Here is a 1,153,433-nt window from a genome sequence, read left to right as displayed (position 1 = left end):
CAGCACCAAATCTACCACACAGGAAGCAGCTAAGTCATGTAGGATTGTCTTAAAAGAAAATGAAATGGATTATTTCTGTTTTTCTATATAGAGAAATAGAAACTCCAGAGGAAAAATCCATTGATAGCCACCCCCTCAGAAAACCAAGATTAGAGTCCACACAAAGTTTGCTTTATGGTCACAGTTATTCTCACTCTCTAAACAGGAAAGTTATCAGCCCCCACAAACTGCTCCACAGAGAGCTTCTAACCAGGTAATTAAGAACGAAAATGCTGCTTTCAAGGTTTTGTCATGTATCACTCCCTGTTTGTTTTTATTGTGCAAGCTCGGTTCGTGCAATGATAAATTGTTTGCTCTATGGCCTTGCTGTGGTACATGGAAAACTTTCCATGACTGAATTGCTCTAGAACAGAAATAGCCAGGCATTTTCCAAACAGCTTTGTGAAAACCCATTGTGGATACTGACGAAAAGGGGATTGTTCAGAGGCTCAATGTCCCGGCTCCCATATGTCTTAGCTATTTTGCACAACTTCAGATTTTTTTAAAATATGTAACAGATCAAGGGGTATATTTTCTAATACAGTGTAATACTGTTATACTAGGAGAATGGCCTTTTGAAACTAAATATTCTTTTGCTTCTTCTGAATAACCTGCTGTATTGAAGTAACCATGTCTTCCCCCACTTTCTTTTCAGAAAACAAACTTACCTGGGCTGAGGGCAGCTGGCTGATACACAGATCTGTGTATCAGAGCTTATCATAGGGTCTGAGGTCCAGAATTTTAGATATTTGGGCACTGCTGCTCTCAGCATTGCAAACCCTAACTGATTTAGGAACCTGAATCTTATTTTCAAATGTGATTTAGGCACTTAAGATCCTAAATACCATTGACAGTTGATGGGATTTAAGCTCTTAAATCCCTAACACCCTTTTGCAAGTGAGATTTAGGTCTTAAATCAGCTTGGCTTTCAATGCTGAGAGCAGCAATGCCTAAATATCTTTTAAAAGCTAGACTTTAGAGCTTATTAGTTTTAGAAAATGCAGTATTTAAATTGATAATCCTCCTTTAAAGTGTATCCACTAGGCAGAATTATCTCAAATATGCAAGGTGGGTCATGATGCCCACATTTTCCTCTTCCCCATGAACATTCCTGCCAGAGGAGAGGAAATGTGTTGAGAACAAGAATGGGCTTATGGTTAAGCCACTGGACTGGGACTTGAGAGGTTGGGGTTCCTTTCCTAGCTCTGACACAAACTTTGTCTATGACCTACCCTCTTTGTGCCTCATTTCCCTGGCTGTACAAGTGGGATAATGATGCTTCCTTCCTCTGACCCTTTTGTCTTGCCTATTTACACTGTAAGCTCTTGGAGAGGGGGGAAATTGCTCTTCCTGTGTCTATGTACAGTACCTGACATACCAAGGTCTTGATACGAGAGGAACACTTTGTACAGAGCATTTAAGTTTATAAGGAAAGAAAGTAAACTTCTGGATCCTGACTCTGTCTGCACTTCAAGGGTCTCATACAAACTGATTTGCTACTCTGACAGGATCCAGATAAGAACTACAAGACTTCAGGTGAAGGGAGAAAGAGTAGTTTGTTGGAAAAGGATCAGGAATAGGAGAGTGACAGGATGCTAAGGTCTGGCAGGTGAGTCAGCACTCTGATCACTGTAGCCTCAATTGGTTTCCCCACTAACAGCTGATTGAATAACTAGCTAATCAGGAGGAGAGGTTGGGGAGGTAAGCAACTAATTAGCCCTCAGCTGGCCCATCTGAGAAGAAGCCAGGAAGGAAATGTTAGAGGGAGGAGGGCAGGGCTAACTGAGCCTGGAATAAAGGTGCTCCCTAGAGAGAGGGAGGCCTCCTCTCCTCCTAGGGCCCTAACAAGAAGGGCTGAAAGAAGCAGAAATTAAAACTGAGGTTGCACAGTACTGGTGTTGAAGGATGGGTTTAGAATAAAATACAGCCTGCCCACAAGACAAAAATGGGTCATAGCAGTTTCTGGAGCATCAGAGGACAGGAGCAGAACATGGCCCCATCAAAAGGAGTAAGGAGGACTTCTCAGCTGCCCAGCTTTGGGTACTTAAATCCCATCCAAACTGACAAACTTTCAGGGTCTCTTAGCACTAGCTTCACCATTATGATATCAAAATTTAGAAGAATTAAAAAGAGACTCAGCAGATGGAGGTCTGTGGGGAACACAAACTGGCTCTAATGCTGTGGAGTGATGAGCACCATTAACTCCAGTGAGATCACACAGTTAAGGTTTAAAAGGACAGTGAGTGGCAGCAATACCATCCTGCTTTCGAATGTTCCCCTCTGTTCTTCAGACAGCCGGGATTGCCCCTAAAGTTAAATGCTCCAGTGCCTTTTGTCTTCCACATAAACGGTTGGGTTTTTTTTGTTTTTTTTTTGAGTGAGGGTAATTACTGCACATTTCCTCCTTTGGGTCATGTTGAAATTTCTCCAGTAGTATTCCTGCCTGTTTAATAATTATCCATGATTTTGCAGATTGATTGAGCTGGAACATTAAATCCTACAGGAAATATGGTTTTGCGCGATCTTTGGAGGCTTTTCTAGGAGTCTGAGCTATTCAAGGTTGAATGTGACTTTTTTTTCTAATGTAGATATAGTGTCAATGATTTCCAGAAAATTTCTAATCTCAGAAGCTGAGCTTTAGTCAGAAACAGAATTTTAGGAGGACTAGATGGTTCAGACTTTGGTAATGAGATAAGAAGCTGTAGACCTATAAGGATCTGGTTTGAATCTGGTGGTGGAATTCAATATCTGCAGTAGGTAGATGACAGTATCACAAAACCATCCTCATAACTGGTCCCCTTGTTGGTAAGCTCAGCAGAGAGGACAAGACTTGGACAGATGATGCCTTGGAGGCTAAACTTTCCCTTTCAAGTAACTCCTCCAATGCCAGGTTGAGGTGCATTGGCAGGAGAAAGTGTCTGAGAAGCTCATGTTTGCCCATTCTGCAGTACATCTCCCCCATACCTGTTTTCTTGCATGCTGTTCACCCATCGCACCAAAAAAATCCAAAGACTTCTCCTCAGCCTCCTCCTGGCATTGGCCAGAGTGGCCATCTATAAGTCCAGGAGGAAGAAGCTAAATGTGTTTTTTTTTTGTTTTTTTTACAGTGATGGGGCCTGTGGCAGTGTATGCACACCCTGTCCCAAAAAGGGGGTGCAGGGAGTATGTGGACACCGCTATTAAGTCTGCTTGTCTATCACCAACCTCACTACCCCAAGGTCTAAGGACCAGAGCAAAGGTAATAGCAGCGGGGCCTAGCGGCCAGAGTCAACAGAGCAGCCCTTTGCAGAGCGGCAGTGGGGCCTAATGGCCAGAACCCAAGGGGTCACCAGCAAAGGGGTCAGGGCACTGGCAGTCCAGGCAGGGGGGCCCAGGCCCACCCAACTCCTCCAGTCCACGACCCAGAGCCCTAGCAGTGGCAGAGTGGTCCACTACTGGCTCAGTGGGGAATCCCACCAAAACACACTGAGCTTACCTGGGTAGGAGATACCACGCCATTACCCTCCCTGGGTTACTTCCTACCACTGTCTCGTGTGGCAGTCCATGCGGCTTTGGGGTCTCCAGGCTCCACCGCACAGGTCACTTCCTAAGGCTCCATTGGTCACAGGGGTCCAAGCGTGTCCTTGGGTCCTCTGGTCTCTGCAGACAGGGTCCTCAGTGGGAGCTCCCCATACAGGTCCTTCCCTCCAAAATCTAGCCCCAAATGAGCTGGGCTTCCTCCCTTTGAACTGCTGCATCATCTGGAGCATGCCCAGTCTGCCCTAGGGAGCAGGACTTCTACTGTCCATAATGTGGGTTTAACCCTGTCCTGGCTAGTGTGGGGTATGCACACCCCGTCACAGGACCTTTTTCCCATCACTTGTTTGTTTGTGCACACATGAGGGCAGTTCCTCTGTGCTGCATCCACTATCTCTTTCAACCCCTTCTCATAGTAGTGAGTGTTGTCTGAGGTTCTTTGCTCAGTGCTCCTTTCTGGTTCCCTCACTTTGGTCCTGTGACCTGCAGTTATCCCTGCTCTTCTCTTTTGTCCCCTGTACTCTGTTAATGTCTGGGTTCTGTGGCCCTTCCCTCACCAATCTCAGTCATGAAATAGACTGGCACCGTTCACCAGCACTTCACAGACATGCACAAAGAAAAACATCTGTACTCTGAAAAGTGTAAAGAACATATTCAATGCAGTAATAATATAGCTCTGCCTTTGATTGTTCCCAGCATTAGAGCTGGATGGAAGTGGGCTACAGTCTCTGATGCTGATCTTTCATGAAGTGATGCCATTAGTATGGTTGTTTTCACTGCTAATGAACATGCCAGTTTTGATTTCTAGAAATCCCATCTTGATATCAAATCCATGGAAAGACGGGCTTTCTCATCAGAAAAACCTTGAGCCAACTATCTTGGGCAGTTTCATTTCAGTGCAAACTTCTTTAGCAATGCAGAGCTTTTGAACTGGCAACTCAAAAATATTTTGTTATGATTGTTTCAAGATTTACCAGCTGTGACATTACGACCCCTTGTTTTATAGCAGTGATGTCACTTCATTGGATAAAAACAACTCTCACATCTTCCCACAAAAATGTAGTTGTATAAAAAAATCATGTAATAAAATTAATACATCATTAATAAAGTGCTAGAATTCTGGGACCATGGCTCTGAACTCAGAGCCAGCCCAAACCTTCCTGATGTCATGTAATTTATTATTTGGTTCAGGTTTTGTGCACCTCTCATCAGACTCTGCAAAGTCTGTCTCCCACCTCTGTCAGCAGTCACAATGTTAGAACTGCAGTATGTTGCCATTCATAAGTGTCCTTACGCTTCCGAATGGGCTGGCAGACTCTCCAAGGCAGAGGGGCTGGGGGAGGAGGTGGGAGCCTCTGATTAAGGAATGAGAGAGGGCCACACTAGATTGACTCCAGATCAGAGTCCTGTTCCCAGGAAACAATTTCTTAAGTGAGGAGAAAGCCCCACTCTCAGTTCATGAACAGCTGATGCAATTAAATAAGGGGGGACCGGGGGTGGAGTAGTTCCTAGTACTTAATTGATCTGGGAGTATTAATAAGCCTTCTAGAGCAGTGCTACTCAAAGTGGTGGTCCGTGGACCGGTGCTGGTCCGTGAGCCATCGGCTGCTGGTCTGTGCACACATTGGAAAAAAAAATTGCTGGTCCCCCACATCAGATAGCTTGAGAAGCAGTGCTCTAGACTGTTGTGCAGGCATGTGTCTATATTGCAGGCACCAGGCTTTTTGTTTGGGCTCCGCTTCTTTCTTAAAAATAAATAAATACTTTGTGCTCATGCAAGTGAGACTGAGAACTAGGAGATATGCTGAACACTTCCATGCCGCTGTGACAGAACATCCATATCCTTACCTACACACTGGTGTTCCCTTGCCCTCCATACACACCCTAGTCAATTATGGGCCTACATACAGCTTTGCTGATGCACCTCAATCATGATGTGCAGGAAGCCATATTGTACCAGGCCTGGACTGCCCTTATTTCTGACCTGGGGAGAATACCTGGTGTTTTGCAAAGGGCTTTGTGGAAAGGCCTACTGGACGGCAAAATTCCTTGCCACCTTTTCCAGATAAGGAAAGAAAATAAGCAGCTATCTTAGAAATTTGAATTCCATGGAGGGCTATTAAGAACAAATGTTTGTTAAAAGTAGATATAAACCCAAATCCTTCCAACGTGGATTCTTAGTGTCTCAAACTTCTGAATATTTATCTGGGTTTTAAGTACCATTTTGAGTGAAAAGGGAGGAAAAAATCATTGTAAATTTGTTCCTCTGCATTAGAACAAAGAAAGAGTGAAGTTCTGCTTTGTTACACTGGTACAAATCTGGACTTACTCCGTTGAAGTTGAAAGGAGTTACCCAAGATTTCCATTGTACTGTCACTGTGGTCTGAATCTGTTTTCACTGGCACGTGCTGCTTTTAGGCTGGATCCTTACAACCAGAAGAGAGGCACATGATAGACAAGCCCCTGAACTGTGAGTTTTCTCTAGCAGTGGGTACGCCTTAAGATGATGGTACAGAAAGACTAGAAGCAGTAGTTTAACCTTTCCTCGCAGTGTTGGGTAACTTGGGTTAAATGAAAGAATGGAGCCAGCCAGGAAAAAGGGTCTAGTGGCAAAATAAGTCAATGAAGCCAAAGGCACAGGGAGAGGAAATTATCTCTCTGTCAAGACGCAAGATGTTAACAGTAAATTGCAAAGGAAATATACAAATGAAGTTAAACTTAGATTTCTGTTCTGAATGCCCCCTCTAACCTGACTGCAAGGGGCATTCACAATAAAAATACCTTAAAGGTTTGTCATAAATATAAAGGGAAGGGTAACCACCTTTAAATCCCTCCTGGCCAGAGGCAAAACCCTTTCACCTGTAAAGATAACCTTGCTGGCACCTGACCAAAATGACCAATGAGGAGACAAGTTACTTTCAAAGCTGGGGGGAACAAAGGGTCTGTCTGGCTGTGTGATGCTTTTGCTGGGAACAGATCAGGAATGCAGCTCAGAACTCCTGTAAAAAGTTAGTAAGTAATCTAGCTAGAAATGCGTTAGATTTCTTTTGTTTAATGGCTGGTAAAATAGCTGTGCTGAATGGAATGTATATTCCTGTTTTTGTGTGTAACTAAACGTTTTGTCGAGAGGGATTCTCTATGTTTTGAATCTGATTACCCTGTAAGGTATTTACCATCCTGATTTTTACAGAGGTGATTCTTTTACCTTTTCTTTAATTAAAATTCTTCTTTTAAGAACCTAATTGCTTTTTCATTGTTCTTAAGATCCAAGGGTTTGAGTCTGTGTTCACCTGTACAAATTGATGAGGATTTTTATCAAGCCTTCCCCAGGAAAGGGGGTGTAGGGCTTGGGGGGATATTTTGGGGGAAGACATCTCCAAGTGGGCTCTTTCCCTGTTCTTTGTTTAACACGCTTGGTGTTGGCAGCATAGGGTTCAAGGACAAGGCAAAGTTTCTACCTTGAAGAAGTTTTTAACCTAAGCTGGTAAGAATAAGCTTAGGGGGTCTTTCATGCAGGTCCCCACATCTGTACCCTAGAGTTCAGTGGGGAAGGAACCTTGACAGGTTAGTTTAAAAAAATAATAAAAAATTCCCCCCTCTGACTATCTCTTGAAGCTTGCTGGTTCTGTCTTCTGACTTTATCTAATGCATACCATTAGGAGAAGTCCATTAAAATACATCATTCAATGACTTTAAATTCTGGGATTTCAAGAGAATCCCTTACTTTTTTCTACACCCAATTAATTGTTTTTCTGCACCTTGTGCGGTCAGCTATATCTGTGCAAAACAAACCATTCTGATCTGGTAGCTCCTTATACCAACTTTCCCCTGTGCCTGTATAGTCATTTACACTAATGCAGAGTGCATACAATAATGAACTAGACCCTCTATGTGCAACTGAGAGCCATGCTACCAGAACCTTGTGCTGACTGAGTCCACACTCTGTGCAAATGAAGAGGAGGAAAACAGTATCAGGAAAAATACAAGGAGGACCCTTGGTGGGGGTGAGTAGCAAAGCAGGGTAAACATTTTGGCTGAGACAGGAAGTTAGAGATGGAAGGGAAGAAGTGAAGGAGTTGGTGGTGGGGGAAGGGTGAAAAGTTTTGAGATACAGGACATTTTTTAAGTAATCAGGGTTTTTAGAGGATGCTAATGATTAAGTGTCTAATTTAATATTAAAGTTATTTTCTCTGTCCTTCTCCTCTATGGAGAGAATTGCCTCAAATTCACCAAGATGCTCATAACATTCCTCTCCCCATAGCATCTGGGAATTTGCAGCCCCCAAAACCACATATTATTTAAGAATTGTCCCTGAAAATATTTTCTTAATGGGACCCCTGTGTGTAATCGAAAGTGCAGGGTAGTCATTCTCTTATGACTTCACATGAACATGGCAGCATTTTTGATACCTACAGGAGAGGTTGAACGTTAATCTCTGTAAGAGGCTGTAGGGGTGAGGTGGGGTCAGTTACTTTAAAGGACTTCTTTTCCTTGGACAAGTTGAATAAATATGCATCCAGGATCTCATCCTGAGAGATGCTGAATACCTGCAGCTCCCACTCAAGTCAACCAGGATTAGGTACTGGGTACTACACAGCATGAGACCCTCCATTTGGAAAGTCATGAATTGTATATTTTGAAGAAAAAATGTAGCTTCTGAACTATTTTAAAGACAGTGGAAAACTACCAGCTTACACCAGAACAATACTGCAGCTCCAAGCAGGTGCCGGGTTGGGTGGGGGTGAGGGAAATGAAAGTTTAACCTTGAATGAAATTATAACTAAGGATGTTGTTGATATTCGGCAGCAAAACTGATGTTTTTAATGCAGTTAAAAACAGATGGTCAGGAAGCTTTCTCCTTTGGAAAAGTTTTGCTTGGAGCTATTATTTTCTTTTGCATACAAGGGGAGTAACCTTCCCCCCCCCCCAACCCAAAGATGAGAAAGTCACAAGAAATATTTTGAGACATTTTATAGTGGGCTTAATTGTTAGAGCTGCAGTCATGGGGTCACACGCTCCAGGGCTGTTACAATTAACCTCTTCTCTACTGCCAGAATACACATGAATCTTGACAGCGAGGTTTTACAATAATGGCCACAATTGGGTTGCATGCGCCCCTTTATGCTACTGCAGTGACTGGATACCAGCCAGATCATCACAACAGGGAATATCTCCAGAGTAAGGGGGTTGCCTGTAGAATAGCTGTATGCCATCTTGGTTGTGCCAAGACAAGCCCAGAGGAGGGAAGGGTGACATTGAAGGAGGGAGGTATAATAGTTAATGCTAACAAACATTGTGGAAGGGACATTAAACCTCATATTTCAGGGCTTAACCCAATCTCTATTCGAGATCAGGATGAGACTTAATGTGAGGAGCAGATTAACCCATAGCTGCCTACTGCAGATTTCTTACACCTTCCTCTGACCATGGAGCACTGGCTACTGTCCGAGACAGGATACTAGACTAGATGGACCTTAGATCTGATCCGATATGGCATTCAGTATGGCAGTTCCTGTGCTCTACTAAGTGGGGACTGTTCAGTTTGGAAGAGAGATGACTGGAGGGGGGGGGAGATGATAGAGGTCTATAAAATCATGAATAGTGTTGAAAAAATAACCCATTATTTACCCATTCACATAACAAAAGGACCAGGGTCACCAAATGAAGGTTTAAAAACAAACATAAGGAAGTACTTCTTCACACAATGCAGGGTCAACCTGTGGAACTCATTGCCAGGGGGTGATGTGAAGGCCAAAAATATAACTGGGTTCAAAAAAGAATTAGATAAGTTCATGCAGGAAAGGTCCATCAATGGCTATTAGCCAAGATGGTCAGGGATAGAACTCATGATCTGAGTGTCCCTAAGCCTCTGGTAGCCAAATGATGGGACAAGGGAAGGACCACTTGTTAATTGCCCTGTTCTGTACATTCTCTCTGAATCATCTGGCCCTGCCCGCTGGTGGAAGACAGAGCTAGATGGGCCATTGATCTGACCCAGTATGACCATTCTTATCTAAAAGCACCTGTTGGTCTAACTAGATCACCAAATTGCAAACTTGATTAACTGCATCATAAGAGACAAACTGGGCAAGGAAGGAGCGCAGAAGAGAAATTACTGCATTACAAATTTGTTGTTACTTGCTAATGTGCGCAATCAGACACAATACACTGCTAAATGCCAAGGACTATTTATGCTTTAAAAAAAAAAAGAAAAAAAAAGTCTCTTCCTTTAAGTCAGAGGGCCAAGCTCTGCTTTGGCTCATGCCAGTTTACTCCAAATTCAGACCAGTCTTTATGAGAGCAGAACTTGACCCATAAACGCTGCTGAATTTTGCTTGGTTGATTTTTCAGTGGGATATATCTTGTGGCAGTGGATGAGTATGCGTACATGTCTTGCAGCAAATGCACCTTTTTCACACTCAAACTCTTAGCAAAAAAAGATGCACCATTCTGATAACAGGACAACATCGAAATAACATCCCACTGGCGTTGTTGTGAAAGGGACAATTGACCTAAGCAAGAATTACCCCAACTTCTGTTTATTGATCATCCATTGATTCAATACGCTCAGCAGTCTTGCTAAGTGAAGAAACATTTCTGTGAAGAGGCTAATTTATTTATAGAGTTCTGTGACCTGATTTTTGCTTACTTAATTTAAAACTTTATTAAAGGGGACACACTAATGGAGATAAAACATTAAAGCTCTGAATTCATAATGGAAGTTACCCCCATCAAAACATTTGTTAGGAACATACATCTGAAATCCCTTTTACTGATGGACCAAGATCAGAGAAGACATTCAGGACTCCAGTTTCACTTCAGACTAGGAACTAAGTTTTCTGAAATTTAAAAAAATTGTTTTTCTTTAATATGGAAATAGGTCAAACACTAGAAACACTCTGAAAAGTGGAAAGATTTTTTTTTTACCCATTTTTACTTTAGTTGCCATTTCACACTGCATGCAAACAGAGGACTTCTTCCTACCCCCAAATCCTGCAGTGCCTAGTTGTGGCCATACAACCATCAGCAAGTAGTGTTTTGATGATGATGCACAAAGTACAATCCAGCTTGCTCTCCCACATCTCTTTGAAAAGCAAGGACAGTAAACCAAGTCAGTCGTGCTGCTCTGAAATTGTGCAGGTATATTCAGTTAGGCAAATGGAATTTGTGATTATATTAATGCCTCCCTTGAGTGAAGGTCAAGTTGACTGTTCAGTTCATTGTTTGTTAATCAAGTTTGCAATTTGGTAACCTAGTTAGACCAACAGGTTCTTTTAGATAAGAATGGTTATACTGGGTCAGATCAATGGCCCATCTAGCCCAGTATCCTGTCTTCCACCAGTGGGCAGGGCCAGATGATTCAAAGAGAATGTACAGAACAGGGCAATTAACAAGTGGTCCTTCCCTTGTCCCATCATTTGGCTACCAGAGGCTTAGGGACACTCAGATCATGAGTTCTACCCCTGACCATCTTGGCTAATAGCCATTGATGGACCTTTCCTGCATGAACTTATCTAATTCTTTTTTGAACCCAGTTATATTTTTGGCCTTCACATCACCCCCTGGCAATGAGTTCCACAGGTTGACCCTACATTGTGTGAAGAAGTACTTCCTTATGTTTGTTTTTAAACCTTCATTTGGTGACCCTGGTCCTTTTGTTATGTGAATGGGTAAATAATGGGTTATTTTTTCAACACTATTCATGATTTTATAGACCTCTATCATCTTCCCCCTCCTTCTCCAGTCATCTCTCTTCCAAGCTGAACAGTCCCAAATTTTAAAATCTTTCTTCAGATGGAAGTTATTCCATACCCTTAACCATTTCTGTTGCCCGCCTCTGTATCTTTTCCATTTCTAACATATCTTTTTGCCAGAAGCATCTGTAGTCACTCTTTCCCTCCACCCACCCCCATCTATGTGGAGCCAGCAGAGTATGACGTTTTCCCTCAGACCTTGCACCATCATGCATGCTTTGAGGTTAGACTATTGCAATGCACCCTACATAGGGTTACTCCTTAAATTGATTTGGAAGCTTAGATGGGGGTATCCCACTCTGATCTGCCTATCTATTGGCTTCCAGGTGGAGCTTGAGATGTTGGTTTTGGCACTGGCGTACCTTGGAGACTGTCTCTTTGCAATGCCTTTCTGCCACAGATGCAGTCAGTGAAGGTGCTTGAGCTGGAGCCTCCTGAGTTTAAAACACTAGGCACTTTCTGAAGAGCACTCTGCATGAGGACCCTTTGACTCTAGAGTTCACTTCCCACCTTGGTCTGAAATAGCCATCAACTGCTACCCTGGCATTTAGAGATGGTGAGGGTAGGGAGAGAATAGATTCTGCTACATGATGGAGGACTTCTGTGGTTTGTTGCTTTGATTGGATTGATTATTTTTGTTGGGGTTTGCTGAATGGGAATGTCTTTAATGCTTTAAAAATATATATTTTAATTGGCATTAGGGCCTCTAGGGCAGCAGGGAGAGGCACTTTGTTGTTTTGATTTCTAAATATAAATAACAAATTTTTAACTGCCAGAGCTTGACCTTAATGCTGTATGTCTATCAGTAACTCCATCCACAAAGAGAAATGCCTTTTCTTCCAACCCAAGAAGTCCTAGGGGAGTGAGTCTCCTGTGGAATACATGTCCAGCGCTTGGATCACAACAGACCACAGGGTATTGCAATGTAAAACATTAAGCTTGTAACTGAGTTAAATGTTACATTGACTGATTAATAAAATAATTTTTCCCAAGAATTATTTTTCCTTTGGTAATTACTGTTGGCTGGTAAGAAAAACAACAACAACAACAACACAACAGAGTATGGATACAAAAGACCAATTCTCAGAGGATTTAATGTAATTGTCACATTACAGATGGCTGTGTGTTCTTTCATAGTTAACTCCTTGCTTGGCTGCTTTCTTCAAAGCTGTGTACACTTAAGATGTATTCTTTGATATTTGAATGTAAGGAAATGGAAAAATAAAAATGTAGGAAATTCCCATCAGAGAACTCTGGCATGTGCTTGGAGCACCTTTAAATGTTTTATTGCATGTCACTACCTTAAGATATTGTGTCTACAGTTGGTTCCAAATGATAAGATTGGAGTTGGTATTTTTATTTATTTAATTTATTTATTTTATTTGGGCCCATCTTTACTTCCATCCATGTCAGTGTTTTGAGCCTGAAGGTTGACCCCTGTGCAAGAGCACAGTGGAAGGAGAAGAAGCAAGAAGCCTGCCCTGCACATGCATCCCAGCACAATGGCCAGTCATGGTCCCCGCTCCCTCCTGAGAACAGGGACTGATCCTTGCTAGTGCTCCTGGGGCATGAGCCATTCCAAGGGAGGAAGGAGGGACATAGCCCTAGCCCACTCTCCACTGGCCACACTAGACGGCTCTCCTGTTGAAGCCGTTCCAGTTTGTATACATAATTAAATAGCTGTTGGATCTGGGTCTCGAATGTGGGTCTCCCACAATGACTATTTAATGATTTACAAAGTGGAACAGCTTCAACAGGAGAGATGGAGAGAGCTCCTCCCTAGAATACTCTCTAACCCAGTGGTGAGGCCACTGTCCTGAAATATGGGAAACCCAAGTTCAAATGGCTTCTCCACATCAGGCAGAGAGGGGAAACTGAATTGAGGTCTCCCACATTCCAGGCAAGTGTTCTAACCATTGAGCTAAAAGTAATAAAGGGAAAGTCACTGCCACCCAGAAGAATCCATTCAGAGTCAATTCATGTGACCCAATATGGATTTGTTTCAATTTGCTAGATTATTATTATTTTTTTAAAAAAGAAAACTAGTACTTGTGGCACCTTAGAGACTAACGGATTTATTTGAGCATAAGCTTTCGTGAGCTATGGCTCTGAAACCTGTTATTATTTTTTGTAACTTTTTAGATTTGATTTGGGTCAAACTGATCTTTTTAAAATATTTTTTTTTGGTCAGACCTGCCAGCAAACCAAAAAATCAGTTATTTCTCCAGCTCTGGTCATAACTTCCCTTCATTCAGAATAAATGTAAAAAGGCAATTATCTTAGAATATTGGAAGGCACCTCAGGAGGTCATCTAGTCCAACCGCCTGCTCAAAGCAGGACTAATCCCCAATTTTTGTCCCAGATCCCTAAATGGCCCCCTCAAGGATTGAACTCACAGCCCTGGGTTTAGCAGGCCAATGCTCAAACCACTGAACTATCCCTCCCCCTTTATAGAACAGATAACTGAAACATTAGGAGCCACCACCCAAAACACAGGCCACATGCAAGGCCATTGAGGAATCTTAGCTATGTGGGTGGAGGTTTTGTCTGGGGGCTGAATACAAATGCTGGGGGGGGGGTGGATATTGTTTTATAGTGAGGCAGCACCACAGAAGCATACATAGAAGGAAGCTTAGGGACAGCCAGAGAAGCACTTATAGCATGCTGCTGAGAGACCATTCACAAAGAGAGCTTTTGAGTGGAGTGTTGGCTGGAAAGAGACTTGCAACTGTGAGCAAAGAACCTGTCTCCTGCTGTATGAATCCTACTGTGTTCAGAGAAACAGGACTTTGTGTATATTATTTGTAAATAAACAGGATTGCATCAAAGAAATGCCTGACTCCAACAACAATTTTTCTCTTCCTACTGGAAACAACTTGCAAAATCCTGATGATTGGCTACTTGGGTTGAAAGGGATAACCGGTGCAACACAGACACACTTCACTTGTGAACCAGTTTGCTCTAAGAGGCATTATGCTTCCCAGGGCTCCCTTTCAGGTGGATTGTTCTGCATCATCCCCAAAATAAGGCTGTGGTGAAAAGCCACAACAGAGCCTTTGAGACTGTTGGGTCACTACCTGTCTGTAGGCTGTGGACAATTAGGTATCTGCATTCATTTAAAAGCAATCCTTTGCATCCTATGACACATCACTTTTACTTTGCACTGTCAGGTTCCAGAAACAGGGAGTGTCTGAGGTTTAAGAGTGACACAAAGCTAAAAATTTATTTCCAGCCCTTCTCTGCATTTAGTTTAATGTCTCTGGTATGCTCCTGATTGTTAATCTTTTTGAGGGGTGGAAAAGCTACATGTTTCTCTGGAGAACCTTGTGAGTTGCAGCATATGTTTGAAGTTAAGTGGAGTTGTTTTACAGGAAATTTGCTTCCTGCATTTTATATATTTGCATACTTACCCAACAACGACAAAAAACAAAAATCCAAAAATGAACAGTTCAGTTAATCAAAAAAAGAAAAGGAGTACTTGTGGCACCTTAGAGACTAACAAATTTATCTGAGCATAAGCTTTCGTGAGCTACAGAGCTCACGAAAGCTTATGCTCAGATAAATTTGTTAGTCTCTAAGGTGCCACAAGTACTCCTGTTCTTTTTGCGGATACAGACTAACACGGCTGCTACTCTGAAATCAGTTAATCAAATTATTCATTCCTTACTGGGATACAATACTACAAGTGTGTGTATGAGCTTGGCAACTGGCAGTCGTTAGTCTGCATATTGATATCCTATAAAATGAGTTCTCTCAATCTTTGATCTTGTTGTGCTGGGGGCATTCAAACAATGTCACTGGGTTTTTACCTCTTGTGCTTTCAGGAATTCCTATGACCTTAACATTTTTCTTCCTCCTTGGCTGTTCAGATCTTCTTGTTTGTCACACATTTGTTTCATCTGTGACTTTACATCCCTGGGTATGTCTACACTGAAGAGAAGAAAAGAAAAAAGGAAAAAAAAAAAAAAACCCAAACCAAAAACCGGCAGCAGTCGGTCTTAGAGCCCAGGTCAACTGACTTGGGCTCACAGGGCTTAAACTATGGGGCTTACAAAAGCAGTGTAGACATTGCCACTCAGGTGGGAGCCTGGGCTCTGAAACCAGGTGAGTTGGGTAGGTTTCAGAGTTTAGCCTCTAGGCCAAGTGAGAACATCTACACTGCTATTTTTAGCCCCATAGCCCAATCCATGCAAGCCCAAGTCAGTTGACCTAGGCTCTGAGATGAGCTGCCCTGTTTTTTGTTTTTTTGACCTGTTTTTTGCAGTGTAGATGTACCCTTAGTCAGTCTCATTCAAGTTAGGATCTTTAAGGCAGACACACTCCATTCCACATCTCGCACAACTGTTAAAAATGGAGTGTATGTTGTTTGCCTTGATTCCCCCCCGCCAAGACTCTCTAATCTTTGTCCAGATCCTGAGCTGATATAAATTGGTGCATCTCTGGGCTCTGACTCATTGACTTAAATGGGGTTGTGCCAATTTACACACGGTCTGAATCTGGCCTCTTGTATTTTATTCCTGTACTGAGGTTCATGGCAATGTTCAAGATCACCATGGAGATGGTAGCTAGCTCCTTTGGAGTCTCTTGCTTTCCTTTAATACACTTTGAACAATGATGTTTCTCTTACCCACTGAATCACCCCCCACCTGTCCACCAAAGGTCAGGAAGAGGGAAAACAGCTATCAATCACTGAGCCAAAATGTCAATGCAAAAAGGTTTTTGGTTTAATTTTGGAGCTGGGGTATGTATGAGCCCGTATCTGCCATACTCTCCCGGTGGTTTTCACTGTCCTGTGCAAACAGATGCATGTTCATTTCCAGAAGCTGCTTTGGTGGTCTGATAAATTGGACCACCCCTAGTTTGCATAACTCTTTACTGTAATCAAGACAGCAGTGTTTTGTCATCGACCCTCTTAAGTGTATTGTAGTTAGATGGAATGAGCTCAGTTGCAAACTGACCCAGAAAGTCAGCTGTCCCGCATAATATTTTCCCTAACCGGGGAAAGAGGATCTAATACAAATCCTACTGGTGACACAAATCTCAGAGTTCTGCACTTTTACAGTTCTAGACTGTATCATTGCTGTGCCTGCTGATTGTTGCAATAATTGGAATTGTTCCAACAGTGCTTTTATCTAGGGGATAAAAAAGGTATATTTCCCTCTTCTGTAGTGGGAATAGCCACTTGTTTGCTTGCAGAAATGATTACCTCTTGGCAGTTTTAACTTGTTTGCCTTTTCCCCCTCCCAATTTACATGCAACCACAAGAATCTCTCCTATTGTGAGCCACTAAATGTTAATGTCCCATTACAGAGTGAGTCATGTACTTTTGTAATCCTTAAATCTTGTGAAACAATTTAATCAGGCTGTGTGCTAATCACACATTCAGTGTTGACTTTACAAAGTGGCACAGAATATTGCATACATCTCTGAAGGCCCATAATGGAGCAGAAAAAGCACAACAGGTGCTCAGAAGCACTATCCGATCCCAGATTAGCTGCATATGTGGTGGTTTAGTAGTTTCAGCTAGTTCTTGGATTCAGTGTCTCGCGCACTTCTCTTTGGAGCAAACTCTCCTCTGACTTAATGCTTGTGCAACTCCATCAAAGTCAGTGAGATAGCATTCATATAACTGAGTCTGTGTCTACACTACAGGCGCTACAGTGGTACAGCAGTAGTATGGACACTTAATGCAGCAGTAGAAGAGATTTTTCCTTTGCTGTAGTAAATCCACTCCCTCGAGAGGTGGTAGCTAGGTTGACAGAAGAATTCTTCTGCCAGCCTACCACTGTCTATACTGGGGCTAAGATTGGCTTAATTATGTCTCTCTCTCAGGGTGTGAATTGTTCACATCCATGAACAGTGTAGCTGGGTTAATATATATTTTAGGTGTAGACCAGGTCTGGGAGAATTTGGCCCCATTGTCTGATAGCTTCATGAGTGCAACATGGGTTTCCTCTAGTTCTTTTGTAAAATGTTACCACCCCAAAGCAAAATAAAATAATATTTTATTTCTAGACACCAACCTCACCATGCAAATGCCTGGGGCACTGAACAATATTACAGTAAAGACATTAAAAGGATAAAACATCCCCAAACACAAGACTACCAAAGTGGAAAGTCTCCATTTGGGAAGGCGGCAGCAGCACAAAATGACCACGACCTCCCTTCCACTGGGAAAGTCAGTGCATCTGTCTCTCTTTCTTTATAAGAAAAGTAATACCCAGGGTTTTTTTGCAGTCTCTGTTTAGTAGGAGAAGTCCGTTTGCCCATGGTGAGGAAAAGAAGGTGTGAGAGGATGGTCAGAGAGGGAAAAGCCCAGTATATTGGTAGCTACATTTCCAAAGCTGGCCTACTGTGTCTGGCTCTTGTTGATTAATTTTATTTAGAATGTTCCACAAACCCATTTCTCCATATGTAGAGATGGGAGTCAGGACAGCCATTCACCATCCTGAGTCTACAATGCACTTCCTAGGTTATGTTTGTATTTGGATCTCTGGAACAGCACAAGAAGCTGATTTCTTGATCATTTCTTTTTTCTTTTCTTCAGAAAATGGTTGGCAATTCAGTAGCATTTCCCATTCCCTGTTTACACAGATGATTTACTTCTTAAAAGACTATTTATTTTATTGTTTGGAACATTTAATGAGACACATAATTGTTTATTCAAGTAAAGGTCTGGGGCACTACTTACCAATTTCCATGCTGTACTAAATGAATACAAACAGCTTATTTTCTTTCAGTTATTCCTCTCTCCAACTTTCTGAAAGTCTCTCATCAAATGATACCATGGGAGAAGAACATTCTCTGGATTTCTTAAATATTCGTTGTATCCTAGCATTACACAACCATAATGGCAGAAATTCTTTGAGTAACTGTGATTGACCATCCTTCATAGAAAATAGAAGGAAGGGGCAGAAATAGTTAGTCTACACATTTCCTCTCTAGGTGCTTTTTTTATTCAGCTTTTCAGTTTTACCTAGCAAAACTCAATGATAGTTCATAGAGCTGTAATCATCCACTTATCTACCAATTTATATAATCTTAGTAAGTGATGACCAGTTCCTTTTTCCTATAGAGACAACTGGTTAAAGTACTTGCTTTGGCCTGCTAGTGTGTATGCTCTAGGCTCAGGTAGGAAAATTCATTGCTAACTACTGGGACTTTTTTTTTTTACTTTATTTTTCTCACTTTTGAGCCTATGTATTTTGAACTGTTGTTATGATTACACCCTTGCAAAATTCTATGCACCCATTTACTCCAGATAAAAATTTGTTTGTTTTTTCTTGACAGGCAAGTAAAATAGTCCCTGTCTCAAAGACCTGACACAGGTAATATCTTTTCATTTTGTATTTGTATTGTGCCTAGCACAATGGGGCCTTGATCTGTAGCTGGGGCTCCTCGGTGCTACCACAATACAAATAATAAATAATTTTGTTCACTATCCTTATCCACCTTAATGTGGTGATGTGGTCATGTCAATGTGTGAGTGAATAGATTTGATGCTGGAAAAAGTTGGGAACCATTGGAACAGAACAAGAACGCTCTTGCAGTATAGTAGCTATCTACATTTCAGATCCATGCATATAACGTTAACTCTGGAGCTGAGTTGCATTTCTCTGTCATCTGTGAATTTTACAGATAGGGAGACTAACTTGTTTATGGGAAGATTTTGTTTTTCATACATTTCATCTCAGGTGACAGAATAACCAAGTCCCGCAGTATATAGTTGCATACATTGATGCTACTAATTTGGTTTCTCATGCAAGCTTTAACTACATGGTTCGCATGAAACTAGGCTTTGAAACCCATCGTCCAAAGGGTTGCAAAGCCTTACTATAGGAGCCAAATATTTCCAGCTGTTGTTGTCTTCTATTTATTTCCCACAGCATCTTGGCTTAGGTCTGCTAGTGATCTTTCTTCCTCAATGGCATGAGATATTAGCAGAGTCATTGTTTATGCTGCACAGAAGGATATTCCTCAAGCCTTACATCATTACCAATTTTAAAAGCTTGTTAATCTGATTTATCTTTAAAGAATGGAAACTTTTTTCATGTGGAATAAGGGACAGGCTTTCTGTAGATTGTGATAATGAAGTGAATTGAATACCATGAGGCAATCTCTGTTACAAACTTGGAGATGTTATCCAGTCTTCAGTTGCTTTACAGTGTGAAGAAACAAGAGACATTATTCTATATATTACATATGTTTTAAAGCAACTTTACATCTGTTTCCTCCAGTGCGTCAAGTTGTTTAATGGTGAGAATCTTCAAAAGAAAACAACCCCAAAGAGATCTGATGATAGTGGATGATCAGAGTGGCCACTAAACTACTGAGAGCATTTTGGTGTAATATCTACCCAATCAGTGGTGTGAATAGCTTAAAACAACCCTGGATGTTTTGGGATCAGCTTTTGCTATCTTGAATCTTTGAAAATGGTGCCAATGAAATACATGTAAAAAGCAATCACATAAAGTTTAATTGTATGAGGTTCCTGTAGATCAACCTAAAGTACTTTCTTAAACAGATGCTGTCAGGTTAAAAGCACTCTTCAAAAACGAATTTCTTCTCTACTTCAAACAACTCTTCAAATTAGGTTATTAAAATGGAAGGATTTTTCTACCAGTTATGCTGTTTGTTTACTTTTTTCATATTTTTCCAGTTTGTGTCATGAAAATAGACAAGCCAGTCCAACTTTTGCTTATAATTAGCATTTATATAGCATTTTATAATTAGTTAAATTTTAACAGAGCCACACAAGGTGGATGATATTTTACAGATGGGGAAACTGAAACATGGAGAGGTGATGTGACCTGCTCAAGGCCACATGGTGACCCAGTAGCACAGACAGGATTTAAATATAGAACTTTCTGATTTCCATTCTGATGCTCACTCTAGTTTACAGTCAATTTCAGTTTATGGTTCTCATGCAGTAGCCCACGGTTACTAGGGTTGCCAACTTTGGTTGGATGAATTCCTGGAGATTTCATCACATGACATAACCTTTGATTCCTGGAGACTCCAGGACAATCCTGGAGGGTTGACAACCATAAGGGTTACAGTACTGGAAATATTGCAGGGGGTGTATATTTTTGTTTTTATTTTAAAATTTGTTTCCATTTCTATTTATTTTCTTTTGATCGTGAAAGCAGTTCTATTGGTTCTAGGTTTCATGAAAGCTTATTGTTATGCAACTAAAATGTTAGCCCCAATTTTGTCTGACAGTGAATTTTCTTTAAAGCAGGACTAAGATATTCACTATAAAGGATCAGTCACAGAAGTTAGACTCTTATGGGTGAAAATTTCCACCCCAGGAACTAGGTGTGGAGGGCGTATTCCACTCTTGGATGTCCATCTTCTTATGTGGAAGATCTCTCATGGCATCTCCTACCCCAGAACCTGTGTAGGGTCTCTCAGGGGATCAGTATGCGGAGAAGAGCCAGGGGCAGCAGAACCAGGGGGTTTTATGTCCTTTTCTCCAAGCCTCACAGGGAATCAACCAAAAAAATTAACGCAGCCTTAGGCCTCACTACATGCATCCTTTAATAAGGTCCTGTGTGACTGCCAGAGAGCTAACATGGGTGCTTGGAGCCAGTATGGAGACACGCGGCCTTTGTCCAGATGTCCTGTGCCTCAGAGTGACCACTGGGGATCCACATAGATTTGGGAAGGGTGGGGAAGTCAGACATCATGCATATTCCATGGAGTTGGATGGAGGAAGCTCTATAAAGGAGAAAGTAGTGGCATCTGCCTATAGCTATAGGCAGACTCTACAAGAGTCAGAACAGGATGAGAGTCTCTATTGTAGAACTTTGAAGGCCAAAGTGGAGAAGGACTCCCTGTGAACAACAGTTGAACATGGGTCAGTCGGTCCTAAGAGATAAGCGAGCACCATTCCGAAGAAAAGGTGTTAGTTGATATAAACAGCAGGATGGTGGCCATGGAAGTTGGAATCCACTAAGGAGTGTGTAACAACTCAGCTGCCGAATCAACTAGTCCTGAAAATGGATGGTGCTGGAGTGTCGGGCCCATACCCGGCCGTCGCCGGCAATGAGAGCCGCGGGGGCTGCGCCGCGACGAGTAGGAGGGCCGCTGCAGTGCACCTTGAAGCCTAGGGCGCGGGCCCGGGTGGAGCCGCTGCAGGTGCAGATCTTGGTGGTAGTAGCAAATATTCAAATATTGTATTCTCTGGCAGTGAGAGGTTGTGGCAGGAAAAAGTAGCTCTCCAGGGTAATGTACACGATGAACTGCTGAGAGTGAAAACAAAATACTGCTGCCATTTAAGCTCGCTGGCCTAGAGAGATCTCCAGAGCCTGGATTCCCAGCCTGGTCTTGACCTCTTCAGTGCCTTTGACTATACTACTCCTGACAAATTATACCTGGGACTGTTGTTTCCCTCTCTCCTTCAGCAAACACTGTTTGGCCTACCTGCTCGAGTTGATTAGTTGACTGAAACAGGTTGGTAGGGGAAGAGGATGATTTTAGTTGTGCTCACACACACATCCCTCAACCTAGATGTAGCTGAATGAAATCTAAGCCTCAAAAGTCTTTGAGGAAGTAGTTTGTTTATTTAATTTATTTATATTATTCCGCTATCTTCATTTAAAAGCTATGTATTTTGGTGAAGTAACAGTGCCAACTAGTGGTCAGATAATATATTCACCTTGTGACAAACCTGAGTATTTTGGGGAGAAAGCCAGGCCTTGTTGTTAATAAAAACGTGGGTTAATCATAATGTAAGTCCTATGAAAGCACAGTCAGCTTGATTTTATTTAATTTGTTTATTGATAGGGAAAAGACTTTTGACATTTCTGGGCATTTACAATAAAATATTTTTGATACATTGTTGTGACATGTACAATAAGCCAGTTATTATAAAATTAACAATATTCTTTATTGACTATATATTGTTATATCATTTCCCTTTCCCCTCTTTTCAAAGTATTTAAACAACCATAATTTGATTATATGTATATTTAAACAGTCACAATCACTTTTTAAAATCTTTATTGTGAAGATTACCATTTTCAGGGGAAGATAGAAAGTATGAAAACATAACTGAATTACATCCTCCTCCTTCTTTGATGTCCTCTGTGTATGCCCTTCTCAATTATTGTGCCCATATCAAAGCATTTCAATGACTTCAGGATTTCTATTGTGGTGTTTTCCTGGGCAGTGTACACTATTACTTTTATCCCTTTTGGAGCGTGGAGAGGGTAGGGTGAAGTTTGTCTGGCATTTTTCTCACAAAATATGTTGTCTTTCATTACTGAATAGTCCTCTAACAGTTTTTTCCAGGAGCAAGAGTAAAAAGTGTTGCCTGGGTCCACAGCTTTAGGAGTGCTGTTCGTTTTCCCTCCCTCCCCTCCCCACCCCTATAAAGAGCAAGAATAAAAGTAGCTTCCTTATTCCCAGCTCAGATCTTTTTAATAGACCAATGCCCAATACCCATGGTTTTAAGTCTTGTTCAAGTTCTATCTCTAGTGCTTTTTATTTCTTTTAGGAGGGATTTCCAAAATGTTTCTACCATCCAGCATGAAAGAGGATCTGGATGTGTTGCATTTTATACAAACATCTAGGCGATATGTATTTTCATGATACAGAAATGGAGAAACATACATTCTGTGAACCAGACAGAACAGCTCAGCAATCTTTTGTTGTTTTCATATTTACAGTCTCTACACTATAACTTAATAGCTTTATGCAGTTTGTCTTTTAAAAAGAGAGCCATGAAATTATACACTCTAGACACAATCTTTATTGCTGAAACTTCAAACCCTTGTATAATGTTTTTTAATGCAGGTGGTTTTGTTTCTTTTCTGGAAGCTTGTTTAAGTAAAATAAGCAATCTGTGCAATATAAGCTTATACTTTTCTTTTAATATATTGCTTACATCTGCTTTGTTTTAAGATTTTCCAACCTTCCTTCCACTTATTATAGTGGTATTTGCCCTTACATCTTAATAAGTACTTATTTAGCCCAGGTATGAAAGCACTATTATTTCTTATTTTTGAAATTATTGAGATTGTTTTTTTGGTTGAGTGCCCCGCATATGTCTAATTAATAATTGCAGTTGTAAGTAACATGTGATGTTTCAGAGAGTCCAGAATTGTGGAATATGGGTCTAACATACATTTAACTGCATAATTACATAATTGGGTTTGCCAGTTTCTATTCTCTCTGTATGCACAATGGCTTTTCTCTATTAGTGATCCATTCTAGTACTTGTATGATTTGTGCCATGCTATAGTATCTCTTGAAATCTGGTAGTGCCTATCTCCCATCTCAGCTGGATGTTACAGCCACTCTGTTTTGATTCTTGGTTTCCAATTTGACCATAGGAATCTTTGAATAATTGTTTTAAATTTTTTGAAAGTTGGCGCCTAGGGAGTCATAAGGAAAGGACAGAGAACCTGGGCAGGACATTCATTAAGTACTACTAATTGATGTCAATGGTAATAATGTATTCAGCGTTATTGTTGCTGTGGCAGTCCCAATACAAGATCAAACAGATATGCTAAATTATTTAGCTGAGACAATCTGAGTACCTTCCCCAGATCTGAAGAAGAGCTCTGTGTAGCCCGAAAGTTTGTCTCTCTCGCTAACAGAAGTTGGTCCAATAAAAGATATTACCTCACCCATGTCTTTCTAATGGCAATAATGTCCTCCTGTCTCAGTCATTGTAAATAGCTTTCATTAATGGCTCAATATTTAATTTAAACAGCTCACCCATTACAGGTGATACGTTAATGCCCAAGTACCTAATTTTATTATCCATTACTTTCAGTAGGCATTTATCATCTTATAAGGATCTTTTGGAGCTGAGCCATAGTATCTGATTTCAGAGTAGTTTAGTCTGTACATTGATTCCTGACCAAACTTCAATTATTTCTTGTAATAATGGCCATATTTTATGTATATCTTGTATAAAAAGTGGAAGGTTGTCAACATAAAAGGATACTTTGTTTTCTATTTCCAATACACCTATTCATTGAATGCTTTCAGTGTCTCTGATCTTTTGTGATAATGGTTCAATAATTCAAAACAAGTAACAAAGGTAATATGGGACATGCTTGTCTTGTTGCTCTGCAAAGTGGTATCAGCTCAGTTCTTTGCAACATTTTGCCAGCTACATGCATTAGGATTTCTATAGATTACTTGATCCACTTCTGAATGTGTTCCCCAAAATCTTATTTCTCCAACATTCTGAATAGAAATGGGTGTTCTCCTGAGTCAAGAGCCATTTCTGTATCCATGCTTAGAATGTAGGTCTTGTTATTAGTGCTCCTGGAGTGCTTACCACATTGTAGAAGTTTTCTTATACTACTTAAGGGGTTTCTTCCTTTTATAAAGCCAGTTTGATTTTGATTCATCAATTTAGGCATATTGTCACTAATCTGGATGCCAGTATTTTAGTCAGAACCTTACTATCTATATTTATTAAAGAGAGAGGCCTATAAGATGTTGGAACTGGTAAATCCTTATTTGGTTTAGGTGGCAAACCTACAGCTGCCTGATAAGCTGTCCCATAAGCACTCTGTTGCCTCAAACTGAAGTGCACTCACTAATGAGGGAGTTACCTATGTTTTAAATACTTCACAGAATTCAGAGATGTATCCATCTTGTCCAGGACTGCTCCCTGATTTCAATAATGAAATCGCTATCTCTATTTCTTCTTGTATTGATGGGCCACCTAGTAGCTCTCTGTCATTATGTGTGAGTCTGGACAGTTTAAGATCCTGCAGTACAGTATTCTGTGTTTACATATCAGCTAATTATATATCTTCTGAAAATTATTTAGATAATATCTTGTAAATTCTTTTGTTTGGTTGGTTTTTTTGTGTTTTTGTTGTGGTTTTTTGGGTTGGTTTTTTGGGTAGCCCATAGCTGTTCTGGGTCTTCTATTAGAAATCAGTCTGGTTAGTAATCTGCCCGACTTGTGCCCCCATTTGATTCATAGACTCGAAGGCCAGAAAAGGACCATTATGATCATCTAGCCTGACCTCCCATCTAACACAGGCCATAGAACTTCCCCAAAATAATTCCTAGAGCAGATCTTTTAGAAGAACATTTAATCTTGATTTAAAAATTAATGGAGAATCCATCACAACCCTTGGTACAACCTTCCTTTGGCAAATAGGAGAGCTGGCTGGGTTTTTCTGTTATCAGTGGCTCTAATGCTCTTTTCACATTCTTAATCTCTTGGAGCAGATCTATGTTATTAGTCATGTTGCATTGCTTCTGCAAACCATAAGTTAGTTTCTTTAAGTTTGCCTGTTTTTTGCCTTTGGTTCCTCCCTTGCCCCCCCCAAATAACCATTGTATGAGATAATGTTCCTTTGCTACTGCTTTAAAGGCCTCCCACCTAGTTCCCTGGGATATATCCTATAAGGGATTGTCCTTAATATAATCATCAATATGTTTTTCCATTTTATTCACAAAATATTTGTCTTCTAGCAATATATTACCAAATCTCCAGTTCTCGGTCTTCATCCTGAATTGGACTATATTTTCATGAATATAAGTGCATAGTCAGAGATATGTATTATTTAAATTCCTACATTAAGGATTTTGTGTAGAAGGCTCTTGATTTAAAAATCTGTTTTTGTTGTATTACTGTAGCAACTATTCTATGACATGTTTTGGCAGATTGGGTTAAAAAATGAAGTCCCTCCCAATAGAGTGTAGCAAACCTCCAAATAGCCATCATGTCCTGTTCTGTATTTGCTGATTCCAGTATTCTGAGCTTTTTTTTTTTTTTTTTTAAATAACCTGGAGCTTCTTGCCTCTCTGGTAGACCATCCTACAGCAGATTAAGTGACTTGCCACAGTTACCTATGAGTTCTGGACCTCTGCAATCATTCAAAAAATATTATTGAAGAAAAGGGTATCCTTCTCATTTGGGGCATATGTCATGTAGTATAACAGACTTGTACATCCCTGCAACAAACCAGTAAGCCCTCTAAATCTCTTTTGATCTTTCTACCTTATCCTGCACTTGTTTTCTTATTAGTATACATACACTCCTCTTATGGGAACTGAAAGACGTTCTGTACACATGGGATGCCCACTCCCTTTTAAGTTGGATTTTTGTTTTGTTTTAGGTTTCCTGAAGCATTGCCATTGATACCTTCTCCTTTTTTTTTTAAAGCAGTTTTATTGGGTGGTGTAGTCCCCTAGAGTATGTCTACACCGCTTTCTGGAGTGAACCTCCCAGACTCGTGCTAGCACTCTAAAAACAGCTATAAAGCTATATATACAGTCCTTTGAAGTTGCAGCTTGGGCTGGAACTTTGACTCTCAAGCCTAGAGAGGAGGATGGACTTCAGAGCCTGAGCTCCAGCCTGAGTCACGACTTCAAAGCACTGGCTATACAGCTGTATGCCCGGCTAGCCCACGTCTGTCGACCCAGGCTAGGAGACTTACTCCAAAATGCTATGTTGACACAACCCAGATGTTCCAGGAGCACGAGATTGTTCTTGGTTCTCTTTTTTTTCACCCATTTCTTAGAATATTTAGTATTGTCTTTACCATGTGATATGTTTCACAGCCCCCAGATATTTGAATCTATACAGTATTTGTCAGCTTCCCTACATTTATATTTAATATCTCTAATTATAACATAAAACTTTAAACCATTGTAAACATTCTAATTTTCACTTTCTCCTTATACTTTGTACTATATTTTCTGGTATCCTTTATTAATAGACAGACTTTAACATGTATCATCATGTACCATGATTTGTTGAAAACTATTGTTTAGCAATAGCTTCATAGACTTTAAAAAAATGATTGTTTAAACTTCTGCTGAGGCAGCATTTGTCTTACAACAAATAATCACTGTATTTTCATTCCCCTTCCCTGATAATTAGCTCTCAGCTCTGAGTCTCATCAGTCTAACTACTTCTTGGTTTACTTAGTTTTGGTTCAAGTACTGAAGTCAGGTACGTCTGGGTTTCCCCCAGCTTGTAGAAAAAGTGGCTTGAATTGTCTGATATATTTGTAGCAGTACTGGGAATATTTGTGCAAATCAAAGTATCTCTTTCCTGTGGAGCTGCTTGTGGACTTCTGCAGTTCAGCCCTTCTCCTCTGTACACCTATAAAGCAATCTAACATGAGACTACTTTGGTTGTTCTCCACTTTTATTTCTTTCAACTCTCTGGCTGTGTCAAAAGCATAGTCAATCTCCTGCTGCCACATTGACAGTGCATTCAGGAAGGCAGAGCAGGAAGGAAGTGTGTGTGTAAAACCACTGCCTTTCACTATATCAGTGCTAGCAGCTCTGCTGATTTCTTTGTGAGTCACAGGATTTCAGGAGGGGTTGGAGTCAAGCTCCCAATGATGCGAGAGGCTCCAGCCTTCTGGCAAATTTCAGACCTGCCTGGGAGAGAGACCCCTCTGATTGGCTGCTTTCCCTACTGTCTGGCCTCCTGGGGAAGAGCAGCCAACCAGAGTTACTGCAGCAATCAGGAGCTGACACTATTGTCACAGGAGGGAATGGGGGAAGAGGGAGCAGAAAAAGCCCAGTTACTCAGGGCAGCTGCACGTTTCCTCCCAAGACCAACAGGTATGGCTGTTCTGCTCCTCCCTCGTCCCTGCAACCAGTGTTCCCAACCTTTGGTGATTTTTGACAGTTAGAAAGGCTTCAGCAAGAAAATCTCTGGAATCAGCAACAGGTGACTTTTGGGGGTGAAAATTGTTGCCTCTGCCAAAATTAGGGCAATTTTTAAGGCTTGTCTACACAGCAGCGTGGCAACAAAGCAGCTGTGTGTCAGACCACTCTACGTGCCCCTCCCTAATGTTCAGCTGCTCTGTAACTGCCCCGTATAGACCCTGCTGGTGTGCTGTAAGGGGACCACGTTCACATGACTGTAACAGATTCTTTTACAGCACACCAGCAGGGTCTATAGCGGGCAGATACAGTGCAGCACCATCTTAGAGTGCAGCCAGGTCTGGGCCATGTCTGACAGGATGGAGCAGAGAGCAGAAGTGAGCAGTGTGCGTTGTCTCTGTGGTGATGACGAGAGGTGGGGCGGCAAAGCCGGAAACAGCGAATGAGCTCCAGGAGTACATGGTGGGTATCGCACCCCCCTCCTCTGTGAGATCCTGGACTGGCTTTTTAAGGGGTTTCATCATATGATCTAGGGGTAACCCTTCCTGTGGACCACACCCTGCTGATATGAGGGGGCTCAAACTCCATATGCCATCTGGTGCCTGGCAAGGGATAGTGGGGTGACAGTCGGGCACCCTGTTGAGGGCTGGCATCAGGGAGCAGCCAGAGCTCGCTGTTGGGAGGGGATGTGGGAGCTGCTGAAGTACAAGTGGGGACCCCTACTTGGGGGTGGTGTGGGGCAGGGGGGCCCTGCTGGGGAAGCGGGGAACAAGGGCGGGTATGCTGGGGGTTAAAGAGCATTTGTGGGGGTGCTGCTAGGGAGTGATTTTCGGAAGCGCAAGGACAAGGGACTCCCCTCACCCAGTGCCAGGAGTTGAAAAGAAGCACAGATCAGTTGGCCCCTTTCCCTTCCTCCCACTGCAGCCCCCGGCCGGGGCCTTCACCATGATGAGGCAGACCCTGAGTTTGTCAGTAGCTATGATTTAAATGGCTGCCCTGTCAGGTTACATTTGCCTCCAAACTTACATTTCATAAAAGAAAGATATTTATAAAACCTGAGGCAGATAGAAATATTCCTGTTGTTTTTTATTTTTAAATTTCTAATATCAGTATTTTACTTTACACAAATGAACACCCTCCTGCTGGATAGTGTCTGGAACGCAAAGATTGTGAATGGTTCAAAAAGCCCAAATTTTCACCATATCTGTCATTTGGCTACTTTAGCAGCTATTTTCCTCATGCAATTTGCCAAAACTCCAGCCTTGACATTGGCAACACTGCCTACAATCCCATCCCTGCAGGCTTTGAAAAGAGGGGTGAAGAGCCCCTGAAGCTGCAAGAGCGGAGGTGAGGCTGTGGGAGCAGAACTGATGTGGAGAGTGGGAGAATAGGCAGATATGAGGGTGAGATCTCCTGCAGTGGAGGCCAAAATCACTTTAACAAATTTGGGAGCATTGGCAACGCTAATGGCCACATGCATACACTGTGAGGGACAGGGGGGAGTTCAAACATCAAAAGATAAGATTATTTTTTGTGTTTGGTTCCTTTTTTCTTTTTTTTACTTTCATGAGTTTTCAGCCTTTGGGGTTGGCAATACTGCGATGTATACACCAGTGTTGAGGCAGATGGGCCTCTCAGCCAGCCTGCTTCTGACATTGTACTCATAGTGGGTCGGAGGCTCTTAACAGCTTCTCTGCTCCTGCCCCTCTGCCTTATTCTTACCAGCTTTCTGCTCTTCAGGGATACCGCAACAGAGTCTAGTTGGAGGAGTAGGGTCTAGCTGGGGGCTTCATTGTAAAGCTTGCAGGTGATGAAGGACGGGGAGAGTGGGAGCTCACCAAATCCACTTCCTCACTCTGCCATGACAGTCACGTTGCCAGTCTGCTTGATATATTAGTAAATGCATGGAAAGGCAGCATAGTCTAGTGGATAAGGCACTGGGCTGGAACTCAGAAAATAGGGGTTCTATTCCCAGCTGTGCCACCAATGTGCTATGTGGCCTTAGGCAAGTCCCTTCCTCTCAGTTTCCACTCCCAACTATTGTCTATTTAGACTGTAAATTCTTTGGGGTCGGAACTGACTCTTAATGTGTTATGTACAGGACCTCGCACATGGGGTTTCATCTGGGAACTCTACATGCTACTCTAATACAAATAATAATAAACCTACTGTGGTTCTAGCAATATATTAAAGCTTGAGCCAGCCTAGGCAGATACTTCTGCACAGATGGTTCAATAGCTGTTGGATTGCTCAGGCACCAAGAATTCAAAACATCTCTGGCGTTTTGCAAATATTTTCAGAGATTACATCAGTGATGAGTCCCTGAGGCTGGGAGTTCCAACTGTTGTCCAAGAAAAGCACTTGGATGCACAATGAGTGGAAGCAATCCTGGGGGTAAGGGCAGATTGAAGTAGGATCCTTGGGATCCAGGCCTCAAGGTTAGAGGGGCCCTGGAGTGAGCACTGAGTCAGAGACTGATTATCAGGCAGCAGAGATTGTAGCAGGCTGTTTGGCTGCCAGGGGCTGAATGAGTGGGCTGATTCACATGGAAGGAAGATTGAGGATTTAGGAATGGAAGGATAACAAGGGTAGGGTGACCAGATGTCCCGATTTTATAGGGACAGTCCTGATATTTGGGGCTTTTTCTTATATAGGCTCCTATTACCCCCCACCTCGCCACCGCCTGTCCCGATTTTTCACACTTGCTATCTGGTCATCCTAAACAAGGGTCCCCATAGGTCTGGGGTTACGAGGAGGGAAAATCTCTCCGGGAGTGAAATTTTGAGGAAGGGTCTGAAATTATGGTAGATCCCCAACTCGTTTAGCCTTCCTTTGTCTTCTTGCTTAGTTTCAGACTGTGGGACTTCATGTTGTCATGGGGAGATGCTCAGTCTCCTGCTAGGGGGAGCAATTTGTCTGGTGCTTTGGCTATTTTTCCTAAAAGCTTCAGAAGTAAATGATGAGCACAGAGGGTAATTGAGGTTGTAGTGAGGAAAACAGCTGCCTCCAGTGAAAGGCTAAGTGAAAAATGAGACCTTACTCAATTAGTCTAATCTCCTGAGTTCCTCCCTGGGGATGACAAGATTCTCTTTGGTTTTTGTCTTTATTTGGAACAATGTATGTTTAGAAGCCTACTTTCTTTGGCATATCAAGGAAACAAGGTTTTAAAATTACATTTAAAATCAGTATCTCATTAATGCTAGCAGCAGAGCTTATAAATCATATTTATACTGTAATGAACTAACAGTGAGTGGCTGCCCTCTTTGGGCTAGATTCAGAACTACATAAATGTTAGCCGCTATATTGCAAATAGCGAATGGAGAGTCTCTTTTTGCTTAAGTGTTATAAATTGGGTTTCGGTGTATACGGTTGGTTTGTTTTGAACAGGCGGATCTGAATTCTATTCACCCTGAAGTTCCAAGTGGACATGGTAGGCGCAGAGGGTGAGTTGTCAAGGCCTAGTAGCAACGTGCTATTCATATCTGAGATTATTGATGTTTAGAAAATGAATTTCATTGTCACCCTTTTGTGCTGTTTGTTGGCATTCTGCCTTTCACTTAGCTGGGCAGTATAACTAGTCAGTTCCACTTTCTGGGTCTTCAGGCGTAGCACCAGGTGGCAGTGTTTGTGTTGCATACGCTATGGGAAAACGGTTAAATTTTACAAAGTTGGGTTGCAGTGCTGATCTTCATTAAGAGATCTCTGGTGCCACTGTTTTTTGCTATTTTTTTTCCCAGTAAAAATGGGCCAGAGCTTGCAATGTTTGGATTTGGATCTGGGTCCAAAATTCACCAAAGGTCTGGGGATTTTAGGTCCATAGGTTTAAGTTAATCTCTGCCTCTTCAGGCAGAGATCTGTAAAGGCAAGCTGGAAATCAGCAACGAGATTCAGGAGAGGCTTGGGAGTGGGGAATAACAGGAAAGAACAAGCTTTTTGAAGCCCAGCATCATGGTAAATCCACAACTAGCTCCTCAAACTTCATCAACCCTCCAAGCAATGCATGAGCCCAACCTGCTCCAAGGGCTTGTCCACACTGGGGATTTTTTCACCAGCGTACTACACTAACAAGCTGCAGCAGCGCAACCCCCTAGCATTGATGCCCTGCACTTGTGTAAAAAGTGACTTGTATGGGTAAGTCATACCAGTGCAAGTGACTTATTACACCGCAGCAGTGCATTTACACTCAAGGTTGCACTAGTGTAGCCACAGTGATGCAGTACACTGGTGCAAAAATCCCCTGTGTAAGCAAGCCCTATGTAATGCAAAACAAACTGAGTTCCCTTAAAATATTACTGCTGCTTGTGAACTGAAGAAGTGGCAATTTGGGAGAAAACAAGCAAGACTCTTTGTCAACACAAACTTGACCTTTTACCCATTCCCATAAACAACCCGGGAAAACATCTGGAGTCTTTGGGGAAAAAATGTTCATATACAAAGAAGTTTTGTTCATTCAAAAGGATTCAGAAGTGGGATCCTGTCATTCAAATACCTCTTGCTGCCTTCAGGATAGTTAACAGAGCAGTCTGTAAAAATGTGGCTGACTGAACTGTTCCTCAGTATTGACTAATACACTTAGGACGTTTGGCTAATATCTCACTGGATCTCAGTCATTTTCAGTGATGGAAAGGTATCCCAGAATACATTAAAATATTGCATTATACTCGTGCTTTTCAATCTTTTTTCATTTGTGGACTCTTAAAAAATTTCAAATGCAGGTACAGGCCCCTTTGGAAATCTTAGATATAGTCTATGGACCTCCAGAGGTCTGCAGACTACAGGTTGAAAACCACTGTTCTATGGTAACAACAACCTTTCATGGACTCCTTAGAAATAGTCTACGGACTCCTGGGGGTCCATGGACTACAGGCTAAAAAGCACCTCATTATACCATTTTAGGACACTAGGCATGGAATGATTTCCCCTCACTATCATAATATCCTGCACATAGGGTTGTGCTGCTGAAAGTAGTTTTCCTGAAAACTGTGTCTCAACTGTTTGCAAGCTTTTTGAAACCCCAAATAGAAACCTCCTTACCATTACAGTTCATGTTTTTAGTAGCTTTTCTGTGCCCTGTTTTATAAAAAGCTGGGGCCTGAGTGTTTCCTGTGTTTCTGTGCATGGACAGAACCCAGACCTGGCACATCTGAGCTGTGTGGAAGAGAGGAATACTTACTCTGTAATCCTCTGGAAACTCCTCTAAGAATGCATTGCAGATTTCAAATTCCAAGGGTGCGGGGATGGCTGCTCTCTGAGACATTATTCCTCACCTTCACCCCTGGCCTTAGCTCTGTGGGGGTAATTTACATAAGATCATGTTGACCCATCCAACATTTAATTTTATTGTATCCTATTCTAAGTAAATCCACCTGAGGAGGAAACTGGGGGCAGTGGCTGTTAGGGACCACATGAGAGCATGCCTCCTGAAGCAATTATGAGGTACAGGCTCAGTGTCCCAAGATCCGTAGATAGAGGGCAAAGAAGTGTCTTCACCCTCTCCAATAAAAAGATAAGGTGGAAGCCTCTGAATTGAAGCTCATGGAGTTTCCTGTCCCCTATTCAGGTTTTTCCTGTGCAAGGGAGAATTTGACCCCGACCATTAGCACGTTTCTTTCAAGTAGGACTAAGGCTTTGTACATGTTCTCTGGGATGTTGTCACAATTCTGAAGCACTTTCTGTAATCTCAGTCATGATTTCTTGTTTCTAAATATAAATTCTGGTCACAGTACAGGGTAGATAAGAACATTTCACTCCAGGTTTGTGTACATTCCAATGTTGTTTGTCTTTACTGGATGGGCAAATAATACTTCACCTAAAAATAAGGTTGTTGTATTTTGTTGAGGTGTTTCTTAGTAACTTGACCTAGCATGTGTTTCAAGGAGTCCCAGAAAAGAATATTATAGAAATACAATAACTACTGAGCTCTACAAGAAACCAGAGCAGTCACAGATACTTCGTTATGTGACTCTGTCAGGTCACACTAGGTAGAAACATTTTGGTTTTGTAAAAACAAGATTTTACAAAACCTAAAACTAATAGGAATGTTTGGGTTTTTTTCATTCTAACAAACTTTTATTAAAAAAAAAAATCAATATCCCCTGCAGTATTTGGAACACAAGCATGGCAACATTGGGTTATCTGATGGGGTATATACTCCCATCCTGGCTTTAAAAGGGATTAATGTGGGCTGAGAGGCCAATTAACCCATCTGGTTAAACCTGGAATATGGATCAGCCCCAATTAAAGATGAGTCCCAGCTGGGAGAAGAGCTGTGTGGTTGCTATAAAGGCAGGGAGTCTGGGGCAGAAGGGGTGAGGGAAGAATTTTACAGTTATGCTCTGGGATTAGTATGTGGAGAGACTGGTGTCAAAGAAGAAGCCTAGGGAAAGTTAGCCCTGGAATCCTCTCCTGCGTAGCAAAGTCTGGTAAGAAGCCAGGAGCGTCAGAGAGAAGCCACCAGGGTGGAGAGAGCTCTGGGAGGCATTCAGCTGAGGAATAGAAAGGGATGAAATAGCAAGCCTGAGGGGGGCAGAAAGTGGTTTAAGGTTACCCTTTTGATTTGGGATTTATTAGGGGATTCCCAGAGTGAGCCCCATGTGTCCTAGCCCTGAAAGAAGGGTGAACTTGGAGGGGGCTGTTCACAGGCTTGTTAGAAAGGAGAACAGGAAAGTAGCAGCAAGGAGTCTGGTGGAGTGAACCTTGACTGCTTATCCTGCAGTTGCTAGTCTGGAATTCAATGCAGAGGGTGGGCCTGGGTTCCCCTAACACCCACTGGTAAGGTGGCATGAAGACCCTGAGAAGGGGATAAAGTCCATGAGGTCAGAATTGGGGTGAAAGATATTTTGTATGGACATCAAATTATTGGTTGGACTTTCTGTTACCCTCGAAGGGCCAAGTCATACCACCATGGGATTGGATGGACTGTCCGCAGGAGGTGCAAGAGAGAGGGGCTGCTAGGCTGTGCCCAGCTATGAGGTAGCATGCCAGTCATGAGTCCACCCTTCTATACATGAGAACTTGCAAGTGAAACTGAGTAAAGTCTGAACAGAAACACAATCAACTAGAGAATAGCAAAACAAGAAAATGCAAAAGTAAAGCTTGAGGAGAGAGCACGGTATATGTCTCTCCTGAGAGTCTAGTCTAAACTGAAAAGAAAATAGCAGCCTGTCACCGATACACAGGATTAACTTGCCTCTGACAGCCTTTCTGGGGGGCACCCCTTTTAGTCATAGGTCTGAGGCCTGCACTTTTTTGCAAGGGGGAGTCTATGCTCGCTACTCTGAGACTGGACTTCTGGCTTCAACACTCCTGTTTGTTTCTCACCATGGCTCCCTCAGTGAGTACAAAAGAGCTTGAATCCCTGTTGGAGACTTTACCTCTTTAGAAACAATGCAATCAGCCGATGTTTGCTGTGATAGAGAACAGTCTTTGTAAAGTCGACAGCATTTATGTTAGTCAACTGGAATACAGTATGTAGGTTTCTCTGCTTAGAATGGAAAAAGAAAGCTTACATGTCTGCACATACTGGCAAAACAACCTGCCTCTTTTGCCCCAAAATGTCTAGGATTGAAAAGTCTGCTCACGCTTCAGTTCTTTACTTCAAGTAGCGGTCACTCTGGTTTCACACATTCCGTCTCTCTTGGCTGGCAGTCATTAGTGACCAGTCCTTAGTCTTAGAATCATAGAATATCAGGGTTGGAAGGGACCTCAGGAGGTCATCTAGTCCAACCCCCTGCTCAAAGCAGGACCAATCCCCAATTAAATCATCCCAGCCAGGGCTTTGTCAAGCCTGACCTTAAAAACTTTTAAGGAAGGAGATTCTACCACCTCCCTAGGTAACACATTCCAGTGTTTCACCACCCTCCTAGTGAAAAAGTTTTTCCTAATATCCAACCTAAACCTCCCCCACTGCAACTTGAGACCATTACTCCTTGTCCTGTCCTCTTCTACCACTGAGAATAGTCTAGAACCATCCTCTCTGGAACCACTTCTCAGGTAGTTGAAAGCAGCTATCAAATCCCCCCTCATTCTTCTCTTCTGCAGACTAAACAATCCCAGTTCCCTCAGCCTCTCCTCATAAGTCATGTGTTGCAGACCCCTAATCATTTTTGTTGCCCTTCGCTGGACTCTCTCCAATTTATCCACATCCTTCTTGTAGTGTGGGGCCCAAAACTGGACACAGTACTCCAGATGAGGCCTCACCAATGTTGAATAGAGGGGGACGATCACGTCCCTCGATCTGCTCGCTATGCCCCTACTTATACATCCCAAAATGCCATTGGCCTTCTTGGCAACAAGGGCACACTGCTGACTCATATCCAGCTTCTTGTCCACTGTCACCCCTAGGTCCTTTTCTGCAGAACTGCTGCTTAGCCATTCGGTCCCTAGTCTGTAGCTGTGCATTGGGTTCTTCCGTCCTAAGTGCAGGACCCTGCACTTATCCTTATTGAACCTCATCAGATTTCTTTTGGCCCAATCCTCCAATTTGTCCAGGTCCCTCTGTATCCTATCCCTGCCCTCCAGCATATCTACCACTCCTCCCAATTTAGTATCATCCGCAAATTTGCTGAGAGTGCAATCCACACCATCCTCCAGATCATTTATGAAGATATTGAACAAAACTGGCCCCAGGACTAACCCCTGGGGCACTCCGCTTGATACCGGCTGCCAACTAGACATGGAGCCATTGATCACTACCCGTTGAGCCTGACAATCTAGCCAACTTTCTACCCACCTTATAGTGCATTCATCCAGCCCATATTTCTTTAACTTGCTGACAAGAATACTGTGGGAGACAGTGTCAAAAGCTTTGCTAAAGTAAAGAAACAATACATCCACTGCTTTCCCTTCATCCACAGAACCAGTAATCTCATCATAGAAGGCGATTAGATTAGTCAGGCATGACCTTCCCTTGGTGAATCCATGCTGGCTGTTCCTGATCACTTTCCTCTCATGTAAGTGCTTCAGGATTGATTCTTTGAGGACCTGCTCCATGATTTTTCCAGGGACTGAGGTGAGGCTGACTGGCCTGTAGTTCCCAGGATCCTCCTTCTTCCCTTTTTTAAAGATTGGCACTACATTAGCCTTTTTCCAGTCATCCGGGACTTCCCCGGTTCGCCACGAGTTTTCAAAGATAATGGCCAATGGCTCTGCAATCACAGCCGCCAATTTCTTTAGCACTCTCGGATGCAACTCGTCCGGCCCCATGGACTTGTGCACGTCCAGCTTTTCTAAATAGTCCCTAACCACCTCTTTCTCCACAGAGGGCTGGCCATCTATTCCCCATGTTGTGATGCCCAGCGCAGCAGTCTGGGAGCTGACCTTGTTCGTGAAGACAGAGGCAAAAAAAGCATTGAGTACATTAGCTTTTTCCACATCCTCTGTCACTAGGTTGCCTCCCTCATTCAGTAAGGGGCCCACACTTTCCTTGGCTTTCTTCTTGTTGCCAACATACCTCAAGAAACCCTTCTTGTTACTCTTGACATCTCTTGCTAGCTGCAGCTCCAGGTGTGATTTGGCCCTCCTGATATCATTCCTATATGCCCGAGCAATATTTTTATACTCTTCCCTGGTCATATGTCCAACCTTCCACTTCTTGTAAGCTTCTTTTTTATGTTTAAGATCCGCTAGGATTTCACCATTAAGCCAAGCTGGTTGCCTGCCATATTTACTATTCTTTCGACTCATCGGGATGGTTTGTCCCTGTAACCTCAACAGGGATTCTTTGAAATACAGCCAGCTCTCCTGGACTCCTTTCCCCTTCATGTTAGTCCCCCAGGGGATCCTGGCCATCCGTTCCCTGAGGAAGTCGAAGTCTGCTTTCCTGAAGTCCAGGGTCTGTATCCTGCTGCTTACCTTTCTTCCCTGCGTCAGGATCCTGAACTCAACCAACTCATGGTCACTGCCTCCCAGATTCCCATCCACTTTTGCTTCCCCTACTAATTCTTCCCGGTTTGTGAGCAGCAGTCAAGAAAAGCTCCCATTGTCTCTTCAGGCATAGTCTTCCATTGTCTCTTCAAGGTACCTCCATGTACATGTTCTTGATAGGCATGTCTGAGGTTGGTATGAACTATCTGACCAAAACCCCTCTTATTTCCCTGTCCCAGGAAATACATTAAACCCTTCAATTAGGAGCAATGGAAGCTCCCTGAAAGTGGGGGGCCAGTGGTGGCCGAACCATGTCCCTGTCCCCCCATGCCACCCCTTCTCCCTGAGGCCCTGCTCTCACACCACCTCTCCTCTCCTCCTCCGCTTGCCCTTACGGCCGGTAAAAAGTGATGGGGCCATACCCCTCTAGCCCCTGTTCCAGCACCCTTTCCTTCAATCCCAGTAGGTAACAATACAAAAGTTAGTGGGTGAAACTGAGTCATGCCTATTATTCATAAAAATAATACAGATTTTCCCCATGTTCTTCAGATGGAAGGTCTGATGCAGAGACAGGCTGAGGATCTCAAAGCACTTTACAAACTAATCTTTCACATTTCTAAAGTGTTCCGAGTGTCTCACATTGAGGTGTTGCCAGATTCAGGATCCAGAACCCCTGATTCCAGTCCTTGTCACTAGACAATTTGCTTTTTTAAAACAAAATGTTGTCATTCATGTAAAAATGCAGGTAAGATTTTAATTATGTGCTCTAAAGTAAAATATTGAATGTCTCAGTATATCTCTGAATATCTAGTGTTGCACTAAAGATCAGAATGTTGGTAAGGGAGACAAGATCAGATATTCAAGATAGCAGTGCGCAAAATTCTCAAACCACCACCCCCTAAATCTTCCTAGTAAAAATCTCATTGATTTCAATGCAAGCAGGATTTGATTTCACAAGAAAATAAGTATTTTGGAATTTTCAATAATCTGAATAAATAGAAAAGCCCATGTCACTAAAATAATAAGTGTCCTTAATCTAATTATAGTTAAAATTAGGTTCAGGCAAAGTCCTCACAATAGAAATACAAAGAGCTAATGCTTCCACAAAGTACTATGGAAAATGAATGTAAAGCTGCCAAATTCTGCCTTCAAATACACAAACATTACTCTGATTTTTGAGAATAGGTTTCAGGCCTTATTGTGTGCAACACATTGTGCAACTGGAATGAATGGAAAACATTGAAAAGGTAAATTACATGGAGCTCAAGATGTTTACTATCAAGATGGAAATGTTGGGCAAGCAAAAAAATGACCAATTACCTTGGGGGTGGGATGGGGGTTGAGCAGGGAGTTAACACAAAGACACAGTAAAATATATGAACAACAGGAACTGGATCAAAGCACAAAGTTAGAGAAGAGTGTGGGGTGGAGGGGGGGGGAAGGGGAGGCATTGAGGTAGGAGGGGGCAGAGAACAATCAGCAAAGCCATGAGCAAAAATGATGGAAAGGCAACAAAACACATGAAGACAAACGATTTTACAATTATGCTGGAACAAAAGGTCTGTGGGAGACTGCTAGAGCCAAGGGGAAAAGAGAGGAAGTTGGTCATGGAAGAAGCAGATAATGCTGGGAAACTGAAAAATTTCTTTGCCTCAAAACTCACTAGGAAGAGTAGGGGAAACTTGCCAGAATCAAAAAGACATTTTCCTAGGACAGAAAATGAATTACTAAAACTAAGGGTCCTACACACAGCAGGTGAAAAAGACATCAGAGCAACTAGTGAGAGAGAATTCCCATAGAACATGGCCTGCATCCCACAGGCCTAAAAGAGATGGCAAATGAAGAAACCAAGAGAAGTGATCTATAACTTCATACATGGGGGAGCAGAGGGCACCACCTGGCTCAACTGTTGTCCTCTCCTGTTTTGTGCTAAACCCTTAAAGGCCTTTTAATCAATGTTAGATCCTTCTGTTTCCTCTCCTCATTTGTTTAGAAAGCTTGCTTGGTTCTGCTCAGTTAATTGAGCAGGCTCTGCGGATCGCGAATTCTACACTCAGAGCCAGCCTCTATTCTTCCAAATCCTTTTTTAGCCAAAAGCTTCAGGTGTCAGCTGATCAAGGTTGCATTGCATTTATAAGGACAACCTTGCAATTACAAACCTGTACTCCTGCCCTGCGTAGTGGGAAAGGGCAGACAGCATTAATTAGTGACAAGAACAAGGGACAGCTGGAGGTACAGACCTGTCAGTTGCAGATTTATCATGAGGGAGAGGGATGCAGTCCTGGAGAATGCATGTGAATTTATTGCTGCTGAAGAAAAGGTACTGGATTTTGGTAGCCCTGGAGAATAAAATCCTCTATTTAACACAGAACAGGTACAGTACAGGCAATAACAAAGCAATCTCCCCTCCCTGCACCCTCCCCCAGCTACACCGCTCCACCTATATGCCTCAGCCCTGATTTGGAGAGATCACCTTTAGGAACACAGAACATAAGACTGGCAGGGGCTTCCTGGGGCGTCCTGTCATATGATCACTCAGTGCTCAGGGAGCATGCGAGAGATCTGGTTTATCCTGTGTCCTGTTCCAGCTTGCTGTGCATAATAACAAGAGCTTCACAGCGCCCTGCCCAGACTCTGTCTGGGCAGCTCAGCCTTTAAAGGCAAAGTCCCCAATACCACATCTTCCCTTCCAAGCCAAACGTTAATAACAAAAACACTTACAACCCCATATTCATATAGCACATAATTACAAACACTTTTATAACCAGCCCAATCACTAAATTCAATAACATTCTATGAGCCTTTGAGGTGCCCTGAGCTATCGTTTGGACCTGGAGGGCTCCCCTGGAACCTCAGCACTACTGCTGTCAGGACGCAGCGAGTCCACTTGTTTTTGTGGTTCCATGTCCCTCCATTACCTCAACCTGCTGTAGTGGTTGCTTGTCTGAGACCCTCTCAGGCAAAACAGCAGACTCAGTGCTCCTTATCTCCTTCCCTTCTGTGATTTGGAGAAGATGTCACCTATTCCTCCATAGTATGACTCTGTCTGGGGTGAGAGCCTCATATGGCCGCAGGGCAACCTCTTGTGACACCACTGCTGTTAACAACCATTTTTTCCCATCAGAGAGGTACACAGCATCATTTTCATGAAGTGGTGGCAGCTCCTGGGACCCCAAATTATGTTTTTTTTTATTTTGCTTTATCTGTCCCTTTATACACCTGTGAGTCCCCAATGACGTGTGTGGATTTCTTTGAGCTGTGTGACAGAGCTGTGATTATGATCTGAGGAGATTTGTGGTTTACGCCCTCTGATGTGTGTGAGCAAAGGGAAAAGCTGCATGTGTACCTTCAGGATCCAGTACGCATCATTTCAATGCGGAATTGTGTACGTTGTACAATTAGCAGGGCATAGGATTTATTACAAAGGATGTTGTCAATAGCAAGCAGTCTAGTCATTTATTGTCTGCATGCACTCCAGGTAAAGTGAGTGTGTTCTGTGTCAGGAACTGAGTAGTGGAGGCAGTGGTTAGCTCTGCTTGGTGGAGGTATGTTTGCAAGATCTGTGGATTACTCTGAGGTATGAGACAGGGCTGTGACTGTGATCTGAGGAGATCTATGTTTTGCACTTCACGTGTGACAGAACAGAAGAGATGCACATGTACTGTCAGGATGCAGTAAGCATAATTTCTAAATGCAGAATTGTGTAGGCTATGTTGGTAGCAGGGCACAGAGCTTTTATTACAAAGGTTGTTGTCAGCAGTGAGGTGGAATATGAGAGGATTCTAATCCTCTAATGATGGTTAAGTGAAAATGTAGGGCTGAGATGGTATCCTTTAAATAAGTGCAAAGGGGTTGTAAAGGCTGTGAAGTGGTTCTTAAATTGTACACGTGGTATTCTTTCTGGGGAGTTGGCTAAGTGGGTCAGGGAGTATACGTCAGGATCTGGAACCTCCTGAATCTTATAGTGCCAAGGGCCAATGTGATTATGTGCACACTGAGACAATGTTTGAAGAGGGCAGAGGGAAGGTGGCATGGGCAATCTTTCCCCGCCTTTTTCTCCTTTAATAATGTTAGATGGAATCCTATGGGCAAGAGGGAATGGGATGTAAAAGGAGGTGGAGAGCTTGTGCATTTCAGCAACTATGGGATTGGCAGAGTGAAGGTGTGTGTGTTTGAGACATATTGGGGCATTGCTGAAAGAGGGCAGAGGTACAGTTGCATGAGCCTTTACACAGAAGTTGTGATACAAACTTAACTACAGTGGTGCAGTCCCTGCCCCAAAGAGCACACAACCAAGTGAATTGGTGGATGGGAGCAGGGTTTGTGCATGAGCTGGGGTGCACTGGTAGAGCTGTGAGGTACAGGAAGGTGGGAGTTCAGGGGGCTTGGGGTGCACACTGGTAGAGCTGTGGTGTGCAGGAAGGTTGGCATGCACGGGCAGAACTGGGAGGTGCAGGGGATTGGTGTGCACAGGCAGAGCTGGATGTGCAAAGCCTCCCACCCCTTCCATTCATCCCCACAATCCCTCTCTCCTTGCTACATTCCCAAACCCCTCCTCTCAGGAAACATTCAGATGACTAAATTTTTTCTCCCCAAAACTTTGATTACATTTATAATCCCCCCCACCCCCATAAAATTGCCACCCATGACTCTCAAATTTTAACAACTTCCAACAATTTATGTCCAAAACTCCTTTTACTTTAGATGGGAGTTTGTGATAACTTGATGGTGGTGAACTCACCCGTCTATCTAATTCATCCAGTCTTTGGTACCTCTCAGGTTAATAGTTTGGGGTGGAGACCTGTAACTCAGGAACCCCCTTGGTCAAATGACCGAAAATGTAGATCACTAATGCTATCCCATAAGGCATGCTAAATTTCAAAGAAATCCAATTAACCATTTAGATTTAAAAGCATATAAAATGGTGAAATGGAAACTTTTTGGCCATTTTTCTGTATCAGCATATAAACACTGTAAAATTTACATTTTCTTAAATACCATTCTCAATGTGGGTCCCCCAAAGATTTATTTGGTGCCATGGACTATCTTGGGTAAAACTTGACAGACTGAGACCATTTTGACCCATGTCACATCAATAGTTCGACCTCTAGCTCTTTGCAGAAATAAAATAAAATGAAATCTAGAAACTCTTTGGAAAAAAAATTAATTTTTTCTGGGCTTATATCTTTCCAACCGCTGCATCAAGCCACCCCAAATTGGGTCACTAACCTTACCCTGCACCCTTCTGAGGCACATCGAATTTCAAAGGAAGCCAACTAAGCATGTCAATTTTAGAGGACTTAGAAAGGTCAGCCTTTAAACAGAAGCCATGTTGCAACCTTAACTATACCAGCCCTGCTGAGCTCCTATATTTTGCATCAGCCATCTCCCCAAAAATGTCTCCCTTATTGGTAGTGGAAAATGTTCTCTTTTTACATATTAATTTCTTTTGGGCCTATACATAAAGGAAGCATTCCACCCACACATACAATGTCCAATGAGTGTACTGTGCTGGTTCTTCCACTTCTATTCCCAGACCAATGAACCTATCCAGCACCTCTTTTAGCCATTGCCTTAACAGGAGGGAAACTTTCCTAGGGGCATGGTTCGGAGACAGTTGGGCTTTTCAGCTCTATTCTATACTCTGACAAGAGCTTCTCTATCCCCCAGAAGATGTCCTCAAAAGCTTCCTCAATTGTTTTAGTCCCCTGCCCCTTCAAAGAGTGCACCCTCTTGATGAGACCAAAGGGTGACATGCTTTTCACCCAATAATGGGTGCTTTTTTCCCCTGGCACTATCACAGATTGTCTTTTGGTTGGTTATGTCTTCATCTTCTGCAACACCTTCCAGACAATACAACCTGTTTCCTTCTATTCAACAACTGGCCCTCCAGAAAGACCATAACCTTGTTTTGAACACCCAAAGGAAACCCCCCTTCAAACTGACGGTGATCACCTCCCTCCTCCACCTCTCCCTCAAAATTTCTTTTCTAATTGCCATCACTTCAGCAAGGTAAATGTAGGAGCTGGGAGCACTTATGGTGGACCCACAACATACACTTTCTACAAAGACAAGGCTATAATATGTACCTATCCTCATTTTTTCTCAAAGGTCTCCTTGGAACATAACATTAACAACAAAATTCACCTACCAGTTTTTTACCCAAAACATCCATGCCTCCAGAGAAGAATCAAGCCTTCATCCTTTGGATGTCAGGAGGGCCCTTGCCTTCTACCTGGACAGGACTAAACCATTCCATGCCTCTCCTAGACTATTTGTATCAATCACACATAGGATGAAGGGCCAACTGATTTTCACACAAAGGCTGTCCCATGTGGGTTTTGGGTTGTAACAGGACTTGTTACAAGAATGCAGGGATACACCCCCGTCAAGGAGTGACAGCACATTCTACTAGAGCTCAGACCACAAGATGTTCCCATAGCAGAGATCTGTAGGTTTGCTACTTAGTTTTCAATCCCTACCTTTGCCAAATGCTATGCCATCTTACCTGCTTCCAGAGATTTTATTGCCTTTGGTAATGTAATCCTTCGAACTGTCCAGGTCTTACTTCCTCAGCACCCACCTCTTCATTGAGTTACTGCTCGGGGGGTCTCCTACAGTGGAGCATCCATCGGGATGTATACTCAAAGGAGATATTACTTACTACTTTGCTGTGCAGTTAGGCTTCATGGTCAAGAGGAAACTGAGTGGCGGCGGGCTTCCACCTTCCTATATGCCCTTGTTCAGAACATTGAGGTGCTGTTCTGTGCAGGCCCGCGAATGCTACTTTGCAATCTCTAGTCAAAAGCACATAGGTCCATGCACATCCTACAGTGGAGCAGCCTCGGGAAAAAAACATTCTGAAGAACTCACCTTACTGTAAGGTAAGTAACCTCTCCACCTGGTTAAGTTGGAGCACGTCTTTTAGAAAGACATCAAGTTTTGATTTAAAGACTTCAAGTGAGAGAGGACCCACTACCTCCATAGGTAAGTTGTTCCAAAAGTTATGCTTGCTGTTAAAAATTGTGTACCTTATTTCTAGTCTGAATTCATCTATCTTCAGTCTCCAGTTACTTGGTCTCTGTGTTGAGATTGCTAACAAGGGGACATGCTAGTTCCTGTTGGGCTGGTGGCTAGATGGTCAAACAGCCATCAGATTGTAGCAACTGAAGAAGGCTAGAGTCAAACCAGCATGTCAGAGGTTAAAAGCTCCATACCCTATTACCTGTCTTCCCAGGGAGAACGTGTATATAACAAATGACACTAGTTTTGAAGAGGTGACCAGAGAAGACTCACTTTTATTAGACATCAGGAAGCCTTTTGACATAGCACCATATAAATGTATTAGAGGTTAATTACATCATGCTTTTGATGGTGAAATCTTAAAATGGAGAAAGAGCTGGGTTAATAACCAAAGTGCGAGGGAGCAGTGATGAATGACTACAGATCCTATAGCAGGGAAGTGGGACTGCTACAGAGACTGGTGTTTGAGAGTGTCTTCTTTACATTATTTATCTGGGGAAAGGCACATGCAGCAAAATGTACCTATTTGCAGAAGGGGCATAAAGAACCAGAGATTTTTTTTTGCATAGGCCAGATAAAATGGGTTTGTTCAAAAAGTAAATATGTGAAGAAAGCCTGGAATGCCTGATGTTCAAGAGAGGCCTGTTTGTGGTTATACACTGGAGAATTGTTCAAGAATTACTTGAAAATACTACCCCTGATAAGGTCAGCGAAAGTGTGTGATTTCTGCCTTGCCTGTAAGGCAAACGTTCAAATGGCCTCTGGGAGGGAAGGTGTCATTTGGATTGCCGTATCTGGTGGCTTAGGACAGTTTCTGAATGTTTTGCTTTTGAACCAACCATATTTTGTTCTTAACAATTACCCCCCACGGCCACCCCTTTCACCCTCCGATAAACTATAAGGGCCAAATTCAGAGATGGGTTATATGGGGTGTAAGTTGCAAATTGGTAAGATGGTCTAAAAAAGTCCAACTTGATGATGTAATTTACACACTAAGGGGCTGAAGCATGGGTGTGAATTACACCAACCTATTTGTAACCTAGCAGCTTGGCATACTACCACTTCTATTGAGCTTTAATAGTAGCTGGGATTTTACTATGCCCCAGGTGGTATTGGAGGTGGCAGGGAGGGTTAGGTACGTGGATCAGGTTTGTGGATCCATGTAGCGGTGGATCAACTAGGAACTCCTTAGCACTGCCCTTGCCATGCCACCAAACCAGATATGCCAAACCCGTGAAAAAAAATGCAGAAATTGAGCTTGTTTTTGGCTTAATTGGCTTGTGAGTTGCTTGTTGTAGCTTGCTGTTGCTGCTTTTTTTTTTTTTTTTTTTTTTTTGATTGGCTCCCGGCAAGGAGGGGGGGCAAACGGGCAAGCAGGGCCAAGGCGGGAGAGAGTCAAGGGTGCACAGTGGGTCCACCACAGTCCCAGACTGCATGCTGGGGGGATCTAAGGGATTGGCTTGTTTTGGCCTCGTTTTGAAATGTGATTAGCTTGATTTTTAGCTTATTGTGAAAGTCGGGGTGCTTATTTACTGCGTGAAAGTTGACAACTGTGCACCAAACTCCTCGGAATCCCCCTGCACTGCCTGCCCATGCTGCACAGTTGAATCATGGCCATTTTGATGAGGCAAGAGCTCTTTAGAGGTTTTGTTCCTGTCTGCAGGTTCAGCCTAGTCACTTGTCCAATTCAGAGAAAGATCTTCATACTCACAAGGACTAGAAACTAACTATTTTAAAATGAAAGCTTAAATTCTGCAGAAACCGTGGGGCCTCTAGAGCAACATGAACTGGCTCAGTCCTGCTCTTTTTGTTAACCTTTTCCAAAATGCCTCATAGGACTGATTTTACCCTTTGTGAGGCCAGAGGCCCCCGAAAACACTGGGGCCTGTTACAGGAACAGCCCCTTTCAGTACATCTAACAATGTACCTAGGGAACTGGACTGATAGGGGAGAAAGGGGCTAAAAGAGCAGTATGAAAGGATCTCCTAGTGGATTTTAAGACGTCTCTAGTTACAAAAGACACTTTTCGTTGTCCCTGCCATGGTCTTTGAACTACTCCTTTCCCAAGGAAGAAGTCCCCTTCTTGGCAGAAATTTGGAAGTTCTTAAGATGCACAACTTCTGCTGTAACTTTCTCTTGTGTAAACTTTTCCCAGCAAAAGGAGCATTTGACCCTGGTAGACCTAAACAATCACTTTTACATTCCAAAAACACTTCATTGTTCCATCCTTTGAAAATTTGTAAAAGGACTTTGGCCTGGATGCTTCCTTGGCATTGGTGCGCAGTGCACCAGCTTCGATCCAGGAGGTGCCAAGGAAGGACTCTGAGGTAAGAGACCCTCAGCTCTGGCACCAAAGACCACAGCATGGGAGCAGTCACGGCACTGATCAGTCTCCTGTGCCAAGGAAGAAGCACAGGAAGACGGACGGGGGCGCTCCCTGTCCCAAACAGCGGAATGAGAGCTGCCCAAGGGAGGGTCACCTCTGCAGTACCACACCTCCCCTCCTGCTCAACAGCCAGCACTGTTGACTCCGGACTCACAGGAGGGGCCGTTGAGTCTGGTACCACCAGAGGAGATCCAGGTGGAGTATTTAGACCTTCCTTCACACCTGAGACTTACGAGGTGGCCCAGGACCTGATAACTCTGACAGGTCTGCACTCTCCCGATCACAGTGACAGTGCACTGGCCGAGGATCCAGGCAACACAGAGGCCATCTATGCAGTCCAGGGGAAAGCCAGCTATGACTCGGCACTGATCTCCATCTCCCCAGCACTGACTGGCACAGCGCTGCCATTGTCTCCACGCGCAGACTCCTCGGAGTCTGAATCCGAGATGGATTCCCATGTGTCTCAGAGAACTGGCACTGTAGCTGCTGACACTCAGACTGTGGGGATGATGCAGACCTTTCCCCCGGTGCCATGCCCAGCATAATGGCCGGTACCAGCCCAGATGCCGGCACAGTGGCCCTTCTGGACCCAGTGGGCTTACCATTAGTCCCAGGGGTCTGTCTCGGGATGCTCCTTCTTGGTCGCCTCCGAGAGAAGGACTGCGTCCAGGGCCAGGGATCTCTTTTGAGCATCAGCCACTGGTACCGCCGCTAGCGTCACCGTCGGTACCATGCCTGCCACTGACAGCAGGACCGGCATGGCATCTGGCACAGGTGCTATGATCAGTCCCACCTTCAACTCCTGAGGCAGGTCGCTCAGAACCTTGGGATACAGATGGAAGAGGTCACCGAGGTGTCAGACCCAATGGTGGACATTTTATCCCCGGCAGGACCCACCAGGTTGGCTCCAGACTCGTTGGTGGGTGTAGCTGTCAGAGGGAGAGGCAAGGGCAGCAAGGGCCTACCCCTCAAGCTAAGGATGTGAAGAAGCTGGACCTCTTCAGGAGGAAGATGTACTCCAACGGAGAGCTCCGGCTTCAAATTGGAAACCAGCAGGTAATCCTTAGCTGATATAACTTTAAATCATGGGGTGCAATATCCACATTTTCAGACCTTGTCCTGCCAGACTCTAAGCCGGAATTCTCAGCTCTCATGGATGAGGGCAAGACAGTCGCCAGGACATCACTGCAAATGGTGTTAGACTCTGTGGACTCTGCAATGCGAGCTATGTCTTCAGGCATCGCAATGTGCCGTTGCTCATGGCTGCAGGCCAGGTCGTCCCCGGGGAGGTTCAACAGACTATCCAGGATCTCCCGTTCGAGGGCACCACATTATTTTCTGAGAAAACTGACTTGAGACTCCACAGTTTGACAGACCCTTGAGCCACTCTGAGATCGCTGGAGCTGCACACTCCTGCCACCCAGCATAGACAATTTAGGCCTCAGCCCACATCCCGACCATATCAGGGGCAGTCTGGACAGGACCAGAACTGCAGACGACCCAGAAATCAAAACAGCCATCGCCAACCCCAACCCCCGAACAACCGGTGATTTGCGTCGTCCAGGCAACCACCAGGCCCTAGGCAAACCTTTTGAGGATGTGCCCAAGGGCATTATACCAACCTATCAACTGGATCCTTCTTTCCCCTTTTCAGCACATCTATCCCATTTCTACTGGGCGTGGTCTCAAATCACCTCAAAGCGTTGGGTCCTCCTCATGGTAGAAATGGGATATTCCCTTTCATTCTCTTTGCACCCCCTCCTTCCATCCCCTTTCTCGGTCCCTCTTCAGGGACCTTTTTCACATCTAATCCAGGAGGTACAAATCCTCCTATCAACAGGGGCTGGGGAGGAGGTTCCATTGGAGCTCAGGGGAAAGGGGTTTTACTCCCAGTATTTCCTAATACTGAAAGCAAAAGGGGGCCTCAGACCCATCTTGGACCTGTGCAATCTCAACATGTTCATGAAGAAACTAAAGTTTCATATGGTCTCTTTGGCCACTATTAACCCTTCTCTGGATCCAGGAGATTGGTATGCCACCCTCGACTTGAAGGACGCATATTTCCACATTTCCATATTCCTGCCCCACAGGCGCTTCCTAAGGTTTGTAGTTGGGGGCACCCACTACCAATTTACAGTGCTGCCGTTCGGCCTATCATCAGCACCTCAGGTGTTCACCAAATGTATGTCGCTCATGGCCGACATTCTGCAGAAAAGGCAGGTTCGGGTATTCCCATACCTAGACGACTAGCTAGTCAAGGGCCGCTTCAGGACACAAGTGGATTAACAGGTCACCCTCATAAGATCCACTGTAGATGCATTGGGCCTTCTCCTAAACATTCAAAAATCAACCCTCACCCCTACTACAGAGAATAGAGTTCATAGGGGTGGTGCTAGACTCGAGACAGGCCAGAGCGTTCCTACCTCAGTCCCGCTTCCCGGCCGTTCACGACATCATACAGGACTTCGGATGAACCTATAACCACGGTATGGAGTTGCTTGAAACCCCTAGGACACGTGGCATCTTGCATGTATGTAGTGCAACACGCAAGGCTCAGACTCAGACCTCTCCAGACTTGGTTAGCATCTGTGTATCGGCCAAGCAGGCACAGCCTAGACAAGGTAGTTACCCTTCTACTGGGGGTTCTCAAGTCTCTTCAGTGGTGGCTCAACCCGCACTTGATGTGTTCAGGGATCGCATTTTCCAAACCCCACCCCTCACTATGTCTGACCACCCATGCCTTGGCCATGGAGTGGGGGATGCACTTCAGAGAGCACAGAACTCAGGGCCTCTGGTCTCCAGAAGAACTGATGTCACATCAACATCAGGGAGCTCAGGGCAGTCCTGCTCACATGTCAGACTTTTTGGCCTTTTCTGGAGGGTATAAGTCCAGACAGACAATACAACAGCAATGTTTTATATCAACAGATGTCAGGGAGCCTTCAAGCTCTGGGAGTTCTGCATAGCACACTAGATACTCTTGGAAGCATCCTATTGTCCTGGGTCTCAGAACCAGCTAGCAGACTTTCTCATCAGGTCTTTTCACGATCATGAGTGGTCTATTCGCCCAGACATAAGCAATATCTTCCAATGCTGTGGCGTTCCCCAGATCAATCTGTTCGCCACAAGGGGCAACAGGAAATGCCTGCAATTCTGCTCCTTCCTGAACCACAGCCTGGGCTTATTTGCAGATGTGTTTCTTCTTCCATGAAAGGACAACCTCTTCTACACATTCCCTCCTATTCCGCTGGTTCACAAGGTCCTCCTCAAGATCCGGTGCAACAGAACCTCTGTGATCCTGGTGGCACCAGCCTGGCCACATCAGCACTGGTATACCATGCTACTGGAGATGTCAGCGGATACTCCAATCACTCTACAATTTAGTTCCAGACCTCATCACTCAACATCACAGCCATCTTCAACATCCCAATCTCTAATCTCTCCACCTCACGGCTTGGAAGCTGCGTGGTTAAACCCACTAGAGCTCTCATGCGCAGACCCCATTAGGGAGGTTCTTTTGGGTAGCAGAAAACCATCAACCACAGCTACTTACCTGGCCAAGTGAAAAAGATTTGTTATTTGGTGCTCGCAGAGCCGTATCCCTCCAACACAATCATCCATTCCCTTTATCTTGGGAGGGGGATCAGGGCTCCTAAACTTGGAACAGCAGGGCTTGTCTCACGCCTCGATAAAGGTTCACTTGGCTGCCATCTCAGCTTTTCACCCAGGAGAACATGGCCACTCCATCTTCACTAACGAAATGGTGCGACAGTTCCTCAAAGGGTTGGACAGACTGTATCCTCAGAGCCGGTGGCCCACCCTAGCTTGGGACCTTAACCTGGTAGTCTCGGCTGACGGGGACCCCCGTCCAAGCTCCTAGCGACATGCTCACTCTCTCCATCTCTCTCTCTCCCCTATAAGGTGGCTTTCTTGGTTGCAGTAATGTCAGGCAGGAGGGTGTCCAACCTCAAGGCCCTCACATCCGACCCTCCATATACCAGCTTTTACAAGAACAAGGTGCAACTGAAATCTCAACTGGCATTCCACCCAAAGGTGGTCTCACATTTCCATGCCAAGCAAGACCTATTCCCTTCAGTCTTTCCCAAAGCCTCATGTCAATAGCTGCGAGCAGAGACTCCACTCCCTGGCCGTGCGGCATGCACTGGCTTTTTATATTGAATGAACTAAACCATTCTGCAAGTTGAACCAGCTGTTTGTTTCGGTGGCAGACAGGATGAAAGGCGCCCCGGTGTCCACGCAAAGGATATCATCATGGATCACGTCCTGTACCCAGGCAAGTTACAACCTGGCAAAGGTCCCTGTCCCCGTTCTGACTACACACTCCACCAGAGCTCAGGCATCCTCAGCAGCCTTCCTGGCCCACATCCCGATCCAGGAGATATATAGAGCGGCAATATGGTCCTTGGTTCACACCTTCACTTCCTATTACGCCATCACTCAGCACGCCAGGGATGATGCAGTGTTTGGCAGGGCTGTGCTTCAGTCAGTGATTCTATGAACTCTGACCCTACCTCCTAGGTAAGGCTTGGGAGTCACCTAATTGGAATCTGTATGAGCAAGCCCTCGAAGAAGAAAAAACGGTTACCTACTTTCTCATAACTGTTGTTCTTAGAGATGTGTTGCTCATATCCATTCCAAACCCACCTTCTCCTCTGTCGGAGTATCCCACAAGGAGGAACTGGAGGGCCTTATGTGGCACCATGAAGATGCAACTCCAGGGGCCTCCCAGCCGACCCGACAGGTGCTGCTAGGGCAGGGGTAGGCAAACCTTTTGGTCTGAGGGCCACAGCGGGGAATAGAAATTGTATGGTGGGCCATGAATGCTCATAAAACTGCAGTTGGGGTGTGGGATGGGGTGAGGGCTCTGGTTGGGGGTGCAGGTCCTGGGGTGGGGCTGGGGATGAGGAGTTCCAGGCTGGGATTCAGGGGTTTGGAGAGCAGGAGGGAGATCAGGGCTGGGGCAGGGTGTTGGGGCAGGGGGAGAGGCTCAGGGGTGCAGGCTCCGACCAGCACTTACCTCAAGCAGCTCTCAGAAGCAGTGACATGTCCCTTCTACGGCTCCTACACAGAGGCACAGCCAGGAGGCTCTACATGCTGCCCCATCCACAGGCACCGCCCCTGTAGCTCCCATTGGAGTGCTGGAGGGGGCCATTGGAGCGTGTAGGAGCCGGAGCAGGGCCATGCTGCAGTTTCTGGGAGTCTTGTGGCGTGGCCCCAACCCAGCACCCCAGCCGGGTGCTGCCCTGGCAGGAGTGGGGCCGAGCTGCATGGTACAGCCCCTGACCCCGCTCCCCAGCAGGAGATCGCAGGCCGGCTTAAAATGGCTCCGGCCCACGTGCCATAATTTGCCCACCCCTGTACTAGGGAAAAACCTTCCGGCAACTGTGCACGCGGTGTGCACACACCTAATTGGAATGAATATGAGCAACACATCTTGAAGGTAAGCAACTTTTTTTTTTCTCGGTCTGGTGAACAGGCTCTGAAATTCTGTGAGATACTCTTAACCAGACTTTCCTTGCCAATAATACTCCACCACTGCCACTTTGTGGACATACATATTGTAGCATCTGAGAGATCTGTATTTTGTTGTACATAGGTGGGATGTTAGAACTAAATGGCAGGAAAACCATCTACAGAGGTTTACTTTAAAAGAGTTTCTTTTCTGTATAAGACTTTACACAGCTGCTGCTGACTTGGCTAGGAGGAGGCTCAGCTTGGCCCTGATCTTGTTCTTTTTACTATTGCCATACTCAGGGCTGGATTAACTTTTTGTGGGCCTGGTGCCAAACATATTTGTGGGCCCCCCTGGGGAATGAAGGGCCCAGGGCCAAGAGCACAGCAGGTAGGGTAGATGTGATTTGAATCTCTCGTCAGGAAGACTCTATTTAATCATGGTTTTCTACATAAAAGTGCAATCTTGTTGGTTATTATAACCTTAATACATATTCTTCAACTCAGAGATAGATGTAGGTTTCATTTTTAGAAGGTACACGCTATACATTTTTTAAAGGTGATTTATTTTGAAAACTTTTCAGATGAGTTTTACAGCTATATCAGAAAATGAATGATTGTTTGGTTATTTCATTTACCAAAGATAATTAAAGCAGATATTTATGAAGTCATTGGGAGGTGAACTATCTCCAGTTTAACAGGTTAATCATTAATATTTGGATGATTTTCTTGCCAGGCTGTATTAGGAGGAGAACATCACCAGACAGACATTTAAATTGTTTTATTTAACTAAAACAACAACGTTAAGTATTCTGGATTTTTTTCTTCAACAGCAAACATAATATTTTAACAAAAAAGCATATAGCCCTCGCTTCTCACATTTATCTCCAGACTTCTTCTCCTTGTCCAGATCTGTTCTGCCCCCAACAATCTTCTATTCATTGAACTTTCTGAAACTTTTCACTTTTAGAGAGAGAGATAGTCAATCCCCTATGTACACAAATTTGCATAGGGACAATAGAGTTGAGGTCTGTTATTTCTCTATATATTATTTATTTATTGAAATATTTTTGCTGTTAACAAGCATGTTACCTCTGGAGACACAAATCCACAGTTTGAGAACTGCAAAACTAAGCATCTCTGATAGTATCTTCTAGACTGAGCACTGAGTCCCATTGGGTAGATAGAAAGATTAACCTAAATCTATACAGAAGCCTGTGGAACCCCATACGATTGAGCCCCTAATCCATGAACTATTGGAACTCATTTACAAAACTTTTCTTAAACATTACATGAATATATTGCCTTCCCCCCCCACCTGCCTAAGGCTCTGGGAAGGAGTTTGGGTGGGGGAGGAGGTCTGGGGTAGGGGATTGGGGTTCAGGCTCTGGGAAGGAGTTTGGGTGCAGAAGGGGTGAGAGGTTAGGCTCTGGGAGGGAGTTTGGGTCAGGGAGGGAGTCAGGGGGTGCAGGCTGTGGGATGGAGTTTAGGTGCTGGGTGCAGGCTCTGGGCTGGGGGAGGCAGTGTGGGTGCAGGCTCTGGGAGGGAGAAAGGGAGAGGGGTGCAGGCTCTGGGAGGGAATTTGGGGCAGGAGGGGGTGTGTGGGGAGGGGGATGCAGGCTCTAAGAGAGATTGGGGGGAGGGGGTTGGGGTGCAGGCTCTGCGAGAGGGTCGGGGTGTGTGGCTCCTACCTGAGGCTCCAAGGTGGGGAGGGCCAAGCCGGGCTGCATCCACATGCTGCCGCCGCATGGACCACCCCCACAGCTGCCCATTGGCTGCAGGAACACTCAGGGCGGGGGCAGTGTATGGAGGCACTGCCCTGCCCCGCCCTGAGGCTGCAGGGAGGGGTCGGCAGACACGTGGCGTGAGCAGGCCATTGTAAATTGCCTGGGGGACGCGCGTGGTGGGGAGCGTCCAGGGGCGGCAGGCGGGGCCAAAGGAGAGACCCTGCCCAAAATTGCTGGAGCCCCGTGGGCCACATTGGGAAGGTTCTTGGGCCACAGATGGCCCACGGGCCAGGAGTTTGAGACCTCTGTTCTAATCTAATAAAAAGGAACCAATATTCACTCTGTGTCTTTAAAAGTTAATTCTCCAATGTTAGAATTTTAGGAGGAAAAATTAATCTAAATTACAAGTTTAACAAAACAAGTGTCTCTTCAGTCCATTTACTAATCAGCGCTAAATAACATATGCAAAAACCTCTGTAAGGAATTAGACAAGTCCAAGTCTACCCACTCCATTCCATTTAATACACATTCTCAAAAACTAAAGCTACTGCAGCCTTTTCTCCCTCAGCTCCATAGAACTAATGAAGTCAGATCATTACATTAATAATCCTTTGCCTGAATTAATGGCACTTAGCTAGTCCGTATGAGTGGATGTTAATGTCATGAAAGAGAAAGTTCCTATCAATTAATGAGAGGAATACATCTGTACTCAAGAGAATTAATGGAATTTGATCATCAATATTATTTCAGAATAGTATGGCATGCACAAAAATGGATAGAATGGACACTTTGTGAGGCTGAAAGGGCTTTGGAGCAGCATTTCCATTAAAATTTGACTTCTATTGGACAAAAGCTCTGATTAAGGCTTTATTATTGAAGAAATGGGTTGTGGTGTGGTGGTCCTGTTTGAGTGATGTGCCAATTTCAGAAAGATCACATCTAATATGTGCCCAGGGGGGTTGAATGTTTCTCCATCCCTTTAGGTCAGCTAAATTAGGATACAAATTTTTTAAGAAGAGGTTTTTCTGGTGAAATTTCTATTGCGTCCTGCTTCCAGTCATCTCAAAATACCTCAAGAATAGCCTTTCAACTCATTTTCTAGCCCTTCTGCTTCCAGAAGGAACTAAAAAATGCAGACTTGTGAAAATGAAAAAATAAATGACTCTTGTGCAATCACTTAAAGATTAATTTTACATTTTGGACACAAATTGGAGTAGATTTTTATTTTGTCAATCTTTACATCACAGAATTTATTCCTGCTGTTTTGCAGATTGTATATGATGTCCAAAGCCACGCATGGTGCTAGTTTTAGAAGTTCCTGAAGAGGGAAAATGAAGCAAAATGCAGCCAGTTTCCCACCTGTTCTAATGACCTATGTGACTCTGATTTTGTAAAGATTATTTTACATCATAGGTATGAAGATGTTCACACTTGGTTAGGGGCATAGGTATCCTGCAGAATTTCTGAGCGTTAAAAATGTCTGAAGAATAAGAGAGTCTCCTCTATTTCACTTGTTTTTTGCCTGGACAAAAATAAATCAGTAACTGTGCTGCTTTGCATTTATAGGACACAGCAGTCATGGTTTGGCACAAAGCTAAGTAAAATCCAAATTCTTACAATGATCTGCTGTTTCTGAATGCAGATGGACTGTCATATATTATTGTAGCTGTCACGCTGTCTGCAGTGTCTCACCAGGAAACAGGGCAGACACCCCCAACTGGTGGTATAATTTATAATTAGATTTCACCATGCCAGTAACAAATTTGCACTCCTGGATCACTATACTAGTTTTACCATAAAGTCCCCTTAGACTCTCTGCCCATCCTGCATTAGTCCATTAGTACTCTGGATCTCACACCAAAGACAATGCTGGCAGCCAATTCTCTAGTAAACTAAAGGTTTATTAACCAAGAAAAAGAAATTAGAGTTATTGGGAGGTTAAAGCAGGTACGTTAACAGATAAGTCAAGGTTTGTAAGTCCAAAATGGCAGCAGAGATTTAGTAATCTGCCAGTTTCCCCAAAGTCTTCTCCGGGCTACCCAGAATAACTTTGGGATCTCTGTTTTCTTGTTCAGTTATTCTGTCCTGTTAGAATCCAAACAGTCCAGAGCCAAAGGAGCTCTTTGAATCAGTACTTCTAGCTTCTTTTCACAGACAACAAGCTGACAAGTGTCTGTACTTACACAATGGTCAATTGCTTTGCATTTAGCACTCCTCTTCATTTCCATTTGATGAGTTATGTAATCACAGGGATATACATAATGACTACCATTACATTATAATAGGAATAGATAAGTGAAAACAACACAAGTAATGTTCCATTAGTTTTCATGAAGTTCTGACACCTGAATACACTCTTACATTAACACACGCTATTAATTACCAGGCATGCATAATGTAAATATAATGTAATAGTAAACAACAGGCTAGAGATAGTGAAAACAATACAATTAACGTCTCCTTTGAGCTGTTGTTAACACACAAGTGAATTGGCCTGAACATATACTAATACATTTAACTCCTTTGATAGTCACATATAAATGAATTGGCCTATAGCGATGGCCTGAGCTGATCTGTCCATGTGACAGTTGCTATTAAGAATGACATGCCAAAGATATAAGAAAGGAACAGGAGCCAAGAAACTAAGTTAAAAACAGATCCTTTGATTGCAGCAAGAATAAGAGATTCACATTGAACTAAATCAGACATAGCCTGATCATATCTTGCCATGCTTGCGTGTGTGTGTGTGTGTGTGTGTGTATAGCATAAGCATACTTTGAAAATGATATTAAGCAACTATTCTTAAGTCTCTTAAAGGAGTAGCCTTTTAAAAATGCTTAGTTTACTTTGAACAGCTAATCAGATTATGTTTATAAACATGTTGGACTTTAAATGGAAACTGACAAAGCTCCCAGCAACAATGCTCCAGCTTCTGGCAAGTCTACATATCAGCTTCTTGCTTTAAATGAACCTGCCTGAGGATCCAGTGTTAGGGCTTGTTGGGCTGCACAGGCCATATGGTCATTATAACTGTGGATAGACGTGGCCCAGGTTGTTTTGCCATGGGGACTATTTTTAAGCAGTTGTTGGACACATTGAAGAGCTACTTAGGGATGGTCACGTAGCGTGGGTGGACACTCGTACGGATTGAATTAAGTCTGTGTGTTTGTAATATACAGTTAAGAATGAAGTTACAATTGCACAAAAGTTAAGACATTCAAAGTTAAGGTTCTCATAGCACCCTTACCTCTGTCTTTAACAGTCAGAAAAGTGAGTTGCCTCATATCAACAGAACACAGCATAACAAATATACTATATAGACTTTGAGAAGAATTTGACAGGAAGGATTATAAATTCAATACCAAACTCGTAAGTCATATGTACAGATATAATTAATCTTTACTATGTGTCTTTCTCATACTAACCACTTACTGCTGATGTACGTGTGGACTCATCTCTTTAAGTGCTTGTGGTTTTGTCCGAACGTCAGTGCTTCAAGTGTGCTCTATTTGATATGTTCATCAGCACCAGAAGGGCATTTTATCCCGCATACTAGATACATCAGGCAGCAAACCAATGTCCTATGCATGCTTTTTTAAAACATTTGGAATGTTATTTCCAGACCACGTTTATTTAAACAAGGGAAACATTTTGATTCATCATGGCACAGGTGTGACGCTTAAAGTTTAAAATAAAATTGATCTGTAATTGAGTGTAAAATATGCAGCTGAGAACTGTCTTAGTTGAGAAATAAAAAATGTTCCCACCCTAAAATAACTCAAAAACAGCACCAGGGATTTGTATTTAATTTTCCAAACACTGAGCATGAGAAATTTCAGCCCTCCCCACCCCCGCCCCAGGTCATTTCTGAAAGAGCTATAAGGAACTGGAAATTACAGAATAGCATGGAAGTGATATCTCATTGGTAACCAGAGCATTACTGCCAAAGCGATAATAAACCCACAGCCACCTACTATAAGCTAGTTTGTATTTCAGAGGTGTAATGACAGCAGCAGAAAGTTGAAATAATGACTGACCCAGCTTTCCATGCTGTTAAGTTGTATTTAAAAAAAAAAAAAAGGCTAGCTCGATTTTACTAGGTCTAAAAAGTCAGTTTGTAGACAGTGCTAATTGGTCTTGTAATCCCATAGGCTTCCGTCAATTAAAATAGTTTTGCTGCCATTTATGCGTAACCTGTATGCATGGGCAGTGCGTGACTCTTGCATTTGAGGAGGCTGGGCCTGATGGCCTGAAGCTCCCTAGAAGTAGGGGCGGCCACCAGGGCCCAGACTGTGGTCCTGCCCCCTGCTCTGCCCTGAGGCCTGCCCCCGCTTTGCCTCCTCCCCATGAGGCCCTGCTCACACTCCATCTTAGGCCCCACTCCCGCTTGCCCCCCCACACACCTGCCGCCTCTCTGCTCCCTCCCCCGATTGGCCCCCCCCACCCACCATCCACACCTCTCTGTCTCTCAAGGGGCAAAGAGGTGGGAGCAGGGGGCCATGGAGTTAATTGGCGAAGAAGCACGGGTGGGTGGGGGGTATAAGGGAATAGGTGGAGTGAGTGCAGGGCCTCGGGGGGGGAAGAGGCAGACAGGGGTGGGAAGAGGAGCAGTGTGGGCAGGGCTACCGGGGAAGAGCGGGCTGCAGGAGCGGGGTTTTGGAGCGAAACTTGGGCAAGGCCACAGGCGCCTTTTCGGCAGTGGTGCTCCAAAGGTGGCAGGCTAGTGGTGTGCCTCCAAAGGGAGGTGCGCTGCATCCTGTTTGTGGAGGCTTAGCCTCCCCTGGCCTATACCTGCTGCCCATGCCTACACGCTGCTTTCTATCTTAAAAGCTGTGTTTCAAACTCTGTTTTTGAAGTATTTAAAGGGCCTCTCTTTAATACCTATTACTACAAGTGTTGTTTTCAGTTGTTCCAGTATCCACTGGATAGAGGAAGCTGCTATTAAATTAACATCTATATCTTACTGTCTTTCTCTCTCCCTTTGCTGTGATCACTTCCAGGCATTTAAGGGGCACTTCTCATTAGATTGGTGGTTTCCAAACTTTTTTTTGTTAAGCCCCTTTGGAAATTCATGTCCCCTGCATGCCCCCGCTCTTTCTAAGGAGGCCTGGGCTGGAAGGATGCAGTATCTGTGGGAGCACTGGGAGGAAGGTACGCACTATGAGGAAGTCGAAGAAGCCTTCCGTTCCCTACTGGAGCAGGAGAGGAGCAGAAGGCTGCATCCCATGAGCATCTGCCCTCTTCCAAGACGAAGTCCAGTTGAACTGGGCTTGGTTTTTTTGTTTGTTTAAAGCTGCTTTAATATTTTGAGGCGAAGGATTGTTTTATTTGGAGGTCGCTTACTTGGGTGGGTTTTTTTTTTGTTATAGGTGTCTTGAACACAAAGTTATAGTTTAAAAATGGCTGTAGGAGTATTTTTAGTGATTGACGGGAGGGTCAATGTACATGCGCATCTTTAGCATTTTAGAATCCTTCTATCCCTACTCTGTCAATTAAGAAAACACACCAAAATTTGTGAACTTTCTGGCCTGCCCACTGGACATAGCCTATGCTCCAATTTTTTGTCCCATACCAGGCTATGCTTCAACAGTTCAGCATTGGAATGTATCACAGTGAGGCAATAGAAACCACTGAGGATGGAGAGAGCGAGGATGATCTTTTTAACAATGTAAGTACACGCAATTATTTTAATATTTTTATGGGTAACAATGTATGCAGCAAAACTAGAACTACTAAAAGAAAATGGCATTTGTATAAACATCCCCACTCCCCTCCCCCTGAAATGAAGTTTGTAAGGTTAGTCCTTACAAAAAGAAAGGCTTTGGCTAACCTCCCCTATGCCTTGTCTCATACCATAAAGCCCGGGGTCTATCAGTGAAAGGCAACAACTGTAAAACCCATCAAAGGAATGAGCCTAATCCATGGCGCTCGCCCTCTGGCAAACAGCTTAGTTCAACTCAAACCCTGATCAGAGCTGCAGGTGCCCCGTCCCCCTTGCAAACGTGTGGGGCTGAGTGCCAGCCAGGCCCCTGCAGAAGAAGGGGATGGGCCCCACCTCTGCTCACATCCATCCGCCTCCCCTCGGGAGGGTCCTTCATCTGCGCCACCCCTGTGCATCAGGGCACTTGGGCCCTGCCAGTCTGTGGCTGGGCCTTAAATCGGCCTCGATTGAGGCAACAGCCCTTGGCCCTGGCCCCCAGTGAGTGAGCCTGGCTCCCCCTCGGGTGCTGGGTTCCGCCCCCTAGCGTGAATGAGCCGGAGAAGAGGAATCCTAGCTCCGCCCCTTACGGCTGGGGGCGGGGCGGCTCCTCCCCCGAGCGCTCAGTGACGTAGGGGCCCTGTGGGCGAAGGGGCCGGTTGCGTCAGGACGTGCAGCCGCGGCGCGGGCCGGGCCGGGGCCGTTGGTCTCCATGGAGCGGAAGCTGGCGCAGTTCCGAGCCGCGCGCCGCGCCCCCCAACCCACAGCGGCCCCGGCAAAGGCGGTGGCGGCTCCAGCTAGCGAGCAGCGAGCAGGGCCGGAGGCCGCCCTCGGCCCGCGGGACCGCCCCGCCCAGGTGAGTGGGGGGAGGGGGTTCGGGCCCAGCCTTGCCCGGCCCCGCGCCCAGCCTTGCCCGGCCCCGCGCCCAGCCTTGCCCGGCCCCGCGCCGCCCTTCGCGGGGTGGCGCCGGGACCCCAGCGCTGCTGCCGGTACCACGTGCCGTGGCTCGTGCTCCTGGGGACCTCCAGCGGGGTGACCCTTGACCCCCGTACCCGCCGCCGGTCCGAGGCGGGCGGTGTCTGGGAGGCCGGCGGGGGCGGGGTTCCGGAGGAGCGGGGCAGCCCGGCGCAGGGCCCCTCCCCCACACACCCCGCCTGCTCTTGCCCCTCAGGAAGCGGCGCGCAGGCCGGGACCCCCGCGGGACGTGGCTGCTGGAGCCGCCGCCCCGTGGGGCGCCCGGGCGCTCCTGGCCCACACGGCGCTGCTGAAGTTCCTGCTGTGGCTGGTGCTGCTGGGGCTGGCCGCGGAGCTGCAGTTCGGGCTGCCCTGCTTCGTCCTGTCGCTGTTCTACTGGCTCTACGCCGGCACGCGCGGCCCCGGCGAGAGGCGGCCGGGGGAGAGAAGCGCCTATTCCGTCTTCAACCCGGGCTGCCAGGCCATCCAGGGCACGCTCACCGCGGAGCAGCTGGAGCGAGAGTTACACTACGGACCCGCGGCCGGGAGGTAGCGGCTGGCGCCAGGGACCTGGGGGCGCAGCCTGCCTCGCAGTAGCTGTGGGCGCGCCTCCCGCTCCGGGAGCTGGCGCTGCCTCAGGCTGCTTTGCCTGCGCTTCCCCTGTCCTGCCCCTGCTCGCTGCCCTGCCTTAGGCGCACTCCTCAAGCCAGGTGTGAACTGTATCCTCCTGGCACTTCAAAACCAACAGTTCTTCATGGACTGAGCGCATTCGAGTCTATGGGACAGTGCAGGGAACATGGACTATAATCCAGTTACTTCTGTGTTGTGGGGAAAGCTGAAGATCAAGAGGAAGCTGCAGGCATGTCGTATGGGCACCTGGCTGCAACAGCAAAGCAAATTCCCCAGGAAAAATGCTGAGTGGTATATATATATTGGGGAAAAATTCCAGATTACAGGACTGCAGAGTCCCCAGGGCCCTGATTGTAATGAATAGGGTATTTTACACCTCTGAGCTACATTCAGTTTATGGTTTCAAGGTTCTTTCTGCCAAAACCAAATCTGTTTTTTAAATTAAATTTGAAATTTGGGAACGCAGTTTTGCAGCAAGGGGTAAGTTTAGCTGCTGGAGAATCTTATTTAGCTCTAGTGAGGCTTTTAATAGTATGATTAATAACTGTTTTTCCTCGCCCTTATCACTGTAATTGCATTTCGGCAGGCTGCTAGTCCTGCCATTTATAAAGAGATGATTGTGATAAATGAGGCAGAGAACTGGAGATGGTGAGGGAAAGTCAGCTGACTTGGAATCCATAATTTTCTCATAATATTCCTAATTATGCAGATTAAGGAATAAACTCTTCAACAGAAGAGGTATTGAGCCCAGCACCCCACTGGTCCAGTAAACTCCTTTATAATGCTGCATGGAGGATGGGTTATAGTCTGCACTCAGCCAAGTTAAGTTTACAGCCTGTAATGTAAGGTTTGATTTTCCATCTTCTTACTTAATCCTTATGGGAATGTGATTTATTGTAAAATAATTATCCTGCTTTAGAATCCTGTCCAAGAGTTATTCCAGTTTCAAGGTAAAATGTAGGCTTCAGGAGATGAAAAATAATCATTAGAGCTTCAAACTCTGCCAAGACTGCCTACTTAATGAGCAGTGATCTCTTTATAGTTATTGAGCTGTTCACAGCTGTAGATAGGTGAGCTCTAATACAGGAAAAAATACAGTGCTATTTTGTCCTGGTTATTGAATATGTATAATTAACTCCTATTCCAAGAAACCATTTTGGTTTCTGGCTGGACAGACAACTTTTATCATCATTGGGTATTCAACTTGAATTGTTGGAGGTTCTTGCCTCTGGCAGATGCTATACTTTAAACTGTGAGAGGTTTCTCTAGTACAAGTCTCCATGGAAGGGTTTACTCCGCTAACCTGTGCCATGGCTTTTCAATACTGACTAATGTTAGTAGGTTTTCCTCAAATGTATTGTATCATGATGGGATCATACCCATAAAAAAAAATCAAATGTTTTTAGTGTGATTGTAATTTATTCCCTTTGTGTAATGATGATATATAAATGACACTTTGCAGTCCAAGTTACCAGCATGAAGTGGGAAGGGAATAGATAGAGGAGAAGTGCTTCAGATAGTGAGATGCTCTTACTGACTTAATCAAAGTGAAAGGACAATATTAGTAAGGATATCAATCATACTTGATCTACTGAGGATCTTTATGCAGCTCTCCAGCTACTGCTTAGCCTTCTAGCTTCAGATGGTTTGCTTTGATAATTAAAGACTGAGGTACCACTAAAATTTCATGCAAATCTAATCAGTCTCTTAGAAAGAATTAAACACATACCCAGTAAAACATCTTTTCTGATTTGGACAGTCATCTGTTCAAAACACTAATTTAGATGCCCAGTCTGATTCTAGTGGGGGTCCTACTGTTCACCAGGTATTCTAAGGGAGTAGCTGTTGCTATGAGGGTGATCAAGAAAGTTGCTAACACTACAGAAGTAGAAGATGGTTTTTAGGCAGACTGCTTGAGGACAAACTCTCCGTTTCTTTGAGTGAATCATAACTTGTCACTTAAGTCTCCTTGAAAATATTCCACCAAGAACTGTAAAAAGTAGCCAGAAGAAACAAACCACACCAGTAACAACAGATTTATGTGTCAAGGGAATTACATTCCAAGGAGAAATAAGGAAACTACACATCCATTTAATGGGTACAGGGGGCATATATGGTCTACATATACATCTTCTATAGCTGCCTGTTTGTTTTTACATGCAAAGAAATCACATTCAAATACATATTAACATTTAAACATTCATGAAAGAGTACATACTCTTTGTAGCAGCAAAAATAGGCAAAGTTTTCACTCACTAAAATTACTATGTGTGCATTTAAAGTCTGGCTCCAAACACTTTGAAATAAATTATCACAGTGAGTGAGCATGTTGCTACAAGGCACAAAAATACACATTCACAAATGCAGGTTAAAAAGATACTGCAAATTCTGAAGCATAGTTAGCAGTCAGACAGCAAAGGATTTATTGAAGATGCTGATCAAATGTGTGAAAACTGTCTTCTAGGCCCTGTGTGAAAAATGTTTATTTTTTCCAAAGGCAGGATTGAATAAATTAGCCTAAATATTTTGACATAGTGGGTCACTGAGAACCAGGATTTTTTTTATCGTAATTTGTTTTACCAGCAGCTTCTCACAAAACTAACTTCATGTATCTGACCGCAGTGATTTTTTTTTTCTCTGAAAGATAATCTGCACAAGAGGTGAAGGATAGAGAACTTGTATTTTTCTTTACTACTTTATGGCAAATAAGAGGATGCTTGAAAGTTTCCTCCAAAATTAATTTTTCTTGTTTGTGTTTTACCATAAAAGTATTAGGCATGCTTTCTGGTATTCCTGGGGTTTTTGGAGTGCTCCCTTTAATGGCAACAGGAAGAGAAGTGTCTGTGATACTTTCAACCCTTAATTGATGAAGCACATTTCTTCCAACTGTCTGTCATCCTTTTGCGCTAAACACAAATCTCTGCATGCTTGTAATCACTTTCACCCATCTCTTGACCCTTTCCAGTTTTGCTATGTATTTTTCAAGGCAGCTGACCAGCTCTTGAATTAGATCATGGTATTATAACATTTTTTACTACAATTGTTCTACCTACTCTGTAAATGTCCCAACTTTTTTTTTTAAATGGCTTCTGTACAATGTGCTCAAGTCTTCATTGAGCTGTCCATAATAATAGCCAAGTTTTATCATGAGACATAACAAGTTAAATTAGAACCCAGCCATGGCTGAGAGTAGGTAAATTATCCCTTTGACAAATGCAAGATACTGCACAGCTGATCATGAATTTTACCTATTGTGATGCTGCCCATTCACTGGTATCCTACAGCTTTGGCCTTCATGTCAATCTGTTCCTGTTTATCGAAGCACTTAAGCAAGCACTTTGTTGAACCAGAGCCTTTGTTAGGTCTCTAAGGTTCCTCACAGGGCTTTTAGAGTGGGTGATGAAAATAAGGCACGGTGGGCCTTCCATATGAGGAGAGATTCAAAACTAAACAATCCCCCACTTTTCAGAGAATTAAAATAAGAGGGGACATGACAGAGGTATACAGTAAGTAGAGTGGGTGCTTCCATTTACCCTTTCAATACAAGAGCAGTAACACAGAAAAGCAACAAATTTAAAACGGATAGTGAATAATTAATTTCTGACACTGATGCTCACAAGATACTATTGAGCTTTTATAGGAATAACCAATTACATTGGATAAGATTTTAAAAAAAGGTTTATATATCCTATTACCACATGATGTAAGCTAATAACTATACCTTTGTGAATCTAGCCCTTCCTAATTTCTTTCACATAGGTAAGTGCCTAAATGGGAGACTTAGGTGCCTAAGGCCCAGTTTTGGTTCCAGTGCAAGCTACCAAACACTGGCATACCTTCATTAGGTGCCTAAGGAACTTCTAACATGTACATACCAAAAGGTTCAGCCTCAGGGTGGGTATACTGCTGCTTCCTTCTAGGTGTCCAGATGCCTAACTCCCCAGCTAAGCACCAGAACAATTTACAAACCAAGGCAGGCAAATATCTGGCCAAATTAGTCGCATGCAGGGCCTGATTCAGTACATGTGCCAGAAGCTGCCTACCAGATCAGGTCCCATTCAGAATCTGAACAGGAAGAGCAGCCAAACTTATAACTTTTAGCCCAGTGGTTAGCATACTAACCCACCACAGAAGAGACCTCCACTTCCTTGAACTACTCCCACCTCAGGAAAAAGTCCAAGCAAATATATGGGACTTCCAGCGTGTCCTGAGCTCAACAGACTCTGGTTTGCAGACAAGCAGAGGGAGAGAGAAAGCAGAGTCTAAGGGCTAGATTCACAAAGGACATAGGTGTCTAACTGCTACTTTAGGTCCCAATGGTATTCACAAACCAGCTGCTATCTAAACTTGTAAGTGCCTAAATTCCCATAGTACCTACATTTCTACCAGTGAGCATATGCAACCCCCCCCCCCCCCCCCCCAAAATCATGACAGCTGAGCTGCTTGACACTCTGGCTCATGCCTAATTCTGGTGGGATTCTCAAATTAGGTGCATGCCTACCAGTTGTTCAGGCCTTGCATAAAAAAGAGTCAACAGTTCAAAGCATTGTTGTGGCTGCCAGGCATATTTGTGTGTCATTATACAAAACAGACCAATGGACAAGGAGGTGGGAGACCCAGCTCTGAATCCCTGTTCTGCCTGATTGATTTGAAGCAAGGACTTGAATGCAGGTCTGCAATATTGTAGGTACGTGTCCTAACCACAAGGCTGTTGGATATCCTGGGATAGGTCTCTCTCAATCTCTCCTGCTGAAGCTGTTCCATTTCATTTTATTAATTAAATATTTATTGGAACAGAGTCTTAAAGCAGACTCTCCTATATGCCAGGAACATGGCTTAACCAACCACCAACCTACAAATTCATTCTCTCACTTTTTCTTCCTCTCTGGCTCAATGAATATTTGAGTATTTATACACAGTGGAACCTCTTCAACCAGAGAGACAGAGGGTATGTCTACCCTAAAAACTTAAGTCAACCTATATTAGGTCGACTTACAACCACCTCAGTAATTACTGCAGTGGTGCACACTGCAAATCCTCACCAGGAGCATTTTCATCGGCCTAAGAGGGCCAGTGCAGGGAGCTGAAAGCCTGGTCTCTCAGCTCCGCTGGCAGCTTCTTGCTGGGAGCCCAGCTACCCCACATGCTCCCAGGCTACTAATGGGCTGTGGGAGACCTAGAGTTGATTTCCCCCACCTGATGTGGAGTAGAGATTTGAATTTGAGTCTCCCACCCTGAGTACCCGAACCACTGAACTTGTCTTGTTGAAGCTGTTCCACTTTTTAAATAAATAGTCATTGAACCAAAGAGAAAATGACTCTGTAGCCCAGTGGCTAAGGCACTCTCCTGGGAAGTTGGAGACTCAGTTCCACAATTAGGCAGAGTGGACTTGAACCTGGGTCTCTAGCATCCTAGGAGCTCTAACCACTGCAATAAAGACTATGGGGGGCTGGTTCTATTACTATTACTACTTTTCCCCTTGTGACTCTAGCTCAAAGATTGAGAAGGCCCTGCAGGACATTTACACCAGATAGGTATTAGGTTGAGTACCTTGGCTGAACTCCACTAGGAGTAAACAACATGAGAAGAGAGGCAGGCCTCTAAGGTAACTAGGAGTCAAAGTTTTGGTCTTAACCAATACAACCAAAGCTTATTTACACCCAAAGAGACAGAGAAATACCAATCAGAGTGGTATGTAGGGAGAGGAAGAGTATTTTGCGAGTAGTACAGTGTGAAATAAGTCATTAGACTATTTGAATCCTATAAACAGTAGGCCTGATCCTTTGGTCCTTACACAAAGTTCTCAGACTTCACTGGGCAGTTTGCCTGAATAAGGACCACAGGAGTAAGTCCTTTCACATTAAGGGCAGGTCTACACTACAAACTTGCATTGGTGGAGCTGCATCAGTGCTGTAGCACTTCTGCTGAAGATGCTCTAAGCCGATGGGAGAGACGTCTCCTGTCAGCTTAGTTACTCCACCTCTGTAAGAGGCAGTAGCTATGTCAGCAGGAGAAGATCTGCTGCTGACATAGTGGTCTACATAGGAGGGGTGGGGGGTTAAGGTTGTTATAATAAATACGTTGTTCAGAGGTTTGATATGCCTGAGCAAGGTAGTTATACTGAAGTGTGTAGTGTAGCTCTAGCCCAAGCAACTGGGGCAAGGGGTATATAGCTTCTCTTAATCTTCTTATGTAGGCTCTGCCCTTCACAGTGCTGAGCACACTCAGCTCCTGTAGATTTCAGCAGGAGTTGAGAGCAATTAGCACTTTGAGTGGTCCTCTGGACTGGATTCACTCATTTTTAGAAAAAACTTTTGAGTTTACATAAATATTTCCTTTCATCTTGCAACATTGTAAATGGTGACATTTTAAAGGCTCATTAAGAGTATACATTTAAATAGCTCCAGCACAGAAGAGAAAGTACAGCAGGGAGCTGTCCTCAGTGCTAAAAGTGTAGTTACCAAATAAACTCAAAGAACAATATTTTAGTTCCTGGCATCATGAGAAAAGAGCCTTGAAGATACATCATGCCAAAAGAAAACAAACAAGGCAAGAGACAAGGAAATTGAGAGAGTACACGAGCGAACTCCAAGAATTCTGTTATTTCAAAGTGAAGAAAATTTTGCAAGATGTGTAATGGCCACAGTATAACTTTTGCATGTTTGTACATCCAAGAAACGGAGCATACCATCCACAGAAAACATCCACGGTCAGCCACTTACTCTGAGGTGCAACTCATTACTTCCATCCATATTAATATTTGTGCAGCCAACTGACAGTGCAGAGTGCTGTGTAAAAGATTAATGTTCATGTGTTACACTATCAGCGTTAACCCAAAGAACCCATACTCATTAACGGGAGGATAGGCCCCTGATATACAAAGAACATACTTCTCCAAATGAAGCTTAAAAAAAAATAATCAGTAGTGTGCACATTACTGTTTCTAGTTATAGGCTTTATGAATGCCCCATATTTGCCCCTTCGCATCAAGCAGTGAAGCAGACCTCCAACCTTGATTTAGGGATGCTCTTTCCATTTAACTGTTGTGGCCCAGTGACTGTGCCACAAAGAAATATGTTCAAACTCCACTAATGTCTCTTTCTAAAAATAGTGAATATCAGCCTCACCTTTCCCAGTAAAAGTACAAACATGGTTTATTGTCAATAGTCATGTTCTGTATTCTTGTAATTTAATCAGTGGATCTCAGCTCGCCCACCTACAATAATAAGCCATTGACCCTGTGGTTTGTGACTGGATCAATGCACTGCTTAAGTTTTGGACACCTGGAGGCCTCGTGTATTAACAGGAACAAACTCTTAAAACTTACTTTAGACATGCTCAATTTATCTTCTGATGTGTTGATTACATTAGCAGACTGCTTTCCTTAGAAAGCCTTGTCCAGCTGCCTCCAGCAACGAGCAATAGAAGGTTAAGTCTCTGGGTCCAGCAAACATTTTTAAGCTGCGTGCCTGGGTATTTGAGGGTCTTCAGGTGCCTCCTACAGTTCAGTTTGGGCAATCTGTAGCAATCCTAGCTGAATGTGGCTTGGCAAGTGGCAGCATAGACACTGCTGCCCACTGTGCCGCCACTGCTGAGGCTGTTGGCTGGACATTTCAGTGGTTTCATACTGCTGTCTCTCTGGACATAAAAGTGTTCCAGTCTCCAGCGTTCCCAGCTTTTCCGAAACTCTGTCTGAACCTTACACAAGCAAAGGAGGAAACAAAGGCATTTAATAAGGAAATAATCAAGTCTTGAAATAATCCCATTTTGGGACAGGAAAAAATATAACGTATCACACTGAAGGACACTGGCAAGGTTTTAAGGCTCCCTTATTATTGCTTCAAATAGTCTCCCTAATTACCTTATTGGTCCATCACACCATTATTTCATAGGCAAAATAATGACAGCACTTACTCTTATCTCTATAAATAAACCTGTTTATGCTACGCAGCCAGCACCAGCAAGCCTAGTCTATATTACCTTGCTCCAAGCAGTGCTCATCTGCAGTTCTGAAACTGTTCTAAATATGGTCTGGCCCTGTCCTTACTTGCAGTTAGTTTTTAGCACCAATTCAGCAGCAACTGTTGCACATACCCATTGTCAGCAATGAATACACTTTCCTAATGCAAACACAGCCAAAGTGTCCACAGTCTTGTCTACCCTTACAGCGCCGCGGTAGCGCTTAATGAAGACTACCTATGCTGATGGGAGAGCGTCTTGCTTGGTGTAGGTACCGCACCTCCCTGAGAGGCAGTAGCTATGTCAAAGGGAGAAGTCCATTGTCGACACAGGGAGTTTGGTAGGTATAACAATGTGGATTTTCCACACCCCTGAGCAATGTAGTTATACTGACATAAGTTTGTATTGTAAACCAGGAGCTAACTTTCCATCCTTGTTTTATGACTGCAAACACTTAAAGATCTGAGGCTACATTCATCCCTGTGTAATTCCATTGATTTAAGTGGTATTACATCTTGGATGAATTTGGACCTTTGGATTTTCAACATGTTCATTCCACAAGGCAAAGAAATAGCAACTATTTACTTCAGCAAACAGCAGGCTCAAGAATTGCATCATAAAGGATAAATTCAATAGAAACCCTAATCTGAGTTTTGCGCTTCCAATAGGTTCTTGACAACAATAGTGAGTTAAAGAAAAATGCCAGTGATGAAAAATACCTTGACCGTGTCCTTCCAAACAGCATTACACCAGATATTGAAGGACATTATACAGTACCTTTGATTATGCACTGCAGTTAAGCATAAAAATCTATCTGCATAAAATAAACCATTGTGCCTAGTACCTTCATACATCAGTTAATTGTCATATCTTAAATAGAAGCATGGGACCAGAATATGGCACATCCAGATGTGGAAGCTTAGCATGCATGAAACCCGCCATCCCATGTCCACTGTAATGGACTAGTTTTGACTAGTATGTCTGAATGAGTCATGTTGTCCTCTAGTGCCTGGGCCACAGAGAGGATAAGAAACCTACTAGAGGGGTTAGTTAAAAAAGAGTTGTTCTCTGAGGTACCAATTGCACGTTAACTGAGTTTTTGGAACAAAAAGGCAATGGTTCTGCTTCCAAATTCCTCAAAATAAAGCAGAGACACTGTTTAAGGAAAACTGATGGGGGTCTCAGAGACTTTAAGGTCAGAAGGGATCATTATGATCTTCTAGTCTGACCTCCTGCACAAGGCAGGCCACAGAATCTCACCCACCCACTCCTGTAAGAAACCTCTGACCTATGTCTGAGCTATTGAAGTCCTCAACTCGTGGTTTAAAGACTTCAAGGTGCAGAGAATCCTCCAGCAAGTGGCCCATGTCCCAAGCTGCAGAGGAAGGCAAAAAAACCCCAGGGCCTCTGCCCTGAAGGAAAATTCCTTCCTGACCCCAAATATGGCGATTAGCTAAACTTTGAGCATGTGGGCAAGACTCACCAGCCAGACACCCAGGAAAGAATTCTCTGTTGTAACTCAGATCCCACCCTATCTAGTGTCCCATCACAGGCCATTGAGCATATTTACTGCTAATTGTCAAAGATCAATTAATTGCCAAAATTAGGCTATCCCATCATATCATCCCCTCCATAAATTTATCAAGCTTAGTTTTGAAGCCAGATGTGTCTTTTGCCTTCACTGCTCCCCTTGGAAGGCTATTTCAGAACTTTACTCCTCTGATGGTTAGAAACCTTCATCTAATTTCAAGTCTAAACTTCCTGATGGCCAGTTTATTTCCATTATATAACAAATGGAAGAAAGGGGAAGTTGATAGTAATGAATAATAAATCAGAAGCTAGGAATTGTAGAAAATCGCTAAGGAAAGCAAAGAAACACAAGGAGAAATCTACGGTCAGCATTGTTAAAAACATCCTTCTTATAGTCCTTAAATATATTAGGAACAAAAAGAATCCTAACAATGATATTGGTCCATTACTAGATGAAAATGATGCAGAAAAGTATCAACAATGATGCAGAAGTGTTCAATAAATATTTCTGTTCTGTATTTGAGGGGAAAAACACAATGTGATCATACCATATAACACTGTTTCAATTTCACTAGTAGCTCAGGAGGATGTTAAACAGCAGCTACTAAAGTTAGATATTTAAAAATCAGCAGGTGTAGATAACTACATCCAAGAGTTTTAAAAGAGCTGTCCGAGGAGCATGCTGGACCATTAATGCTGACTTTCAATAAGTTTTGGAACACTGGGTTCCAGAAGACTGGAAGAAAGCTCATGTACCAATATTTAAAAAGGGTAAACAGGACGCTCCAGATAATTATAGGCCTGTCGGACTGACATTGATCCTGGGCAAGATAACGGGACCGCTGATATGAGACTCAATTAATAAAAAATTAAAGGACAGTGATACAATTAATGCCAAGCAACATGGGGTTATGGAAAAGAGATCACATCAAACAGTACCTGTAATGTTATCAAAAAATATATGATTGATAAAAGTAACAGTGTCACTGTAATATATCAAGACTTCTGTAAAGTGTATGACTTGGTGCCACAAGACATTTTGATTAAAAAACTAGAATGATATAAAGTTAACAAGCCACATATTAAATGGATTAAAAATAGGCTAACTGATAAGTTTCAAAATGTCATTGTAAAAGGTGAATGACCATTGAATAGTTGTATTTCTAGGGGATCCTGCAGGAATTTGTTCTTGGCCCTACGCTATTTAACATTTTTCTCAATAATGTTGAGGAAAACAAAATCATCACTGCTAAAGTTTGCAGATGACACAAAAATTGGGAAAGCTGCAAATAATGAAGAGGACAGGTCACAGACGCAGAGCAATCTGGATTGCTTGGTGAGCTGGGTGCAAGCAAACAATGTGCATTTTAATACGTCTAAATGTAAAACTACACATCTAGGAACAAAGAATGTAGATCATACTTACAGGATGGGAGACACTATCCAGGGAAGCAGTGACTGAAAAAGATTTGGGGGTCATGGCAGATAATCAGCTGACCATGAGCTCCCCAGTGTGACATTGGTCAAACGGGCTAATGTGATCCTTGAATGCGTAAAAAGGAATCTCAAGTAGGTGTAGACAGATTATATTTGGCACTGGTGCAACCACTGCTGGAATCCTGCATTCAGTTCTGGTGTCCACAACTTCAAGAAAGATACTGATGAATTCCGAGAAGAGCCACAAGAATGATTAAAGTATTAGAAAATGTTATCCATAGTTATAGATTCAAAGAGCTCAATCTATGTAGCTTAACAAAGAGAAGGTTTAGGGGTGACTTGATTAGAGTCTTTAAGTAACTACATGGGAAACAAATATTTAACAATGGGCTCTTCAACTGAGCAGAGACAAGTACAACACAGTCGAATGGCTGGCAGTTGAAGCTAGACAAATTCAGATTGGAAATAAGGCATACATTTTTAACAGTGACAGAAATTAACCACTGGAACAATTTACCAATGGTCGTGGTGGATTCACCATCACTGACAATTTTTAAACCAAGACTGGATGTTTTTTTAAAAGATCTGCTCTGGGAATTGTTTTAGGGGAAGTTCTATGGCCTGTGTTATACAGGGGTTCAGACTAGATGATCACAGTGGTCCCTTTTGGCCTTGGAATCTATGAAAAGGTTGAATCAAAGAAACTCGCAGGACTCTGCCTGCAGCTAACCCTGAATTATGCAGCCTGAATCCTTTCCCATAGTCTGTGTGATGAGAAATCACCCTCTAATTTCCTCCAGTGGGTCATTACTGTATGCAGGAACCCTAGAACAAACCTGAACTGACTGATACAATTAATAGTTCGAGACCATTTTCGATTTCTTTTTCTGCAGTGGATGGTGATATGGCAAGCTGGAGCTGCTTTGGTGTCTCTTACCTCGTTGTTGATGAAGCAGTAGAGAATTGCCACCATGAGTCCCTGAAATCCACCAAGACAACAGAACAACAGTCAGAAAAACAGCCCACAGAAATGCTCCAAGTTTTGCTAGTCAAACCTGCAGGGGGAGGAGAATCTCATTCCAACATGGAATGCTCCATAGTTAGAGGAAGAAACAGAAAAGTGGATGAGAGTTTATTCCTCTCTGCTGAGAAAAATCTTGATGACATGACCCCAAACAGCTCCCACAGGACAAAAACGTTTTTAGGTTCCGCCAACCCTTGCGCCTTAAAACTCTCCCCTTTCCCTGACCTATAATTACTCCATACATCAGCAATTCATGGGGACATTGAAATGCAGGCTGAAAAGCCTGTTGGAAGTTTATAAGAATAATGGTCACCCACCACAAATGGGGAAATTCCTATAAAAGAGGTCATGTGAGACAACAGCTGAAAAAGAATCATTACAGAATCCCCCATATCCTTTCTATCCATACTCCTTAACTACCTCCCCACATGCACAGTTATAGTCCTACAGATGTGCCTTTCAAGGGTCAGATTTCCAAAAAAGCATCGTAGAAGCCATATAATTTGCCCTGGGTGACACCATTATAGTTTCCCAGGAGACCATGGACAACTTTTATTTTTAGGTTTTGCACATAAAACAGAAATTAACATGCAGATACAAGGGCCAGATCACTGCTGGAGATCTAGGAAGCACTAAAAAGGAGAGAGTGTGGCATGCCAGGACCAGGACTGGCCACCTGATTTTAGCACTCTGGCTACCCTACTTTTCCTAGGTTCATAATCCTCTAACATCAAGAGCTGAATTAGGAAAGAAATTTAGGGTACCTGCCATGAAAGAAACTGGTTTCCAGCAGCATTTAACATACAAACTGGGCTGAATGTGTGTTTCCTGGGTGTTACCTGGAAGGAGTTGAAGGACAGTTCACAAAAGAGCTTCACAAAGCGTAGCGTTCCTCTGGCATGCTCATCAGTAACAAAGGCAAAGATGACCTCATGGGTCCCCAGCAGCGGGATCAGAGTCAATGTAGACTTGGCCAATCTAAAGTAATAAAGAAAGGGAAGTCATAGCAGGCAGTATAGCGGCTACTGATTTAGCACAGAAATCTGGAAGTTAGGACTCCTTAGTCTGTTTCTGACTCACGGAGTCATCGGGTGACCTCAGGCAAGTTATTTTACCACAGTGTGTCTGGAGTTTCCCCCATGGACAGCAGGGGGATGATGTTTCCACACGACAATATGGGGTTGTGAGGATTAATTCAATAATGTTTGCAAAGCACATTCAGATTGCTGGCTCAAAGGCACTGTAGGCATGCAGAATACTATAAATTCTATATACTATAAATTACTGTATAAAGTAATATACTATAGTATAGTATATTTATAGAATAGTAAATATACTATAAATTACTGTATAAAGAGGAGTGCTGACTGTACAGCGCTTCGAGATCACTGGACTGAAAGTGCCAGCAAAGGCCAAAGGATTATTGAGTATTCCTTAGCACTTACATAGCACATTACATCTTCAAAGCACTATAACTGTAAGTCACTGAGCTTTGTCAAATGAGAGACGTGAACGTAAAGTAAAAGGGAATGATTGCTGATGTTTTCAAGGCAAGCTCCAAAGACCAGGGACCTGGGTAGTGAGGGCAAAACCCAGTGCAAGAGCAATGAGCAGAGATATGAATACACAGGAGGAGAAGAATGCTTCCCAAAACAAAGGTTCTTAACACTGATGAGAGGAGTAAGGCACTGAGCAACACAACCTGGTAATGAAAGATGCCAGATCCCTAAGATGGGAATTCCTAGGCTGCCTGGGGCCAGAGAACCTGCTAACATGTTATCAGCATCTCGTGAGGAGTTGTCATTTGCAGACAAGATACAAGTTGTTCCTCCAGTAAATGGGAAGCAGAGGCTCCAATGGAGTCTCAAGGCTCTCAAAGTCTACTGAATGCAGGCTCTTGATTAGCTTGGCACCCTAGATGCTGTGTTTCAAAGTGATATGCAAGCAGAGAGATGGAGAACCAAAGCAGCTATTTACATCAGTGTGCACTTACAGGCAAGTGGGAGATGCAGGATCACCAATGGACCTAGGCAGGGGATTCTATGGAGTGGCTGAGAGGGTGGTTTAAAAAGGAAATCTAGCAGCCACACTTGCCTTGCAATTAGTGCTCTCCACTGCCACCTGAGGAAGCCAGGGTCAGCCTCTTGCTTCCTCATATAGCAGAAGCTCAACTTGCTCTGGGGACACTCATGGGGGAAAGGGAGAGGCACCTCGTGTGGCTGTGCAGAGCCCCTCTGGTTGGCATATCAACAGTGCTAATGGGTTCAGAAAGGAGTCCCAACATGGCTCTACTCAGAAGGTCTTGCAAAAGTGGGAGAAATACCCTTGTGGGGAATAAAGGGCCAGTCTCCCAAGATAAAATTCTCTGAGGCAGGCAAGAAGTTTCCCAACAACCTCAACTCCTCCACACAGGAAAAGGGATTTGGTGCCATCAAGATCTCCATCAACAAGAGAGAAAGTACTGAGAGGGATAAGGAGAACCTATCCTGCCTGACACCAGCACAGATCGGCTCAATTGCTTTCCAAATACTCTTGAATCTAATCCAGTGCATTTCTAGGGCACCTAGCATTGGTGTATTTAACTACCAAACAACAGCTATAAAGAACACAGCAAAAGCTCGAGACCTTTCGAACTGCATCAATGCCTTTCACTCCCTCCCCACCTCCTCAGGAAACATCAGAAAGGAGAAGTTACCACTAACTTCTTGGAGAAGAGTGGAGAGGAATCCCTGGCCTCCAGTTTTGTTCTCATCACAGGAGCCAGCCTGATCTTTCTAGGCTCTTGGAGTGAAGATGGAACTTTTCAGGGCTCCCACCTAACAACTGTCAATGCCCTTCGAGCTGCAGGGATAGGCTACAGGACTTCAGTATTTCTGGGTGAAAAGGAGAGGATCTTTTGCCAGGCAAGTCTTCTCCTGTTAGAGTGAAACTCTGCTTATAGTGAAGCTTTTTGGGGTGTGTTGCCACAAAACCAACCACCACTCAGAGAGGGCTCCACTGTATCAAAGTTCAAGATTCATAAACCTCCCTATCATGAGGGTCACAGAGGTTGTGATAGCGAGAGATAAAGTGGACCCACGTCCATCTTATCTCTCTCAACCCTCCAAAAGGAGCCCCCTTCTCCCATGCTGAGCACCAAATACCCATTAGACAGCCATTATTTCATGTGCAAAGACAGGCAGAGATTAGCGATTGCTATGGTGAATTTGTTATAACAGACAGAACAAAATGTGATTAACAATGGCAAGGTTTTAATGTTCCCTTGGTCCTAGACTTAGCTACCCATCATATCAACATTTAGAGAGTCCTCTGTAAGTGGAGGTGAGGGTCTTACGTTAAGGTGTCTGTGACATACCAGAGCAAATCCAGACTAGTGGGTCCTTGTTTTGGGCCCTTGAATCAAGGCATCATACTGTTCCACCAAAACATGACGACAGTGGGTCACAGGGTATTGTGATGACCCAAGCTGTCATGCACCAATGCAGTGTCACAATATGCACAGCATTAGGTGGGACAACTTTGTGTGTCGACCAAGATTCATCTGGGGGAAGGATCTTAAAGCCCCAAAGACAGAGAAATCAAGGGATGAAGAATATGCCCATGAATGTTGGTGGTGTGAACAGCTGTCTAGGTGAGCCACGAACAGTCCACATGCAACGAAGTCTGCAAGGTAAAAATTAAATTCATGCAGTAAGCCTCACATACTGTACCAGACAAAGAGTCACACAAATATGCTCAGAAAACTTAGGACACATAGGTCATGATAAGAGAGCACAGTAACTAGTGGAGATGGGAAGTAAGAGCAGTGATGGAAACAAGGACAACAGTGTTTTTCTCCCTGTTTCTTAAAAATAATTGCCTAATGGATTTTTTGTTTCAGTGCTCATGGTAAATTCTGGATTGACAGCCCCAGAAGACCAAGACCTCCATTTAATCCATAGAACAGGTACAACAAAGGCATTGATAGGGCAGGTTTACCATAAGCTCTGTACCCACCAGCGGGCTTCATCTGTGGTCAGTTGTTCTGGACTATCATAGTTATGTGCAATGCCTCCTACATACCACCCAGTGCCTGAAATCTTTAATCTCCTATGGCACGCCACTCCTGCTTGTGTCTCCCTTTTCAAAGGACACAGCAAGTGCTAGCTCACCAAATAACTTACCTGCATTTTGTATCAGTTTTGCACATCAGATTTGCTTGCAGCTTGGAAATGATGATGCATATAACTCTGATAAAGATCAGGAAATTCACCTGGAGAAAAGAAAGAAGTAGCTGATATAATCATCAGGAAGTATATTTGCAAGACAAAACATATGGATGAACATATATTGTGTCAAGGTGTCTATAGACAGGGCCCTGTGTATTCCACGTTTCTGCAGCTGCAGAATTTGCTATGGAATTCAGCTCTTGCCACAGAATCATGCTCCAGAATCTGTTTCTAGCTTTTATGATTGGATAGTTCACCTTTAATAGGTAAATTGAGCATAAATCAAAGAGGTGATGCCTGCCTGAGTCTGCAGACAACTGGAATCAGGAGTTCTGAGTAGTATAAATGGTCCTATTCATCCCAATTGGTGCCCTGTGGTCTCCACAATTCTGTGACTCAGGAATCTAGCATTTTTTTAAAATACAATGGAATTTGTCATTTTGCTGTAGCCAGGTGTCTGGCATTGTTTTTTCTGCCAGAAACAGAATTGATTTCACATGATCATGTTTCTGAACTCAAGTGAGGACCAGGAACTCCCCAGTTTTCCTATAGGACAGTGGCCATCACCATTACATCTTTCATACGGACTCTCACATTCTGTCTCTACCATTAATTCATCCACCATGCAATCTCTCGGCTTTGGCTCCCAAACTCTCCTTGTAGTTTTCTCCCCATTATTACATGTGAAGAGCAGAGCTGCTGTATGATAGCTTTGTTAAGCAAAAGTATATTCTCCAGCATTGACTGCTCTGGTCTCTCCATCTGTCTCATTACATGTATGCTGAATCCCTGTATCTGCTCCTGGTCACTCACCCCAATGGCGATTAGAATGGGCAGTCTGATGATCAGCCAGTAATTCATGTTTTGGTTTCTGGTCCAGCAACTGGGGAGGCAGCAGAGAGGTGAAACACAAAACAAAAAGCTAAGACTATGCATGAAGTCTCTCCTCTCTCATCACGCGTCTCAGCAATGCAGATGATGAGAACTAGATACCAGAAAAGCACATCATGCTGACATGGAAACAGATGCTGCTACTTGTGGTTTTTAGAAACATTTGAATGCCTCATTCTAAATTACAGCACCCAACTGGATGCTGTTAGCCTGTCTCTCTTGCAATCTGATGACTAATCCCCCTACATAATTTTCTGTCATTGTGAAGATTTACAGAATTGAATCAACGGTCCAAATATGACATCTGGCTGAGCAAGAATTCGTTAAAAAAAAAAATCAAATATTTTGCCCACATGGTAGCTACCCTAATCTTTCTATTCAACTTTTTTTATTAAATCTTATAAGTGCCGAAGTCAAATCTTGTTACTTGGCTGTTTATGAATATCCTATAGAACAGCGTTTCTCAAACTGGGATCCACAGGCTCTGCTGATCAACTCCTCTCCCTCCCTCAACTCCTTCTCCTCCTCCTTCTATCTCCCAGAGGCTACTGAAGCCAAACAGAGATTTTAGGCACTAAAAGTCCAATGGCACAGCGGGGCTAAGGCAGGCTTCCTGCCTGCTCTGGCTCTGCGTGGCTCCCAGAAGAGACCGGCACATCCCTGCAGCCCTTTGGGGGGGGGGGTGTCTCTGTGCACTGCCTGCACCCCAAGTGCCAACTCCACAGCTCCCATTGGCCAGGAATAGCAGCCAATGGGAGCTGCAGGAGCGGTGCCTGTGGGCAGGGGCAGTGTGCGGAAACCCCTTGAACACCCCCGCATAGGAACCGCTGCCAGATAGATGTGCTGGTGGCTTTCGGAAGCTGCCCAAGGTAAGCGCCACCCAGCCAGAACCCACACCCCAACCCCCGGCCCAGAGCTCACACCCAAACTCCCTCCTAGAGCCCGTACCGCACATCCCATCCCTTACCCAAACTCCCTCCCAGAGCCCACATCCTGTCCCTAACCCAACCCCCTGCCCCAGGCTGGTGAAAGTGAGGGTGGGTGAGAGAAAGTGACGGAGGGAGGGGGGATGGAGTGAGGGTGGGGCCTTGGCGGAAGGGATGGAGTGGGGGCGGGGCCTGGGGCTGAGCATAGGTGGGGGGCTTGGGGGTTCCTGAAAAAATTTAAATAAAAATGTGGGCCTTCGGGTTGCTAAAGTTTGAGAATTGCTGCTATAGAAGGGAACTGCATTGCGTTGGTCAGATTCCCAGCCTCTCTCTCACTTCCCCCCCACTCAGTGTTAAGATTAAGCATCTATATTTTAAAAGCACCTGTTCACTCACTCCAACCTGGGCTATTTAACGGAGATCAGGAAAAAGGGCATATCCAGTTCTTTCAATATATATGTAGGTTTCAGTCCCAAAGAAATTTTAAAGAAAAAGTTATGAGCAAGTAGCATGCAGGATTCCTAACATTTGCATAAACTGGAATTAATAACTTTATTAATCTCCTATCAAACCATTCAACATTATTCAAAGGCACCAGTTCTTATCAAACCCAACAGATGAAAATACGGTGTTAACAGGAGAACCACTTCACTGGAATGAGTGACTGGGAACCAACTTCATGTAGCCTTTAAAATTAATTTTATGTGGATACTTCTGAGACATGACTAGAAGCAGTTTTAATTTCTCTGAGTAACTGCAGTAGAAACAGAGACATTTTTTAAAGTTCCTAGTGATGACAATGCAATTAGTGTACCAGCACAATTAAAGTGTCCAAAAAATAAAACTGACGTCGGTACGTGATTTCTTGTCTATTTGTACTTTCTGGAGTTGTTACAGTAATAGAAACATCACCATCTATTGTGACCTGGATCTATTCACTGGCAACTGAGTATGCTCACTGCCTCTCAGACCACGTTTAGCAATTCTCAGCATTCGGTCCCTAGTGGGGAAGTTATCCAACTAACCAAATACCGCTGTAAAAACTCTGCTTTTTCATCCCAAGTTTGTATTCCTTTAAAAAAAAATCATCTTCAGTGCACTTCTGTCTTGGTTTGGTGCAACTGAACAGTCTGATTTTAAAAAAAAAGCTGCAAACCAGTTCCTGCATTTTGCATCTGCAATTAACTGATAGTGCAGACGTGAGTGTGGGGGATGAATGTTAGTACCAGACTTGTGGGTGCATTCCTATAACTAAGAAACAATCTGTCTTCACTTCCACCCATATATAATTGGACCAACAAAAATGGAGAGATAGATTTTAAAAAACAGGGGAGCTGAAAAGGTCTTCTTGTAATACATCAATTCTTTTTAATGAATGGCAGTTTTTAGGGGAACTTCACAGTTGAAGCCACAATTGTGGCAATCCTGGTCAGGCAGGAAGGAGACAGTTTGCAAGTAGACAACCTGTCCTTGCAGGCTACAATCCTTGATTCTGAGTGGTTACATTCTCAGGATTGCCTAGAACATTGAGCCATTGTAGCCCTGACCTTATTTATTTCTAGTTATGCCTCATAACTGGGGAGATAGTTGAGTCACAAATGAAATTTACAGCCTTCTGCACATCCACAGCGGCAGCACTATGGCAAATGGCATGAAAGATATCCCTAGACGCACTAACAAATGCCATCCCGAGGCCCGAGGCATAGAAATCTTGCCCTTCAGAGAGGAAACTGCACAAGGTGATTTATTACAGTATTTTACAAATATTTATACAAGATTTAGAAAACCTAATAAGATGCAAAATTGCCCCTTTTAGGGTCTGCTGAAGGCAGCAAGAAACAGTTTTCTTTAATAGAAATCATAAGTCAGCTCTGAGCATTGCATAATGCAGAAGGCTGAGGGAGAGCATTTTGAATACATTTTCCACACCAACGGAAAGATAGGCCTGTGGAGCGCTGACTGTTCAAGTTCTTTAAAGCTATAGTGATCATCTGGACAAAACTTGCAACAGATAAGCCAAGGTCTTACTTATTACAGAATATAGTTGAGACAGACCTGGACAGAACAGTCAGAAAACCCTAGGATTATTTTAGCCTGGAAAGAAGAAGACTTGAGCAAACCATTTTGTATTATGAAAGACACAAATAAAAACTGATTCCCGATATCCCATCCTTTGATTACTCTGTCAAGGGGAGAGTTGATACAATGTTGGGCCCAACTACAGTGAATTTTCACACCATATTGGTACCTCGCTAGCTAAGGACTGTGTTTAAACAGGGTTTTCTAGGAAGGTGCCAGCAGGGTGTGTACGCTGAGTGGCAACAGGGCCCAATGGGTGGTAAACAGAATAAAAAATAAATAACGTAGAATTGTTTATCAGTGCAAAGGATGTTGGCCATGCATTACATTATTTCCATGCTCCCAGCCAGTCCCTATTAGAGGAAAGCTGCTACTAGCCTGTTGCTAGAAATAATCTTTGGTAAGATTAAATGATGCCACTGATTTTTCAAATCAGCCACTATGGTGAAAGTTAACAGAAAACAAGTATTTCAAGTTCTACAGCATTTCCTTATGCAATGCAGTCAACCTGTGCAATCCTCTGCAATGCAAGGACAGCCAGACAGAGAACATGGCTGTATTTTATAAAGGACTGAATAATGGAAGCTAAGAAAAGAATGGATAATCAGATCTCTGCTGCAAGGCATAAGACGATCACAACAAGGGTCAGGAAGGAATAACACAAACAGAGAACATTGTGGGAGGTTTTTGTCTTCCTCTGAAGAATCCTGGAGAGGCTACTGCCAGAGGCAGACTATCAAAGATAGTCTGATAAGGTATGACAACCTCTACAACGGATATGGTAGCTGCTGAAAAAGAGATACAAATGTACCTCTCTTTGACCTGCAGAGGAACAGATAAACTTAGACATATGGAAAATTCTGACCAGGAATGAGCTTGTGTGCCTTTCAGAAATGTTATGCAAGAGCATCATACACAACACAAGCAACTACATAGGATTTCAGCACATCAGCCATTGCCAAAGCAATCAAACCGAACAAAAGTGACCCCCCAACACACACGCACCACAAATGAAATATCAGCTAGATATTAGAACTGAACCAACCCCTCATCTTCATAAAGGTACTTGACAATTCCCCAGGGGATAACAAACAGCATTGGTACACCTGAGAAGAGAGGAGACAAGATAGATACTGACAATCAGAAACAAGGAAAAGCAAGAAGGACTAAAACATCATACGACTACGAGCAACATAGCCAGCCAGTGACAGGGTTGCAGCTCCCATCCAGTGTACCTACCAAACACGGTTCCAGGTCAACAATGCTGCTAAGTTACCATCCTTTAGTGGCCTATATAAAATGAGTTACGGGGATCAGTCTAGTTCCAAGTGGATAGGTGTTCATGTGACAAAAAACACCTCCAAAACTGGCACTAATTGAACCTCTTGTTGGCAGCTTTCATTGAATGGGCCATGGAGACCGAATTCGGGAGCTCCCGCTAGGTCACAGTGAGGGAGGAGTGGGAGGTGTTGTGTTGGGGAAGCTTGCAGTTCTGTTGTTATTCAGACTCAAGTCCATCAATCCAACATCCTTCACTTGCATTACGTTCACCCACATTTAAATCTACACTTAAAAAGTGCATCTGTCAACTGATAGTGCTGGAAATGTCCAGAAACAATGCAAAGGGGGGAATGTTTCATTAGACAGAGCGAGATGAAACACTGTCCCAAGAACAAACAAGGTGTCACATTTCCATAATTTCTCTGTGAATCTGTCCCTCCCTGCACACCCTTTCAGGTTCTTTACCCACATTAGTGCCAAGTAAGATGGTGTACAATCCATGGAGTGTATTTAAAGGGATGTGTGTGGGGGGTGTGTGTGAAAGTAATAAAAGTGTTATGATCTGCAGTGGTCTGGAAATCTCAAAACAGTATCTGCAATGTGAATTATGCTGTAATAACTTTCAGTTGTGTTGTACTGTATTCTTTCACAGCCACCTAGGAGAGCAGGCTGTTACAAAGAGACAAAGGGTCAGTTATCCTCCCTCGTCAGTAAGGACAGAATGAGAAGTAACAGGCAGCAACAGCAAGGAAACTTTCTGAAGCGTTTTATAACTAATCATAAGGACAATGGAGTGAGCCGGTCAGGGGGAGGTTGCCAAATCACCATCACTGGAGGTATTCAATCCTCGGATCGCGCAGCCATCTATCAGAATGGGCTAGTGAGAACTGTCTATGTGGCCCCACAGTTTGGGCTACAGAGCACCTCCCAGACAACTGGGGGGTGAATTACAGTGTGCACTGAAGTGTTGTCCTGTAACTTCCCCTTATGGATGCTGCGGGCACAAACTCAAGATACCTGGTTTGCATTAACGTAGTCCTCTTCAAACAGGACTGCATTAATGTAAGCTAGGTACCTGTTCGTTTGCACGCACAGCATTCACATCGGGGAGTTACAGTGATGCACCCTAGTGTACGATGCAATTAACACTCACACCGTCCGAACTGCAGGGCCAGGTAGACAAGCTCCCAGTTGTGCTAGGACGCCTAGGAAGTGTCTTAGGCGACCCACTGCAGATCACTTTCAATCCCAAATGAGTCTTTGATTCATGGAAGCTATTAAATTAGACTGAATTTTTCCCTTCTTGACTTTGCAGGGAATTAAGGCTGGATTAAAAGTCACCCTAATATGAAATTTACAAGATGAAACATGAACACGATATATTTCAGGAAAGGAACAGATGTTTAGAGAGATAAGTGCTATGATTTGTGGAGATCTCCATAGCCTGGATACATCAGCAATCTCTCCATATTTAATTGCATTACTTGATTTTTTGATTCAGTGAGATTCAAATTATTAGTGATATATTTTAAAAGGGCCAAACTAGACAAAGCCTGTCATTACTGAACAACTTCAGTATTCTGATTAGAAAGTACTAAATGAATTAAGGGTAACATGGTGACTGGCATCTCCTCCTCCCAGTTGCTATCCAGTGCCTGCGCTGCTACATCAGTCACGTCTCATGTCACTGCACTTTAATCCAAGGCCCTGAGATTTGACAGCATTGTGGAAATTTATGAGTTTTAATTGATATAGTCTGTACTGCATGAATATACATGCAGCACCGACCAAACTTCAAAAGTTCTGTTCCAGGAGGTGCTAGGCTCAGTATATAATCTGGGACAGACTCTCAGGGTAGCAGGGCTATGAGGGATAGAGTCCCTTGTTCCAACGTCCTGGTCAGGAATCTAGTCAGGATATGTCCCCACGACATTACTTAATCCACATAAATCCTGTTTACAATGGACTGTATAATCTGAAGTAATGTCTCTCTTGTGATTTATAGCACAAAAAAACAGCAATGTCTCCAGCATCTCCTAAAGGATTTAGTTTTCAAAGATCACAAAGGCTTTATCTGGTCAAGAGTTTGTGATCCTGGTCTTGATTGCTAATTAACCTGAGTTAATTTACATGATTGTGAATGTTAGTCTAGACACACCCCAAGCATGCGTGGTTTGCTCTAAGACTCAGTCTAGGGTAACTTTTGTGTACTGTACCAAGAGAGCATGTTCATAGGAGGGAACCATAACTTCACATGATTTAGAAACCTCTACCCAATGGAGAGGTTTTCCTTGTCAAACAAACCCATAATGTATTTTGGTGTATGTACAGTGGTTTGGCTAGACTAAGAAAAGATGTCAAAGTGAGTTCAGGGTTTGGTAATGTATTAACACAGGGAACATATCTTTTTCTCCCTCTCCTCCCCCCCCCCATATCCATTGGGATCAGGGATCTAAAAATTGCAGATCTTTAATTCTATCCACACATTTCTAAGATTATATGCATCACAGTACGCCATGACAGCAAATCAACATTTACCAACCATCTATTCTCAATTCAGAGGAAAAACTATGGTATCTCTAATGTTATGACTTTTTAAGTGGCAGCCACAGGATAAGATGACAGCAAATTATATTAAAATGGAGACAACAAGGTCAATGGTATCTTTTATTAGATTCATGGTTACACTTTACATTGACATCTGCATTGCTACAGACAAAAGTTTTTCTCCCAAAATAGACCTCATAATTTAACCACATTTGACACAGTTAATTTTTCTTTCTGAACTGTTTCCATCAATTTGGTGCTCATGAAACAGGGGTTTATAGCATGGGGTTGAGTATTATTGTTATTTATTTATATTACCAGGTAGCCTAGGAACCCCAGTAATAGATCAGGTACCATTGTGCTAAGCGCTTTAAGCTATGAAAGTTTCTTACGCACACTTCCACCAATCCACTTTCAGCCTGACGTTCCCACCCACCCCAGCTATTCTATTCCTGGGCTCCACACACAGTTCTGCCATAGCACCTCATCCCTGGCCATCCCTGGTCAGTGTAGGCATGCCCTTAATCTAAAACAAAGGCCCTTCTGATACAAAAGTTTCCAATTACTCTGGGTAGAGAAAAAACAACCACCAGTGGCTGAGAGTTTCAAACTCAACCAGGGGATTTAGACACACACAACTTCAATGTGCCTCAATCCCCATATCTGTTTGGAAAGTCTGAAGCAACAAGAGGAATGGTCCAAAACGCAGCAGCTTGCAACAGCGGTATGTACCGCAGGGCTTGCGGCCACTAGTGTAGAATGCTGCAGTATTTTTAGTAAGGCTCTTGATATCCCTGGTTCTAACAAAGACTTTTACTTGAAGAAGCAAGTTAAAAATGAAATGGCTAATGGAACGAACACATCTAATTGCTACACCGAGTCTATACAAGACTTTGAAAGAAAGTGTTCTTCCTGGATCTTCCTTGCAATCTGGCTTTAGACACTGATAGCTTCATTCCATTCCTACAGCTCTTTCTTCCTTGGAGGAGGTTTGGGCTGTCAGTTTTTCTGGTTGGCAGCTTCCCGCTGTGAGCACAGCTGGGTGTAAAATTGCTGTAGGAGCTCAGAGAATCGGTCTGGCTTTTTATTAATATATTCCTGTTAGTCTTGAGTGCGGCTCATTGCCCAGTTGTGTCATTCTCCCTGCACACTGCAATTGTGGGATGTTGCTCAAACATCATTTTCCTCCTCTTCAGGATGTAAAAAGTTCCCTGTTCCCGTAGCTGCTGGTGGGCGTATGGATGGGTTGAAGTGTAATCTGCTGTTCTCAGAGACTAGACTATTTTATACAGTGCTGATGCAGTTAGCTGGGGTGAGTTGGGTTCAGTGCCTGCTCTCTCAGACTCGGACTAAAGCAACAATGCCTTGCTGCCTTAAATGCTGTAACTAGGAATAATCTATGTATTTTAAGAAACAAAAACCACCAATGTCTTATCACCATGACCACTTTACATGTGGTGTTCCTTTCCCCCTGCATTCCATGTCTGTTTTGTCTCTTGAGGAGCAAGAGTGCTTTGGGGCTCTAACATCTGTGGAGCATTCAGCTCATTGTGGGCAGTATAAGAAATAAATAGCGACAACATTCTCTTTTCCACTGCAAATGAGCCCACTCCTTCTGAGTCAATATTCTGCTTAGCTACTCTAGACTGAAGGGAGTAACTCATCTACCTGCCCTGCCATTTGCCCAATATGGCCTCTTTTGTTGTTGCCACTGTTTCTGTTCTGGATACAGTATAATTTTCCTAGCAGCTTTGCAAATGCTGGCAACAAGGGAAGATGTGGGCTTTGGTTTACATAGCATGCACAATACATTACATGCGTGCCTGTGTGAAATCACAAAACCTTTTGCACAACTCAGAATGTAAGTCCGTTGGGGTCAGGACTGTCTTTTGTTTTGTGTTTGTACAGCACCATGTTCTGGTCCATGACTGGGGCTCCTTGGTGCTAAGGTAACCCGGATAATAATAATTCTTCGAAACAAGCAAAAATATAACACTGCCCTCTCCACATATTCCACTTTCCCCAATATTTTCTACAAGGATGTAGCCAGAAAAAAATGGAGATTCCTGACCAAAAAATCCAGGGATGCTTGTGGAATCCTGTGAATATAAAACTGATGTTCACATAAATGACTCCTGATTTGTGAAACGGGGTGAAATTTTGCCCTACATTAATTTACTTACATCATTCAGGAAAGGTTTTTACATTTTTTCCAGTTTTGCTACATGGGTATTTCTTTTATAAAAATAAACTGAACAGAATTTTTAAAAATCAATTATTTATTTCTACTGCAAAAGAAAAATAAACTCAAATGTGCATTGATGTGAATGGAGTACATCCTAATAAATAGAAATAGTAACAATAATAATCCATCTACATAATAGTCAATTATTAATCTTTAGCTAAAATGTACCTGGAAAATTCTTTTAAAATATTTTGTAACTTAGCATTTTACTCCGTTATATGTTAATGTTGCCAAGAGACAACAGAGAAACACCCCAATGAGACCGCTTTCCAAATGGGGTGAAAAAAAAAAAGCAGTTTCACCCCCCCAGGTTTTGAACAGAAACTAAACGAACATGGTAGTTTTGATTTAACAACCACCTCTTTATATTATCACCCAGAAATTGCATGGGTTTCAAATCATCCTCGCTGACTCATGTCAGTACATCTCTGGGAACAACGTGTGTGTGTTAGCTGCTGCTGCCCACCTTACGACAAATTTTAACAAAGCTCAGCATTTAGGCCTAAAATCTGGGGCAGATTCACTACAACCATTTACACTAGCTGAGGATTGGCCCCTAAATTGCCAGTCAAATTTATCTTCATATGCGTGAGGATGAATTTGGCCTAGCCTATTTAGCTCTTACTTGTTCTGTGACTTCATGCACAGCACCTGCCAAGCACAACAACTACAGCAGGGCAAATGCTGCAAAAACGAGCATTTGCAAACATTCAGGGGAACGAAACCAGCAAGCTGGATACAGTGGTTGCTCATAAACACTCCAATGGTTCTGTTCCTGTGGATGTCTGGGAGAAGCTCAAACCCATATACATGTGATCACACATAGAAAAATTAGTGTTATCCAACCAGGAAGCAGAAACAATACCGTGAGGCTTCTGTGACCAATCAAATGGCTCAATTATAACAAAAGAAAAGGGAGAAGTAGTTAATAAACAAATATTCATAACAAACCGAAATTTGATGTAAAAACATTTATTGAACAATAGCAAGTGGTGAACAAATTAGTGGAAGTCAAATCAATTATTCAGCCAGCTCTGGTAAAAACCAGTTTTATCAGGTGTGATTCATCATATGCAATGGGCACTGTACTGCTAGATAATGGCAACCTTTGAGATCTTTGTCCTTGAGGCCTTTGCCTGTCCATGACCCATGTCCATAACTTCCCATTGTTAGATGAATGACATGAGGGACTAGCAACTGAACACGTCACTTCTGTGTTTTGTTTTTTTTTCAATCCACTAATTCCTTTCTGTCGCTAGGGTGGTGATCTTTTAACAACTGAAACTATTTCAAGCTACAGAACTCTTTCACCTAGAACAGGAGCATCTTGTTTCATTGGAGCAAACATGAACATTACATTGAGAAAAATCAGTCTATTCAGAAGACCTTCTGAGCATTCATGGCATAAAGAGATCTGAACCAGGGTTACATATTCACGAAAAAAGAATAATGAGCAAGACAGAGAGACAGGAAGAAAAGCTATTCTTACTTCATTTTGCCAGTAGTTACATTCACAATCATTAAGTCTGATGTAGGAATGAGTTATGAACACTTTTGAGGGCACTTCCCAGGATAGGAGTCGTAGAGGCTGCTGTATTTGAGAATGAAGGTGCATTGGCAGTGTTTTGTGCAAGTACTCAGGGTTGGAATAGTAAGGGACTTCGCAGGTCAGGAGTCAACAGTACTGGCAGGAAGTGTGGATGATGCCTAGACATTGCATGCCAGACTCTGGCATTGCCAGTCATTTTCACAAACTCAAAAATTAAATAAATTGACAGTAGTAAAACTTGAAAGATGAGGGAGAACAAACAGGACTGTGTCATTTTTCTTCATCATTTTCATCTTTTGTTCTTACCAGAGGCTGAACTTTTTCGGACAAAATACCACCCCTCTCCACTATTTCTTATACAGGAATTTTGGCATTTTGCGGAATATAATTTTGTTTTTATTTCTGTTCTGTTTTGCTCCCTGGTGAGTTGGATGCCTTATAAGTTTTATGAGGGGCAGGACTGCTCATAGGATTTGAGCTATGTATGATTTTAATAATGATTACACAGCATGTAGCTGCTGTTGCTATGCACACTAAGATGATAGAGAAAGGGTTACAGCAGCACTTTTTTGGCTAGCACATTCCAGCAGAGATTTGTTATTCCTCATATTTATTTATTCCCATTAACACATCAGAACTTTTTCACCATTCATATCTCACTACGTATTCAATACAGGTGAGTTAGTAATTTGCAATGGATCATTTATATGAATTTTACCAGTAAACATATTTGCTAGCATATTCACAGAAGGCAAATGCAGAAAATGGGGAAGAACAGTGTCTTTCAACAGCAGTTGTGGGAGCAAGCAACCTAATTAGTTTTCAGATGGAGCTTGATAAATTTATGAACAGGAGTACATGATGGGGCTGCTTGTGATAGCAGAGGACTGGACTGGACTCAGTAACCCAGGAGATCCCTTCCAGTTCTTTGTTCCTATGTAATACAATCAAAGCTGTTGATAAATTGGAGACGATTCACAGAAGAGCCACAAGAATGGTTAAAGGATTAGAAAACATGCCTTACCAGTGCCAGACAAAAGGAGCTCAATCTATTTAGTTTAACAAAAAGAAGCTTAGTTGGAGAGAGAAAGATTCAGAGCTTTAGCATTTCTACTACAGACAGCTCGGACTCAAGGGACTGAAACTTATCCAACCCATCACAACCCCTAATCTCTCACGCACATGCACAATAGTCACTGAACATTCCATCGCTCTCCAGAAGATAACCAATTGTTCTGCCCATACGGTAGAGCTGACCTATCATTACCTTCATTTAGCAGCCCCAGTAATATTCCACATAGCTCATGCAATCAAAATCTATAACCCTGCGTTGTACGTACAAGGAAATACACTCATTTGCACCCAGGAGTGGCTAGCATTTCCTCCTGTAGGTGCTGCTGTTTTCAGATGACAAACAGCTGTTATGTAAAGTGAGATGCTTGATATGAGGGCTATTCTTGGATTGCCCTGTTCCATTTTATTACACTTATATAGCGCAAAGGTCTTTCACATCAAGCAACTAACATACAGTGGTAAAGCACTGTGTGCCCGTCATCCAGTTTACAGAAGTTTGTGGGTGTTAGTATATTTTGCAGGGTCTCGGTGAGTTTATGGAGTTATACAGATGTCCCATGGAGCCTAATGTATGCATTTACGAGATTTATACATAGTCATTGTTTTCAGCTAAAGGCTCTCATACAAGAAACTAAAATAGCATAATATCTATAAAGGATTTTAAAAGCATTGGGTCAGATATTAAGAACAGAAAAGGAACGGGAAGCAGGACTTGAATTCAACAGTTACAGAAGAGAATATGCTTAAACAGACAGCTTTTCCTATTTCACCTGTCCCAAAGTATGAGATAGGATAGTCACCACAGTGACTGTGCAGGCAAATGCACTCAGCAACCTGTAAATAATATGAGAAAAAACATGAGACTGACTTACCCCAGCCAATGCAGAGATAAAGCCGAAAAATTCTCTGTTCAGAAAAGACCGACAGGACCAGCAGTGTGTACAGGTACATGCCTTCCACCAACAGCCAGTAGTAGTTTGCAGCCACACAATACTGCATCATCACAAAAACCAGGCGGCAGCTGAGTGACTCCTGAGAGAGCAGAAAATACAGGTCAGTGAAGGTAGCAGAGGTGGTGAAAAAGGGAGACAAAAAAAAAAACACCCCACAGAAGTTCTAGTAACACAAACAGAAGAACAGGATTAACTGTACGCCCCTCTTACCAGTCAAAAAATATCTCGACTAAACAGATCACACCTAACCATTGGGATAACAAAGGATCGGCTACTGTACTTCAAAAACACAGCAGAGAACTGTATAAAAGAACATTTTCCCTTGTTTCTTTACACATCTACTGCTCTGTATATTCCCCCGTGTACACCTTAAGTGGTAGTTTGCCTGTACAGTATAGGAGGAGAAGGTAAGAGAAGAGAAGAGTAGCTACAAGATCGTCTCCAGTTACTGAAATCAGCCAATGAAAAATTTCAGGTCCACAGATACTGTATTCTACAGATAAGAACTCCACTACTCCAGAACACACAGTTGATGCCACAATGCTGCCAATTCTTCGAAGGCAAGTGATGTGTGATACCAGAGCAGTATTGCCCTGATGCATCATATCTAACTGCAAAACCCTCCTGGCCATTTCTCTGAATTTTACAAGCAATCAGGAATCTAAACAAATACAATTAACTAATTCATTTGCCCATCAAATCATGAAACAAATCTGAATTACACAGCACCGTTTACACACTATGCAGAAGTACTCAGCCCTCCCTGCTTGACAGAAGGGACTGACTGACAATCCAGGAGGTCATTGCCAATCCTCACATTTATGATTTTATATCAGCTTGTTGATGCACCCTGAAGTCTGCATGTTACAAGAAACTGATCATCATGTGGGATGCACCCATCTGATCCCAACAGGTGATCCCCTTTCAGTGGAAGGTGAAAAATGCCTAAGGTTCCTATCACAGTGCTCAAAGACAGATTAAAAAGCCTTCCTGATTTTTACATTTTCCAGTGACTTTAACCCCCTGCATATCACATAGAATCACAGCAGATAAGTATCTACTCCCATTTAAAATTTCCAAATCACTGTCTCCCACAACTTGGTGACATTTTACATGCCAGCACTCAAGGGGGGAGAGAAAGCAGTTCTCTGGTTTCACCATCGTCACAGAATATTTGCATACTTTCTATATTCAGACCAAAGACTAAGTGACATGTTACTGTAGAGCTCCTTTCAGATTTGGACTTGCATTCAAATCAAATCACCATAGTTAGCAGGACTATAAAGTACGCCAAGAATGACCAGCTCACTGGATCACCTGACTGGCTGGACAATGTCACCTGTTGCAGTGGAACATCTGTCAGAATATTTTGTTGTCATGACTGGAAATGGCGAGTGTGTAGTGAGGGGGAGAGGTATTAAGCATTTACCAACATGCAGGGGGAAAAAAAACCCTTCTCTTGATGTTTTCTTTGCCCCATGGGGACAAACCTCCAGTAGGACAAGAAACACAATGGGGTAGCAGGTTTCAGGGTAGCAGCCGTGTTAGTCTATATCCACAAAAAGAAAAGGAGTATTTGTGGCACCTGAGAGACTAACATTTATTTGAGCGTAAGCTTTCGTGAGCTACAGCTCACTTCATCGAATGTAGCTCACGAAAGCTTACGCTCAAATAAATTTGTTAGTCTCTCAGGTGCCACAAGTACTCCTTTTCTTTTAAATGGGGTAGCAGTTATTCATAGGTAACAAAACTGGGATTGCATGACTAGAACTGTATAAAGTGTGCCAAGGGATTCAAAGGAAAACCCTGTGGAAGTGAAGAAAATATTTTGGACAAACCCCAGTAGAAAGTGAAACTGCAGAGTTTCATGCAGCTGATGGACCACTGACCTCAGAAGCAGCATGACTCCTGCCCCTACCTGGTAGGAGATGAGTCCTTCCCACTGGTGCTCAGGCGTAGCTGTTTTGTACATCCACTTCACCACAGAGTCCTTAATGAAGACAGATACAGCACGTAGGATAAAAGAAGTGAAGAGATTCAGGTGAATGTAATTCCTAGTGCAGTGCAGATGCCTGTAAGAAAAAAGCAAAGCTTGAGTCAGTGAGTGCGTGTAGGCTGCAATGATACCACGAGTATCAATGAGAGTGAAATTGATAGATTCTTTTCAAAATCAGTGGATACCCATTCAGATGAGTCACTGGAAACTCATTACTTGCGAATGGCTGTGGGGATCTGAAACTCTCTGTAAGAAATATTCATCTTTAGGCAGAAACCTGACCTGGAAAATTTCCGCCCAAAAAGTTCATATTTCAGAAAAATAATTGGAGTGTGTGAAAAATAGGGAGTTATAATGAAACATGATTTACAACCTTAATTACAGTGATCACAGCTGAGGGATCTAAAGGACTGGACTTTTTACATAATGCTCCGTCTAAACTATTTAAGTGATCCTTCAGCAAAGAAAACAAGAGTGCAACAGGAATACTTTGGAAGGGTTCATGTGCTGGTGCGCAGCACAGCAGCAGACTATGTTAAAGTATCAGTCGCCGTGAAGGGAAATTACCATACATATTAATTATCACTTAAACAACAACAAGAGAGGACTACATTCATCAACAGCATCCTGAGACGATCGCAAACATCTTCCATGAGTCTAAAAGAAACATGATTTTCACCTTTGTGATGATGATAAAAAACAATGACGAAAGATCATCATCTTCGTGAATTTCAATAGCCAGCTGCACAGACAACAAAATTGCTACCTGTCAAAATGTGTTTTGGGCGGGCAAAGCAAACGGGAGTTGTGTGACTGAAACTCGGCAATGAAGTGCTGTCAATATTTTACCGAAGTTCTCCCACTAATATTTCCTCCCTCAGCTTGTGACAAACTCCACATGTAAGCAGAAGCACACGTGCTGCGGAGGGGAGAGATGGGGGAAAATCTATTAATTTGTTTTTCCATTTAAACAGACACATTCTCACAGCTAGGATCAAGAAAGTAGGCAGTGCCACTTGGAAAATTCATATTAAACTACGCTCTGCTGCAAGTGATTATTTTTTATTTCTGAAAAAAATATACTGAGCATATTACAGAGAAACAGTTGTACCTATATTTTAAAGTCCTAACTTTTCAGCCCTGCAACGTTGGCTTAGGAAATAGATTTGCCCTGAAATTTTCTAGATTTATTCAGAAGGCAAAGAAGAATATTTCTGCGAAGTCTGAAGAAGATTCATTAAGCCACTTTTGAGTTACAGGTCATTTCACAATTTAACCATGTTTAACTTTGGTCACCCTCTATCTCAAAACTAGCTTGTTGCTACCCCTGCAAACTTTCCATATTCTTAAATCTGCCTGAAAATTCATACACCAGAAAACAGTTTGTAAGTAAATACAGTTACTGATTATCTCCACCGTGGATAGTTTAGGTGCCCAATACCGCTCCCATTGATTTCAATGGGAGGTATGGGGACTATCCTGTTTCCACTGTTGAATACAGAAGGTTTCTACCACTGACTTCAGTGGGAGCAGGACTGGGCACTACTTGTTTATGAGCATGTTGCCCTCTGTTGGCTGGTTGCACCTTAGAATTAATATAAAGGATAATCTATAGCTAACAGAGATGTTCCTTTAGCTCAAGGTGGAAAATCTGTTTTGGAACTAGGTTTCTACTCCCAGCTCTGCAAGCATGCAAGGTTGCTATGGATAATTAGAAGCGGAGGCTGCAGTCAGAGTCCAACTACAATGCAGTTGTTAACTACAAGGAAAAAGAAAAATCATGCTTCCAAATGTTTAGGGTTAAGTCCTTCTGACAACTAGAATTTGTCCTGATAATTATGAACAAGTCAAACATTTTTTAAAATTAAAGGACTTTAAAATGGCTCCTTTTTGATGTTTTTGTGAAACCTCTAACATTGATGCTATTCAATTTTTCATTTTCTTATGTTACAGTGCTCAGGTTTTATAAATTAGGCAAAAGGCAAATACATTTGTCACTTAACACCTTAACTGTTTTTTTGATACTAAAGTTATTTGTTCTTGGATTGACAGCCGAACACGGTGCTCAGCTGCAGGGATTTGAACTGTGGTTGGGAGTTTTGGACATCTTCCTCCAGGAAGTTTTTGAAAACACCTGCCATTTTGTCTCAATCTGCGCCATTTCCACAGCAAAATAAATTGCTCCTCAGGAGTATTTTTATGAATTCTGGGGAGAAGTCATCTCTAGCAGGGGTGATTTAGTGGTAGCCAGAGAGCAGTGACTCTGAATCCCTAATCTGTACTAATGCCTAAACATGTGAATCATCATAATACTCCCATGGCATTGACTGAGGCAGATCTTGTCTTTCTGGGTTTCCCACAAATTTCAACTCAGCGGTAGTCATTGTAAGTCTTCTTTGGCATGCAAAGAGTAGTCACTGGTCCCATGTTTCTCAGCTGGAAAAAGATAGAATACAATAGACCAGGATCACATCTCTGCATTTCCTGCACTTTCTAGATGTCATTCTGAATGCCCCCCTATTTGCACCTGCTGTGCTCAGAATCCCCAAAATTCAGACAAACCAAGCTAGAATCAATTAAATTGTAGCAGGCATGTATGGTGCATTTATGCAGAGATGTATGATCTAGATCAGGCTGCCAGCATTTTTTGATCAAACCTAAGCAATCTAACGTATGTTCCAGGGTCCTTTCAATGGCTTCTCAGTCGCCAGACTCTGTTAATTTCTATGCCCTTCCACAGAATTTGATGGAGTCATACCTAGAAGGAACTAATAGAGAGAGCTGACTGGAGGATGGCAATTCTGTTCATGGCATTGTTAGCAGGTTTTTTTTGTTTGTTTGTTTGTTTTTTTTGGGGGGGGGGAGGGTTGTTCCACAGTAGAACAAAAATCTTTCAAATATTTTGGCAAAAATGGAATTGCTTTAAAGTATCTATCTTCAGATCAAAACCTTGAGGTGTTCATGTGGGGAGGCTGATCTGGCAGGTTCGAGTCCCTGATTCTGATCTCATTTTGATCTGGGATGAGAAACTCCTCTTCTCTGAATCAGGCAGAACAGGGACTTGAACATGGGTTTCCTACCTCCTATGCCAATGCCCTCACCACCCTAGCGTATGACAGAGTCAGTCTGTCCTCTCTCTGCCTTCCAATGAAAATTTTGTCAAACCAATACGCCTCCACAAAGCATTTCAGCTTCACTGAAACGGCATAATTTGACAAATTTTCATTTTGTCAAAAATATTTCAACTAGCGCTCCTAGTAGTTTAGAATCTAAATATGTTTGGGAGAGATAAGGTGTAAGAAGGGAGCAGGAAAGGGTGAGATGATAAAAGGAGTAGAACGGGGAGATGGTAGACGGGAGAAGCTGAATGTTTCAAAGTCTGATGCTATTTAGACTGGGAGAACAGCATGGCTGCTTCCACTCTGCTTTGAACTGCACCAGGATTACCTGAATCCAAGAAGGATGGCAGTCGCTATTACCAGGGCAGAGAATGAAAGAGCATATCCAATGGTGTAGATGACCGACACGTAGAGGAGTTGTTCCTCTGGTGCGTCCTGACAGCATAGAAGGAAAGAAAAGACAGCACTCATTGGACCTGTTTCTCTCCTCCCATCTCCCCATCACCTTCCCGCCAACCCTACTTTGATGAAACCTACTATTTTTCCACCCCTTTATTAGGTGCTCAGAGGCCCTCATTACAAATCAGAATCTTCCACTTTTCACATTCCTCAAGACAAACAAAAATCCCACCCCAACTTCCCATTCAAATACAAGGGCTTTGAAGCAAGTCCAGAAAGTCAATAAAATGGGGCTATTGCAGAACAAGGCTGAAGGGAGTGGAGAAAGGAGTGAATTCCAAATGCAAGGAACACTGTCCTTCCTATCTAGATTGCCATACAGACAGACACATCAACACATTAGTTCTGCAACAGCAGATAAAATTTCTGAAGCCAGCATTTTCAACCGGGGATGCCTAAAGCTATATTCCTTAATGCCATATTTAGTGGCTCCTTTCATACCCAAGTTTGAAAATTTTGGTACATATCTTGGGGAGAAAAGATTTTTGTAGAACATACAATAGATAAGAGATAGGCCTGAATCATGATGTTTGGGTTGTGGGGCAGGATTTAGATCCTGCATTCTGATTCTGGCTCACCTCTAATCACAAACCTATTTCCAAGACTCATCCATTTTATTTTTCCACTTTGGATTGATGACACTACAATTACTGAGCAATGTGCACTGTGCGATACCAAAGACGACACTCTCCCAGCTTCAGAAATAGGTAAAACCATTCACAGGCACACAGCACAGCATGTGAGGATTCAGACTGAGCGCAGAGGCCATCGCTGACAGGTTTTGTGGAATAATAGTGTTTTAAAAGGAAGGATTTGAAGACTGCTTAGTCCAGGAGGAGAGACTGTCAGGGTCACAGCCTGGCACAACTTCTGAGACTCAACAGTTTGAAACATCAACGCAGCCCAAACTGGTGTTTAATGTTTAAAGGACATGATGCCTTCTCTCTCATCTTGGAGGATGTTACATTAAAACAAACCTTAGAGTGATGGCAAAACACTATTTCCTTGTGATCTTTGTGCAGAGCCTCCCTCAGACATTCCTAGCGGGTTTGTGTTTGGGGGATGCCCACAACACGACACAGTGATTTTTACTCAAACTAAACCCCCTGTAGTTGGATACATGTTGTGATAATTGGGCCTAAAAATTTAACCTAATTGTGAGCTCAACTGTAAAAAGTACATAAAAGTTCATAAGATGTCACAATAACCTATAACACCACGTACAGATGGGAAAAGGTATCAAAGGGAGACAGAAGGATTGAATTAGTCCAAACAAAAGAAGCATACCAATATAACTCAAGGATTGTGTTAAGATCATACCTGGTAAACAAGAAAAGCATGGAACCAAAAATCTGAACCAAAACTCATGTTTCAGAAACTATGCCTAACTCGTGGACAAAATAATGAGGGGATAGGCTATTCCACCCACCATTCCCTTGGTGGGGTCCTTAAGAAAGAGACTTTGGGAAGAAAAATGAGCTACTGGAGTGAGCTTCACCATCACCGTCACCACCTCCTGGGACCCCATGCCTTCATCCTCCTGATCCTGAGAGAGATCCTGACCAGACTGGGTTTCAGAGAAAGACTCAGATGACACTGCCACCCTTACCAGCTCCAGCAGAGTCCCAAACACCATCTGATATGAAATAGGATCGGACTTTAACATAAGACCATAAGAAAGGCCATATTGGGTCAGACCAAAGGTCTATCTAGCCCAGTATTGGCCAATGTCAGATGCTTCAGAGGGAATGAACAGAACAGGTAATCATCAAATAATCCATCCCTTGTCACCCATTCCCAGCTTCTGGCAAAACTGAGGCTAGGGACACCATCCCTGCCCATCCTGGCTAAAAGTCACTGGTTGACCTATCCTCCATGAACTTGTATCTAGTTCTTTTTTGAACCCTGTTACAGTCTTGGCCTTCACAACATTCTCTGCCAAGAAGTTCCACAGGTTGACCGTGCATTGTGTGAAGAAATACTTCTTTTTGTTTGTTTAAATCTGCTGCCTATTAATTACATTTGGTAACCACTAGTTTGTGTGTTATGAGAAGGAGTAAATAACACTTCCTTATCTACTTTCTCCACACCAGTCATGATTTTATAGCCCTCTATCATATCCCCCTTAGTTGCCTCCTTTCCAAGCTGAAAAGTCCCAGTCTGTTTAAGCTCTCCTCATATGGAAGCTGTTCCATACCCCTAATCATTTTTGTTGCCCTTTTCTGAACCTTTTCCAGTTCCATTATATCTTTTTTTGAGATGGGGTGACCACATCTGCACATAGTATTCAAGATGTGGGCGTACCATGGATTTATACAGAGACACTATGATATTTTCTGTCTTGTTATCTATCCCTTTCTTAAGGATTCCCAACAACAGCAGCAGCAGCAGCTCCAGCCCATCTCAACTAACTTCTTCTCTTTTCCCCAGAAGGACTGTTATTACAATCTCTGATACCCTCTAAGAGTGTCAAACAAGAGGGTTTTTCCTTCTAAACACTCTCCAGCTACAGAGAAAGGGAACAAGGGATGTTGTTAAAATAAAAGTCTTACTTAATACGTTACATTTCAAATGCCTTAATTGCTTTTCCTTCTTCTCTTTATCTCCAATAAGAGGTAAAAATGATTTTTAATTATGTGTTTGCCAGGGTATTAAGCAGACTGAGGTCTCTGCAAACCAAACCCACGCCTTCTTTAAACACAGTTTAATGTTGGACATTGACTGGGTTAACACCTTTAGCCCATATATTCCATCTACATTAATACAAATGCATAAACATATCTGAAAAGCAAGCAATTAGGAGTTCTGCATCTGCTAAAGTGGAAAATAGAAAGAAACATGGCAAGCAATTTCCATATCAGGAGGTGACACAGTGTATTTAGGGTTTAACATAATTGCCCCCCGAAGCACTGTATTTTATGGAAATGAGATATGTATCAAATGGCCAAGTGCTGCCAAAAGGCATTTGTCTGCTTAGCAGCTCTCAACATATAGTTAAGGAAGAAGCCTTAAACTGCAAGTGGAATAAAAAATGACCAGGCATGCAGTCTGTGTTAGGCTAAAGCTCTCTTGATGCCACAGAGCTTTGAAGGAGTGGGACAAGGGATGGGGCTGCAAGTTAGGGGATTGCTTACATTTCCTAAACTTTCCTTCAGATATGTTGAATTTCTCTTCTTCCCTTTCACAGCCCTTTCCAATTTACAATCTTCCTGCTCCCTATGAAGGGTTGTGGCATCGCAGAACAGGGAATTCTAGGAGAACAGGAACCCCTGACAGTTTTGGGCATCTCCTATATCTGAATCGTTTGTCCGTGTCTATACTAGAGCACGGAGCTCCTTGAGACAGGGACTGTGCACTCAATAAATAGGTCAGAGGCAAAGGGCTAGTCCTATAGCATGTTGAGAGCTCTTAACTTCTCCCAAGGTCTAGTGCATTACAGCCAGGAAGTGAAATTGACCAGTCTAACTTTGCTGACCAAGTTCAGCTAAAGTAGACAAAGAGCATAAATCATAGAAATGTAGGACTGGAAGGGACCTCAATAGTTCATCGAGTCCAGTCCCCTGCATTGAGGCAGGAACAAGTATTATCAGACCATCCCAGACAGTTGTTTGTCTAATTTGTTCTTAAAAACCATGGAGATTCCACAACCTCCCTAGGCAATTTGTTAACTAACTTTACAGAAGAAGTTTTTCCTAATGTCAATCCTAAATCTCAATTTAAGCCCATTACTTCTTGTCCTGTCCTCAGTGGCTAAGGAGAAAAATTTATCACTTTCCTCTCTATAACAACCTTTTACATGCTTGAAGAGTGTTATGTCCCCCCTCAGTCTTCCCTTCTCCAGACTAAACAAACAAGGTTTTTTCAATCTTTCCTCGTAGGTCATGTTTTCTAGACCTTTACTCATTTTTGTTGCTCTCTTCTGGACTTTCTCCAATTTGTCCACATCTTTCCTGACATGTGGCACCCAGAACTGGACACAATACTCCAGTGGAGGCCTTATCAGTGCCGAATAAAGGTGGAAGAATTACTTCTCAGGTCTTGCTTACAATATTCCTGCTAATACATCCCAGAATGATGCATGGTTTTTTTGCAACAGTATTACATTGTTGACTCATATTTAGTTTGTGAGCCACTATAACTCCCAACTCCTTTTGTGCAGTACTCCTTTCTAGGCAGTCATTTCCCATTTTGTATTTGTAAAACTGATTATTCCTTCCTAAGTGTAATACTTTGCACTTGTCCTTATTGAATTTCATCCTGTTTAATTCAGACATTTTCTCCAGTTTGCCAGGGTCATTCTGAATTCTAATCCTGTCCTCCAAAGTGCTTGGAACCCCTTCCAGCTTGGTACCATCTGCCAACTTTATAAGAGCACTCTCTATCTATGCTGTTATCCAAATCATTTATGAAGATGTTGAATAGAAGGAGACCTAAGACAGATCCCTGCAAGAACCACTCAATATGCTCTTCTGCCTCGATTGTGGCTCACTGATAACTACTCTCTGAGTACAGTTTTCCAGCTAGTTGTTCACCAACCTTATAGTGGTTCATCTAAGCTAGGATTCTCTAGTTTGTTTATGAGATGGTCATGTGAGACAGTATCAAAGGCTTACTAAAGTTGAGATATATCACATCTACTGCTTCCCTCCTATTCACAAGGCTTGATACCCTGTCAGAGAAGGATATTAGGTTGATTTGACATGATTTGTTCTTGAGAAATCCATGTTGATTGTTATTTCTTTATTTTCTTCTAGGTGCTTAACAGATTGATTATTTGCTCCATTACCATTCTGGGTACCAAAGTTAAACTGACCAGTTTATAATTTCCTGGGTTGTCCTTATTCCCTTTTTTTAATAGACAGATACTAGATTTGCCCTTTTCTAGTCCCCTGGGATCTCTCCCATCCTCCACAAGTTCTCAAAGATAACAGCTAATGGCTCAGAGATCTCTTCAGCCAGTTCCTTAAGTAGTCTAGCATGTACTTCATCAGGCCCTACCAGCTTGAAGACATCTAACTTATCTAAGTAATTCTTCACTTGTTCACTTCCTATTTTAGCCTCAGATCCTACCCCATTTACACTGATCATAATCATAGAATCATAGAATATCAGGGTTGGAAGGGACCTCAGGAGGTCATCTAGTCCAACCCCCTGCTCAAAGCAGGACCAATCCCCAACTAAATCATCCCAGCCAGGGCTTTGTCAAGCCTGACCTTAAAAACTTATAAGGAAGGAGATTCCACCACCTCCCTGATGTTGCTATATTTGTCATCCAATCATTGCTAACTTTTTTAGTGAAAACAAAGGCATTTGGCCATTGCTATGTTTTCTGTTCTCTTTCTTTCCTTATTAAATAATGGGCCTACCCTGTCCTTGGTCTTCCTCTTGCTTCTCATATATTTGTAAAATGTTTTCTTCTTACTCTTTATATCCCTAGCTAGTTTAATCTATTTTTTTGCCTTGGTCTTTCTAATATTGTCCCTACATGCTTGTGTTGTTGTTTTTTATATTCATCCTTGGACCTAGTTTCCATTTTTTGAATGACTCTCTTTTTAGTTTCAGGTCACTGAAGGTCTCCTGGTTAAGCTAAGGTGGCCTCTTACCATACTTCTTAACTTTCCTATGCATTGGTATCATTTGCTTTTTGTGCCCTTAATAACGTCTCTTCAAAAAAATACGAATGCTCACTGGGGCCAGTTAGAGAGATCAGGTTGAAAAGGCTGATTTCAGTAGGAATAATATTTAAGTGTTGACTTATTACAGTTTTTTATAGGCAAAACCTCTTCCCCTTACCCCATCTGATGCCTCACATTCAGAAATGTTCTTCCATGGCAGGGTGGAATTCTCCTTCAGCAGCCAAGTGCCCTCAGGAGTGCAGAAACGGTAAACTTGTCCATGGAGCACTGCCAACGACAAGGAGGGAAAGAACACAGACTTACAGGGGAGAAGAACAGAACAACTGCGAAGCTTAGCATAACCTCTCCCCTCATCTGTCACCTTATTACAGCTGTTCTTCACCTTGCTCCTTTCCTGTAACAAACACTTCAGTTCATTCATTCTCACAGCCAACTGTGTATGGCTTCCAAGAACAACATTACAAAAAGTACTCCAAAGAGCACTCCCAACTGTTCAGCAGCAGCAGCAGCAACCCACAGAGTTTGTGGCTGAAAACAAACCTCTGTTTGGTGAGAAAACTGCATGTATTTTGTTAGGAGAAGAAATGGATCTAAACTGAATGCCCAGATTCAAACACCCCAGAACTTTAGGAAAGTTTGATCCTGAACTTTGTGACTTAAGCTCATCTGTAGGAGGTATGCATATGTGCAGGTTCCTGCCAAAGTCTCCCTGTAAGCTGAGCCATTACAAAAGGCAAAGTTGCCTTACCAGGAATGTAAGCAAATACCCATATTTGCTCAGGAGATGGAGGAACACAAAGACCACATATACCCTCCTCTCTTTGCCTATACTAGTCCCAAAATTAGTAAGAGTGGTAACAGGGAACACTCAAGAAGGGTATACAAAGATGAGCACACAAAAATGTGTATGCTTAGACAAACCTCTGCTCTAAAAATTGAGCACAAATCTCTCTAAGCTTCCCACACATTTTTTACTCACAGAAAGAGAGTAAAACCAACAACAAATCAAGAGCCCTTTAGAGGCTGTTAGAAGTCTAGTGCTATGAAAAGGGAAAAGATTAAAAGGCATAAAATAAAACAGAACTATACTGAACCAGCAAAATAAAAGTAGGCAGAGTGGGGAGCTTTCAGATACATTGTAGTACAGGGAACTTTGTGCTGGTAAAAGTCTTATCCATGTATTTAGAATATACTTTCTCATTATGGTATGCAAACATGCTGGAGACTCAACACTTATCCACAAAACAGGTACAGCAGCAGTTCAAACTGCTTCCCAAACACTGTAGCTTGCTAACATGCCTCAGCCTCAATCTAAACCACCTCTTGGTTGAGAAGGTACCATAGTTAGATCACCATGGCCAATTCAGCTCCTGCCCTTTGCTGAGACAGCAGTGTGACATGGACACGTACCCACTAGAAACTGACCTGAGAGCATTAATTCATTTTACATAAGTCATCAAAAAGTCTTTTTATTACAGCTTTCACTATCAATTTGATCCGGATTGAACCTATATCCTGTTGCTAATATACCGAGCCAACCAGTTTCCTGCTTACTACAAATTTGAGCAGATCGAAACTCTAAATTTCTGTTCTGTGGGAAATTCTGACATTTAAAAAAAGAAAGTTAAGTTCCAAATTGGAAAATAAAGTCAACATTTTCTGTAAAACAAAATTAACAAAAACAAATAATTTGGGGTTAATCAAAGTGTTCTGATAAAACCAAAATGTTTCAGTTTTCAATTTGATTTTAAAATTAGGTTTTAAAAATTTAAACTTATAATACAAAATAATATAATTAGTGATTGCACTGTAACTACTAATTGCCTTGGTAACTGGTATTGTAATAAGTATTGTAATTGGAAATTGGTATTCTAATTGGCATTTGGTATTATAACTGGTGTTAGGATATAGATATTCAGGCCTGTCTGTAAAGGCCTAGCCTCCTAAGAACTTAGGTGTATTCTTATCACTTAGCAAGTTATAGAGGTATAAAAGAAAAAATCAAAATCACTGTCTGCCGGTGTAAGGTCCTTCTCTTACTGTGACAGTCTGAGGCCCTGTTCTTAGGCTAAGGCCTCTGGCTAAGCAGCAGAGACAGCCATAAGCTGGGAAGCAAACGGTCACATCTTTACATTCCAAACTAGTCACATTGAAATAAGGTGCTATTCGGCTGTTAGAAATACACTCCTGATAACGCCTATCACCTCCAGAGAAAGAGAAGTGCCTGAAAATGTAAAAGGAAACTTAGTTTGATAGCATCCGGTCTGGCAAGAACTCATTTATCAATAGCTGGGATGTGAAATCCTCATTTCTGTATTGTTCTATCATTGTAGTCCCCATTTCCCATTGTTTGTCTGTATAATTTCTGTCTGGTTCTGTGATTGTTTCTGTCTGCTGTTGTCATAAATATAAAGGGAAGGGTAAACCCCTTTGAAATCCCTCCTGACCAGGGGAAAGCTCCTCTCACCTGTAAAGGGTTAAGAAGCTAAAGGTAACCTCGCTGGCACCTGACCAAAATGACCAATGAGGAGACAAGATACTTTCAAAAGCTGGGAGGAGGGAGAGAAACAAAGGGTCTGTGTCTGTCTTGGCCAGGGACAGAACAGGAATGGAGTCTTAGAACTTTTAGTAAGTAATCTAGCTAGGTATGTGTTAGATTATGATTTCTTTAAATGGCTGAGAAAAGAATTGTGCTGAATAGAATAACTATTTCTGTCTGTGTATCTTTTTTGTAACTTAAGGTTTTGCCTAGAGGGGTTCTCTATGTTTTTGAATCTAATTACCCTGTAAGATATCTACCATCCTGATTACAGGGGGGATTTCTTTATTTCTATTTACTTCTATTTTTTATTAAAAGTCTTCTTGTAAAACACTGAATGCTTTTTCATTGTTCTCAGATCCAAGGGTTTGGGTCTGTGGTCACCTATGCAAATTGGTGAGGCTTTTTATCCAACATTTCCCAGGAAAGGGGGGGTGCAAGTGTTGGGAGGATTGTTCATTGTTCTTAAGATCCAAGGGTCTGGATCTGTAGTCACCTAAGCAAATTGGTGAGGCTTTTTACCAAACCTTGTCCAGGAAGTGGGGTGCAAGGTTTTGGGAAGTATTTTGGGGGGAAGGACGCGTCCAAACAGCTCTTCCCCAGTAACCAGTATTAGTTTGGTGGTGGTAGCGGCCAGTCCAAGGATAACGGGTGTAATATTTTGTACCTTGGGGAAGTTTTGACCTAAGCTGGTAAAGATAAGCTTAGGAGGTTTTTCATGCAGGTCCCCACATCTGTACCCTAGAGTTCAGAGTGGGGGAGGAACCTTGACAGCTGTATAATTAATTTTGCTGGGTGTAAACTAATTAAGGCGGTGGGATATAATTGGTTAAATAATCATGTTACAATATGTTAGGATTGGTTAGTTAAATTTCAGTAAAATGATTGGTTAAGGTATAGCTAAGCAGAACTCAAGTTTTACTATATAGTCTACAGTCAATCAGGAAGTGTGTGGGTGGGGAAATTGGAATCATGTTTTGCTAAGGGGGGGGAAATGGGAACAGGGACACAGTTAAGGCTCTGTAGTCTCATAGCTGGGAAGGGGGACACTAAGGAAGGAAACCGGAATCATGCTTGGTGGAAGTTCACCCCAATAAATATTGAATTGTTTGCACCTTTTGGACTTCGGGTATTGTGGCTCTCTGTTCATGCGAGAAGGACCAGGGAAGTGAGTGGGTGAAGGAATAAGCCCCCTAACAACTGGTAGTGAAATTGGTAACTGGTTTGCTTGTTGGTAATTGGTGTTCCATAATAGGTAATTGGTTTAGTACTTTGTTTTTAGTATTATAGTTATATTATTCTATAAAATTATAAGCTAGTAGAGAATTTTCTTCAGTTAGTGTGTCTCTCTCTCTCTGTGTCTACAAAAGAAAGAAAGAGAGGAGGCCTGTGCATATAATATATTTCATATTCATTAACCACTTTATTTGAATGCTTCATCATTCACTCCTTTTATTTATAACCTGTGAAAACTGTAGGGGATGTTGCTGCATTGCCAGAGATTGCTTGTTAGGTGAACAGTAGTGAACATAAAGGGTTAATTTTTCTCAAGATTTAGTGGATGACACATTAGGCAGCTGAATTGCTGCAGAGAACATTAATGTTAGAGCCACTAAATCTACTCCAGAAGTCAGAATAATGGCGGAAATAAAGGAAAGCTTTGAAATCTACCCAGAATGCGTTAGTAACCTTGGACTGAAATGAAAGGCCAGCTTAGCAGTTCACCTTTAAGATGCTACAAGTTCATCTTTAAAATATTACAAAACAAAATGCAGCAATAAGCCAATCTGGACCATACGACCCTTCATACTTCAGCTGCAGTGTGTCTACCTCACTGGCTTATTGTAAAACTCTCTACCCAAACCATTTACAAGATGAGGAGTTAAAATGTGGGGTGACCAAGATGCATCCACAGGCCAAAGGAGGCTAAGGAGTCCAACAAAGAAGCCCAGGTGCCTCTTGTTTTTAATACCACATGCTGGGGGATGCAGAGTCTATGAAACCAAGTCTGTAATGATCAGCCTTGACCCAAAGCAAAATATACTATCTTTTAAAAAAAGCTAGATCTAAATGACAGTCCCTTATTGCTTCTTCAGGATCCAGTTTTTTTGTACTATAATTAATTATATAGAATTTAAGATCAATAAGGGTATGTCTACATTGCAGCCGGGAACACACTAAAAAAATAGCAGTATGGACATTTGTGGCACTGGTGGTGGCATGGGCTAGTTGCCTGCATCCAAGCTCATGCACACCTCTGAACCCAACCTCAGGAGGCTACCTTGGTGGGCCACTCATACCACAACGTACACGCTCACGTTGGCATACTAGCTCAAGCAGAGCTCATGTGAATCTGCCTACCCAGGTTGAGGAATCACACTTCTGAACTGCAGAGTAGGCCTTTCATTATTTAAACCCCCATTAAGAATGTAACATTCTAGAATTACCCAGTTTCATTAATTCCCAATGTTCTGGAAAAGGTAACAGTTTTCTCTTGAAGGCAGCAGTGACTCTGTAGTGAATGAATACCAACAGAATGATTTGCTGCCACAGATTGATGTGTTCCCTGATCAAGTGACTTGACCTTCAATGGGGAAGGCAATGCATTTTAATGGAGGAGTTTCTCCTCCTCCTCTGAAGAGCTCATCTCAGCTCATTCCTAGCTGAGTTTATCATTCAATGTAGCCTGAGCACATAGCTCGCTGGATTATGCGGTCAGTTCTTTGCTGGGGAAGTTAATGTTTAAATGTCTCACTCCCAGACTTGGTTTTCTTTACAACAAACATGTACTAAGTCCAGGAATCTTACGTTTGGCTTTGAAGTACAAACTGCAGCTGGCAGCATGAAACCCATGAGCAGTCTCAACTTGTTGGGGAAGGGGGGGTTCCAGCTTTTCCTGCAAACCTATTTACCCAGCTATATATTTACGGTAGGTTCATCACCACAGTATCCTAAATTATATTCTTAGCTCCTGCACCAGGGATATTTAAAACTGGGCTGAACAGATGCAGAGGAACAATCTTCCACTGGTCAACAGAGGTGCAACTGATCATATAACCAATCAGGAATTTCCCCATCACGTATTTCTGGCTTTAAATATCCAGTAAGCATTTGTTTTCCCCTGAATCTTGTATTCTATTTACAATACACAGACAGAATAAAGTTCTGCTCCGAAGGGGAGGGTGACAGGCAGAAAGGAATCGTGCTGCATAATCAAGAGGAGGTTGCTGTGGATAAAAGATAGCAGTGCCGCCTCCACAGTTCCGTGGAGCTCCATGCTGGAACATTCTCTGTTCTATGTAAGCTTCTAACTGTACTAACCCTGTTCCCCATAAATGGCACATCAAACTCCCTTTATGTCAGGATGCAGTTTTGGTTCCTCAGTGGATCTTGTATTTTATATGTGCAGACAATATTTATTATTATACTCAAACTACATTAAGAACATTAAAGGTAGAAAGTCAAGCACTTCAAAATTAGGAAATGCCAGCATTAAGATTGCCAATGCAAAGTTTTAATTCAGCCCCCTTGTCCATATATCATCATCATACAATTTTTAATTACACGATCATTCACTATTTTTCCACAAGGCCCTCCCTGCCTCATTCAGTGCCCAGGATGATTAGTGCTCACAAAATAGGTCGCTATTCCATATTTCTTTTATCCTTACAACTCAGTGTGTGGCTCTAGGCCTTATTTAACCACCCCATACAACCTCTGCACTGAACACAGAATTAGTAATTACCTCATGGACTTGTTTATGGTGCTCTCATTTAGTATCTTAGTTCTATACAAAGACCAATGCATTAACCTTCACAATACCCCAGTGAAGTGAGGTTGCATCATCTTCACCCCCATTCAGTTACCCAGAAAATGAACAGTCACCTGTGAACATTTTGGCTGAAGTGACTTGCCAGCATCACCTAGGAACTCTGTGGTAGAGACAGTTCTCCACTGCAGCATTCAACTGCCTAAACCATGAGATTGTCCTCTCTCTTACAGCACTCCCCTGCCTCATTCATTAGTCACCTTCCAACTTCTGCAGTAAGCAAAGTAGGGTCCTACAAACAGTCTCCTTCACTACACAACCCTGATTTAATTCCCAGAATACCATCCATCATGCGCGCTGAAGCAGGCAGAGGTCTCATGGTCTGTCACAGGATCAGCAAAAAGCACATCTGACGACAGGACAAATACCCCTTTCCAAATTTCAACTCCATCCTCTAAAGCAGGGAGATGCTAAAGCTTCTGAGCAAAAAGTTTGTACAGATTTTTATTTATTTATTTTTTTAAAATAGGGGCAAAACACCATTTTCCTTAATCTCAATATGGGAAGAAGCAGAAGCTTTTTGGCTAAAACTTACAAAAAATAATTCAGTTTTATGCAGCTTCTCAGCATGGAAAATTTCAGCTCAAACAGTTAAAGTTTGGCAAAGTTAGAAACAATTGAATATCGGATCTTCGGAAGCATCAAGCAACTTTAACTGTAGGTATTGCTACCTTGGCTGACTACAGTTATGGACAGGTACTAACACATCCATTACAAACTTAATTTCCAACCCAACTTTACTACACTCAAACCTATCTCACTGAAGTTTTCCATCCTATATCCTAATCCTAAGATTCGATTCTCCTAAAAGATTCTATAGTCAGTGTATCCCACATTCTCTGCCTTTCCTCTCATGTGTTCTTCACTGTCTGTAGGTAACTAGTCTCTTTATGGGTTTGAGAGCTCCTCTTCTCCTGCTGAGGTTAAAATCCTCTCTTTAAACATCAAAATCCACAGCTAATCGACTGCTCATGTGTATAAACTTGGAAGGGCCCTTTGTCACCCATCCACAATGAGGGTGAGGACAATCTCACAGGAGTGTCTCCATTTGTATTCACTTGACAGCGATTGTTGCCCCACTTCACTAAGCTCTAGGGACAGTCATCAAGCAGGTTTTGTGTATGCAAGTCAGTTTTTCCTGTAGGATCAATTATGCTGATTGAGCACTTGCTCCTGTTCTTCCCTAACTCACCTCTTGTTATTTTGATGGTCAGAAAGCAGACTAAATTAGCTCCAGAAAGGGAAAATGAGGCTGGCAACAAGCCAACACCACGGTCATTATCTTCATGGAAGGAGCCATAAAACTGGGTTCTCATAAACATGCCACCCATAAGGACAAACAAACAAAATTTTTCTTTTTCAAACAAAATTTAAGGTGATGAATACAAATTCTATAAGTCAACATTTGGAGCGTGTTTGAGGATGAGTTTTTATTTGCCATAATTCCAGAATAAGCGACAGGATCTCTTGGAGGGTGGGAGGTGGAGGATTTGGCTATCACAGAAAACTCTCAGGGGGAAGTGCACAGCAACAAATTAGAGGGAAAGGGTAACAATGCAGATAAACAAGAGAGTCTGTGTGTGAGATTAAAGGAAAACTGCAGCCATTTTGCACAGCCTAGCACTTTTAAAGTTAAAACTGTTTGTGAAACTGTTTTGAAATGAAAGGGGGATGGATTTTTAAAATATATATATATATTTTATAAAATAAAACTATTACTAGGATGTCCTAGACTGTCCATACATATAAGTCTGTGTACATCTTTCTATGAAAAGTGAAATTTGGTCTCAGAAAATCTTTGTATTTTTCAATAAATATTATATACTAATATGTAAGGGATCCAAAAATTAAGATGAACAACACAATAAATAAAAAAGGCAAAGAGTTCCAAACTCATTCAATCCTGGCAATCTATATTCACAGGGGGTCTGATTCTGCTCTTACATGTATGTAACTCTGCCTGATTTCAATGGCAGTACTTCTGATTTACACCAAAGAGATCAGAATTAGAATGTGTGTGTCTCTGTCTGTCTGACTCAGAGGAAGACAAACTCTTAGAATTCAATAGTGTAAACTGAAACACTGCTGATAAATACTAAATTTACCTAAATTAAAAAAAAATCCAGTCTTTGGGGCTTGGAATGTGAATCTTCCAACTAGCTGGTAACTTTCAGATAATAGCCTTAGTCCCTTTTCAGCAAAACACTTGCTATACAAGATTAATGCTTAATTCAGAACTTTAGTTACTAAGTAATGACTGGATTAACATTCTCTTTCATCAATACTTAGCAAGAGCATACTTTGTTTCTATTAAAAGATGTAAAGTCCCCTGTAATGAGATGCTATATATTTCTTCACCTGAGACTTCTAATGAAAAAACACCTCGGTGGGGAGCTGTACTTCTATATAATATAATAACTATAATATATTTCTATTTATTTTAACTGGAAAGGCCACTCTGACCAAAAATAAATTAAATAAATAAATAAATCCTGGATAACAACACAGTCCTACCAAGTATATAAGTATTGACATTTCAACATCTCCCCATGCCCTACACACACCAAGCTGGGACAGTTGCCCTGAGCTTGACACATATATACCTCCATTGTGTATCTCCTAATGAAATTTCTGACTGTTTATTCCAACAGTCCATATTTTTGTCCTTGAAACAAGAGTGGCATATGTTCTAGAGTTTACCATTTTATAAACAGATGTAGGCTGATAAAGTCAGAGGTAAACTTCCTGTCAGTGAGTGAGTTTTCATATTATTTGCAAAGTGAATTTGTTGATTAGATTGAGACAACTTTTAGTCCAGGGAAGGAAATTTAAAATTTGAATTGCTTTAATGGGGTTGGCAAATGCAAATTAACATCTCTTCTGGGGAGATAATCTGGCCCCGTTCAAGATCAAGTTAACATTTGAAAGCCTACTACAAACTTTTAATTTTGGTGTAAGAGGGAAAGAAAGTGTAGTGAACCCTCTTGCCAACTTTTACTTTATACCATATTTTAAATGAAACTCCTTTTAGAGGATGTTTATGTAATAAAGAAGGAGATCTTACTGCTGTGGAGGCCTAAACCAAAGAAACTTCTGGGGGAATTACCCTGCTCCTTTCAATCCCACAATTTGGAATCTGTTAGAACATTTTTATGCAGTAGAAACCTAACAGGGACTGTGTGAGAGTTCTGTTTTTATGGCATCATCTTGACTCAGAGGTCCCCAAGCTGTGGTGCGCCCCACCTGGGGGGGGGGGGAACAGAGGAACATTCAGGGGGGTGAGGCCAGCCCCCATGGCAGGTGGGAAGGGAGTACCACCCAGCCCTGCTATGCCCCCACCCTAGCCTGGGTGCCTGATTCCCAGCCCGGACCGCGGCTCAGCTCCATGCCCTAGGTCCTGAGCATGGCTGTGGCTGGGCTCCCAGCTCACGGGGGGAGGGGGAGGGCATGGATAGATTCTATTACTGGGGGCGGGGCGGGGGACCACTGTCTTGACTGGTTACAAGGCCACTGGGCAGCCCACTGAATTAAGTGAAAGTTATCCAGGATCATAGTGGATTAGGAGGCCAGCTGAATCAGACAGCAGGTACCTCAGCTAGGGATGGATCCTGAACCAAAACCCTGGACACAAAACATCCACAAACTTCAGATGAGTTTGGCGCCAGATCTGAATTTTGTGAGCTGGTGTCATCTCTATTTATAGCTACTAAATGTGGGTATCAGTAGCAACCAAAGATCTTGGATATGGTGTTTCATTATAATCTACTTAATGCTTATGTTTCAAATAATGTAATTTAAATCAACAGACGCACACCCCCCACAGCCACTAACTTCCGAGCTACCTGAAACAATAAGAAGAGAGGGAACATATTAGCTGTCATAGGGTACTGAGCTATGGCTATGCTCCACCAGGCTGCAGCTAACCTTTATATGCCCCAGTATACATAAAAACAACTGATGTGGTTACTGTGCACATACGTCGTGTTTGGAACCACTATCTCTGGAAGATTTTCTATTTAAGAGGATTTAGTGCCATTAAACAATAAAATATCAGAACCCCAAAGGACATAAGTGTAAAATGAATTGTAGTAGCTGCTCCAAGCTTTCCAGGTCCACACAGAATTATTGGCAACTGGCCTTAAATTTTAAAAAAGTAACAATACTGAGATGCATAGCCAGTGACAGTAACTGGATGCTTTCTCTCAAAGGGGCACTGCTATTTTCCTTTAATATTGCTAACTGATGGTACATTGAGGTACATGGGTGCAATTGAGGGCAACTATTTAAATACATTGACTTCAGTGCATACAAAAAGTCACAATATCTTCAGCCATATTTTATGGTTACCAGATTTCCACAGGGTTACTTGTACGTAACTGAGTGCAAAACGTCACTCTGTAGTTTTACTAGTGAGCAAATCTCAAAAGCTTTGGCTCAGGCAGAAAGGCAGAAGTTCCTCTGAAGCCTTTGTGTTCACAAAAGACCTGATCCAAAGCCTACTGGAGTCACTGAAAGCCTTTACTTTGGCTTCTCTGGGCTTTAGAGTTGGCCTAAAAGTAGGCTGGAAACTTCATGGGAACAGGTCCTCTAGAACATCTGTCAGGACTAAGGAAAACCACGACAGAACTGTTTCACATTTGTCCAACATTTCCAACACAGCCCTGTCTGAGACCAGGAGATACAGAGACTACTATGGAAATAAAAAACAGAAACATGTACCTCAGTGTCCTCAGACTTTGAAGATTAAGTTTTGAGCACCAGTTCAGGTTAGGCTTTATTTTATCTGAAGTGGCTCGCTAAGCACTGTGTTACTGGGCTCCTGAAAAGACGAACAGGTCATGTTCACGAGCACTGAAAATGAATGACAGGAGGGAGAAAGGATAGTCCAGCAGTTAGGATGTTAGGCTGGGACTTGAGATACCTAGATTCAATTTCCTGCTCTGCTATAGACTTTGTGTGACCTTGGCTTCTCTGTGCCTCAGTTCCTCATGTGTAAGATGGGGATAATAGTATTTCCCTGGGGCACAGCGGTATTGTGAGGATAACTCCCTTAGAGATCACGAGGTGCTCAGCTGCTGTGGTGATGAAGCACATATAAGTACTTAAGGCAGAGAGGCAATGGAAATGGTTCTGGGTTATCAAAGCAACTAAACAGTTAGGTAGAAGGACTTCAATATGGTGTCAGGTTCCCCAATCTGAACTTTATGCAGCAGGAATATAAAAGGCCTGCTTCATGTGAATCAGATGCACATTTGCTACACAGCCTCAACAGGAAAAAATAATTTTCACATCATCTTTAAAGTATTTTGACTGAAATGCTGCAATCAGCAAATGCTCCCCATAGCAGAATGCCCTGAGACTTGCCCACAAGAAGAACAGAAAACAGGTAAGTACCCTCCAAAGTACGTCTTGCGGTCATTGCCAGATGCAGTCCTGGAAACATTATCTAAACAACTGCAGTACACACACAGTGCCAGCTTGTGCTGAAGTACCAGGGGACGCAAATGTTTGGTACCTCATATAATGAAGACGGGAATAAGGTAGTACTTTAGTGACTGGTACGCTGGCCTGCTCATCCCTACTGTGATGCTGAGCCTCTCTGCTGGGATGTGGTGCACAGCAGCTGCTCACCTCCCACTCAACATGCAGTGAAGAATGAACTGCTCTAAACCACAGTGTCTAGCTAAGGTACTTGTGTCATACATATAAAGCGAAGGGTAAACCCCTTTAAAATCACACCTAGCCAAAGGAAAAACCCTTTCACCTGTAAAGGGTTAAGAAGCTAGGATAACCTCGCTGGCACCTGACCACAATGACCAATGAGGAGACAAGATACTTTCAAAGCTGGAGGGGGGGAAGAAACAAAAAGGGTCTGGGTCTGTCTGTGTGATGCTTTTGCCGGGGACAGAACAGGAATGGAGTCTTAGAACTTAGTAAGTAATCTAGCTAGATATGCATTAGATTCTGTTTGTTTAAATGGCTGAGAAAATAAGCTGTGCTGAATGGAATGGATATTCCTGTCTTTATGTCTTTTTGTAACTTAAGGTTTTGCCTAGAGGGATTCTCTATGTTTTGAATCTAATTACCCTGTAAGGTATTTACCATCCTGATTTTACAGAGGTGATTCTTTTTACTTTTTCTTCTATTAATATTCTTCTTTTAAGAAACCGATATTTTTTTCATTGTTCTTAAAATTCAAGGGTTTCAGCCTGTGTTCACCTATGCAAATTGGTGAGGATTTTTATCAAACCTTCACCAGGAAGGGGGGTGCAAGGTTTTGGTGAGGATTTTGGGGGGAAAGACGTTTCCAAACGGGCTCTTTCCTAATAAAAAAATACCGGTTAGATGTTTGGTGGTGGCAGCGAAAGTCCAAGAGCAAAAGGTAAAATAGTTTGTACCTTGGGGAAGTTTTAACCTAAGCTCGTAAAAGTAAACTTAGGAGGTTTTCATGCAAGTCCCCACATCTGTACCCCAGCATTCAGAGTGGGGAAGGAACCTTGACAACTTGTATGGCTTCCGTCACCACATCTGACCCCCTCACAATCTAATGCATTTAATCCTCACAAGCCTCCTGGGAGGTAGGGCAGCACTACCATCCCCATGTTACCAATAGGAAACAGGTATAGAAACACTACAGCCCAGATTCACAAAGGTACTTAGGCATCTAAGTTCCAGTTTTAGGCTCCACTGTGATCCAGTATGCCCCTGCTCACCTGCTAACTAAGCCTGTAGGTGCCTAAACTCACCTGGCACCTAAATTCCAGCTGTAAAAATTCCCTAGGTGCCTAAGTTTCTGCCTCTGAGTATGCACATGTGCATGGCTGCTTCACTCTAGGCATCCAGACACTTATCTCCCACCTAAGCTCAAGAGCTATGCGCAAACCAGGGGAAGATAGGCAGGCAAATGCCTACATTTCCTGGGGGAACTAGTCTGGTAAGTGAACCCTGAGCACCTACTGAGTCAGGGCCATTCAGAATGCAGCCTGAGACAGAGGAGGTGGTGGTAGTTCCCTCCTTGTTACTTGTAGCCCAGTGGTTAGATCACTCAGGTAGGATGTGGGAGATCTAAGTTCAGTTCCCCTTCTGCCTGAAAGGGAGAAAGGACTCAAAGAGGAGAAGCCCACACCTCTCAGGAGAGTGCCCTAATCAACTGAGCTATGGGATACTCTGACACAGGGTCCCTCAAACTGTCTCGTTTAAGTTGTTCCACTGTGTGTCAATAATTAAACAGTTCCTGGAGCAGAGGAATTGGACCCTGGGTCTCCCACCTCCTAGGTGGGTACCCTAACGACCAAGCTATAGAGTCATTTGCATGCTGTCTGGTCCAGTGACTAATTATTTATCCAAAGTAGAGCAGCTTCAACGAGAGAGACTGAGGGAGCACCACATAGAATCCGAACTGGAAGGCACCTCAAGAGGTCATCTAGTCCAGTCCCCTGCACCCGTGGCAGGACTAATTATCTAGACCATTCATGACAGGTGTTTGTCTAACCTGCTCTTAAAAATCTCCAATGATGGAGATTCCACAACCTCCCTAGGCAATTTATTCTAGTGCTTAACCACCCTGACAGTTAGGAAGTTTTTCCTAATACCTAACCTAAACCTCCCACCTCAGAGTATCCCATAGTTCAGTGATTGAAGTGCTCTCGTTACAGGTGTGGGAGACCCTTGTTCAAACCCTTTCTCCCACTTCTGCAGACAGTGGGGAATTGAACCTGGATTCACCACCGTCCCAGGTGAGTGTGCCAAGCACTGGGCTAACAGTCACAAGGCAAGCATCAATAACCCCCTCCCATTTAGTGTGGCATGACACAGGTGCCTCACTCCTTCTCCCAAGAAACTAGATACCTAAGCCACCTGACTCCAGGAGAGAGGTTTCTGGTTGGGGATTGAAAGCAAAGATAGATGCCAAACCCTGAGAGGTCCAGGGCTTGGGACATACCCCTCTTGTTGGCATCTTCTATTGGCTAGCTTAGGTGACTTCCTGCCTCGCATGCTGGCTACGGTGGATTGCATTTTCAGGTGCCAATTTCTCCCCATTCATTGTATGGGAACCTCAGGCTTTGCAGATTACAGTACTGTACCAGTGATCTTCTAGGCACTGCAACACTGGGTGTCACAACACTTAAGTCCCTTTGTGGATCCAAGCCTGCATGACTTGCTTAAAGTCACACAGGAAGTCTGTAGTTGAATACAGACTAGAGCCCAGATCTCCCAAGTCCCTGACTAGCACTAAACCCTAAGGGCTAGTGCTTCCTCTGGTCTCAGGACCATGAGTGACAAACCCCCTGCTATTGGTTACAGCAGATTCAACCAGGACCTTAGCTGATCAACAGACATGTCAGCCCAGACAGCTTGGGGCGGGGAACCGCTCGTCTAAGTCTGGCAGAGGACAAAAAGCTGATATGAAGTATGACTTAGCACTTCTCAGATTCATGTCATTGTTATTTAATTCACTGGAACTGGGTTTCTAGTTCTCTTCAGCTCCTTCAAAAGTTCCTGACTTGATGCCTAAATATGAATTTAAGTGCTTCATTTTAAGCACATGGATTTGAAAATGCAGGCGTTTGCCTCCCCTCAAAGATAGGGGGAGTAAGAGAAAATTCTCCTGTTTACTCTAGAATAGGAGAGTAGCCTGTTCGGACCCTCCCTGGTCAGGGCACTAAAGCATAGGCTACCAGTTTGATGCAGGCAGAGTTTCAGAAGCTACCACACACTGTGGGACACAGTTATACCTCCCTGAGAAAAGTTGGTGGCTGCAGACAGAGAGAAGGGGAGACTGCTGACAGCATCAGGGATTGGACTAATGGCTAAGTGGATGAAAAAACAATCATTTTCAGCTTCCTGTCCTGCTAGTCACCCTGCGGAGCTACATGTGTCAGCAAAGCCATGAGTCAGGCTGGTGCTAAGACTGATAGCCCATCAGAATAGAGTGAGGGAGAATGAGACCTGTGAATGAGAAAGACAAAGTAGCTGCTCAAATACAAAGCTGGCCAAGTCTGCCGTATGAACAAGAAGAGTTCCTGCATTACAAAATCTCTCACTGCAAGCACTCACAGTATGGGCTCTTTTTCCAGCCCTCTAATCCAACTGGCACCAGTTCAGGCTTGTTAATGTAACTGGCTAAATGGAATCTGATTACCTTTTAACACAAAATGATCATATTAAGCAATTACTTGGGGGAAGAAAAAAACCACCACACACACATCATCTATCCCAAGCCCTAATGTGATAACTATCCAGGCCAAACAGTACAACAGGTTTTTTCCATTTACTTTGCTTTCTATGTTCTACCCCCAGCAGGAGCGGCGGGTCACACTCTCCACAGCATCTGCAATGGCTACAGCCTCACTGCACAAATTGGGAACACAGGAATTGCTACACCAGATCAGTGGCCAATAGCAGATGTTGAGAGGAAGATGCAGAAAATCCTGCAGTTGACTGACCTGTTGACAAGAGAAGTTACTTCATAAGGGGCGGTCGACACTGAAAAGTTACATCGGCATTGCTATATCTCACAGGGTGTGAAAAAAATCACACGCTAAAGACTTAATTAAGCTGACTTAACCTACAGCGTAGACAGGGCTAGGTCAAAGGAAGAATTCTTCCATCCTAGCTACTACCTCTCAGGGAGGTGGATTAACTACAGCGACAGAAGAGCCCCTTCTGTCCTTGTAGTGAGTGCCTACACTGAAGTACCACAGCTGTGACACTGTAGCATTTTAAGTGTAGGCATATCCTAACCTCTATCAATGGGATGACCCCCAGGCAGGAAGTCAAGCATATTCTTAAGGCCGGGTCTACACTAAAAAATTAGGTCAACCCAGGTATGTTACTCAGGGGTGTGAAAATCCACACTCCGGAGCAATGTACTTAAGCTGGACTTTACCCCCAGTGCAGACAGTGCTAGGTTGATGGAAGAATTCTGTTGACCGAGCTACCACCTCTTGGGAAGGTGGATCAACTATAGCAATGGGAAAACGCCTCCCATCACTGTAGTGAGTGTCTACACTGAAGTACTTCAGGGGCACAGCTGCAACGCTACAGCTGTGCCACGGCAGCATTTCTAGTGAAGACATAGCTTAAGAGTCACACTTCTCAAGCTACGTTTAACTGTTGCACTTCCCACTCAGTAACATCAGACCTCACCAAAGAGGCTTTCGAGATACTTCCTGAACAAAGCCTCATTCGTAACTTTGTCTCCCTTTTCAGCATGTGTAGAATAGAAAATTAGGGGTCCACACCCAGCAGTGTCAGAGCCTATTTTGGATTTATGGGAATGCATTGCTATGTAAGAACACACAAACAAACAATGTGAGTGTGGTTATAGAAGGGAACTGGAGGCTCAATTCATTGCTGTGCTCCATCTTTTGAAAGATTTTTCCTCCAGGGAAAAGACAGTGTAAGGTCGCAACTCATCTAGTCTGGCAGCATTTTATACCCACTTGGCAGTGGTGTAAATGACTCCACAAGGTGCAGTGCAGTGATGAGTCAGGCCACGGAAATTCAGACTCCTGGGTTACATTTCCAGCTCTCACAGTAACTTTGTGTGTTATCTTCAGCAAATCACTTCATTTCTTTGTTCCCTTCCTTCCCCCAACTCCCTTATGTCAAATAGGGACAATATAGGGTCTAACCAGCAATGAAGAGGAAAGGAGATTGTGAGGCTTAATTTGTGTCTAAACTGCTTTTGCAATCCTCCTGGCAAATACTCTATAGAAGTCCAAAGCATTGCTATTATTTTCACTCAAATACTCTGCTTTCAGGGCAATTCATTTTACTTATTTGCAAAAGTATATGAAAGATATTGCACATTCTGATAACTTAGTACCCCACAGTATTGCGTTAAATTCTGACTCTCTCTTGCAGTGATGGTTTCAAGTGTTGTTAGCAGTCAAATGACTGCACGTAGAGTCTTAAAGACTGAAAATAAATGGGTTTGCTGGAGGGAAGGAGTTTAATCCTATAAGTAGGTTATTAGATATCCAAAAAGATTAGAGTTATTGGAAAGAGTTCTGGAGCATCTGATGGGCTTTTAGGTCAAGTAATTGGAAGGTAAAATACATTTGTGCATTAGTAAGAGAAAATCTTTAAATAGCTTGAAAGATTTAATATCTTTATTAATGATCTGGAGGGGATAAACAAAGAATATTAATTCACAGATGATATCAAGTTGACAATTGCTACCAACAGCAGAGAAATAATACAAAAGTGAAATATAGACTGAGTGTAACAAAAATGTTATTCACCTTGGACAAATGCAAAACATACATCTTGGAAAAAATTATCTCCAACATGGGTATTTAGTGTGAGCAAGGTACTGGTAAAGGAGTAATGTGAAAAGTGTAAGGGTCATTCCAGACAGCAAGGGAAAAAGGAGTGAGCAGCTGTGACAATATACCTCTACTGTAATAATCTTGGTATAAGGTATGCCTTTTAAGGTATCATCTGAAAACTCAATTTGCTGATCAGTATTGTCCTGTAAAATAGGTGTGGCAACATTGTATGTGAAGTTCTAAGATTCACCTTTATGGTGTTAACAACACATGTTTCAAACTCCACAGTCCGGCCCAAACAGAAGCTGGCAAACAGGTCTGTCCTAAACAAAGGAATGTGTGCTCTGCTTAATTTGCATTTAAGCAGTAAACACTGTCATCATCAAGCAGGAAGGGAACACAAACGAAGTTCAAACAGGTGGAAAAAAAAACAGCAGGGAATATCCTTCTACATAGACTGCGACTCCTTGTTCTCAGCTAGAAATGTTTTTCTACAAGGGGAACAGACACTATAAAAAGGAAGGGCGAACACTCCTAGGGATCCTCCCTCCCCCTTCCTATCACATTCATCGCACCTGAAGAGACAAAGGAAGGTGTTGGACTCTGGGAGAGGGGTCCTGACAAAGAATTTGGTCAATAACACTGCTGAAAGCATGTGGTGAGAAAACTTTGCTTTGACTCTAAATGTAGTGTGTTAAATTAGGCACCAGTAAGCGTTCTCTTTATTTTTCTTATAACCGTTTCTGACATTTATACCTCTTTACTTGTACTAATTAACTACAAAGAAATTTTAAAACTTGTTTTAATCAAATAGAGTACGTTCAAGCTGAAATATCTGGGTAACTCCCTTTGGGGTAACCACATATTATACCCTTATAGGAATAACGGATATAACATATTCATACTGTCCAGAAGAGGGGTGGGGAGATGTGATCAGATTCCATTCCATTTGCCTGAACAGCCCAGAGTTGCAAATTATTTTCGTTGCCATGTAGTGGGTTGCTGTGGCATACCGGGGTACAATCCAGAGTAATGAGTAGCTGTGTTACCCCTGCCCTGTAAGCTGGGGTGCCCTTTACAATGCCTTGCTCCTCACAAACAGCCTCCAGCATATAAGTCACTCTTATCTGTGTGTGTGCTGCAGGCGGCCAGTCATACCTTGGTTCTTAGCAGCCATAAAAGTTATCACAGGGTGATCACAACACAGTCCCAGTGCCATGCAATGGCTGCGTAAGTTTAAACAGGCTGCTGAGAGGCAAACATCTCACATTTGGGGTTGGATTTGCCCAGAAAGGATAGACTCTTACCTGTGCTGGCCCAAGGAAGATACCAAGGGCAGCTTACATTCACATAGGACCCAGGTAGCCCATCAGGCCAGCAGGCATAGTCATCCAATGTCCTGCTGCAGAACTTGCCTTCTGCAGAGAGATGGAGAATGGGATCAAGCATTGCCCTTGAACCATGATGACTGTGAAGAGCAACCATTGGAAAACAGGAGGAATGAAGGTGAAGCAACTGCACCACATAACTGTAAAAGGTTGTGTTTTATTTTAGGAAGGGGAAAAAATACCATTTATCCTCACCCCTTATAAGAATAAAGGAAAGGGACTGAACCTGCCAGGCTGCTCTCTCACTGACTGAATAAATGGGCAGGATGATTGCAGAGATGACATTGCAAAGATCTTACGCCATGATGCCACAATACCTGCAGCCAGAGGCTTCCATCCTGCCCTGGTGCCAGGTATCCTCATCTCTCTGCCTTTGTGTAGCCCAGTCGCTCATGTTGGTTCTCAGCAGCTCATTCTTGTTATGAATGCTGTAGATAATCTTTCCCTGAGAACTGGTTGCTGTCATGACATTGTAAATTCTAAATACATTGATACATTGCTAATATACCCACACAATGACCATAAACGTGCTAATGCTACAGCTTCACATTTATTAAACCGTCAGTCTTGGAGGGCGTCATTCTATGCATAATAGCACAAAAGGAGATTAATGTCTCCCTCCCACTACTGCTATCAATATACACTCCATTGTAGCAATACAACTAACAAGAGGCAGCTATGGGGAAACAAACAACATTTTTAAAAACAGTGTTTTATAAAAGTAATTTGAGACCTGCGTGGTCCGTTTCAGAGCTTTACTGTAGCACAGAGGCACTCTAGGAGGTCCCAGGCTGTGTTCAATTGTGGGCTGCATTGTCAGCAAGTCTCAGCAATTTGCCAAGCATAACTCTGAACAGATTGCAGCTGGCCTTATCCTCAACAGAAGATTTCAGACTATAGAGACCATGAACTGCATTCTCATTTACACTAAGGCCGCTTTACACCACTCTGACAGATAAAGGGCCCTTAAAATGGGTGTAAATTAAAAGGGACCGAATGTATATGGACTTATATGTTGAATACAGGACTCTCCTTGAAGATCCCTGTAGAACACTCCTTGCTAGGACCTATAGTCTCCCTCGGGCTGCTCCTCCACATTAAAGGCTACAGGGCACATTGCAGAACTCCATGGGTGGCATTCATCCTGCAGGCTGCACTGACGATACCACCTGCCTTAGAACCAAAGATGAACCATAGCACTGGAAGATACTTTGGGCCATAGAGATGAATGATTTTATAGCTGATCCATTCCATGTAATCTCCTCTCCCACTGCCTGCATGGAAAGCGGTTATCCCAGGAAGCAGCCCAACACAAGCAGTGAGCTGGAGAGAATGGAAATGGAGTTATGGAGAGGGAGGACTTTCAAGCCCATAAGAGTTCCTTGCCACAGTTAGCAGAAGTAGATATCCCATTCCTGCCGAGCAGGCTTACCTGCCACAAGAGGGGGCGTCTCATAGAGATACTTCAGGCACTGGAGCTGATATTCTTTCCACCTCTGCATCACTTCAGCGAGGGACCCATATGCGCTCTGCAAGAGAAAGGTCTCAGGTACTTTAAGAGCCAAACCAGCTGCTTCACAGACACCCTCGATAAATAAAAACGCAGGGTAGATCTAACTGGGCTACAGCTGCAAGTACTAGAACAGCCCTGTCAAGACCGCCTATAAAGAGGAAGAAGGAAATACAGAGTTTCATGATCATAAAGAGCATATGTTGCATGCTTGTTTCCGGACAACCAAGGACGTGGCCAATGCAAAACACACCTGTCTGACATGGTATGGAGATTTTCCATGAAAAGGTCATGGTCACGAGTGATGCTCATTATCTGATTCATTACCTCCAAACAAACCTTTTCAATGAGCTGGGACATCAGTGAGCTTCCTTGGAAAAGGACTTCTAGCCAACAGCAACTTCTGTGATCCCAAAATTGAGGCCAAGAAAACCGAGCGCATTCAGCTGGCACGGTCCAAGTGTTCCTCCAAAGCAGGGATTAAACTTTCCCCTTGTTAACTGCCTCTTGTGGGTGGCAGCTGCTCCAACATCTAGCACACTTCTCTTGGGGGGAGGGGGGTGAGAAGGCAAGGATCTGCCTCTGCACATTGCACAGACACTTACTGCCAGCTACTCAGAGTTTCAGGAAGAGAAAAGTTTCTACATCTGGTCACTGATGACTAATGTGATCATAGTGAAGCCAAGTGAATTAAGTAGTAGGCATCCTAGGTGGCTCCGACAGGCCCATCTTGTTGCCTGCATTTTCCCTTGTGGTCTTTTAAAAACATCAAACTAGCAAAAGCTGAATTATGAACATAAGAATTACCATCCTATAAGTGATCAATGGTCCATCTAGCCGAGCATCCTGTCTCAGAATGGCCCAGCATGGATGCTTCAGAAGGCATAAAACCAGCAGCATGAACCTAATTGTGCAATACTCTAACATGCGGTGGGGGAAAAAGTCATCTAACCCCAGCTGTTGATGTTTATGCTTTGAAGCATGAAGATTAAATAACCCTTGTAATTTTATCCTAGCTGCTTTAGCTGCCCCTTTTGTTGTTTTTTATCCCTTCATATACCTAAATCCTTTTTGTGGGGGTGGGGAGAAGCCAAGGGCTTACAAAGTATCATTTTAAACTGGCAAAAAAAATAAAATAAAAAATGAAGCCGTTTTTAATTATACAAGAGTTTAAAGAAAACTGGGCTGGATTCTTTCCATTACAACGTGACTCAACTGAAGCCCATTCAATTGCCGTGCATTTTACACGAATGTAAGCATGAACAGAATTAGACCCTATATTTCTTGAACACGGAGCTTTAAGGGTCCCCCTGCCAGCACTGTACTCTTTCCAATAATTTGAAACATTTAAAATGTTTGTGAAGAAAAATTTGCACATCAAGCCTCTGCCTTGAGCAACTAACCCACCCAAAATAGGGGTCACTAATGGGAGCACATCACAACCATGCTCAGATATACAAGCATGACAATATTGCTCTCACAAACATGAGCTATGTGAGGGCCTGCGGACCTTATTGGCCAACGCATGCTTCCAGGTGCTCCTCTGCTCTTGACTAACATATTAGTAAGGTTTGTGAAGATCAGAGCTCATGACAAAAACCAGCAAAATGCTGATCAGGCTGAGCTTCTGATGACGAGCAAATGAGTTACTCTCCTGTGACAAATGTCCCAGAAGCCCAAATGAGCAGCAAGTAACACTATCATCTTCATGTTCATTCATAAAGATGCTCTCAGGAGGCCTAATGAGGAGTGGGACTGACTTGCCTAAACACAACATGGACATTTATTAAGTGCCTGTATTTAAGTGTAGATTTTAATAGCAGTTACAGTCTTTGTCTAGTTGATACAAAGCACTCTGGTCTGCATCTTGCTAACTAGGGCTGCATTGCCAGTCAGATTTCACCCATAGTCCTGACTGAAGGACTAGAACTCAAACATATTTTATACAGGTGTCTATAAACACACAGAAGCCTGTAGGGAGCTTACATGCTCCTGATGTCTGGAAAAAAAATCAAACCACTTATTTGGGTGCCTAAAGTAAAAAAAAATCTAGCCTTCTCCTTTATTAGGTTAGAAAGTCATTCACAAGCCAACGCTCATTTTCTTCAATTGGATTAATTGTTCCTGAATATTCACCATATAACCTGCTGAACGAGTCATTTTCAGACTATAGGTTGTTTACAGGTTGTTCATTGTAACCAGTCACTATTCTTCCTGTATGCTTGGCCACTTAAGTCACACGGTATTGTTTTATTTCTTTCCAACTGCATGGGAAACGTTTTAGAAACAGTAAAAAAAGTAGCACGTCCAGGATAAGCTTTTGGACAATAATCCTTTGCCCTAAATTTGGATTCACAAATATTTTCATGGAATATTTAGTAAACATGACCCCCCACAAATCACAGCAAACCAAATTCACCCCTTTATACTGTACTGAAAAACATGTGTAAGTCATTTTTTAATTAAAACCTAGCTGTAGTCAATTATATAAACCCAAGATTATTCACATTAAGGTCATTAGATTTTCCAGAATACACTAGTTTAAAAAAAAAATTTTGGAAAAGAAAAAAAGGTGTCTTTTTTCCTGACCAGATTTAAATAGCCATATAGGAATAACTGCCTTTAATAATGACTGGGAAAACTGAAATCTCTGTCCACTTGTTTAATCAGAAGTAGATGTTCTATCTGCAATGATTTCTCATCCTGTGCTAAGGCAACTGTAATACAATTATTAGCAAACTATTATTAGGAAAATAATCAGACATGTTCTCTTTAGTGAAGAAGACTCATTTGAGGGATTACTTTTACCACCAATATCCTGCTGCAAAAAAAAAAAAACCAAAAAAACCCCCATAATCGATTGTACAGTATCTTTATTGCTCTATGCACTCAGCAGTTTATAATCTGATTAATCTGAATACCATTTCTTGTTGCTCAGGTGAATACCAAATTAGTCATCGGATGTACACTTTATACATTCCACCTACCCTTTTACGAAGGGATTTAATACCAGGTGAACAATAATCAATGATTTATATAGCACAATAGATGGGCAATGTAATTAATTACTCAAACTACAGACACTAAGTTAGTGAATAGATTACTACTATTTGTATAGCGTCCGTGTGCTAGACACTTTATACACAGGTAAACATGACAAGGCCCCTGCTCCCAAGGGCTTACACCTAAATGGACGATCCATAGGCAGGAGGCGGCGTTGCGGAAGGCAACAAGTAACTCAAACAAATAGTGTAGTTAAGCACGTTTTGTAAGTATCATGATTTTCATCACTAGTTTGTTGCCATCTTGCAATGATTATTTTCAGTTCTTTGCTAAGTACTGAGCAGTGAGAGGAGACGCACTAAAAGGTAAATAGCCTCCCTGCAGGAGAGATGTGTACTAAGGAAAGACGGAGGCATGGCAGATTAGGTTGAGGTGGTGGGATTTCAAGGCATACGAGGGGCTGCATGAGGCACAAGTGGGAGAAGCACAAAAGGAGGCAAGCAGAGATGCAGCTTGGGTGGCCTGAAATGGATTCAGGAGAATTAAGAAGAGACAAGTGCAGTGAGCCATTCATTGTAGTAATATAATTAAGTGCAATTAATCTCTGGTGATAAATTATCCCATTCAGAAAGTCTCAGGAAAGACTTCTTTAGAAATCAGCGACACCTTCATATGAAATCTTTACCATGATCTCACACTATCTTAGCAGTTTTCACTGCACAAAAAAGCACTTATTTTCCTATATCCTGGAGGCTACTCCTGTAATACCAGGTAATTTAATCTATTTGACCCCAACGCAATCCTTGCTCCACAAGTGCTGTTCCATGGCACGAGAGCCTGAAACTGCAAGGTGCTCAACCACCTCATTTCTCATGGAGGTCAGTGGAAGCGGAGGCTGCTCAGAACTTCACAGAACTCACGTGGCAAGTTCTCTCCCAGTCTCTGATACAGCTTGGAAAAATGTGGCTGTTTCTCAGAACCCTATTGAGCTACCTCCCTTGTCCATGCATTCCCCTACCCCAGCCTTATGTGTGAAAACAAAAGGTCTCCTTCTACATTGGCCTCAGCTTGCCCAATCCATTCAGCTGTGTCCCATTCCAGAATATGTAATGTCCCCAGTTTATCACCAAAGACTCAATTGCTATAACATGATCCAATGGCTGGAAGCTGAAACTAGATACACTTGGACTGGAAATAAAGTGTACAATTTTAACAATGTAATTAGCCATAGGAACAACTTACCAAGGATCCTTGTGGATTCTCCATCACTGACAATTTTAAAATCAAGATTGGATGTTTTTCCAAAAGATCTGCTCTAGGAATTATTGTGAGTAGGTTCTATGGCCTGTTTTATGTAGGAAGTCAGACTAAATTATCACACTGGTCCCTTATGATCTGGAAATCTAATCAACTGTGATGACAAAGACTAGGATCTAGGAACTGCCAAATTCTAATCCCAACTCCCAAAGTGACTCCCCAGATGACTCTGGCAAGTAACTTCACTTTCCTGCCTCAGTTTCTCCGTGACACAGGTACAATATCGTACTTACGTCACCGTGGGGTTGTGTAGATCCATATAGGATTATGCTCCTACAGTTCTTTGTAGATGTGAAGTGCTAATAATAAATCAGTAGTAATATGACTACCCTTCCAGGAAAATTGGTTCCCAGCAATGCCTAATTTCCAGGCTATTTTGCTCTGGATCAGAATCCCAGGCTTGGGGAGACTGAGGATCTTATCTGAAAGCCTTTTAGAGATTGGCCTATTACTAGTTAGGTTTTGAAAAGAGGCAAAGAATGACGGGCCAGAATAAAGAGTCTAATGAAAGGGTCACTAAACTAAGTGTCTGCATTAGAGAAGCTTCCACTCCCCGGGATGGGCAATTTGATTCCATGAACAACAGATATAGGCTTGAATTTACAACACTGAGCTTTGTCCTCTGATCATAGCCCTAAAGGAGCAGAGTACAGCACTGAAACCTCAGAAAGTCCTCTGTAAACACCTTGTATCCACAAGGGGTGAGAATCTCCTCTCTCTGGGGAGGGCAGTTGCCAGGTTTCATTTTAGTTCTCAAGTTTAAGTGAATTTGGTGGTGACAGTCCCTCAAGCCACAGACCAGGCTCAGACACATCAGCATTAGCGCAAACTTCCCTCAAAGTGCTCCTCATACAACAATATGCCTCAGCCCAGACGTAGACATTGCTTCTTTGAGCATGGAAGTGATTCATCCTCTGGTTCTTTTCTGTCTATGGCTTCTCAGATAACGGTCACAGTAAGTGTCCATCTTGTGGGGGAATTTTGTTGTGTCTGTCTGCCCAGGACATGGATTGACATCCCTCCTCACTCCAACTCATTTCACACAGAGCACCAAACAACCTCCAGCCAGTAACAGCTTTTAGTCACTACTGGGATATAATGGATTGAATCCAGTGGTTTGAAAGCAAGAGTGTCAGCATGCCATTATTAGTTCCCCGAGTCAGCCTCTGACTCAGTTCTCAGTTTCTCTCTAATGTGGTGTTGTCCCATATAGACCTGAAGATTATTATTTTTCTCTCAAGATTTTTAAAATTTATCTGAAAGAGAAATCAAGGTGGCAGTGGTGTTTTCTGAAGACACTGTAGTGACAGCATAGGTAAGGCTGACCTCCAATTTCAGTAATAAGGCAGATTTTGCCTCCACATCTTTACCTTTCATGAAAAGGTACCCAGAATCCCTGAGAATTGGTTAGGGTGCTCCTCTGCCAGGGTATAATAGGTCTTGAAAGTCTGAGAAAAACCAAAAGAGGCAATGACATGGAAGAAACATAAAATCTTCAGAGATGAAGTCTGCAGATACAAAAATTGGGGGAGTAGTAAATAATGAAGAGGACAGGTCACTGATTCAGAGAGATCTAGATCACTTGGTAAACTGCGTCACGCAAACAATATGCATTTTAATATAGCTAAATGTAAATGTATTCATCTAGAAACAATTTAACTTAACAAAGAGAAGGTTAAGTGGTGACTTGATTAGTGTCTATAAGTATCTACACGGGGAACAAATATTTAATAATGGGCTCTTCAATCTAGTAGAGAAAGGTACAACACAATCCAATTGCTGAAAGTTGAAGCTAGATAAATTCAGATTGGAAATCTGGTGTAAACTGTGAACAGTGACAGAAATAAACCATTGGACCAATCTACCAAGGGTCGCGGTGGATTCTCCATCACTGAATTTTTAAAATCAAGATCGGATGTTTTTCCAGGAATTATTTTTGGGGAAGTTCTATGGCTTGTGCCATACCAGAGGATCACAATGATCTCTTCTGGCCTGGGAATCTATGAATTTCTGGAAGTGGTATTGGGGAGGGCAATACTTTGACCACTTTGCTCTCATTCATGGGACTTGTTATATGCCAAATTTCACATTCCTTTTGCAGATGGAAGGTGGATCACAGGGTGCCCTATAGACACAGATAATAAATCCACTATGGGACACTCCATTGATAAAGTGCAGTCCTGTAGCTCTTATTTTGTGTGTTGAAGAGATGTTTTGTCGGAGGACTACGTTGTCTCTTCATTTCGGGTGATGATACAGGGCAGAGTCAAGGGCATTTGTGAGACTGTGGATTTCCATGTTTTCATATGCTTTTAAAGCATATTTTCATTTTAGAAAACAGTTTTCCACAGTTTCCCCTTCTTCCCCAAGTTTGACTTTCCTTCAGTTTTTTTTTCCACTTGGAGTTATGATTGCCCAATTTCAATTTTCACTCCAATTTATCGTGGTCTTCTTGATTTAGGCAAGCCGCAGTGCCCCTCTGAGATGAAGTAATTATTACTACCCTGCCTTGGCAACTGCTTCACTGATCAAATGAGCTCGCCTTAATTATGCCTCCCAACTCATATTTTACAAGTTACTCGGTTGGCAGCTGGGTCATTCTGGACAAACCCCTCGGAAATGGCAAACACTGAATCAGAGCAGCCCTTCATTCAGAGAAAAAAGTCTTTACTGCCAGCTTTCAAGAATGTTTTACACAACGTTTCTGGTTCGTTAGTAACCAAGAAAAAATTACTCAACAGTCTGGAGAGCTAAATTCCCCCCCCCCCCCCCCAACGTTCTCCCTTTTTAAGTTTCCTCCCTTCTCTCGTTGGGAGCAGTAACTGATGAACACATGGAGGGAAAGCACTGCAGGAGTTACTGAGAGATTTCTGCAGCAGCTTCCTGCACACACCTGCCATTTGGCCTCTCTCTGAGCAGCAGCAGCTGCTCACCATTTCTCCAGTATTTAGTCTTTTATTCCCTCCCCTAGCACACTGGGCCTCCATGAGGTATCCTTTGCCATGGGATCTATCTCCTGGTCCCAGATTAGTTGGTGGATCAGGGACAACACATCTGGAACGCTAAGACTCTCAACAAAACAAAAACCAAACCAACCAACGTTCAGTTTCAGTTTTCAGCATCATTCTTATTTTTCCTGAACCAGTTTGCTGGGCCATAGCGGGAATGGCACATTAGTAAAGCATTATCTTATTAACTGCACTTTCAGTTTCAGCAGTGTCTAGAATTAGGAGAGATGCTCTAGCAATCGATGCATGGAATGCTTCTCCTCTGGTAGGTCAGATGCTGTAAAAAGGCTTTCCTCTCCTATGTGGCTTTGTACTGGGGAAGTGGCATTTTCTATTACACCTGTCCTCAGTGACAGATAGGGATGAGATGGAGAAGAATTACCAGCAGTCTTTACTCCTGCTCCTTGAAATGTCCTCCAGCATTTAGGTTGGGATGGAGCTCTGCCCACTGGTCATTGTGGGAACCAATAGTCAATATGCTTCCAGCTCAAGTGGACACAGATTTAGTTTGACAGCCATTTTATCAAATGTTCTTTTCATTACAGCTTCTTTCATCTGTTCTGACAAATGTTCCTGCGCAGGACTTACTGCCTGGGTCAGTTACAAATCCAGCATGAGAAAACTATGCTCCTAAGCAAAGGCACAAAGAAAAACCCCCTTCCTTGGGGGACTCTGGTGACAAAAAGGCTCAGTTTAAAAAAATAAAATAAATAAAAATGCAGCCACAGCTACAAAAGAACTCCAAATCAGGAAGTAGCCCCATGATTCTAGCAGAGTGCTGGACAATTCTGTGGCACTCTTCTCAAAAGGGGGAGAGACCAAGATGATACAGACTCTGTATAAAAATAAGTTAGATTATACTGCCATGTGCAGCTCAGTAATGCTATCCACAGACAAGGTTTATGGAGTACTTTACCAGCACTATGACAGGTTTCAGAGTAGCAGCCGTGTTAGTCGGTATTCGCAAAAAGAACAGGAGTACTTGTGGCACCTGAGAGACTAACAAACTAAGGTGTCACAAGTACACCTTTTCTTTTTACCAGCACTGTAATTCTTATTTTAAATGAGTTGCATAGTTTTGCTGGCCCAAGGCAGTACAGCTAGCAAAACTGTGGAAGAAGATGGGGAGAAATCAGACCTCTACTCCAATTCACTTGACAGGGCTGTCAGAGGTTAGGAGAGCTGTAATTTAAGTCTCTCTCACACAAACACACCAGAGGGAGGTGAACCCAGCCCTCTATCAGAAGAAGGGGTGTTATAACATGGAATCTTTCAAGGGGTGAGGAAGGGAAGAGGGAGAAAGGGAAAAGATTGATGAACCTCGTATAGTCAGAGGTGCTGTGAAGTGCAGAGATCTGTGACGTAGAGGTCAGCAGCTTCACGTGATACAGAGAAGGAAGGATTCACCTAATCAAGTAGGATTTTTGTTTCTTTTTGCTGTGGTTTAAAAATGCGGTGAGTCAAATTAACCCCGGATGACTTCCATGGACATACACCAGGGAAATATCTAACCCAATACCTACTGAACCAGGTATATTTAAAGCACCTCACTCATGGACATAGAAAAGCTCTATGCTGATTAGTTCATTTGTAAAGTGACACAGGCGAGTAGGCCGGCCACCAGGGAATAGGCAAAACAAGAACAGATAAGGAATATAAAATGATGTGCTGCAGACCAACCCCTGTAGTTATGAAACTGGGACATCGGGTGTGGGGCAGGGAAGATTCCTTGAAGATATTTAAGATTCAAGAATAAAAGAGCATCTCCTTTAGGAGACAACATGCATCTCAGTTCCAAGAACTGACACCTTGAGGCCACGCAGCAGATGCCTAAGGTGATTTAACAGAACAAGGGCCCTCAATTTATTAGGGGTCTCAAACAGTCTAACAAACCATTAGTTAGCTAAGTCTCACAAACACCATTGTAAGATAAGCAATATCCCCATTTAGACAGAGGAAGTGATTTGCCCAAGACTGTAGCAGCAGAACCAGGAACAGAAACCAGGTCTCAGCCTTTTACTGGTATTTCTAGACAGTTATATCCCTAGTGATAAAAGATTAAAAAAAAGCCACAAAACAAAAACACACCCACATCAAAACCTTAACACCCCTCCACCATCCTAAATAGACACCACCACATTTGTCTTAAAAACAAGAGTGAATCTTCAGAGCTGAGTCACCAGTTTTGATAGGAACACTTTATTCAACCCTTTGTTGCTGTATGCTCAGATACACTGATATGAACTTAGTCTCCAATATAAACAAGTGATTTGAGACAGTAAAATAATAATCACAAAGCTATTCAAGAAATCGGATACATAATTTCATGGCTCCTGCATTTCCTAATCATAACTGAATTCAAGAGAAGAATGCGATTACCTCTATAGTTTTTAGAGTTCCAACTCAGGGAAACTAGTTACTTCTGTTTTAATTAACCAATAGCAGTGTAACTCGTTAGCAGCTCATTGTCACCATATTCAAGGTCCACTGTCCAGCTATCTGCTGTATTGACCTTTTCCTTGGGACAAGATGGCTGATGTTAATATGGTGGGTCCTGCGCTTTTCTTGGCAGGGGGGCTAAGACACCACCCCTTGCCCGTGGGCCACCGAGGTCCCCGCTAGTGGCCCCGGAAGGTGGTAGAGGAGGAAAGCGGGGGAGGGGTCTGGGTTTGCTCCTCACTCTGAGCCCCAGACCCTCTCAACCCCTGTGGGTTCTTACCTTCTTCCCCCTTGGGTGGGGTACCAGCTGGGGCAGGGTCTCCCTTACTTCAATTCTCTGATCTTTCAAGTCTCACAGCACGCCTCCAAGCTCCAGTCTTCTCTCCTTCCTCCTGACTGCCTGAAGCATGGGGTTTTATTAGATTCCTGACAGGGCCTTAATTGAAATACAGGTGCTCCAATTAACCAGTAGCCACCCTCCCTAGTCTACAGGGAACCAAGCCTTAAATAGCCCTGGGTTTATATATTTCCCCTCTAGCACTCTACCACTACTCCCTGGCCCTCCTGTATCACACCCTGTTAACCATCCCTCTCCCAAGACTGTCTATATGCAGTGGCTTTGTAAATTTTCAGCCAAGAACATAATTACAAGACAGACTTGTTTCAGAGTAGAATTGAGACTTGAGCCCACAGGACCAGAACTCTCCAAACTACACTCATCTCAAACTCTTGGTTCTATTAATGAGAAGTATCCCCTTGGATGTTTCCACTGTACTTCTCCTCAATGTAAAAACAGTGCAGGCTAGCCCTTACAGTATATAGTGACATGAGTTTACTGTACCTGCAAGCAAGGCAGAACAGCATCGCAGACTCTTGGCCAGGCTTTGCATATGCTGGAGCACGTACACTAGATTTCACATGTTTGGATGCATGCAGCGTTTACAATTTACAGGCAAGCACATTTGTGCTGGAAATGGCCCAGCCTGATGATCACTTTAGATAAGCTATTACCAGCAGGACAGTGGGGTGGGAGGAGGTATTGTTTCATATTCTCTGTGTATATATAAAGTCTGCTGCAGTTTCCACGGTATGCATCCGATGAAGTGAGCTGTAGCTCACGAAAGCTCATGCTCAAATAAATTGGTTAGTCTCTAAGGTGCCACAAGTACTCCTTTTCACATTACACTATGCAACACGCAACCCACACGGCTACATTTTCTACACCCCAAAGACTTGTTGTGTCAAAATTAGGACAGCAGCAAATTCAATCAGGATTAAAAACAAAAAGAGCCCTCTATGTCAGTTTGCTTCACAGCTTCTACACAGTCCCTCCAGCCTGCAACACCCTCTTAGCCTTGGTCTACACTCGAAGTGGAGGTCGAATTTAGCAGCATTAAATCGATTTAACCCTGCACCAGTCCACACGACGAAGCCCTTTTTTTCCAATTTAAAATTGATTTCCTTACTCCACCCCCGACAAGGGGAATTAGTGCTGAAATCGGCCTTGCCGGGTCGAATTTGGGGTACTGTGGACACAATTAGACTGTATTGGCCTCCAGGAGCTATGCCAGAGTGCTCCATTGTGTCTGCTCTGGACAGCGCTCTCAACTCAGATGCACTGGCCAGGTAGACAGGAAAAGGCCCGCAAACTTTTGAATTGCAATTTCCTGTTTGGCCAGCGTGGCAAGCTGCAGGTGAGTGCAGAGCTCATCAGCAGAGGTGACCATGATGGAGTCCCAGAATCGCAAAACAGCTCCAGCATGGACCAAACGGGAGGTACAGGATATGATGGCTGTATGGGGAGAGGAATCTGTGCTATCAGAACTCCGTTCCAGTTTCTGAAATGCCAAAATATTTGTCAAAATCTCCCAGGGCATGAAGGACAGAGGCCATAACGGGGACCCAAAGCAGTGCCGTGTGAAACTTAAGGAGCTGAGGCAAGCCTACCAGAAAGGCAAACAGCCGCTCCGGGTCAGAGCCCCAAACATGCTGCTTCTATGATGAGCTGCATGCCATTTTAGGGGGTTCAGCCACCACTACCCCAGCCGTGTTGTTTGACTCCTTCAATGGAGATGGAGGCAACACAGAAGCAGGTTTTGGGAATGAGGAAGATGATGAAGTTGTAGATAGCTCACAGCAAGCAAGTAGAAAAACCGCTTCTCCCGACAGCCAGGAACTGTTTCTCACCCTGGACCTGGAGCCAGTACCCCCCAAACCCACCCAAGGCTGCCTCCCGGACCCACCAGGTGGAGAAGGGTCCTCTGGTGAGTGTACCTTTTAAAATACTATACATGGTTTAAAAGCAAACATGTTTAATGATTAATTTGCCCTGGCATTTGCAGCTCTCCTGGATGTACTCCCAAAGCCTTTGCAAAAGGTTTCTGGGGAGGGCAGCCTTATTCCATCCACCATGGTAGGACACTTTACCACTCCAGGCCAGTAACACATACTCGGGAATCACTATAGAACAAAGCATTGCAGTGTATGTTTGCTGGCGTTCAATCATCATCCATTCTTCATCTCTCTGTGTTATCCTCAGAAGAGTAAGATATCATTCATGGTCACCTGGTTGAAATAGGGTGCTTTTCTTCAGGGGACATTCAGAGGTGCCCATTCCTGCTGGGCTGTTTGCCTGTGGCTGAACAGAAATGTTCCCCGCTGTTAGCCAAGGGGAGGGGGGAGGCAAAATGCGACCTTGTAAGGAAAGCACATGTGCTAGGTATGTAACGTTAACAGCAAGGTTTACTGTGAAAGAGTGTACCCATTGTTCTATAAAAATGTGTCTTTTTAAATACCACTGTCCCTTTTTTTTTTCCCCCTCCACCAGCTGCATGTGTTTCAAGGATCACAGGATCTTCTCCTTCCCAGAGGCTAGTGAAGATTAGAAGGTGAAAAAACACACTCACGATGAAATGTTCTCCGAGCTCATGCTGTCCTCCCACACTGACAGAGCACAGACAAATGCGTGGAGGCAGACAATATCAGAGTGCAGGAAAGCACAAAATGACCGGGAGGAGAGGTGGCAGGCTGAAGAGAGGGCTGAAGCTGAAAGGTGGCGGCAGCGTGATGAGAGGAGGCAGGATTCAATGCTGAGGCTGCTGGAGGATCAAACTAATATGCTCCAGCGTATGGTTGAGCTGCAGGAAAGGCAGCTGGAGCACAGACCGCCGCTACAGCCCGTGTAACCAACCGCCCTCCTCCCCAAGTTCGATAGCCTCCTCACCAAGACGCCCAAGAACACAGTGGAGGGGCCTCCGGCCACCTAGCCACTCCACCCCAGAGGATTGCCCAAGCAACAGAAGGCTGGCATTCAATAAGTTTTGAAGTGCAGTGTGGCCTTGTCCTTCCCTCCTCCCCCACCCCTCCTGGCACTTCTCTCCTCCACCACCCCTCCCGGGCTACCTTGGCAGTTATCCCCCTATCTGTGTGACGAATGCATAAAAAATGTATGAATGTGAAGCAACAATGACTATTGCCTCTGCAAGCGGTGATCGAAGGGAGGAGGGGAGGGTGGTTGGCTTACAGGGAAGTAGAGTGAACCAAGGGGTGGGGGGTTTCCATCAAGGAGAAACAAAACAGAACTGTCACACCGTAGCCTGGCCAGTCATGAAACTGGTTTTCAAAGCTTCTCTGATGCGCACAGCGCCCTCCTGTGCTCTTCTAACCGCCCTGGTGTCTGGCTGCACGTAACCAGCGGCCATGCGATTTGCCTCAACCTCCCACCCCGCCATAAACGTCTCCCCCTTACTCTCACAGATATTGTGGAGCGCACAGCAAGCAGTAATAACAGTGGGAATATTGGTTTCGCTGAGGTCTAACTGAGTCAGTAAACTGCGCCAGCGCGCCTTTAAACGTCCAAATGCACATTCTACCACCATCCTGCACTTGCTCAGCCTGTAGTTGAACAGCTCCTGACTACTGTCCAGGCTGCCTGCATATGGCTTCATGAGCCATGGCATTAAGGGGTAGGCTGGGTCCCCAAGGATAACGATAGGCATTTCAACATCCCCAACAATTATTTTCTGGTCTGGGAATAACGTCCCTTCCTGCAGCTTTTGAAACAGACCAGAGTTCCTGAAGATGCGAGTGTCATGTACCTTTCCCGGCCATCCCACGTTGATGTTGGTGAAATGTCCCTTGTGATCCACCAGTGTTTGCAGCACTACTGAAAAGTGCCCCTTGCGGTTTATGTACTCGCCGGCTTGGTGCTCCAGTGCCAAGATAGGGATATGGGTTCCATCTATGGCCCCACCACAGTTAGGGAATCCAATTGCAGCAAAGCCATCCACTATGACCTGCACATTTCCCAGGGTAACTACCCTTGATATCAGCAGATCTTTGATTGTGTTGGCTACTTGGATCACAGCAGCCCCCACAGTAGATTTGCCCACTCCAAATTGATTCCCAACTGACCGGTAGCTGTCTGGCATTGCAAGCTTCCACAGGGCTAATGCCACTCACTTCTCAACTGTGAGGGCTGCTCTCATCTTGGTATTCATGCGCTTCAGGGCAGGGGAAAAGAAGTTCCATGGAAGTGCCCTTACGCATGCGAAAGTTTTGCGGCCACTGGGAATCGTCCCAGACCTGCAACACTATGCGGTCCCACCAGTCTGTGCTTGTTTCCCAGGCCCAGAATCAGTGTTCCATTGCATGAACCTGCCCCATTAGCACCATGCTGCCCGCATTCCCAGGGCCCGTGCTTTGAGAGAAGTCTGTGTCCATGTCCTCATCACTCTTGTCACAGCGCAGATGTCGCCTACTCGCGCAGTTTCACTTTGCCAGGTTCTGGTGCTGCATATACTGCTGGATAATGTGTGTGGTTTTTAATGTGCTCTTAACTGCCAAAGTGATCTGAGCAGGCTCCATGCTTGCCGTGGTATGGCGCCCGCACGGAAAAAAGGCGTGGAACCATTGTCTGCCGTTGCTCTGACGGAGGGAGGGGCGACTGACAACATGGCTTACAGGGTTGGCTTACAGGGACTTAAAATCAACAAAGGGGGTGGCTTTACATCAAGGAGAAACAAAAACAGCTGTCACACAGAATGGCCCCCTCAAGGATTGAACTCAAAACCCTGGGTTTAGCAGGCCAATGCTCAACCCACTAAGCTATCCCTCCCTCTGGTATTTCAGGCAGGACTGAATCTCCATTAAAGTTTTCAAGGTGCCCGAGAGACCTCAACAAAACAATTGTCAGCCGTTGAGTTCACCGGGGAGGGGGGGGGGGGGAGCAAATGAATACAAAATAAATCTAGTCTATTTCTTGTTTTGATCCACTCCATCTATCTTTTACATCTTTGGCTGGCAGCAGACGGTGCAGTAGGACTGCAAGCCATCCTCATCTCCTGCCTGCTCACCGTAAGATAGTACAATAGGACTGCCTGCAGGGTTAAAGAGAATGACCTGGTCGAGTCACTCCTAATTTAGTCCCTGCACCCATGTCTGCCCAGGTGCTCCTGACCGACCTTACCGTGGAAGCCAGGAGCACTTCGGACACAATGAGGATGGTTTTCAGGCCTATTGCACCGTCTGCTGCCACAAGGCAATGGATTGCTGCTGCTGTGTAGCAATGCAGTACCGCGCCTGCCAGCACCCAGGAGACATACAGTGACAGTGAACTGAGCAGGCTCCATGCTTGCCGTGGTATGGCATCTGCACAGGTAACTCAGGAAAAAAGGCGCAAAACGATTGTCTGCTGTTGTTTTCACAGCGGGAGGGAGGGAGGGCCTGACGACATGCACCCAGAACCACCTGGGACAATGTTTTTTACCCCATCCGGCATTGGGATCTCAACCCAGAATTCCAATGGGCAGTGGAGACTGTGGGATAGCTACCCACAGTGCAACACTCCAGAAGTCAACGTTCGCCTCAGTACTGTGGAAGCACTCCGCTGAGTTAATGCACTGAAAGCATTTTGTGTGGGGACACAATCGACTATATAAAACCGATTTCTAAAAAACCGACTTCTATAAATTTGACCAAATTTCATAGTGTAGACATACCCTTAGAGCACCTCTCGCTGCATGAAGTGGCTTAGAGGAAGGATAGACAAGTCAGAATGGACCCACAGGCTTTCCTCACCCTAGGACTTTACGTGCAGCAAGTGTTGGGCAGCAGCATCACAACGGGGACCACTTGGGCTTTTAGGACTTGTCAGAATTCCTATCTCAAGGCATTTTACAAACAGAAGCCTCACAATACCTTTTTGTCAGATAGGAATAATATTTATCTATTTCATAGAGGGCTAAATTAAGGCCCAGAAACATTAAGGGAATTGCCAAAGGTCACACAGTAAGTGGCAGAAAGGGGAATGGAATCTGGGAATTCTGACTCCCAAACCGCTATTTTGTGTGTGTTCCTTAAGAGATAAATGCAACATCAATTCCCTGAAGTCACATGTATATATAGAGCTTAAAGAATATTTAAAATACTCGGTTTCAAATGATAAGCCTTAAAATAAAACTTTTCTATCAAGATCGCTTCTCTTGGAATCTGTTTTTGATCTGTAGTCTAGTTCAAAAATAGGAATCTAGATATCGTTCTGTTTCAATATTCAGATAGTTTCCTAAGTTATAGAGTTGATTAGTTGGGATTTACAACCAAACAGCCAGCCACCTTTTTAGAATGCATCTAAGAATTTAAGGATGGATTATTTTTGTATTAGTTTGACAGTTTAATTAAATTTGACTATTTAATTGGATGATTTAACTCCAATCTAATATTGAGACTCACCTGTTTGTTTTGATCTTGATTAGATTCCCATTTGACAAGGCTTTATTTTTAGTTGAATATTAATTTAACTTTGGTAATATATTATTTTCTTAAAAATACCCCATAAAATCAAATTAAGAAGAGTTTTGTTGACGTTTAGTGAAGTAATGTTTTTTTCAAATAATCAATGTGGGTCTAGAGCCTCTGAGGGCCTGGGGTGGAGGATACCATCTGCTCAACCTAAAAGCCTGACTAGCTGCCCCTAATGGGTATGTCTACACAAAAAAACCAACCAACCAACCACCCCCGCAGCACCAAATAGCAGAGCCCAGGTCAACTGATTCAGGCTCACAGAGCTAAACATAGCAGTGTAGACATTCAGGCTCAGGCTAGAGCCAGGACTCCATAACCCTTCCTCCTCGCCAGGCTCAAAAGCCTAGACTCCACCCCAAGCCCAAAATGTCTACAAACACTATTTTTAACCCTGCAGCCTGAGCCACAAGCCAATTGACACTGCAGGTTTTTCTGTGCAGTGTGGTCATATGCAATAAGTCTATAGTTCTCATATCATCGATCCTAGCTACAAATGCCTGAGTTAACATGTTCTGCAACAAGTGCCTCTCAACTCTTTCATTTCGAGGTGTAAATCCAGCAAAAAGGTACACCCCAGTTGTCAGTATACTGTATGAAAGTTAGCTGGCTACCCCGCAAACCCAACTCCCAAAAATCTCTTGTGTGATGTTACCCCAGTGACCAATCACCACAATTGCACCATAGACATGCATATACAATAGACAGACATTACTGCCTATTTCTGTCCTGTCAGGTAATCCTGGCAATCAATGCACAAGTTGCATCATCACTCAATGATAATGTCTACTGAGACACTGCAGATTGATTCCTGCAAAGTAGAGTCCAGAACCCTTGCCATGCTCCTATGTCCTCCTGCCTCTCTTAGTAATCACACAACTGAGGAAACTGCAATACAAAGTCGGATCAAGGGGAAAAGTGTCCCTTTATTAAGGAACAGTGCAAGGTTAAATCTGATTAGGCAACTACTGAGTGAAGCATGTGGATATTGTGCAGGGATTGAGTGCAAGTTATCCAATTCTGACACTTTAGAAGGATATTAAACTTCTGTAGTTACTGATGGAATAGAATCTTGTCACAGTAAGATATGAATACATCATCCTGCTTCTTTCCAAATACAGAACAGAAATATTAAAATACTTTTTCCTTTTCTGTATCACCATTGATAATTTTGCCATCAATTGTCTTCATTTCTTAACTGCCAATTAGTACTCATTACTATCAACCTCCTGTAGCCAGACAGTCAGCCCCCCCCACCCCCCAGACCAGCATTGCTGGAAACACAGGAGGAAGCAGGAACAGGGCACTTAACATATATTCCAGCACAGCCTTTGAAGCTGTGAAAGCACAGGTGTGCTGCTACAATGTGCCTCTGGGAACAGATACAAGGATTAAGCTCACAGCAGGCAGAGGCCCTGTGACAGACATGGCTGTTAGCCCCTCCTAAATAGCGTGATGCACACACACCAACATCCTAGTTGGGAAAATATTTACCCTGATAAAAGAAATGTCCAGTAGTCGACACTTATTGTTTCTCTCCTTTGCAAGTGTAAACTACTCTTGCGAAAGCTGGCGTCACCCCGACAGACCAGCCTCAATTTGGCATAAGAAAGGAGAAAGAGAATAAAGGAGTACAGAGGTATAAGTAGGGGACCTACAGCACCATGATTTTTGAGTGCTTTTCACTATCTATCTGCTGGTCAGATAAGTGACAGCCTCCCAAGGCTTCTGCAGCTAAGAGGGTCCCTATGCCTTGTCCCTTATTCGTCTTTCCGCGGAATTGAGTGACTGATCCTGGCTTGGCACCGCTGGAATCGAGAGATGCAAGGAGGGTAAGAAGCACCCACACCTGATCTCCTATCTTTAGCGTACACATATTTTGAAATAGAGCTCTATACTTTGTTTTCTTTCTTTGGGATTGTGGCTTCAGTTTTGTAACTTGTTTGTGTGTGTAACATCTCTACATTTAAATAAGTAGGCACTAGCAATTTTGTAACCACATGATTAGAATCTAGCTTAATAAATTTTGGTAACCATTTATGCATAAGCCTGACTTGTTTTCTCTGGTTTACTGTAAAGCAGCCAACACAATTAAAGAACCTCAGCCGTTTTGGCTCTAAAGCCTGGCCATTAGGTGAGAGTACTAAGAACCTAGCATTGAGTTGTGCCGCCTCCACGGGGCAAACTCTTGGGGCACCTGTCAGTCAATCCTGGCTGCCCGCTGCGAAGGAGCTCTGAGCTCTAGCAGTTAAAGTCACGGGTGTGGAGAGGCTCTTAGTGCTGCCATTGGGGCACCTGTCAGTCAGTATTGACTGCCCGCTGCGAAGGAGCTCTGAGCTCTAGCAGTTAAAGTCACGGGTGGTTAGGACCTTGGGGCATCCGTCAGCCTAGCCCGGGCTGCCCGCCGCGAAGGGACAGTGCGTCCTAGCGGTTAAAGTCACGGATGGTATAAACGGGCATAGCTGGCACCTCACCAAACATCCTTGGCCGTCGGCTAACACCTCCCCATCTTTCCACTGTTGTATCAATGTTTCTCAGCCAGTGGTACACATACCCCTGGGGTATGCAGGGGTGTTAAATGGGTACATCATCAACTCATCTAGAAATTTGTCTGGTTTTACAACAGCTTACATAAAAAAGCACTAGCTAAAAAAGTACAGACTAAAATGTCATACAGACAGTGACTTGTTTATACCGCTCTATATACTACACACTAAAATGTAAGTACAAGATCTATATTCCAATTGATTTATTTTATAATTATACGGTAAAATGAGAAAGTAAGCAATTTTTCTACTAATAGTGTGCTGCAACACTTTTGTAATTTTATGTCTGATTTTGTACGCAAATAGTTTTTAAAGTGAGGTGTAACTTGGGGGGTACGCAAGACAAATCAGACTCCTGAGAGCCAACATGTTATATATTGGGTTTGTAAAATTATTTTAGTTGCTACTTTCACTTCCCTACTTAATCTGAAAATCCTTTTTTAAAATTTAATATATGTATGTATGTATTGTGACAGAGTCAGGCCAGATGGCTACAGGAGAGTGATAGAAGGCAGATATATTAGCCCCAGGTTAAGTAGGTCCCTTTTCCCTGGGTAAGGTAACAGAGAAGGTTCCAGAACAATCAGGATCCTTCTGGAGACAATTAAGACTGACAGGCGGATTAGAACACCTGCAGCCAATCAAGAAGCTGCTAGAATCAATTAAGGCAGGCTAATCAGGGCACCTGGGTTTAAAAAGGAGCTCACTTCAGTTTGTGGTGTGCATGTGAGGAGCTGGGAGCAAGAGGCACTAGGAGCTGAGAGCGAGAATGCATACTGTTGGAGGACTGAGGAGTACAAGCATCATCAGACACCAGGAGGAAGGTCCTATGGTGAGGATAAAGAAGGTGTTGGGAGGAGGCCATGGGGAAGTAGCCCAGGGAGTTGTAGCTGTTGCACAGCTGTTCCAGGACGCACTCTAAACAGCTGCATTTCACAGGGCCCTGGGCTGGAACCCAGAGTAGAGGGTGGGCCCAGGTTCCCCGCAAACCTCCCAACTCCTTGTCAGACACAGGAGGAGTTGACCTGGAGTGTGGGTTCATGAAAACGGTCAAACTGAGGGCTGCTGTGAAGCTCCAAGACACGCAAATCCGCCAATAAGTGCAAGACCCACCAAGGCAGAGGAGGAACTTTGTCACAATATAAAAATAAAAAAAATGAAAGTGCATTTTCTGTTTTTAACCTAAGAAGCCTTCTTATGAGATTGCTTTATTAGATGCCCCAGAATTCTGCATTCTTATAACAGTGCCCAATTATTGACAGTTTTATATTAAATTTTTTCCTCCCATTCAATTTCACTAATTTTCTTCCTTCAGTTTTACATCATCAGCTCACGGCTTGTGTTTCCTTCAGTATATTCAGTACTTTCTATTATGTGAATAAAGGAAATTCTATAAAGGACACTGTTGTGATACTGGCCCTACATATGATCTCTGAGTCCAGACCTCTAAAAACTTTCATGGATTAGGTGATCTTCTCAGCAAGTTATATGACAAGTCCTCATAGTTAGGGGTGTCCTGTTCAGCGGTAGACAGTAGGCAATCTAGAACGTAAAGCACTTTTCCACCTTTGGGCACATTTTGGCTGTCCCGATGCGGGTGGAGAGGAGTCTCCGCTTGTAACAGCTGCAATATAGACTTGGAGAAATTCTTTGCACTTTCCTCTGCCTCAGCCCAGGTTTTCCCATCATTGATGTTCTAGTCCCTATCCCCCTCTTTTCACCTGGAGAATACATGACAATCAGCCCCTCTTGCCCACAGAAAAATGGCAGGTTCTGTTTCATACTTTTAGAGCTATTGCTGATTTAATCAGAAAGTTCTATTTGGTATTCCTGCTAGCCAGCACAGCAAGGCACTTCTGGGACTTAATTTGCCAAATTACCAAACATGTTTTATTCACCCTGACAACAGCAGAGGCCATTAGCTCTATTCACACAAAAGCATTAACACTGAGAAACTAGTTCCATCATCGGGCTGGAAGTCTGCCAGGACTTCTATCACTCATTCACTGTGTGACCCTTAGAAAGTTACATCCCTCTGCCTCATTTCCTCCATACATACCTGTGACACTGTGAATAATATTTAGCATGTGTTATGATGAGTATTTCATCATACTTTATGAGTGCTATAGACATACAACATATATTATTTTGAGAGAGAGAACTTTTTCCATAAGCATCATATACAGAAACACGGGCCACTTGTTCTAGTCCTAAACAGACACTCTCCAACTCTGGCCTCAAGACCGATCCCTACTGTGCTGTCCGGGAGATGTCCTTGCAATATGATTGCAAGAGATTTTGTTTGCTTTATTTTAATTTATTTACTTGGACAGCTTCTCTCTTCCTCTCATTATTCAGTCTCACTGAGCCCAAACTTTTGCTTTCAGCCTGAGAGGTAGCCAGGAATATTCCCAGACTTATTTGTAATGCTTGATCTCTTTAACACTTGAAGGAAAAATCCCAAGCATTTCATCCTAGGAAGGCTTTAATAATAGCTTATATGAATTAATATTTAGAGATGAAACCATTTGGTTATCTGGACCAACCCACACCAATTTGGGGCAATTCAGATACAGACGTCCTGAACTTAATGGACCAATCCTAATTCCACTAAGAATGAAACACACGTAGTAATAGAGAGAGAGAGAGAGAGAGAATGGGCGGGGCCGGGGGGGGGGGGGGGAGAGACTGACCAAAACCACCCAACCTACTATTTGCAAAGGAGCCAATATTTCCAAGGAAACACACAAAGGCCCCTGCATGGAATCCTCCTTCACACCCTGAACGTTCCTTATAGCATTTGGATAACATTACAGGAGACCTCAAGCACAGGAGACAAACATGTGATCAAGAGCCTCAGAGTCTACAGCCCAGTTCACAATGTACAATGGAAGCAACAGGTGGGAGAAAAGGCAAGATGTGCTTCCAACCCCTGAACGGAAAAGCCCCTCTTCAGATCATCCTGGTAGAATATCAGCAGTAACAGAGCATAACGACGATCATTTATTAAATGAACAAAAAATGTCACCACAACAATAAGGTCGCATAGTTAAGACCTGGAAGTGAAAAGATGCTGAGTTAACGCCGCTGTTGGAATCTTCCACATCACGGATATGGTTCATTATTAACAAAAACTATTACAGTCGGGCCTAGAGGCCCTGAGATCAGGACCTCATTGTGCAAGCATGAGCCAGGGACCTCTTGGTGCCAACTGGCAAAGGGCACAGGGATCATTTGGGTTTGGTCTCTACATTGTGTTACCCATGGCTGGTGGAGTTGGGGAGCGGACTTGTGGCAGGCAGAGACAAAGCTTCCTTGTGTCAGGGCAGGCGGTAGCAAGATCTCTCAACCCTGATACCATCACAGTTAGGCACTGTACAAACTCGTAGTAAGCATCAGTCCCTACCCTAAAATCTTATATCTAAGTTACATATGTGTGGGAACAGGACTTTTTTTTATGCACGAAATGTAATGTTTCTGAAGTGTTTTTCATTCCAAATAGCAACAAAAAAAAATCAGAAATATGAAGTTTCCCACAGAATTGGAGTCTTTCAAAATATTCCAGGCAGGGAGCTGGCCTGCTGATGGGGAAGCTCAGGCAGCCTGCCTAGTGGCTGGCTGAAAGTTTCAATTTTTAACGGAATAAAAGACTTTCTATTCTGGTAACTAAGCATTTTCAAACAGAGAACTAACTCCCTTTAATAAAAGGGGGAAAAAGGAAGAGCCTGGGAGCTACAGACCAGTCAGCCTGACTTTGATAGCTGGGAAGTTACTAGAGCAATGTATAAAATATTCGATTTGCAAATACCTGGAGGATGAAGGGGTGATCTCTCCTGGACAGCATGGATTTACTAAGAACAAATCCTGCCAAACCAGCTTGATATCATTCTTTGACAAGGTAACTGGTCTGTGTCTTGGGGAAATGCGATGGACATAATATACCTGGACTTTAGCAAGGCTTTTGACAGTTCCACATAACATTTTAATAAGTAACCTGGAGAAATACAAGCTCAGTAGAACTACCATTAAGTGGATACATAATTAGTTAAACAACTGCAAAGAAAGAGTGACTATTAATGGAATGATGTCAGATTGGAACGAGGCCTCAAGAGGGGTTCCACAGCCATCTGTTCTGAGTCAATGTTATTTAACATCTTTATTAATTACCTAGATGTGGGAATAGAGAGCATACTGATCAAATCTGCAAGTGATACAAAGCTGGGCATGTGGGGGAAATTGCAAATACTTTGGGGGATAGAACTAAAATTCAAAGGGATCTTGATAAATTGGAAAACTAGGCTATAGACAACAAAACAAAATTCACCAAAGACAAATGTAAGGTGCTACACCTAGGGAAGAAAAAACCAAATGCACAAATACAGAAGGGGGGATAACTAGCTTGGCAGCAGCACTGCTGAGAAGGATTTGGGAACTGTGGTGGATCACAACCTCAACATAAGTTAACAAGATGCTGTTGCAAAAAGAGAAGCAAATGCAATTTGGTTTCATACGCCTTGGGGAATTCTGTGTCTCTGCACATGCGCAGAATTAATGTTCCCCCCAGAAAAATTACTTCTGATGGGGAAACAAAGGGAAACCCACAAGAGCAGGGGTCACATGCCCCTCCCCGGCAACGCAGGCAGATTGCTTCGGGCACCTGGAGCAGCCAGTAGAGACATACATCACCACTGGGATAGGGTGGGAGGGGCTGAGCAGTCAAGAGACTCTCTTGCTCACTATTGCAGCATGACTGGTATGGAGAGGCAGGGTTTTGGGGTGTTTCTGAGGAGGTAGGCGGGTGGCATAGCAGAATGTAGCAGCCAGCCTGCCTTAGTGAATTGTTTCCATTCTCTTTGTGAATTCTCCCAGGACTATAAGACAGGTGTAAAAGTTAAGGTTCCTTTATGTTGCCAGAGTAGTGTAAAGCAGTGGTTTTCAAACTTTTTTTTTCTAGCGACCCAGTTGAAGAAAATTGTTGATGCCCGCAACTCAATGGAGCTGGGGATGAGGGGTTTGGGAGGGGCTCAGGGATGGGGCAGAGGGTTGGGGGGCAGGGGCAAGGGCTGCGGGGTTTGGGATGCATGGGGGGGGTCAGGGATCTGGGCTGAGAGTGCTGGCTCTGGGGTGGGGCCAGCGATGAGGGGTTTGGGGTGCAGGAAGGGGCTCTGGGTTTGCAGGGCCTCAGGGCTGGGGATTGGGGCACAGGCTTACCTTGGGTGGCTCTTGGTCAGCAGCATAGTGGGGGTGCTAAGGCAGGCTTCCCGTCTGTCCTAGCATGACAGACTGCGCTGTGCCCCAGAAGTGACAAGCAGCAGGTACAGCTCCTAGGTGGAGGCACGCGGAAGCGGCTCCACATGGTTCTCGCCCACAGGCACCAGCCCCCCAGCTCCATTGGCCAGGAACTGGCCAATGGGAATGCAGAGCTGGTGCTTGGGGTGGGGACAGCGCATGGAGCCCCGTGGCCCCCCCACCTAGAAGCCAGACCTGCTGCTGGCTGCTTCCGGAGCACCACATCATGTCAGAACAGGTAGGGACTAGCCCGCCTTAGCTGGGCAGCATCGCCGACGGGACTTTTAACAGCCTGGTCAGCTGTGCTGACCAGAGCTGCCGTGACCCAGTGCCTTACATTCCATGGCCCAGTACTGGTCACGACCCGCAGTTTGAAAATCACTGGTGTAAAGGACAGTATGACCATATAAATTCTTATGGTACTTTAGTGATTAGAACTGGCCTAAATTTTTGGACTGAAAAAAATTCCTATCAAAATGTGCTCCATAAACTGTTTGGTATTAACCTTTCTGGAGATGGTCAATAGCCAATATAAATTGTGAGTTTTATTCTTCAGTCCTCACTTGCTCTTCAGTTGCCTATGATGTAACACTGAGCATATGGCTGCATATATTTGTTGACTATTAACCAGAAATAAAAGGGTCAAACCTGCATCTTGGTGGGGGGGGGTTAGACTACATGACCCTTGCGGCCCCTTCTAAGCCCAGGCTTCTGTGACTCTGTTCACAGATTCCAAGGCCAGAAGGAACTATTATGATCCTCACGTCTGACCTCCTGTATAGCACAGGCCACAGAACTTACCCAAAGTAATTCCCAGAGCTGAGCTTTTAGGAAAACATCCAATCTTGATTTAAAAATAGTCAGTGATGGAGACTCCATCACAACCCTTGGTAAATTGTGCCAATGGTTAGTTACCCACACTGTCAAAAATTTACACCTTATTTTCAGTCTGGAAGTTTTTGGAAAGTTTATGACCAGCTGTACCCTAAATAAATAAGGCAGAAAAAGGATGGGAGGAGAAAAAACAGGAATCACAGAAAGGTAAAGTGGCTTGCCCAAGATCACACAGTAATGCTTTCCAATCCTGGTTGAATGGATAGATTTCCAGTTTGCACCATAAAACATACAGTATGCACCATGCAGCTGATTTAATGCTATAGTTGGAACCCAAGCATTTCATTTCCTACCAATATGTACTTGACAGTGTTCAGACACTGAACAGGGTTTGTAGCAGCAACTTTCAGATCTTCTCAGAACCCAGTAGGCAGCAGTTTGTCCAATCAGGACTAAAACGTTTTCCTCTGTGGTGATCCCAGTTCACTGAGCAGGCACACAATCTCAACAGTGTAACAAAAACTACTGTTGTGTTCACTTTCCAACAGCTGCTTTTCCTCCAAAAATTTCAGCAAGGAGCAGGGGGAGAGAAGAGCTAAGTCAGGATGTAGTTGTAAAGCGTACACAAAGGCCACCTATTATTCCTCTCATTATTTATATTACCTAAAGCCCAGGGTCCCTACTCCAGGACCAAAATCCCACAGTGCAAGGCACCTAATAGCATCACTAAGGAAATGACCATCTTGCCTGGGTGCAGCTTGAGCAAGTACTAGATCACATTCTCTTCTTACAGGTCAGAATTCCCAAGTACTTTTCCCAGCTCGGCCAAGGACTAGTAGATATATCATTTAGCCATAAAGTTAGTATGATATCTATGTACCTACCTCAGAGGGCTGGAGGCTCATTCTCTATAAAGTGCTTTTAGATGCTCCAATTTTTCTTTTTTAAACCAAGTATTACACAAAGCAATCCAGACAGAATAGGAGATCCTAGAGTAAAGAGGACTGGAAGGAATGCTTCTGGGCTAGATCACAAGCTGTCGCATGCTTACATTGTTCCAGACAGATTGAAAATGATAGCTAGAAGGGTTCTCAACAAATTTTTTGGTGGCCCAGAGGTGGTACAGGGTGTCACACCCAGGAGCAACAAGGAGGGCGGGGCTGCTGCTTCCCCCCTCCCTCCCAATCACTGCCCAGAAGGCTGTTGTGTCCACACAAAAAGCCCCTGGTGGCCACATTTGAGAAACACTGAGCTAAACCAGGTTTCAGAGGAACAGCCGTGTTAGTCTGTATTCGCAAAAAGAAAAGGAGGACTTGTGGCACCTTAGAGACTAACCAATTTATTTGAGCATGAGCTTTCGTGAGCTACAGCTCACTTCATCAGATGTTCATCATCTGTACATCAGATGTTCATCAGCTAAACCAGTGGTTCTCAAACTGGGGGGTCGGGACCCCTCAGGGGGTCATGAGCTGTCAGTCTCCACCTCAAACCCTGCTATGCCTCCAGCATTTATAATGGTGTTTAACATATTTAAAAGTGTTTTTAATTTTGGGAGGGAGGGGGAAGAAGAGGACGCACTCAGAGGTTTGCTGGGTGAAAGTGATCACCAATACAAAAGTTTGAGAACCACTGAGCTAGACACTATAGTGCAGAGAAGAGAGCCACCACATGAGAGAAGATGCAGAACTCTTCAACAAAATCCACAGCCAAGGGATAAAACAGGAAAAGGACAGGTGAAGACAACAGTACAGGATTTACATTCTGAACTAAAAAGTGCCTAGCAATTAGTTGTTTCCTTGTTTAGAGGTTTGCACTAAAAAAGTGCCACTGAATGCTGTATGGGATAGTGAAATATGCAGAGCTGCTTCCCAAGGATGGATTTGGAGGTCTGTTGACTCACTAGTTGCTTGGCTTTACAGTGTCTGGTGTTGTGAGCAGGGTCAGAAAACAAGCCAGGGGCTCTTTCTGCTGTGACTCAGCAAGGGGGCCCAGTGCTCTCTGCTTTCCTCGCTCTAGCTATCAGGTGTTTCTAAGGCACCTGTCACCTTGGTAGCTGAGCACTGAACAGTTATATAATGTGCATAACACCACCATTGTAAAGGTGCTATCCTGTCTTCAGTGCACCATAATTTCCACATTTTCTCTCACACACACACACTCTATTTTGGTCCTCTGTCCCCACAATCCCTCCCCTTATTTTTCTCTCCAGCATTAAAAACAGAAAACAACATACTCCCTCACCCAACCAGGGAAGGAGCAGTGATAATGTCACCTTGAGTGTGTGCATATGTTTTAAGTGTCTAACACACACCCTCTAACATGAGGAAACAGCTATTGCTAAAACATTGTTAATTTTGGCCAGGTTAGGCAAAGGTCATGGAACAGCATATTACTCTCCGGATCCCATTGTACCGGGAAGTTCAGGCAGAGCAAGGATGGATCTTGAGCCTCTCCTTTCAAGTTTTTTGCCATTATAGGATTGCTGTTACAGTGGTGTTCTCATGAGACCCAGCCCCTTGCGAACTGGGGCATTAGATGGAGACTTGGCATGCGCACAAATCCTCCAGTCATGCTCTGCTTCCTTCCTCTCTCTTACCATCTCCTCCTCCTGAAAAGGCATTCCCATCTGCTCAGTTGAGGGCAGTGATGGAATAGGGATGAAACCAGTTAGATAGAAGCTGCTGGAAACAGGAGAGATTTTCAAATTGTCTTATAAGGAAACAGCCCTGATGGCCCCAGTGTTACTGAGGAGCCACTTAGATGGAACCCTAGGCAGTTGCTTCTTTGGTTATCCCACCTCTCTTACTAAACATCTGAACCATGTATAAAAGAGTTACAGGTCTTCATCCATCTTCCTACTCAGAAGGTCTGGGAAGAGCTTTAGCAGCCGTCTCTTAGAATGCTCTATTACATTCTTTCCCCTCCTCTCAGAGGGCAGAAGCTGGGCTCAGGACTCTTCTGTAATCAGGCCCAGCAGCCAGCCAGGAGCTCTCCCCCCCAGTCCCTGCCAGTGCTGAGCAGTCCATGGTGCTACAGTTTCCTTTGGCCAGCCAGGAGCACCACCTGCAGTCCTCTGACTCTGGTCTGCACTGCTGCTCCTTTTATACTAGCCTGCAACCCTCTGATTGGCTGGTTCCTTCACAGTCTCTTTAGGCAGCTTGGAGGTCTTAGGTCCACTACTCCTTTCCTGGGATAAGTGTGGCAGAACCCTGAGTCCTCCAGCAAAGGGCCTCTGGGCCTAGCTCAGCCAGTCATAGTGACTAAAAGGTCAGGATATACTTTAATGTCTAGAGTTACATATTTCCATCCCCTTCCTTATAAGTATATGCTACAATACTTCAGTAATTGTCCCAAACAACTTACCAGTGTCTGACACATGGCCAGAAAGGGTTAAGCATCCTGCATAAGTGACCTAAATTCAAACTTTAGAGACATATTGGTAGAGGTTTGTGTTTGTGTGTGTTGTTTATATATAACGTGTTAGAGATGGACAATGTAATCAAACAGTTCCTGTCTCTGCTGTATTCTGTTACTTCAGAGACCAAAAGGAGATTTTAACATTTAAATGAACTGTAAATTTAGTGATATCACTGTACTGATTTCTCTTTGAAGTATACAGCAGATCACCTGCAAATGGTGGAAAACAGGCAAAAGCCTCATGTTAATCTGTGTAGCTAATTACTGATGATGCTTAAGAAATAGGTCTACTTCAAAGTCTAGATGATTACCTATTGTTCACCTAAGGACTTTGTGCTGTCAAGACAAGGCCTGGAACTGTATAAAGGTTGCTTGGGTCCTGATCCTTTTTATCTCAGATCTGCTTGATGCAGGGGAAGCTTGAGTCATAAGACAGATCTCCAGTCCCATCTGGATCACCTTGGATATGAACATTGGACTATAACATATGAACTAATTCTGAAATAACTTTGCAACTACGAAACTCACCAGCTCTACTATGAAACTGATCTCAGAACTGTACACGTCTGTATGTATATTGATTTTTTAACCAATACACTTTTTTTTTTAAATAAATTTTAGTTTAGTTAATAAGAATTGGCTGTAAGCAGGTATTTGGTAAAATCTGGAATATTCATTAAATTGGGAGGTAATTTGTCCAATCCTTTGGGATTGGTAGAACTTTCATATTTGACTTGGCTGTCTGGGAGGGAGCCCAAAGACTGGGTTGCTTTTAAGGGAACTGTGTTTTGGCTTCTGTATAACCAATAAGGTATTATAGAAACTGTTTTGTGGCTAACTGGGTAGATCTAAGTATTGGAGTAACCACCAGCTTTGGGGATTGTCTGCTCCATTCTTTGCAGTTTGACCTAACTGAGTAACCCAACTGGGCCTCCCACTCCCAGACCCTGGTCACAGTGTCATTGCAGAGTCCAAGGTTATTTACGCTCAGAACATTGCAGCATTTGCTGTGAGTGTGATCAGCCAAGTTAGGGTTTGGGGGTTGTGTGCGTAAATGAAAATCTTGTTTTTCAGGACAGCAAACAGTACAATTCTCAGGCTACATTTACAATTTGATTAATTTAAACTAATCTGATTGAAATTAAATAAAGCAATATGTGGTATAGCAAGAGAGGCAGCTTCAGTTCCAGATTGGAACATAATGCAAGGAATGAGTATACCCCCTGACACTATGCTACCTGAGCAGAACAGCATGAAGCAATCAAAACCACACTGAAACATGCCAGAGCCAGGCACAACTGCCACCATAACGATCATGTAACAGAAAATTGCACTTCATTGTATACGGCATCGTTGCCAGCAGGAGGCCAGATTCTCCAGAGAACTATCACCCTTTAGGGTATGTCAGTGTCTACAGTGCAGAGTTAGCCTGGGCTCATACTCAGGTGTTGCCCCTTACTCCCCCCATCCAAAAAAATCCCTCTCAACCCAGGCTAGCTGGCACAGTAGGGAAACAGGTTAGAGCCCAGGTTCCAGTTACTAGCCTGAATGACACTCACCCACTTTGCAGTGTGGACACAGGCTAAATCACTCAGCGTGGATAGCCCTCCATTCCCTTCCCACATTTCCTCCCTCCAGCCAACACATGCCCAGAAGACGGACAAGTTCTCCCACAATTCTGTGGGAAAGAATTAGAGCAGTTCATCTTACTGCAGCACTAAGAACTACGAGGTATGCCCCCAGAAGTCCCAGTGACATACACAGGCAAGTGCAGCACCAGCGAGACAGGAATTCTGGTACGGCTTTGCAGCGTGGTAGCTCGCACCCAGGCACCAAGCAGCCAGGCTCACTCTGCAGTGGAGTCCTTTATGAAGTGGACCAACTCCTTCCGGGACACATCCAGTACAATAACCACACCACAGGCCCCCCGGCTCAGCCAACAGCAGCTCCAGCAAGCGAGCTTCCTCCTGGCTTAGCTGCACTTCTCGGTCCTCAGCCATAAGCCACATTCTGTACGTCTCATGTAGCAGAGCAATGTAATTGCATTAACAGACCTCAACATTGCAATGCCTAAATCAGTTTGGGACGTGTTTGGAAGTGAAAGTCTTGTGACAGTACAGAGGCAGCAAAGAACAGGGAGGTCTAGACTCAAGTGGGAAAACTAAGAGGCAGATTGTGTATGAGTGTGGGATAAATAGTAGCAATGAAATGTAATCAATAGCAAGGAGATAGGAGTCAATTTATAGCAGAGAGAAGTGAACAGGCAAAAAAAAAAATCAATCAATGGTCAATTGCAGTAAGACTGTAGTCAAATGGCAATAAGTAGCTAATGGATCTTTCCTTTCCCACATGTGCAACTTACAGTTTCTCTATCCGCCATTATTTAGCTCTGTACTCACTACACTGTTCTGAACTAAACTTGTGTTACACTGTGCAACCACTATCCCTAACCAAAAAGAAAAAGGAATATTTGTGGCACCTTAGAGACTAACCAATTTATTTGAGCCTTCATGTAAGTGACAGATTAAACTTTGGGGGAGTAGCTCACAAGGCCATCCTAGTAAGCTCTATTTGAATGAAAAGTCTGTATTAGGTGTTTGTTGCTGCTCTATACTTCAAAATGTAACATCTTTAAAAACTTCCATGGAGACAAAACACACACACTAATAAGGAGTTGCATCAGGACTTACCAAACTTCAGCTAGATGGAAAGAAAATAACCAGGCAAGTAACCCCAGAGAATGGAGAATTGATAAGCATCAGCTTGCCTTTACCGCAGAGAATACCTGCAGCACAAGAATTGGTCTTTCAAAGCAATACCTTTATGGGTTGCTCCATTTTCATCAAGCTATTGAATACTGGACATTTTCCTCACAGAGTTGGGTGGAGGTTTCTTTTTTCTTTTGCTAGTGAGGCAAAAACCAGGGAGATTCAGACCAAGACACCCGGGGGCACATTTGAAAGTGGGGTCACCTAATTTCCTTGTTCAGGGTATGTGAAAGCAAAGCTTTCCAAACCGAGGTACGTGAAATACAGAGCAAGGCAACCCAACCAGTGTGCATTCAAAAAAAAAAAAAAAGTACCAAACCCATATTCTATAAGTTTATTTTCATCTGTTAAAAATTCATGATATTCTTTATATCCTGTCCTGTATATTTACATCAGGGATGGCTACAGTGCAGCTACGAACCAAATGTAGCTCAGAGTTTTATAGTGCAGTCTGCATTTGCCCTCACTTACACCTAGATGTACAACCTACGGTTTCTGACACATGTGCTGAGCAGAGGCTATTCCAATCAAGATGGAGTATCACATCAGGACCTATCCTCATCTCAGGCTGAAAATCCGTATTTAAAATGAGGGTAGCTGCAATCTACTCCATTGCATGCAAATTAAGTGTGACCTCTGGCTTGTGGCAAGAAGCACCCTCAGTACTTGACTGGGCAAAGTTTGTGTGTTCTTATACGGTCACTGAAGACATTAGAAGTGGGATATGCAGAGAGCATCTGGAATGCAAGTCTTGAGGTTAGACCTTTCCCTGGGCAGCAGAGTTAGGGTTCAGCTGCTGAATTTAACACTATTCAGCATCACTCACTAACAGGTAATGCAGGATGTCTCCGAGATGCAGTTTTTGTTAGCTTTTGACTGGGTTAGTTTTCCTAGCAATAATGAACTCACATAGGAAAATGATTTAAAAATAAAAATTAAAAAAAACACCACTATCACCTGTGGGTGAACACTTTTGACAAATTTCAGAGTAACAGCCGTGTTAGTCTGTATTCGCAAAAAGAAAAGGAGTACTTGTGGCACCTTAGAGACTAAGGAATTTATTTGACCATAAGCTTTCGTGAGCTATAGAAGTGAGCTATAGCTCACAAAAGCTTATGGTCAAATAAATTGGTTAGTCTCTAAGGTGCCACAAGTACTCCTTTTCTTTTGACAAAGTGATCGCTCTATATCTGACCTACTAGTCCACATCCTCAAAGAAAACCTGCACAAACACTTTCAAAAGATGAGCCTGGGAGCGTAAATTCACAACTTTGCTAGATACTAAAAGTCACAGTCTTAAGCCATAAATCCAGTGTCTCTATTACAGACATCTGTAACCCACTAACCCTCTTTTTGCCCTAAACTACTGGGGTGTTAACAGGCCACTTCACCTTGAATGGTCCCTTATACCAAGTAGTTAGCACATATTCTATCTGTTCAATCTTGTATGTCTACGCAGCAAAGAAAATCCTACAACTGGCCCATGCCAGTCGACTTGGGATCGCAGGGCTGTTTCATTGCAGTGTAGACTTCTGGTCTCAGGCTGGAGCCCAATCTCTCAGACCCTCCCACCACACACGGTCCTAGAGCTTGGAGCCCAGAAGCCCACACAGCAATGAAATAGCCCTGTAGCCCGAGCCCCACAAACCCGAGTCGGCTGGCATGGGCCAGCTATGTGTTTTTCCTTTGCTGCATAGACATACCCTTAGTACCTTTCCCAGGTAGGAAGAAGAGCTCTGTATAGCTTGAAAGCATGTTTCTCTCAACAGATTTTAGTCCAACAGATTTTGGTTCAATAAAAGATATTACCTCATCCACCTTTTCCCTCTAGCAACAAGGTATTTGCCACTGTGTAAAGTTACCTGCATTAAGCCTAAGACTAATGGAACTAATACCTTGCCTCAAGATACCACGCATGGAGACAACCTATTAATAAAGTTTCCATACCCCCATCTCTATTAAACCATTATATGTTTATAAACACTGAACACAAAGATGGAATACTTTAATTCATTGGGTTGGCAACCTAGGACATTGCAGAAGGAAACATTCCCTTTTCCAAGGACTGCCCTGAGCAATAAACAAATAAAGATGCCGTGATGTCAGAGATAACAGCTCCTACTGAATAGCCAGCTATTTGGAGGACATAACATCAACACAGCAAATTAAAGCTTCATTTAGCTAATCTGGCTCACAGGAACAGGACGTGATACAGGACCATTTAAAACTTAATCAGCCATCAGTAACCAACCCTTATACTTGTCCTGTAACTCAGACTCAGTTTGCTTAGCCAAACTATACAGCAGCTGAACCGATAGCTTCTTCCCAGAGCAGGAGGTTTCAATCCATCAAAACTTCATTTCCACCGTCATTCAGAAAGAACCCTTTCCCCAAAATACATACCTCCTATATAAAGGAGGGAAATATCCATGTAATCCATTGCAGAAGGTACATTTATCACCTGTACTTTGCCCACTAGTTCATCTCAAACAGGACTACTTCTAACATGTCCAACTTCTGAACAGCTTTAAGAACCTGCCAATTTACATACAAAGCATTTGCTACTTCTTTCACTCATTACACAGATCCAAGTAGCAGGATGGGAAATACAGGTCTGATCCTGTGACAGATTTAGAGTACAATAACTTGCTACTCATTAGGACTAGAAATGGGAGATAGATATCAACAGAACAGGGCAATTTCAAGATCTCCTACAGGAAACACTGCACTTGCTTCTAATGCTTGTAGGACCCAAGATATCAGGAGTTTCTTTTTAAAAAGTCACAATAGAAAAACTATTTCAGGCAATTTCAGAAATTTCTAAAACATTAAGTTATAATTGCTCTTTGAGGCCTACACAAATTGAATTTGTGGTTCTTAAGCACCTGGCCTCACGGCACAAATATGCTGTTGGTAATTTTTTGTAAATTCTCCAAAACATCACTAAAATATAGTTTCTGTAAAAAAGTGAGATAAAGAATACGTTAAGGTTCAGCATAAAGGTTTCAGTTAACTCTCTTTCAGGATGCCATGCATTAACTCATATGTGGATTTGTCATTTGTAAGTAACAGTACCATCAGATTTATACTGACTAAAAACGTTATATAAATACTTTAATGTGAAAGAATGTTTAACTCCCAAGAAAGTGCCTGGTTCCATGGAGGAACATCAACCAGGAACTGGCTCTTTAGATATAGATAAGTAAGAAACAGGACATGAGAGTATCAAAGACCTTGAAACACTGAATTAAATAACTGATTTTAATAGCATTTTGTATCTGTACTTGTAGTTATTTTCCTAAAGAAAGGCGGATTCTCTGTGGTTGGTAACCATTAAAAACTATTGGTTTGTAACTAAAATAGCCTTTACACTAAACTTTAGCTTCTTTTCGCTAGCTAGGAGGAAACACTATAATCATATTCAGTTATTTGGACAATTATATAGCTTTGCTTACATTTATTCAGATTCTTAATTTTTAAATTTTTGTACTGTGTTGGAAAATGATAATTGATGCATTTCTTATTTGCTAGATTAAATTGTGATTTGTCTCAAGCTGGATTTGTATATTCAAATTCAATTACATATTCACAAAACACATTTAAAATTACAATTAATAAAAATTAAAATACCTTAAATGTGCTGGACACAAGAAAAAAGTATGTTTATCAAAACATATTTTGCATTTAAAACTAACTGATTTATTAAACAAAACTAGTATTATCTGTAATTCGTTAATTGATTGGATGGTTTCTGGTCACCATGTCCTTCAAGATTGAGAATTAGTGTACCTCATCCTCTCACGCCTAGTTTTTACCATAGATTGGAAGAGGATAACAAGTTTTCCTGCTTTTTCAACTCTTAATTGGTTTCTTATTTTGAATGATCCAGCCATTGAACTGAACTACCTGAATAAACTGAAATGAAGAAAATATACCCTGTACCTGCATAATTCTCTACCGATACCAAAAGCTGATTAAGCACCTGGAACCAGCGTTTGTTGAAGTGATAAATCAGTGACTTCCATCAGTTCAGTGGTCTGACTTTCTTTATTACTTGGCAGCAAACATACACTGCTTAATGTTATTTTTGTATTTGAAGGGATTTTAATAGTAAATGTAGTCCTTTATATAAGGTTGATTTTTAAAAAATAAACTTGTATTTAAATTTTAACCAAAAAAGTCAAATTTAAAATTAAAAAATACATTTTTAAAATGATTAATTTTTATCCACCCTGCCTGGTTCACCCTAGCTTTTTTCTTCAAAACTGCCCCACTGCCAACATGTAGCTCTACTGATGGTAGTAACTAGGGGAGCACTGTTGTAGACCAGTCCACAATAATTAAGGCACTGGTTACCAGTGTACACTAGCACTAGTGAGGCTGCAGTGTGGGAGTTGAAGAAAATTGCTAGTGTAGAGTGATTCTGGCCAAGGGGGAGACAGGGTTGGTCAAGGCTCTTGCTGGGAGCAAGTCTTGCACTTTGTTCCTGCTCCTGAAAACCCTCCCCCATCTCCAGCCCATGCACTCCAACTCCCTTTTACTGGTTTTTGACCAGCTCATCCATCCATCCATCCAGGAACCAGCAGCAGGCAGGAGTGTGTCTTGCAATCAGAGAAGTTTACTTATCCACACAGAGAAGGGAAGACTCCTTATCCAGTTCTCGGGGAGGGAAGGTAAATGTGAATGTGACAGAACTCAGGAACTCATGCAAGTGTACAACTGGGATTTTTGCATCAAGTGTTGCCCAAATCAAATCCCAATGCAACTTTTAAATAGCTTCATTAAAAGCTGCATCTCTACCAGTGGAATGTCAAGATTTAGAGAGGGGATGTTCATAAAACCTACCTGCAACTAGAAACCTACACTGCAGTTAAAGCAGAGATGGATGGTGCTCACTGGGTTAGCAAGCTGTTGGATCATAGTTTAAATGGTGGTCTTGGGGGGGGGGAGGGATGAGTGGCAAGCACTAACCACTTTTGCACCCACTATCAGTCTCTTCATGGAGCCATACTGGTGCTGAGCAAGTGCTGCTCAGTCCTCCAAACCAGACATCAGGCTTAGAAATCCCAGGAGCTGCAGAACAACAGGTATCATGTGCAGAGTTTTGACTTACTAAGGCAATGTGGAGCTTGATACTAACGCAGTATGCCTGTCTGTTTCAGCATAAGGAGCCTCAGGAATAAGAGCAGAGAAGAGAACAAGATCTGTAACCTTTCACTTGAACTATACTGTGTGTTTACATGCATCTCTCCAGGAGTTTACAAACACATTTAAATGTTACAAATACAGATGCCAGGATGGGTTGAAGCACAGAATCACTGACTGAAAAGGACGACGGAAAGGATTAATGTTAGTGCCACAGTTTCCCCTTCTGCTTCCTCAAGACATTTGCTTAATATTCTCACTTCATTTATTTGATCTATCCCTGCCCAGAACCGAGAGCATCTGTCAAATATATACAAATGGAAACTAGTGTCCAGGTCCGAGACCCACCCAGTCTACCACCCATCCCTAAAAAAGCCTGGTTTTGCAGTATAGCCCTCCTGCCCTGTTCCCAGCCCCACACCCCCGATCTGGGCTCTAGTGAATCTACAGGTAAGTGTGTGCCAGAATCAAAGACACTTCCCTGAAGATGCCCTGCCCCTAAAGGACCATTGGCTTCACCTGGTTTTACCTGGGGAGAGAAGGTGGTCTTTGAAGGACTCAGGACACAAACTATTTGTGACTTTATGAATCTGTAATCTGCTCAGACAGCAATGATCTGCAGGTGATGCAGGATTGTACGTGATAGCAAAGTGGCCACTCACAGCAGAAGCTCAGTACCAGCTCCTTACTGTTTCACTACATTCAATGCCACAGAAAAAAAGTAAACAGGTCTCAAGAATAAGATGGCGAGAAAGCGTTTAGGGTAGTGGACAGGCTTCCTCTCTGTTCTCCACTGTACTATCCCCCTTGTTCCCTCCTCTCTCATCTTGCCATTTAGCTGATCCCCCTCCTAACAAAACCCCAACCAAGAAGAGCTTAAAAAATAAACAAAGACACTGCCATGATGATTGCACCATCAAATTGCTCAGTCTCCCTATCCTGGGTCTATCTTGTCTATTTACATTGTAAGCTCTTTGGGACTGGCACTGCCTACTACTCTGTCTGTACAATGTCTAGCTCTCAGACACCCCTTTTCAGTCAGTCCTTAGGCACTACCAAAATAAAATAACTGAGTAATGGGATGGAGTTAAAGAGAACATTTCCACTGAATATCAATCAGGAAAGATTCATGGCAGATATCAATCAGGAAAGATTCATGGCAGCAAAATCTTAGGTAATGGAACTGTCTGCCAAGGAAAATTGTGAAAGCCACACAGTTGTGGACATTTAGAACTGGACACAACATGAGGAAGTTTACAACAGAAAATATCCTGCATTGCCCTTGGGTCAGAGCAGATGGAACCCAATAGGGCTTAAGTTTTTAACATGCATGTTTTGACAGACAATGTTACTAACCTTAAAATTGAAGGGCAACCAAGAGGAAACCAGTGATACCTGGTTTCCCACACCAACCCCATTTCTTTCCAGCCCAATGAGAATTTGTTCTGACTCATTCTGCAGGAACCACACATTTCACTTTGCCTCTCTACCATCTATGTCCTGCTCACAAGCTCAGTCTTGCCCTGTGGCATTACGAGTTCTCTCATTTCTCGGAGTATTGCAGTTATGCACTAAATTCCCTCATCCTGTACTACATGCTAGCAGCAGCCAAATACTGTATCAGGATGTAGGAGGACTAGAGAGGAAAACTGAAGTTCAGTTGCTACTACAGATTACAGAGAAAAGTTACACATGTACACATGTGTAATACACGTGTGTGTGTTTACATACAGCCTTTCATTAGGGGGAAAGCCTTAAATAATGGCCAGGACAATCCAATTGCTGGGGTGGCGAGAGAGTTGTTTTGCACAGAGCCTTCAGTTTCTGCTTTGAAGAAAAGCCCCACACTTAGTTTGAGTAGCTGCAGTAAATGCATACATCTTCCATCCCAAAGCAGCTTCCTTACTTCTAGTCTTCTCCACTCTTCCCTACCATGAATGCTCACAATCTCATCTTCATTTCCTCTTCCGCCCATCCAACCTCTTACCAACTGTATCCCTTATGTTCCTACTGCTAACATGCCCTCGTTCTGTTGTTGGATCATATTAAAGAAGTTCTGTATTAAAATCACAAATGAGTTTGATTCCCCAGAGTTTCAATTCCAGGGTATTACTAATTAAGAGCTCTCTTGGTTTTTGGTACTGTTTCTCTCCCTCTATGTGTGAAACTTGCAAGCTGCTAATTGTGTTAGTACATTCTAAGACAGAGTCTGTTCTCAAAGCAATTCACAGAGAGAGAGACTCAAAGCAATACTCTAACAACAGAAACAGCACCCAGAGACTCCCTGCCCTTTTGTTGTATTAACCATTGTGATTAAAATAGAGATAGAGGATGTATGTGGATGGATGCTTGGTGTGGATAATAACTGAATGATCAGGGAGGTGCCAGCCTAAGAATCCAGTGTCCATCGGCTGAAGAAGGTGTCAAGTGGAAATAATCAGAGGATCCCCCCCGGTGGGCAGACTGGAATCCACCCAACAGCCTCAAGAATGGGAGAACCAAAGAACAAGATAACATCTTGGAGCCGTCAGGAATGTGCTATCTGCTGATTGATTCAGCAACAGCATGATGAAGCAATTCCCATAGACTGGCATAGGAAGAAATTCCTATAAAAATAGACTCTAAAAAGTGAGAACTTTGGGGTCTGATTCTGCAAACCAACTTCCAGGAGCATCAGATGAGCATCTGACAAGGCCCTGCTCCCTCCTCATGTCCAGACCACCTGGCCAGTGACTTGGCATGAGCAACTCTAAGGCTGGTAACTATGATAACAACCTTGCAGAACCTCTGTGTGTGTGTGTGTGTGTGTGTGTGTGTGTGTGTGTGTGTGTGTTTGTATGAATGAATGTGAGAATAAATATGAGATTGAATGGAATGTTATAGCTATAACTAACTGCTTACTATGATTCTTTCTGTATTCACAATAAATGTGGTATTTTGCCTTTTTCCCTTTAATAAGATCCTGCTGGTTTTTATTTTATTGGTACAACATTTTGGTGGAGAATTGCGAAAGGGGGAATATTGGTAAAAAACCTCAGTTATTGTAAATATTGGTGTGCACACCGCCAGCTCTAGTGAGCTAGGCATTTCTATTAGGTTAACCAGACCTGCTGGCCTCCGAGAAGGTAGCAGGGGACCTGCTGGCCTCCGAGAAGGTAGCAGGGGACCTGCTGGCCTCCGAGAAGGTAGCAGGGGACCTGCTGGCCTCCGAGAAGGTAGCAGGGGACCTGCTGGCCTCCGAGAAGGTAGCAGGGGACCTGCTGGCCTCCGAGAAGGTAGCAGGGGACCTGCTGGCCTCCGAGAAGGTAGCAGGGGACCTGCTGGCCTCCGAGAAGGTAGCAGGGGACCTGCTGGCCTCCGAGAAGGTAGCAGGGGACCTGCTGGCCTCCGAGAAGGTAGCAGGGGACCTGCTGGCCTCCGAGAAGGTAGCAGGGGACCTGCTGGCCTCCGAGAAGGTAGCAGGGGACCTGCTGGCCTCCGAGAAGGTAGCAGGGGACCTGCTGGCCTCCGAGAAGGTAGCAGGGGACCTGCTGGCCTCCGAGAAGGTAGCAGGGGACCTGCTGGCCTCCGAGAAGGTAGCAGGGGACCTGCTGGCCTCCGAGAAGGTAGCAGGGGACCTGCTGGCCTCCGAGAAGGTAGCAGGGGACCTGCTGGCCTCCGAGAAGGTAGCAGGGGACCTGCTGGCCTCCGAGAAGGTAGCAGGGGACCTGCTGGCCTCCGAGAAGGTAGCAGGGGACCTGCTGGCCTCCGAGAAGGTAGCAGGGGACCTGCTGGCCTCCGAGAAGGTAGCAGGGGACCTGCTGGCCTCCGAGAAGGTAGCAGGGGACCTGCTGGCCTCCGAGAAGGTAGCAGGGGACCTGCTGGCCTCCGAGAAGGTAGCAGGGGACCTGCTGGCCTCCGAGAAGGTAGCAGGGGACCTGCTGGCCTCCGAGAAGGTAGCAGGGAAAACAGATTAAACCAGACCTGCTGGCCTCCGAGAAGGTAGCAGGGGACCTGCTGGCCTCCGAGAAGGTAGCAGGAAAAACAGATTAAACCAGACCTGCTGGCCTCCAAGAAGGTAGCAGGGGACCTGCTGGCCTCCGAGAAGGTAGTAGGGAAAACAGATTAAACCAGACCTGCTGGCCTCCGAGAAGGTAGCAGGGGACCTGCTGGCCTCCGAGAAGGTAGCAGGGAAGAACAGGCTAACCGGACCTGCTGGCCTCCGAGAAGGTAGCAGGGAAGAACAGGTTAACCGGACCTGCTGGCCTCCGAGAAGGTAGCAGGGAAGAACAGGTTAACCGGACCTGCTGGCCTCCGAGAAGGTAGCAGGGGAAAAACGCATAGATTAAGCTATGATTTCAGAATCTAGGCTGTGTCACTTGCTAAGTAATACCAGCAGTGACAAAGAGATTGAAATATCCATGTTAAGATGTTTAAAAGAAAACAGGGTAAGCCAGTACTAGAGGAAGGAATGGAGTCAGAAGGAACTCCAACCTCACCTTTTGTTAAAGAAATTACACCTTTTAAACAAATCCTTCAAAAATTTGGGCACAGTCCTTGGACTAAACAAGCCCTAGCTGATGTCTGCACTATTTCGGACCTAGAGGATAGATTGGCTCAGTATATCCTCATATACAAACCTTCTAGTGCTGCCAAAAGAGATGCAGCAGCAATTTGGTTGTTGTGGGAGGCATGTAAGGATTCTTCTCTCCGCTTGTCTTCATGTAAAGAGGAAAAGGCACAAATGGAAAAGGGAGCAGACAATTGGAAGGTGCTGGCTACAAATATCCAAAGCCAGCTGAAAATAGTGAAAGAGGCACTCCAGGAATACAAAAAGAGTGAAAAAGTTAACTCTGCAGAGGCTGGAGGGAGGCAGGTAAAGGGGGAGAAGGTCCTATGTACGGCACCCCCAGGCATAATTACAAAGAGAAAAGAGAGTAAAAAAAAAAAAAAAGTTAACTCTGCAGAGGCTGGAGGGAATTAAGCAGTTAAACTTTGTATTTCACCCAAACAACTTTTAACCGAAAATGTTAAAAAGGAAAAGTGTTAGAGCATTCTTGGTTTCTTTGCAGCCATTCTGAAAGAAAAATGGGCCCTTTTCCAAAGGAATGTCTGTAAATTAGCCAGGCAAAAATAAACTATCTGATTAAAATCATTTGACTGGACAATTTAGTCAAATTTGCTAAAAGAACATAAGAGGGTTCTATTGGAACTTAACTGCGTCAAATGTATAAAGGGAATGTAAGATGTAAAAAACAGAGCAGTGTGGAAGGGATGTTGAAGGAAAAGAAAATGTGTATGTATCTGTCTGTGTGTGTGTAAATATGTAAAGTTCTAAGGACCAGTTAGTTTTGTTTTTGTTAATGCCACTAAAAATCCATTTGACTCTTTAATTCAAAGTTGCAAAACTGACAGACCTTTTTGCTAGACACAGGTAATTAGTGTTGTTTGGCTTTGGGATTTGGCATTTAACCCTTAAAAGGTAACTCAATGCTTTACAAAATTTAAAATGTTTTTAAGTTGTGGCTGCAGCAGGGCAGTCAAAATCAGGAGAATATATAAAAAAAAATTTGGATTCTTTTTGTTTGTTTTTTGTTTGTTTGTTTTTGTAACAAAATAGCAGATGAGAGTTGTAGTAAAAAAAAAATAAAAAAAGACAGTGCCTCTCTGAAGCAACAGCAGGGGTGAGTTGCACAAAACAAAAAGAAGCAATGTTAGAAACACTGAGTCTTAAAATGGCTCTGAGTAATCAGACTGTCACTTTGATAAAGGTACATGAAAACTCTGTAAGCAAAAAAAAGAAATAGTGACACCTTATGTAAAAATGGATCTGGATAATGTTATAGAAGTTAAACTATGGAAGAAATGTGCATTTGCCCCAGAACATGTGCAGGGTATATTGTAGAAGGGGCAAAAGAAATGCAAACATACCATGCTACTTAATTAAAATGCTATTAGGGCTCCAAAGGGAGCCACAATAGGTTGGGTTTTCTTTTTCAGATTGCTGTGTGTTTTGGAAGCAGAAGTTAAAAGTAATCAAAACTCTGGTGAAAGTTGATTGTGTCCCTTTTAAGATAGAGTCTCTGAGCTGCTGATGGCTTTAAATCCAAAAGCAGGAAGTTTCTGTGAAAATGCAAATTACCTAAATGATAAAGGAAGGAAAGAACTAGCAGCACAAAGGAGCTGCAGATAAAGGACATACCTGGTCAGCAAACAAATTGTCTAAGTAAAAGGCATGGGATAACAAGATAATTTTAATACATTTAATGATAATAAGTATCCCTGTAACAACGTATAGTGTGTATGATTTTTGGAAAAATCCTTTAAGGTCGTATGGTAATGATGCTTCTCAGTTATTACCTGTAAATACAACTTAAAGCTTAACACAGCAGGAAAAACATTATAAACTTGGTCTGCTGTATAAGAAGGAAAACTCAGGGATTTAATGACTAAACAGTGGGATAATTTCCCCATAACCCTTAAAAGATAAAAGCCTTTGAAACCTGGCCTGCCTATAGAACAAAAACAGGAAAATATGGGGGCAATTTCTCTGTTTTGCCTGCAATCAGCAAGGGTATTTGTAAAAGAAATATTTTAAGCAATAATCTGCCACCCCAAAAGGGGTAGAAACATGTTCTTTTTGTCTTTCAGAAAATCAGGAAAAGCTGCCAGCTGAAAAGCAACCCAATACCATGAATCTACTGTCACAATAGAAATTGTGTTCTGTGTTCTATGTTTTGTCTTGTGTTTTGTGTTGTTGCTCGCACTGTTGTGTGTTTAAAAAAAAAAATACTGAAGACCTGCAGGAACTTAAAAATAAATTAAGCTTTCTGTCCCAGCTACAGGACAGCCTGATACAAAAACAAGTACATGCCAATGCAGACTTGGTCCAAATTGGTCTGGGTAACCTAAAAGGCCAATGGAATCTTTAGTAATGGCTTAATACTACCACATGGCTTATCCATAAGAAAAAAAAATATTAGAAATAGGAAACTACACAGCCATAACTATGGGATGCACTGAAATGCAGATACTTGCACTAGCTACTTTGGAACACAAAATGTTCTGGGTCCTATTGGGAAATATTAAGGGTTTGATGCATTTGTTAAAAAAGAAAGAGATCATTGTTTGACACTTATCAATATGAATGGATGCAATATGTTTCCACTATTGTAAACCAGACTTGTTAATGGGAGAAATTGTTGTCAAAATTGCACACCAACAGTCCCTGGAGGCAAAGGTATTGAAGGTTAACCCACTCCCCATATTACACATGGGATCCTTTTGGCTACCCTGGACCTTGAGCCAGTGAGCTGGGGAGGGAGGGAAGCTATTGGACACTAGAGGTTGTACCGAATGGACTCCTCAAAAGTGGGTGTGCCTCACCTTGCCTGTTGCCCCAGAACCTTGTAGTAAAGATACATCACTAGGATCATGTATGTGGCATGAATTGGAATCACAAACTCAAATTGCCTCACAGTACTTTCTCTTGAATAGGCTACATAGAAAGTGACACTGACGATTATAAATCTTAGTGTCAAAAGGGGGATTATGTTGGATCATATTAAAGAAGTTCTGTATTAAAATCACAAATGAGTTTGATTCCCCAGAGTTTCAATTCCAGGGTATTACTAATTAAGAGCTCTCTTGGTTTTTGGTACTGTTTCTCTCCCTCTATGTGTGAAACTTGCAAGCTGCTAATTGTGTTAGTACATTCTAAGACAGAGTCTGTTCTCAAAGCAATTCACAGAGAGAGAGACTCAAAGCAATACTCTAACAACAGAAACAGCACCCAGAGACTCCCTGCCCTTTTGTTGTATTAACCATTGTGATTAAAATAGAGATAGAGGATGTATGTGGATGGATGCTTGGTGTGGATAATAACTGAATGATCAGGGAGGTGCCAGCCTAAGAATCCAGTGTCCATCGGCTGAAGAAGGCGTCAAGTGGAAATAACCAGAGGACCCCCCTGGAGGGCAGACTGGAATCCACCCAACAGCCTCAAGAATGGGAGAACCAAAGAACAAGATAACATCTTGGAGCCGTCAGGAATGTGCTATCTGCTGATTGATTCAGCAACAGCATGATGAAGCAATTCCCATAGACTGGCATAGGAAGAAATTCCTATAAAAATAGACTCTAAAAAGTGAGAACTTTGGGGTCTGATTCTGCAAACCAACTTCCAGGAGCATCAGATGAGCATCTGACAAGGCCCTGCTCCCTCCTCATGTCCAGGCCACCTGGCCAGTGACTTGGCATGAGCAACTCTAAGGCTGGTAACTATGATAACAACCTTGCAGAACGTGTGTGTGTGTGTGTGTGTGTGTGTGTGTGTGTGTGTGTGTGTGTGTGTGTGTGTGTGTGTGTGTGTGTGTGTATGAATGAATGAATGTGAGAATAAATATGAGATTGAATGGAATGTTATAGCTATAACTAACTGCTTACTATGATTCTTTCTGTATTCACAATAAATGTGGTATTTTGCCTTTTTCCCTTTAATAAGATCCTGCTGGTTTTTATTTTATTGGTACAACACTGTCACCTGAATTACTGAAGCCTTCTTCTCCCCAGCCTCTTCTCCCCGCTCTGTTGTCCCTTCAACATGCTGCAGTAATTTATTCGGTTCATCACTTCAATAATATCACCCCCTATTTCCTGCTCTCTTGTCCCACCACTTGCCTCATTTTATTCTGCATTTTATTAATTCCTCATCCATACTTTCAGAGTTCCGCATATCGCAGGTCCTGCCTACACCGGGTCTACCACAGTACCGAGCTCCAGAGCCCGCCCCAACTACTGTTCAGAGCTGTTCCACGGAACAGAGATTAACATGATCGTCATTTTCACAGCTGCACATAGGGTTCTAAACATCAGCAGCAAAACCAAACAGAACTTCACCCACTTCACTTTGCTGTTGCCAGAAGACGAGCTAGAGTAATTTGACTGGAGACTCAGGAAGACAGCATTGCATCAGGTCAATTGTCAGGTCTCTAACATAATGGCTACACTTTATTTTCTAAAGAAAAATATTTGAGATATGTATCAATCACAGGCCCAGTGCCACAGCCACCCCTCACCATTAGGGAGAGAGCTTCCTACTTGCATTTTCCAAACCCTCCAGTATCTCAAGCAGTCTCATTCTCCACCACATCCCTCTGTAAAACTCACTTATTTCAGGACCTTCCACCACTAACAATCCAGCCCTGCTCTCATGCATCACCTGCTAATGGTTTAATTTAGCTCATATCACAACATAAACATATATTTAATCCAGGAGTAGGGTGGAATAAAGAGTTACCCCGGGACTAACAAGATTTTAACTTGGTCATTTTACTTCTCTGTTACATCTCTTTCACCCCATTTAGATTGCAAGCTTGTCAGGACCTGGATCTTCTTTTTCTTTATCTGTAAAATACAACATTGGGACTGTGCAAATAAGGTAATAATATAACTTGTTCCTATCCTGTGTTCCGATCCTGCCTTTTTACAATCTGAACAGGAGCTATTTTTCAATTATGTCACAATAGGAGTACTATATTATGGCTATAAAGATGGATTAAGGATTTATCTACACGCAACCTAGAACTGAAACAATTAAATCAGTTGCAATTCATACCTCTAGTTATTTTGGTGCGAATTTGTGTTTGGGCACTTGTATATCAGATTAAGAGTGACCTATTACAATATAATTAGACTTGACAGAATTTGATTTCTTTTATAATTTCAATGGATAATATCAATGCTTATGTTTAAGCATTTTTATCTATTTACATTTTCACGGTTAAAAATTTTTTGTGCAGCCAGACAATAGTGCGATGGATGATAACATTTAAAATAATGGATGATAACATTTAAAAAGTTAAAGTTTTATAACCGTTACAACACAAATTTATGTATTTTGGCATGTGACACTGGCAAAGTAAATAGCCTTAAAATCAAACTAATAACTTCTCAAGCTACATTTTTTAATTTCTTATCTGTACATTTTAATAATTAAATATACTTTCATCAGTCTGTGTGCGTGGCGAAGTTGATATTTACTGAAGCTTACTGGTAAAAATCTTAGAGATAAGGTGGGTGAGGTAATATCTTTTATTGGAAAAATTTGTGCTGGTGAGAGAGATAAGCTTCCTTCAGGTCTGGGAAACTAAGGGTTTGTCTACACTACACAGCTTTTAGCGACATGGCCGCGTCATTAAAAGTCAGGCAGTGTAAAAGTGGTTTGTCGGCACTTTTTCAGACAAAATACTTCCACCTCCTATGAGTGGGGTTTGCGTTGTCAATAGGAGAGCACTCCTGCCGACAACGAGCCATTTACACTGCCCCCTTGCCACAGCAAAACTTGTGTCTTTTTTTGGGGGGGGGGGGCGCTTTTTTAAGCACCTGTGAACAACAAAAGTTGTGTTGTTCAATTGGCAGTGTAGATAAAGTCTAAGGGCTTGTCTACACTGGAAATTAACAGCGCTGCAACCTTCTCGCTCAAGGGTGTGAAAAAACACCCTCCTGAGCACAGCAAGTTGCAGCGCTGTAAAGCGCCAGGGTAAACAGTGCCCCAGCACTGGGAGCTACACCCCTCGTTGAGGTGGAGTTTTTTTATTTTTTTAGAAGAGCGCTGGGAGACCTCTCTCCCAGCGCTGCGCCCGGACCACACAAGGCACGCTAAACCGCTTCCACAGCGGCGCTTTAGCATTGCCAGCGTAGACTAGCCCTACTATCCTGGGACCAACATATCTAGAACACCACAGATAATAAAAATCTTATCCTTCCAAGCCTAAATATAATTTAAATCAATTTTGTTACCTACTTAAATTACATTGAAATACGGCTGGCATTCTTAATCTGAAATAAGAGTGTCCTCAGGGAGACTAGCACCAAAATAACTAGAGGTGTGAATTACAATTTATTTAATTGTTTCAACTCCAATTTGCAAGACAAGCCCCAAGAGACCGCTAAAAGTTTTCCTCCACTGGATAAAAAGGCAGAATACTCCACACTCACCTTCCCTTCCACCTCCCAGTCATTCCTTCGTAGCCAGGCTTAGGTCTGTGGACACTGAGCCCAGGCACATCGCAATGCACGCAGTCACAAGGAAGAATGTACAAAACTTGATGGAAAGCTAGCTCTGGAAAAACCAAGGGAGTGGTGAATAAGTCAGAACTGAGCTAAGAAGCAGAGGGGTCGGGTTTCCTTGCCATCCAATGGCTGAAGGAAACGATGTGGCTTCTTCTCTTGAATCAAGGGGCACCAAGCAGCTGGGACAGGGTTGGATTTAGGGGCAGGCGACCATCTGGGATACTAGGCTCAGGGTGCTGTTTTTGTTGCTAGCGACAAAAGGGAAATTTATCTTATATGACAGGGCTAAAACATGCATGTAAAGCATGCATCAAAGTCATGAATGCAATAAAAATAAGGTATTCAAAAGTTTAACAAATGGGGGGGGGGGCGGCACCATTTGGTCTAGGGCCAGCCCTGGGCGGGGGATGCAGGGAAGGACCCTTGACTCCTTGTGTACACTCAGGCAGCTTAGCAAAGGGATGGGACTGAAAGCAGAGCCCCCCCGTTCCCGCTGACGCACCACATCCCCCCAGCAAGTGGCCGCTCTGAGGCGGGGGCCACAAAAGGAACAGGGAAGAAACTGTAACTACGCGACCCCCCCACGAGCTGGGTCCCCGAATACCCCGGGGGGCAGGGGGCGGCCGAGAGCCCCTGCAGCCCCCGCCCTGCAGCTAACCCCGCGCCCCCTGCCCCAGCCGGTGGGGGCGCCTGGCCCGGACGGACGCGGACGGACCCACCTGTCTCATGGGGACCGACTGCCCCGCGGCCAAGCACAGCACGAAAGCGAAGGCGAAAGGAGCCGGCGCCGAGGAGAGGCTCATGTCCCGCAGCACCCAGCCGGGCCGGGCTGAGGAGAGACTGGGGGTGGAGGGAGGACCGCGGCAGCACCCGCTCCCTTGCAGGGGGCCGCCGGGGAGCAGGCGACCGGGGCGCCGCGCCTGCAGAGGGAGCCCACCCGGCGAGGGGCGCAGGGGCCGGCCGGGCTCCGCAGGAGGCGCGGCAGAGTTGGACTGAACTTCAGCGGCTGCTGGAGCGAGAGCGCGGGGAGCCTTTGCTGGCGCGAGCCCAGGGGAGGGAGCTCGCGCCTCGGCGCAGGCTGCGGAGCGGGGCTTGCCCCAGCCCACACGCACCCAGCGGCGCGCTCCTCAGCGGGCGAGAGCGGCGCGCGGCTGCCGGGCGGCGACTCCGCTGAATGAAGGGGCGGGGCGCACTGGGCTGTGACCGCGAGTCCATCCAATAGTCTGCGGAGGCCGAAACGAGGCGCTTGGTTGTAGTCGCCTGGGCTCCGCAGCGCGAAGCCGGAGCGTGGAGTTCGTGGGTGGAGCGTAGTAAAGCCGGGCGGGTCGTTTCGTTAACCAGGGGGAATCGTTTGACTGTAAACCATCAGCATAAATTATTACTGTTTCCCCTTCACCTTGTAAGAGCAAAGCTCCTCCCTCTGTTCAGAAACTCCGCCCTCGCCTTGGCTGGGTTGGGCGTCTTCTTTTGTCGGTCATCACATTATAGCTGTGTTAGGTCTGAATTTTTTACAGTATATGTGATTACTGGTTTATTATCTGCACCACTGGAGTTATACTTCTATCCTGACCTAGGGTTCTGATCCTACAAAGTCTCAGGCACAGACTAAACTTTAAGTACATGAGTAGTCCCAGTGTATGTCTTTGCAGACTTGAGAGTTTCCTTACCTAGCAGAAGGGTGGTGTAACTTTCCTGCCCATTCTGTTTGAATGTTTGTCATTACCTCTTCAGTTTGCATTGACTGAGAAGACAGAAAAACCCTGTGCTGTAACTGTTGTTCTTTGAGATGTCCTACACACATCCATTCCCCTTCAGGTGGCTCCCAAGCAGTTTGACAAGGTGGAGGGTTTCAGAGTCTACCTGCACAAGGACTGCAAGACAGATCTCCCAAATCTGGCATAATCTCTTGAGGCTTGGGAGCAGGGTCAGCTCCAGGCACCAGCTTTCCAAGCAGGTGCTTGGGGCGGCACTGAGAATGGGGCGGCAGCCTGTGTCCCCCCCGTGGCAATTCGGCGGCAGCTCCGCCGCTCTTCTGGGCCAGCGACAATTCGGCGGCGACAGCTTGGGGCGACAAAATTGGTAGAGCCGCCCCTGCTTGGGAGATAGCACATTGTTAGTGAAAAGATGTACCAATGACCAGGTTACAGCCCTGAAAACATCACCTAACCCAGAATGCTTGTGCTCTTGTAAAATGTTCTGAAACTCTCAGTTTGAGGAAACCTTAGCAGTCTCATAGCATAAGAAGATACAGGATGTAATCCAGAAGGATATTCTCTGAAAAGACAGGGCCACACTTGGCCATGAGGAGGGGCATAAGGGTAGCTCACCCCATTTACAGTATGTCTTATAATCATCCTGAATTGAAAATGACAATTTGACCCTGTTGCAGAGAGGATGAAGAAGAGAAGGGGATAGGGGAAGCTGGGGCCCAGCATGCGGATCCCCTTGGCAGCAGCTACGGCTCCCCTGTTAAGCAGGTGAGTGCAATGAGGCTCAGTCAGCTGGGCCTGGATCCGGCCATAAGAGCTCTGGAATTCGATCGGCATCCCTCCTTTCCTCAGGGGTAACTTAGCCAAGCAAGGTACCAGGGAAACATGGGAAGCTGGTGACATGCCCCACATGGGTTCCAGAATGTCCACTGATAAGGTACTGGATCCTAGTTAAAAATATCCTATGGGCCCTTGTCTCTAGACTTGCTCCTGATAGAGCGTCAGTACCAAGATCTAGATCTCCACGAGGGGGACAGTGAATTATGAGACTTCCTATAACAGGACTGGGTTGTGTATGATCCCAACTCTGACTCCAAAGAAGAGTAGGAATAGTCAGAGGGCTATGGAGGTGCAGTGCCAGGCTATGTAGAACGGATTGGCAATTGAGATCTGCAATCAGATGTGGTGGGTACAGGGAGAAGCATCAGAGGCTTATCCAGGGAGAGTACCAAACAGTTAGGTTGCAGCTGCACATAGGTCTTGCTCGTTGTTGGTACTGACATTTGCTGCACCAAAGCCAGAGTCGAGTGGTACAGCAGCAAAGATGTAGACAGTACTGGAGTTTTTGAAGAAGTAGCTGGAACTGATAACTCAACCTCCTGTAAAATCAGGGAGTCTGGGACTAAAAGGCAAAATAAGTCTTTAGCTGCTGCCAGGGCCGGATTAACTTTTTGTGGGCCCAGCGCCAAACATATTTGTGGGCCCCCATTGGGGAAATAGGGCATGTGATGGGGGGTGGTCCACAGAGCGAGGGGCTGGTTGGGGGCAATGAGGCGAGCACAGAAGGAGTGGCCCCACTCAGCCCAGCACAAGGGCACTGTTTACAAACTCACAACTGCTAGACACATACTGGCCCGCCCAGCCCTGCACGGCCAGCATGCCCCTTCCACACTGCCCCCCTGCCTAGTGCTCTGCCCGTATGCCCAGCACCCCCTCACCCAGAGACTTCCCCCACAGATCCCTATGCCCAATGCCCCAGGACCTGCTATGAATCATAGAATCATAGAATATCAGAGTTGGAAGGGACCTCAGGAGATCATCTAGTCCAACCCCCTGCTCAAAGCAGGACCAATCCCCAACTAAATCATCCCAGCCAGGGCTTTGTCAAGCCTGACCTTAAAAACTTCTAAGGAAGGTGTCATAAATATAAAGGGAAGGGTAAACCCTTTTAAAATCCCTCCTGGCCACAGGAAAAATCCTCTCACCTGTAAAGGGTTAAGAAGCTAAAGGTAACCTCGCTGGCACCTGACCAAAATGACCAATGAGGAGACAAGATACTTTCAAAAGCTGGGAGGAGGGAGAGAAACAAAGGGTCTGTGTCTGTCTGTATGCTGCTTTTGCTGGGGATAGACTAGGAATGGATCTTAGAACTTTAGTAAGTAATCTAGCTAGGTATGTGTTAAATTATGATTTCTTTAAATGGCTGAGAAAATAGCTGTGCTGAATAGAATGACTATTCCTGTCTGTGTGTCTTTTTTGTAACTTAAGGTTTTGCCTAGAGGGATTCTCTATGTTTTGAATCTAATTACCCTGTAAGGTATCTACCATCCTGATTTTACAGAGGTGATTTCTTTACTTCTATTAAAAGTCTTCTTCTAAGAAAACTGAATGCTTTTTCTTTGTTCTCAGATCCAAGGGTTTGGGTCTGTGCTCACCTATGCAAATTGGTGAGGATTTTTACCAAACCTTCCCCAGGAAGTGGGGTGCAAGGGTTGGGAGGATTTTTGGGGGGAAAGACATGTTCAAACTACGTTTCCCAGTAAACCCAGTTAGAGTTTGGTGGTGGCAGTGGAGATCCAGGGACAAAGGATAAAATTAATTTGTACCTTGGGGAAGTTTTAACCTAAGCTGGGGAAAGTAAGCTTAGGAGGTTTTCATGCAGGTCCCCACATCTGTACCTAGAGCTCAGGGTGGGGGAGGAACCTTGACATGAAGGAGATTCCACCACCTCCGTAGGTAACACATTCCAGTGTTTCACCACCCTCCTAGTGAAAATTTTTTTCCTGATATCCAACCTAAACCTCCCCCACTGCAACTTGAGACCATTACTCCTTGTTCTGTCATCAGCTACCACCGAGAACAGTCAAGAGCCATCCTCTTTGGAACCCCCTGTCAGGTAGTTGAAAGCAGCTATCAAATCCCCCCTCATTCTTCTCTTCTGCAGACTAAACAATCTCAGTTCCCTCAGCCTCTCCTCATAAGTCATGTGTTCCAGACCCCTAATCATTTTTGTTGCCCTCCGCTGGACTCTTTCCAATTTTTCCACATCCTTCTTGTAGTGTGGGGCCCAAAACTGGACACAGTACTCCAGATGAGGCCTCACCAGTGTCAAATAGAGGGGAAGGATCACGTCCCTTGATCTGCTGGCAATGCCCTGACATATACATCCCAAAATGCCATTGGCCTTCTTGGCAACAAGGGCACGCTGTTGACTCGTATCCAGCTTCTCGTTCACTGTAACCCCTAGGTCCTTTTCTTCAGAACTGCTGCCTAGCCATTCGGTCCCTAGTCTGTAGCGGTGCATGGGATTCTTCCATCCTAAGTGCAGGACTCTGCACTTATCCTTGTTGAACCTCATCAGATTTCTTTTGGCCCAATCCTCTAATTTGTCTAGGGCCCTCTGTATCCTATCCCTACCCTCCAGCGTATCTACCTCTCCTCTCAGTTTAGTGTCATCTGCAAACTTGCTGAGGGTGCAATCCACACCATCCTCCAGATCATTTATGAAGATATTGAACAAAACCAGCCCAAGGACCGACCCTTGGGGCACTCCACTTGATACCGACTGCCAACTAGACCGGGAGCCATTGATCACTACCCGTTGAGCCCAACAATCTAGCCAACTTTCTACCCACCTTATAGTCCATTCATCCAGCCCATACTTCTTTAACTTGCTGGCAAGAATACTGTGGGAGACCGTGTCAAAAGCTTTGCTAAAGTCAAGGAACAACACGTCCACCGCTTTCCCCTCATCCACAGAGCCAGTTATCTCGTCATAGAAGGCAATTAGATTAGTCAGGCATGACTTGCCCTTGGTGAATCCATGCTGACTGTTCCTGATCACTTTCCTCTCCTCTGAGTGCTTCAGAATGGATTCCTTGAGGACCTGCTCCATGATTTTTCTAGGGACTGAGCTGAGGCTGACTGGCCTGTAAGTTCCCAGGATCCTCCTTCTCCCCTTTTTTAAAGATGGGCACTCCATTAGCCTTTTTCCAGTCATCCGGGACCTCCCCCGATCGTCATGAGTTTCCAAAGATAATGGCCGATGGCTCTGCAATCACAACTCCTTTAGCAATCTTGGATGCAGCGCATCCAGCCCCAGGGACTTGTGCTCGTCCAGCTTTTCTAAATAGTCCCGAACCACTTCTTTCTCCACAGAGGTCACCTCCCCGCCATGGTGTGCTGCCCAGTGCAGTAGTCTGGGCGCTGACCTTGTTCGTGAAGACAGAGGCAAAAAAGGCATTGAGTACATTAGCTTTTTCCACATTCTCTGTCACTAGGTTGCCCCCCTCATTCAGTAAGGGGCCCACACTTTCCTTGACTTTCTTCTTGTTGCTAACATACCTGAAGAAACCTTTCTTGTTACTCTTAACATCTCTTGCTAGCTGCAACTCCAGGTGTGATTTGGCCTTCCTGATTTCACTCCTGCATGCCCAAGCAATATTTTTATACTCATCCCTGGTCATTTGTCCAATCTTCCACTTCTTGAAAGCTTCTTTTTTGTGTTTAAGATCAGCAAGGATTTCACTGTTAAGCCAAACTGGTCGCCTGCCATATTTGCTATTCTTTCTACACATCGGGATGGTTTGTCCCTGTAACCTCAATAAGGATTCTTTAAAATACAGCCAGCTCTCCTGGACTCCTTTCCCCCTCATGTTATTCTCCCAGGGGATCCTGCCCATCAGTTCCCTGAGGGAGTCAAAGTCTGCTTTTCTGAAGTCCAGGGTCCGTATTCTGCTGCTCTCCTTTCTTCCCTGTGTCAGGATCCTGAACTCGACCATCTCATGGTCACTGCCTCCCAGGTACCCATCCACTTTAGCTTCCCCTACTAATTCTTCCCGAGTTGTGAGCAGCAGGTCAAGAAGAGCTCTGCCCCTAGTTGGTTCCTCCAGCACTTGCACCAGCAAATTGTCCCCTACACTTTCCAAAAACTTCCTGGATTGCCTGTGCACCGCTGTATTGCTCTCCCAGCAGATATCAGGATGATTGAAGTCTCCCATAAGAACCAGGGCCTGCGATCTAGTAACTTCCGTGAGTTGCCGGAAGAAAGCCTCGTCCACCTCATCCCCCTGGTCCAGTGGTCTATAGCAGACTCCCACCACGACATCACCCTTGTTGCTCACACTTCTAAACTTAATCCAGAGACACTCAGGTTTTTCTACAGTTTCATACATGAGCTCTGAGCAGTCATACTGCTCCCTTACATACAGTGCAACTCCCCCACCTTTTCTGCCCTGCCTGTCCTTCCTGAACAGTTTATATCCATCCATGACAGTACTCCAGTCATGTGAGTTATCCCACCAAGTCTCTGTTATTCCAGTCACATCATAATTCCTTGACTGTGCCAGGACTTCCAGTTCTCCCTGCTTGTTTCCCAGGCTTCTTGCATTTGTGTATAGGCACTTGAGATAACTCGCTGATCGTCCCTCTTTCTCAGTTTGAGGCAGGAGCCCTGCCCTCTCACGCACTCCTGCTCGTGCTTCCTCCTGGTATCCTACTTCCCCACTTACCTCAGGGCTTTGGTCTCCTTCCCCCGGTGAACCTAGTTTAAAGTCCTCCTCACTAGGTTGGCCAGCCTGCTTGCAAAGATGATCTTCCCTCTCTTCATTAGGTGGAGCCCATCTCTGCCTAGCACTCCTCCTCCTTGGAACACCATCCCATGGTCAAAGAATCCAAAGCCTTCTCTCTGACACCACCTGCGTAGCCATTAGTTGACTTCCACAATTCGACGGTCTCTACCCAGGCCTCTATGCCCAGCACCCTCTGCCCAAAGACCTTTCCCACTGACCCCCCCCACCACCACAACTGCACAGCACTCTGCACACCATACCCCCTGCCCAGCTCCCACACCCAAAGATCCCCTACTGTCCAGGACCCCCTTCACAGTCCCACCATCACAGCTGTACAGCGCCCCATATTCCTGAGGGAATTCTGCATCAAATTCTGTGCATAATATTTTAAAATTCTGCTTTTTTTTTTTTTTACAATAAATAAATGTGGGTGGTGCACAGTGGGGAGCACAGGCCATTGCAGTGGGAGAATACCCTGAAGCCTCCCCTGCCCCCGGGACAGGGACTTGGCAGTGAGGCTGAACCTGACCCTGATACAGCACAAGGGCCATGCCTGCCACAGAAACACCCTGGGGCCCTGCTCCTTTTGTGTCAGGCACACCAGATGTGGGCAGGGTGGCTCAGCCTGGCAGCAGGATCCAAGTGCAGAGGGACTCAGTGTGGGGGGATCCAGATGGGGGTAAGATGGTTCGGTGTGGGGCAGTCTAGGTGCGGGCAGCTCAGTGGGGGATGTGGATGCACAGGGAGGTTCCAGGTGAAGGGGCAATGGGAGTCTACAGTGGTGCCAAGTGAAAGTGGTTGGAGCTCGGGGGTTGGGGGGAGGGTGTCTGGGTGCAGGAGAGGTGGGGTTCATTTGGGTGGGGGTCCAGGTGTAGGTGGTTGGGGCTCAGTGGGGAAGGTATCTGGGGGGGCTCATCAGGGTGGTATAGATGCAGAGGAATTGGGGCTTGTCAGGGTGAGGGTTTGATAGCCCTGCTTAAGAGGGGAGCCCCAGCTGCTGCCAAGGGAATCCGCATGCTGGGCCCCCACTTCCCCTATCCCCTTCTCTTCCCCATCCCATCGTAGGTGATGACTTTTGGTTTTGCCAGTGGGTGGTTAAGGCACAGGCCTGGGGGCCAGGTGTTCTGGGTTTGGTTCTCTGTCACAGACTCACTGCTTAGCTTTGGGAAAGTCACTTAACCTCTGGATCCCAGCCCTAGATCCCACCTGCCAAACGGGGCTAATGCTGACCCTGCCTCTTCGGCTAAATCCATTCATGGCTGTGTCATGATGGGAGAAATGAATATACCAAGGTTGGTAGATTTGGGCTGAATTTCTCCACAGCCTGAGAATGAGAGCCAGCTCCACACAGGGGGAAACAGGAGAGAGAGGGGCTTAGGCCAGTTCTGCACAGAGGGGGGTCAGGGCTTCAGCTCTGCAGCTTTTGCCACTAGGACAGCTGGGGGCTTCAGCGCCGCAGCTCCTGCTGGGGTCAGGGCTTCTCCTCCTCCCTTCCCCCCCGCCCCCCCCCAGCACAGCTTCTGCTGGGGTTGGGGCTTCTCCTCCCCCTAAACCGCCGCTGTACCCACCAGCCCTAGGCTAGCTGGGCTCCCTTGGGACACCTGATGGCTGCTGTGGCCGGAGTGGAGCCTGAAACCCTACAGGTGGACACCATGGCCATCAGCCCAAGAGGTGCGGGGCAGTTCCAGTGAGCAGGGGCGGGGCTGGGGCGGAGCAGGGGCGGGGGCCAGGGATCAGGCTGGCCGGGGCCCCTCCTGACTCTGGGACTGGTGCCATGGTGCCACTGGCACCATGGTAAACCCAATATTGGCTGCTGCATATGCTTCCAGCATTGTTGGTATCAAGAGCGCCACATGCCACATGTTGGAGTGATGATGTCCTAGACAGCCCTGGCAAAGGAGTCAGTCTCAACTGTACTGAGGACAGTGCTGGAGAGAACTACTCTATCTGAGCAGCCAAGGCAGTACGTGCTACTGGGGAGCGCCTAGCTAGAGTTGGGCCCCTTACTCTTGCACATGACTTACTCATGGAAGGATCCCCTGGGGATCAAGGCTTGTTGACAAGGAAGATCTCTTTGACTTCAAAGCAAGTAGATGATTTGTTTTTTCTCTCTCTTGTGCAGTACTGTGGAGGAAGAATGATGCCTCCTTTCTGAATCCTTCATACATGGGGAAACAGCAATGTCCACAGACATGCTCCCTCATGGAGCAGAGCCCATGGGTCTGCACACTGAGCATCTAGGTCCGAGGGATGCCACAAGGTAGCTTCCAGCCGTATATGATGAAGATTCACCTCTCTAAATTTTTTGGTCCTAGTCTTGAACCCCCTGCAAACTGGACACTTCTCTCAAATGTGCCCTCACCCAAACACTTCAAACAATGGAAGTGAAGGTCATTGACTGGCATAGACTTATTACAACCAGAACAGTGTATAAAGCCCAGGGACTTAGGTATGCCCCGGTATCGAAGGTCGATGATGCTAAGTACAAGTCCAACAATCAAAACAAAAAATTATAAAAAGTGAGTACTGCTATCCAAACTAACACTAAAACAACTAATCTAACTATTTACTACATTTTATAAAGTTTATCTAAGAGAAGAAAAGACAGATTGAGCGAGTAGGCACACAGGTTCCAACTATTGTCCATGGGCGGTGAGAACAAACTGAGGGAGACGCAGGGCAGCTCCACCTCTTTAGACTATTGGCTAACAGGATGAGTGTGTGGAGGGTGCATGTGCCACCCCAACAGGTACCAATTTGGGAAAAAGATCTCTGGTTTTGTGCTCTGAGCGTACACATACCTGAAGTGGACATAGGTGCAACCTCTTGAAGAAGCAGAAACCATTATTGACTCAGCCAAGTTTGGTGTGATTAGATACAGTATTTAAAAGAAAAGGAATAGAGCATTCAAAAACGAATAGAATTCACAAGGAAACGCTAAATATTGTTTGCATAATGGAGCCCAGATTCTTCTCAGTGCTACAGCAATATAAACATAGATAAATTAATAAATTATAAATAACAAAACAATTGCTGTTGTATATACACATTTAAAATAAATCAAAATATCCATCAAAAGATCACTTTGGAATAATCCAGTTTTCCAGCTATACAATTTCTGATGTGGTAAATGTGGTACTGGTTGTTCTTGGAGATGTATGTGGCATGTACTTGGGAAAAAAAATCTTTTCATCAGCTAGGAAAAAAGGAATCTCTACAATTAAATTCATTTTCAAATAAAGTATGTGTTGCTGGAGAAACAGTAAATTTATTTCCATTTGTCAGCATTTAGACTATGTAAATTAGTTATTTGAAAGAGAAAGGAATTTTATGAGTATTTATTGTTGGATAATGGATATCCTTTAGGAAAATATGGAGAAAATAGGAAAGTGATGTGGAAGATGGTGTGAGGAAAGATGACATGTTTTGACTCACCATAGCTAAAAGGATTATTTATAACATTAAACACTAACAGCTACATTTTATTATGTTCGTCGAGTAACCCTTATCCAATTTCAGAATACTGCACAAATCCAGTTATCTTAAATCACCATGGTACAACAGAGGGTGTTTTCCTACAAATGGTAAGGAACCTGTCCAATAATAAACATCTTTTGGGAGGCAGTGATGAAAGACATCTCTAAAGGGGTGGGAGTAGATGTTTCTGTTAGAGCTTCACTGCATTTATTGTTGGATTTATTGATGTTAGAAATTTAACTTAATCTCTCACATCAGAATTATTGTAAGGGGAAGAAGAATAACTTTATTGAGGAGATCCAAATGAAGCATTAGAGATGATGCATTGTGCTGTGCTGGGAAAAATGATACAGAAGATTGATCAAAATATCCAAATGAATGATGAGGTGGCCCTTTCCTAGTTTTATTTGAGAAATATGATCTAATAATTGAAGTCTTTTGGGCAGATGCAATATTTTCCCTCTTGAGTGGAATATTGAGTTAGTTCAAAATTCTTAAGATTTATGATGGGAGGAGGGTATCGCTTCAGTTTTGCACTGACAATAGATATGTTAATGTCTTCTGTTAAGAAACAACTGGAAAGCAGTTGTAGGTGTTTGTATTGGAAAAGTGGCATGTAATGTAAAATCTCTAACATTTAAATTAGAACAGAGTAAAACTCAAGACAGCTATCCTTTGTAAGGAAAGCAGTTCTTAATCTGGTGGTTTGGTCTTGCCTATATATATGCCTGAGGGATATAAACTTTGCTGATCCTTCTGAGATCAGATCTTGGATCAGTATCTGGAATCCAGTTCAGACCTGTGTTAATTAGCAAATCCTCATTTGCATTCAGTAACAAAACTGAACACCCAGTTGGCTGTAAAACCGCTGCAGAAACGTGCTCAAATGTCTGGAGCCCTTTGACTCAGACTGCACCTCCACGACTGTGATGGTCAACAACAGTTCTTTCATCTTCACAGAATCCACCTTAAGTTCCACAGGGCTCAGGCCTGTCTCCTATCTCAGATTTATAGTCCATTAAAAACTCAGGGATGTGCTGTGGAGAGATGGCTTGTCACATGGTGCTAGTTCCTATTACTTTTACATGCAGGCAATTGCTGTAATTGCTATGAGGATGTGGCATCATGAATAAGAGGGGAGATAGTACACGCAGTTATGAATGGGCAAGTTGATGGTCCATAACATGAAAAAGTTTGAGAATCCGTGCCCTCTCTTATTCAATGTTTACATGAAACCATTGAGGAAGTCGGTGACAAAACACAGGCTGAAATGTCATCTGTGCCTATTCTACATTGCCTCTATGTCAGACTGTAAGCTGGTGCACTGATTTCCTAGCCAATGAAATAAAAGAGTCAGGCAGCCTTCAGTTAGTTGTGGTCCCTTCTTCCCAGGGTCATCTTTCTGAGAACTTATAAAGAATTCAAAGAGAACAAAAACCAGCAGAAACAAAACACAAATACCAATTGCAACCAGCCGTTTTCCCATACAGACCTGTGGCCAAGGCTTCAGCTCACCTAGCTGCCTCCCAGGCAGCCCTTTATATTTCCCTGCTCCCTCCAGTATGCCAGGTTTAATTGGTTGCTTCCTTCACTCTTTAGGGTCTGCACTATCAAGTGTCCTCATACCCTGTCACACAGACATAAATACCACTTGGCAAAATTAGCACTTGGATGAAGAGTAGTTGGCTAAATCTGAATCCGATCACCACGAGAGCAGTGTTGGTAGAAAGAGGGAAAAGCTTACATGAACTCACCTCCTCTACAACATCAACCTCTGCCCACAGACTCACATTTCACACTTCTGGGTCATGTTGGTCTCCTCATTGCTACTGGATGCTCAGATAGCCATAGCTATAAGAAAACCTCCCCGTTTCACATAGGCGCTGACTTCCCCTTTGCCCGGTGGGTGCTCGACCCCACCTCTGGTCCCGCCCCTTCCCACCCCTGCACTACCCTCACCCCCCCTCCATTCCACCCCTTCCCCAAAATCCCTGCCCCCATTCCACCCCCTTCCCCCAAGTCTCCACCCCTGCCCCACCTCTTCTCCACCTCCTCCCCGCTCCTCCCCCTTCCCGCCCGGAAAGTCCAAAGTGCTGCCAAACAGCTGTTTGGTGATGGCTGCACAGGAAGCACTGGGAGGTAGGTGGAGGAGCGGGGAGGAGGCATGCTCGGGGAAGGAGGAGGCGAGGAGGGGGCGGGGGGAGCTTGGCTGCTAGTGGGTGCGAAGCACCTGCTAATTTTTCCCCATGAGTGCTCCAGCCACGGAGCACCCATGGACTCGGCACTTTGTTTCATCTGTGACTAGCCGGAAGAGTGTGCCCCATCATTTCAAAGACAGATCTGGACATCAGGCTTGATTACTGTAACTCATTATAATTTTGAATAAAACTACACATCTTGAGAAAGCTGTATCTGGTACAAAGCACAGCTGCCCATCTGCTAAGTAACACCAGTTGCCATGAAAGTATCACCTCAATGCTCTACTCTGCAATGGCTTCTCATTGAATACAAAGTCCAATTCAAGGTCTTAGTCCTGATATTCAAAGATCTGCACAGGAACAGCTTTTGCTGTCTGAGAAATTGCCTCAGCATCCACAACAACTATGTGTCATGAGAATAATATAGCTGATGACTAGTAGAGGGAAGCTCTTGAATATGAGACAGTGCTTTCACAGGATCTAGAACTTCCACATGATCTAAAGCTCAACACCACTTGAAATAAGAGGCAGCACGAACCGCACATTCACAAACAAATGAAACATTAATTTTTCCAAGTTACCTTTTGCAGACGGTACAAAATTACTCAAGATAGTTAAGTCCAGAGCAGACTGTGAAGAGTTACAAAGGGATCCCACTAAACTGGGTGACTGGGAAGCAAAATGGCAGGTGAAATTCACTGTTGATAAATGCAAAGTAATGCACATTGGAAAACATAATCCCAATATTACATACAAAAATATGGGGTCTAAAATAGGTGTTACCACTCAAGAAAGAGCTCTTGGAGTCACTGTGGATAGTTCTCTGAAAACATCTGCTCAGTGTGCAGCAGCAGTCAAAAAAGCTAACAGACTGTTAGGAACCATTACAAAAGAGATAGAAAATAAGGCAGAAAATATCATAATACAACTATATAAAATCTATGATATGCACACACCTTGAATACTGCGTGCAGTTCTGGTCACCCCATCTCAGAAAAAATATATTAGAATTGGAAAAGGTACAGAGTATGGCAACCATATGGAACAACTTCTGTATGAGGAGAGCTTAAAAAGATTGGGACTGTTCAGCTTGGAAAAGAGACAACTAGGAGGGGATGTGACAGCGGTCTATAAAATCAGGACTGGTGTGGAGGAAGTGAATAGGGAAGTGCTATTTACTCCTGCACATAACACAAGAACCAAGGGTCACCCAATGAAATTACTAGGCAACACGTTGAAAACAAAAGAAAGTACTTCTTCACACAATGCACAATCAGCCTGTGGAACTCATTGTTAGGGGATGATGTGAAGGCCAAAACTATAACGGGGTTCAGAAAAGAATTAGATAAGTTCATGAAGGATAGGTCCATCAATCACTATTAGCCAAGAGGGTCAGGGACATAACCTCATGCTCTGGGTGTCCCTAGCCTCTGATAGCCAGAAACTGGGAGTGGATGACATGGGATGGATCACTTGATAAATTGCCCTGTTCTGTTCCTTCCCTCTGAAGCACCTGGCATTGGCCACTGTTGGAAGACAGGATACTAAGCTAGATCTGACCCAATATGGCCATTCTTATGAAATTCTTGAATATAAGAGAGACTGTGCTTTCACAAAAAGAAAAGGAGTACTTGTGGCACCTTAGAGACTAACCAATTTATTTGAACATAAGCTTTCGTGAGCTACAGCTCACTTCATCGGATGCATTCCTTTTCTTTTTGCGAATACAGACTAACACGACTGCTACTCTGAAACCTGTGCTTTCACAGAATCTAGAGCTTTCGCAGGCTCTAAAGCTCAACACCAGTTGAAATAAGAGTGAGCACTAACCTCAGTGCATTCACAAACAAGCGGAAAATTTTTTATCCAACTTACTTTTTCCACAGGAAGTTCTCCACATTCACCCCAAAAAGCTCCTAAAAAAAGGAAAGTGCTGTTTGTTAGGGAACCTGCATTACTGTGGCATTACTATGACCTTAGCTGGATGGCAGACATTTCCCCAAATAACATACTAATTATCCTTCTTTGTTTCCATTAGGAATCAAGTATATTATGCTCCTGAGTGGCATGTAAAGTATCTACAACCAAAAAGGAGCAAGAATGACATTGTCTTTGCTATTGTAACTACCTTCTCATTTACTGTATGTTTGTATGGGGCCTCACACAAAGAGGTCCCAACCTAGTCAGTTCCTCTAGGTCAGTGGCTCTCAACCTTTCCAGACTACTGTACCCCTTTCAGGAGTCTGATTTGTCTTGTGTATCCCCAAGTTTTATTGCAGTTAAAAACAACTTGCTTACAAAACCAAACTTAAAAATACAAAAGTGTCCCAGCACACTATTCCTGAAAATTGTCTACTTTCTCATTTTTACCATGTCATTATAAAATCAATTGGAATATAAATATTATACTTACATTTCAGTGTATTGTATATAGAACAGTATACACAAGTCATTGTATGACATTATGTTGGATCATATTAAAGAAGTTCTGTATTAAAATCACAAATGAGTTTGATTCCCCAGAGTTTAAATTCCAGGGTATTACTAATTAAGAGGTCTCTTGGTTTTTGGTACTGTTTCTCTCCCTCTATGTGTGAAACTTGCAAGCTGCTAATTGTGTTAGTACATTCTAAGACAGAGTCTGTTCTCAAAGCAATTCACAAGAGAGAGAGACTCAAAGCAATACTCTGTAACAGAAACAGCACCCAGAGACTCCCCACCCTTTTGTTGTATTAACCATTGTGATTAAAATAGAGATAGAGGATGTATGTGGATGGATGCTTGGTGTGGATAATAACTGAATGATCAGGGAGGTGCCAGCCTAAGAATCCAGTGTCCATCGGCTGAAGAAGGCGTCAATTGGAAATAACCAGAGGACCCCCCCCTGGAGGGCAGACTGGAATCCACCCAACAGCCTCAAGGATGGGAGAACCAAAGAACAAGATAACATCTTGGAGCCGTCAGGAATGTGCTATCTGCTGATTGATTCAGCAACAGCATGATGAAACAATTCCCATAGACTGGCATAGGAAGAAATTCCTATAAAAATAGACTCTAAAAAGTGAGAACTTTGGGGTCTGATTCTGCAAACCAACTTCCAGGAGCATCAGATGAGCATCTGACAAGGCCCTGCTCCCTCCTCATGTCCAGGCCACCTGGCCAGTGGCTTGGCATGAGCAACTCTAAGGCTGGTAACTATGATAACAACCTTGTAGAACCTGTGTGTGTATGTTTGTATGAATGAATGTGTGAATAAATATGAGATTGAATGGAATGTTATAACTATAACTAACTGCTTACTATGATTCTTTCTGTATTCACAATAAATGTGGTATTTTGCCTTTTTCCCTTTAATAAGATCCTGCTGGTTTTTATTTTATTGGTACAACAATTTTCATTTGTACTGTCTGCGCTAGTGCTTTTTATGTAGCCTGTTGTAAAACTAGGCAAATATGTAGATGAGCTGATGTACCCCCAGGAGGACCTCCGCATACTCCCAGTGGTACGCGTACCCCTGGTTGAGAACCACTGTGTTACCACAGTACAAATGGATAATCAAACTCTTAAACTACATCCCTTCCCGCACCCTCACCTCCACCCCCACCGCAACCCGACAATCCATACTTCTGAGGTTGCCGAGTGCAAAGCTGCAGGCCATCTAGATCCAAAGGATTTAATTTGGGGGTGAGGGAGTTGCTGTCCCAAGCAGTGGCTCTAAAAGTGTAGCCCAGGTGCTTTAAATAGTGTTAGCTGTTTGGAGCTTTCAGATGGAGCTGCTTTCATATTGATACTAAGAAAAATCTCATGCTCTGTAATTGGCATCTGTGGCAGCATCATATGATTGTGAATTTCAGCTCAATTCAGTCCTTGCAGAGACAACTAGAACTACATGCAGAGCATGGGCAGTGGGTATAATAGGCCATGGAAGGCCTTTCCCTCCCTGGCTCTGCCGCTGACCCACCACACGACACTTGGGGCGCGGTGGCCCCGGTCCTTCCCCAAGACCCCACTGTCTCCTCCACCCCCCCCCCCCGGCCCCTGCTGCTCACCGTGTCCTTCCTACTCGAGTCGGAGGAGAAGGAGGGACGTGGAGTGCCAGCAGCCAGTGGACTGAGCAGACTTGGCTGGGGGCTGGGGCTGGCGGCTCGGTGGACGGGGAGGGTGTCTTCAGGGGCAGGAGGAGCTGGCACTAGGGGGCTGGCGGCCCAGCCCAGCAGACACTCAGATGCCTGGGGGACTGGTGGCTTGGCCTGGCACTGGGGGAGGCCACCACTTGGGGAGGCTGGCGGCTTGGCCTTGTCCAGTGCTGGAGGAGAACGGCAGTTCGGCCCGGCGCTGGGGGAGGCTGGCAGCTCGGCCTGGCCTGGGGCTGGGGGAGGCCAGCAGTTTGACCTGACTCTGGCAGGGAGGCAGTGGTCGGAGAGGGGCTGGAGGGGCAGAGGCCAGCAGCAGCGGATCGGCCTGATATGGCTGCGGTGGGTGGGCTGGGGCTCCTCTGGTCATAGAATCATAGAATAACAGAGTTGGAAGGGCCATCTAGTCCAACCCCCTGCCCAGAGCAGGACCAATCCCAACTAAATCATCCCAGACAGGGCTTTGTCAAGCCTGACCTTAAAAACTTCTAAGGAAGGGGATTCCACCACCTCCCTAGGTAACGCATTCCAGTGTTTCACCACCCTCCTAGTGAAAATTTTTTTCCTAATATCCAACCTAAACCTCCCCCACTGCAACTTGAGACCATTACTCCTTGTCCTGTCATCTGCTATCACTGAGAATAGTCTAGATCCATCCTCTTTGGATCCACCTTTCAGGTAGTTAAAAGCAGCTATCAAATCCCCCCCTCATTCTTCTCTTCCTTAGACTAAACAATCCTAGTTCCCTCAGCCTCTCCTCATAAGTCATGTGTTCCAGACCCCTAATCATTTTTGTTGCCCTTCACTGGACTCTCTCCAACTTCTCCATATCCTTCTTGTAGTGTGGGGCCCAAAACTGGACACAGTACTCCAGATTAGGCCTCACCAATGTCGAATAGAGGGGAACGATCATGTCCCTCGATCTGCTGGCAATGCCCCTACTTATACACCCCAAAATGCCATTGGCCTTCTTGGCAACAAGGGCACACTGTTGACTCATATCCAGCTTCTCGTCCACTGTCACCTCTAGGTCCTTCTCTGCAGAACTGCTGCCTAGCCATTCGGTCCCTAGTCTGTAGCGGTGCATGGGATTCTTCCATCCTAAGTGCAGGACTCTGCACTTATCCTTGTTGAACCTCATCAAATTTCTTTTGGCCCAATCCTCCAATTTGTCTAGGTCCCTCTGTATCCTATCCCTACCCTCCAGCATATCTACCACTCCTCCCAGTTTAGTATCATCTGCAAACTTGCTGAGGGTGCAATCCACACCATCCTCCAGATCATTTATGAAGATATTGAACAAAACCAGCCCCAGGACCGACCCTTGGGGCACTCCACTAGATACTGGTTGCCAACTAGACATGGAGCCATTGATCACTACCCGTTGAGCTTTCTACCCACCTTGTAGTGCATCCATCCATTGCAGGGCCCCCTCAGAGTCAGGGCTTCTTCTTTTACAGGGTGGGGGGGCGGGGCCTTGGACAGAAGGGGTAGGGCCATCAGGCTAGCCTCCCCAAAGCAGGGGTTCACCCGCTGCCCATGATGCCCAGTTCTCTCAAAGATCCCTAAATGCCATTACACCTCATATGGGAGCCATGGCCTATGATTGGGGCACATTACTGAAGCTATTCAAATCATTTAGAGAACTGAAATATATATTTACGAACTGAAGCAGAAGGATTTTACTGTTGAATCATCATTACTGGGTTTGGGTTTTGGGGAGACTGTCTGGTTCTTACTGATATTTTGTTAAGTGAGACAAGTTCAGCAGAGCCAAATCTTTATGCACATCTGCATGAGAAATGTAGCTCATAGCAATACTATACAATAAGTGTCCCATAGAATGAGTAAACTTCAATTTTTATTATTACAAGTCCATTGGTCTTTAGGTTCTGGTGCGACTGTTTTCTTTGGGCCATGGAGTGCTCCAGGGGATGTTGTTACAGTTTTCCACAGTTGAAGAGGTTTCCACTTTGGAAACCAAATGGTCTGAATTTCAGCTTCAAACGTTGGATTTTTGGGGACTGTGACTTAGCTAGCAACTTATTATTTTGGGTATCTATTATTTATATAGCATTCATGACATTTGGAGACAAAAACATTGGAGATAAAAATGTTTATGTTTTTAAAATCCAGCTGCAATAAACACATAAGGATTATAATAAACCCTCTAAGCAATGATTCCTGTCTCCTATGTCACTCCTAAGTTCCTGACCCTGCCTCACACAATGGTAATATCTCAAATGGCAAAGGAAGGAGCAAACCCTTAAAGTAACTGGACAATTGTGAAATGCATTAGGGTGGGGGTGGGGGAAATTTCTTTCTGATCCTGGTCATGATAGCATTATACCCTGAAGCATGAAATCTCATTACTCCTTATCTTAATATTCCTAACTATCAATAGAATGATTAGTTATAAAGTTATCCAGCCACTTCGTGGAGATTATCATCCTTGGATGAAATGTTCTTATATCTGTTGCTACACACTGTAGCAGTGCAGGAGCTGAAATCGTCCTGTTTTTTTTTTTTATAATCTGGAGCACACAAACCTTGTTGCAGACTTTAGAATGAATGAGCATGATTAGTTGATAATTTGCAGCTCAAGTTCTAGAAGACTGGCAATATGTTAAGTATTCTATATGTCAAAGGAATGAATGAATGGTACTCATGCAAGATGGATGGTTTAGAATTTCAAATGCCAACTGTCAGACAATATGGGTTGTACTCTTTTGGCCATGCATTTCTTGATGACAGAAAAGAAATGACTATAAAGGTTTTATATTACACTTTTGTAAATTATATAATGAATGTGAATGGCTGTGTCTGGTGTTGTAGCCTGTGGACATTGGGAAACTTATTCTGTGCAATGGCAATATAGAGGACAAGATTTAGCTCAAAGGAAATACTTAATTTCAACATGAAGCTCATATTTCCTTATCTTAGAAACAAGAAAATTGTTAAAAATCATTTTTAGTCATCTTACTTTGAAAAATGCATTCACTCCTATCCTGGAGGGTTTGGACGCTAAAGATAATCTGGATATCGAACGACAGCCACTGTTATGTTTAGACATATTTATGGAAACTTATTAAAAGTTGTGGACAAACATAGAAGAAAACAGGAAACAACGTGCTTTCACCACAGTTTGAAAAAATTCTTAACATAATTGTCCTTTTTGTTAATACCATCTCGTCTGTTTCAGCATAAATGAGCGTTCTCTTCCTTATGGAATTTGGAGGCAGTCTAGTGTTGGTGCTGTGAGGCTCCAGGACTAAGCCCTGTCCCTCACTGCAGGCCAGCCACAATAGTGCATCCAAACCTATAAAACACTCCAATACCTGGTTATCTGCTGTGACCAGGGTCCTAGTGAGGAGCCGGCTATGGCGACTCAATTAGGGTGAACTGCAAAGAATGGGTCAGGCAATCCCCATAAAGCTGGTGGATATCCCAATACTTAGATTTACCAAGACAGCATAAAACAGCTTCTTTATTACCTTACTCGTTACTCAGAAGTCCAAACAACACAGTTCCCTTAAAGTGATCCAGTCTCAGGCTTCCATCCAGGTATCCACATCAAATATGATGAAAATTTCTGTAAATCTTATTTCATCATATAAAACAAAAGGTTCTGCCAATTCCAAAGGATCGGACACATTACTTCCCAGGTTACTGAATGTTTCAGATGTTACCCAAATACACACTACAGCCAATTCTTATTAATTAAACTAAAATTTATTAAAAAACAAGAGAGAGAGAGTATGGTTAAAAGATAAATATACATACAGACATGAGTTCAATTCATTGAGGTGCAGATTCATAGCATAGATGGTGAGCTTTGTAGTTGCAAAGAGTTATTTCAGAAATAGTTCATATGTTATAGTCCAATATCCGAATATCATATTCAGGCCATATCAGCATAAATAGGACCTTAGTCTTGCGACTCAAACTTCCCCGGATGAAGCCTAAGCAGATCTGAGATGACAGAAGCAGGACCCAAGGGTCTTTTTATACAGTGTTCTAGCATCCACTTGACCACACGGTCCTGGTTAAACAATAGGCTTTTGATGTAACCTTTTGCTTTCTAAACACCATCAGTAATTAGTTACACAAATTAACATAGGGTAATTTATCCATTAGGCAGTCTATTACAAACTTCAAAGAGACATATAGAGAATGACATTATTTTATCCAAGATTCATCCAAATGTTAATATTCCCTTTTGATCTCTGAATCAATAGTTATAATGACAGACAAGAACTGTCTGTTTATGGGTAGCATCTAAGATACACACAATTAGTATTCGCAAAAAGAAAAGGAGTACTTGTGGCACCTTAGAGACTAACCAATTTATTTGAGCATGAGCTTTCGTGAGCTACAGCTCACTTCATTGGATGCATACTGTGGAAACTGCAGAAGACATGATATACACAGAGACCATGAAACAATACCTCCTCCCACCCCACTCTCCTGCTGGTAATAGCTTATCTAAAGTGATCATCAAGTTGGGCCATTTCCAGCACAAATCCAGGTTTTCTCACCCTCCGTGCCCCCCCCCCGCCACCCCACAAACTCACTCTCCTGCTGGTAATAGCCCATCCAAAGTGACCACTCTCTTTAAAATGTGTATGATAATCAAGGTGGGCCATTTCCAGCACAAATCCAGGTTTTCTCACCCTCCCACCCCCCTCCAAAAACCACACACACAAACTCACTCTCCTGCTGGTAATAGCCCATCCAAAGTGACCACTCTCCTCACAATGTGTATGAAAATCAAGGTGGGCCATTTCCAGAACAAATACAGGTTTTCTCACCCCCCCACCCCCTTTTTTTCAAAAAAACACACACACAAAAACTCACTCTCCTGCTGGTAATAGCTTATCCAAAGCGACCACTCTCCCTACAATGTGCATGATAATCAAGGTGGGCCATTTCCAGCACAAATCCAGGTTTTCTCACCCCCACCCCCACCCCAAACTCACTCTCCTGCTGGCAATAGCTCATCCAAACTGACCACTCTCATTACAATGTGCATGATAATCAAGGTGGGCCATTTCCAGCATAAATCCAAGTTTAACCAGAACGTCGGGGGGGGGGGGGGGGGGGGAGAAAAAAACAAGGGGAAATAGGCTACCTTGCATAATGACTTAGCCACTCCCAGTCTCTATTTAAGCCTAAATTAATAGTATCCAATTTTCAAATGAATTCCAATTCAGCAGTTTCTCGCTGGAGTCTGGATTTGAAGTCTTTTTGTTGTAAGATAGCAACCTTCATGTCTGTGATTGCGTGACCAGAGAGACTGAAGTGTTCTCTGACTGGTTTATGAATGTTATAATTCTTGACATCTGATTTGTGTCCATTTATTCTTTTACATAGAGACTGTCCAGTTTGACCAATGTACATGGCAGAGGGGCATTGCTGGCACATGATGGCATAGATCACATTGGTGGATGTGCAGGTGAACAAGCCTCTGATAGTGGGGCTGATGTTATTAGGACCTTTGATGGTGTTCCCTGAATAGATATGTGGGCACAGTTGGCAACGGGCTTTGTTGCAAGGATAGGTTCCTGGGTTAGTGGTTCTGTTGTGTGGTATGTGGTTGTTGGTGAGTATTTGCTTCAGGTTGGGGGGCTGTCTGTAGGCAAGGACTGGCCTGTCTCCCAAGATTTGTGAGAGTGTTGGGTCATCCTTCAGGATAGGTTGTAGATCCTTAATAATGCGTTGGAGGGGTTTTAGTTGGGGGCTGAAGGTGACGGCTAGTGGTGTTCTGTTATTTTCTTTGTTAGGCCTGTCCTGTAGTAGGTGACTTCTGGGAACTCTTCTGGCTCTATCAATCTGTTTCTTCACTTCCGCAGGTGGGTATCGTAGTTGTAAGAATGCTTGATAGAGATCTTGTAGGTGTTTGTCTCTGTCTGAGGGGTTGGAGCAAATGCGGTTGTATCGCAGAGCTTGGCTGTAGATGATGGATTGTGTGGTGTGGTCAGGGTGAAAGCTGGAGGCATGTAGGTAGGAATAGCAGTCAGTAGATTTCCGGTATAGGGTGGTGTTTATGTGACCATCATTTATTAGCACTCTAGCGTCCAGGAAGTGGATCTCTTGTGTGGACTGGACCAGGCTGAGGTTGATGGTGGGATGGAAATTGTTGAAATCATGGTGGAATTCCTCAAGGGCTTCTTTTCCATGGGTCCAGATGATGAAGATGTCATCAATATAGTGCAAGTAGAGTAGGGGCGTTAGGGGACGAGAGCTGAGGAAGCGTTGTTCTAAGTCAGCCATAAAAATGTTGGCATACTGTGGGGCCATGCGGGTACCCATAGCAGTGCCGCTGATCTGAAGGTATACATTGTCCCCAAATGTAAAATAGTTATGGGTAAGGACAAAGTCACAAAGTTCAGCCACCAGGTTAGCCGTGACATTATCGGGGATAGTGTTCTTGATGGCTTATAGTCCATCTTTGTGTGGAATGTTGGTGTAGAGGGCTTCTACATCCATAGTGGCTAAGATGGTGTTATCAGGAAGATCACCGATGGATTGTAGTTTCCTCAGGAAGTCAGTGGTGTCTCGAAGGTAGCTGGGAGTGCTGGTAGCGTAGGGCCTGAGGAGGGAGTCTACATAGCCAGACAATCCTGCTGTCAGGTTGCCAATGCCTGAGATGATGGGGCGCCCAGGATTGATGGAAATGGCCCACCTTGATTATCATGCACATGGTAGGGAGAGTGGTCACCTTGGATGAGCTATTACCAGCAGGAGAGTGAGTTTGTGTGTGTATGGGGGTGGGGGGGTGAGAAAACCTGGATTTGTGCTGGAAATGGCCCATCTTGATTATCATGCACATTGTAGGGAGAGTGGTTGCTTTGGATAAGCTATTACCAGCAAGAGTGAGTTTTTGTGTGTGTGTTTTTTTGAAAAAAAGGGGGTGGGGGGTGAGAAAACCTGTATTTGTGCTGGAAATGGCCCACCTTGATTTTCATACACATTGTGAGGAGAGTGGTCACTTTGGATGGGCTATTACCAGCAGGAGAGTGAGTTTGTGTGTGTGGTTTTTGGAGGGGGGTGGGAGGGTGAGAAAACCTGGATTTGTGCTGGAAATGGCCCACCTTGATTATCATACACATTTTAAAGAGAGTGGTCACTTTGGATGGGCTATTACCAGCAGGAGAGTGAGTTTGTGGGGCGGGGGGGGGCACGGAGGGTGAGAAAACCTGGATTTGTGCTGGAAATGGCCCAACTTGATGATCACTTTAGATAAGCTATTACCAGCAGGAGAGTGGGGTGGGAGGAGGTATTGTTTCATGGTCTCTGTGTATATCATGTCTTCTGCAGTTTCCACAGTATGCATCCGATGAAGTGAGCTGTAGCTCACGAAAGCTCATGCTCAAATAAATTGGTTAGTCTCTAAGGTGCCACAAGTACTCCTTTTCTTTTTGCGAATACAGACTAACAGGGCTGTTACTCTGAAACCTGACAATTAGTATTACTTCTAACAATATAGGTTTGCATTTCAAAGTTCTAGCCTAGTTAGCATGAGTGGCCCTAATTATCATTCGCATACCTTTCTAACATGACTTTAAAGGTGGGCTTTGGGTCATTCAGCCTGCAAGTTGTTTAACCCTTTCTAGCCATGCATTACATCTATTTAAAAAAAAACACCTTAAAATTATATAAGTAAAATTTATGGGAACTATGGGTGAAAACTCCCATTGACCTCAATGGGGCCAGGATTTCATAGAATCATAGAAATGTTGGACTGGAAGGGACCTCAGTAGGTCATCTAGTCCAGTCCCTTGCACTGAGGCAGAACTAAGTATTATCTAGATCACCCCTGACAGTTGGTCGTCTAACCTATACTTAAAAATCTCCAATGATGGAGGTTCCACAACCTCCCTAGATAATTTGTTCCCGTGCTTAACTACCCTTGCAGTTAGGAAATTTTTCCTAATGTCTTACCTAAATCTCCCTTGCTGCGATTTCAGTCCATGACTTCTTGTCCTGTGCTCAGTGGTTAAGGAGAACAATTTATCATCCTATTCTTCATAACAACCTTCTACTTGCAGTCATGTTATCATGTCCCTCCTCAGTCATCTTTTCTTCAGACTAAACAAACCTGTTTTTTTCAATCTTTTCTCATAGGTCATGTTTTCTAGACCTTTAATAATTTCTGTTGCTCTCCTCTGGACTTTCTCCAATTTGTCCACACCTTTCCCTAAGTGTGGTGCCCAGAACGGGACACAATACTCCAATTGAGACCTTATAAGCGCTGAGTAGAGTGGAAGAATTACTTCTTGTGTCTTGCTTGCAACACTCCTACTAATACAGCCCAGAATGATGTTTGCTTTCTTTGCAACAGCATTACACACTTGACTCATATTTAGTTTGTGATCCACTATAACTCTCAGATCCTTTGCAGCAGTACTCCTTCATAGGCAGCCACTTCCCATTTTGTATTTGTGCAATTGATTATTCCTTCCTAAGTGTAGTATTTTGTATTTGTCCTTATTGAATTTCATCCTATTTATTTCAGACCATTTCTCCAGTTTGTCAAGATCATTGTGAATTCTGATCCTGTCTTCCAAAGCACTTGCAACCCCTCCCAGTTTAGTATTATCTGCAAACTTTATAAGTATACTTTCTATGCCATTATCCAAACCATTTATTAACATATTGAACAGAACTGGACCCAAGACAGATCCCTGTGGGAGCCCACTCAATATGCCCTTCCAGCTTGATTGTGAGCCATTGATAAGTACTTTCTGAACATGCTTTTCCAGCCAGTTGTACACCCACTTTACAGTAGGTTCACCTAGGCTACAGACATGGGTGGAGACAGAGTGCTTTGAATCAGCCTTGTCTTCACAGATAGCAACCATTAAATTGAAGTGCTTCTTTGATGCCCCTAAGTAAGACATGGACCTCAAGCAGGAGGTGATGATGCAAAAATGTCTTTGTGCTGAGACAAAGTTAAGGATCATTCAAACCTGTATTGCTATACGGATCAGAAACATGGATCCCTCTTACAGGGAGAGTTGGAGTGGCTAGAGGCATTCCACCGGTGCTGTCAGCAACAAATTCTAAGCAGAAAGTGGTTTCACTTTGTGCAAAATTTCAGTCTCGCAGAGATCTGACATTCCTTCAGTCGTTCATTATACTCAAAAGTGGTGTTACATGCTCTTTGGCCATGTTGCTAAAATAGAGAAGAACACCCTAACATACTGTGTTCTCAAACTCTACATTGATGTTCAAAGGGGTGCATGCCCTGAATTTACCTGGCACCACTCTCCCGGGAACCCCAGAGATTCATGGATTTGCAGGATTGAGCCAGATCTGGGAACTTCACTGCTTGATGCCTGGTGCAATTACATCAACTGTGGTCACTGTGGCTGGTACAACAGTCCTCAGTAGACTGTGTGTGTTTGATGACAGTTTGATGTCCAGACACGCTGCCAGTTGTGGAGAGGCAGAGAACCTGACAGTACCGAGAGAAAGTCCCTGTGCAAGAGAAAACACCTAGCAAACAGCCCTTCAGGGTGGGAAGGCAAAGAAGAAATTATTTAAAACCTGATTTTTATATTACTAGCTGAATAAAATCACATAACAGCCCCTTAAGAAGGGATTGCTTGCTTTTGCCTTTTTAGACCTAGAATTTATGGAGTTTTGCAAATTTTACCCCCCAACAGGCTGTGTAGGGTCGTCTCCTTGGGAATTCTGGTTCCTTTGGTTGAGCTTTCCCAGCAGACAAGGTCCCAACATGCCAGTTGAACTCAAAGCCTTGTGTTGTGACAAAGCAAAGGTGGCTGACTAGCAGCAGTCAGTGCATAGCTCATCCTCAGAAGCTTCTGAAAAGCTGCCTTAAAAATATAGCATGTCTTGGATTTGGTTCAATGTTTGTAGGACTACATTGCTACTGCAGGGGTGGGGCATAGGAAGCCTACAAAAGAGGGTCTATACTAGAGGGCAGAGAAGATTAGAGCCTCAGTTTTCTGGCGATTCCTCAGCTGACTGGAGGGAGAGAGGAGCCAGAAGCTGAAATGAGATTGCCATTGTCAACCCCCCCAAAAAATTAATACGATAAAACAAACTGGTCCAGAGAAACTGAACTGCCAGAATGTTCCACTACTGCAGGCAGAACTTTTGGTGGCTTGCTATGAGAAGTGGGACTTAGTCCTAGAGCCCCCAGCAATGGCACCTGATTGCCCCTGAATTCCATAGGGAAGAGATAATAGCACATTTGTGGAAGATGAATGAAGAAGCTGTGCAAGCCAAAATAAAGTCTTACGGGCAAGCACAAATCTGCTTGGGTTATTAAATGGGTTGGTTAGATTGGACATCTTGATGGTCTTTTTACTCTCAGTGTTAACTGCACTCATGTATGTACACCAGGCAGCGGAGGGAACACTGTGATCTGCACTCCAAGCATTCTGGTCTATGCACCAGCAAAGTGTTAAACTGGGATGGAGGAAGGAAGGTAACAGTAGTTGTACATAATTTGGCCCAGTATTTCAGTTACAGTAGCACTGACAGTAAACCAATCTGCACTCTACTCTGATTCTTCAGGTTTGTTTCTACACATATCAGGACTCCTTTTTTCTTAATACATATATCAGCTAAACTGAATACAGGACATATTGCTCACTGTCCAATGGCCCAAAGGGAAATGCATGAGGATCGCTTACAAACACTCAGAGTGCAGTTTTGCTACATCTACATTGTTTAGCACTGAGCAATGAACCATGAAACATCCCTGCAGAAAGTATGGGTCAAGTTCTCTCTACATTAGACAGAAGAGTTTTATGTTTAATATTCAAATTTATGATTTGCTGTCTAGTGTTGCTTTTAAAACTTGTATCTGGAGTAAAATAAAGCTTCATTTTGTAATGTTTTCTATTGCAGTCTGTTTTCTTCTAATCTCACTGAAACCTGATCTGAATAACAGGAAGCAGAAATAATGAGAAAACAACTGTATGTTTTTCTTTTTAATAACATCTTCCACTAATTTTATTATTTAAAACGATCTTTACTTTGCTTTTAAGTATTGTTATGCAAACTCTCAAATGTTACAGTTACTGAGATACTTGACTTTAAAAACATCACCAGTGAAATAATAATTTCCATCACCAGTTCAATTACTTCTTTAGACTTAGGGAGAAAAGAATCATTCTTAGAATTTGCATTTAAATTATTCATTTAAAAGATTTAATATAATGGGCAAATGGGCAAACTATTAAACCATTAGAAAAAAGGCAGCTTAGGATAGGTATAACGGTTACATGTGCCAAAGTCTATAAAGTTTCTGTCATAGTCTGAAGGACAGGGTTTACTTGATATCACACAGGAGTGCCACTCCTCTCAGTATCCAGTGATCTGGAGATACGGTTGTCCTCAAATAGATCACAGTGATGTAGGTCAGATCCGTCCTCCTGGGTTTCTTGTAAATAGGACAAACATAGAGTTTGGGATCCTTGGGACCAGTTGTGTTAACAGCAAATATGTGCACCACAGGGAGTATTGTGAAGAGAATCTTTGGTGTAGGTTCAGTGAGTTTACTATTACGTCTGTCCCAGCCTGCTCCATCCAAGTACAGTCCGTAAATATAAACCCCTTCCTGTGTGGAGAGTGAGCAGATATGTTATGCATATATGTTATCTGGTTTAACTTACAGAACGAATAATTAATTTAAACCTGTCAAAATAAGCCTGTGTATTATAGTTAGAAGGATCTGCAATAAGAAAAAAGGGAATTTATAATTTAACATTAAATAACTTGAAAAACCTTCAGAGAATAATGTGATTGAAATGAGTGGAGATTAGTTAGTTGAGTAAGTGAGTTCACCAAATAGAAGATACTACCTAACATTCATTCTGAAGTACTTTACATAAATGATAAAAATATATGCCATAATTATTCCATGGCTGAAGAATAGATACACTTTGATAGGTGCACCTTTGTCCCATTTTTTAGCAAATAGCACAGATGTTTTCAATTTCAGTTCAACACCGAATACAAGAGATAGTTAGTGTAGCTTAGTGTGAATATTTGAATATTTCTTTAATAAAACTTATATTTATAAGCTGCAAAAGAGAAAGTAAGAATCCTCACATTTTCTGTGATTTGTCTTTAACTTGTAAAATGGATAAATACTGTGAGGCGAGTACAGTGTCAACTTTTCTTCTAGCCATTTGAAATGCCTTAAGTATGAAAAAATATAGATTAAATACAGAATTGAATACAAAAATATCTTCATATGTCATACATACAGCAGGGGATGTTGTGATTTCTTCTTTAGATTGCTTTAAAACTTCATTATGTATTGTAACTGTATCTAATGCCCAGCCTTTATGTGCTCGAGTTGCTTCTTGTCTCATTGCTGTCAGGAATCCTGAAAAGTCAAGCCACAGGATTTAGTGTAACTCATCTGAGCAAAAGAACTGACAAAAAGGTGGATGGGGTCCACCTAGTGGACACTCCTCAGGCTACTGGATTGGACCCAAACGTGGCACATCTGCTCTTGGCTTGCTGGGGCTAGGCAGAATTTAGGCACTGGCTCTGGGCCTTTAGGGACACACATCAGGTACAGACCCTATGTTTGACACCCCTCTTGGCAGTGAGGCTCTGCCTAGGTCTTGAAACTAGTGCCAGTTCTCTCAAGCCTCCGCAGTAGCTGTTGCATGCTCACAAAGTTCCACCAAAGCTATGGACCCTTTGGTTCACTATTTCCCTCTTTGGGGATTATTGGACAGAATGAGCAAATAACATACAGATTCTAAAAAGGAATTTCTAAACACACACAATTTACTCTTAGACAGCACAAGAGCTATACAGATCTATGGAAAAACAACCTGGATTCCTGGAGGTGTTGACAGATGGCACACAGTTAAGGGCAATCATAGGTCTCATATTCAAATGACAGCATCTTTGGACAGCTTGGATACTTTAAATCCTTGGCACCTCAGGCTGAAAGGAAATGAAAAAGGAGCCTGATCTCCTTGTGGATTTTGTATGCTTGATGTAAGTCTTCAGTGCTTTTTTGATATTTAGGGTGCACCACTGCTTTTTGGCTGGGTGCTGTTTCTGTGGGCAGAATGAAGGAAGTCTTAGGGTCAAAAGGATGGGTGGTTACAACTTTCAACAGCAGTGGTAGGTCCCACTTAGGGAAGATCAGTCTGACCAATGGTCTGTCCAGTCTGATTGCTCTGAGAAATCTGGATACCTGAGGATTCTACCAAGAAGCCCAAGGATCCTGCAAAGAGTATAATACTTAGGGCTAATACCTGGTGTGCTACGGTGCTGGCTGAAGGCCTTTATCTGCACCTTCCTGAAGAAAGCCAGAGTGGCCAGAATTCCAGGATCCCTTGGATCAGTGTTGTTCTCTTGGCACCACAGACTGAACTTGGTCCATAGGTTTTTAGCATGGAAATTCTCCTCGATGAGAGCAGAGTCCTGATCACTTTGAAAGATAGGCCAAGTGCAACTAACACTTTCCTTTCAATAGCAGGACAATCTGGGACTGAATGCAGGACGGGCCTTGGAAAAAACATGTCTGATATTATCATCTAACTGTGGTTCCATCTTGAATTCTATCAGATAAGAGAACCAGGGTCTCCTTGGCCAGTATGAAGCTAGCACTATCACCCTTGCTTTTTCTCACCTTGTATTTTGGATCATCTTCCCTACGAGAGGGAAGGGCAGGAAGGCATATAGCAGGCCTTGCAGCCATCTGTGCAACAAAGCTTTTGTCCCCATGGACTAAGGGTTTGTTTCCCAGGTGAAGACTTCTGGCCATTTTGCATTCTTGCATTTGGCAAAGAAGGTTGATAGGGGAGACCGAAAGTCTGCGAGATGAAAGTAAAGACTTCCTGGTTCAGGCATTACTCCAAGTAGTTGATTTTGCATCTGCTGAGCCATCTGCCTTTTGTTTCTGCTCTCTCTTTGTGTGTCTCACCTTTAAGGAAGGGAGAGTCTCGTTTACCCATTCCATTGTCTCCACTATTTCTGCATGTAGAGCTATGCTCCTTGTTCCCCCTTGGTTGTTTAGGTATGCAACCATGGACATGTTGTCTGGTTGGACCAAGATGGGATTGCCCTGTAGGCAGCTTTGGAATCTTAGCAGAGCTAGTTTGACAGCTGTGACCTCCAAGAACTTGATGCTGTGGTTCCTTTCCTGGAGCTCCAGATACTCAATATTGTTCTGGGTCCCAGAAGTGCTCCCTATTCCTTCAGACTGGTGTGTGGTTGTGACAACCTGCAGACCTGGAAGGCATATGGGACATTCTGTGGAACTGTCCATCATCTTAGGGGATCCAGCATCAGGTTGGGAACCAGCACCTGGTGTTGCATTCACTCCGGGGAATGGTCCCTGTGATGAGCTATATAAACCCTACACTGGAATAGAAAGGGTAAAGGAGCAGTTTGGGCCCATGTGGCTCCACCCTGCCACACCTGCAGAGTTGGTCCAGTTGGAGGGGGAGCTTAAAAGACAGCCAGATAGCTCAGAAGGGGGCAGACAGGATAGGTCCTACCTTGGGAATTCCTGAGAAAGGGCCCAGCTGAAGCCCAGCTGCAGGAGTGAAGTCTACAGGCAACAGCTACCCCAGCCCCTAGGGGAGGACCAGCCATTCCCTAAGCCCTACGGAACCCTTCACTCCATTGTCTGGTGAATCATTTGTGAGGCTTTCTGACCCCAACCTGGACTCGGTGGGTAAGCTGCAGGAAGTGACCAAAGGAGGCAGTTCTGAAGCACTCCTGGGTGTTCGATATCACTGCCTTTCATAGGGCTCCTGGGTTGGAGCCTAGTTGGGAGGGATGGCCTGAACTCCCCTATCAATTCATTTCCTGCAAAGGGCCCCTGAGCTAAGGGGGATAGAGACATTGTAAGCTCTGAGACAGGGTGTGCAGCCCCCAGAACCCTGTATGTAGGCTGAAGGCTCTTTTGTTGGGGATGTTGGACTTACGTATTTTGTTGGACTGTTACCCCACCATCACCAGAAGGGGGCAGACTCAACTTGTGACCTGGCCAGAGGGCTGAGTTACTGTCTACTGGAAAGGAGACCACCACTGTGCCAGAGCCACCACCTGCAGAGGACTCTAGAGATGGAGGAGAATCATGATCCAGCCACCTAATCATGATTTGGTACCACAGGGTGTGCAGCTCCTCAGAGTCCCACACTCTCAGAAGAAAGGCCGGGACACACTCTGTTAGGATATAGATATTCAGACCTGTCTGTAAAGGCCTATACTCTAAGAATTTAGGTGTATTCTTATCACTTGCCTAGTTATAGAGGTATAAAAGAAAGAATCAAAATCACTGTCTGCCAGTGTAAGGTCCTTCTCTTATTGTGACAGTCTGAGGCCCTGTGCTTAGGCTAAGGCCTTTGGCTAAGCAACAGAGGCAACCATAAGCTGGGAAGCGACCGGTCACATCCTCACATTCCAAACTAGTCACACTGAAATAAAGTGCTATTGGGCTGTTAGGAATACAGTCCTGTCCTGATAATGCCTATCGCCTCCAGAGAAAGGGAAGTGCCTAGAAAATGTAAAAGGAAACTTAGTTTCCTGTCTGGCAAGAACTCACTTATCAATAGCTGGGATGTGAAATCCTCATTTCTTCGTTGTTCTATCACTGTAGCCCCCATTTCCCTATTGTTTGTCTGTATAATCTCTGGTTCTGTGATTGTTTCTGTCTGCTGTATAATTAATTTTGCTGGGTATAAACTAATTAGGGTGGTGGGATATAATTGGTTAAATAATCATGTTACAATATGTTAGGATTGGTTAGTTAAATTTCAGTAAAATGATTGGTTAAGGTATAGCTAAGCAGGACTCACATTTTACTATATAGTCTGCAGTCAATCAGGAAGTATGTGTGTGGGGGGGGGGAATGGAAACAGGGAATGGGAGTGGGGGGGAAATGGGAACAGGGAATGGGGGTGGGGAAATTGGAATCATGTTTAGCTAAGGGCAGGAATGGGAACAGGGACACAGGTAAGGCTCTGTGGTGTCAGAGCTGGGAAGGGGGACACCAAGGAAGGAAACTGGAATCATGCTTGCTGGAAGTTCACCCCAATAAACATCTAATTGTTTGCACCGTTGGACTTCGGGTATTGTTGCTCTCTGTTCATGCGAGAAGGACCAGGGAAGGAAGTGGGTGAAGGAATAAGCTCCCTAACACACTTGATATGTGATCTTACCCATGTGGAGACTCATATGTATGAGACCAGAAGGCCTAATGTCTAAAGATATTGAGCTATGTTTGGCTTCATTCACTTGTCCAGCATTGATATTAGATCCTGGATCTTCTGGAATCAGTCTAGTGATGGGTAGATCTTTGTCACCAAAATGTCTGTCTCCATTCCCAGGTGAATTACATTTCTCAGGTGAATCAGGGAGCTTTTCCTTGTGTTACTGCAAAGCCATGCACATGGAGGAGATTCAGAATCTGGGTTGTGGCAGTGTGTGCCTTACTGTGACTACTACCAGACACCTAAGACTCTGGGTGGAGAGGGGAGAATAGAAAATTTATCTTAGTTTCCTTGGAAGCTTCTGCTCCAGATTCCCCCCTCCTGTCCCACCAGGGTACTTAGTCCCTTCTTGGATACCCTGGGTGTTGGTAGCAACCAATGGACTGCTGTGATGGCTTTGACAATGAGAGAGTTGAAGCCTCTCTGTCGTCTCAGCTATTAATTTCTTGAATGTTTCCATCAATAACTCCTCAGCTGTAAGTCTGGATGCACTATCACGAGTGTATCATGACATCCTAATAGCTACCAAGTTAGCTGCCCTGAGTTCCTAAAAGGATGGCAGTGTTGTCAAAGGTTACTAAGAACGGAAGAACAGGGAAAAGTTTGGAAGGAAAGATGAAAACTTTTAGCCATGTTTGGTTTATACTACCAGTGAGACAGCTACATGGAGATGTCATAGAGGCAGGTTGAAATGCAGCCAGAATAAAGGAAGAAAAGGTCAACAGTCCAGAAAAATAGATTTGTGAATCACTGGCTTAGAGTTAGCAGTCAAACCTGTGAGAATGGATAAGATTACCCAGGCAGAAGAAAAGGTTACTCACCTTGCACAGTAACTGTGGTTCTTTGAGATATGTGTCCCTATGGGTGCTCCGCTCCAGGTGTATTTGCACCCCCTGTGCCTCAGATTGGAGATTTTAGGGAGCAGTATCCATTTGGCTTGCACATGTGCTCTCCCAGTCTCATGCCCTTCATCAGGGCTAGATAGCACTGTGCAGGCAATCCACCCTGAGTTCCTTCTCTATCACAGAGCTCATTGGTAATAACTCTGAAGCAGACGGGAGGAGGATGGGTAGTGGAGCACACACAGGGGACACACATTATCTGCAAAACCAGAGTTAATGCACAAGGTGAGTAACCTTTTCTTCTTCTTCGAGTAGTGTGTCTATGGGTGCTCCACTCTAGGTGACTGCAGCAGTGCCCCTAATAGAGGGTGGGGCTTCAGAGTCAAGTCTAGGATTGAGGATAAAACAGTGGAGCCAAATATGGCATCGGATGCTGAGTCGTGGGTGACTGCATAATGTTCAGCAAATGTATGAGCAGAAGTCCAAGTCACTGCTCTGCATATTTCTGCGACTGGAATGTCCTTGAGGAAGGCTAAGGAAGTGGAGAGAGATCTCGTGGAGAGAGTTCAAACTCTAGAGGGAGGTTGAAGGTTGTGAGTGAAACAGCAATGGGTAATGCAGTCCGATATCCATCTAGAGAGTCTTTGTTGAGCCCTGGTCTACACTGGGGGTGGGTGGAATCGATCTAAGTTACGCAACTTCAGCTACGTTAATAATGTAGCTGAAGTTGACGTACTTAGATCGACTTACCATGGTGTCTTCACCCCGGTGAGTCGACTGCAGCAGCTCCCCCATCGAGTCAGCCTGCGCCTCTCGTGGCGGTGGAGTACAGGAGTCGACAGGAGAGCGCTCGGGGATCGATTTATCGCATCAAGACTAGACACGATAAATCGACCCCCCGCTGGATCGATTGCTGCCCGCCAATCCAGCGGGTAGTGTAGACATACCCTTAGAGATGAGGATCCCTTTGATCTGTCTGCAATGGAGAGAAATAGTCTGGGAGATTTCCTGAAGGGTTTACTCCTAGCCAAATAGAAGGCTAATGCTCTCCTGCCATCAAGTGTATGTAAAGCCACCTCCCTTTTGTCCCGGTGCGGTTTCAGAGAAAAGTCTGAAAGGTGGATATGCTGATGTATATGGAAGTCTGAAGATATTTTTGGTAGGAACCTGGGGTGCAGTCGTAATGTAACCTTGTCTTTGCTATTAGAGCACCTATTTCTCCCACTCTCTGAGCAGACGTAATGGACACTAGGAATGCAGTTTTCGTCGAGAGGTGTAGAAGAGAGCAGGTGGCCAGGAGTTCAGAGGGAGGCCTCATAAGACACCTGAGGAAAAGGCTGAGGTCCCATGCCAGAGTAGGGCACCAGATTTGTGGGAAGAGGTTACTCATATCCTTGAGAAACCTTCTTGTTATAGCATGGGCCAAAACAGAATAACCATCTATCTTATGATGGAAGGTTGTGATGGCTGTGAGAGGCACTTTTATGGAGATTAGCAATAATCCTGACCCTTTTAGTTCTAGGATTTACTCTAACACAAGCAGTAGTGGAGAGGATGTAGGAGTAATGTGTCTTGACTCACACCAGAGTTGGAATCTCTTCCACTTTTGAATATACGTGTGATGAGTAGTTTGTTTCCTGCTATGTAGCAGCACCATTTTTAAATCCTCAGAACAGGTCATTTCCTACCTTTGGAACTATCGAGGAGCCACACCTGGAGTCGGAGAAACTGTAGATGGGGTGCTGGATCCGACCAGCATCCTGAGAAAGGAGATGAGGAACAGGCTGGAGAGTGATTGGTAGGCAAGTCGCCAGTTGAGTAAGGTATGGAAACCATGTTTGTCTTGAACACATGTGAGCTATAAGTATAACCCTGACTCTTTCTTTTCTTGTCTTGAGAAGGACCTTGGATTTTAGAGGAATTGGTGGAAAGGCATAGAAGAGACCTGTGTTCCAGTGTAGGAGAAAGGCATCTCAAAGAGAGTGATAACTCAGGCCAGCCCTGAAGCAGAACTGGGAGCACTTCTTGTTTCTGGCTTCAGCGAGTAAGTCTATCTTTGGGACTCTCCAACGTAGAACTATGCTGTGAAGAATGATAGAGTATATTTCCCATTCATGATCCTGGGAAATTTCCTACTGAAAGCATCTGCTGTAGTGTTCTCTATGTCCAGGAGGTAAGCTGCTGAGATGTTGCTGTGGTAGCAGATATACCAATTCCAGAGTTTCACTGCCTCAGCCCAAAGGGAAGGTGATCTTACTCCTCCCTGGTGGTTTATGTAAAACATATGAGATGTTGTTTGCCATAATCTTTATATGTTGACCCTGATCAGTGGTAGGAAATGTCTACAGGCATTCCTGACTGCTCTGAGTTCCAGTAAATGATATGTAGTGTGGATTCAAGTGGGGACCACTTGCCTTAAATAGCATGGGTGTCCAGGTGGGCTCCCTATCCCAATAGGGATGTATCTTTTGTCAATATTAACATTGGGGTTGGCTGAGTGAAGGGAACACCTGCGCAGACATTGTGAGGGTCTTTCCACCAGTCGAGGGAGGTGTTGACTGACAAGGGCATCGATAAAAGTTTAAGCTGTGTGTGCTTGTACGTACACTGTTCTGAGCCATCCTTGAAGGCAGTGCATGTGGAGTCTTATGTGACTTATTAAAAAGGTGACCACTTCCACGTGTCCCAGCAGTTGAAGACAGTTTCTGGCTGAGGTCTGGTCTGATCTGTTGAGATTAAGTTGGCTAAGGTACTGAATCTGTGTGAGGTAAGGAAAGCTTTGGCCTCTACTACATCTAGGTAGGCCCCTATGGATAAATGGAGTTAATGTGGACTTTTGGATGTTTAATTGTAGTCCCAGTTGGAGAAATAGGTCCATAGTCTTTTGTGTGACCCTCAAATCATCATCAAAGGAGTGTGCTTTGAGCAGGCAATCAGCTAAATATAGGAATATCGTAATTACTTGTTTGCAAACGTGTACCAGTGCCACAGAAAAGACCTTTGAGAACACTCTGGGTGCAGATGATGGACAGAATGGGCGCACCTTGTTGTGAAAGTGGTCTTGTCCCAGAGTGACACTTAGAAACCTTCTGTGGGATGAGTGGATTGTGATATCAAAGTAAGCATCTTATAGGTCAAGGGCCAAGAACTAGACCCCCTGGCCTAGAGACGGGATTATTGCTGCCAAAGTAACCATCTTAAAGCATTGTATCTGAAGGGCTAACCCCGAATTAATATGTATGTAAGATCTTAACCACAGTCTCTGTTAAGAACTTTTCATATAGGCCCAAATACCACAGCTTGGTCAGAGGCCTGGGGCCTAGCTAACAATGAACAATATATGGCTAAAGAAAACCTGGGTGAACAGGAGGCAACCTTGCTTTGTTTCAACTAGATAAGCAGAGTCAGCATAACACCAGATGGTGAGCAGTAATTGCGTGTCCTTATCATGAGTTACAGGCACACAATGCACTGAGAGGAGCCTCAAAGTCTACTCCCCGGTGCAGGAAGGAGATACAGACAAACTCCCCAAATGCCAACCAGAGTTCAGGGAGAGGCCTAACATGTCAGTATGAAATATGACATCCTCCCTTCCACAGATGTATCCTCCCTTACAGATGCCACTTCTAGTTCTCAGAAACAAAATGGTGAACCCTAAGATAATATCTATTGACTGTGCTTTTCACTGTCTTTTTGCTTTAAACCCCCAGGAATGTACCTGTTGGCCAACCAGAAGAACTACCTCATTCCGATAGACCCCAAAAATCAGGATTTAACCTACACATTGCAATAGGAAAAGTTTGAGGGAAAACACCTGTGTATTAGCAACATGTTAACCTGAGCTATGGGCAGAGTCATTATGTAATCTTTTAGACTATTGGTTTATTGTGCTAATCTTGTCTGGCTGCTAGAACCTATCCAGGGGCTCGGGAACTCCCACCCCATCTCTTCTCTCCGCCCATAAGCACCCTATATAATCTATTGTAATCAATTGTTTAGCAGTGTCTCGCTGAGCCTGATAAGCAAAGTGACACTCTGCCAGTGCTGTGCGTAATAAACCCTTGTGCTTGACTCTGTACAGTGTCCATTTCTGTTCCTTCAGATGACGATGAGGATGGGATGCAAGTTTGTGAACTGATTGGGAGCCAGAGACTGACATCCAAAGAGAGGTTAGTATGTTGAATTTACCACCTCATTAGGCTAGGGATAGAAGTCTCTCATCCCTTTTAGACACATTTTGCTCCTGCTTTTTAAAATTTAAGTGAAAAGGAACCTAGACACATGTAATCCAAGCATAGGGGTTAAAAAGGGGTACCAGTTGGGAAGGGAGACGAGTATCAGAGGGTTATATACTGTTTAACTAAGGGCTGTGTTATGGAGCACTTGGACAAACCACCAGCAAGCGAACAGCCATGAGTTAAGCCCAGAACTGGCTGGGTACGTGAGCGGTAGGCAGTGTGAACTGGTGGTCCCACTTCCTCGTTGCACATAACATTGCACGTCCTGACAGAGCACCCTCCATCAGGCATGTGACGTATGTACCCTCGAACAGTACGAGTCTCCAACAAGGCCAGCAATTGTGTGTAAATTGAGACCGCGGTGTTCAAGGGGGGAGAAGGGGAGAAGGGACGTACATCCCCTGGGAGGAGGCAATTGAGGCAGCTGGGATCTCTGTGCCATCTGGGATTTACTATAGCTCCTTTTTTTGTGCAAGTGTGTAAACTTCCAGCGAGTGCAAAGTGGCTCTGGAATTTTTTTAGTGTATGGAGGGATTCATCTGCCTCTTCTGCAGATAATCTGGATGCTTTGAAAGGAAGGTCCTCCACAGTGGACTGGACCTCCCTTGGAAAGCCAGAAAGGTAAAGCTGGGAAGCCCCTGCAGCACCGCTGCTGTTGAGATGGAGCAGGCAGCTGTGTCAGTGGCATCTAGTGAAGCTTGCAACAATGTCCTCGCGAGAAGTTGACCAATAGAGGACAGGATATCAAGATGTATGAAGTGGTTGAAGGTGCCAATAGTGGTTGAAGGTGCCTTGACTGAGAAGTCAAGAAAAGATTTGTCCCTGGTGGAATATTTACATAATAGGTTTTCATTACTACTGTTTATTTATGTAATATTGCAAATGTATGTGGCACTTTACAAATCAGAGAGTAAAATATATTATCTGACTCAAAGAGTTTACATTGTAAGAGTGGTAGCTTAGAATGAAAGAGAGAGGGTTCCACCTCCTACCTATAATGAACCAATCTGATCTAGATTAACAAAACAAGCCAACAAATAACATCTCTCTACGATGTACAAAACTGGTTCCCTTACAATGTACTCATATCTGTTTTTGCTACTGTGCAGTTGCTAAATTACCTGTTGCGGCAGAATGCAACTCTCCAGTACTTGTAACTTGCAATTTAAAATTAGATGAAACGTTACAAGTCATAAGGAAACCAGGAAATAAAAATATATTTTCTTTGGAAGCTATGTTATCAATTTTTGTTACATTAGGTCCATAACCCAGACTCCTGAATTGAAGAAAACAACTACTCATTATTTCATCTACCACATTCAATTACATATGTAGTGAAATGCATCAAACTGTGATTAAACATAATACACTGTACTATAAACATGAGCAAAATCCTGACAGTACGCACCTTGTGGATTAAAGAACCCAGTCATCCAAAACACATTTGGTCTCCCTTCAAATATCCAGGTATGGAACTGAGTATTTCTTTCCAGGAGTTCAGTAAACCAGAATCCAAGTGTTGAAGAATCCCAAGATACCCTTTTCCACAGTTGAGGAATTCGAGCATCATACATATTATCAAGTGCATCTCTCAAATTCTGAAAAAGTGAAAATAATAATAAATGAATTACCTGTAACAGCTGAAATGTGTTAGTTATAAAATGAGTACTTTTTTATGAGAAAGACGCATGTACTCACCTCACTCATAATAATGGTTCCTTCTATGGCTAACTTAAGATCATTCAGACTGTTTCGGAGTATTGTAATAACCTTTTGCATTCGGTCAATTTCTTGACGAAGAAAAATATTCATAGAATTAAGGTGTCCCATCTTTATTAAACGGGCTTTCACCTAAAATATAGGAAGTGTAGAGAAAACAAGTCAATTACATTTTGAAGTTTTGCAAGTATTGTTGTATATGGTAGTTTAATGCTTTTTTAGTACTGAGAAAAATAAATGAGAGGCCTGTGATTTGGGATTGTGGAAACACAACCCAGTGGGATTTTTAGAAGGAGGAAGGGGGACGCAAGGGAAGTCAGTAAATATTCTTATTGACTCCATCTTTTTCTAAGAGATTCAGATTCTGACAAGAAATAATCAAGGATCTTGTAACAGCTCCTTAGATGGCTGAGTTATCATCAAGATATGGTTTCTTAGATCTGCAAAGCAGGAAGTTAGGCAAAAAGGCCCTGGTGAAATTTGAGGAAGGGGAACATTTGTGACAGTGAAAGTAAGCAAAGACAGTGAAGCACATGGGTTCATACAGTCCAATAGCTGAAGCCATGACTGAAGAGAAGGTTACTCACCTTGTGCAGTAACTGAGGTTCTTCAAGATGGCTGTCCCTGTGGGTGCTCCACTTTAGCTGGCTTGACATCCTGTGCTTGTAATTGGAGATTTGTGGTAACAGTGCCATGCTGGATATAACCTTAGGTTTGGATTGACCCGTGACTAGACAGTCATCCAGGTAATGGTAGACCTGTACTCCTAGTCTCCTGAGGAATGCCGATACTACAGCCATACGTTTTGTGAACACTCGAGTGCTGCTGACAGGCTGAATGGAAGCATCAAGAACTGGTAATGCCAGTGTTTCACTATGAATATGAAGAACTTTCTTTGCCCATGGTATATTGATACTTGAAAGTATGCATCTCTTAAATCAAGGGTGGCATATCAGTCAACAGGATCCAGAGAGGAAATAAGGGATGCCAGGGTGACCATGCAAAACTTTATCTTTTTGAGATAGTTGTTGAGCCAAGACAGGTCTAAAATAGATCTGAGGGATCCCTTGGCTTTCAGGATTAGGAAATAATGGAAGTAGCAACCCTTCCCTCTTAAATTCTGTGGAAACTCCTCTATGTCTTCAACCTGAAGGAGAGTTTGAACCTTCTGGACCTGAAATTCTTTGTGTGAGGTGTCCCTGAAGAGGGACTGGGAAGGAGGGATAGAAATAAACTGGAAGATCTATCCCACTTCCACAGTGCTTAACCCCCAACATATGGGACCAAGCACTGAGGAAATGGGAAAGGTGGTTTACAGACAAAAGAAGAATGGGGTCTGGCATCCTGGGAACTGGTACAGCATCTCTGAGTGTTCCATCAAAATGCCTGCTTGGAACAAACTGGATGTCTAGGAGGGGCAGGCATTGATGCAGAAGTAGAAGGAGGAGGTAGTCTATGCCTATAACCTCTACTCTTCTTTTTCTGCAGATCCTGTTGGACAGCTGGAGCAGAATACTGAAGGGGTTGCTGAGACCTGAATTGCTTCCTGGAAGGGACTGGGATGTGCACCCAAGGGACTTTAATATTGCCCTCAAAGCCTTTATCCCATGGAGCTTAGCATCAGTCTGCTCCAAAAGGAGCAAGGATCCCTCCAAGTGATGGTCCTGCCCAGTCTGTTGGACCTCCGGCAGGAGCCCAGAGGACTGTAACCAGGAGCTCCTATGCATGGCCACTGAGAAAGCCATAAGCCTGGCTGCTGAGCCAACCACATCCACAGAAGCTTATAGTGAGGCCCTTTCCGCTGACTTTCCCTCATCCACTAGTGAGGAGAACTCCTGCCTAGCATCCTCTCGGGGCTTGTTTTTAAATTTTAGCATGGAGTTCCATATGTTAGAGTCATACCAGCCCAAAAGTGCATGATGGTTTGCAATCCTGAGCTGGAACCCCACAACAGAACAAACTTTCCTATCAAACATGCCTAACTTTTTTGAATCTTTTGATTTTAGGGTTGTGCCCAGATGCCCCAGGCTTTTTCTCTCTCATTGGTAGCAGATACTACCGGGGGAAAGAGGGAAAGGTGTACAGGGATGAGAGTAAAGGAACTCATAACTTTGAGCAGGTGCATAATACTTGTGCTCGGCCCTTTTTGAAGTTGGGGAAAGGGATGCAGGAGTCTGCCATAGACCTTAACTGAGTCCATAATGGTCTCATTGAAAGGCATGGCCACTCTTTAAGGACCTGCAGTGGCTAAAATATCAACCAGGAAATTAGAGGATTCTTTTACTTCTTCCGCCTGTATGTATATCCTTAAGGAAACCCTCTAACAATTCCTGGTGCACCTTATAGTCATGTGGGGGAGGCAACATGTTCCCCCCAACCCCACCCCGAGACTGCTTCTTTAAGGGAAGAGGAGGAGGAGGCCAGCACTGCCTGTGGATGCCCTTTCTCCCTTTCTTGATCTTCACGGTCCTGTTGAGCTGGCTCTTGCTGTCCAGTACTTGGCTCAGTACCAAAGTCAGGGACAGTTGCTACCTGGTGGGTAGGTGTGCACGCCATTCCAATGCCACTAAATAGGAGTTCTTGGAATAGGATCTGGAAATAGGCTCAAAGCCCCCTGAATTCCAAAAGGCCACTGGATAGGGCATAGGCACCCAATGACCTCCTGGCCAACCGCTTGATGGTACTCCTTTGACCAGATCCCTTGAAGGGTAGAAACTTCTGGAGGAGGGGTAGTGAGAGTGGCTCTGAGAACAGGAAATGTAGGACCTGACCTCTGACTTGGAAGACAATGATTCTCTTTCTGCTGGCCCTGGAGGCACCATTCCAGATGGTGCTGGTGACTGGTAGAGAGGCCTGCAGAGAAGGCGGGCGTTACAGATTTTCCCTTTGATGGTACCGAAGAATGAGCCATCAGGAGTACGTAAGGCTGGCATGGTTCTGAGTGCTGTAGTGATTCTGCTGGTTCTCCTGTGTGCACTGGCACTAATAGTGTCGACTCTTGTACTGCCAGCAATACAGGCACGAACAGAGCCAGGAGGTTCCTGGCAGCCTCAAACACTTCCAGCATGGTCAGTACCGAGACAGTGTCAGTATGGTGTGATGCCACAGAGGTGGAAGGAGCTCCTTCTGGTTCCAGACTCAATGGAACGTGCCTAGGCACTGGAGTCAATGGTGCCATCTTCGATGGTACCAAAGCAGAGGAGTGCTTTACCACCACAATCTACTCCTGTCCCCGTGCCTAGCTTCAGTGTCAGGGATCTCCCCCTTTTGTCAGTCTGCTTTTTATGCCTCTTATTAGGCACTGGGGATGGTGAGCAGTGCTGGGACTCAAACATGATAGGAGGCACTTGGTGCCGAATCTGACCAACCTGGCTCAAATGGGGGGCTCAAGGCAACCTCCATGAGTAGAAACTTTAACCTGGCTTCACAGTCTCTCTTTGTGTGCGGCTTAAAGTCCCTACAAGTTTGGCAACACTACCCCAGTAGGAGTTTCCTTGAGGCACTTCAAGCAACTTGAGTGCAGGTCACTCCTGGACATAGCCTTAATGCAGGGCTTAAAGCCTGGTAACTAAGGCATCCCTCGGCTCCAGGAACCAACCGAAATCCTCAGATGGGGTAAAAACTGAACTAACTAAACAAACACTAAACTATTTACAATAAAATACAGGAGAACACAGTCCACTGAGAGCACTTGCAAAAACAAGAAGAGCAGTTCCAGTGACTGTCACAGGTGATCTGAAGGAACTGAGAAGGTTCGGGATTGGTTGGGCCCTTTACATCAGCACCAGCAGCATGCAGCAGCAGAGGGCAGGGGTGGCAGGTTTGTAGAAATTCTGGTGGTGCTCAGAACCCGCCCCCCCAAAACTCCGCCCCCCACCTGCCTAAGGCTCTGGGAGGGAGTTTGGGTGGGGGAGGAGGTCTGGGGTGCAGGCCCTGGGCTGGGGCATGGGATTGGGGTGCAGGACGGGTGAGAGTTTGGGTGCTTGGTGAAGGCTCTGGGAATGCAGGAGGGAGTTTGGGTGCAGGCTATGGGAGGGAGTTTGGGTGCAGGCTCTGGGAGGGAGTGCGGAGGGCTGGGGTGCAGGATCTGGGAAGGAGTTGGGGGCAGGAGAGGGTGTGTGGTAAGGAGGTGAGGGTGCAGGCTCTGGGATGGAGTTTGAGTGGGGGAGGAGGTCTGGGATGCAGGCCCTGGGCTGAGGCAGGGGTTTGGGGTGAAGGACGGGTGAGAGGTTGGTCTCTGGGATGGAGTTTTGGTGGGGGAGGGGTCTGGGGTGCAGGCTCTGGGATGGAGTTTAGGTGCTGGGTGCAGGCTCTGGTGGTGTAGGAGGGGGTGGGGGGTCTAGACTCTGGGATGGAGTCTGGGTGTAGGCTCTGGGCTTGGGCAAGGGGTGGGGGTGTAGGAGAGGGTGAGGGGTGCAGGCTCTGGGACAGAGTTTGGGTGCAGAGGTGGGAGGGTGCGACACTTACCTGGGGCTCCTAGGCAGGGCGAGCTGGGAGTCTCCATGTGCTGCTACCCCCAGGCACCGCCTCCGCAGCTTCCTATTGGCTTCAGGGGTACTTGGGGGCGGGGCACAGACCCACCCCATCCAGGGGCTGCAGGGCGGGGCCAGTAGCCACGTGGTGCGAGCAGGCAGGACACCGCTCAGATCTGCTGCGCTGCTGGTGGTGAGTGAGGGCCCCGGGCTGTTTTAAATGGCCCAGGGGACACGTGGGGCAGAAGACGGGGCTGAGGGAGAGACCTGGCCTCAGACATTGCTGGAGCCGGGCCCCGGGTCAGGAATATTTCTGGTGCCCAGGCACCACGGGCCCATAAAACTCGCCGCCCATGGCAGAGGGCACTTGAACCACTCAGACAGGTACCACTAAGAGAAAAATTTCCAGTGACGATGTGCAGGGCATGTGCACACCCAAGAATGGAATGCACATGTGCAATCACTCGAAGAAGAAATAAAAAAAAAACAGACTAGTTTACCTCATGGGGTATATAATCAGGAGGCAGTTTGCCCAGCATATCTTCAGCTAATCGGAATACAATGGCTTCACGAGTTTCTCCAGCTCCACCTCCACTTTCCTTAGGTTGAATATTAGTGATGGTGTTAAGAACACTGGCTGCGGTGTTACTCTGATATCTGAGAGGAATATTAAATCATTAAGAATATTTCATAAATTACATAGCTTCTTTACAGCTAAACTTTATGCTTTGTAGAATCATAGAAGTAGAAAATGGAAAACACCTATTAGGTTATCAACTAGATTGTGAACTCCTCAGGGTAGAGATTGTTTTCCAGTGCTGAGCATACTGAGCATGCAGTAGGGTAGGGGACCTTTGTGTGACCTCAGATTTCTACGTAAGGAATAGGAGGAACAGCAGGTTCCACAGGGATATTATTCCACTCTGTTAACAAGAGGGTAAGGAGAGAGCAAAGCCTTGAATCTTTTCCCTCAATGTGCTGGCTTGAAGAAGGGAAGGATTTGTGGCCAAGAATTACTGTCCTTGAGCTGTGTTATAAATATAAAGGGAAGGGTAACCACCTTTTTGTATACAGTGCTATAAAATCCCTCCTGGCCAGAGGCAAATCCTTTTACCTGTAAAGGGTTAAGAAGCTAAGAAAACCTCGCTGGCACCTGACCCAAAATGACCAATAAGGGGACAAGATACTTTTAAATTTGGGGGGGAAGGCTTTTGTTTGTGTAATACCTTTGCCGGGAACAGATTAGGGATGCAAGCCCTTCAACTCCTGTAAAGTTAATAAGTAATCTAGCTAAAAAATGTATTAGGTTTTCTTTGTTTTGGCTTGTAAATTCGCTGTGCTGGGGGGAATGTGTATTCCTGTTTTTGTGTCTTTTTGTAACTTAAGGTTTTGCCTAGAGAAATGTTTTAAATCTGACTGCCTGTGAGATTATCTTCCATTCTAATTTTACAGAGTGTTTATTTTATCTTTGTTTTGTTCTTCTAATAAAGTTCTGTTTTTTAAAAAATCTGATTGGGTTCTTAGGGTCCTAAGAAGCGCAAGCTGGTCTGTGCTCAACTTGTTTATTCTCAAGCCTCCCCAGGAAAGGGAGTGTAAGGGCTTGGGGGGATAGCTGGGGGAAGAGGAACTCCAAGTGGTCCTTTTCCCTGCAGCATACCTTGTGCCTTGGAAAAGTTTTTAACCTAAGCTGGTAAAAATAAGTTTAGGGGGTCTTTCATGCAGGTCCCCACATCTGTACCCCAGAGTTCAGAGTGGGGAAGGAACCTTAACAGGCTGCTTCTTGGGGAGTGAGGTGGGGAAGAGCTATGCATACTGTTCCCATTACACAAGGCTAGATGTAAAGGCCCTTATTAAATAGTAAATCCATTCTTTTACAAGGCACTACAGGATTGATGGTAAAAATTTCTGGATTTACAACACTGGCGATTAAAATCCCTTATCTACAGAATAGATACAGCATGTGCAGTGCTAGTGTAAGGTTATGCTTTGAGACAATATAAAGAAGTGAATAAATATATGCTATATTTGATCCAAAAAGAAGGTAGTCAATGCCAGCCCTACAACACCAGTACAGTCACAGAAGTACTTTTGTTATACTGCTACGTAGTCATAAGGATGTACAAGAGAGAGTCTGAATAAAACCAGTTTATTACCAAGAGAAGTCTGTCCTGGTGTTGCAGGGCTGCCATTGCCTATCCTCCAAGTCAAATACACATGAACTTGTACACTGACTCGGAGCATAACTTTACATGTCAGTTTTGCCTATCCACTTTCAGATGACACCCATCTCCATCCACTAGTTTGTCTCATATATAGTTATATAAGAAATAAAACTAAAGATTGTGCTGAAAGATGGATGTATGTGAACTCTCAAAGCAGCTAAGCTTTTTTAGAAATTATAACATTGGAGAAAATAGCTATAGCAGTTCAGCATAAACAGTTTGTGAATAAAATTTAAAAAGTCTATAAATGAGAAAAACTAGGAGAATTACTTGTTATTCTGTTTTTCTGAAGATATCATTTAGACAGAAATACTTACTTTTGTGTCTTAGATTCTTAGTGCAAGTTTTTAAAGAATTCTGACTCCTAAGAGTAGTGGTACAAGGTTAGCGTATGAGTCAGGACGTCATATGTCATTCCTAACAGGTTATAAGTACCACTATCCCAACATTGCAGTCAGTTCCTTTACATGCATGGAAGATGAAGCTCTGATGATGTCAATTCAAAAAATATTTTAAAAATATAATACATTGCAAATATAAAAATTAAAAAAATATAAAAATATGTCCCGTCCCCAAATCAAAACAAAAGGAGAGGTTACTCACATTGTGCAGAAACTGGAATTATTAGAGACATGTCCCCCACAGGTGCTGCACTTCAGGTGTGTATGTGCTCCCATGCACCATTGATCGACAGCTCCATGCGTCTTTGATCGAAGATTTTTTGTAGTGGTGCCTGTTTGGCCTGCGCATGCGCCTTAAAACATCCTCATGCACTGTACTGAGGCTATATAGGGCTGCACTGGTGACCCAACCTCAGTTCCTTCTCTACTGCAAAATCCTGCAGAGGAAACTCTGAAGCAGAGGGGAAGGAAGGCCAGTAGTGCAGCATACACAGGGAAACACATCCCGTAGAACTCCAGTTACTGAACAATCTTTCCTTCTTCAAATAAGGTATGGCTGCTTCACTTTAGATGACTCCCAAGCAGTATCCACACAGGGAGGAGGAAGCTGAAAGGCAGAGTCTAACACTGATGACAGAACTGCATTGCCAACTGCCGCCTCTGATCTAGAGGCATGAATCAAAGCATAATGCTTGGAAAAAATATGCATTGGAGTCCAGGTTGCAGCTCTGAAAATTTCAGCAACTGGAGCATCTTGAATAATGCCATAAAAGTAGATTGAGACCAATGAGATAACACTCTAGAAGGAGGTTGAATGTTGACAGAGTCATAACATGAAATAATATACCCAGAGATCCACCACAAAGGTCTTTGGGTGGAGACAGTGGATGCTTTGGATCTGTTCACAACTGAAACAGTTTGAGACACTTTTGGAACGGGTTGGTTCTGTACAGATAAGAGGCTAATGCCTTTCTAATATCCAAGGTATGGAGGGCATTTCCCTGCTTAGTCTCATGTGGTTTCAGGAAAAAACTAGGAGATGACAGTTTAGTTAACATGAAATTCAGAAGACACTTTAAGTAGAAACTTAGGATGTGGTTGTAATGTGATCTTTTCTTTGAAGAATTTTGTAAAAAGGGGGATCTGTCATTAAAGCCCCCATTTCTCTGATCCACCAGGCAGAAGTGATGGCCACCAAGAAAGCTGTTTTCCTGGATAGGTGCAGCAACAAACATGTAGCTAATGGTTTGAAAGGATGTTTCTTCAGGCAATTAAGGACAAGTTTTAAGTCCAATATTGGAGTAAGCTTTCTAATCTGTGGAAAAAGATTCATCAGCCTCAGCCCGCATCCCAAGAAGGATGAATTTGATGTTATAATGATGGTAGGAGGAGCCTGAACAAAAGGGACTCCCATACAAACCTTGGAGAGGTCCTTCCACCAACTGCGTGACTCCAGAACCCAACAAGGACACCTGTTTGTCCAGACTGTGTTTGTTCTGTACACAACCTGTCCTGAGCCATCCCTGGAAGCACTGAAGGTATAAATTGTATGTTGGGTTATGAAGGTACAAGCTGCCATATGACCGAATAGTTGAAGACAAATTCTTGTCAAGGTTTGAGAACTTATCTGATTCTTTGAAATGAGATTTTTTTTTAAGGATATGAACCTGTCCGTAGCAAGGTAATGCCTGATTGTCACAGCATCCAGAGAAGCTCCTGTGAAATACTGCTGTCAAACTTAACTTTTTAACATTGAGTTGGAGGCCTAAACTGTGAAACAGAGACCAGGTCATTTGTACTGCCAATAGGACCTCTTGGTAAGACTGATCCCTGAGAAACCAATCATAGAGATAAAGGAAGACAATCATGAGTTGACGTAGGTAGGCAGCAACAACCACCATGATCTTTGAGAGTACCTTTGGTGCAGAGCAGAGACCAAAACAAAGCACATGACACTTGAAGTGATAATGGTTAACCGTAAAATGAAGATGCCTCTTGTGAGAGGTATGAATTTTGACATGAAAATACACCTCCTGAAGGTCAAGAGTCAAAAACCAATCCCTGGAAAGTAGGGAGGGAATTATAGCTGCAAGGGTCATCATCCTGAATTTCTGCTGTTTCATGCTGTTGTTTAGATGTCTGAGTTCTAATACTGGTCTCCATCTCCAGTCTTTTTGAGGACCAGAAAGTACTTGGAATAGAAACCCTGATCCCTCTGCTGAACTGAAACTGGTTCTATGACCAGTAAATGTGGAAAAAAGCAACCGATTGTGCGAAGGGTCCCTAAAAAGGGATGGGGTGGGGGAGAATGGCAGTGACAAGGACGGAATAACCAGATGTTATGACCTCCAAAACATGTTTGTCAGATTGTATTCTCTCCCATGGAGGTTGGAAATAGGAACGATAGTATCCAAAGGAAGGAAGGAGGGAGGATAGTGCAGCAGTAGATTCCTATGGAGTGGATGGTTCGGGCTCTCAATCAAGCCATCAAAACTAGTGGACCTAACAGGCTCTAGTAAAACCTAATTCACAGGGAGCACCACATGTGCAGAGCTAAAGTATGTAAAATGTCCAGGAGCTTATGATGAGAGTCCTGGATCTCTTCTAGAGGGACTTGAAGTGTATCTGTGATACATTTCATCAGCTCCTGGGATTGTCTAAAGTCATCTGCTATGGAAGGTGGTGATGGCACTACAGACTCACCTGGTAATGACAAGGAAATACTTGGGTGAGGTATTACTTCCCTGTCACCCCTTGCCTCCTGCTTCTCAAAGATCTCCTCCACTGGCTCTTGTTGGCGAACTGGGAATGAGGGCTCAGAGGAATGGGTCTGCCTATGCATCCTGTGAGAGTGACTTGGCACTCTTAGGAATTTTGGTGGTGCATAGGGGTCCCAATAAGACCACTAGGGTGGCCCATAAGGCAAGGGAGGAGGCATCCACTGTTGGTCACCCCAGGTAGATGGGAGACAATGTCATCTGTCCTCCATTCTCTCAGAATAGGTAGGAGAATGCTGTCTTGCCTAACAGACAGGAGAACCCTGAATTAAGATCTATAAATCAGAAGATTCATTGTCATCAAATTCCGGGTGTGGGTGGGTGGGTGATAACTGTTCACCCTGAATGGTCGACATCAGGGTAGAAGGAGGTTGACCCAGAAGATCTTGATGCGGAAAGGTAGAAGCAGTACATAATGGAAATTCTGGCTGATCTGACACAACAAAATCATTTGAATATCTAAACTCCTGCAGTACCAATTCATGTCCCATGGAAGTTGGTGAGGAATGGATCTTATACCTGGCCAGCACATGGGTGTCTCCCAAACACCAGCAACACCAAGATTGTCCATCACTAATCAGGACAGCCTCCTAGTAGGAAAGGACCATATTGCTGTTGTACAGTTGCTGCAATGGAGACATCCCTAGGACATGCAGTATTAGTGACAGCCTTGCCTCTGATTGCGTAAGCCTTAAACTGGCCATTCCCTATTTCATGCTGGCCAGGTTATAATAATTGGAGATGCATTTTGACATCTATTTTAACATCTCCCATTGTTTCTTATGACACCGATTTGCTGGGCAGTGCTGGGACTGCCCAACAAATCGGTGTCATAAGAAACAAAAAATTGGGTGGACTTTCTAAAGACTCTAATCTGCCCCAAAGAGAGCCCCAAGGACCTTTTTATTATGAAGAAGGGGATGCTGGCATAGAACGAATGCAGGCCAAGTAATAAACTCATTAAGATGCAACTCCAACTTCACCTTGAAGAAAAATATCAGATTGGTCCACAGCATCACCTTATCCATCTTTATATACCAAATTTTACAAGGTAAGTCACCAGAGGCTGATGCTCACTCACTCTGCTAGTTGGAGTCTCTAAGAAAAAGATGCACCAAGAGGAGGATAAAAACCAGTGCTGGGGAGAAGTGAAAGATTCCAGAACAGAGCTATACGCAGCTTAGGTCTCTCTAGGAATCCCTCTAGCAGCACCAGAGTCAATGCTCATTTTCTGAGTGAGTTCTCTTTAACTCCCCCATTACAAATCCAAAGTAGTTCTCCCCAGGACTTATTTCAGCTCTGGATTGGAGTAAATCACAACTCATCTTGGTGGACCATTTATCCAGTTGTAGGGGGTCTGAATGCATTGGAGCAGGAATGAAAGAGGAAGATAGCTGCTTCTCTTCCAGCTCCTTTCCTTCTATAGATGTACCTGGATCAGTGGACTCTAAGGTGGTGTGCCATTCTCCTAGGATTCCTGTGATATTGGCACTGTGATATACTGTGGTGATGGGACCATATAAAAATCACAATAGTGCATATTTGTGCCTTCAGTGACTGCACAAAATGGCTAAGAATCTGCACCTTAAAACGGAGGATAAAGAAATGTGCAAAACCATGCCCTGAACAAAAATTCTAGACAATATTGGGTTCATAGAACTAGATCACATTTGAATACCAGGTGTTTAACACTTCTTAAAAAATGAAAATGAAACATTTGAGCAGTTTATAACAGCCCTAGAAACAATGAGTATGAATATCTTGCAAATGACATAATTCATGACAGAATTATAGGAACTGCAAGGAAAAATGATGATTCATTATATCTTGTTAGAGATCATATGATATTAGTTGAAGAAAATAAAAATCAAGATGTTGCATATATTGTTTGTGAATCAAAAAGGGAATAAGTGAAAGACAAAAATTAAAACGGAGTGGGTACTAAGTGATGCCAAAAAGCCACTTTTAAATAATGGAATTATGGAAATATACAAGAGAGATGGCAACAAAGGTTACTGTTACATCAAAAGGCATACTGTAAAGAAAGTGTCACCCAAAGAATTATTTGGCAAAAATGTGTATAGGAGCAAAAAAGGTGTATGAATTGGAAGCATGGAGCAGCAGAATGCAAACATTACCAACTTTTTATCATTGAATTGCATGGTATCTGTAAGTGAATGCACATATTAATATAAACATGAATAATTTTACAATACACAGGTTGGCTAATGTTAGCAGAATTCAAAAAAGACTTCTATGACTTTACTTTCATTGTTTTTGAAAGGAAGTGATTGCTTTAAAAGAATAGGTAAAATTGTTATTAGAGATAAGCCATAAAGCTGCTAGACTGCTCTCAGTCTATATGTACATTACCACAGGGGGTATTTTGAAAAAGATGTTTTTAAATTGAAAACTGTGGCTTTCAAAGAGTCCATAAAAGCTTCCTTAGGCAGTGGACTCCACGCAAGCCCAAGAGTTTCCCTGCAAAATGTATGCTTTTACTCAAATATATTTGATAGGGCTCTGACTGTTTTCAAAAATTAAAAGAAAAATCCTCAGCGTCATAATGTTTGAGACCCACTTACGTGATGTTAGCATTTGGGTGAAGACCAAAGACTTCTGGGCTATCCATGGCAGGGAGGGTCTGAATGTACTCCTGATACTGATCCAGAGTTTTGCATACTGGGATTTTATATCCAGTGTAGAAACAAAATGTGCTCTCAAACATCTTTTCACTGAACCACACCTGTGCAAAATAAAGAAAAGACACACTTAGAGAAATCAAAACTTTGGATAACTTTGCCATTTCATACAGGGATTTCACCTTGCATTTATTTTCTTCAGTCTTCTTGAGAAGTTAGAATTATAGTTGGGCTAAAACCAGTCATTTTACTCTAAAACAAAAATAAGGCTGTGTCATTACAAAGTGATTCCTTCAAAAGTTGAGTTCAAGTTGGGTAAATTATTTTTCTTTATTAAAAAGTGTGCATGCTCCTATTTTAAGAGGGCTATTCAAGGAGGAGGATCTCATGGGCTAGGAAGGATAATTTGTATACTTTACCCACAAGGCAAGGCTTTTACAAAGTAGAGTGTTGAAGAGATAAAAACCCACCAGAAACAAGAGTTCTGACACTCTAGATGATTCTCTTCATATAATGTAATTGCAATATTGACTTAAATATTCACTTCATGAAATCTAACTGCAAAAATCACAAATCACATTATATATTTTAGTAAAAATGAATATTGATACTGTTGCCAGATTTTCTTTATAATGACAAAACTGTATTTTCAAGCTCTCTTACTCTTGCAAAACAATTAAGAAGACGCTTATCATAATCATCAGTGACCCGACCTCCATATTGCACTTCTCCAATCATGTATCGTACTGTGCTCCATGATATACCCTAGATACAAATAAAATAAAATACTGTAGTTACAATCAATATCCATCTATGGCAGTGGTGTCCAACCAGTAGGTTTGGGGGACCCTGGTAGTCCTTGAGGCTCTAAATTGTGACCCTCAAGAATGACTGTGTTTAGAAGATAAAATTTAATCACAAATTTCAAATATATTCCCTGAACCATGTCCTATAATTTTTAAACTCAAGTATTAGAATTGGTCCTGTCATGACATGGAGGCTTTGCCTCCCCAAAAACCTCCCACCACCTCCTTTGTAGTCCTAAAAGCAGATATGGTGTGGTTTGGAAGCCCTTTGAACAGCTGTGGTCTCTTCCTCCTTTCTCAGCCACTCTCCCACTGGCCTCCTGATGCATTGCAGAAGATGGCTGTTCCACTACCTGCTTCTGTGCACTACACCTTGGGAGCCTAAGGAGAACAGGATAGAAGTTTGACTTGTCAGAACCTAAGGGAATGTTCAGCAAAGGATGGTTTCCCTCACTGACACAGCCATCCACAGCACCCCAGGAGAGGGCAAAATAGGAGAAGATGAGAAACAATAACCAATTATAGCTCCTGGATTCTCTGCCCCAATCCCATCACAGATTTGAGCAGTCTGAGGATTGCTCTTATTTGTACTGGCTCTCTGTAGTCCCCAAGAGACTATATACAAATTGGGGATAATCAGAGTTCAGTGTGCTCTAACTATTCCCCCTTTCTATCCAAGAGACTGTGGAGAGGGAGGTGTAGGAAACAAACATGCTCTATGCATGCGAGAGACTCCTCTGTGCTAGAGAAAATCCCTGCAGGGGATTTGTGGATGATTTCACTGCCTAAGCATCACAAAAGGAGCAGAGCATGGTAGAGATTCTACCCTGAACTGTTGCCCTTGCTCTCTTTGAAACAATAAGGTAGGCCTTACGGATGAAAAAGTTGGATACTATGAATCAAAGGAAATATTAGAAATACTCAGTTGATGAAGTCTTAAATGGCATTTTTAATTTTATTATGAACAAACTGAACCAATTTGACTGAAATGCAAGTAACTATAGACATGTAGTTTATCTGCATAGTTTCTTTATGTTCTGTAATATAATATACTTAAAAACAGAAATCAACATTAACCAGTAATTGTTCAAAGGCAGTCATATTTTAAATAGAATGCTGAAATTGCAAGATCAAATTCTGAAGTCTCTAACCAGAACTCATATTGTAGTCCATGGGAATATGGGCTGAGTAAGAACTGCAGAATTTGACCTATAGTGACTGATGAGAAAATACTTAATGCTTTTTCAATTAATTTTAATTTTTTTTTTTGCTACAGTTTTCATGTGGATAATAGTGTCCGTACTAGACTGACTGTGCTTCAGAATTGACATTTTGGTCACTATTCGTATGACTGAAAGAGTAAGTATTTTTCACAATATAAACAGAACTATATGAATTAGAAGCAATTATAGATACTGTTCACATAAATATGACTCACTTTCTTGATGTCACATTCATCTAAGTGATTCTGTATAAACTGAACACTGGCTGTAAAGTCAGCAGAGTTGAATTCATAGGGAATATTCCAACCCAAAGGGCCAAACTTGCGTCGTTCCTTAAGAATACCATTGAAAACAAATAGTCAGTCTGTTTTCTTTAAATTTACTCACTGTGTTGTTTCATTATTATTTCTGATTAAATTAAACTGGAATTAAAGATTATAGTCAATAAATGACCCAGTCCAAATACCCCATTATGCATTCCTTTGTGGCATTAATAATTAAAAATGGGTTTCAGGTGCAGCATATTGGAACAACATGTGAAGGAAAAACAACAAAAACATTTATCACTACCCATCCCAATCATCTTAATAGCCCTGGGTTTTAAAATCTCCTATGTCTCTATTGCTAGATCAGGATGATAGAGTTTGTTATGTTAAGTACTATACTTGGCCTAATTTTCAGACATGATGAGCACTTGCAGTTCCCACTGACTTCAATAGACTCAGCACATCTGCCAATCAGGATATAATCTTTCTTTTTTTCTATATATGGTCTATTTGCTAAAGGTAGTTTTAATTTTTCAGTTTCATATTATGAAGTTGCAGTGGGGGAGGTTTAGATTGGATATTAGGAAAAACTTTTTCACTAAGAGGGTGGTGAAACACTGGAATGCGTTACCTAGGGAGGTGGTAGAATCTCCTTCCTTAGAGGTTTTTAAGGTCAGGCTTGACAAAGCCCTGGCTGGGATGATTTAACTGGGAATTGGTCCTGCTTTGAGCAGGGGGTTGGACTAGATGACCTTCTGGGGTCCCTTCCAACCCTGATATTCTATGATTCTATGACACTGAGTTGCTCAAGTGCACTTAGCTTGTCCCTTTTGCCTTAATTCCTTCTCTGATGCCTTTCAAAGTTCTTACCACTTTTACACATGGTATGGCTACCCGTCTACCTCCCTTATGTTATCTCAGATCCTTCATTATTAATGTTTCAGGTTAACATTGTATGCTTCTTTGTAAATGTAAGTGTAAATCTACCCGTAAAAAGAAAAATAGTTATCTCTAAAATATGGAGAAGTAATCCTTAGAATGAAGGCATTATAAAACACTGAACAGCCTCACATCCCTCACAACCACATTTTAAACTCCTCATGTGGTGTAGGCCTGTGATTTGCTGACAATCTTCTTATATGGCTCCTAGGAATCTCAGATATGTATTAGTCTGTTATTTTTATTCCTTTGTGTGAACATGTACATTTGTGCCCTCCTTGTAAATGGCTGTTGCATGCTATTTTGCTCCTTCTAAAAACTGTCAAAAATGTAGAAGCAAAGAAATACAACAAGATAAAGACGGAGCTGTGGAATACTGTACTTACATTTTTTAAAATCAGAGATAGCACATTTATTAGGCATCTCAAACAACATAACTTCCCAGTTAGCAACAGTAAATGGGTAAAACCCTGGCCACACTGAAGTTAATGGACAAAACTCCTATTGACTTCAACATGCCAGTCACCTAATACGTTGAAGTGTGGTTATGGTCAGAAAAAAACTATGTAAAAATTGGTACCTTACTTATCAGATCTGCTGCCTATGTGTACTGAGAGTTATATATATTGACCTAACTGGAATTTTCTCTACCTTGAAATGGATTTCTGAGAGACCACTAATCCATGGCTTCTCTTCTCTCTACAGGTGATTGACAGACAAGCTGGACTACAAGTTGTCAAGAACAGTATCCCTGATGAGGCCATGGCACACTTGGTGGCTGAGCTTCATGACTTTGTCCTCACCCACAACTATTTTAGATTTGGGGACAACTTATCCTTCAAGTCAATGGCACCGCTATGGGTACCCGCATGGCCCCACAGTATGCCAACATCTTTATGGCGGACTTAGAGCAACGCTTCCTCAGCTCTTGCCCCCTAGCACCCCTCCTCTACTTACGCTACATTGATGACATCTTCATCATATGGACCCACGGGAAGGAGGCGCTTGAAGAATTCCACCTGGATTTCAACAATTTCCACCCCACCATCAACCTCAGCCTGGACCAGTCCACACAAGAGATCCACTTCCTGGACACTACAGTGCAAATAAGTGATGGTCACATAAACACCACCCTATACCGGAAACCTACTGACCACTATACTTACTTACATGCCTCCAGCTTCTATCCAGGAAACATCACATGATCCATTGTCTAGAGCCAAGCCGTAAGATACAACCGAATTTGCTCCAATCCCTCAGACAGAGACAAACACCTACAAGATCTTTATCAAGCATTCTTAAAACTACAATACCCACGTAGGGAAGTGAGGAAACAGACTGACAGAGCAAGACGGGTACCCAGAAATCACCTACTACAGGACAGGTCCCACAAGGAAAATAACAGAACACCACTGGCCATCATGTACAGCCCCCAGCTAAAATCTCTCAAGCACATCATCAACGATCTACAACCTATCCTGGAAAACGATCCCTCACTCTCACAGACCTTAGGAGACAGGCCAGTCCTCGCTTACAGACAGCCCCCACAACCTGAAGCAAATACTCACCAGCAACTACACACCATACCACAGAAACACTAACCCAGGAACCAATCCCTGTAGCAAACCTCATTGTCTACTCTGTCCCCATATCTACTCTAGTGATACCATCAGAGGACCCAACCACATCAGCCACATCATCAGAGGCTCATTCACCCGCATGTCCACTAATGTTATATATGCCATCGTGTGCCAGCAATGCCCCTCTGCCATGTACATTGGCCAAGCCGGACAGTCCCCACGTAAAAGAATAAATGGACACAAATCGGACATCAGGAATGGTAACACACAAAAGCCAGTGGGAGAACACTTCAATCTTCCTGGACATTCTATAACAGATTTGAAAGTAGCTGTACTTGAACAAAAAAACTTCAGAAACAGGACTTCAAAGAGAAACAGCAGAACTAAAATTCATTTGCAAATTTAACACCATTGCAAATGTAATACCATTAATTTGGGCTTGAATAGGGACTGGGAGTGGCTGGCTCATTACAGAAGCAGCTTTGTCTCTCCTAGAATTGACACTTCCTCATCTATTGTTGGGAGTGGACTACATCTACCCTGATCAAATTGATCCTGTCAACACTGGTTCTCCACTTGTGAGGTAACTCCCTTCTCTTCATGTGTCAGTATATTTATGTCTACATCTGTAACTTTCACTCCATGCATCTGAAGAAGTGAGGTTTTTATCCATGAAAGCTTATGCTCAAATATATCTGTTAGTCTTTAAGGTGCCACAGGACTCCTTGTTGTTTTTGACAGACAAATGACATCAGTAAAATGAATTAGATGAAAATGTTGTTAGTGCACACTGGAACCAAAAGCAATTTGCCTAGAATTAACACACTAGTGGAACTGGTTAAAATAATAGTAATCAGGTAAGTGTATGGATTACTAGTGGTAGTGAAAAAATCACTTTTTGGCAGCAAGTTGCTGTAGAGTTCATGGGCTTTGCTTAGGTCAATAGGGTCAAGAAGACCACAAGAAAGCTTCTCCACAACCATGCAGCTTTGCCTTTTCTCTTCATACTTTTCACAGCATTCTGAGAATGAGGGGGGAAAGAAGGGAAGGCACAGAGAACTCTGCAATTCCAAGGAACAGACTGTGTCTATTCCTAGTAGATCCCTGTTACTGTAGAAGAGAAGTAATTTGCAGCTGTGGCTTGTGTTAAATAAGCCTATTACTCCACATATCATGCAAATCAGATGAAATATTTCTGGGCTAATGCTACATTCCCTAGGATGCACACTGGAGTGGCTGAGCCAACCTACTATGATTTTGAATTTCCCAAAATTCAAATATGGATTGTGCTGGGAACTAAGCATTTCTTTTCCTGTTCATTTCAAGATGGGTACCATCTTTCTGAGTATGGCTATGTTCTCAGTCCCTCATTAATTATTGAGATAAGACCTCACCTCAGAACTGTCCGAACAGACAAAACTGGATTCTGAAAAATCTGTCTTGAAATGTAAACATGCCAAGTAAACAGCTTCCATTTCCAATATGCTAATATAAAGGTCTTTTTTATTCCCTGACTTTGTCTTGCACAGACCCGTGGCTTAACAATCCTCTGAAACCTTTTCTGATACAAATTCACATAACTCTCCTGTGTAATGAGGTAAGATCCCAAATAGACTAGAATCTTTGATGGTTCTAAAACACTCTTTTGAAGATTCATGATAAACCCCAATAATTCATTTGTAACCACAATCTGAACTTTTGGAAGAGATTTATCATTTATCAGCCAATCGTCTAAATATAGAAAAACATGAACATCCCAGGGCAGACACTATTGCAATCAGAATCTTTGAGGAAATTTTTGAGGCCATACCAAGGCTGAAAGGGAGGACAGTGTACTGAAAATTTTGGTTGTTGATCTTAAATGTTGGATACTTCTGACAAATGTAGCAGTACTTATATGGAGATATGAGTATCGCACAACTGTGGATACTAAAACTTTTCTTTGCTGCACAGCTTCTATTATACACTAAAGAAATTCCTTCTTGAATTTGCTATGCTCCAAAAGCCAGTTAAGCCATTTGAGAGTCAAGATTTCTGTGAAGTCTTCTGAATGCTTGGGCACTTAAAAACAACAGCAGAGAAAGTGCTTTCATTCAGCTCATCTGAAGGGAAAGGAAGAAAGGCATAGATATCTTGTAGATGATAAATATATTAGCATCACTCTTTATAACATTTCCTGAGAAGTGAGGCATATTCTATATAGTAACAGTTAGAATGACAGAATCCATTTGTCTAATGGTATGTTTTTCCACTCTGAAAAAAAAGGATAATTCTGTCCCCAAAAGAATGAATGGGTTCAGAGAGCAGCAGGAAATCAGTGTGGATTTACTAGGATGAGGACCTTCCAAAAGCCTTCTGACCTCTGTCCCGCTGATATTTATATATAGTTCCCTGAGCTGCAAATGTTAGATGTATAATGTTGGTATGATTGTCTGAAGAAACTCACTGGTTCTGAACAGAAGTGTTGAATTTGGGACTTTCTTTACTTTGCTGACAAAAAGACTCCAGTTAGAAAGAAAACCTCTTACTGCTTTATCTAAGTCATTATCAAAAAGTCCAACTCCCCAAAAACGCAAGGAAGAGAACCTTTTCTTTATTCTGAAACTTGACAATCCATTGGGAAAGCCAGAGAATTATGTGAGCCACCACTTCACTGGACACAAACGGTGGGTCTGATTCAACTCCATTAAAATAAATTAAAAGACTCCAGCTGATTGGAATGGGAGTTGTTGGATCAGGCCGCTTACAAATTTTGAAATATCCACAGTATTTGTAACATCAGCTACAAAGTCATTCGTTAAAATGGCATGAATTTATTTATTTATGTATTTATTTAAATTTTCTCCTGCATGGTCAGTGCCTTCTCAACCAAATGACAAAGAAGCTTTAGAGATGTTCTGGATTCTCTACCCCCTAAATGAAACACCTTGTTATTATTATAATACTATTATTATTTGTATTATCATAATAACTCGGGATTCTAATCAAGGATCAGGGCCTCACTGTACCAAGCACTATACAGACATGTAATAAAGAAGACAGTCCCTGCCCCAGAGAGCTCACAATCTAAATAACAGAGAAGATGCAACAGGAGGTCAAAACAAATAGATTGGGGAATGGTGGGAGGATGCAATAAGAAAATGAACAGAATTGAGCAGAAAACCAGAAGTTACAGCTCATCAACTGTCCAATCATGGCTCTTTCCATCCTTCTGTCACTAGTTTTCTTACAACATTTAGAGGGAGACTAGCCTCTGTGGCCTGAGGGCCTTGTTGAGGCAGCCTACCAATACCAGATCTAAGAAGGCAAAAAAAAAAAAAAAAAAAAAAAAGCAAGCAGGGACACTGTCAGATGGCTGAGAGTAGCATGCGGAAGCAATAGCTGAATCTAGAGCAGTGCTACTCAAAGTGGTGGTCCGCAGATCAATGCTGGTCCGTGAGCCATCGGCTGCCGGTCTTCTCTTACATTGGAAAAAAAAAATGCCGGTCCCCCACATCAGATAGCTTGAGAAGCACTGATCTAGAGGACACACACAGTGGCTGTGGAAGAGGAAGCAACTGACACAGTGGGTTTGTAGGGAGACAGCATATTTGTGATAAAAAGAAAGTTTATCTACCTTATTAGACCTTGCTGCTGGCTGGGTCTTTGGCTGGAAGTCTAACCCTGCACATTTCAGACACACATGGAAAAAATGGTCACTAATTGTTCTGTAACTGTTCAAGATGTGTTGCACATGCAGAAAAGGACCTGGGGATTACAGTGGACGAGAAGCTGGATATGAGTCAGCAGTGTGCCCTCGTTGCCAAGAAGGCCAATAGTATATTGGGCTGTATTAGTAGGAGCATTGCCAGCAGATAGAGGGAAGTGATTATTCCCCTCTATTTGGCACTGGTGAGGCCACACCTGGAGTACTGTGTCCAGTTTTGGTCCCCCCACTGCAGAATGGATGTGGACAAAAATTATTAGGGGCCTCGGGCACATGACTTACGAGGTGAGGCTGAGGGAACTGGGGTTATTTAGTCTGCAGAAGAGAAGAGTGAGGAGGGATTTGATAGCAGTCTTCAACTACCTGAAGGGGGTTCAAAGAGGATGGAGCTAGGCTTTTCTCAGTGGTGGCAGATGATAGAACAAGAAGCAATGGTCTCAAGTTGCAGTGGGGGAGGTCATTTGTGCATCCCTTGAACAGGCCTCTTTCATGTCCCTCAACCAATCTGGAACCTCTGCTGGACACCAAGGGTGAAAACTCCTCAAGAATGGAAAGCGATGCCTCCTATCTTGGGACTGAGACACATATCAGCAATCTCTGATTCTGAAAATGAGCCTGAGTCATCTAATGTGTGGGATGGGTGGTATGTGTGGTCATGTTTGGTGCTGAAGACTGCTGTTGAGACTCTAGAGATGACAGTATCAAGGGGAGCACAGTGGGTTTGCCTCTGGATGGCACTGGGCAAGGCGGTGCAGGGATATCCAAAGGTGGCTATGGTACCAGAAGCTGGCCTCTACCTGCATGTAGATATGATGCAGACTGAGTGTTTGTTGGTACCAGGTGAGATGTATCCTTTACTGCTGGAGATGCTGATACTCTGAGGCACCCATATGCCTCTGGGGTTATTGGTACTGAGAGGTCCCCTGTATGCTGCTGTTGCATTAAAGACGTTGATACTGCAGAATGGGTTGATCTGCTAGCAGCAGTCAGTCTCAATCGAAGAGGCACACATGCTAGAATTGATGATCCTGCCTGAGATCCAGTGGCACCCAGGAATGGCTCTTCTCTGAAGATACTCTACCCTGCTTCCCAGACTGTTTACTGGTTGACAGTACTAGGGACCTTGATATCTTAGAGGATGAGTCCTTCAAAGTACCCTGCTATTTCTTTTTGGTACCAGGGAAAGAGAGTGGCAATGCCTGGAGGGGTACTTCTGTATGAAGCAGAAGTGGACAGTGCCTGCCTCGAACAGGAAAGCTATGATGGTGGACCCAGGGCAGCCTCCTGGAGAAGGTGACATAGCCTCAGCTCCCTAGCCTTTTTAGGCCAGGGCTTACAGATTTGGCATCAGTCTTGGACATGACCCTCGCCAAGGCACTTTAGACACTGAGAATGAGGTCACTCACCAGCATGGATTTCCTGCAGCCAGTGCAAGGCTAAAGCTAGGAAACCAAGGCATTCCCTGGTACCAGGCATTGGCACCCAGAACAAGTGGGAACTGAATTATGAAAAACAAACCACCAAAACTGAAACTTACACTAAGCTATGAACAAGTCCCAAACTATATACAAGAAGAACAATGTTACCAAAAGGGAGAACAGTAGCAAAAGCAAGCTACCATGTTCTGACCTCCGACCACGGCTGGTAAGAAGGAACTGAGTGGGTTGGGGCGGTTCTGGCCGTTTACACATTGCACAGCAACATGAGGCACCACCTTGACAGGTACTGCTAAGGGAAAAATTTCCAATTCTGGTACACTGGGCATGCAAACACCTGAAGTGGAATGTACATGTGCAATCACTCAGAAGAACTTCTGTTTCTTGTAGCTGATCAGGGAAGACAGAGCTGTCAGTAAATGTCTTCATATTTTTTCTCTGATTTTTCAGGGATGGTTTCCAGACATTTTGGGGGAACAGGGAGAGGTAGGCGCTCCTAAAAAGAACTATACATCAATATCTGCTTCTCACTGAAGCATTATGGAAACTAGTTCCAGGGTGCATTAAATAACACAGACCCCCTGTAGCAGGAGACTTTTCTTTCTTGTTCATGTGTCTGCCTGTAAATTCAAGTGTGGAGTGAAAAGGAGGCCTTAGTATTGATTGCTAGCTACACACGACAAATACATTTTTATCTCACTTTAATCCCATTTACACAGCAAAGTCAAAGTAGCTATGGGAGAGTCAGCTGAATTCTTTTATGGCTTGCACACACATTCATAACATTGTTGACTAACCATCAGAGGACCCAACCACATCAGCCATACTGTCAGGGACTCATTCACCTGCACATCTACTAATGTGATATATGCCATCATGTGCCAGCAATGCCCCTCTGCCATGTGCATTGGCCAAACCAGACAGTCTCTACGTAAAAGAATAAATGGACACAAATCGGACATCAGGAATGGTAACATACAAAAGCCAGAGGGGGAGAACACTTCAATTTCCCTGGACATTCTATAACAGATTTAAAAGAACAAAAAACCTTCAAAAACAGACTTCAAAAAGAAACTGAAGAACTAACGTTCATTTGCAAATTTAACACCATTAATTTGGGCTTGAATAGGGACTGGGAGTGGCTGGCTCACTACAGAAGCAACTTTCCCTCTCGTGGCATTGACACCTCTCATCAATTATTGGGAGTGGACTACATCCACCCTGATTGAATTGGCCCTGTAACTCCCTTCTCTTCATGTGTCAGTATAATAATGCCTGCATCTGTAATTTTCACTCCATGCATCTGAAGTGGGTTTTTTACCCATGAAAGCTTATGCCCAAATAAATCTATTAGTCTTTAAGGTGCCACCGGACTCCTCATTGTTATTGTTAACTAAGTTACAGCTATGGAATCTCTCTCACTGATGATGTTGTATAACCAAAAAGACAATGGCCTGACATTCAATCCTCGGGGTGAATCTGCTGTTCTGCAGGTTAGAAACACCATCTTTTTATATGTAATCTAAACAACTTTAATATGAAAACTGTTGAAAGACAATGAACATGTCAAAAAAGCTAATGTTGATAAACTTCATACCACCATTATTACAGAGTCACTTTCAAAGTACAACCTTATTTTAAAAGTTCATCATGAGAGTAAGTGTTAACTATACATAGGACTAAATTCTAAAATAGCTATATCTGTATAGAATATTAAAACAACATCTAAATGTTCATTCAATTGCAGTTGCACATGCTTTCAATTTTCAACTGACATCACATAATAGCTGTGAAAAAATAAATAATTATCAGTCATTGTATTTACTAGAGTCTATTTATGCTTTCAGTACTACAGTAAAATAGCATTCGAGCAGAGAGCAGTATGTCTTCAATGACCAGAAAATAATAAGGACAAAAGAGCTGCCCATCAGGACCAGCCTTAAGGGTGGGTGACAGGGGCGACTTTCCAGGGAACTGTGGTCGGGGTGTGTGTGTGCTGTGATCAACCCCCCAACTCCAAACACAGCCAGCCCAAGGCCCCTTTAACTCCCGAGTGCTGGGCTCAGAGCCAGGGAGGGATAGGGCTGGGGGAACCCCAGCCAGAGGCTCCTATTGTGCACTGGGCTATAGCTGCTAGTCCCAGCTGGGCTGGGGGGGGACAGGACTTCCTCTTCCCCTGCATGGGCTGCACCTCGGGGAACCTCCCCTGGCTGCAGGAAGCTCTGCACCCCCCGCCCTGCTTCCTGCCCCCATTGCAAATGCAGGGGGAGGAGTCACTGCCGGGGGAGCTTCCCCCAATCCACCCAACCTCCGTGCACCTGGACTCAAAGAAATGGCGCCAAAATACAAGTTCGCCCAGGGCACCCTTTTCCCTAAGGCCGGCCCTGCTTCCCATTGTAGTCAGTATAAAAGAACTAGTCCTAGGGGATTAGACTGAAAAGGCAATTTGTTAAGATACATCAGACTTTCACCTTCATGTCACTAATACGAATTTCTCCTTAGATCACTTGTGACCAAAAGAAGTTAGCCTAAGTAACAAACTGGTAGTCTCAGATTAGTTTATAGTGGACAGATATTCACCCAGCAAAAAATTATGGCCTACATTGTCAACAAGAATGCTGATTTTTGTCAATCTCAGATAGGAAATTATGGATTTTGTCACACTCCTAGAGATGGTCCCTCTGAGGTCAGGGCTGAGATACGCTGCAAAGTGATTTGCATTCTCTGAATGAAGGTATAAATTACACCAATTTAAACTAATTCTTGCTTCCCTTGGACTTAGATTCACCTCTAAATGTGACTACAGTGATGTTTAGAATAGAAAATTATGTCATAACCTCAGAGGCAAAGTTCCAGGTTCCAAAACCATTAACTCCCAAAAAGTGTAAATGAATGAGGATGGGGCAGAGAAGAAAATTTCAGCAATGATAGCAAAGAGAGAGGACAATTCCAGGGTTACAAATCACAAGATTTCAGATTAAGAAGAGTATTGGTTTTGAGTAGAGCCTAAACAGAGCCCAGTAAGCAGTTTCTCCTTCTAACAGTTTAGTTTAGAGCTTAAAGGGAAATAAGACATTTCTGTTCTGCTAGCAATTTCTCTCTGAATTCATTACTCATGAACTAATGCACCCCACCTGTGGAATTCAAAGGTGGCCCAATATTGTGCAGGAGGCCCAGGACTACGCTCTGCTCTTCTGCTCAGGCCACCAGAAGAGTTCTTCCATAGCTATAGAAACACTCCAGCAACCAATTATTAGCATTAAAACAACTTGATATAATGTATTAAATTACCCTTATGATAATTTCTCCCTTTAGAGAAAGATTTCAATTTATAGACATGTTATTTACAAGACTACCACAGTGGGCTGAATTTGAAGAGAGGCTGCTAACAGAAAGAAAATAATCAGCTAAGGAATTTCTAATTCTGTTGCACAGCTTCTCTCCTCATTCATTACTCAGGGGAGGTAGCGAGCAGTGAATCCCAGAAGTAGGGAGGGAAAGTATAAGCGGAATTTAATTATTATAGTAGAATAATATGCAGCAATGGAAGTTTCTCCCATATAAAACAAGAGCTTTATAAACTAAGAGACAATGTGGGAACCAACCCAGTAGCATTTTCCTACCAAAGGATACCATTGCAGAGGAATGGAAACTTACTTTGCAAGTCTTCCTCAGATGAGGCCTTTTTCCCCTAGTGCTTCTAAGGACTTCTGTGAATAGTTTCCCAGATGCCTGGCATGCCAACTGGTGCCAAGTTTTTACATCTTGCCTGCAGCAACCTTGAGGCCCTAAGACCTTGCCATTTTGGAATGAGATGAACAGCATACAATTATCATATGTACTCCATATGCTTGAGATATATCTTTAGAGCTCTAGGAATGCCCATTTATGCCACAACCTTCCAAGGGTTAGAAAGAAATGATGGGAGAACTATTTCCTAGGAATTGCAGAAAGAGGAACTTATCTTGAACTGAAAGATTTCTGGAGCTACAAGAATAACCTTTTCCACATGACAAAGGCAGTGTTGATGGTTGTACGGACATAGGAACTAATTCCAAAACTTGCCGTTCAGAAGTCATGGCAACCAGAAAGGCCAGCCATAGGGTTTTCTAATTGGTCAATGTGATTAAATTTAACACATGACACTCATATGGAGGATCCAATTTGCCTGACTACAAAATGTTGCTATGGTTGGTACCCACGTTTCTACAGTGCTTGGTTACAGGATTCCAGCCAAACCTCCTGCAGAAACTCTAGTGTAGCTGAGATTACCAGACCTTTGGGATTATTATAATATTTGTATCACAATAGTATCTAGAGGTCAGGTCCCCATTGTGCTGGGCACAGCACAAAGAGGCATTCTCTGTCCCAAAGACCTTTCTGTTTCCGCTCACACCAGAAATGTAAATTTGACCATATCCGTAAATGAATATCCTGGCTGAGTTCTGTCTGGATACCAAACTGTATCAGAGGTTAGTGGAGAATCCATGCTGTTAACTGTAGGTGTTCCCGGTCTGATGTATGAGTCCATGCTCCTAGAGGTCTGGTGTTTTCTGCAGATAATGTGGCGTCCTTGGCTATCTAGCAAGTACTAAAGGCCGTCTGGGCCAGTGAAGGACTAAGAGTAGAATCACAAACTCTCCCTTTTACTCTCTTCTGTGTCCTTTCGGTGAGTTGTCTTAAAAAGGCTGTAAATTCTTCTGTACCCAGGAAATTATTTCTACTGCCATGAGAAGCTTTGACCCCTGGTTACACCCTGGTTTCAGAAGGGTTATAAACACTCATGCCTCTGCAAGTACCATAATTGCTCACTATGTGGTTTCTTGTACTTTCCACTGATGCAGATAGTACTAGTTACCGTCATAGACAGGATACTGGACTCAGTGGACCATTGGTCCAAACCCAAATGGCCACATTTGCGGATTTTCCTTTCTCCCTCTGCTCCCTTAAGATACACTCTGACAGAGGTATTGAAATGAACTGAAAGGATGTGTACAATGAGATTCTGGAAATTTGTCTACCAGGGAAGCTTTCTTTCACAGTGAGTATGCAAGGTTCTAGATTTCAGAGGGGTAGACTCCTCGTTGTTTTTTCAAGGATCCAGAGTCAAAGTTGGATTTTTTTTAATTTACCTACCTAAAAAGAGGCATTGGATGTTATCCAAGAATGACGCACAATTTTGCATTGCATCAAGTTCATGGTTCTAGGTCCTCAAAAGTAATTTCAGCAGGTGCATTTTGAGAAATCCACTTGGAGCAGATGAAGCTGAAGCATGGCACCAGCAATCCTAGCCACTGGAAATAATTGGCTAGTGATGACCTCTCAGGAAATGATTGATGCAATGAAGGTTTTGATCTTTGCAAATCTTCATCATTATGGTAAAATTACAGCCAGATCCATGTTTGTTTTGGCATCTGGGTGAATAATCCTTCATATTGAACTCAAAAACTCTTGATTTTGAAGAACCAGTGGCTATGAATCCTTTTCAGCAGCTGTTCATTTATGAAGAAGTCTGTTTCTCTGGACAGTGTACTGATTGGCATGTTATCTATGCATGAGTGTAGATCTGTAGCATGAAACCAGTGCTTTGCTGTGATGATCACCAGCCACTTAAGTTTCTTGGTGCAAAGAGTGGATCAGAAGGCAGACTCTTACACAGCGATAGGGTGCTCTTCTACACAAATGTTCTTTGTCTTTATCATGCTGAGGATTTGTTTTGGTTTGGAGGAAAATATACCGGTGTTTCTTTGGAAGCATCTGCTCCAGATTTTTCCCTCTGCCAGGTTAACAGTCCCTTCTTGAATACCCTGGGTGTTGGTAGCAACCAATGGATTGCTGTGCTAGCTTTGACAGTGAGGGTTGAGGCCTCTCTGCAATCATAGCTAGTAATTCTCTAATGTTTCTCCCAATAGCTGCTCACCTGCAAGTGTGAGTAGGACAAAATATACGTTTAAGATGAGTGATGTCTATTCACAGGTGTAACATGGCTTACTTGTAGCCACCAAGTTGGAATCCATTGCTCATCACAAATCACATTAAGGGTTTGACCAGGACAGAACATGAGACATGTCACTACAAGCAAGGATCATACCTCTCTCGACAATGAGGCACTTGTTTGCCACAAAGTAAGTTTTCTTTACTAAATATATGAAACAAAACACTTTCATCTGAAAGGCTAAAGTTGAGGCTTTAAAACTGCTGTGCAGTTTGTCATCAGTCCTATGGTCTATGGCGTGTTTTGGAACGAAGTCCCTTTCTGAAAGTGTGACTATGTCTTTCATTGGTGGAGCTACTGCTGCATGAACCTTACACTCCCAACATTTATAACTTTTGTTTTAGTTTAACATTTGGATTAATCAGGTGCCCTCACTTGGAGTCTATGATGCCCTCAGAGGAAGCATCAACAGGAAATCATGTATCTGATAACGCTTGATGGGGAATTCTTTGCAAGCCATTGACATCCTGTACTGGAAAAGTCCTGTCGGTTTAATTTTTTTTATTCATATGTGTGTGGTATTTCTTCCCCTGGCTGTTTACAGGGGATGAAGTAATATACTATTCATCCTGGCACGAGGACTACACATTCAGAGGAGGGGTACTGGTACACATACCCTGATTGTGGAAGTATCTTCGTAGATATCCCCAGGAGCCTGAAAGGTTGCCTGCCTACTCCCACAGGCTGGTTAGCACACAAATAAGTACAGTAAGAGCAATCTAGTACCACTCAGGGCTTTACTCAGTAAATAAGGATTATTTTGAACATGGAAAGGGATTTCTCACTTACCTCCCTGTAATCCCACGATGATGCTCCTTCATGGGGAGTGAAATCATCATGTGCCTCTGTTTTGGTCACAGACTGCGTGAAGTGCTCCTAAGGCTTTAATGTGGAGCCAGCCTATGATATACAGGAGGAGTGGAGACAGAGACCCTTTCTCATCTTTCAGAGTTTGAGCCCCTTTCCCTGGCAGAGGGTTTATGGATGATGATCAGAAGGCACAACTCTCATTCTGCTGCTGCCTCAAATCTGAGTTCTCTCCCTAGCAGAGTGAGGGTCCTCAAATTGAAAGCCAGACAGGCCAAATTTCCAGTCACCTGCAGCTTGAAGCAGACTTGCACAGGAAGAACGGGCTTCTTTGCATGCCCAGACATATTGTGGGGGGCTGGGGGTGGGGCAGGAACTATGACACACAGCACTGAGAGAGAGATTCTGGAGAATAGACCCAGCTAATACTGCCTCAGGGAATGGAGGCAGTAAAGGAGAAGGGATCAAACCCCTGAATTTCACTGCCTTGCGATGGACACACTTGCTTTAGCCTTTTCGGGCATCTCTGGGATTTGCAGGCCTTTACCCTTCAGTATCATGAAAATCCCCTGATTCATACTGGGAGGAAGGGGAGAAGTGTAGGATCCTTGCTTCTTTCCCCAGGGACCTGAGGACCCACGCCAGTATCTGTGATGATGAGGATGGAGTCTCTGGATCCTTTTAGGATCTGCCTGTCCCTCCAACCCAAGTCTGTTGTGGGATTTAGCTTCCTCCTCATCCTTTAGACTCCATCCCAAAAGCTCAGAAGCTGCTGATAGGGCTTTTCTGTATTGGAGTGAGGGTTTTTCCTCAGGGCAGGGTGAGGACTTGACATGCTGGTCAGAATGTGAACCCCCATGCCCTGGCAGGGCAAAGGTCAGCTCACAGGCAACAGTCAGGATATAATTCACCCTCTGTAGAACCTGTAATTGCTGCCTCACTTACGGAACACTGCTTTAAATCAGGTGTTTGCAGGACAGTTCTGCCATGCCTGAGTGGGGGCAGGGGATTCTACCTGGGAGATGTTGCTGTGGCAGATCCAGGTGGTTGAAAGCACCAAGCTGCTAGTTACCTGATCCAGGGGAGGAAGAGGAGGAAGATTATAAACCACAACTGCACAAAAACGAATACAAGTAAAGATTTAAAAACAAAATGGTTGGGAAAAACTGAATCACCCACTTGTTCTACCACTGGAGGTAGAAAGTCTGGTGGCCTGATCTGAAAGGTGGAGCTTCATCTTGGTGCCTCTCGCAGCAGCACTGGACTGCTTTTGAATTCCACAGGTTAGGGGCATTAGCCTGAGAGTAATGAATGAGGAGAGAAGCTATGCAACAGAAAAAGCTATTACCAGCAGGACAGTGGGGTGGGAGTAGGTATTGTTTCATATTCTCTGTGTATATATAAAGCCTGCTGCAGTTTCCACGATATGCATCTGAGGAAGTGAGCTGTAGCTCACGAAAGCTTATGCTCTAATAAATTGGTTAGTCTCTAAGGTGCCACAAGTACTCCTTTTCTTTTTGCAAATACAGACTAACACGGCTGTTACTCTGAAACAGAAAAAGAGAGGCTTAAAACTGGAGGACTAAGATACTTGCTCTATGCTTCCATGTGAAAGAGCAAAATATTGAGGAGAAAGAACATTGAAAGGTTGATCCTTATTTGCAATGTCTGACAGTTCTTTTTGCCTACTTGCTTCCTAATAGGTGGAGATATAATGTCTGTCAGGATACCTTCTGTTTTAAGATGCAGAAGAGGAAACGTGCACCAGAAAAGTCAAAACACCAAACTGAACTTGTGGGGGTGGGGGTTTGACAATCTATTTAAAAATATAGCTGCATTTTTCAGCATAACTAGTTACATAATTAAGCAGTCAAGTTTAAGTTATGCTTTTGTTTACTGAGTTATGATTTATTTAAGATGACTAATGCTTTTTCTGAATGTCTTAGAAATCACATAATTTGGTGATAGACTTTCATTTGAAATAATCCTATTTATTGAAAAAACTGACAGGCAAGAAGAAGGCATTTTCTTTTATCCTGATATTGTATATATGTGACTTTCAGAGGTTTCACTTTTGAAAACTTATTTTTAATATTAACAATTAAAGGAGTTTTGTGGAGAAAATGTTCACATTTTAATCTAATTAACATTTGTGTTGAAGCTCACAAAAAGGGTTTCCATAGTTGTTTACAATTCTACTTTCAGTAAATCTAGAATGAGTCCATTGACTAGAGTCACTCCAGATTTATGCAGAGTAACTTAGAGCAAAATTTGCCCTGTGTTTTAGGTTGCAAGGACAGGTATGTGAATTAAGGATTGAAAGAACAGTTAGATACCACTGAAACTGTGAAATATGCAAATAACCTCAATGAACAATTGGGGTTGCAAACAATTTTCCTTCTATTCTTCTTAAGTCAGATATTATTTACTATGAGGAAATAAGGCAGTATTAACCCATAATAGTTTAAGAATGAGTATACTGGTTCTTTGTAAATTTTCCTGAATTACTGAGTACAGTATACTTATCTATGGAACCGTTGTGGGATCAGCGGATAGTGAGTTTAAACACAGACCAGTGCCTATATAAATATGGTGACTGACACTCTTTAAATACCTCATCTGGATGGATGAATAGCTACAGTATTACCAAAAAGTTCCCGCTCCACTGGCTGAATAGGCCTGGGATACTCCAGCACTACAGGTACAGTATCTCCATGAGGCAGCATGCAGCATAGCTTGCTCACTCAGCGTTCCTATGAGCTGGAAGAGGAGTGAGGAGCAAATACGTGCATAAACCTGCCTCCCTGATTGGGACCTTTAAAAACTGCGTCCATGTGCCACAGCAAGAATATCAGCAGCTTAGCTGTGTTCTACACTACAAACTTATATTGGTATAACTATGTCGTTCAGGGGTGTGGAAAATCCACACCCCAAAGGATGCAGTTATACCAACAGAACTCCCAGTGTAGACAGCACTATGTCCACGGGAGGGCTTCTCCCTTCAACAAAGCTACCGCCTATCAGGGTGGTGGAGTACCTACACCAATGGGAGGAAGGCACAGTCTTCACTAAACGGTAGAGAGGTGCAGCTGCACCAGAGCAGCTCCACCGCTGCAGCACTGTAAGTGTAGATGAGCCTTCAAAAGAGACCTTAAGGTTTAATTCATGTTTATAAAGTTCTTTGAGATCTGTGGATAAAAGGATCTATACTCAGAAAGTGAAAAACGTTAGAATATAAATCTCACAACTACTATATCTTTAAATTACACAACATGGGCCGAGTCCTGCTCACACTGAAGTCAATGGAGGAAAATGTCTATTGACATTAATAAAAGCAAACAAGGTTTTAAATTCTCAGAATATAAAATATGCCTGCATCTTAAGAGACTAAATCAGTAAGGTACATCTGAAAAGGAGTCCCCAGTCCTGCAAAATGGATGCACATGGAACATGAAATAAGAGACTTTCATATTACAATAAAGATACAAATATCTACTTTTTATCAGGAACCCCAGTGAAAAAGACTCCACTTAACATGAAGTTGAATGCAAAACCTATATGAAATACCTGGACAGTGGAATGTAGGAAAGCTACAGTGTAAAGCAGAGGTTTCCACATAGGCATATTGCTGACATCTAGCAGGTCTTGATTAATTCCTGAAAACGTTCTTTTCAAACCTGCACGTACACCCTGGGGAGGTTCATTTGTGAACTTTATAGAAATCTGTCATGTAAAAATGGTGAAACAATTAGATTTACTTTCTTAAAATAAAACAAGGGTCTATCTAAAATGTTGCAACTTGTAAAGTTATGAGTCATAGAATCAAGACATGTGTAGCTGAGTTCAGCTGATCAGAAACTACACAAAATGAATGTATATTGGAACCAGTAATTTAAAGTCCTAGGATGTACAGTATTTTCAAAATGTTAACATGTGACTTTTGAGAATGCTTCAGATTTTGCAACATAACTTCCATTCCAGTGCCATATTTTTAGCTTCGAATTTTGTTTGACTAATTATTTCATTTTCATATACCTAATTTAGATAAATTCACTTAATGATATTAGGTCTAACTAAGTATTGAACAAACCTGTAGCAGTGTAATTGGGAACTTGTCATGTGGCTCAGTGGTTATCCAAACTCGAAAGGTCTCATCAGGAATCTCAGCAGTAATAACTGTTTCCAGTAGTTCATCCATGAAATCCAGGCCTAGGTGACAGTTCTGAAGTAACACCCAGCCCCCCTGTATAAAAATAATTTATGAAATAATTTTTAGTCAGTAAACCATCTTGTGATTTTTAAAAAAAGAAAAAACACCATGTTTACGTTAGAATCAGATTTGGTCACATACATCTAATTACTCTGAGTTTGTAGAGGTTTGGTATGTTTTTTGGCAACACAGTATCATTCCATTTGGATATTGACATAGATGTAACAGCTAGCAAAAATAAATTTGAAGTTATTTTCATATGCTATAGTTCAGACAGAAAACAAAATAACTGGACACAATGTAAAAGTAAAGTAGCAGTGCCATCAAGTGGCAAAAGTAAATAACAGAAAGCCAAACCCGGCATTCCTTAACCCAGAGAAACTTCTATTGACTCAACTGCATTATCAGTTCAAAAAGTCTCCAAAGAGTGAAAATATTCCAGTTGAAACCCAACACACACATCTTTTTTTCTTTTTAATTATCTGTAAGTTAAAGAGTCTAACGTTACTGTAGAGAGGATGAGGAAAGATTAAACATTTTCACTGATAACCTAAATTAATCTCCAGTAAGAACATTTGGATGAAATTCAGCCTTGTGCAGAAGGTTGCCCAAATCCTATGGATCCCTTAAGTACCACAAAAGCTGTATTTCAAGGGTTGGCAACCTACACAGGAATGAATTTCTTCTATTTGTGAATTAAAATAATCAGTCTTTTCAGCCTCAACTGTGTTATTTGTTAAGAAGAAAAAGAAGCCTAATACAAATATCTGAGATTATTAAATTAATTCCAGTGACCTACATGGGTTTTATTGTAATTTATAATGTTACAGTTGCTATTTTGTGTTAGTTCATTTACATACAAATGAACATTTGATGAATAAATTTAATTAAAATATTTATCACCATTTCATATATTTTGGCCAACTGAAATACAGTGAAAATAATTAAATATATTTCTTTTCTTTTAAGAAGTCTCTACTAGTTTGGGAGGAAGATGCTTAATTAAACTCTGTCACTCTTCTAAATTATTATTATTATTTGTATTACTGTAGCATCTAGTACCCCAAGTCATGGACCAGGACTTCACTGTGCTAGGCACTATACAAACACACACACAAAAGATGGTCCCTTCCCTAGATAAAACTGGTTTGATTTTCAGAAGTTTTCTATTGCTATTGCTGATTTTCTGTGTCTAGTGCTGCACTGCGTTTTCAGCATTGGATATAAATACACTAAACTGATGTGGGACTTTTAAATATTTCTGACCGTGAGATGAGCATGTAAAACCCAGAGTCAATTTTACACAGAAACTGTAGGATACAAGGGTACGGGTATAAAGGGCATGAAAAAGCAACACAGAACCTTAACTGGCATTTCAGTGTTCTTTCATACCTGCTGCATTGACATCTGAGTTAGCTTGCGTGCATGAACTTCTTGTCCCTGACCCATAGAGATAGTCCTACATTCTACAACAGATGGAACACCATGTTGTTAATTAATGTATAGATGTTAGCTTCTTCAGCTAAGAACAAGTGAAATTAAAATTACTAGTTCAAAATGATATTGGGAAAAACTCCTGAAAAATGGAATGGAGCACTATTTTAACATACAAATATATACATTTTATTCCTGTTTATTCAGTTTGTATGCCTTCAATATTTAATTATTTCTCAATATGAGCGTAATTTTTTATAAATATTAAAAGTCTAATGAAGCACTTGAAACTGTATATTTAACAGACATACTATGTATTTATAATGGAATAAATATGGCTCATATTACTGTTGTCAATGGGAATTTGAACACAATAGTTTCTCCTAATGACATGCAAAGCAAGATTTTCAAGAAGTTTAGATGTGCAACTAGCAACCAGATTTGCAGGCAAAATTACAACTGTCCACACAAATCAAGTAACTGCACATTCTAATGTGACTAATTAGCATAAATGTATTTAACCACTTGTCCATGCAACTACTCAATTTGTATGTACAATATCACACATATTGTAGACACAATATATACACAAAAGTCTAGAATTTTTTTAAAGTACCTTTTTGTTACAGAAATAATTTCATGAAAATAAAAAAAATGGCAGATTATCTTGCTATCTGCAGCAAGAAATATTTAGAATTGTACAATCAAGAGACAGCACTCTCAGCTGTGCAAAACTCAAGGGCTTGTCTACATGCAATGTTACTGCGCAGCAAGCCAAGGTGTGAATCTACAGAGCACTAGCTTGCCACACAGTAATGCCCTGTGTAGAAACTGCTATTGCACACTAAAAGTTCTGTATAGCGTGCTTGGATATATTGCTGTTTGAAATGATGGGACATCAAAGTGCACTACAGAACTTCTAGTGCACTACAGCCGTGTCCACACAGGATGTTACTGCATTGCAAGCTAATGCAATGTACATTCACACCCTGGTTTGCTGCGCAGTAACATCCTGCGTAGACAAGCCATAAGACAGAGTAGGTATCTATCATAAATACTTACAATTATAGAATGAATAATGTCATGGATTGGAAGGAAGATAACTAATAAGCAATGTAAACATTGAGAACATATTACTGAAGAATGATCTTCAGCACTGCAGTATTTATTTAAACTATTGATTACTTTCTTTCTCCATCTCTAGGAGAAAGTTCAGGGACAACTAATGGTAAGGCAGGTTTAACAAAGCAGTTTTCTAGAATAAAATCCCCGAAGTTATATTTCCTTTTTATGATGAGAATGAATAACTATGTTCATACCCAGTTTAAGTTTCCTTGCCAAGGCATCAATCTGAATAGTTGGGTCAGACCCCATAGACAAGAAACAGATAAGGGGTGTTCGTGTATCACTTTCTTCCCAAGTCTTCTCTAAATTTAAAATGACTGGTTCTGTATATTTCTCTTCCAGCGAATCAGCAATATACTTTCTGGCTTGGGAAAGGGTGCGATCTGGGCACCAAGACCTGGGAATACACATATGTAGTGAGCTACAAATTCAGTATCTCTTTCCTTTATTTTATTTCATTTCAAGGTTATGGAGGGAAATTTGAGACTGTGAGATTATATAGGAGACAAAACATGTTAAGGAAACATTGACAGTAAAATAACTTAAAATATTCTATTCCAAAATACTTTGAACTAGTTCTTTTTAATAGACCTTAAAAATGGTTAAGTTTTCAAACTCAGCGACAGAGGAGTCATTAGTAAAAAAAATTTTTTTAACACCCCCCCCCATTAAACTTGCATTTACAAGTTCCTCAATGTCGAAGTGGAACAAGAAATGTGATATACTAGAGAGCACTGCTCCATTCATAGTAAACAGACTAGATATACTGAAGCCATGTTACTACACGCTGTATCAGTTGGATTGGTTCAGTTGTGAAACTAAAGCTGTGTCAAGAACTCGCTAATAATGAGAAACGCAACTTTAATTGTGTAGAGACTCATACTACATAATATATAATACTCCTGAATGTATACGTTTTTATACAGGGCACAGCTGGCAGTGCTGCTTACACTTACGGTTGTCCACTTTCCATTCTAAGACCCTGTTTTCAGTTGCTCATAACTTTGCATGCTTTAACTGTATGGACTGAAATTTTCCATTCTGGGTAACTGTCTCAGGCTGATTTTTTTTTTTTTTTGAAAGTTTCAGCAAAAGCAGTTCAGCCATGTCCAAGAACACAATTAGGGGAAAATAAGTTGTTTTGCTCATATTAAAACAAATCTTAAAACTGTTTAACTGAGAAACTGAAGTGCCTGCATGCTTTGACATTTAGTAGAGCAGCTTCTATTTGTGTCAGAGGGGTGCTTTTTACTGTTCTCACAAAAAAAGCATCCTAATCTGGCCAAGTTACAGTAGATCTCAGAGTTATGAACACCAGAGTTACAAATTGACCGGTGAACCACACACCTCATTTGAAACCAGAAATATGGAGTCAGGCAGCAGCAGAGACGAAAAACAAAAAAAGCAAATACAGTGCAGTACTGTGTTAAACGTAAACTACTAAAAAAATAAAGGGAATGTTCAAAAAAAGATTTGACAAGGTAAGGATACATTCTGTGCTTTTTTCATTTAAATTAAGATGGTTAAAAGCAGCAATTTTCTTCTGCATAGTAAAGTTTCAAAGCTGTATTAAGTCAATGTTCAGTTGTAAACTTTTGAAAGAACAACCATAATGTTTTGTTCAGAGTTACGAACACTTCAGAGTTACGAACAACCTCCATTCCCGATGTGTTCATAACTCTGAGGTTCTACTGTATAAGCCTTTGAAAAAAGTTTGCATATGCTCAATAGGGATTTGTTAGAGTTTGTTGCCTAAGCAACTTTAATTTGGCCCCTTGTGCACATGCATTATGATACAATCTTCAATTAGATTGTCACATACTATTTTTCCATAGCACCCCTGCCTCCTTCACTGCACAGGATGGACCGTCTCTGGGGGTGAATAGAGGTTGTGTCATTAATGCTGTTGTTTATAAGATACCTGCCCCAGCTGCTGCAAAAGTTGGAAGGCATGTATTGAATGAGACAGTGGATTGTATGTAGAGAAAGGCTGGATTCATTGTTAAAGCACCTGAATACTGCCCCAGAGAAATGGATACTATCCCTCCCTTAGCCACAGAGCTCCGATGTACTACAAGACAAGTCACTTAATCCAAACTTTTCACAGGTGGTCAGTAAATGTTAGTTCATTTTCTGGGTGCCCAACTTGAGCACAAGTGCTGAACACTCCCAGCTATAACTGATGCCAATGGGAATATGGTGCTTTGAACAAATAAAATAGTACATAAAACTTAACAGAGTTGCTCACTTTCAGAGTAACAGCCGTGTTAGTCTGTAGTCGCAAAAAGAAAAGGAGTATGCATCCGATAAAGTGAGCTGTAGCTCATGAAAGCTTATGCTCAAGTAAATTGGTCAATCTCTAAGGTGCCACAAGTACTCCTTTTCTTTTTTCAGAGTTGCTCACTGAATCCTTCTTTTATTACCACTGTACCTTTCATTTTTTGAGTTGAGCTGCAATCTTTCTTTCTTAATAGGATAGATACAAATTAATTATTTTAGAAAAAACAGATTTAAAAAAATTAAATCTTTTTTTAATTTAAATTAAATATGGTTTTATTTTTAAAAACTAAACCTACTTAAAATTAAATATGAAACTGACAAACTATATTAAGGCCTAAGCTTATTCTAATATATTAAAATAATTTAAATTAAATTAAGAATAATATTAAGCAGTACATATTTGCTGCCCAGTTTTAAAGCACCTGGAACCAGTTTGCTGAAGTGCTAAACCCAGCTTTTGTCAATAATAGCCTCTTCTGCAGGTGCAGAGAGTATTTTTTTCATTCAGTTTATTCAGCTAATTCCGTTCAATAATTAGTTCATTCAAAGTTACAAAACCAATTTGGAGTTGAAAAAACTCAGGAAAGCTTATTTTCCTCTTTCAATCTATTAATCACACTAGATGTGAGAGGCTGAGATCTACTGTCCTTCTAAAATCTTGAAGGACATGATGATCAGAAACAATCAGTTCAATTAATTAACTACTGATAATTCTTCCTTTGTTTAATAAATCAATTAATTTTAAATGTAAAACATGTTTTGATAAATGTTTAGATAAAGTTTTTTCTTGTGTATCCAGTACTTTTAAGGTAGTTTTATAAACTAAAAACAATTAAAATGCTGTTTTGGTGCATTAATTGAATTTAAATTTCCATCCAAATAGCTCTTGACACAATACACATAAAATTATTTTGTAAATACAAACTACATCATTCACCATTAAACATTCACCATAAACATTAAGATCCTAATTGCTTAAATAGATGTCTATACATAAATTGTATCCCCTTGGTTACCAAAGGACTAAAATTTAATGTAAAGGCTGTGTTTATTTGAATATAATACGTTCTAATACTTACCAACTAATGAGATCAACCTTTCTTTAGAAAAATAACTAAAAAGTACAAATACAAAACACGATTAAAATTGATTATTTATATCAAGATTTCCTGCTTTCTGATTTAAATCATGATTAAAATTGGTGATTTTTATTTAAAGCAATCCACCCTATTTTTTAGGTTTATGTTTTGTATCGGCAGTTTTAATTAATCAGTGTAGTCAGATAATGGTATTTTTAATAACCCCATCTCTTTTTAAAATCAAAAAACCCTTCATTTTTGAAAATTAGTTATTTTGAAAACAAAAAATAAAAATAAAAATTATGATCATTTTCACAAAAATAAAAAAAAATCATTTTGAAAATATATACAATGAAAATTATTTTAACATTTTCAATAATTTTTTTTGGGGGGGGTTCCATAAGCTGTATTCTCCAGCTCTAGAGTTCTCTTCCTATTGCTGTTTAGCATGGTGATCCTTCCTTAATATTGAAGGTAAAGTTGAAGAAAGGTATTTTCTGGAAAACTATAAACTATATACTAGTAGATGATTCCAAACAAAGAGTTTCCTTTTTCAGTGAGTGGCTGTAAAGTCAGTGAATCTTAATAGTTAAATATTACTGCATACCATATATAGAAACATTATACAGTGCATATTCTATTAACTACAGCACAATGATACACTTCAATATTTTCTGCAATGGTTTTAAGAAACTTATCTCAGTAATGAACAGTGCTCCAAAATCTATGATGATTCTCACCTGATAAGCAAAAGTTTGCGACAGGTATCTAGTGAGTCATTGTATCCATCAGGAATAACTTCTTCTTCAGGAGCATCTTTATCAAACCAACTTTTCCACCCCTTCTCATTACGGGATATCTAAATTTATTACATGAGTAAACACATAAATAAACTTTGCCGATAAGAAAATGTACACAGTAATTTTAGAAAGTTATGTTTTAATAATATCCTTCATATTATTATGCTAAGTAGAATATATGTCACATATATGTCTGTAGTACTTCTGGAGATATATGTATTGTGATATTAAGATGTTGGTGACAGATCTGTTTGAGCTTACCCTGGCTGACCATCCACCAAACTGCTGTGAGGGGAATACAAGCCTCTGGGTCCCTGGATCACTAGATATTTTAAACCTACAAGGCATGAATGGAATCCAGCCACTACCCCTATCTTGGGGACCCTAGACACATTCTTGGGGGCACAGACCCTTTATCTATCACCCAAAGGTGAGAACTGGAATCTGCTGTTCAGCTGCCAAGCCCCTGGATGCAATGGTGACCCTTCGGACTCTCCCATATTTTAAAGACACCCTCTCACAGAACTCCATCTCAAGGTGTGAATTTTCTTGTTTACTGTTTAACTCTCTCACGAGACTTTTGTAGTAACTGTGAAGCGGATAACACATACATATTTTGCACAGGATTTTAACATAATTTCTCTTTTGAACACAAGAGAATACAGAACATTTAGAAAACAATGAACATCTTAACTGCAGTGCCCCTTGGGAGAGCATCTTGGCTTAGGAAGGAAGGCAAAGTCCCTGCCATATGTAGGCCCTTACATGCTGCAGTGCTTCTCTCTCCTCTTGAGTTAGAGACAAAAGGGCCAAAACCTCTAATGCTCCCTGTTCTTGTGTATTTCCCTAGTTTATGTGCCTCTTTCTAACACCTGGCTTCTTTTATTCTGTCTTTTGGTAACTTTCTACTGCTCTCCTCTTCCCCTCTCCCTTCAGACAAGGAGGAAGTATCTTTTCCATTTGGATGCAGTTACTCTTTCAAATAACTACTGTGGTCAAAGCACAATTATTTAAAGTTAAATACTTTCCTATCATTCTCAGTGTGAGGAAGACATGCTTTTCAGGCAGGTAAGGCATAGTGGATACACATACAGAGAGAGAGAGGCAGTCATGATCAGCAGTTTTGATAGTAACTCATGATAACTTCATAATGTCAACCAGAATTCATAAATTGTATAGACAGATTCCCAAATCGTATACTGTAATATTAATGGATTGCAGGGCTAGGAAGGATCACTGTGATAATCTAATATTAAGATATTAGAAATAAAATATTGTGATATTAAGATATAGTCTTCAAATAATTTGTTTTAGAATAGATTACTACCCAAACAGAGAATTATATTCTATGTAGGAAGCTAGGAAGTTCATCTGTTCAGCAGGCTGATTCTACGCTACAAGCATGAAGGAAGAAGAGTATTATAATTGATATGTCTCTCTTAATAATAAAATACTAAGAGATAATAGCTAAAACTGTCACATGTGCCACTATGGGCCAAATGGTCAAAGATGCCCAAGTCAAAAATAACAGCTGATGCTAACCTACAGCCAGCATATTATGCAGCTTTTGAAATGCCAACTGAGAATAAGTCTGACCAGTGAGTGATCAAACCTCTCCTAAAATATCTGTCAAGAGATATAAAGGCTAGAGTAAGACCACGATGATGGTCGCTATATAAAAACCTAAAAAACAGAGACAGAATTGGGATCTGAATGGAGTGACTAAATGTACGTCTATACTGCACGCTTCTTTTGGCAGTGTGTTGTGTACATTTGGACATAGCAGTGTAACCAGTGAGGCACAACTTAGGCAAGTAGAGTAAAGCATGCCTGAAGGGTGTGGGAATGTACACAAGTACATACCCTACAGGGCTCTCTACTCAGCTATGTACTTGCGTACATTCCCACAGCCTTCAGGCGTGTCTTTACTCTAATCATCTAAGCCATGCCTCCCTGTCTACACTGCTATTTTTAGCAGAGTAGTGTCCTGCTCCTTCCTTCCTGCTGGAGTCTTTACCGGTAAAAGGAAAAGTTTCTGGCAGCAAGGAAAGACTCTGGCAGGCGGGGAGACAGCAGGGAAAAGCGTGGGCAGCTCCCCACTGCTGGAGCCTTCCTCCACTGCAGGAAAAGACTCAAGCAGCAAGAGACAGCGGGGAAAAGCTCCACCAGCTGCCCACTGCGAGAGCCCTGTTCCACCACAGGGAAAGACAGCAGTAGAGGGGAATGGGTCTGGTGAGGGTGAGGGGAAATCCCCACTGCATCCCTGCTCCCAGAGACTTTTCTCAATGTAGTGAAAGGCTCCAGCAGCAGGGGTCTGATGAAGTCTTTCACAGACACGTGCATACAGCTTGCTTTTCACTGCATCATGTAACTACGTGTACACTACATACCACTGACACTGGTGTGTAGTGTAGACATAGCCTGAGAGGTGAAGTCTTCTACAGCAAAGCTTCTAAGATCAATGCAAGGAAAACAAGAGGCATGCTGAGACTTGTATATATACTGTATATGAAGAAAGGTCTGGCTGGCTCACTAGGCATTGGACAGTCTCAAACTTCAGAAGTACTGTATCTCCATGAGGCAGGGGGAGCACAGCTTGCTCACTCATAACTCATACAGACTAAAGGAGGAGTGAGGAGCAAATGTGCATAACTCTTGTCCATATGGGGGCCCCTCCCAATCTGGCATTGCCTGGAACCAGAAGTTTAACAACAGCTCAGAAATAGCTCTGTGTGTATGTAACTGCCATGTAAGCCAGAGAAATGCAGATCTTATAACCAAATAATTGAACTCTGAATTAATCTCTCTCTGTTTGTAATACTAAATATTACATGGTTGTTTCTCAGTCACATCTAGAAGTAGTAGTAGTGGGGAAAAGAATAGGGTCCCTGCTTCCCCAAATTTTGAACTATAGGGCTGGACATCCCCACTAATGGTACCAGACACCATCCTGCCTCAGCATGACATTCTGGGCATGAAGTAAGCCTTCCAGGCACAGCAGGTACTTTCCCAGAAACAGATGGGAGCAGTAGCAGCAGGACAGGGAAAGGTCCCCATCTCCACCTCAGATCTTCACAGCCCAAAGACATCAGCAAAGGTAGCAGACTATTTTCTAAAATTTGAATTCTCCACGTTTCCTGTTTGCCCCAACCACCTTCCACATCTCCCTTATAATCCCTTCACTGCTAGATTCATACTTCTTGCCTTCATGCGCCTCTGCCTTCCTCCTCCTCCTCTCCTTCTTCTTTCCTCCGACATTCATCCTTTATATCCCTCCTTCCATTACTTCCTTTACCCCTAATCCCTTCTCACTCCAACTTTACACCCCATATACAAAAATATTAAAAATAAGTAAAAATAAATGAATATTTTTGAAAAGGGAAAGACAGAATCAATGTGCCCATCACTATTCATATCACTTTGCTTCTATGTTGTGCCCCCTTTCCCCAGCCTTCTTCTATTTTTGTCTTTTTAGAAGATAAGTTCTTCAGGGTAGTGATCATGTCTTAGGGGTCTATACAGCATCTAGGATAATGGGACCCCAATCCTGACTGGGACCTTTGGGTATTAATACAATAAAGATAAATAATTGTAACAACACCACCACCACCTGATTCATAATTTCTGCAAATTGTGGAAGTTTGCTCAGTTCCACCAGATTCAGCCATGTCATGTCAAGAATCCACCGGAATGGTTTGGGAGGGCAAGCTTTCAGATCCAGCGCTGCACCTCCTGGAACAGAATATTGTTGTGATGAAATACACATGAATCATGCTTGATATTTCTGTTCTATTGTGCTGAAATATGCTTTGGAACTCAGAGAATTATTATTGCAGTGCAGGAGGAAAAAAGGGATGGAGAGTTTTTCTGCTCACATCTCTCCTGCTTCTTTTTAGATTGGAAGAGGAGGATATCATCTAAGATTTCTAAATGTTTTAAATGTGAGCAGCTATGTTCACTCCTCCAAGATGTTCACTTGCAGATTAAATTTCTATATCTCACTTTCTGAATGCAGGGATCCCTTTAATATATTCACCAGTTCAGTTTGAAAGTATATGTTGGTAACGTAGTATGAAATTATTTATTTTGGAAGCTCATGCCCTTAAATCTGAGAACTTCCTGCTAAGTCCTAAAGAAAGTATGTATTGTTACTGATGAGCAATCAAAAATGTTATCCCTGTTCAACCTCTTGAACAAGAATATATAGTGGTTGCACTTAAGAAGTTATCTCTGTTTTGAGATATCACCTATGTTAAGAAAGGGAACTGCTCTTTGAAACAAGTAGTATCTTTCAAATTAAAGAAATTTTTCAAGAGTGACTATTATATACTCACTACAATATAATGTAGCTATTACCACAACCAGAGCAGAACAGTAAGTGTACACAGCCAGAGCTGACACCAGCTGTAAAGACAATTGACTTAGTTTTAAATATTAATTTTGTATAATTAACTTGAAATATTTGTTCATATATAGGACATATTCTTAGATCCATGTCACAATCCTTCAGATCTAGAATTTACCATCAGTTTTCTTAATTTTTTACAAGGGGTACCCTGCACCTTGCTGTTTTGAATATTTATTTTATTACAAAATGATTTATTGCACTAACATTATTTTAGTGCACAGGAAATTCTTTGAATAATTAAAATTCCCTTTTATCTATGATGATGCAGTGTAGATTTTGCATTTACTTGTAAGAAGAGAAATATTCCTTTATGAAGAATTTCTCTCAAGACAGTCCTTTTTGTGACTACTATAGAAGTAAAGATAAAATGGAATCTTATAATGTCAAAAACAATCCTTCACCAGCAGTGGTTACATGTTCAAAGTACAAACATTAACCAACTAATCCATCAGAGTTTACAGGAAAGCCAGGGAAGGAGGAAGAAACTTGCAAAGGTAGAAGAAAGACTATCCTGAAGAGCCTAATCCTGCATGAAGATCAACATAAGGCCCAGATAAGGAGGGTTTATTATTTCCTGGCTATTTGACATGTAACTGAAGGAAAAGTGGTACAACCCAATTGTTACAGACTGGGAGAGGGATCAGGATACAGAATATAATTTCTTACCATGATTTCCTTTTTGTTAGCAGCTTCTTCCTTGATTTTCCATAAATGTGCAATGCTTTTTCTCTGTAGATTTTGAAGGTATTCCACTGTTGTTGCTCAGGGGCTCAAAAACTACCTCTATCCCCCACTTTAGGCCACGAGAATGGGAAAATTTATGATTACTTATCTGCAAATTTTCCTTTCCTTGAAGGGATACGTCTGTGGCTATAGGGGGCAGAATCAAAGCTGACTGAACAGCTGATGAGGGACTAGACCCCACCTTCTGGAGACCTCCACACCTTAGTTTTGAGATGCTTCCAAAGCTAGCCCCTCTGGACCGTGAAACACAAAATGAATCTCTTGTCCTGCATCAGCACCTTGCAAAAATAAGTTTAACAGATCTCCCTTTTTCAGGAAAGTGCTGGATCTGTGGACTGATCTCTTCGAAAAAGCAAAACTTCTCAGATAAGCAACCACAAATGCTCCCATTCTCTCACAGAGCTAGGTCCACCAAGCCTCAGTGTGAGATTTTGTCAGCAGAGAAATGACCAAATTGTCTGTCAGAGAAAGGATTCCTTTACTCTAAGGAATCACCACAGCGTGCAAGACTCACTTGCCAAAGGCTGCAGTGGCTGATGACTATCTATCTTGTAGAACTTGGTAAATGTATGCAGGGATGATCAAGTTGAAGCTTTACAGATTCATCTGTAAGGGGCCTGCCATTTCTCAGTCCATGATATAACCACTGTTCGTACTGAATGAGCTCTGGAGGATTGAGTTCTTTTACTCTATACACCTCAGCAATGCATCAATGTGTCCAGCGAGAGACTGATGATTTAGATGCATTATTACATCTTTGTTTTGGCTGAAATACAACCAGCAAAGCTGCTGTTTTTCTTATGTTCTCTTTTGTTTTCAGATAACACTTTAAGGCCCACCTTACATCCAGTAAATGCCATAGCTGCTTCTTTGGGTGTGAAGGATGCGGACAAAAAGAAGGCAATGAGAACTCTTGTGATTGATGAAAAATTAAATTTATGTTTGGAATAAAGATGGGATCCATTCTCAAAACTACTTTATCTTTGTGAAAATGCAGCAGGATGGAACAACTAACAAAGCGCTCAACTCTGACACTTTTCGTGGTGAAGCGATAGCGATCAAAAAGATAATTTTGATAGTCTAGCAATACAGTGAAACTGATTTTACAGGTTCAAAGGGCACCTGCATTAAGGCATCAAGCGCAATGCTCAAATCCCAAGATGGAACTATATGCAACTTAGGAGGATGCAATAGTTTGTCCTTCTGGTGGGAAATGGAAGATTTTCTGGATACACTCAAAATTGCAAACAGTGCAGAAACATGTACTTTTAAGATATTAGTCTGCAAACTGAGGTCAAAACCATCTTGTAAAAACATGAGGTACTTTGGCTATATGATGCTGAGTGTCTCTACAACAGGCTTTGAATTTAGACCAGATCCTTGAGTAAGCCCCATTTGTTGATTTTAATCCTACATGCTAACATAGTTTCAATGAGATCAACAGAGTAACCCTTTGGTTCTAGAAACTTTCTCCCAAATCCCAAACTGATAGATTTAACTTGCTTGGATCCTGGTGAAGAACTGGACCCTGGGATAACAAATCTGGCCTTGGATTCAGGAACAATGGTGGCTCCACTGACATATTCACAAAATCAAGAAATGAAGGTGTCCTGGGCCAGTGTGGGACCACCAAGATCACATCAGCTTCCTCCTTTCTGATTTTCTGTATTACCCTGGCAATGAGAGGCACTGGGGAAAAGCATAAAGGAAGCCCTTTGGCGACTAAGCCACAGGGCATCTATGCCTAGGACTCCTGGTCTCTTCAAAAATGGTCTTAAAATTATAGTACCTCTTAGACTTTGCTTGATGCTTGCATGATTACTATGCCACTGTAGAGGAAAGCCTCAATGCTTTGGCAATTTCCTATATGAGAAGAGGGGCAGAGGAGCCAGAGGTAAAATGAGATTGCTACTCCTTGAGAAACAAATAAAAACTATACAAGCTGGTTAGGAAGAGCTGAACTACCATCTTGTTCCAGAGACATAACTTCCGATAGCCTAAAACAGAAGATAGAGCTTAATCTTGGAGTTGCTCACAACAACCAGGGACCACCTCAAATATCACAGGGAACAGGCAAAGCCCAGTTGTGAAGAATCATGGTAGAAGCTGTGCACCTAAGAGCACACTTTGAAATAATGTAAATCAGAAGATAAAAACAAAGTTTACTTTCTACTATTTATAAGTTTAAAAAGCCCAATAACTCACCAAAGGAAATTCAAATTATTATTATTTTAAATACAACACCTTTTTTAATGTTTTACCTTTAATAAGTGCTTGGAACTCTTTGGCTTTGACCTGCCCTCTCTGAAGATCAATTTTTAGTGTCAGAAGAAGGGTAAAAAGAAATTTGTGGTCTTCATAAAGGCCTCTGACAGAATATGTAAATGTTTCAAATGTAAGATACTCAATAATATTTGAGATTCTTTTCTGCGGCAAAGGAGACTTTTCAGATCTAAAGCAGGAAAACAAAATACAAAGCAATAATGTAGTTAATATAAATGTTAACTGGAATGGAAAGAGAAAAATTTCAAAGATAGAGAAATTTATATATTCTTACCTGGCCATGGACTGATCAAATAACTTTAGGAACTGAGCCAGTGAAGTCTGGTACATGTTATTGACCATGCTCATTTCTGTGATAAGAAAATAAAGAATGCTTCCTCGAGTAGCAGCAGGTCGATATTCCTCTTGTGCAGTGTTAATCTTCACTTGAGTTTCTGCTGCCACATATAACTTTTCAGATACTTCAGCAGCTGTTTGCTTAGTTATTCGCAGTACACCAATCAAAGATTCATCATCTACTAAAGAACCTAAAAGGGCAAATATGAAATATATTTAGAATAGATTTTAGATTTTTCTATATGTAGAACTCAAAAATGAAAATTACAGAAGTTATTTACTTAAACTGAAATGATTTATTGAGTTTCACAACTTTTAAAAAATGCAGGTCGAGCAAAACAAATACAAACGTCAAAATACCTAGTTTTGTATTTAGTATGTTAGAGAACTGCACTGATGCTGATGCTGAAGATTTGACTGTACTCATGCAAGCTACAACTGTGCAGTGTGTCTGCTTTCACATGCATACAGTTTACTACATCTACACACAGCACTCGTTGAAAGAATTTCAGGTTCTCTGGATTGGTTGCACTGAAAAAAATCAATGAGACTTAGTCTCCTAAATTAGTTAGGCACTTTTAAAATGTTGCCCCTTATTCTGCAGTCCCTAGAGCAGATAAATTCAGAGTAATATTTAATTAAGGCCTTGTCTACACTGGAAAACTTTTTTGAAAGTTTTTCTCACTATAATTATACAGGTATTACTAAACCAAAAGAGTAGGTCCATGCTGGTTTGTATAAAGTGACTTAAGCTACATCCCTTGTGAGTTATAGCACAAAGTGCTCCTTTTTTCAGAAATATCCACACAGCACTCTGGGTAGATATTCCAGGATGCAGTATTACATAGCAACAGGGACTCCAAGCGTTGCTGTCACGGAGGCGGGGAACCCAGCGCACCAGAGCTCTGCCTGGGATGGAGTCCGAAGGGGCAACCAGCGAGCCATAATAAGCAGTACTCAAAAACAGCTCATGAATATATAATTAGGGACTTTCCAAAAAGGTCATGCAGGGCAGACAAAACTGGCCTGAAGCTGGTTATAGCCGGTTTTCCATGTCCTACAGTGACCTGGCGGCCCCGAGAAAGCAGAAGTTCCCTAACTAGGCTGTAACAAAGTCTTCCGCAGTCCCTTACACTCCTCCCCTCGCTTTCTCGAGCAACATCAGGGACCATGAGGACACGGTGCGGTGGGGAGACCGTGCACAGCAGTGGGAAACTAGACTACGGCCACAAATACAGCAAAAATACAAGCCAAGGAGGCATATAAGGCCAAGGAGGAGACCTTGGACAAGATGGGCGGCCCAACCCCGTAAAGTGGAGAGCCAGGACCAAAGCCAGGCGTCCCCTTGCTGCTGGCGGATGCCCTCCACCAGCTGCCAGAGGCGTTGTAAATCGGCTTCAGTGGAAGGCCCTGTGTCCGTTACATTAAAGCAGCACATGCCAGGAAACTCCTGGCATGGATGGCCGTGTTGGAGCAGTAAATAATCAACAGCTAGCCTGTTCTGCAGCATTCCCTGACGTACCTCTCCCAACTCGTGTGAAAGGAGTGCGAGGTCAGGTTGATGGCTTTCGCAACCGTACAAGCAAGGTGTTCCACCGCATGATAATTATGCGCCACCAACCCAGGAATGACAACCAATGAAAAAGCAAGAGCCGCAGCCTCGGCCTCGGAAAATAACCTTACATCAGCTTTACACGTGAAGTCAAGGGGGATGGCATCTCTCCTGTGGCGGGCAGGGAACTGTGAGGGGTGTGGAAAGATGAGGGGGGCCACTCGGCCAAGAGCACAGGGGCCCCCTGAACTATTGGCTGGGATGTAGGTATAAGCGATCTTGCCACATAAGAGAAACCATCCTGTTGGCAGTTTCATATGCTCATATGCAAATGAAACATTAGTACGTTCATTACAAATCAAATCCATATTCGTATGCTCTGCTGCAACATGCCTGGCATTCACAAAGGACATACAAGAGGAGGCAAAAGTGACATTGGCAAGGCGAAAAGAATACATGGACGTGTCTAAATCATATTGGGCTGGACCCAAGGCATACAAATCCGTATAAGTAATAGTCTTATTCATTGTCTTAAGTAAGGAGTAGTGCTGCACAAGGGCCGGTGCGGTACAGACGCCAATGAAACAGGTCTCCATCAAGGCTCCCATGGCATATATACGCAGTAGACAAAACGATGTCGCGTTCACAGCACTTTGGGCTAGTACCAACCAGGCGTTCATGGCTGAGGTGGCAGCTCCTCCAGCTGTGTTACTCATAACAAGCGCTGCGACAAGCGGGAGAGCTAGACCATGCAGAGATGGTCTTCTCCCTCTGGGAGTATGTACACCCATCCTTCCCCAGTGGTGAAGACGACGGCGGCTTGTGGTTCACGTTGCGGTAACGTCCACCACATGCTAGTTAGCATGTGCCACTCGGCCTCGCTCAGGACACTGGTTTCCAGACCGATGGGAGGTAAAGGAACAAGTTTACACAGGGCCTCCCCTCACTCCCAGTGCACTGGTTCTGTTACCACGTTGGCGCACGAGAGGGCGCCTAACCAGCAGTCCGAACTCAACCAATACGGGGGATAGAATCTCATGCCGGAAACCAACGGGTGTAAGGAAAACCAGACATGGTGGCTCACATTGTAACTGCGCTTGGGCGGGCCAAGGGCTCACCTCTTGTCCAGCCTGCAGGGTATAGGGGTGTGGTGCATATAGGGTTATGAGGCCCGGCGTTGGGTCAATCACACCCCGTGCCTGTATCAAATTTACCCGTAGGAGGGTAGGTATGGTAGGGGGAAAAACCAGCCGCTGGAAGGGTGTCTGGCTACCTAGTGAGCAATTGTTCAGTAGCCAGACAGCCTGTTCCAGCACCCCAGACCATCCGCAGAATGTATGGGTGGGGGCAAGGTGACGGATCTGGTCCTTCAAGAGCCCTTTCAGGCGTTCGATAAGGCCACTCGCTGTCGGCGTGTAGGGCAGATGGTAGTGCCAATCCACTGCTGCGTCTGCAGCCCAGGTTCGCACTGCCTGGGCCGTGAAGTGGGTTCCTTGGTCACTCTGCAGAGTGCGTGGAGACCTGTAGCGGGAGCACAATTGCTGCAGCGCAGCTAACGTGGTGGCTGCGGCAGCGGTTGCACTAGGATACACAAATAAAAGGCAAGTATATATATCGACAGCTGTGAAGGCATACTGCTGGCGTCACTCTTGAGGCAAGGGGCCGATATAGTCCACTTGCCAATCCTGACAGGGGCCAGTAACTAGATAAATTTTACCGGCTGGTCCCAAAAGGGCGATGGGCGCCAAGCGGGAGCAGACCGGACAACTGGCATGGACAGTTCGACACGCCGCCAGGGGTAGGGAGACGCCTTGGCGGAGGGCTGTAATTTGCGTTGCTCGGGCTCCTCGGTGGCCTCCCTCCACATGGTACCATTCCGCTAGCTGCAAGGCCTCTCCTCGGGCCATATCGTCAGCCACCGCATTCCAGTGGGCCTCGGAGGTTTTCGCCTTAGTGTGGGTGTCCACATGTCGCACAGCCAGAGGGGCCTGTCGGGTGTAGCGTAGCAGTTGCTGCCAAAGCGGAGCTCCCCATAGGAGCTGGCCTGCGACTTCCCAACCCTTCGCCTCCCATGCAGTTATCCAGGTCTGGAGACCCTTATACGGTACCCAGCTGTCTGTATATAGGTAAACCCATGGTGGGGCGCCCTCAATCGCAAGGGTGGCGGCCCGCAGTTTGGCCCACTGGCTGGAGCCGGCCATTCCCCAAGCCATCGCAACTATATCTGCATAGGGGGTATAGGCTATGGCCCACCACTGCCGGGTTCCCTGAGCTGTATAGGAGGCTGATCCGTCCGTAAACCATACATATTCCTGCTCTCGGTGGACACGTGGTCCACCGGGGGGGACCTCCCCTACTGGGGAGGAGGGCACGGGGTCTTCCACTGGGGGCAGCTCATCAGTGCGGGAGGGTACATGCTCAAAAGTGACAGCCCCCAATAACAGGGCATGTGGGGTGGAGAGGGAGGGCCAGCCCAGCAGCATGCACTGTTGCAAGTAATGCTTCTGCTTAAAGTGGGTTGTGAGCTGTGCAACCCCTGTCTGCATTTGGGCCGGCTCTGCCCATACCCAGTGCCCCAGAGGAATGGGCATGCGCATAATGACCAGTGTGGGGCCTGTTATGCGCTCGGTATCTTGCAACGCCCAGACCACTGCCAGGATCTGCTTTTCCAGGGAGGTGTATCTGGGTTCAGTCCCCCTCAATGTACAGGACCAGAACCCGATAGGTTCCTTTTGCTGGGCCCCTACCTGCTGCCATAACCCCCACGAAACCACGTCTGCCACCGTGGTGACCTCGAGCTCAAAGGGGACCCCAGGCTGCGGAGTGTGGAGCCGAGCATGAGCGTGCAGGGTCAAAAGGCACTTTGATGGCTCTGCTTCCATTGCCAGGGCGCCGCCTTTTGTACCACGGCCTGCTAGGGCTGCATAAGGAAGGCTAAATGGGAAATGAAGGCACGCCAGAACCCAAGTAGACCAAGGAAGGCTTGCAACTCTTTCTTTGTCTGGGGTGGGGGATAACGCTGCACCGTTTGTTGTACTTTCCGGGGAATTTGCCGCTCTGGCCCCGCCCACATGATACCCAGATAGACTACCGTCTGCGTGGGGCCCTGGATTTTATGCGGGTTCAGAGTCCATCCGCGCGCCTCCAGGCCCGTAACGACTGCGTGCAACGTATCCGCCCCCAGTTCACGGGAGGGGCCAGATACCATCACATCATCAATGTAATGATAACACCGGGTCACGTCTGGCAGCCCTAGGTGGGCAAGGTCTGCACTCACCAACTGATGGCAAATCGTTGGGGAGTGCTTCCAGCCCTGCGGCAAAACACAGAAGGTGTACTGACGAGCCTGCCACGAGAACACAAACTGTTCCTGACTGTCAGGAGCAATGAAGATGGAGAAAAAGGCATTAGCGAGGTCTATGATGGCATGCCAGGGCAGGGCAGCTGCCGTGATACGCTCTATTAAGGTCACCATGTCCGGCACGACAGCCATCAGCAGAGGGGTGACCTTATTCAACTCGCGATAGTCAACTGTCATACGCCAAGTCCCATCTGGTTTCCACACTGGCCACGGGGAACTATTGTATGGGCTTAAGATGGGCCGGATAATCTTGGCTTCTAACAGCGCACTAATCGTCTGGGTAATCTCCTCCTCCCCTCCAGGGAGGCGATACTGTCGTTTTGATACTACAGCTGTGGGGGGAGGCAACACCACGGGCTCCCAATGGGGGGCGCCCTGTAGGATCATCAACACCCGTACCTCCCGGACCCAAGTCGCGCTTACATACTGGGGATGTCCAAACGCGAAGAGGCCGTACTGGTTATCCACAGAACAACCCCACAGGACGTCGATGCCCAGTATGTATTCTCCAATAGCAGCTGCCAGAACCATGGCCTGGAACGGAGGAGCCTTCCCCAGGGTAAGGGTGACAATAACCTCATATGCCGGGGTCTCCGCTCCTCCGAGGCCTTTTACGACAGTGGCTCGGCCCTGGGTCTGCGTGGAGTGCAAGATGGTGACTTCCGCACCCGTATATATCAATGCCAGAACGTGTTGGATTCCGTTCCAGGCAGAGCTCCAGTGCACTGGGTTCCCCGCCTCCATGACAGCAACACTTGGAGTCCCCGTTGCGGGTGTGTCACTTACCTTCATTAAAGCCAATAACTCACTGCTTTGCTGCATGTAGGCCTCGTTCTTTCAGAGCACTCCTGATAGGCCTGCGGCCTAGCACGGAACAGTCACTTTCATGAAAAGTTGCACAGAGCTTACCCCAGAGCTTCAGTGTTGGACCAACAACATGCAAGTTCCCCAAAATATGAAGAAGCATGTGGCCATCATCCTACCAGATCTTGCAGTTCATCAACAGAAAGGGGTATTCCTCCACATAAGCCCTAGAAATTTATCACCCTAGCAAGTTCACTAACATTAATGTGCGTAGTCTGGAAAGGTCAATAATGCTGGGATTTGGGGAAATTCACTTATGCATCTGAGGAAGTGAGCTGTAGCTCACGAAAGCTCATGCTCTAATAAATTGGTTAGTCTCTAAGGTGCCACAAGTCCTCCTTTTCTTTTTGCGAATACAGACTAACACGGCTGTTACTCTGAAACTTATGTTTTATGTAATGAAAAATGGAACTTTTGCTCCCAAACCACTATGGACATTACTGGGGTGGTTCCAGCTGTTGTTCTGGGAGGCCAAGCTTACCCTCTGCTTCTCTGACTTATGAAGCCTTTTATGGGACACTTGTATAAGAGAAAGGAGCTGTTCAACTATACCTGGAGTAGCAGCATAACGACTACAGAGCATGCATTTGGAAGAATAGAAGGAAGGTGGAATCTCATGACAAGGCTGAAGACCCCTGAGAGATACCTGTCTTGTGTTAAAGGTGCTTGTTGTAGTAATATCTACCAGACATGGTGATGTGCAGCCAGTGCCCAGAAGAAAGTTTCTAAATCCACCTCAGTAGATGCTAATGTGACAGATTATTTTAATGTAGCACTTAATACTTACTGGATGAGGTTCTCTCTGCAGTACTGTCAACCTGGCTCGCCAGCTAGGTCTCTAGTGGTGTCTGCAGTTGAGTCTCTGACTGGCTGTAAGGAGCGTTGAAGAGATTGTAGCTGTCCAGGGGAATATCCTCCTGGCTGGGATCCATGGTTGCCTGTGTGGTTTCCAAAGGTGACTGCTTCATTGTGGACCAAACTGTCCAACATTTACCAGCAGTTTGTTGTGGCCTCTTGGGTAAAAATCTGTTCTATTCTATTCTAGTTCTTATATTGCACTTATCATTGTAGTAGCTGAATGCCTTCCACTGGTGCAGTGAGCAATGTGGCATGCACACACACACACACACACACAAAACTATCTATGTATACTAGAGAAGGCAGGGAAAAAGAAATGGCTCCTGAGAAAGTTCTCATCTCCTGAACAGACAAGGTTTAACCTTATCGTAGAAAGTTCCATTGTGTCAGAGAAATGAAGTTGTCAACCAGAATGTTCATCCCAGAGCTTAAGGCAATCTTTTATATAACCTGGGCTCAGGCCATGCAGCACCTTGAAGATAAGACCCAAGACCTTGAATTTGATTCAATATTCTGCGGAAGCATTTCACAGTATATAAGTGTACTAGGAGCATTACAGAGGTATGATTTTGTAATTCTGCCCTAGCTCCTTGTCTTTGATGCATCCTGGGAATACTCCGCCTATATTTGCTCTGCTAAACACCTGTAGCTCTTTGTATTCCAGTGACTATTGGAAAGACTGAACTCGGTCCTTATCTGTCTCCAGAGGTCACAGCAGGATCTCCTAATATAAGCACACACAAGCATGATGGCTATAATGGGCTTTGGGGTCTGTGAACTTGTCACAAGCTGGATTTGCAAAGAGATGCACTTAGGTGAGTGCTGGTATTTAAAGAGTGGGGACATCCAGTCAAGTGGACCCCAAGCAGTAGAGAGTGCACAGGTAACCTAATAGACCAATCAAAATGAGAAGCAATCACAGAAGCATAGAAATGTAAGGGTGGAATGGACTTCAAGAGCTCCTGTGCTGAGGCAGGATCAACCTGTTCTTAAAAACGTCCAATGAGAGGACTCCACAATCTCCTTTGGTAACCTATTCAGTACTTACCTATCTTTATAGCTACAATATTTTTCTGAGTATCTAATCTAAATCTCCATTGCTGCAGACTAAACCAACTACTTCTTGTCCTACCTTCATTGGACACGGAGCACAATTGATCATTGTCCTCTATAACAGCTCTTAACATATCTGAAGATTGTTATCAGGTCCCTCCTCAGTCTTCTTTTCTCAAAACTAAACATGCCTAGTTTATTTAAACCTTGCCTCATAAGTCAGCTTTTCTAAGCCCTTTATAATTTTGTTGCTCTCCTTTGCACACTCTCTCTCTCTCCAATTTGTCCACATCTTTCTTAAAGTGTGATGCCCAGGCTTGGACATAGTATTCCTGCTGAGGTTTTACCAGTAATGAGTACAGTAGATCAATTATCTCCCACATCTTACAAACATTCCTGTTAATACATTCTAGAATGATATCAGCCTTTTCCACAACTGCATCACATTGTTGGTTCATATTTAATTTGTGATTCAATATAACTCACAACTCCTGTTCAGTATTACTACTGCCCTGCCAGTTATTCCAGTTATATGTATTTATGCATTTGATTTTTTTCTTCCTAGGTGTAGTACTTTGTACTAGTCTTTACTGAATTTCATCTGATTGATTTCAGACCAATTCTCCAATTTATCAAGGTCCTTTTGAATTCTAATCCTGTCTTCTAAAGATCTTGCAACCCACCCACCTTGATGTCATCTGCCAATTTTATAAGTATAGTCTCCACTGTTATCCAAGCCACCAATGAAAGTATTGTAGGGACAGACCCTACATATGTCTTCCCAGTTTGATAGTGAATCACTGATAACTATTCTCAGAGTAGGTTCTTCAAGAAGTTGTGCACCCATCTTACAGTAATTTCATTTAGACCATATTTTCCTATTTTGTTTATGACAATGTAACGTGAGATTGTGTCAAAAGCCTTACCAAAAATCAAAATATATTATGTTTACTGCTCTCCTTCTATTCATTAGGCAGTAACTATCAAAGCAAGTTATGTTGGCTTGGCCTGATTTGTTCTTGGCAAACCCATTTTGGACATAAGTTACCACTCTATCCTCTTGATGCTTACGAACTGATTCTTCAATAATTTGTTCCAGGATCTTTCCAAGTATTGAAGTTAGGCTGACTGGTCTGTAATTCCCCAGGTCCTCAAAGCAGTGTGGAAGGGCAGTAGAAGGATTACCTGCAGTGCCACAGCTGTTAGGAAATGGTGATGTACCTATATGAAGTTTTCAGTACTATGTCTCATTTAGAACTAGAATCAACTTGCTTCCATGAAGATTAATTATAGTGGGATAAGACACAAGATAATGCAAAATATCATTTGTGTTTGGATGCAAGGCAGTTTATGCAAATAATAATCTGAAGATATACTTAAAAAATCCTTTCCCCTATAGACAAGGGCTCAATGTCCTTTTCTCTTTGTTCTCTTTTTCAGATATCAGGAGAGTGGGACATGCTGCTGGCAACTCCCAGGAGAGTCAATCCACTAAGATACATGTGCATAGTGAGTCTAAAAAATGATTTTGGCTTTTATATCCAACCAGGACAGGTATTTTAAAGAAATTTTAAAAAGCTGCTCCATAATCCTGTGTTTTTATTGCACAATGGACTGGTATAAATGTGCCTAGTTGCACTAACTCCAGAGCTACACCAGTTTCAGCAGCTGAGTACCTAGCTGAAGTAGTTTTGTCTCTCTTCCTGCTATAACTGCACTGTAGGTGTTAAACCCCCACTTCTCCAGCAATGTAAAGGGACCTTAAAAGGCATGCAAGTGATTATACCCCATTTAAGATGCCTTTAGATTACGAGAGCAATATAAAGTGACTTCTTCCTTCAATAGAGGCAGTGACATACTAGCTAAACAGTTTTTTCCTTTATGGAAGAGCTATCTTCCCTCAAAAGAGACACCTATAATAAGCACCACACACACTCCTGATGTTCCTACCAAGTCACCACTAAGACTTAATTGTATTCTTCATCTACATACAATACTGAAGCACAACAGATAAGGAGTCAGGGTTCTGATATGGTGATCCTCATTTAGCTGTAACACTCCTTCAGACTTAAAGAGAACAGGTCCTGCAATAGGACAAAAAGGGAAACTAGTCCCCATGTATGGTACACAGAGCCAAAAGAGTTTCCACAGCCTCATTAATTTATTTGGGTGAGGAGGATCTCCCTGGAGTGGAGATACAGATGTTCCAGGGCCTCTGGGGCAGGATTCAACACCGAAACTATTCCACAGCATCAACACCAGCTTCAATGGCAGATCTTTGGATTTCTCCTTCTCTGACCTCCCTCATATTCCCTTTCACCAAACCATACCTCTATGACAGGTTTCAGAGGAACAGCCGTGTTAGTCTGTATTCGCAAAAAGAAAAGGAGTACTTGTGGCACCTTAGAGACTAACCAATTTATTTGAGCATGAGCTTTCGTGAGCTACAGCTCACTTCATCAGATGTTTACCGTGGAAACTGCAGCAGACTTTATATACACACAGAAATCATGAAACAATACCTCCTCCCACCCCACTGTCCTGCTGGTAATAGCTTATCTAAAGTGATCAACAGGTGGGCCATTTCCAGCACAAATCCAGGTTTTCTCACCCTCCACCCCCCCACACAAATTCACTCTCCTGCTGGTGCTAGCCCATCCAAAGTGACAACTCTTAACATAATCAAGTCGGGCTATTTCCTGCATAGATCAAGGTTTTCTCACATCCCCCCCGCCCCCATACACACAGAGTGAGTTTGTGTGTGTATGGGGGCGGGGGGGATGTGAGAAAACCTTGATCTATGCAGGAAATAGCCCGACTTGATTATGTTAAGAGTTGTCACTTTGGATGGGCTAGCACCAGCAGGAGAGTGAATTTGTGTGGGGGGGTGGAGGGTGAGAAAACCTGGATTTGTGCTGGAAATGGCCCACCTGTTGATCACTTTAGATAAGCTATTACCAGCAGGACAGTGGGGTGGGAGGAGGTATTGTTTCATGATTTCTGTGTGTATATAAAGTCTGCTGCAGTTTCCACGGTAAACATCTGATGAAGTGAGCTGTAGCTCACGAAAGCTCATACCTCTATGAAACTTTACTCTGTGCAAGATGGTAAAGATCCCCTGTGTGACTTCACCAGATCCGGCTTCTCCCCAGTGGAACTATACCAGTTCATGCCCATACATATATAGACAAGCATGTCTAGAGGGTTCATATCAAATGCTAGACTAGTCACCTTCTTCCACTTTCCTTAGATGAGCTTTTGATAAAAGGTAAGTGTGGTTTAATATACTCCTTCTTGCTTTGTTTATGGTTCACATAAAGGCCCTTCCATATTGACACTGATTAGTTTTACTTTCCCCACAAAAATCCCTGTTTTTATTCATTAATATATAACCTTTAGTTGCGCTTAGTTTATAGAGAAGATTGTCTTCCAATTCTTTCATCTTCCGCTTATTAAAAGTTACATCTTCCATGAGTTTAATTCGCTCTCCCTCCAACTCCTAGTGTCAGAAATCAAGAAAATGATACAACTGTTTATTGACTATACCACTGCATCATATTTAAAAAGCACTTGTCCATACTGCAGCATACTAGAGCTTATATTTTATTTCAGTTATTTTATATTTTCCCCATTTAAATAAATGTTATTTCTATAACGTTTTTTATTTCTTTGTTTGAGTAGCATGCTTTTCCTGTGTTTATCCAGCTTCAATTATCTTAATAAATGCCAAATTGCAGTATACAATTTCTAATGCTGATACTAGCACATTGACAGGCCTCTTTTCCACAAGTTCTCACTCTTAAGAGAAAATTCACAACTGTGTATTTCTGTTTAGAAGTTTCCTTTCTGAAACTTACTAAAACATTAAAAAAGATTGACAGTTTGCCCTTCTCTACTTGCATTTTTCATCCCATATATTAAAGTTAGCTAAACAAGTACCACTATTGCACAATTAGTATTGCAGTTCTTTGTTCATCTTGCTAGCTTACCTGTTTCTCAGTAAGAATTACTCTTTTCAGTAATTGATTCTCAAGTCCCTTCATTGTAACAGTGAAATCAATAACTGATGTTTTAGCATTGATCTCAGGTGTGAAAGCAGGATTGGGTAGTTTTGTAGTAATATACAGTTTAAATGTAGTCATCACCTCTACCTCCTTATCACCAACTTTCACCTGAAGAAAAAGTTCACAAGTGTCAAGTGACAGCAGATGAGTTTGATTTTAACCAGTAAAGCTAATTGACTGACTGTGTACAAACCATGGAAACATTTACATCATTGAAATAACAAAGATTGCAATTAGTATATTTTAGAGTAGTAGCCATGTTAGTCTATATCAGCAAAAACAACAAGGACTACTTGTGGCACCTTAGAGACTAACAAATGTATTTAGGCATAAGCTTTCGTGGGGTAAAACCCACTTCATCAGATGCATGGAGCGGAACATGCAGTAGGAAGATATATATACACAGTACGTGAAAAGATGGGAGTTGCCTTACCAGTGGGTGGTCAGTTCTAATGAGACAATTCAATTAAAGTGGGCTATTATCAACAGGAGGAAAATCACTTTTGGAGTGCTAATCAGGATGGCCCATTTCAAACAGTTGACAAGAAGGTGTGAGTAACAGTAGGGGAAAATTAGTCTGGGGAAATTAGTTTTTAGTTTTTGTAGTGACCCTTGCACTCCCAGTCTTTATTCAGGCCTAATTTGATGGTGTCCAGTTTGCAAATTAATTCCAGTTCTGCAGTTTCTCATTGGAGTCTGTTTTTGAAGGGTTTTTTTTTTTTTTTGAAGAATTGCCACTTTAAGTCTGTTGTTGAGTGTCCAGGGAGGTTGAAGTGTTCTCCCCCTGGTTTTTGAATGTTATAATTCTTGATGACTGATTTGTGTCCATTTATTCTTTTGCATAGAGACTGTCAGGTTTGGCCAATGTACATGGCAGAGGGGCATTGCTGGCACATGATGGCATATATCACATTGGTAGATGTGCAGGTGAACGAGCCTCTAATAGTGTGGCTGACGTGGTTAGGTCCTATGATGGTGTCCCTTGAATAGATATGTGGACACAGTTGGCAGCAGGGCTTGTTGTAGGGATAGGTTCCTGGGTTAGTGTTTTTGTTGTGTGGTAGTTGCTGGTGAGTATTTGCTTCAGGTTGGGGGGCTGTCTGTAAGTGAGGACTGGCCTGTCACCCAAGGTCCGTGAGAGTGAGGGATCGTCCTTCAGGATAGGTCATAGATCCTTGATGATGCGCTAGAGAGGTTTTAGTTGGGGGCTGAAGGTGATGGCTAGTGGCGTTCTGTTATTTTCTTTGTTGGGCCTGTCCTGTAATAGGTGACTTCTGGGTACCCTTCTGGTTCTGTCAATCTGTTTCTTCACTTCACCAGGTGGGTACTGTAGTTTTAAGAACGCTTGATAGAGATCCTGTAGGTGTTTGTCTCTGTCTGAGGGATCGGAGCAAATGCGGTTGTATCTTAGAGCTTGGCTGTAGACAACGGATCATGTGATGTGTTCTGGATGAAAGCTGGAGGCATGTATAGAGGTCAGTAGGTTTCTGGTGTAGGATGGTGTTTATGTGACCACAGCTTATTTGCACTGTAATGTCCAGGAAGTGGATCTCTTGTGTGGACTGGTCCAGGCTGAGGTTGATGGTGGGGTAGAAACTGTTGAAATCCGGGTGGAATTCCTCAAGGGCTTCTTTCCCATGGGTCCAGATGATGAAGATGTCATCAATGTAGCGCAAGTAGAGTATGGGCATTAGGGGACGAGAGCTGAGGAAGCGTTGTTCTAAGTCATTTCCAAAATTCCCTAAAAACTGCATGTGTGTGTACAAGTGCAAGGAAGTTTAAGCAGTGGGTATGAGCTCCCTTGTCATGCACACATAGGCTTACCTGGGCTACTTCAAAAACACTAACCCTGGGGAGAGTGGGTTAGTGAGGAGGTATCTCCACCTCACCACTATTGCCTACCCTGCTCTGGCAACTCAATCAAAATAGCAGCAAAGAATGTTTAAACAGTTTTATAGGAGACAATTCTCATTACCACCAATAATTTGGACTACAGCCTCTGTCAAGTAGTCTTTAGCTTCCAACGTAATTATACATACTTACATTGAAAATTAATAAAGATAAAAATACCCCAAAGACAAATTGTTTTGGTCATTTAAGATTAAACAGGATACAATTATTTTAGTTGGGGATTCTTCCATTTTTTCTCCTTTTATAGTTTATAAAGGTAATTTTCTTGGTCTAGAGAAAGTCGCAGTGGTGGGGAGAACTGCAGAGGAAAAATGGTAGCTATAATGTATGCTAGAACAAAGTAGATGGACACTTCCCTCATTTCCATTAGGAAATCAAAATGGTCTCTCTGTGCTGTTATATAACTAAATTAAGGGGAAAAGAACTGCACGAGTCATTTGAGCACAAGAATAAAAAGACACAAGAGGAGGACAGATATTTCTTATTACTAGTAAAGCACACTCCAAAAAGTTAAAGGTCATGCATCGTTATGATCACCCCACTGATGAAGATAGTTAGATGTCATTTCTTCTGAAGCCTGTTGTCATAAATATAGAGGAAAGAATAGCATAAAATCCCTCCTTGGCAGCTGTACTGAAGGACCAATGAGGAAACAAGATACTTTCAAATCTGGGGGTGGGAGAAGGATTTGTTTGTTGTTCTCTTTGTTTGTTCCCTCTCTGGACAGGGAGAAGCCAGGCAGGTACAACATTTCCTGAAAATATACCTGCAATATTCCATCTAAAATTACAGAAATTGTAAGTAGGGCAAGGAAATGAGTTAGGTTATCTTTTGTTTTAGCTGTGAATTTTCCTATGCTACAGAGGTAGTTTTATTCCTGTTTTTGTAACTGTGAAGCTGAGCCAGAGGGGAATCCTCTGAGTTTTAAATCTTTTTATTTACTCCGTAAAGTTACCTTCCATCCTGATTTTGCAGGTGTGATCCTTTTATTTTTTTCCTTATAAATAAAGTTATTCTTTTAAGAGCCTGATTGGGTTCAGTGTCCTGAAGACAAAGGGTCTGGTCTGTGCCCCCGTTGCTAAGGCAATTGGTTGGTATATTGTTCTCAAGTCTCCCCAGGAAAGGGCGTGAAGAGGCTTGGGGGGATAGGGATTCCAAGTGACCCTTTCCTGAATTTTTGTGTAAATTATTTGGTGGTGGCAGCAATACCATCCAAGGACAAGGAAAGGAATTTGTGCCTTGGGGAAGTTTTAACCTAAGCTGGTAGAATATAAGTTTAGGGGGTCTTTCATGTGGGTCCCAGAGTTCAGAGTGGGGAGGAACCCTGACACCTGTTAATTCTATTCTTAGTGGAGGCTAGTTGGGCATCACTTAAAAATCAATAGAAAGCACACCCATTCAATAGGATTAATGCAACTCACTGCTGACTTGGAAGCCTCAGGAGTGACCTCTAATTAAACTCAGATTCCTCATACACCATCATGTTACTTTGCTACTAGATCAACATGTCATCTCAAACATCACATTTTATTATTTAAGTTTGCTGTTTTTAATGAATTTTTATTACCCCATAGAAAATAAAATATGTTCCATTTAGTAAAGCTTTAGAAAGCTAAATAAAGAACTATATTATTCAACACAAAATAAACACTATTATAATTCTTCTGTTAGGTAACTAACCTTGAAAGAGGTTCCTGATTTAATGAAATTCTTTTCTAATATATTATCCAGTGCTGGATCCAACTCTTCACTTATATCCTCAATCACTAGTGATCTTCCCAATGAAAGGCTGTCCTCTAAGTGCGTGCGGAAATACTTGTGGTTCAAAGTTGTCACCTTTGAAAGGAAACAGTTCATTATTATAAATACAGAATTATGTGTTCAAAGTTCTTTTCGAAAACCACAGGATTTACTAGCAAAATTGCTTTGCTTGCTTTTGCATTTAAAAGACAGCAACATGTTCATTTGGCTTAGTGTAGCAATCAGTCTTCTTGTGGTAAAAATATTTTGTCATGTATACAGTGAAATGTATTAATACAACTTTGAATTAATGAAGATGATTCAAGAGATTGGTTGTAATGGGATATGGAGCTTTTCACTACTAGGTTTCAGAGTAACAGCAGTGTTAGTCTGTATTCGCAAAAAGAAAAGGAGTACTTGTGGCACCTTAGAGACTAACCAATTTATTTGAGCATCAGCTTTCGTGAGCTACAGCTCACTTCATCAGATGCATGCTGTGGAAAGTACAGAAGATCTTTTTATACACACAAACCATGAAAAAATGGGTGTTAACCTTCTGTAGTGGTATTCTCTCCCCCCACCCCACTCTCCTACTGGTAATAGCTTATCTAAAGTGATCACTCTCCTTACAATGTGTATGATAATCAAGGTGGGCCATTTCCAGCACAAATCCAGGGTTTAACAAGAACGTCTGAGGGGGGAGGGTAGGAAAAAACAAGGGGAAATAGGTTACCTTGCATAAGGACTTAGCCACTCCCAGTCTCTATTAAAGCCTAAGTTAACAGAATCCAATTTGCAAATGAATTCCAATTCAACAGTCTCTCGCTGGAGTCTGGTTTTGAAGTTTTTCTGTTGTAATATCGCAACATAGCTATTCAGGGGACACCATCACAGGGCCTAATAACATCAGCCACACTATCAGAGGCTCGTTCACCTGCACATCCACCACTGTGATATATGCCATCATGTGCCAGCAATGCCCCTTTGCCATGTACATTGGTCAAACTGGACAGTCTCTACGTAAAAGAATAAATGGACACAAATCAGATGTCAAGAATTATAACATTCATAAACCAGTCAGAGAACACTTCAATTTCTCTGGTCACGCGATTACAGACATGAAAGTTGCGATATTACAACAGAAAAACTTCAAAACCAGACTCCACCGAGAGACTGTTGAATTGGAATTCATTTGCAAATTGGATACTATTAACTTAGGCTTGAATAGAGACTGGGAGTGGCTAAGTCATTATGCAAGGTAACCTATTTCCCCTTGTTTTTTCCTACCCCTCTCCGCCCCCCAACGTTCTTGTTAAACCCTGGATTTGTGCTGGAAATGGCTCACCTTGATCATCATACACATTGTAAGGAGAGTGATCACTTTAGATATGCTATTACCAGCAGGAGAGTGGGGTGGGGGGAGAGAAAACCTTTTGTAGTGGTAAACACCCATTTTTTCATGCTTTGTGTGTATAAAAAGATCTTCTGTACTTTCCATAGCATGCATCCGATGAAGTGAGCTGTAGCTCACGAAAGCTTAGCTCAAATAAATTTGTTAGTCTCTAAGGTGCCACAAGTACTCCTTTTCTTTTCACTACTAGGTCACCAATATAAGTCTGATGCAGATAATTGAAGAATTAAGTTGTTACCATGTTTCACCCAACCATTTGTTTGTTTTCAACTCTGCTACAGCGTCACTATTCTGTGCCCCCTTACTAGGTTCTCTGCTTTAGCCCTTAAGTGTGGCAACAATAAGGAAACTCAATAAACTGTAAGAGTTGGCAACACTAGCTTAAGCCTTTTAAAAACACTGGCTTCCCTACCCAAGCTACTTCAGCTTACTTTGCTTAGCTATTGTTTCATATTAAGCTTTGATATCATTGTGATCAACATTACTTTTCATGTTTTTTGATAAACTGACATCTTAGCTTGAGGACTTACATTTTAATAACTTTGGGCTACCTAGGTCCTTGGCCTGTGTGCCTGGTCCTCATCACCTTGACCTCAACTTACTCCAACCACATCAGCTCTAATTATGAGTTCCTTCTCTGGCTCCAAATCTCTTTCTGCATCAGTTTTAAACATTTTGTCTACACTTTCAAGGCTCTGCACAATTCTACCTCTGCCCATATCTCTTCAAAGGCTGCCTACCTTGCTTCTGTTCAGACTCTATCCTCTGCCAATACTGCTTCTCTCACACTCCTTTGTTACCCCTTTCACCATGCTGCCCCCTCAACATAGAATTACCTCTCTGATCTTGTATACCATACTAACTCCTTATTAAAAAAACCCAAAAGGGTTTATTTAAAAAAAGGAATCAACATGGTGTTGGTAGTGTGCTTTCCCAGTAATCCTGTAAATTAATCTGTGTATCCCTTTCTCTCTCCCCTTTTCTGTTATTAGTTTTTTCCCCCATTACTCTGTCTATATTTGTCTGCATAATGTCTAGCATAGTACTATTTAAATAAAATCAACAAACTAAAAATCATGCACTTCTTTCTCTTTTGATTGTTTTCCTTTCAGAGATATTCTGAAAAGAGTAAAGAGACCAAAAATATGTCCAGATAGGTATATTTGAAAGAAGGAAGCTTACCCATCATTGTTCTGTAAAGATGTGCATCCTTATAGACTACTACTCTCCCTCCCTCCTACCCAGACAGCTAAGACTTCTGTGATTTGCTCTTTTTACTTTCTCTTTAATTTCCGGATTCTTCTGCAATTATTTCCAACTCCTGTTTTAAAATGAACCAGCTTAACTAAATACTTACTGTAAGCAGCCTGGACACATCAGCAGGAGCAGCATGTACCAGAACTTTGAGCACAGGGAGCACCCACTGGGGCTTTGTGAAATAAAGGGTGGGAATCTACCAGAATAGATATTTTTGTGGGCAACTAATCTTTTACCTAGTAAACAGGGAGATATTCAGTCTGTATATTTCGAAGCTTAGTTATTTTATCCTGCATTGACTGTGTTAGTATTTATTCAATATTCTATATTGTAGTTCTCAGAAGCCCCATCAGAAATTGACTGTTCTATGTTATGTACATACGAACATATGTGGAGATACACATCCTGCCCCAAAGAGCTTACAGTTTAAGATGACAAGGGTAGAGGGAGAATGATACAATTATATTTATTTAAAACTTTATTACTTACTTGTAATTCGTTACCCTTTTCTTTCTGTTTAATCCAGGTTTTTCCTTGAGTTTGTGGGTCTATCAAAAGTGGGTATCTGGTTGCCTTAGTAACAATTATACCATTCTGAATTGAGAGTTCATCTCCTGGCAGCCCTTGCAGATTCCATTCACTAATCTGGGTAAAGGAAAATAATCAACATAACGTAATTAATTCTGAAACTTTGGGCCAAATGTACAAATATGGGGATAATGGGTTAGCCTAGAGATATCATATAGTGCTGACAAAAATATTTCAATGTGCAAACCAGCATCAGCTGGTTGGGAAACTTTGCACTTTAACTACCATTTTTCACATTTTATTATGCTCTTTAAATGTAAAAAAATTGGGTTTTCAAGGCACAATGGACATGACATTTTCACAGGGAATCCTTTGCATCCATTCTTTGAGGATCTCACGTGATATTGCTTTATCTGTGGCCAACAGTAATGGACATGGGTCACTTTGAAGCCCAACAGTAATGGATTCCCAACATGGGCAGAGACAATCACACTACTATAAACAATAATTTCTCCTCTACCCTAAGGACTGGGCTCTTACACAGTTTTTCTCCCCAAACACCTTTTTAGCTAATTTTTAAACTGTATTTTTCTGCAACAAGATTACAAACCGAATTAAGTGAAAATAATTTATAATTAGAAAAACATTATACAAATTTGACTTGCACAAACTGACTACAACTATGCAACCTCTTTCTTATGAAATTATGTTGCACCTGTAATGAAAATTCTAGTATAATAGAACCTCAGAGTTACGAACACCAAAGTTACGAACTGACCAGTCAACTGCACACCTCATTTGGAACCAGAAATACACAATCAAGCAGCAGCAGAGACAAAACAAACAAACAAAAAACCAAATACAGTAAACTACGGTGTTAAATGTAAACTAATAAAAAATAAAGGGAAAACACAGGGCTGGATTTACACCTTACAAGCCCCTAGGCACAGCATCTTCAGTGTTCCCGCTGCCTACAGCTGACCTTCATGTTTTCTTTAAAAAATGAAACTTTTAATCCACTTTTTACTTTTAGGCACCCCTAGAACGCCAGCACCCTAGGCATGTGCCTACTGTGCCTAATTGGAAATCTGGCCCTGGGAAAGCAGAAATTTTCTTTGCATAGTAAAGTTTAAAAGCAGTATTAAGTCAATGTTTAGTTGCAAACTTTTGAAAGAATGACCATAACGTTTTGTTCATAGTTACGAACATTTCAGAGTTATGAACAACCTCCATTCTCGAGGTGTTTGTAACTCTGAGGTTCCACTGTAAATAAAAAATGACAGGGTGTTGACTTTCATTACTTGACATTTCAGCACAATATACTTATTTTTTGTACTATTTGGTCACAGACATGTTATCACCAGTATTAAATATAGATTTGGGATCAGAAATCCACAGCCAGACAATGTGGTCATGACCAAAAGTTACCAATAAAACAATACTGTAAGTACAATGATACTGTGAAACATTCACATCAGGATGATATGGGACTGTGGCAAAGTTGATACTCCAACATATCCACTGCTGGTTAGCTGTGGCATTGCAACAACTTTTGCTTCAGTTTTTCCTCACTGTCCTTAAGCCTATTCAAGCCACAGAAGTGTTGTAGCCCTCTGGTTAGAACACTTTATAGAGTCCTGCCTCTTTTAGGGCCTCAACGTCCTTTCCCAGAGTACTAAAAAATGTACAAAAAACAAGCCTTCAGCCAAGCGAGCACCATCTCATCAGGCATGAATCTGCTGAGGTAGACTGTCCTTCTGTGCTTTAACCCTGCCCAAAATCCAGGGGCTGGCTCACTCTTCTCCTTACTCATGGGTTCAGGAGACCCCAATTAGGCTTCTCTAGCTGTGAGCTGGAGGCCTCCCTGGTGTTCTCCCCTTTCTCCTTCTCAACCTTCCTTCAGGCTGCTTCTCAGAGAAAGAAGGAACTGCCCACCCTCTCTTTTCTGGGTTTACTCCTCCCAACTGGGCTCACCCAGCTCTTGATGGAAACAAGCTCTGATCTCCCCCAGCTGGGCTTTATTTCTAATTAGTCCTGGCCCACCTTCCAAATGTGAGAAGGCAGGCTAGTCTCTCAGGCTGTCATCATTCCAGGCTGCCCTGGCATGCCCATTTGCAGGCAGGCATATGTTGCAGATCAGCCCTTACTTGATTTTTCTTTCACCCACGGTACCAACAAGTCTAAATGGAATGTTAGACTCTAAAGAGCACATTCTTGTGGAGCATCTCATTTATTAACAGAAAAGCCAATGCAACCCACAAACAAAACTTTCACCCCAACATTTCACCTGGGTGACTGGGTCATTATTAATTCATCTGTTCCCCAAATGAGTCAAGTGTTTGTCTCTACACAGGCTCCTTCCCAGGGGTTTTCTCCATTCCAGTCTTTGCCCCTGGTGTTAGGCTTCTTGCCTCTTCTGGAATAAGAGCCTTCTCTGGATTCAGGGGATGTCCATCCACTTCTCCAGGAACAGCAGGTGATCCTTAGCAGGCTGGGTTTCTGGCCAGTGTCTGGAAGACCACTGGCTCAGACAAGGCCCTCTTGGATGGCCACTGACTCCAGCCCCCATCTAGTAAGCTCTCCTTCCTAGGACCACCTCTTTCAGGCTCTCCATTGTGATAGGTTCCCCAAAGAGCTCATCCTCTAGACTTCCTGTTCAGGCCTCTCCTAGGAGCTCCTCTCCACAGGATCTTCCGATCTCACCTTTGGGGTTCCCTCTAATTGAGCTTGGGTAACCTTTATTAGGTCCAGCCTAGATGCTAGTTTACTAATCAGACACCTGGGGCAGTCAATTACTCCCAGGTAAGGCAGTCACATGCAGGGCCTTCATAAGGCAGTCACATGCAGACTAGGCCCTAACTCCCCATAAAAGGCAGCTGCCCCCATGACCCAGACACACTTTCAAGGCATGGGTGGAGGAAACATCCCATCACAGCACCCATACCCAACTTGTCAGTAATGTCTATCACTTCTAGTTGTCTACTATATAGGTCTGTCTAATTTATCCGTCTATACCTTACTCAGTACTGTGATATATGGGAGGAACCAACCAGTAACAACTTTGTCAAGCTGTACCATATTGATGAGCAATAACAGAGAAACAAGCATCAGTGATTACACTTCTGTCCTAACTACACTTTCTCCAACATTAAGAATTATTTGTACCAATACTGGACATAAAAATTCCAAAGAAAAATGTTAAGCTGTGTGTCCATTTGCATGCAAGGTTTGAGAATAATCTTATTTTTATAGTAGTAAATAAATCAACAGTGTATAAAGCTTACTGTTGGTTGATCCACCAACATTGAAATGAGGTTCAAGTTTTCAGTAAAAGGGATTTTCCGGACTTTCAGCTCTACTTCCCATAAATCTTTAAGCAAAAGGTTCCTGAAGATCTGATTAAAAGGGCCACAGTATGAAAGGAAACCTGTGCAGAGTAAAACATCTCCCACAAGTCTAGAAAAGGGATAAAATCACAATTATGAGATAATGTACCATTTGTATACCATGCAGTTAAACCATGACATTTTGAAATGTGTATATCAAAAACAGTTACTTACCAGAAATTTGTTCTTTGAGAACTGCCTCTGTGCATTCACACTTTTGGGACATAGTTCCCTTGGCATTGAGCTGAGGAACTGCTTTGAAAATACATGTCCATTGGAGGGTGCATAAACAGTCTTGCATGAGAGTGGCATCATCATTCTACACTATATGTGAGTTCATTCCCTGATCATCTCAGTTCCTTCAAACTTGAGCACAGAATTCTGATGTATTAATAAACTCTGAGGCAGAAAAGAAGGCATGTGGGTAATGTGAATGCACAGAGGGGACTCTCAAAGATCAACAGTTACTAGTGGGTAAAGTCTTTTTCAGTCATATTTCTGGCTGAAGTTATAGCAATAATGAATACCATCGTAAAAGATAAATAATATAAAGAACTCTCAGCCAAAGATTCAAAAGGTGGCACCTAAACCAAACTAAGATCCCAAGGAGGGATGGGATTTCTCAAAGGGGGATACATATTAGATAGCCCTTTCATAGACTTCTTATCTGTATTATGCACAAACAGCATTTTGCATTAACTAAAAAGTGGCAAGCAGAGATAGCTTCCAAATTAACTTTCAAAGGTGAGTTACATAACTCCTCAATTTCTAGGTGTATCAAATATTCTAAAATACAGGGTATAGAACTGAAACAGGAGAATCAGATTTTCCCCTTTTGCAAGCCATAAATCTGGTCCATTTCAAATGGTACCACCTGGTAGTCAGCTTTCTAGAATTAAGCAGTACATTCTGCACCAACGAGGTAGCTTCTCAAACTGAAGGGCATAGTCATTTTCTATAATTTCTAGGACCCACTGTCCAAGGTAAAAACCTTAATTTGGCTGATAAATGAGCTAGCTTGTCTTGAAGCAGACAAAGGAAAGGGCCTTGCTGATTGGTTCTTGACTCTCAATTCTCACATCATATCTGAGGCCTGGTGTGCAATGAAGATGACAGGGAGGCATCAGATTGCTTAGATTTAGACCTCAATTTAAAAGATCTCTTTTTATGCAGGCTCTGGAATGACATAGCCTGCTGGGGCTGTTATTGACTCCTCTGAATTGACAATAAATAAGCCAAAGGAGATTGTGGATAATACTGTCTCTGATAACAGAAAGGGGTAGAAGATCTCCTCCCAGTAAAAGTAATCAAGCCCAAAAAGCAGGCCAACAATCTTGTCTTCTCCAGCTTGTCCAGCAGCAACTCATCTGTCTTTTCACTGAAAAGACCATCCCCTTTGAAGAGATTTTCCACTTTAATTCTAGAATCCAGAGCCAAAGAAGAGGAACGAAGCAGAGCATGTCTCCTCAGAGTAACTGCAGAAGCCAGTGTTCTAGCAAAGAATCTGAGGTGTCAAACAAACTACAGAGAGAGTTCTTTGCCACATTTTGATCCTCCACTGGAACTGCATTTGCCAAATTCTGTTTGTCATCTGGCAATCCTGTACGAATGGTGCCATCTTTTCCCACAGGTGGAACTGATAGCCAGCCATAATAACTTGGTAATTTGCCACCCTAATACCAAGAGAGGAAGAAGAGAACCACCTTTCTACCTATGTAATCAATCTTCCCCGCTCTGTCTGCAGGGGAAGAATGTGCCTGTCCAGATCTTGACCTGCTGCTCGCACCAATCCCTACCAGTGAATTGGTGCAGGGTGTCTATGAACATATGAAAACCCCTCAGAGAGTATCTGAAATAATTTGTCTGCCTTCTTGGCTGTAGGCTGATAAGACTGTTTCATCCACTCCTGCCTCTTAGCAGGCTGGATAAAACATTGGTAAGGACATCATATTTTTGGAAGTAGCCCCAAAGAATGTCAAACACCTAATGAGATGTCTCCTCCAGGCACTGAATGCAAATCCAAAGTGGATACCATATGGTCCACTAAATCATGAAACGGCAGAGTGTTCCCAGAACAGGAGGAAGCAGAAGCCACTCCCACATGCTCATCTGGTGACAAATCAGGATTATAGTCTCCATCAGCATACTCCTGTACGAAAAAAGAGGCGCTATCTTCTCATCCTCTTCTTCAGACAGAATACCAGGCACCACTATCTGAGATGCAGATGCAGCTGGTGGAATCGGATCTAGGAGTTCTCCATCACTGGATCCTTTACAGATGAAACATCACCTCTCCATCCGTACAGAAGACATATGAAAAATTCCAGTGGTGACCCCTAATAAGATCATGGATTCCAGGATTGCCAGTCTTCCCAGCAACTGGGATTTGGGAACAAACCTGCAGGTGCAGGATCAAAAGAAGTGCTGAACCAGGAGGAAACAGATCTTTTTATTCTATCTAGATACAGATCTGGCCTCAGATCCACAACGGAATGCACAAGAGACAACAGACCCAGGGGGAGGGCAGAAACAAACAGAGAAAACTCTTCTTGGAGAATGGATAGGAGTCTTAGGACGAGGTACAGGCAAACCAGGAGAAAGGCAAACTATCTCTTCTGATCTTCTTTTCTCAGGCAAAGGAGATGCCAAACTCAGAACTGGCAAAGCTTATCTCTTTATCAGGACTCTCGGATTCTCACTCAGATCCAAGGAACACCCAGAAGCTGAACAGTGCACCCAGAAGCTGAACAGTGCACTTTTACTAAAGTAAAAGTCTTCTTCAGAACTAGAAGATGGACCCAGAACCAGAGCAAGGATTATGGCCAGAGCCAAAGACTTTGGATGGCACAGGATCCAATTAAATATCCAAATCCATCTTATTGACTCCTGAAACTGAGACCAGAACCAACCTTGTTTTTGTGACTGTAGAGGTTCTGTCAGAATTGGATGTAACTGATAAATCTGACTTGTGGGATCTGGCACTGCTAACAGTGGTTGTCTTTTCCCTAGACAACTTCTCCTTTGGTACTGAGACAGCCAGAGATGACAATGTGGCCCTTGGTTCCAACAAAGGCGGCTTCAAAGGCCTGACTGCTGGAGCAGTGGGAACTGCAGCTGGACCCGACAAAGGTTCTGATTTCCTGGAACCCTTAAACTGCTTTGACTTACTGAAGAAGTCACAGGAGCTGAAACTGGTGTCCTAGACCTTGGATCCAATGACTGCCCAGATCCAAAGGGTTTAGCTTCAAGAACTTCCTTAAGGAGAAGCACCTGTAATCTCTTCTGCCTGTCCTAGGGAGCTTTGGGTATAAAAGTCCAGCAGATGGAACACCCAGAAAAGAGTGGTCCTCTCCCAAGCACTTGAGTCACCTAATGTGGACATCAGATGTCAGGAAGACAGCAGGGTATGAAGCATATCTCTGGAATCCCAGCTTCTTCTTCTCTGGTTCTTCCATAACCTGGAACTGATCTAACAACCTGAACTCATTACTGAAGTACAACCCTATGATTGAAGGAAAAAACACGGACCTGAATGGACCAGAGCGCTTCACTTCCATCTAGGCAAGCACTTGGAAGGAATTGAGGTGGTAAAGGGTGCTTCATCCCCTTATCTAGCCTTATGTTCAGAAGTGCTGAGGGGAGAGTGGGGTATGAGAACACTGTAATGGACAACACATGAAAAAGGTTCTACCATTAGGCACCATTAGACTGTGCAATACCCATAAGTGGGAATATGAAGATGTGACTACATCTTTCACGGTTGGAGCTACTGCTGCACCAATCTGAGACTCCCATAACTCATGAAATCTCTTTATATTTAACATTTGATTTTAATCAAAAGTCCTCATTTAATTTGTACGATGTCCTCAAAGGAGGTGTCTATGGGAAACCATGTATCTAATAAAGTTTGAAGGTGAAATCAGAATGGCATGAAACAAATAAAAATTAAAAATATAAAAACAAAATGGTTGGGAGAAAAAGAACTGTCAATGTGTTCTTCTGTGAGAGGCAGGAAATCTCGTGGTTTAATGTTGGGGCCACCAGCAACAATACTGGACCACCTCTGAATTCCACAGATGGGAGGCACTACACATTAGTGATGAACAAGGAAAGAAGCTGTACAGCAGCATACTTCAAAACTTTTAGCCGAGAGCCTCTTCCCAATGCATAATAGGCATTTTTCAAGCCCATCTACAGCAAGGAACACAGCTGCACAAAAGGAACACTTCTTATATCCTATTTTCAGAGATGAAACCACCACTTTAAGGTAAGGTCTAATGAGACCCCAAAACAGCAAAGATCAACAAACAGCTGAAAAACTCTAAAATTTACTCTAAGACTGAGTGTATACTGTACATAAATATCTGAACTAGTTGTGAACTATTTACAATTGTTTTATGTAAAATAACATGAGAGAGAAAGGAAGGATAATGTCATGAACAAGACTTAGATTTTCATTACTCAATCGAATGATCATATCAAATAAATGGGATAAGCCTATTGCTACTCATTAACAGTTTTAATCCTGTGTAGTTAGTTGATTACATTTTTTATTTCCATAAGAAATAATTTTCTCCATAGATTCATAACCTTTGGATACCTGTGCCTGCTGGTGTACTGACCAGAAAGACAGTGAGAATTTTAATTTCAATAAGGTTCTAGCGTGCACTCTATTAGCCTCTTCCAATTATAAGCAAGTCTCCACCACATTTATTTTAAATCTAAGCTTTCCGAATGTACCTATTGCCGTTATATCTTGGTATCCTATACATAAATTACATCCTGAAAAACTACTTTAACAGTACATTAAGGTTGCAAAATCAGAACTCAAAAGTTAGGACATGCCAGAATTAAGGTTGCCTAAGCAGACAACATTATGATACAATATTTAATTGCATGGTCACGCACTATTTCAGTCCACTAAACTTCCAGCCTCCCTGGGCTGTTTGGTTCACAGACTGCCAAGCTGCCTTGCTCCCAGGCTTCCCTACACTGAGGCTCTCTGGGCAGCCCCCTGTCTAAAGCAGTGGTTCTCAACCAGGGGTACGTAGACCTCTGGGGATACACAGAGGCTTTCCAGCGGGTACATCAATTCATCTAGATATTTGCCTAGTTTTACAACAGGGTAGATATAAAGCACTAGAACAGTCAGTGCAACCTACAATTTCATATGGATAATGACTTGTTTATACTGCTCTATGTACTATACACTGAAATGTAGTACAATATTTATATTCCAGATGACTTATTTTATAACTATATGGTAAAAATGAGAAAGTAAGCAATTTTTCAGTAATAGTGTGCTGTGACACTTTTGTATTTTTATGTCTGATTTTGTAAGCAAGTAGTTTTTAAGTGAGGTGTAATTTGGGGGTATGCTAGACAAATCAGATTTATGAAAGGGGTCCAGTAGTCTGGAAAGGTTGAGAGATACTGGTCTAGAGCCCAGGAGTTTCCCTTGTCACCACTCACAGGTTTCCCTCCTCCATTCCCCCCTACACACTCCTATCATCAACGTGGGGGGGTTTCCTTCCACCCCCATCCTCTTCCATCATTAACCTAGGAGTTTCCCTCCCACCCCCTTGTCAGCCCAAAGGTTTTTCTTCTTTCTTCCTCCCATCTTATGACATAGGAGGAAAGAGCAGCAATGTGGGACAGGGAGACTGAGATGGGCTGTGGCATTAGTACATTCCTGAATCAGAATATTCCCTTTCGTGGGACATTCCAAGGCCTGAGATTTTGCTCTAATTCAGAATGAAAACACTCAGACACCTGGAATTTCCATGCAATATACAGCATATAACTAACAAAGTTTGTGCAGTGTAAATTACCTATGGAAGGGTATTTTATTGCCAAATAGTGTCTTTGTATTTTATAGACATCTTGCTCTTTTGTTGAACAGATACTATACCTGTTAATCTGCGTTTTAAACTCCTTACTTTGCTGAGTCCATCTAACTTTCTCTCCACTCAATCCATCTATAAGTGCAGAGGCTGCTTGCATCTTTCTCCTGCACACATCTGCATCATTCAACAGGTCCTAAAATTGGACAAGTTTTCCAGTCTCATTAAATATTCAAATTCTATTATTCAAAGACCTTTACTATATTTACAAAATTTATAAACTATTTTTTCTCAAGAATACTTACCCTATGCATGGAGAGATCAACCAAAAAAAAAAAAAAAAAAAGGAAAACTGAAGAAGTCGAGATCTGAGTCCCCTACTGGATCTTCAGAAGGCACTAGACCCTGAATGAACATGCAGCTTTTATTGGTTCCTGGTCCCAGTGTTTCACACAAGTGGCTTTTAAAATAAACAGGTTTCCTAGCTAAGTTTTAAAACCTTCAGAATTAAACTAAGATAAGCAAAATGCTGTTGCATTAAAAATCACCTTTCTATAAAGGGCAAGTAGTTCCTGAGCCATTGCATCATAAAGAAGAGGGGTTAAATGAAGCTCATTTGTAGTAATTACACATTATTCTCCAATTTATCTTTCATTGTATTCTGAAAAGATTGAACCAGTAAACACAAACTATATAACGCTTTAAAGTTTCAGTGTGCAAACCATTTTTTATATTCATACAATATTTTTATCTCACCATTTTCTCCTTCATTGCTGCATCAAATTTTGCCTGTACTTTATCCAGTTCAGCTTGTTTCTCATCTAATAATGCCTGAGCCGTGGCTAACTCTTCATTAGCTACTTTCAAACGTCCTTCTTGTTTTGCTAAATTAGACTAAGAATAAAGCATGGTTAGACAATAATGGCATACAACAGAAAATCTGTTATTTCAAATCTACTCCATTGTTAGTCAACCGGGACAGGAATACAAATCTGTGCACAATATCATTATTAAATAAACACCATGAAATATGTATTTTAAATTATTTCCTTTTCCAAACAATGTCACTTAAATCCATATTTTTAAATCTCTACTTATGATATTTGTATTAGCATAATAATGTAAGAAATTGGCTTCCTGCTCCAGGGTGCCAATTTTAAAATAATATTCTGGTCTGGGAAGATGTCAGATGCCTCACTGAGCAAGACAGAGGCATGTTGAAAAGAGCACTACAATCAGACTCCTGGAAAAGAGAACATCCCTGGGGCTTTGTTGTTCAGCTCTGTTTTACTTTATTTTTATAATTCATGTTTTCTGCAATGGCAGCTAATCATGAGTTTAGGAGATTTGTCAAGGATAACCTAACATTCTTGAGAATCATAGCCGTAGGCCAATAAGCCACTCAATTGTGGCCAAGTAGATATTTTTACTAATGACAGGGAAACTTTTTAGTCATTTTTCTTTAGATTATCAGCCTGCAATATACTGTTGCTCTTCCCGGATGTGATATTTCTATCAATGACTGCAAGATTACTGCTGAAGTTTTGAAATCACTGTGCAGTTATCCCTCCATATTAGATTCTAAAGAATTTTTAGAAAAGAAGACCTGTAAGCTGGTAAGCTATCTCACTGGCGCAGAAAGGAACCAGTCTCACACCCAAGTCCATTTCAGGTCCTTGCCTCAGGGGACAATTGATTTTTCAAACACAAAACTCAAGAGTAACATCAAAATAAAGTAACTCCTCTGATCAACGAGGGCTGCGGCACCAGAAGCTTTTCCCTTGCCTATCTCAACCCCTGGAAAAAAGAACACTCTTTCCTTAAATTCCCTGCTGATATATATGACATTCTTTCCCCCATTTTGCCTGATTACAATTATTGTCTTAAGAAGAAAAGGAGTACTTGTGGCACCTTAGAGACTAACAAATTTATCTGAGCATAAGCATAAGCTGTAGCTCACGAAAGGTTATGCTCAAATAAATTTGTTAGTCTCTAAGGTGCCATAAGTACTCCTTTTCTTTTTGCGAATACAGACTAACATGGCTGCTACTCTGAAACCTGTAGTTATTGTCTTGTGTCTCTAGCTTTAAAGTATTCCTCTTGTGGGTTTCTGGCTTTAGTATTATAGCTGGAGCACAGTAAAAACAGGCAACTTTAATTTAATTTACTGAGATGGTGCTTAATACTAAAGCTTTTGGAGCAGAAGCGCTTGATACTGTGTGCCACTGGTTACAGCAATGAAAGAAACTTCTAGGGAGCAGACTGACTGGAGGCCTGGATTGGATCAAGATTACTAATGATTTTGCTCTGTAAGCTAGACCAAACATTATGCCATGCGGGAAGTCAAACGAAAACCCTATTGTTCAAAAGAGATGGAACTGATTCAGCAAACTGATGCTAAATATCAAGGCCATTGATCAAGGAAAGGATCATGCTAAAGTAGCATATTAGTTCAGGATTGTCACTGACAAGGGCTCTGTAGTCTCTGCCAAAAATGTGATATGAATCAAATTACTTCTTTTCCTTTTTTCAGATGTTTTTGAAGATGATCTGGGATCCATGATTAAAACAAGAAAAAGCAAAATCGCTCACACAAATGTCATGCCTAAAGTCACTTTTATAAAGAAGATTTTGAAATTTCTTTCTCAATGCCCTCAAAGCCAAAAGAAAACCACCACTATGGGAGTGTCATGGCATCCCAAACATAAATTGTGTTCTTTGTCAGGGAAATTTTGCATGCATAAAATGCACCTTTCAAATCCTGATTTCTTATCACTTTTAATTATAATGGTCTAAAGACAAATAGGTCTGAAGAAATTAAGATTTCTAAAATAACAAAATTGGCTACTCACTACTAAATTCAGTTAAATTAAATTAAGAAATAAACAAGAAAAAGCCTTCCTCCTATTTTGAAGGAAACATGGAGAAAAGAAACAATTTCTTTTGAAAATCCAGCAGTCCCAAGATTCATAGGGTATGTCTACACAGCAAAGCAAAACCTGCAGCTGGCCTGTGCCAGCTGACTCAGGCTCATGGGGCTCAGGCTGCAGGGCTGTTTCATTGCTGTGTAGACATCCCGGGCTCATGCTGGAGCCTGCGCTCTAGGACCCTGTGGGATATTAGAGTTTTTAACATTTCAGAGACCTCCCTGGCATGTAGCAGATACAATTTCATGCGGGAGGTTAAGATTACTCTGGGTCTTTGATGGAGGGAGAGTGAAAATCCATTTATTCAACACATGACTATTTTCAGCCAATTTAGAAGGTTTTTTTCTTATTCATAACAACTCTTGATATGCCATTTTTAATGGACCAACCCTGATAGTATATTTCTGCTACAAAATAAAACAGTATATGTATTTAAATTCACTAATTGCAAGTATCAAAACCAAAGATTATATTTTACCTTAAGAGGTAACACTTCTCTGTTAATTCCATAAAATGTTGCCATGGCTAGTGTCCAAGACAGGAGTCCTGCCACATTACCACAGACCTTTTTACCATTCTCAAAAGTATAGTCCTCCATGTTAAAATAAGGCTGTAGTAATTCTACTGTTTCTTCATTGATACTATCCTTAGCAAATTGTTGGAGACTCTGCAGGAATGGACCACTCATAAGCTGCAAAAACAAAACAAAAATCAGCTTTAGTAACTATTTGATATTCTACATTGAAAAGTTCAATCTTTCATGATTGAGTAATGTTTGGAAAATGACCCTAAAGTACAGAAGGAGCAATCTGTTGCACTTAATATGAAGAGGAGAAACTTTATTGTACTAACTCCTCCTACATTTTTATTTAACTAGTCTTTCAACTGTTTTAAAATTAAGAGAGGTTACTTTCCAGTAACTGTTCCTCAAGAGTCACCTCTGTGCAATCCAGCTTGTGGGACAGTGGCCCCTGGTGATGAGCTCAAACTGCTCTCTTCAAAGACATGGCTTTTGGGGGGTACATGAGTGATCCCTCATGGTAGTGAGCGATTGGTACCCCCATCTATTTAAGTAAGTGCAGTGCCTCAATCATCTCAACTCCTTCTCTTGAGCCACTGAGATTTGTCTATATGAAGAACTCCAAGGTACAGGAGACAGTGGGTGCAAAGTGTGAATGCACAGAAGTAATTCTTGAAGAAATTAAGGTTATTCACCTATAACCAGAGTTCTTTAAGATGACCTCTGCACATTCACACTCTGGGAATGTACTGGCGGTGCAGCTTGGACAATAGAACCTTTTCATAGTAGTGCCTGTTGGACAGCTGGAGCACAAGAGCAGTCATCTACTCCTTGTTCCTGAACAAAATAAGTAGTTTTTAGATGGAGCTTGATAAGGTTATGAACATGATTATATGATATGATTGACTGTGAAAGCTTGGGGCTGGCTCAATGACTCAGAAGGTCCCTTCCAGTCCTACATTTCTATGGATGTTCTGAGAGAGAGGCTATAAAAGGAGAAGTGCCCTGGCCCTCTCCTTTCCTTCCATCACCTCCTCAGATCTACAGTTACAAACAGGACTCTAAGAAAGAAGGCAAGGAGGGCAGGGTGTGTCAATGTTCAGAATCCATTTTGAAGAACTCTGATTAATGGTGAGTAACAGTCATTTCTTCCTCAATGCCTCTGCACATTACCACTCTTGGAATAGTGTGATAAGCAGTACTCCGGTCTCCAGATAGTGGGACCCTGAGTCTAGTTAAGCAACTACTGTAACAGTGCCTTACTAAACTGAGAGCGAATCTGGATGTCAGACTTAGGGAGTAGTGTTTTGTAAAAGCAAGAACTGAGCTTTGTTTCTAACTTTCCTCTATACAAAACCTAACCCACTTAGACAGACACTGTGATGTAACTGATTGTCCTTTATTATTATCCCAATAAGAGATAAAGCATCTTGATGATTTCCTAAATTCCAGGCACCAATTTAAAAAGAAAGCTAAAGCTCTCTTGGCATCTAAGGGTGTAACTTTGTCTCACTCGAATGAGACTGAAGTCTGTGAAAAATGCTGACAAATTAATGGATTGGTTGAGATGGAATTCTGTTACCACCTTGGGAATAAATGTAGGGTGTGGGCATAGGACCACCTTATCTATGTGGAAGACTGTAGACGGTGGGTCATTCATAAGAGCTTGTTTGCTCTTACAAAAGATGTAATGGCCACAATTAAAGCTTTCTTCACTGAAAGGTGAAATAAGGAACATTCTCCCAATGTTTTGAAAGGAATTTCATGATCTTAGTAAGTACAAGGTTGAGATCCCATGTTGCTTGGTTCTTCAACTGGAGGGTAACATTCATTAGCACCTTCATGAATCTCTTAATTCTGTCATGGGTGAATATAGTCTTGTTATCAGTACATGGAGCACAGAAGTAGTTGCTAAGTGCACCTTTACAAGTGATAAGAAAATGGCCCACCTTGATTATCATACACATTTTAAAGAGAGTGGTCACTTTGGATGGGCTATTACCAGCAGGAGAGTGAGTTTGTGGGGGGTGGGGGGGGCGGAGGGTGAGAAAACCTGGATTTGTGCTGGAAATGGCCCAACTTGATGATCACTTTAGATAAGCTATTACCAGCAAGAGAGTGGGGTGGGAGGAGGTATTGTTTCATGGTCTGTGTGTATATATAATGTCTTCTGCAGTTTCCACAGTATGCATCCGATGAAGTGAGCTGTAGCTCACGAAAGCTCATGCTCAAATAAATTGGTTAGTCTCTAAGGTGCCACAAGTACTCCTTTGCTTTTTGCGAATACAGACTAACACGGCTGTTACTCTGAAACCTGTCATTTTACAAGTGATACAGACAGTCCTATGGATTTTAAATAAAGCAGATACTCCAACATAGAATGGATGGAAACTAATGCTGGGTCTATGTTACCTGGGACCAACATAGCTACAACAACACTGCATACATATTATTTGCTCAGACAGAAAAGTTTTTCCATTTAAGGTCATAGCATCTGTGGGTTGACTGTTTCTGGCATTTAGAAGGATATTTCCAGGTCTGTCAGATCCCTATGGCTCATATTGTCACCTGAAGATATTGTGGGTCTGGGTGGGAAATCTGACCATTCTTCTGGATCTGTGGTTATGGGGAGAGACAGGTTCCTTGTAATAGTTGTAGAAGGTCTGGAAACCACAGCCTTACCATTGTGGAGTCTCTGCTTTGGGTGGGAGCTAAGTCACTATACACCTGTCTAATTCAAAGCCCCATGCCCTGACAATGCGAGGATCAGCATCTTATGGTAACAGGACATAGGTCTTGGTATCAAATCTCACACCTTGGAAGAGCAAGGGTTGGTGGCTTCTGGCTGTACCAGAGAAACCAGATGGTTAGAGCCTCAATGCTCTGCAATTCCTCACCTTGGGAGAGGAACAGAAGAGCTAGTTGCCAAAATGAAGTCACTACTGCATGAAAACTAATACAATTTAAAGTATTAAACTGAATTATCAATTTAAAGTATTAAAATGATCATGAGAATCTGAATTTCGAATTTGGTCAACTGCCAGAGGCAGAAAATTCTGGTGGACTGAGATGAAGGATGGAGCTTAGTCCAGGAACCTCTATCAACAACACTGTACCACCTTTGAATTCCACAGGTGGGTGGCATTACTCATGAGTGAGAAATGAGGAGCGATGCTGTGCAGTAGAATGGGGACATTTAAACAAGGCTCAGGAGAAGTTGCCAGAAGTGGTACCTGCCTTGAGAGAACAGGGAGCAGAAACCTGGGCTCCTAATGATGACCAAATCACGAGCTGGGCAGAAGGGAATGAACTCAGTAGCTAAAGCCCAAGACAACGGGGAACTAGTGCTCCCAGTCTGGTGCCACTGTCATGGACTTTGCTATAAGAGACCACTATGCCTGCCTTAAAAGGGAAGGGAGCTTCTTGTCAGCCTTGAGAGAGAACAAGGATGAGTTGGACGCATCACAATTTTAGCATCATGAGTCTACCACTGAAAGAATCTGGGCACAGCTATTAGAATTCCAAATTATCTTGATAAATTAGGGAATTGGTCTGAAATAAATAGGATGAAATTCAATAAAAACAACTACAAAATATTACACTTAGGAAGGAAAAATCAAACAACTGGTTAGGCAGCAGTAGTGCAGAAAAGGATTTGGGAATTATAGTTGATCACAAAATGAATATGAGTCAACAGTGTGATGCAGTGTGAGCCAAATATCATTCTAGGATTTATAAGCAGGAGTGTCATATGTAAGACATGAGAGGTAACTGTTCTGCTCTACTCAGCACTGGTGAGGACTCATCTGGAATAGCGTGTCCAGTTTTGTGCATGAACAAATTGAAGAGAGTCCAAAGGAGATCAACAAAAGTGATAAGAAGTTTGGAAAACTTGAGGAAAAACATGTTTAGTCTAGAGAAGAAAAGGCTGAGCCAGGACATAATAACAGTCTTCAAATATGTAAAAGGTTGCTATAAGGAGATGGTGATCAATTGTTCTCCATGTACACTGAGGGTAAGTTTACAGCAAGGGAGGTTCAGGTTAGATATTAGGAAAAACGTTCTAACTATAAGGATAGTTAAGCACTGCAACAGGTTAAGAGGACGTGGAATTCCCATCTTTGGAAGTTTTTAAGAACAGGTTAGACAAACACCTTTCAGGGATGGTTTAAGTATACTTAATCCTGCCTCAGCATGGGGAGGATGGACTAGATGAACTTTTGAGGTCCCTTCCAGCCCTACAGTTCTATGATTCTATTATCTATGTTACTGTTTGCTCATAAAAATGGTTGACCTCTTCAGGAGGCACCAAGGCAGAAGATAAACCGAAGAAAGCATAGAAGTCAGTCTGAGAAGGAGTGCAGCTGGACAAGGAGACAGTATCTTTGAAGCTGATGACTAGTCATTTTGTCTAGCATGTTCAAACAGCTATGAAAAAACCTATTGGTCCAATGTATTCAATAAGTAGGAGCAGAGTTCAGATCTCTCAGCTCCCAGTTCCATGACTCAACCATAAGGTCAACTATACTATCCATTCCCTCCCCCATGCTTTGTGATGTTTAGTTCTTCCAGTAAACCTAATCTTCATCTGGTATGCATAGCTCCATGGAAGTCAATAGAGCTACACTGGTTTACACCAGTTTAAACTCCTCTCTGTTCTCTTTTCATTCCTATTTTATATTGTAAGCCTTCCAGGGCAAGGGTATTGGCCAACATTTTCAAATGTAGGTACCTTAGACCTGGTCTACACAAAGTTTTTTTACTGATCTGACTATGTCAGTTAGGTTTTTATTTATTTTTTTAACCAAAATAGTTATACCGATAAAACCCATAATGTGGACGCAGTTATACTAACATAAAGGTTTCTTATATTGGTATAGCTTCTTTCCATGTGGGAATAAACTTTACCAGTATACACATTTATACCAGTATAACTGCATTCACACTAGGGGGGCTGTATCTGTTTAACTATACCTGAACATCTAAAGCAGTTCAACTTTTGTCTGTAGACAAGCCCTAAATAAAAATACCCTGATTTTCAGAGGTGCGAAGCACCTAGAGTTCCCAATAAAATTAACTAACTGGTTCAATGTCAGACAAAATTAGAGCTACAGAAATACTACATTTCCTCACTTATTCTTTCTTGCAGTTTTACTCTGAAGGATTGAACAAAGCCCTTTATGTGTCTGTTCATCAAAACTTTAATCAACACACTTGCCACTAAGGACATAGCAAAATTTGTGTTATCAAGCAGAATTTGTTTGCATATTTATGCTGCTCTAAAAGCTTATATTTGTGTTCATGTTTTAAGGATGTATGTCCCTATTTTGAATAAAGATTTAGCACCATAAAACATTGATATTCATTTTTTTTATTGTTTTAGAAAATGTTCAAGACTTGCTGCCTGGACATTCTACTTACTTTTAGTGACTCTCCCCAGGATGGTTTGCAGCAAGCCTTTTCTGGATCCTGTGTCACTGCGTCTATTTTCTTTTGGAACAGTAACAAACAGCAATCCATAATTCTCATGATTAGATGAGGGGGTTTCGCAAGTTTCCGAACCGTAGCAATATCCACTGGTTTGATAGTCTATATCGGGGGGGGGGGAAAGTGGACTTATTGCTTAGTACCATTTCATAGATTTTTTCATTCAATATCATATTAATTATTATTATTATTCCAATTTTCATTTTTGTGCTTGAGGGAAGTTTAATTTATGAACATACAGTATATATGAGTTATTGGGATTACTTTACTAAACTTTATAGTTCTATGCCCCGAAGCTGATTTAAAGAAATATATACTAAACACCTATCTGTTTTCTCCATCCCCCTGTGAAAATCAAAATTAAATACAAATAATACAGGCATTATGGAATTAAGCTGTTATATTTAACAGTGATGAAAAATGAATTGTAAATTGGTGTAACTTAAAGTGTAATGTTCCCGGCAGAAGAATATAGAAAGGCAAGAAAATGGCTTGCGTGGGCATTTGGTAAATGGAGTCATTGAGAAGGCATTAAAGTCCTGTATTGCTGCTCTTTGGCTTTCTATTAGTGTCACTTTGAGACCACTGCTTAGATAGATTTCTCATTTGAATAAATATTTATCTGTAAATGAAGTGATGTGATTAGACAAATATTGTGTCAACATATCAAAACCAGCAGCCTAATTTGTGCCAACAAAATATATGCATGCTGCTATTTGCAAAGCAAAGAGGTAATTACATCTACAAAATGGAATTTTCAAGATGCATGCAAGAGTTTTGAAAGTCTGGCCCTTCCTATCACCAATGTGGACTTCAATGTTTCTGAGTGGATAATGCTTGATTTCTCTTGCTTGTGATTGACTGAACCCTTCTCTTGGTATAACTATTAGTAACTGGAGCAGGAGATGGATTGAATCAATAAGACATACTGATGCTTTTATCTCTCTACGCCACTTCCTCCTTTCTCCATGATTCTCTGCTTGACAACTGTTCAGAGTACAGCAGAACAAATCAATTAAGATCTGAAATGCAGTAATGCTTCGTCATTTGTTAACTTCTCTTCTTATGATCCCTCTGACCTACTTTGTTCCTTTCTCTTTAGTTCCAGAAAAATATACATAAAATCCATTAATGGGAGAGGGAGCATCCATCCTTCAGACTCCACTTTTGCTAAGGAAATATGGAAAGATGTCAGTGATCTAACAAGATAATGAAAAGCCATTATTCTCACACTAAGAGAATACTTTCCAAGTCAGACTGGAAGGCATTCTAGATTCTACTGACACCTTTAAAAAAATGGTTACTAACCTTCCATAACTGCTGTTCTTTGAGATGTGTTGCACATGTCTATTGCACTCTTGGTGTGTGTGTGTGTGCCCCCACAGAATTGTGGGCAATTTTTCCATCAGCAGTAGCCATCGGAGCAGCTTGAGTGCCCTCTGTTGCCATGCATTACAGCATGACAGTATAAAGGGCCCAGCCACTCCCGAGTTCCCTCAGTTCCTTCTTGCTGGACAACTTTGATGCAGAGGAGGGCAGGTCATGTAATGGACATGTGCAACATATCTTGAACAACAACAATGGAAGGTTACTAACCATTTTTCTTCACTGATTGATTGCACATGTGCATTTCACACTCAGTGACTCACATGTCATAAAGTAAGAGGAAGGATCGGAGATCATGTACACACAGACTGGAGTACAACTCATCCAAATTTAGCACTGTCTCTAGAGTAATGAGTGATGGCGTAATGTGATGAGAAGGTGTGAATAGAAGACCAGGTTGCTGCTATACAAATTTCGTGGACTGGGACATGAGCAAGAAACACCACAGAGGCTGTTTGCTATTTTGTGTAATGTGCTGTCACACTGCTGCCAGATCATAACATATACGAATGCAGAAAGTTATCCAAGACTAAATTCTTTGTGTTGAGACCTGGTGACCCTTCACCTTGTCCACAATGGCCATGAATAATTGGCTTGACAAACAGAACTGGTTAGTCCTGTCCATGTAGAATGCCAAAGGTCTCCTAATATCTTTGGTGTGCAGGCATTGTTCCTCCCTATTGGTGTGTGGTTTTGGGTAAAAAGTAGGTAAGTAAATTGACTAGTTAATATGAAAATTAGACACCACATTAGAGAAAAATCTTGGATGACTGGGAAAGTATACTTTATTCTTAAAGAAGGTTGTATAAGATGGTTTGGATGTCAGAATACACAGCTTGGCCACCCTTCTGGCTGAAGTGATAGCTACTAGGAAAGCCACCTTCAGAGTTAGTTGCAGGGAGGAACATGTTGCTAGAGGCTCAAAGGGTGAGCTGTCCCAATGGATACCACTGAGGGAAAAAATTCTGACTGCGTGGGGCATGCGCACATCAAGAGTGCAATGCACATGTGCAATCACTCAAAGAACTTTTGGGAAGATTTACATCTAAGCCTTTATACTTGTTAACTGACTAGATGGAAGCAGGACCTGAAGGGATATTTATTTCTCTCTCTTAAAGCAGAGATATGGATGCACTTGGAAGTAAAATATGGACTCCACAACTGTTAACAAAAGGCTTGCGTACTAAAACTGACAAGCTCAAATGATGGCTATGAACATGCGGTGAACCCTTGTCTGGCTGGTATTAGCTATTCTTTAATCATAGAAGACAACACCTGGTAGACTGATGAAAACCTACAAACTTTACTCACATTCAATGCAGCTTCTGCTTCTTCTAATGCTGGTCTAGCTGCCTCCAGTTTGGTCTCTGCTACCACTTTCTCTGAATCAATTTCATCTACAATCTTTTGTGCTTTGTCCTTCACACCTTGGACTTCATTTTTTACTTTAGCTGATGCCTCAGCACTTACTGTAACTTCTGCCAGCACCTAGCATTAACAATAAATATATAAACAAATAAAATGTAAAAATATGCAAATATGAGAACAAATGAATACATTTGCAAATATAATGAAATCAGAATACAAAAGGGCTGTTTCTTGGTTAATATTAGCTACACACGGTACATATATAATTTTACTATGGAATGTAAAGTAGCAAAATTTCATGGGTAGAGGTGACGAAATTGATATTCCCCTGTAATATCTGAGTGGGATCTTCCACCAATTTAATGATAAGAGGATTTCTCAAGGGACCTGCCCTCTCATGTCAATGTGCTGTTTGTTTGGAAGGTAGATGGATTTCAACCACCCTTGCATGTAGTGAAGGTGATGTCTGGTATGCTGTGTTACATATGTGCAAGAGGCCATGTAATGTTTTAGACACATTCTTACCAGAGTTTGAGGACAGTTTTATAATTCATAACAAGATCTGTCACAACTTTGAAACTATCTTGAGGTAGGTATGTTCTTGCTGTAGTAATGTAGTAGAATCTAGAACTGCCTGTAGGAATTCTATCCTCTGGGTTGGCACTAATGATGATTTTTGTTGTTGATGATGGTGAAAAGCTGACAGAACTAATTAAATGAATCTTTCATCTGCTGAGGTGAACTCTCTCAAATGAGCCAATCACCAAGGTAAGGATAAACTTGTATTCCTTGTCTTAGATTAGCCACCATGACTGCATTTGGTAAAGGTTCTTGGTACTGTGGACAAATCAAACAATAGGACTCTCTATTGAAAAGGGGAGGTCCTCACTTGAAACCTCAAGTATTTCCTGTATGCCAGGTGGATAGTTATATGAAAATACACATTCTGCAGTTGAGAAATATGAACCAGTCCTGTGGACCTAGGTATGGGATTATAGGGACCAGGGTTACCATTCTGAATTTGAATCAACAAATAAAGGCACTGAGCCATCTCAAGTCCAGAATTGGGCACCATCATCCTTTTTTTCTTGGATATTAGAAAATAATGGGAATAATACTAACACTACACATATACTATACACTAATACTAACAAATATACAACTAGATAGATTAAATTGCAAAATACACAAGAGAACACTGCTAGAAGTTCTGTCTCATAACCATTGTTGGTAAAAAATGGAACTGAGCAACAGTTGGCCCTGCTCCGCCCTCTATGCATAGAGCCCTGAAAATATGTGGATATCCGTTTTATATCCGCAGACTATGTTTGCGGATTGATGCGGATCCTAATTTTGTATCTGTGCAGGGCTCTATCTATGCATTAGAAGTGGGGGGAGGAGGGAGCTGCACAAGGACACAGAAGGCACTACCCCAGCAGACATTGCTGACCAAAAGATTCTAATCTCAAACGCCTGGGGTGCATGCACACCCGAAGTGGAATTTTCTGCCAAACTGCTTTTAGAGGCAGGAGTATGCACATTTCTATGTCCAGGTATCAGCCACTGGTCCACAAAAGCCAGCTTGTCACTAAAACTTCCAGAGAAAGTTTCCAATGCTGGAAATATAATTAAGAAATTATGATAATAATAATAATAATAATAACATGAAATATAATTAAGAAAAACACACAAAGGAGGATTGTTCTGAATTGGCAGAGGGTCATTCCAATTAACAGGTAAGATAAACTTGATCTACTTTCATAGAATGGCCCTTCTTACAATCTGGAGAGAATTACTGGGAAATGGCAAGCAGGAAAATAACAGAGAGAGGGTACACAGTAAAAAACAGTCACACCAAGTGACAAGCCATATAACAGCCACCATCTGAGAATCATAGAAAAGTGAGGCTGGAATGGATCTCAAGAGATCATCTAGTCCAACTTCCTCTGCTGAGGCAGGACCAAGTAAACCAAGACGATCCCTGACAGATATTTGTCTAGCCTGTTCTTAACCCCCACCTCCCAATGATGAGGACTTCACAATCTCCCTTGGAAGCCTATTCCAGAGTTTAACTATCCTCATCTTCATACAAAGACTTTCAACTGATCTGCCTCGCACATCCTTCTGGACCTCAGAACAGGTGTATATATTTGTGACGTTGCAGTCCATGTGCTTTATGGAAATATGCTTATGAATATGACATAACTGGAATATGCTTTACACTAAATATCCCTTGTATGGTGTCATTAGAAAGCTTGTAATCTAATAAGTGTGTTCATCCTATTTGTTTGCATGTATTATTTCTAGATCTGGAGTTAGGAAAATAAGATATAAACTTGTATCACTGATGTAAACATATTAAGTGGAGGCCATTAAGGGTGCTCCAGAAACAATCAGCTCTAAATGGCCTTAGTTACTTGAAAGCCTTCCTGTGTATGTGTGGCCAGTACATGGGGAATGGAAACTAGGGGTCTTACAGTGACATGTGACCATGTCACTTTATAATGAAATCCATCTTAAATCTGGTACTTTTTCATTTAGAAGGAGGGGTGGGGACCCACAGAGACAAAAGATTCCTGCCTTGTGCCAAAGCTATAAAATGGGTTGGAGCAGGACAAAAGGGCCAGCCAATCATGAGAAAACCCCTGCTTACCACCTGAGATGTCTGCTGGAACTAACAAGGACTATACCGGGGAAAGGACTGGGCCCAGACTAGGGAGGAGTCTAGTCTGTGAAAGAAGCTTATTGGAACTTCTCTGAGGGTGAGATATTACCTGTAATCAGTTTCTTAATGTATTAGACCTAGATTTGCGTGTTTTTGCTTTATTTTGCTTGGCGACTTACTTTGTTCTGTCTGTTATTACTTTAAATCCTGCTTTTTATACTTAATAACATCACTTTTGTTTATTAGTAAACCCATAGTAAGTTATTAATACCTGGGGAAGCAAACACCTGTGCATATCTCTCTATCAGTGTTATCGAGGGCAGACAATTTATGAATTTACCCTGTATAAGCTTTATACAGGGTAAAATGGATTAATTTGGGATTTGGATATGTAGCAGATCGCTGACTCACCGGCATAGTGCCTCCTGCTGGTCATCTGGGAATTAGCTCAATTCCACCACCTGGAGCACCCCCTGCTGGCCAGTGACTTGCCTGCTGCAGGCCCCCTCTTTCCCTCCCAGACCCTGGTGCCCTTTACCTTGGGGTTCTGCTCAAAGCAGTACCCCCACACCATGGATCTCCCCTCCCAGGGGAACCCCCATCCCTCTATACCCACCTTGCCTCAGGGGTTACTGCCAGTCATCATCTAGACACTTTCCCTGGGGCAGACTTCAGTTTTTAATGGACACTCATCATTGGCAAGGGGGTTGGACCAGGTGCCTCTGCCTATCCCCGGGCTGCACTTCTGCACCTCTTTAGGCTTTTACAAAGGCCTCAGCCTGGGGAGTTGCCAGGCTGGAGCTGCTTTTGCCCTTCTCTAGCACTGCTCTGCTTCAGGTACCCTTGTACTCCCAGGCAGCTAGGCCCTTCCCACTCCAAAGCTGGAGTGAGACTGACCCAGCACCTCCCTTAGCCCTTATATCAGGGCCCACTGTGCCCTGATTGAGCTAGCTACACTTGAGGCCAGCTACTCAGTCAGCCTCTTTCAGCTGCTCTTAATCACTTGTCTAACTGGGTCCCAGCCACAGCCCTCTCCAAGGGCTGCTTTTAACCCCTGCTCTTCTGAGGTGGGGCAGCTGCACCTTCTATACCAATTGTAGAATACTTGGTCAGTCACTTTGCTGTGAGACTAAATATATATATATAAATAGTAAATGAAACAATGAATTCACACTACTGTGGCTCTTTTGTGAATGTTGTTGCTGATTTTGCTACTGAACCATTGAGGTCTGATGATCACTGCTGTAAATCTTATCCTCAGTCTTGAACAAATTTTTTTGGGGATAATGGAGTTGGATTTGGGGTTTTGTTTTTGTTTTTTGACATAATCCAGACAGAATATGTCTGCATCCAAAGGAGGCATTTGATTATGTCACATCAACTCTGGCATGTTTAGCGCTTGAGGAGAGGGACAGATATTGCAGCAGAGTGAGGTCTTGAGGAAGCTTCTCTCTTTTTCTCTCATGTTCCACTTCCCTCTCATGCCAAATAAAGTTCAGTCTGTCCCAAAAGTCGCTCCACTTTTGCAGATGTTTCACAAAACTGTCATAGGGACTCAGTAGTTCTTTGCTTGGCCTTAACCAGACTCTATCTACAAATCTCACAAGCTCTGGGTCTTCCCCAGGAACAGAATCAGACTATACAATGAAATGCAATGTGTTGTAGTCATGCTGGTCCCAGGATATTAGAGAGAAAAGGTGTCAAGTAATATCTTTTATTCAGTTCAATAAAAGATTTTACCTCACCCATCATGTCTCTCTAAGGAAATGAAAGGCATACTGACCTTGTGTTTTTCTTCAGGCAGCTGTTCCAGGGATCTAATCCCAAGTGTAGAAATTGTACTTGGACATTATTGTGTGCTATTATCTTAATTACTTCTATAATACTTATATATGCAAATCACTTTATAGACAAATAAAAAATGAAGTCCTGGGCTCAAAGAGCTTTGTTTTGTTTTCTGTTTGGTGTTTTTTTTATTTATACACACATATGCCTCATCCCCACCCCCCAGACACATGCATGGTTAGTTCTGTGGCTAGGAGACAGTGAAGAAAATAAGGCAAGGAGTAAAGAAAGATGACTGCAGAGAGGTAAAAATGGGGCTAATTTGATAAACAGAAGACCATACTGCAGAAGAGTAGTTCTTGTATCCTAGATAGTCCAACCTTCTGGATTCTCTGTCTCCAGACACTGATCAGAAATAGTTCCTTTTTCTGACTTATCTAAGACTGCCAATTCCACAAGTATCCCTTGGTTTGTGGGAGAAATATTTTGCCATTACATTTAAACTCCAAAATGTCAAACAGTCTGTACAATTTTTTTCCTGAACTGCAAACTCCACAAATCTTATAATTATCTGGTGGTTAAATGGAAGCAATGGAAGCATACTGTTGTCTTGTGAGGTGGAGGAAGAGGGCCTAGGCTTTGGAAACAGCCTTAGAATCATCAACATATTCCTCTTCTCCTTCCTCTTTAACGTCAGTTTCCAAGAGACCATCACCAAGGCTGATAAGTAGTGTAGAGTGTCCTTGAGAAGAGAAGATGCTACATCTGCTATTACGCCAGAATAATTTGATTCCCTATAGAAACACTTTCATTAAAGTCAAATCAGGCTCCTCTGTGGTCTCTTTGCTGAGCATCATTTTTAAAATTATGCTTACATGCACAACCCACTGGACCAGCATTGTGCAAGATCACAGGGACTCTTTACTTTGTTGTTGCAAAACAAGAACCACTCAAACTTTTATTTTTCTTTCTGGACCTCCTATATTAAAGCTGAGACAAACCACACAATGAAACAGAATTGACTAACACTAAAAAGGTCCAGCTATTGAATATTAACAAATTATCTTAATTTAATACATATAACTTAACTAAAAATTAACTATGAATAACTCTCAAACCAAGCTCTATTACAACAAAGAGCACTGAAACAAGCAATGAGACCTGCTGCTTACAGAGGAAAGAAACTAGGGAAAGCCAGGCCCGGCATTTATATAGTTTTTCCACCATCTCCCTCCCCAGTGGGTTCCACCAGGGCAGCTTTAGTCTCCGTTGGGGCTCCTCAGGAGCCTCACTGGCAGGGCTACTGTGGAGCCTGTGCTGAAGCAGCATACACAGCTGCCCTTGCCACATCTCCTCCTTGCACAGGAGCAGGCTGTTTTGGGTTACATCCATTTCCTGCAAGTTCCTTGACAAAGAGGATGTTGTGGACCTTTTACACTACTACAGTTCTCCCACACTATTTTTTTTTTTGCCACCAGTGGACATTAAAGTGAATCTAGATCACAAATATGTTTAGCAAATAAGTACGTACTTTATCTGCCTTTACAGAAGCCAAAGCCAATTCCTTTTCTTTCACTGCCAATTCCAGAGAGAGTTTGGCAACAGATTCACTGGCTTCCATCAGCTTGGCGAGACCTATCAAATATAAGATAATCATGGCAGTTCAGAAAGGTGGAGAATAATGCTATATTTTTGATAATTTCTAACTCTTCTCCAATCTGCCCCCTCACAACCACCCTCCAATTACTCCCCTCTCTCATTCACCTGCCCACTAGCTCACAGTCTCCTACCCTGGGCTTCTCATCCAATCTTAGTCTCCTTCCCCTTCACTCTTCTCAGGGTCCTTGTCCTAATGCCCTCTCTTCTCCTCCCCCATCTCCTAGTCCATGTATTCTTGCCCAGCCAATTTCAACCCCAGGTCCCAGTTTCTTGCACCCTGCCAGACTCCACTTCAAGTCTCTTCTCCGCACTAGGGCCTTTTTCTCAATCTGCTCCTCCCACCTTTCCCCAGTCTGGCTCTTGTCCCCACTTCATTCAAGTTGGGCACCTTCCTCCTCTACGTTGTCTAGATGCCAATGGGGTGACATTGAGAGAACAGAAGAGACACTCTCCCTGCTGTCAGTTCCAATGCCCAGCCTCAGCAGCCATGAGCTGCAATTGCAGGGAAAGTCCTGCTCACCCCCAGTAGCCCAGGGATGGCAAATGCACACTTCAGTTACATGCAGGAGCTGAGATAGGTTGGAGCATGTTAGTGCAACTGGAATCTTCAGAGATTTTAGCAGCAAAGCTCTAATAAATTCCTATTAAACATACGCAAACTATGTTTTTTTAAAGTGTTATAATTTGACCCAATTTGGGACACTTTTCATGGGAACAGCAAAGGGCACATCCCTGATACAAATGTAACTCCACATGCTGAATTTCAAATCCCTACTCCAAAGCATGGGGGACTAGATCTTCTCAATGAAATAGTTGTAAGAATTTTTTTAATATGGCAAAATAATTTATTTTTTCTAATCTCATTCTTGCAAACAGTGGACCCATTTTGACTATAACTTTTCAAAAAGTTCAATCTGAGTGTCACAGGGCAAGTGCACTCTGTCCCTCCTTTGGGGTGGAGGAAGGGGCATTATAGCCTCGCGGCTGACTCTACCAGACCACCCTTTGCCTCAGGACGGTATGGCCTAGTGGCTAGAGTCGATATGACTGCCCTTCCTCACAGGGCTGCATGGCCTAATGGCCAGAATCAATACAGCTGCTGTTCCCTGCAGAGGTAGATGTTCTAATGGCCAGAGTCAATATGGCTGCCCTTCTACACAGTGCTGCAAGGCCTAGTGACCAGAGTCCTTACAGCTGCCCTCTCTTGCAGGCTGGATGGCCTAATGGCCAGAATCAATATGGCTGCCCTCTCCTGCAGGGCTGGATGGCCAAATGGCCATATTCAGTATGGCTGCCCTCTCTCACCGGGCTGGATGGCCTAATGGTCGGGGGTGGGGGAGGCGTGTGGCCGGGGTAGAGTCCCTGTCAGAGGTGAGTGTACTCAAAACTGGGTCTGCGGGGATCCAACCGAAACACGCTGACTTAGTTCCTGGTCATCATAGAATATCAGGGTTGGAAGGGACCTCAGGAGGTCATCTAGTCCAACCCCCTGCTCAAAGCAAGACCAATCCCCAACTAAATCATCCCAGCCAGGGCTTTGTCAAGCCTGACCTTAAAAACCTCTAAGGAAGAAGATTCCACCACCTCCCCAGGTAACGCATTCCAGTGCTTCACCACCCTCCTAGCGAAAAAGTTTTTCCTAATATCCAACCTAAACCTCCCCCACTGCAATTTGAGACATTACTCCTTGTTCTGTCATCTGCTACCACTGAAAACAGTCTAGATCCATCCTCTTTGGAACCCCCTTTCAGGTAGTTGAAAGCAGCTATCAAATCCCCCCTCATTCTTCTCTTCCACAGACTAAACAATCCCAATTCCCTCAGCCTCTCCTCATAAGTCATGTGTTCCAGTCCCCTAATAATTTTTGTTGCCCTCTGCTGGACTCTTTCCAATTTTTCCACATTCTTCTTGTAGTGTGGGGCCCAAAACTGGACATAGTACTCCAGATGAGGCCTCACCAATGTCAAATAGAGGGGAATGATCAAGTTCCTTGATCTGCTGGCAATGTCCCTACTTATAGAGCCCAAAATGCCATTAGCCTTCTTGGCAACAAGGGCACACTGTTGATTCATATCCAGCTTCTGGTCCACTGTAACCCCTAAGTCCCTTTCTGCAGAACTGCTGCCTAGCCATTCGGTCCCTAGTCTATAGCGGTGCATGGGATTCTTCTGTCCTATGTGCAGGACTCTGCACTTGTCCTTGTTGAACCTCATCAAATTTCTTTTGGCCCAATCCTCTAATTTGTCCAAGTCCTACAATTTGTCTAATTTGTCTAGGTCTTACAACTGGATCAATGACTACTCCCCCTAGTCTACTTCCTACCCTGTCTTCTAGTGGTATGGTCCATGTGTCTCCTGGGTCTCCAGCCTGTGGAGCTTCTGACCGTTCCAATGCCTCCTGGGTGTCCACGGGTAGCTGGGTATCTACCCAGGTCTCAGCAGGCTTAGGCCCCCTGGTCTGGGGCTCCAGCAGCTCCTGGGTGGGAGGTTGCAATGTGTCTCCTCTCTCCTCACCAATCCCTCCTGACTGAGCTGGGTTACCTCCTTTTATACTGGCTCTCAAAGTGGAGCATGTTCAGCAGGGGCGAGGGGAGTGGCTTTCTTTGCCCACAGTATGGGGTTAACCCCTCTTGTACAGTGCAGGGCATGTGCACCCCGTCACACTGAGGCAGACACCCAGCATGGAAAATTTCTGCCCAAACAGTTAAAGTATGGCAAAATTATAAGAAACTAAAAACACAGTCTTATAATGGGAAGTGTCTGGCGACCTTAATAATAGGCAGCACTGCCAATTCTGCCTACAGTAATCATAGAATCATAGGGTCGAAGGGACCTCAAGGGTCATCTAGTCTAACCTCCAATTGAATGAACTTATGGCTTTTCTTTTTTCTTTTTTAAAATACTACAAGCACTAGGTTCAGGCATAAAAAGCATGTAACCTCCCTCACACTTCTGCCTGTCTCAACCACTTCTCCAGCCACGTTCAACACTGTACTAGGGTAGGAGGCAAACTGACAGTTTATGCCGAATTCTCACTGCTAATGCAGAAACTTCAGAGAAAGGATTGGAGTGGTTTTGAGCTGCCTCTTCGACCCTCAAGCCAATCAGTCAGGTGTTCTTTCTAGACATTTTCAACTTCCCTTTTCTGTTATAAAAGCTAATTTGGGAATATTAAATATTTATGTTTAATAGAGGGAATGCTCATATAGATGATTAAACTAGTTTTAATGCTGTATTTGTACCACTCTTATCATACCAAGGGACTTGGCCAATTGACGTTACTACCACATACAGTACTCTGAAGTAACCATCATTTGAATTATAAGGTTTAACATACACATTTCAGGTTTGGGCTATTTGACTGTGATACAAAAAGGGAGTGATCCTAAATGATCTGTGAATGAGAAGCCCAACCATAAAACAGAGGTCATCTGGGACCATATCTAAGATTTATTTTTATTCCCTATACATCTTACCTATTTGCATGCGTTCAGCTTGTTCATTAATGTTTCCTAGCTTTTCAGAATAAACATCTTTGTAACCATTTATGAAAGAGAGATAAGATTTGGGTGTAACATGAGCTCTTCGTCGATATCTGAAAGGCAGAAATTTAAGAAAATTATAATTTAATATATAACTTTCACATAGTATTCATTGGAGATCTAAATAGCCGCACTAGTGTCCAGGTCTTCAGTTTCAACTGAATTATTTTTTAAAACACAGACAGCAAATATTATATGGAAAGAGAAGCATTTCATGCAGTCAAAATGCAGCATCCCTTCACAACGATAATACTTAATGTCACCTTTTATGTGCAATTACATCTGTCCTTATCCACACAAGCTATATTAAAATTTCTTGTACCATTTTTTATTCTTATCCTACAATGGGAATAGGGTAATGAAGTTGCCACATACTTGTGATTATTATGGATGGCTTTTGAATTTATCAAATACCAACTTCACTTCTGTATTAATAAACTGTAAAAGACAACTATTTCTTCATATATTACAATGCCATAAACATTATTCCATAAATAGTAATAATATTTTTTGTGGTTGCTCAATTTTTAAATTTGTACAAAATGTTACCTTTGGAAATAGTTCTCACAGTTCTCAGAAACTATATCATGAAAGAGGCCCATAGTTTCTACTACTTGTGCTTTAACTTCAGAAGAACAAACAATATTAAATTCTGAAAGGAAGTAACTGGCTACAGCAACAAGGGCTTCTTTAGGCCACCGATTGAACCAGTCCATAGTGCAGCCTGATATCAGACCAGGAAATTTCAAAGAACGTGCGCGGAACTTCTCACCAACCTAACAAAAGTAACAGTTTTAAAACAATGCTTAATATAGTGTGTGTGATACCATATCTGATTTTATCCAAAACATTAACATGTACATAAAATTTAAGCATTTTTTTCTCATTCTGTTTTACCATTATAACATCATGCATAGCTTTTACCCTGTATCTGCATCCTATTCTTTTTTATTATCTTGATATCCTCAATAAAATTAATAAAACATTAGAAAAAAACTCATATTAAAGATGAATGCTACTTAGTGTTTTAAAACTTCAGTTAGTTGTACATTAATTTCAATTAAAAGCTTGACATCCACTCACACCTGCTTTGAGGGCTCTTGTTTTTCCAGCAACAAACAAGGACTTCAGTAAAACCTAAAATACTGAAAAACTGCATTCACTGCTTGATATATGCCCTGACTCTTCAAATTATAAACCTTGAATGATCACATCATGTTTTATATGGGAATGTACCCACAGAAATAAACAAGATAGTTACAAAAAGAAAACTCACTGGAGAAAAGCAGAGAACAGCATGCAAATTCTTCTTTGACCGTGATATAAAATACTCATAAAGATTATCAAATGTAGGAGGAAATCGAGGCAGCTCTTTTTTCATCACAGATATTAATCCTTGTGTAATTTCATCCAGCTCATCCCGAGCAAATAAATTGGAAATCTTTGTACAAAACCAAAATGCATAAGAAAAGAAATTGCATTAATTTAACTGAATGATAATATATTTTATAATTGTAATCTATCTTTCCATCTATCTGTCTCTACACACACAGAAACAATTTAGATGAACTAAGGGCCAAATTCTTCCCTGATTTACACCCTGAGCAACTTCATTAAAGACAATGGATGTTAGGGAAAAATAAAGCCCTAAACTAGCAAGGACACCCTTCGGTAATGGTGGCCTTTTAAATACCCTCTTCACTTATTTTCTCCCTAATGCTTACATAATCTGTCCAAATCAATTTCACATTGGAGCATGGCTGCATGAGGAAATACTGTACTTTTATGAGCATCAAAAGGTATTCTTGCAAGAGTACTGACGTAAATCCAGAAATTTATATTGAGATTCGGTTGGGGCCCCAAATGTCCCAAATTTGAGATATTTGGGATTTAAATCCTTTCTAGCCCCATTAATTATTACAAAAATCAATGGCAATCAGGTGTTAAGAGCAAATATTGAAATTTTTTACTGCTAAAGTATACTGCCATTTTGAGGATCTAACCTCTCCTGAAGATAGCAGATTGTTAAGATATTCCAGAAATGCTTCATCTTTTATTTCATTATCAGTGAAAATGAAAGTGATGCCTTTTCCTTCTGCACCCGCTACTCTATATAGAAGTTTCAGATCATCTGTCAGATTGGAAACATTATAGGATCTATGAGGAAAAAGAGAAATTACAAATTTGCTTAATACACAATACAGAATCTTAGCAATTTTTCAAATTATATTTAATATATAATTTGTAGAACAAATCATGACTATAATATCCACACACTTCAGCGAGGGGAAGATCCATCTCCCCGTGAAATAAACTGAAAGACTCAGGATCAATTCAGGAAAGCATTTAAGCACGTGCTTCAGAGCTTTGATGGGTAGTTATGATTTGCTGAATTAGGGTCCTAGTGAGTAGCCACTGATGCATAAATGAATCAGAGTGTAACAATTTTTTTGTTTACTGTTTTTAAAGACAGTGTTTAAAATAAAGATTAAAATACTTACATTTCCTCAAAAACATCAGGTTCTAGTTTTGGAGAGACAAATAACACAATATTTTTTCATTTCTTACCTGGTTAAAGTTATCTGAAATATTCTGTATCCAGCTATAAAAGAGGCCAATCTTGAAAGACTCTGTTTTCCAGAACCACCAACTCCTACAAGTAAAGCATTTCCACATGCAGTCCGAATTATTCGTGAAATCTATACAGAAAAAATACAAGTAATCTGTGCTGTGTTTAGCTAGTTATAAAAGATTAGCAGAGTTATATATCTGTTTTACTCCAAATATTATCTGGGAGAGTACTTTTGAAGACCTTTCCCATAGAGAAAAATAAGGCCCCTTCTTCCAAATAAAGCAATAGTATCTGAAGAGATTCATGTGACTTAAGTGAAAGGGCTGCATTTTAAGAACATAGCTTCTAATTTATGAGTTGCATGTGGGATTTAAAATAAATATGTTTAGGATTTCTGTTTAATTGTAGATTTAAGATTGAAATTTTCCAAGCTTAATCTCCTAATGAGTGGGACTTTAAAAGACAACACCACAAAAGACACTTTTAATTAGCAGAAGAGTGAAAAAACCCACACATCTACACTTATAGAAACGTTTGCAATTTTTTTTCTAAAAACATCTCTTGATTAAAAGGTAGAGAAATGAAAATAGAGTATGGAAATATCTTTCACTGAAAAGAAGAGCCTTTCAGTGCTCTGGTGAAAACTCGCTTTCCTTTGACCAAGTTATGAGCTTTCAAGAATTACAGTCTGTCCATATAGGTGTGCGGTAATTCTCCAAAAAGGGCCATATTTTGGAGTTTAAAGTACCCACCCTACACACACCGACATTATATATAATTTAAAATCTTATATTATGTACATTTAGATGAGGTATAATGTGGAACTGCCAAAAGATATCATAAGCCAGTAGGTGAGGTGAAACAAGGATACCCAACATGAAAAGGTGTCATTTTTTTGCACAGTTCCAGAAACACTGCAGCATGACCATGACTATAGTTTGTACTGTTTAAGTTAATTTCAATACCTTAATGCGGTGTTTAACAAAAAGCTAACAAATGACAATGTATTAAAAGATGATTATTAGTTTTGCATGGGCAAATACTTTTTCCCCAGAAATAATGAAATTGTTTAGCATGTGGCAAAAATGGTAAATATCGAAATTTTGCAATATACTAACATAAAATATTTTCACATCACATATTCTTAATTGTCAAAGTATCTCACAAGTGATTATAATAGTTTTCTATATTTTCAATTGAAATTTGCCCAACAGATCAGGCTCACACTTAAGGTTGTGTACCAGTAGCAGTAGATTGCATCTACATAGGTTGTACTGCATAGTGGGTTGAAATAAATGTCCATGTATTCCTAATGTAATGCTTCTCCATTTGTAAGCTTTTGTACATAATATGTAGCATCTAGTCTGCATGATAAAAGGTTTTAATTTGTGACTCTATCCTAAGGGCTTATCTACATAGGGAAATAGCCCAGAATAGGTATTGTAGAATAATTATTTCACAATAACTATTCCATACTAGCTCCCCATGTGGACACTCTTATTCCACACTAAAGGTACATCTATGCTGCACTCTGCTTTTGGTGGTATGTAGAGTACATACACTATCCACACCCCTAGCATGGGAACAGTGTTGATGGTGAGGCACTGCTTAGGTCAGTAGAGTAAGGACATGCCTGAATCCTGTGGGTATATACCAGCGTATGTACCCTACTCATCAAAGCAGTGCCTCCCTCATCTGCACTGCTATTTTTAGCAATGTAGTGTCCCCCTGCCTCCCTGTTGCTGGAGTCTTTCCCTAAAGCAGAGAAGGGCTCCAACACCAGGAAAAGTTCTGGCAACTCCCTGCAGCATCAACCTTTCCCTTCCACAGGAAAAGACTCCTGCAGTGCAGAGCTGCCAGTAGCTTTCCAGGCAGTGGGAAGAGGTTTTGGAGGTGGGAGGCAGTGGGAAAGGCTCTGGCCAGTGGAGATATTGCCCAAGAGTGCCTTTTTGCAGTTTAGCTTTATCCAAAATGGCACTCTTAGTACTATAGTGTACACATGGGCAGTGAGTATGGAACAGCTATTGTGGTTTAAATTCACCCTCTAGCTTATTTCACAATAGCTTTCCCATATAGACAAGCCCTAAGACTGCCATTTTTGCTGTTTGCAAACAATGAAACCATAACTCACTGTTATTGTATAATACATCTGCCTTCAGTGCTTCCTTCCCCTACCTGACAATTCCAAATTCAAATGGTCAGTTTAGTTCTACTATTCATGTAACTCATGAGGTCCAGTCACCTAAATTAAATGTATTATTAAATGCTGTATAAACAAAACCTTAACAAGATGTGTCATTGCATCTTTAAAAAACACCAAATCAAGAAATGATCCCCTAACGGCTTCATTGTATTGCCTCTGGTACATTTGCAATTTTTCACACAGAAATTCAAAGCTTGGGATCTGAAAGAGAGAGAAAAAAGCAAGAAAAATAACAATATTTATAGATAGTCCTAGCATATTAGTGTAACTACAGAGGTAAAAACACTTATCTGAATAAAATTATGTAGACAAACTTTTTGGCAAACTCCTTCACTGAATTACTTCCCAGTTACCTGAGATCAATGCATCTGCTGCATCCATAGACTCTCTCTTTTAGAATTGTGTCTCATAATATAATCAGGAACTGTTAACAGCATTTAGAACTAAAATAGGCTTGCAGGCTCTGACATGGCACATAAACTGCATCTTTACAAGGAATCCTGCGGTCGGTTCCTGGTTTTTTCACTTGTTCTTATATCTAGAACACTGGTATTCTTATTAGTTCCTTCAGGATTTATTTGCTTGTGGCTTATTTATATTGGGACAGATTCTCAGCTGTGCTGAATTTACACTTTGCACTATTGAGGAAAGTAAGACGAAAAGGTGGCTCAAAGCCACGTTTTCAGCTCCCCTGATTCTTGGACAGTTGTGGATTGAAACAGTTCTGCAAGTAATTTAAAACATCTTAGGGGCTCAATTTGCTGAGTCACAGAGTTGAAGAAGACTAACCCGTCTTTGTGGAGGAGTCTCTGGAGTGGTCTCAGCTGGTGTAGAGGAATGCAGAGACCAACAACTCATCTAAACTCTCAACCCCCTGTTCTGGCAGACTGATGGCTAGAAAAAATGGCAAACATGAGCTTGAAACAATCATGGCAGTATTCCCCTTTCATGGCTTCTGAGAAGGTCTCATTACAGATGAAACAACTCTGAACCTTTGGCTTGTTCCATTTGACCTGCTCCACCATGATGGGGGAGGGAGAATACATGGAGAAAAATAACTTGTTGGGGGGATCTTCTTTGAAGAACAAAGCCCAAAAATGTTGTCCCCTAAAGGAGAACAGAGAGTAGGGGAAATAATTTTCTTGTTGCTGCCCCAATATTAGCATTAAAAGTTAGGATTGCAAAGGATACGGAGAATGCTGAAAGATCACTGGCACAGAAGTGGTCCACCAGTTTCAGGAAGATAGGTACAACCAAAATGTCTCACACTACAGAAGGGTTAGGAATCAGACATTTGCTAGAAATTCAATCTAAAATTTCTTTGCTTAATTTCACCTATAATTCCTAATTATATCTCCTTGTATGAGTCAAAAGAATCCACCTCCTTCTTTGGGGTTTACACACTTCAAATACTTATGCACAACTATATTGTCTCCGTCTGTTGGCCAAAGTAACCATATGCAAATGTATTTTTTTAAAATCTTTCCTCATAAATCAATCCCTACATTTATAGTGCTCTTTTCTGCATTGATTCAATTTTTTCAACAACTTAATGATAATTAGATTGCCAAAACAGAACACAGTATTTTAGGTGCAGTTCCAACAGCCATACATGGAAAGGGACAAATGCCTCCTCTGCTTTGAGATGTGAGGTTTCTTTATATACTGCAAAAAATTATGTTGGCATCTCACAAGTAAATTTGCAGTCTACTGTCAACCCAAGTCTCTTTCATCATTACTGTTTTTCAAGAATCTCCCCCCACGGATCTGTGTATTGGATTATTTTCCCCAGATGTAGTATGTTTGCATTTTTCCAGAATGGATCTTATTTTATTACTTCTTTAAATGGGCAAAACCATCACCTAAGTGTAATATCACAGTTTCAGCCCATAATTATGTTGAAAATTTATTTGTGCATACAATACATGGTCAACCCTCAGGCCTGCCTGTAATTTTCCTTTCACTTAGGTGTATGATTGGTTTTACACTCTTAAATGCCACTTAATCAAAAAGTTTTAGGGCCCAATTGGTATACAATTGCCTATTTTACATGTACATTCAGGCACATTATTTTGAAAACACAGCCTTGCGTGAAAATATTTCCCATAGAAGTTCAAACTGACTTACATTGTCTAATGGAAGCTACCACAAAAAGTTGCTAAGTCAATTTTTTCTAGCAGGGGAAAAAATGCCAGCTAGAAAATTTGCTGCCAAACACAGATAAACTATACTAATAATTAAAATGTACTTAAAACCAACAAAGAAAAGTTACATTTGAACTATAACACATTAAAAAAGCATCAGACACAAGTAGCTCCAAGTCATGGGCAGATGGGGAAAAAAAAGTAAAACTGAGGTGGAAAGGAGGCTGAGCATCCTTTTATTTAGAAGGTCTTGCAGTGACTGCTTCAAGGCTTGAGAAGGTACCTTTCACTTCGCGCTTCAACACCAACCTCCTGTTTGACCTTGACAATGACTTTCTTTACAAATGAAGTAAAACACGCGGCCACTGCTGCTCTTCCTGAATTAACATTATCTTGTATGTCATGAAAGAAGAATCTCAAATTGTTTGTACCAACCCCAAAAGAAAATAGTGATTTTAGATCCTCTATTTATCCTTCAGGATTTAAAATTTCACTGATATTCTTCAGTGCTATCTTAAAGGGCATGCTGCGGGCTGCACAGGAGCACACAATCCTGTTGGTTCTTAAAACTGTTTCACTAATTCTGTGTAGCCGAAATATGTCATTAAGACTGGAGAACAGTGGAGTGAAGTGGAAGAGAATGAACAGCCTATATTTATATCAGGTGGATTGTTTACCACATTTTAAATTGCTTTTTAAAGATGTAGATTTACATGATTAACTGTAAACTAATTTGACCAACCTAATAATGTATTCCCTAAACCAAAATTTGTGCATTTATTTGATAAAACTTTCAATATGATCCCAACAATATAGTACATTTAATAAGTAAAAAAAAAACCCCTTGAATGCCTAATTTTTAAGGTGTAAAATAAAATACCATTTCATAAACTTTTGGTGCTTCAAATACAAAATCTTCAGGTTCATCACCAGTTGGTTCAGGCATATCCTGTAAAAAATCTACAAAATATGGTTCAGCCTGGAGAATTGATGCTAATCCTGGATCCACATGTTCCTCAATTGCTTTAGTAGTGGCTTTATCAAACCAAGCTACATCTTCATCATTAACAAATCTACAAGACATAGATTAATACAATTTAAAAGAATGGAAAAACTTTTTAGCTAAAAAGGAATGAAAATAGTTAAACACTGAAATGACTCAAGTAAAACTTTAGCAAAACACAAATTAGATAATGATAGCCACTGAAATTTAAGTGCCACTATGTTTTACAAGTACAGTAGTCATATCTCTATAATACAGAATAATTTAGCTTTCTGACTTTCATCCAGTTAGGACAGAACATTTAATTTATCAGTTAAATAAGGGGAAATGATTCACTGATAGCTGTGCTTAATCAAAGCCCTACCTTTTCTACCCTCTTAGTTTGGGATTCAGTACATCTAAAGTCATGATGCCACCTCTCAGACAGCAAGGAAACAAAAAAATAGTGAAAAGAAGAGGGGATATACCTGTGTAGGCTGATTTCACAACTTGTTCCTTCAGACTGCTCTTACACCAAAATCCACAAATAGCAGAGGAAAGGCAAACAAAGAAGAAAGAATAGAGAGGAGAGGAAGGGAGGAATGCAGGATGGGAGAAAACAGAGAACACTGATACAGTTACTGATGAGGAATTTTACCTAGTTAAACCTTCTCCTTTGATTCTATCCTGCATATGGATTCAAACAAGCTAACAGAATTAGCAAGCAGTTACTTTAGTAGAGGGAGTGTGATTTCTTAAGAAACAGCTAGGAACACTCTGCTCAGTGGTGGTAGATAAGAGTGTGAGAGGTTCTAGAAAAGGGAAAAGTGGGCAGCTAAGAACAACTCTGAATCACAGATATTTAAATGTGCTGATATTCACAGCCTTCTTTTCTCCTCCTTCTCAGAGATGAAATATTGGGGGGTGGAAAGAACAGGGCAACCCCAAATCAGACAGCTGTGAGCAAAGCTCTGTGCTTTTGGACGAGGAGGCAAAAATATTGAAGAATTGAGGGGTGGAGTCAGCCTGTATATAACCCCTAAATCTCATTATTAGTCTACTAGCATTCTGACAGATGGCACCATAACACTAGCTGTGTTGAACCCAAAGCAGGGTAGGAGAAGACAATACATGAACATTATATAAATACATTCATCTTTCATGTCCCTTTATGTACTTTGGTATTGTCCAATCAATGCAGAATGTGAACATATTCAGTAAACTGATATCACATAAATTGCATGCCAAACGTAAAGTCTTTCGCTTTATAGCTGGCTCTCTCTAAAAGGGTTTTATTTTGAAGCTTCATGGCATTTATGAATGGATATGGTCCTGACTTCAAATTCAAATTGAGTGTCATCTTTCTTCTTCCATTAAACAAGGCACTAATGTCTGTACAAATATATACTTTTGTTTCTCATAATGTGCAGCGGTAAGCATAATTTAGGGCACAAAGAAATCTATGAACAGATAATGTACTCTACAATTGATTTATGTTGAGTAGTCTTTCTCATACTATGGGGGCAATGAGAGTGTCTGGCTGGAGCAGGAAACTCTTGTCTTACTTCCATTTATGTAAGCAGTGTCAGGATGAGCTCCACCCTGATATCTGGTGGTGAGGTATGGCAAGTTGTGGAAAACAACTTCAGGGGCCCATCTCATTTGCATAGGCACACCCACCCCACCTAGCATGAGGCCATAGCTGCCCAAATGGTCACTTTGGCTGCTGTGGGATCCCCAGTGTCTCTGTTATTGGGGCAGGAAGAATAAATTGTTCTTACCCTGATTATGGGAACTGTGCTTGGAACTGTACTCGACCTTTTGTTATGATGGAGGGACTCACTATCAACTAAGTAGCACTCGCTAGGCAAGGGTCATGGGTTCCAAAACTCTGTGAAGGGAGAGAGGCTTGAGACAGGTATTAGTACCTGGTGGTGTGGGCCCCTTTGTGAGGGCGTGAAACATCAATTGCACCTCTGTCTCTCTCCACTGTGGAATGTCAGAGCTAATTTTGGGTCTATTAAGAGTCTTGCTACAGGTACTGTGCTGTATTCACTTTGGCCTTATGGTGCACCAGCACTATGGCTCCCACTACTATGAGCTGAAATCACTGAGCACTGTGTCAAGTAGTGGGGAGCTGGAAGATCTAGAGTGCAGTGGTGCTGTTCATGGATAGGCTGGCGGAGAGTTTGTGAGATGGTGGAGCAGAGCTGTGCAGAGCGGAGCCGTTCGTGAGACGGTGGAGCGGTTCGTGAGACGGCGGGGCGGAGCGGAGCTGGGCAGGGTGGAGCGGAGCTGTGCAGAGCGGAGCCGTTCGTGAGACAGCGGAGTGGAGCTGTGTGGAGCGGAGCTGTGCGGAGCGGAGCTGTGCAGAGCGGAGCCGTTTGTGAGACGGCGGAGTGGAGCTGTGCGGAGCGGAGCTGTGCAGAGCGGAGCCGTTCGTGAGAGAGCAGAGCGGAACAGAGCCGTTCGTGGAGGAGCGGAGCCCTGTGGGGCAGTCAGCTTCAGGTTACGTAAGGTGCCCCTTACCTCTTCCCCCCCCCACACACAGGCACATTTTTAGCCAGACTGGAGAGTAACACTCTGCAGATGAACTTTTGAACTCTGAGGCTGGACTTTTTGGACTTTGGGTGATTTGTGGATTGCTGGACTCAAGAGACATTTGGGTTCTGGGACTCAAGAACCCGAGGGAAAGGATGTGGCCCAATTTGCTGGGGTGGGTCTTTGCTCATGGTTTAGTTAATGAACACTAGTTGTGGTGTTTCCCCAATTTAACGCTGATGTCGTTTACCTCATGTTATTAAAGATTCTCTGCTACACCGAGACTCTGTGCTTGCGAGAGGGGAAGTATTGCCTCTTTGAGGTGCCCAGGGGGTGTGTAAGATTTTCCCAGATCACTGGGTGGGGGCTCAAGCCAGTTTTGCATTTGCTTTGATGAGAGGGAACCCCTGCGTACTGAACTGAACCCGGCCCTTGCTGCTATCAACTTGGCCTGGCAGAAGGGTTACATTTATAATCCTGAGATTAAGAAAATTAAGAAAATGCAAATTGCTGCATAGAATTTTAGATTTCCTCTATGAACTCCCTCAACTCTGCTGGAATCTTGTGCATCCAGAGGGGCGATAGGAACTAAGCAGGTTTTTCCACTAAGTGATTCCTCCTACCCCCTAAGAGCTACTGTGGCACCAGCACTGAGCTCAGGGAAACTGTCTGCCTTCCTCCACCCAGAGTTCTCCCTTGCTGACATTCAGACAGTGTGGAGCTCCCTAGGGAGAAGGGAGAGGCAGCAGCCAATGGATTCAGGACATTTCTGGCAGAGACAGAGACTCATGGTGAAGCATGCTTGCTATATAAGGGGCTTTAGATAGAAACTATTAGAGGGATCAGTTCAAGTGAGAACAGGTTCAGAAAATGGGATGGGAGAAGAGATGGGTGTCAGAAGGACAGCCTGGTGCGTGGACTCAAGAGGGACCAGGGGAGAGAAAGGGGACAGGCTCTGTGAATAGGGACACAAGGAAAACAGGCTGAGGGAATGGGGGAAAGAGAGGCTCAATGTGTAACTTTTAACTTTTTGTGTGTGTTTTAGCTATCATTTGCTGCAGTCTACATGCCAATGTATATTTAGCCTGTTTTTGCTTCATCCATATTACCAGAATCCTGTCGTCAGTATTTTGGAAAGCTCCAGCTTTTATAACTTTATTGCCTTCCTTATACCAGAAGATTATTGGAATATAAAAATTAGAGCCTGCCTCCACTTGACTACCAGAGGCAAGCATTGTGAAGGAAAGGTTACTCACCTTGTGCAGTAACTGGCATTCTTCAAGATGTGCATTCCTGTGGGTGCTCCACATCAGATACCCTGCGCCTTTGATCAGAGATTTTTGGTAGCAATGCCCATTTGACCCACACTTGTACCCTACATATCCTCGTGTCCCATACTGAGGCTATATAGGGCTGTGCAGGCAAACCACCCTCAGTTCCTTCTCTACTGCAAAGTCCCACAGAGGAAACCCTGAAACAGAGAGGAAGAAAGGTGGATAGTAGAGCACTCACAGTGACACAAATCTTGAAGAACTCCAGTTACTGCACAAGATGAGTAATCTCCTTCTTTGAGTAGTGTCCCTGTGGGTGGTCTACTTCAGGCGACTCCATGGCAGTAACCCCTTACGGAGGTGGGAATTTTGGAACAGAGGTTATCACAAAAGTAAGAACTGTGTTGCATACTGAAGCATGTGATCTTGCAGGTGAACCAAAGCATAATGGGTGAAAAATGTATGCACTGAGGATCATGCTGCAGACCTGCAGATTTCAGCAACTGAATGTCCTTAAGTAGGGAAATGCTGTAGACTGTGCTCTAGTAGAATGCACAATCACTTGTAGAGGAGGTGCAACCTCAGCCAAACCATAATAGGCAATAAACGCATCCAGAAATCCAGTGAGAAAATGAAGTCAGAGGCTCCCTTAGACCTATCTGTAATACAAATAAAGAGTCTAGGAGACTTCCTGAATGCCCTAGTGCTGTCCAAGTAAAAGGATAATGACTTCTTAACATGTAATGCATGAAAGACAGATTCCTGTGTAGACTGATGCAGCTCAAGAAAGAAAACAGAAAGGTGAATAGTTTGGTTAATGGCCACTAAAATCCATCTTCAGAGACAGATGTAGCAACAGGCACATAGTTATAGGCCCTAAATTAACCTTGATGGCACTCATAGAAAGGCCTGATGTTTTCAGTTCCAGCAGCTAATCCAAGACAGTGTAAAAATGACGACAGGTGAAAGATGAAGCCGGTTATACCAGAGATGATATAGTCTCCATTTCTGAAGGTAAGTGTGTCTTGTAGATTCCTTTCTGCTACTTAAAAGTACATTTTGTACTCCTGATGAACAGGCTGCCATTAATCCCAAGAACCACTGAGGAACCATGCTTGTACTTGCAGAATGTTCAGACTGGGGTGAAGCATCTGACCTGCATCCTAAGACAACAGCCGAGGTTTGGTAGGGGAGCTGCCACAGAGGGTGAGGGGTGAGTATGATGAGGTAAGGAAACCAAACTCGTCTTGGTCAAGTTGGTGCAATCAAAATTACTTTGGGTTGGTCCAGTCGGATCTTGATGAAGATCTTTAAAAGCAAAGGAATTGGAGGATATGCATAAAAAAGACTTTTTGTAATGAGGAAAGCATCTGCTAGAAACTGGGGATTGAGTTCCCTCTGGAATAGAATTTCCTGCACTTTGTGTTGGCTGCTGGGGCAAAAAGGTCAACCTCTGGAAATCTCCACAAAAGAAATATTTTGTTGAGGACTTGAATCCAACTCCCATATGTAATTTAGGGACATATTTCTGCTGAGGTCATCTGCCATGATGTTTTGAATACCTGGGAGGTAAGATGCTGAGATGACTATCTGGTTGGTTATGAACCAGCTCCAAAGTTTTATCCCTTCAGAGCAGAGTGGGGCGGGGGGTGGGAACACGCTCCACCCTGACGATTAATATAATACACACAAGCTATGTTGTCTGTCATGATCTTGATGGATTTGTTTTTTACAAGGGAAAGAAAGTGGTCTCAAGCATTTCTGACTACTATTAACTCCTACAGATCGATGTGCAGCATTGTTCCTATTGTGACTACTTGCCTTGGACTGTGTGAGGATCCAAGTGAGCCCCCCCATCCCAAAAGGAAAGTGTCTGATATAACACGATGGTAGGGGGATTCTGGCTGAACAGGACTCCTACACAAATCTTGGAAGGATTCTTCCATCAGGTGAGTGACTGTAGGACCTGGCTGGGTATAGATACCTGCTTGTATAGACTGTGTTTGTTCATACACAAACTGTCCTGACCACCCCTGGAGACACTGAAGGTGCAACCTGGTGTTTTGTGTCACAAAAATGCAAGCTGCCATGTGTCTCAGCAGTTGCAGACATGCCCTTGCTGGAACTTGAGTATGGAGTTACACTTTTTGAATAAGATCCTTTAGAGCAAGGAACCTGTCAGGAGGGAGATATGCTCTGCCTGTTATTGAATCCTGAAATGCTCCTGTAAAGAGTATTTTCTGCATAGGGGGTCAAGATTGATTACTTGAGATTCATCTGCAGGCCTAGCCTTCGAAATAGTGAAGTTGTTGTTAGAACTGCCAACCACACCTCCTGATAAGACCAACCTCTGAGGAGCCACTTGCCCAGGTAGAGAAAGACAGTTATTCCTACATGAGAATATAGGCAGCTACAACAGCCATTATTTTTGAGAACACCCCTGGGGCAGAAGGCAGACCAAAGGGTCAGACCAAGTATTGGTAATGATTGTGATTGAATGTGAAACAAATAAATCTTTTCTGAGAGAGATTAATTTCTACGTGGAAGTAGGCATCTTTGAGGTTGAGGGTCACAGACCAGGCCCCAGATTTGGGGAGGTAATTATAGCTGCTAGGGACACCATTCTGAATTTCAGATATCTGACATGTTTGTTCAGTTGTCTGAGATATCATAGTGGCCTCTGCCACTCTTTTTCTTGGGTATCACTAAATATCTTGAGTGGTATCCTTGTCCTCCGTCTTGAAGTGGAACTGGTTCTATGGCCCCTAGACTTAGGAGCATTGAGATATCCTGTGACAGCAAATGATTCTGAGAGGGGTCCCTAAAGAGGGATGGGGGTGGGAGGGCAGGATGGATGTAAATTGGTTAGTATAAACTGATGCAATGGCTTCCAAAACCCATTTGTCTGATATTATAGCCTCCCATGCCCAAACTGAAAAAGGGGAGTTGTGTCATGCAGCCAAGAAACCTTAATTATTGGGAGGTTTGGACTCTTGACCAAACCATCCTAACTGGAGTTTGGACAATATTGATGGCTGAGATGATGCAGCCAAGGTAGTTGCAGGCTGCTTTTTAGAAAATCTTGACCTCTTAGCTGGTAGTTCTGGTGGCCTATGGAAGGCAGAAAATTGTGCCAATTTTCTCTTATTTGCAGGTGTTGCCCCAGAGTCCTTCATGGTATGAAGCAAATCGTCCAGGAAATCTGTGAAGAGCTTGTGACCCTCAACAGGTAAATCTTCCACCGTGGATTGCACTTCCAATGGAAAACCACACAACTGAAGCCAGGAAACTTGTCTCATTGCTCTTGTGGTGAAAATATATCTAGCTGCAGTGTCTGCCACATCAAGTGAAGCCTGCAAAGATGTTTTTGCCAAGAGCTGACCTTCCTTTATTATGGCACTAAACTGTTCTTGGTGTTTCTGTGGCAAATGGTCAATAAAAATATTAAACTCATAGTTCAGGTAGTCATATTTTGACATCAGTGCCTGATGATTAGCTATCCTGAACTGTAATGGCACTTATGCTCTTATGGGGTGACTTTTTGGGTATGTTGCCTGCCTAATTCACATGACCAGAGAATTTGGTGCTGGGTGAGAAAACAAAAACTCAGAATGCCTGGCCAGGATGTAGTATTTTTTTAATCAGCTTGCTTGCATGTAGTGGGGACTGTTGCTGCAGTTTGCCTGATGGTCTTGGCTCGGTCAAGATGGGCTTCATTAACTGGCAGTGCCACTCAAGCTGAAGCAGAAGCATGCAATATGTCAGGCAGCTTGTGATGGGAATCTTGGACTTCTTTGAAGGGAATTTGCAGGGTCTCAACAACCTGCTTCATCAAGTACTGGAACTGGCAAAAGTCATCAGCTATTGATGGCGGTAGTGGCATTACTGCCTCATCAGCTAATGAAGAAGGATATATTTGTAAGGGGGATAACCTCTGTATTCACTCCTGCCTCTTGCTCCTCAGAGGTCTCCTCTGCTGACTCACAGTGCAGGAGGGGATGGATGATACCGGGTAACGAGGCCTTCTTTATTCCTTATAGGAGTTAATTGGGGCCCTGAGAAATTACTGGCAGTACATTGCCCATGGATTCCAGTACAGCCAATGAGGAGACCATAAGGCATGGGGGGAGGTATCAAGAGTTGGTCATCTCAAGTGTTAATAGGCAGGGATCTGATATTCTGCCTTTCTTGCATCTGCATCAGGGAATAATGTCTCCCAGAGTAAACTGGAGAGCCTTGAACAGAAAGTTTTGAGTCTGAGCTGGACTACTCCTCCACATATTGTACAGGAGGTGAAAATCCCTCTTCCTGGATACTAGAAGCTGGAAAAGAGACAGGTCTCACAAAACAGGAGTGATTGGTGACCAAGCAAGCCTTAGGATCAAGAGGTGTCTGGAAGTTTCAAGGAGGAGATATTCAGGCTCATTAGGTACCCTAAGGTCGTTCAGATATGGGAACTCCTGTGGTACTAGCACAACTGAACTTGCTATGTACACCAATGATGTTCCCAATGCTGTTGTCTGGGGCATTGGTGTCGGTACCAAGGGGACTGTGGATTCCATTGAAGCTGCTCTCTTGGTGACAGTCGTCTTCAGTACTGAGCCCTTTACCGTTGAGGTATGGGACTTAGTTGAAGTCCTAAAGTGTTTCATAGTACCCAAAGTGCATAGAGCCTCACTAGCACCTCTCTCAGGGCCTGAGGTCTCCAGTGACTGAGTTTTCTTTGAGGAGGAACTCTCTGTTCTGCACCTCTTATCCCCCTTCTTAGACTTGGAGCAGGAAGCTCTCAGTACTGCTGGTGCAGTTATCGGCCTGACTCATGGAAAGTATCAGAGACCAGAACGTTGCTGCTCTCTTTACCTTGAAAAGTCTTGGTGACCATGACCTTGACTTCAACGGGGCACTGACAGAAGAGGAGGGTCCCTGTAGAGGGGGGTTCTCTGCACCTGAAGCTGGTCTTAGGGCTTGCTACGTTATTAAGAGCCTGTATGTTATTTCCCTGTTCTTATGGGATCTTCCCTTTAAAGAAGTGCATATCTTGAACTTGCTGAGTAGATGAGCGTCTCCAAAAAAACATATGCACTGGGAATGCTCATCACAGCTTCTGCACAAGAGAGCCACCTTTTAAATCCCAGGGAGCTTGGCATCCCAGACAGAAGAAAATTTGTTTGAACCCCTCAAAGGGGAAAAACAAAAAATGTATATAATTTTTTTGGGGAAATAAGAAAAAGCTAAATTAACCATTCCAATAACTATAAGGTACTAAACCTACTACTAATAAAGAACTACTACTAATATAAAGAGTAAACAGGCACACACTAAACTCTGTCTCTGGCCGAAGGCAGATGAGATGGAACTGAGGGCCATTCACCCTCACAGCCCTATATAGCCTAGCTACAGGCTAATAGGACATGTAGGGAGCATGCACAGGTCAAATAGGCATTGGTACCAAAAATCTCTGATCAAAGGCTCAGGGCTCATGTGCACCTGAAATGGAGAACCCACAGGTACACTACTTGAAGAAGAATCTTGTTTTTTGTACATCAGAAACTCTTACACTGACTCAGGCTAAGTGTGTGTGAGAGAGAAAGAAATAGATTTTTTATACTTTTGGCTTTGCCAGAGTGGAAGTAGATATGTAGCAGTGTGTGAAATCTATTGTGCTGAACAGTAATGTTTATATACCCAACACTTTAGCATAGATAAATTCATCTTATGAAGATATGATCTGAAAATATGGCTGATAAATGTACAAAAGAAGATACAGGGCATGTACCATTTCAAGACCTCTGAGTTTAGGACTAATTAGAAAGAAAGACAAGACAGAGTTTATTCTTTATTACACACTGTTTCCTGTTGTGTCTGTAGCAAAACATTACTACTTTCACTTTGTAATATATACATGAAGAAATACAACATATATACAACTGTTTATAAAAAGTTAACATTTATTCATAGTTACTAACCTACGGTATTTGAAATATGAAAGAATTTCCCTCGGGAATTAGAATAGGAAACAACTACATTATCTGAAAAGGAGTACTTACAGCACCACAGGTACTCCTTTTCTTTTTGCGGATACAGACTAACATGGCTGCTACTCTGAAACCTGCATTATCTGAGATCTCAGTAGTAATTGTGGGTAAATGTTGATTTTTAATTGTGATCACTATACTCTAGCTCAGGGGTGGGCAAACATTTTGGCCTGAGGGCCACATCAGGGTTGCAAAACTGTATGGAGGGCCAGGTAGGGAAGGCTGTGCCTCCCCAAACAGCCTGACCCCCACCCCCCTGCTTCTTGTCCCCTGACTGCCCCCTCCCAGGACCTCTCGCCCCTAACCACCTGCCCAGGACCCCACCCCCTATCCAACCCCCACTGCTCCCTGTCCCCTGACTGCACCAACCCCTATCCACGCCCCCACCCCCTGACAGGCCCCCCAGGACTCCCACACGTCCCCTGACTGCCTCCCCGAACCTCCACCCCATCCAACTGCTCCCTATCCTCTGACTGCCCCCTGGGACCCCCTGCCCCTAACTGCCCCCGGGACCTCCAGCCCCTTATCCAACCCCCCCACTCCCCGTCCCCTTACCATGCCGCTCAGAGAAGCAGGAGCTCTTAGCCCCACCGCTGCGTTCCCCAGCAGGAGCAGTGGGCCAGAGCACTGGCAGCGTAGCGACCTGAGGCTGCGGGGGAGGAGGGACAGCAGGGGAGGGGCTGGGGGCTAGCCTCCCCGTCCAGGAGCTCAAGGGCCAGGCAGGACGGTCCCACGGGCCGGATGTGGCACGTGGGCTGTAGTTTGCCCACCTCTGCTCTAGCTACAATTTTACTATGATTCCTGAGTGTAGGCACATAGGAGTGCATGGCTGTCCCTCACTGTCAATCTCTGAGGGAGGCCACGCTTCTTTGCTGTCACGCACCTGGAATGGCAGTCTGTACAAGGGGGAAATTAGCTGTCTCTAGGGCTCCAACCCACAGGCAGGGCAGAGCAGTGAACAGTCCAAGGCCCAGGCCCTTAGGCAGGGGTGAGCACCAAACACAGTCTAGGACTCAGGCAGTAAACTGACACGGGCCTCCAAGGGTGGGGTGGCAGAGGGTAGGGGGAGACAGGCCCACCCGACTCCACCATGTCCCAGCCCAGGGCCCTAACAGTGGAAGAGTGGGGATCAACCTGCAACACACTGAGCTTGTATCAGGCCAGCACTCTACCAGAGGGTTGTCTAGTTTCCCTGGGCTACTTCCTACTCTCCCCAGGTATGGTACTTCAGTGTGGTGAGTGTCTGGTGTCTCCTCAGGGTACACCGCCAGTGGCAACCCCAACAGTTCCTCAGTGTTGGCTGGGTCTGGCAGCTTTGGTAGCTTGTGCGAGTCCTCAGGGTAACTGAAGTCTTCTGCATCAGCAGTGGGAAGAATGCATCCGTCTCCTCTGGCTGCTGCTTCCCAGCTGAGCTATAGGGCCTGCCTTTTACTCTTCCTGTTCCTGTCCCACACCTCTGCTTCCGGCGTGATGAGTGTGGCCTTCCTGGTTCCACTCACCAGGGGGCATCTGGCCGTCCCTCACTGTCAATCGCTGAGGGTGGCCACACATCTTTGTTATACTGAGCTAATGCTCCTATTCTTGAAAATAGTGCCATGGGACCTTTAATAACTAGACCTCTGTTTTATGAATCATTTGAACATGCCCAGGGGGAAAGGGGCCATTGGTTTATTACAGGGCAGTCAAACTCATTCTGTGGAGAGGACTAAATTACATTTTAAATTATGATCTGTGGGCCAGTGTACAAATGTAGGTCATCATACTACCTTCTTTTCACACCAGCCCTCTCTTTGATGTCAAGGAGAGGTCTGCACTGAGATCCAAGTTAGAATATGCTCTTTGGTGTTATTCAATCCAATTACTGACCTAGCCCATTTAGACCTAAGTTGATATTTGTTGGGATAAAAGCACAAGGCAGGATGGTTGCAGAAAAATAAAACATCTTTAAACTTGGCCCTATATTGCTGATTTTCATCCCTGAAGAAAGAGCAAGAGTATATGACCATAAATATAATGGTCTCCCAATACTACTAAATATTGTAAAATATATAAAATTACAGAATTATTAAATCAACACCAAAGACATACTCTAACATGGATCTCTGTGCAGAGCTCTCCTTGACATCAGATGGAGAGCTTCTGCAAAAAGAATTAATGGTCTCCCAATAGTACGAAATATTATAATACATACAAAATTATAGAATTATTGTACCTGTCAGTAATGACTCTATTGCACTCATTTTTAAAAAGTGCCATAAGGGTAGTGACATCCTCACATTCTTCTGCTTTGATAGTTAACATTCCTTGCCAAATTCTGGAAAGGTCTCGAAGATTGAAGATATAATGAAACTTGGATGGTGTGGGCAGCATCTTTACCTAAAGCCAAAAATATAGTTATTGTTCAAACTCAAAGACATCTAAAAGGAAAGAAGAGTAATACACACTGAAAATAATAATGATACTTGCTTTCATATATCGCAATCTGGGCCTCCTCCTTCTCCCAGTGAAATCAGTGGCAAAAATCTCAGTGGGAGCAGGATTGAGCCCTGTATGTAAAATGTCAACACTTAGAACATGTAACCAAAAGTTCATATATTTTTTGGTTTTCATTAAATAAAACTGATAACTTACAAAAGACATCTCAATCCAACTTCTAAAATATATTGATTAATGTCTTGGTTGTGAATAGTCCTCGCAGATACAGAGCTATCAGGATGACTTGATGCCAAACACTCCAGTTCCAAAGGCAAACAGATTCCTGGCAGAGGGGACAACTGAGCTTCTCCTTGACTGTTCACATGGATCATCACTGTCATAGAGTCTGCCATACTGTCAGTCCTTGTATCATCAGAAGAAATGCTGGGCAGACCAAACAAATCATTCTGAGTTCTGACACCTTTATGCAAAGGCATTCTTCAAAGGTCCATAGTTCCTCATATTTGATGATGATCCAGGTAACCTCTCCACCCAAAGGTAGATATTCCCTTCATCAAGAGGCTAAGATTGCTGATGATGAAGGCACTTCAATTCTAGAATCAGGCACCATCTCCCTTTTTTCTTTGTGAAAACAGCGTGAGTAAAAACCCCACCCATTGAACTGCAAATGAACATGTTCCACTGCTCTGAGAGGTAGAAGTCTGTCCACCCTTTGGAGTAGGTCTCTTGTGAGAGAGGTCTCTCAAGAAGGACAGAGAAGTGGAGTGAAGGTAGGGAATCTGAAATGATAAAGAATACCCCAATCTGAAAATCTCTACGACCCAATCGTCTGAGATGATGGGGTCCCAGACTCCCTGAAAATAACAAAGGCAGTCTCCAAAAGGGGGCAAAAAAGAATATAGATCTTCCAGATGTTCTACAGAATGGCTCTTGACCACAGTATCAAAATTGCTGTTTCAAAGTGGATGCAGGGTTTGTAGCAGAAAACACAGAGGCAGAAGGTCTCTATCTCTGAAATCTTTGTCTCTTCCTTGGTGGCTCTGAGACTCTCTGCTGAGTGTATTAATATGCAGAGGGACTCTGTGGAATAACTCTGAGGCCTGGCTTGCTTTCTCTTAGGCACTGGCATGTAGACTCCCAGTGATTGAGACTAGCCCATGAATGTTTCAGGATCCATGATCCTAAGTCTGTGCGTAAAATAACAGGCCCTAGACTCCCTCACAGACCAACAGAGGTAATATGAGTGAGACCTTGGTGAGTGGACAGGGGACACCTCACTGCTGTGTTCAGAGACTGAAGAAAAGGAATATTCCTCCTCCAGGGATGGAGGAGGACTAAAGAGTGATCTCGTCAGTGGTGAAGAAGTGCTGGGTACCATGGCAGTCGCTGGTCCATAGGAGGAACCTTTACTACAGGGCACAATATAGTTGGCTCTGTTAGGTCAGTTGGTACCACAAATGACTTCAGTGCCGAGAAGGTCAGAATTGAGAGGAGTGGAAAAGAGATAATCAGCACAGTGTCATGGTTGCCGAAGGTCATCAATACAGAGTGAATTGACATCAGTACCACAGAACTGGTACCAGGCACAGCCTAGAACTTATCCTGAAATAGTACTGTCAGTCAGCTACCAGTCTTCATCAGGGTGTCAGTGGGACACATTCCAGGCCATGAACCAGCCTTAGAGGGAGTGAGGTGAAGTGAGCTATTTTTCCCCCCACTAAGACCCAGAAAAGGCAACTTGCACTTATGTTCTACAGAGGAACAGTGCTCCTTCCTACGACGATCAGAAGATTTTGCCAAGGAGGACTTGGCAGTCTTGCTAGTCTCTGAAGCCAAGGTTTTCTTAGAAGAAAAGGCCTGGGAACTAGGGGTTGAGTCAGAACTAGCAGGAGCATTCCTACACAAAGGCTGTTCAGGCCCAGGGAGTTATTTTCTCTGAGGTAGGCCTAAAAAAAAAAGTCCAAAAGAAAAAGTCTAAGGCGAGCCTTTCTCGTTTTCTGCATTCTTTTTGAGAAAAAACAGCAGATAGAGCATATGTCCTTCCCCACAGCAAAAAAGGCATCTTGAGTGACAGTTGTTTCGTGGCATAAATGCCTCACAAGATGGGCGATTCTTGAACCCAGGGGGCCTTGGTTGAGTCACAAGGGCTAAATCCCAATACCAGGAAAAATTTCCCTAAAACTATGAAGAAACATATAGGGTTTTTTCTTTCTTTTGTTAAAACCAATGTGTATACCTACACTATTTACACTAACTAACTGACAAACACTACCCTAATTATATTAAGACCTAATTTACAGAACTAAGTATTACAGAAAAATTTTCTGGGTTACGCAGTCTGCAAGAGAAACAGACATTGCTAAGGGTTCTATCTCACAGCCATGGGCAGTAAGAAGAAACAGAATAATGGTTGGGCACAGAGTAATTGGTGGGGGTGTTTACTCGGGGTGCAAGCATGGCCCCAAGCATTTCTGGCCAAAAGGATCTGATCTTACATACATGGAGCACATGCACCAGAGGTGGAATACATATGGACAATCACTCGAAGAACAACCTGAGTTCTGTTCTTGGATGTCAGAGAGGAGTGTAGTCTAGTGGTTAGAACAGTAGCTATAGACTACATAGAGAAACACAGAGGTTTGACAGTTTCTTTCTGAGAACCAGTGTAGTGTCGGCCATATAAGCAAGCTGGTATCTATGCCCAGCTCTACTATAAATTACTTTGTGCATCCTTTTAGTTAAATGTGTCAAATGGAGTAGTTGATATTTGACCTCCTCTTAAGGTATAGGTATGCTCAATAATCAAGGCTGTGAAGTGCACAGAAATATAAACAATAGTGAGCAGAACAGGTAAGATTTGAACTCGTGGTCTCCTGGCTCTCAACACACTGCATGTTTAATTCAGCTAAAGTATATTTTGAGGGGGATTGTTCACTTCACCTTTTCCCCCATACAAGGAACCTGATTCAGTTGAAATACACTACACTGAAGAGCACCCTCGTCCCAGGAATGCATCATTGTACTGGAGTCATTAAGGGTCGATATGGATTTGCTGAGCCCTTCTAAACACTTAGCTCCCTTCCATTCCCTCTCCATTCTGCTGTGTCTCTTTTCCTACCTCAAACATCCCCACACTCTCATATCCTCACACACCTTAGAGAAAGTAGGGGGAGATCTCTTTCTCAATTTCATGAACCCCTAAACTTGCTGTATTAAAACTGCAGGAAATCCCATACACAAAAACTTTGTTTAAAAGGTTTAAGGTTGGTTAAGTGTGACTTCCTGTGATGGGGCGCCTCCACTCCTATCCTCTTTGCTTCAGACTACTCAGAGACCTTCCATTTTGTAGATACCCCCACGCAGTTTATTTATAGTGGTTCACGCCACCACCTTTACATACTAGGGCAGCTGTGGTATTTATGTTATCCAGTTTCACTACCCCTTCTCCTGAAAGGGTGGAGGGAGGGGTTAAATGTATCTCCACCTAAAGAACGCCTTTTTCTTATGCATTGCTAACCTCTTCCTTCCTTCTTTCTTTTCTGTTGTCCACCCACCTTTTGGTCTTCCTTCCTGTGCTCTTTTATCCAGTCTCCTTGTTAATGGAGTAGATAGCTCGTTAACTTCTCAACCCCAATCTGATCAGATAATCACAAATTAATCTCCCACATCAGCCCTATCTGGGGCTTAACTGATTAAACAGTGACCAAAGTGCTGATTCAGTTGCTGGTTCCCAGCACTCTATCACACACCTCTGCACCTTGCCTGTTAGAAAGGTGTTTCATTCCCTTCGCTCTCCTCACTTTACTGGAGGCACTGTTTGGCTTCAATCTTTCTTTGCTCCCAGGATAGTCACCTAGAGTCCCCTTGTAAGGGGTGTGCATTCTCCACCCACAGAAATCACATTTGGTGGATGGAAATTGCCCTCATAACTCCATTTCAGCCCACAGGTCCTTGCACTGGGGGCAACCTGGGGGGCCAGGTTTTTCGTTCTCGCCCCTTTTATTTTGTGGAGGGGTCTGCTTGTGCTACTGTTCCTCCTGGCTACCTGTGGTCACTTGTTCTCCCAACAACTCCATACTGCTCTTGGGGTCCCTTCCTTTGTCATTCTAAAGCAGAAAATCTGAAACTGCTTGACCACTATTAACAAATTTGGGGTTATTTTCATTCCCTGAAACCATTTCCTTGTTTTTCTTTTTTCCTTCTCCCTTAATTTCCCTTTCTTTATTCTCTCTCTAGCATGTGTTCTTCTGGATAATATTTTCCAACCCTTCTAAATTTAACAGCTCTTCTCCCTTTCCTGTGAATTTCACTCCTTCCCCCTGGGATGCCCCTTTTGCTCACCTAGTGGGAAGGGGTTCCAGCCAGTGCCTTACACAAGGGGGTGGTGCAACCCATCTACTCCCCCCAAGCCACTTCCATTTAAATTCCAGTGAACATCCAGGGGCATCTGTGCCATAGGTTAGAGTTTCTTATCCCGATGTATACATTCGGGTGTCACTCTTGCTCTAGGAAATATCCAGTGGGGTTTCACCAGCTCTCATCTGATTAATGAACAGGCTGAGATGGCAGTGTCTACCAGATCCCTTTGATACCTCCTCCCCAATATTACAGAAATGGTAAGTAATTTCCTTCTTTTTCCCTTCTTCGGAGTCCTGGCTCAAACCCAGAATTTTGTAAACCCACAGTCCAAGTATGGGCAGTCTCTTTTTATATGTCCCTGATGCCCATGTGGTAACACGCAAGAACCTGAGACTCCATCAGTGTTCCCCTGGGCTCCTTCTTCTTGGCAGCCTTTCCGAATGTAATTTCTCCAGTCTTCCTCCCTAGATCCATCCTCTTAACCTGCCACCCCCTCACCCCCTGGTAGCAAAGTCCACATCTACAAACTGTCGTATTAGTTTAATTGTTGCATGTAGGGTAATGGGTTGATGCTGATAGACTCATACCCAGATATTCTCTGGGAGAGGAGGACTGTTCAAGAATGACAACATTCATAATATTGCCCACACCTTGACTGTCTGGCCTCAGTGAACAAGTGTCTCAGTCTGTCAATTTTTGGGCAAATGCCTGGGACCTTAACCCCCAGTCTATTTTGCAGCTGGACATTTTTGCCTGTACTTTTCTGTCGAAAGTCCCACCCAGTCTAGGATGGCTGCCTTAACAACTTCATAATCCCTTGCTTGCTTGCCACTGAGAGCCATATAGGTGACCTGAGCCTCCCCTGTTAATTAGAGCGCTAGCTGTAGGACCCAGGTTCCCTTGTCCCTACATCTGCATCTACAGCCACACTCTCGAAAGTAACTAAAAATGCATTGGGGTTATTCACAGGGCCAATCCTGCTGAGGTCCACCCTCCACCCCGATTACCGCTCCCCGTCACAGGGCTCAAACCATTTTGTAATAGTTGTTGCTGTACCTGGGCTCACTCCCTTATAAATTCCTGAAGACTTTTTTGTTGCTCAGCTTAGGTGAGAAAGAATATTCTCTCCACGTGATGGGACTGCTGGAAGGTCTGGAAAACCTTCTGCATTTCCTTCTGCTGTTCAACCAGCCACTGCAATGCCTCCTCCATCTCCCAGCCTGCTGAACCTTTACACCAGCTTCCCCATCAGACTCTCTGTTTGTCCAGATAAAGGCTGGATCCCAGACAAGCTCCCACCTGTGATAGAATTCCTCCACTCCCATCCTCTTTGCTTCACACAAATGGCTCAGAAATCTTCCCTTTTGTAGGTACCACCAAGCAATTTATTTATCGTGGTTCACACCACCACCTTTATATACCAGGGCAGTCATGGTATTTACAATGCTATCCAGCTTCATTACCCCTTCTCCTAAAAAGGGAGTAAAGGTGTCTCTGCCCAGAGAACTCCCTTTTGTCAGTCAGTCCCTCCCTCCCTGCCACCACCCACCTCCTTCTGCTTCCTCCCACCCAACCTCTTGGGCTTCCTTCCTGTGCTCTTTTATCCGGCCTCCTTGTTAAAGGGCTAAGTAGCCCATTAGCATCCCAGTCCCAATCCAATCTGGTAATCAGTAACTTCTCTCATTAATTAGGCCCTTGCTGGGGCCTAACTGGTTAACCAGTGACCAGAGTGCTGGTTCAGCTGCTGATTCCCAGCACTCTGTCATATTTCCTGTCACAAGGCAAAGCTTTTTAAAAAAAAAAGAAAAGAAAAAGAAAAAAGAAATACCAAATTATGAGACACCTCTTACCTGTACCACAATGCCTACACAGCACAGTTCCACATTAAGAAAAAATAAGACAATAAAAAACAAACTCGACATTGTCATAAGGAACTTCCTTCTGCCTCCAGCTGCTAAGGGACACACTGCACAGAACACATTAATCTCCCTCACAATATAATGCAAAACCTTAATCACAACTCATGCTGCCCCCACAAATACATGACCCACTACACACTTAACTTGTGCACATATGTGGATACTGAATATTTGCTAAAGTTGCTGAGGATGTAATTAAGGTTGTGTGCTATATTGTGAGAGAGATTAACATGCTATCTGAAGGGCTTCCTTATCATTTGGCTTGGAGGCAGAAGAAAGTTCCTTGTGATACTGCCTGTTACTCAGTGGAAACTGTGTCCCATAACTTGCTGTTGTCTTGCTTTTTAGTATTAGAGTTGGGTGGAATGTTGTCAGATCTAATCACCGAATCCCTCTTAAATTACTCTTTTGTTTACAGAATTTACATTTGTACTACCAAGGTCAGAAATAGGCCCAAAGATTCATTGACTGCCAAGGTGGCATGTTCATGGTTCTGTTTCTCCTGAAAGGTTTGTTAATATAAAACACATTTACAAAAAGGCAACTGCATTCCTTATAAGGCTTCAGATGTCTGAAACCCAATCAGCTCCAACAGGAGAAAAATAGAAATCTGAACTCACATCTTGGCAGGTGAGAAAGAGGGAAAGATTTTCAAACATACACAAAATCTATTAAAGATTTAGGAATAATATTATTATTATTTATTATTAAAAGTATTTCTAATGAGTTCAGATGCATATTTCCAGTTCACACTGTCATGTATTTGAAAAACTCTGTGTACAAGCATATGAGAGTAGAATCTGGCCCACAAAGAAAATGGAAATGACTTAGCGATGAAGGTATATCATAATCAGGGCACAGATTCGACCTCTATCACATATTGACCCCTCTTTCATGGTGCCTTCTTATCTTTCAGAATTATAGAATTACAGAAATGTAGGGCTAGAAGGGATCTCAAGAGGTCATCTAGTCCATTCCCCAGCACTGACATATACTTGCACCATCCCTCACAGACGTTTATCTAGCCTATTCTTAAAAACCCCCAATGATGGGAATTTCCACAATCTCCCTAGATAATCTGTTCCAGTGAAAAACGTTTTTTTCCCTAACATTTAACCTAAATCATTCTTGCTGCTTACTATACCAATTCTTCTTGGCCTACCCTCAGTGGACATGGAGAACAATTGATCACCATCCTCTTTATAATAATCTTTTATATTTAAAGACAGCTATCCAGTCCCCCTTCAGCATTTTCTTCTCTAACTAAACATGACCAATTCTTTCAACTTTTCCACATAAATCATGTTTTCCAACTTTTTGTCATTTTTGTTGCTCTCCTATGGCCTCGCTCCAGTTTGTACACATCTTTCTTAAAGTGTGGTGCCCAAAACTGGACATAATGCTCCAGCTGAGGCCTCACCAGTGCCAACTAGATTGGCACAATTATATCCCGTGTCTTACAACAGTTGTTAATGGGTTCCCACCACAGTCAGGAAGAGGGTAAAAAGCTCCTCTAGGCACAGTCAATCCCAACCTGGCATACATGTGAAACCTGCCAAACCTAGAGATGGGATGATCCAAGTTTAGTAAAGGGTCGCATTCAGAGAGCAGGGGCTGCTTACTGGGAGAATGGCTGAAGAACGTCTGCAAGCTGGATCTTCTGGAGAAGCAGAAGGACATACTTTACTCTAAAAGAAAAGGAGTACTTGTGGCACCTTAGAGACTAACCAATTTATTTGAGCATGAGCTTTCGTGAGCTACAGCTCACTTCATCGGATGCATACTGTGGAAACTGCAGAACCTTAGCTCATGCTCAAATAAATTGGTTAGCTCTGCAGTTTCCACAGTATGCATCCGATGAAGTGAGCTGTAGCTCACGAAAGCTCATGCTCAAATAAATTGGTTAGTCTCTAAGGTGCCACAAGTACTCCTTTTCTTTTTGCGAATACAGACTAACACGGCTGTTACTCTGAAACCATACTTTACTCTGTTTTTCCTTTTTGTTTAGAAACCAAGTTGCTCAGCCTGCTTCTTCAGACACAATGAGGTTCGGAGCCCAGACAGCAGAGAAGGAAGTCTGTGATGAGAGAGGCTCCTTTCCTCACACCACAGGAGTGCCCTAGAGGTCATCCCAGAATGACATTTACCTTTTTCACAGAAGTATCACATTGTTGAGTCATATTCAATTTGTGACTCTTTGTGGGGGATAGAGTGACAATGTGTGTCACTATAACACCCAAATCTTTTTCTGCGGTACCACTGCCTACCCAGTTATTGCCCATTTTGTATTTGAGATTTCCTCCATAAATGTAGTACTTTTCACTTGTCCCTATTGAATTTCATCTTATTTATTTCAGACGAATTCTCTAATTTGTCAAAATCATTTTAAATTCTAATCCTGCTCTACAAATAGCTTGTAATCCCTCCCAGATTGGTGTCATCTGCAAAATTTATAAATGTAATCTCCACTCCATTATCCAAGTCATTAATCAAAATGTTGAACAGAACTATATCCAGGACAGACCCCTGTGTGACCCTGTTTGATATGTCCTCCCAGTTTAATTTAATCTATACCATATTAATGGTATTTATATGCTTATGAGAATGTCAGATCAGAATGGGAATGTGTCAAAAGCCGTACTAAGGTCAAGGTATGTCATGTCTACTACTTTGCCCTTACCCACTAGTCTGGTTACACTGTCAAGAATGAAATTAGGTTGGTTTGGCATGATTTTTCTTGTTGGCCATTAATTATCACCTTATTATTCTCTAGATGGTTACAAGTGGATTGTTTAATAATTTTTTCAATACCCTTCCAGGTATTGAAGTTAAGATGACTGGTCTATAATTCCACTGGTCCTCTATTTTCACCCTTTTAAGACAGGTATTATGTTTGCCATCCTTCAGTCCTTTGGAACCTCACTTGTCTGAGTTCTAAAGATAATCGTGAAGTATTTCAGAGATATAATAAGGTGAATTTCAACAGGCCCTGCCAACTTGAATATATCTATTTTATCTAAATATTCTTTAACCTATTCTTTCCCTATTCTGGCTTGTGTTCCTTCCCCCTTGTTAATATTAATTACGTTAAGCATCTGATCACAATTAGCTTTTATAGTGAAGACTGAAGCAAAAAAGGTATTCAAGATGTCAGCCTTCTTTGTGTCATCTATTATTTGCTCTCCATCCCCATTAAGTAATGGACCTACACTTTTCTTCATCTTTCTGTTACTTCTAATGTATTTATAGAACCTCTTCTTATTGCATTTTATGTCCCTTCTCAGTTGTAACTTATATTGTGCCTTAGCCTTTCTGATTCTGTCCCTGCATGCTTGTGCCACTCTTTTATGCTCATCCTTAGCAATTTGTCCTTGCTCCCACTTTTTGTAGGATTCCTTTTTAATTTTCAGGTTATTAAAGAGCTCCTGAGGGAGCCATATTGGTCTCTTACTAGAACTAAGCTTTAATTTAAAAAAAAGTAAGTTTCTAGATCTTTTGGTTGCTGAGAGTGTCTTGAAAATGTGAACAGGGTATAACTGATGCAATGATGTATACTTGCTTTTGCAGAATCTGAAATAACTTTTAGAGGTGTGAACTACCCCATTTATTTCAATGGGTGCTAACTCAGATGCTCAATATAAGAATGTTTACTTTCTCTTTGATAAGCAGTGAAAGTCAGTACTTTTGGCCTGACCTACACAAATTTTGTACCAGTATCACGATTTTAGTTAGGGATAACTTAATTTTTTTTAACCAAAATAGCTATACCAGTGTAAAATACCTTTATATTGATATAACTGTGTCCACACTAGCAGTGTTGTACAGCTTTAACTATGCCAATATAGTGAAAATGGTACAACTTTTGTGTGTGGAGAAGCCCCAAGAAAAAAGAGGAAGGATAAAATTATAAAGAGCTGCATAATCTATTGTGAGTAACAGCTCATTGGTGCCATGAGTGAGTGGACTTGGGGAGTAACACCACTTTCCCCCACCACTTTGCCCTAACCCAAAGAGCCTAGCACAGTCTAGTGGAGCATCTGAGACCCCTCTAAGAGGAGCCATGGTCATGAAGCCCAGTGGAGCATATGAGTTTCACCAAGGGAAAGCCCAGTACGAAGAGCCCAGCAGAGCAAGCAGATCCCATTTTGGGAAAGCCAAGCCCAAAGGGCCCAGCAAGCATTCTTGATCACATTTGGAACATTTGCGTAATCTACTCTGAGTGGCATCTCATGTGGGTTGATCTTATTTTTGAGCATAGTTTGGAAGAGCATCACCCACATTTTCTCACCTCATTAACCGCTGATCACAGTGGGTAACGACTGTGGGTAGTTTTATGAAACATATGTTTTTAAAATTTTGAAATAAGCACCTAACTTATGGTAATAGGCACCCTGTTAATAAATAGTGAATACAACTCCATTATTTCCTGTATTCTGTACCTTAGTCCATTGCCACAATATTCTGCCTGCTGGAACTAATTTCTTTATCATGTCACATATTTCAGGATTGAATTTTCTGCATGGATGAAAGTATCCACAGCCAATTATTCCTGAAAAATAAGATGCAATATACAAGTTCACAATGATTGTAAGATATAATTCATTCTTTCCTAAGAAAGAAAGGTTATTTACCTTACAGTCGCCATGGTTCATTGAGATACATTGTCTACATAGATTACACTTCTGGTCTGGTGCACAGGCCCCCCATTCATGTGAGATTGGATTTTTTTGGCCAGCAGTGTCTATTGGGGCTGTGGCTGTGCTCTAGATGGCCTTGCAAATACACCCTAGAAGGACATAAAGGGTGGAATGGACCTTACCATCTTTCAGTTCCTTTACCATTACAGAATTCAAGTGATATAGGACTCTGAAGTAGCAGAGAAGGAAGGTGTGTCAGAGAATCAATGGGAACAATACATCTAAAAGAACTGCAGTTACTGTTAGGTAAGTAATCATTTTTTCTTCTTTGAGTGATTGTCAACATGGATTCCACTTCTAGTGACTAGCAAGCAAGGACCTCATAATCAGAAAGTGAGTGCTAGGAGTCCTATTTTAATAATGGTTGCAAGACAGGTCTGCCTAAGAGGACGTCAAATCTTGAGGTCTCAGCTAAGGAATAGTGCTGGATAGAAGTGTGCACTGATTCTCATGTAGCTGCCCTGAACATTTCTGAAATTGATATGCTTCCCAAAGAAGCCGCAGAAGTTGCCTGAGCCCTGGTGGAGTGGGCTCTAGGCTAATTTTGCTAACTCATAGCACGATCTAATACAGTTAGATATCATTTAGATAGTCTTTGGGTGGATATTGTCTGACCTTTCATCCTATCAGCAAATTCTACAAACAGCATGGGAGAGTTCCTGAAGGTCCTGTTCTGTCAAGATCACATGAAAGAGCCCTAACCCCATCAAGGGTGTGAACTTTGGCGTCCCCTTGTTTAAGTGAGGCCTGGAAAGAAAACTGGACAGTGAATCATCTGATTCAGATGAAAATCTAAAACAACCTTTGGTTAAAATTTAGGGTTAAGCTTCAGGGTCACTTTGTCTTCAAGGAGCACCATGTCAAGTGGACCATCCATGAGGACCTGAATCTCCCCTACCCTTTGAGCTGATGTTATAGCTACAAAAGGCCCTTTTCATGGATAGACAGTATAGACAGCAAATTGTTCTGCTGAGACTGCATTAAGGTCCCCTGAAGGAGAGGGCCCCTGGACTGCGGAAAATGTACGAATAAGATCCTTGAGAAATCTAAGCAATTATAGGGTGATAAAATATGGTGGAGGACAGTGACTGGGTATTGTTGCTAAATATATACGTATGGAGCTGATGGATAGCCCTAAATGCTTTAGTGATAGCAGACAGCCCAGAATAGTAGGTACGGGGCTTCTAAGGGAGGTAAGTGGCATTATAGAGCCAAAGAGAGAATCTCTTCCATTTGGCTGAATAGGTCAGTCTAGCTGAGTCCTTTCTGCTGTGTATCAGTATCATGGATATCAGCAGGAGCAGCTTCTTTTGACAGTAATTGATCAGCCCATATCTATGTTGTCAGATGCAGTGATGCTGGGTTTGGGTGAAGGATCTGACCTTTGTTCTGGAAGATCAGATCATATCAAGTAAGACAGGTAATGTTATCAGAGGGTGAGTTGACAGGTTAATTAGCTGTCTGGACCAAGCTGGGGCTAGCACAATCACTACTGCTGAGTCCTGCTGAGTACCCTAAGTATTAACAGGGATGGTAGATAAGAAATTGGTGGATAAACAGAGACCATGAGACAAGCAAAGCATCCAACAGGAAGCCTGGATTCAGGTCTTCCTTTGAACAGCATGTTTGGCATTTCTTGTTCCAATCTGAAGCAAACAGGTCAACTGTCAGGTATCCCCACCTGCAAAGCTGCTCAGTAGGATGGTGTCTTTGACAGTCCATTTGCAGTCATTTGCAAATTGCCTGCTGAGCTGGTCCATTATGACATTCTGCAAGCCTGGTAGTTGCAGAGCTACTTGTGTGATTCGGTGACGAATGCACTAGTTCCAGAGATGAACAACTTCTTGGCAAAGTGTGTATGTGTGGGTGGGTGTGGGGGGGAGGAAGGAAGGAATGTGCTCTTCCCTGTCTGTTGACATAAAACATTGTTTTGTGTTGTCTGTCATTATCTGGACTTTTAGTCAATGTACCATGGGAAGAAATGTTGTGCACACTAGACAAATAGCTCTAAGTTACAGAAATTTTATTTGAAGGTGAGTATCTGCAGGAGTCCAGAACTCTTGTGTCTGTGAGGAGTCTAGGTGAACTTCCCACCCAAGTATGGAGGCAGCTGTGACCAGTTTCTTGGTAGGGAGGGAGGAGAAAACAGTACTCCTTGCATACCTGGAAAGGGTCCTTCCACCAGTTTAATGATACAAGACTTTTTGAGGAACCTGAACCCTCATGTGCATGTGATGTCTATTGGGTAGATACACAGATTTCAACCACCCTTGCATGGAATGTAGGTGATGTCTAGCATGCTGTATAATGTACGCTTAAGAGGCCACATGAACCAGGTGTCTAAGGCATACACTTACAGACATTTGTGGGTAAGCCTACAGCTGGCTGATGAGATCTAGTATGGTCTTGAGTCTTCCCTATGGCAGATAAACTCAGCTGATGTGGAATCCACCAGCACTACCTCAATCAACTCTCTTTTCTGGGTCAACAGCAATAATGACCTTTTTTTGTTTTTCCTGAGACCCAGTGTGGTGAAAAGATGTAGGATTTTGTGAATGGAACATTCACTTCCTTGAACACGGCAATCATGGAGGTCTGGGTATATCTGACTCCCTTAGGTCCTTATATAGGCCACCATGACTGCCATGCACTTGGCAAATTCTCTGGTATGTACAGCTGAAAGACCAAAGGGCAGAAGTCAATACTGGTGGTGGGAAGTTCCCACTTAGAATCTCAAGTATTTTCTGTGTGCTGAGTGAATGGATAGGTGAAAGTATGTTTCTTAGAAACTGAGAACCACAAACCAGTCTAAGAAATCTAAGGATACTGAGCCTAGGGTTACCCTCCTGAATTAAAAATGGTAGATGAACTTGCTGATAAACCTCAAATCAAGGATTGGATACCAGCTCCCCTTCTTCTTCAGGATAAGAAAGTAATGTGAGTAAAATACTTTCCCTCTGAACTGCAGAGGCAGGTCTTCCAGTGTGATGAGATTTAGAAGGGAGATGTTTCTTACTTTAATAATATCTCATGAGAGGGCCCTCAAAGAGGCTAGGAAAGGGGGGAAGGAGATAGGAAGAGACTGAAATTGAATAGAATCCCCACACTGATCACCCCTAAAACACAACTGTCTAAGGTAATTCAATTCCAGGCTTTCTAAAAATTCAAAAGCTGGTGTCAAAAAAATAGAGGGAAGGGTATAGATACTCAAAAGTCTCCGCATGGCTCTTGAAGTTGGCATCAAACTTACTGCTTTGAGGTGGACATGGGATGTGCAGCTGCAGAGGAAGAGACAGAGGGCCTTCTATTTCTTCCCCAATGGCTTTGATGATTTTAGTGGTTTGTAATAATAGGTCTTTATCTAGAGTAACTTTGTGACCTGGCTGCTTTCTACGGGCTGGCATGTAAACTGCCAGGAACTGAGAGTGGCTCTCAAATCACGCAGAGAGTGCAGGTCTTCATTGGTTCTAGCGTTGGACTGGTAACAACTTTTTAATAGGAAGTCCTCACTTATCTCAAGCTCCTTTGGTATGCCTGAAAATTGTAACCATGAAATCTTGAACATGGCGATGGATGTAGCCATTGATTGTACTACAGTGGCCAACATATCTAATGCTATGTAGTGATGTATGAGTCACCAATTGTCCCTCAGTTACAAAGATTTCAGTTTCTCCCTATTTTATTGAGGGAGTTTTTAAATAAATTCTGATAGTTTGTCCCTATTAAGACAATCAAACTTTTCTAGGAGCTCATGGTAATTTGCAATATGAATTTGCAGATTTGATGAGTATTTTTTCTTGCTAAATACATTTTTTTTCAAATCATTATCTTTTGGAGTTGTTTTTGGGCATCCCTGCTGTCATGACCTTTCTTGCATTGATGCTACTATCACAGATCAAGAAAAAAACAGTTACTCACCTCTCGTAACTGTTGTTCTTCGAGATGTGTTGTTCATGTCCATTCCAGTCAGGTGTGTGCATGCGCATGTGCCTGTTGGCTGGAATATTTTTCCCTTAGCAGCATCTATTCGGTCGGCCTGGGCACCCCCTAGAGTTGCGCCCTCATGGTGCCTAATATATAGCCTTGCCGACCTGCCAACTCTTCGGTTCCTTCTTCATAGCTACTCCAACAGAGGGGTAGGAGGGTGGGTATTGGAATGGACATGAACAACACATCTCGAAGAACAACAGTTACGAGAGGTGAGTAACCGTTTTTTCTTCGAGTGCTTGTTCATGTCGATTCCAATCAGGTGACTCCCAAGCAAATTCAGGAGGTGGGGTCAGAGCTGTCCACTGATTGGAGTACTGCTCTACCAAAGGCCACATCATTTCTGGCCTGTCTAGCAATCGCATAATGCACAGCGAAAGTGTGTATTGATGACCAAGTCACCTGCCCTGTAGATTTCCTGGGTGGGGACTTGAACCAGGAAAGCTGTTGATGAAGCTTGCTCTCTTTTAGAGTGCACCGTTATTGGGGGCGCTGGGATACTTGCTAGATTGTAGCACTCAGTAATGCAGGTCACAATCCATGATGAAATGCGCTGTGTCAAAACAGGCTGACCTTTCATCCTGTCCGCTACTGTGACAAAGAGCTGTACCGACTTCCTGAATGGTTTTGTCCTCTTGATGTAAAAGGCCAGCATTCTGCGGACGTCGAGAGTGTGGAGCTTCTGCTCCCTGCTACTTGCATGAGGTTTGGGGTAGAAAACTGGGAGGAAAATGTCCTGGTTTATGTGGAACTGCGACACAACCTTCGGGAGGAAAGCCAGATGGGGGTCTGAGCTGAATCTTGTCCTTAAAAAATATGGTGTAGGGCGGCTCCAATGTTAGAGCCCTGAGCTCAGACACCCTCTGGGCTGAAGTTATCACCACCAGGAACGCGACCTTGTAGGAAAGGTAGAGCAGGGAGCATGTTGCTAGAGGCTCAAAGGGGTGCCCCATGAGCCCAGAGAGGACCAAGTTGAGGTCCCAAGCAGGAACCGGTTGGCGGACAGGTGGGTACAACCTGTCGAGGCCCTTCAGGAAGCGGGTGACCAGGGGGTTAGCTAAAACTGAGCGGCCCTGTACCCCCAGATGGAAAGCCGAGATGGCAGCCAGGTGCACTCTTATAGAAGACAAGGAGAGACCTTCTTGCTTCAAGTGGAAAAGATAATCCAAAATCTGGGGCACTGGGGCTAACGCTGAGCTGACCAGACTGAAAATATCTTCCACTTGGCCAGGTATGTGGAATTGTCCTGACGGTTCTGCTGCTGGAACCTTTGAGGAGGTTGTGCCAGGGTTGACGACGGGGCCAGAGGCAAAGGCGTTGGGACTGTAGGCGCCAGGGGCAGATGCGTAGTGGAAGGCGGTACAAAAGTGGTGGAGGCCACTGAAGATGCCACTGACTGAGGGCCCTGGGTTCCTCCCTGGCTCAGGTGATAAGACCAGGGGGTCCAGAAGGGCCACTGAGGCGGATTCTACCACTGCGGAGGCCACGCATGATGTTCCCTTCTGTCTCTGCCCGACCTCTCTCTACGGCTTCTGCTCCTACTCGAGCGATAGGAGTTGGGCTCTGACTCTGAGGTCTCAGACACAAGACCACGGCGGAGCTGATCTTTGATGCCTCAAACGTCAAGAACTCGGGGAGCAGGAAGGCTCTCTGTCGGAGCGAGTAGGCACCGATGGACAAGGCGAAGGTGTGCGCCTCGACATCATAGCTGGCTTCCCTTTAGAGTGCACCAGAGGACGCGGCTCCGTCAGCACTGAGGGTTCCTCCTTGGCAGGCGAGAATGGTGCTGTTAGGTGGAGGAGGTCTCGAGCAGCCTGGTAGGCTTCCGGCATGGACAGGAGCTGCAGCTGCTGCGTAGGTACCAGTGATCGAGGTGGGGCCAGACTTGACTGCTGCAGCTTGGCAGCAGTCGACACGGCCCCGGAAGGAGATGTCGAGGAGTGGCCCACCTGGGGTCACACATCTCGAGGCTTAGCTGGAGGAGAATGGTTGCTGGCTTTTTCTTCTTTTGAGGCACCGGCAAGTGGGAGCAGAAAGGCCCCATGACGGGTCCTGTGAGGAACCATGGTGGTGCTGGGTGTCCGTGGAGGAGTCCTTCCTTGGTGCTGAACTCGCCGACAGCACCAGGGCACTCTGCGTCAGGGACGACACTGTAGGGGTCAGGTCTTTCCAGCCCGGGTCGGAGTGGGGGCATAGGACTGCCTCCATGAGGATCACCTTCAGCTGCTGTTCCCTTTCTTTAAGTGTTCTCGGGCAGAACTTGTAGCAGACCTTACAACGATCTTTCTGATGGGTCTCCCGCAGGCACCGAAGACACGACGAGTGCAGGTCACTTTTCGGCATGTGCTTGGCGCAGGCCATGCAGTTCTTGAAGCCCGGGGACCGCAACACGCCACGGCGCTGGGGCCGGAGTGGGGGAAAACCCCCAACAACACTATACTACACTAAACTATTAACAGGAACACTACTGATAACTAACTATATACAATGGAAGAGAGAGGAAACTTGCTGAGCAAGAGCCAAGGGAAGTTCTAGCCACCATCACTGGCGGCAAGAAGGAACTGAAGGGGTGGAGGGTTGGCAGGGCTATATATTAGGTGCCATGAGGGCGTGACTCCAGGGGGCTCCCAGGCCAACCCGACAGATGCTGCTAAGGGAAAAATCTTCCGGCCAATGTGCATATGCACATGCACACACCTGACTGGAATCGACATGAACAAGCACTCGAAGAAGAACTGGTGCACATAAAAATATTCATACCAAACTTAAGGGACTTGATGAGCCCGTCTGCCTTTGTAGAGATAGGTGTCACAGATGACAGGGTCTGCCATATATTTCTTATTGCTTCTAATAGCCCCTCATTAATTCACATGGGTAATATTTGGGGCATAGAAAAGCGTAGAAGGTCTAGACGCTTATGTGATTTCCCTTGCACTACCTCCACAGGCATTTCTAATGTATCTGCCATTTGATGCAAAAGTTCCTGAAACATTTTGAAAACACCAAGTTGAATGGAAGAAGGGGACATTACTGCCTCGTCTAGTGAGGAAGAGGGGATGGCTACTGATATCAGGTATTGCTCCATTTGCAGGTGTTCTTTCTCACTTTTTTGGTCTTTCTGATATACAGTGAGAGTCTGTGCCACCTGTTCCTCTTAAGCAACTGTATGAATTTTGAAAGGAGGAGAGATTTAACCCTAGAGAGAGCTGTAGAGGTAGAACTCTTCACTGGTTGCATCCCTCCAGAGGCCCAATAGGGCCAAGATTGCACATTATAGGGGTGAGGGACTTGGGGCCATGGGGTGAATCCCAGGGTAGGTGTTCTTTCCTAGAGTCCATAGGTCTCTATGCTGACAGTGACAGCTCCTAGATTCCAATCAGACTAGCATGGTAATATGAATGGGAATGAGGAGAGTGGTGGGGGATACCTCCCTACTACAATTCAGAAGGGGAGGAAGAGTAAGAGCACTCCTTCTCTGATGGTGGGGCAACCCTAACCAGAGTCCTGGAGTAAGCTTGAATCTCTCCCACCACCAGAACTGGAGAGGTGACCAGTATCGTAATAGTTCTGGTTACTTGTGCCATATAGGACACTCTCACAGGTGGGGATAATAATAGTGACTCAGGTTGTCCAGTCACTGTAAGATCACTGGGTACCAAAAAAAAGTCAATGCTCAGAAAGTTGGTGCTGAAAACATCTGTACCACAGCAGTAAGTACCAGAATCATGGCACTGTGTGTTCATACCAAGAGATTGGTAACAGCTAAGTGCAGACCTCTTCCTGAGACACTACCATACATGTTTGGTGACTGGGTTTTATCAGGGTATCAGAGGGACCTGATTTGGGCCATGAAACACCATTTGGCTGAGTAGCCCAAGGAGATCTCTGGCTCCTTTTACTGGATCCCAGGAAAGGTGACCTAGGCCTGTGCTCACTCTGGGAATGATGTTCCATCCTACCCTTTTCAGATGACTGGGTGAAGGAGAACATAGCTGTGCTGCCAGTCTCAGTGAATGACTGTTTCTTTGATTGAGCCAAGGAGCCTGGAGTTGAGCTGCAATTCACAGAAGTACTAGCCAAGGAAGCCTGTTCAGGCCCAGTAGGCTCTTTTTTCTCTGATTCTGAGGAGGATCTCATTGAGCACTCCAGAAGAAAAAGTATATGATAGGCCTCTCTCACCTTCTACGTTCTCTTGGAGAAGGAGAAACAGAGTGAGCATCTATCAGGGATATGCCCCTCTCCAAGATAAAAATGGCACTTCAAGTCCCATCATTAAGCTAAATAACCGCATCATAGGAGGGAAAATTTTTGAACTTCAGGGACTTCATTTCAATCATAGTGGCTAAATTCCAGTACCAAGGAAGTTCCTAGCCCTCATAAAAAGCTTTTTTATATATGTATGTATAGCAAACAGGTATAGAAAAGAAAACAATTACACTAATTGCACTAATATCACTATTTACTTATATCTATGTATCGATTGATAGATAGATATACACAAAATCAGTAAAGTCTCAGAGTGCAGAGGAGTGGAATTGTAGGAGTTCCATCTCACAGCCATGTGTGGTAAGAGGGAACTAAGGGAAAGTTGGGTCCATTCCACACTTTATGCGCTCAGGTCGGGGGGGGGGATGCAAGAGCACTCAGAGCACAAGTGCAGCCCCGACGGACACTGCTGTCCAAAAGAATCTGATGTTAGAAGCATGGGGTGCATGCACACACGAAGTGACATTCATGTGGATAATCACTTGAAGAAGAAAAAATAGGTACAAACACAGCAATTAGTCGTGCAAATATTTCTATACATGCCTAACATTAGGCACATGAGTAGTCCTGTTGACCTAAATGGGACTAATCACAAGCTTACAATTATGCCCACAAGTATGTATGTATTATTTACCTTATTTTTAATTCATATATGCAACAGGAAAACCTTAAGTTTCTTTCAAGTGATAATGAACATAAAGGTTGTCATAAAGAAAGAGGAAGATAAGTGATGTTAAGGAGACAGAGTTAATGTTAAAAATAAGATAATATAGGAGCCCACCAAATAAAAGCACAGCAGAAGATAGCAGAGCTGAGGGAGCTGAACTTGCAGGAGTAACTTCCCTGAAGGGTAAAATTTTCCAGAGCCAAGGAAAAAATGGAACTCAGTGTCTCTTTTGTCCTGGCTACTTTCTTTGCCCTAGTGAGCAGTCTTTGTAGTATACATTTTGCTTTGTTGAGCACAGAAATAGAATGACTGTAATACCCCAATAAAGTGTCTAGCAATAGCCTTGCTAACATCACTGGTCCTGATTCTTGGATCCAACTGAACTAAGTTTGGCCCATGACCCACAGAGTAGGAGTGTAGTGTGCAAAGCTGGCTTTATACTACCTTTGCAGCACCCCAGCTCTGGGGCCCATTCAATCCTAACTTAATCAGTGCAACTTCAGGACTGTTCTAACCTATGCCCATTTATCTATGGCCTCAATGGGCTGTTCAAGCAGCCAAAACCAGCTGAAGTATAGAAACACTCCAGCTGCAAACCCTCTACCCCCAGCCATGCCCCTATGCTGGAGGTAGCACAGTGTTGAAGTGCAGAGCCAATGCACCTGCATTCAGAGAGTCCCCCTAGGCTGGAGGATTTCCCAAGTAGCCTGTTAAGCTGGCCTTATGTTCCCTTTGCATCCTAAGAAAAGTTGGGTCTACTGTTTTTTTTTCTACTATTCATGTGAATTAGTAGGGATTTATGGGGGCAGAAGGAAAGATGAAAATCATGACTGTTTGCAAGTCTATTTTCAATAAACAGATTTTGAAAAGTATAATATAGAATCCTTCTTGTTAACATGCAATTTTCATTTTTGTAATTCTAAATTCTATTCTGAGATCTGAAATTTATTCTGTATCCTACCCAAACAAATTCCACAAATGACACAACCAGATCATACCTGCCAAATCCAGACAGCTATGAAAAGGGACGCTTGGTGAGAATAATAGGTACAGAACCTCTAACTCAGCTGAAGACATTTGACTGGGAGAGAAATTGGAAAGGAAAAGAGTGGAAAAAGGACAGATAATTTGCTAAAAGACAAAGGCATTGCTCAACTTAAAAATGATATGCTCAGATGTAAATAGAATTATGAGTTAGTGAATTAAAAACTTTAACAACTAAAATCCTGGGTTCAAATTTAATTATTTAGATTAACTTAAAAGGCTGTTTACCTGCAAAGTCCTGAGTTCAGGGTTCTCTATTTTTTAATTATTTATTTTTTCAATGAGACTAATTGCAAAGTAAGGTGTGACTCAAAATAAGCATAAATGGCAGAATCTAGCCCATAATAAATAGTTTAAAACAGTGGCTCTCATCCTTTCCAGACTACTGTATCCCTTTCAGGAGTCTGATTTGTCTTGCATACCCCCAAGTTTCACCCCACTTAAAAACTACTTGCTTACAAAAATCAGACATAAAAATACAAAAGTGTCACAGCACACTAAGACTGAGAAATGGCGTACTTACTCATTTTTACCATATAACTGTAAAATAAATTGATTGGATTATAAATATTGTACTTACATTTCAGTGTATAGTATATAGAGAAGTATAAACAAGTTGTCTGTATGAAATTTTAGTTTCTTTGCTATTGCTTTTTACATAGCCTATTGTAAACTAGGCAAATATCAAGATGAGTTGACATACACCCTGGAAGACCTCTGTGTACCCTCAGCGGTATGTGTACCCCTGGTTGAGAACCACTGGTTTAAAAAACCAAAGAGTAAATTGCATCTCGAATCCTCCTGCATAGGTGGCTGCGTGGAACACCAGCAAGAACTTAATTCCTTGTGATGCTCCTCGCACAGGGGGTAATCCATCCAGTGCACTGGGAGCTAAGATGCCTGTTGTGAACAGCACCAGTGCAGGGAGCTATGCTCCTTACATGGCTTTTGATGTTAGCAATATCATCAACTATTTTAGAGGAAATTATATTGGTCATGTATTGTGAGGTCAGAGAGGAAAGCATTAATTAACTGTTAACTTTTCTTAACATATGTTTGTTCGTAATTCAGAAGCCTACACATATATTTTGTTAGGGTGGAACTCACCTAATTTCAGAGGGCCTACACCAGGTCTTCACCAGGGACTTAAGAAGTGAACTGGAGCTTGAATGGGCCCTTTCCAATATGACAAATTTCACTCTAACTGATTTGGGAACGGAAAACTTTTAAAAAGATTTATTGTGTATTTAAAATTAGAAGTAGTATTTAATTCACCTTTAAGTCACAAATCAAATGAATCTGACTGTCTCATTCTAATGCAAGGCCCAATTCTCCTCCCACTTGCACAATTTTATACTAATACAACTCCAATTACTTCATTGGAGTTACTCCTGATCTAAATTCATGTAAGAGGACAATCAGGACACAAGTTTATAAATTTTACATGTATTAGTCTACAGTAAAATAAATCAAAATAACTAAAAAATATGAATACCAAAAATTTTGTCTATGGATGCATTCGATGGTAGTGTGCAATTAAACACAGTAAACTGCCTTTTTAAACGCTGTGGGATATCATTACGGCCTCCTCCAGGGTGTATCATAGCTGCTACTAACTGTACATCAACAATTGTAGTGAAGTCTCCAGGTTTATCTAAACTGTACATTCCTTCCATTTCCATCATCTGACGAACTATTTCATTGGTTACCTACAAGATTATAAAACAAATATTAATTACCATTTCAAAAGAAGAAAATGGAAATATGCTCATCTTCTAATTTTCTTTCTTCTTGCAATCTCTCCTCTACTCCTCAGAGAAATTTGTTTTTATCTTAGTCTAGATACAGACCACAGCACCTCCTACATGGCAAACCACCAGAAATTTTTTTTCAGAGCTTTAAGATATTACTAAATGTAATAAAAACACTGTCTTACTCACTTTGACCAAATAAAGAAGTATTATCTTGTGGTTAAGGCACTGAACTGGTACTCAGAGAAGATGATGAAGTGAGCTGTAGCTCACGAAAGCTCATGCTCAAATAAATTGGTTAGTCTCTAAGGTTCCACAAGTACTCCTTTTCTTTTTGCGAATACAGACTAACACGGTTGTTACTCTGAAACCTGTCAGAGAAGATGGGTTCAGTTCCTAACTCTGCAGCAGACTTCTGTGTGGCCTTGGGCAAATCACTTAATTTCTCAATGGCTCAGTTTCTCATTTTGAAAAATGGGGAAAATACTGCTATTTGCTTTCTCCCAACCTTTCTCTATCTTGTCTATTTAGATTATAAGCTTTTTGGGAAAAGACAGCTTCTAAATATATGAATGTACTGTGCTTAGCAAGTGGATCCAGTCTTGTCTGGAGACCTAAGCTCTACCATAATACAAACAATAAGGTTAAAATTAGCTACATATACTGCCCATGAAATATCTTCATGCTAATATTTATATCAGTTGGTCTTCCCATTTGTTGGGATGTTCTGGTGAAAAGATTAATAGAAGGAAATTATTAGATGAGTATATTTAGTATTCCCCAGCATAATTTCTCCATTAATCATTGATGAGGAAATGTATCCATCCAATAGGTTACTGGTGACCTTGGGAAGTGAGTGTGTCCTAAATCCCCTCAGGAGCTGAGTTTCCTAACACCTATATGTTTCCACAAGGCAATATCTTACGTATCTGGTTATGGAAACTTCCATGACTTCTTTCCTTTGCTTTTAGGGTGCCAAGAGACATACTAGGCTGTGGGTCTTTCTTATGTGTGTGTTCAAGGAAAACAGATTAATTGTGCTCTTTGCACATCTGTGTCATGCCATCTGTTTTCTGTGGTGTGAACTGGCTTTGGATAAGCACAGTAGAATGAGGAGAGTACAATATCTAGGGAAAAGTGGAATGGAATATTCTTATTTTAAATAACTCTAGGAGCAATACTAAGAACTACTTTGTCTGTGTACAAGATACCATATGGCTTTCCCACAAATAATACAGAACTTTTTTGCAGAAATGTATGGTTTACTAAAACTGACTGGTCCTGTCAATTTAATGTCAGGCTGAACATTTGAATAACATGCTGTTTTGGGGATTATACTGCTTTCATTAGAGCTTTTAAAAATATGACAAAGTTAAGGATAATATATGAAATATGACTCCTAAGTCCAAGATATATCTTCAGAATATCTATTCTACTCCCTGATGTTTATTTAATAATTACACCATAATCATATGACTTTTCTATGATTTACAGTTTAATAAAAACACTGCATTGTAAAAAGGAGTCAAATGTTTACTGTATATGAGAAAAAATCTGACTTATAAAATCTGAGATTCAAATATTTTTGTTAAATACTACAAAATATATTTTAGTCATATCTTCTTATATGAAGTTTTCTTCTATACCTGATCTCCCCATTCATTAATTATTGGCATATTAATGTCATCAATAAACACGGTCATTCTTCTCCCGCCTGGTGGTCCATAAGTACTTCCCATGCGTTTGTCCACATAACTCTCTATTGTCCTCTGAAGAAAAAAGAAAAAGTTTGAATTTAGTATCTACAATACCAGCATATTTTTTAAACATTTTATATTTATATTTGGAAAGGGTTTTTTTAAAATGTACTGCGTGTTGCCTGAGATAATGGAAAATTTCTTATCTGAGAATTTTCTTTTTGTCAGCAGTTTCTTGTCTCATTCTTCGCAAATAGGCTGTCTCTCTCCCTCATGGAACTCAAAGGTAGTCTGGAATTATTCCTGGAAGATTCAGGACTAAAACCCCATTACCTCATGCCACCAGAAGAATTTTTCCAAAGACGTAAAAAGACTCCTAACAACTGATTATTAGCATTAAGATGATAATCTCAAATTATATTAATGAACCTTAAGGTGTGTTGAGGTCTCCCTTTAGAGAAAAAAACAATTAGTTTTGAATTGTATTTTGGTCATTTAACAAACTACTAGGGTGGTAGATTGAGGAGAGGAATTGCTAACAAAAAGAAAATGATCAACTAAGACATTTTCAGTTCTGGTGCACAGCTTCTCCTCTCAAAATTCACTAATGGGCAATAAAGAGTAAGGAATCACTAAAGCAAGATGAGAAAGAATAAACTAGAATTTCAATTATAAATTACAGTGGAATAATAAGCCAAAGAGGAGGTTACTCACCTTGTGCAGTAACTGATGTTTTTTAAGATGAGTGTCCCTGTGGGTGCTCCACTCCACTCCCTGTGCCTTCGCTCTGAGAGTTTTACAGCAGTGCCCATACGGGCCGCGCATGCACAGTGTCTGCCCAATGTGCTGCTGGTGCCTCAATAGTGTGTGTGCATCCTGGACTCCTCAGTTCCTTCTCTACAACAGAGCCTACTCCAAACTCCGAAGTAGAGGGGAGGAGGGTGGGTAGTGGAGCACACACAGGGACACTCATCTCGAAGAACACCAGTTACTGCACAAGGCGAGTAACCTCCTCTTCTTCTTTGAGAGATGTCCCTGTGGGTGTTCCACTCCAGGTGACTTAAAGGCAGCATTTCTGAGGATGGTAGGGACTTGGGATCTGGTAAAAAAGCCATTGACAGCACAGCTCATCCCACCTGAGTGTCCATCAGGGGTCCCTGTGTGAGAGCGTAATTTTTGGCAAAGGTGTGCTCTGAAGCCCAAGTGGCAGCCTTGCAGAAAAGGGCAACAAAAATTATTAGGGATATGGAGTGACTTCCATATGAGGAGAGATGAATAAGCCTGGGACTTTTCAGCTTGGAAAAAAGACGACTAAGGAGGGATATGGTCTATAAAATCATGACTGGTGTGGAGAAAGTAAATAAGGAAGTGTCAGCTACTCCTTCTCATAACACAAGAACTAGGGATCATCAAATGAAATTAATAGGCAGCAGGTTTAAAACAAACAAAAGGAAGTATTTTTTCACACAACACATAGTCAACCTGTGGAACTCCTTGCCAGAGGATGTTGTGAAGGCCAAGACTATAACAGGGTTAAAAAAAGAACTAGATAAATTCATGGGGGATAGGTCCATCAATGGCTATTAGCCAGGATGGTCAGGGATGGTGTCCCTAGCCTCTGTTTGCCAGAAGCTGGGAATAGGAGACAGGGGATGGATAACTTGATGATTACCTGTTCTGTTCATTTCCTCTGGGGCACCTGACATTGGCCACTGTTGGAAGACAGGATACTGGGTTAGATGGGCCTTTGGTCTGACCCATTATGGCCATTCTTATGTTCTTATGTCTGCAAGTGGGATGTTATGCAGAAATGCTATAGAGGATGACACAGATCTAGTAGAGTGTGCCTTGACTGAAGTTGGAGGTTGTATGTGCTTTAATTGGTAGCATAGGTGGATGTAGTCTGATATCCAGTTAGATATTCTTTGGGTGGATATTGATTTGCCCTTAGTGTGTTCTGATATTGAGATAAAAAGTTTAGGGGAAGCTCTCAACCGCTTACTTCTATCCAGATAAAAAGATAACACCCTGCAAACATCAAGGGTGTGCATTGCAGCTTCACAAGGATTCACATGCAGTTTAGGAAAGAAGGTTGGTAGATGAATAGGTTCGTTGAGGTGGAAGGACGAATGCACCGTAGGGAGAAATTTAGGATGAGTTCAAAGCGTGACTTTATCTTTCAAAAAGATAGTGTACAGAGGTTCAGCCATGAGTGCTCCAAGTTCTCCCATGGATGTAATTGCCATTAAAAATGCAGCTTTCATGGATAGGTGCAGTAGGGAGCAGGTTGCTAGTGGTGCAAAAGGTTTGTGCATCAGGGCTTTGAGGACCAAGTGTAAGTCCCCTGGCTGAGTGGGTGGTCTAATGTCCAGATACAGGGTTTGGATGTCCTTGAGGTATCTCTTTGTGATAGGGTGGGCAAAGATCACTGTGTCATCGATTTTTTGGTGAAACACTGTGATTGCTGCTAGATGTATTTTTATTGAGCTAAAGGAAAACCCGGATAATTTAAGTTCTAGAAGACAGTCCAGTATAAGTAAGAGAGGGGCAGAAGCAGGAGAGGTGTGCCTGGTGGAACACCACGTGGTGAACCTAGTCCATTTATGAAGATAGGTAGTATGTGTAGATTGTGTCCTGCTGTGTAACAGCACCGTTCGGACTTGTTGGGAACAATCTTGTTGGGTTCAGTAGAGAACCATTGAGGAGCCATGCCTTGAGGTTGAGCATCGCTATATTGGGCTGGTGTAATTAGCCCCTGCGTTGAGATAATAGGTCCGGAAGGGGAGGGAGCGAGATCAGGGCACAAGCGGACATTGTGTTAGAAATGGGTACCATGCCTGTCTGGACCACGTAGGAGCTATTAGGATGACCGTGGTCCTGTCTGTTCATATCTTCTGTATCACCCTGTGGTATTGGTGGGAATGCATTCAACAAGTTGTCGGTCCATGTGATCATGAACGCGTCCCCCATGGAGTCCTTTCCCAGACCCACTCTGCAGCAGAATCTGGGGCATTTTGTGATGGTCGCAGTTGCAAATAGATCCAGTTGAGGATAACCCAACTGTGGGAGATGCCGTGTAAGATAGTACTGTTTATCTCCCATTCGTGGTCTAGGGGAAAAGATTGACTGAGCTTGTCTGCTGTGGTGTTCTGCTACCCGGACAGGTATGAGGCTGAGATATGTATGTTGTGTTGGAGGCACCAATTCCAAAGTTTCCTAGCCTTTGTGCATAGTGAATGGGATCGAGCTCCCCCTTGTCTGTTTATGTAAAATGTACATGCGATGTTGTCGGTCATCACCTGATTCTTTGTTTCTTGAGGAGTGGGAGAAAGTAGAGACAGGCATTTTGGACAACTCAGAGCTCTAGAAGATTTATATGTAGCATGGTTTTTGTAGAGGACCATAGGCTCTGAGTCGTGTGATGTCCCATGTGTGCCCCCCACCCAGTGAGGGAGGCGTCTGTCATGATTATAAGTGAGGGAGAATCCTGCGAGAACAGGACCCCGGAGCACATGTTGTGTGGTAGAGTCCACCATATTAGTGAATACTTGACCTTTGGCGGCATAGTTAGTAGTCTGTTTAGTCTGTGCACGTTTGGTTTGCAGATGGTGGCCAACCAACCTTGTAGGCACTGCATGTACAGGCGTGCGTTCTTGACAACAAAAGTACATGCAGCCATGTGGTCTAGAAGTTGCAGGCAGTCAGCGGCTGTCACCCATGGGCTGATCCTCAACTGGCCAACAAGATTCTTTATGGTGTAGAGTCTGACAGTAGAGATGCGAACCCCATTATCAAGTCTAGGTGTGTGCCTATGAATTCCAGTTGTTGGGTTGGATGTAGTTGTTTATATTCATTTGCAGATCAAGATTCTGGAAGCAGTCAATAGTCATCTGCATGAATAGGATGGCTTTTTCGTAGGTGTGTGACTTCAGCAGGCAATCATCCAGGTACAGAAAGATTATTATCCCTTTTTTTCCTGAGATGTGCCGTTACCACCGCAAGAACCTTTGAGAAGACCTGGGGTGCTTTGAGAGGCCAAAGGGTAAAACCTTGTACTGGTAATGGTCTGAGCCCAGGGCAAATCTGAGAAAGCATCTGCGGACAGGGTGCATAGTGATGTGAAAATAAGGGTCTTGCATGTCGAGGGCTGAAAACCAATCTCCCAGCTCCAGCACTGGAATTATTGCTGTTAGGGCAACCATCTTGAATTGTTGCTTCTTGACGAACATGTTTAGTCGGCTGAGGCCAAGAATGGGTCGCCAGCTCCCACTTTTGTTTTGTATCAAAAATAGTGGGAGTAAAACCCCTTCCCTCTGTGCTGAGCTGGCATTGTCTCCACAGCACCTAATTGCAGAAAATGTTGAACCTCTTGTCAGAGGTCGTGAGAGGGGTCCCTGAAGAGGGATAGGGGTGGGTGGGGGGTATGGACAGGAAGGGGATTGTATAGCCAGAGCGGATGACTTCTAGGGCCCATCCGTCTGCAGTGATAGCTACCCAGTTGGCACAGAATGGGAGCAGAGAGTGCCCAAAGGGGTGGATGGTTTATATGAGTGCTAGAGTAGGTGGGAGGTCTTTGTAGCGGGGTGGTCACCCACTCCTGCCTTAAAAGGCTTAAAACAGCCCGGGGAGAGGACTGTGGCAGAGAAGGAAAAGCGGGGCTGACTGGGGAGCGTACGAAGGTACCTGAGGTGAAGCAGGGCTGGGGAAGGCCAGAGGAGCTGGGAGGCTCCAGACTGGAAAAGCCCCAGGCTGCAGGCCTGGCAGACGACCTAAGACAGGGTACTGGGGTTGCAACAGTGCAGCCCAAGGATAGGCGGAGGCAGCAGGTCCAAACCCACCCTGCCTATGATGACTGGCTTATACAGACTGCCGTCAGCCCCAGGGAAAGGGGGCTAGATGGTGACTGGCAGTAGCCCATAGGCTGAGGCAAGATGGGGATAGAGGTTGGGGGGTTCCCCGAGGAGGGTAGACCCAGATCTGTGGGGTATTGCCTGGAGGGGAAACACCCCAGGTAAAAGGGCACCGGAGTCTGGGAGGGACACGGAGGCCAGCGACGGCAAGACACCGGCAGAGGGTGCTCCAGAGCTGGTAAAAAGGGCTATTTCCCAGAGAGCCAGCAGCAGGAACACAGGGGTGAGTCATTGCCCCGTGACAGTCTTCTATACCCTCGACCAAGGCTTCAAATCTGCTTATTAGGAGGAGGAGGTTGAGACGCTGCTGGTGTTGGGGGGTCGTGCCATTGAGATCTATTTCTCTGGCGTTGGTGCTGCTGATGGCCTTTGATGTTGTTGTGTGTGTGCCGGATATTGTGAGTGTTAATAAGGCTGATATCTGTATTGTCTCCTTCTTGTGGCAGGTGTGTGGATGCCCCGACACCTCAGTGTAGCACGTGAGTCTTTCATGGTGTGCAGCACTTCATTAGTTTTGGCTGCAAACAGCTTCTCGCCATTGAAAGGGAGATCTTCTGTGGCGTTCTGTATCTCCCGTGGGAATGAGGATGAGCTCAACCATAAGGTTCGATGCATGACCACTGACTTAGCGGTGGAGCTTGTGGCTGTATCAGCAGTAATCAAATGTGGCCTGGAGAGCCGTACGAGATATCATCTGCCCCTCAGAGACCACAGCTTTGAATTGTTGTTGTTTTTCTTCAGGAATGTCATTAATAATTCCATGACTTTTCCATAGTTCCTGTGCTCATACTTGGCTAATACAGTCGCATAGACTGCACTCTAACTTGTAACATGGAAAACGAGTAAACTTTGTGGCCGAATAAGTCCATCCTCTTACTGTCCTTATCTGATGCAGTGGACCAAAAATGTTGCTGTTTGTTTCATTGATTGGTCACTTCAACTACCAGTGAGTTGGGTGCTGGGTGTGTAAAAAGGAATTTGAATCCTTTAGAAGGGACATAGTATTTACGGTCAGCTCTCTTGCACATTGGGGGTATCATGGCTGGGGTCTGCCATATGGTCTTGGTGGGTTCCAGGATAGCCCCATTGATTGGCAATGCAATCTTGGAAGAAGCAAAGGTTTATAAAATGTCGGTTTGCTTGTGTTAAGTCTCTGGCACCTTCCCAAGAGCGATTTTTAGCTTGTTAGTGACTCTTTTAAATAAATCTTGGAAATGTGTAAAATCATCTGCCGTTGTTGGTGGCAGCGGCATAATAGCCTCGTCTGGTGACCAAGATGAATTGTTATTGGGTAGAGAGGTGTTGGGTGCGACATCTTCTCCCTGTAGAAATGTAAGTTCCTCCTGTACAGCCATAGCAGTGTGTGAAGGTGGAGGAGAAGATTGAGCATCCTCCTTGTGTGGGCTGGGATGACTTCTGTAATGTCTTCTGTAAGAACCCCAGGGACTCCAATAGGGCATCATTGTCCCAGGAAGAATGAGCAGGACTGCTGAGCTCCGTCTCAGGCCGGGACGGTAGAGAGGGAACTGAGTCTGGCCTGCGCATGCGCTATTGAGGCACCGACAGCGTGCGAGGCAGGCACCACTCGTGCGCGGCCCGTACAGGCACTGCTGTAAAACTCTCTGAGCGAAGGCACAGGGATGCACCTTGACCTGGAGTGAAGCATCCACAGCAACATCTCTTGAAGAAGAAATACAATTACGCCTCTATAAAGCAAAGGCTTTTTAAATTAGGGAATTATTTGGGAACCCATGTAGCGTCTTCTTCCCAAAGGATGTCTATGCAGAGGAATGGAAACTTACTTCGCAGAGTTTGATATATGCATTTTCTGAAGATAATGATGCCACTCTACACATTTACCCTGAGGCTCACACATTTTTATTTCCAGCGCATTAGACTAGGGGGTGCCTGGATTCCCTTTGGAACATTTCCCAGATGTCTAGTAAGCCAAATGACACAGGATTTTAGCATCTTGCTTGCAGCAACTTTGAGGCCCAAAGGCCCTGCCATTTTGGACTGAATAAGAAACAGGTTATGATCAGCATGTGTACTCTGTATGCTTGAGATATATCTTTAGAGCTCTACAAACTTTCAGTTATGCCCCAGTCTTTCCAAAAGATGCTTGGGAATTGGATAAAATGACAGGAGAACTATTTTCCAAGAAGCATAGCAAGAAGAATTTACTTTGAGCCAAAAGGATTTTTAGATGCATAAGGATAAACTTTTCCTCATTAGAAGTGCAACATGAGTTTTTATTTAGATAGAAGTATTAATTCTGAAACCTGCCTTTTGGAGGGGATGTCAGCTAGAAAAAGAGGCCACAGTCTTGTCTAATCTGGCCATTCTGATGAATCTTGACACCTGTGAATATTCAATTGAGAAGTCCAATGTGCCTGGACACAGAATGCTGCTAATCTTGGTATATGTACCACTTAGGGATTTTCCCAGAAAGGAGGAAGAGCAGTAAGGAGACCCTTCACCTCTTTGAGATTCTGCACCCCTGGCTGAGTGAGGGTCCTTGAGACTGAGAACCAGTTAGGCATAATTCCTATTATACTGCTGCCTGAAATCTGAGCCACTTTTTCTGGCAAAGCAGGGGTCCATGAGCTGAGAACCTGAGGCAGGACTTCCCAGAAATAACAGCCTTCTCTACATACCCAGACAGACTGCAGGGCCACAGAGCCTGATACAGAGTACCGTGAAAGTATCCTATATGCATTCCTTCAGTATGGGAAAGTAAAGAAGAAAAGATCTAAACCCTGACTTTTATACCATTTTCTCATTAAAGTTATGAGTTAGGTCTTTAAAAGAGAGTGCTTAATTTTGGCTTTTCTGGGACCAGAGCCCATGGAGTTTGCAAGACTGACCCCTGGAGCAGGCTGTTTGGCATCCCCTTCCATTCAAGAACCCTTCGAAGGGGAATCCTTGCTCCTATTTGAGGCTTTCCACCATGGTGTCACTGCTTTGAGCACGGAGACAGCAGCACCAGCTAACTAATTCAGCTCTGGCAGTTGCCCTGGCAGTGCAGGTGTCAGTGGCTTGCCTAGCATTTGCCCTCTTGAGCACCTAAAATGCTCCCTGCAGTACCTGTTGAACTTGATTTTATGCTTCCATAGTTTATCAGCAGCTATGGTTGGGAACAAAGGGAGTCTGCTAGAGCAGTGCTGCACCAGAGGACCCAGAAGATTTGAGTCTCAATGCTCTAATGATTCCTCAACTGAGGAAAAGGAGAGAAGAGCTAGAGGCTGAAGTTAGATCATTACTGTAAAAAAATTAATGAAATATAAAGTTAGAAAACAAAGTGGTTGGGAGAAACAAAACCATTAAGTTTTTCTATAGGATTTTCTAGTGGTCTGTGGGTCTTAGTCCTGGAGCCCCTAGTGAAAACAGCAAATGGTTTCAGAGTTCCACAGCAAAGAAGCACAGCCCATTCATGAAGAATGAAGAAACCTGTGCAGCAGAATTATCAATTTACTGTAAAAGTGATTTGGTGTGGAATTGTCCAAAGTGCCTAAGGGCTTGTCTACAGTACTGTGCAGGGTCACTCTAAGATACGCAACTTCGGCTACATGAATAGTGTAGCTGAAGTCAACATACTTAGATCTACTTACCACGGTGTCTTCACTGCGGTAAGTCGACAGCTGACACTCTCCTGTTGACTCCACTTGCGCTCCTCGTTCTGGTGGAGTACCGGAGTCAACGGGAGAGCACTCAATGGTCGATTTATCGCGTCTATACTAGACACGATAAATCGAACCCCGCTGGATAGACTGCTGCCCGCCGATGCAGCAAGTACTGTAGACAAGCCCTAAGTGATTTAGGAGAACAAGACCCATTGACTTTCATAGATTCCAAGGACAGAAGGGACCGTTGTGATCATGTAGTCTGACCTCCTATGTAACACAGGCCAAGAAACTTCCCCAAAATAATTCCTACAGCATAAGTCATTCCTAAATCATTTAGGAGCGTCTGAAAATCCTAGCCTTTATCATCAGAACTTTGAAGTACATTTTAAATATTTATACAAAAAAAATACACTAGTACTGTGTAAGATCTATGATCTTACCTGAAACATAAATGGTTCTGTGGCAGAGGAAAAGTTTAAACTTTTTGACAAATGTTCTTCAGGATCATATTTTTTCAAATAACCTTTAATCATTACAGTCTTTGCAGTTCCCTGTTCTCCTGTGAGCAAAACTGCCTGTAATAAAAATTTTAGAAAGACAGATATTATAAAACTGCTAATTAAATGACTTACTGTATAGAAAATTATTTTAAAGCAAAGGATATTTAAAAACAATAAACTTCGGTATTGATTTATTACTGTAATTAAGCTGGCGGCCTGTCTGTGCTACTGTATGAATTGACAAACTATTAGGTTTCTGTCCCTTCTGGTTTCCCTGACACAAATTAACTACTGAAGTTCGGCTGTTAGAGGGAAGGAATGAAGGGAAAAGGGTACTGGAGAAAGTTTTACAAATGTTATCCAGTAGTCTCAGTTTATCCCATTTTTCTGATACGATCATTGCCAAAGTCTCCTTAAAATGGGCAGTTCAACCTCCAAGAAATGGCTGTGGGGAGGACAGCACTGGATTAGTCAAAGCAGTCAGGGCCAGCCTTGGGGAAAATGGCACCCTGGGCAAACTTATATGTTGACACCTCTAGCCCCCATGGGTGCCCCCATGGCTCCCTACCCTCCATCTCCGCTGTCCTCCAAAAGTTCCTCAGGTGCCCTACCCCACACAACACCTCTGGCCCTGCTGCCTCCTCCCAGTGCTTAATTTATATTGAAAGAGTTGCAGGAGCTCAGCCCCAGCACAAATTAAGCACTGCCTGGGCAGCCACCCACCTCTGAAGGCAACGCCACCACCAGCAGCAGCGTAGCAGTAAGGGTAGCATGGTATATGATGTATTGCCACTCTTATTTCTACACTGTTGCTGCGGCTTGTGATGCCTGGTGCTCAGCCTGCAGTTCAAGGCAGGCTCTGTGCTGTCACATGAGGGCTGCATCTTGCCAGAACCCATGGCCATCCTGCAGCCCTCTGGGAACTCTTGGCTCACCAGGAGCACCATTTCAGATTTGGTGGGGGGCACAACTTTAACCTGAAAACTAGACTTTTTTGCAGATAATAATTTAGAAATTAGCTGACAGGAGCACTGCATCTAAGTCCTATATAAAGAAAGAAAACATATATCGAAACACCAATTAAAGCCCTATATTAAGTTTATATGTAAGTTTAGAACAAGCAAGAGATAATACAGCAAAATATTCCCAATCCCAAACCTTGAGGTATCAATTCTGGAGCTTTAACATAGATATCAGAAACACAAGTTTGATACTTTGTACACTATATTTAGGAGAAATAAATAAAATCTGCTTAATTTCAGTAACAATCTGTGTTACTCCCACTTTATTTTAGTCAATTGTTTTTCACTCCACTAAAAATGTATTTACTTAATTTTAACATATGCATTTAAGGTTTTATTTTCTCTTTTATTAAGAACAGGAATTTATTTATCTAATTATTTTGGCATTTATGTTTATTGATCACAATCATGTGTGTGACTCACTAACATTTGACTCCATCATTAATATTAGTATCAGACTTGGAATCACATTTATTTTTGTACGAATATTAAGTTATTTTACAGATATAACTAAAAATAATATTTTAAAATAAGCGTCCTTCATCTGCACAGTGTCTAAAATTATGTGTTTAGCTAATATTTTTTAAACTGGCATTGCTAAGGTGAGTACAAGCAAAATTTACATTCTAAAAGGATACTATTATTTGATTGTACCGCTTTAAGTAATGAATGACAAAGTACAATATGGCAATAAAAGTAATAATGATAATTACTACAGCAAGTACAGGTAAGGCATTTTAGAACTCACTACTCAAAGAATTAAATTTATGCATAAGCAAGAAATAAAATTATGAAATACACAGACCAGTCAAAACACTAAAATATCAATACTGTAATCCTTAATGAACTTTGAAAGAATAAAATTACAGAGATTATAAATCCCTTGTGCATTTCAACAGGAAGTACCAAGAAGTAACAACAACAACAACGTCTGTGTGTGTGTGAGGGACAGTGCGTGTGTGTTGAGGGAGTGTGACGTTATTGACTTGAACTGGGACCGTATAGAACATTGTTGCAACCAAGGTCCTGAAGTGGCACCAAATCTTGTATAAAGGGGGTCAAATAAGGTATCTAAGACAGGTTATGGTTTGCTGGTTAGGATTATGCTATCTGTTTGCATGTATCATTTTTGTATTTAAAGATATAAGTATTGGCTCTATACTGTCTGTATTCCAAACTTATGCTATGATTCTGGGTGACACCCCAGACAAGTTGGTGTCAGCTCTGCCTAGCCTGCTTGATGGCCCATTAAGGACCATCAGCTATACATGTGACCACTGAGAGAAGGCAGACATGCCTTGTGACTCAGCAAGATATGCAGGGACCTGCCTATGGACAGACCTCTTAGATTTTTCCAGGCCATGTGATGGACAGCTTGTCTTTGGAACAAAGAAAGAAAGACCACATGGCAAGAGAATATAAAAAGCTGCTGCAGCTCCTCCATCTTGTCTTCAATCCCACTTCTTATCTCTTGAGGAACTTTGCTACACTGAAGCTTTGAACGAAGGACTGAATGACCCATCCCAGCTATGGATGTACTCCAGAGACTTGATTTGAACCTGCAGTTTATTCTATCACTGCTGCAAGTCTGAACCAAGAACTTTGTCATTACTGTATGTAATTGATTCCATTTAACCAATTCTAGCTCTCATCTATATTTTTTTCCTTTTATGAATAAACCTTTAGATGGTAGACTCCAAAGGATTGGCAACAGCGTGATTTGTGGGTAAGATCTGATTTGTATATTGACCTAGGTCTGGGGCTTGGTCCTTTGGGATCAAGAGAACCTTTTTTCTTTTACTGGGGTATTGGTTTTCATAACCATTTGTCCCCATAACGATTGGCACTGGTGGGGATACTGGGAAACTGGAGTGTCTAAGGGAATTGCTTGTGTGACTTGTGGTTAGCTCGTGGGGTAAAATCAAAGTCTTCTCTGTTTGGCTGGTTTGGTTTGGTTTGCCTTGGTGTGCACAGAAGCCCCAGCCTTGGGCTGTAACTGCCCTGCTTTAAGCAATTTGTCCTGAATTGGCACTCGCAGTCGGGGTCCACCAGAACCAGCCTCGTTACAGGGAGTGTGTGTGTATGTGTGTGTGTGACACAGAGAGTGTGTTGGGGGGAGTGTGTGTGTGTGTGTGAGAGAGTATGTTGGAGAAGCGTGTGTGTGAGAATGTGTGTTGGGGGAGTGTGTGTGCACGTGTGTGTGTGAGAGTGTATGTGTGTGTTAGGGGGAGTGTGTGTGAGAGAAAGTGTGTACATTGGGGCAGGAGTGTGTGTGTGTGTGTTGGGGGGAATGTGAGTGTATCTGAGTGTGTCAGTGCACTGTCTCTTTAAGCAGAACATTCAGGAGCCTCAACAGCAGTGGTGACAGCACCCACTGCCAACCCCGAGGCAACAGCACAGACATGCTCCTCCTGACCCCCACCACAGCTCAGCAGAGACCAAGTACATGGGTGGGGACAGAGGGACACCCCAACATCAGTGCCTCCACCCCTGGCTTTGCACAGCAAATAGGAGGCAAGCTCCAGGTCTCGAGTAGCTTGGCCAGGGGCAGCTCCATGGGCTTCAGAGAAGCTATCTGGCTGGTCCAGCTGACCCTCCACCCCCTGCAGCTCGGTCCATCTGCCCTCTCCAGACACTGATAAGAAACAATAACCTTAATGTTAGCTAGTGAACTATGTCCAGTAGGGCTCATCAGGCCCATAAACTTGTAGACATAAAAATAAATGTTGTCCCTTGGCTATGACTACTGAACTCATAGCAGGGATGTAAAATTGTGGGAGCTGCTGCTAGAAGAAAGGAAATTATTGTACAATAAATTTTCCATTCTGAAGCCCAACATTTCCCACAAGTCTGTTGTGTGTGGGATATAGCAAACAGTGAAATGTAAGTACAGAGGAACCAAAAAAACAGACTGAGATAAAGAATTCTCCACCTGAAAGTAAATGCCTGAAGAACAAGTTATTTTTTGATCACAGTATACAGCTCCTTCCTTCAGAAGAATGCCCCTGCAGAGAATATTAAATCCACCTTATAAGGTTTAATAAAGGTTTTGATAGAAGCCATCTTGCTGCCATGAAAATTTCCTTAGTTGAAGCACATGCTCTTTCTGTTCATGATGTGGCTAGAAATTTAGTACAATAGGCTCTGATTCCTTCAGGAATATGTTTCACATTATTTGAATGAGCCAGAGATAGCGTGGATGCCTGAAGACCTTGGCACTTCTGGTGAAAAGGAACAAACAAGAAGCACAATCTTCTTCTTAAGCTGGTGCACTTGAGGTAGATCTTCAGTGCTCTACATACATTCAGATTATGCCATTGCTCTACAGTAGCATACTGTGGATTTGGACAGAATAGTGGGCAAATAACTGCTGGTCATGCCTGGACAGAGGAATTCACTTTTGGTAAGAAAGATTCTGTAGTCCTTAGAACCTGCATATACAGAGCTGCTAACTCCATAAGCCATCTAATGGATGTGCCAAGAGACAGGTTTTGACAGATAAATAGAGTGGTGTAACTCTTAACAGTTCAAAGTAATAGGTGATTACGGTTTTTTGCACCAGTGATAGATCCCACTTAAGAAAGACTGACTAGACCTTTGGCCAGACTAACCTGGTTGCTCTGAGAAATCTTGAGATTTGAAGATTTTCAGATAAGGAACCAGAGGACTCTGAATATAAGACACTGCTGTGGCTGACACCTGACATGCTCTGGTGCTGGGCCAAAGTCCCTTGTCTATACCATACTGAAGAAAATCAGGAATTGCTAGAATTCCAGGGATTGTTGAGGTTTCTGATTTTGTTTAGTTTTTGACAACATAAGATCAACCTTGACCAACCAGAGTAGTAGGACTTAAGCGCTGAAGTTTGTCTGAAGGCCAATAGAGTCCCAGTCACTTTGGAGGATAACCGCAGTATAATTATTGCTTCCCTCCCAATAGCCATGCTGCCAGTTGGAAATGGCCTGGATTTGGATGGAGAATGGGACCTTGGTGAAGGATGTCCAGTCTCACTGGCAGATGCACTGGAGATTCCAGTGCCAAGTCTACTAGATTAGAAAAACACGGTCTCCTCAGCTAGTGTGGAGCCAGAACTATCACCTTTGCTTGCTTTTGCCTTATCTTCTCAATCACTTTCCCTAGAAGTGGAAGAGGTGGAAATGTGTAGAGCAAGTCCTTTGGCCACCTGTGTACATCTGTGCTTAGTGACTTGATAACTGTTTTTCTGCTCAAGTATTGTGCCAGCTTTCTGCTCTTCCAACTTGTAAATAGAATGAGTGCCAGGAGGCTGAATTTCTGTGAGATCAGATTGAAGACTTCCTAATTTAAATACCATTCTGAGTTGTTGACTAAGCATGTGCTAAACTAGTCTGCATTCAGATTTCCTTCATGTGTATTGCTCTTATGGTAGCCAGGTTCCCCTCTGCCCATTCTATTATCTCCCTCACTTCCAAGTGCAGGACTGAGCTCTGAGTTCCTCCTTGGTCGTTGATGTATGCCATTGTCATGATATTTTCTGACTGGAGCAGAATGTGATCCTCCCGAAGGTGGCTTTGGAACCTCTGGAGGACTTTCTTTATCACTTTGAAGTTGAAGAAGTGGATGCTCTTGTTCCTGTCTCTGGAGGTCCACGTGCTCTGCATTCTGTTGTGTTGAATAACTTACAAAGTGTTGTGGTATATTCTCCATCAGTGGCAATTTTTAAATCAAGATTGGATGTTTTTTGAAAAGATATGCCCTAGTTCAAACAGGAATTATTCTGAAGACATCCTATGGCCTTTGTTATGCAAGAGGTCAGATTAGATGATTACAGTGTTCCTTCTGACATTAAAATCTATAAATCCTGTGGGAGGCTTCCACCTTTCTAACTGTTGTGTCCTTGTGAAAATTCCCTTCCAATGGGATTAGAATATTCTTCATAAATGATACCAATGTAGCATCTACATTGGATAGTTCTGTGATGTCATTTGTTGTCTCTTGCATTTTATAAAATCCAAATGCATGTCTAATTATATGCTTATTTTCTCAGCCATTTAAAGAATTGTCTCTCTCAAGCACAGACAAGTGGTCATCCAGTCATCCATCTCAAGCAATTCTGTGTGGAACCACTCACCAGAACACATGCAAGATTGGGTGCTGATTCCAAACCAGGTACTCAAATCTCTGAGTTTGACAATCCCAGGGAATATCCACAGGGGTCTTTCTATCTGCCCTCCAGATCATGAAGTACATACAACAGATGCCAACCTGCTGTGCTAGGGGGCATATCTGGGACACAACACAACAGCGGAACAACTAGCACCAGACCCATTGCCAGCACTGAACCCAGTACTTGCAACCCCAACACCAGAGGGCCCCACTGAACCTGAACCGGCAGCAGCCCATAACCCAACACAAGAGCCTCAGCCGGAGCCTGAACCCCAACATAGTGCACCAGCGGAGAGCGGTTCACAGTCAACGGAAACAGCCCCATCCCCTACATTGCTTCCAGAGGGACTAAGCCTCGGTCCACAATCCAATGAGGAACTGATGTCTCCAGCATCAAGGGAACAGTTCCAGACCGAACAGGAAGCAGATGAAAGCATCCAGAGAGCTTGGATGGTGGCACGGAGCAACCCACCGCCTCTCAGCTCTTCTAATCGATCCAGGTTTGTTGTAGAAAGAGGACTTTTATACAAGGAAACTCTTTCTGGTGGACACCAGGAAGACTGGCATCCTCAGAGACAGTTGGTAATTCCAACTAAGTACCGGGCCAAGCTCTTGAGCTTAGCCCATGATCATCCTAGTGGCCATGCTGCGGTGAACAGGACCAAACACCATTTGGAGAGGTCACTCCACTGGGAGGGAATGGGCAAGGATGTTTCTACCTATGTCCGGTATTGTGAGGTATGCCAAAGAGTGGGAAAACCCCAAGACCAGGTCAAAGCCCCTCTCCAGCCACTCCCCATCATTGAAGTTCCATTTCAGTGAGTAGCTGTGGATATTCTGGGTCCTTTTCGAAAAAAGACACCAGGGCTAAAAGTGTGTGCCAGGCACTAGCAGACATTTTTGCCAGGGTAGGTTGGCCCTCCAACATCCTCACAGATGCAGGAACTAATTTCCTGGCAGGAACTATGGAAAGCCTTTGGGAAGCTCATGGGGTGAATCACTTGGTTGCCACCCCTTACCATCATCAAACAAATGGCCTGGTGGAGAAATTTAATGGGACTTTGGGAGCCATGATACGTAAATTCGTATATGAGCACTCCTTATGATTGAGACCTAGTGTTGCAGCAGTTGCTCTTTGCCTACAGAGCTGTACCACACCCCAGTTTAGGGTTTTCCCCATTTGAACTTGTATATGGCCGTGAGGTTAAGGGGCCATTACAGTTGGTGAAGCAGCAATGGGAGGGATTTACACCTTCTCCAGGAACTAACATTCTGGACTTTGTAACCAACCTACAAAACACCCTCCGAACCTCTCTAGCCCTTGCTAAAGAAAACCTACAGGATGCTCAAAAAGAACAAAAAGCCTGTTATGATAAACATGCCAGAGAGCGTTCCTTCAAAGTAGGGGACCAGGTCATGGTCTTAAAGGTGCTCCAGGCCCATAAAATGAAAGCGTCATGGGAAGGGCCATTCACGGTCCAAGAGCGCCTGGGAGCTGTTAATTATCTCATAGCATTCCCCACCTCCAACCGAAAGCCTAAGGTGTACCATATTAATTCTCTAAAGCCCTTTTATTCCAGAGAATTCAAGGTTTGTCAGTTTACAGCCCAGGGAGGAGATGACCCTGAGTGGCCTGAAGGTGTCTACTACGAAGGGAAAAGTGCTGGTGGCGTGGAAGAGGTGAACCTCTCCATGACCCTTGGGTGTATACAGTGACAGCAGATCAAGGAGCTGTGCATTAGCTACGTGCTGACATTCTCAGCCACTCCAGGACTGACTGAATGGGCATACCACTCCATTGACACAGGCAATGCTCACCCAATTAAAGTCCAACCTTACTGGGTGTCTCCTCAAGCTAAAACTGCTATAGAATGGGAGATCCAGGATACGCTGGGTGTAATCCGCCCCTCTGGAAGTGCATGGGCATCTCCAGTGGTTCTAGTTCCCAAACCAGATGGGGAGATACGTTTTTGCATGTACTACCGTAAGCTAAATGCTGTAACTTGCCCAGACAACTATCCAATGCCACGCACAGATGAACTATTAGAGAAACTGGGACGGGCCCAGTTCATCTCTACCTTGGACTTAACCAAGGGGTACTGGCAGGTACCGTTAGATAAATCCGCCAAGGAAAGGTCAGCCTTCACCACACATGTCGGGCTGTATGAATTTAATGTACTCCCTTTCGGGCTACGGAATGCACCCGCCACCTTCCAAAGACTTGTAGATGGTCTCCTAGCGGGATTAGGAGAATATGCAGTCGCCTACCTTGACGATGTGGCCATATTTTCGGATTCCTGGGCAGAACACGTGGAACATCTACAAAAAGTCTTCGAGCGCATAAGGGAGGCAGGACTAACTGTTAAGGCTAAGAAGTGTCAAATAGGCCTAAACAGAGTGAGTTACCTTGGACACCAGGTCGGTCAAGGAACTATCAACCCCCTACAGGCCAAAGTGGATGCTATCCAAAAGTGGCTTGTCCCAAAGTCAAAGAAACAGGTTCAATCCTTCTTAGGCTTGGCTGGTTATTACAGACGATTTGTACCGCAATACAGCCAAATTGCCGCCCCACTGACAGACCTAACCAAAAAGAAACAGCCAAATGCCGTTCAGTGGACTGAAGAGTGTCAGAAGGCCTTTAACCAGCTTAAAGAGACACTCATGTCTGACCCTGTACTAAGGGCCCCAGACTTTGACAAACCGTTCCTAGTAACAACAGATGCGTCCGAGCATGGTGTGGGAGCAGTTTTAATGCAAAAGGACCAGATCAAGAATTCCACCCTGAGGTGTTTCTCAGCAAGAAGCTGTCTGAGAGGGAAAGCAACTGCTCAGTCAGTGAAAAAGAATGTTACGCTGTTATCTTCGCTCTGAAAAAGCTACGCCCATATGTTTGGGGATGGCATTTCCACCTGCAAACCGACCACGCTGCGTTACAGTGGCTTCATACCGCCATGGAAAATAAGAAAAAACTTATTTGGTGGAGTTTAGCTCTCCAAGATTTTGATTTCGACATCCAACACATCTCAGGAGCTTCTAACAAAATGGCTGATGCACTCTCCCGTGAAAGTTTCCCAGAATCAACTGGTTAAATTCGTCCTTGAGATGTGGAAAATATTGTTAGTCTTTATATACTTGGTAGTATTTTTAGAGGTGCATGTGTCTTATTAACTCTGTTTTTTCCTAGAGCTCCAGGAAGAAATCACAGCCAGCGTTTCACCCTATCTGTGATTTGGGGGGGCGTGTCATAAATATAAAGGGAAGGGTAAACACCTTTAAAATCCCTCCTGGCCAGAGGAAAAACCCTTTCACCTGTAAAGGGTTAAGAAGCTAGGATAACCTCGCTGGCACCTGACCAAAATGACCAATGAGGAGACAAGATACTTTCAAAAGCTGGAGGGGGGGAGAAACAAAGGCTCTTTCTGTCTGTGTGATGCTTTTGCCTGGGACAGAACAGGAATGGAGTCTTAGAACTTAGTAAGTAATCTAGCTAGATATGCGTTAGATTCTGTTTTCTTTAAATGGCTGAGAAAATAAGTCTGTACTGAAAGGAATGTAGATTCCTGTTTTTGTGTCTTTTTGTAACTTAAGGTTTTGCCTAGAGGCATTCTCTATGTTTTTAATCTAATTACCCTGTAAGGTATTTACCATCCTGATTTTACAGAGGTGATTCTTTTTACTTTTTCTTCTATTAAAATTCTTCTTTTAAGAATCTGATTGTTCTTTCATTGTTCTTAAGATTCAAGGGTTTGGGTCTGTGTTCACCTATGCAAATTGGTGAGGATTTTTTATCAAACCTTCCCCAGGAAAGGGGGTGCAGGATTTTGGCCACCTGTGTGTGTGGGAGGATTTTGGGGGGAAAGACATTTCCAAACAGGCTCTTTCCCAGTTATATACAGGTTAGACGTTTGGTGGTGGCAGCAATAAAGTCCAAGGGCAAAAGGTAAAATAGTTTGTACCTTGGGGAAGTTTTAACCTAAGCTGGTAAAAGTAAGCTTAGGAGGTTTTCATGCAGGTCCCCACATCTGTACCCTACAGTTCAGAGTGGGGAAGGAACCTTGACAGCTCTCTTCCAGGTGTGACACCTCCTCTTGCGGTCTCTCCTCTCATTGTCCTCTCTGTCACTATGTGGCCCCTTTCTCACTCCAGGAGCTGCAACCCTCCGGGCAGGTTACCATGGCGTTTCCCCTTCCAAGATGTAGAATCTCACTGTCCAGGCACTGCCACTCTGTCAGTGGCTGGTAGGAGTACACAGGCCCACACACTTCTCCAGGTTCCAACCCAGAGACCCTACAACATGCAGCCAAGGTCTGCTCAGTCCCCAGCTTTGCTGCTCTCTCCCTGGCTGCTTCCTATCTACCTCCCACAGGCTTTCTTCTCCATCTTTCTCTCTCCTGGGAACACTCTATCCTCAGGGCCATGCTCCCAGGGTTCTAACTCTTTCCCTAGGTTCCCTCCTTTCCTCTCTAATGCACAGACAATGACTGCAGATTTCCACACTGCCCCCATTTCTGTTGCCAGCTTCCTGGCTTTATATTAGCCCAGCCCACACCTGTTTAGATGAGCTTCATCTTCCAATTAGGGGTTGCTTTTCTGCCCTAAGCCACTCATGTGTGGCATATTATCCTAACTGGCCCTTTCTCAGCTTCCTTAACCCTTACAGGGCTGATGTGGAGTGAACAACCCATCACAGTGGCATTGGATCAATGCCTGGTTTATCTTTTTGTTATGAACTGCATGTACTATTATTGCAAACCCTCAGAGTGTACGATAAGTGCATTTTACACATTGAAATTAAATAAACCATATTACTACTCCAAATATTTATTTATTTCTAGGTGTAGTTCAAGGTATTGATTTTGCTCTTGAAAGTTTTTTCTGGTTTAGATTGTTACTAAATGAGAAGCATTCTCTTCCTTTGTACTTTCATGACAGTTGGGATCAGCTATTGCTTTCCCATTGAAAGAACTTCATATAACCAAAGGTGGTGGTAAGGTGTTTTCAGCAGATGTCCCTTGACTCTGAAATCCACCTTCCCAATTCATCTAAGAGAGCACTAGTCTGTTGATACTGAGAAACTGATGGTAAAATCTCCTTTAGCCTTTTTCCTGAGAGGAAAAAATGGCAGGGATTATTTGGATTATATTTAACATTTTTTTTTGTGTGTGTATGACTAATTCTATTGATCTTTTACATAATGAGCTTTATTTTAAGTGTTTTATGTGGACGAAGAGACGCTTGTGAGTGGCAAATTTGTAGATAATGAAAATAATGTAAATACAATTAAATAAATGTACAACCTGACCAAATCTGAGTAGAGACAGAGAATATAAAGACGGATTATCACATCCCTGTTTTATGACAGGAAGCCTCTTTATGTTACGCCATATATATTAGCTTTGCAATTAAATAAGAAATAGTGTACTTACTTTGTGTTGCTTAGCAATTGTTTCTACCAAAAACTGAGTTCTGACATTGTCTACATTTGGAACCAGAATAGATGCATAATCTGGGATACTTTCTGTTGGATAAACGTATTCCTGAACTCTTTTATTCCAATGTTGCCAGTCACCTAAAGAGAGCAACAAATGGAGAATATAGTACCTAATAATACTCTGTCTGCATTTAGTAGCTCCACTAGTCAAAATATTGTGTTTTCTCCCCTCTGCAGTAGACCCAAAGACAGCTCAGCAGCAGGTAGTTCAGTAGCAGAAGGAGCTGTCTGAGGAGTGAAGTTGTCAGACTCAAAGAGAAGCCTTTAACTTCTGTGCCTCCTACCAAGAGAATAAGGAAATGCAGGGTATGTAGGAAGGCTTCAAATTTATTCCATGTCTCTGCCACAAACCAAAAGGAGATGGTGAGCTAACCAACTCTTTCTTGGTGCAGCAACTTGAAGCTATGATTGGAGAAAGGAATAACTTTTAAAATGCTACATTTTTAAATGTGTTCCCTACACTGTTGGAATGGGAGTTTGCAGCTGGGGTTGGCTAGCTTCTTGGTTCTTTGATATTTCTATTTGTTGCCAATAGACAGAGCCTCACATCGCCCAACTGGTCTAAGATCTGATAAAATATTTTCTGGTTGAGGAATCATTCCAACAGATCTACTGTTTGTCTGCTTAACCAATTGGACCTCATGTTCAGGTTTCCTTTTGTATTTTTATGAAGGTGTTAATGGCTGCCATCAAGAGGATCTTTCAGCTAGAAGGTCACAACCCCCCTTAAAAGCTGATGGGTGTGATAACCACCCTCCTTCAGGCTCAATGGATGGAGCAATTATATGCCCCTTTACTAGAGGTGGATTAAGATTTATTGGGGCCCTATGCACAAAGAACATTTGGGCCCTCCACATCCCCCCTGTCATGGGGCCCCACCCTCTCTGCCTCCCCTTTCCACCATGGCCCTGCCTCCTGGCCTGTCCAAAAGCTGGGTGGTGGTAAGGAGCTGCCCAGGAAGCCCAGCACACTTTCAGAAGCCCTGCGCCATCCACCTGCCATGAGTGGTGCGCCATAGGGAGCATTTGTCCCTCACATGGTCCTCACAAAAGCAAATCAAGCCGCTTTAATGCCTTTCTGTAACAGGGAAAACAGCCCTATGCGTTCCACACTGCTGGAAATACCTGGTGGATTTACCTACTAAATACTATGACCAATTAACCTAACTATACTACACTAAATACTATCTATAACTATGTATGCTACAGGAATTTTGAAATGCTAGTTAATCAAAGCAAATGCTATGGGTGGGCTTCAACTCTTGCCATGGGGGTGAAGGAATTGAGAGGGAGTGGGTGGACATACCCCTTTTATACTCTCATCTCAGTGCATGAGGAAGTGGCATATGCATTGCCTAGTAGTACTACTAGCAAAAGTCTTTGACTCGAATGCATTGGGTGCACATACACCTACAGTGGAATGTATATGTGCACAATAAGTCAAAGGAGAACCAATACTGTTTATTTTAGAAAAAATTTAAAAGATAAAGTAAAATTAATCTAACAGAAATAACATGCTCAAAAATTACCTATGCTGTAGACTAATTAAGGTACCTCAATAGAAAGAATCCATGAAAACTAAATTAAAAACAAGAGGTATAAAAAATTATTACTAATCCAGAAAAGACCTCAACTCCTCCCCACTGTATACCTCCACATACATAACTTGCATTCAGATTCCATAAGATTAGTGTTCCAATAGGGTCTTAGCAAGAAAGGAAAGCTCTGACCATGTGACCAAATAATATGTAATTATAGAGTACTTTTATATTTTGAACCAACCTTATTTATTTGAAAATGTCATTAATTATCAAAAAGAATGTCAATGTGTTTTCTCTTACCATAATCAGTAACATGAAACTCATACATTGTTTGATTGGTGTTTTTAGGGATTTCTGGCAAATCTAATTTGCTATCATTTGCTCGAATGAAGGCTTCCAGTTTATCCCTGCTATCCAACTCCAGAAGAGCACCTAAACTCCACATTAATCCAAAAGCAAACAATTTATGAAGATGTGCTGGAGATGAAATACCGCCTTCTTCCTTTGAGGGAATCAAACCCTCCAAAAGATTAATAGACTGGAAATATACAAAAAACAGCATTAAGAAAATATGACAGTCAATTTTTAGCTTCATATATATTCAGACATTAAAAACTCATTTTGAAAACCAGTCAAGGTTGCTAAAGGACAATGTCAAACTCAAAATTATAACAAGGAAATACAGAGTAAAGCTATATATATAACCATGGGTAAAATTTTCAAAGGAACCTAAGTGACTTAGGAGCCCAAGTCTCATTTTCAAAAGTGACTGTCTCCCTGTAAATCAATCAGCTAGATTTTTAAAGGTATTTATGGGGATTAAATTCACAAAGAAATCTTGTCACCTAACTTTTAGGTGACTAGAGAAACACTGGGATTCACAAAGCTTGTGTCAAGGTTCCTCCCCCACTCTGAACTCTAGGGTACAGATGTGGGGACCTGCATGAAAACCTCCTAAGCTTACTTTTAGCAGCTTGGGTTAAAACTTCCCCAGGGTACAAATTAATTTTATCCTTTGTCCTTGGAATAACCACTGCCACCACCAAACTCTAACTGGGTTTACTGGGAAACATAGTTTGGACACGCCTTTCCCCCCAAAATCCTCCCAACCCTTGCACCCCACTTCCTGGGAAAGGTTTGGTAAAAATCCTCACCAATTTGCATAGGTGACCACAGACCCAAACCCTTGGATCTGAGAACAATGAAAAAGCATTCAGTTTTCTTACAAGAAGACTTTTAATAGACATAGAAGTAAATAGGAGTAAAGGAATCACCCCTGTAAAATCAGGATGGTAGATATCTTACAGGGTAATTAGATTCAAAACATAGAGAATCCCTCTAGGCAAAACCTTAAGTTACAAAAAAGACACATAGACAGAAATAGTTATTCTATTCAGCACAATTCTTTTCTCAGCCATTTAAAGAAATCATAATCTAACGCATACCTAGCTAGATACTAAAAGTTCTAAGACTCCATTCCTGGTCTATTCCCGGCAAAAGCAGCATACAGACAGACACACAGACCCTTTGTTTCTCTCCCTCCTCCCAGCTTTTGAAAGTATCTTGTCTCCTCATTGGTCATTTTGGTCAGGTGCCAGCGAGGTTACCTTTAGCTTCTTAACCCTTTACAGGTGAGAGGATTTTTCCTCTGGCCAGGAGGGATTTTAAAGGGGTTTACCCTTCCCTTTATATTTATGACAGCTTGAGTTTGGCACCTAGGCTCCCTATACAATGTATGAGGAGAGACAGGCATCTCCGAATAGGATTCACAAAAGCCAGCATGCTATGCAGCTCCACGCCTAAGACAGGGTGTGCTAAGCCTCACCCTTCTCTTGGAGATGGGTACCTAAGGTCAGGCTGCAGAAAGGCACCTCCTCTGCTTGGGATGCTCAGCAGTAAACCCTGTTCTGGCTTTAGGCACCTACCCCATTTCAGCAAGAAGCCCAGGCAGATGGCGAGGAGGAGGTGGTAGTGATGCCCATCTAATAACTTTTAACCCAGTGATTAGAGTACTCAGCGGGGATGTGAGAGATCCTTTGTCCAAGTCCCCCCTCTACCTGAGGGGCAGAAGAGAATTAAACTAGGATCTGCTTCATTTGAGGTGAGTGCCCTAACTATTGTGCTATAGGATATTCTGATATAGGGCTCCCCCATTCTTTTCTGTTGAAGCTGTTCCACTGTGGATACATAATAAAAGAATTATTGGCCCATACAACCTATCCTGAAAAACAATCCCTCACTCTCACAGATCTTGGGAGACAGAGCACTCCGCACTGACAGACACCCCCCCAACCTGAAGCAAATACTCACCAGCAACCACACACCACACAACAAAAACACGAACCCAGGAACCTATCCTTGCAACAAAGCCCGATGCCAACTATGTCCACATATTTATTCAAGTGACACCATCATAGGACCTAATCACATTAATTACGCCATCAGGGGCTCATTCACCTGCACGTCTACCAATGTGATATATGCCATCAAGTGCCAGCAATGCCCCTCTGCCATGTACATTGGCCAAACCAGACAGTCTCTACACAAAAGAATAAACGGACACAAATCTGACATCAGGAACCATAACATTCAAAAACCGGTAGGAGAACACTTCAACCTCTCTGGCCACTCAGTAACAGACTTAAAGGTGACAATTTTGCAACAGAAAAGCTTCAAAAACAGACTCCATCGAGAAACTGCTGAGCTTGAATTAATATGCCAACTAGATACCATTAACTTGGGTTTGAATAGAGAATGGGAGTGGCTGGGTCATTACACATATTGAATCTATTTCCTTAAGTTAAGTATCCTCACACCTTCTTGTCAACTGTCTAAATGGGCCATCTTGAGTATCTCTACAAAATTTTTTTTCTCCTGCTGACAATCGCTCATCTTAATTAATTAGCCTCTTACTCCAGCTTTTCATATTCTCTGTATGTGTATATATATATATCTTCTTACTATATGTTCCATTCTTTGCATCCAATGAAGTGGGCTGTATCCCACGAAAGCTTATGCTCAAATAAATGTGTTAGTCTCTAAGGTGCCACAAGTACTCCTGGCCCATCATTATCATCTAGCCATTTTGTGTAAGCTCACTATATGTTCCATTCTTTGCATCCGATGAAGTGAGCTGTAGCTCACGAAAGCTCATGCTCAAATAAATTGGTTAGTCTCTAAGGTGCCACAAGTACTCCTTTTCTTTTTGAAAATAATTTAGATGGCAATATCTGTTCTACCTGCATAATGTAGTTACATTCTAAAAGCTCCATTTTTGGATTAAGGTTTAGTTTCATGTATGTATATGCTGCTTCAAAGATTCTGTCATATAAATTCTGTAAAATATCAGCTTCTTGAGGTGTACGTTTCTTTAGCCATGCCTGCAAAATAAAATAAAAAAACATAAAATTTGTCTACATACAAAGTACAACAAAATAAAATTAATAAGTAATACCCTTCCCCTCCGTCTTAACCTTACTTGTAAAATTGGTCTCCAGTTGAGGGCTGAAGAACTGATGTAGACCATGCCCATTCTAGAAACTGTTGCAGGAGAGGCATTCTCAATGTTGTGAACCTCAAATAACAGTTTACACGTAGGAGACATAGGAATTCTATCACCATTAGCTAGAGTCAGAGTCTTGTTATCATCCAAAACAGAATTTAGATTCTCAATCCAAATTGCATCCACAGGACCATCTAAAATCAGAAAGATATTCTCACCTGGAAACAATCAAAACAGAAATAATTCACATTTTTACATCAAAATGGGAACAAAATATATTCAAAGGAGGATATTTTAAATAGCTAAGCTATATGTATAAAAGGAGTTACTTACCTATAGTAAAGTTATTTACCTATACAGTAACTGGAATTCTTTGTGATGTGCTGTCCATATGCATATTCCACTTATGATGTGCAGGCACTGTTGATCAGTCTTTTGGCCAGCAGTACCTGTTATGGCCACACATATATGCCGAGGGTCCTCATGCCCCACACCAAGGGCATAAAAGAACAGAATGGGTCAATCACCACACAGTTTCCTTTCTGCTGCAGAATCCTAGTGATACAGAACTCCAAGGTAAAGGGAATAGAAGGCAGGTCATGGAATATCGATATGGTCATCACAACTTGAAAAACTCCAGTTACCCAGGTAAGTAACTTTCCTTTCTTTTCTGAGTGATTGTCCATATGCATATTCTACTTATGGTGAGGCTCAGAGTCTTAGGAGAATAGGGATTGTAACAGTCTTACCAAATGCAGCATCTGATCTGGAGGTTTCAGTGATTGCATAATGCATCGTAAATGTATGAATAAAACCTCAGGTGACTGCTTTACGTATGTGCATACTCAAAATATTCCTCACAGATGCTGCTGAGACTGCCTGAGGGCTGGTGGAGTGAGTTCTGAGAGAAGCAGGAGGTTCCACTTTGGCCACTTCAAAACAGGTTCTCACACAGTGAGATAGGTAAATTTCTTACTTAGTCATTTTATTTCTACTCGCAATGTCTGCCACAATTGTGATACATACGGGCTAGTCTCCTCCTGTCTACATTTTCCAGAGGCAATTCAAAGCTGTAGCACAGCTAATGCCAGCCATGCCCCTTCTCCAGCCTGCTGCCAGATGATTCGTTCCAAAGCTGTGTAAAACCGACAGACTATGATTAGTAACATTAATTTCAATGAGAACTATGTACAGTAAGCTATGGACTAAAGCAAAACTATCAAAATTAAATACTGTCCCTAGGAAGCCAGGCAGGGAGGGTAGAATTGGGAAAGAAAATTAGGAAATTTACCATTCTGCAGCCCAACATCTCCCATAATTTTGATATGTATGAGAAGTAGCGAGCAGTGAAAAGAAGTAGGGAGGGATAAGAAAAACGGAATGAGACAGGAAAGACCCCCAGAGTTAATTGCCTAAAATGGCAATGCTATTACTAGACCACTACCTGCAGCATCCTCCTGCCAAAGGAGGCCTCTGCAGAGGACAAAATGTCCACTGTACAGTGTGTAATAAAGATATAAACCAACAACCATGTTGCTGCCCCGCAGGTCTTTGTGGTGGAAGCATAAGCTCTTTCTTCCCACAAAGTGTCCACGGATCTTGTGAAGTGTGCCTTGATGCTGTCTGGAACAAGAGCATCTGACACATTCTATGACTCTATGGTGCATGGCTTGATCCATTTAGCTACCAATAGCTTAGATAACCTGAGCCCTTGGCACTTCAGATGAAAGTGGCCAAACAAGAAGATCAATATTCTGATCACTTAGGTGCACTTGATATAGATCTTTAGTGCTCTTCAAACTTCTAAAGTGTGCCACAGCTTTTCTGTCAGGTGCTATGGCTTTGGACAGAATGAAGGGAGGACGACTCCTGTGAGGCATGGAAAGGTGAATTCATCTTAGGCAAGGACAATTCTGGGATTTTTAGCATCACCTTGTCATCATGGAACACACAGTGGGATTCCTGCATGGATAAAACTGCCAGTTCAGAAACTCATCTAGCAGGTGTGAGGGCGACCAGTAAACAGTTTTTGATGGATAGGTAGAATGGAGATATTGATGTCAGAGGCTTAAAATGGTGTGTGGTTAGGGCTTTTAACAGCAATGGTAGGTCCCACCTAGGAAAGATAGATCTAACCACAGGTTTAGTTAGTCTGACTGGTCTGAGACATCTGGATACCTCAAGGTTCTCTGTCAAGGAACCAGAAGGATCCTGCAAATAGGATACTACTGGTGCTATGAAGCTGGGCTGAATATCCTGGTCTATGCCTTCCCTGAAGAAAGTCCAAAAAAAAAAGTGGAATAGCAGGATCCTTAGCAATTTTGTTGTGTTCTTGATTCCATTAGTTAACTTAGTCCAGATGGAGGAGTAGGCCTCACGTTGACCTTTGGTATGACTGTGAGTTTCAGGGAGAAGAGTACTAGTGGAGGTACACACAGAAGCATATCCAGATGATGCTTGATGGTAACATACCATAACCAGCCCTGCATACACCAAAGATGTAGTCTGTGTGTGCTCTTACAACTTGCATATCTGCTTATTCGTTTACCTTTCCCAGAGGTTTCACATTCTTCTCTGTTCACATCCTGGAAGGATAAATGCAGCAGGACAGCTATCTCAGGTGAGGATTTAGAATGCTGGTACTTGCTTTTAGGCTTGTCCTTTACAACTTACTCAGGATTATGCAACATTTTTGCACCAGGTTTCAAACATTTCTGGAGGGAAAAAACTTTTGCTTCATATTTTTTATTGGTCTGCTCAGAGCCTGAATCTGAGAGCTCCCCTTCCTCAGTGGAGGAGGAAGTGTTTGAGTCAGAAGACTCTTAGGTTATTTTATTTTGGCCATATAGGGTCAGACCAATGATCCATCTTGCCCAGTATCCTGTCTTTCAACAGTAGCCATTGCCAGGTGCTTCAGAGGGAATGAACAGAACCGGCAATCATCGAGTGATCCATTCTGTATCCTCCAGTCCCAGTTTCTGGCATTCAGGGGCTAGGGATACCCAGAGCATGGGGTTGCATCCCTGATCAGCTTGACTAATAGCCATTGATGGACCTATCCTCCAGAAACTTATCTAATTCTTTTATGAACCCCGTTATAGTTTTGGCCTTTATAGCATCACCTGGCAATGAGTTCTTCAGGTTGACTATGCATTGTATGAAGAAGTACTTCTTTTTGTTTGTTGTAAACTGCTGCCTATTAATTTAATTGGTTGACCCCTAGTTCTTGTGTTATGTGAAAGAGTAAATGACAGTTTCTTATTCACTTTCTCCACACAATTCATGATTTTATAGACCTCTATCATATCCCCTCTTAGTCATCTTTTTTCCAAACTGAAAAGTCCCAGTGTTTTTCATCTCTCCTCATATGGAATCTGTTCCAGACCCTTAATCATTTTATTGCCCTTCTCTGTATCTTTTTAAATTCTAATATATCTTTTTTGAGATGGGGTGACTAGAACTGCATGCAGTATTCAAGGTGTAGTCATACCATAGATTTATATAGTGGTATTATGATATTTTCTGTATTATTATCTATCCCTTTCCTAATGATTCCTAATATTCTGTTAGCTTTTCTGACTGCCATTGCACACTCAGTGGATGTTTTCAGCGAACTATACACAATGACTCCAGGATCTCCTTCTTGAGTGGTAACAGATCATTTAGACCCATCATTTTGTATTTATAGTTGGGATTACATTTTCCAATGTGCATTACATTGCATTTATCAACACTGAATTTCATCTGCCATTTTGTTGCCCAATCACCCATTTTTGTGAGATTCCTTTGTAACTCTTTGCAGTCAGGTTTGGACTTCACTATCTTGAGTAATTTTGTATCATCTGCAAATTTTGCTACCTCACTGTTTACCCCTCTTTCCAGATCATTTATGAGTATGTTGAACAGCACTAGTCCCAGTACAGATACCTGGGGGACACCACTATTTATCACTTTCCATTCTGAAAACTATTTACTTCTGCCCTTTTTGTCCTGTCTTTAAACCAGTTACTTATCCATGAGAGGACCTTCCCTCTTATCCTATGACTGCTTACTTTGCTTAAGAGCCTCTGGTGAGGGACCTTGTCAAAGGCTTTCTGCAACTACAAGTCCACTGTATCCACTGGATCACCCTTGTCCACATGCTTGTTGACCCCCTTAGAGAATTCTAATAGTTTGGTGAGGAATGATTTCTCTTTACAAAAGCTGTGTTGACTCTTCCTCAACACATCATGTTGATGCATGTGTCTGATAATTCTGTTTTTTACTATAGTTTCAACTAATTTGCCTGGTACTGAAATTAGGCTCACTGGTCTGTAATTGCCAGGATCACCTCTTGCGATTTTTTCAAAAATTGGTGTCACATTATCTATCTGCCAGTCATATAGTACATAAACTGACAATCTGCAGTCCCAAACTGTAAACTGGCCAACTAATAAGATTTTTGACTAAAGAAATCTCATCACTTTGGCTCCCAGTCTTTCGGCGTGGTTTTGAATTGTTGCCTGGAATTCTCATTTGAGCTGTCATCACCAGGGAACCATGCACCAGGTAGGAATAAAAGAGTTCATCTCTCTTAGAGGGAATGTGATATGTGTCTGATTTTCAGAACACTGAAGCTGCTGAAGTGGGAATCTGCCAAAGAATTTTTGCAGGGTCTATAATGGCCTCATGAAACAGAGATGGTCCATCCCCTTTGAGGGTAGTAGAACCCTCAGAGAACCCCTGTTCCATTGTATGACAGGAATATGGATGTATATGAGGGCCTATGAAATGGCAGAATCAGATCCTGGGAGAGAGGAAGTGGTCCTGGAGGAACAATTAGTGTATGGGAAAAATCCTGTGCTTCTGCTCCTTTTAGGTTCTGGGACCAGGATTCTTGTTTTGCAGGGTGCAGCAAGTCTCTCCTCTCTCCCAGCCAACAGGACAAGCCCTGGAAAGGAGGGCAGCATACTAATCAGAGATGGCTCCCTGTTACAACTTATTAATTGGAAACAGCAGACAAGGATTGGATAACATCAATGAGTTATGAGTAGGCTCCTGAACCTCTTCCAAATGGATTTTAACTAGTCTTGAAAACTCTTGAAATCATCTATCTGTAGCATAATGGGAGAAAGCACAGCCTCATCCAAGGAAGACAACATCATTATGGTAGGTCCCAATAAGTCAGCAGAAAGGATTGGCAACTCCATAGTAGGATCTCAGATTGAGAAGCCTGTTCCTGCAAAATGGGTAGATCCTCCAGTGCCAGGTATATTGTTATTAATGTAAAGCACATTAATTAGGATAAACAGTGGTACTGGAGCAAGTGATGAAGGCTGCAGTACTGGAGCAGCAGAAGTAGATAGCACCAGAGTTGGAGTTACAGTAGTTGGTAACAAGCTCGGAGAGAAGGAAACATGAGATGACACTGTACTAGACACTGTTTTCGCCTGGTATTTCAGTGCTGAGGCCACATGGGGCAGCAAAATCTCTCTTGAGTGGAACAGTGCATTTGAAGCCACTTTCTTTTCTGAGGAGAGCCTGATTGGAGAGCTGCCTCTCATATTTTCCCCATGCCCCTTCTTCACAGCAGGAACACTATCAGTCTTTCTCAGATTCTGGGCTAAAGAAGCAGCTGATGGGATTTCAGATGTTGTAGACCTCTTATTCCCTGGAGCACTCCTATAACTTACCAGGTCATAAATAGAAGGGTCAAAGGACCCCAGCTCTGAAGATGGTTTCATGGATCTGCCCATTAAAAATATTTGTAGGTGAGCCTCCCTAGATTTTCAGTTCTTATGAGTAAAGGACCTACAAATTGTACAGTTGCCAGGAATGTGCAATTCTCCCAAACAAAATAAGCACTTTGGAGTCATAGAATGATAGAATATCAGGGTTGGAAGGGACCTCAGGAGGTCATCTAGTCCAACCCCCTGCTCAAAGCAGGACCAATCCCCAATTAAATCATCCCAGCCAGGGCTTTGTCAAGCCTGACCTTAAAAACTTCTAAGGAAGGAGATTCTACCACCTCCCTAGGTAACACATTCCAGTGTTTCACCACCCTCCTAGTGAAAAAGTTTTTCCTAATATCCAACCTAAACCTCCCCCACTGCAATTGAGACCATTACTCCTTGTCCTGTCATCTTCTACCACTGAGAATCATCTAGAACCATCCTCTTTGGAACCACCTCTCAGGTAGTTGAAAGCAGCTATCAAATCCCCCCTCATTCTTCTCTTCTGCAGTCTAAACAATCCCAGTTCCCTCAGCCTCTCCTCATAAGTCATGTGTTCCAGACCCCTAATCATTTTTTTGCCCTTCGCTGGACTCTCTCCAATTTATCCACATCCTTCTTGTAGTGTGGGGCCCAAAACTGGACACAGTACTCCAGATGAGGCCTCACCAATGTCGAATAGAGGGGAACGATCACGTCCCTCAATCTGCTGGCTATGCCCCTACTTATACATCCCAAAATGCCATTGGCCTTCTTGGCAACAAGGGCACACTGTTGACTCATATCCAGCTTCTCAATGTTCATCATTCATGAGCATTACTTAAAACTGAGAGACTTAAAAGAGGCCATCTCAGTATCAAGAGTAAAGATAATTTCCTTAAAAAATAACCCAAGCTAAATACAAATAACGTACGAAATGGGCAACAAGCTAACTACTACTGATTATAAAATGTATATACAAAGACAGAGAAAAGGGGATAGGAGTTCACTGAAGTAACAGACTGACAGGTTTAAGAGTAGCAGCCATGTTAGTCTGTATCCGTAAAAAGAAAAGGAGTACTTGTGGCACCTTAGAGACTAACAAATTTATTAGAGCATAAGCTTTCGTGAGCTACAGCTCACTTCATCGGATGCATACTGATGAAGTGAGCTGTAGCTCACGAAAGCTTATGCTCTAATAAATTTGTTAGTCTGTAAGGTGCCACAAGTACTCCTTTTCTTGTAACAGACTGAGCAGCTCTGTCTCGAAGCCAGGAGGTGGTAAGAGTAACTGAATAATGGTTGGCCTGCTCTGACCTTTCATGTTCTCAGTGTGGAGCATCAAGAAACTTGGAGTGGATGTTCAGCCACAAGGAGCACTCATGGCCATAAAGACTCCAATGTCAGATGTATGAGATGCATGCACACCATAAGTGGAATATGCATATGGAAAATCAGTAAAAGGAGAACTCTTGTCTTCCAGTAGCATTGACTCGACAAAGCCCCACTGTAGGAGTTGAATACCTATCCAGGGAACCAATTTTGAAGCAGTAGCTGGCCATTGGGGGATAGATGCATGTCTTCTAACCCCACATCACAAAGGCAATTATAAATAACCCAGACTTTTTAAACTGTTCCTCTCTGCCTCTTGAAGCCCAATGGAGTTGGGCTCCGAAGTTAAAGGGAAGGAAAAGCAAGGGTCAGTGTGGCTCACCAGAGGAATACAATCAGCAAACAAGAGTTACTGTAAGTAAGAAACCTTGTTCTCTTCTGGCATTGCCTCCACAGTTCCATTGTAGCAGACTGGATGGCACTGAACTCCCTGAACTTGGCTGAGAAGCACCGCTACTGTAAATCAACAGCGATTTAAACACTTTTCTCCCAAAACCAAGTATCTGCCTTCATATAATATCCTATATAGTTCTAAAGGCCAAAATTTTCAAACTTGGGTGCCTAAAATGGGGAAACTATCTACATTTAAGCAGCTAAATAAAAGTGGCCTGGTTTTTACAGGTGCGGATTACTCACCGCTTCCACTTCAGTCAACAAGAGCTGTGGGTGAACAGCAACTCTAAAAAAATCGGACCACTTTTATTTAGGTGAATATATATGGATGTAGGTGCCTAATTTTAGGCACCCAAGCTTGAAAATGTTGGCCTGTAATTCTGTTTATGATATTACCATTGTGGAAGTAGATAAAGCGAATTTGGATGCAGGCCTCTGGAAAGAACAGGAGTCAGGCTAACTCTAGCTTTAATAATGCAAGATGTGTAGAAGCGGGGATAGTGTGAAGCAACTGGAAAAGAACTGTGAAAGAGGCTGTTGTGACCTTGTATTAGATAAGAACAGAATGTAGACTATATGAGAAAAATAAGATATCATGAAGGAATATGTATAAACAATATGCAGCTGTTGCTTATTATTGTCTGTAATAAAGGTATAAATACTTGCTCTAATTGTTTATCTTTAGAGAGACCTGCCTAGGTGGGGGAAACCCTGTGCACTCTATCCCTCTGTGCAATTGCTTGAGATAATAAAGTGTATCTGACTTGCTGCACCCAACCTAAGAGTGAGAACTGTGTTTTTCTCAGACACCGTTAATTCCAAATTTTAAAACAAAAGTTGCAGAAACTAAGATTCCCTTCCTCCATCAAAAATATTTCATAGTTTCAATTAGAGATCAAAAAACATATTATTAGGAATAGAAATTTTGCAACCATATATTCTATCAAAGTAATTAACATTAAAATAGAAAATACGTTATTTTAAAGCCACTAAAAACTAATCCATACAAATCTTGATTATAATTTTACAAAAGCAAAGCATAATTCATATTAACAGTGCTGAACTGGAAAGTTGGAGTGACTGGGCCTCTGAAGCCCTCTGTAGCTCCATTGTCATGACCCTATTCACTCATTCCTATGTCAACAGGGCTGCAAAGGGTTCCCTGTGCAGCTGCAGGAGCTATTCAGCAACAGAGTGGCCTCTCTTGCAGCCGGTGGGCTCATCCCCTGCGTCCTCGCACTGCCAGCTGGAGGCCCCTGCTCTATTATCCCAACCTCCACATGTCCTCTGCAGCATGGATCTCATGCTGGGAGACAAGGAAGGGATTTGGATAATGCAGAGGTTCGGATAATAGGGTTTCGGATAAATAGGAATATGCAGTATATAAAAAGCAGAGTTCCTGGGAGTGAGTTGGGAATGAACAGAGCTGCAGTCACTTTTCCAGTCTCCAGATAGGTTTGGTAACTATAGCCTTCCTTTCTGTGTTGTGCTGTATTAATATTTATCAAAGATTATTAATCAAAGATTGATTCAGCCTGATTATTTGACCTCTTATTAATAACAGACCTGAACTCAAATCCCTCATCATAACTATATTTCTTCATTCGAGAGAGTATGTTACCACATTTGCAAATATTAGATACTTTTTCAGCACAGCATGGATGAGATATTTTGATCATATCACATACAATATATTTGCATACCCTTTTTAGCTTTTAGTGTTTTCCTCCACAGTGTAGAAAAGATTCCATCTGTCCAGTCATTAGTTGCAGTATCGAGTTTGCCAAACATTTGAGGAGCAGTAATAGCTTTTGGGTTCATACGCATTTCTCTATGAGGACGCCCACACTCTGTCATTGCCTTCATCAGCATAGTTATAACTGTTGTTTTTCCAGATCCACTGGGTCCAAGTATCATCAGCCCATGGCGTACTTTATAAGTTTCATATAACTAATAAGAAAAAAGTGAATAATTTTGAAAAATTCATTCTTATTTTAAAAGGCTTATCTATTCAAGGGATACTATCATAGGACCCAATCACATCAGCCACACCATCAGAGGCTCGTTCACCTGCACATCTACCAATGTGATATATGCCATCATGTGCCAGCAATGCCCTTCTGCCATGTACATTGGCCAAACCGGACAGTCACTACGCAAAAGAATAAATGTACACAAATCAGACGTCAAGAATTATAACATTCAAAAACCAGTCGGAGAACACTTCAACTTCCGTGGACACTGAATTACAGACCTAAAAGTTGCTGTTCTTCAACAAAAAAACTTCAAAAACAGACTCCAACGAGAAACTGCAGAACTGGAATTAATTTGCAAACTAGACACCATTAAATTAGGCTTGAATAAAGACTGGGAGTGGATGAGTCATTACACATGGGGAAACTATTTCCCCATGCTAATTTTTCCCCTACTGTTACTCATACCTTCTTGTCAATTGTTTAAAATGGGCCATCCTGATTATCACTACAAAAGTTTTTTTTTCTCCTACTGATAACAGCCTGCCTTAATTGATTAGTCTCATTAGAGTTGGTATGGCAACCTCCATTTTTTCATGTTCTCTGTATATATATCTTCCTACTGTATTTTCCACTGCATGCATCTGATAAAGTGGGTTTTAGCGCACGAAAGTTTATGCCCAAATAAATGTGCCACAAGTACTCCTTGTTCTTTTTGCTGACACAGACTAATACGGCTACCACTCTGAAACCTGTCAAATACATTCGTAATTGCTACTCTTTGTGTAATGCTACTGACTAACCTGTAGCTCCTAAACTGATGAAAACCAAATGTGTTTATTGTGAAACATAGTTTCTTGAGGGGAGTCCTGTCTGACATCTTCAGAGCAGCTCAAAAATAACTTTACTATAACATATTTTTAAAAGAAATTTAATGCTATTCACAGAGAAAAATGAATGTGAATACAAACAAGGTATAGCAAGAGAATAGTTAACCACTGCAGTTCTAAATAATGTAAATGTGTAAAGTACACATAAACAAAGAATACCTCCAGTTTTGTATCCTGATGATCACAGGAATTTCTGTTATCACAGGGAGATTTCAATGGCAAAAACAGTTGGATTTAACCAAAACGCCTCCCGCTCCCCCCCAAGATTTGGATATACCACATGATGGTAATACTAGCCCTTATATCATCAATATTAACTGAATACTTGTTTACCTTTTGATATTCTGTGTGGGGTAACATTCATTGCTTGAGACTTAGTTTTAGCCCTAATCTTTTTAAGACAGGACAATGTGTCATCCATCTTGGTACTAAAATAAGACTCTTTTAAAGACCTAGCCAAAATCCTGGCCTGAACTTCAGAGCCAAAGGTCAAACTAAACAGCCAGTAAAGATATTTTATCATAGCCATAGTCACATTGTAAATACTGAATCTGAGACACCATAAACTGCCTGGGACTCAAGTCCTTTTGCCTGTTTCCTTAAGAGGCTACCTAAAAATCTCAAGAAGGAGACTTTTTCTGTGAGGTAGTCTCAGTCATAGCTACCCATAGGAGCCGGGAAAGGGAAAATTACTTATTCTATAATTTACTTTCTAGTGGCAGCATCTCCCACAATTCATTATGAATAGGCTATCCCTTTTCCCTGTGGAATTTGGCAGTGGTACAATTTTGCTCCCAAGGCCTCTTGGAGAGTTATTCCCAAACTGTAGAGATACTCATATAGCTGTCAGTTAAGAACATTATTAACCGTAAAATTGAACTAACTTTTACCTATATACATAACTCATACTCCAAAAAAAGAATCAATTACTTAATCATGGGGAATGTTACCACTAGAGAGGAAATTATTGGGTAAGAAAATTTCCACTCTAGCACATAGTATCCCCCACAATCTGTGACAAATAAAAAGCAGTGAGCAGTGAATTATGTGAATTGGGAAGGAAAGAAACAGTTTGGATATCCAGAGCACTTGGCACATTGGATAAAAGAAGGCAAAGAAGAAGCCCAATCTTCTTGTCAAGATGATGTGCTTAAGATAGATCTTTAGTGGTCTAAGAACACCAGATTATGCCATAGCTTTTCGGTACAATGCTGTGGCTTTAGACAAAATAAGAGAAGGTCATCCTGACCTCCTGAGAGGCATGGAAAGATGCATTCACTTTTGGCAAGAAAGTCTTTACCCCCTTGTCATAGTACACATAATGAGATTCCTGCATGGATAAAGCTGCCGACTCCTAAACTCATCTAGGAAGCATGATAGCAACTAATAAACAGTTGTAGGTTCCATTTAGAAAAGACTGGTCTGACTGCAGGTATAGCCAGTCTTATTGACTTGAGAAATCTTGAGATTTGACGATCCTCTGCCAAGGAACCAGAGGACCCTGCATATAAAGATGCTACTTGTGGCCAACACCAGTCAAAGGTGCTGGGCTGGAGCTCCTTGTTCACACCATCATAAAGATAATCCAGAATAGCTTGAATACCAGAATTTTTGTTGTTTTCTTGGCACCCTGAGCTAAACCTAGACCAGATATAGGAGTACGCCTTTAGCATCAAAAATAATCTGGAAGACAGTACAGTCCCAATTATTTTGGCTATCAACACTTACCTCTCAATAGCCATGCTGTTAGTTGGAGATGGTTTGAGTTTGGATGGAAGATAGTACCTTGCTAATGGATGTCCAGTCTCACTGACTGATACAGTGGGGATTCCATTGCCAGGTCTACCAGATCTGAGTAACATGATCTCCTCAGCCAGTGTGGAGACAAACCCTTACCTTCTTCTCATCTTATTTCCTGAATCACCTTCTCTAGAAGTATAAGAAGTGGAAATGTATAAAGCAAGCCCTGTTAGAGAGACCCTCTGTCCCCAGTGATCTGGGATCTGCTTGTCCAGTGAAATACTTTGGCAGCTTTCTGTTCTTGTGACTGGCAAACAGGTTGACCACTAGAAGGCCATAATTCTGTGAGATCAGGTTGAAGAATTCCTGATTCAGACACCATTCTGAATTGTTGACAGCATGTTTGCTGAGCCAGTCTGACTTCTGGTTCAGTTCTCCTTTGATGTGTATTGCCTTATGGAAGAGGGATTCTTCTCTGCACAGTCCATCTTATCTCAATTGCTTCTACACCCCAAGTAGAGCTCTGAGTTCCCCCTTGATTGATGAGGTATACCACAGTGGTAGAGTTGTCCGACTGGGTCAAAATGTCCTGGGCCTTTATGGTAGCTCTGGAACCTTCATATGGCTAGCCTGACAGCTCTGTGCTCCTAGAGTTTGATGGTCTGATTCCTTTCAATGGAGCTTCAATTGCCTTGTGCTATTCTGTGTCTCAGGTGTGCTCCTTTCCCCACTAGCCTAGCACCTGTTTTGAGTACCTGTGGTTGTCAAAGGCACAGGGGGAGACCCTTGCAGGCATTCTCTGGGATTCACCACTAGTTGAGGGAGTTCAGTACCATGCTTGGGACCAGCACCTGATACTGCATACGTTTCAATGACTGGATCCTTACTTTTAGGATAAAAGCCTGGAGACACCGGATATGGGACCTTGCTCATGGGGTGAATCCTATGCACAAAACCAGAAGGCCTAGTAGTTGGAGACACTAAGCTATGGATGACCTTGTGTTCCTTACCAACATAGATATCAGATTCTAGATTTTCTGGAATCTGTCCTTTGGCAGCTCATTATCTCTCTCAGCCATTTGTGTGTGGTCAATACAGACCATTCTCCTGAGAAGCTGCAAATTCTACCTCCTAGATTCAGATCTGGGCAGAAGCACATTTACTCTTTTTCATAATAAACCCTAGGCAGTGGTGGTACCACTTCTGGCTTTGCTTTCTGATCTGCGATTCCAGGGTTTTCCCCAGTGAAATTAGAGCCTGCTGTCTTTCCTCTGATACTTTTGTGAAGAGGGTGGACAAAAGGAATATTTCTCTGTGTTAGTGAGCTTGTAGACTCTCCTTGATATGCTACATGGGGTGTGGAGGCACTGCTTCAGTTTGGCACTGTCTGCCATCATCTTACACAACTTTTCCCCAAACAGGAGAGAGCCTCTTGTGACACTACTCTATGTCAGCAACTTGTGCCAGTACTGATATACTCACTATACCTAACACGCTTGTCATGATATATTCCCAAAAGGTGGCATGTAATATATCATTGTAAAACTAATAGCTCACTGATTGTTACTATTCTTGCATGATGTATGTTGGAGGTGTGTACAAAGAGTTATGGATGTGCATTAGAATTATGTTCAGCAAGCAATACATAAATCCAGTCTGCCCTAGAAAATGGAATGTGTATTTGCTTGGCTGACCAGCTTGCTGTCAGGCAGAGAAAAAGAAGGCACATTTACAGAAATGATAAACAGAGCCCTCAATCTAGCAAGTGAGGGAGATTAGCCTTTTGCGGGGATCTGAACCGCAAATTATAAGAAATTGAATCCACTGATCATATACAATATTACTGTATTATAAAAATGTATCAAGTAAGGTTTTTGTGAAATCTAATGACACATTTGCGATTAATATTACTGTAAAAATGTATTAATCATATGTGAGGAATAAAGTCTGTGATCAAACAAAGGGAGAAACAGGTTTCCTCCCAGACAGGAGGGAAGGCAGCTATCTATCTGTCTGTCTCCACTTAAATTAAGCAAGGTGTGATCAAAAACATTGGAAGCTTCATTTACATACAAATCAACAGGGGAATGGGAAGTCTACAGGAAGGGAAGAATAGCATGAGGTCATGAGTCTGGGGACAAATCAGCGAGTTTGGGAAGATATAAGGAGAGAGAAGAGAAGGTTACTCACCTTACAGTAACTGAGGTTCTTCGAGATGTGTGTCCCTGTGGGTGCTCCACTCCAGGTAACGGTGCGTCCCGGCGCCGTTGATAGGAGATCTTCGGTAGCGGTGCCTGGTCAGGACACATGTGCTTAGCTGCTGTCTCGCGGTCTCTTTAGAGTCTCACACCCCCCTCGATTCCTTCTCTACTGTGGAGATGTCAGAATAGTACTCCAAAGAAGAGGGGAAGAGGGTGGGGAGTGGAGCACCCACAGGGACACACATCTTGAAGAACCTCAGTTACTGCAAGATGAGTAACCTTGTCTTCTTCTTCAAGTGGTGTCCCTGTGGGTGCTCCACTCCAGGTGAACGTGAAGCAGTACCCACTATGGCTGGTGGGACTTTGGAGTTGTGGCAGTGACCTTGTAGACAGTATTGTGTGGCCTACGATGGTGTCTGCCATGGTATCCTGTGTGATAGCATAATGTTTGGCAAATGTGTGGTCAGATGTCCATGTGGCCACCTTGCAGATATCAGTAATAGGTACGTCATGGAGGAAGGCAACGGATGTTGACATCGCCCGAGTAGAATGAGTTCTGATGCCCTCACATGGTTGGGCATTCTGAGTTCGGTAACTGAATCTGATGCAGTCAGAGATCCACTTGGAAAGTTGTTGCTTAGAGATAGCCGCACCCTTCGATCTCTCGGTAGTGGAGACAAATAGCCAAGGGGATTTACAAAACGGTTTAGTCCTGTCTAGATAAAAGGCGATTGCCCGTATGACATCGAGGGTATGTAGAGAAGCTTTGTGCGGAGTCTTATGAGGTTTGGGCTAGAATGCAGGTAAGTATATCGGTTGGTTAAGGTGGAAGGTGGACACCGCCTTAGGGAGAAATTTAGGGTGGGGTCGCAAGGTAACTTTATCTTTAGAGAAGGTTGCGTAGGGAGGGTAGGCCATCAGGGTGCTTATTTCCCCTACTCTCCTTGCTGATGTTATGGCAACCAAGAAAGCTACCTTCAAAGACATGTGGAGAAGGGATGAGGTAGCTAAGGACTCGAAGGGAGGTTTCATAAGACCGTGAAGAACTAGGTTGAGATTCCAGGCGGCTGCCGATGGATGAATCTCAGGGTAGAGATTTTGCAGGCCCGTGAGAAAGCGTTTTATTGTGGGGTGGGCAAAGAGTGACTATCCGTCCAGCAAATCATGGAAGGTGGTGAGGGCCACGAGATGTACTCTGATGGAGCTGAGCGAGAGACTGTCCTGTTTTAGTTTCAAAAGGTAGTCTAGGATTTAGGGAGGGTCACGATGTGGGGCGTCAAGCGTTTATGGGAGCACCACACGGAGAAGCATTTCCACTTTTTCAAGTAAGTTTTATGAGTGGAGTCTCTTCTACTGTGCAGGAGGACATTCCGGACTTGCTCAGAACAGTCTAGTTTGGAACCATGAAGGAACCACGCTGTCAGGTGGAGTTTCTGGAGCTGCGGATGAAGAAGCCAGCCGTTGTCCTGAGAAAGCAGATCTGGTCTGTTGGGGAGAGACCATGGAGGATGGATGGACATGCGTAGCATGTAAGGATACCATGTCTGTCTTGGCCAAGCTGGGGCAATAAGTATGACCTAGGCCTTGTCATCTCTGAATTTGCATAGAACCCTGTGTATCAGAGGAATCGATGGAAAGGTATACATGAAGGAGTTGTTCCACGGGATGAGGAACAGGTCTCCTAGGGATGCAGTCCAGAGTCCCACTCTGGAGCAAAATAGGTGGCATTTGCAATTCTGGGTTGTGGCAAAGAGGTCTATCGATGGGGTGCCCCAGTGGGAGAAGAGCTGTCATAGTATCATGGGATGTAATTCCCATTTGTGTTCCTCAGAGAAGTATCTGCTGAGTGTGTTGGCAGTTGTTTTGTGACATCAGGGTATGTATGAAGTGGTAATTTCTATGTGGTGTTGTATGCACCAATTCCATAACCAGATGGCCTCCATGCACAGGGAGTTCGATCGTGCTCCCCAGTCTGTTGATGTAAAACATACATACTATATTGTCTGTAAGGACCCAGATAGATTTGTTCTTTATGAGGGGGAGAAAGTGAAGGCAGGTGTGTCTGACTGCTCTGAGCTCAAGGAGATTTATGTGCAGATGCGTCTGACAGGGACCAGAGGCCCTGTGCCGTGTGTCCCCCCAGGTGCACTCCCCATCCGATCAGGGAAGCATCCGTGGTGAGCATGAGTGCTGGGGAGTGCTGCTGGAAGGGAATGCCCATGCAGAGGTTCTCTGGTCTTGTCCACCATCGTAGGGAAGCTAGTACATTTGTTGGAGGAGTTAGCATCATGCAGAAGCTGTGTCTGCTGGGTTTGAAGTTGGAGTTGAGCCAACCCTGAAGACATCTCATGTGCAGCCTGGTGTACTTGACCACGAAGGTGGTGGCTGCCATGTGGCCAAGAAGCTGGAGGCAAATTCTTGCCTGTATCCTGGGACGAACGGACAGTGTGAGTATGAGATGTGTAATAGCAAGGAATCTGTTGTGTGGGAGTGAGGCTCTGGTTCAAATTGAGTCCAGGTGAGCTCCGATGAAATCGATCTGCTCTGTGGGTGTCAGGGTGGATTTTTGAAAGTTTATTTGCAGACCTAAGCTGTGGAAGAGGGAGATGGCGAAACAGGTAGCTCGTAATGTCTCATCGTATGAGCTGCCTTTGATGAGGCTATCGTCTAGGTAGGGGAAAAGCATGGTTCCGTGTCTGTGGAGGTGGGCCACAACTACAGCTAGGGTCTTGGAGAATACTCTCGGTGCTGTGGAGAGTCCGAAAGGGAGTACCCTGTTTTGAAAATGGTTGTGTCCGAGTGTGAATTGCAGGAAGTGTCTGTGTGCTGGATGAATGGATATGTGAAAATAGGCATCCTGTAGGTTGAGGGCTGTGAACCAATCCCCTTGTTCCAGCGTGGGTATTATTGTGCCCAGTTGTGACCATCTTGAATTTCTGTACACGTATGAATATGTTCAGTCTCCATCCCCCACTCTTCTTTTGGGTCAGAAAGTAGTGGGAGTAGAACACTTTTCCTCGATGTTGTGTCAGCACAGGTTCCATTGCACCTAGCTATAGAAGAGAACCACTTCTGCGTGAAGTAGGTGCTCGTGAGAGGGGTCCCTGAAGAGGGATAGGGAAGGGGGAAGGGTAGGAGGGTAGGATATAAAAGGGATGGAATAACTGGACTGAACTATTTCCAGGACCCAATGGTCCTGTGTGATCTGCTGCCAGGCATGGCGGAAAACCTGGAGGCAGTGGCCAAATGGGCAAATAGGTGGTGGAGTCAAGGGGTGGTTGCACAGACCCTCAACCAACACTTCATAATTGTTGTTTGTTTCCCGATGGGTGGGAGGTAGCTGGTTGGACCTGGTTTTGTCTGCACCAAGGAGGTCTAGCGCAATTCCTGGCTATATTGTATGGTCTGGGCTGGGGCTGGTGATGTTGTGTGCGTGGACTCTGATAAGGTTGATACCATTGTCTCCTGGGAAGTGATAGGTAGATGCCCAGGGTGCGCAGGGTTGCTCTAGAGTCTTTCATAGTGTGAAGGACTTCATCCATTTTTTTGGACCTCATCTAAAGGGATGTCCTGGTTGAGTGCCTCCCTCTTGAAAAGTTCCTGGAATTGCTTAAAGTTGTCCACATTCTGTGGCATGAGGTATGAGGGCTCCGTCTGGAGCTAATGGAGAGTTAGGAGTTGGTGAATCAGGGTATGGTTCATAGCCCACCTCTTCGGGGGGGGGGGTGCAGGCGCTCTAGAAGTAGACGGAGCTGGAGATAGGGGCGCAGAAAAAGCTTGTGGTCTGGTGGAAGAATCATGAGGACGAGTGGCAGCAGGAGCCAGCCAAGGGTATCACTGAGGACAAAGCATGGGATAAGAGAAGTGAGGTCCTGCCCACAGGGGAGCAAAGTAGGGAAACTGAAGCTGGTGCTTGTGAGCCATGACCTGAGGTGTAAATGGTTCCGGTGGAGGAGGAGATGCAGACGGGGAGAACTCCACCTGCTGCTGCATATCGGGATTGCTGTCAGTGAAGGTAGCCGGGTCAGGTAGGGAGAGCAGCTGGTCAAAGAGTGAGCACGGTGTGTCAAGGAACGGAGAGTCAGGCTCAGGGGCCACTGAGATGTCCTGATTTAAGAATTGCTGCTGCTCCCTGGGCTGTGATCTTGCTGAGCGTGATATGTGCTCAGAAGCCCGTACTGACTTCTGTTTTGCTTTCACCAGTGCCGCAGGCTGTTTGTAGGCACCCTGCGGGAGGTCCACTCCAGCTGCTGGAATGGTAGGCAGGCTCAGTGCCGACGTTCTTGTCAGCACTGGGTCTATTTTCAGTGCTGAGGAGACCGGTGCCAAGGAGACCTTCCTGCTAAGGGAATTTGGGTCCCTGACACTGCACTCCACGGGAGCTGTGGCTGAAGTGCTGGGACAGTCAGAGGCGCCTGCCTTCAGCGCTGTCAGCACTGAGGGTAAGGATCTCGCAGAAGATCCTTTACCCTTTTGAAAGTCTCTGGATGGAGACAGTTGGGCTTCCTGCCTCTTTGCTTGAGAGGGTGAAGCTGCTCTCCCAATCGGTTCAGACCTGGCCGGGGAGCATGAGGGAGAGGGTTTGTTATTGCCCATCTCCACAGGTAGCTGTAGGGATTTCTCCATCAGGAGCATTTTCAGCAACAGGTCCCTGTCACGACGAGCCCTGGTTTTCAGGCTGGTACAATGGACACACTTGGCAGGGACGTGTGTCTCGCCGAGGCACTTCACACAGCGTGAATGTCTGTCAGACCGTGGTATAGACTCTTGACAGGAGGCACATTTTTTAAATCCTTAAGACCCTGGTATTATTGCACTAGGAATGCCAGGGGAGTGTGTCTGAATGAGAGATGAACTTGGGGAAAAAAGGGTTTTTTTGTTTTTGTTTTTTTTCAAATAGGTAACTGTTCAAAGGAAGGGAAATAACTGTGATGTTTCTAACTAACTATTTCTATGTCTTTGTACTTTTTGTTTCCTTCAGTGACCAGGGAAGAGGTTCAGCACTGCCCTGAGTCCTGTCTTCAGCTGAGGACAGTTGAGAAGGAACTGAGGGGGGTGCGGGACGCGTGCGCTCAGGCAGACCCTAACGAGACCGCGAGACAGAAGCTGAGCGCGTGCGTCCCGACCAGGCACTACTACCGAAGATCTCCGATCAGTGGCACAAGGACACACCGTCACCTGGAGTGGAGCACCCACAGGGACAGCACTCGAAGAAGTGCTGAATTGCACACACAAGAAGAAGAAATCATCCTGGAATAAATCACTGAACAGACACAAGGGGTCAGAGTTCTTGAAAACTGAGAAAGATGGATTCTTCAGCTGCAGGGATGAGGTCTCTGAGAACTGAATATAGGTGAGAAACCAGATAAGGCAAAGATCTTTCACTTAGAAAGACAAGGAAAACCAGCACATTATACTTCTGTGTAAGTACCTGACTAAGAGAAAGTCAGACATTGCTAGAAAGAAAAAAGAGACTGGTAAGAAATATACCTAGAACCAAGCTGCAGCTTGTTGAGTAAAGTGTTAGGCACTAGAAAGTGTATTTTACTTTTGTTTGCTTGTGACCATTTTGTCTTTATCTCTTGTACTCCCTTAAAGCCCCATCTCTTTTTGTTAATAAACTTTTTTTTAACTTTGATCTAAAACAACGCAGTGCTGTATTTGAATTGAAGTAATTATTAACTCCACTTAAAGTGATAAACTGCTTTTGTTTCTTTAAAAGGATGAATAGAACTTATTACTCCTCTGAAAGTTCCAGGAAAGGGCTGGACATTTCAGGGCAGACAATTTGGGGGAAATTTGGGACTAGGGGTGTGATGTGGTCAATTGACTAGCAGTAACAAAGGCTGGTGGAGACCAGACTTTGGTTGTGGTGTAACAAGCAGGCTGCTGGAGTCAGCTTTGCTGAACCAGGCTTGCTTAACATACAGACACTTAGGCCTGGGATACACTGGGGGCGGGGAAGGGGTTTCGAACTAAGATACGCAACTTCCGCTATGCTATTCGCGTAGCTGAAGTCGAAGTATCTTAATTCGAGTTACCTGGCCGTCCTCACGGAGGTAAGTCGATCGCGGCGGCTCCCCTGTTGACTCCGCTTACTCCTCCTGCCGAGGTGGAGTACAGTCATCGATTCGGGGATCAATTTATCGCATCTAGACGAGACGCAATAAATCGATCCTTGATAAATCGATCACTACCTGCCAAGCTGGCGGGTAGTGAAGACATACCCTCAGTGTATGCTTGTGTGCTGGCTGTGAGCATCCAGGCAAGGAACTACAGCAGCAGATCATTTTAAGGAACTCGGAGTTATGGGACAAGCAGTGACACAACATCTCATTTGTCTGAATTGCACCCCAAAACATGACACCTTTGAATTTGGATGAGCACAGGATGTGAGTGTCATGGGGGTCTGCAGTCTGGAGGTGTAGCCAAATGAGGTTGCTGGCTTCTGAGCTGGAAGTTGTGGCCCTGACTGAGAATCTCATTGCATCCACTGAGGCATTTACTACAAAGGCTGTTGCTAGGGATATTTTCTTCAGGGTAGGCTAGAAGTCAGGATGGCCCTTGTCTTTCATTGATTTAAGGTCATCCGGCTTGAATTCTGTGGTTCTCGCAAAGCAGCTAATGGCCAGGGATGCTCTAATGGTGGCTGAGGAAGCCTCAGAGTGGCTCTCACTTTTTTGGCAGTTATTTCTTTGGGAAAAAATCCCGCTTTGGATGGGATTATCGTATCTTTTGCTAAAGATGTCACTACAGTATTGACCTTTGGTTTATTCTGTGATGGCTTGTTTGAGCTCTTACATTTCATAGTATCTAAGTGTTTATCCCACTAGGTGTTTCTCATTCCTCACTGATTATGCCCACAAAGGCGGGGTGCAGCAAGATGGCTATATCATGCAGAGATTTGGAAGGCAGGTATTTACCCTTAGTCCTGTCATCATGTGCCTAAATGGCAGATACAACCTTCTGTACATAATCTCAAATTTATCAGGGAGAAAAAAAACCTTGCAGCTTTTTTCTATGGCCTGCTCAGAGCTAGAATCTTAGAGTACTCCTTCCTCAGCAGAGGAGATGGCTCCAGAGTCAGAGGATAAATACCATCTAGATTTGTCCCTCCCCCACTTTTTAAATTCTTTTTGGGGATTTTTGGACTTTTTCACCTACTTTGCAGGAGTTGTCACTTGGCTGCGACTGCATAGGATCTCTCTTTATTTAGTGTCTTGATCTTTCTGGATATATCTCCAACTGTGTCCTCCCCCTCAGGGTCCCACTTCCCTGTCTGGGGAAGGGAATCTCATTACTTGAGTCCCCAGATTTGTACTGGGAAGCAGGGGAGCTCTGTAGGAACCCTGCTTTTTCCCCCAGGGAGCTGTGTACTTTGGTGGGAGGGTGGACATGGTGCCCCCTAAGGTTATTTTTCTTCCAGCTCACCTCTGCCCTGGGACATACCCCCTGAGCTGGCCAGATGGTGTCCTCCTCATCCTTGGATTGTCTCTGTGACATGCTCTGTATTTCCTGATTAGGTTTTTCTGCACTGGAGTTGTGGCTCCTTGTGGGAAGGCAACAAATCCGACTCTAAGACCCTGCTCTGGCATTGTGAGAGTTGGCCGGCTGTGATCAGGCAGAGTATAATTCACCCTCTGAAGAGCCCATAATTCCTGCCTCACACATGGAACATTGTTTTGATTTAGCCTGGTGTTTCCAGGAGAGCTATGCCATGCCAGGGTGGGAGACGGGGGGAGGCAAGGAGTCCAGTACAGAGGTCCTGAAGTAATGCATCTGAGTGGCTGATACCACCAGACTGCTATTTATATGATCCAGGAGAGGAGGAGGAGAAACGGAAATTTAATGGTTGCACACAACTACTCCAAAAAATATATATTAAAGTCAAAGCTGGCATAGGAATAGTTGGGAGCAAAGCAAACTATCACTCATGGGCAACATGTGACCTGCCATTGTCGTATGCTATCCCCCGGTCCCGCTGCTTCTGCCAGAGGCCCCACCACCCCTCTGCCTCCTTCCTCGCCCCTTCAGCTCCCCTCCCTGCTCCCCATGGCTACTGGCCCTGCCGCCCCAGCCCCGGGCTGCCCTGCCCAAGCACCCCCAGCCCCACAAGCACAGGGCAGGAAGCCCCAGCGCCTCCAGCCTCCCCCACCCCCAAGCACAGTGCTCCACGGCCCCAGCCCCCCGAGCACAGGGCACTGCAGCCCCAGCCCTTCCCAGCCCCCCCGAGCACAGGGCACCGCGGCCCCAGCCCTGGACACTGAGGTCCCAGTGCTGGGTGGCCCGAGCACCTGGCTGGCAGCCCCAGCACCCTGAGCCCTGGGCACCACGGCCCCAGTGCCCCCAGCATCCCCGAGCACAGGGCAGACAGCCCAGGCACCTCCAACCCCCCCCCCACGAGTGCCAGGTGCCATGGACCCAGCCCCCAAGCCAAGCACAGGGCATCACAGCCCCAGCCCCCACAGGCACAGACCAGGCACAGCTCCAACACCTCCAGTCCCCCCAAGCACTGGAGCACCCAGGCACCTCAGCTCCAGCCTCAGCACCCCTAGTTCCCCTGAGCAAAGGGTGGGCAGCCCCAGCACCCCCATCCCCCACCCTCCCCCCGAGCACTGGGCACCTCAGCCCCAGCCCCCAGAGCGCCGGCTGCTGTGGCCCCAGCCCCCCAGAGGAGTGGGATCTGCGGCCCCAGTGCAGGGCAGCCTGAGAGCCAGGCAGCACAGCTCCAGCGCCCCCAGCCTCAGAGTGCCGGGCAGTGCAGCCCCAGTGCCTGGGGGCCCCCCAGCACTGGGCAGCCCCAGCCACCCCAAGTCCCGGCTCCCAGCCATCTGCCTTTGTCCCATCCCCAGCCTCAGCATGTTTCCGGGAAGAGGAGCAGCCTGTCTGGGCTGGGGCCAAGGGAGAAGCAGCAAGCAGGAGGGGGCCTCAGGGCAGAGTGTGGGCAGGGCTGTTTGGGGAACCTTAGCCTCCCCCAGCCTACGATATGCACTGCCCATGATATCACTGAATTGTTGTGGAGGCAGAAGATCTAGATATAAACCAAAGAAGGGGGAGTGATCAGCTGGGGCTGTGTTACAGTGTTGAACTGATCCTGGAAACAGGAGACAGGAGGGGAATAGACCCATATATCTGAGAAGTGCTGGAGATGCTGGGCTGCAGAAAAGGATTTCTTACTTATCTCTGTATAAACCAATTATGGTATAACTAGATTGAAATGGAGCCCTTCTGTGGCTCTGTTGTGAGTATATACTCCTTGTGCTCAACTGTTCAGTTAATGAAAACGGGTCAATGACCCTTCTCACCTCTGAGACACAGATCCCTATTCCCTGACAGATTGAGAACCCACAGGCTCAGAATCAGAAAGGCACAATTTAATCCTAGAGCCCTCAGAAAGAACTATGGACTACTTCCAAATTCCACAAGGAAGAGGCATATCCCATTCATTATGAACTGAGGAGAATGCGATGTGCAAAAATAGATTATTCACATACAGAATTCAAGAGCATCTATTACGATCTATAGCTTGTCTGAAGGCTTTGAGAGATAAGATGCTCTACCTGAATAAGCTTAAGATTCCAAGGTGGATGATTAATCAATCCTGTCTCTTCAACCTGGTTGGATACTGCAGCCTGTAGTTCAGCATATGTACTACTGTCCAACTGTAGCCCAGGGAAGAGGTCATTGATGAGACTAAGAAATAAGGGCTCATCTTCATCTACCTGAAAAATGAAAAAATGAAAAAAATTTAAAGCACAACTAGGCATAGTAAAGTTTTCTTTTCTCATAAGTCAAAATGAATCATTATGTTACAATAATGAGCATTAAACAATTTAGTAGCTGATTTCAAAATAACATGCTGATTATGCCCCTAAATTCAGGCTACCAAAAAAGAAGGAACATCATTTAAGCAGATGCACACCAACTTTTGAGTATGCCTAATTATGTATATTTTAGATGTGTACCCATGTACACAAGTATGCATCATTGAGCAGGCTTACTATAAAGAGCAATCTAGTTAAGTGAGCACTCAAGTTAATCTGTTCATTTATACCACGTTCATCACCTCGTGCACACTTAATTTAGTAAGGAAAACAACATACTGCCCATGCACAGCACAGTAGTGTTTTGTTTATGATCTCAAGCATTTTAAGCATTGTTTTCAAATTTGATAAGCACATTCTGCTCATTGAGCTACTTGCCAGTCTGAATTTTAAAAATGAAGTTTAGGAGTGTTTGAGATTTTTTAAAAAACCATATAAAAACTGTCAACTGTGAAAAAAGGCAGGACATTCACCCATACACTACTGAAATCTTAAACTGACAGATTCTCACCAGTTTAGAGAGGTTCATATCCCTTAGTCCTCTCATAACAGTACTCAATTCACTGTCATCTGGTCTGGCCCTCTTTTGAGCTCCAAGAGTCCTTAATACGGAAAGGATATTCCTCAGCCCAAAGTCATAATGAACCTAAAAAGGGGGAAAAATAGCTTACATACCAATAATTGGAAGTCTCCAGATTTATTTCCTCAATAGATCTATACTCAGTTTTGTGCTAAGCCATTCAGGCCTGGGCCTATTAAAAAAATTAGTCAAACTAGTGTTATCTGACTCAATCAATGCACAATGACTATAGCATGAGTCTACTCTCACCGAAATTAGTGTAAATGAAGAATGATTTCATTTAAATAATTAAAAAAAGAGAATTAGGCCTTCTCAGCAAAGTTCTCTTCTGGTGTAAATTGGTGCCGCTTCAATGATTTCACCAGTGTTCATAATCTCTAAGGCTAGGCTATGGTACTTACACTGTAGCCCTGCCTAGTGGGCAGGACAGAACCATGCCATTCAGGAGGAGCACCAGTGAGATTATACTTCAGATTGCTCCCTCTGATGCACTTATCTCTCCCCAAAGTCTAGTATAGGGGAGTATTGTACTCAAAGAGTAGTTATCAGTGGTTTGCTGTCAAATTGGAAGGGTATGCCTAGTGGGGTCCTGCAGGGTCATTCCTGGGTCTGGTTCTATTAAATGAGGTTACTCAACCTGTGAAGTAACTGAGGTTCTTCGAGATGTGTCCGCCTCTGGGTGCTCCAGTTGTAGGTGCGGCAGTACCCCCTGCATCTGGGACTGGAGATCTTCATCAGCCATGCACATCGGACAACACATGAACACCTCCCCTCTCTTGCGCAGTGCATGTGACGTATATATAGCGGTGTATGTCCAATAGCCTCCAGTTCCTTCTCTGCCACAGAGAGTATGCTTTTTTTGGCTATGAAGCAGATGGAAAGAGAGCGGGTAGTGGAGCACCTATAGGGGGACACATCTCAAAGAACCTCAGTTACTGCACAGAGTGAGTAACCTTCTCTTCTTCTTTGAGTAATGCCTCTATGAGTGCTCCACTTGTAGGTGACTAGAAAGCAGTGTCCCTAATTGGAAGACTGGGGCTTTGGAGTGACATTTACTGTCAATGATAGGACAGCATGTCCTAGATTAAACTTGATAAGTTTATGGAGGAGATGGTATGATGGGATAACATGTTTTTGGCAATTAATTGATCTTCAACTATTCATGGTAAATAGGCACAATGGCCTGTGATGGGATGTTGGATAGGGTGGGATACGAGTTACTACAGAGAATTCTTTCCTGGCAATATAAGTAGGGACATTGCCAGCAGATCTATCGTTCTCCTCTATTCGACACTGGTGAGGCCTCATCTGGAGTACTGTGTCCAGTTTTGGGCCCCATACTACAAGAAGGATGAGGATAAACTGGAAAGCGTCCAGCGGAGGGGAACAAAAATGATTAGGGGACTGGAACACATGACTTATGAGGAGAGGCTGAGGGAACTGGGATTGTTTAGTCTACAGAAGAGAAGAATGAGGGGGGATTTGATAGCTGCTTTCAACTACCTGAAAGGGGGTTCCAAAGAGGATGGCTCTAGACTGTTCTCAGTGGTAACAGATGACAGAACAAGGAGTAATGGTCTCAAGTTGCAGTGCGGGAGATTTAGGTTGGATATTAGGAAAATCTTTTTCACTAGGAGGGTGGTGAAACACTGGAATGTGTTACCTAGGGAGGTGGTAGAATCTCCTTCTTTAGAAGTTTTTAAGGTCAGGCTTGACAAAGCCCTGGCTAGGATGATTTAATTGGGGATTGGTCCTGCTTTGAGCAGGGGGTTGGACTAGATGACCTCCTGAGGTCCCTTCCAACCCTGATATTCTATGTTTCTATGATTGGAAAAAGTCAAATACAGTGCCCATCTTTAAAAAAGGGAAGAAGGAGAACCCAGGGAACTACAGTGCCCAAGGCTAATGTAGTGCCCATCTTTAAAAAAGGGAAGAAGGATGATCCTGAGAACTACAGGCCAGTCAGCCTCACCTCAGTCCCTGGAAAAATCATGGAGCAGGTCCTCAAGGAAACCATTTTGAAGGAACTGGAGGAGAGGAAAGTGATCAGGAACAGTCAGCATGGATTCACCAAGGGCAAGTCATGCCTGACTAATCTAATTGCCTTCTATGATGAGATAACTGGTTCTGTGGATGAAGGGAAAGCAGTGGACGTATTGTTCCTTGACTTTAGCAAAGCTTTTGACACCATCTCCCACAGTATTCTTGCCAGCAAGTTAAAGTAGTATGGGCTGGATGAATGGACTATAAGGTGCATAGAAAGCTGGCTAGATTGTCGGGCTCAACGGGTAGTGATTAATGGCTCCATGTCTAGTTGGCAGCCGGTATCAAGTGGAGTGCCCCAAGGGTTGGTCCTCGGGCCGGTTTTGTTCAATATCTTCATAAATGATCTGGAGGATGGTGTGGATTGCACTCTCAGCAAGTTTGCAGATGACACTAAACTGGGAGGAGAGGTAGATATGCTGGAGGGTAGGGATAGGATACATAGGGACCTAGACAAATTGGAGGATTGGGCCAAAAGAACTCTGATGATGTTCAACAAGGACAAGTGCAGAGTCCTGCACTTAGGACGGAAGAATCCAATGCACCACTACAGACTAGGGACCGAATGGCTCGGCAGCAGTTCTGCAGAAAAGGATCTAGGGGTTACAGTTGATGAGAAGCTGGATATGAGTCAACAGTGTGCCCTTGTTGCCAAGAAGGCCAATGGCATTTTGGGATGTATAAGTAGGGGCATTGCCAGCAGATCGAGGGCATTGCCAGCAGTAGGAAAAGTAGAGGCAGGTATCTGGCTGGTGAATCTTGCCCACATGCTCAGGGTTCAGCTGATTGCCATATTTGGGGTCGGGAAGGAATTTTCCTCCAGGGCAGATTGGAAGAAGCCCCGGAGGTTTTTCGCCTTCCTCTGTAGCATGGGGCACGGGTCACTTGTTGGAAGATTCTCTGCACTTTTAAGTTTTTAAACCATGATTTGAGGACTTCAATAGCTCAGACATAGGTGAGAGGTTTATTGCAGGAGTGGGTGGGTAAGATTCTGTGCCCTGCGTTGTGCGGGAGGTTGGACTAGATGATCTTAATGGTCCCTTCTGACCTTAATATCTATGAGTCTATGAGGAGTGTCCATGGTGGCATCATGTGTACTAGCTTAGTGATGGGCAAAAAATGTCTGTTGATGTCCATGTGGTCACTTTGCAAATTTTAGCAATAGAGACATTATTGAGAAATGCTATCAAGGTGGATAATGAATGTGTGGAATGTGCTCTGACTGTGGTAGGAGGTTGTCTATTGTGGAGTTCGTAAGATAAATATAAACACTGCCAAATCCACTTTGAAAGGTGTTGTTTAGGTATGGCTGTGTTTCTAGATCTTTTGGTGGTGGTGTGACAGATTTCTGTTACCAATCTGCCTGAGGCGTCAGGTGATCAGGTTGAAGCCGCAGGATTGTTTGGGAGGAGATGATGGAACACACCAAGTGTCTAAGTTATGAAGCTTTATTAAGAAAATAATAAAATAACAGCAGAGAGCGATGGGTGCTCCCCACATAACTCAGAGTAAGGAAGAAAGCGTTAGTGCCCCTAGCCCTAACCCACTTTCATACTCACACCCACAGTAGCCGAGGCTGGCCAGGCCTGGATGTAACAGAAGAAGAAGAGGGGGAGGGGTGCACAGGAGTTCTGTTGTGTGTGCACAGGTCATCCAGGGTGCGCTGCCAAACTCCAATTTGCTTTAGCTCAAGGGAGGGTTTTAAACCTTAGGGTTCTTTGCGGGCATCTGGGTCTGGGACTTCTGCCCCCCCGTGCTCTTTGTACTGGTCTGAGCCGGCCTTTTGTGGCTTCTTTGGTTTTCCCCAAACATTCTGGCTTTAGGGATGCTACATCAGTTGTTTTCCCCCTCGTTGGCCTTCACTGTCTCACTCGGTTTTCCAGCTGCTGCAGGTTTATGCAGTTGAATCTTCTTTTTTTGCGGCTGGTCTGAGTTGGAATCCAGGTCCGTCCCGTCTTTCTTGGCAGGCCACCGAGTGTCAGTTGTGTGCTGTGGCCTTGAGCTGGAGCCAGCATCTTATCTTTGGACCGAGCTAGCTGAAGTGTTGAGTTAACCCGTTCTCTGCTCTCTTTCTCCTTCACCCTTTGGACTCTTGCAGCCTGCAAAAGAATCTTCCACTCCCCATGCACACCTTTCACCCTTCCCAGAATACTTTGCAATGCCTACAACAGCATTAGCAACATACAGTGCTGATCTGCCTTCCCAGGGAACCTTCTGATTGGGGGGACATGGGGGTGTGACAGTGGAGAGGAATAACTGCGATGATTTTCAGAAAGGTTTAGTCCTGTCCAGGTAAAACGCTAATGCTTGTCTCACATTGGAATGTGTAGAGCTGCCTCTTGCTGGTTACTGTGAGGCTTTGGGAAGAATCAAGGAAGGTGTATTGTTTGGTTGAGATGGAAAGGTGTGGGCATAGCGTAACTTTATCCTTGTAGAAGGGTATGTATAGTGGATATGCCATAAGGATCGCAATTTCACCAACTTGTCGGGCAGAAGTGATGGCAACAAGGAAGGCCATTTTCGTTATAGATGCATGTAAGAACAGGTTGCTGTTGGTCAAACAGGGGTCTAGTCGGAGGAAGTAGGATGAGGATGAGGTCCCAGGCAGGGTTTGGGTCTCGTACGTGCGGATAAAGATTTTGAAGACCCTTTGGAAAGCGTTTTTTGAGCAGATGTGTGAAGACAGAATGACTGTCTATGTGGCAGTGAAAAGTAGTTATTACTATCAAGTGTACACAAATGGAGCTGATAGATAACCCTGATTGTTTAAGGTGTAGCATATATAGCCCAGAATAAGTGGTAGCAGAACGTGTGCTGCATCGACTTGGAAGGGGGCGCACCAGCATTGAAATCTAGTCCATTTGTAAGTGTGTCTAGTCATTTCACACCTACTATTCAAAAATATCTGTTTGACTGTGTCTGAACAGGTTATTTCTGAATCCTAGAACCACAGATGAGCCAGGCTTTGAGATGGAGCATCTGTGGATTGCGATGGAAGATGCATCCTGAGAAAGAGAGATCAGTTGGTATACCATCATGTGGAGGAGGTAAGTATACCAGAATTGTCATGGCCATGTTGGAGCTATAAGCATGACATGAGCTTGGCGCTCCTGTATCTTGCAAAGTATTCAGAATAGGAGGGGAAGGGGGAGAGGCATAAAGAAGTGGTGCATCCCACATTATGAGGAATGCGTCTCCCATAGATCAGTGTCCCAGTCCCACTCTGAAACAGAATTGAGGGCAGCAGGCATTGTGCTGTGTGGCAAAGAGGTCTATGGTGGGGTATTCCTATCAGTTAAAGATGTGCTGAAGTGCTTGCATGTCCAGTTCCCACCTGTTTTCATGGGAGAACTTCATGCTCAATGTGTCTGCAGTGGTGTTCTGGTGTCCAGAGAGGTACACTGTTGAAATGGTGATGATGTGTTTGATACACCTGTTCCATAGTTTGAATGCCTCCAAGCATGAAGAGTGGGACCTCACTCTGCCCTGCCTGTTGATGTAATACATTCAGGCAAGATTGTCCATCATGACTCTGATGGTAGGGTTTGAGCAGAGAGAGGAAATGTCAGCAGGCATTGTGTAATTCTAGGAGACTGATGTGTAGGGCAGATTCAGTTAACAAACATTGGCCCGGCACTATGTGATCATGGAGATGTGCTCCCCAACCGATTAGAGAGGCATTGGTTGTTAGGATCATGATCAGTGTTGGTTGGAGGAAAGGAACTCTGACACAGATGTTGTTGGGCTGTGCCCACCAAAGCAGTGAGTACTTGACTCTCATCGGCATGGATAAGAGCTTGTGGAGGCTGTGTTTGTGGGGGAGATATACTGTACAGAGCCATGCCTGAAGATATCACATGTGTAGTTTTGCATGTATGACCACGAAAGTGGCTGCTGTCATGTGGCTTAAAAGTTGGAGGCATGTTCTGGCAGAGATCTGGGGGCAGACTTGTATGTTGGATACCAGGTGTATTATAGCCAAGAATCTGTGAGGTGGTAGGAAGGCTCTGGCTTGTATGGCATCCAACTGTGCACTGATGAATTCTTGTTGTTGTACCAGCATTAAAAGTGGATTTTTCTCGGTTCACAAGGAGGCCTAGCTTTGTGAACAGATCTATTGTTATGCGGACAGCTCAGAGAACATCAGTCTCGGATGGGGCCTTGAGGAGACAGTCGTTCAAGTATGGAAAGATGAGAACTCCTTGTTTCCTTAGGTAGGCAGCAACTACACCTCAAGGATCTTGCAGAGCACCTGAGATGCCATGGACAGTCCAAAAGGCAGTACCTTATACTGGTAGTGGTTGTCACCCATGATGAATCAGAGAAATCGCCTGTGGGCAGGGTGTATTGTAGTATGAAAGTATGCATCTTTGAGGTCAAGGGCCGAAAACCAGTCCCCTCTTCCAGTGCTGGGATAATACTGGAGAGGGTAACCATCTTGAAGTGTTGCAGTTTGACAAACTTCTTTAGATTGCAAAGGTCCAGGATTGGTGGCCAGCTGCCAGATTTCTTCTGGATCTGGAAACAGTGGTAGCAGAAACCCTGTCCCATGTGCTGAGAAGGAACCAGTTCTATGGCTCTCAGTTGCTTACGATGGTTTATTTCTCCCTATAGAATGGAATCATGAAAGGGGTCCCTGAAGAAGGACATGGAGAGGGGGTCACAGGGCAGGATGGATAGGAAGGGGATGGAGTATCCTTCTCTGATTATCTCTCGAACCCACCTGTCTAAGGTGATTAGTCTCCAAGATGGGAAAAACAGAGCTAGTCAGTCGCCAAATGGTTGGACTGCCAAAGATGGTGGGAATGACTGAAATAAGGGGAGGCTTCTTTGGTCCTTGATCACTCCTTTAAAATTGTTACTTCATTGAGGGGTGAGAGAGGTAGCCCCTCGAGGAGTGGGCTGCCTACGTTTGGTAGCTGGCCTTTGTCTTGGGCACTGACTGTCATAGTGTTATTGAGGGATGTACTGCTGTGGTCAGGATTGTGGGGGGAGATGATATTTACCCAGGCATCTCTTCAGCACAGGTGGGTAAATGCCAAGAGATTGGAGTGTAGAGAATCGTCTACTGTGGTTTGCACCTCTTTAGGAAAGTCTCTTTAGGAAAATGATGCTTGCCTCATGACCACAGCAGTCGTGATGGACTGGGCAGCAATGTCTGCAGAGTCTAACAAGGCTTATAGGCCTATTCGGGCTTGAAGGTGTCCTTCCTATATAAAAGACTGGAATTGCTTTTTCTTAGCCTTCGGCAGGTCATGGCAGAATTCCTCCAGTTTAGAGTAATTTAAGTAATTACACTTGGCCATGAGAGCTTTGTAGCTGGAGATTCTAAATTGGAGCATTGCTGATGAATATGCTGTGTGTCCAAATAAGTCTAGGTGTTTCCAATCTGTTTGGATGACTAGCACAGGATTGGTATTGATGGCCTCTCTCTTGTACTGCATTGGCCACCAAAGAATTTGGGCTGGAGTGCAAGAATAGGTTTCAGAGTAACAGCCGTGTTAGTCTGTATTTGCAAAAAGAAAAGGAGTACTTGTGGCACCTTAGAGACTAACCAATTTATTTGAGCCTAAGCTCTGCCATGTACATTGGTCAAACTGGACAGTCTCTACGTAAAAGAAGAAATGGACACAAATCAGATGTCAAGAATTACAACATTCATAAACCAGTCGGAGAACACTTCAATCTCTCTGGTCACGCGATTACAGACATGAAAGTTGCGATATTACAACAAAAAAACTTCAAAACCAGACTCCAGCGAGAGGCTGTTGAATTGGAATTCATTTGCAAATTGGATACAATTAACTTAGGCTTGAATAGAGACTGGGAGTGGCTAAGTCATTATGCAAGGTAACCTATTTCCCCTTGTTTTTTCCTACCCTCCCCCAAGACATTCTTGTTAAACCCTGGATTTGTGCTGGAAATGGCCCACCTTGATTATCATACACATTGTAAGGAGAGTGATCACTTTAGATAAGCTATTACCAGCAGGAGAGTGGGGTGGGGGGAGAGAAAACCTTTTGTAGTGGTAAACACCCATTTTTTCATGCTTTGTGTGTATAAAAAGATCTTCTGTACTTTCCACAGTATGCATCCAATGAAGTGAGCTGTAGCTCACGAAAGCTTATGCTCAAATAAATTGGTTAGTCTCTAAGGTGCCACAAGTACTCCTTTTCTTAGTGCAAGAATAGAAATTCCACATCCTTCGCCAGAACATAATATTTTTTGTCACTGTGTTTTCAGGTCAGAGAGATGGATGCTGGGGTCTGCCACAGCAGCTTCATAGGGCTGAAAACAGCCTCCTTGATCAGTAGTATGGAGCCATCCAGGCCATGTGAAAATTTAATGGCTGGAAACCCTCTTGGCTATTCTCTCTGGACATATGCATTGCAATCTGTTTGGTGCATGTGCATGAGTGTTTAGCATGGGCTAATCGAGACAGGCTAAGTGCAGGGGACTGGACTAGATGACCTATCGAGGTTCCGTCCTGTCCTGTGATGACAGTCATGGTTGGAGCCACATGTTTGTGCAAAACAAATTGGTAGAATATGGGCACTCTATGAAATGCTATTTTTGGGGAGGGCTTTATTTTGGGAACACATTGCTCAATTGATCCCAAAGTTAGATCACTAACCCTATCCCATGCCACATAAGGCAGAGCTCATTTCAACACAATATGAGTAAGCATGCAGATTTCAGGGCACTTAAAAGCTTTGTCCTTTAAACAGGACGTACTAGACAACCCCAAACATAGCAGAACTGGTGCACCACTATAATACTTATTTAATGCCTAGCACATGGGGTCCAACCTAGTTGAGGCATTTAAGTGTTACTGTAATAAAGATATTAACCTAAAATACTAATAATTTCTTGTTGGTTCACGCACAGATCCAGCATCAAATCCATGTGTGTGAATCTGTGCAGGAGACTTAAGGAGAGTGAAGAACCCAAATTATTACAAATTATTACTGATAAACAATTATTACAAAATATGTATAAATCTGTTTAAAGGGGAGAAAAATAAGATTGCTCTTTGCTCAAAGGTTCTATACACTTTATAAAGAGATTTTTTGTTTGAAATATATTTCAACTTTAAAAGAAACATAACATTTATATTCCAATAGAGATGTGCTCAGATCAAAACCTAAAGGAAAAATCGTATTGTAAATACTGTAAGACTAGGAAACACACCTGCTTAGTGAGCTGCTCCTCGCAAAGTTTGTAAAGAACGAAGAATTTTTGAGCTAAGACCACATTATCAATAAACCCACAGCTTGCAAGCTTAACTCTCATAATTATCTGAAATATAACATAGCATTAAGAATTTGATTAATTTTTCTGAAATTTTTGGAAGGAAAGGAAAAAAGGGAAAATGGGCTAATTTTTTTTAAATATGCACATATTTTTTAAAAATGTATCTCAAATAAACTTAAAATATTTTGTTTCTCTTTAGCCAAGTAATTAGTTTTACCTGTCTATCTGGAACCATCATGGACACAGTTCTAAATTGAATTTTTAGATTTTCTGGTAGCTCCTGACGGCCGGCATACCCAGGATTCTATACATGAAACATATATTGTACAATATTCTTACTTACAGTATCTACAATAAATGTTTTTAGTGTTCAGAACAGTTACTTAAGGAATGTTAATGATGACTTAAATATTTAAGACCTGATTCTGATCCAGATTACTGTAGATTATGGTGAGATCAGAATCAGTTAGTTTATTGTTTAATTATTAAAGATCATGAAAGAAATTTTGACCAACAGCTACAATTGTAAAAGCATTGCTATAGTTATGGTTGAAAATGCATTTTCATTACAAACCAGTTTTCAAATGCATACGATTTTATGGAATAAAATATATATTGGGCAAAACTTTTTCTTCATTAGCCTTACTCCAGAATATTTTAGTTAAATTTAATAAAAACCTATCCAATATTTGAGTTCTATAAATTTGCAAAGGTGCTTTTTTCCTAATGTAAGAAAATATTCATTTTTTCCATTTAGATAATTGAAAAATGGATATTTAAGTTGCCAAAAACACAAATGCCTTTACTTGTTTGGAGAAATTTAATTTTCAAAAAGAGAAGTTGAAAGCATGAGAAATTTATGTGTTGTATTTATTTTTCTACTGTTCAGAAGGTACAGTACTATATTGTGGCGCTCCAAATATATGCAATAAAGCAACTTTTGAATTACTAGACATTAATCTAAATTCAGGCTGTCAAATGATTAAAAAATAATCAAAATTAATCACGAGATTAAAAAAATAGTCATGATTAATTGTCATTTTAATTGCACTGTTAAACAATACTAGAATACCAATTTAAATTTACTCTAAATATTTTGGATCTTTTTCTACATTTTCAACTATGTTGTTTTCAATTGCAACACAGAATACAAAGTATACAGTGCTCACTTTATATTATTATTTTTTATTACAAATATTTGCACTGTAAAAAAGATAAAAATATAGTATTTTTCAATTCACCTCGTAAAAGTACTGTATTGCAATCTCTTTATCATTAAAGTGCAATTTACAAATGTAAAATTATTTTTTTAGGGCTGTCAATTGCATTTAATGCAAGCGATTAACACAAAACAAACTAATGGTTTTTTAAACTATCATTAATCATACACCTCTGTTTTCACCCTCTTCACTTACTGTACTTCATTGCTTGGTGGATACTTGCACAGTTTTATTATGTTCTCATGGTTTGGAGTGATTAAATATCAGAAAAAGTTAATGGAGCAAAGCAGCAAAAGTTCAGGTCTTTTGAATGGGAAGTTTAGTTTAAAAAAACTTCCAGATGGTTCTCTGGATAAAAAGATGGTTATCTGTAGTTTTTGCGAGGCTGAGTTCCAATACCATTGAAATACTTCAAGTCTGCAGTACTACCTATGCGCTAAACATGCTTTTGCCTCTAGTTCTTCTGCTACGGATAACCCACTGACAGCAAATGAATCTCACCAGCTGCAACAGAGTACACTTAGAGTTTCAGGATCACTACAAGCTCATGGATCCAACTAAGTGCAACAGCTTAACCAATGCTATTAGAAAGTGTATAGCTATGGACTGCAGACCACTCAACATTGTAAACACAGAGGGCTAAGGGATGTTATTCAAACTGCACCTGCCAGTTAGTCATACACCTTGTGCTCCCGAGGAACCATTACATCAGAAATACATGACCTATATCACAACATGATTATGAAGTTGGAGCTTCTGAAAAATGCACTAGTGGTTGCTTTGACTGATGATCACTGGACGTCCTTGAGCAATGACAGCTATCTTGGAGTCACGGTACACCTGACTGATGCTGCATGGAAACTGCAGTCATTTGCTTTAACAGTAACTCATAAAACTGCAATTAATCACAACTTTTAAAAATCTAATTAACTTGTTTTGCATTAATCGCTGGCATTTACTGTGATTAATTGACAGCCCTAATATAAATAAATATACTGAGCTTATCTCAGTCTGATCTCATATAATACTGCTATGGAAAACCTAAGAGTGCCTGTACCTTGATTAAATAAGCTGAAGCATCAGAAGTAGGGCTGTCAAGTGATTAAAAAATACAAAGCGTACAGTGCTCACTTTATATTTATTTTTTATTATAAATATTTACACTTTAAAAAGAAAAATAGTATTTTTCAATTCACTTAATACAAGTACTGTAGTGCAATCTCTTTATCATAAAAACAGCAAGGAGTCCTTGTGTCATAAAAGTTGAACTTACAAATGTAGAATTATGTACAAAAAATAACTGCATTCAAAAATAAAACAATGTAAAACTTTAGAGCCTACAGACCACTCAGTCCTACAGCTTGTTCAGCCAATTGCTCAGACAAACAAGTTTGTTTCCATTGCTGGAGATAATGCTGCCCACTTCTTGTTTATAATGTCATCTGAAAGTGAGAACAGGCGTTTGCATGGCACTGTTATAGCTGGCGTTGCAAGATATTTATGTGCCAGATGCACTAAAGATTCAGATGCCCCTTCATGCTTTGGCCACCATTCCAGAGGACATGTGTCCATGCTGATGATGGGTTCTACTAGATAATGATCAAAATCAGTGCAGACCAACTCATGTTCATTTTCATCATCTGAGTCAGATGCCATTACCAGAAGGTTGATTTTCTTTTTTGGTGGTTCGGGTTCTGTAGTTTCTGCATCGTAGCATTGCTCTTTTAAGACTTCTGAAAGCATGTTCCACACCCCGGCCCAATCAGGTTTTGGAAGGCACTTCGGATTCTTAAATCTTGGGTTGAGTGCTGTAGCTATCTTTAGAAATCTCACATTGGTACCTTCTTTGCGTTTTGGCAAATCTGCAGTAAAAGTGTTCTTAAAATGAACAACATATGCTGGGTCGTCATTCAAGACTGCTATAACATGAAATATATGGCAGAATGCAGGTAAAACACAGAGCAGGAGACATACAATTCTCCCCAAAGGAGTCACACATTTAATTAATATATTATTTTTTTAATGGGCGTCATCAGCATGGAAGCATGTCCTCTGGAATGGTAGCCAAAGCATGAAGGGGCATATAAATGTTTAGCATGTCTGGCATGTAAATACCTTGCAATGCCAGCTACAAAAGTGCCAGGTGAATGTCTGTTCTCACTTTCAGGTGACATTGTAAATAAGAAGTGGGTAACATTATCTCCTGTAAATAGAAACAAACTTGTTTCTCTTAGCAATTGACTGAACAAGGAGTAGGACTGAGTTGACTTGTAGGCTCTGAAGTTTTATATTGTTTTGTTTTTGAGTGCAGTTATGTAACAAAAAAAAAATCACATTTGTAAGTTGTGCTTTCACAATAAAGAGATTGCACTATGGTACTTAGATGAGGTGAACTGAAAAATACTATTTCTGTTATTTTTACAGTGCAAATATTTGTAATAAAAATAACACAGACTCTGTGTTCTATATTTAATTGAAATCAATATTATTGAAAATGTGGAAAAACATCCAAAATATTTAATACATTTCAATTGGTAGTCTCTTGTTTAACTGTTAGATTAAAACTGTGGTTAATCAATAGCCCTAATCAGAAGCAATGCCTTAAGAAAGGAATGGATCTAGATCCTACATCTTCCTCTTCGGTTTGAAATACTTTTAAGGGTGCTGAAATATTTTGGGTAGTTGTTGCAAGAACCTCTGGTGTCAAAATACCACAAGAATGTATGTTGTCACAGAATTTTGCCTGAGAACTTGAAAGAGAAAAAACTGGTAACTACCTTTCTGTAACTGTTGATCTTCAAGATGCGTTGCACACGTCCATTCCACCACATATTGTTGGAGATTTTTCCTTTACCAGTCCCTGTCAGGGCAACTTGAGCTCCTTCTGGTACCTTGTACCACTGCAGGCATAAAGGGCTACGCTGCCCCCGTCCCTTCTCAGTTGTTAGTACCAAAAACACTCCGATAGAGAGGGGAAGTGGGTGGGTTGTGGCATGGACATATGCAACACATCTCAAAGAACATTTACAGAAAGGTAGGTAAAAACGGTTTCTAACCTTTTCTGTAACTGTTGTTCTTCAAAATGTGTTGCTCATGTCCATTCCAAAGTAAGTGTGTGCACACGTGTGCACCGTCGCCAGAAGTTTTTCCTTCAGTGATATCCGTCGGGTCAGCTCCTGTGACCCTGGAGTGGCACCCGCTGATCCTCCATCCCTTCAGTTCCTTAGTGCCAGCAACTCTGACAGAGGGGTAGGTGGGGGGGTTTTGGAATGGACATGAGCAACACATCTCGAAGAACAGTTACACAAAAGGTAACAATTTTTTCTTCTTAGAGTGGTTGCTCATGTACACTCCAATGTAGGTGACTCCCAAGCAGTTACATTTGAGGAGGGCTTGGAGTTCATTTACATGCTGATTGGATTACTGCTCTGCCAAAGCCCGCATCATCTCTGGCTTGCTGAGTGATAGCATAATGTGTCACGAACGTGTGTACCAATGACCATATCGCTGCCCTACAGATGTCCTGTTTCGGGACCTGTGCCACAAACGTGGCTGATGACGCTTGTACCCTTGTAGAGTGTGCCATCAGTTTAGGAGCTGGGCCCCCACCAACTCATAGCAAGTATGGATTTCACAATCAGATTCTCTGTGTTGAGACTGGGTTGCCTTTAATTCTCTCTGCGATGACCACAAACTGTTCCATGGTCTTCCTAAAGGGCTCGGTCCTCTCTAAATAGAAGGCGAGTGCCCATCAAATGTCCCATGAATGGAGCACTGTTTCTCCCTGCTAGCATGGGCCTTTGGGTAGAAGACTGGAAGGAATATATCTCGATGGCTATGGAATTGAGAGACCACTTTTAGCAGAAAGGACAGGTGGGGTCGTAGCTGCACCTTGTCCTTGAAAAAGACTGTGTATGATGGCTCAGAGGTGAATGCCCGAATCTCCAAGACCCTTCTACCTGAGGTGATAGCCACCAAGAATGCCACCTTCCATGACAGATAAAGTAATGAGCAGTGTTAGGGGGCTTATTCCTTCACCCACTTACTTCCCTGGTCCTTCTCACATGAACAGAGAGCAACAATACCCGAAGTCCAAAGGTGCAAACAATTCAATGTTTATTGGGGTGAACTTCCAGCAAGCATGATTCCAGTTTCCTTCCTTAGTGTCCCCCTTCCCAGCTCTGACACCACAGAGCCTTATACCAGTGTCCCTGTTCCCATTCCTGCCCTTAGCCAAACATGATTCCAATTTCCTTACCCCCATTCCCTGTTCCCATTTCCCCCACCCACACACCCACCCCCACTCCCTGATTGATGGCAGACTATATAGTAAAACTTGAGTTCTGCTTAGCTATACCTTAACCAACCATTTTCCTGAAATTTAACTAACCAATCCTAACATATTGTAACATGATTATGTAACCAATTATATCCCACCATCTTAATTAGTTTACACCCAGCAAAATTAATTATACAGCAGACAGGAACAATCACAGAACCAGACAGAGATTATACAGACAAACAATAGCAAAGTGGGAACTATAATGACAAAACAATACAGAAGTGAGGATTTCACATCCCAGCTATTGATAAGTGAGTTCTTGCCAGACAGGATGCTATCAAACTAAGTTTCCTTTTACATTGTCTAGGCACTTCCCTTTCTATGGAGGTGATAAGCACTATCAGGACAGGATTGTATTCCTAACAGCCCAATAGCACCTTCTTTCAATGTGGCTAGTTTGGAATGTGAGGATGTGACGATCGCTTCCCAGTTTATGGCTGCCTGTTGCTTAGCCAAAGGCCTTAGCCTACGAACAGGGCCTCAGCCTGTCACAGTAAGAGAAGGCCCTTACACCGGCAGACAGTGATTTTGATTCTTTCTTTCTTTTATATCTCTATAACTAGCCAAGTGAAAAGAATACACCTAAATTCTTAGAGTATAGGCCCTTACAGGCAGACCTCAATATCTATATCCTAACAAGCAGGATTGCCAGTGGCTCGAACGGGGGGCCTGTCAGTCTGTTGTGTTGTGTTGTCCATGAGGATCGCTGCCTGGTTTCCCACTAACAAATTCTGAGAGCCAGGCAGGCTAGGTGCACCACCCTTAGCTCCCTCACACTGATGTGCAAAGCCAGCTCTTCTTGTGACCAAAGGCCTTGGTCCTGAGGCTCCCCAGATGGGTTTCCTATCCCACATTCGAAGCGTCCATGACTAGGGACAGCATGGGAGCAGGTCTTGAGATGGGAACAACCGCACACACGTTCTCTGGGTCCTGCAACATCGAAGCGTTGAAATTATCGATGGGGGAAGGGAGACCACCCTGTCCAGATGATGGTGGCCTGATGTGTATACTGATACTAGCCATAACTGGAGCGGCATTAGCTTCAGCCTTGTGTGCTGCACCACATAAGTGCATGACGCCATGTGACCCAGCAGCTTCAAGGACGTCCTTACTGTACTAATGGGGTGTTCTGCCACTTCTTCTATAAGCATCCCTATTGCTTGAAAGTGTCTCTCCAGAAGAAAGGCCCTGGCTCAGGTGGAGTCTAGGACCGTGCCAATTAATTCTATTCTTTGGGTTGGTGAAAATATCGATTTCTACTTGTTTATCAATAGCCCCAAGTCTTGAAAGGTTAACTGTATCAGTTCTACATGAGTTTCGACTTGGTTCCTGGACTGGCCTCTAATCAGCCACTCAGCCAGGTAGGGGTATACTTGCACCCAACTCCTCAGGAAGACCACCATAACTGACATGCACTTGGTGCTGCTGATAAGCCAAAGGGTAGCACTGAACTGATAACGGTTTTGGTCCACCACAAACTGTAGATATTCCTGTGTCCTCAGAATATCACAGTGTGAAAATGTGTGCTTTAGGTTGAGGGTGGCAAACCAGTCCCCTGGATACAAAGAGGGGATAAATCGAGGCCAATGAGACCATGTTCAATGTAAGCTTTTACTTGAAGCTCTTGAGGTTACACAGATCCAAAATGGATCTTAGGTCACTGTTGGTCTTTGGGATCAGGAAATAATGGGAATAAAACCTCTGCTCCTTAGCTCTGGAGGAACCTCCTCCACTGCTCCTGCCCTTAGAAATGACTGCACCTCCTGGGCCAGAAATCTCATGGGAGAAGGATCCCTGAAGAGGATGGGTGGAAAGGAGGGGAACAACTGAACTTTAGGATATATCCCACTTCTACTGTGCACAACACCCAATGGTCAGTGGTAATGCGGGACCGTGCCCGGTCCACAAATGAAGGGAAGATATGATCCAGGTAACGTCCTGGTACGCCATCCCCAGGTGTACCCTCAAAAGGCCATTTGCCCAAAGAAGAGGGAGCCTCCTTCAAATGGTAGGTCCTGGATGGTTTTCTGGACCTCATATGGAAGTCCCAAGGCCTGTAACCAGGAGCATTGTTTCATCACCAACGTCAAGGCCATGACTCAGGCAGCCACATCTGCCCCATCCAGAGCCACCTTGAGGGATCCCTTGGTTACTGCTTTCCCCTCCTCCAATAAAGCTGCAAACTCACCCCTCAATTCTAGAGGCAGGAGCTCCTTGAACTTTTCCAAGGCAGACACAGAATTAAACCCATAGCAGCCTGCCATAAATATAAATGGAAGGATAACCACCTTTCTGTATACAGTGCTATAAAATCCCTCCTGGCCAGAGGCAAAATCCTTTCACCTGTATAGGGTTAAGAAGCTAAGGTAACCTCGCTGGCACTTGACCCAAAATGGCCAACGAGGGGACAAGATTCTTTCAAATCTGGAGGCGGGGGGAACAAAGGGTTTGGGCTGTCTGTGTGATGCTTTTGCCGGGAACAGATCAGGAATGTGAGCCTTACAACTCCTTTAAAGTTAGTAAGTAATCTAGCTAGAAAATGCGTTAGATTTTCTTTTGTTTAATGGCTTGTAAATAAGCTATGCTGGAGGGAATGTATATTTCTCTTTTTGTGTCTTTTTGTAACTTAAGGTTTTGCCTAGAGGGATTCTCTATGTTTTGAATCTGATTACCCTGTAAGGTATTTACCATCCTGATTTTACAGAGGTGATTCTTTTACCTTTTCTTTAATTAAAATTCTTCTTTTAAGAACCTGATTGATTTTTCATTGTTCTTAAGATCCAACGGTTTGGGTCTGTGTTCACCTGTACCAATTTGTGAGGATTATTATCAAGCCTTCCCCAGGAAAGGGGATGTAGGGCTTGAGGGGGATATTTTGGGGGAAGACGTCTCCAGGTGGTCTCTTTCCCTGTTCTTTGTTTAAAACGCTTGGCGGTGGTGGCACACTGTTCAAGGACAAGGCAAAGTTTGTACCTTGGGGAAGATTTTAACCTAAGCTGGTAAGAATAAGCTTAGGGGGTCTTTCATGCATGTCCCCACATCTGTACCCTGAAGTTCGGAGTGGGGAAGGAACCTTGACACAGCCTAAGAGGGCCTGATGGTTGGCTATCCTCAGCTGGAGGCCCCCCATGAAATAGACTTTCCTTCCAAATAAATCCAATTTTTTTACATCCTTGGCTTTTGGGGATGGCCCCTGCTGTCCCTGCTTCTCTTTTTCATTCGCCACAGAGACAATCAAGGAGCCCAGTGGCAGGTGAGTATATAGGAACTCAACCCTTTTGAGGAACGAAATACTGCCTCTCTGTTCTCTTACTTGTATCAACATAAGGGTTTACCAAAGATTCTTTATCAGCTCCAGAATAGCCCCATTCAGGAGTAAGGCAACTCACGACGGCCCTGAGGGTGCCAATATGTCCACAAGGGAGTGAGCAGCCTCAGCGACTTCTGCCTGAATGCCCAAGTTTTGGGCCATCCTGTGTAGAAGCTCCTGATGTGCCCTACAGTCATCCTCGGTGGGCACCACAGCAGCCCCCACTAGTGCCTCATCTTGGGAGGAGGAGGATGAAGCCGGTACAGGGACCAGACCTGGAACCGTCTCTTCTGTAGATGGGTCCCGTGAAGGTGTATCACCACCAGCCTCTGCACTGACCTCGGCACCGGGAACTGCTGATCCGAGGGGGACTGTGGGGGAGCTCACCCTTTAAAAGTCGCCAAGTATGCGTGTTCTGAATGGGGCCCTTGGAGCTGTTGGAATGCCCACGGGTTCCAAATTGGCCACGGCATAGGTATTTGCCATTGAGTTGGTGGCTATGGTGTTGATGTCAACCTCTTAAACCATGTCTAACACTCGGTGTCTGTAGCCCAACTATGTTTATTCCCCCTTGAGGCACAGGATTCAGGAAAGTCTGATTCTGATTCAGGAAAGTCATTCCTGGGTGACCACGGTGGTGCGGTGCCAGTCAGCACCAACGAGCAGAGGTGTGGGGGCAATGAGCAGTGCGGTGCCGAAGTGGGTCGGTGCTGGGAAGTAGAACAGTGTCGCAGGGTAGAGCACTGCTGCGACATAGACCAATGTCGTGAAGTGTATCGGTTCCACGAGGTGGAGTGGTGCCATTTGGGGAAGAGCTGTGCCATTACATCATAGCCGGCTTGCCCTTGGTACGCACTTGCTTTGGTGCCATAGCCTCTCTCGGTGCTGGGGTTGCTGTTGATTGTTCATGCTGCACTGGAGATGGTGGCATCGGGAAGAAGAGTAAGTCCCTCACTGCGTGGAATGCCTTTGGTGTTGATGGTAAAGCCAGAGCTGAGTTTCCCCAGTGGCTCTCCCTCAGCGGGGAAAGCATTTGCATTGGACTCAATGATGCCCTTCCTGGCACTGGAGTCAACGAAATATTGCACTCTACTGCTGCATCATAGTGGCCTGGTGCGGGTTACACCCTCTCTGAGCACCTATGGCCCTCAGGCCTTCGGGTCAGCAAGTGCCCATGGTTCATCTTATGCTGTTTCTTCTTCAGCACCAGCAATGGTGAGCGGTGCTGAGGAGTTGGTGCAGGGATCATCTTCTTGTGCACTGGTGGAGAATAACAGGGCCAGCAGTACTTTTCAGTGTCCTTCCTTGGTGCAGAGGAGGAAAAGCAAAGTTGTGACAAGGGACGCCAGGGCGCTCCTAACCAACCCTGAGGCGGTCAGTGCCAATTCCCCTTGTGGCTCTGTATGGGGATGAAGTGCCACTTCAATCAGAAGGAACTTTAACCTGTTGTCCCTCTCCTTCTTGGTCCTATGTGTAAAGTTCTTACAGATGCAGCACCTCTCTTGAATGTGTCTCTCCGAGGCACTTTAGGCAACTGTCATGTGGGTCACTCCCCGGCACCAGTTTGTGGCACGGAGCACATGGCTTAAAGCCTTGGGATAGAGGCATGTCCTGGAGCCGGAGCAGGTGAGCCCCGTGTGCGGGGAACTAAACCTATACTAACTCAGTTAACTACTGTTCTAACTACCAACTAATGTAATAACTATATACAATTTTCTATTTACAAAAGTCCACTGAAGGAAGCACTTGCATGACCAAGAGACCAGTAATGTTCCAGCGACTGTCATGGGCGGTTAAAAGGAATTGAAGGGGGAGATGGTCTGCAGGCCCCTATATACCATGCCATGAGGGTGCCACTCCAGGGGGTGCAGGAGCTGACCCGATGGACACCACTGAGGGAAAAACTTCTGGCGACGGTGCACGTGCATGTGTACACCTACATTGGAATGGACATGAGTAAGCACTCAAAGAAGAACCGTTTTTCCTTCTTTGAGTGATCGGAAGTGTCCATTCCACTGTAGGTGACCCACAAGCAATTTGAACTACCGGAACATGGACTGAAGGACAACTTGGCCTAATCTGGCATTGTCCCTTGATTGATGAGAGATGGCATAGTCAGAGGCAAACATAGAGAGCAATGCTTTTTTTGCCTCTGTTTTCACTAACAAGGTCAGCTCCCAGACTGCTGCGCTGGGCATCACAAAATGGGGAAGAGATGGCCAGCCCTCTGTGGAGATAGAGGTGGTTAGGGACTATTTAGAAAAGCTGGACGTGCACAAGTCCATGGGGCCGGACGAGTTGCATCCGAGAGTGCTGAAGGAATTGGCGGCTGTGATTGCAGAGCCATTGGCCATTATCTTTGAAAACTCGTGGCGAACCGGGGAAGTCCCGGATGACTGGAAAAAGGCTAATGTAGTGCCAATCTTTAAAAAAGGGAAGAAGGAGGATCCTGGGAACTACAGGCCAGTCAGCCTCACCTCAGTCCCTGGAAAAATCATGGAGCAGGTCCTCAAAGAATCAATCCTGAAGCACTTGCATGAGAGGAAAGTGATCAGGAACAGCCAGCATGGATTCACCAAGGGAAGGTCATGCCTGACTAATCTAATCGCCTTTTATGATGAGATTACTGGTTCTGTGGATGAAGGGAAAGCAGTGGATGTATTGTTTCTTGACTTTAGCAAAGCTTTTGACACGGTCTCCCACAGTATTCTTGTCAGCAAGTTAAGGAAGTATGGGCTGGATGAATGCACTACAAGGTGGGTAGAAAGCTGGCTAGATTGTCGGGCTCAACGGGTAGTGATCAATGGCTCCATATCTAGTTGGCAGCCGGTATCAAGTGGAGTACCCCAAGGGTCGGTCCTGGGGCCAGTTTTGTTCAATATCTTCATAAATGATCTGGAGGATGGTGTGGATTGCACTCTCAGCAAATTTGCAGATGATACTAAACTGGGAGGAGTGGTAGATACGCTGGAGGGGAGGGATAGGATACAGAAAGACCTAGACAAATTGGAGGATTGGGCCAAAAGAAATCTGATGAGGTTCAATAAGGATAAGTGCAGGGTCCTGCACTTGGGACGGAAGAACCCAATGCACAGCTACAGACTAGGGACCGAATGGCTAGGCAGCAGTTCTGCGGAAAAGGACCTAGGGGTGACAGTGGACGAGAAGCTGGATATGAGTCAGCAGTGTGCCCTTGTTGCCAAGAAGGCCAATGGCATTTTGGGATGTATAAGTAGGGGCATAGCGAGCAGATCGAGGGACGTGATCGTTCCCCTCTATTCGACATTGGTGAGGCCTCATCTGGAGTACTGTGTCCAGTTTTGGGCCCCACACTTCAAGAAGGATGTGGATAAATTGGAGAGAGTCCAGCGAAGGGCAACAAAAATGATTAGGGGACTGGAACACATGAGTTATGAGGAGAGGCTGAGGGAGCTGGGATTGTTTAGCCTGCAGAAGAGAAGAATGAGGGGGGATTTGATAGCTGCTTTCAACTACCTGAAAGGGGGTTCCAAAGAGGATGGCTCTAGACTGTTCTCAATGGTAGCAGATGACAGAACGAGGAGTAATGGTCTCAAGTTGCAGGGGGGGAGGTTTAGATTGGATATTAGGAAAAACTTTTTCACTAAGAGGGTGGTGAAACACTGGAATGCGTTACCTAGGGAGGTGGTAGAATCTCCTTCCTTAGAGGTTTTTAAGGTCAGGCTTGACAAAGCCCTGGCTGGGATGATTTAACTGGGAATTGGTCCTGCTTTGAGCAGGGGGTTGGACTAGATGACCTTCTGGGGTCCCTTCCAACCCTGATATTCTATGATTCTATGACCAGGTAACTGCATTACTAATATCCAGAATGGGAATCTTAGCCAGAATGGCTGCAGAAGTTGCTCTCAACCTGTTTGAGTGCACCATCACTCTATTTGGAGGTGTAACATCGGCCAATTAGTAACATAAATTAATGAAGCTGGAAATCCAGGTAGAGATCCTCTGGGTGGAGACCATTTGGCCTGTTACTCTATCTGAAATGGTTACAAAGAGTTGAGATAAATGGCCTAGAACAGTCCAGGTAAAAACCCAATGCTCTTCTAATACCTAGAGCAACGGTTTTCAAACTTTTTGAGCTGAGCCCCCCCATTTAAGTTACAATTTTTGGTTGTGCCCCCACCCCGAGCCAAGACAAAAATAGACACAATACCTGTCCCTTCCCCCTCGGGTTTTCAGGGTGGGGGAAGACACAGGCCAAAGCCTCTGGGGGCAGAGCCAGCACTGGGCACGAAGGCTGCTGGGAGCAGAAATCGGCACAGCTGCAGCAGATATTGACACTGACCCACAGGCTGTGTGGCCTACTAAGATGAGTCAGGTGGTGGAGGTGGTGCTCCCTCCCTGAATCCCGCCACACAGTACTCCCAATCAGACCTCAGAGATCAAGGAACTTAATTCCTCTCTAGACTCCTGCTGTAACCAGTCAGTAAAGTCTGATACCTTGTGCCTGTTGAAGAAATCATACTTGGAAAGGAGTGCCTGGTAGTTGGCAATTCTAAGCTAGAGCCTGACAGGTGAGTAGTTTTTCCTTTCAAAGAGATCCATTCACTTGAGTTCCCTTTTCTTAGGTATTGCCTTGCTTGCTCTTGGGCAGTGGTAACGACAAGAGATCTAGGTGTGGATTAGTATAAAAATACTGAAATCCTGATGATGGTGTCTGGTACCTGTTCTCTTCCTTTTTCAAAGGCAGTGGAATAGATGGGGGTTCTTCAACAAGAGCTCTGTTGTCTCTAACCGTCCTTCATTGATTAGCATAGCCAGTGTTGCTGGCATTGAGAAGTGCATGGTAGCTAACAATTTGAGAGATTTGTCGTGCACCACATCAAATGTTTTTTCTGATGTCACAGCCCTTCATCAAAGGAGGTCTTGAAATGCCCTGCAGCCATCAGGAAGTGATGGAGTAGATGGGACCACAGCCTCATGAGGTGATGATGATGAAATGGCAACAAGGGTGAGTTCAGTAGGCAGATGGAATTCCTCATCAGAAATTTGTAATAGCTAAGTATTCGCAACTGACATCTGGGATTGTTGTTGCTGAACCCTAAGGGGAGGCAGATCTAGCCCTGGAAAGGACAGAGGAGGTGGGTTTTCATGTTGAAGACCCTGTGGTGCCCAGTATGGCCATGCATGGGAGCCAGAAGTGAAATGAATGAGGGACTCTGGTGTAGGATACCAAAGAAGATGTCCATCTTATATCTCCTGTGTCTACTAGGGTAGCCTTGTGCTCTGGAATCTCTATGAGATGCATTAAGATCTTGGGGAATATGTGAGAGACCTCTCTCCCACAACTGCAGTCTGAAGCAGATGTGGAAAAGTACTAATTCTCTACCAGTGGAGGATCTGATTTGGTAGGAGCTCCAGGGCCTGATGAAGAATGCTTGTCAGTACCAAGGATTGTATCTGGTACCAAAGACAATAGTGGTGACTCAGAAAGGGTGGATACTGCTAGATTCACCCACTACTGTGAATTTCAGTGTCAAGACAGCTGGTACTGTGAACAACATTTTGAGGATGACAGCACTGGGTGGAAGTTGCTGACAATGATGATAACAATATAGCTGGTACTTCTAGAGTGAGCTCCGATGTCAGTATTGAGAGCTGTGAAGCTTGTGCCAGAGACAATGGCTAATATTGAAGTACAGCAACTAGAGTCTTTATGAGTGTCTGAATGATTGAATTTACGCCTTCTACTACCCTTGACTAAGGAGGAACGAGGCAAACTCTGCCTCTTTTATTAGAGACCTTGTGCTTTAGAAGAAGTATTCCGTGTCCTACCACTAACACTCAGTGATGAATACTTAACAACAGGAGCAGCCAAGGAGTGTGTTTCATGGGAGCAGGAGTCCAGAAGCTGGCTGCAGGGCATTTCAGGAAGACTGCTCAGATATGGGTTTATCCTGCATATCTGGATCAGAGGCAGGCCTCATAAAACTTTTTTCTCAAAAAGTCTAATGGACAACTTATATGACCATCACTGAGGGATACAGTTGCCTCACATGAGAGGCATTATTTGAGGTTTTGCTCATCCATAAAGGCTGAATCCTGGTAGCAGGTAACCAGAAAAAATTTACCTGTAACAGCTCACAAAAGCTTATGCTCAAATAAATTTGTGAGTCTCTAAGGTGCCACAAGTACTCCTTTTCTTTTTGCGAATACAGACTAACATGGCTGCTACTCTGAAACCAATAAACCTATAGTAATCCTAAACTACTAAAACTATTCTAAAGTGTTAATTATATACAATGAATTTGTTTTAGATACAGTAACTCCTCACTTAATGTTGTAGTTATGTTCCTGAAAAATGCGACTTTAAGCGAAACAATGTTAAGCGAATCCAATTTCCCCATATATGGGGGGGGTTAGGTTCCAGGAAAAAAATTTTTTGCCAGACAAAAGACCACACACACACACACACACACACACACACACACAAAGTATAAGTTTTAAACAAACAATTTAATACTGTACACAGCAATGATGATTGTGAAGCTTGGTTGAGGTGATGAAGTCAGAGGGTGGGATATTTCCCAAGGGATGCCTTACTGCTAAATGATGAACTAGCAATTGGCTGAGCCCTCAAGGGCTAACTCGTTGTTAATGTAGCCTCACACTCTAGAAGGCAGCAGGAATGGAGAGAGAGAGAGAGAGAGAGAGAGAGAGATGCGGATTTTCCTTTTAAGTACGCTGACCCACTCTTAAGAACACTGCCTTGTTAAGTTAATCAGCAAGCTGAGACCACAGCTGCTGCCAGGAAGCTCCCTCCACCCTGAGTCCTGTTGCATAACCCCCTGCTCTACGGAGATGGGGTAAGCGGGGTGCAGGAGCAAGGAGGAGGGGGACACCCTGACATTAGCGCACACACACCCACCCCGCACAGCAAGCAGGAGGCTCGGGGAGCAGCTCCAAGGCAGAGGGCAGGAGCAGCACTTGGCAGTGGGAGGAGGGTTAGCTGAACTGCTGGCAATTGATAGCCTGCTGGGTGGCTGCTGCACAGGGAACTTAGGGAAGCGGGGAGCTGATAGGGAGGCTGCCGGTCCACCCTGGTTCCAAGCCCCCACCAGCTAGCTGCAACGGGCTGCTCTTTCTGCAAGCAGTGGACAAAGCAGGCGGCTGCCAAACAAGTTATAAGGGAGCATTGCACTACTTTAAACGAGCATGTTCCCTACTTGATCAGCAATGTAACAACGAAACAACGTTAACCAGGACGACTTTAAGTGAGGAGTTACTGTATGCATGTGCACAAGACAAAGAAACACTGGCTTACAGTTCCATCTTGCAGCCATGGGAGGTAAAAGATAGCTGAGGGTTGTTTGGCCCCACTCTGACCTTTATGCCCTCAGCTGTGTGTGTATGTGTGTGTGTGTGTGTGTGTGTGTGAGGAGAAGAAAGGGTCATGAGGACACTCAAAACACATGCACAGCCCAACAGACATTGCTGGCCCAACGAACTATTCCAAATAAATTGGTTAGTCTCTAAGGTGCCACAAGTACTCCTTTTCTTATTCCAATCTTGAGTGCTTCGGGATGTATGCATGCCAAAAGCAGAATATATATGGAGAAGCACGTCAAGAATATTTTATTGCATTCTATTAAAAATTAAGACACCCCATCCCCCCCCACACACACACAAGATCTGTGGCAATCTTTTTAGAGGACTAGCCATCACTATCATGAAATAAGGAACAAAACTATTACTACATTAATAGGTAATTCACATTCATGATTCATTATACGGAAGGAAGCAGCATTCATTTACGCAAAAATATCTGGGCTTTGTTTTGAAAAAAAGTTCAAACAACATTTTCAGGAGATAGTGTGGTGGTAAGTAATTGTATACTTATTGTTTGCAAAATCAGTACTATGTACATACCACAATGTAATTAACAATATGCATTGTTTTCAAGTTACTATGTTATTAACTTGTATAATTTGTCTTCTCTTATCAAGGATTACCAAATTACACTCTTCCATTCGTATATTTACCATTGTAAGAAAAATTCCGAACTCTGGATTTAAATCTACAATATCTCCATCAGAAAATATGAACTGCTTTTTCCTTTCTTTCCTTGCTGTTAAAATAATATAAATTTGTTGTGCTGCAACTGATAAAACAGGTAATTCAATTCTGTTAAATTCATCGAAGCATCCCCAGGAACCTGACTGCGCAAGACCTACAATGGAAAAGGAAAATGTGGCTGATGACGGTTTCTGGAAATGATTCCCCCACAAGCCTAAGCTATTTGGTCGGCACCTCTCTTCCTGCAAATATTGCAGGCAGTTCTTTCAGTATACAAACTTCTTAACAGTGAAACGCAATCAGAATAATTGTTTTTAATTCTTCAGGGAATTGCCAGGTCTTGGATACAGGTTTTCCTACAGTTGGACCCATAATTCAGTATAAAGATTAGTTTCTTAATTTAAAAAAAAATGAGATTTGGGTTCTTTTTATCTGCCTTCTATTTTTTGAGTCTTCAGTGTGCACTTGGGTCACACTTTCAAGCTTTCCTCTGCAACCATGAAGTCTAGAAACTTTTACTACTTTTTTTTTAAGTTAAAGCTAAGATTCTCATGTAATCACTTGTCTCCAGTATCTGGGACTTTAAATAGAACACAATCGCAAGACTCAGGATAAAATTGTGAGAATAAAAAAGTGGACCGTGTAATCAGGATTATTGGTATGTAATCTATCTTTCTAAAATCACTCAGTCACACTTTCTGCATCTTTTTTCTGATCAGAACTTCAGAAACTGAACAGTACATTTTTACAGCTACATGGCTTCCCTCTTCCTCAGTATCTACTAGTATTCCTGTCCTCTTACTTTCCCTTTCTGTAAGCACCGCTCCCAAATTTCAGACTTTCACCATGAATAACTTCATATAGATTTGTAAATGAAATTTTTTAAATTGTATGTTATCTATTTATGGGTTTTATATGTCTGCCTATTACTGCAATATCTAAGTACCTTCCATATTAAATTAATACCAATATTGAAATTCCTAGTGGACTTCTTGGAGTCTGACTCTTCTTTTGGGGGTAAAATCTCTACTTTGGCTATGACATTTTCATTTTATTTTTTTATTTATCTGTTTGTTTCAGGGTGTTGGGTGTTTTTTTTCTGTGGGCAGAGTGTTTGGGTAGATGAGGGTGTCAATGTTGTGAATGTCATTCTTGCTACAGTAGATATGGTTTTGGAAGAGGAAAATTGTGCAGTATTTCCTAAAGCTGGCAACACTTTAGATTCACCTAATCTCCTGTGGAAATTCATTCCATACCCAGATCCCCTCAGCCAAGAATGTTTTCTCTCCAGCTCTCACACACTTCCTCCTGGCCTTTGCTATTGTAATTTAAAAAAAAATTACTAATCTCTCTCTCTACAATATTCACGGAGTTCCAAAAAGACAGTATCTTGACACTTTTCCATTAAACGACAAGACTCTAACATCCTAATTATGAAGCTTTCAAAACAAAATTATTATAGGCAGGGCTGGTAGCACCACCTATTATTAATGTTGCAGACACTGTAAAGGCCCAGTTGTCAGTTGCTTACAACTTTGCCACACCTTAATTTGTTTGGGCTGAAATTTTCCAGGCTGGGTGTTTGCGTGTCTGACTATTTAAGAAGATTTCAGCCATTTCCAAGAATAAGGTTAAAGGAAAAGAAACGATTACTCACCTTTTCATAAGTGTTGTTCTTTGAGATGTGTTCCATATGTTCATTACACTGTACATATGTACAGGGATGTGCAGGAGAGTTTTCCTTAGCAGTACCTGCAGGGCGGCCAACCCTGTGCCCCGGCATCCCACATCCTCCGAGTTGAAGGGATAAAGGGTGGAGCCGACTAGCCCATCCTTCAGTTCCTTTATACCAGAATCTTAGAAATTAGATTCCAAAGCATTGGGGAAGGAAGGTGGGTTGGGTAATGAATATATGGAACACATCTCAAAGAACAATAGTCACAAAAAGGTAACTCTTCTCTTCAAGTGATTGTATATGTCTGTTACACTGTAGGGGACTCCTAAACCATTTTCAATGGAGTGGGGACTAGGAGTATAATTGGAAGAGGGGTTGCAGGACCACTTTGCCCACATTCACATCTTCCCTTGATGCCTCAATAATTATACAGTATCTAGCTAATATGTGGTCTGAGGACTATGTCGCTGCTCTGCAGATGTCCACGATATGGATCTTTCCCCACAAACACTGAGGAGGTGGTGCATGCTCTAGATGAATGCTCTAACACAGAGGTCCCCAAACTGGGGGGCACTGCCCTCCCCAGAGGGTGCCAATGAATGTTCGGGGAGCTCAGCTGGGTCCCGGGCCAGCACCCATGGAGGGCAGGAGAGCCACCCAGCTCTGCTCCTGGCCCCTGCCACTGGCCCCGGCTGCTGACTCCACAGCCGGGGCCCTGGCCCTCAGCCAAGACTCCGCTCCTGTCCCCAGCTGTGGACCAAGCCTTGGCCCCCTTACCCATGTTCACATCCCCCCCCTCCCAGCCCCAGCTTGGGGGAGGTGGGAGAAGGGGCACAGACTGGAATGGGGGGGCACAGGTAAAAAGTTTGGGGATGATTGCTCTAACAGCTTCTTAAGAGCACAGTACCCTTGACAGTGTAGCACATGACAACATAGCTGGTGATCCATTTGGTGACAAGATGGCTTCTCATTCATTCTGCACAAAGTAAAAAAAGTTTAGAAAAGACCTGGAAGATCTTTGGTTTATTCAAGTAATAAGCCAAGGCTCGGTGAACATCCGAAGTGTGGTGCTTCTGTTCATCTTTGTGAGCATGTGAAAGATGACAGATAAGTACACTGACTGATTGAGATGGAAATCAGATGCTACTTTGGAAAGAAACTTAGTGTGTGAGCTAAGCTGCACCTTGTCCTTGTATAAATGGAGGATTCGTTGTCAGGGTACACTGTTCCCCTACTGTCTTTGCAGTGGAGATGGCTATTAAAAAGGCCGCCTTTGCTGAGAGGTGTAACAACAAGCAGGAGGTTAAAGGCTCAAACAGAGGTCCCATAAGAATTGACAGTACTAAATTCAAGACCCACAGTGGAGTAGGATCTCTGATGGTGGGAGCAACTTCTCTAGAGCTTTTAGGAAGCTGGTAGTCATAGGGTTAGAGATACAGTCCTGCCCTCAATTTCAGCATTTTATGCCTGTATTGCGGCCAGATGTACCTTGATGGAGAGGACTGCCAGACCTTTAAGGTGTAACAAATAATCCAAAATCTTTTGAATTGTAGATTGTGTAGGAGACACACCATGACTAGCTGCCCAGTTAGAAGAAACTTCCAATTACTAAGGCAAGTAGATCTCTTGGGTGGTTTCCTACTATTGAGCAGGACGTTCTAAACTGGTACTGAGCAGTGCACCTCCTCTGGGTTTAATTGCTGAGGAAGTAGGCCATGAGCTACAGCGACTGAGGATTCAGGTGCAACACCTGCCCATGATTCTAGGATATCAGATTTTTTTATTAGAAGTAGGTTCTTGAAGGGATGGCTTGTGTAGATTGGAGTACCACAATGTCCTTGGCCAATCTGGAACAATGAGGATAATTTTGCCTTGTTCTTGCTTTAGCTTGACAATAACCATGGGGATTAGAGGCACTGGTGTCTACATGTACAGCAGATCCTTGTCCAGTGGGAAGAGGAATGCATCTGAGATGGACTTGGGACTGTGACCTATACTTGAACAGAATCAGGAACACTTTCGGTTCTGGAGAGTTGCAAACAAATCTACTGTAGAAACAACCCCTACTTGAAAAATTGATCTTAGAGTAGCCAGCTGGAGAGACCATTTGTGATCCAAGTTGAATGACTTGTTCAGGCAGTCTGCTAGGGCATTCTGGACTCCTGGCAGGTGAGATGGTTTGAGAGTTAGCAATGTAGAAACCCATATCCATACGTAGAAACCCACAGCTTGATTGCCTCTTGAGACAAGTTGCCTGATATGGCACCCTCCTGTTTGTACACATAAAAACACTACTGTGGTATTGTCAGAGAGCACCAGGATGATTGATTTGATTCTGTCCTGTATGCGTGGAAGAAACTAACACACTCTGGATATTGCACGTAACTCAAGAACATTTATGTGTAATTGGACCTCATGAGAGACCACAAGCCATGACCCTTCAGATCACCCAAATGCACTCCCCACCTCGTGGTAGAAGCATCCATCATCTGATTATAGAGGGGAGAGTTGGTGAGAACAGGACTCCCCTACATGCCAGGATTCATCCACCAACCCCTTGCCTGGAATAAACACTAGCTTGTCCAGATAGTGCATATGAGGGCAGTAACTGATCTGAGCTGTGTGTGCAAGCCTCTGAGATGCAGTCTGGAATAGGGGAGGGAGAGGTCACAAGTCCATGCTACCATAGGTCCCAGGAGCCTGAGATAGTTCCTCACTGAGATTTGGGGACTGCTTCTGAATGGCACACAGGGGTCTCAAAGAAGAAACAACCTGGGTTGGAGCTGAAATCCCCAGAACTGTCCCAATAAATTCTATATCTCTGGAGAGCTTGAGGATCAATGTCTCTTGTTCACTTCCAGCCCTAGGTATTGGAATAGAGAGAGCATCCAATAGATACTTCCTTCCACTTGTTGACAGGAACAACTCCATAGCAACCAGTCATCCAGGTACGGATACCTTTGGACATCCCAATAGTGGAGACAAGCTGCTATCACCATGAATCTAGTGAAAGCTCTCAATGCAAATGATAGGCCAAAGGGTAGAACTGTGAACTGGAAGTGATCTCTTTCTATCATGCACCTTAGGAATATTCTGTGGCCTGGGTAGACTGCCACAAGGAAATATGCATCTCACAAATCAAAGTCAGCATACCAATCACTTGGCTCTGATGAAGGGATAATAGGTACAAGGAAAACCACAAGAAACCTCAGGTTCTTGATGCATTTGTTCAAGTTCTGAAGGTCTAGAATTGGCCTGAGACTTGTTTTGTTTTGGTTATAGGAAGTAGTGGGAGTAGAAACTCTTGTCCTGGTACTGAGGGGTCAATTCCTTTGTAGCTCCCAAGGAATAAAGAGTTTGCACTTGTCTTAGTACAGAGTTGGTTATAGGTCCCTGAAAAGGGACAGGGAAGGGGGGCCAAAGAGGGGAAAGAAAGAAACTTCAGGGTATATCCACTTTCCATTGTTCTTAGCAGCCACTTGTTTGAGGTGATGGACTGCTACGCACATAGGAAGTAGGAGAAACAGAGATCTGATCTGACAAGTAGGCTATCCTTGACAGAGGAGTCAAACAAGTTCCTTTGAAGCCTGCAGCTGTCTGGATGAAAATGACCACAGAGGTAGATGGAGTAGGCCTCCTTATAAGTTGTCTGTGTTTGTACCTGGACTGGTCCAGGTGTCTGGGTGGGTAATACTGCTGTTTCAGCTGAAACTGATACCGAAACATAGTGCTTTCCCAGGCTGGCATATAAAGACCAGTGACTTTCGCACAGCCCCGGAGACTTTCAGTATGTATACTTCCTCATCAGTCTTAAAGAAAAATAAAGCACAGCTTTCGAAGAGGAGGTCTTCAAGAGTCTGCTGCACCTCTACAGGAATCCCCAACAACTGAAGCCACAACAAATGGTGCATGACTATGGCTGTCACCATGACCCTTGCAGCTAAGTCTGAAGCATCAAGGAAAGTCTGAAGAGCAGCCTGGAAGATCAAACGACCCTCCATCAGAAGGAACTGAAACTTGTTCCTACAGTCCTCAGGTTGCTTGTTCAGGAATTTGAACATAGCAGCCAAATTTGAATAGTTGTATCAGGATAAGAGAGTCTGATGGGTAGCCATATGCAGATGTACCCCTGCAACTGAATAATACCTTTTTAAAAAAATAATTTTTGTTTGTCCTTTTCTTTGAGGGAAGCTTTTGCTCTACCTTTGTTGTGGTCTTTCATTTACTACCTACCATTACCAGAGAGCCTGACATGGAGGAGTTGATAGAAGTGTCCGTATGTCTGGGACAGAACTTGGCATTTATGTTCTATGCACTTTGCCACAAGCATGACTGATGAAGGGGTTTGCAATAGGGATTTAATGAGCTGCATTATAGTCTTACTTACAGGAAGGGCATCTTTCCATGATATAGCTGGGTGTAAAATTCCCATGAGATTATGAGGATTCTGCTCCATGAGCTCCATCTGGATACCAACCGATGTAGTATCCATCCTTTTCAGGAGCTTTGGGTAGAGCTTAATGTCATCTGGTACCAGAGAAGACACTTCAACACCAGAGCCTTATCCAGTGACAAGGATGAGATATTCAAAGAAGGCAGGGTAGAAAACTCCAGAGGCTGATCTTGCACCACAAATATAGATGGCAAGTCTGAAGCAGGTTGTGGAAAGTCCCGCTCTTGGGTGTATGGCAGCTGCTTTGTACTGATCGAAAGCGACTTCTCTCTACCAGGTGGGAAACCCTCCCTTCTTGGCGATTTGTTTCTGTAGAGTAATGAGGAAGCAGACCTTGTCACTGGAGGCATTCTTCAAGGCACCCATTAGGGCCAATAATGGGGCTGATATGGTATCAGACTCCAGTTGTGCCTAGACCAAGCACTCTAGTCTTTCAACCTGCTCTGGGCAGGATGTTTGTGAGAGCAGGAACAAGGCCTGGAGGATGCCCTGAACTCCCTGAAGTGGGAGACATAGGAACCCACTTCACACTCCAAGAAGGGTCAGAATGCTCCAAAGGCAAAGGCAGTATGGTATCAGCAGGTGTCATCAGAGATCAGGACAGTGAAATATGATAGGACTGAGATACCAGTGGCAACATCAGGGGCTTCCAAGCTATTGGTACCGTGCACTGAGGAAAAGCACAACCTGCAGTCTGGGCGAAGGAGACTGAGGAAGACTGTATCTGACCTGTGGTCACAGTTGCTGTAACAGACCCCAATGTCAGTGCTGATGTCTGCACTGCATGTGACAGTCCTGACAAGGTGCCGTTAGTTTGGATGAGCAGTGAAGTGTTACCAAGAGGAAGAGCAGATTTTTTGCAGCTATATAGGCCTCTGGCATGGTCAGTACCAATAATGTCCACTGCACCATCCAACAGCAGCGATGGTGGATCCACTGTTGCCACTGATGAAGTAGCCAGTCTTGATCATCCTGGAATGGGTACAGAAGTCAAAGGCCATGCTCTATGAGAGCCAGTATGGGGTAGTACCAGGGAGTGGCAAGCCAAAAGGTGTGGCTAATCTCTGGGCAGAAAAATCTCACACTGAGGACTCTGAGAAAGTTGAAGCAGTCTTCTTTTTCGGATTTGGAGATCAAGAGTGGTCCAATCATTTACGCTTTTTAGAGAACTGCCCTAGCAAAGAGGATAAAATGGTTATTTACCTGTATTACAACTATTGTTCTTTGAGATGTGGTTCATTTATGTATTCCACACAGGAATGTGTGCACCCCCAGCAAGCTGGAGTCAGAGAGCTTTCTGTTAGAGCACCCACCAAGGTGGCACAGGCACCCTGCACCTCCTCATGGCCCCTTCTAAGGCTATATAAGTGTGGTGCCACCCCAAACTTCCCCTCTCCCCTTATACCCTCAGTTCTTTTACATTGGAAATGTGTCTGAAGACTCCAGTGCAGAGGGGAGATAGGGTAGGTGGTGGAATACACATGTGAACCATAATTTGAAGTACTACTACAATAGGGCTAAATAATCATGTTTTCTTCTTAGAGTGGTTGATGGATGAAGCTTCAGAAAATACACAAACAATGGGACAGAGGAGCTGAGCAGATGCATATGAAGGTAGACATCTTCCAGTCAAGGGTCAAAGTATGGGTAGATGGCACACAGGACTAAATGCTCAGGGGGCTAGTGGGACTCAGGGGGCTAGTGGGAAGGGATTGGAAGATTAACATGTACAGATACTTCGGATTGGCTGTGACTGCATGTTTTCACTGCAGTTATCTCAGGTCACCAATAACTGGGATAAGCTAACTTGTGATCATGTAATTAAAGATTATAATGCATACTCAAGGAGCTGAACACAGGCAATTCTGGCATTTCTTAGCTTTGATTTCTTGACTTTGCAACCCTGATAATGTTCTTTTAACTTTGTGTGTAATACATCTATTATTGAAAAAGACTAAATGAGTATTTACCTCAGGAAAGCATATTTGTATGGCTAGGCATTACTATTTAAAATGACTAAGAAAGTGAAAATGAGAATACAAGCAAAAGGTTGATTCTATAGCCTGACAGAGCAGTCACCCAGGATATGGGACACCCAGGATCCAATCCCTCTGCTCCAATGATTCATATATTATTTACCCACAATGCAACAGCTTCAACAGGAGAGATCGAAGGACTCCCTATATTAGACTTATAGCCCAATGGTTAGAGCAGTCACCTGACAGGCAGCAGATCCTGGTTCAAATCCCTGGTTCAAGAGGGGACTTGAACCAGGGCTTTCCCACCTCCCAAGTGAGCACCCTAACCACTGCGCTAAAAGTTATGAGAGAGGTCCTACCCCTCCAGCTATTTTGTGTAAGCTCATCTACTGGGGCCTGATCCAGTAGGCAGGCTCTGAACCAGATGCGGGCAAACTGCGGCCCATGGGCCACAACCAGGCCACAGGACACTCCTGCTTGGCCCCTGAGCTCCTGGCCTGGGAGGCTCGTCCCTAGCCCCCCCCCCCCATTGTTCCCCCTCCCCCTCAGCCTCAGCTTACTGCACTGCCGGCACAATGCTCTGGGAGGCCGGGCAGCACAGTTGCAGAGCCGCAGCCTGACCCGGTGCTCCGGCTGGCGCGGCTGTAGTGCTGCCAGCCACCGGTGCTCCAGGAAGCACAGTAAGGGGGCAGGGAGTGGGGGGGTTGGATAAAGGGCAGGGGAATTGGGGGTGGTGGTCAGGGAGTGGAGGTGTGGATAAGGGTCGGGATGGTCAGAGGTCAGGGAATAGGGGTGTTGGATGGGGCAGAGGTCCTGGGGGGGCAGTCAGGAAGGAGGGGGGGTTAGATGGGGTGGCAGGGGGCAGTCAAGGGCAGGAGTTCCGGGGGCGGTCAGGGGACAGAGAGAAGGTGTGGTTGGATGGGGCAGGGGTCCCGGAGGGTAAGTCAGGAATGAGAGGGGGGGTTGGATGGGGCGGCAGGGGGCAGTCAGAGGTGGAGGATCTGGGGGTGTTCAGGGGACAGGTAGCAGGGGGTGGTGGATGGGGTAGGAGTCCCAGGGGGGCCGTCGGGGACAGGGGTGGTGGACGGGGCAGGAGTCCTGGGGGACCCGTCAGGGGGCAAGAAGTGGGGTGGGGGGTTTGGATAGGAGGCCGGGGCCGGGCCACGCCTTGCTGTTTTGGGGAGACACAGCCTCCCCTAACCAGCCCTCCATACAATTTTGGAAACCTGATGTGGCCCTCAGGCCAAAAAGTTTGCCTGCCTCTGCTCTGAACACATCTATCGGATCTGGCCCCTCAGAAGAGTTAGGCTGCTGAATGCCCATCTTCCCCTGGTTTGTGAATCACTCCAGGGCTTAGGCAGGAGGTAGGATTTGGATGCCCACAGGGAGGCAGCAAAGCCTATGCTCAGAGGCAGTCACAGGTTAGTAGTGAACTTCTACCCATTTTCAAGTGATTTAGGCTCTTAGGAGCAAGTAGAACTCCTAAGTGCCTAAGGCACTATTGAAAATGGGGGTTAAGTGCTTGTAAAATTTTATCCTATTTGACTATTATAATTTAATAAAAAAGTAATTTGTTCTTTGTTTCTCAGTACATGCAACATGGAAAATCTTACCTTTGAAAATCCTACCCAAGCCTCTGAAGTCCATTTGATCAGAACAGTTAAATACTACTACATATTTTCCCAGAGCCTTTCCCATGTCTTTTGTAGTTTCTGTTTTACCAGTTCCAGCTGGTCCTGCTGGAGCTCCTCCCATGTTCATTCCCAAAGCCTGAGCTAAGGTTATATAGCATCTGTAAATGTTAATTCAAATGTATAATTAACTATAGATGAAAGTGAGAAATAAAACCTACATGCATATAACAAAGAAATAAGTATGGGCTATAACCCTCACATTGAATTGTACCTTACTCTGAGAGCAGTCCCAATAATAACAGTAGTACTACCCACATGATAAGGTACTACTCTACATGAGTGAGAGTGGCAGAATATAGCCTTTAAATGTTAATGTCATAAATAAATCTTAACCTGATTCACCTACAGACTATAGGTATTAGATGGGGTACAATGTATGCTACCTAAAAAAGAAGCAGTAAACAACCTGCAGTATCACAATAAAGAATGTTCATTATCAATTATCATAGCAGATAGTTTTTGAAGAGCAGATTCTGCCATGGTTGTTCATGTTAAGCAGTACCTCACAGGTATATAGTCCCATTAGGCTAGATTGACTTGACTAAATGCCCATGCAGAGGAGAAAAAGGGATTAAGAACCACCTCCAAAGCAGATGGGTGAGGAATGGAAAGTCTTGGCTCAGCTCCGTCAATATGCCAGTCAGCATATCTGAGCCAGCACAGTTCAGGGGGTGTTGTAATTTGTGGCTAGTACAGGACAACAGTAAATTATTATCCTCCTACCCTTCCCCCACTTCCAGGAAAAGGGGGAGCAGGGAGGGAATTGAGCCTCAGAGATATTTCTCTGAGCCACACTGCCTCCTGGGACAACTGCAGTTAAAGACACAATCCAACCTTTTTTAAATAAAAAGCTAACTTGTGACTTTGCTTTGCTTGGCCAAGTTACACTTCACGGGGAGTAAGGAGGCCACCCAACCCCACTGCTTGATTTACCCAGACTTGGGTCTGTTGTAGAGCACAACCCCTGTTCTCTGGATATTCCTCTCAGTGAGACAATGGATGGGAAAGTGTGGAGAGAGACAGAGTGAACAAAGCCTTAGGTCAGAACAGGTATCCATACACAAGAAATAAATAAGATGCACCTTTTCAAGGGCTGCAGTAATTTACACAGAGGCCAGGGAATGACTGTGCCTCTCTGAATCACAATTCCTTTGTAAAACTACTCCTATGGAGGAGCAGTTAGGTATAAATCACCCTTGCTCAGGGCCAAGACTAAAAATTTAATCTAAATCCAAGTGAGCAGGATTCCATGAACTCTCTAGGGTTGAGATAAAGAAAATATAGGACATTTGAACAATTAAGGGACAAAAGTAGGTTACTGGCGTGTTAGTCCATGAGCCAGACAACTTTTTGGTACCACCTGGGTGGGCAAATTCCCACTTTAAAAAATATTCTTGCATACATATTACATAAATATGTGGTGGACCTTTCTGCATGGTATTTTAAAGGTGGAGGTATGCCTGTTTCCACAGTAACAGTACTACTAAGCAGAAACACTGGGTGAACAATGGGTATAGGCAATATTTTGACTAAAAATGAATTCATCTTCATCCAATTTTGGGTAATTACTTTTTTTACATTACAATAATGAATACTATGAAAAATTGTCTTATTTGCATAATCATTAACATGGCAACTACCAAATACCTAATAACGGAGGTCATGCTTCACATGAAAAATTATTTGATTCTGCACAGATTTCTCGACTTAAAATCAATTTTTGGTAGTTTTTGTATAAAATAAGGTACTGTTTGCTTCAGATTTGACTGTGATGCTATTGTGATTACTGAATGAACAATTTAATCTGATTCAGAGGTTCCCAAAAAAGCATTCACAAACTGAGTAAAAGGTCTAAAAACATGTGTCTGATATGTGATGTGGAGGCTCCTTTCACAGGACTGACCAAACCAAGAGACCTGGAATCATGAAAGAATCTTTTAAGAGACAGAGATCCAAAAATGTGCCACCATTATGCACTATAAAGACACCAATGAAGCAACACACATTTTATCACCTAAACTGCAGAAAGATCTTTATACACAAGAAAACTCTGCAACAGCATGAAAAAGAGGCAAAACCTGTAGTTAAGAAATTGGTCATGAATCATGCAAATCAATAAGGGGAATGGGAGCATCATCCACCAGAGCATACAAAAAAGTCTGTATATTTTATGACAAAGGTATCCATTTATGTGAAAGGGACCAAGTCCTGAGAGTCACCGTGGCGAGCAGTAGATCTCAGGTCAAACAGGAATGTACAGAAGAGAAGAGAAGAGAAGAGAAGAGAAGAGAAAGATATTGGTTGTTACATCAAGGGAGATGGTAGCAGCAGAAGCATACGATCACAGATCTTGTTAGAGCCTACATAAGACCATCAGAAAAGCAGAAGTTTTGTCAAGGTGAAGATGATGACAGTGTATACTTTATGAAAGAAAAAACATATGATAGTGAGAATAACTGAATAGCCTAATTTGTTTTCAAAGCCTCATATTGTATTAGTGGTGAACATGCCAGAGAAATTGGTGGCCAATATGAACTCTCTAGGTATTGAAAAAAAAATCAAGTCTCAAACATTTGGAGAACACTGGAAGCAGAATTCAGTCATAGCCTGGAGATATCAGATAATGGCAAACTTATGGTGATACCAGAAAATTTATCTAAGGCAATGTTAGTCAATGAGAATCTAAGAATGGCCTCTGAACTGGATTCACTTTTGACAGAAGACTAGGATCAGGTTTCGAAGCAATGTGCCATGATCATGCAGTTAAATGTGAAGGAATCCAAGATTGATTAACCATGGAACTAGACTGTTCTCAGTGGTAGCTGATGACAGACAAGGAGTAATGGTCTCAAGTTGCAGTGGGGGAGGTTTAGGTTGGATATTAGGAAAAACTTTTTCACTAGGAGAGTGGTGAAACACTGGAATGCGTTACCTAGAGAGGTGGTGGAATCTCCTTCCTTAGATATTTTTAAGGTCAGGATTGACACAGCCCTGGCTGGGATGATTTAGTTGGGGATGGGTCCTGCTTTGAGCAGGGGGTTGGACTAGATGACCTCCTGAGGTCCCTTCCAACCCTGATATTCTATGATTCTATTCTATGATTCTATGGCATCTACAGCCAGAGAGGCTTGATAATTATTACGCACCAATGCCAAAAATCTCTCATGGACTTCCTGCAGGTGTTAACAGGGGACACAAAAGAGAGTACAAAGATTCATACAGTCTATTTTCCCCAACATTATATATATGACATTAGTGGAAGTTTGCAGAACCCTGCAAAGCACTTCACTACTCATGGTAACAGGATATCCCCCACAAGCAATATGGAGTTGTTTCAGGCACTCAACCAAATAGATCATGGATATCTTATAGTCAGCTGGAGGAAATGGACACTCACCTCTGTCTGCAGAAGCTGGTTAATGAGGAGGAATCAGGTTTGTCAATACCATCCAACATTCTGCCCTGCATCTCTACAACTTTGGCATATGATAACAGCAACAGACTTGATTAGACACACTCAGTGATTCAGGGACATCAAAGATTAAATGTTATTGCAGTGTAGCCTCAGATATGAACTACTGGACAAGCCAAGATGCCTCCATATGCAGAGAAAGTCAAAAACAACAGCATCACTCCTCCACCACTACTGCTTACTCTTTATAATGCTGGTAACTGAGTTGGCCCTTCTGGATGGAACCAGTGGAGGTACACTATGAAGGGGCCATTCACAATGCTCATGTTAAGAATGAAGTATGGTCTCTGCTCAGGCAAACAGATGTAAATAACCAATCAGCTCCTGGATTGACTTCAGTATCCAAGCATGCAACAAGGTCAGTATGACTCAGGACAAGGTTGGATATTTGCCAGTCATGAATGCACCACTGACTAAAAAATCTTTTAGATGTCCACAGACTAAAAACTCCTTAATTAGACTCTGAAAATACTGGGAAAAAATCAATTTATATTTTACGAAGTGTGTGTCTTTGACGAGGCATTGTATGCAGAGATACTGTGGAAGAATGAGAAAAAAATGATAAAATTCCAATCTATAATTATCAGAATGGGAGCATTTCATAAAATATGCAATATGATGTCAATCACTGGGAAAAGATTCCAATGATTTAGGAGTCCAGTATTACTGCTGAAAGTTCCATTGGGATGTACTGGAAGGACCCAAGCACCACTCAGCTGTTAGACTACTCAAATCAGTGTAGGAGGCCCTGATGAGATTAGTCAGGAAGGGCATTTATACCTGGATGGAGGACCACCACTTGATTGATTTACAAATCCTCAATGACACAATCTGGATGGAGAAGCTATATGGCAACATAAACCAGTTGAATGATATCCTCAACCATTCATCCTGTGTTTGGATTTCAGCTTTTTAACACATACCTGAACCATTTGAGTAATGAAAACAGCGACTTATCAACATTCTGGATGAGTTAAACTGATATGGTTGTTGTGGTTCCTGGCCTTTTTCTCAAGCATCCAGAGAAGGTGACTGGGTTTCTTCACCTAACCATGATCGGAGTCATGATACCTTAGTGGTTTGGCTGATGACAAGCAGAATTAAACAAGATATCTGCTAGTGTTCTTCATACAAATGGCATGGTTGGAGATAGAACATCCTGAGGTGTGTGATCATTTCAAAATCGGAAGCTTCTCTGTACAGATGGAGTAATGAAACCCTTTGGAAAAATTCCTGTAGATCAGGCCATTCAGGAGACTGTCAATAAGGACACACAGATAACAGATGGGACCAAAGAATTAAGTCCTCAGTCTGGGGCAGTGAACAGGTATTACCTAACTGTGGAGTGCAGAGATACCTATTTTTAGAAAACTAAGGCAAACAGTACAGATCCAGACACCTGGCATATCTCATGCAGATCTTGAGCCACCCAGGTTAGAGAGAGATGAAAATGACGTCAGTCACTGACAGATACACTGGAGAAGACCTGGGTCAATCCCTTTGTAGAACTAAATTAATTAGTCCGTCTCTTCACTTGTTCTGTAGCTCCTGAAGATGTTAGCAAGGATCTGTGTGACAGGGCTCACTCGCTCTGCACTGGATGCTGAAGGGTTAACTCTACATTGTGGGCTGAGGAAACCATGCCCACTTCACTCTATTAGGCATGCTCCAGGTGCAGTGGTATAAAAGAGAGCAGCTCACCTCAGTTGGGGCTGACTGCTGGGGAGGAAGGACGTATTTTGCTGGCTCCTGCCAAGGATCAGCTGATGCCCAAGGCCGTGGGAGCCCAAGACACCGCAACCCAGGCAGACACCAAGGTACCTATGGAGACTTCACTGCATCCAGAGTCACCAGGGACAGCACAGAGAGAGAATCTGGCAATAACAGAGATGCCCAGACCAGGATAGTGGGAACTATGGTAGGAAGCAGCCAAGCGGAATTTGATAGGTGCAGGGGCAGCCCATCCATATAGGTGAACTAGGTGGTCACCTATGGTGCCAAGTTAAATGGGGCACCAAATTTGAGCGAAAAAATAAAAAAAAAATTAAAAAGGTGAAAAAAAATACAAATAAAATAACGAAGATTTCATTATTTCAATTCCTGTGTGCATACAGAGGAAATATGAATTATAATTCATTTCTCTACATTTGAGAATTTATTAATATGTCAAATCTTTTATTTACTGCAAAAGTAAATAATATTTTACCGAATTTTTTTTTCAATTTGTGATGTAGGGTCAAGATGACCCACTCTGCAATTTTGATTAGCAATAACTCAGCCACAATGAAACACATCTGCCAGTGGCAAGAGCTGCAACGCCAGTGACACCTAACTCGAATATACATCAAGGTTGCATAGCTGGAAATTCATGTAGAACGGAGATATTGCGAGTTGATACATGTCAAACAGTCATTTTAACACATGTCACAGGTAGATGGTTAAGAATTGAGCAAATACTGTAGAAAATTGTGTTTCTTGGTGCCAAAGAATAAAGAATAACATCTTTCAGCATTATATATCCAAAATGTGAGTGAGTATCTTTAAGTGTTCTTAAACCTTAGCGTTATTATCGGACTGTATAATTATGAATTTTTCTTTGTTATAACTGGTTCACATGTAATAAATAAGGTCCATAAAAGAAAAGTAACAGCGTTAACGCTTAATAGACTATGAAAGTGATGTCATCACACTCCAAGCGGGTAACCGTGAGGAAGTGGATTTCTTTCCAAACAACTGGTGTCAAGTTATAATGTAGAAAAAGGTCATTTTGTTTCTGTGTAAATGCTGTAGCTAACTGTTTTAATAGGTAAGTGAGTGTATGTTACTACTCATTGAACCTTTAAGCAGTGAAAAGACGTGTTGGGATGGCTGCACTGTGGTTTAAATTGCCAACCACATGGTGGGTGTGTCAGCCATCCTTAACGCTATAATGCTTGCAGTCAGGAGCACAGTACATAACAATATTCAAATGCCCCATGGCAGAAACAGGAAAAAGAAAACCCTCAGAAGCTGAGTATTGTAATGAAAGGCTGAGAAGGAAAAGGACCAAGCAAAACAGCAGGGATCCTTCCTGAAATATCTTCTCTTTAATCCAAATAAAAAAGGAAGCAGTTCACAGCATCCAGATGAAGGAATTTCACTTTGAGATGAGGGTAGCTCACATCCACAAAAAGGAGTTTGGAAATTCAACATGATAGAAACTTACTTCTAGATGAAGGCAGCTCAGAGCATCAGACTGATATGGAAGTGGAGAAAATTTATTCACCTTCAGAGACACATGAAGAAATTGAAGTAAATGAAGTAGAAGGAAGAAAGGATGAGGAAGCTACGAACAAGTTACAGTATGGGGACCCAGCTTCCTGGCCCAGATGTGATGACAGTGTGCAGCAAATTCTCGTGGAAATGGACCCGAACAAGTTCATGAATTTCCCTTCCCTGAGGATGGAAATAAAAGAAAATTCTCTGCTCAGCATTACAAGAGGAAACTCATTAATGGGGAAGAAATTCATCAAAACTGGTTATAATATTCAGTGTCGAAGGACTCTGTGTTTTGCTTTTGCTGCAAGTTGTTTAGAAATCAAACAATTGGTATATCACTTACTGAAAATGGTTCGAAGAACTGGAAAAACATATCTTCAATTCTCTCTTCACATGAAAGAAGTACAGAACATTTGGAATCTTTTCAAAATTGGAAAGAACTTGAATTACAATTGAAAAAAGAAAAAACTATCAATCAAAATTTACATGTGATCAAGGAAAAAGAAGAATATTGGCAACAAATATTAGAGTGTCTGATTGCTGTAGTGAGAGTTCTTGATGTGCAAAATTTAGCATTCCGCGGCTGTGGTAGAAATGAAAAATTATACACTCCAGGTAATGGAAAATTTTTAAAATTTGTTGAATACCTAGCTTTGTTTGATCCAGTCATGAAGGAGCATCTATGTAAAATAACTGATCATGGAACACAGGTTCATTACTTAGGAAAAAATATGCAGAATGAACTGATTCAAATCCTAGGAAATGCCATTAAAAAGAAAATTGTAGAAGCTGCCCATTCTGCAAAATACCTTTCAATAATATTGGACTGTACACCAGATGTGAGTCATGTTGAACAAATAGCGATGATCATTCATTTTCTTGATTTGGAAACTCTGCAGATGAAGATAATGTTGAAGTGCTCATAAAGGAACATTTTTGGGGTTTCATACCACTGAAGGAGACGACTGGAGCATTTATGACTAAAATTATTCTACAAGACCTTGAAACGACATCATTATCTATTGAAAACGTACATGGCCAAGGCTATGATAATGGAAGTAATATGAAGAGTAAAGACAATGGTGTGCAAAGGAGAATGATGGAAATCAATCCTAGGGCCTTTTTTGTTTCTTGCAGTGCGCATTCTCTGAATTTGGTTGTCAATGATGCTGCTAGATGCTGTCTGGAGGCAAGCAGTTTCTTTGACCTGGTGCAACACGTTTATATGTTTTTCTCAGGCTCAACATGCCATTGGGAGATTCTGACTCGCCATGTGAATTCTCTAACTGTGAAACCACTTGATCAGACAAGATGGGAGAGTCACATTGATGCTTTGTAGCCTCTTCGCTATGAACTTGGAAACATTTATGATGTCCTAACTGAAATTTCTGATCATACTACCAAAACAAAGGTTCAAAGTGAATTTCTACTTTGCAGTCTTTGATACTGCTATTCACTTGTTTGATGAAAAACAGATGCAGCAGACAGAGTTAGTGTTTGGCTTTCTATATGATATCCACAGCTTGCAAAAGAAACAGCAAAACAGATAAGAGAATTTTGTATAAAACTGGAGTCGGCATTGACTCATGAAAATTCAAAAGACATTGATGCTACAGATGTGTAGTGAGCTTCAGGCTTTTTCAAGATGACTTAAGGAACATTCCACTCCTGAAGAAGTACTGAAGTTTGTTTGTGAAAATAAACCCATAGACAGCTTTCAAAACATTTTTATAGCTCTACACATTCTTTTAACTTTGCCGGTTTCCGTAGCTAGTGGGGAACGTAGCTTCTCAAAGTTAAAATTGATAAAAACATATCTGAGTTCAACAATGGTGCAAGAGAGACTTGTTGGACTTGCCACAATGTCAATAGAACATGAAATAGTTGGAAAACTGGATCTAAAAGAACTAGCGACTGAATTTTCAAAACTTAAAGCAAGAAAAGCCATGTTTTAAGAGCACAGAGTGTTTTTTATTTGGAGTGTTTTGTAAATACAGGTTAAAGTTCATTGAAGAGTTTTCTTATTTCTTTCTATATTGGATGTGGTGGTAATGGCAGTTAAAGCAGGATAGCGTAATGGATGATTTTGGATTTGTAGTAATAAAAATTATAATTAACATTTTAATGCATTTTTATTTGAAATCACACTGAACTATCATCTAGCTGTTGTGTACAAATCTATTCTGAAAATGTCGTGTCTCTATTTTATCTGATCTCAGAAACATTGGCTGGACAGACGGATGGACAAACCGAATAATTAACCCTCTGTTTAAAAAAAAAAACGGTTAAAAACACTGAAAGGAAAAAAAGGGGAAAATATTTCCCAGTTTACTAAAAACCTCAGCCTAAATCTGCCCTTGGGTTTGGGGGTGGGGGGTGCCGATTGCATGGTTCACCTAAGGCACCAGTTGCTGGCAGCTAGTCTAGGGCTGCCCCTGGATAGGGGCCTGATTAGTGAACTGGAATTTTTGAGTCAGTGTGTTTTGGTTGGAAACCCCTCCTCCCCCTCCGACTCAGTGGCATGCACCCCTGCCATGACCAGGGCCCTGGGCTGGGGTCCGGCGGAGAGGGAGGGTCCAGACCGCCCTACCCAGGCCACCCCTACCCCTTTCCTGTGCGTGGTGGCCCCCATCTTGGCTGACCCTAGCCTCTAGGCCTTACTGCCCTGCTGACAAGGGTGAATTTACTGACTGGCCACTAGGCCTTATTGCCCCTGTCTCCCTGGGGCAAATCTACTGACTGTAGCTGCTAGGCCTTACTGCCCCGCTAGGAGGGTCAGCACTATAGACTGATAACTGGACCTTACTGCCTGCTAAGAGGGGAGAACCTACTGACTTTGGCCATTGGGCCACACTGCCCAGCTATTAGGGTGAGTATATTGACTTTGGTTTAGGAGGCTGTGTGGGACACACTTGCCCCGCACTTGACGGGTTTTCCCCCCAACCCTGTCACAATCTCTTACATGCAAAGGAGAAAAAAGAAGGTGCATATATAGCATTCAGACATAACAGACTAGAAACTGTGCAGCCAACCCAGAACTCCTGTGATAGGCTGCCAAAGCAAAAACAAAAGACATTCAGTGATAAAGAAATCCAGGAAAACAAAAGTCTCAAATAAGGAGATTATATTAAAGGTGGATCACATATCCCACATGCATCAAATAGGAATCTGGACATAAGGGAAGTACTGCAGCACCCCTTAGGACCACTGCCCCAGGCTCTCACCATCTTTGATGGCACCATGAGGAAGACAAATAAAGCAGCCCTGACAAGGAATCTTGAGGAAAAGAGTTGGCATAATCCCTAGCCCATCTGCTTACACCATAGATGGAATGTCTTATACACAAAATAAATATTAAGAACAAAACATATGGTGATCTGTCAGAGAATGTGTCAGCCTTGAAGACTACAACTGACAGTGACAGGATAGATGTGATCTCCAATATGTTCAGTTACAACTTTTAGTGGGGTGGTTTAGTCAGCCAGTAGATTTAGTGGTCTGGGCTGCCAACCTCAGTCTCTCCCTCAGTTCAATATGACTTGGGCCCTTTGGTTGAGGTCCCTGCTGGACCAGCCTCTTTACCTGTAACCCCTTGCCCTGCCCTTCTGGAGGCCAGGTATAAGGGGTCCCAGCCCAGGGCCCTAAAAGTGTTGAAGCTTGGGATGGCCTGAGATCAGCCCCTCAAAATTTGGCCCATTGGCCACGTCCTACCACACCTTGTGTCTCAGTTTGGCATATGGTTGCAGTCCTTGCCTCAAACCCCCACCATCTAGGACTGATGACTGCAGCCCTCTGTTGCCCTTGCCTCGCATTCTACCTCCTTCTTGGGTAGTGTCAAGGGGTGGGGAGGAAGACTCATAGCTGAACCCCCACAGTAGCGGTTTCTTCTCCTGCTGCTGCAGAGTAGTGCTCCTTCAGGAAACGGCTTCTGTATTTTCTCTCCCCCACCCCCTATCCCTGGCTGCCAGAGCTCTCTTTATACTGGTCTTTTCCTCAGGAGCATGCTCAGCAGTACCTGAGGGGATGAGCTTTCCTAGCCCAGTCCTGCTCCGGTCCTTCTCCTGTCTCAATCTTAGTGTGGAGTGTGTAAACCCTACCACACATCTCCATTAAAAATTCAGAGATGGAAAATAAAAGAGCAGACCCTGAAGTTCTATTGAAGAATATTGGATCTTCTGGCCTGATACAAACACTGGAGGTGTTTTCCTGAATGTTCTACCAGCAAGACTTCTTTCATCAAATTCTTATGTGATGAATGGAAAAAGCCTTATTTCCTGGAAAAAACAGGTGAGATAATGTATATGACATACCAGGAGTACTGTATAACAAGCTTACCAAACTTTCTGGACTTGTCCTCTTCACAAAAATCACACACACGGATAATGTTACATGCAAAGCATGCATCAAAGAACCATGAAATCAGTTATTACTGTATCTGAGGACACTGATGTGCCAATTCTTACCCTTGCTTTCTTCAGAAACATTGGCAAAAATCTATGCCAGATCTGACATAAAAAATCAAATAAGGTACATAGATGTAACCAAACTTGGCATCACATCACTAAGAAAATAAGTCTGCTCAGCCCTGTTGGGAATGCATGCATTCACTGGTATGATTCTGTTAGCACATTTGCAAGATGTGGGAAAGATATTGGTGTAAAGTTAAATCACCAGAAAAGAGTACATTTACTGAGCACTGGCAGAGTTAGGGTAACAGAGGTCTTATATAAAGACCTTTCAACACCATCTTCAGGAATTCACCTGTACAATGTATGTTGCTAAGTCAAATATCACAGAGCTAAATGAGCTAAGATACCAGAACTGCTAAGAAGGGAGATGTTGAATATGGCCTGCTTCCTCTGTGCAAAGACTGCCTCTACCTGAATGTTTTGTGCCAGTTATGAGGCTGCTGTCTAGTGTAGGAGCCTGGAGTAGTATCCAGTCATAACCAGCCATACCATGGGGCATGGCTGGGTCATAGAATCATAGAATATCAGGGTTGGAAGGGACCTCAGGAGGTCATCCAGTCCAACCCCCTCCTCAAAGCAGGACTAATCCCCAACTAAATCATCCCAGCCAGGGCTCTGTCAAGCCTGACTTTAAAAACCTCTAAGGAAGGAGATTCCACCACCTCCCTAGGTAACCCATTCGAGTGCTTCACCACCCTCCTACTGAAAAAGTTTTTCCTAATATTCAACCTAAACAGCCCTTACTGCAACTTGAGACCATTACTCCTTGTTCTGTCATCTGCTACCACTGAGAACAGTCTAGATCCATCCTCTTTGGAACCCCCTTTCAGGCAGTTGAAAGCAGCTATCGAATCCCCCCTCATTCTTCTCTTCCACAGACTAAATAACCCCAGTCCCCACAGCGTCTCCTCATAAGTCATGTGTTCCAGCCCCCAATCATTTTTGTTGCCCTCCGCTGGACTCTTTCCAATTTTTCCACATCCTTCTTGTAGTGTGGGGCCCAAAACTAGACACAGTACTCCAGATGGGGCCTCATCAATGCCGAATAGAGGGGAATGATCACGGCGCTCGATCTGCTGGCAATGCTCCTACTTATACAACCCAAAATGCTGTTAGCCTTCTTGGCAACACAGGCACACTGTTGACTCATATCCAGCTTCTCATCCACTGTAACCCCTAAGTTCTTTTCTGCAGAACTGCTGCCCAGCCACTCGGTCCCTAGTCTGTAGCGGTTCATTGGATTCTTCCATCCTAAGTGCAAGACTCTGCACTTGTCCTTGTTGAACCTCATCAGATTTCTTTTGGCCCAATCCTCCAATTTGTCTAGGTCCCTCTGTATCCATATCCTATCCCTACCCTCCAGCGTATCTACCACTCCTCCCAGTTTAGTGTCATCTGCAAACTTGCTGAGGGTGCAATCCACGCCATCCTCCAGATCATTAATGAAGATATTGAACAAAACTGGCCTGAGGACCGACCCTTGGGGCACTCCGCTTGATACCGACTGCCAACTAGACATGGAGCCATTGATCACTACCTGTTGAGCCCGATGATCTGGCCAGCTTTCTATCCACCTTATAGTCCACTCATCCAGCCCATACTTCTTTAACTTGCTGGCAAGAATACTGTGGGAGACCATATCCAAAGCTTTGCTAAAGTCAAGGAATAACACGTCCACTGCTTTCCCCCCATCCACAGAGCCAGTTATCTCGTCACAGAAGGCAATTAGGTTATAAAGGCATGACTTGCCCTTGGTGAATCCATGCTGACTGTTCTTGATCACTTTCCTCTCCTCTAAGTGCTTCAAAATTGATTCCTTGAGGACCTGCTCCATGATTTTTCCAGGGACTGAGGAGAGGCTGACTGGCCTGTAGTTCCCCGGATCCTCATTCTTCCCTTTTTTAAAGATGGGCACTACACATTAGCCTTTTCCCAGTCATCCAGGACCTCCCCTGATCGCTATCAGTTTTCAAAGATAATGGCCAATGGCTCTGCAATCACATCCACCAACTCCTTTAGCACCTTCGGATGCAGTGCATCCAGCCCCATGGACTTGTGCTCGTCCAGCTTTTTTAAATAGTTTGGAACCACTTCTTTCTCCACAGAGGGCTGGTCACCTCCTCCCCAAGCTGTGCTGCCCAGTGCAATAGTCTGGGAGCTGACCTTGTTCGTGAAGACAGAGGCAAAAAAAGAATTTAATACATTAGCTTTTTCCACATCCTCTGTCACTAGGTTGCCTCCTGCATTCAGTAAGGGGCCCACACTTTCCTTGACCTTCTTCTGGTTGCTAAAATACCTGAAGAAACCCTTCTTGTTACTCTTAACATCCCTTGCTAGCTGCAACTCGAAGTGTGATTTGGCCTTCCTGATGTCATTCCTGCATGCCTGAGCAATATTTTTATATTCCTCCCTGGTCATTTGTCCAATCTTCCACTTCTTGTAAGCTTCTTTTTTGTTTTTAAGATCAGCAAGGATTTCACTGTTAAGCCAAGCTGGTCGCCTGCCATATTTACTATTCTTTCTACACATCAGGATGGTTTGTTCCTGCAACCTCAATAAGGATTCTTTATAATATAGCCAGCTCTCCTTTCCCCCTCATGTTATTCTCCTAGGGGATCCTGCCCATCAATTCCCTGAGGGAGTCAAAGTCTGCTTTTCTGAAGTCCAGGGTCTGTATTGTGCTGTTCTCCTTTCTTCCTTGTGTCAGGATCCTGAACTCAACAATCTCATGGTCACTGTCTCATGTAGAAGGGTGAGCTGACAACAGAATGGATGAAAGGCTGGCCTGCCCCTGAGGTAGTCTTGCAGCTGAGAGCTTGTAAATGCATCATAGAATGCAAATTACCTGATTGCCAGTGCCTTACACATGGACTCAAATGCTCTCTAGCACATATTTTGCAAATGTGTGATAACATGGATGTGACACTATGGAGGACAGTTCAGATAACGAAGATGAGGATACAAATGGAGAGGACATTCTAGTCAGCTGCTGAATACTGGATTGTTAGTGGGTTAACCTTTCATATTATTATGGGCTTGATACATCATTCAATATAGTTATGGCAGAACATACAATAATATTAGTAGCATTGAGAAAGCATCAACAACACGGAAAGATACATTTCTGTTAATTTTGTAGTATTTAGATGGGGGAGTGGAATTAATTACATGTTTTGTATATAAAGAGTTGAAATTAATGTCTTCAACATGATACCAAAATGCTCCTTTTTGCTTACTACTGAACAATGTGTTGAATAATATAATCAAGTTTGTTTCCTTTCACTTAAGTCATTACATAACAAATCTGCTTATTAGGAATTTTTTCAAAAATTGATAGCTAACCAGAAAAACAAATAAAACCTCTAAATGGGCTCAGTTCTACCACTAAGTTATTCTTCAGAAAGATCCAGCATAAATCTGTTGACACAAAGCTGTTTAAAATTCAGGAAGAGATTTTTTCCCCACCCAAATTGGCACCAATGTGCAATTTTCTTATTGTTTAGTTCATAATTATGTACCTGGAGTTCCAGGAGAATACTTGACTGCAATTTCACACTCTTGGGAGCGGTACCATCAGAACCACTTATCAGGAAGGGGCTGTGCAGATGCCCTCTCACAGATTTGGATGTTCAAAGTAAGATTACATAATGGACCTAAGCACTAACAGGCCTCAGTTTTTCCAACAATTTGAAACATGTCTTTCATGCCTGATTTCAAGTCACAGGAGCAGGAAAATCAGTTAATTGAAGATATGGCAAGGGATAATGGAATACCAAGAGCTAGAAAACTCTGTGACTAAGGGAAGTGACTTCAATGCTTGTACACGAATGCAAGGAGTCTGGGAAATAAAATGGAGGAACTGGAACAACTAGTGCAGTAGGTCAAACCGGATATTATAGAAACATGGTAGAATAGCACTCAGATGGATGCACAACTGGTTGGAAAAGCATACTCAGAATCGTTATCGATGGTACAGAGTCAAGTGGAAAGGCCACATCAAATGGGGTCCTACAGGGATCTGTCCTGGGTCTGGTTCTATTTGGTATCTTCATATATGATTTGAATACTGGCATAGAGAGTCCACTTATAAAGTTTGCAGATACCAAGTGGGGAGGAATTGAAAGCACTTTGGAAGACAGGATTAGAATTCAGAATGATGATTGACAAACCAGAGAAACCAATTAAAATAAATAGGATTAAATTCAAAAAGGACAAATGCAAAATACTACACTTAGGAAGGATCAACAGCACGAATACAAAATGGCAAATGACTGCCTAGGACAGAGTACTGTAGCAAAGGATCTGGGCATAGGTGACAACCCCAGCATCCCCGGCTCCACCCCTGCCCCTCCCCTATTTCAACCCCTTCCCCAAAGTCCCTGCCCCAACTCCGCCCCCTCCCTGTCCATATTGGACTCCTTCCCCAAATCCCCGCCCTGTCCCCACCTCTTCTTCACCTCCTCCCCTGAGCACGCTGCATTCCCACTCCTCCCCTCTCCCTCCCACAGATTGTTACGCTGCGAAACAGCTGTTTTGCAGCAGCAAGCACTGGGAGGAGAAGCGGGGACGCAGCACACTCAGGGGAGGAGGCGGAGGCGAGCTGGGGTAGGGAGAGGAGCGGGGAGCTTGGCTGCCAATGGGTGCAGAGCACCCACTAATTTTTCCCCGTGGGTGCTCCAGCCCTGGAGCACCCACAGAGTTGGCACCTATGGATCTGGGGGTCATAGTGGATCACAAACTAAACGAGTCAACTGTACATAAAAGATTGTTATCAAGAAGAGGGTGAAAAATTGTTCTCCGTATCCACCAAGGACAGAACAAGAAATAATGGGCTTAAATTGCAGTAAGAGATTTAGGTTAGACAACAGGAAAAACTTCCTTCTGTAATGGTAGTTAAGCACTGGAACAAAATTACCTAGGGAGGTTGTGGAATCTCTGTCATTGGAGGTTTTTAAGAACAGGTAGACAAGTCGGGGATGGTCCAGATAATACTTGTGCAAGGGACTGGACTAAATGACCTAACTGTGGTCCTTTCCAGGCCTACATTTATGATTCTTAGAAAAAATCAGTAACTAGTCTTCAGCTGTAGTGAGGGGTTTATATCAATTCATATTGGTTTACATTTTCAAGGTAATCTTCACAAGCAAAAGAGCTGGAAACTGTAACTTAATGAAAAGATGTATTTTTCCTTTAGATTTTTATGTCCCATACCCTGTGAAGGAGTGATCAACTCCCATCAGGCACATCCCTGGGTGGCAGCTAGGGGAACATCCCTGCATATGCCAGACAATTGCAAAGATCCTAATAAGGAGTCTCAGAACAACTGGAGGCATCTCTCAGCAGGATGTGTTGGGTCTCTGGTGGAGTGGCTCCTTCCATGAAATACCACACTGGTCCTATGAAAAGGACATCAAGGTGATTAAAGATCACCTTAAAATAAGTCTTGCTGGGGCAGATGAGCTCACTAACCTAGGGAGGCAGCTCAGCTAGAAGAAGGGGAAGGTGATCCATAAAGCTTGTCCAATAGATATGCTCATGTGAACTAATGTCCAGGTCAAGTGTACCTCAGAGTGAGCTCTGCAGGTGATGTACAAAAGCCTTACCTGACTTGTAACCTGGACTAGGGCTACTAAATTTAAAGAAGTGAGTAAGCTGAGCTATGCAAGTTGGACCATGGAAATGCTAACTGGAAGAAGTTTGGAGCTATGTGAGGTCTTAGAGAAGAGTAAATCTGACATGTGAACAAGAGACTAAATGGAGAGATTGTAAAGTTCAGATGCTGGAGGAGGGTTACAAAAATCTACTATTCAGTGAGTTCAACCTCCTGAAATGGTGTTGGAGTTATTTTGGATGAAACTATGCAGAGGCATGTGATAGACGTTACCAGAATGACCGATGAGTGTTAAACTGTGGTGAGAAGAAGTGACTATCCACACAGTAAATGGGTATGCACCACAGTTAGGAGATGATCAAAAGGTAAGAGGAGTTTTTCAATGAATTGTTGTGCTTTATTGGAAACATACCACACATACCACCCAAAGGTCAGGCTTGAAAAAGCCCTGGCTGGGATGATTTAGTTGGAGATTGGTCCTGCCTTGAGCAGGGGATTGGACTAGATTTGTGCCAAGAAGAAGTACAATTGATGCCATAATTGCTGTATGAATCCTCATGGAGTAGCACAGAGAAAAGAAACAGCAACTGGGCATGGTCTTTGTGGATTTGGAGAAGGCATACAATTGTGTACCAAAAGAACTAGCTTGCTGAATGTCCATCTTATTGAGGATATGTATAATGGTGACTACTGTAGTCAAAACCAAATGGAGCTACAGCAGAGAATTTCTAGTCGATATTGGCCTGCCCCAGGGGTTAGCATTGTGGTTTTTTGTCTGTAGTTGTCTTCAAAGGAAACCACCATGGACTATGCTGTTCGTTGATAAGGACATAAGAATGGCCATACTGGGTCAGACCAAAGGTCCATCCAGCCCAGTATCCTGTCTACCGACAGTGGCCAATGCCAGAGAGAGTGAACCTAACAGGTAATGATCATGTGATCTCTCTCCTGCCGTCCATCTCCACCCTCTGACAAAAAGAGGCTAGGGACACCATTCCTTACCCATCCTGGCTAATAGCCATTAATGGACTTAACCTCCATGAATTTATCCAGTTCTCTTTTAAACCCTGTTATAGCCCTAGCCTTCACAACCTCCTCAGGCAAGGAGTTCCACAGGTTGACTGTTTGCTGAGTGAAGAAGAACTTCCTTTTATTTGTTTTAAACCTGCTACCTATTATTTCATTTGGTGGTCCCTAGTTCTTACATTATGGGAACAAGTAAATAACTTTTCCTTATTCACTTTCTCCAAACCACTCGTGATTTTATATATCTCTATCATATCCCCCCTTAGTCTCCTTTTTTTCCAAGCTGAAAAGTCCTGCCTCTTTAATCTCTCCTCATATGGGACCTGTTCCAAACCCCTAATCATTTTAGTTTTCCTTTTCTGAACCTTTTCTCATGCCAGCATATCTTTTTTGAGATGAGGGGACCACATCTGTACGCAGTATTCAAGATGTGGGCGTACCATGGATTTATAAAAGGACAATAAGATATTCTCTGTCTTATTCTCTATCCCTTTTTTAACGATTCCTAACATCCCATTTGGTTTTTTGTCTACCGCTGTATACTGTGTGGACGTCTTCAGAGAACTATCCACGATGACTCCAAGATCTTTCTCCTGATTAGTTGTAGCTAAATTAGCCCCCATCATATTGTACGTATAGTTGGGGTTATTTTTTCCAATGTGCATTACTTTACATTTATCCACATTAAATTTCATTTGCCATTTTGTTGCCCAATCACTTAGATCTTTTTGAAGTTCTTCACAGTCTGCTTTGGTCTTAACTATCTTGATGACTTAGTGATGTGCACAGAAGATTGCTAGACCCTGCAAATCAAATTTGAACAGTGGCAACAGAGTTTTCAGTAGAGAGGATTTAGAGTGAGTATTGGTAAGACTGAGGCTATGATAGCTTAGGCAGGAGGACCCACAATAAAAGGATATTACAGGCAGAGAGCTTAGAAAAGTGAAAGAACTGAAATACCTAGGATCAGTGGTTGGTAACAGTGGTGTCCTCCTAAGTGATGCCTAGCATTGTTTCAAAGCCACAGTATAAATGGTGGGAGTTGACCCCAGTTCTCTGTAATAAAGAGATGTCCATGAAGGTAAAACTGTAATTCAACCCACTCTAATGTATGGAACAGAGACGTGGCCAGCCACAAGAAAAGGAATCACCCACCACAGAAATTAAGATGTTGAGATGGTCAAATGGTTCAATGTTCTGTGATAAAAAATGAAATGAGGTTGGGAGGTGCCTAATGCAGATTGTCCCAATTGAAGACAGGTGAGTGAGCTGAGAATACATTGGTATAGACATATCCAGTGAAGACCCAAAAGTTACATTGGTAGGAGGATCCTTGCAATGATCATGGATGGAAGATCACCAAGGAGGAGGCCAAAGACTCAGTACATGGACCAGATATCAATGGACCTTAGAGAGAGACCAGTTTTCATGACAGGCAGGTGCACAATCATGAGTATTGGAAGAAAGCTACAAAAATTGCTGACCGTGAATAGGGAAGTAACAAGAAGGAAGAAGAGATTTCTAGGTCCCCCACATCAAATTGTTGAGCCAAGTCTAGGAGTCTCTTGGGCCTCAAATACCAATTCTACCATCAAGTTATCATTATATAATATAATACTTCCTAAATGATAACATATTATACTAATATAAACACATTTCTGCTGTTAATTAAATCATTGTTGAGAAGAGTGAAGACATCATATTTCTGTAGGAGTTATAAAGTATGTAGATTAGGGAGAGTCTATTTTATTAAACGAAAAAGAGGTGTGGATGCCTATTTAAACACACAGGTAGACATTCATTACATGTTCTGGAACACAATGTACAATTTTACATTTACAGCAGTCCAGAGTATGACTCTGTGGAGATATTATATAAAAGAAGCCACTCTGCATGTTAAACATTTTTTGGGCTTCTCCCCCAACCTCAAGAAAAACATTGTTTCTCACCTATCAGTCAGAGGAGTTATAACCAGACGATCAGTGCATCCCAGAAATTCATTTTGGTAAATAAAATCAACATTTGTAATGGATACCCAAACTTGATCCACATCTTCCTTAAAATAAAATCGACTCTGCTTTAGCCATTCAAAATCAGTTACTGACTTGATATGCATTTTTACCTTAAACAAAACGAAAAATAAGCCATAAATTACAGATGCACAGTATCCCAGTATTATGTCTTATATAACGAGTAACTGCATTAGAATAATAAAGATAGAACATTTCACTATACTTGCATGATCACCTGTTTCAAGCTTTGGTAGGAGTAAAACTGAAAACATTTCTGCACTGCATAAAGAATTTATTTTTAAAGTTTATAATTCAGAAAATGTTCTGATAATTTGAATCCATATACGAAACCTATTATTCACGTACAGTAAAGCTCCCACTGCTTTAACAGGAACACACAAAGCAAGACGATGAGGGACAAACAAAATACTGATATCGTAAATCAGCAGCTGATGTGTATAACTGGCTTAAAAAATTGTCATTAGCTCTGTGCATGTCCATTCCCCTTGCATTGTTTCAGAACAGTCTGAAGGCCAAGCTGCAACTGTCATAAGGGCCAAAATACAGCAGGAGGTCAGTGTGACACAGGGATGTTTTGGCCTACACCTCTTTTCTCCAGAGATGCTTTTTTCCTTCCTCTTGCTATGTGCACAGTAATAACAGTAAGGACATATGTACACTGCAATCCAAAGTGTGGTTGCAGAACGCTTAGGCACACTTACACAGTAGCTTTACCAAATGGCATTGGAACAATTTTTATAGTGGGGGTGCTGAAAGCCATTGAACAAAACTGTAAACCCTGTATATGATGGAAACCACTTCAAGCCACGGGGTGCTGCTGCACCCAGCATCCCTGACTTTACTTGGGCTAGCATGGATAAAAATAGTAGTGTAGACGCAGCAGTATGAGCTTCAGTAGCTGCAACCACACTTTGGATTGCAGTGCAGATACACCCTAAATGGTATAAGAGCCCCTATGTCAGCTTCATGCCACTGCAGAATCCCCTCAGTAAGTGGGCCTGTTAAAATGGGTTTACAAATCGTTCATGCCAGAGGAGCAGCATACTTCAGGCTAGCCCACACAGGTACAGAGGACTTACAACATATTGTTATGCTGGTGGTGGGGAGGGTTGGACAAAACCTCACCGAAGTTGGTAGGTGTAACTGCTGCCTTTCATTCATTTTAAATGAAACAATGAAATTCCGAAATTTGAGTAGAAGCTGAACCATGTGGCCCAAAGCTATTTGCTGGTGACCGATATAGCAAACACAGGGGCTGCTGTTTTGATTGGGTGAGCTCTGTGCATCTGTGTGTGAGAGGAACAGCAGAAACAGAGAGAAGGACACAGAACAAAGAAGCCCCAGACACAGCCAGAGAAGTCCTGATAAAGTGACACTGAGGAACAAACGCTAAGAGACTTCTTGGGTAAAGTCCTGGCTGAAAAAGGCACGGAAATATGAGCAAAGAAACTATCTCCTGTATGATATCTGCTATGTTCATGGAAACAGGACTTTGTATATTCTTTATAAATTAACAGGATTGCATCAAAATACCTTCTACATTAATTTCTCCTCCTAATGGAAACTGACTAGATCATGAAAATTAGCTAAATGCTTGGGTAAAAAAGGGGTAACAATCTTACTAAGCAAGTTTATTCAAGTCTTAGAAGAGAGTCTACTTATAAATGGAATCCTCCAAAATTAACATTCTTAGTAGTGCTATAATATATACATAGGTAAACCACAATTATTGAAGACTGATTATCTCAATTTTGGATTATCCAACATTTGTTTCTTCATCACAAATATTTATTTCATAAACTGAAATGGTTATCTAAAGTTTTCAGATATCATGTGAGACATTTGGATAATCAAGGTTTATTTTGTGTATACACAGGTGGAGTACAAACAGATACCTATGGTTAAGGTTGTGATTTTAAACTTTTTCTTGTAAATATTACAAGAATATACAAATTGCCTAAATATTCTAGTCCAAAATATCATTTTGTGAAAACAGAAAAATTAAACCTCAGTCAATGTTCCAATAATTTGAAAAAAAACAACAACAAATAGTGCAGGCATTTATGGGTATAAAAAAAGAATGTAAAACCCCACAAGGCAAAAAACCCAACTTTTGCCATTATAACAAAATTGAATGACAGTTCTAGGTTCTCAGCAGAAGGGATCAAAAACTTTACATTTGGCATAGCATAGAGATAGTTAAAATGTGTGGGTTTTTTATGGTCTCAGACATAAGAATTTAAAAAACATCTCTACTGCAACATTAGCCTGGATACAAGACTGATACAATTTTTTAAAATAATTGTATACCAATATTCTATTGACACTGACCTTTGTGTGTATAAATACTTTGTTTCACACAGCAGATAGATGCATACTGAATGAAATAATGCTCAAATTTCAACTTTCTAACCCCACTCATTTGGTGCTAGCCCTGTTTAAAAATTGGCATTTTTCCTTCAAATAGATTTATTTCCACTATCCTCCTCAAAAAATGAGTATCTAGAATATGTGTATATGTGTTTTTGTATACCATGTGTGTGTGGGCTTACTTTCATATTTCTATGCTTTTGTGTATTTGCATTCAGGAGCCATGCATCATTTTGGTAGCCTTATCTGTTTTGAACCAACATTTTGTGTGAATTTCCTTGTTTTTTAAACGGACACTGTTCCCCACAAGCCATGGGGTCCTCTGCTTCCCATCTCTGCTAACCCCCAAGTCCATTGGCTCCTGTGGCCCCTGGATTTCCAACCCACTGTGTTCCCAGTACTCCCTCTCCTCAGCCTCCTGTTTTCCCTGCACAGCACATGGTCCTCATTCAGCCTTGTCCCTATCCCCATGGGCCCCACTGCTCTATGTGTAGCAGGAGTGCTGGAGATCTGAAAAACAATGGATGGGGAGCCACAAAACATGCAACGTAGGAACCCATGAGACTGGCAGTGCCAGAGAGTAGAGCACAAGTGATGAATGCTCTCTGCTGTCCCCCAGCCACACACCACTTCTCTCTCATTAAGAAGGAAATTACTTACCTTAAGTAACCAGAGTTCTTTGAGATGTGTTGTTTACATGTGTTCTACTACTGGTGTGCATACACCTCATGCACTGGAGATCAGAACACTTTAACCAGCAGTGTCTGTTGGTCGCACCTGCTTCCTGATGTCCTCGAGCCTCTCCCTCCACAAGGGAACAGAGCAACAAACCAATCATCAGGTCCTGTGCAATTATCAAGTCCAGGCTATTGGACTCAGCAGATGTGGGGAAAGGATGGTAGGTCTTCGAACACAAACAACACATCTCAAAGAACTCCATTTACTAACCGTATTTTTTTCTTCAAGTGCTTGTTTACACATGTTCTACTTCTGGTGACTCTCCAGCAGAATGTAATAGATAGACTCGCAGTACCCTCCTCTAAATAAACAAAGACTGCAACACAGCACTCCCAAATTGGGCATCTGAATGAGATGCCTAAACGAGAGAGTAATGGCTAGTGAAGATATGTATTCTACTTCAAGTAGCAGCCCTACATATACTAGCTATGGGCATTCCCCTAAAACAGACTGCAGAAGAGGCCTGTGCTCTGGCAGAATGTGACATAACATGATCTGGGAGTTCTAAACTGGCCACCACATGACTTTATAGACTGTGACATCCAATTCAAGATTTTCTGATTTGAGGCTGCCTAACCTTGGATCTCTTCATAGTTAATAGCCTAGGGACTGCCTGAATTTTTATTTTATTTATTTATTTTTGGCTAGCACAAAACCAATCATAGAAATGCAGGGCTGGAAGGGACCCGGAAGTCATCAAGTCCAGCCCCCTGTGTTGTGGCAGGACCAAGTAAATCTAGACCCTCCCTGACAGGTATTTGTTCAATCTGCTTAAAAACCTCCAATGCTGAGGATTCCTTGGAAGCCTATTCCAGAGCTTAACTATCCTTATAATGAGAAACTATTTCCTAATATCTAACCTTGCTACAGACTATGGCCATTACTTCTTTCCCTACCGGTGGACATGGAGTACAATTGCTCACAATTCCCTTTATAACAGCCCTTAACTTATTTGACAACTGTTATCTGGTTCCCTCTGCCCCCCCTCAGTCTTCCTTTCACAAAGCTAAACAAATGTCCGGTTTTTTTAACCTTTCTTCATAATTCAGGTTTTCTAGGCCTTTTCTCATTTTTGTTCTCCTTTGGACTCTCTCCAATTTGTCCACATCTTTCCTAAAGAGTGATGCCCAGAATTGGACACAGTATTCCAGCTGAGGCCTCACCAGTGCCAAGTAGAGTGGGACAATTACCTCCCATGTCTTACATAGGACACTCCTGTTAATACACCCCAGAATATTAGCCTTTTTCACAACTGCAGCATATTGTTCACTCATTCAGAGCTCAGAGAACATTCAGAGTTTGTAACACAGCCTCAACCTTGGTTGTATGAGTCTTTGGGGGGAAAAGCTATGTGAATGGACTGATTTAAATGAAAATCATACCCTGAATTTCTTCTGAAAGTAATTTATGGTCACACTAACTTTATCGCTGTGAAAAATTGTATATGAAGGGTTCACATGAGCTTCAAATCATAAACCGTGCATGCCAATGTAATTGCAATGAGGACTGCTGTCTTCATAGACAACTGGAGTAATGGGCATGAGGCTAATGGCTCCAATGGAGGTCCCAACAAATTGGTAAGTACCACATTAAGATTCCAATATGGAGAAAGTGGTCTTATCAGAGGGGGAAAATAAACTTTCAGAAGACCTTTCACAAACATTTTAACATAAAAAAACAATAAAAAACAAAAACAAAACATTGTGGTCTTTATAACATGGCTGGCTGCATCCTGAGCACCCTGTAGACATCAGAGATTGCTCTGCAGCACCCTGCCTCAATTTCTTCTTCAGGGCCACTTAAGAAAGCCACACAGTCTCCCTCATCCAATCACAGCCCTTCTTGGGGTCTGTTTTTTGTTAACAAAGTTCCAAAAACAAAAAAAATTCCACCCAGCCTTAAGTTAGGCACTGCCCCTCTTCCCAAGGGTACTGTCCATTATTGCTCTCTGAGCATCTAGAGAAGATGCAAAGACCTGGACTGCCTGCCTTCTCCTAAAGGAAGAACAAAACGAACTTTCAGCTGCGTTTTCTTATTCAATCACAGCTCCCTTTCTTGGAACCACTGCAGGAGTCTCTCTCTCTCTCGCTCTCTCTCACCCCCTGAAGCTTCACTTCACAGTTCCCCTTCTAACTCTGCCCTCACTGAAACTCCCTTTGACTCTTTATAATATAGGTATAGACCCACCCTTTCAATTAGCTCATCTGGAAGCACCTACTCTAGTACAAGGGAGCTGGATCTATTTTCAACACAGGGGCCAGCCACCCTGTGACCATCTTGAATTGGTGGATGATGTGCAGAGATAGCACCCATGTAAGTATTTAATGAACTAAGCGACAAACCAGAGGTTACGAAAAATAGATGTGCAAGCATATGAGGGATTGGTGTCTCATGGAGAAAGATTATGTTGGCAAACCCAAAAGCAAAAACACTTCCATTTTGCAGTATAAGTTGTCCTTGTAGATGGTGAGTCTACCACCAGCCACACTGCAAAGCCAGAGAGTTTGGGGAGGAAGGGGAAGGATCATTGGGTATTGTGTTCGGTGGGGAGAAATAAGTGGTGCTGGTGATGTGGGGAAGGCAGGCTGGACTGCATGGAGTCCTGTCTTCCATAGCTATACCTAAGCCACTGGCTCCATGGTTAAAGGTTTTTCCTTCACCTGGTTCTTGCCCACCCCTCAACCCTCTTTGGTTCCTATGCCTCCCCGCTATCTATTCCTCTCTGACCCACCAGCTGTTGTGACCCTTAGCTTTCTGATCACCAGTGTCCTTGGTTCTTCATATCACTCAGTCCACTGTCAACTCTCTTCCTTGCTTCTGAGGGCTACCTGTCAGTCTCTCCAGACTTATGGGCCCTCTTGTTTTGTAGGGCAGGGAACACCAAGAGCAGGGGTCCAGTAGCCCAGCCTGCTTTTCCACCTCACCCAATTTCTCTTCTTCCTCCTTTCCCCTACCACAATCTTGTTTTTTCTCCTTATCCCCTCAAAACTTCCACTAGCCTTATAAAGACAAAGTAGCAATCCCACTCGAATACGTTTCCCATAGTTCATCAAAGAAGAGATCCTCTTCTGGCAAACCAACATACATAAGACTGGGACTGCCACTGACTGCCCTCGTCAGGCCAGTAGCAGCCTTATGGGAGTAGGAAGTACAGGAACTCTGATGGAAGGGGTAGAAGCAAAGTAGCCCTTTCTGTCTCCCTCCTTCCATCCCCTGGTTCCTCCACTCCTCCAGTTTCTATTCCCTCTCGGCTCACCAGCTCCTGAGATCCTGGTTCACTTGCCCAATCTCTTCCCAGCACTCTCAGCCCTATTGCTCCCTTAGTTGTTTCCATCTCCATAAGCCCAAGAACTCTGCTGTTTCATTGGCAGAATACTGCAGAAAGCTGAGAAGCCCTCAGAAGCCAATGAGCAAGAGAGTCATTGAATTGGGGAGAGGAAGAAGTAGCCCATGAGCGATGGAGTGTTGTGGAGCGACTATACCTACCGCCAAGTCTGTCTGAACCCCCTCCCAAAGCAACATTTCTCTTTTTCCCCCTCCCCACCCAAATCCCCTTGAGGGCTCCCACCAGCTTCATAAGGAATGTAAAGCTGCAGTCCTAGTCTGACAAACATCTTGGTTTGCAGTGGGTTAGCCATGTTGGTCCCAGGATATCAGAGAGACAAGGTAGGTGAGGTAAGACCTTTTATTGGACCAACTTCTGTTGGTGGAAGGTACAAGCCTTCAAGCTAGACAGAGCTCTGCTTCAGTTCTGGGGAAGAAAACGAATTGTCTGATTAGTATTTAGCTCAGACACTCCACTTCCTTCTCCAAACTTGAAGAAGACTCTGTGTAGCTCAAAAGCTTGTACCTTCCACCAAAAGAAGTTGGTCCACTAAAAAGTCTTAACTTACTTACCTTGTCTCTCTCAAACTTCCTTTGGTTCATTAAATAAGAATTCCCCCTGTGATGAATCAAGGGAAGCTGGTCAGAAATACAAACTGAACTATTCTTTTACCATCACCACACACCCATCCAATCCCCCTTCCCAGCTCAGATTTTCCATCACAAACAAAAGGTGAGTGTGTCAGAACCCAATTCCAAAAAGGAACATTCTAAACATGCTTTTGCCAAAATTTCTAAATCTTTTAGAGAAAAATAAGATGAGGAAGTTACTCACCTTGTGCAGTAACGATGGTTCTTCGAGATGTGTGTTCCTATGGGTGCTCCACTTTAGGTGTCTGTGTACCCCTGCACCTCTAATCGGAGTTTTTGGTAGCAGTGTCCTGTTGAGCCCACACATGTGCTCTCCCTCCCTCGTGGTCTGCCTCGAGGCTATTTAGCACTGCACAGGCGAACCCCCCTCACTTCCTTCTCTACCACAGAGCCCTACAGAGAACTCTGAAGTAGAGGGGAGGAGGGCAGGTTGTGGAGCACAAATAGGGACAAACATCTCAAAGAAACATCAATACTGCACAATGTGAGTAACTTCCTCTTCTTCTTTGAGTAGTGTCCCTATGGGTGCTCCACTTTAGCTGACTCTGGAGCAGTACCCACCACTGGAAGCTGGGACTTCGGAGCGGAGTCTTTTACTACAGAGAGTACTGTGGAGTCGAAGATGGTGTCAGCGGCCAAATCTTCAGTGATCGCATAATGTTCTGCGAAAGTATGGACAGAGGCCCCAATCATTGCTCTATAGATTGGGGAGATAGGGGTATCCGTATGGAATGCGATTGAGGTAAGAACTGATCTTATGGAGTGCATATGGACAGAAGCAAGTTGCACACTTGCTAAGTGATTAATGCAACTAGAGACCCATTTGGATAGTCTTTGAGGAGATATCACAGAGTTTTTGGATCTTTCTGTGGATGAAAGGAAGAGTTTAGGGGATTTCCTGAAGTCCTTAGTCCTGTCCAAGTAGAATGCTAATGTCCTTCTAATATCTAGCATATGCACAATTGTCTCCCAGTTGTCACAATGTGGTTTTGAGAAAAAACAGGGAGATGGATCTGTTGATTCATATGGAAAGTGCAGAAAAAGTAGGGAGAAACTTGGGATATGGGCTTAGAGTTACTTTGTCTTTAAAAAAAAAAAAGGGCCATGAATGACGGGTGTGCCATCGGGGCCGCTATTTCTCCTATGTGCCTAGCTGAGGTGATGGCAATTAGAAATGTTGTCGTCATGGACAGGTGTAAGAGAGAACAAGTTGCCCTGGACTTGGAGGGAGGTCTAGTCCAAGCCCTGAGAACTAGATTAAAGTCCCAGGCTGGAGCAGGTGGTGTTACATGGGGGAAGAGAGTCCCAGTGCCCTTAAAGAATCTATGCATTAGTGGTTGACCAAACTCCAAGTGGAAGCCATTTTCGCCATGAGATTTACCTTAAAGGAGCTGAGTGAGAGTTTAAAATGTGCAAAATCAGAGGGAGGAAAGATGAGTTTGGGTCTGTGCATTTGGAATCGTACAAACTTGGAATCGTTTCCATATTGTAGATAGGTATGTGGAGTGGTCAACTTGTGATTGTTTTGCAACACGTGTTTCAGCTTGTCAGAGGATTCTGCTTCTAAGCCTTGGAACAAAGAAAGATCCAAGCCTGGAGACGGAGGACCCATGGGTTGGGATGAAGGGTCAGCCCATTGTTTTGAGAGAGCGGGTGGGGAATGGGCTGATGTCAGAGGAACAGGAGGGCATATTGCCATCTGCATCAGGTAAGGGAGCCAGACTTGTCATAGTCAAGAGGGGCAATCATAATAACTCTCGCTTTGTTTCACTGAATTTTCAACAGAATCTTGCATAGAGTAGGAAACTGGGAAAAGACATACAAGTGGGCCCTGTCTGCTGGGAAGATGAGGGCAACTGCAAGTGAATGTTTCCCCAAACAGACCTTGGAGCAGTAACAAGGACCTTTCTTGTTCCGATAAGTAGCAAAGAGATCCATAGGCCGGGTTCCCCAAAGGGTGGCTATATCTTGAAGCACCTCTGAATTCAGTATACACTCACTGTCGTGAGAAAATTCCAACTGAAACTGTTGGTTGTCCCATTCTGTATCCCTTGTAGACAGACAGCTGAGATGAGCACACTGTGATAGGTGCATCAATTCCAAAGTCTGAATGCTGTCTTGTAGAGGGAGGGAGATCTGGCAGCTCCTTGGCAGTTTATACAAAACATACAGGTCATTTCTGTGGAAGACCATTTGTCCTGAATCTTGTTGTGTAGGTGAGCTCCCCAGAATATTAGGGAGACATGTCCCATGGTGGTGAATGTGGGTAGTGAGAGGAGCGCTCTCGCTCATACTGCATCAGGTTGGTGCTGATGAAGTCCAGTCACTGTACTGGGGTTAGTATGCCACTACAATGAAGTGAACCTTGGAGAATACCCTGTGTGGAGCAGTCTGTACCGATAATGATCCTGCCCCAAAGGTAAGCAGTAGGAAATCTGTACGATGGTTGTATTGAGATATGGAAGTTGGCACCCTGTAGGTTCAGGGCTAGAAATCAATCTCTTTACTCTAGAGCTGGTCCTAACTGCTGAGAAGTAAGGTAAGGTGGCTTTTGAGTGGCATGATAGGTGTATAAATGGCAGCTGATGCTGTAAGGTACCATTATTCAGGCCCCCGACCAGCTCATCAAAGTGCTTATAAGAGGCAGTTTGAGAGGTCATGGACTGGGGTGCAGACTGTTCTCACTTTTGAGCCCTGGACCTCTTACACTATGGTTCATAACAGCACTGAGATGATGAGTATTGAGAAGATTGTGATCTGTGGTGTGGTTGAGAGGTATATCTTCTCTTCTGTTCCACAGTGTAGATTCCTAAGGAGTATTGTGCGGTCCAAGAATCCTCCAGGATGTGGAGAGAAAATCTGTCTTCTCCGCAAAGAGTTTGGCCCTCCAAACTGGAAGTCTCTAGCTCTTTGGGCAATTTAGAGAGGTGGAGCGAACAAAAAACAAACAAACCCACAACCTACCTCAGTACCACTGTCATGGAGACCGGGCAGACAGCTGTAATAGCTACATCCAATGGTGTCTCTAGGACCAGTCTGGCTATTAACTGACCTTCGCTAAGAATGGTCTGAATCTGTTCTTTTTGTGTTTCCAGTAATGTTTCAGAAACATCCTGGGTTTCCCAACATTAAAAAAATTGTTTTGGCCATAACAGTTTGGTAATTTATTACTCTAAACAGTAATGTTGTTGATGAATACGCCATCTTGCGAAGCCTGATCATATGGAGTTGACTTGGCATTATGTTGCTTGCTTCATGCATTAACCACATCCACTATGATGGAATTGGGTTGCGAATGTTGAAAACAAAGTCTGCCTCTTTGGGTAGAGATATAGGGTTGTTTTTGTTTACACTCCGTTGCTGGTTGGTGCGATGGAGGCTGGTTCTGCCAGATGACTTTGGTAGGATCTAGAAAGAGCTCATTAATTGGGAGGACAGTTCTAGATGAGAAGGTAGTGTGCAGAATTTCCACCAACTTGTGATGTGTATCTGCCACCTCCTGTAAGGGAATCTGCTGCTTGTCTACCACCCTCTTGGTAAGATCCAGAAAGTTCTTAAATCTTCACCTAGTGATGAGGGGTGGGCAGCACAGTCTCATCTGGGAGAGATGAGGAGAAGTGTGCTGAAAAGGTAGCTTCCTCTTCATTCGCCCCCCCCTTCTTTCCTGTTCTGAAAAAGCTTTCTCCTGTCCTGGCTCAGGTGCTCTCCTGCCCTGGCTCAGGTGCCAGGCTGTAGCAAACCATCTGGTGGACTCTCCCTGAGAGACACCGGAGACAGTCGCGCCATGTGTGTGTATGTATCGCTGAAGAGTCACAATATGGCCTTGGGAGGGAGAGGCAGGAAGGCGGGCATGGGCGGCTGGCATGATGGAATTGGGGATGACCCTTGTAGTGTGGTGGTGGGCCACCATGAGGGGCCAGGGAATGATCTCCTGGCCAGTGTCAGATTCGTCAGTGTGTAAGGGTGCCACTGAATGGGGTATTGGCAGTATACAGCCCAGTGCTACGAGCGATTCTGGGTGCCGGGATGTGCTTGATATTGGGGTCCTGCTACCAACTAATGAGGATTGTGGTTCTTCCCCAATCATCAGGTCTCCAGGGTACCAGAGCCCATGCAGAACCATGGGTTCATTTGGTACCACAGAGGAGGGTCCGTGGTACATTGTCAGTACCAATAGTTGGGCAGAGCACTACCTAAATGAGAGTTTGCCCAGTACAAAAAGTTTGTTGGTGCCACTTTCTTAGAGATGGTTTAGTAATTGTCTCTCCCTGGGTACTGAGGCCACAGGTCTCCAGAGTATCAGAGCACCTGTGTTAGCATGGGCTCAGGTGGAACCACAGTGTCTGTAGTCAGTATCAATGGTTGGGAAGGTGCAGAACACTTCCTAGATGGGAGTTTTGTTGCATCAGGTACAAAAGGGTTTCTCTATGCCGCTCTTTTACAGATGTTACGGTAACTGTCCCCTCTCCTTAGGGGATGGTACAGTTGCCTCAGAGCATGAGGGGTGGAAGCCTCTGGTGTCTCCATGCGGAAGCAGAGCTGACAGCAGGGCTTCTCTGTGTCTCTCTTTTAGAGATGGTAAGGTAACTATCCCCTCAGACAGAGACAAACACCTACAACATCTCTATCAGGTTTCAGAGTAACAGCCGTGTTAGTCTGTATTCGCAAAAAGAAAAGGAGGACTTGTGGCACCTTAGAGACTAACCAATTTATTAGAGCATAAGCTTTCGTGAGCTACAGCTCACTTCCTCAGATGCATATCGTGGAAACTGCAGCAGGCTTTATATATACACAGAGAATATGAAACAATACCTATTCCCACCCCAAGGGACAGTGGGGTGGGAATAGGTATTGTTTCATATTCTCTGTGTATATATAAAGCCTGCTGCAGTTTCCACGATATGCATCTGAGGAAGTGAGCTGTAGCTCACGAAAGCTTATGCTCTAATAAATTGGTTAGTCTCTAAGGTGCCACAAGTCCTCCTTTTCTTTTTGCGAACATCTCTATCAAGCGTTCTTACAACCACAATGCTGAAGTGAAGAAACAGATTGACAGAGTCAGAAGAGTACCCAGAAGGCACCTACTACAGGACAGGCCCAACAAAGAAAATAACAGAACGCCACTAGCCATCACCTTCAGCCTCCAAGTAAAACCTCTCCAACGCATCATCAAGGATCTACAACCTATCCTGAAGGACAACCCATCACTCTCACAGATCTTGGGAGACTGGCCAGTCCTTGCTTACAGACAGCCCCCCAACCTGAAGCAAATACTCACCAGCAACCACACAACAGAACCACTAACCCAGGAACCTATCCTTGCAACAAAGCCAGTTGCCAACTGTGTCCACATATCTATTCAGGGGACACCATCATAGGGCCTAATCACATCAGCCACACTATCAGAGGCTCGTTCACCTGCACATCTACCAATGTGATATATGCCATCACATGTCACCAATGCCCCTCTGCCATGTACGTTGGTCAAACTGGACATTCTCTACGTAAAAGAATAAATGGACACAAATCAGACCTCAAGAATTATAACATTCAAAAACCTGTCGGAGAACACTTCAATCTCTTTGGTCACTCGATTACAGACCTAAAAGTGGCAATTCTTCAACAAAAAAACTTCAAAAACAGACTCCATCGAGAGACTGCTGAATTGGAATTAATTTGCAAACTGGATACAATTAACTTAGGCTTGAATAGAGACTGGGAGTGGATGGGTCATTACACAAAGTAAAACTATTTCCCCATGTTTATTCCCCCCACCCCCCATTCCTCAGACGTTCTTGTCAACTGCTGGAAATGGCCCACCTTGATTATCACTACAAAAGGTTTTTTCCTGTCCCCGCTCTCCTGCTGGTAATAGCTCACCTTATCTGATCACTCTCCTTACAGTGTGTATGGTAACACCCATTGTTTCATGTTCTCTGTGTATATAAATCTCCCCACTGTATTTTCCACTGAATGCATCCATGAAGTGAGCTGTAGCTCACAAAAGCTTATGCTCAAATAAATTTGTTAGTCTCTAAGGTGCCACAAGTCCTCCTTTTCTTTTTATCCCCTCTAGGTGCAGTAGTTGCCCAGAGTACAGCTCAGAGCAGCACAGCGCAGAAAGCCCCTTCTCAGGTTTCAGCTTCCAGAGCTTAGGTGCAGAACTGTGCGGCAGCTGAGCTCACAGCAGAAAGCCCTCGTGTGGAAGGGGAGCGGCGGCTGAGCTCACAGCAGGAAGCTCTGTGCCAAACCAGAGTGGCAGCTGAGCTCACAGCAAGAGGTTCCTCTACTGGTATTGTCCTATTGAGGTGGCCGCTCTGGGGAGTCCCACTGTCTGGCCAGCTACTCGGGTATCAGTGCCAAGATTGCCGCACTGGGGAACACCCCTCTGGCTGGCCAGTTGCTCGGGGATCAGTGCGGAGATGGCCGCACTGGGGAACACCCCCCTGGCTGGCCAGTTGCTCGGAGGAGCCTTTCTAGGGGGAGTCTGCTGGTGGCTTCCCTCCCCTCCTCCCCCTTCACCACTCGATCCCTTTTGAAGTGAAGGCTCCAGGGATGATCCGGGGTCAACACCCACCGGAGTCCCCTCCCTCCTCTATAGGGAGGAATTTTTACTTCAGCTCCCAGCTCCTGTGAGGCTGCAGTTTTTGGTGTTGCAGGTAAAGCACTTCTGTGAGGGTCTCCCAGGCACAGTGAGTGTCTGGCCATTACAGGAAATTACTCCTGGCAGGAGAGGCACGGCTTGGAGCAGAGAGAGCCAGGCAAGCCCCTGGGCAGGGGGTTGTCATCCTCTAGCAGGGAGGAATATGCAGAACATAGTCTTTACTTTTTTTTTTTTATCTGAAAAAGAAAATAATTATGAGTCTACTAGATGCCTGGGGAGGAGGGAATGCCCCCAGAGAGGAAAGGAAAGTGAAGTTCTTTTTCTTTTCCTCTTTTTAAACCAAAGGAATAAAATAAAATAAAATAAAATAAAATAAAATAAAATAAAATAAAATAAAATAAAATAAAATAGACACTAGCCTGAGTACTTTTAGGGAGAACAAATGTAACAAAACAAACACTACTTATGCTAATGACACAGATAAGGAAGGGACAACTGCTCATTCAGTCAGAGGCCAAAGGCAGTAGAGAAGGAAGTGAGGGGGGTTTCACCCAGGCAGTGCTAAATAGCCTCGAGGCAGGAGGGAGAGCACATGCCCGGGCTCAATGGGACATTGCTACCAAAAAACTCCGATTAGAGGTGCAGGGGCACACAGACACCTAAAGTGGAGCTTAGGGACACAACATTAGGGACACTACTCGAAGAAGAATCAAATAGTTTAGAAAGAATAAAAATTTGGAGACTAAATTCAATCATTAGAATGAGTGTAAAACAGATGGATTTTAGTCCTGTATTAAGCAAAAGTCTCACCACAAGCAAAAATCTAAATACAATCTTAACTCTAGAGAGAATAATGATGTTACCATATTAACACACACACAAATGCAGTTTGGGATTCTGCAGATAAAAGCACTATGTAGTCATTATAAGCACTAGGTATCATTGTGACAGAAACTATATTTGGCTTTCAGAAATTAAAATCTGTACTTTACCAAGTCATCAAAAATATCTCTCTGATGCACATGAATGGTAACCAGGGTTTCAAATTTCACTCTGTCGAAGCTGGAAAGATCATGTGTTGTCTGGCTGATAAGTGTATTTAGTATATCCAGAAATTTCTGATTGGTTACTGGCATGATTTTCCTGTCATCTTTTGCATTGTGTAGGGCTTCTTCTGAATCATGTGTCCACAACATCTGAATTCCCAGTAACCCTACCTATAAAATATAACAAGTAAACTGACACATTAATTAACATTTATTGTAAACCAAGATTTATAAGACTTTGGTACCTTACTTTCTAAGTATATCTTAGGGTAACTTACTGGAGGGATTCAAAGTGATTTCTCACTAAGGATTTCCCTGTTTCAATAGAAAGACAAATAGAGGGTTTCCAGGGTGCACTTTTCTATCAAATCATATTTCACAAACATTCAAGGAAACCCAGAAATAAATGTATACATTATTTTACCATAATCTCAGTCACATAGTGAGGTACACAGATATATTTGACATGATTCTCAGTTACATTTAAGGCCCTTTTATGCTGCTCTGGCTGCATAAGCATAAATTGGCTTTAAAATGGGTAGAAATGGTACTGTGAAATTATCTCATAGGCAGTGCAGATCTAGTGTAAGGATTTGACACCAGACCTGCTCCCAGCCCCTAGTGGAGGGGATGGATTGGGGAGATGTTTGGGTGCATGGCTCAAGTGTACAGCGCTACAATTATTTTCTCTTCCCTAGGACCATAAGAATCCATAGGAAACAATATAAATTACAGCCTCAGGGCTGCTCTAACTTACAACAAAGGCCCTTGCACAGCCTCAGGATACAAAGGAATTATATGATTTAAAACCACCTTTAATTCATATCCCAAGTATAAGCAAAATGGAGGTTAGTTACCTGTAACCAGGATTCTTTGAGACGGACTCTGCATATTCACATGCTTGAGATATGCCAATCACTGCAGCTTCTGGTCGCAGGGCCCATTAAAGCACCCAGCCTTTTCTCTTCTCCTCAGCATTTGAGTATGTTTCAGGGCAAGGCTATTGAAGGGGATGTGGTACTGTCACAGGGTGCATCGCTCACTTTCTTCTGGTACTCTGGTGATTAACTCAAGTCCAACGCTCCTCCCCGCCCCGCATCCATGGTTCACACACTATCACTCCACCTCTGCTGTCCACCTGCAGTCCCCCTCACAGCCCCAGAAACCACAGGAGCTAATTAGGGCTCCACAGAAGAGGGGAAGGTGGATGGGGAGCAGAATATGCAGAGTCCATTTCAAAGAACTCTGGTTACAGGTAAGTAATTGCCATTTTTTCTTCCAAGTGTCTTCTGTATATTCCCACACTTGAGATAGTTTGGCGAGCAATATTCTTTAATGGATGGAGGGACTAAGGGCCCTAATTAAAAAATGACTGAAGTACTGCTCTCCCAAAATAAGCATCAAATCCCAAATCTATAGTGTAATGTTTAGTAAAAGTATGACTCAATCTCCAAGTTGCAGCCCTATAAATTTCAACAAGCAGGACATGTCTAAGACATGCTAAAGTGGCAGCCATTGCTCTGGTAGAGTGTGGTTTAATTCTATCAGGGGGAGAACTTGAAGTTTTATAATGCTTCTCTATACATTGTCAGACCTATGTAGACAATGACTGAGCAGAAATAGCCCAGCCCTTACAATTTTCAGCAAAAGAAATTAACACTTGAGGAGGGATTCTGAAGTCCTTTTTCCTATTCAAGTAGTAGGACAATGCCCTTTTAGCATGCAAACTATGTAATCTAGTTTATGAGCATGTGGTCTAGGAAATTAAAAACAGGTTGGCAGGTCATCTCCCAGTTGAAACACAGTGTTGTCCTTCAACACCCCACCCTAAGGGTTTCCAGTCATCCCCTTTAGCACAGGAATTTGAGGGGCTGGGCCCCTGAACAGTCAAAGCCTTTGCCAGCTGGCCTCTCACCCTAGGTGAAGGCTCTTTTGATAACGTCCTTTTGGAGTGGGTAAGGTAAGCCAGGTTCACCCTCTTCACTGGGCTCTGGTCCAGGGTCCAATGTTGGGCAGCTCCAACTGGTACAGTGAGATGTGAAGCAGCTCCAGGTCCTCCAGGACCACTTCCTACCCCAACTTCCTTTGGCTTCCCAAAGCAAATCATTTCAGTTTAGTCTCTGACCCACAAGCTCAGTCACCGGCCTCTCCTTTGTATGTTTGTAAAGGTCTGTGGTGGTAGGTCTCAAGCAATGAGCTCCTGGGCAGTACTTTCCCCTAAGAATGGCCATCTGCTCGCTTCTGCTGCCCCTCTTTGAGCTTCCCTCCTCTCTGTCTTTTATAAGACCCAAGCTGGCTTTGAGAAGTCAACCATCCAAATAAGGTGTCATGAGGTGACCAGACCCCATAGTGTCCCAGCTGCTAAATGAAGAGTTGCCTCCTTAGCTTGGAAGGACTGGTGGCCCTGCAACAGATAGTGAGATAAAAAGGCTCTAGGTCAGGAGGGAGCCATGGCTCCCAGGGAATCTGAGAAACCATTGAGAACAGGATCCTTCAGCAACAGATTGTCGAGAAGCTGCCTAGGTAGCTGGACCTCCAGATGAAGAGGATCATAGAGCATGAGTTGCAAAATAGCGTACAATAGAGGTGTAGTAGGAAGCAGGAAGGATAGGGAGTAGTTCCAACTACTTCATATAGGGTTCATGTATTGGAACCAAGAGGAGTGGGCCTGGGTTCCCCTACTAATCCCAGCAGAGGGATTACTGAGTTTTCAGAGGGAAAACTGAGTTAGACTTGCCCAAACTGTACTATAAATGTACTATAGAAACTCTATGCATAGAAATTTCATGCTGAATAATGAGAGTATAGCAGTAGGAATATACTACTGACCACCTGACCAGGATGGTGATTGTGAATGCTCAGGGCGATTAGAGATGCTACAAAAGCAGAAAACCAAGTAATAATGGGGGATTTCAACTATTCCCATATTGACTGGGTATATGTCACCTCAATACAGGATACAGAGGTAGATTTCTAGACACCATTAATAACAGCTTCTTAGAGCAACTAGTCCTGGAACCCACAAGGAGAGAGGCAATTCTTGATTTAGTCCTAAGTGGAGCACAGGATCTGGTCCAAGAGGTGAATATAACTGAACTGCTTGGTAATAGCAACTATAACATAATTCAATTTAACATCTTTCTAGGAGGGAAAATATCAAAGAAACCCACCGCAGTAGCATTTAATTTCAAAAAGGGAAACTTCACAACAATAAGGAAGCTAGTTAAACAGATATTAAAAGGAACAATCAAAAGAGTGAAATGCCTGCAAACTTTTAAAAACCACCATAACAGAGGCTCTAACTAGATGCATAACAGAATCAAACAAAATTAGTAAGTGGACCAAAAAAAATACCGCCATGGATAAACAACAGAGTAAAGGTGGCAGATAGAGACAAAAACGTGTCCTGTAAAAATTGGAAGTCAAATGCTATTAAGGAAAATAGAAAGGAGCATAAACTCAGGAAAGTCAAATATAATTAGGCACGCTAAAAAAGAATATGAAGAGCAACTAGCAAAAGACACAAAAACAATAAGCACTCAAAGAAGACAAGGCTACTGCGGAGAAACTAAATGAATTCTTTGCCTTAGTCTTCACTACAGATGATGTGAGGGAGATTCCCTCATCTGACACATTCTTTTTAGGTGACAAATTTGAGGAACTGTCCCAGACTGAGGTGTCAATAGAGAAGCTTTTGGAACAAACTGATAAATTAAACAGTAATCAGAAGTCACCAGGATCAGATGGCATTCAACTAGAAGTTCTGAAGGAACTCATATATGAAACTGTAGAACTGCTAACCGTGATATGTAATCTAGCACTTAAATCAGCCTCTCTACCAGATTATTGGAGGATCGCTAATATAATGCTGATATTTAAAAATACACTCCAGAGGTGATCCTGGCAATTAAAGACTGGTAATTCTAAATTAAATACCAGGCAAATTGTTTTAAACTACAGTAAGGAACAGAACTATCAGACACACAGATGAACACAGTATGTTGGGGAAGAGTCAACACAGCTTTTGTAAAGGAAAACCATGCCTCACCAATCCATTAGAATTCTTTGAGGGTGTCAACAAGCCTGTGGACAAAGGTGATCTAGCTGATGTAGTGTACTTGGGCTTTCAAAAAGCATTCAGCAAGGTCCCCTCAGCAAAGGCTTTTCAGCAAAGTAAACAGTCATGAGATAAGAGGGAAAGTCCTCTCCTGGATCAGTAACTGTTTAAAAGACAGGAAACAAAGGGTAGGAATAAATCATCCATTTTCATAATGGAAAGAGGTAAATAGAGGGGTCCCCGAAAGATCTGTACTTTTCAACATATTCATAAACAACCTGGAAAAGAGGGTGAAAAGGAGGTCATAACATTTGCAGATGATACAAAATTACTCAAGATAGTTAAGTCCAAAGTTGACTGAGAAGAGTTACAAAAGGATCTTATAAAACTGGGTGACTGGGCAACAAAACAGCAGATGAAATTCTATGTTGATAAGTGCAAAATAATGCACATGGGAACAATAATCCCAATTATACATACAAAATGGTGGATCTAAATTAGCTGTTACCACTCATGAAAGAGATCTTGGAATCATCTTAGATGGTTCACTGAAAACACCTGCTCAGTGTGCAGAGACAGTCAAAATAGCTAACAGAATGCTAGGAATCATTAGGAAAGGGATAGAAGATAAGACAGGAAATTTCATAATGCCACTATATAAATCCATGGTATGCCCACACCTTGAATACTGTGTGCAGTTCTGGTTCCCCCAACCCAAAAAAGGTATATTAGAATTGGAAAAGGTACAGAAAAGGGCAAAGAAAATGTTCAGGGGTACAGAACAGCTTCCTAGGAGGAGAGATGAAAAAGATTGGGACTGTTCAGCTTCATAAAAAGAGACAACTTAGTGGAGGGATTGTGATAAAGGTCTATAAAATCATGGATGCTGTGGAGAAAGTGAGTAAAAGTGTTATTTACCCCTTTGCATAACACATGAACCAATGAAATCAATAGGCAGCAGTTTAAAAACAAATATAAGGAAGTACTTCTTCACACAACGAACAGTCAATCTGCAGAACTTGTTGACAGGGGATGTTGTGAAGGCTAAAATGATAACTGGGTTCAAAAAAGAATTATATAAATTCATGGTGGCTAGATCCATCAATGGGTATTAACCAAGATGGTCAGGGATGTAACCCCCTGTTCAGTTGTCTCTAAACCTATGACTGCCAGAAGCAGGGATTGGACGACAGGGATCACTTGATAATTGCCCTGCTCTGTTCATTTTTTCTGAAGCATCTGGCTCTGACCACTGTTGAAAGACAGGATACTGGGTTAGATGGACCACTGGTATAACCCAGTATGGCCATTCTTATGTTCACACCCCACCAAGATGGGGTGCCAGTCAACGAAAGCAGTTCCAGACACAGGGTTAGGCGAAAATACCATGCCTTCCTAAATGGGCTGCTAATGCAGACAGACACTTCATAAAGATCCTGTGTCCCATGGAAAGACCAAATGGTAGAACCTTGTACTGAAAATTGTTTTGATTGAGTGTAAACCAAAGATACTTGTGATGTGATGATATTATAGAAATATACTTCCTTCAGACTGATGGTTGCAAAACCAAACTAGAGTCGAAAGGGAAGGGATAATAGATACTAGAGTTAACATTCCGACCTGGAATTTCCTGCTATGTGTCTAATTTCCTTGAATCTAACATCAGTCAAAGTCCTCCATCTTTCTTTGATATCAGAAGATAGCAGGAATAAAAACCATGGCTTCTGAACTCTCTCAGGAATTCCTCTATTGTCCTGCTTGTATTAGAACATGGATTTTTGCTCTTAACACCCCTTTTTGAGAGGGGTCCCTGAATGGAGAAGTAGGGGTGGAGGGTTGGAAAGAGGAAAGTTGTCAAACTGAATGCTATAACCTTCCTTTATTATCTCTAAAATCCAGTTGTCCATAGAAAAGAGACAGATGGTCTTCAAAGGGTTAGGAAGCAGGTAAATCACAGATTGATTTGCACCTCTCAATCCTTATGTCAGATCTGTGAGCTAACATTTGACAAAGATTACATTAGTCTTCATCCAAGGTTTGAAGGATCTCTTTCTCTGTTTAGATTGTGAAGAAGACTGTTATCAGGGCCCCCTACTCTTTTCTCAAGACTAAATATGTGTTTCCCATATGCACATTTCATTAATGGATGCTGTGAAGGGATCTACAGACCCTACACAAAACACAGGCAGGAAAGGATTAAGAACCTTCCCTGCCAGCAGACTGCCAAACTACACCCCAGCTCAGCTGTGAGAAATGCCAATTATGGAGAGACACCCACAGCTGCATGACTAATGATGGCAAGCCCAACTACAAAGAGGGAGAAACAGTAAGAAAAGGAGCAGAAGAACTAGGGATTGCTAAGGAGTAACGGTTTTCTACCAGCCACCCAAAGAAGTTTCCACCTGTCTGCCTCTGAGAGACTAGTAACCCCTTTGGGGGGGGAAAGGGGTAAATGAAGATAAAAGCTCAGATAATCAAGAGCCTTTTAAAGACTCTTTTTTATGTTTATAGACTCTGCCTTTTTCTTGCTAATTTGATTTGAACAATTGTTGGCCAGGTTAAGAAGTGATATAGACAGCATGAAGTGGAACTTCTGCACAAGGCTGGTTTCATCACAGCTGACAGGTGTCCTTGCACTTCATGCACTCAAATTTGGAGTATTTTGGCCAGCAGTATCCATATGTCATTAAGATGTAGTGATCACCCTATGATAACTTCACTTTATTTTTTTCCCCTTTTCCCTACCCTCTCCAGGGATCACCTCCTTGTAGTGGTGGAGAGGCTTGTGTGTCTCAATGACCCCGAGAACAAGATCCAACAAAAAATTATTTCATACAAACAGATGGAGAAAGCTGCTTCATGTAGCTAGGGTGAGATTTTGTTTGAAAATATCTGTCCCTGTAATGTCCATGTCACAACATTAACATAAGGAGTGAGAGAATTCATGACAAGAGATAAGATCACTAGCTCCAATATGAAGTATGTAAGTATAAAGGCATAGTTTTGAATAATCTATTTTACACATAATCTATTTTACATATATAAAACCATTGTTTTATTAAATTGTTGTGTCATTAAGATGTAGCGATCACCCTATTATAACCGCACTTTATTTTTTTCCCCTTTTCCCTACCCTCTCCATGGATCACCACCTTGTAGTGGTGGAGAGGCTTGTGTGTCTCAATGACCCCGAGAACAATGCTGCCTGGAGTCATGTACTCCCTCAGGGTCACCCATGGCAGAACAGTCAAGGGTGAGGTTCCAGACAGAGTGTGATCCAAGAAGTCCCTAGCAGCAGAGCAGACGGAGGATAAATGCACAATGGAGATGAAACTGTTGTGTAATGTTACAACAGCTGTGAAGGTGGATGAAGGCTGCAGCAGATAGAGGATCTCCAATCGTCATGGTGTCCATGCCATTGGTTTCAGGTCCTCTATCTGTCAAGGATAGTGTGGTGATAGTTGTGCACCAGTCTCACCACTTTAAAAGAAGTCCCACACAGGCATCTTCCAGTTTTGGGGAAAACAACATTTGCACAAGTCAAAAGTCCAGTGGCGATAGGCAAGTGATGATGGGAACAGGACAGTGAAATCCAGAAGTTCCTAGTCACAGACCCACACACAGGAGGTGGGTGTGTGATACAGTCATCTTGCTCGAGGATTGAGGCAGGTCAAGCATCTCGGCAGCTGCATCCATGACTGAGAAGTCCTTTTTAAGATCCACTCTGCTCACCCCACATGGGGAGGAGGTTAGAAAAGGTACCCTAAAAATTGTCTTGCCTTTGTTTTTCCTGGCTGAACAGCTGCATCCAGCAGGATTACCACCTCAACAGTTGAAAATGAAAGAAACTTTTCAACTTTGGAACTTGGAATGTACATACCCTGATGGACAACTCAAACAGTGACCGACCAGAGTGACGTACAGGCATTATTGCTTGTGAATTGAGTCGGTTTAACATCAGTATTGCTGCTTTGTCCGAAACTAGAAGAGCTGATGAAGGACAGGTGAGGGAGGAAAAAGGAGGCTATACTTACTTCTGGAAGGGAAAATCTGTAGATGAACCCCGATTTCATAGAGTGGGTTTTGCTATAAAGAACAAGCTTGAAAGGTGCCTCTCTGAGGTAACAGCTGGCATCAATGAGCAGTTTATGACAGGTTTCAGAGTAGCAGCCGTGTTAGTCTGTATTCGCAAAAAGAAAAGGAGTACTTGTGGCACCTTAGAGACAAACAAATTTATTTGAGCATAAGCTTTCGTGAGCTACAGCTCACTTCATCAAATGCATGGAGCTGTAGCTCACGAAAGCTTATGCTCAAATAAATTTGTTAGTCTCTAAGGTGCCACAAGTACTCCTTTTCTTTTTGAGCACTTTATGACACTCTGAGGCTCACCAAAAATCAACAGGCAACTATTGTGAGCACCTATGCACCAACACTGGATGCCGATGAGAATGTAAAGGAAGATTTTTATTCTCAGTTGGAAACTATTTTATGAGAGACCCCTACAGAAGACAAGATCATCCTTCTGGGGGATTTCAGTGCACATATTGGACGAGAGTCAGACCTGTGGAAAGGAACAATCAGGAAAGAAGGAGTTGGCAAAAACAATTCAAATGGAATTCTACTCCTGACCAAGTGTGCTGAACATGAATTTATTATTATGAAAACTCTTTTCCGACAAAAGGAAAAGTTCAAAACATCTTGGAGACACCCATGGTCAAAGCGCTGGCATCTCCTCGAGAGTTCGTGCCCGAGATTGTAGTGGCGTACTTCTCACAAGAACAATGACAAGTGCTGATGACTGTTGCACTGATCATCGCCTTATTCGATCCACAATGAAAATTAAGATTGCTCCCAAATGGATGCTGCAAAAGAAGCAGGTCAGGCGCAAGTTGAAGGTTCAAGATTGAAGGACCCTATTAAGCATGACCACTTCCAAGCAGTCTTAGAAGAAAAGCTCCCATCAGAGTTTCCAGAAGAAATTGAGGAACATTGGATCCAGTTGAAAGCAGTAATCATTAATGCCTGTGAGGAAACCACAGGCTACCAAACCAGAAAATATTAGAACTGGTTTGACGAGAATGATACTGAAATTGAGCAACTCATCAACGAGAAGAAAATGACATTTCGCACTTGGCAGAACAACATAAATTGTAATATAAAAAGAGAAGCCCATGCCAAGGTTAGGGCAGAAATACAATGTAAAACTAAAGAACAAATGGTGGACTGAGAAAGCGCAAGAACTCCAACATCTCATGGACATCCACAATACATGTGGTTTCTTTAGTGCCACGAAAGCTGTTTATGGGCCAATTTGTCATGGTATGAATCCTCTTCGCTCTAAAGATGGAACCACACTTCTGAAGGACAATGAAGCCATCAATGCTCGCTGGAAAAAACATTTTGAAGATCTCCTTAACCGTAATTCTATGGTTACAGATGAAGTCTTTGAGCAAATCCTGCAATGACCATTTCGGGATGAGCTCGGAGACCCTCCCAATTTATATGAGGTACACAATTTCACCAAGCAGATGAAGAACGACAAGGCAGCGGGTCTAGATGGGATCCCTGCTGAAATCTTTAAAAATGGTGGACCAGAGCTAATTTGGCAGCTTTATCTGCTTATCCTTAAAATCTGGATAAAGGAGGAGATTGTCTCCTTCTTCAAGAAAGGGGATAAAGTGGATTATGGAAATTATTGTGGTATCTCCCTCCTAGTCTTTGCAGGCAAAGTTCTGGCGCAGATCCTTGCAACCTGCCTTCTGCCCCTATCAGAAGAAATCTTACTGGAGTCACAGAGTGGTTTCCGACCATACTGTGGAACTGTGAATATGTGCTTCACAGCACGGCAGCTGCAAGAAAAGTGTCAGGAGCAAAACTGACCACTATATATGACTTTTATTGATCTAACTAAAGCCTTTCATTCAGTGAATCGTTGTGCCCTCTGGACTGTACTTTCTAAGATTGGATGTCCTGATAAATACATTGATTTCCTAAAATTGCTTCATGATAACATGAAAGTGACTATTCTGAGCAGCACTGGCTCCCAGAGTGAACCTTTCAAAGTACAAACAGGAGTCAAACGGGGCTGTATCATTGCTCCAACCATGTTTGTGGTTTTTACTGCTGTCATTCTTTAACTAATTTCTGGGAAGTTTACAGCTGGTGTTGAAATCATTTACAGAATGGAGGGAAACCTGTTCAGGCTTAGCAGGCTGAAAGCGAAGAGTAAGATTTCCACAACATCTATTGTAGAACTTCAGTATGCTGATGACAACGCAATCTTTGCCCACTCTGAGGAAGATCTTCAAACTATCTTGAATGTGTTTGCCGATGCTTATGTATGTCTTGGTTTCACTCTTAATATCAAGAAGACTAAAGTGCTCCATCAGCCTTCTCCAAATGAGGTATTACATGCCCCATCTATCAAAATCAATGGGGTAGCACTGGAGAACGTTGATCATTTCCTCTATCTTGGAAATCATCTTTCATCCAAGGCAGATATTGATCCAGAAATTCAACATCACCTGAGCTGTGCCACTGTAGCTTTTTCTCGTTTACGCCACAGGGTTTTTGAAGATCACAACATTCGAACAGACACCAAGCTCCTTATTTATCAAGCCATTATTCTCCCAGCACTGTTGTATGGGTCCAAAACTTGGAAAACCTATAGACACCACTTGAAAGTCCTTGAGAGGCACCATCAACACTGCCTTCATAAGATTCTGAAGATCAAATGGGAAGACAGGTGCACCAATATTAGTCTTCTGGAAGTAGCAAAGACCACCAGTATCGAGGCAATGATCATCCATCAGCAATTCCCCTGGACTGGTCACATTGTCCGGAATCCATATCATTGCCTCCCAAAACAGGTTATGTTCTCTCAGCTGAAAAAAGGGTATCGTTTTGGCTTTATTAGCCACCTGAGGACCCATAACTCCCATGGAAGATGATCATACCCGGTAACGAGTGATCGCCCATCATCATCATCATCATCATCATCTCAACTTTTTGAGAGTATAAACTTTTGAGGTCAGGGACTATGTTTGTATCACACCAAGCACATTTTGAGGACTACCTGAAACAAACAGATAAAATTGCCAACCACAAATTGTACAACCTCTGCTTTTCTCAGAAGGCTGCTTCTAATCTATACATATATGCATACATAGACATATACATTCCCCCCCTGTTCTTACCTGTGCTGGGAAGTGATAAAGGAAGTTAAGCAGCTGGTATCCTGGGTCACTAATTTGATAATATGCTGCCCTAATTACACAGTGTAATGAAGACTGTTGCATGCGCAACAGATCTAGCAACCAAAGTTCTACAGGTCCTTTTGCATTCACTGGAGTGTCCAACTGAAAAATTTAATAGAAGTGAAATGTACACAATTATATGTAGCTACCAAATCCCTATTATTTATTATTGTGTTATAAATGTTATATAGTTATTGTTTTGATTTTAAATATCAATAAACATGTTACCAAATATGTAGAATTTATTCTGATCTTTTTTTAAAGAAATCATGTAATTAACTATTAATTCATAATTAACTTAGTTTAACCATCTACTTCTGTGCATTCAGCAAAAGAATGGCTTCTCATATAATAAGGTTACTGAAAAAAATAAACAATGAAACATTTAAAATTAATGATAAATTGAGAAGAAATTAGCAGTATTACTGGAATTTTCTCTCCTTCTCTTGATATGACTGCCATTATGCGATCATAATCCTTTGGGTGAAACTCCACTTCATTTATATTGTCAGATACGGCAGGCATATGTGGCTAGAAGGATAATTTAGAAAGTAATTCAATGTAAACATTTAATATTAACAGACATATAAGAAAAATAACTATTGACTTGATCCTGCAAGGAAGTTCACAAATGGAGTTTTATACTGCACAGATTATGTAGCAGGATCATGTCATTATGCACTAAATGTAGAATTTTAAGTTACTTTCTGTGCGTTTGTTTTACAGTAAAATTTACAGTAAAATCTAAAGTCTGAGAAGCAGCTGAAAATCTTGCTCTGAATGAGGTTTTCAAGAAGAATTTGTTACATTTACAGTTTACTTTGCCTTTGCTTTTTGCATATTTTATTTATTTAAATATTTCTTTCAAAGCTTTTTTTGGTAGCATACTAACTTTATAATAGTCACTCAAGACTTACCTGAATGGTGTGTGAATCACTTGCTTGTCCAAGAATTTCAAGAAGGGCAGGATCAGAGATAAAGAAGAATCTGGGAAACAGTAGCCTTTTCTTCTCTAAATATCTTAAATATTGTGCAAGATTTTAATTACAAAATGTATTCTACATGAAATTGTGAATCAGACTGTGAAATATTACATCATTTAAAAAAACCCACCATTTTCTTCATCCTTCCTAAACCTATCAGTCTAACACTCAATTTAGAAAAAGATTTAAACAAATGCTTGAGTATACCTCTATTCAGGATAGCACTTTAAGCATATGCTTAATTTAAAGCTCATAGTTAAGTGCTGTCCTGAATAGGGCAGCTTTCACAAATCAGGGCTTAAAATATCAAAAGCCATAGCTCACTGCCACAATACTATGTGCCAGGGTGAACTGTTTTAAAGCAAAGTAATTTAAATCACCAATTATAATCATGATTTAAATTGGCTATTAGGAAATATTGATTTAAATTATTTATTTTAATCCTGTTTTGCATTTTTACTTTTTAGTTATTTTCCTAAAGAAAGGATTATTCTTATTGGTTGGCAACCATTAAAACATGTTGATATGCAACTAAATACAGCCTTTGCACTAAATTGGTGCTTTTTTTTTGCTAACCAGGAGGATATTATATTTTATACACTTATTTAGCAATTATAGAGTTTAACATACATTTATTCAGATTCTTAATATTTACAGTTTTTATTGTGTTAGAAAATGGCAAATGACACATTTGTTATTTACTAGATTAATTTTTTACTCATGATTTGTGTCAAGCTGTGTTTGGATGCAAACTGAAGTTCCATTAATTTTTTAAAAAGCAGCATTTAAAATTGTTTTTATCAGTTGAATAAAACTACCTTAAATGTGCTAGATAGATTAGAAACCAGTAAGTTATCAAAACTTGTTTTGTTTTTTAAATTGATTTATTAAACAAAGGAAGTATTATCTGTAGTAAGTGAATTGAACTGATTCCTTCGGGTCAGCTGGTCATTCAAGACTTTAGAACTAGTAGATCTCATACTCTCACACTTCCATGCACAGTCCAGAAGAGAAAAACAAGTTTTCCTGCTTTTTCAACACCCAATCAGTTTCTCATCTTTGAACTAGTCATTGAACTGAACTAGTTGAAAAAAACTGAAATAAAGAAAATATTCTCTCTGTGCCTACAGAAGAAGCTGCTTCTTTCAAAAGCTGGTTTGACACTTCAACAAACTCTGTTTGCAGGTGCTTTGTCAGTGATTTCCATTAGTTCAGTGGTCTGATTTTCTTTAAAATTTCAGCAGCTAACCCATACTGCTTGAATATTATTTTTTATTTAATGTAAATGCTTTTACTATAATCTATTAAGTTTAGATCTTGATTTAGGTTGACAATTTCAAATTTAATTTTAAATGGGTTTTTTAGAAAGAAAAATGTGTTTCCATTAAAAATAAGATTTAAATTTTTTCATAATTGAATTTTTTCCACCCTGCTCTGTGCTAATGCCTAGAAAGAAAGATGCTTACCAATAACTGTAGTTCTTTGAGTAAATTCTGTTGTACAGATTCTTGTTCTTGGGCACAACTGGACCATCAGGGTATGTCTACACTGCAGTTAAACACCTGCTGCTGGCCTGGGTCAGCTGATTCGGGCTAGTGGGCTCAGGCTGTAAAACTGTGGTGTAGATATTCAGGCTCAGGCTGGAGCCCAGGCTCTGGGACTTTCACCTCTCAAGGGGTCCCAGAGCTTGGGCTACAGCCCTAACCCAAATGTCTACACCACAATTTTACAGCCCCACAGCCCAAGCCATGAGACCCTGTGTCAGCTGACACGGGCCAGTCATTGGTGTTTAATTACTGTGTAGACATACTCTCTGTGTTGAAGTCAGAAACATATGGAAAGTTGTGGCTATGTCCACACTTGGAACTAGGGGTGTGATTCCCATCCGACTTTGCAGATGTGTAGACATCCTAGAAGTAGGTTTCATCAAGTCAGCATGTTAAAAATAGTAGTGCAGCTGTGGTAGAATGGGTGGCAGAGAGCAGTGGCAGAGGCTAGCCACAAGTATGTACCTACCGCGTCCAGGCAGATGTGCACTTAGAGTGGCTATTCCATGTCACCGCTCACTGCTGCCTGTGATAAAGTGGCTAGGCTATTTTTAGTGGGCTACCTCGATGACATCTAGAGCAAGGATGTCTACGCAAGTTGGAAATGTCGCCTTCAACTCCAAATATAGACATACCCCATGACTGCTGGGATCACACACATGCCTTTCTGGCAACAAAGAATACTTATAACAGGATCACAGGCCCAGTGCAGCAAATCATTTAAACTGAATTCAGGACTTCAAGAGCTAATGTCCTGTGTTCATTTAGTTCCTTACATCAGAATCTATGTATGATACTTCAAAGAAGTGGGAAGGCAGTTTGGGTGTCTAAACCTATCTGAATATCTATACTTACTGTAGTAACACTTTCTCCTTTGAATGTTATTAGTACAGATTCCTATTCTTGGGAGATTATCTAGCCACCCAATTGCTGAAGGAGTTTTGAATACAAATAATAAAATGAAGATTGCAATACTGCTCTTCTAGAGACAGACTACAGTATATTAATGTGTGTGACAACCTTATAAAAATAACTTCTACTTTTAACACTTTTAGCTCTTTGATTTGTAATTAAAATAAAACATTACTGACTTTATATAACTGTATAACGTAATCATGTATTCAAAAAAATTTCTTACCCTGTAAGTGATTTCTGACACACCTCCAACTGTTCATGTAAATGAGGCAGAAGCTGTCCCATAGTCTCATCTCCAACACAACAGTTAACAACATTAGGATTCTCGTGAGCTCGTTGCATTATTTTTATCCATGATTTGTCAATGTTCTGAAAACGTTTTGCTTCCTAAGCATAATTTAAATCAACACGGTAACACATTCTTTTGTAAACTGGTATTTAGTTAAGTTTTTACAATATAAATATGAGTAAGTATTATAGATTTACCTGAGGTAATTGCTTTGCAATATCTCCCCCAACAAAAACAGCTTCAAGATAAACCCATAGGTTTTGAACCACCAACCACTCTTCAATGATATCACTGGAGGTGCTCAGTTTGTACACCCAGTTCTGAATATCTTTTTTAAATGGTATATTATATCTAAAACCAGGGATGAAAAATAAGAATAACTTTAAATTAAAGTATAAAGAAAAATATTTATAGAGGGAGTGAAACAAAATATGGATAAATTAGAGAACAAAAATGATCTTTTAAAAACTTGAATAAACAAATTTAATTTTATTCAAATGTATCAAGAGAATAGATTGCTATATGTTTGTGAGCTGAAAGAAGTTATCTGTAGTAACATTATTAATGTACCAACATCTACACAATACAGTAACATTTCATCCACGTTTATTGCTGATTAAGTGTCAATCTAATAACATGTATCAGAGGGGTAGCCGCGTTAGTCTGGATCTGTAAAAGTGGCAAAGAGTCCTGTGGCACCTTATAGACTAACAGACGTATTGGAGCATAAGCTTTCGTGGGTGAATACCCACTTCTGGAGCATAAGCTTTCGTGGGTGAATACCCACTTCGTCGGACAAAGTGGGTATTCACCCACGAAAGTTTATGCTCCAATATGTCTGTTAGTCTAAAAGGTGTCATAGGACTCTTTGCCACTTCGAATAACATGGTTGAAAATTTAATTATGGTGTGTTTATTATCAACATTTACAAAAATTAGCAAATCCACAAAAAATTCACTTAAGAATTACCTGTTACTAAGTAAAGAGCCCAAGATCATTAAACTGTCCTCCATAAGTGTAATAATTTCTGCTGATTCAGCTCCCTTTAACAGTAGCTCTCCTCTTGCTTTAAATGGTGAAAAACTCAAATTCTGGCCTCCCCAACTTTCAATTATTTGAGACAATTTAGCTTCAATATCCTTTTCCTTTATAGCAGATATACAGATATCCTGCAAAGTAAAAAAAAAACCAGTTTTTAAATCTTCAGTATCCAGATGTGAAACCTTTCCTAACACAGTAAAAGCTGTGTTATCTGAAAAGGAGGGTGGGGTGGGGAGGGAGAGAGACAAGATGCATCAATGCCCAAAGCCCCTGCAATGGCAGGGAAATGATTAAATGAGATATACACAGATAATCCTAGCAAATGATTCACACCCATATGCTGCACAGGAAGTTGAACCCCATCCACAAAGTTACTAAAAATCTCACCTCTGGGAACATTCCTTCTTAGCCCTACATATGGTGATCAGTTAGACCCTGAGCAGGTGAGCATGAACTAGACAAGCCAAGCATTTGAAATAGAGAATGCTCAGTGCCACCTCAGAGCCCTGGCACATGCTGCCCAGTGTTTCAGCTCCAGCCATGGACATCACTGCCACTTCAGAGGAAGGAGATTAAAAGAATAAATTGGGGAGAATCCCTTCCAGACACCTGCTGGTTGTTGGTGGAAAGCCTGAAGCAAGAGCTTAACGAACATACAATATAAATGGGAATTGAGCCCCAAGGCTACTGAGTCCTGCCCCCTACCATCACAAGCAACCCTGTCATACAATCACACTCTAAATCTGCCCAGCTCTCTCTTGAAATTAATTAGGTTGTTTTCCCCCACAACTCCCAGAACCTCACCCTTCCAATGGTTAGAAACTTTCTAATTTCCAGCCTGAATATGTTCATGGCCAGTTTATATCCATTTGTTTTGTACCAACATCATTCTTTAGCTTAAATAGCTCTTCACTGTCCCTGGTATTTAACACTTTAATGTATTTATAGAGAGAAATGAATCACATCCCCTCTCAGTGTTCTTTTTGCTAGACTAAACAAGCCAAGTTCTTCCAGTTTCTTCTCATAAAATAGATCATCCATTCCCCAGTCATCCTCATAGCTTTTCTCTGTACCTGTTCCAGTTTGAATTCATCTTTCTTGAACATGGGTGACCAGAATTGTACACAGTATTCCAAACAAGAACTTACCTTACCAGTGCCCTGTGCCTTTTTTCACAGCCACATCTCATTAATAGCTCACAGTCATCCTCTGATCACCCACACAGACAGATCTCTGTCCTCCTCTATAGCTTCCAACTGATGGGCACTTAGATTGTAGCAGAAATTCCTATTAGATTCTAAGTGCATGACCTTGCACTTTGTACTATTGAATTTCATCCCATTTCTGTGACTCCAGTCTCCAAGATTATCCAGATCTTCCTGTATAATGCTCCAATTCTCTTCTGTATTGATAATATCTCCCAACTTTTTGTCCTTGGCAAATTTCATTAGCACATTCCTACTCTGTGTGCCAAGGTCATTAATAAAAAGATTGAATAAGAATGGTCTCAAGACCAATCCCTGAGAAACTACACTAGTAATCTCCTTACAGTCTGATAATTCACTTACAGCATAACCCATTGCTTTCTCCCCCTTATCAAATTCCTTATCCACCTTACAGTGCTGTATTAATCCACATCTTCCCTAATTTAACTATTAATTTTCCATGAGGTACCATGTGAAATACTTTACTGAAATTCAAATATATTAGATTCACTACACTTCCCATATCTAAAAAATCAATTATTTTCCAAAGAAAGAAATCAGGTTATTCTGAAATGATATACCTTTCGTAAATCTCTGTTGCACTACATCCCTTTTACCAATTACCTCCATAAGTTTAATTTTTATTTCCTTCACTGTTTGTTCTAAAGCCTTGCATGCTACTGAGGTCAGAATAAGAGATCTGTAATTGTCCAGATCACCTTTTTTCCCTTTTCTTAAATATAGATAAAATGATAGCTAATCTCAGTCATATTGTACTACCACTGAAAACACAGATGTATTAGCAAAAAGAAAAGGAGTACTTGTGGCACCTTAGAGACGAACCAATTTATTTGAGCATAAGCTTTCGTGAGCTACAGCTCACTTCATCAGATGCATACTGTGGAAAGTGTAGAAGATCTTTTTATATACACACAAAGCATGAAAAAATACCTCCTCCCACCCCACTCTCCTGCTGGTAATAGCCTTTCTAAAGTGATCACTCTCCTTACAATGTGTATGATAATCAAGTCGGGCCATTTCCAGCACAAATCCAGGTTTTCTCACACCCAGAATCACAGTCGATGAATCTGGTTTTGATTATCCTTCCATTTAAATTTAAAATGAAGGAACTCATGATCACTTGATCTAAGGGCTATTTTCTACAACCAGCTCTTCTATGATGTCCTCTCTATTTTCCAAAACCAAGTCTAAAATTGCATCACCTCTTGTTGGTTTGGTTACAGTTTGATGAAGAAAATTGTCTTCTATCACATACAGGAATAACTGAGCCCTATCAGTATTAGTAACATTTATTCTCCAATCTATACTCAGGAAGTTAAAGTCTTCCATTACAAATCAATTCCCAATAGTAATAATATTAAAGAGATCTCTATCCATATCTAAGTCTGACCCTGGGGGCTACAGCAGACCTCTAACACTATCCCAACAAAACCTCTTTTACAATCCTTCTCCAAAGTGATTTTGAGCCAAACAGATCCAGTTTTGTCCATACTATCACTTCTTGTTTCTTTACACTTTACCACTTTGTCAATGTACAATGCTGTCCCACCACCTTTATCATTATCGCTAATCTCTCCTACATAGCACATACCTGTCAATACCTATATTCCAGTCATGAGTGCTATTCCACCATGCTTCTGTAATCCTACTTAGGGCTGTTGATTAATCACAGTTAACTCAAGGAATTAACTCAAAAAATTAATTGCAATTAAAAAAATTTAATCACAGTTTTAATCGCACTGTTAAACAATAGAAAACCAATGAAAATGTATTAAATATTTTTGGATGCTTTCTACATTTTCAAATATATTGATTTTAATTACAACACAGAATACAAATATTTGCACTGTAAAAATGATAAAAGAATCAGTATTTTTCAGTTCACCTCACACGAGTACTCTAGTGCAATCTCTTTTTCATAAAAGTATAACTTATAAATGTAGACTTTTTTTGTTACATAACTGCACTCAAAAAACAAACAATGCAAAATTTAAAGCCTACAAGTTCACCCAGTCCTTCTTCTCACTCAGCCAATCACTAAGACAAACAACTTTGTTTACATTTGCAGGAGATAATGATGCAGACACAGGTAAGTAACCGTTTTCATGTTCTCTCCACAGGTACTAATGCGGAGAGTGGACTAGATGATACATCTGAGGGAAGGGAACAGAAGAAGACTCCGCCGATTGGAAGGCATGAGATGCACTGTCCTAGGGTTGGGGGTTCCATGACCACCGCTCCCAAGAGAAGGAGGTGGGTGGTGGTGGTCGGGGACTCTCTCCTCAGGGGGACTGAGTCATCTATCTGCCACCCCGACCGGGAAAACCGAGAAGTCTGCTGCTTGCCAGGAGCTAGGATTCACGATGTGACAGAGAGACTGCTGAGACTCATCAAGCCCTTGGATCGCTACCCCTTCCTGCTTCTCCAAGTGGGCACCAATGATACTGCCAAGAATGACCTTGAGTGGATCACTGCAGACTACGTGGCTCTGGGAAGAAGGATAAAGGAGCTTGAGGTGCAAGTGGTGTTCTCATCCATCCTCCCCGTGGAAGGAAAAGGCCTGGGTAGAAACCGTCGAATCGTGGAAGTCAATGGATGGCTACGCAGGTGGTGTCGGAGAGAAGGCTTTTGATTCTTTGACCATGGGATGGTGTTCCAAGAAGGAGGAGTGCTAGGCAGAGACGGCCTCCACCCAACGAAGAGAGGGAAGAGCATCTTCGCAAACAGGCTGGCTAACCTAGTGAGGAGGACTTTAAACTAGGTTCACCGGGGGAAGGAGACCAAAGCCCTGAGGTAAGTGGGGAAGTAGGATACCAGGAGGAAGCATGAGCAGGAGCGCGAGAGAGAGCAGGGCTCCTGCCTCAAACTGAGAAAGAGGGACGATCAGCGAGTTATCTCAAGTGCCTATACACAAATGCAAGAAGCCTGGGAAACAAGCAGGGAGAACTGGAAATCCTGGCACAGTCAAGGAATTATGATGTGATTGGAAAAACAGAGACTTGGTGGGATAACTCACATGACTGGAGTACTGTCATGGATGGATATAAATTGTTCAGGAGGGACAGGCAGGGCAGAAAAGGTGGGGGAGTGCATTGTATGTAAGGGAGCAGTATGACTGCTCAGAGCTCAAGTATGAAACTGTAGAAAAACCTGAGTGTCTCTGGATTAAGTTTAGAAGTGTGAGCAACAGGGGTGATGTCGTGGTGGGAGTCTGCTATAGACCACCAGACCAGGGGGATGAGGTGGACGAGGCTTTCTTCCGGCAACTCATGGAAGTTACTAGATCGCAGGCCCTGGTTCTCATGGGAGACTTCAATCACCCTGATATCTGCTGGGAGAGCAATACAGCGGTGCACAGACAATCCAGGAAGTTTTTGGAAAGTGTAGGAGACAATTTCGTGGTGCAAGTAATGGAGGAACCAACTAGGGGCAGAGCTCTTCTTGACCTGCTGCTCACAAATCGGGAAGAATTAGTAGGGGAAGCTAAAGTGGATGGGAATCTGGGAGGCAGTGACCATGAGATGGTCAAGTTCAGGATCCTGACACAGGGAAGAAAGGAGAGCAGCAGAATACGGACCCTGGAATTCAGAAAAGCAGACTTTGACTCCCTCAGGGAACTGATGGGCAGGATCCCCTGGGAGAATAACATGAGGGGGAAAGGAGTCCAGGAGAGCTGGCTGTATTTTAAAGAATCCTTATTGAGGTTACAGGGACAAACCATCCCGATGTGTAGAAAGAATAGCAAATATGGCAGGCGACCAGTTTGGCTTAACAGTGAAATCCTTGCTGATCTTAAACACAAAAAAGAAGCTTTCAAGAAGTGGAAGATTGGACAAATGACCAGGGATGAGTATAAAAATATTGCTCGGGCATGCAGGAGTGAAATCAGGAAGGCCAAATCACACCTGGAGTTGCAGCTAGCAAGAGATGTTGGGAGTAACAAGAAGGGTTTCTTCAGGTATGTTAGCAACAAGAAGAAAGTCAAGGAAAGTGTGGGCCCCTTACTGAATGAGGGAGGCAACCTAGTGACAGAGGATGTGGAAACAGCTAATGTACTCAATGCTTTTTTTGCCTCTGTCTTCACGAACAAGGTCAGCTCCCAGACTACGGCACTGGGCAGCACACAGCGTGGGGAGGAAGTGACCAGCCCTCTGTGGAGAAAGAAGTGGTTCGGGACTATTTAGAAAAGCTGGACGAGCACAAGTCCCTGGGGCCGGATGCGCTGCATCCGAGAGTGCTAAAGGAGTTGGCGGATGTGATTGCAGAGCCATTGGCCATTATCTTTGAAAACTCATGACGATCGGGGGAAGTCCCGGACGACTGGAAAAAGGCTAACGTAATGCCCATCTTTAAAAAAGGGAAGGAGGAGGATCCTGGGAACTACAGGCCAGTCAGCCTCACCTCAGTCCCTGGAAAAATCATGGAGCAGGTCCTCAAGGAATCATTTCTGAAGCACTTAGAGGAGAGGGAAGTGATCAGGAATAGTCAGCATGGATTCACCAACGGCAAGTCATGCCTGACTAATCTAATTGCCTTCTATGATGAGATAACTGGCTCTGTGGATGAGGGGAAAGCAGTGGACGTGTTGTTCCTTGACTTTAGCAAAGCTTTTGACACTGTCTCCCACAGTATTCTTGCCAACAAGTTAAAGAAGTATGGGCTGGATAAATGGACTATAAGGTGGATAGAAAGTTGGCTAGATTGTCAGGCTCAACGGGTAGTGATCAATGGCTCCATGTCTAGTTGGCAGCCGGTATCAAGTGGAGTGCCCCAAGGGTTGGTCCTCGGGCCAGTTTTCTTCAATATCTTCATAAATGATCTGGGGGATGGTGTGGATTGCACCCTCAGCAAGTCTGCAGATGACACTAAACTGGGAGGAGATGTAGATACGGTGGCAGGTAGGGATAGGATACAGAGGGACCTAGACAAATTAGAGGATTGGGCCAAAAGAAATCTGATGAGGTTCAACAAGGACAAGTGCAGAGTCCTGCACTTAGGACGGAAGAATCCCATGCACCGCTACAGACTAGGGACCGAATGGCTCGGCAGCAGTTCTCCAGAAAAGGACCTAGGGGTTACAGTGGACGAGAAGCTGGATATGAGTTAACAGTGTGCCCTTGTTGCCAAGAAGGCCAATGGCATTTTGAGATGTATAAGTAGGGGCATTGCCAACAGATCGAGCGACGTGATCGTTCCCCTCTATTCGACATTGGTGAGGCCTCATCTGGAGTACTGTGTCCAGTTTTGGGCCCCACACTACAAGAAGGATGTGGAAAAATTGGAGAGAGTCCAGCAGAGAGCAACACAAATGATTAGGGGACTGGAACACATGATTTATGAGGAGAGGCTGAGGGAACTGGGATTGTTTAGTCTGCGGAAGAGAAGAATGAGGGGGGATTTGATAGCTGCTTTCAACTACCTGAAAGGGGGTTCCAAAGAGGTTCTGTTCTCAGTGGTAGCTGATGACAGAACAAGGAATAATGGTCTCAAGTTGCAGTGGGGGAGGTTTAGGTTGGATATTAGGAAAAACTTTTTCACTACGAGGGTGGTGAAACACTGGAATGTGTTACCTAGGGAGGTGGTGGAATCTCCTTCCTTAGAAGTTTTTAAGGTCAGGCTTGACAAAGCCCTGGCTGGGATGATTTAGTTGGGGATTGGTCCTGCTTTGAGGAGGGGGTTGGACTGGATGACCTCCTGAGATCCCTTCCAACCCTGATATTCTATGATTCTATGCCCACTTCTTATTTACAATGTCACCTGAAAGTGAGAACAGGCATTCGCATGGCACTTTTGTAGCCAGCATTTCAAGGTATCTACATGCCAGGTATGCTAAACATTCATATGCCCCTTCATGTTTCGGCCAGCATTCCAGAGGACATGGCTCCTTTTGGAGCTCTTATAGGATTTTAATTAAGTACCATGTTTTGTTTGCATTTCTTTTACCCCTTCTCCAATATACACTGCACACGTCCTGAGAAAATGCACATTCCTTCCATAGTTTAACCTCCATAACATTATATTAGCCATATTAATTTTACACAAGGTGTAACCGCCTCCCCCGTGCCCACAGAGTTTTCATAGACTCACACTAAAGCGACAGTCCACGGTATGCATCCGATGAAGTGAGCTGTAGCTCACGAAAGCTCATGCTCAAATAAATTGGTTAGTGTCTAAGGTGCCACAAGTACTCCTTTTCTTTTTGCGAATACAGACTAACACGGCTGTTACTCTGAGTCCGATCCCTAAGACCCACCCCAAGGCTCAGTGTTCCCATCATTGTTCCCCTTTTTCCAGTGCACACATACAAAATTTTCTTTTGAATAACATCCCTTGCACAGCGATTACTTTTTTCTACACAACTGTACCCCGTTTATACTTCCATCTTGTACAACTAGAGACAGCCAGGGGCAGCCAAGTTAAGTTTTAATAGAAACCCCTTACATTCCTTTCGTAATTTTGATTACATTACCCAATAGTTAAATAATTTTGAACAGATTTTTTTTTGCCTGCTGCCTGCAGCAGTCCCTTAAAGACCATTTCTGTGGGAAAAGGGCCCATTTTCTCTCAGAATAGCTGTAAAGGCTTCTGGGGACAGAAGCATAGTGAGTGGTGGTAGTAGCCACTCTACCTGACCCATTTGTATAATTTAATTACCAAGCTTCCATCCATCTGTGACTGCACAGAGTTGCACATACAGTTACATTTATATAACTGGATTTTATTATTAAACCAAAAACTTCCTTTTTGTAACACCACAACTGTTACCCTTTTAATATTTTTACAATAGTTACCTTTTACCATTTTTACAACTTTCAAATGTTTACTTTTCTCCAAACCCTGTATTATCAATTTTTGTAAAAGGTATTTGTAACTTTTCACTTACTTCTTTAAATCACTTACTCCTACATTTAGTTCTTTAAGGTAGTGCAATTTGTTTGTAACAACTTAGCCACCAAGTACAATTTTTGCCACACAGCTACCTTAACCTGTGCTGTCTTTACCTTGAGACTGTTCAAAAAGGCAGTAAAACATTTGTCTCTATGGATGCCCATGGATCTTTTACTCCAAAAAATTTCAGAGGAATACAGCAGACCTCTGTCATACTTTGTTCAAAAAACCAAAAACATTTTACATAAGTATTCAAAGTACCCTCCATTAAAACTTTAGAAAAACAAAAGTGTGGAAAGGCAGGGGGAGAGGAGGAGGAAGAGGTGGAAAGAAACCAATTAACCCTGTGAGGTCAGTTTAAAGTACAGGCTACTAGCAGCAAATTAAGTAAACTGAGAGAAGAAAGAAAAGAATATAGTTAGCTTTGAGCCAAGAGTAGGCTCCCTGGGTTGAAACAGTTGGGAACCCTTACCCCCAGGTTCTTATTCTGGTGCTGGGAGAAGAGTGGGGGTTGTTACCTACTCCTGAAAACCCTGCCATTTTTCACTTGGAAATCTTCCCCCCTTCCCCCCACTCCACTCTCCCAGGAGTTATGGTGTAATGGGAGGAAAAAGTGTACATGGATGACCAGGTTACTGCTTTGCAAATGTCCAGGATAGGAATCTGTGCTAGGAATGCCATTGAGGACACTTGCAATCTTACGGAGTTGTCCGTCAGTTTGTCTGGCAGCCTGTCAGATCATAACATGCGGATACAAGAAGTTATCCAAGATTAAATTTTCTGCCTGGAGATTGGAAGACTTTTCATTCTGTCCCCTCAGGCCACAGACAGTTGAGTGGACTGTTTGGCCCTGTCTATGTAGAACACCAGTGCTCGTCTAACATCCAATGTGTGTAGCCACTGCTTGTCTGTATTTGCAGGTGGCTTTGGGTAAAAAAAAGTAAGTACATTGATATGAAAATTTGAAACTTAGAGAGAAACCTCGGATGAGGGTGTAAATACACTGCATCTTTAAAGAAGACTGTGTACAATGGTTCAGATGTGAGGGTGCACAGTTCAGAGATCCTTCTGGTAGAAGTAACAGCAATTAGGAAAACCATATTCCACGAAAGGTGTAGAAAGGAGCACATTGCTCGAGGCTCAGAATGGTGGTCCCATAAGTTTAGACAAAATTAAGTTCAAGTCCCAAGGAAAAATGTGCTTCTTTAGTTGAGGGTACAATCTTTCCAGGCCTTCAAGGAATGTAATTTGTCATGTCATTAGAAAAAAAAAAAAGAGTTATCCACGTCAGGGTGAAAAGCTGATACTGCTGACAGGTGAACCTTGAAGTAGGAAGTCAGTGAGCCTTGCTGTTTCAGGTACATCAGATAATCAAGCATTTGTTGGATGGACAAATGCATTGGTGAGACTCTGGTTTGACAAGCCCAGAGAGACAACGGCTTCCATTTTGACAGATAGGTGGCCCTTGTGGAGGGCTTTCTGCTACCTAGTAAGATTTGGCAAACTTGCTCCAAACAAGCCTGCTCTTTGGGATTTCCTGGAGCTTCCAGGCTGTTAAAAGAAGGGATCACAGGTTTGGGTGGAGCAGCCAGCCATGATCCTGAGACATCAAATCCAAATGCAACAGGAGTGAGATTGGAGTCACCACTGAGAGGTCCAGTAGAATGGAGAACCAGTTGGTGGAGCCATGCTGAGGATATTAACAAAACATAGACGTTGGCCCACTTGATCTTTAGTAGGATCTCTGTGTAGGAGTGGGATTGGGGGACAAGCATAATAAAAAGCATTTCCCATCCAGGGTAGCAGGAAAGCATCTGTGATGGAATCTGCACTGTAGCCTTGTAGGGAGCAGAATTGGTGACATTTTCTGTTGTACTTGTTTGCAAATAGGTCTATTTGGGGAGTCCTCCACTGCTGGAAAATGCATATGGCTACATCCAAGCAAAGGGACTACTGGTAACTGGAGAAAGACCTGAGCAGGCAATCTGCTAGCTCATTCTGTACCCCTGGAAGGTAACGGGCCTCAAGGTTCAGTGAATGGGCTATGCAAAATTCCCATAGGTAAATGCTTCCTGACTGTGAGGCCTGAGTAGTGGGCAGTGACACCTACTGGTCAGAGCTGGAGTCAACAGTCAGGAATCTGCTGGGTCAGGATACCAGGAGGACAGGAGCCAGAGACAGACTGGAGATCAGAAGCACAAGACAGTAATCACAGTCAAGCCAATCAGGATATCAGGAGGACAGAGGCAGGTGACAAATCAGAGGTCAGAACCACAAGTCAGAGGTCCAGAGTCAAGCCACGTCAGGAAGCTGGGAAGTCAAGCTTGAGGAGCAGGAGCAGGAGGCACAAGATACACAGTCCAGAGCAGGGTGGATCTCAGTTGTTTGAACAGCTTCCTGTTCCTGTTGCTGGATTAAGTAAGGCCAAAGGGCCAATCAGCTGCTCCAGGACTGTGCCAATGGGACATCAGGGGTAGAGGCTCAAACTGAGGCTGGGCTTCATGGGTCCTGGGTAAGCAGTTGTTAGCAGGCAGCCCAGTAGAGGGGTGTTGCGAGACTGTGCCTGTGGACCAGGTTTGAGGCCTGTAGGTCATGACACTAACACAGGAGAGACGACTGAGGCCTGGTCTATACTGCCGATTAAATTGATATATGTTACATCATTCAGGGGTCTCAAAAAATCACCCCCTCAGAGCAATGTAGCTTACATCAACCTAACATGCAGGAAGGCCCTGGCAGCCACAGTTGCCTCCCGTGTGATTGGTTCTGAGATAGTGTTGGTATGGTGAGGTGCCACAGGTGTGACAGGAGCTCCTTCTGGCTCTGGAGTTGATGGAACCTGCCTACGGACCAGAATCAACGATGCTGTCTTCTGTGGTACTGAAGCAGAGGAGTGCTTAGACTGAGGGCATGTCTACAGTGTAAACTTAAGTCAACCTATGCTAGGTCAATTTACAGCCACTGCAATAATTACTACAGTGGTTCATGTCCACACTGCCCTTCTTCTGTTGGTGGTGTGTGTCCTCACCAGAAACTCTTCCGCTGACTTAAGAGGAGCAGTGTGGGGAGCTGAGAGCCAGGGCTCTCAGCTCTGTGCACAGCTCCCCTCCGATCGCCCATCTCCCCACTCCCCGCCAGCAACAGGGCAGCTGACTGGACAATGGGCGCAGATCTCCCCTCCGGAAGCCTGGCTCCCCCCACCCTAGGCTCAGATCTCCCCACCAGGAGCCTGGCTGCCCTTCCCCACCCCGAGGTTTTAGTTCCCCACTCCCCACTGTGAGCACAGCAGCAGACTTTGGGTGTGGAGCTCACCATTAGGCGCAGCTGTGCTCCCAGTGGGGAATGGGGAGCCCAGGGGGGCAGCCAGGCTCCTGGAGGGGAGCAGGGAGCTGAGAGCCCAAGCAGCAGCCTGGATGGGAGCGGGGAGCTAGGAACCTATTTTTAAGAATCTTCAATTACTTTGAATAAATAAGCACAAATTTTCAAGGGGAAAAAAAGATTTCTACTTTTGAAAGCATCTGAAATGCACCAACTTAGCCAACTAATAAAAAACCTGCAATATTTCTTCTGTTTTTCTTTGCTTGTTTTTCATTTGTTTATGATGTGTATACAGACCAAGAGAAGTAGAGATTTTTCTGAATTGGGTACTACATTCAATGTTGATTTTTAGACCTTTGACATCAAGAGTATGCCAAAAGAGTGGAAGGTTTTTGTTTCATTTTTTGTTTTGTTTTTAAAGGTTTTTTTTATAGGGGGCAAAAGTGATGGGGAAAATAATTTTTTGTAACTGGGTTTATTTTGGGAATAAAGAATTAACTCTCAGTACATCTTTGTCCTCATGAAGAGGTGAACAGCCGCTGTCCCCCAATAAGACCTTAACTTCTGAAAACGCTATTTACTGAAATGACTGAAAGGAGATAAGCCTTTTAAAAAGTCTAAGGGCACTTCTGAAAAGGGATCAAAGGGATGCTTCATCTGGATTTTTAATACAAGATTTTAATCCCAAGTGGGAATTCTCCTCATTGGTGTAGAGATTAGAAGTGAGGCAGCTCCAAGAATTCTTATGTCCGGAAGAGAGGAACATCCTGCACCCACTTGCATTTCTAGTGAGCTGGAAATGTTTATTATCTGGATTTTAAAGTCTGAGGATTTTGGCTCATATTAAGACTTACTATAAAAATTAAAAAAAAAAACATAGAAAGAAATAAAAGCTTTGCCCTTGTCTTGACTGGATCCTTATATGTTAATAACTTAGCTCTCTCTCTATACATATACAGCCTTACATATAGACCAGGCCCTGGGTATACTTTCTCAAGGCTAAAGATATGATAAAAGCATCTGAATAACCTATATTAATTATTACCTCTCAGATCTCATGTAGCTAGATTTAATTTCTCAAGACCCAGCAGTATGTTGGTGCAAGTGACCATCATTCTGATCCCAGAGCCCTGACAGATGTGACTGGAGATCGAATGACTTTGCACCCTGTGGCCACCAGCTTCTGAATCCTGTTCTCTGACAGAAATAAACATATGTGGAGGTTGACACCTGATTATTCCCAGAAGTAATATTGACCCATGTGGTGTCATTCTGCTCTTGGTGATGATAAATACATGTTGCTTCAGAACAGAATCTGAGCTGTGGGACCGCAGCTTTGTGAGCCTTTTCCAGGAATGGTGCTCTGAGCAGGCAATCTCAACGTTGGTATACATGAACCCTTTTTGCCAGAGGAAAACAGTGTTAACTAGCACTTTGGAAGACACCCTTAGAGGGGCAGGCAGACCAAAGGAAAAGCAGCACACTAATAACATTGTTATTGAAAAAGATCTGAGGATTTTACTGGATCACAAACTGAATAGGAGTCGACAATGTGATGCATTTGTGCAAAAAGCAAATGTCATTCTATGGTGCATTACCAAGGGCATCATATAAGAGATAAGCGTTAATTATTCCACTCTACTTGGCATTGGTCAGGCCTCAGATGGATTAATATGTCAAATTTTAAGCACCACACTTTAAGAAAGAGGAGGACAAACTGGAGAGAGTCCAAAGGAGAGCAACAAAAATGATAAAAGGTACATGAAAGGTTTAAAAACCTGGGTACACTTAGTCTTGAAAAAAGAAGACTGAGGGGGGACCCGATAACAGTCTTCAAATATGTTAAGGGCTGTTGTAAAGAGGATGGTGATCAATTGTTCTCAATGTCCACTGAAAGTAGGTCAAGAAGTAATGGGTATAATCTGCAGCAAGGGATATTTAGGTTAGACATTAGGAAAAACTTTCTAACTACAAGGATAGTTAAGTACTGAAATAGCTTATCAAGGGAGGTTGTGGAATCCCAGTCATTGGAGGTTTCTAAGAACACGTCAGACAAACACCTGTCAGAGATGATCTAGGTATACTTGGACCTGCTTCAGCACAGAGGGGATTGGACTAGATGACCTTTGAGGTCCCTTCCAGCCCTACATTTCTATGATTCTATAATGGACAACAACTATTTAACATACCATGCATTGTTTCAGAATAGTGTTTTATTTCATAATCAAAAAGTCCTTAAATGCATCATAAATATAACTTTTATACAATTAATATTTTGTTCTTTCCTGAAAATATAAATTGAAGGATCAAAAGCAATGTATGCACTTACCTCAATATCATCCTTATGTTTAAGAAGTGGTGCTTCCATGATGTTTCGAAGACAAAAAGAATCTGATTCCACATCAAATTGATGTCCTGTTGTTTCAGCAATGCGATTCCAATGTCTCTCCTTCATTGCTTTATTAGTCATCATTTCCAACAGTGGACATGACTCACTAAAATCATCTATTCTTTTCTTGAGGTCTAAAAATGCTTGCCAGTTTTTAAGTCCTTTGGGAAGTTTGCGGCACCTTTAATTCAGTAAATAATAATAATTGATACATTTGTACACTTCTTATATTGTTGATTTAATATTTTATCAAAAAGGACCTTGAAATATTTTAATGTATATTTGAAAAAAATAGGCGATTTAAAACAGACACCATTGTTTCACCAAAATTATTTTCTCAGTAACAATGGCTGAACAATTAGTCTGTTGACTTATATCAATTTCATTTAAATAGTGTACCAGTAATATCAGTGTCTATCTTTCCTGCAAAAATCATTGTAAGCACTGTTCTAAAAAGCATAATGTTATCCCTTCAATCCCACTCTCACACAGGTGGTGGATTAAACAGAACTCCAAGAAAGTAATCTTCTAATGCAAGTGCAAGATTTATTATCTGATAATTTTCTCTTAGCCATTTCTACCCTCATTCATTACTAATGGGTTAATTTGAAATTTGGAGAGAGATCAATATAATTGCTGAATGCTTCAGAACTAAACCTAATCCTTCAATTCAGGTAATCAGTAATATTCTTCCAAAGATGTAGAAACATTTCAGCAACTTCATTAGTAGCATTAAGACATACTTGGTATATTACAGCTAATTGTCAAGCAAATATGTCTGTCTAATTCTCCCTTTAGAGAAAAGAGGATTGCAGACATGACACACCCCTGACGTACTCCTGTTTTGACTTCAAAACTGAGCTCACTGTGTTCAAGACTACATGTAAAATTGAAATAGAAGCTTTTGATGACATTGATTATACGGAAAGGAATTCCATATGCACACAGAATGCACCATAGGCTGGTCCTGTGAATGCTATCAAAAGCCTTCTCAAAGTCTATGAAATTTACGTAGAGTTGCCATTGCCATTCTAAGCACTGTTCTATTATGTTTCGTAGAGTGAAGATCTAGTATGTGCAACCATGCCCTTTCGGAAAACCAGCTTGCTCTTTTCTAAGAATACTATCAACTGCCTCAGATATACGCTGGACTATGATCTTACACAGTACTTTGCTTGGCACAGATAAAAGTGTGATATCACGCCAGTTATTACAATCACTGAGAGTTCCTTTCTTTGGTATCTTCGCTATAACCCCATTGGTCCATTCATCTGGCACTTTTTCCCTTTCCCAGACTGATGTAAATAGAGGGGCCAGGATAGATGCTGCTAATTTAGGATTTACCTTGAACATTTCTGCATTCAAGTTATCCTTGCCAGGAGCTTTCCCATTTTTTAAGGATTTGATGGCTTGAATGATCTCTTCCTTAGTTGAGGTGTCTATGTTAATATCATGATCTTCTTCTGCCTCCTGGATGTTTGTTTCCTCTTTAGGTGGCTCCCTGTTCAGCAATTCTTTGAAATGCTCTGTCCAGCGCATTTCTTGTTCTTTTTCGGTTGTTAGTAGGTGTCCTTGTCTGTTCCTGATGAGAGTATTTGTTGGTGTCTGGCGTTTACCACTGAAAAGCCGCATCATTTTGTAGACAGCTCCTTGCTCACCACGAGCAGCTGCTTGTGTTGCCAGATTATCAATATAATGCCGTTTGTCCGCTCTCACATGGCATTTGACCTCCTGATGTGTCTTGCTATCCTTTAGCTTCTGGGATTTTGTGTCTAAAACTTTTTTCTTCAGGGCTCATCTGGTTTCTATGGCATTGCATGTGCTGTGTGTAATCCACTCCTTCCTTCTCTTCTGCCTGTAACCTAGACAGGCTTTACTGCTCTGTTTATAAATTGCTGTTACTTTGTCCCACTTCTTGTTAATCTCCTCATCTGCATTCCCCTCCTCTTCATCAAGGTCTGCAAGTGCTTGAAACCTGTTAGTTAACTGCAGAACGAAGGCTTTCTGTATTTCAAGGGACTTTAGCTTGTCAATATCATAACGTCTATGTCCCTTGTTTGGTGGACCCACACTTCTCAGTTTTAGCTTGATGGAGGCTGTCACAAGGTGGTGGTCGCTGCCAACATCTGCACCCCTTCTCACTTTCACATCTGTCAGTGAGCGTCGCCATTTGCCATTGATCATGATATGATCAATCTGGTTCTTACCTCTGCCATTTGGAGAACACCATGTGAGCTTGTGGATTTCACAATGTTCAAACAGGGTTCCGCTGATGACTAGTCATTCATGTTACAGAAATCAACAACACTTTCTCTGTTTTCATTCATGGTGCCACACCGATGTCTTCCCATTGGTCTGTCATTGTTTGTGTTGTCCTTACCGACCTTGGCATTCAGGTCTCCCATGACGATAGTTAGGTCATGGCATGGTAGTCACTCTAACTTCGCTTATAGTGTAAGGTAGAATTTGTCCTTTACTTCTTTATCACTGTCATTTGTCGGAGCATAGCACTGAATCAGAGTGATATTATGTTTCCCTTTCAGTCTGGCCCTCATAAGTCTGCTGCTGATGGCTTTCCATTCAAGCAGGGAATGCTTCACTCCCTTCTTCAAAAGGATGGCAACACCCTCATGGTGTTCTCCATCATCCTGTTCAGAAAACAGCAAAGTTTCTCCCAAGGCTGTTGTTAATCTTCCTGATCCTGTCCATCTGCTCTCGCTGACACCCAGGATGTATAAGCTGTAGCATCTCATCTCTGCTGTGACCTGAGCTAGCTTCCCTGTTTCGTACATTGTCCGTACGTTCCAAAAAACAAGTTTGGTTTTTGTCTTGGGGTTGAGCACTTCATTCTTCATGCCAGTGGCTTCCTTTCGGCTTTCAGCACTGGCAGTCATACGGGTCATTGACTCCTGAACAAGCAATTTAACACTACAATCATCATTGCTGAGTATGAAGCTTGGCTGAGATGGTGGAGTCAGACAGTGGAAGAGGGTGGATTGTCCAGCTGCTCCTCTTGCTGAACTTTCTGAACTCGAAAAAACAAATCTAGAGTTTGTTGTTTTGCTTTCCTTTTTTTTTTCTTGGTAAATTTCTTTATAGCAAGTCATTAGGTGACCAACTACCCTAATCACTTTGGAGCTGCATTCCCTGTCAGGATCGTCATCACTCAACCCTCAGCCCGCCCACTCCACCCCTTCCCCCAAGCCTCTACCCTTGACCCTCCTCTTCTCCCCCCCCCACCTGCTCCCCCTTTAATTTTCACTCTGCGTCGTCGCTCCTCCCCCCTCTCTCCCCTCCCTTCTGAATGCAGCAAGCCAGCTGATTGCCACCGCAGGAGGGAAGGGGGTGGCAAGCCGAGTCCTCGCTCCTCCTCCCTCCCTCCTGCCCAGGGCAATCAGCTGGCTTGCAGTGTTTAGGAGGCAGGAGGGAAGAATGAGGACTCGGCACGCAGGCTCCCACTCCCTTCCCCACCACCTCCTGCCCAGGGCAATCAGCTGGTTTGTGGTGTTCAGGAGACAGGGGAGGGTGGGGGAGTCTGCGCGCCGAGTCCTTGCTCCTCTCCCTTCCCTCCTGCCTCCTAAACACCGCAAGCCAGCTGACTGCTACGGGCAGGAGGCGGGGGGAAGAGGGGGATGGCGCTGATCCGTGGGGTCTGCCGGAGGGCGGGAGGCGCTGTGGGGTGTTGGGGCGGCATAGGGAGCCTTCCAGTTGTGGAGAAAGCAGGCAGCCAAACAAGGTAATAATGGAGCATTGCACAACTTTAAATGAGCATGTTCCCTAATTGATCAGCAATGTAACAACAAAACAATGTTAACTGGGATGACTTTAAGTGAGGAGTTACTGTACAGCCAGCTGTCCTGGACTCCTTTCCCACTCATATTAGCCTCCCAGGGGATGCTGCCCATCAGTTCGCCGAAGGAGTCAAAGTCTGCTTTTCTGAAGTCCAGGGTCCACATTCTGCTGCTCTCCCTTCCTCCTTTTGTTAGGATCCTGACCTCGACTTCTCTTGATCACTGCTGCCCAGGTTGCCACCCACTTCTACTACCAATTCTTCCCTGTTTGTGAGCAGCAGATCAAGAGGAGTATGACCCGTAGTTGGCTCCTCCAGCACTTGCACCAGGAAGTTGTGCCGAACACTCTCCAAAAACTTTCTGGGTGGTCTGTGCAATGCTGTACTGCTCTCCATTCCTGGTCCCTTCTTACGGAATCTGGTAAAGCGTATCCACCTTTCTTACAATTGGCTGTCAAGAAGATGGGGTATTCCATTTTGATTTTGCTGATTGCCATAAACCATTCAAAAGGGGCAGAGAAACCTTGTTTGAAGAAGTATTTTCAATTATGTCAAAAACAGAGTACAAAGTTTCCTCCAATGAAACTGAAGGCAATTTCAACATAGAAACCATTCTGCTGATTAATTCTTGGAATTTAATGGCATCCTCAGATGGTGAAGCAGCTTAGGCAATTCAAATGTTTTTGTCTGGAGAGGATATGCCCATAAAGTCCTGGTTGTGCAAAATATTTGTCTGTACAGGAACCTCAACTTCCTCTTCCTCATCATATAAAACATCTTGAATTAGAATAGGGGACTTGTCTCATTTTCAGATCCATTAGTGTAGGATCCAAACATCTCTGATCAGAATATTCCTTCAAGTCTGTGTGTCTTGAATTTGTGTAACTTAGATCTGAATGCTGTAGACCCGCAAAAACCTCTCTGGTTTGATGCTGAACCAGAGGCATGACTTTGGAAGAAGGTTGTATGGAAGGCCCAGAGCTGACCAATAAAGCTAAGGAATCCAGGAAGGTACTTGCCAGTCCTGCAAATTTGTCCAGTCCAGTAGTATGTGAGAGTCAGGGGGTAGATGTGCTTGTAATAGTCTGTGTCTAACAAAGGTCCTGTCATTGAAGTCAGTTCTTCCTCTGAATATGGATCTGAGCCTGTTCTTAACATTGTATTCTTAACATTGACACAGGAGATATCGTTCTTCTAGGAGAGCCAAGGTGTCCTGGGAGGTGGAGGCAACATAACCAAGGAGTCATCTAAGTTCCTCTTCTTCTCAGAAAGAGTGTGTGGAGACAGATCATTATCCAAGTCTTTCTTTGCTATAGAAATATCAACTGTACCCGAGGAGTACAGTTCTTCAGACACCTGTAGGGACCCTACATTAGATGCTATCAGTGCTGGTATAACATCTGGGCTGCAGATTTCCTTAGAACAGTCCAATGAAAGTGCTCAGTGTTCTTAGAATCCCCTTCCTTGTGTCTCAGATCTGAATGTTCATGATCTGAGGGAATCAATGAATCTCTGGAAAGGTGTTCTGACCTGGCTTTTTTCTTCCTCAGAACTGAGGGCCCTAGTTCCATAGAATTTTCAAGCATAAGTCATTTATCTTCCAAACCTGATTTCCTTGACTCTGGTACCTTCTTTGCAGCCAGGTCAGAGGACTTTGGAACTGGAGCTCATTGCCAAGACTGACGGTTTAAATAAATCTGTTAGTCTTTAAGGTGCCACTGGACTCCTTGTGGTTTAACCACAAAAGACTTTGTGGAACTTGAAGGACTTGGAGCCAAACCAGGCCTCTTGCTTTTATTATCTGAAACCTTAGACACCTCAGATCTGGAGGTTTTAACTGATAAGGAGAGCTTGGAATCTGTTTTACCTGTCCTTCCTAGCTCATGGTGTGAAAGTACATACATCAAGCAACAACAAGGAGAATGTCCTGCTCCTAAGCGAGCAAGCATGGGCATCTGACTCTGGAAAAACTGCCAGACATAATCCACATCTTTTAAAACCATGCTTCTTGATCTTTGGATCTGCAATAACAAACAGTAACTAATACTAACACTAAGTGCTAACTATCTAACTATTAAAAATAATAAACATGGCACCTATTGAATCCAAAGAAGGCTCACATCCATCCAGGCAGCAGTTAAAAGGAACTGAGGTGGGACTGGTAACCACTGCTATGCCCCCTTTTACAGCCATGCCCTCAAAACATGATCAGATGCTGAGGGCGGGGGCGGAGAAGGGCACATAAACAATCAGGCACTACTAATAGAAGCCTGCACCATTCAACCACACCAGTCGGTGCATATCTACAGAGTGGGAATATGCAGAGGACACTTGAAGAAGAAAACCCATTTCTTCACCTTACCCCTGAGGATCATAAGAATCCTGATTCATCATGGGAGGAAAAGGGCTTTGTAGAAGGCCTGCTTTTTTCCTTAGGGAACTAAGTACCCACTTCAATACTGGGGTGGAGTAGAGATACGACTTTGAATCCTTTCAGGAGGTTTTGTACTCCAGCCCAGTTCTGATGCTGGACTTACCCTCTGGGTTAGACAGATAACATCCTTCTCCTCCCTCTTCCCAAAATATTCAGAACCTCCAGGCTTTTCTATATTGGAGTCACAGCTCCTGAGAGAACGTGATGTCCTGACATATCTGTTCAACTCTGAGCCTTGTGCCCTGGCTATGCAAGGTTTGGCTAGCTATGAACAGGTAGGCTATAATTTGCCCTCTCTAGTGCCAGTACATGCTGCCTCACATAGGGAACACCACTTAGATTTAGCCCAACATTTGTGGGAGAGCACTGCCTGTGAGGAGGGCGGGCAGAGGAATCCCAGAAAGGAGGCACAGCAGTGACAGATCTAGGTGACTGAAACCATCACACTATCAAATACCCAATCCAAGGGAGAAAGAGAACATGGAAGAAAGATTATAAATTACTGCTGCACAACAACAAATACAAATTAAAGTTATAAAACAAAGTGCACAGGAGAAACTGAACCACCAATTTATTATGCTACCAGAGGCTGGACATCTGGTAGCTTGAGCTGAAGGATGAGGCGTTGTCCTGGAGCCTCCAGGAACAACTTTGGATTGCCTACAAATTCCACAGGTGGGGGGCATTAACCCATTAGTGGTGACAGAGGAAAGAAGCTATGCTGAACAAAAAAAAAATCTATTCTGTCCAATAAACCTAGCCCCCATCTTCCATGCTATATATTTCCTCACATAATACTGAAGCTAATTTCTAAAGCACTAAGAATAAAATAAATTAAAAAAATTAGAAAACTTTTTTGTGAGCAAACTATAACTCATTAGACTTCAAAGTATCAAAATATTTTAAATTTTTCAAGAATACTGGAGTAGTACACCTACTAATTATATAACAGGAACGCCTACTGTAAAAGGTGTTCAGTTTCTCAAGTTATTTTAGGTTGCCTATATATTTTAAGAATAGTATACAATGTTTCAAGAGATTCTCAAATTTTAATCTTATAGTCAATACTGTAAGCCGGTGAGCTAGCTCACTAGTCCAGGTAGGATCAAAGTAACACCTGAGTCTATTGTAGGTCCTTGTCTCTGGGCACAGTTTTTTGATTAAACAGAAAACTTGGGCAAAATACCCCAATATATAGTTCACCCAAGATTGTTTACTGTTCCCAGTGGCTTTTCCCTCACCTCTCTCGGTCTCTCCCCATCCTTGCCCTGAGCCAGGGATTTCTGCAGCAGCTTTTCTACTCCCTACAGTTCACTCCCTAAGCCATCTGTCTAGAAATCACCTAATAACTTGGTTCTTTCCCCTACTGTTTTCCAGCACAAAGCTCCTGTTGGTCTTTATAAAGAACAGGTAATCTTCCAGTTGTCACCTGAACCTAGCCCCACAACCTCAGCAAAGAGGCACCTGATTAGTAACAGTTGGGGCTGGGACTCATATCCCCTCAAAGGAGCCAGTCACCCTTTGACAAACACTATTAACAAATTTTCCAAATTTATCTATATATCAAGATGCTTTAAAGATACTAAGTTATTTGTAATGCAATTATCATTATTTATATTCAAATTTAACCTGTTAAAAAGTTCATATTAGGAGAAATACCTGTTTTGAAAGTCCAAAAGTTCAGCATTAATTTTTTCAATATCTACATCTGTCCAAAGTATCTCATAATACCCACTGATATTGTTCATTACAGTATCATATAATCCATATAATTTCTGAAGCAAGCCAAGCTCCTTCCTACAAGATAAAAATCATATCAACCATTAGAATCAGCTACTGAAAGACAGTGTAATAAATTCTGTTCATTTATTATGAGTACAGAAGAATAACTAAAATCTTTTTAGAATGCAAGCCTTTGGGGATAGAAAGCTGTGTCTATGTACTCTAGCGAAGAGAACAATAACAGCAATCAAGTAATAAAACAATGTGAAGTACTAGTATGAATAGCCCAATAATCAAGTTGTTTGATATTAATAACAATATTGCAAAAGTTTCAGGTAGACTAATTCGGGGCTTGCTATGTGGGGGGATGTTGGGGGACAAACCAGACTGATTTGACGCGCATTAGTTCACATGCAACAGGCAAGCCGCACTTTAATAGCATGCACACAAGTCAGCTGTGCCCTCTTTCAATTGGTATCATTGCATTCACATGGTAGCAGCTTGCTGTGTACTAAACACATGGCATTCTCTGAGGATATCTTATGGTCCTTTGCTTCGCCGCTCAGCAGTGTGCATTCTGGGATTTTTCCTTGCTATGCATTGTGGGATGCATAGCAGAAGCCCAGTAGGTTCACATTTATAAAAATCAAGTGCTTCATTTCTGGGTATGCTAGCACCATTTTCAAATTGCTGTTGGCCAGTATGGATCCAACAATGCTCCACAAGACTATGTTGGCAACTATAAATATGCAAAAGCTGCTTTGGCTGTATTTCAGCTTTTGAAGCTGGATAACTTTGATTTTCGACTTGCCCAGTGCACCACCAAGCATGATGTGGCATCAACAGAAGCTTGAGCTTCCACAGCAGCACAGGAAGCCAAATGACAATGAGGAAGAAGAGGATAATGCTGAGCAACTGCTACTCCAGGAGCTGTTCCTGGAGCAGCCTCACACCATGCAGCACTGTTTCTGGGTTCAGGGAATCATCATCAATTGGTGGGAATGGATCAGTCTGCAGACCTGGGATGACTAACAGTGGCAAGAGAATTTCAGGATAGTGAAGGCAACCCTTTTTAGATATGTGCTGAACTAGCACCAGAACTGTAGCAGCACTGTACCAACATGAGATGTCCCTTACCTGCGGAAGAGTGGGTTGCCACTGCCATATAGAAGTTTGCCATCCCTGAATGCTACCAGTCTGTAGTCAACCAAATAGACATAGGAAAGCGAACTGTTGGGGCCATTGTCACAAAGGCGTGTGATGCAATACATAAGGTACCATTGCACTGGTTTACAAACCATGACAATGATCAAGAGATTATTGATGACTTTGCCTATATAGGGTTCTCAAGGTGTAGTAAGGCAATTGATGGCCTTACATGTGCCTATTATTTGCCACACACACACACCAAGGCTCAGAATTAATAAACAGAAATGTATGGGTATTTCTCCATAGTGTTCCAAGGGCTGGTTGACCACCATAGCAGGTTTACAAACATAATTTCAAGATGGTCTGGAAGGATGCATGATGCTAGGATCTTTTGAAACTCAGTACTATTTTTAAATTAATGGAGAAAGGGCAATTTGCTCCCTGTGGACATTAATGGTGTGGAGATTGCTCTGGTTATCCTGGAAGACCCATCTTATCCTCTGCTGCCCTGGTTAATGAAGCCATTCAAAGGCCACTTGTGTAATGGAATGATAAGCTGTATTATACTGTTGGGCCACTAGGTGGCATTGTGGCAACATACCTTATTTGAGCCATACAGGCAGAACATTAAAGGCTCTTGTATCTGGTGTGAATCTTGCTCAGAAGACAGTTCTGTAGTCAGTCTATTTCTGGTTGAGGAGCATGACATGGTGTCAGAAGTAAACAAGTACCCAAGGAGAACAAAAAAGAGGAAAAAAGCAACAAAGGTTGCAAACAGAAGGGAAAAAAAGCAACAAAGGTGTCCACTAAGATATTCTGTACACCCAGCAGGCTACTGATATAATGATGCTGTGCCGAATGCATCAATTCTACAATTTCATTGCCTCTGCAGAAAGGGATGGTGATCTCACTCCTCCCTGGTGCTTATGTAGAACATTCATGCTATGTTGTCTGTCATGACCTTTATATGTTCGTCATTGATCAAAAATGGTAGGAAATGTGCACAAGCATTCCTGACCAGTCTGAGCTCCAATAGGTGGATACGGAGCATTGATTCTATGCGGGACCATTTGCCCTGAATTGTGTGACTGTCTAGATGAGCTTCCAAGCCCAGTAAAGATGTGTCTGTTATCAGTTTCAATGTTGGAGGTGGCTGTGTGAAGGGGACCCCTATGCAGACATTCTGAGGATCTTTCCACCACTCGAGAGAGTCTTTGACTGTTGACAGTAGTTTGTTTATTCAATGTGTCTCTATTTGGTGTGTATACCGTTTTGAGCTATGCTTGAAGGCAATGCATGTGAAGTGTCATGTGACTTATCACAAGTGTGCCTGCCACCATGTGCCCAAGTAGTTGAAGGCAATTTCTGGCCGAGATCTGGGAGTTGGTCTGAATGGTATCTATTAAGACAGTTAGAGTGTTGAATCTGTGTAGTGGGAGGAAGGCTTTGGCCTTCACCGCATCGAGATAGGCTCCTATGAATTCCAGATGGTGTCCAGGAGTCAAAGTCAATTTTTGAGTGTTCAGCTGTAGTCCCCATTGTGTGAATACATTTATAGTCTTTTGCATGGCCACTGGGTGTCATCAAAGGATCATGCCTTGAGTAGGTAGTCATCTAGATACAGGTACATCATGTTTCCTGATTTGTGAAGGTGGGCCGCTACCACAGATAGGACCTTCAAGAACACGCTGGGTGCAGGTGACAGGCTGAATGGAAGTACTCTGTAATGAAAATGGTCTTGACCAAAAGTGTACCTGAGGAACCTTCTGTTGAATCACAATGTGAAAATAAGCATCTTTGTAGGTCAAGGACTGAGAAGCAGTCTCCCTGGTCTAGAGATGGAATTATTGCTGGTAGTGTAACCATCTTTGTGCCTTTCCATATTTGTTTAGTGCTCTCAGATTGAGAATGGACCTCCATCCTCTGTTTTTTCCCCAATATTGGGAAGTATTTGTAATAGAAACCCTTCCATCTGTGTTCATTTGGAACTGGTTCTATAGCACCAAGGTTTAGGAGATGATTTATTTCCTGACATAATAGGCTCTCATGAGGAGGGTCCCTGAAGAGGGTGGGGAGGGAGGATGGGTAGGAGGGAGGGAGACAAAATGGATTGAATAACCATTGGAGATGATCTCCAGTACCCATTTGTCTGATGTTATCTTTTCCCAGTTTTGTTGAAAAAGAACAAGGCAGTGTCCAAAGGGATGTAGATGGTTCGAGTTTTGCAGCAATTGATGATGGCAGTGGTTCTTTGGGACCTCAATCAAAGTATCAAAACTGATGTTTCAACATTGAGGGCTGTACACTTGAAGTTTGGGGAACCATCGGCTTTCATTTCTGCACCTGTTGTCTTCTGCTGGGGTTTGTATTGTCTCTGAGGTGGAGGAAACTGGGCTGGTCAGGATCTTTGTGATGTCTGTGACTTACTGTATTGTCTTTTTTGTGCCGCTGTGTAGCTCCCCAAAGAGCATAATGTGGCTCTTCAGTCCTTCAGTGTGTGTAGTGAGGCATCTGTCTTTTCTGCAAAGAGTTTGGATTCTTTGAATGGAAGGTCCTCCACGGTCATTTGGACTTCTCTTGGGAGAATGGAAAGGTGAAACCAGGAAGCTCTCCTCATCACTACTGCCATTGATATGGAGCAGGCAGCTGTGTCTCCAGCGTCTAATGTAGTCTGTAGTGCTGTCCTTGCCAGAAACTGGCTCTTGGCAATGATGGCTTGGAATTGTTCTCTTTGATCATTTGGGAGATGTTTAATAAAGGCATTAAGTTTTCCATAATTGATATAATATTTCACCATAGAGCCTGGTAATTAGCAATCCGAAATGGTAGGGTTGCTGATGAATATGACTTCCTGCCAAATAAGGCCAGTCATTATCAGTTCTTGTAGTAGGGTGTTGATTTAGCATGGTGCTGTTTGCCATGTGTGTTTACAGTATATACAATAAGGGAATTTGGGGGTGGTTGGGAAAATAAAAAGTCCACAATCACTGAGGGGACATAATATTTTTGTCTGCCCTTTTACATGTGGGAGTTATCATGGCCAGAGTTTGCCAGATGACCTTGGCTGGGTCTAGTTGAGCCTTGTTGATCAGGAATGCAATACGTGCTGGTGAGGATGTGTGGAGGATGTCCATCATCTTGTTTTGCAACTCCTTTACTTCTTCAAGGCAGATCTGAAGTGTCTCTGCCACTCTCCTAGTGAGGTCTAAAAATTGTTCAAAGTTATGTGCCGTAGATGGTGGAGGAGGCATCACAGCTTCACCTGGAGTGGATGATGAAATGTTTATTGCTCGAGTAATTTCTTGATCAAGCCTTGCCTCTTGCTTCTCAAAGGTCTCCTCTTGGGGATCAGGGAGTCTACAAATGGAAGCTGAGGAAGATCATCTTACTCTAATCCTATGGGAGACACTTGAGGTCCTAGAGGACTGGTGTCTATAGGCTACCCATGAGTCCCAGTACAGCCACTGGAATGGTGTGAAGGGCCTGGGTGATGGTACACAAAAATATCCATACCAAATGGGTGGGCCTTGTCAGTCCTGTCATGGTTCTAGGTGACTGGTCCCTTAGCATTGCCCTGGGAAACTTTGCACTTAGACCGAAGATAAGTTATCATTGTCCTCTTCCTTTTCACTTGATAGAGGCTGGTGGTGAGTGTCCTAGTACCACAGGGAATTCCAGAGACTGAGATGTGGTCAGTACTGCACCGCACCACCGATACCAAGCAGCAGGGATTCGAGTTTCTCTGAAACCAAGAGGTGCTTGGAGAAACGAAATTCCTGTGGTACTGCCATGGTAATTGGTACCAACAAAGTTTGTCTAGAATGGCCAATGAGTATCAAGGAGTCAGTGGTAGCTGTAGTCTTTTGTCTGATGATCAGCCAGAAGAGGTCTCTGATTGAAGTGATCAGTACCACGGCTTTCCTTGCCTCCAGAGGTGCCGTTTTAGAAGAGGTATTCTGGTCTCTACCACTTCTCTTGTCAGATGGTACTGATGCTACTGAGCTGTGCCCCTCTGGTTTTTAGGCTTAGTGCTGGTACTGGTAGTTGAGGAGCCTAATGTCTCATGGGTACTGCGCTGCAGCTCTGTTGGTACCAAGGTCACTGATTTTGCCAGGGATCTCTTTCTCCTGGTCAATTCTTCAATCTGAGAATAGCTCTCTTTTCTGAGCTTTTGTGAGAGGAATCAGTAGATTTCCTCTTTGATGCCACCAGAGTATGATGTGCCATGGACGTTGATGGTTGCATCGGGGATTGTTGCTCTGGGGGAGTCCAAGGACTAGGGTCAGTGGCTGCTCTCAGAGAACTCTCCATCATCAGGAGCCTCAGCTTCAGTTCACAGCTCTTTCTTGTCCTTGCCTTCAATTTTTGACAGAAGGTACACTTCTCTGGTATATGAGCCTCTCCTAAGTATATATTTTGGAAATGATAAGAATGTAGAAACTTTAAGGAGTTGTAATGGAATGCTGAACTGTACTATACTGTTCAGCCACTAGGAGATACTGTGCATAAAAACCAGCTAACTACCTTTTGTAACTGTTGTTCTTCAAGATGTGTTGCTCATGTCAATTCCATTCTAGGTGTGTGTGTGTGTGTGTTCTCACATGCGCGGCCGTCAGAGATTTTTGCCTTAGTGGTACTCATAGGGTCAGCTGTGGTGCTCTCTAGAGTGCCGCAATCATGCTGTGGTATATCAGGCACAGTCGGCCCATGCCCTTTCAGTTCCTTCTTGCTGACAACTATGACAGAGGGGCAGCAGGGTGGGTAATGGAGTGGACACGAGCAACACATCTCAAAGAACAACAGTTACAAAAGGCAGATAACTGTTTTTTCTTCTTTGAGTGTTTGCTCATGTCGATTCCATTCTAGGTGACTCACAAGCAGTATCAATGGAGGTGGTCTTGGAGTTCACCGTCATGCAGCTTGCAGCACTGCTCTGCCAAAGCCAGCGTCATCTCATGCCTGCTGGATCAGTGCGTAGTGCAATGCAAACGTATGAACAGACGACCAGGTGGCGGCCCGACAAACTCTTGGATCAGAACCTGAGCAAGGAAGGCTGCAGAGGATGCCTGCACTCTAGCGGTAAGAAGAAACTGAGAGGGCATGGGCTGGCAGCACCTGATATACTGCAGCATGAGTTCACCAGGCAGGACAGATGTGGGGAGGAAAAAGGAACATAGGTAGATAGGTCATGGTGTAGGCTTCAAAATGGTCGATAATCAGGGCTTTAACATGAGACAGGTCAGTTTTTTGGCATGAGCAGTTTCTATTTTGAAAACATGTATTGGTGGGGGGCAGGAGGAGGCCAAATGTATGGGATGAAGAAGGGAGTTGAGGAGGGGGCTGGAGACTCAGAAAGGCTCCTAGTTCATATCTGCCTAAAATGGCTGTGGCCATTAGGCTTCCGGAACAGAAGGTAGCATGGCAGTATAGCATAATAATAATAATAATAATAATACATTTTAAAAACAGTTAGATACATGACAAGTTTTCCTCAATAGGATGTGCCTCCTCAACCCTGGCCTGTTTTTCAGGCTAGAAACTGGCTAGGAATCACGCTCAGTTCCTGCAGGGCAGGAATCAGGGTCACTTTCTACCTGGCAACAAAGTTCTGACTCCTGAACACATCTTGGCTTGCTGGGGACAGCTTTTCAGGAGGCTCCTCATGTTCATCCTCCAATGACTCTTGCTGCTCATCCTTGGAGTGGGGCAGGAAAGGGGGAGGTAAGTTTCAGTAGTGGTGTAATGCAGGGGTCGGCAACCTTCGGCATGCGGCCCATCAGGGTAATCCGCTGGCGGGCCGCAAGACATTTTGTTTACATTGACCACCCGCAGGAACAGCCCCACGCAGCTCCCAGTGGCCGCGGTTCGCCGTTCCCGGCCAATGGGAGCTGCGGGAAGCGGTGGTCAGCACATAATGTCGCATGGCCCACCAGCAAATTACCCTGATGTGCTGCCTGCCGGAGATTGCCGACTTCTGGTGTAATGGATCAAAATTGTGTCCAGCTCCTCAAAAATAGACAGATCACATTTCCACTGCTGGACTTTTCCTGGTATCCTTGGTTTTAATGTACATTCTCCTGGGCTGTTTGGTCTTTATTCTGCATTGGTGGGTGATCTGGTTCTGGTGCCTTGCAGACATCTGCTTAGCAATGTACATAAAATCTTCTTTATTCCAGTGCCTGGCCACAAGAGCTTCCTGCATTGATGCTTCTTCCCAGATTGTGGATAAGATCGAGCGTCTCAGTATAGCTCCAGGCAGCTGCTCAAGTAATGTTGTAAGGCAATCTGACAGCAATGCAGATACTTTTGAATTAAGGAGCAAATGGGGACATCCAGCCAACTTGACACCAGAGCAGTGGAGGGCACACAGGTATATGGACAAATCAGTGATGGTCACCCACAAAGCAGCATGGGATAGCAATTGGAGGACGGCCAAAGTAGTGCGCAGCTGCAGTGCATGAACATAAACAATAGACTGAACTAACACAATTCTTATCAAACTTAGTTCACTTTGAAAGAGGACTCCAGAGTTTGATAAATGCAGTTAGTGCATCACAATGAATGGTGTTTGTGCATGAAAGTGTTTTCAAACCATATTAGCTCAACTCAACCCAGTTTAACCCCCCTGTGTAGACAAGCCTGTATTGCCCACATTTTAGTTTTTATTTGAAGATGCCTTTTTATTTGAAGATGCATTTCCCTCCTGAAATGGTTTAAGTTGGAGGAAATGCTTAACTGGTTTGTACAGAAAGGCCAGATAAATGAACTTCTGACCAAAAAGCTGTGGAATATGAGAGGCAGGGGGATGCCCAAGACTATCAAATTATAGAATAATGCTTGAATAGGTATAGCAGAAATGGATTTAGCAGGGGACAATGGGTTTGACATGAGTTTGCAAGATTATATTAATAAAATTTCTAATTAATTTTGGGATGCCTTTGTATAGGCATTGTATCATGGACCAGAATGATTGTTGCTTTTTATATAGCTGAGGTTGGACAACCGTTAGAATACTGTATATAGTTCTGGCTGTCTCAATACCAGAAAGTTTTCAATAAATTGGATGGAATTCATAGAATATTAACAAAAATTATTAAAAAGCTGGAGGACTGAAATATTTATATTTAGTATTTAAATGATATCATACCAATACATTTATCTAGGTAGAGTAACCCAAATAAAAACAAAATACCTTGCTCTCATATTATTCCAGTATAAAGGAATGAGTAAATAGAAGACAATACAATACAATATTGTACAAATATCAAATAGGCAAACACAGAGAGAAATGAGTGAGTTCATACTCACTATATATATACTCACTCATTATATACTATAATTAGAATTCTATGAAAGGCCAACTTTTTAGAACAATTATATGAATAAGGGTAAACTTTTAAAATTTCTGGACCTGATCTTTCAAAGGAGCTATGCTGATTCACACTTGCTGAGGATCTGATCCTCTGTATTTTGATACAGGATCAAAGTTAAAGTTGTTTCGATGTTAAATGGTCTGTGTATATGTACTGAGTGTTAAAAATAGTGGCAGAATTGTTTGCCTAACTTTAGTTTTCAGTTGCTATGGTTTTTAATACTTTGGGGTTTTCCAGATACGTTTAACGGTGTATCTTTTCTTCAATTGCACAATCCTACCTGCAAGTTAACAAAGATTCTGTGTTCTAATCTCCCTTTGTGGATTGTTTTGCTTTTTTTAATTTAGCCTACAGCTGCAAAAACCTCTGTGAGCCATCCAGAGGAAGCTTGAATACTGTTCAACTGTTTCTGAGACAGGCATGCAAATTTTTTTCCTGGAGTACATGTAATACTTATATCATTTCCCCAGTTACACCAATTCCCCAAACCCTCAGATTGTCTCCATCTCTGAATCCCCAGCTAGTCCCTGCTGCTTGGCTCCAGATGCTGGTCATTCCTCACTCCCCAACTGAAACACCACTTCCTGGCTCCAGTCAGTACCACTTTAGAGCCCAATTGCAGTTTTTACTTCCAGCCAGTCCCACTTCATGGACAGAGCACCCAGTCAGCCATGACTCTGCAGTTCCAACTCCATTCTAATTCCAGACCACAGCTGGTCTTCACCTTCCTTCCTATACCTCAGTTTTTTCTCCTCCCTCTGCTAAGAGTTGCAGGCACCCTGCTCTTTTATACCACATAAGGTCTGCCAGAAATGATGGGATAAGTACATATTCTTTTGTACAAATGCCCTTTTTCAATTCACTACAGCATTTCTAAAGTACTTAACATATTCTTGAAGATAGCTCTATTTTCCATTACCTGATTTTATGTAAAACTTCATAGTCTGTGACAGGTAATCCAAACAGCTGTTCACCAGATGAATAAGTGACAAATTTCCGCCAGAGTTCATCAAAATTGGCCTGATCAAATTAAAATTTAAAAATGCAAACAGGATATACATTTGGTAACTAAGAGATCCTCTAATTATCATAAACTGCTGTCCAATTATAAAGCTATCTTAAGTCTGCAGTATGTATACAAAGAAATATCTAATAACATCTTTTGGTCTCCAAAGGACATACATTTGATTTTAAATCCTGTTCAATTTCTACCTACAGTGGGGAATGTTTTTTCTAGTGTCAACAAGGAATGCCACAATAGCAGCAGATTACAATTGAACAGATTTTTTTAAAACACTGTCTCATTTAATATTACATATGCTCCAGCTAAACAGAGAAAATGTGCACAACAAAGATCTGAAGGAATATTTTATAAAAAAGGATGCGCACTTAAAGCCACATTATATTATCCAGTCAGGAGAAATTAAACATTGTATTAGCTGGTGTGGACACAACTAGAAAAAACCATTAAATAGAGACAGAATTATATAACTTGTCAAGCAAAGAGTACTGCCAGAAGATTGGTAAAAAGCAAATATAGAATCAATTTTAAAAAAGGAAGGATAAGTGATTCTGACAATTACCATTCCACAAGTATAGAGAATTGAAAAATATTTGTATTACTTTTTATAACTAACATACGCCTTTCAGTTTATCTGGGTGATATTACCGTGCCTGAATGCGTAGTTAGATCAAGAGGGGCTGTAGAGAAGGAAAGTAGAAAAGGATAACCCATAGCCTAGATAAGAAGCATCCCCTCACACACAATAGTTACGTTTATAGCCATGAAGAGGGACTTCTCAGCTCCAACCCTGGCAATGTGACTGTTTGCCAAAGCTGAGAATCTGAACATCAAAACATTGGTCTATTAAAAGACATGCCCTACAGAGAAGGAGGGGTGGGGGGAGTTTTCAGCAGCTGCAGGTTGACCCAGATACACGGACTGGGAGTGAGGGATCTGCAGCAGACAAACTGTAATTTGGTCCTCAAGAGAAGAGCGGACACTGAGGCAAACCCATGTCCACCTAGGGGCTTGAAGGGAATGCCAAGCACAGGTAACACAGTATACACAGAGATCTGTTATTTTAAATTTTTTTCTCTGAGTGATGTGAATCTTTTAGCAAATAAACCATACTTTTTTTGAAGAAACTGCTTCTGTCTCACTGCATATTGTTGCTTTTCACAGGCTCCTGAAGGAAAACTCTTGCAAAGTGCCAGGGATTGCTAATAAATAACACAGTTGGCAATAGAGTCAGGTATCAGGTTTTCAGCTGGAACTCCCGGTCGAAAAGGGAACCTGGCAGCGTCCAGACAGCTGTGCTCTAAGTCCGGTTACTTGTAGTAACCGGCCTCTTCCACTGAGGGGGCAGGAAGAGCAGCAGCTGTGGCTGGAGCCACGAGGAGCTGCTCTCTGCTCCCAGACCTGCTGAGGATCCAGCAGTGTCTGGAGAGACGCGAGTGCCGTGACCTGGCTGGGTCACTTGATGGTGAGCTGGATTCCGGGACTCCAACAAGCGGAGCAAGAAAGGGGGGGTACTCAGAGCAGGGATGGGGGACAACAGCCCAGGCACCTGCAAGAGGGGTGGAGAGGGCGGCAACAGCCCAGGCAACAGGTGTTCCAGAAGAGGTGGGGCAGGGAGAGGGGCGACAGCATGCAGGGCAGCAAGGGGGCGAGCAACAGGTGGGGAGGGGCAGCGGTAGCAGGCGGGCAATATACAGGGCAAGGAGGGGGGAACAGGCAAAGCTGCACATGGGGCAAGGAGGCAGCAGAGAGCCTGGGCTGCCCAGCCGCTCTCTGCAGTTGGATTGCTTTGCTGACCCGGCAAGAAAGTCCCGTGGCTCATGGGCCCTGCCCCCTGTCACCATATTCCAGCTCACGAGCCACACCGAAAAAGTGGCCTTGACTCATTTATAGCTCCACAAAGGCCAAGCACACTTGGCTCCTAAAGCTGGCTGAGCCCCGTACAGGGCCTGTGCTCACCAGGCTGCTTTGTGTCCACACTTAGCGTCCCAGGGACCAAGCCACCAGGCAGGGGAAAGCTCCCTGAAAGGCAGACCCCAGCCCAAGGATGGCATGTAAGCATCTGTAGGGAATTGATTTCCTGGGGAGCAGGATTGCAGTCTAGGAGCAGGATACTTTGGAAGGGCATAGGTCACACACGTGCTGGAAAGGGAGTTTGGGCCAGTGGTTACAGCAGAGGGACTGAGAGATAGGACTCCTGGGTTCTAATCCCAGCTCTGTTACAGACTTGCTGGGTGACCCTGAGCAAATCATGTGCTGCTCCGTGCCTCAGTTTCCCCTTCCATAAGAGGATGGCAATATCCACTTCCATTTACAGTGTACTTTGAGATCCCTGGCAGTGAAGCACTAGATCTGTGCTAAGCATTACTGTGACGAGTGGCTGGATCATGGCTCAGAGCCCACTTGCTCCACGCAATTTTCCAGTAATGTTCTCAGAAGTCTGGGTGGAGCTCTGAGGGTCCCCAGGGAACTGGGAAATGAATAGGAGGGCTTAGTCCCATTGCTAGTGAGGCAAAAATTCCCATTGTTATTGCCTCCTAAACCAACCCCATCCAAGGCAGCCTCAGTGGAGAGGCCACCATGAAGGGGCCCCCCAGGCATTTTATACACTGGGAGTGACCATCCAAGATAGGGATGGCGTCCCTGCATGTAGTGCACCGCTTAAATCCTGGGGAGCCAGGCATATTAGCATCAGCTGGAGGATGACACGAACAAGAGGGAACTTTTTTTTTTTTAGGGATGAACTTATCAAGTAACTAGAGTGCTAAACTAAGGGAAAAGAGTATGTAGAATGAGTAAGAGAAAAAGTTTTTAACGAGTCTGCTGAGCTCTGAATCCAGCCAGGGACGGTAGAGAAGGAACAGAGGAGATCGGCCGTGAATGCACACTATTAAGACAAGACTGGAATGTAAGGCAGGCTCTGCGCATGCGCAACCGGTATGGGTGCTGTAAAAATCTCCGAACGACGGCGCAGGGGCGCACTGACACCTGCAGTGGAGCACCCACAGGGACATCTCTCAAAGAAGAACTATCAGTTGCATACATACAAAATGGGAAATGATGGCCTAGGAAGGAGTAATGCGGAAAGGGATCTGGGGGTCATAGTGTATCACAAGCTAAATATGAGTCAACAGTGTAACGCTGTTGCAAAAAAAGCAAACATCATTCTGGGATGTATTAGCAGGAGTATTGTAAGCAAGACATGAGAAGTAATTCTTCTGCTCTACTCCACAGTGATTAGGCCTCAGCTGGAGTATTGTGGCACCACATTTCAGGAAGGATGTGGACAAATTGAAGAAAGTCCAGAGAAGAGCAACAAAAATGAATAGAGGTCTAGAAAACATGACCTATGAGGGAAGATTGAAAAAACTGGGTTTGTTTAGTCTGGAGAAGAGAAGACAGAGGGGATGTGATAACAGTTTTCAAGTACATAAAAGGTTGTTACAAGGAAGAGGGAGAAAAGTTGTTCTTCTTAACCTCTGAGGATAGGACAAGAAGCAATGGGCTTAAATTGCAGCCAGGGCAGTTTAGGTTGGACATTAGGAAAAAATTCCAAACTGTCAGAGTGGTTAAGCACTGGAATAAATTGCCTAGGGAGATTCTGGAATCTCCATCATTGGGGATTTTTAAGAGCAGGTTGGACAAACACCTGTCAGGGATGGTCTAGATAATACTTAGTCCTGCCTTGAGTGCACGGCACTGGACTAGATGACCTTGAGGTCCCTTCCAGTTCTATGATTCTATGCTCTACCTTGGGTTTTGTGAGGGGCAAGGCCAGATGGCTATAGAAAAGTAGTGGGAGATAGATATATTAGTTCCAGGCTAAACAAATCCCTGGTACCAGGATAAGTGAAATGGCAGCTGCTCCAGGTCAATTAAGACACCTGGGGCCAATTAAGAACTTTCCAGAAGGCAGGGAGAAGGCTAGGTTGATTGGAACACCTGAAGCCAATCAGGGGCTGGCTGAAACTAGTTAAAGCCTCTCAGTTAGTCAGGTGGGTGTGCATGTCAGGAGCTGTGGGAGGAAGTTGTGCTGTTGGAGAGGCTGAGTAGTACACACCATATCAGGCACAAGGAAGGAGGCCCTGAGGTAAGGGTGAAGTGGAGCTTGAGGAAGTGAGGGCTGCTGTGGGGAAAGTAGCCCAGGGAATTGTACATGTTATGTTTCTAAAAGGTCAGCTACCATAACTGATACTATTAGGGTCCTGGGCTAGAGCCCGGAGTAGAGGGTGGGCCCGGGCTCCCCCCCCAAACCTTTGCCCCCTGATTAATCACTGAGACTGGGAGACAACAGAGACCGTGCAAAGAAGGATAACTTCTCCTCACCTCCCTCGCTGGCTTATGATGAAAATGGCTTAGTAGACTGTGGCCCTTGTCTCTAGAGAGAGAAGGGTTATGTGCAGGGTCACAGTGAGCCTCTGAGGCTAGCGAAATCTGCCAGGAAACGCGGGACCCACGGAGGCAAGGACAGAGCTTTGTCACAGTTTATGCAAATGGTATTGCACAGATCAGATCAAATCAAACAATAAAATCTCACCTTCATTTTCCTGTGTACTATGTTACCAGGCTCTAATTTAATTATAAGTCAATGGGGGATATTAAGTGAAATCAGGAAAAGCTCAATACAATTGTACATTGAAAGAGAAAGAATGTTAAAAGGCTGAGTATGCACTAACTATGCTCCTTTCCTGAGCCAGAGTCTGACCGCTGTGCCCCAATTTGGCAGGCGGGCAGGCTCTGCATCAGCTCCTCCCAGCCCGGCTCTGCAGGCAGCAGGTGAGTCCCAGAAGACGGGGGAATGAGCAGGGTGTGTGTGTGTGGAAAGCGAGCGATGGGGGAGAAGAAGAGTGAGTGGGGGCGGGGCCTCAGGAGAAAAGGTGGGGCAAGGGTTCAGTTTTCAGCTTCTAGATAGTTGGCAACCCTAGCTGGCAACCAGGGTGTTGTAAGCTGGAGGCCAGTCAGAGAGTGGTTGCTTAGCAGGATCCCTCCTCAAAGAGAAGTTGATGAATGGGCCTACCACTTGAAAGGGATAAATCAAGGGACTTATAAAGGGTCTCACAAAGGACAGCCTGTCTACTGATTATCACAATAACTATAACTTATTTCCTTAGAAAAATAATTGAATCAATATTATGGCAAAAAAGTTAAATATTTAGCATATAACCAATGAACAACAAACTTGGCCAAACAAAAATCACTCAACCTATAGTAAGTACGATACCATCACTGTGATATTTGAGCCTTGATTGCATTATTTGACAGCACAACAAATGTAGACAGAAGAAGTAAGAGTGGCCAACATAATACACTTGAATTTTACAAAAGCATTAAATATAGTGGGCCTCTACCTTGTAGAGTCATTTGTATCTGTGCAGACTGAACATAAAGCATTACTCTTCCAATCTGGAAGCACATTATGTGCAATTTGCATTCACTCTTCACAGACACAAATGACTATACAAAATACAGGGCAGTGGAGTAGCAGGTACAGTTTCTCAAAATATTAGTTTCAAAATTACCATAATTCAAGCAGACATGGATAGGAACACTGTTGCATAAACCAAAAATTGGTTTTAGGAAACTATCAAACTCAGCAGCAAGTGTCTAATGAGGAAAAAAAGATTAAAGGGAGCTAGAGGTGTTGGTTTTGAAGAAAAGACATACGGCCATTTGACTGTGACTAACAGAATGAAGCAAAGGTACATACCAACTGTGTATCTTTGCTGCAGAAATCCATCCCTAAAATCCCCTGAGAATTTCTGTTTCTAATGCAGAAAATGTCTGTAGAAAACACACTGAACAAATTAAGTTCTTCTTCTTGTTGTTATTATTTGCATCACAGCAGTGTTTCAAGGTCCCAGTTGAACATAGGGCCCACAGTGCTAGGTGCTGTATAATCACACAGTAAGAGACAATCCCTGCTCTGAAGAGTTTATGATCTAAGTAATTTACAGTGTAATGCTCAAGCTTATCCATCAATTCCCGTGTTCCATAGATAGTAATGGATCTTTTTCTAAACTCACTTTGATTCACAACTATGACTCTCAATTTAACATTTCAAAAATTACTTTTTTCTTACCTGGAATATTTGTAACCTGTTGCTAGCTTCTTGTGGGGGTGTATTTGGAACCATGGGTCCTTCCTAAAGCAAACAAATTGTTAACAAAGTGAATATTAACTCTTCAAGTGTGTTAAGGCAAATTGTATATTTACAAACCATCAGCATGTACAAAATTGTTTAAATAGTCAAGGGATATATGTAAGGGGTATATGAATCACTGAAGTGTGTCCATAAATCCCACTAATGCCAAAAGAATTACAGAAGTGTATCAAAGGAAAAATATTTTAGATAAAATAGAAATTTCTGTAGTCTAATCAAATTTAGTATTAGTAGATAATATACTTTCAGGTTTTACATATTTTCATCCTGTCAAAAATAAAGCGAGAATGCCCAAAAAGTGACTTGAGGCAACTCTTTACTTTTATCAAAGGTACAATCAAAGTTACAGAATACCCAATCTGCCATGTATTGCTTTTCTTTTCACAGAGCTTACTTTCACTGGTATTTATAGAACTGCACATAATTTCTTGTTAAGTATAACTTGAGGTGTTAGGAGTGGAAGGGAGGAAGATAGAAAGATTAACATACCAGTAACTGTATTTCAAGTATATTGACTCTGTAGATCTGCATTATGGGATGCAAACCCATTGTGCCACAGAGCTTGGAATCACAAAAAAAAGCAGTGCCCATTAGGGCTGTGAAAGCATCCCCCATGACTGTTAAAGCAAAGAAACAAAGGGCTCTAGTGACACAACATCCTTCATTTTTTCCACTACTTAAATCCCACTTTTCTGAAGTTTGCAAGGAGAACAAAGAAGGCAATATATTCAAAGAGCTAGAATTATATTTCTCCTTTGAGACCCATCCATGAGACTGACGGTAAAATTTTCAAAAGCCCTTGCATGAAATCAGTGGGACATAGGCCCCTAAACAGAAATGTGTGAATAACTGACTTTTCCATTGTTGGTCATATCAAAAAACAAAACAAAAAATTGCTTCAGGTTGACGCAAATGAACATTTTTTTTTTTTACATTTTTCAGTGTACCAAAGTAGTAAAAAAAAATTGTTTCACCACAAGCAAAACATTTTGTTTGATCCAAAATGAAATATTTCATTCTGTTTTTAAGTTTTTCTAACCTTTTTAAAACAAAATTGAAGTAAATTTCTAAACAAAGGTAGTTTTGTTTCAAAAAATCATAACGTTTAATTCAGAACATTTCAAAAGAAATTGTTTTGATTTTTTCCAAATTTTATTTTCCTGACCAAAACAATTCAGCAAATTCAACAAAAATTCACAAAGCATTTTCATTGCCATGATCTGCATTTTTCATCTCAGAAAATGTTACTGCGATCTATTCCTAAGGCACTTAGGTGCTTTTGAAAATGTTACCGTCAGTAATATGAGAAAAAATGAGCTGATCATTAAGATCAATCATTTATAAAAGGTTTAGCGCCTGATCTTTAGTTAGTGAAAATCAGGGTAGCTTCACAAATGAAGCATAATTGCAGTCTCCACTGAACTTGCTAAAGGAGTCAGAAGCATCAGAAAATGCTTGGAGAGAATGCTGAGAAAATACCCTTAGCGATCGTTTCATGTTATCTGGAAGATGCTCCATCAAGACGTATCTAACTGTGCTCTGACTGAATAACGGGTATGCTAAGGAGGATTACCAGAACTGGGAAACCAATTAGTCTATGTTTGTCTGGGAGAGGGCTTGGAGGCTGGAAAATTCCTAAACAACAGAATTAAGAAGCCAGATGTTAATGCTAGGATTTATATACCCAGGAGAACTCACAGATTACACTCAGGAAGCTTGAGGCAAGGAGCAGAAGTGAACTGAGCATGCTTTCATAGAACAGAGAACTTTTTTGAGTATGGGACCAGCCAACATCAAAGGAAGCTGACCTGGAAGAGAGACAGAGGGACTCCAGGATTCGGAGGGGAAGCCATGAACTGCAGGAAGGGGATTCTGAACACCCTAGAAACTCTGACCTAAACCCAGATCATGCTCCCGAGTGGTAATGAAAATGAAGTGAGGAAATGCGTGTAGGGATTTATTATTTATGACTGGATCTGTATAGCTTTTCTGCTATCTAAAGCAAGGAGTAATTGTGTTTAGAAACCTTTGTTTGTGTTATATGCTTCACCTATCACATGTCCCTAAAGAGTTAAATTATAAGCCCAGAATGCCCATAAGGTTGGAGTTCTGGGAGATGGTGTGGTTAAACTACTGGGGAATCTGTGGGAGAGGAAAGGAGACACAACAGTAATCCTGGGGCAGAGGCTAGCTGGGCTGCAAAGATACATTTCCAAGAGGGGATAACAGAGAGTCTATGCACAGGAAGTGTGCCATTGAGACCAAGGAAAGAGGCAGTGCTGCAGCATGTTCAGACCAAGGGAAGCTTAAAGTACACGGGGCCCAGGGATGTGGGACCCAAACCCAGCAGCCGGGTGGGTGTCCAGGAACAAGAGCTGTCTGAAAATGCATATAGGCCTTTTTTATTTTATATCTTTGGGTGAAAGAATAAATAAAACTTTATTTTGAATAAATTGTTTTTGAGTCATATTAATCAGCTTGTTGGTCACAGGCTCCCAGAGAAAAGTCTTACAGGTGCTAAACTCAGTTTGGTCTGTCAGATAGACATGATTGAGAAATAGCAGGGCTGCAGCACAGAGATGAAGATTAGGAGTGGTAAAACTGCATGGTTCAACCCTCGAGAGAGATTAATGAAGGCGGGTTTATCATCTGAGGGGTACACTTAAGAAGGACTAAAAGGGATCTGAAGCACAGCTGACCTAGTAACTATGACAGAAGGTCTGTTGGGTTACCATGCCCTCAGGAACTCAGAGACAACTCAGCAGATCAAAATTTTGGCACCCAACTGCTGCAAGCCATATATTCCGAGGAACTGAACCACAAGCCCAACAGATAACTTAATTACCGTGTCATATGATGTGTCAAAGTTTGCCACATCTTCACGAAAAATTTCAACGGACTCTAACAGATTACTCTTAAATTTTGGCTGAACTTGAACCAACTCATCTTGAACACTGACCTAAAATATAAATGAATGTCCATTTATTAATAAATTATTGAAATAAAGTTATTTCTTTAAAAATAGTAATAAAGAAAGGGATGTCAATTCTATATAATCAAGTTGATTTGTTACATTAAAAAAACTACAGAAGCATTGGACAAAAAATAGCTTTTTATTCAGACAGCTAAATATAAAAACAATGTTTAAAAAAAATCCAAACAAAAAATCCAAACACCTTCAAGGCATTATTCTCTTACAAGATGCTGTAACTTCCTCATCTTTAGAAAATTCAGAGTGGTCAAAACAAACTAAACTTAACTAACTAGCTACACAACAAAACCTGGACATCGTTCATATTCAGAGATTTTTTTTAAAAAGCATTAGGGAAGAACAAAACAAAAGGATAGGATTCAGCTGCATTCTGACACTATGAAATGTGGGAAGTAACTTACTTCTCTCACTATCATTGTAAGAGGTGACCAATTCCTACATTGGCTACTCCTGGAGTAGTACAGTTTATGTATTAATCCCTTACTCTCATATAAGCCTAATGACTCATATTATCTTCTAATAAATAGTAGCAAAAGGACAGTTTCAGATACTTACAGCTTTGGTCTGTAATTTGTTAAAAGAATATCTAAGTGTATCAACTCCTTCTGATTCCTCTTTTGTCACCTCAACTTCAAATCTATTTAAAATACTATAGGCTTCCTATAAAAGAAGAAAAAATAATTTATTTGCAGGAATACAAAGTTTGTAAAATATACTTTAAAAGAATACAGCCAACTTAGTTTAGGCCCAAAATATACGTTTTGTTGGGTTTTTTTAAAAAAAGGGGTTTGGATGAAGAAGAGCCAGTCTCTGAGCACAACAGATACAGCTAATCTTGTAATGAGCAGAGCTATATGAAATATTAGAGGCAAATTTAGAAACACTAGACATTGTCTGTGTTAATGTTCACAGAACCACCTAAAATGTATTATTATATAACATGTTTTTCATGCTAACTACATTTTTTTCAAAGTAGATTATTAATTGTATACTATCTTGTATACTATCTATATTTTTTCAAAGTAGATTATTAATTGTATACTAAAAATTATAACCAACTAAAACAAATGGCTGAGTGAAGCATGTAAGTCATTTGCCTGCTGTTGTGTACTTGTAGCGTGTATTCACTACAGCTTACGACTGCCTGTGAATACATAGTTCTTTCTTTCCTGCAACCCTCTATGCTCGGAAACCTCTTCCTATCTCAGCCCAAGCCTACGCCATCTCTTCTTCTAAGTATTCCCTTAACCCACACTTCAGTAAGGCTTATGAAAACTAGTCCTCCCCTCAACAAAGCATTAATTAAATCAATGAGGGCGTAAGGGGGACAAAAATCAAACAAAAACATGGAACTAACAAGTAACTTGCTAATTATCATTACTCTATATCCTGGTTTTTATCACATTCCTGGTTTATATGTTTTCCACTTAGGGCACAATCCTGAAAATATTTATATTTAAAAGTGATGTACTCATGTCAGTAATCCCACTGACATGAGTGGAACTCAAATGTTAGGAAACTCTATAGCAGTGGTTCTCAAAGTTTTATATTGGTGACCCCTTTCACATAGCAAGCCTCTGAGTGCGACCCCCACTATAGATTTAAAACACTTTTTTTATATTTAGCACTATTATAAATGCTGGAGACGAAGCGGGGGGTGGGTGGAGGCTGACAGCTCGCGACCCCTCGTGTAATAATCTCGCAACCCCCTGAGGGCTCTTGACCCCCAGTTTGAGAACCACTGCTCTATAGTATATACTGTAAACACTTTGGGTCAGGACCTTATCCTTACACCCCTCTCTAAGTACGTAGGATACATATGGAGCTATTAAAATAAAATAAAATAAATATTCATCAGATTCAGTAACATTTTCCCTACACATCTATAACAACATGAATTGGCTATACTAGAAGATATGTTGAACACTGCTGCTACTATCAGAATTTATTATTGTACTAGAATCCCAAGAACTGGTAGACTGGATGTTGGTGCATGGTAGATTCCCACTAAGGAACAAGATGGCTTATACTTTCCTAAAACTACTGCTGTTGGTGAAGATACTGTTCCATGTCTCCACTTGTGCACATACTTCTCTTGTCTAAACTCTACCTATTCTTTTAATCTTGCTGTTGGTGGTATTTACAGCTTCTATTAGTGCTGCTAGCTTAAATTCATCAGGGAGCTGTGTGGATGAGACAACTTTTCTCACAGTAGATACGTTTTGGGCTGCTATAATAACAGAAATTCCATATCTGAAATAGATTAGAACTCATGGATAATGGATCATTAGAAAAGAATGTAAGAATCTTGGCCCACCAGGATGACACGAAGGACCATGAATGACTCAGTGATAAATGAGGGAGGGGGGAGCTTCCTTTTATGGACACCCAGCCAGCCAGTTAGCTATAAAACCCCTCTTGGTGCTCTTCTCTACTTGCTTTACCTGTAAAGGGTTAACAAGCCCACAGGTAAAAGGAAAGGAGTGGGCACCTGAACAAAAGAGCCAATGGGAGGGTTAGAACTTTTTAAAATGGGGAAAAAACTTCCCTTTGTCTGTGTGTTGTGGTTCTCTGGAAAAGAGGGGAACAGGGAGCAGTTATGCTGTGAGAAGCTTAAGGCCAGATATGGAAATCATCAAATCATATCTAGAACTACTTATTTAACAATGCAGATATGTAAGTAGATCAGGAATGTTTAGAAAGACACAATTAGGTTTATTTATGTTTTTTTCTTATTGGCTTGTAGACTCCTCTGTGCTAACCCCAAATGCTTTTTGTTTTGCTTGTAACCTTTAAGCTGGACCTCAGGAAGGTTATTCTTGATGTTTAATTTTTGTAAGTGGGTTTTTTAAATCTAGCAAAAGCCTAAGTGCCAAATGTATTTTCTTTCTTTTTGTTTTTTAATACAATTTACCTTTTTTAAGAACAGGATTGGATTTTTGGTGTCCTAAGAAGTTTGTGCATATGTTGTTTAATTAGCTGGGGGCAACAGCTAATTTCCTCTGTTTTCTTTCTCAGCTCTTCCCCGGAGCGGGGGTGAAAGGGCTTGAGGGTACCCCACAGGAAGGAATTCCCAAGTGCTCCATCAAGAATAACCTTCCCGAGGTTGCATTTGGGGGCAGCATATACCCATCCACGGTCAGAGAAAAGCTATAACCTTGGGAGGTTAATGCAGCCTGAAGTGGCCAGTATTAATTTTTTAGAATCCTTGCGGAACCCCACCTTCTGCACTCAAAGTGCCAGATTGGGGACTCAACCTTGACAGACTCGTATACCTAATTTGAAAAACAGACACAGCGTTTGTCTAAATTAGGAAAAACGGGGCTTGTCTAAATTAGGGAAATTTGCACCAGTGTAACTGCATCACTATGGTTACATTGGTACAAACCTCAAGTGTAGACACACTGTACTGGTGCAATACTAGGTTTTCACTGTGAACACAATATGCAATTATGCTAATGCAAATTTCCCTAATATAGAAAATTCTTATTACTCTTATTCTTTAATGTCAGTGACATCCAACATAGAGAACTACTGACATCAAAGAAAGCAATGAAAGAAAGATTCAGTCTATTTTATCTGACAAAATTACAACACCAGGTACACCACCAGGTGCACATTGAACTTTGTTACATTGGCATGTGCTTTTCCTGACTATGCCTTTGCCTTTATATTTGTTCTTTTTGTACTTTTATAATCATTTGAAATATTTAACCACTATCTTTCTGGTATCATGGTAGTATAACCAGTCTTCAGAATGGAGAATGTTAGCGTTTAGTCTTTTCCCTCCTTCCACAAAAGATGGACAAATTAAAAAAAAAAGAAATTAAAAGAACTGGGAAAACTAAAAGAACTTACACTAGAAAAATTATGCATATTCCTCTGACAATGTACTGTGACTTACTAAATGAAAAGTGGCTCTGTGCAGGGAATCTGGAAGGCAGAAAGATAAGATTGCAGAAGGCTCTATCTATGCATACAAAAAAGGGTAGGACTAGGATGGTGAGTATCAAGAACAACAGAAGTGTTGCGGCAGGGAGCTAAAAGGGAAGAAATAAGTATTTTGTTTCCCACCCCTCAAAGTGGAGACTGAAGGAACATATACTCATCATTAGGGTTCTCCAAGTTTATTTAAAAATCCCAAATTTTAAATAAATTATTTTATTTCAAAACAAAAAAAATTAAGAACTGTCTTACTTCAATAGGTCCTAAGGTCATATCCATTTGTATTTCATTATCACGTATGCTAGACAAAGCTTCCATTGCAAATCTGACATCATCTAAGTCACGAATAGGTCGAGATAATTTCTTCAAATATTCAGTTATAAATGATATCATGTCTGTCATTTTCTTCTTATATTCCTCATTTAAGTAACGACAGAGTAGCATCTTCCATGCTTTGGCTTCAATTGACAAAGCGAGTTTCAATGGTCCTGGTTTAAAAAACCCCAACACTTAATTGCATCTAAATTTTAATGCTCTGAAGACAACTACACTACTTATACAAAACAATCATGTGTATATCTTTAAAATAGAATTATAGTCAGAAAAATTACTATGTAAAGTGAATTGAATTACTTAATTCTATTGTTTCATAATCATTTAAAAGTTATTTCACTTAATCTCTGGTTGCTTTATAAATTTTATCAGCTTTAAAGCATCTTTATAAGTTTATCTCACTAAAAGAACAAATGTATAAGACAACTAACAGAAGGAGAAAATTATTCACTTATACTGCATCATTTCAAATTCACAGACAAGATCCTCTTTTCATGTAAAATTAGTATAGCTTAATTAAAGTCAATGGAGCTAAACTGATTTACATCATCTGAGAATTTGGCATCTTGGGCCTGTACTCCTTTATATGACTGCATCTGGAATATGCCACAACTAAAATTTTGAATTGTTATATCATATCATAAGCAGATAATACACACACACCCAAAAGAGAAGCAGAGGAGCCAACGACTCTTTCTATTACTGGTTATTTTTGGAACAATAAGAATTTCAACAAACAACATTTCTGAACTCTAGTGATAGAACATAAGTAATTGCTAATCTAATATAATCATTATGTTCATAAAACAAGAATTGCACATAAATTACTTCTTCTATTATGTTTGCCAAAATGTTTTAATACAAGCACTAAACAACTGAAAAAGCATGTTGATGATCATAGATAAAACTTCTAGAAAGAGGCTTACATTTTTGAACCAAGGATGCTGAATGTTCTTATGGTCCATACATATTGCAGGTTTTTCTTAATCCTACCAAGCTATTAACTTCCATAATATCTTGTGACAACGAGTTCCTCAGGCTCATTGTGCAACAAATATTTTCTTTTATGAGTTCATATTTGCTATCTTTCTATTTAACTGAATATCCCTTATTCAAAAAGATGAATTGAAGTGCCCAATCTACCTTCTCTATTCCAACCATTCATTATATCTTTCTCCTGTCCTTTCTTGTTCATTTTCTCTTTAAAATAAACAGACCCAATTTTTCAATTTCTCTGTATATGGAAGTTTTTTTCCAGGTCTCTAATTCATTATTTTTGCCCAATCATTCACTTCCTCTATTTCTGCTATATTATATACATATATATGTGTGTATGGTGTAGTGTATTTATAGCCGTGTCGGTCCCAGGACCTTAGAGTGACAAGGTAGCTCACTGTACCTTGAATTGTCCTTAGAATATGAGCTAACTACTTATGCTAAACAATCTGTTCCCTCTTGTATTTAGTTGTGATGCTCGAAGTACCTTTCCTAAACCTGAAGAAGAGCACTGTGTAGCTGGAAAGCTTGTCTCTCTCACAGAAGTTGATCTAATAAAAGATATTACCTTATCCACCTCATATATTAAGTAGAGTAACTAGAACTCAAGACCATATTTCAGGTGAGGCCTACCACTGACTTATATATACACACCATTGTAAAGTTTTCAGTATTATTTTCCATCCCATTCTTCATGCATGCTGATATTTTATTAGGTTCCTTTTACTGCTGCTGATTATATAAGCAGAAGGAGTCATTAAGCTGTCCAAAATGTCCAGGTCTTTTTCCTGAACAGTTACACTTAATTTAGAACCGAGCAAAGAATGCATGTAGTTCAAATTATTTCTCTCATTTTATGAATTAGCTCACCCTTTTTAACAGCAAATTTCACCTGTGCCATCAGAAGTTCCGCACATTCTTGTTCAGACTTCATAAACGTAAATAATTTTCTGTTGTCTGCAAACTTTGCCACCTCACTGCTCACCTGTTTCCCAGATTAATAAATATATTTAAAAACATCAGTGCCAATATGGAACCTTGTGGCACCCCACAGAGAATCTTTTGCCATGATGAAAATCGACCATTTATTCCTATTCTTTGTTTTCTTTCTCTTAGCCAGTTTCTGATCCATGGCAGAAATTTGCCTCTCACCCTATGAACTCGAGTTAAGTCCTGAAAAGACTACCTGATTTTTAAGCAAGGTTCTTTCCCTACTGAAGAAAGAAACCTTTAAGCAAGGTTCTTTCCCTACTGCCTTCAGGTTTCCATCTTATTGCTTTTCTGGTGATGGAATCAGTTTCCATCCAAAGCACATGGCCAATCCATCTCCCAACGGCTCCTGGCAATGATGTTGCTCATAGGTCTTGGTCTGAGATTGTTCTGGGCCAAAAGATACAGAGAATTTTTCTGAGGCAGTTTGTATGAAATAAAGACAGTTTGGACATGTCATACTTTGTTATTCCCCAGCATTCTGCACTATAAAATAGTGCTGAAAGCATGCAGCTCTGATAAATCTTGAGTTTGATTTTGGTGTGTTGTTGATGATTGCCAGACTATATTTAAGCTCCTGAAGGTGTTCCAGGCTTTATTGATTCTGTTCCGGATGTCCTGGCTTGTTCTACTGTCCTGGCTGATGGTTCTGCACAAGTATGTGAATATTTCTACCTGGGTGAAAACGTGATCCTCTATCCATACTGGTGATGGTGATAGTGCATGACATTTGTCTTATTGCAGTTGATTCCCAGCCCGATTTGCTTGCTGAATGTATTGAGTCAGGTTTTTTTTTGCTTGTTTATGGTGTTGGGTATGTGATAGGAGAGCGAGATCATCTGTGAAGTCCAGGTCTTCAAGGGACGAGAAGAATTGAAAGTTAATAATTCCATTCTTAGTTTGATCTTTACTGAACAGGTTCAGCTTCTTTAAGTCCAGAACAGACTGTATTTTAACTTTTTTCTTGGGCATACAAAAAAAAAACAGAATAAATGCCTGAAAACTAGTGCTGAGACATTTTCTATGGCTACAACGTACAAGTGACATACCATTAGGACTTTCATTGTTTCTCCATTAACTGGGTTGGTCAGTATATGTGAGGAGATGACATTTATTAGTTACAGCAGAGAGAATTAATGACTATCCTTAATGATTTCCAAGATGCTGGTTGGATTTTGCCCCTTGGAAAATATTATCTGATCTTTTTGAAAATTAAAAGCAGCGTGACTGTTAGAGTTGCATCTTCTGCCTTCTCCGATACATATTCTTCAGGCGTTACCTCTGGACTTCGACTTCTGTCTTCTGGTTTGTGCATCCTAATATCTCTAAAATAATATTTGTCTGCAATGGTGTAAAAATCTCAGCTTTTCTTGCTTGTCCATTTAACTGGACTGTGGAACAGCTCTCTAACCAAGGGTTCTCTAAATATCTCTTCCTTAAATTTACATATGCCACAACCACAGTGCTGGCTGAATCATGTCCAGAAATTTCAGGATTTTAGTCAGCAAATCATTTAAGCAGATTGTCTTCAATGTGACTACTCACATGCTTAAAATTAAGCATATGCTTAACTGATTTTGTGAATCCAGACCTTAGTGACAAAAGGGCACAGCAAACTGCTTCTTGTTCCTGTTGGGTGATGTGTCCAAAACATGCTTTCAGTGTTGCTCCCCCATCTTTCAGACTGACATCTATGATAGTACTCCTGAAAAAGCAGAGTCATAGGTTGCAGAGAATTCTTTAATTTAAATATTACACCAACAATTTAAGCAATGGAATCAGATTCAACTTCTGATTCAGACAATTCCTAAACCTTGTGTCTTCCCCATGGCTCTCTAACCTACTTCTAGACTACTTCCACTTCTGTGTTGACAACACAGACGAGATCTCCAGCTTCAAAGTTATGTTCTCTAAGCTCTGTGTACTTGATCAGCATTTTGTTTCATTTTCTCTTTATACATTTGATGTTTACGCATGTTGTGCATAGTTATGCTTCTGTGAATACGCTGATCTGGTTACCCCAGCATTGAAAAGAAAAATATGAAGAGAAAAGGGATGAGCAAAAGGGTGGAAACTGATCCCACTAAGACCTTAAAATATGGAGAAGTATCAAGGAAAACAGTCTCAGTTAAGCAACCAGCTCAAATAAACATTAGCCCTAGAAATTAAAGAACTGCTAATATATTAAAGCTTTGAAGTTTTCCCACAAAACAGAATACTGTATGGGATAATTATCTTCTCAATCCTTTTCTGATTCAGATGAACTTCCCCCCATGAGACTGCTGAAGAGGGATCCCAAATGAGAAATTTTGGAAAGGGCTCAGTAAATTCTAAGTTTATCATGAATACCATACAGAAGAGATAAAGAATTACTTGATATACTGCATCCTAAGTGGTTGTGGCCGTTGAACCTTTCACCAGATAGTTATCTAAATATGGGATTACTTGAGCCTTGGTTTTATCGCTGCCACCATGTAACAGGGTAGCTTGCCCCATAGGCAGAGATCCTGGGGCTAAGCCAACCCTGATGACAGGTTAAGCCCCATCTGAGTAGGATCAGGAAACTCCCTACAAAGGGCAGCAGGTTGCTGCAGAATGCTGGGGGATGTCCAGGAACAGAGGCTTGAGAAGCTATAGCTGGCTGGAACAGACACGGCTTCAGGGAGCAAGATTAGCACATGCAGAGACTTTGAACTGTGCCCAGCTCTGGGAAAGAGGACTAGGAATCCACCAGTTAAGGGGAGAGAGACATTGAACTGGGGTCGAGACCTGCCCAGCCAGCATATACTTAAAGAGTGAATAAATTGGACCCCAGGTGGGGAATATTTTAATTTCCTTTGGACTGTCTTGAATTTGTTTAAGGTACCAGGTGAAGGAGACAACATGGGCAAAGCACTGCAGAAAGACCTCTGATCATAAGGGGTGCTTGGGTAGCAGCCAGCTGCATGACACATAATCAGAACATTTTCAAGGCTGAACAGAAAAAAGGAATACTATTAGTATTCTTTACAGAGGGCAAATTCAAGATTCTTCTGGTGAGCTTTGAAAATAAGAATGTATGAATACTTTCTTCAAGGGTCTACTGAAGTAAAACCTTGCCAGGTTTCATGACAAATTACTACCAAAGAGGAAGTTACACACCTTGTGCAGTAACAAGGGTTCTTTGCGATGTGTATCCCTGTGGGTGTGCTATTTCAGGTGTTGGTGCATCCCTGCATCATAGATCGGAGATTTTCTGTAGCAGTGCTCAGTTGGGGCGCATGTACACAGTAGTCATCTCGCAGTGCCGTTGGCGCCTCATCTAGTGCACGCACAACCCAACCCTTTCATTTCCTTCTCTACCACTGAGCTCAATTAGTGAACTCTGAAGTAGAGGAGAGGAGTGTGGGTAGTGAAGCACCCACAGGGACAGACATCTGAAGAACCCTCGTTACTGCACAAGGTGAGTAACTTCCTCTTCTGATTCAAAGTAGCGTCCCTGTGGGTACTCTGCTTCTGGTGACTCTAGAGCAGTGCCCCACTGTGGACAGAAGGGGCTTCAGATTCGCATGAGTTGTTGCAGAGAGCACAGTAAGGCCTAATATAGTGTCTGACATAGAACACTGGGTGATGTCATAGTGTTTTGCAAAGGTGTGCTTAGAGGCCCAGGTGGTAGCCCTGCATGTCTATCAGAGGGACATTATTCAGGAAGGCTATAGACGTAGCTATGGAATGTGTGGAGTGCGATGGGATCCCTTGTGGGGGTTCCTTGTTATGCAGCCAATAGCAAAGTTGGATACATGTAGAGATCCACTTAAACAGTTTCTGGGTTAATATTGTGCATCCTTTGGAGTGTTCTGTTGTGGAAATAAACAGCCTTGGAGATTTTTGGAAGGGCTTGGTTCTGTCTAAGTAAAACGCTATGGCTCACTGACATTGAGCATAAGTAGGATGACCTCTTGTCAGTTCCCGCGTGGTTTTGGGTAAAACGTGGGAAGGTGTATGAGTTGGTTTATGTGAAAGGATGTTGATATTTTAGGCAAAAATTTTGGATGTGGTCACAATGTGACCTTGTCTTTAGCGAACACGGTGTAAGGGGGCTCAGCCATCAGTGCCCCAATCTTGCTGATTCATCTGGCTGAGGTGATCGCAACCAAGAACGCAACTTTCATCGACATATGAGGAGTGAAAGATTCAAAACGGGCTCTGGTGAGGCATTTAAGTACAAGGTTCAAGTCCCATGGGGGTGTAGGTTGTCGGACTTCCAGGTAAATGTTTTGTATACAAATGAGGAAGCATTTAGTGATTGGGTGTGCAAAGACTGATGTTCCATCCAACTTATGGTGAAAGGCTGAGATGGCCGCTAGGTGTACTTTAATTGAGCTTATAGATAAGCCCAATTCTTTAAGTTCCAATATGTAGTCCATTACAATCGGGAGAGGTGCCGTGACTGCAGTTAACTGTTTTTGTTGGTGCCATAGTGAGAATCTCTTCCATTTTTGGAAGTAAGTATTGCAAGTAGTGGATCTCTTACTGTTTAATAACACATTTCACTCTTTCCAAGCAGGCTAATTCATCGTGTTGAAACCATGTGGGAGCCATGCTCTGAGGTGAAGTTTCTCTGGATTTGGTTGGTGAGTCCGGCCTTTGTTCTGTAAGAGGAAATCCACCTGCAAGGGAAGAGCTCATGGAGCGCACACTGCCAAGCACATCAGGTTAGGGAACCAAGTCTGTCTGGGCCACATTGGAGCAATCAGTATGACATGGGCCCTGTTGGTCCATACTTTGTGAATGACTTGCGAGATTAGAGGTATCGGTGGGAATGCATACATGAGTGCTGCATCCCATTTGATGACGAAGTCATCCCCTAGTGACTAGAGTGCTATAAAGGGGGCACTTGTGGTTTGTTCCTGATGCAAACAGGTCTACAGATGAAAAGCCCCAGTTCTGGAATATCATTGGTTGACACTGTCATGTATTTCCCATTCGTGTTCCTGGAGAAATGTCTGCTTAGCATGTCCGCTGTCATATTTTGGCACCCAGGGAGGTAAGATGCTGAGATGGTTATGTTGTTGTGTATGCACCAATTCCATAGTTTCATGGCTTCAGTGCATAATGAATTGGAGCAAGCTCCTCCTTGGTGATTGATATAGAACACACATGTCAGTCAGTATCCGGATTGACTCATTCCATATGATTGGAAGAAATGTTTGCATGCACTGTGTACCACCAGGAGCTCTAGGAGATTGATGTGAAGTTGGGCTTCCATTGGTGACCACCTGTCTTGTACAGTGTGCTGGTCCAGGTGAGCACCCCAGCCTACCAATGATGCATCCATCATAATTATTAGTGATGGTGGATCCTGTTGGAAAGGGATCCCTGTGCAGACGTTTTCTGGTTTCGTCCATCACTTTAGGGATATGACTCTTGATGGTATCATTACTCTTTTGTTTAGATTGTATTTGATGAGGATTTATACTGACTTCAGCCAGCCCTATAGGCAATGCATATGCAATCTCACATGTCTTACCACAAATGTTGTGGCCGCATGTGACCTAATAGTTCTAGGCAGGGTTCTGGCAGACATTTGAGGGCTGGTGTCTGTTGTGATGAAGTTGTTTAGTGTTAGAATCTGGAGCTGAGTAACGATGCTCTAGCCTGTGTGGAATCGAGATAGGTCCCAAATGAATTCCAGTTGTTGCACCAGGGTCAGGGTTGATTTTTGTACATTTATTTGCAACTGCAGAGTCTGGAACAAAGTGATGGTATTCTGCACCATGTTTGTCTTTTCTTCCTGAGTCATACCTTTCAGTAGTCAGTCGTCAAGGTACGGGAAGATCATTACCCGCAGTTTTCGCAAATGGATTGCCACTACTGCAAGGATTTTGGAAAAAAAAACTGTGGAGCAGTGGAGAGGCAAAAGGGTAGCACTCTGTCCTGGTAATGATTGGTTCCCACTGTGAATCATAGAAATTGCCTATGCGCAAGATGTATGGTAATATGAAAATAAGCATCTTGGAAGTCGAGGGCTGAAAGCCAATCCTCTCTGTTAACCGCTGGTATAATCACGGCCAGTGTGACCATTTTCAAACCATGGATTCACACAAATTTGTTGAGCTTCCGAAGGTCCAAGATGGGTCTCCATCCACCATTTTTCTTTTTGGTGAGAAAATAATGGGAGTAAAAGCCCTTCTCTCTGTATTGCATGGGATCTTGCTCCACAGCATACAGTTGTAGAAGATGGTTCATTTCTTGTTGTAAGAGGTGCTCATGAGAAGGGTTCCTGAAGAGGGATGGGGAAGAGGGTAAGGTAGGAGGATGGGAGAGAAAGTGGATGGTGTAGCCTGATCTTATGATCTCCAATATCCATTGATCTGTTGTTAATGCTTCCGAAGCAGGGTAGAATGGGTGCAGGTGGTGGCCAAAAGGGTGGGAGGAAGTAATTGATAGCATCATGTTGCGGGGGAGGTTGTTCAGGCCCTTGACCAAAACTTCAAAACTGTTATTTGGTTGTGTAGTCGAAGACTGATTTTGAGGGGTCCTGCATCTCTGCAGGCATTATTTGTTCCTGTTAGGTTCGAACTGCCGTTTTTGTGGGCTGTGGAATTAGGTGTCCCTGTCCTTTTGGTACGGTTGGTACTGACACCTTCTGGTAAGTGGCGTGTATATACCTAAAATATGCAAGGACCCGTGAGTCCTTCACTGAGTGAAGGGTGTCGTCCATTTTTGTGGAAAGAACTTTCTCCCTATCGAAGAGTAGATCCTCAACCTTCAGTTGGAACTCTTTCGGGATACCTGAGGACTGCAGCCATTAGGCCCTGCACATTACTACAGCCATGGCCATCATTCTCACAGCTGTATCCGCTAAGTCCATAGAGGCCTGTAGGACTTTTCAGGCAATTAGCTGTCCCTCCGTCGTTATAGCTTTGAACTGTGGTCATTTTTCTTCTGGTAAGTCCTCAATAAATTCTTGCAGCTTACCATAATTGTTAAAGATATATTTGACTAGGAGGGCTGAGTAATTGGAAACCTGGAATGGTAGTATAGCTGACGAGTATATGTTTTGGCTAAAAAGGTCTAAACGGTTATGTTCTTTGTCCTGGGGAGTGGATCAATATTGGGGTTGTTTGCCACAGTGGTTGGCGACTTCCTTAACTAGGGAATTAGGTTGCGGATGTGAAAAAAGGAAGTCCATCCCTTTAGCTGGGACAAAGTATTTTCTGTCTGCTCTTTTGCTGGTAGGCAGTATTGTCGCAGGCTGTCAAGGTTCCTTCCCCACTCTGAACTCTAGGGTACAGATGTGCGGACCTGCATGAAAACCTCTTAAGCTTACTTTTACCAGCTTAGGTTAAAACTTCCCCAAGGTACAAAATTATTTTACTCTTGGATTTCCACTGCCAGCACCAAACTTTATCTGGGTTTACTGGGAAAATGTAGTTTGGACACGTCTTTCCCCCCAAAATCCTCCCAACCCTTGCACCCCACTTCCTGGGGAAAGTTTGGTAAAAATCCTCCCCAATTTGCATAGGTGACCACAGACCCAAACTCTTGGATCTTAGAACAATGAAAAAGTATTCAGTTTCCTTACAAGAAGACTTTTAATAGAAGTAAAGAAATCACCTCTGTAAAATCAGGATGGTAGATACCTTACAGGGTAATTAGTTTCAAAACATAGAGAATCCCTTTAGGAAAAACCTTAAATTACAAAAAAGACACACAGACAGGAATAGTCATTCTATTCAGCACAGCTCTTTTCTCAGCCATTTAAAGAAATCATAATCTAACACATACCTAGCTAAATTACATACTAAAAGTTCTAAGACTCCATTCCTGTTCTGTCCCCGGCAAAAGCAGCATACAGACAGACACAGACCCTTTGTTTTTCTCCCTCCTCCCAGCTTTTGAAAGTATCTTGTCTCCTCATTGGTCATTTTGGTCAGGTGCCAGCAAGGTTACCTTTAGCTTCTTAACCCTTTACAGGTGAGAGGATTTTTCCTCTGGCCAGGAGGGATTTTAAAGGGGTTTACCCTTCCCTTTATATTTATGACACAGGCCTCTGCCAAATGTTCTCCACCGGTAGCATTATTGCATCATTTATTGGTAGTGCTATTTTAGATTATGCAGATGTGTGTAGGATTTGCAGCAGTTTGTGGTGGATTTCTTGCATCTCCTTCAGTCGTATGTCTTGGCTGATGGCTACTCTTTTAAAGAGCTCCTGGAATTGTTTCAGCGTGGTTGGAGACAGTGGCATTACTGCTTCATCGGGGAAAGAGGATGAGTTTTGGATAGGTGAAATGCTGTCTTGGTCTGTGTCTTCTTCCCTCTCTTCTGCTAAGCCCTCTGGTGCCTCCGATGTCTCCTGGCTTGGGGATGGTGGAGGTGATCGGATTTCACCCTGGTTGGAGTCAGCGGTCTGGTGTAGTGAGCCCTATACACCACTCATGAGTCCCGGGGGGGTGGGGGCACTGCATAGGACAGGGCATTGATGGACAGATCCAGGGTTGCCCATACCATTGCTGCATTTCATGACTCTGCTGGGTCTTAGTTTTCATGGCTTTCCATAGAGGTCCATGTTCCATGGGAGAGGAGTGTTCGGAGGCGAAGGGGTTCCCATGAAAATCACCATCATCATTACTGGAGATGGGTGGGGGAGCAGGTAACGGGGTATCTGCTCCAATATTCAGCCTGGAGATCCATCAGTGCTGAGCATGGATGATTGTGGCACTGAAGAGACAGCAATGTCTCTGTGGTGCAGAAACTGTTGCGGAGCTGCCTGTTTCGGTGTCAACGGTGCCACTGTTGTAGATTTGGTCAGTGCTGTGCAGATTTACATGTAGCCTTCATCAGGACAGTCGGTGCCATTCTCAGTCTGTCAGTCAGTGCCGATGACTCCGTCGCTGCTGGCAGCATTGCCAATGGTACTGTGTCAAACACTGGGGTGGTTGGTGCCATAGAAGAGAAGGTGGGTCTGTGCCTCAACTCTTTATCGGTGTGGCGGGGTTCAGCAGGGGTCCATGAAGGGACAGTGCCAGAGGTGCCTGGAGCCTCAAAGATGCTAACTCTAGCTGAGCTCAGCACAGAGGACGGCAACCTCACTGGGGACCTCTTCTTTTATTGCGTGTCCCTGTGAGGGGAGGTCGCAGATCACTTCCTAGAAACTTAGGAAGACTGAGCACTTTCTTTTGCAGAGGTTTTACTTGGGGAGCCATCTGCTGATGTTGGGTTTGGTCCCATATCAGTAGGCTGAAGGGACTTTTCCATTAGGATCATTTTGAGGTGAAGGTCTCTGTTGCATCATGCCCTGGCTTTCAAGTTACTATAATGGGCACATTTTTGAGGGATATGTGTCTCCCCCAAACATCGGACACATATAGAGTGGCCATTGGAGACTGGCATTGCATCACAGCAGGAGTCACATCTTTTCAAGCCTAGAGAACCAGGTATCATGACAAGAGTTCGCCTTGCTTTTTTTGGTATTGCTACTCTTACTTCTGCACTACCTTAAGAGCTGGATGGCTGGAGAGCGGTGGCTGTTGGCTAGGCACCCAGCTCTGAAGGTGGAGCCCTGCCAGCAGCAGCACAGAAGTAATGGTAACAATACTACAATCCCTCCTTGAGGACCTCCCCCACCCCTAACTACTTTTTGGGTCAGGACCCCTTCAATTATAACACTGTGAAATTTCAGATTTAAATAGCTGAAATCATGAAATTTATGATTTTTAAAATCCTATGACTGTGAAATTGACCAAAATGGACCATGAATTTGTCAGGGCCCTAAATATAAATATTATATTAATTTATTATATCATATTATGTACAAAGAAAAAAGAGAAATGTTCATACCTGTATGTAATTCAACTGGACCCACAATAATAGTAGGTTTTAAATCCTCAATCTCTTGTTCAAAAGTAGCATAATGAAGAATTTCTGCTCTGATTTCAGTCAGAGAGGGACTGCTAGCCAGAAATTGCTGTGGGTAGTTTAAACTCTCAGTTAATAAATGGTCTTTTTTATCTCATCAGTGAAACAACTTTAATATTATATATCACATTTTTAATGTGTCAAAGTTGTTAACCTAAAAGGCCAAATTTTGAAATTTCTGCTGTAATGGGGTGTTCACCCCACATTAGCCCTGAAGGGGTTAAGGTGGTCAAGGAGGGGACACTTAACCTCTACAGTTGCACCTGACAGGAGACTCAGGGAATTATAATTACTAATTGCAGATGACATCCAGCTGAGGGAGACGATGGAAAATGATTAGAGGAGATTTGTAATAGAAGGAGGATGCAGGGAGAGAGTCTGAAGTCATTCTCCAGGAGCAGAGGTGGGGAGGAGGAAACCCAATGTGGAAAATAAGCCCTGGGATCTAAGCCTTGGAAGAAGGGTCAACCCCAGAGAAGTTGTGAGGAAAGAAACCCTAAGAAAGCAGGATAGAAAGAAGCCCAGGGAAACATCTGCCAAGATGGGGATTGTATCGACTTTGGCAGCTGTTTCCCTGGGCTTCTTCCTACCCTACCTTCTCAGGCTTTCCTTCTCCACCCCTTTGGGTAAACCCCCATCCCTCAGGGTCAGAATCCCAGAGTTTCTGCTCCCCCATGAGATTTCTTCTTCTCTCCTCACTAGGCAAAGAAAGTGATTGCAGACTTCCACATTGAAGCTCTCTTCTGCTCTCACTTCCTGGCTTTATACAAGCCTCACCTACTCCTGCTCAGATGGGCTATATCTTCAATTAGTGCTTGTCAGTTAAGCCTAAGTGTCCCTCCAGGTGGAGTTTTCTAGTTTAATTGGCCCCTATTGGGCCCCTTTACTTCTTTAGGACTGGTAAGGGATAAACACCCCATCATAACCACACCATGAAAGAGCTGCATCAAATATATGTGTACTTCCCACAACTGTATGGACAAATTGAGTAATTCCATGCACAAGTATCAGTATGTACATGCACCTATAGGATTTTGCCCCACAATTGTCTATGTGTTTGGTTTTATCATTATACGGGCCTTTGAAAATTTGGCCCTCAGTACACTAAAATAGCGAATTATATATTCATTGTTGTTGTGGATGTATTATCTAATATTTCTTCTTAGACTACAAAACGTAAAGATGTAATTTTTGATGTGCAGCTGGACATATAATTACTGTTTTGTTAAAAAAAGGAAAAAAAACAAGGTGAGGCTATAAAATAACTCAGTGTTAGCCATTGTACACCACACTGTTATGTCACATTTGAGCAAAAAATTCTGCTTGAAAGGTTTTACTTTTAGAGTCCTGAGGACAACCATACTCCAACTCTTCTCTTGAAGTGGCCCCAACTCCTTCCCACTGCTGAGTGTCCCACTTTTCCCTCCCCTGTCTCAACTGAGTATCAAGTAATGAAAGCTCCTCTCTCCACTCCCAGTCTCTTATCTGAGTATAGACCAACTTTAGGCTCCATGCCAGCCTCTCTTTCTCAATACACTCTCCATATGTCTGACACCTCTCTTTCGCAGGTTCCTTGCATGAGAATGCATACAGAACAGGCAGTGAGGGGAAGCTGGACATATTGAGAAGACAAGCTGCATGAACCGGGAATGGTTCCCAGCAGGATTGATATGAAGCAAGTTAGGATTGTCTCTGAGCAACAGTCCCAACTGTGCTCAATGTGCCACTGAAAGAAACCCAAACTCATTGTATTTCCTAGTAATAGTTCCCTTCAATCTATTCTAGGAAACTGGACAGTCTTAATTATAATTAATAACTTAAAACTGAAAAGTGTCATAAGGATAAATGTTCTGCAGCAAAGAAAAAGAATGTATCAGTTTTATTTAAAGGGAATATAAATTTAACTGCACTTCCATTCTGCTTCCATTCTGTTTTCAGTTTTCAAATCAGAATAGTCAATCACAAGTAACAGAGGTGCTGTCTTTTGAATAACAGTTTATTTAATCATAATTGGAGTTTTTTGAGAGTGTTGTCTTTGTACAGTCACAGTTGTGGGATGTGTCCTTGGATGCTGCAGGACTTCTGAACCTTCTAAAAGAGCAGTGTCCATTGAGTGCTACATGAACTCTCTCTCACATTACCAAATATCCAGGGCTGAAGTTATATATAAGAGATGCAGTCCCCAACTATCTCATTTCCTTCTGCTAAATCTCAGAGTTCAAATCTCACCTAAGAACTGTCAGGAAGATGGGGATATGGGTTGGTAGTGTGAATATGCAGAGGCAACACTCTCAGAGAACTCCAGTTACTAGTGTAAACTAAAATTTTCTTCTGCATAGCGCCCTCTGCATGTGCCCACTACTTGTGAGAGTTTAGCTAGCAGTACAAACCACAAGAAGAGGTGGGTGGAGAAGTACTAGTTGAATGGAGACTAAAAACTCACCTCCCAAAACAAACATCTATCATGGGAACTAAAGGTATGTTCTACACTGTGATTAAAAATCCATTGCACTGTGTTTCAGAGCCCAGGTCAGCTGACTTGGGCTCACAGGGCTCAGGCTGCACAGCTATAAAACTGCAGTGTAGACCCAAGGTCCCCCAAGTATGGGGCACGCCTCCCTAGGGGGACATGGACCAACGTCCAGAGGGGCACAGAGGGGCCGGACCAGCCCCTGTGGGGGTGGGAGAGAGTGCCACCCAGCCCCATGCCAGCCCCCAGCCTCAGCTGCTGGCCACAGCTCCATTCCTGGCCCAGGTCCAAGGCGGGGGACAAAGCTGGGAGTGGAGCCACACCTGCCTGCAGGCCTGCTACCAGCCCCCACAGCAGCCCAGCTGCAGCTCCACTCCTGTGCCCACTTCCAGCCTCTGGCCACAGCAGTGCTCCTGGCTCCAGATCCACTTCCCAGCTGGGGCCCAGCCTCAGTTCCCTGCATCCCCATTCCCCTGGAGCCACGGCCCCACTCCCGGCCCAACTTTGGGGTGGGCATAGACGGGGTAAGGGGGGACATGACCCTCAAAAGTTTGGGGACTGCTGGTGTAGACGTTTGGGCTGAGACAGAAGGCCTGGCTCTGAGACTCTGCCCTTGCGAGGTCTCAGAGCCCAGACTCCAGCCCAAGCCTGAACATCTACACTGCAATTTTATAGAGCCACAGCCCAAGCCTCTCAAGCCCAAGTCAGCTGACCTGGGCCAGCTGTGGTCATGATATGGGTCTTTTATTGCAGTGCAGACATACCCTAAGTCAAGACAGTGGTGTAGAAGCATGTATTAAACTCAAAATAGCAGCCCTACCTATTTTTAGTAGAGATGTTACAAAGGCAGGCCATGGAATCTTCCTTAGCCTTAGTGGAGTGAGCTCTGAGTCCGTGAAAGGAAGATTAGTCAGCCTGCACTACGCTCAAATCTTTTGGCAGATACAGTTGCTAGGAGAAAAGCTTTGTTTAGAGACATGTGACACAGAGAGATCTCTCTCAAGGGCTCAAATTATCCCTCTTCATCCTCGTGAGGATTCGACTGAGATCCCAGATCAAAATAGGGACTTTAAATGGAGGAAAGATTGATCAGTTCTTTGAAGAAATTCTATCAACGATGACCCTTACAGCATCAGCCCACAGGGAAACAGTACACAGAAATTGCTGAGAAAAGCACATGAATTCATGATATGGAAAGACTTAACAATTTAAGGTAAAGCATATATTCTAGGATTGAAAAATCAGAGTCAGAATATTTTGTATTTTTGAAAGTAGCATTTTAATATAGATGATTTTCCACACAGAAGTATAAGCTGTATATTAGCAGAACAAGCAAGGCAGATGAAGTTAGACTCCCATGGTCTTAGTAGTTAAATTAAGAGATTTGAGATTGAAATGTTGAATTAGACTAAGTCAACTGGAGATACAAGGAGATATAGCCATTTCTCAAGACAGCTTTTGGAGTTCTGTGAACACTGAATGTCTGGCCCAACCTGGTGCAATCAAAGGGTATGTCTACACAAGCTGCAGCAGTGAGCCTCCAAGTGCTAAAAACAGGTGTGTAGATATTGCAGTTTAGGTTCTGAAGGTTAGAGGGGGCCTTCAGAGCACAAGCTCCAGCCCATGTCACAAATTAAAAGCTCTGTCTACACAACTATTTTTTGCATTGTAGCACAACCCTCATGAGTCTGTTAATATGCCAGCTTCCTGTTGACTTCCAAGATCAACGCTGCAGGCTGCCACAGCCTGTGAAGATGTATCCAAAAGGACTCTGGCTTTATTTTGTTTTGTTTTCCCAATTACTTGAATAATCAAGGCTTTGTTGCAACTTTAAAGGAAAATTACTGAGAGAAAATGTATGTCCATCATGCCCTCGATCATATTCTTGAACATTTCACATAAATATTGATGACAAACAAATCTGTTTCTGGGTGACTGCATTTCTGTGAGATCCAGTACACTATTAACTGTTTTAGTAACTGGTTTCAGAGTAACAGCCCGTGTTAGTCTGTATTCGCAAAAAGAAAAGGAGTACTTGTGGCACCTTAGAGACTAACCAATTTATTTAAGCATAAGCTTTCGTGAGCTACAGCTCACTTCATCGGATGCATACTGTGGAAAATACAGAAGATGTTTTTATATACACAGACCATGAAAAAATGGTTCTCTCCCCCCACCCCACTCTCCTGCTGGTAATAGCTTATCTAAAGTGATCACTCTCCTTTATAATGTGTATGATAATCAAGGTGGGCCATTTCCAGCACAAATCCAGGTTTTCTCCCTCCACGCCCCCCAATTTGTGCTGGAAATGGCCCACCTTGATTATCATACACATTGTAAGGAGAGTGATCACTTTAGATAAGCTATTACCAACAGGAGAGTAGGTTTTGGGGGGGTGGGGGAAAACCTGGATTTGTGCTGGAAATGGCCCACCTTGATTATCATACACATTGTAAGGAGACTGATTACTTTAGATAAGCTATTACCAGCAGGAGATTGGGGTGTGGGGAGAGAACCATTTTTTCATGGTCTGTGTGTATAAAAACATCTTCTGTATTTTCCACAGTATGCATCCGATGAAGTGAGCTGTAGCTCACGAAAGCTTATGCTCAAATAAATTGGTTAGTCTCTAAAGTGCCACAAGTACTCCTTTTGTTTTAGAACTGTTTGAGTTAATTTGGCTGAGCACAACCCTGCTTCTTCTCAAGGACATCATCCTTGACAGTGAGTTGTAGAAATTCCTTACTTGGTGCACAGGCACTTTTGGGGTCTGTCAAGGTTCCTCCCCAACTCTGAACTCTAGGGTACAGATGTGGGGACCTGCATGAAAAACCTCCTAAGCTTATCTTTACCAGCTTAGGTCAAAACTTCCCCAAGGTACAAAATATTCCACCCTTTGTCCTTGGATTGGCCGCTACCACCACCAAACTAATACTGGTTACTGGGGAAGAGCCGTTTGGACGCGTCTTTCCCCCCAAAATACTTCCCAAAACCTTGCACCCCATTTCCTGGACAAGGTTTGGTAAAAAGCCTCACCAATTTGCCTAGGTGACTACAGACCCAGACCCTTGGATCTTAAGAACAATGAACAATCCTCCCAACACTTGCACCCCCCCTTTCCTGGGAAATGTTGGATAAAAAGCCTCACCAATTTGCATAGGTGACCACAGACCCAAACCCTTGGATCTGAGAACAATGAAAAAGCATTCAGTTTTCTTACAAGAAGACTTTTAATAAAAATAGAAGTAAATAGAAATAAAGAAATCCCCCCTGTAAAATCAGGATGGTAGATATCTTACAGGGTAATTAGATTCAAAAACATAGAGAACCCCTCTAGGCAAAACCTTAAGTTACAAAAAAGATACACAGACAGAAATAGTTAGTCTATTCAGCACAATTCTTTTCTCAGCATTTAAAGAAATCATAATCTAACACATACCTAGCTAGATTACTTACTAAAAGTTCTAAGACTCCATTCCTGGTCTATCCCCAGCAGAAACCAGCATATAGACAGACACGCAGACCCTTTGTTTCTCTCCCTCCTCCCAGCTTTTGAAAGTATCTTGTCTCCTCATTGGTCATTTTGGTCAGGTGCCAGCGAGGTTACCTTTAGCTTCTTAACCCTTTACAGGTGAGAGGAGCTTTCCCCTGGCCAGGAGGGATTTCAAAGGGGTTTACCCTTCCGTTTATATTTATGACAGGGTCATACAGTGTCTGACGTGTCCTTGTGTCCTGTACCATGGGTACAAAAGGACACAAGGATGGAGCTGTCCCAACTGCCCCCCAATCCCTTTGCTAAGACAGAACCCGTGTTACAGGATTTCACAATAGAGAGAAAAGATGGCTGGTCGTAGGAGATATATATTGACAACACATCTAAGAATGACACTTACTGTACGGAAAGTAACCATTTCTTCTTCAAGTGCTTGTCCACATATAGTCTGCTCTTGGTGTCTCATAAGCAGTGACCTGATGCAAGGAGATGGGTGCTTGGAATCTACTTAAAGATTGTAGTACCACTCTGCCAAAAGAAGCATCAGACCTTGATGATTCTATCATGGAATTTTTGTTGTTGTTGATTTTCAGGCCTAACTCAACAAAGTGTCAGAAAATTTGATGAATGGAATTTCTCCAATTGTTGATGTTATTTCCCTCGGACCAGGGTTACTGTTACGCCTCATTTCTGAAGTGAGCCACTAACACTGATAAGCATTTGGAGATGCTCAGTGCTGTCAATAGTCTAAAGTGTAGAACCCTGAATTGGTAGTGAGGCTCTCCTTCTTGAAACCTTTGGCATTTTCCATGAGAGGTGTGACTGGAGATATAGAAGTATGCATCTTGCAAAGCAAGAGTTAGAATCCAGTCCTGTAGATCTAGCAATGGAATTATGGAGTCTATAGTTACCACTTTGAAGTTGAAGTGGCAAAAGAAGGCATTGAGACACCTCAAATCCAGGATATGATGCTATCCCCTTTTTCTTTCGTATTAGAAAATAATTGGAATAATAACCCTTCCCCCTGTACTGAAATGGAAATTCCTCTCTTGCTCCTAGATCAAGAAGGCATTGCACTTATTGAAGTGAGAAGAATGCCTGAATCACAGCAGGGAAAGGGGGTGAGTGGTAGGCAGTGTACACAACTACCCCACCAAGATTATTTCTAGAACTCAGCAGTCTGATGTTATAAGGCTTCATGCTCCTTCAAAATAATAAAGGCAATCCCCAAATGGGAGGAAGAAATGGTAAAGATCTTGTGGACTGATTGTTGGACAACCGTCGACCAACACACCAAAAGGATTGCTTTGAAGTGGTCACAGCATGATAGGTGGCTGATGTAGATGTCAGAGGTCTCCTGTTTTGGAAGCACTGCCTCTTGGAGGTTTATAGAGCCACTGATGGTAAAAGGCATTCAAGAATGTTCTCTGCCTAGAATATGACTGTAATCATCCCTGCTTCCTTTTAGGAGCTAATGTATATGTTTTGTGACAGGGCAAAGCCAGATGGTTATAGTAAAGTAGTGGGGAACAGGTATGTTAGCCCCAGGCTAAACAAATCCCTGGTACCATGGTAACCAAATGGCAGTTGCTCCAGGTTAATCAAGACACCTGGGGCCAATTAAGATCCTTCTAGAAAGCAGTGGAGATAGTTAGGTTGATTGAGACACCTGAAGCCAGTCAAGGGCTGGCTGGAACTAGTTAAAAGCCTCCCAATTAGTCAGTGAGGCGCACGTGTCAGGAGCTGTAGGAGGAAGCCACTCTGTTGGAGGAACTAAGCAGTACAAATCCATATCAGGCGCAAGGACGGAGGCCCTAAGGTAACGGTGAAGGAGATATTGAGTGAGGGCTGCAGTGGGGAAGTGGCCCAGGGAATTGTACAAGTCCTATTTCCAAAAAGTCAGCTACCATAGCTGCTACTATTAGGGTCCCTGGGCTGGAGCCCAGAGTAGAGGGCGGGCCCGGGCTCCTCCCTCCCCTCCCCGATTAATCACTGAGACTGGGAGACAATAGAGACTGTGTGAGGGAGGGTTGCTTCTCCTCACCTCCCTTGCTGGCTTATGATGAAAATGGCTCAGTAAGCTATGACCCTGGCCTCTAGAGAGAGAAGGGCTACATGGAGGGTCACAGTGAGCCTCTGAGGCTAGTGAAATCCGCCAGGAAACGTGGGACCCCCAGAGACAAGGACAGAGCTTTGTCACTGTTTCTAGAAGGGTCCTTTGACAAATGCAGAATGTCATCCATCTTTCTGCTTACGAGTTTAGAACTCTCAAAAGGGATGTCTTAAATTCTCATCTTCTCCTCCGTTGGGATGCCTGAATACTGAGGCCAAGATACTCTCCTCATGGTGATCAAGGTTGCCATGGACTGAGTCACAGTGGTAGAGGTGTCTAATGAAGCCTAGAGAGTCATCTTAGCTATAAGCTGCCCTTCAGTAATCAAAGATTTGAATACTCCTGCTTTGTAAAGTACTTTAAGATCTACTGATTAAAAGTGCTATATAAGAGGTAGATATTGTTATTATTGAGGAAGTCTGTTAATGAAGTCTGAGAACTTATGCCAATTTCAGTAATCATACCTCTCTTACAGTGCTTGATAGTTAGCAATTCTTAATTTCAGAGTGGCTGTGAATAGTTCTTTCTCACAAAAAAAATCCAGCTGTTTGGGCTCCTTGTTCAATGGTGTCATTTTTGGATGTTGTTTGTTCCTCTCCTGTGCTGCTGCAACCACCATGGAATCAAGTATATGTGCGCAGAGAGGTATACAAGTCCAGTGGACAACACCTGGTACCTCTTCTCCTCTTTCTCAGAGGTTGGTGCAACACTTGCAAAGTTTGCCAGATGTTTTTTGTCATTAAGAGCAAGCAGTAGCTGACCAGGCATGGAAATATGCAGTATTTCAAAGAGACTGTGGGAGCTCTTTTCTAGTACGTCCACAGGTGTTTCCAGAGACTCCTCAATATGACTGTTTAAGTCCTCAAAGGTCTTAGTCATCCAACTGGATTGGTGTGCATGAAACCACGGCTTCGTCTGGGACAATGATGAGATGACAGCTGGCGTAGTGTATTCCTCCACAGAAGGAAGTTCCTCCTCAGAAATTTTCTCTGTATGCTCAGTCGGATGTATGGGGCTTCGTCCAGCGTGGCACAGCACGTCGCACGAATGGACTCGGGCCACCTCAGCTGCTCAGCCAGCATTGCCTGGGGGTGGAAGAAATATGGATTGCTAGCCATTCCACAGGCTGCCAGCTGGGCTGGAGGCATGGCCTCAGGGGGAAGACAGAGGAGAAGCGGGGCAGGGGGGACATGAGGAGCAGGGCAGTGGGGGCAAAGTTCTCGCCATTCCTGCGGGGCCCCCAAATTGGCTGGGGCCCTTGGGCACAGGCCCATGCGATAATCCACCACTGTCCATAGTCAGGGCTACATCTGTTTATGGAGCTAGCAGCTGATCCGGAGCTCATTAGGGCACTTCTGGCCTCAGACTTTCATGTTTGGTCAGGTCTGATGAGAGCCACATAGCCCTCTGAGAGAGAAATAATTTGAGACAAGCCTCTCTTTACCTTTTTGAAAAAAACTTGCAAATGAAGAATTTATTGGGGATATGCTCCTCTCCGAGGCAAAAGAGGAATCTTATGTGATTCTCCTGTGAACATTATAGTCTCACCACAGAAGGGGAAGCATTGAACACAGGAGACATTGGTTCAGTCATTCCTACATCCTGGTACCAGAGAAATATATTTCCTCTCAAACCAAAACAATTAAAAAACAAAAATAGTAAGGAGTAAATCTGTGGGACTACAGGCAAAACTACACTAATGATATGAATAAATAAACTGTCATGGTTCCTCCCCCACTCTGAACTCTAGGGTACAGATGTGGGGACCTGCATGAAAACCTCCTAAGCTTATTTTCACCAGCTTAGGTTAAAACTTCCCCAAGGTACAAATTAATTTTATCCCTTGTCCCTGGATCTACACTGCCACCACCAAACTCTAACTGGGTTTACTGAGAAACGTAGTTTGGACACATCTTTCCCCCCAAAATCCTCCCAACCCTTGCACCCCACTTCCTCCCCAATTTGCATAGGTGACCACAGACCCAAACCCTTGGATCTGAGAACAATGAAAAAGCATTCAGTTTTCTTACAAGACGACTTTTAATAGAAGTAAAGAAATCACCTCTGTAAAATCAGGATGGTAGATACCTTACAGGGTAATAAGATTCAAAACATAGAGAATCCCTCTAGGCAAAACCTTAAGTTACAAAAAAAGACACACAGACAGGAATAGTCATTCTATTCAGCACAGTTCCTTTCTCAGCCATTTAAAGAAATCATAATCTAACACATACCTAGCTAGATTACTTACTAAAAGTTCTAAGACTCCATTCCTGGTCTATCCCCGGCAAAAGCAGCATAACGACAGATACAGACCCCTTTGTTTCTCTCCCTCCTCCCAGCTTTTGAAAGTATCTTGTCTCCTCATTGGTCATTTTGGTCAGGTGCCAGCGAGGTTACCTTTAGCTTGTTAACCCTTTACAGGTGAGAGGATTTTTCCTCTGGCCAGGAGGGATTTTAAAGGGGTTTACCCTTCCCTTTATATTTATGACATAAACTATTAGTATTTAAAATTAAATACACAACAACTGATTTAGTGTGTGCATGAAGACAAAAGAGACTGCTGGGATTCCATCTCATAGCCATGGATGGTAAAAAGGATCTGAGGGGCAGCTGGGCCCACTCTTCCCTTTACAACCTCAATACAATGCATAAGGTCATATGCAAGATCAAAAAGATTTTGCTCCCAAGTGTACGCAGCTCATGTGCACCACAAATGGAATATATATGTACAACCAACTTGAAGAAGACCCAGAGGATTTCTGATGTAATTGTCAAGCTCACAGACATTCCACAATGGCTCTGAAGTTCTGAACTAGCAAGTGTTGAAGTGGCCTCATCCAAAGTTGAGCAAAGGATGTTTCATGGAGGCCATGAGACCCAGCAACTGAAGGCAAAATTTCACTGTCTGACATGAGTTCTGCTTCAACACAGAGTACATATGGTCTGAGAGGTTCAAAATCCTTTTACTTCAGAAGGAAGGTGTTGGCCTGAATCTAGCCCAGAATGGCTCTAATTAAAGAGATCCTGGGATGGGACCGTTGAGAATTTTTTCAATGTATGAGGAGATTCACAGATTGAAATAGGTTGCAAGTTCCTTCTGCTGAGGCTTTTAAGACTTTTCAAAATGGCTGAATTCATTACTCATCTAAGCTAGGGACTGCTATAAAGAGCACAATGATCAACCGTTCCCTATGTCCACTGAAGGTAGGACAAGAAGTAATGGGTAAAATCTGCAGAAAGGGAGATTTAGTTAGCTATTAGGAAAAGCTTTCTCACTATAAGGATAGTAAAGCACTGGAATATGCTTCCACGGAAGGTTGTGGAATCCCCATAATAGAAAGTTTTTAAGAACAGGTTAGACATACACCTGTCGGGGATGGTCTAGGTATACTTGGTTCAGCCTCACATACAGGGTCCCTCTCAAGGTGCCTTCCAGCCCTACATTTCTATGACTCTATAAAATCTGAGGTACTGACAGTGGAATGGCCTGACTGCAATACGAAAGTAAACATTTTTCAAACTGAAAATCCCAAATCAATCTTACAAGGAAAGTAAAAGGATTATGAAAGACAAAGTGAGTATCTGAAACTTAAAACTCTTGATGTATTTGTTTAACTTTCCAAAGTCCATGATTAGGGTGAAGACCATTATCCTTTCGCAAAAAGAGTACCTTGAATAGATTTTTCCCCCTCTGTACTCCTCTGCAATGTTTTCTACAGATACTATCTTCAGGAGGGGAGAGACTTGATCTCAACATTTTCTCATTAGAGGGATCCCTTAAAAGAGATATCTTGGGAGAAAGCAGGGAGTGGAACTAGATTGAGTAGCCACACATCATGGTTTCTAGGACCCAAAATCCTTTAATTCCATGTCCTGATACAAGAAACTGTGATAGACGATCACCATAAGAAGGTCAGGAGCAATGGCTGATTTGAGGGTCTCAAACATCCTGTCAAATCTGTAGCCTTACAGACAAACACTCAGGCTGAAAGGAGAATAAACCAGATAACTGAAAACCAATAAGGCATTTGACTTGGTACCATGTGTCATTTTGATTAAAAAACTAGAATGATATAAAATATGGCACACTTTGAATGGATTAAAAAGTGGCTAATTGACAGAAATATGTGTCCTTCATGTCGAGAGCTGTGAACCACACTCCCTTCTGAAAGGAGGGGATTATAGAGGCCAGAGTAATCATCCTGAATTTCAGCTTTCGGATAAAGATGTTCAACTGCTGAAGGTCCAAGAGGGGTCTCCACCCTCTGTCTTTTTGGGGGATTAGAAAATATGGGGAATAGAACCTCTCCTCTGGTATTGAAGTGGGACACTCTCTGTCACACCCGACATTACAGGGATTCCACTTCCTGTGAAGAATGAGTTGGTGAGAGGGGTCCCTGAAGTGGCATTGGGAAGCTGGTTTGTGTGGTGGGAAAGAAAGAAACTCTATAGAGTATCCCTCATGGATAATCTCCAGAAACCAAGTGTCCATGGTGATCTTGTTCCAACTGTGGGCAATAAAGTAAGATGGTCTCGAAAGATGACCAGAGAAGTAGGTGGCATCAGTGGTGGTACGTGGGTCTTGATGTGCATGCCAAAAAAAGGGCCTCTGGTCTGTTGCTGGGAGTGTTTGGAGAGTGTAGCAGTGGAGGGAGCTAAGAAATGGGACCGCTAAATCCTTTGTCATGTACGAGGAGGTTCAGGTAGACACTGGTAGTACAGGGTATGCAAATGGGGGTATTCGTGGTCTAAAGGTCTGTTTCTAGTGTTTTCTCCTGTGGGCTGCAGTGTAAATCCCCAGGGATTGCAGGGTGGATCTTGAGTCCTTGACAGAGTGTAGAGACTCATCTGTCTTTTCATTTAAAAAGTTGGACTCATCAAAGGCGAGGTCTTGTATAGTATTTTGGGCCTCTCTTGGGATGACTGGAACCACAAGTCCCTTCACATGATCCTTTGGCCAAAGATCTGGATGTTGTATCTGTAGCATCTACCACAGCCTGGAGAGCCACCTTTGCTACCAATTTCCCCTTGTCCAGAGATGATAGAAACTGGGCTCAGTCTTCCATGGGCAGTTTGTCTTTAAATTCTGCAACATTCTGTAGGTGTTAAAATTGTATTTTGCTAATAAAGTGTGGTAATTAGCTATATGAAATTGGAGGCCTCTGAAGGAGAATACCTTCCTACCCAGGAGGTGCAGTCTCTTTGACCCTTTATTTGGCAGGGTAGATTTTTGGTAATGTGGCCAAGCTCTCTCCATAGCTGCCTGTACCACCAACAACTTAGGTGCAGATGGGAAAACAAGAAGTCAGCACTCTTGGCCAGCACAAAATAGCATCTTTTGGTTCTTTTTGGCATAGGAGCACGACATCCTGGTGTGTACCAGATGCTCTGGCCGGTTCTAATATGGCCTCATTGATTGGAAGGGCCTCCTGGTTGGTCCCTGTGGTTATAAAATGTCCAGGAATCAATGTTGAGGGTCCTGAGCCTCCTCTAGCAGGATATGTAGATCATTAGTGACCCTTTGCAACAATTCCTGATATTGCCAGTGGTTATCCAGTGGAGAGGATGATGAAGGAGTGGTTGCAGAGTCCAGAGACTATAAGGAAGCCCCCATCAGAACCAGCAGTACCAGTGGAACCAGGTCTGGTTCTTCCTCCTCACACATTGACGGAACCAGCTGATGAGAGGGGGAGAAGCGGTATGACTCCTGAGAAGTTCCTACCAGGGAGCCCCAATAAGGCCAGAAGGAAGAATCCATAGGTCATGGTGGACCCCCCCGCAGGAACCAATACCAAGTGTCCCGGGGTGGGGGTTCATAACTGGAGGGATAATAATGCCTTGGCTGTCTGTCAGGACTCTTCAGCCTTTGCAGAGATACTAGTGCAGCTATCTTCTCCAGTCCTCCAATTCTGAGGACAGTTGCATTGGTAGCAATGGTACCGCTGGTACTGAGGAGTTCCTGCCCAATGGATCGAAAACAGGCCTCTCCTGAGACAACAGCAACCGTTCTTCCTCCGAGGTAAGGACGTCTCTCAGGAGGGCAGGGCCCAAAAGGAGTGGAGACTGCAGGTAAGGAAGGAAGATATCCTCCAGCATTACAAAGGTCTCTGTATGGCCCAGAGTCCAAGGAGTTCCAATACAAATGCCTAAAGGGCCCAGTTCATGGGACAGAGCCAGGCGGACTTTGGAATGATGAGATGATACCTGCACTCGTAGATAGGACTGGAAAGTATTTGTCTTTCTGCCCCGGTCACCGTCAGTCACTGTTGAATCCCTCTTTTCCCACTCCTTACCCTGCAGCCTGAGGGTCTCAGCAGAGCTGCTTCTGAGGGTTCCATACACAATGTCTCACCCAACCTGGACCAGTTCGGGGAGGAAACACATTTCTCCTGGACAATCCGATGCAGGGTTCTGTCCTTATGCTCATGCAAGTGTCTCTGACTCTCTTGGGGAGTCCTGTGTGATGAGCCCTTGGTTTGTTAAGGGCTCTGCTCCAATGCTTGTGCTTGAAGAGGCACTGCTGGTCAGCTGAAGCAGATGTACAGGGGGTCTCTCAGGCCTGTGTCAGAGCAGGGCCTCATAGCTTCTTCCATCAGAGACTTTCAGTCACAGCTCTCAGGCATCTTTAGCTCTGGGCAAGAAGGATTTACAGATATTGCACTTCACAAAGATATGTGCCTCACTTAGAGAGTATAGGCACCTGTGATGCTCGTCGCTGATGGAGAAGGAGTGAGGGCAGGAGACACAGTTCTTGAATCCCAGGACCCTGGGCATACTCTCAGGACCAGGAAAGATTTCACCTCAACTGGGGAGAGGGGAAGGGGAGTTTTCTATTCTATATTAAACTATACACTAACTAAAATTCCTAAGGTAAGATATAAACTATTTACAATTAAATTTTACAGATTCTGCAATAACGAAGGATGACATGATTCCAACTCAGGCCATCCAGCTGTAAGAAAGAACTAGAGAAGCATTGACCCCCCACTGCCTCTTATACCCTCAGTTGGGAGCACAAGGAGAGTCACTGTGCATATGCAGATCGAAAGACACTGCTATGAAGAAGTTCCAGGCTTGGGCACACAGTGCGCACACTTACCCACACATACAATACACACAGGGACAGTAACTCAAAGAAGAAGTTGAAGCCAGAGAAAGTCAAACTGGAAATAAAGGAAATAGAAAAGTTTTAACACTTAAGTTAATTAACCACTGGAACAACTTGCCATGGGTTGTAGTGGATTATCTATCACTGACAATTTTTAAATTAAGTTTGCACGTTTCTTCTAAAAGATGTGCTCTAGTTCAAACAGGAATTAATTCAGGGAAGTCCGATGGCCTGTATTATTCAGGAGGTCAGATCATAGTGGTCCTTTATGACCTTGTATTCTGTAAATCTAGGAATCCCAGAACATCAAGTAAAAGATGGGTCTTCTCCTGAAGAGACACACTAAAATCATTCTGCCACCCTAGATGACATCTAGTGAAATTGGTTTTGGTCATCAAATGGAAAAACTGAGAATATAGCTACATCCTCATCTAGGGATGTTGACAAATTAATGTCAGTCAATTATCTGGGACAGGATCAGCACCCACATCTTCCTAATCAGATTTGTCCTCACAGTCAGAATGTTTTCCAAGGGAAGTGACCCACAGTCATTGGGTACTGGATACTCCATTAACAAGAGGACACTATTAGGATGGGTGAAACCAAAGTGAATATCAAAGCACACTTCTGCTCCCAATCCCGCTCAAAGCAAAGGAGGTTCAGCACTGAGTCTCTTTAAAGTGAAGCAGTCAATTTACTATAAAACATAAGCTTTCTTGCTTTCTGAACAAGTCTCAGAGCAATGATCATACTTCCTCTTCAACACCAAGGAAGAAGTAATTAATACTGAATTCAGCTCATCTCTACTGCCTCTGGATTTCTTCAATCCTGAAGACTTTTTGGAGTTAGTCTTCAAAATAGTCTTGTTGCTCTAAATTAACCCTAACTCTAAACATACAGGCTTTTTAACGGTAGGTAGCTTCATTAAAACTTTCTCTAAGAGAAGGAGTTTAAGCCTTGACTAACTGGTCCTAATGAGTACCAATATGGAATAACCTTAACTCAAATACTAGGAATGTTAATCCATGATCAACATCTTGCTCCATCATGATAATCACCATTTAAAGACAGAAATATTGCTAAGATAAGGCATTTGATTTAGTGCCACATAATATTCTGATTAAAAACATAGCACCGTACAATTTCTGTTAAGCACATATGTGGTGGGATATAAAATCTCCATCCTGGCCACTTCTGTGGACTCAATCAGCCCAACCCAACTATGCTGCAATAAGTGTCAGGCTTGTGGGGAGAACCCAGATCGGTTGGGAGGTGGATGAGAGGGAGACCAGACCTCCTGCTCTCACTCTGTGAGAGATGCCTGGGTATGGTCAAGAATTGCTTGAAGGACTGCTGCTTGTGAGATCCTCCTGAGGGAAGGTATGACTCATATGGAATTATAATTTTGATTTAAGACTAGTGACTTGCATGCTATTGCTGAGTACAGCTGGTGCAGACGGTACCCACCAGAAGGGCATGACAGTCAAATAAAATAGTTTTGTCTTGTACATCTGCCCAAGGACCCAGCAGCGCTTTGTCACCAGCTCAGGGGTGATCCTGTCACAAAATATTAAATGGATTAAGAACTGGCTAGCTGACAGATCTCAAAAAGTAGTTGTCAATGGCAAATAATCATGGAGTTTGGGTTTTTCTAGTGAAGTTCCACAGGAATTGCTACTAGGTCCATTGCTATTCAATATTTTCAACAATCTGGAAGTAATATAAAATCACTGCTGATAAAATTTGCAGGTAACACAAAGATTGGTGGAATTGGTAAATAATAAAAAGGACAGGGCAGTCATATAGTTAGGGCCCTACCAATTTCACGGCTGTGAAAAACATGTCTCAGACTGTGATATAAGCCCTTCCCTGTGAAATCTGATCTCCCGCCATGCTGCTGGGAGCGCCCAGCCAAGGGCTCCTAGCTGCAAGTCCCCGCTGGGCTGTGGAGGGGCAGGACTTATCCTTCTGTGGCATGGCCTCTCTCAGGGGGAGATCAGACCCACCCCATAGTGCCTCCCCCTGCTGCTGTTGCTGGAAGGAAACCCCTGTGCAGTGATTTTCTGGTCTTGTACACCCATGTAGGGAAGCTAGAACATTGGGAGGAGGAGTTAGCAGCATCCCTAAGGTGTCTCTGTTGGGTTTGAAATTGGAATTGTACCAGCCCTGAAGATATCTCATGTGTAGCCTGGCATACTGGACCACGAAGGTGGTGGCTGCCATGTGACCAAGGAGCTGTGGACTGATTCTTGCCTGTGTCTTGGGACGAATAGAGAGCGTGTGTATGAGCTGCATGATAGCGAGGAATCTGTGATACGGGAGTGAGGCTCTGCTCTGGATTGAGTCGAGATGAGCTCCAATGAACTCAATCTGTTGTGTAGGTGTCAGGGTGGATTTTTGGATATTTATTCGGTGGCCTTGGCTGTGAAAGAGGGAGATGGCGAAACGGGTAGCTTGAAGTGTCTCGCCATAGCAGTTGCCCTTGATGAGATAACCGTCCAGGTAGGGGAAAAGTGTGACTCCATGTTTGTGGAGGTGAGCCATGACCACGGCTAGAGTTTTGGAAAAGACTCTCGGCGCTGTGGAGAGGCCAAAAGGAAGAACTCTGTATTGAAAATGGTCATGACCGATCGTGAATCATAGGAAGCATCTGTGAGCTGGATGAATTGATATATGAAAATAAGCGTCCTGTAGGTCGAGGGCTGTGAACCAGTCCCCTTGATCCAGTGCAGGAATTACTGTGTCCAGTGTGACCATCTTGAATTTTTGTATCCTCAAAATTTGTTCAGTTGGCATAGATCTAGTATAGGCCTTCATCCCCGGTCTTTTTCTGGTCACGAAGTAATGGGAGTAGAACCCTTTCCCTCGATGTTGCGTTGGCACAGGTTCCACTGCGCCTAGCTGGAGAAGATGAACCACTTCTACATGACGTAGGTGCTAGTGAGAGGGGTCCCTGAAGAGGGACGGGGAAGGGGGAAGAGTAGGAGGATAGGATATGAATGGGATAGAGTAACTGGACTGAACTATTTCGAGGACCCAGCGATCCTGTGTAATATGCTGCCAGGCATGTTGGAAACTCTGGAAGCGGTGGCCAAATGGGCAAGTAGGCTGTGGAATCAAGGGGTGGTCGTGCAGACCCTCGACCAACATTTCAAAATTGTTGTTTATTCCCGGATGGGTGGGAGGTGGTTGCTTGAGCTTGATTTTGTCTGCGCTTAGGGGGCTAGAGCAATTCCTATTTACATCATATGGTTTGGGTATTGTTGTGTGTGTGGTCTTTGGTAAGGTTGGTATCGTCGTCTCCTGGGAAGAGATGGGTGAATACTCAGGCTGTGCAGTGTTGCTCTAGAATCTTTCATAGCGTGAAGTAGTTCATTGTTTTTTTTGGAAAACAGTTTGTCTTTATCAAAGGGGAGGTCCTGCACTTTGGTCTGCAGATCTTTAGGGATGCCAGATGTAGAAAGCCATGAAGATCTGTGCATAACCACAGCAGTTGCAGTAGTACGGACTACTGTGTCCGCCGTGTCTAAAGAGGCTTGTAGGGCCATTCTGGAAATCAATTGGTCCTCGCTCAGAATTGATTTAAAGTCCGCTCTCCTATCCTCTGGAATGTAGGAGGCAAATTCAAAAAATTTATTGTAGTTATCAAAGTCGTAGCTGGCGAGGAGTGCAGAGTAGTTTGCAATCCTGAATTGTAGAGTGGAGGACTTGTAAACCTGTGATCCAAGACGTCAAGGCGTTTAAGGTCCTTGTCTTGCAGGATGGGCGGATATTGTGGCTGTTTCGCCCTTTGTGTGACTGTATCTATGACGAGACAGTTCGGTTGTGGGTGAGAAAATAGGAAGTCAGCATCCTTAGCAGGAACACAGTATTTAAGTTCAGCCTTTCTGCAGCTAGGTAATAATGAAGCTGGAGTTTGCCAGAGAGTGTCAGCTGGTTCCAGGAGTGCTTCATTTATAGGGAGTGCGATCTTTGAGGGTGCAGAGGGTTGAAGGATTCTGAGGAGTTTGTGTTGTGTCTCCTGAACCTCTTCTAGGGGAATGTCTTGACTGAGTGCCACCCTCTTGAAAAGCTCTTGAAATTGTTTACAGTCGTCCATGTTCTGTGGAGACCAGGGGGAGAGGGCTCCGTCTGGAGCAGATGGAGAATTAGGGTTCAGTGAGTCAGGAGATGGTTCATAGCTTACATTCTCAGGAAGAGGTTCTGGTATTCTAGAAGTGGACGGAGCTGGAGATCGAGGCACAGAAGCAGGTAGTGGTTTCGTGGAAGAGGTCTGAGGATGAGTGGTAGGAGGATGTGGCCAAGGGTACCACTGGGGCCAAGGCATAGGGTAGGAGAACCCAGGTGCCGTCCACGGGGGACGGGGACGGGGACTAAGTAGGGAAACTGAGGCTGGTGGCTTTGGACCATAGCCTGAGGTGGAAGAGGGTCCAGTGGAGGAGGAGAGGCAGGTGGAGAGAACTCCACCTGCTGCTGTATATCGGGTTCACTGTCAGTGAAGGTAGCCAGTCCAGGTGGTAAAAGGGGCTGTTAGAAGAGTGAGCCTTGTCCATCCAGGAGCGGAGAGTTAGGCTCAGGTGGCACTGAGAGGATACACTGAGTGAGGAACTGTTGCTCCTCCTCCCTGGGCTGCGCTGAGCCTGGACTGTGCTGTAGCGCATTAGCAAGTGAAAGTGAAAGTGTCAGCGGTGCATGGGTCTGTTGGAGGTTCCCTGCAGGGGGTCCGCTGCTGGTGCTGGGGCAGGAGGCAGGCTTGGTGCCGACATTCTTCCCGGCACCGGGGCAGAGCGTGCAGTCAGCACTGCGGCTATTTTAAACGTGGAGGGGGTTGGTGGTGACGTCCTTGTCGGCACTGGGGCAGAGTGCACAGCCAGCACCGCAGCTCTTTTTAGCACTGAGGCACTCGGTGCCGTGGAAACCTTCCCGGTACGGGAGGTCAGGTCCTGCCTCTGCAGTCTGCAGGAGCCGTGGCTGAGGCTTTAGAAAGAGCTGAGGCGCCTGCCTGTGGCGCTCTAGCACAGAGGGTAAGGATCTCACGGGAGACCCTTTACCCTTGTCAGAGTCTCTCCTATGAGACTGCTGTGCTTCTTGCCTCTGTTCCAAAGAGGGTGAAGCAATGCTCCCCATTGGTTCGGATCTGGCCAGGGAGCACGTAGGAGCGGGTTTAACATTCCCTGTCTCCGAAAGCGGCTGCAGGGATTTTTCCACCAGAAGCATTTTAAGCTGCAGGTCCCTGTCGCAACGAGCCCTTGACTTCAGGCTCGTACAGTGGAGGCACTTTGCGGGAATGTGGGTTTCCCCAAGGCACTTCACACAATGTGAGTGCCCATCGGACCGTGGCAAGGAGTCCTGACAGGAAACACACTTTTTGTATCCTGAAGCCCCTGGCATTGTGAACTAGAAATGGCAGCAGAGAGTGTCTCAGCAGGAGACAAGCCTGAAGCGAAAAGTTTTTTTGTTTTTGTTTTTTAACTAAGTAACTATGTAACTACACTAAAGGAAGGGAAACAACTGGGATGTAACTATTTCTATATTCTTTGTTATTTTTTTCCTACAGAGACCAGGGAAGAGAAGTAGCACTGCCCCGAGTCCCGTCTTCAGCCGGGGACGGTTGAGAAGGAACTGAGGGGGGTGCGGGACGCAGGCACTCAGGAAGATTCCAATGAGACGGGAGATACCAACTGAGCGCCTGTGTCCCGACCAGGCACTGCTACCAAAATCTCTGATCAACAGTGCTGGGATGCACCGACACCTAGAGTGGAGCACCCACAGAGACAGCACTTGGAGAAGAACTGAAGAATAGGGTTAACAAGCCAGCATATAACAGGGTATAGCGCCAAAGACAACTGCAGAGACTTATGCAACAGTGTGGAACTACCTAAATCTATCTAGCCCAATTATAAAAACAGAGAAAACACAAAAAATAGCTCAATATAAATGATTATTTTGGAGATTTTTAAAATGAAAAGCCAATGAAAGATTGAATGTGAAGACTGGAACTTCTGACCTTAAGTTGATGGAGGTGAGGAGGAACTAAATGACAGCTGGGGCTAGGTACATTCATAGTTCCAGAGGGCACTGCACTTTCCAGAGTTCTATCTGAACGCACCTGGAAGCATCTGTCTCCCTAAGTAGGAGCCCATATTCGCAATACACAAAGCAGAAACAATAACAGCTCAGTCTAATTTATATCCCTCTCTTTAGCCGCTCCCACTTTTGTGCTGTTTTCAAGAAACATCCTTACAAAATGTTATTTTATCAAGAAATATATATCCTTCTCTAACATTAAATATGCTGGGTGCCACAAAATTCTGGACATTAACTACTCAGAGTAGTTTAATTAATTGCAGTATTTGAGGTATTTTTAATTCTAAATATAAATAATAGAAAATGCAACTGTAAAAGTAAATGTCATGGTATAAGAATATTATGCTGCAGTAAATTGCCATTTTTTAGTGCTGCTCACCATATTATCAGCCTTGGTCTACACTATGAGTTTAGGTCGAATTTAGCAGCGTTAGATCGATTTAACCCCACACCCGTACACACAACGAAGCCATTTTTGTCAACTTAATGGGCTCCGAAAATTGATTTCTGTACTCCTCCCCGATGAGGGGATTAGCGCTGAAATTGACATCACTAGGTCAAATTTGGGTTAGTGTGGATGCAATTCGATGGTATTGGCCTCCGGGAGCTATCCCACAGTGCTCCATTGTGACAGCTCTGGACAACACTCTGAACTCGGATGCACTGGCCAAGTAGACAGGAAAAACCCCGCAACTTTTGAATTTCATTTCCTGTTTGGCCAGTGTGGCAAGCTGATCAGCACAGGTGACTGTGCAGATCTCATCAGCAGAGGTGACCATGGAGTTCCAGAATCGCAAAAGAGCTCCAGCATGGACCGAACTGGAGGTTCTGGATCTGATCGTTGTAGGGGGGAGACAAATCTGTGCTATCAGAACTCCGTTCCAAAAGACAAAATGCCAAAATATTTGAAAAAATTTCCAAGGGTATGAAGGACAGAGGCTATAACAGGGACCCACTGCAGTGCCACGTGAAACCTAAGGAGCTAGGCAAGCCTACCAAAAAACCCAAGAGGCAAACGCCCGCTCAGGGTCAGAGCCCCAGACATACTGCTTCTATGATGAGCTGCATGCAATTCTAGGGGGTGCCCCTAACACTGCCCCACCCCTGTACATGGACTCCTGCAAGGGGGGGTGTCTCACGCAACAGGGATGAGGATTTTGGGGACAAGGAAGATGATGAGGAGGGGGATGTTGAAGACAGCACACGCTAGGCAAGCGGAGAAACCGTTCTCCCCGACAGCCAGGAACTGTTTATCACCCTGTATCCAATACCCTCCCAACCCGGGCTCCCGGACCTTGAAGGCAGAGAAGACACCTCTGGTGAGTGTACCTTTGTAAATATAATACACGGTTTAAAAGCAAAAAGAAAAGGAGTACTTGTGGCACCTTAGAGACTAACCAATTTATTTGAGCATAAGCTTTCGTGAGCTACAGCTCACAAGCGTGTTTAATGATTACTTTGCCCTGAAGACTTGAGATGCATTCGTGGCCAGTACAGCTACTGGAAAAGTCTGTTAACGTGCCTGGGGATGGGGCGGAAATCCTCCAGGGATATCTCAGTGACGCTTTTCTGGAGGTACTCCCAAAGCCTTTGCAAAAGGTTTCTGGGGAGGGTAGCCTTATTGCATCTCCCATGGTAGGACACCTTACCATGGCAGGCCAGTAGCACGTAGTCTGGAATCATTGCATAAGAAAACATGGCAGTGTGTGGTCCCGGTGTTTGCTGGCATTCAAGCAACATCCATTTTTTATCTCTCTGTGTTATCCTCAGGAGAGTGATATCATTCATGGTCACCTTGTTGAAATAGGGGAATTTTATTCGGGGGACGTTCAGAGATGTCCGTTCCTCCTGGGCTGTTTGCCTGTAGCTGGAAAGAAATCATCCCCGCTATTAGCCACACGGTGGGGGGAGGGGGGCAGGTGATCATCCCAGAGGATTGTGGGTGGGGGGGGTTAGTTGGGTTTGTGCTGCACATTAACCCAAAAACATCAGCCCCTCCTTTTAAATGGCCAATATGTCTTTTTCAATTTTTTTCCTTTTTTTCCTCCCACAGCTGCAAATGTTTCAACGTTGCAACTAGCATCTCCATCCCAGAGGCTAGCACAGATAAGGCGGCAAAAAAAAAAATGCACTTGCGATGAAATTTTCTCTGAGCTCATGCAGTCCACCCAACTGAAAGAGCCCAGTAGAATGCATGGAGGCAGACAATAGCAGAGTCCAGGAAAGCACAAAATGAACATGAGGACAGATGGCTGGAGCAACAGGAGAGGTGGCGGCAGCATGATGAAAGGAGGCAGGATGCAATGCTGAAGATACTGGAGGATCAAACTGATATGCTCCAGCGTATGGCTGAGGTGCAGGAAAGGCACAGACTGCCACTGCAGCCCCTGTGTAATCAACTGCCCTGCTCCCCAAGTTCCATAGCCTCCTCACCCAGATGCCCAAGAATGCGGTGGGGAGGGGGGCCCTCCGGGCACCCAACCACTCCACCCCAGAGGACTGCCCAAGCAACAGAAGGCTGGCATTCAATAAGTTTTGAAGTGCAGTGTGGCCTTGTCCTTCCCTCCTCCCCCACCCCACCTCACCCCGTGCTTCCCTCCTCCCCCACCCCTCCCGGGCTACCTTGGCAGTTCTCCCCCCATTTGTGTGATGAATTAATAAAGAATGCATCAATTTGAAACAACAATGACTTTATTGTCTCTGCAAGCAGTGATCAAAGGCGGGAGAGGAGGGCGGTTGGCTTACAGGAAAGTAGAGTGAACCGAGGGGGCGGGTTTTCATCAAGAAGAAACAAACAGAACTGTCACACAGTAGCCTGCTCAGCCATGAAACTGATTTTCAAAGCTTCTCTGATGCACAGCGTGCCCTGCTGTGCTCTTCTAACTGTCCTGGTGTCTGGCTGCGTGTAGTCAGCAGCCAGGCGATTTGCTTCAACTTCCCACCCCGCCATAAATGTCTCCCCCTTACTCTCACAGGTATTGTGGAGCGCACAGCAAGCAGTAATAACAATGGGAATATTGGCTTCGCTGAGGTCTACCTGAGTCAGTAAACTGCACCAGCGTGCCTTTAAACATCCAAATGCATATTCAACCACCGTTCTGCACTTGCTCAGCCTATAGTTGAACAGCTCCTGACTACTGTCCAGGCTCCGTGTATGGCTTCATAAGCCATGGGAGCAAGGGGTCGGCTGGGTCCCCAAGGATGATTATAGGCATTTCAACATCCCCAACAGTTATTTTCTGGTCTGGGAATAAAGTCCCTTCCTGCAGCTTTTGAAACAGACCAGAGTTCCTGAAGATGCGAGCGTCATGTACCTTTCCCGGCCATCCCACGTTGATGTTGGTGAAACATCCCTTGTGATCCACCAGTGCTTGCAGCACTATTGAAAAGTACCCCTTTCAGTTTATGTACTGGCTGCCTTGGTGGTCCGGTCCCAAGATAGGGATATGCATTCCATCTATCACCCCACCACAGTTAGGGAATCCTGTAGCAGCAAAGCCATCCACTGTGACCTGCACATTTCCCACAGTCACTACTCTTGCTAGCAGCAGCTCAGTGATTGTGTTGGCTACTTGGATCACAGCAGCCCCCACAATAGATTTGCCCAGTCCAAATTGATTCCCGTCTGACTGGTAGCTGTCTGGCATTGCAAGCTTCCAGAGGGCTATCGCCACTCACTTGTGAACTGTGAGGGCTGCTCTCATCTTGGTATTATTGTGCTTCAGAGCAGGGGAAAGCAAGTCACAAAGTTCCATGAAAGTGCCCTTATGCATGCGAAAGTTTTGCAGCCACTGGGAATCATCCCAGACCTGCAACACTATGTGGTCCCACCAGTCTGTGCTTGTTTCACAGGCCCAGAATAGGCGTTCCACAGCATGAACCTGCCCCATTGCCATCAGGATGGCCAAATTGCCGGAGGTGGAGTGGGGGCGGGGCCTGGAGGTAGGGAGGGGAATCAAGCACTCACAGGGAAGAGGGGAAGTTGCCGCCTATGGCTGGAACCCAAGCTTTGGGACCCTGCAAAGGGGGAGGGTCCCAGAGCCTAGGCTCCAGCCTGAGCCTGAACGTCTATTCCGCAATTTTACAACTCTGCAGCCCAAACCTTGTGAGCCTGAGTCAGCTGACACAAGCCAGTCGTGGGTGGGTTTAATCACAGTGTAAATATACCCTAATTCACCTCACTTGTGGGGTGCTCCTGCTTAGGAAAAATACAGTATATATAGTTTACTCCTGTTGCTGAAGGTCATAGTGATTTCTTTCAGCTGTTATTCAATTTATTTCCACATCCTTTTCCTCCAATCTTCTTCAGTTGTCTTCTTATTTTAGAAGATGAAGAGACTTATAGAGAAGTGGTTCTCAACCTTTCCAGACTACTATATCCCTTTCAGGAGTCTGATTTGTCTTGTGTACCCCAAGTTTCACCTCACTTAAAAACTACTTGCTTACAAAATCAGACATAAAATTACAAAAGTGTCAAAAAACATTATTACTGAAAAATTGTTTACTTTCTCATTTTTGCCATATAATTATAAAATAAACCAACTGGAATACAAATATTTTACTTACATTTCAGTGTGATATTAAGCCTGTTTTTCACTTGTGAGCCTTGTCATTCGGCGGCCGGATAGCAGTGGTATGGTATTGCCCCCCTTATTTCTGCGCTGCTGCGGACAGCGGCACTGCCTTCAGAACTGGGCAACCAGAAAGCAATGGTTGCTGGCTGGGGCGTTCAAGTTGTTTGTGGCAAGGGAGCACTATTATTTTAATCCTGCTTCCTTTCCACCCCATAATACCCACTTCAACCCGCTCCCGCCTTGTTTGTTGAATTTTTATCCTGCTCCTGGTATTATGGCAGTGGGTCCGGTGGTACCTGTGGGATCCCTGTCCCACTGCATGGCTCTAGAGCCTGTTGTAAAACTAGGCAAAAATCTCAATGAGTTGACATGCCCCCTCGAAGACCTTTGTGTACCCCTGTTATAGATGATACTCCTCTAGAAATGCTCATCAATAAATTTACCTGAACTTTAGCATCTCTGTCTTCTGTCCACAGAACCTTATATTTCTGAAAGTCTTGCAGTGCTTCACTAGCTGCTTTTCTTACAGAATTTACAGACGAGGAGAGGAGCACAACTAATTTAGAAATATCTTTGTGTTCTGCAACACCTGGATAAAAATTTCTTAGCTTTCTTACAGGAATGCTGTCATCGAGTACTTCTGTAAAATAAACAATTTACATAAAAGTTAACAAACCATTAAAATCCCCCTTCAGATTTCCAAAAACATAAAACTAGAATCATCTCCCAATATACTTTTAACAAAACAGAAGACAAAAGAGTTAAACCAAAAATTGTGGAAGTGTCAAAACCTGTAACCTGTACTTCATTACTGTTTGGGTTGTTGCATCCCATTCCCCTCTCCTCTATCTATATATTGCCCATTTGCATTTTAAATTTTCAGGGACTCTGTCTTCATTCTTCTTGTAGAGTGGACACCTAGCACAGTTTTGATGTTACTTTATGTAAAGTGATATTTATTAGGTTTGTTAAAACCATACATTTCAAATATTTAACCATACAAGTTCTCTCAAACAGTATGAGGTATTTTATCTCTTATATGTTACACCCTTGTTATTCCATGAAAGACTCTTTTCTAAGCAGACATCCAATTGAGTCAAAATATGCAGTTTAAGGATCCGTAAATGTCACTTGTCGCCCAAGAGAAACATTTTAACTTCAATTTCTACATGTGAGAGGTTAGTACATATAAGTCCATTAGGGATGTCAAATGATTTTAAAAAAGAATTACAATTAATTGTGAGATTAAAAAAATAGTAGTGATTAATTGCAGTTTTAATTGCACTGAAACAATAATAGAATACCAATTTAAATTTATTATAAATATTTTGGATGTTTTTCTACCTTTTCAAATATATTGATTTCAGAATACGTGTACAGTGCTCACTTTATGTTATTTTTATTATAAATATTTGCACTATAAAAAAGATAAAGAAAAGAACAGTATTTTTCAATTCACTTCATACAAGTACTGTAGTGCAATCTCTTTATCATGAAAGTGCAATTTACAAATGTAGGGCTTTTTTACATAACCTTAGTCAAAAAACAAAACAATGTAAAATTTAGAGCCTGCAAGTCGAAGCATGAAGGGGCATATGAATGTTTAGCATGTCTGGCACATAAATACCTTGCAACGCCCGCTACAACAGTGCCATGCGAATGCATGTTCTCACTTTCAGGTGACATTATAATTAAGAAGCGGGCAGCATTATCTCCCATAGATGTAAACAAACTTGTTTGTCTTAGCAATTGGCTAAATAAAGGGGAGGACTGAATGGACATGTAGGCTCTAACGTTTTACATTGTTTTGTATTTGAGTGCAATTATGTAAAAAATAATAATTCTACATTTGTAAGATATTTCATGATAAAAAAAGAGATTACACTACAGTACAAATATTTGTAATCAAAAACAATAAGATAAAGTGAGCACTATACACTTTTGTATTCTGTATTATAATTGAAATCAATATATTTGAAAATGTCAAAAAAGTCCAAAAATATTTATAATAAATTTAAATTGGCATTTTATTATTATTTAAGAGTACAATTAAAAATGTGATTAATCACAACTATTTTTTAATCTAGTTAATTTGTTTTGTGTTAATCACATGGATTAACTCCGATTAATCTGCAGCCCTAATTTACATACAATTCAACACATTTTTAAAAGTGTGATTCCCAGTATTTTTGTTGACAATTATTTTTATGCTATTTTCTCACATTTTCTTTAAAAGAGTCAAAAATATTTTCAGAAAGTAATCAGGGCTGGCCTTAGGGAAAATAGCACCCTGGGCAAACTTGTATTTTGCCGCCTCTGGCCCCAGCTGCCTTCCCAGGCTCCCTACCCCATCCCCATCGCCCCTGCCCCCACTGCCTCTCCCCCCACCCCTCACTGCCCCAAACTCCCTTCTATGACCTCACACTTCAGGCCCACCCTGCTTCTTGCCTCTTAACCACAGCACCGCCCCTGCCCACATTGCCCACACTTAGGGCCGGTCTTGCCTTGCAGTGATTCACATCTGGATGCCATGGTGATGGGCATCATAGGAAACCCCACAGAAGTCATTTTGACTCCCCCAGCAAGTGTTATAGGAATTCCCTCATTTGGTCATTGAGCAAGACAGCCAAGACAATATAGTAGGCAGTCTTCCGCATTCTCACAGAGTGAGTGGGCTCTGGGGCAGAGTCGTATCTCTCCTGCACTTCCCAAACTCTCCCACTCAACACAGCATCCAGCTCCTCTGCCAGAGCCCCAGAGGGTTGGCAGCCCAAGGGGAGGCGCAGTCACAAAAGGGCACCAGAAGGCTGGTGTTGGCAGAGTAGCATGGTGACCTGAGAGTCCCAGAAAGGGTGGAGGGAACTGGAGCTGCACAGATGGAATCACAATGTTGTGGTGACATGGGGGCTCCAGAAGGGCAGATCTCTCCCCACCCCAATACTGAGCATCCACAATATTGAAGTGCCCCTCCTCAGCCCCAGGGAAGGTGGCTTATTGTGGGAGGGAGAGGTTAAAATGCTCCAGTCCACTGACGGTAGCTAGGGTGGATGGTGATGGCGGAAGGTTGGCTCCTGAAATATCCCCAACCACCTGCACTAATACCTCCCTTTGGGATGAGTAAGAAAAAGGGGGAGTCCATGACAGCTGGGGAGCATGGGGAACTGTGAGGTCAGAGTGTGGCATTCAGGAGGGGAACCTTGAAGATGTGAGGGACCCCCTGAAAACTGGGGAGAATGGGGTGAGGAGGGGCTGAGAACTGGGAGGCGGGGATTGGTGGGGCAGAAGAAGGTGCCTCCTGGGAGATGTGTGGGCATGGAGGGGTGCTGGGAGCTAGGGGCACAGGGAGGGGTACCTCGGGCTCTTGGGGCACGGGGGAGAGCCCTGGGAGCTGGGAGGGCTGGGACCATCGAGGCACAGGGAAGGCCCCTGGAAGCTGGGGGGGGGCTGGGAGCTGGGGGCACATGGAGGTGTCCCCTGGGAGCTGAGGGGGGCTAGGAGCTGGGAGCACAGGGAAGGGGCCCTCAGGAGATGGAAGGGCTTGTAGATGGGGGCATAGAGAGGGGGTCCCCTGGGAGCTGTGGGGGGCTGGAACCTGGGACACGGAATCAGGACCCCCTAAGACTTACTGATCTCTCTGCCCTGCAGTTTTAATTCCCAGTCTCTTCCCTTTCCATCTCAACCTGGAAGAGGCTGGCAACTTCCAGCTCCCATTGGCTGGCCGAGACACCCCACTCACCTTCCATTGGACTGGGACAATCTGGGGGAAGGACGCGGGGAAGAGCCTGGCTCGCAGTCACAGAGTGTGGAGGCACGACTTGGAGCCAGGCTGGGAAACCACATGGAGCAGTGAGCAGGTGACCTTCGCTCAAGAGCAGGGAAGTGTACGCAACGCTCCTGCGATGCCAGGCTGCACCCCACAGGCAGCAAGGGGAAGCCCAAGCCCCTGGCCTATGCACCACGGTGCCCCCTGACTACAGAGCCCTGGGTGGGTGCCCACATTGCCCTGCCCTAAGGCCAGCCCTGCCAGTAATGCTCTATGCATCTCTACATTCTCTCATATCATAGCATATTAATTGAACTCTAAAAATTCTGTGCAACATATGCTCCTCGTGATTTAAATGACAATCTAGTCACCTATCTTAGTTACTTATATGGCCACCATCACCTCAGCATCCAAGCATCCTACAATCTTTAATGTATTTATCCTTACTACACTCCTGTGAGTTACAGAAGTACTGCTGTCCTGAATTTACAGATGCAGAATTGAAGCACAGACAGAAAGCTTGTGGTGGAGCAGGTTACTGAACCCCGGTCTCATAAATCCTACCCAGTGCCCTAACCACTCTAGCATCCTTCCTCTCTCTTAATAATGCTGGTTGTCATAAATATAAAGGGAAGGGTAAACCCCTTTGAAATCCCTCCTGGCCAGGGGAAAGCTCCTCTCACCTGTAAAGGGTTAAGAAGCTAAAGGTAACCTCGCTGGCACCTGACCAAAATGACCAATGAGGAGACAAGATACTTTCAAAAGCTGGGAGGAGGGAGAGAAACAAAGGGTCTGTGTCTGTCTGTAGTCGTCTTGGCCAGGGACAGAACAGGAATGGAGTCTTAGAACTTTTAGTAAGTAATCTAGCTAGGTATGTGTTAGATTATGATTTCTTTAAATGGCTGAGAAAAGAATTGTGCTGAATAGAATAACTATTTCTGTCTGTGTATCTTTTTTGTAACTTAAGGTTTTGCCTAGAGGGGTTCTCTATGTTTTTGAATCTAATTACCCTGTAAGACATCTACCATCCTGATTTTACAGGGGGGATTTCTTTATTTCTATTTACTTCTATTTTTTATTAAAAGTCTTCTTGTAAAAAACTGAATGCTTTTTCATTGTTCTCAGATCCAAGGGTTTGGGTCTGTGGTCACCTATGCAAATTGGTGAGGCTTTTTATCCAACATTTCCCAGGAAAGGGGGGGTGCAAGTGTTGGGAGGATTGTTCATTGTTCTTAAGATCCAAGGGTCTGGATCTGTAGTCACCTAGGCAAATTGGTGAGGCTTTTTACCAAACCTTGTCCAGGAAATGGGGTGCAAGGTTTTGGGAAGTATTTTGGGGGGAAGGACGCGTCCAAACAGCTCTTCCCCAGTAACCAGTATTAGTTTGGTGGTGGTAGCGGCCAGTCCAAGGACAACGGGTGGAATATTTTGTACCTTGGGGAAGTTTTGACCTAAGCTGGTAAAGATAAGCTTAGGAGGTTTTTCATGCAGGTCACCACATCTGTACCCTAGAGTTCAGAGTGGGGGAGGAACCTTGACACTGGTAATAGAACAATTCTGCATATGTCCACTTTAGGAATACAGATAATAATGAAATCTTTCAATTGTAATGTTAGTGAATCCTGAATCCTAACAACAGCACTGCCTCTCTTTCCCATGTTAACGACCCAGTGAATGAAATTTGCATAACTCTTTATTTTATCCAATAACATGATGTACTACATTCTTCAGTAGTAAGAAAGTAGGAGCAGTACATAAAGGTACCACTAACGAGTTTATGTTACTTGAAGTTAAAGGGGAAACCTATACTGTGACAATATTTACATAATGCAGTAGTTTATCTGATTATTATGTAGTTTACTACTACTTTCATGAGTATGAAATACGCACTTCTGTTAAATACAACTGACTAAATTAAAGTAAAAATAGCTAAGATAATCCAAAAGAATACACACTAGGTCCCTTTCAAACCAAATGAGAATAATCATGAAATATTCAGAAGCAAAGACATTTTATTAGAAGAAAAAAGTGAAAGTAAGCAAAAAACCTTACTTTCTTCTTTTTTGGCTGTTTTCCCTGCTACCACACTGGGTGATGAGGAGACAACAGGTACATTTCTGTTCAGTAATATACTAGATTTTTGTAAGTGTTGCTGTCCCCAGTGTGCGACTCCACGACTTACTTCCAGTGTTAATTGGATCATGCGATTGATGGCTTGCTGTATATCATCTAAACTAGGAACCATTACCTGCACAAAATATAAAAAATGTTGTTTAAATAAATGCACCATAACCTAATTTTCCAAGGGCTACATTGAGCCTTTCGTTATAGTCCTTGCTAAGGGTGCTGCATAGCTGTGCCACCCCAGTAGGAGTTCAAAATAATTGTGACTCAGAAGCACCCCTCTGAATCACAATTGTCCAGAGCTCTGTTTTACTCAGGGATGGATATGTGCGACATTGCCCCATTGCCAGCCACAGAATATTACCTTTCTTGTGTCCAACTACTCAATGCCATTGCTTGTGCTGACCCTTCCCCCCAAAATTAAAGGATTGCACCTCCTGCCCAGGAATATTTCTGAAGTTGGGTGCCGTCTCCAGCTAACTATTCTGTCTGAGGAAGCTCATCCCCCCAACCAGTGTGAGATCTGTCAGACCTTAACACCTATGGATTGCAAGGATTGACAGGCTAGGCTTCAGATCCTTCTAATTCAGGAGAAGCCATAAGAGAAGCTGAATTATCCAAGGTTCCTGACTGGAATCCTTGAAGGAGCTGACAAAGACAGATACAGGTTCAAAAACCTTCACTTCTGGATTTGCAAAGCTGACCTCAACTTCCTCAGCACCATTACCAGGACCAAGAATGCCTTAAATATAAAGAAAAGGTGTACCTTTTCTTTTTGCGAATACAGACTAACACGGCTGCTACTCTGAAACCTATAAATATAAAGGGAAGGGTAACCACCTTTCTGTATATAGTGCTATAAAATCCCTCCTGGCCAGAGGCAAAATCCTTTCACCTGTAAAGGGTTAAGAAGCTAAGGTAACCTCGCTGGCACCTGACCCAAAATGACCAATGAGGAAACAAGATACTTTCAAATCTGAAGGGGGAAAAAAGTTTTGGTCTGTCTGAGTGATATCTTTGCCGGGAACAGATCAAGGATGCAAGCCTTCCAACTCCTGTAAAGTCAGTAAGTAATCTAGCTAGAAAATGCGTTAGATTTTCTTTTGTTTTTTGACTTGTAAAATTCGCTGTGTTGGAGGGAATGTGTATTCCTGTTTTTGTGTCTTTTTGTAATTTAAGGTTTTGCCTAGAGGGATTCTCTATGTTTTGAATCTGATTACCCTGTAAAGTATTTACCATCCTGATTTTACAGAGGTGATTCTTTTATCTTTTCTTTAAATAAAATTCTTCTTTTAAGAACCTGATTGATTTTTCATTGTTCTTAAGATCCAACTGTTTGGGTCTGTGTTCACCTGTACCAATTGGTGAGGATATCATTATCAAGCCTTCCCCAGGAGAGGAGGTGTAGGGCGTGGGGGGATATTTTGGGGAAGACTTCTCTAAGTAGTCTCTTTCCCTGTTCTTTGTTTAAATCACTTGGTGGTGGCAGCATATTGTTCAAGGACAAGGCAAAGTTTGTACCTTGGGGAAGTTTTTAACCTAAGCTGGTAAGAATAAGCTTAGGGGATCTTTCATGCGGGTCCCCACATCTGTACCTTAGAGTTCAGAGTGGGGAAGGAACCTTGACAAAGACCATTTCTGAAAATGTCCTGTAGTGTCACAATGCAATAATCATATGATTATGATTTAGGCATATTCATGTTTTTGGTCACAGATTAGATTAAATTTATTTTTAAAGACGCAGATTTTTCTCCTCCTCCTCCCCTCCCCACCATAGTGTCACTATGAGGCAGAGTTAAGGTAGTCTGGGTGCCCTAAATGTGCATTTCCATATCTGGGTATGTTTGCATTTCTTTTAAATTTAATATTTATTAAATTTGTTGGATTCATAAAGAGGTTACTTAAATTGCAGTAAATAACCTTCATTTACTAATACCTGGAGTTCTTCACAATTACTCTGCACATTCACACTTACGGGTTATGTGCTGTCCACTGCAGGGTAATGGTAGAACTGTCTGCAAGCAGCACCCATTAGAGCACACATATGCCCCCTCCTGTCTCTCTCCTCAGTGTACCTTAACGTTCTGAGGGTGAGTCTATATAGGGGCTCTGCAATGTTTTCTGCCTCAGTTCATTCCACTGCCAACATAGAGAAACCATTATATAACTCTAAGAAAGAGGGGAAGGTGGGAGGGAAGGGTGAATATGCAGAGTCATCTAGAAGAATATTAGTTACAAGTAAGTAACCTTCATTTCTTCTTTGAGTGGCTCCACATATTCCCACTTGTGAGTAGTATGGCAAGCAGTGCTGAAAACTCAGGATGTAGAAAGAGTCCTAATTAAATAAAGTTTGGAGCATCATCAAATCTAAATCTGCTCTTGAAGGCAAATCCAAAGCATAATATTTATTAAAGATATGGACTGACTTCCAAGGAGCAGATTTACAGATTTCTTCAATAGGAACATGTTTAAGGCAAGCAAAAGACACTGTCACTGCCCTAGTACAATGAAACCTTACAATAGTGCCACAGGGACTACTGCTCACTCATAGCATTAAATGATACATTGTTTAACACTCCTGGAAAAAGTCTGGGCAGAAATACTAAGAATCATAAAGGTCATAGTGTAAGAAACAAATAACCAAAATGACTTCCTAAAACTGGTAGTTCTATTGAAATAATATGCTAAAACTACCAGTGGTCTTATATTTATCGGTAATCTGAGTGAGCTTCCCATCCTTGAATGGAGGCATCTGTCACTAGATTCTTGGTAGACAGAAGCCAGGAGAAGTGAACCCCTTTTCCACTTGATGTGGGTCTTTCTACCAGTCTAATAAGAAGATAACTTCATTTGCAAAGGTCACATGCATGTCCATGTGATTCTGGGAAAATACACTGATTTTTAACTACCCCTGTATGGAACATAGGTGAAGTCTAGCAAACTGTGTCATGTATGTTCAGAAGACCATGTGTCCCAGAAGCCTGAGGCACATCCTTATTGATGTTTTGGTGAGCCTGTAATTGGGTAATGAAGTCCACTATAGTCTGGAATCTTTACCATGGGAAATACACTTTTGCTGAATTTGAATCCAGCAGCATCCCTATGTATTCTATGATAAGGGTTATAGTGAATGGGGGCCTTGTTTATTCTGAACCCCAGTGAGAACAGACTGAAGAATGTTTGAACTGTGCTACTTGATTAGGTGATTTCTCTCTGATCAACCAGTCATTGAGACATGGGTAAATTTGTGTGCTGCGCCTTCTTAAATGTGTTGCCACCACTGCAAGGCCCTTAGTGAACCTGCACTGGTAGTAAGTCTTTCCTACTAGGAATCACATGTACTTCCTGTGAGCCAGCTGTATAGACAGACACAAGTCAGAATCTTGGAATCAACGGACACTGCTGGCCAAAAGAATCTGAACTCAGGTGCATTGGGCGCATGCACACCAACAGTGAAATATATATAGCCAAGCACTTGAAGAAGGTGGTCAAGATTTAAAACATGGGTACTTAGCTTCTGCCATGAGGCTGAAAGGTCTTGGTGTTGAGAAGGTCCTGGCCCTAACTAAAACCTAATAAAAATGTGTGGGTTTTGGCTATATAAAAGTAAAACAATAAGCATAACTAGTAATAAAGACCTAACTACAACACAAAACACTGAATCTATAATAAAGGATTGTGGGGAAGCAGGTGGACATATCCTAAGTTCCGTCTCAGCTGCCATGGGTGATAAAAAAAAAAGAAGTGAGGGACAATATGTAGGGTGCAGGTGCAACTCCAGTGGACGCCGCTGATCAAAAAAACCACAATCTCATGTTCATGGAGCACACATGCACCTTGAAGTAAGATCCATGTGCAAAAAAAAAAAAAAAATCTCAAAGAACAACATTTGGTTTGGGGATAATTACAACATCCCTGTAATGTATTTAACTCCATCTCAACACAGTTTTGTCAGAAAATGTAAATTTTTGGTTTTAATTACAGTTTTCATATATTAACACTACATAAGAAATTCAAAGAATACTACCATGTGACATTTCTAGAGATTTTAAGATAAGTAGTATCAATCTCAAATCACGTTTTAAATATATAATTTTCATGGCTAGATTCACCAGTATGCTCCAGCTGCTTTATGCCACTCTAGAGTAGCATAAAACAGCCTGAACATATTTGTCCAGTTATGCAGGATTTAAAGCCACTTTCTTTAGCCAGATCACTGCAAAGCAGCTAGAGAGTGCTATACCCCTTCCCTCCTTTACTCCAAATTTCCCCTACCTGTTGCACCTCCTTAAACTTCCCTATATATTCATACTCCAGTCTCCACCTTCCTCATGAATCTCTAAAAAAACCCACATGCAGACACCCTAGTTTGCAACTCCCATCTACCTTCCCTGTTAAATAGATCTGGTGAAATGGATTACTTTTGAAAATAAGTATTTAATATTAATGGCAATTTTTGGCATTAATTTTCATAACAAAGTTTATCTGTCAGCACAGGCTGGTGCATAAAAACTTCAGAGAAACCTACAAAGAATTTCTCTTTTTCCAAATGATCACCATTTTCCATTGTTCGTAATACAAGTGAGGTGATATGCCTTTAAAGATGGTGGCCATGACAAAAACACCACAACAACAAAAACTATCAACACAATCACATAACCACACCAAGGGCTAAAGTCATAAAACAGCCAAAGAGTCAATATAAAAAAGAACCAATCTAACATTTCAAAAACTAAAAATAAGGGAGAAATTAACAGCCAACTACAATAATCAAAAAGAACAGAAATGAACAAATAGGAAATATAGTTGCTGACAAATACTACAACACTCTATAAATGGTCCTGATGCCTGCAGCTAGCCACTGTAAGAGGGAACTGAGGATGTCGGGGTGTGAACACATTTTACCAAAGGGACACCTGCCTTGCCCCAGCAGTCACTGTTCTTTTAGATGGTTTCAAGGTCAGCACAGGTATCACACATCTCACAAGTGGGGATATGGAAATGTAATTCTTAGATAACATCTTCTTACTTTGCTAAATATAATATCACATAGTGCTTACCACATTAGGAATAGCAAGATGCACTTCAGCTTTTAGGAAAGAAACAACCTCTTCAGATTTGCTTGCCTGAGCAAAAAAAGCTGTTCGTCCAAAGGTGCTGGTGCCGAAAATAAAATTGAAATACATTATATATACTTCACCATAAAACTTTTTAATTATCATGCCATCATCATTTGAGTTACTATAAAAGGAAATTACTTCCCTTGAAATTTGGCATCTCTGAAATCACTTTGGAGAATTCTCACCCCAGGATCTGTAACACAGGACAGACAGAATGCCCCTAGTTCTAAAAGTTTTTAATGTCTAAGGGTAGTGGTAGCAGCCAAGAGCACCACCATCCCCACCAAAGATAGCCACATGTCACCCTGGACCTAGACACTGCCCTCAGAGCCTTCCAGTCAGTACTTGTTTAAGTGTGACAGAAGGCTCTCCAAAAATAATGAAATCTGCTCACCAAGCATTTCAATCAGGTCCTTCAATAGGGTGGAAAGTGAAATTTCCAGGATGATAAACCATTACAAAATGATCAACACATGATTAAAACATACCCCCAAAGACAAAAAAAAGTGAAAACAAGTTGCAAGAATCAGGACATGTTAAAACAGACAGTTTACAAATCCTAAAATGCAGTGGCTAGGTGAGTGAGAATTCTGCAAAATGATATATTTAGTGAACCAGAAAAACTACTAAGTAATTTCCTTCTCTCAAGATTCCAACTGTGCAGGATATCTGTGCTGAAATTCTGGCTCCACTGAAGTGAAAGCCAAAACTCCTATTGACTGCAATGGGGCCAGGATTTCACTTTGCAGACAAAAGTATGAATCATGTCCCCCATTCCTTCCCCCCCCCCCCCGAAATTGATAAAGCTGCAATAAGCACAATGATAGAACACCTCTTAAACGTCCAACACAAGAAACTAGATACATTAAAGTCTGTAGAAGGAGACAGTAATTAGAAAGAAAAAAATATATTGAAAGGAAATTGGTCAAATAAGAAAAAGCGCATCCTGAAAATTTTTATTTTCTTGGCAGTGGTGGTAGGGCTATAGCGAGAATTTGGACTTCCCTACCTTGGAAATAAATCTTGGGTATGGGAAACCTGAAACTTGAAGCCAAACCCAAGCAACAATGCTTTGTAAAAATGTGAAGAGTAGCTGCTTTATATATATCTACAATGGGAAGATCTCTGAAGGTAGGCAGTGGCCAGATGTTATGTGTAGGAGTTGGATTACACAGCCTCGTCAGAGAATTTCCAAAATCCATTTGTCTGAGGTTCAACTCCATGCCATCATGAAAAAAATCATGATTCCTCAAGAAGAAATGGAAGGGAAATTAAAATCCAGAAGTTTAGAAAATTCAAGAGTGTCCTTAGATTTGCATCTTGGAGGAAGATTCAGAAATTGAACCATATAAAGACTTTTTTTTTCTAATGTCTAGACCTTTATCTTCTAGTAAACGACTGTCTCATTGAGGAAACTGTGTACCAAACCATAGCCTACTATTACTGTTGTCCCTTACGTTGAAAATGGAAAAGGGTCTTCCATAGGAAGATTGGTAGACAGACCAAGATTGATCAGGAATCCTTTAATTTCTAGAGTGCTGTGTCTTTTCACTGAACAACTCCAGTCCTTCCAAAGGGATATTTCCCACATTTTGCTGCATGAAGTGGGGAAGGACCAATCTCCTAAGCAAGGACAGTTTCCCCAAAGTGTCTGCTCTGATTACAGAACTGGCCCAAATCTCTGTGGATAGTTGACGCCATGTCTAGGGGGCATCTGAGATAACTCTAGTCTTGGAATCCTAGACTTTACTCCAAGGATTGCATCTGCAATCCAAGAACACACTGCAAGTGTTCTCCTTTCTCCTTTGCCCTGAGTATGAGCAAAAGGAGTGACTCTGCGTAGAGGAAAACTTTTATTCTCTTTTTGGTTTGTTGGCTGAGAGAGGAAGCAACTTTTTGGGTTGGGGCATTGTAAGCTACAATTGTTTCACCATCTTTTCTCAGAAAAGTAGGGATTCTTTGAACTTGGAAGCACAAAATATTTGCTTAGAGTGTTTGTTCGCTATCTGTGGATGAAATCAGATCTAGCACTTGGCTTCAGAGTTTGAGTTCACTATTCTAAAGTCAAAGCACATGGCATTCACAGATACATCTGCTATCAAAACTGTCACCAGGATGACCTTCTTTAGGATTGAAGGAAAATCTTGGTTGAAGGATTGAAGGAAAAAGCCTTTGTTAATCGGTTTATCCATTGTTAGAATGTGAGCTATGTAAAGCAAGGTTAATTCTTTCTCCAATTTCCGGAAACCACCTAGTGTATTGGGAGTGCCACTAGAAAAAATGAACAAAAAATAATGAATTTGAAACATGTTACACTGCCAAAACCCTTTATTTTGTCTATTGAAAACAGGAAGGTATATTAAAAGGCAGAAGGCTTTGGTTCATGAAAAAAGGATGTGTAGCATCTGTTGGTACTAGAAAAAAAGAATTACAATCAATGAACATAAATGCATTTTCCCCTTAGTCTTTCGTATAAATTCTTGGTAACAAAGATAAAGAAACCAAATGGATTTTCATAATACTACCTCAGTATTACTCTCTAAGCTGTTTTACTGAAGTACTACTTCACTTGCAACTTACTTTGAAACAAACATTCTTTTTTTAAGAGTATCCAAAGATAGCCGGGTGGCTTTCAACAGACTGTCTAATAACTGATGACTGAAATATGCAACTATCTCTTTACATTCCTGCAACAAATAAAAATATTTAGATCCTTTATTCATATAATCCAAAGGTTAAAAGAAATGTAAAAGAAGTAAATTGGAGAAGGTAAAATAAAGGAGAGAAAATTATTCTAAGTCACTCAATGAAGTAATATTTTTTTTAAAAAATTCTCATTTTAATGATCTGAAATAATTGTACCTGCATTTTTAATTTCGTCTGCAATGCCTATACCACAAGAAATGTTACCTCAGCCAGAAATGGGACATTTCGGTCCCCCCTTACACCAGCTGAGAATCAATGACTAATTATGGGGAATTATGGTCAGGATTTTAGTTTAACTAGCCAACACCCAACAAGATCCTCAAAAGTTCTGGACCAACACTGCTTATTGAAAGAAATGTGGTTCAATATCATTTTATTTAAAAATTTAAACAAAAGAAAAATCAACAAAACAATCAAAGCTAAGCTGTTAATAGTAATATTAAACTAAAAATGGAACATTACAACAATTAAATCAAAATCAAATCAATAAATTAGATTCAGTATTGGATTGGAATTTAACCATCAAATTAATTAAATGAAATGAATATCAAAATCAATGCTTATAAATTCTAAAGAGGATTCTAAAAAGGTGGTTGAATATTTGGTTATAAATCCCAACTAAAGATTTTTACACTAAAGTCTATCAGATCTTTGGTTTAAACAGGTCAAGAGTTTAATACTGAAAGCAAATGGTTTAATGCGGGGTGGTCAACCTGAGCCTGATAAGGAGCCAGGATTTAACAATGTACACTGCCAAAGAGCCACAGTAATACATCAGCAGCCCCTGCATCAGCTCCCCCACCCTGCTCCCAGTGCCTCCCACCCTTCTGCAGCCCGGCCGATCAGAGCCTCCTGTTCCCTCCCCACACCTCCCGATCAGCTGTTTTGTTGCGTTCAGGAGGCTCTGGGGGAGAGGGGGAAGAGCAAGGGCACTACAGGCCATTATGGGGGAGGGGTGTGGGAAGGGGTGGAGTTGGGGCAGGGCCCATGGCAGAGCCGGGGTTGAGCAGTGAGCACCGTCCGGCACACAGCAAAGTTGGTGCCTGTAGCTCCAGCCCCGGAGTTGGTGCCTATACAAGGAGCTACATATTAACTTCTGAAGAGCTTCATGTGACTCCGGAGCCACAGGCTGGCCACCCCTGGTTTAATGTCTAAACCACAACCTGAGAAGCCAATTATAATGCTTCCTTCCTAGAATTCTGTTCTTATGTGGTGGCTAACCTTTTCCTCCTTCTCCACAACAGAGATATTATAATACAGATTTTTAATGAAATACTCTTGAAAAGCAGAAGGTTGGGCAACTCTTATTTACCAGAAATTACAGATAATTTAAAGTCTATCATCAAGACTTTTAAAGATAAAACTATTCATATAGTCTATGAGACAATATTTAGGGCTGTTTAAACTTGGGGATCTTTCCTTTTATGGTGCCTTCCCCTTGTGGTCTTTATGAGTGCTCAGACATACATGCATGTACAGGCCTGCTGACGGGGGGTTGGGGTTAGGGGGAAGGGGGAAAGGGGCAATTGCCCAGGGGCCTGGACGATTCAAAAGGGCCCGGGAGCCCTGGGCCCTTTTAAATTGCCCTGGCGGGCTGCACAGCTCCTAGGCATGCAATGAGTGGTATCAGCAGTAGCGAAGGCAGCCAAGTGGCATGTGGAAGCCCTGGCCTTGCTGGAAGAGTGCCCACTGACTGTTCCGCCCTGGGGACCAGAATTGCTGTCGGCGGGCCTGTGCATGTACATACTACACTTTCACATCCTAAAATTAAAGAATATAAAATGGCTGGGCTGTTTCTTAACTAATAAAAATAGAAAAAGGAAAATTAAGATACTTAAGATAATAGGGGGTTGCAACCTCTTCTGTTCTCTCAGTCTTCTGGTCTCTCATAGAGGAAGAGCTAGAACTGCAGTCAAGAAGCCAGACAGTAATGTTCTGCTGGCACAGTGCTTCTCACTAGCAGACTTTCTTCAGCTGCAGGAAGATTGGTCAAAGGCTGGCATAGCCTGTGTGTTGATGTTGTGACTTCCTCTCCTCAAGATCTCGGAGATTCTGGAACATCAGTCTCCTCTCATGTGACTTACTGACCGAAAAGGCTGGACTTCTCAGCCTAATCCTTGATTCTTATGACTTGCAAACTTTGCTTATGCCACCTTGCAGCACCTCCCTCCAAGATATTTGAACTAATCTGGTGCAAGGCTATCTTGGAGCCATGCAAGCTGGTCTAATCTGATTCAAATTAGGTCATCTTTAGATTTGGAAAAGTCCTGATTAAATCAGCAATTTAAAAATATTTGGTATTTTGAATACCATAGAGACTGATGTCTGTGAACACCTAAAAATATCAAAAATACAGATTCATGAGACCACTTTTGAGAAAACTGGCATTGTTTTATCTGAATGAAAGACCTGAGATGACATTGGGTCACAAGATTGCAGAATGTTCATCATAAAAGTCCTACAAAAATAGCTAACTGAAAAAGAAATCTAGCAACAACCAGTCACTCAGCATTCATCCATCAGCAAGATTTAAAGTAAGTTTGAATAAACTTATTATCAGTTATTAGTTTCAACACCTCCAGTTCCTTCTCAAAAACAAGGGATTTACAGTAATTTTTCTATTTGGGAATTGGTCTATAAGTCAAAGAGCTTGAAGTCCAGAATCATCTGGATAAAAAAATCATCTGATAAAATGAATCACCAGAATCATCTGATAAAAAAAAGTTACTTTAAAGTCCATGAAGACAAAACCACTTAAAACAAAATAAAAATAAGATTCCACTCTTGATGTAGATGCACCCAACGTGTGTGAGATTCGATTATTTTGAGATAGCAGTGTACTTTGGGCCATTCCTGCACTCTGGCAGCCCTTGTGACCAGCTGAGGATATAAAGGGCAGGGTGGTCTCAACTGCCTATCAGTTAGAATAAGAATTAGAACTCAAAGAACCAGAGTTACTGTGATATAAATAATAGAATAGAATAGAATAAGAATAGAATAAGAATAGAATAGAATAGATATAAATAGAATAAATAATAGAATAGAATAGAATAAGAATAAGAATAGAATAAGAATAAGAACTCAAAGAACCAGAGTTACTGTGATATAAATAATTGTACTTTCTTCTAGAGTGATTATCCGCACTATTTTTGGTGACTAGCAAGCAGTACACCGCTCTTGGACATGTCTAAGAGGGGTCCTACTGAAATATCAATTGAAGGACCACTCTACCAAAGCTTGCGTCTGATCTAGAGGCCTGTACCAAGGCATAGTGAATGGTCTAAGTATGGACTGATTTCTAAATTACCGCTCTACAAACCTCAGTCAAGGGAACATTGGTCAAAGACTGGCAGAGGCTGCCTGAACACAGGTTGAATAAGACCTTATGTGACCAGGTAAATCTTGCTTCACTAATCCATAGCAAGAATGTATAAAGTCCAAAACCAATTTGGATAGTCTCTGTGAAAAACTTGGTTGTCCCCCTTCCATTTTGCAAATACAACAAATAGTCTTGGTGAGGTCTAACTAACCTAATCTTGGCCATGGAAAAGGACAATGTTCTAAACACATCTAGTGTATGAAGTTTTACTCTGGTCGTGTAAGAATGAGATCTGTGGGGAAAAAAAGGCTGGTAGATTAATAGATTGATTAATGTGAAAGTCTGAGACACCTTAGGCAGGAATTTAGGATGAGACCTCAGGGTGATCTTATCCTTGTGAAAGACTGTATGGAGGATTCTGCCAGGAGGGCCTGAATTTCCCCTTTTCTCCTGGCCCATGCTATGGCCAACAGGAAAGATGTCTTCATGGAAAGGTGATAGTATCAGAAGGGAGCCATTGGCTTGAAGGGAGGAACCATTAAGCAAGTTGGCACTACACTGAGATCCCAGGGAGCAAGGGGTTCTCTGACTGGTGGAAAGGCATAAGTCAGTCCCTTAAGAAATCTCAGTACAGTAGACTGAGAGAACAATGTGTGTCCCTCCAGCAGGGAGATGACCCTTAATCAATCTAAGAGACATTCCCGACTGTTTCAGTGAGGAGTAAACAGTTCAATATATTTGGGACCATTGTTTGCAGAAGTGTAGGTGCTGCTGTTCAGACTACACAGAGAAAGGTCTTATTTGAATTAGTAAATTTGTCTTATGGAAGGCTTCCAACTCTGAAGCAAGAAGTTTAGGATTGCCATTGAGCAATTCCTTTCAGCAGAGGTCAGTCAGTCAGGACCCAGGCTGTAACATATAGAGTCTGGGTCTGAATGGAGGACCTGACAGTAGACCTGAAACAGTAAGTCAAGCAAGGCCAGTTAAGTGATGGGCTTCTAAATCAAAAGCCTCATCAAGTCTGAGTACTAGAGCTGCCTGGCCCAAGATGAGGCTATCAGATTGACAGTCTGAGTCTTATCCAAGCTTCCACAAGACTTTGGAGATCATGGATATTGTTAGAAAAATATACATGAGGTCTGCAGTCCAAGGGAAGAGGAAGGCATCTGTGAGGGATCCTGGGCTCTTACCTCCTCTGGAGCAAAACCTCTGGCATCTGTTGTTGTGGCATGTCATGTATAGAACTATCGCCTGGTATTCCCTTCTGTGGAACGAACTTTGGACAACAAAATTTGAGGGATCATTCAGGGTTTTCTGAGAGGTCTCTGCTGAGCCAATCTATCATAGTGTTCTGAAGACCCAGAAGATGGAAAGCTGTCAGGGTGATATGAGGCCGAATACTTCAAGTTCACAGAAGAAAGGTTTCTTTACACTGCGGGGCAAAACCAGGCTCCTCCTTGCCTATTCATGTAATGCACGGCCATCTTATTGTCTGTAGGCACTGCTTTGGTAAGTCTCCATAGGAGGGGCAGCCAAAGAGCTCTGAGTTCTAGCATACTGATGAGAAGGGAAGTCTTGGGCATCAGCCATTTCCACTGAACCTGAAGTTGGTGTACGCATTCATGATTAGGGTCTTCGATGGAAGGGATGAGAAGAACAGAACATCTGTGCATACCTGATCCAGTTGTGTCCACTAGTCCTTGTTGACCTCAAGACCTAGGGTAACAAAGAGGTTCTGAGAGCCTTTTGAATGGAGCCAGTGAACTACTGCAGGGATGTGCCCCATATCAGCCAGTTGTGTAGGTAAAATAATCTGGATTCCTTGCCTTCTTAGCTGGGCTTCAATCATGGAGAACTTTGGTAAGCACCCTTGGAATGGTGGACAGGCTAAAGGGTAGGACTTTGTATTTGTACTCAGATATCTCTACCATAAACTCTAGAAATGTTCTGTGTGCCAGAATTATTGAGCTGTGAAAACAGGCATCTTGCAAGATGAGAGCCCTGAACCAGTCCAAAGGATCCAAGGAGGGGATAACAGAGGCTAAGGCAACCATCCTGAATTTGAAACTATGAATAAAGAGATTAAGACATCAAAGGTCTAGGATGCGTCTAAATCCCCCTTTCTTCTTTGGGGTTAAGAATCTGGAAGTAAAAGTCTTTCCAGCTGAATTCTTGAGGTACCACCTCTATTGCACCCAGCTGTAGTAAGGAGTTGACTTCTTGTTGCAAAAGTGTCCCTGAAGAGAGATTGGGACAGGGAGGAAAGAAGGACATGGCCTCAGTCTGAAACTTGATGGGATACCGCTTGTTCACAAATCTTGAAGACCCACTGGCCAAAGGTAATCTCAACCTAAGATTACTTGAAATAAAACAAGCAGTTGCCAAACTGAGTAGAAGGAGACATATCCATAGATGCTCCAGCTGTGCTCTCGAGAATCACATCAGTACTGTTTCTGGGCACTTGCCCTTGTTGTGGGGCTGCCGAGGGGCAGAACAACGAGTGCCTTTAGTGGAATCATTGTCTCTTCCTCAGTGGCTCTGAAAGATGTTCTTGAAACTGTTGAGGCCTGTATCTGAATGAGAACTGAGGCCACTGTTGTTGCTATTGCTTGTGATTCTGAGCTGGAACATGGAAATCCAGTAAACAAAGGGTCATGCAGGAATTTTTCAGATAACATAATTCTTAATTAATTATATTGTTGAGAAGATCATTCCACTGAAATGCTAAGTCCTTTATAGTCACTTGGACTTCACAAGGGATGCCAGAAATCTGGAACCAGGATGACTGCCTCATTGTCACAGCCATAGCTGTGGTCCTTGTCACCATATCTGAGACATCGATCACTGTCCGGAGTGTTGTTCTGCTGTTGAGTTGACCCTCAGTCATAGTTGATCTTACTTGCTCTTGATATTCCTTAGGGAACATGTCCATTGGGGTGGGAGTCTGTCCCACAGCAGGAAGTCATATTTTGCAAGTGCTTGATAATTAATTATTCTAAGTTGAAGCCTCATGAGAAGTAGACTTTACACAGAAGTCAAAGTCAGAGACAGTACCAATCTGGTAAACCGTGGTACCGAAGTTGGTGCCGAGGAAGCATTTTTATTGTCTCTCTGTGTAGAAACTAGTACTGGTACCATTGGTGGACTGTGTGTAGAGGTTGCAGAACTGGATGGAACCAGAATGGCTGAAGGCAGATCTTAAGTTATATTCTTGTGCCATTGGAAAATTTGGGATAGGCCAAGCAGGCCAGTTGTCACTTGAAAGTGCTGTGGGGGCGGTGGCACCAAAAGGACCAGTGCTGGAGTCATGTCTATTGGTACTGGACTCAACTGCCATCCCTGTAACAGTGTCGGAGTCGATGGTATAGTACTGGTATGGTTCCACCTTGGAACCAAGGAGACATGGGATGAAGGCCGGGTTCTGCCCTATGCACCAGAGGAATTTTAGCAGTGTTCAATAATCTCTCTTTTAGGTAGAATGAAAGTCTCTTGGATTTCGCATCGCTCCTGTCTAGTTTATGGGAGCTCTTTCATGGAGGACCTGTAGAGGAGGATTGATCCCTTCTCTTCTGTGGAGAGGAGTCTGAGTCAGAGGCCTGTCTGAGACTTGTTACCATTCAGAAGCCAGTTGTGAGGCTGAATGACCTGCCATATGCCTCAGTGCCAAAGAAGATCATACTACCTGCTCCTTGAGGTGCTGTTTGAGGCACACGTTTCTAGAGATTTGTGTTCTTCATTTAAAGGAGCAACAAATACCGCACTTCTCTCTGATATGCCCCTCACCAAGGCATAAGAGACAGAGCATGTCTGGATCACTGTTTGGGATAGCCACCCCACACAATGGGCAATGTTTGAAGACAGTGATGGAATGCCACCAGGCACTATCTTCTTCTAAAAAACAAAAGTTACCAAACTATCACTAACTACATGCACTACTATAAACTATTACTAAACTAGAAAAACTAACAATACTAGCTGTCAAGGTTCCTTCCCCACTTTGAACTCTAGGGTACAAATGTGGGGACCTGCATGAAAACCTCCTAAGCTTACTTTTACCAGCTTAGGTTAAAACTTCCCCAAGGTACAAATTATTTTACCCTTTGCCCTTGGTTTTCCACTGCCACCACCAAACGTTTCTCTGGGTTCCTGAGAAAGCGTTGTTTGGAAACGTCTTTCCCCAAAAAAATCCTCCCAACCCTTGCACCCTACTTCTTGGGGAAGGTTTGGTAAATATCCTCACCAATTTGCAAGCCCTTGGATCTTAGAACAATGAAAAAAAGCATTCAGTTCTTGAAAAGAAACATTTTAATAGAAGAAACAGTAAAAAGAAAAGGATCACCTCTGTAAGATCAGGATGGTAAATACCTTACAGGGTAATTAGATTCAAAACAGAGAATCCCTCTAGGCAAAACCTTAGGTTACAAAAAGACACACAGACAGGAATATTCATTCTATTCAGCACAACTTATTTTCTCAGCCATTTAAAGAAATCATAATCTAACGCATATCAAGCTAGATTACTTACTAAATTCTAAGACTCCATTCCTGTTCTGTCCCTGACAAAAGCCTAACCCAGACAGACACAGACCCTTTGATGTTCTCCCTCTTCCCAGCTTTTGAAAGTATCTTGTCTCCTCATTGGTCATTTTGGTCAGGTGCCAGTGAGGTTATCCTAGCTTCTTAACCCTTTACAGGTGAAAGGGTTTTTTCCTCTGGCCAGGAGGGATTTAAAGGTGGTTAGCCTTCCCTTTATATTTATGACAGTAGCAGATTTAGAAAGAGAATTTCTCACTGCATAGTAACCATGAGGTAAACCGCATGGGGAGTGACTCAGGCCACTTGAAGTGAGAAAGAACTGAGAGGGGTCAAAGCAGTGCTGTGCTTAAATAGCCTTGGAAAGGACCACCAGGAAGTACACAGTGCATGCACCACACTGACGCATATTACTATAGAAAACTCTCCAGCTCTGGGGCATGCACTTATTTGAGTGGAATAAGTGTGAACCGTCAAAGAAGAATAGCCCATATGTACCACAAAAGTGGGAGATGCTGAGCTACAGAAAGCATTAATATTAGGAATTCCCTTGGTCTCCTGAAAGCCTTCCAAAATAGCCTCTCCCTTCCAGAACTGCTGCTAGGCCAGAGCTAGAAGGAGAGAAATAGTCCTCCCCTGCTACACCCCCACAGAAAGATCCCACCCACCCTGCTTGGAAGAGGGCACACAGATAAATCCCTGAGAAAACTCAGTTTGCCTTGATAAGAACAGGCTCTAAATGGGGTATGTCTAACCAGCACACTAAGCCCGGGCTCTGACTCAGTTTTGAGCCTAAGCCCCCCTTCCATTCACACACAAATCATTCTGACTCTGGTCAGCAAGCACTCACAACCCAGGTACTAGGACTCTGCAGGGCAGCGGGGAGTCAGAAACTCAGTCTTGCTGTGATTCAAATCCAAGCACTGTCACTTTGCAGTCTGGACACAGGTCAAGCAGCAGACCTGAGTCAGAAGGTCTCCATAGCACAGTATGGACACATTAGCACAGCTCTTAGACCTGTGTCCAGCACCTGAAAACACAGTCTACAAAGTAGTCTGGATGCTCATATGCAAGCTTGGAAACACCAAATCCACATGTCAAAGACCTGGGCTTAATGCGCAGTGTAGACATACCCAATATGATTGCAGTAAGTAAGATGCCATCAAGAGGAGCCAGCATTCATTTTGGGGATAAAAATCACAAGAATCTTGTGTCGATCTCTGAAGAAAGGAACAAAGGCAGGAAAGTCTAACAGTACTGGACTAAAGAAGTTCATAGAAAAATATCATTCAATCCACAGGACCCATGAGCGCCATGCACCTGTACACAACCCAGTCACCATTCACCACAACACATTACCACTCACCTGCACCCAGCAGCTGTAACTCCTGGAACTATCATTAGCATTTAAGTTAGCACTTAAGCTTCAACTCCCTTCACAGTGGGAGATGAAAAAGAAGGTGGGTGCCTTTCTGCACTGTCTGCCAGAAAAATATAGGGGTGGACTTTCTGAAATGAAGGAGGCAGTGGGGAAATGAAGAGGAGGATGGGTAGTTGGTTGTACTGTGAGGAAGAGGAGAATGTGTGTTTGCCTGCACTAGAGGAAGCCTGTCTGTTATGGCCTCTTATTATAGCACAACATCTTGTGCTGTTGCCCAACCAGTACATCTCTGGCTCCCTTACTTACTGAAAAACTGATTAATGAAAGCCATGCTGCAGCATATAATACATTCTTTGAAAGATAAGACATTTTTAACCTTATGAACTACATTCAGAAGTTGTGTGGTGGCTTCAGTTACTCAGTTACTAAAAATTAGGCATTTTCTATTCAGTTCTAAAAACTTTTGTTATGAAATTCATACATTTTCTCTTTTTATAATGAAGTACCTTTCTAAACTCATCTTCTTTCTCATTGTCCTCAGCATCCTCACTAAGAATACCTGAAGAACCATCAGTATCTCCCTCCTCTCCATCACCCCCAAATGCCACATGTTTCCCTTTTACTGTAAATAAAAAACAATTAGAAGACAATAAAACTAAAATAGACTAGAGTTATAACAAATATTAAATTATTTAACTGTATTTCTTGTAACTTGAAGATTATATTCTGCTTTAGAGCATGCTGGAGTCAATGGAAATCATTCCATTCACTTTAATGGGAGTTGGAACAGGTGTTTGATTTTCTCTTCACACCTATGGCACATGGTGCTTTGTTAGCTTAAGGGCAACATATACATATATGTACACACATACATACACACTGGTCTGCCATCACACTGAAGTGAGGTGATGTCCATTTGCTAAATTACAGAGCAATTTCATAAATTTCTGATTGCCTCACTGCCCTTGGCCTTCTAAACTTCTTCCTTAGGGCTTATTTTAATATTCCAAATCCCATCAAACAACTACCATTTTTAAAAGATTAACCTGCCACCAAAATATTTCCTCCTTCTTCCCTAAAATGTGCCCCTTGTTGAAATGAAATACAGAAGGACATCGATTTTACGGCCAGAAGGGACCACTGTGATCATCTACTCTGACCTCCTGCATAACAAAGACTAAAGGCACCTTTTATTTTTGCAATACATGCAGGTATAGTCAACTACAGAAACCATGACCTTCACCCCAAACCGTACTTCTACCTGTCCATCAACAAGCCCACCTATAGGCTTCCCCCTGAACCGATCCAAATCCTTCTGCTGGAAACAGGGGAAGACCAGGCTCCTTGTCATGTGATTCTTAATACCCACTTAACAACTTGAGAAGGGACTATGGATATTATTCTCTTAAAGTTGGAGGGGGAAAAAAAGTTATCAGGGAATTGAATCCCCAGTGATTTCTGACTGGAGATGGCCTTGACACTCCTCCCTAACTTGAGGAGAACTGTTATGTCCTTGTGGCAGTTTCATGGGAGGAGTATCAGCTGGTGTTGGAAGACACAAAGATCTCTACAAATCTCCAGATTCTGAGCTAAGCCAAGCAAGGGTCCCAGCGATGCCAGGGTCCGTAGGCTGAGAACAATTCATAGAATCATAGAATATCAGGGTTGGAAGGGACCCCTGAAGGTCATCTAGTCCAACCCCCTGCTCGAAGCAGGACCAATTCCCAGTTAAATCATCCCAGCCAGGGCTTTGTCAAGCCTGACCTTAAAAACCTCTAAGGAAGGAGATTCTACCACCTCCCTAGGTAACGCATTCCAGTGTTTCACCACCCTCTTAGTGAAAAAGTTTTTCCTAATATCCAATCTAAACCTCCCCCACTGCAACTTGAGACCATTACTCCTCGTTCTGTCATCTGCTACCATTGAGAACAGTCTAGAGCCATCCTCTTTGGAACCCCCTTTCAGGTAGTTGAAAGCGCTATCAAATCCCCCCTCATTCTTCTCTTCTGCAGGCTAAACAATCCCAGCTCCCTCAGCCTCTCCTCATAACTCATGTGTTCTAGACCCCTAATCATTTTTGTTGCCCTTCGCTGGACTTTCTCCAATTTATCCACATCCTTCTTGTAGTGTGGGGCCCAAAACTGGACACAGTACTCCAGATGAGGCCTCACCAATGTCGAATAGAGGGGAACGATCACGTCCCTCAATCTGCTCGCTATGCCCCTACTTATACATCCCAAAATGCCATTGGCCTTCTTGGCAACAAGGGCACACTGCTGACTCATATCCAGCTTCTCGTCCACTGTCACCCCTAGGTCCTTTTCCGCAGAACTGCTGCCTAGCCATTCGGTCCCTAGTCTGTAGCGGTGCATTGGATTCTTCCGTCCTAAGTGCAGGACCCTGCACTTATCCTTATTGAACCTCATCAGATTTCTTTTGGCCCAATCCTCCAATTTGTCTAGGTCCTTCTGTATCCTATCCCTCCCCTCCAGCGTATCTACCACTCCTCCCAGTTTAGTATCATCCGCAAATTTGCTGAGAGTGCAATCCACACCATCCTCCAGATCATTTATGAAGATATTGAACAAAACCGGCCCCAGGACCGACCCTTGGGGCACTCCACTTGATACCGGCTGCCAACTAGACATGGAGCCATTGATCACTACCCGTTGAGCCCGACAATCTAGCCAGCTTTCTACCCACCTTATAGTGCATTCATCCAGCCCATACTTCCTTAACTTGCTGACAAGAATACTGTGGGAGACCGTGTCAAAAGCTTTGCTAAAGTCAAGAAACAATACATCCACTGCTTTCCCTTCATCCACAGAACCAGTAATCTCATCATAAAAGGCGATTAGATTAGTCAGGCATGACCTTCCCTTGGTGAATCCATGCTGGCTGTTCCTGATCACTTTCCTCTCATGCAAGTGCTTCAGGATTGATTCTTTGAGGACCTGCTCCATGATTTTTCCAGGGACTGAGGTGAGGCTGACTGGCCTGTAGTTCCCAGGATCCTCCTTCTTCCCTTTTTTAAAGATTGGCACTACATTAGCCTTTTTCCAGTCATCCGGGATTTCCCCGGTTCGCCACGAGTTTTCAAAGATAATGGCCAATGGCTCTGCAATCACAGCCGCCAATTCCTTCAGCACTCTCGGATGCAACTCGTCCGGCCCCATGGACTTGTGCATGTCCAGCTTTTCTAAATAGTCCCTAACCACCTCTATCTCCACAGAGGGCTGGCCATCTCTTCCCCATTTTGTGATGCCCAGCGCAGCAGTCTGGGAGCTGACCTTGTTCGTGAAGACAGAGGCAAAAAAAGCATTGAGTACATTAGCTTTTTCTACATCCTCTGTCACTACGTTGCCTCCCTCATTCAGTAAGGGGCCCACACTTTCCTTGGCTTTCTTCTTGTTGCCAACATACCTGAAAAAACCCTTCTTGTTACTCTTGACATCTCTCGCTAGCTGCAGCTCCAGGTGCGATTTGGCCCTCCTGATTTCATTCCTACATGCCCGAGCAATATTTTTATACTCTTCCCTGGTCATATGTCCAACCTTCCACTTCTTCTAAGCTTCTTTTTTATGTTTAAGATCCGCTAGGATTTCACCATTAAGCCAAGCTGGTCGCCTGCCATATTTACTATTCTTTCGACTCATCGGGATGGTTTGTCCCTGTAACCTCAACAGGGATTCCTTGAAATACAGCCAGCTCTCCTGGAATCCTTTCCCCTTCAAGTTAGTCTCCCAGGGGATCCTGGCCATCCGTTCCCTGAGGGAGTCGAAGTCTGCTTTCCTGAAGTCCAGGGTCCGTATCCTGCTGCTTACCTTTCTTCCCTGCGTCAGGATCCTGAACTCAACCAACTCATGGTCACTGCCTCCCAGATTCCCATCCACTTTTGCTTTCCCCACTAATTCTACCCGGTTTGTGAGCAGCAGGTCAAGAAAAGCGCCCCCCTCCCAGTTGGCTCCTCTAGCACTTGCGCCAGGAAATTGTCCCCTACGCTTTCCAAAAACTTCCTGGATTGTCTATGCACCGCTGTATTGCTCTCCCAGCAGATATCAGGAAAATTAAAGTCACCCATGAGAATCAGGGCATGCGATCTCGTAGCTTCCGTGAGCTGCCAGAAGAAAGCCTCATCTACCTCATCCCCCTGGTCCGGTGGTCTATAGCAGACTCCCACCACTACATCACTCTTGTTGCACACACTTCTAAACTTAATCCAGAGACACTCAGGTTTTTCTACAGTTTCATACTTGAGCTCTAAGCAGTCATACTGCTCCCTTACATACAGTGCTACTCCCCCACCTTTTCTGCCCTGCCTGTCCTTCCTGAACAGCTTATAACCATCCATGACAGTACTCCAGTCATGTGAGTTATCTCACCAAGTCTCTGTTATTCCAGTCACGTCATAGTTCCTTGACATCACCAGGACCTCCAGTTCTCCCTGCTTGTTTCCAAGGCTTTGTGCATTCGTATATAAGCACTTGAAATAACCTGTTGATCACCCCTCATTCCCAGTATGAGGCAGGAGCCCTCCCCTCACAGACATTCCTGCCTGTGCTTCCTCCCGGTATCCCACTTACCTCAGGGCTTTGGTCTCCTTCCCCCGGTGAACCTAGTTTAAAGCCCTCCTCACTAGGTTAGCCAGCCTGCTGGCAAAGATGCTCTTCCCTCTCTTTGTAAGATGGAGCCCGTCTCTGCCCAGCACTCCTCCTTCATGGAACACCATCCCATGGTCAAAGAATCCAAAGCCTTCTCTCCGACACCACCTGCGTAGCCATTCGTTGACTTCCACGATTCGACGGTCCCTACCCAAGCCTTTTCCTTCCACGGGGAGGATGGACGAGAACACCACTTGCGCCTCAAACTCCTTTATCCTTCTTCCCAGAGCCACGTAGTCCGCAGTGATCCGCTCAAGGTCATTCTTGGCAGTATCATTGGTGCCCACGTGGAGAAGCAGGAAGGGGTAGCGATCCGAGGGCTTGATGAGTCTCGGCAGTCTCTCCGTCACATCGCGAATCTTAGCCCCTGGCAAGCAGCAGACTTCTCGGTTTTCCCGGTCAGGGCGGCAGATAGATGACTCAGTCCCCCGGAGGAGAGAGTCCCCGACCACCACCACCCGCCTTCTCCTCTTGGGAGTGGTGGTCGTGGAACCCCCAACCTCAGGACATCGCATCTCATGGCTTCCAACCAGCGGAGTCTCCTTCTGCTTTCTCGCCCCAGACATATCATCTGGTCCACTCTCCGCAATGGTACCTGCAGAGAGAACATGAAAGCGGTTAGTTACCTGTGTCTGTGTTACTGGAACCTGGACATTCCGCTTACCTCTTCTGGAGGTCACATGTTGCCAAGCTTCTTCACTGGCCTCTTGGCTCCTCTGTGCAACCTGCTCTATATCTTTAGAGCTTTGTGCCCCTAGAAGCCTATCCTGAGTTTTGTCCAGAAAATCCTCAGTTTCTCGTATGCAACGCAGGGTCGTTATCTGTTGTGACAGAGCTCCCCTGCTGGAGCTCCTGAGTTCATCTCCTCACAGATAGAGCACCTTATCATTTTTTGCTTCCAGGCAAGGTGATGAAAATGGAAGAAAGGTACTCCACTTTGTTCAAGTAAAGAACCTTTTTTAAACAATTGCCTCAAGAAAAGGCAAAAGGCAAAGAGAGTGATGCTGCATACTACTTCTAGAGTTTGGCTTTAAAAGCTGGGAAATGGAAAGGAAAGGAAGGAGACCTCATTTACTGGTCTGGAAGTGGATAATCGTGTGGCCAAGTCCCAGAGCCTTCATAGAGAAGTTTGATCTACTTCCAGGATACGCTGCAACAGAGATATAACATGGATATGTCTCAAACTGGGAAAGAAGTTAGAATGCAGAAAGCCCAAATATGTGTCCTAATACGAAGAAGGAAGGCAGACCAGCCCATCTTAGACCTCAGAACATTTAATTCCTTCGTCATGAAGTTCAGATTCCACACGGTGACCCTTGCATCCATAATTCCTTCGCTATCCACCCTAGATTGGTTCAGCACTCTTGACCTCAAATATGCATATATTCATACATTGATCATACCTCCACATCGCAAATACCTCTGTTTCCTGGAAGGGGAAGATCGCTAACAGTACAGGATCCTCCTCTATGACCTTTCTACTGCTCGTCAGGTATCAAGATGCCTCTCAGTCATGGCAGAGCATTTAAGATTGCAAGATTCACATATAGCTCTGTGTGGATGACTCACTCGCTAATAGCTTCATTTCATAGAATCATAGGACTGGAGAAGACCTCAAGAGGTTGTCTAGTACAGTCCCCTGTACTCATGGCAGGACTAAGTATTATCTAGACCAGTAGTTCTCAAAGCCGGTCCGCCGCTTGTTCAGAGAAAGCCCCTGGCGGGCCGGACCGGTTTGTTTACCTGCCACGTCCACAGATTCGGCTGATCGCGGCTCCCACTGGCCACGGTTCGCTGCTCCAGGCCAATGGGGGCTACGGAAAGGGCAACCAGCACATCCCTTGGCCCGCGCCGCTTCCCACAGCCCCCATTGGCCTGGAGCAGCGAACTGCAGCCAGTGGGAGCCGCGATCGGCCGAACCTGCAGACGCAGCAGGTGAACAAACCGGCCCAGCCGCCAGGGGCTTTCCCTGAACAAGCGGTGGACCGGCTTTGAGAACCACTGATCTAGACCATCCTTGACATCCTTTGTCTAACCTGCTCTTAAAAATCTCCAATGATGGAGATTCCACAACTTCCCTAGGCAATTTATTCCAGCGCTTAACCACCCTCACAGTTAGGAAGTTTTTCCTAATGTCCAACCTAAACCTCCCTTGCTGCAATTTAAGACCAATGCTTCTTGTCCTATCCTCAGCGGTTAAGAACAACAATTTTTCTCCCTCCTCCTTGTAACAACCTTTTACATACTTGAAAACTGTAATCTGTCCCCTCTCAGTCCTCTCTTTTCCAGATTAAACAAACCCAGGTTTTTCAATCTTCTCTCAGAGGTCATGTTTTCTAGACCTTTAATCATTTTTGTTGCTCTTCTCTGGACTTTCTCCAATTTGTCCACATCTTTCCTGAAATGTGGTGCCCAGAACTGGACACAATACTCCAGTTGAGGCCTAACCAGTGCAGAGTAGAGTGGAAGAATTCCTTCTCGGGTCTTGCTTACAACATTCCTGCTTATACATCCCAGAATGAGGTTTGCTTTTTTTGCAACAGTGTTGCATTGTTGACTCATATTTAGCTTATGATCCACTATGACCCCCCAGATCCCTTTCTGCAGTACTCCTTCCTAGGCAGTCATTTCCCATTTTGTATGTGTGCAACTGATTGTTTCTTCCTAAATTGAAAGAATCCCTGACCATCAACATGGACTGTGCTTTAATTCTTTTTGAGAAACCAGATCTCAGAATAGGTTGGAAGAAGTCACATCTCTTCCTACACAGCAGATCCATTTCATTGAAGCAATTTTAGATTCCCAAATTGGAAGAGCCTTCCCTCCAGAAGAAAATTTCCTAAAGATTCAGTCTGCCAATGAACCTCCAAGAGACTCAAACCAGATAGATATGTTCCTCTTCAGACTGATGGGCCTCAGGGCTTCAGCAACATTTGTAACTCTATACACTCACTTCAGAATGAGATTATTACAGCATTGGCTAGCAAGAAATTAGCAGCCAAGTCATTTGCATAAAGTTGTCTCTTCCAAAAGAAATGCTATTTTCATTTAAATGGTGGATACAGAGAAGCAACATTCTGAGGAGCATGTCATTCAATCCTCCACTCCATCAGCTACTATCACTTCATATGTATTCAACTTAGGATGGGGTGGTCAGTTCAGCAAACACAGTCATTGGAACCACTTTGAGAAATATCTACATAGCATGGTGGGGCAAAGGGCAGTCTAACAAAGTCTCAAATCTTTTCTACCTCACCTACAAGACTTAGTAATTGAAGTAGTAAGTGACAACGCAGTAGCTATGTTCTGTATAAACAAACAGGGAGGAGCTCATTCTTTACAGTTCTGCAAGGAGGCTATTATATAATAGGACTGGTGCATTCATCACAGCATTTACGCATAGCATTCCATCTAGAACAGAGGTGGGCAAACTATGGCCCCCGGGCCACATCCAGCCCGTGGGACCCTCCTGCCCAGCCCCTGAGCTCCTGGCCCAGGAGGCTAGCCCCCAGCCCCTCCCCTGTTGTTCCCCCTTCCCCATAGCCTCAGCTCACTGCACCGCCAGCACAATGCTCTGGGCGGTGGGGCTGTGAGCTCTTGCCAGGCAGTGCAGCTGCAGAGTGGTCGCATGGCTGGCTCCAGCCAGGCGGCACGGCTACCTGTCCTGGTGCTCTGGGCAGCACGGCTGTAGCACCACCAGTCACCTGTGCTCCAGGCAGCGTGGTAAGGGGGCAGGGAGCAGGGGGTGTTGGATAGAGGGCAGGGCAGTTCGGAGGGGTGGTCAGGGGCAGGGGGGTGGATAGTGGTTGGGGCAGTCAGAGGGTGGGGAACAGGGGGTTGAATGGGGGCAGGGGTCCCAGCGGGGCAGTCGGGGGGGGGGGGGGGTTGGATGGGATGGGGGGGCAGTCAGGGGCAGGGGTTCCGGGGGCAGTCAGGGGACAGGAAGCAAGGAGGGTGGATGGGGTAAGGGTCCCAGGGGGGCCATCAGGGGACAGGGAACGGGGAGGGGGGTTGGATGGGGTAGAAGTCCTGGGGGGGGGCTGTCAGGGGGCAAGAAGCAGGGAGGGGTCAGATGGGGGCAGGGGCCAGGCCATGCCTGGCTGTTTCAGGAGGCACAGCCTCCCCTAAGCGGCCTTCCATACAATTTCAGAAACCCAACGTGGCCCTCAGGCCAAAAAGTTTGCGCGCCCCTGATCTAGAAGGAAAAGACAATATTTGGCAGATCATCTCAACAAGGATGGGGAAGAAATATAAGAATGGTCCCTGAAAAAAGACAAAAAAAAATTGCTGTCTAAGGCACCCAGAAATAGATCTTTTCACAAAAAAATAATGCAAAATGCCCAAGGTTCTGCTCTGTGATTCAATGCTACTTACCATTAATGATGAATGAGGAAAGAAGCTGTGTAGACAGAAAATTATCAAGTAAGAAATATCTTATTCTGTTAGCAGCTTCTCTCTTCATTCAACCCACCCTGGTAGTTCAGTAAATAATCAGAATACAAACTGATTTTTTTCTCAAAAGGAAGATTTAGACATATAATTGTTTTAACATTAATTAATATATCAAGTTGTTGTCTTAATGATAATAATAGGTTGCTGGAGTATTTCCAGTTTTGAAAGGACTTGTATGGCAGTCTGAACTGAAAGGTGGGGCTTAGTCCTGGAGTCCGAGCAAAAATGTTGGACTGCATCTGAATTCAATAGGTGGGGGACATTAACTCATTAGTGAGGAATGCGAAGAGAAGCCATGCAACAGAAGAAGGGGTTGAAGGCAGAGGTCTAAAATAACCCTCTTTTCTGGAAAGAAATTCTACTGTCAGATACTCTCTTTTCTCAAAAACTTAGAGTAGAAATTGCTTAACATAAGTACACATACTAATAAGTACCTGGCAATGAATACTTTTTTAAAGTTTTCTTAGAATCTTTAATTTCATAAATCGTCTCAAATATAGATATCAGCTCCTGGACAGCATCTTCTATGTGCATACTTTTGTGGTTCAATATTTCAGCCCATTCTTTGGTGTAAGTCTGTTAAAATATACACAGTCAGTTACCTTAATACAGATTGTTACTTGGACATATGTTTAGTACACTGAATATGAATTTAATAAGGGTAAAGGAACACACAAAATTAATGATCTTGCTCTCAGATCATCTTTTCTAAAAGGTGCTATTGCAATAGGAAAATATTTTAAAAGTGTATTTACTGCTAATGAATGTTAGCCAACTGAAAGCCTCAGAGATTGGAGAGTTTTTTCTTTTTTTACAAAACAAGAATGTATGTATAGCAGTGCAAGCTTCTCTTCATTGACTGTCATGTGCCTTAACCCTGATCTGCAGGGATCCTCCCTAGGGTTTGAGGGGGAAATCAAGTGATTGGATGGAGAAATGTAATCCTCATATTTACCAGAGCATGTTCTGTTTGAAATATGAAATACTTTATTAAATTTGGATAACAAAACAACTTAATTCCATCATAAAATACTAACTATATGCTAGAACTAAAAGTTACTTGTAATATATGCACCTTTTAATGTAAGGATTTCTACTAAATATAGGTTGGGACTTTTAAAAGAACTTAATTTGGGCTCCTGATTCCTGTAAGCTCCTTGGAAAAAAAAATCACACCTTAAACGGTATTTCATGTGCTGTTATTAATCTCAAAATAAATAAATAAATACATTACTGATCCCTGAACTGAATGTATCACACAATCCTTTACATTAATGTTAATGCACACAGACATTTTTTTCTGTGTAGGTACTTGCAGGCAGTGACAAAGTCACCTCTTGACCTTCTTTTTATAAACTAAATAAATTGTGCTCCTTAAACATCTAATTGAAATGCAGTGCTCCCCAAAGCATTAGGCATACCTGCCTAAAGATATCCAAACAAGGCCTCTTATGCATTCTCCAGAGTTTCACTTTTCAGTTTTTTTAATCTCTAGCTTTTATGGTTGCAGACAAAACCTTAAAAACAAGATCTTGAGTGTAAAGGAAGCAACAATGTGTGCCTGAATTTACAGAGAGCCTGGAATAATAGTTCTGAGGCATGAAATGCCCTATTGCTTTTAATGAATGCTAACTTAGGTGCCAGTGATGACATTTTAAGTATCAACATTGTTTACTATTTCACTGCTCAAAGCATGTAAGAAAAGAGAGGATGCATCATATTACAAAGACTTAAAATATGGCTATGTCATTAAAGCCATGTCAGGGCTGAAAGGGGTTGTGATTGGTTTAATTTTCTCAGCTTTCTAAAGTTTAGAGAACACTGATGTAAAGATTTTTTTTCCAGCTCTCAAATCTTTCCTGTGGCTCATCTCTGAACCCTCTCAGGTGTAATCAGTCTCCACAGTAGCAAGCAAAAAGGTGGTTCATCTAATATATATGGACAACTCATCTTGAAGAACCACAGTAACTGTAAGGTAAGTAACAGTTTCTTCTTTGAGTGCTTGCCCAATATATATATTTCATTGATGGTGAGTCACAAGTAGCAACCTAATCCTCCTAAACATGTAAGACGGCCAGGCCAAAACAAGTTTCAGATTGCAATATTTCTACTATGGCTGTGTAAATATATGTATTGAATGCAAAGTAGTCATCCTACATATTTCTGCTAAGGGCATACTTCTCAAAGAAATTGTATTAATGTATGTGGATTATAGGGACTCAGAATTAAAGGTGTTAACATGACTCTCTTACTGTCCAATATTAAACAGTGCTAAACAAGTTTCGGGGTTTGATATACCAAGACCTCAGCCTGCTTAGTACCATGGCAAACATATTTAAAAATATAGGGGAAAAAAGGAAAAAGTTAAAGCATTTGAAATGTAAAGTATTAAGTAAGGCTTTCATTTTAACAGTATCTCTTTATTCCCATTCCCTTCAGCTATAAAGAGTCTTTAGAAGGAAAAAAATCTCTTATTTAACAGTCTCTTAGATTATATTAATGATGGTCATAGGTGTCCTTTGGGAAGGAAAGAGACGTTAGTTCAGATGGGCTGCAGCTGTTGTCATTGCTGTTGTTGTTGAAGTCTGATCCTGTTTTCTAGAAGACAAAACAAGACAAATACACACTAGAGGGAAGAGAAAAGAACAGCAAAGATAGAAAATGCAGCTACTATTTCTGGTGTTGACTCTTACTTGTAACCTTACTCCTGCAGAAACAGGCATGGCACATGATCTTATTAGCCACTCAAACATGGCAAACTTGTTCCAGTATTGAGGTGTTTAGGTCATTGCTTTTAGCTGTGTTTCTCTAGTCAGAAGCTTACAGGAGTGTTGCAAAATATAAGGTCCTGGCTGGCTAAGACAGACTCTTATTAGACAGAAGGCAAAAGGAGAAGGATAGGAAAGAGAAGATATAAGGTGTGGGGAAAGGACACACTGGGAGCAGACTGTGAGTTACAAAGTCTCACATGCCAAGTGTTGTTCAGAATTTAGTCAACATTAGTGAAGATGGCAATGTCATCTGGTTCCCCCTCTTTCTGGCCCAGTTTGGTCAGAATCAGAATGATAAAGGCACGACAATGTTAAGATGGTTCCAAAAGACGGGTGGGGGGTGGCAGATATAATGATAAAGATCACTCTTTCCCCATCCAGTGTAAGGCCCCATAGATCTAGGACCCAGGCTTATAGAGCTACAAGGCAGTTAACATCTCCAAGCTACTAACCAGCAGCAGCTGTACCCAATCTGTGTGCTACATCCCATGACTTGCTGTGGACAGAGATCATGGGAAGTTCCACTTCAAAGGTTTGGTGGGGAGCAGCCCCATGGCCCCTGATTGGCTCCCTGCCCTATATAAACCCAAGGGGCATTCCAGGAAGCATCCAGACAACAGAATGGAGCTTCTGTAGCTGCAATGACAGTTCCTATTCTATGTTCTTGAATTACTAGCTTAACATCAGCTTGTTTTAGGCTTCGCTTCAAGACTCAGACCCTGAAACCTGACTTCGACTCTGATGCTTGGTATAGACCCTGGTCTGGAACTGTGTATGGACCCCTCGGCTACTCCTAGCCTCAGGTTTGCCCCTGCTTTGACCCTTAGCCCTAACTGCCCTTATTGGGATTCTAACAGACAGCACTGTGGAGCCAGCTTTTCCCCCAAAGTCTCTTCCTGAGGATCCCAAACAGGTAGTAGATGGAACAGCCTATCCCCTCATTATTCTGTTCACAAGTGAAACCTAGTTTCCAACACACCAATTTTGATCCACTGATTACTGGTCTCACCTTTCTCTATAATTCTACTCTAAAGGACTCTACTGTAATTCAAGGACTGTGTTAAGATCTTTCCTGGTAAACAAGGGCTTGGCTAGCTGGTTCTTGCTCACATGCTCAGAGTCTAACTGAGCACCATGTGTGTGGTCAGGAAGGAATTTTCCTCCAGGTCAGATTTGCAGTGACCTGGGAGCGTGGGGGGTTGCCTCTCTCTGCAGCATGTGGGTGCAGGTCACCAGCCAGGATTATCTGGGTATCTCACTTAATCTCCCTGCCACTGCAAGCGCCGTGGGCACTGGTGCACCTCAGTACCTCCTATTATCTGCCTATGGCACGTAATAGTCTAGTCTCCTGTGGGTTGTATTACTTTGGTCTCATTTCAGTTGTTGAGATTAATACACAGGTATTAATACACAGGTGGCCTGTGATATACATAAGGTCAGACTAGATGATCTAATGGTCCCTTCTGCCCTTAAAGTATAAGGATATGCCCACACTGAAAACAAACAAACAAACAAAAAATTAGTGGATGTGAGTCTCAGTGCCTGGTCAACTGACTTGGGCTCACCGGGCTCATGCTACAGGGCTAAAAATAGCAATGTAGACATTCAGGCTCAGGTTAGAGCCCAGTCTCTAAGATCCATCTGCTCGCCAAAGACTAAATCTCCTAAATCATGGAATTTCTCCTGGGGCGGGTAAGTGTTTGCTGCTGTTGCATCCAGGACTGCTCCTATGAAATGTATTTTTTGAATGGGGACTAGAATCAATTTTCCTGGTTGATCCTTACTCCCAGGGAGACAAAAAAATTAAGCATCTGTTAAATGATGTTGACCACCCGTTGAGGAGCCAGTCACCAAGGTATGGATAAACTGACTTCTCACTTTCTTAGGTAGTCTGCTACTACAGGCATTTGTTGAATACTCTCATTACTATGCGTAATCCAAAAGTTTGTACTGGTAATGGGAATTGCTGACTTGAAACCTCAGATATCTTTTCTGTGGGCAGGATGGAAGTAGTACTATGAAAATATAAATCTTGAATATAGAGAACAGAGTACCAGTCCTGTGGATCCAGGGAAAGAATTATTGAAGCCTGAGTTACCTGGACTTGAGTCTGTGGATGAAGCCATTAAGCTGTCTCAAATCCAGAATTGGACACCAGACCCCCTATTTCTTTGGTATCAGAAAACAGGATTAAAACCATTCCCCTCTAAATTCTGATGGAACTACTTCTACTGCACCAAGAGCTAGAAGCTATCATACTTCCTGATATAGGATTCTTTTGTAGAGAGGCTCTCAAAAAGGGGAAAGAGGAGTGGGAGGTGAGAAAGGTGTGAAACTGAATGGAATATCCCAGTTCTGTTATCTCCAAAACCCAACCGTCTGTCGTTATGGTAATCCAAACCCCATGAAAATGAAAAAGGCAGTTCCCAAAAGGTAGGGAAATAACAGGTAGGTCTACTCAAAGTTGCACAGAACTCCTGAGTGACAAGTCAAATTTCCTGCCTTGAGGACATAGCTGGATGTGCAGATGACACAGAGAATGCTGATGGGTTTTCTCCTCTAGAACCTCTGAAGCTTTCTTGGAAAGCTAGAAGATTTGTGTTGCAGGTAATAAGATTCACTTGGATAAGAGTGGTGTCAAGCTGGCTTCCTCTTTGAAGCAGGAATATATACTCCCAATGATCTCAGACTTGCACAGGAGTCCTTCAAAGAATGTAAGGCCTCATCAGTCTTGGAACTGAATAAATTACATCTCTCAAAAGGCAAGTATCAAGGTTCCCTCCCCACTCTGAACTCTAGGGTACAGATGTGGGGACCTGCATGAAAACCCCCTAAGCTTATTTTTACCAACTTAGGTTAAAACTTCCCCAAGGTACAAACTATTTTACCTTTTGCCCTTGGACTTTATCTCTGCCACCACCAAGCGTCTAACAGATATATAACCGGGAAAGAGCCCGCTTGGAAATGTCTTTCCCCCCAAAATTCTCCCCAAACCCTACACCCCCTTTCCTGGGGAAGGCTTGATAAAAATCCTCACCAATTTGCATAGGTGAACACAGACCCAAACCCTTGGATCTTAAGAACAATGAAAAAGCAATCAGGTTCTTAAAAGAAGAATTTTAATAGAAGAAAAAGTAAAAGAATCACCTCTGTAAAATCAGGATGGTAAATACCTTACAGGGTAAGTAGATTCAAAACATAAAGAATCCCTCTAGGCAAAACCTTAAGTTACAAAAAGACACAAAAACAGGAATATCCATTCCATTCAGCACAGCCTATTTTCTCAGCCATTTAAACAAACAGAATCTAATGCATATCTAGAGAGATTACTTACTAAATTCTAAGACTCCATTCCTTTCTGTTCCCGGCAAAAGCATCACACAGACAGAGAGAGCCTTTGTTTCTCCCCCCGCTCCAGCTTTTGAAAGTATCTTGTCTCCTCATTGGTCATTTTGGTCAGGTGCCAGCGAGGTTATCCTAGCTTCTTAACCCTTTACAGGTGAAAGGGTTTTCCCTCCAGCCAGGAGGGATTTTAAAGATGTTTACCCTTCCCTTTATATTTATGACAGCAGGTCTTCCACCATAACCTGTATCTCCTAAGAATGCAGGAAGCTTGGAGCCAAATGATTGTACCATGGAGATCAACACGGCTATATCCAACACATCAAGAGCTGCCTGAAGGGAAGGATGTACTACTAGTTGACTTTCTGAAATTAAATATTCTTTCCTGCAGTCCTGTGGGACTTTAACAGTGAATTTGGAGATATTGTCATAGTTAAAATAGTCATATTTGCCCAATAATGCCTGCTAATTGGCAATTCTCATTTGCAGGTTTGGCTGAAAATTTAGTACTGAAGGCATCAGTACCATGTGCTTCAGTTCCACACGACTGGTACCTGGCAATTTTTTACACTCTGAGGAGACCAGTACGAAGGTTCAGTGTCCAAAGCTTGAGTGAGTTGCAAAGGGACCCTTTCTGGGCCTCGTGATATCCTTCTCCAAGGCCAAAGCGGGAGCTCTGTTTTTTTGAGAGTCTTGTGAGAGAGACTTAAGGGAAGAGATCTAGCTGTCAGAATTTTTCTTTATTCCCATGCACCGCGAGTCATTACCAATTGAGGAGGAAGCTTATTTTAATGACTTCCTGTCACTTCATCAGTGCAGTCCTTTGATGTGGAGCACTTTAGACAATTGCTCCAGATTTTCAGCCCCAGTGACTCCAGGGCTTGAGGATGGATGAATTGATTTCTCAATCAAAAACATCTTCTGGTGTGCTCCTCTAGCTTTTGGTGTTCTCTTTGAGAAAGACTTACAAATTGAGCACCTGTCAATGTGGCCTTCTCCTAGACATGGAAGGCACTTAGTGTGCCTATCCTTGAAAGGCATTAATGCCTCACAGAAAGGGGCTATTCTTAAATTTTCATGGGGCTGAGGTATCTATAGGTAAAATATAATTATTTTCAACTGCCTTTACTCTGTCCAGGATGGAATGAGGATGTTGCCATATCTCTTTCACCAACCTGTCCAGAACAGGGTTCAAAGGCACTGCAAATATATTCAGTGGAGGAACTACTTGACAGTGAATAAAGAAAAGCCAGTGACTCCAGTGATCCATTCTAGAAACTGAAGCCAGATATGCTTGTTGTCCTCTTACCATAAGGATATTTTCTGATCTATGAATACTTAGTGTCTTTTGTATTTTAAAAAAAAATCAGTTTTAATCATTCCAATTTGAGTGTGTCTCAATCTCAAGCAGGCCTGAAGAATGATACACCAATGTGGAGATAAGAGAGAGCCTTTACTGCCAGAGCTCATGCCAACACCAACTACACAGAAACCATCATTACAAGTAGCAGCAACACCAACTTTTTCACAGGCACCAAAATCTGAAGCATGGGTTTGCCATAAAGAAGGAATGGCAACATGAGGTTTAATGCAGTGAACTTCCAGTTAACAACTCAGGATTCTGCAGATCTAGCAAGGAAATAATCTGTACTGCTAAAATGCCTGAGCTGTAACTGCCTCATGCTACCATTTCTTCTATTATCTGCCTTCTTTTCTTCTCACATCTAACTACAGAACAGTAAAGAAAAAAAAGTAGAAGTAAAATTAGAATTGAGAACTGATAGGGGCTTTGTACTTTAAGAACAAGTAAAAAGACTAAAGGGAAAGTGATAAGTCTGGTTTTTTAAAACTTGATTGAAAGACTTTGCCCCTCTTTGTGTCTCAATAACTGAAATAATATTTAATGTAAGGATTCTACTGTAAGGTGGAGAAGACCAGACATATGACAAAAATAATTAAGTTGACAAAGCTAGTAGCTGTAGACCTCAATAAAAAATAGGTTTATGCATGCCATATACTAGTGATAGTTAAATAAATTCAAATTCTATGCAATATTGTAATCTCAGTAGATCAAAGACATAGACCAAGGACTATAACTATAAAAGAATATATTTACCTTTGCAAAACGGGCAAAGTTATTCAAAATGAAATATTTTAATCAGAAAGAAAATACAAGTATGGTTAAGACTTATTAAAAATAACAATATTCATTATTTTGTGTTGCTCCAGAGAGGGAAAATCCCTCTTCTAGATTAAAAAAAAGTATTATTTAATCATTATTTTCGAATGTACTCAAAACACAAGGATTCACAATCTTAGAATGTAAAATGATGTATACCTCATTACGTGCCAGCATATCCTCCATTTTGATAGGACCATCCTCTGGCAGGACAATTAAAACAGTATTTGATATGTCTTTCATTATTAAATCAATCTGCATTTCACATAAGTCATTAACCTAAAGAAAAGCAAAATGTAATTAACACTACATTTATACCTCTGAAGTGTTATGCACCATTATTATTTATATCATGCCATCAGTATACCCTGGGTTTTACAGACAAATACTGTCAGTTCCTTGCCCCCCCGAATCTACAATGTAAGGGCTGAGCCTACAAGGGGCTGAGTGCTCAGAAATGCTGAACTCCCTCTACTCCCATTGACTTTAATAAGAGCCAAATTAATACACAGCTTCTCTCAGGAGGTACTCAGCATCTTGCAGAATCAGGCATTAAATAAGACAATACAGCAAGGGATAATAATAAACTAAGGGTAAGAGAAGTATGGACAGCTACAACCCTGAAAGATAAACCTATCCTGGACAGTGTGAGGTTTGTGCTCCCTATCACAGTAACCAAAACAGCAATATCTACCTGAGTCTGCAGATAACCTGAAATAATAGTTCTGAAACATATGAACTCTCCCACAGATCTCAAGGAGGTTTTACTCTGAGACCCACTATTCTGGGAGGCCTGGCAAAACCACACCAAAGATTGATGTGTAGCAAGAGAAGAATACAATGGGCACAGACCACAGACCCAAACGGATACTTACTCCAACAGATGGGGTGTATTTGTGGGTGGGGTGCTGACATGCCTAATTCTCTAGGGGGCTGAGGGAAAAGTGCTCCTGGTGCTCCTGAGAAATGCTTTGAGGTCCACACATAGTGGGCTGATTGTCTGCTGAGGTTGCTGGCCAGGTCATTGCCCAGATAAGAGCTATAGCTGTCATCTACTGTTTCTAAAATCTTGAGGCTTCAAGGCAGAGAGGAGCTGACTATGCCCTCCTTTGCTATGTGACATGATATATGATAGTGGTGTTGTCTCTCAAGATTTGTGAAGAGAGAGGCCCAACATTTGATTTAAAAATACCTTCTAAATTAGACAGATTTCATGGAGCTCCGGGACATTTTTACAGAGGGATTCTTGGGAGTAGAGGTTTTCTGCAGCTCTATGTCTTTAAGAGTCCCAGATGAGCATCCCACATTACCCACATTACAGCTGACGGGGACCATGAAGGGTGATGGAAGACATCATGGAGTGGAATTGGATGGTGTAATCTTGTTTGCTTATTGAGAATCTGGTTGTGGTAATCCCTCTCAATGCAGCAAGGAAATAAAGAAAGGTACTTGTCAAAAAAGTAAGGCAGTCCACAGGAGATTCCTTATTAGCCCGTGTCTTAACAGAAACAGAAGAAGTGACCACAGAACTAAAAGTTAATGGTAGCTTAGGTACAAGTGATCATTACTTGATCACATGTGCAAGCAGAATAAAGTCCAGAACAATAATACATATACTTCGTATTATAATAAGGCTAATTTTATAAAGCTGTAAACAAATATAAACCAAATCACTTGGGAGAAAGAATTTAATCAGAAGAATAGGAATGATAATTGGGCATCAATTAAGAACACTTTACTAGATGCCCAAAAAGCCACAGTCCTACAACTGAGGAAGAAGGCTACTCTCATTAAAAAATCAATCTGGTTTAGAAGGGAAGTGAAGGCAGCCATATACAGAGATAGATATATTTGGAAGAAAGGGGAAGTTGATAGTAATTAATATAAATCACAGGTCAGGAATTACAGACAATTGATAAGGGAAGAAGAGGGACACAAGGAGAACTCTGTGGACAACAGAGTTAAGGACAAGGAGTTTTTAAAGGAATAGACTATAGAGTTATAACAAATTAAAAGTTCCTGACAATAGTATTGGTCCATTTCTGGATGGAAATGGTAGCAGTATCACTAACAACGCAGAAAAGGCAGAAGTGTTCATTAAATATTTCTGTTCTCTATTTGAGTAAACAGATGATATAATCTCATCAAATGATTATACTAACACTTTGTTCATTTCAGTAGTATCTCTGGAGAATGTTGAGCAGAAACTACTTAACTTAGACATTTTTAAATCAGCAGGGTCAGACAACTTGCAAGAGTTTTTAAAGAGCTGGCCAAGGTGCATGCTGGATTGTTAATGTTGATTTTCAATAAGTCTTAGAGCATTGGGGAAGTTCCAGAAGACTGAAAGAAAGCTACTGTTGTGTCAATTCTTAAAAAGGGTAAATGAGATGACCTAGGTAATTATACGCCATCTTAGCCAGATGTCGATCCTAGGCAAGATAATGGAGCTGCTGATATGGGACTTCATTAATAAAGAATTAAACAAGGCTAATGTAGTTAATTCAAATCAACATGCATTTGTGGAAAATAGATGTCACCAAACTAACTTGAATATCTTGATGAGATTACAAGTTTGATTGATAAAGATAAAAGTGTTGACATAATATACTTAGACTTCTGCAAGGCATCTGACTTGGTGATGCACAAAATTTTGATTAAAAAACTAGAATGATATAAAATTAACCTGGCACACATTAAATTGACTAAAAATTGACTAGCTGATAGGTCTCAAAATATAACTGTAAATGGGGAATCATCATCGAGCACGAATGTTTCTCATGGGGTCCCAAAGGGATTGGCCTTACGCTATTTAAAATTTTTATCAATGACCTGGAAGAAAACATATCATCAATGATAAAGTTTGCAAATGACACAAAAATTGAAGGAATGGTAAATAATGAAGAGGACAGGACACTGATTCAGTGTGATACAGACTGCTTAGTAAACTGAGCACAAGCAAACAATATGCATTTTAATATGGTTAAATGTAAATATATACATCTAGGAACAAAGCATTTGGGCCATACTTACAGGACTGGGGATTCTATCCTCAGAGGCAGTGACTCTGAAAAAGATTTGGGGACCACAGTCCCCTCTGGCCTTAAACTCTATGAATCTATGAATACTGTAGATGACTCCAGGACAAGATTGCAGTTCCTTGCACTTTGCACATCTGCCAGAAAGAGGAAGTCTTCCTTCAGGTCCAGAAGCGATACCAAAGATCTAATAAACCATCTAAGAAGCTGCAATACTCCAGGAAGAGACTTTCTTTATCATCTGAATCAGCATCTGCTGCATCAGGAAGGAAGCAGCTAGTTTGATGATCAGGTCAAGAATCATGGACCAGATCTTTCATAGAGTCATAGATTCCAAGATCTGAAGGGACCATTGTGATCATCTTGTCTAACTTGATGTATAACACAGGCCACGGAACTTCCCTAAATAATTCCGAGGGCATATCTTTTAGAAAAATATCCAATCTTGATCTACATGTTGTCAGTGATGGAGAATCCACCACAACCACTGATAAATTGTTGCAATGATTAATTACACATACTGTCAAAAAATTATGCCTAATTTTGAGTCTGAATTTGTCTAGCTTCAACTTCCATCCATTTAATCATGTTATACCTTTCTCTACTAGATTGAAGAGCCCATTATTAAATTTGTTCACCATGTAGATACTATGGCCTCACAATTCCACTGTAGTCAAGCAATCTTCCTGATGGTATTCTACCCAAAACCACATGCGAACAGAGAGGAACAGCCCTTTCACTCTTTGGATGTTAGATGGGCCCTACCTTTCTATATACAAAGGACCAAACCATTCCGCAGATCTAGTCAGCTGTTCATAGCGATAGCAGAGAGAATAAAGCATCTCCCCATCTTCACACAGAGAATCTCATCTTGGATTACTTCATGCATCTGAGCACGTTATAAACTCACAAACATCTTGCCTACAGCTAATCTGACAGCTCATTCGGCAAGATCTCAGGCCTCCTCCGCCGCCTTCCTAGTGCAAGTCCCTTTTTAGACATCTTCGGAGCAGCAACCTTGTTGTCGGTACACATGCAGTCTTGCAGTCAGCCTGTCCTTGAACACCAAACCCATCTCCTATACACCTACCTTGGAATGGACATGTGCAATCACTCGAAGAAGAAAAACAGATACTAACCTTTCCATAACTGTTGTTCTTCAAGATGTGTTGCACATATCCATTCCAAAACCCAGCCTCCGTCCCCTTTTATCAAAGGCAGTCAGTAAGAAGAAACTGAAGGGAAGTGGGGTTGGCAGAGCCCTTTATGCTGGCACCTTGAACACACGGCACAAGAGGGCCTTTGAGCAGACACAATGGATACCACTAGGAGAAAAATTCTGGCAACTGTGCTTGGAGCGCACACACATCTACATTGGAATGCACATGTGCAATACAACTCAAAGAACAAGAGCTATGAAAAGGTTAATAACCGTTTTTCCCCTAAATTCATGCTGGGTTCCCTTTCCCTTTTAATAAAACTTCTCTTTTGCTATCCACAGACTCAGTCCTTGTGAGCGGGGAAATATTGCTTATCAGAGGAACCTAGGGGTGGTGGTAAGTTTTCCCAAATTACTGGGTAGGGGCTCAAGCCAGTTCTGTTTTATATTGTTAAGAGGAAATCCTAGATCAGGGATCGGCAACCTTGTGGGCTGGGCCAGTTTGTCTACCTGCCACGTCTGCAGGTTCAGCCGATCACAGTTCCCAGTGGCCGCGGTTCGCCGCTCCAGGCCCATGGGGGCTGCAGGAAGCGGCGGCCAGCACATCCCTCGGCTCGTGCCACTTCCCGCAGCCCCCATTGGCCTGGAGCAGTGAACTGCGGCCAGTGGGAGCTGCAATCAGACGAACCTGCGGACACAGCAGGTAAACAAACCAGCCCGCCGGGACCTTACCCTGGAGGGCGGCAGGCCAAAGGTTGCCGATCCCTGCCCTAGATATTGAACCTGCCCCTTGTTGCTGCCAACTCCACCTGACAGAACGGTTACACTGCTATAGGTGTATGTATTTGGGAACCAAATGTGTAACTGATAAGGAATGCCCATAAATTTTCTGTAATTGATTAACTTAATAAATGACAAAATAGACAAGGCACATGTGGTATAGCAGGTGTGTTCTATAATCAATGTGTCAGCAAAACAATTAGGTATGGATTGATGTCTAAGCATTAAGACCTAATTGTGGTCACAGATGTGATAGTAGTGATAAATTAGTTACAAATATCATTGACTTATTGATTCAAAACAAGATGGAGCATGAGAAAGGATTTTTCTTTGTTTTGAACAGTATGCAACCAGGAACGCAACCCGGAGGCTCAGTGCATCATTACAACTGTCACCATGGCCCTAGCTGCAGAGTCCACCATTTCCAGGGAAGCTTGCAGTGCTGAACAAGAGCCAAGGCATCCCTCAGCCATGAGCAACAGACAGCTTGATGACAAAGTGGGAGATTGGACTGTGCTGTGTGTTAAGCAGAGTGGTAATCTGGGGTGGAACTGATCAGCTGGAGTGTTCTGTTTCTTTGGAAGCAGTGGATCTATGAATAATTTGAATGTCCAGTGGAACAGGGGCTGGACCCGCTTAGGAGAAGTTCAGAGGGCTCAGCAGTTGTAATCTGACCGTCACTAACATGTAGAGAAACAGCAGTGGGAAGTGCTTGTGTTAACCGTGGCCAGTGGAGTTGGAAAGATGACCTCCTGGCAGGCACAGACAAGGTTTTCTCATGCTAAGGGGGAGTGGTATGAATTGCCATGCAACTCTGGGTACCCCAGGAAACATCACAGATACCCGTATCCTAAACTTCAAGGAACCGAATGCCAACTTCTGTTTCTGCTTTTGAGGCCGGGACTCTGATTCTCTGGGCCTAAAAAGGACAGTCCCAGAGAAAGGGATCTTCTGAGGCCTCTTTTAGCTGATACATCCAAAGGAACACTTCGGGAAGGAGTCTTCGAAGACCTTCCCTCAGATGACTGAAGGGGCTCTGTCAAGGTTCCTTCCCCACTCTGAACTCTAGGGTACAGATGTGCGGACCTGCATGAAAACCTCCTAAGCTTACTTTTACCAGCTTAGGTTAAAACTTCCCCAAGGTACAAAATTATTTTACCCTTTGCCCTTGGTTTTCCACTGCCACCACCAAACTTTATCTGGGTTTACTGGGAAAACGTAGTTTGGACACGTCTTTCCCCCAAAAATCCTCCCAACCCTTGCACCCAACTTCCTGGGGAAGGTTTGGTAAAAATCCTCACCAATTTGCATAGGTGACCACAGACCCAAACCCTTGGATCTTAGAACAATGAAAAAGCATTCAGTTTTCTTACAAGAAGACTTTTAATAGAAGTAAAGGAATCACCTCTGTAAAATCAGGATGGTAGATATCTTACAGGGTAATTAGATTCAAAACATAGAGAATCCCTCTAGGCAAAACCTTAAGTTACAAAAAAGACACACAGACAGGAATAGTCATTCTATTCAGCACAGCTCTTTTCTCAGCCATTTAAAGAAATCATAATCTAACACATACCTAGCTAGATTACTTACTAAAAATTCTAAGACTCCATTCCTGTTCTGTCCCTGGCAAAAGCAGCATACAGACAGACACAGACCCTTTGTTTTTCTCCCTCCTCCCAGCTTTTGAAAGTATCTTGTCTCCTCATTGGTCATTTTGGTCAGGTGCCAGCGAGGTTACCTTTAGCTTCTTAACCCTTTACAGATGAGAGCATTTTTCCTCTGACCAGGAGGGATTTTAAAGGGGTTTACCCTTCCCTTTATATTTATGACAGGCTCTGACATTGATCTAAGGGCAGCCTCCATCTGGATATATTAGAGGCACTCCTCCCTCAGCTTCTTAGTTCTAGTCTTGAAGCTGCAACAGAGAGAGCACCTGTAACCTGGCCCTCACCCAAACACTTGCAGCAGTATGAATGAGGGTCACTAACAGGGAGAGGCTTTCTGCAGCCGATGAAAGTTTGAACTCTAGGGACTTTGGCATAGGTTTCTCAGTTCCAGGCAGGGTCTAGAGACCCACAATATTGGAAAAATCCCAAAAGAAAGGCCATATAAAAATAGAACTATAAAATGAATAAAGAAAAAAATAAAAGTCCAAAGACTTTTTAGCAGCACTAGGTAGATCAAGTATTTGTTCACAAGGAACACAAATGCTCTGACCACAGATGGAAAGAAGGAACTGAAAGAGGGACTCAGCCCTTTATATTCTCACTTGCAGCACAAGGAGCTTGGCAATGAGCAGTGCTGCCCTTATAGGTACCATCAGAGAAAACTCCCCAGCACTGGTCCTCAAGACACACAATCACCTACAGTGTAATGGACATATGCAAGCAATCAAAGAACACCCCAATTTAATGATGGTTCCCCAATATCAGCTACTTTCTAAGAGCTGTCAGTTAGCCAGTTCTTGATCTATTTAATGTGTGCTTTACTGATATTGTATAGTGCTAAATTTTAATAAGAATGTTGTGCAGTACTAAGTCAAATTCCTTACACAAGTCTAAGTATATTACATCTATGCACTTACTTTTATCAACCAAACTTGTAATCTCATCCAAAAAATGAAATCAGGATTATTTGACAAGACTTATTTTCCATATAATTATGTTGACTGGCAATAATTCTATTCCTATCCTTTAATTCTTTATCAATTTAAACCACCTCAGCTTTTTGATTTTTTTGTCCAGGACTGATGTCAGGCTACTATGAAGAGTCAGTCTTTAAACTGAAGAGTTCATGACCTTCACAAGGCAAGCCTTCCAAAGCTGAGATCTGTATTTCTCTGAGCAAGCCCAATGGACAGTTTTGCAGAAGGTCATTGAAACTCTGCAGCACTGCGGGGGAGCATCCCACAAGATTAAATACACAGAGATCAACCCAGACCACTGCTTTCTCTGTACACGTGGAGGGGGCAGTTGAGTCAAAAGTGCCCTATTACATAAAAAAACTGTTACTTACCTGTATGATAACTGCTGTTCTTTGAGATGTTAATGCAGATATGTATTACACTCTGCATGTGGTGCCAATCTCAGTACCACTGGTGATCCCCAGGAAGTCTCAACAACTTTTGAGAGAGATACTGAGAAGGCGGGGGAGAGGAGGAAGAGGTCTCCGAGCCCAAACCTGAGGAACCTTCAGAGTAGTCCATAGGCAATGAAGGAGCCACCCATCCAACAAACATCCAGCCTTATCCAAAGTCCTGCTCACAGGATGCATCAGTACTGACAACAGTAAAGCAGTTGGTGCTTTAACCACTAACACAGGCCTCATACTCACACTCAGTACTGAAGCAGACATTGGTGCCAAAGTCGAAGCTGGCACCGAACCCATAGATGCAGTGTGCTGGGATCATCATTAGCACGGAAGATAGTAGCTGTGTTGACAAGTCCCTCAGTACCGAAAAGGCAGGCGACCTCAACTCTGCACCCTGAATTGGAAGAGGCGCAAAAGAAGATTCCAATAATAACGGCAGGTCTGCAACCAATCCAGACAGCACCAAGGACACTAAAGAAGCCTCCACAGCTGAACATTCCTCAGTTAGTGGAGGATCAGGAACAGCCAGGCAAAGAAAGTCCATTGCTGCCTGATACACCACTGGTGTGGAAACAGTCAGTGCTGACACTGAAATTGTTGGTACTGGACTCAGAGGAAGCCCCATGGATGGTACCTGAGTCAATGGTAGAGTCCAGTTGCTCTCATCTCGGCACTGGAGAGCAAATAGCCCTGCTCTATCGTGCATCCGGGATGAATCACAATGTAGATCTGCACTCCTCTTGGAAGGGGAGGAGGAATCTCTCTGAGTTCTGGAATAGCCCCAGTCCATTTTGTGATAAATTTTTCTAGGAGGACCAGAGGAAGAACTGTCTCTTTTTTTCTGTGGGGGAGAAGAATATGAATTTGGCCTAACAGCAGCCTGTGCCAGCTCAGATGCCCTCTGAGGGGCCTGACAATCTGTGAAGGTCCCCAGTGCTGAAAAGGGCCTCATGGTCTGTTCCTGAGGGTGCTGCTTCAAATAAAAGTCTCTGTCCACCTGCATTCTCTTTTTGAATGACTTGCAGATGAAGGACCTTTCTTTAATGGGCCCTTCCCGAAGGCACAATAAACACTGAGTGTGCGGTTCTCATTATTAGAGCTAACTACCCCACATGATGGGCAGTGTTCAAATGCTGGCGAGGGCATCACACCAGGCAAAATCCTATCCAACCATTTTTAATAAAACTAAACCTATAGGCACCACTAAACTAACTACAATTAACAACTACACCTCTACCCCGATATAACGTGGTCCTTGGGAGCCAAAAAATCTTACCGTGTTAGGTGAAACCACGTTATATTGAACTTGCTTTGGCCTCGAGAATTTCCTTTATTAATAGTCACTTCCCGACCTCTGACTGACCCCTCAGAACCCCCGACCCATCCAACACTCCCCCACACTCCCTGACCCCTCTCAACACCCCCGCCCCCTGACAGGCCCCCAGGGACTCCCACGCTCTATTCAATGCCCCTGTTCCCTGTCCTCTGACCACCCCCTGAGACCCTCTGCCCCTTATCCAACCCCTCGGCCCTAGCCCGGCGCCGCTCAGAGCAGCGTGTCGGAGCCAGACATGCTGATCTGCCGGAGCACACAGCCCCGCCCCCCAAAGCACTGCTTTACCACGTTATATCCAAATTCGTGTTATATCGGGTCGCGTTATATCGGGCTAGAGGTGTATATACAAAAAAACTCTGTGAAACAGCATAAGGTAAGAAGCACACTGAGCATTCCAACTCTAGCCCTGGGCAGTGAGAAGGAACAGAGGAGGGTTGGGGCAGTGCTGCTCTTAAATAGCCAGAGGAGGGGCTAGGTGGCCAGAAGACATGAGTGTCACCCCTACAAGTATTGTTAAGCAAAATTCTCTGGCTTCTGTGCACTGGGCATACACACACCTGAGTGGAATACACATCTGCAACTACTTGAAGAACTGATAGTGTCATGTGATTTTGCACACTCTCCCACTTGAACTGACTTCTTTTCTATAATGGAAGGCCAATGAATAGAGTTGTTGGAGAGGGGGAAGCTTCAATAGCTGCTGGAATACAACTGGGACATTCAGGCTTCCCAAGTTGTTCTTAATGGCTTAGACCAAAAGTTGGAATTCCTGAACCTTAGGCAAAGTTATCAAAGCAATTCTCAGCATGGAGAAAAAGGATTTGGAGAAGAAAGGATTCCAGAAGGAGAGCTGAAGATACTTCTCATTCACCAATGGAGGCAATGACTGGGGGTCATGCAGTATTGGCCACGTTCAGCAGGAGGAACCTAGAAAAGGCTGGGGAGGATTATGCAGTTGCCTCGGTAGACAGGCACGGTTACCCCAGTAGTGGTCTGAGAAATAAGAAATACTTACCTTGCTCTTCAGACCAGAAGGGGAGGGCACTGACAAAAATTAGAGACCCTTTCTGACAAGAAATCAGAGTGCTAGTCACAAACAATGGTGAGACCTAATACAAACTCAACTTGAAGAAAAGAGGTTAAAATCTAGGGTTTAAAGGTGGTAGCAAGGGTGTAAATATGGAGAAACTACCAGGGCCTTATCATTCTTCCAAAAGAAATGCATGTGAACAACAATATTTGCTTTAAAAAAACAGAGACATATTTCAATGTTGCAAAACGTTATCACTAAAAGTTATTAAGAATTTAATGTTAATCTTAACTAAGGCCTGGTCTACACTGGAGGGAAGGGGGGGGCCCGACCTAAGTTGCGCGACTTCCACTACGTGAATAACATAGCTGAAGTCAACATACTTAGATCTACTTACCACGTTGTCTTCACTGCGGTATGTCGGTGGCTGAGGCTCTCCCATCGACTCTGCCTGCACCTCTCGCCCTGGTGGAGTACCGGAGTTGACGGGAGAGCGGTCAGCGGTTAATTTATCACGTCTAGACTAGACATGATAAATCGACCCCTGCTGGATGGATCGCTGCCCATCGATCCAGTGGTAATGTAGACAAGCCTTAAGAAGTTTCTTACATGTGAATAGAAGTCAAATCATTAATTGAGTTTAAAGCACAAGTTATTTTTTGCTGTGAAATACTCTAAAATCAAATGAAAGTGTATTTGAAATTTCTTCAAAAAATGTCATTTTAATTAATTTGGCAAATATGCATACCTTTTTCAAAAGCTGCTTAAACATATTCATAACTTCATCAACTTCTTGAAAAAAACTGTCCAATGTCAGAGATGACCAAGTTAATATAGTAAGTCCTTGTCTCAACACAGATTCTACCTAAACAAACAAACAAAACAAAACAAAAATGATGATAACTAAATATAGAAAAAAATAAATGTTAGGAATATAACATACAAACAGGACTGATGATTATAAAAATGAACAATGGTCCTGTGCTCATTACTGAAAGAAACAGATTCTGTTAGTTTGCATCTATGTTTTGTTTCTGCAGTTTTCCTTGAAGTGATTTACTCGATGTTTATTTAGGTTTTTATGTGTACCACAGCCATATTCACCACTATGCTGACAATTCTCAAATGTACCTGCCAACCACTGACCTCTCTCTTCCTGTCCAGTCTCAAATCTCTTGCTGGTCCTCTAACATTTCCTCATGGATGTTATTTCCTTTAACTAAAACAAAACATGAACTGTCCACGTTTTCTCCTAAACCCTGTTCTTTGCTGCACTTCTCCATCACTGTGATCAGATTGACATCACATCTCTGGAGCTCATATGAATCAGTATTTTTGACTCTTCCCTTTCCTTTTTTCATCACATCCACTTTCTCACTAAATCTTGTTGTTGCACTCCCTATACTATTTCTAAAATCCTCGCTTTCCTTACCAGCCATATCTTTATTTTTTGCCTAAAGTAACCTCAGACTTTCATATCAATCAGGTCATTCAGCTGTCAGTTTTCATTCTAAATTTCATCTGATTAGGGAAGATGCTGCTCTTCACACCTGGGATGTCAGGAGAGTGTTCGATTTCTATTTGGAAAGGACTAAAGCCTTGAGGGCTGTTTGTCTCTTTCATGGCCAGAATTAAAGTGGCCCCTGTTTTGACCCAAAGGCTCTCCTGAAATGGGTTTGCGGTTGTATCCCCTCTTACCACAACACTGCTAATGTTCAGCCCCCTCCTATGGTTATAGCTAAGGCTATGTTTTATTCACAGGTATTTTTAGTAAAAAAGTCATGGACAGGACACGGGTCTTAAACAAAAATTCACAGGCCCATGACCTGTCCATGACTTTTGCTAAAAATATCCGCCGTGACTAAAACTTGGGTCGTGGGTGCTCTGGGGGGGCAATCTGGGGGCACCGCGGGTGCTGGGGGAGGTGACCCGGGACCCCCGCTGGTACTGGGGTAGGGAGGATTGAAGGGGCTGGCAGGGGCTTTCTACCCGGCTCCATGTCCCTGAAGCTTCTAGGCGGCAGAGGCAAGAGCCAGGACAGGAGCTCTTCCGCTGCTCCCGCCACAAGTGCTGCTTGCCGCAGCTCCCATTGGCCAGGAAATGCAGCCAATGGGAGCTGTGGGGGTGGGGTCTGTAGGCACCAGCAGAATGCAGCGCGGAGACCCGCCCCCCCTCCTCGAAGCTGCAGGCCCCCCCCGACAGGTAAGCACACCCCCCGAATCCCTGCTTCTAGCCCCCTCCCACACACCCAAACTTCTGCTGCTGGCCCAGGGCCTGCCCAAGCCGGACAGCCCCTGCACCAGCACTAGCCGCTGCAGAAGTCACAGAGGTCATGGAAAGTCACAGAATCCGTGACTTCCATGATGTCCATGACAGACTTGCAGCCTTAGTTATAGTGCTGTAGCGGGGCAGTCACCCTGCTCTGATTTACAAGGAGTTAAAAGCCAGCCCTTGGAGAGGACTCAGAGCCAATCAGAGAAGGCTGGGAGGCAGTCAATCACGGTCAGGCTGGGCCCTATAAAAGGGCTGCACGGCCGGAAGGCAGTCAGTCTTTCTCCAACCTTGGAGAGAGATGGACCTGGTTGCCTGAAAGAGGAAAAGGGTTCCTTGGACAGTGTAGTGCTGGGGAAGGACAGGAGGAGCTGTGGGAGCTCCAGCCTGGCAAACCCCCAGGCAGAGGCCTTGCTGTCAGGGCCGGAAGAGGTATTAGGGCTGTGGGGAGGCAGCCAGAGGAGGAACAGGCAACAGGTTCAACCTCCTTGCTGATGATGAGTGGCCACTTCAGACTGCGGTTTGCTCCTGAAGTAAGGGGCTAGATGAAGACTGGCAGTGGGTCTCTGAGGCGAGGTGGGCGTAGGGGAGGATCCCTTAGTGTTGGGGTACTGCCGCGGGGCAGTACCTGAGAAGGGGCATCGCAGGCCAGGAGGGACGTGGGGCCTGAGATATAGTGGGTGAAGATTCATAATGGAAAGACAAATAGCGACAGCAGGAGAGATGCCGGCCAGAAGGAGACGCTCCAAGGCTAGGATGAGCTAATTCCTGGAAGCACCATGGCGATGACAGCATGACCTGTTACAAGTGCATTCTACTAAATCACAATCTACTTCCATAGCCCTGATGACACTGCGAGACATCCACTGAAGAAATATGCAAAGCTATCACGTGGGGTTTGGTCCATACCTTCTTAAAATATTATGCTGTAGTACATGCCTCTAGAGCAGTCACCCCCTTTGGTACTGCAGTTCTACAAGCAGTCTTAGACAGGACTCAAAAGCACCCACTTTCTTTGGGGAGTATTACTTCAAAGTGGAGCGCCCATGAAGACATTATTCACAGAATGAGAATTTAATTATCCTGTACAGTAACTGGAGTTCTTTGAGACGTTAGTCCCACATAAGGTGTTCCACTATCCATCCTCCTTCCCTTCTACTCTGGAGTCTTTGTCTTGATGGACTTCACAGTAGAGAAGGAACTGATTCATCCAACACAGCCCTATACACCCTTGGTATAAGGCACAAGTATAGCTAGGGTGCATGTTGGACCAAACAGGCACTGCTACCAAAAGTCTCTGATCAATGGTGCACAGGGTGCACTTTTACCAGAAGTGGAGCACCTGTAGGGACATTACTCAAAAAAGAACAAGAATTTCTGCTATATGCTGGGATGCTAATCGGTTTGAGGAGAAAGACCTGGATGTATTAGTCGATCACAGGATGACTATGAACCACCAATGTGATGTGGTTGTGAAAAAGACAAATGCAATCCTGGGATATATGAGATGAGATATTTCCAATGAAATAGTAAAGTATTAATGTCATTGTACAAGGCACTAATAAGTCCTCATCTGGAATATTTTGTACAATGTGGTCACCCATATTCAAGAAAGATGAATTCAATCTGGAATAGGTTCAGAGGAGGGCTTCTAGGGTGATCAGGAGAGTGGAGAGACCTATCTTATCATAGGAGACTGAAAGAGCTTGGCTTGTTTAGTCTAGCAAAATGAAGGCAGTGAGGAGATAAAGAAGTTACTCACCTTGTGCAGTAACAATGGTTCTTCGAGATGTGTGCCCCTATGGGTGCTCCAACGTAGGTGTGTCTGTGTCCCTGCGCTGCTGATCACAGACACTTTGGTAGCAGTGTCTATTGGGCCCGCACATGCGCTGTCTTTCCTTGTGCTGCGCCACAACGCTAGTTGGTGCACACAGGCTAACTGTCCTCAGTTCCTTCCCTATCGCAGGGTCATAACAAGAACTCCAAAGCAGAGGGGAAGAGGGCAGGTTGTAGAGTACTCATAGGGACACACATCTCAAAGAAGAAGAAGTTACTCACCTTGTGCAGTAATAATGGTTCTTTGAGATGCGTGTCCCTGTGGGTGCTCCACTTTAGGCGTCGGTGCATTCCTGCACCGGAGATCAGAGATTTTAGGTAGCAGTGCTCGGTCCGAGAGTGCACATGCAGTAGCTGTCTCGCAGTGTCATTGGCGCCTCTTGCAGTGCACGCATGACCTGACCCCCTCAGTTCCTTCTCTACTGCGAAGTCTGATAGCAAAAACTCTGAAGTAGAGGGAAGGAGGGTGGGTAATGGAGCACACACAGGGACACACATCTTGAAGAACCATTGTTACTGCACAAGGTGAGTAACTTCTTCTTCAAGTAGTATCCCTGTGGATACTCCACTTTAGGTGTCTGTAGAGCAGTGCCCTACTGTGGATAGTAGGGGCTTTGGAGTTATGTGTGTAGTGGTCAAGAGCACGGTAAGGCCAATTATGGTATCTGACATAGCACTTCGGGGATTGCATCATGTTTAGCAAAGGTGTGCTTGGATGCCCAGGTGGCAACTCTACATATCTCTATTAAGGGGACATTCTTAAGGAAGGTTATTGAGGTAGCATATCACATGTAGAATGAGATCTGAAGCCTGAGGGAGGTTCTTTATTGTGTAGTTGGTAACAGGTTTGAATACAGGTGGAGATCCATTTAGATAGTCTCTGGGTCGATACAACACGACCCTTAGATCGTTCTGTTGTGGAGATAAACGGTCTTGGTGATTTACAGAATGGTTTGGTTCTGTCTAAATAGAGCGCTATGGCTCGCCTGACATCAAGTGTGTGCAGGTCAGCCTCTTGTGAATCCCTGTGTGGTTTAAGGTAAAACGTGGGTAAGCGTATAGTTTGGTTTACGTGGAAGGATGTAGCTATTGTCGGCAAAAAAATTTGGGTGTGGTCATAGCATGATTTTCTCCTTAGTTGTAGGGAGGTTCAGCCATCAGTGCCCATATTTCATTCACCCTTCTGGCTGATGTGATGGCCACCAGAAACATGACCTTCATTGACATATGTAGGAGAGAGCAGGTCGCTAATGGGTCAAAGAGTGGTCTGGTCAGGCATTTGAGTACATGATTCAAGTCCCACGGTGGTGTAGGTTGTTAAACTTCCTGATACATGTTCTGTATACCCACTAGGAAATGTCTCATGATTGGGTGAGCAAAGACTGATGCCCCCCTACCTTATTGTGAAAAGCCATAATGGCCACTAGATGTACTTTGATTGAGTTTATGGTTAAGCCCAATTGTTTCAGTTCTAGTATATAGTCTAATATAGTCGGTAGAGGTGCCATGACTGCATGTCTTTTTTTGTTGGCACCGTATCGAGAATCTCTTCCTCTTCTGGAGGTAAGTATTTCTATTGGTAGATTGTCTTCTGTTTAGCAATACTTTTTTTGAACAGTCTAGTTCTCCATGTTGAAACCACGTAGGACCCATGCTTTGAGGTGGAGCTTCTCTGGATTCGGATGGAGTGTTCGGCCCTTGTTCTCTGACAGAAGTTCCGTCCACAAGGGAAGCATTTGTGGAGCACACACTGCCAGGCGCGACATGTAAGGGAACCTAGTCTGTCTGGGCCAGGTGGGGACAATCAGGATGATGTGTGCTCCGTTGGTCCATATCTTGTGAATGGCTCGCAAGATTAGGGGTATCGGTGGGAATGCATACAGTTTGTTGCTGATGCAAATAGATCTATTGATGGGTAGCCCCATTTCTGAAATATCATTTTGAGGATACTGTCACGTATTTCCCATTCGTGTTCCTCTGAGAAGTGTCTGCTTAGTGTGCCCACTGTTGTATTCTGGCATCCCGGTAGGTAAGATGCCGTGATGTTTATGTTGTTGCAGATACAACAACTCCACAATTTCAGGGCTTCTGTGCCTAGAGTGCAAGAGCGAGCTCCTCCTTGTCGATTGATATAAAACATGCATGCAATGTTGTTGGTTAGTATGCAAATTGATTTGTTTTGTATGACTGGCAGGAAATGACGGCATGAGTTGTGTACTGCTCAGAGCTCTAGGAGGTTGATGTGAAGTGGTCACTGACCACTTGCCTGTGTGATGTGGTGGTCCAAATGAGAGCCCCAACCTATCAGGGACATGTCCGTTGTGATAGAGAGTGATGGAGGGTCCTGTTGAAAGGGGATCCCTGTGAAGACATTTTCTGATTTCATCCATCAGTGTAGTGACATGATGGCCTTGTTTTCTGGGCATATACACAGTGCTCAGCCAGCCCTGAAGACAGCGCATATGGAATCTTGCATGCCTTTAGACGAACGTTGTGACTACCATATGCCCCAGGAGCTGAAGGCAAGTCCTCACTGAGGTTTGTGGACTGGTGGTGATCATGGAAATGTGTGTGTTCATTGTCATAAACCTGTGGTTTGGTAGTATTGCTTTGGCTTGTACGCAGTTGAGGTAGGTTCCAATGAACTCCAGGTGTTGTGTCGGGGTTAGAGTTGATTTCTTTGTTAGAGAGTTCTTATCTGCAACCCTCATTTGTGGAATAGCTCTATGGTTGTTTGTACCATGTGTGTCGCCTCTTCCCGGGTCATACCTTTCAGTAGGCAGTCATCTAAATACGGGAAGATCATCACTCCTCTGCGACTTAAGTGTGCCGCTACTACCACGAGTGTTTTTGAAAAAACTCAAGGGGCAGTGGAGACACCAAAGGGTAGGACTCAGTATTGGTAGTGGTTGGATCCTAGCATGAATTGTCTGTGGGCCGGTTGTATGGTGATATGAAAATATGTGTCTTGAAGATCGAGGGTTGAAAATCAGTCCCTGCAGTCTGGTGCTGGTATTATTGTGACCATTTTGAACCTGTGGTTGCATATTAATTTATTTAGCTTCCTAAGATCTAAGATGGGTCTACATCCACCGCTTTTCTTTTTGGTGAGGAAATAATTTGAGTACAAACCCTTCCCTTTGTTTTGATTTGGAACTCGTTTCACAACACCCAGGTGTAGGAGGTGGTCCACTTCCTGTTGTAGGAGGTGCTTGTGAGAGGGGTCCCTGAAGAGGGATGGAGAGGAAGGAGATGGCATAACCAGATCTTATGATCTCCATTGGTCCGTTGTTATAGCTGCCCAAGCGTGGCAGAATGGGCATAAGCGGTGGCCAAAAGTTTGGGTAGGAGCGCTATAGTTTGGGGGAGGTCATTCAGACCTTCAACCAAGACTTCAAAATTGATACTTGGTTGTCAATGGTAGAGAAGATGAGGCCTGATGTTACAGGGCTCTATGACTTTGAGGGCATTGTTTATTCCGGCTGTGGTCAAAATGCCACTGGTTGTTGGTGGTGGAAAGATGTGTTTCTTGTTTTTTGATATGGTGTGTATCAGCATCATTTATTAGGTGGGGTGTATATGCCTAAGGTACATAATGTGGCCCCAGAGTCTTTCATTGTATGTATGATCTCATCTGTTTTAGAGGAAAAGAGTCTTTCACCTAAAGTGGAGCACCCACAGGGATGCTACTTGAAGAAGAACCATTGTTACTGCACAAGGTGAGTAACTACTTCTTCTTCTCCTTCTTTGAGTAGTGTGTCTATGGGTGCTCCACTGTAGGTAACTTCTGAGCAGCATCCCTTTTGGAGGGTGGGGACTTCAGAGTTGGGTCAATTACAAATGACAGTACTGTGGAGCTGAAGATAGCATTGGTGGTGGAGTCCCCAGTGATTGCGCAGTGTTCTGCAAAAGTGTGGGCTGATGCCCATGCACCACTCTGCAGATCTCTGAGATAGGGACAACCTTGAAAAAAGCGACAGATGAGGAGACTGATCTTGTGGAGTTTGTATGGATCAAATCTGGAGGGGTCAATTTGCAAATGTCATAGCACTGTCTGATCCAATTCAAGACTCACTTAGAGAGTCTTTGGGCTGATATTGGTGAGCCCTTGGATCTATCCGCCACAGAGAGGAAAAATCTAGGGGATTTTCTGAAGGCCTTTGTCTTATCAAGGAAGAAGGCCAGGGTTCTCCTAACATCTAGGGTATGTAGTATAGCCTTCCTATTGTCTTGGTGAAGCTTGGAGTAGAAGACTGGAAGGTGAATTGACTGTTTCATTAGAAATGGGGAGGTTACCTTAGGGATGAATTTTGGATGCAGCCTGAGTGTAACCTTGTTTGGAAAGAATACTGCATAAGAAGGATGCCCCATCAGAGCTGCTATCTCCCCTATTCTTCTTGCCAAGGTGATTGGTATCAGGAAGGCTGTTTTTACTTGTAGGTATGCTAATGAACAGGTGGCCATGGATTCAAAGGGGGTTCTAATCCACCCTTTCAGAACCAAGTTTAGGTCCCACATGGAGGTAGGAAGTCGAGGTGAGGAAAAAGGATTATTATACCCTTAAGGAACCCTTTTGTGGTTGGATGTAACAGCACCGTGTATCCCTCTGAGTTGGTGAAAGGCTGTGATAGCTGCTAGATGGACCCTAAGAGTGTTTAGGGATAATCCCAATTTTTATAAAGCACAGGGCATATTCCAGAATACGTGGAAGAATTATTGATGTTGGAGAGATTTATTGGGATGTAGACCAAATCTGAAACCTGGACAATTTCTGCAGGTAAAGTATGTTGTGTGGATAACTTTCTACTGTGTAATAGGACCTCTTCTACTTCCTTTGAGCATAAATTTTCTAGTGCTGGAACCATGCAGGAACCATGCTTTGAGGCAGAGCATCCCTAAATTGGGATGTAGGGTACGCCTATCAGCCTGTGAAAGGAGTTGCGGAAGAGTCGAAAGAGAGATCGTCAGGCATGTCGCAAGCTGTGTCGGATAAGGGTACTTGGCCAAGTAGGAGCGATCAGATGACGTGAGCTCCATCCCTTTTTATTTTTAGCAGAGCCTTCAGCAAAGGAGGAAACAGATGAAAGATGTAAAAAAGGTCTTTGTCCCAGGGGAGAAGAGCATCACCCAGATAGCACTGGAACAGTAGCACAGACACTTCTTGTTCTGGTAAGTGATGAACAGGCCTATGGACAGTGTTCCCCATCATGTGAACAGAGTGTGGAGTACTGACAGGTGAATCTCCCACTGATGGTCATGCAGGAATTTGCGACTGAGGTTGTCTACTGTAGAGTTCTGCATGCCAGGGAGGTAAGCTGCTGACAAAATGACGTTGTGAGAGATGCACCAATTCCATAGCCTCATTGCTTCCACACACATGGAGGGCGGCTTCCTATGCCCCAGCGTTTGATGTAGTACATGTAGGCTATGTTGTCTGTTAGGATCTTTGTATGTGATGCTGCTATCAGCAGGAAGAAATGGGCATAGCCATTCCTGGCCACCCTCAGTTCAAGGAGATCCATGTGTAGAGATATCTCTGTAAGTGACCATTTGCCTTAGTAGTGAGGCTGTTTAAGTGCATGATCCACCTTATGAGTGATGCGTCAGTAGTAAGGAGCAACAATGGTGACGTGCACAAGAAGGGTATCCCTTTGCACATAGTGGCTGGGTCCTTCCACCAGCCTAAGGATGCATCCGATGAAGTGAGCTGTAGCTCACGAAAGCTTATGCTCAAATAAATTGGTTAGTCTCTAAGGTGCCATTAGTACTCTTTTTCTTTTTGCAAATACAGACTAACACGGCTGCTACTCTGAAACCTCTAAGGAGTTGTTGATCCTGGTAGATAGTGACAGAGGTTTCTCCACCCTGTCCCTGTTCAGTCTAAACTGAACTGAACCATAGTTGGAGGTATCACATGTGGAGTCTGGCATATGGTATCACGGTCGTGCCCACCACCATATGCCCCAACAGTTGGAGACAGCAGCGTCTATCTGGTATTTGCGGACTATGCTGAGCTGTGTCTATGAGTGAGATCAGGGATAGGAACATGTGTTGAGGTAGGAAGGCTTTGGCCTGTAGAATATCCAGGTCAGCCCCTATAAATTCCAGGTGTGGCACTGGCGTGACGGTTGACTTCTAGGTGTTGATCTGAAAGCCCAGTTCTGTACACAAGTGCATTGTGGTGTTGATGGCTCGATGAGCCTCTTGGAGCGATTGAGCTCTGAGGAGACAATCATCCAGGTATGGGTAGATCATTATCCTTTGCAAGTGTAAATGAAAGGCTATCGCTGAGAGAACACTTGAAAATACTCTCGGGGCCGATGAGAGTCTGAAGGGGAGGTCTCTGTATTGGTAATAGTCATGTCCCAGAGAGACTATGAGAAATCATCTGTGATTCAGTAGTATTGAAATGTGAAAGTAGGCATCCTGTAGGTCAAGAGCTGAAAACCATTCTCCCTGTTCCAGTGATGGAATAATTGTCAATAATGTAACCATCTTGAACTTCCGAGCTTCGATAAACGTGTTGAGAGCTCTGAGGTCCAGTATGGGTCCCCAATCTCCCTTTCTTTTGAGTATTTGGAAGTAATGAGAGAAGAACCCTTTGCCTCAGATGTTGAGGTACTGGCTCTATAGCTCCTAATTGGAGCAATCTCCTTTCATAATAGACTCTTGTGAGAAGGGTCCCTAAAGAGGGATGAGAAAGGGTGTTGTGGAGGGGGTAGAGAGGTGAAGTGCACGGAGTATCCGGATTGGACGATCTCTAAGACCCATTTATATGACATTATGCACTCCCCGGCACTGCAGAATATTGGCCAAATGGCTGCATAATCATAGTCATTTGTGGGAGTTGTCTTGCGGCACCTTGACCTGCCCATCAAAAGTGGTGCTTAGAGGCAGGGGGCTTCGTCAAAGATTGTGGACTGGGCAGTTTGCATTTTGGGAATTTTCCCTTTTTTCCATTGTGGCTCATAATGGCACTGTGATGGGAATTGAGTCATATATGGCCTATGATGGGATTGGGGGAGCTAAAGCGTCTCTTTTGCCCCAGTGTACAGATTCCCAGTAACCAAAGAGTGGCCCTGGAATCCCTCAAGTTATGAAGGGAGGCATCAGTCTTCTCTGTAAGGAGCTTCACACCCTCAAAGGGGAGATCTTCTACTGTGGTCTGCACCTTCTTTAGGAATGCTGGCAAGTGGAGCCATGACACCCGTATCATCACCACAGCAGTGGAGATGGATCTGGCTGCCGTGTTGGTGGCATCGAGGGCCGACTGTAGTGATGTTTTTGCTACTAGTTGTCCCTCCTGAATGATGGCCTTGAAGGATTCCCAGTGACTCTCTGGCAGCTTAACAATAAAGTTATTCAGCTTACTGTAATTCATGTAATTGTATTTTACCATGAGCGCCCGATAGTTGGCAACACGGAATTGTAAGGTGGCCAAGGAATACGCCTTCCTGCCAAAGAGATCAAGTCACTTCCAATTTTTGAGGTATGGCATTGAACTGGAATGGTGTTCTTGGCCACAGAAATTCATGGCATCCATCACAATGTTGTTGGGTGGCAGGTGGGAGAAAAGGAACTCTGATTCCTTTGCGGGGACATATTTCTTGCCTGCATTCTTGTACATCGAGATTACCAATGCCGAGGTTAGACCCATTTTAGCTGGGACTAAGATGGCTTCATTAATTGGGAGGCAATCTTCAGGGAGTATGACAAGTAGAGGATATCAATGAGCTGGTAGTGCATCTGCTACTCTTTTCGCCAGCTCCTGAAACAGACAGAAGTCATCTGCCATTGATGGTGGTGAAGGCATGACCACTTTGTTCAGGAAAGAGGAGGATATGCGCTTCGGTGTTATGTCTTCCTCTGTGTCAGCTTCTTGTTCCTCCATTTCTTGAGGCTTTGAGACCCTAGATGCTGTGGCTGAAGGAGCATGCCAGGAAGCTTGTCGGGTGATGCTTGATGCTTGCGAGGCTGGCTGTCAGGGTGCCATCCAAGGGTACCAGTATGGCCATTGTGGTGGTATAGGATCTGATGGAGATGTCAGTGGGTGGCCATACCAAGATGGTGGTGGTGCCATCTGCAAGTACATTCTTGGACCCTGTTGATAGTGGTTCTCATATGGAGCTTCGGAGGAGTACTGTGAGATCTCCTCTGGCTCACTGTCCAACCCCTCACTAGACAATGGAGGGGCATGGCATGGTTGTGGGGATATCCCCCGTGCCTGGCAAAGACTCAGTGCCATGATGTCGGTATGGAGGAGCGAAGACTCGGATGCCTCTAGCATGCAGAGGTCTCCGGTACTGGTGGAATTCCATCAGACCAATCATCCCGGTGTCATTGCCAGAGGGGAGAGGAAACCATCACTGGTCTCTCTGGTGCTGGTGGACTCCTGTTGCTGACAGTACTGAGGTCGACTCGCATACCGGGAACATCTTTCTAGGATGTTTGCCCTTATCTTTTGGTGATGACGATTTGGTGCCCATGCCCAAAGGGTCCATTGGTTAGATATTGACGGTTACCATGAGGCGAGGGTGCCATGTGGCCTCAATGTCAGCAGTGCTGAGTATATTGAGCGAGATGGCGATTGCTTGCGGCTACCCCTAGGCTTGCTGAGGGGACTTCTGACTCTTTTTTGGACTTGTGAGAAGAGTCCCAGTCCGCTTCCTTGATTCACTGCCCTTCAAGGTTGAAGGTTGTGGGGGAGACTCACGACTGCCGGGAGGTTGAGATTGAAGAGCTGCCTCCATGAAGATAATTTTTGGCACAGTTCTCTGTTCTTGAGGGATTTCCGTTGGAGCTGCTGGCAGAGGGAACAATTTTGTTGGACATGGCCCTTGCCAAGGCAGCAGATGCACTGAGGGTGCTTGTCAGCGACCGGGATCACCTCGCTGCAAGTGCAGCACTTCTTGAAGCCCGGGGAGCTGGGGCATACCCTTGGTCAGGGGGTCCCCCAACACCAAGGGTTGATAAAAGAACAAAGTCCTTTCTTTTTCTCTCTCTCTCTTTTTTTTTAAGGCACGGCTAATGGAAAAACAAAGAAAATAAAGAAAAGAGGCTTTAAGGGAAACTAAAAATTAGCAACTGTAAAGGAGTTAATGATCCGCGAATGGACAGCTAAAGTTCTGTCTCTAGCCAAAGGTGGTTGAGAAGGAGAGACAGTGCATGCTTGGGTCCAACAGACACTGCTAGTTCTCCAATCATCAGTGCAGGGAATCAGACATAACTACAGTGGAGCACCCACTGAGCCACTACTCGAAGAAGAAATAGCTGCTCTCTACGAAAACATGGGTGGGGGGGCGGATAAACATCAGGGATGGAGAAAAGCTATTTAAGCTAAAGGCCAATGTTATCACAAGAACAAATGGCTATAAATTGGTCATGAATAAATTTAGGCTGATAATTAGAATAAGGTTCCTAATAATTAGAGGAGTGAACTTCTGGAACAGCCTCCCAATAGGAGTAGTGGGGGCAAACAATCTAACTAATTTTAAGATGGAGCTTGATCAGTTTATGAACTGTATTAATAGGACAGGGTCACCTGCAATGTTCCCGCTAATTTTTTCCTTTCATGTGAGGAATGAATTTTGTTAGGTGCACCAATATCAAGTTAATGTGCGGATGTGTGCCACCGGTAGAAACAAAAAAAAACCTAGATATAATATATATTTTTAAAAGTTACCATAGGGATAATTACTCCAATCAGGACAGGTTAAGCATTTTAGAACTCAATAAGCATAAGAGAGAAATAAAATTATGAAATGGTGGTCCTGCTTTGAGCAGGGGGTTGGACTAGATGACCTTCTGGGGTCCCTTCCAACCCTGATATTCTATGATTCTATGAAATGCATAGACTAGTCAAAAAACTAAAATAACAGCACTTTGAAAGAATAAAATTACAGAGAATATATGTACATTGCAGGAAGTACCAAGAAGTAACAAAACACAAGTATGGGCTGAGAGGTGAGTGTGTCAGAGACTGTGTGTGCGTGTGTGCGTGTGTGTGTGTGTGTGTGTGTGTGTGAGAGAGAGACTGTGTGTGTATATGCTGGCTGCTGGGGAAGTCTGAGATCTGGTGAGTGCCTTAAAGAGACAGTGTATGAAGGCTCAGACTGCAGCAACTGCCAACAGCTCTCCAGCTCCTGAGCCCTGCCCCACCCCCAACCCTGGCTCCGTGGGGGTACATAGGTGTGGGGAGAGGGACAAACAAACAAACAAACAATCTGTGTGTGTGTGTGCGCGCACGCGCTGACTGCTGGGGAAGTCTATGACTAGGGCCCTACCAAATTCACGGTCCATTTTGGTCAATTCAGTGTCATAGGATTTTAAAAATCATAAATTTAATGATTTCAACTATTTAAATCTGAAATTTCACAGTGTTGTAACTGTAGGGGTCCTGACCCAAAAAAGGAGTTGTGGGGAGGTCGCAAGGTTCTTGTAGGGGGGTTGCGATACTGCTACCCTTACTTCTGCGCAGCTGCTGAAAAGCTGGAAAGCTGGAGAGTGGTGGCTGCTGGCCAGGAGCCCAGCTCTGAGGGCAAAGCTGCCACCAGCAGCTGCAAAGAAGTAAGGATGGCATGGTATGGTATTGCCATCCTTATTTCTGCGCTGCTGCCTGCAGAGCTGGGCCCCCAGTCAACAGCCGCCGCTCTCTGTCTGCCCAGCTCTGAAGGCAGTGCAGAAGTAAAGATGGTAATACCATAACCCCCCCCTAAAATAACTTTGTGACCCCCTTGCAACTCCCTTTTGGGTCAGGATCCGTAATTTGAGAAATGCTAGTCTTCCCAGTGAAATCTGTATAGTATAATGTAAAAGCACACAAGGCAGAGGGCAGGAGCAATGTGGCTGCAGATCTGGGAGAGGGGCACTTGAACACATGCCACAGTACATGCCTCTGCTAATCAAGTGTGTGTCACTTGATTCACTCCTGGGCGGCTGCGCAACCAGGCAGCTTAGAGGGAACACATCTCACCTGCAATATAAGGGGACTGGACTCAACGTCCTAGGAGGTCCCTTCCAGGCCTATGTTCCTATACTAAACACATACACTGCTTTGGCAATCTAAACAAGCCTCAAAGTGGGAGTAAGCAATCTTTATACTGGTATAAAGTGGCCTGACTGTAAATGAGAATCTGGCGCACTGTGTTATTCACTTGCTAAATCACAACATTACATAATCTGCGATGGGTCTCCCAGGCATTAGTGAGAATCAGTAAGATTATACTGTGCAGAACTGTTTAACTTGGAATCTTAATGTTAAGAAAATTACAAACAATTCTAAAGCTACACTAACTTACAGTATATTCAAATAAAAATATATTTAGCATTACCAACCTTTCTCATTTTTGGTGCCATCAAATTTACGAACGCTGTTGGTATTTCCTGACACAAATCTTCGTAACATTGGAGAAGATTCTGTTAATATTAAAACATGACAATTTCATTAGCAATATTTTTTAAAATATTTTTCTTTATTGAAGATTTTCATAGAAGCAAACCAGTAGAAATAAAAAACAAATCATTATAATGGACATAAGAAAACAGGACAATGGTACAGAACATATTCCCCCAGAATGTTTCTAAATGCAAAATTTGACATGAACACTTACAATATTTATCTATTTGTTATCATCAATGAAAAACAGCAAGATTGTGTTTTCCTGTGTGAGTGCAAAAGAGAAAGAAAGAAGAAAAAGGATACTTCCCACCTCACATCTCCAGTCCCTATGCACATGTCCCAGTCAAAATACCAGTCCTTGTGCTTAGGAAGCACAAAACACCAGTCCTTGCTCAAGACTAGTACCAGAAGTGGCAGTAGCCTCCCCATAGGAAGCAGAGAGAGGCAGGGCCATGCCCTCTCCGACACTGAACTAGAGGCCCTAGTTCTTACATATAGTAAAGTTAAAACTCACTTCCTGCTATCAATCCAATTTTCAGCACCCTCCCATCCTGTCCCCATCTTCAACAAAAAACAAACTCATGAAATTTCACACACTACATCTCATCCCAAAGGTAGAAGTTTTCTGGCAAATTTGAAACAAATCTCATAAGAAGTTAGGGGTTTCCCAATATTTAGTTTTCAGAGGTTTTCCTATTGCATTTTTGGCTCACGATATCTCTAAAACAGATTTACATAAAAATTCCAAACTGCTTCTCCAAAACTCCCTAACAAGTAGAAATGCCTTTGAAAAAGTAAACAAAAAGATTGCAGAGATATTTAAATATCACTAGAATATAAAACACACATATATACACTTAAAAACCCCACTAAAAGAATAGGCAGTTGTATTTTATGAAGGTGTATATACTTGTATCTTTTAAAGAATATATATAGTAATGCATGCATCTGTTTATCGCATGTTTTGCAAAGCATGCATTGCACATATGGGAGGACTGTCAGGTAGGAAACCACTTGTAGTGCTGTCAGATCCAGTCTAGAAGGAGATAAAAAGGGGAAAAATTACACGGGGAATTAGCATGTCTACATGGAAAACAAGAAGAAGGAAGTAAATATGCAGAGATGGGCAGTTGTCTGGGATAGAACAGGGTTCATTTCTGGGAAGCTAGCAAGATCCACCAGTGGCCATGCATACCTGAAAGGTCCAGTGAAGTCTATGCATGGTTTGTCAGGTCTGTAGGAGTCCCTAAAAGGCCTGCAAGGCATTCTGACACTACACAACCTTAAACATATTTAAGGAAATTCCCAAGCAAAAATATTAATTAACCTTGAGTACTGGTTTAAAGAACCAATTTTTTTTCAGCAAAAAAAAATTAAACATTTCAGTTTTCTAAAAGCAACCCACAAATATTAGGAAACTCAGAAATTCCTAAGTAAAGTTCTACTGAACAAAAAAACCTGTAACAAGCAAGGACCTGAAAACAACCTGAAATTTAGGTCAACTTTATTTATCTATCACACAGGTTAAGATTAAGATATTAGGATCTGATTCAGCATTATGTTACTTCAGTTTTAAATCAGTGCAACTCCATTCTGGATTGTTTTTTAATGGAGTTCGACTGACTTAACTCTGTTGTAATGCAGTACCAAATCAGTAAAAACTAGCCTGGGATATCTGGCCCCAGTATAAAGATGATCCTCTGATGCTGCACAGCCAGAATACAGACTCCAGCATTACTCCCCTCCTGTCTATTAGCAGCACAGGGGGCATGGCCAATAAAAAGGGAGAGGAAGAATGATTTTATGGTTAAGGCACTGGACTGAATTTGGGAGAACTCCATAATGTAAATCAGAACTCTTAACATTAAATGTTATACAGAGGCTTGGAAGGATTAGATTTTTATCAGTAAGTGTTGAGTTCAAAATATGCATATGAACTGACAAAAAAATCTCCATTGATAGTAATTAAAATTTACAGATACATACGAAGTAAGAAAAATGCTGCTTGAGAGCTTAGAGTTTGATGTAAAGATATTTATTTTGTACATTTTTATGTTTTGTAGACAATTTGTATTTCAAAGGATACAAAGGTTTAACTTTTTGAATTTTAACATCTTCTATCATTAAATAATTGTCTGTCTTGTACGGTTATCTGACACCCCTCCCATAATTTCCCACAACTGTGAAAATTTAAATAGAAAAAAATGCTTAAAAAGAAGAAGTTACTCAGCTTGTACAGTAACAACAGTTCTTTAAGATGTATGTCCCTATAGGTGCTCCACTGTAGGTGTGTCTGCGACCTGTGCTTCTGATCAGAGATCTTTGGTAGCAGTGTCCATTTGCCCCACACATGCATTCTCTCCTCCTTGTGTTCTGTCTCAAGGCTAACTAGCACTGCATGGGCAAACCATCCTCAGTCTCTTCTCGACCGCGGAGCCCTCACATTAAGAACTCTGAAGTAGAGGATAGGAGCATGGGTCATGGAGCACCAATAGATAGAGCCTTATGAATGAGAATGTGGATGGAATCGCAGAATCAAAACAACAATACAGAATCCAGTCACAGCCCCAGGGCTGGAGGAGGCTCTGCTGCCCTGCCCGTGGCCCCAGAACCGGAGGAGCTGTCTACCGTCCGTGGCCCCAGGGCCAGAGGAGCGCTCTGTTACCCCACTGCAGCCCCAAGAAACTCTCTGTCCCGCCCCAATGTAGCCCCAGGGCTGGAGGAGTGCTCTGTAACCCCACCACAGCCCCGCGGCCAGAGGAGTGCTATAACCACCCTGGCCATGGCCCTGGAGCAGCTCTCTGCCCCATCTGAAGCCCCTAGGAGCTCTCTGTGGTCCCCTCACCCCCATTCCCCCCTCCCAACGTGGCCCCATGGCCGGAGGAGTGCTCTGTCACCCCATCGCAGCCCTGGGGCCAAAGGAGCTCTCTTCCCCCTGCCCCCGCAGCCCTAGGGCCGAGGAGTTCTCTGTTGTTCCACCATGGCCCCATGGTCATGACCCCGGGGATGAAGGAGGGCTCTGCCCTGCCCACAACCCCAGGAGAGCTCTCTGTTCTGGCCATGGCCGTGGGACTGAGGTGCTCTCTGGCCTGGCCACAACCACTGGTGCAAGTTGCTATCTGCCCCAGCCTTGGCCACAGGAGCCCTCTGCCATAGCCACAGCCGGGGCTGGAGGAACTCTCTGCGCCAGCCACAGCCCTGCGGGAACTCTCTTCCATGGATTCGGCCATGGGGGCAGAGGAGCAATCTGTCCCAGTCACTGCCACAGGGCCAGAGAAGTGCTCTGCCACCCTGGCCACAAGTACAGTTTATGTACTCTTTGGCTAGGTGGCCTGGCGACAGGGAGATGCATGCCATCTACTGCCTCACTGCAGCTAAGAGAAAAGGAGTACTTGTGGCACCTTAGAGACTATCCGATGAAGTGAACTGTAGCTCACGAAAGCTCATGCTCAAATAAATTTGTTAGTCTCTAAGGTGCCACAAGTACTCCTTTTCTTTTTGCGAATACAGACTAACACGGCTGCTACTCTGAAACCTGTCATACTGCAGCTAAGAGAACTCCATTGCGGCAAAACCATCCACTATGTACTGCACATTATCCAGAGTCACTACCCTTCTTAGCAAAAGTCGATTAATGGCCCTGCATACTTGCATTACAACAGTTCCGACACTGGATTCACCAACTCTAGATTGATTCCCCACTGACTGGTAGCAGTTTGGCATTGCACACTTCCAAAGAGCAATCACCACTCACTTCTCCACTGTCAGAGCAAGTCTCTTTTTAGTATTGCTCTGCTTCAGGGCTGGGGAAAGCTCTTCACAAAGCTCCTAGAAAGTGGCCTTCTGCATTCAAAAGTTCTACAGCCACTGCTCATTATCCCATACCTGCAGAATGATGCGATTCCATCAGTCAGTGCTTGTTTCCCAGAACCAGAAATGGCACTCCACCATGTTCAGCTGCTGTACAACTACCAGCAGCAACTGGAAATTGTTTAATTCTATGGCTTGCAGCAGGACTGCTTGAATTACATTGCAATGTTTCACTCAGTGGTTCCTGTCTCAGCTCTGGAAATACTGCAGGATAAGGTGTGAGGTATTTGTAATGCTCACCACAAGAGTGCACAGCTGAGTGCGGACCATGCTTCTCGGGCTATGGCATATGCATGGCTAAGCCAGGCTTTTGTAAAAAAGCATGAGAAAGTATGTGTTGTTTACCATTGATATCAGGGTAGGGAGAGAGGGAGGGAGGAAGGAAACTGCATCATGGAAGGCTGAAGCCATATTCCCATTCCCCCCTGCGACAATATTTTGGTACCATGAGGCGTTGCAAACCCTTCCTAAAACCACCTGCAGCTAGTTATACTGTGGCATAGCTACTCATGGTGCACTGCTCTGTGCATTGATGCAAGCACTGCTAGTGAGAACACACCCCATTGACACAATGGGCGTGGTGTGGACATACATAACCAACTTAATTACTGTGGCAGCTGGATCTCAATTTACATTAAGTCAACTTAACTTTGTAGCATAGACGTGCCTTGTGAGTGTGCATCTGATGTTAGGAAGGCTACTGGGAAGGAAGCGCAACACTTAAATCCTGGTCTTTTTATCTTCGATTGGCCATTGAAGTATTTTCCACATAGGCATTTCCTGGTATTGGTTCCTATCTAAAATCTTAACTATGTAACTATATACAGGCTAACTAAATCTAGATGTGTTAAAAACTTGGCATTTAGTTCGTCTAAGAAGGATCTGGACCAATGATCCAGAGAGCTTGCTAAACAGTCACTGACAGCAGTTGGAACAAACTGAAGCAGGTGAAGCACCACACATACGTCTTTTTTAGCCTTGCCTGTAGAACTTTTAGGAACAGAGAAGTGAGGAGAAAGGCGCGCAAGTGCTCCAACGGGCACTGCTAGCTACGTTTCTGACATTAAAGCAGCACCAGTCAGTGCATCCCATGAATGGGATTATGTAGAGGCCACTAGAAGAAGTGAATGTACAATAATTTTACTTCACTGAACAAGTCATGTGCAGTAGTCATAAAATTATTACATCTCAGTATTTTCAGGTTATTACATAGCATCACCATATCCATCACAATGAGGACGTACACAAAACAAAACAAAAAAAGGTATGGAGAAGATTGACTGACCATTTCTATTTTCATAGATCTTAAGGTCAGAAGGGACTCTGATCTCTTGCATACAAGAGACCATTACGTTTCACCTAGTTACCCCAAAACTGAGCCCAATAAATTGTGTTTGACTAAGGGATAGCTTCCAAAAAGGCATCCAGTCATAATTTGATGACATTAAGAGATGGAGAACCCTCCACTTCTCTTGGTAGTTTGTTCCAGTGATTAATCAACCTCATGGTTAGAAATGTGTGCCTAATTTTTAATGTTAATTTATCTGGTGTCATCTTCCAGCCACTGGTTCTTGTTACCTCTCCTTCTGCTCGATTAAAGAGCCCTTTAGTACCCAGTATTTTCCTCCCATAAAGGAGCTTGGACACTGTAATTAAGTCACCTCTCAATCCTCTTTTTGATAAATTAAACAGATTGAACTCCATAAGACTTTCACTCGAAGGCATTTTCTCCAGCCTATGTATCATTTCTCATAATCTCAGGAACAGAAGGATATTCAATTAAATTGATAGGCTGCACATTTAAAATTAATAAAATGAGATACTTTTTCACAGTACTTAATTAGCTAGTGGAACTCACTGCCATAAGATATCATGGAGGCAAAAAAATTAGCAAGATTAAAAGAAGGTTATTCATTTATATGGATAATCAGAACACCCATAATTAAAATAGTAAGGATTAAAAACAAAAGAAGATTTTTTAGAAGGGTTATACACACACACTTGCTTCAGGGCATAAGGAAAACTCTAACCAAAGTCACGAAGAAACTTTCTCTATTGGCAAGGTTCTTTGAACCTTCTCTGAAGCATCCATTACTAGATACCATTGGAAATAGCCTTCTGAACCACGGGTCTTATCCAGAATGGCAATTCCTATATTAAGTAAAATCAGCTATCTGGCATCCTCTCCTACTTCTCCACAGTCTTTTATCCTATGAAAAAGCTCTCTATTATCTCTTCCCTTTTTCCCTATCCTCACCTTAATTCAGGCCTAAAATCTAGATGTCTTAATGCTGAAACTTGAATGGACTGTTTCCCTGTCTGCAGGCATTCCTCACTGTGTTCTTCATATGCTACTGTACAAATGATTATAAAGCTTTCCAGATTGTATTGCATAATCCACAGTACAGTAGTGCTCTGATAATTCAAAGAAAGATGACACAGCCTAGTGCACTATGGACCAACACTGAGAAAGTTCGGCCCAAGATCAGAATTAAGGTAAGAAAGATCAGGGAGCTGCAACCAAAATAGAGGAGAGGGAGAAAGAGGCTCTGGAAAATTGCAATGAATGAAGATAAATACCCCCTCCTACTCATGTGTCCCACCAAATCCATTCTCTCTATATTAAATTATATGCTCCCCAATCTTACCACTCACACAAGCAGACAAAACCTTCCAAATACCAAATTTCCCCTTAACACAAAAACACCTCAGTTGTCAAACTGTCTTATTCACCAACCTTTTTCCTGAAAATTGGTGATAAGCCAAAGAAAGATTTCCCATTTTCTATTTTAAAAAAAATCTGGCTCCTCTTAATTAACATTACTGATATAGAGTCAGGACTCAAAATGTGGTATTAAAAGACCAGTATGCAGAGTATGGCACTATAATCTAGACAATAATAGTTATTTCTTTTAAAAAGAAATGGTGGTTTTTTTAACTTACCTCCAGATACAATTTGTTTGTCTTCAGAATATTTTCCATTTTTACTACCCTCTTTGCTTGCTCTGGTACTTCCAGACCCATCTTTATCATACACTTAGTCTCTCGGACAATCTCTAGAATTTTGGGATCAAAATTAACAAGCAACTTCCCAGTTTCAGGATGACGTACCAGTAGTGTAGCTTGTAATGCTGCAAGTAAATTAAAGTATATTTTAAAATAAATATTCATAACAAACTATCTGTTGTTTCTATTGTATAATGAGTCCTTATTAGACTTGAGAAAATGTGAATGATTGGGCATGAAGCAGTTATGGGCTCAATCCTGCAAGGACTTGAGCACCTTCAGGAGTTGCTCAATATCTTGCAGGAACAAGTCCAAGAAGAAGATAATACTGAGATAGGAAGATTAAGGAAAAACAAAGCCAAATAAAACCCAAAATGTAAGGATAGAAAAATCCATTCCTGCAATCAGACCACACATGTGGGCACTTTTTTCCATGAGGAGTTCTGTGGGCTCCATGCGAGCACAAAATTCTACTTGCTTGGATCCATTTTCAGAGTTAAAGCCCAGTGGTTTGTTCTATTTTCTGTCTCTGATAGCAACCTATATGATCAAAGTTGATGATAGTGTGAACTTCAGTCCAGCAGACAAAGGTATAACAAGAACCAATGACTGGAAGTTGAAGCTAAATAAATTCAGACTAGAAATATGGCACAACATTTTAACAGTGAGGTAATTAAACACTGGAACAGCCTACACCGGAAATGTTTAAATCAAGATTGGATGTTTTTCTAAAATATATGCTCTAGTTCAAGCACAGCTATTGGACTGGAAGCAGAAATTAATATAGAGAAGCGCTATTGTTTGCGCTATGCAGGAGATCAGGCTAGACCAGCGGTTCTCAAATTGTTGGTCAGGACCCCAAAGCGGGTCATGACCCTGTTTTAATGGGATCACCAGGGTTGGCATTAGACTTGCTGAGGGCCAAAGCTGAAGCCTGAGCCCCACTGCCCAGATCCGAAGCCAAAAACGAGCCCCACCACCGAGGGTCAAAGCCCAAGGGCTTCAGCCCTGGGTGGCAGGGATCAGGTTACAAGCCCCCTGCCTGAAGCTGAAGCCCTTGGGCTTCAGCTTTGCTCATGCCCAGGATGGTGGGGCTCGGGCGTTGGCTTTCCCCCACCTGGGGCGGTGGGGCTTGGGACTGCAGGGCTCAGGACGGCTCAGGCTTCAGTCCCCCATTCTGGGGTCGTGTAGTAATTTTTGTTGTCAGAAGGAAATCATGCTGCAATGAAGATTGAGAACACTTGGGCTAGATGATCACAATGATCCTTCCTGGGCTTAAAATATATGACTATGAATCAGGACACCTCAACATGGTTTAGAGGCATTTAAAGTATGTTGAGGTGCCCTGATTCATAGTCATATATTTAAGCCCAGTTAATTGTTGCTTTCATGTTGCACCATATCTATAATATGATTGTAAGCTTTTTCAGAGCAGGATCCATTTGGTTAAGCATGTGCTTAAGTCTTTGTAAGATCGGGGCCTTCCATTGTAATCTCTTCAGAGATGACTGGTTTGTTTTATGGTGCCTAACACACTTTTGGAAACTCGGTAAACAAACAAATTAATAATAATGTTTTAATTGCTAAAAAGTCATGTTATCTTATATCTGGAAGATTTTCTTTTACATATTACTACTTTAGCTAGTTGTACTATAATTCCTATTCAATATAACCTACATAACTAAAAATGTAATGTAATACTAAGATAATTATGCTCAGGGCTGGCCCACAACATTTTGGCACCTGAGGCGGGGAACTCAAATGATGCCCCCATGCCCCCTTGCTTGGGCCAAAACTTTGAAACGTTTCAATTCTGCCTTTTTCCTGTTCTACTCCTCTCATGGTATGCTCTGCTACCTACCCCAATAAAGGAGAACTAACAACTTAAAATGCCTTGTTCAAAAATTTGAAGTAACACTTAACTTTCACATGTGTCTGAAGAAGTGGGTATTCACCCATGAAAGCTTATGCTCCAATACATCTGTTAGTCTATAAGGTGCCACGGGACGCTTTGCCACTTAACTTTCAAACGCATGAACAGCAAATATAACTTTTCTTGTCTGCATAGTAAACACTGGCATTTTTATCTGTTTGAATAATCAAAGTGGTGCTTTCCGTGCCTTCTTGGTTGCAAAGATTTGAACTGCTTCCTGCTGAAGGTCCACAGTCTGGGCCAGCTCATGCTCTGTTGAGATGGTTGCAAGGCCGACCAACCTCTCCTGTGTCATTGTGGAGCGTAGATGTGTTTTTATTAAATTCAGCTTGGAGAAGCTGCGTTCTCCACTGGCAACTGATACAGGAAGTGTTAGAAGTATGCCCAGAGCAACAAAACCGTTTGGAAAGAGGGTGATCATCTTATTTGTGCACATATATTCCAGAACAGCCTTTGAAGTTGATCCTGCTGAAATGTATCTTGAAAGGGCTTTCAGTTCATCACCTAAATCACTTGCATCAATATCGTGCACGTCATCATGTGTCAACAATGTCTCTAGTGCCCAGCATTGCTGGTGAGGTCTTCTTCAGGTATAGTGAGGAGTTTTGGAATATTATACAACATCTCAAATATACTGCTGTGTTCCTTGCACTGCATGAAATGTTCTTTAACTGACTATATTGCACAATGTAGCACCTGGTTAAAAAATTCAACTTTGAATTGTTGTTTGGGGTCTCTTATGGAATTATTCCGTGTCTCATAATCAAAATGTCTTCTTCTTCGGTGACTCTTGTATTCTTGAATGCGTGGGAAAATAGCTTCAGTGTGAAGTTCCTCTGCCAACTTCTGTGCACTCTTCAAAACATTTTGAAATCCCTCATCTGACCGGTAAGACTGTAGGTATGACTTTGCTCTGTCCAGTTGTTCCATTGCTCCAGATATATCAAGGTCAACGCCTTGGAGTCTCTTGCTTACAACATTTATTTCAAACAGTATGTCATGCCACAACACTAAGCCACACAGAAATTTGAAGTTATATATGTTTCTGGTGATTCCATTTCCCGCTGCCACTGTTCCCCCACGAACAGTTCCTGTCATAGCATTATCCTCCATAATGGCAACTATGGCAACATCTATCTTCTCAATTTGGTGTTTGATAGGCTTTGTTGCCTCCACTCGACTTTCCCATCGTGTGGCACTCCGTGGTTTCAGTGTCAGAGAGGATGTTCCCAGATGTTGCTTCAAAATTTGACATTGATGAGTTGATGCAGAGAAAAATACATAGATGCTTTGAATTACATTAAAATATTCAGCAGCCTCACTGGAAGTTGATGCTGCATTATTGACCACCAAGTTCCGTGAATGAGAACTGTGTGGGACAAAAAAAGCTCGAGGGTTTAACTCTTGGATCCGTGTCTGCACTCCTTTGTTCTTTCCTCTCATGTTGGCTCCATTATCGTAGCTCTGACCTCTCATGTCAGCTATCGCAATTCCCATATCTTCCAGCTTTTTAGGAAGCTCACTTGTCATACCAGCTTCTGTAGTATCATCAATGTCAATAAATTCTAGAAAATGCTCTCTGACAGTCACCATTGCCAGGACATTTTCACTAGGTTCTCTTGTTGTTACAAAACACACCATTAAAGTCATTTGTTCCGTATCCCTGATGTCAGGTGTGCAGTCCACAAGAACAGAGTAATATCTTGCTGACTTCGGATCTAACACAATCTTCTGCTTGACTTTTGTTGCCAGTAACTGTATGATCTCATTTTGAATTGTTTTTCCAAGGTAGTGTGTGGGTGGTGACTCTTCTTAGATGCTCCTGGAATACAGCATCAAACTCAGTCATCAGCTCCACAATTTTAATGAAGTTTCCTTTGTTTGGCACATACAGCTGATCTGAAGTGCCACACAGTGCTAGGTTTTGGGTAGCAAGCATTCTCACCATAGCAATGAGCCTTTTCAGAACATTTTGCCAGTAAAGAGACTCTGATGCAATCTTCTCTTGAGGCGGATCATCTATGGTGGCCTTTAACCTTAGTCTCATCTCAAGCTCTTTCCACCTATGGAATGCTCTCTGGTGATTTGCTACCTTCTCATGGCATGCCAGATTTCTAACCAGATTTTTCCAGTCCTTTGTTCCTGTAGAACCCAATGTGGCTGGAACATTAGACTGGAAGAGTTGGCAACAAAAACAGTATGCAGCATTCTGGGGTTCTGAGTACATAAGCCATGGCCTCTCCACTTTGTCACCATTGGGGATTTCACGCCAGTAATGTGTTGAATGGAAATGTCTATTTTCATTGTCTTTGGGGAACATGAAGTTTTTCACTTGCTGTGGCCAAGGCAGTACAAGGAAGTCCCTCAGGCTACTGCTCAAATGGGTCCACAGTCCTGGATCATCTAGACTTAAGGAACTAAACTCAGCAGCAGCTGTTTCTTGCGCCTCCACCACACTCTTCTCTGATCTACACACTTTTCTTCAGGAGTGTGTGTGGTTACATCCATTTGAGATGGAGATATGGATGCTGCAGTAGCTGCCAGGTCACCTGCACTCTGACTAACTGGAAGATGAGGCATCTCCTCACCACTCACATCCTCACTGGGGCCGGAAGGCTCACCATTAACATTTGTGTCTATGTATCTCAGGAGAGCTCCTTCCTGTTTAGCTAGAAAAGCTTCCTTTGCTTTCTTTCTTTTTCTGACTGCTGCCCCAGAGAGGCATTTTCTTCTTTCACTTATGACTGCTGTTCTGTGCCAGCTATAGTGGCTCTCAACACTCAGTTGAAGGGGACAAATAAGCAGGCTGGTAGCAGGGGCTGAGTGAGGGAAGAGATCAGTGTCTTAAGGGCCTAACTGGCTCCTACTACTTCGGTTGACTGCCTGTTCTCCTCAAGTGGGTTCAGGGAAGCAGCAGGAAACAGGAAGCTCCTTGAGAAGCTGGTGTTAATCAGTCCAGGCTCCTGGGGATGCTAGAGAAGTGCATAAGAGGTTCCTCCTCCTCTCTCTCCCTGCCTGCTGCTTTCTGTTATTCCCTCTCGCCTTTTCTCCTGCCTGCCTATTATGTCTCTTGTGCCCTCCTTCCTCCAACACAGCACTCCATCATCTCTGTGCATCTAGAGCAGAGAGAATACATATGCACCAGCAGCAGACATAATTTTCTACACTCTGGGTCCTAGTGGTGCCCCCCCCCCCAACAGTCTGGCACCTGAGGCGGCTGCCTCAGTTCGCCTCCTGGTAAGGCCAGCCCTGATTATGCTTTACAAATAAATCAATCATTGGCCTCACCCTGCAAGTAGTTCTGTATTGTAAACCTCTTCACCCACACAGTGGTCCACTGAAGTCATTCGGAGGCAGGGGTCTGTGCTATCATGTATACTTGCAGGAGCAAGACTATCATTTGCACATTTTAAAGGCTAAAATACTAAAAACATATTTAAGTTGATTTTCTATAAATCTAGCAGTTGTCAACAACATATAAGAACAAACTGCAATAAAACATTATAACAGGCAGAACAAGGCTGATGTGAAAAACTTACACACATTTATTAGAAGTCTTACATACCTAACTACTCACCATATTGTAGCTGTGAAATTTCCTTCACCCAAGCCATGTGATAAAGTACCTCAAATTCCACCAATACATAGGAAATTTTATTGAATAATCGAACCACTGCTTTACCTTCTGGACTTGTCAAGATATCTGAATGTTTCTATTAAAACATTACAAATTAAAATTATAAACATATCAAACAGCAGTTTAACTTGATGTCAAATGAAAATTGTTTAAAATGATTTACTATGAATTTTTGAAGCTTTAAATCTCAAATTAAATTTATATTTAAAGCATGCTATCAAGTAGAGTATGATCCAAATGTATGGCCTGCTGAAATCAATAGGAGATTGACCTAAGTAATAATTAAAAAAAACCTCTGCATTTTTAAAGACTACATTAAAAAGTGACAACTTTATTGTGCAAAGAACTTATAACTTCTGTTGAAATGGATACTCGGCACTACTCAGGATTTGGATTAATCTGAATAAAGGAGATTTTTGAAGCTAAACACACACAAATTTCACTTTTATTATTTCTTTAAATAATTACATGAAAAGCAATTAAATTTTTCAAATTGTAAATAATTTGGATTACAAAAAATGTCACATACAAAGTTATTAAGCAAATATCAAGGTGCTATGTTTTTTTAATTTGATTGAGAACTTTCATTATATTATTTGAAAACCAAACAGGATAGCACCTTGCTAGATGATGGGCAGAGCATAAGTCCTTCCTTACTGACTGGTCTCATCCTGCCTCATAGGTGCTATTGATTGGAATGATGAAATATATCTTCAAATAATACTTCATTCAAAGACCTGAAAACATTTACTCGGTTCTCTGAAAACAGCTGCTCACTGTGTAGCAGCAGTCGAAAGGTTAACAGAATGTTAGGAACCATTATGAAAGGAATAGATAAGACGACGTATCATAATTCCATTATATAAATCCATGGTACACCCGCACCTTGAATACTACATGCAGTTCTGGTCACTGCACCTCAACAAAATATATTAGAATTGGGAAAAGGACAGAGAAGAGAAAAAAAAATTGGGGATATGGAACAGCTTCCATATGAGAAGAAATAAAAAAGACTGTGACTGCACACTTGGAAAAGAGACAACTAAGAGGGAATATTAGAGGTCTATAAAATCATAAGTGGTGTGGAGAAAGTGAATGAGGAAGAGTTATTCACATAACACAAGAACCACTGGCTACATGGAGGGTCACCCAATGAAGTTAATAGACAGCAAGTACTTCTTCACACAATGCATGGTCAACCTGTGGAACTCGTTGCTAGGGGATGTTGTGAAGACCAAAAGTATAACTGGGTTCAATAAAGAATTAGACAAGTTCCTGAAGGATAGGTCCATCAATGGCTATTAGCCAAGATGGTCAGGGGTGTAACCCAGTGCTCTGGCTGCCCCTTTGCCTCTGACTGCCAGAAGCTGGGGCTGGATGAGAGGAGATGGATCACTCAATTGCCCTGCTCTGCTCATTCCCTGTGAAGCATCTGGTACCAGCAACTGTCAGAAGACAGGATATTAGGCTAGGTGGACCATTGGTCTGTCCCAGTATGGCGATTCTTCCGTTCTTATGACTGCATTTCCAATAATTCAATGCCTGCTACCACGATGCTGGAGCACTTGTTTAATACTGAGTCAAATACTACCACTTCCTGAATCCCCAGAAGTGCTTCTTGTGGAACCAGTGTTTTCCTAGCAATTTTACATCCAAATACTGATGTTGCTTCACACATGAGAAGTGACAAGTTCAGAGTCAAAGGTGGTCTTGTCACTGGATCACAAGTAAACCAAGTATGGATTGTTTATGAAATATATAATTTTTTCTCACATCAGTAATGATCAACTTACATAGAAAAAGTTGATTGGTTCACTTATCCGCCGGAAAAGCTGCCTCACCCACAGTATCTTTCCTGCTACAGGGGGCATGTTTCGGGCAAGAGGAGGGTCATCTTTTTGAGCCTGGTAAAGCTAAAATAAATTCACTATTAGTAAATGCAAGGCTATAAAATTGTTGAAAAATTAAAATGGTTTTCTCTAATATTTCAGATTAATATCTCTTCCCTAACCAAAATGTAGGGAGATGATGGAGCTTCCAGCAATGCTTTCTTCACTAAAATAATAATATATTTGGAACAGATATAGCTTCTGCATGGAATTAAATGCCCAAATTGTTAAGAGAAATGGCTGGGGGCCTTCCTCCATGGGTTCGCTGGAGTTATACCCAGTGGGACCCCTGGTGCTGGTCAAACTCATGAAGATGGGGCCTGAAGATGATCCAGAGGCCTTTCTTGAAACTTTTGAATGGGTGGCAAGAGCAGCACACTGGCCACTGTAGCAATAGGCAGACTTACTGGCCCCACACTTGACCAGGACAACAGAAGCTGCCTATCATGGACTAGACCCAATGCCCAAGTCAAAGCATCCATTTTAGACTCATTGGATATCCCAGAAACGTTCCACCAGCAATTTCATGAAGAACGATATTTCTCAGGGGCCCAGAAACTGCAGGACTTGTGCCAGCAGTGGCTAAAACCCAAGACAAGGACAGGGTTTCTACTGGCTGAAATGATTTTGCTTGAACAATTTACTCAGTTACACCCAGGCGGTGGAAAAAGGACTGAGACTTACGGCACTGGCCCAAGACAGTAGCCAAAGCAATCCAATTAATGGAGAGGTATAAGGTGGCTGGGACAGATCATAGAATCATAGAACCATAGAATATCAGGGTTGGAAGGGACCCCTGAAGGTCATCTAGTCCAACCCCCTGCTCGAAGCAGGACCAATTCCCAGTTAAATCATCCCAGCCAGGGCTTTGTCAAGCCTGACCTTAAAATCCTCTAAGGAAGGAGATTCTACCACCTCCCTAGGTAACGCATTCCAGTGTTTCACCACCCTCTTAGTGAAAAAGTTTTTCCTAATATCCAATCTAAACCTCCCCCACTGCAACTTGAGACCATTACTCCTCGTTCTGTCAGCAGCACGAGGAGTAATGCAGCAACATCTATGGAGGAACCCTTGTAATGAAGGAATCGGCTCCAGGTAATGGGAAACCTGGCAGGACTGGGGGTGTCAATGGCCTGAAGAAGAGCTCCTCCTGGGTTCTCCCTCACAAGGGTTCAAGAGGTCCACTTCACGTCAACAAGCCAGGTGAGACCAAATATATTACCACCCTAGATCTTACAAAGGGATACTGGCAAATTCCACTAACTCTAGAGTCTCGAGAAAAAACAGCCTTCCCCTCCACACACACAGCCTACATCAGTTTCAGACCATGCTGTTTTGGCTACATGGGGCCCCACCAATGTTCCAGTGTCTAACGGACCAGGTCCTCTGGCCACACAATAGTTATGTCGATGGCCTACCTCAATGATGTTGCTTTCTATAGCCAGAATTAGGAGGACACTGTGAAGCAGGTAGCTGCTGTACTCCAGTCCCTCAAGGAGAACCCCACAAAATGCTGTATAGGCATAGACAAAACTACTTACCTGGTATATACATTGTATCTGGCCATTCCACAATTTCTTATAGACAAGGCACAGGCCTTGAAGCCCTGCCTTGTTGCCACCTCAAGGAAGTAGGAGTGTCAGGCCCTGGGGGTCTTGAAGCCGGGGCCGCAGTGGCCCTGTGAATCTTCATGCTCCAATCCTCCACCCAGCAGCTCACAGACAGCAGCTGGGACTGGGATTCATGGAGCCCAACTGGGACACTAGCCCCAGCCCTACATTCTGATTAGAAGAGCTCTAATGCTTCTGAATTTAAGCGAGAAGAGGAAACAGGAAGTTGTACACTGGGCTTCACCCTGCCATGGACTGCTGGTCTAGTGTTTATCTGCTACTGCTTTCTGATCCTGACTTCTAGTATCCTGACTTGGCCTGACTCTTGGTAACTGCCTTCTAGCTCCTGCCCTCCAGCTGGTCCCTTGATTCTGATCTCCTGGCATTCCACCCAACCTGATTGCTGGTAATTGACTTCTGGTCCCTGGACCCATGCCTGACACTAACCCCTAGTTCAGGCTGCCCAGACCCCAGCCCTGATAACCAGGTTTTGGGGCTGGCAGGATCCTATCGCTGGTTTGTGCCAGGGATATCATCTCATCTATTGCAGCCTCTCTCATCAATCTGTTCAACGACAGCAGCCTGAGAAAGATCTCCTGGATGGAAACCTGTGAGAAGGCCTTTCAGACCCTAAAGGATCACCTCTGTGGGGAGCTTGCTTTCTACAACCCACACTTCACCAAGGAATTCCTCCTACAAATTGATGCCTCAGAGGTTGAGTTGGGGACTGGTCTGTGGCACCATGTACACAAATCTTTAATCTCACTTTGAAAAGGGATTTAGGCACTTAGGCATCTTAATCCCATTGACTGTTGATGGGATTTTGGCTCATAAATGCCTAAATCCCTTTTGAAAGTGAGATTTAGGCTACTAAATCAGATAGGCTTTGCAATTCTGAGCACAGCACACTTACATACCTTTAAAAATCTGGGCCTAAATCTAGAACACTACAATGCCTCAAATTTATCTGAGCCCCTTCTGGAGGCTGATCTCTGGGAGAATATTCAGATGATGCATGTCCACTATGCTGGGAGTCAAAGAAAGAATATCATACCCCTGACTCTAGAAATGGAGCAGTAGGGAAAGAGTTAGTTTAAGGTTTACCCAAATTTGCAGACAGTACTAGGGAAGAGAACAGTACTGATAGAGGCATCGTGTCTCACCTTGGTACAAAATGCAATCTCCCTGAGAGTAAAAGGGATTCAGTCTCATTATAAACCCTCATTTCCAGGTACCACGTACCAAACCAGTACCAGAGTCGGGAGTGTTAGTATCTGTTAGTAAATATTAACTCTTTTAGTTCTTTTCTTTCTGTATATTTGATTCATGTATATATCCACTATTCTCTGGAATCTTTATGATATTAACAAAGAGTATGTTGAATTCTAAGGCCCAGAACACTGGTCCTTGACTAAAAAGTAATCCTATTCAGGACTTCTGTGTGTTAGGCTGCATCTAATAATCCATGGCATCTCCATGTCTATAGAACTGTAGATAGTCTTGTTACTGTACATGTTTCCTATTAGAGAATCAACAGGGAAGAATAATTATGAGGGAAGAAAACCCCCCTGAAAGATATTATCTTAAAGTCCTCTCAGCTGTAAATAATTATGCCTTCACACAAAAATCAGGTAAATTGAGAATGTATAGAAATTATACCAGAATATATGTTTATTTTGGCAAAAAGGTTTTCGTTGTTTAAAAACCCTATATAATGACATTTGTGTTAGAATTTAGTTGAGGGATGAAACTGCGGATCTCTCCGGTTGCAGTGAAGAAGAGACACAGATCCAGTTCTTTATTACATCAAAGGGTGGTAATGTATCTGTTCTTTGTGTATTCTGTATAGTGCTGCACTAATCTCTGATTAGTAATCTTTGATTAAATAATTCCAGTTGAGCCTGTTATTTGACAATCTTGAGTCATCATTAACTCAGACACAGAACAGTACCAGTAGAAAGCATACACTGACCAAATGGGCACTGATAACAAAAATCTCCTGTGCCCTCTGTACACACCACTTCCCATATTTCTGGTTGTAGGTAGTACTACGCATGCAGTCCATGCTCTCTTTTGTGCCAAAGCAGAGAAGGAGGGAAGTCTTAATCCCTGCATGGCTACATTACAGATAAATAAAATCTGGCCCTACTTGATCATATTCTATGTTTTCTAGGCTTGTACAAACTAAGGATGGACTTCCCTACCCCCAATTCTCTACTGGGAAGCTCTTTTTGATTCATAAATAGTTTGCCTTAAAACAATCAAATTGCTAACCAGTGACACTAATTTAATAATTATAACCAGTCTGTGTAGTAGATAGTAGTTTACTCAATTAGACACCTACAGCCCGATGCTCATTTGCACTACTTTAGTCATGTAAAGGGGCCAGATGTAAATATAAAGTGGGATGTAAATATAATTAAAGTCCTTCCTCACTGTCAGAAGTGGGTATTCACCCACGAAAGCCTATGCTCCAATACGTCTGTTAATCTATAAAGTGACACAGGGCTCTTTACAGAACAGTATAAAGCAGCCTTGTGTAAATGATCATTCGATTTATAAACATCACGTTATACCTAGGCAAAATATGTTTGACATCTAACGTGATCTTGTATTTTAATAGCTGATGTGTAAAATCAAGGTATGTTTATTGATAAATGATTATATATTTTCATTTTGCCAACCTAAGTAATAATAGTATAATGTTTTGGTTTGTTTTAAATTGCAAAATTTTCATGAGGGAGCATTCCCCTAGATGTGCCTAGAAAGGAAAAGTGTGCCCACATTTAGACAGGATGTTCTCTTCGGTAGGATGCAGGAAGAAGTATAATAAATCAAGACTAATAAAATGGCTAAAAAATAAACTAGGAACTCTTTAGATTAGAATATATTTAAATATTGGAGATTTTATACTTACACACTATTTCAAATATCTAATTACACAAAAAAGAATTACCTTTTTAGTAGCTTCAAGTTCTGCTACATAATGCTGGAGAATAAGACCAACAGTATGTGCTATTTCCTGCTTAAGACATGGCATATTCAGCTTCTGAAACCTATATTAGATTATAATCAAATATTATTTAAAGGAAAAACACTTTAATTTACTGTGTTTCTGCAGATCTAATAATCTAGGCTGAAACTCTGGGATATATAAAGTTATATGAGCAATGTGCAAAAACTAGAGTGTGACCAAAAAAAATTGCCCAAAGGATAAGTCCTAGCCAAACCTGTCTGAGATTACCATTAAACTAAGAAACAGAGGAATGGTTAAAATATGCTAGAAAACCCGTGTTCATCCATGGGCTTTCAAAGTTTGCACAGTCCATAAAGACACAAATGCATTGTAGTAGACTAGGTCATTCATTTTTAAATTAACATTACTACTTAAAAATATTTTGTAAGCATAATTGCCATTACCTTTGAAGTAGCTGAACTGAATGCTGTGAAGACAAAATTCTTCCAAAACAAGTATTCATAAATGTCTGTATCTGCACCTAAGACAAATATGAATATTTCCAGCTGAATATTTCCAGCTACATTTTATGGATGTGACTAATGACTAATAATTTACATATTTCTGTATTAATTTACTATGGCTTTCCTACATGTTTAATAAGAGTATTTTACAATAAATGTACCTTCTTAATGTAATAAAAAAGCACAGAAAGACCACTATGACAATCTAGAAAGAGAAAATAAGGAAGATCATGACAAGAAATCATTGCTGTTTCTATGTAGTTTCAAATCATATATATTTGCACGTTCAACATATAAATAATTTTCTCTGAATATTTTCTCTGAGTATTTATTGATAGCAGAAATTGTAACAACAGATACTCCAAAGGTGAGTGATTAATAAAATAGTTCTCAACTCCTGTATCCATGCTCCTAACGTGTGACTGGAAGTGCAACATAGGGTCTTCTGGACCCCAGATCCTGAAGACTGCTAAGACTCAAGGGCTACAAAGCCAAGTTTATTAGCAATAACAGCAAAATGAGACATAACCCTTACATCCAAACTGAGTTCCCTTATTAAGCCCATTACTGCAGTACCTATAAGTCTTACATACACCAAAACTCTGGTAAACTTTATTATATATCCTGGGGAGGGTATCCAACCTGTCCTGATCTTAAAGAGATGGCACCCTATCAATGAAGGTAATTCTCCTAGCTAGAATTCTAAAGCCATTAAACCCTCCTAAGGAGGGGCAGAGCAACACCACTTGCTGTGATAAGCAATAAACCTCTCCAAGTGCTGTGATCACTCAGCCAACAACATGCAGGGATATACCCACCTAAATTGCATGAATGCTCTCTAAGCCACTCATAAACTATACAGAGAGAGACACCAGCAAATCCCCCAACCCCCAAGCCTTGTACCCCAGAAATATAACATTTTACGCAGCTCAAGACTTTCTATTGAACAATGCAAGCTCATTAATTACTTCACCCCTTCATCAAAAGATAGTGAACATGACCAGCCTTCGTAATCTGAGCAGATTCCCCAAGCACTTTAAATAAACTCAATGGTAAGGATAAAACATTAAAATAAGCTTATTAACAACAGAAAGATAGATTTTAAGTGATTATGAGTGCTAGGCATAAAGGACAGAGATGGTTACATGAGAAATAAAAAATAAAAAAAGTTTAGAATTTAGATTGCTATATCAGACTAAGCAAGATTTGAATCAAGCAGTTTTTCTGCGTTCTAAGCAATTCACAGTTATTAATACACAGGCTGAATTCCCTGCTCAGTCTGGGACCAAACTCCACAGTTCAAAGTCATTTTCTTCCCAGCGGTTTTGTTGCCTTCAGAATAGATGTGGGAGGGGAGAGGTCCTGGCTAATGTTACAGACTCCAATTTATACCCCCCAATCCATGCGCATGGAAAGATACTGTCTCAAACATGGAGTCAGAGGTCGTATGTGCTATGTGCCCTGCCGAGACACTGGACCTCCATTGTCTATGTGCTTCAGAAGGGATCCAGTGGGAGAGTAGATTTTCCTTAATGGGCCATCAACCCCTGGCTGGTTAGTCCTAATGTAAATGTGTCTTGAAAGGCCAGCTATGGGCATGTGACAGAGAGACTGCCGAGACTCATCAAGCCCTCAGATCGCTACCCCTTCCTGCTTCTCCACGTGGGCACCAATGATCCTGCAAAGAATGACCTTGAGCAGATCACTGCAGACTATGTGGCTCTGGGAAGAAGGATAAAGGATTTTGAGGCACAAGTGGTGTTCTCGTCAATCCTCCCCGTAGAAGGAAAAGGCCTGGGTAGAGACCGTCGAATTGTGGAAGTCAACTAATGGCTACGCAGGTGGTGTCGGAGAGAAGGCTTTGGATTCTTTGACCATGGGATGGTGTTCCAAGGAGTGCTAGGCAGAGACGGGCTCCACCTAACAAAGAGAGGGAAGAGCATCTTCGCAAGCAGGTTGGCTAACCTAGTGAGGAGGGCTTTAAACTAGGTTTGCCAGCGGAAGGCGACCAAAGCCCTGAGGTAAGTGGGGATGTGGGATACCAGGAGGAAGCACGAGCAGGAGAGCGCGAAAGGGGATGGCTCCTGCTTCATACTAAGAAAGCAGGACAAACAGCAGGTTATCTCAAGTGCCTAAAATGCAAGAAGCCTGGGAAACAAGCAGGGTGAACTGGAAGTCCTGGCACAGTCAAGGAATTATGATGTGATTGGAATAACAGAGACTTGGTGGGATAACTCACATGACTGGAGTACTGTCATGGATGGATATAAACTGTTCAGGAGGGACAGGCAGGGCAGAAAAGGTGGGGGAGTTGCACTGTATGTAAGGGAGCAGTACGACTGCTCAGAGCTCCGGTATGAAACTGCAGAAAAACCTGAGTGTCTCTGGATTAAGTTTAGAAGCGTGGGCAACAAGGGTGATGTCATGGTGGGAGTCTGCCATAGACCACCGGACCAGGGGGATGAGGTGGACGAGGCTTTCTTCCGGCCACTAACAGAAGTTACTAGATCACAGGCCCTGGTTCTTATGGGAGACTTCAATCACCCTGATATCTGCTGAAACAGCAATGCAGCGGTGCACAGACAATCCAGGAAGTTTTTGGAAAGTGCAGGGGACAATTTCCTGGTGCAAGTGCTGGAGGAACCAACTGGGGCAGAGCTCTTCTGGACCTGCTGCTCACAAGCCGGGAAGAATTAGAAGGGGAAGCAAAAGTGGATGGGAATCTGGGAGGCAGTGACCATGAGATGGTCAAGTTCAGGATCCTGACACAGGGAAGAAAGGAGAGCAGCAGAATATGGACCCTGGAATTCAGAAAAGCAGACTGACTCCCTCAGGGAACTGATGGGCAGGATCCCCTGGGAGAATAACATGAGGGGGAAAGGAGTTCAGGAGAGCTGGCTGTATTTTAAAAAATCCTTATTGAGGTTACAACCATCCCGATGTGTAGAAAGAATAGCAAATATGGCAGGTGAAAAGCTTGGCTTAACAGTGAAATTCTTGCTGATCTTAAACACAAAAAAGAAGCTTACAAAGAGTGGAAGATTGGACAAATGACAAGGGAAGAGTATAAAAATATTGCTCGGGCATGCAGGAGTGAAATCAGGAAGGCCAAATCACACCTGGAGTTGCAGCTAGCAAGAGATGTTAAGAGTAACAAGAAGGGTTTCTTCAGGTGCCCCTTACTGAATGAGGGAGGCAACCTAGTGACAGAGTGGAAAAAGCTAATGTACTCAATGCTTTTTTTGCCTCTGTCTTCACGAACAAGGTGAGCGCCCAGACTGCTGCACTGGGCAGCACAGCATGGGGAGGAGGTGGAGAAAGAAGTGGTTTGTGACTATTTAGAAAAGCTGGACTAGCAGTAGTCCATGGGGCTGGATGCGCTGCATCCGAGAGTGAAAAAGGAGTTGGCGGATGTGATTGCAGAGCCATTGGCCATTATCTTTGAAACTCATGGCAATCAGGGGAGGTCCCGGACGACTGGAAAAAGGCTAATGTAGTGCCCATCTTTAAAAAAGGGAAGGAGGAGGATCCTGGGAACTACAGGCCAGTCAGCCTCACCTCAGTCCCTAGAAAAATCATGGAGCAGGTCCTCAAGGAATCAATTCTGAAGCACTTAGAGGAGAGGAAAGTGATCAGGAATAGCCAGCATGGATTCACCAAGGGCAAGTCATGCCTGACTAATCTAATTGCCTTCTATGACGAGATAACTGGTTCTGTGGATGAGGGGAAAGCAGTAGACATGTTGTTCCTTGACTTTAGCAAAGCTTTTGACACCATCTCCCACAGTATTCTTGCCAAAAAGTTAAAGAAGTATGGGCTGGATGAATGGACTATAAGGTGGATAGAAAGCTGGCTAGATTGTTGGGCTCAACGGGTAGTGATCAATGGCTCCATGTCTAGTGGCAGTGGAGTGGATCAAGTGGAGTGCCCCAAGGGTCGGTCCTGGGGCCGGTTTTGTTCAATATCTTCATTAATGATCTGGAGGATGGTGTGGATTGCACTCTCAGCAAGTTCGCAGATGACACTAAACTGGGAGGAGAGGTAGATAACCTGGAGGGTAGGGATAGGATACAGAGGGACCTAGACAAATTGGAGGATTGGGCCAAAATAAATCTGATGAGGTTCAACAAGGACTAGTGCAGAGTCCTGCACTTAGGACGGAAGAATCCCATGCACCGCTACAGACTAAGGACCGACTGGCTAAGTGGCAGTTCTTGAGAAAAGGACCTGGGAATTACAGTGGATGAGAAGCTGGATATGAATCAACAGTGTGCCCTTGTTAACAAGAAGGCTATTGGCATACTGGGCTGCATTAGTAGGAGCATTGCCAGCAGATCAAGGGAAGTGATTATTCCCCTCTATTCAGCACTAGTGAGGCTACATCTGGAGTATTGCGTCCAGTTTTGGGCACCACACTACAGAAGGGATGTGGACAAATTGTAGAGAGTCCAGCAGAGGGCAACAAAAATGATTAGGGGGCTGGGGCACATGACTTATGAGCAGAGGCTGAGGGAACTTGGCTTATTTAGTCTGTGGGGAAAAAGGAGTGTGGGGGGGGGATTTGATAGCAGCCTTCAACTAACTTAAGGGGGGTTCCAAAGGGGATGCAGCTAGGCTGTTCTCAGTGGTAGCAGATGACAGAACAAGGAGTAATGGTTTCAAGTTACAGTGGGAGAGGTCTAGGCTGGTTATTAGGAAACACTATTTCACTAGGAGGGTGGTGAAGCACTGGAATGGGTTACCTAGGGAGGTGGTGGAATTTCCATCCTTAAAGGTTTTTAAGGCCTGGCCTGAAAAAAGCCCTGGCTGGGATGATTTAGTTGGGGTTAGTCCTGCTTTGATCAGGGGTTTGGACTAGATGACCTCCTGAGGTCTCTTCCAACTCTAATCGTCTATGATTCTATGTGTGATTTAGGAAAACAGTTAGGCAGAAGTCTATTAAGGTGGAAATCAGAAACCATCCGACTTAGGAGTTTTAGTTGTGGTCTCTTTACAAACTATACTGCTAAATGAACCGTGATGGAACTCATAGAAATGCCTGAAATTTTCAGTTCCAACAAGTAATCCAAGATTGTGGAAAGAGACAACTGGATAGGAGAAAATATGGCACTGGTTACACCAACAATTATCTTCTCCATTTCTGAAAGTAAATATGTCTTGTACTTTTCCACAGCTAAAAGGAATCTACAATTTGTACTTCCATTGAACCGGCAGCTTCTAGTCCCAAGAACCTTTGCGAAACCATGCTTATCTTGCAGAATGTTCAGACTGGGGTGAAGCATCTGACCTGCCTCCTGAGACAACAGTCAAGGCTTGATTGGGAGCCACCATGAAGGGCAAAAGGTGAGTCTGATGTGGTGAGGAAACCAAACTTGTCTTGGCTGTGTTGCTGCAATCAAAATTACCTTGGCTTGGTCCTGTCCGATCTTGATATGAACCTTTAAGAGCAATGGAGTTGGAGGATATGCATAAAAAAGACCTTTTGTCAATGCAATGAAGAAAGCATCTCCCAGAGCCTGGGGATCGAGTCCCCCTCTGGAACAGAATTTCCTCCACTTTATGCCATGGCAAAAAGGTTGACCTCTGGAAATCCCCAAGCTAGGAGTAGGTTATTGAAGACTCAGGAGTCCAACTCACATTTGTAATTTAGAGGGAAGTGTCTGCTGAGGTTGTTTGCCAAGGTGTTTTGTATACCCAAGAGGTAAGCAGTTGAGATGACTATCTGATTGGCTTTGCACCAATTCCCAGTTCTAAAGATTCATCTGCTTTGGTGCAGAGTGAGGGGGGATGTGCTCTGCCCTGACAATTGATATAATATATGCAAACTATGTTGTCTGTCAGGATCTTGATGGCCTTGTTTTTGAGTAGGGAAAGAAAATGAAGCCAAGTATTCTGATCACTCTTAACTCCAATAGATTGATGTTCCTGTTGTGACCATTTGCCCTCGACTGTATGAGGATCTAAAAAACCTGCTCCCCAGCCCAAGTGGGAAGTGTCTGATGTTAACATGACCAAAGGGGGATTCTGGTTGAACTGGAATCCTCCACAAACCTCGGACAGATTACTTCACCAGGTGACTGCATTACTCAGGTGACTGCTTTACTCATTACTCATACAGATACCCATTTGTGCAGATTGTGTTTGTTAGTTACATAAACTGTCCTAAGCCACCCCTGGAAACTTTGAAGGTGCAACCTGCCATTTTATGCCACAAAAACGGAAGTGCCATGCATCCCAGCAGTTACAGACATGTTCTTAACTGGAACTTGAGGACGGAGCTGTACTCTTTGCATAAAGTCCTTTAGAGCCAGAAGGAGGTAAGCTCTACCTATTATCAATATCAGAAATGCTTCTATAAACAGAATTTACTGTGTAGGGGGTAAGATCAAATTCTCGAGATTTACCTGCAGGCCTAGACTTTGACATAGAGAAGTTGTTGGTTGAACTACCTCCTGATATAACCAGCCCCTGGGGAGTGAGTCATCAAGGTAGGGAAAGATAGTTATTCCTAGACAACGGAGGTAGGAGCTACGACCACCATGATTTTTGAGAACACCTTTGGGACTGAAGACAGGCTGAAGGGTAGGACCTGATAGTGGTAATGATTGTGATTGAATGTGAAACAAAGAAATCTTTTGTGAGAAAGATGAATTGCTATGTGGATATAGGTTTCAGAGTGGTAGCCGTGTTAGTCTGTATCAGCAAAAACAACAAGGAGTCCTTGTGGCACCTTAGAGACTAACAAATTTATTTGGAGTCTGTACATCCACATCAGCCACAGCATTGGGGCTCGTTCATCTGCACCTCTACCAATGTGATATATGCCATCATGTGCCAGCAATGCCCCTCTGCCATGTACATTGGTCAAACCGGACTGCCTCTAAGTAAAAGAATAAATAGACACAAATCAGACATCAAGAATCATAACATTCAAAAACCAGTAGGAGAACACTTTAATCTCCCTGGACACTCAAACTTAAAAGTGGCAATTCTTCAACGAAGCGGACTCCAATGAGAAACTGCAGAACTGGAATTAATTTGCAAACACCATCAAATTAGGCCTGAATAAAGACTGGGAGTGGATGGGTCACTACAAAAAGTAATTTTCCCTTTCTGTTGATACTCACACCTTCTTCTCAACTGTTGGAAATGGGTGACGTCCACCTTGATTGAATTGGCCTTGTTAGCACTACAAAAAAGTAATTTTCCCCATTTGATATTCACCCATTCTTGTCAATTGTTGAGAATAGGCCACTTCCATCTTATTTGAATTAGCCTCGTTAGCACTGACCCCACACTCGGTAAGGCAACTCCCATCTTTCCATGTGCTGTAATATTTTTACTGCTTTCTGTATTTTTCACTCCATGCATCTGATGAAGTGGGTTTTAGCCCACAAAAGCTTATGCCCAAATAAATTTGTTAGTCTCTAAGTGCCACAAGGACTGCTTGTTGTTTATGTGGATATACGCACTTTTGATATTGAGGATCGCAAACCAGTCTCTGGATTCAGGGAGGGAATTATAGCTGCTAGGGACACTACCCTGAAATTTAGATGTCTGACATGCTTCTTCGATTGTCTGAAATCTAATATCAGCTTCCAATCCCTGTTTTTCTTGAGTATCAGAAAGCATCTTGAATAGAATCCTTTTCCCCTGTGTTGAAGTGGGACTGGTGTTATGCCTCTTAGACTTAGGAGTGATGAAATCTCCTGTGTCAGCAAATGAATCTGAGAGGGATCCCCAAGGCGGGACAGAGAAGGGGGTTGGAAGGGCAGGATGGAGGTAAACTGGACAATACAACCCAAACTAATGGCCTCCAACGTCCATCTGTCTGATATTATAGCCTCCCATACTTGATGAAAGAGAGAGTGTTAGTGCTCACATTGAGGAAGGGGGGGTTGTGCATTGCAGCAGAGAAAACCTGATCATTGGGTGGTCTGAATCATCAGAACTGGTGCTTGGACAATGTTAAAGGCTGGAATGACAATCTAGGTAGTTGACAGCTTTTTCTTTGAAAATTTCAGCCTCTTAGCTGGTGGTTCCAGTGGCCTGCGGAAGGTGGAAGAGTGAGTAGGGTAGGATCTTTGTGCCCAATGAGACCTGCTAAACTTATTATTTGCATGGGTGTATATCCATAAAGATTTAAGTGTTGCCATGGAGCCCTTTAGGGTATTAAGCGAGTCGTTTGTGGAATCTGCAAAAAGCTTCTGGCCATCGAATAGTAAATTTTACAGGGATACCAGACAATGGAAAGAAGGAAGCTCATCTCCTCCCTACTCTGTTGTAAACAGACCTGGTTGCAGTATCATGTGAAGGCTGCAGTGAAGTTTTTTCCAAGAGCTGACCCTCCTTTATTATGACACAGAACTGTTCTGGATGTTCCTGTAGCAAATGGTCAATAAATGCATTAAACTTCTCATAGTTCAGGTAGTCATATTTTGACATCAGCACCTAGTGATTACCTTTCCTCAACTGTAATGTTGCCAACGAGTAGCTCTTACAACCAAAAACGTCTCGAGGTTTCTGATCCTTATAAGGGATGGCTTTTTGGGTATGTTGCCTGCCCCTTTCATTGACTGGGGCGACAACAAAATAATTTGATGCTGGGTGAGAGAATCAAGGCCAGGATTTTTTATCAGCTTGCTTGCACGTATGTGGAGGACATAGGTGGGGTTTACCAGATGGACTAAGCTAGCTCAAGGAGGGATTCAGTAATTTGCAGTGCAACCAGTGCTGAGGAAGAGCTGTGCACTATGTCCAGGAGCTTGCGATGGAAAACCCAGATTTCCTTCAGGGGAATGGGTCATTCTTTCATGGGTCAGCGACCCACTGCATCAGATCCTGTAAATGTTTAAAAGTCATTAGTTAACAATGGCAGAGGTGGTTTTACTGCCTCATCAGGTGACGACAAAGAGATGTTTGTAAGGCGGGTAACCTCCTTGTCCACCCTTGCCTCTTTCTCCTCAAAGGTCTTCTTGGACTCTTAAAGTGGAGTGAAGAGATAAATAGTACTGGGGAATGAAGTCTTCTGTGTTCCCTATAGGATTGAGTTGAGGTCTCTCATAATTACTGGCAGTACATTGCCCATAAATCCCAGTAAGGCATGTGGGGAGATATCCAATGTTGGTCATACCAAGTATTAGCAGACAGGGGTCTGGTGTCCTGTCTTTGTTGCAGCCACATTAGGGAACAACAACATCTCCTGGAATAAATTGGAGAGTCTTGAACAGGAAGTTCAGACACTGAGTCGAAATGCTCCTCCACATATTGAATCAGAGGTAATAACCCCTCCTCATGGATAGTAGAAGATGGAGAAGAGGTAGGTCTCACAAAAACATGAGCAGTCAACGACCCTCTTGACCTCAATCCTGAGAGGAGTACTCAGGTCACAAGGACTGGAGATTCAAGCTCATTTGGTATCCTGAGGTCTTTCAGGTACTGGAATTCCTGCAGTACCCAGGAGCACAAAAGAACTTGCTAAAAGCACTGATGATGTTACAGAAGCCATTGTGTGAGGTGCTGATGTTGGTACCAACTGGGTAAAAGATTCCACTGAATCCGTTCTCTTGGTCATAGCAGCCTTTCATACTAAGCCCTTTACCACTGAGGTATGGGACTTAGTTGAAGTCTAAATGTGCTTCACAGTACCCAAAGTGCTCAGAGCCTCACTAGCAATCCTCTCAGGGCCTGAGGTCTCTGGTGACCAGATCTTATTTGATGAGGAAGAGAAAGTTCCTCACCCTGTGCAGTAACTGAGATTCTTCAAGATGGGTGAAGACAGTGGGTGCTCTACTTCAGGTGAATGTGCATCCCTGCGTCTTTGATTGAAGAATTTCAGCAGCAGTGCTCATTTGGGTCGTGCATGTGCTGTCCCCGTCTTGTGCTGTTGTCGGCACCTACCTTGCGTATGTGTCCAGACCCCCCTCCCCAGTTCCTTCTCTACTGTAGAGTCCAGAAATTGAACTCCAAAGTAGAGGGGAGGTAGGGAGGTAGTGGAGCACCTACAGGGACACTCATTTCAAGGAACCTCAGTTACTGCACAGGGTGAGTAACCCTCTCTTCTTCTTTGAAGAGAGTGTCCCTGTGGGTGCTCCACTTCAGGTGACTGTTGAGCAGTCTCTCTCATTGGACAGAAGGAGCTTCAGCATTGCTTGTGTAAGCGATGATAACACTGTAAGACCTAGCAATGTGTCCAATCTTAAACCCTTGTTTATTGTGGAATGTTTTGTGAACGTGTATGGACATGATTTATCTGAGGCACAATAATCCCCAGGGTCCTTTGTGTAGCTCAAGAAGCCCTTCCTGGGTCTTGAAGCTAGAGACTGATCAGAAGTAGTCATAGTTTGGGGCATCTTATGAGAAGGTCCTGGTGAAGGGGAGTGCCTCCTCTTCTCACAGTGGGAAATAGAGAAAGCTGTGGGAGCACTCCTCTCTGGTATAAAGTCAAATCTCAGAACTTGTGAGGGGCCAGCATTAGAAGATGCATGGGGGGACTGCATGAATAGATATGCTGCCCGGGATGTTTGTGTTCTTTTAAAAAAAAAAACAGCTAATGCTGCATTTTTCTCTGATGTGTCCCTCATCCTGACATAACAGTCAGCGAGTATGTGGGTTGTTTGTTGGCATTGCCACCTGGCTGGAGGGGCAATGTTTAAAGCATGACGACTTTTGTCTTTTAAAGCCAGTACCAAGCATCTCAGGCCTTGAAAAACCAAGATAGGGACAAAAATGCAAAATGACACAAAACTACTTACTAACTATCCTAATCTAACTACCATTTACCAAATAGAAGATGTGAAAAAGCTCATGGGAAAAACCATAAGCAAAGTCCATGGGGACCTCCAACTCTTAGCCATGGAAGATGAGAAGGAACTGAGGGAAGGTCAGGGCAGCTCCATCCTTTAAACCCACAGCTGAAAACACAGGTAATCACAGGGTACTATTAGTGAAAGCTCTCTAACTCAAGTGCACGTAATGTTCACATACCTAAGTAGAACAGACATGTGCAATCACTTGAAGAAGAACCTCTCTTTTCTGGCAAGAGATCAACCCAGAAAGAGATCCAACTCTTGCCCATCAGTGGGTGTCAATAATAAAGAATGTTTACAACACCCACATATTTATCTTTATCACAATGTTTGAAATATTTACCTATAGTTAGAATGCTTCCTCAGATACCTTGGTAAATTTAACTACCACAGGGGATGAATGTGCCGTTTCAATGGTGTCCACTGTACACAGTATATAGCAAAACTTACATTTGTGAAACGTTTTCCCAAAGTGAGAACATAACTCCTATAATATTAATGGGAGCTATGAGTACACGAGATCTGGAAAACAGACACCTATATCATTGACAAAACTGTAGGCAAGTATATTCCTGCAGTTAATAATCTGTAAATAACCATAAGAAAGGCAAGAAATTTAAGGATCAGTTAAATATAAAAGCCTTTGCACAAGTTGTGAAATTTGTTATTATTTTCCTAACAAACTCTACCATTCACCAAATAAAGCCAAATCATACAGTCCTTTTTCAGTCAAAGCTCCCACTGAAGTCCAAGGGGTTCTGAATATGTAAAAATCATGAGATTATGGCCTTGAATAAGTTACAGATAACAATGTTACTTACCTCTAAACTTTCAATTTTTGTCATGAAGTCTCCAAAATCTACATCAAATTCAGTTTTTCGTGGGTCAAGAATATCATATTGTTTCTTTTGAACGCTCTGGTAGATATTTTTGAACTTTATTGCCATAATATCTATCCCTTCAATTGTAGACATACTAAGTGCAGAAAATGTTTGTACTATAGTAATCATCTCTGTAATCTGAAATAAAAAAATATTTTTCACACTCAGATCAAATTATGAATTTATTTCAATTCATTTAGTTTGCTTGTGGTGCTTCTTGTTGACAAAGGAATAATTACATCCTGGGCTAAACAGACTAGACTGAGATCAATGGCCAGTCTGCTCTGATTGGTTATTTCACTCAGAATTCCTCATCTAAATACTCACAACAAAACACTGCTCCCTCAACTTCTTACCCCAACCCTCACCATCACTCAACCTAATCTAAATCGTTTCAATATTTTTGCTCTGTTTTTCTTGGAGGAAGAAAATCTTGAGGAAGGTTTATCTGTAGTTAACTTTTACATTAAATTACATTTAATATCTGAGTGATAGGGTGGGGAATGGCTCAAAAGCTGAAGCATCAATGTTTAAGATATACAAACAGGAATTTCCAAGCGCAACAGACAGACCACAAGAACTAGTATATGCACTGTATGATTACCAAGGAAAAACACAATGCCTGAGGGCTCTGCTCACTGTTTTGATCTCTGCTGCCCTGCAGGCATGAGTCCCTCCCCTTTCTGGGAAGCATCTGCAAGCTCAGCTGTCAGATCATTTATGTGGAATGCTCCTGTTCTGCCCTGCACTAGGAACACAGGGGAAGACAGGCTGCTGCTGCAGGGAGTGGGGGGGGGGGAGGGGAGGGGATGGACTGCTGTGCTGCTTTGACATTCCTCAGCATGGAGAGCTCACAGACCTGTGCAGGATGCTGCTCCTGCTTCCGACAGCTGAGGAGGTTGTGGGAGAACTCTTAGAGAAATCACAGAGCCATAGGCAGGCAGAGCAGGCTGCTTCCGGAGAGACTGCTGTGCTGAGCAGAGCTGGGGGCTGATGGGGGGAATTCCCCCACCCTCTGTCTCAGGATAGGTTGGACAGCCTGCTGTCTCCCCCGCCCACACACACACACACCACTCTCCTCTCCCTCCCCCACCCCTGCCCACTTCAGTTGAAAAGTGTCTGACAATCTATTAGGGTGCCATGGAACGATGGGATTGAGAAACCTGCATCATGTGACACTGTACCTGCCCCACGAGGCATTGCAAACCCTTCCTAAAGCACCCTGCGGACAGTTGCATAGTGGGATAGATACCACAGCGCATGGCTATCAATGCAAGAGCTGCTAGTGTGGATGCACTCTGCCCACACAAGGAGCATAGTGTAGACATGCAACAGTGGTTTTAACTAAAGTGACATAACTTTTGCCAACAAAACTTTGTAGGGTAGACAACTTTTCTTTGTTTTTGGGATAGGCTTCAGTTTTTAGTCTCCAGTCATACTCAGACATTGGGTCAGGGTAGAGAAACATTTTCCACAGAGGTACATATGTCTTAAGTAATAGGAGACACTATTTTAATAATAGGAGACAACTCTTTTATTTAGGTGTTCTATTTCCCACATCCCTCTTCCTGTTTCTTGTACCTATGGCCTTGGGTTACACATCTATTGCACTACATCCGTTTATGGAAAGAAAAGAAAGAAAGAAAGAAAGAAAGAAAGAAAGAAAGAAAGAAAGAAAGAAAGAAAGAAAGAAAGAAAGAAAGAAAGAAAGAAAGAAAGAAAGAAAGAAAGAAGTCCAAGTTACTCACTTTGCTAGGCTTCCCATGGAATCCTTTGTTCTCTGATTTATTTTTTAGATTGGACTGTCCTCACGGCAGAGACTAGTAATAATTTTGTATCTTGCTCATCACTAAGCACATTGTTGGTGCTTTAAAAACAGTACTAACAAAAAGGCTTTGTGACCCTTTAAGTGAAAAGTTTTGAAGAAGTGCTCTAGAATCATAGTGCCAATCTCTGCATTTTACAAGATGCTCTAAGGACAGGTATGCCCCAATGATGTCTACCCCCTTTGCACAGAAGAATAGAAATATGTCCTCCTTGGTTGCAAGAGGCTTAGATCCAACCACTGCCTAGCTTTTCAACATATTGGGAGCATCTGGGTCTGGAGTCTTTATTGGTTTAATCAGAGGATCTCAGCTGACATTTGCAGGTAGCAATGATGGTGGAATTATAGGGTTAGAAGGGACTGCAAGGCTCAGTATAACCCCCAAATAAGCTGAGGAAGAGTTCACCAACTGATTATCTTATAGAGATAGCCCATTCACCAGATTTTCCAGCTCACTTGCCTTGCTTTCAAGACAAACAGAATATCAATTGATCTGAGAGTAAGGATCTCTTTGATCCACCTCGGGTTACTTCATGGCCCTTTGTCAAGGTTCCTTCCCCACTCTGAACTCTAGGGTACAGATGTGAGGACCTGCATGAAAACCTCCTAAGCTTACTTTTACCAGCTTAGGTTAAAACTTCCCCAAGGTACAAACTATTTGTTACCCTCTGCCCTTGGACTTCCACTGCCACCACCAAACTTTATCTGGGTTCCTGAGAAAACATAGTTTGGACACGTCTTTCCCCCCAAAAACCTCCCAACCCTTGCACCCCACTTCCTGAGGAAGGTTTGGTAAAAATCCTCACCAATTTGCATAGGTGACCACAGACCCAAACCCTTGGATCTTAGAACAATGAAAAAGTATTCAGTTTCCTTACAAGAAGACTTTTAATAGAAGTAATCATCTCTGTAAAATCAGGATGGTAAATACCTTACAGGGTAATTAGATTCAAGACATAGAGAATCCCTCTAGGCAAAACCTTAAGTTACAAAAAAGACACACAGACAGGAATAGTCATTCTATTCAGCACAGCTATTTTTTCAGCCATTTAAAGGAATCATAAACTAACACATACCTAGCTAGATTACTTACTAAGTTCTAAGACTCCATTCCTGTTCTGTCCCTGGCAAAAGCATCATCCAGACAGACACAGACCCTTTATTTTTCTCCCTCCTCCCAGCTTTTGAAAGTATCTTGTCTCCTCATTGGTCATTTTGGTCAGGTGCCAACGAGGTTACCTTTAGCTTCTTAACCCTTTACAGATGAGAGGATCTTTCCTCTGGCCAGGAGGGATTTTAAAGGGGTTTACCCTTCCCTTTATATTTATGACACCCTTGGACCCAGGATATGAAAGTCTCCAGCCTGAGTTTCTTAGGGAATTCTTTAAATGCTTCTTTCTGATTTTGTTCTGTGCAAGTGGGATCAATTTGGAGGAACTGATCCTAAACTGATTTTGTAAATGCACTGATTAATGCTGAAGACTCATGCACAAGAGTTTGCCAGAGGGCGCTGAAGACAAAAGGCTGTCAAGAGTTATCAGGCCACCTGCATGGAGCTAATCCACCATCCTCTCTTTCCACGTTCAAATCCCTCCTAAAATGTCACTTCTACAAAACCCATAGGAAGAGAATAACAAAAAACAAACAAAAACAAACCACACCAGCAACCAACAACTCTAAAACAATCCTCCCTTTGGGTTTCCTACTCTTTACTTCTCCATTTTTTATTTTTTACAGTTTGTTCCAAAGCCCATTAAATTAACAGGACTCTTTCCATTCACTTTAATGGGGTGTGGATAGATTATTAACTCTTTAGGATACATAATTATCTTAATTTTTTGTCGTGTACAACACAAATAATGCTATGGGAGCTTAATAAATAAACAAATTAATAATAAAAACATCATGTTTTGAAAATTTGAAGTACAATGTGTGTGTGGTGGGTCTCTTTCTTTTTATAATCTTTGGGGGGGGAAAGCCTTATGTATTTTGGCAAAAATGTAAATCTATTATTTTTTTTCCTCTGCCCATCTAACTTAGGCTTTGTCTACACTGGAACTTCATCGGCAAAACTTTTGTCATTCAGGGGTGTTGGGAAAAAAAAAATAAACCACACACCCTGAACGACAAAAGTTTTACTGACGAAAAGCACCGATGTGAACAGCACTTTGTCGGCAGGAGTGCTCTCCTGCCCACAAAGTCATTGCTGCTTGAGCGGGGTGGAAGTTTGTCGGCAGGAGAGCTTTTTCCTGCCAACAAACAGCAGATACACTGCGCTCCTTTTAGCAACGTGGCTGTAGTGGCACAGCCATGTCGCTAAAAGCTGCATAGTGTAGACAAAGCTTAGGTTCAGATTAATTGATTTTTCTGAACCCTTTTAAAAAACTGAATTTTAGGCTGAGACCAAGCATAGAAAGCCAAACACGGAATTTTTTAACAAGCTATGAGCAAATGAAAAAAGTGAGTTGCAACTCTTAACTACAGCTTTCGTTATTTGTGAAAGTCATAATAATTTGATGGTCTAAGAAATCAAGAGAAATGCCGTATTTATCCAAAAACATCAACCACATTTTAAAGAAAAAAAATCTTTCATATTGAATTAAGAATACAGTACACTAAGCAATTCTTTAGTCAATCTACAAAAATTCTCATTAAAGACATGCACAATTACCTTTTTTTTAAAATGTTACTTACTTTTTCTAGCCTTTTACAAAAAGCTTCGAATTTGCCAAAAATATACATCTCTGATACTTCAAATGTCTTTTCCCCTAGAGCTTCCAAAATCTGTTTCCTTGTTTTATGAAAGCATTTTTGATATTCTTTAAATAAAAAAATGCAGTCCTAAAAAAGTTGAGAAACAAATGCAATAACTATCAGATGGAAAGAAACATGCAATATTTCTTATGTACAAAAAAAATCTGTTGTTTCTGTTGGCTGTTCTGTATTTTAGAAAATGGTATTTTTTGTAATTAGTCCACATTATCATTTTGATACTGAAACAGAATTTTGCAACCAGACTTGTGACCTATTCCTTGTGTCCTGCACTAACATGGAGAAATTTTTCTTATTTAGCACTTACTATTCTCATTTCAAAAAGAAGAAAGTGATGAGGAGAAAATGTGAAAAACCAAACTAATAATGTTAGATGGATGACCAATAAGGATTTCCTGTATTTATCTTACTTTATGATTAAGAATAATTGACTCAAAACTATTGCTGCAGGGAGCTAATCTTTACCAAATGCCATATCAGTGTTACCCTTGAACATCTCAGATCCTTCAGATTTCTTTTCTTACATTTGCTAGATGTGTCTTGTCTTAGGTCTGATCCAGCAAAAATTTAAGCACACTTAACTTTCCACACTGAATAGTTCTACTGACTTCTCCCTCCCTCTTGCTGAAGTATTAAGTATTATTCAAATATTATTATTACCCCTAAAATTAAGCATGTGCGTAAGCCTTTGCAGGATCAAGGCCCTAGATTGTAAGCCCTTCAGAGCAGAGGCTTTTACCATGTGTTGTATAGCACCTAACAAAAGGGGGTGCTAAGGATGGCTGGGGGGCCTCTGAGACCTACTGACCTAATAATAATTAGCAAAAATACTTCAACAAGAGAGGAACAAGACAAGAAGTTGTATGGGAAAGGAGAAAGATGAGACGATTCTGACACACAGTGGCTGTATCAAGAAGCCAAAACAGAAAACAGTACTTCCTATAACCATACTATTAGCACAGCATGGTTAAAACTAGCTATGCCAATATGAGCATTTCCAGTTTAAAATGTAGAGGAAAAAGGTTGACGGCAATTAGGCAGCAGCTCTTTCAAATATTATACCTAACGTAAAAAACCCTGTCTTGGCTGTCCAGGAGTAGAATTCCACAGAAAAGCCATGTAAGTACATGTTGAACTGCAAGCACATGTTTAAGTGGTTTGTTGAATTGAGACCTTAATTAATGCACCAGTTCAGTGGATGTAAAAAAAACAAACCAGTCTTCAATCAAAATGTTCAAGCTTTTATTCTCTAGAATGTTTTATAATAGATACTTTATGTTAAATCAACACAAACCCTTAAAGCACTCTGTTGGTCATCTCAACCCAATTTAAAGAAGGAAAAACAAACTTATCAGTAGCCCTTGTTTAGGGTCATAAGTGACAGCAGTCAAATCATAGTCTAAAGCCATGTCTACGCTAGCGAGCTTAGAGCAACACAGCTGTACCAATGCAGCTGTGCCACTGTAAGATCACTTGTGTAGCTGCTCTATGTTGGCAGGAGAGAGAGCTCTCCCATCTACATAATAAAACCACCTCCATGAGCGGTGGTAGCTATATTAGCAGGAGAAGCTCTCCCACCTACATAGCGCGGTCCACACCAGCATGTCTCTCAGTGTAACTTATTTCAGAGTATCAGCCCTGTTAGTCTGTATCCGCAAAAAGAAAAGGAGTACTTGTGGCACCTTAGCTCATGAAAGCTTATGCTCAAATAAATTTGTTAGTCTCTAAGGTGCCACAAGTACTCCTTTTCTTTTAGTGTAACTTATGTTGCTCAAGAGGGTGGGGTTTTTTTTGTTTGTTTGTTTTTAAACACATCCCTGAATGACATAAGTTATACTGACAAAAGTGGTAGTGTAGACATGGCCAAAGTCCCATGTATTCCGGAATTCAATGGAATTTGTTATGGAAGTCATGCTTTCTGCAAAAAGCTGCTCCAGGATCTCAGCTTTCATTTTAAAAAATTGTGTTTCTAGGCTTTGTGGTCCCAAAGAAACGCTTGAAAATGTGATCCAAATGTAAATCGAAGTACTGATGTCTTCCTGAGTTGTCATACTGCCTGAAAACATAGCTCAGAATGTCTGAAATGCACCATTAAATTAAAGTGTTCTTAATGCTGAAACCTAAAAAATAACAATCTGCAGTATACTGAAAATGGGGGAGGCAATGTAAAATAAATGGAAATTTAATATTAAAATAAATAACCTAGGAGCTACTTTAATTTTATTATTCATTTTCATATTTAATTCTCTAAAATATCATCAATTTTTAAAATTGTTCTTAAGAAGCTGCAGAATTTTCATCAGAGTGCTACAGAATATAGGATCTAGCTGCAGAATCTAGGCCAAGCTTGCAAGTCATGGGGCCTTCAACACAGCCATTCTGAATTTGTTTTCAATTTAGCTTATGTGAGGCACGATATCGTGTTTAAGTCCAGATATTACCACTATGTTTCCTACATCCACCAATGTTATCAATCAAAACATACAGTCCGTGATTTGAAGAAATAACTTTATTTCCCATAGTTCCATTATCCTCCAAGTGCTTACAGATGGAAAAATATTTGTGCTTTATTTTCAATCCATTATATGTTTACCAATCAGTAATTTCCAGAATCCCTCTTTCCCAACTCTTCCGTCCTTTTTTAAAAATATATAATAAGACCTTTGTGGAAGGGGAGGTTCCCCCAGTCCTTTGGTACATGACAGATCCCTCATTTTCAATACATCCCTGGTTTCCCATTATTTTATTTTAAAAAAAAAAAACTATACAACTAGTTATTAAGAGACAGATTGCAAGCCATCTTAACACATGTTGACAGCAAAACAGATATTTAAACAGGAAGTGGAAATGGTTGGTGCTCCCAGAAGAAAAGATTGCTTCGTCTCTGCCTGAGGTTTGCATTCTGCTTGAAAAGACTCTCCAATAAGACTTTTTGATTTCTTGTCTTTGTTTATAAGGTCCAAAAGAAGCCTGCCCAGGTGTGGCAGTAGACTTTTTTAGTGAAAACAATGTGAGGGAAGCCTGGTCCATATCCTTAGAAAGAAGCCACAGCATTAAAGGATGTTAAACATGAAGGCTGGAGCCTTTAAAGAGACAATATTATAATTTTCCTTTGTGAAATTTTTTCTTTATTATCAAGACTGACACGACAGCTTTGTCCCAGATTTGTACACTTAGAATTACAAAATTTGTGGCTGGAGGAAACATAGCAAAATATTCGGGTTTCAGTAAAGCATTTGATGTTTCTTACAAAAGGTCACTCACAAAACTAATCTAAAAACTGACCTGCACATGATCGTTGTCATGTGAAAGAAACAGATACGTACCTCTACTATAATCACTGTTCTTCAAGATGTGTTGGGCATACATACATTCCACTGTAGGTGTATGTGTGTGCCCAAAATACTTGAGTCAGAGACTTTTATAAGCAGTACTGTCGGGGCACTGCATGCACCTACGATATCCTTGTGTATGCAGCCAAGGGCATTAAAGAAAACCCTCCTGAGTTCCTTTGCATCAGAAATATGAAAACACTTCCAAACTAGAAGAGAAGGAGGGAGGGTCATGGAATGTATGGGCTTGTCTTCTCTACTGGGAGATCAACACTGCTGCAATTGATGCAGTGGGTGTTAATTTAGTGGGTCTAGTGAAGACCTGCTAACTCGACAGTAGAGTGCTCTCCGGTCAATTCCAGTACTCCAGCTCCCTGAGAAGGGTAAGGTAAGTGGACTGGAGAGCGTCTCCTATTGATGCAGAGCAGTGAAGACACCGGGGTAAGTCGACCTAAGCTATGTTGTCTCCAGTTATGTTATTCACATAGCTGGAGTAGAGTAACTTCGGTTGACTTACCCCAGTAGTGAAGACAAGCTCAATGTGTGCACAAACCTATGGTGAAGAGCAGCAGCTACTGTAGAGGTAAGTAACTGGTTTTTAGTTCTTTGAATGATTGTGTACATGTACATTTCACTGTGGGTTTCTTTACAGGCAGTGGGACTTCGGACCTACTTGAACTGGGAATGAAGTACAGACTTACCAAAGTCTACATCCATTCACAATGCCGGAGTTGATGGCATAGTCTGGAGAAGGTATGTATTGATTACCATGTAGCCACTTTACAGATATCCACAATCAGTACATTATTTAGGAAGGCTGTTGTGGTAACCTGAGCCCTTGTAGAGTGAGTAGTTATCTTTGTTGGAGAAGTTACTTTTGTGAATTTGTAACGGGATCTTATGCAAGAAGATATCTGAGCTGAGATTGCTTTCCCCTTCACTCTTTTTGTGTAGGGCACAAACAGTCTAGGAGACACTCTAAATGACTTGCCTCAAGGCGGCTTCCCCCGTTCCCGGCAGGGAACGATGGGGGAGAAGCTCCAGGGGGTTTCCCCCCCACTCCCAGCAGGGAACAGGAAGCAGAGGGGAGCACAGCCCGCTGGGAACCTGGGAACCTATAGGGCAGCCAGGTTCCTGGCAGGAAGCTGCCAGCAGAGCTGAGAGACTGGGCTCCTGGTGAGGACATGCACCATCAACCCAGGGAGGGTAGTGTGGACATGAACCACTGCAGTAATTACTGTGGTGGCTGTAAGTTGACCTAATATAGGTCAACTTAGGCTTGAAGTTGAGACACACACCCTCAGCTCCCAAAATGGAACTAGATCTCTGACAGGACAGTATACACAAACAAGCTCTTTAAGACATCTCACTACCTCCAGGTGTGACAAAAAACTTACAAGCCTTTAATGGAAGGGTGAATGGCCAAGATGGTGGCTAAATTAACTCTAATGGAGCTAATTGAAAAGTCTTGTATATATACAAGATGTCCTGAATTTCGGCTCCAGTGGGACAAAGATGATGAGAAGCAGCCCAGATAGAAAAATCTCTTCCACTTAGCTAAGTAGATAGATCTCATAGAATCCTTTCTGTTAATAAGAATGGTTTGGATCTCCTGAGAACAAGATTTTTCCAAGGAGTCCAACCATATCTCATCCAGGCCCAGAAATGCACATTCTGTAGGTCTGGATGTAGTTTCTGATCTTGATTCAGAGACAAACATCCTTCAACAAATGGCAGTGTTATTGGTGATTGGATTGTGAGCTCTTGATGATCTATGTAGCGATGCTGCCCTAGCCAAGCCAGAGCTATCAGTGTTAATGTAGCGTGGTCTTATTTTAGTTTCCTTATCCTTTGATTCCAAGGATGAACCAGTGGAAAGGCACAGAGAAGATCGGTTGATCAAGGAAGAAGGAAGATATCTGCTACTGAGTCTGGACTCCAACCACCCTGAAACACACCTCTAACACTTTTTGTTTAGGTTTGTTGCAAAGAGATCTACAGTGGGTGGTCCCCATTTCTAGAACATGATGGCCAATATGTTTATCTTCAAGGATGACTCTTGGTGATAAATGACATTTCTGCTTAAGGAATACACTGTAGTGTTTCTCATCCCAGCAGATGGAAGGCTTCAGTGTAATGTTCTGAACACAAAACTTCAGAGATGAATCGATTCTTCACATAAGTGACCCAACCTGGCTCTGCCTTGCCTGATCAGGTAAAACATGGCAGTGGTGTTGTCCATAAGTACCTGAGTTGTGTGCCTTTTGATTATGGCTAGGAACACTTGCTTGCATTAAATGTATCCCCTAACTCTATGATTTGTATATGTTGTGAAACTCCCCTGGGTGGACACCCCAGGCCTTGGTGGAGGCATCAGAACCAGCAATGACAATTGGCACAGAAGGGAAGAAGGGAACTTCCACACAGCTGTTTTTGGGGTCCATTCACCAGTCTAGGGATAAAAGCACTCATACAAGTACATATATCAGCATGTCCAGAGAGTGTCTGCTCAGCTGTGGAATGGAGCCAGGACTCCATGTACCTGAGGTGAAGTCTGACATGCTAAATTGCATATGTGTATGATGCCATGAGACCTAGAAGTCATGGGCAGGATTATACCATTGTCCTGAGATTGGCTTTGAAGTTCTTGAAAAGTTGACAATGGCCAGAAACCTGTCTTGAAATAAGTAAGCAGTCACTGTAGTAGCATCCGATGAAGTGAGCTGTAGCTCACGAAAGCTCATGCTCAAATAAATTGGTTAGTCTCTAAGGTGCCACAAGTACTCCTTTTCTTTTTGTAGTAGTATCGAAGATGGCTTTTACAAATTCAGTCTTTTGGACTGGGATTAAAGTTGACTTTTCTGCATTTATTCTCAGTTCCAGATGAGCAAACAGGAACTGGATTTGAATAATGCTGCTCACTACTTGCTCTTTTGACTGACCTCAAATCAGCCAGTCATCCAGCTAAGGAAAAACCTGGATATCAGAACACCAGCCTATTCTGGGAATGAGCAAGTAGTGGGAATAAAACCCTTTCCCCCCTTGTTGTAGAGATGCTTTCAATATGGTTCCCATACAGAGGAGAGACTGCACTTTCTGAAGCAGTCTTGTGAAAAGGGTCCCTGGGAAGGTTAGTGGAGGAAGGATTGGAACCGTATGACATATCCTTCTTAAGCAGTGCTCAGAACCATTTGTCTGATGTTATGGAGGTGCAGGCACTGAGGAAGAGAGACAAATGCTAATTTTTAACCTACAAAGTGGTGACCTTAAAGGTATATTACTGCCTTGAAATCAGCTTCAGGCACAAGATTCTGGCTGATGCATCTTTACCAATGGTTCTCAAAGGGAATTAGTATGAAGATACTGTCATGGTGTGGGACTCACCCGTGCGGTGCCTCCTGCTGGTCTCTCAGGTAATTAGCTTTTCCAACCTCCGGAGCGCCCTCTGCAGGCCGGTGTCCTGCTTGCCACTGCCCCAGTGTCCCTCCCGGACCCCAGTGCCCACATCTGAGCCTGCTTCCCCCAATCAGCCTGGGAACTGTTTGCTCCCAGCCACAGCCCTCTCCTGGGCTGTTTTAAGCCGTTTAAGGCCGGAGCGGGTGACCACCCCACTACAGATACATAGTGACTGGTCAATTGTCATTGATATGCCCATCAAATTGACTGCTTTAAAGAAGCTGACATCTGGTTAGAAGATCCTGCAGCTGCTTGCACCTCGAAGGCTTACTGCATCTCCTACAAGGGTACACATGTCTAAACAGATAAATTGAGATTTACAGTGTCCCTTTTTAGAGGCAGAGAGTAGACTTCCAAAGAACATAATGTAGCCCTAGAGTCTTTTGGAGTAAGCAAAGCATAGCAGTTTTTTCTTCAAAAACAATTTAGACCTTTGAAAAGCAGATCTTCACCTGTGTTTTGAAATTCTCTAGGAATCCCTGAGGCCTGAAGCCAGGAGGAATGGCTTATAGATATGTCTGTGGCCATAGATTTAAAAGCCATGACTGCTGAGTCAATGTGGTTAAGTGACCCATAGCTATGATGGCAAGAAATTGCTCCTTAAGTTCCTCAGGCAATTTATCACCAAATTTTGAGATAGAGTTCCAATTAATAAACATATTTGCCAGAAGAGCCTACTACTTCCATTTCCTAACTGGCTGTTGTATAGGATTTCGTGCCATACAGGTTTAACTTAATTAATTCTTTATCTTTTGGTTACATTTTGTCTGTGACTGTTTTGGTATGTTCATTCACAGCCATTAGCGCAGGAGAATACAAGGAAGGATGCGTGATAAAACAATAACCCTCTTGGGAGGGCACTTAGTAGCAACTGTCAGCCCTTTTTGATACCAGCAGGAGGGAGGCCAGGTTCTGCCATAAAGTCTTAGCAGAATTGAGAAGAGTTTCATTGATCAGAAGAGCCACACATTCTGGAGCCAAAGTTTCAAATATTTTCAGGAGTTTATGAGGGTTATCTTAAACAACCTTGGCCCATTCACATTATGGGTATGTCACCACTTCATCAAATCCTGAAAAGTTTAAAAATCCACTAGGTGGCAAGGATGTTTCTGATGTAATCACCTCATCTGGTGAGGATGATGAGATAAGAGGAAGTTAGACAGTGGTGTCATCCTGTCTCTCGCCTCTTCCAAGATCTCTAAGCGGGACACCTGCTCAGAAGCCAGGGGAGGTGCTTCCTATGTAGCAGAAGATGGAACAGAGCAGTGATTTGGATATGGATCAAGAGGCAGACACCAAGCTTATATCTTGAGCGGCATCCCGTGGCCCAATAGGGTCAGGACGGGAAGTTATAGGGAACCACAGACCAAGGTGATGAGCACCAGACAGAGAAGTCTCCAGATGAATCTCAGTCTTGTCTGAAGGCACATGGGAGAAGTGGCCAAGTATCATGTCCTTGCAGTACATTTATATGAGGATTGAGCAGGAGAGTAGCAAGATCTAAATGACATAACAGGTGAAGCTGGCCAGCTGCTGCTGGAGTTAGATGAAGACATATTACAGTTCTCTGGAAATTTTGGAGCAATAGCAGTTTGAGTAAAGGGAGGTAGAAATATGTGGTACCAGAGATGTAGACAGAAATGTTGTCAGCACTGTCATCAGTATTAGAGCCAATGTAGCAAGTACTGATGCAGAAGTAGTTACCAGTACCAATGACTGTTGAGGAGCATGCAATGGTGGCAGATCCATAAAAGGTATAGTGAGACTATGTTAGCTGACATGACTGCGACCAGTACTGACTGCAGTGGCAAGTCTGGTACTGAGAGACATATTAAGTCCTTAGCAACTAAGAAAGCTTGAAGCATTGTAGGTATGGAGATAGAATGAAGTGCCCCCAAGTCCAAGTAGATGGTATTGGTGCTGAAGTATACAACACTGATCTCGACAGTTCTGAAGAATTAAATAGCGGAGTTGACATTATCATGTGAGATGAAGAAGGTGTCAGTATCGAAAGCACCAGAGACATTAGTGCCAGATCTGACAGTGCCACCTCTAACAGTACCAGAGGTCATCGTTGTTCTTATGTTCCACCCAAGTCAGTACCAGAGAACGTATAGTTCCTTCCGATGTCTCACCTTTGAGAGCTGAAAAGGAAAACTTCTTTGGTCTCGAGTCTGACTCGGAGGAAATAGCAAGCATCTTTGGTTTCAAGGAAGCATTGTGGACAAAGATAACCATCTCTTTCCCCCATTCTCTCCCTTATATGCAGAAGAGGTAGCCAAAAGGTCATTCTTTACAGGGTGGCAGAGATTTCAGCTCTCACAAACAAAGTCATCAAATTCTGAGGAGGGGCACATCGCCTTCTCTAACAGGTACGCCATAAGATGAATCTCTCTCATACTTCGTACTCGACAGAAAAGACTTACAATTGGAGCACTTATCTTTAACATGTTCCTCTCCTAAACAAAACAAGCAACTTGATGCCCATCAGTTGCAGGCATTACTTTACAGTTTGAAACCTGAAGATCTCTGCATTGTAAACAGAGAGACTCCAGGAGCAACACTCAGAAGGAAAAATGAAAATAATAATAATATAATATAATTAATTAACACTAAACTAATACTAACTATTAACAGTATCTACAACTATATACAATTTCAATATGTAAAGCTGGCTAGAAATGACAAAGCTCAAAAAGCAGTGGAGATCTCCAGTACTTGCCATGGGCAGTAAGAAAGAATGAGAGGGAGTCAGTGTGGCCTTGCCCTTTATGCCCTCTGATGCATCACAAGGACATCCAGGTGTGACGGGGTTGGGACTCGCCACTGCAGCACGTCCTGCTGCTCAGTCAGGGAATTAGCTCAGTTCATGCAGAGCGCCCTCTGCCAGTGGTGTCCCGTCCGTCTCCCGCCCTTGGTTGGTGTCTCGACCCACGTTGCTCCCAGCTTGCGGCGTCTTCTTCAGGACACTGCCCTTTGGCAGTGCCCACTGCTCCGGTCTCACCCCCTTCCGGGGGTTTGGTGTTATCAGCAGTCCTTCTCTTCGCCCCAGCTACAATGGCCAACCACACCCCAAAGTCTAACCCCTTTTGGCAGGGGTCTGGTGCAGTCCGTGATGGGCACTCCTAACAGCCAGGTGGAAGTGCAAGGGGGGGAGACCCAGGCCCGCTCTCTACTCTGGGTCCCAACCCAGGGACCCTTTGGTGGCAGCCTTCCTGCCTGCCTTCCTTCTCTCTCTTTGTCCGTCTCTCTCCCTGGGCCGTTTCCCCCTCGGCCCCTTTGCACTGGCTAGGCCCTTTTTCTCAGGGCCCACGGCCCAGCAGATACCGGGCGGGAGTTCCCTTCTGCTACCCCCACCTGCCCAGCGCTGCGCTGCGCTGTCCCTGGTGCTAGTCTCCTCACACAGGAGACAGACCTTCACCCTCTGAAGGCCTGGGAGAGACTGCCTGCTCCCTTCCTGGGCAGCCTTTATATAGGTACTAGACTAGCCCCGATTGGCTGGCTGTAATACTGGCCCTGATTGGCTCCCTAACAGGCCCTCCCTGATTGGCTGCCACCTTGCGCAGCCGCTCTGGCCTGTTGTAGCCCAATCTGGCATGGGGGTGGGGCACTGCCCCACCACACCAGACCACATCCACTACCCCAAAGGTACTACTAGAAAAAGTCTCTGACTAAAGTGCATTGAGTACACATACACCTAAAATGGAATGTATACGTGTACAGCAACTCAAAGGAGAGTAAAACCGAGCTGAAGAATTAGGATTATTTAGAGTAATGATAAAGAGCAATGCAAATTGAAGTGGACTGGAGTACTATTAGGTCCCACCTCATTAAATACTCATCATTGATCATGAAAAGGGGATCAACAGAAGATAAAGGGAAATTCTGGTCTTAACCTGCAAACTGGTTTTCTACAAAGGATAAACTTACATTATTACCATGAAGCAGGGAGCCCAACCTTCTGACAGGTTGTTAAATTTTTGGTGCCCTACACAGTCCCTCCACATATATGCACACTCCCTCTCTCAACCTTTAAATTCTTTGACTCCTCCCTTTCCTTCTCTCCTCACCGGGTTCTCACCAAATCCTTTTGCTTCTCCCACTAGCGTTTCCAAAATCTCTCCCTAGTCTGACAAAACTCTGGTTCATGCTATATAGTTTTCTCATCAAAACCATTGACCATCTCCTCTCCAATCTACCCAACATTCATCAGCAAAAATAACCTTACTCTCCTGCTGCTCTTACCATGTAATTCACTTTCTAATGTGCTTTCACTGGCTCCTTGTCTCTTTCTACATAAAATCGGAACTCCTCATCATTTTTAAAACTCTCCCTTTACCTACATCTCATTATCACCTATCAGCCCAGCACTCTGACCATTCTTGCTTCATTTCTCCATTAGTACACTGCTGTCACTCTTGCCTTTGTGCCTTATCTCATACTGCTCCTGATTCCTGGAATAACATTCCTCCTCCTGTATACCATCCTGTCCCTCTAAATCCTCTTGATTGACATGGCTCTGATAGTTACACATTCTGTGCTACTCCCAACTTCTATTTAAAAATATCAGAATTTACATGATTAGCTCCCTATGCTGTAATTACTTATTTTTACTTGTTTTAAATATCATCCTTTTTCCTTTTTCTGTTGCTTTTATGTTCTTTGACTGATTACCTTAGATTGAACACTCTAAATAGTGGGACTGTCTCTCTTTTAAATCCTATAGTGTTATATGTTTACTTTTAACAGTAATAAATCAGCTTTGAATAATTTATTTAATATGAAATCTGGAAAACTTTATATTACAAAGCAATGCATACTTTTCTAATAAAAATGATGGACTTCAGTGCAGTCCTACAAGCCGGTGCTTACTAGGTAAAATAAGAACCCACATCAGAATGTGATCTAAACCAGTGAAAACAACAAAATACCACTATACAAACCTGAATTTTTTTAATTACTACAGGTGTATCCTGGTCCCATACACGAGATAAACCACCATCAGTAATATATGCCTTACATGCTGTAACCATTTGATTTGTAACCTAGTACATATAAATGAAAAACAAACTTTGTTAATGATCTCCAAAATTTTGTTTTTATTACACCTTGAAAAAAACAAATTATATACCTGCAATTGGAACTTTTCCATCACATTTACGTTAAATATCCTAACATATGTGACTTAAGTACAGTACAGTATTTTAGATACTTCTAGACACAGATATTTGAACAAGTCTCAGGCATAAAAGGAAAAGATGTTTGCTCATAATTCTGCTTCTCAAAAGATCACTCTAACAGGATTCTCACTCCTGGATCTTAGTTTCCCACCATGAGACAAGCAGAACTACCAGAGTTCTGAGAATTTTTACTCATGTGGTAGCTGTGTAGTATGTAAGCCAGGACCCCCACTAGAAGTCATGCATCATTCTTACAGGTGTGTTTTATCTATCTACACACACCATACCCACATCCACCCGTATGTGTAAAATATATAGATACTCACAGAATGTCACTAGCAGAAACTCAAGAATAGAAGACACCATGTTTGTTGTATGTTTTAAACATACATACACAGAGGCTATCCAGTGTTCCAACTAGAAATGGCTCCATCCGTGGCTGCAGGGCACATCCATGAGTGAAGGGCAATGTCCTGAGAAAACAAATGTGGTGTCTTCTCTACTTGAGTTTTAGCTAGTTTGACGGGGTAAGGCCAGATGGCTATAGAAAAGTAGTGGGAGACAGATATATTAGTCCCAGGCTAAATGAATCCTTGTTACCAGGGTAGGAAAATGGCAGTTGCTCCAGGTCAATTAAGACACCTGGGACCAATTAAGATCCTTCCAGAAAGCAGGGGAGATAGCTAGGTTGATTGGGACACCTGAAGCCAACCAGGGGCTGGCTGAAACTAGTTAAAAGCCTCCCAGTTAGTCAGGTGGAGGTGTGTGTGTCAGGAGCTGTAGGAGGAAGCCGGGCTGCTGGAGAAACGGAGCAGTACAAACCCTATCAGGCACAAGGAAGGTAAGGGTGATGCAGATATTGAAGAAGTGAAGGCTGCTGTGGGGAAGTGGCCCAGGGAATCATACTCATCCTGTTTCTAAAAAGTCAGATACCAAGAGCTGCTACTATCAGGACCCTGGGCTGGAGCCCAGAGTAGAGGGCGGGTCTGGGCTCCCACCTCCCCTCCCCGACTAATCACTGAGACTGGGAGACAACAGAGACTTTGCGAGGGAAGGTGGCTTCTCCTCACCTCCCTTGCTTGCTAATGATGAAAATGGCTCTGTAGGCTGTGACCCCTGCCTCTAGAGGGAGAAGGGCTACATAGAGGGTCACAGTGAGCCTCTGAGGCTAGCTTAATCTGCCAGGAAACGTGGGACCCACTGAGACAAGGTCGGAGCTTTGCCACACTAGTAAAACTCAGAAGTTCTAGATGGGGTATTCTAGGCCACTACCTGTTTAGAGAGACTAGAAGCCAGGGCTCTGGGTCTCCACAAAGAAAGAGTTTAAGAAAAGTTTTGGAATAACCCTGTGAAAGAACCTGGGAAGAGCCCTGGAGAGGCTGGGTAATGTAACCTGACAAGGGGGTATCATTTGGCCAGACATAGACAAGTTCTGAGAGAGAAGTTAGAGGACAGTAGCAAACCTATAGGATAAGAAGTAGACAGCATTCATGCTTGGACCTGCCACCTGTTTTGTCCATCATGAAGCACTACAGTTCCTTCTCTTTTTGCATGTTAAATAGTATTTGTGGAGCAAGGGACTACTAAATATAAAGATGACATAATCTAGACCTTTGTGAGTCTATATAAAATATTATAAGAAATAAATTGCAGTTGCAATGCCTGATGTTTTCTTTATGCCTGATTTGTTTTATAGCATGACAACAGAAGTGTTATATATTTAGTAGTGGGCATCACAGCTTTATAAAATCCTTACCACTTTTCACCAAGATATCCTGCTGATTGAAGTAAAACAAGAATTTCTGCAATGTCATATTCAGAGCTGTTTGCTTTCATCACGGTTTATATAAATGAAGCCTTGATATTAATGTGCTTACCTTTATAAACAATGATGTCATTCTCTCTGAAGTATTGTAATACCTTGAAACACTGTGAATCATTCTTATAGCATTAATCAAATTTTGTATTCCATGTGCCATAGACACCTAAAATAAAGAAATTTTTAAAAAAATTATGTGAGCTTCTCTCCCCTTACCAAGTTTCCTATTCACAACTTCTAAATTACACTTTTCTTCACGTCTATCAGTCTTAAAAAACTTGTCACATCTTGCACAGAAGTCAGCGTTTGGTACTGCAGGCACTGCATGCTGAATAATCAGAGAGGGCAGTGCAGAACGGGGAAGAAAACTGGCAGCATGTGACCTCCAGAAGAAGAAAGAGGAGATCCCATATACCCCCAATGCAGATAGAGGTAAGAAACCATTTTCAGGCTCTCTGCACAGGTACTACGATGGAGAATGGTTTGGAAGAGTCATCTGAGGGAAGGGATCAGAAGGAGACCCCATCAACTAGAAGGCATGGGATGCATTGTCCTAGGGATGGGGGTTCCATGACCACCACTCCCAAAAGGAGGAGATGCGTGGTTGTGGTCGGGGACTCCCTCCTGAGGGGGATAGAGTCATCTGCCATTCAGACCGGGAAACTCAAGAAGTGTGGTGCTTGCCTGGAGCTAGAATTCAGAATGTGAAGGGCTGTCTGCTGAAACTGATCAAGCCCTGGGACTGTTACCCCTTCTTACTACTCCACATGGGCACCAATAATACTAACAAGAATGACCTTAAGTGGGTCACTGCACACTATGTGGCTTGGGGAAGAAGGATAAAGGAGTTTGAGACGTAAGTCATGCACTCATCCATCCTCCCTGTTGAAGGAAAAGGCCCAGGTGTTATGTTTATAAGCAGCACCAGGACCTTTTTTCAGGGGAAAAGGCAATATGCCGCATCTATTGGAGCTACAATTAGCATATATGTTCAATCACACACACACACACACTATCCCGCCAGTCAATGTTATAGTTACCAGTCCAGAGTCAGGAGCAACCTAGGGGCCAGCTAGGTTGATCGCAGGTAGGGAGGAGCCGGGTTCTGTCGGTCGCGACACGATGCTCTGGGGAAGTCTTGGCAGGACCAACCCAAAGTTTAATGGCAAAGCACCCTATTTATATAGTGATCTTCCTTCATTGGGACCAATGAGTTTTGCACTGTCATGCTGTAATCAATTGCCGTTTGACGAGTGCTTGTTTTCTTAAATTGTTCTTCTTATTCTTTATCTTGTTCTTTCATCAGTCTCTCAGGGAGTTATCCCATGCTGGTTTTGATCATAGCTATCTTGTCCCCACTGATAGGTGCCTGCCTTCTCTTTTAGAGTCATCAATCTGCCCTCCTCTGACATCTCAATGGGGTGTGTTGCAATCTCCTGGTGCCTTTACATCTGTCCTTGATTCCTCCCTAGAACATCTGGTCCAGTGATGGCCTTCACACCTATCTTCTAACACACACATTCCTCATTCACACACAAAACAGGATTGATTTACACAGAACATTTGAACAGGAACATCAAATTGCAATGCAGGAGAAAACAATCATTGCATTCTTTCACTTATTTCAAAATGCTAATTTTTAAACTTATAACAGAGTGGTGACCCTAAAGGTCTATTACTGCCTTGAAATCAACTTCAGACACAAGATTCTGGCTGATGCATCTTTACCAATGGCACAGTAGGCCATTCCTTTCTGATTTCAGACAGGGTGGCTGGCAGAATATGGTCAAATCAATACATTTAATACATGCTACATTATTATTCTTTATCCTTCATTCTAATTTATACAAAACACAAACATAAAATCCTTCTACTACACAGGTAGGAACCATCGAATAGTGGAAGTAAATGCATGGTTATGCAGGTGGTGTCAGAGAAAGGGCTTTGGATTCTTTGACCATGGGATGTTGTTCCAGGAAGAAGGACTGCTAGGAAGAGAGGGGATCCACCCAGCAAAGAGAGGGAAGAGCATCTTCGCAGGCAGTCTTGCTAACCTAGTGAGGAGGGCTTTAAACTAAGTTCACCAGGGGATGGAGACCTAAGCCCTGAGGTAAGTGGGGAAGTTGGATACTGGAAGGAAACACAAAGAGGAGGGTGCAACAGGGGAGACCTCCTGATTCATACTGAGAAAGCAGGGCAATCAGCTAGTTATCTTAGGTTTTTATCTTAACTGGTTTTTGAATGTTACAGTTCTTGATATCTAATTTGTGTCCATTTATTCTTTTGCGTAGAGACTATCCGGATACATGGCAGAGGGGCATTGCTGGCACATGATGGCATATATCACATCAGTGGATGTGCAGGTGAACGAGCCCCTGATAGTGCGACTTATGGGGTTAGGTCCTATGATGGTGTCCCTTGAATAGATATACAGACAGAGTTGGCAACAGGGTTTGTTGCAGGGATTGGTTCCTGGGTTAGTGTTTTTGTTGTGTGGTGTGTAGTTGCTGGTGAGTATTTGCTTCAGGCTGTGGGACTGTCTGTAAGCGAGGACTGACCTGTCTCCCAAGGTCTGTGAGAGTGAGAGATTGTCTTTCAGGATAGGTTGTAGATCCTTGATGATGCACTGGAGAGATTTTATTTGTGGACTATAGGTGACGGCTAATGACGTTCTGTTACTTTCTTTGTTGGGCCTGTCCTTTAGTAGGTGACTTCTGGGTACCCTTCTGGCTCTGTTAATCTGTTTCTTCACTTCACCAGGTAGGTATTGTAGTTTTAAGAATGCTTGATAGAGATCCTGTAGGTGTTTGTCTCTGTCTGAGGGATTGAAGCAAATGAGGTTGGATCTTAGAGCTCAATCGATTGTGTGACGTGCTCTGGATGAAAGCTGGAGGCATGTTGGTAAGTAATTTTCCCTCTGTTGATATTCACCACTTCTTGTCAACTGTTGAGAATAGGCCACTTCCACCTTGATTAAATTGGTCTTGTTAGCACTGACCCCCAACTTGGTAAGGCAACTCCCATCTTTTCACGAGCTGTTATATACTGCTTACTCTATTTTTCACTCCATGCATCTGATGAAGTGGATTTTAGCCCACAAAAGCTTATGCCCAAATAAATTTGTTAGTCCCTAAGGTGCCACAAGGACTCCTCATTGTTTTTGCTGATACAGACTAACATGGCTTCCATTCTGAAATCTACTCTACAACAGCGTAATGCGGTATACAAAACACCACACTAGGCAATTTAGGGTTAATGAGCTAATGTGGAAGCAGGTGGCTCCACCCCACCACACCTATGAGAGATGTCGGACCTGGAGGAAACAGCTCAAAAGGGGAAATCCCAGCACATTTGGTGGCAGACCAAGGAGGAAAGCTGAGGAAACCTCCAGGCCTCAGCTCCTGGAGAGAAGGCTGACAAGGTAGGGGCTCCTCTGATGGCTGCTGCCCACTAGCCTCTCCTTGAAAGAAGAGAGGGTCTGATCCTGATTCATTTTTTGAGGTGACTATTCCTCTATATTTGCCTGTGAACTTAGTTGGGGACTGCAGCTCAACAAGAGCTCTCTGAAGGAAAAGAATCTTACCACAGTCATGGGATAATTCATTTGTGTTAATTCCCCTTCTTCAGTTCACTGACAACACTGGAAGGGGTGGACTATCTGGGGCTCAGCCCTCTGGCTGAACCCCTTCTGAGTGGACCTGGCATGGGAAAACACCCAGCCATCACAGATCAGAGGCCTGAGTGAGTGCTGCGGCTAAGTCTAGGGCCTACGTGGCACCCTGGGGAAGAAACCCCGGTGACAATCTAAATCTCATGTTCACATGTACCTGTGAATTTGAAGGCAAGATACTTGGCACTACTTGGTGATTCCCTGTGGAGCAGAAGGAAGATTGCTCACTGTTAATCCTGTTTGCGGCAGTCCTCTTTTGTCCCATTCAATACAGCAACAGCCTTTAATAGTAACACTATGGCTCCACCAAACAGGAGGCAAAGATATCATAGATAGTATATAAGCCCCAATCCACCCACTTCCTCTCAGTGAAAACTTAAAAAGAAGGAAAACTGTAAGTTACTTAAAAGAACAGGGAGGAAGGAGGGATATCACATGAGAGAACAGAGATAAACAGGATTAAGAGTGAGTAACTTTCCCTGGTTGTGCCTCCTTTTCCCATTCTCCCTGGTAACAGTCTTTATGGACATACATTTTTACCCCAAAGAATGGCTTGACTACTTGGCTTGGAAAACCAAACAGTCAAACTGAGTCTACAGCAACAGACAAAGCAAGTTGACGGCTTTGCAAATATAAAAGACAGATATTTTAAAGTTCCATGCCAAGATATTGTCATACCCTGAGACTATTAGCACTTATGACATGATGAGGTTTCATTACTAGGTCATATAAGAACAAAAAGTGAACTATCGTGAACTAATCAACTGTTGAAGACCTATGTTGCTATCACATGACCTTGAAGACAGGGAGCAGTAAGCTCCATTTTTCTGAAATCCTCCATGAAGTATTCTTTGCATAAGCTAAACCACTCTGATGTAAACAAGGTGAGGCTCTACCCAGATGCAGAGGGAAGATAAGGAGAAGTCCAACAGTATGGGTCCAGGTGTTCACCACTATCTATTTACATATGCTACTTCAGCTAGGGTGATAAACAAGACTACGGGGTGCTGGAAGACCAGTATTTTTTAAGACTACACATCTGAAAGGATCATCTGTCTCTGGGTCTAACACCAAGAAAAGTTATGTTTTTTTGTATTAGAAGATGGGGACCAAAATGAGAGTATCATTTTGATACAATCAGATGAGTAGGAAAAGAAGCTCAGGACCATAGTAACCAAAGTGGAGCAGCACCATTACATAACTGGTTTATGAAAGACTAAGGGAGAGAAAGGAAATATTTCAAGAAAGAATGCCACAGAAGAAGGAGGAATCTTTGAAGAAAATAAAGGTGAAAACAACCCTTCAGGATAAGGTTCACTCAGTCCATGAGCTGTAAAATCAACCTGATTGGAGAGGAAGAAACTGGAAAGGACCCTGCCAGGAAAAGCAGAGTCCTTACCACACTCTAGAAAAGAGCATACATACTCTGGATTAATGCCCAAATTCACCCCTCTTCCTAAATGTCTTCTTTTGTCACTTGAAATAAAAATAATACCAAACAAAGCTCAATTTAAACCTTCTCCTCCAGGCTAAATTGTTTCTAACAATTTCACAATAGAGCCTCTAATCCCAGACCTAGTTACCTCGCCCAAGGAGACAATCCCACCTTCTTTACATCCTGGGTAGAGTCAACAAACTGCACATCACAATGAGTCAGCAGGAATTTATGAACACTTGCATTCCTCTTACACCTGGCTACAGAAGATAAGAGAGTTTGATAAAACTTGAAAAAGAAAGACCTTGCTATCTATGTTCCTAAATGCATTATTTCCTTATGCTGTCTGTCTCCCAATTGATTAGGTATCCATGATTCATAGCATAGTGATTGATTTTGTCCCTGAGCTAAATGAGAGTAGACACTGAAAGACCTGGGTAACGTTAACAGATGGGGATATGATGGCAGGTGTGTATCTTTTAGGTCCACTGAACAGAGGATATGGGATAACCTGAAGTGTGGACCTGGGAGTTTCTATCTCAAATCATGACTGGCAGATCTCTTTTGAAGTAGAGGACAAGAATGGGATAGAAACCCCTGCATCCGGCTTGTGTATGAGTATATTAGGGAGTACAGGAGGAAAAATTCCTACTTCTCAGAATGGGAGAATCTGGGCAGATACCTCCTTGGCCAAAAGAAACTAGAATGTTCTGGGCCCAAGGGACAAACAGTTGGACAAAACCCCCTCTAATAGTGGCATGGAAGAAATTGAATTTTATACATGGACTGACCAGCTTCCATGCCTGCTGTCTGAGGAAGAGGGAAACCTGACATCACAAAGTGTATGAGAAAGAAGACTGGTTAGGATGCGAGCCTGCAACTTTGGACACGCAGGTTCAGTTCCCTACTCTGCCAAAAACTTCCTGTGTTACTTCAGACAAGCCAGTTTCCAATCTGTACAATACAGATATTCCCCTACCTCACCGAAGTATTATGAGGTGCTCAAATATGACAATAATGGGGGCTGTACAAATACCTTAGCTGACATATCCTGCCAACTAGAACAAAAAGGAATAAAGGCAGAGAGGCAAAGCTGTGAATTTCAATAAAATTGCTTGGGTGTGAGAATCTTATTCATTGCCCGACTAACTGATGGGACTGAATCAAACATGATGAATATATTTCTTTAGTAGCAGGCTTGTGGATCTTCTAGAATCACTTGCTATTTCTTTTGTCTGTGTTAATTGAAATGAGTGTTTCAGGCACAGAGGTTGTTTCTTCTTCTAAACACAGAACTGTGTTAGCTGCCTGTAAAGAGTTACTATGAGAAACAAGATTAACTAATCTGCAAAAGTAGAAAGAAATCTGGAATTCAATGGGAACAAAAAAGGTACTTTTCAAATTATATTCTTCCGATGATTACATTGTATGTGCTCACATATGAATTCTCCACCTCCCTCTTAAATTATACCATCTTGGACCATTTTCTGCCCCTATCTTGCTACTCTTAGGCAGCCTTGCAACATTTGTTAACAAATGAACAGATATTTCATGTGTGATGTTGCACGCCATAATGCTTTATGGGAATAGGCTTATGAATGTATATATGACAAAACTGGAATATGTTTTATGCTACATATGCCATGTAACATATCTCTGTAAAGATTATGATCTACTGAATATATACATTCTATTTGTATGCATGTATCATTTTTGTATTTGAAGTTATGAATATTGGCTGTGTACTTGTTTGATTTTAAGTAGCCTTAGTAAGGCATTTGGTCAGCTTCTTTAGAAAGGAAATTTGCAAGTTAAGTGCCCAATCAAGAAACACTTAATGGACAATAGATCGTGGAAGTCTTCAATCCACATAAGAAGTCTACCTGAGGATGTTCAAAGTAGCATGTGAACAATGGCTGCCACGTGTAAAGTTCTGAGCCATGCATGGACATGTGACTTGCCCATGTGACTCCAAAACTCCACCTTGGAGCTGAATTCTGGATAGGAGAGAGAAGGGGGTCTCCACACACAAGAGAGTCTAGTTAAGCTCCTTGGAAGCCCCTCCATTTTGTCTTCAGCTGGCTCAAGAGATAGCCTCTCCACCCCCAAAGGATACCCGAAAGAAACTGGAACAAAGGACAGTAACCACGGGGTTGTGAGTGATTGCTGGGCCTAGAATAGAGGGAGGTTAGTCTGTAAAAGAAGCTTACTGGAACATCTCTGAGGGTGAGATTTCATCTGAAATCACTTTCTTACTGTATTAGGTTTACACTTGCGTGTTTTATTTTATTTTACTTGGTAATTCACTTTGTTCTGTCTGTTATTACTTGGAACCACTTAAATCCTACCTTTTGTATTTAATAAAATCACATTTTACTTATTATTTAACCCAGATTATGTATTAATACCGGGTCGGGGCGGGGTGGGGGGGACAGCTGTGCATATCTCTCTATCAGTGTTATGGAGGGCGAACAATTTATGAGTTTATCCTGTATAAGCTTTATACAGGGTAAAACAGATTTATTTGGGGTTTGGACCCTACTGGGAGCTGGGCATCTAAGTGTTAGAGACAGGAACACTCCTTAAGCTGTTTTCAGTGGGGGACGTGGTTCAGACCTGGGTCTGGGTTTGTAACAGGTTAGTGTGTCTGGCTCAAATTGGCAAGGAAAACAGGTTGGAAGTAGTCTCAGCACATCAGTCAGCAGTTCCCAAGGGGTTTTCTATGATCCAACCCATCACATCATGTATTAGAGAAACTGTGGTTTCTTGGATACAATTGTATGGTTATTGTTGGCACATGCTGAATTTTTAATGAAAACCACTAAATTTAATTATATGATCTTTGTAGTGTACATAAATGTATTTTTTTCTCTTTTAGCTCCTTAAAACGTATATACTATTCCAAGAAAGACAAAATGGACATTCACAATTGTTAATAAAATACAAATTTAAAAAATGTTTGGACCCTATAAGAATTTAGACTTAATTTCTATGCAAAAAGGTACAGTAATTAATATTTCATTGCATCTAATCCAATATATTAATGGTTTAAAAATAACAAGTTACACAAAAATTTAGAAAAAATACATTTTCTGAAGTAGAACATCCCACAAAGAAGATTACTTCTATCCTAAAGTTTACTATCTACTACTTTCTATCCTAAAGTTTTTCTATGCATTCTACATGACTATTTAAACTGTGTACTGAGAATCACAAAAGGTATACTTACAAGATCATAGTTATAAAGCGGTTGACATACTTTTTCAAGTGTGTATAAATATCTCACATTATCTTTTGATTCATTTGCAGTATCTGTGATTCTGGCATCCAACTCTCGCCACATCTAGAGGGAAAAATACTACAAAAACTTCATACATATCAATGTATTATTGCCAATGTATAGATGTGCAGAATGTACACATTTGTAAAAAATGGTTATCTACCTTTCCATAACTGTTGTTCTTCAAGATGTATTGCACACGTCCATGCCACTGTAGGTGGGTGTGTGTGCCCTGTGCACAGAAGTTGGAGTTTTTTTTCCCTCAGCAGTACCTGTTGGAGTGGCTCGAGTGCCCTCTGTTGCTGTGCACTATTGCGTGCTGATAGAAGAGAGTGGAGCCACTCCTGTCCTCCTCAGTTCCTTTGTATCAGACAGACTCCAGAACAGAGGTCAGGTTGGGTAGGTCATGAAAAGGACACTTGCAACACATCTCAAAGAACAACCATTACAGAAAGGTAGGTAATTGTTTTTTCTTCTTCAAGTGATTGCACATGTCAATTCCACTGTAAGTGACTCAGAAGCAAACACACAGGGAGTTGAGTTCAGAATCTATCTTAACAGTTATTGCAAGACATCCCATCTGAAACTGCCATTGTCTCTGGACCGATGGGAATTGGCATAATGAGGGGTCCTATAATGGTAGCCAGCCAGTCAGTCAGCAGCACAGACAGCTGCAGCAGCACAGGAGCCAGCAATCAGAGCTGTAAATGGGGGAGTTTCAGTGGGAGTTTGTAAGGGGAGTTTGGGGGGAAGAATAAGAGCCAGGAAAAGGAACAGACAGGCTAGTGAAGAGAGTGTGTGGTGTTCTGGCAGTTTTTTCGTGCTCGTTGGGGGTTTGTTTTGCTGTGGGTGGTGGTGTTTTGGTTTGGTTTGTGTTTCCCCGACTAATAGGACTTAGGTGAGAAGGTTATGACAGACACAGAGGCAGTAGTGGGAGTGACCCAAGTAGTGGAAGACACAATGAAGGTGACTGGATGTAGAAGCTGTGGCATGTACATGATCCTGGAGGGGGTACCTCCACTCCTCGTCTGCATGAAGTGCCGCCTGATAGAGTTGGCGGAACAGAAGATCCGAGGACTGGAGATGCAAGTGGAGACTCTGGTTGAGTTTATAAGGGGGTTCAAGCAGATGATGGACCAAAGACATGAGGAGGCTGAAGGGAAAAGATCAGACTTTCAGATGGAAGCAGGACTGAAGAACTCTGAGGGGATACTGCTGGGTGAGGAAGGTGGACAGTGGAAGCATGTGACTAAGAGAACCAGCCAGAGGAAAAGACAGGCCAGTGAAGGAGAAATAGAGCTCAGGAACAGGTCTGCAGAGTTGGAAAATGAATAAGGGGCACAGCAGGTGGTCACTGAAGGTGAGAGGCCAAGGAAGAAGAGTAGAGCAGATAGTCCTACTGAAAGAGGGCAAGAGTCAATGGAGATAACCACACCAAATATGAGCCCCAGGAGGATACAGGATGGGTTGCAGAGGATTGCAAGGGACAATAGAAATCGAGAGGACTTGCGGCCAGATGGAACAGAAGATAGACTGGAGAATCGCACCATCGCCAGGAAAAGGCAGGTCTACGTGATTGGGGACTCATTACTGAGAATAGACAGGCCTGTAACAAGAGCTGATCCAGAGAACAGAAGGATGTGCTGTCTGCCAGGTGCTAAGATATGGGATATGGACCTGAGGCTGAAGAGGATCCTAACAGGAGCGGGAAAGAATCCATTGTTTGTCCTTCATGTGGGAACAAATGATACGGCTAGATTCTTGCTGGAATGTATCAAGGGAGACTATGCCAGGCTGGGGAAGATGCTTAAGGAAATCGAGGGTCAGGTTATCTTCAGTGGGATAGTGCCTGTTCCTAAAGGTGTGACAAGATTATGATGCTCAACAGATGGCTCAGGCAGTGGTGCTATAAAGAGGGCACTGGGATGTATATGGCCACTGGGAAGCGTTCATGGACAGAGGACTGTTCTCTCGGGACGGACTTCACCTGAGTAGGAAGGGAAACAGACTTCTAGGATAGAGGATGGCACAACTGATCAAGAGAACTATAAACTAGGAATTCAGGGGAGATGGTTGGGAGATGTCCAGGTAATCTCCACGCCAGATTCTCTTTGAGAGGGAAGAAAAGAAAGTAAGAAAGGATACAGCTGTGGGTTGGAGAATGAACATAAGGCAGAAAGGCAGTGTACATATCAATCTAATAGGTAATATTGGCAGTAGAATGTCTGTGCCCAATCGGGTAAAGAATGTGAGCAAAGCCAAACAACAAAAATTAAGATGCTTGTACACTAATGCGAGGAGCCTAGGTAACAAAATGGAGGAACTAGAGCTACTGGTGCAGGAAGTGACACCAGATATTATAGGGATAACAGAAACATGGTGGAATAGTAGTCATGACTGGGTACGGGTATTGAAGGGTATGTGCTGTTTAGGAAAGACAGAAATAAAGGCAAAGGTGGTGGAGTAGCATTTTATGTCAATGATGAGGTAGACTTTAAAGAAATAAGAAGTGATGGAATGGATAAGACACAGTCTGTCTGGGCAAAAATCACATTGGGGAAGAAAGCTACTAGAGCCTCCCCTGGGATAGTGCTTGGGGTCTGCTATAGACCACCGGGATCCAATTTGGATATGGATAGAGACCTCTTTAATGTTTTTAAAGAAGTAAATAGTAATGGGAATTGTGTGATCATGGGAGACTTTAACTTCCCAGATACAGACTGGAGAACAAGTGCTAGTAATAATAATAGGGCTCAGATTTTCCTGGATACAATAGCTGATGTATTCCTTCATCAAGTAGTTGCTGAACCGACAAGACGGGATGCCATTTTAGATTTGGTTTTCATGAGCAGTGAGGATGAGCTTGGTTCGAGCGATTATGAGCTAATTCAGTTCAAACTAAATGGAAGGATAAACAAAAATAGATCTGTGACTAGGGTTTTTTATTTCAAAAAGGCTAACTTTAAAAAATTAAGGAAATTAGGTAGGGAAGTGGATTGGACTGAAAGACTTGTGGATCTAAAGGTGGAGGAGGCCTGGAATTACTTCAAGTCAAAGTTACAGAAACTATCAGAAGCCTGTATCCCAAGAAAGAGGAAAAAATTCATAGGCAGGAGTTGTAGACCAAGCTGGATGAGCAAGTATCTCAAAGAAGTGATTAAGAAAAAGCAGAAAGCCTACAAGGAGTGGAAGATGGGAGGGATTAGCAAGGAAAGCTACCTTACTGAGGTCAGAACACGTAGGGATAAAATGAGAAAGGCCAAAAGCCATGTAGAGTTGCACACTGCAAAGAGAATCAAAAGCAATAGTAAAAGGTTCTATAGCCGTATAAATAAGAAGAAAACAAAGAAAGAAGAAGTGAGACTGCTTAACACTGAGGATGGAGTGGAGGTTAAGGATAATCTGGGCATGGCCCAATATTTAAACAAATATTTTGCCTCAGTCTTTAAGGAGGCTAATGAGGAGCTTGGGGATAATGGTAGGATGAGAAATGGGAATGAGGATATGGAGGTAGATATTACCACATCTGAGGTAGAAGCCAAACTCGAACAGCTTAATGGGACTAAATCGGGGGGGCCTGGATAATCTTCATCCAAGAATATTAAAGGAATGGGCACATGAAATTGCAAGCCCATTAGTAAGAATTTTTAATCGATCTGTAAATTCAGGGGTTGTACTGTATGACTGGAGAATTGCTAACATAGTTCCTATTTTTAAGAAAGGTAAAAAAAACAATCTGGATAACTACAGGCCTGTTAGTTTGACATCTGTAGTATGCAAGGTCTTGGAAAAAAATTTGAAGGAGAAAGTAGTTTAGGACATTGAGGTCAATGGTAATTGGGACATAATACAACATGGCTTTGCAAAAGGTAGATCGTGTCAATTCAACCTGATTGCCTTCTTTGAGAAGGTAACAGATTTTTTAGACAAAGGGAACGCAGTGGATCTAATTTACCTTGATTTCAGTAAGGCATTTGATACAGTTCCACATGGAGAATTATTAGCTAAATTGGAAAAGATGGGGATCAATATGAAAACTGAAAGGTGGATAAGGAACTGGTTAAAGGGGAGACTACAGCAGGTCACACTGAAAGGTGAACTGTCAGGCTGGAAGGAGGTTACTAGTGGAGTTCCTCAGGGATCGGTTTTGGGACCAGTCTTATTTAATCTTTTTATTACTGACCTTGGCACAAAAAGTTGGAATGTGCTAATAAAGTTTGCAGATGACACAAAGCTGGGAGGTATTGCCAATACAGAGAAGGACTGGGATATCATACAGGAAGATCTGGATGACCTTGTAAACTGGAGTAATAGTAATAGGATGAAATTTAATAGTGAAAAGTGCAAGGTCATGCATTTAGGGATTAATAACAAGAATTTATGTTTAAATTGGGTACGCATAACTTGGAAGTAACAGAGGAGGAGAAGGACCTCGAAGTATTGGTTGATCACAGGATGACTATGAGCCGCCAATGTGCTATGGCCGTGAAAAAAGCTAATGCGGTCTTGGGATGCATCAGGCGAGGTATTTCCAGTAGAGATAAGGAGGTATTAGTACCGTTATACAAGGCACTGGTGAGACCTCATCTGGAATATTGGGTGCAGTTCTGGTCTCCCATGTTTAAGAAGGATGAATTCAAACTGGAACAGGTACAGAGAAGGGCTACTAGGATGATCCGAGGAATGGAAAACCTGTCTTATGAAAGGAGACTCAAAGAGCTTGGTTTGTTTAGCCTAACTAAAAGAAGGCTGAGAGGAGATATGATTGCTATCTATAAATATATCAGAGGGATAAATACCACGGAGGGAGAAGAATTATTTAAACTCAGTACCAATGTGGACACAAGAACAAATGGATATAAACTGGCCATCAGGAAGTTTAGACTTGAAATTAGATGAAGGTTTCTAACCATCAGAGGAGTGAAGCTCTGGAACAGCCTTCCAAGGGAAGCAGTGGGGGCAAAAGACATATCTGGTTTCAAGACAAAACTCGATAAGTTTATGGAGGAGATGATATGATGGGATAGCCTAATTTTGGCAATTAACTGATCTGCGACTATTAGTGGTAGATATGCCTGTGGCCTGTGATGGGACGATAGATGGGGTGGGATCTGAGTTACTACAGAGAATTCTTTCCTGGGTGTCTGGCTGGTGAGTCTTGCCTACATGCTCAGGGTTTAGCTGATCACCATATTTGGGATCGGGAAGGAATTTTCCCCCAGGGCAGATTGGCAGAGGCCCTGGGGGTTTTTCGCCTTCCTCTGCAGCGTGGGGCACAGGTCACTTGTTGGAGGATTCTCTGCACCTTGAAGTCTTTAAACCATGATTTGAGGACTTCATTAGCTCAGACATAAGTTAGAGGTTTGTTACAGGAGTTGGTGGGTGAGATTCCGTGGCCTGCCTTGTGCAGGAGGTCAGACTAGACGATCATAATGGTTCCTTCTGACCTTAAAGTCTATGATTCTATGGAAGTGTGGAGTGATGACCATGCACAAGAGATCCAGGGTGAGATTGTCTGAATGGAAACTGGAGGGCCCCTACCTCTCTCTGCAACTGCTAAAAAGAATTGTGTAGAGGATCTGTAGAGATTTAGCATGCTCCAGGTAGAAACTTAAAGCCCTTCTTACATCCAAGAAGTGAAGCTTTTCCTCATCTCTAAGTGTATGGCGTTTCAGAAAAATGTGGATACATAGATTGCTTGTTTAACACAAAAATTAGAGACTACTTTTGTAAGAAATGTCAGGTGAAGGCAGAGATAAACTTTATTTTTATGGAAAACTGTATATGGGGGGTTCTGACACCTGACCTCTCAACTAACCCACCCTTCTGGCTGAGGTAATTGCCACCAGAAATGCCACCTTCACAGAGGAGAAAGTAAGTTACAAGGGGTTTGAAGGGAGGTACCATCAATTCTGTTAGGACTAAAATCAGATCCCAAGGGGGGATGGGGTCTCGTATTTGAGGGTACAATTTGGCCATATACTTTAGGAATCAGGTGATGCTGGCCTTGGAGAAAAGGGATCTATTATCCACCCAGACGTGAAAGGCTGAAATAGCTGCCAGATGCACCCAGATTGAGTTAATAGCCAAACTTTTTTTTAGACCTGGAAGATAGTCCAGTACGAGGTGCAGGGTGCTTACTCTGGAGATTCATCTTTCCTACGAGACCAAATGGAGAAGCACTTCCACTTAGTGAAGTCAGTGTTTCTAGCTTAGAGTTTTCTGTTATTCAGAAGCACTTTTTGCACATTCTTCAAGCAGAACTTTTCAAAGGGTATCAGCCATGAAGCATCCACAGTGTTAGAGACCTTGGAGGTTGGGATGAAGCAGATGCCCCTGGTCACAGGAGATTATGTCTGGATCTAATGGGAGAGACAGAGGCTCAATCGACAAGGTTAGTAGGATCAAATACAAGTGGTGAGGAGGCCACACTAGTACTATAAGGATGTAGCTAGCATGGTCTCATTTTATTTTGAATAAGACTCTGGGCAGTAAAGGAATCAGAGAGAAGGCTTGCAGGAGGTAATTCTTCCAGGACACGAGAAAAACATCTGTCAGTGAGCCTGGGCTAAGCCCTCCCCAGGAACAGAACTGATGGCATTTTCTTTTTGAAAACCGTTTTTGAAAACACTTGGGTGGATTATACAAAAATCTCAGAAATGGACTGCTTCCTGGAAGAGTTGATTTAACTGTGTTCCTCCTTGTCTGTTTATGGAAAACATGGTCACTGAATTATGTGTCAGAATTGATCAATTTTTTCCCCACTATGTGGGAAAGGAAGGCCGAGCAGGCTAGACATAGCACTTTTAGCTTCCTGACATTTATGTGAGAATCTAGATACCTACATGACCAAAGACCTTGCATCTGTAGGGACCCCATATGAGCTCCCCAATCCAGAAAAGACACATCTGTGACCACCAGGAGGGTTTTCAGGATTTGTCTTGATTTTCTAGGAAACCCAGAGTACAGAATGTGGACAGGACAGTGGATAGACTACACAGGACTTGAGCCTTAGACCAATCTCTGATCCACCAGTCCTCCAAGTACAGAAACACATGGACACCTAATTTTCGAAGACAGGCTGCCACCACCACCGCCATGCACTTTGTGAACATCATAGGAGCAGCTGGCAGACTGAACAGGAGCACTGTGAACTGATAATGGCAACCATTCACCACTTAGGGAAACAGGAAGCAGCTGGAATAGAAGCCTGTTCCTCTGAGTGTTACCTAGCAGCTCTGTGTTCTTGGGGAACCAGGGTACAGTACCCAGCCTGTCTGACTCACGAAAGGACCCACCCCGCCCGCCTCTGCTTGAACCAAAACCAATCAGAAAAAAGACTTACAAAAAGCTATGAAAAGGCAGTGGGAGACACACCTAAACCCTTGGGATAAGGATGACAGAATTAAGGAAACTCCCCTAACCTCAATTGCATTGCACACCAAGCTCAGTAGTTATCAGACCAATTCTAGTAATAAATCCTTTATTGGTAATCAAAATAGTGAAGCTCCCTAATTGCATTGTGAGCTCCCTCCAAGGAACACCGCCCAAAACCAGGAATGATCAGCTCCCATGTCTAGCCTGAACAAAACAACTTTGGTATACTTCATTGTTTACACATAAACAAATCTAGTGTTTTCCCTTGAACCATTGTTGTTTCTCCGCAAAAAACACTATTCATGCTCAAGTAAGTGTTCTGATGCCTGGATCCAAAATCTGAATCAGTTCCATTGCGACTTCATCTTCTCCTGACTGATTATGCTGGGGGCTCTGCCTGTCTCCAGCACTCCAGACCCTCAGCTACCTCCACCTCTCTCTAAGTATAGCCTTCTGCCCTGATTTGTGTGATCAGCTTGGAGGTTCTGTTCGACCCAGCCTACTGAGTCCAGGGACATCTAAGGGGTCAGTTTGGAAGTGCTGATTAACCTGGTCCTCTCAGACGCGCTCTGTTAATGTGTGTGAGTCTGATTCTGGGGCTGGAAGAACCTAGCCCTGGGGAACCTAGGTCCTCCAGGATAGCTCCATTGGGAGGGAACTTGCAGCAGGGAGAAGTAGAGCTCCATATGAGAACACAAATGATACAAGAAGTACATTGATAAACATACAGAACGCCCCTCCTCCCTGAAGAGTAACCCTAATAAATGAGCATACCCCAAAGTAACAGGCAAAGCTGGTAACATGAGGCACAGTGGAACATCTATGGCCTCTGCCTGAAGAAAAAATTGGATCTCCCATTGCACGGCAATCTCATGAGAGTGGTTCCTGAAGAGGACACAGGGAAGGGGGGCGTGGAGAAATAAACTGGATGGCATATCCCCATTCCACCATGCTTATGATCCACTGATCTGATGTTATGTAGGACCGAGCACTTAGGAAGTGGGATAAGTGAATGGTAAATAAAAGATGGAGAACAGAAGAAACTAAAGTAGGTGGTACACTATCCTCAGCTATCCCTTCAAAATGTATTTTTGGAAGTGAGGGTTGGATGGGATGAGCCCACTGATGCCGAAGAGGATGGCAGTGAAGGGAGACTCCTATAACCCCTGCCCTTTTCCCTTGGTAGATCTTGGAATTGAGAAGCTAAATTTTGGTGTCTGAATGGCTGCTGTGTACGAAATTGCTTTCTTTTCATTGCTGAATGTTTAGATTCCAAGCAATTTGAGTTTCTCTCTGGAATCTATGAGACTATGAATCCTGTCATCCCTCTTCTCTGAAACAAAGAGAAGGGCTTTCAAAAGGGAGGTCTTGGACAGTCTGTTGGACCTCTTAGGGTAACCCAGAAAACTGTAACCATAAACACCTTCTCATACAAACGGCTGATACCATGGTTCAAGCAGCTAAATCTGTGCTATCCAAACTGTTTTGAAGGGCAGTCCTGGTGACCAACTTACCCTCTTCAGTCTTACTGAAAACTCTTGTCTACAGTCCTCTGGTAACTTGTTGTAGAATTTTTTAATGCTCTCTGTGACAAACTTCCTCCTCTGCCTTGGTGGGTCCTGCGCTTATTGGAGGATTTGCTTGCCTCAGAGGTTCACGGCAGCCCTCAGTTTGGCCACTTTTGCTAGTGGCTCAAACCTGCCACTCACTCAGCTAACCTCATCATTGGCCAGCCTGGGAAAAAGGAAGGAGAACAATCCCCGCAGACTCTGCTGATCCACCATGTGGGTCGGGGAACAGCCCAGAGACCTTCCCTTCTGGTGGAACCCAGGGTCCAGGTCAACTCCTCCTGTGTCTGATCAGGAGTTGGGAGGTTTGGGGGGAACCCGGGCCCGCCCTCTACTCTGGTTTCCAGCCCAAGGCCCTGTGGACTGCAGCTGTCTAGAGTGTCTCCTGGAACAGCTGCGTGATAGCTACAAGTCCCTGGGCTACTTCCCCATGGCCTCCTCCCTTCTTTATCCTCATCACAGGATCCTCCTCCTGGTGTCTGATAATATGCTTGTACTCCTCAGTCCTCCAGCAGTACACCATCTCACTCTCAGCTCCTAGTGCCTCTTGCTCCCAGCTCCTCATACACATGCCAGAAACTGAAGTGAGGTCCTTTTTAACTCAGGTGTCCTGATTAGCCAGCCTGCCCTAATTGATTCTAGCAGCTTCTTAATTGGCTCCAGGTGTCCTAATTAGCCTGCCTGAATTTGTTCCAGCAAGTTCCTTCTTGTTCTGGAACTCTCCCTGTTACCTTACCCAGGGAAAATGGACCTGCTTAATCTGGGACTAATATATCTGCCTTCTAACACTCTCCTGTAGCCATCTGGCCTGACCCTGTCACATCTCCCAAAGGGTGAAGTGATATCTACTCAGGCGTGTCTGCTAGTTTGCAATCCTGAGTTACCCACTTTCTGAAGAAAAAAGCTTCCAAGCAAACATATCCAGCCTAATAGGTTCATAGACTTTAAGGCCAGAAGGGACCATCATGATCATCCAGTCACACCTCCTGCACATCGCAGGCCACAGAACCTCACCCAGCTACTCCTGTAATAGACCAATAACTTTTGGTTGAGTTACTGAAGTCCTCAAACCACGATTTAAAGACTTCAAGTTACAGAGAATCCATCATTTACTCTAATTTAAGCCAGTAAGTGACCCGTGCTCCATGCTGCAGAGAAAGGCAAAAAACCCCACAGTGCCTCTGCCAATGTGACCTGCATTACATTGGCATTCATGGCTGCATCACATTGGCAGCTCATAGTCATCCTAAGATCAACCAATTCACCGAGGTCTTTCTCCTTCTCTGTCACTTCCAAATAATAAGTCCCCAGGTTATTGTTGTTAGTCCCTAAGTGCATGGCCCCCGATTTGTTTGAATTTGGCTTCCATCACAGATATGTTAATTTCTACTCTCATATCCTTGTTTCCATTAGCCCTCCTGCCACTAATCCTAAGATCCTCATTATCCTTATTAAAAACTGAGGCAAAGTATTTGTTTAGGTATTGGGCCATGCCTGAATTATCTTTGATCTCCACTCCATCCTCAGTGCCTGGGGGGTCACTTTTTCTATTCTTTTCATTTATATAGCTAAAAACACCTTTTACTATTGGTTTTAATTTCCTTTACAAGGTCCAACTATGCTTGGCTTTTGGCAGTTCTCACTTTTTCCTTACACTTTCTGACATCCAAGAGGTAGCTTTCTTTGCTGATCCAACCCACCTTCCATTCCTTATAGGCTATCAGCTTTCTCTTAATAACTTGTTTTAGATGCTTGTTCATCCAGTTTGGTTTGCAACCCTTCCCTATGCATTTTTCCTCTTGCTTGGGATGCAGGATCAAGATAGTTTCTGCAACTTGACAAAGTAATTCCAAGCCTCCTCATATTCAGATCCTTGAACTCTTCAGTCCAGTCCACTTCCCTAACTAATTCCCTTAAATTATTTAAAGTTTAGAGTCCTTGATTTCAAAAGGGCAGAGACAGAACTCTTTTTATTTATCCTTCCATTTAGTTTAAACTGAATTAATTCATGATCACTCGAAACACGGTTGCCCTCTACAACCAATTATTCTATGAGATGCTCACGACTTATCAATACTAAATCTAAAATGGCATCAACTCTTGTTGATTCGGTGACTATTTGGTGAAGAAATCTGTCAGCTACCACATCCAGGAATATCTGGGCCCAACCATTAGTAGTAGTACTTGTCTTCCAATCTATATCTGGGAAATTTAAGTCTCCCATAATCACACAATTCCTGGTAGTACTTATTTCATCAAAAATATTAAAGAGATCACTATCCATAGCCAAATTGGAACATGGGGGGTCTGTATCATATCCCAAACACTATTCTAGAAGAGCCTCTGTTACCTTTCTTCCCCAAAGTGATTTTGGTCCAAACAGATTCCATTTTATCCATTCCATCACTTCTAATTTATTTACACTCTACTTCATCATTAATATACAATGCTACTCCTCTACCGTTGCCTTGATTTCTATCTTTCCTGAACAGCACATACCCTTCAATACTTGTAGTTCAGTTATGACTACTATTCTGCCATGTTTGTGTTATCCCTCTAATATCTGGTTTCACTTCCTGCACCAATAGCTTTAATTGCTCCACTTTGTTACCCAGGCTCCTTGCATTAGTATACAGACATCTTGCTTGTTTCTGCTTGGCTTCACCCAGATTCTTGCCCAACTAGGTACAGCCATTTTACCGCCAGTGTCACCTATCTGGCTCTTTGTATCATTGGTATTGGCACTATTTTTCATCTTGATTTCCATTCTCCTACCCTTTGTTGTTCCTTTCTCCATTGCTGTCTCCTCTTTTACTTGATTTTCCTTCCACTCAATGTTAGAATAAGGTGTGACAATTACACGAGCATCTCCAACTTTTCTCTCCCAAATTCCTAGTTAAAAGCTCTTTTAATTAGTTGCGCCAACCTCCATTCCAGAAGTCTATTTCCTTCTCTACTCAGGTGGATTCCGTCAGATGAAAACAGTCCTCTGACCATGAATGCCTCCCATTGGCCAAACATTCCAAAACCCTCCTTACAGCACCATTGCCTGAGCCATCTGTTGATCATCATAATCTTCTCACCTTCACTCTCCTCCTTTAGGGACAGGTAGAGTTCCACCGAAGATCACCAGAGCCTCCATTTCTGTAAGCATCTTCCCCAGCCAGGAATAGTCTCCTTGATGCATTCCAGCAAGAATATAGCACTATCATTTGTTCCCACGTGAAGGACAATCAGTGGATTCTTTCCTGCTTCTGCTAGAGAGCCTCTTCAGACTCAGATCCACATACTCCATCTTAGCTCCTGGCAGTACATCCTCTGGTAGTTCTCTGGATCAGCTATGGTGACAAGCATGTCTGTTCTTCTTATAGGGAGTTCCCAGTCATGTAGACCTGCACCTTGCTGTTGTTGGTACAATTCTCCAGCCTTTATCCTTCTGTTCTTTCTGGTTGCAAGTCCTCTTGTCTTTTGTTTTCACTTGCAATCTTCTGTGAGTTATCCTCTAACATCCTGGGGTTCTGAACTCTGGCTACCTCGATTTACTCTTCTCTTCTTCCTGTAGGACAAGCTGCTCTTCTTCCTTGTCCTCGCACCTTCTGTTACTGCCCGCTTAGCCCCTTAATTTTCCAACTCAGCAAACCTGTTCCTCAGCTCTATTTCTCCTTCACTAGCTGGTCTTTTCCTCTGCCTTCTTCTTGCAGTCACAAGCTTCCACTGGCCACTTTCCTCATCCAGCATGCTACCTTCACAGTTCTCCAGTCCAGGTTGCATCTGCAAAATTTGAGTTTTCCCTTCAGCCTCCTCTCTCCTTCCCTCCATTATCTGTTCAAATCCCCTTCAAAACTCAACCATCATTTCTACCTGCACCTCCAAACCTCAGATCGTCTCTTCCATCAGATCTATCAGGCAGCACTTCATACAAAGCATCTTTCAGATATCCAGTCCAGGATAATGTACATCCCGCCATTTCCACATCCAGCCATCTTCATCGTCTCTTCCATTTCTTGGGTCACTACCACTGCTGCCTCTGTAGCCATCACAGCCTTCCCTCCTAAGCTCCCATTAAGGAAAAACAAACCAACCACACATACACAAAACAAAAACAGAACACCACACACTGTTTCTCCACACACACACACCCCCGCAAACTCCTCTTACAAACTCCCACTTAAACTCCCCTGTTTTCAGGTCTGTTTGCTGGCATCTGTGCCTCCTCCCTGAGTCTTTGCTTTTTGGTATGGAAGCTTGTTATCCCTGTCTTTTCCACTCATTGGCAGCTGCCATCACAAAAGAACCCGGAGGGGGATGGATGATAGTAAAAATGTTCATAACTTTTAGAAGGGACAAAGTACTTCCTCTTGGCTCATTTTGCTGGGGGCGGGGGGCAGGAAGGAGGGTGTCTGCCAAAGAGCCTTCACTGGTTCCATGATGGCTTCATTAGTTGATAGAGCCTCCCTAGCCAGGATTGCCAACACCAGGATGTCTACCAACTTGTGAGAGCTCTCAGACAACTCTTCTGCCTGAAAATCAAGTACAGAGGCCTTTTTTTTAAACCTCAGTGGGCTCTGTAGTCCTCCAGTGAGTAACTTCATGGCTCTGTAGCCTCATCTGGTTATGAAGACAGACATTCAACTGATATCTGAGGTAGTGGCTGAGGCTGCCCAAGTGAGTTCTGGCTGCTCAGTACTAGTCTTTGTACCAGAGAAGGGTGATCTTGGTGCCTGGAACCGGTCTCAGCACCATATACCAGGGAATGGTTCTCTTGATGTCTCTGGTTCACCCTCCATGACTGCACCCAAGAAGGTTGAAAGGAGGACATGGCTGGAGGGGGAATGCCCCAGTGGTCACCAAAAGGGCCACTGATGGTTAAGTTGGGGACCATTGCTGGAGTGCTGCACAGCCCATGCTCCCAACAAATCTGATGGGGGGATGTGCCATCTCCCAGACATAATAGGGAGGACCTCATCTCTGGGTCAGAGGAGGAGGATCCCTCTAACAGAAGAGGGACCAATCCCAATGGGACTGGTGAGAGATAGCCCAAGCCCAGGGATGGGGGTAGCAGGGATATCACAGGAGGCTTCCCTATCAACAAAACAGGCTTCTGAGGAGGTTTGGATCACAGTACTACAGGATCTCGGAGCGGTGAGGTATGAGCCTCAGGCATCAGCACCGACTGCAAGCTTTCCACTGCCGGTGATACCAGTACCAAGAGGCTAAGCAAGTCTCTTGCAGTTGCACATGCCTCTGATGTTGTTGGGATTGGCACCACCTCTTGGCTCTACAAATGTCCTTCAGGGGACAGACTCAACAGACCTGGAACGAGCTCTGGAGGCTGCAATCCCCCATGAGAGATGATGAGTGTTCTAGGGATTGCCTCTCTCCCAAATGCTTTGTGGAGTGTCTGCCTCTGTCTTACTTCGATACTGATGAAGAAGCAGAATCTGAGGAAGGTTTGAGTCTTTTCTTCAGTATCAGGCAATGGGACCAAAGAGCCAGAGAGATCACCAGTGGTGCACCCCGTAAAAAAGTAGATGTAGTTGGTGTGCTTTGCCCATGTGATGACACCAATGGGGGGTCAAAATACTGCTTCCATAAGCAAACACTTAAGTCTCGCCACCCCATCTTTTTCTGATCAAGGCTTGAAACCTTTATAAATGTGACATTTGTCACTGATGTGAGATTCTCTGAAACATTTCAGGCAGGTTGGATACAAGTTGTTGACTGGCATAGGCTTTGTGCAGGTCTGGCAGGACTTAAACCCCAGGAAGTGAGACATCATTCCGGTATTGGTCCCAGTACCGAAAGAGAGAGAAAAAAGGTCAAAAGAGACAAAAATGGACACCTAGCCCTAAAACTACGTAAAATTGACTAAAACAACTAACTTACAAATATATGCAAAGAAGAATGAGGGAAGTTCTTGACTTAATCAAGTCTGGAATTGTTCCAACAACTGTCACTGGCAGTAGGAAGGAACTGAGGGGGAGGAAGGCAACTCCACTCTCTTATACCAGCATACAGTGGCACGCAGCGACAGCAGGCACTCAAGCCACCCCAATGGGTACCGTTGAAGGGGGAAAATCTCTGACTTCTGTGCACAGGGAGCACACACATCTACAGTAGATTTGACACGTGCAATCACTCAAACTTAATGATATTCAGAAAAAACAATGTCAAGGCAGGCCCTGAAATTATCTTGAGTTAGCTTTAGTAATTGTAATTTATTTCTACATTGCCTAATAGCCCATGCTATTTCTCTCCATATACTATGAACTGTACCTCCTCCCCTATATTTTCCTCTTTCTTCTCCCACTTCTCCTCTCAAAGACCCATGAGGTAAAATAAATATTGCAAATCTAGCTCAAAGCAACCAAAGGAGTTTTTAAAGGAACAAAATAAGAATTACCTTTAATAGTTTGGAATGTCCAACATTTAGAACATTTATGACAGCTTTGCAACTTGGTCCTTTGATCTGCTCAATAATAAAATTGAATTTAGCAGACATACGTTTCCAGTGTTCTAGTTCAGTCAATGGTCCTGAATCGTCGGCTTCTTTTCTCATCTGCTCACTCTCAATAAGAACCTGCAATCAATAAAATAACTTTAAATATTGTGACGGGGCAAGGCCAGATGGCTGTAGAAAAGTAGTGGGAGATAGATATATTAGCCCCAGGCTAAACAAATCCCTGGTACCAGGATAAGTAAATGGCAGCTGCTCCAGGTCAATTAAGACACCTGGGGCCAATTAAGATCTTTCCAGAAGGCAGAGAAGACAGCTAAGTTGACTGGGACACCTGAAGCCAATTAGGGGCTGGCTGAAACTAGTTAAAAGCCTCCCAGTTAGTCAGTTGGGTGTGTGTGTCAGGAGCTGTAGGAGGAAGCTGCCCTGTTGGAGGAATTGAGCAGTACAAACCATTTCAGACGCAAGGAAGGAGGCCCTGAGGTAATGGCCCAGGGAAATGTGCACGTCCTATTTCCAAAAAGTCAGCTACCATAGTTCCTACTATTAGGGTCCCTGGGCTGGAGCCCAGAGTAGAGGGCGGGCCCTGGCTCCCCCCTTCCCTCCCTGATTAATCACTGAGACTGGAAGACAACAGAGGCTGTGCGAGGGAGGGTTGCGTCTCCTCACCTCCCTTGCTGGTTTATGATGAAAATGGCTCAGTAGGCTGTGACCCTTGCCTTTAGAGAGAGAAGGGCTATGTGGAGGGTCACAGTGAACCTCTGTGGCTAGTAAAATCTGCCAGGAAACGTGGGACCCAAGGATACAAGGACAGAGCTTTGTCACAATATAAAACAAAGTTTGTATCTCTAGTTTAGATATTTCTTACTCTATGTAAAGAAATGTTGCTTATCCTACAATAACTATGTTTTTTCAAGATATATTGTCCCCACAGATTCCACTCTTGGTGTGTATGCACCCCATGAACATGAGAATGGATTGTTTGGAATGGCAGCTTCCTCTGGAGGTTCTCCCACACCCTAAGCACCCTCCTGCTTCCTGTAGTAGAGAGTGTAAAGGGCAGGGAAGGTCACAACCCACTCTTAGTTCATTTGCTAATTAGAATCCCTCGGAAGGAGAACTTAAATCAGCCAGGACAGAGAGCTGGACATAGAATCACAGAAATATAGTTCTGGAAGAGACCTTGAGAAGTCCTCAAATCCAGTCGCCGGCACTGAGGCAGGACCACGTACACCTAGAGCACCTGTGACAAGTGTTTATCTAACCTGTTCTTAAAAGCCTCCAACAATGGGTGTTCCAGAACCTCCCTTGAAAGCCTGTGCTTGCTTATTCTTATAATTGTAAAGTTTTCTAACACATAAACTAAATCTCCCTTGATGCAGAGTAAACCCATTATTTCTTGTTCTACCTTCAGTGGACATGAAGAATAACTGATCACTATCGTCTTTTACAACAGTACTCAACATATTTGAAGACTGTTATCAGGTCCCTCCTCAGCCTTCTTTTCTCAAGATTAAACAGGCCCAGTTTTTTTAACCTTTTCTCATAGGTAGGCTTGGCAGGCTTCAATTTAAATCAACAGATGTCGGTAAACTTCAATTTTAGCTGAAACACTGAAATCGATGAAAAAAACAGCCATAGGTAACAGAAGGCACAAGTGCAGCCTCCCCCCATACTTGTACTTGCAGGGATCATGTGTCACTGGCCTTGTAGCAGCTCAGAGAGCCCTCTGCAGCATTGTTGTCAAGGGAAGGAGAGAGTGAGGTTGTGAAAGCAGAGCTGCAGAGGGCTCCTTGGTCAGCCACAGATCTGGTGACACTGGATACCTGCAGGAGCAAGATGAAATGGAAGGCTGAACAATATTATAAGCACTGAGTATAACATACCTTATTTAAGCTAACCTCAGCCACACCTGGCACTACATTAAAGATCTTATCATGGACACATCTATGTTGTATGACCCTGGTAAGGAAGCTCTGTAGCCAGCCCATATCTGGTACAAAAGCTTGACCTGCAGTACTGTGTACAAGGTATACATGAAATGCTATCAGAAGTAAAGTAGTGCAAGAGGAGAACAGAAACAGAAGGAACAAATCAACACAGATTGCAGACAGAAGGAAAGAAAAGAAACAAAGTTTGCATGATCTCATCAACATGCCACTCTTCAGTGCCCCTCAGAACTTCTGTTTTGACAAAACCTTCAGAATAGACAGACTGAAAGCAATATTTTGCAAGATTTCACATTGCAAACAAACTCCACAAGGAAACTGGACATATAGCGAGGTATGCTCTTTAATTTTTGCTATGGGGAAGCAGGCAGAGCATATCTTTAAATCATTCACCTTTACTGAAGACTGTGATAAAGATGACTATAAAAGAGTTTGGGCAATGTTTGACACATACTTTATACCGCCGAGAAATAAAGTTTATGAAAGAGCATGCTTTCACCAGAGAATTCAAGAACCAGGCAAAAATGTTGAATGTTTTATAAGAATTCTGTATGCACTGGCTGAAAACTGTCATTCTGTGAATGCAATACACGTAAATATCAGAGATAGGCTGATTATTGGGTTATCAGACAAAAGCCTTTCACAGCAGCTACAATTAAAAACAGGCCCTACACACAGAAAACAGAAAAGCAGTCTGAGCTAGTAAAACAGAAAACCAAGGGCAACTTCTCAAACTTGAAAAATCTGAAACTAACTTATATGATGGGACAAGGCCAGATGGCTATAGTAAAGTAATGGGAGAGAGAGATATTAGCCACAGGCTAAACAAATCCCTGGTACCAGGACAAGCAAATGGCAACTGCTCCAGGTTAATTAAGACACCTGGGGCCAATTAAGATCTTTCCAGAAGGCAGGGAGGACAGCTAGGCTGTTTGGGACACCTGAAGCCAATCAGGTGGGTGCGCGTGTCAGGAGCTGTAGGAGAAAGTCGAGCTGTTGGAGAGACTGAGCAGTACAAACCATATCAGGCATAAGGAAGGAGGCCCTGAGGTAAGGGTGAAGTGGATCTTGAGGAAGTGGGGGCTGCTGTGGGGAAGTGGTCCAGGAAATTGTATGCGTCCTGTTTCTAAAAAGTCAGCTACCATAGCTGATACTATTAGGGTCCCTGGGCTGGAGCCCGGAGTAGAGGGTGGGCCTGGGTTCCTCTTTTGCCCCCCAATTAATCACTGAGACTGGTAGACAACAGAGACTGTGCAAGGGAGGATAGCTTCTCCTCACCTCACCCCACCTTGTTGGCTTATGATGAAAATGGCTCAGTAGGCTGTGACCCTTGCCTCTAGAGAGAGAAGGGCTACGTGGAGGGTCACAGTGAGACTCTGAGGCTTGTGAAATCCGCCAGGAAACGCGGGACCCACGGAGTCAAGGACAGAGCTTTGTCACACTTAGAAGCTGTAGATGCTAAGAGTAATTACCAAAAGACTCCTGAGACTAAGAGGGGCAGATTTCAGGCAAACTGCAAAAAGCATTTTAGACTAATTACACAAGAAGTAGAAAATTTCACAGCTCAAGATGTGTGTCCAACTAAAGTAAAATATGGAAAACATGCATAGAATATATAATTTTTGCAGCTTATTACAATCAAGAACCATTGTTTCTGTAATCTATCACCCATGATGACACAGAACCTGTCTGGAGAGTGAACTGAAAAGACTATTTGACTTTAAAACTGACTCAGGAGCAGATGTGACCATCATCTCAGAAGGGACTTACAATCACTTTCAATGCCTCCCAGAGCTGAAATCATGACTCAGCCTTGATTAGCCCTGGAGATATTCTGAACTGCACAAGCCAGTTCATCACACAAACAATTTACAAAGACAAAAAGCTATGTATTCAGAGCATATGTGATCAAAAGATCAAAGACCAACAACCTACCCAGCTGCATCATGGCAGCTATGATGGGCCTAGTGAGAAAGGTGAAAGAATTCAATGGAACATTTGGTGATAGTGAACTTTTGAAAGGAGACTCAGTACAAATAACCGTAAAAGGCAATGCTAAATCATACAGTGTACATACACCACAGGATTCTCATTACTTCATAAAGTGGAAACTGAGTTAAAGAGAATGGAATGGATTGGCATAACTGAGAAAATCTGAGCCAGCACCCTGGTGTGCCCCAACAGTACCAGTTACAGAGAAAAATGGAAAAATACAAATCTGTGTGGATCTTAAAAGACTAAATGAAAAAGTTGTGACTGAAAAATGCATCCTCCCAACACTGCATGACTTTCTTCTCAAAGTGAAAGGAGCTACAGTATTCTCCAAACAGTCGGCTGTGGCATAGCTGGTGTACTGTTGCAATAACATGTGTAAGCAGTGTCAGGATGAGCTCCACCCTGACATCTGGTGGTGAGGTGTGGCAAGTTGTGGAAAAGAACTTCAGGGGCCGATCTCATTTGCATAGGCACACCCACCACGCCTAGAATGAGACCATAGCTGCCCAAATGGTCACTTTGGCTGCTGTGGGATCCCCAGTGTCTCTGTTATTGGGGCAGGAAGAATAAATTGTTATTACCCTGATTATGGGAACTGTGCTTGGAACTGTACATGGCCTTTTGTTATGATGGAGGGATTCACCATCAACTAAGTAGCACTCGCTAGGCAAGGGTCATGGGTTCCAAAACTGTGTGAATGGAGAGAGGCTGGGGACAAGTAGTAATACTTGGTGGCATGGGCCCCTTGGTGAGGGCCTTACATGCTAATTGCACTTCCTCCTCTCTCCACTGTGGAATATCAGAGCTAATTTTGATTTCATTAGAAGTCTAGTTATAGGCTGCTGAGCTCACTTTGGGCTGACAATGCACCAGCACTGGGGCTCCCCTACTACAAGCTGAATTCACCTAAGAGCTGAAATCACTGAGTGTTGTGTTAAGTAGTGGGGGAGCCTGAAGATATATTGTGGAGCAGTTTGCGGGATGGCTGGTGAAGCAGTTCGACACGGAGCAGTGTGTGGATGGCAGGAGCTGCTTGTGGGCCGTGGAGCTGAGCGAAGGAGTTCGTGGGGCGGCTGGCGGAGCGGAGCGCAGCTGAGCGAAGGAGTTCGTGGGGCGGCTGCCGGAGCGGAGCGCAGCTGAGCGAAGGAGTTCGTGGGGCGGCTGGCGGAGCAGAGCGCCACTATGGAGCTATGGGGTGGTCAGCTTCAGATCATGTAAGGTGCCTCTTACCCCCGTCCCATTTCCACCCAGGTTGGGAGGTAAAGCTCTGCAGATAAACTTTCGAACTCTGGGGCTGCCCTGACCAGGGACAGAGACTTTTGGGGCATTGGACTTTTGGGACTTTGGGTGATTTGGGGTTGCTGGACTCAAGAACCAAAGGGAAAAGGCCATGCCCCAATTTGCCTGGGGTGGGTTTTTTTTTTTGCTCATGGGTTGTGTTATGAATCCTGTTGGTGGTGTTTCCCCAACATAATGCCACATTGTTTCTCTCTGTTATTAAAAGGCTTTTGCTACACTCGGACTATGTGCTTGCGAGAGGGGAAGTATTGCCTCTTGGAGGCGCCCAGCGGGGGTGGTATATATTTGTCCCAGGTCACTGGGTGGGGGCTCGAGCCGGTTTGCATTGTGTTATTGGAATGGAACCCCTAGATATTGAACCCGGCCCTTGTTGCTGCCAACTCTGACGGGCAGAAGGGTTACACATGGATCTGTGTAGAAGGCAGTTGCATTTTGCTCTTGCACACTCGCACAAGCAGACAAACTATATGCATAGATTGAAAAGGAGTGTGTGGCAACTGTATAGGTATGTCAAAACTTCTACAGATGTCTGTGTGGATTGGATGCTTTTACACTGATAACAGACCATAAATCACTTACAACCTTCATCAGTGGAAAAGACCTGGATCAAACACCTCTAAGATGCCAATGTCTACTGATAAAGTTAATGTAATTTAACCCAATTGCTAAATACATTCCTGGTGGAAAATGTGGTAGTAGCAAAAAGACTGTCACGGACCCCAGCATCACACTCAACTACCCGTGAACTTGAAAATTACATACAGGCCTATGTGGATGCTGTGGATGCATAAAGACCAGTGTCAGAAAATAGACTATACCAGTTACAATAAGCAACATTGACAGAAATAGTTTCAAGAAGTTCTAAGTTACATTAGGGGTGGGTGGCCTAAGTATCTAATGGAAATTAAGGAAGTGACAAGAGTCCTTTGCAGTATGTGGACAAATGAGCCAAGTGGACTTGTGATGAAAGGTGACTGCATCTTATTTCCAAATGAAATGAGAGGAAAAATCCTAAACCTCATCCAAGAAGGACATCAAGGACTAACTAAATGCTGTGAACTGACTAACCAATCAATGTAGTCACAAGGAATCAGCAGTGAAGGTGATGAGAAATTCTGTTTTCATGGATAGATGTATGTAGGAGCACGTTGCCATGGGTCCAAACAGAGAGCTGGTGAGACGGCACAAAACTAGTCCGGGATCCCAAGGTGGGGTGGGGTCTCGGATTTGAGGGTAAAGGTTTTGAGGGCCCTTAAGGATTCTTTTTGTTAATGGTTGGATAAATATGGAATGAACTTCTATCTTGGGATGGAATGCAGTAATGGCAGCCAGATGTACACGAACGGAGCTTGTGAACAGTCCTAATCTTTTAAGTTCTAGAATATAGTCTAGAATGAATGGTTCGTTGCTGGGACATGGTTGGTATCGCACCAAGTCCAGAATCTTTTCCATTTATGTAGATAAGTATAGCAAGTTGTAGCACGTCTTCTATTTAAAAGAATCTCCTTTACCTCTTCCGAACAGGTCAGCTCTGGATCCTGAAACCATGAAGGAGCCATGCCTTCAGGTGGAAAAGTTCTCAGTTCACATGGAGGATTTGGCCTGCATCCTGCGAGAGGAGGTGTGAAGTCAACTGCAGGGTGATTGGTGGACAGACCATCATGTGCATGAGGTAAAGATACCATATCTGTCCTGGCCAGGATGGGACTATGAGAATGACTCTGGCTTGTTCCATCTGTATCTTGTGAAGTACTATGAGCAGTAGGGGAAAGGGTGGAAAGGTGTAGAGTAAGGGTGCAGCCCATGTATGAGGAAGGTGTCTCCCAGAGATCAGTGACCCAAACCCACTCTTGAGCAGAATTGTGAAGGCGAAGAGATCAACCGCTTGGGAATCCCCAGTGGTTGAATATGTATTGTACGGTTCTTGTGTCTAACTCCCACTCATAGACTTGTGAGGATCTCCTGCTTAATGAATCTGCCATGGTGTTCTGGTGTCCGAGTAGGTATGCTGCAGAGAGAGAGGAATGGAATACCCTTTGTTGACAATTTCCAGAACCCACTTGTCCATGGTGATTTGTCACCATGATGAGTATAAGTGGGTCAAGGAGTAGACAAATTGATGGGTTATTGGAGATGGTTGCAGCACCTGGACCAGGGGAAGGCATCTTGGGGCCTCAACCAAATTTTCAAAATTGTTGTTTGGAGCTGGATGGGGGGAGGGGCACAGTCCATTGCACTGGTGTGTGTCTCTGTGTGGGAGGAGGTCTCTGTCACCTGCATTGTGTCATACTACTACTGAGGGGTGAAATGTGGAGGTTGAGACCTTGGGGTATGTTGATATCTTCCTGTCTTCTCTGGTGCTGGTGCATGTATACCAAGTGAATGCAGCATTACTCTAGAATCTTTTAAAGAATGCAGGGACTCATCCATGCACTCAGCGAAGAGTTTAGATCCTTCAAAGGGCAGATCTTTCACAGTGGTCTGCACCTCTCTGGTGAAGCCATGAGGCTCATCTAATCATCAGAGTGGGCCACCACATCCGTGGTGTCCAGAGAGGCTTGCAGCGCCATGTGGACCAGAAGTTGTCCTTCCATCACCAGTGCCTGGAGCTGCTCTTTTTTGTCCTCTGGAAGGTGTTGGCTAAATTCCTGAAACTTGGAATAGTTGATGTGATTATATTTGGCTAGCAGTGCCTCATAATTAGCAATATAGAACTGGAGAGTTGCTGAGGAGTGTGCTTTGCGACCAAAGAAATCTAGCTTCTTCCAGTCCCTGTCATAGGGATAGTCCTAGAATGGTGTTGTCGCCCCTTCTTTTGCACCACATTGACAATGAAGAAGTTTGGAGTAGGGTGGGAAAAGAGAAATTCCATGTCCTTAGTGGGGACATAGTGCTTCTTTTCTGCTGGCTTGCAGATGGGTGGTATTCATGTTGGCATCTGCCAGATCACGGTGGCAGGGTCCAACAAGGCGTTGTTGATCGGGAGTGTGAATTCTGCCAATGTACAAGCATGCAAGATGTTGAGCAACTTGTGCTGTTGCTCTCTGACTTCCTCCAGGGGGATCTGGAGGCAATTCACAATCCTGCAGAACAGTTCTTGGAACTTTTTAAAGTCATTTGCTGATGTTGGTGGTGGTGGCATGATGGCCTCATCAGGAGAAGTGGGCTGGTGGTATAAACTGTTCCTCTAGTAATTCTGGTTGAGGGCCAGGCAATCTAGAGACTGATGAGGATGGAGAGTGTATATGTCCCTGTCTCTGCTCGTGGGAGGTTGGGAAAGTGTGCCTTATACGCGGCCCAAGGGTCCCAATAGGGCCAATGTGGGGGAAGTGGCATATGGGTTTGCATCCATGGGGGGTCCCTACCAGAAACCTGGTTCACTTCTGGTCTCTGGGAATGGGTATCAAGGATGAAAAGATTATTCTTTGTGTGGCTGCCCTTGATATGATGGTGGGGTACGAGGTGCAATGGAGTACTCCACCTCTTCCTCCTTGCTAGAAATGGTTGTGTGGTCCTTGGTGGTGAAGGACAACGGTGTTGTGTCTCCAGGGAAGAGGTATGAGCCATGGGGAGCTTGGTACAGAGGAGCAGTGACTCTGGAGTGTCAGGGACAATCTGGTTTCTTGGGTATAGAAACTTCTATGGTACCAGTAGGAGCATCATCAGTACCAGTGGTTGTGCAGAGATTGAGGACATTGCTGGTGCCAAGAAGAGCAAACAGTAGATGGTGCCGGGGGTTGCATTGGTGCTGAGGGCTTGGTTGGTACTGAAGACCTGGCTGGTGCGGAGGGCTTGGCCACTGCAAACGGCTTGGTCAGTGCTGATTATTTGGTCAGTGTCAAGGCACTCAAAGTCATTTCAGTTGAGGCAGTCAGTGCTGATTTGAAAATCTTTGAACAGTCCTTCTTGTTCCCAAGTGACAGTGTTACTATATGTGGTCCTGCACATTTAGGGCTCTTGGACCTCTCCCTAGCGCCAGTAGCAGAGATGCGTGGGTGGTCGTAAGAGCTAAGTCTCGCCCTGGAAGATATCAAGGCTACCAACCTCACAAGGGATGCCTTTCTTTGAGGTGGCTCCCTGATGGGTGAGTTCAGGGCCCCTTTCTTCTCATCTGGGCGGGAGAACATATATTTTCTGATAGTGGTGTGCGGCATGTAGGGGTCAGCCAATGACTGTGCCAATGGTGACTACTGCGCAGGAGAGGTATTGAGACCAGGGTCTAAGGCTGGTCGCAGTGAACTCCGCATTCATAAAAATTTTAGTCTCAGTTCACGGTCCTTTCTGGACAGCGCTTTCAATTTGAGGCAGTGGGGGCACTTTTGTGATACATGCCCCTCACCCCAAGCAACATACACACCATGAGTGACTGACTGTTGCTTATGGGGATGGCCTCACAACATGAGAAGTACCTCTTAAACCCGGGGGATCTCGGCATAGCCCCCCGAGAAGGGAGAACTTTTTGGAAGGGCATAGAAATAAGGAAACCTACACTAATCTAAAGAATAATGGAGAGGAAAGAGCAAAGGGAAAAAATGAAAGGGGGGAAAAAGAAAAATAAGGGAAACAGCTAATAACTACGAAGTTATAATGGAAACACTACTATTACTAAAAGTACTATAGAGGTATGAAGGGCTCTTCTCAGGATTCCGTCCAAGACCAAGGGTGGTTGAGAAGGAACTGAGAGTGCTTGGACTGCACAGTGCTACATAGACACCACTCATGGCGTCAGATGGGGAGGAGTGCATGTGCGGCCCAACAGGCATTGCTACCAAAGATCTCCGATCCCAGGCACAGGGACGCTACTGCACCTACAGCAGAGTACAAATTAGAACTTCCCCACCTCATGCTGTTAGACTGATTTTGGAAATCAGGTGGAGGTCCTGCAAGATGCTGGTGGGCATTTCGGCAGCAGTTTCTGAACTGCCAAAGGCATCTCTTGGAGGGGGATGCTGACATGCCAGCTGTGACACAGTTGAAACTGCTCTTGCCTGTTGTTTTAGCTGCAGATTCCCCCTACATAAACCAGTGCTTCTAGAGCAGGGTTACAAGCACAGACTTATGTGATCTCATTATCATCCAGACCTGGTACGACCAACAGTGGGTATAGAACTTTCACATTAAGAAGCAGACGTTCCTGGAGGTTTGTGATCAGCTTACATCAACCATCCTGCACCAAAACACTCACCTTCATGGAGGGAGTCCATGCTGGTCCAGAAGCAGGTCACTATAGCCATCTAGAAGCTGGCTACCCCAGACTGCTACATGTCTGTGGCTAACCAGTTTGAAGTTAGCAAATCAACTGTGGGGATTGTTATGGCAGAGGTTTGTGAGTTGATCAGGATTATGATATATCCAAAGGTGGGGAGCTTCACAAATGGTCCTGAAATAATTGCTGGCTTTGAGAGATTGGGCTTTCCAAACAGCTCCAGAGCCACTAATAGGACTATAGTTTGGCCTCTACAAGAACTGCATGAGTATATAAACCACAAAGGGTTCTACTCCATTGTTATGCAAGCCCTTGTCAACCACAGAGCAGAATCATGGACACTAACATGAGATGCACTTGCAAGGTGCTCTACAGATCAGGATTTTATGTTTAAAGACAAGCTAGGACATTATTTCCACTGAATGGCATTGTTATAAATGGGGTTACTGTCCCGACTGTTATTCTAAGGGACCCCACTTATCTCCTGTTGCCATAGCTTATGAAACTGTATCCTGATTTCAGAAGAGCTGGCAAAGAATGTTCAATTACACACTCAGTAGCTGTAGGATGGTGGTGAAATGTGCATTTGGCAGATTGAAATTCCATAGGTGCTGCCTTTAAAACCATTTGGATGCTAGTGTTGCCAGTGCAGTCTGCACAATGTCTGCAAGTACAAAGGGGAATCTTTTAATTTGAACTGGTACATGCAGCCAGTTAGAGCACCTCTCATGACTGGTGCTAGATCCATAAGCACAATAGAAATCAGGGTTGTTTTGTGCTCCTACATAGTGGATTTGCATGGTCCAATGCATGAGGGGGAATGAAATGGTATTTGAGGTTGTGCTGCGGATGGGTGTATGGCAGCTGTGGGATTTTTTTTCAGTATATTGGTATTACGTATTATGAATTTTGTAAACACTTTCATGAAATGTATGGAGATATGTATTTTATGAACACTGGCAATGTATTGCAACTCAAAGTTTACGGATTGCTGTGATGAAGCTTTGTAAATTTTTATGATGAAATTTATTGAGACTGTACATGTGATGTCACTCATTACGATTTGTGCCACTTTTAAATTACACATAATAAAACTTGCTATTGTAGCCTTGTGTGCTTTATTTTATAGAGATATTTACATATCACTGTAAGAACCAGAAAGGCAGATTGACTACTAACAAAACATACAAACAACAAGCAAACAGTGCCAAAACAGTGAAAGGTGCATGTTCTGAAATGACATGTCCAGCTATTCCTGGGTCTCCCCTGCCCCCTGGTCTCCTTGGCCTTTCTGGTGAGTTTTGCATGTGTGAATTGCAATTGGACTGGATGAATTCACAGGGTACATTTCATACATAATGTAATGTGTAAATGTATATAAAAGGAAGAGGTTTTCTATGTAATGTTGGATGTGTGGCACATTTTACACCCACCCATGCTTGGGTCTGATCAACTGAGCATAGGTTTGCGATATGTCAAATAAAGGAACCTGAGTGATGAAATCTGGAGTCTGAGTTTTTTGGATCCTAGAGAACTGGATGAAGTGTTCTCCAAGAAGTGGACAAGATTTCTGGATAAGACTACTGAAAAAGGTCTCAGAAGGAATCCCAATAGTGAGGAACTAGTAAAAATGTTATAACTGCTTAACCTTTTCCTTTCTGTGGTGTTCATATTGAACCCTACATGGTGTCAGAGAGAAGGGAGTACTAGTGAATGTCATAGGTTCTTCCCTGACCAGAAGCACACTAAAACCACGGCTTGTATTAATACTTCATAGGGCCATAAGCCATAAATCATTCACATCCATATATTAATAAAAACGAACATGGTGACAGAAACTTACCAGGCTCTTCCTCTGATGCCTGTTCTGAAGTTAGCTGCTTCCCAGCTGTAGCTGTCCCAGCAGCATAGCTTCACTGGTTATCAGCCTCAGCATCAGGGTCACTTCTTGCCCTTCCTCCAGTGACTAGCTCTTCTCCAGCAGTGCCTGTGACCAAGGGCAGGGGGGCTATAAGAGTGCCATCTCTGCTCAGCAGATTGTCATGCACCACTGTGAGCTCCGTGCTCACTACAGTTCCCAGAACCCAGCTGAATTCCTCATAAAAGAGGTAGGAAGACAGGGAGTTCTCAGAAGTGCCATTAGCATCCTTAACTTTGCAGCAGTCTACATTCAGATGCTTCATTCACTTTCTGCATTGTTCTGCTATCCAGTCGATCCTCAACATCTCCAGATACTTGGATATAGCTTTGAAGACACGATCCTTTCTTATGTTCTTGCTGAAATCAAATGTCTTGCTCAACTTGCACCAGAGGTTAACCAGAAACAAGCTGTGTCCCTCTGGCCACCTAGTAGCATGCTTCATGCAGGACTTAATCTTTGTGCTGGTCATAGCTAATATATGTCAGGGTTGACTATGTTTCCAATTGAGCAGTCCATGTGGAAATGAAGAGTTAAAGACCAAGCAGCTATATCTGAATCAAGAAATTGCTTCCAGTTCCTGGGAAGCAAGTTGGAAGTTTTGGGCTGGAAGGGCTGGAAAGCACACCTAAGGGGATTATGGGATAGTGATGACAGACTCTCCAGACCCGAATCTGCCAACCCGGACTTGAGCTGCATCCATGCTGCAAAATGCCTGGGCTTTGACCCACATCACAGAAGAACTTGGTCTCTGACCAACCCCCCTAGCAGGGTCGAAGGGCCCAAGTCCAGAGGGGTTACTGGCCCAAGTCAGGCTGATTCAGGATGACCAGATAGCCAGTGTGAAAAATCGGGATACTTTTTTTTTGGGGGGGTGGGGAGAGGGGGATAGTTGCCTATATAAGACAAGGCCCCTAATATTGGGACAGTCCCAATAATATCAGAACATCTGGTCATCCTAGACTGATTTCTTTGTGGATGGAAGGGGGGCTAGGGCTTAAACTTGGCCTGGGCTTAGTGTGCTGTGTAAACATACCCACAAATTTTGCCCCTACGTGCTTGCACTGATCTCTTGTACTCCTCCTTAGCAATCTGTCTGTTTCCACTTTTGGTAGGACGCCTTCTTGATTTTCAGGTCATTAAAGAGCTCCAGATAGAGTCATATTGGCTTCTTACTATTCTCCCTCTCTTTCCTTCATATCAGGATATTATGCCTTTAATATTGTCTCTTTGAGAAACTGTCAGGACTCCTGAACTCCTTTTTCCCTAGATTTTCTTAACATGGACCAATGTTGGTAAGGCTGTAAGCAAATTCCTCAACTCTAAAATAGCCCGCCTCCTTGGTTATCCAGTCTACCTTCTTAAATAAGAAGTTGTCCCAAATACATTCTAAAAACTTACTGGATATTTTGGGTCTTGCCGTATTATTTTTATTACAGATGCCTGGGTAGTTAAAGTCCCTTAAAACACAGGTCTCGTGTTTTGGACATTTCTGTTCTTTGTCCTACAAACGTCTCCTCCTCCTGATTTGCTGGTCAACAGTAGACCCCTACCATGACATCACCCTGTTTTCCCCCCTTTTATCTTCACGCAGATTTTTAACTGGTCTGCCTCCCACGCCCTTCAGGACCTAAGAACAAGTGTATATATTCTTGATGTATAATGCAATATCGCCTCTTTTTTTGCTATCTGTCCGTTCTGAACAAGCTATACTTCTCTATACCAATATTCAAGGCATGAGATTTAACCCACCAAGTCTCAGCAATACCAGTTAAGTCATAATTTAGCTTGTCTACCTATACTTCAAGTTCTCCATCTCTATTCCCCATAGTCCTTGCATCTGCATACAGACATCTAGTTGTTAACAGATTCCCCCAGTTTTCCCTCTTGCTGTTCCCATGACTATCATAATTTTCCATTCCCCCTCAAACATCTAGCCCTCTGTTAAGTTCTCCTTTTTATACCTACCTGTAGACTTTCATCACCTGCCCCTGTGAAGCTAGTTTAAAGCCCTCTTTACCAGGTTGGCTTGTCAGTGTGAGAAGAGGCTCTTCCCCTTCTTAGTCAAGAGGACCCCATCTCTTCCCAGCAGTCCTCCTTCCTGGAACAGCATCCCATAAGAATATGGCCATATTGAGTCAGACCAATGGTCCATCTAACCCAGTAACCTGTCTTCCAACAGTGGCCAATGCCAGATGCTTCAAAGGGAATGAACAAACCAGGCCAATGATCAAGTGATGATTCTTGTTCCTTGAACAGCATCCTGATGATCCAGAAATCCAAAGCCATAACATCAACCCCATCTGCACAGCCATGCATTCATCTCCAGGACTTGGTATGGGTATCAACCTTAAGACCTCTCAATGCCCAAATCTTAGGAGAGGCTTTCTGTCCCTGTTCCCCGCAAGGGAGTCGTTACCGGCTCTGCTCATTAGAGTGATATTCCCTGTGGCTACACTCCAGTACCATCTCCAGTGTGGCTGATGCAGAAGACTTCCATGAGGCAGAACAGGAGCTCAGGATGGTATCACGGCTAATTGGAGTCCTGATCATGTGCAGCAGACCCAGTGTCAGTATTTTCTCTGAGGATCTTCCCAGTCAAAGGACATTTGCATCAAGCATTCCAGTAGGAACAGCTTCACCTTCACCCCTTGGCCTTCTGGGTCCTCCTTGAAAAGGACTTACAGATAGAACAGTGTGCCAGAACAAGTCCCTTGCCATGGCACACCAAGTATGGCCTCATTGACTGGGATGGCAGCATCACAAGACAGCCAGATCTTGAAGCCCAGTAACTTAGGATCTACCATTTGAGCTATACACAGGTGGGTAGCCCCCTGTTCAGTGGGAGTATGAGCATGGGGCATGGAGAGGTAGAAACCTCTCATAGAGGGAGGTATGTGCCAAGGAAAGACCCAGAACAGAGTAGAAAACCTACCTCTACTTCTAACTAAGATTACAACCAACAAACAAACAAAAACCAGTCAAACAGCAAAGAAAATCTAACTACTAAAACTTTAAACTTGAAAAACTTTCTAATTCCTCGCAAAGAAAGGAATGTGGATACTGTGGGTTTCATCTAGTAGCTAGAAGCAGTAAAAGGGAACTCAGCATGGTTTGCAGCCACTCTGCCTTTTATACCCTCTGCTGTAGGAAGCAGGATGGCAAATGGGCACAGGCACAACTCCAACAGACACTTCTATTCAAAAAATTTGATCTTGCACACATGGGTCACATGTTCATCAAGAGTGAATCCATGTGGACAATCACTTGAAGATTAAGCATTATTTATACAGATACTCTAATTCCAAAGTTAAAATTGAAACACTAAAATCTCTTTTTGTATGCATTTGGTTTCTCATAATGGAGACATCTACCAGCTGGCATGAATCACAAACATCGCCAGGTTGAAGATTATATTTCACACTAATGATTACTTTAGAGGCCGGATCAGGCATTCCACAGAGCGCCAAGGCAAACATTCCAAAAATACAAACACTAAAAAAAACACCACACACACTGCTAATGGCATACAGACAGGCCTGATCCAGGAAAGCATCCCTATTCAGGACAGCACCTAATCGTATGTTTGATGTGAAGTCAATGGGACTTAAACAAGTGCTTAAGTGCTGTCCTAAATTAGAATGGACGAAAGCACGTGTTTATGTGGTTTCCTGAATCAGGGACTATGAGTTTTGAAAATAACTGATCATTTATTTTTATTTTAAGAGAAAACAATGAGGAAGAGATTGTTTTAATTAGTAATACTTTTTTGAAAGGTTCCTCTCATCTGGTGGATTTAGGCATTCATGTACCAAGGACATTTGCAAGCACTGCAGCTTGATGATGCTGCAATACCTGTTTCACCTGCAGTAAGCTGCCAACTGATAACGGTTAAGTAGATAGCTGATATGGACTTCAGGGGGAAGACCTTCAGCTGGTATCATAAAAGAGCTCCACTGAAGTCAACAGAGCAATGACAATATATAACAGCAGAGGATGTGCCCTCTGATATGTATCTTATGTTATCAATATCTTATATAAATAGAGATCTGTTCCTTGATATTTCTCATTTATAAAAATATTAGTAAGATGCGATAAATATCAGGGGACAGATCCTTAGGGTGTAAATTATCAAAGCTACATCCACTTCCACTACTAGTATCAGACAGATAGATATTAAAAGATTTGAAGCCATCCGACTGTAGACATAGCTGGCCTATGTTAACATACGTCCTCCTTGCTGTTTCTCTTTTCCTACTGTCCCCTCCTTTCTACTGGTTTGTTACACTCACTGTTGAGAAATTCTTGTTTCTAATTAGATTGTGACAAAGATAGCAAGTGCTTGTATAGCACTTAGTACAAATGGACTCCAGACACCTCCTTAATTCTATACCAGGGGATATAAATGTTAAATCAACTTACTTGTTCAATCTGTTTATACCATATCATAAGCACTTCCTCTAGTTGATGAACTGTATCAGAATTAGCAGCTGCTGCTGTCACTTCCTCAAAGGACTGAAGTTTAGAAAAGTCAATGTGATCCATCTTTTTTAACTCAACAGTTCCCTCTATGCTTACTCTAGCACCTAAAATAAAGTAATTAAAATACAGAACATACTCCAGCAGTTGTTTCTACCAAGGTGAACCACTTCACTTTGGGAATATAAGCCAATAATTAGCCTTGCAATATAATAGCCATTTTACTGGCTCACACACAAAAGACCATGCTTTTCTGAAATCTAATTAGACCCCTACATTAAAAATTTTATATCACTAAAACTGAAGTTTGTCAAGTATGTAATAAATACAAATATATTTGTTTTTTATACTTGAGGTTTTTATCTTTTTATTCTTCCTTGTAGAAGTAAAGAAATGTTTTCCCATGTTTATAACAACTCTACTGTTTTTAAAAAGTAATTTTTAAGCGGACTGATTGTTTACTCAATCTGATTCTTACCGTCTAAAAATGAAAGATATCTATTAATGGTTTCTATGAAACTCTGTTTTTCAATTGTTCCCTGTGTGGTTTGACTTAAGGCACCCCAATTATTTGTTGCAAGGATAGCTGGTAGAAAAATATTTGCTAGCACGTTCCTAGTACCACGTAAGAGTCCTTCCGTTGCATCCAGTACACAAAAATATATGTCCTGTAAATGTAACAACAGAATGATTATTAGCAATGCAATCAATTATACTGAAAACATGACCACATTTTTAGAACATACAAATCTTCCATATAGATCCATTATATTTCTGAGTACAAAAAGAAATGTTTACTCACCCTGTGCATAAACTGTGGTTCTTTGAGATGTGTCCCCCTATGGGTGCTCCACTCTAGATTTACTATCGCTCCCTGCATCTTTGCTCAGAGATTTCTCTTAGCCATGCCTGTTCAGCCCATATATTCATGCTAGTCAGCCTCATTCCCCATGCTGTTGTTATATAGCACTGCACAGTTCAACCACCCTCAGTTCCTCCTCAACCACGAAGAATCATAACAGAGACCTCTGAAGCAGAGGGCAGGTATAGTGGAGCAACTGTAGGGACACACATGTTTAAGAACCACAGTTACTGCACAGACTTAGTAAAAAATGGTTACTAACCTTCTTGTAACCGTTGTTCTTCGAGATGTGCTGTTCATGTCCATTCCAACCAGGTGTGTGCACACGCACATGCACAGTAGCCGGAAGATTTTTCCCCTAGCAGAATCCATGGGTCGGCCTGGGCACCTGCTGGAGTTGTCCCTTCATGGCACCCAATAAAGGGCCCTCTCAACCCACCACCCCCTCAGTTCATTCTTTCCAGCAACTTTGAAAGAGGTGTAGGAGGGTGGGTATTGGAATGGACACGAACAACACATCTCGAAGAACAACAGTTACGAGAAGGCGAGTAACTGTTTTTTCTTCTTCAAGTGCTTGTTCATGTCAGTTCCAATCAGATGACTCCCAAGCCCAAGTTCAGGAGGCGGGGTCGGAGTTGTCCACTGATTGGCGCACTGCTTGTCTGAAGGCCACATCATTTCTGGCCTGCTGGGTAATCGCATAGTGTGTGGAGAAAGTATGAATGGAGGACCATGAATGGGAACCTGAGCCAGGAATGCTGTTGATGAAGCCTGTGCCCTAATGGAATGCACAGTGATTAGAGGTGCAGGAACCCCAGCCAGGTTGTAGCACTCACGAATACAGAAGGTGTTCCATGACAAAATGCGTTGTGATGACACAGGCAGACCTTTCTTTCTGTCCGCCACTGCTATGACTAATTGGACCAATTTTCTGAACAGTTTCGTTCTCTCAATGTAGAAGGCTAGCACCTTACGGACATCCAGTGAGTGAAGTCTCTGCTCTCTGCCCCTGGAATGCAGCTCAGGGTAGAATACCGAGAGAAAGATGTCCTGGTTGATGTGAAACTGTGATACAACCTTTGGTAGGAAAGCAGGATGAGGTCTGAGGTGAACCTTGTCCTTATAGAACACGGTGTAAGGGGGGCTGTAATGTGAGGGCCTTAAGTTCAGACATGCTCCTGGCCGAGGTTATCGCTACCAGGAACGCAACCTCGTAAGAGAGGTAGAGCAGGGAGCATGACGCCAAGGGTTCAAAGGGTGGTCCCATGAGTCTAGAAAGGACCAGGTTGTGGTCCCAAGCCGGGACAGGCTGCCAGACATGAGGGTATAGCCTGTCGAGACCTTTTAGAAGTCGGCTGACTATCAGGTTAGCGAAGACAGAGCAGCCCTTCACACCCAGGCGGAAGGCCAAGACGGCAGCCAAGTGAACCCTTATTGATGATATTGAAAGCCCTTGCTGCTTCAGATGGAGGAGGTAGTCCAGAATAAGCGGCACTGAGGCTAGCGTCAGGAACAAATGGCACTGTGCCGACCAGATTGAAAAGCTCTTCCACTTGGCAAGGTAGGTAGTTCTTGTAGAGGGTTTCCAGCTGCCAAGGAGGGACTTGTCTAACCTGGTCTGAACAGGAAAGCTCCACCGGGTTCAACCACAGAGCTTCTATTCTGTGAGGTGCAGCAACCCGAGGTTCAGATGTTGGAGATGATCCTGTGTCAGAAGCTCCAGGAAGAGCGGCAGGGTGACTGGAGCTTCCACGGATATGTCTAGGAGAGATGTGTACCAGTGCTGGCAGGGCCAGGCTGGAGCTATCAATATGACCTGAGCTTGTTCCCTCTGGATCTTGAGTACCTTGTGAATGAGCAGGATGCGTGGAAAGGAGTACAGGAGACTACCTCCCCGTGAGAGGAGCACTGCATCTGCTGGAGCCCGGGCTCTGATTTTGGAAGGAGTAGAACTGCTGGCACTTCCTGTTGCGGTGCATGGCGAATAGGTCTATCTGGGGAAATCCCCTCCTCTGGAACAATGAATTTGTGATGTCCGAGTGAAGGGACCACTTGTGGCTGTGAAAGGACCTGCTGAGGTGGTCCACCAGCTTGTTCTGTACTCTGGGGAGGTACAACACTTGTAGGCATATTGAATGTTCTACACAGACTTTCCACAGCATGAAGTTTTCCTGGCATAGGGGAGAGGAGTGTGCCCTCCCCATTTGTTGATATAGAATATTGCCATGGTGTTGTCTGTCATAACTGATACACATTGTCCCGTTAAGTATGCCTAGAAAGTCTGGCAAGCCAGGTGCACGTCTCTCAGCTTTCTGATGTTGATGTGGAGAGCCAGATCTGCCTGAGACCAGAGACCCTTTGTCCTGCGGTCTCCCAGATGTGCTCCTCAGCCCAAGTCTGATGTGTCCATCACTAGCGAAAGAGACGGCTGTGAACTGGCGAAGGGGACCCCGATCACACCTCCTCAGGGTCGAGCCACCACAGGACGGAGTCGAGGACTAGGCAAGGCAGGGTCACGATTCTGTCCAAGTTGTCCCAGGCTGGTCGATACAGCAATGCTAACAATGACTGGAGCGGTCAGAGCCTGAGTCTGGCATGCTGCACCACGTAGGTACAGGCAGCTATGTATCCCAGAAGCTTCAGGCAGCTTATTGCTGTGGTGGTGGGAAACTGTCTGAGACCTCGAATGATACCGGCCAGGGTCTGGAACTTCGCTTCCGGCAGGTATGCCCTGGCTTGGGTCGAGTCCAGTACTGCCCCATAAACTCTATCCTCTGAACGGGGGACAGAGTCAATTTTGCTTTGTTTAGAAGGAGACCCGGGTTGTCGAAGGTGGCCCTGATGAAATTGACTTGAGTTTCCACTTGGGTCCTGGAGTGGCCTTTGATCAGCCAGTTGTTGAGGTACGAAAACACCTATACCTGGTGCCTGCACAGAAACGCAGCAACAACTGCCATGCACTTGGTGAAGACTTGAAGTGCTGCTGACAGGCCGAACAGAAGGACTGTAAATTGGTAGTGTGTATTGTTCACCACAAACCTGAAGGACTTCCTGCGGGGCTAAGTGACTGCAATATGAAAGCAAGCATCCTTCAAGTCGAGGGCAGCATACCAGTCTGCTGGATCCAGTGAGGGGCTGATGGAGGCCAACAAGATCATGCAAAACTTGAGTTTCTTCACAAACTTGTTGAGTTCTCCCAGGTCCAGGATGGGCCTGAGGCTGCCTTTGTCTTTCGGTATTAGGAAGTACCGGGAATAAAAATCCTTACACCTGTGCTCCAGAGGAACCTCCTCCACTACCCCTAGAGACAAGAGTGACTGCACCTCCTGGATAAGGAGTTGCTCTTGAGACGGGTCCCTGAAGAGGGACAGGGAAGGGGGGTGAAAGGGTGGGATATCACAGAATTGGATGGAGTATTCCCTCTCTACCACGTGGAGCACCCAGCAGTCTGAGGTGACACAGGACCATGCACAGTAGAAAGGGGATAATCGGGATGAGAGGAAAGGCAAGGTGGATCCACTCTTTGGTGTGGTACACAGTCCTCGACCGTGCCTTCAGAAGGCTTGGTTGTCCCGAGCCCTGGCCAAAGGGTTGATGTGGCCTTCTCCTGCCGGTCCTGTTTCTCCTCTGGACCTGACCTGGTGGTTCTGGTGACCGAACCACTGAGAAGGCTGAGGACAGAAGTGTCTCTGCTGCGTTGACGGTGTATAGAGGCTCAGGACCTGAGGGTGGCTCTGGAGTCCTTTAGGCTGTTTAGCCTCTTGTCCATTTTCTCAAAAAAAAAAAAAAGTGTTTCACGCTCAAAAGGCAGGTCTTGTATGGTCTGCTGGACCTCATAGAGGAGACCAGAAACCTGGAGCCATGAACCCTTTCTCATAGTTACTCCTGTGGCCATAACCCTGGTGGCAGCATCTGCCCTGTCAAGTGCAGCCTGCAGGGATGCCTTGGAGATCAGTCTCCCCTTCTCGACCAAAGCTGAAAATTCTGCACAGGAGTCCGAGGGGAGCAACTCCATGAATTTAGCCATCGCCGAGCAGGTATTGTAGGAGTACCAGCTGACGATGGCCTGCTGATTAGATATTCGGAGTTGTAGTCTCCCCGTTGAGTACACCTTTCGAGCGAATAGGTGTAGTTTTTTAGCATCCCTATTCTTGGGGGAAGGGCCCTGAAAACCTCGCCTCTTCCACTGGTTAGCAGCTTCCACCACCAGAGAGTGAGGATGGGGGTATTCATAACTCCTGGAGGGCACAAAGTGCCAGTGTTCGTTATGCTTGGCAGTGGGTGGCAGCAAGGCTGGGGTCTGCCACAGCGTCTTAGTCATATCTGTAATTGTCTTTATAAATGGTAAGGTGATACAGGAAGGGCCAGAGGGGGCCAGGATGTCAACCATAGGGTGTGCATTATCTACCACTTCCTCCACCTTAATGTCCAGACCCTGCATGACCTGGCACCAGCAACTGCTGCAACACCTTGGAGTCTTCCAGAGCTGGGGCTATGGAAGTGCCCGCCAGTGCCTCATCTAGTGAAGAGGAGGAGGACGCCACCCACCAGAGGAGGTGGTTGCTCTCTACCATCCCCACCCGAGGGATCTCATGACCCAGGGGGGACCTTGGTCGGTTGGCCCAGTCCCAGTGGCGTGAAGGGATCGGGTATTGGTGTTGACATTGGGTCTCATGCCTGTGCCTGTGTAGATGCCTGGTGTAGTATCTGCACTGGGGTCTTCATCAATGCCGTCGCAGCCAGCGTCGTTGGTGCCAAAGGCCCAGCCGGCACCGTAGCAGCAGTCTGAGCCACTGACGCCTCTGGTGCCAAAGGTATTGTCGAGGGCGGCATTGCTGTCAATGCCGATGTCGGTGACAGTGCTGCCGCCAACAGTGTTGACGCCTGAGGTAACTGCTCAGTCGCTGGTCATGGCGGAACAAATGTTGCGGACACCACTGATGCAGCTCCCGAGCAGGATCCTTGGCTCCAACCCTACCCTTGATAGAAAGCCCACAGAGTCCAAAAGGGCCACGGAGCCATGTTCTGCCATTCTGAGGGCCACTGCATCAGGCAGGATCCCCTCCAGTGCCTTGAGTTGGACCTTCTGCTCCTGCTATAGTCAGAGCAGTACGAGTCCAACTCCACTTCTGATGTTTCAGCATAGGAGGACCAGGGCGTTGCTGCACCTCTCGATACAGAGCATCGGGAGCCTGGGAACTGACTGCGCTCCCTGGATGGAGGCACTGGTGTCTGGGGGTGCACAGGTGATGGGGTTTGGCATGACATCATCGCTGGCTTTCCCTTTGACTGAACGGGGTGCCAGGATGGAGGCTGCAGTGCCAGCACATCCTCCTGCCTCGGGGATAAGAACGACGCCATGAGTCTCATCAGGTCCTGTACTGCCTCAAAAGCCTCCGGGGTGGACAGGAGTGGCACATGCTCCAAGGGGTTCGGCAACTGCGATGGGCCCGGACTCAACTGCCTCATTTAGGCAGGAGTTGATGTAGCCCCTTCTGAGCCTCGGAACTGTGGCCCGACTGAGGTGCAACTGTTGGCTGGTCTGAGAGGCATCTGACTCTTTCTATCTTCTTCTTCTGTGCCGGCAATTGGGACCAGTGTCAAAGGCTGGAGTGCCCCCGAGAGACTCCATGATGTCGCCGAGTCTCCTTGGCAGTGTCTTTCTTCAATGCCAGATCTCTTGAAGACAGTGCTGGAGTGATCCACACTGAAGACGACGTACTGGGAGTGGGATCCCCGGCACTTAGGTCTGACTGAGGTTGTAGAACTGCCTCCCTGAGGATTTTAAGCCACTGCTTTAAGAGTTATTGATCAGAATTCCCAACAGATCTTGCAGCGGTCTTTTTGGTGACCCTTGCCCAGACACTGTAAACAGGAGGTGTGGGGGTCACTTTTAGGCATGCGCTTCGTGCAGTCCTGGAAAGTCTTGAAGCCTGGGGATTGCGGCATGCCCCGGTGACAAATAAGCGGGCGAGAAAAGTGGGGTGGAACCCCTCATAACTGAAACTTTTAAGTGAACTAATTACGCTATACTAACTGTAGTGGGGTGGTCACCCGCTCCAGCCTTAAACGGCTTAAAGCAGCCCAGGAAAGGGCTGCGGCTGGGAGCAAGCAATTCCCAGGCTGATGGGGGAAGCAGGCTCAGATGTGGCCACGCCCCAATCAGGGCTTAGCTGGCCCTTATAAGAGGGCAGTGGGCCAGGAGCAGAGAGTCTCCTCTAGCAGTGGAGGGAGATGGGCCTGGCTGCTCGGGAGCTTGACAAGGTACCTGGAGTGGAGCAGGGCAGGGGAAGGCCAGAGGAGCTAGGAGGCTCCAGACTGGAAAAGCCCCAGGTTGTAGGCCTGGCAGATGGCCTAAGACAGGGTACTGGGGTTGCAACAGGGCAGCCCACGGGTAGGCAGAGGCAGCAGGTCCAAACCCCCCTTGCCTGAGATGATTGGCTTATATATTGCAGTCCACCCCAGTGAGCGGGGGCTCAACGGTGACTGGCAGTAGCCAAAGAGTGAGGTGAGGTGGGGATAGTGGGTGGGGGTTCCCCAGGGAGGGGAGACCCAGAGATCTGTGGGGGTACTGCCAGGGGGCAGCACCCTGGGTAAAAGGGGCACCGGGGTTCAGGAGGGACACTGGGGCAGTGGCAAGCAGGACACCAGCCTGCAGAGGGTGCTCCGGAGGCTGGAAGAGCTAATTCCCTGAGAGACCAGTAGGAGGCACCACAGGGGTTTGTCCTGCACCTTGACACCAACCAACTACAACTATCTACAGCGAAAACCAAAAGTACTGCTAAGCCACTTGCTGAAGCAAGAGCAAGGGGAAGTTCCAGCTACTGTCACTGGTGGTAAGAAGGCGTGACTCCAGGGGGCGCCCAGGCCAACCCCACAAATGCTGCTAGGGGAAAAATCGTCCAGCTACTGTGCATGTGCACACACCTGATTGGAACTGACATGAACAAGCACTCAAAGAAGAACCATTTCTTCTTCAAGGAGTGTCCCTATAGGTGCTCCACATTAGGTGACTACCAAGCAGTTCACTAGTTTAAGGTGTGTGTGGTGGGGGGTGCTTCAGAGTTGAGTCTAGTACTAAAGAAAGCACAGCCGAGCTGAACACTCTTATCAGAAGCAAAGTCTTGAGTTATTCAGTAGTGTTCAGAGAATGTATGTATAGATGCCCTTACATATTTCAATAATGGGCATGTTTTTGAGAAATGCTGTAGAGGTGGAAATGGACCTCAGAGTAAATACATAGGTTCAAAGGTATTTAATATTACAAGACCCATAGCAAGAATTAATGCAGATGGATATCCTCTTGGAAAGACTTTGATTAGAGATTACAGACACTTTTAATCTACCAGCAAGCAAGACAAACAATTTCAGGATCTTTCTATCCAGATAGAAGGCCAGGGCTCTTCTGATGTCAAGGGTGTACAACTGTGCTTCTTGATTATTGAGGGGAAGGTTAGGGTGGAAGGACGGCAGGTGAATGGGTTGGTTAATATGGAACTGGAAGAAATTTTAGGTATAAACATTTTGGATGGGATCACAGCGTGACCTTCTCCTTAAAAAATACTGTGAAAGAGGGGCATGCCTCTACTTAGCCATCACTTGGAGATCAGGAATGTCGTTTTCATTGATAAACAGAGCAGTGAGCAGGCAGCCATCTGTTCAAATTGTGGTCTTATGCGGCATTTAGTTACCAGATTAAGGTTCCAAACAGTAGTAGGGCGCTTGACTGGCAGATCAAGATTCCTCAGGGAACTCGGAAATTTCTGTCATTGGGTGGGCAAAAATGGAATAACCCTCTATTGGAGAATGGAAAGCCCTGATGGCTGCTTGATGGATCTGACGGAGTTCAGCGAGAGTCCAGAACTTTTTAGTATTAGGATATAGTCCAGTATATCTGGAAGTGAAGAGGTCATCGGTGAAATATATCTGAGGTCACACCAAAAGAGAAATCTTGTCCATTTTTGGGAGTATGTGCAGCGAACAGACACTTTCCACCTGTGTAATAGTACTTTTTTTACTTCCTCTGATCAGGTGGTCTCTAATCCCATGAACCATCAACCAACCATGCTTTGAGACAAAACACTGCGAAACTGGAGTGAAGGATCTTCCTGCCTTCCTGGGAGAGGAGATGAGGAGCGGCATGAAGAGTGATCGCGGAGCAAACGGCCAATTATATTAAGTAAGGAATACATGTTTGTCTGGGCCAGGTCAGAACTATTAAGATGACTCTGACTTTGTCTCTTTTTATTTTGAGGAGAACATTGGCTATTAGAGGAGTCTGCAGGAATGCATACAGGAGATCCAACAACCAATGAAGGTGAATAGCATCCCTCAAGGATCAGTGACCCAGGCTGCCTCTCAAGCAAAACTGGGTACATTTCTTGCTTAACTCTGTGGTGAACAAATCTGAGGGGTGCTCCATTGATGGAATATATGGTGTAATAACCTAGGGTCTATTTCTCTCTCATGGTCTTGGAAAAAGTGCCTGCCAAGTGTATCCACAGTCACATTTTGAACCTCCAGGAGATAGGCTGCTGTGGTGATGACCTGGATGCATATGCACCAATTTTAAAACTTGACATCCTTTGCGCAGACAGGGGGAGGGATCTTGCTCCTCCTTGCCAATTAATATAAAACATGCATAATATGTTGTCCATCATGATCTGTATGTGTTTGCCCCTGATTAGTGGTAAAGATTGGAGACAGGCGTATCTGACTGCTCTGAATTCCAGGACATTGATATGTATCGTGGTCTCTTGCGACATCCACTTGCTCAGGGCTGTGAAAGCATCTAGATGGACTCCCCACTCTAGCACAGAGGCATCTGTCATTATGATGACCACTGGGAGAGGATGTGAAAATGGGACAACTGCAATAGTCTTTCCAGCAGTTGAGGGATTGTTTTACTGAGGTGGGTATGGAAAGAAGCACATTTTAACTGTCTGTTTGGTGAATAAACAGCCTGAGCCGCCTCTAAAGGGAGTTCTTGACTGGAGTTTGGGAACTGAGTTGCATTATACTGGCTATGTTGGAAAGGGCCACAAACCTGTGCAGAGGAAAATAGGCCCTTGCTGTTAATTAATTTAGATGAGCCCCTATGAATTCTAAGTTTTGTACAGGGGTCAAAGTGAATTTTTGAATGTTGAATTGTAGGGCCAATTTGAGGAAGAGATCTATGGCTTTGGAAGTTGCCTATGACGTTCAGGTAAGGGAATACTAAAATACATTTCCTGCAGTGCTGTGCTGCTACTACTGACATGACTTTCAAAAAGACCCTCAGGGCAGATGACAGGCCAAAGCGGAGCACCCGGTACTGAAAGTGGTCCTGACTGACAGTGAAACATAGGAATCATTTGTGGGATGGATGGATCACTATGTGGAAATATGTATCCCAAACGTCGAGGGCTGAGAACCAATCCCCTTGCTCTAGTGATGGAATTAGTAGCCTCAAATCTAGGATGAGTCTCCAACTGCCATTCTTTGTTGGTACCAGAAAATACCCAGAATAAAATCACTTTCATCTGTGTTGCATGAGAATTGGTTCTATAGCCCCCAAGCATAGGAGAGAATCTATTTCTTGACGAAGCAAGCTCTTGTGAGAGCAGTCCCTAAAGAGCGATGAGATAGGGGGTTTGTTGGTGGAAGCATAGTAAAGTAGATGGTATTCCCTGTGGAAATCTCCAAAACCCACTTCTCTGTAGTGATTAACTCCCCAGCCCACCTAAAGCAGTAAAGATGGTTATCAAACAGAAGAAGACAGGTGAATTGGTGCAGCTGGTAAGGAGAAGGATGGTAATTCAGGCCCTCAACTAGCCTGTCAAAATTGCTGCTTGAAAGTGGAAAGAGAGGTGGATGGTTTCCTTCTCTGGAATCTGTCTCTTTTGATGCGGTTCATATGGCATCTGGAAGCTCAGGAATTAAGCAATATGGGATCTCTGAGCCATATGGGACTTGCTGAGCTTCCTCTTGTAGGCAGGTGTTTTGATACCAAGCAAATGCCAGGTAGCTCTAGAGTCATTTCACATTCACAATGTTTCAACTGTGCTGTCCACAAACAATTTAGACCTATCAAAAGGGAGATCCTCCACCATATTCTGGACTTCTTTTGGAAACCTGGAGAGCTGGAGCCAGGAAGCCCTTCTCATTACTACCAATATAGCAATCAAACAGGCAGCAGTATCAGCGGCATCAAGGGAGGCTTGTAGAGATGTTCCGGCAAGTAGCTGTCCCTCCACAATGACTGTCTGGAATTGCTCTCTATGTTCTGCCCGTAGGTGGTCAACAAAACAGTTCAGTTTGATGTAATTTACATTATTGTATTTTGCCATTAGTGCCTGGTAATTGGCAATTCTAAATTATAAGGAGGTTGACGAATAAGATTTCCTCCCAAGTAGGTCTAGATGCTTATGGTCTTTTTCATGGGGTGTGGTTTTGGTGTGGTGTTGCATTCCATGTTCGTTAACTGTGTTGACTACCAAGGAATTTGGGGAGGATGAGAAAATAAAAATTCTGAGTCTTTTGCAGGAACATAATACTACTTATCTGCTTTCTTCATGTAGCAGGCATAGTAGATGGAGCATGCCAGATGATATTCACTGTGTCCAGAAGGGCATCATTGACCAGCAAAGCTAACTATGCAGGCAGATGAGAATGAATGAAGGATATTAAGCAGCTTATGAATCAGACTTTCCTTTTCCACAAACTCTCTGGAATAGTGGAGCACCTGGAGAAGTTTCAGGTGAAACCATCAATTTCAGGCACATTTCAGGTGTTCTCAATGTCTTTGATATGGAAAGCACGTCGGAGCTGAGCAGCAAGGAATCGGAAGTCTCTGATACAGCCAGGTCCCAGGGGAAACAGAATGCCTGCAATGCAAAGCATGCTGTGAGTACAGAGTCGGTGGTCTGCACCGAGGTGTTGGTGGCTGAGGCCACTGACAGTACTGTGGGTCTCAGATGAGCCAAGGAAAGTGCAGTCGGAGCCCAAGCAGGCTTCTCTGGTACTGAGGAAGCAAAGGATGCACTTTTTTTGCCGTCTTGGTCTGCTAACGATACCGATGATCTCTCCAGGCCCATGGCTTTGCCATCTTTCAGTCTAGCAATGCCCTGGGTACCTGAGAAACCAGCAGCTTCTTGGGTACTGTAGCAGAGCGACCACTCACCGGTGCAGTGCCTCCTGCTGGTTGTCTTAGGAATTAGCTCTTTCAGCACTCAGACCGCCCTCTGCTGGCCGGTGTCTTGCCTCAGGCCCTGGGTCCCTCCCAGACCCCAGTGCCCTTTACCTCAGGGTTCTTCCCCTGCTATACTCCCACACTCTGGGTCTCCCGTCCCAGGGGAACCCCCAATCCTCTATCCCCACCTTGCCTCAGTGGCTACTGCCAGTCATCATCTAGCCCCCTTTCACTGGGGCAGACTGCAGTATGTAATGGCCACTCATCATTGGCAAGGGGTTCCTGTTGAGATGCTGCCTTTGCCTATCCCTGGGCTGCCTCTTTACAGCCCCAGTACCTTTTGTAGGCCTTCACCAAGACCTGCAGCCTGGGAGTTCACCAGCCTGGAGCTCCCCAGCTCCCTTTGCCCTTCCCCAGCACTGCTCCACTTCGGATACCTTGCTCTCAGGCAGCTAGCTCTTCCCACTCCAGGCCTAGAGTGAGACTGCTCCAGCTCCTGGCCCCCAGCCCTCTTATAAGGGCTGGCTGGGCCCAGATTGAGCTGGCCACAGCTGTGGCTGCTTCCCCAATCAGCCTAGCTTGGCTGCTTTCAATCCCTGTTCTCCAAGAGTGGGGCAGTTGCCACACTACAGGCACCTAACTGGAGAGTGGATGGTGCTGAAGTGGCTGAAGACACCGACAACCTCAGCTTTTTAGAGGTACATTTTCCACCTGGTGATCCCAGAACATGGTCCTTGGAGGACTTATGACAGGGGCCTTGCAGCTTCCTCTTATATGCCCTAGAGGAGTGCAGCTCAGATATAGTGGAGGCTGTAGATATGCTTGGAGAGTGGCATATGGCATGGTCCCTTAGCTGGGGTCAGAATCTGGGTGTAAAGAGCTGTCCATCAGCAGCAACCAAAGTTTTACCTACCTGTTTTTTTCTGGCTCTGGATTTCAGCACAAGACAGAAGTTATACTTCTGTACAATGTGCAATTCCCCAAGGCAACAGACACAGCAGGAGTTCCTGTTGTTTACTGGGATTGCCTCCTGGCACGACAGACAGCATTTGAAACCAGGAGAACCAGGAATAACCTCCCAGTAGGCAAGAACTACCTTATCTACTAATATCTATCTAAATTATATATGAGAATTTTATTTATTTTTAACTAGGCAGCTAAAGCTACTGCTGCTTATTAATTACACTAATACTAAGAACTACAACTAATAAAATAATAAATGAGAACAAAGTTGAGGACATCTCAACAGGAACAATTGCCAGAGCTCCGTCTCAGGCTGAAGCAGTTGAGAAAGAACTGAGTGCAGTTCCCCCACACTGTGCTGTATAACAATGGCATGAGGCATAAAGTTGACTGGCATGCATGTGCAGGCCAAGTGGACACTGCTATAAGAAATCTCCAATCAAAGGTGCAGGGCACGCTAGCACACCTAGACTGGAGCACCCATAGGGAAACTACTTGCAGAACTTTAGTTAAGAAAAGTTGAGAATATTTATAAAATAAAAACACAATGAGAATACTACTAATGTTACTGAACTTTCTCTCCAACAAAATAGGGTAGTCAAGAAGCCATTATCTAGTGATTCAACATATCTGAAAACACTTAATTTAAAGGTTGTAGATTATATTCATGCAATTTCTCTGTCATTCAGAAGATTAGGGAAATGCTACAATATGTGTTGAAGATATATCATTTAAGACACCGTGTCTGAGAATAATAAATTACATTTACTTAGTGCCATTGACTAGCTTTGAACATCTCATCTGTACCCTGACACTAATCTGTCTGAACTACGTCTACTTTTATCATTGTAATTTTTGAAGCAGTTTCAAGCTACCAATTTTTAGAAGAACTTCCCATAAATTTCCTTTTCCCCTCATGAACTCAAAATATGGAATTCCCCCCAAAAACAGTTGGGTCCAAAACTGAGACTACTAACCATGTTAAGATTATGTATTTTATACATCACCGGTGCATTATTCCTTTTGATATCTGGGAATCTAAACTTACTAACAGTATAAATATTATCACTTTATGAACAAAATTATTACTATTTATTACTCATGTAACTCCATAGTGTGTATAGTAGTACACTACAACAGAGCAATGACAGATTTCCTGTCCTAAGAATTTGAAATCACAACAGATTTGTATAGATAGATAAAGTATAGGCCTGATTTTCATTTATAGTAAGGCTCCTTAATAGAGCCAGAGCCAGGCCATAAATGGGCCTTAATGTAAATGAAAATCAGGGCCATATATCACTAAAATCACTGTAAAACAGAAACATGCATTCTACATGAATTACTAAGGGCAAGATTGTGTTTGGTACCTTCATAATTGTGTAAAGCATGCAATGGGCTACACAAACTGTTGAGCCTTTAAGTTCAGAGATTTCAGTGATCCCACTAACATGGCTAATAGCTTAAACCTCTTCAAGAAAAGCAGAGGGGGCAAAGAGATGGTCAGCACAGGGGGAAGAACAATGCTGCCCCCCTTTACGATGTTTCATTTGCTGTTCTCACCTGAACTCTGAAAGACATAGTACATTCCTGAGGCACAATGCCACTTTGAAGCTTCATTTGGAGCACTGTAACTGTGCAATGCCCCCCAACAACAGGATGGTAAAACAGGTATGTGCTTCAGTTTAGCACTCAGGAAAATTTATATGAAAGACTAAAATTATAATGTGGCAATAACATGAACCTTTGCAAAACATTAACAATTTCTTAACTTTTTAATTTTTATTTTGAGTAAAACTAATATAAGCAACAGGAAAAAATGAGAATACCTCATGTATACTTTTTGCATTTAGAGGGATGTCATTCCTATAACGAACAAAAAATAAACAGAGTCCTTTGAATTTGTCTGGTGCAGTGTCTAAATATAATCTCATAATTTTAGTTCCTTTTACAACTCCTGGAATTGTTCGACCACATTCTGAAAATAAATTTAAGCACATTACTATTTTAAAATGTATGTATATCATAAAATGTTTAAAACTATTACAGTGAAATACAATAGTTGCAACTCAGTATTTTATTTATTTTTTTCCCTTTTGTGCATGTCAGGCACAACCCAGATAGTTTCCTTAATAGCGCTTGTGTATGAACATAATTTGTTAAAAGGAACTGTGAAATTACATCATTAAATAGTTTTTTTTTTCTATGGCGAAAACTAATAATGTTCATGAACAATTTATGAAGCTATTAGTAACTAAATACAAACTTCAATCCTCTGCAAATATATCACAATCCTCATTGTCAAAAACAATTGAACTGTTTTTGACTGATCGTTTCCAAAACAATTCAGGCTGAGGCAGATACACAATATTAAACATTTGTGCTGAAATGTTCAAGTTGGGCAAAGTTATAAACTGCAAATAGGGATTTATAATGGACTACCTGAACAACAGGCAGTGCAATAAGCCCCACCTATAACAATATTGTTAAAAATTAATAGCATGTACCTACTCCTGGTGCTTCTCCTTCTTGATATAAGAATTTCAAAGTTCTACTTCCATCTTTGGCAAAAAAATTATCAAATGCCTGTAACTGTTAAATCAAAAAGTAAGTTACTGTAAATCAAATGCTGTCAAATTACTACATTTTTATTTGTCTTAAAAGAACATATAGCGTTTAATTGGAGATCTGTTCAAAGTTTTGGTGATATGATAAATACTTTATCCAACACTGGCAGGGAGATGAACTAGGTAACCTAATAGATTTTTTTTTTTTAGTCCCTAAACTTCAATTGCTGGTATTTTCACAGGAATTATGCCATAGTATCATCTTCAAGAACTAATTTATTTCACTTATTGAATGACTTGCAAAGCACTAATCACCACAGCAACTATTCAATAATACACACAAATAGTAGACAAGACGGAGAAAAAATGGTTACCTACCTTTCCTAATCGTTGTTCTTTGAGATGTGTTGCTCATGTCCATTCCATTCTAGGTGTGCATGCACCCACATGTGCGGCCATCAGAGATTTTTGCCTTAGCAGTACCCATAGGGCTGGCTGTGGTGTCCTCTGCAGAGCCACGCTCATACCGCTGTATATCAGGCGCCGCTGGCCCTATGCCCTCTGTTTCTTCTTGCCGACAACATTGACGGAAGGGCAGGAGGGCAAGCAACGGAATGGACATGAGCAACACATCTCGAAGAACAATATTTACAAAAGGTAGGTAACCATTTTTTCTTCGAGCGCTTGCTCATGTCGATTCCATTCTAGGTGACTCACAAGCAGAATCAACGGAGGTGGGCTCGGAGTTCACAGTATTGCAGATTGCAGCACTGCTCTGCCAAAGCCAGCATTGTCTTGAGCCTGCTGGGTCAGCGTGTACTGCAACGTGAATGTGTGGACGGACGACCAAATTGTGGCCCAACAGATCTCTTGGATTGGCACCTGTACCAGGAAAGCTGCTGCTGACGCCTGCGCCCTAGTCGCATGAGCCATTATGATCGCCAGCGGGAGCACCTTTGCCAGCTCATAGCAGTAGAGGATGCAGGCCATGATCCAAGACAAGATTCTCTGTGCTGACACTGGGCAATCTTTCATCCTGTCAGTGACAGTCAGTGACATGAGTGCCCTGATCTCGGATACCCTACAGTCCAAAGTTATGGCGACCAAGAAGTAGACCTTCCAGGAGAGAAGCCAGAGGGAGCAGGAAGCCAAGGGTTCGAAGGGGGGACCCATGAGCCTCGATAGCACAAGATTCAGTTCCCAAAGGGGGACCAGGTCTCGGATATGCAGGTAAAGGCACTCCAAACCTTTCAGGAAGCACGCCATCATGGGATGGGCAAAGACCGACCAGCCTTGAAATGGAGGGTAGAACGCCGAAATGGCCACCAGGTGTACCTTGATCAAAGATAGCGATAGACCCTGGTGCCTAAGGTGCAGTAAATAGTCCAGGGTGTCCTTGCAGCGGGGCTTCTTCCACATGAATGTGTTGGTCAAAGGCCCAACACATGAACCGCTTCCACTTTGCCATATATGTAGCCCTGGTGGACAGTTTTCTGCTGCCCATCAGGACCTGTTAGACACCAGCAGAGCACTCCCATTTGTCCATACTCAGACACACAAGCAGTCAAGTGCAGTGATGCCAGGTTCGGGTGCAGCAGATTGCCATGGTTCTGGAACAGCAGATCTGGCTGAAGAGGTAGCTGCAACAGGGTGGCTGCCAAGAGACCCAGCAGCATGCCAAACCAGTGTTGACAAGGCTACACTGGGGCTATGAGGATAACCTTGCTTCACCTTCTGTCTTGCTTCACCTTCCACAGTACCTTGCGGATCAACGTTACCAGTGGGAAGGCATACATCAGTGCTCCTGACCATGGAATCAGGAAGGCGTCCAACAGGGAGCCCTTGTCCCTGTCCCACAGAGAACAGAACATGTGACACTTTCTTTTCTGCCTGGACACAAACAGGTCCACGTGGAGAGTCCCCCACCTGCCGAAGATTAGGCTGACCACCTCCGGATGAAGGGACCATTCGTGTCAAGACTACAAGGTCTTGCTGAGGTGAACCGCCAGGAAGTTCCTGGTTGTAGGCAAGTGGGCAGCCACCAGATGAATGGCATGCCACACACAAAAGTCTAAGAGGCTGAGTGCCTCCCAACACAGGGCCGAAGACCTGGTGCCGCCCTACCTGTTGATATAATACATAGGAGCTGTATTGTCCATCAAAACCTACACCACACTGCCCTTCAGGTGGGGCAAGAATGCCTGGCAGGCCAGGAGAACCACTCTGAGCTCCCTGACATTGATATGAAGGGTCAGATTGCATCTGAGATCAGGGTAAGCAACGGAGACAGGGTCACGAAGGGAGCTCCCTGCAGCACCGATTTTGGATTCAGACACAAATCCAAGGACAAGAGGATGTGGCTCAGCACCATGACCACTTGGTCCAGGGTCCATGACCACTCTGCTGGGGATAGAGACTGAGGCCAGCCACGCCTGCAGTGGCCATAGATGAACTCGGGCATGGTTGACCACGTACATGCAGGCAGCCATGTGGCCCATTAGTCACAGGCACGTGTGGGCTGTGGTGTGTGGATGGCTCTTTATGTGGGCAATCAAGTCTGACATGGCGTGGAAGCACGCTTCTGGAAGGAAGGACATGACTCAGGTGGAGTCAAGAACCATTCCGATAAACTCTGTGTTAGACTGGCATTAACATGGACTTTTCTATGTTTATTAACAGACCTAGATCATTGCAGATGGACCACACCAGACTGAGGCTGTGTTACACCTGCTCCGGAGAGCTGCCCTTGATGAACCAATCGTTGAGATACGGGAAGATCTGGACCCCCCAACATCTCAGGTAAGCTGCTACCGGCGCCACATATTTTGTGAACAACTTGGCAGCCAAGTACAGGCCAAAGGGTAGCACTGTGAACTGGAAGTGACACCCAGCCACTATGAAACGCAGGAAGCGCCTATGGCCTGGGAATATGGAGACATGAAAGTAAACATCCTTTAAGTCGAGATCGGCATGCCAGTCTCCCAGATCCAGGGAAGGAATGATGCAGGCCAGGGAGACCATGCGGAATGTCAACTTCTTGAGAGACTTGTTGAAGCCATGCAGGTCCTGGATGGGTCTGAGGCCTCCTCTGGCATTTGGGATTAGGAAGCAGCGGGAGTAGAATCCTCCTCCTTCCATGTCCTGAGGAACCTCCTCCACAGCTCCCAAGCCCAGGAGCTTCTCTATTTCCTGAACAAGGAGCTGCTCATGAGAAGGGTCCCTGAAGAGGGAAGGGAAAATGGGGGGGAGGGCAGGAAGAAGGGGTGGTAAAGAACTGCAGGATATAGCCCAAGCTACTATATCCAGGACCCAGCAGTCCAACATAACCCGTGACCAGGCCGAGCAGAAGGGGGAGAGGCAGTTGAGGAAAAGATGGGTAGGATCCAGTCGACTGACTAGGGCATCTGTAAAGGGGCTAGGCCGGGGCTCAACCCTCTGCGGGGCGGCGGAGAGCCACACTGGCTTGCTACACACAGTTGACTTTGGGGAATTTTTCCGGCCACTGGAGTCTCCCTCAACAGCCCTTGTGGTAACTGGAATGAGCACTGTAGGACCAGGCCCTGAGTCAAGGAGGGGAAACAAATAGTCAGTAGCTCAGGCCCTCAAGCAGGGGCTGAGCAAATAGTTCAGTGGTAACAAGTCCAGGCCCTGGGTCAGGGCGGGGCAACGAAGAGTCAATAGCTCAGGCCGGGCTGAGCAACTCAGCATGTGTGAATTAGCCCAGGCCTCCAAGGACCTGGAAGAGGGGGAGACTGCCACCCACAAGTTGGGTGGCAGGGGGGAGGCAGGCCCACCCACTCCACTGCGTCCCAGCCCAGGACCCTAGCAGCGGCGAATGACCCACTGCTGGGTCAGTGAGGATCCTGACCACAACACACTGACATGGGTTCTGGCAGAATTATAGCCAGACTAGGGTCGGCTGTCTGCGGGCTGCTTCCTAACTCCCCTCCTTCTGGTACCTGGGTCACGGCGGTGTTCTCTGGGGGGTCCAGCACCATGGGTTCCTCGGGGTAATGGGCAGGCAGCAGGTCCGGTAACTCCCCTGGATAGTGGGCGCAGGGCAGGTCCGGTAACTCCCCTGGATAGTGGGCGCAGGGCAGGTCCGGTAACTCCCCTGGATAGTGGGCGCAGGGCAGGTCCGGTAACTCCCCTGGATAGCGGGCGCAGGGCAGGTCAGGCCAGTCTTGCCATGGACCTGGGGCTGCGGGGTTTTCCCAGTCACAGGCTAAGCTGGCTGCGGCTGGTCCTCGAGTGAGCTCTGAGGGCCCACCTTTATACTTCCGGGTCGTGCCTTTCTACTTCCAGGTCGCCTCCTGTCCCTCTGAGGGGTGGGCTCAGAGCTTCCTGGGTCCGCCCACTCTGGTGTCTGGAGGGACTCAACCCTCTCCGGAGTGGCGGGGAGCCACACCACCTTGCTACAGCATTGCTCTCAGGCACACCCTCAAAATGATTGCTTCTGGCCCCCTGGGTGTTTGGTGGCCCCAGGATGGGCTGGAAATCGGGAGGAAGAAGGGTGACAATGATCAAAACTGGTATCCCCTCTTCTTGCAGATCCCTGACAAGGTTATAAGGTTCTTGGTGGCGGCGGTGAGGCCGAAAGGGTTTTCTGGCTGATTGCAGTGTGTGCATGCCCAATGAGCGAAGGGTAGCCCTACTGTCCTTCAACCGTGCAGCCTGGCATCTGTCTGATCCGAGAACAGACCAACTCCATCAAAAGGGAGGTCCTGGACTGAGGCCTGCATCTCCTGGGAGAGGCCCGCTGCCTGGAGCCAGGAGCTGGATCACATGATCACCACTGTTGCGACCACCCTTGCCATTGAGTCTGTATGTCCCATGCCGTCTGCAGGGAACATCTCACCACCGCAGTACCCTCCTCCACCAGAGTGCCAAACTCTTGGGCCAAACTCAAGGGACGGATTCCTGGAACTTGTTGAGACTGTCCCAGAGATTAAAATTGTACTGGCCCCCAGGGCCTGTTGGTTCACCACCCAAAATTGCAGGCTAGCGACTGAATAAATTTTTCTCCCAAATAAATTGAGTTTCTTAGCCTCTTTGTTTTTCGGAGTTGAGGAGGTAAGAACCTGCTTGTCTTTTTCATTGGCCACAGAATCAACCAGCAAGCCCGGGGGCAGGTGGGTATAAAGGTATTCAAAACCTTTGGCTGGCACAAAGTACTTTTTCTCAGCCCATTTCAAGGTGGGTGGGATGAAGGAGGGGTCTGCCAAAAGGTCATGGCTATCTTGAGGACCTCCTCATGTACAGGCAGGGTGACCAAGGCGGGCGTAAAGGCCGAGAGGACGAAGAGGATGTCCTCCTGCTCTGCCATCTTCTGTACCTCAAGCCCCAACTTCTCGGCCACACACCAGAGAAGGGTTTGATGTTCCATAAAGTCATCCGGCCAGTTAGCTCTGGAAGGTCCCGTGATCACCTCGTCTGGGGATGACAAGGAAAACTGGACCACCATTGGGGGTGCTAGGGTTTCGACCACCATTGGAGAAAGAGGTTTTGCAGCCAGCACAGGTTCCTCCACTCCGACCTCAGAACAGGCTTCCGGTACTGGGCCCAGTGCTGGTGGGGTCACTGCCCAATGCTCCATCATGGTGACCAAGGAGTGCTGCGAAGGAGGCATTGTCACAACTGGTACACCTCACGTGCTTCTATAAGGCCACTGCACTGGCCACTGGACGTGTTGCCATTGCGGTGCCGCAGATGAGGGAGCAGGCTCCAGCGCCCAATCACACCAGTAAGTGTTGGCGATGGGCTAAACTGGCCCTCCATACCGGAGGAACCACCTTCTGGTGACCCGGGAGGAGCCATCAATGCCTGTTTTTGTTTCCTGGTCATGGCTACCAGTGACTGTTGCCTAGGCATAACTGACTGGTAACTGTAGCGTGGAGAGCGGTACCAATGCGACCAGTGCTGGGGAGACCAGTACTGGGATGGGGAACGTTCCCACTGTGCCAGTGATTGGGACTGATGCCTAGAGGATGACCGTTGAGATAGTGAGCGGTGCCGGTAATAGTAAGGGGAGCATCAATCCCATGCCGGAGAGTAGCGCCGAGGGGATCTGGTGAACTATATACAACAGCCTTAAGGCACGAAGTTCAGAATGGTAGAAACTACTAGTTCTTGCTAAGCAAGAAAGGAACGTCAACTGACCACCATGGGAGGTAAGAAGGAACTGAGAGGGCCTAGGGCCTGCAGTAACTGACATACCTTGGCATGAGCACAGCACTCCAGAGGGTGCCACAGCTGGCCCTACAGGTACCACTAAGGTAAAAATCTCAGACAGCTGCACACACGGGTGTGTGCATACCTAGAATGGAATCAACATGAGCAAGCACTCGAAGAAAAAAAAGTTACTTATAAATTAGGTAACAACATATAACTACAATAACAAACAAACAAAATGTTTAAATCAGACTTACTGAAGGGCCATCCAAGATCATATCTTCCACAGTTGTTGCATCTAAACCAAGTTTGTCCCCTAGGACTTCAAATATGTATCTATATGAAGCACCTATTTTCATTTTTCGACCTTCTCTTGCATCTCTATATCGTGCCTAAAACATAAAAAAAAAGTTTAAAAAAACTAAAAACTGCAGTGTTTGCAAAATTATTTGTTAACCTGACCCATAACATGAAACTAATATTATAGTTTGCTGTTTATGTGAAACTCCCCTAATTACTCCTTAAAAATAAACTATATTTTCATAGGTTAAAAGAAGGGGACGTTACTCAGCTTGTGCAGCAACTCGAGTCAGTGGTGCTAGAATGGGGGGGGGGTGGGCAGAGGGCCATGGCTCTCCCACTTTTTGAAAGTGGACAGGCTTGGCCCACGCACTTTTTGGCAGGGGCCCACCCCTCTTCTTCCCTGAGGCCTCCCCCCGACCCTGGACAGGCCAGCAGCTGGAGCTGGACCAGGGAGCCTGGACAGCTGTGAGTCGCCATGCCGCGGACCCTCCACCTGCCCAGGTTGAGGGGGTTGAGAGCAGCCCCCGGCCCATGTCCCTCGGACATCCTTCCCAGGGCAGGAGGGTCCGCGGCTCCCACAGCTGCCCACGCGCCACATGTGGCTCTTACCTGGACCCAGCTCCAGCTTGGGGGCTGCAGCCCAGCCATGGTAAGAGCCTTGCAGGTAGCTGTGGGGAGCCACAGACCCTCCTGCCCTGGGTGGGAGGCCTGTGGGGAGGGGAAAAGACAGGGGTTGCTCGCGACCCATCCACCCCAGGCAGGTGGAGGGTCCAGGGCTCCTGGCCCACTCCGGCTTCTGGTTTGGTCAGGGGCGAGGCCTTGGCAGAAGAGGAGGTGTGGGGGACCCTGGCTTTGCCTTCCCCCCCATATTTTGGGGCAGGTTCTGCCGCCCTTGATTGGAGTTCTCCAAGATGTGTGTCCCTCTGGGTGCTCCACTTCAGGTGTATGTGTGCCCCCATGTGCCTTTGAGCAGGGATTTTCAGTAGCAGTACCTGTTTGGCCCACAGGTATGTTCTACATATCCTCAAGTCCTGTACCAAGGATACTGAATGCTATGCAGGCAAATACCCCTTCTCTACCACAAAGTCCCATAGAGGAATCCCAGGAAAGAGGGCAGATGGTGGAGAACCCACAGGAATACAAATCTTGAAGAATTCAAGTTAATGCACAAAGTGAGTAACCTCTACTCCTTTTTCCAATAGGGTCCCTATGTGTGCTCCACTTCAGGTGACTTCTGAGCAGTATCCCCCAGGATGGAAGGAGCTTAGATGCAGAGTCTAATACTGAATACAGAACTGCACTGCCAGCTGCAGCATCTGATCTAGAGACATTACCCAAAGCATAGTGATTGGAGAAAGTATGTACTGTAGTCCAGGTTGCAGCTCTGCAAATTTTAGCAACTGGAACATCCTTGAATGATGTCATAGAAGTAGACTGAGACCTTGTGGCTAACACTCTAGGGGGCTGAATGTTTGCAGATTCATAACATGAGACAATACACCCAGAAATCCACCTTAAGACTCTTTGGGAGGAGACTGTGGATCCTTTGCATCTGTCTGCAAATGAAAAAAAACAACCTGGGAGACTTTCAGAATGGTTTGGTTCTGTCCATATAGAAGGATAATACCCTTCTGACATTTAAGGTATGGAATGCAGCTTCCTGCCTAGTCTGATATGATTTCAGGAAAACAGCTGAGAGATGAATAATCTGATTAATATGCAATTCAGAAGACACTTTAGGTTGAAATTTAGGATGTGGATGTAACAAGACTTTGTCCTTTCAAAAGACTGTAAAGGGGGGAATCCATCATTAAAGTCAGCAGGCCTCAAACCATCCGAGCCGAAGTGATGGCCACCAAGAAAGCTGTTTTAAGAAGAACATAAGAATGGCCTAAAAGGTCCATCGAGCCCAGTATCCTGTCTTCCAACAGTGGCCAATGCCAGGTGCCCCAGAGGGAATCAACAGGTAATCATCAAGTGATCAATTCCCTGTCGCTCATTCCTAGCTTCTGGTAAACAGAGGCTAGGGACACAATCCCCGCCCATCCTGGCTAATAGCCATTAATGGACCTATTCTCCATGAATTTACATAGCTCTTTTTTGAACCCTGTTATAGTTTTGGCCTTCACAACATCTCCTGGCAAAGAGTTCCACAGGTTGACTGTGCGTTGTGTGAAGAAATACTTCCTTTTATTTTAAACCTGCTGCCTATTAATCTTATTTGGTGACCCCGAGTTCTTGTGTAAATAAACTTCCTTATTTACTTTCTCCACACCAGTCATAATTTTATATACCTCTATCATATCCCCCCTTAGTCATCTCTTTTCCAAGTTGAAAACTCCCAGTCTTATTAATCTCTCCTCCATATCCCTAATCATTTTTGTTGCCCTTTTCTGAACCTTTTCCAATTCCAATATATCATTTTTGAGCTGGGGCGACCACATCTGCATGCAGTATTCAAGATAGGGCATACCATGGATTTATATAGCAGCAATATGATATTTTCTGCTTTATTATCTATCCCTTTCTTAATGATTCCCAACATTCTGTTCGCTTTTCTGACTGCTGCTGTACACTGAGTGGATGTTTTCAGAGAACTATCCACGATGACTCCAAGATCTCTTTCTTAAGTGGTAACACCTAATTTAGACCCCAAGTAACTCTTGCAGCCAAAGAAACAGTCACTTCTGGTTTTTGTTGTAAGGGGTAGACTTCATATGGTATTGTCTACTATGCTCATTAACTGAATCCATGACAAAGATGGTCGTAGTAGGCTCTAATAAAGCCTCATTCACAGGAAAAGCCACATGTGCAGATGCTGAAGTATGTAAAACGTCCAGGGGCTTATGAGGAGAGTCCTGGAGCTTCTCTAAAGGAATTTGAAGCATATCTGTGATGTACTTCAACAGCTCCAGAAATTGTCTAAATTCATCTGCCATGAAAGCTGGTGAAGGCGTAACAACCTGGTAATGGATGACAAGGAAATGTTTATGTGAGCTGTTACCTCCTTGTCAGCCCTTGCGGGTGGTTCAGTGGTGGGTCTAGGGGCGGGTGGGATCTGGATGCACAGGGGCTCATTGGGGGATTCTGGGTGCAGGGGGAATGGGACTCTGCAGAGGGTGAAGGAGAAGATGGTTGGATCTTGGCAGGGAGCGGTCTGGGTGTGGGGGAGCATTGGGCTCACAGGGGTCTGAGTGCAGGGGGCTCAGCAGAGGGCTCCAGGTGCTGGGGGAGTAGGCCTTGGTGGTGTGGGGCTCAGTGGGATGGGGGTCCAGATACAGAGGGCTCAGTGGGGTGTTCTAGGTGCAGAGGGTTGAGGCTCAGCAAGGGAGTCTGGGTGTGTGAGGGGTCTGGATGCAGAGGATTGGGCTCATCAGGGGGGATTTGGAGTGGGGTCCAGATTCACGGGGTTTGGGCAGACAGAGGGGGCAACTCCCCAAACAGTGACCCCTCCGTCTACTGCTGGGGAGCAATGGGGGCAGGATGTGGGGATAGGGAGGTGCAGAGCTTCCTGCAGTCGGGGGAGGTTCCTGGAAGTGGGTCTGACCTGGCCCTGGGAGCAGCCTGTGCAGTGGAAGGGGATGTGCTGTCCTCATCCCTCCCACAGCTCAGTGCAACTATCTGTTGGAGCCCACCACATGGTGGGAGCCACCAGCCAGGTTGTTCCCAGCCTTGCCCCTCCCTGGATGCATCTCCCCCAGCTGCGCCTGACGCCTGAACCAGATGCCATATCCCTGGACCACAGCCCAGGAGGGGCATGTGATTCAATTTACCTGTGGGGAAAGAGTAAAATCTGTGGGGGATATTAATTCTGCAGTTGCACAGTGGTGCAGAATTCCTCCACGAGTATCCTGTGGAGGCCAGCATCAGTACCAAATCACAGATCTGTCCAAAAAATGTCAGTGCTGTGGACACTGAATGTTTTGAATGAGTACATCCGAAGTCAGACTCAGGTGGTACTGATGTAGCAGTATGGGATACCAGCGTTGGTATCAAAGGTATAGAAAAGTCGGATAGTTCAGACTTCTTCGAAGTGAAATGTCTACCAGAATGGACATGACCACCTGATGCCAGCAAAGTCTTTGGTACTGAATTCAATTTAGTGGAAGAGTGACTCTTATAGGAAGCCTTCGACAGTCTCACAGTACCAGAACCACCTAGACTAGCACTCAGTAGCACTCCTACTAGGACCTGAGGTCTCCAGAACATTCTTTTGAGTCGGTGACCAAGACTTCTTAATAAGAGACCAACCACTCCTGCTCCTCTTGTCATTACCCACAGTCTTACTCTTGGTTCCACTGTATCCCTCAATGTTTTTGGTGACTGAGACCCAGAGACAGATGGGGTGCCTGAAGCTGAAGGCTTTCGGTGACCAGGACCCACACATAGGGCACTAAGTGTGCTCAGAGGCCAGTCCACAGTGGGGTTCTCAGAACCTGAGTTGGAGACTGGACTTATGGTTTGTTTCACCATTAACAGATTTAAATGTTATGGTCCCAGTTTTTACAAGATCTTCTCTTGAAGGAGGAAATCTTACACTTGGTTGGTATATGGGTGTCCACCACTGACCAGGATAGCTTTCCAGTAGGAAAGACAGTGCTTAAAACCTGGGGATCCCAGCATAACCCAGAAGCATCAAAGTCCAGAATTCTTCAGGCAGGGAAACAAACAAACCCGCAAAGTAAATACTATAACTAAATTGAGCTAAGAAAACAACTAAGAAAACTATGTTTAGCTAACTGTCTATATCTAAATGAAGCGGATACGCTCGACTTCCCAACTCAGGCCAAAGGCATTTGAGAAGGAATTAAGGGTAGTTCACCCATGCAGCTCTATATATCCTTGGTTCAGGGCCTGAGGATGTGTAAAGTGTATGCATGGGCCCAAATGGGAACCACAGAAAATCTCCAATCAAAGGCACACGGGGATCCATGCGCACCTGAAGTGGAGTACCTACAGTGACACTACTTGGAGAACAAAATAAAAATAACCATTGAAATATACAAGTCAACTCTGAGGGAATGTCAAGGATAAGCAAACACAGAATATCTGTATACAGGATCCAAGAAGGGAAAGAGCAAAACCAAACCAACAAAAAAAAAAAATCATGTCCCCTTTAAGAAGGCCTCCAAACCAACCCCAGCTTGCAGAGTTCCTAGTTTTCTTATTGTTGCAAGAGGCAGGCTGGCTTTCTCTCTTTTCTTTAGGCACCATGTCAGTGAAGGAGCAGCTTAACCAAATTCCTAAGGCCCTTACCTCAGAACAACCAAACTTAGGACTTATCTACACAGTGAGTTAATGCGCTGTACGGGGGGTGTGATTTCTAAAGCTCACTAACGTGTTCCCTATTTATTAGTTCTTGTAGACCCTGCTGGTGTGCACTCAAGGTTTCCTACTGCACTTTAACATACTATTGTTTCAAACAGTACTAAATTAAAGGGTACTAGCAGGATCTATTCAGGATCTAATCAGACCAATTAATGCACAACACGTTAGTGTGGTTTAGAAATCACACTCCTGTAAAGCACATTATCCTATTCTGTAAACCAGTCCTCAGTCAAAAAACAAGTCTCTGAATGTCTAGGTCAAGCTAGTGTCCTGGTGCCTGAGTGAGCCCACAACCTGTAGCTACCACCATTGCTTCTTGTCCCCCCTCCCTTACTCAGCTTCCTTTTCCTTTTTATATAGCCCAGCTCCAAGAGGAGGCAGGATGCTCCTTGAATGCACCCAGGCTGATTTGTCTGTAAGAGCCAGACTGTCCCTTAAAGCGGTGTTTCCCAATTGGTGTGCCACGGCACATCGGTGTGCTATCAAGCATGAACATGTGTGCCACAGAATTTTGGAAAAGTCACTTGTGTGGAGAAGAGTTTTTTTTATTTTAATTAGTGTCATAACCAAATTGCGTTTTGTGCTGTTCCTCTTCAGTGTACATGTGAGACAGACATTACACACACTACGCTCAAATGACCTTGCTGTTCACATGGTATTATGTGGTAGCTGTGTTTTCTTATCAACCATTAAGTTACAATAGTGAATTTTGAATTGAAGACTCAAAAATGGACAAATATTTGAGGAAAAGAGATTCTGGCACCTCCACATCTACTTTCAGTGATGAAGCTGACATGAACATAAGAAAGTCAAAGTGGTGAACCAGTGCTATTGTGAGAGTTATTTGCAATTTGGATTTTCATTTATAGGTGAACCATCTTACTCTTTTTGACTATGTCTTATGTGTGGGGAGAAACTCTCAAACCATGCTGTGGTGCCAAGTAAGTAAAATCGACACCTTACTAGCAAACATCTGTCCCCTGCCAACAAAGGCAAATATTTTTTTGAGCATTTGAAGGATCAAAATGAAAAACAAGTGCATCTGATGAAACATTGTGTAATAGTTTCTGATAAACCACTGAAACCAAGCTACTTGGTCGCTGAGTTTGTAGCAAAGATGAAAAAGTTGCATAGAGTCGCAGAAACATTAATTTCACCAGCATGCAAAGAAATGGTGAGAACAATGTTAGGTGAAAATGCAGTCAATGAAATTGCAAAAGTTTCCCTTTCAGATAATATGATAAGTCACTGCATTGATGACATTAGCTGACATTGAGACTGTGGTCTGATAAAAAAAATCAAATCAAGCAGAAAATCTGCACTGCATCTTGATGAATCAACAGATATCAGAAGTCATACTCAACTCTTGGCTAATGTCAGGTATTGATGGAAATTATATAAAAGAATTTTTTTTATTTTGTAGACAACTGCCACATCACACGATGTGGGAGGAAATCTTCAGAGTGTCAGTGGCCTACCTTGAGGAGGGAGAATTACACTGGAAAAACTGTCTTAGTGTTTGGCACAGACGGGACTGCCTCCATGATTGGCAAGGTGAAGGATTTTGTAAGCAAGGTCAAAGAACAAAACAAACATGGCCAGAAGAACTTTCCTAAGTGTTAGACGGAGCAGTAAAGATTGTGAACTTAATAAAATTACGGTCCTGGTTGGGGCTGTGGTGGCAGATGTCGCTGGGCACTAGCTGTGTTGTCTCCTGCCACCATTCCTAGCGAGGCAGGCCATCATGAGACTGGACTTTCCTTCCTAGATGCTGTGGCCTCCAGGAACATCTCAGTGATTTCCACAGACACTGCTACAGATGGCAGCTGGAAGCACTGGACCCAGGCTTGCACCACATCTGGGAGGATGTTCAAATATTGGTTCATTAATTCCCCCACAGACTTGGGTCTCTGGAACCAGCCACCAAGAGGCCAGATACTAGAATCATTGGGCCACAAAACATGGGAATGCTTTTGTGGAAAATGCCTCAGCCCCAGTATCTCCACTGACATACCTCTGGGGAAAGGTTGAACCAATCCATTATAGCCATCTTTAGTGCAGTATAAGACCCTGCTTAATCCTCACTCAGCATGCAGTAGGCTACCTGTGCCTCCTGGTGATGTACGGGTACAGCTGTACCACTTAGGTATTTCTCTCGCAGAACCTCTGGGGTATCAACCCATTCAACAATGGTCAAATAGGCTTCTAGGTTACCATCACCATCTCTCAGCTTGGTCAGGGTGAGGCTCAGATGTATGCTACAGCTAGTTTCTGCAGACCGGGGGGTGAGCAGTCTAGCCATGTCTGACTGAAACTGGTGGTTCCACTCCTGATTGGCATGTACCATATCCTGTTGTTATTTCTGGGTGGCTATCTGCATCTCCTATTGAGCCACCAGCCATGCTTCCTGAAATTGGTGTTTCCTCTCTGCTACCTGTGCTTCCTTTAGGTGCTGCTGGGCAGCCACCTGTGCTTCCTGGAACTAGCGGTTTCTGTTGCTCTGTTTGTTGTTGTTGCAGGAATAATTGGAGATTCCCATTCATGACCCTTCTAAGAGGAAGGGGGCTCCCAAGAGATCCTGTCATCTAGGCTACATGTAGAAGATCCAAGACGGTGAAGGCCAAAACCAAACTAATAACAACAACAAAAATAATCACATCCCCTTTTAAGAAAGCCTCCAAGCCAACCCCAGAAGTAGAGTCCCCAGTTCTCTCTTATTATTCTAGGAAGCAGGCAGGATTTCTCCTTTTTCTTTAGGTATCAGGCCAAAGAAGGAGGAGTTTAACGAAGTTCTTAAGTCCTCAGAACATAAAGTCAGAGCAACCAACTTACAATCAGAAAACCAAAATCTCTAGGGCCCCCATCATAGTGCCCTAGTGCTGAGGGGGACTGCAACCTATAATTCAGTGTGGCTTCTGATTCCATCTCCCTTCCTTTTCCTGTTTATTTTGCCCAGCCCCAAGAGTGATGGAGGATATTCCTTCGCTGCAGCCCGGCTGTCTTGGCTGTAAGCTACAGAGCGTCCCTTAAATGGACAGTATACTCCACAACTACCTCCCGGAATATTTTACTATATGTGTGTTATATTTTGACTAGTACACTCCTTCCATAATTCACTACTTCAATTATTGTTGTCCCAATACAAAAAAAGAAAGATCACTTACCAGTAACTTCAGTGGGATTACTAACAGTACATAAAGTTAAACACATGCATAAATATTTGCAGGACCAAAGTCAAATATAGCTTGACTGCAACTATATATCTGTATATGTTATTTGTGAATGTTTTTTGCACTTTTTTATTCATTACTTTAAAATTAAAAAAGAAAATATTACAAAAAACTATTTCAAGAAAAAGTCAGCCACATTCTAATAGGCAGATATTCCTAACAAAAATTGATATAATAAATTGAGAAAAGAAACAGAACATTGAGAGAGAAAACTACATTGTTATAGTTGTAATAGTTGATACTAAACCTGTTTTTCTTTTAAAGTTTCTTGTAGGGATTGAACTCCACTAGTACTCCGACGAAATTTAGACATCCTGCGGTTACCCAGAGAAGGGCTAAACGACTCTAGGGGAGGACGGAGAGATGCCACTTGTCGAACAGGGCCAGGCCCAGCTTCCTCTGGCGGAGCGGGGTCGGGCGCAGCTTCCTCTGGCGGAGCAGAGCCGGGCCCAGCTTCCTCTGGCGGAGCGGGGCCGGGCCCAGCTTCCTCTGGCGGAGCGGGGCCGGGCCCAGCTTCCTCTGGCGGAGCGGGGCCGGGCCCAGCTTCCTCTGGCGGAGCGGGGCCGGGCCCAGCTTCCTCTGGCGGAGCGGGGCCGGGCCCAGCTTCCTCTGGCGGAGCGGGGCCGGGCCCAGCTTCCTCTGGCGGAGCGGGGCCGGGCCCAGCTTCCTCTCTAGTGTCTGGGCTTTCCATCTGATCCCCTGGCACCTCCTCCATCTTGAAGCCTGCAATTTACAAACAATTCACTTATTGTAACAATGCTTTAGAAACGCCTTTAATTATATCCTCAAGTGAGAGTAGGAAAAAAAGGTAGTAGACCTCTAAACTCATTTACCAAATACACAATCCTAATATTTCTGTCAAGTTCTCTCAAAGTTGTTAAAGAAAACATATTATGGAACTTATATAAATTTCTTTAACACAAACATTACATGAATCTGATTATTGACAATTTTAAAAAGTATTTTCCAATTATTTATATTTATTTTTCAGTAATGTTTTACCATATATTTTAAACAATTTGGAATTGATTAAAATATAATATTATAGCCTTTTATTCTACCCAATATCAAATTACCTGTAAATATCAGGGTGAATAAAATCAATCATTTTTTAAAAAAATTAAAGAAGCTTTTTAAAATTTATATTGGTTACTTTAATTTGTAAATTAAAGGCACCTTTGCTGCTTAAGATCCATCTGCAACATCAAGAAGCAGAACAGGATCCCCGGCACTTAAATCCTTGAGAGGTGCCAAACCCCTGGCATCAAGAATACACTCATCAGTGCTCAGCTTTGCTGGGTCAGGACGTTTGGTCTGCATGGAGACTTTCCCATATACCAAAAGCAGTGTTCTATAGCCAACTGAGCATGGTAACCCACTCTAAAGGTCAATCAATCCTCAGATACAAAGACAACTGAAGGCCAACCTCAAAGCAAAGGCACCAACTTTCGTTGGCGCCGGTGGGTTCTCATGTCCCCCTGCCCTCCGCCCCACCTTCAGGCCCGCCCCGACTCCCCCCCCCCCCCCGACCCTATTCAACCCCTCCACAAATCCCTGCCCCCGCCTCTTCCCCAAGTGTGCAGTGTTCCTCCTCCTCCTCCCAGTGCTTGCCACGTTAAACACCTGTTTCGCAGCGCAAGCGCTGGGAGGGAGGAGAAGCAGGACGCGGCGGCACACTCAGGGGAGGAGGCAGAGACAGAGTGGAAGCAGAGGTGAGCTGGGGAGGCAGGGTGGAGAGCTGCCGGTGGGTGCAGAGCACCCACCAATTTTTTCCCTTGGGTGCTCCAGCCCCAGAGCATCGACAGAGTCAGCACCTATGCCTCAAAGTATGCAACATAGACATTAAAACCTGGTTAACAAGTTGCTCTGGACAGATCCATATGGAGAGGTCTGTAATATGAGGCCATGTCCACTTTTGAGGAGTAGTGTGTAAGGTCTTTGCAGAAGAAGAGAGCATGTGTTAAGGTCTGTCAGTAAGACTACACTTGCAAGACATGTAACTGCATCTGCAAATCCAGGACTGGATGAGCTTCCCATGTGAGAAGCCATAAAAACAAATAAATCTAAAACTTAAGTTAATACTGGCTGAATACTCATCCATGAAAGCAACGGGATCCATCAGTTTATAACACACACACACGGGCCGACCACATCAAAGACTCCCATTGACTTCAATCGGCTTTTGGACCAGGCCCTAAAGGCCTCCGCTCACAAACATTTATGCATGTCAGTAACTTTACGCAAGAGTAGCTCCACTGTAGTCAATAGGAGTACTCACATACATAAGTGCTTGCAAGATCAGGGCATAGCTAGGAATAAGTTGCTTTTTATATAAATTTTTGCAGAAAAATGTTTAATTTTTACAATTTTATTATACAAGGTTATAGTACTAGATATTTAGTGTGAAAATGGACAGTGTCTCCTGATTGCAACAAGGATCTCATCTGGAAATATTTTGAAGAAACTCTTTAGTGCTGGCAATGTTAAGAAAGAATTACATGCATGATGTAAAAAGTGCAACAAAGATGTGGTGGCAAGTCTCAAATAACATTCTGAAAATTGTGCTGCTGATACTAAGGATGAAATTGAAGATGCTGTTTCAGTCAGTCATTTTGAATATTCTGGATCTTTTAGTAAGAAATGCTAAACTTTTCACTGAATTTGGAAAAATATTTAACCTTAATTGTTCGTAAATGCTATTTCCTTTCATTTTTGAGTTACAATGAAAATCAGAGCAGTTTATCGATTTCATTTGAATTTGTCTATTTTTAAATGCTTGTGAAAATCAGAAGTTTGTCATTAATGATATATCAAATATTGCAGAGTGGCTGGGTTTCATAATTTATGTAGAGATGTCCAGAGAATATTGATTGACAGCCCTTTTACACCAATTTGGGTGCTAAGCTTTGAACTTGACAGTTACATTCATTCTGTCTTGTGAAGTAAAGAATTTAATATATTCATTTGAGCTGTATGGCTCTATTCTAATTTGTGGGGTTGTTGTAGTATTTCTTGTTATACTGATTGCATTTTTAATTCATGGGTAGAGATGCTCAGACTATAAAATAAGTACCTTTTGCACTTTAATATCTCGAATAAAAAAAGTTAAATTAATTTGAGCTAGTATAGTTGGACAAATGAAGTAAAGTAACAAGCAAGCAAGTTGGCTTACTGTAATTAAAATTTATTTTTGTCATTTTTCAAATTCCTTCATATATGTTAAAGGTCTTGACTCTAGGACAGATGATATGAAATCACTGAATATTTAAACACTATTGTTTTAATTTTATAAATATGATATGTATCTTTATGGGCTTGTTAGTAGTGATTGCATTCCTGCTTAAATGGATAAAATAAAGAATGTTTTCTACAGAAACTACTGAAAATGCGGGATAATGAATGCAAATCTCCAGTACTGAAACAATACAGTAAAAATGACTCAACCTACCCTAACCTTTTGATTCTTTCTTGGTGAACCAAAGTCCCACTATGCCTTGTGTTTATAATTCTTTGTATTTAAGATTAACCTAAAATGAACTTTAGCTAACCCTAATGATTTGTGTTAAACTAGTGTTCACAAAAATGTCTGTAATCAGTAGGACTGTACTTAATTATCCACTTTGTTTTTTACTCTGACTTAACTGACCTAGTCCAAATGCCCAGAAAGGGACCAGTTGCAACTGATATGGGGCAGGTGTTTTCTGTAATTAATAATAAATAAAATAATAATAATAATAATTTAAAAAAAACTATCAAAAGGTGCTTTTAGCATATCAATTAAGTAAAGCAGATATCATTAAAAAAAGCTTCACAGGGCAATAGGTCATTTTTTATCTCTTTTCTGTAAACACACATAGCATATAAAGGAATGCCTGTTATAGATGTATGCTGTAATGGACAAAATGGTGTAATTGATAAGGGATACTCATAACTACACTGTAACTGATCAAATTAAGTAATTGACCAAATGGACAAGAAATATTTGATAAAGCAGACGTATTCTGTAATCAGTGTAACAGGAAACACTGATTGATGTCTAAGTCATTAAAAGCTAAATATGGTTACAGATGTCATTCATTTATTAATAAATTGGTTAGTCTCTAAGGTGCCACTAGTACTCCTTTTCTTTTTGCGAATACAGACTAACACGGCTGTTACTCTGAAACCTGTCATTAATTTATTGATTAGCACCAGCAGAAAATATTCAAAATAAACTAATGTCAGCAAAACCACCCTACAAAAAGAACACGAGAAAGGGTTTTCTGTGTTCTAAACTAGTATATAAAGAGCTTGGGAAGTTAGGAGTGAACTGAAATAAGCTCCCATCACTTCTCCAATTACAGACAGTAGGTAACATGTTTTCCTTTCTGTATAGCACTGTATTAACTACTAATAAAACTTAAACTGAGTTAGTTATTTGACATCATGCCTTATTATATTCAAACATACAACAGAAGTTTCACCCCCTTAGGAAAAAGCACACATATTGATTGGTTTTACCTGTTTCAAAGGCCTTAGCAGAAAAGGAACTTCAAATTTTATAAAAATAACAGCCCTGATCCAGGGAGAGACACCATCCAGAACTGACAGGCACGAGACTGTGATCAACAAAAACAAGCTCTGTGGGAGGACTTCAAGTATTTTAGCCCTACCAGGATCTCCATGTTGAAGATGGGTGAACACCTGGTAAGCTAAGGATGCATATAAACTGTTTGCTTTCATAAAGCAAAGTATTATTGATTTTTTTTAAAAAGTGGTTCTGAAAAAAAACAGACTGATCACTGGATAACCCTGTCATTACCCTGAGAGATCAGAACTGCAGGCAAAATCATAACGAATTGCAGGGATCTGAAAACTAAGGCCCTGGTCTGAGACAGGTGATGGCTGGAGGCCTAAGACCTAGTGGTGTGTACTGGAGGAGACCAGGAGGATCAGAGTTGCAGCTAATTTGAGGACTGTGACAACCTCATTGATGACTTAGGCACCTATCTTGCAAACAACTTATGCTTCTACTTAAATTTAAGCATGTGAGTAGTCCCACTGACTGCACTGGGTCTACTCTTGTGCTCAACATGAAGCATGTGCACATTTACTGAAAGATTGCTGGATTCAGTATATGATGAGATTAAACAGCATGTGCACTATTCCTGGAGAAGAAAACTCTTACTGAGTCTTGATTGGTGGAGCAATATCCACAATGTTCCATTTATCATGGAAATCATGTGAAATCAAAATATACGGTTGTGTAGCAAGGGGGCATTGCCTTCCTCCCTGACAGACCGGGAGAGAACCGTGACTGCCCTCTGGTGGGCAGAACTGGCAAACCCATGGCCGCTCCACCGGAAGCACAGGGGCAGAGCAGGAACAGGAACTATAAAAGGCCGGCCCTCTAGCTCAGTTGGTGCAGAGTAGCAGCATGTCTTTCCCCTGCTGCTGGAGCCTTGACTTGATAGAAGCTACTACAGAGACCTGGAAGGATGGATGGAGCTGCCGGACGCCAGGGATACCAAGGAGCTGTTTGGGCTGCTGCTCGTTGTTTACTCAAGCAAGACCAACAACAACCCCAGGTACCTGGACTGAGTGTAGGAAGGAGCCTAGGGAAGCCAAATAGGGTTTGGCTGTGTGACTGATTGCAAGCAGCCAGTGTGTTGCAGTTTGATTTTTCCCACTGACCCAGTGGCGGACCACTGTTAGGGCACTGGGCTGGGATGTAGTGGAGCGGGAGGGCCTGTGTCCTCCTGTCATCTCACTGTCAGGGGTGGCAGCATCCCCACTTTGTAGTCAGGAGGCCTGCATTGGTCTGGACCCTGCCTGAACTAGGATGGCAAATGCATCTGATGAAGTGAGCTGTAACTCACGAAAGCTTATGCTCAAATAAATTGGTTAGTCTCTAAGGTGCCACAAGTACTCCTTTTCTAGATGGTTTGCTGAGTCTCACACCAGAGAGCTAATCTCCCCACTGTTGCTCTGCTGGACTGAAGGCCAGAGCCCCTTTCCTGAACTGAGTGCTGCCCTTCCCTGATTGAGGGCTGGGGGAATAGGCTCTCTATTGCTCTGCATGACTCACCATAGGTCAGAGCCCCTACGGGATTACTGCCCTGACTGAGGACCTGAGCAGAGAGACTCGTTGCTGGTCTCCCAGACCACAAGCCAGAGCCATTAACTGTGTGTTGCCTCGCCCTGATTGAGGGCTCTGGGCCTATAGACTTATCGCTGCTCAGTGTGACTGCACACCTGGGACACTAACTGTGAGCTAATTTTCCCCTGAACCGAAGCACTCCGGAAGTGTTGTAGCAAAGGGCGTGTGGTCTCCCACCGTGACCATCTTACAGGTTGTATGTTTGGAATAAACATTTTTGACACACAAATGCTATGTCTTCACTGATCAGTGTTTGACAGAAGTAGCGATAAAACCTATAACTGTGAATAAAAATTCAAATGACACATGGACAACTTAGTTACAAAGCTACAAATGTGACAGAGGAAGAAAAAATCTCATAAATCAGAATAACGAGGCAAATCTGAAACTCATTACATATGTTGCAGTATTCATGTATCTTTCACTCAAATAAGATACTCCAGGAATAATGGAAAACTGTAAAATACTTCAGTTTATAACCACTTTGCCTCATTTTCACCTAAGACAGGAGGTTCAACACTTAATCTTCCATAAGATATACAATAACCCAACCTATCCTAATGACAACTAGTAAAGCGGTTTGTGACAAAACATATATTACTATCACTGCCAAAGTAGTAAATATAAGACAACTGAAGATGTACTGACTATATTTAAGTCTAGTCACATTGTTTTGGACAAACAAATAGAAATTACTGACACTTGAAAAAAATATCAGGAAACACTGCATAAAGAGGTACATAGGACAGGGTAAATAACGTAATTTAAAAAAACTGATTTAAATCAAGCAAGTTAAATCAGTTAAGGCCTTGTTAAACTAAATTTGAATGTGTGCACCACTGCAAATTTAGATTAAAACATATAACTAAATTATAAATGCTATTTTTTAAAAACACTCTACTACTGGTAGGATATTTTATTTCAATTTTACAAAACTGCTATAGGCAAAAAATAATATTGAAATTAAGGACCTGATCCTGCACACATTTAAGCAGGACCATGACTTTATAGTAGTCAAATTAAGCATGTGCATAGGAGTTTGCAGCATCAGAGAATAAAACTTTTTTTTTTTTTATTAAAACAACAAGAAGACCGGTGGCACCATAAAGACTAACAGATTTATTTGGGCATAAGCTTTCATGGCGGGAAAAACCCCACTTCAGATGCATGGAGTGAAAATTACAGATGCAGGCATTATTATACTGACACATGAAGAGAAGGGAGTTACCTCACAAGTGTAGAACCAGTATTGAGAGGGGCAATTCAATCAGGGTGGATGTAGTCCCCTCCCAATAATTGATGAGGAGGTGTCAATTCCAGGAGAAGGAAAGTTGCTTTTGTAGTGAGCCAGCCACACGCAGACCCCTGAAAAAGTTTTCAGTCCATATGCTCCATGAACTGTTTACTACTGACCTTTCTAGAGATGGTCAGTAGCTAATATAAACTGGGAGTTTGATTCTCCAGCTCTCACTTAATCTTCAGTTGCCTGTGATGCCATACTGACCATATGGCTTCATTTTTAGTTGACTAATCACTAGAAATAAAGGCTCAAACTTAATTACATTACTATTAGACAAAGAGGTTTGGGGATTGCCTCCAATGCTCCTCACTCCTATTCTCCGTCCAGCTCAGCATTCACCTGAATCCTTGTCTGATTCACCGTTTACCATCAAAGAACAGCAGAGATCATTCTGAGGCACTTTTGCTGATAGCTTAACTTTATTGACCTTTAGAGTGGTACAAGTCCCCTTTTTGGTCAAGTATGCGCTTGATTTTAAATCAATCAGTACATTTATTGTTGGTTGGTTAAAGAGTACAAGGATGGAAGCTGTTACCACAAAATATGCCAGCTAGTGGGTCCCCAGGGGGCCATGTTCAACTCGCAATGGCAAGAGTGTAGCATGCTCTGACTGTGCTCCTTTCCCCAGCCCTCCTTGTTTCCTATACAGGGATTGGCATAGGACAGTCAGGACTCTTTCATACCAAGGGAATCCTCAGCTAAGAAGGTCTATGTGCTTTCTTGCTTTGCTCCTGTGCCAGAGTGGCATAATGGGGTTAGATTACAGCTCAGGATCTATTTTACTTACCCATTTAAAAAAAAAGACTTTGAGGGAAAATAAAATATGTATCAAGCAGTCAATAAACTGTCAGGACAGTCAGAACCAAGCAGTTCCCAAAGTAGCCAAATAGGTAAAGATGAAGTGACCAAAGGGATATTCATTCTTTTGCACAACCTGTACAGCCTTCACATCATGCATTACAAATGGCTGCACCAGCTTCTCATACTCAAGAATCCCTATAAAACTGCATGTGGATGGGAACAATTTATTTTGCACATCCTGCAATGTTGTTCTCAATCATGACTGATGGTAAGCAATTGTGGATCATTGTGCATCCAAAAAAAAAAAAAAATTAAGGGAGAGAGGCAGAAACAAGCATCAGAAGACCATTACAAGTACACTGGAAAAACAAAACCCAGGCGAAGCAAAAACACGTGAAGGTGAATGGAAATACAAAAAAATGTTCTTATACTGAAATATAAGTAGCAGCTTAGAAGAGCTATAGCGATAGGGTCTCTTCACTTGCTATAAGATCTTGAATATACAGCTCTGTTAACTTTTTTTTTTTAAGTGATTATGGTCAGTTTTCTCTTTAATAATACACACTACACCAGTCGTTTTCAAACTGTGGGTTGCGACCCAGTACTGTGTCACGGAATGTAAGGCACTGGGTCAGGGTGGCTCTAGTCAGCACCACTAAACCAGGCTGTTAAAAGTCCCAGCGGCAGTGCTGCCCAGCTGAGGCAGGCAAGTCACTATCTGTTCTGACACCACGCTGCGCCCCACAAGCAGCCAGCAGCAGGTCCGGCTCCTAGGCAGGGGGAAGTACTGGGTCACGGGCATCAACAATTTTCTTCAACTGGGTCACCAGAAAAGAAGTTTGAAAACCACTGCTCTACACTATAACTTGCACTTTCATGTGATATTTTAGTTGATTGATTTGATGATGCATTTTTGTTATTGAGTGTGCCTCTCCTTAGAGGCATAAACCAAATATGTTATTTACATATATGATTTACTATACTTTAAATCTAAATTAAAATCTAGAAATTCGGAACTAAATATAATATGAATAAATCTTAGATTAACAATATTACATGGGTAGTAAACATTTGTCCTCATTCAAGACTTATCTAACTGCTTCTACGTTCAGATTTGTACAGCATGGGTGAAGACACTAGCAGGTGCCAACATCCCCCTGTCAAAGACTGACCATCCACTTGTGAGAGAATTTCTTGACAGCAGGATCTGGAATGGGGTGTGCGATTCCTGGACACAACTGACTGAGACATACATACCTGAAGTGTACCTGAAAGAAAACTGAAGCTTAAAGACAAGAAAATTGCTGTTATTTTTTAATGTTGTGGTGACGAGGCGAGATCAGTTCTGAATGTACTGCTTGCACCATTAGAACCTGATTGCAGTTGACTTGTTTACTTTTTTTTGGTGGACACAGTGTTTTTTAGGTGATGATAATCACTCAACTGTTTCACAGGCTGTAGTCAAAGCTGTAAATGAGTACCAGATTGATCATGAAAATGTAGTAATTGATACTGACAATACTACTTACATGAAAAAGGCATTTGATTCTATGTTTTTTCTTAGATAATACTGTTTCTGAATTCTGGGCATATCCTCTGTTTGACATATTGTTGAAGGTATTGGTGAAGCATTTAGAAACATTTATAGAACACGTTTTTGAAGCACTTTACAACTCGGGTAGTACAAAAGTGAGGTAGCTCCATTTCATGAACCAGAAACTACAAGAATCTCCAGCTGGAAAAGCATCCAGGCCTCCTAGCCCACACACAGGAACAGCTCATTCCATGCTGTTCGATATCAATCTAAGAACTTTCAATTCTACAAAAGTTTTTAATGAAGAGTGCAACACCAGCTCTCCAGTTTCAGCATTTTCTGAATAGTTCACACAGAATGACGCAGCTAAGTATGCATTGTTGAAAGTACACATCACTTTTCTAGCAGAGATATGTGAACAAAGTCTCAGTTTAAATCTGACATTCGAGAGCAGGAAGCCTTGCAGTGTTAACACATTTGACCTTCTGGAAGAACTACAGATATTTCAGTTCACATCTAGAGCTCCCTTTCTTCAGAAAGCACCTCAGAGTTCTTCAAATTTTGAGAGGCAGAAAACTTATCTCCTGTTGGAAAAACTTGCCTGTCTAGATCTCTTTAGAGGCTATCAGTCTTCTGAAAAAATTGACAAATATTTCTCATTTGGACAAGAAGATCTGAATTTTCTGAGACATGTAGATTTGATTCTCATCGTGTTTAAAAATAGCAGGATATAAACAATACCTGGCATTTTCTGAGGTACCTGAACAGGAGCTAAAACTGTAGAGGGGAAAAAATTGTGCCTGAAGCTATTTAAAGTGCAGCTATTTTTGTAGCCCTCAGGTGTTTTGGCTTTCAGTGAAAGACAGAATTCCAAACTGCATAAATGCAGTCACATAAATGCTGGCCTCGAATTGCATAAATGCTGTCTCAGACTCTGCAGATGCAGAGTTTTTCACTTTACAATTTGATCCGTTCTGCTAAAGGAAATCACTAAGTGAGGAAAAACTTAAAGGCTTTGTTTTCTGTACTATAATTTAAATTAGAATACTGGATTGTACTGAAATGCAGGACCATGATTAGCAAAAATGACTTGTGTAAAAGTGTAAGCAATTTCAAATGACATTCTATTTTATTTTTATTGTGCTGCTTGGTGTTCTGGAATGTAATTTAAATGAAAATCCAGAATTAGGGGTAGGGTATTGGTTACCAAGTAGTTGTAACTTTTTTGTGTGTTACTTTTTTCTGTATTGTAGTTTAAATACATGACCAAAACAACTGGAAACCAGCATGATTATATTGTGGTGTTTTGACAAAATATGCAGAATTTTTAGTTTTTTGATGCACAAATCTCCCAGACGTATCACATTATGACATTCCTCTCTGGCGTTATCTGAACCGGTGATCTGCTAGGCTTCTCCAATCCTTACTCTGGAAGCCAGCCTTACCCTGCTCTGCTGTGAGAACCCCCAGTCCTGGGCTGTTCACGCACAGCTGCTAGCATGTAAGCTGCTCCCAGCTACTTGCAAGCGAATGACACTAGCCAATATCTCCAGTCCCAAACACAACCCTGGGAACCTCCATTTTGCAGTGTCCAGTTATGCCCACTAGATGCTGCAAGCTTATATAAGTTAGTCAATTTAACAAAGAAATTGATATGTACCAGGCTTGTTCTCCCAAGGGGAGTCTCTAACACACTGCAAACCAAATGCACTGCTTCAGGTAGAATGAATGAACAGATTTATTAACTATAAAGGTAGATTTAAATGATTATAACTCAAAGTATAACAAGTCAGATTTGGTCAAATGCAATAAAAGCAAACCCCATTCTAAGCTGATCTTAACACTTTCAATGTCCTTAAAAACTCAGATGCTTCTCACCACAGGCTGGCTTTTCAGTCAGGCTCTCCCATTTGATCAGCGTTTCAGTCACTTGGTGGTTGTGGTGTATGCAGATGGAGGTGGAAGAGAGAGAGCATGGCAAAATGTCTCTCCCTTTTATCATGTCCTTTCTTTCTTCTTGGCTTTGTGCATGCGCCCTGCCCCCCTTCAGAGTCAGGTGAGCATTACCTCATTGCAGTCCCAAACTGCCCAAAGAAAGGAGGTAACTCCCTCAAGGGTCTAAGATTCTTCTGTTGCTGCCTAAGCCAGTATCCATTGTTCCTGTGAGGCTGGGCTGGGTTTGTCCCATCCATGCCCTGATGAGGGGTGAACTGCCTGTCTGTTCTTGGAGAGTTTTTGCATGAGCTTGCTTTAAGCCATGAGGATATATTTTCAGCCTCATAACTATATACATGAAATTATAACCTATAACATTACTGTAACAATTACTATAACAACTATGCTCAGTGCATTATAAGCCTTCCAAAGACACCCAACATGACAAACTTTGCATTGGATACCACACAATCATTTTATACAGATGAACATGGGGGTGTAGGGTGTTCCTACGAGGTACAGAGCATCACACATACATTTAACTCAATGCACATGAGTAGTCCTGTTGACTCCAATGAGATTACTCATGCATGAAGTTGTGTATGTTTGTAGAATTGAGATCTAAATCTGAACCACTGAACTGATGGAAATACTGGCCAATCGTGTACATAGTTGACATAAGCAATAAAACAGCTTTTTTTCCTTCTGTAATATCTACTGCAGGTACAGAGAATCTTTTCTAAACTTGTACTAGTCATTCTAATTTAAGAAAATGACTACGTGTAAACAACTAGTCTTATTTTGCTAATCAACGCACAAAAACAAGTGCAGATGAAGATACAGTTTAGAAACTTTCTCAGTTTAGTTCACTGAAACTTATTCAACCTTTACCTACTGTATATTTTTATTATATAGCACTTAAACAAGTTTGATTTCAATGTACAGATTTCATTTTGTTTTTTCAGCAGTGCAGAAGAATACTGTGGAGAATGAAGAGCCAGCAACCTATATTAACATGAGTGAGACTCAGTCATAGTTTATGGGATAAAAACTACTAGTCACTAAAAAAAAAAAAAAAAAAAATTGATACAGTTGTTGTATAACATAAATGCAGGAAAGCAAAAACATTTAACACAAGTTGGTTTCAGTTTTGCAGATTAATTCTATCTTACATATACTATAATTTGATTTAAAAGTTAATTTCCAGTAAATCAGAAATACAACATTCCCCAATTTTTACTGAAACAATTAAGCCTCCGAATAAATACATTTTTGGACCCCACTCTTGCCAACACTTATGCAAATGCTTAACTTATAAGCACACAAGTAGTCTCATCTGACTTTTGTAACAACCAGGCAGACTAGAACCCAGAAACACAGGAATTGTGAGTTGCTGACCTTTTTTGTTAGAACCACTAAACGCATTGGCTAGCTTTCCATGGGGGAACCCTATGAATCTAGGCTCTGCAGGACGTAATTCCCAGCAAGGGCTGAAGGGCCGCCCTTCACAGCTCACTAATTGGCTGATGCTAGTATTTAAACCATCAGGAGTTGTCCAATGATTAGGGCACTAGCTTATGACTTGGAAGACAAGCATTCAATTCTCTGGTCCACCACAGACTTTCTGTGTGATCTTGTTTCAGAGTAGCAGCCGTGTTAGTCTGTATCCGCAAAAAGAAAAGGAGTACTTGTGGAACCTTAGAGACTAACAAATTTATTTGAGCATAAGCTTTCATGAGCTACAGCTCACTTCATCGGATGCATACAGTGGAAAATACAGTGGGGAGATTTTATATACACAGAGAACATGAAACAATGGGTGTTACCATACACACTATAATGAGAGTGATCACTTAAGATGAGCTATTACCAGCAGGAGAGCACCAGGGTGGGAAGGAACTTTTTGTAGTGATAATCAAGGTGGGCCATTTCCAGCAGTTGACAAGAATGTGTGAGGAACAGTAGGGGGGAAATAAACAAGGGGAAATAGTTTTACTTTGTGTAATGACACATCCACTCCCAGTCTTTATTCAACCTATCCTGAAGGATGACCCATAACTCTCACAGATCTTGGGAGACAGGCCAGTCCTTGTTTACAGACAGCCCCCCAACCTGAAGCAAATACTCACCAGCAACCACACACCACACAACAAAAAACACTAACCCAGGAACCTATCCTGGCAACAAAGCCCATTGCCAACTGTGTCCACATATCTATTCAGGGGACACCATCACAGGGCCTAATCACATCAGCCACACTATCAGAGGCTCGTTCACCTGCGCATCTACCAATGTGATATATGCCATCATGTGCCAGCAATGCCCCTCTGCCATGTACATTGGCCAAACTGGACAGTCTCTACGTAAAAGAATGGACACAAATCAGATGTCAAGAATTAGAACATTCAAAAACTAGTTGGAGAACACTTCAATCTCTTTGGTCACTCGATTACAGACCTAAAAGTGGAAATTCTTCAATAAAAAAACTTCAAAAACAGACTCCAACAAGAGACTGCTGAATGGGAATTAATTTGCAAACTGGATACAATTAATTTAGGCTTGAATAGAGACTGGGAGTGGATGGGTCATTACACAAAGAAACTATTTCCCCTTGTTTATTTCCCCCCCTACTGTTCCTCACATGTTCTTGTCAACTGCTGGAAATGGCCCACCTTGATTATCACTACAAAAGGTTCCTTCCCTATCGTGCTCTCCTGCTGGTAACAGCTCATCTTAAGTGATCACTCTCGTTACAGTGTGTATGGTAACACCCATTGTTTCATGTTCTCTATGTATATAAAATCTCCCCACTGTATTTTCCACTGAATGCATCTGATGAAGTGAGCTGTAGCTCACGAAAGCTTATGCTCAAATAAATTGGTTAGTCTCTAAGGTGCCACAAGTACTCCTTTTCTTTTTGTGTGATCTTGGTCACTTAGGCCCGGATCCTCAAGTGTACTTAGGCACCTAACTCCCACTGATCAATAGGAGTTAGGCACCTAAATACCTTAGCCTCTCTGTTTCCCATCTGTAAAAGCAGGGGTGTGGGGGGTGGAGGGTGAGAAAACCTGGATTTGTGCTGGAAATGGCCCAACTTGATGATCACTTTAGATAAGCTATTACCAGCAGGACAGTGGGGTGGGAGGAGGTATTGTTTCATGATCTCTGTGTGTATATAATGTCTGCTGCAGTTTCCACGGTATGCATCCAATGAAGTGAGCTGTAGCTCACGAAAGCTCATGCTCAAATAAATTGGTTAGTCTCTAAGGTGCCACAAGTACTCCTTTTCTTTTTGCGAATACAGACTAACACGGCTGTTACTCTGAAACCAGGAAAATACTATTACCCCTGTGACAGGATGGATCACAGAAACCCCGTGGGGGTTGCCACCTGATGTTCCAAGACTACTTCTGCTCCTGCTTTTCTGCCCTGTCAGCTTAGGACTTCAGTGCCCTGCCTGGTTTGAGCCAGACCCGCTAGCCTGCTGCAAACCCAGATCCAGATCTGAACCACGTCCCATAACAGCTGTAAGCTTAATTGAAAGCAACTTAGGAAGTGTTCCTGTCCTTGACACTCAGATGCCCAACTCCCAGTGGGGTCCAAACCCTAAATAAATCCGTTTTACCCTGTATAAAGCTTTATACAGGGTAAACTCATGAATTGTTCGCCCTCTATAACATTGATGGATATGCACAGCTGTCGTCCCCCCCAAGTATTAATACATACTCTGGGTTAATTAAGTAAAATCATAGAATATCAGGGTTGGAAGGGACCTCAGGAGGTCACCTAGTCCAACCTCCTGCTCAAAGCAGGACCAATCCCCAATTTTTGCCCCAGATCCCGAAATGGCCCCCTCAAGGATTGAACTCAAAACCCTGGGTTTAGCAGGCCAATACTCAAACCACTGAGCTATCCCTCCCTGATTTCTTTTTCTTTGCATGTAAAGAAGCATCCCTAAATGTAATAGTGCATGTCACAATATGTTGAGATGGCATTTGTACAAAGCAGGAAAATGTATATAAAGACAAAATAATTACTCTTAAAAATGAAGACTACATTGCCTTGAGAGTTCAATTTTCTCTCCAGTATCAGCCTCATCCCCAACTGATGTTTACAAAGCAGGCAAAAGCTGCATAGAGAAGGTGCAAAATCCCATTGACTTTTACGGGACTTGCGCTTCCTGTGTCACTTAGGTGCTTTGGAAAATCCAACCCAAGTGCTCTATGTGCTTTGTAATCTTGACAAGAAATTTTACTAGTCTTCCATTGTCTGTCATGGAGGGAAAACATTTCAGCTAATTTGTATGCAGTTTTAGTTTCCTAGAGAATGGCAGGAATGCTTAAGCTTGTACACTGTGGCTTCTAAAAAACAGAATCAGTTATTAACTACTAAAAATACCGTATGTGGCACCTATAATCCAAACTGGTTTGAATTTTGGGAGGCAGGACTGTGATTTAAGTCCCTAGATCCTAATCTGTCCTTGCAATTTTGGTCCTGGATCAAATCCAAAACTAGAAGGAGCCTTCTTTCAGTTTGCAGTTAAGATGGAACTGAAACTTCACAAGAAAAGCCAAACTTCCAGAAATCTTACAGGAACCCTCCCAAGAACAACTGCTCTCAGGAGGCTTCCAGTGGTGCTGGTGGAAATGGATTTTACAAAATATCTCCATTTGGGATCAGAATCTTAAGAAACTGAATCAGGGCTTCCCGTTTGATATTCTTGAAGTTAGGCTAACTCCATTCTAGTAATTTTTTTTTTTCCAGTACTTATGTAGCACTCTACAGCTGGAGGGCTCAAAGCATCTGATACGCTGGTTAGGTATTCTCTCCATTTAAGAATGGAGATGCTGAAGAGCAGAGAGGTTAAACATTTTGCCCAAACTCTTGCCAGAATGAAAGTCGCCTGATGTAAACACTAGGCAACACTGTTTCTTTCCTAATTTAGAGCCAGACATCTATCTAATAAATGATTTAGTATTTAATTGGTAGAAAGAAAAAGTTTATTACAGTATTTTAAATAATAAGTTTATAGGCTGTTATGAATTTAAACCCCTGCAACTCTTATCAGTGTGCAATAAGACTGCCTCGCAGTCACCTGTCTTGATAAGTAAGAAAAAAAATATGCTGTAGCTGTGGGAAGTAGCTGGCCACCAGTACTATACTTCTAAGTAAGATCTTGTTGAAGACTTAAGAAGTGCTTTAGTATGCACGGTATTATCAGTTTCTTCATTCTAGTGATTCAGGCCGAGTTGAGGGTAGATCAATGTTGATTCCGGGAATGACATTATGACCGTCACCATCTACGAGAGCGTCCCACTGATCAAAACCTTTCTCCAGACCTAAATGTTTCTGCAAGAAGGCCAATGAAGTTTTGTTGCTTATATCTATAGCTATATTTGGGTCTATTTCTCCCTTTAATTTGAAAATCTTTCCAACAAAGGTACCAACCAGGAAGGTAAAATCTGGAAAACTCTGATGTACTGATCCCTTGATAGCGATCATTTTTCTTTCTGTGCCAGTGGAGTAAAGTTTCTTCATCTTTAGAACATTTGAAGCCCACTGGAATTTTTCTGAGTTGATAAACAATGGCTGGTGGACCTTGGCATAAACTTCATCACCTAGAGCAGTGGTTCTCAAAGCTGGTCCGCTGCTTGTTCAGGGAAAGCCCCTGGCGCACCAGACAGGTTTGTTTACCTGCCACGTCCGCAGGTTTGGCTGATCGCGGCTCCCACCGGCTCCAGTTCACCGCTCCAAGCCAATGGGGGCTGCGGGAATTGGTGCGGGTAAGGGACGTGCTGGCCACCCTTCCCGCAGCCCCCATTGGCCTGGAGCGGTGAACCGCGGCCAGTGGGAGCCGCGATCAGCTGAACCTGCGGACACGGTAGGTAAACAAACCGGTCCGGCGTGCCGGGGCTTTCCCTGAACAAGTGGCGGACCGGCTTTGAGAACCACTGATCTAGAGGAAGCATCCATGCATCCAGGCCAATGCCACACTTGAATCTAGCTTCTTTGCTAAGAGCCTCAATGGCTGTGGCAGCACCAAAAGAGTGTCCCATCACAGCTATTCTGTCACTATCAATAGAACCCTTTAAGACAGTCCAATCAAAGTTTAAAGGTAGAACATTCACTACATGTTTTCCAGAAATAATATCAAGAATAAGGTCAAGAGCTTTGATACACTCTAAGTGGTACCAAGTAGTAACAGACAGAAAAAAGTGAATTACCAAGCAAAATAAAATAAAACATGCAAGTCTATGTCTAATCAAACTGAATACAGATAAAAACCTCACCAGTTCCAGTAAGCTTCCCTTTACAGACTAATCTCCTTCTAGTCTGGGTCCAGCAATCACTCACACCCCCTGTAGTTACTGTCCTTTGTTCCAGTTTCTTTCGGGTATCTTTGAGGGTGGAGAGGCCCTTTCTTTAGCCAGCTGAAGACAAAATGGAAGGGTCTCCCAGGGGTTTAAATAGACTTTCTCTTAGGGTGGAGACCCCCCTCCTCTCTCCTATGTGAAGTCCAGCTACAAAATGGAGTTTTAGAGTCACCTGGGCAAGTCACATGTCTATGCATGACTGAGCTCCTTACCAGCCAAGCCACATTCCTGGGAAACCCCAGATGTGGATTGGTGTCTCCAAGTTCATTGTTGGCTTAAGGGCTTCTTGGTTGGACACTTATTGAGAATAGTCTTCTCAGGAAGCTGACCAACTGCTTCACTAAAACCTACTCAGAATCAAACAAGTATGCAGCTAATATTCATAACTTTGAATACAAAAATAATACATGCACACAAATAGGATTAATAGATTCAGTAGATCATACCCTTTACAGAGATACGTTACATGGCATATGTAGCATAAAACACATTCTAGTTATGTCATATATACATTCATAAGTATATTTCCATAAAGCCTTATGGGAGGCACCATCACAACCCCCAGCTCACAAGGGTGTTGAGGGATAGATGTGACAAACATTGCAATTCCCCACAATATCTTTGAATAAATTTATTGTATTAAGTTTCTTTGGCAAGAACTGTATTAAAGGCAAAAACTATGTGTTATTGTGGGCCAGGACTGTATGTCCCCTCTTTCTAGAAAGGAGATGTGATGTGAACCCTGGGAAGTGTTATAAGCTTCAAGGTACTAAACTGAAAATGTGCCAGATGAGAATGGACTTTTTGCTCAAACAGTAACCAGTGGTTTGCCTGGAGAATCTCTGGAGCAGTGGTTCCCAAACTGGGGTTCGCAAAGCCCTAGGGGTTCACAGAACATTACAGGGGGTTCGCCAGAAAAATTTCACTAATGGTGGCCAGAGGACCCCAGGCATTGGAGGCAGCAGGTGGGACCCAATTGCAGGGCAGACAGCCCGAGCCCCAGAGAGAGTGGGGCTGGGCAGTTGAGGCTGACAGCCTGAGCCCTGCCCCCATCAGTGGGGGAGCTGGCAGCCTGAACCCCAGGGAGAGCGGGCCTGGGCAGTTGGGGCTCGCACCCCGAGCTCCAGCAGTCAGCAGGACCTGCAGCCCAAGCTCAACGGGGTCCAGCAGCAGGAGCCCCACAGAGTGTGAAGTGCAGAGGAAATTTAAACTTAAATCCCTGGAAATATTCATTTTTAGGAGGAGGTTCATGAGGTTTCACAATTTAGTGAAAGGGTTTCGCCGGCTGTTAAAGTTTGGGAAACACTGCTCTAGAGGGACATGAATACTGCAAATTCCTTACCTCAGGTTATGCAAAAACCCAGCCTTCTGAAGCTATGCCCTGAGGAAAGGATCACTGTCTGCTAATTACCTGTTCCCAGAGTTTCAAAATCAAAGGCCCAAGCTGTACAAAGGAATGACTTATCTGTTCCTCGGGGGGGTAGACTAGTTCTGAGCTGCAGTTGACCATAGAAAGAATGCTTGGTGAGGTTTGAAGGACTGGCTCCTCCCAAAGCCCATGTTGGAGCTGGGGGGCAGTGATGATCTCTGGTAAGTTTTATGAGCATCTTTGTACGTTTTTTATTGTTTAATGTATTTTCTCTGTGATGCTTTTATCTTAAGAACAAATGTGCTTGCTTACGAAGAGCTGTGTGGTAACTTGTGACTGTTGGCAATTACAGCTGTTTGTAGCCTTAGCAAACCAAGGCACAGACACCGGCCTATTTAGGCAGTCTGGCTTGCTGAGGATATCAGTGTAAACAGGGAAGTATGCAGCCTGGAAAAACCCCACTCAGGAAGAGGAGAGCTACAGGTCTCTATGCAAGAGAGGTAACGGCTGGAGCCTAAAGTGGTTGACCTGGAGGGACAACAGAAGGGGAATACAGGTGCAGCTGTGACAAAATAACGATTGTGATGCATTTAAATACTGTAGTGATGGGGGCTTTAGACAGTAGAAAAAACTTCTGAAGAATGCCATTGTACAGAGAGTAATTTGAAAATAAAGATCTTGACACAGCAGTCCTTGAGAGGTTCTATGGAATCTAACATACAATCACCTCCTCCGGAACCAAAGCTGTTTTTCTTTCTTGAAAGAAAAATCCTGAGATGGGAACATTTAAAAAAAAAATCCTGATGCAGAAAAATCAGAAGGGAGAAGTCCTAACCCCATGATTATAGTTCAGCTCCTTGCCCCACACCCAATCTTTATCCTTATGTTTCAGATAATGTATCCATTTCAATCTTTCCCCCGTCTAAGGATGGGAGTACACCTCATCTGTATCTGAGGGGAATGGATCAGTGATCTTTCTCGGTGTAAGGCTGGTCGTTGGATAAGAGTTAAATCTTTCTCACCTGAACCTGCCACTCGAATGGACTGGCTAGTTTATTTCTCTCTCTATCCCCTCCCCATGAAGCTGAAGATCTCAGATAGTGTCTTCCCTAGTGCCCAGATGTGTAGGAGGGGGTTAGTCTCCCTCATCAGTCCCCTTGGAACCAAAGGATCAGTCACTCTCTCACTGGGGTCCAGAACTGTTTGGTCTCTTATACACACGCTCTCACTTTCTTCCCCATCCCACTCCCAAGAGCCGAAGTATCTATCTACCTCCTCCACCCCTTATATTAGGGAGGAGGAGCGGCAGTCTCTCTCTGACTTGGGCAAGGACTGGAGGGTAACCTCATTTGATCTCTTTTCTCCTATAGATGGGAGAGAGATTGATGGATCTCTCCCCACCCCCAACAGGGTGCAGGGGAGATGGTCACTCCTCTTCATTGCTTTCCTGAGCTAGGAGGAAGGAGCACAGAGCCACATTTTTGTCTCTCTTCCTGCAACTGTCTCACTGTCTGTCCCTAATGCCAGGGTCATCACTATCCCTCTTTCTCTTTGAGGCTAGGGTTGAGATTGGTCAGTCTGTCTACACCCTAGAATCCGGAAGGTAGATCTATCTCCCCTTATTCCTGAAGGGGAGTATTTATATCTCTTTCACTACAGGGTCAAGGGTGTGCTCACTACATACAGGGTCTAAGTGGAAGTAGGGGTGCTGGAACTGGAGGTGCTGGGGATGGAACACCTCCTGGCTTGAAGTAATAATAGCAACCCGATGCACGGCTTCCATCATTTACAGGATGCACAGTTTGTACAATGACTTTCAGCACCCCCCCTAAAAAAATTGTTCCAGCACCCCTGAATGGAAATTTTTACTTCCTCTCCACTGAGGGTGGGTGTCAGTATATGCCCTGCCTATGCTGCCTGGAGCAAGGGATAGGTGCAATCATGCTCTTCCTTCTTCAGAGGTTAGAGTCAGTCTCTTTCTTAGGGATCACAGGATGGCCTCTTCCCTAGGGAGTAGGAGGTCAGGATTTCTTTTCCATGACAGTGGGGAGTCTGACTCCAATCCTGAACTTTGTTTCTTCCTTTTATGCTATAATGCCAGGTCTTTCCACCCACGAATTGCAACACCCAGGACATGCACAGTCTTGCAGCATCTGGCACAGGGATGTGTCAGAGGAGGGAGGAAGAGATATAGCATCAGTTCTCTTGATATTCTGGGCTGCCAAGCAGTTACTTGGGGGTCTGTTGCAGCCTGAATATCAAATAGACCAGACCTGGTATATGTAAGTGGCCAAACCAACCACTAGCAGACTCCAAAACCCTGAAGTGCTAATATGGCAAAAAAAGCCACCTTTGCCGTCTCTTACTGAGGTTGGAGTCAGGCTCTTCATCTCCCCCTCCCCACTTTCAGGGGCTGGAAGGCATCAGTCTCTCTTTTCTTCCACCTCCAGTGGTGGCTGGGGTAATTGTACGACTCTCAGTTGCTCTCTTTCTCTAGGGCTGTTTCGGTAAGTCTCTCTCTCCTTCTAGATTCAAGGCGTTAGTGCGCCTCCCTCCCCACAGGGCTGGGGAAGTTGGTGAAATCTTGGCCAACTGACCTCAGTGGCAAAACCCTGACGACTTCAATGGAGACAGGATTTCATCCACTCCCTCCCTACCTTAAAACTAGAGGGAGTGCCGGCCCCTCTATTGCTACGGAGACGAATGCGTTGGTTTCTCTCCTCCCCGCCCCTTGGAGGCCCCCTCCCGTCAATGGGGGAGTCGGGGTCTCCCTTTTCCCTCATCCCTGCAGCTCGGTTGGGCTCTCTTTAGTTTTCCCCACCTTCTGAGGGGAGCGGAAGCGCTCTCCGCCTTCCCCGGGGAAAACGGTTGGCTTTGCTGTCTAGCCCAAATATTAGAAGCGGGCGGGCGCCTCAGCCTCGTCCACCACGCCCAGACCAGACTCTGTGTTTGAGTGTGATGCGTACAGACAACGGCGTCTCTTGCGGCCTCCGGCTGTCGGTCTCACACTCTCCCTCCTGGGCCGGGCACTGAGGGTGGCCGGTTTCTGGAGGGAGGGTATGTCTGGCTCTTAACTTTCTCTCCTTTTGCTTTCAGGAGGTGTCCGGTCTCTTGCGCCTCCTTCTGGAGGAGCAGGTGGGTGACGGCCTCTCCTCCCCCACCGCAGGCCACCCCCTTCACTGACCTGGCTCGGCCCTGTACCGAGCAGCTTGCCGGACCTCTCGAGAGAAACGGGACACTCACCTGCTCAGCCAAGCGCCGACGGTTTCCCTCCCAAGACGAGAGAGAAATGAGTTCCGTCGGATCCCTCCACCTTCCGAAACCCGAAGATGCCGCCGCTGCTCCCAGGCTCGAGCGCCGGGACTAGACAGCGCTGCGGAAGGGTACATGGAAGGGGGTGGGGAGGTCGCAACCGCTGACCAGACCGTTATGGAGAGACTCGTTGGCGCGCGACCCAGCCAAGCAGTCTTCGCGCGGCCCGGCCCCAACGTGGGGGGTGGGAGCCACGCTGCAGGCGCGTGCGGCTGCTCTGCTGTCTCTGATGCCACCCCGCTTGGCGATCCACAGCGCCCTAACTTGTCGCACTAGGGCCTGGTACCTGGTCTCTGAACAGCTCATTTTCTGCCACTGACCCCTTCCCACAACTCCGCCCCAGCCAGGTCACTGTCCGTCCCCCAACTTGCTCCCTAACCATGGCCCCTGTAGCCTTAGAAGCCCTCTCTTCCCATGAGGAAAACTCCTGCTGTGCCTGTAGGTGCTCCACTGTCTCAGGGTTAGATCCCCTGTTGCATGTGACCAGGGCCAGGTTTCATTAGCCAACCGATTTTCTGACTTGTTCTGTTGTCAAGTTGAATGATCCCTCTTTAATTAACCACCAGAAATGTGCACATTTGATGGACCAAATTCTGCCCAAGGGGTAAATGCTCAGGTGCAACTTTCACAGCCATTGCAAAGGCAGCATTACTGCTTTCCTGTATTGTGACCTACTATACTCCACAGTCTCTCCCTGTTTAGTAAAAAGAAAAGGAGTACTTGTGGCACCTTAGAGACTAACCAATTTATTAGAGCATAAGCTTTCGTGAGCTACAGCTCACTTCCTCAGATGCATATCGTGGAAACTGCAGCAGACTTTATATATACACAGAGAATATGAAACAATACCTCCTCCCACCCCTGTTTAGTGTTTCTGCCCACAGAGGGAATAGGGCATGTGGTATGAGCTATATCCCCAGGCAAAATCATACACAACATGCTTCTTCTTTAGATCCCACTCACAGCTCTTGTATAGAGAGGTTTGCAGAGATCCTTTCCCTAACTTTTGGAAGGAAGCAGAATCAGGGCAGTAAGCTTTAATCATATAGTTCCTCTGCCTGCAATTTTTTAGTGCAGCACCCTCACATTCCTGGTATCCTTTAATTATGTAGGGTCCATCCTCTCCACATGCCCTCTAAGGCCTGGTCTGGCCCAAAAACAATAATTTAAAATAAGAATATTTATGGACTACCTCCTACCCAAAGATCAGAAAGTGATGTACGAATATCAAAGGTAACAGTGCTTAATAAATAAATCAAAAATATTCTAACTATAGCCATACATTTTGTCCCAAGCCTGAAGTCAAACAGTGGTCCCTAAACAACATTAAAGGACCGTTGTCAACTTGAAATCAATTTTAAAATATTAGTCAAAAGTACTTTCAAGTACTATGCTTGCTCATGAGTCCCCAGTCAGTTTTTGTGGATTTAAAATCACTTTTTCCTATTTTAATCATATTTTTCTTTCCTTGACTGCTATATGAAGCAAAGGAAACTAACTAGGGCTTCACACCTGCAATAAAATCTGTGCAAGCAGCACCATATAGTGAACTAGGGATCTTTCAGCTCATGCCCACATTATCCACATGGGGCGAGTTATAGTACAGCACTTTGGTGCACACTGCTATTCATACACTGCAGTGCGTGGCAGTATAGACATGCCCAGTTTCTGAAGTGGTGGCAGCCACATTAAGGCTGTCCCCTATGCAAGTATACTAGACAGTAGAGACAAAGTTCCTGCTGCTCTTGCCTCTTTCTGGCACACCTGCACAGAATGACCTCTGTCTAGCACACCCACTAAAGCCTGTCAGAGAAACAGGGCAACTATCTAAAGCAAAGTAGGGAAATATGGTACCCATCTAATACACAACATGGAATGCTTGGGATACCTTAACAGTACTTTCCAATTTTTGTATCTGTTTGTTTTTTAAATTTTGCCTCAACTTGACATTTCCTAGGTTTCAAATTTTTTAATACAGTTTCATTTTATTTTTCCTCTTTAATTTATATATATTTGCAACCTGTATCATAACAAATTATTTTGTCTTTCAATTTTGCTCTTATGGCCTTATTTTTTTTTAATTCACTTATCAGTTTTGAATAATATTCTTTGCATTGCCAATAATTAGGAAAGGCAAGGAAGCAGGGCCATTCCTCCCACTTATTTAATAACAAGATAAGACAGATGAACTATACTCTGCAACCCCAGTCCAGCAAATGCTTACACACATGCTTAACTTTACTACCCTGAATAGTCCCATATAAGTCAGAGGAATTTTTCATGATAGTAAAGTTAAGCTCATGCATGAGTGTTTGCAGGTTTGGGGCCTACATTCATATGCAGGACGAAATGAGGATATTTTTAAGTGATATTCAAACTTTGTGTTATATAAAGATTGTAATTTTTCTTCATGCTCTGCATATATTCTGTAACACTCATACAGTAAAAGGATTGTACCACTGGATGGTAGCTTTCTTGTGACTTGGAAACTAATGCAATAAAAATATACATACATTACAAATTTACACTCTGTGAGCTTTAATTGTTCTGTTACAATATTTTGCAGGAAGATATATGGTAATCTGTTTTTTGGTTTGTTTGTTTGTTTGTTTGTTAAGGGAGCAACATTTCTAATTTCAACTGATTTTCAGTATGCCTTTGTTCTACCTGCTAGTGCAATATTTGGCTTTCCTTTTGTTCTCTATCAGTTTGAGAAAAAAAGTTGTGGTTGTTTCTCTCTACTTTCTCTTCACTTCATTAATATTTAACTTCTCCCAAATCCACAATCTATGGCAAGACAAAACTAGCAGTTCCCATAGGTTAAATATTATTCATAGAGTTCTAAAATGCAACCTACTTTGTCCTATTTTTAACCATTTTCAGATTCCATGAAATATCCTTTTCAGATATGTGATGACATTTTGACTCAATATGATGACATTTTAGAACAACAATTTATGTTGCATCTTGATATGCTGATAAATCATGATTCCTCAAGTTTATTATTTAATGAGAAACAAGTTTGTTGTGTTGGACAACTAACAACAGTGGTAACTCCAGTCACAAATTCTAGGCTAGACTATGTTCCATCATGCTGGAATCTATTATTTCCAAATCAAATGTTTATTGTCATAACAAGCTACTATATACAGGCACTGACATGTAGGGTGACCAGATGTCCCGATTTTATAGGGACAGTCCTGATATTTGGGGCTTTTTCTGATATAGGCTCCTGTTACTCCCCACCCCCGTCCCGATTTTTCACACTCGCTATCTGGGCAGCCAACTGATGTGTGAAAAGAAATCTGAGAGTTGCCTTTCAGAGACAGATAGAACACACAAAACACTTTCCTGGAAAAGGGTCTTGCATTATTGCTTGGAATTTTGAATCATGTGTCACTTTTGTAGTATTGTCCAATTCTTATTTGGTGGTAGGTCACTAAATAGCATAATGCTTCATATGCTCTCTTTCTTCCCCGAGTTGCTTTAGATACTTCTTGCTTTTTAGACTGCGAGGTGCTTGAGTGGCATTCAGTGGCCACATTGATGGTATTGGTCCTGCTGAAGCATTTAACAGGGAGGACCACATGAAAATTGCTGTCTTTCTCCCTGAATTAAATATAGATTGATTTCTTCCTTATTAGATAGACAATCATTTATAGTATCCAGGGCTCAGCACCACCATGTTGTGCGATACACTTGACAAAATTACAATACTTAGTGACGGACATTGGAGGGAGTTATATCATTCAGTCATTAAATTTTTTGAAAAATTACCATGGACTTCAAAATTTTTATCACGGACACGTTGCTAACCCCGATACTATCTGACAGTTTGAGGACATATCTTTCTCACGCTCCTTGGTATTTTGGACAGTGACAAATGTCTTGATTTCTGCCATATCTTTCTCTTCTGCCATAAAGGTTGTGCAGCTCTTCCACATATGTATTGTGCAATATATAAATAGACTCCATTCAGTGTAGCATTGCATATCCCGGTTCGGTTTTAGCTACACGACTACGAAGCACTGAAAGGTGGGACTTGCTGTTTTGTTTAAGTGGACTGATTCAGGTGGTTTAATCGCAAATTAAACATTGCATGCTGGGAATTGTAGTAAGAGAGAGTCAGAGACAACCCTGATGGAAATATTACATCATCCTGACGTGCCTAATTTGCAATGGTTGCAGTGACTGGCTGGGACGCTCCTCTGTTTCTTACTCTGGTAGAGGCTGCTGATGAGAAAACGCCCCGTGCGTTGTGTTTGTAGTAACAGATACGTTTCTTAATCGCCCCGAGTCCTTGCTCAGCAATTCTAATTCCAACATGTCGGAACAGCCGGAGCTCAGCGGCCTCAGCGACAAAGCAGCCTACCACGTCTGCTCCAACCCGGATCCCAGTACCAGGGTAAGCGGGGGACTGGGGGAGGAAGCTGCTGATGAAAGAGGCAATCTGGGGAGATAGGGGATTAGGAAGAACGTGGTAACGAGGAAGGTGAAGTGATAGGGGGAGTGGGGAACGTGCAGTGAGCGAGACACGGAGTCTGGCCTCTGAGACGCTCAAGGGAGCAGCGGGAGAGTGCAGATTCCTGTGGCGCCCTTACCTAATGGGGCAAGGGGAGGATCTCCTTATGCAGCCCCAATGGTGGTTTCCCCTCTCACCTGGATTTCTCTGTAGTTGAGTAACTAAGTCTGCATACAGTTGGACGGCGTCTCCCGCACACTGTTAGAGGGACTCTTCGATCCTTGATACCCACTGCGTTTAACAAGGCTGGTGTAAACTTTTCTCGGGGGCTGGATCGGAGCCATTTGACAGAAAAATCTATCCGATTTTACTTTTTTTTTTTTTACTTTTTTTTTCTTTCTCTTTTTAGACGTGGGTCCCTGTCACTTTTCTTATCTCAAGGACAGTGCGGAAAGGATCGGCTTCCCATTTTAAAGCTTATAATTGCAGCCAGTAATAATGATAAATCAGTTCTGATAGCAAAGCAACAGGATCAGATGTAGAAAGGCTCAAATATTCTTAGTGTGCTGCATTTGAATCACGGGGGGGCGGGGGGACCTTGAGTAAAAGTTAGGACAAACTCATTTTTAGATCTTTGTTGCAGTTTAGCACAGTACTTCACAGGATCTTTTATTCTGAAAAGGGATTGGCTGGAGAAAACTCCATAGACTAGTTTTACATGATTGCCTTGTTTTGGAGGGGACTATGCAATAATATTTGAACCATTCTTGATATGGAATTTTATCTTGTAAATTATTTGTTAGGGCTAGACTCCCAAGGACTGTTTCCATTTTACATCAAAAAGTGAATTCTTATGGCCACAAAATAACTGAAATTTCCTTGTGGCCTGATGACAATACATTTAAAATAAAGCATTGGCAAATTAGAAGAAATTGAGAGGAAAAAAAAAGAAGCAATCTACTCAGTAGCATTAAGAGGCAAGAACGGAGTCCGAGGGAGACAGAAAAATGCTGGATCTGGGTATTGTTATGTTATCCAGACATTAAAGCTCATGCTTCAGAGCTTTGAGTGGTCATCTGCAGAGATCAGGAAGGATTTTTGATCCCCTTTGCCACCTTTCCCTGAAGCATCAGAGATTGGTCCCAGTTGGAGAGACAACGGGATAGAATGTACCAGGCCACTGAAGTGGTACAGAGAATCACAAGATTTGGGGTCAGGAGGAAATTTTCTCCCAGGTCAGATTGGCAGGTACTTAGTTTGGGGTTCCACCCCCTCCCCCTTCCTCTGTAGAATGGGTCATGGTTCATCTGGTGGGATCATCTGAGCATATCTCACCTAATAAATTCTGTGCTATTGCAAGGGCTTTAGGCACTGGTGGTACCTTAGCCTCTCTTGTTCTATGTCTGGGGCATGCAACAGTTAAATCTCTTGTGGACTGAAATGCTTTGGTCTAACTGAAGTCTTAGGGCGGGGGTAGGCAAACTTTTTGGCCCGAGGGCCACACCTGGGTGGGAAAATGGCATGCAGGACCATGAATGTAGGGCTGGGGCAGGAGTTTGGGGTGTGGGAGGTGGTGCAGTGTACAGGAAGAGGCTCAGGGCAAGGGATTTGGGTGGAGGAGTTGTGCAGGGTGTACAAGGGGGCTCAGGTCAGGGGGTAGGGGTGTGGCAGGGGGCTCAGGGCAGGGGGTTGGGGTGCGGCAGGGGGTTCACGGCAGGGGGCTGTGGTGCAGGAGGCGTTTGGGGTGTGGGCTCCAGGGTGGCAGTAGCGTGCACCGGGGCCAGGGTAGGCTCCCTGCCTGTCTGCCCGCCCTGGCTACGTGCTGCTCCTGGAAGCAGCTGGCACCATGTCCCTGCAGCCCCTGGGGAAAGCGGGGTTGGGGGAGGGTAGAGGGTTCCGCGCACTGCCCTCACCTGTGGGTACCTGCCCGTAAGCTCCCATTGGCTGCGGTTCCCCTTTCCCAGCCAATGGGGGGGCGGTGCCTATAGGCGAGGGCAGGAGGCGGTGCCTATAGGCGAGGGCAGCGCACGGAGCCCTCTGCCCCTTTCCTCTCTCCCCTCTTCCCCCCTGCTCCTGGAGGGATGTGGTGCCTTCCGGTGGTGCCACAGGGGTGGCAATCCTGCGGGCCAGATCCAGAGCCCTGACGGCTGGATCCGGCCTGCAGGCCATAGTTTGCCCATCCCTGTTTTAGAGCATAATATAGGATTATCGGGGTGAAATTTAATGGCCTGTGATATAAAGGTGGTCATACTAGATGATCTGATGGTCCCTTCTGTCCTTATGTTCTGTTTAAAGAGGTATACATCTAGAGGTGTAGTTTGAGCCCCCCAAGAGTGGTTCAAATGGAGTAACTATGTGTAAAGGGATGGAAACAAAGATAAAGTATGTTAGCTTTTTTTGGTTTTTAATTTAAGTAACAAAATACCAAAGCATTTATCATTGGTGAGGGAAAACAATTACTTCGCAGGTTTCAGAGTAACAGCCATGTTAGTCGGTATACGCCAGAAGAAGAGGAGTACTAGTGGCACCTTAGAGACTAACCAATTTATTTGAGCATAAGCTTTCGTGAGCTACAGCTCACTTCATCGGATGCATACTGTGGAAAGTGTAGAAGATCTTTTTATACACACAAAGCATGAAAAAATACCTCCCCCCACCTCACTCTCCTGCACCAGCACCACTCCAGCAGGAGAGTGGGGTGGGGAGAGGTATTTTTTCATGCTTTGTGTGTATAAAAAGATCTTCTACACTTTCCACAGTATGCATCCGATGAAGTGAGCTGTAGCTCACGAAAGCTTATGCTCAAATAAATTGGTTAGTCTCTAAGGTGCCACAAGTACTCCTTTTCTTTTTGCAATTACTTTGCGCAGTACTGTAAATTTGCAAAGCACTTTACAGACTAATATCTTTTATCAATAATTATGTAGGCCCTGTAGGTGTTTGCAGGGTCAGGGCAATAGACTTATAGACATACCATGTATGTATTTATGTTTATAACTTTTTGGTCCTACTGATCTTAACAATATCCTTCTAAATTATTGATTCAAAATAAAAGCCCAACTTCATGTATCTGTATTGGCATCTTAATGTGCTTTCCTGAGTAGCATAACTACTATAATTTTTCTCTAGGATTTTCTGTTGCAGCAGACAATGTTACGAATAAAAGATCCTAAGAAGTCACTGGATTTTTATACAAGAGTTCTTGGAATGACGTGAGTAAAAATTGCATGAGATAAGGTTTGTCTTAAATATATTTTAATGATCCATTCATCTGAAAAGCAAACGTTGGCATTTAAGTCTGATGATTCAGCCTGGTTCATGTTAATCAGCTAGTGCCCAATTTGGTGACTCACTTGACTTAATCTTCGTGATTGAGGATTTCTATAGTACTCTTACATTTTAAATTAAAAAAGGTGAAATCAAAATAGTTTTAAATCAAATGTTATACTGGGAAAATTATCAGCTTTTTGTTGCTAGTTTTGCTAATTGCCAAAGTTGTTTGCTTATATATAGGCTTGGAAGGATTAGATTTTTGTTGGTAAATGTCAATTTCATGTATGCTCACAAACTGAGGAAAAAATATTTCCGTCTATGTTAATCGAAATTTAGATGAGCAAAGTAAGAAAAATTCTGCTTGGAAACTTTTATTAGAGTTTGATTTAAGGATTTGTTTTTGTTTGTATATTTTATTTTATTGTATATTAACAGGTGATGTTAACTATTTGTTTTAATGGTTAAAACAAATAGTTAAAACAGATTTAACTTTTTTGAATCTCAGCATCAACTATCATTAATTATTATATGACTCTGTCATTTTGTGATTCTGCCCCATTAGTTCCCACAACTCTGAACATTTAAATCTATAAATATGCGGTGGGCCCGGAACTTTAAAACAAACCTTCATATTATCCACCAAAATTATTTTTACAAAATAAAAATTGAATTCTGCTAAGTCTGCTTATATAAAAGCTTACAGGCTTTCTCCTCTCTGATGCTGCAGTTAAATAATCATACAGAAATTGTGATATTGCAGTAATTTTCTTAGTAATAAAATTCTGTCCTAAGCACGATACTCTGACTTAATTGAAGGATAAACAAGAAGCTGAAGTCTTAGGACTATTAAAAGATTTCTAGGGTTGCTCTGTCTGCCCTAGCTTTCTAGTGTTCTCGGCTCTTAGGTGTTTGCCCCAGAAGGTGGTAGGCATCCCAGCCCACTCATGTGGGGAATGTTGCTGGGAGGCTAGTGCCCTGCAGTGGCATTTTGTTTGTGCTTAAAATTCATTTCAAACATCAAGCACAGCAGAAGGGCCCTGAAACAAAGTTCTGGCAGATCTGAAACATTCTGACCTATGAAAAAGCACCATCTAAAGTTAATAAGGAAAATATTTTCCAAATATTTTCACGAGTGAAAGGTTCAAGAAGCAGTGGGTTTAATCAGAAATGAGAAGTGAATGAATATCTCTGACTGAGCTATTTCATATAAACTGTATTTGTTACTTAGTGAGAAGTGATTGAAACAGAGTATATATTAGTCTGAGTGACCTATGTCTCCTTGGAGGAGATTTAGTGTTGGCTGAAAAAGATTGAATCACAGACGTGAACAGGCATACTGAGTCAGGTATTTCCTATACTGCTTTTTTTGTATTGTATGAAAAGTGAGACATTAAAACATCTTTATTGCTGGAAGGCAAATAAAATTGATTATGGATTCTCGGAGTACAAACCTTGATTTATTTTCTTGAAGCTAATGGATTTTCACAGGAAATGCCATACCAGATTAGACTAGTAGTCTATACCTAGTACAGTATTCTGTGTCTGACAATAGCTAATACCAAATACCTCAGAGGACTGTGCATGAATATCTGTAACTGCCAATAAAGAAACAAAGCTTCCTTTATGGGCAGGCTTTCCTAACCCAAGGCATCTAGCAGCTGGCTTGTTCCATGAAATATGAAGGTTCTGTATCCTGTTGTTTTTCTATCTTTCTATCCTGTCTAATGTAAGTGTGAACGTTCTCATCCATCTAAATGTATGTTATTGTTGGGTGTGGGGTTTTTTTCTTTTTTTTTTAATTCTGCTATGCACTGGCCTCAGTGATATCTTGTGGCAATGAGTTCAACAGATTAATTGTATTGAGTTTTAAAAAATAAATACTCTTACTAGTTTATTGCCTGTTAAGTCTTCGGTGAAAAAAATAAATAAGGAAGATGGACATAAGCACCCTTATGGAAACTCTCATGCACAAGGCATTGAATACCAGTCTCAGACTTGAGATTTTTATTCTAGTGTACCTACAGTTACTAGTTTTCAGAGGTTCATAAGTTTTTTTTTTAATTGATTTCCAAACATGTTCATGAATATAGCTCTCAAGAATATTTCCATGACATACATTTGAAAACTGAACCACCTTTGTGGGGCTGTGGGAGGGCAGGGAAGAGAATAGTCATAATTCTCTAAAGGGAGAAAGTGGGTGGTGTTTTGTTTGTTTGTTTGTTTGTTTGTTTGTTGTGGTATTTTTTTTTGTAGTTGACTTGCAGTCTAGTTGCAACTTTAAAAATGCCATCAATTATGACTCTCTTGTTTTTAAAATTGTTGCCTTTTAGATTGCTCCAAAAATGTGACTTTCCCACTATGAGATTTTCACTTTATTTTTTGGCTTATGAAGATAAAAATGATATCCCAAAAGATACAAAAGAGAGAACAGCTTGGACTTTCTCTAGAAAGGCTACACTTGAACTAACACAGTAAGTGTTAACTCCAGCTTTTTACAGTTCACTTCTGCTTATATTTAATGGATATTAGTTACAACTGTGTGCTTTGCACTAGGTTATATTATTGTATTTTGTTTTATCTGATCATGGTTGTGTACAATTAACGTAATGTGGAAAAATACTTCCTCTTTTATATCATCATAAAAGTATGGCTTGGATGCTGGAAATGACAAGTAGATGGATGCTGGATACCTGAACAAGTAGAACTGTGCTTTTTCTCAATATTCACTAGCCCCAACATAGCATAAAGGAGGGGGAAACTGCTTCCTGAGGAAAACGTTAATTAAGGGAGAGCAGTGAAAAGGAAGATGAAGGGGTCCAGTGTACTAGAAAAGGAATTTTAGAGAACAGCTATGAGGCGGTTGTGGTGTACTGGACTGAGGATACAGTTGGGAGTCCAATCTGGATTCTATCCCCAGCACTGCTATTAACTCACTGTGTGACCTTAGAAAAGTCTATTTAAGTTTTCACTGTATAGAGTACTTTGAGACTGATGGATTAAAAGTGGTATAGAAGAGGGACGTAAAATTATTTTGTCTTTGTTTTTTGAGTGCATGTGGCTCTTTTAATGTCACTTTATCATGTAATACTACAGCGATGGGAGAAATTTGCTTGAAGTCTCAATTGTTACACAGAATGACTATTTTGTCAGTGTGCCACCATGTGTTTTGACATGGAAATAAAATGTATCCTAAATGTTTTGACAGCTGGTAATGATAGGTGCTATGATAATTTATGTAGAGACATAGAGAACCTCCCAAATAGACCAGAACACAAACTTAATAAAACAAATTTGTACTCCCCCGTTGTGCTATTTCAGGTCCCTCTTCCCTCCACACCCAGTGAATAGCTGAGAGCTGACCCCTGCAACACCCCCTCTTCCTAATCTATATGAGGTTAGAGCCCCATCCCAACCCTTCCAGAGTTGAGCCTGAATCCTTGAGAGGAGCAGAATCCAGACACAGCTAGAGCCACAGCAGTAGTGGGGAAGCAAGCTTGGCTCAGTCTGCCTGCCTCCTAGTGTAGGGAATACACCTTCAAAGTCCCAGAACTGTTACTGCCAACCTATGACATCATTAACAATTTGCAAACATGTGCTAGGGAAGGGATTTTATTCTGGGAGAGTGGATTGTAATGACTCTGGAAAAGTGGCTGAGGGTAGCCTATGGTTGAATGGTGGAGAGAGGGCAGGGCAAAGGGATTTAATATATTTAAGTGTTCTTGGCAGGAGTGTTGTCTAATAACAATGAAAGATGGGAAATTCAGTAATAGGAAGCAGTCAGGAATTCAGTTTCAATGAGCCAGAAGAAATAGAATGAAAATTAGTGAAAGGTTAACACTTATAAAACATCCTACAGCTTATATTTGTATTAAGCCACAAGATTTGCAAATGAGAGCTGAATAATTGTATGACCTCTTATATTATTGTTACTCCATTTCCATCTGTTGAATTGCCTATTATGACTGTTTAGCTCTTTGGTACAGGATCTGTTTCTTAATGTGTGTTTGGTCAGACTTTAATATAATGGGGCCCCAACTCTGATTGGAGTCTTCAGGCACAACCATAATTAAATTAATATAATACTATTTGATATGAGTGTAGTGGTCCAGAGACATCTACACAGAACACGTCACAGGACACCACCAGTACCAGGTTGAGTAACCATGAATGCCAACCAGGGAAATAACCCCTTCCTTCCCTGATGAATCAAGGGATGTACCCCACCCATGTACTTATTCTCTACACCAGTACTGATTTGGACTCTTAATACATTCCATGGGTGGCGTACCCCAGCCCATTTATCCACTGACGCTTTTAAAAACTCCCACACCCCAATCTGGATTTATGTGATATGTTTGTACCTCATGAACCTTGTAACCGATACTTGCAATCCCCCATAACCCAAGCCCGACCCCAGATGTACAGTACCTTCCCCCTTAACTTGTGTAAATTTGATTTTAAACATTAACTTTAATAAAATTTTTAGTTCGTATGTGTGAGTCCATATGTTGCACAAACTCCAAAAAAATTATCTTAGGGTATGTCTTCACTAGCAATGCTGAAGTGCTGCCGTGGCAGCGCTTTAACATGGCTGTGTAGTCGGGGCATCAGCACTGGGAGAGAGCTCTGGTTTTTGTTTTCTGTTTTTTTGTTTTTGTTTTTTTTTAAACTAAATGAAAAAAAAAAACACCCCACCTCCATGAGGGGAATAGCGCTGGGAGCACAGCTCCCAAGGCTGGTGCACTGTCTATACTGCCACTTTACAGCGCTGAAACTTGCAGTGCTGAGGAGGTGTTTTTTCACACCCCTGTACGAGAAAGTTGCGGCAGTGTAAAGTGGCTTGTAGATGAGGCAAAAGAGAACATTTTAAATTATCACAATGAGAACATGGAAATATAAGTTATCCTTCTGCAAACAATGTTCAAATTCCAAACACGGGGAAATTGCATTCAGAGTTCCATCTATAGATGCATTTTGAATTAATCCATTTCTGTAGTATCTAAATGCTGTAACTTTGGGAGAATGTTCTGATAGGCATTATTCTATGAATGAGGACAGCTGTCCCTGAACTGTAGGGATCTAGACTATAATGTATTCTTGGCTGTGGGTAATGCCATATATTTCTAAATATTCTTTGATTCTTCTCAGAATTTTTTTTTAAACAGCATGCTGCTCTTCCTTTTATATTAATTATGTTTTTCCCTTTCTCTCATAGTAATTGGGGCACTGAAAATGATGAGAATCAGTCTTACCACAATGGCAATTCAGATCCTCGGGGTTTTGGTATGTTTTAGAGAAAGTTACGCACTGCAGTCATTTTTCTTCTTTTCAGAGTCTGATTGTCTCTAAGTCGTTAGACCATTGAATTGAGAAAATGTTCATATGTAAAATAGAGCCATAAGTTAAGTGTACAGGTTATTGGAACAGTTCTACTACTTTGTTATGATAACTGTACACTAATAACATTTTTATTGTACAGTTATGTGGATGAAGTGACTTAGCATTGTGGATTAGTTTAAGTAAAAAGTACTCATTTTGGAAACTTGAAGAGATTTTGAAATCTGGACTTTTACCTCTGTTTTTCCGATATACAGACCCTTGAAAATTAGGAATAAGAACTTGTGGGTAAATATATTGTCTTAAGAATAATAAGCCACAGTTGTAGTTTGTACATACACTTGCTTTAAGAGTCAATTTTATCATTGTTTCTGATAGACATTTTAACATTAAGATTTTAGTAAAAGATAGTAAAAATAATATTTTATCTCTGGTTGCTCCCAGTGTTGAGACTTAGCTAAAGAACATGAACTTGGATCTTGGTTGGAACTTTGTGTGTAATTAGAAGAACATTCAATTTTTTAAAATATAAGATTGAGTTTCGCTCAGATATATGGGTGAGAGCAAAATTTGGCCCTGACGTGCAGAGGAATTCTGTGACTGGATATTCTGAATGTCTGAAAGGTCACTGATACGATTTATCAAATACATTTTTTAGACTCGACTATTTAATTTGATATTTGGAGTTTCTGAACTGATCCCTGAACCTGGGAACAAGTGATTAGTGTACTTGCCTTTATAAACACAATATTAGTGTTTAAATTCTTACCCTATTTTGTAAATACAGAAAACTTCCTGATACTTGGACTTACTGTTTTTTATGAACACTTTTGCCTTTACCTTTCAATTTCATTTTTCTTCAACTCTGATTCTATTGTGTATATCACTGTGTCACTAGAGTATTCTGCAAAACGTTTTAACTTTTGAGACCCTATGAAACAGCTAGGTTACTGGGAGAAGATAAAAATGCCAAAAATGATAGTACCCTTAATAGATTTTTTTTTTCCAGAAACTAAAACAGGGCTTTCCTTGAGTAAATTATTTTAACACATTTAGATGCATTTTAGATGAGCTAACTTGGAAGCTCTTTGCATAGGGTAAAGTGCTTGTCATATTTTGGTACTGTAACAACAATCCATTTGTTGTAATTTTTGCTCATTTATGCACTGTGTATTCTGCCTCTGCTTACTCTGTTGCACAGGTCACATTGGAATTGCAGTCCCTGATGTAGCTGCAGCTTGTAAGAGGTTTGAAGAGCTGGGAGTGAAATTTGTGAAGAGACCAGATGATGGTAAGTCTTCACCAAGTCATCTTATCAATATGATTTGATTCTTAATGATTTTTTTTCCCTAGTAAACTGTGACTTCATCTTTCTTTCATGTATTATTAGGGGAGGAGGCTAGGTGATATAGGTTTTTAATAGCTGCTGTGACTTCTTGAATTCATTCATCATCCTCAGGTTTTGCTAGAGCCAATCAAAGTTTCTCTCTTTTATACACTAGGAAAAACTTATATTTGGCCAGCCCCAGAGTAACTTCTGGAAATCTGGTCAGCTATCTATGGCTAAAGTTTGTGCACTTTTGTTGCTACTTCAATTGACCATGTTGTGTTATCTCTTCTATTCCATATAGAATTTCATATGGCAGCAATCCTATGATTGGGGAACGTTTGTCCTATGTGCCAAATTCACATGTAACATCTGTGTTGTTTCATTTTAACATCCTAAAAGCCTAACGAAATAATCTATCCATCAAAATTGGGAAGGTTCCGCAACTTGTCATACATTGCAACCCTAACAGTCCCCTCTTAATTGTCTTTTCTTCCAAAGGATACAAATGTGCTATCTCTGTCCTCTTTTTAAATAAAAAACTTTACTCGTTGTATCATTCTGGTTACTTTCTGCTGTATCAATTCTAGATAATTAGGGCCTTACCAAATTCATGGTCCATTTTGATCAATTTCACGGTCATAGGATTTTTATAATAGTCAATTTCATGGTTTTAGGTGTTTACATCTGAAATTTCATGGTGGTGTAACCGTGAGGGTTCCACCCACAAGGGGGTCATAAAGTTGTTGTAGGGGGGTTGCGAGATTTCCACAGTCACTTCTGTGTTGCCTTCCGAGCTGGGCTCGGAAGACAGCAGCCCTGGCGCTTCCTGCAGCCAGGGGAGGTACCTGGAGTTGGGTCTGATCTTCCTCCAACAGCAGCCTTGCAGGGGAAGTGGATTGTAATGACTCTGGAAGAGAGTCTCTGCAGAGGCAGGGCAGCTCACACTGCCTGCGTCCCCCCTCCCTGGCTCCCAGAGCTGCCTGGCTGCGCCTCCACAGAAAGGAGGGCAAGGGAGAGCCGCAGGCAGCAGCTCAGCCCTGGCCCCTGGGCAGAGAGAGAGAGAGAGAAAGCAGCAGCAGTCTGTCTGTCTGTCTCTCTTTCTCACACACACATATATAATATCTGGGGGGTTGTGGGGACAGACAAATGGAGTCTGGGTGGGGGAAGGAGCAGCAATGGGCACCCCGGGGCTGGCACTGAGTACAGAGGGGACTTCCTGGATGGGCGAAAGCAACACCCTCTGCCTCCCCCCCGGCAGAGCAGACCCGGGCTGCAGCTGGCTCCCTCCATGACTCCTCCCCCACCCCACAGAGACCCACACAACCCTGAGACCCCCCCTTTGTACCTCCAGAGACAGCTCTCCTGCTCCCGAGCTCCCTACAATCTCCCCTTTTGCACCCCCCCCCCGCAAGCCCATTGGCTGGGAGGCTCCCAGCCTATTGGCCATAGTGGCCAATGGGAGCTGTGCCTGAGTTGCAGAGGCAGACCTGCCTGGCCGCACCTCCGAGGGGAAGCCGCAGGTGAGCAAGCCCTGGAGGGGAAGCCGCAGGTGAGCAAGCCCCGGTTGGTTGTCGTCATCACAGGCACAACAATTCTCTGTTTGAGAATTTAACTTCACTGAGGCAAGTAATTCAATCTGCTCTTCCTTTCCAGACATTTGTGGCTTTTCCTGTAAGAAAACTTACAATTTCGTTGCAAAGAAGTCCATTTATAGTTTTTTCACTTGAAGTATATTTTCTTGTTTATAACCTCATTTATTTTGTTAACTCAGTTTCATCGGCAATTTTAAAAGACACTTGAATTGTAGTCACTGTTTTTTTGGGGGTTTTTTTTCCCTCCATTGGTCTAAAAACACATGGAAGATGTGCAGATTTTTATTTCTGTGGGCCAAACCACCCTATGTGGAAATGTCTACACAGCCGACGTTAATGCTCTCCCAGCGCTGTAATAAAACCACCTCCACGAGGGGAATAGCTACCAGTGCTGGGAGCACAGCTCTCAACACTGTAGCAGTGTCTACACTGCCACTTTTCAGCACTTTACAGTTATTTCACACCCCTGAGCGAAGAAAGTTTCTGCGCTATAAGTGGCAGTGTAGACAAGGCTTAAATGTCTGAGCTAGAAAAGCTCTGCAAGAGTAAGGATCCCCTCAGGAAATTGTCCTCAAGTTATTCGTTCTTCTGGGCATTCCATTCTATTGTTCCCTCCTATAGTGATATTTATCAGTGTTTCCACCCACAGGGGAGATCCAGAAGACCTGGATCAACCCAGCAGTGACTCTGTCTCTACCCTTGTTCTGTCCGCTCCCTCTATCAGCCCCTTTGGCCTCCCTAGGATTCCCCCTACCATTAATCTCTCTGGGTCTTCTTTCTCTGGAGCTTGTCATAAAGTTAAGCCTGTCACTCCAGGTTCTTATCTCTGTAATGTATTTATATATTTATTAAGTGTTAATTAATGCACTATGGGAGTCCCCCTATTCCCCCTTCAGCCCTCTGTATAAATTGATCCCCTTCTTCCCATAGGGTTTTCTGCAGCCCTAGGGCAGCAATAACCCCTGTGCCTTTGCAATAAGGTGAGGGTAGGAGACCATGGGTTCCCTATTTATGTGATTTGCAAGAAGTAGTATTATTACTCAGGGTACCACATGTGTTTAAATGATGTAAGTGCCTTGTAAAATCCTAAAGCAAGCTCATTTTCATTTCTCATGTAGTAATCTCATACTGTATACACACATTTTTTCATTAATTATGAGTTGAATTTATTATTTATTAGCTAGCTAGGTTACTGTATTTTTTCAGTGTGGAAAATTATGTGTGCTATTTTATGGGTTGAATGATTGAATGACATAACTCTCCCCACCCCCAATGTCTGTCACTAAATCCGGTAATTTTGTCAAGTGTTCGTCGTGCAACGTGGTGGTGCCTACCTCTGCTTATTGGTGTAACCAAAACTGCAGACAGAACCAAATTGGATTACCTGTATTCCTCTTTCTGTTATGTTTTTTCTTTTCTTTTTACTGCTGTTAAATCCTCTGAAAACTTGTTTTTATCCATTACTAACCTAAGCAGTCTTCTAGTTATTGTGGTATAGAATAGGACTATTGAGGGGTATTTTTTTCCCCTTTGAATTGTATAATCTTTTATATTTCATGCAGTGGAGAGAGTGTTAAAATATTCCTCTGGGGTCTATATTGAGAGAAAATCTCATTGCATAATCGGCTTTAAAAAAAAATCTGGCAGGGAACCAAGAAAAATCTGTATTATCAAACCTATTCCTGTATGAAGGGACCTCACAGCTTCAAGACAGAACTCACTTTCCCTGTCTTCTATTAGTTGCTCCTGTCAGTAACTGCCTTTCATGAAAACTTTGTCATGATAGCATCTTTCCAACAGGAGAAGAAAATGGCTCTCCTTTTGGAGCACTGATTCCTACCTGAATTGGAGTGTAACATCACAGAGCACGCTATTGTCTCTGTGATACCCCCACTTTCTGTTCACCATAGGAAGAAATAGACCCTCTCTACCTGTGCTAGAGATCTTCTGAAATCACACATAGTGATATAACTGAAGCCCTATGGTTCTTTCGCTGGAACTAGCATTGGTATGTGTGACCCTAGTGCAGAGGCTGGGAATCAACTTTTTAAATACCCTGATGGATAGTATAAGAGCAAGAGTTTGAAAGGAGACCTCATATAACCTTTTTTCTAGTTCGTCAATTTCTCTGTCAAAGCAAATGGCAATTAAACGTCTTTGCTGATAAACTTAAATTTAAAAAAAATCATGAAGTACATAACATGCTGGCAGTATTTACCTGAAGCGTCCCGCCTTGTTAGCAGGTGTTGGTGCTGCTAGGAAAGGTTTAAGTGGGTGCTGTTCACTTTGAGATAGGTGACTCAATACCATCACCTGGGCAGAAAGAAAGTGGAGAAGGGAGAATCTAGATGTGAGTTGAATAGTCCTCAGGGAGGAACCCTAGGATCAGCCATGCCTGGGAAAAAGGCGTGAGCTGAATTTTGGCTTTAACAAACAAAAGCACAAAAATACAACAGCCACCAGGAAGAGCTAGTGTTTGGACTTTACATTCATTGTTTGTATAGGAGGTTGGAAAAGGCCTCTGATGACATAGCAGTGAAGCAAAAAGCAATTTTAAAATGGCAATTTTATAACATTGGTTCCAACTTTTGCAGTTAAGCTGAACTACAACATGACAGGGTTATAGTGTCACTTCAGTTATGTCAAGTATGATATGATAATGAGCAAACTTGCACAAATACTATCTGTCCCATAGTTTTAAAGCACAAGTTAATCATATAAACTGCTTCCCTGACTGTCTTTAAAAGTCTGAACTGGATCCTCGGGGTTGGTGATGAAATATGATCTAGAACACATTATTTTAACTGCCTGCTCTGTCTGCCACGCAAAGACACGAGGCAATCTTGAAACCATAAATCTGTGTCATTCTTGTCAGTGTAAAATATGCATCTTAATCTTTAAAGACTAGTAAGATTGTTCTTAACTATATCTAAAAATATGTATCTTTTTATTGTAGGTAAAATGAAAGGACTTGCATTTATTCAGGATCCTGATGGCTACTGGATTGAAATTTTGAATCCTAACCACATGGTGACCCTCATCTAGTTTTAAAGTAACATACTATACAATAGGTACAAGCCTTCTCCAGGAGGCTGAAAACATATAACATACTCTACTATTCATGAGACATATACTTGACTGACAGAAATTAACATCACCCACAAATAGTTCTTTACCAATCCTGTTAAAACCTCATCTTGCTTGAATTCCCCCTTGTATTCTTCTTTTGTTTTCTTTTTTGTGATGCCACTGCTTCCTGTTTCTAATTAGAATATAATACCATCTGTGTTCTGAAAATGCACTCATGCACATTCACCATTTATGCAAAAATTAGTATATTCTCCCCTTCGGGGCTGATTGAGTTAGTGAAATTTTGGCTGCACAATATAGCTATGTTTGAACCAGCCTGAGAACTGGTATATTGGGGGTGGGATATGTGAGTAGGAAGATTGCTGTTTCTTACGTCGTGTAGGTCTACCACCTGTGACAGGTTTTTTGTTTGTTAAACTTGGAGAGGGGATAAAACACTTTAAACTAGTCTTTTGGGCCACATCTTGCTTACACTGAAGTCTGTGGCAAAATTCCTTTGAACTTCAATGGAAGCAGGATTGGGACCTTTGTGTGTACATTTAGTTATGTCAGTAAGCAGTAGACTTTCAGGTGCAACTTGTAGGTACTCAAGCTGCTTGAGACTAGAAACTTAATGGCAGTGCCACATCGAGGCCAACGGAGAGAGTTCAGTCTGTGTTGCATTTGAGCAGCTCTGACTGTTGACTGCAAGTAGGCAGAGGAAGTTTGCAGACTTATCACGTGATCTCAAGAGTGGGCATCTTAAGAGCATAGAATCTGAACATCTATTCTAAAAATCAAGGGCTATGCAGCAATTAGCTTACAACTAAGGAGTAGCTGAAAATGCCATGATTCCCTGTTCAGTGGCTGAGAGCTGGCAGATATACTTATCTGTGATTGTGTGTGATGCCTGGGGTGCTGCTAAATATAGTGTATTTAAAACATCTTTTATATCAAGCTACAATTTGATATAGGAGTTTAACTAAAATCCTAGTAGTTTGTGAAACCATGACTCTCTGCTGTTATGACAACTTTTTATTTGCCTTTTAAAAAATAGTGGTTGCAGTTACACTGAAGTTGTAAATAACAGGAAAACGCTTTAAGTTTATAAATCTTACATGGAGCCAGTTTCATGTTAAAGTGTTTCAGTAGCACTGAAATACTCACTTTACCGTCCCATTCCTCTGCCTGCCCAAAACCCATAACAAAACCATCTTGGTATTTAGTGCGTTCTATAAGCACTTAATAATTCCTGTTGGGACTGAACAGCCCTGAGTGATGTGACTGTTAAATTGGATAGCCCTGTGGCCTCAGATAAAAATATTTATTTCCAAATAAAGTGTCTGCAAAACTTTCAAAATCCCTCTCTACAATTCTCTGCTACTATGGTAACTATGGGCTGTATAAGAGATAAGCAGAGATGTGTGGTGACTTTCTACTGTGGGAGACAGTAAGAAGAGCCAAAAATGAAATGGTGACTTTAAGAAATATAACATTGTATATTACTTTTACTTTTCTGGGTCTAGAAGTTTTAATAGAAAATTATTGTCCAGGGACTGGTGGGGAACAGAGGAAAGAAGCTACACTTCATCTTGTTAGAACATGAACAAGCCCTGTTGGTGCAAAAATAAATAATTTAAAATAAAAAAAGTACAGCATGTCCTTGAGACAGCAGATCTGGAAGAACTTATTCTATTACAAATTGCTATGTGACTCCTAACATAGATGTGCCCAGTTTTTAATAGCTTGGAATAATTTTTACCCATTCCAAGATGGTAGGTAATAAATTTAATGCAGCAAAATATCCTTTATTAAAGCCACTGTACCTATGCCTACCTTTTCAATCTCAACAATATTCACAAAAATAAATGCAGGTTAACTTTTAGATCCTTATACCAGGAAACAATTCAATGGCCACGAAGTTCACGTTTAAAGCAAATCCTCTAGATTAATTTTGAGAGATGCAGAAAGGGCAATCTGAGAGAACTCTTAAAAACAGTCATTAGGGCTCAAGCATCTTAGGCAACCTCATCTTATGTCATACGCTTATTACTCTGATATAGGGAACAAGTATTTAGGATTTGGAAAGACAATCCTACTACCCCTCCCCTGTGCTAATTGAAACTCCCTTCTTTATTTTTTACAGCACCCATCATTGTGCTAACTACTTTACACACTTAAAGATATCACTGATTTGAAGAGCTCACAAAATAACTTTAGAAGTGGGCTGATGCATTTTGGGAAGAGAGTGTTCAATAAACAATTGAAATGGGATGTAGCCAAAAAGGATAAGGGTTACAGCAATAAGAGGAAGCATTGGTCATTTTGGGCATAAATACGTTTTGGTGGTTGTCATGTTTTCCTGTAGTTGTTGCCTCACATTTTGTAGGCATCACCGAAGGTTTTTAGGAGGAATTTGAAATGATGGGAGTGTCTTGACAGAGTAGACCTGAGTGTGTAACAAGCATAGGAAACAACATGGAAACAGTTTTGAGAAAAGCAGAAGAATGGGGCTTCGAGATAGGGTGTAACACAATAAGGATAGGTTTCAGAGTAGCAGCCGTGTTAGTCTGTATTCACAAAAAGAAAAGGAGTACTTGTGGCACCTTAATACTCCTTTTCTTTTTACAATAAGGACAGAAGTCAAAAGCTGCTAAGTCCCATTAACTTTCAATAAGACTTAGCTTGTAAGTGACTGAATCATTTTTGAAAATAGGAGTTAGGTGCTTTTGAAACATATACACCCTAAAGTCAAATTAAGTTCAGTCCTTTTTTTGAACAGAACAAGCATGATCTGGTCACACTATCAGTGGTTTTGCATACTCATGTTCCTGGGTGTGTCTACGCTGTAACCAAAAGTATGATTGCAGCTGGTGTATGCATACTCACACTAGCTTTAATATAGGTAGCATGGTTAAAAATAGCAATGAAGATGTGGCAGCATGGACCCCAGGGCAGGTTGCAAGCGTGAGCATGTATTCAGGGCTCCAGGGAGGCTTGTGCAGCCCCTGGTGAAGCCTGCACCACCACATCTTTGCTGCTATTTTTAGCCACTCTAGCTAGATTAAAGCTAGCACAGGAATGCCTATGCAAGCTGTTGTCACACATCTGATTACAAAGTAGAGAGAGCCTGTCACACTGCTACTATGATGAGAACACGGCTCTAAATGAGTCTTGAGTAAAATAACAGAAGTAGGAGTGCTAACTGTGGCTTCTTCCTCCTGCATTTCCAAGATCTCCAGGCTTGCCATGGTGCATTAGGACAGTGCTTCTCAAGCTATCTGATGTGGGGGACCGGCAATCTTTTTTTTCCAATGTGCGCACAGACTGGCAGCCAATGGCTCACACACTGGCACCGGTCCACGGACCACCACTTTGAGTAGCACTGCATTAGGAGATTATTTAGTCCACTAGTTGCACCAGTGATGGGAGTGGAGTTTTCTACAGTGAACTAATTTACATAGTTTTTGTGGTACTAAAGAAAGAAATCCGAAGTGAAAGTCAAAGGAAAGCCTAACCAAGGTCAAAATGACAAATCTTGTTAATATTTCAAAATTAGATGCTTATGAGCACAGTTTACATTGTAGGTGCACTGTTCCTCTTTAGTATTACATCAGGGATGACTCCATTACATATCAAAGTATATGTGTGACTGGAAATGTGAATGAGTAATTTTGTATGGAGTCCTGTAATCAAGCGACTGAACAATATCTTATTCCACAAATGGGATGAGTGACAGTTTCTTGCTCTGCTTTGTTGAGTGTTTAACGACATGAGGGGTTGAATGAGCGGAGGTGGGAGATAAGTGGGTTTAGAGACAGTTAAAAATCATATTAACTAACATGCATTTAGTCAATTGTTTCTGTGCAAATGCATGGGAAGACGCTGTGGTTTGGGCTTCTTGGTGACTAATATGTGTAAATGAAAATATAACTAAAATAGTAGTTGAGGTGACTGATGGCAAGATCGCACTCTTGAATATTTGAGAAAGGAGAAAGAGCTTTCATCTCTGCTTCATGGAAAGAAGCAAAGTCTAACTGTTGTTGATTTGTCGTATACCACCTCAGCTACTGAAGATTAACAGGGACTCATTTAAACCTTTAGGGAATAATTATTAAAACTGAAATGTTGACATGACAAACTAACAAAAGCCAATAAAAAACATGTATTCGCTAAAAAACAAGGAGTACTTGTGGCACCTTAGGAGACTAACAAATTTGTTTGGGAATAAACTTTTGTGGCCTAAACCCACTTCATAAGATGCATGTAGTGAAAAATACAGTAGGAAGATATATATATATATATATACACAGAGAACATGAAAAAATGGGGATTGTCATACCAACTCTAACGAGAGTAATTAATTAAGGTGGCAGGTTTCAGAGTGGTAGCCCTGTTAGTCTGTATCAGCAAAAAGAACAAGGAGTATTTGTGGTACCTTAGAGACTAACAAATTTATTTGAGCATAAGCTTTCATGGGCTAAAACCCACTTCATCGGATGCATGCAGCAGAAAATACAGTAGGAAGATATATATATATACACACACACACACACAGAACATGAAAAATGGGAGTTGCCATACCCACTATAACAAGAGTGATCAGTTAAGGTGAGCTATTATCAGCAGGATAATAATTGTTGGGAAAAAAAACAACCACCAAACCTTTTGCAGTGATAATCAAGATGGCCCATTTCCAACAATTGACAAGAAGGTGTGAGTAACAGTAGGGGAAAAAATAAGCACGGGGAAATAGTTTTACTTAGTGTAATGACCCTTCAATCTCTCTGGTCACACGATTAGACCTAAAAAGGGCAATACTACTGCAAAAAACTTCAAAAACAGACTCCAAGGAGAAACTGCTGAATTGGAATTAATTTGCAAAGTGGATACAATTAATTTGGGCTTGAATAAAGACTGGGAGTGGATGGGTCATTGCACAAAGTAAAACTATTTCCCCATGTTTATTTATTCCCCCTACTGTTACTCACACCTTCTTGTCAACTGTTGGAAATGGGCCATCTTGATTATCACTACTAAAGGTTTTTATTTTTTCTTCCTGCTGATAATAGCCCACCTTAACTCATCACTCTTGTTATAGTGTGTATGGCAACCCCCATTTTTTCATGTTCTCTGTGTGTGTATATATGTACAAAAATGATTAGGGAGGGCAACAAAAATGATTAGGGGTCTAGAACACATGACTTATGAGGAGAGGCTGAGGGAGCTGGGATTGTTTAGCCTGCAGAAGAGAAGAATGAGGGGGGATTTGATAGCTGCTTTCAACTACCTGAAAGGGGGTTCCAAAGAGGATGGCTCTAGACTGTTCTCAATGGTAGCAGATGACAGAACGAGGAGTAATGGTCTCAAGTTGCAGTGGGGGAGGTTTAGGTTGGATATTAGGAAAAACTTTTTCACTAAGAGGGTGGTGAAACACTGGAATGTGTTACCTAGGGAGGTGGTAGAATCTCCTTCCTTAGAGGTTTTTAAGGTCAGGCTTGACAAAGCCCTGGCTGGGATGATTTAACTGGGAATTGGTCCTGCTTCGAGCAGGGGATTGGACTAGATGACCTTCTGGGGTCCCTTCCAACCCTGATATTCTATGATTCTATGATCTTCCTACTGTATTTCCCACTGAATGCGTCTGATGAAGTGGGCTGTAGCCCAGGAAAGCTTATGCGCTAATAAATTTGTTAGTCTCTAAGGTACCCTAAGTACAGCTTGTTCTAATTAACCTGGGCTATTAGCAGCAGGAGGAAAAAAAAAACTTTAGTAGTGATAATCAGGGTGGCCCATTTCAAACAGTTGACAAGAAGGTGTGAGTAACAGTAAAGGGAAAATTACCATCAGGAAATAATTTTTACACAAACTAAAAACTCTTTGGGGGGAGGGGGCTGAGGAGAAGGCCCCACCCATCTCCACGATCTCACTCGTTTCCGCTGCCCCTGGGTTGGGTACCAGAGAGGGAAAGTGCTCAGCGACTCCGGGCTCAATGAGGCAGGTCGTTACTGACCCCAGCGGGGCGCCGGGGCTGATGGGAACGAGCCCGCAGCGCTGGCACACAGCTCCCAAGCCTAGGGCGTCCCGAGGCCGTAGCTATAGAGCCAGTCACGCCGGCTCCCTTGTTGCTATGTACGTCAGCACGTAGGGGCACGTCTGTCGTTGCTAGGGGAGCTCAACGTGCAGGGGGGATGACGTAGTGACGCCGCGGTGCCGAGCCGAGGAAGGGGAGGGTGCAACTGCTGCTACCACCGCTCCGGCCGGTGAGTCCTGGGGGGTTGTTGTTGGCCCGGCGCAGCATCGCCCGGGGTTGTCCTCTGTCCCCACCCACCAAGGGGGCGCGCAGCCCCGGCAAGGGGTGGTGGCGGGGCGCGCACCCCTCGCCGCGTGTGAGCGGGGGGCGGGCCCCTCCGCCCCCTGAGGGCTTCTGTGCGTCCTCTGGGGATTTCGCGGTCCCGGCCTGGGCGCCTGCTCTCCTGTGTGTCAAGGGTTGCACGCCGCGGTCGGTGTTTAGGCTGTTCCGTCCCGACCGGCCCTTGGCCGAGCCGCTGCCTCCCCTCCGGCCGCGGCTGGCACCCGCCCGCCGCCATGTCAGGGCCAGCGAATACGACCCCGGCACAGCGCTGTGAGGGGATAATTCGTGGTCCCCGGCACTGGGGAGCACAAACGGGGGCCCGCTGTAGAAACCCTGTTATTGTGCGAGGGAGGGAGTGCACCTGAAATGGCCTGTAGTGGGGAGCAGGAAAGGGGCGCGGGGGAAGCAACGTCCATAGTGTGACAGGTTTCAGTGGTAGCCGTGTTAGTCTGTATCAGCAAAAAAACCGAGGAGTCCTTGTGGCACTTCAGAGACTAGCACTTGTTTTAGTGCCCTGGCAGTGCCAGTCTAGTTAAAGTTGCATTATGACTTCTGCTTGACCTCTCCAAATACCCTAAAATCGATGGATTTAGTTGGATTTCTTTGGAGTTGAGTGTGCCTGAGGAGAGTGCAGGGTAGCGCTAGTGACTCCAATTTTGGGGGTCAGTTGAGGTAGCAGTTGTGACGACAGAAGCCTAGAAAAAAGTAGCTGTTTTTGAGAGTCTCTAGATGGCTTTTTTTTTTTTTTGGCTTGGAGCTAAAGATCAAACTATTGATGTGATGCAGCTCAAAATGGTCCCAATCTGAGTTTTTCTTAAGTTGGTACATGGTATCTACTAAGTCTGTGGGGAACCCAAATTGAGGAAAGTTTTTAAGATGGGGTTTGGTTTTGTTTTTTTACAGCATGCACGCACCAGTACAGAAAAATGGCACCATTTACAAGCTTTGAGTCTTACAGCATGTACAGTGCTCTGAAATCCAAAGGGTTACTCATATTTCTTTCAGTGTAGCAGCCGAGTTAGTCTGTATTCGCAAAAAGAAAAGGAGTACTTGTGGCACCTTAGGACTAACAAATTTATTTGAGCATAAACTTTCGTGAGTGAGCTGTAGCTCACGAAAGCTTATGCTCAAATAAATTTGTGAGTCTCTAAGGTGCCACAAGTACTCCTTTTCACATTTCTTTGAAATTTGATGTGCCTCATGAGGGTGCAAAGTAGCATTAGTAATCCAAATTTGGGATCATTTGAGCAAGGGTTACGATGTTACAACCTCCCTCCCCCCAAAAAAGATTTCTGTTGCCTTGTACTGCTAAATTGATAGGTACTAATGACTGAATGAATCACTGACCTCTTTGAGACTGGCTGTGAACTAATCCTTCAATTAACATAACTAAGGATAACTTCCCTTGCTTAATAACTTAATGTTGTAGCTGTGTAGGTCCTAGGATATTAGAGAGACAAGGTGGGTGAGCTAATATCTTTGATTGGACCAACTTCTTCTGTTGGTGAGAGAGACAAGCTTTCGAGCTCTTCCTCAGACTTCTGTGTAAAGTTTGTCTCACCAACAGAAGTTGAGCAAATCAAAGATATTAGTTCACCCACCTTGTCTAATAACAGGATAAGTTAATCATAAGTCCCCATGTAAGATAAAAGGAGTGAATGGGTTAAGTGATTGAAGGTTGGTGTAACTTGTGAGTGGGATAATTGTGGTGGCAATTCCATTTTTTGGGGGGGTATAATCAAAGTCTTTAGGAGGAAAAAATTAGCACGAATGCTTCCTGGGAGTGGTATTAGGGGATGGAGGAGTGAGGGAATAGATGGAGAGAGGTTTGGATCTTTAGCAAATGGATGGGGATAAATAGTGTGGTGAGTAGTAGAAGAGGGGTGAGGGAGGCTTGGGGATTATGGGTTTTGGAGGGGTGGGACACTGGGAAGGGGGACATGGGGGTGAGTGCCAGCAGGATTGGTGTAGAATAGAGGCTGGGGTACCTGTCAGCACCATATTCTCCCCTTGTGTGTGTGTTCCCATATCTGGAGACCTCTTGCCCCTCTCTGTGGGTCTGAGCTACCCTCCCTACCCCCTCATATAAGCAGGGGTATAGGGGGGCTTGCTCCTCTTGGGGTGACTGAGCCCCTTTCTTTGCTGTCTGTGTATGCCAAGATCCGCAGGGCCCATGCACATATACAGAGGTTGGACACCCCCCTCCCTACCCTGCTCCATGTGAGCCAGTTTTGGGGGATGGGGGCAGCTTGACCTTTTGGGAGAGTTCGATCTCCTTCCTGTCCCCATATGAGCCAGGATATAGGGAAGTCCTTGCTTTTTGTGTTGGGAGCTGAGAATGGGCATACTTAATGCATATCACAGGCTCTGAAACACTTAGGAGGGACATGGAAACAACCACTGGGATAAATGAAGTGGTTCTCATGTCTGAGACTATGGCTACACTATGCAGCTTTTAGCAACACGGCTGTGCTGCTACAGTCATGCTGCTAAAAGGTGAGCAATGTAGCTGCTGTTTGTTGGCAGGAGGGAGCTCACCTGCATACAGAAAAATTCCACCCCAATGAGCAGCAGCAGCAGCTTTCGACAACGTACTGTTCACATCGGTGCTTTTCATCTGTAAAACTTTTGTCGTTCAGGGGTGTTAAAAAACCACACACACACCGCCCCTCCCCCCCCGAATGACAAAAAGTTTTGCCGATGAAGTTCCAGTGTAGACCAAGCCTGAATTATTAGTTCAGGTTGTATTCATCTCCATGGCATGTTCTTATTCACGCTTTTCAGAGCCTTATATGCTGCAGATGGATGTGTAGAGGAGCCCTTTCCCCCTATCTGTCCTGTTTAAAGGACAATGCTTTAAAATCCACATGTTTTCATGTTTTTTTTTTTTTAATTTGCTGGGCCTTGTGGGAATGCAGAGTAGGATTAGTGACCCAAATTGGAGGTCATTTGAGCCAAGGTTTCTGGAGATATAATCCCCGAATAAAATAGCTGTTTGTGGGGGTTTTTTAATTTCCAGGGTGGTTTTTTTGGTGTATGTGGAGAACTAGAGATCCAGCTGTTGCTGTGATGTGGGTCAAAATGGTCTCAGTCAGTTTTTACCTTTGGTAATGCATGGCCCCTACTAAGTTTTTGGTGGCTCAAATAGTGAATAGTATTTAAGAACAATTTCAACAGTTGGTGAAGAGCATGTATGTTTCAGCTTCTTTTACAACCCATTCACTCTTACGCACAGGATTCCATCTAATACTGTTAAAGGATATAAAGGGAGTGGAAGGTTGCCCATGCCACCTTCCCTTTACCCTCTTCAAGCAGTGCCTCAGTATGCACATAGACACAAGTAACGTTAGCCCTTGGCACTAGAAAGGCTTGTCTTCACATACAGCACTACAGCTGCGTGGCTGCAGCACTTTGGTTAATCCCCTCCTCCCTGAGAGGTGGGAGCTATGTTGACAGCAGAAGCTATCCCGTTGACATAGCACTGTACACACGGAGTTAGGTCAGTATAACCATGTTGCTCAGGGATGTAGATTTTTCACACCCCTGAGTGGTGTAGTTATACCAGTATAGGTATGTAGTGTTGACCTGGCTTAAGATTCAGGAGGTTCCAGATCCAGACCTCACACAGGCACTTAACCAACTCTGCAGAAAGAGTACCACCCATGTACAATTTAAGAACCACTTCACAGCCTTTTGCAACCTCCTTACACTTATTCATAGGATACCTTCTCAACCTACACTTTCACTGTACCATCATTATAACATTAAAATCCTTTCATATTCCACCTCACTGCTGACAATAATCCTTGTAATAAAAGCCCTATACCTTGCTACTTACATAACCTACATAATTCTGTATTGAAATAATGCATAATGGATCCCAAAGGTGCACATGCAGCTCTTCTCTTTGCTCATATACACTGAAGTGTGCCAAACAGAGATCTCTTCAGAGCATAATCACAGGTCTGTCTCACACCTCAAGATAATCCACACCTGTCCTTATTATCACAAACACACCTTTACCAACAGGACCTAACTACTGCTTTCACTCTTTAGTGAAGGTACACATAATGTCTGACACACTGATTGTACCTGGAGTATATGCAAATAATTCCCATTGGCTACTGCCATTTCCAAGGGACCAGGGAGGATATGGCATGGGCAACCTTTTTTTTCCTTTCTTTTTCTTATACTTTTATGTCCTTTAAAAGCGTTAGATGGAATCCTGTGGGGGAGAGTGAATTGGTTGTAAGAAGAGGTGAAGAGCTTGTACATTTCAGCAACTATGGTACTGGCAGAGCAAAGGTATGGGTCTTAATAAGACCTACTGGGGCACTGCTCCAAGAAGGGAGGGTTAAGGTTCCATGGGCAGCTTTAACTGTGCATTTCCTTGGTTTCAGACATTTGAGTTTTGCTCAACTGAGCATTCCCTCAGGGGGACAACATAAGAATGGCCATAATGGGTCAGACCCATGCTCCAGCTAGTCTAATATCCGGTTTTCCGACAGTAGCCAATGCCAGGTGATTCAGAGAGAATAAACAGAACAGGCAGTCTTTGAGTGGTCCATCCCCTGTTGTCCACTCCTGGCTTCTGGCAAACCACGGCTAGGGACACTCAGAGCATGGTGTTGCATCCCTGCTCATCCTGGCTAATAGCCATTGATGGACCTCTCCTCCAGGAATTTCTCTCTTTTTTTTTTTCTCAAAAAGAAGAGGCATACTTGTGGCACCTTAGAGACTAACAAATTTATTTGAGCATAAGCTTTCGTGAGCTACAGCTCACTTCATTGGATGCATACAGTAGAAAATACACGAAAGCTTATGCTCACATAAATTTTAATCTCTGTAATGCATCTGATGAAGAGAGCTGTAGCTCATGAAAGCTTATGCTCAAATAAATTTGTTAGTCTCTAAGGTGCCACAAGTACTCCTTTTCTTTTTGCGAATACAGACTAACACGGCTGCTACTCTGAAACCTCTCTTTTTTTTTTTTTAACCTTGTTATAGTTTTGGCCTTCGCAGCATCTCCTGGCAAAGAGTTCCACATGTTGATTGTGCATTGTGTAAAGAAAGTACTTCCTTTCATTTGTTTTAAACCAGCTGATTATTAATTTCATTTGGTGTCCCCAAGTTGTCATGTTATGTGAAGGAGTAAATAACACTTCCTTAATCACTTTCTCCACACCAGTCAAGATTTTATAGACCTCGATCGTATCTCCCCTTACTTGTCTTGTTTCCAAGTCCCAGTCTTTTTAAGCTCTCCTCATATTGTGCTGTTCCATACCCCTAATCATTTTTGTTGCCCTACTATGTACCTTTTCCGATTCCAATGTATTTTTTTAAAAAATAGGGCGATCAGGTCTGCTTGCAGTATTCAAGATGGGGTTGTACCATGGATTTATATAGAGGTATTATGGTATTTTCTGTCTTATTATCTATCCCTTTCCTAATGGTTCCTAACATTGTTAGCTTTTTTGACTGCTGCTGCATTCTGAGTGGATGTTTTCAGAGAACTAGCCACAATGACTCCAAGAGCTCTTTCTTGAGCGGAACAGTGAATTTACATGCCATCATTTTGTATGTATAGTTGGGATTATGTTTTCCAATGTGCATTATTTTGCATTTATCAACATACCACCGTGCAACCTCAACTTCATGTTAATGTAGTTTTTTGCCTTTGAATTGTATAAATATAATTACTATAGTGTCTAAAGGTTATGGAACTCAAGGGAGACTTGAGTTCAATTCTTGGCACTTAACCTCTGTGTCTCAGTTGTCCAACTTCTGCTTACATGTTGCATTCCTTTCTCCCGCACTTTGTTTAGAATGCAAACTCTTTAGAATTGCTGCTTACTGTGATTCAGTACAGTGCCTAGCACAGTGGAGCCCTAACATTGGTTGGACTCTCTTAAGTGCTTCTGGAATATAAATAACAACGTGTATATGTAATGTTAACAGGTGCTTTCAGGGTCTAAGTATCTATTACCACTGTACATTGTGGAATAGCTGCTACTCAGAAAAAGCTGCTCTGGACTTATCTATGTGGGAAAGTTAGTGCAGAGTAAAGTAAGCTGTAAATTTAGTGCAGAATAACTAGTGCGCATTAACTCCCCATGTGGACACTTGGGCCTTGTCTACACTACACAGTTTTGTCAGCAAAAGGCAGCTTAGTGGGGAGAGAATAGTGAGCGAATCCCTTTTTTTCTTTTAATTTCCCCCTCCCACAAGAAGGGAGTAGGGGGCAAGGCAAACAAAAACATTTTTTTTTAAATTGTAACACTGTTACATTAATTTTCAGAAATCAGGAGATTTCAGAATGTCTTAACTTCTGTGATGTACATACTATATGGATTACTTTGATTTACTACTTGTCATTAGCTAGAGCCAGTTACATCCTCAGTTATGCGCGCACAGCTCCAATTGACCTTAATGGTAATTGCAGGGATGTATCAGGATAAAATTATATGCTGTACATGCAGAATGGAGAGACATAATCTGATCTGTTTTTACTGCTTGTTGATTAAAATTATAATTATACTGTGGCGGGTTGGGACGCCCCCGCCCCTTTCAGTGCCCCCCTGATGTACTGGGGTTTCATTGAACCTGCCTGCTCCGCTAGCCTGGGCTCCCTCTCCCTGTTTTGCTGAATCAGGCTCTTCGGCTTCTGACAGCACACACATGCTCAGGTAGGGACGCACCAGCTGTAGAAACTCACAGGGTCTGCAAGCAGCTCTCTATGGGAAGATTCAGCTAGGAAATTGCTCAGCACTCAAGTGCAGCTCCCCTCTGGAAAGTACACCCAAAATAATATTGTCTTGCGCTGTATAGAAAGATCTACCCAGTGCAAGCTCATAAAAATTCTCCCTCTCCCTCAATATGGAGAGAGAGAGATGCAGAGCTTCTTTCTCCCTCTCCCCCCCGATATGAATTGCACAAACTGGGTTATGTTATAAACAAGAAATAAGTTTATTAACTACAAAAGATAAATTTTAAGTGATGATAAGGCATAGCAAACATAACAAAGCAGATTACTGAGCAAATAAAACAAAACATGCAAACTAAGCTTCATATACTCAAGAAACAGGTAACAAAATTTAATTTCTCACCCTAAATGTTGTTTTAGTCAAGTTGCAGAGTTTCTGTAGCTTAGAGTTCCAGTGATTTCTCTTTACAGACTAGACTCCTGTCTTAGTTTGGACTCAGCCCTTGCCTTTCCCACAGCTCAGTTCCTTTGTCTCTTCAGGTACTTTTAGAAGTCTTTCTTCTTTGGGCAGGAGGGCATGGAGAAGAGGCCTGTTTGCCTTACTCCCCAGCCTTAAATAGAATTTACATAAGGCAGGAAGCCTTTGTTTCCAGTGGAAAAATACCAGTAGTGTCCAAGGTGGTTCCTTGTACCAGGTGACATCACCTGACCTTGCAGTGTCAAAGCAACCATGAAACCAGGTTTATTTGTGTAACCCTTCTGCCCATCAGAGTTGGCAGCAACAAGGGCTGGGTTCAGTATCTAGGGGTTCCATTCCAATAACACAATGCAAAACCGGCTCGAGTCCCCACCCAGTGACCTGGGACAAATATATACCACCCCCGCTGGGCGCCTCCAAGAGGCAATACTTCCCCTCTCGCAAGCACAGAGTCTGAGTGTAGCAAAAAGCCTTTTAATAACAGAGAGAAACAATGTGGCATTATGTTGGGGAAACACCACCAACAGGATTCATAACACAACCTATGAGCAAAAAACCCACCCCAAGCAAATTGGGGCGTGTCCTTTCCCTTTGGTTCTTGAGTCCAGCAACCCAAAATCACCCAAAGTCCCACAACCTAAAAGTTTCTGTCCCTGGTCAGGGCAGCCCCAGAGTTTGAAAGTTTATCTGCAGAGTTTTACCTCACAACCTCGGTGGAGATGGAGGAGGTTAAGGGGTACCTTATACGGTCCAAAGCTTATTGCCCCACCTCTCCATGGGGCTTCGCTCTGCCAGCTGCCCCCATGAGCTGCTCCAGGCATCCGACAAACTGCTCCGCTCCACCAGCCGCTCTGCTTGCCAGCCGTCCCGCAAACTGCTCCCCAATATATCTTCAGGCTCCCCCACTACTTAACACAACACTCAATGAGTTCAGCTGTTAGTAAGTTTAGCTCTCTTGTGATTTCAGCTTGTAGTAGGGGAGCCTCAGTGCTGGTGCACTATTAGCCCAAAGTGAATTTGGCTCAGCAGTCTAACAAGACTCCTAATGGAATCAAAATTAGCTCTGATATTCCACAGTGGTGAGAGGAGGAAGTGCATTTAGCATGTAAGGCCCTCACCAGGGGCCCATACCACCAAGTATTAATACCTGTCCCCAGCCTTTCTCTATTCACTGGGTTTTGGATCCCATGACCCTTGCCTAGCGAGTGCTGCTTAGGTGATGGTGAGTCCCTGCATCATAACAAAAGGCCAAGTACAGTTCCACTGTCCTTGATTCACATAATCAGGATAATAACAGTTTATTCCTGCCCCTATAACAGAGAAACTGGGGCTCCTACAGCAGCCAAAGTGACCATCTAGGCAGGGTGGGTGTGCCTATGCAAATGAGATCAGCCCCTGAAGTTCTTTTCCACAACCTACCATGACTTGCCACCAGATGTCAGGGTAGAGCTCATCCTGACTCTGCTTACATTTGCAATGTCCACAGGAAGGAACTTCCAGAAGATGGGACATCCACATCTTCAAAGCTTTTTTTCTAATGACCTATCAAGGCCGATTGCTTACTGTCTGGTTGGCGTCTCCAAGTATAACCATAGTTGTAATTGTTACATAGTCAATATTCCTAACTCCAGATACAGAAATGATACATGCATACAAATTGGATAATCACATTCAGTAAATCATAACCTTTCCAATGATAATTTTATGTGAGCCATCTTGCATAAAATATCTTAGTTTTGCCATATTTATATCATAAGCATATTTCTAAAAATAATATGGAGTGTCACATCACGTATACCAACACAATATTTTTGTTTATATTCCTAATCCAGGGTTGTGAGTTCAATCCTTGAGGGGGCCATTTAGGGGGTTCTGGGGCAAAATTGGGGATTGGTCCTGCTTTGAGAGGGGGGTTGGACTAGATGACCTCCTGAGGTCCCTTCCAACTCTGATATTCTATGAATCTATAATAAGGTTTTCATATAGACTGCAGATGATACCAAAGATATCATAGATTCATAGATATTTAGGTCAGAAGGGACCATTATGTTCATCTAGTCTGAACTCCTGCACAACGCAGGCCACAGAATTTCACCCACCACTCCTGCAAAAAACATCTCACCTATGTCTGTGCTATTGAAGTCCTCAAATTGTGGTTTAAAGACTTCAAGGAGCAGAGAATCCTCCAGCAAGTGACCTGTGCCCTATGCTACAGAGGAAGGCAAAAAACCTCCAGGGCCTCTTCCAATCTGCCCTGGAGGAAAATTCCTTCCTGATCCCAAATATGGCGATCAGCTAAACTCTGAGCATATGGGCAAGATTCATCAGCCAGATACTACAGAAAATTCTTTCCTGGGTAACTCGGATCCCACCCAATCTAATATCCCATCACAGGCCATTGGGCCTGTTTACCATGAATATTTAATTACCAAAACCATGTTATCCCATCATACTGATTAGGAGTTGAAAAAGCCGGACAATTTGTCTTCCTCTTCCAATATATAATTAAAATGTGCTGTAAGATGATATCTACTAATTCTAAAATATTGAGGCATATGGTAACCAGAAACAATCAGGTCAGTTTATTTTCTTATATATTCAGACATTTAAAGTAGTTTTATTTAACTAATAAAACTTATTTTTTGCCCATTTTAATTGAATTCCAATTTCAATCGAAATGCAACTTGACACATCACAAGTAAAAAATAAAAGGTAGGATTCACTATTTGCAAACATCATAAAACATGTAAAAATTAAGAACCTGAATAAATGTGTGTTAAGCTATATAACTGCATAAATATGTATAGCTATAGTATGTTGTCCTGGTGAGCAAAAATATATCAGTTTTAGTGGAAAAGGTATATTTAGATGCAAATCAACATGTTTTAACGGTTACTGTGACCCTAGAAACTCTGGATGCCAACTGGCAGAGGGCACTGGTGTGTATAGGGGTATAGGATCCTCTGGGTTCAACGAAAGAAAGTGTAAGGATTAAGACATTAAAGCATGTCTCACACAGGTCCTCATAGCCATTGTGAGATGTATGTTTGGAAAATATGTTCAGAACTATGTGTTTTATACTAAAAGTTATGTTCTCTAGATCTGTAGTTAAAAACAGGTCACTGAAAGGTAGTGTGTCTTGAAACAAACTCCTCCAGACAGAGGGGTGGGAGACACACATCTCCTGTGGGGACCATTGTGTATTGTATGTCATACAATAGGATTGTATTAGCATTCTAAACCAAATGCTAATGAGGAGCTGGTGGAAACTTCAGAAGAAAAGTAACAGAAAAAGTAAACAGCGGGGAGGGGGGAGGAGGAGGATGGTACCTTTTGTGACGTAAACATCAAAGATCTGTTGTGGTATATTTGGGGGTGAAAAAATAGACCCTGGTATCCTTCACCGAGGAAGTAAACTGGCAGTAAGTTTGCTTCATGAAAAGGGGACCTCGGCAAGGCTTGGTTGAAAGTGCTGGAGAGAGCTTTGGGTGAGAAAAAGTTCTGTAGACAGTTTCCTTAGGTTTAGACACGACGATAACTTGTTATGCATCTGATGAAGTGAGCTGTAGCTCAGGAAAGCTTATGCTCAAATAAATTGGTTAGTCTCTAAGGTGCCACAAGTACTCCTTTTCTTTTTGCGAATACAGACTAACATGGCTGCTACTCTGAAACCTGATAACTTGTTAGTTTAGTCTTTAGAATGCATGCTATGATGTTTTATTATGTAATCATTTGTTCCCATCTCTCACACTGGTTTTGATCTGAATCTCTGTTCTTTCTTAAAGAAATACGCTTTTGGTTTATAATTGGATTCAAGTGTTGTGTGTGATGTAGGAGCAGTGGTCTAAGGTAAAACAGGTAAACTGTGGTACACTGTAACTTTGGGATGAGATGATCTGGGATTTCTCTCAGTATCCAGTGATCAGGGGCTGGACACCACAAGGGTACACTTTGAAGGAACTTGGAGGCTGAGGTAAATCTATTGTCAACCTGCCAGGCAAAGACAGAGCTGGTGTAGCCCAGAGAAGAGTGAGTGGCTGACAGACTAATTGTATTAGGCAGCCAATACCCAGCTAACATAGGCAAGACTCCCTAGCACTGGAGGTAGTTGGTTACAAAGTGACTTACCGCCTTGAATACCCCAAGAAGCATCACAGTTACCAACCATTAAATTAGATCAGAACTAATGATTTAAATCAAGGATTCCTGCTTGCTGATTTAAATAATGATTAATATAAAGCTGATTTTTAAAAAGGTTCCAGAGGTGATACTGGCACTTACAGATTGGTAAACCTAACTTCAGTAGCAGGAAAACTGGTAAACAGAATTATCAGATGCGTGGATGAGCATGAGTTGTTGGAAAAGATTCAACTTGACTTTTGTAAAGGGCAATCATGCCTCGACACCCTCAAAGAATTCTAATAGATTGGTAACAAATGTGGCCAAGGGTGACCCAGTGGGTACAGCGTACTTTGAGTTTCAGAAAGCCTTTGAACAAGGTCCTTTACCGAATCGGGCTCTTAAGCAAAGTAAGCAGTCATGGGATAAATAGGGGAAGGTCTTCTCATGGATCATTAACTGGTTAAGAGACAGGAAATAAAGGGAAGGAATAAATGGTGAGTTTTCAGAATGGAGAGGGGTAAATAACAGGGTCCCCCAGGGATTTGTAGTGGGATCTTTGCTGTTCAATGTTCATAAATGATCTGGGAAAAGGACTAAACAGTGAGGTAGCAAAATTTGCCGATGATAACTTCTTGAGTAATTTTGTAAGTCCAAAGCAGAAGAGTGAAGAGTTACTAAGGGATCTCACAAGACTGGGTGACTGGGCAACAAAATAGCAGATGAATTTCAATGTTGATACATGCAAAGTAATGCGTATTGGAAAACATAATCCCAAATACACATACAAAGTGATGGGGTCTAAATTGGCTATTACCACTCAAGAAAGAGATCTTGGAGTAATTCTGGTTAATTCTCTGAAAACATCCGCTCAGTGTGCAGCAGCAGTCAATAAAGCTAAAAGGATCAGGAAAGGGATAGATGATAAGACCGTAAACATCATAATGCCATTATATAAATCCATGCCCACACCTTGAAGACTGCATGCAATTCTGGTTGCCCCATCCCAAAGATATATTAGAATTGGAAAAGATACATAGAAGGGCAACAAAAATGATTAGGGGTATGGAATGGCTTCTGTATGAGGAGAGATGAAAAAGACGGAGACTGTTCAGCTTGGAAAAGAGACGACTAACGGGGGGTGGTGGAGAGAGGAGAGAATATGAGGTCTATGAAAATTGTGAATGCTGTGGAGAAAGGGAATAAGGAAGTGTTCTTTAGCCCTTTATATAACAGAAGAATCAGAGGTCACCCAATGAAATTAATAGGCAGCAGGTACTTGTTGCCAGGGAGTACTGTGAAGCCCAAAATATAACTTGATTCAAAAGAGAACTAGATAAGTTCATGGAGGATAGGTCCATCAATGGATATTAGACAAGATGATCAGGGATGCACCCCTATGTTCTGGAGGTCCCTCCGCCTCTTGAATGGCAGATGCTGGGAGTGGATGACAGAATGGATCACTTGATGATTGTCCTGTTCTATTAATTCTCTTTGAAGTATCTGGCATTGGCCATTGTAGGAAGAGAGGATACTGGGCTAAATGGACCATTGGTCTAACCCAGTACAATCATTCTTATGTTCTTAGTTTCCAAACCAATTCTGAATATCAAATTAAAGGTGTGCTGACCAATACAGCTTGTTCCTGAAACTGCCTGGGGTACTCTTGTAGCTGTTGTGCAAGTGGTGAGATTGCAAAATTGCATACATGAGTCATCCTTGGTAGTAACATCTCCTAGGACTGTTAATTTTGATGGCTGTAATGCAAAGCTGAATCATTTTGAGAAAAATCTTAAGAGTTGTAAGGTGGCCTGTATATCACCTTGATCTCTAGATTAATTTGATACTAGGGTGTATTCAAATTCATTTTCAGGGGTGAGTCACCTCCTACGCTGCAGCTTAACATTAAAAAGTATGGGCACATATTGTCCCTGTCCCTGCCTGGATTTATATCTAATGGAGTAACCAGCCGGGCAGAGATCAGCCATATAGCATCATTGGCAACTTCCTGCAGTGTGTCTGCAATGCAGGCATGATCAGGCAGTGCCATTTATGATTAAATAATGATGGTATTTGGCCTTATTCCAAACAGATTATGCACTGAATGTGACCAGAACCTCCATTTCAAACCAGCTTTAGTATCCTACAGTGCCCTAGTCAAGGTTGAAAGGTAAATTCTAAACCCCCAACACTTGATCTATATCAAGTTATCAGTCATCTCAATCCTTTGTTGCTACAGAATTTGAAAAACTCCCACACCAGTAACCAATCCATTTCTTGGAACGCTAAGTCTTCAGCAATCAGCATAGTTGTAGTCCATACTCTTGACTAGCACAACATTGTTCCTTTTAGAGGGCAAATCACATCTATTGTCTAAATGGCGAAGCCTCCCAGAAATACTCCCCAAACCAGATTCTACCTATCATCCTGTACACCAGTGATAATCAGAGTTCAGTGGTTCAGGAGCCAAATTAGCGGTCAGCATTACCCAAAAGAGCCACAGTAGTGTGAATTCATTGTTGCATTTACTATAGTACTATATATTCATATTTAAACCGTATGATGGGAAATATTTAGTTTGTTTACATATATAAAATTCTCACAGCAAAATGATCAAGTGTTATTATTTTATCAACTGCAATTGGTTAATAACATAGTAAAAGCGTCCTGATTGGTTAATAACTTAGATTGGATAATTAAATCTCATAGGGTTTTAATATGTGCAGGAGACACATTAAAGGGCCACTTGCAGATTGTGAGCCTTAGTCTGAGTACTGCGGCTACACATTGATTCTTGCAGGAATACAAACTGCCACTTGCTAATCCAGAGGTTTTTTACCTGTTTTGACTTGAGGTGAAGGCTATTCATCTTTAACCCACTCAGTTACCAGGGTAGGCAGCATCTACAGATTTTGGAAATAAAGTTAGTGGAGAGCCAGATGAATCTTTTCTGTCAACTTGATTTCAAACACACCTAGAAAAATTAACCCATTGTGTGTGTTTGGTCACATCCCTCCACACACTGATCTCAAAAGGAAAGGAGGATGTAACAGAGTGTAGGGCAGATACATGGAAGTAAATAGATGGGGGGGAGGGGGGAAAGCGAATATCCTGCTACACCATAAACTGCCATGTATGAATCTCCCAGCTTCCCATGAGGATGAGAAAGTAGCAGGAAGATCTATGCCAGTTCTGGTGAGACTCATCTGGCTCTACTCTTAAGAGTCATAATTCAAGTGAAAAGCAGGGACTCCTAAAATGTAGGATGTGGAAATCCTGATGGGGATATAGATTCTAGATCTGCCACTAGGTGATACGTTATAATTAGGGCTGTCAAGCGATCAAAAAAATTAATTGTGATTAATCATGTCATTAAAAAAATTAATCACACGATTATTCGCACTGTTAAACAATAATAGAATACCATTTATTTATATATTTTTGGATGTTTTGTACATTTTCAAATATATTTCAATTACAACACAGAACACAGAGTACGGGGCTCACTTTATATTTATTTTTTATTACAAATATATGTGCTGTAAAAAAAAAACCAAAATAGTATTTTTCAAGTCACCTTATACAAGTACTGTAATGCAATCTTTTTATCGTGAAAGTTGAATTTACACATGTAGAATAATGTACAAAAAATAACTGCATTAAAAAATAAAACAATGTAAACCTTTAGAGCCTACAGGTCCACTCAGTCCTACTTCTCGTTCAGCCAGTCACTCAGACAAACAAGTTTGTTTACATTTGTGGGAGATAATGCTTACCACTTCTAGTTTACAATGTCACCTGAAAGCGAGAACAGGTGTTTGCATGACATTGTTGTAGCCGGCATTGCAAGATATTTACATGCCAGATGCGCTAAAGATTCATATCTCCCTTTATGCTTTAACCATCATTCCAGAGGACATGCATCCATGCAGATGATGGATTCTGCTCAATAACAATCCAAAGTAGAGCAGACCGATACATGTTCACTTTCATCATCTGAGTCAGATGCCACCAGCAGAAGGTTGATTTTCTTTTTTGTGGTTCAGGTTCTGTAGTTTCCGCATGGGCGTGTTGCTCTTGAAGACTTCTGAAAGCATTCTCCACATTCGTCCCGCTCAGATTTTGGAAGGCACTTCAGATTCTTGACCTTTGGGTCGAGTCCTGCAGCTATCTTTAGAAATCTCACATTGGTACCTTCTTTGCATTTAGTCAAATCTGTAGTGAAAGTTTTCTTAAAATGAACAACATGTGCTGGGTCATCATCAGAGACTACTGTAACATGAAATATATGGCAGAATGCAGGTAAAACAGCAGGAGACATACTATTCTCCACCCCACCCCCCAAGGAGCTCAGTCAAAATTTAATTAACACATTATTTTTTTAACGAGCGACATCAGCATGGAAGCCCATCCTCTGGACTGGTACTGAAGCATGAAGCGGCACATGAATGTTTAGCATATCTGGCATGTAAATACCTTGCAATGCTGGCAACAAAAGTGCCACGTGAATGCCTGTTCTCACTTTCAGGTTTCAGAGTAGTTAGTCTGTATCCGTAAAAAGAAAAGGAGTACTTGTGGCACCTTAGGGACTAAGAATTTATTAGAGTATAAGCTTTCAAAGTGAGCTGTAGCTCATGAAAGCTTATGCTCTAATAAATTTGTTAGTCTCTAAGGTGCCACAAGTACTCCTTTTCTTTTCTCACTTTCAGGTGACATTGTAAATAAGCAGCCGGCAGCATTATCTCCCATAAATGTAAACAATCTTGTTTGTCTTAATGATTGGCTGAACAAGAAGTAGGAGTATGTGGCCTCCTAGGCTCTAAAGTTTTACATTGTTTTTCTGAGTGCAGTTATGTAACCAAAAAAAAAAATCTACATTTGTAAGTTGCACTTTCACAATAAAGAGATTGAACTACAGTACTTGTATGAGCTGAATTGAAAAATACTATTGAAAAAAACTGTTGAATTGGAATTCATTTGCAAATTGGATACAATTAACTTAGGCTTGAACAGAGACTGGGAGTGGCTAAGTCATTATGCAAGGTAACCTATTTCCCCTTGTTTTTTCCTACCACCCCCTTCCCCCCCTCCCCCCAGACGTTCTTATTAAATCCTGGATTTGTGCTGGAAATGGCCCACCTTGATTATCATACACATTGTAAGGAGAGTGATCGCTTTAGATAAGCTATTACCAGCAGGAGAGTGGGGTGGGGGGAGGTATTTTTTCATGCTTTGTGTGTATAAAAAGATCTTCTACACTTTCCACAATATGCATCCGATGAAGTGAGCTGTAGCTCACGAAAGCTTATGCTCAAATAAATTGGTTAGTCTCTAAGGTGCCACAAGTCCTCCTTTTCTTTTTGCGAATACAGACTAACACGACTGTTACTCTGAAAACTATTTCTTTTGTTTATCATTTGTACAATGCAAGTATTTGTAATAAAAATAATATAAAGTGAGTGCACTGTACACTTTGTCTTCTGTGTTGAAATTTAAATCAATATATTTGAAAATGTAGAAAAACATCCAAAATATTTAATACATTTGAATTGGTATTCTATTGTTTAATAGTGCGATTAAAACTGCGATTAATTGTGATTACTTTTTTTGAGTTAATTGCGCGAGTTAACTGGGATTAATCGACAGCCCCAGTTATAATTTATAGATTTTTATTTGTTCTTTTGGTAAAAAGGTATTACATGATAAAATGCGTCTGGTTTTTCCTAAAGACTAATTTGTCTACAAATTTTCAGCAGCTAAAGGTATGTTAATTGATACTATGGTAAAGTCTACTATATAGAGAGCTTTGTTTTTGGGGGTGTTTGATTTATTATTCTTGAAAGTACCATAGCCTCTTTGATGTATCATGGAGGGGACCTATAGGATCACAAATTTAAGTAAAGGCTCAGAGTCCCAGATTCATAATTTTCATAAGTGGAAGCGATTTGTTTGGCATCAGTGGAGTTGTTTCTGCTTATACTTGCAGTGAGTTTGACCAAGAACACTCACCTAATGTAAGTAATAGGCAGAATGGGAGACCTGGATTCTGTTCCCCACGCTACTCTGACCTGTTGTGTGTCCTTGGGTCAGTCACCTCTTCTATCTTCTGCTTTTTTCTCTCTCACCCTTTCTGTCTTGTCTAAATTTAAGCTTTTGGGGGTAGGGATTCTCTTTTTTTGTACAGTATCTACCACAGTGAGGCTATGTTCTCAGAGCTTCTTGATGGTATTGAAATAGAAATACTCTATTTAAACTCAGTTGTATTTTTCGCTCTGCACACTTACTAGAATGTGAACATAAAACATATATAGCTAGGAGAATGCATTCAGTTTGTGACACTTCATACTATTTTATTACAGAAATGAATATGTGCAGTATGTGAATTTAATTACTTCTGTTTTCATGGAGGATTGCACACTGTGACAAAGTTCCTGAGTTACCTTGGTGGGTCTTGTGCTTATTGGCGGATTTGCTCACCTTGGAGCTTCACGGCAGCCCTCAGCTTGGCCGTTTTTCTGAATTCATGGTCCAGGTCGACGACTGCTGTGTCTGACCAGGAGTTGGGAGGATTTGGGGGGAACCCGGGCCTGCCCTCTACTCCGGGTTCCAGCCCAGGGCCCTGTGGAATGCAGCTGTCTAGAGTGCCTCATGGAACAACTGTGCGACAGCTACAGCTCCCTGGGCTGCTTCCCCATGGCCTCCTCCCGACACCTTTATCCTCACCATAGGACCTTCCTCCTGATGTCTGATAATGCTTGTACACCTCAGTTCTCCAACAGTCCGCATTCTCACTCTCCGCTCCTAGTGCTCCTTGCTCCCAGCTCCTCACATGCACACCACAAACTGAAGTGAGCTCCTTTTTAAAACTCAGGTGCCCTGATTAGCCTGCCTTAATTGATTCTAGCAGCTTCTTGATTGGCTGCAGGTGTTCTAATCAGCTTGTCCTAATTGTGTCCAGAAGGTTCCTGATTGTTCTGGAACCTTCCCTGTTACCTTACCAAGTGAAAATGGACCTACTTAGCCTGGGGCTAATATATCTGTCTTCTGTTACTCTCCTATAGCCATCTGGCCTGACCCTGTCACACACACATACCCAATTTAACGTTTTAAATAAAGCTGGTTACTAGAACACAAAAAGTGTCTGAAAATATTTTTGAAGTGTAAAATCTGCATCACTAATGTCAAACCGTTGAACTGACTTTCTCTTAAGTGAACTGCAATGTAAGAATAAATATTAAACCCCAATATTTTACATTGCATGTCCTCACAAGCTGGACTGCACAGAAATAAACTTTAATTTCTAAAATTCCCTTTTCCTTTCTGTGAAATCATTTTGGTACTTCCTGGTTCACAGAAGGTATCCCAGAATACATCATTCTGTGTTATCACAAATATCGCAGCTTGTGTTTATTTGCAATGAGAACTCTGGTATTTGTGTTGCCCCTTTCTTGGATACGTTCAGTGAACAGGGCGATTCTAAGAGAGTATCAAAGAGGAAAAATAACTTAGTCAAAAATTTCTGAACTGAATGCTTCCTGAAGCCTGATGGTTGAGGACGCTCAACGCACAAATCTGAGCTTAATTCCATTTCTGGGTTTGCTCTGCATTTTACTTTTAAACTCTGAAAAAATGATTGAGAATATTTATAACAAATGTACTCCCCCAGGTTTTTTGTGGAAATTACAGGAGACTAACAATTGAGGCTTAGAATGGAATGGCCATCACCGACTTAATTTATGGTATAATATTGAAATTTCGTATAATAATGTTGTTACAGTCAAGGACATATCACCCTTTATGGCTGTCTGCACGTTTTGTTTAAGCTTGTGGATTTCCAGAGGTAAAGCATATGGCTAGAGAATCAAGTGGGGTAGGTTTCTGGTCTGTTAGGTAAGAAGAAAATATTCAAAGGTATATTTTCTGTGTAAATGTAGACAACATGTTATTTCTCTCCCCAAGTGACAGTTGAAGTGTAAGGAATGCTATTTCAAATTATACACCACATGGGTACACACACAAAGTGAAATGAATAGTTAAACCATATGCCTTGTAAATGCCATTTCTCTGCTCAAGAGATCTTTTAGACTCTGCAATTGAAGAGCAGAAGGTCTTTTTTCTCATAAGGCCTCTTCAGTCTGAAAATATACTTGGTGGAGATGGCTTCCCGGTGGATTCCTCTAAGACTTTCAAGGATTTACTAGAATCTCTGCCTGAACAATCTTCATATGTTAGTAATTAAGAATCACTAATTATTTCAGTTCTCGTTAATCTGGATCCAGGCAGAATATGTCATGAACACCCATAATCTGGCTAATTACTGATGAAAACACTTTAGCATAGATTTCAGTATTTAGACTAAGCCTGTTTACTCAGATGATGATTTCTCTATCCTTGGTCAGTCAACTAATTTTAATTTATACAGAGTTTTGTCTTTTGTGAATCATTTAGTAGTGCAGAAGTTTTACAGCCCATTCAGTTACTTTGATTTGATTGATGGGATCTTGTTGATTTAGAACAGATGCATTGGCAGAATAAAAGTAGGGTGGAGATATCTGAAATCAAACTGAAATATAATTTTTGAAGCACGCTGGGTGGGTTCCTATTGTAACTGATTTAACAGAAACCTCACTAAATTGTTATCCCTTGTAATTGTCTAAATTCCATCTACATTAGCTTTTTTGTAATTGTAACTTGTTCTTGGAGTTAGTTTCAGTACCCAGTTTTAAAAATGCTTATGGTTCTTTTCTTTCTTCCTGTAGGCTGCCAATACCATCACTTCATCAAGATGAGTAATAGTCACCCACTCCGTCCTTACACAGCTGTGGGGGAAATTGACCATGTTCACATTTTGTCAGAGAATGTTGGTGCTCTGATGAATGGGGAGGAGTATAGTGATGTTACCTTTATTGTAGAAAAGAAACGTTTTCCTGCACATAGAGTGATTCTGGCTGCCAGATGCCATTATTTCAGGTGATGTATTGCTTCTTGTCAGGCTTAAAGGAAACTTTGTGTATGAAATATACATTAGGAAGTTCAGAGAAATACTTCCATAATCCACTATTTACTGAACATGACCTTTCTTGTGTGAGTGCTTCCCAGTGCATCAAAGCATTGTGGCCAACTGTAAAAAGCTGGAAAATGCCATGAGATCATAATGTTTTAGACTTTTATTAAATTGGGCTCTCAATTTACAGATTAAAAAGAAATAAACTTCAGAACACAAATGGGATGATGTAAATATGATGATGGTTTCCTCTGTAAAGTAAAAGTGTAAATACAGGTAACATGCTTGTATCATAGAATCATAGGACTGGAGGGGAGCTTGAGAGGTCATCTAGTCCAGTCCCCTGCACTCATGGCAGGACTAAGTATTATCTAGACCATCCCTGACCGGTATTTGTCTAACCTGCTCTTAAACTCCAATGATGGTGGTTCCACAACCTCCCTAGGCAATTCATTCCAATGCTTAACCACCCTGACAGGTAGGAAGTTTTTTCTAATGTCCAATCTAAAGCTCCCTTGCTGCAATTTAAGCCCAATGCTTCTTGTCCTATCCTCAGAGGTTAAGAAGAACAATTTTTCTCCTTCCTCCTTGTAACAACCTTTTATGTACTTGAAAACTGTTATCATGTCCCCTCTCAGTCTTCTCTTTTCCAGACTAAATAAACCCAATTTTTTTCAATCTTCCCTCATAGGTCATGTTTTCTAGATCTTTAATAATTTTTGTTCTTCTCTGGACTTTCTCCAATTTGTCCACATCTTTCCTGAAATGTGGTGCCCAGAACTGGACACAGTACTCCAGTTGAGGCCTAATCAGCACGGAGTAGAGAGGAAGAATTACTTCTCATGTCTTGTTCACAACGCTTCCGCTAATACATCCCATAAATATGTCCGCTTTTTTTTTGCAAAAGTGTTACACTGTTGACTGATATTTAGCTTGTGGTCCACTGACCCCCAGATCCCTTTCCTTCCTAGGCAGTCATTTCCCATTTTGTATACAACTTATTTATTAAAAATGTTTAGTTTTAGCCTTTCTTGCTGAAATTGCTCATTTAAAAGAGTCTATCTGCTGCAATATGAACTAGGAAAATATTGTATGTTTAAAAATTGCGTTGAAACTCATGTCTCATTTTAACACAGCAGATCTACTTACCATTCTTAAAATGTACCAAGTAAAATTTCAAGATAATTCTTCTCTTATATGAATGCCAGAGATGCTAGTGATTAAACTAAGACGTATGTGTACAGAATGCACAAATTACCTATCATCTAGAGAAAACACGTTGCAAATTTTTTGATTCTTCTCAAGTCTCATCATCTCGGCCTCCAATGTTGTCCTATGCCATAGTTAGTGGATAGAGCAATGAAATGGGGATTGATACTCCTGGGTTCTGTTGTCAGTTCTGCTATTCTTTCATAGTAAGAGCATTAGCAAGTCATTTCACCTGTCTGTACTTCTGCTTCCTCAACTTTCAGTGGGGCTGTGCAGGTGTCACTAAGGACATAATTTTTTTCTGAAAACTCTTTAGTGCTGGTCGTGATGTGTGAGTAGGAAAGAACCTAACTTAACTGTCAGATCCCAGGGTGAATTTTCAGAGCTGAAATTAAAAAAACAAACAAAATCCACCTCACATCCCATTCTTTTTACCTGTAAACTGACTAAACTTGATGTAGAATAATTGAGATAATGATGAAGAGACTCCCACAGTGCTATTCCTACGTAGACACTATCAGAGTAGAGCTGAATTTTAAGCTGTCTGCACAGCTTCCGTTTCATATTTTCAAGACCATTCTTTTTCATTTTATGTGGTCTCTTCTGAGGAGCCATTGCAAATATACCTTCATTTATTTTTTCACCTGGCATTTGGATGCTTGCTTTATTTACTTTACTGTTTAAATATATATAATAAGGCACTTATTGTGAGGGTGCAAGTTTCTCACATTTTCTTTCTGTCTCTAGAGCATTATTATATGGTGGAATGAGAGAATCTCAGCCTGAAGCAGAAATCCCTCTTCAGGATACCACTGCAGAAGCATTTACAATGCTGCTGAAATATATCTACACAGGCCGTGCTACATTAAGAGATGAGAAGGAAGAGGTACTCCTGGATTTCCTGAGCCTGGCTCACAAATATGGATTCCCAGAATTGGAGGATTCCACCTCTGAATATCTTTGCACCATACTTAATATTCAGAACGTTTGTATGACCTTTGATGTTGCCAGTCTCTACTCACTCCCTAAACTGACTTGTATGTGCTGTATGTTTATGGATAGAAATGCTCAAGAGGTGCTCTCCAGCGAAGGCTTTCTGTCACTTTCTAAGGTGCGTCTTTGTAAGTTCTTTCAGGCATGTTGGTTGTGGTCTACAAAAAACACTATGATAAAATGCTAATCGTGGTCTGAAATGAAGAAAAGAGAAGCATAGGCCAAGTAATAAGAGACTTTAATAGTAAGGTCAATTAGCAGTGAAATTGCATTGCTGGAGTTACTCAAGTCAAGATGAGATGAATAAGTAATATTTTGTAGAATTCTATAAACATAAACATTGTGGTAATAAAGAGACCCTAAAGATCATTCCTAAATGTAATATCTATTGAGCTAGTCAATTGTGACCAATTATAAAACTTAAACGTGACTCTTAACAGGACATTGTCAAGGGTAGGAGGAAAATATTTACCTTCTTTTCTTCTGTATGTTTTCTTACATATTTGTAAAGTCTGCACTGTCCTTTAAACAGTGTAGTCTGGCGTTTGAAATCTGGACAAAGTGTACGCAGTAAAAGTTTGGAGGAGGGAGTTGCAAAGATGGCATAAAACTCAGTTTATGTTCATTTTCCTGATTCTAGGGCTCCTACACTCAGGATCATTCTCCAAGCATAAGTTGGAGCAGCCTTTGGGCTGCTGCAGTTTACATCAGCTGTTCAATGTCCCAACAGGCTGAAACCACAATTTTGGATTATTGCAGTGTAGTTATGTCCCTTCCTCTGGTCACACCCCCTACATTGTACTAGATGTAGTATATGAATGTGCGTAGGAATTTCTGTGGTGGCTCTGTGCCACTGGAGTTCTCCCATGCACTAGAACAGGGTTGGGCAAACGTTTTGGCCCGAGGGCCACATCGGGTTTGCGAAACTGTATGGAGGGCCGGGTAGGAAAGGCTGTGCCTCCCCAAACAGCCTGACCCCCACCCCCTCCCACTTCCTGCCCCCTCAGAACCCTTGACCCATCCAACCGCCCCCCCCCCCCCCCCCCCGCTCCTTGTCCCCGACCGCCTCCTCCCAGGACTCCCCACCCCCTATCCGACTCCCCACCCCCTATCCAACTCCCCGACCGGCCCCCCAAGGACTCCCACGCTTATCCAACCGCTCCCTGGCCCCTGACTGCCCCCCTCAGAATCCCTGACCCATCCAACCCCCCCGCTCCTTGTCCCATAACCGCCCCCCCCCCGGACCTCACTCTTATCCAACGCCCTCCCTGTCCCCTGACTGCCCCGACCCCTATCCACACCCCCGACCCCTGTCAGGCCCCCCGGGCCTCCCACACCTATCCAACCTCCCCTGTTCCCCGTTCCCTGACTGCCCCCCCCCAAACCTCCGCCCCATCCAACCTCCCCCTGCTCTCTGACAGCCCCCCGGGACCCCCTGCCCCTTTATCCAACCCCCCCGCTCCCTTACCATGCCTCTGAGAGCACCAGGACTGCCAGCCGTGCCGCCCAGCTGGAGCCAGTTCCGCTGCCCGTGCAGCAGCATGGCTGCGGGAAGGGGAGGCAGCAAGGGAGGGGCAGGGGGCTAGCCTCCCCAGCCGGGAGCTCAAGGGCCGGTCAGGACGGTTCAGTGGGCCGGATGTGGCCCGCGGGCCGTAGTTTGCCCACCTCTGCACTAGATTTCAGAGTAGCAGCCGTGTTAGTCTATATCCACGAAAAGAACAGGAGTACTTGTGGCACCTTAGAGACTAACAAATTTATCTGAGCATAAGCTTTCGTTGGGTACAGCCCACTTCATCCGATTTATACAGTGGAAAATACAGTAGGACAATTTTATATACACAGAGAACATGAAACAATGGGTGTTACCATGCACACTATAATGAGAGTGATCAGTTAAGGTGAGCTATTACCAGCAGGTGAAAAAAAAAAACATTTTTAATGATAATCAAGATGGGCCATTTCCAGCAGTTGCCAAGAACGTGTGAGGAACAGTACAGGGGGGGGAAATAAACATGGAGAAATAATTTTACTTTTGTAATGACACAACCACTCCCAGTCTTTATTCAAGCCTAATTTAATGGTATCCAGTTTGCAAATTAATTCCAATTCAGCAGTCTCTCTTTGGAGTCTGTTTTTGAAGTTTTGTTGTTGTAATATTGTGACTTTTAGGTCTGTAATTGAGTGACCAGAGAGATTGAAGTGTTCCCTGACAGGTTTTTGAATGTTATAATTCTTGACGTCTGATTTGTGTCCATTTATTCTTTTACATAGAGACTGTCCGGTTTGGCCAATGTACGTGGCGGAGGGGCATTGCTGGCACACGATGGCATATATCACATTGGTAGATGTGCAGTTGAAGGAGCCTCTGATAGTGTGGCTGATGTGATTAGGCCCTATGATGGTGTCCCTTGAATAGATATGTGGACACAGTTGGCAACGGGCTTAGTTGCAAGGATAGGTTCCTGGGTTAGTGTTTTTCGTGGGTGGTTGCTGGTAAGTATTTGCTTCAGGTTGGGGGGCTGTCTGTAAGCAAGGACTGGCCTGTCTCCCAAGATCTGTGTGAGTGATGGGTCGTCCTTCAGGATAGGTTGTAGATGCTTGATGATGCGCTGGAGAGGTTTTAGTTGGGGGCTGAGGGTGATGGCTAGTGGCGTTCTGTTATTTTCTTTGTTGTGCCTGTCCTGTAGGAGGTGACTTCTGGGTACTCTTCTGGCTCTGTCAATCTGTTTCTTCACTTCAGCAGCTGGGTATTGTAGTTGTAAGAATGCTTGATAGAGATCTTGTAGGTGTTTGTCTCTGTCTGAGCGGTTGGAGCAAATGCGGTTGTATCTTAGAGCTTGGCTGTAGACAATGGATTGTGTGGTGTGGTCTGGATGAAAGCTGGAGGCATGTAGGTAAGTGTAGCGGTCAGTAGGTTTCCGGTATAGGGTGGTGGTTGTGACCATCGCTTATCAGCACCGTAGTGTTCAGGAAGTAGACCTGTTGTGTGGACTGGTCCAGGCTGAGGTTGATGGTGGGATGGACATTGTTGAAATCATGGTGGAATTCCTCAAGGGCTTCTTTTCCATGGGTCCAGATGATGATGTCATCAATGTAGCACAAGTAGAGTAGAGGCATTAGGGGACGAGAGCTGAGGAAGCATTGTTTTAAGTCAGCCTTAAAAGTGTTGGCACACTGTGGGGCCATGTGGGTACCCATAGCAGTGCTGCTAATATATACATTTTCCCAAATGTGAAATAGGTATGGGTGAGGACAAAGTCACAAAGGTCAGCCACCAGGTTTGCTGTGACATTATCGGGGATACTGTTCCTGATGGCTTGTAGTCCATCTTTTTATGGAATGTTGGTGTAGAGGGATTCTACATCCATAGTAGTTAGGATAGTGTTCTCAGGAAGATCACTTATGGATTGTAGTTTCCTCAGAAAGTCAGTGGTGGTTCGAAGATAGCTAGGAGTGCTGGTAGCATAGGGCCTGAGGAGGGAGTCTACATAGCCAGACAATCCTGCTGTCAGGGTGCCAATGCCTGAGATGACAGAGCGTCCAGTATTTCCACATTTATGGATCTTGGGTAGCAGATGGAATACCCCTGCTCGGGGCTCTAGGGGTGTGTCTAGGCAGCTCTCCAACACCACATTCTACAAGCAATTACCCTCTGATCCCACTGAGGGTTACCAAAAGAAACTACACCATCTGCTCAAGAAACTCCCTGAAAAAGCACAAGAGCAAATCCGCACAGACACCCCCCTAGAATCCCGAGCAGGCACTCTGATAGCAGGATTGTCTGGCTATGTAGACTCCCTCCTCAGGCTCCACACTGCCAACACTCCTAGCTATCTTTGAGACACCACTGACTTCCTGAGGAAACTACAATCCTGCTGGTAATAGCTCACCTTAACTGATCACTCTCAGGTTTAAGCATTGGCCTGCTAAACCCAGGGTTGTGAGTTCAATCCTTGAGGGGGCCATTTAGGGATCTGGGGCAAAAATTGGGGATTGGCCCTGCTTTGAGCAGGGGGTTGGACTAGATGACCTCCTGAGGTCCCTTCCAACCCTGATATTCTATGATTCTATGATTACAGTGTGCATGGAATACCCATTGTTTCATATTCTCTGTGTATATAAAATCGTCCTGTATTTTCCACTGCATGCATCCGATGAAGTGGGCTGTAGCCCACGAAACCTTATGCTCAAATAAATTTGTTAGTCTCTAAGGTGTCACAAGTACTCCTGTTCTGTCTGCACTAGAGTGAGCCTTCTGGGCTGGATACATTGATGTTACAATGCCAAGTGGCTACACTGCACCAGAGGATTTAGTCCTAGATGTCTTTTCTTCTACAGTAAATGCTCCCATATTGTTTCATCTGCCTCAAAACTCAGTACCAGTAACCCAGCACTCAAACCAGCATACATGTGAAGTAGCAGAATTTTTTTGTAAGAATGCAAGTTTCAGTTTCAAGCTTTCAATGCGTGGTTATAAAGGGATATTAAAATGTGTATGAAAAATATTTCAAGTGCCTTTTACTTTAAAAAATACACTGACTTTTTTGGCAGGTTTAATGAGAACATTTATTCTATGAATAGGGACCAGAGACCTTACTTGGTATCTGGTTACAAAGGAGACTATAATTGCTTCCGCTCCCTTTTGACACTTAAGTCCTCACTGTTAACTGCTTGATGCCAGATATTATATGTCAACTAAGAATGCACTGGGGATAATATCAGTGTAGAATGGAACAAATCAGCAGACTCCATTGACCAGGAAACATGCTACCTCCTTTCAGTAACTGGAGTTTGTGGCATAACCAGTGCTGCAGGAGGACTTCCTTGTTCTAAGGCTCATTCCTACTTATACTGTCTGCAAAGTGAAAATGCAAAAAGTTGTTCAGTTCTGGTAGGTTTCATTTTGCAATAGATGCGTGTTTGTGCTTCTGTCCAGGAGATAGTTTCGTGAATCTTTTCTGCAGTTACCAGCTTGGCCCCAAAAGAGAAAAGAGGAGGGAAAGAGCTTGGAGTGGGTGATACAAAACCTGCATCTAATTTTCACGCCAGTGATCATATAGCTAAGTTCAGAGGTGTGCTACCAAAATTTTACTTTAGCAGCCCACTATACTGCCAAATCTAAAAATCACCTTTATTTACTCCTTGACCCATCGGAACCGAGAATTTAAAGATACCATTAATTTGAGTGGCTTGAGACACTTACACACTCTAAGCCTAGTTCTGGTGGTGGTGGTTCAATCATAACCTATTATGTAAGTAGAAAACCTAAAATTCTTGCATAAGTGATTAAAATAAGTCAAAGCAAGTAAGCTATAACTGAGTACAATACTCAAAATAAAAACTGAAAGGCCAGGGAGGCTGGTCAGTAAGAGTATCATAGTGAGCCAGTAGTGTTTTCGTCTCTGACCAAGAAGGTTAGGATTCAAGTATAAGGACTTAGGCTTATACTTTGATCTGACAGTGCAGGGCATTCACTCCTTTGGGAATGTTGCTCTGTTAGAGGTGCCATCTGCTAGATAGGCATTAAACCAACATCCTGACCAAAATTCCTTTTCTCAGTAAAATACTTTTTAATGCCCTGGCTACATGTAAGCTATTTAATGGCAGTTAATGGCTATGGTGTTTGTCTACAAAGTCACTGTCCCACTAGTATAATCAAGTTTTGAAAACTTTTATAGCTTTACTCGTTAAAGATCTGTTAATTTTTGTTATGTTTTAGACATGAATTTTCTTGGATGTTCTCTACTTAGGCTGCTCTTCTAAATGTTGTGCTGAGGGATTCATTTGCAGCACCTGAGAAGGATATTTTCCAGGCTTTGATGAACTGGTGTAAACATAACCCCAAGGAGAATCATGTTGAAATCATGCAGGCAGTACGCTTACCCCTGATGAGTCTGACAGAGCTACTAAATGTTGTAAGACCTTCTGGATTGCTGTCGCCTGATGCCATTCTGGATGCCATTAAAGTCCGTTCTGAAAGTCGGGACATGGACCTCAACTACAGGGGCATGCTAAGTGAGCATCAGTATTTTTTTAAACTTGTTGAGGATGGACTTTCAAAATGCAACTGTTCTATGGCGAGGGCCCTGCCAAATCCACAGCCATGAAAAAATGTGTCATGGACCGTGAAATCTGGCTTCCTCCTGTGAAATCAGGTCTTTTGTGTGTTTTTACCCTACACTATATAGATTTCATGGGAGAGACCAGTGTTTCTGAAATTGGGGGTCCTCACTTCTGCACTGCTGCTGGCAGTGGCTTTCCCTTAAGGGCTGGGCTGCCACCCAGCAGCCTTTGCTCTCCAGCTGCCCAGCACTGAAGGCAGCACCACCGCCAGCAGTCGTGCAGAGGTAAGGATAGAAGTACTGTAACCCCCCCCCAATAACTTTGCAATTCCACCCCCTCCCCGGCCCCCGCAACTCTTTTTTGGGTCAGGACCCCTACAATTGTAACACTGTGAAATTTCAGATTTAAATAGCTGAAATCATGAAATTTACTATTTTTTAAATCCTATGACCGTGAAATTGACCAAAATGGACTGTGAATTTGGTAGGGCCCTATGTATGGATTTATAATTTACCAGTAGAAATGGGTGGTATATTACTAATTGGAAAATGCCTATACAATTAAAATGCCTAAACCAACACCTTGGGAATGCTTGGGAATATCTGAAATTGCTTTAAGTGAGAGTGAATTTTTTATCTGACCTGGAGGCAGAAAGAGCAATGAAAAATATAACTGGAATAGTTTCCTAACTTTCATTTGCTCTTTTTCTGAAGAATTGCAATGGCAGTGATGACAAACATTAAATGGAAATCAGGAAAATATGTTAACTCCACATAGCCTAGATATTGCTTCAGCATGTAAATTACAGCAGAGTGCATTTTTATCAAAATGCTTAATTTTTCCTCAAGAAAAACCGTTTGCAGAACCTTATATCTAAAAATTAATCAAACTTTAATGCAGACATCTGTCAGATTTTTATTGCCAATTTTGTAATAAAAATAATAGTTTTGCTGTTTAGTTTCAAAATATTCTGTATCTGATTTTTTCTTTTCCCCTTTACATTGTTTGCGCACGTAATGTGTAAAATGAAAATCAGTCCCTGCACCAGAGAGCTTACATTTTAGGTATGAAAAGAGAGGAAAGCATTTCACTTGTGTTTGCTGTAATAGGAACCTGTCTCCACCATTGTACTAGATTATTTGTATCATTTGTGAATTAGGTTTTAACCTTTTACAGTTGGCAAATATTTTATTAAAACATTTGTGTGCTATAAAGTAATGCTTACATAGCACAGAATATTTACCCTGCAATTGAGAATAATGTTGAATACTCTTAGAGAATATTCTGTATTGTGATCTCTTAAATCATGCAGGGATGAGCTTTCCATCATGAGAAACTGCTTTTTTTAGCAGCTGTCCCTTCAGATTTTTCACTTTGGAAACTACAGGCCTTACTGATCCTCTGCATTCATGTTGATAGCATTTGATAGCAGGCACCGAAGCACATGATTTCTCACCCTGTCAATAATGTAGCTATTTTAAGAATTGGATTCCTGTAGCTTTTCCTTAAGTACTAAGTTCAAATTAAACTGTAAACTATCATCAGAAAACTATTCACTTCAAAGTATTAAATAATGCATCATGAAATGTGTATGGTTAGCCCACTTAATTATTACTACTTTCAGAGAATAGGCAGATTTCCAGGAACTTCACAAACAGTTCAGGATAGAAAGACAACGGTTGTAACAGATCCATGTACATTCTCTCAAAGGAGAGGCTGCCTTGTTCTACACAAGCCTTCCTCCTGTCAATAAATACCTATGTTTCAGCCTTATGATCTGAGACACCATGTACTCAATAGCAAGCTGGACCTAAATTTTTCAGTAAGCTCCATGGATTCTGCAGCAGCTTCATTTAAATCTTAACAAGTTAGAACAATTAAATATGAACTTAAGTAATACTGGAAACAGTAGCCTGTTATACTAAGTTCAGTTTATTTTTATGCTGTCCACTCATGTTTAGTCTTCAATATGCTTGTAAATATTTGTATTGACAATAAGTCTATTGTACAAAATTAGAGTGGGGTGGGTCCAGCTGGAGGTTGTGACAGGTGGATAAAAGACAGGTGGGACTTTTGGCATTTGTGGAAGCAACGGAGGCTGTTTGTAATTATGGGGGCAGCATCTTAGCTGGGTGTTTCTGCTAACATGTTCGTCAATGAAATGTTTAAAATGTCAATGATAACTTACGTTATCTAGGTTTTAGACCTAACACCACATTGAAATGAATGGGAAAATGTACACCCTAAAGCTATTGTCAGCCTGTCTATAGAATCAGGAAGACAACACAGTATTTTGCATTCAGGTCATATTTTCAGCATTTTCTTTGCAATTATGAGGGATAGAAACATGTTAAAGAAACAATACTTTATCTCAACACTTTTCAACCATATATCTCAGTATTTTACAAATGAAGTTAAGGATCATTATCTCCAACTGTGTTGATAAGACTAGATTTTGTGGCACAATTCTGTGGCAAAGGTTGGATTTTGCTGCTTTGGCAGACAAGGGGCCCAAGTTGTAGGCCCTGCCTGATTCAAAGACCATTGAGCCAATAAATTCCCATTAACTTCATTGGCCTTTGGATTAGGTGCTCACAGCCCTGAAGCAACCTGAAGGGTTATGTAGCCACCAAATCATCTCTGCTAATTTGTTTGTGCTGTAAAATCATAACTGGTAAGCAACTCTTTCTTTCCCCTTTTAGTACCAGGTGAGAACATTGCAACTATGAAATATGGAGCCCAGGTTGTAAAAGGAGAGCTGAAGTCTGCTTTGCTAGATGGGGACACACAGAATTACGACTTGGATCATGGTTTTTCCCGGCACCCGATTGATGATGACTGCCGTTCTGGCATTGAAATTAAACTAGGTCAGCCATCGATAGTCAACCACATACGAATACTACTCTGGGACAGAGATAGCCGGTATGTGACAAGTCACCCTGATTTAAGAGAAATTAAAACTGATTATACCCGACCTGCCTCAATGATAAAATACTGAATTATTAACTTTTATTAAGTGCCTATAAATTGCACAGTTTCAGTAGCATATCATGGTTGGGATAGCGTTGACAACTTGAATTTAAATGTTAATGTTTAACATTCGAATAGGCTTATGAGGTTTTTTTGCTTCATACTTGTTACTTATGTAACAAGTCACGTTCACTTTGCAGTATTAAAATGCATAATATTTTAGTCATCCACATGCTTTAAATATATAAAACTCCTTCTTTTACTAATAGCTGCTTAAATTATTGAAATCATTTTAAACAAGTGATTCATTTCTCTCCATTTATGCTGTCTACCTTTCTCATTTGCACTTAGATAATGACACTGGGCTGGTCAATTTCACTTTCTGGTTCTCCTGCAGTGACATGATATTTTTGTGTTTCAGTTCACAATACTGCAAGAGAATTTTAAAATGAATACTTTTGGTTAAAATAATATCATTTTAATGAAAAACCTTTCTGTTTGTGTTAGGTTTGTGACAGTAACCTATGTGTAATAAAATTGCCCAGATTGGTAATTACCAAGTTATGAATATAGTTCTTAGGGACCTGTTTAAGGAGACGTGTGAAATTTGAATGATCACTGCCCACTTAACTAATATAACTACCCTACCTCATATTTTATTCTTGCTATTTCGTGTTCTTAAAGAATCAAATTGCACACAAGTTTAACAGTTGGGTGACACTGTAACTTTGGAAATTCCAAGCCTTATTTTCTATTAGCAAAAATATATCAATTTAATATTAGCTATCAGGAAGGGTTTTTTTTTTTAAATTTTATTAATAGTTCTCTAGATCATACAGCTGTTTGCAAATATCTTTATTCTGTTACGCAAGAGGAAAGTTTTCATGCCTTTTGTTTTTCACAGAGTATTACATTTAATATACAACAATGATGAACTTTTCTACATTGAAATGATTCTGTCAACCTAGTGTTGTCTGCATAGGGACTTAGGTCAACTTAACTACATTGCTCAGGTGTGTGGATTTTTGACACCCTGAGCGATGTAGTTGGTTCAATATTATTTTCTAGCGTAGACCATCCTTGTGTTAAACTATTCCCAGATCTTTAACAATATATAGTCAGTAAATTGTCACCCTGCCACTGGATTTTTGTAACCAACTTTCATTATTTTAGAATAAAAAATATTAACATTACTAATTCTTTAAAATAAACTCACTTATAATCTCAAGTGCAGTTATTATTCTTTCAGAATAACATATACTGATTTTTTTAGAAGTGATCTGTTAGTTTAAAAGCTAAACTTTTATTGTTGAGCAAAAGTTCCATCAACTCAGAACTACTGGAATTTGTGTTTTTTTTTCTTTCTCCCTTGGAAACACCGAAAGTCAACAGATTTAAAGCTTCTAAAGAAATACTTTTTAGTCAATGCATAAATGACCAATTGTAACAAGATATGAACCAGCTAAGTAAAAAAACAGTAGAATTCAAAAAAAGCTTAGATAAATTACATGGAAAGAGAAGCAACTGTACCTAACTAGGTCAAGACTGATAAAGAAAATCAATGAAAAAGATGTCATGACGCAAAATAAACTTCCATTTTCCAGTTAAGGGTTTCAGGCTGACATTTATGATCTGCTAAATTTTCTCTGATATCTTGTTAATATTTCAGTAGAAGTAATTGCAGTGCTGGTTTTAAATTTAGCTCATCTTATTACTGGGAATTCTGAATTTGGCCATTTTATGTAGTTCTGAAAATATCTTTTAACATATGATTACAGTAAAATTTATTTTTAAAGCAATTTGTAATGCAGCCTCCTCACAGAAGTCTGAATATGGGTTCCTTTTGTGAAAATATATTTTTACATAGACACCAACGTCCAGAAAGCAGGTTATTTCACGAGTATTGACTGCTTCTATTCTAATGATTATTTCTGGCAATCCACAGGTCTTATTCCTACTATATTGAGGTGTCCATGGATGAGCTAGACTGGATCCGTGTGATCGATCATTCTAAATACCTCTGTCGGTCCTGGCAGAAGCTGTATTTTCCTGCCCGTGTCTGCAGGTTAGTTTATATGCATAATACTATATGCGTATCTTTTCAATTCGTAGGCACCTAAATAAGTGGCTTGATTTTCACAGGTGTTGAGCACCCACATCTGATAGTAATTTCAATGAAAGTTGTGGATGTCACTTATCTACAAATATCAGACTAGGTCTGTAGATGCATAAATATGAATTTAGTTGCTGAACTTTAGGGAACCATGTTTGAAAACGTTGGTGCTCTTCTCTCTCTCTAAATATATTTACAGCACAGTTGAACAATAGTTTGCGTATTCTTTTCTCTTCCTCTAGTTATAGTCCAATGAGGTAAGACTCTTAGTATTTTTTCATTCAATAAAAGTAGCACTCAGCAGCTGTGATTTGCTGAGAAATTTGAAATGCTTTAAAATGTTCATGATATACACTGTAAATCTTTTTAATAAATGATCTCTTTTGTATATAAAAATGCAAAGTAAAGTAGTGGAACCATACGGCAAACTAAACAATGATAGCCCAAAAAGGGCCTGTCCCTTCTTGTAGGGCTCTTATGCTTCGGCAAGTAGATTCTTTCCCCCCCCCTCCAGGAGACAGCCCTTAGTGGTGAGATGTCCCTGATAATGGAGGGAAAGAGGTCACTGGGCACAGGGGAACCTCATTAAAAAATTCTCGCCCTCCTTTTCCCTACTGCAAGTAGAGCTTTTCTGCAGGAGAGAGGCCATTGTGTTAGGAGCTGTACAAATACCTACAAAGACATGGTCCCTCAGTCAAAGAGTTTACAACCTCTAAAAAAGATGGTCCAGTGGCTAGGTGCTAGTCTGGGACCTTGGAGACCTCTGTTCAGTTCTCTACTCTGCACAGATTTCTTGAATGAATTTTAGGGAAGTAACTTAGTCTCTTTTTGACTCATTTTATTGTATTATGGAGATAATAGCGCTTCCCTACCTCACAGAGGTGTTGAAGATAATTTTTTTAAATTATGTGGCATCTTGATACTGATGGAGCCATATCATACTTTGCTAAAAGAGAGATTAAAAAGTGATGGAGGAAAGGGATTCAACATACAGGTACGTTTCTTCTTTGAGTGATTGTCCTCACAGATTCCACATGTGGTGCACATGTGCCTCAGTTGCATCAGTGATGCATTTAGACAGGGCCTGAAAAGAGCACTGCTCCCTGGACCAAGGCAAGCACCAATTTATTTTTTCCCCTTTTCCAGACAGAACAGAAAGCATCTTCTAAGACTCACTCCTCCAGAAGTCTTAATGTGAAGTCCTGTACTAATGCCCCAGTAGTGATGGTCTCTTCTCGTTCCATGGAGCGTGCTTGGCTCTCAGCCTTCAAGACGCCTGTTTTCACATTTCAATACATTTGGCTCAGAGAAAGCACCTGAGGTTCCTGGTTGGAACATCATACTCTCAATAGAGTCCTACCCTTTGGTCTTTCCATAGCCCCACAGGTAATCACCAACATGTTAGATATGTGGCTGCCCATCTGAGAAGACAAGAAATCCAAGTGTACCCCCTCCTGGTGACTGGCTGATATGGGGGAAATCCCCTACCATCCCATCTCCCAACAAGTGACCGATTCACTTCAGAAGACACTAAACCTCTTTGTTGATTAGGACTTCAGGTCAGCAAAGAAAAATCCACACTGACCACAATTCAGACCGTGGAGTTATCAGGACACTCTTAGATTCCAAGTAGGCAAGAGTGTACCTCCCTTAACCCAAGTTTCAGATTATGTTCTAATAATAAACTTCAGACTCATTGATAACATTACTGAGGACTGGACTCATACTTCTGGGGACACATGTCAGCATGTTGATATGTCATACAGTATGCTGGACTTCACCTTTCGCCCTTTCAAGATTGAGGTTGAGATCAACGTAACTACTAGATAGGCACAGCGTGGATCAGGTGGTCACAGCTCCTCAGGAAGCCCTATTCTCATTGGATTGGTGGATGTATCCAACCCAGGTGTGCAGTTGTGTACGCTTTTCAGTGCTTTAACTAACAAAGACTCTAGAAACAGATATTTGTGCTCATATGGGGAGCCTATCTTAACCCCTTGAAGATCCAAGTGAAGTGGTCTGCCCACGAGGCTTTCCTATATACAAACATTCTGGAATTCAGTCTATCTGACTGGCGTGTAGCGATTTCCTGCCCCTCATCTGTTAGACAATACAAGTGTTTAGGGACACCACCACAGTGATGCACTATATCAGTAGGCAAGGGGGAACCAGATCCTCTCCTCTGTGCCAGGAAGCTACAGATCTCTGGGACTGGTTCATTCATCATCACATTACTCCAGCAGCTCTACATCACACTAGCAGGCCATCTTAACAGAGACTTATCCAAAAAGCATAAATGGTCCCTCAAGACCGTGGTCTTCCTAAACATCTGTTTCAGATTGGGATTCCTACAGGTGGACAACTGTCCAGGGTTCTGCTCCAAGTGAGGGATGAGTCTGGGCTTCCTCTCAGACACCTTTCGCATTTTTGTCTACTCCTGGTTTGATGTACACCTTTCCATCAATACCCAGAGTCATGAGGAACCTCAAGCAGGCTGCGGGTCAGATCATTGTGATAGTTCCAGCATGGGCCAGATAGTTTTGGTATTTGGACCACATGAACTTGTCAATATGCAGATCCTACTGGATTTTATCCTGCAGAATAATGGCTGAATCCTGCACCTGGACCTGAAAGTCTGGGTGCTGGCTGGCGGACATTAACAAAAAGAGCTCTTCTTCCAGATGTTGTTTCCACATTATATGTGTGTGTGCCGATGTTTCTGTGATTGGAGACTTTTTTTCAGCAGTGCATGTGGGTCAATCTCACATCCTAGACTCCCTCACGCTGTGAACTGAGCATATATAGGGAGGGGTGGACCTGCCACCATTCCAGTTCCTTCTCAATCACCTGTGGATTGAAACGGAGCATTGCAGTGTTTGCTGACTTTCTAGCTACACACTACTTTTCTGTGTGTTTTTTTTCTTTTAGTATCATTCCCTTTTCCAGCAATTTTGTCGTCTTTTCCCAGTGCGAGTTTGTGCCTTCTTTAATTTTTCAGCCCTGGTTTGGGCTCTTCCTATCTATTGGCCCCTTTTTCGACTGTAACTTCCTTTCTGGAGGTTATGCCCCAAACCCCAGAATTCATACCTGTTATAGGTCCTTCCCCCTCTCCCATTGGCATTCTGGCTGCCTCGGAGAGTTCCACATCCCATCAAAGTGCAAGGCCTCTCTGGATTTAAGAGCAGATCTCAGAAACTGACGGAGGACAACTTAAGCTTCTCCTTACTGGACTTCTGGGGTCCCACATGTCCTCTGCCATGCAGAGTATCCCAGTGACCTCCTCATCTTTGGCTTCAGCTCTGGTGAGCAAAGACCTAAGATCAACCTCTGAGACCTCCAAACCGTCTTAAAAAAAAAAGGAGGTGGGGGGCGCTCAGTCCCCTGATGAGAACTGTAAGCACAGGGAAAAGTTGCCTCAGAGATAAAGATGTAAGGAAATCTTGCATCCTGCTCTGTGTACTGTTGTGGCTTTAGTTTCCTTTGTTACCAAGAGCCAGGAACTGCCAAAAAGGTCTGCTACCATTCTGCATACCGAGAAGTCTCTCGGTAGGCAGTCCCGTTCAGCACAGTTCTCAGGACCTTCAGAGCCCTCCAGTCACAAGGACTCAGAAGAAATTTTCAGGCCCCAGACTGTTTCCCCTTGGAGCCCTCCAGTCACATGGACTGTTTGTCCAATCTTCCCCACCCTTTGAGGGCTGTAAGCATAAATTGCATGTGGGAAGATGTTCTTGTCAGTATTGATATACGCAACATATCAATCAGAACTCCTGCTCCTGCCCATGAAAGCTCAGTCACTGGTATCAATTCAGATGCCACTGCCTACCCAACTGCCAGTACTCATTCGACCACTGGTACCAATTTGACTGCTGGTTCCAACACCTTGAGCTCCTCCAATGGATGCAGTGGAGGACATGTCTTCAGAATCCAGCATCTTTATCCATGATTTCCTTCTCTTTCCAACCTGCATCCCCAGCTATGAGCCCTGAGGAGGACATTCCAGGAACCAGTCATTGTCAACCCTGGCAGGCAGTATTGGGGTCCTGCTCCATTCCCTTATGTCCCACCAAACTGGACTTGATAGAATCCTTAGGCCTCTCTATGGTGACCAGTTCTATGGGGTGTCTTTTTGTAAGTGGGCCCATCAAGATGAGTCTCTTCTCCAGGCAGCCTCCATTATCAAGAAAACTTCAAGGAGAAATAGCAGCCAAGAGCTAATGAGGAAGTATCTCCTTCCAGCAAATCCTAGTCTTCTCTACATGAAGCTATCAGACCCTCTCTATGATCCTATGCAATTGAATTTAAAGTTTTTCAGGACTTGATGAATAGTGTAGCCAAGACCTTATAGGTTCCCTTGGAGGAAATACAGGCGCTCCAATGCTCCCAAGTGGATATCCTCCCCACCACATCTCGAGGCAAACTAGCACTGCCTGTCAATGATGCTGTCCTATAATCAGCCCATAACATTTAGCAGATTCCTGTCACCATTGCACCCCTGTGTATGAAGGCTAATTAAAAAAAGAAAAATTCCAGCCAAGGGCTCCAAATACCCTTTTTCTCACCCTACTCCCAACTCCTTGGTGGTGACTAGTCAACATGACATTCACTTGAAGAGAATGGTTTCTTCCCTGCTGATCAGAGTCCTACTTCTATGGGATTCTTATCAATGAAGGAACAGAATGCGTGGTTTGGGCAGGGTGAACACTTTATGCTCTCAGCTCTGGAGTGCAAGATGGCATTCAGGATGCAGGCATGGTTCTAATGAACAATGATTTTCAAAAGAATCTGATCTTGCACGCACAGGATGCGTGAACTCCAAGAGTGGAATCTCTGTGGACGACACATCACAAACCACAGTTCCTGTAAGGCACATAACTGTTCTCTTTGTTTTGTTTGATGTATATGTAAAGGGAGAAGAAAAGGATAACTTAAGCTAAATATCAGGGTAAAATTCATGACATTCTCTTGGAAGTCCAGTTGTTTGAGACCTTTTAAAAACAGATTGGACGCTATACTAGTAAATGTACTGTATGAAGGGAGCAATCCTGTGTTGGCAGGCAAAGGGAGCAGATTATTCCTTTACTGTGTAATTTCAGCACTTCTATGATGATATGACAGATAAGACCTTGCTCATCTTTTTTTCTCATTTTAAATTCTGTTTTTAAACCAATTCTCCATACACCCAGAGCAATGCAGTAAACAAACATGGACAATAAATCCTCAGCTATAAATAAGTTCTTTGGCATCTGAATGAGGTGTGGCCAACAGTGTTCTTCACTACAGACTCAAAATATGGACAGAGAACCTCTTTTGACCAAATAAGGTTACTGTCTAAGTCTGAGTATATTCTCGTTTCACAGCACATGATACTCATTTTTGTTAATAAGAATTATGCATGTCTGGCAAAAGGCAGATGTACTGCTTTAAGTAGACTGCGTGGTTTATCCATCAAAGAAGCTGCCTCTGTCAACAGGTGGATAAGAATAATTGGTTTTGTATAAAGGTATGAAAGAACTTTCTTTCAAAGCAAAACTGTGATGTAATAGAGTAGAACTTTGCTAATTAGCGCACACTCTCCAGCTGTTGTATACAAAACAACAATCTCTCCACACTGCTCAATAATGATTTAATAGCCAGCACACTTTTAGTGAGGCCTTATATAAAGATTTTGTTAATTTAAAAAATTCTACATTTCCTTTTATGATATAATTAATATTTAAAGCTAAACTTCAGTTGTCTGATGAACTAAGTACATTTTGTGATGAAGTATCTTAGTTTTTTTGTTTATTCACTTGCTATTTAGCAAGATCCAGTAACATAGTGGGTCTCCTAGTCATTGGTGAGGTTATGCTGTTCAAAATATATTGTAATCTCTGCATCTAATTGTAAACAATAAATAATTTTTAAAGCTTAACACTATTTATATTACATGTTCATAATTAAACATCAGTGATAACTTTCTAAAGAAAACATAGAGAACAAAAACCAAAAAATCCCATCACAATTTGGAAGCTTGTCAGACACAGTCCTCTAAACATATTAGGTCAAAGAACAATCTGAGAAACAGCTAGATAGTTTACCAGCATAGGAACTGGGTAATTATCATAAACAGGGTTGGTATATAAATGTCCAGCTTATAAAGCAGATAAAACACTACTGTAAAAGTGTTTTTTTTTCTAATTTAGAAATATATAGAATCAGATGAAATAAAACTTCATCTGAAACATTCCACAAGTACTCCTTTTATTATTTATCCTCTATCAGATACTTTTTTTGTTAAATTGTTCAGATATTTGCATCATATTCAAAGAAAATATAATTTTCCCATTTGGCATTCTCCCACAATTTAGTAGGGAACACCATAGAGGCAGTGATACTGAGAGAAACTCAGATCTTAAAAGCATAATTTCTTCCTCCTCTGAATTTGTCACTCTTGCTATAAGTACATGGGTCTTCCCCCCCTTAGGTATTTCAGGTTTCCAAAATGCACCCATGACTATTCTTGTATGATGCAGATGAAAAAGGTTTGAAAAAGTACAGTAGAGTAATAAAACCTGGAAATGTAGTTTTGAGAGGTGTTCGGGAAGGATCATAAGTCTCTTCTGGGAGCAGAGTATTTTATCCCCCTCTCCTCTGATGTCCTTTTGGGGGGCGGGGGGAGGTTTGAACCAGAAAGCAGCAGTTACTTCAGAAACGTTAAAATGAAAGGAGGAACTCAGTTCTTAAATAAGTAGCTGACGTAGCACTGAGTGCAGTTTATTCTTCTTCCCTTTCTCACTGGTTGGCTACAGTTTAAAATGGAAGCCTAGTAAGAGACCAAATCATTCATCAAGTAGGGAGGTGCCATTTTGACTGTCTCATTTAGGATAAGCAACAGGAAATACAGCTTGCTGTTTGAATGCATAAGAAAACAAGAAACTCAAGCTTGGTGCAAGCTGACTTTTTATAAAAAATAATTATTTGATTTTTAAACCGTTATTTAAAACTTCAAAGGGTGTTTTTATATGTTACCCTCATAAAATTCAAGATTACACACACTCTCTAGGGTACCCACCTTTACCCTTCCGTGGGCTCAAGGTGTAAACCTTTTAGTCTAGGCACCCCTACCCTTTCCCAGTTCCTAGGGCTCCAGGTACAAGGCATCTAGCTTTACCCTAAATTTGTTGCCCGCACACTCTAGGACAGCCCATCTCTACCTAGTTCCTGGAGCTCAAGGCTTCCACCTCTACCTAATTCCTAGGACTTAAGGCGTAACCCAGTTGATTTAGGCATCCCCACCCTTTCCCAGTTACTAGGGCTCCAGGGGAAAGAGGCCTAACTTTACCCCTCTGTGGGCTACAGGTAAACACCAATTCCCTATGGACTCAGAACAAACACCCATTCCCTGTGGACTCAGGGCCTCAGGGCTTAATCTTTTGGAGGTTGACGGGGTCTTTTACCAGTGAAAGAGCCTTACATAGTAATATCCGACTTAACCTCTATTTATTAACAATCACCAAAACAGAATGCACACGCTAAGCATACAATGCTCACCACTCCGAATAAGGCAGACAAACTTTTCCTGCTGGCCGGTCAGGATTAGGTCATCTGGAGGACTCCAGCTTCTGCATGGTGTGAGATCTGGCAGCTCTGATCTTGGGGCTGTGTTCTGGAGTTGATTCCCAGAAACTTTCTTTTGGACTCCAGTTTATAGAGTGAAATTTGAGTCTTGCTTAGCAGTATCTTAACCAATCATTTTACTAAAATATTACTAAATTTTCTAACCAATACTAACATAGTGTAAAACAATTTTTTAAACAATCATACCCTACCAACATGGTTGATTTACACCTACCAAAATTAGTTATGCAATAGACAGAAACAATCAAAGAACTAGACAGCGACCATACAGATAAACAACAGAGAAGTAGGGACCATAAAGGCAAAATAATAGAAGTACAGATTTAACAATCACAAATGTTAAGTGATTTCTTGCCAGACAGAATGCTAGAATTCTATCAAACAAAGTTTTCTTTAAGCATCTTAAGATCTGTTTCTTTATCTGGTGATGGTGGGTACTAGTAGGACAGGACTGCCTTCTTTAACAGCCTGATATTACATTGTTTTAGTGTAATTTAGATGGAATGTGAGGATGTGACTTTCTGCTTCTTGACTATTGGCTGCTGCTCTCCTAATATGGCTGCAGACAAAGGCCTTACAATATGGCTACAGGAAAAGGCCTTATCCTTACTTATATGGAAGGTGGAGTTGAAAAAAGTATATGTCTTTCCTGTGCACTCCAATGGTGAGCCACATTTTCTGATCTCTTAACGCATACTTTCAACATGGGATCCAGTCTGACGTTGTATTGGTAAAATAAACACTCCTGGGCACTAGGATGATTTATATTTTTGGAAATGTTTAAAAACTGACATGTTCAGAAACTGTGTTGGAAATTCATTTCTTAATATGCAGTATATTTAGAGCTAGATTATGTCCTTGTTTTTCACAGCCAAGCAAGGGAGGAAGGCTCTTCCCTCTGCTCAGCAAGTAAGACTTACCCAGAATGTGAGTATGAGTCTGGTACAGAATACAGCCCCTGCTGTCTAGATATTCCCCTTTTCAAGCAAGTGAACAGGAAAGAGTTTAAAAGAGTCAGGGGGAATGCTCTGCTCCTCCCTGTTGAATAGTTAGAGTAGTTTCCTGCAGAGGGGAGCACCTGTGAGGTCAGTTAGTAAGAACTGCAGTAATTTATTCTGCCCCTGCCCACGCTGTTCTAGAGTAAACCATACTCTGAGTAGCAGTTGGTTCCCAGGGCTTTTTTTTTTTTCCTGGGGACAACTAATGAAATAACAGGGACAGGAGTAGGGCCAAAGGGTCAAACGAAGGGAACCTGACAGGGACACCTAGGCAGCACACTGCTCCCAACTGAGAGTGGAACCTAAACACTCAGTCTGTTCCTTAATTAAGTATTTATCTAAAGGCCTGCAGTTTTTCTTTAATGCAGTCTGCTTCTGCTGGATGTTCCTGATGCATTAAATGGTGGTACCTAAAAATTTCAGTACTTAGACTCTGTATTCTTTTGCGCTAAAGTGGAAAAAAAAATCAATATCAGGCCCCAACAGAACGGATTAAAGTTCAATTGCACAAGGTCTCCAATAATTACTCTTTTATTCATACAGTCTTGAAATGGGTTTAAAAAAGAGAATTTGGAGCAAGACTCTTCACAACACTATTACCTAAGAATGCTTTGTGATGGATAGAGAAGAGCCCAAGCACTGGGGTTATGTGTTCATTGGGTGCAGTTATTATGGTTTTACTCTCAAAAAATATATAAATAAAAAAAATTGAACAACACAGATACGATGCTTGATGATGAAGGACATTATGTTTGTATCTAATACACCAGATAAATTGTTAAAATGCAGCTTATAAAGAAACTATTAACCTTGTAATACTGGCCAGGTTAGTTGTCTGTCTGAGTTATCTGTCATATAAATATCAGTCATGCAAAGTGAGAGCTCTTCAAGAAGAGACTACCAAATACCCGAGTTTTAAGAAAATATACAGTCTTTCATTATGCGTAAATGTTGTTTGAATAAATTCTCCAGTTCTCCACATAACTGCATTTTTCTTCATTCTGTGCTCACTTTTCATCATCTTCAGTTTGCATCTGTTCACTCATGAATTGTCAGTATCAATACCAGCTTCATATGAGCTTATTTAGAAAAGCATGCTGTGTTGAATGTGTGTTCCATCCCCCAAATTCTGGTTAGGTTAATTTTTAAATGTACAATTTTTCACAAAAAACATAGACTAATTCAGTCAGCCTTCATCAGTCATTCATTACATTACTTATAATGTATTGTAGCCTCTATTACAGCCTGAAATTGTTTTTGTATAGCACTTTAAAATATCCAAATTAACTTGTGAACTAAGGGTGCTGTTGTACTTCATGCGTAATACCTCTCAGTTGGCAGTGCACTGAGGTGTCCAAACTGGTTGGTTATACTTTGACATCTTAGTAACTTAATATGGCCAGTGATACTTTTATGATTCAACACTAACTACTTATGTTTTCCCTCAAGCATGTATGGTAGGTGTTTTTCTAGGTCTGTAAGAATTTTGCTTGTCCTGACGAAAAGCTTGATTATATACTAAAAATAAAACTATGGTGAACAAACCCTCTAGTGTGACTTTTTTTGAAATTACAATGAGAAACTTGCTTATGCTTTTGCAAACAGAGACGTTATGTTTTACTCTTGCTTTATGGGATATGATCACCATCTTAGATGTTTACGTTCATTTAATGTGAAGGGAAGGTCATCATAGTCTCTTTTAGTAGGGGAAGCTTTGTGTGTGTGTATGTATATATATATATATAATATATGTGTGACAGTCTATACTGTTTTGTTCACCGCTTTCGCAAGACTATGATAAATTTTGTACAAAGTATGCCTTGTGAAGTATCATTTGAAAAGTCATAAACTGCTGAATATCATTATACTGTTGAAATATGTATAACCTACTCCTTTCCTTCCTGGGTTACTTGGGAGCAAGCAACGCTCACCTGTGTGCCTGGATGCCTGATATTGTTGGCAGTAAAGGAGATCCTGAGTATCCCAGTGATGATATTGGATAGGTGGGAATCCTCTATCCACCCCTCTGCTGCAGTCCTTTTACTTGTTAAGGACATTAAAATGAGCGGTGCTTCCATCTGGCTGGGCCTGTACACTCTCACTGGCAAGCCTTTGGAGACTCCAGGAATAAACCTAAACTAATCTGTGCAATGGGTCTAACTCTAAAATACCAATTATAAACAATATATACCCAGTATACACTTAAATTAGAGTTAACACACATTTACTTAATAATTTGAGGAAACGTGGGATAGTAGACTGAGATTAAATGTCGCTACTAATTTAGATCAGCTGGGGCAGTTGGATAAATCAATTAATAAACATATTTAACTTGCATTTACAGTGTCACCATTTACCCACCTCTGAGTGTACACTCCCCTGGATTTCAGAGTTCTAAATGCTTGCATGGGTGTGCTTGAAGATTGTGAAGCTGGGGTCAGCATTCTATTGGTCCAGTAAATAAGTCCAGCCAAGGCAACAAGGGGCAGAACAATTCTAATTTGGAATCATTCCAAGCTGCCCAACCCCTCTGAAGATTGGAGTTGTTTTAAGCAGATGTCAGCAACCCTGATTCTGGTTAGATGACAAGACCTCTTTCCCTCTTCTGAGACTCAGATAACTCCTTAAAGTCTCTTTTCTGCAAGTACTTTCCCAGACAAAGGTGGTGGTTACCCATATTGCTTTCACTCAGCTCTGGGTACAGCAACTGTCTCTGCCCTGGCTCCAGTGAAGCCCATCCACAGCCTCTGAGGCTCCCTGCTTGATCAAAGCCCTAGCAGACTCTAAGCAGCAGCTTCTGGCTTTCTAGCAGCAGTTTAGCAGCAGCTTCTGGTTTGGACAGAGCTCCATAGAGCAATCTCGGCTCCTCTCCAAAATGGAGCCCATCACATGCTCTCCCTGCATTCCCTAGTAAAGGAAGTCTCTCTCTGTCTTCCCCAAGGCAACATGGGAGTTGTAGTCCTGAAGGCTGGATTGCAGCATTAAGGATCTTCCCAAGTGAAACACTCCCAGTTAAGTTTAGAGGCCCCCCAGTAAACGATGCCTACATATGTGTAGCGATGCTATATGTGAAGTTATGAGATTCTACTGTATGATTGTTACTGAAATATGCTGTAATTCTGGATAACACCCACAAACCAGTTTTTCAGAGGCAAAGACACACTGGCCCCAACCAGGTGTTAATGGGCTATCACTTGCTTAAGTGGCCGTTCTCCAGCAAGGGGACGGTGTGAATAAGAAATTTACATTTCATCACAGGGACAGTGTGACATCACCAGGGTACAAGATGAACTTTTGAGCAACGGGCAGTTCACAGTTTCTAGTACACAAGCTGGATCCTTTCCCAACTTGAGACCAATCTCACCAGTTCAAAGGCTTTCAAGCAATCTTGTTTCAGTACAGACGGTGGAGGAGAGAGGTGGTTAGAGACCCTTCTCTCCCCTACTTTTATACTCTGAGCCTTTTACTGGAAAAGTCTCTACTGGGTCATGGGAGTCGGGCAGTTCCATGGCGTATGTGAGTTGCCAAGTTTCCTTCATATGAATTGCAAATTCTTGCTTGCGCCTTCTGTTTACGTGTTAGTTGAGGTATCTCTGGGGATGATGTGTAAGTCCTTTGTTTATAGTTCCTTTGTTATTTCTAAGGAGCTAGTCTGTGGGTGTTTCCCAGACTCTCAGCATGTTCCAGTAACAAATATATAGCAAAATTTCATAACTTTATATGCAATAATACACACATTTTAACAGGACATTGCTGATTAGCAAAGTATGACTTTTCAAATGATACTTCACAAGGCATACTTTTGTTCAAAACATAATCGTATTACAATGGTAAATATGTGGGTACAGGGCGTTACATGGGGCACAGTGTGTCACAGATAGCTTAAATCTCACGTCCACAAGAAACTGCTTGTTGCCTGCACCCCAGCTGGTGGTAATCCTCAAAGAAGGGAGAGTAACATAAGAATGAGAGACCGTGGTTTCCAACTCACCTCTCTCTCCCTTCATTTCTGCTGATGACCTTAATGACTCTCAAAGAACTAAAGTAAAGGGGAAGGGTTCCAGGCTGAAAGAGACCCAACCTGTGACATTTACTGCAGAGTATGGTGAGGAAAATGTTTTGCTCTTAAGTTCACTTAGCTTGTTAGGTTAGGTATTAGCTTGCGTTTTACTTGTTAATTTCTTTTGTAACCAATCCTGACTTTTATGCATTATTACTTGTAATCACTTAAAATCTATCTTTCTGTAGTTCTTGTTTTATCTTAACCAGGGTGTTTGGTCTAAAGTATGTGGGAAAGTGTATTTGGGATAACAAGGATTGTGCATTATCATTTTCCCTTGATGAAATGATGAACTTCCTATGAGCTTGTACAATTCAGAAGGGTACTGAGCAGTACAAGATGCACATTTCTGGGAGGACAATGCTAGGACTAAGAATTTACTCCCTGTATGTAATTCATGAGTGACTGGTCAGAGTGCTCAGTGTTTTGCTGAGAGTGAATTTGCATTCTAAAGGCTTTGTAAACAGGCCAGGGGTGGGTGTTCTGACAGCAAAGTAGTGTAAAGGCACCACCGGCTAGAGAATTAAGGGTACGCAGCTATTCAACTATCCAGATTGTGCACTGGGGAAATGTCACCATATACAAAGCTTTCTTTGTTTACTATCATTGAGTTTTTCTCATTTTGCCATAATTATATTTTTTCTGACCCCTTAACTGCTACTTGTTCAATCCCCTTCACTTAGGTGGTATAGATGTACCATTTACTGTGCAGAAAAGCAAATAAGAATGGAAATACACTATAGGGATATTTGTTTTAAATAATCTATCTCCTTCTCCCTGAGAACAAGCAATCTCTGTCTCCATTTCATAATAATACTTTGCACTTACATCGCCATTTTCATCTACGGATCTGTGAGGTCTTTACAAAGACAGGGAAATGAAAAACAGGTTAAGTGACTTGTTCACAGTTATACAACAGAGTCAATGGTAGAGTTAGGAATAGAACCCAGATATCCTGTTTCACAGTTCCCTCTACTAACAGTTAAAGAATGCAGAAATCCCTGGGCATGAAGACTTGTGCAGTGGGTATCTTTTTTGTAATCCATTCTTTCTGCTTGAGAAATTAATGTTTCTATTATCTCCTTCATATCTCTCCTCAAAATTCTTATTACACACCTTATTACTAATTCAGTACCCTAAACAATGCTGCTATTCACATAAAAAAGAGGAATTCTGTTTTGGTTCTATTGGAAGCTCCTTGGGGCAGGGTCCTTGTCTGCTCCATGTTCTTGGCAGTGCTCAGTTCATATCTCATCTTGAAAAATTGTTACAACATTCACAGAGAGGATCTATATTGAGGGTATTCTTATTGGCTTGTGAGGCCAATAAGCCAAACACAGGACCAGGAGCAATGACTTTCTTCCAAAAATGTAGGGCCTTCTCACATTCAGTAGTTATGGAAGCAATGATGCCGTCAGGGCCAGCACCTGTGATTCTGACCCAGTGTTCTTCCTGGGTGGAAAAAGGGAGTAGAGGTTACCTGTAACCCCTACAAAGAAACTGTCAACTTATCCTTTAAAGAAAACCTGCTATCCATGCTGCAATGTGCAGTGGTTGACTAGTATTAAAAAAACTATTATTAGATGCCAGAGACCTTACAAATTACTACACATGGCCTAATATCTTTTTCTAAGTAAGCTAATTGTAAAGCTAGCAAAAAAGTATCCAGTGCCACGTGTCAGTAGCCAGTATTCTGGATCCTTCTCAGTAAGGCTTTAGGTCAGGATAAAATACAAGGTAAGTATTTGTTGTTTTGGTGGATAATCATCTCCTAGTTATAGATATGGGAAATAATACAAAATACAGACAGAACACTAATGTACTTTCACTTTCTTCTATAATCCCGTATATGGTGGTCCAAAATTTTTTGGGAATTGGAGTTTGGATAGATGATTTGATTAAAACAGAGCAACTCACTTCACCTTTTAAGATATTGCATTTTCTTCAATCCATCTCTATTTTTATGTTTTGTAAGCAAGTTTTTTTAGTTTGTTCTGTCACACAGGTTTGCAAGAAATTTGGTTGGGGTTTAGATTTTTAAAAGAAAACTATAAGACAGTGACAAATGTATTGAGAGTAATGTCCCAAAATAATTCAGAGCAAAATGTAGCCACATGGTGTCACTATCGTATACCTTTTCTTTCACTTGTAGTTTGCTTTTTACTGTTTTTGATCAGAAACCTTTGAAATGTGTATATGTAGTAGTGTATTTAAACTATTGTATGTATATGGTTCTTCCTTGCTAGACTTCAGAGCCTTCTAAAATCATTCTGTTTTTGTCCTCTTGCTTTGGAAATTAGAAAGGGCTGAGACAGAAGATTAGGGCAACATGAAATCCTCAGAAGTATTTATCAGACCCTTCTCTTAACATAATACAATACTATCTTGGGGGTTTTAATAAAGTTTACACTGGAAAAAAAAAGGTGGAAAAAAGTAATTGTCCTAGTGGACAAACCTACAGTATAGAAAATAGTGTAGTTTTTGTAGAAATTCTGGACTCTGCAAAAACGTTTGTGTTAAGTAGAAAGATGTCTCCCTGCTCCTCCCTCCTCCCCATCATGTTGCTATTTTATTGCCTTATTCATATAATAGTCATTTTTGTATTGAGCATTTTCCTGATTTTTTTTTTAAACATGGCTTAACAGATCATAAATTGAAAGTAAATATTCTTTCTTTATTTCTATATAGGTATTGTCCTATAACTAAAGCCCTTATTAAACAAAAGCTGAAGGATGGCATGCAGACAGTTGTGGAAAATAATGTAATTGCAGAAAATAGTTTTAAATGTGCTTTTCTTGTTTCATATTTTGACAACTTATTTAGATTTTGATCTCTTTTAATATTGCTATTTTTCTTTTGAAATGTCAGATGGTTTGGAGATGTCATATGATTAAGTACTTCTTGATTTATTTTTCTTATTAAGGTACTTAGCTTCTATGGCAATGGGTGCAATGCAAATGACCTGACAAAATATTGAATTTTAAAATATTGAAATTTAAAAAATTAGAATCTATCCATCCACTGACCGGAAATTCCATTCCTTTCCTTATTATGAGACAAATGGGCCAACAAGAACTAAGAATTTTTTGTCTCATGCCTCCACAGCTTATTCCCCAATAATCATTTTATGCCCCAGCCTTGCAACAGATGAGTTAAGTGGAAGACCATGTTCTATCTCCCCCTGGCCTTGAAAAGAAAGATGAGAGAACAAAATAGAAAGGGATGCAAATACTTATGTAGCAACGCAGATAACTGTTGGGATGCCAGGTAATTGTTCCTTATCTACTGTGCAGATCCTCCAGTGAAAAGCTGTGGCTTTTATGAATGGACCAGAAAGGAAGTGTAACCCCCCCCTTGCCCTCCCCCCCATGCTTTCTGTTCTTGGACAAACAACCTCAGAGAAGGTTCTGAAACTACTGCAGTGAAGTGCAGTCATTTTTCCTTCTACTTATGGGAGCCAGTGCAAAGCAATTATCATTCAAGAAGCTATGTTTCACTTTCATTCTTATCTCTAGGGCTCTCGTACTCTTTAAGTATAGCAAACATAATTTTAGTACAGTGATCCTAGTGGATAATCAGAGTGGTGATAATTTATATACAGGCATTAAGAAAATGGTTCAAATTAAGTATATTTTGAGGGATGCTAATAATTCCACAGGACTAGAGAACCTTTTATAAGCATTTAAAAACAAACCTGGAATTTGGGGAGGAAGGCAGTGACTACAAAATGATATAGCACTAGTAACATTCAGCAAGTGATTTGTTTCTGTAGAAAGTGGTGTTTACTTGAAAAATATATGCAGCACTCCAAAAGAGATTTGATTTAATTTATAGTACCTCTCTAGAAGATTTGTGATCTGATTGAAAAACATGGGAATGGAGTTTCAGGCAAGGAGCGCTCTCTAAGACCTCAAAACAGCCCAAAGGGATTTTAAAAGCTTTATGATAAAGGCTTGTCATTAATGTCCATAGGACTTTTGCTGCCCAAGTTAATTCAGTAGCAATAAGAATAAGTCCCCCGATATCAGCTGGCTAACTGCCTTCGTCTCCCAGTTGCCTTAGTCTTTCCAGCCACTGGAATCCTGTACTTTTCTTCAAAGGCTTATCAAAGTTGTCTTTCTTCCACTGACTCACCTTGGAGCCTTGGACAGGTGGCAGTACATCTTTGACTCAGTATCCGCATCTGTGAAATGGGAATTACTTGTTAAACATGGATGTTTTGAAGACTAATTCATGTTTTGTTCAGTGCTTTGGATGTGTTGACTACTATGTAAGTACTTTATTATTTTTCATCCTGCCATCTCAGCATTAAGAAAGCAAAAACTAGTTTGAAAAACAAAGGTGATGACTAAGGCTACAGTTTAGTCATGGGTATTTTTAGTAAAAGTAATGGACAAGTCATGGTCAATAAACAAATATTGCCCGGGGGGGCACTGATTGGGGGGGCGAGACCAATGGCACCAGCTGCCACGGACCACTGAGCAGCAGCAGCTCAGACCACCCTGGGACTGCTGCTCGGTGGTCCCCTGGGCCAGCCACACTGTCCGCTGCTTGAGCAGTCCCGGGGCCAGCTGCCAGGGCTGCCTGAGCAGCGGTCGGTGCAGCTGGCTGTGGGGCCCTGCTCCAGTAGTGGCTGTCCCCAGGGCCACCTGAGCAGCTGGCCCAGGAGCTAGCTGCTTGGGCAGCCCTGAGGTCACCCACACTGGCCACTGCAGAAGTTTGGAGGTCTTGGAAAGTCACAGAATCATGACTTCTGTGACCTCGATGACAGACGCAGAGCCCTAGTGATGACATAGCCTCAGTCCTCAAGCTGGTACAGTGACTCCCTGCAAATACCCACAAGCTCAAGCAAGTTACAGCCTTGACTAGGAAAGTATTCACTGATTACAAAATCTTTGTTCATCTGACTTCTTGTGTACATTTGATATTTGGCTTGGTCTTTCAATTTCTGCTCCAAATGAGTTGCTTCTACCTCACTGGTATCAAAAGAAGATTTCTCTGAAGCCTGTGATCATAATTAATAAAACAATCACCAAGAACTTTCTTCAGGATTTCTTTGTCAGGTCCCTTATCAACCAACATCATAACTTATGCTGATACTTTAGAAGAGGGAGCTCTTACTGACGCATGGTCAGCTCGGGGGAGGAACAAAAACCAATTTGCATATTGATCATCAAAAGCTCTAGTCAATGTGCCAGGCTGTACGCTTTCTGAAAATTTTAATCTTTCAATGTGAAAATAAGATTGTCTGTAAATAGATTTGCTGGTGTGAAAATACTTGACTTCCATTGGCCAAGGTATCATATTAAAACCAGCAGAGTTCTTGGTGGGTCTTATCTAGGAAAGAAATAGAGTTGGACTATTTTCTGTTATGTCTGATTATGTTTCAGGTTATACTGTAATGAGTTATAATTATTCTTATAAATGATGTAGTCCATACATATTTTGCATGATGAAAAGCTGTGAGTTTCATTTCTAATGTTCATAGGAATTGTGAGCATTCATTGGGAATCTTCAAAATGTAGCATCTGTTAGACCATTTGAACCGAAAAAGAAATGTGATATGGACCAAAATGATCAGTTTTTGTATAGTAACCTCTAGTTACCCAATGAATTAATTTACATATTGTAGATATTAAGAATTCTACAGTATGTCACAGGTTTTGATGTTTCTGTTAAAATTTAATTATTTTACAGGAAAAATTTTATAAAGGAAATCTATTTTGCTGGATTCATAAGTATTCTAGTTTACTTCAGTTGGCTGATCAGCGAGGGCCATCTGTTGAATTTGTTTAATGTCAGTGTCTAAAGCAAACATGCTTTTCCTTATTTCTAAACAGATGATGGGTATGGTTTGTTGTTTATCTAAAACTATACCACAGTTAAAAATCACACTTGAAGTGCAAAGCAGATAACGATTCCATTTCTGGATTGTTATGAATATTCAAATCTTACGTGCAAAAACAGAGGCATACATTGATGTGGATTTGCTCTTCAGTTTCAGGATCCAGGTTTTTTAAAGCCAGCTGTCAACTAACGTTGGGCCAGAGTCATCTTTGGTGTAATTCAGTTGACATTAACGATATAATTACTAGGAGTAAATTTGGCCCATTGTGTTTAAACTTGGTTCCCTGTTGGGAAGGGTCAGGGCACATTCTGTGTATAAACATATATTCCTTTCTTTGTTTTTAAGGTAGAACCAATATGGTGAATAGGAGTGTCACATTAAATGCATTGTAACACACAACAAAACTTTTTCCTCCCAAGAAACTTCAACTTGACTGTTTGTTTTCCCCTTGAATAGAAAATCAGCTGCATTTTAAAATCATATTATAGTGGTTTAAGTTGGAAAAGTGCTATCTACAGGATTATGAGTTTATAATCTTGCTACAGATTTTGAAGCAGAACTTTCTAAGGATTTCATTAGTGTCATTTGTGTGAAGTCTAATCCTGATTTGACAAACTACAATTGCTCTTAATTTCTCTGTTCAGATTAGGTAGTGCTGTCTGGTTTAGCACAGTATCAAGTCACTTTCTTTCATGTCCGCTTGTAGAATAGTGTAGTGGTTAGACTCAGTGGTTCTCAAACTTCGTATTGCTGACCCCTTTCAGACAGCAAGGCTCTCAGTGTGACATCCCTTCTAAATTAAAAATGGTGGGAAGGGAGGGTTAATTTAAATTTTATTAATAAATTAATAAAAATTAAATTTTATTTAATTTAAAATGTATTTAATTTGTGACCCCCATGTAACCACCTTGCTGCCCCCTGAGGAGTCATGATCCCCCTGTTTGAGAACCCCTGGGTTAGAGGGCTATCTCCACTTTATACAAGACCATATGACTGTCTAAGGTTGCTTTACTGAGAGGATATAAAAAACTCTTTGCTGCAATTCCCTCTCACTGGCTCTATTGCCATATCCTCCTTGCAGCTCCCTAAATTACTGCCACAACTTTCTCCTCCACTCCTAGTCCTGGCAGAACGTATGCTGAGCATGTAATTGAAGTTTGGCTCACTCTTTCTTGTCTCAGACTAAACCAAGGATAGCCGACTGAACTAATCAGTCCACCTGGCCTGCAAACTGAACTGAATGTCTCTGCACTCCAGATGCAGAAGGAGGATTCATCTTTTGTTGTGAAGATGGGGGTGAGGGAATACGTGTGTGCGTGTTCTCTGGGGCGAGGACAACGAGTGTGAGTGGAATGATGGAGAGGAAGAAAAAGGAGGTGGGATTGAGGGGCAAGACGATAAAGAAGAATGGTGAAATTTACGGGGAGAAGAGAAATGGAAAGAACACTGAAAAAGTCAGAGAAAGGAGCAGGTTCGAAAGATAGAGAAATAAAAATGAAAAAAACAATAAGACTTGCCTTTCTATAGTGTTTAGGAAATGGGGAAAAAAGGGATGAAAAATTTATGGGGTATACAGCTAACGGAAGAAAACTAGTGTGGGAAAGGAAAACGGAAGAAAAGGAAGAACATAAAGGAAACATAGGAAGTCGTTAAAAAAAAAAAAGCTCTGCATAATCATGAGGGCCAGGTGTGGTGTATTTTCTGGGACTTAAAACATAAAGAAATTAGTTTTGAAAATGCCATTTCTTACCACAGAAGTAAATATTTTTTTAAGTAACACATGGCAAATACTTTAACAAAAATAATCAGTTATAATGAGGATTTGCGCAAGTGCCTCTCCGAGGCTAGCTTAAAACATACCCTTTCAGTTACAGAAAAATGCTAAAAGGAATAGAATATTAAAGATGGGGGTGGGTCAGTTGAGGGGGCTAACGCGATGAAATTTTCCTTGCACAATTTATCATTTTCCCATACTACCACTGGAAACAACTTGTTTGGTACTTTCAGTATCCTGCTAGGGAGTGGAAAGATTATCTTTGGTTAAATCACTGGATTCAGACTTAAGAAATCTGGGTTCAGTTTCTGTTTGCCACGCTTCCTGTGTGACCTTTGTCATTTAATCTTTGTGTCTGTTTCTCCATCTGTAAAGTGAGGATAATAATTTCTTACTTCATAAAGATGTTGTGAGGGTAAATTCATTCTTTTATTTTTATAAGGCACTTCATTATTATGGAAGTTTTATGGAATATTATTATTAACACTTAAACCAGTGACTTTAACAAATTTTCACTGTACACTATTCTTAATTGTTCACATGAGAGAATAACTGTACATACTATCAAGGGCAGCAGAGCCTGCCCAAAAGTGTGGGGGAGGTCAGGGGTCATGGCTCCCCACCCCTCCTGTCTGCCTGAGGCCCCGCCCAAGGCCCCATCCCCAGCCAAGGTGGAAGGTGCAGCGGGCTGGGAGTCACAGAACCTCCACCTGCCCAGGGTGGGGGACCAAGAACAGCCCTCAGCCCATGTCCTGCCCCCCGGACCCTTTGCCCAGGGTAGGAGGATCTGTGACTCCCCACCACTGTTCTTGGCTCTTACCCCAACCTGGCTTCAGCTGGGTGCTGCAGCCCAGCCATGGTAAGAGCTATGTCGCGGACCTTCCACCTACCCAGAATGGGGTGGGGGGGGTCAAGAGCAGTCCCTGGCCTGTGTTCCCCACGGTGTAGCTCCCCACGGCTGTCCGTGCAGCTCTTACCATGGCTGGGCTGCAGCCCCCCAGTCGGAACCGGGTCCAGGTAAAAGCTGCACGCGGGCAGAATTGGGGAGCCGCGGATCGTCCTGTCCTGGGCAGGGTCAGGGCCCACAGGGCTGGGACATGGGCCGGGGGCTGCTCACCACCCCCCGACCCCAGGCATGTGGAAGGTCTGCAGTGTGGTGACCCACAGCTGCCCGGGCTCCAGCTGCCGGCCTGGCCAGGAGGGCTGGGCCTTCGTGGGGGAAGGGTACGAGGCTCCTGCTGAAAAGGTGACAGGGCTCTGTCCCTGCCCATTTTGACACCCCTGCATACAGTAAGTGCATTAAATATTGATTTTAAAATCTGTATTACACTCTTTTCATACAGAGCTTCAGTGTGGATTTAAGTTTGAAAGATCCCACAAATCTCATCATTCCACCTCCTTCCATAGTTGTATACACTCAAATTGTGGCCTACTTTTGCATTTGAAAGCCTTTAGAACTGATAAGAATAGAACCCACCCGCATTCCCAGCTGGCTGTATTCAGTTATGCTGTGAAATTGACTTGGCTCTTTCTCTTGGCAGATGTTAATTTATTGATTTATTTTCACACCCTCTTCTGTAGTGTGGGGAACATACAAAAGCTGAACTGGTGTCAGAGGTTTTGCAGCTTACTGTACTGTGTGTTTCTGTGGTAAGAAAAGCAGTGCATAATCAAGAGGGAAGTGTGTGGTGTATTTTCTGGGACTTAAAACATAAAGAAATTATTTTTGAAATCTCCATTCTCACCTCAAAGTAAATATTTTTCTAAGCAGCACATGGCAAATACTTCATCAAAAAGAATCAGTTATTACTTACATTGTGCCTCTCCTACTGTGGGTAACCAGACTTTTTGTGTCTGGGCTGCTGGGAATGGGTCTGGAGCAGAACTGGGGGTACAGTGGATCTGGGTGGCACTCTCTCCCCGCCTCCCATGGGGCTGGCCTGGACCCACTGTGCCCCTCTAGGGGGCAGGCCCATAGTTTGGGGACCACTGTATTATACCCATTTTACAAATTGGAAACTGAGGTACAAAGACTTAATAATAATAATAATTAATAATAATGATTTACCCAAGATCACACCAGGAAAACTGTGGCTCATGGTGAGTTGAATTCAGGTCTTTTGAATCTGTCTCGTGCCCTAACCATTGAACAATCCTTCCTCTTCATCTGACATGTCCTCTCACAGGCGTAGAATTCCCATGGTGTAGCTTGCAGAATTTTATGCAATTCATGTTTTCTGTGGAACAAAAGAACGTTGTGAAGCCTGTGTTCTGAGTTGCTATATTCTATTCTTTGTTCTAAATCAGTGGTTCTCAACCAGGGGTCTGTGTACCCCTAGGGATACATAGAGGTCTCTTGGGGGTACATTAGCTTGTCTAGAAACTTGCCTGGTTTTACAACATCGGACCACTGGGTTCTTCACATGGTAGAAGTGGGATATTTTCTCCAATTCTGCTCCTCCCCTCCCTTCCACCCTGCCTTCCCCGTCCCTCTTCAGGGACCCTTCTCACGTGCAACTCCTTATCAGGAGGTGCAGTCACTCCTCACCATAGGGGCAGTGGAAGAGGTTCCTTGGGAGCGAAGGGTCAAGGGATTCTACTCCCACTGTTTTCCAATCCCCAAGATAAAGGGAGTTTTCACACCCATTTTAGACCTGCAAGGATTCAACCAGAACATGGTAAAGTTGAAGTTCTGCATGGTCTCCCTGATCTCTTTTATCCTGTCCTTGGATCCGGGAGACTGGTACGCCGCCCTCAACATGAAAGACAAGTACTTTCACATAGCCATTCGGCCTGCGCACAGATGATTTCTGCGGTTTGTACTTGACCACAAACACTATCAGTTTATGGTCCTCCCTTTCGGTCTGTCAACAGCCCCCTGAGTGTTCACCAAGTGCATGTTGGTTGTAGCAACCTTCTTCTGGAGGAGGCAGATGCAGGTATACTCTTAACTAGACGACTGGCTGCTCAGGGGGCATACCAGGGAGCAGGTGGAATCTCAGGTCCACTTAGTCAGATCCACTTTCGAGAGTTTGGGACTCCTTCTCAACATGAACAAGTCAACCTTATCACCGACCCAAAGAACAGAATTCATCAGAGTGGTGCTGGACTCGGTACAGGCAAGGGCATTCCTGATGGAGACCCGATTCCAAACCATGACAGACATTATCCAAAGCCTCAGGCGGTACCCGACCACTACTGCAAAGGGATGCCTGAATCTCCTTGGCCACATGGCAGGTTGCGCTTACATGGTCCAGCATGCCAGACTGAGGCTCAGGCCCCTTAAAGCATGGCTCACGTCTGTATACTGCCTGGGACGCGACAGCCTGGACTTGGTAGTGATGGTGCCAGGACACATACTCAAGCCCCTACATTGGTGGCTCAACCCTCAGATGGAATGTGAAGGTGTTCCTTTCAGCAGCCCACGGCCCTCCTTGTCCCTAGTAATGGACTCATCAGCTCTGGGTTGTGGGGTGCATCTGGGAGATCTCTGAACACAAGGCCTGTGGTTGCAGGATGAGCTCTCCCTCCATATCAATATCAGGGAGCTCAGAGCAGTGCGACTAGCATGCCAAACTTTCCAGTCCCAGCTGCAAGGCCAGTGCATGGCAGTGATGACGGACAACACAACTGCTATGTTTTACATCAACAAGCAGGGTGGAGCCTGTTCCTCCCCCCATCGGAGTTCTGCGTAGACCACCCCATTCACCTGGAGGTGTCCTATCTCCCAGGAATGCAGAACGAACTAGTGGATCACCTCAGCAGATCGTTTTGCAACCACGAGTGGTCCATCCATCTGGATGTCCTTCATTCCATCTTCCAAAAGTGGGGGTTTCCTCAGGTCGATCTTTTTGCTACCTGGAGCAACATAAAGTGCCCAATGTTCTGCTCCTTTCAGAAACACAGCCCGGGTTCAGTCATGGATGTGTTCCTGCTACCCTGGTGAGACTGCCTCATGTATGCCTTCCCACAGTACCACTCGTGCACAAGGTGTTTCTCAAGATCCAGCAGGGGCAAAGCAGAGGTAATTCTGCTGGCCCCAGCATGGCCCCGTCAACATTGGAACATCACGCTTCTGGACCTGTCAGTGGACACCCCGATCGTGTTACCACTCTACCCCAATCTGATCACTCAGGACCACAGTTGCCTTCACCATTCAGACTTCCAGTCCGTCCATCTCACGGCCTGGAAGCTTCATAGTTAAACCCCATGGAGCTCCTGTGCTCAGAACCAGTAAGGGAGGTTCTACTTGGCAGCAGGAAACCATCCACCAGGGCCACTTATCTAGCCAAATGGAAGAGGTTCACTCACTGGTGTGCCCAGCAACACACACCTCCACTCCAGGCATCTATACCACTCATCCTGGAGTACCTTCTGCACCTCAACCAACAAAGCCTGGCAGCGTCATCCACACCTCACGGCCATCTCGGCCTTCCATTCAGGAGTGTCTGGGTATTCTCTATTTGCTAATCCTTTGATAGGACATTTTCTTAAGGTCCTGAAATGGCTATATCCACAGGTTAGACTGCCTGTTCCTGCATGGGACTTTAACCTGGTCCTCTCCAGACTAATGTGGCCCCCATTCGAACCATTGGTGACTTGCTCCCTTCTCTATCCATTGTGGAACGTAGCCTTCCTGGTGGCCATCAATCAGCTAGGAGGGTGTCAGAGTTAAAGGCCTTTACCTCCAATCCTCTATACATGGTCTTCCACAAGGACAAGGTGCAACTAACACCCCACCCAGCCTTTCTTCCTAAGGTAGTGTCACAATTGCATACTAGCCAAGACATTTTTCTACCCATCTTTTATTCTAAGCCTCAACAGTACCTAAGAGCAGAGGCTACGCTCATTGGATGTTCATTGGGCGCTAGCATTGTATATCAAGCTCATAAAGCCGTTCAGGAAGTCGAACCAACTATTCGTGGCATTGGCAGACCAGATGAAAGGTCTACCAATCTCAGCCCTGGCTATTAAGGCACATTCCACAAGGACACAAGCCTCAGCAGCAGTGTTTCTGGCCCAAGTACCAATACAAGAGATGTGCAGGACAGCAACATGTTCATCAATACATACGTTTACCTCGCACTATGCGATCACCCAACACTCCAGAGATGGTGCAGCGTTCGGTAGAGCGGTGCTCCAATCAACTATTCCTTAAATCCCCACTTCCGGGGTGGAGCTTGGGAGTCACCTGATTGGAATCGAGGTGAAGAAGAAATGGTTATTCACCTTCTCATAACTGTTGTTCTTCGAGAGGTGGTGTTCACGTCCATTCCATACCCACGCTCCTTCCCCTCTGTCTGAATAGCCGGCAAGAAGGAACTGAAGGGGGGTCAGGTCGGCAGGACCATATATAGAGCGCCATGAAGGTGCCACTCGGTGGGGGGCTCCACAGTCTTGAACCCATGTCTATCAAGTTCTAGACTAGGGTGCTAACCCCTAGCGCAAATGTTCTCTGTCAAAACTTAACAGTCAAAAGTAAGGATATTTTAAAAATCAGGAGGTTATAGAAGCCATTCTGGTATATGATGAATCACAAAGTATACATACCCCTAAACAAATGGAAAGCCACACAGAATGTTGGGAGATTTTCTCTAAACTCTTTTCAGGTAATAAAGATTAGGCACTGTCGAGACTGAGGTGCTGTAACAAAGTGATTAAATTAAAGAGCAACAGGCCACAAGGTCTGGATGGTACATCCAAGAGTTGTGAAGAAACTTAAGGTGGCTAGTAGCTGAGCTACTAGCAAAAATATATAATCTTTCATTAAAATCAACTACTATTCCAGAGGACTGGAGTCTCACGAAAGTTGTACCTGTCTTTTGAAAGCTCATGAGGAGTGATTCTGAGAAAAAGAAACCAGAGAACCTTATTTCAATATGAGGAAAATGTGCTGAAGCAATAGAACTATAAAATATCATAGAATCCCATTTATCTGACCCTCCCTTAACTCTGCATTTACTGAACAACCAGGATTCCAGTGCCAGAGCAGGTGATCTCTCCTGTGGCTGCTGGATGGCGCTGCAGCATTGCATTTTCCTATTCTCCGGTTTATCTGGAGTTTTGATTATCTGATCTGGCCCTGTTCCTATTAGACCAGATAAATGGGTTTCTGCTATACTTAAGTAAGCATGCTTAAATAAGCAAACTGGAGAAATGGTCTGAAGTAAATAGGATGAAATTCAATAAGGACAAATGCAAAGTACTCCCTTTTAGGAAGAAACAATCAGTTGCACACATACAAAATGGGAAATGACTGCCTAAGAAGGACTACTGCAGAAAGAGATCTGAAGGTCATAGTGGACCACAAGCTACATATGAGTCAATAGTGTAATGCTATTGCAAAAAAAAAAAACAACCCATCATTCTGGGATGTATTAGCAGGAGTGTTGTAAGCAAGACATGAGAAGTAATTCTTCCGCTTTACTATTCGCTGATTAGACTTCTACTGGAGTACTGTGTCCAGTTCTGGGCACCGCATTTCAGGAAGGATGTGGGAAAATTGGAGAGAGTCCAGAGAAGAGCGACAAAACCGATTAAAGGTCTAGAAAACATGACCTATGAGGGAAGATTGAAAAAATTGTGTTTGTTTAGTCTGGAAAAGAGAAGACTGAGAGGGGACATGATAACAGTTTTCAAGTACATAAATAGTTATTACAAGGAGGAGGAAGAAAAGATCGTTCTTCTTAACCTCTGAGGATAGGACAAGAAGCAATAGACTTAAATTGCAGCAAAGGAGGTTTAGGTTGGACATTAGGGAAAAGTTTCCTACCTGTCGGTGGTTAAGCACTGGAATAAATTGCCTAGGGAGGTTGTGGAGTCTCCAGCATGGGAGATTTTTAACGCAGGTTAGACAAACACCTGTCAGGAATGGTCTAGATAATACTTAGTCCTACCATGAGTGGAGGGAACTAAACTAGATGACCTCTCAAGGTCCCTTCCTGTTCTGTGATTCTATATGAATAGGCAAATTAAAATAATTTATATAAAGGAAAATTGTGCTTCTCTAGGATAGTACTATTTGAGCATGGCAACAATATACTTGATAAACAATACCTGGCTGACTTAATTTGGACTTTCAAAAAGTCTTTGATAAAAATCATCTACAAAGGTAAACTAAAATAATGGGGTGAGAGATAAAGTACAGTCATGGATTACAGACAGACAGAGCAGGAATAAATGGTCATCTTTCAACATGGCAAAAGGTTAACAGTGAAATGCTCGGCAGGATTGGTGTTTTAATATATTTATTAATGACTTGGAAAAGGGGGTGAATGCTGAGGTGGCAAAATTGGCCAACAAACAAAATTGAAGCTAGTTAAGACTCGAGAAGGCAGTGAGGAACTTCAGAGGGACCTAGCATAACTAAGTGAATAGGTAGAACGATGGCAGATGAAATTCAGTGGTGATATGCAACATAATGCACACTGGAAAGACTAACTTGAACTTCTCATATACTTTACTGGGTTCTGAGGATTTGTTGCCACATGGAGTTATTCAGGAACAGGTATTCCTGAATATCTCTGCCTGTTAGCACTCTTATTCTAGAACAGCGGGGCCTTGATCCTGTTTAGTTTAATCTACACAGGAACAAAGCCTTTTTTTTTTTCCAGCATAAGAGTGTCTACACGCAGTGTTGTTCAGGAATAGTGGTACATGAATAGCTCCATATGTAGACAGGCAGTAAATTAGGTGTAACCATGCAAGAAAAAGATCTGATAGATACTGTAACAGGGCGGTGGGCCTTGAGGGCATGTGAACATCTCAGTGTGCCTGTTTTGGCCTTGCTCTCTTTTAAAACTTGGAGCTGTAGTTGCAGGGCACTTGAGTAGGATCCAGCGTGATCCATAGGAAACCAAGTATCAGGCTCTTTGCTTCTGGGGCAGTGGCAACAGATAGGCTTGGGATCACAGAGTCTTAGTATGGAAGTCTCCATGTTAGCCACAATGGATTAATACAGGGAGAGAACATGTCTTTTTTCCTCACATTTAATGGAAGCTGGAAAAGCCTGAGATGATTAATAGATTCATAGATATTTAGGTCAGAAGGGACCATTATGATCATCTAGCATTTTGAGTTTGTGCTCTTGTTTTGGGCTTTTGTTTGAAAATAAGACTAGCCCTGAAGAAAGGGTCTTGAACTAGATGCAATGCTCTTCTGTTTTTTGTGAGGTTTGTCATGATGTTTGTTTTTTTTCTTAAAACACTGACTTCTGGAATACTATTACTGCATGATTTCAGCTTTCATAAAATGGATGTATATATGATTCTAGCCCTTGTGGTTGTAGATAAAAGCTTGAATATGTGACCCAAGTCTGTAATAAAAATTCAAAACTAAAGGCAAATATAAAGAACACAAATTTGTTATTTATGATAATCTGATTTTAAGCCATTCTCCACTCTATTTGGGGGGGCCTAAAACATTATTTTTTGAATGCTTGGGATTGCGAATGCTGGAGAGGTTGTTGGGAGCTTTATTCTACTTTCCCAGCCAGTGAGCTGCTGCCTGCTTGCTTCCGTGTACAAAATAATGAAAGACATGGAGAAGATAAATCAGTGCTCCAGTTGCCATGTCTCAGAATATGAGTTCAAGACAACATTCAGCTAACTAAATGGCAATAAGATTAACTGATTTTTAAAAATATATTGCATAATAACCTGTGGAATTCAGGGCCACAGATATAATTGAGGATATAAGATGCTAATAATTCAGAAAAGTTTTTGACTTTAATGCAGTTGTGGATGTTATTATTTATATAAGGTAGAGGTAAATAAACATTTTTTAAAAGGAGGAATCTAAACCATCATGTTTCAAGGATGTAAGCTACCACTGACTAAGACATTAGGAAGAAAGTTTGTTTATAGGTAGGTTATTCTAGAACTGTCAACAAGTGGGTTCTTGCACCTTCCTTTGAAACATCTGGCACCTGCCACTGCTAAAAACAGGATACTGGACTAAATAGAACCACTGGTCTGATCTTCTAAGGCTGTTCCTTTGTTCTTAGGTTTCAGAGTAGCAGCCGTGTTAGTCTGTATTCGCAAAAAGAAAAGGAGTACTTGTGGCATCTTAGAGACTAACCAATTTATTTGAGCATAAGCTTTCGTGAGCTACAGCTCCTATGTTCTTAGTTAACCAATATTTCCACTAGGTGGCAATGTGGGTCACTGGTCTCTTATTTTACTGCAGATCATGAAAGATTTTTTTACTAGTCATTGGCATTAAAATCACTGTTTCATTCAAGAGGCATGTTTTTTAAAAAAGACAAAAACAAAACCCTGAAATATTCAATTTGTACATTGGAATTTTATCATGTTGTAAGATGGAGAGGTTAATTAACTTATGAACTCTTTATTGACATAAGATTTAGAGTATATTTTCCCTTTAAAATAGTTAATCGGTTAGATGGAAGACCTGTACAATGCTGCCTTAATATATTCAATTTGCTATAATGTAAATATCTTTATTCCTATTCTGTGTGTGCTTATAGAAACTCAATTAAAAACATAGCTCTCACAAATTGATTCTAATGTTGAAACATTTCTTAAATGATACATACAAAAAGCAACTGCACGACCATTTTTAAAACCCAGTGTTTTTTTATGTGCTGCCCTAAAGAGATCTTTTCGTAGCTACTTAGAAGCAAGATATATAGTGTCTGTGTAGACCTGATGACATTTTTCTTCTGGCACTAATGGTGCTCTATAAACTGAAGAATTGCTTTGGCTACTGAAGTTTCCTGAAGTTACTGGACTTAGGTGGTCATGTGACCTTCAAGAGACTGGAAGCCTTAGCACAACTCTTACCATGTTTAAGTTTAAAAAACAGGATTTGGGAGTATTTCTTTGGATAAATTCAGTGCACTGTTTATAAAGGTAGATGCTCTGGAGTTCTTTACAGAGCTGTGATTTATTGATTTTTATTTTTTCTACAACCTCAGTCTGTTAAGATTATCCATATATCCTCTTACATTGCGTAACAATGTCTTTAAAAACCTGAGCTGTACATTTTGTATGCTTTTTTAATTAGCAAGGGAGACAGTAGATCACTTAAAAATTAATGGAATATTCTGAAGTTCGTTATTATTTTTCTTTCAAATCCTGTGTATTTATTATCCTTTCATCTGAAGACTGGGAAAGCTTTTTCTTGGTTATTTGTAACCAGTCATGTGGAGAGCTTTATCATGGATAAAAGAAATCTGCAGGAACTTTTGACAGCATATTTGAGGATTTCTCTGCAGACTCAGAGGAATTTTTGCAGCATTTCATTCTCCAAATCTTCAGGATTTTTGTACATGGGGGAAGTTATTTTAGCTTCCTAATCAACTTGGTCCTATTTTTATATGCTCAGATAACCAAAAATAAAACAAAACTTTGCTTTAAATGGAGTTAAGATTCAAAGTATGTATGAGTAACATACAGGTAAAAAAAATCACAGGGGTGTTTTAATTATCCCAAAACAAGTGTTACAAATTGTAGAAATTCAGAGTTACTGTTGAAATTTTACATATCCAAACATGTTAAGGTGTGGCAATGTAGTATTAAGGCACCCAGACAAACTTAGCTATGCTCTGTGGTGCCAGGCAATAACTAATTATACTTTCGTGTGTATTAGTATGTTTGTTACCAGGTAAAACTAATTTTTAAAGACCTGTTTGAATTTTTTTTAATAACCTTATTCCCCTTGTAGTATCATTAGAAGAACAAATCTGTTGGGCAGCTGAGTGTGTGGGCATTATAGTGTTGGCGGGGGAGGGATTATAAACTGACCTTTTTTTGCATGTTAATTTAGTGTAATGTCAATGTGGGGACTTCCTTGATGTCTTTCCCCCCACTATATTGATAAAAATGCACTTGAGTATTCTTAATTTGTCAGTGCACACTAGGGAACTTTTAGGTGACACCAGCAGGGTCTACACAAGCCAGTGAGTGTTGAACACATTGGTGCACTTTAGAATTCATGCTCCTCTAGTGCGCATTGCTATACCATGTAGACAAGCCCTAAGTTTACCATGGGGGTGGGAGGTTGTATATATGTGTACACAAAAGCACCACTTTCTGTTCAGATTTCATTTTTCTTATAAAGATCAGAAAAAAGGATTTATAATATATTTTGGTAAAATCTGATTAGAAAACCGCAATAGAAACAACCGCCTTCCTCTGTAGCATGGGGCACGGGTCACTTGCTGGAGGATTCTCTGCTCCTTGAAGTCTGTAAACTACTATTTGAGGACTTCAATAGCACAGATATAGGTGTGAGGTTTTTTGCAGGAGTGGTGGGTGAAATTCTGTGGCCTGCGTTGTGCAGGAGGTCAGACTAGATGATCATAATGGTCCCTTCTGACCTAAATATCTATGAATCTATAATAGAGTGAAGGACGAGAAGAAATTATTGCATAACAGGCTGTAAAGGGAGATGTTTTCCAACACCATACTTCATTCCACCTTCACAGATAAGCGTGTGAATGAAGGGGGAACAAATTGTTGCAATACAGCAAATTTATACTATTTTTGGAGTGAAAATGAATGAAATTTAAATAATTCTCTCTTGTCTGAAACTAAAAACTATAAATATATTTTATCCCTTACTCTGGATTGACATACTGTAGATTAGTAATAAGAGAACATTGTATCATCAACAGTAGGCAAAAACATATTCATGAGTTCTGAATTACAGTCAAGAATGGGAGTGCACAAAACTTTCATGTAATTTTTCAGGGAAAAGTCAAGTATTAATCATTTTCACAAAAACTACTGTTTTACTGCTAAAAAAAAACCCCTTATTTTTCCAGACTTCTTAAACCACGTTATCCCATTGTACAATGGGAAATTACATAACAAGACATTTCTAGTTGCCTTATAAGTCCTTCTGGGTCATCTGAGCAGTACAAAGGTATTAGAGTGTGTTTGGAACCCTTTGGCTTGGGATTCCTCCAACATGGGGATTCCACAATGGGTAAAGAGCCAACTCCTATATAATCCTTCCCACAGCCCTCTGGTGCAGGAAATTTGTCATGGCAAGGAGGTTTGGGCTCAGCAGCATGCCTGGAGGACAATACACTTCAGCAATCCACAGCTGGTGAACAGTTCCTTGGAACCTGGCAGAGAATCAGGGAGCTGTAAATGACAGCGGCTGCATCATCCTGTCACAATGTAGAATGTATGAGTTAGGCTCCTGATATTTATTGTAATTATATTTTTTCCCTTTACCTTAAGGGGTCTTTGTGTGCTAAACTCTGCCAGCTACATGATTTTCATATCCACTGTACAGTGGCAGACAGGACTGAGTGGAGCTACCTTTGATGGTGATTTAGGGGACAATTTTCAGGTGTTTGGGCTCTTCAGTCTCTGTATTAGGCATATAGAGACCAGGTAGAAAGAAACCATCTTCTAGACAGGTCATTAATATTTCCCAGTTCTAGTTGTTTTGCTTTTAGAGCCCAAGGCATTAACGGTCAAGGACCATAATCAGCAGTTCATATTATTTGGAGCAAGGCTGGGTAACCTTGTTAACAGTTATCCATGATTTACACATCATCCTGAGTATTGTATTATTAGAAATTTAGAAGGCTCCTTTTTTAGCCATCTTCCCTCAGTTGGGTGGTTTGTTCACCATGAGAAGAAAGAAGGCTAGAGAACTGAGGGTGCTCACTTGAATTTGCATTTGATATCATATGTGGTGCTCCACCCAAAACTGTAGTCCATGTGTTTTAACCTCTGTCGGGTTTCAAAGGGCAAATTTGGGATCACTACCATCACCCATCTACCTCTGCAGATTGATGTCCTACATTTCCTGGATAAAGTCAGTCTAACTTAGACTGGGTTGGCAGAGCTATTTCTAGAGGAAGAAAATGCAATACTGGCCTTTGTCAGAGTTTTGTTCACTGAGGTTCTGATAATGCTCTATATCCATCACCCACCTATTAAAATTTCAAATCAGCACCTGTTTGCTTTCTTCCATGTTGCCCTTCATGCTTGAGAAGAACTACCTGTAATCATCTGCAGAGCTATCTAATTATCCTCTTTCAAATCCCTCCTTAAAATACTTTTGCCATGATGCCTACAAAAAACTTGACAATGGTTAAGTTGCTGACACGCTAATAGCACTGCCTATTATGCTGACCTGTACTGCCTCATTGTTTCCTTGCCCCCCCAACCCCTCTCTGTGTCATCTGTTGTCTTTGTCTTCTACTTAGATTGTAAGCTCTTTGAGGCAGGGGCCATCTTTGTTTGTTTGTACAGTACCTAGCACAATGAGGTCCCAGTCTATGACTGAGCCTTCTAGGCACTGTGGTAATACATGAGCTGAAAACCGGAGAAGTTTGGGGGAGGGTATATGTGGGGTTTCTGTTTTGGGTGCTGTTTTTTTGTTTCTGTTTTTTCCTTCTTGATGGGAGGTTAGAAGGGAAGAGTGCGACAGCTACAGAGGCAGAAGTGGTAGTGACCCAAAGAATGGAAGAGACAGTGAAGGTGACTGGATGTGGAAGGCCTGGGATGTACATTATTCTGGAGAGGGTAACTGAAAGGTGCTTCATTTGCAGGTGCTGCCTGATGGATCTGATGGACAAGAAGATCCGCGGTTTGGAAATGCAGCTAGAAACTATGGTTAGGTTTCGAAGGGGATTTGAGCAGATGACGGAGGAAAGAAGAGAAGAGGCTAAAGGGAAACCCCAACACTTGCAGATGCGTGCTGGACCAGATAACTGTGAGGGTAGACCTCTTGATGAGGAAATGGGCCAGTGGAAGCATGTGACTATGAGATCAGGGCAGAGGAAAAGACCAGTTAGGGAAGGAGAAATAGAGCTGAAAAACAGGTTTGCTGAGTTTGAAAATGAAGGGGAAAGGCAGGCAGTAACAGAAGATGAGTGAGCCAGGAAGATGAGAAGAGTAGCTAGTCCTACAAGAAAAGGGGAAGACACATGGAGATAGTCAGAGATTGGAGCTGCAGGAAGATAGAAGATGACTCACAGAAGATTGCAAGTGAGAAGAAAAGGCAAGAAGACTTTCAATTAGAAAAAAACAGAAGCGGGAAGGCCGGAGAATGACACCACTATTAAGAAGAGGCAGGTTTCCGTGACTAGGGGCTCCCTAGTAAGAAGAACAGACATGCCTGTCACTAGAGCTGATCTGGAGTATGGAATAGTGTGTTGTCTGTTTGGGGACTAAAATATGGGATGTGGACCTGAGACTGAAGAAGATCCTAATGGGAGCAGGAAAGAATCCTCTGATTGTCCTTTATGTGAGAACAAATGTTAATGTTATATTCTTGCCTAAACACATCAAGGAAGACTGTTAGGCTGGGGAAGATGCTTTAAGAAATAGAGATTCAGGTGAACTTCAGTATGATTCTTTCTGTTCCTAGAGAAGGAGAGAGAAGGTGAGACAAGATTATGATGGACAAGAGATGGCTCAGGCAATGGTGCTGTAAGGAGGGCTTTGGAATGTTGGTCGAACATTGCATGGGAGGCAGTCACAGATAGAGGAGTGTTCTCATGGGACGGACTCCACCTGAGTAGGAAGGGAAATAAACTTCTGGAATGGAGGTTGGCACAACTGATTAGAAGATGCAGCGATGGAGAAAGGAACAACAGAGGGTAGGAGAATGAACAAGAGGAAAGATGTTGTCAGTACAGCTGTTACTGACAGTCAGGTAGGCGATGCTGATAGTAAAATGACTGTACCTAATCGAGTGAAGAATCTGGGTGAAGCCAAGCAGAAACAATTAAGATGTCTGTACACCAGTGTAAGGAGTCTGGATAACAAAGTAGAGGAACTAGAATTACTAGGGCAAGAAGTAAAAACAGACATTATAGGGATAACGAAAAATGGTGGCATGGTAGTCATGACTGGAATACAGCTATTGAAGGGTATGTACTGTTCACGAAAGACAGAAATAAAGGTATAGGTGGTGGAGTAGCATTGTATATTAATGACAAGGTAGAGTATAAAGAAATTAAAATTGATGGGGTGGCTAAAATGGAATCTGTTTGGGTCAGAATCACTTTGGGGAAGAAGGGTAACAGAGGCTCCACTGGGATAGTCCTTGGGGTCTTCTGCAGAACCCCAGGATCCCATTTGGATATGGATAGAGATTTCTTTAATATTTTAATGCAGTGGTCCCCAACCTTTCTGTGGGAATTGCATATTCCTATTCCCAGAAGACTGTAGTGGGCACCAGACAGCCTGCCGCCAAGATGCGGCAGCGGCAAGAAGCGTCACCACTGAAATGCTGCCGAGAAACGGCAACGCTTCTCGGCGGCATTTCGGTGGGCGGTTCTTCGGCAGGCATATTCCGTAGTGGCATTTTGGCGGCGCGGTGTCCTGCAGGCACACACGACTGCCTCAGAGGGTGCCATTGTGCCCATAGGCACTGTGTTGGGGACCTCTGTTTTAATGCAATAAATTCTACCTGGAGTTATGTGATTGTGGAAGACTTTAATTTACCAGATATAGATTGTAGGGCAAATGCTACTAATGGTTTTAGGGCCCAGATATTTCTGGATGTGACAGCTGACAGATTTTTTTCACCAAATAGTCACTGAATCAACAAGAGGTGAAGGCACTTTAGATTTAGTATTGGTAAGTAGCGAGAACCTCATAGAAGAACTGGTTGAAGAGGACAACTCTTGGTTTGAGTGATCATGAGTTAATTCAGTTTAAACTAAATGGAAGGATAAACAAAAATAGGTCTGCAACTAGGGTTCTTGATTTCAAAAGGGAAAATTTAAAAAAATTAAAGGAATTAGTTAAGGAAGTGGACTGGTCAGACGACCTCTTTAATGTCATACCCTCCTCCACCCTGGCCTGAGTCACGTTACCCGTCCACCCAGGGGTCCTAAAAATTGCTAAGTCTGTGTGGCAGATCCCCTCTTCCATTCTGCTACCTACAAGAAGGTGGAAAAGAAGTACTATGTGCCGGCAAATGGATTTGAGTACCTGTATACCCACCCTCCAGCAGGATCCTTGCTTGTGTCCACTGTCAACGAAAGGGCCAGGTGAGCAGCACGCTGCAAAATAAAGATGCCAAGAGGCTCGACTTGTTTGGCAGGAAAATGTATTTGACAGCGAGCCTGCAAGCTCAGATGTCTAGCCATCAGGTCCAGTTAGGCAGGTACAACTTCAACCTGTGGGACTCCATCAGCAAGTTCAAGGAAGCCTTCCTCAGGACTGAGCCCAGTAGTTTGCCACCTTGGTGGAAGAGGGTAAAGCAGTGGTAACAGGCACCCTCCAGATGGCCTGGGACGCTACGGACTCAGTGCCCAGGGTGGTCACCTCTGCTGTGGTCATGAGGCACAGCTCCTAATTACAGTCCTCTGCGCTGTCCCAGGAGATGCAGATTACCCTTCAAGACCTCCCGTTTGAGTAAGCAGGGCTCTTTATGGAGCTGACCGATGCACAGCTCCATTGCCTTAAAGACTCCCATGCCACGCTCCGTTCATTGGGCCTACACACCCCTAAGCAGGCTAAAAAGCCATTCCATCCCCCTCAGCCTCTGTCAAGGTCCTGGGGTGTCCCCTGGTCCAGCTCCTACAGGAAGGAGGACAGAGACAAAGGATTTAAACGGCGTCACCCTTCATCTTCCTGTTCCTCTGCCCAGCCTGGTTCTTGGAGGGTGCTCCCGAGGATGGTGCCCCAGTCACTTCCCAGGATCCATCCATCCACCCCGTCCCCCCGGCTCTTTCCTCAACTGCCTTGTTCCCCTCTGGTCGTGGCTGACCTTGGACCTTTGGGTTCTTGACATAATATCTGCAAGCTACACCCTACAGTTCGTGATCAACCCTCCCTCTCACCCCCTTCCCCCATCCCTCTTCAGGGACCCTTCTCGTGAGCCACTACTCATTCAAGAGTTCAAGAACCTCCTATGCCTGCGGTAGAGGAGATCCCTCCAGATTTGAAGGGGAGAGGGTTCTACTCCTACTATTTCCTAGTCCCAAAAGCAAAAGGGGGCCTCAGACCCATTCCCGACCTGTGCCACCTCAACAAGTCTCTACAAAAGTTGAAGTTTTGCATGGTCTCTCTGGCCTCCATTATTCCTTCCCTGGATCCGGGAGACTTGTACACCACCCTCATCTTAAATGACACATATTTCCATTTTCCCAGGGCACAAGCGTTTCCTCTATTTTATGTTGGGCCACCACCATTTCCAATTCATGGCTCTGCCGTTTGGTGTTTACGAAGTGCATATCACTAGTGGCTGCTTACCTGCGGCGCTAAGAAGTGCAAATTTATCTGCACCTTGATGACTGGTTAATAAAGGGCTGATCCCGGGATTGTGCGGTGGCATCTCGATCTGGTTTGCTCCACCTGTCGCGACCTGAGCCTATTGATAAATGAGACAAAGTCAACCTTAATTCAAGTGCAATGCATAGAGTTTATTGGACGGTCCTTGACTCAACTCAGGCTAGAGCCTTCCTCTCCAAGGCTCGGTTCCAAGCCATGGCAGACCTGATCTTGTGCATGCAAGCCCACCCTCTCACCACTGCTTTCACGTGCCTGCAATTGTTGGGCCACATGGCAGCCTGCTCTTATGTGGTTCGGCACACGCGGGTCCGCCTCAAGCCCCTGCAGGCGTGGCTGGTGTTGGTCTATGTCCCCAACAGTCACAGCATGGACACTCTGGTCAGGGTCCTGGGCCAAGTACTATTGTCACTCACATGGTGGTAGAATCCTGCATGTTGTTGGAGGGAGTTCCCGTTCCGGCTTTGTCCCCGTCGGTGATCCCTCGGACCTGGGTGGGGAGCTCACCTGGGCAGTCTCAGCACACAAGGTCGTTGGTCAAGTCTGTTTGCTCCCTACACATCAACTTCAGGGAGCTCAGGGCAGTTCGCCTGGCCTGCCAAGCCTTTCTACCTCTCATGAAAAGCAGGGTGGTCCAGGTCCTGATGGACAATACAGCGGCTATATTCTATATCAACAAGAAAGGTAGAGCCAGATCGCCTGCCCTTTGCCAGGAAGCCCTCAGGCTCTGGGACTTCAGTGTATAACACGACATCCATCTCATAGCCTCACACCTCCCCAAGGACCAGGAATGCTTTGACGGATCGCCTCAGCAGGTCTTTCTCGTCTCTCCATGAGTGGTCCCTCCATCCAGAAGTGGTCAGCATCATCTTCCAGAGGTGGGGGACTCCCCAGGTGGACCTGTTCGCGTCCAGGCAGAACAGGAAATGCCACGTTTTCTGCTCAATTCTGGGTATTGACGGAGGCTCCCTGTTGGATGCTTTTCTGCTCCCATGGTCGGGGACACATTCCCCCAGTGCCGCTAATTCAGAGTCCTCATGAAGATCAAGCAGGATAGGGTGAAGGTGATCCTCATCCTCCTTGGCCGCGCTAGCACTGGTTCGGCATGCTGCTGGAACTCTTGGTGGCTGTTCCATTATAGCAACCGCTTAGGCCAGAGCTGCTGTCCCAAAACCATGGGAGTCTTCTGCACCCGAACCTGGTGGCACTGCATCTGACGGCTTCCTGCTGCATGGTTAAATGTGGAGGAGCAGGAGTGGTTGGCCACTGTCCAGCAGGTCCTGTTGGGCAGTAGAAAGTCCTCCACCTGAGCAACCTACCTGGCCGAATGGAAGCGGTTTCCTTGTTGGACTTTGGACAAAGGCTTTCAGCCCAAGTGGGCCTCGTTGCTGTTAATTCTGGACTACCTTCTGCATTTCAAGCTCCGAGGCCTGTCCCTTTCATCTATCAAGGTCCACTTGGACATTATCTCAGCCTTGCACCCCGCCGCTTGAGGGTAGGTCAGTTTTCACCCAGGACATGACTGCCAGGTTCCTCAAAGGCCCTGAGCGCCTCTACCCTCACATCAGGGACCCTGTTTCTCCATGGGAACTGAATCTTGTGCTGTTACAGCCTACCTTTGAACCTCTGGCTTTCTGCTCTCTCCTGGAAGATCGTGTTCCTCGTTGCAATAACATCCGCCTGTCGGGTCTCTGAGATTAGGGTGCTTACCTCAGAACCACCCTGTACTGTCTTTTACAAAGCCAATGTCCAGCTGTGGCCACAGCTTTCCTGCCCAAGGTGGTCTTACAGTTTCATACAGGCCAGGACATTTACTTACCTGTTTTTTTTCCAAAGCCACGTAAGTCGGAGAAGGAGCGTAAGTTGCATTCCCTCGGCATCAGGAGGGCACTAGCATTCTACATTGAAAGGACCAAGCCATTCTGGAAGTCGACGCAATTGTTCATTGCGGTGGCCGACAGGATGAAAGGGTGTCCAGTGTCCACTCAAAGAATTTCTTCTTGGATCAATTTGCCTGTTTTTGCTGCTGCTACAATCAGGCAAAGGTGCCCCCTCTGGCGATTGTCACTGCTCACTCAACCATGGCACAAAACTCTTCAGCAGCTTTCCTAGCCCAGGTGCCAATCTAGGACATCTGTAGGGCAGCTACCTGGTCATTCATCCACATGTCCCATTACGTACTTACCCAACAGGCCCAGTACGATGCTGACTTTGGTAGAGCTGTGCTGCAAGCTGCTAGGCTGTGAACTCTGAGCCCACTTCCAGAGAAACTGCTTGTGAGTCACCTAGCATGGAATCGACATGAGCAAGCACTCAAAGAAAAAATGGTTACCTACATTTTTGTAACTGTTGTTCTTCGAGATGTGTTGCTCATGTCCATTCCATTACCCGCCCTTCTACCCATCTGTCGGAGTTGCTGGCAAGAAGGAACTGAGAGGGCGTAGGGTCAGCGGCACCTAGTATCAGCGCATGAGCATGGCACTCAATGGGGTGCCATAACCGACCCTATGGATACCCCTAAGGCAAAAATCATCAATGACTGTGCATGTGGACGTGCACACACCTAGAATGGAATGGACATAAGCAACACATCTTGAAGAACAATAGTTACGAAAAGGTATGTAACTGTTTTTATCCCCATTTTGCAGATGGGAAAAATGGAGGTACAAAGATACTAACTTGCCTGAGACTAAGACAAAGCAAGTCAAAACAAGGAGACTCTCACTTCTAGTACTCAAATGAACAAAGGCTAAAAAACCATCTAATAAATAGAAGAGTGGCAAGTATGGGTTGCTATACTGTGTAAGTAGGAAATAAAGGTGAAGCAAGACCGAAAAAAGGGAATGAAGATGTGGAAGTAGAGAACTGACAAATGTTAGATGGTTTTGTTTCTGTAGCATGTAAGGAACAAACAGTTAAGAAATCTGGTGTCGGATGTTCTGCAGAAGGTAATCCTCTAGCCCATGTTGAGACAGAATATTTTGAGTCTCTGCCTTTGGTCTATGATACCTTTTGTTAATCCCAAATTAATCCGAAGTCTAGCATAATTTGGCTGTTCATGGAATAACAGGAATGATTGATGAACCTGCAAAGATATAGTTTCTTCTTTTTGAACTGTTAGTCCATGGAGGTTATAGTCTTTATGACTGGAAACTTGACGAAAGCATATTGCAGTGAGAGAGTTAATAGTCAGCTAAAAAGAAGTGGGATAGTGGTAATAATGCAAGGGGAGGAGTGAGAAATTAAATGGTATCTTTTTAGAAGTCTGCCTTATTGCTGTCTGCATTGCTCCTCTGGGATTTTTCTACTGAGTGCTAGAAAATCAGCAAGCACTTCTAGGTTTTTCAAGATGAAATTACTGCCATAAATTTTTATTTTTCTCTTGGTGTAAAAACTTAATTTAGGTGGGGAGGGTTTATTACCAATGTTTTCTTGGCAAGGCTAAGTTCAATTAATTTCATATGACATGCTCCAGGGTTCTCTCGCTCTAATTTTTTCTTTCCTTCCCGTCCCCCTTCCCCCCCCCACTCCACTATGTAGAAAGTACAATTTGTTATTGGTTTGCCTTTGGCTCTGGAGACCTCATTAAGGACTCAGGAAAGGGTTTCTATCTCTTTTCTTTGACACCTTTCTGTTTTCTGCTGAACTTGGGCCATTTGCATTGTCACATGGAAAGGAGTATAGGGGCTAGGAGTATAAAAGCTGTTGTGTTTATACCACTTGCTTATTGATTAGAAATGAATATAGCAAATAAAAAAATTGCTACTCTTTCAGTGTTATACAAAAATATACATTACAGAGTCCCATCATGCCTGTATTCCCATTTTAGAGCTGTTTAGACATGAGAACTGATGTAGTTTTTGTTGTTCTGACAGTTCATATGTAACATATCCATTTGTTTGAAAGTAGGGAAAAGATGTGTGAGTAAATATAATATTATGTTGACTTCTGAGACATCACATGCTATTTCAAGTTCTTGTTCCTATTAAAATACTTTAAGAGCATCTCTGCAAGCAGAAGTAATCTATGGAATTCTTTAGACTACACAATAATACAGGATGTATATAATGGGACTACAGAAGAGTCATAAGACTTGTTACGGTTTGTAAAGTGTGTAGGTATACAGTGAATTTCTGCAGCAAAAGGGAATGTGTATGTGATAATTTATTATACTTGCTAATAAAATTAAAATGAATAAAGGCACGATTGAGCTCTTAAAGGCATAATCTTGCATTTGTGACTGCCTATAAATGTCTCAAGAGGAGATTTGGGAGCCATTGTGCTGCAAGTACACTGAAAAAATGTTTCCTGGAACTGTAGGGAGCTTCACTAGCTGATGAGGTGGGAAGCAGTAGGGTTAGCCCTCCTGCCCTCTCTCTTTTTCATTCACTTCAATCCCTGTTGGTGGTAGCATCATGTAGTTAGCACCCTGCCAAATTCTCGGCCATGAAAAACACATCACGGACTGTGAAATCCAGTCTTCCACCATGAAATCTGGAGGTTTTTTGTGTGATTTTACCATTAGCTATAGAGGTTTCATGGGTGAGACCAGCATTTCTCAAATTAGGGGTCCTGACCCAAAAGGGAGTTGCACAGGGGTCACAAAGTTATTTTAGGGGGAATCATGGTATTGCCACCCTTGCTTCTGTACTGTCTTCAGAGTTGGGTGGCTGGAGAGCAGCAGCTGTTGGCCAGGTGCCCAGCTCTGAAGGCAGCGCCCTGCCAGCAGCAGTACAGAAGTAAGGGTGGCAATACAATACCATGCCACCCTTACTTCTGCGCTGCTGCTTTCAGAGCTGGATAGCAGGAGAGTGGTGGCTGCTAACTCAGGGCCCAGCGCTGCAGGCAGCAGCGCAGAAGTAAGGGTGGCAATACCATGCTATGCCATCCTTAGTTCTTGCGCTGCTGTGGGCAGCGGCTCTGCCTTCAGAGCTGGGCCCCGGCCAGTAGCTGCCGCTCTCCAACTGCCCAGCTCTGATGACAGTGCTGCCGCCTGCAGCAGCACAGAAGGGTAGCAGTACTGCAACCCCCCCCTGCAATAATCTTTCAACCACCCCACAACTCCTTTTTGGGTCAGGACCCCTACAATTACAACACCATGGTATTTCAAATTTAAATGCCTGAAATCATGAAATTTGCTATTTTAAAAATCCTGTGACTGTGGTGAAATTCACCAAAATGGACCATGAATTTTGTAGGGCCCTACATATAGTCCTTGTAATCCTGAGTGCAAGGACCGTGTCGGTCCCTGACCTTTCATCATGATGCAAGGAGACAGGAGGCTGCACCTGCACAGGGCCAAGCATACGCTTACTCTAACTAAGGTGTTTTGGAAGATAAATGGAATGAAAAAGTTATTTATTCCATTTATAAAACTACTGTAGAATATCAGTTTATGTGAAATATAAATGGTTACTTCTCTCATGGATAAGCAGACAAATGGAGTTAAATGCGCTGTGCATTGACTTGTTGCTGGCCCATGTAGTGTGGTACAGTCCAGTAATGAGGTTTAAATTTTAAATATTCCAAAGGCAACATATTGTGTTTTACCTGCAGTTGCTCTCAACTTTTTCAGACTACTGTACCCTTTTCAGGAGTCTGATTTGTCTTGTGTACCCCCAAGTTTCACCTCACTTAAAAACTACTTGCTTACAAAATCAGGCATAAAATTACAAAAGTGTCAGAGCACATTAATACTGAAAAATTGCTTGCTTTCTAATTTTTACCATATGATTATAAAATAAATAAATTGGAATATAAATATTGTACTTACATTTCAGTGTATACTATATAGAGCAGTAGAAACAAGTCATTGTATGAAATTTTAGTTTGTACTGACTTTGCTAGTGCTTTTTATGTAGCCTGTTGTAAAATGAGGCAAATATCTAGATGAGTTGAGCTGATGTACCCCTGGAAGACCTCTGCGTACCTCCAGGGTATGTGTACCCCTGGTTGAGAACCACTGTTTTACAGAAAAGACCATAGAATTAAAATATCCCAAGATTTTGACATAATTGATTCTGATTCTTTTTCTTAATTTTTTTCCCTCCTCTCCCCTCCCCATAGTTTCTGGCAAGAGAGAGTGATTTTTATGGTGAATGCAGAATAGTCTATATGTGTGAGCATTATGTACAGTGAGAGCAAAAAGAATGTATAAGGCTTTTCAACATATTCTCAGGAAGACTAAACAAAGGCTCTTTAGAAGTGAAATGAACAATTTGTTTTACCCATTGCAGTGTGTTAATCTAAAACACTTCCCAAAAAATCTACTTAACAAAATTAAGAAAAAATTGAGAATGTTGAGAATTTAATTAATCAGGTACCACACATATACTGACCCTTAAAAAATATCTATTTTGATAATGCAAGTTATAAAGATAGGATTTGTTAAAAAGCTATGGATAGAGATTTCATGCAAACTTCATCCCAGTGTTTACACAGTTAATATCTGTATTAGAAAGGATAAAGGACCAAGTAATAAAGATGAATGTTAAGTCTGTTTGAAAAGTGAGGCTTCAGACTGGAAAGAAGACGCATAAATTGCATGTTAAGACCATTTGAAAGTACAATAAAATACAAAATCATAATGGTTAATAAGGAGGGAAAAAGATGTTGAAAAAGTTTCAGTTTAGAAGAGATCCGTTACCTTGAGAAATTCAATATTTCAGCATAATATGTGTAAAATAATTGCTAATAAAGATAGGTACATTACACAGCCCACTATTTTTCCAGAAAGGATTGTCAGATGCTTAGTTTTTATTTTGTCAAAAGAATATATTCCTAAACATTGTGATAATCAAAAGGTGGACGGTGATAGTAACAATTTAGAATTGCTGAGTTGTTGAATCTGTAGTGCTTTCAAATCTTCTGATATTAAAGTGTGTGTGTGGGGGGGGATTCGAGGATATTTTCAACTGACAAAATTAAGATCAAATGTTGAAATTATCATAATCAAAAAACCTTAATCTCAAAATAGTTTCCAGCAAATTTTGCCAGTCTCCTGAACATTAAAATATGTTCAATACAACTTGTTGCTTTGACCTTCAGTTGGGTGCATGCTGTAGCCAACATTTGTTTAAGGATTAAAATGCACCTCCAGAAACGTAGTGAGCTCTGATTTTACATAATAATCTTGAATGCTGTGCACAAGATAGTTGTTCAGCATCCTAGATGTCCATTAGCAACTGATATAATCCATTGTCTGCTGTCAGTTTATTGTTTAGTCTATTTATTTTGTTATATGAGGAATGAGAACTTTGAAGCAGAGGTGAATCCACATTCTCCACTATGGAAATAGAAGGAAGCATAAAATCATAGAATAATACAATCATAGGAATGAAGGGCTAGAACGGACCTTGAGAGGTTATCGAGTCCACCCCCTGCACTGATGCAGGACTACATATATTTAGGCCTTCTAACTTGTTCTTAAAAACCTCAAATGACAGAGATTACACAATCTCCCATGGAGCCTATTCCAGAGCTTATCTATCTTTATAGCTAGGAAGTTTTTCCTAGTATCTAACCTACATCTTCTTTGCTGCAGATTAAGCCCATTACTTCTTGTCCTAACATCGGTGGACATCGAGAACAATCGATCACCATGTTCTTTATAACCTCCTTTAACGTATTTTGAAGACTGTTATTAGGTCCCCACCTCCGTCTTTTCTCGAGACTGAACATGTCCAGTTTTTTTAAAACTTATGCATAGATCAGGTTTTCTAAACCTTTTATTATTTTTGTTGCTTTCTTCTCTCTTCAGTTTAGCCACACCTTCCCTAAAGTGTGGTCCCCAGAATTGGACACAGTACTCCAGCTGAGGCCTTACCAGTGCCTAGTAGAGTGGGACCATTACCTCCCATGTTGTACATATGACAATCCTGTTAATACACCCCAGCATGATACTAGCCTTTCTTGCAGCTGGATCACATTGTTGACTCATATTCAGTTTGTGATCAATTATAATTCACAGATGCTTTTCAGCAGCACTCCCACCTAGCTAGTTATTCCCCATTTTGTAGTTGTGCATTTGATTTTGCCTTCCTAAGTGAATTACTTTGAATTTTCTGTTACTGAATTTCATTTTGTTGATTTCAGACCAGTTCTCCAATTTGTCAAGATCATTTTGAATTCTAATCCTGTCCTCCAAAGTGCTTGCAACTCCTCCCAGCTTGGTGTCACCTGCAAACTTTATAAGCATGCTCTCCATTCCATTATTCAGATCATTAATGAAAATGTTGAATAGTATTGGATCCAGCGCAGACCCCTGCAGGATCCCAATAGGTGAGTCCCCCAAGTTTGACAATGAACTGTTGATATCTACACTTTGAGTACAGTGTTTCAACTGGTATGCACCCACCTTACAGTAATTGAATAGGTGGAGATGAGGCAGGGAACATGGGAAGAGGGCCAGTAACAAGAGGCGGTGTTGGTAAAAGCAGCAGTAAGTGGGCAGAATCCAATCATGGTGTGGATTTTGAGGGAACCCTTCTGCCAGGATGGAGAGGGCTCTATGGTGACAGGTTGAGAACAAATTTCATTACTGGTCCCTGGTCTTCAGAGGTTTAAGAAGCAACATCTCATCCCTCTCTGTGGTTCCCAGGTCATTTATCCTATGGAGAGCATTAGGAGAAGACTCTGTGCAGTTCCCTGGGAATTTTGTCCTCTTCCATGGATTTTCCTGCACAATTGTATGCTCTAGTCTTAAAATTCTAGTTTAAGATAACCTATCTTCATGTCAATCTGTGGCATGACCTTGTAGTTGTATCTTTATATGTAGAATTTTAGACAGATAAGGATATGCATTAGGTCGCATTTCCGTAGTGTGTCCTCTAATGTGGCCTATAATTATGCACCTTGTTATAAAGATAAGTGAAAAGTAATGCTGGATTGCACAAGATGTGTAATTATTTTCCCGGTATGTAAGTTTAAGGTGTAATAGTCCAGTTAGCATCACCATACTACAAATATACCATTTTCCAGGATTAAGTTATGAAACTACCATATCAACCCTGCAAAAAAGAGAATGAAATAACTTTTTTCTTATTGTTTGTTGTCATAATGGTATTTCAAGAGAATAAATTCACACATTCACTTTCAGTAAATAATTTCTGAAAAGGATAATATGTCCACAGAATATATGTCTTGTTGTTGATGTCTTATTGGAAAGGTTTTCTTCATCAGCCTTCATAGCTCAGATTTATATTTTTTGGGTTTTCTTGTTGTACCATGAACTTTATGGACAGTACAGCTTAATATATATGATTTGGCTCGAAAGAGAAATCCACCCCCTTAAAAACAAAATAAATACCACCACCACCACACTGGTAGATAAGCTTACAATGTCTGGTATTCTATTTTTTTTAAATTACGTTTTTAAAGTGAGTGTACTGTGTGATTTAATTACACTAGAAGAAATTATTTAAATGGCTGGAAATTTTAAAGTGTGGTTTAAAGCACCTTTGCAGAATTGTCATGAAAATGTATCAACCCAGGTATAAAATCTACTTCCCCCCTCTTACACTGTGATAATAAAAAAACCTAATATTTTGCTTTCCCATCAGAAAAGTTGCTTCTTTCAGCCAAGTATAATTTTGCGGTGTTGGGCTAAAATTATATCATAAATGAAAACTTTTGACCATAAACTTTAAGCAAATTAACAGGTTTGGGCCATTATTTAATGAGTTAGCACAGAATATAATAGACTGGTGATGTGTGTTCTGTTTTGTGTAGGTATATTAAACTTATTTTCAAGAGCATTAGAATTAAAGACTGAAAGGAACAAGACTTAATTTATTTCATAATTGTGCCACTGAGGTTTGGTCTTGCGTTTAAAAACTGTATGTGGGGTTTTATCTGTATGGCCCTCATCTTTAATGGAAAAGCTTCATGACAGAGATGAGGCGCACCAATTGAAAATCTACCTTTTAAAAAAAAAAAAAAAAAGGCAAGGCTTTATTTGAAGATAGATAGATACCTCTATTGGACTCTTGCAGAAATCAGAAAATGTACTTATTTTTCTTGCAGTGTTATATCTCTCATTTCCCAAATGAGGCAAACAATTTTTGTGTATCATGTGTACAGCAACAATAGCATGATTTTTAATAAAGAAAAATGATGATCTTTAAAACAAATTGAATTTGTTTTATAATTAAACTTCTTTCCATAGCTCAAAGCATTTTCAAGCAGATTAATGGAAATAACTATTTTTTTATATACACACGGAATATGATGTATCACAGTATTCTTGCCAGCAAGTTAAAGAAGTATGGGCTGAATGAATAGACTATAAGGTGGATAGAAAGCTGACTAGATTGTCGGGCTCAATTGGGCTAGATTGTCGGGTAGTGATCAATGGCTCCATGTCTAGTTGGCAGCCGGTATCAAGTGGAGTGCCCCAAGGGCTGGCCCTGGGGCCAGTTTTGTTCAATATCTTCATTAATGATCTGGAGGATGGTGTGGATTGCACCCTCAGCAAGTTTGCAGATGACACTAAACTGGGAGGAGAGGTAGATAACCTGGAGGGTAGGGATAGGATACAGAGGGGCCTAGACAAATTGGAGGATTGGGCCAAAATAAATCTGATGAGGTTCAACAAGGACAAGTGCAGAGTTCTGCATTTAGGACGGAAGAATCCCATGCACCGCTACAGACTAGGGACCGACTGGCTAAGTGGCAGTTCTTGAAAAAAGGACCTGGGGATTACAGTGGATGAGAAGCTGGATATGAGTCACCAGTGTGCCATTGTTGCCAAGAAGGCCAATGGCATTTTGGGCTGTATAAGTAGGGGCATTGCCAGCAGATCGAGGGATATGATTGTTCCCCTCTATTCAACATTGGTGAGGCCTCATCTGGAGTACTGTGTCCAGTTTTGGGCCCCACACTACAAGAAGGATGTGGAAAAATTGGAAAGAGTCCAGCGGAGGACAACAAAAATGATTGGGGGACTGGAACACGAGACTTATGAGGGGAGGCTGAGGGAACTGGGGTTGTTTAGTCTGTGGAAGAGAAGAATGAAGGGGGATTTGATAGCTGCTTTCAATACCTGAAAGGGGGTCCCAAAGAGGATGGATCTAGACTGTTCTCCTTGGTAGCAGATGACAGAACGAGGAGTAATGGTCTCAAGTTGCAGTGGGGGAGGTTTAGGTTGGATATTAAGAAAAACTTTTTCACTAGGAGGGTGGTGAAGCACTGGAATGCATTACCTAGGGAGGTGGTGGAATCTCCTTCCTTTGAAGTTTTTAATATCAGGCTTGACAAAGCCCTGGCTGGGATGTTTTAGTTGGGGATTGGTCCTGCTTCGAGCAGGGGGTTGGTCTAGGTGACCTCTTGAGATCCCTTCCAACCCTGATATTCTATGATCCTATAATCACATTACAAGGCTGAAGTTGGTTACCTATTTGTGTCCAATTCCTTATTCATAGTCTGTAACCTTTTGTAACCTCATTCATAGTGCTGAGTGTGTGCATCAGAAGGAAACAGACCAGTTCATAATCATGGCTGTCTTCAAGTGGTTCAGTGAGGTTCCTATACATGTGCTTTTTGCTTGATGAAGAAAAGGAATGTGAACTCTAATAACACAAATTCTTTCTGCTCTGCCATTTATGCTGGGTTTGAAAGGGAAGATGTACTCGCCCTGGTAGAAAATAGCAAAAATGGTTTAAAATATATTTAAAAAATTTAGTAAACCTTCACCGAGAAAAACAAAAGCTGATGTTGAGAATTCGGTATTGAAATGGTCAGAAAAGGTGCATTGCAGGGAGGGTATCTTCCTGTCTGTTTGAAAAGCACCGAACACATTTTGGGTACTACTTCAATAGAAATAATACAATATTTTCAGTCTGAACGTGAACAAATTATTCATTTTACTTCAGAGATCTTAGTTATCTTGAATACCTTTGGCCACTAGAGTGTGCTATGCAACTGCAAACTTCTTCTCACTCAAGAACAGAAATTCTCTCTTCATTCCATGTTCTCACTAAGCAGATAAAGGATTCATATTCTTGTAATGCCAAATCAGTTCATACATAACATGCAGCCTTTAACTGTGGAAACTTATTTGAATGACAGTAATGGCTTCATTGCAAGTTACTTAAATGTTTAATGTTGTATAATTTACTGAAATGTGTATAATCCTTTATTTAACTAGATCAAAATAATACACTGTTAACATTGTTTTTAGCATTAATTAATGTGGTTAATTAAACTTAAAACAGTATAGCCAATCTCAGTGGTTTTAGTTCTGTGATCATTCTTAATGAGAGGTTATTTGGGTAAAAAGTTTGAAGTTAAACATGTTTTGAAGATTTTTTTTAAATAAACTTTCTGATTGAATAAATTATTCTCTTCCTTCCCCCTTCCCTTTTCCAAGGCCTTTCTATATTGCTAACTAATTCTGTTTCAGTGGACTGTCAGCTGCCATTTCAGGAAGAGGTTGATTAACTGCAGATTCCCTTCCTCCCTTCTTGCTAAATTTTAGTTTTGCAAAGCAGAATTGTAGACATTTTTGATCTATGTGCTCCTTCTGTGGAACAGAAGCAAATGCTATGTTGACTGAAATATCAAAATTAGTGTAACTACCAAATAAGGGGAATAAAGTGTTGCTTTCTCCAACAATGGTGGTTCTTTATTTGTCCTCTTCAGTCACAAAATGTGTAACTTTAGCATTAGAGCTTAGAGACCTCATCAGCGCTGCTGCTGTATATGTTACAGATTCCAGATAATATAAGGTGTACAAATGCAGTTTACTGTGTAGTTTTCAAATGTCTGAACTTACCCTGTGAAATAAAACAAGTGATAGAGAAGCCAACTAAGACCATTGTATTGGTATTTGAAATGCAGTAAGTTAATGTTGTTTCAGCACTTCCTATTACAATATCCTGTTTTCAGGAGATCATAACTATAGTATTAAAAATTTCATTTTTGACAGATGTCATATTTGTATATGAGTCTTTAGCCAATAGGAATGTTGCATCCTTAAGATGCTTATTTGTGTGGAACCATTAATTATAATGTGGCAGTGTGGATTTGATTTAAATCAAATTGATTTAAATCATGATTTAAATCACTGGTCAGGAAGACTTGATTTAATCATGGATTTCTACATAAAAGTGCATTCTTGTTGGTTGTTGTTAACCTTAATACATATTCTTCACAACTCAGAGATAGATGTAGGTTTCATTTTTAGAAGGTACACACTGTACATTTTTAAAGTGATTTATTTTGAAAACTTTTCAGATTAGTTTAACAGCTATATCAGAAAATGAATGTTTAGTTATTTCATTTACCAAAGGTAATTGAAGCAGATATTTATGAAGTCATTGGGAGGTGAACTATCTCCTATTCAACGGGTTAATCATTAATATTTGGAGGATTTTCTTGCCATGCTGTATTAGGAGGGGAACATCACCAGACAGACATTTAAATTGTTTTATTTAACTAAAACAACAATGTTACGTATTCTGGATTTTTTTCTTTAACAGCAAACATATAATATTTTAACAAAACAAGCATATGAATTTTTGAATTTAGTTAAACATTCAAGTTTTTTAAAATCAGGTTTGTTTTTGTTAAAATTGTTTTAAACTAAAGTAGTTAAATGAAATATTAAAAAAAAAATTAGACAGACTGTGTCAGCCAGGTCAACATGAGAAACTTAAAATATTGGCTTCTGCAGCTAACTCAGTCGTCTTCACCTTCATTTTTCCTGTTTCTTCATAATCTGGAAAAGAAACAAGCTTTCCTGCTTTTTCAGGTCCCAAATGAGTTCTCAGTTTGGAATGAATTAGTCCAAAGGAAGAAAATATTCTTTCTACACCGGCAGAAGAAGCTACTGCTGTTAAAAGTGAGATTATCACTTCAACAGTCTCTGAATTCAAGTGCTTAAGTGACTTCCACCAGTTCACTAGTGTGACTTTCTTTAAAACATCATCAGCAAACATATATTTCTTGAATGGTTCATCCTTGGCTCTGAAGTTTATTAGGGTTGGCATTATGGAGGTATGATTGCTGGATGTCCATGTCATAGCCAACTCCTCTTCTTCAGCAGTTCAGGTTTGAGCCTGGTGCCAAATATTGAGAATATTTGCAAGAAAATGAGCTGGGGATAGCGCTTGTCCCATTTGTTTTTTTAATGCTTGTAATTTAACTCTGTCATTGCATATTTCTCTTTTTAAGATCTATCTCAGTTCCTTCCAAATTTCAACAGTGTCAGCAATTAAATAGCTATTTTCCTACATTTTGCTCAAGGCTACAGAAATAGGCTTCAGGGTACTTAGCATGTGTTCGTTTCTTTTAAGCCCAATATTGAGAGCTCTGGTTGAGACAGTGCCATCTATTTTTTCACGATTTTGTTCACAAACTGTCATCACATTAGGCCAGTTCTTGATATAGTGCTCAAAACAGTCCACTACTGAGTTCATCACACATCTGGTGGGAGAGTTAGCTTGGTCCCTCCCACTTTTTTCAGAGCAGCTGCTGCAAAGTGGTTGTTTTGGAAGTATTTTGCAATTTCAACAACATTAGCCTTTATTTCTGGAACACTGAAGTCTTTGGCTAGGAGGTGCATCAAATGAGAAGTGCAAACATATGTTATTAGCTTGGGACTCTCTTCTAAATTTCTTCATCTTGGATACATTTGTAGTATTGTCTGTGACCAAGCTCATACTAGACATTTGAATTTTTTTTCACAGTTTGTTATAGCTTTTACTGCTACTTTTTGTAAGTATTATGCTGTATGTGCATTTCCTGATGTATCAATTGTTTCTGTAAGGAAGACATTCCCTTCTTCTGTTGTCACACAAGCACATACAACAGGATCATTGTGGACATTGCTCCACCTATCAAGACTCAGGTTAACAATTTTACCCTCTAGACCTTTTGCACACTGCTCAATTTCTCTTTCATATACTTTATCCAGCAATTTGCCTGTGACATCTGCTCTGCTGGGTGGACTGTATCCTGGTCTTAATGACTGAACCATGTTAATGAAGTGTGGTTCTCAATCATACAGAAAGGAGAGTTTGTTGCATCAACAAACCAGGCAATTTTTTCATCAATTATCTCTTTTTGTAATCTGCTGGTTCTTATCACAAACTTATCTATTGTTGTTTCTGGATAATGATTTTTTTTTCTTTTTGCTACAGGTAATATACTGTGGCTATGTGACATACATGGTGTGACTGAAACACTATCATTGGCAGGTTTTTCAGAGTAGCAGCCATGTTAGTCTGTATCTGCAAAAAGAACAGGAGTACTTGTGGCACCTTAGAGACTAACAAATTTATTAGAGCATAAGCTTTCGTGGGCTACAGCCCACTTGATCGGATGCATAGAATGGAACATGTAGTAAGATAATAACTCTGAAACTATAGAAAATGATGGTGATCTTGAAGGTGGATAGCCTTCAGAATCCTGTATGTTGAGGATGGATTCTTCTAAACAAAATAAGTCAATGCAGTTATTTAATTATAATGACCATACTGCCAATTTAGTATTACTCATGGCATTCACTGACACTCAGTATTACTTTAAAGGTGAAATTGTAAAAGGAAGATCTGCCTATTTCAGCTATTTATTTTTTTATCACAACTGCATCTAAAATGATAGTACCATAGAGTAACAACTATATTTTTGGCTCAAACATGAGAATTCAAGAATACTCCAGAAGGAAGAAAGGCAGTCCTTAAGAAAGACGTATGAAATAAAAAAAGTTTACCAGCCTGAAGATCCTGCATATTCAGACATGTTCCTTTCATCATCTTCAAAGCAGCTTCCTCCTGAGAAGGAACACTTCTCAGGATTGTTTCATTCTGGCAAGTAGGCCTTGCATTTCTTTGTTGCACTGTTTGCATTTTGCATGCATGCCTGTCTTACCCACAAGTAGAGGAACTTCATTAAAATATTCTCAAACTGGGTCTCTTTTATGGCCTGCTGCCATTATAGGTTTTCCCTTCTAGTGAGAGAATGGTATGGTAGATCTCAAATCAAAGAAGGCTACACTCAAAAAGACCTCAAGACATCTGGAATATGGTGCTCAAACAATTTCACTTTTGTTTCTGCTACCTGTCCCTCCCTTCTCACATTTATCTCCAGACTTTTACTCCTTGTCCAGATCTATTCCGCCCCCAGCAATCTTCTATTCATTGAACTTTTTGAAACTTTGCATTTTTAGAGAGAGGTAAGGTATTGACTCTGTGTACACAAATTTGTAGAGGGACAATAGAGTTGAAGTCTGTTATTTCTCACCTCTATATATAATTTTTTATAAACGTTTTTGCTGTTAACAAACATGTTATCTCTAGAGACATAAATCCACAGTTTGAGAACTGCAAAACTAAGCATCTCTGATGGTACCATGTAGACTGAGCACTGAGTCCCATTGGATAGATAAAAAGATTAACCTAAATAATCTATACAGAAGCCTCTGGAACCCCGTAAGATTGGGTCCCTAATCTAATAGCTATTGGAACTCATTTACAAAACTTTTCTTAAACATTACATGAATATATTGTCTCATACTATAGAATTAAAATTTATAATCCCTATTCCATGATGAGATATCTTTGAGCTATAATGTATCTTAATTAAAACTATCTTTAGATAGGGTTTTTTCTCAAAACGCATTTTATCAAAAAAATCGGATTATTTATTTATTTATTTATTTATTTTTAAAAGTCATTGATTTTTATCCACGCTGTAATGTTGGCTAACTGCATGCTCTCCTTCATGGAGGTAAAAATAATGCTTTTTTTCTTCTTTTTGTAAGTTTAAAGAAATTACTTGCAGTAACTTGCCCCCCAACATAAATCTTCTTAAAGGTCTAAGTGCATATGCTCTTTCCTCTGCAATCCTCTAGCCTCTCCAGGTGAATCTTTGATCGCCAAATTACATATTAATTTCCAAATGCAGTTTTTTAATCTGTGCTCTATGGCTTTATTATCCCATTTGCTGAAACCTTTGGTATGACCTCACCCATTCCGGTAAATGTCTTTCCTCTCCCTATCAGAATTCTCAGGGATCCTCCTTTGCCCTACTCTCAAGATCGCAAATGGTAACCATCATCTGTTTTTCAAGTTCTCCTTTACTGAACTCCCTTTGGAGCCAATCAGTGTCACTCTTTAATTTACTGCAGGGGGTCATTGTTGAGCAATGAAGGTGTAGTCTCCCCACCCATCAAGGAGTTCAGGGCACTGCAGCACGACCTTTTGTGTTTCTTTCCCCTTATATTAAAAGACTGCTAAATAGAATAGAGAGGAAAATAATAAAAGCAAAGATAAGAGTGAAACTTGTCATATGTCCTCCCATATGTAGGCACTATGGAACATCACTGTAATGGTTCTCTTAAAGCAACACATTGCGATTAGGTATCAGGAGGATGTATGATGTATTTCTTCTTTAACTGTAAATTTCCTTGCTTTTACTATCTTCTGTCAGAAGTGCAAGGTTCCTTTTAATGTGGTTTTTGGTGTGTGATAATAGATAAGTTTGTTCTGTTTAAGAGATGCAGTGTTAGCAGTGTTTGACCGATAAGATTAAATTAAGCGGTAAATTAGGATGTAACATTTCCTAAAGTCATTTTATGTTTTAATCAGGACTGAAATGATATAGGATACACAGCTACTGAAGTGGTAACAAGAAAGGAAAACTAAAAGGTGGTGGTAGTTTTTGGTAAGGGATAATATTATGTTTAAGTATTGTTTCTATGTTTAATTATTCATCATGAAAAACCAAAGCTGTGCTTGAACGTACAAGCATTCAAGCCCCCCTGAATGTATACATTAAAAAAATTACAAGGCAATCATCAATTGTATCTTCACATGCTGTTTCTTACATAATACAATACAACATCATGTATGTTTTCTTCCGCTTCAAGTACATATCTGTAATATTTTGTAATGTCTGTCTGTTTTCATTATTTAATTATATTCTATTTGTTATTATAATACTATAGTATGTTTATTGACATAGTCATTTTACATAAGTTCCCTTATCTATCTGGTATTATAATAGTTCAGTCAGCATTCATCTATTTACTATGTGCTTTCTTTTCAACCAGCAGTGCCCCTGCAATATTCCAATTCAGGGGATAAGGAAGTTAACTTTCAAGTTAGTTTAGCTCTGAACTAGCCTATGTAAGCCACCAAGTTTTCACTGCTGTTTTGTTTTGTTGTCTATCATGTTGTATAAGTTTAGTCCAGCATTTCCCAAAGTGTGGGATGCAACCTTTTGGGGGGCAAGAGGAAATGCAGAAGATCTATAAATTAATATGAGTAGGCCTTCAATGCACAAAGGGATTGTAGGGAGAATGACTGATATAATTTCCTTTGAGTGGGGCTTCACTCCCAAACTTTTGGGTAATGAAATTTACTTTGTACTACTTATTACGTAGGCACTGAGCACAACTCCAGGTTTAAGATTGAGCTCTAATTTGCACTTAAAGCAGTGATACGATCTCTTATTTGTATGAAAAATACTGTATTCCTCCCCATACTTACAGCACTTACACTGGGTACAGATTGAATTGTCTGAGATTTTACAAGTAAATTTGTTAGTCCCGAAGTAAAAATTTAGTTATAATTGTCTAAGTAATTTAGCATCTGTCAGTCTTTCCTTTGGTCCAAACCATCTTAAAATAATAAGGCAGAGTCTTAAAATTTTCCATATAGTTAATGTTAATTGAAATTGTACACATAGGCTATATTTGAAAAAATTAGGTTGTAATTAAACTAAGTTATTAATGATTGTTGTATATAATTGCTTTGGTTATATAGGCTACAGACTGGTTCAGGTAACTCTTAAATGGGACCATTGTGACATCAGAGGTAATTCAACTAATTGCCACCCTTTCAGTACAATTTATTTGTGTGCAACATTTCTATTGGTTGTAATGAATCAGTCATATGAGGAGAGTGGACATGTTTCAAGACTACTGACTGGTAGTTTATTTGGCCCAACTGGCTCTGCTGTTTAAAGATTCTGTGTCCACATACTAGTTTGACTATCAGTGCTTGGAAGGCTCTCTGTGGCCCTACTGCCTTGGCTCCACTGTGCATTGAGATGGCAGTGGTGGGGGAACTGGGGCAGATGTGCAGGGGAAACCCATAAAGAACAAACATATTGGAGATGGGGTTTTCTCTTCACATTGTGCTAATTAACGTAGCCATCTATATCTATAAGTAAATTAATATTAAGGGCCACATTTGCCAGATGCTTCAACTACCTTCCACAGCACTGGCAATGCAAAGCAGCTATAAATCCAGTTTATCTGGCTCGGACACTCTGGCAACACTGCAGTGCTTCATTGAATCTGCTGTTTAAAGCTTGAAAAAAATATTTAAGGGTGATACTACATATCATCCTATTACTAGAAATATTGCATGGTAACATTCTCTTTCAGTTTCTTGTTTGGTGTTCATGTAAGATAGTTTTTAAAAAATAATTAAAAATAAGGAAATTCCCACTATTGATATAGGAATATCATAAGAGCTAAAATATGGGGGCTTAGGGATCTGGGCCATAAACATTATTATACCTTATTCCAATGGTTTTCAACCTGCAGCCCACAGGCAACATGTGGCTTAATTAGCACACAGCTGCAACCCAGCTGTATGCTAAAGGGTGGCAGGGTCCAGGGCCGGGACTGCCACACAGCAGGGCCCAGGGTCAGGGCTGCTGCCAGCCCCCCACAGCAGGGTCAGGGTCGGAGCTGCCACACACCCTGCACAGCAGGGTTGGAGTTGGGACTGTCACCTGGCCCCACACACCAAGGTCCGGGGTCAAGGACAGGGCAGCCACCCAGCTCCATACAGCAGCAATCAGGGTTGGCTGCAGGATCGGGTTTGGGCTGCCATCCGGCCCTGCACAGCAAGATCCAGAGTCGGGGCTGCTGCCCGGTCCCCACACAGTGAGCGTTTGGGGTCAGGTCTGGCATTGGGGTCAGGTCGGGGCTTCCGCCTGGCCTCTCACAATGGGTTCCGGGGTCCCTGCCGCCTGGCCCCGCCACCGGGGCTCTGTTCCTGGCCCCACTCTGTGGAGGAGGTCTCTGGGCTGGGGGCACTGGACATAGTGGTGTGAGGGGAGGTTTTGGGAGGAAGGGTGCTGTGATTCTCAACCTGCAGCCCGGGTAACACATTGTGGGCTGCATATGTGGCTTACAATGATTAATAGGTTGAGAACTACTGCTTTAATCATAATTGCATAGTTATTGCATGACATTAATACAGGACAAAGTTTAATGTTGTGTGGGTGCCTTAATTCTGCATTTTTGTTAAGTATAGCCTTCATTCTGAATTTGCAGTGCTTGATTTTGAATTACTAGAACATACCTGTAATGTATTTAAGCCTTAAGTTACTGATATAAACTTTCAACCTTAACATATTTTTTCTCTATGGGAGTAAGAAGTACTTTCATGCCATAAAGAAAAGGAGTACTTGTGGCACCTTAGAGACTAACAAATTTATTTGAGCATAAGCTTTCATGAGCTACAGCTCATTTCGTCGGATGCATTCAGTGGAAAATACAGTGGGGAGATTTATATACATAGAGAACATGAAACAATGGGTGTTACCATACACACTGTAACAAGAGAGTGATCACTTAAGGTGAGCTATTACCAGCAGGAGAGTGGGGCGGGGGGGGACCTTTTGTAGTGATAATCAAGGTGGGCCATTTCCAACAGTTGACAAGAACGTCTGAGGAACAGTGTGGGGTGGAGGGGGGGAATAAACATGGGGAAATTGTTTTACTTTGTGTAATGACCCATCCACTCCCAGTCTCTATTCAAGCCTAAATTAATTGTATCCAGTTTGCAAATTAATTCCAATTCAGCAGTCTCTCGTTGGAGTCTTTTTTTGAAGTTTTTTTGTTGAACAATTGCAACTTTTAGGTCTGTAATTGAGTGACCAAAGAGATTGAAGTGTTCTCCGACTGGTTTTTGAATGTTATAATTCTTGACGTCTGTTTTGTGTCCATTTATTCTTTTATGTAGAGACTGTCCAGTTTGACGAATGTACATGGCAGAGGGGCATTGCTGGCACATGACGACATATATCACCTTAGTAGATGTGCAGGTGAACAAGCCTCTGATAGTGTGGCTGATGTGATTAGGCCCTATGATGGTGTCCCCTGAATAGATATGTGGACACAGTTGGCAATGGGCTTAGTTGCAAGGATAGGTTCCTGGGTTAGTGTTTTTGTTGTGTGGTGTGTGGTTGCTGGTGAGTATTTGCTTCAGGTTGGGGGGCTGTCTGTAAGCAAGGACTGGCCTGTCTCCTAAGATCTGTGAGAGTGATGGGTCGTCCTTCAGGATAGGTTGTAGATCCTTGATGGTGCGTTGGAGAGGTTTTAGTTGGGGGCTGAAGGTGATGGCTAGTGGTGTTCTGTTATTTTCTTTGTTGGGCCTGTCCTGTAGTAGGAGACTTCTGGGTACTCTTCTGGCTCTGTCAATCTGTTCCTTCACTTCAGCAGGTGGCAATGCCCCTCTGCCATGTACATTGGTCAAACTGGACAGTCTCTACATAAAAGAATAAATGGACACAAATCAGACATCAAGAATTATAACATTCAAAAACCAGTTGGAGAACACTTCTATCTCTTTGGTCATAGAATCATAGAATATCAGGGTTGGAAGGGACCTCAGGAGATCATCTAGTCCAACCCCCTGCTCAAAGCAGGACCAATCCCCAATTTTTGCCCCAGATCCCTAAATGGCCCCCTCAAGGATTGAACTCACAACCCTGGGTTTAGCAGGCCAATGCTCAAACCACTGAGCTATCCCTCCCCCCCAGGTCACTCGATTACAGACCTAAAAGTTGCAATTCTTCAACACAAAAACTTCAAAAACAAACTCCAGCGAGAGACTGCTGAATTGGAATTAATTTGCAAACTGGATACAATTAACTCTAGGCTTGAATAGAGACTGGGAGTGGATGGGTCATTACACAAAGTAAAATGATTTCCCCATGTTTATTCCCCTCCTCCACGCCCCACTGTTCCTCAGACATTCTTGTCAACTGTTGGAAATCTTGTGTCTTGACATATCAAAGTTCTATGACAAGTTTTCTTATTGTAGAAATGAGAAGAGATTTTTAAATGCTGGTAAGAGTTGTTGGTAGACAATGAATTTATTTCAAAGTGAATTACGGCTGAAAAGAATTCCTAAATTTTGTTTACATAAGGTTTTGTAAACAGGTAGCTGAAGACATCTTGCCAGTCATGAACTTTAAAACAGATCAAAGCTAGATCAAGGAAAATAAACAGGACCACTAGTAATGGAAGTGTTTACTGAAGAAGAAATGATATCTAAAGTTGATTATATAGAACGACAGTATGTTGCACTGTCACCCAGGAGATCTGGGTTCAACTTCATGGCTACCATTTTCCAGGCTACTATATATCAAATATGGTGTGAAAACGACTTACACCCTGTCCCTCCTGCTCTGTAGAGAGGTATTGACAACAGTTTCAAAGCTGTCTTAGAGAAAAAGTTTCATGATGAAGGGACTGAGTTAAAGGGTAGCCTAAAGAAAAGGGGGCCTTTGAATGTACAAGTGTCCAATAGCTCTCGCCAACAGATAACTGTGTGCGTGGAGTCTGCCATAAAATTAAAAATGTAAGTTTTTCTCTCAACATTATACTGGCTGCCTTGCATGAAAAAATATGCTTGCAGTTAAAAGCAGCCCTTGACATAAAGGACTGTTCGAGCATCATCCCAGCATGCACATTGAAATTAATGTTCCACAGTAGCTGGAGGTTTGTGTATAAGGTATATCAAAATCAGAGGTTATTTTAACTGCCTCCATTATATATTATATGAGAAACCTTATCAGGAAGAACACCGGTAAAGGGCTTTATAATTCTTTAATCTCTCTTTAACCTAGAGACATTGCCATTGTTGTGATTTTCCACCTTTCGCATAGACACATAGACTTCAAGCCCAGAAGGCAACCATCATGAATATCTAGTATGACCTTCTGCACTTTGCAGGCTGCAAAACCTTACCTACCCACTACTGTAATAGATTCATAAACTCTGGATGAGTTATTGAAGCCCTCAAATGATGATTTAAAGACTACCAGTTACAGAGAATCTACCATTTACACTGGTTTAAACCTGCAAATGACCCATGACCCATGCTGCAGAGGAAGGTGAAAATCTCCCAGGGTCTCTGCCAATCTGACCCAGGGGGAAATTCCTTCCCAGCCTCCCATACGGCAGTGAGTTGGACCCTGAGCATTTCGGCAAGATCCAACAGCCAGACATCTGGGAAAGAATTGTTTGTGGTAACTCAGAGCATTCTCCATCTAGTGTCCCATCACTGACCACTGCAGAAATATTCACTACTAGCAGCTGGGGATTGGCCACATCTGTCTGTGACATTCCCCTCTGTGTTATATGGACCAGTGATCTGCTAGGTCACTCCAATCCTTGACTCTGAGAGCCAGCCTTACCCTGCTCTGCTGTGAGAACCCCACTCCTGGGCTGTTCATGCACAGCCTCTGGCATGTAAATTGCTCCCAGCTACTTGCAAGCGAATGACACTAGCCAATATCTGCGGTCCCAGACACAGCCCTAGGAACCTCCATCTTGCAGTGTCCAGTTATGCCCGCTGGACACTGTAAGCTTATATGAGTTCGTCAGTTTAACAAAGAAATTGATATGTACCAGGCTTGTTATCCCAAGGAGAGTCTCTGTTACGCTTCAAACCAAATACACTGCTTCAGGTAGAATAAACGAACAGATTTATTAATTATAAAGATAGATTTTAAGTGATTATAACTCAAAGCATAACAAGTGAGATTTGGTCAAATGAAATAAAAGCAAAACACATTCTAAGCTGTCTTAACACTTTCAGTGCCCTTACAAACTTAAATGCTTCTCACCACAGGCTGGCTGGTTGCTCTTCAGCCAGGTTCTCTCCCCTTTAATCAGTGCTTTGGTCACGTGGTGGTGGTGATGTCTGTAGATCATAGAATCATAGAATCATAGAATATCAGGGTTGGAAGGGACCCCAGAAGGTCATCTAGTCCAACCCCCTGCTCAAAGCAGGACCAATTCCCAGTTAAATCATCCCAGCCAGGGCTTTGTCAAGCCTGACCTTAAAAACCTCTAAGGAAGGAGATTCTACCACCTCCCTAGGTAACGCATTCCAGTGTTTCACCACCCTCTTAGTGAAAAAGTTTTTCCTAATATCCAATCTAAACCTCCCCCACTGCAACTTGAGACCATTACTCCTCGTTCTGTCATCTGCTACCATTGAGAACAGTCTAGAGCCATCCTCTTTGGAACCCCCTTTCAGGTAGTTGAAAGCAGCTATCAAATCCCCCCTCATTCTTCTCTTCTGCAGGCTAAACAATCCCAGCTCCCTCAGCCTCTCCTCATAACTCATGTGTTCCAGTCCCCTAATCATTTTTGTTGCCCTTCGCTGGACTCTCTCCAATTTATCCACATCCTTCTTGAAGTGTGGGGCCCAAAACTGGACACAGTACTCCAGATGAGGCCTCACCAATGTCGAATAGAGGGGAACGATCACGTCCCTCGATCTGCTCGCTATGCCCCTACTTATACATCCCAAAATGCCATTGGCCTTCTTGGCAACAAGGGCACACTGCTGACTCATATCCAGCTTCTCGTCCACTGTCACCCCTAGGTCCTTTTCCGCAGAACTGCTGCCTAGCCATTCGGTCCCTAGTCCGTAGCTGTGCATTGGGTTCTTCCGTCCTAAGTGCAGGACCCTGCACTTATCCTTATTGAACCTCATCAGATTCCTTTTGGCCCAATCTTCCAATTGGTCTAGGTCCTTCTGTATCCTATCCCTCCCCTCCAGCGTATCTACCACTCCTCCCAGTTTAGTATCATCTGCAAATTTGCTGAGAGTGCAATCCACACCATCCTCCAGATCATTTATGAAGATATTGAATAAAACCGGCCCCAGGACCGACCCTTGGGGCACTCCACTTGATACCGGCTGCCAACTAGACATGGAGCCATTGATCACTACCCGTTGAGCCCGACAATCTAGCCAGCTTTCTACCCACCTTATAGTGCATTCATCCAGCCCATACTTCCTTAACTTGGTGACAAGAATACTATGGGAGACCGTGTCAAAAGCTTTGCTAAAGTCAAGAAAAGTCAAGATGTAGGTGGAAGAGAGAGAGAGCATGGAAAATGTCTCTCCCTTTTTTCATGTCCTTTCTTTCCTCTTGGCTTTGCCTCCCCTCCTTCAGAGTCAGGTGAGCATTAACTCATCGCAGTTCCAAACTGACCAAAGGAAAGGGAGGTGACTCACTGGAGAGTCTAACAGTTTCTTTTGTTGGTGCCTAGGCCAACATCTTTTGTTTTGCTGGGCTAGGTTTGTCCCATACCTGCCCTGATGAGATGTGAACTACCTCTCTGCTCTTGGAGAATTTTTGCCTGGGCTTATTTTAAGCCATGAGGATATGTTTTCGGCTTCATAACTACATACATTAAATTATCACGTATAGCATTACTGTAACAATTACTATAACATCACTATAATAACCATGCTCAGTGCATCATGAGCCTTCCAAAGACACCCAACATGACAAACTTTGCATTGGATACCACACAATCATTTTATAAAGATGAACATAGGGGTGTAAGGTGTTCCCCCGAGGTACAGAGCGTCACACTGTCCAATCATACCACCTCTCTCTCCATAAACTTATCAAGCTCACTCTTGAAGCCAGTTAGGTTTTTTGCCCCCAGTACTCCCCTTGGAAGGCTGTTCCAGAACCTCACTCCTCTCATGGTTAGAGACCTTCATCTACTTTCAAGCCTAAACTTGCTGGTGGCCAGTTTATATCAATTTGTTCTTGTGCCAACACCAGCCTTAACTAAAATAAGTCCTCTCCCTCCCTAGTGTTTATCCCTCTGATGTATTTATGGGCAACAATCTTCTCTCCCTATAACCTTCTTTTGGTTAGGCTAAACAAGCCAAACTCTTTGTCTCCTCTCATAAGGGAGGTTTTCCATTCTTCTGATCATCCTATAGCCATTCTCTGCACCTGTACCAGTTTGAATTCATTATTCTTAAACATAGGAGACCAGAATTGCATACAGTATTCCAAATGAGGTCTCACCAGTGCCTTGTATAATGGTACTAACATTTCCCTGTCTCTACTGGATATATCTTGCCTGTTGCATCCTAGGGTTTCATTAGCCTTTTTCACATCCATGCCACATTGGCGGCTGCTCTCTTGCTGCTGTCTACCCCCTTCCCCACTGAGTCTACCTGAGTATTCATGACATGATTCACATATACTCTCTAGTCTTCTCTATTAGGATGAACTCCCAGGTCCATTCACTGTACTGTATGACTTTTCTAGTTTCATATCTGACTAACTGGTGACTAATGTTGTGCTTTTCCATGCTGAAAATGTCTTCAGATTGCAGTCCTGCCTCCTCCCTACAAGACACAACCAAATTAATTTAGCTTCTTTGGGTTCTTTTTGTCTAGAGAATAAGCAGTCACCTTTAGCTGTTGAAGCACTTGACCAATGACTCTTTTTCTCATGATATATGAATTATATGTCTCAAGGGGTGTGGGGCTGTGTGTGAGGTGAGTGTATGTCCAGCATCTACTTTTCCCTACTTTTAATTAAAGGTATACAGTCAACTAAAAAAAAATCACATTTCCATCTGAAAACTTTGCACCTACCTGTTGTTACAAATAAACCTTATGAAGTGAAATAGATGTGAACATTTTTATTTTTTCTTTCATCACTTTTGTTTACTTTGTATGTTTGCTATTCCTTTGTGAATATCCACTTTCACCATTTTGTAGATGATGCACATCTTTCCCCAGGTCCTGTTTCACTGGAAGCAGGAGCAGCAGAGTTGAAACTAAACAAGCAGCACAGATAGTTGTGTGCAGAGATAAAAGGGAAGGGAGAGAAGGTGGGCCTTAAATATGTTGTTTTGTGTTTCTCTTTTACCTGCCCAAAGAGCCTTCTAAACAGGTGTAGAGAAAAACCGTTAACTTAAAATGCATATGCGTGCGCACACACATACTCTCTCTCTCTCTCTCTCTCTCTCTCTGTCCAGGTATGCTATCTATTTAAAATGTCAATTTTTTTATATAACCATTTTTTAAAAACTCAGATTAACTGTCCTTTTTTAATGATAGCAAGCTTTTCTCCAATGGATGACAACCCCATTACATTTTTATTTTCTAACTTCTCTCCCTCATTGTGATATAGAGGCTGTATATAAGTTCATATGAAGAACTTGACTTGCTGATGCTTCTGAAGGTGTGGGGTATTTTTTGTCCAGTTACACTGGAAAAGCTAGCCCAGAATTTCAATAGCAACATAAAATTTGGGATGATATATGTGGAGCCTTGTTATCAAAGGAAATGGAAATTCCTCTAATTCACTTTTCTGTAAAACCCTCTGTTAAAGAGGCTGGTGGAGTACCTCTACTTTCTCTTCATCCTTTCACTTCCCCCCCTTGCTCAGAACTTCATAATGATGGAGCTGATGAGAGAAATGAGTCTCTAGAACCATCTCCTGAAGCCGCCATAGTCTTGCTGCCACTATTTCCTCTCCTGACTTTGGGATTGAGTGGGAGTGATTGTAATTGTTGTTCAACCCAAAACATTAGAGCAGCAGAGGAACAACATCTTCCTCAAGATTGGTTGGCATTTCCTCAGGGAGGCGCATTCCATAGCCTAAGAATAGTGCTTTGCTACACTGACTGCCAAGGATATGCCATGAGCAGTGTAACTGTTCTTTAAGGGTCTGAAAAGTTGTCAGAGCTTGATTTGACCTCCTGTTTTGTCCTTAATGCCACATCTTTTAGAAACACTTCTGCTTGTCCACAAAGTAGCTTCTCAGAATCAATTAGAGAAAAATGTTATTAAAAAGGCTGGAAGAAGAATTAAAGTACAGTAATAACATTTTCATATTAGTTGCCATATTGGCATTGATACAAAAAAATCTGTTAGAAAAACTGTTTGCTCTTTTCCCATGTGTCCACACTGAATAACTGCAGAGTTGGGTATGCTGTCCTTTTTCTAAAAGCTGTCATATGCTTTAATAACGGGCTTGACACTTATTATCTTTTTTAATGCAAAGAGGAAATTGTCAGAGTTTGCAGCAGTAAAATGGCTCCTTTGTTATTTTCATTATTTTCAGCATAAAGGCTTCCTTTGCGCCCCCCCCCCCCCCCCACACACACACACACACCTCCCCTCGGGCCAGTCTCTTGATAAGATTGGAGTTTACTCTGTAAAGATGTTGGCAAGACATGAAATGCAAGTAATGTGGACAGTATCAGGGCAAACAGGATTTAAATAACGTACTAATTGCTGTTCTTTTATTTTAATATAAAGGAGCAAAACCATCTGATCAAAGCCTAGCTTAACTCTTTAGAGTGCAGTGTAACTATTTGTAGGCAATTTTATTCTAGTAAAATTTTTCTTTATTGTCTTAAAAGTGGTGGTGGGTTACTGTCTGTTTCACAGGAACCTCATAGTTGCTTCCCCACAACAATTGTTCGTCTAGTTAGATATCCTGTCTTTGGCAGTGACCTATAGAATGCCCATCAGAAGAAAGCATAAACTTCATGCATTGTTCCTCATTTTGCAATAATCTATGGGGAGAATTTCTTCTTGACTCCAGTTGGTGTTTAGTGTATGTTCCCAAGTATGAATAGCCCTTTGATTTCTATCCCATCTACTCTCATGGCTGACTATTATTTCCATGAACATTTTTACTAAGATTTTTTTTTAAATAATCTTATTTGCCTTAATAACCTGCAGAAGTTTATTTAAAGTAGTTGATTTTTAAAAATTGTGATTCCGTATTTAAATCAGATTATTTTTATAAATCTATTTTTTTTTAATTTAAATCAGATTTTTATTTTCATGTTATTTCTCTGCTTGCCATTTTATGGTCTCAAACTGATTATATGGATGTTTTGTCTTTATTTCTTTAATTAGTTTTTAATTGTTCATAGAATTTCAGATTTTATGTAGGGTTTTTTTACTACTAAGAATTTTTGCACATAAAATGTTAATTTTTGCTGAAAAAACACAAATCCAGGCCCTCTTTAGCATCCTTATTATGAGAAAAACACAAACTCTTAACATAAAATTTGATAAGCATATAGCCCAGCCTGCATTTGCAAACACCACAACCCAACACCTTCCTATGTATTAAAATCCCAGAAGTGAAGAAATGTGTGATGCTTTCACCAGGCTATACACCAGCATCAGGGTATGCAGTTTCAAGACAATAGAATATATGCTCCTGAGTCACATAGGTACCCTTGAAAATCCCACTCTTAGGTGCCTAAAAATGGACTGAAGGGCCTAATTTTCAGCTTCTATTTTTTAAAGTGTTGTTCTGTTTAAAAATGTTCACAGTAATTTTGTTCATGTATTGAAAGTCTAATGTTTCATTGTTAACATTAAAGCATTTTTGTTTTGAGGTGCCAAATTTTATGCCACTGAGAGAAGTGTTTTGTTTTTAAATAAAAATACAGTTTTAGCCCCTGATATTGCAAACATTTATATACATATGTAATCCCATTGAACTCAATGGGAGTATTCATAGGAATAAAGTTAAATACCTGTTTAAGTGTTTGCAGGATCAGGACCTTAATTGTCAATTTTTTTTATCTTTAGCAGTTTTGTAAAATTCAGATAAAATACCCTACCAGTAGCAACACCTAAAAAACAAAAATAAAAAAAACCCCAAGATTAATACTTTAGTTTTTGGTAATTTTGAATCTAAATCTGTAATAACACAAAGTTTTGTAAATCAGTTTTGTTTGTTTTGTACCATTTCCTCTAAAAACAAAGAGTGACCTTACTGAAGTTACAAAGGAAGCATCTCTTACTGTATGATCTTTCTCATTCATTTATTTATTTAGATTTAGAGAGAGAACAACAAGGATCCTACTCAAGGCTCTAGGCATCCCTGCCCTAAATTAGAAAAAGAAGCTGCCCTCAGAACACACAATTCTGATTTCTCTCAAAAGTCCATCTTTGCAGCAGCCCATGTAAATAGGATTTCGGTGTACACTGCATGGTCAATAGACTTGTGCTATTTCATACGGTGGGGAAGCCTATTCCAGAGCTGATGACCCCTCATATATGTAATACAATAATATAGACATATCAGAAATGTACATACACGATCCAGGATTTCATTCATGAGGTTATTTCTCCCATCCATTTGTGTAAGACCTTTTAGGCTAACCAGAATGATGTGGACACACGTGTTTTAGCTCTTGCATTCAAAGACCTGTGTTATAAGTGGGGCTGGTAGCACCATCTGATATTAAGGTTGCCCAACACTTCCAATTATAAGGTCTTGTTTTCAGTTGCTTATAACTTTGAAAATTAACCATTTGGGGTAAAATATTCCATATTAGGTGTCTGCTTCAGGCTAAATATTTGGAGAATTTCTGCCAAAATGGTTCAGTCATTTCTGAGAACAAGTTTAGGAAAAAATATGTTTTCCTCATGTTTCCTCATATCTATCCTGGTAATCTTTGTTTGAGAAGCTCTAGAGTTCCTATGCTTTGGAGCAGAGACTTGCAATTTGGTAGAGGGGTGGCCTTTGTGTCAGCGATCTGCTTTTTGTTCTTCTCATACAAATCTGCCCAAGCTTGACCAAATTATAAACCTTTGAAAAAGCACAGTCCACCCATACTTAGTAGAGACTTGCTAGAACTTTACAGCTAAATTCACTGAAGATTCTGTCTACACTAGGCATGTTCCAGCCCAAGGCTGAGCAGGACTTTCCATGAAATTGCAGCTGTGGGTTGCTACTGCCCATGCTGGATCTGGGTGTCTGAACTGAAAGCAGGGGGCTCAGACAGTGAGACAAACATAGGAAAAAGCTGCCTGATTTGAATTTAGAGGTAACAAGAGCCAGATCTGCTGGGGGTCTGGGAAGGTCAGGAGAAGGAGTCTATGAGGCACAGGGGAAAACAGAGACTGGATGTTAAGGATGTGGGGACACTGGGTCCTAGGGTGGAGGAGGCTGGGACTGGCTGGGCAAGGAGACTGGGTGGCCGAGAGGGAAACTGAGTGCAGGAGATTGGAAGCCAGTAGGTTGGAGGGAGGCTGAGATCAGATGGGGGAAGAAGGTAAGTGGGGAGGGACACAGGTTTGATGAGGAGCTAGTTACTAGGTGGAGAACTGGAACTGGCTATGCAAAGAGACTGGGACAAGAGCCAGGGTCAAGTAGGGAGACACTGAGACAGAACAAAGAGCATGGAGAGGTAGACTAGGAGCAAGTGTGGATGAGGAATGTGGGCAGCTGGAGGTCAGAATGACTGGGAAAAATGAATCAGATCAAGAGCCAGGGCTGGGAGGAACTGGAACTAGAAGTGATTTAGACTGGGGATAAGGAATGAGGGGCTGGGGGGTAACTAGCAGTGGTCAGGTAAGGAAATTGGGGGCAATGAGATGTGAGGGGTTACAAGGAAACTGTGAATGGCTTGACAAGGAGACTGGAACTGAGAGTGGGGGCCAGGTTGGGATGGGAGTCCAAAGGGGTGAAACAAGGACTTGATGGGATTGGACTGAGAAGCCTGAGGGGTGGAGACGGGGACTGGCTAGATGAAGAAAGTAAGACTGGGACAAGGAGCCAGGATGGGAAAGAGAACTAAGGGAATGTCTACACTATGAAATTAGGTCAATTTTATAGAAGTCAATTTTTAGAAACCATTTTTATACAGTTGATTGCATATGTCCACACTTCACGCATTAAGTCGGTGGAGTGCATCCTCACTACAGTGGCTAGCATCAACTTACAGAGCGGTGCACTGTGGGTAGCTATCCCACAGTTCCCGCAGTCTCCGCTGCCCATTGGAATTCTTGGTTGCCTGATGGGGCAAAAACATTGTAGCGGGTGGTTTTGGGTACATGTCATCAGGCCCCCCTCCCTCCCTCTGTGAAAGCAACGTAAGACAATCGTTTCGTGCCTCTTTTCCTGGCGTTCAGATGCTATACCATGGCAAGCATGGAGCCCGCTCAGCTCACTGTCACCGTACGTCTCCAGGGTGCTGCTGGCAGATGTGGTACTGCATTGCTACACAGCAGCAGCTCCTTGCCTTCATGGCAGATGATGCAGTAGGACTGATAGCTGTCGTATGTCTCCTGGGTGCTCCTGGCAGACCTCAGTGAGGTTGATCAGGGGCACCTGGACAGACATGGCTAGTCTCCTCTTAGAGCACCGAATGGGAGCCAGAGACTCAAGGTCATTCTCTTCTTTAAGTTTCATCATATGGAGATTCAGTCCTGCCTGGAATATCATGTGAGCTGGAGGCTTCTGCCTCAGGCTGCTCTCCCAGTCGGCAGCACCGCACAGTCGCACCTACCCAATCCTACCCCTTGCTCCCATGGCTCATGAAGCCTGGATAGTAGTAAGGAGCAGTTCAGCTGGGGGGAGGGATAGCTCAGTGGTTTGAGCATTGGCCTGCTAAACCCAGGTTTGTGAGTTCAATCCTTGAGGGGGGCCATTTAGGGATCTGGGGCAAAAATTGGGGATTGGTCCTGCTTTGAGCAGGGGGTTGGACTAGATGACCTCCTGAGGTCCCTTCCAGCCCTGATATTCTATGATTCTGTGAACTATAGGCTGAGCAAGTGCAAAATGGTGGTAGAATGTGCCTTTGGATGTTTAAAAGCTTGCTGGTGCTGTTTGCTGACTAGGTCAGACCTCAACGCAACCAACATTCCCATAGTTATTGCTACTTGCTGTGTGCTCCATAATATCTGTGAGAGTAAGGGGGAGACATTTGTGGTGGGGTGGGAGGTTGAGGCAAATTGCCTGGCAACTGATTTTGAGCAGCCAGACACCAGGGTGATGAGAAGAGCACAGCAAGGCACGCCGCGCATCAGAGAGGCTTTGAAAACCAGTTTCATAACTGGCCAGGCTTCGGTATGACAGTTGTGTGTATTTCTCCTTGATGCAAACCTGCTCCCTTTGTTGATTTCAATTCCCTGTAAGCCAACCACTCTCCCCCCTTCAAAGTAAAGTATCTATTTGTTTTGAAATCATGCATTCTTTCTTTATTAATTTTTTAAAAAATGAAATAACGGACAAGGTAGCTCGGGTGGGGTGGGGGAGGAGGGAAGGACAAGGCCACATTGCCTATTGTAGCCACAACGAAAATGAAACTGTTTGAAATGACAGCCTTTTGTTGCTTGGGCCATCCTCTGGAGTAGAGTGGCTGGGTGCCCAGAGCCTTCCCACCCCTGCGTTCTTGGGCGTCTGGGTGAGGAGGCTATGGAACATGGGGAGGAGGGTAGACGGTTATACAGTGGACGCAGCGGGGGTCTGTGCTCTTGTTGGCTTTCCTGCAGCTCCAACAGACTCTTCGTCATGTCCGTTTGCTCCCCCATTAGCCTCAGCATCATGTCCTGCCTCTGCTCTTCACACTCACTTAATTCTTTCCTGGTCTCTGCCACTGAATGCCTCCATGCATTAAGCTGTGCCCTATCAGTGTGGGAAGACTGCATGAGGTTGGAAAACATGTCATCGCGAGTGCGTTTTTTTCACCTTCTAATCTGCGATAACCTCAGGGACGGAGATGATAGGGAGAGCATAGAAACGTTCTACGATTCTGGGGGGACTGCATGGTCACCTGTGCTGCTGAGTTCACCACGCTGACCAAACAGGAAATGAAATTCAAAAGTTCCCAGGGCTTTTCCTGTTTACCTGGTTAGTGCATCAGAGTTCAAAGCGCTGTCCAGAGCAGTCAGAATGGAGCACTCTGGGATAGCTCCTGGAGGCCAATACTGTCGATTTGCGTCCGCACTACCCCAAATTCAACCCAGCAAAGTCGATTTTAGCACTACTCACCTTGTCAGGGAGGAGTACAGAAGTTGATTTTAAGAGCGCTTTAAGTCGACGGAACAGGGTAGGTTGTGTGGACGCATTCATTTTAAAATCGACCTAACGCGGCTAAATTCGACCTAACCCCATAGAGCAGGCCTAAGGGTATGTCTACACTACGAAATTAGGTCGAATTTATAGAAGTCGGTTTTTTTGAAATCGGTTTTATATATTCGAGTGTGTGTGTCCCCACAGAAAATGCTCTAAGTGCATTAAGTGCATTAACTCGGCGGAGCGCTTCCACAGTACCGAGGCAAGCGTCGACTTCCGGAGCGTTGCACTGTGGGTAGCTATCCCACAGTTCCCGCAGTCTCCGCTGCCCATTGGAATTCTGGGTTGATATCCCAATGCCTGATGGGGCTAAAACATTGTCGCGGGTGGTTCTGGGTACATATCGTCAGGCCCCCGTTCCCACCCTCCCTCCCCCCGTGAAAGCAAGGGCAGACAATCATTTTGCGCCTTTTTTCCTGAGTTACCTGTGCAGACGCCATACCACGGCAAGCATGGAGCCCGCTCAGGTAACCGTCACCCTATGTCTCCTGGATGCTGGCAGACGCGGTACGGCATTGCTACACAGTAGCAGCAACCCCTTGCCTTGTGGCAGCAGACGGTACAGTACGACTGGTAGCCGTCATCGTCATGTCTGAGGTGCTCCTGGTCGCCTCTGTGAGGTCGATCAGGAGAGCCTGGGCAGACATGGGCGCAGGGACTAAATTTGGAGTGACTTGACCAGGTCATTCTCTTTAGTCCTGCAGTCAGTCCTATTGAACCGTCTTATGGTGAGCGGGCAGGCGATACGGACTGCTAGCAGTCGTACTGTACCATCTTCTGCCGAGCAGCCATGAGATGTGGATGGCATGCAGTCCTTCTGCACCGTCTGCTGCCAGCCAAAGATGTAAAAGATAGATGGAGTGGATCAAAACAAGAAATAGACCAGATTTGCTTCCCCCCCTCCCCTGTCTAGGGGACTCATTCTTCTAGATCACACTGCAGTCACTTACAGAGAAGGTGCAGCGAGGTAAATCTAGCCATGTATCAATCAGAGGCCAGGCTAACCTCCTTGTTCCAATAACAACGATAACTTAGGTGCACCATTTCTTATTGGAACCCTCCGTGAAGTCCTGCCTGAAATACTCCTTGATGTAAAGCCACCCCCTTTGTTGATTTTAGCTCCCTGAAGCCAACCCTGTAAGCGCCCCTCCCAGCGTCAGAGCAATGGCAAACAATCGGGCATCTGAGAGTGCTGTCCAGAGCACTCACAATGGAGCACTCTGATGGGGCTAAAACATTGTCGCGGGTGGTTCTGGGTACGTGTCGTCAGGCCCCCGTTCCCTCCCTCCCTCCGTGAAAGCAAGGGCAGACAATCGTTTCGCGCCTTTTTTCATGAGTTACCTGTGCAGACACCATACCACGGCAAGCATGGAGCCAGCTCAGGTAACCGTCACCCTATGTCTCCTGGGTGCTGGCAGACGCAGTACGGCTTTGCTGCACAGTAGCAGCAACCCATTGCCTTCTGGCAGCAGACGGTGCAATACGATTGGTAGTCGTCCTCGTCGTGTCCGAGGTGCTCCTGGCCACGTCGGCTGGGAGCGCCTGGGCAGACATGGGCGCAGGGACTAAATTTGGAGTGACTTGACCAGGTCATTCTCTTTAGTCCTGCAGTCCTATTGAACCGTCTTATGGTGAGCGGGCAGGCGATACGGACTGCTAGCAGTCGTACTGTACCATCTTCTGCCAGGCAGGCAAGAGATGAAGATGGCTAGCAGTCGTACTGTACCATCTTCTGCCAAGCAGCCATGAGATGTGGATGGCATGCAGTCCTTCTGCACCGTCTGCTGCCAGCCAAAGATGTAAAAGATAGATGGAGTGGGTCAGAACAAGAAATAGACCAGATTTGTTTTGTACTCATTTTCCTCCTCCCCTGTCTAGATCACACTGCAGTCACTCACAGAGAAGGCGCAACGAGGTAAATCTAGCCATGTATCAATCAGAGGCCAGGCTAACCTCCTTGTTCCAATAACAACGATAACTTGTTAAATGGTAACTTGTTAAATGGTTTAACTTGTTAAATGATAACTTGATAAATGGTGCACCATTTCTTATTGGAACCCTCCGTGCAGTCCTGCCTGAAATACTCCTTGATGTACAGGCACACCCTTTGTTGATTTTAGCTCCCTGAAGCCAACCCTGTAAGCCGTGTCGTCAGTCGCCCCTCCCTCCGTCAGAGCAACAGCAGACAGTCGTTCCGCGCCTTTTTTCTGTGCGGACGCCATACCAAGGCAAGCATGGAGGCCGCTGAGCTCATTTTGGCAATTAGGAGCACATCAACCACCACACGCATTATCCAGCAGTATATGCAGCACCAGAACATGGCAACGCGATACCGGGCGAGGAGGCGACGTCAGCGCGGTCCCGTGAGTGATCAGGACATGGACACAGATTTCTCTGAAAGCATGGGCCCTGACAATGCATGCATCATGGTGCTAATGGGGCAGGTTCATGCTATGGAACGCCGATTCTGGGCTCGGGAAACAAGCACAGACTGGTGGGACCGCATAGTGTTGCAGGTCTGGGACGATTCCCAGTGGCTGCGAAACTTTCGCATGCGTAAGGGCACTTTCATGGAACTTTGTGACTTGCTTTCCCCTGCCCTGAAGCGCATGAATACCAGGATGAGAGCAGCCCTCACAGTTGAGAAGCGAGTGGCGATAGCCCTGTGGAAGCTTGCAACGCCAGACAGCTACCGGTCAGTTGGGAATCAATTTGGAGTGGGCAAATCTACTGTGGGGGCTGCTGTTATGCAAGTAGCTCACGCAATCAAAGATCTGCTGATATCAAGGGTAGTGACCCTGGGAAATGTGCAGGTCATAGTGGATGGCTTTGCTGCAATGGGATTCCCTAACTGTGGTGGGGCTATAGACGGAACCCATATCCCTATCTTGGCACTGGAGCACCAAGCCGCCGAGTACATAAACCGCAAGGGGTACTTTTCGATAGTGCTGCAAGCTCTGGTGGATCACAAGGGACGTTTCACCAACATCAACGTGGGATGGCCGGGAAAGGTGCATGACGCTCGCATCTTCAGGAACTCTGGTCTGTTTCAAAAGCTGCAGGAAGGGACTTTATTCCCAGACCAGAAAATAACTGTTGGGGATGTTGAAATGCCTATATGTATCCTTGGGGACCCAGCCTACCCCTTAATGCCATGGCTCATGAAGCCGTACACAGGCAGCCTGGACAGTAGTCAGGAGCTGTTCAACTACAGGCTGAGCAAGTGCAGAATGGTGGTAGAATGTGCATTTGGACGTTTAAAGGCGCGCTGGCGCAGTTTACTGACTCGCTTAGACCTCAGCGAAACCAATATTCCCACTGTTATTACTGCTTGCTGTGTGCTCCACAATATCTGTGAGAGTAAGGGGGAGACGTTTATGGCGGGGTGGGAGGCTGAGGCAAATCGCCTAGCTGCTGGTTACGCGCAGCCAGACACCAGGGCGGTTAGAAGAGCACAGGAGGGCGCGGTACGCATCAGAGAAGCTTTGAAAACCAGTTTCATGACTGGCCAGGCTACGGTGTGAAAGTTCTGTTTGTTTCTCCTTGATGAAACCCCCCGCCCCTTGGTTCACTCTACTTCCCTGTAAGCTAACCACCCTCCCCTCCTCCCTTTAATCACCGCTTGCAGAGGCAATAAAGTCATTGCTGCTTCACAGTCATGCATTCGTTATTCATTCATCACACAAATAGGGAGATGACTACCAAGGTATCCCAGGAGGGGTGGTGGAGGAGGGAAGGAAAATGCCACACAGCACTTTAAGCACAGCACTTTAAAAGTTTACAACTTTAAAATTTATTGAATGACAGCCTTCTTTTTTTTGGGCAATCCTCTGTGGTGGAGTGGCTGGTTGGCCGGAGGCCCCCCCACCGCGTTCTTGGGCGTCTGGGTGTGGAGGCTATGGAACTTGGGGAGGAGGGCGGTTGGTTACAGAGGGGCAGCAGTGGCAGTCTGTGCTCCAGCTGCCTTTGCTGCAGCTCAACCATACACTGGAGCATTCTGGTTTGGTCCTGCAGCAGCCTCAGCATTGAATCCTGCCTCCTCTCATCACGCTGCCGCCACATTTGAGCTTCAGCCCTGTCTTCAGCCCGCCACTTACTCTCTTCAGCCCGCCACTTACTCTCTTCAGCTCTCCACCTCTCCTCCCGGTCATTTTGTGCTTTCCTGCACTCTGACATTATTTGCCTCCACGCATTCGTCTGTGCTCTGTCAGTGTGGGAGGACAGCATGAGCTCGGAGAACATTTCATCGCGAGTGCGTTTTTTTTTCTTTCTAAGCTTCACTAGCCTCTGGGAAGGAGAAGATCCTGTGATCATTGAAACACATGCAGCTGGTGGAGAAAAAAAAAGGGACAGCGGTATTTAAAAAGACACATTTTATAAAACAGTCGCTACACTCTTTCAGGGTAAACCTTGCTGTTAACATTACATACATAGCACATGTGCTTTCGTTACAAGGTCGCATTTTGCCTCCTCCCACCGCGTGACTACCCCCTCAACCTTCCCCCCTCCCTGTGGCTAACAGCGGGGAACATTTCTGTTCAGCCACAGGCAAACAGCCCAGCAGGAATGGGCACCTCTGAGTGTCCCTGAAGAAAAGCGCTCTATTTCAACCAGGTGACCATGAATTATATCTCACTCTCCTGAGGATAACACAGAGAGAGAAAGAACGGATTTTGGTTGAATGCCAGCAAACATACACTGCAATGCTTTGTTCTACAGTGATTCCCGAGTACGTGTTACTGGCCTGGAGTGGTAAAGTGTCCTACCATGAAGGACGAAATAAGGCTGCCCTCCCCAGAAACCTTTTGCAAAGGCTTTAGGACTACATCTAGGAGAACTGCAAATGCCAGGGCAAAGTAATCCTTTCACATGCTTGCTTTTAAACCATGTATAGCATTTTAAAAGGTACACTCACCAGAGGTCCCTTCTCCGCCTGCTGGGTCCAGGAGGCAGCCTTGGGTGGGTTCGGGGGGTACTGGCTCCAGGTCTAGGGTGAGAAACAGTTCCTGGCTGTCGGGAAAACCGGTTTCTCCGCTTGCTTGCTGTGAGCTATCTACAACCTCCTCCTCATCATCATCTTCTTCGTCCCCAAAACCTGCTTCCGTATTGCCTCCATCTCCATTGAAGGAGTCAAACAACACGGCTGGGGTAGTGGTGGCTGAACCCCCTAAAATGGCATGCAGCTCATCATAGAAGCGGCATGTTTGGGGCTCTGACCCAGAGCGGCTGTTCGCCTCTCTGGTTTTCTGGTAGGCTTGCCTCAGCTCCTTCAGTTTCACGCGGCACTGCTTCGGGTCCCTGTTATGGCCTCTGTCCTTCATGCCCTGGGAGATTTTCACAAAGGTTTTGGCATTTCGAAAACTGGAACGGAGTTCTGATAGCACGGATTCCTCTCCCCAAACAGTGATCAGATCCCGTACCTCCCGTTCGGTCCATGCTGGAGCTCTTTTGCGATTCTGGGACTCCATCATGGTCACCTGTGCTGATGAGCTCTGCATGGTCACCTGCAGCTTGCCACGCTGGCCAAACAGGAAATGAGATTCAAAAGTTTGCGGTTCTTTTCCTGTCTACCTGGCCAGTGCATCTGAGTTGAGAGTGCTGTCCAGAGCGGTCAGAATGGAGCACTCTGGGATAGCTCCCGGAGGCCAATACCATCGAATTGTGTCCACAGGACCCCAAATTCGAGCCGGGAACGTCGATTTAAGCGCTAATCCACTTGTCAGGGGTGGAGTAAGGAAATCGATTTTAAGAGCCCTTTAAGTCGAAATAAAGGGCTTCACTGTGTGGACGGGTGCAGGTTTAAATCGATTTAACGTTGCTAAATTCGACCTAAAGTCCTAGTGTAGACCAGGGCTAAGACTGGGATAAGGACAGGGTGGAGTGGATTGGGCAGAAGAGGTCATGCTTAATGGGAATGGCAGATGTGGCTTTTCCCTTCGGAGGTTGGAATGAAACCCAAGATCCCAGAGTCTCACAATTCCTCTGCTCTCGGCAAATATCTGTGAAACTCCACTGGCATTCCCAGTCCCATCTGCCTCTAGATCTGGTCCACATAAATGATGATAACCTACTGCTGCTATCAGTTAATCCGTTAGTTCAAGCAGTGGAGTGCTGTGCAATGGATTTAAAGGTTCCAGTCCTGCTGATGACCCATGTGGGTGTCAATATGATGCCACATCATGGAATTTGATTTTTTTCAGTTAGGATTTTTTTTAAATGTAGGAAATTACGAACACATAAACAGTATTAAAAGAAAATTAGTAAAGTCAGAAAAAGTCAGAAGTTGGAAAATGTCAGAATGAAGGTTGCTTGTGCAACCATAATTTGACTGTTTTGCTCATATATATTATGACACAGACATGATCTCATACTATGCATGATACTTGAGAAATTTAAGCTTCCTTGCATAAAGTGTTCAACATAGGTAACCCATGAGGCCTACAACCTCAGGTACAAACCTCAAGGAGGCACCGGAGAACACACATTTTGATATGAATTCATTTTACATTTAATATACTAGACCTTTTCTCTTGTTCATAGTTGCTTTTAAAGATAGTTCAGTGCTAAAAAGTATGCTGATGCCAGAGTGAAGTTGAGAATTTAAATACACAAAAATTAGGAAATTTGTAAGTTATGGCTCCCACAATACTGTTAACTCAGCCACATTATAGTTCTATGCAGAATAAAGTAGTACCCAATTAGATTGATACTATATGCAATGGGATGAGTTATGATTACTGTGGGGACCATACATTAAAAGTTCCAGACTTCATTATGTTTAAACTTTCAACCTTAACATTTTATTAACATAGGGTTTTTTTTATTTTAAATCTATAATACAGAAATTTGAAGTCTTAAAACTGACATCCACACAGCTGGTTTCCAGTTAAACATTTATAACAATGAAAGATAAATCTGTTCTGTAATATTCTTGCAAGTTTCAATAGTACTAAAATGCCATAGAAATAATGAATTTTTCTTGTTGACACAAAGCTTAAAAAGAAAATAATTTTAATTGAACAGACTGTAGAAAATATTTTCTAATTTATTGCCTTGTTTATTGCATGTTAAAGAAGAAGCAGTGAATCATATAATTAAATGTGACTGTAATACTTCTCTGCTGTGGATTTCAAATTGTTACCCACTGGCATTTTAGTTAGTCTTTTTGAGGCAGGAGCTTTTCAGAAGAGCTACCATTCAGAGAAAAGGAAATAAATGAGGGAGAATCATTTTAGCACAGTTTGATGCTAATATTGGCTTGACTTTGACCCTATATTAGTAGAATTATTTATCCAGAATCACCCATAGCTCCATCCTGTTCTTTGATGAATTTTTCTGTGTAATATTGAAAGTGCACAAACTAAAACAGGAACTACTGTCTTCTGTGCTCTAGACAGAAGAGTAAGACACTAGGTCTCTTCCAATCTTTCTGTGTGGCCAGCTTTAAAGAATAGGAAGTGTAGCTACAAACTGTTTTCAACTATTTTGAGCATTAATTCCTTTTCTGTGCATTTTGAAGTTGTTTTTACTTCTGAAAGAGTAAGAAATGGGAAGGGTCTGTTCTGGACTTTAAACATGGTGAGTGGTAGTACTTGGTCGAGCTTGCGAGGTTTACGCTCAACTTGATGGCATTTCTCTGGGTGTAATGCCATAACTTCAGAATGCTGTATCCTAACAATTCAAAACTTTCAGGGATCATTCTAGATCTCAATGGGCAGAACCATATTGATTTTGGGAAAAGCCAAGAGAGGGGAAAAATGAGAACGCATGAAGCCCATGGCATCTGGTTAGCAGAGCTATCTGCTTCAGCTATCTTGGGGAGATGGGGGGTGGGGGGGAACTGAGGTGCACCCAGCCCTGGCATGCATGAGGGAAAGAATGATGGAGCTCTGATGGAGGGCATTCAGAGCCCATGATGGAGAGGAGAATGGGTTACCCTGGTATGGGGGAAAGTCAGGGCTGGATTAACCTTTTGTGGGCCTGGCACCAAACATATTTGTGGACCCCCATTGTCAAGGGGCCTGCTGGAGGCAATGGGACATGGCACCGGGGGGAGCAGAGGCGGTTCCCAGAGCAAGGGGCCAGCCAGGGACAATAGGGCACAAGGGGGGAGGAATTGTGAGGGGGGTCTATATGGAGGTGAGGACTGGGGGGCGGGTCTCGTGTGGGGCTAGGGGTGGTGGGTCTCTGTGGGGCTGTGCTGGGGAGCTGTTTGGAGGGGGTGGGGGCTGGGGGCAGTGGTTCTCTGTGGGGCTGGGCTGGGGGGGGTCCAGGGAGTGGTGTGTGGGGAGAAGGGGTGGGGGGACCAGTCTCGCTCGCTCTCTGAGGGGCTGGGCTGGGGGCAGTGGGTCTCTGTGGGGCTAGGCTTGTGGGGGTTCTGGGATGGTTGGGCTGGGGGGCCCCGGGAAGCTGTGTGTGGAGAAGTCCGGGGTGGGAGGCTCTCTCTCTCTCTCTATGGGGTCAGCCGAGGCCCTGTCTGTGATGGAAGCAGTTGGGGGTCGGACCCACGGCCAAGACGCTGGGGCTGGAGATGTCTCTTTATGGGCCCCTTCCAAATGTGGGGGCCCGCCCGGCGTGTTGGCACCATGGTAAACCTGGTAACATGGAAAGTGTGGCACACACAGACTCTGGCATGTGGGGGAATGAGGGCATCACAGAGAACCCCCTCATATGGGGGAATAGGAGCGCTCATATGGGGAACATGGGAAATTAGGGCACACAGAGTCCCTGGCATAAGGGGGTGAATGGGGACCAGGGAAATGGGGAGGCACACAGAGCACCTGGAATGTGTGGGGGGAGGGGCAGGGTTGTAGGGACTTCCTAAAACAGAAGCAGATGGGGTGGTGGCTCACAGGGAGCTTATGGAGGAGAATGGAGTGATGACGGAACACCTGGTTTGTGATAGGAGCTTTGCCTACAGTAGCAACAAAGTGTGTGACTCCCTAGTGGACCCAATTCTGCCACATTAGTCACCCTTGCTGCAGAATAAGAGGGTTTGAAGTATAAGGGTAGCAGAAACATGCCTTCTAGAAGCATTAAAGCAGTGATGTCTGAAGTTTTCTCAACCAAGGGCATCATTGATATTTGCCAAGATTGCAGTTAATTTGTATAAAACAGCAGATTACTTTTATACGGCTGTTGAGGCAATAGAGACTGCAGGTCCCTACTTGCAGTGCAGCCTAAAATGGAGATTACGTTGCTATGACTTTAGTCTTTATTGTTTAGATTTCAACATGAATGATGAAGGAATATGAGTAGCATTTTGGAATTCCAGTGGCCACATTTTGGCCAACTTTTCTGTACAGAGATAATCAAAGGAGAGCCCATGGCTATTGGATAATATCAAGATAAGTGTTTATATTGTGGCTTGCAGCAAGGTTCTTCTCTTTGTTATTTGTCATGCATAAAGTACAACCACCAGTTTGGTTTTGGTAATCCAGCTAAAGACTCCTTGTAGACTCTCCTGGTAGCAAGTATGCAGAGGCAATGCATTGTTGGGGGGTGGGGTAGGAGCAGGGGACACACAGTTCTCATAATTAGTGTTAGTTCTCTCTGGCATTAAGAAGAACAGATGTTATATGCAGGTAGTGTATACAAGTTTACACTTGCAGCAAATGGTATAGCAAAGGAAATTCTGAGAGGAAGGGCTATTTCCACTTTACGAGGAGCTGTTACCACAAAGATCAAAGAAGAAATGCTTCTCTTACGGAATTTCTTTGTGAGCAGTGTGAGGAAGTGATAGATTTTCTTTAACACCTATTGCATACCTTGTTACTCATACTCATGAATAATAACTCTTTGCTTCAATTTTAGGATTATGATATTAAGAGGTCAGAAATAGATGAAATATCTTAAAAATAAAAAAAGCAAAGATCATAATTCAGTGAGCTGGGTGATCCCTCCCTCTGTTACACACTACCATATTATTTCTGCTTTCTGTGTACATTTTCTTACAGAGAAGTGAGTATAAGCCATATAATGAGGCAGATTTTCTTAGGATCAACAATAATCTGCAGATTCACTGAATACTAGTGACAAAGATACTGGAACAAATTATTAAACAATCAATTTGAAAGCACCTTGAAGATAATAGGGTTATAAGGAATAGCCAATATGGATTTATCAAGAACAAATATTACCTAACCAACTTAATTTCTTTTGTGACAGGGTTACTGGCCTAGTATATAGGGGAGAAGCGCTAGATGTGATGCATCTTGATTTTTAGTAAGGCTTTTGACACAGTTCCACATGACATGCTCATCAGTGAACTAGAGAAATGTGGTCTAGATGAAATTGCTATAAGGTGAGTGCACAATCAGTTGAAAAGCCATACACAAAGAATAGGTTTCAGAGTAACAGCCGTGTTAGTCTGTATTCGCAAAAAGAAAAGGAGTACTTGGGGCACCTTAGAGACTAACCAATTTATATGAGCATAAGATCATGAGCTACAGCTCACTTCATCGGATGCATACTGTGGAAAGTGTAGAAGATCTTTTTATATACACACAAAGCATGAAAAAATACCTCCTCCCACCCCACTCTCCTGCTGGTAATAGCTTATCTAAAGTGATCACTCTCCTTACAATGTGTATGATAATCAAGGTGGGCCATTTCCAGCACAAATTCAGGGTTTAACAAGAACGTCGGGGGGGTAGGAAAAAACAAGGGGAACATTGTAAGGAGAGTGATCACTTTAGATAAGCTATTACCAGCAGGAGAGTGGGGTGGGAGGAGGTATTTTTTCATGCTTTGTTTGTATATAAAAAGATCTTCTACACTTTCCACAGTATGCATCCGATGAAGTGAGCTTAGCTCACGAAAGCTTATGCTCAAATAAATTGGTTAGTCGCTAAGGTGCCACAAGTACTCCTTTTCTTTTTACACAAAGAATAGTTATCAATGTTTCGCTGTCAAACTGGGGGGACATATCTAGTCGGGTCTCACAAGGGTCAGTCCTGGGTCTGGTACTATTCAATACTTGTATTAATGACTTGGATAATGGAGTGGAGTGTATGCTTTTAAAATTTGTAGATGATACCAAGCTGGGAAGAGTTGCAAGCATTTTGGAGGGCAGGACTAGAATTCAAAATGACCGTGACAAATTAGAGAATTGGTGTGAATTCAACAAAATGAAATTAATTGGAGACATGTGCAGCATAGTTCACTTAGGAAGGAAAAATCAAATGCACAACTGCAAAACGAGGAATGACTGGCTAGCTGGTAGTACTGCCAAAAAGGATATGGGGGTTATAGTGGATCACAAATTGTACATGAGCCAACAATGCGATGCAGCTGCGACAAAGGCAAATATCCTTCTGGGGTATATTAACAGGAGTGTCATATGTAAGACATGGGTGGTACTTGTCTCACTCTACTGAGCACTGGTAAGGCCTCAGCGCTAGTCTTTGTCCAATTCTGGGCACCTCTCTTAAGAAAGATGTGGACAAATTGGGGAGAGTCCAGAGGAGAGTAACAAAAATGATAAAAGGTTTAGAAAACCTGACCTATGTGGTAAAGTTAAAAAAACAGACATGTTTAGTCTTGAGAAAAGAAGACGGGGGTGGGGGATAGGACCTAGTACAGCTTTCCAAATATGTTAATGGCTGTTATAAAGAGGATGGCAATCGATTGTTCTCCATGTTCACTGAAGATAGGACAAGAAGTAATTGGCTTAATCTGCAGCAAGGGAGATTTAGGACAGATATTAGGGAAAACTTTCTAAGTATGAGGATAGCTAAATTCTGGAATAGACTCCTAGGAAGGTTGTGGAATCCCCACCAGTTCTTAAAAACAAGTTGGACAAACCCCTGTCAGGGATGGTCTGGGTTTACTGGATCCTGCCACAGTGCAGAGGGGTGGACTTGATGACTTCTGGATGTCCCTTCCAGTCCTACATTTCTATGATTCCATGATAACAAACTATATTTTTAAAAAATATGGAATTTCTCCACAGACTTTCCAATTAACCTCACATCATTCTGGTGGTACATAGGATTTTATGAAATATCCTGATGAATATGAATGCTGCATTGAAATTAGATTTTTTTAAATGTATATCCTTCAGAAAATAAACCAGTTTAGTTTAACATTTAGAAATTCTTTTTTCTTTTTCTTATTTTAACATGTAAATCTCAAGTAAGTATTTAATCTGTTGTTTAGTGTGCAAACTCTACCAAAGTTTCATGGCTATAACTGTAAATCAGTATAGCAGCAATGTGGATGCATCCTTTGTTTGTCTTATGCATCCCTATGTTGCTTTTAGCCTTTCATAAAAGGCTTGATTCTGTGAAGAGCTGAGCACTTTCTGAAAGGTACTGAGTCTCCCTTCACCCAATGTAGTCAATACTGTTTGAGGGTGGTCCAGCAACTTCTATTATGTCAGCAGCACCTCGCAGAATTGAGGGGTTTATGTAAGGGCAAAATAATATACACAAAAAAAGGTGATCGTTTTTGGGGGGTGGAAATCTCTTGTGAAATACAATTAAAAATGCTTAAAGATATGTGCTACAATGAAGCTACAAATAAATTTCTTTTGGGACATAACACTAAGAAGGATCAAAGATCAGCTTCACGTAGTATTTTTTATACTATAAATTTATAGTATAATTCAGAAGTATTTGGAAAAAAGCAGTGCAATCCCGCTTTCTTTTTGTCCCTCCCTGGAAAGAACAGTTAAAAAGGAAACTCTTAACAAAGTACTGTGTTTCTGGAACTCAGTAAATGGGACCTATTGCTAAAAGTTGTGTAATGAACTTTGTATTAACACTTCGGTTTATCTCTGTCTAGGCATCAGTAGTAAGGTGATATTTTGATGGACATTACAAAGAGACCTTTAAGATAGGTACAGACCAGAGAAATTAATTGGTGATCTATCTTTTAGCACATCAAAGCCATAGACTTTATTCCAGATTAAAAAGGTAATATTACTAGTAAACCCCAATACTGGGTAGGCTATTAATGAATTTGTTCAGTTTCCCTGTTTGGTGCAGGGGAAGAAGAAATGACCAGTAGAGGATGTATTAATTGGGTATTGTTTCCAAGTTATTTGCTAGGTAATTTTATTCATTTTAGCACTGACATCGAACTCTCATAAAGTTCTTTTCAGAATCTCATGTAGGGAGTGGACTTATTATATCATTTAATTCAATAGTCTGGAGTTGGTTGGTGTCTCTAATAGTTCCTTAAAATGTCAATGCATCTCTAGAGATTTTCCTTTTTAAACTTTTTGTCAAGCAGATTATTTGAAAGTGTTTCTCTAAGGTATTAATTTGTTACTTAATGTTTTTTATTTTATAAAATGTTACAGTTGGTGTATTATTCAGGCCCCTTCAGTTGATGTTATATATGAAAAGGAGTGAAGTTTGACTATGAAATGTGTAGAGAATGCTTAGTGGTAAAATGTGTTCAGGCGTGTCATGTTGAGATTTCTCTTGAGAAATTCATGTGTGTGTTCAGAGAGAAAAAAAGTGGCATGTGTTGTTGAATTATTATCTCATTTCCCCATAAAACAAAATGACTGAAGGAAAGGTGGAAGGTGGTGGGGAGGGATTGTGTACTACTGACAGGTTCATTGCAGGTTCTTTTCTAATAATTTACATAAAATCCTTCATGAGTTTTTGTTGCTTTAAATCAAAGGAAAAAGGAGTCTGAGGTAGCTGCATCATTGACAAGCAGGGTCCTTCTAAGTTTTCCAGAATTTCAGGAAGATTGAGTGTCTCTACATTTGATGACTTCAGTCTCGACCGTCTCTCTCACTTTAGGTCCGTCAGCTGGCTTGTCAACTAGTAAACTCTGATAAGAGGAAAGAGTTCATCATTTCAGCAAGAAACAGCTAGCTGGGAATAAAAAATAATAAAAAAGGCCAGCTGAGAAGTTTCTCAAGGCCATCTGAGAAGTAAGAACCAGCTGTTTCGCATCTGCAAAAGTGTACTTTGATCTGATGCTAGTGTGCCATAATTAACCTCCTCCATCATGCTAGAGCTAAGTATTCATCACTAAAATATTTCCTTATATGGTGAATGATCTATGTATCTAGAAAAATGATCAGGTATCAGGGTGACCAGCAGATTCATCATATTCAAGAATCTTCATTGTTCATCTGAAACATATCTTTATTTATCTAATCTAGTGATGGGTGCCCATCGTCACTTTAGCATCTAAGCCCCAATATAATGCATGTGTTGCTGTGAACTGCTATATTTCATTTATACAGAGATATGTAGGAATTCCATGTCTGACTCAATGCCCTGTTTTCTCTTGGCCTGATTTAAGTCCCAAGTTCTCATTAGTGAACATAGCTTTTTTTCCCCCCTTTTCCTCTAGTAGTGATATCATTGTAGCATTTTCTTGCTGCCTGGCTGGCTGGTACAAGCAAAGTTTTAGTCTAGTAAATTAATGGTTGCCTGAAAAGGTTGGGAACCATTGTCATAAAAGATGTTGAAGTCTATGCTTGGTCTAATTTGTTACAGTGAACAAAATGTGCAAATTGATCCTTGTAAACAGATCAGGAGTCAATAAGAGAAAAGAGAGACAGTTTCTTTCTGTTTGCTTGCTCAGTTTCATTATCAGTGACTGTGTAAACCTTGAAGGTGCTAATTGTATGTGTGTCCTGTGCTTAGAATTCACTTCCACAGTAAATGGTCTAGATAGGAGCAGCTAACTCCATGCGAATAATTCTGTAAATTTAAGTAATTTGAGTTCTGTAGAAGATTATATGAAACAAATATAGAATATGGTAACCTTAAAATTCAGGGCTGTTGAACTAAAGTTATGTGAAGCCCAGCGGAGCTTCAGTATGCTTTGTTCTGGGCTTTATGTGCTGTACTTCTTTCTTGGCTTTTGCAGTTGGCAGAACTGCATTATACCCTCAGTAGAATTGGAATACTAAGAATCTCAGCTCAATGTGAGATTTTTGCAGAATGATGCCCCTCTGAGGAGGGAGGGTGGTAGTGTTTCTCCCTTTCCCAGCATTGTTTTGCATGGTGTTTTTTCCTTCATCCTGTTACTAAGGCCCCTCAGAAAAGATGCCCAGCTCTCCGAGATGGTGCCAGAGTGGAGTTGTATTGTAAGTAATCTGTACTGAAAGTTGTCCTTGAATTTTTCATTCCTTGCTCCCCCAGCACTGTACTAACTTGTTCCCGTCTGTTACATCATTTGTTTATTCTTCCTCTGATGCCTTTTCACTGGCATAAGGATACCATTGGACTTTCAATCAGCTCAGACACGATTTCAGAATATAACTTTTAAGTTGTTTCCTCCCTGGTTGGAACTATTTGTTTCTGATGCCTTTTGGTGCTAGTTATAGTTTTGATTGAGAAGTCCGTTGAGCCTAGTCTTGGCTCTTTGATCCAGTTACTAGTAGCTGAGCTGAAGCAACACGTTATATAGACTGGCTCAAGTTCTACACCATGAATTAATGAGATGTATTTCGCTGACTTGTTTATCAGCAGAACTCTTTCTGTGGCATCACTTTGGTGCAGTTTATTGATTGGCTAAAAATATTGATTGTCTTCTGCCTAAGACATTTGGTTTACAGTGTTTAATCTTGTTCTTTCCACTTACTATTATAAGAATAATTGGCTGAAGTTCCTAGCAGTGACCACTCTTGAGTCAGTTATTTTAAAACTCTGTCAATGGTAACTTAATTTTTGTAATTTACTTTTTAAAACCAGAGTTTTTTGGATTATCAGGTTTAGCTTGATAATAAAGTAGGTGATGAACAGTTTTGTCTGCATGTTTTAATTTGTTTTAGTTTTGAGTAGTGCACTGCATCCTGATGGAACCTAAAAGATATTCTTCTCTTATTCTCATTTGAAATCCACACCCTACATCAGTGTGTGTTTCACCAACAATCCTTCCCTCTGAAGAGGACTAGACAGACTACCCTTCAAAGCCTTTCAAAATTACTCCTCAGTCATATTTTTGGCGATGCTGATGTAAAGATTTACCTTTTCCCAAGGGCTAAACACCATGCCTCTATGGCAGTCTTGGTCTTCAGTACAAGAAAAACAAACCCAGATATACTTCATTATGGTATAGGACACGGCTGTTAGGCCATCAGATTAAACAGATATTTTTATGTTTAAACATTTTTTCTACAGCTTTGATTTTTTTAAATAGCATTTTATTGTGTTGGGTTCCTAGAAATTTATGTATAGATTCATGCACCAGACAGAGAAGATGGAGAGAACACGAAATAACAGGATTACAGAGCGAGTGAAACCCTTTTTAGATAAGAGAAGCATTGACTACTCCTCCTGTTGGAAGGAATTAATTCAGTGAAACATTGATATTTCTTTTACTGTGACTATTGCTATCAATATACAATGTGTAATTTGAAGATAAGACTTACTAATGAGTACTTAGTCATTTTCTAAGGAATGTAAGAAAAGATGAGATCTTAGTCTGTGAATTTTTTTATATATTGCTATTTGTGACGTATGTTATTACCAGTAAGCGTACAGTATGTCATGTCTGAAGTTCTAGACATTAGAGTTTCATTTTACACACTGAAGAGTGTTTGGTTAAATGTGTGAACAATTAGGTGTACTTTTATTGTTTCTCTTAAAATCTTACATATTTGGTGGTTTGGGTCTCTCTTACACTTGCGGTGGTTTTGGGTCAAGAATCTCGCATATGGGTTTTTTTTATTAACTTATGGATTCTTGGGTGCAAATGTCAAAGAGCCAGCCGAGCACCTCTTCTGGCCACTCACCAGACTGTTGTGAGGGGATTCCCTCTGCTGGATCCTGTGTGTTTTAACCCCCTGCGTCTGAATGGAGCAGACTCACTCCCACTGTCTTTAGGGCCTCGGGGCACACTCTTGGAGTGCAGAACCTCTATCTGGTACCCCCCTGCAGAGAGCTGTGACCACACAGCTCCATACCCAGTTCTAGCACTTGTGCTGAGTCCTCAGGTTCCCTTCTTCCCTTCCCCTCCCCCCCCCCAACTTAAACACATGCTTTCCCAGAATTCCAGCCATGGGGTGTTCTGGGTCTACAGTCTACTTCTTCAAGGAGCACATGAATAATGTAACACATGAAATGCACAGGCACTTCACACAAAATTCTACAACGGTATTTCTCTTGCTTTAATAGCACAAGAAATACACAGTTCTCTTCAAAAATATTAAACCCTACACACATTATCCCTGGCTCAGTTTCCTCACCACTGCACCACATTCTTTGGTGTGGTATCAGAGTCATTTGGAGCCATCCAGGATCCTTCAGCTGCAGTGCATGACTTTTATGAAACATGGAGCCTTCTCTAGCCCAGCTCACTTTCTCTGACCTTGACTGGTCCATCCCCTTCTCTCCTGCCTAATGTTTTTTGTGTGTCCCTGAGCCTTTCCCTTGTGAGCCCTCTTTAAACCCCTCCATTGTCACCACTGTCTGTCCTATTTCTGGTAACTTTCCACTTACTCCTTTTCCTCTTCCTGCAGACAAGTGGGAAATCTCCCAGTTCCAGCAAATATCCTTAGCATATCTACTGGCAGGTCAAAGTGTTCATTAAAGTTAAATATCTCCATTGTCCCTAGTCTGGTGAATACATGCTAGGTCCTGTCAGTCCATGGTGGATTCACACAGAAGGCATTACATGACACAGCAGTTTTCACAGCAATAACTTCATAATAGCAACTAGAATTCATAAATCATACACAAATCATCACCACAAATAACTTTATAATTCTAACGTGGAATTATCTTATTTATCATAGTAACAAAAAGTGTTCTGCTCAAAAAAGTAATTATTCAGTAATTACACTTTAAGCTTCCTAAAAGTATTTGATTTACTTCGTGAATATGTTCAGACATAAAATTAAGCTATCAGCCTGCTCAGTATAAAATAATTGGCCTGATCCTATGTGAAAACTGACAAATGGTTACAACTCGAAGTTCAGGTTGCACTCTAATTACTCCTCTTATGTTCCTGCTTATTTGTTTCTTCCCACATTATAGGCTATCCACACACATTACAGTTTCTTAAAAATTATTATAGCCCAGGGTTGGGCAAACTTTTTGGCCCGAGGGCCACATCGGGGTTGCGCAACTATATGGAAGGCTGGGTAGGAAAGGCTGTGCCTCCCCAAACAGCCTGGCTGCTGCTCCCCTCAGAACCCCCGACCCATAGAACCCCCGACCCATCCAACCCCCCCTGCTCCTTGTCCCCTGACTGCTCCCCAGGACCCTCTGCCCCAACCAACCCCCTGGGACCCCACCCCCATTCAACCCCCTACCTGCTCCCTGTCCCCTGACTGCCCCGACCCCTATCCACCCTCCTCCCGCCCTCTGACAGCCCCCCCCCCAGGACTCCCTTGCCTATCCAACCCCCCCTGTTCCCCATCCCCTGACTGCCCCCTCCCAGAACCTCCACCCCATCCAACCGCCCCCTGTCCCCTGACTGCCCCCCCGGGACCCTCTGCCCTTTATCCAACCCCCCCACTCCCTTACCGTGCCGCTCAGAGTAGCAGGAGCTTGCAGCCCCGCCACCCAGCCGGAGCCAGCCACGCCACCACGCTGCCCAGCAGGAGCAGCAGGTCAGAGCGCTGGCGACGCAGCAAGGTGAGGCTGCGGGGGAGGGGGAGCAGCAGGGGAGGGGCTGTGGGCTAGCCTCCCTGGCCGGCAACTCAAGGGCCGAGCAGGACGGTCCTGCAGGCCGGATGTTGCCCATGGGCCGTAGTTTGCCTACCTTTTTTATAGCCTTTGCTTTGCAGATATAGATAACCTATGTACAAAAAAATACAGTACAATATTTCTTTGCAAAAGTTGCATAATAAATCTTGTGTATCTATTAAAGCAATATTAAAGATTGTTACGTTAGAAATGACAATGAAAAAGAGTTTCTTGCTACTGTAATTTCCTTTTCTCTGTGTCTGCTATTGCTTAGAAATGTTGATGGACATTCTGCAGACACAGAGCATATGGCATGTTCATGCTTAACTCTAACTTTAAATAGAAAAATTAAGTTGACTTCATTCAAATGCAGACTTTGTGTGTATATACTTTAATTTCTGTGATATTCTGTTATTTTTATCAGTATTTTAGGGATTTGGAGGACGATCCTATGTTTTAAGACATGACGATTTAGAGTCAGACTATCTTTGCATTGAAATAAGTTAATGAATAGAGAACATACACACTATGCATCCATAAATCGTATGCAGCCTTTTTAATACCTGACATTTGGATTTTTTTCTCTTTCTACATATACAGTAACTCCTTGCTTAATGTTGTAGTTATGTTCCTGAAAAATGTGACTTTAAGTGAAACAGTGTTAAGCGAATCCAATTTCTCCATAAGAATTAATGTAAATGGGGGGGGTTAGGTTCCAGGGAATTTTTTTTTTACCAGACAAAAGACTATATAATATACACTCTCACAGAGAGAGAGTATAAGTTTTAAACAAACAATTTAATACTGGTACACAACGATGATGATTGTGAAGCTTGGTTGGCCACCACCTCAACTAAGGATATAACCAAGAGGATATTTCCCAGGGGATACCTTACTGCTAAATGAAGAACTAGCAACTGGCTGAGCCCTCAAGGGTTAACTCGTTTTTAATGTAGCCTCACACTCTACAAGGGAGAACGAACGGAGGGAGGGGAGACGATATGGCAGACACACACACACCCCCTGTGTGTGAGAGAGAGATGTGCATTGCTCCTTTAAGTACACTGACCCCACTCTAACTACACTGCCGTTTTAAGTTAATCAGCAAGCTGAGAAGGCAGCTACTGCCAGGAAGCTCCCTCCATCCTGAGCTCTGTTGTGTGTCCCCCCCTGCTCTATTGAAGATGGGGTAAGCAGGGTGCAGGAAGGGGGGAGGGAGACACCCTGACATTAACCCCCCTTACTCCCCCCACACACACACACACAGCACAGCAAGCAGGAGGCTCCGGGGAGCAGCTCCAAGGCAGAGGGCAGGAGCAGCACATGGTAGTGAGGGGGAGGGACAACTGAACTGCTGGCAATTGATAGCCTGCTGGGTGGCTGCTGCACAGGGAACTTAAGGGAATGGGGAGCTGATAGGGTGGCTGTTGGTCCACCCTGGTTCCAAGCCCCCACCAGCTAGCTGCAACGGGCTGCTCTTCCTGCAAGCAGTGGACAAAGCAGGCAGCTGCCAAACGACACTATAAGGGAGCATTGCACAACTTTAAACAAGCATGTTCCCTAATTGATCAGCAACGTAACAACGAAACAACGTTAACCAGGACAATTTTAAGTGAGGAGTTACTATGTTTGAAAATGCATTATTGGTAGGGATCCATGTCTGTCATGGATTCCATGACTTTCTGCAACCTCCGTGACCTTTGCAGCAGCCAGTGTGGCTGAGCCCATGGCCCCCATGTAGTTGGCCCCAGGAACAGCTGCTCAGGCAGCGCCAGGAACAGCCACATTGGCCACTGCTGGAGCGGCTCTTCAGCCAGACATTCGGACAGCCCCACACCCAGATGGACTGGCCGCTGCTGGAGCTGCCCCAGGGCCAGCTGCTACTCGGGCAGCCCCAGGCAGCTGGCCCTGGGATGGCAGAAACAATGGCAAGTGGGCAACATGGGGGCGGCTGGAGCAGCTGCTGCTTGGTGGGCCCCAGCAGCTGGTGCTGCTGGCCTCCTGGACCCTGCCCAGAGCAGCTGCCCCCTGAGGGCACCTCCAAGTAGCAGCCTCCCGGAGCAGCAGCTCGCGCTGGGACCCACCCCCCACCCCCCAAGCAGTCACCCTCCAGCTAAGATTTAGTCAAGGGTATTTATAGTACAAGTCATGGACAGGTCACAGGCCGTGAATTTTTGTTTATTGCCCTTGACCTGTCCTTGACTTTTATTAGAAATACCTATGACTAAATCGTAGCCTTTATTACTGGAAATCATCCCATTCTCTTTCCCAGATGTTACATATGTGTTAACATGAAATGAGTACAGCTATATGTTTGTATGTTTTGGATGTACTTTAATGTAAGAGTCAATTTGCTGGTACTCAATAGTTGTAGTGCATTCTGGTTTTAAATGTGTTTTTACGTGGCATCAATAAAAGTGAAGCCTCCCACGATTCTTGGTTGTAAAGCATAGAAAAAGGAATGATTGCTTATACTGGCACAGCCCAAGGATTTGGGTTCATTCCTTACAGTTGGGCCCCTGAATTTTGAAATTGCAGTGAGAAGAACATGGGGGTATTTGCATGAGGCAAATGAACACAACAAAGTATCTTTGCCTCTTTTTTTCCCACCCAACCCTTGGCTTTTCCAAGGGGAACAGTTTCCCCAGACCATAATTGGTTTGGTTTCTTTTACAATGAATCAAGGTTACATAGCTAAATGGTTTCATTCTGGGTACTGCATGTTTGATATTACTTCACCACCACTAATTTCCTCTCTTTTTTAATAACCCCCTTTAAGTATTATTATTACAAGCTTTTTATAATGTGCCATACAACACCATTGTGCAAAGTGTGAAATGACTATTTGAAATACAGTACAGCATTCTATAGCCCTAAAATGAAGTCTGTAGGCAGAAAACATGAACTCTGTCATGAATGGTGGATAAACTTTACAAATATATTTTCATGTAGGCCAACAGGTCATCTGTAGAGTTTTCCAGAGCTTTCAGTTAACCTACATCATTGCTGAATATGATTGTAATTGACTGTTCTGTGTAGTCCATGCCAGTGTGGTGGACTTTCAGGATTGGTCTGTTTTTGCTTATTTCTGTTTTTCAAATGATTAGGTAACTGCTCACAGGCAGAAATTTTTTCTTGGTATTTATAGCTGAGTGCTCTGTGTCTTTTTGTGGGGAGGAATATTTCCCTGGAAAGCATATTTTGAAGGCAGTATGTAGTTTTCAGTTAAGGTACTCTCCCCTTCATCCACCTCCTCCTTCAGTTTTTCATTTGGGTTGCACTTGAATTTTTTGACACAAACCAGTCTTGCACATTGAGGTCAGGGTCTCAGGTTGATCTAGAATAGATCTGTCCTTTGCTCTGACCTCTGGCTCATACAGCCAGGTTTTACTACCACAGGTTGAAGAAGATTCTCACTGAAACGTCTCCTTTACAATAGTAAGTGCTTCAAGTCACTCCTAAAAAGAAACATAGTCCACAGTGATACTTTATGTGTTCTTCTTGGTATCTGTTCTATACCTGTTTGTGCCTTCTAGATTGTAATCTTCAGGGCATAGCCATTCTCATTTGTTTTGAAATGTGTATACTTTTACTATTGTCAATCTCTGATCCTAAATAATACTAATTTACATGTTTAGCATTTACTTGAACAAAGAGGGATTTCATGATTTACTTGCAGCTGATATTAAATTATTTTTCTAGATAGTATAATATAAAATTTAAAAATTACAAATTCTGAATAAATTCCATAAGTATCTTACTATTAAGTAACAAAGAACTGTTGATGGTAGAGATGGGAGGGGCATGGGAGAGGGAATGTGTAAGCCACCAGTTTCTTGCAAGCAAAAATAGTAATTAAAAAATACATAGTGATAGAGCTGGGTCCCAGGAAATTAAACAGCATCTGGTCTAATATTTAGATATAATAGCAACTAGTTTGGACCATAAAAAATAAATAGATATCATATCTTACAGTAGAATGTCTACAGAGCTTTTTGGTGTGAGGTTGATATTTGATAATTTCTGGTAACAGCATGCTGAAGAATAATCACTGTCAGTAGACATTGTGTCCTGCATCTCTTCTTCCTCAAAACCTATTCTGATGCTCCTCTTTTCTACACCCTCTCAGCTTCACATCACAAGTTGGAAATGACCCATTAAGTCATCTGGCCCATTCCTGGGAGACTGAATCAGGATTGGTTCCTACAATATTTTCTCTAGTGGAGTTTCAAATAACTCTATTTATAGGACTTTCGTGACTATCCTAGTACAGTGTTATAGATTTTACCATTAGTAACTCTTTTGTGAATTAATATATTCATTTCTTTCATTTCATTCCATTAGTCTTGATTCTACCTCAGTGGAAACCACTAAGGAGTTCCTCCTTGGTGTTTATACCCTACAAGATGCTTGTTGATTGTTTTTATATTCTTCCTTAAAAATCTGGATAAACTAACCCGTTTCAAAGTGGGCAGTAATGTAGTGCTAACAGTCATAGTGTGAAGTACTGACAAATACTGAAAACTCCAGGAAATTGGGCTTTTTAGATTTTAATTTATTTAATGAAAAATATCCCTAAACAAGTGCTGGCATTTTTGCACAGTGAAATGTGTCCTAATTATGACAGTGACCTTCCTCCGTACTAAACTCTGGCCTGAATTACAGCTGCAATTCTTTAATAAAAAATAAATAACCAACTGCTAAATGAAAAATGCAGGCTCCAGATGGAAGATTTCTTGACCAAGCTCCATTTTTGTTATGATATGCAGAAGATGGGGTCTCTGAGTAAGGCTGTTGTCCTTTCAGAAGTTTTGTATGTGCTAATGGATTGAGGAGAGTTACTACAACAGTTACTCAAGGGTTAAAATAAATAATCAGGCCCTATAATTGATTTTCACCATTGAAACTTCCTATATTTAGTATTTTTTAATATGTTTATTATGTTAGGGGGCTTATTCCTTTACCCACTTACTTCCCTGGTCCTTCTCGCATGAACAGAGAGCAACAATACCCGAAGTCCAAAGGTGCAAACAATTCCATGTTTATTGGGGTGAACTTCCAGCAAGCATGATTCCAGTTTCCTTCCTTAGTATCCTCCTTCCCAGCTCTGACACCACAGAGCCTTACACCTGTGTCCCTGTTCCCATTCCTGCCCTTAGCCAAACATTATTCCAATTTCCTTACCCCCATTCCCTGTTCTCATCTCTCCCACCCACACCCACTCACTTCCTCATTGACTACAGATTATATAGTAAAACTTGAGTTCTGCTTAGCTATACCTTAACCAATCATTTTCCTGAAATTTAACTAACCAATCCTAACATTATGTAACCAATTATATCCCACCACCTTAATTAGTTTACACCCAGCAAAATTAATTATACAGCAGACAGGAACAATCACAGAACCAGACAGAGATTATACAGACAAACAATAGCAAAGTGGGAACTATAATGACAAGACAATACAGAAGTGAGGATTTCACATCCCAGCTATTGATAAGTGAGTTCTTGCCAGACAGGATGCTATCAAACTAAGTTTCCTTTTACATTTTCTAGGCACTTCCCTCTCTCTGGAGGTGATAGGAATGCAATCCTGTCCTGATAGTGCCTAACAGCCCAATAGCACCTTATTTCAATGTGACTAGTTTGGAATGTGAGGATGTGACTGTTCGCTTCCTAGCTTATGGCTGCCTCTGCTGCTTAGCCAAAGGCCTTAGCCTACGAACAGGGCCTCAAACTGTCACGGTAAGAGAAGGCCCTTACACCAGCAGACAATGATTTTGATTCTTTCTTTTATACCTCTAGAACTAGCCAAGTGATAAGAATACACCTAAATTCTTAAAGTACAGGCCTTTGCAGACGGGCCTGAATATCTATATCCTAACACATTATTTTTCATTTTAGTCTTCTGCTGTGAGGTTTATTGAAGTGGGAGCAAGTACTAACACTTTGTAGAATCAGTTCAGATCTCCATCTCCAGCAATTTCATTTTACTTTGTAATTAATAGATGTGATAGTAAATGGCTATAAATAGAAAATAAAAGAGAAAATATCATTAAACTGAAATAATAATGAAATAATGGTTCCTATATTCATGTCTATTATGTAGAAAACAAAAATATGGATATGTACTCCTGTTTGCTGTACTCCGTGACTCCTGTGTGTTCAGTTCATGCTGAAATAATTATCAGTATTAATTTGTTCTTTTCTTCTCTTGAGAGACAATAACCATATTTGGGGGATATGGCCATTTATAAAGAGCTACAACTGAAGTAATTATGCCACCAGGTTCTGCTGCTCCACTTGCTCTCATTTTGCCCCCTTTCTTAAGTCTTCTGTTGACTGAGAAGATTCCCAAGTCTTCTCCACTTGGACTTAGTTGTTAAACCTCTTTACTAGAGCTGGTTGAAATTTTTAGCACAGAATGATTTATTGAAACATGGCTTCTTTAAAAAAATGAAAATTTTAATGAAAATGGTCATAATCAAAATTTTCTGTTTCACAAAGCTGTCAGTAACATATTCATATCTGCATTAAAATTTTATCAATCATTTTCTAAATTGTTATTGAAATTTTTAATGTACTAAAAATGAATTTTCTTAGTGAAAACCAGGTTTTTGTTAAATGTTATATTTTGTAAAATATAAAAACAGATATTAAAAAATAATGAAAAACAGAAAAAGAATAAATTCAAACCCAGTGGAACAGAAACAACTACTAAAATTTTCCACAAAATTGTTTTTCTACCAGCTCTGCCCCATACCTCTTCATTCCCTGATCTCATGTGGTGATGAATGAAGATCAGGTGACCTTTTATTTATTTACTTTTAAGATCTATCAGTTTTCTATAGTACTGTTTACTATGGACCTAGAGGTATTGTTGATCTGCATATGAATTTGTAGATGGCGTCAAGAGCGGTTCCATTCCTTTTATGAGAACCCACGGGCAATTGTTCATTTGCCCTGGGTGGCGTATCATTCAGGTTGCCGTTCTGTTACTCCTCCCTCAACATGTATAGTAGTACCTCAAAGATGTGTACACCAGAGTTACAGACTTGCTGGTCAACTGGACATGCTGTGGAACCAGAAGCCCTGAATCAGGCAGCAGTGCAGACATGCACACAAAAAAAGCAGCAATTACTGTACTGGCCCGAGGCTCAGGTCTTAAGGCTGCAGCCACAGAGTGTGAGTGAGGGGTGAGGGGCTTCTGACCCTTGTGAGCACCAAGACTCAGGGCTTCAGGCTGGGGGGAGTGCTGGGCCTTGGGGCTGCAGCCCCATGGCTCCAGTCCCGGTTTCAGCCTTGTGGGGGCGTCTGGTCTCGGAGCTTCAGCCCCATGGCTCTGTTCCTGGCTTCAGCCCCGCATGGGGTGCTGGGGCTCAGGGCTTTCGCTACAAGGGAAGCCCTAGTTTCAGCCCCAGCACTCCCCCCATAGCTAAAGTCCCGAGCCCTGACACCCCCACGAGGCTGAAACTGGGAGCAGAGCCACGGCCCTGAAGCCCCAGGCCGCAGCACTTTCCCCAGGTCTAAAGCACTGAGTCCCCCAGTGCTCCTGTGGGCCAAACACCCCGAGCCCCCTGCCTGGAGCCCTGACACTCTGTGGGTCAGAAGCCCCGACTCCCTCCCACCCGGAGCCCTGACCGCCCCCTTCCCCTGGCTGCAGCCCCAACCCCCCGTGTGGCTGAAGTCCGTAACCTCCTCTTCAGAGTTACAGAACATTTTAGAGTTACGGATAACCTCCATTCCCAAGGTATCTATAACTCTGAGGTTCTACTGTATATGGGGCCACTAGTAGGGTCAGTGAGGAAATATGGGTAGCATTGTCACCAGTATATGAATTAAATTAAATTCTGTATCATTGGATCTGGTTGGTCCAGTTCTCTTGCTTACCAAGTGCCAAACCATTTCCTCTGGGATAATGCCTGGCTGGCTGACATTTAGTGCAGACAATGCAGAGCTAATGAAGTTGAAATGCAACATAAGGAAAATTTTTTGCACAATGCATAATTAACCTGTAGAATGCATTGCCATTAAATATTGTAGTCCAAAAATGTAGTTGTTAAAAAGAGACCTTTATATAGATGCATAGGGAGAACATCCACAATTTCATTAGACGGATTAAACATTTAACATGGATATGCCATAAATCCTCATGCTATGGGCACAAGTCCATTACTAACTGATGTAGTTAAGAGAATTATTCCTGTAGGCTGCTAATTATTCTCTAATTATCCCCTGAAAAATTTCTTGAACCTTCTTCTGAAGCATTGGCTGCTGGCCGATGTTAGAGATCTGCTTCCCAAGATCCATAAACCTGGGAATCCTGGACGCCCCGTCATCTCAGGCATTGGCACCCTGACAGCAGGATTGTCTGGCTATGTGGACTCTCTCCTCAGGCCCTATGCTACCAGCACTCCCAGCTGTCTTCGAGACACCACTGACTTCCTGAGGAAACTACAATCCATCGGTGATCTTCCTGAAAACACCCTCCTGGTCACTATGGATGTAGAAGCCTTCTATACCAACATTCACACAAAGATGGACTACAAGCCGTCAGGAACAGCATCCCCGATAATGTCACGGCAAACCCGGTGGCTGACCTTTGTGACTTTGTCCTCACCCACTATTTCACATTTGGGGACAATATATACCTTCAAATCAGCGGCACTGCTATGGGTACCCGCATGGCCCCACAGTATGCCAACATTTTTATGGCTGACTTAGAACAACGCTTCCTTAGCTCTCGTCCCCTAACGCCCGTACTCTACTTGCGCTACACTGATGACATCTTCATCATCTGGACCCATGGAAAAGAAGCCCTTGAGGAATTCCATCATGATTTCAACAATTTCCATCCCACCATCAACCTCATCCTAGACCAATCCACACAAGTGGTCCATTTCCTGGACACTACTGTGCTAATAAGTGATGGTCACATAAACACCACCCTATACCAGAAACCTACTGACCGCTATACTTACCTCCATGCCTCCAGCTTCCACCCAGGACACACCACACGATCCATTGTCTACAGCCAAGCTCTAAGATACAGCCGCATTTGCTCCAATCCCTCAGACAGAGACAAACACCTACAAGACCTCTATCAAACATTCTTAAAACTACAGTACCCACCTGCTGAAGTGAAAAAACAGATTGACAGAGCCAGAAGAGTACCCAGAAGTCACCTACTACAGGACAGGCCCAACAAAGAAAATAACAGAACGCCACTAGCTGTCACCTTCAGCCCCCAACTAAAACCTCTCTAGCGCATCATCAAAGATTTACAACCTATCCTGAAAAATGATCCCTCACTCTTACAGATCTTGGGAGGCATTCCTCGCTTACAGACAGACCCCCAACCTGAAGCAAATACTCACCAGAAACCACACAAGAAAAACACTAACCCAGGAACCTATCCTTGCAACAAAGCCTGATGCCAACTCTGTCCACATATTTATTCAAGTGACACCATCATAGGACCTAATCACATTAGCCATGCCATCAGGGGCTTGTTCACCTGCACATCTACCAATGTGATATATGCTATCATGTGCCAGCAATGCCCCTCTGCCATGTACATTGGCCAAACTGGACAGTCTCTACGCAAAAGAATAAATGGACAGAAATCTGACATCAGGAATCGTAACATTCAAATACCAGTAGGAGAACACTTCAGCCTCTCTGGCCACTCAGTAAAAGATTTAAGGGTGGCAATTTTGCAACAGAAAAGCTTCAGAAACAGACTCCATCGAGAAACTGCTGAGCTTGAATTAATATGCAAACTAGATACCATTAATTTGGGTTTGAATAGAGACTGGGAGTGGCTGGGTCATTACACATATTGACTCTGTCTCCTTAAGTTAAGTATCCTCACACCTTCTTGTCAACTGTCTAAAGAGACCATCTTGATTATCACTACAAAAGTTTTTTTCTTCTGCTGATAATAGCTCATCTTAACTAATTAGCCTCTCACAGTTTGTATGGTAACTTCCAACTTATCTGTATGTGTGTATATATCTATATATCTATCTTACTATATGTTCCATTCTGTGCATCTGATGAAGTGGGCTGTAGCCCACAAAAGTTTATGCTCTAATAAATGTGTTAGTCTTTAAGGTGCCACAAGTACTCCTGTTCTTTTTGTTAGAGATGGGATACTCAACTTGATGGACCATTGCTGTGGTATGTTGTGAACAACTCCTAAATTCTTGACTGTAAAATTAAATTGGTTAGCCAGTTGTGTCATAGATACTAAACTCAGCATAGCTGACTGGTCCTCCCCATACTGGGAGGGCACCAGCTAAAGGGGAGGACACATGACTTCCCCAACCCGGGTCCCCTGTGCTCTTCCCACCTCCACCCCACCCCATGTTATCTGCGGGGGCCGGGAGGGGCAGGAGCCAATGTTCGGCTGCTCTCCCTGGCAACCAGGCCCAGGAGGGGCGTGGGACAGAGCTGTTCCCAGTAGTTGCTCTGTGCAGCATAGCCAGCTGCTTGGGAGAGAGCCTGGCTGGAGAGGGGCAGCAGTAGCAGCCTGCTTTCTGCCCAGGCTTGACTTCCAGGGACAGGGGCTGAGCATTTTGGGAGGGTGGGGAGCCTCTGGCTTGCTCAGCCGCTATGCCAGGAAGCCGAGCCTGGGTGGGGGGCAGCCTGCCGTGGCCAGTGCTCTCCCAGGCAGCTGCTGCTCTGCACTGGGCAGCATCCTAGCATGGCCAGAAGAGGCTCTGGACCGCCCCTTCGGCTCCAGCTCTGATCCTGCCCCTTCCGTTCCTTGCCCAGGCCAGCAGCTGGGGGGGGAGGGAGGGGAAGCACTTGACCCTGCTTGCCCCCCTCCCGACACGTCACCTCTGCTAAAGTGAATGGCAGTAGTTCTGTCTGTCCTTGTATTTAGAAAACATAACTTACTCTCTGTTCAAACAAGAAATATTGAGAGTTAGTTGGAGCAGTCAGTTCTCTTTTTATGCTTAGAAATCTGTCACATTCATTGCACTGTTATGTTTCAGCCATCCACATGAGTCACAGTGGGATGAATTAAACTTATTTAAACATAGTGTTATGTCATAGGTTCACTCATAGGTTTAAAAGCCCAAAACAAAAGAACATACATCTCATTAAAAATAAGTGATTGGGGACAGAACTAAAGTAGGTAGCATCAGTCAGGCTGGCCCATTATGTGAAAGACTATACAGACGAAGAATTTATTGTATTTAGATGTATACTGTAGAAGAGTGTTGTGGGTTTGTTTTTGGTTTTGTTTGGGTTGGGTGTGTTTTTTTTTTTTTATGGTATTGGATTTAATGTAGTGTTTGTGCACAAATACGCTTAGACTTAGAGATAAGCAATTTGCCATTTTGGGCTTGCATGTGGAAAGGATCAGTGATGTAATACCAAGCAAGCATTACAAAAAGTGAAAGGAAATCATTGCACACAGGTTAATATGTGAAAATTCATCTTTTTCTAATTTTTCCATTTTAGGACAATTCCCCTCATCCCCTTTCTTCTCTCTCATTTTCTTTCTGTAAAGTGGATATGTCCTTGGAGAGATCTCAAAGGCACATTTCATAATGTTTGGTGCATTATGAGGATGTGTTAGGAAAAAACAAGGAAGATCAAAATAGTAATAAAGAAACATGGCTGCGTATGGGTACCAGCTTTGTGCTTGTTTCCAGCTATCACCTGCCTACTCCCAGAAATCAGTCAGATGTTCAGCATTCAGAGTGCTTGGAGGCTTTAAAACTGTAAAAAGCTTGATTTCATTATGAACTTTCAGTAATTTTAGCAAGGGCCTGTTGTTCTCTCTTGTGTTTTGCTTCTATTGCAGAAAAGAGAACTTTACAGACACATGAGATGTAAACCATTGTTGTGTTTGTCAGAGATTAAAATTCAGGGAGGAGAGTTATTTACCCAGTAAATCTAGTTATAGGCTAAACAGTTGGGACAGAAGTTTGACAACATACTTTCACCTCCAGGATCCCCAAAATTAATAGAGTTATGTGGGTAGCATTCCAGAGACAGACAATGGAATATAGCCATTAACACTATAAGCAAAAATATTTTTGTTACCCTACATGGTTTGTGTCTCGTCTCTCTCTCTCTTGTTTTTTTATTTATAATTTTTTCTTTTCAGTGTCTGTTTCTTCCCATTCTATCCTACAGATTCCCACTTGACCTGGGGATGGGGTAGAGTGTGACGAACAGGTGTCAGGGAGTCGTGACCACCCTGTCCTTCCTATTTGCTAAATTGGAAGACTGTTGTGTATATATTCTGGCTAAATAAGGCAGGAGTTCTGGTGTGGAAAGGGAGAAAAAATTGAGAACCATTGCCTTATTCCATTTTCATTCTTTTGGTTTTATTTACTCATTCCCCCTCCTCTTTCTATATTCCCCAGTCTAGTCACTGTCGATTTCTTTCACTGGAAATTTTTTATAATCCACAGCAGCATTCCTTTCCTGTGGTGGTCTTACTCCATTTTTCCTTGTTATCTGTTGTCTATTCTGACCTTTATTTTCCCTGTACTCTCTTCTCCTTTCCTTACTCCACTTTTTGTTTCCTTAGTTTTCTTTCTTCCTGATTCCTTTACTTCCTGTTGTACAATCTTATGCTTAGTCTCCTTGTTTTCCCCTCCTCGTGGTCTTGCTGGTATGAATATGAATTGAGAACTGCATGAAATGCATATGCATGGCACTTTAGGGAACACAGGAAAGGGACAAAACACTCTGCAGACCTTAAAGTTTGATATAGAGAAGACAAAGCATGGGACAACAGCTTAAGTAAAAGCGTGTGGAGAGCTTTAAACGGTGAAGATCCTAGTGTAGGTAAAATCTGTGGAAGAAATGTGCTTTTAAAGAGTGACTTGACAAATTAGAGAGCATTTAGCAGATAAAATGCCGGGAACTCTTCTAAGCATGGGGCCAGAATAAATGAAGCCATGGAGCTGGGAGTAGAAGAACAACAACGGAGTGGTGATGAGAGATAATTGGAGATGAGTATTAGGGAGCAAGTAGTAGTGTAAGGAATATGAAAGCAGAGGTGTAGCTAGAAGTGAGATTGTGAAGAGCCTTGCAGGTGAGAATTGGGTGCTTGAATTTGATCAGCTAAGGCAGTGTTTTTCAACCTTTTTGTGCTGGTGACCCCCTTTGGACTTAAAAAAAATTGTGGACCCCTCCGCCCCTCCCCTCCACACTAAGACTTGAAAAAACTGAGACCCCATACCTTTATTATCATTAAGTAAATTATGGGTAATATTCAGGGCCAGCCTTAGGGGTGGCAGGCAGGGCAATTGCCCGGGGCCCCATGCCACAGGCGTCCCTGCAAACCTAAGTTACATGCTTCAGCCCCAGGCACTGGGAGGAGCTTGGGCTTGGGCTTCAGCCCAGGGCAGTGGGAGCCCTTGGTTGTGGGGCCTGGGGCAGTTGCCCTGCTGCTTGCCACCCCTAATTTGCATCCTTCACTTGCAGCACCCCTAAACCCGTCCTTTGCCCCCCCACCCCCAGGGGCTCACGACCCTCTTCACTCCGGGGAAGCACTGAGGTAAGGAATAGTGAGGCCAGTGATGAGTTTGGGGGTTAGTGGAGGAATATTCTCTCTTGCCTTTCCCCATGTGGTTCTCTCCCTGATTAAACTGAATTCTTCACTATAGAGAAGATTTCAGATTAGGTGCCCTGCTCCAAAAAATCCTGTTTTAGGACAATTAACTGATAGGGACATATTCTGAGTGCTACATTGAGCTTAAATTTGGACTTTGTTAAAGGATATAGAATTTGGACTTCTCTTTAAAAAAATATGTGAAAGGGGGCAGGCTGCAAAGATAGAGTTGGGATACCCCAAATATTCTTTACTTTAGTGACATGTTAAAATCATTCTGTGTCAGAAGTGATGAATAGTTTTTCTGGGTTCTGAGCAGGTTCCTGATCGATTGGCTGCTAGTTAATGAGGGAGAAGCTGGGTAAAAAAAGATGAAGTCCAGCTGCATGTGCAAGAGCTCACTTGCCTTTTCTCTTTGCTTCATTTTCTCTCTAATGAAACAGCCAATTGGTTTAGAGAGATCAATGCTGACCTGTTAGGATCAGACGCTGTTCTGGCAATTAAATTCAGCAGTGCAAAGATTTATTTATTTATTTATTTATGGAAGGCCAGAGACTTTGAATTGAATCAGAACAACATTGATGTTGAAGGTAGGGTTAAAAAAAAGTGTAGTTGAAAAGAACCAATCATTATCATGTTCTTTGTTCATGAGATCAGGAATCAGAAGATCTTTACTATTTTTCCTTAGATTTGAAAATCACTGGGTCCTGCTTCTATGACAAAGATTTTCCATGTATTGTTGTATACTGTACGTACTTGGAGGAGTTGAGTCTGCTTTAAATTTTAACACTAGCTTTTTTCAGAACATTTTTTTTCCAAGTAATCAATCTCAGTGTACACCAGGGGTGGGCAAACTTTTTGGCCCGAGGGCCACATCTGGGTGGGGAAATTGCATGCATGTTCATTCATGTAGGGCTGGGGCAGGGGGCTGGGGTGTAGGAGGGAGTGCGGGATGTGGGAGGGGGTGCGGTGTGCGGTGTGCAGGAAGGGGCTCAGGGCAGGGGGTTGGGGTGCAGGGAGGAGTGCGGGAGGGGGCTTAGGGCAGGGTTTTGGGGTGCAGGAGGGGTATGGCAGGGGGCTCAAGGCAAGGGGTTGGGCTGCAAAATGCAGGAGGGGTTCAGGGTGTGGCAGGAGCCTCGGGCAGGGGGTTGGGGTGCAGGAGGGGTGCGGGCTCCAGCCCAGTGCCGCTTATCTTGAGTGGCTTCGGGGTGGCAGCAGCGCGCAGTGGGGCTAAGGCAGGCTCCCTGCCTGCCCTGGCCCTGTGTTTGCCCACCCCAGTGTACACTATTAAAGTCTTACTCACTGTCCAGCTGCACCACACCATTCATTGTTAGGCATCTAACTGAAAAAAAATCCTAGTAAACAATCCTTAAATTGGCTCACTGTGATATGTTCAGATGTGAGTTTTCGCTTCAGATGTGAGTGGGAGTGAAGGAAGACAAAGAGCTTGAGTATCTGGAAACTTTTCTGTTAGTTTTGATGCTCTTTTTAAATGAAGGGATCCTTCTCCTCTGGGATTTCAGTCTAGGCAAAACATATTTTTGGGGAAGATGGAGTTAACTTATGTGAAACTCAAGGTGATTGATTACTTTGTCTTCTGGTACATCATCTACGCTTTCAGAATTTATTGAACTTAGACATTAGCTAGCAATAACATTTATATCACAATATCAAATGAAAGGATGTGCCATTTATGCCTTCCTGTGTGTTTGGAAGAAACTAATACATCTGTACTGTGATAAAATTCATGCATTCTGAATCCACCAATTTGTATTTTTTCAGAAACTACGGAGAAACCTACATGTAATCCATATTTCTAACTATCTTAACTATATTTCTTATGTGTCTCTGACTGTAATATCTGACCAACAATATAAAATTTTGTATTTCACAACTAGGATGTCGTCAGATGATTTAATGTCATTGGAGATACTGGAGAAAATTATAGTCTTGTTCCCTCCAGGACCTCAGAGCTATGCAGTAGGATTTTTTTTTTTGTACGTGTCCAATGTCCTTTAGCGTACATGTGGTCTTTAGAAAGATTAAGACCCCAATGTCATTTTTTTAATGACGTTTTTAATTTGGTTAGGGATATGGAACAGCTTCCATATGAGGAGCAATTAAAAAGATTAGGGCTTTTCAGCTTTCAAAAGAGGCAACTAAGAGGGGATATGATAGAGGTCTATAAAATCTTGACTGATGTGGAGAAAGTGAATAAGGAAGTGTTATTTACAGCTTCGCATAACACAAGAATCATAGGTCACCCAATGAAATTAATAGGCAGCAGGTTTAAAACAAATGAAAGGAAGTACTTCTTCACATAATGCACAGTCAACCTGTGGAATTCATTGCAGGGGGTGTTGTGAAGGCCAAAACTATAACAGGGTTCAAAAAACAACTAGATAAGTTCATGGAGGATAGGTCCATCAATGGCTATTAACCAAGATGGTCAGGGATGCAACCCCATGTTCTGAGTGTCTCTACCCTCTGTTTTCCAGAGTCTGGGAGTGGATGACAGGGACTGGATCACTCGATTGCCTGTTCTGTTCATTCCTTCTGAAGCATCTGTCATTGGCCACTCTCAGAAGACAGGCTACTGGGCTAGCTGGACCATTGGTCTGACTCAGCGTGGCCGTTCTTATGTTTTGATTTTTCATGGAAACTGCATAGTTGAGTGGTGTGCTAATATTACCACTCCCATTTGAACTCCTTAGGTTTGGAACTGTAGTTCACACATGCCATCTTGGATTTTAGACTGTTGGTTTTTTGTTGTTGTTTTTTACAAGTCCTTGTGACTGGTTTTTAAAGCCACAGGAGCTTTTTATTTTAGATTGAAAAAGTCCTCTTTGAGCATAATCAAGCTTTTCCAGAATGAAAAGGAAAATATTAAACCAATTCTATTGCCCAGTGAAACTAATCTCCAGTGGTGTGATTTAAACAAAAATAAACACAACTCAGGAACATTTTGTGAAATATGACTAGAAATATATCTGGTGATTCTGAGGACCTTACTGTTAGCATGAGAGCAAAGTCTGAGTGGTTTATGAGGATACTTGTCTGTGGGCTACTGTAGGGAGCCAGGGTGGCTTCCCTCCAAACCAGAGGGTAAAGAGCCACTCTCTCAGCCTGAGTGGGCGGGGCCAGACCAAGCTTACTCCGACCCCCGGAAGGGGAGGGGATGGAACAGGAAGTACAAAGGGCGGGGGGCCTTAACCCAGTCAGGGCAGCATCAGAGCCCTGGGCTGGAGCGCAGTGGAGTTGGGTGGGCCTGGGTTCCCCTACCCCGGCCAACCCGCCTCGGGTAGCAGAATCCCGACAATGCCACTGACTCTTGCTGGTGCTCCCCCTGCCTGAGGGATGCGCTACAGACTCTTGCCGGCACTCCCCCTGCCTGTGGGGTGTGCCACTGACTCTTGCCCGCGCTCCCCCGGCGCGTCCGCTAATTCCCTAGTGACAGAAAGGTGTGACCAAGGCCTGCCAGTGAGGCAGTAGCTCCTCACCACCCCCCAGTGGCTCGGTGGACCAATTGAAACCTGTCACAGCTAGACTATAGTTAATCTACATTCTCGAAGGGAGAAGAATTTAAGAAGCCTTCTTCCTGCTCTTGTGCACCCTGTGCAACAGTGAGCCACAGTTGTAGTCTAGTCTGTAATGTACTATTGTTTCTCTCTCTGCTTATATATGTTTAATCTTCTGTAAATGTTCTGTTTTAAGGTAGAATAGCAAATGTGATTCCTTTTATAAGGACATTTTTGTATTATAATATCTGAATTTGCTATTTAGAAGGTGGAGTTCTAACTGTGATAAAATGTCCTGAATGACATCATTTTAAGATGTAATATCACACTAACCTCCAAGGCTGTACACAATATTTATAAGTCTGTACAGTTACCCAAGTATTGTGGGAAGAGGGATTATTTTAATGTTAGTTCTCAGACCATATCTGACATACAGTAAGAACATTGGATCATTTGCATTAATTGTGAACTAATGATGTGGCTGTCATGCTGTCTGGAGTGGCTCAGAAGTGTGAGTACCAACCTCAGGACAGACTATTAAGAAGCAGAGCAAAAACTCCAAACTGGTTATGAGTGTTACTTACATTTCCCCAACCAAGTATCAAGTGTGAACTCCTCAAGCACTATAACAGCCTTGGCATGGAGTCACAGACTGTCCCCTTGGGTACTCTATTCTATCTTGCCACCCAGGTGAGCTTGCCTTTGTGATAGATGGTCCCTTTACACCAAAAATCTCAATAATATTCGGGTTACTCCCAGTCACTTACTCCAGGTCAGTTGCACCTTAGATCCTATACCAAAGACAACACATGTAGCCAATCCTGTGATACATTAACTAAAGATTTATTAACTAAGAAAAATAAATAAGAGTTATTTACAAGTGTAACGCAGGTAAACACATAATACAAATGACAGGTTTCAGAGTGGTAGCCTTGTTAGTCTGTATCAGCAAAAACGACGAGAAGTCCTTGAGGAACCTTAGAGACTAACAGATTTATTTGGGCATAAGCTTTCATGGGCTAAAACCCACTTCATCAAATGCATGTAGTGAAAAATACAATAAGCAGAATATATAGCACACACACACATATATATATATATATATAGCCTTCTGGCTCTGTCAGTCTGTTTCTTCACTTCACCAGGTGGGTATTATAGTTTTAAGAACGCTTGATAGAGATCCTGTAGGTGTTTGTCTCTGTCTGAGGGATTGGAGCAAATGCGGTTGTAACTTAGAACTTGGCTGTAGACAATGGATTGTGTGATGTTGTCTGGATGAAAGCTGGAGGCATGTAGGGAAGTATAGCGGTAAGTAGGTTTCTGGTATAGGGTGGTGTTTATGTGACCATCGCTTATTTGTACTGTAGTGTCCAGGAAGTGGATCTCTTGTGTGGACTGGTCCAGGCTGAGGTTGGTGGTGGGATGGAAATTGTTGAAACCCTGGTGGAATTCCTCAAGGGCCTCCTTCCTATGGGTCCAGGTGACAAAGATGTCATCAATGTAACGCAAGTAGAGTAGGGGCATTAGGGGATGAGAGCTGAGGAAGCGTGGTTCTAAGTCAGCCATAAGGTTTCAAAAGATGATAGAAGCTGCTGTAATATGCAAGCTCTGTATGTCCTCTAGGGCTACCTCAGGCTAAGCAGCAGGGGAATCCCTTGTTTGTGCTTAGAAATCTTGCCCTCCTGAAGTCCAAGCAGCACAGAGATCCAGTTTCCTCCTGTCAGGGATTTTTATTCCTTTCCCCAGAGTTCAAGCTGATGGTATGAGTTCACTTGTATGTCTCCCCTTCATCGATGTGGGGAGAGAGCAACTAGCAAAGTCTTTGTACTTTGATGTTTCACAGTGGCTCATTTGGTTTCAGTGGACCTTCTTGGTGGGCAGGACCTAAACCTTCTGTAGGAAGCCAGCATTTTACATTTGATGACCTGTTTGATGACTCACACAATTAGAGTTTTACAATGCAAAAACCCAATATAACCTTATAACATGGGGTACAGATGTTATAAGTGAGATTACTACATGCAGCATCCTACTAGCATTTCATCACGGCTAAACACTGAACACATTCTTATAAACTTAACATCTATTTTAACAATGCTAACACAAAGGTGAGCCAGACGGGTCTACAGCTATGTATTGGTCAGTGTTCAGTTGAAACCTAGGGGCCTTGGCAGGCACCTGGTCTGCCGGCATCACAGTAACAGTGATTCATTCTAACATAGAGAAGAATGATATAAAACAGATTTCCCGTGGCAGATGAAAAGCCAAACATTGCATATTTAATTGGCTACATTAAAGGGAATAAAATTTATTCTTTCTGCTTTCATAGTGAGGAATTTGAGGGTGGTCTTCTTGTACTACTTAAATCTGTTCTAAATACAAGAGAAAATGGGTACAAAATATGTTTAGAAGCCTTTCCGGTATTAATCTATATAATTTTAATAGGAGACAGACAATTTAGTCAGGCATGAACTCTTCCTCAGTTGAGAGCAGTTCAGACTGCACCTCCAACATCAGTAAGAGTGGTATATTCCCAGGCCAAAGAAAACATTAATTTACCAGTCTCAGCCTTTGCTTAAGCAAGTTCCATCTATAGTTCAAACCTTTTACTAAAATACAAAACAGGAATTTCACTCTCTAGAAAGGACACCAGGATGCATCATAAAATAAAACGTATGTAATCCCTTTTAAAATGTATTTTTTATGACGACGCTTTAATATTTCAAAAGTCAGGAAAGTTTTACTCTGAATTCCATTTTAAATATTTCTCATGCCTTTGGGATTAGTATTTATGAGAATCTGCATCATTTCAAGGTTGAAGTTTTAGGGGTAGAATAGGCATTTTCATATAAAAAGACTATATAAGCTTTGAGCAATAGTGTAGATGCAGTTACAGTGTTCTCCAGTTATAGTGGACCAAAACACATGCCCCTTCTATATGGAATTCCGTATATTTTTCCTTTTCTATTTATATATGGGCACTATGAATGCAGTGAAAAGATGGCAGAAAACTGGAACAGTAGGTGCAGAAATCAAAGTGTCAACATAGGGTTTTCCCTGTTACAAATTATCATTCTATAGCTATAGATTTTTCTAAGTAATAAGAAAAATATTTAAAGTGCTTCTCAGATAAACATTACTGTTAACGTCTGGTCCAGGTATTGTACAAATTATACTCTGTTTCTGGTTCAGGAAAACAACTGTTTTTATTATGTTATAAGGAATAAAAGAAGTATAGGAATGCCCCTTCAATGTCTACATATGTGATTTACCCGCAGCACGTGGGTTCCAACCAAATAAAATGTGAAATGTTAGGTGATTGTGGTAATGGAGGTACCAAAGGAGGTAAACAGTTCTGCTGAAAGGCTTTTTTTCACAAAATTCTGTAAACATATGAAAATTTAAAGCCAAACATGTTAACAAAATGTCACTTTTTGCAAAGAAGGACTGTAAAATCAGATCTCATTTGAAATAGGGGAAAATATTTTTTCCATGATTGACTTTTGAACATTGAGATTATATTTCATTTAAAACACAAGCCTTTTTGAATGTTTATCAGAAAGGATGTCTGAGAAAGGGACAAGTACATAAACTCAAGATGATATGGACCATAAGTATTTTAAAATAAAAGCTATGCTCCTAGGCACTGAGAAATTTGGAATGCTGTGGACATCCATTACACCAAATTGTTTACTCTGCTTGTTTCACTCTTTCCTCCCCACCTCTATCTATTTAGATAGTAAGCCCTTTGGGGCAGGGACTGTCTACCCCCTTTGTGATTGTACAGTAACTAGTGAAAGGGGGGCACATTCTTGGTTGACCCTTAGGCACTACCATAACAAACATGATTAGTAACAAAGCTTAGTCTTGGTGGGATTTTCCTTTTTCTGATACTTCAGATTCTTTGTATTCTATTTCCTTGTTTTGAATTTTGAAGACCGGTACCTTCTCTGATATTTTAATAGATAACGTGTCTATTACAGTCACTAGTTCTTTAGTTACTTACATGCAGCAGAATGGATAATGCTTTTTCCCAAAGAGCTTCTTACGTACAGATATACCCCATTAAATCAGATTTTATTTAAACATTTTCATTTAGTAGTTGCTGTATAAAGTGATAATTGAAATAATTACAGAAGATAGAAATCATGCTTTGGATAAATGATTGTTACTATTCCAGTTATACAGAAGTATTGGTGTTGAAATTTGTCCAGATCCAGCTACGCAAGTAATTCTTGATTCTCCTTGAAAAATCAAGTACTGTTGAATTCACAGGCAGAGTAGATAATTTTACAATGACATATGCCCTTCAGATATGGATCAATCTTTTAGAATCTTTGCTTTAGACCAGATTTAAAATGTTTCCATCAACAATTCAGATAGAAGAATATAAATTTTCTAGAGACAATAAAAGGAATTTATGTTCAGGATCCTCTTCTACAGGAAAAGCTAGATCAAGAAAGGGCTATAAGGTTATACCTTTTAAATTGGATGAGATCACAGCCATTTTACACTTTGAAAACTCCTAACCACATTTTAATTCATCAGCAAAGAGAAACTCCAGCATCATCACTTATGAAGAATTCGTAACTTGGAAAAGAATGATTGTTCACTACTAGATAGAATTTCTAGTGAAGACATAATAGAACAGTTTGTGAAGGGCCATGGGTTTGCCGAAAACATAAAAAATGAATTTATATTTGACAGCAATCTTTATCTTTTTAAATATTTTATTGAATTCTTCATAACAAGGAACTGTTCATTGAGGCAGAAGATACAAAATGTGGAACCTAGGAGTTCAAAGTACTAGAAGTTAAATACAGTAGAAGGGTAGTAAAAATATTATGCATTACAATGCTTTTTGTTTGTGTATAGTTTAATATGCTAGATTGCAACTGAGTCTCTCTACAAACATCTTGAAAACTAAAGGGAATAGGAAGATGTTAATGAGACATTTTAAAGAGGTAAATTGGTTCATTTGGGCCAGAGGATTGTGTGGCATCTCCAAACACATGTGACTGTACAACTGAGAGTGACCCTAATGTGAAACATTATGGGGAGGTGATAGAGGGAGACAAAATTAGAAGCATGGATGAAAGGAATTGGGAAGTGAGAGAGCTGATGGATATAATCTCAGAGGGATTTGGTGGAGATTGAGAGAGTTCTATGATTAGGTAATTGAGGAGGAGGTGGGTACAGTAGAATCATACAGTTGTGAACACTAGACTGGTTTGGTTTCATAGCAAGAATGAAACTGCTGAATTTGGAGGCAATGGGTCTAGTAAATGTTATAGTGAAGGTACACAAGTAAAACATTAACTTCAGACTGACCTCAAAATTTAATATAAGGTGGTGATGTGAGATAATTCATTCTGACCATATCATCTATGCTTGATACTTGATAACTTTGCTTGATCGTTACTTTACACTTGACATTCTGGGAGGAGAGGGTGGAGATCATAGGAGATAAGTGACCAGCCAAGGGTAGAGGAACTGGACATGGGTTCAGAGGAGTAGAGTAGACCAAGTCAGAGTTCAGAAAATGAAAACTGAAATTTTGAGCTGGCACTGAGATAGATAGGAAGCCAAAGAAGCTGATGGAGCAAGAGAAGGGCTGTGGTCCCACTTTCTGAAGTAAAAGAATAATCTGATCACAACTTTATAACCCCTCTGAAATGTATCCAGTGTTATTCTGTAATTGTTAGCTATTCAAAATATGGCAATAAATAATATTGAGTATCTCTGCACTCAGATAGGAGGGATTTTTTCATTAGGCTGAGAATAATGTTCCAATGGAAAAGATAGTGGTAGTCTCATAATAGTCTTCTTGTCATAACTGACATCAATTACCACTGGGAATAAAACATTAAACAACAATGAATAGCTGCCCGCTGAAATGTGTCTTCTGATAATTAATATGCACGAATACAAGGCACAGAACTCTTCTACTTCAGTTTATCTATATATTGAAATAAACCAGTACCAAGTTCAAACTTAAAATTTGTGGACTCACTATAATGAATAGGATGGTTATAAAAAAGTAATACAGAAGATTCAGAAAAATAGACATGACATGTTAATGAAGGTGAAGTCCACAGACTCTAAATTTGCACAGATTTGTGATAAGTCTTTTAGGCTATGTCTGCACTGGCGCACATACTCAAGTGTTGGACCATGCACATGCTCGTGCGTGCTCCCCACATTATGTTGTGCTGGACACAGCTCTAATGCTGTGCTCATGTGTATACTTGTGTCCATACTGCTGCTGCTGCTATGTGACATTAGCGCTGCCATTTCAGGCATGGTATCCCAGGGTTCTTTGTGGATAGTGAGACACTCTATTTGTACCTATGACATTGCACACATTAAAGACAATTGTAACAGTGCATCTCCACTAGATTATCATGTTAGGGTTGGGTTTGTGCTGTGGAGGGTGGTGTCCGAGTAAGGATGTGGTCATTATGCAGTGTTTTTGTTTTTACTATGTGCTTGTTTACAAATCCCTCTTTCTTGACAGTATGCATCCAGACAAAATTCCAGCTATGATTTCCAAATAAAGAGCTGAGACAAATTACTGCTTTTGTGTTAAACAGGGTTTGGTTTGATTTTTTTTCTATTTAAGATTGTCCCGCTCAGGAATTTACCGAAAGTATTCTTTCAGTATTAGATGTCATTGCCTGTCTGAAGGGAATCTTGCCATTTCTGTTTTTACTCGCTTAAACAAAGTAGTCATATCATAACAAACTTATATTTAATGCGTTTGAGGATATAGATTTCCAGAGTCATAAATGTTGCAGGTATTGAGTGATTAAACACTGTTAATTTAATCATTCCTCTTTTGCTTGAAATTACTACTTTCTTAGCCAAACATCTGAAAAAGTTATTGCCAAAATTTGTTTGATTGCTTGGAACTCTTTGTGATGGGTGTCACAGTTAAGGGAACTACACCTGTTTTTCCCCCCTGTGGTCTAGCAAGGGCACCCACTTTTAGGATCCAAGCTCCTTAGCCATCACCTCTCTTGGATAGAGACACACGTCTCTCTCCCTGCTGACTGGGATTTTTCCAAACTGCACAGTTCACTGCCTGCACTGTGAATACCCCAGCAAGTCGAGCCACATAAGCAGCACTGTTTTGCTTTCTCCTCAGAGGCTATAAATAGTGTAATTGCCCACAATTATAAGGTACCACACAGCTTTTCTCAAACAAGAACATTTATTCTTAAAGTGAAAGCAATACAGGAGAAAACATACTAAAACAATAAAAGAACCTATACACATGCTAATAAACTTATCAGAAATCACCCAACCCCCAACAAGTGCTCTGGTAGGAATCAGTTCTTCAAACCCTACGCAGGAGTTTTCTGTGCTTATGAGTTCATAACGCCTTTTGCTCAGAACAGGCACACTCATGAATCTGAGAGTCACTCCTTTATACAGTTTGTGCCTCTGATCTTGTCCTCATATAACAAGTGATCAGCAGAGAAAGGTCCCCACCTCAGGGTGAAGCTTTAAAAGGTTGAGTTCTTGCAGAACCAGAGGGGTTACAATTGCATACAGCTCCCACTAGACATTTCTGGAAAACCCACTTGACTTTAAAAGTTTATTCTTGTCTGGTAAATTGTTTCAAGTAATCCTTTGAAGCTCATAACTAGGGCACCTCCAAATTCACGGCCATGAAAAACACGTCACGGACTGTGAAATCTAGTCCTGCCCGTGAAATCTGGTCTTTTGAGTGATTTTTTACCCTATACTATACAGACTTCATGGGGGAGACCAGCATTTCTAAAATTGGGGGTCCTGACCCAAAAGGGAGTTGCGGGGGGGGCCACAAGATTAATTTAGGGGATCGTGGTATTGCCACCTATACTTCTGCGCTGCCTTCAGAGCTGGACAGCTAGAGAGCAGTGGCTGTTGTCTGGGTGCCCAGCTCTGAAGGCAGCGCTCCGCCAACAGCAGCACAGAACTAAGGGTGGCAATACCATACCAGGCCACCCTTACTTCTGCATTGCTGCCTTCAGAGCTGGGCAGCCGGAGAGTGGCGGCTGCTGACTGAGGGCCCAGCTCTGCAGACAGCAGCGCAGAAGTAAGGGTGGTAATACCATACCATGCCATCCTTACATCTGTGCTGCTGCTGGCAGTGGCTCTGCCTTCAGAGCTGGGCTCCTGGCCAGCAGTCGCTGCTCCCCGGCTGCCCACCTCTGAAGGCAGGGCCACCACCAGCAGCAGTGCAGAAGTAAGGGTAGCAGTACCACAACCCCCCCTCTCCCCCCAATAACCTTGCACCAACCCCACAACTCCTTTTTGGGTCAGGACCCCTACAATTACAACACTGTGAAATTTCAGATTTAAATAGCTGAAACCATGAAATTTAAGATTTTTAAAATCCTATGACCATGAAATTGACCAAAATGGACCATGAATTTGATAGTGCCCTACTCAACGTTTCCCAGTATTTACATTACTCAGGTCTTCTCCCCCACACAACATGTTACATACAATTCCACAGTAATACATAAACATTTGCATTTTTAATAAAATGAATTCCAAAGATACTTAAAATAAACCTTACTGAATTAAATGTAATTCAATAAGGTTTTTTCAGGATATTGCACAAAATTGCCATATCTTTCACAATGGATATATAATTTTTGTCTGGAATTAATTGTTTATGCTGTCTGAGGAAGGAAATGATTACTGTGTATTTTCAGTTATCATGAAACAGAAGTATTTCATTGCAGTCGTCATAATCATCCTTAAAGTTGTATGTATATTTCTGTACAGGCAGGTAGTGGCTCTTTATTAATGTTCTCTTTGATTTTACATAGGGTTCTGCCACTGTGTAGCTAGACTGTTGAAATATGCAGTACTAAAGAAATCATTCAAGGTGGACCTCTTTATATTATTGACACAAATATGCAGTTTGATTCCTTTTATCTGGGCTTGGTACTCTAGTAATATTTTATTTTTAAAGGTTCACACATTGATTGTGCACTCCACTGCAACATATTTTGTAAAATTTTGTTAATGCTATGGCATATCATGTCAGGCTATGGTAACCTAAAGGTAGGGTGACCAGATGTCCTGATTTTATAGGGACAGTCCCGACGTTTGGGGATTTTTCTTATATAGGTGCCTATTACCCCCCACGCTCTGTCCCAATTTTTTATACTTGCGATCTGGTCACCCTACCCAAAGGCATTGTGTAAGCCAGTGCTTCCTTAACTGTAAGTCAAGGAGCCATAAGTATTTGGAGAAAAAACTGTTAATCAATATGCTGTTTTCGGGGTCCCCCCCCAAAATTAAGAGACTATTAAATGAGGCTTAAAAGTCTTCTGTGTCTTATGCTGCTGCTGGGGCCAGGAGACTGTGCTCTCCACTCCTGCAGAGGCTCCCTGCTAGAAGGAGCTTTAAGCACAAAGTCTGTTGGCTGAAAGCCTCCTGCTGGTGCAGAGGGCAAAGAGAGCCTCTCAGTGCCGGTAGCAACAGTGGCAGCACTAGCAGTTAGGACAGGGGTGGGCAAACTATGGCCCCAGGGCCGCATCTGGCCATTCAGGTGTTTTCATCCGGCCCTCAAGCTCCTGCCGGGGACTGAGGTCGGGGGCTTGCTCCGCAAGGTCCCAGAAGCAGCAGCACATCCCCTCTCCGGCTCCTATGTGTAGGGGCTGCCAGGGCCTCCTCACGCTGCCCCTGCCCCAAGCACCTCCCTCCAGCTCCCATTGGTCAGCCAATGGGGCCAATGGGACCTGCAGGGGCAGCACCCGCGGCCAGGGCAGCGTGTAGAGCTGCTGGGCTGTGCCTCTGTGTAGGAGCCAGAGGGGGGACATGCTGCTGCTTCTGGGAGCTGCTTGAGGTAAGTTCCACCCGGAGCCTGCACCCCGACCCTCTCCTGCACCCAAACCCCTTGTCCCAGCCCTGATCCCCTTTCCGCCCTCCGAACCCCTCAGCCCCACCCTCCTGCACCCCCCCGCCAGAGCCCTCACCCCCTCCTGCACCTAACCCCCAATTTCATGAGCATTTATGGCTCACCATACAATTTCTATACCCAGATGTGGCCCTTCATCCAAAACGTTTGACCGCCCCCGAGTTAGGAGAAGGGGTCTGAGGAAGAGACCAGTGTGTCTTATCTTTATAACGGAATGATTTTTACCAAATGCTAAGTCTGTATGTAGCAAACGTTCAGCTGAAGAGGATGATGATTGTAATAAAGTTAACCAGACAAGGATACAAAGTAGACAAAATAATTATAACTACATTATGTTTGGATTTTCATGTTTTGATATTACTACAGAAATTCCAAAGCCACAATGTGTCATTTGTTTTCAGGTGTTAGTAAATTAAAATGTGAAGCCGGGGAATCTGCAGAGACAATTAGAAATTGAGCACCCAGAATTCATAAACAAAAGCCACAATTTTTTCCTTCAGAAACCAGAAGAATTATAACAGCAAAAAAAAAAAAAAAAAAAAAAAGTCATACCTAGAGAACTAGCTGTTCCTCAAAAAGCCTTAGAAGCATTTTAGGTTGTGGACATGTGAATTCCAAAATGCAGGTAAGCACACACCATTGGTAAGACCCCTCTACTTCTAACAGCAGTGAATGTATAGAATTATGATTGGGGAAACAAGTAACCATGGTACTGAAAACCATTCCTATGTCAAATAATACCATCTGTTAATGCACAGGTGACCTTCAGACAACATCCAGGACCAGGTGAGAGACAAGTTAGGAAAAGTCAATATTTTGTAGCGAAGCTTGATGAGTCCAGAGATGTAGCCTACATAGCTCAGTTTCTGTGTTATGTGAGATTTTTCAAAGAAGGTACAATAGTTGAAGAACTCTTATTTTGCAAAGAAATCCCAACCCAAACAACTAGTGAGGAAATAACCAAATCCTTGATAGCTTCATGATAGATGAAGGTCTAAACTGGGCTACATGTGTGGGCTGTGCACTGATGGGGCAGGAGACATGACCAGAAAGAGCAGTGAGGTTGCATCACAAGTAAGAAAATGGCACCAGCAGCAATTTGGGCACACTATATGACTATTTGCTAATTTTTGGCATTAAAGAAGTTGCAATCTGAAGTGCATGAGGCCCTCTCCATAGTTATTAAAATTGTTAGTTTTATAAATTCTCAGGCAGTGAAAATACATTGTTTTAGCATGTTGTACAATCAGATAGGCTCTGACCAAACTCAGCTTCCGTTTCTCAGTGAAGTCAGGCAAAAGTTATCTAGTAGGAAAGTGTTACAATGCATCCTGTATTGTATGATGAAATCAGAATTTATTCCTGGAGGAAGCAGATCTTACAGATTACATGTGTAATGTGGAGTTCTTGAGTATGTTAATTTACCTGGTGGATACGCTTAGAAAACTGAATGTGCTGAATGTAAAATTTCAAGGTAGGAATACAAATATACTAGATATGAAAGAGAGAATCGGGGGATTAATGAAGAAGCTTTGGCTTTGGAGGTGCCACATTGAAAAGGGAATTACCGAGATATTTCCAGTGTAATCAGCCTCTTTAAAAGAACAGAGTGAAAATGATAGAAATGCTGTTAAAGACCAAATATTAATTCATTTGTCTGGATTGTATTCCTATTTTGATTACTATTTTTTCTGGAGTGGAACAGGATTTTCCAGGTACCAATTGGATTAAAAACCCGTTCTTGGCAAAGAGTTGACTCTATTCCAAGTTTGATCACATGCTGAAGACCAAGTTTTCAAATCTAACAAGCCAGGAATTCTGGATTTCTGTTAAAGAAAAATACAAAGAACTCTGTGATGACACTATGAAAGTGCTGCTTCCATTTATCTCTGTGTCTTGGTTTTCAGTAATGATTTTGTGAACTGTAAACACAGACATCGTTTAAACTTGGGAAGCAACTTGCATGTGGTGCTATCAGAGATTCAACCAAACATTGCGCAATTATGCAGTTTGAAACAGGCCCATTCTTCTCACTAAAATCTTCAACTGTGTCTGAACATGCCAAAAAATCCTTATTTTCAAATGATAATTTAAAAAACCCGAATACATTGGGTTATATAATTTAATAAAGTGTATGTAGTTGTATAAAGTTGCAAAACCATCCAAACTCTGGTGTTCTGAACTCCTGAATCTAATGTTGTGAGTTGGTAAAAAAAAAACAAAAAACACAACCCAGCATTTGGTTTTGGGGAGCCACCAAGTTTCAAAATAGCTGTTAGGGAGCCACAGTACTAAAATGTTTGGGAACCATTGGTGTAAGTGACAAATTACTGCATTTGCCCCAAAGGAGTCACATTCTTTTCTGGTGACATGGGTGATAATTTGTGACACTCTTTAAGTCAGCCTCTTTTACAGGGAACAAAGTTATATTGTAACTTCCGTGAAATGTCAGACTTCCCGATTTTCCAGTGGAAATGAGTGCTGTACAGGGACACTATCAAACAGAAATTCTGTGGTTTAATGCCTAGAGACAGTGAAAGGGGAATTGTTCATTCGGCTCCCTTTTCTAAGTGCCTTTGGTAACAGATGGGCTTATAGGGGTTGAGTTGCATGCATTATCAGAGTTAGTAAAAGCTTTTTGGTAAATGTTTGAGGGAGGCTACGTTAATGTGGCGTTACATGTGAAATTTTAATTTATTTCACTGATGCTTTATTGCACCTATGGGTAAAGATGCTCAGTCTTGCTTCACCTGAGTTGTGGCCAACAACAGATTTGTACCAAATAGAAGTGTGTGATTAGTTTAAAAAATAAGAGATGCCAACCAAGGACACAGACAAGGGCAAACTGACTTCCAAAAGTAGGTATTCCATTAATTTTCATAATTTTGATAAAAACCTAACAGCTTCTGCTCTTCTCATTCATAGTACATGTTTTTAACGGACTGAAACTGTCTGGCTAATTCTCAATACCAATTTATTTAGATAATGACTGGGTGATGTTAATATACATTTGAAGTGGGACAAACTGAGTGTAATTATTCTGCAGGTGAACAAATCATAGAAAGATTAGAAAATTAAGAAATTTATTTATTTCCTATTACAGACAAAACAGGAGTGTTCTGGTCAAAAATTCTTTCTCCCTTTTTTTCAGTGATTAATAGTCCTTTTGGTTTCTCCCTTCCTTCACAATTAAGTGAATATTGATGACATATTAAAAACATTTTCTTAGAATATTTGGCCATGTGAAGTTGGTATAACATTGGTGTGGCTTGTAGAGAGAGCAGATGATCTTTTGCTTAAGGCACTGCTCTAGGACTCAGGAGATCTGGGTTTAATTCCTAGTTCTTGCATAGATTTCCTTGAGGAACAGAGATATTAGGTAAATTGCCCTATGTGGAAAACCAGGATGATACTAACTTTTCCCCCACCCCTTGGTGGTTTTGTCTATTTAGATCAGTAGCTCATTGGGACAGGGGTTGTTTGTTGCAATGTATACAACACCTACCACAATATGGGGTTCCAATCTCAGTCTGGCATCTAGGTGCAACTGTAATACAAACAGATTATGATAATAGGTGCTTCCTGAACTTGAGTCGGCTACCTCTGTGCTTGCATGTTTCACTGCTACATGTTGTTAAAATGGTTTTAATGCTAGAATATTTTAGAGTTGTAGAGACACAGAGTTGAATTTTAGCAAAAGAAAATTATCTCATGTACAATACACAAAACACTAAACTATTTTAGCCTGGTGAGTAACCCCTCAATGAAAGAATATCCATTGTAATCCACTAAGTTGGTGAGGCAGTGCCAATTGTTCCCTTTGTGTATTCATCAACTTAGTTTTTTTTGCTGACCCTTCATTCAGTCAGCAAGAGAAATGTGATGAGCTGTAGATGATAAACATGATTTTGTTCTACAGATAAAAGGAATTGCAGCAGAGAAAGAGAGATATTTGAGTTGAGAGAAATAAATAGCAAGGACAAGGGTCTTTTATGTTAAGTAATTGTTATTCCTGAATATGTGCTCTGAAGAATACTTTAATACACGTAAATATGTACGTGTGTATTTTATATATATATATACACACGCACACGTGTGTGTGTGTGTGTGTTCACATATGTGATCGTGTGTAATAATACACACACGAACACACACAACTTGTTTTCCAGGAGTTGGATTTTGGAAGGGTTTTATATAGCTCTTCACAAACTCTTAAGATGCAGCCATCTTTCTGGTTGGGAAGAAGATGCAGCCATCTTTCTGCTCTTGCTGTGGTAACTGGAAATGTTTGATGCAGATTAATATAGACCTACTGTTCATGTGAATTTAGTGCGCTCTTTTGCCATGCCACCTTTATTATTTCCAGTAAAATACAATTTGATTTAAAAATAACTGGTCATATGACACTTTCAAGGTTGAATCCAATGCACTGTCTGAATCTGATGAATAACCCCCTAAATAATGTATTCCTTTTGTCATTTGTGCGCTGCTTTTTTCAGACCCGCAGTAATTAGCAGCTAGTTCTTGAGTGTACTGGGAAAGTAATACAGACTACAAAACACTTACTGATTAACTGGAATAGAAACTATAGACAGGTAGCCAATGATTTTACAAATTGCTATAATGCCAAATTTCTTTCATAAGGCACAGAAGTTCAAAGCTCTAGAAGAATTAATTGATATTTTCTTTTATATATTTTTAAGGACTTCTGGAAGTTTAAAGATAGGTTGGCTTATCTGAAAAGGATGCTTTTTATAGCTTATAATGACTTTTGCCTCCATTTTATACAGTGTGTAATGTATACTTCCATATATATTTGAGTCCTCTGTTAATCCTTTTCTAAACTACTTGTATTTAAAAAAAACAAAAGTCAGATTTACCAAATTTGGTTAATCTGGTTAGTATGTTGTTTTTTTTAATGGATCGTTTTGTGTTTTAAAAACCCAAAACCTTCAGCGAGAGTTTGACCTGTAAGCAGCAAGTTCTGCAAAGGGGAAAGCAAGATCAGCCTTTCCAGACACTGTAGCTCGTTAAGTGTGAAATTATTTGTCTGTATTAAATTCATTTTAAAAAGCTTTAATATATCTGTACAAGATTTATGATCATTTACAGCAAAAGTTCACAAAATCAAAGCAATAATCTATTGAGAAAAATCTTAGATGACTATCTTCCCTGTAAACTTCCAGAGATCTTTACCATTGTTACCATAAATGGCCATACAAAATGTCTAGACTTTGGTTTGTTTATTAACTACAAACTGGGATAAGATACTCTCTTAGAACTTCTAAGAAAAGATTACTCTGTAGTTAAAAACATATCAGAGATGAAAATTTAAAACTGCATGTAGAATGAAAGGCTATTTTGAGACAATGAAATCTTTGTATTATGACTCTGCTTTTTATTTTTTTATTTCTATTTATTTTTTTTATTCATTCATTTACTCCCCTCATGGAAAAGTAGGCCAACCTTGCTCTATCAATGAGTTCATCTCAGGCAATTTAGAAGCAAGAAACACTTCAGTCAGACTCTCCTAAAAATTCTTCTTACAGGGTAATCCGCATAATAGCTGGTGGAAACATACCATAAGCACTTGCATTATAGACATCTTCTGTGAATGAAAATGTCACAATATTGGCTTGTAAATAAGTCTTTTAAGGCAGGACATAGTCTTCAGCACAGTTGTTTTGGTCTAAGAAATCTCAATGTTGGGTTTATGCTCCCTGGTCTCATCCAGGAAACACAGGATGTATTTGACACACTTCTGGGACAAAATTTCTCGTCACATCCTGCTTGTGTCAATAAGGCTGGTAACTGCAGTGCTGTGGACTGAAGAGGTTCCTTAGTGGCTCCATGTTGCTGTCAGCTTTCATCTGCAAATGTGAAAAAATCTTTGTTGAAGGAGAGCTGTACAAAACTACATATTTCTTCCATGAAGCTGCTAATATCCAATCTGATAACAATAAAAGAAGCCAGTTTATAAAAAAAAATCATAAATTCATTCTCTCAAGATGTTAGTTATCAAATTTCATGCTCTTTCTGTTTTTTAAGTTTTCAAAAATCATAATCCGCCCCACCATCAGAACAGGTCCACCATTAAATGAATGAAACCCCTCCATGTGTTGACTTAATAGATATAACCTCCATGCTTCAGAGTATAAGACAGCCGCAGACTGACCAGCATTGGAAAGAACTTCCCCTACGACCTGGTTACTCCAAAATTGCCCTTAACAGTGTTTTTTTACTTTTTTCTGCTGCTCATGTTTCTGGCCTGTGTCTGAGACCTCTTGTTTCACCATTGGTCTGATCCAATAACAAATGTTATGTCCCTGTGATTTTATTATTTATTTATTCGGGTAGCTCCCAAAGGGCCCATTCAAGATTGGTTAATGATTGTGCTGGGTGCTGCACAAACACATAGGTAGATACAGTTCTTGTCCTAATTCAAACTAAGGCCCTAGTCTTAAAATCAGATCCATGCACGTAGACCTTTGTGCTCATGCAGAGTCCTGTTGACTTCAATGATGGGTCTCTCTACAGGCATAGGAATTTACCCAAGTAAATTCAGTTACAGCACTGGGGCTTTTAAAAAAAAAATTACTAAGAGATAGTGGCCATCAAGCAGGGTACTTACTGGCAGTTATTGGAGGAGTTGAAAACTTTAGTTCAATCTCTTAAAAATAGCTATACGAAATAGAAACAAACAATAAAGAGTTAAACTACACAGTATCACAGAGATGGTGTATGGCAACCAATAGGAAACGAGGACTTTGGCGGTTTTAATATTTGTATTACACTTTTATAAATAACTTGGGTAAAATAAGGCTGAGGTAAAAAGATAAAAGCAAAACCAAAATAAATTATATATAGCTAATTTCGTGTGTGTCTATGTTTGTAAACAAGCACTCAGTTACTGTTTTTGTTTTCTTAGCATACACAGTTTTAGGGAGGGATTATGAAAATACAGAGCCCTGGACATGAGTGCTTTATAAAATGAGAAAATAAGTAAGCAATGTACTTTATGAACAGTAATATAACTCATACAAGTTCAAAAAAGAGACAAGGTGGGTGAGCTAATATCTTTTAGAGGAGCAACTTATGTTGGTGAGAGAGACAAGCTTTTGAGCCACACAGAGCTCTTCTTTAGTTCGCTCCCACCAACAGATGTTGGTCCAATAAAACAGTGTTTCCCAAACTTGGGACGCCACTTGTTCAGGGAAAGCCTGTGGCGGGCCCGGCCGGTTTGTTTACCTGCCACGTCCGCAAGTTCAGCTGATTGCGGCTCCCACTGGTCGCTGTTCACTGTATCTGGCCAATGGGGGCTGCGGGAAGCAGCGGCAAGTACGTCCCTCAGCCCGCGCTGCTTCACGCAGCCCCCATTGGCCGGGCACAGCGAACTGCAGCCAGTGGGAGCCACGATCAGCCGAACTTGCGGATGTGGCAGGAAAACAAACTGGCCCGGCCCGCCAAGGGCTTTCCCTGAACAAGCGACGTCCCAAGTTTGGGAAACACTGCAATAAAAGATATTACCTCATCCACCTTGTATATCCTGAGACCAACACAGCTACAAGTACGCTGCATACAATAAATTAATGACATTTTAAAAAGTTTATAGAGATCAGGGTATAGGTTGTATTTAGTGGAAATTCAGATTATTCTATCAAAGAGCATGGACTTCATTTTCAACTGTCTATTCTAAATTCTGGGATTTGTAAATTTAAAGTGTGACTTCATAGCATGTGTTTGGCTGAACCTTTGCCCCATCTCCCCCCCCCCCCCAAGTCCATGGTAAGACTTTGACCCATCTTTAGTTGGTACAGTTGATAACTGTAGTCACTTAACAGTATGGTACAGTTTCCTGAGATTTTATTGCCTGTTTAATATAATTTATAATAATCTGAGTCTTTTTGCAGTCATGATACGGGCTAGTGTGAAGTGACACCTAACTTTATAGAACCTAATACCAATTTCATCATTAAGATGTATTCAAAACTGGGCTTAAAATAGGATACAATCTCTTGGGTGGGTTTTTTGGAGGGAGTGGGAGGGGAATTTGATTTTTTTAGGAAGGGTTGGGGTTTTTTCGGTTGGTTGGTTCCTCTCCCTGCACCCCTCTCCCTTCCAACACTAGCTGGCCAATCAGTATGAAATTTCACACAGTGTTACTTTTTGTACCCTTTGAATTTTTTGTAGGTTTAATTTAATTACTTTCATAATTTTAATGGGATTTTTTTAAAATTGGGCTCTGGCTGAAATATGTCCTTGGCAATCCAACCTTTCGTTTTTACTGATATCTTAAAAAAAAAAGTCTAATTAGAAAAAATTTAGTGGAGAGGTGTTTCCTCAGTAGATATGGTGCAACATGTAGGGGGGTTTTAATGTCTGAATTTTGGGTCATTTAAGCCATTATTTGTCGTAACTGAAAATTTATGTGCCAGCTGTTACCAGCAGAGAAATTTTATGTGCTCTGTGCCATGCACATAAACTTGTTATGCATCAATTTTATTTGTAGTGTGTATACGCTTTGTGTGCATGAACTTTGTGCTGGTGCACACATAAAACCTTCTATCTTATATGTATCTTCTCGATGCATTTGTGTTAGATTTCATCCTGTTATGGAGATTTTATATGTAGGATTAGTGCTGAACCAGTGCTGAACCAGAACTATGATTCAAATACAGATTTGATTCAAATACAGATCTTATTAGCCACTTTTACAAGATTTCTGCACCCAAATGGTAAAAGTCACATGAGATCAGCTGATGTTACAGGACTTCTGCTTCTTTGGTCCACATCCAAAGGTTATTAGGAGAACAGGTCCATTCCATTTTGGGATCTTACCTGAAACTAAAATGCCAGAGACAGGTTCAGATCTGAGGATTTGAATGTCAATGCATACGCTCTCACACACAATTTGGAAGTTCAGTTTTGAGCAAATTGCATGATTTGGGCTTATCTCTTGTATTTGGCAGGTTTATTCTTTTCTATTTAGAAAATTAATCTAAAGTTAGAAATGAAGAATTCTTTTAAAAATTGTATTTCCCTGCAAGCTCATCATTCTGACTTGGAAATGGAAAACTATGTCATGCCACTCTCTGTCCCTTAGTTATGCTTCTGTCTGTGCAGATGCTCAGTTGTTTAAATATCTCCAGAACCATGTCAGTTGCACAGTGTGTGGTGACAGTTAAATGCAGTGTGTAGCTTCTTGTGCAACTACACACTGTATGTATCTGTCACACAACTGCATCAATGTTTTCATTCCCTTAACTGATCCAGGCAACAGCAGCAATATGAAGGGTTGGGGTAAACAGTGTAGTGAATCTACTAGGAGGAATGCATAGGTTAATGAAACCACCTATTAGACTGCTGCTTGTATCTGAACAGCTGTTTCGATGAAAATATATTTGGTCCTGTGCAACGTTTACAGGTTTAGATATGTTTTGCCTGCAAGTGTTAAATGGTTGAGTTTTGTGTAAGCATTTTATGTGGTTCGCTGCCATTATGAGCTATTTCATATCTGTGTAGCAGGGATTTCCAGTCAGGTAAAATGGACTTGGTGTATTTTTTAAGATTTTCTGTTCCAAGTGTATTGTTTTCACATTTGTTCCTGCTTCATACCTTTTTAAGGTATGATGTTCCCATTTTGCACGTTGTTTAAGGCTAGTAAGCCTTTTTCCCCCTTATATTCTTTTATCTTTTTGCCATGAGTCTGTTGGTTCAGCTGTGTGAGTTTGAAGGATTGTGCATGTGACAGAGTTGCCAAGAAAAAGAAGTGTAGATGATTGTGAATGACACTGTTTCCTTTTCTAGTGAGAAACAAACACACAATGACCTTTTAATGCCCTTGTCTGTTGGGCTGTACATGATATAAGCTGAAGAGCACCTCTGAAGCAGGAGCTTTGTAAGATAAGAAAGGTAATGATCAGAATGTGAATGCTACTTGTTCCTAAATAGTTATAAGGGATAAGAGCTAGGTAGTCCTGATAGTGGCATTCTTCCATAAATTGTCCCATGCATGGAAAATGAAACCCGAAATTGACTTGGACCTGTTTTTTATATGTATCAAATTTATTTTTCTTTGGCATTAACCCACTTTGTCAAAGGCAAACAAAACTTTATCTGCTCTCAGTGCACTAGCCAGTAAGTTAGAAAGGGATACTGATGCAAGATATTCCTCCACTTTTTAGATTGTCGTCTTGTTCACTGTTTTTAGGGGATTAGAATTTATGCCTAAGCAATACTCGCGTTTGTCTCCATTTTATTGCTGCTGTTACTACTCTAAGGATTAAAGGGGATCTACAATAGGTACATTTTTGTGCCTTAGCACACATTTTCCAAGTACTGTTCTGAGGCAGCTGACTGAAGTGTGGCATTAGAAGTCCTCCAGGGTATCTGCAGCTAAATTAATCTATAGTGTACTCAGCAGCAGCTGTTATGGGAATGAAATGGGTCAACTGTACAAATGAAAGCAGCAGAAGTAAGATGCAGTGCAGTTGTTTAGGAAAATATCAGAAGCATTTGTATCTGCAATAAAGTGTGCAAGTCATGATAGTTGCATGTGCAGTTTTTGGGTGAGAGGTAAAAGTTGAGGGGATTGTCCTCCTACCACTGATGTGTATATCGGTTCATGTAGTCCATTCAGTTGTTTATGGATACATATTCTACCACGTGGCCAGAAGACCACTTTAATTGTTCTGTGCAATTAAAATAAAACCTTATTTATTGTATTCACATTAACATGAAACAAATGTTTTATTAAAATAAGGAAAGTTTTAACAGCAGACCTCCATGGCGTTGCTGTCATAGCAATTGGTGGAAAAAATGGAACATGACCAACTAGGAGTAGAGGAGTCTGAAAAAAATACAAGCAAAACCTTTATAATTTATAGGCAGCTAGAAGTATCCATTATTCTCAAACAGGATCAAACCGCAAAATTAAATGTTTTGTCAAATGGCAAAGATTTAGTTGTTCAGTACAGTTCCCTTCACTACAGAAACATCTTTTAAATGCCAAAGTGATACAGGTTTCCTTTTATAAGGAAGTATTTTTTCTTTGTATTTGGGGTGGGATGGGGGTGGGAGTGTTAGTTGACAGGAGAACTAATACAGTCCTTGAACTGTGGTTCTTTTCCCCTTGAACCACAAGAAGATTTATAGAAAGTATGTTCTGTATGTAAATGCTGCATTTCTGACAGGAAGGTGAACAATTTCTAATTTCATTGGGAAAACTGCCTGTAGTGTTTTTAGTGTCTGTACTCCTCGTTTGTGTCTGTCATTGCTCTGAAAGAGAGAGACATCATTCAAATTCAGTTTGGCCTCAGGTTTTTGGCTGCACACTCCATTCTTTACCATTCCTGTCTCATAGACCAAATCAGTTATGCCCAAGTTTACATGACTCTCGAGTACACAAGCACATAGTGTAAGGATTCTCATTTGAATCAGACCTTTTAAAGGAACATATGATTCAGGATGCACAAGTTAGTCTACGCAAGGATCTTGTGTACAAAGAGAGAGAGAAAATTTTAACCAGTGATACACATCAAGCATGGGGAATGGCAGAAAAATGAGTTTGCATGGATACAGGTGATAATTAATACACCTATTAACTTATGTTGATTTAAGCAGGATAAAAGATACCTGTCCCAGACTTCTGGCACCATGCCATCAATTAAAAATATAGTGTTTCTTATAGTTCAAAACTCTACAACAAATGCAAACATGTATCTGATAAGCTGGGGGAAGGCTACCTCGTTTAAAGTTGAACCTATTTTTTGTTCTGAATACTTAAGTTGGTGAAAGTGTAATTAATTTAAAAAAATGCAAATACTGAACTTTTTACATTTTACTTTTAGTCTTCAAAATAGGTAAGATTGTTTCAAACATATTTTGAACAGTAAAAAAAAGATTTAATGTATTCCCACATGGATAGATTTGTTGTCAATAGCACAGAATGGATACAGAAAAGGGATTAGTTATTGGTCCCCAACATTCCCACCCCTGCTTATTTGTCACCTATTGTTTCCAAGTTCCATGCAGAAAACAACCAAAATAAACAGAAAAGAAAATCAATGAAATACCGAAAGTTAAGCAAAAATAAACTTTGTTTCCAAGACAGTGTATTTGAATGTTAGGTCGTATATCTTATATGTATATCACATACAAAAAAACTACATTAAAAGAAACTTTAAAGGTTTTAAAATCAAGTTCTCAAAAATTAATAAATGCCAGAATTAAAGTTGCCTGTGCAACCTTAATTGGGCCCTTTTGAGAGTATGCGTTTTGATACTATCTATAATTATATGATCACATACTTGTTTTCCCCTACAGAACGTCTAGCTTCCTTCAGTGCACAGGATGGACCATGCTCACCTAGTGGGTAGTCGACATTCAGTATTTCTTTCTATGCACGTCATTCAATGTGTTGCCCCTGACCTTATTTTACCACTCACCATCTGATCCTTCCACTGAATGCAACATTATTTTCTTCATGGACTTTTCTATGATGTTCCCAACATAGTATCTAAGTACTGCACAAACATTAATGAATTTATCTTCATAACACACTTATAAGGTAGAGAGGGTATTTTATCCCTGTTTTACAGAATAAGGGGAACAGGGGCACATTGAGATTAAAGCTAAAATAGTCAAAAGTGACCACTAATTTTGAGTGCCCAACTTGAGGCAGACACTTAGGGCCTGATTTTTCAGAGTACTTAGCATTTTTATAGCCCCTTATATTTTCAAAGCATAGTACTAATCAACTTTAGTTGCAGTTGTGAGCACTCAGCATTTCTGCAAATTTGCCTCCAGATGTCTCAAGGTGAGCACCCAGAAAATGAAGGATACAGAACTATAGGACACCAGTAAAAAAAAAAAATGATGTAAACAATTTGCCCAGCATCACAAAGGAATTTGTGGCAGAAGCAAGGATAGATTCCAGTTCTCCAGGATGGCATTCCAGTTCCTTAACCACAAGACCCAAACTTTCTATTCCTAAAGTTCCTTGCCCCATTAACCACACGCTTTCCAATTTACAGACAACAGCTTCCTTCACAACACAACCCTGATTTCATTCTCGGAGCAACATCCATTCTGTGCACTAAATGAAGCAGGAATTCTGTGAAAAAATGATATATGATCACATAATTAATTAAAGACTGTATCCTAAATGCATATGCACAAGGGCGCGGTACGAGGGCATTTAAGTTGTATAGGCAACCTTAATTCTTCTATTTCTTAACCTGAATGCTTGACTTTGCAAACCTATTAATATTCTTATAACGTGAAATTATACAAAGAAAACACATAGATTCAAACAACAAGTTTGACCCATCCTCTGAAATTCTAGGGTGGGGAGCCATATTGACCCCAGCATAGATTATCAGCCCAGTTGGAGCCTTTAGATCTACAATACTGACCTCTGCCACTTGAGCTATTTGAGTATTTGGTAGCAGGTTGCCACCCTCTGTGTGGAGCAGCCACTAGTGGTAGATAAGAGACACGATTTCCCGGTGGCTTTCACAGCTATGTGCTGAGAGCAGGGGATTGTTGAGACTTGGAAATTCGCAATTCAGTTCCAGATCCTAGAGGGGAGTGTTTGTTCTAGCAGTTATAGATTGTTCTGCCCCTGTTCCCCAAGCCTGTCTCTGATTGCTTACAAGCACCAAAGACTAATTAGCGGGAGCTGGTCTGGCTTTTAGGTTGACCAGCTGGCATTCACCCCAGGCCCTTACATTTCTTTCATCAAGCAACATAGGAAATTAACTCAGTATCTCTTTTATAACTTTTATTAAAACACACAAAAATAAAATCAAGAGCTTTTTTTATTGATGTTGTGGCTGCTTCTCCACAAGGTGGCTAGCCTTAGAGGTTCAAGAAGGTCAGTCTTCCCTCACATGGCTCACTGATCCAGTAGGTGAAGTTTCTTGGCCTTACCCTTGATCCTTATAGTTTGCACACTTCATTGACTGTGCCATCAGGGCTGGATTTACCCCTTATGCAACCCTAGGCACAGCATCTTCAGGTCGCCCCCTGCCTACAGCTGACCTTTGTGTTGTACACAGTTAGAGAGGTAAGGTGCCGCTAGAATGTGGACGCCCCTATCTGTGACCTCCCAAAAATATGAAAATTCCAGATACATGAGACCAGTTTTGAAGAAGCTAGTATGGACTTATCGAGTGAAAGGTCTTAAGATAATGTTATGTTGCCAGTTTATGAAAAGTTCAATATTAAAATCCTATAAAAATAGCTAATTGGAAAAAACCCTGATACATCCAATCACTCGATATTCATTCATCAATTAAATTAAAAATAAGTTCAAACTTATGATCAGTGTCATCACCTCCAGTTTCTTATTCTTGGAAACAAAGCAATTACAGTAACCTTTCTATCTTATCTTCTGACATCTACATCTTGATAAAGTTACTTTAAAGCTTATCAAGATGAAACTATCATATGAAATATAAAATTTAAAAATTATATATTGGGTCTCCATCCTTTTAAGCTATTCTTCTCACACCCCTCTGCTATTACACCTTCTTCCATCCCAGCTCCTGTCCCTATCCCCCACTTGAAGCTTTACTGCTTGAGCTAAAGGACCAAAACCACCACTGTGTTAGCGTGGGTTACAAGTGCATTTTTTCAAGTCCTATAGAAAAAGAACTGTGACATTCTGTCATCATAACTTATGTTGTCAGTACCATATGACTTAACTTCAGTTCTGATGATGTATGTCAGGAGCAATCCAAATGTGACAAATGATCAAAATGTGAAACCGCTGTATTTTCTTGCCGTGCATCATAATTTACTGATGATAATGTTTTTAACTATAAAATGTGATCTAAATAGATTTTAGAGAATTTAATTTTCCTTCTTAAAATGGAAATCTTTGTGAAACCTTAACTATGGTTGCATTACCACACTATCATTGATGTATTTCTGAACCATCTCTCCAGTGTTTAGGCAATTGTTTACAATTACTTATATGAAAGCAAATTTCTTCAGTGTAACTGGTTGAAAAGTGTTCATAAGAGGCTTTTAAGCCTATCTGTTTATTGAATATAGCTGTGTATTGTTGGTATTTATCATTCAGACATAGTTATTTTGTCCATTACCAAGATGTACCAGACATTCTGAATCCATTCTGCTTTGCTTGGAGGGAGATCATGTTTCCAGTGTCAGGCAATGACATTTTTTTGCCATTTGGATCAAATGAAACATAGACTTTAATTTATACCCCTCAGGTGAAAATATGATTTTAAAAATCAGGGTGCTAGAGTAAATTGTTAAAGCTGTGCATTTAATGATTTTATATCTAGAATAAATTCTTACCACATGAAAGAATGCAAGATTAAGGCAGGAAATAGTGCTGCTTTTTAACCTAATGAGAAACCCGAGGGGAAAAAATACAGGATTTATTGGGAGGAAGGCTGGGTTCTTATATTATTAATTCCTTATTGTAGTAATACCACAGTAAGTACCTTTTGTGATAATAGTATTTAAATAATCTAACTATGAAGATTAACATAGAAATATATAGTTATTAGCTGATGGAATAGGTTTTATTATAGATGATCACTAGTGTGAAATACTTTTAGCTATTATTCAAGATAAGATATGTTCTTTGGTGTGTAATTATAACATATGTTCCTATCCCTTGTCAAATGAGAACACTGCAAACCATTTATTTTGTGTTCTATAGAATATTCTTGGGTCATATTAAAGCTGCTGCTGTTATCTCAAACTCTTCAAAGTTGGTGGCATGATACTGTATGAGGTTCTCTTGCTTACTTAGTTGATATTTTTAAATAAAGAGTAAGAAATTTCTCTGTTTTTCCCTTTCTTTGCCAGGTTTGACTAATGGCATTGCTTGATAAATATTATATAGCACGAAATTAAAACAGAATAAGGATTTTCATGTTTATGTGAAGCAGTATCTCATGTCAATGTAATCTTTTTCTCTTATTTTAGTTTAGTTTATTTCCTTTCCCAGATTTCTGAAAACAGAGGAGCAGAATCTGTGGTTTCTGATTATCCCAATTAGTAATGCTCTGTTGATGAGCCTAGAGAGGATTCTGTACAAGCCTCATTTCTTGCCTATTGCCACATTCTTCCCACAGACAGAGTTGGATGTAGCTGCAACATACCAATCTCCATTTGGCGTAGGGACAAGAATTTCAAGGTCACTCCCTGGACCTAGATCTTCAGCTTGGTAGTGTGCTGCATTACTCCCCCTCCACGAGCTAAATGTAAAATGTGACACTTTTGAATTGCATTTTAGTAGGTACAGTTATTTTCACTTCAGGATTGCAGGTTATAAGATGACATTGCTGAGACTATGTGTTTGATTAAATAGTGCACTGCAACCACATTGAAGCCCTAATACTGCTGAACTCTAAGTTGAGTGCTCAGTGAATACAGAACACTTAAATTATTATAGGCAGTCATTTTCATGAGTAATTGTCCTAATATTTATTTCCTGTGTAAAGGGGTGTGTCAGTGTTTGTGAATTGGGAGAGAAACTGATTTGCAAGATTGTACAAAAAAACATGCACCTGTAATTCCCCAGAGAGAGGCTCAAGCTAATATGCAGAAATGTAACACAACTCCCAGAGCTAAACATTCCTCCAGACTACAGGGAAGCTTACTACTGAGTGCAGAGCAGGGCAGGCACACTTTTAGTTCCATGTTGACTTTGATGATAACATTTGCATTAGGACTTGCATGTTGGGCTCACAAAGAGATGCCTGTAGTCTAGGCCTCCCAGTGCTTAGATCAGGGGGTCTTAAGCTTTTCCAGTATCTGTACGAGTGCCCACTGCTTTCCATTCACTTTGTGTACAATCTCAACTGTAATGAAGTATGAGCTGCTCCAAACCACAGTCTTCATCCTAGATAAGCAAAGCTACATTTTATGTTCGAGCTTAAACTAATGAATGGAGGAGGCAGGGACTGAAGTTACAAAATGGCACACCATAGACAGAGGCTTTCTGTTAAGGGAGGGAAGGGGCAGCCACTAATATGGCTGCGAGAAGTATAAGTACATGTGTCTTTGGATGATTGACCTGTGATTTAGATACTCCAACTTTCACTTTGTTGTGCCCCTCATAATTTAAACTAGCTTGAAAGTTCAAGTACTGTCCACTCTTTCTTTTTTTGTCTACTCTGAACTGTATTCTTTTCCTGCCCTAATCTTCATGTGTGCACCGAACCTAGTTATTGTGTAGAATTAGTTAAAGAAGAGGAAGATAAAGATGTAATTCTGGATAGCTAGATAAGGATTTATGCCCTTAGCATTCATTTGCATCAGAGGTGGTCAGTTTGTTGCATGTGTATCTTCCCTATCCCTATTTAAGTTTTAATTATCTTCCATCTGGCTAAGCTCTTGCAGAGGACCTTAGAGATACTGAGGAACATCCATTCTATTTTTCCAGCAGTATCTCTCTACAGACTTAATAAAGTCAGTTATCTGCAGTGCCCTTATTATCAGCTTAAATCTCAGCCTCCTATGTATTTGAGAAATGACATTGAAAGGGGAAGAGAAACAAGTGAAACCTCCAGCTTTCATTCAAAAATAATTGTCTAGAAAGCGTGGTATCTGTTGTCATTGTTCCTATGCCATGACATAGAACAGAAAGCTTTGAAAATATTCATTCTTTTTACTGTAAATTGTATAATAAGAATAAATGTAGACCATTTTATTGATTGCTGTGAGTTACCTATGGGTTTATTTCAGGGGTAAATGGATAATGAGACTTAGGTTTTGATGAAGGCTTGGGATCTGGCATGAATTTTGCATCTCAGGTGCTGAGCTGTATAGGCTGGCTATATTTCAGTGGGGATGCTATTGATCTTTTATGGAGATGATGTTTTTCATATAGCACCTCCTGCTGGACAAGTTACAAAATATTCTTTCCATTTGGTCAGTTCGACTGGTGAAGGATTAATGATGTATTTATCTATTTTTACGGAGGAAGTTATTTTAAAATACGTCATTTTGTGAATTTTACATTTTAATTTCCTGAGATTACAGTGAATTTTAAAGGTGAATAATTAAACATGGACCAATATAGGTATTATATTCACAACGTAGGTGAGTGTAGTAGTATGAATATGCATTTAAGGTAATATACTTTAATATCTTTCATTTATATATCTCTCTACATTTTGAAGTATTTTCAAGAGCTTTCCAAATTTTGTATAATATATTGTACGTATTCTGGAGGCACTGGCTGTGACTCCATAGTTAAGGTTGACTTCTGTTTTGCATTTAAGGCTGGGATTCAGCTTCTTTATGTATTAAAAAAACTGTGTGTGTGTGTGTGTATATATATATATATATATATATATGAGACACTGTTTTTTTCATACATAAAGAAACACTATTTCATACTGAAATAACTTTCCAAACTTTCCACTTAGTTAAAATTAATTGAAATCCTGTGCGTAGGCTATATTTGAAGAAATTTAGTTGTAATTAAGCCATGTTATTGTTGATTTTTTTATCTAAAAGCTTTTAAGTAAGCTACAGAAAGGGTAAGGTGAACTGCTTAAGTAGCTTTTAAGTGTGATCTTTGTGACATTAGAGGTAGCTCAACCAATCACCACCCTTCATCTTCAGCTAATTTGCACACAGCAGTTCTCTTGGTTGTAATCAGTAAGTGATCTGAGGGAGACAGAACAGATGAGAAGAGTTCTCGCTTGTCCAACTGTCATTGCTCTTTAAAGATTCCTTCACCGTATGGTAACTTGGGCATCAGTGCTGGGAGGTTCCCCAGGGCCCAGCTAGTTTGGGTCCACTGGCAGCACAAATGAGCCAGGAGAACAGGGAGACATTACCCCTTAAAGCACAGAGACATTAGACCCTACGGATGAGGAACCGAGCAACCTTCTTTTCACACAGCATCAGTGTATGTAATACTGCTCTCTCAAACATTTAGTCAGTTGCAAATTAAGGGCCAGATTCACCAGTAGATTTCAAAAAGAAAAGGAGTACTTGTGGCACCTTAGAGACTAACCAATTTATTTGAGCATGAGCTTTCGTGAGCTACAGCTCACTTCATCAGATGTTTACCGTGGAAACTGCAGCAGACTTTATATACACACAGAAATCATGAAATCATGATTTCATGATTTCTGTGTGTATATAAAGTCTGCTGCAGTTTCCACGGTAAACATCTGATGAAGTGAGCTGTAGCTCACGAAAGCTCATGCTCAAATAAATTGGTTAGTCTCTAAGGTGCCACAAGTACTCCTTTTCTTTTTGCGAATACAGACTAACACGGCTGTTCCTCTGAAACCAGTAGATTTCAGTAGCTTTGTGTCTCTCTAGAGATACGAAGCAGCTGTAAACCCAGCTTAATTAGTTTCTTAGAGACTAACCAATTTATTTGAGCATAAGCTTTCGTGAGCTACAGCTCGCTTCATCGGATGCATCCGATGAAGTGAGCTGTAGCTCACGAAAGCTTATGCTCAAATAAATTGGTTAGTCTCTAAGGTGCCACAAGTACTCCTTTTCTTTTTGCGAATACAGACTAACACGGCTGTTACTCTGGAACCTTAATTAGTTTGGTTGCTTTGCAGTGCTCTGGTATACCAATGAATTTGCCCTTTGAAAGTTAAAATTAAATTAAATTAAAATTAGGATTCAAACTGACAACCTGCAGGTGAAAGGCTAGGTAGCTCATTAGTAAGGCCCTTCATTTTGGATATTTATGGTATTTTTTTTCAAAATTTCCTGGGAATGTATTAGTGTTTATTCTAAATTTTAAAAACAGAGAAAGTAAGTAATCTAAAACAAAGGGCAATGGGCAGAGAAGGGTTGCCTGGGGCAGGGGTTACTGATGTGATTGTGGTCTCAGTTGCCAGAAATGGGCTCCCTGCTCTTCTCGCTCCCTCACTACACAGAGGAAGCAGAGTGGTTTGTGCTAAAGGGCCAGAAGCATTGACCATCCTGTCACAGATTCCAGGGTCCTATCTTCAGCTCCCCATTCACAGAGTCCCTGCTGGCTTCCTGCACAGAGTAGGTTAACTGCCAGTTGATGGCTGCTGCACCTGCACCACTGGAGAGCGAGATGGGCAGGGAGCCTGGTGGTCCTGGCAGTAGAGACCACCCACAAGGAGCCCATCTGCTTCCTCTGCCAGACAGCACCCACTCCTGACCCCAGCCCTTCCGCGTGGCCCTGGGAAGTAGACAGGGTTGTGCCGAAGGGCTGGGGTCAGCCTCAGTCTATGGGTGGGGGATCAGTACTCATGGAGTGCAGCCTTCCGTTACCCTCCTAACCCTGGCCCTTCAGCATAGCCCTGTGTGTTTCTTCCACAGAACATTTATGGGTCCCAAAAAAGCCAAAATTTGGGTGAAAATCAGTAAAACCCAAATACTGGCTTTTTCAAAACCCGGAATTTTTTTTGAGAAAATCAGTAAATACCAACAGCGAAGAGCTTTGTTCATTAGCAATGCCCTGAGATACTCAGTCCCCCATAAGTTCTGATGTTACACTTCAGATAATAATGCTTGCCTTCTGAAAGATAGGTTTATTGTAAGTTCTGAATTTTTTGGAGTTTGCAGAGGCAGGTTCTTCCCCTCTCTAGACTCACCAGCAAAATATCTTGCCCCTTGGTCTCAATCTGAAAGACTCTACAGAAGAGTACCACGCCCTATCCTTAAAGGGAAAGATACAAACACCAGAAATACAACAATACAACACCCAAATTCACTTCTAAATACGTTTAGCAATATAAAATCATGCCAGCAGTTACTCCAGGGTTGTTTCACTAACTTTTATACATATATGTATATGTTTTTTTCACCTCCACATGGGTCATAAGCAGGGTTTGACAACCTTCAGATTCACAGCACTGACCTCTCCTACTATACTTTAGGAGTAACTGGTGGAGGAAAAGAGCATTCTGTTGTTCTCTATGGGGACCAGCCTATACAGGGAGACAACATACACTTTGCAAGTATTTTTGAGACTACAGTAAAATTCTGTGCAACAGTATTTTGGTTTCTGGCTCTGGCTCTGGGAGCAGTGTGATATGAGAGTTGTCGTCAGCAAAGTCAAATGTAACAATACCTCTGGGTAATCTGAAAGGACCAGACCTGGGACTGCTAGATGTAAAAGCGTGAACTTCTATCGCTTAAGCTAAAGAACTAGAAGATCTTCTGAAATGCTGTGAGGCAAAGTGTATAATATTTGGCTCTGTTATATTCTATTCCCAGCTGTGTGTGTACTCTCAGGTATCTATCTGTGAAATGGGTGAGTGATAGTTCCCCCCAACATACTGGCATGAAGCCTTGATTCATTATAAGGGTTGTGAAGGGTTCAGAAATATTAACAGCAGTCAGTGAAAGAACTTGGACTAGAACTTTGGTCTCTAGGCATGCAGTATAGTATACCTTCCCTGTATGAAGGAGTTTCTTTCCCTCAAAAATCACATGACTGAATTTTTTGTCATTACAGGACTGCCAGCAGCAAGAGCCAAAGTTGTGGTATTCACAAGAGTTAACATTACATGTTCTGCATCATGTGTAGCGCAGGTAGAGGCTTACAGCTCCCTGTTGGAGAAAGTTCATAAATTCAGTATGATTTAGCATGTCACATAAGTTGGCCAAAAAGTGTATTTAGTAATAAATTTTAAGTAAGTCAACACTTCGAAACAGTCAGCAGATAAAATAAATAAATGTATTTGCTGACTGCCTAAAGATAGACTAAAATTCTGTCTGCAACATAAAATCACATTAGGAGATTTATTTTAAAAGTTGATCTTTCAAATGTTTTCAGCTTACATAGTTTAGCCACCTTTGTGGATGTAGTAAAAATTTCGTAAACCACTTCTTTAAAAGCATTTTAAAGAATTCCGCTCTGCCTACACTAATGAAAAATACGTATTAGTTGAAACATTTATCAACAGCAGTTTTTAAGAATTGTGCCTGTAACACAATCATTTTGGTATGTAGATGGGACCTAAATAAAACTAGAAGGGAAAATAGCCCTAAGTACAAAAAGCTTTCTTAGTTAAGGGCTAAAAAAAAAATCATCATTTACTTTACCTAGTTAACTTGGAGTGATGATGAACGTGAGACAAGCTTACTGTATTAGCGAACAGCCATTAGGTTAGAACTAAAATTACATTAGATAAATGAAAGGTTATTTTACACAGCAGAGGGAAAGATATTGCTAACGTCTTACAGCTTCTACTTTCTCTTAATTGAAATCTGTTCATTTAATATGCACCTTCCTTCAGTGTGGATAATTCATAATTGGAGAAATGCTATCTATTCAAGTCATTTTCCTGGTTGTTTTTTAAGATCCACCAAGACAGCGTATAGTATCCCATTTGGGATTTTCCAGAACTCATAATAATGACTTCAACTGTTCATTAACCTCTGAACTGTCAGATCCCTTTGGAAAATGAGGGGAGCAGATTGATTCAAGGTTAATACTTGTTTGTAGAAGGTGAAGCCTCCAAGGTAATGCAGAGGGTGAATAGGCCACTTTGTTCAACAGCCACTGCCTGTGACTTTGCGTTAGCGTTCAGAAGTGCAAGCTATATAACCAAGAGTGAAACCCAGAAGCCTGACTGTTCAAATAACTTTTCTGGAATTAATAAAAGGTATTGCAAGAAAGAAGTTGGTGTCTGATGTATCAAGAGTTAATTTAGCAATTTGGAATTAGAAGCAGCATTATAATAAAAGAGAATTTATGGCTTCTGTAGGGAAGCAACATTGATTTATTGAGTTTATTTTTAGTGTATGAAATCTTTCATTGTGGTGGAAAGTTGTCAATTAGCCTCTATAGCCATTAGTAGAATCAGGCAGCTATTTTTAGTTCTCAAATGTTGTTGTATTATGGACAAACAGTTGATGTTTGAGCTGGATGATGTCTTGTTTTGATTTTCTTGATAAATCTAATCCAAATCCTGTAAAATTCTGATACATTTCACAGCTCTTAAATTTGCTGTAACTCTTCTAAGCTCTGTTGGAGCCAGAATTTCTGAGTAGGTGCAATATCTGTAGTCAAATCCATAATCTTCTTAACAATTCTCCGGTTCTTGTGGCTGGGCAAAATACTTTGATAAGGCAAGAGCACTGACAGCGTCCTAATGAATCATTGGTAACTTGGGAAGTGGGTCTTCATTGTCTTTAACTTGTTTTTTCTCTCTTCTCTTAGGTACATCCGAATAGTTGGCACCCACAACACAGTGAACAAAGTTTTCCATATTGTGGCATTTGAATGCATGTTTACCAACAAAACCTTCACTCTTGAGAAAGGTCTTATAGGTAAGAAATACAACTGTTTTTTAATTCTATAGTTATCTCTACTATATGTAAATTACTAAAGACACTTTTTTTCTCAGTCATTTCAGGTTCATTGCCTGAACTCATCTTGTCTTTGCAACCCTAGGGTTCCACTCATACCAGTAGAAGCAAAGCCCATTTGTTTGTAAGAACATTCCTGTGTCTGCTTCCATTGTAGGTTGGCTACATGACTTTAAAGATGTGTCTGCACTACAGAGCCTATGGTGTCATAGCAATGCCTGCATAGCCACCTTGTGTAGGCACAGCATACATTGACAGAAGGAATTTTTCTGCGAATGTAGGAATATGACCTCCGTAAAGAACATTGTGCTTACAGAAGCACTTTTCTGGCTGCGTCTACACTGGGGCTTTTTGTTGCCATAATTGTCAGTCAGGGGTGTGTTTTTTTCATATCTCTGCCCAGAATAGCTATGCTCCCTCAAGCTTTGAGTAGAGGCCAAGTCTAAAAGACTTACTGTGACTGTCTGCTGGGATTCTCAGCATTGTGAGTTACTGTGTTGTGATGGGTTGGATCACAGAAACCCTCTAAATGATGTGCCGAGACTACCTCTGAGCCCGTTTTCTCTGGCAGCTTGGGGCTTCAGAACCTTGCCTTGTTTGAGCCAGGCACATTAGCTTGCTACAAACACAGCCCCAGGTCTGAGCCACATTACCTAAAAGCTGCAGGCTTAACTGAAAACAGCTTAAGAAGTGTTCCTGTCTCCAACACTCAGATGCCCAGCTCCCAATGGGGTCCAAACCCCAAATAAATCCGTTTTACCCTGAATAAAGCTTATACAGGATAAACTCATAAATTGTTCGCCCTCCATAACACTAAAAAGAAAAGGAGTACTTGTGGCACCTTAGAGACTAACCAATTTATTTGAGCATGAGCTTCCGTGCTCAAATAAATTGGTTAGTCTCTAAGGTGCCACAAGTACTCCTTTTCTTTTTGCGAATACAGACTAACACGGCTGTTACTCTGAAACACGGCTGTTACCTCCATACACTGATAGAGATATGCACAGCTGTTTGCCGCCGCCCCCCCATCCCCCGCCCCCCGTATTAATACATACTCTGGGTTAATTAATAAGTAAAAAATGATTTTATTAAATACAAAAAGTAGGATTAAAGTGGTTCCAAGTAATGACAGATAGAACAAAGCGAATTACCAAGCAAAATAAAATAAAACACGCAAGTCTAAACCTAATACAGTAAGAAAGTAATTACAGATGAAATCTCACCCTCAGAGATGTTCCAATAAGTTTCTTTTACAGACTAGCCTCCTTCTAGTCTGGGTCCAGCAATCACTCACACCCCTGTGGTTACTGTCCTTTGTTCCAGTTTCTTTCAGGTATCCTTTGGGGGTGGAGAGGCTACCTCTTGAGCCAGCTGAAGACAAAATGGAGGGATCTCCCAGGGGCTTAACTAGACTTTCTTTTGTGATGCAGACCCCCTCCTCTCTCCTATCCAGAATTCAGCTCCAAGATGGAGTTTTGGAGTCACATGGGCGAGTCACATGTCTATGCATGATTGAGTTCGTTACCAGCTAGGCCACATTCCTGGGAAAACTCACATGTGGATTGGCATCTCCAAGTTCATTGTTAGCTTAAGTGTTTCTTGATTGGGCACTTACTGAGAATAGATTTTTCTCAGGAAGCTGACCAACTGCTTCACTGAGGCTACTTAAAATTAAACAAGTACATAGCCAATATTGATAACTTTGAATACAAAAATGATACATGCATACAAATAGAATGAATATATTCAGTAGATCATAACCTTTATAGAGATATGTTACATGGCATATGTAGCATAAAACATATTCCAGTTATGTCATATATACATTCATAAGCATATTCCCATAAAGCATTATGGGGTTCAACATCTCATATGTTATCCCTCTCAAGCCTCAGAAAATGAGAGTTGTGCTACAGCTAAGCTGTGTGACAACTCCTTGACACACCAGCTTGTCTGTCTTGTCAGCAAATTCTTCAGGACTCTGCCAGTTGAAACCTTACCTTGCAGGTAACAAACAGTGAGCCCCAAATTCTGAGTTCTTCAGAGATGTCTCTCTGCAGTGTCCATTCCTCTCACTGAACACTTACTGAAGTTAATTTTGTTGATCCTTTAAAGAGGTAATATTCTGTAGCTCATTCATTTTACTGGGGTTTGACAAATGCTCCTATTTCAATCACAGCACTGATTTGCTTTATAGTAAAATAAAACAAGTTTATTTTAACAAAGGGACATAAGATTAAGGGATACTTAATGTAAGGGAAAAGAGAGAAAGTTATAAGGAAACAAAAGAAAAATACTCTTCTACCACTAAACTTAATTTCAGCAAGTTACAATCTTTGCCTAAGCAGGTTTCTCACCTAAACTCAGTTCCCAGAGACGTCAAGCCCCTTGGCTGAAGGATTCAACATTCTGTGATTTCAGGAACCCTGGCCCCTTTAATACCCCAAGTGATGGGTACCACAATGGCTTTCTGTTTCTGCTTATACCTTCCAAAGTTCATTGACCCTGTTACAAGAGACAGCTACCTGCTATTCTTCCCTTCCTGTTGACTTCCTATCCCCCTGCAGGTTCATATGTAAATAGGGGTTCCATTGTTTTGATTCCATAATGCTTAATTTACACTGGAGACAGGTAAATATCTACCTTCCCTCCTGTCTGGGAGAAAACCTGTTTCTCCCTGTGTTTGGTCACAGACTTTAAAGCATAATATCAGCTAGTATCCATAATTCCTCATACAGTGTTAACGCATACATTTCACAATATTATTCACTGTGTGTCACAGGCTTTCATAAAAGATCTTACTCAATACACTTGTATAATACAGTAATATTGTATACAATCAGTTGATTCAATTACTTATCAGTTGCGTTTCAAAAGCCCTGTCTTTATAACTCAATAAACCTTTGAAATTTATTCTTCTGAGGTGTATCTCTAGATGAAGTTTCTCTCTCCTGATGTGATATAGATGCCTTGCTGCCTTCTCCCATGCTTGTTAGCTTGATAGCTTTGTTTACTTTATATGTAAATATACTTTCACTGTGTCTGGCTGATGACAAGGCTAGACAGACAAGCAGATACTCGTTCCTTTGGTTAAAGGACAAATTGTGCTTATGCATCGCTTGCCAAACACATTTTAGGAACGTAATTCTAGCACATATTTATAACTCTTTGTACACACCCCATACATACATCATGCAGGAATATTAATGCTTAGTGAGTTTAGTTTTCCAGTGATATATCACATGCCATCTTCTGGGTATATATCATGATAACACTATGTTAAGTGTAGTGAGTAAGTCAGACCTGACACACAGTAATGAATCACCAGTAGGCCTCTGTGTCACACTTACTATGCTTAATTACTAGAGTAACTGTTAGAAAATAGTCTTTTATAAAGATTATTTGAGACTTCCTGTAGCTGCTGTGTGACAACATTTGAAGAATCGTCTTGTATGCTCCATACCAGACAAGAAGCACTGCTTCTTGTAGTATATTTCAGTGCCTCTTAGGATAGTAAGATTCAGAATTCAGAGGAGGCCTTTCAGGATTCACAGAATTTTTAAATTTTATGCATGCAGCAGTGAAGGTGAAGGAAAAATAGTTTTAAAAAAGGGGGGAAAAATTCTTTCCTAAATTTCTTTTGTGAGATTTGACTGTGAAGAGCTAGTCTCTGAGTCTTCCAGTCCTCTATTTGGCCATGTACTGTGGAGAAACAAGGTAATTTCACAGTCACTCTTCAGCATCTCATAAGATTTACCACAAAATCTCTTTTAAAATCTCCTTTTAGGCTTGTAAGTATGTGAGAAGGCAGCCCCTGCCTGTGGAGACCTCTTGCGGCAGGCTGCAGCAGAACAAGTATGGCTGTCTCAGTTTCCCCTTGGTCTAGCCATAATAAGAGCACAGTTCCTCTCACTGTCCAATTCAGAGTCCCACCTGTGGGCACGTTTTATTCACATATACATGCAATAATCTATAGAATCCTCGTGCTAAAACCGTTCTGTCAATACCCACAGTAAAACATAGAAATGTATTACAATTTTCCATTCCCATTTTCAGGGAGATTACTTCTAGATCATCCACCTCTGAGTCCACCAGCACTCAGTTCCCAGTTCTTTTCTGCTCTTGTTCCAGAGCTCCAGTCTCCTGGCCATCCACCTGAGAGTGACCAGTTTCATGACACTTCTGCCCAAACGCAATCCAACGACTGAACCCTTTTCAGCCTCCTATCACTGGCTCTCCAGCTCAGGAAGGTCAGCAGGCTAACCTTTCCACTTGCCTCCTAGCCAGTTCCTCCCTATTTCCAAGTAATACCTGCAGAAATTTCCTGTCTCTCCCAGGCAGCTATCCCTTGCTCCTCCCAGGTAGCTCTTACCTGCTATTCTCTATGTATTTCTCAGGCAGTTCTTTCCTACACCTTTCCTTGCTTCTGCCAGGCAGTTCTCCCCTTCCTCTTCCTGTCTTCCGTCTCCTCAGGCCCATGTGCCTTGACTTAATTAAACCCAATTGAGTAACAGCTAATCAGTCACAGGTGCACTGGACACCCACTCTTTCTTAAAGGGGCCAGTCACAAAAATATATGAAAGGTCAAGTTAAGTCTTTCTAAATTTTATTTGACATGGTTCAAGAGTGTGCAGGGCTCCTCATAATACAGATAAAAAGACCTTATCTGTGCCCTAAGGAGTTCACAAAATAATCTCATATCTGATGTCAGCAAGGTACTGTATCCAGGCAGTGTAGGAAGGAATTGCATTTAAAGAAAAAGTGCAATATCAATAAGAGTATGCAGTTACTCAACAGAGAATAGTACCCAGCATGTTGGAGTAAATACTTTTAAAATATATACGGTCTTAGCTAATTTAAGGTGCAGAAATCTTGTGCTCACTCATATAAAGCCATATTATTACTGTGTGCAAATCAGTAATAGATACATGTGTATTATAGTATTAGTAGAGCTGGGATTTTAAGAATTACTTAGGGTGCTGTTTTGGGTTTTTTAATCTATAGTTTAGGGCACATGTAACACTGTTTTCAACTTGTGAGGTGAGAGCTGTAATATTTAAAGGCTACTTTGTCAGACCAACAAATAAGGGGGTCAAGGTGTGTGGGTATACACGTGAGCTTAAATCCTAATTCACTTGTCTTTCAGATAATATCTCTCTGACGCTTGGTTTGGTTTTAGCAGAGTTCTGGTGTGACATGTTGCTGCTTTCTTTGTCTGTTTTAGCAGTTGCATGTCAATGGGTGCCTGATAAAAGCAGTTGCATTTCAGTTTAAATATAGTGGTGGAGACTCTTGGTTTTGCTCAATCTCCATTGCTAAAGGTTGTAAAGACTTAAATATCTTTTTTATAGCAACATTAAATGGTAAGTTACCCTGTTAAAGTTACAGTTAGATTTTAGCAAAGAATAACAGTATGTCGAAAGCATGCCGTTATCTGTGATACAATTAGCATATAAATGACAGAATTCTGCCAGGAAATTATTTGAATTCTAGCCTGATGATAACAGGAATAACTAGCCTGATCTTTATTGACTTTGTTTTCCATGTTACTGTTATAAGACAAAACTGAAAGTGCAATAAATTGAAGTGTAAATGTTTATATTGACCATAGGAAGCCTGAGATTTGTTCTAATGTTTTGCAAATTTCCATGGAATCTCTTAGGGTTGTTGAAATGCATTATATTACAAAACATTGAAAAATGTTAAAGTTTCAATCAGAAATATTTAAATCATATTTGCATACTCTTTCTTCTAAGCTTTATTGGAACAGTGGGGACATGCTCTCACTGTCTAACTTAAGTTGTGTGTTTTGGTAGAGCTGGGTGACTTAATGCAATTTGATGGTTTTTATTTGTGCATCTTATTAATAATTAAGTTTAACACAGAGCTCAAGATGGCTAGATTTTCAGTAAGATCTCAGTCAGAAGGCTCTGCAGATGATACATCTCTCCTGCATCCATTGGGACAGGCTTAGACTCCTGCTCCTTTATGCTTTCCCAATCATGTGTCCTCTGCTTCTCATTACAGAAATCATGGGCCAGATTTTATGAAGTTTTTGGATTGTGCCTTCCAGTCCTTTGAAATGAAGCAGAGGAAGAGGAAACTACACCGTTTCCTTTGCCCCTGCAGCTGCCCCACTCCCCTTCTGTCTGGGTAACAGCCCATGGATTATGTCATCGCAGATTTAAAAGCCCACCTCTGGTCCTGTCTATGATCTCCCAGGCTCAGAAGGGTCTGGGGCCCCAGGCTCAGAGATTGCCTACTGGATCAGGCCCCATTCAATATCTGGCCAGAGGAGGAAGTGGTGTTTCCCACTGTATAACTGTTAGCCCAGTGGTCAGAGCACTCACCTGGGATGTGGGAAACCCAGATTCAATTCCCCCTCTGCTTGAGGTAAGGGGAAACAGTTTTTGAACAGGGTCTCCCACATGGCTCAGGAGAATGCTCTGAACATTGAGCTATGAGATATTCTGATATGGGTCTTTCTCAGTCTTTCCTGTTGAAGCTGTTCCACTTTTGATAAATAAAGAATGATTGGAGCAGAGGGACTGGACTTTGGGTCTTGCACCTTGCAGGTAGCTGTTCTAATCACAAGGCTAGAGAGCCAGTCTCTCTCTCTCTCTCTCTCTTTCTCTCAATAACTGTTTAGGCATTTATCCACAGTGCAACAGCTTTCACAGACTGAGAAACACCCTCATCAAATTATCCCATAGGTCAGTGGTTAGAGCTAGAGCCCTGCACGGATACAAAAATGTGGATCCACATCCGCCAGTAGCAACTCGTGATCCAACCTGCGATCCGCTAGCCGTCTTTTACCTGTATCCGCACCTGCAGAAGCAAGCCATCTCACAAGGGCTAGTGACCGCGGGGGGAGAGGGGAGCGAGTGTGGGGGTAGGGTCTTGCAGGAAGAGGCAGCACGAGGGTGAGGACTGGAGGTAAGGGGAAGCGCGGGGGCAGGGTCTTGAGGGGAAGGGGCAGCATGGGGGGAGGCAACTGGGGGGAAGGGGCGTCTCATCCTGTGCTGCTCCCAGGGGCTTGCGAGCGACAGCACACGGCAGCAGCAGTACGTGTTGCATCACAGTGGAGCGGAGGGGTAGGGTGCTGGGGCCCCACGTGTTCCAATCCCCATGGCCGGGTGTGGGCCTTGTTGCCCAGGAGCTGGAAGACTGGGCCCAGGACTGGGAGCACGGCCAGGGTGGGGACACTGGTGTTGTCTGAGGAGCCCGAACTGCTGGCCAGGAAGTGGCATGGTGAGTGGATGTTGGGCAGCCCCGACTCCAACCTGCCTCCCGGCCACTGGCCCCGAGTGCTCCCCAGGCTGCTCAAGCCGGATGCCGTGGGCCAGGTGCCATTGGTGAGTAGAGCCTTGCATGGTTTTATCTGCATCCGATCCACTATCTGCAAAAATGGTCCGCAGATATCCGCGGATTTGCAGGGCTCTAGTTAGAGCACTCTCTTGAGAGATATGAGATGCCTGTTCAAATCCTTTGGCCTCCTCTCGTCCTATCAAGCCCAAGGGGTGGAAATTCAATCTGATTCTCCCACTTTTCAGCGGAGTGCTCTAACCACTGGCCTAGAAGTTACAAGGAGGTCGCTGCTGCTGCCTCCAGTGTTTTGTGTGAAGTTAGGCATGTGCCTAACTCATTCTCACAAGAAACAGCTTAGGCGCCTAAGCTGCCAGACTTCAGAGGAGGGGTTCCTAGTTGTGGATCACTAGCGAGATAGGCATCATCCTGGAGCTAGGTGCCTAACTCTGTGAGAGGGGGAGGGGCTGAGGACACATCTCTCTTGTCAGCATCTCCCATTGGCTATTTTAGGCATCTCTCCACCTAGCGTGCTGGCTTACGTGCATTACATTCTTCGGCACTCATCTCTCCCTGTTCATTGTATAAAAGCCTGGGCATCTGACTCAGGGTTTTTAAATTTGTGTGTTCCAATGATTTTCTAGTCACCTAAAAGTTACGTGCCCTGATGCTCAGCATTGTAACGCCTAAGTCCCTGTGTGGATCCAGGCCTTTGTGATGCCGGTGGGAGAGCTGGCACAGGATTTAGCTCTTTCTGTGCTGCTTAATGAAGATCTCTCAGTGCCTCCCACTTGTCTAAGTGATATTGCAGTGTTCAAGTAACTCAGAGTGTGAAGGACCCCACAAGAACTATTCTCTGAGAACTGTGTGAGGGCACTAAGGCTAAAAGTGGATAGTTTAGAAAAGAATTTGGTTACATATAGCACCTTGCATTCTCAAATATCTTACAGAAGCAATGTGTTATGGCTTGTCTAGGGGGGCACAGAGGAACATTTCGGGGAGGGGGGTTTACAGCTGGGGCCTGGTCAGGGACAGAGTGCCACCCAGCTCCACTCCTGGCTCAGCCCCAGCTGCCAGCTCGACGCCCGGGGCCCCAGCTGCCGACCTTGGCTCCACTCCCCCGTTACCCCCAACTATGGCCCCAGCCTCAGACCCCATAACTCTGTCTGCGTCCCCTTCCCCCCTGCCAGCCCCACTTCTGGCTCCGGCCCCGGCTCTGGGGGCAGGGGAGAAGAGCAGATAGGGGTAATGGGAGCGTGAGGTAAAAAGTTTGGGAACCACTGGTCTAGACAAACAGTTCATGCATGGCAATCTGGGGTGTAAATATACAGTGCATTAGCCTGCCGTTCACTAATTGTCTGTGTGGACCCTGCCACCATGTTAGGTTTCCTAGTGCACACTGACCTAGTGCGCACTGACGTGCACAAGTCCATGGGGCCGGACGAGTTGCATCCAAGAGTGCTAAAGGAACTGACGGCTGTGATTGCAGAGCCATTGGCCATTATCTTTGAAAACTCATGGCAAACGGGGGAAGTCCCGGATGACTGGAAAAAGGCTAATATAGTGCCAATCTTTAAAAAAGGGAAGGAGGAGGATCCTGGGAACTACAGGCCAGTCAGCCTCACTTCAGTCCCCGGAAAAATCATGGAGCAGGTCCTCAAAGAATCAATCCTGAAGCACTTACATGAGAGGAAAGTGATCAGGAACAGTCAGCATGGATTCACCAAGGGAAGGTCATGCCTGACTAATCTAATCGCCTTCTATGATGAGATTACTGGATCTGTGGATGAAGGGAAAGCAGTGGATGTATTGTTTCTTGACTTTAGCAAAGCTTTTGACATGGTCTCCCACAGTATTCTTGTCAACAAGTTAAAGAAGTACGGGCTGGATGAATGCACTATAAGATGGGTAGAAAGTTGGCTAGATTGTCGGGCTCAACGGGTAGTGATCAATGGCTCCATGTCTAGTTGGCAGCCGGTGTCAAGTGGAGTGCCCCAGGGGTCGGTCCTGGGGCCGGTTTTGTTCAATATCTTCATAAATGATCTGGAGGATGGTGTGGATTGCACTCTCAGCAAATTTGCGGATGATACTAAACTGGGAGGAGTGGTAGATATGCTGGAGGGGAGGGATAGGATACAGAGGGACCTAGACAAATTGGAGGATTGGGCCAAAAGAAATCTGATGAGGTTCAATAAGGATAAGTGCAGGGTCCTGCACTTAGGACGGAAGAACCCAATGTACAGCTACAAACTAGGGACCGAATGGCTAGGCAGCAGTTCTGCGGAAAAGGACCTAGGGGTGACAGTGGACGAGAAGCTGGATATGAGTCAACAGTGTGCCCTTGTTGCCAAGAAGGCCAATGGCATTTTGGGATGTATAAGTAGAGGCATAGCGAGCAGATCGAGGGACGTGATCGTCCCCCTCTATTCGACATTGGTGAGGCCTCATCTGGAGTACTGTGTCCAGTTTTGGGCCCCACACTACAAGAAGGATGTGGATAAATTGGAAAGAGTCCAGCGAAGGGCAACAAAAATGATTAGGGGTCTGGAACACATGACTTATGAGGAAAGGCTGAGGGAACTGGGATTGTTTAGTCTGCAGAAGAGAAGAATGAGGGGGGATTTGATAGCTGCTTTCAACTACCTGAGAGGTGGTTCCAGAGAGGATGGTTCTAGACTATTCTCAGTGGTAGAAGAGGACAGAACAAGGAGTAATGGTCTCAAGTTGCAGTGGGGGAGGTTTAGGTTGGCTATTAGGAAAAACTTTTTCACTAGGAAGGTGGTGAAACACTGGAATGCGTTGCCTAGGGAGGTGGTGGAATCTCCTTCTTTAGAAGTTTTTCAGGTCAGGCTTGACAAAGCCCTGGCTGGTATGATTTAATTGGGGATTGGTCCTACTTTTGAGCAGGGGGTTGGACTAGATGACCTCCTGAGATCCCTTCCAACCCTGATATTCTATGATTCTATGACCTCCTGTTTCAATATGGGAGTAGCTCAAAGTGCACTAGGGAACTTTTAGGGCATGATAGCAGTGTCCACATGGACAATTAGTGTGCGGCAGGCTAGTGCACTGTGGATTTACACCCCATCTTGCTGTGCACTGTTTATTTAGACTAGCTCTTAGATACAGTTACTTCATTGACTGTGTAGACAGTGTGGCAGCCATTAAATACTACAAGAGATTACAATGCAGTCATTATAAGAGCCTGTTTTACTGAGAAAATGCATGTTGGCTAGTCCATCAGGGGGACACAGCCATTTTAGGAAGAGCTGTGTGATCTTTAACAACTTCCTGGAGAATTGCCAGGAATGGTACAAAAGGGACCTCTTATTTAAAGCATCAATCAAAGGAATAACAAAAAATTGGGTCACTGAGAGATGCTTTTTGGGGGTTCTCATGCAACTGCATATAGTCTATGTTATTTAATCTCTTTATTAGACTTATTCAATTGGATCAGGTAGCTTTCCATACAGGGAGGGACATTTGTCAGACATATTATTTTCAAGTGTGTAGTGTCTACATAATGGCCATCGCTGTAAAGTGGAGATTAGGAGCCTGGCAAACAAGTAATAAAAGTGAAGTGTAATTTCATATAGTAGATTGATAATAGCAATTTTATGTCACTGTATTTTACATACAACATTTTCATGTCAAAACCATTAGCTCCCAACGTGTGACATTTAAAAGTTAATGTGAGAAGAGAGATGTAAAACAGGTACTGTAATCAATATCCAAAAAGCTCTAATGGCAGTTGTCTAGCAGTTTTAAGGGAAAGCTAGATGGAATTGCTCTTTCTAGCACTGCTTGTTTTAGTGCCAATTTATAATTCATTGTCCTGATAAACAAGATAAGTGATATAAATGAATGAGATCTTGTGAAATTGTTCCCCAATGCAGATGTTTGGGCTGAGGTTTAATTTTCCTTATGGCATGTTGTTAGTCTGTAAATGCATACGATTGTTAAACAGCCCTACATACATCCTTATAGTATTGACATAAATATTTTGCTTAACAAGAACATAAAATTTAAAAAAGAGACACGGTGATTGCTGTCATGAATTTCACCATCAAAAATTTTGAACAGCGTTAAGTCTGAGACTTTATTTATAAATGTAAAGCAAAATATACCAGTGTCTTAGCAAATGACAGAACTACTAGTTTGGATGCAGAGTCAGGACCCTGCGATGTGATGACCTTGCTAGCGTTCTCTAACTACCCCGTGACAAGGGCCTACTACAAAAGGTCAGGAGCTTCCTTATACATTTGTTGTCTTTTCTTGTCTTGGAGCTTCCTTTTGCCCTTCTCTGCTTTGAAGTGAAGAGAATTTGATCACCTAAACTCAGTCCAAGGAGACAGTAGTCAGTGTTATAATATCCCTGCTGTACTAGACACATAGACTTTAAGGCCAGAAGGGACCATCATGATCATCTAGTCTGACTTCCTGCACACTGCAGGTCACAGAACCTCACCCACCCACTCCTGTAACAGACCCCTAACCTCTGGCTGAGTTACTGAAATCCTCAAATCTGGCACTATTGGCATCTTCTGCTTAGGGAATGTCAAGGACTATGCAAGCATGGGGGTAGGAGCAACCTCTCACCTCACCTTGAGGTCTGGTCCAGATCATTGGGAGTACAATCTGAAAAGCCTATATTATATGTTGTACTTATCTCTGGCTTTTCAGGCCTGTCTCAATTTATCAGCCTATCTTTCTACTTCTACATAACATAACAGGGGAAAACAGTGAATAATGGGTAAAGAGTAGGAGATGGATATAAAAGATAGAATGCCCTTGGTTACCCTCTGGGGAATGCTTTTCAAAACTTATGAATCATTGTGAACCCTCATTTGCAGACCATCCTGTACCTTATGAGAAATTGTTTTAAAGAAAAAAGGAAGGAAAGAAAGAAATGGAATAAATAATCATTCACTTGTCTTTTGCTCAATGGCAGTTATTTAAAAAATCATTTAAGCATATAGCAAAGGGAAAATAGCCAAATCAATTTCCTAGTAATGCAGTTCGGCTTTGTGAAATATTACTCTCTCTCCCCCATGATGAAGCAGTGAGAGGTGCTGTTTTCTTGTCCAGTTTAATGTCAAATCTACACAAAGCTGTCGTATCTTGTTCTTGCTCCCCTTTTTAAAGGTTAGCTTTTTTTCAAAGTTGAACAGGTTTTCCCAGCAACATCTGTCAGCTTTGCACTAAGCATACCCTTAGGAAATTATGAAAATTTTAAGATTATCTAAATACTGCTGGGAATTTTTTTCCCTCTACAGTAAAAAAACAGCCACATGCCTAGTTTTATTTACTGCTGCCCATTTCTCTGTAGATCTAAAGATCTGTTCCACTGGTTTAGGTTTTCTTTCTTCCCTGTTTCCAATGCTGCGGCAAACAATGCTCATTTCCTAAGTTTTTCTGAAGCAATTGCTGTTTCTGAAAGCAGGCTGCAGGAAGGCCTCATGTTTAATGAAAGAGCTCTATAGCCACTATGGTGTTAGTGAAAAGTCTGTTTCATTCTAATTACTTGAATGATCTTGATCTGATTTGTTGGGTCAGAAACAGCAAGCCCCAGCAGATATTGACCAGAAAAAGCAGACTTCTCTTTTGTTGTTCTAAACCAGCCAACTGCATGCAACACTAGCAAGTGTTACTAGTTTTTCTCAGGTCAGTAGAAACCTTATTGATTCTAACTTCCTCCCTCTTTTCTTCCAGGTAGCAAATTCTACTACGTAGGAGTGTATGGGAAAATTTACATTCCCATGTAATACCCAGGGTGCTGACTGGCTTGTCTAACTACTAGTCATGGTAAACATAAAAATTGCCATCTACAGCAGATAATTTGTCAGACCTTGGGTTTTCAATATTTAAAGGTAGGAAGGACTGTTGGCAATCTAAAAAGTCAACATTATTTACTGGCTTAAGCACAAGACTGAGAGCCAGGATCTCCTGAATTCTAATCCCAATTCTGCCATTTACTCACTGAGTAACATTAGAGAAATATCTTAATCTTTCCGTGTCTTTTCTCATGTGAAATGGGGCAAATAACACATACCTATCTCAAACGGTGTTGAGGATTTATGTTACATACATGCTAAGTATTAATAAACACTGCTAATATAATAATTAGCACTTAATACGGATCTCAAAGAGCTCTATGTAGGTGGTTAAATATCATTTTACAGATGAGGAAACAGGCTCAAAGAAGTAAGTGTCTTGCCCATGGTCACACAGTGAATCACTGGCACATTGAGGGTTTAAAATCCAGGTCTCCTGACACAGAGTATGGTCTTCTGTCCACAAAATGAAACTGCCTTTTATTAAGTGCAATGTAAGGTTTTGGGGTGATATTTGTTAAGGAATAAATGGGAATTAAGCATCTAACTCCCACTGAAATTCAATGGGAATCAGATACTTGGCCCTAAACTTCCATTTGTGCCTTTTGGACATCTCCCTCTTTATCGATACTCTAGAGGAAACTAGGTTTCAGTAATAATGGATACTTCTGAAGAAAGGTTGTGTCTTATAATAGTCTCATTGAGCTCTTAATTGGTGTGATCTAGTTTACACAGATATAAATTCAGACTTAAAGGCCAGACGGGACCATCATGATCATCTAGTCCAACCTCCTGGACATTATATGTCACAGAACTTTACCCACCCACTCCTATAATAGACCCCCTAACCTCTGTCTGAGTTATTGAAGCCCTCAGATCATGATTTAAAGACTTCCAGTTTCGGAGAATCCACCATTGACTCTAGTTTAAACCTGCCAAGTGACCCAGGCCACAGAGGAAGGTGAAAACCGCCCAGAGTCTTTGCCAATCTGACCTGGGGGAAAATTCCTTCCAGACCCCAAATATGGCCGTCAGTTGGACCCTGAGAATTTCGGCAAGGCCCAACAGCCATTCACCAGGGAAAGACTTCTTTGTAGTAACTCAGAACCCTCCACATGTAGTGTCCCAGCACCAGCCATTGGGAATATTTGCTACTAGCAGTCACAGCTCAGCTACATGCCGTTCTAGGCAGTCTCATAATCCCATCTCCTCCACGAAGTTATCAAACTCAGTCTTGAAGTAAAGTTAGGTTTTTTGTTTCCACTGCTTCCCTTGGAAGGCTGTTCCAGAACCTCACTCCTCTGATGGGTAGAAACCTTTATCTAATTTCAAGCCTAAACTTGTTCATGGCCAGTTTAAATCCATTTGTTCTTGTGTCAACATAGTCCCTTAATGTAAATAACTCCTCTTCCTCCCTGGTATTTATCCCTCTGATGTATTTTTAGAGAACAATCATATCTCCCCTCAGCCTTTGTTTAGGCTAAACAACCAAGCTCTTTGAGTCTCTTCTCATAAGGTTGGTTCTCCATTCCTCTGCTCATCCTAGTAGCCCTTCTCTGCACCTGCTCCAGTTTGAATTCATCTTTCTTAAACATGGGAGAGCAGAATTGCCCACAATATTCCAGATGAGGTCTCACCAGTGCCTTATATAATAGTACTAACACTTCCCTGTATCTACAGGAAGTACCTCACCTGATGCATTTTAGGATTGAATTAGCCTTTTTTCTTGGCTGCATCATATTGGCGAAACAGTCACCCTGTGATCAACCAATACACCCAAGTCTGTCTTGTCATCGGTCGCTTCCAACTGATAAGTCCCCAGCTTATAGAAAAAAATTGTTGTTAGTCCCTAAGTGCACCTGCCGCTTTGCACTATTAAATTTCATCCAGTTTCTGTTACTCCAGTTTTCAAGGTCATCAAGATCAAGAAATTCCGATCCTCCTCCATATCAGCAGTACCTCCCAACTTTGTGTCATCTACACATTTTATTAGCACACTGCCACTTTTTGTGCCAAATTCATTAATGAACATGTTGAATAAGATTGGTCCCAAGACTGATCCCTGAGGAACTCCACTAGTAACCTGCCTCCAGCCTGACAGTTTATCATTCAGTATGACACTTTGTAGTCTCCCCTTTACAAAGTTCCTTATCCGCCTTTCAATTCTCATATCAATCCCCATCTTCTCCAAGTTAACTAATAATTTCCCATATGAAACTGTATCAAATGCCTTACTTAGATCCAGGTAGATTAGGTCTACTGCATTTCCTTTGTCTAAACAATCAGTTATCTTCTCAGAGAAAGAGATCAGGTTGGTCTGGCATGATCTACCTCTTATAAAACCATGTTTTATTTTATCCCTGTCAGGGTTCCTTCCCCACTCTGACCTCTGGGGTACAGATGTGGGGACCCACATGCAAGACCCCCTAAGCTTATTTTTACCAGCTTAGGTTAAAAACTTTCCCAAGGCATAAATTCCACCTTGTCCTTGAACACTATGCTGCCACCACCAAGTGATTAAGACAAAGAATCAGGGAAAGGACCACTTGGAGTCCTATTCCCCCAAAATATTCCCCCAAGCCCTACACCCCCTTTCCTGGGGAAGTCTTGAGAATAATATCCTCACCAATTGGTACAGGTGAACACAGACCCACCCTTGGATCTTAAGAACAATGAAAAATCAAGCAGGTTCTTAAAAGAAGAATTTATTTAAAAAAAATAAAAGAATCACCTCTGTAAAATCAGGATGGAAGACAACTTTACAGGGTAACAAAAAGATTCAAAACACAGAGGATTTCTCCTCCAGGCAAAACTTTAAAGTTATAAAAACAGAGATAAACCTCCCTCTTAGCACAGGGACAATTCACAAGTTAAAACAAAAGATACTCTAACGCATTTCCTTGCTATTACTTACTATTTCTGTAATATTAGATGTATCATTTCAGTCGGAGCTGGTTTCTTGCTTTCTTACTTGCTTGGTTTCTCCCTTTGTCTCTGGGGAGAACACACACAGAGCACCAAACAAAGCTCCCCCTCCCCGATTTGAAAGTATCTTCTTTCCCCATTGGTCCTTCTGGTCAGGTGCCAACCAGGTTGTCTGAGTTTCTTAACCCTTTACAGGTAAGGAGGGATTTTATGCTACCCTTAGCTGTATATTTATGACAATCCCAATTACGATTGACCTCTATGTCCTAAACTACTTTCTCTTGCAAAATTTGTTCCAAGACCTTGCATACAACTGAGGTCAAACTAACAGGCCTATAGTTTCCCAGAGCACTATTTTACCGTTCTTAAAAATAGGCACTCTATTAGCAATTCTCCAGTATGACCCCTGAGTTTATTAATTCATTAAAAATTCTTGCTCTTGGGCTTGCAATTTCATATACCAGTTCCTATAATATTAATGGACAGAGATTATCTGGGCCCCCAATCTGGTCCCATTATGCTGTCTGAGTTTGATTTCCACTTTAGCTATGGTAATTTTTACTTCCGTATCCACATTTCCATTAGCCACCCTGCCACTATCTCTAAACTCCTCATTACAGTTATTAAAAACTGAGGCAAAGTATTTGTTTAGTTTTTGGGTCACGCCTAAATTATCTTTAATCACCCATTCTCCGTGCTTAGTGGGCCCATTTCTCCTTCCTTGTTTTCTTTTTATTTATATAGCTATAGAGCCTTTTACTATTTGTTTTAATTTCCTTTACAAGGTCCAACTCTGCCTGATTTTGGCAGTTCTCACTTTTTCTGTACACTTTCTGACTTCCAAGGGGGTAGCTTTCCTTACTGATCCATCCTATTTTCCTTCTTTGTAGGCCTTCTTTTCATAACCTGTTTGAGCTGCTTGCTCATCCAGTTTGGTCTGTAACTCTTTCCTCTGAATTTTTTCCCCCTTGCTTGGGATGCAGGCCTCAGATAGTTTCTGCAACTTTGACTTGAAGTAATTCCAAGCTTCCTCTATATTCAGATCCATGAGTTCTTCAGTCTAGTCCAGTTCAATAATTCCCTTAATTTTTTTAAGTCTGCTCTTTTGGCAGACCTATTTTTGTTTATTCTTTCATTTATTTGTAAGTGAATTAGCTCATGATCACTTTAGCAAACATTGTCCCCTACAGCCAGCTCTTCTATGAGGTCCCCACTACTAACTGGTAACAAATCTAAAATGGCATCATCACTTGTTGATTTGATAACTGTTTGGTGAAGAAATCTGTCAGCTGTCACATCCAGGAAAATCTGGGCCCTACCATTATTAGTAGCACATGTCCTCCAATCTATATCTGGGAAATGAAAGTCTCCCGTAATCACACAATTCCCAGTAGTATTTATTTCATTAAAAGCATCTGAGGTCTCCATCCATATCCAGATTGGATCCTGGGGGGGAGTCTGTGGCATACCTCAAGCACTTTCCTGGGGGAGCCTCTGGTAGCTTTCTTCCTCAAAGTGATTTTGAATCTGTTTTATCCATTCCATCACTTCTCATTTCTTTACAGTCTGCTTCGTCATTAATATACAATGCTACTCCACCACCTTTACCTGTATTTCTGTCTTTCCTGAACAGTACCTAGCCGTCAATACTTGTACTCCAGTCATGACGACTATTCCACCATGTTTCTGTTATCCCTGTAACATCTGGTTTCACTTCCTGCATCAGTAGTTCTAGTTCCTCCCTTCTGTTACCCAAGTTCCTGGCTGCTTCTCTCTTGGGACTAATACACCATCTATCTCTGCTCACACTGGCACTGCACAATGGAGACTGGCATAGTTGAGGACCACACTGTACTGAACTTTGCTCTAAGCAAGTGTAATCTAAATGATGGTTGCAACATTTGTTCCCTCTTGAGTACACTTTCATGTGTGGTTGCAAGGTATGTTTCAAGTGTGCTTTAGGGACCACATCAAATTTCTCTTAGGAACAATTTGATTGACACTAAAGTGATTTTTCAATTAATTCAGAAGCAGCCATAATTTGGGTGTTTACATTCCTGGACTGAAAGAAGAAGCAGACTAGAATGGCATATCACACTTCAGTAGGGGTACGGCTGGGTACAATGTGGACAGCACCCTGGCCTCTTTTGCATCAGCTATTACTGAGAAGTAAGTTTGTGTGTGGTGGAGAAAATAGAGACTCCACCCTTTAAAAGAATGTGATCATTGCTGTTCCTGAGCACCTTCTCCCAGTGTCCTGGATATATTCCATCTGCCACAACAGCTTTTAAGCAGAATTCCTCCAGGGACTGCTGCGTGTCGTCTCCCCCAACCAGAGCCTGTTGTGCTGGGTGAGGTACAAACATATCCTCCAGTGCCTGCCTGAAGGAGCTTATGATCTTAATAGGGACCAGATGTAACAACAGATGGGTGTAAAATCCTGTTTGTGGGAGTCAGGAAAGATGGGAGTGACAGCAACAGGAACACATGTTTTCATACAGTAGTTAAATGTACAGTCTGGATACCTAATGTTATTTATTTTTTAATAAAATGAACAAGAGATGTTCATTTAATCTCCACCCAAAATAGTGGTAAAAATCCCTATGTTTGCCAAGTGGAAAAAGATTAAAGTAACATAATAGGAAAGAGCAAAACTGGTTACAGCAGTTAGCAACCCTAATTTCCTTTCTTTTTCTTTGCCCTCAGCATTAAGTGTTTACATGTGTAGTTTGCCAGTGAGGAAACTTTAACCTACTGCCGAATAGAGAGAAAATATAATTTTGCCACTGATATGAGGGAAGGTAAATGGGCAGTCTGACAGGCAACGGAAGGAGAAAGAATGGTCACTTCACATTTAAAAAAAAGCAACACTTTCCTCTAGTGTGATTGGATGTTGATTGTTGTCCTTCCAATCTGTGGAGAAATAAAGTCATACAGTTCTTTTAACTGAAATAATAGATCTGCAATGGGTTGAAATGTATTCAGGTACTGTCTCTGAGAAACCCCTGCTAGCATTTGTGTACCTTCCTGACTGCAAATCAGCAGCACAATTCTGTGGAATCTGAGTGATCCATTCTATTAACTGAACTTTTTAGCCTCAAACCCTGATTGTTGAGTTGAAAGGAAAGCCTAGATTTCATCAGAAACATGTCCAACAGATAAAGTCTGCAGTATCTTAAAGTGAGTTCTCTTAGGAAAATAGATTATATAAAAATGGTACCTTCTTACATGTATCTGCTTTCTCTGGGTATGAGTCATATCTACTTATTTTATTAACTACATTATGTTTTTATTACTCCTGTTAGCCCTGAGAGCCAATACAAAAATCAGGTGAATTCTATCTGTTTCTTCTCGTTCATCAACATTGCTAATTACCAATTGCTTACACCCATGCTAGCCAGTTGAAGGCAATAAAGACGTACTGGTTTCACTGAGGGTAGAATTTGGCCTTAACAGACTTTATTACTGGTGGTGATGCCTGAGATGGAAAGAACCCAGCTTTAGTCTCATCTGTGGAAGTCACTGAGGTATAAATATGGAAATCCACAGTGTTACTTTTGCAAAGTCACTTTTCAGAGTAGAACTGTAACCTTAGGGACCAGTTTTTCCTACAGAAAACACTGAGTGTTAAAAATAGTTTTTTAAGAAAAGAATACCTCCAAATAAAAAAGAAGGGAAAATATACATATCTGACTGACATTTTTCTCTACCACTTTCTCTCGGAAGTGGAAGGTAGTTAAATAACATGTCAGTCTTATTTTTAAACATAGTTGGTATAGGTGGCCCCCAGCTCATGTCCTGGAAATAACACTGCCCTTAAATGTACTGGCAAGCTGTTGACCACTCCATGCTGCAACATAAGAGTGGGGAACAGTAAAATCATTTTTAGATAAGTATTTTCTTGCTGTTACCACTGCCAGAGTCATTTTTTACTTTGTTTGCTTACTGAATGCTCACACTTTGTTAACATGCATTCTTTGCATTCCATAACAGCAAATTAAATTTGTCTGAGCAAAATTGCTATGTGCACAGAAGGCGAAAAAAGTAATTCCCATCCATGTAGTCATTCCTCTTTTGCTTTTTCTTGCAGCTTGGGTTACTGTAATAGTTGGATAGCTGAAGCATAGAAAAAGAAACACAGAAATAGATAGAAACTAGACTGTTGTTTTTGGCAGTGCATTTTTGTAAACAAAATGACACAAATTGAGGCAGAAATTCCAGGGGGGAAAAGGAAGAGAGCCAGAAGACTGAAAATACTGCACAGAGCAGAGTCCCATCCAGATGGTGTTTTTAATAAATTTATCAGGCGGGTATGAAAGATGATAATGAACATTCAAAATGGGGAGTGGCAGACTCCCCTTGGGAGCAAAAACAGTATGGCACCTTCTGTGTGTTGCAGTTAGAGTCACTGTTTAATTTACCACTATAAAAAGGACCACAGTATTGCATTCGGTGTGTAGTGAGACAGGTTTCTGGGCAATTATTGGGAAGTTCAGCTTGGCAAGGTAATAGTTTTTTAGGAGTGAGGAGGTTGTGGAGTAGTTCAAAAATCATTCAGTGTAACAGAGGGAGGGTAGGGCTTGGTGTGTGCAAGTAAAATTTTGAATAGAGTTGAGGTGTGCAATGCTAAATTAATGTCTTGCACAGTTCACAAAACGTCTAGGAATGGGATATAAAGCCTCAAACCACAAACTGAAAGCATTATCGTTACACTGGCATTGCCCCACTACCCCTTTTCTAACCTAAAGGTCAGTAGTTTTCCCCCTTAAACTGAAAGCAGCAGTCTATATGTTTTCTTAATTCCAAGGAAGTCTTTCCTCTGTCTGCAAGGCAAGGAGGGGAAAGAAGAGCCAAAGAACTTTCTTTTTTGGTGCCAGCACTTGCAGTTTTTACTGTCGGGGGAAGGACAATTTCATGTCTTAGAATCATAGAAGATGAGGGTTTTCCTGCTTTGAGCAGGGGGTTCTCCTGCTTTGAGCAGGGGGTTGGACTAGATGACCTTCTGGGGTCCCTTCCAACCCTGATATTCTATGATTCTATGGAAGAGACCTCAGGAGGTCATCTAGTCCAATCCCCTGCTCAAAGCAGGACCAACACCAACTAAATCATCTCAGCCAAGGCTTTGTCATGTCTATCCACAGTAACACATTTTGAGTCCTTCCTATTGAAACATTTCCAATGTTTGCCACAATTTTATTTATTTTACTTATAAATCAGAAATTTGGTGAATAACTGTTTTCAGGCATTAAGGACCAGATGGTTTTTTGGATATCATGTATGGTCACTTGGTAGCTTTTGATATGGCACATGATGAGATGGTACTTGGTAGCTTTCTGTCATGGACCATTGGGTTAGTGCAGTGCTTTTCTGGCATAGGGATTGATTTTGTCTCGGCAGCATATGGTAGGTTGTCTCAGCAATAAAAAAAGTCATATTCCCACTCCTTTTTATGAAAACCATGAGCGGTATAGTAAAAATGGTATTCTAGGGATGCTCTTCATTTAAAATTGATCTCAATGATTTTTTAGAGCTGAAGAGTTTCATGAGTAGTTCTCAAGTTTCACATGACTGTGTTTCAACCATTTTCAAACAATGCAGTACTTTAAAAGAACATTATAGAAGCAGCAGTTGCAACTCTATAATTGTGTATGTTCTGACATGGTCTTAAAATAGCATAAATTTCTGTTTTTACCTCCTTCTAGTGGTCTTTCCATGTGAAATTTCAGTGTTAGTTTATTGTGCCCTCAGAATTTTCTGTGTAGTTCTTCTTTGGTTTCTTTTCACACATTTTTAATATGAAGTGTTTGAAATTGGTCTCCAAGAGAAATTTATTTTTGACCATTTAGCCTTTTAGTCAACGGATTTCTTGGGGGGTAGGGGGGACACAAGCCCCCCCCCCCCCCACTATTAGCTACACAAAATTGGTAAAGTAATGAATTTTGAGTAGATCTAGTGCAGAGGGTAGTTTCAGAAAATAAATATTTAGCATAAAGGACAATATTTTGCCATTACTCTTCATCACTGAAAGTTTGTCCTTCATCAGGGGCTGGCACATAAAATTTTCTATTTCAGATAAATTAATCATAGAATCATAGAAGATTAGGGTTGGAAGAGACCTCAGGAGGTCATCTAGTCCAAGCCCCTGCTCAAAGCAGGACCAACCCCAACTAAATCATCCCAGCCAGGGCTTTGTCAAGCCAGGCCTTAAAAACCTCTAAGGATGGGGAGATTCCACCACCTCCCTAGGTAACCCATTCCAGTGCTTCACCATCCTCCTAGTGAAATAGTGTTTCCTAATAACCAGCCTAGACCTCTCCCACTGTAACTTGAGACCATTGCTCCTTGTTCTGTCATCTGCTACCACTGAGAACAGCCTAGCTGCATCCTCTTTGGAACCTCCCTTCAGTTAGTTGAAGGCTGCTATCAAATCGCCCCCACCCCCACTCCTTTTTCCCCGCAGACTAAATAAGCCAAGTTCCCTCAGCCTCTCCTCATAAATCATGTGCCCCAGCCCCTTAATCATTTTCGTTGCCCTCTGCTGGACTCTCTCCAATTTGTCCACATCCTTTCTGTAGTGGGGTGCCCAAAACTGGACACAATACTCCAGATGTAGCCTCACTAGTGCCGAATAGAGGGGAATAATCACCTACCTCGATCTGTTCGCAGTGCTCCTACTAATGAAGCCCAATATGCTGTTAGCCTTCTTGGCAACAAGGGCACACTGTTGACTCATATCCAGCTTCTCGTCCACTGAAATCTCCAGGTCCTTTTCTCAAGAACTGTCGCTTAGCCAGTCGGTCCCCAGCCTGTAGCAATGTATGGGATTCTTCGGTCGTAAGTACAGGACTCTGCATTTGTCCTTGTTGAACCTCATCAGATTTATTTTGGCCCAATCCTCCAATTTTTCTAGGTCACTCAGGACCCTATCCCTACCCTCCAGCATATCTTCCTCTCCCTCCAGTTTAGTATCATGTGCGAACTTGCTGAGGGTGCAATTCATCCCATCATCCAGATCATTAATGAAGATGTTGAACAAAACCAGCCCCAGGACCAACTCCTGGGGCACTCCACTTGATACCGGCTGCCAACTATACATGGAGCCATTGATCACTACCCGTTGAGCCCAACAATCTAGCCAGCTTTCTATCCACCTTATAGTCCATTCATCCAATCCATACTTTTTTAACTTGTTGGCAAGAATACTGTGGGAGACCGTATCAAAAGCTTTGCTAAAGTTAAGATATATCATGTCCACCGCTTTCCCCATATCCACAGAGCGAGTATCTCACCATAGAAGGCAGTCAGGTTGGTCAGGCATGACTTGCCCTTGGTGAATCCATGTTGACTGTTCCTGATCACCTTCCTTGCCTCCAAGGGTTTCAAAATGGATTCCTTGAGGACCTGCTCCATGATTTTTCCAGGGACTGAGGTGAGGCTGCCTGGTCTGTAGTTCCTTGGATTCTCCTTCTTCCCTTTTTTAAAGATGGGCACTATATTTGCTTTTTTCCAGTTGTCCGGGACCTCCCCTGATTGCCACAAGTTTTCAAAGATAATGGCCAATGGCTCTGCAATCACATCAGCCAACTCCCTCAGCACCCTCAGATGCATTAGATCTGGACCCATGGACTTGTGCATGTCCAGCTTTTCTAAAGTCCCTAACTTGTTCTTTCACCTCCTCCCCATACTGCACTGCCCAGTCCAGCAGTCTGGGAGCTGGCCTTGTCTTTGAAGACCAAGGCAAAAAAAGCATTGAGTACTTCAGCTTTTTCCACATCATCTGTCACTAGTTTACCTCCCCCATTCAGTAAGGGTCTCACACTTTCCCTGACCTTCTTGTTGCTAAAATACCTGTAGAAACCCTTCTTGTTATCCTTCACATCCCTTGCTAGTTGCAACTTCAGTTTTGGTTTGGCCTTCCTGATGACATCTCAGCATGCTTGAGCAATATTTTTATACTCCTTCCTAGTCATCTGTCCAAGTTTCCACTTCTTGTAAGCTTCCTTTTTGTGTTTAAGCTCACTGAAGATTTTTCTGTTAAGCCAAGCTGGTCGCCTGCCATATTTGCTATTCTTTCTGCATATTCTGTTGATTTGTTCTTGCGTCATCAATAGGGCTTCTTTAAAATACAGGCAGCTACCCTGGACTACTTTCCGCCTCAAATTAGCCTCCCAGGGGATCCTGCCCATCAGTTCCCTGAGGAAGTCAAAGTCTGCTTTTCTGAAGTCCTGGGTCCGTATTCTGCTGCTTTTCTTTCTTCTTTTTGTCAGGATCCTGAACTCGACCATCTCATGGTCACTGCTGCCCAGGTTGCCACTCACTTCTACTTCCCCTATCAATTCTTACCTGTTTGTGAGCAGCAGGTCAAGAGGAGCATGGCCCCTAGTTGGTTCCTCCAGCACTTGCACCAGGAAGTTGTCCCCAACACTCTCCAAAAACTTCCTGGATTGTCTCTGCACTGCTTATTGCTCTCCCAGCAGATGTCAGGGTGATTGAAGTCCCCCATGAGAACCAGGGCCTGCGATCTGGAAACTTCTGTAAGTTGTCCGAAGAAAGCCTCGTTTACATCATCCTCCTGGTCTGGTGGTCTATCGTAGATGCCCACCACAACATCACACTTGTTGGTCTCGCCTCTAAACTTAACCCATAGACTCTGAACAGGCTTTTCTCCATTTTCATACTGGAGCTCTGAGCAATCATACTGCTCTCTTACATACAGTGCAACTCCTCCTCCTTTTCTCTCCCACCTGTTCTTCCTGAACAGTTTACACCCATCCATGACAGTGCTCCAGTCATGTGAGTTACCCCACCAAGTCTCTGTTATTCCAATCACAGTTCCTTGATCGTGCGAGGACTTCCAATTCTTCCTGCTTGTTTCCCAGGCTTCTTGTGTCAAGCATCTAAGATAACTAGTCGATTGCCCTACTTTCTCAGTATGAATCAGGAGCCTCCCCTGTTGCACCCTCCTCCTTGTGTTTCCTCCTGGTGTCCCACTTCCCCACTTACCTCTGGGCTTAAGTCACCGTCACCATACACACTGTAACGAGAGTGATCACTTAAGGTGAGCTATTACCAGCAGGAGGGCGGGGGGGCGGAGAAACCTTTTGTAGTGATAATCAAGGTGAGCCATTTCCAGCAGTTGACAACTTGGCCCATCTTGATTATCACTACAAAAGGTCCGTCCCCCTCGCGCTCTCCTGCTGGTAATAGCTCACCTTAAGTGATCACTCTCAATACAATGTGTATGGTAACACCCATTGTTTCATGTTCTCTATGTATATAAATCTTCCCACTGTATTTTCCACTGAATGCATCCGATGAAGTGAGCTGTAGCTCACGAAAGCTCATGCCCAAATAAATTTGTTAGTCTCTAAGGTGCCACAAGTACTCCTTTTCTTTTTGCGAATACAGACTAACAAGGCTGTTACTCTGAAACCAGTTATAGGGACAAGGGATGTAGAAGGACAGAATTAGAAGACAGTAAATTGAATCCCCCTTCCAGGAGCCAACAGGGAGGATTGCGTTAATGCATTTAAACTTGGCTTTTGAGCCTGAAATGATCCCACACTCACTGGGGGTGGGTACTTCTCGCTACAGGCTATGTCTTCTCTGCAGAGTTTTTACTTCGGTTTTGCACTGATCCCTCCCCTCCTGTCCACACACCACACCTTCTCAGCCAAGTTTGGTGGTGTTTTCAATCTGGGTTTGCTGGCTCATCTGAGGCTATCAGTTAAAGCCCAAGTGAGGCAACATGCCCACCTTGCAGAGAGGATGCAGGCTAAATCAGCTGAGAGCTGATAGTCATCCACTGCCTTCCCTTAATTCCCCTCATGTGCCCAGAAAAACAGACAAGGCTCCCACAATTCACTGAGAAAGTATCATAGGGCGGCTGAGCTTGCAGCAGTGCAAAGTAACATGGGATACGCCTCCCAAATATCCTAGCAATATACAAGTGTGTACACAGCACCAGTGAGGACAAGTAACTCAGTTGTGGCTTTGTAGTGTGGGTATTTAGGACCAGGTGCTGACCACCAGCGTTAACACTCCAGTGAAGACATAGTCCTCAACTCAAAAAGAGGAAACAAACAAAAAATGTGATTTAAAATAAATAAATATACATCTACCAGTTTAATCCAGTCTCATGAGTTTTGGGGGATCTGTTTCATGGTGTTAAATGCTTGCATTTGGCAATACTTGGGGTTGCCCTTCCTCATATCTCCAACCACAATCCACACTTGCCACTTTGGCCTCGCCAGATCCTGTTCATTTTTAAGCAGTTGCTACACACATAATATACCTCACAAAACCAAAAAAGCAAGGAAATGAAAAGATAGCCAACCTCTACTCCTCCGCCCAAAGCTCACATCTTAGTACCACCACAGCTAAAATATGCTACCGATCACAAGCCACAATCTTAACTCTGTCTCCTTAGGGACACCAACCTTCCAGTACCCCCTATACAAAACACCCACAATTAATAATATTTGGAACTGATACTTGAGGGAAAGGAGCATGCTGGAGGGAAAGTTGAGGGGAGTACCTGGCTGAGGTGGGAGGGGGTAATTTGGAAAAGGTGGCACTGAACAGGTGGCATTCCTAGTGGGGCAGAGTTAAGGTTGTGGTGTTACAATAGTTACACTAGTGGTCCAATTCTAAAGGATCTTTTTCATTTGCTCATAACTTTAGTTTTTACTCTTTGGGTTGAAATTTTGCACATTTGTTCTTAGTTCTAGTGTGAGGAATTGGGAATAGGTTGGGTTGAATTTTTGTTTTGAAGGCCTGAGCAAAAATGGTTCAACTGTTTTCAGTACTGAAGAAGTACTGTACACTTTTGCCATTATGAAACATTTCACCCTTCTCCCCCTTTTTTTTAGGTATAGTACTTCAGCCTGCGCTGGTAAAAAAAAAAAAAAAAAAAAAAAGGAACTTGAATGGGACATTAGGTCATGATGTGCCTTTTAGAGGTCTGAGAAAAGTCAGTTTTGCTTTGCTTTAGTTGTAAGAGTTAACAAAGTTTATTTTGTGTATGTCCACATCCTTTCTATTATTTATTATTGGCACTGCACATACACATGTATGTAAACAGATTAGAAAATTTTCAGGCAGTACATGATCTCTGAACAATTGCTTATGCACAGGAATATGTAAGAAAGTCAGGTGGAGATATTTTATTTTAAATGTGTATGTACATATGGAATACGATTTGTGAGGGTACTTGTGGAATGAGGCAGGGATGTGAAGAAGCCCAGCATTTTTCCATACAGTGGAACAGTCTTCAGTATGTTGCCCCCTAAGGTGACCCCTTTTCACATACAAAAATCTCTAGTTTGAGTTAAGTGATGCTTTAAACTTGAGCTAGCTGGCCTCTCAGAAAGTATGGGTTAAAGCTGAGAGCTGCTGACAATTGCTCTGTTCTGCTAATCTAAACACACTGTGCAATTTGAGTGCTGTTTTATAGTGTGACCACTCTCAGTTGAGCTAGATTAACTCAAGAGGAGTTATCTCAAGTGTTGATAAGTTGAGCTAACACTACAGTGAAGACAGGACTAATATATGAAGATGAATATGGAAAGAGGCATTCGTCATGCTGTATAATAAGTGAAAATGCTTATGAAGGGATGCAGGATTATATGGACTCACAGTACATGTTAGATTGAGTGTAGCAAAACAGGGAAAGGGTTATTTGTGTGCAGTAAATAAGGCAAGGCACCACCTATTCATATAGTGAGGCTATATATATATAAAATAAAAAACTGAACAGCTGCTTTATTCACTGCGTAATATCTCATCTGCATACTAAAGGAGGCAATGGCCCTGTCAAAAATAATATATTATCATATAATTAAACTGTGTATCATAATACATACATGCAAATGGTTACGGTTCAGCAAACAACTTTAATTTTTGCATTTCCAAACTTGAGAGCTTCATTTTGCAATCCAGGCATTCCTTTAGCATTGTTTTTTGCATTTGCAGTGGTGTTAGATAAAAATATGAAAGGTTTAGCTAAAGAAAGAAGGAATATCTTAAGACTCCTGTGTCGACTGTTAAGAAGGTGCTGGACTTGAATAGTATATCTTTAATGAAGGGATTTCTGCCATCTTTATAAATGTAAAAGTGTATGTATTTGTCTCTTTACTGTCAAGATGAAGTTTGAAAACTTGACAGCAGCTTTTAGGCCAAATGAATTATAGAAAGGAACTAGTTAAGAGAGCACTATACCCGCTTAACCGTTGCTTAAGGTAAATACTGGGGAATTCAAGAAATAAGAGCTTTTTGTGAAAGCACTTTGTAGAACACAGTGTAGAGAAAAGCACCCGTGCACACACAAGCCCACCCCATCCTGTCAACATGCTCCGAGAGGAGTTAAAAGCCTTCACGTTATTATTGTTTTGATCTTTGGGGAAATTGCTTAAATGGCCTCTACCCATAAATAAACTATTACTGTAATGAGCTGTGTTTGCTCTGGAAAGGTGGGGAAGCTGTTTCAGAAGGATGAAACAGATTGGAGTCCACTGAGCATGCAGTCCTAAACAGAATAGAATGAGTAGGAAAAGAACCAGTCCATGCAAAGGAACAATCTCTAAGAAGATGTCTTTCCTGAATCAGAGGAAAATGCCCCTAATACTCAAACATTGTTTTATTCTGACACAAATGAGTTTGTAAGCTTCCTAAACCTCTAAAAACATTACAGAAAATATTTGAATTCCAGCTTTTAGTTTGTTATAGAATTGCAGTCTAACCTTGATTATCTGAAACTCTCTGTTGTCATCTCAGTCATCCATTCATTACAATGAAGGTTTCCTCAATTTTTTGAACTTATTCACAGTTGCTGTGACATTCAAATAATTGCAGTTCTACTACATAAGAGATAGGTATTTTATTAATAATTATAATTATTGTATTAGCTGGGCCCCATATTCTCCAGTAAACTCTTTTATTTTTTGATAGCAGTGGTGCAGTGGCATTTTTGCAGTCACATATAAATGGACACATGATCCAAAATGAGTTTTGGATAAAAGTCCGTGTAAAAAAGAAAACAAAAATCTCATAATACTGCAACACTACCCCCAGGAGGGAAAATAGCATCTACTCTCTTTTCCTCCACTCTCATTAAGTTAAGGTCCATATGGTCTCTTTTTTCCTCTCCTTGCCAAGAGACATAACTTCTGTGCAGGATTTTATTTTTGCCCCTACCTGCCTCTGCTTGATTAGTTGGGGAATGCTCCTGTTATTGGCATTCCATTCACGCTGCCTGAGCCTGGGCATGCTTGTCTAGCGGAAACTATCAACAGGGTCCTTTCACACCAACAGGAAAGGAAGCAGAATGTTAATGTCCCAACTATGATGTCCCAAATGTTAGTTATCCCCGAATGTTAGTTATCAATTCTTATTTTGTCACACGACTACGCTGGAATCAGTGCTGTAAAAATTTTACTGCTTGGGTTCAGAGATCACACGTGTTTTTAATTTATGCTATGAAACAGATCCATAGCTCCCTGTGTTAGCGATAATTCTATGCTTATTTTTTATTCTTCACCAGAAATAAAAATTGTTAACACTGGATAACTCATTTGCTGTCCATTTGATCACGTTTGCTCTCATTGTGTTTTAATTTACAGTTCCCGCTGAAAATGTTGCAACAATTGCAGATTGTGCCAGTGTGATTGAGGGTGTAAGTCGAAGTCGCAATGCCTTGTTGAATGGAGATACAAAGAATTATGACTGGGATTCCGGGTACACGTGTCATCAGCTAGGCAGTGGTGCTATTGTGGTACAGCTAGCACAGCCATTCATGATTGGATCAATACGGTAAGGGGATTCTTCTTCTCTAAAGACCCAGTAGCAATGAGGCTTCAGCAGCCTTACAGATAAAATTGCTTTCTTGTAAATCAACTCTGAAATGTGAAACATTTCCTGGTCAGTAATTGTATCATTGGGGATATTTTAGTATTTATCTATTTGTTTTTTATTTTTGTTCCAATGTAACATAGTATGTTTAATTTCTCAACATCTATCAAATTCTATGTCAAAATACAGTAATATAATATCAGAACAAAAGTAAAAGTTACATGATGTCAAATGAAACGGAGTACTTGTGGCACCTTAGAGACTAACCAATTTATTTGAGCATAAGCTTTCGTGAGCTGAAAGCTCACGAAAGCTTATGCTCAAATAAATTGGTTAGTCTCTAAGGTGCCACAAGTCCTCCTTTTCTTTTTGCGAATACAGACTAACACGGCTGTTACTCTGAAACCTGTCAATGATGTCAAATGACTGCCTTGTACATCTGTATGGATAGCACCAAAATACAAAAGTAAGATTTAAAAAAAGTTATAAAAAGCAGAAAAAAAGTCTACTGTATTAAAACAGAAAATTAGTTTCAGCATTAACTATGGAGCAGCTAGATGCTCTGTAATACACATGTTATTAGATAAAAATGATAGCAGCAACTGAAGAAAGGAGAGAGTCATCTTTAAATTATATGCCCACTCTTAGGGTATGTCTTCACTGCAGAGTTAGGATGGATTCTGGCACCCTAGGCTAGAGAGCCTGAACTCAAGCTCAAGCCACAATGTCCGTACTGCTATTTTTAGCACGCTAGCTCAAGCCCCACTAGCCTGACTCTGTCTACACAGGGTGGGAGACTTACTATTACCTACAGTGTAGATTTACCCGATTGAGCTGATTGTTTTCACACGAAGGGATTGTCTACATGTGAAAGTTAATTTGGATTAAGATAGGGTGGGAATTTAAAGTGCAATAGGTTTCAGAGTCACAGCCGTGTTAGTCTGTATTCGCACTTTAGATAAGCTATTACCAGCAGGAGAGTGGGATGGGAGGAGGTATTTTTTCATGCTTTATGTGTATATAAAAAGATCTTCTACACTTTCCACAGTATGCATCCGATGAAGTGAGCTGTAGCTCACGAAAGCTTATGCTCAGATAAATTGGTTAATCTCTAAGGTGCCACAAGTACTCCTTTTCTTTTTGTAGATCAGCTATTGCTAACCTCTGAGGGTGCCAAGATTTCCAGCTTCATCCACAAGCACTGTAAATTTAGAAACCTCTCTTATAAAATGTCATATAAGACACAAATGCAGTTCCTGACAACATACAAGAACACTACCTGATTTTCTTAGGGCTTGTCTATATATTGAATTATTCCAAATACCTATTCTGGGATAGTTCCATGTGCATACACTCTTATTCCAGAATAAGAGAGCCTTGGTCTAGTTCAGCATAATCCACTTCGAAAGTAGAATAAGAGACAGGAACAAGGCACTCTTATTCCAAAATAATGGAGTTATTCAGGAATAATTATTGCACTTTAGAAAAAGAGTGCCTTGTTCCTGTTTCTTATTCTACTTTCAAAGTGGATTATGCTGAACTAGACCAAGGCTCTAGATTTGTGCTGGAAATGGCCCACCGTGATTATCATACACATTGTAAGGAGAGTGGTCACTTTAGATAAGCTATTATCAGCAGGAGAGTGGGGTGGGAGGAGGTATTTTTTCATGCTCTATGTGTATAAAAAGATCTTCTACACTTTCCACAGTATGCATCTGATGAAGTGAGCTGTAGCTCACGAAAGCTTATGCTCAGATAAATTGGTTAGTCTCTAAGGTGCCACAAGTACTCCTTTTCTTTTTGCAAATACAGACAAACACGGCTGTTACTCTGAAACCTGATCTACAAAGTCAGGCATGTATTGCTAGAAACTAGATCTGTGCCCTCTCCCTGTTAAGACAGGTACCTGACTGATTAGCCAGTGAGATTGAAACTCCTTGCAACAATTGATTCTTTTTTTCTGTCTCTTTTAATTAAAACAAAATTTAAGACTTTGATCCAACCTGAAGGAAAATATCAGTAAAAGCACAAGGAAAAGGTCTGAGACTTAAGGATTTTCTCTTGTGTCCTGTCCTCCTCTTATTCACATTATACACTAACTGTCTGTACATTTGCATTTTTTAGAAGTGGAGCTATTTTTGGATGAGTGCAGAATTGGTGAACCACTTAGTTTAGTACTCCTGCAGCTTATAAATTTCAGGGAATATTTATTGTCCTCCTGATAAACTTGTGTCTGTTACAAGTTGAAACTACAAAACTATTATGTCTATTATAAAACTGAAGTTAGCTGTGTAGGGGTTAGACACCCTGACAGATTCTTAACCATAACATTAGCAATTATGATAATACTGCTATAGAAATTGCACTGAATTTGAGTCCAGAGATGTTGCTGGTGAACGTTCAATGAGCAATGATATTACGGTCAGTACCTTTGTACAGTGAACAGTTCACACTCTTCAGTTTGGGCTTTTAGATCCTCAACCAACTATCACAGCTTACATAGAAAAAGGAAAAATACAGTACTCAGAATGTCTTAGAAGTTGGTGATTGAGAAGTAATTACATCATTTTCATACCAATTAAAAAACATTAAAATTTAAGAATAAAAAATCTGCAGAGGCCTGACAACATAAAAGATTAGGGGACTAATCACTAATTTATATACTTTCTAAGTTTATAGTTCCTTTGCCTATCATCTTTCAATTGGCTAATCATTATATCCTTTTCAATATTTTCAGGTTAGTGCAAGAAATTGACTATTTTCTGTAATTAAGCTCTGTGCCACCCTCTATTGTCTTCCAGCAGAACCAATTTTAATAATTCTCATTATTAAACAGTTTTAGATGAATGGTAGCTTTTGGGGCCAGAAAATGATGGTTATATAATTGGTTTGTGTAATTGCGTAAATTAAAATATAAAGTATATTATTCCATATTATAAAATTATTAGTCAGTTGTAATGAGAGTGAACTGTGAAAACATGGGATCAGTTTCCCAACTCGGACTCTGCCAGCTTTTTGCTGCTGCAACAGAACAAACCAGATGGAAAGCTACTCTAAAGGGGCATCCAGGGATTCCTCTGAGAGAGGCGAACCCTCGAGTAGTGTAGCGTTAAAGAGGTAGTGCTACACCACCTATATCCCCTCCCATCTTCCCGCCCCCTTTAAAAGACAAAAGAAACCACACTGCCTCCTTATAGACCAAACTAAAACCAGATACATATGGGTTTAGCTTATGTAAAGGCATTTGCTACTGCAGGAAGATTCACCAGCCCTAACAGCAGCCTCCAGTGAAATGTCCATTCAGTCACCCTGGACAGCAGCATTTATTTCACAGTTCATAAACCTTTTAACCTCTTGATGAATGTTCAGCATTAAACCTAACATCAGACTTTTTAAAACAAGTGCGAAAAAAATTACTGTCTCCCAAAGTAATGCAAGGCAACCACAGACAAATGTTCAGTCTCAAATGCTGAAGAAGCAAAATACTGCCTTAGTCACTAGTGAAGGTGTCTTGTCCCTAAATACTATAACTATAAACATAGACTGTGGAGGGCCTTCTTTTGTTACCATTCTTCTACATCAGCATTACACTATTGCTGTCCGTTCTCATATTGTTTAGCTGCTATTGCTGTCTAGTAGCTTCCCTTAGTGTGAAACCTAAAAGGTCAAAGGTGCTGCTATTATCAGGAGTCCCCGAAAGAGAAACCAGAATTAAGCTGAATTTAGTACAGAGATTCAGTCAGTTAAGCTTCCCCTTCATTTAAACCTGCATTTTTTTGAGAAAGATGGAGGATCCTCCACAATCTTTGTCTATTCTTCTTTAGCTATCTCCCTCAAGGCACTTTGAGTGATCCCATTTTTTCAGCTGGGAGAGGAGGATCCTTCCAAAGTTCAGCAGCACTTCTCTTAGGTAGGCTATAGAGAGTCAATATAGAGTGAATTGCTCCTCCCTTCAGAAGCTGAATTTGTTACTAGACCAATGGGCTGGGCCCTAAACTATTGATTAGGAATGAAAATATGTTTTGAGTTTCATAAGCATTACTATATTCAGATTATGTGGTAAATCCAAAGAGATCAAGAACATTGATTCTTTAAAAAGGATAGTAGATGTTTGTAGTCTACAGAAACTGGAAGGAATTCCATTAAAGTCATATTTCAGGGTTAGAAAGTATTACTATGGCAACTAAATTCATGGCAACTATGGCAACTACTATGGCAAATTACTATGGCAACTAAATTCAACGGAAGGGCTGTTGAAACTTATCTGCATTGGAAATGCAGAAGGTTAAACAGTTTAGGAACCTGTTTTGTGCTTGTGATTTACTGCAGATTTAATTTATTTGTCTCCTTCAAATGATTGTTTATAAACTGAGAAGCACTTTACTCCCAGATGTAAACATTTAGCAAGAAATTCTAATGAATATTACAAGCTTAGAAATATTTTCATAGTAAGCAGCCATTGCAACAAAGGACCTGTAAACATTTTGAATTTTTTTTAAAGAAGAAAATGAGTTTATTTGTATCTTTTAGATTTTGGATAGGAAAATACAAAATTATCATTTATGAAGTTTATCTAAGAAAAAGTTAAGGCTCACACGTGGCAGATAATATAGTTGAAGCAGGTAGCTGATGCAGAACATAAAACGTCCCTTTTAGCCAGTTTCTCATACTCTGTTTTCTACTTGGACTAAAAATGTCTTTCACATTTTCCCCTCTGGTTGGTCCTTATCAGTAACAAAAAAAAAAAAGTTATCCCATGAGGAGCAGAAATGTGGTAAATTGTGTATTTAACATGGCAAACGCAATGCAAGTGCCTTCCTATTTAGCTGCTAAAATTGTTTTTAGTAATGAAAGTGCTGCAGTATCAAAATCAGCTGAGTAGCTGTAACTCTCTTGTAACAATCCTTGAATTGGAGATTTTAATGATATTATAGTTCCGTATTTGGCTGATAACCCTATAGATTTTTTTCTACAGTTTCCCAAAGGGGAAGAAAAGACAATCCACAAGTACATAATTTGTAACAGTGTATATGGTATTTGCCTGCATCTTAATTTCTTCCTCATGTTAAAATAAATAGGCTTATTTTATACCTCTGTAAACATATATTAACTACTTGTCCCTCTTTAATAATAGTAATAGGCACATATATGGTGCTTTTCATCTTCAAAGTACCTTCTGACATTAAAGGTTCTTGAATTAATTTGTTAATATTTTCTCTGTATTTCATCATCCCAGACACGTATTCTATTTCCAATTATCCCATGCAATTTTTGCTAATTATCACTTTCTTCCCTTATTGCTAATCTTCTCTGCTTTCCTGATCCTGCAGTGAAGTCGTAAGTCTAAATAAGGATGACACTAGCACAAAACAAGTGTGCAGGGTTATGGCTCCTCTACAGGATCCAGCAAAGCGACTGGTTGGCTGCAGGAAAACCTATTCAAACACAAATAAATGTAGTAACAGAAAGGGAGATTACAGAAACTGTAGGTAATTTAAGTGTCTTTCCATGAAAATATTCTGTTTATTAAAGCTTGCTCATTACATTTTTCTTTAAGAGTGTTGTTACCTTGTGCTTGAATATTTTCTGAACTACACCTAGTTTTCTAGCAAACTGCACATACTGTATGGACATATTACAATCTGGTATCTGTGTGTCATGAACTGCCTTTAAGGTATTCAAGAAGGGGATATGTTCTTGTGAGGTGCGTTATTATTAAGTATTTTCTCAGCTCCCAGTTATTTACCACACTCAGAACATACTGTTCAGGGAACAAAAATCCCTCCCCAGAAAGCTGACAGATTGGAAGTGTAGGACCACAGAATTATGGGGCTGCTCATGATCTTGAGAGGTCACCTAATCCAGCCCCCTGCACTGAGGTAGAACCACGTATATCTAGACCATCCCTGACAGGTGTTTGTCTAACCCAGAGGTGGGCAAACTACAGCCCACAGGCCACATCTGGCCCGTGGGACCGTCCTGCCTGGCTCCTGGCCTGGGAAGCTAGCCCCCGGCCCCTCCCCTGCTGTCCCTCCTCCCCCACAGCCTCACCTTGCCGCCGGCGCAATGCTCTGGGTAGCGCAGCTGCAGAACCCGGCCTGACCTGTTGCTCTGTGCTGCGTGGCGTGGCTGCTTGTCCTGGTGCAGCCGTGCCGCCAGCCACCAGTGCTCCAGGCCGCACAGTAAGGGGGCAGGGAGCAGGGGTTGGATAGAGGGCAGGGGAGTTCGGGGGGTGGTCAGGGGCATGGATAGGGGTCGGGATGGTCAGAGGGTGGGGAACAGGGGGGTTGAATGGAGGCAGGGGTCCTGGAGGGGGGCACTCAGGAAGGAGAGAGGGGCGTTGGATGGGGTGGAGAGGCAGTTGGGGTGAGGTGTCTGGGGACGGTCAGGGAGAAGGGGTGGTTGGATGGGGCAGGGGTCCTGGGGGGGCAATCAGGAAGGAGGAGGCGGTTGGATGGGGCGGCAGGGGGCAGTTAGGGGCAGGGGTTCTGGGAGTGGTCAGGGGACTGGGACAGGGAGCTGTCAGGGAACAGAGGGTGTTGGATGGGGCAGGAGTCCCGGGGGGGTCAGATAGGGGGCAGGGGCCGGGCCATGCCTGGCTGTTTGGGGAGGCACTGGAATGCGTTACCTAGGGAGGTGGTAGAATCTCCTTCCTTAGAAGTTTTTAAGGTCAGGCTTGACAAAGCCCTGGCTGGGATGATTTAATTGGGGATTGGTCCTGCTTTGAGCAGGGGGTTGGACTAGATGACCTCCTGAGGTCCCTTCCAACCCTGATATTCTATGATTCCTCTAACCAGCACTCCATACAATTTCAGAAACCCGATGCGACTCTTAGGCCAAAAAGTTTGCCCGCCCCTGGTCTAACCAGTTCCTAAAAACCTCCCTTGGAAGGCTAGTCCAGTGCTTAACTATCTTTATAGTTGGAAAATTTATGCTAATATCGAACCTAAATCTCGCTTGCTGCAGATTAAGGCCATTATTTGTCCTACCCTTGGTGGACACAGAGAGTAATTGATCACCGTCCCCTTTATAACAGCCCTTAACATATTTGAAGACTGTTATCTGGTCTCCCACCAGTCATCTCCTCTCAAGACTAAACATGCCCAGCTTTTTTTTAATCTGAGCAGCAGCAATGTAAAATACTGACATAAATGCAGTACAAATAATCACAGGGGTAGCATATGACACTTTTAGCTGTTTTGAAAAAAAGTATCGTTGCCTCTTTTGCCCTGTATAGTTAGCCAATATTTGGGGCCTTGCACGCTTGTTCCATTAGGAGGAGAAATTGATGATACAACTCAGTTATTTCTTTGGTGGAATGCTGTTTATTTACTAAGTGTGTACCTCTACAATTGCAATCAGGGAACCCTTTAGTAGGTTTAGTATCAGGCCATAACATAGGACCCATTGCCTTGAGTGGCAGCTTCTACTGTTTCCAGCTATGTCACTACATAAATGGGCTTAATTGCTCTTTTTATGGCTCCTGAGAGAAGGGTGCTTAGCATATATATCAGCTTTAACCAGGTCTGTGATTGTCTGTAGATCAACAGCCTGCTTGGTGGCAGCCATTAACACCTTCCAGCATAACTGTATTTACAATATACATTTCTTGAGCTAGAGGACAAGGCATAGCAGACTCATGCCATTTGCTAAGACACCCAGTAGTGAATGTTGCATATAGCTGCAAGTGAATATCAGGGCTACTGAATGTGATAGGCAACATGGTTACTCTATGCTCAAGGCTAGGAGAGAGGACACTTGGATTCTAGACCAGGCTTTGACCTGGTTTTGCTGCATGGACTAGGACAAATCACTTAATCTGTGTATGCCTCAGTTCCCCCACCTGTAACGTGGAAATATTTACCTGTATTTTAAATGCACTTTATAAAGTGCAGTGTGTTATCAAATTTGTAATTTAAATAAACACTAGTGGTTAAGTGACTAATAGGGGAAGCCTTGGGCTTCTGGGAATGTTAATATAAGAGAAACAAATGTTTAATGCTCCTGCTATTGCAAGGAATGAGCTGCAGGAACCTTCAGTTCACTCAGCATTTCTCTCTCAGCTCACAGGGCAAGATTTACTAATCAAAGCTAATGTAACATTTTATTCTAATATGGGAAGCCCCAGTATCATCATCAGCTTTGCCCATGACTGATGTATTCCTGTTGTGTACGCAGGTCTGCCTTCTGTAGTTAGACATTCTCCTTTCAGCCATCCCAAATTCATCACAGCAAAGTACAGCTCCTCTATAGAAGTTTACCCTAGTAGCTTGCCTGGAATACGTTGGAAGGATTAGTGCATGTGGCATGAAAAGTGGCCCTTGTGCCCAGTGTGCACTGGTGAATATTCATGCAAGTGCCTGGCAGGCTTTTGCTTTTTTTCTCTGAAAAGACAGCTCTTGCCGAATAAATTCCAAACAGGGTGTATTTCTTTTCTCTCTTTGTTCTTAAAAAAAATGTGGAGGCAAAGGCCAAATTCTTATTTTGCATCTTTCACAAATCCCAAAGGAGGAAGTGTCTATTTTTATCATTCATGTTAAATCTCTTTGGGAGTGGCTTAAATTAATACGCTGTTTGTTAATGATAACCCAAAGCCATGTCCTCTTTCAAGTAGTTTAACCTGGGCCAAGTACTGCTGAGATGAGAGCAACTCACAAAAAAAGAGATATGTCCACTTAGTCTTTTGCTCTCAATCCACACCACTTGTGTTTTAATTAGAGCATTTAGCGGTTAGAATAATTATAATTACCACTGTGCTATTGGAAATATTTGAATTTTAAACTCCTGATCAAAACTTTGAAGACCTGGCACAAGGAAACTGCATTGAGTCCCCAATAATGAAAGAAATCCATTGAAAAACGTAATTAGGTACTTTTTTTTTCAGCCTTTATAAAAGAAAACAATTTACATATGTTTTTGCCTTTTTCCCTCTTTATAATCCTTCAGAAGATTTAGCCTACGATTAGAAATTGTTAAATAGATTCAGTATCTGTTGTTTATAAGTACTCATCACATCTAGGATTCTACCCTTACGTTGTCAGACTTTTAACACGGAAGTCTGTCTTGTCTTGAGCTGGCAAACAACCTTAACAGTTGTAGAAAAGCAGGGTGAGTGAGGATCTGAGGAAGCAGAATTTCTCATAGCTGAATCTTTCTTCTGACCAAGTCCTGAAAAGATGCCTCTGGGAATTTGACAGAATCAGCTCTGAATTTTTAATTTGCAGATAGACAGAACTAATGAGAGCTAAAAGGCTTCTTTTGGAAGCCTTTTATTTTAGTGTCTTAAATTATTATTTATTAATAATATTAATGGTCTGGGATTGAGTTGAGAGATTCTGAAGTCTCTTTGTAAAATCTGTTTGTTCAGCCTACCTGAGCCCAAATTTTCTGAGATTGAGAAATAGGAAATATAATGCTAAACCTAAAGTTTTACCAGGTTCTGATTTGCACAGGATCATGGAAGCATGAGGCCTTAGCACTATTCTTGGGTCAGGGATTGGACCCATATATTCCTAGTAAATGAATTCCTAAAGCAAGGCAGGCTTAGCTATGGACAGCATTTTCCCATAAGAAAAAGGGCTCTTTGTTCAGCTCCCAGCTAGGTCATTTTCACCTCTCTACCAGCAGCATTGTTTAACTCTGAAGAGTGGAATAATTTTTAAACAGTAATTTTTGTCACAGCAGAGGTAGCAACTGAAAGCAAGAAAGATTGTCTCACTGGGGAGAGTGAAATTATATGAGACTTAAGCATTCTGGTAAGAGATCCTTAAAGACACACAAGCTTGATAGTTTGCTCCTGGAAAAGTGTTTAAATGTGACCAAGTTTATTTTCTTTTAGAATTTAGCTGGCTCAGTTTGGATGTTTCTTGATATTTTCATTACAGGCAACAATCCTTACCCACTGTAGTTTGAAAAGGGTTTCCTGTGCATAGTTGAGGAAAGAACCCTGACTAGCCCCTTTTGTTAATTGTGCTAACTAGATTCCACAGTTTTCTTTTTACTTGTATGTTTAGCTCTACTTATAGTGATTTAGATGGTCAATGTAGTTCTAGCTGTTTTTGATTGGTTAGTTGTGCTCTGATTATTGTGGTAGGAACAGGTCCCACTAGATTTCATAGCAGACAGCAGGTGCAATCAAAATATACCAAATGTTCATTACAGTTAGGGCTTGTCTGCACTTACACCAGTGCAGCTGTGACACTGTAGTGCTTAGTGAAGACACTATCTGTGCCAACAGGAGAGCTTCTCCCTTCTGTATAGGTACTTCACATCCCAGAGAGGCAGTAGCTACGTTAACAGGAGAAGCGATCTGTCAACATAGCACTGTCTACACCAGGGATTAGGTCAGTATAACTGTGTTGCTCAGGGGTATGGATTTTCCACAGAGTTATACCAACATAAGTTCCTAGTGTGCACCAGCCTTAGTGTTAGCAACATTTGCTGACAAGAATCTGCTAGCCAAATTATCACAAAGGCTGAAATATTTACACTAGTGTATTGCACAAATTTAGGCATACTGCATAAACAATATGGAGCAGGCACTTTCTGTGAGCTTTTAAAGGGCACCCAGTTCAGTGAATAAGCAAAGGACTTCAATCTTTGTAACTCTTAATCTGATAGAGAATTAATCCCTTAAGGAAATGAATAGAAGATAAAAAAAACCACATTCAGCATAATCTAGTTTGCCATAACATGCATAATGCAGGCTTTCTAATTAGAATATTACCATTTAAAAACTTGGTTCACAGACTGAAGAGAGAGCAATTATTTTGAAGAAAGGGAAGTGCAGTTTGTTGAGTTTGTCTACAGTCACTCCTAACTCAAGCAGCAAAGATAAGAGTTTTGAAAACATACTTGCTATTGAGTTTTGTATCAAAACAACAGCAAAGAAAGCAATTAGTTGTAAACCAAACCCCTGCTAATCAATGGTATACAGCCAGCCCAGGCACTTATGTAAGATATAAACAAAATCACATCTATTAATCAATTTTTAAAAATGCTTCACTGCTTCTAAAGAAAAATATGTAATGAGATTCCCTCCCACCACCCCCAAGCCTCAGGCCTGGTCTACACTTAAAATTTAGGTTAACATAGTTACAGTACTTGGGCTGTGAAAAAAAGCACACTCCAAGGGCCATAGCTATGGCGATCTAATCCCCAATGCAGACGCAGGTAGGTCAATGAAAGAATGCTTTCAGCAGCCTCAGTACCTTTGTTTGGGGAGGTGGTGTTCCAACAGCAATGGAAAAACCCTTTCCATTCCTGTAGCCTGCATCTACACTACAGGATTATGCTGACATTGCTATGGCGCCATAGCTATGGTGTACTAGTCCCTGTAGCATAGACTCCACCTCAAGACTTGGGAAAATTTTGTCTGGAATATCAGGGGAAAGAAAACCCTTGGCTCCTTCAAGGATTGCATACACGCCCTCTGCTCCTTCAGGCTTGAAGAGTGAAGGAGGCGGAGCTCTGTGGCTCATTGGTTGGACAAGGGTTCAGCATAGGCCTACTGACTCCCATGCACCCACGGGGAAGGTCTATAAATCTTTCCTCCTGTCTGAGGGTACCATTCTGCAGCGGGGTGGGGGGGCTCCTGCTCCACCCCCTCACCCCCCTTGGCATTATGGTAGGACTGGGCTTGTGGACCTTGTTGTAGACATCATGCTAGTTGCCTTTTTAGTGCTGGAAAAGAATTTATCTCACTGCCAGATTGGGCTGAGATGGGTGTGGTTTCATCTCCCTGTGAACAGCCCAGGGACCTAGTAGGTAGGTTAGATTGTAAAATTATTTTTTTTCATAGGTGCCCAGTGCAGGTAATTGTTGAGCATGGGGTTCAGTTACCTAATAAACCAGACCTAGAAGAGAAATAGGAAGCCACATCTCATAAAGAAGGTGGGAAATGGGGATGGGGCTTCTAATGTTTGGTACAGTGAGGAGACGACCCTCTCTTTCCCACTCCTTTAAACCTCATATTGGGAGGGAAGGGCAGTGGAGTCCCAGAAATGGTTCCGAGACAGGTTAACGGAAGCTGACAACAGCCCTACAGCAGATGAAACAGAGGAGTAGGAGGCATAAATGCAGTACAAATAATCACAGAGGTAGCATATGACACTTTTAGGAGTAGGAGGCTGAAGGCCACCTCCCTCCAGGTGGCACAGGTTACAATGGAAGGATGACCTGCTCTGGACAAGCTATTGCCGTATAGTTCCCAGATGTCTCACTTGATAAAGTTGGAGCTCAGTTAAACCATATTCCTGGTGCCTTGTGTCCTGGACACTGCAGGAAAACCAAGATAAGGTGAAGGGAGCTCCTTAACAATGCATTTAATGTGTTTCCTGAAGGACAGCACACTCATTAGGTAGTATGAGTAGAGGAAGGGGTCCTTCTTAAGACCTGACCTGACCTGAATAGGCCAGTTTTACTTTTTCTTTCTTTGCCAATTTGATCCATAGAGATGAGAAATTCCCATTTCATATGCAGGCCTTGAGTTCTCTGTTAGTGAGTAATCCTTGTGTTTGCACCACAATAAGAGAATATATGCAAGAAGACAGTATTCCACACAATCAGGATCTGCTTTATTTTATTTCTAGCCCTTGAGCTGTGCTTTCTGTACACAGCCACATTATCCAAACAGATCTTCAAGTCAGTGATACACTGGCAGTTCCACCTGGCAATTGAAATAGAGTATATATAGATTAGTAAATAAATTAAAAATAAACTGTATGAATATTGTAGAATGACTAAAGGGAATATATTATAGATTGATTGTTGGCGTTAACGTAAAGTAGTGTGAATAGTTGGGACTCAGAGGAATACCCGAAATAATGTGCGAAAGGAAAAGGGTATCAACAGGGAACACTGATTGTTAGAGGCACATTGTAGACCAAAGAGTTTAGCTAAATAAGGATTAAGGAGAAGATAGAAAAGACTGAAAAAAAAATAATGAGCAGCTTGGTTTAGTGGTAATTTTACTGATCACTTCTATATTCTATTTCTCCCTATCCAGGTTACTTCTCTGGGACTGTGATGATCGGAGCTATAGTTACTACATTGAGGTTTCCACTAATCAGCAGCAATGGACGATGGTGGCTGATCGAACAAAAGTTTCCTGCAAGTGAGTTTAATTTTTTTCCACTTATTTGCCCATGGGAGAAACTAAGCAAACTATTATCCCATTGATCTGTGTGAGATTTACATGATTACGTCTCACTAACACTGGTTGGAATTATACCTATAACTTGCAAATAACTGAGACTAGACCCCAACAAATGTGATTTTGGGGAGTGGAGACTTCAAGTGTAGATGAAGAGACATTCTTTCAAACCAAAACCAACTTTTGTGGATGCTGCCGATCAAGCCAGTTCCACATTTTTCCAGACTGGTTTGGCAATGTAATATTTATTAGCAAACAAAAACAATGTTTAGTTACAGTTAAGGTTGCAGTAGGACACACTCTGTCTACCCAAAACCTGACAAGCAAGGTGTCTTAACCTGGCCCAGCTACCTTTCTGGATGGACACAGTCTATTGTAATGGGTCCCAAATTCTGGGCTCTTAAGTTTCTAAGAGCCCTTTATTCAGGGTAGTGACTGATCACTTTTCTAGCTCTGGGTCTCTCCAGCAAACTCCCACAAACAGACCCTGTGTCTGACAACACTCCCAAGCTCCCACTTGATTAGATGCTTTCCCCCACAATCCCTTCAGGCTGTGGGAGCTCTGATTTCTCAGTTAGCCCTTCAGGTACAGGAAAGCAAGGAACACTGGCCTAGCAAAAGAATTTCTTAACCACTTGCTTCTTAATAAAGTACATGCTGGAGAGTTACAGATCTTTGAAAAACAACAAAATCCTGAGCACACTCCCCAAGCCTGACCTTATGCCCTCCTATGAGTCTGAGGCTTGGTCTGCATCCTTAGGCTTGGTAGCCCTTTCTGCCCTCCTTAGCCCAGTGGTCTTGCCAGTCATTGTGGTCTGGCCTCTGGCTTAGAAAAACACCCTTTTAAAACAGCCTGTGTCCTCCATTTACCCATGTGCTTCTTCCTAGGAAAGTTTCAGGCTCCATGTCCCCTATCAGCTTCTGGGCTGAGAGTCAGGGCCCCTACCCATAGAAAACCCAGTAGGGAATAGTCATTATGTTGTTGACCCTTGATTGTTCTGTCATAGCTTCTCAGACAAAGGTCTCAAGCCCCTGTGTGATAGGTCACTTGGAAGACCAGACAGCCTAGCAGGTATGCCATTGGCCCTCCAGCCCCTTGCATCTCTTTCAGGATAGTATAGATGCCTGGTTCCTGACTCTAAGCTGGAAATCTCCTGGTTTCCACCCACATCTGGGCAACAGACCTTAAAGTGGTGTGGTAGGAGGATCCAGACCCAGGCCCTCCCACTCCACTGGGTCCCAGACCAGGATCCTCCCTGCAGCAAGTCTAAGTCCACTGCCCTGAGCTACTTCCTACCTATATGTCCCTTCAGTTTGGGGCATGGCCTCTAGAACCAGTCAATCAGTTAATAAAGAGACCAAAGGAGCAAGGCTCTGCAGGACCTCAAAGGGAGTGGTGGTTGGAGAAGGCACTGTCTATGAGCCTTACCCGATCTATGTGCCCTCTCAGGCAGTCTTTTGTCTGGCTTCCCAGAGGAGTCATCCTCCTTCCCATCACCATTTGCATGGGCTTCTCAGCTCCTTTCAACCCACTTCTCCAGTAGGAGCATGCTCAGCAGGCCTGGAGGAGCAGGTCTACTTGGGCCCAGTATTGCCTTTTAACCCCTTCAGGCCTATTGTGGGGTTTGTAAACCCCATTACATCCGGCTACAAAATGGATACACAAGGGAGGTTACAGTACAAAGTAGAGCCTCTGAACCAAAATAGGATTCACAAAACAAATTGAAGTTTACAAGTTGATAAAGATATATCCACAATCTGTCACACATGGAAATAAGAAAGGGATAGACTGGTACATTCCTTTCTACCTTTTTGCCTACACACTGTCAATAATACACTCCAATGTTCCATAGGCTTTCATTTCTAGCTCCAACAGATACACATACGCCATACACAGCTTAATCTAATTTACCCTATAATGCAACACCTTGATAGTGACTTCATATGTTTTTATAACAATTATATCAACAGATCAGCACATTTGACTGTCCCATAATCCGTGCATTTGAGAAAGTATTTTGCCTTAATGTTGCTCGTGTCATGTGATGGTTCTTAATTACAACCCCTGTTTGAAAGTGGCCTTTTCACTGTGTGAATCACATGCAACCATACCATCCCGCCACATAAATCAGCAGTAGGGTTTGAATTCCTTGACCTACACATCCCTATCTTAGGCCCTTACTGTTTGAGCTACACAAGTAATTGCTAGACCCTTTCTAGACCTAACACAGTAGGGGGATTTCATACACACTTTTACAGTGAGTTACATAACTGTTTACTAGTCAACAGAAGAATACTGGTGATCAGGAATCCTGGAGTCTATGCCTGGCTCTGGGATAGAGGATGTGATTTATAATGTTTAGTGAAAGAATAACTAAAACTGGTTTAGTCCCTCTAAAAGGCAGATTAGTGTAGTGGATTAGATTGGTTACTGTCATTTTAGAGACCTGGGTTTTCTGCCTTCGGTGATCTTGCATAATATCTTTGCTAATTTATTTTTGAAAAAGGGTGTGGAAGGGAGATCAGCATCTCTTCCCTGTCTTCTAGATAAGAGTTTATGGCTGTAGTCAGTAATAAGGGTAGTGAATTGCATGAGAATAGCATTTAGAAGAAGTGAGATCTGAACTTCTGGTCTCCTCTTTTGTAGCTCAGGAAACTTGTGTGTGTGTGAGAGAGAGAGAGAGAGGGTGCAAGCATTCATGCTACAGCAAATTTGTCATCAAATTAAAATTTGGTAGATTCACCTTGGCTCACATATTTTCTGTGATAGGTAAAAATGTATAAATGATATTCTTGGAATGAGCACATGAGGAGCAACATAGTGGCCAAAGGATGAGTCCCAGTGTGTGGTATTTCCTCTAAAAGGGGTGAAAGTGAGAACAATCCAGTGGAAAAAAAAGGGTGATTTTTGAACTTTTATTATTCTTTCTATATCAATTCATTTTTCATCAAATCACCATAAAAAATTTAAATAGTGCTCAAAGTTTATATTCTGTTAAGGTTTTTGCCATTTCACTGCAATTTTTACGAAATAAAGATTGAAAATTTCTATTAAATCTGAACTTTGTAGCACAACTTTAACTACAGTGTAACTACTGTTCTACCAAAATTACATTTTTAAAACTACATTGAAAGAATATTAAGGTTGCTAGGTCAAGCTCTTGCAACCTTAATTTTCTCCCCTTGTGCATATGCATTATGATAGTCTTTAATTACATGATCACATACTGTTTTTCTTAAACCATTCAAGTCTGTCCCTCTCCCAGACCTGTGTCCTGCTCCTTGCTCCTCATTCCAGTTTTCACCCCTTGGACACAGCCACTCCCAGTCAGTTTCATCCAGTGCCCCCAGTTCTGCATCTGATTTCAGTCTCCTTCCTCCCCCCACTCATAACTCCCAGTTCCCTGCTGGCTCTCAGTCCCAGTCTCTCCCCCCCCATCTGCTACCATTTTCCCTATCACCTACCCACCCCCCTTCCTTCCCCAGGTACCTCATCCCAATCTACTCCCTCTGCCACCAACCTGTTGCTCTCAGCTAGGGTTACCAACCCACCAGGATTAATTAAAGATTATATGACGTGATGAAACCTCCAGGACTACATCCAACCAAATTGGCAACTTTACTCCCAGGCCTGGCTTTTGTTCCCTCTGCATTCATGACAGGCTGCATCATCCTCCATGTTGCTTGATCACCATCAAGGGAAGCATTGAGAGACTGAGAGCACAGAAGAAGCAGTCTCTCTGCTCTCATTCTCTGTGCGTGCCACCACGCAGCCCTACAGCAGCCAGAAAGAGCAATTGCAAGGAAAGAACTACTACTGTGCAAGACCATGGTCAGAGCAAGCAGAATCTTCAGATATATTAGCTGTCAAACTTGAACAAAGTTTCTAGTGAACATGTTTGAAGTGAGGCTTTAAAAAAGTTTATAGCTTGGCCAAATTTGGAATTTTTTTTTTAACATGGAAATAGCAAATGGCACTTCCATGGCACCCCTCTCACTCAATTTCAAGCCCGAGATGCAAAGGACAGAAGTGCTAGAAGTTCTCAAAGAATGGATTTATTGTTTTAACATGGGCTAAACAGGGTATTTTTCACTACTCTCATGCTCAGAAACTGCTGAACCTTTTTTGCTGAAAGTTTCCAGAAGAAATCATCAACCTGAAGCTGACACCTGGCATGGAAAATATCAGGCTGAATAATTTTAAGTTTGGCAATGGTATAATCAACTAAAAAAAGGTCATGTAATGGGAAGTGTTGGGCAACATTAAGTATAGACAGTTCTATCAGCTCCCCTGATAATGATCTGTGCTAAACAAATAAAGGTCTCTGCCCTAAAGCTCAAACTTACAAAAGCACAGTGGATACAAAAACAGTACAATCCAATGGAGTTAATAACATTTAAAGAAACACCATCAACTTGAAAAATCTCCTTTCTGTCTGAAATGTTTGTACCTACTATAGATACAAATAACTCCTAACATCAATATACATGGAAAAAGTTAAATACGGGGGAAGGGGCAATATTTTTTCTGGTTTTTTTTTCCGGTTAATTTATTTTGTATTTGACATTGTGTACAATCATGTTCACTATCTTTCCTGCATACTCAGTCATTTAGTCAAGTTCTCTTTTGCAAACAGTCACAGGAGAGCTGAAAAACCCTTGAATTATCTTTAATTTTAAAAAAAATTGCAGGGATTTCAAAAAAGGCATGGCATTCAGAAACTGAAAATTGTTGGTGAGTCCTGTTCATGTGATGATGAGGCTGTAGACAGCTTTCTCCCAAAGCTAAAGCAACTTTTGTTAGAAGGAGGTTATATGCTTGAGCAGATATACCAGTGGTTCTCAAACCTTTGTATTGGTGACCCCTTTCACATAGCGAGTGAACCTTTGAGTGCGACCCCCCTTTATAAATTAAAAACACTTTTTTATATATTTAACACCATTATAAATGCTGGATGCAAAGCGGGGCTTGGGGTTGAGGCTGACAGCTCACAACCCCCCATGTAATAACCTCGTGACCCCAGTTTGAGAACCCATGAGATATACAATGCCGATGAAACAGGGTTGTTTTGGACATGTGTGCCTGACAGGACATTGTCCCAGAGAACAGATATGGTGCAGGGATATAGAATTCTGAAGGAAAGGGTGATGTTTCTGTTCTGTTAACATGCAAATGTGGAAGTTCCAAAATTATCCCACTTTTCATTGGAAAGTCGTGACAGCCACGATGCTTTCATCACGTTAATATGAAGTCACTTCCAGTGAATTACAAGAACTCAGAAAAGCCTGAATGATGGGAAATGTTTAATCCATGGTATATTGAGGACTATGTCCCTACTGTTAAGAAACGTCAACGTTGAGTGCATTAAGATGGAAGAGTCCTGTTACTCCTGGACAACTGCCCAGCGCACTCCCTGCACACCAGTTAGTGACATCTGCCAGAAAAATTGTCTACTTACCTAAAAACACAACGTCAAAAATCGAGCTGATGGATGGTGGGATAATTGCAGCATTCAATTAGCAGTATAGAAAAAGGCTACTGAGAGAAATCCTAGTCACAAGGAATATAAGCTATCTGACTTTTTTGACATCCTTCACTCTGAAAGATTTGATATATCTTGCAGCTGACACGTGGTCCGATATTCATTCAGGAAATTTCATAAACATTTGGAACAAGACATTAAGGTCCTCCCTGCCAACTGTCAATCATGATGCAGAAGTGCTCCAACTAGAAAATGACAACAATGAGCAACTTCTGTTGGATGTCCAGACGCTTCATTTGCCAAATGGAGTGGAGAATCCTGAAGCTGTTGTGAATGACTGGCTTCACATGGATGATGAGTGTGCAGTTACCATCATGCTGACAGATGAAGACATCATTAACAACGTGTTTGGGAGGTCAGATGCCTAAGAAAATGAAATCGATGAGGCAGACTAACCAGCATCCCCTGCCCCACTTGCATCTGAGGCAATAACGCAGTTAGAGACTGCTTTTGCATTGATGTAAACACAGGATGTTGAGGCAGTAAAAATCCTGCAACTCCATCAAATGCTGATGTTGGCTTCCATGCAACCGGCTTCCATGCAACCGGTGCAGGAAAGCAAAATTAATTAATTTTTTAGAACTGAGACTTAAATCAACATTTGGCATTCTTATTTTTTGAATTGAAACAAAACTGAAAATTTGTTGATGCACTTTTAAATTTTTCATATTTGACTGGTTTTGAATGTTCCATTTCAATTTGAGATTTGAGTTTTTTTGTGCTGTGTTCTTCAGTGAATTAATACAAATTACTGGATGCATGTCACAAATGGTTATTGTTAGCTTAATTAATTAATAATGATAAAGCCTTTATCCAAGGCAACTTCATTAACTTACTCCAGTAATTTATCATTCATTTTGATTGTTTTTTTTTTTCAGTCTAATGAATCCCTGGCTATAACGAACAAAAGACTTGGATTCCAGTGGGTGTTATAGCGAGGGTGTATTATATTATTAACTACATGTAAATATTTACTTTCAGTTGAAACTTGGCATATCAGTTCTCATTCTGAAAGAGCATTTATATTTAAAAATAAGTAAATCCCTGTAGCAGAGCATGGTGGGGCCCCCTTGGCTTCTGCCTCTGCTAGCTTCACAAAGTCACTCGGAGGCAGGCAGGAAGGAGGGGAGAGCTACCTCCCTGCTTCCATTCCCTGCCTTTTCCCTTTCCTCCTGCTCTCCCCAGTTAGGGCCAGGTTACCTCCAGCCCACTCTAATTTGTTCCCTTAACAAGGAGCGGACATGACAGGCTGAATCTGCAACCCTTTGCCCAGCACTCTGTCACACACCTCCTCCCCTTCTCGAACCGCCAGGTTCACACCTCCATGTCCTCTCCTTCCTCTCCTGGGGGAGGGGGGAGCCCTCTATGGGGAGGTCTTTTCCCCTCTTTCAGGTCAATACCAGGGCTTTCCATGTGGGTTTCCTTCATCCCCCACCCACAGAAACTACGTTGTATGGGGGTGGATGGCCCCACAGCTCCACCGTGACCCACAGGTCCTCGCACGATTCACAGCCCCTTGGGTGTTACCCTGTTTTCCCCCCCTTCCTTTCCATCAGGGTTCGGGGTTGGTCCTGGCCCCCTCCTGGACACTCAGGGCTTCCTGTCCCCCACGCTTGTCCAACAGAGCCAGCGTCTCTTCCTTTGGGGGTCTGCTAATAAGTGCCTCCACCGGGTCTTGCTCTCCAGTCAAGGGCCCTAGGGTGGATGTCTTGCCCATAGCTTCCCTCTCCTTCTCGTGCTCTGTTCTCTAGAGGTTTTCTGCTCGGGGGTTTCTAGCCCCTTCTTAGGGGAATCTCTCCTTTTCCCTGTCTTGTGCTTCTCCCTCTGCCCACCTTCCCTTTTGGGAAGGGGTCCCAGTCCATACCCGCTACCATGGGATAGGCTCTTTACTACCCCAACCCGTTGCCACTTAAACCTGCCCCAAACCTCAAGGGGCACCTGGGCCATAGTGTATTGCCTCCTATCCCTGTGGACACATTCTATATCCATCTTCGCCCTGGGAATCTACCAGTGCACCCTCACCAGCTTCCTTTGTACTAGGGAGCAGGCTGAGGCTGAGTCCACCAGCCCTTGCTGGAGTTTCCTCCCCACCATCACTGGAATGGTGGACAGCTTCTGCTCCTTTCCCTGCCCTCCAGTGTTTGCCCAGCCACACAACTCCGCCCATCCACAATTCATGTGCGGGCAGTCCCCCTTCTTGTGTTCCAGTTGTCCGCACTGCAAGCAGACCACCGGTCAGGACCCCAGGAGAGCCCCTCACATGTCCTCCCGTTCATTCTCAGGCCCTTCCCAGGCGGGGTTTCTCTGGGCCTTCTCCTGGTCTCCACATCCCTGCTTGGCCATCCTTCCTTCCTGGGAAAGGATGCCTCCATCTACTCCTCTGTACATTTCACAACTGCCTCGACCATATTCGGTTGGTGCCTCCTCACCCACACCTTTATGTTCTCGGGAAGGCCCTGTAAGAACTGCTCTATGACGAGCTTGTCTGTGATCTCCCCCACAGTCTGGGTGTCCAACCTCAGCCAGCGGGTGGCCCAGTCCATTAACTTTTGGGTGAATGCCCGGGGCCGCAAACCCGCCGTTCACCTCGCTGCCCGGAACTTCTGCTGGTACTTCGCGGACAGCCCCACCCAATCCAGGATGGCTGCCTTCACTACTTCATAATTTCTGGCCTGCCCTTCACTTAGGGCCATGTAGGCTGCTTGGGCTTTGCCAGCTATGTAGGGAGCCAGTTGCCCGGCCCAGGTTGTCCTGTTCCGTCCAGCTCCAGCAGCTAGGAAGGTGTTGGCATCATCTGTCGGGCCCATTTTACATAGTCCTTGGCCTGGCGCCCAAGCACCATCCCCTGCCGTGGGATTCACCACTTTCTGCAGGTGCTGTTGTTGAATGCCAGCCTGCTCCCAAATGAAGTCCTGCAGGCTCTTCTGCTGTTCTGTCTGCCAGGTGAGCAAGGCCTGTCTCTCCAGATGGTGGACTTGTTGAAAACATTGCATTGCCTTCTGCACCTCCTCCTGCTGCTTGACCAGCTATTGCAGAGTCTCCTCCATCTCTGGGCTGCCAAACACTTGCTTTGGCACAGGAGATCCCGGACGAGCCCCCACGTGTAGCAGAGCCTGGTAGGGCCCCCTTTGCTTCTGCCTCTGCTAGGTTCACAAAGTTACTGGGAGAGCCTGGGTTTAGTAATCACTGGTGCACTTTATTCTCAGGCTTGTTTCCACCACCATTTCACCGTGTACAAGTCACTCTTCACCGTCTGCAGGCAGGTGGGAGGGGAGAGCTATCTCCCTGCTTCCATTCCCTGCCTTTTCCCTTTACTCCTGCTGTCCCCAATAAGGGCCAGGTTACCTCCAGCCCACTCTAATTCGTTCCTCTAATGAGGAGTGGGCATGACAGAGGGCTGAATCTGCAACCCTTTGCCCAGCACCCTATCACAATCTCTGTGTGTGTGTGTGTATATATACACACAGAGAGAGAGAGAACACATGCGCAAAATGCAGGGTTTTCTTTGAGTGCTTGCACATGTCCATTTCAGTGTAGGTGTATACATGTGCTCATAATGCTGGCGACCCCACTCTCCCTCAGTTCCTTCTTACCACCTGTGATGGTTTCTGGAACTTCTGGGCAGGGAATTTCTCCTAGTGACTTTTTCCTACCTCTTAGTGTAAAGTTATTGTACTGTAGTAGTTAGTAGTTAATTCTAATAGTTTAATAATTTTTAATAGATAGTTTTGAATGCCTGTGCACTTAGTCAGCAAGGCTGTTCACATTTCGGTGCTGGGGCATGCGTTGGTTGCCAGGCTTCAAGCCCTGCTTCAAGCTTCCTGTGGCAAGTCAGTGCCATTGAGTGACCCGTATTTGAGTTGCCTCAGGTGCTTAGGGAAATCTCACAGAAAAGACCACTGCCAGGTTTGCAGAGACTTCAAACCCTGCACCAAGAAGGACCGGGAAGCGAGGTGAAGGTGCTTCTCATGGAGGCAGCCCTAAGCCTTGCTTTGGAGCCATGCTCAGACTCAGCATCAAGCACCTCAGCTTCGGTGCTGGGTGCTCTTCTCACCAGTTGAGAGTCCGGGCACCATTCTTCTTCTTCGGTGCCTTAGAAGAAACACCAGAAGCACCAGGAGAAGAGCCAATCCCCGGTGCCAAAGACAAGCAGGCAGGGGGACTGGGATAGAGCGAGACTCACGTCAGACCGCTCTTCCTCCCCACCATCGCAGCAGGTACTTTCAGCTTCAGTACCACTGCAAGCTCCGCTGACACTGGCATCTTCCTCACACGGACAATATATTGGCCAGTTCGCGGTACTGTCGACTCCACAGGTATTTGCAGTGGTCATGGACCTACTTTCCCTACTGATATTTGTGTCCCTGGATGTTCAAGACTCAGCAGTGCCAGTACCTGCTGAGCAGCTAGAGAGCCATCTCCTGGACTTTGCCCTATATGGTGATCGCCCTCTAGAGGAAACCCCATTTGGCAGCACCTGCACAGTCTTCTTCATGATGACGATCACTGGCACTGAAGGGAATGGCACCGCCTTTGTCTCCTCACTGCAGTTCATTCTCTTCATCAGAGTCCAAACTGTGGTCTTACTTTCCCTATCATCACAGCCACGTGCACTGCTCCCCGGACCAATCCTATACTACTGTGGTCCCAAGTACAGGGGTGCCGCCAAACACTTGGCCACCAGGTCCATGGGCACCAGTGCCTATGCAATGGCCATTTTGGAACCCATGGGGTTTCCCCGGCCCAGGGCACCTTCTCAAGGCGATCATACTCTGTGGCTTCAGAGAGCAGGGCACCCCCAGAACTGCGTTGAGAGACCCCAACCCAGACTCCAGTACCAAATCCACACCAACCTTCAGGAAGAAGTCCCGCAGGCCTCGGCTGACGCTGAGGAAGTGACAGAGGCTCCTAAGCCGGTCATCGCCTCTTCCTCCTCCTTCCCAGATGAGGCAATGGTGGCAGCAGGGGTCTCCCCGCCGCAAGATGAACCCAAGGCATATCAGGACTTGGTAAAGCTGGGAGCCTCAAACTCGGGTATACAAGCAGAGGTGGTCAAGGAGACAATACACAGACTTCTAGATATGTTGTCAGCGGCAGGTCCCTCTAGTGTTGCTCTACCACTCAACAAGACCATTATGGACCCAGTCAGGGCACTGTGGCAAACCCCTGCCTCCCTCCCTCCTATGGCAAAGCATACAGAGCGCATATACTTTGTACTAGTTAAAGCAGGGGTGGGCAAAGTTTTTGACCAGAGGGCCACATCTGGGAATAGAAATTGTATGGTGGGCCATGAATGCTCACAAAATTGGGGTTGGGTTGTGGTAGGGGGTGCGGACTCCAGGGTGGGGCCAGAAATGAGGAGTTCAGGGTGCGGGAGGGGACTCCAGGCTGGGGTGGGGGTGTAGGGTGCGGGGGAGGGGGGATGAGGGCTCCAGTAGTGGGGGGCGGGCTCTGGGGTGGGGCTGTGGATGAGGAGTTTGGGATGTAGAAGGGTGCTCTGGGCTGGGACCAAAGAGTTCGGAGGGCAGGAGGGGGATCAGGGCTGGGGTAGGGGTTTGGGGGGCGGGGAGGGGGGCGGGCTCTGGAGTGGGGCTAGGGATGAGGAGTTTGGGGTGTAGGGGAATGCTCCGAGCTGGGATCGAGAGGTTCGGCGGGCAGGAGGGGGATCAGGGCTGGGGGAATGGGGTTAGGGCGTGGGGAGAGGCTCAGGGGTGCAGGCTCCAGGCAGCTCTTACTTCAAGCAGCTCCCAGAAGCAGAGGCGTGTCCCTTTTCTGACTCCTATGCACCAACCCTGCAGCTCCTATCTGAAACTTAGCTCTCTTCATCTGGTGGCCTGGAAGCTCCATGACTGAATCATGAGGAGCAAGTCTGTAGAATCCTACTGGGCTGTAGAAAATCCTCCACCAGGGCCACCTACCTTGCAAAATGGAAGTGGTTCTCCATCTGGTCCTACCAACAGAGAATTCAACTATGCAGTCCTCACTACAGCTCATTTTGGAGTACCTTCTGCTTCTGAAACAACAAGGTCTGTCCCTCTCTTCAGTCAAGGTTCACTTAAGGTTCATTTCAGCCTTCCATCCCAAGGTCAACAACCGATCCATTTTTTCGCACAAGATGGTTATCTGTTTTCTTAAAGACCTGGAGAGGATATACCCCCAGGTTAGAGAACCCATTCCTCCCTGGGATCTAAACCTCATCCTGTCAAAACTCACTGGTCCACCGTTTGAGCCACTAGCAACATGCTTGTTGTTACATCTCTCCTGGAAAGTGGCCTTCTTAGTAGCCATCTCTCCGGCCAGAAGGGTTTCAGAGATCTGGGCCCTTACGTTGGAACCCCCATGTATGATCTTCTTCAAAGATAAGATTCAGCTGAATCCACACCTGTCGTTCCTCTCAAAGGTGGTTTCGCAATTCCACTGCAGTCAAGCAATCTTCCTCTGAGTATTCTATCCTAAACTGCATGCGAGCAGAGGGGAACAGTGCCTACACTCTTTGAATGTTAGACAGGCTCTGGCTTTCTGTATATAAACTACCAAACCATTCCACAGATTGACTCAGCTGTTCATAGCATTTGCAGAGAGAAAGAAGGGCCTTCCCATTTCATCCTGGATTACTTCATGCATCTGGGCGTTACAAACTCTTGGCCCCTGCTAATATGACTGCTTATTTCACAAGATCACAGGCCCCCTCGGCCGCTTTCCTAGCGCAAGTTCCTATTCAGGACATCTGCAGATCAGCAACATTCTCAATGCGCTATGCCATCACCCGGCAGGCTAGAAATGACTCCAACTGCAGCCGTGCAGTCTTGCAGTAAGCCTGTCCTTGAACGTCAAGCCCACCTCCTGTACAACTGCTTGTGAGTCACCGACATTGGAATGGACATGTGCAAGCACTTGAAGAGGAAAAAATGGTTATTAAGCTTTCTGTAACTGTTCTTCGAGATATGTTGTACATGTCCATTCCAAAACCCAACCTCCAACCCCTGTTATCGGAGTCAGTTGGTAAGAAGAAACTGAGGAAGAGTGGATTAGCAGGGCCCTTTATACCAGTGTTATGAGCGCACGGCACCAGAGGACCCCGGACCCAACCTGACAGATACCTCTAGGGGAAAAAATTCTGGCAGCTGTGCTCAGAGCACATATAGACCTACATTGGAATGGACATGTGCAACACATCTCAAAGAATAACAGTTACAGAAAGCTTTATATAATATAACCGTTTTATGTTCATGGTTGTCTGAAATTCTCCAATTACTGTCTTTAGCACAAGTTGTACAGCTAATACTGTTCTCTATTGTGAACCGTAGAAAAATGAGTGATGTCTCTTACAATGCAGCATATGTTGCAATAGCAAAAGAAAATGGGGAGAATTAGGGATGAAATTCAGCTTTAGAGAGACAGACAGACTCGCAGAGTTGGAAAAAAAGTGAATGTTTAAACCAAAACAATTTACTTTGCTAGAGATATTCTGTATCCCTGTTGCTGTTCTTAAAGATGTCCTTGGATAAGAGCTTTTTCCCTTGCAACCTGGCTTGTCTGTCTGCCTAATCCTGTACTGAATTTCTAATCCTTTGTAGACTGTTGTCTTGAAAGTGATTGTGAGGTCCCCAAACTAGCCTGCTGGATTCCCAGCAGGAGGAGTAGAACAAACTATAAAGGTAGCAAACTCAAACTTCAGCAGACTTCTTTGATGATCAGTAAGAATGTCAAAGAAAATAATAAGAAACAAAGGGAAAGTAAATTGAATTTTGTTCAAGTAGCATATACTGTATTTGATAGTCTACCCAAGTGTGAAAATTCCTTTTAAACTCTGAATGTGTTGCCTTTGGTCAGGGTAATGGTATTTTAATGTAGTATTTTGCCTGAATTAGTAATTCAGTGCTCAAAGCCTCCAGTGACAGGCTATTCCTAACCTCTTCTCTCTCACTCAGTCTCAAAAGGCTGAGGATCGAGGAAGAGAAGCCGGGGTGTTGTTATCTTCACAGGGAACGCTTGCTGTCTTTAAATGGGAGCCAATTAATGCACACTGATTGTGTAATTGTCATTTTAAAGATGCTCTATGTAGGCAAATTTTTTCGGCTTTCAAACTAAACCCTGTTTTTCTCTACGCAGTATGACAGTAATGAAAACCAGTCAGGTTCTGGGGTTTTTTTTTGTTTTTTGTTTTTTTTTTTGTTTTTTTAAAGGGCAGACATTTGTGACAAGTTTGCTTGAGTTTGTTAGTTTTGAACAATAGAGACGTGTACTTGTTAGAAGAATTTACTGACAAGAAGTCTAGAATTCATATTAAAAAGAAAAGAAACCAAAGGCCAGAAGGAATCATTCCTTGGGTTAATGATTCTTACTTTTGATAAAATAAGTACCATGATTAAAAAAAAACAAAACAGACTATCACCAAGATTAATATCACCTGAAATGTTGATCTTTGAAGTTCTCTTTTGTATTGTTATTGTGAAATGGATTCTAATCTATGGTACTTATTTTATAGTGCTCGGTTTCCCCGTGGAAAATTCTATCCATGGAATTATTTTGTAGATAAGACCAAACATATGGCTTATGCATATGCAATTCCTAGAAATTTGACACCAATTATCTGTGTGACTATTTCAGTCCAGTTTTATCTTTTTCATAACGGAAAGTACTGTTTCATTATTGCAAAACTAAAGGCACATTGTCGTTATTTACCTTTTTTTCCCACTTGACTTTTGTTTGTCTTCCATACTAGAGTGCTTTGTGGTGGTACATGTTCAAAAGTTTCCAGACCTCTTTATTATTACAACATGTGCATGCTGCTTACCGTAGCTATTCCACTTCCCAAATTCTGAGCTCATCTCCCAGCATTCATTTCCTATGTAGATGCCATTTGTACTGCCACCATTAGGACTGAATCAGTGAATCCCATGTAAAAATCTGTTGGGAGGAGGATACTTCATAAGTCCAATTATTTTTGTAGTTTACATTTTCTAGAGTGGGATTTAAGTATACTTTTCCCAATGAAGTTATCTGTCCATCTCCGGTGTTCCACTTTTCTGTCCTTTCCCCCATATAATAAATCATCATGTGTCAAGAAGTGCAGAAAGGTCAGTGGCTAAAAGCCATAATTTTTAACCATATTTCAAAAAACATGGTTTGGCCTTTTTCAGGTTGTTCAAATATTTAGAAGAAGAAAAAAATACTTATTAGTTACATATCTTTTATTGAAAACTGGATTTTGGATTTAATTTCTAAACAAAAATTGCCAAGCATTTATAATCTATAACTTGGTATGATGAATTCAGTTGTTCTGCAGAGAAAAGGGAGACAAACAGCCCAGATATCCATGTTTCAGAGTCATGTGTTGCATGTGTGTTATGTATTCTCATATATGGCTTATAGTCCAATGGAGCAGGAGAGGAGGAACTGCCCTGGACCTCTGGAGTCAAACATTGTAGGTTTTGAGCATAATTATGTCTTTTTTGCATTGAATTATCCTCACCTCAGTATTGTGTTCTCCAGAATGTGTTGCCCAAGATTCTGAAGATTCACTGTTAGCCTTGTTTGTTGAATGAAAAAAAAAAAATAGCACAAATTATAGCAAGACAGCTGGGAAATTGTCCCAGTGCTTAGCTTACATTCAAGTCTCACTTGACAAGAATAAAAAAGTCTTCTCATTAATCTGTTCATTACACCACTGGCAGTGTTTGTGTTGAAACAAGTCAGATAGGCATAAAGGGGTCACTTTGTTTAATTATTGAACATAAGATCCTTGAACAATAGAGTACTGAACTACTGTTCCTTGTGCTAATGTGTTCACACTGTAAAGGATTCTCAGGGAAGCAAAAGGAAAGAAAATGAGTACCAGCCTCAAGTACCTGGTATATTAAAGGGAGAGGGTATTCTATAATAAGGTTTCACAGATAAAAAATAGACCTGTATTACATTTCAGTATTTAAGGAGGCACTCAGAATTCTGAATATTCTGTGTTTAAAGTTGCATTTGATAGCTTTTATTTTAATCAGTTGTGGTTAATATCTAGCTCTTTTTCTCTGTGTCCTCTAACAGTGACCTAGAGAGGCTACGGAAAAGGTTTTCCAGTCCCTGGTCAGTCTCAGATGCTGTTTTTTTCATTGCCTGCTTTTACCCAATACTCTTGATTGCTGCTGTTCAGCTGCAGAAAACCCACAAGATTTTTGTAAGCGCAGTATAAAAAGGCAGCATAAAGGTGCAAAGTATTGCCGTTAAAAGTAGTGAGGTCCTTGGTTTTATATCTCTTCTGAAAGACAGCACAGTAACCCTAGCACCATGCTGGGGTATTGGTCCAATATTGTCTCAGAGAAAAGAGGGCCCTTGACTGAATCAGAAATACAATTTCCTGCAGGTATTAGATTTTACTCTCACCCAAGCACTGACCTGGGCTTACCCTTACAAGCTTGTAAAATCTGACAAGATCACAGCTGAAAGTGGGCTGGATGCATTTTTTTTTTTAATGTTTCATGACAAGGAATGTGCATGAACTGAAATTCACAGAATTTTTTTTTTTAGAAGGACTCCATTTTGATGACGAAAAGCAAACTTTTAGTTAGTTAATATCCCAGAGGAAAGGAGAACATAACTTATTTACCCAGGACAGCACCACTGAAAAAAGATGCTGGGGTGAGTGCAGCTGTACTGGCTGGGGAAAATGATATTTGTTCCTCCTCTGGACCCACAAGAGTGAAACCCCCAGGGCCCCTCTAACAGCTCAATATTCTGTGGTAATAGTCAACATTGCTTTTACAATATCGAATCAATCCACGGGCCATTATTGTTACTTTTGTTGTTTCAAAAATAACCTTAGCCACATGAATCCGGAAGAACTGAACGAGTTGTAGTCCTGCAACAGGATAAGCAGGATGTTTAGTTTGTAATACTGCAGAATAATTGGTAGTTTTCCACTTGTCTTTGATAAGAAGAGGTTTGTACTTGCTTTCCGTGGTGGTAAATAGATCAGATTTTTATGCATTTTTTCATCTAATATTCTGAATTTTTAAATCTATGTTTTGCAAAGATTGATGAGAAATTGCTAAGTTTAAATATGTCCAGCATGTCTAATGCTTAGTTTTGCATTTAAAAACAAAGTAAAAATATTCAGGGGGAGATGTTTTTAATTAAATCATTTTATACATTCTTAAACTATCTTTAACTTTCTCTAGTGGCTTTGACTTTCTGCCTCTCATGGGGTATGAATCTTGAAGATCAGCTCAACAGCTACTATGATAAAACTGCAAACTCTCAAGTTATTGTTTTTATTTTACTACAAGAGATTATATCTTAAATACAAACTATCTCCCTCTCTCCACAGTTAGCGCCTGCTGAGGGCTTATCTACACTTAAAACACTATAGTGGTGCAGCTGCGCTGCTTCAGTGAAGGCACTACCTACACAGACGGGAAGGGTTCTCCCATTGGTGTAGGTACTCCATCTCCCTGAGAGGCAATAGCTCGGTTGACAGGAGAATTCTTCCATCGACCTAGCACAGTCTACACCGAGGCTTAGGTCAGTTTAACTGCTTCATTCTGGGGTATGGATTTTTCAGACCCCTAAGAGACATAGTTATACTGACCTAATTGTATTGCTCATACACAAATGCATTCTCTGTTCCTCTCCCTCATTCTTCTCTTTTTTGACTTCCTATTAGACATTAGCTCATAAAGCATAATAATGCTTTGGTTTGAGTAGTGAGGAATTTATTTTTCATGTTTTGAATATGCATGGGTTTGTCTCTCTTGCTCTCTTTGGTATCTGTCTGCAGTACTTATAGGTGCATACTCTTTGTGATGATCAGAGTACAGACATCCCAAAGGGAGAACAGAAGGTTTAGGCCCCAAAAATAAGCAGCTGAACTGATTGATTGAATGCTATATTATTGTACTATGGAAGTATATCGAGTAAGGTCTTTTATGAAAGCTTGTAATGTTCTGAACTTCAAGGTCATTTTGAGTTATGTATACCCACTGTGGTTATGAATTTTTGTATTTGTGTATTTAGAGAACTGCGTCCATAATCTTTGGCTCGACTTCATTGCAGGCAGGGCAATGAGTGACCAGACAGGGAGAGGCACTTCGCATGACACATATTTACACAAAACTGCACTCTAGTAACAATCCATCGTACAACCCAGAAAAAGACAACGGTGGGCCATTAAAGTGAATGGGAGGACATTGAGAAATCCTGGCTATCAACTCAAGAGAGAATTTATCCCACTCTGAATAACCTTGAGTCACCATACCTGGAGAGGAAAAAAAGTGGGTGCAGGTGGAGAAATCCTGTTAAAAAGGAGGCTTGAAAGTGAAGTTTTCATCCAGAAACTGAGGGACAGCCTCTAAAGCTTTGTCTACACTGGAACTTCGTCGGCAAAACTTTTGTCATTCGGGAGTGTTAAAAAAAAAAAAAAATACCACACCCCCAAACAACAAAAATTTTACCAATGAAAAACGCTGGTGAGTACATCGCTTTGTCAGCAGGAGCGCTCTCCTGTTGACAAAGCTGCTGCCGCGCGTGGGGGTTGGAAGTTTTTTGTAGGCAGGAGAGCTTGACAAACAGCAGCTATTCTGTGCACCTTTTAGCAGCGTGGCATAAGCAGTACAGCCATGTCACTAAAAGCTGCTTGGTGTAGACAAAGACTTAGTGGGACCCTGCCTGTGAACACTGGATCCTGCCCTATAGCTAGTGGGTACAATGTGGAACTGTTTTAAGGCAATAAGTAACTTGTAATAGAAAAGAGATTTTATCTAATATGAAAGTGGTAAAGCATGAAGTCACGTCTTTGTTTATTTTCTGGGTAACATGTATATGTTTGCTTTCCCTCACTATTTCACCTGAGATCTGTGGTTTTTCTGCTAAATAAACTTTTTGTTTATTTTTATGCGAAACAGGTCTCTGATGTGCAGACTGCATGTTGTGTGTGTATGTGACACAAAATGAATTGATAACTGGGGGACTGGTTTTGCCCTGTCAGGAATGATGAACCAGAGAGGAATGGTCCAAGTATCTGGTAGTTAAGAACTCTGGGAGGATGGATTTAGGAAGACTCGGGACTGGAAGGGCTGTTGGTGTTACCTTGCAAGGAGTAACTAGGCTGGTGGAAGCCAGGGTGAGACCTTGTGCTTGTAAACAGGCTGCTGGTGTCAGGGTGTTGAATTGTGGCCTCATGGCACCAAGGAACTCCAAAGTTACAGGGCAGGCTGTATGAAAAACCGTTCCCAGTCTGGGTGATCTCCAAAATGTCATAGTGGTATAGTCATTATAGGAGTTGCACACCAATATCAGCCTACTGAGGTTCACACTCCAAACACTTGCTAAGCAGACCCCAATGGATTCAAAAATGAAGAAGCAAAGTACGAACTATGGCTTATTATTTTCTTTTGTTTATTTTGGGTTAAGGGAAATGCAACACAGAAGGAGGGAAATGAGTCAGATTCCTTGGACGCAATGGATAAAAAGCAGCTTGGGAGCCAATGTTTGAAATATGGTTTTCCGGAGCAAGACAGATCAGCAGAGGATTTGAGAAGCTTGTTCATCCGGTATTTTGAGCAGCAGCAGGAGGAGGAAGAGGAAGGTGACCCAGGGTTGGGAAACCAGCCAGACATTAACCCCTGCAGGAGACAGCTGTGCAGGTAGAGCTGGCCAAATTGCAGCTCCACAGAGACAGAGGCCTGTGTGTGCAGATGGCAAAGATGACAATCCGAGAGATGATTGCATGAGCTGCAGCACAAAAAAGAAAAGCTGCAGTGGTAGCAGAATATCACCAACGGTGCTTAGAGATGATCGAGGCAGCCAAAGCCAACAATGAGGCAGAGGAGCGGGTTCACCAGTGGTGAATGGAGGCGACCTAGGTAGCCAAGGCCAACTACAAGGGACAGGACAAATGGCAGCGATCAAAATAGAAGAGAGAACATACAAGCAGCAAATGAAGGCACAGGAAATACAGATCTTAGTACTAGAGCAGCAGAAAGGTATTCCCCAGCCCAGTGTTTTCCCCAGGAATTGAAATTGGGGGGGGGGGTTCAGATTTACAGGCAGGGGGGTCAGGGCCGATGAGGGGTGAGACCGTGAGGGTGAAGGTGGGCTGTATGGCACCATAGTAAAAACTGAAAAATGCTTCATGATCATTTTATTAGATTTTAAAATCATCACACAAATTAAAATTGGCTACTCAAGCCTTCTATGAAGCTCTACATCTTTCTTGGTTTCTTGTTATAATTTTGCACAACTCTGTTAATTAACTTCTTGAATGCAATGCATTAATCTTTGGTGGCTTCTCGTGTGTCCAGTACTTCCATTCCTTCAGTTAGTATGCTCATTAGTTCATTCATGTGATCAGGCAGAAGGCGACTTCTTTCAGAACACAAAATTCTATTCAATGATGAAAAAGAACGCTCAACTGTAGCTGTTGTGACTGGGAGTAGCAAGAGATGAATTCCTACTTCTTTCAGCCCAGGAAACATAGCATAAAGATCAGGTCAAGCTACTAGTGATGATAAAAAAAGAAGTTGAAGTCAAATCTTCATTCATTCGTCGTATGATATTCCACTCTGTGTTCAAATTCTCTATTCTGTCCTGAGCACATGGCAGCCCCATTGCTGGTAGTGCCTCACTCCACTCAACTGTCGGTGTTTTATAGGACAGGGATCTGTAAAAGCTACGTAGAGGTTGAGTAGAATCTAGAAGTCGCTGTTGTAGATTTTTAAGAATCAAGTCTGTGTACTTTTTCAGTTGTCTTAACAAACACTTCTTGTCCTGTTCACTTAAGAATTCAATATAAATGCCTTCATTAGTCAACTTCTGGACTGAAGTCTTTGCTTCTTCCAGTACTGGTAAAAATGAGAAAGTAAGCAATTTTTCAGTAATAGTATGCTGGGACACTTTTGTATTTTTATGTCTGATTTTGTAAGCAAGTAGTTTTTAAGTGAGGTGAAACTTGAGGAACGTAAGACAAATCAGACTTCTGAAAGGAGTACAGGAGTCAGGAAAGGTAGAGAACCACTGATGCAGGTGATTTGTTTCTGGTGTTAGTCCCTGAAAAAGAGCAGAACTCATGGGAGGATCCTTTGAGGTGATAAAGAGACTAAATTAAGTGCATGTACAGAAACCTACCGTCAGGGCTTACCCCAAACTGCTCACATTAACATACTGAAAATATAATAGGGAGGCTATAGTAAACATGATGTGCTATGCAGATGAGGGCTGCAGAGTATTGCCTCTCTTAGACTTAATGTTTGAGAGTAAGGGGGAGACCCCGTTAGAGAGTGTTAATTGAAGTGAAAGGATAACCCAACTAGAAAAGAGAGAAGTCATGAGTGTGTTACAAAGTCAGAAAGGGGTGTTTTCTAACAAATCTAGCCTGACTCACGTGAGAGAACATCAGATTAACACCAGTGAAGCACACCCAGTAACCAGTAGGGCTTACAGGACAACAGGGATGAGGGAAGAGATCAAGGGGGAGATAGATGCACAGCATGCTAGACATGGAAATTGTAGCAGTCTCAGACAGCCCCCCTGGGTTTTCTTCATTATCCTAGTGTCCCACAGAAAGACTGTACAGTAAGGTTTTGTGTGGATTATAGAAAATGTAATGCTGTTACAGTCCCAGATGCTTGTGTGGATGATATGTTAGATACACTTAGCTAAGTATTTAACCGCTGTGGATTTAACCAAGGAATCTTGGCAAGTTCCCTTGGATACTGAGTCACAGAAAAAGTCTGCATTCATTACTGATTTTGGACTTTTGGAGTTTAAGATACTACTCTTTGGATTAACTGATGCAGGGGATACATTCCATAGGCATAATCAGATATTATGTGGGTTCCAGGACTTTGCTATAAACTACATAGATGATATTGCTCTATTTAGCAACACCTGAGAGGAACACAAAACACAAGTAGGGAAAGGTATTGAGAAATCTTGAGGAGGTAGGCATCACAGTGAAGGTGTCAAAATGTATGGTGGGGTCAGCAAAGATCTCTTAACCAGGGTCATTGGGTGAGTGGAGGCCAAATCTACCCAGATCTCGGGAAAGTGGAAGCTATTGTGAATTGGCCCAAAAATAAAAACTGGTTCAATCTTTCATAGATCTATTGTCAAAAATTTGTGAGAGGTTTCACTAACAGCATTGGTCCTATTACAAACCTATGCCAGAATACAAAGGCAGAAAAAGTGGTTTGATTAGACATCTGTCAAAAGGGTTTTGATGCAGTGAAACAAATTTGATCAAAGACACCCATTTTAGCCAGTCCAGATTTGAAGAAAAAGTTTGACTTGTGTTCTGATGCACCCAGCACATATCTTGGAGCTGTATTGATGCAAACTGGGGAGGATAACAAGAAACACCCCTTTGCATTTCTGAGCAAAAAACTGTCTCCCACCGAACAGAATTATTCTGCAATAGAAAAGGAGTGTTATGTCTTTGTGTAAGCTGTAAAACAACTGAGACCCTACGACATAGTCAGGGGTTGGAGAACAAGATAGCCACACTCTGCATTAGCCATTCATTCACATATATATATTCATCTTTGCAACTACTTATCCCTATTGGGTTTGAACAAGGCCAGCTGCTGCCAGAATTGTTGATTTTGTGCTACCTTGTAAGTCTTGTAAATCATGATGATGAGATGAGATGCCATGGTGCTTTCATCACAAGCCATTGCTGTCGTTTATCTGTCTTGTACATGGCCCTCCTGTAGATTTCTTGCCTGCTGTTTTGATGCCTGTGACTTTTTAAAAGTATTATGCCAACATGTAGTTGATCCGTTGAATTTGTATGAGTTGGCCATGTTCTGCTGATAACCTTTTAAAGCAAAATCGTGGATTATAGAGTCAAACTTGTTCCTTCTATTATTTCTTTGTATACGGCTCATTATCTTCCTTTCAGACTTAGTGACTTTTCTCAATCACTGTCCACAGAAGTGAGGATTAAATACTTTCTCTCAAACTCATAATTCAGCAGAGAGTTCTGCTTTGACCGCCTGAATTCAGGTGCTTTTAAAGAACAGCTTTTTTGTTAGTTTTATGAGACTTATGATTTCTCTTCTGTTTTCTTAAATAAGATAAGGAATTTGCATTTATTTCAAACTACTTCACCAATTGTATTTCTTATGCCTTTGATTTTATACAAGATAGACTTGTTTGTAGCTGTGAGATACCAACCATATTATAGGCTTCTCACTATACTGTCCACATCTACATTAGGCAAATTTATATACTCTCCTCTATCTATGCTGTTTCAGGATGTCCACCTTCTTCCTCACTCCATTTTCTTTCTACTTTCTCATTAGGTGTATTGATTTAAATAATCAATTTTAATCTTGTTTTGCATTTGTACTTTTTAGTTATTTTCCAAAAGAAAGATTGATTCTTACTGGTTGATAACCATTAAAACATGTTGATTTGCAACTAAATATAGGCTTTATACTAAATTGGTACTACTTTTTGTGAATCAGAAGGATTCATGACATCTATACACATTTATTTAAGCAATTATATAGCTGAACATATATTCATTCAGATTCTTGATTTTTACATTTTTATATTATATTAGAAAATGGTGAATGATGTATTGCTTATTAGATTTTGTTTACTCATGATTTGTGTCAGGCTGCATTTGGATGGAAATTTAAATTCAATTAAAAATGCACAAAACCAGAATTTTAAACTTTTTTTAATTAAATATGTAAAACTAAATTACACATGTGTGATACATAAGGGGAAAAAGCAAGATTATCAAAACATGATTTGCATTTAAAACTAACTGATTTATTAAACAAAAGAAGTGTTATCAGTAGATAGTGAATTGAACTGATTATTTCTAGTCACCATGTCCTCCAAGATTTTAGAATTAGTAGATTGCATCCTCTCACACCTCATTTTTATTCATAGATGGAAAGAGGAGAACAAGCTTTATTGCCTAGTCCCAATTGGTTTCTCAACTATGAGCTGAAATGAAAAAAATATTCTCTCTGCACTGTAGAAGTAGCTACTATTGTCAAAAGCTGGTTTAGCTCTTCAACAAACTCTAGTTCCAGGTGCTTAGACAATGACTTTCTCCAGCGCAGTAGTTTGACTTTCTTTAAAACTTCAGCAACAAACATGTACTACTTGAATCTTACATATTTATTCAATTTAAATAATTTTAATAGACTGAGGTAAAATTATGCCTTAACATAGATTGTCATAATTTCATATTAAATTTTAAATAGGTTTATTTTTACAAAGAAAATGTGTTTAACTTCAATCTAAAAAATCCTATTTAAATTTATAAAAGCTTTCCCCCACTTAAAAAAAGTCATTGGATTTTATCCAACCTGCTTTCTGATGCTTTACGTCTGAGGGAAGACTTCTCAGCATTTTAGATCATTTCACTTATTCTGTGATATCTTTGATTTATGCAATGGCTGCAATAAGAAATGCAAAGGTGAAAGGCTGAGAGACCAAGATGTTGAGTCATTCAGACCTCAGATACAGAGACCACTAAAATAAATCTCAATATATAATATATATGGTGAAAAATAAATTAGGTTCTTCTTCAGGTGATCGCTCATGTGTATTCCACAATAGGTGTGCGTGCTCTCCATGTGCAGAGGTGCCGGAAGTTTTTCCCCTAGGAGTACCCGTAAGGGGGGAGCGCCCCAGCGACCCCTGGAGTGACGTCTCCATGGTGCGGAATAAGGGGAGCTGCATGCCCTCCCCACCCTCAGTTCCTTCTTGCCACCAGTGAAGGTGTGTCGAAACTATTCTGCTCCAGCTTTTCTGTAGCTCGTCCCCAGAACTGCTTGTTCATTCAGTGTTGGTACCTGTAGTTAGTTAGCTGTTTAGTTAGTTCAGTTAGTTAGAGCACCTGAGCCAGGGCATGCCCCACGCCCCAGGTTTTAAGTCGTGCAACACTTGTAGGCGATCTGTGCCAAGGAGTGACCCGCACGCGAACTGTCTGTGCTGTTTGGGAGAAGCCCATATCAGCGATCGTTGCAAGATATGCAAGTTGTTTAAGCCTCAGACCAAGAGAGAAGGGGACATTAGGCTCCGGGCCATTCTGATGGAGTCGGCGCTGACTCCAACTCCAGCGCGCCACTCCGAGTCGGCACTGGGTACCACGGTATCAGTGCGCAGCGACCTTCCGGCGCCATCGACCAGTTGACACTGTTTCCCATCCATGGGGCATGCCAAGAAGGCTAGAAAGATGCCTTCTTCACAGTAGCACCGAAGTAAACCCAGGACAGAGGCTAGACCCATGTCGGGCAGTCCTCAATCCCCACCGGCCTCTAGGTCTCCGACTCAGGTCGAATGGAGTAGCCTGGCCCATTCTGAGCAGGCCTCCCCAGATGTCCGGATGCCCTCCACGCCTGAGGCCCTGCAGGCTGCCCGGGATGTTATGTCCATGACAGTACCAGGAGCACCGCCAATGTCAGCTCCATGCTCCAGAGGCAAGCTGCTGCTGGGATCTCAGCAGTCACCCCTGGCTCAGTACTGGTCTCGGTCAAGGGAATGTTCCCGACTTCGTTGGCCACCCAGCGACCGTTCAGGGCAAAGTCCACGTGGATTGCCCTCGACTCCCACCAGACTGGTTGGGTTCCGTCTGACCGAGTCTCCCGGCACCACGCCACCTCAAGGAGCGAATACCCACGGGACCGAGGCAGACCTCGCCAGTGGTCCTTGTCTCAGAGGGGTTATTGCAGCCAGTCATGGCATGGATGTTGATGCCATTCCCACTCGGAATCCCGCTCCAAGATCCCGCCAAGGCATCGCCTCCACAGCCCCGGGCGTCTATCGCCGGTGTCCTGCCGTTGCAGGTACACCCGTCAGAGCCAATCGCAGAGCAGCTGTTACCGACAGTACCGGTCCTCCATGTCACGATCATGGTCCCATGGTTGATGTCACTTCCGGCACTGCCGCTCCTCCTGGTCGAGGGACAGTGGCAGGTCGTACGTCAGCGCGGCCTCCATTCGTAGTCGTCCATTGATGGGCTATGCCAGCCAGGCTGAACAACTGGCTCTGCTGGTGCCACAGCAGGTGCAGGGGCACCAGGCCCAGTGGCCGGCCCAATGGTACCAGTGGGCACCGTGACCTCTGACACAGCCCCCGGTGGCCGGAGCTTCAGAAGAACCATCGGCCTCCCTCTCCAGACCTCCGAGGAAGGAGTCGGTGGGACGTACATCCTTGGCACCATGCCTGGAGACCCACCAGGTGGTGGACCCTCTGGTGCCGATGGACACCCAGAGTACCGCACCGGCCTCCTCGGCCTCCCCAGATGAGGCGATTATGGCCCCGCCCTCCTCCTTCCCGCAGGAGGACTTTAGGGCCCACCAAGAACTCTTAAAAAGGGTGGCATCAAGCCTTCATCTCCAGGCAGAGGAGATGGAGGAGCCCTCGGACTCCCTGTTTAATGTGCTGTCCTCTTTGGCACCGGGCAAGGTAGCCTTGCCTCTCCATGAAGGGGTGGCAAAAATTTCAAATGCCCTGTGGCAAACACCAGCCTCGTTGGCCCCCATCTCTAAGAGGGTGGAACGCACCTAGTTTGTACCTGCCAAGGGACACGAGTACTTATACACCCACCTGGCGCCCAACTCCCTTGTGGTTGAGTCAGTCAACCACAGGGAACGGCAGGGCCAGCCAGCCCCAACCCTGAAAAATAAAGACTCATGGAGGCTGGACTCTTTTGGAAGAAAAATTTATTCGTCCTCGCACTTTCAGGTACGAGTAGCAAACCACCAGGCTCTCCTGGGCCGGTATGAGTTCAATCTGTGGGGCTCCCTACCCAAGTTCAAGGACTCACTCCCGGAGCGCAATAAGAAGGAGTTCAAAGCGCTGGTGGAGGAGGGTACAGTGGCTGCCAGGGCAACCCTACAGGCAGCTTTGGATGCAACAGACACGGCTGCGCAGTCCATGACCTCCATGGCGTCCATGACAAGGGACTGGGCTGTCTCTTGGGCTGTCCAGTGAGGCACAGACCTCCATGAAGGATTTCCCATTTGACAGCAAAGCTCTGTTTGTGGAACAAAAGGATACAAGGCTGCATGGCATGAAAGACTCCCGCACGACTCTCCAGACTCTGGGTCTCTGTGTTCCAGCTCTGGCTAAATCTAAGTTAAAGCTGCAACAGACTCCCACTCAGGCCACCCACCTGAAATACAAGGCCTCCTATAAGAAGTCGCGGAACTATAAGAGGCGCCCTCAGAGGCAGTCTCGGCCTGCCCCCCAACCTGGGTCCTCCAAGGGCAAGCAGGCGGGGAAAAAGCGGTTTTGACAGGACACTCGGGGGCACCCTGCCAGTTCTCATCAGGGATACACTCTCAGTAAAATTCCCTTCTCCTATCCGTTGTGTGCTTTCCTCCCAGAGCGGTTGCAGCTGACCTCGGACTGATGGGTCCTCAACACCATCTCCCAGGGCTACACCCTCCAGTGTACTTCTTCCCCGCCCAACCATCCCATGCCCCCGTCCCTCCTGGGGGACCCTTCGCACAAAGCTCTGCTCGAGCAGGAGGTGGGGCCGCTCCTGGGTCTAGGAGCTGTGGAAGTGATACCCAGGGAGTTCAAAGGCAAGGGGTACTACTCCCGCTATTTCCTTATCCCGAAGGCCAAAGGGGGATTCAGGCCTGTTCTGGACCTGTGAGGTCTGAACCAATACATGGTGAAGCTCAAGTTCCGCATGGTCTCCCTGGCCTCCATCATCCCCTCCCTGGATCCCGGGGACTGGTACGCTGCCCTCGATCTGCAGGACGCATACTTCCACATTCATATATTCAAGGGGCACAGACGCTTCCTCCGTTTTGTGGTGGGGCAGGAACACTACCAATTTACGGTCCTCCCATTTGGCCTGTCCACTGCCTCCAGGGTATTTACAAAATGTATGTCGGTGGTAGCGCCCTACCTCAGACGCCAAGGGGGTCCAGATCTTTCCCTCTCTGGACAATTGGCTGGTCAAGGGCAGCTCCCGGCCGCAGGCGAGGGATCATGTGATGCTCCTCCTGTCCACGTATACCGCTTTGGGCCTGTTGGTAAACAACACCAAGTCCACGTTAGTCCCAGTTCAACACATAGTGTTTATCGGGGCGCTCCTGGATGCCTCGTCAGCCAGAGCCTCCCTCCCACCGGACAGGTTCGAGACCCTGAAGGGGCTCATCGACACGGCCACAAGGTTCCTGGTGACAGCAGCCAGAGCGTGCCTCCAGCTCTTGGGTCACATGTCGGAGTGCACGTACGTGGTCTGTCACGCCAGACTCAGGATGAGGCCCCTTCAGCTCTGGTTGGCCTCGGAGTTCTCCCAGGCCAGGGACAGGATGACAAAGTCCTCACCTTACCTGACTCGGAGATTGCCTCCGTACGGTGGTGGTCCGCCCCAAGCAACATGCTCCAAGGGGTCCCATTCAGGGACACGGCCCTGTCACTGGAACTGGTGTTCGATGCCTTGGACCTGGGTTGGGGGGCCCTTGTGGGGAACGTTCAGACCCAAGGTCTGTGGTCAGCTCAGGATCTGACCCTACACATAAATGTCAAGGAACTCAGGGCGGTACGACTGGCGTGAGTGGCCTTCCACTCGTGCGTAGAGTGCAGAGTGGTCAGGGTCTTCACGGACAACACCAGCCTTGATGTTCTATATCAACAGGCAAGGTGGGGCCCGATCCTCTGCCGCGAAGCCCTCAGGCTGTGGGATTTCTGTATAGCTGACGCGATCTGCCTAAAGGCCTTCCATCTACTGGGCGCACGGGCGGATCGCTTGAGCAGGGACTTCTCTCAGCATGAGTGGTCTCTCCACCACAGGCTTCTTTTCAGAGTGTGGGGGACTCCCCAGGTGTACCTGTTCGCTACTCGGCAGAATCGGCGCTATCCCAGATTCTGCTCCAGGGGGGAACTGGGACAGGGCGCTATCTCTGATGCCTTCCTCCTGTCCTGGTCAGGCCAGTTTCTCTATGCCTTACCCCCATTCCCACTGATCAGCAAGGACCTGGAGAAAGTAAAGATGGACAAGGCCTGGGTCCTCCTGATTGCCCCAGCATGGCCCAGGCAACATTGGTACGGGACCCTCGTGGGCCTGGCGGTTGCTCCACTGTGGCCATTGCCGTTTCGCCTGGACCTGCTCTCCCAGGTCTGGGGCTGCCTCTTCCACCCCAACCTAGCAGCTCTCCACCTCACGGCGTGGCTGCTCAGTGGTTAGGTAGGGAAGAAAGGACGTGCTCAGAAGGAGTTCAACGCGTCCTCCTAGAAAGCAGGCGGCCCTCCATGCGACGCGCCTACTTGGCAAAGTGGTCTCTGTTCTCCAGATGGGCGGATGAGCGGGGCGTTTCCCCAGTGGCCGCCCCAATCCAGCTTATCCTGGACTACCTTCTCCACCTTAGATCCCAGGGCCTGGCACCCTCATCAGTCAAGGTGCACCTGGCGGCCATATCAGCCTTCCATCCGCTGGTGCAGGGTCACACGGTATTCTCCCATGTTATGATTGGCCGGTTCTTCAAGGGTTGGACCGTCTTTTTCTGTATGTTAGGCCCCCGGTCCCGCAGTTGGACTTGAATCTGGTGTTGGGCCATCTCACGGGGGCCCCCGTTTGAGCCGCTAGGCATTTGTTCCTGGTCCCACCTCTCGTGGAAGTTGGCCTTCCTGGTGGCGGGATCATGTCAGCCAGGCGGGTCTTGGAGCTCAGGGCCCTGATCTCTGAGCCTCCATACACGGTTTTTCATAAGGACACGGTCCAGCTCTGCCCACACCCTGCGTTCTTCCCGAAGGTGGTCTCCACCTATCACATGGGTCAAGACATTTTTCTACCAGTCCTCTGCCCCAAGCCCCACGCATTCAGTGAGGAGTGCCGTCTCCACATGCTTGATGTGCGACGGGCGCTGGCTTTCTATCTCGAGCGGATCAAGCCATTCAGAAAGTCCTCGCAACTATTCATCGCCTCGACTGAGCACATGAGAGGTCGGTTGATCTCCACTCAGTGGTTCTCCAACCGGATCACTTCATGCATCCGTACCTGTTATGATTTGGCAAGTATCCCCCTGCCACCGATTGTGAAAGTGCACTTGACTCAAGCGCAAGCCTCGTCGGCTGCCTTCTTGACCCACATCCCCATCCAGGACATTTGTAAGGCTGCCACGTGGTCCTCGGTTCACACGTTCACCTCGCACAATACGATCATCTCCCAAACCAGGGATGTCGCCGGGTTCGGCAGGGCTGTACTCCATCCCGAGAATTTTTGTGAACTCCTACCCAGCTCCAACAGATATAGCTTGGAATCACCTATTGTGGAATAGACATGAACAATCACTTGAAGAAGAAAAGACAGTTACCTTTTCCATAACTGGTGTTCTTCAAGATGTGTTGCTCATGTCTATTCCACATCCCACCCTCCTTCCCCTCTGTTGGAGGAGTTTGGCAAGAAGGAACTGAGGGTGGGGGAAGCACACAGCTCCCCTTATACCACGCCATAGAGGCACCGCTCCAGGGGTTGCTGGGGCACTCCCCCCCATGGGTACTGCTAGGGGGAAAACTTCCGGCACCAGTGCACATGGTGAGCACGCACACCTATTGTGGAATAGACATGAGCAACACAACTCGAAGAACACCAGTTATGGAAAAGGTAACTATCTTTTATTAAAATATGTTCAGTGCAGGCACAGAGCAGAAGAGGTGTCCATTTTCAACAAATATGGAGACCGATTCTCCAATCTTTACTCAGACAAAACGCTCATAGAAGTCTGAAATATTGTATGAGTAGACACTCCAGGGTTAGGACCGTGATTTTTAACCTTTGTCAGTACTGCCATCTTCATACAGGCAAAACTCTTGAATTCTCTGGGAGCTGGACCTGAGTAAAGGACTGTTGGATTTGGCCAAATGAAAGAGCCAAAGCCTTCTATGGAGGAAGTTAGAATCTTGATGCATCCAGGCAACATTTTCCCTTTATCACAAAGAAAATGGCTTATTTAATCTACAAACTGTAATTCTGGGAAAATTTTAGGTATAACAAGAAATCTCAAATTTGAGGGTCTCATTTCCTTTAAAGAGCAATAGGTTCTCAAACATGAGGCTAATAAAGATCGTTCATTGAAAAAGAGCAAAGAGGTTAATCTTTCACTGTATAAAATTATGAGTTTCATACACTAATTGGTCCCTAACAAAAGTGGTATCTAGGAGAGTCTTCCTGAATATTTTTAAAATTATATTTATTCCCTCTAAAAAAGTATGTTTTATGTTATTACTGACCTGAAATAAGTATGGATGTTTATTAATGAACTAACTATTGTCAGTTTTTATGGAAAGATGGCTATTTGACTGCTGTAGTCTTTCATATCAATGTGATTTTATTTTTTAAATATGTTGAAAAGAATTCAGAAATTCTTGGCTGTATCTCAAGTATATAGAATAGTCATACTTTTCTGTTAGCCAAAGAACATGACCCCATATTTGGTGCTCAGATACATATGTGAAGTAACATGGGTATTTTTCCAGAAATAGATGAAGAAAACTTAACACAGAGAGTTGCATCCTGATCACTGCTCTTCTCTCACTAGAACACAGTACTTGCCCATTTTTACCACCTTCCACCTGAAGACCTCAAGTTACTTTACAGTTGTTAAATGACTTAAGCTTCACAGTATCATTGTCAGGTATGTAAATATTATCATCTGCATTTTATAGATGGGCATGCTGAAGTACCCTGAGGTTGTGACATACCCCATTTCTCACAGAAAGTCCGTGATCTTCTCATTCCTAGTTCTGTGCTTTAACCACAGGATTATCTTTGGCTTCTCCTCTTTGCACTTTTTACAGCTTGGTGTCCGCTTCACTCAGTCAAGTGTCTCTGTGACTAAAGGAAAATCAGTACAATGTGAAAACCTGATTTTATTAATTCAGAGGCTGATACGTTAATTACAGGGATATCAAAATGTAAACAGTCCCCTCCAACCAAATCAACTTTTAACTTTTCATATTTATCAAGTATAGTTTGCCAAATTTCTGTCTATGAAACTTCTTCTCCTGAAAGTTTAAATAACCCAGTGTCTGACTGCCCTCTTAACACACAAAAAAAGGGGGTGGGGGTCTCCTCCTTCTGATTATCTTTACTACATATCATAATGAGTAAAACATTTTCCAATTTCAGAATCAAATGTCTCCCTCAGTAACTTCATTTGTAGGTGATGGAGAACAAACTATTACCACGAGTGCTTTTAAATAAATCATAATTATGTATGCAGAAGCCTCAACTAAATTTGGGTACTCAATGACTAATCACAATTGGGAAAGGTTGAAATATGTAATTTGTTTAAATAGACAGTTCCCAGCCTCTCCTCCCCACACGTATTTCTACTTTCTTCTTTTGGGTTACAGTAGTTTTACTACTAAATGTCACCTGAAGAGAATTAAAAGCACTCCTAAATGCAACTTGCACACATCCGTTTAAAGGTATAATTGATGCTTTTACATTTGCAACATGAGCAGATCTTTTGGAAAATATAGCCTACAACCTTTTATCTTCTGTTTTGTTCTTTTGATATTTGTAAATGTTAAGCAATGTAAATTATGAGGCTTTTGAAGTTGAAGTATCCACAGTGAAGATCAAAATGTTAAAAAGGCTTTCAAGGGGTATAATATCTCTTCATACTGGGTTTTTTTTTTTTTTTCATTTCTTGATTTAACCTGTTTTCTCTTTAGATTATTTTAGCAGATGTATCAGCAGCAGCCGTAGTTAAAGTTGCATAAGCATATACATTGTAACTGTAAATTATTAAAATGTAATACTGTAGAGAGAAGAGAATTTTAAGTGTAACTCAATAAAGATACACTGGACCATTATGACAATGAAAGCAAAGTACGCAAGAATGAATGGTATTACAAGATGCTACTCATGTATGTCTTAGGCTGTTGGAAATACTTCAGGAGGATATATGGCTTTATTTGAGTTTTTTGTATAAAAAAGCTTTTCTAGAAAGCTGAGAAACATAATGCTTGACTTGAAAATACTGGTACCAGGGGAGAGTGGGCCAGTTATAGTCAGTTTGCTCTCTAATTAAGTTAGAAAAGTTTCTTTACCGAATAGCTAGTTAACCATGAGTATGCCATGATTCTCTTTGGCATGGTTAGAGTTGCAAATATAACCTTACCTTTGACATTTCTCAACATTTGAGTGCGTAATCATATCAAACAATCTCAGTTATACATATAAAGCTTCCAGAGCTTTGGAAGATGGTGAAAGCGGTCTAATTTCAGCTGAAAATACTGGCTGTTCTGAAACTATATAGAAACACATATGTTTGTCTACTGATTAAATCTGTTTCTGTAATTGGGTAACATTACAATAGCACATTTAATGACAAATATCTCCCCTTTACAGACCCATTAAACATGGGGGACTAGCTTTTCCAAATATTCTATGGTACTCCCAAGCCAGCCAGCTCTAAGCAGAAGTGGAGTGGGAATGCCCTAACCCAGCCAAACACTGGGTCTTCATAGAACAAGAAAATTGTGGCAGTGTAAATATCACTATGCTAGTATGGATTAATAAAAAAAATCATGCCCACACATCATTTACACACATCCTTTAACAAAGGCTACTTTGTAGGTTTGGGATAGAAATAAGATCAGTTCTTTTCCTTTGCCAGTGACACCTACCGCTAATAATCCACATCTTAACCCGTATCACAAACCAGAAAGCTTCAAAGATTGGGAGAATCATGGGCACTCACAGTTGACTAGCTATTCAGTAAAATTTTCCAACTTAATTAGAGAGCAAAACTAGCTACAACTGGCCCATTCTTGCCAATTCCAGTACTTTTGAGTCAGGCATTATATTTCTTAGCTTTCTAGAGAGAGAAATTTCTAAAAAATTTTCTTTTTTATACGGAAAGCTAACTTTAATAGATAGCACAATAAAATAATAAGATTCTGATTCAGTGGTATCTCACACCAGTTAGGTTAAATATATATATAGATGGAATGGGAATGCATGTTGGAGAAATTGTGGTGAAAGAGGAGAATTAATGCATATATAGCGGAAATGTCAAGTCATTAGAGAGTACTGGGATGCAATCTGTAACCAAATATCACAAATTGTTGGATATTTATTACCGAATGATCCTTTGGTAATCTTCTTTGGGCTTGCTAGTGGAAATGGTGACAAGAGGAAATGAAAAATTACTTTCATCTGCTAGTAACCGGTCAACTATTGGTAGCCTCTCATAGGAAAGAGAAAAATAGTACAACTATAGAGGAATGGTTCAAAAAATATGGGAGGTTGTGGTTATAGAAAAAATAATACGCTAACTATGTACTGAGCAAAACAGACATTGATACTTAAATATTTAGTTATTTTTATTCAATACTCAGACATAGTACATTCACCTTAAAAAACACAACACACCTGTCAATTTTTTTGAATAATAATATTTGATAGACATGCCTGCTCTGTTAATATGTGTATATTGAGATTTCACTCAATAAAATCCCTGAAGTGACATATGTGTCATAATGATGCTCACTTTGTAATGTGGTAACACCTCATTAAATAGAAAGATCTGATGACTGTATCCCTATATAATGTTTCTTTAAACAAAAACAACTGTTGTAATGATTGTTTTGTTTTTGATATTTACATGGCAAGAATTTGTAAGCTTGTTAAAAATTCTTAAATAAATAAATAGTTTATATATAATATATATATATACACACACACACCCTTTTAGAATTTGTTTAATTGGTTAAAGTAGATTTTTTTCTGAATTAAAATTTAGATTTTACAAAAACTTAAATCAGAAGCTACTGCAGAAATAAGGAAATATCCTGATGTTTTAATCAGTCCAATATTTGACTGATTCTTATCTAGTTCAAATTCAGCAGAAATGGATATAGCGTTCCCACAATGGTGTCCATTGGAGCTATAGATGTCACATTGTTGCCAGACAGCTTCCCATTTTATAAATATAACCTAAGAATTAGAACTATATGAAAGCAGAAATGACTTGTGCTGACACACAAGAGATCATGGCCAGTAGCATGCACAGTTCATTAGAGAAGGAAAGATTAATGCACTGACTGCCAGATGTACAGCTGATCTGTCGTTAAACAGAGAGATTCTGACTTAGTTGTTAGCAGTCTCTCAGGCTTTTCAAAACATTATATATTCTGTGCAACAAATGCTGGAGTAGGGAAATGATCTATTTTAGAATACTTTGAGCTTATTGTAGTCATCATTTTCTTTTTTTGCTGTATGAGCTCTCACTCTAATTATTTAGATCTTCTTCCATGGTTATGAAAATAAGATGTATGAGATTTTTTTTAAAAACTTTCCCCTCAATATTTAATCCTCTCAATTTTGCTTCTTAATCAGCTAATGAGGGCGAAAGACTCACCCTCCCAGCTGAATGTGTTGCTGCACTCAACCTCTTCTGGTTTACAGTACTGGATTAATTCTTTATCACTCTCAGGATTGCTCATTGCACAGTTCTGGGCCATTAGAGAATAGGCTTATATTTAAAATCAACATTCTGTAGATGTTACTCAGAGGTTTAATGTAGTTAAGACCTTAATGCCTAGTTTGGTAAAGATATTTAAGGATATTGAAGAAATGGTGCAAAGCAGAGAAATTTAATATATGGCCATTTCTGCAGATATTAAAGAATTAAGATGTTGAGAAACTGATATGGCCACCTGGACAGACCACTCCTGTGGAGAAATATGAAATTCATAGAAGTGTACTTTGTGATCTGGAGGTGGAAGGAATTGTACATTTCTTGTAAATTGCATCATGAATACTTCTTTCCCTTTTATATTAGCCTATAGCCAGTCAGGTAGAGCTTTACATATTTTTTGTGGGATACGTAACTCTTTTTGGCATGTACAGCTCGGTATTTTGAAGATGACAATAAATTATGAATACATCTTCTAAGTCTCGTGGGTATTGTGCTAGCCAGATTAGACTCATAGGTCACTTTATGAGCAGGCAGCAATTATGTCTTTCAAAACTAAACTAAAATCAGACTATGGCCCAGGATTTTTCACTGATTTTGTCTTTCAAGATGTAGAATTATTTTCAGTGGCCAGTTTACTTTAAATGTGTTTAAGTGTTGGTATTTTCATTAGTTCTCATTCAGAGACTTTTCTGTCATCTAATACAATTTGCCTTCTGTAAGTTTTTTACTTTCTTAACTTCATTCCATTACTTCTAGTTATACTCCCATATATCATACTAAATAATAGCTCCTCTCTCTTTCAGATATTTGTAGTGGTTACCATGTTCCACTCTTGAGTCATCTCTGGCAGGCTATGCATATTTAAATCTTTCCTCAAAAATCTAACCCTCCAGCTCCACATTTTTGTTGTTCTTCTGTAAGCATTCTCCAATTTGCTAGTATATCTTTATTAACAAGATGTCCAGAGTGAGTGCAATATTCAAAGTGTGCAGTGTGGAGCCATTATATGATGTGATCTCTTTATATGCAACCAACACATGGATTGTAATTGCAACCAAATCATTTTCAAGAGCAAAGAAATGCTTCTGCACAGTAACTTGCTGTGTAGACAAGCCCCTGGTTTTCTTTTGGTATCACTGTTCTTTCCCAGGAAACATATATGTGTGGCATTATTTTTTCCATAGATGTATTATATTGATCATCACTGGTACTGGCATCTCCTCCCAAACTGATGTAATCTGTGAGCTTCCTTAACATGCTATTAAAGTCCACCCCATGATCATCAACAAGGTCAGAGAAAACATGGATCTCTGGGGTACTCCATAAGAAACCTTTTCCATTCTTGAGATTTTGCCATTTACTGTTTGTTTACCTTCTTTTTGCCAGTTTCCAATCCATGTGATAGTGTTTTTCTCCAGGCCAAGTGGAATTAATTTTTAGGAGTAATATATCAGAAATCTGAGTGAATAATTGCTATAGAAAAATGTAGAAAATGAATTTTGTCTCTTCATTTTGTAAATAGTCCATAAACAGATTATGATCTTCAATTCATCATTTTTCAGAAATATTCACTGAATAATTCTGGAGAATAATTCTTGTTCTATAGAGTGTTTATGAAGAATACTCTGTATGGGCTCAATGAACTGAAATGTCAAATTCTAGCTTTTTTAATTGGACACTTAGGCCCAAATACTGAGTTGTGGCCAAAGAGCACTTGGCACAGCTTGAGAGATTTGGACAATGGTGGTTTTAAGCCACCTGTGCGTGCCTCTACTTGGGGAGACGTTTTGGCACTAGGATGCTCCCCGACATAAAATGGGGCAACTTACATCAGCTGTCAGTGGCCCCATGGCATAAATATAAAGGGAAGGGTAAACCCCTTTAAAATCCCTCCTGGCCAGAGGAAAAATCCTCTCACCCGTAAAAGGTTAAGAAGCTAAAGGTAACCTCGCTGGCACCTGACCAAAATGACCAATGAGGAGACAAGATACTTTCAAAAGCTGGGAGGGGGGAGAGAAACAAAGGGTCTGTGTGTCTGTCTATATGCTGCTTTTGCTGGGGATAGAACAGGAATGGAGTCTTAGAACTTTTAGTAAGTAATCTAGCTAGGTATGTGTTAGATTATGATTTCTTTAAATGGCTGAGAAAAGAATTGTGCTGAATAGAATGACTATTTCTGTCTGTGTGTCTTTTTTGTAACTTAAGGTTTTGCCTAGAGGGATTCTCTATGTTTTGAATCTAATTACCCTGTAAGGTATCTACCATCCTGATTTTACAGAGGTGATTTCTTTACTTCTATTTACTTCTATTTCTATTAAAAGTCTTCTTGTAAGAAAACTGAATGCTTTTTCATTGTTCTCAGATCCAAGGGTTTGGGTCTGTGGTCTCCTATGCAAATTAGTGAGGATTTTTACCAAACCTTTCCCAGGAAGTGGGGTGCAAGGGTTGGGAGGATTTTGGGGGGAAAGACGTGTCCAAACTGCGTTTCCCAGTAAATCCAGTTAGAGTTTGGTGGTGGCAGTGGATATTCCAAGGACAAAGGATAAAATTAATTTGTACCTTGGGGAAGTTTTAACCTAAGCTGGTAAAAGTAAGCTTAGGAGGTTTTCATGCAGGTCCCCACATCTGTACCCTAGAGTTCAGAGTCGGGGAGGAACCTTGACACCCCAACAGACCATTTCAACACCCAGAAATCATTTGGGAGTAAGGGGGCCTTGCCCACCACACCCATTACCCTTGTTTACTGAAGACAGAAATTAGAATCCTTTCTTTTTTTGAAGATTAGTACTAGATATGCTTTTCTCCAATTTCTTGGTACTTCCCAGTTTTTTCAGTAGTTTTCAAAACTAATTTCTAGTAGTGTGTAGTAAGTTTATTTGCTAACTTGCTTAATAGCTTAGGATATAGACTACCCAGACTTTTATGGATCTGATTCTCACTGTCAATGAGGTGTAAATGGGGCCTTAGTGTAAATTAATCAGTTCTGTATGTGTTCAAACTTTCTACATATTTCCTAATTGCATTTTATTAATAGCTATTTTATAATGTCTAGTCACTTCCTCATTGTCAATGTTCTTTTCTATATTTTTGTTATGGAAGATTTTTTTTTGATAAGGAAGTTAGTATCTCAGACATTTTTAAATCATTAATTTCTTTGGTTATTCCAATGGTGGCCATCTCTGACTAAAAGCCATTAATTAGATGCTTGACTCATTTATTCTGGATAAATTGGCTTTAAAAAACTTGTTGCTTTTTTTTTTTCCTACTGAGAAAGAGCATCCTGTTTGTTCAGTGTATCTGATTCTGCTGTGCCTCAGACTTTAACTTTACTCCCAAAATTAGAAAACTTGGACCCAGCCCTGGACCCTTGATTTTTCCCTTTTTATACTTCCATATCTTTCCTGCTTTAGTCTGCTTGTTGCCATCTCCTGAATATTACCAGATTTTATCCTTACTCAGTCCTGACAAGAAATCTATATTCATGTCTTAATTACCTCTCATTTCAACTATTGCAATTACCTCATTATGTTTTTTTTTTAAATCCTTACTTTTCCAACTTCAGGAATGCCACAGTGTGGCAGCCAGATTATTCTCTTATTACTCGAAACAAGATATTTTTGCCATCTTCCATCATTGCTGATGGCTCCTTAGCCAAAGCCAATTCAAAACTATACTCTTGGTTTTCATAACTTAGTTGACTTGCTGTACCATACCTCTGTGACTTTCCACTATTGTGGTGGTGTCCTTTCACTTAAGCTACCCTTTCCTCCTACGTGGGACTCACATGATCTATTTTTCTGAACTAGAAAGTTTTCTAGTTTTCCTTTTCTCTATAGCTAGTGATTGACAATCTCCAGTTTGATCAAACATTTGTAATATTCTTACAATAAATTGTGTGTAAAAAGAAAATAAATGGAATTATACATTAGTCCAGGATTTCTTGTTTGTAGTTATAGTAATATTTCTTTATAGAAATTCTTTTTTCAATTGGGGCTTGCTTTGTAGAGGGCACAACTGTCCATCAATTTAATATTCCACCATGCTATGTTTTTTTGCACCTGCCTTACTGTTTAATACAGTCATAGGACCAAATCTAGAGATCATGGATAAGATACTGTAAAGGAGCCTCAGGGACCTATACCACCTTCGGGCCTGTCTCACCACACTGGCGCCTCCTGCTGGCCATTTCGGAATTAGCGCCGGTCAGCGGGTGTGCCCTCCAGTGGTGGTGGCTCTCCCGTCCTCGTCTCCACTTGCAGACCCACTGCAGTTCCAGTCTCACTGCCTCTGCTTTGTATCACAGCCCTCCGGCCATGTCACAATCCGGGTTCCCCTCTTCCGGGGGACTCCTTCTGCAACAGTCTAGCCGCTCCTCACAGTGGCTTGGCAGTCCATAGCCTGGCCACTTCTTCACCGGTGGTGGGGGAGACCAAGGCCCAGGCCCACCCACTACTCTGGGCCTGTAAACAACAGTTTCCCGCTGCCCCTCCTTTCTTTCTCCAGCAATCTGTCTCAATTCTCTGGGCCACTTCCCCACAGCCTGAACACCTTTGGCTCCTGCCTTTGGCTCCTTCACCCTCCTCCCAGGGCCTTGGGCCTGCAAGCCCTAGCAGCCCTGTTCATGGTGCTAGCCACTGCCCTAATTGGCTGTTCCTTGCAGCCCTTCAGGCTGGGTTTTAACCCTATCAGGGCCAGTGCAGGGCAGGCGCCCCATCACATGGCCCTTAAGTATGTACATTACAATAACTTAGACTCATGGACTTATCATGACATCATACTGGAGATTCAAGGAACTTCTATGACCTGTGCTATAAAATAGATCAGACTAAACAATCCCAGTGGACCCTTGTGGCCTTAAAGTCTATGAATATATGAATCTTACTGACTTGTATGTTGCACCTTTAACATATCACATTTCAGTTTGGCTCCCAGCCTCGAGCAGCTCTGGAGATGTCTGCTAAACCTTGTGCAACTATTGCCAACTCTGGTGAACCTAACAAATACTAATAGGCTGCTAAACTAATCTACGTGTTACTGAAACCTATGCACCTGAAACCTGAACACACCATTTCCACTAATACAGCTTCCCATCCCCTTGTCAAGGGCACACTCACAGTTGGTGGAACAGGGGTTGGAGAGTACTGGTGACTGCCTGCCCATATTTGAATGTTTGGAAAAGTACTGAATGGAGTTCCTGCTCTTATATCTTCAAAACTACACTGGACAAAACACTAGAAAATATAATAGAAACAATCCTGCATTGATCCCTGGGACTATGGCCTGGATGGGACCTAAAAAGTCTTTTTATATCATTGGCTTTTTTCATGAATACACTTTTTTCTTTTCTTCTTCCATTTCATGGTTGTATATTTTAAATAATGACATTTTGGCTAAATTTGGATCTGTAAGGCATCTCATGGCCAACCATATCTTGAGAAACTGCTTTTGCTGAGCTGTGGTATTCTGAAAATAAATATTTTTCATCTGAATATAAATAAATACACATACCCCCATAACCAACGCCATTGTAATTGTTACCACAAAATAATAATCCAAACATCAGGCATTCCCTATGAGAGAGGGTTGATTACCCTGTGGTGTAAGGGAAGGCCTACCTAATGTTGCAATTCTTATTTGATTGTAGTGTTTATTTGCTGTGGAGTTGATTGTTGTATAAGATAGTCATTTAGCTATCTAATTAATAGAAACTGTCTGAATGTTCACAAACTAGGTGATAGGTTGCTCTTCACATGCCTGGTGCCGCTAGTGTTTGCAGCTGCCCTTTGTTATAGAAGTGGCCATTAAACCACAGTGACTGTTAGAATCACTTGTACAGACACAAACCAAGTCAAAGGTTAATGTATCTTGTGCTAAAGGTGGCATTTCTGTTCTCTTCCGAAAAGATTTGTCCTAATTAGATTGCTGACATGCAGGATCTAATTTCATTACACCCTTGAAAAATCACAATTTTGCCTTGGCTGACCAAATCATGTGTAGTTTTTATAGCATTGAAAATACCACTTGGCTGGCACAAAATGTTATAACGCATTCACAATATTAAACTATTGATTCATTCCAAGTAAAGTTTGTACCGGAAAAATTAAATACATGAATCATAGAAATCAGAGATGGAGCAGAATTATTAAGTCTTCAGGTTCATCCCTTGGGGGCTGCTGCAGGATTGTTCCCTACAGTATATTTGCTAGAGTTATATTCAGTCAGTACAATTTCCTATGACTCAAGTGACAGGGCTTTCACCCCTTTCTGATGGTAACTACTCCCCAATTTAGTAGATTTCTACCATTAGTAATCCTTCCTGATATTCAGTCTGAATGTGCCTATCTAATTTCACTTAATTGCTTCCCCTATATCACACTAAACAAGCACTCTCCTTTCTTGAATTTCACACTCTTCAAATAGCATATTTATAGACAGTCATTCTGTCTCTCCCACCACCTTAGTTGTACAAGTTTAGCTAATATTTAGTTTTTAATCTTTCTTCATAAATCAATCCCTCCAGCCTCTAAATCATTTTTGTCATCTTCTCTGAACTCCCTCCAATATGTCTATATCTTTTTGGTGTTGAGATGCAGGGAGTTGAATGAGTATTCAAAGTTTAGTCTCACCAGAATCATACGGAGATAACCTATCATCTCCCTGCTCTCTGACATGATGCAAACCAAAAATTGCACTCATTTTTTTGGACAGCCATATTTCATGTCTAAAATAGTTCAAATTTGAATCACTATGAACTTGGGTCAGTGTTTTTGCTGTTCAAATTGCACAAGACTGAATTACAAGCTGAGTGGCCTTGTTTCCAAAGATCAGGTTAATAGCTAATTCGGTGTGGTGAGAATAGTGGAAGAAGAATTTTCTGCCTTAATTATCAATCTCTAGCATGTTTGTATGTTGTTACAGAGAGACAGATAATGATTTACCTTTTTACCAGTTTATTTTCATCTTTGAAGTGATACTACAATTTACTACATTCTTTGGAGTTTGACATGTCAATTAGATGTTATCGACAGTAATAGAGGGCCAGTTCCTGTAAATGTGAAGTTTTTATGGGTAGGCCATGAAATGACACCCCAAAGGAGTATGTGAGAGTAGAGTGATAAATATCATGTTACCCTGCACACCACAAAGGAACTGATTAATAGGGAACATGATTCTATCTCACACACCAAAATGTTATTTATTTAATTTTCTGTCAATCAACTTTTCTGTTCTAGTTATCTGAAAAGTTAAATAATCAAGATTTGGTCACACAGTGGGGGTTGGATGAAAAGTCATAAGCAGCACCCTGTTCATTCGTTGTGTTACTGCATATATTATGATCTTATTAGAGCCCTTCATTACTTTTAATGGTTACATGAACAACCATGGGCTACAGGTACACAAACCATCAAAATAGTGGAAATAAATATATACAACAAAATGTTCAATATGGGATCTGCTTACCCTCCAAAATTGTGCTTGCAAATTTTCTGCCTGCAAGAATTTGTGTGCACCAGGGGTGTGCCAATCAGATGGATACTCACTCTATATGTTTGTGTTTGCAGACACCCAAGTGGGTGTATACGTACGTTTTGTGTGCACAAGTTTTGAGGCAATATTGGAAAATTTGACTCCCAGTGTTTTGTTTAACAAAGTTACATAATCAGGAACCGTAGGTTTTAGGGCCAGATTTTCAAAGGTATTTAGGTGTCTAAAGATGCAGATAAACACCGGACTAGATATTTAAAAGCTCCTAATCAGGTTAAGTACCTAACTCTCATTGGCACTTTTGAAAAATCCCACCAGGCATCTATCAGCATCTTTAGGTGTCTGAATATCTTTGAAAATCTGCTCCCTAGTGACTTGGTTCTGTTTTACTATTGCTCTACTTTGACTATTTTATAAAACATTCTTTGCTGCATTTAAAAAAATATTTTTACTTTACTTTTTTTGACTTTAGCAAAGCTTTTGACACGGTCTCCCATAGTATTCTTGTCAGCAAGTTAAGGAAGTATGGGCTGGATGAATGCACTATAAGGTGGGTAGAAAGCTGGCTAGATTGTCGGGCTCAACGGGTAGTGATCAATGGCTCCATGTCTAGTTGGCAGCCGGTATCAAGTGGAGTGCCCCAAGGGTCGGTCCTGGGGCCGGTTTTATTCAATATCTTCATAAATGATCTGGAGGATGGTGTGGATTGCACTCTCAGCAAATTTGCGGATGATACTAAACTGGGAGGAGTGGTAGATACGCTGGAGGGGAGGGATAGGATACAGAAGGACCTAGACCAATTGGAAGATTGGGCCAAAAGGAATCTGATGAGGTTCAATAAGGATAAGTGCAGGGTCCTGCACTTAGGACGGAAGAACCCAATGCACAGCTACAGACTAGGGACCGAATGGCTAGGCAGCAGTTCTGCGGAAAAGGACCTAGGGGTGACAGTGGACGAGAAGCTGGATATGAGTCAGCAGTGTGCCCTTGTTGCCAAGAAGGCCAATGGCATTTTGGGATGTATAAGTAGGGGCATAGCGAGCAGATCGAGGGACGTGATCGTTCCCCTCTATTCGACATTGGTGAGGCCTCATCTGGAGTACTGTGTCCAGTTTTGGGCCCCACACTTCAAGAAGGATGTGGATAAATTGGAGAGAGTCCAGCGAAGGGCAACAAAAATGATTAGGGGACTGGAACACATGAGTTATGAGGAGAGGCTGAGGGAGCTGGGATTGTTTAGCCTGCAGAAGAGAAGAATGAGGGGGGATTTGATAGCTGCTTTCAATTACCTGAAAGGGGGTTCCAAAGAGGATGGCTCTAGACTGTTCTCAATGGTAGCAGATGACAGAACGAGGAGTAATGGTCTCAAGTTGCAGTGGGGGAGGTTTAGATTGGATATTAGGAAAAACTTTTTCACTAAGAGGGTGGTGAAACACTGGAATGCGTTACCTAGGGAGGTGGTAGAATCTCCTTCCTTAGAGGTTTTTAAGGTCAGGCTTGACAAAGCCCTGGCTGGGATGATTTAACTGGGAATTGGTCCTGCTTTGAGCAGGGGGTTGGACTAGATGACCTTCTGGGGTCCCTTCCAACCCAGATATTCTATGATTCTATGATTCTATGATTTTATTGTAATATTCATTATTTTGTTGTATGTTACACTGAAGTTGTGAAAGGAGAGATTACGTTAAAAAGAGATGTATTTTTTTCATTCGCGGCATTTAAAGATGTCAGGAAGTCAGTATAGACTTCGTTAAATCTCTTTCATAAGTCAGTCTTTTTATTGTAATAAATATGCATTATCAAGTTGGTGTTTTATGACTACAATAAATCACACATTGTAAAACTTTATATCAGTTCATTAAAAGATCCCTTGTTAATAGTTGGGGATGTTTTTGTTTTGTTTTGTTTAATTCATATAGGAGTTATAGCTTCAAATACATGTGCAAATGCTTACAGGATTGCATGTCTTCCACAGGGGAAAAATATTCAGAATAAAAACCTTTTGGGGGATTGTCAGAAGCTTTTCTCCATAAGGAAATGATCACAGTAACTTAATCTTAGAAAGCCCAGTTCATATTGGACAGAATGCCAAAATTAGGTTGTCTGTTTTGTGATTACCCTCTGGTTTTGAAGCCTCAAATGTAAATAATGTAGCACACAACACTTGTATCCTGGGATCCAGTAAGTCTATGTGCAGAAAAGTAAAAATTTGAAGAAGTGTGGGTCCAGTATTGTCAGTTTTTTTAGGCCAGGTCCAGAGTGTATTAACATCTCATCCCACATCATTCTCTACTCCTGGGGGAATTCTGCTTCATGTGCGTAGAATTCATGGCCCCCACAGATTTCTGTGCTTCGCAGAAAAATTACTTCTGACGGGAAAGCAAAGGGAAGCCACAAGAGCAGTCATGTACCGCTTCCCTGGCAGTGCAGGCAGGTCAGTTTGGGCACCCAGAGCAGCTGGTAGAGACATAAATCACCATGGGGGGAGGAGCTGGGCAGTAATACTTGTGTGAGAGAGAGACACTGTCCCTCTCGCTCACTATTGCGGCATGCTCAGCGTGTAGGGGCAGGGCTTGGCAGTGTTTCTGAAGAGGTAGGCGTGGGGCAGGCTCTGTTCCCTCAGGCAGAGCAGAATGTAGGGAATTGTTCCCATTGTCTTTGTGAATTCCCCCAGGAGTATAAAACAGGTGTACAAATTTTAAGTCCCCTTTACATTGCTAGAGTGGTGTAAAGGAGCATTATTGTAAAGGGCAGTATGGCCTTATAAATACTTGTGGTTCTTTAGTGATTAGAGCCTGGTCTAAATTTTTGGACTGAAAAAATATCCTATCAAAATGTGCTCCATGAACTGTTTGTTACTGACCTTTTTGGAGATGCTCAGTAGCCAATATAAATTGTGACTTTGAGTCCCCAGCCCTCACTTGCTCTTCAGTTGCCTATGATCTAACACTGAGCATATAGCTGCATATATTTGTTGACTAATAACTAGAAGTAAAGGGTCAACTAGCAACATTACTATTAGACAGAGGGAGTTGGGGGATTTCTTCCAGTGCTCCCCACTGCCATTCTCCATACATTGTATTGTAGTTTAAATAAATTACCAAAATAATTGAAACCGCCTTGATTATATTGTGTTATATTGACCAAAAATATGCAGAATTTTAAAATATTGTGCACAGAATTTTTAATTTTTTGGCACAGGATTCCCCCAGAAGTAATTTATGTGTGCACAGACAGGAGGCCATTTGAAATTTTTACTCATCCTATTGTCCATTTTTGCCATTAAGTCTCCCTATTACCACAACTCCAGTAGAAGCTACTTGTACATACCTCAGCCACAATCATTGATTCAGTCATCAAATTTTTGAGGCTGGTTCCCTGTGATCCCAGAGACCATCTAGAAGAGCATATGAAACTGCCATCCCCACTACTGCTACCTAGCCTGGGGACTGGCACTTTTGCCTCTGTCCTGCCTCCATGAGAATAAGTAGAATTTGGATTTCAAGTTTAGCACCGTAGATTGCAAATAAGCTGGACCCATGAAAGAACTCTATGTTTGATGTAAATTCAGTTTGTGTTCATTCATGTTTTAAAGGGGAATTTGTGCTAGTGGATATCCGTAGAAATTAGGTGTATTAATGCTGTTGCTTGGGCCCTGTCTGTGTTATGGAAAGGTAGCATAATGCTAGACTTCCTTATAACATGGTAGTATCTTACACAGTTAAAATAGGTTTGGTCTTGCAGTGTAGCAAGAAACAAACCATATTTTAAGTGTTCTTGTGTCATGCTAAACTCTTGGAATTAGCCCGGTTGGAGCATAATTCTGAAGTATAGTTCAGTCCTTTCTACACTACAAGAATTAATTGGGTTTTAACCACGTCCAGCACTACTGTGTTGTAAGTAGATCCTGTCATATAGTAGCTCTTCACAGTGTCAGTGGATCCTTAGAAAACCTCAGTAACAGATATGTTTCTCCCTCTTTCTTAACTTGCTTTCTTCTGGAGGGAAACACAAAAAGGGGAAAGGTCATTATTTATGTACAATAAATCATATTAGAAAGACTGCACCTTTTCAGATGACTTACCAGGCAAGAGTTTAAACCAGTGAGAAAAGCCATTACACCTTGTAAGAGGTAAAGTGCCATAATGGAGATACAGGCTATAATTTGTCTGGATAGTAATGCCTCTTCCATTCTTCTTCTCCCACCTGCCCCAGTAAATAAAGAAGTAGGAAGAAACATGAAGATTTTTTTTTCCTGAGTCGATTGTTGGATGTGCAAAGCCATTGAGTTTTCTAGTGACAGCTGTTGCTGTTGGAGAGATGAAAGCACTTGGCCTGAGAGTCTGTTTGTGTGTTTGAGCAGAAAAAGCGATTTTTGTTGCAAAGAGCTTTAAGTGAGACAGACAGAGTAAGAGAATAAGAGAGTGAGAGATAATTATCTAAATTATGTTCGGGCTATTATTGAAGACGAATATAGTTAAAATGTAATTAAATATGACGGGCTCACAGGATGCAAGCTTGGCTTTGGAATGCTAATTATCAATTACTGCATCTCCTTAGGGGAGTCAGGCAGTATGAGAGAGTTGGGGGTGTGTGGCTGAGGTGAGATGTAGAGTATTAAATAAAACACCTTAGGGCTGTAACAAGGCTAATTTCTTTTTAAAAATGGTACCAGGGGAATTCCGCAGACCAAGCAACTTGCACTGCTGCCTTTCAGCTTGAGGACCCTAGTGTAAGTCACTGTATGTTGCTGGTCCCTAGTCTTTTCTTCAAGCTGTAGACCCCAGCTGGAGGTAATGATTATGTCTACTGTTAAAGTGATGACCAGGACTGCCTCAGCTTGAGCAGAAAATCTAAAATGAGTCAACCAGTCAGACACTGTGCGAGAGTAAAAAAAGATCAACACTTCCATAAAGTTTAAAAAACAAGGAGGAAAGAGGAAACACACCACGGTGACGTGCTCAGCAGATTCTTATATCAGTTCTGGAACTGAATCTTGCTGAGTGATTGTACTGTATTAGTAACTTACCTTGGAGGAATCCTTATCCCAGCCCTCCCAGTTATAATTAGCCACACAGTGTTAGAGTCTGTCAGTAGGTTAGGGGAAAAATGGTGGTGGATACTGGGAGGTTGTTTGATAACTATGAAATTTATTCTCTAATGTTGTAAATAAGTGTTGAACGAGCATGGAAATAGGTGTTGTATGTACCAAAAAATAGTAAAGATGCTCTGGACCAACTTTAATAAAAAGTTAAAAACCCTGTCTCCCCTCACATCTCAAATCCTCAAGAAAATCTTCAGATTTGTTGCATCATCTTTCAATATGATTAAAGAAGTGATTGTGGTACTTTTCCAATCACAGCATTGTGGCAGCCAATAAGGATTCTCCTACCTGCCAGTGATGGCAGTGGTTGTGAGGTATCTGCAGGAAGCAGTTGCATAAAATGTCACTGAAAGGATCTTCAGTGGACTTCTACCACTTGTTCAATGCCTTTTAATATCAGTCATATCCCACTGCTGCATGACTGGGTGGATGCGTCTGCCCCATTGTCTCCTCTTCATCTGAGAGATGACAGTCTGTGTTACTTATTCCCATTTTGCGGGGAATCTGTATTGAAGGATGGCACTATTATCTGACCTGTGCTCAGAATTGCTATAAATAGATATATTTCTACTTACATTGTATACTAGGATCCCTGAACTAACTTTTTCCTGGTCCCAGAACTACAAGTGTCCTAACTTGGGAAGCCACAAAGACATAGCCCCTTCCTAATAACTTTTCCTAGCAATTTAAACACCTTCACATAGCATAATTTTAGAATATTTTCCAGATCACTGTGGTGAGAGGCAGATTTAGCCTTTCCATATCACTTTTTCTTCTCTTAGTGTTCAGTCTGTAAAAAGAAATATTTATTTTTCAGTACATGAATTGCATATACCTATATGTGCAAGCACATACATTAATGCAAACTGAAGTGATGGGTTATTACTAGTAAGAGTGCCACAACTCTCCAAAATAAAACAGAAACTCAACTTTGGCAGTTTGCACCTCATACAAAAGCATAAGTGAATACGTAGGACTTGCAATAGGCCCTGAACGTTAATTGACTCAGGCTCTGTCAGACTAATAAGGGAAGCAAACTCAAGAAGCAAAGATACCCCACTGAGAACATACTTGCACTCCCATAGACGTACAAAGATAGGGATAGTCAGTGAAAGAGTCCTATCTGATTTCATGTTCATTTAGTGCAGTGTTTCCCAAACTTGGGACGCCGCTTGTTCAGGGAAAGCCCCTGGCGAGCCGGGCCGGTTTGTTTACCTGCAGCCTCCGCAGGTTTGGCCAATCGCGGCTCCCACTGGCCGCGGTTCGCCGCTCCAGGCCAATGGGGGCTGTAGGAAGGGTGGCCAGCACATCCCGCGCCACTTCCCTCAGCCCCCATTGGCCTGGAGCAGCGAACCGCGGCCAGTGGGAGCCACGCTTGGCCAAACCTGCGGACGCAGCAGGTAAACAAACCGGCCCGGCCCGCCAGGGGCTTTCTCTGAACAAGTGGTGTCCCAAGTTTGGGAAACACTGATTTAGATCATGAAGAGATAGTCAGATCTCTACAATAGGAGGGACCCAAACCCCATAAGGAATACAAATAAACAATACATTATGTGCAGGCCATGAGTGCAGATAGATGTTGTACCTCGGGAGGGGGGGAGGTGACAGATTCATATCTCACGTAAATCATAAATAACTCCACTGAAGTCAATGCAGTAAAACTAGTGTAAATTGGAACAGATTGAGATTGATAGTCTCCTTTAAATTAATACAACCTCATGATAATAAAACTAGTAAAACCTAGACACAGTAATACCATCTTTGTGAAGAAGAGATCGAAAGTTTACTATCAGGATAAAACTCTAGTTCAAGTCAAATGGCCCTGTGAGCAGCAAAGCTGTTATAAGGGACTGGGAGGGTCTGATGTGCTTGTCACTTTTTCTGTTGCTATCTTGTTTCTTCTATGAATAACATTTGAAGTTATTCTGAATAAATTCAGGAAAATGTCTGATTTTTTTTTCTCTTCGGGAAGTTCATCAAATTGTATTAATTACTTTTTTATCATTCAAATCCCTTTGTAACAGTAGTTTTAATTAAGGTTAATTTTGTATCTAGCATTCAGGTTGTATTATTGAAAATAAATTTGAATGCAATTAAGTGTTAATCCAGTATGATGTTTGCAGTGTTGCTGAGCTGAAGAAGAGCTCTGTGTAGCTCGAAAATTTCTTTCACCAACAGAAGTTGGTCCAATAAAAGATACTACCTCACTCACCTTGTCTCTCTGAAATCCAGTATAATGGAAGATTGCTCTTAAACTGAGACCTTCAGATCGTATTTTTCTTTCCTGTTCCTCCTCTTTCACTTTTAGCATGATATGTGAGCTTGAGGGAATGGTGGGAATCAGAGTGCTTTGCGTCTTGTTTATTGGGGTAATGCAGCTCTATTTTATTAGGAGGTAGAGATTTCACAATCCCATGCAAAGTCTGCTACACAACATTACAACCCCCACACTGTTTGCAAATCAAATATTCCTGTTCAAGAAAAGGATTATGATGTAAAAGTCAGACTTCAAGGCAGTAAATTGAGGAAGCAATTTTCTTTTTAAAAATCACAATGCAGGGATGATTTTACGGTATATCATAAAAATTGAAACAAAGTTTCTTTCCTTATGGGAGCTAATTTGTCCTATTGCATGCAATTGTTTCTTTATTAATTGTTGTAAGTAAACCATCTGGAGTACAGGATTAAGAGTGAGGACAAAATATAAATTGACTAAGGTTCCAATTTACACAATTTGCTGCATATAAAACCGTTGACATAATACTAAGGCAACTGTATCTCTCTGAGATTTTGTAATGAGTGGGATCCCTAAAAGTGAGATGAGAGTAACTTGTTTCCATTGACTGCCGCTTCTATTCTAACTCGAGATAGCTCTGATATAGCTAGATCAAAGCTAGTATCGGTATGTGTGAGTGTGCTTCAGTCACACTGCCCAACTGCAGTTTAGACATACCCTATGATTTTCTACCTCTTGCCTTTCTTAATAACTGATATATTTCACTTTGTTATAATGACGAATAAGTACTAAGTTAACATGTTGAATAAGTGGTCTTTTTCTTTCTATAAAATTGCTTTATAGAGTGAGGATTCAGTAAAGGGTCCAAAGAACAATGAACTGACATAAATCTAAATATAAATAATTTTTGATCTTTCATTTGTAATTAGCAATAATCACTGAAAAACATGTGTCTGCAACTATCTGATGTGGAAGAAAGAAATCTAATTATGGACTGCAAATCTTTTAGATAAAAATACTGTGTGATTTTTACGGTTGTGGGTGCCAACATACTGATTAGAAATATGCTGTGTAAACTGCAATAATCATTATACTAATCAAGGATTTATGGGACCAAGGTACCATGGTCATGGATGCACTAAAAATGCACAGACAAATGATTGAAACTTTTAACAACCAAGCAAAGAGTAACTAAGAGTGTATATACACTGCAATTAAAAACCTGGGGCTGACTTGGGTGAAGAGGCTGTTTAACTGTGGTGTAGACATTCGGGCTCAGGCTGATGCCTAGGCTCTAGGATCCTGCGAGGTGGGAGGGTCCCAGAGCTTGGGCTTCAGCCCGAACACCTACATTGCAATTAAACAGCCCCTTAGCCTTAGCCCTGCCTGCTTGTGTCTGCTGGCACAGACCATCCACAGGTGTCTAATTGCAGTGGAGACATACCCTGAAAGACTTGGGTGGTTCCCAGGGCCAGATAAAGGTATAGGTACTAACGACCAATATTAGGGCCCCAGCACCTTGAATCATGTGATCACTTCAGAAGAATGTTTCTAGCCCTTATGGTTGCAGAGAACCTATGCATCTCAGTTTCTTCCCTACCCTCCAAAACAGGAGTGTGTGTGTGGCAGGAAAAGAGTACAGTGAACTCAGTCTTTCCCCACCTAACCAATGTTTACACCCCAGCTCCTGCGCCTCTGAGAGGATAAAGGTGGGGGCCTGCTGTTCCCAGCGGGAGGAGTTGCTCTTGTCACTCCTGGCTGAATGAAGGGGACACCATATTGCTGCCTTTAGAAAGGGAGGGTGGCACTACTGCCATTTGAAGTGGGGAATGAGGCCACAGCACTGGGGGTGAGGCCACAGGATGGATCCATGCAGGAGGTGGGGAGTTCATGTCATCATGTGCCTACAGCTCTGATTTGCCTTAATCCAGCCCTGGTGATTCCTTTGGTCTCTACAGGTAGTTAATGTGAGCATCCATTTCCTCCTGTATATTTCTATTATTGATACTGTCAGAAATTTATTCAAAGGAGCTTTAGAATTTTGACCAATATTTTTTTCTATTACAATTTTTCTTAAAGGTCTTTAACAATAGTTAGAGCTTAACTTCTCTGTATGAATTTTTGCACTGAATTGTGTGTAGAGTACACCTAAGTAGAGTCAAGGCACTTAAAAAATCTAAACTGAACCAAGACTGCTGGAAATTCAGGCTATGAAAAGTGTGTCCCCCTTCTGGTCCCATTAAATGCCAGCCAGTTTTGTCACTTCAATGGATTCTTTCTGTATTTCACTGCAACCTATGGTGACTCTGCCTAATACAGTATGTCCCTCTGCTTTCTTTTGTAGATCTTGGCAAGCAATAACTTTTGACAGACAACCTGCATCCTTCATCAGAATAGTTGGAACTCACAACACAGCTAATGAGGTATGGGACAGTTTTTAAGAGAGGAAAAACTATTATATTCTTGCTGAATATACAGATTTCATTCTATTTCCATAGTAAACTGCTAATGCTGCCTAAAATGTACCTATGTTTATTGCTGCTCTAGCAATCTAGTAATGAAGAGTATTTTGGTCACTTTGTCATTATCTTTCCAGACTGTACAGGTTTCTTTACAGCCAAATGTAAAAACCACTGTAGCACTCTGAGAGGCGGTAGCTAGGTTGACAGAAGAATTCTTCCGTTGACCTAGCAGTATCTACAATGGGGCTTAGGTCATCTTAATTACATCACAACAGTGCGTGAATATTTTCACAGCCCTGAGTGATGAAGTTAAGCCGACCTAATTTTGTAGTGTAGACCAGCCCAAAATGTTTGTCTGGCCTTCATCATGGCATTGTTGAACATTGCTGTAAGTTAGAAGTAATACTTAGCATACAAATGTTTATTTTTAGGAATGATCACACAATTATAAATGCATTGGGGAAGCAATATAGACTCTGATCGCTTGTTTTTTTATTACACAATATTAAGATGCCCTGTAAATAATAATAAAAAGTCTCATTTTCCAGAAGACGATCATGTATAAATAGGATTATTCTACTTATAAATCAGTGAGCCAAGCAATCAGTCAGCAATGACTATGTTGTGTGGTAATCAGGATAGCTGATTTTATTTATTTATTTATTTTTAATTCAGAATATTTAGAAACATCAAGTTGTGCACTAGTTACCCTGCAGTATGTAACCATGTGATCTTTCTGTTGTTACCCTGCTCCTCCCCACTAGTTTGAGACTCTGATTATATATTGTCTCAAATCAGACCCTATTTCTGCAATTATCTTTGGGGTGCCACTCAAAATGTGTAAAGTTAAGTGAGTACATGTGTATGTCTTAGCAGAGTCTTAGATTGTAAGCTGTTTGGGTCAGGAACCATGTTTTCCTGTGTGTTTGCAGAGCCACACAATGTGGTTCTGATTGTGTTCATGGCCCTTTCAGCATTATTGTAATACAGCTATAATTCAGACACTTCCTCTGCCCTCTCTTACAGAGGATTTTTACACTCCCTGGATCAGACTATGGTGAAGGTATTGGTCTTCTCTTCCATTCATGCCACTTCCAACACCTCCTCTTCCCACCCTTTTGCCTTTTTTGAGCAACACTGCATCCGACACTATTCTCCTGTCCCCCTCCATGTTAACTGTCAACTACCATCCACCGAACTCCTCCCCATCAGCCATGCTCTCTGATTTCAACTCTTTGCTCTCTCTTGCTTTCTTTCCTCTCAGTCTCCCACACTCCACATTGATGACTTCAGCTTCCATGTTGACAATCCTGCTGATCCCTTAGCTACACGTTTCCACACCCTCAAGCCCTCATTTGACCTGCAGCCCCGGTTCAATTGTCCCACTCATGAAAATGGCTATTCGTTTTACTTGTTCTTGCCCAAGCACCGCTCTCTTTCTGATCTCCTGTTGCTGAGTTCCCCTTCTCCGATCATTGTCTGATCTCTTTCAGCATCACCCATCAGTCCCCCTACTCCCCACATCCTGTCACTCAGTCTTTCTGTGACTTCCAGGCCATCAGTGTGGATAACTTCTCACCTGCTCTCAGCCTTCTCTTCCCTTTCTTCCTTTGATGGGGTTTTTGATTCTCTCCATGCTTCACTCTCCTCCACCCTGGACTGTTTTGCCCCTTTCTGCCATCACAAGGTCTCCTCTGTCAACCCCCAGCCCACCCCCAACATCTGCTTCCTGCGCTCACACTGCAGAGCATCTCTGGTGGAAATCCTGTGACTGGTCTGACTTCCTCCCTTGCAAATTAGTTCTCTCCTCCTTCAGTTCTGCCATCTTCCTAGGTAAACAACTTCAATTTAAGTGAATCTCACACCCACAATCTCAGCTGCCTTTTTGCCACCTTTGACTCACTCCTCAAACCCTCCGCTCCTCCTGCCTCCATTTCTCTCTCAGCACAGGATCTTGCTGATTTCTCTCAAGAGAAAATACAATGTGACCTTCCCCCTCCCCTCAGCTTCCCTTCCCTTCCCCAGGACAACTCTCCTCCTCCACTGTCACGGATGCAGAAGTTTATCTGCTCTCCAGCTCCTATCCCTCTATTTGCCCCGTGAATCCATCCCACACATTTCTTGATCACTCTCGTGCCCACTCTCATCCTCTCCCTTAATCTTCTCTTTAACCTCTCACTTTTGTCTGGTTCTTTCCAAGCATGTTTTAATCTCTCCCATCTTAAAAAATAACCAACCTTGACCCCACTTCTATCTCCAACTACCCCTTCCCCTTTCATCTCTAAGCTCATTGCATGTGTTGTCTACAATCACTGTCTGGAGTTCCTTTTCAATTCCATCCTTGATTCTCTCCAGTCTGCCTTCTGCCCATTGCATTCCACTGAAACCGCTCTCACCAAAGTCTCAAATTATCTTTTTCTAGACAAGTCTCAGAATCAGTACTCCATCCTCATCGTCCTTGGCCTGTCAGCTGTCTTCAGCACTAACAATGTGGGGTTCATTAAGTAACAAACCAGTGAATGAGAAAGAAATAAAATTTTAATAAAACAAACTGGAGAGTGTCTCTGATAAACTGCTGCACACAGCCATGTGGTGTTCTCAATCCCCGCCTCCAGAGCACATGTCCAAATTCCTATGTTCATAATATTGTCACTTATGAGGGAAAGTCTCTAAATTATAGTCTTCTACAAACACATCTCTACATCTTTCATCTTAAAGAAAAACAAATTAACTCTTATATACACATATATATACACATATATAAAAAGAGCTAACAATTATCTAATAACACATGCATTAAATTCTCTACCCATGTCGTGCATTTCCATAAACCCAATTTGTCAACTACCTAAAGAGGAGAGGTTACCAGTACATCACTCTGGAGTGTCTTTACCACTCACTTTCCTCAAATACCACTTCTCCAGGCAGGTTAGCAAGTCTCTATGAGTCTTTCAGGAGGCTTAATCTCCACTCTGATCTTCTCAGTATCACTCTTTCATTAGAATCTGAGTTGTTCTCTTGTTCCTTGACAGTTTCTCCTTTGTGTGTTGATAATAAAGGATCAGTCAGATGGGAAATACCAGAGTCCACATGTACTGTCAGTGTGTTGGAACTTTCTAGGTTTACTCACAGATCCCTTATATTACATCGAAATGTGTCCCCTGTTCTGTCTGGACTACATATGACCTTGGATACAGCTGTTCTTTAATGTTACCCATTTGGCCCCAAATATTCCATGTGTGATTCCTCAGGCACACTCTATCACCTGGGATACTGGGTACTTTTGTCAAAATAATATTTCTGCTTCCACTTCTGATTTTCTTTCATCTTCCTTATAGTTTCATTGTTCTGAGATTTCAGCAAGTTATCAGTAATTGGTAAATTAGATTTGATCCTTCTTCCCATTAACAGCTGTACTGGAGAAAAGTCATTCTCCAGGGGTGCACTTTGGTAAACCAGTAAAGCTTTCTACAAATCACCCCTGCTGTCAAAAGTCTTTTTCATAAGGCTCTTTACTGTCCATATAGACCTTTCCACAAATCCATTTGATGGGGTAATTTGGACTTGATGTTCTGTGATGAAAATCACAATCTATTGCAAGTTGCCTAAAATCTGCACTAGAAAATTGTGGTCCATTATCAGTAAAGACTTCATCTGGAATTCCATGTATGGACAAGATACCCTTCACACTGGCTGTCACTTACTCACTATTAGTACTGTGCAGTGTGCAAATTTCTGAATACAGAGAATAATAATCTGTGACTATTAAATGATCCTTTGAGTGCGAGGTAAATAAGTCAGTGCCTACCTTTTCATAAGGCCTTTGTGGAACTGGACGAAGACTCTGTGGCTCTGCTTCTTGGCATGGCTTGTATTTCAAGCATGAAAAGCAGTTTCCTACCATGTTAGCGATGTTGTGATTGATCTGTAGCACCTCTCGTGCTTGTTGTTTACGCTGTCTTCTTCTATCCAAATTAAAATCTCAGTCTATCTCTCTAACATCTGCTCATGGATGTCTAGCCATCAGCTAAAGTACTGCTAAAAGGGATCTGGGGGTCATAGTGGATCACAAGCTAAATATGAGTCAACAGTGTAATGCTGTTGAAAAAAAAAAAAAAAAAGCAAATATCATTCTGGGATGTATTAGCAGGAGTATTGTAAGCAAGACACAAGAAGTAATTCTTCCGCTCTATTCCACGCTGATTAGGCCTCAGCTGGAGTATTGTGTCCAGTTCTAGGCACCACATTTCAGGAAAGATGTGGACAAATTGGAGAAAGTCCAGAGAAGAGCAACACAAATGATTAAAGATCTAGAAAACATGACCTATGAGGGAAGATTGAAAAAAATTGGGTTTGTTTAGTCTGGAGAAGAGAAGACTGAGAGGGGACGTGATAACAGTTTTCAAGTACATAAAAGGTTGTTACAAGGAGGAGGGAGAAAAATTGTTGTTCTTAACCTCTGAGGATAGGCCAAGAAGCAATGGGCTTAAATTGCAGCAAGAGTGGTTTAGATTGGACATTAGGAAAAACTTCCTAACTCTCAGAGCGGTTAAGAACTGGAATAAATTGCCTAGGGAGGTGGTGGAATCTCCATCACTGGGGATAAGAGCTGGTTGGACAAACACCTGTCAGGGATGGTCTAGATAAGACTTATTCCTGCCTTGAGTGCAGGGGACTGGACTAGATGACCTCTCGAGGTCCCTTCCAATTCTATGATTCTAATAAGGTGGAGGACCTCCCTTTTGATAGGTCTGCATTGTTTGTGGACAGCACGATTGAAACTCTGTGAATGTTAAAGGACTCTAGGGCTACCTGACATTCTCTTGGTATCTATACACCTGCCCACAAGAGAAAGCTCAGCAAGTCCCAGATGGCTTGGAGATCCCATCTTGCTTAATGCCTGACCTTCCAGATGTCATATGAACCGCATCAGAAGAGACATCGATTCCAGAAAAGGAAACCATCCACCTCTCAGCCTTCCACCTCTCTCTTTCCACCTTCAAGCAGCAATTTTGACAGGCTAGTTGACGGCCTGAATTACCATCCTTCTCCTTACCAGCTGCACCAATTCACCTGCTTTCCTCCATTTGCTTCAGGTGGGCTGGGGACTTAATCATACAGAGAAGTGGGTTTTGGAGATTATTTCCACAGAGCACACCATCCACTTTACTAAGCTTCCACCAACAAACCCCCTATCCCATCGCTCTTCAGGGACCGTCACAAGAGCTTGCTTCATCGAGAAATAGATTCTGTCCTATGCTTGGGGGCTATAAAACCAGTTCCCATGCAACACAGATGAAAGTGATTTTATTCTGGGTATTTTCTGGTACCAGCAAAGAATGGCAGTTAGAGACTTATCCTAGATTTGAGGCTACTAATTCCATCACTAGAGCAAGGGGATTGGTTCTCAGCCCTTGACCTTTGGGATGCATATTTCCACATAGTGATCCATCCATCCCACAAACGATTCCCATGTTTCACTGTCAGTCAGGACCACTTTCAGTACCAGGTGCTTCGCTTTGGCCTGTCATCTGCCCCGAGGGTCTTTTCGAAAGTCATGTCAGTAGTAGCAGCACAGCACTGCAGGAAATATATTTTAGTATTCCCTTACCTGAACGTCACAGGCAACTTCCAAAGCCATAGATCTCTTCCTCAAATAGGCCCTACAGTTCAACATTCAAAAGTCCACTTTGACCACTCTGCAAAACTTAGAATTCTTAGGGGCTCATCTCAGTTCATTAACAGGAAGAGCCTATTTTTCTCTGCACAGGTTTGTGACCATTTCCAACATAGCCAGTACAATGCAACTCAGTTCCCAAACTCCAGTCAAGAACTGCTTTTAGGCTCAGGCTGTTTATTCACCAAACAAACACAGTTAAAATGTGCTTCTTTCCATACCCACCTGAGTAAAACAATCCCTCAACTGCTGGAAAGATTATCACAATGTGTGCACAGGAGTCCCATTTGCACATCCTCTCCCAGTGGTCATCATAATGACAGATGCCTCTCTACTAGGGTGGGGAATACATCTAGATGCTTGCACATCCCTGGGCAAATGGATGTTGCAAGAGACCACGCTGCACATCAACCTCCTGGAATTCAGAGCAGTCAGGTACGAGTCTCCAATTTTTACCTCTAATCAGGGGCAAACACATAAAGATCATGATAGACAACATATTATGCGTGTTTTATATTAATTGGCAAGGCGGAGCAAGAACCCTCCCTCTGTCTGCGCAAAGGATGTCAAGCTTTGAAATTGGTGCATACGCATCTAGGTCATCATCACAGCAGCCTATCTCCTGGAGGTTCAAAATGTGACTGTGGATGCACTTAGCAGGCACTTTTTCAAAGACCATGAGTGGGAAATAGACCCCAGCTTATTACACCACATATTCCATCAATGCAGCACTCCTCAGATTTGTTTGCCACAGAGTTAAGCAAGAAATGTACCCAGTTTTGCTTGAGAGACAGACTGGGTCACTGATCCTTGAGGGATGTTATTCACCTTCATTGGGTTGTCGGATCTCCTGTATGTATTCCTACAGACTCCTCTAATAGCCAATGTTCTCCTCAAAATAAAAAGAGACAAAGTCAGAGTCATCTTAATAATTCTGACGTGGCCCAGACTAACATGTATTCCTTACTTAATATAATTGGCCGTTTGCTCCGCGATCACTCTTCATGCCCTCCTCATCTCCTTTCCCAGTAAGGCAGGAAGATCCTTCACTCCAGTTTCACAGTGTTTTGTCTCAAAGCATGGTTGGTCGATGGTTCATGGGATTAGAGACCCACCTGATCAGAGGAAGTGTAAAAAAAAAAAAAAAAAGTACTATTACACAGGTGGAAAGTGTCTGTTCGCTGCACATACTCTCAAAAATGGACAAGATTTCTCTTTTGGTGTGACCTCAGATATATTCCAACGATGACCTCATCACTGCCAGATATACTGGACTATATCCTAACACTAAAAAGTTCTGTACTCTCACTGAACTCTGTCAGAGACCATCTAGCAGCCATCAGGGCTTTCAACTCTCCAATGGAGGGTTATTCCATTTTTGCCCACCCAATGACAGAGAGATTTCCGAGTTCCCTGAGGAACCTTGATCTGCAAGTCAAGCACCCTACTGTTCTTTGGAACCTTAATCTAATACCTAAATGCCTCACAAGAACCCCCATTTGAACAGATGGCTACCTACTCACTGCTCCATTTGTCAGTGAAAACAACATTCCTGATTTCCAAGTGATGGCTAAGTAGGGGCCCTTATGGCATGCCCCCCTTTCACAGTATTTTTTAAGGACAAGGTCATGCTGCGACCCCATCCAAAATGTTTATACCTAAAATTTCTTCCAGTTCCATACTAACCAACCCATTCTTTCACCTGTCATTCTTCCACCCTATGCCTCCCCTCGATAATCAAGAAGCACAGTTGTACACCCTTGACATCAGAAGAGCCCTGGCCTTCCATCTGGATAGAAAGACCCTGAAATTGTTTGTCTTGCTTGCTGGTAGATTAAAAGTGTCTGTAATCTCTAATCAAAGTCTTTCCAAGATGATATCCTTCTGCATTAATTCTTGCTACGAGTCTTGTAATATTCAAATATCTTTGAACATATGTATTTACTCTACGAGGTCCATTTCCACCTTTACAGCATTCCTCAAAAATGTGCCCATTATTGAAATATGTAAGGGCATCTATACGTACATTTGCTGAACACTACTCAATAAGTCATGACTTTGCTTCTGAGTGTTCAGCTCGGCTGTGCTTTCTTTGGTACTGGAATCAACTCTGAAGCACCCCGCACCACACCCACCTTAGAGTGAACTGCTTGGTAGCCACCTAATGTGGAGCACCCATAGGGACACTCCTTGAAGAAGAAACAGTTCTTTGAGTACTTGTTCATATCAGTTCTGAATCAGGTGTGTGCGTGCGCATGTGCACAGTAGCTGGAATATTTTTCCCCTAGCAACATCCGTGGGGTCAGCCTGGGCACCTCCTGGAGTTGTGCCTTCATGGCACCCAATAAAGGGCCCTCAATTCCTTCTTACCGCCAGTGACGATAGCTGGAACTTCCCCTTGCTCTGCTTCATCAAGCGGCTTAGCAGTACTTTTGGGTTTTGCTGTAGATAGTTCTAGTTGGTTAGGATAGCATAGTTAGTTCACTTATAAATTTCAGTTACGGTGGGTTCCTCCCCTCTCCCCCCGCCCCCCAATTTGTCACCAGGGCATGCCATGATCCCCAGGCTCTAAGACTTGCTATTCACATAGCTCAGATTGCATAGCTTAGATCGACTTTTCCCTTTAGTGTAGACAAGGCCTAAGTCTTTCAGATGTTTTTGGTATAACATTTGTAAGATACAACCTTTCCTATCCATCGACAGAGCTTAAGCTCTCATCCAGGCTCTCATCATCTTGTGTCTCAGTTACTGCAACATTCTGTTTTTTGGACTTGACAGGTGCTATCTTGTAGCACTCATTGCCATTCAGAATGCTGCTGCAAAGATCGTTTTCCTATCCCATCATTGTGACCATCTCACCCTTGTCTTTAAATCCCTTCACTGACTCCCTCTTCTCTGTTGTATCAAACATACGCCGTTTGTCTTCACTTTCAAGGCCCTTCACAGTCCCTCCCCACCCTTCCTGTCATCTCTTATTTAGTACTGTAAGGTTGACTCCTGCCTCCAATCAGTCCATGATGTCAGCCACTATCACTTACTTGTTAAATTTTCAAACAAGCACTTTCAGGCTTTCTGCCATGTTGCCCCTCATGCTTGGGATGAGCTCCCCGTCAACATCTGCAAAGCCACTTCATTATTTTTTTTTAGATTCCTCCTTCCAACTCTCCTTTGCAGTGTTGCCTTCAAAAAAATTGACAATGATTAGGCTGCTGGTGTGCTGAAACCACTGCCTATCATGTTGATCAATATTGTCTTGTTCTCCTGTGCCAATTAGCTGTATCCATCTGTTGTCTCTTGTCCGGTGCTTACATTGTAACCTCTTTGGGTCTTTTTTGTTCTGTGTTTGTACAGTGCCAAGCATGATAGAGTCCTGGTCCGTGACGGGCTCCTGGGGTGATTCAAATAATAATAAGTAATCAGTAAAGTGTATTATGTGACTTTCAGGTGGACTCTCGCAACTGTAGTGGTACTAGAAGTCAAGATTTCTGATTTTATTTACTATATGGGGATGTTTGTCCTAGGCAAGGCAACAGAAGGTATATAGAGTGAAATTTCACAAGTCAAGTCAGTACAAATGGCTGAGGCAATGGTTGCTATCATGCATACCTTTCGGAATCAGCAATCAGCACTGCCAACACTCAGCAGAAGGTTGGAAAGAGAATGAGCAAGAGACTGAAATGGGAAGAAGTACACCCTGGAAACAAAGATCAAAAATATTTTAAACACTAAAAATGTTTTAAAAATTTACATCTTGTTGTGAAGCTCAGTTTTCATTAGTGAGTTCTCTGAAATTTGGAGCCAGAATATCTTCCTGCCTCCCGTGGATTTGTTGAAAGTACACCATGAAAGCTTATTCCATTTCTGCTTTATGTAGACTGTCATATTTACACTCGTCAGTCTCTTTTGGTTGTCATCTCTTTACTAAAGATCACTAATATAAATTTATTCCTATACATATAACATTAGAATTCTGGGGACATTATAAATGTGACACTACATTGGTCTTGGAGACTGCACCTGAAATGGTGATAAAAGTTAGATCAATTCCCTTTCCCTCCAAAATTCATCTGTACTAGCTCCTGTGACTAAGCAATAGATGAGCTACAGATGCAGAATTTACTTTAAAGCTGTGAATCAACTCTGTGATTATGTCCTGGTTTTGGGACTGAGTATCTGTGAAAGAATATTTCATAAGTTTGGATGATCATTTCCAATACCCGTTTCTTGTTTTTATTTCTAACTGATTTCACTTTCACCACTGAATACTTTGTCCAGTTTTACAAAGCTGTTCAATGAAAGGCACAGTATCCTGCCTACAGGGAAAACTGCATCTTAAACCCCTTTTTTCCTCACGGAGTGCACCCTTTAGGTGACAGGCGTGGCTTCTTGCACCTCACTCTGGGAGGAACAGTGCAGTCCAACCACTCTTAGATTGGATTTCTGGTCTGGAATCTCCCTGGTTCCCAATCATGTTCGTGACACAGGTCCAACTTGGTGTTGTACCTGTCAGAGTTTCTCTTCGGGAGCATATGTGATAGTGCACGTTTGTACGTTCACAGAAACAGCACCTAAAACAAGACATTATGTTTTCATTCCTTTTAAGGTACAAAAGCAAGAAAAGCAAAGGCTAAAAACAATAAAAGGCCAACACAAATGGATCTGTCTTACACCTTCAGCTTTCCTTGCCATCTTTTATGAATTCCTCTCAGGCCACCTACCTCTCTTTCTGGCAGGAAAAGCAGCCAATCCTGCAGCAACAGGCTATGTATCAGTGTGCCTCAGTCCATCTGTCAGCTTTCACTGACACAACCTGGGTAACCACTCCTTTCTTTCCTAACATTTGTGAGGTTTAGGATCCCCTCTGATCCTAGGCCCAGCCTTGGAAAGAGTTAACCATTCTAGTTTGGATGGAGCCAGACGGGATATTCTCCAGTTCATCATTCCCCCCATTGTTTCCTCAAGGAGCCTTCTCTTTGCCATTGTTTTGTTCCCTATGGGTTTCATTCTTTACAGACTCCTTTGATTTAATTCCTGACATTTCAGAAGGTTAATATCAAGCAGATAACTCTCATTCTCCACAAACCATAAATGAAGTTTGCAGTAATTTAGGAACATAGGAGCTGCCGTACTGGATCAAACCAGAGATCGGTTTAAGTGGTATCCTGTCACCAACAGTAACCAGTATCAGAAACTTCAGAGGAAGGCCAAGAAAGTGTGCAATAGGCATTTATGAGCTATTCTGCCCATAGGATAAGTTTCATCCTGATCCCCAATAGCTAAAGGTTGGTTAAGACCTGACGCTCAGGGGGCTTTTTAGTGCAATTCTCTGTAGAAATTGGTACTATTTCTAAGGAGCTGTATAGTAGTTTATGTAGAGCACATTGCCTGGGGTGAAAATTCCTTCTGTACGTGCAAATTCATTACACATTCTGGCTCTCCACACTGTAGCTTGTATTATAAAGGTCGGAAAGAGACCGTGGTGCCCATTTAGGTCATTCCCTCTTTTGACACTAAGAACTGTATTCCAAAGTCAACTTTGTTCCAAATAATTATTTTATTTCTGTTAAACTCTACAAGAGCAATATTATGAGAGTTGCACCTATCACTCCACTTGGTTGTTTTGCTATATATTAAGTAACTGCTCAGAAGAATCCCATCTAAATTCCCTATTGCCTGCCTCTTCACTAGTATTAAGATGTGAGCCCTTATGTTGTTTTTTAAATAATAAGATGGCCAGAACATTGCATAGTATTCCAAAGCTAGCCTCAATAGTCTCTTCAATAAAAACCAAAGCAGTTTTCTCTTATTTATATAGTGTTTGATCCCGCTGTTTTATTTTTTGTAAAGCCATATGCAACAGGATCTACAGTCTTATTGTCTACTACCCCACATCTTCAGTGATCATTGAGGTTGTAATCTTTTTTGGTTTTCTCCTGAGTTTCATATCTTAAATGTCTCTGCATTTACTGAAATGCAATGAATTGTCTAAGTCACAGATACAGTATAGTGCGTAAAATCATTCCTCTAACCCAATAGCCTCCTCCATCTACCTTTAACTGTCTCCTTTTGGATATACCTTAATTGTTGGCACTTAATATTAATTTACACTACAGCTCTATTACACTGCTCTGACAGTGTAAAGTGGCCCTAAAGTGGGAGTAAATTATATTTACACGAAGTTTAAGACCACAAATACAATTTACATCCATTTTAGGGCCACTTTATGCTCCCAGACCAATATAAATGGGCCTTAGTGTAAATGAGAATCAGGTCCTTTTTCTTTTATTTTAATCTCTTAGTTCATAAAAGCCGCTAACGTACCGTGTTTTACATATGGTTACAAATCAGGAAAGAAAATGTTAAGCACTCACATTCTGAACTTTTCTTCCTAAACTGGCTCTTTCATGTTGCACTCTATCAGAAACTTTTCTTCAAGACCAAAAAAAATTAGTTTTACTGTTTGCCTTTCCCCCATCAGCTATTTCATTTCTTCAAAACAATATAGTATTTGTTTGACATGATCTTCGTTCTGTGAATGGATGCACACTTCATTAAGTCACACCTTTCCAGGTGTTCTCATATTCTCTCTGATTCACATTTCCATTATTTTTCTCCACTGTGAAGCTTAATATTTCAAATCTATAGTTCCTAGATTATTAGTAGGACTGGTTTAAGGTTTTCAACAGCATGTTGCTGCACATGACACCGTCGGAACTGGCAGTCATACTCCATGTTACTGGAAAACATGTGAAAATGGCAAAATGATTATATTTTATGGTGTTGAAGTGAATGTACAAGACTAATGCAACAAACTAAGGAAGCAGAATGACCTAGTAGAATGAACAAAAGACTGGGAACCGTTAGGGACCAGGATGTAGGCAGTCTTGCCTATTGGCTGGAGCAGGAGTAGTGTCTAGTGGCTTGAGCAGGAGTCAGGCCAGGAATCAAAGCTGAGGGTCAGAGCTGGGTTAGCTGGAGTGAAGCAAGGCTAGGAACAGGGCAGGATCAAGTCTGGGAACAAGCAAGTGTAGGTGCTATAGCTGCTGTGGGCAAATGTTTGAGCAGCCAGCACCCTGCTATTGGTCTTAAGAGTAGGTCTGGTGATCGCCTCAGCCAATCAGGCAGTTTGGCCAATCAGGCAGCTCACTTGGGGCTCAACTGGTTCATTATATGGCCTGAGGGTTAAGCTAGCAGGTAAACAGGCTAGCTGCAGGACCTTATTCCTGACAGTATCCCCTCCTTGAAGGGCGTTTCCCAGGGGTATCAGGGCCAGAACTGTCAGGAAAGGTTTTGTAAAATTCCCGCAAGCAGGCTCAAGGCATGAATATTTTCCACTTGTTCCCAGGATCATTCATCCAGACCATAACCATCCCTGTCCACTAAGTACTGGAGTTTCCTTCTGATGTGTCGGGAGTCAAGGATCTGTCAAACCAAATATTTTTCCTGCCCCTGGACAGTGATAGGTGGGGGTGATGAGGTGGACCAGGGCAGAAATGGGTTCTTGATATAAGGCTTGAGGAAGGAGACATGGAACTCTGTGTGGATCCAGAGGGACTCAGGCAATTGTAACCTGAATGCCACTGGATTGACCTGTTCCAGAATCTTGGACCCAGACACTGGTGGTCTAATTTAGCCAACGGGCGCATTGACCTAAGTTTCCAAGTGGATAGCCAAACCTTGTAGTGTATGGCAAGAGTGGGAGTAGCCTGGCAATCCTGGTTGGCATGGGGTTTAAGCCTCCTTAGCAGATGTCAGGTGTTCCTTCAATTCTTGGTGTATTTGACATAGGTGGGAAGTTAAATCTGCAGCAGCAGGTACAAGAGACTTTGCAGGAATATCTGGGTGAAAACAAAGATGAAACCCATCATTGGCAAAGAAGGGACTTTGTTGGCTGGAGGCATTATCATACACAAATTCAACATAGAGAAGAGGGGAAACCCAGTTGTCTTGATGATAGTTCAAAAGCAGCAAAGGTATTGTTCAAGGATCTGGTTGACCCATTCTGTTTGCTAGTTGGTGTGCAGATGGTATATAGATGAGATGAGGGATTCTATGCCCAGGAGCATTAGACGCTCCTGCCAGAAACTGGAGATTAACTGAGGTCCCTGGTCTTCTTGGCAATCTGTGGTAATGAAAAACTCTTCCTAGGAAAAAGCAAGCCATTTCTGGGGCAATAGGGATGGCACAAAACGGGATGATTTGTGCCATCTTGATGAAAAGATCAACTACAACCAAGATCGTTGTGTACCCCTGAGAGCAAGGCAGCTCCACTATGAAGTCCATGGACATAGTGATCCACAGTGGATATGATGGAGTTGGAGAAGAGCAAGCGGTTTCAAGCATGGGCTCTTGGTTCAGGCACCAAGATTGCAGGGTGTTTTATCACTTTTTGACAGAGGTGTGCAGGCCCAACCATCAGAAAGTCCTTGACACCAAGTTACAGGTCTTGAAGTGGCCAAAGTGACCAAGAAGTGGTGATTCATGGCTTAAAGCCTAAGCTGTCCCCCCAGAACATGAATACAGCCTTTCTGGAAGAGGACATCATCCTGTATTCTAAACTCTGCAACAGGCTGGGTACCGGCATCATCAAGGAATGGGTGGATCTAAGCTGTGAATGGGTCATTGGGCTGCAAGGAATAGAGGAAGACATCAGGTTGCTGTCTGTTGTCCCATTAACAAAATTGGACACCTTAAGAACTGTTGAAGGAGTTCGCCTGCCAGAGTCAAGGTACTCATCCTTGCAGGACAGGTTTTTTGACACTGGATGACAGGTAATTATTAAATTGAGCCAGGCAAACAAGAGGGACCAGCAGACCTCTCATTGGTTAAGGTGCCTGACTGTCCAAAGGTATTCCAGGTTCTTGTGATCTCTGAGGACTTGTACAGGGAACCTGGGCCCTTCTAGAAGACGGTGCCATTCCTCAAAGGCTGCCTTTATGGCTATCAGCTCCTTTTCCCTATATCAAAGTTTCTCTCCATATGAATTAGCTTATGTGACTAGAAGGCATGGGGGTGCAGTCATCTGCTGGCTGGGACAACACTGCATCCAGAGCAAAGTTTGACACTTTGGCCTCTATTGTAAATAGTTTTGTGGGGTCAATATGGGTGCCATAGTGAAGCTCTCTTTTAGTTGCTTGAAGTTGGATTGGGCTTCTAGGGACCAGGTGAACCAGGCTCCCTTACTTAGCAGGACAATCACAGGGTGACTAAACTAGGAAAGCCCTTGATAAATTTCCTGTGAAAACTGGCAAAGCCCACAAATTGCTGTACCCCATGGAAGTCCTTTGGAGAGGCCCAGTTGCCTACGGCCTCTTTAGTCCATGATCTTTAGTCCATGATTATCCCTTTGGGTCAGATGATATACCTGAGGAATTCAATTGTATCTTGGTCAAACTCTCACTTCTCAGGCTTAGCATACAGACAATTTTGAAGGAGTCCCTCTAGGATGTTGCATACGTGATGATTGTAAAAGGCCTGATTTTCTGAAAAGATGAGGAAACAAGCAGGGAGAACTGGAGGTCCTGGTGAAGGCAAGGAATTATGACGTGATTGGAATAACAGAGACTTGGTGGGGTAACTCACATGGCTGGAGTACTGTCATGGATGGTTATAAACTGTTCAGGAAGGACAGGCAGGGCACAAAAGGTGGGGGAGTAGCACTGTATGTAAGGGAGCAGTATGACTGCTCAGAGCTCTGGTATGAAACTGCAGAAAAACCTGAGTGTCTCTGGATTAAGTTTAGAAGTGTGAGCAACAAGAGTGATGTAGTGGTGGGAGTTTGCTATAGGCCACCGGACCAGGGGGATGAGGTGGACGAGGCTTTCTTCCGGCAACTCACAGAAGCTACTAGATCGCATGCCCTGGTTCTCATGGGCGACTTTAATCATCCTGATATCTGCTGGGAGAGTACTACAGCGGTGCACAGACAATCCAGGAAGTTTTTGGAAAATGTAGGGGACAATTTCCTGGTGCAAGTTCTGGAGGAGCCAACTAGGGGGAGAGCTTTTCTTGACCTGCTGCTCACAAACCAGGAAGAATTAGTAGGGGAAGCAAAAGTGGATGGGAATCTGGGAGGCAGTGACCATGAGTTGGTCGAGTTCAGGATCCTGACACAGGGAAAAAAGGTAAGCAGCAGAATACGGACCCTGGACTTAGACTTCGACTCCCTCGGGGACCTGATGGGTAGGATCCCCTGGGGGAATAACATGAGGGGGAAAGGAGTCCAGGAGAGCTGGCTGTATTTCAAAGAATCCCTGTTGAGGTTACAGGGACAAACCGTCCCGATGTGTCTAAAGAATAGTAAATATGGCAGGCGACCAGCTTGGCTTAACAGTGAAATCCTTGCGGATCAGGAGGGCCAAATCACACCTGGAGCTGCAGCTAGCAAGAGATGTTAAGAGTAACAAGAAGGGTTTCTTGAGGTATGTTGGCAACAAGAAGAAAGCCAAGGAACGTGTGAGCCCCTTACTGAATGAGGGATGCAACCTAGTGACAGAGGATGTGGAAAAAGCTAATGTACTCAGTGCTTTTTTTGCCTCTGTCTTCACAAACAAGGTCAGCTCCCAGACTGCTGCGCTGGGCAACACAGCATGGGGAGTAGGTGGCCAGCCCTCTGTGGAGAAAGAAGTGGTTAGGGACTATTTAGAAAAGCTGGACGTGCACAAGTCCATGGGGCCGGATGCGTTGCATCCGAGTGTGCTAAAGGAGTTGGCGGCTGTGATTGCAGAGCCATTGGCCATTATCTTTGAAAACTCATGGCGATCGGGGGAAGTCCCGGACGACTGGAAAAAGGCTAATGTAGTGCCCATCTTTAAAAAAGGGAAGGAGGAGGATCCTGGGAACTACAGGCCAGTCAGCCTCACCTCAGTCCCTGGAAAAATCATGGAGCAGGTCCTCAAGGAATCAATCCTGAAGCACTTACACGAGAGGAAAGTGATCAGGAACAGTCAGAATGGATTCACCAAGGGAAGGTCGTGCCTGACTAATCTAATCGCCTTCTATGATGAGATAACTGGTTCTGTGGATGAAGGGAAAGCAGTGGATGTATTGTTTCTTGACTTTAGCAAAGCTTTTGACACTGTCTCCCACAGTATACTTGTCAGCAAGTTAAAGAAGTATGGGCTGGATGAATGCACTATAAGGTGGGTAGAAAGTTGGCTAGATTGTCGGGCTCAACGGGTAGTGATCAATGGCTCCATGTCTAGATGGCAGCCGGTATCAAGTGGAGTGCCCCAAGGGTCGGTCCTGGGGCCAGTTTTGTTCAATATCTTTATAAATGATCTGGAGGATTGTGTGGATTGTACTCTCAGCAAATTTGCGGATGATACTAATCTAGGAGGAGTGGTAGATACGGTGGCAGGTAGGGATAGGATACAGAGGGACCTAGACAAATTGGAGGATTGGGCCAAAATAAATCTGATGAGGTTCAACAAGGATAAGTGCAGGGTCCTGCACTTAGGACGGAAGAATCCAATGCACCGCTACAGACTAGGGACCGAATGGCTAGGCCACAGTTCTGCGGAAAAGAACCTAGGGGTGACAGTGGATGAGAAGCTGGATATGAGTCAACAGTGTGCCCTTGTTGCCAAGAAGGCCAATGGCATTTTGGGATGTATAAGTAGGGGCATAGCCAGAAGATCGAGGGATGTGATCGTTCCCCTCTATTGGACATTGGTGAGACCTCATCTAGAGTACTGTGTCCAGTTTTGGGCCCCACACTACAAGAAGGATGTGGAAAAATTGGAGAGAGTCCAGCGAAGGGCAACAAAAATGATTAGGGGTCTGGAACACATGACTTATGAGGAAAGGCTGAGGGAACTGGGATTGTTTAGTCTGCAGAAGAGAAGAATGAGGGGGGATTTGATAGCTGCTTTCAACTACCTGAGAGGTGGTTCCAAAGAGGATGGTTCTAGACTATTCTCAGTGGTAGAAGAGGACAGGACAAGGAGTAATGGTCTCAAGTTGCAGTGGGGGAGGTTTAGGTTGGCTATTAGGAAAAACTTTTTCACTAGGAGGGTGGTGAAACACTGGAATGCGTTACCTAGGGAGGTGGTAGAATCTCCTTCCTTAGAAGTTTTTAAGGTCAGGCTTGACAAAGCCCTGGCTGGGATGATTTAATTGGGGGGGATTGGTCCTGCTTTGAGCAGGGGGTTGGACTAGATGACCTCCTGAGGTCCCTTCCAACGCTGATATTCTATGATTAAGATAATACAAAATGGTGTAGCATGTCCCTGAAGATATCATTGATGAAATGCTAAAAGATTGCCAGGGAATTGCACAGGCCAAATGGCATAACTAGCTATTTGAAATGTCTCTACCCGGTATGGAAGGTGGACTTCCACTCGTCAATCTTCCTAACCCGTACCAGGTTATAAACTCCATGGAGGTCTAACTTTGTGAAGACCATGGAAGAGCTAAGTCATTGAAAGAATTCCCTGATAGGGGACAGGAGTTACCAATTCTGTTTGGTAACTTTGTTTAGCTTGCTGTATTCCAAACAGGGCATTAGAGATCCATCCACCTCTTTTACAAAGAAGGTCAGTGCCCCAGCCAGAGATATGGATGGATGAATGAAATCATTTTGAAGGTTCTTTTGAAGGCAGCTTCAAAAAGAGAGTAGGTATAACCAAAAGAGATCTCCACTTCCAGATAAAGATTAATGGAGCAGTCATAAGTGGATGGGGTGGCAAGGTGTACACATTCTTCTTATAAATTCTTGGTATTCAGCAGGTATCACTGAGGTGGCAGGAAGGGGTGCAGAGAGTACAGAGATTCCCTGTGAACTAATGGCCTCAGATTTTCTGAGGAGGCAGAGTGAGCACAGAGATCTTCTGGTCCAGGGCTGAGTATTGGGAGACATGATTGCTGACAATGCAGGGAGCTGAAATGTACTGCATCTGCCCGCCAATGGATATGTGGATTGTGGGTGGCAAGCCAGTGCATGCTGAGGATAATCTGAGAGTGTGGTGCTTGGATGAGCCCAAACTGGAGGATAGTAACCTCCAAGAGGGCAGTCTGGTGGGTAACCAGGCCCTACAAGAGAAGTGTCCCTTCGATACACTCCACCGAGTATGGAGAGCTTTCACACCTGGATGGGCATTGCATGTGCTCATGCAAAGTCCAAGTCCATGAAATTACTGAAGCAGCCAAATCAACCAGCGCTTCTAGGCGGACCTCAGATATGGTGGGGTGTCAAAGTTAGAGGGAGAGTCGGAAATGTGTCAGGTTCTGGTTAGCTGTTGCCAAAGTACTGGCAGACAAATATCAATATCAAGTACTCGGGGGAGGGGAAGAACATCAACCCAGGCATCTTTGTTGGGGCTGAGACATGGAATTCGCTGGGGCAGGACAGCCCAATGCGAAGTGTCCTGGTTCTCTGCAGTACAGGCATAAACCTGCCATTTTGTATGTCTTTTTTTTCTTCAGCCTTGGAAAGGGAGGACTGGGCATGGGCAGTCTGTGGGGACAAAGCCTGTGGTTAGTAAACTGGGGTTAGGAAAACCAATGGGCCACAAGAGGCTGAGCTTCACTCTTGGCAGTGCTCCGTCAGACGGTGATCACTCTTAATGCACAGTTCTATTATACTGTCCAGGCCAAGCAAGGACTCCATCTGTGCCAGGTCATCTTCGTTTTTTTCATGGCAGCCAAGCTGGAAGTGGTAACACTGCAAGCCTCTTTCCATTCTGTGTCTGCTGCCAGGCCCTGAAAATTTGTGGCAAACTTGGCAACCAATCAGCTCCCCTGACGCAATGCTTGAAGCACAGCCTCTGCTGTGCATATGTGATTTGGGTCATCAAAGATTACCACCATGGCTTGCACAAAGTTTTCAAACTGACCCAAGAGAGGGCTAGATTTTTCCATGAGCAGGGGAAGCCCAGGCCAGGGCCTCCTCAGTCAGCAAGCGGATGATAAATTCTACTTTGGCTTGGTCAGTGCTCTTCATTGCAACAGAAACAGAAGCCAGCACAGATTCAGAAATCCACAGAATTTGCTACAGTCACTGTTGAATTTATCTGGCAGTGGAATCTTTGGTTCATGGGGAGCAGGGGACAGAGCTGCAAATTGTGCAGCTTGTGCTTGCAAGGCCACATTCTACACCTGCAGGGCAGCAATCTGAGCCTGCAGCTCCTACACTGCACCCACTATCTGTGATGGGAAAACATTTGTCATGGTGGGATCTAAGCCAGAGAGAACTGAACCCCTTTTCCTCTGATGGGTTCCTCTTGGTGGACTGATCAAACAGTTAGGGACTGGGAAATAGGCAGTAAACACTGGTTGTTGCAGCAAGAGTCAGATCTAGTGGTTGAAGCATGAGTCAGGCCAGGAATTGGAGCTGAGGGTCAGAGCCAGATTACCTGGAGTGAGGCAAGGCTGAGTCCATGGCAGGAGCAGGGCTGGATCTGAGTTTAGAACATGGGAACAAGAAGGCTAAGGAGCGATCACAGCCGTGAGTGGATGCATTAAGCAGCTAGTGCTTTGCTGCTGCTGTGGGTCTTAAGAGCATGTCTGCTGATATCTTCAGGCAGTTGGGTGGTTTGGCCAATCAGGCAGCTCTGTTAGGGCCTAGCTGCACTGGTTAGACTGCCTGGGAGTTAACCTAGCAGGTGAGCAGGCTGGGATTCCTTGTTCCTGAAAGGAGCTGAGAGCTGGTAGATGAAACTCTGGCCCCATGGAAGTCAGTGGTAAAACTGCCATTGATTTCAGTGGGGCTGGGAGTTCATTCCATGTGTTCTAATCCTAGCTTTACCCTTTCCATGTTGTGTGGCTTTGGGCAAGTTACTCTCTTCCTTCCTGTTTTCCTCATCTGTAAAGTGGGTAAATAATACTTACATACCTGTGAGGTAAGTGTGTAAGGATTATTACCTAGTTAGTGCTTATAAAATGTTTTTAAAAAATGTAAAATGCTATGTATTAGTAAGCATTAAGTAAAAAAATGTTGCACAAATACAAAGATATGCAACTTCTTATGAGCTCAAGAATGCTCTAATTTGAATTGCAGCCTGGTACAAGCCAGGCTGCCACCTGTATGTTTTGAGTAAGATGTCTTAAAAGATAAAGAATCTGATTCCTGCTTAATTATAGGTATTGCACAAGCTTCTCTCCAATCTGCCACTACCTTCCCTGTTTCCAAACGATTTGAGATATGTCTGAAGAACATGAATATTTGCCATTTCCTTTGGAGCTTTGGTCTTTATAAGCATGTGACTGTAAAGTTTGTTGTTTTTTTTTTAACTCTTTGGACGTTAGATTTTGTTTTAATTACCTATTTAGCATGATCCTGATTTCCTTCAGCATTGTATCTGCTTCCTCTGGGAAACGTGTGTCTACTTCTGGCTCTCATCTTTTGTGAACGATAAGGCAATTAATTCATTAAATTTTTAGCAGAATTTACTACTTCTGTCAAATTCCCCTAATGCTATCTCTTGGAGGCCCTAATACCTTTTTCACTGACCTTTTGTTCCTGATGTACTTAGAATTGCTCTTCCATTCATTTATCTTAACTTCTTATTAAAAGTTTCTTGTATTCTCTACCTCCATTTTTAATCTCTCCACTAATTTCACTTTGTAATCCTCTTTTGAATTTGACATCGTATATCTCACCGACTTTGTCTCTCTTCCTTTAGTCTTGATTTTATTTTATACCACCATGTTCATTCATGTTAGCATTTTTCTTCTACTCTTACTGTGCTTATCACTAGATGGCAGGCATACATTAATATATTTTTGAAAACTTCCCATTTCTCCTGTGGTCTTTTCTTTTTTTTTATTTGATCCGATTTCACCAGCCTTTTCCCACAGTCTTCCAAAATTTGTTATTCTGTTTTTATCATGTCCTTTTATTACTCAGAAGTCAATGACTGCTCTTCTTAAAGGATTGTATTCTTTTCCCTTTGAAGTCTGATGGCCAAACTCCCATTGACTTCACAGAGAGAAGAATTAGGTCCCTACTTCCTTCCTTTACATAACATGCCACATCTAAGCTGCTGTTATCATAGTGTATATAAATGTGTTACTCAGTTTATTCCCCCTGTTTAATGTGTCCCAGTTTGTTTAGATTATTGATACACAGCAGTATCTCGTTGTTACTGTTCTGTTCTTTTCACAAATCGGTTTTGATTTGTTACATGACTTCCTCATCCTTTTAATCAATCAGATCAGATGCTCTTTGGAAAATTCTTACCATTCACTTCCTGCCTTTATCATATCTATATTCAAGCCATAAATTATTCTGCTCCTTTCATTTTATTCCTTCAGAATATTTTATCTCAGTTACATAGGAAATTAATCTGGGCACATGCTTTGAAATTAATCTGGGCACATGCCGCTTGTGTATCATTCTTTTTCAGATGACCAGATTTATTTGCCCGTAAATAGTAGACTTCTTGATTGAAACAGTGTAATTTTAAACAAAATGGGCTGCTGACAGCCTGTTCTCAATGAGGAGTCCTCAACTCTAGGATGTACTTCCCTACTTGGTCTGTCAGAGCTTGGATTTTATGACTTTTAGAGCATAATCTGTGTTTTTTCCACACTTTTCTCAGGATGGCAGTGGATGGTTGAGTGTTTTTTGTAGTTGGTAGGTGACATTGAACTATTTTGTAAATGTTTTTATTTAATTATTATAAACTCTTCTGTCCATTCCTGTGTTTTTTTCCATTTATTGACAGAATTGAAAGCCATAAATTTCAGATGAAATATTGGGTTTTGGTATATTTCAATACAAAAAGTTTTCATTGGCTTTTTTCCTTGTACTTGTCAGTCTTTCTATTTTTTTATAAATAAGAAAAAAGAACATTTATTCTCCTCAGGTCTTTTTGTCATTGGTTTATTGTGACTGAAAGTTTTGGATGATGTCCCTGATAGACCAGTGCCATGTCTGCTGGAAGAGGCCTCTTGTCCTCAAACAAATGTAGGGGAGTTTGGCTCTCCTTATTTGGATGCCAGAACTTCATCAAATTTCCCAAGAGAAGCACAAGAAATCCTCAGATTAGAGGATAATACTGAGTTCTTGGTTCCTGCTTTTATAAAGAAGCACATGCATCATTGTTTGTTTTTACTTTATCTGTGGTTACATATATAAATCAAATACTGAGTGGAATTGATACATCCAGGACTGTTCTTCTGAATACTCCCCCCTCTTCAGCAGTGTTGCTCTATATATGTTAAAGTGAAACAATAATAAAACACCTCTTGAGTCCACAGTAGTGTCAATGTGGCAGCTTCTGAGGTGAACATTACAGCCTGGTATGAAAAAGAAATGGTAACAATGAAAGGTATAATTTAGGAGACAAGTTTTTCTGATTTTATAGATTGATATCAGCTAATGGTTAGTAATAGCTACTGTATAAAAAGATGTATCACTATATAAATATAAGATGAAATTTTAAATGAGAAACTCTATTTGCATAGGACATTGTGGGAGCATGGAGTGTCTCGATTTCCAGACCTGTGCCCTACCCATTTTGACCATACCACCTTGCTAGGAAAGCAGTGTACTATAAAGATGCATTGATCAGTTATAGTCCATTCCCTTAAATCCTGATACTTGTAATGGAAGCTAGAAAAATGGCAGTGGCTGTTACCTTCAAAACTTTAAAGCCTAGCAAATAATCACAGTCTTTGAGAAATCTATTTAATGAAAGACAGCACAGCAACGCAATTGCAAATGCAGAGATGAGTTTACAAAAGAAGCTAACATTATATATATCACACCTAGAAATGGAGAGAAAATAACAGAGCAGACGACAAAAAAAAATTGCAAGAATTCTGGCACCAAGAAAGACACAAGAAATTATAATAAGAGAGCTACAGAGAACATGACTGTGAATAAAGCTCTCTCGGTTTCATACACGCTGTTGGGTTCTAAATTAGCTAGCAACTCTCAGGAAAAAGATCTAGGGGTTACTGTAGATAGTTCAATGAAGATGTCTGCTCAATGTGCAGTGACAGTGAAAAAGACTAATAGGATTCTAAATTGTATTAAAGACAGGGTAGAAAATAATAGATAATATTATACTGGTCTTGTATAAATCAATGATCTGTCTACACTTTGTGTGCTTTGTTTGGTTTTGGTCATCTGACCTCAAAAAGGATGTTGCTGAACTTAAAAGGCCTAGGAAAGGACAGCTAAGATTTGAAGAGGTTTCAGTGGGTTTATGTGGCTATGAGATGAGATTTAAATGTTTTGGACTGTTTAAGAGGAGAATAAGAAGAAGCATGATAGCATACAAAATAATGAATGGATTAGTAAAAACTAAGCAGGCATCCCTCTTCAGCTAGTGCCATGACAGAAGAACAAGAGGACACTCAATGAAATTGATTGGCAGCAAATTTAAAATTAATAGAAGGAAAGATTTATTTACACAGTTGGTGGTAAACCTGTGCAATTGACTGTCATGGAAAAATCATTGAAGCAAACAGTTTAGTGGCATTTATAAGGACCCACTGAATAGCTACATGAACAGGTGTTCTATAAGCAGCTATACTAACCTAGGAAATATGGTGAAAAATGTTGAAAGGGAAATCTTCCTGTTTTAGGGCCTAAGATAATCACCTGCAGGGTCTGGAAGGAGTTCCCCTATGTACTGCTTGCACAATGATCACATCTTGAAACATCAATTGTTGGCTGCTACTTGAAGCAGAATTCTGCATTTGATGAAGCAATGGTCTCCTTGGACCTGGCAAATCCTGTATTTCTGTGTACTGCAAAATATTGCATCTGCTGAGGTGTTGCTGAATACAGTAGAGGGCAGTCATGAGATAACATCATCTGCATTACAATGTCACTTTAATTCATAGATAATGTGGATGTTCAGCCTTTCTGGAGTTTAATTAAGTCATTTTCATTGTCATTTGATAGCTTTTAGATTATAGATATGCTGCTTTGCAAACTAAAGGATTTTTCCAAATCACCAAAATGTCCTCATATGCCTCAGAACTATCTAACTGAATTCAGGCTCAGCACCTCAAACTAAAGGCTACCAGACATAAAGGCTTATCGGCTAAGGCCTTCTCCCCCTACATGGCTGTTACTCGCATTTGTTTCAACCCTAACAGTTGTGGGTTCTGAACACAGGCTGTTAAGCCCACGATGAAACATTCTAGCTTGGATCAGCCCTTTGGCACTGGCACGTTGCCTGCATGCTTCACTGAAGGTGTTGTTTAGTTCTGTTCACACTTTCGCTACTGTTAATTGTTTTGCTTATCTCTTCATTTTTTTCCCCAGGTGTTTCACTGTGTGCATTTTGAGTGTCCAGCACAAAACAGTGCCCACAAGGAAGAGGGTAACGAGGAAGTGGCAACAGCAGAACTGGGCACTGGCACACAACAGCTTGTTTCTCGCCCAGTTCGAGCCTCAAGCACCAGTTCTCTGCACTCCCTCACTGGATCCACCTCACGTACACATGCTCACCAACCATAAAGGAGAGTGGAAAGGAGCTTTTGCAGTCTCCATGATGCTATACGAAATTATTCACAACCTTCTTGTACAGGCACCTTTTTTCTTGTTCTCTCAGTGAACAAAGGGGACCATGCCTGCCAGCTGGAAATGCTGAAATGGAAAAGGCTTTCCAAGGACACAAAGGGGCTGCTTCACTCTCTTCAATTTGTTCAAATCAGGCTGGTCTCCGGGGGGATAAAATAGATCTTCAATCTATATCAAGTCCCCCATTAACACCCTACCTCTTTAATCTAACCAAGGAAAGGAGAATGGAAGGAAATAAAAGGCAGAGCCAGATTGGAATACAAAAATGGCATATGAACCATAGACTGGAAGGAATATAAATTAAGTATTTGTTACCTGAAGGCACCGATTAGGAAACAGAATGATGATCTTTATTACATCACTAGGGAAAATAGATTGTTTTTATTTTTTTAAATTATTCTTAATCCATAGTCCTTTGTAAATGATAAGCTGTTTTCTAAATCATTTTGACTAGGTGTCCGACTTTTCCCTTATTTTCGGCTGTAGTACATACAGTACAATAGATTAGGGAAGTAACAGGCATGTGTATCACCTGGTATGACAAGGAAAAAACCCTCATGATAAAAACAAATCAATTCATGGATGCTGTATTTAATTCTGACTTTACTTGAATTGTTGAGTTACGAAATTGTCATTTCTTATCTATGTTCCAAGCGGGAAATTCCTAGTCAAGCTTCCAATTTGACAAGTAGATAACTATCTGCTTAATTCAAAGATGACTCTTCAAGTTTTACTTAAATTTCTACAAAAATTATTGTAAATTTGTCAAATGTGGTGTTTGTGTTTAGAAAAGCAGAATTACAGCTGACCACTGGCATGCTGCTGATCAGACTCAGCAATACAAAAATGAGAATTTGCAGTCAAAAATATTTCAAAGAAAATAATAGACTACAGTGTTCAACTAGGGATTTAAAAAGCCGCTTATACACTTTTCTCATAATCTTCATGGAAAAAAATTAATGTAACTATTGTAGTTTGATCTGACTCTTCATTGGTTCTTGCTTTAGTAATTTACATCTCAGTGTTAACTGTCCTACTTGTCCTTTGTAACTTGATCAGATTATCTGCTTTTTTTTCTTAATCTTGAGCATTTTCACATTGTGATCACCAGGATCCTCTAATCTCCAGTCCATGTGACTTAGCAAAAGCTCCACATCTCACTGGGCTTGCCCGTGTGGGAAGAAGAGGTTCTGTTTTTACACACAATATTGATGTCATTGGCAAAAATAATTAGGAAAGACTGATATTTCTTCTGAAGTACATGATCTTTGGAGCATCTACTGTCCAAGTTTATCGACCTGGAATTTTTTTTCTGTTGGTCTAATACACCTTTGCGAGAGCAAAACAAGATGACAAGTCAGAGTTAGTCAAGTCAAATATGATTTTCCTCTGCTTGAACATAATGATATAATGAGTTGTATATCAATCTATCACACTGCTTAACCTGAAAGAATTTCTTTCTGAATACCAGTTGGGCTAAAAGCATGAAGGAACAGATAGCATGGTGGCTACAAAACAGCAGACACTTGACAGAGAAAAAAAGAAATGTTTCTTCTTTCTGATATATTTCCTGTAAAGTTGAATAACTTTGGCAATTTTATCTTTTTTTCTTATCGCCAGACCCATCTTCAGTCTTTCTCATGTTAGCTCCTGTATTCCCTCCCAAACCGTTTGCCCCCATAGCCTGAAATCAAGATGGTTCTTATTGGAGATGCATGGACATTACGTGATACATTTTATTAGGTGTCATGGCTCATAGTGCTTAGTAGCAGTGCTCTGCATGTGGAATATTGCTCATGAGCCATCAGCTACCACTGGCTGCTGATTACCACATTTATTTAGCATAGTGGAATTCAGACTAAGTTTTGGGTACAGAGCTCTTTGATTAACTTCAAGTACAGAGGTAGAAAATTTTAGACTAAACTTTTATTTAAAAAGAAACAAACAAAAATCCCTTGACAATTGTAATCTTTGCTGGACCTATTGAGTAGCATGGAACCTGCCTTGTCTTTCTTGGGTTGAACCTTCAGCATCAGAGTTGACATTGGCAAGAGATTACAAATAAATTAACAACTAATTTCACTATTCTCAGACTGTGAATAAATAAATTACATCATTTTCCAGTTTTGTTAGCTCTAATTGCCACCATTGTAGGGAGTGTTGTAACATAAGAATGAAATAGATCTGTACCAATTGTCCCTGGGTTTAGACTCTCACAGACAAAGTGCAGGGTTTTGAATGTATACTTCCCAGACATGGACAATTATTCTGTAGAATGCTGCTGAGCCAAAAAAAGACTCTTTAGAAGCTATCAGTCTACACCCCTCCTTCTCGCATTCTCTCTGATCTTGCCCTCTGAGGCTTCATAGATCAAAGATATCTATATATTCTAGATTTCTTATTACATCTACTAGCCACCCAGGCCTCTATTCACCCCAGTTTTGGGACATGAAGAATTTGAAAGATTAACCTATAGCAGAGTACATGTGAGAAATTCTCAAAGTGCAGAGCAACAGGATCTGTAGAACTTCAAATATCCAAAAAAAGTATGTCAGCCACAGCTGAGATAAATTACCTCATCCTTCCTCACAAACAAATAGGAATTTTTTAACATTACGATTCCCCATCACATCATGCCACTTTCACACACCTGTTAGTCCCCTCTCTGATAATTATTTGTGCTTTGAACCTATCTCTGAAGTGAGTCATTGTGTCTGTGTTGGCACAGAATTTTCAAACCTTTGCAAGCCAAAATAACCCCACCACTTTCCATTTTGTGGTTTGGATCTTTTAGTCTTGTATAACGAGTAATGTTGGTGGTTTTGGAGTTGTATGTTTTGAGCATCTCATTTTTGCTCAGTCTTTAAAAACCCACAAAATCTATTTATTGCCTGGTATGCTCTTCTGCCATGAACATTCTCTTCCAATATAATGTGCCAGTGGTGAGGCAGGAGGATTAATTTATATTTTGGTATAAATGTCCTCAGCTTTTTCCAGTTCTTTTATAGATTTTCTTCATTGTGGGATTGCTGCTTAATGGAATTCTGGTATTCATGTATGATTTTTGTCAACCCTGCTCTGAGTTTTTAGCTTGTTTCTTGATGGAAAGAACTAAAAGCATAGTTGAGCTGCTTAGATGTACCATTAAAAAGTGTGTCCCTTCAGGATGATGGGATATATACAGGTACTCTGAACTATATAGCATACTATAACTATATATTTTATCTGTGACTGAGATAGAACAGGACTGACCAGATGTTCTCTTGTCTCCTGTCAGACTGTAAGAGTTTTGTTGTTAGATCTCTATGCTAATAGCATTTGTTTATATTCTCACTCTAGAGACATTGTTTCTATTTAGCACTTAAATTGACTTTGACATTAAAAACGATAAACTCCACCCTCAATTTTTCCTTATTCTTTTTCATTTCCTCTGTTTTCTCCCAATGCTAGCTTCAGTTTAGACTAGCATCAAGCTCATGTGGTGCTCAGCAGAGTTACCTTTAAAGTTTCCTTTTTTAATTAAGTGTCTCTTTCTTCCAAATACATTAAAAACACTTTTATTCCCAGAAACGTCTGGCACCAAACCAAACCATATTTTCAGCAAGAGCAGGCCGTATTTGTAAAACTGATTTCTCTGGGAAAATGAGTTTTTGAATTGAGCAAAAATTGCTCGGCTCTGTTTTCCAAACCATTGTCAAACAACCCTACAAACAAGCTCCTGAAAGATCAGTTTAGACTTTCTTTAATTTAAAAAGCAACAAAAATATAATTTTGTCTTTCTCTAGCAAAGGAAACTAGTGTACCACTGAAAGAAGCAAGTATTTTTATTTTTCCATGGAGGGACATTTGATAATGCAGAGGCACAGTTTTCCATTTCATGAGCCTTCGTTTAAGAAGTTCCTTTTGACAATGAAGCAATGTGGTAAAAGGCAAAGAAAATTAAATTTGTTTTCTTCCAGGAATTTGCAGTGTGTACTTTTTATTTTTACGTTATCTTCTGCAAAAGTAACATGTTCAGTTTGAACTATAACAAAACAAGTGAATCCAAGGCTGATGTGAGATGTTTAGCACAGAGGTGAAATTAGCCTTTTTCATGTAGAGGAAACTTGGTGCTTCAGTGCAGTTTGCTTCCTCTGGAGCCCCATTTATTTCTCTTTCTTTAGAAATCAATTCTGCATGTTTGTCCTGACTACAACTCCCACTGGAGTTCAGTGCTTATTAGTGCTGTGGAAAATTCTAATGCAGTTAATGTATCTTCACCTTAATGTATTTTTATTATTATAACATTAAATTAGAGAATTTTCTGTATTGTATCTGCTTTGACAAGTTGGTAGGCTCTTCTGATAGTGGAAGGAGGTGAAAGGTCATAATTAAGGCACTACTTGAATTGTGGGATGATTGTCATATAATTGCGGTTGAGTCGCGGACAAGACATGGGAAATTGCAGAAGAGTAATAATGGGCCTATATTATTTGCAGTAATTTGGAAAATGCGCTCCCTCTGTCAGCCGTGCGTGGGATTGACAGTGGAAGCTCCCAGTGTCAGCCACCTGGCTGATGGACGGGGCTCCTGCTGTCAGCCGTGCACGGGGCTGAGGGCCAGGGCTCCCACTGTCAGCGCCCATCTGATGGACGGGTTCCGCTGTCAGCCCCGCACATGGGTAGGCTCCTGCTGTCAGCTGCCAGGCTGACAAAATTGCGGTGGAAACCTTATATTGCAGAATCCCCAATGTCTGCAATATCACAAGTTAAGTAGGGCCTTAGTCATGATGTTGGTAATTCAATACTGTAGGTAAATGAAACCGATTTTTCAGGGTTTCTTCAACTGATAAAATATGAACTTTTAATAACTACAGATCATTTAACAATATTATGGGATAGCCAGAGTCAGTGCAGAGACTAGAAGGTAAAGTTACTAGAGTTTATTATTGCATTGTTAGATAGAGCTACTAGTTCTGTTGGACCAAAATGTATGCGATGCCCACCCAAGAATATAAAATATGGAATCAGAGACTAGACTAACTCAGTTTTTGAACTTTTCTGGCAAATGGGAATTTTGTAATTATTTTCCTTTTAGGAAGTATTTGTTGTCTTTATATAGGTTTTGCAAGGTGCTCAGATACCATTGGGGTGAGTTTGGAATACGTTTTTAGGAAGTTATAGTAGTGATGGTTGTAGCCATTAGGAAACATCAAAGCCAGTTAAAAACAACAATCTTGTGCATGCATAAAGTCAAATTAGCTGCCATGGTGCAAGGACATATTTTAGAAATATTAATTTACAGGTTCCAGAGTCTAGGGCCTGATTACCCACTGCCTCCCAATTGTGTATCTATTAATGATTTATTCAAGCTACAGTCTTGATCTTGTAAGTTAATTGATTGCCTGCTAATTTGAATTAACTAATAGAATTGTAAAGTGCAGTGGTGGTGTAGCCATGGTAGTCCTGGGACATTAGAGAGAGAAGATGAGTGAGGTAATATCTTTTACTGGACCACTTCTGTTGGTGAAAGAGACAAGTTTTTGAGCTACACAGAGCTCTACCTGAAGAAGAGCTCTGTGTAGCTCAAAAGCTTGTATCTTTCACCACAGAAGCTGGTCCAGTAAAAGATATTACCTCACCCACCTTGCCTAGACAGTTGTAAAAGTTAATCTAGATGCTCCAAAAACCTGTGCTCTAAGATACAAATGCTTATTTCTGGTCCCGATCTCTCAGTGTATTCCAAAGCTTGGGGCAGCTAGACAAAGCATTTAAAGTTTTGTTAGTGAACTTAGGCTAATAGGTAAATTGATGAACTTGAGTTACAACAGAATCAGGTACTCTGGTCTAGATGAGGCCTTGCACCTGTGCAACTGGGTATAAAATGCTACTATTGTAATTTGGTAGCATATTATACCCTTTTTATGGTCACTTAAAAGTGATGTACACAAGGTGTGAAACAGTGGACATTCAAGCCCGGGGTGTTCATGTTGTTCCCAGTTGAGGGATGTTTGTAATTTGGCTGTAAGTAACACACATAAAATAGAGCAAATTGCATATCTCCATCTTCAGGACAATAGTGCGATCTGTAGACACTACAGGTCCCACTTGGCTCCCTTGTATGCTGTGACCTGTTGTCTCCCTGGAGTGAACGTCCATATTAAAAATTAGGGTGTTTGTGGAAGTGTGCAGGCTGTACTTTAGCCAGCTCTCCTACACGTGATTTTTGTGAGTGTCAGTTGGAATCCACAAGCACTCATTAGAAAGCTTTGACTGATATGAGTAGGAATTGTGCCCACATCTCACGGCAAAACTGGGTCCTTTGTTTTAGATTTAAAATGCTTCAGCAGCAGTTTAAACTTTTGAAATTGCCATGTAGCTTATCTTAGACAAAGGGAATCCAAGATGACAACTGTGATATATGGGATTCTCATGGGGGGAAACTGAAAATTCCTGCCATTTTCCCATAGGATGGCTACAATTTACAGCTGATGGAAGTTGAGTTACACATCACTTATGTTTAGTTACTCATGCATTTTATTACTGTAACATATATGAATGGTGGCAGTAACTGAATAACAAACCTTACTCAGAGTAATAATACCCTGCTGGCATAAGTCATTATTAGCGAAATCAGAGAATTATCTCTTCGCCCACCTCCTCACCCCCAGTCTAATAGAATGATAAGTATAACTTTTTTCAGAGCATTGAGCTGTATCCCTTACATAAGAGTGCTGGGAATTGCAGTTCAGACTGCATCAGGTAAACCACTAAAATCCTCATATAGGGAGTAAACAGGAGCCCCCCTCTGTTGCTACAGGCCCTGAGCTGTGGTAGAGGCAATGGAAGTGCTGTGGGACTGCATTGTTGGTGCAATATAAAAACTAACAATGTATCCCCAGAACTTTCACTAGAACTATTTCCTTATTGATCACCTCAGCCCATGCATTATTTGTGTGCAATCCCAATGAATCAAACCCCAGTTAACAGAAGGTAAGCTTGTTTCCCAGGATTTTCAGTGCTGTCTGGTGAGTCATGAAAGCTGGCAGAAAGATCAGCAACACTCTATGGTATGTTTGTGTGAGGATTCTGGGGCATATACAGAACTGACTTAAATATCCTATCAAACAAAATGCTGTTTATCTGAAGGTGTCAAATGTCTCCTGAAACCTTTGGATAAGCAGGGTTGTATTGTACTTATTCAGACCAGTGCCTACACCTTGAGACCGTGCGCCATGTAATCTGACTCAATAACAATTATTGAAGCGTCTCCCTAAACAAACACTAGTAAACTTACACACCTACAAGGAAATACAGTAGTTCTTTTTCTTGGTAATGTTTTGAGACTATACAAATACCTGTAGTCTCTGTGTGATGCAGGTGATTTATGATAAATACCTAGCACGTACATACCTTTATGTGTATAGATAGATGGTATAAAGAGTTCCCCTTCAATTAATATTCTCCTTTTATGAAAACATTTAGATATTGTACTTCCCTTTAAGTATAGTCAGCCACTAGAACTGTTGTCTGGCACCTTCTACATATGTTTGTTGCTTTTTGTTTAATTCAGCTGCTAAATTCTTCACAGGAATTTCTCATAGGAATTTGACATATGCAGAAACTACACTTTCAAAGGAATCACAAATGGCTTCATTACTAAGGACCTGAAGCAGGTTCTTTCTGCTTTCTACCTTTCAGGACTATGTGGTGCAAGAGGAAAATATAGATGTGACCTGGAAAAAATAGGATTATTATTAAAAGTGGGCAGAGATGCAGCCTAGGGTGCAAAGGGAGCTTCAAGTAACAGATTAAAGCTAAATGCTGGTAGGAGGACTGGGAAATCCAAAACTTCATAATCTGATACAGAGGGTTGATAAGATTCTGCTTTGACATTTGTGTTTGTCCACTTGTACTCATTTTATAACAAAGACTTTATTAACATTTCCTAATTTGGGACTGTTGTACAGATAAAATGCAATTTACAGGCATTAGGAAGTAAATATTTTAAATGATATGAAGAGAGATTATATAACAAGAGTATGGGGTTTAACATGGTTAAGAGTCGAAGTATACCAATCTTATATTAGCAAGTGCTCTCATAATGAGCCATCTGATGATGAGATTGTCGTGTAGTTGCAAACATGCACATTTATGCATACATATAACTTAGAAAGTATATGTAGATGTTTCATAAATCCATGTCACCAGAATCCTGAAATTAATTTGAGTCTTATTTTTACTTAGACTCTCGTTCATATTTTTTCTTTTAATTTAAAGAATTTTATAATCTAGATTTTGTTATGGAAAGGATTATAACAAAAGTGAACATAAAGCCATGGAGAATAGACTTTGTAAAGAACAATGCAGAAATAGTTTCTAGGGGAAGGGTTCAACAGGGATGCCCCAGGGCTACCAGCTCCTCTTTTTTTGTCTCTACTCACTGCTCCTGTTTTTTTTCTCCTTTCTGCACCTAACATATATTTTTCTGAATGATGATGAACTGAAGGGACTTAGCTGTTCACCTCTCTGCCCCATACCTGAGTAATGTATACAAGTCCCAATTCATTAGAATCCAAACTTTCATTGTAAGTAGTAGAAAGCTGAGAATTATTAAGGTGCAAAGTTTAAGCCAATCTATCCAGGCACCAGGCAAGCACCCGCTTTCACTGTCTGCATGCGTTGTGGCTCTGATCATTCACCACTGAAGTCAATGAGGGGATTGCCATTGACTTCAAGGGGTGCAGGATCAGGCCTTGTGTGGGATTGTGTAGTTTACATCATGCACCATTACCATCATTTCTCCACTCCTGGAATTCACCAGTACAATACACTGATACATTTATTGTATTGTGAGAATATTTTCAGTCAGTTGCATTGGCAAAAGAAAGTATCCATTGAGCATGTCTTGCCAGAGCAACAAATACAAAGTAGATAATTATCTTTAGATTCAAACATCCCATACAGCTAATCTATTCATTTAGGACTCAATTTCTACTAACTTACTCTGAGAATCTTGAGACACGAGGTTCTTGTAATATTTTGGGTTCCTCTCTCCTATATTGACTTCATTATTACAATTTTTTTAATAGTTGGGCTTTCTTTGTGGAGTAAATTTTAATGCCCTTGGTTCAAAGCTCATGAAAGAAATGTTAGGGCCAGGATTAATGCATGTGGGGCCTGTTATGAATTTCTCCACTCATCTGTCAATGGTCCTCATTCCTGACCAACAGCAGACTCCCTGGTCCCATTCCTCCCCAGCAGAGACTGCCAGTTGTGCTATATAATGGTGGTTTTGTGCATTAACCGTCCTTTGGCATCTTTCCCCCTTTACCAGGTTTCTTGAGAATAGGCTTCCATAGCTTGGTTCTAAACTACCTCACACCCTGTTGTGAACAGAGATGCGCTGATGCTAAAATACTTGCTCTGTGATGGAGCTGTTGGGTGCTCTTAAAATGCCCATATAGATGTAGTTATACCAGCCCAACACGCAGTGATTTCATTTTTGGGAATACTGCCCCCAGAAAGAGGTACTTACTGGATGAGCTCAGAGCCACACCCATTCAGTCCCATACTTGTCCCTCATTCCAAGTGGAACCTTTAAGGGGCATCACTTCTGACAATGGAACATGCAAAGCAAAACATTTGCCATATCCAATCTCCTCTCTGTGTTTGAAGGAACATGACATTTTCTGCAATTGACTATTGTAGCCCATCTTTAACTGTAAAACCCTTATAAAAATTGCTGTATCAGTCCTTGATGCCTGGCTGTGAGAAAGAGCTGTGCAATTGTGGTGAGCTGTGCCGATCATGTAAGAATAATTCCATCTATAGCATGCTTTGATGACCTTGGTGGCATATTTTATACTGCAGTTTATGTGCATTGCTAACCATTTTGACTAATTAGATTTGATGTAGAGCCCCAGTCCCAGATTGTCCTGCAGTTATGCAATCAATAACTTTGGGAATTGTCTGGTCTTGTAAGGATCGCATCGATCAAAGCAGCAAACTTCTTTAGTACTGATTTCCTTGCTGCTTTGGGAACTCTTCACCAGTGGACATGTACATTACCAAACAAACATTTTGTAACCTGGAATTTTCTGTGAACATTTACATCCTTGTACGTTAAAAGAAAAGGAGTACTTGTGGCACCTTAGAGACTAACCAATTTATTTGAGCATAAGCTTTCGTGAGCTACAGCTCACTTCATCGGATGCACTGTGGAAACAGTATGCATCCGATGAAGTGAGCTGTAGCTCACGAAAGCTTATGCTCAAATAAATTGGTTAGTCTCTAAGGTGCCACAAGTACTCCTTTTCTTTTTGCGAATACAGACTAACACGACTATTACTCTGATCCTTGTACGTTGTCTCCCAGAAAGCATGTGTATTAGTAATGAAGGATTTTAGAATTGTAAAACTGATATAAGACAATCCAAGCATGCTCCAGAATGTTTTGTATTGAAAGAGGATGAAAAAGCTGATTACCTGAGGATTTTGGAGAGCTAGCTCTGGATTTCTTTCTTTTTTTTTTTTTTTAAGTGTTTCAAAGAGGAGCAAAACTCCTCAGAGTGAATGCCAGACCAGACAATGCTCAAAGCAAATGTAAAGTTGAAACTGTTATGCTTTGTATTTATTTCTTAGTTTGTTTCCTTTAAAATATATATGTTAAAAAAAAAAGATATATATTTACAGTGTTGAAAACTAGAAGTGCACCTCTACAAGGTGATATGGATGTGATTTTAGGAATAAAGTGATCTTTTGTGCTTAATCTCTCATCTGGAGTTTTCTGAAAATAATGACCAGTTCTGACAAATAGAATCTGGTGCTGTTACATGTTGCTTCTGTGAATGGAGATAGTCGGGCAGAGTTGGGCAGAATTCCAAATTAATGGCAAGGCCTGTATTGGCATATAACACAAAATAAAAGTATTCTGTTATCAAAGTGTGAATCTCTGAAGCCAATGGGAATGTTGAGTTCAATAGCTGTAGTACACAGTCTCAGTGCACTTTTGCTTTTCTTGCCAGAACATACCATTGTAATCTCTGGAGGGAAAATGTGTGAGAACAATGCAGAAGAAATTGAGATTATGTTCTATATTTTACAAAAGAATATTCTATATTTTACCAAAAAAAAAAAAAGAGAGAGAGAGAGAGAGAACATTTTCAAATATGGGTACCTAAATGTTGGACCTAAATAAAAATGGTTTGCGTTTTCAGAGGTGACAGTTATCCTGGACCACTGTAAAAATTGTTGGGCGTTCAGAACTTCAGAAAATCAGGCCAGTTTAATTTGCAGCCCTAAACAGGGCTTTAAATGCCGAACCTTAGCAACCCCAGATATAAAAATTCTGGTTTGTGTGCTTTGAATGGATTTCAAAGTGCCCTTTGTCTGATAGCAACTGATGCTCTAGCATCAGTGTTTAATTCCATGTATCTTATGTCAGTGGTGGCTCTCTGTGTATGAAGAACTCAAGAGTTTTACTGGTTGTGGTGTGCTTTGCTAGTTTTTTATCTTCTCTTCTTGTACACAAATGTGCAAACCCTGTTGCCTAGATAGTGCAGGGCTCAGACTGAGGGGGAAAAGATAAGTGATGTTACTCTTCCAAAATCTACACACAACCAGGGCTCAACAAACATCACTTATGTTCCAGTTGGGAGTAGAAATTGATGATGGAGTCTGGTATTTTCTTTGGTGCAGTCTTGTTTATTTATAAGGAATGTACGAAGTCTTGCTTCTCCAAATGCAGCAGAAACCAACAGCAAAAGGAGTAGATTCTTAACTTACAGGCCCATACTTCTTTTCAGCCAGCATTCTTGACTTGGGTGGGGGATTTTGATTAATTAATCCTTACAGTTATGTTTGTTGAAGTCTGTGTTCACACCCATCAATCTCAACAACATTTTAATGCAACTCATAACAAGGTTTCACCCAGCTCATACAATGTAATGCTGCCCATCGCAAGTATTGCATACATGAGTATTAGCAGACAGAGTACCAAAAATATCCTTCAGTATGAAAGGAGGAAGAAACCTAAAGGAGGACAGTGCTGAGGAGAATGTACTCAATTTCTCACTGCTCTGGCAAGATCCCAGCTTGCTCTAGTAGTCTCACCAAGGTCTTTATACTGGTAAGATCACCATCTACTGGTAGGGATCCAAACAGAAAATACAGGGGAAATGCAGCTAAGTTATCAAATGACAGCACAGTGGAGAGGTCAGCTTTCAAACTCTAGCCTGGAGCCTTCTTCCAAAGTTTGATTGTAATTCTGAAGGACAGACTCACCTATTTTAATCAGTGGTGGTTTAAGCTTGTAACAACATCATGACAGGTCCTTTGAATCCCATTTGGAAAGGCTAAATGGTACAGATCTTGTTGGAAACATAATTTTACCTTCACAATATAGAGCAAAATTCACATAAACAGGGAACATTTTTGGTTTCAAATTCATTTTGTAGCTCACCCTCTATTAGTTGCCGATTAAGTACCCCTGTGGGCTGTACTAAAGAAATTAATATCTTTCAGGAGAGCAATAACAGGGGCTATGGCTGCATCACAGTTCAAGGTAGGATCAAGAAACCATCCATATAAAGATCTTAGCCTGTCTCCTATCTTCCTGAGTCCCTCTCCTCCCCCCAGTATACAGTGCTCCCAGAAAAGAAAACATGTCCATCTTCCCCATGACTTTCTAAAAGTCAGCAATAGAGTGCCATGGACATAGAGAGAGGCAGAGTCCTAGGGGGCCTTTAACAAACAGCAGGCACATCACAGGAATATCTCTGGGTGAAAAGCAATCACTGGGCAGTTGCCTATGTCTAGCAGATACAGAATTAACTACAATATCAACCTGCAGAGAAGATTTTTCTTTCTTTTGATTTCTACTTGTTTTACTGAGACATTCAGGGAGAAACAGAAGAAATACACAGATTCTCTGTTCCATCAGCCACAAGATGTCTGACTACTGCATGGGTTTCTTCCTGGCCTGCAGAAACAACTCCTGCACAGCAACGGTATACAGATCAAAGCTTTAACTGAAGTATTAACAGAACCTTGCACATCTGTAGTGCCTTTCAGTCTCAAAGTGTCTCAAAGTGCTCTCTGAATATTAAACTTCAGAAGACCTGGGTGAGGTAGGCAAATAGTATGGGGCTGCTTGACTTAACACTGAAATACAGCTATCTCTAGGACTAAATCTGTTTAGCAGTGTAAAGCAACACTGAGGAAGTGCAGGTGAATGCTGTACTTCTGTAAACTGGTAAACAGTGGCCACTTTCAGTGAAGAGGTAGCTGCATTTTGGTGGTGGGAAAAATTATTCCTTTGTATGTCTAGAGCCAAGTTTCAAGGTGAAGCATATGCAGGTGCACACATACATTTGTTCAGACCTGGCATGCACAAGTGGGCAAGAGCAAATCAGGTGTATACACATATGGTCTGTTGTGAGTGTGGTTTTGGTATTTGGACTTCTAAATTACGTAGATGATTCCTACAACTGTGAACTTTGAATATCTGGCCTGTTGTTTATAAATTATAAACTTTGTTGAGGATGGGCAGCATCACTGGACTAAAGCCACTATATAGAAGTAAATGTCTTTCATCATCACGTAATCCCAGACACCCAGTTCTGGGTACTTCACATAAGGCAGAGCCCAGGCTGCATTCTGAAGTTTCCAGCTGAGCAGACATCCTGATTTCATAAGAGACAATGTCTGTGAGAGTGCGTGCGTGCAAGCAGAAGGTGCACATACCTTAGAGATGGGTGCTCTATAAGAACCTAACTAGAAGACAGAGGAATGGGAAGCTACCCAGGGCAAGACTGAGGCTCTAAGAAGCTTTGTAAGTCCATTCAGTTTAATGAGGCTGTAAACTATCAATGCATCATTGAGATGCATTAACATAATTGATGTCAGTGTCAGGAACTGGAAAATGTCTTGTTTTCTAACCACTTCATAATCTAAATATATTAGACTGTCCATAAGTAATTGTAATATAGCACAAATAGATGCACCTCTGGCCTGTGTTTTTCTTAGCAGAATACTCTTTTATGGAATACTGCACAAAAATTGTTTTATTATAGATTGTTGGGAGAAAACTGTTTTTACTAGTTAGAGACCTATCAGCTCTTCTAGTCTCCTGTCCTGAGGAACTAGCGCAGGATTGTTTCTTTCATTGCCTTGCCCCACACAGTTTGAAATGGCCAACATAATGGAGCTTACACCTCTTCCTTTAGGAGACACTTTCACATCCTAACATATCTCATCTTAGTAAATGTTTCCTGATAACCGTCTATTAATGTAAAGGAAAAACTATGTTAAGGAGATTGGGCCACATTCTAGCCTGGTTCCATGTAAGAAATCAATAGGAGTCTGTCACAAATGTCCAAGTTAGACTATGGTCTTACTTGTATTTCCCTGCTTATTGGTATCAGTATTAAATAATAGCCCCAGCTAGACTTGGAAGTGAATAATATGAAAATGGAAATGAATACTTTTGTTGCTGGTACATAAGTTTTCTCCAGATGAAATCCACTGAGAGGATGCTGTGGCATTGGCTTGCTCGCTCTATACAAGGAAGTGATGTCTCTGCAACTCAGCCAGTTAGAAGAAATGTGCTTTTCAGATGATTGTGAAGGACACAGTGGTGTGGGTAGAAGGAAACCCCCATAAAATCACAGCTTCTGCTGTCATTGTGTCCTTACAGTTCTTCAGGGGCTTATACATACTTAAAAGCTTTCTCCCATGGATAGTGGTATTACTGAAAGCTGGACAGGATGGCAAATGTCCTCTTCTGGATGCTATGGTAACCCTAATCCTAATCCTAGTCTCTAAGGTGCCACAAGTACTCCTTTTCTTTTTGCGAATACAGACTAACACGGCTGTTCCTCTGAAACCTAATCCTAAGGACTTCCTATCAGTAGAAGTACTGTTCTCTGATCCCAGACATCTCCATCCCCCTGTGTCTGGAGGCCACCAGAAGTAACAGGATGGAGTAGACTAAATACTGGCTCGAAGGTCAGCTTTTTAAAAGGTAGCTAGAGAAGATTTTTGTGGCTGTTACACTCTGGTGGTGCTAATGCCCCAAAATTAAACCAATCTGTGAGCACATCATTCCCTCAACTCTTGTGGTCTTGGAAGCAATGGCCCAAGCATAAACAAATGAGCCTAGACTCTGAAATACTAATTCCCCATGACCTTTTCCTTATCTGTTCAGATCTGTTCCAGACCCTGTGACTCACTGCAAGAAATCCAGTGCTCTTCAGGCATTTGTGGGGATGAGGTTTGACTGACTGTTAATGTTCAAGAATTTTATCTCTTTACACTGAGTTCACAAATAATCTGTTTCATTGATGATGATGGGCCAGCAGTTGTGGTTCCCTGCACATGGCTGGAGTGATTAAATCCTCTTCTCACAGAGAGATATTGCTGTTCCATTCATGCCTGTATTAATACTGGCAACCTCTGTCACATAAACACCTGCTTCATGTTCACTTGTATGCCAGGATATTTTCTTTTTCCTTTTCTAACTTATTTACTTTGAAAATGACTTTCCTGTGGTAGCTTATCACAGGGGAACAGCTATGCCAAGAGGCACAAACTTTTATCTCAGCTGTTAGAAGGTGGGATGGGGAGGAAAAGACCCTCTGCCATCCTTCAGAGAACGATCCCTTAGTCTTATGAGCTTCTGCGAATCCAAGCTCATTGCATGTGGAAGAGTTGTAAGGGAGCTTGGCTGGTCATTTTAGGTTAGGTTGGCATGATACATAATCAGAATGACACTCTAGTGATGGTTGTAAAGGCCTTTTATTGAGTTAGGCAGTTAAGGCTGAAAGGAGCTGATGAAACACAAGCATCCCTGCACTGATCTGTGTTTAATAAGCTTGTTCTCACTAGCGATGAGCAAATCTCAAGTGATATGATGGTTCTGTTCAGTTTGAAATTCTTGTCTGAGCATCCAGCACAAACTGTCCAAATTTTTTTCAAGTTCATCTTGGATTATAGATTGTTGTCTCAGTCAGATGTGACCAAACTTCAGCCTGCAGCAAAATTTGGGTCATGTCAACACTCATTTTTAATGAAGATTTTGGAGACAGCAGGTGCCAGCACTCATTGCTGTGTGGAGCCATGTGGAGCCCACATTCCATGCTGGGCTTTGTATTCCCCACAGGTCCCACCTCCATGTGAAAGGTGAGGTAGCGGCAATCTGGTTGTACTTTGCCAACTCTGAGCAGCCGCCTGAAGCCTAGCAAGTTTCCAGTTTAGCCTCCCGTTGATAGAGTTTGGGGAGATCCATAATTTAAGTGGCATCTCCATCTTATGGCAAAGTTATTACTGATGAGTTCTGTCCCTCAGAAAACACTATATAGACATTAGACAACAGTCCCCATATGAATTCTACTTCTGGGAGCCTAGAACAGCAGCCTTCACCATAATTTTCTTTCTTTGCGTGCAAATTAAATTGCCCATGTTTCTTGAGTGATTCTGACTTTGAGGCTGACAGGCAGGTCATGTAATGTTAGCTAGTTTTCCCAAGGGGAATAATTTTATTCACCTGTCTCCTGCTCAACCATGTCCCTACTTTCTTTCCCCTTCTCTTCCACAGGCACATGACTTAAGTTCAGCACAGACACTGTTAACAAAAAGAAATCCTTTGTGTAATGGATTTTTTTATCATGAAAGCTAAAATATTTAGGTTTTTAGCTTACTTAGTATTGTCATCTGCCAAAATGATCAAGTACCATCACCAGACAGATGACACTAGACAGATGACAATACTAATCCTACAGCAACTTCTCAAGGGAGAGTCTTATTGTAAAAATTGACATATATTGTACCAGGGTGCACATAATGCATTTAGGAGAGCTGCAATTTGCTGCTTCACACAGTTTGGTGCATCTCTAAGTCTTTATTACTCTGGTGTCAGAGTTTCCGCTAATCTCTGCCATCTCCAAGTTTGGGTTCTGGTAAAATTGGCAGATCCTTTATGTCAGCCCTCACTATTGGGGCTGTTGAGATGCTGATCGATAAGGAAAGGCACAGATGTTTGCTTAATGATTATTTTTCCAGGGGCTTCTGTCAGAGCTGCTGGCAGGGGGAGGAGGGAGAGTTGCCTTGGATAGTGCCAATTCATTTTCTCTGAGTGATAGGCAGGTAAAGCAAAGTCATTGCAAAGTCAAGGTTGTGTAGCTTGTCTCCACTAACTCTTTTTTCACCATCCACGAAGCTGTTGTTGCCTGCTTTATCACCCAGTCTATTGCAAATGCAAAGAGTAATTGATGATAACACACACCCTTGTCTAACTCCAGTCACCGTTTCGAACCACTTGCCCAGGCCTATATCCAATCTTACTGCACATCTTCTTCCATCATATAAACACCTTGGTATGTTGATCAGATACATCAGAGGTAGAACAGAAAGCAGCAAAAATTGGATTGAGAGTAAATGCAGAGAAAACCAAAATTATGGGGGTGCAAAGGCATACCTGGATAGAAAAAAAATCAAACAGGTAGAAGAGTTTTCTGCTATGTGGGGAGTGTGATGACATCTGAAGATATTCATGTAAGATTAGGGAAAGCAAACACCACTTCTGGAAGGATGAACAACATCTGGTCAAACATCGGTCTGCATACCAAACTAACAGTCATGTGACTGTAGTGAGCACACTACTGTTTGGAGGTAACACCTGGCCGATGACGGTGGCTAACAAATTGATTTGAAAGCTGCCCATCACAGATCCTGAGGAAGATATTATGCATTTAATGAAAAGACAAAATGTGAGAGTAAGGAAGTTGACAGAGCAGAACATGTTAGAAAGTATCATCAAAGAAAGAAGGCTCAGGTAGCTGGGACACATACCTTGTATGGAACATGGGAGGACATACTAAGCACATATTGAAAGTGAGAAAGGCCAAGAAAAAACTGGCAGAAGACAGTGAGAGAGGGTATTGAATGTGCTAGCATCACTTAGAAAGAATTACCACAACTAGCAAATGATCATAATAAATGGAAAAAATGGACTGCCCAATGTGTCACTTGCTCAGGAAGGACTAAAGTCGAAGTAAGTTAGATAGGTTGGTGCAAATCACAGAGCAAATGGTGCAAGTTCATAAACTTACAGAACTGCATCCAGAAAGAACAGAGCAGAGTTGCTGCCTCATAGGAGCATAAGATTTTCCCAACCACATCGGTCCATTGGTCTAACCTGTCTGGTATCCTGTCTCTGGCAATGACCAATGCCTGATGCTTCAGAGGAAAGTGCAAGATCCAGCTTTCATCCAGACCACACCGCATGATCCATTGTTCACAGCCAAGCTCTACGATACAACCGCATTTGCTCCAACCCCTCAGACAGAGACAAACACCTACAAGATCTCTATCAAGCATTCTTACAACTACAGTACCCACCTGCTGAAGTGAAGAAACAGATTGACGGAGCCAGAAGAGTACCCAGAAGTCACCTACTACAGGACAGGGCCAACAAAGAAAATAACAGAACGCCACTAGCCATCACCTTCAGCCCCCAACTAAAACCTCTCCAACGCATCATCAAGGATCTACAACCTATCCTGAAGGAAGACCCATCACTCTCTCAGATCTTGGGAGACAGGCCAGTCCTTGCTTACAGACAGCCCCCCAACCTGAAGCAAATACTCACCAGCAACCAGAACCACTAACCCAGGAACCCATCCTTGCAACAAAGCCCGTTGCCAACTGTGTCCACGTATCTATTCAGGGGCACCATCATAGGGCCTAATCACATTAGCCACACTATCAGAGGCTCCTTCACCTGCACATCTACCAATGTGATATGTGCCAGCAATGCCCCTCTGCCATGTACATTGGCCAAACTGGACAGTCTCTACGTAAAAGAATAAATGGACACAAATCAGACGTCAAAAATTATAACATTCAAAAACCAGTTGGAGAACACTTCAGTCTCTTTGGTCACTCGATTACAGACCTAAAAGTTGTAATTCTTCAACAAAAAAACTTCAAAAACAGACTCCAATGAGAGACTGCTGAATTGGAATTAATTTGCAAACTGGATACAATTAACTTAGGCTTGAATAGAGACTGGGAGTGGATGGGTCATTACACAAAGTAAAACTATTTCCCCATATTTATTCCACACCCCACTGTTCCTCAGACGTTCTTGTCAACTGCTGGAAATGGCCCACCTTGATTATCATTACAAAAGGTCCCCCCCACCACTCTCCTGCTGGTAATATCTCACCTTAAGTGATCACTCTCGTTACAGTGTGTATGGTAACACCCATTGTTTCATGTTCTCTATGTATATAAATCTCCCCACTGTATTTTCCACTGAATGCATCTGATGAAGTGAGCTGTAGCTCACGAAAGCTTATGCTCAAATAAATTTGTTAGTCTCTAAGGTGCCACAAGTACTCCTTTTCTTTTTGCGAATACAGACTAATACGGCTGCTACTCTGGAACCTGCAAGATTCCTGTAACGTACCTGGCCTATTGTCCAGTACTGCCAATGAGCGGGAGGGATGTCAGGGGCAATCCCCTACAGAATAGGGGGAGCAAAGAGAGATCTATGTTTACACTTAAATATAGCTTAAGATATATAGATATCATGGTGACGGGCATAGTATAAAAATATTAAATAAGCAGAAATGCCTCTTTTACCTCCTCAAGGGATCAATTGATGCCATGAAGCATGAGCTCTGCTGACTGTTTTATTAGCATGCTTAACTGCAATTATTAGTGGTCATAAAACTTGGTTGCAGTCTGAGGAATTGAGGTGACTGTGCTCCTGCGGTTTCAGTTGGGGAACAGAGGCATCAGTCTGGACTGTAGTGGGCTGTTCATTGTGTTTCATGGATTACTTGTTGTGGCCACATGTTGAGTTGCTTTTAGCACACATGCAAACTTTGATCTTCCATATATTTGTTTTTTCCTGGCATTAAGATTTATTCTGTGACCTGTGTAGGAGCCACACAGCCCTAGCTGGGAACTGCCTGAGCCTTGCTGATTCATGCCGTATGTTGACTTATTCTGAGATACATTTTTTCTTGATTTCTCTGATATATTCAACATCACAATCCCCATATGGCATTTTGTAGCTGCTGCTTTGAGTATTCCAGCAGGAGTTTATCTTTTGCTTTTCAAACATTTTTCACAGGGAATATCCTTAGCAAATCAGTGTTGTGTGCCTGGTTCATTTAATTATCCCCTAGTTATAAATGCATTGGGGTGCTGTGTTAAATTGCTGAGAGTTTTTAAAGTTGAATATTTGAGCAATGAGAAGCTGTGGAAACATCAAAGAGTGAAAAGAAGGCATCAAACACTGAACAGGAGCATTCTAAACCAAAGTTATCCCAAACGGGCTGCTTAGTCCTCCCATTAATACAGCTGTCTGTGAGGCTAGCAGACCAGGTGCCAGCTCATGCCACTGTACCCATGTCTCAACTGAACACTGACAAATGCGTCTCTGGAATCAGTCTGGCTCACCTGTGTGTTAGTATCGTTAAAATAGGTATTAGCATTATAAAAATGTGTTTAGGGTTCAGTCTTCATTAAACGATTGCATTCATCTCATTTGCAACATGTGTATCTCATGTTATGTGATAATATTTGAGCATTTATATTGTAAGCCTCTGTAACTGTGTAAATCACCAGACAGGAGAGAGACATTGGCTGTGTGAAATGCGGTCTCCAACAGATGGTGTTACGTTCTGTCCTACAGGGAAGACCCATCAACACCAGACAAAGTATTGTGGAACATTAAAGAGGGCAAAAGACTTTGTTGATTACTCTTCCCTCCCCACCATGAAAACAAGTCAAGCAAGTGAATCACTCACATCAGCTGAGTTTGCAGCTCAAAGCACACAGGAGGAAGGGAATAAAAACCCCTAACAAGAAGGAATTGCATCTCTATGCTGCTTGGACTCGGAAGGGCAAGGTTTTCTAGGCATAAGTAGGGTGACCAGATGTCCCGATTTTATAGGGACAGTCCTGATATTTGGGGCTTTTTCTTCTATAGGTGCCAATTACTCCCCACCCCCGTCCCGATTTTACACACTTGCTATCTGGTCACCCTAGGCATAAGCAAGGACATATAGAGATTGCTTATTATAGAAGCTTCTGTTACCTTTTGAAATTTAAGATTAGATGTTATTTGTGTGTGCCTGTTCACCCGCTTAAACCTTGTAAATGATTCTCTTATTTCCTTTTCCTATATAATACATCTTTAGATAGTTTATTATAGGATTGGCTACAAGCGTTGTCCTTGGTGTGAGATCTAAAGTGCAATTGACCTGGGGTAAGTGACTGGTCCTTTGGGACTGGGAATAATGTGAATATTGCTGTGATCCTTTGTGTAAGAGACCATCTATCACAAAGGTAAGCTTACCTGGGTGACAAAACAGATCAGAGTACCCAATGGAACTGTCTGTGACTCCATGTTATGGCTGCGATAGTGCATGAAGAGTTGATAATTGGTGATATCTAAGTATAGCACTCCCAACCAATTTGGGACTTGTGTCCTAGTTCTTAACAGTCTGCCCTGAGGTTGATGCTCATGCCCTTGAGCCACTGCAGGACAGCTTGTCACTGCCACACACAGATTTCCTCAGCAAAACTTGGGGAATCATAGTAAAAAGGCTCCCCAGTGAAGTGACTAGCAAATCTTTTAGTTTAGGATACTTACAGCGTGATACACACTTAAGAATAATGTGCAGATATTCTATAATGGAGACCTTAGAAATACCTAATAGAGATTGATTTACAGTGCCACCCACACAAGATGAAAATAATGGGGTATCTAAAGTACACTGTCAAATTTAGGAGCTTAAAAGATTTTTAATAAAGGAAAACATCATTTCAAATATAATTCCTTGTAATATGGTAATAAAAAGTTCTCTTCACAAACCTGGGCATTTGCCTGCTGGCTCACTGAGTCCATCCTGAAGAACACATGGTTCTTTGCTCGATCATGCTGTAACAACATGACCTCATGCTATTTATTCTAGTAGAGGAGGGAGCATATACAGGCCTGCTTTAAGCTGATCCAGCAGCATCCTATAAAGGCAGCAATTCATACTGATGATGAGTTCCAAGACAAAGGCATTCAAGGAAAGATAGACCAACTAATAGCACTTCGGATGGGAAGGGAGCATTGAGATAGTGCAATGACTTTTCACTACTAGAGAACAGGGTTTAATCCAGCTTAGACCACAATGAAAAATGAGTTTACTGGTTCATCCAGTAAATAATTAATAGACATATCACAATACAGCATGGTATGGTTTGAGGTATCTGCTCAGGATGGGAATTACAGGGGCATATGGTTGCCAGCATGAGGACTAGAAAATTTCTCCTGTTTTTTTTTAAAGTTATTAAAGGGAATACATTTGATGCCTTATATAATGGCATCACTGATGTCAACAAACAGCACCATGAGAGAGGTCACCATGTAGGTTGTCAGGCAATACAGTACGGCATATCAGCAATGATAAAACATCGTAAGAAAGAAATGACAGCATGAGAAAAATTGTTTTGCATCGTACGTTGTTTCCTAGGCAATCCTGGAATGGGATAGCATCCAAATAAACCAGGAGCCTCCTGCAGAAATTGGGAATGTTGGTGGGTATACAAGTGTTGCAGGTCAGGAATGAGGTATCGCCTCAGAGCTAGGCTACTTGCATAGTCACAGCCCATTCTTTCTCTGTCAGTCCTTCCATTTTCTAAAACACCACATGAATAAAAGAACAAAATAAAAACAAGGGTCTAGTGAAAGACGGTACCGGAGGGTCTCTTCTGGAATAGTTGGTTGGTTATAGGTATTGCACTTGTCCGCACTGTTATACAAGCCTATACAAATGGAACATTTCACACACCTTTCTTGACAAGTTGGGATACAGCTGTATGAATAAATTAATTTATGGGGAGAGGGCTTTGTATGAGTCAGCTCCCCTAGTCTCACAGATGACTGGCAAAATATCTATCACAGATGTGACAAGGCAGCTCAAACCAGCAGAGACCATGCTTTATATTTACTCACAATTCCTCCCCCCATATAAATCACAGAGTTTGGTGGTGAAGTTGCACAAATGTGATCTATTGTAAATCCTGAGTTTTATAGTAAAGGTACGCAGTAAGCTCCACTGTATTACACACTAAATCATGGAGTTTTATCAAAGAAGTTGCAATATCAGCCGCTTGCCTGCATTGTATGTATTTATGGGGAGCATCTATCAGTGATAGATAAGGTCAGCTCACTGCTGCTGCCGCCACTGCCCAGAAATGGAGAGGGCAGTGATTGCTCAGAATTTCTCCCACATGCTCTGTGTTTCCCCATGTCATGCAGGAAACTAACCCTGGCAAAAGTGATGAGAGGAGCAGAACAGTCATTGTGAAATCCCAGGGGCTTTTGAGGGATGCGTCTGATCTCATTGTAACTGCATCATTGTTTTGTTTCTATTACATTTAATCTTAGGGTATGTCTACACTATGGAATAAGGTCGAATTTATAGAAGTCGTTTTTTTAGAAATCGGTTTTATATATTCGAGTGTGTGTGTCCCCACAGAAAATGCTCTAAGTGCATTAAGTGCATTAACTCGGCGGAGTGCTTCCACAGTACCGAGGCTAGAGTCGACTTCCGGAGCATTGCACTGTGGGTAGCTATCCCACAGTTCCCGCAGTCTCCGCTGCCCATTGGAATTCTGAGTTGAGATCCCAATGCCTGATGGGGCTAAAACATTGTCGCGGGTGGTTCTGGGTACATATCGTCAGGCCCCCGTTCCCTCCCTCCCTCCGTGAAAGCAAGGGCAGACAATCATTTCGCGCCTTTTTTCCTGAGTTACCTGTGCAGACGCCATACCACTGCAAGCATGGATCCCGGTCAGGTAACCGTCACCCTATGTCTCCTGGGTGCTGGCAGACGCGGTACGGCATTGCTACACAGTAGCAGCAACCCCTTGCCTTGTGGCAGCAGACAGTACAGTATGACTGGTAGCCGTCATCGTCATGTCCGAGGTGCTCCTGGCCACGTCGGCCGGGAGCGCCTGGGCAGACATGGGCGCAGGGACTAAATTTGGAGTGACTTGACCAGGTCATTCTCTTTAGTCCTGCTGTCAGTCCTATTGAACCGTCTTATGGTGAGCGGGCAGGCGATACGGACTGCTAGCAGTCGTACTGTACCATCTTCTGCCGAGCAGCCATGAGATGTGGATGGCATGCAGTCCTTCTGCACCGTCTGCTGCCAGCCAAAGATGTAAAAGATAGATGGAGTGGATCAAAACAAGAAATAGACCAGATTTGTTTCGTACTCATTTGCTTCCCCCCCTCCCCTGTCTAGGGGACACATTCTTCTAGATCACACTGCAGTCACTCACAGAGAAGGTGCAGCGAGGTAAATCTAGCCATGTATCAATCAGAGGCCAGGCTAACCTCCTTGTTCTAATAAGAACGATAACTTAGGTGCACCATTTCTTATTGGAACCCTCCGTGAAGTCCTGCCTGAAATACTCCTTGATGTACAGGCACACCCTTTGTTGATATTAGCTCCCTGAAGCCAGCCCTGAAAGCCGTGTCGTCAGTCGCCCCTCCCTCCGTCAGAGCAACGGCAGACAATCGTTCTGCGCCTTTTTTCTGTGCGGACGCCATACCAAGGCAAGCATGGAGGCCGCTCAGCTCACTTTGGCAATTAGGAGCACATTAAACACCACACGCATTATCCAGCAGTATATGCAGCACCAGAACCTGGCAAAGCGATACCGGGCGAGGAGGCGACGTCAGCGCGGTCACGTGAGTGATCAGGACATGGACACAGATTTCTCTGAAAGCATGGGCCCTGCCAATGCATGCATCATGGTGCTAATGGGGCAGGTTCATGCTGTGGAACGCCGATTCTGGGCTTGGGAAACAAGCACAGACTGGTGGGACCGCATAGTGTTGCAGGTCTGGGACGATTCCCAGTGGCTGCGAAACTTTCGCATGCATAAGGGCACTTTCATGGAACTTTGTGACTTGCTTTCCCCTGCCCTGAGGCGCATGAATACCAAGATGAGAGCAGCCCTCACAGTTGAGAAGCGAGTGGCGATAGCCCTGTGGAAGCTTGCAACGCCAGACAGCTACCGGTCAGTTGGGAATCAATTTGGAGTGGGCAAATCTACTGTGGGGGCTGCTGTGATGCAAGTAGCCCACGCAATCAAAGATCTGCTGATATCAAGGGTAGTGACCCTGGGAAATGTGCAGGTCATAGTGGATGGCTTTGGTGCAATGGGATTCCCTAACTCTAGTGGGGCTATAGACGGAACCCATATCCCTATCTTGGCACCGGAGCACCAAGCCGCCGAGTACATAAACCGCAAGGGGTACTTTTCGATAGTGCTGCAAGCTCTGGTGGATCACAAGGGACGTTTCACCAACATCAACGTGGGATGGCCGGGAAAGGTGCATGATGCTCGCATCTTCAGGAACTCTGGTCTGTTTCAAAAGCTGCAGGAAGGGACTTTATTCCCAGACCAGAAAATAACTGTTGGGGATGTTGAAATGCCTATATGTATCCTTGGGGACCCAGCCTACCCCTTAATGTCATGGCTCATGAAGCCGTACACAGGCAGCCTGGACAGTAGTCAGGAGCTGTTCAACTACAGGCTGAGCAAGTGCAGAATGGTGGTAGAATGTGCATTTGGACGTTTAAAGGCGCGCTGGCACAGTTTACTGACTCGCTTAGACCTCAGCGAAACCAATATTCCCACTGTTATTACTGCTTGCTGTGTGCTCCACAATATCTGTGAGAGTAAGGGGGAGACGTTTATGGCGGGGTGGGAGGTTGAGGCAAATCACCTGGCTGCTGGTTACGCGCAGCCAGACACCAGGGCGGTTAGAAGAGCACAGGAGGGCGCGGAACGCATCAGAGAAGCTTTGAAAACCAGTTTCATGACTGGCCAGGCTACGGTGTGAAAGTTCTGTTTGTTTCTCCTTGATGAAACCCCCCGCCCCTTGGTTCACTCTACTTCCCTGTAAGCTAACCACCCACCCCTCTTCCCTTCAATCACCGCTTGCAGAGGCAATAAAGTCATTGTTGCTTCACATTCATGCATTCTTTATTCATTCATCACACAAATAGGGGGATGACTACCAAGGTAGCCCAGGAGGGGTGGTGGAGGAGGGAAGGAAAATGCCACACAGCACTTTAAAAGTTTACAACTTTAAAATGTATTGAATGACAGCCTTCTTTTTTTTGGGCAATCCTCTGTGGTGGAGTGGCTGGTTGGCCGGAGGCCCCCCCACCGCGTTCTTGGGCGTCTGGGTGTGGAGGCTATGGAACTTGGGGAGGAGGGCGGTTGGTTACAGAGGGGCTGCAGTGGCAGTCTGTGCTCCAGCTGCCTTTGCTGCAGCTCAACCATACACTGGAGCATACTGGTTTGGTCCTGCAGCAGCCTCAGCATTGAATCCTGCCTCCTCTCATCACGCTGCCGCCACATTTGAGCTTCAGCCCTGTCTTCAGCCCGCCACTTACTCTCTTCAGCCCACCACCTCTCCTCCCGGTCATTTTGTGCTTTCCTGCACTCTGACATTATTTGCCTCCACGCATTCGTCTGTGCTCTTTCAGTGTGAGAGGATAGCATGAGCTCGGAGAACATTTCATCGCGAGTGCGTTTTTTTTTCTTTCTAAGCTTCATTAGCCTCTGGGAAGGAGAAGATCCTGTGATCATTGAAACACATGCAGCTGGTGGAGAAAAAAAAAGGGACAGTGGTATTTAAAAAGACACATTTTATAAAACAGTGGCTACACTCTTTCAGGGTAAACCTTGCTGTTAACATTACATACATAGCACATGTGCTTTCGTTACAAGGTCGCATTTTGCCTCCTCCCACCGCGTGACTACCCCCTCAACCTTCCCCCCTCCCTGTGGCTAACAGCAGGGAACATTTCTGTTTAGCCACAGGCAAACAGCCCAGCAGGAATGGGCTCCTCTGAGTGTCCCCTGAAGAAAAGCACTCTATTTCAACCAGGTGACCATGAATTATATCTCACTCTCCTGAGGATAACACAGAGAGATAAAGAACGGATGTTGTTTGAATGCTAGCAAACATACACTGCAATGCTTTGTTCTACAATGATTCCCGAGTACGTGTTACTGGCCTGGAGTGGTAAAGTGTCCTACCATGAAGGACGCAATAAGGCTGCCCTCCCCAGAAACCTTTTGCAAAGGCTTTAGGACTACATCTAGGAGAACCGCAAATGCCAGGGCAAAGTAATCCTTTCACATGCTTGCTTTTAAACCATGTATAGTATTTTAAAAGGTACACTCACCAGAGGTCCCTTCTCCGCCTGCTGGGTCCAGGAGGCAGCCTTGGGTGGGTTCGGGGGGTACTGGCTCCAGGTCTAGGGTGAGAAACAGTTCCTGACTGTCGGGAAAACCGGTTTCTCCGCTTGCTTGCTGTGAGCTATCTACAACCTCCTCCTTATCATCATCTTCTTCGTCCCCAAAACCTGCTTCCGTATTGCCTCCATCTCCATTGAAGGAGTCAAACAACACGGCTGGGGTAGTGGTGGCTGAACCCCCTAAAATGGCATGCAGCTCATCATAGAAGCGGCATGTTTGGGGCTCTGACCCGGAGCGGCTGTTCGCCTCTCTGGTTTTCTGGTAGGCTTGCCTCAGCTCCTTCAGTTTCACGCGGCACTGCTTCGGGTCCCTGTTATGGCCTCTGTCCTTCATGCCCTGGGAGATTTTGACAAAGGTTTTGGCATTTCGAAAACTGGAACGGAGTTCTGATAGCACGGATTCCTCTCCCCAAACAGCGATCAGATCCCGTACCTCCCGTTCGGTCCATGCTGGAGCTCTTTTGCAATTCTGGGACTCCATCATGGTCACCTGTGCTGATGAGCTCTGCATGGTCACCTGCAGCTTGCCACGCTGGCCAAACAGGAAATGAGATTCAAAAGTTCGCGGTTCTTTTCCTGTCTACCTGGCCAGTGCATCTGAGTTGAGAGTGCTGTCCAGAGCGGTCATAATGGAGCACTCTGGGATAGCTCCCGGAGGCCAATACCATCGAATTGTGTCCACAGTACCCCAAATTCGAGCCGGCAACGTCGATTTAAGCGCTAATCCACTTGTCAGGGGTGGAGTAAGGAAATCGATTTTAAGAGCCCTTTAAGTCGAAATAAAGGGCTTCATTGTGTGGACAGGTGCAGGTTTACATCGATTTAATGCTGCTAAATTCGACCTAAAGTCCTAGTGTAGACCAGGGCTAATCTTAGTGAAACCTGTTATGTGGTTTACTGTCAAGGCACTCAGATGGAGATGGATTTGATAGGTGAGATAAGGGTGCACCTTAAAAGGATATGAAGTAGTCAACACAGTGCAGAAATGTCTATAGTTTAGAAATAAACAAAATATTTGAAAATAAAGACTACTGTAACAAAGGAGGAAATGCCACCATCCTGACAAAAGGCACAACTGCACTGTTCCAGGGTCCAGATATAGCAGAGTATGTACAGTTTATAGAAAAGGTCTCAGATCCTAGGAGCAGTGGGTAGAGATCCACTTGCAAGCCTTAAACCACCGGGTGGGTATTTAAAGTAATTAAGACCAAAGAAACAGTAGGAAGAGACTGCTGAACAAGAGACTCTGGTGCTCAAATATCCATGACACAAGCTGAGGTGGTTATACTCAGTCAGCTGGGGGGTTAATCTTTACGGGTGGGTGACAGAGGTGGCTGCTTAGCAGATGCCATCAAAGCAGGAGAGAGAACATAGTCTTCTACCTTTCCCTGTTCCTTCAGTAAAAAAATACTGATATATATGCCATCTGTATAGCACCTCCTTTCCTCCCCCCACCAATGGGCATGGGGTCCTGCACTAATATTTTAAAATATAATACAATTAAATATTGGCATAAAACAAACAATGCATAAGAAAAAATACTTTAAAAGCTCAACACTGCGGCTTAAAAATATGGTCTTCATTGCTCACAGTTTAACCACTGACAGCCTAGCACCTTTAATTCCAAGACATGCCCCAGAACCCTTTGTACCAGAAGCAAACCACTGTAGAAACATTAATTAATGAAACCCTGTGATATTCTGTAAATCAGTATAATTTTCCCATTGTCATCTTCATCATCATATTATTATTATTATTTTATTTTAAATCACCCAAAAGTGTACTAAGTACCTGGACAACGCAAATCATATTACATGTCCCTGCCTCAAAAAGTTTGCAATCTAATCTCAGTCATTAGGTCATAGAGGGAGTAGCAAAGTAGTAGGGAAGTGCTAGGGAAGGAAGGATTGGGGGAAAACAGTAAGATCATAGTTAGTCAACAAGCACTAATAATGAAAAATAAATGTATGTCTTTGAGGCTATGTTACAGTCTGGGTCACTGAGTTGTACAAAAATTAAATGACTTACTGAAAGATCTCTTAGGCGACAACAGGAATCACAACAAACACCAGTTACCTGCATAATATCCTGATATGATTTCAGTTTCAAATCTAAGGAAAGCAGCCAGTCCTCACAGTGTTGGATTGGCCCTGCATACAGATTTTCTTCAGCTCACTGACAATTTAGCTTACTTAGCTGGGATGTTGAATTTTTTTTCATTCATATCTAGAGGTAAAACAGATTATGATGGCTGCCTTTCAAATAATATGTCGGTGGTTCAATTTCTGTTTCTTCTGAATGTCCCTTATAACAGAATGTCCCATTACAACAGGACTTTGACTCTACTAAGGAAATAATGAAGATGTTTAAAGTAAGGCTGTATCACGAGTGAAATGCTCAGCCTGGGATTATGCTTCCCCAAAAAACAGCCCAAATCTGCCCTGTTCAGGAGGTGGGAACTGGAAGCCAACAGCAGGCTGGTAAGGGATGTCTGTGGTGTCGTGTGACCTGCTGAAGTAGAGGGTCGGGGGTAGGGTGTTGCTGCTCAGAGCAGGGCATATACCGTATGTATATTCCTGCCATCTCTGCTTCCACATCCCCCACACACTCCCGGCCCTTTCCATTGCTCTCCTGGCTGATCCTTTTATTGCACACACAACTACTTCATCTGTTGAACTGTTCCGTTGGCAGAGCATATGCCAGACACTAGGTTCTCCCAGGAAAATGGCTGCCATCTGATTTATCGAGGAGAAATGAATATCGATATCCCAAGATGAGGGCAAAGTATTTTCCCGTGAGCAGCATTGCTCAGTTTATTCAGTGAAACTTGACTGACCAGGTCTTTAGGGCTGTAATTACCAAATTCATGACTGCCTGAGACTTTGCAAGAAGATTCATAACTGGCAAATGTGCCCATTCATTCATTAAAAGAAAGAGGGAGCTTAGCACAGTAACTGTCATCACAGCTAGGATGGGACGGCAACTGCTAGTGTTATTAACAACTGGTAAAAATATGGACTTGGAATAACTGCAGTGAGGCTAGTGTTCATTAATGCCTGAAGCTAGAAAAACCAAGAACATAATACCACCCTTTTGTATTTCTTTCATCTTCTGTTAGGTCAACTAATCTACCAACCAACATGAGGGCCTATAGGTGGAATTATCTGGACTTTGAGAAAGAATCAGCAAGGTCTGATGGTCTAAGCCAAGAAACTGAAGCCAGGAAGTCCTGAATCCTAATCTTACTTTTGCCATAGACTAACACTGCATGGGGATCAGGCAGGTTACTGATGCTCTCTCTGAGTTAAATTTTCAAAAGGTTTGAACCCAGGCTTCCCCTCTGGTAGGAGAAGCACCTGCAAAGAGAACTGAAGGAGCAAAACAACATATTTGCATGTCTAACTACAGACTGGTACTTGCAATAGGGTAGTTAGAGGGTCAAGTACAATTTGTGGGTTCCATATAATTGCAGATGCAAAAATACCAGCTCGTGTTTTGCAGATACAAATTATACTTGTCAAAGGGAGGGAACCATTTTGAAAATTTGGCCCCATACCTGAATTTTGCCATCTGTGAAAGGCAGCCTGTGTATCTATCTTGGTTTTCTAAGCTATCTGTCAATTAGTCATTTGAACATCACTGGAAGGGCAGCTATTTAAAGACTGGTTAAAAAGGTCAGTCCAGTGTCTTGAGATCATTCCTTTGGGCAGTTAGCACTTCTATGAGCCCCAGCAAAGTCATAGTGCAGCAGATAATGGAGCTGACCCCACCTGTGAACAAAAACCCCTGTATAAGTCTGGCTGTGTCCTTCCATAGGCATTCTTTAGTCTCTTCTGTTGCAAGTGACAATCATAAGTGGCATGGAGAGGGACTTGTGCCACCCAGCCAATGATTGGGATAGAGGGAGAAGAGTGTTTTTCACTCTAAACATGGCTAGATGTAGGATTCTTCATTCTGAACATGTTTGTGAGGTAAGGGTTTCTTAGGCCATGCTGTGGGACTGGCTGGAGAATTAGGAAGGGAGGGAGAGAAGAAAGGAGAGGAGAGAGGAGAAGAAGGACAAGGGAAATATGCAAGAAGGAGAGAGATTATGGTGAGGGGGAGCAGTATAGACCCCTAATATAGAGTGAGGCGAAGAGATCTGGAGAGAAGTAAATAGGGAAAATGGCAATTGAAAGTTGACTAGGAAACCAGTTTTATCATCCAACTCTTGCAAAAAGTGGATTTTTAATGAGCACAGGTAGTCAGAGTCTCGATTTTTTGAGTCATTAGGAAATAAAGAGAAAAATGAGAAGCTGCAGCAAAAAGTGAACACCAGGAAGGCAAAAAGCAAAGAAGCCCAATTTGGCAGCTATACAAAAGTATGAGAGAAAGTGAACGTAAAAGAGAATTAAAAAACAAAATAAGCTAGAGGAAAACTACACACAGCAAAAGAGGCAGTCCATTTCAGAAACAAGGATGACCGAATAAACGTGGAGAAACCGAGAGATTTAGAGTAAGTTACTTTTAAAAAATTATTTTATGGACATTTCCTTCCAAAGTATTATGCTTCCTTTATATGTATGTGATTTACAGTCCTTCCTCAGGCTACTGTCTCCTTGAAGTCATTTTAGTTAGGATCCAAAGTATATGAAATGCATTTTCATTATAAACTCTAGTTAATGATTTTAACCTCCCCTGGACGGACCTGGCCCATTTCCCTCTATGTCAGTTTGGCCTCCCTGGTAGCTTTCTCAGTGCTGGCTCTTTGCCTGCTCACTTCCAAGCCCCTTAGAAATGTAAAACTGGCTCCACTCCAGAGTGGAACTCTCTGTCTCATTTGTGTATAAATAAGTGAAGCGCCAGAGATGACAAATGTGCAGAGAACAAAGCGAAGTTTGATAGAGTCATGTCTGTAAGATTCATGATTCATCATGAGTTGAGGTAACAGAGGATTTTTTTCATCTTGAAAGTCCCCTAGTGGTAGGGTCCAGGGTTTCCTGGACATTGCCTCTTTTTTGATCCTCTGTCGGAGCGGATTTTTCAAATAAGAGGCAATGTCTGGGGTTTTTGTGAAGCAGACATTCCAGCTCAGAAAGAGCCCTGATTGGGCCCACTCCGGCTTCCGCATCTGATTGGTTCCCCACAGCTGCCAGGTCCTTCCCACCCATGCCGCAGCTCCTAGCCTGGGGGAGAGGGAGAGCCATGCTGACTGATAGCTGTCTCTGCATCCCATCTCTGTGCCTGCCACCATGACAGGGAGTGACAGTGCCCCCTCACCTCAAGTGTGAGGCCCCTCCAGCACCCTCCAGGTACACACGCGCCTCTCCAGCACTCCGCAACTGTACCCCTCCTCCCACTTCCTCTGGCAGTGTCCTCTTTGAAACATAATAACCCTACCTAGTGGGACATGTAGCCAATAAAATGTGAAGAAAGTTTGTGCTGTGACTCTGTAGTTACATTCTTTGGGCAAAATTCTCAGATCTCAGCTCCCATATTCTGCACTACCAATGCACAGAAATCCTGTTGGGCAGAAGATGCGGGAGAGCCAGTCTACATAGCATCATCCCCCGGCATACTCATGTGGAAACAACCTAAGGGTTAACTTCTGTGGATTCCATCTGTGCAGAGATAGGGGAGATTAGCCTCTGAGGGAGCTGTGCTACAAGTGTGTCCTGGGATGTAGCATTGAAGTGCAGGCCTTCAACAGATATCCCATAGATCCATCAATCTTGGTACATTGATGCAGTTGAAGTGCCTCTCCCCAGCCCCATGTGTGGGTCCACCAACCTGCCCCAGTTGCAGCATTTCATATGTAAATCTACATCTCCATTGGGATTTTCTGTGGGAGGGTATGATATACCCCTTAGACATTACACTAAAATATGTATCCTGGATTAGAGGCAACAAAGTGAAAAAGCATGAGAGAGAAAACCAAGGTATTCAAATATTTTGAGAGAACCAAGCTAAATTTAATTTGCTCCAGGGTACATTTCTCTCTGTGAGAGAACATAGCAAACTACAGGGGCAACAGTGTTCTAAATAGTTTCCCTCCTCCGCTAACACAAACACTAACAGGGAACTTGTTCTGTAGAAGGAAGGGAAAAGCCATTAAAATTAATAAGTAATCAATCTCTAAAACAGCTGCTTTGTCATTCTACATATTGCCAAGGAAAGCAAAGTTTTCACGCCAGCAATGCTAACAGACCATCCTTGTTCTCTGATAGCTAAGGGAGAGTTGTCTCATGTTCAGGTGGGAACTGGAACTCAGTACCCTTGGGTTTTATTCTCCCTGCCCACCCTGACAGAATTGTTTCATTTCTCTGTGCCTCATTTTCCCCTTCTGTACAAATAGATATAATACTGGTTTACCTTTCTGGGAGACTATCAGGCATAATGCACTAATAGGTTTAAAGATCCTCATATGGAAGACTTTAGTGAAGGGCAGAGGAATATTGTTTGTACTCATCACCTGGAAAAATTTATCTCTTAGGGGGAAAGCTAAACTATCCAAAATTAAATGAGTCTAGGCACCAGGGGATATGCTATGGGAAAACATATATAGGGAGAGGCTGTAGATATAACTTCTCCTCCTGTATAGGACTTTATTGCTCTGTTTTTGTTGGTTTCCTCTTTTCATGTACACAGAGTCAAATTCTGTCATTTTCCCTTCCCTATGAGATTCAGGATAGAATGGGCTAACTCCCCAGACTACTATAGTTCCTCAGTACCAGTGGTCTGAGACTATTGAATAATAAACTGGAGGTCTTCTGGAAGGCTGAGAGATTAGGAATAGGATAAACCACATTTCACCACCAAGCCTGACTAAAAATCCAGCCTCAAAGGCACAAAGTCATTAGTTCAGATGGCTGTTTGGTGGCTTATGTGAAATGACTTGGTGAATCTCAGTCGCAGTCCCGGTGGGCAGGTATCCACATCACAATAAATACCATCCCATTCAATGCTAATTGTCTTTTTAAAAAACCAAGGTATGTCCCTGCAATTCAGAGCTGAGGCCAATTGATCGTGATAGTGCATGGATAGAGCTTATACTGCTTCAAAGGACTTTAACATCCAGGATTATTTGTCTATCATTTTCACCAGAAGAATATTCACTTAAAAATAAAAGTACCTTTTCCCCTCCGCTCCCCTTCCCCCCACCAGGAAGAGAATGGTTTCTCCAGACACCACTAGAAACTGCTCTACCAGGTTTGTTAAATTTTATTACTGTCATCGTGGCTCATCTAAGTGTATTAGCAAAAACTTGCTCTGCTGATTCAAATTCTAGAATTTTTGGAATCTGAATCCAGTACTAAGCAAAATATAATCCATGAAAAAAAGAACAGTCTTATAGTGAAGGCACAGATCGGAATTCAGGATACCTGAGTAATTTACAGTTCTGTTTTTAAACACCTAGGTGAACATGATATGACAAGGGCAAATCAGAGTGGCCTCTGTAAAGGAAAATGATGCTACTCTAATATAGAATTTTTGAGAATGTCAACATAATAATGGATAAGGGAGAAACTTTATGTGGACTTTCAAAAAGGCTTTGATAATGAGAACATCCACAGCCAGAATGAACAGGATAAATAACAGCTTTAGTTGGGATATTGGGATGGATATAGAGCTCCCTGTGATAATTTGTGAATACTGTATGTTGGCCTCCATATTGGGATGGTGTTTACTGTATGGATATAATAAGTTAACTCAATAGGTGACTGTCTGGACACAGGCAGAAAGGAAAAGAATTGCTTAAGATTGCTGATAGGTAGCTATCACTTAAGAGTTGGTAAAGGACAATGCCAGAACTATTAGCTTCAATGGTTCTTTCTATGGACACACTACAAAACTGGCTTGACCAGAAATGGCCAAGAAGACCCACCAGACACAGGAGAACAAAAAACTCTGGTAGGGGGAGGGAAATCTACGACAGGAACTTGTCTCAGATACAGGAATCCCTAGGGGGTCTTGAGAAACTAGGCCTGCCTAGGTCATCAACATGGGATGGTACAACTTAAGGAGAGACACATGTGTAGATTGTTGTTTTAAAATCCTTTTCCCCTAAAGTTCTGTTCCTATTGCTTTTGTTTTAAGAAGGCTGATGGTCACTATATATCATTGGTTGCTGACTTTCAAAGGGGTGAACTGCAGGTGCCTGAACCCAGTTGGGCCTGCAGGGTAATAAGCAGTTGGCATAGGTGGGGTGTTGTACCAAGTCTCAGAGTGGCAGAACTGTAAAATGCCACCCAGAGAGACTTAAAGGCAGGCGGACCAATGTCTGAGGGGGTACATTCAGGGAGATCAGAAAGGGGCAGAGGTGCACTTAGCCCTGTAGCTGTGACAGATATAAACTCTCATACTTTAGAACATAAACAAATCATTAACTGAAGGGGGCAAGGAAGAAGCTGCCCATGAGAGCAGGTTATTCCATAATAACCCATAGTGGAGTTTCTTACATCTGTCTCTGAAGCACCTGGTGATGACCACTGTCAGAGATACAGGATACTGGACTAGGGTCTTGATTCTGCAGCATTAAAGTCAATGGGAGCTTTGCTGTTGAATTCAATGAGTGTAGTATCAAGCTTTGGTGGACCAGTCTGATCCAGTATGGCAATTCCTATATTTCTGTTTTCTGTTTCTGCTTCTCCCACTGACTCACTGTGTGAGTCACTTCCCTTCTCTGCGCCTCAGTTTTCTTCTCTGTAAAATGGGAATAATGGTTCTGCCCTATCTCATAGAGGTTTGTGAGGCTGAATTAATGAATATTTGATAAGTGCTTTGAGATGATTGGCTGGAAATGCAAAGCATTATTCTCAATTTTCAACTTGACTTTTAACCCTGGAATTGGGCAGCTCAGCTCATGCACATTCTGCTTCAGAGAGACATGAGGGAGAAAAGCAGGTCAGATCTGATATCAGAAATGCTTGGTTACTGTTACACAAAGAATGAGGCAGAGGCATATACTTTCTGGTCACTTTGGTAAACACATCCCCCAGCGCTATTGTTTGTTAGGGTATGTCTGCACTATGAAATTAGGTCCATTTTATGGAAGTCGATTTTTAGAAATCGATTTTATACAGTCGATTGCGTATGTGTACACTAAGCGCATTAAGTCGGTGGAGTGCATCCTCACTACCATGGGTAGCATTGACTTACGGAGCGGTGCACTGTGGGTAGCTATCCCACAGTTCCTGCAGGTTTCAGAGTAACAGCCGTGTTAGTCTGTATTCGCAAAAAGAAAAGGAGTACTTGTGGCACCTTAGAGACTAACCAATTTATTTGAGCATGAGCTTTCGTGAGCTACAGCTCACTTCATCGGATGCATACCGTGGAAACTGCAGCAGACATTATGGTTCCACGGTATGCATCCGATGAAGTGAGCTGTAGCTCACGAAAGCTCATGCTCAAATAAATTGGTTAGTCTCTAAGGTGCCACAAGTACTCCTTTACAGTTCCTGCAGTCTCCACCACCCATTGGAATTCTGAGTTAAGCTCCCAATGCCTGATGGGGCAAAAACATTGTCGCAGGTAGTTTTGGGTACATGTCATCAATTGCCCCTCCCTCCATGAAAGCAACGGCAGACAATCGTTTTGTGCCTTTTTTCCGTGCAGACACCATACCACGGCAAGCATGGAGCCCGCTCAGCTCACCGTCACCGCTGCTGTTGTGTCAGCAGACGGTGCAGTATGACTGCTAACCATCATCATCCACTGCTTCTGCTGTAACTCTGCTCTCCTGCTCTTGTAAATGAGCTCAGTCTCGATAGCAAATTTCTCCATGTTGTTGTCATCCACCGCTTCCGCTGCAACTCTGCTCTCCTGCAGACACCATACCATGGCAAGCATGGAGCCCATTCAGCTCACCGCTGCTGTTGTGAGCATTGTAAACACCTCACGCATTATCCTGGGGTATAAGCAGAACCGGGCTAAGAGACGCCAGCACGAGGACTATTTTGATGAAGACATGGACACAGACGTTCCTGAAATCATGGGATGTGGCAGTTGGGACATCATGGTGGCAGTGGGACTGGTTGATACAGTGGAACACCGATTCTGGGCCTGGCAAACAAGCACAGACTGGTGGGACTGCATAGTGTTGCAGGTATGGGATGATTTACAGGGGCTGCGAAACTTTCGCATGCGTAAGACCACTTTCCTGGAACTCTGTGAGTTGCTTTCCCCCGTCCTGAAGCACAGGAATACCAAGATGAGAGCTGCCCTGACAGTTGAGAAGCGAGTGATGATAGCCCTGTGGAAGCTTGCTACGCCTGACTGTTACCGGTCAGTCGGGAATCAATTTGGAGTGCGCAAATCTACTGTGGGGGCTGTTGTGATCCAAGTAGCCAATGCAATCATTGACGTTCTGTTATCAAGGGTAGTGACTCTGGGAAATGTGCAGGTCATAGTGGATGGCTTTGCTGCAATGGGTTTCCCTAACAGTGGTGGGGCGATAGATGGAATGCATATCCCTGTCTTGGTACTGGACCACCTTGCCAACCAGTATGTAAACTGCAAGGGGTACTTCTCAATGGTGCTGCAAGCACTGGTGGATCACAAGGGACGTTTCACCGACATCAACGTGGGATGGCCGGAAAAGGTGCATGACAGTTGCATCTTTAGGAACTCTGGGCTGTTCGAGCAGCTGCAAGAAGGGACTTCCCAGACCAGAAAATTACTGTTGGGGATATTGAAATGCAAATAGTTATCCTTGGGACCCAGCCTACCCCTTGCTCCCATGGCTCATGAAGCCATACATAGGCGCCTGGACAGTAGTAAGGAGCAGTTCAGCTATAGGCTGAGCAAGTGCAGAATGGTGGTAGAATGTGCCTTTGGATGTTTAAAAGATCACTGGCGCTGTTTGCTGACTAGGTTGGACCTAAGCACAACCAACATTCCCCTAGTTATTGTTGCTTGCTGTGCGCTCCACAATATCTGTGAGAGTAAGGGGGAGACGTTTATGGCGGGGTGGGAGGTTGAGGCAAATCGCCTGGCATCTGATTTTGAGCAGCCAGACACCAGGGCAATTAGAGGAGCACAGCAAAGTGCGCTGTGCATCAGAGAGGCTTTCAAAACCAGTTGCATAACTGGCCAGGCTTCGGTGTGACAGTTGTGTGTATTTCTCCTTGATGCAAACCCGCCTCCTTTGTTGATTTTAATTCTCTGTAAGCCAACCACCCTCCCTGCTTCGAAATAAAGTAACCATTGTTTTGAAACCATGCATTCTTTCTTTGTTATTTTTTTTAAAAGGCAGATAACTGACAAGGTAGCCCGGGTGGGGTGGGGGAGGAGGGAAGGACAAGGCCACATTGCTTATTGTAGCTACAACAAAAATGAAACTGTTTGAATGACAGCCTTCTGTTGCTTGGGCCATCCTCTGGAGTGGAGTGGCTGGGTGACCAGAGTCTCCCCCGCCGCGTTCTTGGGCGTCTGGGTGAGGAGGATATGGAGCTTGGGGAGGAGGTCAGATGGTTATACAATGGAAGCAGCAGGGGTCTGTGCTCTTGTTGGCTTTCCTGCAGCTGCACCAGACACTTCATCATGTCCGTTTGCTCCCCCATTAGCCTTAGCATTGCCTCCTGCCTCCCCTCTTTGTGCTTCTGCCTTTGCTCTTTGCATTCACTTAATGACCTGCTCCTTGCACTCACCTTCCTAGCTTCTAACGCTGAATGCCTCCATGCATTCAGCTGTGCCTTATCAGTGCGGGAGGACTGCATGAGCTTGGAAAACATGTTATTGGGAGTGCGTTTTTTTGCCTTCTAATCTGCGATAACCTCCGGGACGGAGATGATAGGGGGAGCCTAGGAACATTTGCACCTGGGGGGAGATAAAAAGGGAGAGTAAAATTTAAGATGATACATTTCTGAGAACAAAAGGGTGACTCTTTCACAGTGATCAAGCAATTCACAGCAGACAGCACATGTGCTTTAGGTACAAGGTCGCATTTTGCCTTTTATATTGAACGCCTGCCAGTATGGTGACACATCACACACAGCTGGGCAACAGAATTCGGTTTCCATGCAGCCATGGTAAGGCAAAGTGTATGCGGGGTTGGCTTCTTACACATAACATGTGGGGATGGTTTCAAACTGCAACACCATCCCTTCCCATAGTAAGCAATGGGTTGGGTTTCACATTTAAAAGGAGGGGCTGTGGTTTTTGGAGGGATGTGCAGCGCACACCTCCCCCCACCCCACCATGTGGCTAGTCTCCAGGATGATCCGTTTTAGCCAAGCGCAAACAGCCCAGCATGAACAGGGTCCTTTTACTGTTCCCTTACAAAAATTCCCCTATTTCAACCAGGTGACCATGAATGATATCACTCTCCTGAGGCTAACACAGAAAGATAAAGACTGAATGTTGCTTGAATGCAACCACAACCCAGGACCATTCGCTGTCATGCTTTGTGCTGCAATGATTCCAGAATACTTTCAGAGTACCTCCAGGAGAGCTTCATGGAGATGTCCCTGGAGGATTCCCGCTCCATCCCCAGATATGTGAACAGACTTTTCCAGCAGCTGTACTGGCCGCGAATGCTTCCCAATTCTTCAGGGCAAATCATTAAACACTATTGTTTTTAAAGCCTGTAGTGTAGTTAGAAATGTGCACTCACCAGAGGTGCCTTCTCCAGCTTCAGAGTCGGGGATCCTGCCTTCAGAGGGTATTGGCTCCAGGGTGATGAAAAGGTCCTGGCTGTCAGGGAGAACAGATTCACCGCTTGCCTGCTGCACATTCTCCTCCTCCTATTCCTCCTCCACAAAATCCTCCTCCCTGTTGCGTGAGACTCCCCCCTTGCAGGTGTCCACGGACAGTGGTGGGGTAGTGGTAGGGTCCCCTCCTAGAATGGCATGCAGCTGATCATAGAAGTGGCATGTACAGGGTTCTGACCCGGAGCGACCGTTTGCGTCCTTTGTCTTTTGGTAGGCTTGCCTCAGCTCCTTAACTTTCATGCGGCACTGCTGTGTGTCCCTGTTGTAGCCTCTCTCCAACATGACCTGTGAGATTTCGGCAAATATATTAGCATTTTTTCTTTTTGATTGGAGTTCTGCCTGCACAGATGCTTCTCCCCATACAGGAATCAGATCCAGTGTCTCCCTTTTGGTCCATGCTGGAGCGATTCTAAGGGGGACTGCATGGTCACCTGTGCTGCTGAGTTCGCCACGCTGACCAAACAGGAAATGAAATTCAAAAGTTCCTGGGTCTTTTCCTGTGTACCTGGCTAGTGCATCAGAGTTCAAAGTGCTGTCCAGAGTGGTCACATTGGAGCACTCTGGGATAGCTCCTGGAGGCCAATACCGTTGATTTGCATCTGTACTACCCCAAATTTGACCCAGCAAGGTCGATTTTAGCACTACTCCCCTCGCTGGGTAGGAGTACAGAAGTTGATTTTAAGAGCCCTTTAAGTCGACTGAACGGGGTTGGTTGTGTGGACGCATTCATTTTAAAATCGATCTAACGCGGCTAAATTTGACCTAACCCCGTAGTGTAGACCAGGCCTTAGAGACTGGGAACCAGATTGATACCTCTGTATCAGTGCAACTTCTCTGAAGAGTCAATTATTGTATATATGAGAAAAAATGAATGGTAATAGCCCTCCTTCCCCCCAGCTACTTCACCCTGGTGGGTAAGGTTTTAGAATGAATATCAACAGGCAGGCTATAGCTAAATATCCTCCATCTCACTGAATATCTATCTGCTCTATTATGTTTATGAGAAAAAGCAAAATCCGGGAGCCAGAGGATGAGTGTGGGTTTTCCTCAGAGGATGTAAGAGAATGGTAGCCTTCAGGAAGGGTGGGTGTACATCATGGGGGTCAGAGGTGAGCCGAGGCCCCCCCCCCCACTGATCAGCATCTACCCCTTTTTGCCTTGAGGGCTGGTGGAGGTTTCAGCCTTTGCCTACAATGGTCAATGGAGGAGATTCTCCCTTTTCTTTCTCACTAATCACCTCTGCCAGACAGGTGGCAGCCCTCTCAGCAAGGATCTGTGAACAGGACTCAATCAGGCACAGTTGGCGGGAGAGAAGCAGGCACCGGGGCTTTGAATCTACCAGGATCTAGAAATGAAGTCATGCAAAAGGCTAGTACTTGTTTAATTTGGGGAGTGATATGTTGTGCACAAGTTCTTCCTCCCACCTGCATCTGAGCTGCAGCTCCTTTCAGACACCCCAACAAGAGTCAGTCTTGTCCTGGCCCACAGGGGATGTAGTATATGACTTAATACTGATCTTTTCCATCTTTAACTTACAGGGTTTGTATACTGGCCTTGCCTCTCCTCCCATCTGCCTCTCTGCCCCTCCTCAGAGCTAAGCACATCAAACTCAATCAGTGCTGTAGCACTGAACAACAAACCAGCCAGAACGGAGGACATTTTTACATTTCAGTCTCCGATACTTGCATTACTGTGTTTTACAGCAGACATTTCCCATTGCCAAGTCACCTTGGCTTTTAATGACTCATATTTAAAACTACCTGCCAGCATTGAAATCCCTTGTTATTTCAGCTGTGACTCTGAGATAAGGCAGGTGGTAAACAGATCCAGCCGGACAGCGGATTTGTTTATAAATACATGTGCTTGTTCTTTTGGAAATGTAGAGTGTTTGGCTTGCCTTTTTGTTCTATTATCGCTCTCTGTTTCCTGTCCATAGGTCCATGTCTTATATCTGAATCAGTTGACAAGGCACTGCATTAACTTTCTCGGTACCAAGGACACTGAACCTTCTGTTTCTGCTGCATCTCGATCTGCTGTAGGTGTCTTTACAGGTGTATTCTGTGGATACACAGGAGGGTGATGTTAGCTGTTCCAGCCTGACACATTAGAGCTGGCCAAAGTATTTGCAGCAAACTATTTATCCACTGAGTTTAGCCCTGTCTTCTGTTTGTAAATTCCTTGCAAATGGATCACAATTTTTACAAATGAGTCTGCTGTTCGTAATTACTCCTCGAATGTTTTGTGTGAACATATTTCAGCCTGGGAATTGCTCAGAAACTATGGTTGAGAGTGTTGCAATATCTGCTATTTGGAATTCAGGCTTATTTGATTAGGCACATTAGTCACATGGTAGGTCACAATAGGTCATGTGATTGTTGGGAACATAGCTAATGTCTAATCTGCACTTGTGAAATCCCCATCAGAACAGCATGTGGGCATACAGATAGGTACCCTCCCTGGGTGCTGGGGTCTTTTCTCACCAAGGTGATGCAGTTAGCTCACAATAACCACACACCCTGCCATGTGCCATCTGCCATGTGGTGTTGTGGCCTGGGATCTTGAAACTGCATGATTTTTCTATCCTGTTCTTTTAAACGAGACATTTTATAGCAAACAATAAGAGACACTGATATAAGCCCTTAGTCTTATGATTAGGATAGACAGAGGCACTTTGTATGTGGTTAGGCTGTCTAATTTAACAGAGTGTGGCTGAAGACACTCGCGTTCCTACCTGCTGCCTCACTATTACTATCCTTATTATGGTGGGAGTCACCAAGTGGTGAAGTGAGCTGTAGCTCACAAAAGCTTATGCTCAAATAAATTTGTTAGTCTCTAAGGTGCCACAAGTCAGACTAACACGGCTGCTACTCTGAAACCAAGTGGTGATGTTACACAAAGCAAAGTTCTTTTTCTTAGTGTGCAAGTAATGTGCAGTCTTGGAAGAGATGCTGCATTGTTACTTTTGTAATGTTGTTTCTTGTTGGGGGACCTACTGGAAGCAGCAGGAGAGTTTGTTGTCTGCCTTAATCTCTCCAACTAGAGTCAAGTCTTGAAACTGAGATGTTTCCTGGGAACTGGGCATTGTTGTTTGTGCTGAGATTTCTGAAAGAAGGGATTGCCCTGGAGGATGTTCAAAGACCAGTGTTACATAGGGCAAATAAAACAAGTCTCCCACTTTGTTCATTTTATGTTATTATATATTTAACTTTTCTTTCCCTTTCAAGGACTTTCTGTTCTTGTTCGGTTTTTCACTCTAGCCTATTTCTAATCCTATAAGTGATAATAGAGAAATTATCAGATCCAACCATGTCTTATTGCTTAGCCAGTCAAGAGTTGGGAATCCTTCATCAGTGTTCACCTCCTCCCCACAAAAAATGATGACCAAAAGAGAAGAACTATTAGAATTCAGTCCATTACACCTCCATTTTGTTTTTAAATACAAAGGAATTATTCTGTATGGCTAACTCATAGCTCTGGTTAACGGTGATGATGATTTATTAATCAGTCACATATTTGGTTAAAGTTTATTGGCAAATGGTTCCACCAAGTCTGTATGAGTATACCCACTGGAAAAAGTTCCAGAGCTGGCAGTAGCCTATTTCTCAAAAAAATGAATGAGTTAGATAAAAACAAAATGTTACCTCTTCTAGGGCTCTAAGTAAATTATTTAAACATGCAACCTGTTTATATCCTCTCTGTATGAAAAATTAATGCACCATGGGCTCTTTTGTGTTTTCATGGTAAAATAAATCTATTCATAGGCTTTTCCCTCTTGAGGAAAAGAGAAAAGGGCTTTCCACTGCCAGTGTCAGAATTTTCAACTATCAATCGTCCCCCTGCACAGAAAGGGGACAGCTCTATTAATGAGCAGCCAGCTATTAACATAACAGAACAGCCCCATTAATTTCCAGAGCACCCTGTGGTGCTAACAAAGACGAACTAAGACAAAGCATTGTTGCTGTTAGTATTAGTGGGGAAATGAGTGAGGATTTTCTCCACATGCCACTTGAAACTTGTGTATCAAACTGATGCATTTTAAAAATCCAGGTCAAAATGTTCAAACTTGGGTGCCTAAAGTTCTATTTCCATCATTAGGCACCCAAGTAAAAGTGCCCTTATTACTTCGATGGACGTTGAGAATTCTCAGCACCTCTGAAAATCAGGTCACTTTGATTTAGCTGCCTATCTTTAGGACGGCCATGTTTGAAAACTTTGGCCCTAGTATAACAGTTCCTGGGGTGCCCAGGACTGTGAATCACCTTCTTGCTCCCCTTCCTCCAGCGAGAGGGAGAATTTCTTGTGCTTAAATGGGTGTCAGCTCCCTGACACCTCTGGTGTGTTAGCCATGCAAAAAATCTCCCTAGGGCAATGCCAGCTCTTACTTTGTATTGCAGGTTAAAAATAGATGCAACCCAGTTCCTGAGCCCCTTTAAATAGTTCCCCGGTAGTGTCCAACCCCTTCTCCACTGAACACTCACAGTAGTAGCAGGTTTGCTATATCCAAGGGGACAGTGTACCCATGAATGTGTTTGATTCAACCGAGGATCAACTCCTATAAAATACCACAGCACGGAGATATATCTGTATTTATTGTGAAAACAAGCACAAGTTTATTATCAAAGATTAAGATTTAAGAGAAGTGAAAAAGGCTAATGATGGAAACAGAAATGGTAACATATAAAACAAAACCATAAAACACAAACCTGGGTCTACACTTATCAATGATTCCTTTTCCTATATAATAGAGTAGATTCTTCCCCCAAGCTTCAATTTTTTGCAGAGCTAGCTGGTTTCAGACAAACCAGGATCCAAGTGTTCAAGAAGCGCGTCAACGGTTTTCCTCAGTGAAAGGATAACAAAATGTCTCCTTGCATTCTTTGTACATTCTTCAAAGTTTCTTTTTTTGCCCCCAGAGACAGGACAGTATCCTGTGGTTTAGTCTCCAGTGTCTTCCCATCCCTTTCTTGACTTCATATGTAAATTGGGCTGCCACTGAGTTGGTTTACAATGCATAATATTAATGGGAACTGAGATAGACAGGTGAATATATGTCCTTTGTCTTGCAAGAACCTGTTTGTCAACCCTGCTTTGATTCAGACTTTAAAACGTATTTTCCAGTATATATACACATCACTCTTTACATAGTGTCAGTACATACATTTCACAATAATATTAATACCAGTGTGATCCTGACTTTCCTATGTTCTTCCATGACATTCTTTATAGATAAACACTGTGAAAGCAGTGTGCTAGTGTAGTGAGTTGGTCAGGCCTGTTAGGAGTTGCTGGTATAAAACAGAGAACCCTTTGCCATCTGGGGCCAAGAGACCTCTGTATCACACCTTGTTCCTCTTTCAAAATATTAGGCCAAATAATGGAGCTAAACTGATTTATACCAGCTGAGGATCTAGCCCAATGTCTGCAATGTCTCAGTAAATGTAGTACAGCTTTCTACAATAATGTGCTCAATCACTGAAATTGAAACTGCAGGGTGTTGTATGACTACCAGGACTAGCTCATGCAGTGCTGCCAAACCTAGTCACATGCATGCCCCAGTTTATAGATTAAAACACCATGATGTTTGCTGGTTGTAGTCTGGTGCTGTATGGTGTTGTGGATGAGCTCTTTCATGCTGACAGGGACACTACACTGGCTGAATCCTGTCACAAATCATAGAATCATAGAATATCAGGGTTGGAAGGGACCTCAGGAGATCATCTAGTCCAACCCCCTGCTCAAAGCAGGACCGATCCCCAGTTAAATCATCCCAGTCAGGGCTTTATCAAGCCTGACCTTAAAAACTTCTAAGGAAGGAGATTCCACCACCTCCCTAGGTATCGCATTCCAGTGTTTCACCACCCTCAGAGTGAAAAAGTTTTTCCTAATAGCCAACCTAAATCTCCCCCACTGCAACTTGAGACCATTACTCCTTGTTCTGTCATCTGCTACCACTGAGAACAGTCTGGAGCCATCCTCTCTGGAACCCCCTTTCAGGTAGTTGAAAGCAGCTATCAAATCCCCCCTCATTCTTCTCTTCCGTAGACTAAACATCCCCAGTTCCCTCAGCCTCTCCTCATAACTCATGTGTTCCAGTCCCCTAATCATTTTTGTTGCCCTCCGCTGGACTCTTTCCAATTTTTCCACATCTTTCTTGTAGTGTGGGGCCCAAAACTGGACACAGTACTCCAGATGAGGCCTCACCAGTGTCGAATAGAGGGGAACGATCACGTCCCTCGATCTGCTGGAAATGCCCCTACTTATACATCCCAAAATGCCACTGGCCTTCTTGGCAACAAGGGCACACTGTTGACTCATATCCAGCTTCTCGTCCACTGTAACCCCTAGGTCCATTTCTGCAGAACTGCTGCCGAGCCATTCAGTCCCCTAGTCTGTAGCGGTGCGTTGGATTCTTCCGTCCTAAGTGCAGGACTCTGCACTTGTCCTTGTTGAACCTCATCAGAGTTCTTTTGGCCCAATCCTCTAATTTGTCTAGGTCCCTATGTATCCTATCCCTACCCTCCAGCATATCTACCTCTCCTCCCAGTTTAGTGTCATCTGCAAACTTGCTGAGGGTGCAATCCATACCATCCTCCAGATCATTTATGAAGATATTGAACAAAACCGGCCCCAGGACCGACCCTTGGGGCACTCCACTTGATACCGGCTGCCATCTAGACATGGAGCCATTGATCACTACTCCTTGAGCCCGACAATCTAGTCAGCTTTCTATCCACCTTATAGTCCATTTATCCAGCCCATACTTCTTTAACTTGCTGGCAAGAATACTGTGGGAGACAGTGTCAAAAGCTTTGCTAAAGTCAAGGAACAACATGTCCACTGCTTTCCCTTCATCCACAGAACCAGTTATCTCGTCATAGAAGGCAATTAGATTAGTCAGGCATGACTTGCCTTTGGTGAATCCATGCTGACTGTTCCTGATCACTTTCCTCTCCTCTAAGTGCTTCAGAATTGATTCCTTGAGGGCCTGCTCCATGATTTTTCCAGGGACTGAGGTGAGGCTGACTGGCCTGTAGTTCCCAGGATCCTCCTTCTTCCCTTTTTTAAAGATGGGCACTACATTAGCCTTTTTCCAGTCATCCGGGACTTCCCCCAATCGCCATGAGTTTTCAAAGATAATGGCCAATGGCTCTGCAATCACATCCGCCAACTCCACCCCATGGACTTGTGCACTCCCACTTCTCCTGTTCATTTCTTTCCACAAACATACACATAGTTCTGGACACATTAGTATTTGCTCTCCCATTGTTGGTCTAAACTCCTAGCTTGTTATAGGAGTCTGGGGGCGGGGGAGGGGGAGGGCAAGGATGGGCTAATGTCACATAGTGAAACTCAGACCTTGCAACCAGGGGATCTAATTTAATAGCTTTGCAGGGGGCCAGGTTTGCTTGAATTGGTGCTAGTGATCATTGGAAAATGTGGTATTTTTTTAATAAGGCTAAAATCGGAGTCTAATCTATTTGTGTAGGGCAGTCAAATGATGCTTATCACTGTAGTGTCTTGAAACTGATTCTCTTTCCCCAGTGTAGGACATTAAGATTTGTTGTCTTAGAACTGATTGCGGTTAGACTTGCCTTATTGCCCCAGCCCTGAAAGTAGCAGATTTCTATTCCATGTTCTCGGTACTGGATGTCAGTCTGGGACCAGAGTGGTAGCCTTTCCCTTCCTTGTGAGACAACTCTCTGGGCTTTCTCCACATCTTTGTGAGCATGTCTTCCCAAGCCCTCTGCTTCATCTTGTTACTTATTTATTGCATTTAGCAGCTTATTCAGCTGACTCTGCACTTTCTGTCCTCATACAACTTGTCCCCTTCAATGTGCCTCATATATTTTAAAGACAATTTTATTAAAAAATAAAGGAGGTGAGTTAAATAACCTTTTTCCGGCCGAGAACTCAAAGGGAGATTTAAGTGAACTGCAGACTTCACGCTGTTAAGGAAGTCAAAGTAGAAAGTGTTTGTTTTTCTTTCTTCCTTTCACATAATTTATTGCAGAACATTACAAACAAATGCAGACCCAGTGCAGTGCAAGCAAAGAGTTGGAAACAAATCCTGCCAATTATTTAACTATCTCTGCTTTCTGATCTTTATCTTCTCTGCCAGACAAACGACAAGGTGATATATTGAGGTTGTCATTGTTAGCTTAATATGATCACATGCTTAAGGTTATTTTTTTGCTCTCTGATCCTCAACTAAACAAGGAGAAGGAATCTGATCAGGACTCCTTGTAGCCCAGAATAAGTCTCTTATAAAATGTGCTTTGGGCAATTTCTCTTTCTCCCCACTGGTGGCTGACATACTAAGGCCAGTTAATTTCCTTCCTTGCCATTAATTATGTCAGGCTTACACTGAGTACTGGTTTGTGAGATAGCCTTTGGTATTTGTGTTAAATCTTACCCTTTGGTTATCACTTTCCCCAAAGCAGCTAGTGTCTTGTCAGCACCAGTGCAGTGTGATTTGTACAGGCAGAATTAAAAAATAAAACAAATTATTTTATTAGACAGGACAGATGTTCAAATACAACATACGAGTATTTGTAAAAAAGAATGGTGATGTATCTGTCCTGGGAGAAGGTGCCATTCTTACCAGATTACCAAGATCATGGGCACATTAGAAATATCTATGTAGATTAGATTAATATCACCAAGCAATTGCAGGGCAAATCAAAAGGAAGCTACCTGAAGGAAGGGTGAGAGAAGTGAGATGGTGGGAAGGGGTGGGAGCAGGCATCCAAATCAACAGCACAAAATTTCCTTTCCTGAATATTTTTCTTCTGAGAGCTAATCAGCTGTATGTCATCCCATGCCTGCTCACTGAAATGTCTGGAAAGTCCCTAACACATCATGGTCACTATCATAAACAAATACATAATAATAAATAATGTCACTAAATCCATTGATTTGTCAGTAAGGCAAGCTAGCTTTGGCCCCTTGCTTGTTGTTCCTCTCCAGTACCAAACTTCATTCTATCCCTATCTTCTGATATGTTTGTAATGTGTGTTAGGGCAAAATGGGAGAAGGATCTATCTGGAACAGTTTTCTGGGCTCTCAGTCCTTTCAAATAGGGTTTCCAGGCATCCGGTTTTCGACTGGAACACCTGGTCAAAAAAGGACCCTGGCAGCTCTGGTCAGCACCGCTGACGGGGCTGTTAAAAGTCTGGTCGGCAAGGCTGGCAGGCTCCCTACCTGACTCTGTGCAGCTTCTGGAAGCGGCAACATGTCCCTCTGGCTCCTAGGCACAGGAGCGGCCCGGGAGGCTCTGCACACTGCCCCTGCGCCACCCTGAGCGCTCGCTCCGCAGTGCTGTCTGCGGCCGTGGGCAGCGTGCAGAGCCACCTGGCTGCCCCTACATCTGGTAGCCGAAGGGACATGTTGCCATTTGCAGGAGCCACCTTAGGTGAGTGCCACCCAGAGCCCAAACCCCCTCCTGCATCCCAGCCTCCTGCCCAAGCTCCCTGCTGGAGCCCGCACCCCCTCCAAGACCCCAACCCACTGCCCCAGCCCTGAGCCTCCTCCCATACCCAAACTCCGTCCCAGAACCCTCACCCCCTCTGCACCCAAATGCCCCAGCCTGGAGTCCCCTCCCACACTCCAAATCCCTCAGCCCAGAGCCCTCTCCTGCACCCCAAATCTCTCAGCCCCACCCCAGAGCCCACACCCCCAGCCGGAGCCCTTATCCCGTGCTGCACCCCAAACCCCTGCCCCAGCCCGGTGAAAATTAGCAAGTGAGCGAGGGTAGGAGAGAGCAAGTGATAGAGGGAGGGGGTTGGAGTGAATGGGGGGCAAAGCCTTGGAGAAGGGGCGGGGCAGGGGTGGGGCAATGGCATTCGGGTTTTGCAAATAGAAAGTTGGAACACTACTTTCAAACCCCATTTCCATTCCCCTCACTAAGACTTCTTTCTGGCCCATGACTACAGACCTCTTCTCTAATAAAGTGATCAGACGCTGCTGCCTCAGCCTCCCCACATTTCCTGCCCAAGTGTTCATTTTGTTTCATTATTCTACACAGAACCCCTCTCAGAGCATGCCCAGCTATTGCCTTCGTATCCAGCATCACTCCAGCCCTATCATAACTGTCATAAATATAAAGGGAAGGGTAAACCCCTTTGAAATCCCTCCTGGCCAGGGGAAAGCTCCTCTCACCTGTAAAGGGTTAAGAAGCTAAAGGTAACCTCACTGGCACCTGACCAAAATGACCAATGAGGAGACAAGATACTTTCAAAAGCTGGGAGGAGGGAGAGAAACAAAGGGTCTGGGTCTGTCTGTAGTCGTCTTGGCCGGGGACAGAACAGGAATGGAGTCTTAGAACTTTTAGTAAGTAATCTAGCTAGGTATGTGTTAGATTATGATTTCTTTAAATGGCTGAGAAAAGAATTGTGCTGAATAGAATAACTATTTCTGTCTATCTTTTTTGTAACTTAAGGTTTTGCCTAGAGGGGTTCTCTATGTTTTTGAATCTAATTACCCTGTAAGATATCTACCATCCTGATTTTACAGGGGGGATTTCTTTATTTCTATTTACTTCTATTTTTTATTAAAAGTCTTCTTGTAAAACACTGAATGCTTTTTCATTGTTCTCAGATCCAAGGGTTTGGGTCTGTGGTCACCTATGCAAATTGGTGAGGCTTTTTACCAAACCTTGTCCAGGAAGTGGGCTGCAAGGTTTTGGGAAGTATTTTGGGGGGAAGGACGCGTCCAAACAGCTCTTCCCCAGTAACCAGTATTAGTTTGGTGGTGGTAGCGGCCAGTCCAAGGATAACGGGGGTAATATTTTGTACCTTGGGGAAGTTTGACCTAAGCTGGTAAAGAAGCTTAGGAGGTTTTTCATGCAGGTCCCCACATCTGTACCCTAGAGTTCAGAGTGGGGGAGGAACCTTGACATAAGTTGGAACACTACTTTCAAACCCCATTTCCATTCCCCTCACTAAGACTTCTTTCTGGCCCATGACTACAGACCTCTTCTCTAATAAAGTGATCAGACGCTGCTGCCTCAGCCTCCCCACATTTCCTGCCCAAGTGTTCATTTTGTTTCATTATTCTACACAGAACCCCTCTCAGAGCATGCCCAGCTATTGCCTTCGTATCCAGCATCACTCCAGCCCTATCATAACCATACAATTCTTTCCCCCATACCTAAAGTGTTGTTTTTTTCCTCAGAGGCAGGGGTGGAGAAACCCAGCAACCTGCTTTACCTTCCTGCAGAGTAGGTCATCTGTTGTAACATCATCATCACTGATCACAAAATAATTTTGGCTCATTTAAGTGCCAGGGCTCCAGCAAGCAGTTTTGGTAACCATGTTTCCTTGCTGTCTGAGTCGGGGGCCTGCTCCTCTGGTATAGAATATACCCCACTGGTGTGACTATTGGGGAGTGGAGGGGTTAGTGTACAGTTTCTGTGCCATGAGCATTCAGGCGAGTAGGCCTCCATTTCTTGAGTTTTCACGGCAAATGAACAGAAAAGTGGTGTGAGCCTGGCCAAAGCAAAATCGTTTGTCAAGTTTGTGTG

General features: G+C 42.7%; 5 protein-coding genes and 1 pseudogene across 10 annotated transcripts; 3 read left to right on the top strand and 3 right to left on the bottom strand.

The window, feature by feature from the left end:
* The first annotated feature begins 60,730 nt into the window (after positions 1-60,730).
* Positions 60,731-63,072, top strand: SAYSD1 (SAYSVFN motif domain containing 1). The gene is made up of 2 exons (XM_073338558.2): positions 60,731-60,943; positions 61,259-63,072. The coding sequence occupies exons 1-2, from the start codon at positions 60,800-60,802 to the stop codon at positions 61,592-61,594; spliced, it is 480 nt and encodes a 159-aa protein (XP_073194659.2). The 5' UTR covers positions 60,731-60,799; the 3' UTR covers positions 61,595-63,072.
* Positions 63,073-66,427: 3,355 nt separating this feature from the next.
* GLP1R (glucagon like peptide 1 receptor) lies at positions 66,428-171,868 on the bottom strand. 3 transcript variants are annotated; one of them, XR_012158195.2, is made up of 14 exons: positions 171,462-171,868; positions 123,049-123,145; positions 121,536-121,646; positions 102,742-102,851; positions 96,818-96,924; positions 93,293-93,446; positions 91,294-91,453; positions 82,771-82,831; positions 78,643-78,712; positions 77,785-77,873; positions 74,461-74,599; positions 73,535-73,576; positions 68,999-69,369; positions 66,428-68,459 (listed from the first exon to the last, which is right to left on the bottom strand). XR_012158195.2 is itself a non-coding variant. In XM_073338557.2 (13 exons), the coding sequence occupies exons 1-13, from the start codon at positions 171,543-171,545 to the stop codon at positions 69,202-69,204; spliced, it is 1,392 nt and encodes a 463-aa protein (XP_073194658.2). In that variant the 5' UTR covers positions 171,546-171,868; the 3' UTR covers positions 66,428-69,201. The 3 variants fall into 3 exon arrangements, 1 of the variants encoding a protein (XP_073194658.2); XM_073338557.2 differs by having other exon boundaries at positions 66,428-69,369; XR_012158196.2 differs by lacking the exon at positions 66,428-68,459 and having other exon boundaries at positions 69,314-69,369; positions 73,535-73,689.
* A 27,064-nt stretch (positions 171,869-198,932) lies between these two features.
* On the bottom strand, positions 198,933-782,254 carry DNAH8 (dynein axonemal heavy chain 8). The gene is made up of 91 exons (XM_078852248.1): positions 781,883-782,254; positions 759,435-759,910; positions 750,584-750,718; positions 744,096-744,180; positions 743,418-743,566; positions 729,072-729,261; positions 728,537-728,700; positions 711,694-711,870; positions 696,295-696,408; positions 688,019-688,126; positions 685,905-686,006; positions 674,096-674,242; positions 669,517-669,714; positions 657,828-657,904; positions 657,364-657,463; positions 652,702-652,821; positions 650,849-650,984; positions 645,276-645,463; positions 638,399-638,479; positions 623,706-623,822; positions 612,681-612,800; positions 604,664-604,805; positions 595,623-595,738; positions 585,758-585,864; positions 583,118-583,214; positions 577,986-578,181; positions 572,614-572,810; positions 546,245-546,371; positions 534,356-534,591; positions 530,714-530,818; positions 530,012-530,125; positions 527,086-527,148; positions 520,905-521,005; positions 511,401-511,538; positions 503,458-503,698; positions 489,625-489,824; positions 488,853-489,006; positions 488,590-488,753; positions 485,839-485,941; positions 485,348-485,452; positions 484,862-485,023; positions 473,555-473,779; positions 458,792-458,964; positions 438,926-439,104; positions 429,172-429,359; positions 412,499-412,585; positions 412,219-412,326; positions 402,916-403,050; positions 402,141-402,302; positions 387,480-387,726; positions 378,278-378,519; positions 378,039-378,179; positions 375,100-375,337; positions 373,195-373,337; positions 361,542-361,676; positions 352,515-352,637; positions 350,613-350,826; positions 338,896-339,005; positions 327,955-328,118; positions 315,794-315,986; positions 312,848-312,970; positions 310,563-310,693; positions 309,998-310,151; positions 309,271-309,435; positions 308,544-308,770; positions 307,929-308,047; positions 304,326-304,429; positions 298,288-298,464; positions 295,525-295,692; positions 290,062-290,274; positions 287,413-287,550; positions 286,725-286,852; positions 280,712-280,883; positions 277,389-277,544; positions 274,172-274,327; positions 270,506-270,688; positions 269,910-270,015; positions 258,767-259,019; positions 258,471-258,661; positions 254,668-254,789; positions 250,998-251,116; positions 247,093-247,295; positions 245,732-245,805; positions 244,220-244,372; positions 243,697-243,852; positions 223,315-223,475; positions 215,830-215,986; positions 210,837-210,989; positions 210,547-210,736; positions 200,078-200,199; positions 198,933-199,425 (listed from the first exon to the last, which is right to left on the bottom strand). The coding sequence occupies exons 2-91, from the start codon at positions 759,900-759,902 to the stop codon at positions 199,138-199,140; spliced, it is 14,013 nt and encodes a 4,670-aa protein (XP_078708374.1). The 5' UTR covers positions 759,903-759,910; positions 781,883-782,254; the 3' UTR covers positions 198,933-199,137.
* Positions 775,935-785,871, bottom strand: LOC140908817 (platelet-activating factor acetylhydrolase pseudogene; annotated as a pseudogene).
* A 197-nt stretch (positions 785,872-786,068) lies between these two features.
* Positions 786,069-802,374, top strand: GLO1 (glyoxalase I). Its single transcript, XM_073338554.2, has 6 exons — positions 786,069-786,356; positions 789,543-789,625; positions 792,017-792,157; positions 794,902-794,969; positions 796,225-796,314; positions 800,902-802,374. The coding sequence occupies exons 1-6, from the start codon at positions 786,276-786,278 to the stop codon at positions 800,988-800,990; spliced, it is 552 nt and encodes a 183-aa protein (XP_073194655.1). The 5' UTR covers positions 786,069-786,275; the 3' UTR covers positions 800,991-802,374.
* A 4,756-nt stretch (positions 802,375-807,130) lies between these two features.
* On the top strand, positions 807,131-1,107,335 carry BTBD9 (BTB domain containing 9). Of its 4 annotated transcripts, none has more exons than XM_073338551.2 (11): positions 807,131-807,277; positions 827,429-827,639; positions 829,630-829,993; positions 835,626-835,890; positions 838,641-838,860; positions 840,854-840,973; positions 981,279-981,388; positions 1,011,111-1,011,300; positions 1,024,346-1,024,453; positions 1,076,610-1,076,688; positions 1,101,630-1,107,335. In XM_073338551.2, exons 2-11 carry the CDS (start codon positions 827,455-827,457, stop codon positions 1,101,822-1,101,824), a joined length of 1,836 nt encoding a protein of 611 aa, XP_073194652.1. In that variant the 5' UTR covers positions 807,131-807,277; positions 827,429-827,454; the 3' UTR covers positions 1,101,825-1,107,335. The 4 variants fall into 4 exon arrangements, 3 of the variants coding, with proteins under 3 accessions (XP_073194652.1, XP_073194653.1, XP_073194654.1); XR_012158194.2 differs by lacking the exon at positions 1,101,630-1,107,335 and adding an exon at positions 1,043,437-1,044,008 and having other exon boundaries at positions 807,132-807,277; positions 1,076,610-1,076,690; XM_073338552.2 differs by lacking the exon at positions 1,101,630-1,107,335 and adding an exon at positions 1,055,547-1,055,642 and having other exon boundaries at positions 807,132-807,277; positions 1,076,610-1,076,678.
* Positions 1,107,336-1,153,433: the final 46,098 nt, after the last annotated feature.

Source organism: Lepidochelys kempii, chromosome 3 (genome assembly GCF_965140285.1).
Source record: "Lepidochelys kempii isolate rLepKem1 chromosome 3, rLepKem1.hap1, whole genome shotgun sequence".
NCBI lineage: Eukaryota > Metazoa > Chordata > Testudines > Cheloniidae > Lepidochelys > Lepidochelys kempii.
This window is presented reverse-complemented; position numbering and strand designations above follow the sequence as displayed.

Excerpts from the sequence above, each read along its gene's own strand:
- BTBD9 (XM_073338551.2), top strand. The coding sequence starts at position 827,455 with ATGAGTAATAGTCACCCACTCCGTCCTTACACAGCTGTGGGGGAAATT. Across the intron at positions 827,640-829,629 it reads GCCAGATGCCATTATTTCAG|AGCATTATTATATGGTGGAA; the intron begins GTGATGTATTGC and ends TTCTGTCTCTAG. Across the intron at positions 1,011,301-1,024,345 it reads TTCATGATTGGATCAATACG|GTTACTTCTCTGGGACTGTG; the intron begins GTAAGGGGATTC and ends CTCCCTATCCAG.
- GLO1 (XM_073338554.2), top strand. The coding sequence starts at position 786,276 with ATGTCGGAACAGCCGGAGCTCAGCGGCCTCAGCGACAAAGCAGCCTAC. Across the intron at positions 786,357-789,542 it reads ACCCGGATCCCAGTACCAGG|GATTTTCTGTTGCAGCAGAC; the intron begins GTAAGCGGGGGA and ends ATTTTTCTCTAG. Across the intron at positions 789,626-792,016 it reads ACAAGAGTTCTTGGAATGAC|ATTGCTCCAAAAATGTGACT; the intron begins GTGAGTAAAAAT and ends GTTGCCTTTTAG.
- SAYSD1 (XM_073338558.2), top strand. The coding sequence starts at position 60,800 with ATGGAGCGGAAGCTGGCGCAGTTCCGAGCCGCGCGCCGCGCCCCCCAA. Across the intron at positions 60,944-61,258 it reads CGCGGGACCGCCCCGCCCAG|GAAGCGGCGCGCAGGCCGGG; the intron begins GTGAGTGGGGGG and ends CTTGCCCCTCAG.
- GLP1R (XM_073338557.2), bottom strand. The coding sequence starts at position 171,545 with ATGAGCCTCTCCTCGGCGCCGGCTCCTTTCGCCTTCGCTTTCGTGCTG. Across the intron at positions 121,647-123,048 it reads GACGCCCCCTCTTGTGGCAG|AAGGCAAGTTCTGCAGCAGG; the intron begins GTAAGCCTGCTC and ends ATCTCTCTGCAG. Across the intron at positions 102,852-121,535 it reads TCTTCCTTGGGCCAGCACAG|TGCTCCATGGACAAGTTTAC; the intron begins GTAAGAGTCTAT and ends TGTCGTTGGCAG.
- DNAH8 (XM_078852248.1), bottom strand. The coding sequence starts at position 759,902 with ATGGAGGAGGTGCCAGGGGATCAGATGGAAAGCCCAGACACTAGAGAG. Across the intron at positions 612,801-623,705 it reads TTAAGCAGCTTTTGAAAAAG|GTTAATGACTTATGTGAAAT; the intron begins GTATGCATATTT and ends GCTTTTCTTTAG. Across the intron at positions 511,539-520,904 it reads GAAGTTTTACATAAAATCAG|GAAGGAGCTTGGCTTGCTTC; the intron begins GTAATGGAAAAT and ends TTTATCTTGTAG.